This window comes from Rhynchophorus ferrugineus, unplaced genomic scaffold (genome assembly GCF_030347505.1).
Source record: "Rhynchophorus ferrugineus isolate W39M unplaced genomic scaffold, kcgeb_rfMv2 rfM1, whole genome shotgun sequence".
Classification (NCBI taxonomy): Eukaryota; Metazoa; Arthropoda; class Insecta; order Coleoptera; family Curculionidae; genus Rhynchophorus; species Rhynchophorus ferrugineus.
In genome coordinates this window covers 43,963,852-45,008,429 of record NW_027472580.1, presented here as the reverse complement: position 1 = coordinate 45,008,429, position 1,044,578 = coordinate 43,963,852, and the positions used below count along the sequence as shown (strand labels likewise).

Below are 1,044,578 nucleotides of genomic sequence, written 5' to 3'. Positions count from 1 at the left end.
CTACGCTTTTATTGATTTTTGCTCCGCTATCGACTGTATACATTGGCTCTTAATTTGGGCATCTTTGGAAGTTGAACATATTTCCCTAAAATGTATTAAACCTCGTCAGATATTTTACGATGGTTACTAATAATGATGTGATAGTGATGGTACACTTAAGATCCGAGTTAATATTCCTCAAAGAGATGTCGTCTACAAATCAAACCAAACTTCTTAACTGATCTGATGTTCGATGATGATAACGGTGTGTTCACCGACCGATAGATTACAAGGCCATATGATTTGAGAATTAATGAAGAAATTACCAACGTCTTACAAACTGACAGATTGCCTGCTCTTGCTAGAGTCAACCAGATCCAGTTAAAGCAGGTAGAGGAGAAGTACTTGCGATCAGTAATATAAGAGAAGAAAGGGGCATCTACTGCTTAAGTAATAAGCCGTATCTGTCACGCTACAGGAGTTTTTGTTTCTCTAAGATGTTCCTTAACCATCTAGAGATAAACTGGATAAACTTATTTTTATCTTAATTAGATAAACAAATTTAAGGTGCTTAAGGCGAACTTATTTATGGAGAAAAGAAACAAATCAAAACGCTGCCCTGAGAATGGCATACTCTTCTATAGAGCCAGTTACATTTCGAAGAATGAAGCTGATTGTCGAAGAAAATATAAGAATCGGTTCCAGGACTGTCACCTCTGAACTCACAGACACTTAAATGGTGCCTGCAATCAAAGGACGAAAATATTTAATCACAAAACTATTAGAAACCATTGATGTACAGAAGCCAATATGTTTCACATCTAAGCCGCCATGAATTGTATCCATCATCAAAATAAATTGGACTAGCAGCTCTCAATAAACAAAATTTGAGTTCAATAATATTCCTTCAAATCTTATTAGTGTACCCCAATTGTGAAATCGTTTATACGGACTTAAGGCCAAGTCCTTTATAGGAATATGTTCTGTATTACAATATAGATCCCAAAATAACTATTTAAGCTGCCTTCTATTTCCACTTTACTTATAGCTGAAATATTTGTATTAAAGGAAACTTTGAACCTTAAATATCACTTAATGCCATGCTAGAGCCTGGAAACAACTTCGTATACTTCTGGATCCTCAGTGACAAGGGAAGAGCTGGGAACGAATTGGCTGATGGCCTGGCCAAAGACGCTCCTGCGAGTGATCAACAAATTATAAATGCTATATTATAAAGATATTTCTCCATTTATAGGTCGTAGGATAGAGATTTGGTGCAACTTGAGTGGGATCTGCTGGAAGAGGAAAATAAAGCTGTGGCCCATTAAAAATGACTTCTTTTCCCCTGCTACCTCTTTAGGGAATAGAAAATTTGCATATAAAATTAAACAGGGTGTTGGTTGGTCACTGCCTACATACCCATTCCTTCCTAATGTATTTTTTTGAATTACCCATAAAATAAGTTATCTGCATCTGGTAATGGTAAGAGTGCTCGTAGTAAGTGATAAATGGGTCCTTGTATTTACAACCGTTTAAGATTTTATTACTGATGCAAGTTTGCTTGTTACCCAAAAACTTTTATTGTATAGTACCTTCAAAATGGACAAGAAACTGTTCTATGCTTAGTGTAAGACGACGTCACTTGGAAACAACTTATGTATTTCTGAATATTAGCCAAAAATTGGTTACAATTTTATTGGTCTCATCCCAGAACCTAATGAATTGAACTGAATTAAATGAATTGAAACAAACCCGATTGGTTGGCACCGCATTTTATTTCCAAATCTTAATGGAATGTTACTGATTCCCGGATCTCTGCAAAATTGCTCAATATTAACCTACGTTTGAATTTGAATTCATTACGTACTAAGCCTATTAACACATAACACATTCAATCAACCATATACTTTAAGTATCTATTATTGCTTTCCAAATAGAGCATAATCTAGAGGATCATATTATACAACATCAACATATAACTCATGCATTATCTAAATCAAACATTTCCTTTCCTCTAGATTCAATCATGTATTAAAATCATGATCATTAAAAACTATTCACTCAAACACTACAATCCATTCGGAAAATATTCGTTGTTGCATTTTTCTACGTTTTAAAAACTATCTATAAAAGTATTTGCGCGTCGGATTTGGAATAATTCTTCTAAATTCTTCAAAAAGGAATCCCTATTTTATCCATCAACTTACTTTTATTACGAAAACACTCTATTAACAGTATACAATCGACAGTCAACCCGCGAGGTTGTTTTGGTTCTGTTGCGAATAATAGTGGAGTCATCCTGCAACAGTTTTTTTATCAGACCTCTGTCATTTTATTTCATTTCTCTTAAAGTGTCTACTATAACTACTCAATTATTATTTAACCAACAGTAAAATTAGTGTTTTCAATCTCATTATAAAAAATGTTTATTCCTATATCAGAACTTGCTACATATTATATTCAAATGGAAATTGAAAAATAGGGTCTAAAAATAATTGCAGGCACACTTTCGAATAACATAACCTTTTTGTAAATCATACAGTTAAAAATAACCACCTTCTCACACTCTCCTTCTGATTTCACCTTTCTTGAACAAGCGAAAGCGACTTATAATTATATTAGAGTCAGACGAGGTCGGCATCATTCCATTTCCCGTCCAAATCAAATGAAATTTCGCTGTTTTTCCTCGGCAACGTCACCCAATACCACATGTTACATCTAATTTCATCAATTTTATTACACGTATGTTTGCCCTAGCTTTTATACGTGCTCCAAACGATTCGAAAATCGAATTTGCCATCCGGTGCTAACCATTTTATCCACCTCCAATAGAAATATTTCCCACGCGTTTGTTTATTTACTAGGCACGTCAGCTGTTGTCTCATTTTCTTAAGGAATTTTGTCTGTTTTTTGCCTACAACATACATCAATCAAATTTCGATAAAACAATTGTTGAATTCCTTGTGTACTTTGATTTCAAGAAAACAATAACTTTCAGCTCAGATAGTATATCATTTTCAATATCAGAATTAACAAACTGGTAAAAAATAGTATTAAATGGCGAAGGTGCAAGTGTCGGAAAATGTATTATATTTTCGAATAAATAATGAAATTCTCAAAGATAATTAAAGCATGCAGGTCTCGCAAGTTGATGTGGAAATAAAAAAAGAATCCTACTTAATCCTACACTTTATTATTTAAGTTTTCCACATTTGCTGTCCATTGATTTAACAACTTAGTAAGTCAATAATAAACGAAATAATTTTGATTTTCTTTATATTATATACAACTATAAAAATATTAAAAACCAAATATTTTTTAAAAATTTCCTGTTCTATATCAAACATCTGACTCTTGAGATACGAGCAATATCCCATCAATTATCTACACCCTGCGTCGTGGATCAATTCCTGGATTGGCCGATTATAACATATGCTCTAAGTAAGGAAAAATAGTAGTACAGTCTCGTGAGGAAACAGGTAAGTAACTAAGCCACTAATTTTAGTATTAAGAAGATTCCGAGTATGAATACCGCCGTTGAAATAGACCTTTTTAATTATAGGCAATTCACGAACTGTAAAATATTGTTAAACACCCTAAAATTCCCCATAAAGGGTTAATAACCCTACTGGTAGCCCACTGCTGATATTAAATATATCTCATACGTATATATAAAGGGTATTTGGCAGCTTCAAACTAAAATAGCAGATGGCTATGAGTACCTGAGCAACAATAAATACAATACATTTTGAAATAATATTGTTTTATATTTGTCTCCAATCCAATTTGTTGTGCTTATATTTACATATACAGTATGTAAGGTATTCAAAAATTATTTAACATATTTAGTGCCAGCAGTTAGGTAAACATTTCTGAAATCTGGAAAATTATTTGAATCAAAAAACATTTCCACGTAAAAGGGAAAATTTGCCAAAAAGGGATGTCTGACTTGCATATTGTATGTTTTAAATAGAATGTCTTTTTTAGATGCGGTATTAATAAAGTAGGCGGCTATTTAATGTACGACTAGTCCTACCAATCGGACAGTCAATGCACATCATAGACGCCGAATATGCTCCTAAATGCAGTTTGTAAAAATATAAAATTCTTTTTAGATTGGGAGCGTATTTTTCCCTCTCATTTCATCCTAATTAAAAAGAGGCAGAATACTGTCTGTTGTGTCGGGACATGTAACCAAATCGGTCTATAAAATTCGATTTGTAATGGTTAGTCGGTTAGTTATTAGTCGACCCTACAAAAGTCTTCAAAACATTAGTGATATTAAATAGATGTTACAAATTGCCAAAGGTAAACCAAAATTCTAAGTTAATGCGACAACATTGCGACGTATTGACGTCATACATTTTGATTGCATGTATTAACTGTTTTATTGAACTATAGTCTATTCATAATAACAGTGAACTTACGCCATCACGATGTCGAATGTATTGCCTATTGCAATTTGTAAATTCGTTTTGAAATCAGGCAATATTTTCCTTCTTGGTTCTGCTCTCTGATATATTCGAACATGTAACCATGAACGTTAGTGTTAATAATTAGAGGATATAAACCGGGAACGTTGCTTTGACACTTTGCTTGTTTTCATATATTTCAAATCGCTGCTTGTTATTATTCTGAATTAAAATTCTGAGGCCATTAGATAGTCAGACTCAGAAATAGATTGCGTCTCTAATGGGTTACTTCGAACAGGAACGAGATAATATATGCATTAGATACTATAATGTTAAACACTATTTTTATTAATCTCCTAGAACGCCAACAATCTGCCCGTGGGCAATAAGTATTATTATTTGTATTATTATTATAAGTATTATATGATTTCAGTTATATAATATAAATATCCTGACATGTAGAAGATCACTTCAGTAAGTGATCTACTGTACAACTTATAATCTAAATCTTATTCTAGATACTATTCTAACTTATTATAAAGTATATCCTAACTTATTCTAAAAACTATTCTAGCTTATTCTAGAGATTATTGAGTCTCACTCTATGTGTCTATTAATTAGTTCGTATATTAGCTTGCGTTTGCGCCTACACACTTCACTGTCATCGTGCATAATTAACTGTTTGGCGAGTGCATTGGGAGCACTAATAGATTTGCGCTGAATCAGTTTGTTTGACACGTAATATGGGGTATCGACGATGAATCTCTGGAGGATATCTATGTTAGATTTGCTAGTAGTATCCCAGAGTTCAATACCATCGGTCCAAATGGGCCTAAGCATTGACATTGACAACAAAACCTTGTTATCTAATGATAATTTAGATTTACGCCGTATCAGCCAGTAAATTTGGTTTAGTTTAACCCCAGGCTTTTTGCGTTTTCTCACAATATGTTTTTCCATGTTAAACCTCGATTGAAATCCATTCCCAGATACCTAACGGACATGTTTTTCTACAAAAGTGAATGTCACATGGGTAGACATGGGTTTTGTCTCATTTGTAATTTGATGATAAAACCGCTGTACCATCAGCATATGTTGCAACAGTAGTGTTTCTTGAGATTGGTAGGTCAGCTCTATACAATAGATATAGCAATGGGCCAAGAACTGGCCTGCGGAACACCCGAATATATTGGGTGTAGGTCAGTGTGTTCGTCACCATGTTTGACAATAGAATGTCTGTCTGAGGTATGATTTCAGCAGTTGAAAGTGCGTATGGGGTAAAAGCTTTTTCAATTTAACATGCAGTCCAATGTGCCACACCAATATTTTTTATCGTTTAAGTTTTTGTTAATTTGGTTGACTAATCTATGTATTTGTTCTAATGTTCCGTGTGTATTACGGAAGCCAAATTGATGGTCAGGAATAATATTTATAAGTCTCTTAATGTATAATTTTTCGAATATTTTAGTTGTAATGTTAAGGTAAATTACATTTGATAACATTATTTTTGTTTCATTATTTTAATTACAATAGAATTTTGTTTTAGGTCAAAGCCAAAATACATTAAAAGTCAAAGTATATGCGGCAACATTGCACTGTTTTGACGTCATATGTGTAGTTCATATAAGTTCACTGTTTTATTTGATTTATTTTGGATATAGATTTTTAATGAATGGTTTTTTAATACTGGTTTTTATTTATATTGGTTTTATAAGTATATTTAATTTTTAATTTATTTTAATTTTATTAGTTATATTAGTTTCACATAATATATATTCATTAATTGTGTAAAAGTTACATATGGTAGCAAATAATTTTGGAGTTTTTGCGATTTCATGTGGTTCTTTAAAGAAAAGCTTCGCACACGGTATGTTTTATGCTACAATATATTCAAACAGGTGGAATTAAAACAAATAAATTGACACAGCAGGCTAAAGTGGCAATATTATTAACCATTAAATTATAAACTAAAGTAAAATAAATTTAAAATGTAATGTAACGTAAAAAATAAATTTGCGTCTAATATTAACTTATGAGTTATTCAGAAGTGACCAGACAAGTAAAAAACATTCAAATTGAAAAATGATTAGACAAAGCCATAGTTCTTTCTGCTTGTTCTCTCATCGACTGTTTCCGGAACCTTGTCCAAATTATAAAACTTAAAATTTAAATTAGATCCATAAATTTATGGGTCGTGGAAAAAAAATGACGAAAAGGAAAACTAAGTGGAATATTCTTGTTGTCCTTTTTTCTCCTTTTTCGGGCAACTACCAGTAGAATTTTCCTCTAATCAATATTTCCCGAGAACGAATCTTATTACATTTTAAATTTAATTTATTATTGAGAGGAAATGAAGTTTTCTGTCCCGGGAGTGAGAACTCTGCCCGGTGCATTATGAGTAAATAAGCTATGGGGTAAACTCAATGTATTTTGAACAGACAAAAAATTAACTGTTTATTTCCTATTCACTTTTTTTTATTAATCTCCTAGAACATCAACAATTTGCCCGTGGGCAATAAGTATTATTATATCATTTCAGTTATATAATATAACTAACCTGACATGTAGAAGATCACTTCAGTAAGTGATCTACTGTACAACTTAGAATCTAAATCTTATTCTAGATACTATTCTAACTTATTTTAAAGTCTATCCTAACTTATTCTAAAAACTATTCTAGCTTATTCTAGATTATTAAATCTCACTCTACCTGTCTATTAATCAGTTCTTATGGCAGTTTGCGTTTGGACCTAGGCAGTTCGGGTTCGTTATGGGTTCTATGGGGATATCGCGCTGAATGAATTTGTTGGACACGTAATATAGGTTCAAATGGGCTTAAGTATTAACTTATACAACAAAACCTTGTTATCTAATGATAATTTATATTTACGCCCTATCATCCAATACATTTGGTTTAGTTTAAGCCCAAGCTGTTTGAGTTTTGTAGCTATATGTTTTTCCATGTCAAACGCCGATCGAAATGCATTTCCAGATATTTAACGATGTTTATTCAATTTTACTGAGGGACATGTTCTTCTATAAAGGGTGATTATCACATGGGTAGATTTTATCTCATTTTGCCTTGATACGCCACGTTTTCAACCACAATTCGACTTTGTTAATTGGTTTGATATTGGATCCTCGTATGTTGATAAAACCGTATCGTCAGCATATGTTGCAACAGTAGTGTTTCTTGAGGTTTCGTTCGTTCGATCGGTCTGTTTGACAATAAAATGTCTGTCTGTCTGTGAGGTACGATTTCGGCAATTGAAAGTATGGTGCAAAATCTATTTACTAACAATACTAATATCATAATGGTGTTATTTGTTCTTTATTAGTTTGTTTAAGTCTTAATTTACACTATTTGTTCTTTAAATAACGCAAGCTATTATATTATATTTTTATATTTTTGTTAGTGGAAACATTCACATATATATAATTACACTGTTTCGTGTAGGCTAAACGAAATAATCATATGGTGACACATCCACCTATCTTTTTTTTTGGTTTAATTTAAAGATGAATCTACTATAGATATCATCTATACCTGATAAACCCAAAAAAATCAACCGAAAATAATCGAGGGTGTAGTACTGGAACCTTAACCTTAACCGAAATTATTATGTGAATCATTATCATTATGATTATCATTGAGAGCATGTACAACACGTGTTTATCCACCTTATATATTCTAATTTATACCAGACTGTAATACTTTAATTTACACGGGGAGGTCTTTACAAATAAGCCGATATTGTTTTTCCGACGGGATGATGCCGGAAAAAAATTGGAAAAATTATAGCAAATAATGAAAAATAGTTTTAAAATACAATTGACTGTAATTTAATCAGCAAACCGAAGTTTATTAAAAAATTCAATATCCAATAAATCAATGAATAAAACATCGACAAAAGCGGACAATTTTCCTTTTAATTTTTAAAATAAACTACTACCAATGTGGTCTCTCTGATGACGTTCAGTTATGTAGTATTTTTCTTATATTATTTCGTAACCCTGCACGCGGTTGAGCGAAGCACTAATTAACTAAAAGGACTTCATAAAATTAGGTACCTGCATGTATTGTAATCATTCTTTCACATTAAAAGAAATGACAAAAATTGATAAAACATACATTAAACAAAACATTTTCTGTTATTATATTTGAAATGTGTGTTACATGATTCCAATCTTTCTGGAAATGTATCGCTACCATGTCGAAAAGACGATGTTGGCTTGACACTGATCATCATTTTATCAGTGACATCATCGATGTATCTTTGCGATTCTTCAGCATTTATAAATCGTGTGGCATGCTGCATCGATCATTATCAAAGTCGAACATTGATCTATTTGATATTGATAAGGTCTTTTTGCTTTGCGTCTTTTAGACCATATATCTAGTCTTTTACGTTCACTAGTACAATACCTCGTTCAATTTGTTTAATAAGTGTTTAATAATTTCAAATTTAATAATGAACAATTTCTATGTAAACTCATGATGGAAAATGATGAATAAGATAAAATGAGAAATAAACTTAACTTTCAATACCCTTAGAATTATACATTTATATGTAAAATTTATTTATAAAACAACTATTTATAATGGCAAAAATTTTACAGAATTATTTTTCGTTTATAAATAGACGACACATAAAGAAAGAAAATGTCGTCCACAAGAAAAGTTAAAAATGAAAATTTACAATATATCTAATAAGAGTCGAAATAATCGAATTTAGAAATATACCATTCGCATGAGTGTATTTTGAACTTATTACAAATCTGAAAAAGACAGTGGAAAGAAATAGAGAAAAACAATTTACGAATTAATTATATTAAGAAAGAATAGAAATCAAAATGGCACTGCAGACGCTGTGTAAATTATATTGAGATTAGTTGCAAATTGATCTCAGGTTTTCTAAGTAAATAAATATTTATGTCCACGAAATGTTGCAAGTAGTAAATATTTTTATGTGTTTTTTACATGAATGTGGCAAAGACTATTAACAATAAAAAAAATATTACTTGTAAAAGAAGGTATTTAAATCATACCACATAACTTACACATGAAAAAAAATAAATAAATAAACAAAAAACAATGCATTTTCTTTTAAGAATATAGATAAATACGTTTTAAAGATATGTCAAACAGTCTAATATAAAAAAAATAATATATTGATTGTTTTTATTGTATTTTTAGGTGAACATTATGATTGTGATGATGTGGACCAAATATTACGATTTCTTAGTAAATTATATGGATGAAACAATTGAATAAAATATACCAACATAAATAATCACATAATTTCAATCGATGAAATTAAATCGAAATACATGACCAATAAAATAAATAATTATATTAATTCTAGTTAAGTTTTATTCTTTAAACCAATCTTTTATACTTTTTTGTTAGTTGAAGTCTCCTTTTTACCAACTAGAGTTTATCTGGACTAACTCTGCTGATTAACGTGGCCTCCGAACCATTGTCCACGACTTAGCCTACCAACTGGATAACAGCCAACTTGTCATCAAAGAAGACATCCGGTCTTACCTATCCTGGGTAAAAAATTAAAAATATCTAGGTTTCTCTCAAATCATATCCTAGCCCACATATATCACATTTTATGATAAATAAATTCACAATATTAATATGTTTCACATTTAATAACATTTAAACATTTTATTAAAGTTGATTAATCTCCATTTCAGATAAATTTTCGGAAACATTCATATTTTAAATATCTCATATTTTAGTACTTAGTAGTACGTAGTACTTATCGATACTTATATAAATATATAGAAATAATTTTTCATAGAAAATATATCTACGACTAAATAGTTAATAAAACATTTTAAGCTTTTTAACGATAATCAGTAAAACTTTCAGCGATATTGACAATATGAATGGCGTAAGTATTTATAAACATGGCAAAGTAAAGGTCCATATGAGGCAAACGTTGGAAAAGTCGTAACCAAGCTGAACGAGTAATAAATGGAAGCATTAAGCATCAGAGTCGACAAAACAACGCGGTACGCTCAGTTAAATTGCGTCGGTAATTTATGTTATTAAGAAGCAAAATGGTCGGGAATCTGGTTCGGAACAGATAAAGAAGTTTAATGTGTGCAAGGTGATAGGTCAAGGGGAATAACGTAGATATATAGGGCGGGAAGCGGTTTTTCTGCTGTACCATTGCCGCTCCAGACTGGATAAATTGTTTTTACTAATGTGGCCCGAGCCCCAGCAGATTATTAATTTCCAGCTAGCCGACTCTATTTTCTACGTGCTCACGTACGGCCCTAATCTATTCCAGATACCCGAACTGTAAAGTCGACCGCCTTAATATCCACTTTGGTGCTGTTTACCCGGAATGCTAATTACCAGTAATGGTGGAGGACGGTTTTTGCTGCGGCAAAGGTTCGATAGGTGCGTAAACATTCTTTTTACCATATTTTTAGACAACGATCTCGTTGCTAGATGTAATTAAGTGGCGCATATAGAAAGACCACACCAAATGAACGAATTTACATTCCTTGAGCAAAAATTGAGTTATCCATAACCATTAATCAAATAAAATAAATATATATTAATCAATATTATTAAATATAAGATATTTTCTTAATAAGCATGTATATAGTCTAGTGATCGAGTCAGTAGTCGAAATTCGACCACATTTATCAAGTTAATCGTCTTTCTTTCATAATATAATTAAGTTACTAAAATTGTTTTGACAATATTTTCAATATAACATCAAAAATATATTTGATATATAATACTAATTAAAGTAATACATATCTGTGTATTAAGATATATTAAGTTAAGTATATATTAAGTTATATATATTAAGTTAAGAATTAAGTATCTAAGAACTAACACCCACTAACCCTTTTTAAATTACATTTAATTTAATCAAATGTGCATAAAGTGTCGATAAATAGTAAAATATTGATAAGTTTAAAATACCTTACCACTAAACATTCCAACGAAAGTAACATATTTAAGATTACTTTCAGAACCCTAATAACTTGATAATTGATAATAACATGATTACTATTTACTTTTATGTTGTAAACATAAATATTTTTGTATATTAGAACAGGCAACACATGAAAAAAACAATTTGAAATTATTACTGACTAGCATGTACATTAGAACAATTAAGTTTTGTTGCATTAATGCTTAAATACCAAAAACTTATCAGGGGTTTCAAGTATTTGTCTAATTACTGAATATGTACTTAATAATTCATATTTTTTTCTTTTTGTCTACATGTTTGTCTATGATACATCTGTACACATTATGTAGATAGTTTAACTTCTGCATTTATTTATGTATTCATATAATTTTTATATTTTATTCATATTTCTCACCTAAAATAAATATATTGAAAAACAATAATTATACCGGACTTACTGATAAACAATAACTTTTAATCTACATTTTTAAATAATATCATTCTTCTCTTATTTATTCTACTCTTCAATCTTTGTAACAGTAGCGCTTATTTTTTTCCTGTCGGTAAATTTATTTGTTTCACGTTATTATTTTATATAATATTCTAGAATCTCATCCTAGGAGGTAGTCCATTTTTAATTTGTTTTCTATTTCTTTCGTTATTCTACTGTTCTCTACTTTGTCATATGTCCTATGTTGGACCTAACAACTCACGGTCAAATGAGGAATTAAAATTCTATAAAGCTATTCCAATAAATTAATTAGCAATAAAATTTACATAAAAACTTAATAACCATTACAAATACATCTAGTCCAATGATATACACTATGTCTCCATAACCATATCTATCAGACTACTATCAGTTCTTAAGCGTTCATCAACTTTCTCGCATGTTCTATGTTTTTCGTATATCAAATTCTACGACAATGTTAAAATTCAAAATTAATTCATTAATGTTTATTTTATAAATCTGAAAAAGTTACATGCAATCTAAATACCTTGTGAACGCAAAATAAACGATCTTTGTTATTCTCGAATCTTGTCACTGTATATTAAGATGAAATTTTAGCATCTCAATTTTTTCTTTCGCAATAGAATACACCTTTCAGTAATGCGGATACATATAATTTATTAATCCTAAAAAATGTAAAATGTAACAGAATATTATCGTGTCATTTTTAATATATTTTTGTCCCAACTATTACACTTTAATAACTTCAACATTGTTGGAAAACGTAAAGGTAATACAAAATCTTAAAATCAAATAATATCGTTTAGTAATCAGTCACTTTTCATTTTAAATACTAAACATACGGACACCCGATTAAAATGTTATGTCTCCGATCTGACATTTATTCCTGTTTGCTTGATATGGGTTCATTTCGTTTTATTGGAATTTACTTATTTGTAGCGCATATTATACGAAAAATTTTGAACCTAATAGTTCTTCCTCTATATAAACTTTAACAGTAGATTATACAGACTGAATTATGTATATGTAATCGAAAATATAGACAGAACTTCTTTATGGATACCAACACTTACAGTTGTTATCCCATATTCCAATTGTCCATTTTGGATTCAAAAGAACGACCTGAATGATAAAAAAAGTTAGAGGACAATGAATCGCAAAACTTATTATACTGAAATTTAGCAGCTGACTGAAATCAAATGTTTCGAGACATTTCTATGCGTTTAGAAAGATCCAATAGTAAGGAAAATGGCTTCTACACGAATTAACTGAAAATGTCTTTTCCAAAGAACTATTTCAATAATGCTATTTCACTGTTTGTCAGGCAAACATAATGAAAGTGGCTTATCGCCAATGCAAATGTCATAAATTGGCCTAGGAAAGCTATCCAAAACGAGAAATTATTGATGTGCATATAGTGGGATCAGCAATGTGATGAGTTTATTATAACAGGATAAAACTGAAGATGTCTGGATGACGTTGGTTGAACAAATTCAACAAGGTATTATCGTAAAAAGACAAGCAATAGCCAGACAATCGCAAAGTAATTCACTTACATAACAACCCTTGGCCACGCGATGCAAGGATTGTAATGGATAAACTTTTGTAGCTCGAATGGGAACTTCTAATATACTCAACGTGCTCGCTAGAAATAGCCTCTTCTGAATATAGGTTGTTGAGACCGAAGAGACACTGCTTTACTAAAGAAATGCTAAAATAAATCATTGATTGGATCATGGATGTATCAGTTTTTCTAAATATACGCCTTTTTAAAGAGAAAACATATAAACATACAAATAATATCTCGAAAAAAATAAATCTATGGTTAAACCAGCCAAAACCGTTAATAAAGCATTAAATTATTAAATAAATTAATGACCTATAATAGAAATATTTTTCGTTGCATCTAGAATTCTTTTTTACCGATATAACATCGTTAGCAATATCCACGTATCAAATAGATATTCGAAATTTTTTTATTTAAATCATAATTATAATATTTCCCTGATTTCAGTGAATTTACCATCTTCTTTTCTCTACAGAGAATCTAATAATCCTACAGCTTAGCCAGCTCGGTTAATTACTTTGCTAATTACCGCTGACGTCACTTTGTTCAGTATTAATATGCCTGTGTTAATATTCTTATATAAAGGATGTACCAAAATATAGATAGTTCAATATTAGTAAAAATGTACTAGTAAAGATTTATAAAATAGAAGCAAAATCATGTTAAGCGATGGAGCGAAGCTGTCCATTTGACGTTGCTGGTTTTTTTATCTTCGCAGTACTGCATTTCTTTCTTCCTAAATTGAATTATATTAATATAAACGATATCTGGTTTCAACAAGGCGATAGCTAAAGCTCGTGAGACAATTCGGTTACTTTTCCTGGCAGCGTATGCTCTTTTTTCGTTGGCTTGATCCTCCAAATCATATAATTTAAAACCATTTTATTTATTTTAATGATGCTATAGGGAGACTACTTTCAATATAAACAAGTCTACAACAACCAACGCGTATTGAAAATGGAGATTCATCGCGCAACAAAATTCAGCCATTAATTAATCATGAAATATTTCGATTAAACAATACGTATTTATAAGTAAAACTGAAAACTATCTGCGTGATATTTTATTCCATAGATAAGCTTATTAACTTTATTGTTGAAATAACAAAGTACAATAAAGTACGTACTCTTTTAATTCAAATCTTGCATTAATTTTAAAATACCCTACACATAAATACATATACCGATAAAACATGGCATGATGTCTAGTATTCGACTTCCAAAGCTACTTAAGCTTTCCAAAGTCACAACAAGTTACTATGGTTTCCATAGTTCGCTATGATGTGTTTTAAACTATTGGCTATTTCTAATTGTCTAATTTTTTTAATCACCTCAATGTCTTGCAATTCCACCAACCACTTCGTCGGCATCAATGCAACCTTTTTAACCGTTTGACATGCTTCACCAGATTTTTCATCGCACGTAACTATCAAATTTTTTGAAAATCATTTCAAAAATAGCTCGATTTTGTTCCGTTTTAGTAGCGATTCTTAAATAAAAAATCATTACATTATCCAATGTTAGTTCATGTGAAACTCATTTATTGACTTTTTGTTGGTATCCAATCTTATGGAAATTACCCAAATCTGTTTTACTGCAAGATGAAATATGTCGGACAACCTGATTAATTTTAATTTATTAGATTTTTCAATGATCAGCTGCCTAGGTTTAACATCGATATATTCGGAACAAGAATGAGAAAATCAATCGTTAACACTGGCATTCCCTTAAATAATGGTCGCCATAAACTAAGCACAATTCTCAATAAGCTTGCATTTGTTATTACTTTGTTATTGATATATATATATATATATATATATATATATATATATATAGTCGTATTGCTATGTCAGAATTGCGTTCTTTAGATAGTGAAAATGAAGTAGATAGGGCTTAGAATGTATCGAGTTTGTGCACATCAAACACAACAACAGCGAGCACGACATAATGAAATTGAGCGATTCCGCGAACAGAGTGCTCTTGTAATCCTGGAACAAGCTGCATTCCACTATGATGCGGCGATATATTATTGTGCCGAAATATCGGTAACAATTGGGTAAATGACAATAATTTGTAAATATTGCAAGGCGTTAAAATACAGTGGTGAATCTACTGGATTATGTTGTGCTAGAGGCAAAGTAAAATTGCCACAATTGGTCCCACCACCAGATCCTTTACGCTCTTCAGTTTCTGGGGTTGGAAATGACACTAAGCACTTCCGGATGACATCAGTTGGCGCTTTACATACTATACAGGACAATTTCATACCCACTTTCCCACAGATGACCCATTTTATCGTCGGTGATCAGTTGCGGACAATGGGCGATCGGTAGTTGTGAAGGTAAGAGAACAAAATGTTGTTGTAGACAATCGTTGGATCGTGCCATACTCGCCAATATTATCCAAAGCTTTTGAGACTCACATCATTGTGGAATATTGTAACTCGGTGAAATCGATAAAGTTTATATGTAAATATGTTAACAAAGATTTCGCCGTAACGCTGTAACCTGCCGTTTTCGCTGTAACCAATGCAAACGACGAAACATCACAGTGCCAGATGGGTTGCTATGTAAGTACCAACGAAGCAATTTGGCGTATATTTTCATTTGCGATCCATGAAAGACACCCTACAGTAGTCCATTTGTCAGTCCATTTAGAAAATGGTCAGAAGGAAAAAAGTCGAGGATTCAAGATTGTCGAGGATCTCAATGCCACCATTCAGAATTTTCTTCCGGGACAATTGGTTTCCTTCAAATCAGTCGACACCGTTATGAACCAGGACGATGTAGTCAACTATCTCACGGAGTTTTTATATTCACTGGAATTACCTGGATTACCACCTCACAATTTGAAGTTAAATGTAGAATCAGTTGTCATCATGCTGCGTAACATTAATGAACCTCGACTGTGCAATGGAGCAAGACTGGGTCATTGAAGTAACAATCATAAAGGGAAAATACAAACGTGAGGATGTCTTTATCCCGCGTGTACCGATGATTCCAACGGATTTACCATTCGATTTTAAACGTTGACAATTTCCAGTATGTGTGGCCTTTGCGATGACCATAAATAAATCTCAAGGCCAGTCGTTGAAATGCTGCGGAATCAATTTGGAGTTTCCCTCTTTCACGCATGGACAATTATAGGTCACGTGTTCGCGCGTCGGAAAACCGTCATCTTTGTTTATATACGCACCACAAAACAAAACAAAAAATATAGTTTATCAGAAGGCTTTAAATTGATTAACAAACTGTATCATAACTGTGTGTGTCTGTAAATATCTAATTGAAACCTTATAAATAGCCAGTATTTCAGCAAAGCTCTGTTTTTTAAGTATGAAACATCATGTGTAATTAATCGGCAATAATAATAAAAATTAATTCATACCGAGCATTTTTTTATTAACTACGGATTATTAGTCTCTTATTTATCGATTGAGGCAGTACGAAGTCTTCCGGGTCAGCTAGTTATATTATACATTTCCCTTAATATGCTACCATATATCTATGCTTTGTCAATATACCTAGATGAACATTCAAATACATTGTATCAATATCCAGCACCCAAACTCTTGAGCATATTAAGAGAAATATTCGATTTAATTATAAATAATTTAATACATCCTTATAACATAATGACACCCCTTTTCTAATGTGTACATTAAAATATATTTTTAACATTGATAAGTAGTATTGATCTATATTTAATATTTGCAGTGATGTTAAAGATAAAGTCTAATAGCTAATGAGTTCTACTAACCTACATATATATCAGAATAAAACAAACGATATTATTAATTAATAGTTCACGAAAAATCTCAAATAGCTTACATATTATAGCTCAGCTTACATCAGCAGATAAAAACAAAATAAAATTACAATTGAATGTATTAAAAACTTTATCATAACTAAATATTCACAGTGCAACTAAGTATATTAACAATATAATTTTAAAAATTATATCAGTATACAAAAACCAAAGGGAATATTTACTAGATAACTTTACATTTACAAATATAGCGACTTTAAATAGTGTATTTTAAAAGAGTTAAGGATGATATTTTAGTTGGTTTTAAGAGGGTTTAACTGGACTAATCCGACTGCGTAAAATTGTCTCCAAACTTAGGGACAACCCTAGCAACCCAACCTGATTATTGATGCCAATGGAATAGTTACCTTTTACAGTATTTTGAACTTTAGAAAAATCTAATCTCTAAGCATATGCATTAAAGAATGACAGGAGACATAAAACAACTTTATATTTTTCCCTTTTTATATTAAAATTGCTGAAATATTCATTTAAAAGGAAATCGGTAGCTTTATACTATTATTTCAATGAAAAAGGTTTCAGTAGATTTGCCATCGATACAATTTTGATTTGCTTTAACAAATATAGGTCACTTAATTACAAAAAAAGTACAAAACCAATTTTTCACCGTGAAATATAAGATAAATAATACAAATAATAATTTTGATTAATGTTTGACTTAACATGGTGAATTTTGAAATTTTGTGTTTTTATTTCAGGTAAAATCTTATTAATTGGTATAAATATTATTATTGTAATCAATATTTTGTGATCACTTTAAACCAGTAACTTTATTACGGTCATCTAGTTATTAGTTCAAAATAGAGAGAAAATACCTGATACCAACACACCGGTTTGTGTTTATTAATAAGCATTCAACAATTGACCATTTCCACCAGAATAACAGATGTTATAGAAAAAGTTTGCTCAGTTATATTCTTATATGTAGCACAAGCTTTCGATAAGGTTTGGCATGAAGGCCTTGTTAATAAATTACAGAAAATGTTACCAAAATAACACACCGAACTATTAAAATCGTACATTACAACCAGAATGTTTAGAGTCAAACAAGAAGAAGCTTACTCTACAATAAAAGAAGCTAAAGCAGATGTACCACAAGGAAGTGTACTGGGACCAATGCTATATCTACTCTACATTTGTTATATATCACAAATAGAGAATATTATGATGGCTACATTTGCTAATGATACTGCGATTATAGCTGTTGGAGATAATAGTGAAAAAGTCTCACGAAAATTACAACAGGCAAGTGACAATATAAATAATTAGAAAATAAAAATTTATGAAAGTAAATCTGTGCATGTGCAGTTCATCTACAAACAGACCGTACAAGCAGCAATAACGTTAAATAATACTATCATTCCATATAGCAACAACGCTAAATATGTCGCTGGAAGTAACATATAAAGAAGAAAAGAAAAGAACTGGAATTGAAATATAGGAAAATGTACTGACTAATTGGAAGAAAATCACAATTATCAGTACATAATAAATTCCTCTTATATAAGCAAATACTGAAACCTATATGGGCATACGGAGACATAAATAAAATACAAAATTTTCAGAACAAAGTCCTGAGAGGTATTGTGGGCGCACCCAAATACTATAAGACTGATTACCAAGATTGAGACCTTCAGATACCCACAGTCAGTCAAGAAATCAAGAAAATTGCAAGGGGGCATGAGGAAAGACTCCATTCTCATGATAGTATTGAAGTATTTCAGCTTTTGGATACTACCAGAACAGGACACAGACTCAAAATAATGAAACCATCCGATCTTGTGTAGTGATGTGTTGTGAGGTGTATATAATAAAAAATACAGCAGTGACATGTATAACCATTATTTCACCAGAGACTTAGATAGAGCCGATGGGTCCTCCTGGTTATATACCTAGATTTAAGTTATCACAAAGACAAATTGTAGGTTAGTCGGAAATGACTAGTAACAATATAATAATTAAATAATAATAAAAATAAATCCAATAAAACAAATTCTTAAAAATCAAAATATAAAAAAAATTGCTGTAAATAATAAACAATCCCTCTCAAATTCAAACAAATATATCAAATTTGGTCCAGCGGTTTAGAAGATTTAGTGAAATATACACGTCCAAAAGAATTAAATATATAAAGATGATACTGTATAGATTTTTTAAAAGTTTTCTAAAAACTTGTTAAGGTTTGGATAAGTAACAAAAAATTGGCAAGCTCATTAACTCCACGAATATTATCTCCTCAATGTTGATTATACTTATACTATATTGTGTCTAACGAAAATTTCACGACGAACATTATAATAATAATTCGCGAGCCGTAACGTAAATGAAGTTGATAGCCATATAACACGTGCTTCGTGCGCTTAAAACTTTGATTTTCTTCGCGTTGTCGGTAAATTTAAACGTCTACATCAGTCAGGGAAGCTGCCGGCTTCAGCTGCAACCCGACAACTATAATTTAACGTGGTTTGTTTGACATTGACGACTGCTCTAAAACAGAACAAAGAAGGATTCTTCCAGTTTACACCTTTATACCGTTAAAGTTAATTCACTATATGTTTCATATAAACCGCCTTTTAAATTGGACGATTTTTTATTTCTTGAATAAAACACTGAATTTGAGCTGTTTCAAAATAAAAGAATTCAAATATTTTGTTTGAATTTACGAAAGACCCCGTAAACAGATGTTCTAAAAGAATTTTAAGAGAGACCCTCTAAAAATTGTTTTAATAATTTACCTAAACACATTTTAGGTTTGGAAAACGACCTTATATTAGACAAACTATGTTTATCTATAGGGCATTCTTGAGCGAGATTATTTTTTTCTGCAATGGGCCATGTATGGATTTATTATGTACAACATTAAGTAAGTTTAAAAAAAGCAAGGGTTTAAAAGACAAAACCTACTAATTTACTTCAAAATTCTATTTTAATTAAGGAAAAAAGAGGCGATTTCTTGAACGGCGATATAAAACAACACTGATGGTTTTTATATATCAGAATACAGACTAAACCTTTCACTTGTTATACCATTCAATCTTAAGATACAAAAGATTCCTCGACTACAGCACAGTCACCACTATAGTGACCTAGCAATCGCACGACGTAACATATATGGATCCAAGTGACTCAATTTTCAATGACGCAGGTGCATAGATTGCATCTGAACTGGAGCGACGTTATCGACAATATGACTTATTGATATAAATCTGCAACTTAAGAAAACTCCAAAGGCCTAATGGCAAGTCTTGCGTTTTTGGCAGCCTATTTATGCCACCTCTGAAATAAATGTCTAGTAGTCTCTCAGTTTTGTAGCCATAAAGAAGTACGCTCTAGTAACACTATCGGCCCATAACCCGTACCAAACAGTAACTTTTAGTGGATGGTCATCTAATAATTATGCTTGTTAACATCGCTATTTAGCCAGAAATGACCCATATCATTAAATGTGATTTATTGGGCAATAGGCTAGATGCCTGTAATTAAAAATCACAATAATATCGATTTTTATTAATGATATACTGTAGAGAGATTATAAAAAGTACATTTTTTGAAATTAACATATTAAGTTTTCAATTCAATTTCAATTCAGTTTTCAAATAATAATGAAATTTGATTGACATTTATTGAAGGCTTGAATTCACTTAATATTTTTCTTTACAATTTAAGAATATATGGTCGTTCATTTGTGAACAGAATCATAACTGAAGCCGATTTTCTGCTGCCTAGTTGTCATTCGAATCTTATAGATATATATATATATATATATATATATATATATATATATATATATATATATATATATATATATTTAGTCACCTCATGCTCACTGGTGCAATTAAACCAAACACATATTAAATATAATATTTTATATTATTTGGTATCTGAAAACAGAATAAAATTATTATGCAGTTATAAACACAGTAAAGAAATCAAGCCTAACCTCAATTGTAATCAACAGTGTTATTTACTTCCACATTAAGTTAATTATACTTTACACATAATTAAAGGTATTTAAACTAGTAAATTCTTACATTACCATGGTCCATTACCATTATTACTGTAAATAAACTACCGATGTTTAAACTATACAAGCTGGTTTGCGGCTTACAAGATCTAATCACATTTTTCAAACTATTTTCGGTCTTGAACTTTTTTAAACAAAAATACGTAACTTATTTGGAATATTTACCAAAATTATAATTACATTAGGGGACCCCGTCGATACAAATTAAAATGCTTAATTATAACAAAAAATTATTAAAGTAATGTATAAATAAGAACTGAACCCATATAACAACTACATCGCTCGCAGATTTGGAGCGTTTTTTAAATTATATTATTTCAAACGTAAATTTTTCTTTCAAATTCATTTTTTTGCAGAAATTACTTTTGTTCCGCGTAAATAAATATGTAGAATTGTCATAAAGTAGTTTTCCAAAAGAAGTCATTTAACATATTGTTATTGTTGGCAAATAACGATCCTAACAGTCACTAATTTTGAATTAGAGTTTTACCATTGGGATGTGTTACTCAATCGTACAAATTGCCAATGATTTCACATTACTCGCTGAATAACAAACAATAGAAACTGACAATAAAATATAGTCGATACAGAATACCAACATCAACCCACCCTAATCAAAAAAACCCTATAGATAATCGCTGAAATGTAAATACCAAAATATATACTATATTTTATGTTTGAAATAACTGAACAATTATTCCATAACTGTCGCACTTGAACTTACAACTGACTTTCAAATACGTCTGGCGTTGGAATACGTTGGTTGGAAGCTTTTTAACTACCTTTTCAAAAATCAAACTATTTTCCATCATATTCTATGCGTTTTTGTTCCATCGATTTGAACAAGTGTCTAATGTCTGGTAAGTACGCTACTTGCGGCAGAAATTCCCATTCTAACAGCCAACATATTCCTTTGCAACATGTGGCTGAGAGTTGTCGTAAAAGAGGATGACTTTGTATCTGTAATTCGTTGCGGCTGGTCCACTTTGCAACAATATACCACACTTTGCTGATCCGACCATATGCAAAGCAAGGCTTTATGGTCTTAGATATTCCCATTCAGCATCGATGTTGGCAAAATGGCTCTCCTGAAGTGTGTTCCATGAGGTTCGATAGCCAATTTCTTCTAATAAAATAAAAAATGTCGATAATGCAATAATAGTAAATGCAAACTATAGAGAAATATCAAAACTATCGAATTTAAAAGTTAGGTTAGATTCTTTAGAAACAGTTGTTTACATTGTTACGTCGTATTTTCACTAGTCAAAATTATCCCTCTAGAAACCATAAGGAGTGTAATTCAAAATGTTTGTGTTAAGTATTTAAAAAAAGTGTTAGTATACCCCAATGTGATCGCTAATCAGCTAAATGTGCGACATGATAGTGAAGTGCATAAACAAAAACGTTTAACACCACCCCATTTGGTTAAAGGACATACATAGGCCTTAGAATAACATTTAGAATATGACTAACTAATTAAGATAATACTTTATAGAGGAGATCATTTAAGGAAGTAATCTTCTACATGTCATGTATATATAATTATAATAAATGCTTATTGCCTCCTAGGAAGATTGTTGAACCACTAAGAGTAATAATTTAAAAGAACTAGTCTATATATTCCTGATCAAGATACATGCAAACACCTAAAAATATAACATAATGTTCAATAACTACATAAAAACTAAACATAAAGTAATAATACACTTGGATCCCATTCCTACAATGATTTTCCGAAAGATTTACAATATACGTTATTCCTTTAGAAGTGCTGCAAACCAAAGGAAGCTAGCGCATAAGATAAATGTTCAAACAATTCGTTTTTTATGAAGGTAAACAATAAATAAAATGGTTTTGAAATCCCAAAGAACTGACTTTATAATACATAAGAATGATATATAAATAATGTATATTTAATGTAAAATCCAATTGATACGTCCGCCTTTGAAAGAAGAACTCTAGTAACAAATTAAAAATTAAATACAATGATTATATAACCACAGTATAAAGCTACATTAAAAATTGTTCTAATAAATATTACCTGCAGTATTCACTAGACACTTATTGAATATTTCTTTAAATTTCACATATACATAGTCTAAACGAAATAATCATCTCACTCAAATGTATTATGATGGGTAAAGCGGGATACTTTCTAAAATGATTTGATAATAGCTACAGAGTTTTAATATGGCGTCATTGAGCAATCCATGATCCAACATTTTTTTTTTCAAAATCATTATAATATCTTTTAAAAAATTCAGTTTACTGAGTAATATTTATTGCATCAACAATTTGTTAAAAATACGAATAATATTAAATATAAGAAACTTTAGAACCAGCCCTCGTGTATGAGAAAAACAAAACCTTTTAAAAGAAGGTTAATTCCGAGCTATCCAGCTTGATCCTGGACTCGATTTAGTTAATACGTTTCGACTTATTCACGCGCAAATGCAAAATCATCCCGCTCTATTTTTCCATTGCTCGATGTTCTCTCCCGTCAACGCGGAAGGACGTCCAAATCACGTCCTCGCAAATCTCACTTTAATTTGACGAATACAAAACGAGAAACGATAAAACGAAAAGACCTGACGCATATAATCAGATGGGCAATATTACGAGCGGGCCCCGAGAGGGCCCTCGTGTCGTTTATACCGAATTCTTCGGGTTCTTATTCTTCGAGACGATTCTGGCCCTTTTTAAGCGCCTCTTTTGCAACATTGGCGAATATTCTTTTCCTCCCGAATCCCCCCACCTCACATCCCACTCCTTTTTTTTTTCTTTTCATCGCGTTATTTCGATATAATTCGGATTTGGATTTGAGCCCGAATGGACCACGGACGACCGCTTCGGATATAATGCGGTTAATTTTCCAGTCTTGTTTTAATCGTATCCGAAAAGGATAGTATTAGTAAAAGGTATTTGTGATCTAACTAAAAGAACGATCACAAAATGACACAGAAACACTTTTATATCATTTTGTAATCTAACAGTTATTTTAATTATATTAATTATTATACTAAATCTACATTACACGACACGACATTAGAACTTATTACCCAAACATTGGCTTTTCGTTTGATTGGAACAATTTATTTCGAACATAAAACAAATACTATAAGGTGATTGCAATAACATCCAATCATTTTGTTGTTATATATTCCTAATATCGGAAACTGTTTAAAAGATAAAAAGAAATCGCTACACCACCTAGTGAATTCTTTAGTGAATCTAAACCAACAATTCATTAAAATTAGTCCAACTGAACACACTTTGACATATACAATTAATATGATGGCAATCATTGTATATGCCTTTACGACGATAACATGGATAACCATAAATATTGGTGACAGGATCGATTAAATATTTAATTTAATGTTTAAATTATATACATCTTCGCATTTCCAAAATATTTATTTCAAAGTTAGGTTAGATTATTTAACAGTTGTTTACCTTGATACGTCGAATTTTCACTAGAGGATATTACTCCTCTAGAATCCATTGCGAGTGTAATTCAAAATGTTTGTGTTAAATATTTTAAAAAGTGTTATTATACCCCAATGTGCTCGGTAATCAGCTAAATGTGCAACGTGATAGTGCAATGCGTAAACAAAAACGTTTAACATTATTGGATCTAGTTATAGGACATATATACACTATAGAATAACACTTAGAATAGGACTAACAAAGCAATATAAGAACAATGATTGTCTTGATGGATAATACGTTGCGTTGTATACGTATATATCGACGTTCAGATGGGTCGCCAGCCATAACAATTGCAACTCTCTATATGGAACTTTGTCTCATTTGTTAATGATAATAACGTAGTTGTCGTTTGGCAATATATTGGACACGATGTTGAACGATTGAACTAACTGGTTATGATGTTTCAAACGTCCTTAGTTGCCGCAATTTATATCTGCTCCATCTGCTCGATGTAGTTGTATAGACAGCGTGTGTTAATGTTTTGCTCCTCGTCGCGCATGAGTTAGATTTGCAAAAAAAATCGGATCGGCATCAGGAATTGAAAACAAAGAACAAAAATTACCATCATAATTTTTAAATACTTTCAATGCTCCAGATGTTGTAATTAGGCCGCAATAATTGAATTTACAAATTTTAGACAGACATAATTTCGATTGAGACGTGGCTCTTGCTAATACTGTTTTCAGTGGTTCTGGTGACATTAATAACGAAAGTGAAACTTATCATGATGCTCCGCAAAGACCTTCCGATTCTCCTTTGTACTTGCATGCATGACAATGTTTGCATTATATTTTTTTATATGCGTGTGATCGCAACCTGAACTCTTTAATTTATGTCACCCCTCAATATTATTCTGCCATTCTATTTAACCTACTGTCATGAAGTATTTCTGCATTATGTGTACCTTGATCACTATTTCCTGCTCGTCCTCCAATGTGTGGAATTTTGATTTAATAAGTACACAACATGATTAGACGAACATTTAGATGAAGATTTATGACTAAATGACCACTAATGGGTGCTAAAGTTGGATGGAGCCAAAACGTCTGAAATCCCAAATATAATATCATAACTTTAAATTTTAAGGTTAGGGTTAAAAATTGAGCGCCAAGCCAGAGGAAACAGGTATTCATTGTTCTCCAAAATTATAAAAGTTTTCTGACAAAATTATTTTAATCGATGAAAAGCATGTCCGGCGTTGGCGTTATTTAGTGCAAAAATGTTAATTCGTACATTCGGTCGATTCGTCATAGCATATTCTGTCTGCCTAAAATAAATTATGTTGTTGTGGACGATATGTGACGGTGCCACATGTGACACGGTCGGTTATTCATTACGATTTCTCATTTCGATAATCGGAACTGATTCACTAGATTACTTTAAAAGGTGTGACTTCTTCACCTTTAACTTCTAAAGGTATATAATGCCAACAAATCTACTGCGAGAAGTGAAGGAGATTAAACCTTGCATCAACAGTGCCGCTGAAAATTATCACTTGTATAGAGTGGGATATCTATTAGTTTATTTTTGATAAATCATTTAAAATTTTACTAGTAAATGATGTGATTATATATTAAGATTCTAACGCTGTATATATTTTGTTTTCATTTCATACATAATAAGTTACATAGTGATTATAAGGTGTTCTTTTTCTACATAATCTCCCTTGAAATCAACACAATTGATTCAGTGTTTCTCCAATATGACTCTGATATCTATGAAAATATTCAACTATGGCTGTTTCTTGAATTGAACGCGAGGCGCTTCCCAGAGGCTACTCCAAGCTTACATTTTTCCGATTGATCCGAAGGGAGATGATGTTTTATTCTTCAAGCAAACGCTCTACTCGACCAATGTTTCAACCATAGTAACAAATCATGGCACAAAACTGTTCGAATCGCTATTGAGTCGATCCAAAATTTGTAGCGTTCACGTTTTTCGTCTTATCTGACTAATACCTGCGTAGACGCGGCCTGGTGTGAGGGTCTACCCATTGGTGACACTCGCCCAAATGGAGAGTAGTCTCATAGAAAAAGGCTCCTTGAAGTGATCAAACCCTCAGTAAATGTGTACCTTTTCTTTTCTTTATGGTAAGTGGACTGAAAACATCGTTGGTCCACAGGGTTTTGTGAAAAATCATTTTATGGTAAGACACTTCATGTTAGAACATTTTATAGTAGAATATATTTTAATGCGATATAATGTTAATATCTATAACAGTCTGAGCGTTGACTCTTAAGTTATATTATAATTTTAAATATTAAATTTCTTTAGTAGGATATTAGTGATGGAGATTAGAAAGTTTAATACTACTTATTTGTCTAGGAGTGTAAATATCGTCCCATATAAGTTAATATAAATATATATATATATATATATATATATATATATATATATATATATATATATATATATATATATATATATTATTTAATGCATCCCGTATCCTCTTTGTAGTTTGGGATATCGGAGGGAGCCAAGATTCACTTGCCGCTCATTGACTATCAAAATTAGGCTACAGAATATTTTACGCATTTCTTCTTAATCAGCATTCATCAAATGCAGCACCGAACTTACGCAGCCTTAGTTATTTGTGCAAGATGTGTAGCTCTATTCTGACAACTCCATTGCCGCAGCTATCATACTCACATTCAATACTCTATCTTTCAACACGATATCATGCCTTTTCTCAATGATTTTCGACATAGTCACAGTTTTTGACTGTCCTCATAACTCATGCTTGAGGGACGTGCAGAATATCCCCTTAACCTAATTATCAACTTTAGATGAATTTCCTTGTGCCTTAGTCCTTCCCAAATCAAGAATTGTATGACCGCACGGTATTCCAGCCTATCTATTATAACGAAAAAACAGAAAATGTCTACTTGAAAAATGTTTGCTGCTTTTGATGCCATCTATGTGTCAGGCGGGTAACTTTTCACATTAAGCCAGTACCTTCAATATACACTCCTCTTCTATCATTACAACGCTCCTTGCAAATCTTCCATTGTTAGAAAGCGTGAATAGAAATCCATCAGCTCATTGAGGATACCTGCTCCTTCTTTTTTCATAAATTTGTCCCTATTATCGTATCATTTTCCCTCTATTATTTCACGAAATTCAGCATAGAAAATAATAGTAATTTCTAGTTTGGCCTTCAAATGCCCCATGATAGAATACAATCCCACGAATACCAATGACAATATAACTGAAGATGACAAAACTGAATACATAAAAATATATTGTTTCGCAGACGATATGACGCTCCACACTCCAGAAGAAAACACCAAGCACTCATTATTTGAGTATAAAACAGCTTCTAGACAACCATGAGCTCTATGAATAAAAAATTCGATAATTATTTGAATTCTAGAAGCAAACATTATAATTGTTACATTAAACTGCCATCGATAAAGAAAATAAATTTATGTTGATCATTGTTAAAATATAAAATGTCAAGGAATAGGTGAGCTACTAGCTTTGATATAATATAGCCATTAGCATATATTTAGGAATTTTTTAAAATTATTATCTTACGGTCTTATTTAGATTAAGCCATGATCCGACAGATGCTTTCAAAATTAAAAAAAATTCAAAAATTAATCTCAATACAGCTTTAGTGGAATTTGCACTACCTGTATATAAAAACATAACCAATATGGTAATTATATAAACTTGCTTCTGGCTGCGAAACATTGGAGGGATGAAGTAAAAATTATTGTGGAACAAAAAATGAAAAAAAAACATGGTTAAAAGAAAAAACATTTAACATCAATGACAACACGATTTAAAAAACAGCCAATATTGACTAGCAGCACAATTAACTTTCATCATGATAACAACAAGGATCAAAAATGTCTTAAATGCTCAGCAAAACCTTAAAACTTAACTAAGAAGTTTTATTACATCCATCTTACAGCGTGGACATAGCACATTAATTAATTTTGTCTAACCAAATAAGTGAGGTACCAATTAGATTATAACGTTGCTAATTACTATTGCTCCAATCAACTTGCGAATTATTCATTTGTCCAAATATGCCTTTACTTCCACTTACGCAACTAAAGTGTATGTAAAACAGCTCACTATCCATAAACCAACTAATTCCAGTCTAGACGTAATTTTAATATACATTTTTTTAGATAAAATCCTAACAAGACTAGACTAATTACACACTGTATTAAAACTATTTTTTAAAAACATTATATAATCCCAATTAATAGCCTGCACGAAAAAATCATAAAAATGTTCATATCCTATTCAATTCATTTAAATTTCAGATTGTAACTTGTACAAACACATTAACAAACAAGGTGATTATTCATGTGATCATTTATAACTTAAGTGTCATTTTAATCAAGCCTCATTATAGATCTCAATTAATATAATGCTGATATTAAACAGAAAAAAAACCAAAACACAGTAGTTATGGAAATGTTTGTTTATTATACAATATCATATATAATAAGTGTTATTAAAATTACATATTTGAAAGACTTAAATTATTTTCTATTATTTCTGATTTTAATTTCATAATGTTCATCCCTAAAACTATCTAAACTATTTAAGAAAAAGGGATAATCACGACTTCCAATACAATTCCGTCCTAGAGATTTTTTATATGATAATCTATTGGCAAGATTGTGATATCCACCAAGAAACAACCATTTCAGTCATATCAATAATTGACCACAGATTGATTAACACTTTTCAGATCATCTTAGTTAGTCTGTCAGACTTAAACAGAAGAACCCACCTTCTGAATCTTTCACAACGTCTGAAAACAGTTGATTCATCAACTGTTAAGCTGCCTGAAAATTCTTTGAGAGTTTGAGCTGGGTTTTCATCCAATAGATCCATAAAGAATTCATGGTATTCCAACATTTTTGTGTTCTTTGTCGCTGATATAAAAATCGCCACTTTTAAATCGTTGAAATGAAAATCTGATATAACGCAGGAGCCTCACTATTAGCTTTTTTGAGATACAGCTCGTCAAATGATATCATAAAAGTAATGAATGTCGAAAATTCAATTTTGAGCTTTTCATCATTAGTGTCTATATGCATTATATTACATTATATATATATATATATATATATATATATATATATATATATATATATATATATATGTTATTTTATATAGAAAACTGTCAAACCATCGAATTTAACAGTTACGTAGACTATAACAATTATTTGCATTGATGTTATGTATTTTCCCTAATAACTATCGCTGATCAAAATACATGGAAGCACTTATATAATCCACCCTCGACTCGTAGCATCGAGTAACATTTTGTTCCAATTACGTAATTATATTTATTATTTTATATTTATTAAGTGAGACTTAAGAAGGACTAGTCTAGAGGCACATATTTTAGATATTTTTTGCAAGTGAAAAATGTTTTACTAGATATTTATTAATGATAATATATATATATATATATATATATATATATATATATATATATATATATATATATATAATAATATAATATAATATATTATATAATATATAAAAGAAAAAAATATTTTAAAAATCCAAAGGGCTACAGGCTGATGAAGTGGTTTCAAAAAAATTGTGCGAACTGCTTCACATAATAGGCTAGATAACTGTATAATCTTATATATAAAAATGAATCGCAAAATATGTTCCTAAGCGCATAACTCAACAACGCCTGGACCAATTTGGCCAAATCTTTTTTTAAAATGTTCGTTGAAGTTCAGGGATGGTTTTTACGCCGAGAAAAATTAGAATTATTGCTGGAAAAACCCTAAAAATAGCCCTTTTTGTTTGAATTTGTTTCGTGTATCAGTTGACAATTCATCTGTCATCTGTCAAAAGTCATCTGTAACAGACAACTTTTTTTTTTAAATTTGATATGACTTGAACTCAAATCCTTTTAATCCGTACGAATTGTTTTATTTATTTAAAATTTTTTATTTGTTTAAAATTTAATTCAAATTTTAAATAAATAAAACAATTCGTACGGCTTAAAAGGATTTGAGTTCAAGTCATATCAAATTAAAAAAAAAAGTTGTCTGTTACAGATGACTTTTGACAGATGACAGATGAATTGTCAAGTGATACACGAAACAAATTCGTATATCGTGTTTTGTGCAGAGTGTTTAGTTAGTTAGTGTTTGTTTAGTTCGTGATTAGTGAAAAAATAATTTATATTTGATATGCCTCCTATAAGACGAAGCAATTTAGGTAGAAGAACCAGAAATGCTATAAACCAAGCTAATTACCGATCTAATCGTACTGCACAAGAACGTGACGACGGAAATGAACGTGAAAGAATTCGGATATCACAAATGCGTGAAGCGCGAGCGCGACATTCAACTAATAATCGCGCAAGTTTGAATCCAGCTGCTTTCAGTTACGATGTGTCAATTGACTACAGTAACTACCAATGTGTTGTTATTGGTTCTATGAACTTGGTTTGCTCACACTGTAAGGCATTAAAATACAAAAACGATGCCAATGGATTGTGTTGCGCAAATGGTAAAGTGAAATTAATACAATTGGATCCACCACCAGAACCATTGTACTCATTGGTTTCAGGAATAGGAACAGATTCTATACACTTTTTGACACATATTCAACAATATAACAATTGCTTTCAAATGACTTCATTTGGGGCAACAAATGCAGTTCGGGAAAATTTTATGCCAACTTTCAAGGTATGTATTATAGCAGTTACTCATAATTATTTTAGCGAACAAAATTTTCTGTCACCAAAGTTAAGATGTGTTACTAATCTTCAATTTCTTAATCATTACGAAATATATCACTTAGTCATCATATTATATGGTGATTCAGTTTCAGTGACACTTTTATTATATTTTATATTTGATAGATATTAGTTAAAACTAAATATATACTTTTTAAGATCAAATATTATTTAAGTTTGATCATTGACAATCCATTAATTTATACCACACCATAATATTTTTTTTATTTACAGATACAAGGGCAAATATATCACAGAGCAGGTTCACTGTTACCAGTGTCACATAGCGACAACAAATTCCTGCAAATTTATTTTATGGGCAATTCACCACAAGAAATTGATCTGCGTTGTGCAAATAACAATTTAGTAAAAAGGTCTATTGTAGAACAATTACAAACTTTATTTCATCAACACAATCAATTGATTATATTGTTTAAAACTGCCCTGGATCTGATGCCATCCGATAATCACAAAATTGTAATCAGAGCTGATAAAACACCTGCAGGTCAACATACAAGACGTTTTAATGCACCAACTATTGATGAAGTTGCTATCGTTGTAGTTGGAGAAAACTTGGAATCCCGTGATATTGTTTTACATCGTCGGAATTTTCAATTACAACCTATAAAGGAAACACACCGCTCATATGATGCACTGCAATATCCCATTATATTTTGGCAAGGTGAAGATGGCTACGATTTATCAATAAAAATGATAAATCCCATTACAGGTAACTAAAATATTAGTTTAGCTATGGCGATAATATCTCAGTCACTATATTATGTATTTTAATTTTATATTTGAATGTTATTAAAACAAAATCTGTTTACAGGTTCTGAAACCAACAAAAAAGTCAGTTCAATGAACTATTATTCATACCGCCTAATGATTCGGGAAAATGCAGATAATCACATATTGAAATGTCGGCGATTATATCACAAATATGTTGATGACATGTATGTTAAAATTGAAACGGAGAGATTAACATTCATCAGGTTGAATCAAACCAAACTCCGATCTGAAGAGTATATTCACCTTCGAGATGCGATTAATACTGATGGAAATGCACAGAATGTCGGTCGGATGACTATTCTTCTAGCAACATACATCGGAAGCCCTCGGCATATGCACGAATATGCTCAAGATGCCATGTCGTATGTTCGTCATTATGGTACAGCAGATTTGTTCATCACATTTACATGCAATCCGCAATGGATAGAAATTAAGCAGGAGTTATTACCTGGGAAATCATCCATTGATCGTCATGATATTACAGCCAGAGTCTTTAGACAAAAGTTGAAATCTTTAATGAATTTCATCGTAAAACATAATGTGTTTGGTGAGACACGCTGCTGGATGTATTCTGTGGAGTGGCAGAAACGAGGATTGCCACATGCACACATTTTGATTTGGTTGGTTGAAAAGATAAGGCCAAATGAAGTTGATGCAGTGATATCAGCTGAAATCCCTAATGTACAAGTAGATCCTGGATTGCATGAGGTAGTTATCAAAAACATGATACATGGTCCCTGTGGAACTCTTAATCAAAATTCACCGTGTATGATGGATGGTAAATGTTCAAAACGATATCCACGGACATTAATATCGGAAACAATTACTGGTAATGACGGTTATCCATTGTATCGTCGCAGATCGACAGCAGACAATGGAAAATCAACAATTGTCAAATTAAATTAACAAGATATTGAAATAGATAATCGTTGGATTGTTCCATATTCACCCATTTTATCAAAGACATTCAAAGCACACATCAACGTTGAATCTTGCCATTCAGTGAAATCGATTAAATACATTTGCAAATATGTAACCAAAGGGAGTGATATGGCTGTGATTGGAATTGGTGCAGAGAATTCTAATGATGAAGTTACCCAATACCAAATGGGCCGCTATGTCAGTAGTAATGAAGCAGTTTGGCGAATATTTTCTTTTCCTATTCATGAGAGACACCCTTCTGTTGTTCACTTAGCTGTGCATTTAGAAAATGGACAAAGAGTGTATTTTACAGCACAGAACGCAGTACAAAGAGCTGCTCAGCCACCATCTACTACATTAACCAGTTTTTTTGAGACATGCCAAAACGATGATTTCGCACAAACATTGCTATATTCTGAAATGCCAAAATATTATACCTGGAATCAATCCTCAAGGAGATTTATACGACGGAAACAAGGAAAACCAGTTCCAGGATATACAGATGTATATTCCACCGATGCGATTGGCCGGATTTATTCAGTACATCCAAGCAATGATGAATGTTTTTATTTACGACTGCTATTAGTCAATGTACGTGGCCCAACAACAACCCAAAGAACTGTTGATGATGAATTGTGTGGATCCTACAGAGAAGCCTGTCAACGTTTGCAATTGCTTGAAAATGACGCTCATTGGGATCAAACTCTCAATGATGCTGTAATATCATCACACACTCATCAAATACGAACATTGTTTTCTATAATCATATCTACATGCTTCCCATCAAACCCAATTGATTTGTGGATGAAGTACAAAGATTATATGTGTGATGATATTTTGTATCAAATACGGAATAGAATGGGAAATCCAAATATACAAATCAGTGAAGAAATTTACAATGAAGCATTGATTTCAATTGAGGACATGTGCTTGATAATGTCAAACAAACTATTAATTCAATTAGGCCTGACCGCGCCCAATCGTCCAATGCATGACGCTTTTAACCAAGAGTTGCATCGAGAAAGACTGTATGATCTCAACGCTTTGAAAGAATAAATTCAAACAAATCTTCCACTGTTAAATGAACAACAGAAGTATGTATTTGAAACTCTTATGAAAGTAACAAATGATGAAACTGGAGGGATTTATTTCTTAGATGCACCTGGTGGTACAGGAAAAACTTTTTTTATTTCATTAATATTAGCAACAATTCGCTCACAAAATAAAATTGCACTTGCACTCGCTTCGTCGGGAATCGCAGCAACTTTGCTTGAAGGTGGTCGAACAGCCCATTCAGCACTAAAATTGCCATTAAATATGCAAAGCAATGAAACTCCAACCTGCAACGTTTCGAAGAACTCTGCAATGGCAAAGGTTTTGCAGCAATGTAAATTGATTGTTTGGGATGAATGCACGATGGCACATAAAAAATCTTTGGAGGCTTTAGACAGAACCTTAAAAGATCTACGTAGCAATAATAACCGATTTGGTGGTGCAATGATTTTATTAGCAGGAGATTTTCGTCAAACATTGCCAGTGATTCCACGATCAACGCCAGCTGATGAACTCAATGCATGTCTAAAGTCCTCCAATTTGTGGAAACATGTTAAAGTACTTCATTTAAGCAAGAATATGCGTGTCGAGTTGCAAAATGACCAATCTGGAAACATATTCTCTAAACAACTCATTGACATTGGTAATGGCAAATTTCCTATAGACATGTTGACGGCTTGCTTTTGCTATGACTATAAACAAGTCCCAGGGGCAATCATTAAGTGTTTGTGGTATTAATCTAGAAAACCCATGTTTCTCACATGGTCAATTGTATGTTGCCTGTTCCCGTGTTGGAAAACCATCAGATTTGTTTATCTATGCGCCAGGTAATCAAACAAAAAACATCGTATACCACAAAGCAATATAATGATAATAATAATAATAATTATGATTCACATGATTAACAATAAAGCGATTACTTACTTTTCAATCCTTATATATGTTTTATTTAATTATTTTTTATTCACAACGCCCTATCACCAGGGTGATGGTTCTGTTCAGGAGAATTTTTTAAAATACGTAGGCACAAAAACTGCCACATTACAAATCTTTTTGACAGGACGAAGTCTGTCGGGTCAGCTAGTCTTATATATAAAAATGAATCGCAAAATATGTTCCTAAGCGCATAACTCAACAACGCCTGGACCAATTTGGCCAAATCTTTTTTTAAAATATTCGTTGAAGTTCAGGGATGGTTTTTACGGCGAGAAAAATTAGAATTATTGCTGGAAAAACCCTAAAAATAGCCCTTTTTGTTTGAATTTGTTTCGTGTATCAGTTGACAATTCATCTGTCATCTGTCAAAAGTCATCTGTAACAGACAACTTTTTTTTTTTAAATTTGATATGACTTGAACTCAAATCCTTTTAATCCGTACGAATTGTTTTATTTATTTAAAATTTTTTATTTGTTTAAAATTTAATTCAAATTTTAAATAAATAAAACAATTCGTACGGATTAAAAGGATTTGAGTTCAAGTCATATCAAATTTAAAAAAAAAATTGTCTGTTACAGATGACTTTTGACAGATGACAGATGAATTGTCAAGTGATACACGAAACAAATTCGTATATCGTGTTTTGTGCAGAGTGTTTAGTTAGTTAGTGTTTGTTTAGTTCGTGATTAGTGAAAAAATAATTTATATTTGATATGCCTCCTATAAGACGAAGCAATTTAGGTAGAAGAACCAGAAATGCTATAAACCAAGCTAATTACCGATCTAATCGTACTGCACAAGAACGTGACGACGGAAATGAACGTGAAAGAATTCGGATATCACAAACGCGTGAAGCGCGAGCGCGACATTCAACTAATATTCGCGCAAGTTTGAATCCAGCTGCTTTCAGTTACGATGTGTCAATTGACTACAGTAACTACCAATGTGTTGTTATTGGTTCTATGAACTTGGTTTGCTCACACTGTAAGGCATTAAAATACAAAAACGAAGCCAATGGATTGTGTTGTGCAAATGGTAAAGTGAAATTGATACAATTGGATCCACCACCAGAACCATTGTACTCATTGGTTTCAGGAATAGGAACAGATTCTATACACTTTTTGACACATATTCAACAATATAACAATTGCTTTCAAATGACTTCATTTGGGGCAACAAATGCAGTTCGGGAAAATGTTATGCCAACTTTCAAGGTATGTATTATAGCAGTTACTCATAATTATTTTAGCGAACAAAATTTTCTGTCACCAAAGTTAAGATGTGTTACTAATCTTCAATTTCTTAATCATTACGAAATATATCACTTAGTCATCATATTATATGGTGATTCAGTTTCAGTGACACTTTTATTATATTTTATATTTGATAGATATTAGTTAAAACTAAATATATACTTTTTAAGATCAAATATTATTTAAGTTTGATCATTGACAATCCATTAATTTATACCACACCATAATATTTTTTTTATTTACAGATACAAGGGCAAATATATCACAGAGCAGGTTCACTGTTACCAGTGTCAGATAGCGACAACAAATTCCTGCAAATTTATTTTATGGGCAATTCACCACAAGAAATTGATCTGCGTTGTGCACATAACAATTTAGTAAAAAGGTCTATTGTAGAACAATTACAAACTTTATTTCATCAACACAATCAATTGATTATATTGTTTAAAACTGCCCTGGATCTGATGCCATCCGATAATCACAAAATTGTAATCAGAGCTGATAAAACACCTGCAGGTCAACATACAAGACGTTTTAATGCACCAACTATTGATGAAGTTGCTATCGTTGTAGTTGGAGAAAACTTGGAATCCCGTGATATTGTTTTACATCGTCGGAATTTTCAATTACAACCTATAAAGGAAACACACCGCTCATATGATGCACTGCAATATCCCATTATATTTTGGCAAGGTGAAGATGGCTACGATTTATCAATAAAAATGATAAATCCCATTGCAGGTAACTAAAATATTAGTTTAGCTATGGCGATAATATCTCAGTCACTATATTATGTATTTTAATTTTATATTTGAATGTTATTAAAACAAAATCTGTTTACAGGTTCTGAAACCAACAAAAAAGTCAGTTCAATGAACTATTATTCATACCGCCTAATGATTCGGGAAAATGCAGATAATCACATATTGAAATGTCGGCGATTATATCACAAATATGTTGATGACATGTATGTTAAAATTGAAACGGAGAGATTAACATTCATCAGGTTGAATCAAACCAAACTCCGATCTGAAGAGTATATTCACCTTCGAGATGCGATTAATACTGATGGAAATGCACAGAATGTCGGTCGGATGACTATTCTTCCAGCAACATACATCGGAAGCCCTCGGCATATGCACGAATATGCTCAAGATGCCATGTCGTATGTTCGTCATTATGGTACAGCAGATTTGTTCATCACATTTACATGCAATCCGCAATGGATAGAAATTAAGCAGGAGTTATTACCTGGGAAATCATCCATTGATCGTCATGATATTACAGCCAGAGTCTTTAGACAAAAGTTGAAATCTTTAATGAATTTCATCGTAAAACATAATGTGTTTGGTGAGACACGCTGCTGGATGTATTCTGTGGAGTGGCAGAAACGAGGATTGCCACATGCACACATTTTGATTTGGTTGGTTGAAAAGATAAGGCCAAATGAAGTTGATGCAGTGTTATCAGCTGAAATCCCTAATGTACAAGTAGATCCTGGATTGCATGAGGTAGTTATCAAAAACATGATACATGGTCCCTGTGGAACTCTTAATCAAAATTCACCGTGTATGATGGATGGTAAATGTTCAAAACGATATCCACGGACATTAATATCGGAAACAATTACTGGTAATGACGGTTATCCATTGTATCGTCGCAGATCGACAGCAGACAATGGAAAATCAACAATTGTCAAATTAAATTAACAAGATATTGAAATAGATAATCGTTGGATTGTTCCATATTCACCCATTTTATCAAAGACATTCAAAGCACACATCAACGTTGAATCTTGCCATTCAGTGAAATCGATTAAATACATTTGCAAATATGTAACCAAAGGGAGTGATATGGCTGTGATTGGAATTGGTGCAGAGAATTCTAATGATGAAGTTACCCAATACCAAATGGGCCGCTATGTCAGTAGTAATGAAGCAGTTTGGCGAATATTTTCTTTTCCTATTCATGAGAGACACCCTTCTGTTGTTCACTTAGCTGTGCATTTAGAAAATGGACAAAGAGTGTATTTTACAGCACAGAACGCAGTACAAAGAGCTGCTCAGCCACCATCTACTACATTAACCAGTTTTTTTGAGACATGCCAAAACGATGATTTCGCACAAACATTGCTATATTCTGAAATGCCAAAATATTATACCTGGAATCAATCCTCAAGGAGATTTATACGACGGAAACAAGGAAAACCAGTTCCAGGATATACAGATGTATATTCCACCGATGCGATTGGCCGGATTTATTCAGTACATCCAAGCAATGATGAATGTTTTTATTTACGACTGCTATTAGTCAATGTACGTGGCCCAACATCATTCCAACAGTTACGAACTGTTGATGGTGAATTGTGTGGATCCTACAGAGAAGCCTGTCAACGTTTGCAATTGCTTGAAAATGACGCTCATTGGGATCAAACTCTCAATGATGCTGTAATATCATCACACACTCATCAAATACGAACATTGTTTTCTATAATCATATCTACATGCTTCCCATCAAACCCAATTGATTTGTGGATGAAGTACAAAGATTATATGTGTGATGATATTTTGTATCAAATACGGAATAGAATGGGAAATCCAAATATACAAATCAGTGAAGAAATTTACAATGAAGCATTGATTTCAATTGAGGACATGTGCTTGATAATGTCAAACAAACTATTAATTCAATTAGGCCTGACCGCGCCCAATCGTCCAATGCATGACGCTTTTAACCAAGAGTTGCATCGAGAAAGACTGTATGATCTCAACGCTTTGAAAGAATAAATTCAAACAAATCTTCCACTGTTAAATGAACAACAGAAGTATGTATTTGAAACTCTTATGAAAGTAACAAATGATGAAACTGGAGGGATTTATTTCTTAGATGCACCTGGTGGTACAGGAAAAACTTTTTTTATTTCATTAATATTAGCAACAATTCGCTCACAAAATAAAATTGCACTTGCACTCGCTTCGTCGGGAATCGCAGCAACTTTGCTTGAAGGTGGTCGAACAGCCCATTCAGCACTAAAATTGCCATTAAATATGCAAAGCAATGAAACTCCAACCTGCAACGTTTCGAAGAACTCTGCAATGGCAAAGGTTTTGCAGCAATGTAAATTGATTGTTTGGGATGAATGCACGATGGCACATAAAAAATCTTTGGAGGCTTTAGACAGAACCTTAAAAGATCTACGTAGCAATAATAACCGATTTGGTGGTGCAATGATTTTATTAGCAGGAGATTTTCGTCAAACATTGCCAGTGATTCCACGATCAACGCCAGCTGATGAACTCAATGCATGTCTAAAGTCCTCCAATTTGTGGAAACATGTTAAAGTACTTCATTTAAGCAAGAATATGCGTGTCGAGTTGCAAAATGACCAATCTGGAAACATATTCTCTAAACAACTCATTGACATTGGTAATGGCAAATTTCCAAATTGACGGCTTGCTTTTGCTATGACTATAAACAAGTCCCAGGGGCAATCATTAAGTGTTTGTGGTATTAATCTAGAAAACCCATGTTTCTCACATGGTCAATTGTATGTTGCCTGTTCCCGTGTTGGAAAACCATCAGATTTGTTTATCTATGCGCCAGGTAATCAAACAAAAAACATCGTATACCACAAAGCAATATAATGATAATAATAATAATAATTATGATTCACATGATTAACAATAAAGCGATTACTTACTTTTCAATCCTTATATATGTTTTATTTAATTATTTTTTATTCACAACGCCCTATCACCAGGGTGATGGTTCTGTTCAGGAGAATTTTTTAAAATACGTAGGCACAAAAACTGCCACATTACAAATCTTTTTGACAGGACGAAGTCTGTCGGGTCAGCTAGTTTTTAATAATAATATGCGACAATGAGATTATTAAAAATACATTTATTTTAAAATTAAAGGGGGAGAACTAAGAACTAAGATTTTAATAGAAATAATAAAACTGAAATAATAATTTTAAAAAAATCTAGAACTCTTATAGAATTTAAGTGAGTGAGTATTCTAGATACAATAACCATGAAACGTGTTCTTATTTATAGTTATGTGTGAATATTTAAAAACATTGAGTAAAAATACTATCAATATATCATACTAACGGCAAGAAAATCAATAAGTGCAGGTAACAACTCTAAAGAGTATAATAATAGCACAATCGCCACTTGGGAACTGTGAGAATAATATTGTTGAAGTCAAATGTCAATATTTGCCAAAAAAAATTGTCTCGAAGGCAAACTTACTGAAAAACTTTATGATAATGATTAAAAGATACATATGCAAATGTATTTGACAGGGCTATCAAAATATATATTTGAAATAGTTGAACAAAATTATTAGGACACAATAAACAAAACAAAACAGGCCGAACCTCAAATGTTATCGACAGTTTTATTTACTCCTACAAAAAAAAGTTTTAAATTATATACATTTAATGATGCACCTCCGTATTGTATCTTGCAATATATAGGTAAATAAAATGCGCAAGCTCTAATTTTGAAGTTTATTTTAATAAAAGCCTAACAATCTTATAAGCATATGCAACTACAATACTTGATCAAGCACTTTACAAAATCTATATTTAGCCATGCTTTAACATCAAGTTTTCCTATAAATTCTTCAATTAATTATATCTCTAGTTTCTTTTACTTTGCTTGGCTTCAGTGTCAACATTTTGTTCATACCTAACACACAAACCAGGCTGCAAAAACTTGATAAAATCACATTGTTCAATCAAACATGTGTCACTTACCCTTAACCTGGTGTAGTATAGCCCATCGAACTATTTTACATACAACATATCCAATATTTGATATTGACCTTTTGTAAACTAACGGTGATGGAATTTGATTGACACTTATTGAAGGCTTGAATTTCTTTATATTTTGAGAATATATGGACAGTAGTCAACAACAGTGAATGTTCACTGAGTGCAGTTAGAATCCTTCTGTCTAATTCGAATCTTTTAGAAACATCTACTGACACATCTGACTTCATCCACACTTGTACGACTAAACCAGCTCCATTATATTGAATATAATTATATATTTCTTGGTAACTGAAAAAAGCAAAAAATTAATAGGGAGTCAATATTAAAATAACAGGAGTAGTAGGAAGTAAATCGATATTACGATAATTAAATTTTAGACATTATTAAAGGTACTTAAAATAGTAAATAATTATTTAAAATGTTCTTTTTGCAATAAATAAATTACCGATGCTCAATTTATTCTGGCTGCCCCCCCTTACAAGGTTTTTCTGCCTTCAAACGAAACTACACAACTTACTCTGGGGTTTTCAGCGATGTATTATTAAATTACAGCCTTTAACACCATTGATACACAATAAAATGACTAATTATAACGCAAAATCATTAATATTAATCTCTGCCCATGCATACAGTATAGTTCAACTTAAACAACTACATCTCGCGTAGATTTGGAACGTTTTAAAACAAATTGATTTGTTTTTTGCAGAAATAACTTTCATTCCGGCTATAGTAGATACATAGTAAATAAAGTCATCTAACCTATTGCAACCTTCCTAGTAATTTGACACAACGAGAAAAAGAAAATTCTTAATCTAGAGAAAAGCTGCAATCGTACAAAGTAACGAAGCCAAACAATTTTTTTTACCAAATGACGATTGTTCAAAAAGACGAGAAATGTTTTTATCATTTTTACATTTCTAAATGTTTTAAAAATGGTGAAAATATGGAAATTTTATCTTAGTTTTACTTATTACGATAAAATAACATATAGAAAGGGCCAGATATATATCATTGAATACCAAATTTTAAAATAAAGTTACAATGGTAGTGTGATTCCTGCTTCATACATTGAGGCTTCCTCTACATCAAAAACATTCGGTAAATTTATTTCAGTATATATAATTAGAGTACGAAAGGTTTTATGAGGGAACACGATCGCGGATAGACACAGATCCCTATCGATCTTCTTAAGTAGCTTTAAAACTATGAAAAATATCGATATTTTCAAATTTAAAGACTAGGATACCAGCTTAATGTAACTATTCAACCAAAAAAATGCTTTATGGTTAATTAACAAACATATTATAACATATTATCAAAATGAGAATTCCTTACAACTTTAGGAAAAGTTAGGATAAAATTTCATCATTTAAGCTCACTACTCAATCGTAAAACTTGTCATAGTATCAGTATCATTGAAAATGTCATAATTTTTGATGAGATTATAAACATCAAAACTCGTTAATAATTTAATTCAAAATGGCCATCAAATCGTATCAGAATATCCAAGAATGTAGTCGATGTTATTAATGAACAATTTAAATACCATAAAATATGTCACGATGGATACCAGGACATTTCATTGGCACGACAAGAATTGCATTCGTATAGTATCAATTGGCAATTATTACTGCTTGGAGAAAGAAAAGTTGAAAGAGCTTTTTAACTGACGAAGTGAAAAGCTTTATTTTACCTAATATTACGAGAAATATATGAAGTTAATATTTTTTGATAAGAATGAGATGAAATGCGTGGGTATATGCCATGGCCATGGAGACTCGCCCTGGAGTGACGACTTGGGCCGAGCTTTGAGGGACTGCCTCTGGGCTTACCAATATACAAAACCGAAGCAGCCTTACTGCTGAGACCTGTATGGCACCCGCCAACCGGGCAGCCGTTATTGGGAACGAGGATTCGTCGAAAGAGCAGCTAGTGAAACGATTCAACCTACGATTGGTTGCTGTCGTATGGGTGCAAAAAATATGACTGCAGTGACGGCTGAGGTCGTTACAGCCTGGAAAAAGGGGAGAGTAGCGGCAACGCGGTGCTAAGCTCCCAGCATGTCGACCAGCTCGCGAACAAGCGCGTTTTCAGCAAAACTTGGAGATGAGTTATTGTTTGTGGAAGGATATAGATATGTGCTTGATTTATGGACCGTCAGTTTCTCTGTGAATTTGATTTTTTCTAAAGAAACATTAACATGCGTTTAAGATTATCCTGAGGAGCTTATTTTGAAAAAATTGAGGACGTTTCACCTGGCTGGGTGTAACAAAGTCGAAATAAACATTTAAAAATAAGCCTTTGATGGAGATGGGAAGACTGCTAGATGGCCAAATCAGAGAAGATAGCAGTTTTGCCATCGCCGAATATTTCTATATTGCTTTCTGGATTTGAATTGCCAACTCAACCGACGGTCGAAGTGGAGACCTAGGTACGTGACGTTATCCAGCCATGGAATTGTTGTGGTGCCGATCTTAAGTTGGGAGACGCGCAATGCTTCCTATGGAAAATTTTGACGTGGGTTTTTAAGAGGTTGAATCGCAACCTCCAGAATTTAAGCCATTTGACCGCATGATCGAGTTGCCTCTGTAAACCTCCTTAAATGGTATCCTCGATTCACCACATCTTCCGATTTGATTTATTCAGTATCTAGAAACATGTGTGCACAAAGCAAAAAATAACAGTTGAATCAACTAAGTTAGTTTTGGTTATATTTTTAATGATATTAAAATTAAACTTCTCAAAATGTCCCGTTGATATAAGAACTCACAATACAATTACTTAAAATGTTTTTAGTAACAATACTATTAGGGAAAATCAAAAATAGATGACTTCAACAACAACGCAGATAGTTTAGGTGATAACGCAATAACCATCAGGCTCATCTCCCGTTATGGTTCTCCGTTTCATATTCATCAAATTAAAGTCAGATTTAAAACAGAGCGCTTCTAACAGACCGCCATCGTCGGCCCCATCTCTACAAAGGATGGCGATGTTATCCCGGGGCCTTGTAGTAGTAAAATGTGTCCTCATCGGGTTTTATTTCGCGCCTCGGCCCAGTCCATTTTATTTAGATTGAGGATTTGAGAAGTGATACAGCCGAAACGGGGAAGGGGAACGGCTTAAGGTTAAACGTTTTGTCCTGTGGGAAACTGCCGCATTTTTATGCCACGTTTATCGATGTTGTGTAGTTTTCTTTAAATGACATAACGTATGGACGGGGGAGTTGGAATAAGATAAAATGTTGTTCAGTTTTATATACAGGGCTATTTAATGTTTTATTGTTATATTTGAAGTTTTAATAATTCCTTTTAGAGGACTCTAAATAACGTTAATATACAATGACGGAGCACATTTTCATTTAGAATAGATATTGAGCAATAGCTAATTCAAAACTTGTTACGCTTGATATTTGAACTTTTCTACTGAAAACACCGTATATTGAAAATGCAAATTAGTTCATAATGGAATGGCCAAATTTTAACAGCTCGACCTTTAAACCATAAAAATTCGTTGTTATTGATTACCATGTTGATATCTATATCATTTTATCAAGAGTTCCAACCAAATTTAAAGGAATCCTTTTTTTAGCCTTTATACCAGCTTACCATTAGTCAAATCTACGAGCATAAAAGCTCTGAACATGTTTAGTTGCAGTAAAACGTCCAAATTGTAATTTTATATACAGATCCACAATAACATTATTGATAATAATCGGTAATGAAAACTTACTAAGGGCATAACCACATTCATCATCGTCCTGAAACCAACAGATTAGTATTGCAAATCTGTCTACGTTAATCTAACCAACTATATACTCAAAACATTAAAGGATATCATCTGAATGTAGATATCATCCCCCAACTAGTATTTAAAACTTTCTTAGGAAACTCAGTTAACCCAACCCAAACCCATTCAATCAGATCACTCAAAAGTTTGAAATCATTTACATAGCACCTAAGAATAATTAAATTAACTTTTTTAGTCTAATTACGCTTTCTTTATTTACATATATGATTTTTTAATGAGACTTAGCCTAATGTCTGTATCCAAAATAATACTAATACTATAGCAAATCCATTAAAAAATCTTATTTCAAATATTAAAAGGGTGGCTTCATCGCTAATGAAAAGCAAATATACTGTGACTTTTCGAGTTCTTTCTCAAGAATCTGCATTGGATTGGTTGTCATGTTCATTTTATGATCAGTTCCGTGCCAGCTCTCGAAGAGAACGTTCGTGTCCGGTCCGCCGAAGCTACCTGCACTTCCGAGAATTACCCGAAGCTTTCTCTGGGGCGGTCGATCCGTTATCACGTTTTCACCAATGCCTACGCCAAAAAAGCGTCTGTAAGCGCCGAAAAGGCGCATTTACAGACAATGCAATGGCGTCATGTACGTCAGAGCCGACGTCACCTCCTGACCACTATCCCAGTTTTCCTAATTCTAATGGACCATCTTCCGAAGACAGCCGAGAATTGCTCATATAAGATTTAAGAAAACAGAATGAAGACCTGCGAAAGCAGATAGCCGAAGTGAAAATGTTCACTTAAGCACAGACAGACGACCTGAACAAGCAGACGGAAAAGCTGGAAAAGAGCGAAAAGGCTTCCGAAGATCTTAAAGCAGAAATCAAAATTATCACTGCTACAATTACAGACCTCAAGTATCAAAAAGATGCCATGGAAATAAAGACTCCCGCTGCCACAGAAACCCAGACCCAGACACCAGCTAAACCGGCACAACAGTCAGACCAAACTAAAGACTCAGACGACGGTTTCACCTTAGTGGAAAAAAGGAAGAGAGGGCCCATCACTCCACCTGAGGAAAGCCAGCTGCCGAAGGCCGGCAACAAGAGGAAACACACAACTGCTTCAAAATCACAACCCAATCCGGTAGACAAGCCGGCCATTCAATTTACCCAATCGAAATCCAAGGCTAACGTACAGCCTTCGATTACAAAATTTGCCACCAGACCAGTGCAAAACAAGCCGATCACCAGGACGGTCCCACAGCCACTACCGAAACAAATTACCACAAGACCAACCCAGCCCGCACAGGTAAGAAGCCAGGCCACTAAGCAAACCTTAACCTCCACAGCAAAAACAGTGCCAATCGTTTCGACGACTGTTTCTCAAACTCGCCCAAAGGAAAAAATTCCGCCTATAGTGCTCCGTGACAAAAAAAGGTTCATGGAGCTCATTAGAATCACTAAGGCACAATCAATTAATATTATAACCCGAAACAAAAAGAAGGACATTTTCTTATTCGTCGTCACAAGCGACGATTACCGGAAACTCACTACCCTGCTCGAGGAAAAAAATTACCCTTACCATTCCTTCTGTCATCCGGAGGAGAGGCCAATCCAAGTAATAATAAGAAACATCCCTTAATAAAATTTGTGCAAAGATGGAAATTAAAATCCGGGATATAACTACCAATTGTTCAGGTAGTTATCCCTCGCGAAGAGGTCCAGAGGGGAAACGGCCAGCCAGTGCTGTGCTTCAACTGTCAGCTTTTCGGGCATTCCAGATCGCATTGCCGAGCCCCCCACAGTGTGTCAAATGTGCCGGGCATCACGACACTAGATCCTGTACCAAAATCTCAAAAGCACCTCCAAAGTGCAACAACTGCGGTGAAATTCGCACCGCAAACTTCACCGGTTAAAGCTGCCATCCTGCTCCAAGAAAACCAAAAATTCCGACCGAATCCAGGCCTCCATAAGTTTCTGCACGGAGTAACCAAGGTGGCAGGAAGCTAGCCCAAAAACTAGCCAGCGCCACCCAACCTGCTCCAACTCAAAGTCCTGCTCCAGCCAATACACCGGACCTTAACTTCCCAATGCAGGCGTTTAAGGACCCGCAGACTTTCCTTCAAGTGATCGCCCTGGCTCACCAACTTGCTCGTCTATTCCCAAATGTTGCCGCCTAAGCGGCAACATTTACCTGTTTCTGTAACTTCCAGCAGCCTTTTAAATCTTCGAAATGGCTGTTCCGAAATCTCTTATACTGATGACATAGAATGCAAACAGCTTACGCGGAAAGCAAGCAGAATTGGAAGACATCATGACATTCTATGACGTCGTCATCGTTCTCCTCCAGGAAACTTTCTGAAACCTTCGCGTCGTCTCTCTTTCGAACACTTTTTTTGCCTACATAAACGACAAAACTCCGGGTCGAGGCGGTGGAACCACAATTCTCGTCAGAAAAGGAGTCGAAACACGAGCTCCTACCCTCGTTATCAGTAAACAACTTCGAAACAACCTCCATAAAAATCGATATCCAAGAAAATCCCTTCGTGATTACATCCCTGTAGAGGAAATCTTCTGCATTTAACTATACCGAATACCAATCACTCGTCGAAGGAAAATTTCCAAAAATAATAGGTGGCAATTTCAACGCCCACCACCCCATCTGGTGGTATTCCAGAGCGAATCCCGCAGGTAACGCCATCGTAGCTCTACGTGCAAATCTGGGGACGGTCTTGCCCTGCCAGATAAACCCACCCATTACCATAGTACAGTTTCTCAAGTCGCAGCAAGAGTTCTTGATTTCTTTATTCTTCAATACGTAAATCGCCCTTCCGAAGTTCAAGTCCTTAACAAACTAGACTCTGATAATCGTCGCGCCCTTCTCAAACTCGCAAACTGCGCCACCACTCACACTCAAGTCCCACTCACAAGATTCAGGAAAAAGACCGACTAGAAAAATTACTTATAATAATTAATACTTATAATAATTACTTATAATATTAATTAATCTCTTCTCCTGAAATCCGATCCAATTCCGATAATTAACACACCAGAACAGCTGGAGGAAGCCGTACTCAAGCAAACTCGTGATATTCAGTCTGCTCACGAATCTGCCACAGTCGAAGTTTGATCACAACCCCAACCATGGAAAAACAACCTTTCCGCTTCTCTTAAACGTGAAATTCGTATCAAAAATGGTTTATGCAGATTAGCTCGATTCATCCTTGATGCTGCAGACAAAAGGGAGGCGAACAGAGCATGCAAGGGGGAAAGGGTGGCCGTCTCGACTTGGCGAGGAATGAAATGGAATTCATTTCTCGCGGACCAAAGACTGGATGGCCCCCCTTCCTTCTGGTGTGTCTCCAAATGCCTCGTGGGAAAGACGCACAATGTCATCCCCCCCCCTGAAGTCAGAAGATACGAAGCTGAGATGAAATGCCTCCCACCCGCAGAAAACACTACAACTAAAGACAATGACACTGTCATCAACGAATCCAACTCCATCAAAGGACCAGAAACCCCAGCCATTCTTCTCAACCATTTCGTGTCTCCAAAGTCTCTACAGATTATGATCGGTAAACTTCAAACCAAAAAATCTCGCAAGCAGCTCGCAGAACTGGCAAACATCATTAACTCCATCATGAGGCTGCAACATTTCCCGGCGTCTTGGAAACACGCACATATATCGGTTATCCCCAAGAAAGGAGTAAAATCATCTCCATCTGACTACAGGCCTATCAGCCTTCTCAACGCCATTTCGAAACTAGCCGAGAAGAATTGTGAAGACATGAGATATCGTATTTCATATAAGGCATATTCAAATTTTAAGCTTTACGCATAACGGATAGTAAATTTTAAAAAAACACCAAATCAAATTTTCAAAAATTATCTCTATCGAAACCCAAGTATCTTTAAAACTTTTATTGAAATTATTTTAAAATATCCTTTACCATTTATTCATTATAACATTAGGACCTGAGAATTTATTCTTATTATTTCCATTGTTTGATTGTAATTTTAATATCATAAAGCTTAACAATAGTCTACACTACACTATAATGGTCAATTCAGTAATTTTGATATTTGTCTGCCACAAGTAGCATTAAACCAATTATTAGCCGCCTTGATTGGCGCAGTGGTCAGGGCGACAGGATAGTCCTCACACTATTACGATAGTCGCGGGTTCGAATCCTACTGGAGCATGGTTTATGTAAAAACATTGTGACTGTCCAAAAGACCAGAGTGTAAAATCCGATAAGGAAAATCTCGGTCACGCCAGTAAACAGGCTGGGTAAGACCGGATGTTTTCTGGGATGATCTATAAATTAGTCCAGTCGGTAGGCTTAATGTCGAGGACCGTGGTTCGCAGCTCCCGTTAAGTAATAGGCCCAGATAAACCCTAGTTGGTAAAAAGGAAAAATATAAGAAATAAACATTATTACAACAATAATTCGTATTTTATTTGTTATCTAAAAAACAGACTACTCAAAATCGCATTTTAGACCATTAATTTTGCCATTTGATTTTAGAAATAATTCTAAAAATCTGGTAAATATTTATTGGAGCCTATGGTAATGCTACTTCATTATATCCTAAGCAGCGATATTTGTTTCAACGATTTAGGTTATAAAGATCTTATATAACTAAAATGTTAAGATGTACAGTTTGAAAACGTTTACAGAGCTGGAAAATTTTATTTAATAGGAAAGAAAATGGTTCCTGTATCTGGGTATTGAAACAGGCAATTAAAAGTGGATTTACTATGACAATCCATTTTGATAGGTTAGTCCAAGATAAACGAGGATAATGCAACTAGCAATGCAAGTCTTTTTTTAATATTGAAATTTTTAAGATATTTCGAAAGATTTATAATTGACCATGCAAATTGAATTATACCTAACATGGCCATTAATTTTTGTCATCATAGCGAGTCGATTAATAAATTATGTAGAAAAACGCTCGTTTATAGTATAATAGATTTTAATATAGATTAAAGTGTTTTATATTATATCATATACTTAATATTTTTCCTGCCATTTTTACATACTATTTTTAATCCAGGAGTGAAACTAAGTACACGATTTCGATCTTGGTTCTCAGAATGACTTTCAAAATTGCAACATTCAAAAGTGTTCTCCACTTGTATAGAAGTTTATAATAATTTAGATGCTCAATTATTTTATACTTACAAGCGTAATCCAAATATTTATTTATAAAATGGTAGGTTAAAAATCCGTTCCAAATAGGTCAAGAAAGCAGTAACTATTCCAAACTTCAAGTATTTAACTCTGGTTAAGGAAAACTGACATAAATAATATAATCGCCTTGCTTGTTCTATAAAATGCAATAGTTTATACATGCTGTAAGCCAACAGTAGTATCATTTTCTTGAATTTTGAATTTACTAGTATATTACAGGGTAATAAAATAAACCTGGATTATCTTCATTGGTAAATCCAACTTCAGACAAACGCTATTGCATGGCAAATATTAATATTTCTTGATGAAATATACTTGTCTTTGCGCGTATAAATATAATATGACCTCATGCCTTAAATTTTCGAGAAACACCATTTCACTACACTTTTAAATGCTTCCATATTAATGAAAACCACCATATTTAATTCTAGCTTAACAATTTCTGACACTCTAAAATTACAAAAATGTCTTAAAGGAGATTCTACTTAAAAACTAACAAACAAATGCAGAAATACTTGAAAAGAGATCTGTCCCATCCAAAGCAGAACATATTAGTTATACTGAATTGAACACTTTTGCATCTATGTTTCAGCCACAGCATTTGTATTCTGATTTAATTTTCAATTTTATTGACATTGCCTTCTATTTCATTTTTTTAAATCCATAAAAATTTAAATTACTAGCCAATACAGTATTAACCCTGGCTTCAATGTTGTTCTTTCAGCTCAGCTTTTATTGAGAATAGCTAAACTATTTAGTATTAAACTTTAGTAATAAACTACTAATATTTTATAATAATTATGTCTATGTTTCTAGAAACGTAATTTACTGTTGAATAAAAGTCATTCGCAACAAAATATATTGGGAATTGCCCCCTTTTTAAACAATGAGTTCAATTGATTAATCGCAGATCGATAACGGTTCATGGTACATCTAAATGATGAAACATTACGTCTTCTTGTCTTTATTTGCTTTATGAACCATGATTCAGGTTCAGGTTTTAAGAAAATTCCCAAGTCTGTGTAAAGTTATGATTATAGCTTTTCTCTGCATTACTATTTCTAAATATAAATGGTATATGATACAAATTTTAATAAAACTGTTTATGATACATAAAACACACATTCTCACACGATGTATGCTGTTGCATACTTGCTGCTTATGCTCTTGACTTTAAACACCAATTAATGACCCATTTTAACTGAATAACAGCAATTAAATCATTATTTGTCTGGGAAAAAGTCCGCATATTATCTTCATTTTTAATCAAAACATCACCGATTCTGATTAGATTTGTTATCTACAATGCTATTTAATTGATACCGGAGCAAAACATTCGTCAGTCGTGAGTAGAACGTCAAAGGTATAACGCAAACCATTGTTATTTTTACATATATTTTAATCTACGCTTTAAGTCTTGGTAAGCATTGCCTTTCATTATTTTCCTAAATATCTTGATTTTTTCATAATTATACGACTAGCCTACTATGTCCGACAAAAGGTATTGACATTGTTTTGCAAAAATACGTTTAAATTGTAAACAAAATATTTACGTTAGATAATTCTGGAAAATTTAACATTTGTTAAATTAGTTTGAATGTTTCTCAAATATTATGAATTTTAAAATAATGTTTGTTATAGTCTAACCTAAAATACCATATAAATAAATAAAGTAAATGACAGTTCGTTATAATTGAGACAGTAATAGTTATAAACAATTGAATAATTTTAATTAAAAATGGAACATTAATGTCATTTTCATAAAATTGAATACTAAGAATATATTAAAAATATAACTAATAAGAGTTCTTTGCCAAGTAAATTAATTAGTAAAGCAGCATTTTTTTAACTGTTGGAATTAAATCCAACAAATATTGGTGAATGACAATACATATTCAATTCTATCTTGGAATTTTTCATACAAATAAATTTGAAATTCCACATAGCATATTTACATATGATATAATTAAGTGGAATTTGCAGGCAAATAGATCAAACAATCATATTTATTATTTTGAAACACTTTCAAAGTAGATAATTATCAAATAAGAAATATGAAAATATACTTTGTAGTACCGTTTTATACATATTTATACTAATAGATAATATGTATAATGTATAATCACTACATAGTATAAAACAAAGTCGCCTTTTCTGTCCCTATATCCCTATGTGCGCTTAAATCTTTAAAACTACGCAACGGATTTTGATGCGGTTTTTTTCAATAGATAGAGTGATTCAAGAGGAAGGTTTATATGTATAATACATGCATAATATACTAAGGCAACATTGCTAATTTTAGAGGTTTCTAACGTGATGTCGTAAATTAACCTGTTTTTTTAGGCTTATTATTTAGCAATTAGCAAAAACGCTGCCTAACCCTACGAGTTAGATCAAATTAATGTACTACAGTATTGTACACCATAAAAAGGTCTACAAAAAAGTCCGCGATGGTATATGTTTATCTTTTAGGGATAACCCACATTAACCATTTTTATTGTTTACTTTTTACGTGAGAAAATGGCTTATTTACGAAGCTATTTTAAGCAATACGGCATTAATCCTTATCGAATTAAGTACCTTAAATACAGTGTGCAATTAATATAGATCAATATGGTTCCTTACAGCATGTAAATTAAACAAATATTTTCGGAGATATTACAAATTTAAAATTTGCGTTTAAAAATGTGTAATGTAATAAAAATTGTATGAATTTAGATATTCCAAAGATAGCAGGAAATCTTCATAGTAAGTATAGGGGAAGAGGAATTGTTTTACTCCAAATTTAATGCGTGCAGGCCAAGGGCAGTAATGAATGAACCAAAAATACTGGATCGATTTTAATCATGTTTTCATTGAGTGACATAGGCATATATATTTTACACCCGTGCAAAGTCGGAGCGGGCCGCTATGTTTTTATATATAACGTTCATATTTTTTCTGTAGTGTATTTAATTTAGTATTAGCATTGCACCCGTGCGAAGCCGGGGCGGGTCGCTAGTAACTATAATAAAAGCTAGCTGGCGAATTGTTTCTTCTGCTTTTCCCAAAATATGTCAGATAATCTCGATCATACAAGAATCCAATCTTCCATTTAAAATGTATTGTGTCTATATGTTTTAAATTCGTTATATCACCTATAAACCGTAGCTAACGACCAATAGCTATATCTCCAAATGCTGACTTCAAAATGTATTTATACTCATGAGTTAGTTGAAGTCATAGTAAATAGTTATCCGAAAGTTCTCTTGTGAATATCATCATAAAATAAGGAGACATGTAGTCCGATCTCCCCTATATAAAGTTATAAACAAGTTTTGCGCGTCTGAATTAACAAAGAGCGCAAAATGAGAATATTTATAGCGGGTTAAATTTCCCGCAGAAGATTTAAATAAAATTATCTAATTATTAGTGAACGCTTAAATGAAACATTTTCGACACAAACATTTTCAAACACAAAACAGATTATCTAAACTGACAATCTTTTTGGTTAACAAATATGAAAAAGTGGCCACTAACCTCAATTACCAATAATATAATTTTAAATGGGAATATAATAACATTTTTATTCTATAAGATATCAAATATTATGTATGTAAATCACATCCCCTTCATGTAACACTGTTGAATTTTTTTTCATTTGCACATTTAATATGAAAATATATGCAAAATGGCCCTTTAAAATTGTCTCTTTCAACAAAGCAAAAAAAAACACTTAATTGTTTAGAATGTCCTGTTGAGGTGGCTTTAGATGATTAAACATATTTAAATAATATGCTATCAAAAAATATGATTGAAAATTTCAGTTAAATTAAGTACTAATCAAAATTTTGGTATTTAAAAAAAATCGTGTATAACACCATTCACTAATAAATTAAAATATATTCCCGGCAGCCTTAAATAATATACAGTCTATCCAAAGATATTTTGTACATACGTCATCCAAATTTGTGACGTCAAAACGTCGCAATGTTGCCGTATCAACTATGAGTTTTAGTTCAGTTTAGCTTTAACATAACATACAACAAAATTCTAATCTAAATAAAACAATTGAACAAAAATACTGTTATCAAAAAGAATTATATTTTAACATTATAGTATTTCCAGTGCATATATTATCGAAGGACTTAAATTAAACTCAATTAATTGATTGAACTTTTTTCCATACCACCAATGAATTAGAAATCTAAGCGCGTTTGTACTTATATCCTCTGGAGGCCTAATCCACTTAATTAACAATTGTACATCCAAGTAATATATTTTATTTTCATTAGAGAGCATATTTACCTTTTACGCTTAGTTCTTGTGACCTTCGGTACAGTGTCTTCTTGTAAAGCATTCTTTAATGAATTTGCCAGATCTGCAAAAGAGTTACTATTATTTCTCTCCTGACAAATTTTAACCAATTTCTCATGTATATTCTAAACAATTACGCACATATCTATGCACATAAATCTTTTACACTCTATATTAATATTTCCTACAGTTATCATATATTAATTATATAAACACCTTTACTTGTTTCCACTCCCATCACCCTGTCTTAGAAATGGGCAGCATTGAATCATATCATATTCAGAAAGTTTCAATCAAGTGAATAACTAAGCTACTAATTTCCAATCTATCTAATATTTGTTCACAATTCCATCATTTGTCAATTTCTTCTTCAATGTGTGTGATCGAGTTCATCCAAATCGAAGGTGTTATTAACCATTCCTGTTTCCAGCATGATATACAATATATCTGCAATGAATTATTAATATATGTTATGACTAATAAAATCTAATTAATTGTTATTCCAACGTTTACCTTTATCCATCAACTGTTGTTGTCATAGCACTATTTTTATTAACATCTTGCCATGAGTGACCATTGGGTAAATTAGTCCCATTCTAAAATATCTATGTCCTCCTTCATTTGATTATATGCTTTTAAATATTGAATTCTTTTAAAAGCAATATCCGGAAGTATTCAGTATCTTTCAGTCTGACAGTCTCCTTTAAACTAAATGTATCAAATTATATTTGTATTGAAAAACTACTCACTGTTTTTATACTTTTCACATATTTATTGTCTGATAGAGCTATCATCAAGCTGATCTTGATTATGTTTTTCATTTTTTGAGATATTTCAGTGACCATGTATATACTAATATTCAGTGCAGATGCAACACGCTAAAAACATTTTCAATAAAAATCGGAGCAAACTAATATTTCACAGTAACAGTGCTTACCTTTCTAACAAATTTTACTGGCAAGATGGGAGCTCCATTATCTCATTACTGTCCAAAGTAACCGTTTAGAGACGCAATCTGTTCTGTCTGGCTTCGGAATTTTCAGTCACAGTAGTAATAAGCAGCGATTTGAAATTTATTAAAACAAGCAAGGGACTAAAATAACGTTTGCCGGTTTATAACCTCTTATCATTATTGTTTTGAAGAGTTTTGCATATGTTTGACAACCGGACGACTTTGGTATTCTAGTTCGGTTACATGTTCGTATTTATCAGGCAGCATTGTGTCTCTTTTTAACCAGAATAAAAAGAAAAGGATTTCTTAGATTGAATTCTTAGACGAATTTACAAGTTGCGGCAGGCAATACATTAAACATCTTGATGACGTATGTACAAAATAACTTTTAATAGTATATATATATATATATATATATATATATATATATATATATATATATATATATATATATATATATATATATATATTCAATTCACCTTTCAATTTTAACAAAAACACGCCACCTCCTAACATATGGTGGTGATGAGTAAAACGTCTAGACATATGGGTTTGGTTTATGTTAGAATATATTTAAACCTTTTTAAACATCTTGTATATAACATGACATAATAACAAAATCAGAATAATAAGAAGATATGCAACAATTCTTGTTTGTAATATTGCATAAGTTGAAGGCACAGATTTGTCTGTTTCAATCTGCAGACAATCAAATGTTATAATTTGCAATTTTCAAATGTCAATTAACTTCCATTAAAAAAATTATATTTGTACTTACTTCTTTATCATAGTTAATTATTTTTATAGATTCTAATAAACAACAGTTGATATCAATATTGTAGAACTTCCCCTTCGATAAATTAAGACAAATGATGTGCAGATATTATAATGTGAATATATTCGACTATGAATTATTAAGTAGACCATAATGAAAGACCTACTCTTTCAATTACAGAAATAAGGAACTACATCCTGTTTAAACAATGCTCTTCCATATTTGAATCTATAATCATCTAGTCCGCAAGATTAAAGTAGCCCATAAGAGATTCCCTTAAGTTTATGATTGTTTAATTTCAAAAACCATTTCTCCTCTAGACCAGAATCCTTAGGAAAAGAATTCATTCTATATAAACCTTCATATCATGGAAAACAGCACTTTTTATCTGTTTTAGATTCTATAATAATGATGTCATAATAAAACTATAAAAAAACAAATATAACCTACAAATTTTCTATATTTCTTGCTTTTATACCTCCGGCCCTCTAGTGACTGTCCTACAATGAGAGTATTATTACGATTGGTCTAATCCCAGTACTTCCAATTCTATGTTTCTATATTTTGTGATCATACTATGTCAATTTTAAATTTTCCCCAATAAACAATCATAAACCTTCATATATGCGTTAAAATAGTTGAATTCTTTATTTTTCATCTGACTTGGCCAAATTTTGTTATTAAAATGAACTCTAGATGGTAATGCTTTTTTTAAGTAAACTTTACTGTTCGTATAGTGCAGTGTAATAAAATATAAATATAAAATATAAATTATTCATTTAACGATCGCCGTCAGTCATAATAATAAACCATTAATCCATATCTCGCGATAAAAGAAAGTCTCAATATGTCTCAAATGTGTCATTAAACTATATCTATAAATATTTTCGCGTTAAGCGATATTACAAAGAATTTAAAACGTAACGGAGCTAACGAGCGACTGTTAAAAATCTGTTTTAGCTATACACGAGTCAATAAAATACCATGCTTGTTTTGTTTAGTGTTGTTTTGTATCTTTGACAGTGCGGATTAGAATATGTAAGTTAAGAGTCCTGTTTATAAAATTAATCTTAAAATTTAAATTTATTAAAATTAGACAGAAATCACCACAGAAATAAAATATTTTCTACTGCATTTTGTACATAAAAAAGTGTTTATGTTTTTATTTTAAATTGCTCGCAAAGAATTCCAACTGTTCCATTACAATTATATAAATAATCTGAAATGTTTCTTTTAATACCATTAGAATTTTTCAAATATTTTTGACAACATTGTATATTAATGAAATTGTAGATAAAAAAAACTGTCTTACTACTACTATAATAAAGACTAGTAATTACCCTGTGGCCGAAATTCGACCACAATTTATTAAGTTAATCATTTTTCTCTCATAACAGAGTAAAGGAAATAATTTAAAAATTATATGTTACTAAAACCTGTTTTCACTCTATTTTCAATATAATATCAGAAAGGTATTTGATATATAACATTAATTAAAATAGTTAATCTCGTATATTAAAACATATTAAAATAACTGTATCAACAACTAACACTCACTAACGTTTTTTAAATGGCATTTAATTAAATCTAATTCATGGAGTTTTTCTTGTAATTTTTTTTCCTGTGATCTAATGATAAGTTTAAATTACTACGCCACTGAACATTTTAAGAAAATATCATAAGTAAGATTATTTTTCGGAACTGTAACAACTTCAAAACATTAAATATAAATACGCATGATATTTGATTTACTATCTGCGCTCTTGCAGATAGCTCATCTTTAATTTACCTTCTTTCATTCATTTACTGATTTCTACTTTGTTTTATATTCCACGTAGGAACTCATCAACAAATGAGAGATTAAAATTTTACGAATCTACTTTATAATATTATTTGCAACATTTATGTTAACTATTGATGCACAAATTAATGTATTTATTATCTAAAATATTCAATTAGTGCTTTATTAAGAAAAGTTAATACCAGTAAAATTTACAACAAAATCTTGAAAAATTTCAGAATTACCTCTAGTATAATGATATACTATGTCTTCAGAACGATATCAATTACTATCAGTCTTTATCAGAACAATTTTCATCAAGTTAGATCAAAAACTAATTTTGAAATTCTAAATATTTTGTAAACGAAGACAGATGATTCTTGTTATTCCCGAATTTTAATATATGGTGGGATTAAATTTGCGCTTATGTCGGGTTTTTCTTTCACAGCTTCCGATAAAGCGGACACATTAAATTCCCAACAATACGGGAATAACCGAAAGTAACACTTAAAATTAAATAACTTCGTTTAACAATGTGTTAGCAAATTCATTTCTGTTTTAAGACAATTTCAAATGTAGAATTTAGGGATTTGCCTTCAGATTCAAAATTGCCAGCCGGCATCTTGCGGCACAACGTTGCCAGATATTGATTTAAAAAATTACACGTCCGTGGTTGATTTACATACAACAGGAACGATGGATAATCTACCGTATAAGAGTTGGAGCTGGCAGAGCAATTATTTCTTTATATATTTTGTGTCACCGATTTGACGGTTATACGGGACTCAATTTCTAGCATATTTGTGTTTGAATTTTCGGAAACTGGTCAGACGATAACAACGAAACGCGACCAAGGCACTAGACGAAGAACTTAATATCTCACACGCGGAATATTCAGCTGCCTTTAACATGTGCATTGCGACGTGTGCATCATAAGTTACTTAAAGTGTGGCACAAAATCTAAAAAAAAAATAAACAAAATTAATAAGAGTTTAAAATTATTCCAACCTAAAGCATGTTATCTATTTTTTTAATCGAATGACTTATGACAATAGTGATAAAGCTTTATATTTGGTGGAATCCGAAGGATATTATCATTTTGGAATTGCTATCTGAAAAAAAAAGACTATCTAAATATCTAAAATAATTGTTCATGAATGCTATTGTGATAATTTCTTTACTTTAAAATGGCATTTATTCAGAAAAATTGTATTAATTCAACCAATATATTTTCGGAATATTTCCTACAACTTTTTCCCATCTTTCTGGCAACATTGTGATATTGTGTTAAAATAACGATATTAATTTAGCAATTCAATCATCATCCATTTCCATACTTCTTCGGCATTTCGGAACTGTGTACTAGTCAAGGCATTCTACATCGATCTGTACAAATGGCAATCAGGAGGCGCTAGATGTTGTGTATTAAAATTGCCCACTGGTGCAATAACAGTGTATCATTTACAACTCTTGTAGCATGTGTCATTGTAATGTAAAATGAATATGTTTACAGTTGTTACTCGCTGTTACCTGCCTTTTTTGCAACAGAATATCATTCAATTTATTTTATTATATCCACACACGGTTTCAGTAACAGTTTCATTTGGTTATCATGGAGTTTGATAGCTCGTAATACATCTTGCTGATCCCACCATATGGATAACAAGACTTTATGGACATGAATATTTCGCTTCACTGTTGATGCGGATAGCTCTCCAAAATTTAGCCGTGAAATTTTGGGATTGAAAATGTAATTAAATCTCCAGTTTTCTGTTACACAATACACTACAGAAAACTCTTCTTCTGCCTAGCAAGCAATGAATTAATTTATGTGGTAACCATTTTCCTCAGCTGCTAAGTTGCCTGAAAGTTCTTTGAAAGTTTAAACAGAGTTTTTCTCCGATAGATATGGCAATTCATTGCCTTTATGACTTTTTAGTAATCCATACCGTTCTTTATCGATGACATCAAATACACCACTATTAAAGCGGTGAAACAAAAATTAACAATTGGTATATAACGGAACAACAAATCGATGAGTTTTTAAACATATTAAATAACATGTTAAATAATACAAATGTAATGAATGTCAAATATGGAATTATAAGTGTTTTTGTGTATACACCAAATAACTCAATAATACTCCATGGAACATTGTTATTTTATGTAGAGTGATGTAAAAACCATCGAATTTATCACTTAAGATAGGTTTTTTAATAGTTGTTTACATTAATATTTCGTATTTAACCGAAATACATGCATGCAACCTAATTTCTAAAAAATTACTAAAAATTAAAACTAAGCAAATTTTCTAAAATAATTATGAAGTATGTGGCTTTGAATAAGTGTGAAATATATTGCATAAGATATTTTAATTACTCAGAAAGGACAAACTGATATTTGTTTGCCTTATACTATCTAAATTATATTCAAAGGTCACTATTCATTTATTTTTATGTATAGATATTTACTTCAAATCTGAGTAATCTTCCGAATGTGTCTTGAAATTCACGCTTATGATATACTTAATAGGTCTTAACAATATTGCAATAAAAAAGTAAGAAAAGCAAAGTAAAAAATAATCAAATTTCAGATTTTTAGCACACAAAAAAACGTTTTAAAATAAAATATGTACATAATAATCGTTGTAATAACTAAATAAAAATAAACAAAAACTGTATTTAACCTATTTACTACACGTATTTTATATTCCACTATATACACACATTTTATCTTAATACTTACCTAAACCTATGTATCTATTTACAATATAATTTTAACCAAACAAAATGTTTTAAAACAAGAAAGTTGCTGGCCCCACCGGGAATCACCACCAAACGCACGACTTACACGGATGTGCTGACCGCTTTAATCACTACATCATAAAGACAGCTGCATATGTTGCTTCTACGCCCTCTCATTTGATATGGTTAGTACTTAAAAAGCAAAGTAAATGGCTCTTAGAATGAACATTATACATAAATATGTAATTATTTTACATAAAAAAATATGGGAAAACTTTGTACACGCCTTTGAAATTTGAGGGTTCTACTCGATTTCCCAGATTCCACCATCAGATCTTGACTTGGTTCTGTTTCGAATAAAAAAGGAATTTTGAAAATCGGTCCATAATTGATGGAGAAATCGGTGAGCATACATTTAAAAAAAAATATACAGTCGAACATAGGACCTTTTTTGAAATCGGTTAAAAATGAAATAAATTCGCATTTGAATCCTTAACAACGCTATTGGTGAAGTAGTAAAAAATATAATTCGGTAATAAGCTAATTTTTTGCATGAAGACAAGACATAACAATAACAAGAGAATTATATTAATTGATAAATTATTACAACAATTAATTATTATTAATCATACATTCTTTTAATTAACGCCTACTGAAACCTGCTGAATTCATAGCCGATGCATAAATTTTTATATAGAACCAAACAAGAATCGAAATCAACACCTCTTTTATATTTTCTTTACAACTAAATTTTCGTATAAAATAACAGATACTGAAACATATTTCCTTTAAGGATTGATAATTTATATATATTTTACATATAATTAAAAACATCTTTTGTGCCTTTGTGTCTGTTATCTCATTCTCTTAGCTTACCTTTCCACTTCCACACCATAAATGACCCCACCAACTAATTTAATGATAATAAACGATTGTTTCTTCCTTTTTGCTATTCTGGCATACTGGATTCTGGCCTTTTTCTGGCTTCCATTAGATTCAATTTTTATTCCCAGATCTTTAAATAAATTTACTTATTCTTATTAATTACCTTATCAATTTTTTAATTTGGATATTTATGTCTTTTGGCTCTCCCATCACCATAACTCTTAATTTTTCATTTATTCATTAGTAATTTAAATTAGTATAATGATGCTTATTTAGCGTAAAGCAAAAAAACCTCATAGTTCAAAAATTTTTTTATTGAACACATAATTTGTGAGTGCCAACAATATTTACTTATATTGAAGTAATTTTTCATGTAAACAATTTTATTTTCTTTTTCATTTCATCAATATTTATTTATTTATTTATTTAATATTAATAATAAATATTTTTAAAGCGAAAATGTTTATATATAACTTAAATTACTAGAGATTAATTCTTGATTCTGAATATTCCCAATGTTTCGTCCTAATATTAAGAGTCCTAGTATATCTGCATTTTGCTAATCACAATCGCTATTTTAGTAATTCGAAAGGTAAAATAAAAAAATAAGTTCATCCACAAAATTGTGATATAATATACTTATACAATTGCAGTTACGTGTATTATATAATATGAAAATGTTTATAGTAATAAATAAATTTGTTTCTATTTCTTATCTATCTAAAACACAACATACAAGGTTAAAATTAAAATTATTTTATGCGTAAACATAATTTTTATGAGATATAAAATACTTTAGCTGAAAAATTCCAGGTATTTCCAGTAAGTGGCATACCTAATAAAAGTTTTAAGTTATGTTTCGAAAATACCAACCAAAGATTATATGAAGGCAATCAACCAAGATGAATTGTTACGTCAAATTATTTAATGGTAGAAAATTTAACGATGCTTCTCACTCTAACTAGGCAATTAATGTGGTTCTCCCAGAAATATTTAAATATTCTTCAATTACTCCCAATGTTTAACACAGGACCTTTAATGTTTCATTATAGTAAAGTCTGACATTGTCTGTTGTAGAATTGAATTAAATCAAAAATTCAGTTCAACATTAGATAAATGTGTTTATTACAATTAAAATTATTAAGATATAATCAAATGAAATTAAAAGACATGTGTTACTTTGAGGCCACAGATAGTCTGGCTCTATATAAAAATGGATATATTGGAGAAATTTTTAACCGATCAAATCGACTTATTTGAATTATTGTAATGCAATTACAATGATAGAAATAAACTTATTCCAATATTTATTTCAGCCTTCGAAACAGTTATTGAATTAGATATCTGGTGTGACCTTTAGAGTCTTCTTCGATTCTCGAAGTGGCGGAGCTATATCAGGCCAATAAGACGCAGTAATGTAAGTTGACTTTTTATTAAAAGCTACGAAGCAACCAAACTATGTGAGATTATCGGTCCATAATACCGCTAGTAATATTTATTGTTACCTCACCAAGTGTATTCACCAGACATAGCACCTTCTGATTACCACTTATTCAATAAATGCAGCATAATTTGGCCATCGCATAGCTTTAAAATAATGGAAAAGTGCAAAAATGACTCGATGAGGATATCGATCTTGCCAGAGAAATATAAATAAGCTGTAGAAAATGATGAAGAATATTTTGATATTCTACCGATCATTTTAATTAATACCTTTTTAAAGCGAAATACATGCATTCAAAGCAATCTATTATTGGCCAAGTGTTGTTGAATCGCTTACTTTTTATTGATGTCTGGTAAATGAAACAGATCAGATGCTTTGCCTTTGCAATATAAGTTTGACAATTCGTTAACACAATGTAACACATCGTTTTCACCTTTTCAATGAAATTGTGCTTTGGCTTTTGGCTAATGTAATTTACAGCCAATTAATTTAATTCCACTTCATTATATAACAATTAAGTGATATTTTAACCATATGTTTGCAGCTATTATTAAAATTAATATATCCGCCCAATTTCATCAAACACGTTGGACCTCAACTTACTTATACAAGCCACTAAACCACAAGCCACAAGTCAGTAAGGTCATTGTTATATATGTAGTAGCGTTGGGAACTAGAGTTGAAAACAGTCGAAACAGTCGATTGTCAAAAAACTAACGACTGAAAATAGTAATTACTATCAATTCACTACTATCATCAATTAAATGCACGATTCGACTGTTTTTTCCATTCGCGATGTCAGAAGAAGATGTACGAATTCTTTCCTGTATAAATTGTGAATGAGAGGAAAGGACGTAGATAATTGCTTGGAGCAGTTTATTTTGAATGTGCTTATTTTTTTCAACAGTAGTATAAGCGAGACGGAGATGTTCATATTCCTTCACGTACTATTCGTAATAGAGTACTACGTAATTTCATTTTAAAGGAAGTAGAATTACTTTTATGTTTGAATCTTCTGTGGATCTGTAAAATTGAAGGGAATAATAACCCCACAAATATTTTATCGCATTTCAATAATATGCTAAATGCTGTTTTTAAATAACATACTATAATTATATAGATAATACAATAGGACTTAAACAAAACCTAAAAACTACAGATGTACACTAATCATAAATACTTGTTATAATGTTTTTGCTCATATTCAAAATAACTAAGCACAATTTATTAGTTAATTCATTTTAGCATGTGTTTAGCTTAATTTATAATATATTATTAGCTTTATATACGGAACATTATTAAGATTCGACTACAATATTCTATATATTGAACATTAATGAGTTAAGTAATAAGTTATGAAGTGTGAAGGACTTATTTATTTTACTTTAAAAACAATTTTATTTGACAGGAAGGACTGACGACTGTTGAACATCGAGTACAACATCATACTAAAGGTTTAAATCTATGCTAATATAAATCAAGTCCCTAAGTCTAAAAGTATCATCACACAATTTAATCTTAACACACAGTCTCGTTGGTTTGAATATACTGGGCTGTAGCAGTCGCGCGATATAACACTTCCTTCCCAAAGGAGCGAACAAAGAGATATACGTGGTCGTTGTCCCACCTGGACAGCTTGTGTTTGTACTAAACTTCTTTGTTAACATCGCATGTACCTTCGTTGGCCATTTTGCCTTTGGTAACCTTCTGAATAGCATTATTTATACTCAAATATCCATGGTATAATTTATATGGAATCGTTTCCCAAGACTCCAAATTCCAATAGTTAACAACGACTTCTCTCCACCTTTAGTGTCCTTATACCTTGAACTGCGATGCTTGAGCTGAGAATTCATGGACTAGGGGTGTTTTTCTATGCTAATGATGTTTTCTAATTCAAATAATTTATGGCTAATTTATGGTCTTTGAACACGTTCTATCTATCTTTTGTGACTTTACTTCATCAACTACCATAATTTTACCCAAGCACCACACTTAACTTTACCAAGAAATGCTTCAAATAACATGGGAACGATTGCCAATCTAACGTCAACCTGTGTTCTTTTTTTGATAATTAATTTTTTTCAAGCTGATTAAAAAAATTCAAAAGAGAACAACTTTATAATATCTCCGGAATCCTACCAGCTGTGTTATTTATGAAATCTGAAAGGTTTAAAATAACAAAAATGTTTATTTTTATTTAAAAAAGATTTTATTTTAGTGGAAAAAAGTGACGATCATTCAGCACGATACAGAGGGTTTAAATCTATTCCAAACCCTTATGTCTCGCTCATCACACCATCGTTCATCCTTTGAATACACAAAGCCATATCATTCGCGCAATATAACATATATAGCTCATGGCAAAAAAACTCCATTATAACAAAAGGACAGCACAATCGTTGACAGGCATATCCGATTTCTATCTGATTTAAGTTAGTACTTAAAATTTCGTATATTAATAAAACATTATTTTTGATGGGTAAAAATATTGTTGAAGCTAAACAACCAATTGGTAAGCATTCTATAAACTCCACACCACATAAATCAACTATTATTCACGAGTATGTTGGATTAACGGGATCATACAGGCACCGATGGTACCGAGCTTCCTGATGGCCTAAAATTGGCAGATGTTCAATAAAACATAAAAAAAAGACCATAGAATAGTTTTGAAAAATTATAAACTGATATTGCTGAGATAGAGACTCAAAAAAATATCATAGGTTGGTGTTTTTACAATTTAATTTAAACGAAATTTTGGATCAGCTGTAAATCATTTTTCAAATAGATTTCGAGGAAGATCATAAACACAGACAAAAATTTTAATATACCGTACATTGATATGTGTTGATATAACATCGACTGTCTAATACACATCTGAATTTAAAAAATAGTCAAAAAAAGGCATTAAAATATTAGTAACGATCATCATGAATCTGTAATCGGAGGCGGGGGAGTGTCTTCTTCTCCATCAGTACGCCGCTGTTGGTCAAAGTTGGCGATCGACCCCAACTATTCTGGTCACGAAGAATGTTTTCTTTCATGTGCTTGTTTTCTGAATCCACCAAAAGGAGGATTTCTCCACGGAAGTCTATGAGAAATATATTCATCTTTCATTCTATAGACATGTCCTACTGTTCACTGATTGTCGCAAGTTAAACGAATGACTTCATCTGTAACACGATATCAGAAAGAAACATGTAGAATTTGTCTTAAGAAGTACATATGAAAAACTTAAGCTTACCGGTGTTAGTTTATAACAGTGACCTAGTCTTGGATCCACATAGAAGAAATGACAAGATAAACGGATTTTACTCTTGAATGTAATGTCTCTTCTCTTCCACACGCATCATTCTTAATTTCAAGTACATCCACTCCTGCATTTACTCTAGCTAGATTCCGTTTGGATTCACAACCAAAGTCAATCTTTATCAGTAAATTGTCAATACTTTTGTACTTTCTTCATTAATTATCAAGTCATATGTATCTGGAATGGGAACTATATATTATGAAGAATGCTAATCTTCAACATTTGCATCAGCAAATAACTATTATGTTAACACGAGTCAAAATTCTATCTATTATTACGCCAAACTATTTTTCAACATTAACGTTTCTCACAAATATAAGAAAATATAAACTTCATGCTCAGATGTGTTTATTTAATTTACAAAAATTTTTATATAAAAATTTACAGATAAACTTCCATTAGAATACAAATTAACCTGTTATGGATACATTTCCTTCATCTTTATTTATTCCTATTTGATGAGTATATGTTAGCCTCATTAATATTTATCTAATCTGGCTTCCAATTTTGATTATATGGTTTGGGTTATATCCTAAAAGAATAATATGAAAAATTTAAAGCATTTATATATATATATATATATATATATATATATATGTAATATATATAGTTATCAACTTTTGTTTTCATTATACCATGTAAATTCCGACGTTTTATAATTCCTATCAGTCAAATTGAAAAAGAAAGAGTACCGGACATGGCACTAATAGTAATAATGAACAACAAATACTAAACATATCAAAATATTAAGATATACTGTCATTTATAGATATTAATGGAATGGATATTAATGCTTTATTTCAAATATCGATATTTAATTTAAGAAAACATGGAATGGAATGAAATATGGTTATAATTTTAAAATATATAAAAACGGTATTATTAATAAAAATATTAAAGAGCTTCTTTTAAAAAGTTAAACATAAGTAATGTTTAAAATATCAAAAAGAAGCTACACCCGAACGAGTAATTTAGGAAATTAAAAGAAGCACAGAAAGCATGTTATCAATTATTAAAATGAGTTCAGTCGAAAACCCAAATCGGGATAGAGGGCGGCAACTCTTCCCCCACATCTGGCGGATATCCTTTAGGAAATCTAGTCAAAGGTGGTTCGAAAAAGGTGGCTGTTTTTTGCGCAGGTACATACTCGCAGTACGGCCCCTGATTTGCCTACAAAAAATATATGGTTTGGGTTATATCCTAAAAGAATAATATGAAAAATTTAAAGCATTTATATATATATATATATATATATATATATATATATATGTAATATATATAGTTATCAACTTTTGTTTTCATTATACCATGTAAATTCCGACGTTTTATAATTCCTATCAGTCAAATTGAAAAAGAAAGAGTACCGGACATGGCACTAATAGTAATAATGAACAACAAATACTAAACATATCAAAATATTAAGATCTTAAGCAGCATTTAAACACAGAGCGACAAATGATGGATATCTGTACAGTTCCAAAAATATTATCAAAAATAGATTTAATTCTAATAGTGTGCTGCTGAATATTGGTAAACTGATACTGGCTTATGCTCTGCATGAACAACTAAACAAGTACTAATACCCTTACTGTAATATCATACAACCACCACAAGTACTAACTTCCAAATTCATAAACATAGAATAAGAAAATGAAAAAATGTGTTAAAAATAGTATGATTAAAGAATATCTGAATTAAAATGATGTAAAATAAAAGACATTGAATGAATTTACTGAATTTACTGCTATAAGTCCATTTAAACATCGATCATCCAATTAATATAACCAAGACTAGCATTGTTAATATGAGCAAGTTAAATAAAAAATTGCTTTTATTGTATCTAACTCTCAGGTATCCTTATCAATTAGATAACATTGCTAATACCAACACTATTTTTGGACATTCTTATCTCCATCAAAATATTAACATCATCGAAAACGCACGCTTTAATTCCAAACTCATTTAAATTACCGACATTATAAAAATAATTAAATCATTTATATTGCATGATGATCGATATTACACAATGAGTGGGTACCATTATAACAATAATAGCAAACCACGGTGGTACTTAAAAACCTTGTATAATGAGTTAATACTAAATATTACACAACAATTGTCCTCGGTGCTATAAAAGTTACCAACTGGTAAAAAAAACCCAACAAATGGGATTATCAAAAATTGTTATTTCTGATGAAAATATTATGGAGTATCAATAAAAGTATAGGTTGTTATCAAAACATTTGGTATGATCACTTAATTTTATATATTTAAGTATTAAAACGGAATAAATTAAATAAGGACACAGAGGGTTATATAAATGCTCGACATTATTATATTTTGTCTTTATTTATATTATGTAATTTTATTAAATATATTTATTTAAATTTAAATATTTCTAATATCAGGTATGACATCATAATATGTCAACGTCAACGGACAATCCATTTAGTTTAAGGCGTAATAATGGGTCCGTAGTTAATCTATTGTCATATATAGACGTAACAAATCATTTTTATTTCGAGTGAACAAATCCAAATAGAACTGCGAATTGTCGGCGCATTATTGTTTTTAGTTTGATGTGAATAAAGGCAGCTCCCAATTCGAAAGCGAATTAACAGATCAATTGAATTGAAAAGTCCCCGGCCTACCATTGTAAAACACATTTTTTCAGCAAAATTATTTTTTTTTATTCAACATAATTCTCTTCAAGGGATACACTGATTATAGCGACCCTCCAACTTTTTGATACCATTTTTGTAATACGATTTGTCCTTTGCTTCAAAATAGGCCTCAGTTTCGGCGATCACCTCTTCATTCGACGAAAATTTCTTCTCAGTGAGCATTCTTTTGAGATCTGAGAACAGGAAATAGTCGCTGCAGACCAGATCTGGAGAATACGGAAGGAAACAATTCCAACCCCAATTCATGGATTTTTGCCATCGTTTTCACTGACTTGTGACACGGTGCATTGTCTTGGTGAAGCAGCACTTTCTTTTTATTCAAATGCGGCCGTTTTTCGGCGACTTCGTCCTTCAAACTTCAAAAATGATAAATAAGCTTCCATCTTCAGCATCTTTTGAAGCAATTGAACAAGCAATTTTCAAATGTTTTGGTACAAGAATGGGAGAGTATTCCTTTGGAAATTAATCAAACACTCTACGAATCTCTTTCGCGAAGAAACCTTATTAATAAATATTTAATATTAAATATTTAGTAAATGTCATGTATATTTAACTATTTTATTTTACATATGTTAGTATCTTTAAAAGTTACTACTATCCATAATAGGCGTGTCAACGACGATGTTTGTAAAACGAGACCAGTCGAATATTTATCTTACGCATAAAAGATATATTCTTAAAAATGTACTTATTATCGTGATTATTCATAGGCAAAGTTGTCAAATCCTACAAGAAAAATCAATTCCATTCACTTACAGTAACCAGGATGCATAAATTGATAACATGCCAGTCGGTAGATTTAATATTGGAGACAGTGGATGGGAGTCCAAATTAAGCACTCAGTCAAAGATAAAAAATATTCTATTGTGTATATGATTGCTCAATAAGTGTGATATTTAATAGAAAATATAGGAGTTTATGGTTTAAAACGCATTGCAGATAAATCTGAATCTCAATATATTAGGCAACTTTTAATTTATGGATTTTATCCTTGAATGGTGGATCTAGAAAACCTATTGAAATACTCAATCCAACAATCAAGAGTCCACACTAAATCTAAACAATATACTAAAATTTTTAAAGCTGTTTAATAAAACGTATTGCAATAAAAATATATTATTCTTCAGTAAACCAATTATTTTCTTGCAAATTTTTACAACGTAATCCAAAATATTTCAGCAATAATGTAAATTTCATTATTACTATTACTAACTTGATGTTGAATTTAAAAAAAAACTAATACTGACATTTCTAATCAACATCAATATTCAAGATTGTTATCTGTTTTCTGGTAGACATTTTGGAATAATATAAATTCAATATTCCTAAGGTAATTAATTTATTTTTATACATAATTTTATAAATAGTAATCAGTTAAGATAGTCATAATAATAATATAAAGTGCAGTAATAATATTAATATTCTGATAAGCGATTTTTAATGGTGAAAAAGCTAATTATGAATTTAAACAGCTGTTAATCAACCTAACCTAACTGTTATATTGAATTATTTTAACACTTCTCTACATCAAATAGCATAAAATGTAAAGAGATTTTCAAGTATTCAGTATAATAATAAAGTTCGAATTGGAAGATCTGCTGCACCCAGCATACTCACCAGGATTTTCACCAGTCCCTTGGATTATAATTAATTACAATTAAATGTGAAAGTGAATCAGAAATGAACATCTTCAAAAGCTATTTTAACTGTACAATAATCATGTACAGTCTATTCAAAGTTTTTTTGTAGATACGCCATCAAGATGTTTAATGTATTCCCTGCCGCAATTCGTTTTAGAATCAGACAATATTTTCCTTTTCATTTTATTCTGGTTGAAAAGAGACACAATTCTGTCTGATTAGTTCGACCACGTAAAGGAATGAGCCGGTTGAAATCGTCCGATTGTCAGACATATACAAAATTCTTGAAAGCAATAGTCACTAGAGGTTATAACTCTAACCTATAAACTATTGTGGCTGTATAATTAACTGTAGTTTTTAAATGTACTATAATGTTAAAATAAATTATATTTGATAACATTTTTATTCAATTATTTTATTTAGATTAGAACTTTGTTGTATGTTAAAGCCAAACTGATCTAAAACTCAGAGTTGATGCGGCAACATTGCATCCATTTGACATCACAAATTTAGATGATGTATGTACAAAATAACTTTGAATAGACTATTTGCACTGCACATATATCAAAATTAGTACAAACAATATAGAATGCTACTAGATAATTTAATATACATACTAGATTGTTCAATAAGCATTGTCTTTCGATAAGAGAAATACGGTTGTACGAGTGGAAATACACGTATAATAATTTTTTAATTTGTAAATTCCAACACTGGAATCTCAAAATATTGTCGAAAAACCATTTTCACAATTATACTACCACGCCACTCAATGAATATGATTGTCCTCGCGCGATTTTTTTAAATGTGAGCAGTCAAAAGTTAAAGAGTTGTTTACACAATAGGTAAGGAGAGAAAAACGATTTTTGTTCTGATGCAAATCTGGTATTTTCTCGAAATGTTTACGAATATATACCAGTGTGGAGGTAATTTGATGAAAAAAATTACATAAATATTGATACTTGCGGACTTACACTACTCGAAAGAACATTTTGACATTTTGAATGAATTCCTCAAATACTTCGGAAAGTTGAAACCGCGTAATTAATTTTTAAAATATAACCGTCATTATTTGTCAAAGCATGTTTTTGTTTAACTGCTCTATTTCCTCGACAGCATATATATCGTATCAGCGTATATTGCATATATCTCCAAACGCACTTTTATATATAAATTTCGAAACACTAATCAGTGATCCAGTATTGTCATTATGGAAGATATAATTTTTCCTATTCATCAATTACAGTTGCTTTCTTTTAAATCATCTGCTTTAATCACATTAGTTGTTGAATAAAAGACTTAGGTTTAACAGTTCAACCATTAGTATCACCTTTCCTAATGTCAGTCAAAGCTTTTCCGAGCATTGAGAATGTTCTCGACCTTTTCTGCATTCTTCCATTGGGAGATCCATCTTTAAGAAACTGAGCATACCAAATATGTTGCTTTCTAGTACTAGCTTCTACATAAACAGTTATCACCATAAACACCACACAATTTTTGATAATCCTGTACTGTACTTTTACATTTTCCGAAATAAAAAATTAAAATATAACAAAAATGATTATCTAGAATCAATTGTCATTTCAAAGGGCAATAACTTTTGATACAGTAAGCAAATGATGCTGCCTTTATATCTGGAATTTTCTAAAGGCTATTCCTCGGGCATAGTATGGTACTACTAGACATATGCGACTTTTTCCAATAAATTACTTTTTCCATAAATTTATATTTATCTATGGCTCTCTGCAAATATATGCAGATCAGCAATTACTTTATTTAGCAGTGTTAAATTTAACAGAAAACTGTTTTAATTGTTTATATTTTGTTGTCTCACTCTGTAGATATTTTGCACAAAACTAATTACATATAGATTTCATTTTTATTGGCATTTTAACTTCTCGCAACTACGTAGGCATTATCAGTAAATAACCGTGAAATATTCCAACCTCACGTATCGCTTTCAATAGATTTTTCCGCATATTATCGACATGTCTGTTATTTTCAGAAACCTAAAACCGCAATAGTTTAAATGTATATTTATATTTACCGATATTTTTTTTTTTCTATCGGTACAGTCTTTTACAAATGTCAGTTGTTAATAAATGTTATCCGAAAATAGATATTAGCTATGTATATAAGAGACATATATCATTTTGGTACTATCATTTCATAATTGTGGCAGTGGTATAGGCATAGGGTGTCAACTTCAAAGAAAGGAAAGCAGTTTAAAAGGTATGATTACACTTTTTCCAAATATACATGTTAAGAGCAACACCAGTAACTTTATTACTATTTTACGTCTATCGTGGAAGTGCATAATATTAAATATTATATAAACATTTATTCTATATATTTTTATAAAACAGCTTTCATAAATAAATTTTTAACAATAATAAATCAACACAATTAAAATTAGAGCAGAATACATTGTGAAATGTCAACTTTATTAATTATACAATTTACACGATTATTCCACATTTAGTATATTAACAAATATTAAAAATATGTTTTAAAGTTTTTACAATTTCAGTTTTTAAAATGTTAATGGCAAATTATGCATCATATTTTATACACTTCCTTTGTTTACTGTATGTCATCTATGATCTATTTGTTTGAATTCCTACTTACTGTTAAAGCCAGATACAACTTGTTAAGTACACCCAGTAAATTCATATCTATGGAATATTTTTATGTATTACTCCCATTCTATTTATAATTATAATCGTGATTGTGCATGGATAAAAATGTGTAATCCTGACCAAACACCGAAAGTGTTCTAAGATGGTCTCTTTTTTTCACTCTCTTGAAGTCCTACTTCAGTGATTTCCAAGAGTTTCAAAACTAAGTAGTAAAATATTTTCTCATGTCTTAATACGAATCTCTTCTTTATTCCCCAGTCCTTACTTAAACCTACTTCTCACATAAATTATTAGATATAAATACAATACATTTTTTATATTTTAATTTGACTTTTTAACATACTCATTCCCACAAAGTTTTACATGAAGATTAATCCCATAATTGTATTTTGGATTAACTTTGCTCTTATTTATATTCTTGCAGCTTTTGTTTTCATCTTCATTACTGTCTTCCATGACAAATATAGTAGTGAGTATCAATAAACGGCGAAGATAAAGTATGTAAAAAAATGGCGCCAATACGCTACTTTACTATATTACTACTATATTTTATTGCTGAGTAGACTTTTTGTTTGACTTTAATATCAAATATCATGAATAAGATATAAGACATTAAGACTTCAATGTATTGCTCCGATAACATTTATTGAAGGTTACGGATGAATTCTTCCCGTCAAACCCAATCGAAATGTATCCAACAATAAAATATTTTCTCTTTGTCAATTTCTACAGCAATATCTGTAATTTTATGCACCTGATTATTTTTTTAATATTTGTTTCCAAAACCAAAATGATATACAGGCCTGATGATTGCTTAAATACATTTCATGTTGTGTAACAAACGCGAAAATCATACAATTTTCGATAAAATTGCAAATTAATATACTGGAATATATAGCTTTGATATCATTTTCATAAACGTATAATGAATCAATCAAATATATCGGCATATATTTATTTTACTAACAAAATAAATATAACCGAATAACATATGTATTGATTTTATTACAAATATAGAATAATGTTCGTATAATTACCATGCTTGCGTATTTGGTAATCCATAGTTGGTTCGTGACCCGCCCTAGATTTGTGATTGTTTATCGGCGAAAGTGTAAGATATAGTATGAGTAATCGTCTCACTTATACCAAGGATGCTTTTGAGGATAATTTCCATGTTGGTTGGTACCAGTTTTCCAAATTAACAGGCAATGATATCAAATTGCGTTAATTAGTAGTCCATGTTTCTAAACACACTCATTTAATGACTATATTGTTTTTGAGGCATCATTTTTGACAATTATCACCCTCTTAGTCAAGACATTATTTAAAAAAATATTATTATTTTTTTATTAATTTATTAATACATTGTTACTAGTCGTTTACGTCTAACCTACAATTTGTCTTTATGATAACTTAAAACTAGGTATATAACTAGGAGGACCCATGGGCCCTATCTCAGTCTCTAGTGAAATAATGTTTATACATGTCACTGCTGTATTTTTTAATATATGCACCTTACTAGACAACACTACACAAGATCAGATTGTTTGATTCTTTTGAGTCTGTGTCCTGTTCTGGTGGTATCCAAAAGCTGCAATATTTCAATATTCTCATGAGAATAGAGTCTTTCCTCATGCCCCCTTGCAATTCTCTTGATTTCTTGACTGTCGGTGGATATCTGAAGGTCTCGATGTAGGTAATCAGTCCTATAGTATTTGGGTGCACCCACAATACCTCTCAGGACTTTGTTCTGAAAAAATTGTATTTTATTTATGTTACTCTTTGTAGAACATTCCCATAATTGAACTCCGTATCTCCATATAGGTTTCAATATTTGCTTATATAATAGCAATTTATTATTTACTGATAATTGTGATTTTCTTCCAATTAGCCAGTAGATTTTCCTATATCTCAATTCCAGTTCTTTTCTTTTCTTCTTTATATGTTCCTTCCAGCGAAGTTTTGCATCGACATTCATTCCGAGATATTTAGCGTTGTTGTTATATGGAATTGTTGTGCTATATGATAGTATTATTTAAAGATATTGGTGCTTGTACAGTCTGTTTATAGGTAAACTGCACATGTACAGATTTACTTTCATTAATTTTTATTTTCCAAGCTTGTGTCCAATTATTTATATTGTCACTTGTCTGTTGTAATTTTTGTGAGGCTTCTTCACTATTGTCTCCGACAGCTATAATCGCAGTATCATCAGCAAATGTAGTCATCGTGATATTTTCCATTTGTGGTATATCACAAGTGTAAAGTAGATAAAGCATTGATCCCAGTACACTTCCTTGTGGTACACCTGCTTTAGCTCCTTTTATTGTAGAGTAAGCTTCTTCTTGTTTGACTCTAAACATTCTGGTTGTAACGTATAATTTTAATAGTTCGGTGTATTGTTTTGGTAGCATTTTTTGTAGTTTATGAACAAGGCCTTCATGCCAAACCTTATCGAAAGCTTGTGCTACATCTAAGAATATAGCTGAGCATATTTTTTACTTTCGTAGGCTTTTTCAATAACATCTGTTATTCTGTGAACCTGCTCAATTGTTGACTGCTTGTGAATAAACCCAAACTGGTGTGTTGGTATTAAGTTTTTTCTCTCTATGATCAGTTTTATTCTTTTCAACAGGAGTTTTTCAAAAACCTTAGATATTACTGGCAGCAGTGATATAGGTCTATAGGTTTTTATTTCGTTTGGTGACTTACGAGAGGTTTTGGGATCATTATAATTTCCGCCATCTTCCAAATGTCTGGGACATGTTTTAATCTAAATGCTGTATTGATCAAATTGGTGAGTTTTATAATTACCTTTCTTGGTAGCTTTTGCAGTAATTATCCAGTTATTAAATCGTAGCCTGGTGATTTCCTGGGGTTAATGTCAGTTTTAATAACTTTGATTAGCTCTTTCAGACTAATTCAGTCATCGAATTTTCAGCTATTATGTTTTTTTCAGCAAATTATGTTCAATATTAGTTTCGTTTGGTTTGAAAGTTTTTTCTAGATATTCAGCAAATGCTTCTGCTTTTTGGTGGTTGTCACGTGCTCAATTCCCACATAGGTCTCTTATAGGTGGACTGTGTAAACATGAGCGCTTTAGATATTTTGTGGCTTTCCAGAGTGAGTAATCAGTTTCTTTATCATCTGTTAAATTCCTCAGATAGTCATTTATGGTTTTGTTTTTAAATTCCAGTATTTCCCTTTTTAGTCTTTGGGTTACATTGTTTAAACTATTTTTATTTTCAGGTGTTCTGTTTTGCTACCGTTTCCTTCACTTCTTTTGGATAATAAATTCCTTTAGTTGTACTCCTAATTTCTGGAGTATTATTCCAAGTAGTTTGTTGAATATCTACTACGAATTTTTCTGCTTCAAAATTTAATTTTTCAGGAGTCTTGAGAGGTACATTTAGTTAAATTCTTTTGTTCAAATCTTCAGCAAATCCTTCCCTGTCTGTTCTTTTGTTTGTTAACGTTGGGTTTCTTTCTTTTCTTATTATATTTTCGCTCACCGTCAGAATTATTGGCGTATGATCTGAACTTAGCTCAAAATTTTCTTCGACTTTTATATAGTTGGATGTTATGTTTCTTACTATGAAGAGATCTAACAGGTCTGGGGCTTTCTCTTAATCAATCGGCCAATAAGTTGGTTTTCCAGTTGACATTTAACTTCATCTTAGTTCAGCAGCTACTTTATGCAGTTCATTGCCTATAGTTGTTGTCATTCTGGATCCATATCTTGTGTTTTTTGCATTGAAATCACCTCCAATTACAAATTTTTCTCCGAGGTTGCGTAGGACATTCAAATAATTTTCCTTTTTTTGATTGTATTGATTGTATTTTGGAGGACAATAAATTGCGGCTATTGTAACCTTGTATCTACTTGATTTAGTAGTTACTGCTGTTACCTGATTTTCTACTGTACTGAGCCCGGGTTCTTGATGGTGAGAAATATTCTTTTTTATTTTTATTGCACTTCCTCCTCTTGCGGTGTTGGCTGGATGTATGGTATGATAAAATGTATATCTTCTAAATTTAATAAAGAATTATTTTGTTAAATGGGTTTCTGATATTAGGCAAATATCTATTTTTGCACATCTAGGAATACTTGCATTGTAGCGTGATGTTGCTGAATTGCATTAGCATTCCAAATTGCTATTCGGATATCTTTATTTACTATTTCGGGTTTTTGGGGCCACTGGCCTAATGTTTTTCAATTCTAGTTTTTCAATCCTTTCGGAAAAATATTCGATCATTTTTTCTTGTCTGTCCAGCTTTCCTATTAGTTTAAGTAGCAATTCGTTGGTGGTTGCTTCATCTTCCTTTGTGTCTCTTTAGTTATTTTGACTGATACTTTGGGCATAAGTCATTTCACCAATAACTTTGTTATATTTTTTTGGTTGTTTCTTCTCACTCATTGTTTCTTGAGGTTTAACTTGAGGAGCTACTCTATTTCTTCTCTCTTGTAGTGTTTTAGCAACTACACATCCTTTATAACTTGCCGGATGCGCTTCATTACAATTTGCACTTTTCGGCTTAGCTTCTTTGGGTTTTCTACACTCTGTGGTGATATGTTTACCTGAACATTTTACACATCTAGGTTCTCTTCTGCAGAATTTCTATGTGCATCCATGCAATTGGCATCTTTTGCATTGCCGTATTAAGTTCGATTTTTTAGAGGTTCGATTTTTATTTCTCCTAAATTCTATATTTTAGACTCCTAAAATTCTTTTAATACCAAAAATGGTTTTTGGGTACGTATCATGTTCAAAGGCTAACAAAAATAGAGGTAATAGCTTCTTGTGGACTAAAATGTCTCCTTTGTTATTTTTGATGTTTTCTTTTTTTAAATATTTGTCGCATTTAAGCATTTAAGCCCATTTTGGTTTAGTTCTGCGATCATTTTTTCATTTTTAGCTGTTGATGGAAGCCCTCTTGCCATAACTTTGATGTCTCTGGTTTGTTTGTCTTCATAAGGGTGCCATTACAGTTTCAGCAACTCTAAGCCATCTATTATTTTTGTGAATGTTGTATGAAATTCGGCGTTCAATTTTATTTGTTTATTGTTTAGTACCGTTGCTTTGAATCCTATATAGTTGGACCTCAGTGTTTCGTAAAGCAAGTCAAAGTCGGTAACTTACGATAATTTGGGGTGGCCTGGGCATTCTAATTTCTTTATTCTGTTCATTGTTTTGTTTTATTTTTATTTATTGTGGTGAAGATCCTGGGGAATTATTAGCTATTCTTTTTTATTTTTAACCGTTATCCAGGCTACTTCTTTCTGCAATTCTTCTTGATCTGTGTCATATGTTAGAATTGGAGGAATTGGACGGCTTTTGTTGGCTTGGTGGTTTATCGTTGTTTTGTTCTTGCCCTCAGAGCTTTGTTTATTTAGTTGTAGCTGGAGGGCATTTATTTATTTTTGCATATTGGCTAATGCAACTTCAAGACTGTCCCATGCCGACTCTTCGTTCATCCACGCATTATAGAGTGCCTGTTCGTTCTAGGTTCTAGTCGTGTTCTCTAGATTCAAAACTGCAATATGTGATACGCCTGATGTCGATATTTCCATTTTATCCGTTTTTTGTGCAGTGTTCTTCTCCATATATTTTTTATGTATTGTTGAAATAATACTGTTATTTTTATGTTTCAAATTATCCTACGCTGCATTTGTGGTCCAGATGTTGAGTTTTTCGACCCTTAACGTTCTATGGCATTTTGCATTTATTTTCTACTGTACTGACCTTTTTTCCGATCGCACTTTCACTTTTTCACCAGTCTTTGAAATGTTATTGTTAGACTTTTTTTTAACGCCGCATTTGTGACACAGATATTGCACTTTTATTTCGTTTCACTAACCGTCTCTCCGAACACGTCTTTACTCTGTGAAAATCCAACGTCGACTAAAATACTATTGATCAGTAATAATATATCCTCTATAAAAGAGAAAATCTCGCAAAATCCTATAGCGGTCATGTTGTTCCTGCTGCATCTGTTTAACCTGTCGCTATTTACTCACAGATGTCAACACATTGACACGAACTCATACAAAGTTCATCCGGTAGCAATGCGTCCACAAAAAGTTACTGTTAGGTTCGAATTTTGGACCGGCACTGTCGTTAGTCCGCGCTTTTTCCAAAACGTTGGTGTGACCGTCATAAAGGAACATCGCGATTTACGCATCGACGATTTACTCTGTCATGTTAATGAGTAAAACTCTGGTGCCAGGAGTTGCTTATAAGAGCAATAGTTAGATAGTTTTTGATTAATTTTACGTTTAAATTATTCTTTAATTAGTTTGTTGAGATAATAAAAAGATGTATTATTTAATAGACAAAATTAACAGCAAGTAATATGAAAATACGTGTATAAGCTACGAATTATTAATAAAATGTTATAATTTACTAACACTAATTTGTTAGAAAAAAGGTATATTTATATTAAATTATAGGTAATAATGCAAAGTGATATACATATTTATATACAAATTTGTATACGTTTACACTTCAATTTAAATTAAGCAAGATCTACATCCACATTCCACAGACAGTTTTCAGAATGATGCCTATTGTGGATTAAAAGAAATAAAAGCGAGAGTGCCATAAGGTATTGTGTTAGGCCCGGTCTTTTATCTAGTGTACACCGGTGATGTTCCTAAATTATAACCTAATACAATAGCTACTTTTGCTGACTATACTACTTCTAGATCTAGATAAATAGTATTAGTAAGCAGTTAAAATTTGTGCAGTAGGAAGACTGAAATTGAAAATGTTGGTAAACAAAATTAAGAATCAGAAAAAATCAATTTCATGAAACTTGCAGATATTTGAACTAATTGAAGATTGATTTGATTTTGAAGCATTAACAAACAGTAGTTATCCGAATGAAATGTCCGATAAGTACATAGTCACCGTCCGATGGCCCCACTATCGCAAGAGAAATTTAGTATTGAAGATTGAAGGTGCGCGAGATAGCTAAGACAGTAGATATCCAAAAAGACCGCGTGGGTCATATTCTGCATGAGACTTTGGGCATGAGAAAGCTGTCGGTGCGGTGAGTGCCGCTTTTGTTAACTCAGGACAAAAATTGTTTAAGCACAGTCCGAAGGAGTTTCTGCGTTGTTTCCTAACCGTCGACGAAGGATGGATCCACTGGTACACACCAAAGACCAAGGAACTTCAACATACGTGCTCCAAGGAAGACGAAAACTGTCCTATCCACCAGAAAAGTGAGAAGTGAGCACTCGCCTCTACTGCCCCATCCACCGTATTCTCCATATTTGGCTCCGTATGACTTCATTTTGTTTCTGAACTTGAAAAAGTCACTCGTCGAGGAGAAATTTAAGAGGAAGCCGAATAAAGAGGTGATCACCGCCACGGAGGCGCACTTTGCAGACCTCGAGAGAACGTATTTTTCAGACGGGTTAAAGAAGTTGGAGCTTCGCTGGGTCAAATGTCTCGAGTTAAAAAGAGACTATGTTGATAAATAAATCACCACTTTTCCAAAATTTTCGTTATCCTTGTGTCGGCTAAGTACTTATCGGACCCTCATAAGATAGTTAATAGAAAGTGTGTAATATAAATTAAAAACTAATTCGAATAAGGAAAATTTGAATTATATTATAATTTGAATATTGAAATAATTATTTAGAACACTTTTCACATAAATGGACCATACAAGATATTTACAAGTCTACTAACAAAACAAAACATAATAAACTAAAAATAATTTAGAATTTTTGGAAATAGCTTCAATAGCTAGAAGAGGGGACTTTCCCTTCAAGGCCTACCCACTAAAAATCACTAATTATTCATTATATGGATTTTGATCGACGTCTGACTTATAAAAAAAACATATAAGCAACAAAACGCAAACAGCTTGGGCTTAAACTAAACCAAATGTATTGGCTGGTAGGGCGTACATCTAAATTATCACTAGATAACAAGGTTTTTCTGTATAAGTCAATACTTAAGCCCATCTGGATCTTTGATGTTGAACTGCGGAGTACTACTAGCACATCTAACATAGATATCCTCCAGAGGTTCCAGAATAAAGTGTTGCAAGTCATCGTCGATGCCCCATATTACGTGTCCAACAAACTGATTCAATGCGATACCCACATAGAACCCATAACGAGTGTGATTTGAAGTGCTAGTGCGAAGTACTCTGAAAGACTATTAGTGCATCCAAGTGCACTCGCCAAACAGTTAAATATGCACGATGACAGTGAAGTGCGTAGGCTCAAACGCAAACTACCATACGAACTGGTTAATAGACACATAGAGAGAAATTTAATAATTTCTAGAATAAGTTAGAATAGTCATTAGAATAAGTTAGGATAGACTTTAAAATAAGTTAGAATAGTATCTAGAATAAGATTTAGATTATAAGTTGTACAACAGATCACTTACTGAAGTGATCTTCTACATGTTAGGATGGTTATATTATATAACAGAAATCAAACAATAATACTTATTGCCCACGAGTGGATTGTTGACGTTCCAAGAGATTAATAAAAAAAAATTAAAATATATGGATTTTTATATTGTTATATTATTGTATGGAATATATGGATTAAATATTGTTAATTTCTAAAATTATTTAATACTATAGAATTTCAATAGTTTAATATTAAAAAATATGTTCCTTTTTCGACTGTTTCTTAATTAGAACGTAAGATTGCTTATTAATTTTTCTCATTTGTATTTCCTGGTTTTCATTATTCTAGTAAAAAAAATTGTTGTCCGGATGAATCAACTAAAGGCTGACCAACAAAATTTAATATCACATCTGTATACAATTCTGCCACTGAGCACTTTGATTTCATATCATTACTTATATTTTTATGATTACTTCAGTAATTGTTTTTCAAACAGTAGCCCAAATAAATCATTTAAAATCTTATTTTACTTCTCATTTTCTGAGATTGTCCCTATGATAGGCCTACTTCACTTCTCAAAAAATCAGACAGTATGAATGTATTTTACACCTTATATCATTGTTTAATATCTCCTTAAAGCAATTTTTATGTTTATATTATTTAACGTAAATGTCCTTACACCCGTATCTTTATATTATACGCTGCTAATTTTCTTTATCAAATAATAAATAATTTATCAAATAACAGTAAATAAATGTATATTATTTTTTAAATGCAAAACATTAAATATGCGTATTAAAAAATTTATAATAGAATTTTTAACATGTTTTGGCCAAAGTCTTACCAATAACAGTCAGATAGAGTAAGTTATTGGTCATATTTAACTCGCAACTATTAATAATTTTCACACAAAGTCAAATATTAATATAAAACAGAATGTTAACTTAAATGGTAATTATTGAAGTTATGACTCAAAGCTAGCGTTAAATTAAATGTGCTAGAGACATGGTTTTAGCGAACTTAAGAAAAAGTGATAGTTTTACTATTTTTTAATAATTAATAATATCTTAATAATAATATTTAATAATATCTCAGATATTCTACTGAAAATTACAATCTGAACAATTCTTATTTGATTACTAAAAAAACTAAATAATTTCAAATTAAAGTATCTTAAATTCCATCAACTTGCTTGCACGAATGCTTTTCATTACACCAGCTTAAAAGGCTTAGTCCTCTTGAATCGTCTCCGATGCGAAAAGAAGGCGGACTGCCTCAACATTTACATAGTGACGAAGCTATTGTTTGTGATTCTGGGAAAACTTTCTAGAGGTCTGGTTAATAGTGTCACTATTTCCGAAGTATAACGAAACCTCTTCAAAGCATTATTCTGGAACCACTGAATTATGTCCATATTGGTCTTCTTGGCATAACCCCATAACTAGATATCATATATCTATATGAGCTTAGAATCTGCTTATATTCAAACTGTTCTTCATTGTTTCTCCAATTGTTAAATGTTGTTTACTGACATTTAATAAGTTCCTCATACCACATGTTATCAAAAACATGTGCCACATCTAGAAATACTGCCAAACGAACTATTCTTTATTTTAGTTTAGTTATAATTATCATTTTCCATAGTGTAATACATATTTTTATATTACCATAATATAATTACTAGTTACTTCAGTTTCTTAGTATTATTCTATGATATCTATATTTTTTACAGATTATGAATTGAAAACGACAAGCCATCCTTGAATATGTCTGAAACAATTCTAAAATTTCTACTGGTAACAGTAGTCACTTTCATGGTTGTTAGTGCCAAACCGCTACAAAACAACAAACAGACGAATAACACCGTTGTACCAACATGTGATAGCAAGATATACTGCCAAGGCGACTTGTTGGATACGATCCAGTTATCTGGAATATATAGCGATTCCAAAACATTCGTCGATATGAGCATGATTTACTCAGTCAACGAGACTTTGAAGAATTTTAGGTATATTCCAATTTTTACTTATATACAATTTTATCTATATTAATATTATCGATTTGACCAAATGGTCAAAACGCTCTTGCAGGTTTTAGACCCTGATGGTGATTTCGAAGTCGATAGGAATTGTCGAACTATTTGTGCTCTCGATAAAAAAACTATTTTAAGCATGGTCTTCTTTTATAGATGTTGTAGTAATGACCTGTTAGTATTATTATTATTGGGACAATATGAATTTACTTAATTTACCAATATTTCCTCAAATGCTCCTCTAGATCACAATACTTTGATAATTTGCCGCATATTTTACATTTTTCTTATCAGTCATTATAATGTTAGGTCTATTGTCGATGGTCAGAGAACTAGGAATGTCGACTGTGGAGAAAAATATCAATATTTTTAAAAATATCTATTTATCCACGAACAAAAATGTCTGTACTAAAGCACGCTAAATTCACTTTATGTCCGGAGGGAAAAAATCCCAAAACAAAAGTTCGATAGTCTCCTTCAAATATCCTAGGTTTTTAATATCGATATTTTACTTTTCAACTAAAAGATACTTTCATTTACAACTATGGATACTTCTTTGAAAAAAATATCGATCCAAAAGTATCGATATATCGAGAAAAAATATCGGCGAAAGATATTGATATAGCCCTTAGTATAGGAACGTGTTGATTTCTCTTATGGGTAAAAGTGACGTAACAGGTTCAGTCTCATTTAAACTGTTCTCCATTGTTTGATCCAATTGTTAATCTTGTTTATTGACATTTTTAATTTCAGTGCTGCTTATTCGTGGTTTTTACCTAGAGCTATTACAGTAGTATTTTTTCAAAAAATATCGATATTTTTCCGCCTTCCTACTGTGAAAGCTGTACGGTTCCAATACGTTGTATATTCTTGGTGTTCTAACGCACAGCTTATCGGCTAGTTCGTGATGGATTATTTTAGCCATCGATTAATCTTCTTGCTCTCCTTATATTCAGTTAATGAAAACATATGGCAATAATTTCATGATATTTTTTTCATCGGCGAAGAGCAAAACCGAAAATTCCCGACAGAGACCGACGAATATTAAAAAATATTATAAACAAACAGCATAAAAGTACCGGGGCAAAAGTGGCAACAGAAATCAACACTCAATTGAGTACTACTACTTTAACAAAATCAGTACGACGGGAGCCCCACAAGCTAACACTCATGGAAGGGCTGCGATTGCAAAACTCTTTATATTGAAAGCCAACACTAAGCTGCGAAAGAAGTGATTCAATGATCATAAAGCGTGGAGACTTCATAATTGAAATAATATGGCATGGTCCGATGAATCATTGTTTATATTGTCTCATACATACTGCCGGATTTATGTACCGAAGAAAAAGAAGCCAGAATCCAAGCAATAAAGCATGGGAACGGTTCTGTTGTAATATGAATGGCAATATCATGGTATTCAGCTAGTACTCTCAATCAGTCACAATCAGTACATCACTGGCCGGATTACTGCAAATGTAAAATATCTCAGATTATCAATGATGAAGTTCTTCAACTACGACTAGCATATATAGCAAAATATTCAATCTTGGTTTGTAAAGCATCAGAATATCATCAAATATTTTGTCTAGATAATCCCCAAACATCGAGCAGAGAGTGGGGAGTAGATATCCATCTTCAACATCAACATTATTGAAGAATTTGATTTTAGTGTAAGAATTGGACAGCATTCCTTTGGAAACTATTCAGATACTCTACGAATCTATTCCGCAAAAAGTTGCAGCTATGTTAATATTATAATAATTAACATGTTATTAATAATAATTTATTAACATGTTGATTATGTTATTAATAAATAAATATTGTGTATATGTCAGGTCTTCATATAATTTTGCCCATTCCCTGTATGTTACAATATTACTAGACTTCGTCTACCTAATAAAGTGTATCTACCATTTAGCTTACTGATATTAATTTCATTTACTGCTTTTATTCCAATTTAATCCTTGTATTTAGATACAATTTATACATATAGTATACACAATAATACAATTTAAAATATTTTATGCAATTAACCAGATTTCATGATATTACGAGTATATAAAAAGTTGTTGAAATTTAGAAACTACATGCTTCTTGTGCTAATTATAAATTAAGGACGATAATTATTAATTATCTTTCCAGCAATCTTATGAATCAAACGAACAATGAACCAACACAAGACGACCTCATGCAATTCATCAGTACAAACTTTGTTTCTGCCAATGAAACGGTAAGTTATCGATCAATTTGTATTTTGTAATAGGTACTTGTTTTGACAACATGAAATTGTTAGATAGAATGTAAGAGATCAATCATAGGTTTTTGATTAAAAATATAATAAAAAGCCGCTTTGGTAGCCACAGGCTATGTAACACCAGATACACTTACTAGTACTTATTTGCGGGACAAGAAACGAATGCCGTGTTAAAAGAATTATCCATCTTTAAATTCAATCCGTTTATCAGATCAAGTCGTAGTCAGAAAGACTTCCTATTTGAATATTTCCAATTTTTTGACATATTTACGACTTTTGGTAAAATACGTATTCTATGATGAGAAAAGGAATAGGAAGGAACCACGATTCTACATCTTCTTTAAATAATAAATAGGCATACACGTTTATTTTTAATCGACTTCAAAAAAGGAGGAAGTTCTATGTTCGGTTGTATAATTTTTTTAAATATATGTTCGCCGGTTTCTCTGTCAATTAAGGACCCATTTTCAAAATTAGTTTTTTGCTCGAAAGAGTGCACTTCCAATGTGGTCCCATTGGAACTAAGTCAGGATCAGACATGTACAAAGTTTTCACATATTTTTTTGTCTAAAATAATCAGATATTTGTGTATAATGTTATTGCTGAAGTGATATAAAGGAAAATCGGAAGAAGTTCGGTGTAAAAACCATTTGGTTTGATTTTTAAGGACTAACCATATCATGTGAGAAGTCGTATAAATATCGCAGGCAACTACTTCTATGGTGTAATGATTAGAGCGTTCCGCTCATACATGAATGTCGCAGGTTCGATTTCCGACGGGGGCAATAACTTTCTATTGTTCTAGTTTAGTTTGAACATTTGTCAAATCCCCTTGACTAGGTAGTGTATACTGGAGCCTGAAGCGTTCCTAATTTTCAATAATTGTTTCTTTATTCCTATTATCCCTCATACGGGCTGCACCATTACTTGGCCTAACCATTATAATACTTAATAAAAATAAGTGAGTAATTTGCTGAATAAATATCTAACATTAAAAAGAGAAAAATAATCACCGACTTCAAAGTGATCAGTTGGTAGTAGTAAAAATAATATGGTTAGTAGATAAATAGGGTTAGGTAGGTATTCAGCTAAATTACGTTTATATAATAGAATATAAAATACATGTAGTAGATAGCTTAAATAAGGTTTTTGTTTGTTTTTATTTAATTATTACAACGACTATTATTTACATATTTTATTTTAAAACGTTTTTTTTTTTGGGTTAAAAGTCTAAATTTATTTATTTTTTACTTCTTAGTGAGTTCCTTATTTATTTCTTGAAGTCAATTCAATTTTTTTGTCAAAATATTTTATTAATTATCATTGTCTAAAAATTAGCCACAAAAAAAAGATAATTAAGATAAAAAGGCAATTCCGGGAATTAATCAAAGAAAAAAATAAATAACTAAGTCTATATGTTCTTGTTATCTTTTCGGTAGGCTAACATATATCCGTTCTTCGAATTACTAAAAACAAAAGCATTTATATGAAGTTAAACGAGTTTTTTACAAATTATATCAACGCAACCATAAAAACTATCAAGGACTGATATTCGATCAAATCTAATAATATAGCGGATATAAAAAGGTTGTCTTCACATATATACCTTTTGAATGAGAATGGCTCTAACGCTGACTCGACAATCCCATTCATATAATAGTAAATGTAATATCAAGACCTTTTTTTATTATTGGGATACACACAAAAAACAGCCCTGTTTTATTAAATGTTATAAATCACACTACTAATCCGGTTGTTTTATTTGTGATTGTCAATTTTTTTTGGTATAAATAAACATAATAAATTTTATTTCCTCAATATAAGAAGAATGTATTTCCGTTTTTGTTAAATCCTTAAATGATAAAAATTAGAAATTATTTATTTTTTACAGTACTACTACATATAAAAATAAAATAAAAAAAGACTATCTTAAGACAAACTAAATTGCATATAATTGTATTATATACTTAAATTCTAAGTAGTGTCGGTATATATAGCAGTATATGTAAAAAACTTATAGGAAAAATACAATAAATTCATAACGTACGTACCAATTAAATAAACGAATATGTATTTATGTAGTGATCGCGTAGTGGTCGAAACTCTACCGTAACTCATGTTTTTCTTTTGTAAAATAGTAAAGCAAGTAAAATTCATACTAATACACAATCTAAATAAATTATCATTTTCCTTGTTGGATTTTACACTCTTGCCTAGAACATTCAAAAATTTTAAACAATCACAAACATAAATTTACGACCATGTCCCAGCAGGATTCGAACCCGCGGCTATCGCAATAGTAGGAGGACTGTCCCATCGCCTTTACCACTGCGCCACCAAGCAGGTTATTGAATGATTATTTTGAATATTACAGTTATATTATGAATATATAAATTATTACAAATAACCACAAATCAAAAGGCTCACAATTAAAGTTTAATATTTTAAATAACAAAATACACTCATTTTTGTTAAATTGCTCACCTAACTAACTATTTTGTTTTTATATCTTTGTTTAACACGACAAGGTATAAGGACAAGGACAAAATATACCCAAAGGAATATATATCATATAAGGATGCTTCAAATAAATCTAATATAATCACCATCCAAAAATTTTAAAACGATATTTTAAGGGGTCAATCTATTTTACAAATATTAATAATGGACTACTATTAATAGGGGAATCTCATAGTTATATCTTGAACTATCAATGTAAATTCTACTACTCAACATTGACATTACAAAAACAAAGAATAACATTATCTAGGCATAAAAATCTTTCACGAAATGGCAATTGCGAAATTGTAAATATTATTGCCATTTATAGCACATATTAGGATTGTTAGGATAAATAGGGCACGGGGGGTTGGCCATTTCGGCTCCCTTCGTTAAGTTTCGGGTTCAGGACAGCAAGCACTAATACTCACTAACTTTTTTAATTCGTTAAAGTGTTGTTACACGTTAAGAAATACTCGATGTATGCCTTACAGAAATAATGAATCTGTGATATTTAATTTTTAAAGTTGATAAAGCTTGGTTGTACGAACGTGCTACTAAAATAGACGTGGGATCGAATTGACAGGTATGCCTGTCATGCTTTTTATTTTATATAATTGTAATATTATATATAAATTTTAGCTTTTCACTTTGGATTATCATAATGTTCCCACTTTTCATCACCAGTAACATTACAATGCAAAAAACTCTCCGAATTTGCCGTTGGAGCAGCTTTTCACTCACAACCAAACATCTTTCAATGTCCCTTGAATTCAATTCATACGACACAAAATATCCAAGCTTTTGTATGTTCTTCCATGTTCCATTATATATTCTTCAAGCTATTGGAAATGGTTTCTTTTGTTACTCTCGACAATTCTGTATATTATTATTCTGCATAATATTACTCGGATAATCATCAAGTAGTGCCTTTAAATTCCCGTCTTCAATATTTTTTGGCTGTTCAGAATGCTTTTTGCCTTCGGTATAAAATCACCACTTTTAAAACGCTAAAACCAGTATTCACATGTTGAAATCGACGGAGCATGGTTGTCACAACCTTCCCAGAGCATTCGATAACCTTCTCAGTACAAATTCAGACAATTTCAATACACTGAAAACATTTTTTGTTTACACTTCAATGAAATGAGATACTGAATAATGAAGCCTGTCAGATAGGCTTCAACATGAAGTTGGTTACAAATGCATATATTCTGTAACTCCTTTAAAATTAATTTATAGGGCTAATAAAAATTGCTTTGATATTCAAACGTTATTTTATATTATTTTAATGCTTTTTCCAAAATCCACTTAAAACATATTCGGAAAACTTTGCATGAAGCTATTCCTTTTGACCAATATGTATAATACTTTTTTTCTTTAATTTTTGAACCGTCTCCAAGGACTAAGAATGTTAACAACTTGTGTTTTCCTGCCAATATTGGAAAATCTCCTCGACAGCTCCTTAATGTAACGTGGTGGGTATACAACTCCACCATGAAAGTATATTATGTTTTCCAAAAACCTTACACCATCAACGGATTTAGAAATGTTCCCAGCAAATACGCATAAACCTGGGAAGCATTTTTCATGAAATAACCAAACTTCGGTGTAAGGCGGCAATGGTAAAAATGTCCCAAAAAAGGGTACGCTATACGCTAAATAAAAATGTACAAATGTGATCAACAATGGTCGTTAGTCCATTAAAGCATATCATCTCGTATTATATAATCTTTCTAATAAAAAAAAACTACATATATCTGGAAAACATTTACAATAAATGTCGCACGAAAATATTAAAATAATATTCACCAACAAATATTTTCACCAAAACTGAACTGAATATCTGAAAATCAACATTTCAAAAAATTATCGTGCTTTTAAGGTTTCTTGGACCCCATCAGATTACAACCCAAATCCAAGCTTCCTAAACAAGATTACTGACGACGAAGTTCGAACTTTTGCTCAAAATTTAGTTGCAATTTGGCCAACACTAGGTAGAAAAGTATCAGATGATGTCATAAACGATCCTACGAAGCACTCCATAATTCCCATTCCGAATGGTTTTATAATACCAGGTGGTAGATTTAGGTAAGTCAACATTAACAAATCAACTGAAGAAATTCGAGTTATGAGCCATTGAGTTAAAACTCTGCCACAAGGTTTTACTTGTTATTCCATGACATTTTTTATAGTGTAAATACTATATTATATTCTTATTTCATACCATATAAAGAACAGTCTTTATAGAAGTCGATTTGTCAAAGAAATTCCTGATTAACAGGAAATGATCGAAAATAAATAATTGGAAAATCTGAAGAAATGATAGGTACTATTACTATTATTATAGTATGCTACTATTACTACTACACTACGTTTAAGCATTATAAAGAAATTGATCTTTATATAATAATGTTGTAAAATTAGTACAATTTTCTATTAGACTCAATTTACAACTGACTCAATAAAATAATCGGTAATATTCTAATAAATATTACTATTTTATTTAAACCTTATTTTGGCTTAACTTGGCATGGCCGCTTCAGTATCACCTCATCTTTAATACTATATTCACTTAACTGGTGGACAGTTTTTAGATCGTACGGTCATTAAAACAATACTGTGTCGAATTAGGTATTTCATCATCATCATCAATCCATAGCTAACACTTGGGGGAATGTCTATTTCTCAACCAATATGCTGCTGTTGGTACCGTAACACTGCGAACACTCTTCACTAAATCTCGCCACAGCAGTTCTGGCTTCCGACAAATTTAGTCTATTTTTCAGATCACCTTCTATTTTCTTGCTGCATGTATTAAATAATCAAGGAGGCCCATTCCGCCACAGAAGTATGTGATGAATTCCATTGACGAACCATTAAAATCTGCGTCCCTGAGTTTGTTCTATAACTGTGCATCTAATATGACCCCTCAAAGAAACATCTAGAATTTGTTTTAAACATTGAATTTGAAATTTTTCTGCCGCACAATCCGCTCAATTCAAATAATAAATTTAATAAATAATATCAGCTATAGAAAAATAACTTTTGTAATTCCAAACATTTGATAAAAGGTAAAAACATTTTGAAATGTCTTGTTGATGTTATTAAAGTCGAAAAACGCACTTTTGTTTTTCCTACAGCCAGTAAAAAATATAAATCCGATTTGAAAATGTCCATGTTATTTAAATTATAAAACCTTACTATTTTTGATACATGACAATCTTTTTGATTTATTTTTCATAATAGAACTTCGAATTACAACATCCTCCATTCATAATTATATTCTCTTTAGACTATAATTGAATTTATATATTCATTAACAAAATATTAGTATGTTAAGCTTATAAAATAAATCAATACTTTCATAAGTAACAGTAACGATGTATTTTTTATTACAGAGAATCATATTATTGGGATTCGTATTGGATAATCAGAGGCCTCTTGATAAGTGGAATGTCGGAGACAGCTAAAGGAATGCTTGAAAATTTTGTCTATTTGATAAACCAGTACGGTTTTATACCAAACGGTGCCAGAGTGTACTACTTAAACCGATCCCAACCTCCCCTTTTTACCCTTATGGTATCTATGTACATTGAATATACCAACGACACAAATATTTTGACATCGATAGTCCCTTATATCGAACAAGAATTAAGCTGGTGGTTAGAAAATCGCACAATCACGGTGAAGAAACATGGAAGAGAATACCGTTTGGCCCATTATCAATCACTAAGTAACACTCCACGATCTGAATCCTACAAAGAAGATTATACAACTTGCAGTTATTATACGGATAGCAATGACCAGGTAACAGGAAAACAAACTTAAAAATTTACTACTACAGATCTTCTCAACACTTTATATTTTGTGCTGTAACAGGTCAATTGAAAAGTCCCCGGCCTGACACATAGATGGCGCTACTAGAATTAAATCCTACTAAATTATAAAAATTAAAAAATATGTTTTTTGTTAGCCCTAACCCTCAAAAGATGCGTGTATAAATTTGACCACTGTCGGATTATTAGTTTGTGAATTATAGCTTTTTGAGTGAAACAACTTTTGTTATTGTGAAAAAAATGAATAAAATGGAATTTCGCGTGTTGATAAATGTTTTTTTTTGAAGGGAATAAAATACAGTTGAAGCAAAAACTTGGCTTGATGTCGAATTTCCGGACACTGTTCTAGAAAAATCAACCATCAAGGATTGGTATGCTAAGTTTAGACGTGGTGAAATGAGCACCGAAGACGATGAACGCAGCGGAACCCCAAAAGAGGTTGTTACCGATGAAAATATTTAAAAAATCCACAAAAATGGTTTTGGATGACCGTAAATTGAAATTGAATGAAATAGCAGACATTCTAAAGGTATCAACTGAACGTGTACATCATATCATTCACGAATATTTGGGTATGAGAAAGCTCTGTGCAAAGTGGGTGCTTTCTTTTGATCAAAAACAACGACGAGCTGATGATTCGGAACAGTGTTTGAAGATGATCAAGCGTAATCAACCCGAGTTTTTGCGTCGATATGTGACAATGGATGAAACATGGCTCAATCAGTTCAGGATCAAAAGTTGGAGGGTCGCTATAACAGTATAGCACCCTTTAAGGGAATTATGTTGAATAAAAAAAAACTAAAATGTTGCCAAAAAAATGTGTTTTACTACTTGGTAGACCGGGGACTTTTCAAATGACCCGTTAACACTTATCATTCGAAAAATAAGATAACACTATATCATTTGTCTTTTTTGTTCAATATGTTTAATATTAAGAATCATATAAATCACATATACTAACATCAAATATATTGACTATATCATAACTATAATTACATAAAAAGTTTTATATTTTATATTATTTTAAATTACTATATTTTAGCAAATCTGTTACCAATCATTGAAAAGTGGCGCCGAAACAGGCTGGGACTTTTCATCTCGATGGTTCTTCGACGATCAGGGTGGTACAAGCACTAATTTAACCCACATCAGGACCCAGAGAGTGGTACCGGTTGATTTAAATTCGTTCTTATACAAAGCTTTCCAAAGTCTATCAGATTTTTATCGATATCTAGGAGATAAACGGAAAGAAAACCAGTGGGCAAGTTTATCCAACGATTGGCTACAATCCATAGAAGAGGTATTTATAAACACCATGCATTATAGTCAGCTAATGCTATAGAAATCTAATTAAACGAAAATACATTAAAAAAATTTGTTTAAATGGATAAAGTTTGTCGTCATTGTTTTATTAATTGTAAGTACTATAAGACAATTTTTGTGATACCCTATTAAAAAGTACCTACGAATTGAAAAGTTATCTATAAGGAGAATATAATTTAGGGTGTATATGTATTTTTAGGTCCTTTACAATCAGGAAGATGGTATATGGTACGACTATGACTCTATACTTGAAAAACCGAGAAAGTACTTCTTTCCAAGCAACTTTGCTCCCCTTTGGGCCGACGCATATAATCAACGACATAAGAATATCTACGGAAAACGTGCTGCCCAATACTTTACAAATGTAAATATAACCCAATATTTAGGTGGTATTCCTACTTCGTTAGATCAAAGCGGCGAACAATGGGATTTCAGCAACGCATGGCCGCCACTTCAAGAATTGGTTGTACTAGGGTTAATGAAAAGCGAAAATGAAGAAGCCCTTCAAATTGCCCACTTGTTCGGCTCTAGGTAAACTATTTCTATAATATAGAAATAACTAATTTTATTTATTAACTAATTTTCGTTAGATGGATATCAGCCAATATAAAAGGTTATAACGACAGCCAGATAATGTACGAAAAATATGATGCCGTTATTCCAGGCGCTTTTGGCGGAGGTGGTGAATATACAGTCCAAGCTGGTTTTGGATGGACAAATGGTGTGGCACTACATTTTATCAAATTGTTCTACAGCAGTGACGAATAAATATATACTGCTAACATTTAATAACATTTTATTATCATTTCTCTTCTAGAATCACTTGTTAATACAGTACATTTTATTAAGGAATTTATTAAAGTAATATTTCCAGCTTAATTTATAACTATTAAATGTATAAATGCGTGTTGTGTTATATATTAAATAAAATGCAACAATATATTAATAATAAAAAACAGCCTAAATTTAAAATATTTAAAAGTTTAATTGAATATCAAAGTAGTGACATCTATCAGTCAATTCAAGTTATGTTAATCATTGAAAAGTTTTTAAATAAATATTTCTGTCGCAATACATTTAACCATCGACTAATAGATGGCACAATGAAAAATAAATAAAATAATTTGAAAAAGTATTTATATTTCGATATATAAACTTATTTTAACAAACAGTATTAATGTGTACAACAGAATTATTGAATATGTTAAACGAGCTATAAATATATACCTATTACTGTATAAAATAAATAAGAAAAATCAGTTGCATAACAAGTAAGAGTGTTTTAAATAGTTTTATGGATTTTATTATATTAATATTTGTTTTACTAAATGTGTTTGTATTAGTGAAATATTATATAAAATATACTTCCAATAATACAGATTATGTTGTTTTTTTACATAATTTCATAACTAATTTGTTAATACCTTTATTGTAGTTGCCTTTATTAAAGTCGATCTCTCAGCTTTTTAATATAATGTCCTCGACTAAATCAACCGCTAATAAGCGCCATCTATGGTCGACGTCGAACATGATAAGTCAGTAAACGAAACGTACGGCGACTTGTCAACAAAAGACATTTACCGCAAAGTTTTTTGTGATCGAAAATCCATGAAAAAACCGCGGATTTCGGGAAGAGCTTCGAATAAGTGAAGTGGATTATCATTTTTAGTTTTTAGTGGTTGTACATGAAATTATGAAGAGGCGAAATGTTGAGCTGGCTAAGATGAGAAGACCTATGAAAAAGAACAAAATCGCCGAAGGATTTTACGGAAGGTAGATCCCCAAAAAATAATTTCCGTATTTGAATGTGTTTTTGTTTCCTATAAACGAACTGAAATAAATCACATTCTAAGCGATTTTCGTTCCATATGTGTTTCAAAATGGCTGGGGTCATGTAACAAAAAGCCCTTTTGTCACCCTGTTTCGTCACAGTTTCTAGTGTTACTAACCTAAATAGCAAATTAGCAGAACCCCAGCTGGTTTCGCGTAATCTATTTCTTTCTAGTAATTTTTAAGCAAAATTGCTAAAAGGTTATAATTGCAGCTGTCAAAACAAATCTTATTTTTATCCTGTAATCTAAAAATATATTCGCATATTTTTGCATTAACAGCTTACGTTAATGTTGGTATTATGAACGCATGTATGTAAGAAATCAGCTTTATCTTATTTTATAAACATATTGTATCGAAGTAAAAAAAATTAGTACAAGTTTGAGCACATCTGGCTACATCAAAAATACAAGAAATTCCATAGATTAGAAAGTATTTTTGAAATAATTAAACTATTTACAAATCACTTTTCATGACATTAACTATAACCTTGTTTTTTACTATTAGACAAAATAAATTATTTATTGTACTACCAAACTCAATGAAATATTTCTCTGACTCATTTATTTATTGGATGTTTTTTTTTGTTTTTAATCAAAATATCAGATATTACGTAGAGATAATTGCAACATAATACGTATTTGTATTTATTAAAGTTATATCGATTAGAAAAAAAATGTTATAGCATTATTTGTCCTTCTTGAGGATTAAACATTTGAAATGTTTAAAAAATGAGAAATTGCATGTTTATAATAAGTATAAACAATCGTCTAAATATAATATACTTGTAGTAGGTTAATATAGCAGACCTTCAAAGTAAAAATATGATCGCATAAGAGACCTAATTATAATTAATTCTTTGTCGTTTTTGTGCAGCTATATGTTTTTATTCCACATCTACTTAATAATTGTAAATAACGAAAATATAATTTTGTTAACTTTACCGTATGTTGATACATCCAGAATATTAAAAATTAGTTTTTTAATCTAAAAACTAACATTAGAGTTCGTGTAGTTAATAATATAATTAAATATAATTTAATATATTCTTAAATTTATGGAGTATTTGTACTAAAACTTAATTACCTTATTATTATTATAAAATCTGTTAATTGATGATAAATATATATTTTGTGCCAATCATTAATAAAAAATACTACATATTAATTCATATTAGATTGATTGAAACTAAACATTATGTATATAGTATGTATCTGTAACAGCTTTTAAGATAAACTGAATTGTTTATATTACAATATTACATGTTATGAGTTTTATGTTTATTTGTTTTTTAAATTGTAACATTATTGGAGCTATTAAATAAAAGCTTATGTTTTGTGTGAGTAGTAAATCACATACATAATAAATTAGGTATAAATTTAGATACCCCATGTCAAGAATGAAAATACTAGCCTTTGCTTACTTATTTTTGTGGTTAAAGTTATATGTGTAATTTTATATATTGTGAAAACTAAATAAAAAATTTTAATATTTTTAAAATTATTAATACATATTTCTGAGTTATTAAATATTTTAAAGATAATAAATGGATTCGCAAATACATTAAGTTATATCTGATGTCATTTTATCATATCTAATTTATAATTAAGGCAGGATAAATCGTTAATAAATAATAGAGATTTCGAGCATAAATATATACTTGGATGTTATATAACATCATTAATTTGGTGCATAATAGAAGTACATGTATTCGTTTTGATAATGTTTTGCGATTACGTAATAATAATATTTAATTGTTACCTATTTATAACTTTGTATTTAATTATGATATCATAAATTATTTTAATAACAAATTTATAGTTTACTGGGGCTGTGCTCAAAGATCTGAAACTAGTAACTAAAGTTTGTTTGAATACCGATGATTATTTATTTGTTGATTGATAGATTAGTAATATTTTAGTGGGTATAGATCTCAAGATAACTTTTAATAACATTTAATTACATTTTCTATTGTACAAAATGTTTTAGATATAATAGCAATATATTCATCAATAAACGTCAATAATATGATTAAACAACTGTTATATATTTTTTAGACCTAAATGGTTTAAACACATGTTGTAATGATAAGATAAAATTATGTTTACAGCAAGTAACCATCTGTTTCTTTTAATAAAATAATAAGTTTCCTGGTTCAAACACACATCCTTTTCCAAATATAACATCAGAATTAAGTTAGAACACTAGCAATATAGCTAAATAAGACTTATTAACTAACTCATCTTTATTGAAATGATTTTCATGGATTATAGTTATAACAACAGTACTAGAAATATTTTATTGAGTCGATTTACATAAAAACCAAATTTCAACTTTCGAACTTTTCAACCATATTGATGTGAAAGATACAGTTATAAATGTTTTTAATTTTAATGAATTATCATCAAATATTTTTTTCTTATTATTAGTTATTAATTTGTGTTTCTTTTCAGCTCCCTTCTGTATTTGAGATTTTTTGCCCTTTGGGTCTTTGTTTTATTCACCGATTACATTTTGGAATTCCGATTCGAATTTTTATGGCCATTCTATCTCTTGATTCGTTCGGTCTACGATTCATTTAAGTACCAAGGCCTGGCCTTTTCCATATTTTTTGTTTTAATAGCATTGACATCAGACATGCTTTGCTATTTTTTCATACCGGTGAACTGGCTGTTCTTCGCGGCTAGTACTTATGTATGGATACAGTATGTCTGGCACACGGACAAGGGTAAGTACGTGCTTTAATATAATTCTAAAAAGTTTTGAGCATTCTTTTATTCCCAGATTTACTATATGTACTTGTATAAAAAAAAACTTTAAATGTTCAGTAATTCTGAGTGCCAATTGAGTTTTACAGTGACATACTTTTTTGAGTTTTTTAATGAATATTATAAAAATAATATTTTATAATTTGTACAATAGCCCAATGCCATGTATATTTGGTGTAATAAATACTATAAATATATTTTTATATTTTATATTATATTTATATACATAATTTGCTATATTTGGTGTTCGAATTCTGTATTATAGAGCTTTTCATATTAGCATAATTATTATTCATCATCAAATCATAAGGATTCTCATAGATATAAGAGACATATGGTTGCACAAGACTTAGTTCAAGATTAAGTCTTATTGCTTTTTATATACAAAGGATTTAATGTTATAATATAAAATAAGTAGTTAATATCGTTACCACTTCAAAATAGCCATATAAATCTGTTCTTATCAGCAATACAATGCAAAGTATATTATACTCAAGTGCTCAAAGCTTTTATTGATATGCTGTATAGTAAAATAACTAGGATAATAACTTTGATTTGTTGCTAGGTATTTGCGCCCCAACTATTGTATTATGGGTGCTGTTCATATACTTGGAAGCTGCCGTTCGATTAAGAGATCACAAGCATCTTCCAGGCCATCTGGATCTATGTAGACCGTTCGCAGCACATTGCATAGGTTATCCAGTTGTTACATTAGGTTTTGGATTCAAATCATATGTTGGCTACAGGTAACGACAACATCAATAATATTAATTGCTTTATCAAGTTACAAATATTTCGATTACCATAAATTATTGCCAAATTATCCATTATTTTAATATTTTTGTCAATATTTCATTTTCAAGATTAGTTTATAGTAAACGTTTTCTTTAGATTCTAAAATAAGGTGACCTCCTCACAGTTGATCATAAATTACCACACTATATGAAAAGTTCAGAGGTTTTTTAAAATATAATTTTATTACTACTTTATTACTGTTATTGCCAATAGCTACATTCTTATGCCAAAAATTGATCAAAAGTGAAAAAAAAGAAAATTTCTATTTTTAGGTTAGCGGTTTATATTTTTATGTCTGTTGTCAAATAATATGTTATGTGTATAATCTACTGTACGATGTTGACGGCCCGTGGCAGTTATATTGTTATGGCGTCGTCTGTATAATATGTCGTTGTTAAATGATGTGTTTATATGTCGTCAAATGTACTTCAAGAATATTATTCAAAACTCCTTTATGTAAACTACTGCACAATGTTGAACGCCTGTGGCATCTGTATTGTTATGGCGTAATCTGTTTAATATGTCGTATTCTGTTACTGATGCTAAATCACCAGGGTAAATTATACGATTGAGTGTTCATTAATTGTCGCAAATTAAAATTAATAAATGATCTTGCTTTTTTTTAATGATAACGTGATTGGGAATGCATCCGGTGATCCGTAGTTTGTCATCCCGCCTACGGTGAGCACTACAGAACAATCATAACTTTTTAATCCATATTGAGCTATAAAAAAACAGACATACTCTATTTAATACTACAGTTCTTGTTCTTGTTTGATTTTGTAAAGTCACAGAATTTAAAAAAACCGCAATCGACTGACGCTCTATGAACTCGACATAATCTAGGTAACGCACAAATTCGGTTGAATTTGTACGGCAGCGTCATTTAAAAATGGACCATTTGGATACATTAAATAAAAAAGGGCTTCATTAATATTTGACATATATTACTTTTTAATATCTAAAAAAACCGGACATAGATATTTTAATAATATTTTGTTTATTCCAGTACTTGTTATGTGTCATGTAGTAATAATATATACCTTTTTAGAATGCGACAGCGAAAACAACATTATGTAGCCAAAGAAAATCAATTTTACATGCAGTTGATGCAGCAAGCGTTACCTGTAGAGACTCCACCTGAAATCACGGAACAGGTGGCGAATACGTCAGCTAGCAACAGTTTAACGGCAGCACCATCAGCAGCACCAAATGTACAAAATAATAATAAAATACAGAACCATAGTCATAAGGTACAATTAATTAATGTCTTATTGTATCTAATATATATGTTATATCTGCAATTTTTTAGGAAAAAAATGGCCACATTCCAAATGGGTCGATAGCTAATGGTTTTAATCATGGGACAAAGTCTTACAAAAGATTATCGGCAGAAAAAAGTCGAGAAGCTGGCGAGCATCATGAACACAAACACAGCGATAAACATATAGAGAAGCAAACGAAGGTATTAACAACATTACAACCAGCTGATTGAATCCTAACCATTCATATGCAGGTAAATCACTTACATACTAATGGTTCAGTTGTCGAAATACACGAAGAATCAACTGAACCAGAACCAAAACCGACTAGACGACGAGAAAAGAAGGAGCAAGATAAGGAGCGAGAGGCTCAAGAATATTTACAGCGACTCGAAGCAGAAACGCGAAAGCTTAAATCGGATTTACAACAAAGCCGCGCTAGTGAACAAGAATTAAGAATTCAGGTAATATATATTATAAAAAGTTATAAATTCAATTATGTATATATTTATAAATATTAGTCCATAAGTCAATCAACTATTGTATTCAAGTTTCTTTTTTATTTTTTTAGGTTGCTTCACTGACAACTAGTGAAAAGGGTACCAAGGGTGAGCTCTCTCTACTACAGAGAGTAATAGAAGACCTGAGAGAACAGATGCAGAACGCGACTGTGTCCAAGCAGTTAGATAAACAGTCTATAAGTAATCTGGAAAGAAAGATTACCGAGGAGAGGAAACTTCGATCGAGCTTAGAATGTCAGCTAAATCAAGAGAGAAAAAACAGAAAGCAAGACGAAGCTAGGCTCGCACAAGTAAGGCTACACTTATTAATTGGTTTCAACATTTATTTTTTTTAGGATCTTATACAGTTACATAAAGGGATTTTAATTTTATAAAATTTGCACTGATATGTAAGAATAAGCTTAAAATTATTTATTTTGTAAGTGTAAGATATAACTTCTAGTCTTAGTAGTATATGCTACAAATAAGTTATAATTGTTATTTTCTCATTATACCTTTTTAACATTATTTAATTCGCCTATTATGGTTACAGGTTACGGCACAGCAGTCGTCAAGAGCGGAATGCACAGACATGTGCAAGGCGCGCAGACGCGAGCTGGAATCTGAATTAACTGAATGCCGGCAAGCTCAGCGCTGGGCCGAAGACAGGTACCATTCTCGTTCAACGTATTTATTTGCTGATTTTGGCTTAATCATTCGTTGATTATGCATTTAAGGTTTAAAGACATGGAACTGGAAAATCAGAGCCTCCTCCAACAGATTCGTGATTCTGACATGCTGATGAATGCGCTGTCGGCGATGCAGGATAAAAACACCCATCTCGAGAACTCTCTGTCCGCCGAGACGCGCATAAAATTGGACTTATTTAGCGCGCTTGGAGAAGCAAAAAGACAACTAGAAATCCGAGAAAGTAAGTGGTACATTTTAAAATGTATAGACAATTATTTTATTGAGACATGAGCAGTTAAACCCTATTAATCTTCCATGTACCAAGTGACTTAAAAGCTTGCCCTATACTAAGTGGGGTGTGGCATACCCCAGTCTGCAAAATGTCATAAACTTTGCATATACAAATTTGTTGATGAATATTATGCATCAAATATTATTTTTACCTTGAAACCATCACATTTATATAAAAAACAGAATTAGTAAAAATTTTTTACCAGTTTTAATGACAATATTTTTAAAAAATATAAAACTTTTATACTCCCAAAAATAACATTTTTTACCTTATGTACTAAGTTTAAAATACTTATGTAATTATCACAATTGTTTTTATTTAGGAATCAACAAAGCAGGAATACAAGTACGTAAAGATCCCGTTACTAAACTTGTGATTCTTTAATAAATGTTCTATAGTTTCGTAACTAGTAAAAGACTTGTCCATGATAACATTCCGAGATAATTGTGATATACATTGTACTAATTGATCCACAAAACCAAAAGGCTTGAAATCTCCATATTTAGCGTGTAAAGCGTCTTGATATCCACCAAAGCATAAATTTTAATGCCATACTTTATTGATTTTAAAGGAATGTACTGGCGGAAGGCACGTCGTCCTCTAAAAGCAATAGTTCTCCATCGATTGTACGATTTTCACATGTAATATAATCATCTTGACAGTTTATTTCTTCGTGTACTCGCACTATCGAATCTCAAGTTGTTCATCAAGAAAGAAAATATGTTTCTACTCATTGTATCTAAAATGTTAATCCCATTACCACAAGTGGTTCATAAATCTATTGTACTTTGACGTCCAGAACGTATCAAGCCTGATATAAAGAGTAATCCAAAAAATGTTTTCATCTTTTCCTTTGCTGTGTCTGTTTGTTATTAATGGTAATTTGCAAGCGTATTTTCTCGTTGGTGTAATTCACAATATTGAAATCATATCATCTGAAGTAAATAAAGTAAAACAGTCAAGACTTCTTGTCTTTAGCAACCGTTTTCACACCTGGCAAATGTGTAATAATGTTTTCAGCTCTGCTAAGAATATTGCTTCTGGATGGATCTTATTGCCATGTGTTGCTCCATCTTTACCTATATAACATGAAGCGTTTGTTTGGTGCAATTCCGAAGACGGTATGTCATCATCACTGTCCGATTCAAAACAAGACAATTCAATATCGACTTGCTGTCTGTATTGCTTTGGATGATCAAGTGATCTAGTTCTAGTTCCGTATTATATTCCTTAAAGTAAAAAATCTGACTCCGTCAATTACGATATAGTCTATATTTTGAAGATATCTCTAACAATTAGTGATAATATAAACTATGCAAACATACTCTTTAATACGCGCCGTACGAGGTGGGGGTCTGTGATGCTCACGCGCACTTAAAATGCGCTTAACTTGTTTGGCGGTAGCCACGTGACTAACGAACTACTCAAAACGCCTACTACCACGCAAAGGCTGTGGTGTGCTATACTCCACATTGTACACCAAACGTTAATAAGGTGACTCAAAATTGTAGATTTAACATCATTAATATTTATGTTGTTTTTTCAGACCTAAACCGTACACAAGAAAAGGAAATCGAGGAATTAAAGAGCAAAATAGCTCAAGTTCTCGCTGTTATGCCCAACGATTCCTTTAACGCGGGCCCGGTATCAAGCTCGGTGTCGGGAATGTCACGCGTCCGTCTTGCTGAAAGCCCACCCACAGGACTGTCCAAACTCGATCCGAACGCCACGGCCTACACGCCCAAAAACTCGCTCATAACCTCTACAGAAGCTTAACTTTTTTGTTGTGTTATATATAATTTTTTATATTATTACGGTTGATGGGAAGGTATAAAGCAACCGAGGAATAGTACATCGAAGTTGATCTTTGGTTTGGTAAAATTGTTGTCTAAAACTAAAGGAGTTTTTGTCAAAAATGCAATGCAATATTAATTATAAATATTTAATTTTTCGCATATGCTCTTTGCGCCTTTAAATTATTAATCATTACAAATGACAATATCAGTAGAGTTTCTACTTGATTTAATTTTATTGGCTATCTTATGAAATTGTAATAATAAAATAAATTATAAAAATTAATGTATCTCGAAACTTTTTATTCTATATAAAAATGACTATTTGTACAAGACAAAGACTCCTTCATTTCCTTTCTTATTTTTTCATATTATTTATTTGATTATGATGAGCTTCTAAGAACTCTATACTAAAAGATGCTCGGGTTTATGTTCCTATTTTATTTTATTTGGAACCGAATGGCTAGTACTTAAAAAAATAAAAGATAAAATATTTCATCAGACCAAAGCCAATAGAAATTCGACGTAAAATTCCTCAATATGCTTTACAATTGTTCTTATGAGCGTAATACAGATTAGTTTGCAATTGTTAATCTACATCTAACATTTTTATAGTTTTCTTTTTTTTTGACATCGTCGGCATCTTAACTTACCAAAATTATTAACAATTTCAATAATACATTATGATTCAATGATTGTTGCTAATCTGATTCTGCTAAATGGTTCCTCATTTTTTTGTGTACTGAAACATTTTTCTAGTCTGATATATTTTTTTGATAAGATCAATATTTCTGATAATGAAATACAGGATTGTTTTTTAATGTATTAGGTTATTTCGGAAGGCATTAATAAATATTTTTTGTTACTTAAAGAATGTCTCTCTTTATCTTTGTATAAATGTATAGTTGGAGGAAAGATGCAGTATTTAATTTTTTCGTCATCCTTGACCTATATGATTATGAAATTGTTGTGGTATATGTTAATGATCTCAGAGTTACATCTCTTTCTCCGAATCCTTTCACAATGGTCGATCATTATTGATTTTTGTGTCCACTTTTAAATATTTTGGAAACAAGGCCGGAGTAATGTTATCTTAAAATATATTATTATGAAAAGCAGTTCGTATTTTTAAATCATATTATATTTCCCAAAACATATATCCTTTATTTATTGATTCCTCCACCGTAATTATTTGATGAATACAAGGGAACAGCCATGATAACAAGTATTCTTATATACTTAAATATGTTATAACTTAATTTTGTGCGATTTATTTTTTTGGCATCATTGGTAAAAATAAGAACATCCTTCCCAATGCTTTAAATATAATTAAATTTAAACTTATTGCCGATTATCATAACTTTTTTTAAATATCAACTGTGAATGATAACATTGTTTGAAGAAACTTTTTACATTTATTAACTCAATATAATAATCAAGCAGTTTCTCAATAGTGATAATATAAGTACAGTTATATATAAATTGGTTGGTTGGATTTTGAGTATCTAGATCATATATAACGTTCGTTCTTAGTTGAGTTACAAGAACTTTTCCTAAAACACTTAGACATGATTGGAATAAAATCTGTTATAAGTTTAACAACTGAAAAGTTTCTTTTCAAAAAATGTTTTACTACTGTTATAACAATTCTATTGAATTCAGTACTCTCAACTGAAATAAAAGTTATGTTAAAAATGGATTTTAAGTTTTACAAAATTAAATATTGAGTCAACTATATTTTTGTATTATAGAATGTATATTTATTTGGTTAATTTTGTATTATGGCATAATATATTTTATTACAAATTATCAATTATGTTACAACATGTAGAGATTGACTATTGTATGGATAATGATATTCTTGACTCCTCTTTCTCTTTATTTGTTGATAATGAGTAAATGTTCAAAAGCAATCTTGTTGGATTGAAAATAAAACAATTTCGAAATAAATGACCTATTAAACTTGTGTTTTATTTTATTTGTTTTTACAGCCCATCAGTCTCTTTGGCTATTTAGGGTCAATTACAATGTAGTATTTAATTTAATTATAATATACAATATAGTAAATATATAACATATAATAAAATGTAAAATAAGTTAAAGGCAAAACATTTAGAAAAACAAATTAAAGCGTAAGAGGATATAAATATCTCATTTCTCAGTGAATGTTATAAGTGCTGGAGCAGGTCCGTGGCTGTCAAGAAGCCCATCAACAAGTCTAATTGCTCAGGTTGGACCAATTGCTACAATGACCTCGGCATCCCGAGTTGTTGCATTAGAACTACATATTTCTGACAGTCTAGTAGGATGTACTTGACGCTCAGCTGAGTTTGACATTGATCACACAGGAGTGGGCCTCGTCCTTTTAACAAGTATTCGTAGGTAAGTCTACAATGCTCTATCCGCAGACGAGCGAGGATACTCAGTTTAAATGTACTAATATTAATGATATCTGAAAGCTAGTGAAAGACCCTCTTGATCTTCCATAATTTATTATTCTTAATAAGGAGGTATTTACCAATTTAGTTGGTTTAATTTTTTATAGAAAGCTTTCATGTGTGTTTTAGCATCTTTCTTACAAAACAACATATTTAGTTTGGTCGAATCTTCTATACTGCTCGCTAAAAAGTCGGCTTTTTCATTTCCGAGTATTCCCTTATGAGATGGAACCCAGAAGTATGTAATCCTTACCCCCTTCTTTTGTAAAGTTGTGTGCAGCTCTATTATATGTGTAACCAGAGGGTGGATTGACTTTGCCGATCTCAGACTCTCCAAGGAACTTTTTGAATCTGTTATTATGAGTGTTGGTCAGTTTATCGATAACTTTTCCAATGCAGCTAGAGCCTTGTAGATAGCCAGCAGTTACGCAGAAAAAATACTGGTTAGAGATGGAACCCAAAAGTGCTCCTCAAACTGATTTGAAGTGTATGTCGCACCCACAAATTCGTCGCGCTTTGAACCATCTGTGTAAATGGTAAAATAGTTGGGATATTTCATTTCGATTATTTTCCAGAAAAATCGTTTTGCTATAGTGGGGCTGATTGATATAGACTGTGTATATTCAAAAATTGCCATGGTGATATAGCCGCGATTTTGTTGTCTGCAGATGGGATCATAATCATTAGTCGATTGCAAGTTATCCGAAAAACTGACGACGGACTTCATGCCTTTGTGGTGTGTAGATTTTGTCTGTGTTTTCAGAGAAGAAAGAGACAAACTGACTTAATTCGGGGTGATATCCAAGGGAGCTTACGTAATTCATTAGTAGGAATTATCTTCGTGAGCCGAGTGATGGTATCTCTGCCTCACATTGTAGGCTTTCAACTGGGCTAGGCGGAATGCTCCCAATATAATTCTCAGTGCGGTGTTTTGGACTGAGTCTAGTCACATCACATAGGACGGGATTGCAGTAATATAGCACTGGCTACCATAGATATTTTAAACCATTTTGTTTAGCCCATATAGGATTTTCATTAAGGCATTTCTGTAGGAGGTGCTGGCTTTACTTATTAATAATTGGCTAATACAGGAGCGCTGAAGCACTCCACCCGAAAACATCAGTCAAAAAGGAGGTAATAAATCCATACATTCCCCCACCCCCTATTTTCCAGTCCAACAACTGTCTTTGGATGCTACTTGTGTTAACGGTGTCAAAAGCCCTTTCCAAATCAAGGAAGACAGCAGTCACGTCTTGTCCTAGGTTGAAGGCTTCACAAAGATCCTCCTGAAATCCAATCAGGTGGTCGAGTGTTGAATATCCGTTAATTTAGTAATATCTGCCTTCTAATTATGTATGTCAATCTATAGCCGATCATGCGCTCCAGTACATTGCACATATGACTCATGGCACATTACCTCAAACAAAATCCCACCTATAGTGCTCCGTGACAAGAAGAGGTTCATGGAGCTCATTAAAATCTCCAAGGCACAATCAGTTGATTATTATCACCCGAAACAAAAAGGAGGGCAATCTCTTATTCGTCGCCATAAAGCTCACTACCCTGCTCGAGAAAAGAAATTATCCTTACCATTCCTTCTGTCATCCGGAGGAACTTCTCTTCGATCAAGGCTTCCATCCCAAATTTGTGCAAAGATAGAAATTAAAATCGAGGATAGAACTACCAATTGTTTAGGTAGTTGTCCTTCGCCAAGAGCGACAGATCATCTATATGACCAAACTCGGCGTCATCGGTGAAATGGCCAGCCAGTGCAGTGCTTCAACTGCCAGCTTTTTGGGAATTCCAGCTCGTATTGCCGATCCCCAGTTCAACTTCTCAAGGCGCAGCAAGAGTCCTTGATTTCTTTATTCTTCAAGGCGTAAATAGCCCTTCCGAAGTTCTCTCCGAGAATCTCTTCTTTTGGAATCCGATCTAATTCCGAAAATTAACACTAATAGCTTGAGGAAGCCGTACTCAATCTAACTCGTGATATTCAGTCTGCTCACGAATCTGCCACAGTCGAAACATCATCACAACCCCAACCGTGGAGAAACAACCTTCCCGCTTCCCTTAAACGTGAAATTCGCATCAAAAATGGTCTATGCAGATTAGCCCGATTCACCCTTGATGCTCAGATAATAAGCAGCTCGCGGAACTGGAAAACACCATTAACGCCATCATGAGGCTGCAACATTTATAGCGGTTATTCCCAAGAAAGGAGCAAAATCATCTCCATCTAACTACAGGCCCATCAGCCTTCTCAGTGCCATTTCGAAGCTTGCCGAGAGGGCAATACTCTACGCTCGCAACTCTTTCACAAAGGAAAACAACATCATTCCTGATGAACAATTCGGCGTTCGAACTCACCACTCATCCGTCCATCAGGCCACCCGTCTGGCCGCACACATCGAAAACGAAATGAAAGGCTTCATTTGTGACACGGCCTCGGGGAGATATAAGTAGAATTGGCGTTAAGCATCGCATTCATTTCGCTTCGGAGGGTGTTAAAATACAGTGTTCCCACAAAGTTGTGTAATGAGCTAAATGACAATAAGCGTAAACTACTCTCATTAATTTCTCCATAGCCAAACTAACCAAAACTTATTTCTAGTCTCATTGAACTTTCCAGCCAGAATAGATAAATCAGTTGCTGGAATAGGATTAAATACTTCTTATAGTTGGTTGTAGAAGTAATGTTTATTTCAGTTGATGACACTGGCACTGAAAACCCACGATGAAAACGACGCCCTCTGTTCACTGATCGCCACCGAAATAAAACATGAACACTTCATTGGTGATTGGTAAGTTAATGGACCTTAAATCATACGTAGCTCCGAAGGCCATTATATATTATGGGAATTCTACTGTGATAATCTCCCTTTTTCAAATATGGTCCCATTTGTACATTCTATGCTCCAATACGGTGCCTTTTATTTGACAATAAAAACTTTGGAAACACGAAACTTTTTGTAATTCAAATTATAAAATTACAAATCATTATTTTACAATATATTAGCCAATGCTAGCTTATGACTTTTCCAACATTGTAATCCCATGCCAGAAAAATTTAAGCGTTTCTGTAAGAAGAATTTATTTGTATTTTTTATAATTAATGCTTTTATTTGTTTATATTTAGAAAATAAATTATATCATTAACCAAAAAATATATTAAGCAAATATATATTACATGTTAGCTTCAATGTAAAAATAATATTTTATTTTAATGAGTTTTTAGTATTTTTCTAAATCCTTGTATAATTCCTGCACGTCATATTAAGTTTGTTTGAAGAACTCCTATAAAAATATATTTAGACCTTCTATAAGAATTGTGGTTAGAATTATACTTCGTATTGGTTTGGGCGAAGGTTTTCTAGTGAATCGGTAGGTATTTTCCTGATTAATTAATATTCTATGCATTTGTATTTCGAGACAATACACTATAAACAACATGATGCTTGAATGACGATAACCGATTTCGATGGTCATTCTCTATCTTGGCTTGTGTCAATCTATTACGTTGTAATTTATGGTTGTTAAAATTCAGCCTAATTCAGTAGCGAAGTGTTTAAGATATGAGTATAAAATTACATTTTAAAGAGTTTTAAACTGTATTTCTGTCTTCCTCCACAATTTTATCCTTCTCGAATTTAACAATTTGTGTTAACTAAATACAATAAAATGTTAAAATATATATTTATATTAAAAGTTTAATCATTACTGTGTAGGATTTTCAATGTTTTTGAGATCGGTTCTACTGTTTCGGTGGGAGAGGCTACTGTTTATTATACAGTTTTCATTAAATATAAATATCCATGGTACATCATGAGCATAAAGGTCAACTCTCCAACGTTTAGTCGCAAAATTAAAAAAAAAACATTCCGACAAGCAGCGAGCCTACATCTGCGTATAAAAAACTACAGACACCTGAGAATATTGTCCCTGTCCGTGAGTGTATCGGAGAACAGACCACAGGTAAATTAACAAAATGTAGCGTGTGAGTGGTTCGTTCTACGCATGCGCATTACAGTAATCTATGTCCGATTATGTTTATTATTTACTAATGTTATGGTTGTTTTGACATTATTATTAACTTATTATATATGATTCTGAATATTCCATGAAATTCAGAACAAAATAACAAAATACTATTTTTTTATTGGTAATTGATGAAATAAACAAATTATAATGAAGCTGAACCATACATTTTTAAAAATATATATGAATCTCAGTAAGTATCTGTTAGCACATTATATATTATACAACACTGTTTGGTAGGGTATATGTTAAATTTTTAAGTCCCTAGTGGATATAAAAAATTGATGTGTAAGCATGTACATTTGATAAGAATATGGAAGGAATATTATTACAATTTAGAATATTATTAGACAATATTATACATTTTTGAGATATGAAAGGTACATAGATGCTACTGGATTAAAAATAAAGTCTCAAGAGATATCCAGATATACAAGGAACATTTAGATATATTGATGGTTTGCAAAAACAAGTGTAAAGGAAATACATCTATACTATCTGAATATACATAATTGAATATATCAAAGCTGTTACATCGATATTGAAATATATTGTATTTGATATCAACTTTGTTTTATTTCCTTCGTTTTCATTAATATTTTCAGTACCTCAATTAAACGTTTTTATTTATATTGTTCTAAGTTATTTAGAGACGAAGAAAGGCATATTAGTAAATTTGAGCAAAAAGTATCTATTGATACAGGTTTGATTTTATTTTGAGTTGAGTTTTTCAACTTTCAATTATGTTATCATGAATTATTTTGCAAAAGGAAACAATATCGTTATGTTACTTCTCATCGAAATACAAGCCTGCAAACAATGGATAAGTCGTAGATTTTTTTTTATTATTTAATTAATACATTGTTACTAGTCGTTTCCGTCTAACCTACAATTTGTCTTTATGCTAACTTAAATCTAGGTATATAACTAGGAGGACCCATCGGCCCTAACTCAGTCTCTGGTAAAATAATGTTTATACATGTCACTGCTGAATTTTTTAATATATGCACCTCACTACACAACACTACACAAGATCAGATGGTTTATTTCTTTTGAGTCTGTGCCCTGTTCTTGTGGTATCCAAAAGTTGCCATATTTCAATATTAGTATGAGAATGGAGTCTTTCCTCGTGCCCCCTTGCAATTCTCTTGATTTCTTGACTGACTGTGGGTATCTGAAGGTCTCGATGTAGGTAATTAGTCCTATAGTATTTGGGTGCACCCACAATACCTCTCAGGACTTTGTTCTAAAAAATTTGTATTTTATTAATGTTACTCTTGCAGAATATCCCCATAATTGAACTCCGTATGTCCATATAGGTTTCAATATTTGCTTATATAATAGCAATTTATTATGTACTGATTGTGATTTTCTTCCAATTAGCTAGTACATTTTCCTATATTTCAATTCCAGTTCTTTTCTTTTCTTCTTTATATGTTCCTTCCAGCGAAGTTTTGCATCGAGATTCATTCCGAGATATTTAGCGTTGTTGCTATATGGAATGATAGTGTTATTTAAAGTTATTCGTGTTTGTACGGTCTGTTTATAGGTGAACACCACATGTACAGATTTACTTTCATTAATTCTTATTTTCCAAGCTTGTGTCCAATTATTTATATTGTCAGTTGCCTGTTGTAATTTTCGTGAGGCTTCTTCACTATTGTCTCCGACAGCTATAATCGCAGTATCATCAGCAAATGTAGCCATCGTGATATTTTCCATTTGTGGTATATCACAAATGTAAAGTACATAAAGCATTGATCCCAGTACACTTCCTTGTGGTACACCTGCTTTAGCTTCTTTTATTGTAGAGTAAGCTTCTTCTTGCCTGACTCTAAACATTCTGGTTGTAATGTATGATTTTAATAGTTCGGTGTGCTTTTTTGGTAGCATTTTCTGTAGTTTATGAACAAGGCCTTCATGCCAAACCTTATCGAAGGCTTGTGCTATATCTAAGAATATAGCCGAGCATACTTTTTGACTTTCGTAGGGTTTTTCAATAACATCTGCTATTCTGTGGTCCTGGTCAATTGTTGAGTGTTTTTTAATAAACCCAAACTGGTGTGTTCGTATTAGGTTTTTTCTCTCTATGATCGGTTTTATTCTTTTCAACAGGAGTTTTTCAAAAACCTTAGATATTACTGGCAGCAGTGATATAGGTCTATAGGATTTTATTTCGTTTGGTGACTTCCGAGGTTTTTGGGATCATTATAATTTAATTTTTTTCGTAATATACATTTTTCAGCTACCATTTCCTTCACTTCTTTTGGATAATTAATTCCTTTAGTTGTACTCTTAATTTCTTGAGTATTATTCCAAGCAGCTTGTTAAGTCGTAGATAACCTAACAAAATGGAAATATTAATTTTAGTTAAGGGCGCATGCGCTAATCTAGCCAATCATATACTACATCTTGTTCATTTTTCTGTACGCTATAAGAAAATGTCGCAAATTTTGTTCCAGGACGCATTGTGTTACTTGTGATTCGGGACGGGACGGAATTAATAACAGCACTTATAGCTTTGGAACAAAAGAGAAACTTTATTTACATTTATGCTCTTTTATATATTTTTGAACAACACATAGAATTATAGAGATGCAACTCAATAGGGAACTCTGGCGCAAAGTTTTGCTTTACCCAACATCCAGAGGGCGCCATAATTGGCCATTCAAGTAATTTGATTTGTCAATTTAAATCTCCATTATAGGCACCTGTAGGAAAAATATTTTACTGTGAAGACATTTGATTGGCTCATTACTAATGTTTGGCACGAGACAGCTTTGACGTCGTGTTTAATTGACCAATGAAATTTAAATAAAAAACATTTATTTTCTGAAATAAATGTATTAAATAAAATTCAATTAAATATAAATATAAATATATTATTTAATATAAATAATATAAATTTATCTACAAAATATAAATATAATATAAAAATAAATATATCGATAAAATATAAATATTGTATACATATATATAAAACCATAAGCAAAAAATGTGGGTGTATTGCAATAAAAATTATCTCTTTCGTCTTTTTCCTTTTTCTTATTGGTTTAGTGCCATGAATTTAACAGAATCTATCGGAGCTGTGTCTTTTGGTTTTCTTATGCTGAAAGCAAACTTTGAGTCTTTCCCTCCTAATATTCTGTTCGCTTGTTTTACTCAAAAGTATATAGCACATCTTGTTAGTATTTTTAATATTTTATCCGAAAGATCATTATGGAATATACAACTGAAGGGTTTTAAATTTTTTTTTAATATTTAACAAAAATTTTGTTATATTATCGACGTGACAAAATCGTTGAATAAAATTAGACATAGCTCAAAGACCTACTGATAATATAAAAAGACAATTTTGTTGGAGTCTGGGGCACGAGATATTGTCTTGCCTCTATAGAATCAGTCTCAATTTGTGGATCTACTGATTTATTCATAATTGTATGTAAACAAAAATCACAATTAATTTCCTTTTTAAAAAGTTTTATTAAATAACCTGAGATGTACACTACGGTACAACGTAAAACTTTGTTTGCTCTTATAGGAACATCTAGACTGAAGTTATAAAGTCAAGTAATTAACGGTAAGAATGAGCAGAAAGGGGGATACTGGCTGAATGAATACAAACTTTACCATTCTGGAGTTTGTTCAAATGCCGATGATGCTTGGAACAGCCTGATTTTGTGGGCTTGGAACGATGGAAATAGGCACCACAAATATAGTAAGACAGTTTAGAAATTAATGGTAACAATTATGAACAGAAATGTGACTGACTCCTTCAATTTACCTTTTATATCAATTTGATTTTGATCCACTTCCATTTGTACATATTCTGGGCTCGTGGTATTATTTTCACCATTATTAAATTGTTCATAAGTACTTAAAGGAAAGTTTAAATGTATCACAAAAATGTCTCACATGGTAACGATTATAAATCTGTTTCGTATTTAATCCAATCAGTTTAAGATTTGTAATGTTTTCTGCTCATTTCTTAAAGATCGCCGGGTACTTTTTTAACGGAAAACGATGATGCATCTGCTCACTATCTGTGCATCCGGGTACACAACACTTCCTAGAAAGAGAATGCATTTCAACTACCGACTTGTATATACTAATAAAATAAAATAATAATTATTTTATATAATAATTATTTAATAATATATATGTTATAAAAATCTAACCACACTGTTTTCTAAATAGGGCACATCGAAAATGGCATAGAAAATAAACAAACCGTAGAACGAAATGAACCAATCAGATTCCGTCGCGGATTTTAGCATAACGAATAAAACAAGTAATATGTTAAAGATAGCGCCATCTACATGTTGGACGTCGCGAAACATTTCGCCAAAATTTCCTATGAAGTTAAATCTCTATTTCTCTATGATTTTAATTAAGTGCGCATGTTCTCATCTACTACATCTTGTTTACTTCCCTGTAGGCTATAAGAAAATGTCGCAAATTTTGCTTCAGGACGCATTATGTTACTTATGATTCGGGACGGGACGGAATTAATAACACCACGTATGGCTTTGGAACAACAGAGAAACTTTATTTACATCTAGGCTCTTTCATAAATTTTGGAACGAAGAGCATCGATACAAAATACAGCGCCATCTACTAGTTGTTCTTCTTGTTTTCTATATTGGCTTTTGTATCAACATAAATCGTATATTTAACACCCCATCTCAATTTAAATGTATTAACAACTAACCTAATTAATATTATAAACAAAGATTACAAAAGTACATTTAAATTGCCAGTAAACAAAATCATTACATTCTACATTAAAATTTGTTTGATCTTAGAACTATTCTAATTCTACATGGTGATAATTTAATTATCAGTATAAGTAAAAGAAAACATTCTACTTCATCTATACTTCATAAAGATCTTTCCATTAAATCCACTGTTCGTTCTTCGTGTTCTTTTGTTAATGCATCAGCATTGAGTACTACCGAATAATTACTACCGTTTGTGTATAAATAATAGTCATAATCTGATCTCTCCAACTGTAACTTGTTCGTCATTTCATTGAATCTTATATGCCAACATTTTGATGAATCTTTAATCCTTCTTCTATCACCTCTATTTCCATTCCAAGAAATTGTTTAACTTCAGTGATCTTCCTGACCTCAAATATTTCATACATATGTTGCATAAAGTTTGCTATCTGCTCTTCAAGTCCTGTTATTAAAGCATCATCAACGAATATAACGAGATTAACATTATCTTCCGCGCATAAGAAATAGTAATACCCCGATCTTTTAAAATTGAGCTTGATCAGTACCTCATTTCGTGTTCCAACATTTAGGTGCATTTCTCAATCCACACAATGCACAATTTAATTTATGATATCTTGTTTCAGTAATTAAATCCTCTGATTTCCCGATATTGATATCTAGATCTATTGTTTCATTTAAAACTTGGTTCGAATGTCAGTTTGATTTATCTTCCACTTTAGATCCAGTTGTGTTGAATTGATATGTATATCAAAATTCTAATACTTTGTAACTAAACTCTTCTTCGTCTTTACAATTTAAAAACTCTTCCCCATTTGTTTTAGTGTCTGTTTTATTCCACCTGTAACTTTGTTGGACCACATGTTTCTAGTTTTCAATACTTCTCTGGTCCTTGGAAATTAAAAATTCTCCTCCATTGGTTTCAATGTTTTTTAACCTACCTGTAACTCTGTTGGCCCCGATGTTTCTAGTTTTCAGTACTTCTCTGGTCCTTGCAAATTAAAAATTCTCCTCCATTGGTTTCAATGTTTTTTTCACCTACCTGTAACTCTGTTGGCCCCGATATTTCTAGTTTTCAGTACTTCTCTGGTCCTTGCAAATTAAAAACTCTTCTCCATTGGTTTCAATGGCTTTCTATTTATCCTACCGATAACTCAAGATCCCTTGTTTTTAGTTTTCTGGTGTTTCATTGATCCTTGCTCTAGTGCTCCGTAACTTAATTCCATCTGTTGCATGCAGCCATCTCCTTACTTCAACTTTCCTTTTCCTACTTATAGATGTATTTATATACACATTTTACCGAACTCGAACTTTACGGAATCTCCATTCTCCTCTACTCTCCGTCCTCAGCTCACTGCTTCTTCCCATTTATACCGAGAAATCTGGACCCATAATCTGTTACGAATCCCTTATGATTCGGGACGGGGCGGAATTAGGAACACCACATATGACAAAACTTGGAACAAAAAAGAAACTTTATTTACATCTATGCTCTTTTATACATTTTTGAACAGCCTCAATACAAATTACAGCGCCATCTTCTAGTTCTTCTTTTCTACATTGGCTCTTGTATCGACATAAATAATATTAACACATTGTACTCAAAGAAAACCGTCTAATGGCTAAAAATCATAGACAACGCCGTTTTTTCAATGTCCGTACTTTGGAGAGTTTGGACCAAATTAAACGATGTGGACGACATGAAATATGCATGCATAATTGGAACGATGTTGTATTCCATTTATTATGGCCTATAAAAGAATAACTGCCTAACACGTAGTTTGTTTCATTTTATTTAAACATCGACTCTCTCTTATTGAAGACCTCCATACATACATGTGTAGAATTATATTAATAAAAATCCCTTGAATAGTGTTATTTATAATGGAAGTTTTCAATTTTCTTGAATACATAAGTTATAATTAGAATTTCCCTGAATTAATCGAATATTAAATTAGATATGTTTATAAAAAATATCACATATTTCATTATTGATCCAATATTAAACATTTAGTTGGATATAGGTTAACGAAGATAGTTTTTTTTTAATTCAGAATAACCGATTTAATACGGTTTCATTAAAAACTGTAAACTTTTGTCTAATAAATCATGAAACTATATTTAATAATTCATGTAACGTAATATTTCTGTTAAATATTAATCAACAAGTAGAAAATATTGTCATTTATAAAAGATGATATGATGACATAAATGTGTTTGTAATTTCCTATAATGGAATATTACAACAATGATTCACAGTGTTATATTTCACCGTACATTTTGCAATAAATGGTTAAAAATCTCAAACTAAACTCTCAAATTATGGCCACAAATATATAATAATGTAATCAAAAAAGATATCATTAATCGTTATAAATTCTTCCGGATTTTATGTGTGTTATATGTTGTTACGTTGTTATGTTGTATAAAAACAGTCGGGATTCCAGCTATGCCCTAAACTGAACTTTTCACTCCCTAAACCAACCAACTCCCCAAAGCTATATCCAGAGATATCGACGTTCGACATAATCCAAAGATATCGACATTTTCTGATTGTTCAATATCATTCCGTGGATTTTATCTTATACTGGTACGACCATAACGAAACTCAGTGAATCAGTTCTTAACCATTGATAGTGTGGCGCAGAGTCCATAGTATTTATCAAGCCTTTCCTTGGCGTGGGTGATGATTTTTTCTCCAAGAAATAATGCTTAATCACGAAAATATTTTTTTCAATTTTCGTTAAAATTCAAAAGGTTGTCTGCAGTTTGCTCACAATCGCACAGTAGTACATTAAGTCCTGGATGCTGGGAGCAGTAGTGATGCATATAAAACTATTATATGAAGTTCAAAATTTGAGCATATATGTCCACATGAATTAATATTGAAAAATTAAATCGATCGAGGTTCCATTTGGGTATCGCCGCTGTAACTAGTTATGGACAATAAAAAACAGATATGAAAAGATATAATGATGAAGATAATATTGTAGATCTCTTTTCTTCAATAACTAAGATATTTATACAACCTAAGCAGGCCATGCGAATAGCGCTCTTTATCAGGGCAATCCATGGGTCGTGGGTTGAATCAATTCGACGTTTTTTTCGGGGAGTTTTTATCCAATGGGTGCCAACAACATTATTCACAATCTTAATCAAACCTATTTCCATTACTACACCCTAACAATCAAAGTTCACGCAAATATCAGCATAATATCTCTATATATACTATTAAATATAACCTCCCACGAAAAAAGTGTCCTATATCCCGAAATAATATCTTATCTTGAAATTAAAACTTATCCTAAAATATCCCTAAAATATATCCGCGCCGAAACCCCGTGGTCAAATGGTATTCTTAGTCCACATACCAGAGAGAAAAGATAAGGCTTCACTGAGGGTTTGACGATTCTCTTCGGATCCGATGACATTTTGTAAATTTTGCTATTTACCGCGCATAGCAAAAAACGAGAACGCTATGAGATGTCTAGAGTTTATTTTAGTTTTGATATATAACAACATTATAATGTAAGTATGTACATATTTTGTAATGAAACAAAAATGTTATAAAACATATTTTATTTTAACATTATAGTACATATATGCATATATCTAGGTTGGAGTTATTTTATTATACCTACATTGAATTCATTTCTAAACGACCTATGGTATCCCCTGGAGGCTTAATCTACCTAATTAAAAAATGTACATCCAAGTTTAGTTCTTGTTTCCTCCGTTGCTGTGTTTTATTTTTGTTAAATCATTCTGATATCACTGTATTTCTACTTAGTTTCCTCTATTACTAACCGTGTACATTTTTCTTGAGAAAATTTGATTTTATCACTACATTCTATCTAATGCATTTACCATATCTGCAAAACAATTAGTATTCATTCTCTTCTCAATCATTTTAACAAAATGCTCATATATACTCTAAACAATTACACACATATCTATGCACATACAATTTTAACACTCCACAATACGATTTTCTACGGTTATACTATATTAATTATATACTCACGTTTAGTCGTTTCCACCCTCATTATCCTGTCTTGGTATTTTCAGCATTGAATCATAATCCCACATCCAGAAAGTTTCATTCATTCACTGTTACATTTTGAACCGCTATTCAAGTCAATTTACGTGTTCGAACTTATCAGACAACATTGTATCTATTTTCAACTCGAATGAAATGAGAAGGAAAATATTGTCTGCTATTAAAACATATTAACAAATTGCAATAGGCAATACATTAAGTAAGTAAGTTCACTGCTACTTTGGATAGACTATATATACAGTGCGTTGAATAAAACAGTGAACTCACGTTATCTAAATTTACGACATAAAAATTTCGCAATGTTGCCGCATCAACTTTGAGTTTTAGTTCATTTTGGCTTTGAGATATAAAAAAATCTAATTTAAATAAAATAATGAAACAAAAATAATGTTGTCAAATGTAATTTATTTTAACATTATAGTACGTCTAATGAAAATATTATCTCATTCTTGTTCTGAGTGAAGTAACAAGTATGAAATAATAAGTAAAGGCTAAAACAACTTTTACCGGTTTATAACCTGTAATTATTTGAAAAATTTTGCAGACGTTTGACAACCAGGCAATTTATATATATATATATATATATATATATATATATATATATATATATATATATATATATATATATATATATATAGATAGATAGATATACGAGCAAGTTACTTCGACAAAAACAAACCGATTGTTTTTTAATTACTGTAACATTAGCATTATGTGTAAATAAAATCTACTGGGATCTTCCCGGAAAGTTATGTAACGAATCTATATTAATATTTATTAATTTATCGACAACACATTAAAATTACCCATTACAGCAGCTAAATGATTTATTTTATGCTTTATTAATGGACCAATATAACTTGTAAAACGATGCACGTATTGTTTTAGTTCTTAATGCTTTAATGTTATTGTAATATTAATTTTAAGTTTAACCATTTTATGTCAAGATAATTCGTCAAATTACAGATGGAGATAATAAAAATCCAAGGAAAACTAAAACTAACCATATTAACCTAATATTACATTAAATATTGTTAGTCTATAATTTGTATAAGCCTTGGCACTAATATATCTTTGATTATACACAATATTAATATTTTTTATTCTAGGGTTATGTGTACTCTTTAAAATACCATTTTTCTTGATCTTTCGTAAGATATTGACCATAACAATAGCGTTACTTAACAAAGAGTTTAACAATTTAATGAGGATGTCAGCAAAATACCAACCAAAATCAAATATTTAAACTTATCAATGTGGTCAGTACGAATGAAACAACTATTATGTTACCTAGAATTGAATGTAAAATATAAATTTGTTGCTTTACGTGCTATTTACAATAATAGAGGGAATCATATTACTTCAATTCATTCAGTATTTTGCGATTAATACAGAAAAACTATGTTTTATTTAATTAAAAAGTTTTATTTATGAATTAATTTGTAACTCTTAAACTAGTGCTGCTGAAACGTGTTATCGAAAGTAGATAATATGTATATGCATAAGAGTGCATAAAATTGTTTCGTTTTTACCAGTTGTTCGGAGCCCAGGTTAAACAGTAGGTCCAGTTCAGATAAACCCTCGTTGGTACTTTTTACCAACAAGCTTTAATTAGAGACATTTAAAATATATACTTTAGAATACATATATTAGAATATATACTTTAGAGACAATCCTAGAAGACTATAACAGACAATAGAAGACAAATCTTAGTCTGCATGATTATTGACCTTATTGGGAAAGTTATTTATTGTCAGACTGTTGCACTATTGCCTATGAATAATCACAGTTACGCAACACTATTATTATGATGGTCCTGTTGCTTTAATCCCTGAGACTGCTAAAGCAGCTAATATGACCAGTTCCAATATTGATTAGTGCCATTATTATCTTCATATTGTTAGATAAAATTAAAAGATAAACTTGAAATGCTAAAACATGAGAAAAAGTAATTATTAATAATGGGCAACACTTATAATAATGTAAAAAAATGTTCATAATATCTAAATGCGATCAACACGTATAGCATTTTTCGTCATGCCAAGTAAATAGCGAAATTCACAGAATGTTGAGAATGCATTGAAATTCTTACCATTAGATCTGACAAGGTGCCTCGGGGAGGTTTGACTTCAATTTCTGCAAAACCGCGGCCTGGTCTAGGCGTCTGCCGATGTGACACTTAGCCGAAGGGAGAACTATAGTAAAACGTTTCTTGAAACCATCAAACTCTCGGTAGAGGTAAGCCTTTTTTAATTTCTGGTAAGTGGACTAAATACAACCAACTAACCAGTTTAAAACTAAGTGGACTTTTATACAGCGACTCTGTATCAAATGCTGGTCCGATCAGTCTGCCTTTTTTGAGCAAAGGTACACTACAGAACACAGCACTTCTCTGAGAGACTACTTGCACTACTCCATGGTTCCGATCCAAAAAAGTCCGCGAGTTACTCAAAGCCCCATGGTTTTTGAGGAACACAAACACCAATCTCCAATCAGGAAATCCTGTTCGTGAAAAGTTTCATAAACATGCTCGGTGTGAGGTTCTCTCTTGGCCCTTAGAACATGTAAATCCGTTGATAGAGGGCTACCAACTCATCATTCGCCGCAGCTAAATATAATACACAATTTTCAGTAGTGGTATCCCCCTGGAGGCCGAATCCACCTAATTAACAATTATATATCAAAGTAATGTGTTTTACTTTCATTCGAGAGCATAATTACCTTTTTACGTTTAGTTCTTATTTCCTTCGATGGTGTGTTTACTTGTCAAGTCATCTTGATATCACTGGATTTTTTATTTCTTCTGCAGCATAGCTATTAGACATATTATTAGACCAGCATATCTATTATAATAAGTCTTTGCTACCGCTTATATCGAATCGGTTGGATTGAATATACAGTGATAGGGAGGAAGTCATAATACTATGTGACCATATTGTCCAGCCATCTAATCTACTGTATATCTTTTTTCGGGCAAAAAGGAAATTGCAAAAAAACGCTATGAAACATTTCATCTATATTTACCTAGTAACAGTTTGAAATGGTTCAGTTATTAGCATAGTCTCTTCAAAACTCAATTCATGTTTTGAAAGACATTCCTTCATTACAGCCTTTGTTAATGCTATTTATTGTTAGAATTTTTTCCACCAGTATGCTATGATATGGTGCACTGTCCAAAATAATAACTGATGGTTCCTCCAGGTTTTTTAACAATTGATTTTCAAACCATAACAAAAACATGTTATTCTCCATGGTAGTCGCCCTTGGATTTGGAGGAGAATACTAATTCTGTACCAGGAAAAAAAAACGTTCTGAACCGTTTCATCAAGATACACAAATTCAAATAACTTATCTTCCTTTTATTGTACGCCTTTAAAAATTTAATTATTTTGAAGGCGATGCCTGGAAGTTCCATTAGACCTCTTCAAGGGTTAAAAGATAACACATAAAAAATGTAAAGACACCATTTAAATCCTATGCCCCATAAGAGTGTATGAAGGGATGGGTTACAGCCATCAAAAAGTTGCTGAATGTTAATCACAGTAATCATACTAATATTCAGTACAACAGCAACACGCTAAAAAATATTTTCAATAAAATTTCAGCAGCTTATCAAATTTAATTTAATATCATCATTAATTACCTCTCTAACGGAATTTACGGGCAAAAGGGGGGCTTCATTATCTGGTTCATTTTCGAAATAACGTATTAAAGCCGCAATCAATTTGTGACCCTGAATATCTATTGTTTTCGGCATTTTCAAACAAAATTATTTGATATATTACGGAGCTATTTAAAATTTATCAAAATCATCAAAGCGCTAACATAACGTTTGCCGGTTTATAACCTGTAGTAATTATAACTAATATTTTGAATAATTTTGCGAACGTCTGACAACCGGACGACTTTGACAGACTCATTAGTTTACGTGTTCGAACTAATCAGACAGCATTGTGTCTCTTTTTAACTAGAATAAAATTAGAAGGAAAGTATTGTCTCATTCTAAAACGAATTTACAAATTGCGGCAGGCAAAAAATACATTAAACATATTGATTACGCATATACAAATAAATTGAATAGACTATAGTCATATGTTATCATATTTCCTTATACTCCGGAAACGCTGAATTGGTTGCATTGACGACCCCCAGATTGTTCCGACGAAGAGCGCGGTTCGCGTGGTCTACTTGGGTTGTATTGGTATTTTGGAATTGAAGGAAAGTAGGCTATACAATCTTGGAGCTGTTCATTATACATCTCTGTAATAGGAACAAATTGGAAGGAGTTTCAAGAATTGTTTGACATAAATGCATTCGATTTAAGGAGGATAGCTTTGGGGGTACATTTAGAAAAATAATTCCTCTAATATTCCATAATTCCGTCCTCTTGGAACCAACAGCTTCACACAATAGATGCAGGACATACAAATAATATGATAATTATTTCTCGTAAACCATCTGTCTCGGGAAACGAATTCAAAACATGAATTCCACGACTCCTATCTTTTATTTTAACATTTACTAAATAATATTTAATTTTATAAATCTATTTAATATGGTGGACAAATATAACATTCATATATTTTGTCCTAAAAAATAAATTAATTTTAATTTAATCCCCACACCAAATTCCTTTTAACCGACTTCAAAACCGGAGTTTCTCATTCAATTTTGGACAGATTTTCAAAATAATTTTTTTATTCTAAAAAGTGCACTCCTGATGTGGTCCCATTGAAACCAAGTCAGGATATGATGGGGGAGGGAAAACCTCAAATTTCAAAAGCACGTACAACCGAGCCCAAACAATACAAAAATAATAATATAATTTTGTGACATAATCACAAAATTAAATTACGAACAAAACAAATCTAATTTGTTGCTCGGCACCGACTTCAAAGTGATCAGTTGATAGTAGTTAAAATAATATTGTAAATAGATAAATAGGTTTAGATAGGTATTAAGCTAAATTATGTGTATATAGTAGAATATAATACATACAGTAGATAGGCTAAATAAGTTTTTTGTTTATTTTTATTTAGTTATTAGTATGTACATTTACATAGGTACATTTTATTTTAAAAGGTTTTTTTTGCGTTAATAATCTAAGTTTGATAATTTTTTAATTTTTAATGAGTTCCTTATCTATTTTTTGAACTCGGTTCAATTTTTTTGTTACAAATATTTTTATTCTATTAGGTTATATATCAGTATACATGTACTATACTGATCGGCAATATCTATTGATGAAAATGCGTAAGTACTCATGTAAATAAATATTCATAATTCGATGGTTTTGATATTTTTCTACAAAAATAACAGTTTTCGATTTATTATTATTGGTTATACAGCATATAATTAATTTTAGTTATGAAGTTATTTGATTTGAATAAATCTGCTGCCGAAGCCTATCAAATAGTCTTAGAAACTTAAGGTGATGCTGCTCCATCATATCACAATTGTCGTCTTTGATTTCAACGATTTAAAAATGACAAAGAATAACCTGAATGTCTCAAAATGTTCGAAAATAATGAATTACAGAACTTATAGGATGAAAACCTAACTCAGACTCATAAAGATCTTTCAGAGAGCACAACTGTTGATGAATCAACTGCTTCCAGACTCTTACATTCGTTGAGGAAGGTTCAAATGGAGGAATAATAAATATCACATGAATTAACTGAAAATACAATTTCGAACAGTTTCATTGTTTTCCAGAGAAAATAAAAATTTTTCTGTGGTTGGCAATGAAAAGTAGATATACTACGACAAGATCAAGTGCAAAAAGTCATGAGTTAGTCCATGACAGTCATCCACACCCACACTGAAGCGGAATATTCATGGCCATCATAGCCAGTCTAGCTGTGTATATGCAATCAACATGGTCTGATGCATTACGAGCTGCTAAAACAGAATGAAACAATTATTGCAGACGTTTACCGGCGTCAAGCTGACAAAATAAACGACGTATTATTGCAAAAAAATTAAATAAAGAGCAAGATACTCAAAGTAATTGCCTGTCAAAGCTCGGCCGAATGTTTCTAGCAATTTTTTTCAATAATTGCCTTTTTAAATCGAAAAAATTATCACAACACATGCAGCACCTAATATTATTTTAATGAATTTTTAAATCTAGCCTAACTAATAATAATTACACATAATAATTTATCAGATCTGTAAGTATTCAATCGGTATATTATTATATTAATACGAAGGATATTATTTTAATATTGTGAGCTTAATAATAAAAAAATATTCATTTGTCATGGACAATTACTTTATTGCCTGCATGGTTGGCACAGTGGTCAAGGCGATAGGACGGCACTCCTCCTGTTACAATCCTCAAAATATTGTTATTACAAAAATTCTTCTTATATAATTACATATAAATATAGTTTAACATTTCTTTAATTGGTATTTTATTTAGTACATTTAGTCAGTACATTTAAAGTTGGTTTAAGTTTGCCGGTTTATAACCTCTACTTATTATTTACGTTTTAAAGAATTTTGTACACATTTGACAACAGGGTTGACCAGCACCAGCAGAAATCGATTTTATGGATTGATTCGATTACATCTTCCGACGCATGTAGACATCATCAGACAGTATGCAATCTTTTTTTAACTAAAATAAAATGAGAACAACAAATCCGCTCGGGGTTTAAACGAATTTTACATTTTTGCTAACTGAAATTGGCAATATATCGAATCCTCTATAACGTGCATTGCTTGTTTTACTGGACGGACTATATTTCAGAAGCAAAAGGATATCTCATTAGATTACATTCCTTATTTAATTTTTAAAATCAGCTTCAACACACGACGGACAAAACTTTTTCATTTAGCCTCAGTGAATCTTAAAAGATCCGACACAAAAGTACAGAAAAATATATAAAATATATGGATATATAAAGATTATATTCATAAATAAATATTCTAAGGCATATATGGTCCGTTCAATAAAACAGTAACCTCATGTCATCTGAATTGATATCATCAAAATGTCTCAATGTCACCGCATCTCTGAGTCAAAATAAACTGTGAGCTTTAGTTTGGCTTTGACATACAACAAAGTTTTAATATAAATAAAATAAAACTGTTAATTGTTAATATATTATTAAATTAAAAAATACTGTTATAAAAATAATTTATTTTAAGATTACAGTATATCTAATGCATATATTAAGGATTTAAAGCTACAAATAATTATACAGTTACGATAGTTTGTAGGTTAGGGTTATGTTTTATATTATAATTTATATTTAAATTGAATTTTTTTCCATGCCACCTATGAGTTAAAGTTCCAGGACCGATTTTTTATGCAGTGATATCCCCTGAAAGCCTAATCCACCTAATTAACAATGTATATTCAAGTAATACTTACTTTCATTAGAGAGCATATTTACCTTTTACGCTTAGTTTTTGTTTCCTCGGCACAGTGTTTCCTTGTAAGGTATTTTAATATTACTGTATTTCTCCTTAGTTTGTTCTGTTACTAACTGTATACATATTTCTTGATAAAACTAGATTTAATCACTGCATTCTCCCTAATTCTTGCTAATTCTGATCCTAATACGTACATGCATACATGGACATTTTAACCAAATGTATATTCTGAATAATTACACACATATCTGTTCATATAAATCTTTCACATTCTACAATAAGATTTCCTATAGTTGTTATATATTAATTATATACTCACCTTTAGTTGTTTCCACTCTCATCACCCTGTCTTGGAAATTGTCAGCATTGAATCATAATACCATATTCAAAAAGTTTAATTCAAGTGAATAATTCATCAATTCATTTGTTCACGATTCCATCATTTGTCAATTTCTTCTTCAATGTGTCTGATTGAGTTCATCCAAACTGAGCATGAAGAGCAATATGTTTACAATGAATTATTCATAAATGTTATGACTAATAAAACCTTATCAATTGTTATTCCAAAGTTTACCTTTTTCCGTCAACTTTTGTTGTCTTTACACTATTTTTATTATTATCTTGCTGTGAGTGACCATAAGGTATATTGGTCCCATTCTGAAATATTCATATTTCATCTAAATAAACATATTGAAATAGTTAGTCTTCCTTGATATTATAATATGCTTTTGAAAATTGTCTTCTTTTAAAAACAATATCTCGGAAGGTCCATTAAACCCCTTCGTAGGTTATCTTTACACCATTTAAATCCTATATTACCTAACAGTCTATGAAAGGATGCTCTATATTCCTCAAAGAGCTGCATATTTCTAAGCTTTCTATGGATACTTCCAGATTAACAGTTTCTTCTGAAACAACTGTCACCCGTTTTGTATGAGGACGGTTTCTTTTCGGTGAATCCAAGATTATATTTTTCAATTTTTCATATTTATATTTAAGTTACCGTGTCCATACTAATATTCAGTGCAGCTGCAACACGCTAAAAATATTTTAATAAAAACCGCAGTAATTTGTGGGGGCCTCCATTATCTCGTTCCTGTTGAAGTAACTGATTAGAGACCAAATCTGTTGTCTGGCTTTGGCATTATCAATCAGAGTAATAATAAGCAGCAACTTGAAATTTATTAACACAAGCAAAGCGTTAAAACAATGTTTGAAGGTTAATAACCTGTAAGTTAATATTTGGAAGAATTTTTCAGACGTTTGATAACCGGACAACTCTTGTAGGCTGTTTCGGTTATATGTTCGAACTTATCGGACAGCATTGTGTCTCTTTTTAACTATAATAAAATGAGAAGGAAAATATTGTCTGATTCTAAAACGAATTTACAAATCAAGGCAGGCAATACATTAAACATATTGATAACGTGCCTTCACTGTTATTTTGAATAGACTATATACACATTACTTATATATGTATATATATATATATATATATAAATCAAATTTAACTAATTGTTTGTTTCAATATTTTATAATAAAACATTCTGTTTTTTTCCATGTATTTTCCATTGCCACTTTGCTCCGTGTTTATAATCCAATTTGATTTCCACGTTATCTAAAATTATCTGATAATCGACACATTTTTCATCAATGAAACATTTTCATTAACCGAAAAGCAATTTATTCATTTTAAATTTTAAAATGTTGAAACATGTTATAAACAATGATTCCTGACGCCGCTATTTGTTAACTTAAAATTCAAACTTGAAATTAACGAAAAAAACCTTTATTTATTAACCGTATCTGACTGAATGCAATTCTTTATTTATTTTTTAAAATCAGGTTTCGACGACTTCATTCAATGGCAATAGAAAAACCCAATGTGCGTGTTTACATATACGACCATCGACCGTTTAGTATCCATCACCTATCGATATAAAGCAACCACGACAACAGAATCATCCTCAGTATAGCACAGTTCCCCGATAGAAGACGGTTATTAGTCATGATAGTGCGAGCGCTCTTGCTGTTCCTATTCGTGTCGGTAGCGGTCGCGAAATTCAAAGTCGTACGCGAATGGAGCTACGTTAACTTCACCTGGCCGGACGCAGTATCTTACCAGGATGCCGTAAAGAACAAGAACTACATCCCCGAGAATAATATACCCGCCGGTATTAAATACTTTGACGATTTCTACTATGTAACCTTCCCCAGGATGAAATCTGGTGTCCCGGCGACGTTGGCCCGAATCCCAGCGGGAATCACCAACGATACCTCGCCACTTTTTACTCCGTTCCCATCCTGGGATATGAACGAAGCTGGCAACTGTGAGTCCCTGCAAAACGTGCAAAATATCGAAATCGATTCGAAGGGACGCATCTGGATCATCGATGGCGGCAGAACGGCAACGATGGAACAAGAACCCGTCGTAAAATGCCAACCGAAACTGATCCAATACAGTATCGATGAAAAGAAAATCGTCTTCAGTTATACCTTTCCTGATAACGTGGCCAATTTCAATGGAAGCTTTCTTTACGATATTGCGGTAGATGAGACCGATGGCGGTTACGCTTACATCACTGATAATAGTGGAAGAGATCCAGGTAGGTTCGAGAATAAAACATACAATTATAAGGAATTGATTTAGACCATACTTTCACGGTAAACGTCCTTCAATTGCCATAGCTTCCTACGATGAATGATGCGTTACTATTTAAAATGTCAAAAATCATGAATCACTCGTTGGTCAAGTTTATATACATTTAGTATTACACATAATACATTAAATAAAACTTTGAAGCTATTATATCAAATTAAATGAATTCAACAAAAAACTAGAAATAAAGAAGTTTAAAATGTCTCGATATAATTACAATTAGTATGGCACTCATTTTTATCTTTACAAAAAAAATCATAGTTCATCGTAGAGAAACCATACAAAATCATCTTACTTACCAGAAGTATCGTAATCAATTCATAATCATCAGTAATAATCATCTCAGTTACGCTAATATAATATATACGTTGTTCACTCTCCATATAGTCTTAGTTATAGTCTTCAAAAATTGCCAAAATTTAATATTCCAAAGAATGCTAAACAGATAACACTACCGGAAGCTATCTGAAAGATCAAAATCGATGATCCAAATTCAGGAAATTGCAACACTTTAATACACCTAATTAGTAACTTTATTTAACAAAATTCAACAACTATTCACCCAAAAAAGCTCAAAAGTTAGTAAGCGATTCCTAAAATCGTATAATACTCTCAGTAACTGACACAATAAATTACAATATTCAACAATACTTTGCATCAACATATATATTTTTTTAATTTTCCATCAAGAAATAATTTAAATACATTTCCTCAAATTACACTTAAATTTAAGTTACTGAATTTAACTAAAAATATATAAACAAATTTCGCATGTAAAAATATTTAAAAAACACAATTTTAAAAACAAACACTTTCTCGTGTAGAAATTATTCAAGCAGATTTCCCCAAAAAAACATTGACGTTCATATAAATGGACTATGACTGAAAATATGTAAATTATTTTATGTCATCACGTCTTATGTTAAAATATTTTAAATGTTCGTTGAATAAAATTTGCATGAATTTTTTTGGGTCTGTGATATAAACAGCAAATAATAAGCTTTAAGTTCGTACAACTAGTTTTATTACTTAATTTCCAGTTGTTGAACGACTAGAGAATTTCGTATTATTAAAACAACAAGTTTGTAAATTTATTATTAGGTATGATACTTCACTTTTAAAGAACATTTTACTTAAAATAATTATTGTTTGCAATTGTCAGAAAATTAGTTTTAATTTAACAAGAAAGTTAATTATTTTAAGTGAAACATCATCAACGACTCCTTCATAGACTAAAATTGTTGTGTTTATTCAACAATTAAATTAATTGATTTCTAATGAATACAACAGCTCGAATAAATTTAATTTAAATGCAGCGTTATCAATGTACCTTTAAACAACTTCACAAGGACAATACTAAAAGCTAAATGTAAACTTAAACGACACTTATGCTGTTATGAGTTCTTGACTTGCTTGACATACATCTTCATCCAATCATTTCTTTAAAAAGGTTTCTAAACCTTTAGCAAAATTTTGTTATGATTCATGGTTGAAATTTATATTAAGAATTGATTGATGTAAATAATAGTTACAGTACAAATGTTTTTTTATTTAACAATGGAGACGTATCGTTTTATTCAATTCAGGAAATAAACGCTATAAACAGTACTGTAACACATTCATAAACAGTTTAAAAGTGTCACAAGTTATGCTATAAAACGTTTTATTTTTGCCCAAGTGAATCTTAAAGAGTCCGATATAAAAACACTGAGAAAATATAAAATATATGGATATATCGAGGTCATTAACTACGCAAAGTTTTTATTCTCTATTTCTGACAATACTCGACATATTCGACATTTTCGGAGCTGATAAAAAACATTACATACATTTCAGCAAAATTACGAGCATATAATTATTCATATTATAAACAATGCTTTCTGATGTCACTGTCTATTCAAATTAACTATAACCTACTTTGAATGCAATTTCAATCAGGCCATAACCATCACCATATGTGTGCCTATATGTTTTTCTTAAGATCGTGAGGAAATGACGATGGTCGGAACACCAGAAGGTTAACAAGTAGCCATTCTAAATTTGATCTACAGGAACATATAAAACTTATAAATTATACTAAAATTATGTTTTATCACACAATGTACAATGGTCAATAAAACTAAGTTTATTTGAACCAAAATATTGTATAAAATTAAAATAAAAGGAACCGAAATACAAACAGCCGGCTTGGTTGAAGCAGTGCTCAAGGCAAGCGGACGGTTCTCCTACTACTGCGACAGTCTCGAGTTCGAATTCTGCTGGGGCAAGGTTGTAAATTTGTTTTTGTAATCGTAATTCTAATTGTTCCATAAGCCAAGAGTGTAAAATCCTAAATAAAATCCATCAGTAACCAAGCTAGGTAAGACCGGATGTCTTTTGGGCCCACCTTAAGCAACAGACCCAGTCAAGATAAACCCTAATTTGTAAAAAGGAGACTCCAAAATATAACAAAAAATTTGTAATATAGACTATATTAAATACAGATAGAGGTAACAATACAAAGTTTATCTAATACAAAAATCTGATAAACGTTATTTTTATAATAAGTTATTAACATTTTATTATTCATAATGCAATATTACATACGTGTGGTTATCCGACTACAAGTGCCTTGTTTTACAAAAAAACCAAAAGCCATTATTGATAAGATCACTAAAATTAATCCATGGGAGTTATACGATATATCTGAAAGGGATCAACATAGTTAACAGCGGCCTTGCGCAATGAAACCTTATATAACATCTCTTTACGATGAATGCGTATTTATGCCATCCTGAGATGCGAGGAAATTCATTAAGTTATAAGAAAAAGCTTAATAAAGTTTGCTTAATTTTAAAATATTTCAAAATTGTTTACTTTAAAACGACTCTTAATGTTGAAAATACGCAATAACATCATTTAACAATAGATATACAAAGTACACAGTGACGTATTTATATTTTTCCTTGCTTTTTAATGTTAATTAAACAGTAGCTAACAAGGCAGTGTTAAATAAATTTGTATTTTATATATCACAAATATTATAAGAAATATGGTTGGCCGCTATTACGTGTGCTTATTAACTAGATGTTTTACTTGTGATGATTTACTTTAGATGTGATGTGTTTATGATGTTTAAAAATCCTAAACTTGATGATCCTAAATTATTAATATATAACATTATCACATATATATGATGTTTCACTTGATGTTTGTAGATGATCTTTAACTTGAAGAAAAATTAGTTTTCTGATTACAAAAATAATTATTTTAAGTTTAAAAACTTTTAAACCTTTAAAAATTAAATAGCGTACCTAATAAAAATGTACAAACATGTTAGCGTTTGAAAAACACGGAATTCTTAGTAGTCCAACAAGAAATGACGTGGAAATTAAGCAATAAAACTTGATGTACGAACTTAATGTTTATTATTTGTTGCTCACAGTATAGAAAAAAAATAATTCATGTAAATATTATTCAATGAACATTTCAAATATTTTAACGTAACATGTGATTCCAAAATAATTTACATAATTTCAGTCATATTACTTTTATTTGAACATCAATGTTCTTTGGAGAAAACTCTTATTTATTAAAGTTATTTTAATTCATGAAGAATATACAGAACACACTTAACAGTAAAATTATGGAATTATGAAATTATGGATATTTATATAGACGCATTTAAAGATATTTTAAGAAATATATTTGGGCACTGTTTTCTTACTAACTAAATATTTCAGTTATAAAATAACACATAACTAAAAATTTTAATTTTATCAAATTTTAATATATACTGAAATTGAATTAAGTAAATTCGATTTCTATATTTTTAAGAAAACTTTTATACTTATTTTAATTCAAATTTCCTTTTTAGTATCATAATATATAAGATACTTTTTTAAATATTTTAAAATCTCCTTTTTACCAACGAGGGTTTATCTGGACTGGACCTACAGTTTAACGTGAGCTCCAAACCAAGGTGCTCGGCATTAAACCTGGTTACTGGCGTGACTGGGATCTTTTTCCTTGTCGGATTTTACACTCTTGCCTAAGACAATCATAAATATTAAACAATCATAAACATACATTTACCACCATGCCCCAGCAGGATTTGAACCCGCGACTATCGCAACAGTAGGTGGACCGTCCGGTCGCCTTTACCACTGCGCCAACCAAGCCGGCTATGCAAGTTACTGATTTCTAGTTAAAATTGGAATTTTTTATTCATATGAAAATTTCCTCGCTCAAGCTACTATTGCGTTTTGGTTAGACATTAAGTTAATTGGATTTTAATACGATTATTCGTCTTCAGTTCATTCAACTAAAATTGCATATACCCAACGAAGGACGGAGTTTGTGTGTAATCGTATACTGATAAAATATTTTATTAGTTTTAAACGAGTAGTTATTATGCACGTTCGGTAAAATATTTGTAAAATTTGTTATTTGTTTTAAATAATATTAAAATTTATATGACAATTTATGAATGCTATATATGAAACAATGTGGTTTCTAAGAAACATTGATTTGGTATAGCGACAAAAACATAAATATTATCGATTTTATGTTATGTTTCGCTGTACTAATATACCCACCAAAAGTTCAATCGAAATGGTCAATACAATTTAATTTAAAAAATTACTAGATACTTAATAAAAGAATAAGAAAAAATACATTTATTTAAATGAAATATTCTCCAATATTATTGACAATTATTATTTATTTAATTATTATTGTTGGGAAGATGATTCTAACATGCTTCTTTTGAAAATTCTTTTAAACTTAATTCTATTGAAGGAGTTCATATCAAGTGATATGCTGATCCATTGTCTGGACTATACGGTGTCAAACGTCAAAACTTTCCAAATAAACTCTCCGATATCTTTGGGACTTCAAAGAATTGTGTGGTGCGGTCGTGAAACACAACACCTTTCCTATTATTTAGTTTAGTACATTTTATTTCATTTACCTCGCGCAATATCTGTAATTTTAAACAGTAGATTTGGAAACCTATAATCTACCCAATTCGAAGTAGATCGTGGTGGCTTCCATTGTAGCGACTCACAGCGTCGATCTTGTCTTTGCAAACACTTACTACGTGACGTACGTAATCCAGTTCTCATCACCGGCTATGGCGCACTTTAGAAATGGCCCAGTTTTATTGCTTTTCATCAGCGCATTGCAGATTCTAATTCATGTTTTTCGTTGAGTTTCTTTTGCTGAACAGCTTTGTGTAAATCATTCAATACAGTTTGTGTTGTCAATGCGACTCATAGATACTCGACTCATATCAACATCGATTTATCTTGCTGGACTTTTCCAAGAATTTAATATTTCAAATTTTTCAGGGATTAGGTGACCAGAGCGTGACTAATGTTTCACATAAAAATACCAAAACGGAAGCAAACGAATAATTTTTATGCAGTAGAGTTCCATTTTTTTTTTCGTTGCATTTTTCTATGACATTTATGTGTTATAGAAAATTTTAGGCATCGTATTTTTTTATACATATGTTAGAAGTCTTTTCTGTATTATATGGTAACTGATTATAAAAAATGGGTAACCAAAATAAGAAAATCATAACATTAATAGGAGAGAACAACTTCATGACGGATGCGCTAGAAGTACAATGGCATTCTATGTTACTAGCTGCTAAGATCGAATGAACCTATCAATGCTAAGATCTACTAATGTTAAGTGAACATTTTGAACAAGTGATTCTTACGAAGAATCCAGTAATAGCAAAAAAGGTCAACGAGTAAGAGGCACGTTTTTCAAGATTACCATCCTGTCTGTTCATGTCAGCCTCACAGTATGAAACATATACTATCAAATTTAGAATAAGATCTAGTGTGCTTCGGCTGACACGCTCCAATTCGACAGTGTCGATAAGAAAAAAATGTAAAATATGACAAAAATTAAACTTAGGTGATTTCTGAGTTCTACGTCTCTTCTGGGCACTTCTCTATTCTACTCTAGGTAGTAGAGATATTTTCAGATTGTGAAAAAGAGAAATCTAATTTAAAAACTAATAATAACAATTGCATTAATAAAAGTCAATTATTCTGAACATATATACATCATTTCCAGACAGATATGTGTCATTTAGGTGGTAACCAAAAGAAACATAACATAACTTTATTGTATAACAGTAATTTTAAAATAAACACATCCTTTTCAACATCTGTAAAATACTTTTATTATTACATAATATATGAATGATATATTCGTGATCATGTTTACCAAAAAAGCATGATAGCAACTGACGTCTCCAATTACAAATAATTAATAAACTAATGTTATATTTACAGCTGAAAAAAACACAAATATATTTAAACGATCTTAACTAAAAATCGACGAAAGGTCATTTTGTATTACTCACTATATCTTGCCATTCCTCAGGTGTATTCTCTTAGAGATAATAGAAAAAAAATTCTTTTCATCTAAATCACAGAATGATTAATCTTACTTCTACGACTTAAACTAAAAATGTTTATTACACAAAAGTTCCTTTTTATTGTTACAATTGCTAAATATAGTTCATAATTAGAAAAATTATTTTATTTAAATAAATATATTGTTCGTTATGATTTATAGTGTCATCTTTATGACAATATAAAATTGGCCGGCGTGGTTGGCACAGTGGTAAAGGCGACAGGACGGTCCACCTACTGTTGCCATAGTCGCGGGTTCGAATCCTGCTGGGACATGGTCGTAAATTTATATTTATGATTGTTTAATATTTGTGATTGTCCTAGGCAAGAGTGTAAAATCTGTCAAGGAAAGAACTGCATATCTTCTGGAATAATTCTAAGTTGGCCACTCACCAGTCGGCAAGCTTAATGCTGAGGACCGTGGTTCGGAGCCCACTGCAGGTCCAGTCCAGATAAACCCCCAGTTGGTATTTTCAATCAATTTATTTCTTACTCGCGTCTTAAAAGCGCTCAAAAATATTTTCAAATACTCAAATAAAATGTCCTACCCTAATCGCAGCATTCTACAGATGCTGCTCCATTCGACTATCATCTGACCAGATCAGTTGCAATGGCCTATAGAGACTGGAACTTATTTCAATAAAAATTATAAAAATTGATGAAAAATACTTGCCACAAAATTCGTTTCTTGTCCGATGATGATAAAATAGTAGTACTTAATAAAAGTTATAAATAAGTTAATAATATTTGTAGTGATATTCATTTTTCAATTTCGTTTTCCATTAGCTAGGTTTTTATATATTTTTTAAAAGTACATAACTTTTACATTATAAATTTTTTGTTTTGGATAATGGTTCGCTCATTTAACTACATGGACTTATCTGATTAAAAATAATCTTTTCTTTGTTTACTCGTAAACGTTTCTCAATACACTTTTTTAATTCATCATGTGAAATCATTTTTATTCCAAATCACTTTTATTTAAAAACAGCTTTTCGATTATCGCGAATTAGTTTTCTGGCACTTATCTTATTTTTTAAGTATTACACCTCTGTTTTCCATTCATAATTCATGAATAACTACCAGCTAATTCATCCCTTTTCCATTCAGCATGAAAGTATATGGTAAACTTTTAACAAAATACAAACACAAACTAAAACATATTGTTATATAACCTTCACATAAATACACATCCGTTTATTTTCCATTCATAGTTTAAAGTACAAGCTAGACGAAAAAATAACTGGGAGATGATGTAACGCTCTTTACTAAGAGATATGACAAAAATTGTGATGTATTTCCAATGGCTTCTTTGAGTTTATGGTGTCATTTTTTTCAAATGGGACGAATGTCAGAAGCTCTTGACCTTCTACAGAGTTCTCAGGTAGACGTAATAACCTTCGAAGATTTTGATTAATCTCCATTAGCATATGTGCAACAAGTATCAACTAAAACTATTTTTATCAAATCTTAAGGGTACTGAAATGATTTTACTTTAAGGGATTTAAAAAATAGATTCGCACGAAAGGATATTCAATCTAAAGAGCATTCTGTTTCAAATTAATAACACACACATCTCGATTACTATCGTTTTTCTTTACACTCTCATCGACACCTCTATGAATATTAAATGACAACGGACAATCGGTATGCAAAATACAACTCCTACGATGGAAGTTTGCCATCCTACGGAATATTTAAAACATTCTGGTCAATGGTCGTTCGCGTACCTTTTAACATCGAATGACAGATATGGAATAGATGATTTTAATGGTTGTCTAATCACTAACGGGTTCTCTCTGTACGTTACCATTGCTCGCTATATTTGGCTCTACCGGAAAAACTACTGAAATGGTACGGTAACGGTTAAAATATTTGTTGTAAATCTAGGCAACAGGAACAGGTGTACTGTTAATGTAATGTGAGTTGCAAATTAATAAAATTATATATTAGACTTTATTATATAATATAATAAAATCTAAAGTTTATGTTTCTTATTTTTTGTTTTACTTACTTTTTAATAAAAATTTAACTGTCAGTATAAGTGAATGACGTCTGTTAAAAAATTATTCAAGTTATAACTATTTAAATATATATTAGAAGTACTCAAAATATATTATTAAGGAGTTGCACGACAAGTTTTAAAATAAGTTTTGTAAGTGTGGCTTCTAACAAAGTTATTAATAATTATATGCATTTTTATTTGCCATTATTTAAAAAGTAGTAGTTTTAGCCACCTGAAAGTTTTAAAAAATAATTATTTTAGTATATATTAGCTTAGCTAATAAAACACACGATTTTAATTTTGTATATTATATATTTGCACATGTACATAAATTTCTTCGCTTTTAATTTGATATGTATTAATGAAATTGCGAAGTATAAATTTGAAAAATTGCAAAACAGCCTAAACTATCTGTTAATTTGATGGTTTTAACATTTGTCTACATAGAATTACAATTTTCTATTCATTATTATTGAATTACTCAATGTATACATATGCTAATCATGAAACCCTCAAAATTGCATTTTCGGCATTCATTTCTTTTATTTGCTAAAATTGAAGGAAACTGTTATATAAAATCATTCTTTGGTCATGGTATTACTATGTTACCAGAGAAATGACAAAATAACGCAAAATATTGTCAATAATAAAGAGTGTACCAATTATTTGTCAATAAATGTATTTTTAAAGTGAAAGGTTAATCATAATACATGTAATCATCTAATATATTAATATTGTGAATTGATTTTCAAGGATTTTTAAAAATCGGTATTTCATTATTTTTCAAGATGTTCCATATTCCTAGTTGATTTTCCGAAGATTGGGATCATTACTTAACTTAATCATCTGCCATAGATTTTTTTATAACATCTTTATTAGATACACTTAGTACAATCTTAATTATAAATTAATTTATTACTACATTTCATTTATACTTCGATTAATTCACAAGCAAGACGAAAATACATCAATATGTATTCCTCATTTATAAAATTATAATAACTTATAGCTTTAGTATACACTAATGGTATACACTTTATATAAGTTCATATGGTTCGGTCCGCTTCAATCTCCCGACATCCTGCGCGCTGTCCTAAACGTAAAGTCGTAAACCTGATATAACAATATGTGATGATTATAATGGCTGGAGTCAGTTCCGAACTTGATACTCTAGCAATCCAGGACTGTGGGCTCCATTATCCATAAGTAAACTAGTATCACCTATCGTGTAGTAGCATTTTTGGTGGTATTTCTGATGCCCCCCAAGACGTAATGCCCTAAGCAATGAGCTAAATTACTTATGGGCAAATTCGTCAGTGGTTGGCGTAAAGCATCTCATTTTCGTTTTAAATATGTAATGACTGTGGCATCATAGCAGAAAACTAGTAAGATTAAAAGTGCTTTTCCAAATTTATAGTATGTCTTTTAGAATAATCCCCACATATGTAAACGTTTTTTGAAATTTTCAAAGTAGATGCTGTATTCAATTTCAAGAAAAATATATATCTCTTTTAAGAAAATATGTCGAAAATGGTGTTCTCAAAATATAAATTAATTCACGCTCCTAAAATTACAAACTTCGCTTCCGTTAGACAATCCTAAATAATTCGAATTAAAAGTTTCTAAATTTAATAGTTCTATATAAGATATACGCAGTTCGTCGTCTTAAACCTTGGAAAACGTCGTGCATGTTTTCCCCAGAGGATAATTTAAATATAATTGAAAATAATCAATTTGCATGATGTTATAATGAATTTTTATGACTTGGTATTCGAAACAACGCAACAGTCGCTATTTGACTACTAATACAGTCATTTATTTGCTTTAAAAATACTCGTATGCTCTCTAACACTTTCTGAAATATTTATCTAGTCTCTAGTAGTATTATGCAACCAGATGTTTTCCATTTGCACGATTTCCAAAGCAAGTGTGAGAAACTGCAAAGTTAAATATTAATTTACGTAAAATCAATAATCTTAACCATGAACTAAAAATTAATCAGCATTAATTTATACATTTTGTACAAATAATATAATGGTAGCACCAATCCCTGTTAAAGACAGTTTTTTATTATGTTTGGAGACTATTCATTTTTAACCATATATAAAAATATAGTGATACAAATTAGGACATATCTTCTACGTTTAGTTTACAAGCTTTTTAAATAAATATTTTTCAACAAAACCAATAGTTATGCTATATTTTTTATTTTAGCACCAATATGTAAATTTAATTATCTACTTTCGTACCTCTGTCGCTAATTCTATTAAGTGGTACGAAAATTATAGTCTAAAATTTAACCAATTTTATTTTTGAAAGCATACATGATTTCAGTACATCTACTTCTACTTCAAGAATAGTAAGTATTCTTTACCATTTGGTCAGTCACTTTTAAACACTATAAATTTCCACTTTGATGCGCATTTTTTAAATATATCGAAATAACTAATAAATACTGAAAGTATAATTTTAAACTAGTTGTTATTAACATTTATCTGCAATTAAAGCAATCTACTAAGTGTTTTGAAACCAAACGGATTATTTATGCTTTTCAATTGTATTTACAGTAACTTCAATAGACACAAGCATTTATTTCAACGATGGATTTCTAAAATGATCTCTTTAAGATTAAAGCCTTCTCAAAATCGGTTTCAATTTCCAAAAATCGACTGACCTTAATCAGTCGAATAGATCAGATCAAAACTAATGTGTGACAAGAGCAAACCAGAAGTTCTCTGTCTTACTATTTTCTTATCAATATGAATATAATTAAAAGGTCACATGAAGAAAGTAGAACTTTTATAGATGCAGGCTTTTCATGAGGTGTAGCTAAAGGGAATTAATTTTAAATTAAATATGAGGATACCCAGACAGTTTGCAAGATAGTTGAAATTTTATATTGCAAATGGTGGATGGAATTTAGGAAACGGTAAATGGAGCCTTTAGGGTGAATCCAACTCGGAATTGAAATAAGCAGCAACTAAATTGCTAAGGTCAGTAAACAAAATTAAGAATTGGACAAGCAATAAAGAATCAGTTTCAATGTGATTAAATCTGGCCCTGTTCTGTCATTAATTTTGCCTATAAGAGAATTCAATACATTCCTATGAAAATAAATAATATCACAGTGTTATATGCCAACACAGAAAAATACAGTTGAAGCAAAAACTTGGCTTTATGCCGAGTTTTCGAACACTGTCCCAGGAAAATTAACCAAGAATTGGTATGCAGTTTAGTATGAAGTTTAGACGTGGTGAAATAAGCACCGAAGACGGTGAACGCAGTGGACGCCGAAAAGTGGTTGTTACCGACGAAAACATTTAAAAAATCCACAAAATGATTTTGAATAGCAGTAAATTGAAATTGAATGAAATAGAAAACACTCTAAAGATTTCAACTGAACGTGTACATCATATCATTCACGAATATCTAGGTATGAGAAAGCTCTGTGTGAAGTGGGTGCCGCGCGAGCTCACTTTTGACCAAAAACAACGACGAGTTGATGATTCGGAGCAATGTTTGACGATGATCAAGCGTAATAAACCCGAGTTTTTGCATCGATATGTAACAATGGATGAAACATAGATCCATCATTTCACTCCGAACTCCAATCTACAGTTATCCGAGTGGACTGCACACGATGAAACCGCTCCAAAGTGTGGAAAAACGCAACAGTCGGCTGACAAGGTTATGGCGTCTGTATTTTTGGATGCGCATGGAATAATTTTCATTGACTACCTTGAATGGTATCGTTATCGGGCCGTTTGAAAGACGAAATTGCCGAAAAACGGCCGCATTTGAAGAAAAAGAAATTGCTGATTCACCAAGACAATGCACCGTGTCACAAGTCAGTGAAAACGATGGCAGAAATTCACGAATTGCTTTCTAATCCACCGTAGTCTCCAGATCTGACCACCAGCGACTATTTCCTGTTCTCAGATCTCAAAAAATGCTCGCTGGAAAGATATTTTCGTCGAATAAAGAGGTGATCGCCGAAACTGAGGCCTATTTTGAAGCTTTTTGACTTTTCATTTGACCTGTTATTATTGCAAAAAAGTTGATCACTGCTCCCAATTTTATTTAATAAAATACATTAAATAATGGATATTAAAAAAAACAATTTTTGTTCATGGCAATATAGTTAACATTAGAATTGACATTTAATATTAACAGTTACGGTTATATATCTATACGATGGATGGACTATTGATAAATCCTGCTTATTAAAATTTTATCGCTAATGGGAAATGAACACCTTCAGTCTTGACTTTTAAAAACCATATACCAAAGCCAGATAATGCATTAATCATTTTTAACGTTAATAAAAATAACCGGTTGGTTCTTAATTATAATATTCACCGACACAATAAATAGAACAAAATGTAGATCTTTCGAACCACACGAGGATTTTAATGTTAATGCATTGCTTGAAGGTTAATCAAAAATGTTAGTTTTTTTCAGCAAATATAAAGTCTTGTTCTTTTCGGTTTAAAAAGAAATTATTGACCCGCATGTTAATGAACATTCTAAAAAGGTAAGATCTAAAAATATCGGTTAGCCTCAGGTTATTGTGCAAGGCATTAGTCATTATTTTGCTTTGACCCAACGCCTTCTAGATATTATAAATCGTATTAATTCAAAGGCAAAACAATATGTAAATTTTTTATCTACCTACTTTAAAAAGGTAAAAAGGCAGTTTTAGCATTATAGATTTACGTATTATATATATATATATATATATATATATATATATATATACATATATATATATATATATATATATATATATAATTTTATAAATACATTGTTACTGATAACCAGCCTACAATTTGTTGTTAAAATAACTTGGAAATCAAGTATATGTCAAGAAGAACCCATCGATCCTTACTGCACTGCTGTTTTTTTCTGTAATTTTATAATGTAATGTTATAATTTATGTTATATTGTAAATACACCCAATTACACCACAAGATCAAATAGGAAACTCTTAATTATTTTGTAGTAAATTAGAACTGCATAATATTACTCATTGAACAAGTAACGTCCAAATTGTAATTTTTTATAATATTACAGAGCTCATTTATACAATGAATGGACTTCTAATTAACTCCAGTTCTTGTGTTTTCTTTCTAATATGCTATCACACATTTTTATATTCATTTCATTTATTTATTTTAACAATATTGCTTTTAATTATATAAAATAAGGGATTAATTTATCCAAGGGTAAACAAACGAAGAATAGCGTACAATTCGTCTAAATTAACAATATAAGTAAACCAGAAGGAAATAGTAATTATACAAAAAACCTTAATCAAAACATGTTTTGTATTTAATTAATTTAAATTATTAACCCGAATTATACTAAAACGGTCGCATGACACAATTGAACTAAAACAAACCAATGTCATCGACCACTTAACCTAAACTCGTACTACACTCTTGATCTTGTACCGTTCGTTACCTTAATTAACAGACGCATGTCTCTAAACGGCAATGCGAGACCCAGATATGCATTTGTAATGGAAATTGGAGCATACAATAATCCATTCAGAACTCATATGTGTTTCATTAAAGTTTAATATAAAATGTATAGAATATTATATTTGTCTTTTCCAAATTTTGCTAAAAACACGCTAACCTACGATGTAGGTGATTTATTGATAATATTAGCTATTGAAATTCCATTCAACCAACGTTGATGCCTTTGATGACTACACTTCCTTTAAAATGTTTATATAAATTACTACTAATAGTTAAATCCAACAATTTAAGCTTGTACTTGTAGCGAAATGATTTTAGTTTTATAATCATGTATGAAGAAAGAGACAACAGTAGTTATTATTAATTCAAAATTATTTAAACATCGTGCATACATAATATTATTTATTAGTAAATTAATCTCTATGCGTATTATTTTTCTTAAAATACTTACAATATGTTTTATATTACTTTGTTAATTCATAACTAACTTTCAAATTTTCCTTTTCAGGTATCATTGTATTTTCAGTGAAGGAACACCGTTCATGGAAAATTCGTCACTCGCAATCGATGCACGCTGACCCCAACGCCATCTATTTCCGAGTGAATGGAGTTGGTATTAATGCACCTTTAAACATTGCTAGCATAGCCTTAGGACCGAAGCTTCGTACCAGTAACGATAAAATTGTCGTTAATGAAGACCGTGAAGTATTCTACGCACCTATTTCTTCCTTACACATCTATTCTATTAACACCAGCGTCTTGAGGAACGATAACTTTGGTGCCGATAATGGAGAGTATCAGGGTCTAGTTACTGATCACGGTTTAAAAGCTTCCCAAAGCGTTGGCATGATTATGGATAACAAAGGGATCCTTTACTACAGTTTACTGGGAAGCAGCAGTATTGCCAGATGGGACATACACACACCTTTCCAGACTGGACAAAAAATAATTGCCAAGGATGAGCGTTATTTAGAATGGCCCAACTCATTTGCTTTAGACGAATACGGAAATCTTACACTGTTGGTTAATAAATTAAATAAATTCATCTACGGCAAACTTAACTTAAAAGAACCGAATTTCCGACTAATCGCTTCTAATGTTGGTGGGAAAAATTACTTATATGACGACTCGTACACATACAACAGCAGCAGTGCCTTAGAAGAGAATAGAACTGCCCCTACTTCAACCACCACCATAACAACAACTACCACTACAGAAACAGTGGAATTAAAACCCCTTCATCCTGGCTTAGATCAAGATCCTTACTTGTCACCTGAATTAGAACCAGAGGGCAGATCAGAACCTGATTCTGAAACCAAAGCACCATTAGATCCAGAACCCTCCCCTGAGCCTGAGCCTGAACCTGAACCAGAGCCCGAACCCGAACCAGAACCACAACCAGAGCCTAAGGCCCAACCTGAGCCTGAACCTAAGGTCGAACCTGAACCAGAACCATCTCAAAGTACCCCAGCAAGTACAACGATGGTCGATAAAAGACCCACAACACCACCTTCCTCCAATGCAAATAAAATTACTTCCAGTATAATTTTAGCTATCACTTTCTCAGCCTTAATGACACTACTTTGATAGATTTTTAATTTGTGATATTTCTGTAGAGAATATTGTAAATATACGTTATGTAATTAAGACTAACACATATTGTATAATTTAAGTTAAGAGCTCTTATTGTCTGTTATAAACTGTTGTTTAGTAAAGTTGATGACACTTCGTATTATTGAACCATTTAAAATGTAAATTGAATAATATAGAAATTAGTCATTTTACCAAAAGATGTATCTAGTCAAGAGTATCAGAAATACAAACTGACATCGCAAATATGCATTAATTTTCTAAACTGTTGTAATATTGTAATGTCTCTATTAATAAAATAAACATAAATATATGAATTGTTCATTTTAAAAATATATAATATTTGACACAGATTTAGCCGCTTCAGCTTTAAAAAAGTAATAATTATGACAGATATTTGAAAATATAAAACATGGTCAGTCAAGGACGTAATACCCTTCATATACTCGTCGAGTAATTAATTTTAAGGAATGAAAACGTGGAAGAACATAAAATTTCTGTTTGAACATGTTATTTTGCGGTATAAACAATTTTATTTCACGGATTCGTGCATAATATAATGACTGGTTCTGAAAAACCTGTTTCTTTTAATGACCATCTTCTTATTGTGAATGACGCACAGCTATAAACAATCATTTTGGGTTAAGTTTGTACAAATAACAAATGAGCTGAAAAATACCCGATCTGACTAATAAAAAAAAACATTTTTAGGAGATCATGTTAATTTATCTATCAGTTTCGTTTCATCAAAAAGGATGCAGCTAGCACATTATTTCTGTTGTTGTACACAATCCATTTATTTCTTCTATAACATGTGTGAAATACAAATACAGTTTGACACCACTGTTGACAGACCCATATGATTTCTGAATAATCCTTCGAACCAAATCATGTCATTGCAACTATTAGTTTACAAGTGGCAGTGGTCTTATTAAAATAACTGTTGTATAAAAACAAATAATCGAGCATTATTGACGAATATGCACACAATTGTGCAGAATGTCCTGGCCACCCGAAGGTATATAGGTAAATTATTAATATCAGGTAAATTAAGAACAATTTGTATAAAATAGCTGATACTTTAAAGGTATCAAGGGGTAATGTGCACACAATTTAACACGAAAATTCGAACATACGTTCTTTGCATACGAAGTGCATCTTTGTCCCTTAACTACTCTGAAAACTTTTTGAAGACATTTCAGCATTCATTAATGCAATAAGGTTTATTTTTAAAGCAATCAAAGAATAATCATCCACTTCTGTTTCAACACTAATGGTTGCATGAAAAATAAAAAATATAAAAAATATGATCTTGATAAATATTAACTCTACGTGCCAGCTGACGCACTTCCGATTATCATTATCATATGAATTTTACAAGCACGTACACATTAGTTTTTTACTTACACTCGTATTTTTAGCTTGTCCTGGCCAGACTAACTTACTAAGAAAGAATTATAAAACCGACAACGACGTAGCGACAATATATTAAGTTCTTGGGATAAATGTAAAATAATTTTAACATTATATGCTCTGTATTGGCTTCTTGTGTGGTGAAGCATCGAAATGGATACTATTATAAGAGTGACGATTTTTTATGTTCAACATTTGATTAAATTATCTGCATATTTTCAAGGCAGGTTTTTTAAATATTTAAAAATTACTCCTATTTAATATATTCTGTATGGCACGATTCTGTGTAATATTCCAGTTAATTATAAAAGGAAATATAAATGTCATGAAATATCTAGAACAATTATATAAATGCATTAAAATATAAATATCCTATATTACCAAAAATATTCAAAAAAGTTAGTAATTACAAGTTAAAACTATCAATGATAATATTATTGGATGGTAAAAAAAAACATCTTTATAAAATTGCCCACTGGGCATGTTCAATAATGAGGAACGTTACAGGACTCCGTGGAGCGCCAATAGTACGACCCTCAAAAAGGGATCATAAATAGTTAAGATTGGAGAAGCAGTGTCCCTAGATTTCATTTTACAATCTATTAGGAAGTAGCAGCTTGAAAATCAATGGAAACCAAACAAGGAGATAAAATAAAATGAAAGGATCTAATCGATATGGGTTTGATTCAATAATTTTTTCATATGGAAGCAATGAACATATTCAATATATTTCAATAATTCAATCAAGCTAAATAGATATACAAGCTGATTTAACGCATTCATTAATATTTTAGCCAGAACTTTATCCAGTATTTATCGATTTTTAACATAGTATTAGATGCGTCTCTTATACCATAACACATGCACTGAAAAGTCCCTGGCATGACAAAAAAAAAGCTCGTCTTTTTGTTCAAAATTGGCTTTATACAGCAACGTAATCTTCATCAAGAACCACACAATCATTCCAGCGCCGCTATAACATTTCAATAACACTTTTGTAAAACGACTTATCTTTTGCCTCAAATTAGGTCTGTCACCAGTTGCTGACCACTCAGATAACAATTATTTTTATTCCGGAGTGAAGTGATGGATCCATGTTCATTCGTTATTTATTGTCACATATCGACGCAAAAATTCCGGTTTGGTTTGTTTAAACACGGCCAAACGCTACTCATAATCATCAACACGTTCTTGTTTTTGGTGAACAGTGAGTAAACGTACTGTTCATGCACCCAGTTTGAACAGAGATCTCTCATAATCAAAGGCTCATGCAATATAAAATCAAGACGTTCTTTTGATATCTTTACGATGTTAGTTAACTCACGCAACTTCACTTTTCGATCATTTAAAACGATTTTGTTGATTTTTTCACTGGTCTCCTGGTCTTACCACCTGATTTGGACGTCCACTGCATTCTGCATCATCGGTGTCCTAATAAACAGTATAAAATTAAAGCACGAAATTGTCTTTGATCCATTGTTTTGAAAATAACAAAAGTACTGTCACTCTTAGCACAATAACTCACAAACTTATGAGTAGAATAACATGAAATTTTAACAGCTTTCTTCTAAAAAAACTAACTAAAAAAATGCGCCATCTATATGTTAGGCCAGGTACTTTTCGGCCCATATGTTATATAGTTTATGGTATCATAATATGAAATTCGTATTGTTATATTCAGTAATAATTTAACTTATAATAAAGTTACATATACAATGCCCTACCTTTGTAAGCGATTGTTTTATATATACAATTTATATAAAATATTAAAAAATTGGCCTACTAAAGCCAATTAAACGAAATCTAAAATATAACTTTTACTTTGCGTGAAAGAACATGCCTACCATTGAATACTAAGAATTTCCAACTCCACGGAGGAGTCAATATCTTGGTTTGCATCTAGACCGCCGTCTAACTTGGATAAAGCACTTAGTTGTTAAACGAAAACATCTTGGTAACTAAAACAAATGTATTGGGTTGTCTGACGCAAATCGAAGTTATTCTTAAGCAACAAGATATTGCTGTACAAAATCGAATTATGGGGTACTTCGTATAGTCGATACACCATACATTTCTAATGTTATATAGTGTGATATCCCCCTAAAACACTAGAGCATAATTTAATATTGCGAAGTACTTTGAAAAGGTGTTAGTACACCTTAATGAAGTTGTTAATCAACTAAATGTCAATGATAACAGTCAAGTGCGTATACTAAAATGTGTACTACTCTACATATCACTTTTAAACTATCGTAAGAAATTCTTATTACCCATTGGGCAGATTGTTCAATTTTGTTGCAATCCAATTCTATTAGTCTTACAGAATCTAAAAATTATACTCCTGTAAATTAAGATAGCATAAATTTTTTTATATTCGGGTTCTTCAAGTCAATTGTAAAATATTTCATTAATTTGGCCGAATTATTTATCTATTAGAAAATCTAAACGATATTTGACCACTGAATGATATCAAACTATATTTTCTGGCCTTGCGTTAGATAATACATACAAAAAATATGCCAAGAACAACATTAAAGAGCAATATCATGACGTAACATTTTTTCTAAAAAAACTTAATGATACTAGCCAAGATAAATAATAAATCATTAACACTAATGGTAACAATTTACAGAGTAACAGAGTTGCACAATAATCAAATTCCACTAGTGTTTTATTTATGTTGCAATATAAAAAATAATAACTAAATAGTAATATAACAAAGTATCAAGAAATAATCAGAATATAAATTTAATCAATAAATGCATCTTCATTTCAACTACTAATAAAAAGTGTCTGCGCAAATCCAACAATAAAGCTACAACAGGTTCATCTATAATAGGTCAATTGCAAAGTCCCCGGCCTGGCACATAGATGGCGCTACTAGAATTAAATCCACATGTTTTTAGTTAGCCCTAACCCTCAAAAGATACATCTATAAATTTAACAGCGGTCGGATCATTAGTTTGTGAATTATAGCATTTTGAGTGGAGCAACTTTTGTCATTGTGAAAAAAAATGGATAAAAAAGAATTTCGCGTGTTGATAAAATATTGCTTTTTGAAGGAAAAACATACAGTTGAAGCAAAACCTTGGCTTGATGCCGAGTTTCCGGGCACTGCCCCAGGAGAATCAACCATCAAGGATTGGTATGCTAAGTTTAGACGTGGTGAAACGAGCACCGAAGACAGTGAACGCAGTGGACGCCCAAAATAGGTTGTTAGCGATGAAAACATTTAAAAAATCCACAAAATGATTTTGAATGACCGCAAATTGAAACTGAATGAAATAGCAGACACTCTAAAGATATCAACTGATATCAACTGTGCAAAGTGGGTGCCGCGCGAGCTCACTTTTGACCAAAAACAACATCGAGTTGATGATTCGGAGCAGTGTTTAAAGATGATCAAGAGTAATAAACCCGAGTTTTTGCGTCAATATGTGACAATGGATGAGACATGGCTCCATCATTTCACTCCGAAGTCCAATCGACGGTCATCCGAGTGGACTGCACACGATGAACCCGCTCCAAAGCGTCGGAAAAAGCAACAGTTGGCTGGCAAGTTTATGGCGTCTGTATTTTGGGATGTGCATGGAATAATTTTCATTGACCACCTTGACAAAGGAAAAACCATCAACAGCGACTATTACATAGCGTTATTGGACCGTTTGAAGGACGAAATCACCGGAAAACGGCCGTATTTGAAGAAAAAAAAAGTGCTGGTTCACCAAAACAATGCACCATGTCAAAAAATCATTAATTGGGCTTCAAATTGCTTCCTCATCCACCGTATTCTCCAGATTTGGTTCCAGTGACTATTTCCTGTTCTCAAATCTCAAAAGAATGCTTTCTAGCAAGAAATTTTCGTCGAATGAAGAGGTGATCGCCTAAACTGAAGCCTATTTTGAAGCAAAGGACAAATCGTACTACAAAAATGGTATCGAAAAGTTTGAGGGTAGCTCTGATCAGTTTAATAAAAAAGTGTGTTTTAGTATGGTAGGCCGGGGACTTTTCGAATTGCTTATATTTTTTAACAGTAACTAAAATAATGTGGCTTAAGTAACCAGCAACGCATTATTTAACGCCAACAGTCGCTGTTTTTTAACACTGTGTATCATGACTTTAATAAAATTAAGAATTAATTAGAGAAATTAATAAGAATTTAATTAAAACATTTCCCAAATAATCATGTCAGTTCAACAATGAAAAAACCTATCTCAAAAATCTAACAAGAAGATGAAAATATGACCCGTACAGAAATTGACTTTGAATGTCAATTACACGCATATTGACAAATATAGAATTGTAGTAATGAACTGACGCCATCAAGATGTATAATGCATTGCCTATTGCAGTTTTTAAATTCGTATTAATACCAGACAATATTTTCCTTCTCATTTTATTCCAGTTAAAACGAGATACTGAAACGATAATGCTGACTGATATGTCCGAACATGTAACCGAATCAGCCTACAAAATCCGTTCGCTTGTTAAATGTAAAAATCTCTAACCTACAAACTAATGTGTCTGTTCAATTAACTGTAGTTTAAGTCCTTCGATAATATATGCATTAGATGTACTATAACATTAAAATAATTTATATTTTATAACATGTTTGTTTCATTATTTTGACGTCATAAATTGAGATGACGTTATATTCCCGAAATATTTCACACACTTAGGATAGGAAAACAACATAAAAATGGAGAAATGACAATCGATGAATCCTGTAAAATCCAACAAACTTTTGAAAAACCACGTCAACCACAAACCAAATTATCAATTTTTTCCAAAATATCGGACAGAAGTACAAAAATCTCCAATGTCTGAGTAAAGTTGCTATATTATAATATGCAAACAGAGGTAAATGTTATTAATCACAGCACAAAATATAATAACAAACGAGACCAAATGCTATAAGTCTGTTCATGTTGTATTAAACCCACACCGGGTCTAGTTCAGTATAAATCTAAAAAACGCATGTAAGTCATTCTTTCATTTTATTTGTATCTTAACCAAATTAGTTGCTTACGGGCGTTGTTTATTATTCATATTAAAATAATCAACCCTAAACTATATTAATTAAAAATAAAAAAGTAGTAGAAAAGGAAAAAATAATTTCTCTAACATCCATTAACAGCCAGGACTCACTCACAAGTGACTAATTTAATTTAACATTTGTAACCAACTTCATGTTGAAGGCTCAACGACAGGCTTCCCTTTGATGTGTCATTTCGTTGAAGTGTAAACAAAACAAATAGTAGCTATTTCTGGCGAATCCCAACCGTATTCGGTAAAGTCCGGTAATTTCCGCTCGATTATGTGACGTTGCTATTTACAAGCAACCAACATAAGGAATAGTGCGTTTAGAGATTAAATTATTAGTTCATTAATATATATATATATATATATATATATATAAGTCGGTAGTACAAAAAGTAAAGTGAACTATCGATCTAGGAAGCGTTGTGTACCTGGATGTAGGGATGCAGAAGAAATATCGATATATCGATATTTTTTAGCCGATATTTTTTCACAATAAATTAAATATCATTTTTAATAAACCTTTTAAAATAGTACTCTATTAAGAGAAGATTAACCGATGTTCAATACAAGAGGAATTTTGGTGTAAAATTTATTGGCCAAACAAAACAAATTTGTTAAAGTGTCATCAGTTTAATAACTATCTTGAGGGGTCGTTCAGAATCATTAAAGAAAAAAAGTGTAATTATTCATATAAATGTATTGGCTTAAGGCTATTTAACCAAGATAGTTTTTTTTTCATCTAGCTAATAGATTCAGGAATATACATCCTCGACTAGCATGTTTTAGAAATCATTTGAAGCGCTTAACATAAGTTAATTTTTTAACCTCATTGGCCCTTAGGAAATTGTGAACACGTTGAAATAATTTACATTCTATACTAGCGGGGGATGACTCTATAACTTCAATTCCAGATGATCCTATATTCCTATATGTCAATAGGGCTCTTTTAACTTCTTCTTTTAATTTTAAACTCTTTTATTTTATCCAGCGATACCACCACGTCGATAATATAACATATTTTTGTGAAATATCTTTAAAAAACCAAAACCTTTTAATTGTACACTACACAATGATTTTCCAGATAGAATATTACAAATAATAAGATGTGCTATATACTTTTGGATAAACCCACAATATCTAATAGATTAAATTGATGGAACTAAACAAATATGAAAAAGGAAAAAGACGGAAAAGATCATTTTGATTTGCAATGCACCAAAGTTTTTTGCTTATGGTTTTATATATATGTAAATAATACTTATATCTTATAGATATATTTATTTTTATATATTATTTATATTTTATAGATAAATTTACATTATAAATTTATTGTTATCAATTATATTTATATATATATTTATTGTTACATATATTTATATTTATATATTTTTACATATGATATTTATATTTTTTTTTTTAATATATATTTTAAAGTCTCATTTTACCAACTATGGGTTTTTCTGGACTGGGCCTAGAGTTTACCGTGGGCTCCAAACCACGGTCCTCAGCATTTAGCCTACCGACTGGCGAGTGACCAACTTTAGAAATCGTCCCAGAAGATATCCGGTCTTACCCAGCCTGGTTACTGGCGTGACTGGGATCATTTTCCTTGTCGGATTTTACACTGTTGCCTAGAACATATACAAATTTTAAACAATCACAAAAATAAATTTACGACCATGCCCCAGCAGATTTCGAACCCGCGGCTATCGCAACAGTAGGAGGACTGTCCCATCACCTTTACCACTGCGCCACCAAGCCGGCTATATTTATATTTTATTGAATTTTATTCAGAAAAAAATTGTTTTTTATTTAAATTTAATTGGTCAATTAAACATGACGTCAAGCGTGTCACGTGCCAAGCATTACTAATCAGCCAATCAAATGTCTTCACGGTAAAATATTTTTCTTACAGGTGCCTCTAATGGAGATTTAAATTGACTAATCAAATTACTTGAGTGGCCAATTATGCGCCCTCTGGATGTTAGGCAAAGCAAAACTTTGCGCCAGAGTCCCCTATTGAGTTGCATCTCTACTACTCTGTGTTGTGGATTTGACTCTGGCAGTGGTAGGACCTCTGTTTTGAAGGTTAAGAATTGTTTAGAGTTTATTTGTTCCTGGACTGTTCATATTTTGATTATAAATGGTAGGCAGTAATGGATTTTTCATAGATATATCGATTTATAAATATTGTCAAAAAAGTAATTACACACATTTTTGACATATGAGAACATTCCATCCAGGAGCGTATCCATTCAATTTTAATTTTAATAATTTTGCAAATTGACTTCTTTATATTTTAGACACAGTTGACCTTGCGAAAGTAAAAGTACAGAAAAATATGATGTCCTTGTCGTATATCTCTCACAGCATTAATAGTGAACAAGAAACATTGAAATTTGGTTCGCTTGAAGATTTTTAAGGTTTGGGGGTTCCTATTTTGGTAAAAATATTACTACTTCTAAATTTGAGCCTAGCCGATCAGGAATCTATAAGAATTTATCAAAGAATGAGAGGTGAATATTATTAAAATCAGATAAAAATACGATTGCAGTATTACATAAAGTATTATTTTAATTTTTTAAGATTCATTTTTATATTAGAGGGGACGAACTTGGGTCTGAACAGAAATATTAGGTTCTACGGTATTAGGTTAACTTCTGAATTCAAGATAATTTATTCTATTTATATTATATTCTACAAATATACGTATAATTTTCAACAACTGGCAACGTTGCAAACTCAAATATTTACGCGGGTGCGCAGATTTTCCATAACTAAACCCTTGTAACAAAACATCTTTTCAAGGCCTCGAAAGTGTCTGAATTTGTACCGAGTAGATCCTATTTGCCAGAGGTTTTTTTTTTACTTTTTTACCTCGGTTTGAAGAAAAAGGGAGGTGATTGTCATCGAATGCTGTGTGGAGCTTATGGCAATCATGCTCCATCGATTTCAGCATGTAAATATCAGCTGGTTTTCAACTGATTTCGTTGTTTTAAAAGTGGTGATATTGAAAACAAATAGCCTAGAAAAATAAAGACGAGGATTTAAACGAATTACTCGATAAAATCATCAATAGGGATCGCTACCAACTGCAACTGGTGCGTTTGAACCAAGTACTGCGCGACAACCGACTAAAATACAAGCAAAGACAGAACAATGTTATTATGTGTGTGTGTGCATTCTCCAATAACCACATGTTGCACAACTGGTGAAAATATACTTGATTATATACTTGATTGTGATAATATTGACACTTGATATTGTGAAAATATACTTGATACATTAAAATGGGTAGTGCTACTCCATTCGCCGTGTTCTACAGACCTCGCTCCTTCTGATTACTACTTCTTCCGACATATGAGTCGTGACCGGTCTAAGAAGCGCTACACATTTTATGAATGTACCAAAAACGGACCCTTGATAGCTTAAAATTCGATAGCCTTAAAAGATACATCATTCTTTCGAGATAGAAATACTTTGAATAAAATACATTGTACTAATTTTTAACAATAATTTCAAATTTAAAATATTCTTTAAAACTAATATATAGGCCTAATAGTATACTATAATGCTAATTTAAAAGCTATATGCATAAAGAATATGTTAAAAATTAAATATGAAAATGATATTGAAATTATAAGAAACAGTAGATGGTTTAACAAGAAATATTCTATTTTATTCAAATAATATAGATTATTTTAAAAGATTATACGTTGAAAATAATATTATGTATTTAAAGCCAGAACCATACTCATGTCATTACGAATTAGTCATAAAAGTTACATTTTAATGACAAAACGCCTGAACCTGCTTCGGAATACGTGACAAATAGAAAATATAGCTCCAACGGCGAATATTAATGGCAAGGTGACGGACATATTAACATCTTCGTGATCATCACGAGAACGAAGAGCAAATAAAAAATAACTAATATTTGCAACCTTCAGCATTTGCAAACAAAGTGGGAAAATAACAATCTGTTTTAATGAATAATAAATGTATTATTCAATATTACGTTCGTTTTATTCCACTTATGGTTATAGGGGAATATAAAAATATAGGTGTTGCTTTAGTACCTAGCAAACGATTAATACACGAGCATTGCGTCTTTACGTACACCAATTTCTTTGCAACTGCTATTAAGAACTATGGATCCAATGAATTGATGAGATAAAACAAGATCATGTTATAATCACAATCAAAATTCACTTCGAATTTGGATAGTCCAAATAAATAGAGTACTTCCAACTAACTAAAACTTATCTCGCCAAACTTGAGATCCTCTTAAATATATTGCCTACGTCAAATTTTAAATGTATCGATTCATAATCCAATGAGAAACCGGTTGTTACGCCATAGCACTGGAAATTAACATTTAATTCCAAACAGATTGCAGATGAATAAATAAAAAATACCGAAACATTAAGTTAAAAAATAAATGCATAATTATGTTTATTAATTTATTTCACAAGTAAATTCTATATTTTTGAATTGACAATTCAATTAAAATCTTTCAAACTAACAAAATGAATCGAATAATTCGGTTCAATAATTTGTATTTTAATTAAAAATTAATTATTATTATCATTATAATTAAATTAATTAAAAAGACAATAATGAGTTAATAACAAAGAAAGACAATTTAATTGAGTTTTACTGTTATTCGGTCATAAAACCATATTATTTGTTTTCAAAGGTCTTGCTGCTGTTTTCCTTGGTCGTAATTTGACCTTCACTAAAAATTATAGAAACACAAATCAACATCAAAAACATTTCGAAGCAATGAAAACTGATCTAAAATTACTAATTAATTAATGGGCCAATATTAAATGAACATATGTAAAAAAACTTTCACTTGATTGATCTTACGTTTAAATCCAATAGAACCTTTTTTATTTCGTATTTTTTTGGATTTTGATTTGTTTCGTTTACGTGCATACTTTTTCATTTTCTTTAGCGCACGTGTATTTAAATCAAGAGGAAAACTAGCGTTTTCTCTATCGCTCTGGTCCCAAAAATCCTCCAATGATGGTTTTCTCGGGATGTCAGAAATATCAGAACAATCAGAACTATTTGATGAATCAGTCTCGTAAGGGTAATTCAGCCAAAAATCTTCTTCCCGTTTAGGTTTTGGTTCCAATTTAACACATTCTTTTAAAAATCTCTCTAAAGAATATTTTGTCTCTAAAAGCATCCAAAATGTATGAGTATTCAAAATATATACAATGAAGAAACGACGATACTAACTATATTTGTCCGACCCTGTATACACTTTAAACATAGTTCGAAGGTGTAGTAAACTAAGCTGACTCATATTGTACCACTCCGCAATGGTAAAACATTTCCGTATTTGATCTTCATATTGATCCAATAAATCCATATTTTCGCTATATTTCATTTCACTCGTTTTGGTTACTGTCAAGATGACAATTAAATAACAAGTTAAACAGTTAAATAATAAAGCAACTAGATGATTATATTCGTTTAATACAAATATTTAAACCTCTATTTTTTCATCAAACTGAGGCACTAATCAGAAACTCGTAAAAAGTTGTATTGAAAAATTATGCTGCCGTGGTTCAGCTCCAAATAAAACTAGAATAATAAAAGAGAGACTGAAGGATAAATTTATACATATGAAGAAAATAGATTGCTCTTAAAATATTGTCTCTAAAATTTAGTGTTGCTCGCTATATATAGACTTTTAACAAAACAACCTCTTAAGGCAACTTATATTAATTGGACCCACCTACTATATAACGTGAGCTAAAACAAGCTATTCAGTATTAAGACTATTGAGATCAGCTTAGAAACCTATAAGCCGCTAAAAGACATTATTTAGCTGGGTTATTTGGTATTTAGCTCGGATACATTATATTATATATTACATGTTTAATACAAATAGGGCATAATTCAATGCAGTTATATCAAGATATGCTAAAAATATGACGAAACTAAAAATGACAAAGGGAAACTGAGACAAAAACCTTTCAAATTCTAAAACTATGGTTTTATTTCTTTTTTTTTATAAATATTTACACAGTAAAAGTACTCTCTATAAAAACAACGCAATATTATTAACATTAAAAAAATAATTTCTCTCGCAAAACCGCAAATAGGGTTAGGAATAGATAAATTCAAATTATAAATTATTTACATTCAAGGAAATTGTTTGGTCTTAAAGGATTATCAATATTGTTTATCAAAATCCTAAATAACTGGCACAAAAATAAGCTAGAAATAGTTAATTACGATTTTTTTTCTTTTAGTACAAAACACAATTCCCGGTGCATTAATTAAGTTCTGTCTAGTCCTCGATTTAAAATCAACGAGGAAAAACTATAATGATTATATTTGACCGGAATTATGCAGTAGATGGAACTGTTAATATATCTCGTCCTAAATAGGAAAACACAAGCAATGTTCATATTTAAATATATAACACATAAAAAATACAGTGAGAAAGAATTCTTACAACTGAACTTTGTCGCTGTACTTCTTACGTGTAATGGGAGGGGGCATAAGCTATTTTCTTTTTCACTCAATCTCCACATAAGAAAATGAAAAGCTGCCTCTCACTTAAAATTTACTAATAAAAAAAATATATATATAAAAAAATTATCATTTATACTCATGCTTTATAAAGATTCTATTATATATAATATATGAAAATATATTCTCAAATTAAATCGACATTATCTTAAAATGTAATACCTTCCGCATTATCATCAGGGTTAATACAATTCTTTGATTTCATCCTTACCATACATAAAAAAGTGAAAATACTTAAATTAAAATTCTAAAATAAATAAATAGAAAAACCTCTTGCGATATTTAATACAGCATAGTATCTTACAATTTACTTACAATTGTATATAACATTCTTTCTTACAGTGACAACATCTGAATATGACGTATCATCAATATACGTATCATCACGTTTTTCCTTCATATTTATCGTTTTATTATTTATAGGTAATAAAATAACACAGTTGTGAGATTCTTATACATTCGTGTGAAGTGTTGATGATTAATATGAAGTAATAATAATATGAATTAGTCTATATTAAGCATCAAAACGCAATATACTCATAAGAAAAATATATTATTCTTTGTTAGAGTTTAAGTTAGTGTGCATTATTGAAAACAATACAAACTGTATTTATGCTTAAAATCAAACCTATAAAAGCTTAAATTTTAATGGGCTTACTATTCATTTTTGAAGCTGTAACATTAGTGTAACTTAAACCCTAAGCAAATTAAACAAATATATTTTGTGTCAAAAAGCCAGAAATAAATCTACATTATCATAAAACTATTTGATATGAATTAAAAATAGTAATTGATCCCTTTATATATTAAAAAATTCTGCCTAAATATTGCACGAAATTAAATAATGCTTGTTAAATATGTAATATATTGTTGTTTATACCTTATCTCATCCACTGTTATGCCAAACTGATCTTGTTTACAACCAATTTTAGGCAGCATTTTTTAATTACCCCTAATATAATTTTAAATTGCAATACAAAAATCATTTAAAATATTTTTTATATCACATAACATTCTACTAAGTACTTCAAGCAGTTTTGGAATTTGCATATAGTATTACAGTTATTTTGGAAAGTCAATTTTGCCACAACAAATTCTAACTAAAATGAAAAGAAGGAAATTGAATTTGCTTTCAAAATAACTCAACCAAGTGGATTACAATGGCTATAAATTCCAAAACTGTTCCTGTTTCTAGTAAGTGGCTAGAACATTACCATTCGCAGGCACTACGACAGAGTGATGATTAGAAGTATGCATCAGATGACCACTCTGTACAATGTTACTGTTAGATGACTGCTGTTGCTGTGGAGTTGGTTGATTAACTGGAACTTGCGCTACCTGAATGTTACTATTATTTGGATTTTGTTGTGGCTGCGACGTTGAATTATCTGTAAATATATATGATATAATGTGTATATACATCGATATATATATATATATATATATATATATATATATATATATATATATGTATTATACATAAATGATTTTAAATACATAACACACAAAGTGAGCTGAAATTATTTGCTTATTGATTAAATACTTGAATTTTTGTAAATTAAACCTGAGCTGGCAAGAAACAAATTTCCGATATTGATCACATATACATGACTGAGATCTTAATGCCTGAACGCAGCAAATCGGAGGAACATGGACAGATACATCAATCAAATCTCTATGAAGCATTTCTCAGGTGTAGACCGACTTTTGTACTTGTGGGAGCTTTAGCAAAACGGTATTATAGTCATTCCTTTCATACAGGATGCAGAAATTATTGCTTTTTTGAAGATGAATGAAGTTTTGGTCTCTATTATTTGCTTATTGATATTATATTTAAAAAATATATTCTGAAATTGTGTACTTCAATAATTAATAAACATTTTTTCGATAGACGGATACTTTTTTTAATCAATCCACCAAATATTTCTTTTTGACATGTATAATAAATTTTATAATGTTATATACAAATAAATTCAGAATTCATCTCAATAGCTATTTGAATAAAAGTTAGTCAGTACTTGTAATTGCAGTTGTAATGAATTTTTGAAATAGTTATCATAAAATAATGAATAACGAAAAATGAAAATAATAAATAATCAGTTTATCATATAATTACATATGTAAATTATACAAAAGGAAAGGCTTACTTTGTGCATTCATTTGTTCGAGTTCAGCCTTCTCTCGGTCTAATATGTGTTTTCTACTGTGCCTAAGAAGATTGCCCTTTTCCACGAAAGACTTGCCGCACTCAGTACAATTAAACGGCTTCTCCCCACCATGGGACCTGCGGTGGGATACTAAATGACCTTTGCACATAAAATCTTTCTCACACAGATCACATCTGAATGGCCTCTCTGCATGCTGACCTTTATTATGAGATCGCAAATGAAACAGAAGATTTCCTACAAAATACATTATGCATTATTTATGAACACTATTGAACCTAAGAAATACCTTTAAGTGGAAAAGACTTGCCACATTCAGTACAAGTAAAGGGCCGTTCTCCTGTATGGGATCGCATATGTATCAACAAATGTTCTTTTCTGGTAAATGGTTTGGAACACACATTACAACAATGAGGCGTTTCACCAGTATGTTGCCTCAAATGATTCGTCAGATGTTCCTTTCTTGTAAAAGTCTTTTGACAAAATTCACAACGATGTGGAGATTCACCTACGTAATTTTTTTCGTAAATAAATTGTATATATTATAGTATATATGTTATTAGTTACTAAAAAATAATTAGTATACCTGTATGTATCCTGACATGATTTGTTAAGTGCTCCTTCCTAGTAAATGATTTAGCACAGAAATGACACTTATGCGGCGATTCTCCCGTATGTTGTCTTATATGGTTATTTAAATGTTCCTTCCTAGTGAAAGATTTAGTACAGTAAGTACACTTATGAGGAGATTCGCCTGTATGCTGTCTAATGTGATTAACCAAATGATCTTTTCTAGTGAATGCCTTGGGGCAGTATGTACACTTAAAGGGCGTTTCTCCTACAAAATAACATAAGAGATATAAAAAAAACAATTAAACAAAAACAATAATATTAAATATCAACTTGCATACATAATAGAAAATCTTACAAGAAAATAGTATTCATAATGTAGTGTTACACATAATGTAATGTCTTTGAACTAGAAAATATAACCTCGACCTCATTTTACGAGATTAATCTCGAACTTTACTTTAAGTAAATAAATTGAGCAGGATCTCGGAAAAATAAAACTAAGCGGAAGCAGATTTATGAGCAAAAATACGTCACACATATAAATGCAACGACAGTGTTGATGTATAGAAAAATCCGTGTAATTATCAGGATTATTTGCAACTAATGAAGGGCAATGAAACTTAATATTTATCTAACATGAGTATTGTATGGAAAACATTTTAAAAAAGAATATAATCAAATGAATATATCATAACCCTAAATAACCAGATCCTTTTCCCCGTGCGTAAATTTCTGGATATGTGTTTTATATCACTGCAGCACTTACTTGCAATTCTCAATGACTGTAGTGTCTATCTGAAGTTAAATGAATACTGAAGAATTGAAGTTAACAAGGCCCTCTAAGAGGTATTAGAAATATAAATCTAAACGATATATAGATTGGCCAAAATGAGTCAAAAAAATCAATATTTTCAAGTGTAGGAACAAGAGGTCAATGCCAGTTGCCTTTCGATAATTTACTAACGTTGATACCATCGAGACTATAATGGCACTTTCAGCTGTTGAGTACATCCGCTGAAATCAAATGCCGTTTGCCAACAGTACCATTGCTACTCTACTCTTAAGCAACCAGACTTTAAAATAGATGATTTTGAATAACATTGTCGGAAAAATTCTTTCGAAAAGAGTTAATTGTTGTATTCGGTAGTAATAATAAGTAAATGGTTATAATAAGCAGTTTTAAAATGTAATGTACCTTAATCATATAACATACTAAGCTGATTTCAGGGCGTTTTACTTTTGCAAATAAAATCAAAAGTTATTTTTCAAAAAGTACCAAAAAGATCTCAAAAATGCCAAGATCAAAATGCATCATACTCGTAAAAAATTTACAATTACTTGCGATTTCAACATACTCTAGTTTTATAATGTTACCTGTATGCTGACGAACATGGTTGGTTAAATGTTCTTTCCTGGTAAAGGACTTGTGACAGAACAGGCATTTATGTGGAGATTCTCCTGTATGCTGACGAACGTGATTTAACAAATGTTCCTTTCTAGTAAATGTTTTAGAACAGAAACCACAACGATGAGGTGTCTCTCCTGTGTGCCACATTATGTAAAATTAAAAAATCCGTGTAATTATCAAGATTATTTGCAACTACTGAAGAGCAATGAAACTTAATAATTATCTAATATGAGTATTGTATGGAAAAAAATCAAGAATATAATCAAATGAATATATCACAACCCTAAATAATCAGATCCTCCTCCCCATGCTTAAATTTCTGGATATGTGATCTATATCATTACAGCACTTGGTTGAAAACGAAAAATTGCATCTCTCAATGATTGCAGTCAATCTAAATTTTGTGGTGCTGATCCTGAAGTTAAATTAATACTGAAGAATGGAAGTTAACATGACCCTTTAAGAGGTATTAGGAATATAAATCTAAACTATCTATAGATTGGCCAGAATAACAAAAAATCAATATTTTCAAGAGTATGAACAAGAGGTCAATGCTAGTTGCCTTACGATAATTTGCTCACGCTGATACCATCGAGACTATGATGGCAGTTTCAGCTGTTGAGTACATAGCAACTGAAATAAAATGCCGTTTGCCAACAGTACCACCATTAGTACTCTACTCTTAAACAACCAGACTTTAAAATAGATGATTATGATAATAACGGTGTCGGAAATTTTTTTTCGAAAAAGGAGTTACTTGTATTCGGTAGTAATAATAAGTAAATGGTTATAATAAGCAGTTTTAAAAATGTAAAGTGCCTATAACATACTAAGCTTTTCGGGGCGTTTTACTTTTGCAAATAAAATCAATAGTTATTTTTCAAAAATTACCAAAAAGATCTCAAAAATGCAAAGATCAAAATGCCATAAAAAATTTACAAATACTTGCGATTTCAACATACTCTAACTAGAGTATGTTATCTGTACATAATAAATGTTACCTGTATGCTGACGAACATGGTTGGTTAAATGTTCTTTCCTGGTAAATGACTTGTGACAGAACAGACATTTATGTGGAGATTCTCCTGTATGCTGACGAACGTGATTTAACAAATGTTCCTTTCTAGTAAATGTTTTAGAACAGAAATCACAACGATGAGGTGTCTCCCCTGTGTGCCACATTATGTGATTGGTAAAATGCTCTTTTCTAGTGAAGGCTTTACCACAAATTTCACACCTACACATAAATATTATACATTAATTACAACAAAAATTTAACAATTAAAAAATACTAACCGGAAAGGTGTATCATTTGTATGACTACGCATATGGTTAGCCAAGTGTTCTTTTCTGGTATACTTTTTGCCACATACAGTACAACAATGTGGCGTTTCACCAGTATGCCACATAACATGATTCATGAAATGTTCCTTTCTAGTGAATGATTTCTTACAAATTTCGCATCTGAAAAATATCACTAATTAATAACAGCATTTAATTGGTAAGACATTATAACTAAATTTTTAATTTGTAACATAAATTTTAATAGTAACAAATAGATTTTTATATTTTGTATTTTATGTTTTATATTATATTTTGTTAATATGAAATTATGTTTATATTATAAAATAATTAGAGAACACAATCATGGGCAGATACATAATTAAATTAATAATTTGTTCAACTTAAAGAATGTCGAAAACAGCTCTTTAACCCTGTTAAGTTAAAAAAATAAATGATAATGATATTTTTTTAAAAGCAATTTTTCGGACATGGAAATAAAATTGACCGATTTCTAAATATAAAAGGTGGAATGTATATGAACAATACAGAATTGAATACTGCCAATGCCTGACGAATTGTATTATGATCTAATAAATATTTAATACCTATGCGGTGTTTCGCCAGTATGTTTCCTAACGTGATTAACCATGTGCTCTTTTCGGGTAAAATTTTTTCCACAAAATTGACAGCGATAGGGAGTTTCACCAGTATGACATCGCATATGATTCTCAAGATGCTCCTTTCTGGCAAACGTTTTCCCGCAGGTAGTGCAAGCATATGGTTTCTCAGTTGAATGTCTCTTCATATGTCTTTCCAACGTAGGTGCATTAGCGAATACGTGAAAACACAAAGTACAGGTAAACATACTGCCACCCAAATGGCATTTACCATGTCTGGAAAGCTCCTGGCTATTGGGAAACGCTTTTCCACAAACCTTTATCAAGCAAAAGAAACATTACAATCAGAAAGAAGTGGTAGGGAAGTCACTAACCTGACAAGTAAATGGCTTTTTCTCACTGTGGTATCGCCTGTGGACAATAAGCTGATACCTGAACTGGAACGTTTTTAGGCACAGATCACACTGATGATTTCCAGTTATAACGGATGTAGCGTTATTCTCGTTTTGTGGCATTGAACTAGTTGATGGTTCGTGTTCATCTTTAGCAATAATAGCTAAATTTGAAGGATTTGGTGGCGGGATATTGATGTTACTATTCGAATTACCGGCAGGTATATTTGGATTTGAATTATTCACTACTTCACCTGAAAGATACAAAAATTATGAATGCATATAAATAGATTAATTAGTAGATTTTCTACATATTCTGTATCTACTTTTTTTTATCTAATGAACAAATATAAATTGAATCTAATGTACAATAAGTCAATAATATTAGTCTGAAGTATCTTCTAATAGCCCTTAAGTTCAAACTGAGAAATAAGTTGGTGATTGAATTCACTGATGAAAAATTCCTTTTTTTCTTCAATTGTTTTACAACAAATTCTGACGATATTTCTGATATGAAATTCCTTTTACGTTCTATAAAACTGACGCTAATATTGTGTTCGTACCGAATCCAGGAGCGTTTGTAACAGCATACTGAACACAAACTCGCTTCGGAACCAAAGAATCAGATTCACACATCTTTTCTACCTTTTGTTTAGGTTCAAAATCGTGATGGTAAAACCAAGTCTCAAGATATTTTGAATATTCTTTGTTCTGTGGTAAAGGAATTGAACAGACAGTTTGATGTATTGTATATTGTATTATTGTAAAATTTTCCAACTTAATTTAAATGAAACATAACTTTATCAAATATTAAAAAAATATATAATTATTTTTATAATTAATATTTTTCAGTCAGGAACTGTCCTGGCAACCGCCAAAATACTGCTTGGTAAGGGTCACTAATGTGTCCATGAGAAATAGTTTCTCCACAGCTCATAATATGGTTGTATCCCGAATTTTATATTTACTGATAACAATTCATATTTGTTGTAAATTATTCAAATGTTTTAAATGATAAAATTATCACATAACACAGGTTTAGGAATTAAAATAATTAATTAAAAATTCAATCATCTAATACCTTCACTACTCTGAATAATGTCACCACAACCAAAGTTCACCCATTTCTAATTTTTATTATCATAATACTTCCCTACACTAAGTATATTTGACAATAAAACTTAATCAAACTAGAACTTAATCAGTTAATTAATCAGATATTTAATGATCAGCGAGAATCTATCAAAGCAATTAAAAATTATATACAAAATAGAAAACAAAAATTACAATGACCATTAATAAACATTGAATTTTGTACTGATTATTTTAGTGATTTCAGCAGACAGAGAAGACAAAAAACAGATCATAGAAAGTTGTACAGTTTAACTTACTCTGTCCCTGTAGTTTTCCAAATATCTCGTGGTAAGCTAAAAGATGATTGAGATCATCCACATTCACCTTATACATATTCTGAACCATTTCCACACCCAAAGTTTTAGCAAGCTCTTGTTCCTGCATATTGGTTTGAATTTTAACTGCAACAAATAAGTGTATTAACTTCTCAAAAAATAACAATTTAAAACTGGCATATATTAAATCAGCTAGAAAGTTAAAACTTATTCATTATCATTAAATAATATCATGATATTAAGATGTAATTGTGTATTTATGTGGTGAATTTAATGACTATGAAGTTTTTACTTTTCAATTATGTTTGATTATGGAATACAATACCTATACTTCCATCAGCAGTCCTGACATCCATTATGTTCCCTTTAACCTCCTGGAGCCCCAATTGGGCATTATTTAAAAACTTACACTGTATTGACTTTTCATCCTTGACAATTTCCATATTTTCGTTTAAGGCATTAGACGGTTCGTTGTGAGAGAGCTGCTGCTGGTTGTGTTCCATTGAAGAAGACTCCATCCTAACCTGCACAAAAGAATATATTAATATACTGTATATTGTGAAAACACAATAAAAGACAATAACATAACACCTATCTTATAAAATCGCATTTGCAGGTAAAAAATTAAACCTTTACAAGTATAAAATAAATATAAATAAACCAGTACCTGTTGCACCTGTTGGGCCTGCATCTGTTGTAACTGTTGAACCGTCAATCCTTGTGAGTTCATCTGGGATTCATTAAGTTGCAAATGGGCCGCTTGCAACTGGGCAGATAACATCTCCTTATGATGCTTTTCATTATTTTCATCAATCACTGAAACCATATTGTCCTGATTCACTTGGACCTGAACCAAATTCTGTTGCTGAGAATGGCTTGGTTGAGAATTTGGGATCTGAAACAATAGAAAAATATTTTGATTTATAAATACCTTTAAAATTCAATATAATTAAGAAGGTGTTGTAAATATAATAATTATATAAGACTAATAGAGCAATATAATATAATATAAGAATACAACAATTATTCTAATTATATAATTAAATTATATTATATAACTTACTATTACAAGACAATAGTTTAAAAAGTTCTTAAAGGAGACAGAAGGCTATCAAGACAAAAATGCAATAAACGCAGGCATGCCATTATGCGCCCATTATGTAAAGGAAAAGACGTCCCCACAATAGCTATTCAAACATTGCACAACAGACTACAAAACCAGACAAGACAAAATAATGATCCCGCCCAGTAAAAGCTAAACAGAAGACAGCTATGTAAATAGGAAATACTTACTCGTATATCTCTATTCATTTGACTATGATCAGGTTGAGGAGGCTGCTGTTGTTGCTGTTGCGGGGGCGGTTGTTGCTGCTGCTGCTGCTGTTGTTGTTGTTGAGGAGTCTGCTGATTCTGTTGCTGTGGTAAGGTATGTGAAGTGTCCAAATGTATTGTTCCTGTAGGAATTCCAATACCCTGGGATGTGGATATACTGACTGGTATCTGGGCATGTTGCTGTAATAAAATTTGCGGATCAGCCTGTAAAGAAAAAGGAAATATAACATGTTCTATTTCAAAAACTCAAGTTAACACACCTGTGGTATCTTTCCCTGATTGTCTCTACCCGCTCCTGGAAGCCCATACACTGAAACTTGAGGTATAGGTCCTGGCAGTAAATTTGTTAGAACCCAATATTTGGCTACACTACTCAAAGCAACTGCATTTAATGTGTTCACACGAAGATCAGTTGGTATCGTAGTTGATGGTTGTCTTTGTGATGACGCCTATTTAAAAAGTTACTTGAATTATCACAACTCAGTGAAATATAGTTCAATTATATTATTAATAAAGTAAAATTAACGGCTGGCAAATTTGTATTATACATGTACACATCATTTATGACTCTGTTTATGTTAAATTCAAGCACCCATTAAATCTAATGAGGCAGAGGACAAGGAAATATATTTCACGCTATTTTTCAATTTGATCTCAAAAATATATTTCTCATAATTTACATTACTCCTATTAAAGAATCTGATGTTTATAAATAGCCAACAAATTATTTAAAGTCAGTTCTCCTATCATTAAGCATTAAACGCCAAGCAACATATAAAACAAAATAATTTAATACATCCATGAAGGTATTTCCAACTAGCGTAGACAGTAGTTAATTAAGTAAAATCAATTGTTAAAACTATAATAGTGGAATAACCATAACTCAAAAGGACAATCGTACATATTTAACATTGCCAAAAACTTTAAACTATAACCACGGCATTAAAACTGTTTAATGAAGATAAATATTTCATTAGCCTAACCATAAAACCACACAAACATTAATAAAGCATAACACTACGAGGAATAACATAAAGGTTTCAAAGCAGGATTAAAAATAATAAGTTTTTGACTGTTACAATATTTACTCAACATACATTATTAACAATCCATCAAGAACATAATATATTTACGTTATTGAATTAATTAATAGTGATCATAAAGTAAATATAAAAACAAACCTTTGACAATTGTTTATTTTTATTGTAACTTAAATGGCGCACAGTATACTCACATCGTTACTTGTCGAGCCGTGAGCTCCTTGGATGGCGTTAGGATTTTCGTTATTCATCATATACTAAACAAATTCACACCAAATAACCATATCATATTCGAAGTAATGTTTTATATTTAACGCTGGATATTTTTAAATGCGAAAAATTAACGTCAAATTATTTCCGTCTCGTGCACTACGGCATCGGGGGGACGCGAGAGGTAGCCATTACAAAACTTATCAACTGGTTTTTCGTCGATTTTATCACGAAAGATTATCCCACCGGCTTGATATCATCGCGAGCGATCGAGCATATATCCCTTAACCAATTTTTGGAGTCCGTTCATCACATATTTTACTATAAATTTAATAAATTCGTATAAAGAGTTGAGATGAAGCGGGGCGCCGCAAACTTATAAACACACAAAATCAACATGGCGGATTCTGACATTGCCTGCATACAGTTTCGAATAAACAAAGGAAATTTTCAAGTACGCCCACTTGGTAGATATTTCATCGAAAATATAAATAATTTTAATTATCATAACAACGGTATGGTGAATATTTTGAGAAATTATGCATTTTTCGGATATAAATTGGCTTTAAAATTTAAATTTGACCGATCCCTCCATTTTTTTCTTTGCCCCGCCTACTTGCTACGTCAATAACTTTCATTCTCGCGGGATCGTTTGAATGATACCATAGAACAAAAATAATGATAGTAATACACTTTTTTAAATAAAGGAACTTTATTTCACGAGTTTAAATAAATAACAATTAGCTAATTGACAATAACATATCGAATTAATATTTAATTAATGTTAACTAATATTATTTTTATTAAGATATTATATATTTTTTATAACTACATTTTAAAACATTTATTTTAACAATTAACTGTATTGAACCTATAATTTAACTTAAGATCCTAGGCATCTAGCCTACCTACTGGGGAGTTAATTTAAAGATCATCCCAGAATATATCCGATCGTGTGATTGAAATGCTTATTCCTTACTGGGCTTACGCTTATTTTTAGATAGTCTCAAACATAACATGGAATTTAAACCCGCGACTATCCCAACAATGGATGAACCATCTAGTGCTTAATATGATATCAACAGAGCTGTCCTATAATATTCAAGTATCTATATATTTTGAAATTTACTGCTCCTCTAAGACCTCATCTATTACATCCTCATTGCTACTTTGTGATGATACTTTTATGACCGTGGGTATAAACGAGCTTAGTGGAACATCTAATCCATTGGCAAGCATCTCCAATATTTCTTTATTAATATAATATGTCAATGGCGTTTTATTCTCTTTAGAAGCTAAAAATTGTTTCAGCTCAAAAACTATTTGTTGCGCTTCAGTATATTTCTCCAATTTCACACAATTTTGAATCATCAAACTGTAAATATCGCCTCGGCGGACAGATGCCTCTAATTCCTGACCGCCCAACATTAACAATTGCCGGCACTGCGTCATCCCTAAAAAGAAAACAACTATATTATAAAAGGTTTAATTCTTGATTAAAATTAATTTTATTACCCGCTTGGTTGTCACCCCTTTCAAATAATTTTCGAATATCAACAATCCTTTTCACCATTGTCAATCTCTGCTGAACTATGTCAATAGCTCTTTGTATCTGTCCAGGATCATTAGGATTCGTAATTTTTTGCAAACACCTGGAAGCTTCAGTCAACGCCCCAAATGCCTTTTCATAGTTTTGAAATTCATCTATTTCAACCTAAAACGTTATATGACCTTAGTTATTATTGACTTATCATTATTAAATAGTGCAGCTCCGTAGAATTTTTAGAGTCTTTGAATTAACATCTACCTGAGCACAAGCCACATAAAAATTGGCCAATAAATCTTGAGCTTTTCCCTTCGAATAAAAGGTTATTATATTTCGAAGGATTTCAGGTTGATTTTGCCAGTCCAAGGATTGAAGATAGTTCGCTGCCATAATATAGATTTCCTTTTGTCTGGAAATTCCAGCAAAAAATATAATTTTATCGGTGTCTCCAGATTTTAATAGAGCTTTCATAGCTTGTATCTGAAACATTTTAAATTACTGTTTCTCAATTCAAAGTGATCTTTTATAGATAAGTGCTTAGAATTATTAGTACGCCATATTTTAAAATGTCTTTTTTACCAATTAGTGTTTACCTGAACTAAACGGACTGCTTGAAGTAAACTCCACACCTTGATAAAATTATTATTTAGGGTATTTCATAAATAGTTACCTTGTCTCCGGATTGTGTAAACTTTTTTGTGGCTAAGTGGTAATCGCCTTGAAGCATCAGGCTCTCGGCTAATGTATGTAATACACTAATACGCAAATTTTCATCAATACTGTCTTTTTCTGGCGTTAGTTTCTCTGTTAAATCTTCAGTTAAACGTACATTATGTGTGTTACAAAGTTGAATTGCTTCTTGATACTGTAAAAGTTAGTACAATAAATAACAAATTATTTTTGGGAATATTCTAGATGTATTAAATAGTATGGTAATTATCTAAAACTCCACACCTTCTTAGCTATCGCAAGCAAATCAACTGCTTTATCGAACTGTTCATTATTGACAAAATACTGCACACATTTATCAATAATGGCTGGATCAGAATCCGCATCCAATTGAGTAGCGATTTCCTGAAGTATATCGAATTGTTGTGTTTTGAAGCTGAGATCCAAAGCTTTATGTAACATACCGCCTCTATGATACAGTATGACAGCATTGTCTAAACTGTTTTGCTCTTCAAAATACTTAGCGATTTCAATTTTTTCACGGTTACTAACAATTAAGCCTAAAAAATTAATTTATTAACTGATTGAACTTTATCATAATTAATAAGTTATATAATATATTATGATACTTTAACTTACCCAAATTCCAAAGATCCTTAGACAGATTATTTTCTTTAGCCAATCGTACTGCATTTGCATATGCTGTTGCTTTAGTATAAAAATTGACAGCGTCTTCTGCATGTCCTAGTGTTTCATAGTATCTAGCCATGTGATAAAAAGCAGCTTTGTCTGTGTGGGCTTTTGCAAGATCTGCAGCTTTAGATTCATCTCCAAGGAAGCAATATACTCTAACTTGGGAATATATATCTCCAACACTAGCATATATCTTTAACGCGGCGTTCATATCACCCTGTGATTCTATATATTGACCCCACCACTTTAACATTTCCCTATAAAAGAAAATAAATAATTTAAAATATTTTCCTTTATATGTAACATATATCTCTTAGTACTTACTTGTCTTTACTCTTTGACATATATAATTGTAACTGCTGAGGATGTTCACTAAGCATTCTAGGAATATCATAACGATGGGTGCCTGCTTTTTCATATCTAGAATAAATCAAATATATAGCACCATCTTATTCAATTAAGCGAACATTATAAATATTACCTTAGAGCTGCTTCTTTGTAATCGCCCGATCTTTCTAATGATTTTGCCCAGGTATACTCAGTATTCTTTAGATTAATTCTATCTTTAGTTTTAGCCAAATTATGCGCTTCTTCAATCTTATTCCGACAACGCAACAAATTATTTAACAGATCATGTCGACCACATTTTTTATATAATTGTTCAGCTTCATCCTACAACAAAAGTTGTTCATAAACCATTCAACATTTTTTTTTAATTCATAACAATTTTTATAGCATCTTAGTATCTCATACCTACCAACATGCCTAAATGAATGGCTAAAGTCGCTATTTTAGCTTCTGGTGGTAATGTCTCATCAGCAATATCTAATCTCAGAGCCCTAGCAGCCTTAGCATCACCCATATGACCTAAACATACACTAGCAACATCCAGTCGCTTTGTTTTAACACACATTTTGGCTAAACTAACCCATACACCTTGACTCTGGACTAATTTGATCGATTTAAATGCTGCATCCATATTACCTAGTGAAATATGTTAAATTGAAGAGTAGGATCAGCATTAATATCTTACCTAAACTCAAATTAAAACTAAAATCAACTACCGCGTCTTTAGTGGTTTTGTCACAATCTTCTAAGCCTCCAAAATCAGCCATTATGTCTCTGATGATGCTTAACTTTTGCAAAGTTACTATATAGGGGATAGAAACACCCAATAATCTTGTGTCGTTTTCAACAGCTTTGACATCATGTAATTTTATTCCATTTTCTGGTAGTATGAACATAGTAACAATAATTTGTTCATGATCTTTTAACAGTTTCGATTCAGCTAAAAGAATCAGATTTATAAAATGAAATAAGTGATGTTATTAATAATACCATTTCTCTTCTTTGATAATTTATTAATTTTAGATCTAGGTGCCTTAATCTTTTTTGCATTACAGACCAGTAGTCTGGAGTCGTCTTCACACCAATAAAGCGACAGAGGTATACGATTCTTACACATTTCGTCAAAATCGGTACTTGAATCGGCATCACTGCACTGATTCTTTCCTATGTTTTCCGATTCGAAAAACGTATCAATTGTGGAATTTTCAATACCATCATATTTTTTAAAATCATATTGTACTAAATCGTCTTTCTCTAAATCTAAAACATATAGCTTTCCATCGGGTATTAAATTTGCTGCCGCCAAAGTCATAGCTACTTTGTTGCCTATAACGGAATTAAGAAAAAAATTAATTTGTTATATAGTTTTAATTAAAAAATAAAAGATACGTTAATGGCGGATTATATATCACTATATTTATGTAATATACGTGCCTTTGGTGTTTGTTTTTGCTTGTATTATCTCACCAAAATCTTCAACTAGATCGTACAGATTCCTGGGCGCTGTCAACAATTTTGGCTGATTCTCAGACAGATCAAAAATTTTCAAATATCCTTCCATTGTAAATATTGTCAAGTAATGGTAAGTCACATCCATTCCTATAGGTTCACCTTCATTGAAATTTGATGTTATTTGAGATATGATATGCCCCGTTGAATTGTACAAGGTAACTTTTTGAGAGTTTATAGCTATTATGGTTTTCTTATAAATGATAATTCCATCATTTTCACAAGCAAATGATGTGTTAAAAGTAACAGAAAACTCACAATAATTATCATCTGAAATTGTTTCACATTAAAAACATATATTTCAGCACTTTTGTGTTTGTAATAATTTAGTGCTGACCTGATGACTGCTCTGATTTCCATGCAATATTAAATGTATTAATGTGTCTCCCATTAGAAAATCCAATGAAGAATTCAGATATTGCCATATCACTAACCTGAAACTCCAACTCTAGCAAATAATTACTTTTACCAGTTTCTATCCAGATTTGATTAGCAGTTTTCTGTGTAGCCCATATTTTCTCAGAAAAACTACTACATACACTTTGCTCTTTCATTATATAAATGTATGTGACACAATTAACACTTAAAAGAGGTAACCTTGTTAGCATCATACCCCATTCCAATTGTTTTATAGTGCCACTGATATTGTTAATATTATGTAGTTCCCATAAATCCTCCAAATTCTCAACTTCAGATGATTGGTTTTTAATCCAAAAATAAATCCTACCTAAAAATATTTAGTAATAGTAATATAATTAAACTTAGATGGGCATATTATACCAATATTTGTTCCAGCACATAAAGTTTGATTTATTTTACAGTATGCAATACATGTAAATACTTCACTGACTGATGGTGTCTTTTCTTCATTTACATACATTTTCATGGAGGTAGGAAGAATATAATTGTCATTAGTTTCTAAATCCCAAATTCTTACAATAAGATCACCTGTAAGAGATGATGTAATATGATCAACATACTCTTTCTCGAGTCAATTCTTTTAATTAGCCTATACCTGTTAATATTGCTAAACTTGTAGACCCAGCCCATGTTAAACCTTGACTACTGACAGTTCTATTTTGTATTCGTCCAGTCAACTTTACCTTAGCCATTTCATTAAGATGTCCCTGCTTATCAACAGAAAAATATCCTACAGTTAATCCATCCATCATAATTATAATAGCATCTTTATTGGGATGATATATTACATAGGATAGAGCAGTTCCTTCAGTATTGAGTACTTCTGCACATGATCCACTTCAATATGTTAAAAATTAAATAATAATATTATAAAAATAAAAATAATACAAACTTAGAATTGACATAATAAACTGATCCAACTTGAGTTGCAATAAAAAATGATAATTCATCTGCACCATCCTGAATTCTAAATTTTCTAGCTGTGGTTTTAGGTCTCCAATTACTAAACATATCTAATGCATGTTCATCACCTAAAATATGGCATTTGGAGATGTTGATTTACATATGGGGCATATTACCATCAACAGCTGCTTTTGCTAAATCTTCTACATCAAAATCCATATGATTTTTAATTGTTAATCTAAAAGTTAGATGAGTTATAGACTCTTTTAAATCTAAATGAAAGACCATATTGGTTTCTCCATGACCTTCAACTTTCCACCCAACAACGGATCCTGTCTAAAATAAGTGATATAACAAATAAATTATTTTCAGTAACAACGTACCGAATCACAAGAGACCAATCGACCGCCCTTTTCACTAAAACCTAGTAATGTAATAGGAGCCTTATGCAATCCGACTACACTAATAAAATCTTTATCTGAACCATTCCAAACTTTGAGATCACCATTTTCCCATCCACTTACAAGAATTGTTCTTTCAGGATGCCAAGCTAGGGCTGTAACCTGGTAACTTCTATGAACAGGATAATTAATATCCCTGAGAGATTCCCCCTTAAAATATTACCACATTCCTCCTTATAAGTAAATTTGATACTACGGTATTTTAATTAACTTACAATTTCATCAAATATAATAACAAAGCCACCTTTATCTTGCGAAAAACTAGCTGCAGCTAACAACGGTACATTTTTATGCCAAACTGCATTTACTGAAATTGAACCAGTTTCAGGAAAACTTACAGGATTTTCAATATAGAGCGTCATTATTACAATATATTTCTCATTTCTTGGGAGAAATAATCCATTGTTGTCAAACAGGTCTGTTGCCCTAGCAACTGATCTAACCTTAAAATTTTGGAAGAGATTTCGATAGCGGTAAATCAAAGGAAGTAATTGTTTTTAAAAATATTACCTAAGTGAACTGAATAATTGTCTATAATATATTTGTATCATTTATTAGACACCCATTTTTTTGATATATATTGAGAAACTATAATTAAACTTATTTACGTTTAATTAATTTATGATAAAAATTATATTTCATAAAATTTTAGTATAAGGAACATTTAAAAACGAAAATATATAAAGGTTTCACCTATTTTATTTGTCAGTGCCGTAGAAGTTAATGTCAAAATCATAACGTTTAGGTATAACCTGAAGAATTCAGCTTTATATTTTTTGTTAATTTACACCCTTTAATATTCCTACATTTTTATCCGTATATATCAGCTCGTGTTACATAATCTAAAACGTTACATTGTAATGGATCTTAAAAGGGAAAATAACGAAGATTTAGACGTGCAATTTAAAGAAATTTTGTGTAATATTCGAGAACGAATTCCATTTATAAATTCAAATGCATATCTCTTTCAATGCCGTATATGGTTAGAAAAATTGAGCTCACCGAGAGTGGATAAGACTTTAAGAAATATATATCTAGAAGAACTTTACAAACAGATACAAAATAATCGTCTATCACCGCCGTTTAATGAAGCTCCGCCACCAGGATCATTGAAAAATTTGTCTAAGATTGCATCTTATAAAAGGTCATCTATATCACACCAGGTAAAACGCTTTGGTAGAATGTAGATTTGTGCTCATGTGTGTGAATTGTCAACATAATAAATGTTATTTTTTCAGATAAATAATAGCATTAGGGGAATCTCTATAGATCAAAGAAAATGTATAGATTTCAATTTGCCCATGAATGCACAAGGTAAATTAAAGTAATACGCGTTTTTGATGTTTAATTGTAAGAAATCCTTTCAAATTACTTTAACTGATTACATTCAGTATTGAAAATAATATGTTTACTTAAGCTTTAAAGCGTGTGATAACACAAATTAGATCTTAGAAAAAAGGGATCAATCTTCTAACTCTCTTATAAAATAAAGGGATTCTTTAAAGAGATTCTTTCTTTTTTAAGGGATCTCTTAAAGGGATCTCTTCTTATAAAATAAATTGTTGTAAACAAATAGAAGACAAAATAAATATAAATAATCGCATGGAGAAATGTCAGACGAAAGAGGAGGTTATATGATAAACACGCTAAAATATACTATTTAATTTTCATTTAAATCTGCACTTGGTTTTATTAATTGTTTTTAACGAGTTTTTAAAAAGTGACCGAATGCTCTTGGAGTAGCAAAGATTTTAGTTTGGATTTCTAGAATATATTGTTTTTTATTAAATTAATTAATAGATTGCGTTTTCTTATCATTCTCTTATCACAGTTTAATCCAAGGCAGTATTTCTGAAGATATTAAACGAATATCATCGAAAAGAAGTTGCATTAAAAAGAACTTGTTTTATCTTCAGAGAAAACAATAGAGCGTTAAGCATTTGATATGATCCAGTGACTAATTTATTAATTCCTTCTTTGAAAGGAATTTCTTAAGATGTGAGAACAGCCAGAAATCAGCGGTAATTAAATCTGGATAATAAGGTGATTCTTGCAATACTTCGTATTTTAATTCACTGATTCTTCTGATATATTTCTTTTATTAACATGTATAAGAGCGCAATATTTATAAATAGATCAATAAATAAATACGAGGCTGTTAAGTTAGCATTCAGTTAAAATATCTTAGTTACATACATAACATTCTCTTTTAATATCCCAGGATATTATTTCATTGAAAGGGATTTTCATCAAACGAAGAAGTAATAACTGCGGTGGTTGACTTTTTGTAGAACTTCAATAAAATCACCATGTTTATGGTTATAGAGAGAAGATTATTTGTATAATTAATCATTATTGATTGTATTGAAGAACATAATATTTCAATGTTCAACATTTTGATTTAATCTTTATAGAAGGCTTGGATGTTTGCATCGAACCGTTAAAATCAGATGAGGACAGTTTGGAGGTGGTGATGCCAATAAAGTTTTTTAAAAAATCTTCGGAGAAGGAAGAAAACAAACCAATGAAAGATACTAAGTTAGGTGGTGGAGAACCCGTAGATGTGTACGATGACAATCGACGGAAGCGATTGTCCGCTGATGCTGCTGATGATTCGTGGTCGGATATCACTGATGTCACTGATGAGGAAGAAAATACCAAAGGAAAAGTAAATGCGTCGATATTGGAACATCACTCCGAGGCGGAAAATGATAAACGAGGTGATTTGGTGATTTAAAACACTTATTATACATTTAAATTATTACACTAGAATACTTTTGATGTATTGTTATAATTTCTGGTAGAAGTAATTCTTTCATGATATATGTTTATGAGATGGTTATCGATAAAATCTTTTTTATAGTCTGCAATATTAACTGATTTGTATTTATATAGTTGTAGATCTTCTCACAAGAGTGTATTTTCATCAAGCATCGGTTGGTTAGCAAAAGGATTCGTGAAAGCATATACATTTAACTTTTGTGAGTCAGCATCTCAGCATCGACAGTTTGTCACAGAATTAGAATTTGTCGTGCAGTAGTAAAGTTTTTTATCTGCTAAACTCATGAACAAAGTTCTATATATTTATCGAGCTTTTTCCGTGGTATTCCTACTTTCCCACGCAAAATTCACTTGATAGCCGGACCCCACAAGAAAAGTTCTATAGTCTCTTTTTAAAATTCTAAGATTTCTAAGAGATTATCGATATGTTAATTGCACATAAATGTTAAATACTTTTGAAATAAAATTATCGAAAAATATTGACTTAAAAAATATCAATATATCAGGCAAAAAAATATCGATATTTTTTCGGTATTCTTAGCCCGTTTAATAAAACAGCTAATGCACGTCATAGATGACGTCGAATATATAGCTAATTCCAGTTTGTAAAATTGTTAAATAATACGTTTTAAACTCGGGGCGGTTTTTTCTTTCTCATATTATCCTAGTTAAAATGAAATAGAATGCTGTCAGATGCGTCGGAACACGTAACCGAACCAGTGTATAACATTTTATTTGTGATGGTTTGTCGAGTATGTTGCCAAATGTCTGCAAAATTCTTAAAAACATTAGTGATAATAATTAAATCGACAAACGTAAGCCAAAATGTTAAGTTGATGCGGAATAAAAATAATAATAAAAATATTATAAACAATTAATAAAAATATTACTAAATTACTTTTCTTTCTAATTAGTTATTAAATTACGTTTCCCCAAATGTTATTAGTAGAGATCTATTGTTCTTTCTACAATAATAGATAAAGAAATGCTGAAATATGCATTGTGCATATTTTAACTTTTTTTAAAATGTTTAAACAGCATTTAATTTCTTGTTTTTTCTTCAGTGGGGAATATAAGTTAAGATTAATTTGAAATAATGTGTTACCCCATTTGCTACTGTAACAATCATTAAATAATTCCATGTTTGTTGGCCAAACTCTCAACAAAGATTATTAATTGAGCGTTACTTACCAACAGCTTTTACTACACATATCATTCTTGAACCGCCTAATTCGCCTGATTTGAAAAAAGCACTGACTGCTAAGTAAACTAAAAAACCATTTCAAGAACATCTTTTCGATTCAGCACAACTTCACAAGTGTTCTGAAGACTGAAGGGAGCAAAATACAAATGATGACGTAAATAACCTGTTTGCCTTTTATTTTAGAAATTTTACTGTTTTTTATTCGTGGTATTATAATGTCCGATCGAAAATGATCCTGTTTTGTTTTAGAGAACGTTGAATTATATGACGATAATCCTGATGAAAATGCGTTGAAGCATAAATTGCAAACATTCACCCTGGCGTCGTCAAAGGACACCAACTTCATATCCGAAGATTGGAAGAAAACTATTGGCGCTCTTCAGCTTCGACTGTCCGAGATGATCCAGCAAAACAACCAGCTGAATGTAATCATTCAGAATCTGGAGATAAAATTAGAAGAACTCAACAGTAAAAATCAGGTAAGGGTTATGAAAGGAAATAAGGTCTTTATTTGGTTTATACATTTTTATAACATTTAATAATTTTAAACATCGTAATATTAAAAAATAGTTTATTAATTAAAATAAAATCCATCACAATGGACACGATAACAGTAACAAACAATCAAAAAATATTGACTTATTATATATATTGTATTATAGGATAGACAGGTTCTAAAAAAATAATTTGTTTTTAAATTTTAAGTGCGATTACTAAGATTTTAGTAGAAATGCTATACCAAAACTATCATCAGTTTGTATGTCGTTTGATTTGTTGGTCCATTTTAATTATTTGCATAGCTTATGTATTGTTATAAAATCAGATTTGCGTTACGAATATTACAAAAAGAAACTAAAAAAATTTAACAATAATTTATCACAAGGCGAATATTAATTACATACAACATATTCATTACATATATAATATATTCGAAGAATAGACTGGTCGATGGTGTGAGCATTCTTTGCATCAGAAAGTCACTTTTGCTCGCCTAAATATCGGAATATTAATAAATACAAGTGTTGATATTATTTAAAAATTAAGACACAATGTATGACTCACATTTCCACAAAGATACATATTTTATTTTATCAGACATATGCTTTTAATATACAATGAAAAAATTTTATATATTCGCTACCACCGTACGGTATATTTTATTCATTGTAAAAATAATAATGGAACTCTTATGGCATTGATAATGTAAAGGAGTATTCCAGATTTATTAACGATGAATCGTGATGGAATTTTAGAAAATTACGTAAGAAAATCTATCAGTATACTGTCTAAAGATTACCCAATAATGCACGCACTCTAGATGGAAACTATGAGAATAATATTGTTGAGATAAAGTTCCCGACAATTACTAAAATATATCAAAATTGTGTTATCGATAGCCTACTGAAAAAATAATACATTATTAATACATGCAGATACAAATGTATAGGTCTATAAACTAGTTTTGAATATTTTTTTTAAATCGAAAGCTTCATTCTGAAAAATCGGCACAATGTATTTTATTCAAAGTATTGTCCATTGATAGCCGCTACTTTTACTCATCTTTCAGGCAATTTACGGATTCCATATCGAAAGAACGATATATCTTTTGAGGCTATCCACAAATCGAACCACTTTTTGGTATGTTCATAAGGAGTAAAGCGTTGCTCAGACAGATCATGACTGATATGTCGGAACAAATAGTAACAAGGTCTGGAGAATACGACCGATTGTGTAGCACTTCCTGTTTTAGTGTTTCCAAGTATGTTTTCATCGATTTTGTAACATGTGGTCGATAACAATCTCCATCGATGACTTTATTAGGTTTTAACAACTCATAGCACAGAGCATTAACTTGGAGCCATGTATATTCGACTTTGCTGTTGATGTTGAAGCATGACCCATGATTCAGTGACTTGGAGGTCATACATGTTGTACACTGTCTATAAATATCACATCCATATCAGGCTACAAACCGCTAATAAATTCACACTATTCAATAAAATATATATCAGTGACTCCGAACCATTTACTGTACAAGACACCAGATATTACATAATATTAGATTTTTGTAATGTGTCCAACAAATACTTGTGTGATCATGTGACTAGGAAATGTAATGTTTTGGTGCACATTTAAAATTACGTTATATGAAAAATTCAGTAAAGTTAATACATAAAAATCATGAAGATGTTTTTGAATTAGTCATTATGCTCCTTATTACATTGTGCCTATAAAGAACTATAGCCTGTTCAATAAAAGAGCCAGCGCACATTAGAGACGTCGTCAAATATATTGTCAATTATAATTTGTAAAAATGTAAAGTTTGTTTTAAACTCGGGCGGGATTTTTTCATCTAACCTAGTTAAAAAGAAACAGAATCATATCTGATGTGTATGAACATGTAACCAAATCGGCCTATAAAATTCGCTTTGGGTTGATACTAGTGGACCACCAAATATTTGAAAGATTCTTTTAAACATTAGTGATAATAATTAAAGCTATAAACTAAAAGCTATAAACCGGTAAAATTCTAAATTGATGAGGTTGTCTGTTGATTGCGACGTGATGACGTCACAAATATTATAATGTGCATTGGCAGTTTTATACAATACATTTTAGTGTATCGAATTTAGTCATAATCATCATAATTGTCATGACTTTTTCATCATTTGGATTAATAGCAAAATTAATATATCTATTACTATAGCCTGGATTAATAGTTTGATGCTTCGGAACAAGTAACCGAATCAATCCATAAAATTCGATTTGACTTGGTACTGGTGGGCCATGTTGCCAAATGTTCCCATTCTTCAATACTGGAAAACGTTGTAAACCTCAAATTTGATACGGTAGCATTACGACGTTTTGACGTCATACATTTTGAGGATGTTCATTGGCTGTTGTATTGACGAAATACTATTTAATGCTATTATTTATTAAAAAACCACTCGATTCACCAGAAATTAATCCTTCCAACTACCACTTATTCCTGTCATTTTTTCACAAGACAAGAATTGTGTCAATTATTGGACTTTCTCGAAAGGTGAGTAGTAACATAGCCGATGATAAAAATAAGAGACAAAGAAGATAATAAAAGTTCAAAGTTACAAAAATAAACACAAAACTCATTTCTACACCCTACGTCGCTAATGATTGCAATTCACTTTTACTCTGCCCTGGTGGGTTCTTAGCATCTATCGTTGAATAAAACTCTCATTCTTACAAGCAGAAGTGCTACTAAGTGACAGTTGAAATAATAACTGGTGGCTACTAAATTTGTTTTTAAATTAACCAAAAAATCCCTCAAAATTAATTCGCAGTTTCCAAATCGGCAACTTTTCAATCAATATATGAAGGCTATTATAAATTGAACTTTGATGGAGTTGCATTTGAACGGTGTATGTGCATTAATCTGTTATGTAAATAAAACGTGTTTTTCAACGTCCTGCAAAAGCAAATCGCAGGTTTCGCAAAGAGAACGGCCACGGTTTTATTTTGATTTCTCCTGAACGCGCCATCTCGCGATAAATTTGTCGAATCACCATTAAGTGAATGGAAGGGAAACACCGATGGCGTAAATAATTTCTTTCTAAAATGCTTTCACGCCGAACGGAACCAGGTAGGTCATTTTGGTTTTATGTTGGTGCCGATGCCCCTCGAATGCAATCGATCAAATGATATAATCGTAAAGTGTTAAATATTATCCTGATGAGCAAAACATGTTCGCATGTATTATTGCTTCGACGTTTTTTAAATTAATATTACTCTTCAACAATCTTCCCAGTGAGCAATACGCATTTCTTATGATTATATCATATATAGGACCGGTAGAAAATCACTTTATTAATGGATCTTCAATGTAAAATATCTTCTATATAACAGGTCAATTGAAAAGTCCTCGGCCTAGCATAATAAAACACATTTTTTTGGCAAATTTATTTTTTTTTCTTCAACATAATTCCCTTCAATGGTGATAAACTGATTATAGCGACCCTCCAACTTTTCAATACCATTTTTGTAGTACGATTTTTGTCCTTTGCTTCAAAATCGGCCTCAGTTCCGGCGGACACCTCTTCATTCAACGAAAATTTCTTCCCAGCGAGCATTCTTTTCAGATCTGAGAACAGGAAATAGTCGCTGGGGCCAGATCTGTAGAACACTGGGAATGAGGAAGCAATTCGAAGCCCATTTCATGGATTTTTGCCATTGTTTTCACTAACTTGTGATATGGTGCATTGTCTTGGTGAAGCAGCACTTTCTTTTTTTTCAAATGCGGCCCTTTTTCTGCGATTTCGTCCTTCAAACGGTCCAATAATGCTGTGTAATAATCGCTATTGATTACCTTTTTCAAGGTAGTCAATGAAAATTATTCCATGCGCATCCCAAAATACAGACGCCATAACCTTACCATCCGACTTTTGCGTTTTCCCACGCTTTGGAGCGGAATCATCGTGTGCAGTCCACTCGGATGACTGTCGATTGGACTTCGGAGTGAAATGATGGAGCCATGTTTCATCCGTTGTCACAAATCGATGCAAAAACTCGGGTTTATTATGCTTGATCATCTTCAAACACTGCTCCGAATCATCAACTCGTCGTTGTTTGTCAAAAGTGAGCTCTCGCAGCACCCACTTTTCACAGAGCTTAGATATTAGCATAGACGTACACGTTCAGTTGATATCTTTAGAGTGTCTGCTATTTCACTCAATTTCAATTTACGATCATTCAAAATCATTTTGTGGATTTTTTAAACGTTTTCGTAACAACCTCTTTTGGGCGTCCACTGTGTTCACCGTCTTCGGTGCTCATTTCACCACGTCTAAACTTAGCATACTAATCCTTGATGGTTGATTTCCCTGGGGCAGTGTCCGGATACAACTGTATTTTTTCCATTCAAAAAGCAATATTTTATCAACACGCGAAATTCCTTTTTATCTATTTTTTTCACAATACCAAAATTTGCTTCACTCAAAATGCTATAGTTCACAAACTAATAATCCGACAGCTGTCAAATGTATACACGCATCTTTTGAGGGCTATGGCTAACTAAAAAATACTTGGATTTAATTTTAGTAGCGCCATCTATGTGTCAGGCCGGGGACTTTTCAATTAAACAGTTATTAATGGGCTTAGCGAAATTTACCTCTCTATTTGAAAAAAACGGGGCGTAAAATTTGGCACGGTTAAAACATCAAGGAAGAATTTTTAGGCCTAATATTTTGGTGTAATATGCCATACAAATAAATAAATTGCAATACAATCAGGAATAGGCGTCAGACCGGTTATGCATAAACGGTGATATGTAAACATGGAGTAATAGAGAGAAAACTGAATATAAGTCTCTGGAGAAAAGTTTCGTTACCTCCAGTATCTAGATGGGCTTATAATCTCCCATTCAAGTAATATGATTAGTCAATTTAAATCTCTATATAGGCACCTGTAAAGAAAACATTTTGCTGTGAACATATTTGATTGTTTCTTTGATAAAATTTGCCATATAGGTGCGGCACGTGATATGCCTGACGTCACATTTCGTTAACCAATGAAATTTAAATAAAAAACAATTTCTAAAAAAATGTAAAATATGTATGTATTAAATAAAATTCAAAAAATTAATTTACTGCATTTCACATTCCATTAGTAACTATAATCTAATAGAATTTATTAGAGTTCTGTATTTTTGTTTTGTTTATTGCAAACAAATTCCTCACCCCTCCCTCTTATACTTCTAATAATTTGTTTAATCCAAAAATATGTCATGCACTTATCATTCATATTCTTAACATAATAATTGTAACAGTTTATCCTGAAAACTATTACGTATTAACAGGCCGACAGGGAAAACAAATCCCTAAATTGTATATCTGAAATGATATTAAAAGGGAAAGTGAGTGTGTTTAAATATTATTTATTAAACGAAGTTAATTTTAAAGAGTGTTACGTGTGTTTAGTTTAAGCGTGTTACTTAAGATTTTGTGTAGTTTCGATTATACCCGTATTGTTGGAACCACTAAAGAATTATGGTAAGTTTGGATAAACACGATGAAGACTAGTATGATCACGTAAAGTTATATTTTACTTTTTTTGCAGAGAAAACAAACTTATCCGAAGGTATTATAGAACTGTGAAAGAAAAACCAGATATATAACAAGTCTGCCCTATTTGTTTATAAGATAATTAAATTTTTGAAATTAGCTTTTGATTTAACTTGCTATTGCTTTAACAGCTAAGAAAAAGTGGTTATTAAGATTTTTCTGTAAATTATTAATTATTAATATCTGTTTCATTTTAGGTTAAATATAGGTAAATGTATTTCTTAACAAAGCACTAACCAAATATTGCAATTAATAAATAATGTGTTTAATGTGTGCATCAAGAGTTAAAATTAATGTTGTAAACAATATTAACAATTACAAAATAGCTTCATAAAATTTTAATTTCTCATTTCTTGGTGAGTTGTTAATTTCTACGTGTGTCATAAGACAAAGTAGAAAGCAGTAGATAAATGAAAGCCATAATAGGCAATTATGATGAGCTATCTGCAAGGGCGAGATCGAAGCAAAATAAGCAGCAGAGAACGATGCAGTTTTGTTTTAAAATGTAGGCAAAAAATTATACTTTTAATCAGCCTGGTGTATTTATTGTTTTTAAAATATACATTTTAGGTGAGAAATGAAATACAACGGCTAAAATGAAACTAACTACATAATTTGCAGAGATGGAACATATAGGGCAAATAGAATAAATTACGAACTATTAACAGGAAAGTTGTAAACATCTTAAAGCATTGATAAATATCAACGTGTTTAACAATTAACATAACAATAAGATATATGACTATATGAAATTTTATTTTTTGACCCTTGTATCGATTATTTTGATTATTTACGTACATAGACGATTCTAATTACATTCCTTTAATATACATTTTCAAATTGTAAAAATAAATTACCTAATTGTGTTCGTTATTTTTTTAATGTGCATTCTAAAATCAAATATCATTTTCAAAATTTTTTTATTCATATATTCTTTGTTTTAATATATAAACATGTATTATTTCATTTATGAGAAAGATCATCTGTACTTATATATGATGCTCCGAAGTTAAAAATAATCATACTTATGATATTTTTGTTATAATGCTTAATGGTATAGTAATTCAAATTTATCAATACTTTGTTGATTATTGGAACATAGTTTTTTAATTATAGATTATAATCAAATACATTTTATTCTCTTTACTCTATGAGAGGAACTTGATTAACTTAATAAACCACAGGGCGATTACTAGTTATCTTAGTCTTATTATAAAATCTATATATGTCCTATAATCAGATCGGCTGTATTAAATAAGTTAATCGTTTTAGAATATACATTTCATTATCACATCGATTGCAACAAGACAGAAAACCTGAAATAAAAATAGTTTAAACAATATAACCCAAAGACCGAAAAGGGAAATACTGTAAATTAAAAACAAAACCATAAATGACTATCTGAGAAATTTTTACAGATGATAAAGAAACTGATTACTCACTCTGGAAAGCCACAAAATACATAAAGCGCTCATGTCTACACAGTCCACCTATAAGAGACCTATGTGGGAATTGGGCACGTGACAATCATCAAAATGCAGAAGCATTTGCTGAATAACTAGAAAAAACTTTCAAATCAAACGAAACTAATATTGAACAGAAGTTGCCGGACATAGAAGCTGAAAATTCGGTTAGAGATGAATTAGTTACGCCGAAAGAGCTAACCAAAGTTATTAAAACTGACATTAATCCTAAGAAATCACCAGGCTACGATTTAATAACAGGAGAATTATTGCAAAAACTACCAAGAAAGGGAATTATAAAACTCACCAACTTGATCAATACAGCCTTAAGATTAAAACATATCGCAAGCATTTAGAAGATGGCGGAAATTATAATGATCCCAAAACCTGGGAAGTCACCAAACGAAATAAAAACCTATAGACCTATATCACTGCTGTCAGTAATATCTAAGGTTTTTAAAAAACTCCTGTTGAAAATAATAAAACTGATCATAGAGAAAAACCAACACACCAGTTTGGGTTTATTAACAAGCACTCAACAATTGATCAGGTCCACAGAATAACAGATGTTATTGAAAAAGCCTACGAAAGTAAAAAAAGTATGCTCAGCTATATTCTTAGATGTGTATGTGTATGTGTATATTCTTGTGCTACAAGCCTTAGATAAGGTTTGGCATGAAGGCCTTGTTCATAAACTACAGAAAATGCTACCAAAAAAACACACCGAACTATTAAAATCATACAACCAGAATGTTTAGAATCAAACAAGAAGAAGCTTACTCTACAATAAAAGAAGCTAAAGCAAGTGTACCACAAGGAAGTGTACTGGGACCAATTCTTTATCAACTCTACACTTGTGATATACCACAAATGGAGAATATTACGATGGCTACATTTGCTGATGATACTGCGAGTATAGCTGTCGGAGACAATAGTGAAGAAGCCCCACGAAAATTATAACAGGCAAGTGACAATATAAATAATTGGACACAAGCTTGATAGTCTAATAAACTATACTACAGCTCCTACGGCTTTATAGTGAAGAATGTTCAAATCTTTAACATCTATATTAGCTAGTAATGGATCAGTAATCATAATGGATGCCATATATGTTTTAAATACTTTTCGCATAAATACATCCACCACTATATTGAAAAGTAGTAGGAGACCACTTCTCTTTAGCAAATTGGACATCAAATAAATTAGAGAAATAATTTCTGCGATTACTTTGTCGACTTATTAACCATATTATCAACCATATTTACAAAAAAGCATTTACAATTTTATTATTTTCCATTGTTAGCTCGTCATAACGAATTACTTCTGGAATACCAATTATTGGCTGAATTGCTAGATTATGGTATTTATACAATATATCGAAACACCAACATCACTTTTTTATTTGAGAAGTAGACACTTCCTCTGTCTCATTGTTGGTATATATTTTCGACCAAATCACATTGTAAATATTTATTTTTGTGTATTTACAAATGTTAATGACTTCTAACAATCATTCAGCATCGATAAATGTAAGTGTATATGAAAAAGGGAATATGCAATGACTATTTCATATATCGTCAAAATAAATATTAATGTGGTTTCTAATATTTGAATTGATCGCGATTGAAATTTCTACGTCTATTTATTCTTTCACTTAAATTTCAGTCTCAGTCTATTGACGAGTGTGGTAGCTAGGGGGAGAAAATGACGTAGACATATTTCCATTATGGAACTTTCTGTCTGTGTGCGTCCGCTTTTTTTTTTCGTCGACTATTGAGCCTCATCTCGAGTACAGTACAAAGACTTAATATGACCCAGAAACAGGCAGGAGACATAAGTGCACTTCTTTAATCGATATCCATCCACACATGCACACACGTACGACAAGACGAAACTTGGGCTTTCAGCCTTATTAAAAAATGTGCACGGTTTATTTTTTGCCGTGAGGCAGGTCGCAATTTCCTTCTACGAACCGACGCTTTTGGATAACGTTTTTTTTTCAATTAACTATCTCGTGCGTTGCATCATTAAAACAAATTTATCATGTATTTATTTATTTCAATTTGCTGAAAGTTATTTTCGAGAAATTATTTCAGATACTTCTTGCAAATGATTTTTCGTAGATATCGTTTAGTTACGAGGTTTTGCTACAAAACTGATATTTATGCTACTACATACTCTAAATTTAACTCACCTAATGCACCAATACAACATCCTATCATACGCACACGCAGTAACCAACAGTCAGACCCGACCTAATACGCAGACAATGGCAATCACCACTGAACCTGTAAGTACTATTAGTAAATTAGAAGAAATGATGGGTAAACTTATGGAGCAAATGAGTACAATGGTGATTAAAGAAAGTAAAATACTCACCGTCGTCGTTAACAAGCTAGGCTAATGACATAGCCAAACAGCAAATACAAAGTAGCTGCCTAAAATGCTAATGGCCTCCAGCAACATGCCAGGGAGCTTAAAATGTTCTTATATGAACAAAATATTGATCATGACCGTATCCGAAACACATTTCACGGATAAAAATTATTTACGGATTCCGAAATATAAGCTATATCACACGAAACACCCTGATGATAAAGCACATGGAGGAATATCTATAATTATCCGTGAAAACATAAAACACTATGAAAAAGAGAAATTCAGCAAGGAATATTTACAAGCCACCAGTGTAACCATTGAAGAAGTACACGGGCCATTAACAATAAGTGCTATCTATTGTCTACCTAAACACAACAATAAGACAGAACAATACCATGGTTTCTTTAACACGCTGGGTAATAGATTCATGGCCGGAGGAGACTACAATGCAAAACATGTAATGTGGGACTTCTAGATTAATAACACCAAAAGGCAGAGAATTGGTCAAAGCAATGAAAACACATGATCTATCATCTGATCACTTTCCAGTTATTATAACAGTCAATTCAAATATTCTTAACAAAACAAAACCACCTTCTTTGCATAACACCAAAACTAACTGCCCATTATTTACAGAGAATCTAGACAGTTTAATATCCCTAAATTTACCTCTCAAAACAGAAAGAGACTCAGAAACAACAGCTATAAATATAACAAAAACTATACTATACAAAAGTTTAATTATATAACATCTCCAAATAAAAAAATTGCTGAAAAGAGAAAAGTGCGAAAAACCTGGCAACAAATCAGAACAGAAGAAAATAAGAGAAAATTCAACAAAAAAGATTGAAAAACAGCAACAATATAATACACCTATTAAAATTGATAACATTAGCTGGACTAGGAATGATAAAGATAAAGCAGAAGTTCTCTATAAACACTTAAAAACAGTATTTAATCCGTACCCGTCTGAAATATCCACAACAGAAGAAAATAATATGGATGACTTTCTTAACACTCCGTTTCAAATGGATCTGCCACATGAGAAATTTACTGTTAATGAAGTAAAACAAACAGTAGTTAAAGAAATCAATGCTAAAAAAGCCCCTGGTTTTGACTTAATTACTCAAAGAATCTTAAAAAAGAGCTCTCAGGAAATTGCATCAAATTAATAACGTTCATATTTAATGCCATACTTTCTTAGCACTCGGAAAGTGGCTCAAATCATTATGATTCCTGAACCAGGGAAAAATCAGAAGACGTCTCCTCTTATCGTCTTATGAGCCTGTTACCTGTGATCTCTAAACTTTTTGAAAAAATTTACATTAAGAGACTGAAAATGATCACAGATGAGAGATATATTATTCCAGATCATCAATTGGGCTTCCGTAATAAACACGGAACAACAGAACAAATATATAGATATGTCAACAAAATTAATAAAAACCCAAATGATAAAAAATATTGCTCTGTTGCATTTCTCGATTTATCTCAAGCCTTCGACAAGGTATGGCACACTGAACTGCATATTAAATTGAAAAAGCTTTTGCCCCATACGCCCTTTCAATTGCTGAAATCGTACCTCACAGACAGACATTTTATTGTGAAACAGGTTGACAAATACACTAACCCATTATTATATTGTATACAGCTAACCTACTGACCTTAAGAAACACTACTGTTGCAACATGTGCTAACGATACAGCGGTTTTATCATCACAAGAGGATCCAGTATCAGCCACAAGAAACCTCCAACTTAATCTTAAAAAAGTCGAATTGTGGTTTAAAAAGTGTCGTATCAAAGCAAATGAGACAAAATCTACCCATGTGACATTCATCATTTGTAGAAGAACTTGCCCTTCAGTAAAAATGAATAATTATAAGCTCCCGCAAGCAGAGAACGTTAAATATCTGGGAATACATTTTGATCGACGTTTGACATGGAAAAAACATATACTGACAAAACGCAAACAACTTGGGCTTAACCTAATCTAAATATATTGGCTGACAGGGCGTAAATCTAAATTATCATTAGATAACAAGGTTTTGCTATACGTTCAATACCATAGGCCCATTTGGACCTATGGTATTGAACTGTGGGAACTAATAGCAAATCTAACATAGCTCTCCTTAAGGGTTGCGAGTCATCGTCGATGCCCCATATTACGCCTCCAACAAACTGATTCAGCGCGATATCCCCTTAGAACCCATAACGAGTGTGATTCGAAGTGTTAGTACTCTGAAAGACTATTAGTGCATTCCAATGCACTCGCAAAACAATTAAAAGTACGCGATGACAGTGAATAGGCGTAGTCATATAAGTAATATAATTATCTCTAGATTAAGTTAAAATAGTATCTAGAATAAGATTTAGATCATAAGTTTGTAAGCAGATCACTTACTGATGTGATCTACTACATATCAGGATAGTTATATTGTATAACAGAGATCATATAATAATACTTATTGAGATTAGAAAAAAAAAGGGATTAAAAAAATATATTTTTTTTTCACAACATGGTGATACTGTGTCGATAGTCCGCTGTTGATTTGGAAGCAATCCGATCATTAACTCATTTTTGCACTTCTCAACATTTTGAAACCGTGTTCCAACTGAACCACGTTGTAACGATCCGACCAAGTAGTAATCATAAGGCACTATATCTAGTAATCATAAGTACGCTGGATGCGGCAGAATTTCTTATTCGAGCTGCTATAGTCAAGTAATGTGTTGCCCATCGTTGTGAACGAGGACTTTGAATCTGTTACTCATCATCGCTGGTTTGTTGTGCAACAACACGTAATTAAATTTGTTCAATTGAAATTGATAGACATTGGCAGTTTTGAATTGAATTGAACATTTGAATTCGGTTTTGACAGATCATAATAAGCTACACATTGCAGATGTGTATATATTGATTGACTCTACTTTATGGTCATCAATATTAATATTCTGTGTTGATTGTTCATCTAGGTCAATCCATAACTATCTGATGTCTTTTTGTACCCGAGAATGTCCTAGTACATTTTTGTGCCTGGCAAACAACGAAGCCACCATATAAAAATTCTCCAAAATGGCATTTTCAACCAATTCATATTAAACCATTTTCCCTTTTATTAAATATGTCTTATCGCATGTAAACATCTGGAACGAAGCTGGTTGAAACTTTTCTGTTTTTTTTGAAAAACTTTTCTTTTGAGCTGTGTTTTCAGCTAATAAATCTTGCAATTCATTGCCTTCAAACTTTTTTAGGTCGCTAGACTGTTGTTTGCCATTAACATCAAAATTTCTACTTTTAATTATTGAAACCAAACCGATAATTATAATATGATGGAGCATCATAATCATAAATTCCTCTAAAAGTGTTTGATGGACTTCGACGGCAGATTTCTTCAAATTAAACAATTAAGATAAAGTATGTCCAAAATTAAATTTTACCATTCCATGATTAGTGTCAGTTTGCACTGAATAACTCAGTAGATATCAGTGATCAAAATACATCCACTTAATATTTTATTTTTTGAAATGATTTTCGAGTTAAGGGCCGTATAGGTGAAGAAATCTAAGAAGGTAATGAAACTATCATGATAGATTGCCGTATTGTAATTGACTGTAATTGTATATCTTTTACATTAAAATAGGGTTTCAAAGTTCAAAAGGAAGACGCCATTCATTAAATAATGTAAAATTGTCAATTGAATAAATACGACGATATATTGTTGCAAAAAAGAGAGTAATAGAGAGTAACAGAAGCAAAGTCCTTCTCTTATGTGCCAACACTTGACCTCACGTTAAAAGAGTAATGAAGGAACATACTGTAGCGACCTTGAGGCAGTCGAATTTTACATCGTGGAATAAAGGTCTACAAAATACCCAGAAATATAATCCCAGATGTTGAACACGGACAGGGTGCCAGCAGCGCCAACTAGAACCCGATAACGAATAGGTAGCAACCCCGAGACGTTTATCTGGGATGTTATTGAAGGGTATTTCCATTGATTCAGTACTCGACCATCGTTTGGTTTAGACGTGCCACCATCGACTGCCCAAGCCTCGTCTCCAGTTAACACCGCTGCCATCCGTTTTATCGAATTGTATTTTTCACATTTTTTATATAGCCAAAAAATAACGGTCACATAATGTAAACACCACTGTTTCATTTCGTTCTACCTCCATTCCCGAGCCACATCATTTACACTAAAATATTATTGTAAATCGAATGGGAAATTCTACCGAACCCGGTATATTCATCAGACATAGCGCTTTCTAATTATTACTTTGACTGGCACACGGTTTCAAAATGCTGAAGAAGTGCAAAAGTATATCGATTATTTGATCGCTGCCAAGCCAAAATCATTCTTTCGACACCGCATTGCAATAGGAACGATAGAAATATGGTAAAAATTACGAAAATAATTTGATTAATACATTTTGTACCGATTTGTTTCAACATATTTTAATATAAAGATTTGTTTTTAAGTAAAAAAAGGATTGAAATATATACAAGCACCTAATATATACTGCGCCAACGTTAAGATGTCCAATTGTACGATACTGCATTTTACGTCAGACGATTTTTGCATAGTTTAAGGGTCGGTGAACGTAAACAGTGAAAGTTTGGTTGTACGTCTAACAATAAATATGTGTAATAATTGTGTTAGAAGTATAATTAAGTCTCTTACATTCAACAAAGGAAGACACCACCAGCTATCATACCATTAAAATATTATTGATTTTGTATCAGCATCACTTTTATTTTCCTATTCGAGTCGAGTAAGAATAATTTGCAGGACAGTTTGCTTCCTCAAAAACGAAAAAGTTTCAGATTTTAAACTTTTTGTAGTAATTTCTTTATATAAATGTTCGAAATTCCAAACATATAAACTAATTTGTACAGCCTATAATAATCAGTAAGTATGCAATATATTATTATATTTCCGTCGTACTATTGCGATATTTTAAAGAACGCAGTTGTTTTGTCTATGTATGTTTACAAATATCGACATGTCTATCACGTCATGTATATATTATATTTTGTGGTTGTAATGGTTACCGCTGTAAAATAAAACTGTGGTCGCTAGAACTAAACCCGATATATAAAAACCGTCTTTTGAGATATTCCATTAGAGCCGTCTAATCTTATTCGCCTAGGTCGCTTGAAAATATAATACGAGCAGAACTCAAAGTCTGGCAGGCACTCTCAAATTTCTATTTTCTCGGAAAGCGCTAGTCGTTCTGGTTAAATATTATTGAATCCTGAAAATTCTCGTTCCTTTTTCATAATTAATTAACACTAGCTTTATTCGGCCATGCCTCGCTGTGCTTGAGGTTCAATTTAATTAAATAGTAAATAGTAAAACGGGAATAAGTGCACGTTTGTAATACGTTTAGTTCCTAAATACTTGAGAGTTTAGAAAATGTTTTGCTATTTAATTATATATGGAGATTAAGGAATGATATCTCGAATCGAAATCGTAAATTCTATATCGACACTATTCAGAAAATGTATGAAATCTTCGTAAACCCACCCACCACACGGATTCACAATTCGACAAATAATGTTTTCCCCAGAAACAATTTCCTGATGAGCAAATAGTGGACAAATTACGAACATTAACGAATCAATGAAATTATTATTTAAAAGTGTAATAAGACCGCCAAAGTGACCCCTGAAATTATTAAAGGACGATTACGGATAACGTTCTGCTAATATTATTGTAAATATTGGGAATTGCAGTAACTTGATCTTTCCTGTATTTTCGAAAAAGTGTTTATGAAAATTATATAAATTATAAAGAAAACTGACGAAGAAATAAGCAGAGAAGAGAAAGCAACATTAGACACTATTAAAACACTGATTTATCTTGAAAAACTATTTCATTTTATGGAAAAAAATGGCGACTTGTTGAACTGCAATACAAAATGGTACTAAACTAAACCCCTATTTCGACGTCTATTTTTGGATGTGTCCCTCGTCACGCCATTCAGTTTTAATGCAAAGACATCGCCCCGTTTGCGCGAATACACAGTCCATAGGTAAGACTGTATTAGCCGCCCGATATAACACCTCCCTTCTAAAGAAACGGCCAAAGACATTTCCGTTGTCATTGTCCCATCTAGACAACTTATAGTTGTAATAAAATTATTTTTGAATATCGTCTGCACCTTAATAATCTTCGAAATAACACTATTTCTACCCAAATTTCCATGATATATCCTGTGGAATGGTTCTATAAACAGTGTACAACTGTAAAACTAAGCTACTTCAATCGTCATTTGGTGGCCATTCACCCTGAACTGCAAGCTTCTATCCAAATTCTAGTAGACTATGTTAGTTCACAACTTCAATCCGCCTGAAATTTCAGACAGACAGTTTCAGACAGACGAGCAAATAGTGGACAAATTACGAACATTAAAAAATCAATGAAATTATTATTTAAAAGTGTAATAAGACCGCCAAAGTGACCCCTGAAATTATTAAAGGCCGATTACGGATAACGTTCTGCTAATAATATTGTAAATATTGGGAATTGCAGTAACTTGATCTTTCCTGTATTTTCGAAAAAGTGTTTATGAAAATTATATAAATTATAAAGAAAACTGACGAAGAAATAAGCAGAGAAGAGAAAGCAGCATTAGACCTAGTGGCTCATTGTGTATATAATATTTTTGTACTCCATAGGTTTCTGGAAAAATGTATTAAATGCTGAAAGCATGTATTGGTTCCTAATTTTCTATCCATTTTCGACTGTATACGCTGACCCTCACATTGGGTAGCGTTGAAATCTGAGTTTTAATGTTGAATGTTCCTCCAAATATTGTGACATTTCTGCAGGTATCTTACAAAGGTTCCATTACACTAAAACCTAGCTCAAAAACTTTATTATTTTGTATTCTTTCTTTTTTTTTTCAAGTGTTTTCAATGTCATATTTAAAACAAATTTAGTCAGTGTACAGTTATGGGACAAATATAGACACAGGTTACAATGATTTAGACATGTTTGCCGAAAGATTTTTTTTTATTATTTAATTAATATATTGTTACTAGTCGTTTCCGTCTAACCTACAATTTGTCTTTATGCTAACTTAAAACTAGGTATATAACTAGGAGGACCCATCGGCCCTAACTCAGTCTCTGGTGAAATAATGTTTATACATGTCACTGCTGAATTTTTTAATATATGCACCTCACTACACAACACTGCACAAGATCAGATGGTTTGATTCTTTTGGGTCTGTGTCCTGTTCTGGTGTTATCCAAGAGTTGCAATATTTCAATATTAGTATGAGAATGGAGTCTTTCCTTATGCCCCCTTGCAATTCTCTTGATTTCTTGACTGACTGTGGGTATCTGAAGGTCGCCGAAAGAAATATTATGAGCAGCAATTCCAGAAAAATACAAGGTTCAAAATCATAAAGAGCGATCTGAAAAATAAGAGACTCACTCTACCAAAGGCAGAGAGTGGCGAGATTAGGCGGAGAGAATTGGAGAGTCCTATGGCATCAATACCAGCGTATCGGTTGAGAAATAAAAACTCTTTCCGAGTGTCAGCTATGATGATGATGATGTGAGACATAACATAAAATAAAGTAAAATGTTTATTGTTTCACTAATCATTTATTTATTACTACTACTGAACATAAAAATTATACCCTTCTTTTTTTATTAGAAATTAACTAAAAATACGCGATAAAAATCCAAATCTAGGGATTCCTTCGAAAATAGCTCCTTAAAAAGAATACTAACCCAGCAATCTGTAAAAATGCATCTCTTGTTTCTGGCGACTTGTAGAGACCCGACTTTATCGAACTTAAATGTTGTGGCCTACGTCCATCCAGTGTTCAGCCAAAGCTGACTGAACGGTATGCACAAAACATTGAAATCTGTATATTTTGTATCTCCATATTTCGCATATCGTTGATGTTCTTTTATGCGTGTACATGTTAACCGACTTCGAAAAAGGAGGAGGTTCTATGTTCCGCTGTATATTTTTTTAATGTATGTATGTCGATTTCTCCGTCAATTATGGACCGATTTTCAAAATTATTTTTTTATTCGAAAAACACTTCCGAAGTAGTCCCATTGGAATCAAGTCAGGATCTGCTGGGGGGAGGGGGGAAAATTGAGGCAAACGCTCAAATTTCAAAGGCACTTACAAAGTTTTCACGTATTTCTTATCTAAAATAATTAGATATTTGTGTATAATAATATAATTTTGTAATATATACAAAAAATTAATTACCAACAAAACAAATCATATAACATCAAATTAATATAACTGTTTGAGTTCGGCAACAAGTTCAAAGTAGTCAGTTGGTAGTAGTTAAAATAATATTAAAAATAGATATATAGGTTTAGGTAGGTATTAAGCTAAATTGTGTGTATATAGTAGAATATAAAATACGTGTAGTAGATAAGTTATTATTTAACCTTTTTGTTAGCTTTTGTTTATTTTTATTTAGTTATAACAACGATTATTAGGTACATATTTTATTTTAAAATGTTTTTTTTGTGTTAAAAATCTAAGTTTGATTATTTTTTAATTTTAGTGAGTTCATTATTTATTTTTTGTGAAGTCTGAAGTCTGAGTAAATATTTTATTTTTATTAGAAATATTTTTTATCAGTTACTCCCATGTATACTTTCCCACACATCCCTTTCAGCATTAAAGTTAGAAAGTATTTCAAACATCTTACTGTTACTTGAGGATGACTTTGTGTGTTATGTTTCTTTAATATTTTTTTTTAGCTTTTTATAGTAAGTAAGCATCGGGTTTTATTGCTCATTTCGGGAATCTTTTTATTTATATTCCTAAAGCTGCGCTCATTATGAGTCAGGGCACATCAGAAGCGATTAAGTTACAATAATCAACCATTTCTAGATGTTCAGAATAAATCCAAAATAGAAAAAGGCTACTATGCGAATCAACTGAAAATGCCGAACAGTTTCAACACCGCGGTTTCATTGATTCTCGTGCAATAAAATGTAAAAGAGATGAGTTTTCTGTGGTATCTTGTTACTGATGATAAAAATAGGATGACTATGACAGTTCTAAACATAAAAAGTCATGAATTGGTCCAGGGGATCCATGGATATCGGCACCGAAACATAATATTCAGGACTGCAAAGTCTTACTATGCATATGGTAGGATCACTAAGGTGTAGTATATTATGAGCTGTGGTGGCTACAGATTACAGTTGTTTTTGTAAATATGACCAATCTACCATCCATTGCATAGCCCAGATCTGATATTAGCTTCATTAACACTAGCAGTTTGCAGACATCAGAAGAATATTCGAAGGAAAGATGCTCGAATGAAAAGCAAATCGTTCTACGGCAAATGTTAAAAAATTATAGGAAAGCTCGACTGAATATTTTACTTTTGAAGGAGAGTATCTTGATATCCCTAAGGAATTTAGTTCAGATGTGATGAAGGCTCTGTAAACTAAAGAATTTGGGATTGATCCTTTTAGAATGGTGATGGTGTTACGTACCAGACTGGGTTTTCTGTTAATCTTGCTTACCTTGACGAGTTAGATTTTACTAGAACTAGTTGAATTTTTCTATTCCGTGATTCCAAATGACAGGGTTTAGTTAACATATATAAGCTTTGAAATTGAAATGTGTCTTGAGGATGTTGGCTATAATAGACAGGATATGAAAGACAAAAGAGGTTGCTTGTATTTTTTAGTGATTTCTCTATATATTTATAAAATCGTATTGATTGATTCGTCAGAACATTTATCTAGAGATTGATATCTGTACATTTCAGTTGATTCTAAGGTAATTGCTGATTCATTATATAAAGTTACATAAAGTATATCATATCGTCTATGATGTATCAATTCAAACTTCAAGATTAATGTACTATAAAAATAATTTTTAAATATTTTTAACAAATTGGAGCTCATAAATTGTGTTGCATTATGATAATATATGATCACTCACATCCACCAATAAATTATTCGCGTTTCAATGGAAATAATATATACCCCATAAATTCCTAACATGATTTCTGGTCAATAATATTTATTAAGAATGCTCTGATATTTAAGTAACATCTAAGTAAATGACTATTACCAAAAAGCATCACACGAACAATGATAAATAATTAAAAATTATTTCCTAGGCAACCCAATATTTAATAAAATGAAGACAAGGAAATTATTTAATTTTCTAATCATGACTGAAATATTTTTGCTATGTCCCTGTATGGAAAGATCTATACAGGTTCAATTAAAGGTCACTTAACTTTATTGGTCTTCGGTATCGGATGAAACGGTGGTAATCGTATACTATAATTAGATTTAAAAACAGACAATAGACAGTATTATGTTCTTTTGTTCCCGCGTGCGTATATAATATTACTATTTTGATATATTTGCATTTTTTATTCTTATTTTTCAATAACGGAGAATAGTTAATTTAGAATTGTTTTATGTAATCAAATTGTTATAGAATGATCCATCCATAGCTTCATAAATAGCCATTTAAATAAAATTACAAGTAACTTTAAATATAATTAAAATTATTTTGTGCATAGTTTTATTACCGTGAATGTCACTTTCTTAGATTGCAAAAAGAATTTTGCTCGTTTATTACCTTCAAAATGATTGCAGGGCAAATTCAAATTATTATTGTAACCTTTTTTATAGATCGGGTAAACCTGATTTTAAGATGGGACGATGAGATGACTAGAGCACTCTCATACAGCTTAAATAACATTTTGAAAATCAGTAATGATGATAATAGTAATGTTACTGAAGCAAGTCAATTGAAGTTCCGAGATCTTATATTTCATAATAAAATATTTCTTTCTTATACAGTATAATCTCGATATAACGAAACTGAAAGGAATTAAAAAATATTTGTTATGCTAGTTATTTTAGTTAGTTATTTGCTACTTTGAGGTTTGTTATACAGAGGTTAGGTTGGATTACGATTCGTTTTAATAAAGTACAAAAACTAGTTTATTAATCTCAATATTACGTTACTTATACTTTACATATACTCATCCGGTTACTCTGTTAAAACGAACGATTTCCACTAATAAATAAGAACACACTTTTATTAAAAAACAGTAGTTTAATCAAAATTCAGCCAAATATAAATCACAATATTCGCATATCAAAAAAAATCAACAATGTAATTATGCTAGTTTCAGTGTTCATTTTGTTGCAAAAAATCATAAACTGTGGTCTGCTTACCAACGGTGTTAGTTATCATAACTAAAGCACAATCCAATTCTGTGTTGGATTTGCCTACAACAAATTTTTTTCAGAAATACAGATTTTATTACATCTAGAGCATTATAAGCATATTTTATTGTAAAATCACGTTGATTAATTTTACACTTTCTTTCCTGGCTTTCTTCATTAGGAACTAATAATATAGATGTAACAATTTCATCATTAGTAAGTTCTCTTCACGGGGCTAAATCATCATCAAAGGTCACAACCCTTCAAACTCACTCTCTTGAAGGTTGAATTCTTCTTGAACTCTTTACTGGGTCTTAGCACTGCCTCAATCTAAGTTTTGGCAATTATCCACGTGTTACAACGTGCATCGACTGAGTTTCAAAGTTATATTCGCAGACAAGTACTTTATTTTTATGTTTGTTAGATTGAAAATGTCCCCATGTGTTGTATAATTAACAAAAACATTCTCTTCATCAAGACTTTTAAGATAATTGTTAAAAGAATCACTAGTCATCCTTCTCTTCGTGACTGACGTGTATCTACATTTTTAAAACTTGAATACTTGTAATTTGTTGTGCAAACTTGTTTAAGTTTTATGTCCCCGTACAGTTTGTTCCTCGCAATACTGTTAAGAAAAGTTTATTGTTTTTTTTTCCTGCCATGACACTTATTGCCTCTGAATGATAAGGTTTTGTCCGGTAGACATTTGTAGAAAAGCTCTATTTCATCGATATTAAAGATATCTTTTGGATCATATTCCACTTATCGTATTCGTTTTCATTTATTTCTGCACTTTCACCACATATTTTTCGAAAAATAATCTTTTTTTTTTCAATTATAAAGCTCCCCCTTTGGTAGCACGGAACACTGAATATTCCAATTTTAATGCGAACTGTTAAGCTTTTTCCTGAGGAATCCTCCGACTGACGAATTTTTATCCCGGTAGTATTTTAACCATTTCAAAACAAGTCCCTCTTCGTCCGCGTATTCAAATAATTCCTAATCTTTAACAATTTGCCCGAAACTCACTTTATTCGAAAAATTTTTCTTTAAACTTTGGAATTCTGTGTCAGTGTACTTTTTTGCAGATTTCTATTTTTTTCCTTGTAGGATTCTCATCTATATAATTGATTAACACATTTAACACATGATTGAACACATTGATCTACATAATGATTTTTTTTCTCTGTGATACTTGAGGAACACTTTTTTCGTTTTTTTAGCCATTACAATTTTAGAACAATTACAAACATCATAGTTTACCTTTTAACATAATTTACTTATTATATTATTAACTTAGTATCAAAAAACAACGACTTTTTTATGAAGAATTCTAACTTCCTCATAATTGGCGAAACCACGCCTCACATCTTTTTAAGGTTACAGCATGCTCACTAGCAGCTATTTTCTTTTGATTAAATGAGAAAACTAATATATGCCGCAAATGTGCGTTTTCACGCACGAAACTTGACATTTTCAAAGAGGTCTAAATCTATAATAGTATTGAAAGATAGAAACTTGATATCAGTAGAATAAAATTACATATGCGTCAAATCATAACATTGCATACTTAAGTCCAGCGACATCTGATATTGATGAAAAATCAGTAATGATTTTCCGGTACACCTGGTAAAGTGAAAACATTATCAACATACGCAACTACCTAATATAAAGTTTCTTTTTTATGGGTTTTATAGCTTCACCTTGTCAATAAAAAATCACACAACCTCCAAGCCAACAATAAAAGCCATTGTTCATGTTTACACATATTTTCTATTTTTGACGAAACCAGAATTAATTGTTCAAGTCTAATTAATGCACGTTCTCATTCCTCTAAAAGCGTAGGAGATTTTATATTCGTTGCTGATATAAGTTTCAGCCTACTCATCGATTCAGCTTTAAGCCGGCAACACGGTTGTCGAACTGTGACTGTTCAATGTTCATTCTTCCGAGTTTCGTTCAATGGGCGTTTTGAGCCTATCGTGTATTACCTCACACGAATAGCGTAATAATTGATTTTGCTCACCCATTGTCTTTTCTTCTTATAGTCATTGATCGAGTATTCCTGCCTCGTATTGCAATTAACATGATGCGGGACACATTCAGTTGAGAAGGGTATTTTTACACTACTTTATATACAATTATATTAAAGATTATTTTGTCGGCTTTGTCTTTATCAGTTGGGATTTAAAGTTTTTTTTTTAACAAACTTTGTAAGAAATTGGTATTTAAACTAAACTCTATATATAAGAAATAAACAATTTTTGTTGTAAAGGGTGCATTCTGTTGATAGCAGTTTTTAAATTTTTAACCACTTCACTTTTTAATTGATTGCTTATTTAAATGCTTGCTTTGGTTTGAGGGTACATCCTACACTGAGATTTTGACAAAAAGCATAATTAGAAGCCAAGTATTTTGTGACAATGTTGAATATGTGCAAAATTAAATATCAAACAACATTTATATTCAACCAAGCACTAACAGAAATGCAGAGCGAATAACGAAAGGGTAGTTTTGTATATTCAATATATGACAAATATTGGGAAAAGTTCAATCCCAAAGAAATAGATATACCTAATATTCATTATTTTGGAAAAGGCATTTTACAGAGCACCAAGAGAAATACTATGAATTATATTAGAACAAAAGGACTAAGTAATTGTAAGAATAATTCAAGGAATGAACAAGATAAATACCAATGCCGTCATTGCATATAATATGAAATCCAATACGAATATGAATACAAGACTTAAGCAGGACTAAAACAAGCCGGAATTTTAATGGATTTTTTAATGAATGAAATAATATAAAAATGTCAAATAGATGAAAGAGGATGACATAAGTTATGATATGTGAAAGGTTTGCAACAACAGTTCAACACTATTAAAACACTTTGATTTATCTTGAAAAACTATTTCATTTTATGGAAAAAAATGGCGACTTGTTGAACTGCAATACAAAACGGCACTGAGGGTTCAAATCCCCCATGACCTAAACTAAACCCCTATTTCGATGTCTATTTTTAGATGTCTCCCTCGTCACGCCATTCAGTTTTAATGCAAAGACATGGTCCCGTTTGCGCGAATACACAGTCCATAGTTAAGACTGTATTAGCCGCCCGATATAACACCTCCCTTCTAAAGAAACGGCCAAAGACATATCCGTTGTCATTGTCCCATCTAGACAGCTTATAGTTGTAATAAAAGTATTTTTGAATATCGTCTGCACCTTAATAATCTTCGAAATAACACTATTTCTACCCAAATTTCCATAATATATCTTGTGGAATGGTTCTATAGACAGTGTAACTGAAAAACTAAGCTACTTCAATCGTCATTTGGTGGCCATTCACCTTAAACTGCAAGCTTTTATCTTGTCTTCAGAGAGACAGTTTCATTTAGTATCATTTCATATTTTCATTTGTATCCGTAATTGAAAGAAATATAAGCGGAAATATCATAAGGTAGCGTATTGAAAATGGCTGCCCTTTATCTGTTGTACTCCGGTGATATTCCCGAGTTGTACCCCGGTCTACACAGTACACTAGCTACTTTTGCTGACGATTTTGTAATCGTCAGTAAACAAAATTAACAATTGGACTAGAGCTAGCAGCAATAGAGAAGCAGTTTGAATGATATTCCACCTACCCACATCAATGTTCCATATAAAGGAAATCAATATATCAGAATAAATGATATCCAAGTGGCTTATGCTAAAACAGCAGAATATTTAGCAATTACGTTGTACTGGAAGTCTCATGTAAAGAAACATAAAATTTAAAAAATATTAAATTTAGAAGAATGTACTGGCGTTTTGGAAGAAATTCTGGCCTATCAAGAGAAAATAAACGCACTACGTATAAGCAAATCCTTAAGCTCATATGAACATATGTGATGTCATCCAGATATTGGGTTATGTCAACAACCAGGACATAATTCAGCAGTTTCAAAAAGAGTATTGAGTGCTGTTAATGACCTTTGATACTGCAGAAATAGTAATTACCATAGAAAAATGAGTCATGAACAAACACTTCTCCACCATGTCATTTTAAACAGGGCAACAGTAGTAAAAGACGATGCAAGAGGTTTTTAAACCTTTTGAGCTAGTAAGGTGTTAGAGCAAAAAGTGAGCACAGAACTAAGGTCCACTTTAATGTTAGCATAATCAAGTTGATTAAACCTATAACATTTTGTAGTTTTTGTAGTAATTAAGGACTGCATAATATGGCTCATTAAATATGTATTGTTCAGATTATAATTTTTAGTAATATCTTAAAAGCTTATTAGCTATGCACTTTGATCTTGCAAATGCACTGTACAGAATCCAAAAAACATGTTTAATATAGTAGAGTTTTATATTGACTAAAATATACCTGAAAGATATGAAATTGTTACGCATCATTTTTTTTTCTATACAGATTCAATTTAATATTCACTTATACTCACTATATACAGTTTTATACAATAGCTTCGTTCCCCTCACACTCCATTAAATAGTAATGTTAATATGATTTAGATTTTCAGGTACCTCTTCAAAGGGAAACTTTAGCACCTTGTGTAAGCTCTATAGATTCATATGGCACCTATTGAGATTTAATATACCTGCGGTCTTTTATATTGTGGGAAGAAAGAATGTGTCAAGTACCACTCTACCCTAAAGATTTATGTAGACTACCTTTGAAAATATTCACCCTCGTAGTTTTCTTGCTATATATAACTTTATGTTAAGATGCCTTTTAAGAGAAAATAATTTATGAGCCAAAAATTTTTGAAATGTCATATGCTATAATAATGAGGCTGTAAAAGTTATTTAAAACCTTATAATTTATTATGTTGACGATTTATTATGATGAAACCGCAAGATTGAAACTGTTCAAAATGACATTTTCAATCAAAATAAACATTAATATTTCGCATTTTCACCAACAGATATCGTTAATAAAAATACATTCAAGCCCCTAATATATTAATAGTTTCTTTTCAATAACTATGAAAAACCCGATCACTTTTTTCTATCAATAAGCGAGACAAAAATAAGAATAACAATTCAATCTTCCACCATCAGCTTCAGCTGTTTGTCATCTGTAATTAATGTAATCTGTTCAGTATAGGGTCAAAAGTTCTTTGCAATCTTAAGTTCTCTGCACACTCTTAAGTCAGTACACTATATTAATTAGTCATTTATTAAAAAGATCATTTTCATGAAGGGAAAATTGATGTCTTTCATGTTGCTGCACTCATAGTTGAGTATAAAGGAAAATGAGTGAGCCGACTTTTTAGTGAAAGAACAACTGATCTCCATCTACCCAATTCTAATACATTAATAAGACCAAACGAATAATTTAAACAGACACTACCAATTAATGAAATTAGTGGGAAACAAACCGTGGTAGATTCAGAGAATATTTTACCATCATGCAGATAGAGTTAATATATCAAAGAGAAATGTTTCTATATATACCAAAAAAGCAACATGATTTATAAATATAATCACAAGACCAGTTTGAACAGAATGCCTCACAACAGTCACTGTGGATCACTTCTTAAATATTTTAATATCCTCATGAGTAGACGGTTCTTCTAATGCTTCCTTACATTGCTTTTATACTTTAACCTAAATGATATTACTGTAAATATCCAGCTATTAAATTTAGTCACAAGTTCAGTATGAAACGAAATGCATGTTGGATAAATATCTAAGTAAAGAGTGCAAAATCCGACAATGTTAATCTCTAAGTTCGTCACTTGTCAATTGGTAGACTTAATACCGAGGACCTTGATTTGGAGCCCATGTTAAGCTGTAGACCCAGTTCAGAAAAAACCTAGTTAGTAAAAAATATAACAAAGAAAACGGTTCTAAATATGAAAAATATATAAGAAAGTATTGAGGTTGAACTAATTTTTAGTAAAACTTGTTAAACAAAGTGAGATCTAGAATTTATGTCAATAGGTGATACTTTTAATTCTATGATACTTAAGGATATTTTCTGTTAAATTTGATAGTGTTATTATAATTTTTAAATATTTTATAGTTTTATTATTATAAAATATAATTTTTTGTTTAAATCAAGAATGTTCTAGTTATAGTATTGGTATAAAGCCTGGCATAGTATTATAATGCCTGGTTACCCCCTTAACGTTCGGCATGACTCATTTACCTCTTGAGCTTGAACAGTGGCACTACCCATTGGTGAAACGACATATAAAGCACTTGAACAACTGCCGACACTCAAAAAATATGTCTTCTCCGTCTGCCCATGTTAACTTTCATGCTACCAACTCAGTCACGCAGTCCGCTTATATGTATCCTATTTAATAACATCAGACAAAAATAATAACGTTGAGCATAAATCTCAATAATCGGAAATTTCGTTATATTATAATAATATGAAATATATTATAATATATATATATATATATACGTATATATATATATATATATATATATATATAGTGTATAAATAGATACAATTCATTTATATTTTTTATCCCCAAATAAGTAGTTTATCTTATTCTTGTGTGCATGTAGGTGTATACTAAGAATGCAGGTTACAATTAATAAATTTTACAACAAAATATGCAGATATATAAGTATTGTGTGTTATGTAAGGTATAGAAAACTAGTATAGTAAATGCAATAACCAATAAAATTCTCTATAATTAATGTTTTATTTCGCGAAACAATTTTTCTTAAATATTGTGTGTAGTGCGGTAAAATGTTATGCGTTTGTATGTATTCTGATCGTTTCTGATTTTTGCGCATTAAGAACGCATTTATCGGGAAAAATTTTACAATATATTTTATTAAAATATTTCCCATCATTCTGGCAATATAGTGATGTTATCGTGTCGAGAAAACAATGTTGGTTTGGCAGCCATCCAATAATCGATTCATTTTTGCATTTCTCCTCCTCTGCAATTCGAATCTGTGTATCAGCCACGTCATGCGGCATCCACTTGAAAAAGTAGTAATCAAAAGACGCTATGTCTGGTGAGTACGCTGTGTGTACTCGTCATTGGAGCTGCAACAATGTTTTCAAAATGTACTAACATTTAACACTTCACAACTCTTGGAACGTATAGCCGAATGTTTCTAGTAGTGTGTTACTCGCTACTATGGTCTTTTTTGCAACAGTATGTCGTTTAAGTTATTCAGTTGACGTTGATAGGCATCTACAGTAACAGTTTCATTCCGTTTTAGCAGCTGGTAATCACTACGTTTACGGCTTGCACCAGTGTAGTTGTGGATAGTTCTCTTGTAATAATCCATGGCTTTTTGCCCTTGGCATTATCTTAGTAGATCGACTTTTCATTGCCAATCACAATACGCCACAGAAAAGTCTTATTTATTTGACAAGCAATGAAACCGTAATGTTGAAACAGGTTGAAATGATTTTAGTTGCAATATTCACTCCTTTTGGATATTTCCTATCGCATATTAACGTCTAGAAACTGTTGATTCATCAACTGCCAATCTGTTTGAACGTTCTTTAATAATTTGAGATAATTTTTCGTCCAACAAGTTTTCACATTTCTTCAAATGAAACCAAAAGAGTATTGGATGTTGAAAATGCAATTCCATGAACCGTCTGTATACATTGAGTACTAAATACTCAGTAGTGCTAAATAGAAAAGTGTTATTTTATGTACAGAGATGTCAAAATATCGAAATTAACAGTTAGGTTAGGTTGTTTAACACTTGTTTACATTTATGGTTCGGATTTTACCAACATATATAGTTGATTAACATACATGCAAGTACTTAATATGCCATTGTCACTTATTATTAAAATTCCAAATATTTAGCCTAATTTTTACATCAACATTAATTCTTTATTTTGAAACTATATTTTATACATTTTTTAAAAAAGACTTAAAAAGTACTATCCGTCATAATTATAAGTTTATCAACAAGTTCAGTGAGCATGATCAAAACAAACTGGCATCATTTTAACATTTCATCTGTTTTATTTTTAATTTAATGATTATAATTTTAATTTGACGATTAAATTAAATTAGAGAAGAGATTAAATTAAATTAACAACTTCTGATGGAACGGCTCCATAAACTTCTTATTTAAACAGTTTCAAGATGATTTTTGCAAGTTTTTCCTAGTCGAACGCTGTTATTTTGCAAAATCAGTTTATCCTGTATAACGGCACGATAGATATACGCATAATAGTTTTGTCCCAATTAAACAATTATAAACAGAGATGTTATATTTATATATTCAATTTCAATTATTTAGTTTAAGCTTTTTTTGTTATAATTTAGTATCCTTTTTATTAACTAGGGTTTTTCTGGATTGGACCTACTGTGGGCTCCGAACCACGGTCTTCGGCATTAAGCCTACCAACGGCGAGTGACCAACATCCTGCCTTATCCAGCCTGGTTACTGGCGTGATCGCAATCACTTTTTCCTTGTAGGATTTTGCACTTGTACCAGCAGGATTCGAACATATGACTATCGTAACAGTAGGAGGGCCGCCCTGTCGCCTTGACCATTGAACCTACCAAACCAGATTAGTCTAAGCATTATTAAATTTTATAAAATTTATCGTAAAAAGAATAATATAATGTACTTTCGAAGTAAAGCATACGAATGTTAGTTTAGTTTGTAGAGCTATAGTTAAGGCGACGGGATGATCTTCCTATTAGAGCAATAGGAATGGTTTGAAATTGTGCTCAGAACCTGGGTTTCATAATTAATTTTTGTAATGGTACATGGGCAATAGTATAAAAACCGACAGTCACGTCACTAGGTTGGGTGTTGAAACCTACATTAATCATTGATAAATATTAATTTAAAAAATAGTTTCTTCACTAATTCAGCCGTATGTTTAACATCACTGGAAAATACAAATAAACCTAGTAAATAAGATTAATAACTATTGATATTAAATTCATTAAATTAAAATAAAATGATAAGTAGTTAAAAAAATACAAACACAGGAAAAAATTATTTTTGATCAACAAATAACTTAATTAAAATAAATTATAAGAAAAAATAGAATTATTTAAAAATATTACGTAACACATAGTTTTACTCGTTATTTTTTTGCGTTTTAAATTTATAGAAAAAAGCTTGTGGTAACGTCCGATTTCTTCCTTCTTCTAAATTTATGTTGGCGCAGTGGTAAAGGCGATGGGATAGTCCTCCTACTGTTGCGATAGCCGCGGGTTCGAAACCTGCTGGGGCATGGTCGTAAAATTTGTGAATGTTCTAGGCGAGAGTGTAAAATCCGACAAGGAAAATGAGCCCAATCGCGCCAGTAACCAGGCTGGGTAAGACCAGATGTCTTCTGAAATGATTTCCAAAGTTGGTCACTCGCCAGTCGGTAGACTTTAATGCTGAAGACCGTGGTTCGGAGCCCACGTTAAACTGTAGGTTCAGTCCAGATAAATCCATAGTTAGTAAAAGGAGACTTTAAATATATATAAAAAAAATAAATTTTTAATAAATATTTAATAAAATATTTAGTAACTTAATGAATCTTATTAAAATAATATTTTTTAGTAATATAACTATTTCTTTTAATATTCTCAGAAAAAAATATGGATTAGAAAACTTACCCCTTATTAATCTGTCACATATTTCAAATGCATAGAAAAAGCAAATATATTTTTAAAAATAAGTTATGCAGTACAAACATAATTCAAACATTTATTTTTATTAATAAATCATGTTAATTAAAAATATCATTATTTCTTAATTTATCAACTTAGATGATTTACTGGATTACATTAAATAATATTTTTGTATAAGGCAATTTATGGTTTTTTTTTCAATTTATTTCCAAGCAATAAAAATGCTATACTAAGTAAATATTTTTAATTTACTTCCTGTTATATATAGAAAAAATATGTGATAATACTAAAAAATATATAATTCAATAAAAAAATTTATATAAAATGATAAATGAAAATTTATGATTAGCACAAAAATCATAAATATTGTCCGATTATAGTATAAAAATTATTGAAAATTAGATTACATTATTACCTTCCAGCATTTTTAAAAATCTTAAAATTTTGTATTAAAGGGAAAAAAATTAATAGTATTTTAAATAAATAAGAATAATTTATTAAATTATAAGTATATCTCGTATAAAAATATTTGTTATATATTTGCTCGTATATAAAAATTCTTGTTAAAATATTTTCTGTAGCTATATTCTCGATTTCAGATTAAAATGTTAATATGGAATTATATGTACATTAACCCCTTTATATATAATGCAGACAAGATATATGCAAATAATAAAAATATTACATGCATATATTTTACAGTAATATTAAACATGTATTATTAAAAAATACTATTTGAATTAATATTTATATCTTATTTACAGATTTAGCGTACTACACTTTACGGAGTCCATCTAACTGTTAACAAAATACTGTATACATTTTACTGTTAATTTTACGGAAAATCGAGTCTTGCATTGAATTCTATTTATTGAGAAAACAAGTGATATTTGAAACACGAACGGTTGGTTGTGACTTAGAGCAAGAAAAAAGAAAACAACATTTATCATGAATTTAAAAATATATTTCCTCAAATTAGTGGTATAAAAGGGAGTACCAAAATTATCGGCGAACAAACGAAATTGGAGGAACCATAGTTACTATTAATGATCACTTTACATACGACATAAAATCATTGACTAAAGTCGTGCTTTTATTATAAAAATTAATTATCTAATTCACTATAATTCATTTATTGGCCAGATCAAGATCGACAGTATGCAAAAGTAGTCTAGCTCACCCTGATCTGGCATCCTTAAGTACCTATACATTGTTCCTCCCGCTGATCTACACCTCACCTACATCATTAACTACTATATAAATCTATTCAACACAATAAATAGTAAATAAGTCTCTCGATTTGCATCACAGTCAACATGGAGAAGCAAAACTAACTTAATTGTTTTTGACCAGCACCGTCCTTCTCGAGCGTCACCTCCACGTTACACTTCACGTCGGCGAAATCGCGCCTAGAATCTGATATCACGAAAATGGGATGATACCTGCTCAGCTGTAGGGGACACGGCAGTAGTTCCGGCATCACTGAATGATGGGTGATCAAGGCGACCAGCGTAGTGAACTCTTTGGTGAATCCCTTGATTCGGTAGCCTCGTTTCGTCCTCATGATGAGGTAGTGAGCGATTCCACTCAACTGGAAACTGCGAGGCACGCGGACGCTTAATGCGTAACAGCCCATTTTCGTGGTGCTCCTACGTACCATGAATGAGCCAATAGGTTCCTGAGAGAGAATTTCCAGGGCAATCTCTCGGGGGATGCCCTCCTGATACCACGGGGCTAACTTCAGATCGTCACCAGTGAAAGATTCTAGCTTGTTGAATATGTTTGGCGGCGGGAAATTCATACCAGAGGCTTTAGTGGACTCTTCGCAGGAAAATGTGGAAATATTGGCCTGTGTGCTGGGACAGCTGGCCGAACTTCCTTCGCTGACCAACGAACACACTTCCTCGTCGGTCACGTTCAGTCCTTTACCAATCTGCTTTATCAGAGACGGTTTCTCCATAATTTTCTTGAACGAGTTCACTTGGTTACCGAGTCGCCTATCCATCGCGTCACCGTCCGCGACGGTCGAATCCTGGATGTTGTTCGTGTACACGTCGTTAACGCTGTACAGGCGTCGTTTCTCGTCGAAGATCGTCAGGGCTCTGCCCTGCAGAGCCTGCGTGTGGCCGCAATGTTTACAAGTATACGATAGGTATTCGGATAAAGCTGGCATCACTTGGAAACCGTCGCCCGAATGGCAACTGCCCGAGTCCTCGTCCTGCAGCTTGGTGTAGTGCACGGTCACGTTATTATCCTTCTCTTCGATTCTATTTAATTTGCCCATGATTCGATCCGGTGGTGTGTCGAGGCCGTCGTTCCGGTGCAAGGACACATTTGAACTAATCGGATGACGAAATTGCCACAGGATGACCACGAGACGAACGATACACGTACCGCCGCCGCCGAAAACGTACAGAAGGTACTGTCAGGTATTGTCGGTCATCCGGTCTGGTATTTGCGACGTTGCCGCTGCGACGCCGACGGTTTTCTTCGCCATTCGCCAGGTGGGTAGATCGACAGGCAGGCAGGCAGGCGGCCTGGCGGATTATTCCCCCGTCGTCACGACGCATTGTGTTTTGTTTGGACCGCTAGTTCTTAGTCGTCGTCGAAATTACGAAGGAATTTTAAGGACAGGACTACCGACTGTTGTTATTGCGGCGGTGTTGTAAAAATACTAAAAACGCATACCATACCGTTCATCCATCTTCAAGAATCGCGAGTCGCGTATTGGTACTGCATTACATTTTATTTTTCGGATACTCTCGTAACATGAAATCGTATTAAAATAGCGACTTAAATCACCTAATTTGCTATTCACTTGTTTTTTTTAATTACCCTTGGCGATTTAACAATCTACCCAATGGGTATTAAGTATTTCTTATGATAATTAGAATTAATTATTATAATTTTTTATCATTATTATTATATAGGGTTAAATTTAACGCAGACCATAAAATAAAATTATATATAAATAAATCAATTTAACATATTCAATAAACAAAAACCGAGATCAAAATAACAACCACTTACACAATAAATGACAAAATATGTAATGCAAATTCTAAGAGATCTTGATGTCGAGATGGTCTGGTGACAGTTCTGAAAACGTTCGCAAATGTTCGATACTCTCTTTCGAAAACCCTAAATTTTTAATATTGCTATTTTAATTTGCAACTAAAAAATTGATACTCACATTTACAACTATCGATATTTTTTTCAAAAAAGACAAAAGATTTCAAAAAAAAATATTTTCGGCATCCCTACTACTGTTAATGAATGCTATTGGTAATATTAATGACAGACAATGACAATAGAAGTCAATAGTAATGACTAATAGGAATAACCATGATACTTAACAAGTTCATAGTAGTGAATAACAATGATAGACAATCATAACAGCCAAAAAATAACATACAACGTATAACAGCGATAATTGATAGCAATGATAAACATACTAGGATGAAATATGACATGTGCACACGGCACGAAAGGGAGGTAACACACCACGTACCAAATGACGTGCAATGAGATCAAGGGAAGCAGCCGCACGAGATTCTGCCACTAGGGGAAAAGCCAACGACAAACACGCTAAATACGCTGCCACCAAGAGCCAGCAGGAACCACTTTCAGTGGTGTTTATCTATGCTTCAAATTATCGATATAAATATACAAATAAATATAAAAAAGACGAAAATAAAATAGATAATTAGATGTATAGATAAATAGATAAATAGATAAATATATAAGTAGAAAAATAGATAAATATATAAATAGATAAATATATAAATAGATAAATATATAAATAGATAAATAGATAAACGGATAAACTGATAAATTGATAAATAGATAAATAGATAAATAGATAAATAGATGGAATAAGTGGAATAGAATTAAATTAAAAACAGGAAACTGGATTACTCTGTGATCATACTCACCATTTGATGAAGCTCAGGTTGGGCAGCACTAAACACTGAAAAATCAACAGAATAAGAATGTCAGTAACTCTGAGTGTCGCGTCTTTACAAATGAACTTTTATCAAGTTCTAACGTCAATTGGACATGTTGAGATATTACATCTGACAAATACAGCCCAAGGAGAAAGGACCAAACATGTGGCTATTCTTGGCAATTGTTTCTGTTGCTAGGTGTCTGCAAAGATGTAAGATTCCACAAAAAAGTAAAGACGACAACCCCGTTTTTTAGTATCTCATCGTTATTTCAATTTTCCGGAAAACATGAATGCTCCATAATAGAAAGCTATATAAAAATAACAAATTACCCTTAAGACGTTGTCGAAATTTTGCAGATATCGTAAATTTTCTAATAACCGATTTTGGAGGCTCCAAATTTCCTCGAACCACATGTGTTTTATGTTAGTTTTGCACAGAACAATTATTAAAGTAGTATGCTAATATAATTCACTTTTGCATTTAATTAGATCACATCAGTAAGTAAAATATCTTATTTTAAATGTTGCCCTTAAGTATATATATCTTCATTAATCAGATTAAATGTTAGTTAACGTTTTGGTCCACGCACTTTATTGCTATTAGCCAAATTTAGCTGATTGTGGTGCATTGACTTAGAAGACCAAGATTGGCCTTTCGAAACACTTAACACTAACACTTAACACAAATTATACTCGTTATGGGTTCTATAGAGATATCACGACCTAATGATCAAGTCTGCTTTTTTTCTTTCTTTCCTTCTCTTCCTTTTAAGCCATTCACCTTATTATAATAAGACTTATTAATAAGCAAATCAAACGTAAATAAGATGAATTTGTAATTAAAATACATTTATAACGAACACAGTTGCACAATGTAAGAACTTCATAATGATATTGATAAAAGCCTTGTATTCGTAAATTTTGAAAGTTTGAAAGTTGAAGTGAATATTCCGTTAGAGATCGACCTACAAATGTAAAGGGTATCCAAAGGTGTACGCAATATATAGACTTGTCGTTATTTATAGGGTAAAATATTGCCGGCAAAAAACAGTTTTACAGCTGATTAGTAGTGAGTCTAGGATTAGTAAAAAAGGAGCACTATAAATAGTGAAAATAGTGAAGGTTTGGCAGCCAGTAGTCTGTCGCCAAATAACGTACAAGGTATGGTAGAAATAATAATTTAACATCAAACTACAGCAATACTGGGTAGATTAGTGATATAAGACCAACTGTTCGTCTAATAATTTAAAGGCTTTTTTAGTGCATGAAAGTATTGGTGTAAGTCTAGCGGCCATGCACAATACAGTGAATCAACATTGATGAATGCTGATATTTTAACAAAATCATTCTGTAATGAAGCTCATTTTCAACTTGACATCTTAGATAATTATCGACATTGTTACATGTGGTGTCCAGAGAACCAACATGTGATTATTGAAAAATAATTGTCTCTACACCATGTTACTCTTTGGTTCGGAGTTTGGGTTTGGGTTTTGGGTTCAAAAATTAGCCAAGCATTGGATGTTATAAGTTTCAATAAGACGGTGCCAAATGAGTCATTTCCTAGTCGTAAATTATCTCGTTTCGGTGGTTGGAATTGTCCCCTAGATAAAGTGTCAAAGTTCTATGCCATAAGCCAAGAACCTTTCATGTATTTAAAGAAAAAAATACGCTGCACCAACGATATTCAGTCATATTTAGACAAAATGCTCCAGGACAGTAAAGTCGTGGAGATTATTTACCCGGTGTAACATTCCTCCCTAATAATAGTGCATAACCCTATCCATGTATATATTTTTTAATTCAATAAAAAAAATACTCGTACAATATAAAAACAGTGTTTTTCAAATTTTATTCAAAACATTGTGTTTCAAAACAAAATGTTCTTATAAAATCCTACAATAGAGCTCTTTATCTTCAATTGCGATAATAAAAAGATTTGATGAATATAAATACTGTAAAAAGTATCCATGCAAAAAATGCTTAATAGAAAAAAGTTCATCATTAGAAAAAATTATATCAAAACAAACATGTGGTTTTCGAGGATTAACGACAGGAAAGTTAATGAAACTCCACGAGCAGTTAGTAGGCAAGTCATTAGGCTGTGTAGACAATATTCCGACTGAAACATTTCAGGTTTTTTTTTGTTCTGGTCTAAAACTAGGCGGTGAAGTGACAAGTTGGACCGGGTGATGTGGGACTGCCTCTGGGCTTACCAATACACTAAACCGAAACCGCCTCACAGTTGACCCCTGTGGGTCGCTTCTGCTACTGCATTAAATTTGGGGATATGGCACCCTCTAATCGGGCAGCCGTTATTGGACACGAGGACCCGGTGAAATAACAGATAATGAAAATAACTATTGATACGCGAACTTGAGTTAACACACGACTGGATACTGTTGTATGGAGGCAAAAGTTATGACTGCAGTGACGGATGAGGTCGTTTCAGCCTGGAAAAGGGGGAGGTTAGCGGCGACGCAGTACTAAGCTCCCAGCATGTCGACCAGTTCGCGAACAAGCGTGTTTTCAAAAGAACTTGAGCTGAGTTGTTATTTATAGAATGATTGACATATTAAGTGCTTGATTTCTCGAGTGTCAGTTTACCTATGAATTTGATTATTTCTGACATACCATGGAGCGTTTAAAATTCTTCTGAGGAGCTTATTTTGGACAACTTGAAGTCGTTTCACCTGGTTAGGTATAACAAACTTCAAGTAGACATTAGATCAGTAGAGGAGTACGGACCGAATTAACATCTTGTAAAATAAGCATTTGATGGAGATGGGAAGTCCAGTAAATGGGCTGATCGGAGAAGGTAGCAGGTTTTCCTGCTCCCCAACTTTTCTGGATTTGGGTATTTCTGGAAATGTATGCTTGAAAAATTATGAGCTAACAACAGTACTGGATCTGGTTTATTGGCCACTAACACAGCAAAAGTTAGCAAAGATCAAGTACTTGTGTTTTCTTCACTGTCATATAAAAACTGTCATCAAACAGAAAAATAATAATATATCAATATCATTAAACTATAACATAAACAGTACTATATGCAATTGAGTCAATTTATTTTGCAATGTTTTAAATTCTGTTTTCTAGTCAAAACAAATTACCGGATGCCGTTGAAATTAAAATAAATATATACGGCCTCCTAAGAAAAAATTACGCAACCATCCTTGCTTCACCTTAAGTTAGTGGCGGTTTTCTGTGTTTTTAAAACTACACAACTAACTTCATTTAACATTCAATTCACAATTACATAAGATCACACGATTTAGTTCCATTGAGTCTACGTTCTAGTTCTACGTTCTACGTTCATGTTATCGAAGAGCCCAACGGTATTAACCTGCAGGTGGAATATTTTCTCATGTCTTGTTGCGAATCTCTTAATTTCCTCTATGACGGTGGAATTCGAAGGTCCTGGTGTAAATAATTGTAGTACTTCTCAGAACAGTTTTTTCAATGAAAACATGCAAAAATATAATGTTTGTAAATATACATAACTACGTAGGTGTGGCTTGATAGTCCATTTTTTTATCTGTTTTCAATTTTTGAAATAACTTATTTGTTGATGTTTTTTAATCTCCTTTTTGCCAATCAGGATTTATTTGGAGCTACTGCTTAACATAAACTCGGAACAACAGTCCACGGTATTAAGCCTACTGAGTAGCCAGTGACCAACTTAGAAATTATCCCCGACGACATCCATAGTCTTACCGAGCCTTAATTTAAATATTATGATGATATCAACAAATATTAAGTCGATAATATAATATACAATATTTTATAACTTAATATGACGAGAAAACAGATTTAACATTCGTACAAGAAACAAAAACAGAAAACGGATTTTTTGTCAGCCTAATACGAAAAATACCTATTGTTTCTTCATAGTAATGGATAATTCATTAGATTGACAACACTCGAGAGATACTTGACATTTAAAACAACAACAATAATATAAATATCAGGAATATCTGCTTTCGCCGCAATCCTTTGCTAACCTGGCATTCCATATAGCACGTATCGGTAAGTTGCAATGCATTCATTCTGCTTTGGCGTTTTGCGTTTTACTTTAATAAAAATTACGCAGAAAATATTTATTCCATATATAATATTAATCATGTTTTTTAATAAAATGTTACGTTGCAGTTCAAAGCAGATGATTATTAAAATAGATAGAATATAGATAAAAAAATATACTGTGTGTTTGTTACTACTTCCATCTTTCCGGCAATATGTCAATACTGTATTGAAATAAAGATGTTGGATTAACAGTTATTTATTCATTGCAGTAGATCTTCTCATCACCAATCACAATCCCAGAAAACTCTTCTTCCTTGCCTGGTCGGTGATGAGACCGGTCCGGGGTAGCATTTTCAGTCAATTCGTGTGATAGCTATCTTTTTCATCGCATGTAAACGTCCGGAAATAATTAATTCATTAACTACTAACATAATTGAAATCTAAAAGTTCTTGTCTGAAAATAATAATTGAGATCAAAAACTCAATTTTTAAAGCAAAACGGTCAATTGGGATATGACGGAGCAACATCACCATAAGTTTCTAAAAGTGTTTAATACTGTAGCAGCAGATTTTCTCTAATCAAATAACAAGAGCAACAAATGTCGAAAATGCAATTTTGTGATTTATATGATTAGATACACTAAATAAATCATTAATACCAATTGGAAAACTATTATTTTATGTAATATCAAAGCCATCGCATTAAACAGAGAGGTTGTTAACAGTTGTTTATATTAGTACTTAAATAGCAAGGACTTGAAAAGATTCCATTATTCCTAAGAATATAATCAAAATTTAATTTTAATTTATCATTTTATTCTTGCACTATCTATGTTTATAATCACACACTTGCTCAATATACAAGAGAGTCAAATTGGTTAGGCTTAAAGTGCTTTTTGTTAAGTTTCGATCGTTTTTGGTCAATTTCAGTTTTCGAAAAATTAGTTATATTATTGGGCAGATTATCTTTCTGCTTGAATTTCACAATAAATTTTATTAATTCAAGTAAGTCTGCATTAATTCATGTATTTTCGTTCCCTATGGCGGCATTAAAAGTCCATAGTCGAAATCGTTTCAACTTGAAGCTCTGCTTAGCCGTTAATTTAAATAAATGCCTAGTCGGAATCTAATATGCAGCCGACGGTAGTTATGTTTTCATATTATTTAACATAGATATGTTTTTGTGTAATCCACAAAATTAGTGTTAATTATAACATCTTACTAATAATTTATACCTTATTCACTTATTTTTGAATTGTCTGCTGTAAACAGTAAATAATTATATTACCTCAACAAACGTTTGTAAATATAAACTTAACCTAAAAATTGCTTCCCAATCACAAATTTCGTAAACAACCGCGAGTCTGTGAAATCTGTCGAGCTAATTTAGAATAAATGTGCATAAGTAGTTCCGGCCAATCCGCACGCGCGTCAGCGTCCTTTTACTGTCGTCTGTGCGAGTCGCATCTGTCACCCACTCACTCTACGTCACTGAATGTCAGTTCATTTTAACAGTGAAGAAGTTTGGACATTGTGCCGGGATTAAATTCATACCAAAAGGAAAAATCTGCTTGATTAAAAACAATAATTTGTATGTGAGATAGTTCATGAAAATGATTCATATGAAGTAAACGTCCTTGATTGGAAAACTGATTAAAAAATCAGTACCAGAAACCATTACAAAAATAATCAATTGATCGAGAAAGATTTAGTAGAATCTTTAAGTTTCTACTTAATCGGTTTCAATTAAAATTGAGAGCAACCATGAAAATTTTATTAAATATATGATTCATGTTGATAAAAGAACTAATCCCTAGTATGTAGAAAAGAAGAACAACAAGTAGAGAATGTTTTCATTCCTCGAGTCAGTTCAAAGGGTTCAGGGAGTAAATTCATTCAAAGGCAAATACACATATGTAGGTTTGGCAGCCTAAGAACAAAAAGTGGGCATTTTTTTCATTCAAAGTTTTTAAGTGTTGAAAGAGAGAATTTTGTCTAAAAAACAGTTAATTGTTCATTACGTGTGTTTATTTGATAATTGCGCAGAGTTATTCAATTAAGTCTTAATGACTTGTCTTAATTAGTAAAATTAATTTGTTACCATGTAGAAATAGAATAGTTCTAAATTCGAATATGTAATCTATATGTAGAATGTAATAATTTTGTTCTTGCAATTCAAATGTTGCAATTTTTGTAATGATCTTTGTTTGTAATGTTAATTACGTTAGTTGTTAGAAAGCGAACGAGTGTTAGAAGTTGTTAGGTACGATTAAATTGAGATGGGGTGTTATATATGATTCATATTGATACAAAAACCAATCCCTAGTATGTAAAAAAGAACAAGTAGAGGGCGTTTTAGTTTGTCTCGAATTTGTTCAAAAATCGTATAAAAGATCAGCAGTGGAAATTAAAAAGTATTGTTATTAATTCCTTCCCGTCCCGAATCCTAAGTGATTCGTAACAAATTTAGTTATATGTTCTTATGACAGATGAATTATTAAAATGCGGAATGCGGAATAACCTATTATTAAATCTGACATTAAAGTCTTTCATAATAATTGAGAATTTAATTGTCATTTGACACATAGTTGAAAATATGTTATAAAAGCATTACCACTGTAGCTATTTTTAACGTTCATAGTACATTTTAAAATCCCAAAGGATATCTGTTTTACGTCCTGATGTGTTTAGACTCAATACTAAGCTTGTTTACGACCTTTTCCGGTTTTTCGCCATCGTCATAACAGAACGAACGTTTAACCGTAGTTTTATATGTGTATATAATCATCGCAGTTATTTTTATCTCATAGGGTGGCACTCCGACTAAATCTCTACTTCTGTTTTAATTGCTTTCGAGGACGGCGTCGTGCACTTCGTAAATATTATATAAAGTCTTTTGGCCCGTCTTGGTTGGTTCTGAATAAATATGGAAGAAAATGTTGAAAAAAGGATGTCTGTATAAATGCTAAATATATATGTGTATACGAGCTATTTGAGGACGATCATTTAAGTTAACCTATTTTATATGGTATATAGATAAGTTTTGAGTTTTCTGAGTTTATTCAGATAAAATGGTCCATGTATTTTATTCAAAGTGTTATTATTGTTAGATACAACTTTTCAGCATCTTTTCTCGAATTGTGCATTGAAAAAATATCTCGTTTTTTGAGACGAGTCAAGGATCAACCTAATTTTTTGTATATTCATAAGAAATAAAGCACCGATCAACCAGGCCACAAATCATAAACCAAGATAAGTGGTAGTGAGAAGAAATAATATTTGATGAACATAGTAGGTGGGGGTAGGGCTTTCCATTTAATAATTTCCATATAAAACGTCCATATTGCAACACCACTTGAATAGCTATACCAGACTTCAAATAACTCGCGAGGATACTAGCAGAGAAGAACAGGTGGGTTTTAGACCCAATCGAGGCTACATAGATAAAATATTCGCGCTACGTCAGCTGATGGATGAACTTATTAGATGTAGAAAACGTGCGCTTTTCATTTTTATTGACTTTCGCTCGGGTTTCGACAGTATACACTGGCCCTCACTTTGGGTAGATTTCAAAGCCGAACACGTTCCTCTAAAAGCAGTTAAACTTATTGAGGAGTCTTTCGATGGTTCCATTAGCTGTGCTCGAGTATGAAGCGATTTGTCAAATACATATAAGGTTCAAGCTGGTGTTTCCCAAGGAGATGTCTCTCCATTGCTTTTCAACATAGTAGTAGATGCATTTTTTTTATTAACTATATCTTACATTAGATATGCTTAGTACAATCTTAATTTAGAAATTAATGTATTACTACTGTCTGTAAGGCAAAATCTTGGATCACTTCGTGTATCCATTTGATTTAGAGGTCATCATGCAGCTCTTCGTTGGTTACGAGCGATAAGCATAAGTGATTAATCGTAGAAATTTGTTTTGGGTAAGCTGGATTACTAGTTGGTTTGATGTCTTAGTACAACCCCATATTTGCACCCCATAGATCTAAATTGGCTTTATTGACTGATAAACCAATCTCCTTGATTTTAGATTAAGTTGAGAGTATCTTCCAACTAGTACAGTTGCTTGACTTTGAGTCTAATCTGCTCTGCTTTTTGTCTAACATGATGTTTCCACTTTAACCTATCATCGAGATATATACCGAAGTATTTGACTAATTCTGCATGACGAATCTGTATTCTGTCTATTAAACTTTATTTTCCAGTCTCTAGTCCATTTGTAGATCTTGTTAACTGCTACTTATACTTTTTCTACAGCTTGAGACAGAGATACATCTTTTACCGCGTGTCGATGGCAAATGTTCCAAGTACTAGTTCTTTTGTTGTTAGGATATTAGCAGTATAGAGCAGATATAGGAGTAGTCCAAGACACTAGCCTGTAGAACTCCAGCCGAAATAGGTTTAAATCTTGAGAATGCTCCTTCATGCGAGACTCCAGCAGTAGACAGTAATGCCGTGGTAGCAATTTGCTCATTTTGTATATTAATCCCAAATGTCATACCCAGTCAAAAGCTCGTGAGACGACCAGGAATATTGCAGGACAGTATTTCTTTTCTTCGAATGCCTTTTCTACAACCGCTGTTACTCTGTGCATTTGGTCGATTGTCGAGGGGTAATTTCGAAATCCGAACTGGAAATCTCGTATTTCTATAAAAGGTTTAATACTTTTTAAGTGCAGTTTCTCAAATAATGTTGATATCGCAAATAGCAGCGAAATACAACAGGTAACAGGTTTTTTAAGCATAATTATTCGAGCGACCTTAAGACATTCCATAACATGCTTTAGTCTCAAACATGCATTGAATATATATGTCAACATAAATATTGCTTTTCGCGGCAGCTGTTTTAATAACCCAGGTGAAATATCATCAATTCCTATAGCCTTTTTAGGACTGAAGTCAATTTCTGTGGCAACTTCCATTAGAGAAATGAGATTTACAGTTCGTCTAGTTGATAAACAGGATTTATATCTATATATATGTAGATTCTATGGTTGTGTATCTATTATTTGGTCGGAATACGTTAGCTAAATGTTCTGCGAATAATACAGCTTTTTCATCGTTGCGTCGAACCCATTAATTTTGATTATTTTTAATAGGCGGTACTCTAATAATTGGTCTTTTAAATTTCCGGGTTGCTTTCCATGGCAAGTAACTTTGTTTATCTTTTTTAATCTTTTGATTTGTCTGATTACTAATTTCATAAATCTTATTAGTAGTCGTAGTTTTGTCTACAGCATTTCTGGTTCTAAGCCATAATCTTCTAGCTTTTCGTCTTTCTTTTATCAATTTTATAATTTTAATGGGGGTAATTTACCTCACATTCTGACTTGTCTCTTGATGTTGTGGTAGTTTCTTTTGCAGCAGACTGAATTTGTTCAATTATATTTCGGGTTTGCAGTTCAAGATCGTATATACTTTTGAGTCTTACGTTTATACTGATTTGTTCCTGCATTATAAATTTAAACGTGTTCCAGTTGGTAAATTTGTTAGTAAGACTAGGTTTCTTGGTTTTTTTCAGAATTTTCGCGTCTAGTGTTAACAATACTGAAGTGTGATCAGATGATAGTTCGCACAAGCCCCCGATTTGTATTTGAATTGATGCCTTTCGAAATGTAAAAGTCCATTAGGTTTGATACCTTATTATTATGGGTTCACGCCCTGACTGATAGTTAAAATTAGTAATATTTATTGCTGCAAATAATGCGTTTCCTTTTCCAGGTATTATTAATCGCGAACCCCAGCTGCATGTTTAACAGATGCAATTATGCGAAAAGTTTTTAAAAAATTATTAATAGAATTAAAAAATTAAAAAATTAAAAATAGATGGCATTCAATATGATGCTACAAAGTCTTTGACCGATCTGACATTCGCTGATGATAGCGCTATATTCGCTGAAGAAAATGTTGAGTATAGTTCGAACCGTAGAAACATATGCCTTAAGAATTAATAAACATAAAAAAAACCTGACAACTAAGGGTTCGGCTGCTATTGTAAATCTCAACGGTATCCAGTTGGAGTTGGAGTGAAGGCGTTATTAATTGAAAGAGTCATACAGGAGAAAAAGTGGCATCAACCGCCGATGAACGAAGGCAAATGTGAAAATCATAAACTTTTGTGGCGAAATCTACCTTTTGTTCGCGTCCGGTCACCAACAGTGGCGGAATTTAGTGAGGAATATTGGAAATCCTGGTGCACCAACAGCAGCGAATTAGTTGAGAAGTAGACACTCTCCCCGAGCACCGGCTATGGATTGATAAAAATGATATGAAGTTATCAAGAATCGAGTCCATCGATTATACATCAATTGTATCAATGCAAATTTCTAACATGGAAAAAAATAGTGGCTAGCTATTGACAATATTTTGAATACGATTCTAATCTCTCACAATAAATACTAAATTTTTAATAAAAAGCAACGGATTTACTAAATATAAAATGTGTAATGGCCAATAGTTGCACCGGATAATAAAAAAATAGAAATACGTATAAAAAAGAGGCAACCAAAAAAATTTATTGATAAATTTTTCACCGGCTTAATAAATGTCCAACTAGATGTCTTTAAAAAATATATACTACACAAATAAAATTCAACATATTAATATTAAACGCTAACTAAAAACGTATTAATTGCAGATATTCTTTGATCTCGAGAAAACAACTGTGATTTTGTTTTCAGCTATTCAATATAGCTGTTGCAACATATATCGAAAAGTTACTGCTACTGTATAATACGATCCTGGTGTAACATAACAGGTCAATTGAAAAGTCCCCGGCCTACCATAGTAAATCACATTTTTTGACAAAATTAGTTTTTTTTATTTAACATAATTCCCTTCAAGGGTGATACACTGATTATAGCGACCCTCCAACTTTTTGATGCTATTTTTGTAGTACGATTTGTTCTTCGCTTCAAAATAGGCCTCAGTTTCGTCGATCACCTCTTCATTCGACGAAAATTTCTTCCCAGCTAGCATTCTTTTGAGATCTGAGAACAGGAAATAGTCGCTCGGGGTCAGATCTGGAGAATACAGTGGTGAGGAAGCAATTCGAAGTCCAATTCATGAATTATTTTTGCCATCGTTTTCACTGACTTGTAACACGGTGCATTGTCTTGGTGAAGCAGCAATTTCTTTTTCTTCAAATGGGGCCGTTTTTCTGCGATTTCGTCCTTCAAACGGTCCAATAACGCTATGTAATAGTCGCTGTTGATGGTCCTTCCTTTTTCAAGGTAGTCAATGAAAATTATTCCATGCGCATCCCAAAATACAGGCACCATAACCTTGTCAGCGAACTGTTGCATTTTTCCACGCTTTGGAGCGGATTCATCGTGTGCAGTCCACTCGGATAACTGTCGATTGGACTTCGGAGTGAAATGATGGATCCATGTTTCATCCATTGTCACATATCGATGCAAAAACTCGGGTTTATTACGCTTGCTAACACTGCTCTGAATCATCAACTTGTCGTTTTTTTTTGGTCAAAAGTGAGCTCGCGCGGCGCCCACTTTGGACAGAGCTTTCTCATACCCAAATATTCGTGAAAGATATAATGTACACGTTCAATTGATATCTTTAAAGTGTTTTGTTATTTCACTAGTGAACTACCAAATTTACGGTCATTCAAAACCATTTTGTAGATTTTTTAAATGTTTTCGTCGGTAACAACCTCTTTTGGGCATCCACAGCGTTCACTGTCTTCGGTACTCATTTTACTACGTCTAAACTTAGCATACCAATCCTTGATGGTTGATTTTCCTGGGGCAATGTCCGGAAACTCAGCATCAAGCCAATTTTTTGCTTCAATTGTATTTTTTCTGTTCAAAAACCAATATTTTATCAACACGCGAAATTCCTTTTTATCCATTTTTTTCACAATAACAAAAGTTGCTTTACTCGAAATGCTATAATTCACAAACTAATGATCCGACAGCTGTCAAATTTATACACGCATCTTTTGAAGGTTAGGGCTAACTAAAAAACATGTGGATTTAATTCTGGTAGCGCCATCTATGTGTCAGGCCGAGAATTTTTCAATTGACGTGTTATTCCATTTCTTGATACTTTACTAACAATACTTGATACTTTCAATAGCAAGAAATTTTCAATATACTAAAATATTAAATGCTTGCATGAGTTTTAATCAGTCATATCTATTAATGAAAATGCGAAATATCAATGTAAACAACCGTGAAACACCATACCCTAACTCTCAAATAGGATAGTTTTAGTGGAAAAATGGCTACCATACAAAATGACTGAAAATATATTGAACCGTTTCCTTGCAATTTCATTCTTTGCCAAGCGAAAAAGAAGAATTCCCTGTGGCGTATTGTGAATTGAGATGAAAAGTAGATCTACTATTACAGTTGCAAACGCCAAAAAATCATGGATTATTTCGAGAGAGCCTTCCATATTGACACTGAATCGGAATATTCATGATCATAGAGGATTAGTGTAGTGTATTATGAACCACTAAAACCGACTAAAACTATTACTGCAGACAAGAGAGTCTACTCATAAAGACGCCTGGCATGCCCACTTAAATTTGATTTTGCCATGTTGCCAATTCCTGTAAATTAAGTGCATATTTCAAGAATATAATATATATACCGCATATTTTCTAGGATTCATATTATTCATATTATTTTATATCCATTTCCTATGATATAATCTTAGAAGATCAAGCAAATGCTATAGTTTCTACTAACATAGATATCCCTATCTGGTCCTTTCAAAAATTTCTTGTTCAATTTTCTCACTGTGAGATATAACTCTAAAATTTTATTTTCACAGGCTCAATTTTATCTAAAATATGATGAATTAATTATAGAATTGAATACAATTTACAAAATTAAAACAGTGGAGTATATACTCATCTGGATGAAATATCCCCAAATGGCCATTGCTGCATAATATATAAAACTAAAACCAAAAACATAAAAACAAATAACAATATAATACTTAAGTCTAGATGCAAAATAAGTTAATAAAAGCAATACAAATGGTATATTAGGATTGTAGACCAGATTCATCTCTTGATCGCTTGTAAATGGTAACGTCACGAAATGAGAGGGAAACTACCGAAGTTTGCCGAATTTCGACTGGGCGTCTTTCAGAGTAGTTACTACTCAGCTCATTGCTTTACCTACTGACGTCATCTGAACAAATTAAAAGACGTATGGTTCCAAAAAAGACCAGCAATAGCCAGTATCTGACATTATATGATAACAATCATCCACACGTTGCAAGACCACTTTTTCAAATCGTTCCAGTATAACTTGGCTGGTACACGGTTTCAAAATTCTGAAAAAGCGCGAAAAAGATTCGATTATTGGATCGCGGTCAAACCAACATCCTTCTTTCAAAACGGTATCGCCATGTTGCTAGAGAGAAGTTCGGTTCCAACCTTCGTAGGGTGAAGACGTATTTTCAATACTCTCCAAGCTCTAGAAAGATACCTTTCTTTTAAAAAAACCCAGTATATTATTACGGTTATTTTAATTGAGTGTTAAAAACGCATAACAGATGCGGCTATCCGTCTCTCGCAGACCTAAAGTGTAGTGAATACGTGTTTACGTGACCAGACAAAAAGACTGCATCTCATTTTTATTAGTGTTTTAAAATTATTTCTCCTTATTTTACAACAGTCCTTTTGAAATTCATTTATAGTATTTTTGGTCAAAAACTAGTGCAAAAAATAACGTAAGTGAAAAATGAAGTGCGTGAAATAAACAATGTATTTATTTTATTTTTTTATCCTCTGGAAGTAAATAAAATAAAATATTAAAAATCTAAAAATGGCAAACCACAGCGATTCAACCAAATAACCTGCACACTTTGACATAAGATTAGAACAATCAGCAATAACGCAAACTCCACCATCAGAATGGACTACAGTCATTAACGAAAAACGATTGAGAAGTCCAGAAGAAGAAATCGCGAGGAAACAAATAAGAATCAGTGACTATTGGTTACAGAAACCGATAGAGACAAAAAACAGCTTTAGCAATCTGTCGGAAGAAATTTAAGAGAATATACAACCAAGCCCTGAAAAAGTTGTTCCGAAACCACCACCAATAACAGTCTCTAAGGTAGGAGTAATAAAACACATCCATGACCTATTGAAAACCATTACTACGAACTACACAATTAAAACAGTGAGCTATGAAACAATTAAAATCCAATTGTTCGAAGCGGATCACTTTAAAATTCTTGTAAAAGAATTAGATGAAAGAAACACCCAATACCATACATTCAGGTCAAAATCCGAGAGAACATTTAAATTCGTGTTAAAAGGATTACATCACAGGACGGACTTTAACACCATCAAGGTAGCACTAGCTGAAAAAGGCCACGAGGTCGTAAATGTTCACAATATATCATCGCACGACAAAAAAGCCTCTGCCTATGTTCTATATTGATATAAAACCTAATGGAAATAATAAGGCGGTGTATGAAATCACCAAATTGGAAAATAATATTATTAAATGCGAACTAAATGACTACGATGCGTGGTCTACTCACAACCGCCGTCAACAAACTTGCCTAATGCCTGAAACCAATAGCTACAAAATCGCCGTCCGGAATGGGCTCCAACAACACGCAAGGGAACTAAAAATGTTCGTAACTGAACAAAATATTGACGTTATGATGGTTTCCGAAACACACTTTTCGGACAAACATTATTTGAAAATTCCTAAATATAAACTTTATCATACAAATCACCATGATGATAAAGCACATGGAAGTACAGCCATAATAATTCGAGATGATATAAAGCATTTCGAAAAAGAAAAATTCCGCAAGGACTACCTGCAAGCCACCAGTATAACCATAGAGGATGTCCATGGACCATTAACAATTTCTGCGATTTATTGCCCACCCAAATATAACAACAAAGCAGAACAATTTCAAAAATTCTTCAGTACGCTAGGTAATAGATTTATAGCCGGAGGAGATTATAATGCAAAACATTTAATGTGAGGTTCAAGAATAATAACCTCAAAAGGTAGAGAACTGTTAAAAGCAATAAGGATAGATAACTTACAACATATCTCTATTGGTGAACCAACATATTGGCCTTCAGACAGAAATAAAAAACCAGATACAATAGATTTCTGTATTAGAAAAAATATTGATCCAAAAAAGTGTCAGGCAGAATCATATTTCGACCTGTCTTCTGATCATTCACCAATAATAGTAACAATTTCTTCAAAAATTACCATCAAAGATAAACCCCCTTCTCTGTGCAATAATAGAACTAATTGGCCCTCATTTAGAGAAAACTTAGACCGAAACATCCCTCTAAACTTACCGTTACAAACTGAAATGGATATTGAAATAGCCGCGAAACATTTCCAAGAAAAAATACACATATATCATGTACAATACAGAAAAAGATAGCAGAAAAAAGAAAGTTACGACGAAATTGGCAACACCAAAGGACTGAAGAGAATAAAAGAAAATTTAATAGGGCAATAAAAGAGCTGAAAGAACTTATCCAAATTGAACAAAACCAAGGCATTCAAGAATGCCTGGAAAACTCGACATCAACTGAGGCTACAGACTATTCGTTGTGGAAAGCAACAAAAAAGCTTAGGAGATCCCAGCAGCATAACCCACCTATTAAAACAAACGAAAATAATTGGACGAGAAGCAATAAAGAGGAGGCCGACATTTTCTCAAAACACTTAAAAAATGTTTTTAAACCTTTCCTGTCTTAGCTACATAAAGATGAGGAAAATAAAATTACTAGCTTTCTAGATTCGCCATTTCAAATCGATTTACCGCACGAGAAATTAACGGTCAAAAAAGTTAAACGAACAATAATGAGAGAGATTAATATTAAAAAAGCTAATGGTTATGACTTAATTACTGGCAAAATTTTAAAAGAACTATCAGAAAAGGGTATAAAACTATTAGCATTTATATTTAATGCTATGCTACGAATTAATTACTTCCCTAGTATCTGGAAAGTAGCTAAAATATTAATGATTCTTAAACCAGGAAAAATACCAGAAGATGTGACCTCCTACCGACCTATAAGTTTATTACCGATAATCTCGAAAGTTTTCGAGAAATTATACATAAAAAAGCTAAACTATATAATAGAAAAAAGAAAAATTATTCCAGAACATCAGTTTGGCTTTCGCAATAAGCATGGGACTATAGAACAAGTACATAGACTTGTAAACAAAATTATCGCTGACCTAAATGCCAAAAGATATTGTTCGGCTGCTTTTCTAGACATATCTCAGGCTTTTGACAAAGTATGGGATACGGGCTTGCAGGTTAAACTAAAGAAACTTCTCCCTCATCCGGACTATCAGTTACTAAAATCGTATCTCACTGATAGACATTTTATTGTAAATCAAGGCGATGAACATACCGAATTAAATCCCATATATTCAGGAGTTCCGCAAGGTAGTGTACTGGGTCCAGTACTGTATCTTCTGTATACGGCTGATCTACCCACCACAAAAATAACTACCGTGGCAACATATGCAGACGATACAGCAATCTTAGCATCCCATGAAGATCCAGTCACAGCATCAATAACCATACAAACCCACCTGGAGCAAATACAATTATGGTTGAAGACATGGCGCATATAACGTTTACCCTGCGTAGAAGAACATGTCCACCAGTTGTAAAATATCTTGGTATGCACTTGGATCAACGCCTAACCTGGAAGAAGCACATACTCTCTAAACGGAAACAACTGGGACTAAAATTATATCAAATGTATTGGCTCATCGGGCGCAAATCCAAGTTATCATTAGATAACAAGGTTTTGCTGTATGAGTCTATACTCAAGCCCATTTGGGCATATGGAATCCAACTATGGGGTACCGCAAGCAAATCTAATATATCCATCATTCAACGGTTCCAAAATAAGGTGTTGCGTGCCATTGTTGATGCTCCGTACCATATTTCAAATAAAGTGATACAACGCGATATTCCTCTAGAACCTATAACGAGTGTAATACAACGTGTTTGTCTGAAGTACTTCGAAAGAGTGTCAGTGCATCCCAATGTACTCGCTAATCAGCAAAATATGCGACGTGATAGTGAAGTACGTAGACTAAAACGTTTAACACCACCTGATCTAATTACTGGATATATGTAGACTTTAGAATAAGCTTTAAAATAAGACTAATTAATTAAGATAATATTTTATACAGAAGATTGCTTAATGAAGTGATTTTCTACATGCCATGTATATATAATATAGACATAAGGAATACTTATTGCCAATAGGGCAGATTGTGGACTCACGAAGAGTAATAAAAAAAAAATGTTGCTAGAAAGATAGCAGAAAGTTGTAGAAAATGGTGGAAAATGTTTTGCCGAAAACATATTGTACCGATTTTTCTAAATAAATACATTTTTAAAGCAGAATATATTGCGCACTTTTTTCTTTATATTCAGATTTCTTGGCAAATGGAAACATCAAAAACGTTATGGAAGTTTATTTTCCACTATTAACTTTACAAATAACTTGATTGTCTCTTCCATCCCTCAACATATCTAAAAAGTGACAAATTCTATCTTCTTCCGTTCTTGTAAATCTATCAGATGAGTGACTTCACGATAAGTGTTTCGACGAGTCCAATTTATCAATGACGCATAGATCCAACTGAATTTGAGCTTATTGCGATTGCGATTACAGCTTATTAACATGAACATAAGACTTTGTAAAAATCTCACAAGAAAAATTCAGAATTAGGTCAATCTCGGTGCAAAATTTCCTGCTGGAACCATATATGTATATCGTGTGGTGAAGCTCGTGTCGTTTAGCATCGTTCCACATATAGCAATTATATTTCAAAACTTAAAAACATAAGCTTCGTCGCTAAATACATTTTTTAATAAAATAAAAAATTATAAATACTTAATGCCAAATTAGTGTATTTAGTTAATTACAGTTTTAAAAATACAATTGAAACGGAAAGTTACATTTGTCATTATGGTAACATCTAGCTCTCAATTGACATATAAAGATCTCTTATAATTTCTGGCAATTCTTATTCAATAAAGCCGCGTTTTGAAATATTAAAATTCTGCAGTGAAGGAATTGTGACTTTACCAAAATATTGTTAAAAGATCCTTTATCAAAACTTATATTTTCGCCTAAGAACATAATAAAAACGGAATTATTTTTTCTCCAACCCAAATAAAAATAAATCATTAATATTTTAAAGTAGATAAAATAATATACTTACTATGTAAACAATCTATAATAATCTATAAAATATAATTTGTGGGAAACAAATATTACCAACAGACTAGCGTTGTCAAAATTGCGATCTTAATATATTACTAGAGCAAAATACAATTAAATGACAGATATAAATAATATAATATTAATTAATTAATATAATTTTACTCAGTAATTATATAAATTGATATAAAACTATAGTGATGTATTTATTACTTAATAGCAATCACAGTGGGAAGTATAATTTTCTCATAAGCCTTTAAAAATCCTTAAGAGATTGGTTTTGGAAAAACAACATTTTTAAATGAATCACTGTGAATAATTAATTTTGAGTATTAATAGACAATGCAATCGAAGATAAAATGATAATCAACAAAGTTTGACAACGTTGGGACTGCAGGTATACGTCGAGATAAGCTCATAATAGAGATGACAAACATTTGTTTGGTAGGGAACACTAACTTCTGTTCTTAATAATAATAATACTGTTAAATTATTGTTTTACTGTCTAGGTCAACCCTTTGATTAAGAAGTGACTTAGGTCTACACGGATTTGCATAATTAAAACGTTTTGTTGCAGATGAAAGTGGAAGCTGTGGAATGCGAGTATGACAAAAAAATTAAAGAGATAAAAGAAAGATTTGACAAACAGTTATCGGAAATCAGCAAAACGAACGATAACCTCATGAATAAAAAAGACGAGGAAATATCTCGATTAAATGACATTATTAAAAATCGTTGTGAACTGTACTTTGCTTAACTATTAATTAAGAGTCTAAAGTAACGTCGCTACATTTTCAGAGTAACAAATGAAATATCGGAATTGCATAAACAAATTAGCGCGTGCAAATGTGAGAAAAAAGTGCATTTGCTAAAAAAATGTGTTTCAAAAATGGACAAATTATTTCATCGCTCTGAAAAGGAATATATAAAGCAGATAGAGAAACTTAAACAAGAGTTAGATATCAAAGAAACTACCCTGCAGGTATTCAAATAACAAACTAACTTAACCTTTACATCATTACATTTTTGTTAAACTTGCATACTTTCTTTGTCACATTCAAACCTAAATTAAATCCATATTAACCATAAAAGTACTTTATTATGTAAATAATATTGAAAGCAAACATTGCATGTATAAGAAAAAGTCATTTACAAGATATAAAAAGAGTTTCATTAGTATTAAAAGTAAATACACACTTAATAACATTAAGTCTATAGTCATCTACTATAGTAAAGGCTCATCCCTAGGTTTCTGAAATTTCTTATTTCTGTTTCTTTTTGATTTAAACTTATTGCTAATTGTTGCAACTGTTGAATGCTGTATTGCCATTTCTTCATCTGTAATGTCTTTTTCTTTTTTCTTCTCGGCTTCTGTATATCTTTTATTATAATCATTCTCCATCATTTTTTCAACTTCAGGGTTCATTCCTCCAAATGAGAGTCGACCATCAACTAATCGTTTACACACCGTTATACTGGCAGGTCGAAATATTATATTTCCATTTTTCTTCATTTCTTCAGTTATTTCATGGGAATACATTTCCCTACTTTCTGCATTTTCTTCTTCCTTCGCAACTTTCTCTTTAGTTTTCTTCATAAATTTCATTTCCAAAATTGCTTTGGAAAGTTTCACTTCTTTTGCCATCTTTATGTTTATAAAAATCTATTACAATTTGAAACAAATTACAAAGGTTAGGTTGTTTTAAATGTCTTCTTATTTTCACCCTGGTGATATGTAAATGCTTTTTATAATCTTATTAATATTTTAGATACAGCTGAAAGCTCAAAAAGCTGATTTAATCACTCAAACCAATTTACATCGCCAGGAAGAATTTGATGTAATTTTAAACTCTTTAGAAGTTAAATATATAAAAATGCTAGAAGCTCACGAAAACCAATTGATGGATATGAAAAAACAAGATGATGATCGAATTAAAACATTAAAAGACCTTCTTATAAAACATGATATATCTTGTGATGTTATAAATATATAATTTTGTTTTTTAAATAAGAAAACACTATATTGTTTATGTGATTTTTATTTTAAATTCACCCGCTATTTAATAACTCTTGTCAGTTAGACACGATGGCAGCACCGTCGCCAAATATATCAAACTTTAGAACATGGCGAGTGGTACATGATGTGCATGATGTTAATACTAAATATATGTTATTAACAATGTCTAATACACCATCTACTCGTCGAAATGGAGCTCAAAAGATTCGTTTAACGAGTAAGTAAATAATTTAATGTGTCTTAAGTCTCAGATATGGATGTATAGAACTAGATATAGACTGTATTTAACTGTCAAACAATATGGCCTCATTGGTGGGACCTCCCAAGTACAATAAGTTTATGATGTAATAATATTAATTAAAACATTCTTTTGCAGTTCTTTGCGCTAGAAATTTAATCCGAAAAGATCTTTTTCGTAAGTATTTAATATGATCCAGATATTACGCTTTATTTACTTTAGTAATATTAATGCAGATCATTTAATTAATTGGTGATTTGACTGTCTCACTTGCATATTATAATAATTATTATAGATACTTCAAATTAATTATATATAATGTATTTTTTTTAATTTATTTAGGTCTTCCTGATCCATTTGCTAAAGTATCAGTGGATGGAAGTGGTCAATGTCATTCCACTGAAACTGTTAAAAACACACTAGATCCCAAATGGAATTCACATTATGATTTATATATTGGAAGAAATGATACTATTACTATTACAGTTTGGAACTATCGAAAAGTTCATAAAAAACAGGGTAGTGGCTTTTTGGGATGTGTCAAATTAGTGAATTCTTTAATTCAAAGACTAAAGGATACTGGTTGTAAGTACTTTGTTAATATGCATTAAACCTGTTAGTAATGAGTACCAATCTAGTAAAATAGGTGCCAGATGTACTTTAAAACTTTACTTAAACTGTTAATAATCTATTATTTATAAAGATTCTAATTTCTAAATAATATAAATATTTACTATAGGTATAAATATATTAGGTTGTTTTTTTATGGTTTGTTAAAAAATATATAATTTTAAGGTTTGAAATACATTATAAATACATTTTATTGTTCAATATAATTTACCTCAATGCCAGTACACTTTCCAGAAAAATAATTTAACGTTTTCAACACTAAAATGAGAAAATGTTCAGTTACTAGCTTATCAATACTTATTACAAATTATTGAGCATATGATTTCCTTTAAAATATGAAGATGATGTAAAATTTGGTGATTAGTTACAATTAATTCATTAATAATCTCATTTGTTTGTTCAGTTATATGATATAGTAATTTGACACATTTTTGATTAATTTCTAAACTCTAACTTGTTTATAATACTTACTCAATAAATTCACACCACTTCTTAAGATTTTGTAGTTCATGGATCATGGTGGTAGGCCCTAATCATAACCTTAATAATGCAATAATACAGAGGTAGAGTAAATGAGGCACTAATACATACAACTTTCTGATTAAAATTTAAAATCTGAACTAATTTCTATTAAATCTTTCTCGATTAATAATCTGATGAGTAATTGAAAAATATTGTAAACTAGTCTTATCAAACAAAAAATTTATTATCTATCCCTAATCCTTAAATAATATAAAATGTATTGCTCTATAACATCACAGATCAGTGTTTGGAATTAGGAAAAGCATCCCATGATGATAGTGAACCAGTAAGAGGGAAAATAATCATATCCTTACTTTCCCGCGATGGGCCATGTGGTGGCACTCCCTTAGCTATTGTAAGCCCCTTGGGTGACATTAGAGGACCTAATAATCCAGCAATAGATAACAACATTGCTGAAAATGAAAGTGTCACTGAGGAACTACCACCAGGATGGGAGGAAAGGAGAACTAGCAACGGTCGCCTCTATTATGTTAATCACGTGACTAAATCTACACAGTGGGTAAAACCACAGACAGGCGGAAAAGCCCGACTAGCAAGTGGAAATCGGAATAGAGCAACCAATAATAATAATAACAATCATAGCAACGGCCTTAATAACAACATGGAACCTAATAGGTGAGTACACATGAAGTAATCTTCAATTGCTTGAATTATTTTCGTTTCTGCGCTTTCACTTTTTGATGTGTTTAGTCTACCATCAAGGAGAGATACCTTGTGATCATAAACCGACGGTCGTCAGTTTGATGTTAACTTTTAAACAATACACTATATTAGAATATTAAAGTGATTCGGTTCTAAAAGGGTCTTTGGACCTACTAATACATCATGTGTGTAGATCTATTTTATTTGGCCGCATATGAAATTCCTAATTGTAATTTATTTACAAATGTTACCATCCAAATGAGGAAACTCTTTAGGTATGACAAATATCTTCCATTTGCTAATTAATCTTACAAAGTTATTCTCTCAATAATTTGCATTACTATAGATTCACAGTTTTTTAATGTGTATAATGACTAATTTATATTTTTTGTACGTGTTTTCGGTCAGGTTAACTTTATCTGATATCAATATATACCATAACATTTTTAATGAGGAGAGCGTGCGGAATTTGAATTTTTGATCTTCTAAAATTTAATTTAAGTTATTTATTTATAATTTTAAGTTAATTTATAGTTTATTTTTAATATATTTTTAATTATATATTATAAACGTTCTTCACGCCGATTAAAAAAATCAATGTCAAGGCTGATTTGACCGTCTATTATAAATTCCTATATTTGGTATTTTAAATTAAAAACAAGTTAATATTCTTATTATTGGAGTGCTGGAATTTCAGTTAGAACATTGAATGCTACCTGTACAAAAAATGATACTTGTTTTTTTATAACTTATATCATGTTATTTATATTCTAATTTAAATTATATTTAAGATATTTTTCAACTAACTCTGTTTCAGAAGTGAAGAATTCCCCACAAATCACCAGAATGAGATTCAACTATCTCTGACACCTGGATCGAGTACTTCTTCCGTTTCGCCAGTTATTAGCCCGCAACATAGTACTCCTGCATCGCCACTAGCCGTAGTAGACCCACTAAATATTTCATATTCTGTGACAAACAACGATAAAACCCACAGTACTTTTGATGTTTCTATTCCCTCAACTAGCTCAGCTGCTATGACCTCACCTAGCGTGTCCACAAGTGTTGCGCCACAAAACATGTCACATACTAATGCTCTTAGTCCACAAAGAGCACCACCGAGAGACCGTCGGGCTAGAAACGGAGAAGAGAGACGAGATGGAAGCAGCAGAAGAAGAGCTAGAAATAGAAATTCTGTCATGGCTGCTCAAGTTGCTGCCGCCGTTGGTCAGGTTATGGCAAATGGTGGGGCAGTTGGACAATCGAAATTAGATTTACCCATAGGATATGGTTAGTAACTTATTTTACTTTACAATTTCGATTTACCAAACTGTCATTTTATGCTGTTGAAATCTTATTTATACTTATATAAGCTTATTGCTTATCTTTATATTTATGGTAAAGATATCTTTAACAATTCTACTTATAATACTTTATCCCTAATCATTATTTTCAGGACTGTTTTAATAATCCTTACATTATTAATTATTTATAGTACTTACCAATTATTTTTAAATGGAGAAATGTGGTGTACATTTTAAGATAAATCATATATTATTGTTATACATCATAATTTTTTACAGAATTACGAACAACTCAGCAGGGTCAGGTTTATTTTTATCATATACCCTCTGGAGTATCAACATGGCATGATCCTAGAATACCTAAGGACTTAGCACCATTGAGTCTTGCCTTGGATCATTTGGGTCCATTACCATCTGGATGGGAAATGAGACACACTACCACAGGAAGGGTATGTGTTTCTTTTTTTTCTGTATGTACAGTAATAAAATAATATTTTGTAGACATATTTTGTTGATCATAATAGTCGGACGACGCAATTTACTGATCCGCGTCTAAATTCACAAATCCTCAATAATATCCTCAAACGCGTTAATCCTCATACTAGCCAGAGTTCCGCACCACCTCCTGTCAACACTCCATCAACTACCACAGCTACTACTACAACACCTACTACTAACCAGTCCAGTAGCAATGGTCATGTTTTACAACCGAATCCAGGTCCGGTATCCCCCAGAAATCGTTTTCACGATGATCTGCCACAGGTAATCTGCCAAATATATACTTTTTAATAACGTTATTATAAATTTTAACATTAATGTATTTACTAACTTAAGTTATTATTAGGGACTACTAGGTGAAGGAGAGCATTTGCCAAAATACAGGAGAGATTTGGTTGCCAAACTCAAAGTTCTTAGGGCGGAGTTGACTACTATGCAACCACAGAGTGGTCATTGTCGTTTAGAAGTATCTAGGAATGAAGTGTTTGAAGAGAGTTATAGGTAAAAAAAATATATAAATGTTATTTTAACTTAGTTTTCTTTTTACTCATGTTAATTTTAGACTTATAATGAAAATGCGTCCAAAAGATATGAGAAAAAGACTAATGGTAAAATTCCGAGGAGAAGAAGGACTGGATTATGGCGGTGTAGCGAGAGAGTGGCTACATCTTCTTTCAAGAGAAATGTTAAATCCCCAATATGGATTGTTTCAATACAGCAGAGAGGACCACTATACTCTACAAATAAATCCAGATTCTTCAGTTAATCCTGAACATCTATCCTACTTTCATTTTGTAGGACGTATTCTTGGAATAGCTGTATTTCATAATCATCAATTAGAAGGCGGCTTTACACTTCCGTTTTATAAGCAGCTGTTAAATAAACCAATCACATTACAAGATATTGAAGGTGTAGATCCTGAATTACACAGAAGTCTTACATGGATGTTGTAAGTTTATCTTATTTCAGTTATGTAAAGCTCTAATAATGAGTATTTCAGGGAAAATAATATAGACGGTGTGTTAGACACGACATTTTCGGTAGAAAACAATAGTTTTGGGGTCGTGAAAGTACACGAACTGAAACCTGGCGGTGCTACAGTCACAGTAACTGAAGATAACAAAAGAGAATATGTAAAACTTTATGTTAATTACAGGTCAGTATTCATTCCATGTCAATTAGCTAATCATTTTCAATATCCTATTCTTAAGATTTATGCGTGGGATTGAACAACAATTCTTGGCTCTTCAGAAGGGTTTTACAGAACTAATACCACCAGCATCCTTAAGACCATTTGACGAAAGGGAATTAGAACTAGTAATTAGTGGGATTGGTGAGTCTTGACAAATAATGATTTAATGATTTCAATAATATGAGAGAAATATATATAAATATATTGTATTCATATATAGATAAATAAAATTTATGACGAAAATATATATTTGCAGGATCGATAGATATAGCTGATTGGCGTTCCCATACTAGATTAAAGCATTGCACTCCAGAAACGCCAGTTGTACAATGGTTTTGGCAAGCTGTGGAGTCATATTCTGAAGAAATGCGAGCAAGGCTTTTACAATTTGTTACTGGTAGTTCAAGGGTGCCCTTACAAGGCTTCAAGGCCCTTCAAGGTACAACCATACATATTTTAAATTCAATATTCTATATACAATTGAACTGTAGGTAGCACTGGAGCGGCTAGTCCTCGACTTTTTACTATTCACTGTATAGATGCCCCGCCACAGAACTTGCCCAAAGCCCACACTTGTTTCAACAGAATCGACATACCTCCTTATGAATCATATCAAGTGTTACTAGAGAAGTTAACGCAAGCTGTTGAAGAAACTTGCGGTTTTGCTGTAGAATGATGAATAACTTAAGAGGTAAAAACGGCAAGCTTTACGCTTAATTAGGTTTATAATAATTCGTATTGGTAACTAATATTATATTACTATTTATTTATTTTTCAGGCGATACTTGTTCTGCTGCGAACAATATATCACTCTTGAGAATGCATCAGTTAAAACTAGAACAAAGTGCATTTTGCTTTGGGAGACTGTAAAAGTGCCTTTTCACCTCTGCCTTCACTGTTTTGACTTTCAAAGTGCCTACATGCTAGTCAATTCCACAGTACGAACTACTTCTAGAACATACACTTGTTGGAGAAAATATTACAATCAGCTTAAAAAAGGCGTGCCTCACCCATAAAAATTCAATTATCTATAGAAGCAATATTATCTAGTGATGCAATATTATTTTTAAAGTGGCCCATTTCTTACTCATCGAAACCTCAAAAATGGTCTGTTGTAACTCTAATATAACAAATTGGGTTTAAGACAGATGTTCATCTATGTGATTGGTATGCAGCCCCATAAAAATACGTGCCTATTTTGTATAAATTATAATTACTTGTAGATGCAATATAGAGATTTGATTACATATCAAGCATAATAATAAAAGACGAAAAATGACATTTATTAGGGTAAAATATTACAATCTTAATGATTATATATATTAGCGAAAATGTATTTTGATATAGTTATTTATGAGGTATTTTATCTAAATCGATCTGTTAAAAATTGTTATAATAACTGAGTAATTTTATTGTTTGTTTTTGGAAATGGAAAATTGAGGCTGCTATGTGATACTGAGTATACTTCCATTACAAATACCGTCTCTTTTAAATACTGCAACATTCACAACATGAAAATTTGAGTCTGCTCAAACCGTATAATTTCGTTAATAAGGCAAATACATAATGGAGATCAGCTAACGCTCAAAAATTACCTTTATGTCCTAGTAAGGATACAGCATCCTTATATTTTAATCATTACCAATACATATATTTTACATAACGAGTATTATTGTCAAAAATATATAATTTTAGAATCTCGGTACGGATTGGTTTACGTTTGGAGATTTGTCAGCTGCTAAGCAACGGCAATAATATAATAATAAAATTCACGCCGATTTTTTGTGACTATTTAAACTACCGTTATAGTGCACATCTTGCCAAAACTATTATTTTTCTAGCTAAAGCAAAAAGAGTAGCTCTTTTTTGCCTTTGGTGTTAAATACTCACTACATTAATTAATTAGGATTTTGTTTAGAAGTGCAATGGGATATTAAGACGCATTTTTTATGATTTTAAAGTTGTTTTACAATTAATTTCATACACATTTTTTACATGTAAAAAGCAGAATTGTGATTTATTTATAGATTGTAAATACATTTATCAACAAAGTATATTCAGACTTGGTATTGTTAAGTATATATATCATTTGAAAAATGGAGAAGCCTATTTTTCTATTGCACATAAGATCAAACTTACACATTAATTATACATTTTAAACCCGTTTTATCACCTTTTATTTGTTAATTATTTGTTATATATTAATTAGTTTTTGTATAAATTTGAGATACGAAATACTCTGTACATATCTGCTAAGATTTTTAAAATAATCTTCAAATTATATTACAAAGTATTTGTTTGTATATTCTGTATAATAAATATTGAACCCAGTGATAAATAATTTTTATTATATTTTACACCTAAAATTTCATTTGGATCTGTTGAATCAAAGTGATATGAATTACGGCTTGACATTTTTACATGATTCATTATCTTTTAAATTATAATATTCGTTATATTCTATTATCGTGATAAAAAAAACTCAAAAGTAACGTAATCCAATTTGTGAATTGATATCACCAAGTGTAAATGATACCTGATAAAATTGATCATTATTTCATGAGATTAAATTGCCATAAGCCTACAGTAGTTTACATTGGAGGGATCGTATTTTAGGGTTTCTTAATGTCATAGGTCGCAAGGTTGTCAATAAGCCGCAATCGACCAAATGCCCTTAAAGTCAACATAACCGGCCACCGTTCAAGTTCGGATCTCTAATCCGTACTACTTAGATAAGCTGCGACTGATATTTGAACAATGTTAACATTCCATACAAAGGGGGATAGATGGAACTCTCAAGTAATAAAAAATCCTTAATACCTTATATATAGGTCACTTCTTTTAAGTTAACGTCGGCCCACACTAAATAATCCAGTAATAAACATTTTCTTAGCGCAAAACTACTCAGCTTTAAGGGTTCCACAGAGGCGAAATAAATAATTTATTTGGAATGGAAAGACAATCACTTTAATTTATAATTGTATTTCTTTACATGTTTGCATCAAAAACGATAATCAATAATCAACTATTGTAAAAAATACGATTCCGATAAAAAGATTAAACAAAATTTCAATCAAGAAATATTTCAAAAGTTAATTTGCTTCATCATAGCTCGATCGTAAAAATAAATCGGAGTGTATACATTCAAAAAAAAAGGTCTATGATAACCTCTCGTAAAACAATAAATATGCTTGAGCAGATAAAACTTTCGATTCGGAAACGTCCGACACGTATGAGTCACTAATGTAGTACCATTTTCCGCTTGGGGGCTCCACGTTTCCTTGAGCACCTTCTAGCTCCTTAATTTTCTCTTTTTGGTTCTTAGGTATAAAGTTCCATCTGGGACTATTTTCATCTAATTGAGGCCTAACTTTTATATAAGAGACATAATGACCACCATGGATCGAGCCACTGTGCTCTACAACACCATATAAAGAATATAGAACTTTCTTTTGATCTGGTACAAAGCTGGGAAGGCTTTGCGCCCTTTTAGAACAGAAAGGACCAAGGTCCAATGATGTTGAGAATTTTACAAATTTGTTTACTTTAGTAGAACGAAAACGATATACCTGCAATAAATAAATTAAATTAATTCTAAATTGGCATCCAGTTGCTTAAACCATCCAAATTACTATTATTAAATATATTTTTGTTTTTACAAATGGTATAAATAGTAAAGTTCTTCACCTGAAATCTTTTAAGATGTAATATTAAAACTGCTGGTGGGTTGTATATAAGCAATTGCTTAGAAGCATCTCTGTATACTGTCTTTTTAGGAACTTCATTTGAACGTTTTGTGCACATATCACAACCCACTTTGTTTGTGCCCATCATTAGTTCACACTCAGTAAACTGATTAAGACAAGATTCTACAGAACACTCGCCTTCTTCACATTGATATCTAGATGCTAAGGTACCAGAATACTCTTTGATATCTTCATAATCATCATCGTCTTGATCCATCTTTAAAAGAAGAACAGATTTAACATAATGAATATGCATATATGTTGATTAAAAGCAATCACACCAAAAAAATTCGTTAAAAGTTGTTCAGCTCTGTAAACATACCATTTCAGCTGGTTCTGGAACACATGCACCAGCAATATTTTGGCCACAATTATTATCACATGAGTTTATTTTAGCAGAATCTCCATCATTTAATAAACTAAGCTTTTCTAAATCTGCTTTAATATCTACATTTTTGTTATCTCCTACAAAAGCCAGTCTTGACATTGGTCTTTGGAAAGAACTGAAATAAAAATAATTACAATCAAACCACACATGAAATAGCTATTAAATACCTATTGCCTATGCCATATTCATCATCCTCAGTATTATTTCCTAATAATGGACTGCCCATGTCAACATTAGTTTCACTAGAAGCTGGGCTATTTTCCGGACTGTTTGGTGATATACATGGTATATTTTTCTGACTGGGAACAGTGGGGCTTGGTACACCACTGTCACTGGGATTCATTCTATTAGGCGAGTTCATTCGATGATTATTAGAATCAGGACTACTATTCTCTATTTTATCAGAATTGTAACCAGACTCTGGTGCCTTCGGTAGAAAGTCTTCAGGTGGTGGTAATAGAATAACATTGTTGCAAGAATCCTGTTTATCAGATAATAACATATAGTTAATAGAAAAGGCATATTTAGAAAAAATGGTAGATCACCTCAGTATTATCTTCAATATCTGCATCAGATTCTTCACTATCAGACTTTTCCATTGATATATCTGAGATGGTAGCATTAGATGAATTAAGATTTACATTATTATTTCTGTGTTGCTTTTGTTTCTTACTCTTTTTTCGTTCAGCTCTTTTTTCTTTTTTGATTTGATGTTTGGAAGGTTTGTTATCTTCTAATTCATCTGCTTTTCTTCTTAAAATAGGAGCTACTTGTTTCTCGGAAATCGGTAAGCTATAATAAAATGTACTATTTACAACTATTTTAAAAATTTATATTGTAAAAAAACATGTTTTCATTCCAGATTATCCAATTATATAATGTTCTAAAATTACCTTAAATCTAAGAAATATTCATCTCTATGAGACACATATTGACATACTTGACACTGAAGAGTGCTAACTAAAACGCCTCTAAAAACTTGCTCTGTGGCAAGTAACATATCTGACACTTGTTGTCCATAAAATTTTACTATTTGTTTCTTTTCATTATCAACAGTAGAAGGATCTGTTTTTCGACTATAACCTATTAAATAATATAAAATTTTCATAAAACTTCAAAATCATAGCAAGTGAAAACTCCTCGGTCCAATCTACAGATAGTTTCATATATAAATATGGATATGAAACATTAAGATATTTCTACAATCATACAATAGTATATTCGTAACGCAGTTTTACCTATTTTTAAAACAATTTAAAAATAATTTGATCATTAAAGTTGTATTAAACTTATGTGACATAATAATGTCCAATTAAAATCAACAGTTTCAAGTAATAAATAGAGATAGATAGATAATAGAGAAGCTATATGAATCTAAGTGATGCTCAGATATCCATATTTTCGGAAAAAAAAATTATAAATAGTAATGATCTAATCTAAGACAGAACTTTTTGAGAGTATTTATAAGACCAATGCAGAATATGTCAAAAGAACTTGATTATATTATATTTTCATGAAAATTTTTGTACATTTGCAGTTTATTTTTTTAGTGCAATATGTGTGAATAGATTAGACCGGAATATTTTCAGCTAATTATTAATTTTAACCAACCTAATTTCTCCAATATAACAGCTTTAAATCTTTTTTGATCTTCTTCTCTTACAGCTTCAAGTAAATGACGTAACAATTCATGTGAATCATGCTGTTCACCACTGCCAAACTGTGGCATCCTAGAACCTAATTTTTGCAGTAAATTTCTTGGATTATAGACTTCATTTCTGCCATTTTGTAGTTCCCCTAGTGTTTCTGCCAAAGTTTGCATAATGGGACGCCATCTTTCAGTTTCACCTAAAATAATAAGGAACATATTTAATATTTAAAATATTTTATATTTATTTATGTAATTTAAACAAAACTTAATACACCATATAATAAATAGATGTCATGAATAATTTTACCTTCTAATGGTTCCAATGTGATTTCTTCCTTGTCTTTGATTTTCAGTTGTCCACCTGGCAATCGAAATGATTGGCTATTTTTTGTGTCCTGCAATAATTTTAGTAAGTAAGGTGTTTGTCCTAAACATTGCATCACTGAATTAAAGAAACAAGTGTTGCCTAAATTTGTTAAACCCCTTGCTCTTGGAAGTCCACCCCCAATTGGTGTCGGAACTTTTGGCACAGTGCCTGTTGTAGGAGAAATAATGGGCAGTGTTAGAGCAACATCAATAGCCTAAAAAGTTTTGTTTTTAAACAATCTACTTCAGTACAAGAAGATATACATTCAAGAAGTAATACATTAATTATATACCTTATCAATTATCGATGCCTCTTGGTTTACTTTTGTTTTTCTATGTTTCTTTAAATAATCAACAACATCTACAAGTTTTTTCTTAGCAGTGGCATTCACTTCATCATCACAGTCGTAGCACCATATGCTCCAATTTGTTGTGTTTATACATAAGGAATGGGAATCTGAATGGGGTGTACTGTAGTGTTTTAAAGCATGTCTATTTTTCATTCTACCACAAGCTTGGTTGCCACATTTTAAACACATCCACAAAGACAAATCCAGCTCAAAATCGGCCAGATCTGGGTCAATAGGCGAATTTTGACACTCTTCACAATCAGACAAAAGACTTGATTTTGTCAAATACTTCCTTATTTTATTGAAATCCAATGATTTATTAATATGGCTACATTCTGCATTGTTTTGATTCTCGTCTCCTGATTCAGACGTTTCGTCTTCGTTATTTGGATCTCTTTGGTGCTTTTTCTTACCCATCTTCAGCAACAAAATTAATTAATTGACTCTGTAAGCTACACGTTTTAGGTAACCTCAACACTAACAAATTAACTGCTTTAGATTAATAATGAATTAAACTACTTACAGTTCACACACCAATTATAAGGATCTGAACTATATTAAATTAAAGATTATGTTATGTTCGATATACTACGGACTAAGAAAAAACCATATTCATTAAATTTTCTGTAATTACTTGACAATGTCAAATTTATGACAGATGTCAATTGTAAACGAATTGTATAAATTCTTCATACTCAAAGCAATTGTCTATACAAGTAAATAGACATTTTTTGAAATGTTAAACTTTCGTAAAAATGTATTCGAGAAACAATGATCATACGCAGCCAGGTTATTGGCGCGATTGGGATGGTTTTTCTTATCGGGTTTTACACAGTTTTCTGTTTTTGTTTCTACCACAAAATAATAGTTTCCGACAGCCATCGAAATTTCGAGCAGGACAGGGGCTAATGGAGCACCTTGCGGGTCTCCTGCGGAAATTTGTTTTCAAGAGGAGACTGCGTCACCGATCCTCATTTGAAAGGATCTACCAGACCGTGGTGCCATACTTGATCGAAAGCTTTGGAAACATCTAAAAATATGGCTCCAGTTTTTCGACCTCTTCTTAATGCCTGGTGGATTGTTGCTGCGACGCGAGCAGTTTGATGAAGGATTGAATATTTGGCACGGAAACCGATTCGTTCGTTCGGGTTTAGGCATCTGAGAAGCTGTGTAAAGCGTGTAATATCGCTTTTTCGGCAAGTTTGGAACTGCTTCTGTAATTTCATACTGCCTCATTTATAGATCGCAGCTAAATGTTCAACCGCAAACGCTGTCTAACCGTAAACGTAGTGATGTATTTAGATATACAAGCTCCGTCAGGTATCATTTCGACATTTGAAAAAGAACAAAACAGAGTTCTCTATGAAACAAAATAACCGTTAATTAAAATGTACTCTACATTCTTTGAAAAAAAGTTGAAATATTATAGATTGATAAAATATTGAAGCTGATAGAGATTATATATATCTTATAACGTAAAACAAATATTGTATTTATATTAACAAAGTTTACAATTTTTTTTTCTCACTTAATCAAGTTTTGGAATATTTGAATTTAATCATAGCATTTATGAGTCTTTTTCAAGTATTATACACAGTACTTATTACAAATAAAATATTTTTATATGATAATGAAAGTCAAATGAGGATTAAAAATAAGTTAAAAATTCATGTAATAATAAATGCAAAACTAATGTTTTTAGATAAAAACATTTTCAATGCATATACAAATACCAAATACAATATTTATCAAATACAAAATTGATTGAACTAATGAATACTATAACACTATTGCAAATAAGCGACGTAAGAGGTAACAGGGTAAAAGTTGCCACTACAGTGAAATTATATGACAAAGTTATTGGTTTTAATGGACAGAGTGGCCTAAGAGTCCTCATAGATTTCCTGAATTAATTCAAGAAAAATTTATGATTGAAAAAAATTTTTAATTCGGAAAATTCAACATTTTTAGTATTAACTCCAAGTACATATATTAAGATGTGTGTTTACAAGTTTGTTAAACTGAATAACAGGTGATTTTAAAGGTTCATTTAAATAATGACAATATAATTTATAATTATTAAATGATTCATGTTTTTCAATTATTTTTATTCATAGTCCAGTTCGAAAATGTATACCTATAGAATTTATTTCGGATTGATGATGCGTCAGAACTTCGGTATTTATTATTTGATTTTGTTATTGCAAAGTTTCGATTACAAGAAAAATGTAGATACACACATCCAACCATTATCTGATAAGATAACTAAAAATAGACATGGACTCATCTATTAAACTCATATAAAAACCTGTTAATCTTTGGAATAATTTAGTTTTGACAACTTATTTTCGACAGACGACTTAACATAATGCATCCTGGAGGACCTGGTAGACCCGGCGGACCACATGGGGGTGGCCCAGGTGGCCATCACGGTGGTCCTGGTGGCTTTGGCGGCCCTGGCAGTTTTGGAGGTCCCGGTGGGCATGGCGGCCCCGGTGGACATGGCGGCCCCGGTAGTCATGGCGGCCCTGGTGGATTTGGAGGTCCTGGTGGATTTGGAGGTCCTGGTGGTCCTGGTGGCCCTGGCGGCTTTGGTGGGCCTGGAGGTAGACCTAGTGGAGGTCCCGGAGGACCAGGTGGTCCAGGTAATGATCTTAAAATAAATTGGAATTGTATTGTATTTCCAATTTAATATATCGATTTTACTTTCTGCAATAAAAAACAAAATTAAAAATATTTTATTCACAGTATTTATTCATTGTTTTAGGTGGCCGTTGGTAAACAAAACTTCCAGGATTCACTATCAAGATTATTTAATTATGGATTTAACAAATAATTTGTAAAACACACAAAAACAATATAATAAGAAAATAAATAATATAAACATTAATCAAAGTGCAATTATTAAAACGTGTGGAATATTAAATAATAACACTTGCTTAAAAAAAGTCTTTATTCAGTAATAATAGCAAAGGTCAACCCAAATTTATTTACACATTATGTTATAATATAAAATTGACTATTATTTTACAATTACTTCATTTATTCATATTTTGAACAATTGTTTTTCTGTTGATATACAGTTTAGTTATCAAATAATATTTAAAAAAAAACGATTTTTTTAAAACAGCTATATAAAACACCAGAAACTTTATATACAATTGATTTAATCAATTCTAAGCAAGAATCTTTTTTATTTTATTCATAATACTTCTACAGATTAAGTAATTAAAAAGATCTGGTCTAATTTGCCAATAAAAAGTTACTACCTAAGATGTATAAAATTTGTCAACTAATAAAGAAAATGTTTCTAACAAAAATTAAGAAATATTTGTACTTTGCTTCCTTGCAAAAGTGTAAAATAAAATTCTTGCTTAGTTAAAACTTTAAAAACTCTTAATATAACATATAACTTAATCTATAGTTTTTTTTACATTCTTTAAAAGATTCATTAGTAATGCCTCGAATGACCTGCAACAAAATTATTGATCAAATATGTTTCGAGAAACACATAATATTTTAACGTTTATATCAATAAGTAATAAGATTCATAAAATGTGTTTGATCTTACCAAAAGGACCTAAAGAATGATGATGATGGTGTGAACTGTTAGGTGTAGACGGGGATGGTGGTGGGTAGTGCGTTTGTGATGCATGATGGCTAGCTGGTACTGGAGAGACCGCTAGTCGATTCGAACTTAATGTTTGGACTACTGGGGACGGACCGGGAGCATGCCCTTGAGGTGGAGGGGGCGGGGCCATAATTAATCCTATCGGGGGGCGATACACGCCTGATTGGAATTGTTGCTGTGGCTGTGGGGGCTAAAAGAGTAATTACAAAATCAACTTAAAATATACTCAAATAAATCACCTTCGCCAATAGGCCAGATTATAAAATGAGGTTTCATTATAGTTTACCTGTTGTTGAGATGGATTTTGCATAATTGTTGTTAAATAAGGCGCAGGTACATTGTTTACAGAATTCATTTTGATGCGTGGTGGAAAGATATGTGGAGGAGGTGAACCAGGTGGTGGTGAAGGGGGTGGTAAATTATCTTCTGAATCACTCTCTTCAGGTGGATGAGCGGGTTTTTTAATCACTTTGACCTGTAACATAGACAATACATTACATACATGCATTACACACACATACATACATACATACACGCATACACACACACACACACATATATATATATATATATATATATATATATATATATATATATATATATTAGTCGTTCGAATAAGTCGTCACATCTTTCTATTAAATTTTTTGAGTACATTCAATTAACTATCAATTAATTATATCAAGAAAAGAAGACAGGTTGAGGTTGGATTGGCAATTGTTTTGCAGTTACTCAAAGCATCCTTTTACATAGTTAAGTAGAGTTGAAGCAAAAGTTTCTTAGTTCAAGCTATAGCTTAACCAAAGGTTTAAAAATTTCAAAACTATTAGAATAAGGACACATCCATGTTTTAAAAAATACCATCCATGAATTCCTGGCGGAAGCACCACAGGGCGTAAGGCCACCAACTGTGAGGTGAAAGGTGGACTGCAATTACCGTGAACTAACATAGTTTACTTGAAATTCAGACAGAAGTTTACCGTGCTGGGTATATGGCCACCAAAGAGGGATTATAGTAGCTCAGTTGTCACTATTGCCCTTTGGAGTCACCAAAACTTAGGTATACCAAGGAAACCAGTTGCTTATACTTATCTGGAGTGAAAAACATAGTCGTAATCGTGCCAAATATAAAAAAGGTTATAATCTCGGTTAAAATGCCGTGAGGAAATTGTTTCCGGATCAGTTACTATAACTAGATATTTGTTATTCTTCAGTTGATGGAATAAATATGGTGAAATTATGTGTCTGAATTCATTGTAAAAGGTCTGACAAGCAATGGAATTAAATAAGCTGTCGTGAAGAATACTTATTTCAAATCGGATTGTCCTCGGAAACGCGGGGTGTAGACGTACCTTTCAGAGCGCTCTTTTGTAAAAAAAACATCTGTGTTAGTGTTGGTGTAATAAAAGTGCTGGTCATAAAAAGTAAAAACCTAGTCTCAACCATTGTAGGGTGAAAACGTGATTTAAAACGCGAAATTTAAAATTTATTTTTTATAAGCAAGGCTCTACCTTCTAGGAATTTTCTTTCTTACTTTCGGAACGGTAAATCGAGAGAGTAAAACGCGCATAAAAAAAATAAATTAAACATTTAATGACTATTAAGTGATTTGTACGGTTAATTTCAATACACAATGGCTAATCCACAACATCTTTCTGTCGATCTATCTCAAATGCACGAATGGAACATTGTTACAAACAAAAAACGTTTGAGAAGTCCCGAAGAACAGGTCGTCCGAAAACAGACGACAATCAGCGACTATTGGCTTCAAAAACCTATCCAAACATACAGCAGTTTCAGTGCCCTGACAAAAGAGATAGAAGGAAACCAGAACAACAAAGAAAACCACCAAAAGCAATTCTCAGACCACCCCCAATAACAATATATAAGATAGGTGTGCATCTGCATCTGGTAAACATCTGCATGACTTGCTCAAAACAATATGTAATAAATACACAATAAAAACAATCGGATATGAAACAATAAAGATTCAAATGTTTGACCTTGAGCATTTCAAAGTTTTAATAAGAGAATTGGACAATAGAAGCACGCAATACCATACTTTTCGACCAAAGTCCGAAAAAAACTTTTAAATTTGTCATAAAAGGACTACATCACGCCACAGATTCAAATACAATTAAAAGAGTACAAGGTTACGTAAGTTGTAAATATACATAATATCATAAATATACATCATGCAAAAAAGGAGCCACTGCCAATGTTTTATATTGATTTGAAGCCAAAAGAAAACAATAAACATGTTTACGAGATTAAGTACTTGGACCACACTGTCATTAAATGTGAACCACCACACACAAAAAGAATCATCCCACAATGCGCCAGATGCCAAGCATATGGGCATACGAAAACATACTGTCGCAAGTTGTATAGAAACACGCCAGGGAACTAAAAATGTTCGTAAATGAACAAAATATTGACGTTATGATGGTTTCCGAAACATACTTTACGGACAAGAATTATCTGAAAGTTCCTAAATATAAGCTTTATCATACAAATCACCCTGATGATAAAGCACATGGAGGTACAGCCATAATAATTCGAGATGATATAAAGCATTTCGAAAAAGAAAAATTCCGCAAAGACTACCTGCAAGCCACCAGTATAACCATAGAGGAAGCCCATGGACCATTAACAATTTCTGCGATTTATTGCCCACCCAAACATAACAACAAGGCAGAACAATTTCAAGAATTCTTCAGTACGCTAGGTAATAGATTTATAGCAGGAGGAGATTATAATGCAAAACATTTAATGTGGGGTTCAAGAATAATAACCTCAAAAGGTAGAGAACTGCTCAAAGCCATAAGGAAAGATAACTTACAACATATCTCTACTGGTGAACCAACATATTGGCCTTCAGACAGAAATAAAAAACCAGATACAATAGATTTCTGTATTACAAAAAATATTGATCCAAAAAAAGTGTCAGGCAGAATCATGTTTCGACCTGTCTTCTGATCATTCACCAATAATAGTAACAATTTCTTCAAAAATTACCATCAAAGATAAACCCACTTCTCTATGCAATAACAGAACTAACTGGCCCTCATTTAGAGAAAACTTAGACCAAAATATATCTCTAAACTTACCGTTACAAACTGAAATGGATATAGAAATAGCAGCAATAAATCTTACAAAAAATATACAGGAGGCAGCATATTCTGCGACTCCCAACAGTGAAACATTTCTAAGAAAAAATACACATATATCATGTACAATACAGAAAAAGATAGCAGAAAAAAGAAAGTTACGACGAAATTGGCAACAGCAAAGGACTGAAGAGAATAAAAGAAAATTTAATAGGGCCATAAAAGAGCTGAGAGATCTAATCCAAAATGAACAAAACCAAGGCATTCTACTAGGCTACAGACTATTCGTTGTGGAAAGCAACAAAAAAGCTTAGGAGATCCCAGCAGCATAACCCACCTATTAAAACAAGCGAAAATAATTGGGCGAGAAGCAATAAAGAGAAGGCCGACATTTTCTCAAAACACTTAAAAAATGTTTTTAAACCTTTCCAGTCTCAGCTACATAAAGATGACGAAAATAAAATTACTAGCTTTCTAGATTCGCCATTTCAAATGGATTTACCGCACGAGAAATTAACGGTCAAAAAAGTTAAACATACAATAATGAGAGAGATTAATATTAAAAAAGCTCCTGGTTATGACTTAATTACTGGCAAAATTTTAAAAGAACTATCAGAAAAGGCTATAAAACTATTAACATATATTTTTAATGCTATGCTACGAATTAATTACTTCCCTAGTATCTGGAAAGTAGCTAAAATATTAATGATACTTAAACCAGGAAAAATACCAGAAGATGTGACCTCCTACCGACCTATAAGTTTATTACCAATAATCTCGAAAGTTTTCGAGAAATTATACATAAAAAAGCTAAACTATATAATAGAAAAAAGAAAAATTATTCCAGAACATCAGTTTGGCTTTCGCAATAAGCATGGGACTATAGAACAAGTACATAGACTTGTAAACAAAATTATCGCTGACCTAAATGCCAAAAGATATTGTTCGGCTGCTTTTCTAGACATATCTCAGGCTTTTGACAAAGTATGGGATACGGGCTTGCAGGTTAAACTAAAGAAACTTCTCCCTCATCCGGACTATCAGTTACTAAAATCGTATCTCACTGATAGACATTTTATTGTAAATCAAGGCGATGAACATACCGAATTAAATCCCATATATTCAGGAGTTCCGCAAGGTAGTGTACTGGGTCCAGTACTGTATCTTCTGTATACGGCTGATCTACCCACCACAAAAATAACTACCGTGGCAACATATGCAGACGATACAGCAATCTTAGCATCCCATGAAGATCAAGTCACAGCATCAATAAACCTACAAACCCACCTGGAGCAAATACAATTATGGTTGAAGACATGGCGCATTAAAGCCAATGAATCAAAATCCACACATGTAACGTTTACCCTGCGTAGAAGAACATGTCCACCAGTAAATATCAATCATCGTCAACTCCCCCAAGCAGAGCATGTTAAATATCTTGGTATGCATTTAGATCGACGCCTAACCTGGAAGAAGCACATACTCTCTAAACGGAAACAACTAGGACTAAAATTATATCAAATGTATTGGCTCATTGGGCGCAAATCCAAGTTATCATTAGATAACAAGGTATTGCTGTATGAGTCTATACTCAAGCCCATTTGGACATGTGGAATTCAACTATGGGGTACCGCCAGCAAATCTAATATATCCATCATTCAACGGTTCCAAAATAAGGTGTTGCGTGCCATCGTTGATGCTCCGTACTATATTTCAAATAAAGTGATACAACGCGATATTCCTCTAGAACCTATAACGAGTGTAATGCAACGTATTTATGTGAAGTACTTCGAAAGAGTGTCAGTGCATCCCAATGTACTCGCTAATCAGCTAAATATGCGACGTGATAGTGAAGTGCGTAGACTAAAACGTTTAACACCACCTGATCTGATTACTGGACATATGTAGAGTTTAGAATAAGCATTAGAATAAGTCTAATTAATTAAGATAATATTTTATACAGAAGATTGCTTAATGAAGTGATTTTCTACATGCCATGTATATATAATATAAACAGAAGAAATACTTATTGCCAATAGGGCAGATTGTGGACTCACGAAGAGTAATAAAAAAAAAAAAAAAGTTGTATAGATGTGTGAAATGCGCAAGAGATCATGCGACCAATGATTGCACTAGCAAAACACGTGACAGTAAAGTAAAATGCGTAAACTGTGACGGCGACCATCCTGCAAATTATATGGGATGCCTACTCCGTAAAGCGTTGCAACAAAAATTTTATCCAGAACGTCTGGAATGTTAATGGACTCCAGCAACATGCCAGGGAGCTTAAAATGTTTTTATATGAATAAAATACTGATATCATGATGGTATCCGAAACACATTTCACTGATAGAAATTATTTACGTATTCCGAAATACAAGCTGTATCACACAAAACATCCAGATGATAAAGCACATGGAGGAACATCTATAATTATTCGTGAAAACATAAAACACTGTGAAAGAGAGAAATTCAGCGAGGAATATGTACAAGCAACCTGTAATATTGAAGTAACCATTGAAGGAAGCGCACCGGCCATTAACAATGAGTGCTATCTATTGTCCACCTAAACACAACAACAAGGCAGAACAATACCACGGTCTCTTTAACACGCTGGATAATAGAATAATTGCAGGAGGAGACTATAATGCAAAACATGTAATGTGGGGTTCTAGGCTAATAACAGCAAAAGGCAGAGAATTGGTCAAAGCAATGAAGGCACATAACCTACAGCATATCTCTACTGGTGAGCCAACATACTGGCCGTCAGATAGAAATAAAATTCCCTATACCATAGACTTTTGTGTTACAAAAAATATTGACACCAAAACGTGCAAAGCTGAATCATGCTTCGATCTATCATCTGATCACTCACCAGTTAAAACTAAATTTACCTCTCAAAACGGAAAGAGATACAGAAATAGCAGCAAAATATATAACAAAATCTATACAAGAGGCCGTATGGTAGGCAACAGCAAATAGCGCGACATATCAAAAGTTTAATCATATTTCATCTATACTTAAACAAAAAATTGCCGAAAAGAGAAAACTGCGAAAAACCTGGAAACAAATCAGAACAGAAGAAAACAAGAGAAAATTCCAACAAGGCCATAAAAGGAAGAGCTAATAAATAAGGAACAAAATCAAGGAATTCAAAACTATTTAGAAAACTTAACGCCAACTGACGCAACGGAAAATTCTCTTTGGAAAGTAACCAAAAAAATTAAAAAACCTAAACAACACAATCCACCCATTAAAATTGACAACAATACCTGGGCTAGGAATTATAAAGATAAAGTGGAAGTTTTCTCTAAATATTCAAAGACAGTATTTAATCCATACCCGTTTGAAATATCAGCAACAGAAGAAAATAACATAGTTGACTTTCTTAGCACTCTGTTTCAAATGGATCTGCTACACGAGAAATTTACTATTAAACAAGTAAAACAAACAATACATAAAGAAATCAATTCTAAAAAAGCTCCTGGTTTTGACCTAATAACTGGAAGAACCTTAAAAGAGCTTTCAGAAAAGTGCATCAAATTAATAACATTCACATTTAATGCCATGCTAAGACTTAATTACTTTCGTAGCACTTGGAAAATGGCTCAAATCATTATGATTCTTAAACCTGGGAAAAAATCAGATCTCTCCTCTTATCGTCCTATAAGCCTGTTACCTGTGATCTCTAAACTATTCGAAAAATTATACAAAGCTTTTGCTTTTTTTTTAAAAAGCTTTTGCCCCATACCCACTTTCAACTGCTGAAAATCATACCTCACAGACATTTTATTTTCAAACAGGGTGACAAATGCACTGACCTACACCCAATATATTCGGGTGTTCCGCAGGGGAGTGTTCTTGGCCCATTGTTATATCTTATGTATACAGCTGACCTACCAACCTCAAGAAACACTACTGTTGCAACATATGCTGAGGATACAGCGGTTTTATCATCACACGAGGATCCAATATCAGCCACAAAAAAACTCCAACTTCATCTTAACAAAGTCGAATTGTAGTTGAAAACGTGGCGTATCAAAGCCAACGAGACAAAATCTACCCATGTGACATTCACCCCTTGTAGACAAACATGTCCCTCAGTAAAACTGAATAATCATGAACTTCCGCAAGCAGACAACGTTAAATATCTGGGAACGCATTTCGATCGACGTTTGACATGGAAAAAACATAGTTACAAAACGCAAACAGCTTGGCCTTAAACTAAACCAAATGTATTGGCTGAGAGGGCGTAAATCTAAATTATCATCAGATAATAAGGCTTTGCTGTATAAGTCAATACTTAAGTCCATTTGGACCTATGGTATTGAACTGTGGGTACTACTAGCAAATCTAACATAGATATCCTCCAGAGGTTCGAGAATAAAGTGTTGCGAGTCATCGTCGATGCTCATATTACGTGCCTACAAACTAATTCGGCGTGATATCCCCATAGAACCCATAACGAGTGTGATTCGAAGTGTTAGTGCGAAGTACTCTGAAAGACTATTAGTGCATCCCAATGCACTCGTCAAAAAGTTAAATGTGCGCGAAGAAGTTGAAGTGTGTAGGCTCAAACGCAAACTGCCATACGAACTGATTAATAGACACATAGATTGAGATTTAATCATCTCTACAATAAGCTAGGATAGTTTTTAGAATAAGTTTTATAAGTTAGAATAAGTACTTTATATCTGCTGATAGCATAAAATTTTAATGTATTAATATTCTGATCTCTACACAGCCAATTCTGGATACAATCCCTTAATTTAAATGCTTAATCATATCTCAAAGTTGCAAAGAGTTGCATCTCAAAAAGAAATTGACCAAGTATAGTAACTTAATATTTAACATAATTTATAAAAAGGTTGTAAGCTAAATAGTAAGTAAATTGATAAAAAAAAACATTTTAATATTTTTTTTTAAAAACTTTAAAAAAACATTTTAATAGATATTATAGTCTTCTTCCTGTATGGACCTCAATCACGAAATATACTTAACTAATAATACGACTAAGGCCTTTAAACCTGCTTAAGATGTAAAAAAAGAACACCATATGAAGTAAGGCGACTAAAATATAGAATGACCACTAACTGAATGCCATTCTTTGTCGAAAACTTAATACTTCGCTGGCTAAAAAATAAGAAATTAAGATTCTACCGACCTTTACTTTCTTCTTGGCAGTCTTTTTGTGAAATTTAGTCTTCTTATATCTCTTTTCCTTTGGCAGCTTACTCTTAGGAGGTGGCGGTGAAGAAAGTTCTTCGCCCGCTGAAGGTGAAGTTCCTTCTCCCGGTTTGATGCCGTCAGCAAATTGTACCATTTTCATTCTTCTTCCGCTAATAACCAAATCTTCTATTTTTCTAAAATTATCCAAAGTCATTTAATATATTTGTATTGAAAAAAAAACATCATACTTGGATCCACTTTTGAGTAAAATTCCTTTTCCCACTTCTTTAGATCCCGTGTGATTAATTAATGGTGGCGGCCACTGTATTTGTTTCTCCCTAAATACTTCTGATATAGCTTCGTTATCATCTTCTTGTTCTAGTTCAAGGGCCTTCTAATAAAGTTTCCAAAAACAACACACAAACTCACTACTATATAACTACTCAATTATAATTATTACTCACCTTTATTAGATTTTCCGTACGTACTTTCAATCTGTCCGTACGCGCCTTTTGTTTTTCTTTTCTTCTCTGCTCTTTTTCTTTTCTTCTGTTCTCCTTTTCTTGTCGTCGTTTTTCACGCTCTGCTCTTCTTTCCGCGACTTTTTGTAATAAGGCTGTTTCTGCTGATGGTTTCTCGTTCGATAATTGAGTTTCGATAGCAATATGCTCAAGTTCTTGTTTGATCTATTTTATAAACTTAACTTTATTATTTAATTAAACAAGAATCTAATATATAACTAATAACTCTAATATATACAGGTGGCGCAAAACTGGCGCAGCCGACCTGGTTATTAATAATTCCAATTAATTGAAATCCAATAAATTATCAAGAAATGAAAACAGGTTGACATTAGATAGACAATAATTCAGAAATTACTCAAAACGACCCTTAACATAATTGAACAGAATTTGGATACAAGCCTACAGTTAAAAATCAAAATTAAGATGGGTGCATTTAAAAACCCTTAGTTCGTCTGTTTCAGGAATTTGAATAAAAGCCAAAGAAATGTTTATAATAACAGTTTCGTTCATATAGTATAGAATTGGATCAGCAGTATAGTTTATACCAATTCAACAAGTTGCCCCTTTAGACTTGAGGCTTGCACGGTTATTCATATCTGAAATATAGGCTTACAAGCTGAAGTTTTGATATAGCGCAATTTAAAGAACGTTCAAAATCCGTAAGAATCCTTGTCGCCGACTCCAAAAAGGTATCTCGGAAAGCGTTTGACTTTCGTTCCTGCGGAGACACAACCTGGTCTGGGCGTCTGCCGATTGGTGACACTCTCCCGGAGAGAGAGAGAGAGTAGTGTCTTAGAAGAGCCAGTAGTAATCAAACCCTCGGTAGAGGTTTTCACTATGAGATATTTTCGGTAACATTTTCAGTGCATATTGTTCTAATATATGTTTTTTTCATGATAGGATTTTTTATGCGAGGATATATTTATGTCGGGTTAAATGTATGCTAGGACATTGTACTGCTAGTTAACGGATATGAGAGTGAAAATATATTGGTTAGTGTTAGTTGCGGTCTGTCAATATCGGTCTCTTGGGGAGTCGTATTGGAATATTTTGATTGGAACTGTGAATATTTTTTTTGAGTGAGATTTTAATTATTAATGAATATTAGTTTAGGTTATAGTAATTATTGTCCAACTTAAGTAAATATATATAGTTTATTATATTAACTATTTTTTTTATCTCATCTTTCCTCATAACCATTCCTTAGTCCCCTTATTTAGAGAATCCCGTACCCCGCTCGCGGTTTGGGATATAGGAGAAAACCAAGAGCCACGTGGTGCCCCGTGAGCAAACCCCTACAATAGTTCAATATTCAATAATACAAGTTCGACCATTATGACCCATAAATTGCCCCGACGAAGAGAGAAAGAAAGTAGGCTATAGCCTGAGATCATAAAACTGATGACTTTTTAATTAATTCAATTAACCGGAATCAACTGACTTAAAAATAAACAATTTAAACGAGAAAGAAGACAGGCTTCCGTTAGAGTCCCCGATCATTCAGGACTTAAACCACCAAATACAAATTGAAGTAGCTTGGCCACGCATTAAAAACAAAAAATTAAATTTTTGGAGGAAAACAAGAATAGACTATTGTCAGCACATCGATCGATCCAACAAATCACCATTTCTTTTTCTTGAAAGAAAATTGTTTACGTAAAGTAAACGTGTAAACTTACATACACAGACATAAACAAAAACTGGAACTCAGAATACAAAACTAATGATCGCTGAAAAGAAACATAGAAAACGAACAATTGGAAACGAAGAAAGACATATTTAAATATCCAGGACTTATTGTATCAGAGTATGAAGACAAACAAATAGAAATAACAAATAAGACTATAACAAAGTCACATACAAAAACAAGAAGGAAGGCTTCAAAAAAAGTGCGGCAAAAAAATCCTAATTCACTCGAAAAGTTCTAGAAAGCCTTTTTAGAAGCTGCGATACCCCTTCATTGGGGTGTTAAAACCATTTGTTTATAGATATAATTTCTTAACTCCGAGCACATAACTCAAATGGCATCAGAAAGATAGACCAAAGACTGGTTGTGAATAATACTTTAAAATATGAACTTAATGAAATCCATCAGGTCTTATGTTATATATGACTTTTTATATATTTTTAAATCGTATCTTTAGTACTTTCTATGTTTCAGTATGATAAAACATACCTCCTGCTGCATACTTTGTGGAACCACATCTGATGGTACTATATGTAACATGTTTCCAACTTGTAATATTTGCGGTTTAACGTCAATTCTTGGTGGCGGTTGCTGAAAAACAAACAGGAAAATATAAATGTACAAGCATTCTCACATAATAAAGAATGAATAATATTCTCAATTTATTGTGACATAATTAAAAAAAAAAAGTGTCATCATCATCAACCCATAGTCGGTAGTAAAGTACTTCGCAATCAATATGCTGCTGTTGACGCCACATCATTTCTAATATTCTTCACTAAACCATTTTGATAATGTTCATATAATATTTTTTATATGTCTCTCTATAATCTTAATCTATGGTTTTTTTGAAAATGTTTTGCATCTCTCATCCAAAATATCGATTTCGCCATATGTTTGTGAGCGATTGGTGCACCTTTTCTTTGAGACATGTGTAAATTATTGCAACCTGCATCTCTAAATATTTGATCTTCAACTGGACGTTGATTGACTTCATTTTTAATATTATTGACATAATTATTATTTAATATAATAATTATTGACATAATCTTAAAGAAAAACAGGCAGAAATTGCCTTTAGCAGTGTGCACTGTAGATTCGCATTATTGAACACAACACTGATGGTACAGTAGAAACTACTCAATTGCAACTGAGTTTCCCAGGTACTAGTTAACAAGTTTTGTGAATCATAATATAATGGTAATAATACTTGATTGATTAAAGCTTTTTTTGTCATTTAAGTTGAATTAGTTTAAAAGAAGATTGGTAGATGTTACTTCAATCGTAATTTTGAGACTAGTTTTAAATTTAATAGATAAAGAAATGATTTCCTTTCATGGGGCTGGATGGGGCACATTATAGAAAAATAATAAATACCCATGTTAAAGAGGGCTTGAGAGCATTCATTCTGACTACCATCGTCGTTCTTTTCGGTCATAATAGCCCTTAACATTTCGCAGATGGTAAATATCTTAATGACGCGATTTACCCAAACAGGGCCCAAAAAATACGTGACAATGCAAATATTTCTTTGTATTTATAAGTTGTGACATATATTTTATACTCGATCACCCTTGTTAAACTACTCATTATTTACTGCATTATCAATTACTCCTATTAATTATTATAATATTTCTTCTTTTCCCTATTTACCATCTTAGAGTAGTGAAACTCCTGCAGCTTGGAGATTCCCCTTATTAATTCAGTCGCAGTAGCTACTTTCTTCACTACTTTCTAACTGGATGTTGATGAGATTTACAATAGCAGTTATCTATCCGTTTTCAACACTTTAGTAGTTTATTTAAAAATTCTCAAGTCATATAGATAATATGAACTCTGTCGGGCCTCAACTTATCGAAAATATTATCAGCGAACATTAAATCGCGGATCTCATTGGCAAACACAAGTTCGGATCGCAAATGAATTTGGCAAATTGTTAGGCACTCGCACACAGTTAATAGTCATAACGCTTTAATTTTTAACAATAATTGATTTGATTAACATTTGAATTAATTAAACCGAGTTTAAAATTTTTAAAGACCAAAGCTGTCCAAATTGAGAGCCAGTGTATAATGTAGAACTCGGACAAAAAAAACGACAATCGCTCGCTTTCCTCTATAAACTAGCGAAGTGGGACAAACGTTATGTCATATTTCAGATATTAATATTCAATATTAAAACTAATTAAACAAATGATACTCTGATAATACTAATACTGACCTGGAAATTCAATGCTGGACTTATACATTCTTGTAAATTTTGATTATCAATATATCTAGGCATAGGTATATCCATGATATCTTCGCTTGGAACAATTTGTAACATATTTCCAACCTGTTTGTAACATGATTGGGAAGTACGCTTATTATGTTGGTACATCGGAGTCCTTGAAGCGGGAGATCCCACATGGGATTGCACATACTGTTCATTATACTGATAGTTTGGTGGTGGAGTGTTATAATTGTAAGTTGAAGTTACAGTTTTCGGTGACGACTGGCCTAAAACTTGATTAATTCTATCGTCAAGCGAAATCCTTTTTGGTGAATCGAATTCGTGCTCGTTAATTTTCCCTTCTGCGAGTTCACTGAAGTCATCATTTGTGGTGCTTTCTGGTAGTTGATCGTCACTGATTGTTGAATCAGCAACACTACGTTTTAATTCATCAAAAGACGATGATACTTCTTGTAAAGATGGTGACTTGGACCTCTTCCTGTTAGGACTATGATATACTTGCTTCAAATCATTGGTTTTATTACTCCTGTCTTTTCGGGGAGTAGAACTCCGCTTCGCTCTGGATGAAGGGCTAGTGTGTCGTCTAGGAGATTTATCTTTTGGAGATATTGTATGTCTACGCCTTGGTGATGGAGTGCGACGCCTCCTGGGTGATATGCTCTTACGCCTCCTCAAAGGAGAAACACTGCGTTTGGATGGCGAACGTCTCCTCGGAGATGATCTTCTTCTCGGAGATCGCCGAGGTGACCTTCTCCTCCCAGGGGAACGCCTTCTAGCAGGAGAATCTCGTCTTTTTATTGGACTCCTTCTACGCTTTGGAGATTCACGTTTGGTTTTGTGGAAAGTCTCCCTTTTTTCGTCCCAATTGGAAGACTTGTTTCTATCTGGGCTTCTGCTCAGCTTATGACAACTTCTATCTTTCGCGCAAAATTTTTCTTTTTCTTCAGCTATCTCACGTTTATTATCTTCAATATGAGCCTCCAGTTTTTTGCGTTTATTTTCTTCCCGAAGAGTCCTGTCTTCGCTGTCCGACTCATCCAGATTTAACAACGAAGTATTTATCAATTGTTTTTTTGTCGGAAGTGTTAAACTAGTAAATAAAATTTTTTGTTTGGAAGGATTTTGAATATCGCCTGTTACAGATTGGAAATTATTGATGAGACCACCCGTTGTTGGTTCTATGGTTCTATCGTCAGTTTGGTCCCAAAATGTTTCTACATTCGCTTGTTTATCTACGACATCTGGAGGGTCATTTGTGATTTTGAGACTTGTTTTTGAAATATCTATTGTTGAAACGATTGGAGCTGAAATATTAGTTGCAGTCGTAGCTAAACTCAACGTTATGTTTTGGGTAACGTTTGCGGATAAGCTTAAGTTAATCAATGGCTTATTAAAGTCCAAAACCGTTTCGATTTTAGGAGACGGTACGGGCCCAAGACCTGATTGTTCATTTGTTAACACAGTTTGAGTATTTGAATTATCGAGTGGGCTCTTAGATTCTGAATGTTTAGGCATTAGTCCATCCAAATTAGGTGCCACTTTCTTAAGGGCATCGTCTTCAGGCTGTATATTTTCCGTTTCCGTTTCATGATTTTTTTTCGTTGACGTAACGGCTTTCAAAAACTCTTCATATTCATCTTCAAGTTTATCTTGAGATTCAACATTGGCTTCATTCAATACAAACATGTCATCATCTTTTTCTACTTTCACTGATGATAAATTTAAAACTGTATCAGGCAATTTAATGTCCCATCTTTTCTTTTTGGAAATGTTACAATCGTTAATATCATCCACAGTATCATTATTTCTTTTAATTTTATTACTACCAGTGTCTTCAATATTTACCACACTTAAATTTAAATCAAATTTATCTGGATCAAATTTTATATCCCTCCTGGTGAAATGTTTGATATTCAATGGTATTTCGAGACTGAAAGAGCTCTCTCTGGTTTTTGTTTCGATTCGATCATTCCTCGAGGATATTTCTAATGGTTCTTCATCGCTTTCCCATGATGAACTAAAATGTTTAGTGGTAAGTGGCCGTTTCGATTCTAAATTATTAGAACAAGAATTTTCTTGTTTTACAATAACATCAGCAGAATCCTCGATTTTAGATGACACTGGAGATAGAGTTTTTGACAGGTCACCATCCCGATTCTTATCAAACATATGTTTTTTTCGTTTATTCTTTATTTCTTCCCAGTCTGGCTGTTTTTCAGAGGCTCTATCTTCGACACGATTTAATGTGCCAGATTCAATTAAAGGCGCCATGGACAGCTCCTTTTCTATATTTTCTTCCAACAAAATAAACTCGTTACTTTTCCCGCGCTGCTTCTCTTTATTTTTTAAATACTCCTCATTTTTTTTCAAAAGATCTACTTTGTATGCGAATTTTGATTTGTCAGTAATAATTTTAATACTATGATCGTTTGAACATACTAATTCTTCTAAATTTATAAAATCTTTATGTTTATTCATGTTTTCGGAAATGTCCTCAATATTTGCATTTTTGTTTTTATCACTTATACAATCTTGTGAAAATCGATTCGTGAAATACATTATATCATCTTCAAAACTATCTTGTAAGTTTGGCATTAATATTTCAGGAGGCGTATTAAGTAACTCATCTATAGGTTTGATTTGCTTCTGTTTATTTGGCTTATTACTAGGACTATTGTCTGAAATATCACTATTAACAGTCTCCTCACTGTCCACGCCGTTGTTCACTTTTCTCTTCTTGGTTTTACTTTTATGTCTTTTTTCCTTTCGTACATCTTTCTTTTTTGTATCTTTTTTAAATTTCTTTTTTCTCTTTTTGGTTTTGTTAAACTTTTCAGGTTCTGAAGAATCAGAAACTGTATCAGATAACATCTTATCTTTCCGTTTATCTTTTTTAAATTCCACCTTCTTTGTCTTATTTTTCTTTTTAATGCTCTTTTCATCAGACGAACTCATATTATCTCTCTTTAACTGTTTCTTTTTAACCTTCTTATGCGATACTTCAATATCATCTTCGTCTAAGTACTTTTGTTCATTTTTTAAGGCGGCTTCTAGTTTTTCAAGTTCCTTTTTAGTTTTGTCATATTCGTCTTCAATAGATCCAGTTTCCTGTGCAGATAATTCTATATCGGTAATTTTGCTAATATTCCATTCGTTTATATCAAGATACTGTAAAGTTTCAATTACTTTAGTTTCACTAGAGATATTTTTCTTATGTTCCGGCGTTGTGGAAATAGAACCAGAGCTGTTGGCTTCCAATGGCGGAGTATATAAACCTTCCTCTTTAGTACTAATGGAGTCTCTGATATCATCTTCTACATTATCTTCCTCTCCGTCTAAATACGTTTGTAAAAACGATAATCCCATAGATGATTCCAGAAGTTTAGCTTCAGAATGATCGAATTTTTTCCAGTTTTTTGGATACCATTTACGTACCGAATTTTTTTTATCACCTTGAACCCTAGATGGAAATTAAGTAGATTAATTTAATAAAAGCAAAAATAATATATGTAGCAAAACTAAAAGCAAATTTAATGAAGTAAAAAAACAGTTACTACTAAATAATAAGTGTTGCTACAGGAAATTTGAAATAATTCTTATTGTTACATATAATGACTTACTTTAATGAGGTTTTATATAACCGTTCTATATGCTCTATTCTCTCTGGTGTAATCAAAGCAAAAAGCTGATCTCTTTTCAAATAACCAGATTCTGTCTTTTTATGATTTGTACTGTATATAATTTGTGGTTGTACTATTGTAGCCCTAGAATATTTGGAAGCTCAATCTCAAGCTTAATAACCAAAAGATACCTCTCAATACCTTAAATAAGAATATGGGATCCAAATTGGATCACCATTGATTGGATGACATCTGTATATTTCAATTGGTGAAGACGGTGTCTCAAAAGTAAAATACTGCTTAAGGCTAAAATTTGCCGGATTTACCAATATGAAATACTATTAAAATATCTTACTTAAAATGTTTTTCCCTTGGTCTTTTAAACAACTTGGATTTCAAATAGGCATCTTTTTCAGGTGTTAAATTTAACTCTATATACTCTTGCCAATTCTTTGGATACTGTTTTGGTTTCTTCTTAGTACTTTCATGTTCCTCATTTACTTTTTGTGACATACATGAATTTGGCGACATTGTTTGTGATTCAACTTCACTTTTTCTAATGTTACGACATTTTATCTCGCGCTTCTTGAACAACTGTTCATCTTTTGCACCTATAACATGAATATAAATAGTAAAAATATTGTTCATTATTCTATAAGTTTTTTTATTTTATATTAATTTTAAAATTATTAAATTTTGTGTAGTAGTTAACAAATCAAATTATATATCAAATGTAAATTTTAAAAGCATTGTCTTTATAGGATTCTTTTGAACTGAACCATCAAAATTAATCTATAAATATAAATGTTAATAGATAAGGTATAAAAAAATGCTGTTTTGAAATATAAAATTTCTAGAATCATTATTGTTTAAATAGTAGTTTAAAATATATCAACAGTTTTAAAATACATCCAAAAACAAAATTATTAACATACAAAAATTGTACTATTATAAATTATAAAATTTCAAATACCTGTAAAGTAAACCTTGGCTTCTGGTTTAATCTTAACAATAGTCGTACCTTCCATAGATAAAGGTGGCAAACTTGCTTGTTTACCCCCAAAGCCAGCTCTTTTTAGCTCCTCAATATCTCGAATGACTGCTTTTGCAGCATCATCAGCAGTAATAACTAAAACAAATGGTATTAACTTTACTTATTGTCAAACTATTTCTGAAAGAAGCATCATAAACAATCCATCACAATGTTTTATATAACTTAATTTATACAATGAATAACTCTTTTGTAGTACCTTTTTTAGGTTTCTTTGTAGGCTGTTTTACTGTGTATTCTGCACAGTTTCCAACATGTTTATCTTCTTTAGAAATTTGTGCTTTATATTTACTAGTATATGCTTGTAACCGTTTTTTAGCTAATATAACAGACTTCTGTGATTGCTTCAATTGCAGAGACTCTACACTTATATTAGTTAAATCATCTGAACTACATTCAGGTATATCACTGGTATTTTTAAAATCATTAAAATGATCCTGAATTTCTTCTTTGGAACTACAGGCGGATTCGGAGCCTAACTGTCCATCCACACTATCACCATGTTCAATTTCCATCTTTCTGTGTTGTCTCTAAAATGTGACAAAATAAAAAAGCTATAACTAAAAATAATTCTCCCATACATTGATAAAATATTGAACATGTTTATAATATAATTATATATATAGTATTAATAATGAAAACATAATTAATTAGAGTAAACTATTGCATTTTTATACTAAGTTTTATTAATACGTTAAGTCGTACAACTTAATTGGACCACATATATTACTATGAACATTACTAAATATACAAAAATCTACTAATTATTTTGACACAAGCAGAACTAGTACACGAGCAATCAATATTTGGTGATTTTTTTTTTAGGTTTGTGTTACAAAATTTCTTGTTCAAAATTTCTAAGATAATACCATTTTATTTTTTAACGCATATAGATGTAAATGTATACATATAAAAAATTAATAACAATAATCATATATTAAACTAATTTAAAAATATTTTTATTGTTCAATATTGGAACATTTTGGTTGAACCTACTCTATGGTTGAACTGTTGGTACCGTTCTGTCAATTATATAGAAGTTCACTTTTAACATAACTGTCAAATAGTTGGAATTTGGGTAGCTTATTTATATTTACTATTTTACGCTGTTCTAACAAAAAAGGAAAAAGAAACCTCTAACAAATTCTACAATACAATGGAAAACAAGGAGTACTATTTTGGAAATTGTATAGTTTGATATGTAATCTTAAATTAATAAGTTGAAAAGCTTTTGTCAACGTTAGGTAGCCATATTGTGTAATTTTAGTTTTATCACCATTATGGACATTGAAAAAGAGGTTTGTATTTCAATTGGGAGTCTGATTTGTGTTGATAGGCACATAAATGAACTTTCTATGTATATATGTCTTATTTTATTGTAGACACATCTAACAGATGAAGAGGAAGATCTTGAAGCATTACGTTTAGCTGCACTACAATCATTAAAAAAGAAAAATGTTGAGACAAATAAAACAATTATATTTCAAAATGATTCTGAACAAATTTTAAGACAAGGAAGATTACATAAGGGTTTTAATGGGAAAAAGGGGAGGAATTTTGGTGGTAGAGGTTCCAGAAATGTAAGTAAAAATTTGAGTAATTAATTAAACAATAATTGAAATATAATATGCATTTTAATGGAAAAGAAATTTAATGATAATTTTTTATCCTTAGGGTCAATTCTATGGTAGTAGACACAGATCAACAAATCTAATTTCTATAACACCAATTACTAATGATAATGAAAAACCAAAGTGTGAAAACACAGATTCAATGTTTACTAGACCACAAGACAGATATAGTAATACACAAGATGAAAAGAGAGACAAAACAGATGAAATACTTAGTAAATTTGATCGTTATAATGATTCAGATAAATCAGAAGAAGAATCTGAAGATGACAGTCCAAAAATCAATTCAGATAACACTAGTAGCCCAAAATTATTGAGATCTGATAGTTTAGAGGCTTTAATGCAAGAGCTGGATGATGAAATTCAAGGTAAAGTCAAAACTAAAGAAAAGGATGAAACAAATTTAAGAACAAAACTGAAAGTGAAGAAAGGTAAAGATTTAACTAAAGTGGAAATAGAGGTTTCTGGAAGCACTGATAAAATTTCTCAGGAAAAAGTTGAAATGCAAGAAAAAGAGGTAAAGACTGCAGATTCAGTAAAAACTGAATATAGAGGAGATCCTGGGTTAACATTATCCATTTTGGGAGGGCAGCCTGGAGGAAGTGAGCCACAACCTAAAAAGAGGAGGCATGGTTTTCATCCCAGAAAGGATTTTCATAATTATAGACACAGTAACCAGCTTTCTTCACCTCCCCCGTTTACAAATGTTTTACCAAATATTGTTTCAATACAGTTTCCTCCTGGAGTGCCACCAATGTTTTCTCCTGGTTATGGGCCCCCAAATATTATGGTACCTCCACCCTCAATGCCTTTCTTTGATCGGCCATTATCTCCACTGTCCATCAATGCAGAAACTCTGCAAACCCAAACAATGGCTCCTTTATCACCACGAAGCGCAGCTTTCGTGTTAGAAAATCGTGCCATAATCGAAAAACGGAAACGCTCGCCTAGAAGATCTTACTCAAGGAGTCCATCACCAAGAAGGAGGTCTTCAAGTGATCAAAGGCGATCGCTTAGTCCGTGGAAAAGGTCACCAAAGAGAAGATCAAATAGTCCGATGAGATCAAGCAGTCCTAGAAGACGATCTGCCAGTCCGAGAACTCGACAATTTAGTCCTAAGTCGCGAACGTTTAGTCCAAAGGCCAAACCAGTATGTGGTCCACATAGTCCTAAGGCCAGGTTGCCTAGTCCAAAAATAAGAAATTTTAGCCCAAAGCAAAGAATGTTTAGCCCTAAAAGACGTTCAAACTCTCCTAAACGTGCAGATAAAAAAGGTAAATAATTAATACTTCTAGAAGTAAGTAGAAATAATATTGCTTTATTGAATTATTGTAAATTAATGAATAATTAGCTAGCGATGGGTGGAAGTACTTACATTTCAGCCAATATGTTGTTGGTGCCGTCACCGTTTCCTACAATTTCGTCACTGTCGACGATTGGCTTAGATCGTTCTGACCATGAATACTAATATGAAACTTAGAAGCTTGTTAAAAGTTGTTGTAGGCATCCAGAAGAGAAATCTGCTTGGAATAATACCGCTGAAATTAAGAGGAAAACCAAAGGAATGAATTACCCTAAAGAAATTAAGAAAATGGCAGCTGGAAAACAAAAACTACGTAAAAGTGGCAACAAAAGAGCCAGCAACACCTGAAAATAAAAATGGCTAAACATAATTAAACAACATTTGATAAAATTTGCGCGGTCTACCTATAAGAGACCCAGGGAAAAATCGGTCACGCAACAATTAATAAAACGCTGAAAAATTTGTCAATCATTTAGAAAAAAAAACCTTCAAACTGCATGAAATTGAGTTTAATAACTGGAAAAGTTTAATACCAGGAAAGGCAATTATAAAACTCAGCAACTTGATTAATGCAATATACCGATTAAAACATGTCTATGAAACTTGGAAAACCACCAACTAAAGTAAAATTTTATTGACCAGTTGAGTTTATTGAGTTGTTGAATAACTTTTGTAAAAAAGTTTAAAACCAATCATATATAGAAAAAAATCTGATACCTGCATATCAGTTTGGTTTTATGAACAAACATTCAGTTGACCAGGTGTATAGAGTCGCAGGCTTTATTGAAAAAATTTAAAGAAAAAGTTTGCTCAGCTATATTTTTGAATATAACGCAAGCCTTCTCTGAGGGACTCGCATATAAACTCCATAAAATGTTACCGAAGCAATACATTAAACTCTTAAACTTCTATATCTCAGTTAGGATCTTTAAAGTTAAACGAGAAGCTTACTGAAGCTCTTTCGAGATAACTACCTAATTTTAAGTCACTGTAGGTTAGTCAGCAACGACTAGTAATAATATATTAATAAATTATAAAAAACTTCCAACAATTGATTTCTACATTGGAATATCTGAACGATATAAATACCTAGAAATATACCTGTTATATATACTGAATTAATCGCAGTGAACAAAGCAATAAAATAGATTACAATAGTTACGTTATAAATACCATAAGCAATATTTTTCTACGCAAATCTGTTTTGATTCAATTTCCCAGTAATTATTAAATACCTCTATTTTACAGAATCAGATAGTTCTCCAAAATCTAAACCCAGCATTCGTGAACGCCTTGGTTATAAGAGCACATTAAAATCTGAAAGCAGAGATATTCCAGATAAATCGGAGGCTGTTCAAAAGATTGAAGAAAAACTATTGGACCCTGTACTGGAAGCACGGAAACGTAAATTTGAAACTAAGGAAATTCAACTTAAAGAAGGCGTTATAAGACTGAAGCCAAAAGATGAAGTTAGGACAGAAAAAATAGATGAAATTAAAGATACTAAGCAGGATAATAAACAAGACCTTGCCTTACCTATGTTGACTGAAAAAGTGGAAAATGATGAATCGATAAATGAAGATGATGAAATAGAGTTAGAATCAAAGATAGATTTGTTTTCAGATGAAGAATCAGGAAGTGAAAATGAGGGCCGCTTTAAAGTAAAAGAAGAGGTATCAGATAAAGCATCTGTTCTTCCATTCACTACACTTGTTAATGGAACCAAGGAAAAAAATGATGTAATCCATAGTACGAGTCTAAAAAGAAAAAGAACAAGGGATAGGCCACTTTCGCGAAGCAGAACAATGTATCAGAGGCGACTAAAACATGATGAATCTATTAGAGATCTGAAAAAGTCTCGATCTACTCGATCCTTGTCTTCAACGAAGTTAGATCGACATGAAACACCAAAAAGATTTGACAGGAAAATCGAAATTAAACTAAAGAATCCCTCTAAATACGATAAAGAAGATAAGCCGAAGAATGATAACAAACAGGGCGAGAGAACGCGGAAAAATGAAACAGAAAATAAGAAAATTGATGATAAAAAACCCGATGAAGATGACGATTTTGAAACGGAGATAATTGTGGAAAATGAAGATGAAATTGAAAACACTAATGATGAAGGTAAGGTCTTATATTTATTTTATAAAATGTTATAGCTTAATTACATGTTCAATATTATGGTGAAGTTCGTTTTGAAAACTAGTATTTTTGGTATATTTAGGACCTAATTGCATTAATTTATTATTTTGTTTATAAATTATTTTGAATTAACTTTTTATCATATGTTGGAAAATATTAGAGGAATAATGAAAGAAGATATTTTCCAAATAGAAAATTATTTTTTAATCAAAACAAAAGTTTAGAAAACATTTTTCATGATAATATTAATTGAAGCCTAGACATCTTGCAGCAATGTTTTAAAAATCTAATCTCAGTTAGTTATCCCATTATGTATTCATTATACAAAAAGAATACACAATGCCCTTTTAACCCAATGAGGAAAAAACTTTCTGATCCTAGACTATAAGTAGGACTAATAATTGTTGTATTTGACTACCCGTGAATTCCTATATATATTCTATAGCTTGCAGTTTAACCCTTTCATGAAATCATAATTGGTATGGTATATAATTAATTCTAATTTTATTTTTACTAAATTTCGAGTTTACTTACTAAAGTCTTCCATTTGGTATTTTTGAAATTCGGGATCCTGGTTTGCTGGAGTCGCAAATTCGTTAAGTTGTGAATTTATAAAACTTAAAACACTCGTATTGATTGACTGATCTATAAACAATTCATTTTGTATTTTATTAGACCTAAGAGCCCAACTGAGCAAAAAACGAGCAGAAAAGTTGAATAAAAACTCGTCGTCTGATGGAGTCCCATCCAGATTATTACAGAATGCACTCCAAAATGCGTTACCCATCAAAAAGACTAGTTCCAAATCGAAGCCCAAAGAGTTATCTAATAGTGGTGAGTCTACGTTATCTTCATAATCATTTTTTGATATGTAATCTGAGATCCTGTGAACGTCAGGCGTCATTTTATAAAGTTGATTTTTTTTTCTATGGTGGCACAGATAAGAGCAATTGTTTATTATGAGGTAAGTCGCAGTGGCTTTCATATATCAGAAGTAGTAAACGTGAAAGCAAAATAAAAAAAAATTATAAAGTAGTATGATAATTCACGTACTCAGCTGAGAGAAATTTTACATGGGTGCAAAGCACTGCCAGACGTCTAATATATTAAACTGTAACTGTAATTATATTGTTTTATTAGATTTGAATTTTATATATGTTATTTAAACTAAAATTTGAATGGACGCTCTCGAAGGTATGCATTTGTGTTCGCACCAACAGCTGATCTTCAAATATATCTAGTGTGGATTCAAATTAAGCAAGGCTTTTGAAATTGTCTGGCCGCTGTGACTAATTTTTCATAGTAGTCAGTTCTTCCTACTGTAGTAGCGTATTTTCAAAGAAAAAAAACTCATAATAAAATAAAGTAAATCTGATATTCAGGGGATTTTGAACTAATAACAGTACAATAAAATAATACTTGGCATCGAATTTGTTAAATAATATTGAATGATTAAATTACATTTAAGTGTTCAAAGAAAATATTCCGATACTATTGGGTATTTTATTTTTATTGATTGAAATATACTATCAAGTTATATTTTATCTATAGAGTTGGCGAATATCAAAACTTTGTTCACTGCTGATTTTATCGCCAGTAGATTTCATTTAACAGTAAAATCGAAGAGACATGTGAAGGTCTGTAAACATGAAATTTCTTACGGCTTTAAACGCTTTTCCACAACAGGTATTACATATTGTTACTGTCGTTTTTATTTTTTTTTGTTATAAATTTATTGGAAATATCTGTTGGATCAATAATTAGTAATTTTATTCCATTATTTGAGCCGAAATATTATATTATACACTTATTTTAGATGGAAAATTGCCGATCCACTTGAGACTTGGAACGTGTAGTTCGGAGGTTCTTAACAAGCCTAAACGGAAGTCCAGGAAAAGGAAAAATGTAGAAAGAGAAGGCCAGGTATATTGTATTTTGTTGTGTTCTTTATATATTTAGAATAACTTAATGTAAGATCCGATGTAGTAATTTTGTATATCATCAACGTCTGGGTAAGTGAAAATTCGACAATCCATTAAAAGCGTTCTCTAGCATGCTTACGAATATTATCGAGAATGTTTCGGAAGGACAGAGTTTGCAGTTAGTTTTTAGTTCATATTTCATAACTGCAGATGGATAATAGTATGTCAATAAAAATCATTGGTTTAATCTTTTATCTCCTATAGATATAAAAGAATATTATATAATAGTATAAAAATATATTCTCACTTTTATTTGGCTGTGATTAATTGTGATGCAGTAATAATCTTTATATTACTATAATACAATACTACAAGTATCTTGTGATAAAATATGAGAAAAAAAGTAATCGCAAAATTGATTGTGATTCACATATTTGTTCTTAAACTCTTTAGTTCAAAACATTTATTGGTCCTTGTTATTACGACAAAACTCTAAAATACATGATTTCCTTCATATTATGAACTGACTAAAAGTGGTATTATTAGAAAAGTGATTTTTTGATATATAAATTAAATATCTAACAGGTTTTATTAAATGTTTTAGATCTCTGTGTAAAGCTTTTTATTTTTTTATAGTTATTTATTATATGGAATTATGCGACAGTGTCCTATTTTTAAGTATATCATCGAATAGTACTTTTTGGAAATAAGTGTGTTATGTGATATTTATTTTCATATCTTATATTTTTCATAGGTCGATAAATTCTTCACAACATTTTTCATTTTTCCTTTTATTGTGTGCTATTACTTTAATATGATTATCATTTTTAATATTTAATTTATATATATTTAAACACATTGGGTACAGTATCTAAAAATATAAATGGATGAATGATGAAATGAGAAAATTTCGTTTTTTTTTTTTTTAATTTATTTTGTGTGTGTGAGTCAAGATAAAGCACACTGTCGTTCGCAAGCGTCTGATTTTGTGGTTTATATACAGGTTTCAAGTTTTATTAAATTAGGACATTAATTATATGATAAAAGCAGAAAGAAGCTGCCTATACAGCACTTTTAAAACATCTTGGCTAGGTAGGTATTTATTGAGTCGATGGGTTTCTTATGGAATTAATACTTGTAATATTAATTATTTAATTAGAATTCTTAATGTAGTACTGTATTTAAAAATATGTAGAAATAATTATTGTAATATTTATTATTATTTAAAATAAACTCTACATTACTATGAATAATGTTACAAATATGTTGCTTGTGAACGGTAGAGTACTTGTTGATATGGGTTATGGGGACGCTTCAATTATAGGTATAATTTTTTAAATTTCTTTAATCATCAGTTATAGTTTATGCATATATTTTATTGTGTACTATACTATTTTATTATAAGTATTTTTTAAGTTTGTAATGTATGCACTTTTTACTTCCAAATATTTTTTTTTTGCTAAAAAATGCATACATATATAGGAAATCATTGTAAAAAATTATTATCAACTGGAGCCGATATCCAATAAATTTTGAATGGGAATTAACCCAGGGTTGTGCTTTTCAAATATATCTCCACTTGTTAAAAGCGAGGAGAATCAGTAGTTCTAGACGTTATTCATTAACTCAAAAGTATCTTCGCTTATTTTTAACTTTGTTAAGCCTACTTTTAGGTTTATTAATATAGTTTTGTGGTTAATTGTGATACTCCTGTTGCTTGCCACACTGTAGAGATGGTTTCAGTTTTAATACACATCTCACTAACATTCGTCCATTCTGTATTAATAAGTTGCTTCACTGCGTGACATTGAAATTTGCTTATTAACCTACTGGAGTTAATTTTTACTTAAAGCTAAACATGACAGTTAATTTATAGAATTATGTAGTTTTATTATTGAGGAGTTATTTTCTGTGCTTATATATACCATATTATGTATAATATGGCGTATATATAAAAAAGTGCATACATTACAAATGAAGCTGTAGAATATTTAAGTTGACAGCAATGATTAATCTCTATATCTACTGATTTTTAACGCTATTTATATTCCCATTTAATGTTAAAATTGTTACAATTTTGCTAGGTACTTGTAATATATTTATTAAGATAGAAACTAGTCAGAAACCGTGGTTGAAAATGAAATATTTAACAAAATATATTATTTATGGTCATATAGGTATAAGGAAAACAAGGAGACCGTGAACAACCGAAAAAATTGGAATTTGTACAACCTGGATATGTGAGAACAGACTTATAGTGACATTAATTAGGTATTTATGTTGTATAATAATGCTTCAAATAGTTACAGTTAAAAAATGTTCTTGTAAATTAAATTAAATTATCTGCCTGTTCTAATTCTTTTTTAGAAAGACCATGTAATTTTTTACAATTTTCTTAAGTACAAATCTTTATAAAATTAAGATTAAAGTCCACATATATTATACCCTTAGAATTACTTTGTATATATTATGTATATATTGTTGATAAAGTATAAACATTTTTTATTTTAAATAAAAAAACCCTCTCAGTGATGGAAGTTTTATTTGTCCTATATTTATAATATTGCATTATGGGAAGCTATACAATTCAAAGTATATAAATTTAATATCTTTAATTATAAATTACCAAATTATCTTTAACAGAAAAAAAATTTTAAATTTACACTTTTAATGATATTTTATGTTATGAAAGATTGCTATCGAAATTTTAATCTTCATCATCAGAACTGTTATTTGTTTTGTTATATATATATTGTTCAATTCTTTGTTTCAATATGTTATCTTCATTAAAATCACCACCTCTCAATTTGTTATTTTTGCAGCCAATATATGGACATTTTGCTTTATTCTTTGATTGTCTTAAATAATCATATATAGAGTTATGGTCATATATATGCCCACATATTTTGTTTTTTACTGGTTTCTTAATTACAGTCTTTGTTATTGGATCAATTGGTGGTGTAAATGTGTTAGAACAAAGAATAGAATCATCAACTGCCTCATAATTTAGACTTAAATTCTGTTCTTTGGGTTTTGTTGATCGTACAAAAACATCATTTGAATTAAAACGGTCCCAAATTTGACTTGATGTAAAATCATCCATAGATTGTTCATTAATTTTCTCTTGTAATATAGCGTCAATATCTTCTATTTTCTCAATATCTTTCAAATTATGACTAATAAGTTCTATTACTTCCTGTGTCTTTTTATAATCATTATCAATCAAACAATAACTTTTAATAGAATTTTGTAATTTATCCACTTCTGCACTTTTATCAGAATCATCCACGTAATCGTTTATCATGTTTTTCCATGTTGTTATTGATCGGAGACATTTTTCTAATGCTCTATTATATCTCTCAGTTGATGCCATGTTTCCAAAAATCCACTGGTGGCACTAAATGGCAACCATTCATCTATATCGGCCACAAGATATAGAAAGTGGTATTACCTAAAATTTACTCAAACTATGCAAATATCAGAAATACACTAAAATCACAAAATATTGAGAATTCCTCTGTGCTTTGTAAACAAACTTCCAGATTTGACAAATATGTCGGCTGGGGACAAGAAAATTAGGGTTGCCAAAAAATATCGATATTTTTCATAGCTATATCGATATTCTTGTTGACCTTTTAAAAGAGACCTTTTGTACCATCAGATTTCAAATTAAACACTACAAAAACTTGAGCTAAGTTGTAAAGAAAGAAAGACTAAAGAAGAATACCTATATCTCATCAACTAATTGTCGGCCACGAATAAAAATATCGATATTTCTATAAATACTATACAAAATAAATACAGCCGGCTTGGTGGTGCAGTGGTAAAAAAATAAATAAACACTAAATCTTTAAAATGAAGTATAAATATTAAAAGTTTATTAAAAATAATCAAAAGGTTTTTATAATGTTATAGAAATAACTTTTTTTGAAAAAATATCGATATATAGGTAAAAAATCTATATTTTTGAAAAATGATATATCGATAATATTTGGGCTTCCCTAACTATGGAAGAAATATTAAATATCAGAGAAATTCGAATCCAAAGGAAGAAAATAAATCTACATATCATCTTTTATCTACGGCCTTCTAGTGATTCAAACGCAGACAGCTACAGGTTTGCCAATTTAAGATTCTATTCTATACACAAAATATATAAACTTGCCATCAGTCAACTTGCAGTAATAATATAATTTTTTCTATGTAATAGAATGCCATCTCCCGTGTATAAGACTGTTGGAAACTATCGACTGAAAACAGACTATCAACTGTTTTATATATATAATAGTTTATATATATATATATATAATACTAATTTATATTAACATGTAATTAATAAAATTTTAAAGGAAGTAGGATTACTTTTATACTAAATGTTCTGTGGTTGTGTAACAAGGAATGGAATAATAACACCACAATTGTTTTGCCCTGTTTTAATATATTAATTGCTATTTTTAAATAACATAGCATAACAAATATAAATAGTACAATACAACTTAAATAAAACCTAAAAACTAAAGATTTTTCAATAACCATAACTACTAAATAAAATGTAAACATATTTGGAATCATTGAAAAATCTAATCCATGATGAACCTAAAAATGATCGTACAACTACCAGACCCTTTTTAAATAAAAGTTTTATTTATTTTTGAACGGAAATATTTTTAAATTACTGTGAATATTATCATGTTCAACTTTTCTCCCGTGAGGCGATTTCTTCGATCGTTAATTATTTGCCCAGATTTTGAAAAAACTCGTTCCCAGGGGACAGATGTTGCGGGTATAGAGGAATATTTTACTTGTAACTAATATAATTAAGGTAGTTTCATTTTATGGGTTTGTCAAAAATCCAATAGGTTTTTTAAACGACCAATAAATGGAATTTCAAATACTGCTAAATCTAATAAAATAATAAATAAAGTTGCTGCAGTACTTGGAGTAATTACTTCTTTCATTATAGCCAATATTTTATCAAAATATCTACAGATGTCAATACATTCTTGGTCAGTAGTTTTGTCTTGAATTTCGAGTTGTGGAACTGTATTTGTATTTTTTAAAGTTAGAATGGAAGATACCTCTTTTGTGATAACTTTTTGTATCGCCTCAGCATTATTTGCAATTCCAAATCCTGCTTTTTTAAATCTAGGATCTAAAAATGTGGGTTTCCCGCATATCGTATTCATTTCTAAAATTGCCAGTCTTTTATTGAGGACATCTAATAGACAATTTTGTCATTTTTCCTTTTTTTTTATTCTGGCCTAAAAACCAGGCGGTGGAATGCATGACGCATACATGGTCGCGGAGACTTGCCCTGGAGTGACAAGTTGGACCGGGTTATATGGGACTGCCTCTGGGCTTACCAATACACTAAACCGAAACCGCCTCACAGTTGACCCCTGTGGATCACTACTGCTACTGCATTAAATTTGGGGATATGGCACCCGCTGATCGGGCAGCCGTTATTGGGCACGAGGGCCCGGCGATTCTATTGATTTGCGAACCTGAGTTAACACACAACTGGGTACTGTTGTATGGGGGCAAAAGTTATGACTGTAGCGACGGATGAGGTCATTTCAGCCTGGAAAAGGGGGGAGCTTGGCGGTGACGCGGTGCTAAGCTCCCAGCATGTCGACCAGCTGGCGAACAAGCGCGTTTTCAGAAGAACTTGAGCTGAGTTGTTGTTTGTGGAATGATTGAGATATGAAGTGCTTGATTTCTGGAGTGTCAGTTTCCCTATGAATTTGATTATTTCTGACAAACCATGGAGCGTTTAATATTCTCCTGAGGAGCTTATTTTGGAAAACTTGAAGCCGTTTGACCTGATTGGGTGTAACAAACTTGAAGTAGACATTAGATCCGTAGAGGAGTACGGACCGAATTAACATCTTGTAAATTAAGCATTTGATGGAGATGGGAAGTCTGCTAGAAGGGCAGATCAGAGAAGATAGCAGGTTTGCTATCCCCGAACCTTTTTGGATTGCTTTCTGGATTTGGGAATGCCAACCGAACCGCCGGTCGAAGTGAAGACTTAGGTACGTGACGTTATCCAGCCATGGAATTATTATGGTGTCGATCTTAAGTTGCGAGACGCGCAGTGCGTAACGCTTCTTATGGAAAATGATGGTCTGGGTTTTCAGGGGGTTGATTTGCAACCTCCAGAATTTGAACCACTTGACCGCATGATCGAGCTGCTTCTGTAGACGTTCATGAATTGTAACTTCGAACCTAGCGGCCGTGAAGAAAGCAGTGTCGTCAGCGTAAAACGCGACGTCAATGTGCTCTTTTCTCGGCAGATCTGAAATAAAGAGGTTAAATAAGGCTGGGGCCAGCGGGGAACCTTGAGGTACGCCAGAATCGATTTGTTGGAAAGTGATACCCTGATCTTGACCTGGAAAGATCTGTCAGAGAGATAGGACTTGATGAGAGCGGTTAGGTCTTCTGGGAGGCCTAACCGCACGCACTTTGCGATCAATCCGTCGTGCCAGACCTTGTCGAAGGCTTCAGAACTGCTCCAAGCTTTTTGCGTTGGTCAAGAGCATGGTGGATGTGTGCGGCCAGACGGGTAGCCTGATGGACGGATGAGTGCGAAAGCCGAATTGTTCATCTGGAATGATGTTGTTTTCCTTTGTGAAAGAGTTGAGAGCGTAGAGTATTGCCTTCTCGGCAAGCTTCGAAATGGCGCTGAGAAGGCTGATAGGCCTGTAATCAGATGGAAATGATTTTGCTCCTTTCTTGGGTATAACCGCTATATGTGCGTGTTTCCAAGACGCCGGGAAGTGTTGCAGCCTCATGATGGAGTTAATGATGTTTGCCAGTTCTGCGAGCTGCTTATGCGGGAGCTTTTTTAACTGGGTAATCGATATTCCATCGAAACCTGGAGATTTTTTGGTTTGAAGTTTGCCGATCATAGTCTGTAGAGACTTTGGAGACACGAAATGGTTGAGAAGAAAGGCTGGGGTTACTGGTCTTTTGACGGAGTTGGATTCGCTGATGACAGTGTCAATGTCTTTAGCCTTAGTGTTCTGTGCGGGTGGGAGGCATTTCATTTGAGCTTCGTAGGACTCTGCAAGGAGCTCGACTTTTTCTTGGTCAGTTTGCGAAATTTCCTGTAACCGCTGACTTCAGGGGGGGATGACATTGTGCGTCTTCCCCACGAGGCATCCAGCCTTTGGCCCGTGAGAAATGAGTTCCATTTCATTGCTCGCCAAGTCGAGACGGCCGCCCTTACCCTCTTGCATGCTCTGTTCGCCTCCCTTTTGTCTGCAGCATCAAGGGTGAATCGAGCTAATCTGCATAAACCGTTTTTGATGCGAATTTCACGTTTAAAAGAAGCGGGAAGGTTTTCCACAGCTGGGGTTGTGATGAAATTTTGACTGTGGCAGATTCGTGAGCAGACTGAATATCGCGAGTTAGCTTGAGTACGGCTTCCTCGAGCTGTTCTGGTGTGTTAATTTTCGGAATTGGCTCGGATTTCAGGAGAAGAGATTGGTAGTTTTTCCAGTCGGTTTTTTTCCTGAATCTTGTTAGTGCGACTTGAGTGGTGGCACAGTTTCCGAGTTTGAGAAGGACCGGACGATGATCAGAGTCTATTTCGTCAAGGACTCGAACTTCGGAATGGCGATTTACGTCTTGAAGAATAAAGAAATCAAGGATTCTTGCTGCGCCTTGAGAGACTGTACTAGGGTGATGGGTGGGTTCATCTGGCAAGGCAAGACCGTAGCTCAGATCTGCACTTAGATCTACGATGGCGTTACCTGCGGGATTCGCTCTGCAACACACCCAGATGGGGTGGTGGGCGTTGAAGTCGCCACCTATTATTTTTGGAAATTTTCCTTCGACGAGTGATCGATATTCGGCATAGTTGAATGCAGAAAATTTCCTGTACAGGGATGTAATCACGAAGGGACGTTCTTGGATATCGATTTTAATGGAGGTTGTTTCGAAGTTGTTTACTGATAACGATGGAAGGAGCTCGTGTTTGACTCCTTTTCTGACGAGAATGGCGGTTCCACCGCCTCGACTCGGAGTTCTATCGTTTCTGTAGACAAAAAAGTGTTCGAAAGAGAGACGATGCGAAGGCTTCAGGAAAGTTTCCTGGATGAGAACGATGTAGACGTCATAGAATGTCATGACGTGTTCCAATTCCGCTTGCTTTCCGCGTAAGCTGTTTGCATTCCATGTCATCAGTATAAGAGATTTCGGAACAGCCATTTCGAAGAATTAAAAGGCTGCTGGAAGTTAAAAAAATGGGTAAATGTTGCCGCTTAGGCGGCGACATTTGGAAAAAGACAAGCAAGTTGGTGAGCCAGGGCGATCACTTGCAGGAAAGCCTGTGGGTCAGTAAACGCCTGCATTGAGGAGTTAAGGTCCGGTGTATTGGTTGGAGCAGGAGTTTGAGTTGGAGCAGGCTGGGTGGCGCTGGCTAATTTTTGAGCTAGCTTCCTGCCACCTTGGTTACTCCATGCAGAGCCTTGTGGAGGCCTGGATTCCGTCGGAATTTTTGGTTTTCTTGGAGCAGGACGGCAGCTGCAACCGGTGAGGTTTGCGGTATGAATTTCACCGCAACTGCTGCACTTTGGAGGTGCTTCTGGGATTTTGGTACAGGATCTAGTGTCGTGATGCCCGGCACATTTGACGCACCGTGGGGGGGCTCGGCAATATGAGCTGGAGTGCCCGAAAACTGGCAGCTGAAGCACTGCACTGGCTGGCCGTTTCCCCTCTGGACCTCGATCTTCACTGTGATGACGCCGAGTTTGGTCATATATATGATCTGTCGCTCTTCGCGAGGGACAACTACCTGAACAATTGGTAGTTCTATCCCGGATTTTAATTTCTATCTTTGCACAAATTTGGGATAGAAGCCTTGATCAAAGAGAAGTTGATCAAAGAGAAGCTCGTCAATGCAGAGTGATGCTGGGATGTTTCTTATTATTACCCGGAATGCTCTCTCCTCCGGATGACAAAAGGAATGGTAAGGGTAATTCCTTTCCTCGAGCAGGGTAGTGAATTTACGGTAATCGTCGCTTGTGGCGACGAATAAGAAAATGCCCTCCTTTTTGTTTCGGGTTATAATATCTATTGATTGTGCCTTAGTAATTCTAATGAGCTCCATGAACCTCTTCTTGTCACGGAGCACTATAGGCGGAATTTTTTCCTTTGGCGGAGTTTGAGAAACAGTCGCCGAAACGGTTGGCGCTGTTTTTGCTGTGGAGGTTAGGATTTGTTTAGTGGCCTGGCTACTTACTTGAGCAACTTGTTTCGGTAGTGGCTGTGGGGCCGTCCTGGTGGTCGGCTTATTTTGCACTGGTCTGGTGGCAAATTTTGTAATCGAAGGCTGTACGTTAGTCTTGGCTTTCGATTGGGTAGATTGAGTGGCTACCGGATTAGGTTGTGATTTGGGAGCCTGTTTTTCCTTCTTGCCGGCCTTCGGCAGCTGGCTTTCCTGAGGTGGAGTGATGGGCCCTCTCTTCCTTTTTCCCACCAAGGTGAAACCGTCGTCTGGGTCTTCAGTTTGGTCTGACCGTTGTGCCGGTTTAGCTGGTGTCTGGGTTTCTGTGGCAGCAGGAGTCTTTCTTTCCATGGCATCTTTTTGATACTTCATGAAGTCTGTTATCGTAGCTGTGAGAGTTTTGATTTCTTCTTTGAGATCTTCGGAAGCCTTTTCGCTCTTTTCCAGCTTTTATGTCTGTTTGTTCAGGGCGTCTGTTTGTGCTTTCGCGAACATTTTAACTTCATCTATCTGCTTTCGCAGGTCTTCATTCTGTCTTCTTAAATCTATTATGAGCACTTCTCGGCTGTCTTCGAAAGATGGTCCATTTGAGTTAGGAAAACTGGGATTATGCTCAGGAGGCGACGTCGGCTCTGGCGTACATGACGCCATTGCCTTGTCTGTAAATGCGCCTTTTCGGCGCTTACAGACGCTTTTTTTGACGTAGGCACTGGTGGAAACGTGATAACGGATCGACCGTCTTAGAGAAAGTTTCGGGTAATTCTCGGAAGCACAGGTAGGTTCGGCAGACCGGACACGAGCGTTCTTTTCGAGAGCTAGCACGGAACTGTCATTTTTCCCCCCGTTCACTTGTTAAAATCCTGGATTTGATTGAATGCTGCAGTCCTCTTATTAACCGTATAATTAAAGACATCGTTGGGATATCTTTCACCAGATAACTCGGTGGTCATTATTTCAATGGGCTTTAATAGTTGAACACATTCTGTTAAGATAGTCCATTTGTTAACAAATAAAAACTGCGGTGCTCTTCTTAATAGCCAACAAAATAAATTGTTGAACATTAGTGTAGAGTTTTCCTATCAGAAAATTTATTTATTACAAATATTTAATAACATAAATGCACATATATTACATATAAATCTATATAAGCATAAATTCGGCGCATTACTTTCAAGGTCGTGGCTAGGACGGAAGGCCAGAATGTTTAAAATCAGTCGAATGAACTAGTAGAACCAAAAATAGTAACTAAAAGTAAACAACTGAAACAGTCGATAGTAAATAGTAATAAAATTAGTCGGACCGAAAACAGTTACTAGTAAAAACAGTCGAGCCAAAAATAGCGACTAAAATAGTATAGTAAAAAGTAGTTAATTACTGAATAGTCGATAGTTCCCTACACTAATTGCCACCAAATTATGCTCTACCAGAGGTCGCGCAAAGCTGGTTTATTTAATACAGGGTGGGGGTGTTTAAAAAATAAGAATATAATTTATCTATATTACAGGGGAAAATTAAAAACTATAATTTTAATAAAATACTAGTTAACACTTGTTTAAGATATTTTCTAAATACATAAAAATACAACATGTAATATGACAACTGATAACTTATCTAATTGTACATTAATTATAGTTGTAAATTATTATAACATAAAAATATATAAAATTAAAAATAATTTGTCCAGTCAAGTAGTTACATATTACAATTTTGATTACGAAACCTTCCCTTCTTTTTTATGTATTTTTATAGATGCTAAATTGGGCCCTATCCATAAGATATGTATAGCCATGCAATATTTTAAATTTTTTCGCTTTACAATCCTGTTTACTTTTTTCACCCACCAGAACAAGCAACACCTAATTATACTTTTCTTATTAAATTTCCCTCCTCTAGATGTTGAAAACAAGTAATGGTAATGATTAGTAATGGTAATAAGACTGACATTTACTGGCATAACATTTTATCAAGAATTTCCTTTAAATTTGCTTTGGCACATACTTTGGTCAATACATAAAAAATTATAGACATAGCTTCAAAAATATATGAATTGAAATAACTTCCCGGTACCTTAAGACAACATTTGTCATACTGGCGAGCTTTAATAAATTCTGTATCGGTATCGCTTTCTCGATACAGAATATTTGCCCTATAACCTTCACATTTAATTAATTTTAATAATTTTCTGCGAATGAAACCAGATATATATGTTCTGATATTCCTTTCTATTATTTTTTATAACTTTTAATAATATGTGTAGGAACTGTTATTGATCAAGTATTGGGAAAACTTCTCTAATCCCATAGCTTCTAATATTTCCAAACTATTCTGGTGAAATGGCCTAATCATTACGAATTTTCTCTTCTGTATTACTATGTAACATAAGTGTGTTAACATAAGTTGTCAAGTAACATTAACTGCAGTATCTGACTTCTAGATTCTATAAAATAAAAATTATAAAAATGAACAAAATAATAAAAAGATATTACACATCCTTACTTGTACTTTTTGGTGTTGTATAGTCTGGCTCCTGACTGCCTTAAGTTAAAAGAATATATTTCTCTATTTCTGTATGATCTATATAGAGACATAATATAATTTTAAGTATTGATGTATCTCTACTTTGAAAAAAAAAATGTACCTACTTTTTACACTATTTAGATTGCAACTGGGAACTACATCTTTGTTAAACAGTGGTCTGCCACATTTGGGTCTATAACCTTCTGCTATAAAATGCAAAGAGCAAACATTTAAAGCCATATATAAATACTGCTGAGAGAGCCCCTTAAGTTTATCATTGTTTACCTTATCAAGCCATTTCTGGCTTACAACAAAACTCTTGGGAAAAGGATGCATTCTGTTAGACCCACAAAATATTGAAGTATTCAAACATTGATATAAAAATTAAAACATTTTTTTAAAAATATCGATATATCGGAGGAAAAAAATATCGATATTTTTAAGAAAAAATAAAAATAGTTATTAGTCTAAAAAAATATATATTTTTTAAAAATCTCTTAAGAGTAACGATATTTTTGATAAACCTTTTAAATTAAGTAGTTATTTTATTCTAATTCCTTATTTTGTTAATATTGTGTTAATATTTTTGTACAGAGTTCCTAATAGCCTTCGGACATGTTACAAATAATAAATGTCCTTTTATATTATACTTCTAGCTATAAAATAACAAAGAAGAGGGTAACTTAACCTTAAATTATTAATAAAAACTTACCAAATTTTATTATTATCCGTATATATATAATTCACAAAGAAAAACTGTATCAAATTATTAGATTCATGATTATCCATATATGTTAATTTTTCTATTACTAATTAAAATTATCCGCCAATAACCCAACCTTAAATACCGCCATTCTGTCAGGAGATCTGGTAATTTTTCGCGCTCTGACGGATTTAAACAAATTTAAGTGCGCATGTGCACTGTGATCAAATGAAATTTTGGCCGTGTCCACTTATATTTCTAAATATATAATGTATACTGTATATACTATAATGTATACAAAAATCACAAATATTGTGAATTGAGATTGATCTGTGTTTTGTGACATAAATGTAGTGTATAGAAAAAATAGAAATTTCATGGTATAAGCGACCTTGGGGAAATGTTTTGTTTAGTTCAATCAATGGTAGCGTTGCGATCGCAAATTGTGATTGGGTAGTTTAAATTCCTGGAGCCGCCACTAACATGGAACCTGATTGGTCGATCATATTGTGTGAAGTTAGCATGTTCTATTGGCGTCCATTTTTTAGTTTGTTTGAAAGCTTTGGTTTTTATGTTTTTGTTTAGATCAAGAAATCTTCGTTTTACGTTGTGCATACTTTCTGTTTTACATTAATTATTATGGAGTAATGATATAAAAATTGATGACAATGCGTCAGTGTAGTAAAAGATGTAGTGTACCGGGGTAAATATCTACTACGGAAATTAGACATCGTTTCCCAAAGAATGAGCTCGCTCCTTTCCAAAAATGGGTTGATCAAGTAAATAGTAATAAGTTACCTGGATAAACCAAAATGCAAATATATCAACGTCATGGTGTCTGTCACGGACATTTTAGTGAAAAATTTAGAATTATCCTTCCTTCACGAACAGGTATTAGGGTAAATGCATATCCAACATTGTTTTTATCAGGTACATATAAAATTATCTATCTACTACATGTCTGTTTATATATTGTTTGTTTACAGAAAGTCAAAACCTACTTTTGAAGATGTTAGTAGTAATAAAATTCAATTAATCTACCAAGTTGTTCATATGCTGTCAGTGTGATGTCTCTACATAAAGAAGTGTTACAAGAAGGTAATAATTCAGATAACTGGATAATTAGTAGTAATAAATACTACTTTTAATTGTAATATCCCTAAAATATTTGTAATACTTTACTTTAACTTTTTAGAACAATCGGTGTTCAATAATTTTATAGTAGAGCTATTGTATATTTAAATTTGATTGTCTTGTTAAGAAAATATTTGTTACGGTGCCATCAATTAAAAATTTAATTGCTACTTTTAGGGGATTTATTACCTTAAAGAAATCTATTTTGTCTAAATTTACAAATAACTACATTTGTGTAACAAATCTTAACCAAGATTGCTTAAAGAATTTTGTTGGATCTATTAGAGGTCATGGAGGTAGAAACAGCATCCTTCACCTAGTGAGTTTGAGAAATCTTTAAAAGGCCACATCATCACTTTTTTCACATCATTCTCCCGAAGAAAATTGTAAAGAAGATGAACGTGTTAGATAACTTATATTCTTTTTTAACGGGAGATCTAGTACCACTTGAGGTTGTTAAATCACCAGTTGAGTCTATATTTTCAATTCCAGAAAACTTTGCTCTGGGAAAAATAAGAGTCTAATATTATATTTTAGTCTTATTTCAGGCTATTTAACAAAACTTCTGAAAAAGAGACAACATGCAATATTTGTCTACATTCTATATTAAGTAGTTCCACAGATTAAATACTCTAAAATCTAACTTTAAAAAACATAAATTTTTAGTGTTTCAACTGTCCAATCCATAATATGTTCAAGACCAAGTTATTATGAGGTGTGATTGTATTTTTGGTTTAATGAAGTTAATGTAATATCAACAAAAAAGGATATAAAGTTTACCTTCAATATATCAGGATAAGTTAGAACTCTAATAGATCCCATAAAATTGATGGCACTAAACAAATATGGGAAGGCGTTATAGAAGAATTATGGATATTTTAATTTTGCCTAGAATAGAGTTCATAATTGTTTTTTTTTGCTTATTGTTTATATATATATATTTATATTATTTACACTTATGTATATTTGTATAGGATTTTATCTTAATAAATTAATTTTACAAATTATATTTGATTTTCATTTAAATACTATTGGCCAATAAATGTGACGTCACAAAGTAATCAGGCGAAATTGCAGACCAATCAAAGCAAAGTATTTTCCTTACAGGTTTCTACATAACTATTTTAAACTAACCAATCAAATTCACGTTGTAAGTGCCGCCAATGATTGAACTAAGCAAAACTGTGCCACATTACTTAGCATTGGAGTTGCACACCCCTGATGTAGTGTAGCAGACATAGAGTAATAAAGTAATAGAGATGTAACTCAATAGGGGACTCTGGCGCAAAGTTTTGCTTTGCCCAACATCCATAGGGCATCATAATTGGCCATTCAGGTAATTTGCTTGGTCAATTTAAATTTCCATTATAGGCATCTGTAAGAGAAATATTTTACTGTGAAGACATTTGATTGGCTCATTAGTTATGTTTGGCAAGTGACAGCCTTCACATCATGTTTAATTGACTAATGAAATTTAAATAAAAAACAATGTATTTCAGAAATAAATTTATTAAATAAAAATAAATATATCTATAAAATACAAATATACATTATATATATATATATATATATATAACCATAAACAAAAAACTTTGGTACATTGCAAGTCAAAATTATCTCTCCCGTCTTTTTGCTTTTTCATATTTGTTTAGTGCCATTAATTTAATAGGATCTATCAGACGTGGCAAAATCGCTAAGTAAAATAAAAGGGATAGCTCAAAGACCTACTGGCAGTATTTTCATTTCATTCCCGTTTATTATAGAATATAAATATTTAGAGCCCTCATGCTCATCCTCTTCACAATTACCTAAAGGCCAATCAGATGAAAAAACTTAACTTATGTTCAGCGCTTCAAATGATTTCTAAAACACACTAACCGAGGATGTATGTTTTACGAATCACTTATGATTCGGGACGGGACGGAATTAATACACCACTTATGGCCTTGGAACAAAAGAGTAACTTTATTTTTATCCCTGGTAATTTATACCGGCTCGATACAAGTCCCAGCGCCCTCTACTAACTTTTCTTCCTCCTTTCTATACTGGCTCTTGTATCGAGACAAGTCATATATTTAACAGTATATTCCTGAATCCATGAGCTAGATCCGAAACAAACTATCTTGGTTAAGTAGCCTTAAGCAAATATATTTATTTGAATCATTACACTTAATTTTCTTTAATGAAATGAACCCCTCAAGGTAGTTATTAAATTGATGACACTTTAACTAATTTATTCTTGCTTGGGTAATTAATTTTAAACCAAAATTCCTCGGGTATAAAATATCAGTCAATACTCTTTTAATAGATTTGCATTCAGAAGCCATTATTTTATTTGAGGTGCAACTATTGATCCAAGAAGAAAAATATATAGCCATTTGCATAGCGTTTTTCGGAAGGGTATTAATTTCTAAAATAAAAAAAATAAATATTTGATATTTATATATATGAATAAATTTACAATAACAAAACATACTGTAACGACCATAACTTTTCTTTCATACTTAATCCAATCGGTTTGGGATTAATTTTAAATATTATCAACCATTTTTTAATGAGAGCCAAATACTTCTTCGAACGAAAAGATTCTGCATTTCTTTACTATCTATACATCTGGGTACACAACACTTCCTAATTCACTTTACTTTTTATACTACCGACTTATATATACTAGTGAACTAATAATTTAATGCCTAAACGCACTATTCCATATGTAACCCATACTGAAAATGGCGCTTAAAATAAATTAACAACAAACTTATCATAGAAACGAAATGAGCCAATCAGATCCCCTCGGGCATCTTCCTTATAGCGCAGCGATTAAAGCAAGTAAAAAGTAGCGACTTCTAGATGTTGGACGTCGCGAAACATTTCCCCAAAATTTCATATGAAGTTAAATCTCTATTTCTCTATGGTAGCAGATTTACCTTTCTGTTAGTGTTGGGAACAATCGACTGAAATCTACTATTGACTGTTTAGTAATTGACTCCTTTTTACTATCGACTATTTCTGTTGCTATTTTTAGTTCGACTGTTTTTACTAGTAACTGTTTTCAGTCGCTATTTTCGGTCCGACTGATTTTATTACTATTTACTATCGACTGTTTCAGTCGTTTACTTTTAGTTACAATTTTCGGTTCTACTAGTTCATTCGACTGGTTTTTAACGTTCTGGCCTTCCGTCCTAGCCGCGACCTTGAAAGTAATGCCCCGAATTTATGCTTATATAGATTTATATGTAATATATGTGCTTTTGTGTTTTTTTTGTGCTTTTGTAAATTAATATAGCAGCATTTTGGAACGCTAGTTTTCGAGGGCAAAAAAATTAAATTGTAAATGATAAATAGTAAGATACTTTTGACTGGCATAATAGGTAATACTTTGGACTGGTATAATAGGTAATACTTTTTTGATAAACTTTCAGGATTTTTGTCCAAGCTTCTTGTTTGTCGAAACTTTTTTCCTAAAATCTTGAAAACTAAAATTAGGTTCCAAGGGTTGCAGAAATTGCATAGATCCAAAAGATTTGAAGAGTTTTTTACAGTAGGAGTTGTTAAATTTCTTTTAAGAATATTAGCGATAAAGAGGTGAATAAAATATATTAAATATTTGTAATAAATACATTTTCTAATAGGAAAACTCTACTTTCATATTTTGTTGGCTATTAAGAAGAGCACCACAGTTTTTATTTGTTAACGAATGGACTATCTTAACAGAATGTGTTCAACTTTTAAAACCCATTGAAATAATGATCACCGAGTTATCTGGTGAAAGATATCCCAAGGATGTCTTTAATTATATGGTTAATAAGAGGACTGTAACATTCCATCAAATGACAAAATTGTCTATTAGATGTCATCAATAAAAGACTGGCAATTTTAAAAATGAATACGATATGGGGGAAACCCACATTTTTAGATCCTAGATTTAAAAAAGCAGGATTTGGTATTGCAAATAATGCTTAGGCAATACAAAAAGTTATCACAAAAGAGGTATCTTCCATTCTAACTTCAAAAAATACAAATATAGTTCCACAGTTCGAAATTCAAGACAAAACTACTGACCAAGGGTGTATTGACATCCGGAGATATTTTGATAAAAAAAGGCTAGAATGAAAGAAGTAATTACTCCAAGTACTGCAGCAACTTTACAGATTTAGCAGTAATTGGAAATTCCATTTATTGGGCGTTTAGAAAACCCATTGGATTTTTAGCAAACCCATAAAATGAAACTACCTGAATTATATCAGTTACACGTAAAATATTCCTCTATACCTGCAATATCTGTCCCCTCAGAACGAGTTTTTTCGAAATCTGGGCAAATAATTAACGATCGAAGAAACCGCCTCATGGGAGAAAAGTTGAACATGATAATATTCACAGTAATTTAAAAATATTTCTGTTCAAAAATAAATAAAACTTTTATTTAAAAAGGGTCTGGTAGTTATTGTACTATCATTTTTAGGTTCATCTTGGATTAGATTTTTCAATGATTAGGTATACATTTACATTTTATTTAGTAGTTATGGTTATTGAAAATCATTAGTTCTTAGGCTTTATTTAAGTTATATTGTACTATTTATATTTATTATGCTATGTTATTTAAAAATACCAATTAATATATTAAAACAGGATAAAACATTTACGATGTTATTATTCCATTCCTTTTTACACATCCACAGAACATTCAGTATAAAAGTAATCCTACTTCCTTTAAAATTATATTATTTATTACATGATAATAGAAATTAGTAATTTTTATTTCTTTTCTTTTTTAAAAGTTATCACGACAATGAATATATATACATCTCTGTCTCGCTTATACTACGATTGGAGAATATAAGACATTTAAAATTAACTGCTTCAAGCATTTATCTCCGTCCTTTCCTATCTCACATTTTATACAGACTAGAATTCGTACATCTTCGTCTGACATCACGAATGAAAAAATCAGTCGAACCGAGCATTTGACTGAACATAGTAATTACTATTTTCAGTCGCTATTTTTTTTGACCATTGACTGTTCGGCTGTTTTCAGTTGGTAGTTCCCAACGTTACTTTCTGTCTATTTTACTATTTAAAATGTATATATTCAATGTCGCTTGGATTATTATTTATTATTAAGAACACAGTAATGAACTGCCAGAAAATGTTGGGAAGTAAAACAGAAAATACTACCGCTAAAACTGACCTCTCCAAATTTAAACCTAAATTTAAAAAGGAATTGGTTCATAAAGATATAAATATAAATACTTCTTCCAAAATAATAGAGAAAGATATAGAAAAAAAAAACAGTAAAAGACAACATGTTAAGATAGAATATGAAGCTTCTACATCTAAAATGAATAAAGTGATGCCTGGTGATTGGGAAACTGTATTACAGAATTTAAGAGAAATGCGTAAGAATTTTAATGCTCCCGTAGATTCAATGGGTTGTGATAAATGTCAAGACGAAAATGCAGTTCCTGAAGTATGTGATTAATGATCTATATCTAAGAGCAATCATATTATAAGATTTTATTTTAGGTAATGAGATATCAAACTCTACTTGCATTAATGTTAAGTAGTCAAACAAAAGATGAGATAACTCATGGTGCCATGACTCGATTAAGGAAACATGGTTGTACAGTTGAAAATGTATTAAATACATCAGATGAGGAATTAGGAAAATTAATCATACCAGTTGGTTTTTGGAAGGTACTGGTATATGAATGTATTATTTATGAAAGTTATATTTTGTATTCCTATAGAGTAAAGTGAAATATATTAAAAAAACATCTGAAATTTTAAAGAATCACTATAACTGTGATATCCCTCGTACTGTTGAAGAACTATGTAAACTTCCTGGAGTTGGACCAAAAATGGCTCATTTGTGTATGAAAACAGCTTGGGGAGAAATTACTGGTATAGGTGTTGATACTCATGTACATAGAATCTCTAACCGTTTAGGATGGGCACATTCAAGAACACCTGAAGATACCAGAAAAATTCTTGAAGATTGGCTTCCCTTTGAGTTTTGGAGTGAAGTTAACCATTTATTAGTAGGTTTTGGGCAACAAATTTGTCAACCATTGAAACCACAGTGTTCTATTTGTTTAAATCATAATATTTGTCCATATGGCATAAAACATAAAAATGGAAGTAAAAAAAGACATTAATTCATGTAGATTTTTGTATTTTTTGTATAAAGAACATTTTCATATAACAAAGCATTTTTATTAAATTATTTTTTCTTGCGATTTCCCTTCTTGTTATTTTTTGTTAGTGTTAGTTGTTTAATTTTTTTCTGCTTCTGAGCATATTTACGCTGTTTCAGTTGCTCCAATTTATTTTTTCTTTGAAATATCTTACTTTTCTTAATGTTCTTCGTGGCTTGTTTTTTCAATTCCTTCTTAATTTGTTTTTCATTATCAAACTTTTTTTCTACCATTATCTTTTTTTGGTTGAGCTTTTTCAGCTCCATACCTGGAATTTCATTTTTGTCACCTTCGTCTTCTGAATTAGAAGTATCTACTAAAGAATCATCATTATATTTAGGTTGATTTATGCCTATCCAGTTATTTTCCTCTGCTATGTCATTAGGATTTAACTCTACAACTTTTACAGTAACATCATCATCTTCATATTCTTTTTGAAGCAAATTCTCTAACTCTGGAATATCTCTGTGGGAAACAACTAATTTTTTATAGGATTCCTTCGCGTCGGCTTTCAACCGTTTTCTTTCCTCTTTTAATTCTTTTTCAAATAATTCTTGTGCTTGTTTTTTTCGTAAAAGTTTTCGCCTATGAAAACCGGTTAAAAATTCTCTAAAATTTGAGGTTATGTGAAATATTAACTATCTTATTAACTGTCTCAATTTTTAATAATTCATTTCATTATACAATTACCTCCGTTTTGCTTCATCAAAAACTAAATTTAATTTGTTACTCCGATTTCTCGGTCTTCTTTTGGATTTTTTATTTTGATGATCCATGTGTTTTGTTTATTTCTGTGCGCTATCTATTATCAAAAATATGGTTATTTTCAAATTTTGGGAATGTATATTATTGATACCATTATTACCTATAATTTTCCTCTGCTATTTGAAAGTAATTGTTAAAAACTGATTAGTTGTCATAGCCAAAATGTGTTTAAATATATATATTTTTTTTCATAATGAATGTGGAGTTGTATGTGATTTGTGAAGTTTACCCCTACCAACAAATATTTCAACCAATGGGAGCTGATTACTTCAATAAAGACGGACTCAACCACATCATGGCTGTCAGTATAAATTTGTCCATTGCGAGATGAACTTTCCCTCTGTTAAACGTGCATATAAATGGATGATTTTATTAAATTGTGTATTAAAAAAAGTAATGATTAGTGTAAAACGATACAAAATGTTTCAAGAAATTAAGTGAGAGTGTTTTGGAATAGGTAAGCTATCATTGTAGACCAAATTAACAACATTACTTAAATTCCTAACATGACAGTATCTAATTCCATATTACGTTGTAAGGATCAATGTAAAAAGTAAAGGTTTGGATACATTTTATTGGATCAGTTTCCGCGATAAATAATTCAAGTCTTGTTGGAAGATAGATACAGTGTTTTTCAATAAATTTAGACTTCGATTTTTTTTTTAAACCACCTATAATATATCAGCCAAGTTGTGATAGTAATTTAGGCCAATTGCTTTTATCGTTTTAACCATATGGCCAATGTAAATTCCGTTATGTACATTTTCTAAGATGTAAATCACATATTTGATATAAATATTTTTTATCTTTTTAGGACTGAACTATTTGGTGGACAAGATCGATTTAAATTTAATAATGACTTCAAGTAGGTAAGTGTCGATTAATGATTTCAAATCGTAGAATGCATCGTATTTTACATTTACTTTGATCAGACATTGACTGACAGTCATATATATATATATATATATATATATATATATATATATATATATATATATATATATATATATATATATATATATATATATTAGGATAACAGTAATCTTTAAGCACAACATACATCAGAGAAGCTATTTCTGATTAATCGTTGTTGACACTGCTATTTCGCAATAAAACCGATAGAGCACATAAAAAACATGCATATTTTCATGACATAACATTTAGTCAGTGTAATTCATGAATACCTTTGGAAATAATACGTTCTAGTTAATTTACTTTTCTATCAAGAACGTTTGATAAGATTTAAAATGATCTATTTTTGGTTAGAGTTCAGCGGTATTTTCAAAACGCAATCGACCCGGAAATATGATATAAATAGATTTAGGGTAATTTTTAGAATGTACTATTTGGTATAGTGTAAGCTAAATGTGAATATTTTTAACACACATTCTAAGAATTGCAGCGGATATGTCCAAGGGCGTAGAATATATCAATTGCAGTTCCTGAAACGATTATTATGTGCTGATAAGTTACTACTCTTATTGGGGATATTTGGGGATACTTTTTGTCTATTACAGTTTGATCAAATTACTATAATTTGAACGATGCCAACTATGTTTTTATTAATTTGTGAGATTTTTTTAGTTTAAACAATGCTTTTTAAAATTTTAACTTTGCTATAAATATATTAGTTTTTCTCATCCATTAAAAATAGTCATATAATTTTTTTTGTAATATTTTGTAATTAAATATTAGGATTTAAAAAACCTTTAAGATATTATATTCAACTTATATACTGATAATGAAGGTAAATGTGAATACTTTTCTATGTGCATTTATCAGATAAGCCCAAGGGCCTTCATTAAAAGTGGGAAATTTATTAAACAAATATATAAGTTGATATCACATTTTGTATAAAATGGTACTGTCCCACGATAATTTGATTAATCAATTATTCAGTAACATTCAATTTTTAAAATATTCCGCAGATGATTACGTTAATCATGTCTCATATAATAAAGAGAATAATTTAAAAATGATATATTACTAAACTGTGTTGGCAATATTTTCAACAAATGTCGGAAATGTATTTGATATATAATTTTAAATAATTACTACACCACTGAACATTATTACAAAAGTATCATAAGTAACATTATTTTCAGAATTGTACTTTTTACTTACACTTCACTTCACACTGGATTCTCGCATTTGTAGGTAGCTCATCTTTAATTTGCCTTCTATGGCTTTCGTTAATCTACCGCTATTTACTTTGTCTTTTTGTCCACATGGGAACTAACAACTATATATATATATATATATATATATATATATATATATATATATATATATATATATATATAATATTTTTTGAAACAATCATTTTAATTCTTGATGCACAGCTTAACGTATTTATTACCAGGAATATTTAGTGCTTTGTTAGGAAATGAAAATGAAATGAGTTATAAGACAATACCACTAAAATGTACAGAAAAATTTTAATTATTTATTAAAATATTAATTTTAATTTAGTACAATGATGTAACTGTTCTGTGTTCAAAAGAAATCAAATTAAATCAAAAAGCCGCTTGCGAAAATCTAAATAATTTGTAAAGAGGACAGGGGATTCTTGTTATTCTCGAATTTTGTTAATCTATGTTAGGATGAAATTTTCACACATTTAGGGTTTTTCTGTATATACCTTCCGATCAATCGGACACATTGATTTGTTCTCTCTACAAAAAAATATAAAATGCAACTTTACATGATTATAATATTCTTAATCGCTTTTTTATCCAAATTTGCATTTTGCGGCACAGCGCTGCCGGATTTGGATTTTAAAATTTATTCATGCCCGATTATATAATGTTATTATAGTAGTTGGAGGCGCGTTGGTCAGGTTGCTTGATTTGGGCTTATTTCGTTTTATTGAAATTTACTTATTTGTAGCATATATTACGCAAATTTTAGGCCTAAAAAACTAAGACACGTTATTAAAATGTATGACGTCAGCACGTTGCAATGTGGCTGCATTAAATTTGACATTTGGTCTATTTTAATTTTTAAATATAACAAAATACTAATATTGAAGAATTTTGTAGACATTTAGCAATATGGCCCACTAGTACCAATCCAAATGTTATTTTATAAGCTGATTAGGTTATATGTTGCAACGTATCTTTATCTATTTTTAAATATGAAAAATGGGAAAGAAGAATCCGATCCGAGTTTAAACGAATTCGACATTTTTACAAACTTCAATTGATAATATATTTGACGTCGTTTATGACGTGTATTGGCTGTGTTATTGGACGGGGTATTTAATTACTATATTATATTCCGGGGCACGGAAAAATAACATGCTTCTGTACTTCTATTTTGCTTTTAATATGTCCGAATAAATGTTAATGTTCTTAAAAATATCGTATTCAAATTAATATTTGTAAATAAAAAACATTAAAATTATCAATTTTTCATGTTCTGTAAACATTGATGTACGCATTTAAAAATTTGTTTTGTATAAATGTACGATACTAGGTCTTCTGTGATTATTGGTTGTTTATTATATTATTTAATGATATATTAAATATTTTTACCAGGGTATATGCTTGAAATGTATTTTTGTTGATTTTAAGTGTTTTATTCTAAAGTAGAACTAATTTTTATTACTATTACAAATAAAATGTTACAAACTAGATATATTTTAGGAAAGCATTGATTTTCAGTATAATTAGAATCAAAGTATCTGTACTATAATTTTGTTATTATATAATTAACAGTAATAAATAAAATTTCCCTACATAAATGTTGTTTTTGTAAAGTAAAAATAATGTATTGTACGTTTTAAAAGATGCAACAGCATTAAAACTGTTATCATTGTAGATTGGATCGCCTTTTTGTCCTTCTTGAAACCGGCAGCTCTTCGGTTACTCGATCAGCCGCCGCTAAGCAACTGGGGGAGGTTCAAAGACTGCATCCTCATGAGTTAAACACTTTGCTATTTAGGACCGCAGGATATCTTCGTTCTCCCAGCTGGGACACCAGGATTGCAGCCAGCGAAGCTGTTAGAGCCATAGCCACTAACGTTCCTCAATGGAATCCGAGAGGTGTTTCAGATATTAAAACCGGTAAATATTTTTATTAAAAAAATAATTTGATTTAATAAAGTTATATTGATATTTTTGTCCCTAACTATAAAAGAAGATGACACATCCACACCTTCACTCATTAATGTTGGACGCCTTCAGTTTGAACAGTTCAACATGGCTAATGTGTTGACGAACAGCAGTCACTTAATGGCGTCTGAAGGCAAAGAATTCGACTTAGAAGAGGATTCGGCCATAGGTAGGTTTATTTTTTCAACACTATGCCTTATAGTAATTTTTGTTCTAAGAGTTCTTATATTTATAATTAGTCTTCTTACATGTATTTATATATTTGTACACAAAAACTCATCGTGGTTTTATAATTAGGACTAGATATAAAAGAACGCCTAGCGAGACAAAGACAATTGTTGAATGCGAAGTTAGGATTGAATGTTGCTGTCAAAATTGGACTGGATCCTTTTACATTATTTAGTAATGAGGACCTATCAATAAATGTGGATAAAACTGAAACAAACGAGAAAACTCCTCCCGTTGTTAAGGTGAGTCTATATAATTTTACTTTACTTTAGAGGACTCTATATTTAATTTTTGCTATATATATATATATATATATATATATATCTTTTCTTGAAGGAATCTGTAACGAATGTGATTTCCAAAGTACAAGGCTTGAGTAGTCGTGAAATGAACAGAGCAAAAAGGAAGGCTAGGCAAGCAGTCAACAAGCAACGATCACGAGATGTCGGCGATGACACTAGCGGGGATGAGCCCGAGAAGAAAAAACTAAAAACTGAAATAAAAGAAGAAAATATTATGTATGGTAAGTGCTGTTATAAAAAAGGTTTATGGGTTCATAACACATATTCTGTTTTAGACATAGAAACAGAGTCAAACGAGTGGCCATTGGAATGGTTCTGCGATCAATTGAGCCAAGATTTATTCAGCTCTAGTTGGGAAACTAGACATGGCGCTGCTACTGCTTTAAGAGAGGTGTTGAGCGTCCATGGAAAAGGAGCAGGAAGAGCAACATATATTCCTACAAATCAAGTATGTAGTAACCATATTAATACTAGCACAGTTGCCCTAGGTAGATGTTGGCATTCATTAACAGTTTCATGTTAAAATTCCCATCTGATAGTGATAATGCCGGCACAATATCTAGAAGACTTTTTGGATCTATATGTTCTACTCCTGAAGTAGATGAAATAGCAACATAATAAATAATATGTTGCAAAAGATTTATTAAAACTAGTTTACTGAGAAAACCACTATTTCTCCAGCCAATTTCTCACCAAATTCTAGGTTTTGGTTTTGTTCACATTTGCAGCTGTCGGCTGACATTCTTTGCCTTTCATTAATCATTCAAATTTTATTTTTACAGAGAATTATGGGCTGTTGAATAAGGGATTACAAAAATTCAGTGTCTGAGATCTTCGAGATTGAACACTGTTGTCACAGCCTTATAATATTGTAAATAAATAACGTAATGAACTAAAATTAATGGGTATTAAGACCTAATACCATTTTTTAAAGTTAACTTACAAGCTTTTTAGCAGATTGTTAACTGCGTTAATTAACAATTAACGGATTAATGAGTTAATAACCACCTTTGGTAACAACTGCATGCAATTCATTTGATTTATAATAATAAAAATTATTAATATTGAGAAACATATCACTAAGATAAAAATAATTAGTATTTGAATATTCGGACACGTTTCATAAATTTCATATATATAATATTTATAATTATTATAGATGGAAGTTTATCATCAAATGTGGCTTGAAGATATGTCTATAAGATTGCTGTGTGTTCTGGCACTGGACAGATTTGGTGATTTCGTATCTGATTCCGTTGTAGCCCCTGTGCGCGAGACTTGCGCCCAGGCCTTATGTGCCGTTATCAAACTTATGAATCCTAAATCGTGTAATTGCGTTTTGGATATATTGTTGAAATTACTTTGTCATCAAGATTGGGAAGCACGGCATGGAGGATTATTAGGACTGAAATATTTACTAGCTGTTAGAACAGATATGATAGACGAATTGTTACCGAAGTCATTTCCATTTATATTACAAGGTAAATATAATTAAAAAATTTAAATACCTAGTTTATTTTATAACTTTTTTCTAGGTTTATCTGATACTGTAGATGATGTGAGTTCAGTGGCTGCATCATCTTTGATCCCGATAGCACCAAAGTTGACTGAACTGGTTCTAGGATCAGTTCCACAGGTGAAAATTATTGGTCAACTTTTATCAAATAGAATTACTAAATCAACTTTAAATTTTAGGTAATTACAAAACTATGGGACTTACTATCAGAGCAGGATGAATTAGCTGCCGCATCTAACAGTTTCATGGGACTTTTAGCGGCCATTCTCAATCTACCTCAAGCTCAGTCGCTGTTACCGTCACTGCCTCGAAGTGATGTAGTGCACAGATTATGGCCATTTCTTTCCCACAATACTTCATCAGTACGTAAGGCCACTTTGCAGACTTTGTGTACTTTAACCGAAAAACCATCTGACGGTTCTATAATAATGTGGGAAGCTCAATTATTACAAGATGCTATGCGACATATATTTCAAAGGGTGCTAGTTGAACCAATAGCTGAAGTAAGTTCGGCCATTAGTCATATGTATATAATTTAAAATTAAACCAACTATCTTATTTTACACAGGTTAGAGAAGTGGCTGAGAAGGTATGGTCTAATTTAGTCAAGAACTCAGGACTTATGGAGTTGCTCCATGCTGCTTGTCCATTAATTACTATATGGTTATTTTTGACGATGCAGCCGGTTAAAGTGCCATATGACCCCAATTTTTTGATTCATGCAAAAACGCAAAAGAAGACGGGAGTGACAAATACTTTTGACCATACCATTGGACACCCTAAATATTATATAGCAGGTGAGTTGATTATTTTTAACTCTTTGATATAAATAAATCAAAAAGAAGTTTAGCTTTGATTAATTTTAATTTTGCATACCTTGATTAATTACCTTTTTTTTGCCAGAATGAATAATTTATAAGCACAAAGATAAAATACATAAAACTATATACTATATATAAGAGTTAAACATATATTTTTTCTATAATTTAATTTCTTCTATGTTTTAAATAACTTTGCGTTGTTTTAAATATTGTTTGTGTATATAATTTTAGGAACTGAAACTACACCTTTAGCCACGAGAGAAACGAATGCAGTCCAAGTGCGATGCATGGCAGCACGAATGTTGGGCCTTCTTTCCTGTTATATAGTCCAACCAGCTCCTGGAGTTGATTATAGTCAAGGTACATTAGAGAGACCTATAGAATGCTATGAAAAAGTGCTATTGGTCCACTTAAATTCCAAATCCGCTCTACAAAAGCTAGTTACAGGTAAATAGATATTAAGCAGCCTTTAAAGATAATTCTAAATATATATTTTATTGAATAGGCTTGGTTATATCAGAATGGGCGAAACTAAATAAAGAAATACAGGATTGTCCGCTTCAGCTAAAACAACGTTTGCACCAATGTCAAAATGAAATAATATATTTCGATGAGATTGCTCATAGTTTTACACGATTAGCTCAGGAAACTCGCGATTTTCTAGCTACCCTAAGGCATTATAAAGTGCCCCTTGAAATAAATAATGATCAGCCATTAACATTACCTCTCATTGAACAATTGACAGGGTCTAATACGGAAACAGTTCTAGTTAATTTTAAACTGAAACCTAAAATTTTAGAAACCCTACAAGAAAGAAGGCGATCGATTCAAACCGCTGTCGAACAAACTGCAAATGAACAAAAGACTTATACTATTAGTACAAAGGGTAAGTTACAAAGTGGAAATTAAAAACGTATTGATATTCATGAACATACCTTTTCCAGCTGCCCTTTCTGGAGCTATCGTGATGTTTCAGGCATTGCCAGAAAAATTGAATCCTGTGATAAAGCCGCTTATGGATTCTATCAAATTTGAATCAGAAGAAACTCTACAACAAACCAGCGCTTCTCACCTGTCTATTCTTCTCGATCAGTGCCGTTCCCGTTCGCCATGTCCCAATGACAAAGTTCTGACCAATCTCTGTACGTTTCTTCGTTGTGATCCAGAGCATACACCTCGAATATTTACTGATGATGAACAGAAGGAATTGCTTGAAGACGAGTCTTGGAAGCGGGATAATTTTAATGGGATAGTGACACTTATTAACCAACAAAGGAGTGCAGAATGTGCTTTATTTCGCAGGTCAAACAGCACTGGACGTGGACCTGGTCGACCTCCATTGAACGAAGTACCGATGGAGGAAATATTGAAAGATGAGGAACCGCAAAAATTGAACAAAATTCAACGCCGAGGTGTCAGTTTAGCTTTAACAAAAATAGCCTCCTATTTCGGCGCGGAGCTGCCGCAAAAACTACCAAAGTTTTGGGAATTAATTGTTGGGCAACTTGTAAATACTATCGATCCCAATAATTTTAATCCATCTCGAAACCAACCAAAAGAAGCAGAACAGTTAGTTTGGGACTTGCAAATTTTAGAAGTTACCACTCCCAGTGTGCACTCATCTTTGCGAGAGCAACTAATGGACTTGATGCTGTTACGATTATGCGTCCTATTATCACACCCTTATCGGGCAGTCAGACATCTAGCGGCTAGATGTTTAGCGGTATTCGCTAAACTTAATTCAGTAAGAGTTATGGAATTAGTAGTTAGTAAGGTTAGTATTATGTACATATAATATTTGTTTATTTATCTCTCGATCTTCGGGTAATTTTTGTATCGTTTTTTTTCTGGTAAAACCATAATTTGCACTGTAGAACTGACTGGGTTTTAAACCACCTGAAAGAGAACCAAATTTGAAGTAAATTTAACAAGCATAGTTGCCATATAAGGAACCCGGGAAAATAAAAACATAAATTTACCTCACACACAGGTTGCCTTAAATCAAATTGATTTCGTTAATGTTAAAATACATTTCCTAAAAAAACAGTTTACTAATATTTATTACTGTAATTAATGGAAAGGCAAGAAATGTCAACAATGGTGATTTTATTAATATTTCAGATATTGCCTAAATTAGAAGCCACAGACTGTGATACAGACAGGCAGGGAGCAGTTGAAGCGATCACCTGCATAGTTGATATGATGCAGTTTGATATTATCCCATTTGTTGTTTTACTGGTAGTTCCATTACTTGGCCGAATGTCTGATCAAAACTCCTCAGTGAGACTGATGGGTACTCATAGTTTTGCCACACTAATGCAACTGATGCCATTAGATGGTGGAGTTCCAGAACCCTCCGCATTGAAGGACAGTATACTGAATAAAAGAAGAGATAAAGAAAGAGAATTTCTTCAAAATTTGCTTTCACCATCTTCTATACCAGATTACATTGTTCCCGTACCAATAGGAGCAGAATTAAGAAGTTACCAACAAGCTGGTATAAACTGGTTGGCTTTTCTTAACAAATATAAGCTTCACGGTATATTATGTGATGATATGGGATTAGGAAAGACATTGCAAAGTATTTGTATTTTGTCTGGTGATCATTATTATCGAGAACAGAAGTACAAAGAATGTAAGTCTGCAGATTCTGTACCTTTGCCGTCTTTAGTAGTTTGTCCACCTACATTAATAGGTAAGTTACATAGAGAGATATCATTCCCTAAAATAATTCTTAATATCTTTTCGTTTTAAAATCAGGTCATTGGGTATATGAAGTAGAGAAATTTGTTAATCACAAGTATCTTAAACCACTCCAGTATAGTGGTAGCCCTGTTGAACGTGAAAAACTACGTAAAAAAATTAGGAAGTATAATCTCATCGTTGCTTCTTACGACGTCGTGCGGAAAGACAACGTATTTATTTCCAATATCAAGTGGAATTACGTTATCCTCGATGAGGGACATATAATCAAAAATGGCAAAACCAGAACTAGTTTAGCCATTAAGAATTTGACAGCTAACCATCGGTTGATACTAAGTGGAACGCCTATACAAAACAATGTTTTGGAACTATGGAGCTTGTTCGATTTTCTCATGCCTGGTTTTCTGGGTACCGAAAAACAGTTTACTGCAAAATATTCCCGTCCGATTTTGGCGAGTAGAGATCCAAAATGTTCTACAAAAGATCAAGAAGCGGGCGCATTAGCCATGGAAGCTTTGCATAGGTTAGTTTATTTTCTAAATATAACACATTACCTAATTTACCCCGTTCCTAATTAATAACGAAATAACTTTTAAGCAAAATTCAAAAAGAATGATACATTCAGACAAATGCTTGTCTAATTTTTTAAGATTTTTGCATAGAACGAGTTGTCCTTGATTTCAAAATAACTTCAGTACGTGAGCTAAAGTTTTTCCTTGGAAATTTTTTTTGAAGTCTTCTAACAGCCATTAGTCATTGGGAGTTAGATCTAGATTTGGATTTATATAATGGGTTGCAACATAATTCTAAGAGAAATTTATTCAATTTGACCAAAATTATTTTTCATTTATCAAAAAAACAAAAATTATTTCACTAAAACCATTGTAACTTTTAAACTAAATACAGATTGTTCTTAAATTTTGACACGCTTTGTTTGGTGTAGGTTTTGAAAAGCTGGGACGTTCATAACATTGCGTGATTTGTTAAATAGCCGACTCTCGGTAAACAGTTAGACTGTTCATCTACGTGACAAGAATATCAAGGATAGTTAAAGTCAAATGGCTTTAGAGATGATATATACGTTGATTATTTGCTCAGTTTTGTTTTTTTAATTACAGGCAAGTGCTCCCTTTTCTGTTAAGAAGGATGAAGGAAGATGTTTTAGACGACCTGCCTCCTAAAATTACGCAAGATTATTATTGCGAATTAAGTCATCTACAGGAACAACTCTATGAAGACTTTTCCAAGTCACAAGCTCACCAAACACTGCAGGTGCCAATACATCAAGTGATTTTGTCATTATATGTTCTAATAATTTTTTTCAGGACTCAATTTCATCTGGGGCTACTGCTAATTCTATACAAGGAAACACACATATATTCCAAGCGTTGCGTTACCTTCAAAATGTATGTAACCATCCTAAATTAGTTTTAAACAAGACTCATCCTCAGTATCAGACTATTATTGATCAACTTCAACAACAAAATTCTAAGCTGGAGGATATTGCGCACTCAGCCAAGTTGCCGGCATTAAAACAATTGTTGAATGATTGTGGTATTGGTATTACACCCGATAACAATATCTATAAAGATTCGACGGAAATTGTTATCAACCAACATCGAGCTCTTGTGTTTTGTCAGCTAAAAGCAATGTTAAATATCATTGAGAATGATCTTTTTAAGAAACATATGCCTACTGTTACTTATTTAAGACTTGATGGGTCAGTTCCTCCAGCAATGAGACATTCTATAGTTACTAGGTAAGTTAGTTAACACCGTATTTTATGAATTTTCGAGCTTAGTAAATACTTGAATATTTTCAGATTCAACAATGATCCATCTATTGATGTCTTACTACTAACTACACAAGTTGGTGGTCTTGGTTTAAATTTAACAGGTGCTGATACAGTTATCTTTGTTGAGCACGACTGGAATCCAATGAAGGATTTGCAAGCGATGGATCGAGCCCATAGAATCGGCCAAAAGAAAGTGGTTAACGTTTACCGCCTTATCACAAGATCTACACTTGAGGAGAAAATTATGGGGTAAGTAAATAAATTATAGTGTTCAAAAATATTTAGGGTGTATTCTAAATATTAATTCTTAAAAAAATATATTTCAGGCTACAGAAATTCAAGGTACAAACGGCAAATACTGTGATTAGTGGTGAAAATAGCCAAATGGAGACTATGGGAACTGAACAACTTTTAGATCTGTTCTCAAACAAGCCAAGTTATAGTAGAGGTGAAGGTAGTTCAACGAGCAAAAGCAGTAATGGTGTCAAATCCCTTTTGGAATCGTTACCCGAGCTTTGGGATCACAGGCAATATGATGAAGAGTATGATCTCACTCAATTTATGACAAAACTTAATTAAGGTGAGTAAATTTAATAAAACCGGTGATACTGTAAAATCTCTATATTGTTGGATTTAAATTAAATAATAAATATACATCGAATATCATTTTTCGCCCTTCTGAGTTTCATTGTTTTCTCTCATTTTCTCTTTTCATATAAAACATGAAATATAGTTCTAGTATATTGTTGAGATAAAGTAGTCAGGTGTTACACCCCTAGCTTAATTTTATTGAATATAGGAAATGGTGTAAAACCTGACAAGAGAATAATAATTTCAGTCTCACAAATTAACCGGCTAACAATTATATATGTAGATATTTTGTACTTTTGTCGTCCAGCTAGTTTACTTATTAAAATTTTTTACTCTATGAAGTTGTTGATAAGGTGTACTTAATAGTTGAGGTCCATGGTTCAGATACCCCAAAGCGATAAATGCAATTCATAGCCTAGTATGCAAATAAGCGAATATTTTAATCCAAATGCACCAAAGATGTTTAGACGACGTAAACAATTATATACTTTTGCAAAATAAGCGTATTTTAATTACATAAAATGAACAATACTTGTAAATACATGTGGTTGAAATGTATAGTTTATATTGATTGAATTGATTGGTTGAATAGTTTATAGTACAATTAACTTGATCAATTTTTACTTTACGTTACGCTACAAAAATCTTTATGACAGTGGAGGAACAATAAATAGCATGTCGTAGTGATTTGCTTTTTTGCCAAAAGTGGGTCAGTTCGCCGACCTACTTTTCGTAACTAGGTCGCAGGGAATAGCAGGATGCTCGTCGTGTCGATCTTTGCGTTTATATTTTTCTTCATTTCGCAATATGGAACTTTTTGACTTGATTTTGATATAGTTTTTATAATTCAATTTCAAAACATTTAGTTTAATATTAAATTGTTTGCTGTCCATCGGATCAAATCAATCGGAATATCAAATATCCACCAAAACGCTGCTATATAACTTCATTACCAAGACACGACTACAGGTTTTAACATCCTATCCTTCTCAATAATCTTAGTCCGTTCGCCAGGTCTTCCATCAAAAGGTTGATTTAATTACAATTTTGTATTAATATTAAACTATATATCTCCCCAATGCAAATATGAAGTGATTTCTATAGTACCACCATACAGAAAACCATCGTGCCTGCATGCTTTTCTACACATACAAATGCCTTTACTATGCACTATCGTGTCGACAATTTTTATTTATTAAATTTGTTAAAATAATTCTAATAGTATAGGATTCACATATTCAGATAAAGACAATTATGTAGCGAAAGTATTTATTATTTATTTGTTTATAACACTCGCTGCTCATTGTTATTGCTGGAGATTATTACATTTATTTGACAATTTTGTCGACGGATGGATGGACGTTAATATATTATTGCGGTTAAGGTTATAGTGTCCGGAAATACGGAAGATATAATCGTTTTGCTGTTCTATATTTTGCCCCAGCATTGTCCACCGCTGGTTCCTTGCACGTGTGTAGTTGTCTATCAGGTTAGCAACCAGCAAGTCAATGCTACAAATTCGATCCACCAAATACTCTACAACTTAAGGGGGTAGCATTTTGAGATAATTGAGGCGATAAATGATAATTGAAGGTGAAAGTGAATTTCATTTGCAAGTACAATAAATCCAGATTAATTGAACCATTTTCGTTTATTTACAATTTTCAGGTATTTTGTGTACATTTTATACTTTTAAACCTACTGTATTATTTGTCAATACCTTTACTTCGTTTAGCTAAGCAAAGTTATCTCCAGAAATGCAAGGAGACATTATCACTCACGTGCTCACGTGCTCCTTACGGAGAATAGATGGCCGGGGAAATGTCGGGCATGGGGTCAAGGGCGATCGACAGTACACGTGACACTAACCTATATTTCTGTAGCTTCCCTGCACACGGCTCCCGGACCTGCACCCAGCTGCAGCAACTAAACCGAGTCAACCCCCCCCCCCCCCCGAATTTGTCCGGAACGTCGTTTTATTACCGCTCTCTCCGGATATTTTATTGCCTTTTTCTTTTCGAAATACGCTAACAATTTTGAGTATATTCTTATTTTGAAATTGAATGTGATAAAAAAACAGTACAAACAACACTGAATCGAGTCACAATATTTTAATTAATGCAAAATCAATTTTCAATCAATCTTTCCCTTTTTAAAATTTCATTGACTTTTTTTTGTTTCAGGTTTTGAAAGTAAGAGTTACAGCCTTGAGTAATTTATTATTAGCAGATGAAGTAAACCAAAGAATTTTTAAATTTAGAGCGCATAGCTTAGAATTACTATTATCATTTTGTCAACTTATTCATCACAGAATATCCATTAGTATATATATGTAACTATATATAACTTCATTATTTTATTGTTAATTGTTTTTCAGTTAATTGCACTTATGATTAGATGTAAGTGTTTTCGTTTGTTTATCATCATAATTTATAGTTCAACGCGCCAAGCCCCTATACGAATCTCAGGTATCAGTATGTGGCAACGTAAGACGCAGTCAAACTATCGATTTTAATTTATTATCATGCTGCTTTCATTTATATATTTAGTATATGAAGATTGTTCCTGCTCTCCTTTATGATAGAAATAAATATTTTTTCCAGTACAATTGTTTTAATTTTTCTTTTATAAATATTCACTTTTTCTTCTTAACGTTTTCACATTTCATACATAGAAATCATAGAAGTACCCGATCTGAGATATACTGATCATGTTCAAATGACTATAATTTGAAAAATAAAATAATATGATTTAGTGGAAAATTTATAACTATGTATATCTAAAGTCTCTTACGCTGTTTAGTAATTAATAATGATCAATAGTGTGTTTTCAGAGAAAATTGTAAAGAAACACCTGGAAAAGTTTTTACATATGATATAATTTTAACTCTCAGTCTAAGCGATATCAAAAGGTAGTATCAAATGGAATGACACCAAAAATAGCGATTTTCATCACCTTTTTCCAAAAAGATATTATGTACAATTGGCTTTAAATTAGAATACATTCCACATCTACGAGGTGTATCAATTCAATCAAATGTATGTTGGCCGGCTTGATAGGCGCAGTGGTAAAGGCAACAGGACGGTCCACCTGCTGTTGCGATAGTCGTGGGTTCGAATCCTGCTGGGACATAGTCGTAAATTTATGTTTGTGATTGTCTTAGACAAGAATGCAAAATCTGACAAGCAAAATGATCCCAGTAACCAGGCTGAGTAAGACCGGATATCTTCTGGCATGATTTCTAAGTTGGTCACTCGCCAGTCGGTAAGCTTAATGCTGAGGACCGTGATTCGGAGCCCACGTTAAACTTTAAGTCCAGTCCAGATAAACCGTAAAAGGAGACTTTAAAATATTTTTTTAAAAATAAAATAATTCCCTATTTATTTAAGATAATTTTTTCTCATTTTTTAAAATCATTTTCCCCTCTCAAAATATTTGTTAAATTTATCTTTTATAAAATATATAAACTACGATGACATATCACAAATCTCAAGAAGGTCTAGTTCAATCAAAAGTATTCACGATGGTAAAATCACAAAATTCTTTAATTAACTTTTAGAAAACAACGAAAAATACTGAAGTTTAAATTGCATATTAGCAGAAAAAGTATGAACAGTAAAGAACTAAAGTAAAAATAATTCTCTATCCATAATACTAAATTCAAAAATTAAGTTGTAGTTTTAGTGTTACAACTTTTTATGGCGGGATACGGAAGATGGAACATGTTTCTTAAAATATTCTATATCACATGCAATTTATTTTTGCGTGAAGTTTTACTTTTCCTTTTTTAATTAATGAAAAATCCCATTAAAGTACATTGATTACAGTTACTTTATTGATATTAAATATCTTTATAAGTGATAAAAACGTTAAGCCTTAATCATCGATCGACACACAATCAAAAGGCATTACTCGATAGCCTTCCGTTCGATAGAAAGTGCTTTTTTGAAGAATGAAATTCAAATATAGTAGAAAACACTCTTGGTAATACTATTTTTTAACAAATCAGATGATCATACTCCATATAAAATTATATAGGACTACTTAAACGCGTCAATTGGAAAATATCTATCTAATTATACCCGAAAAAAAATGTCAGAAACTTGTGTCAAGGGCGCATCTACTTATACCAAGCCTGCCATTTAACTGAAACTATCTTAAATAATCATTAAAATATTTTCATATACATACACACACACATATATATATATATATATATATATATATATATATATATATATGTACGAATCAAAGTCTATACAGTGACGACTCCTGATGGGGAAAATATATAACCATAGAGAGAGTCTATGGGTTTAACAGCACATTGACCTATACACAAGTAGCGGCGAACTTGGGGATTCATGGATTATATTATAAGAAGAGGATTAAGAATAATATGTTGTTTTCAAGGTATATTGGTTAAAAAGAAACACTTGGTACAATTAAAATACTCATTTTATTAACTCAAAATACTATAGAAATTATTACATACCTGTAAGACTTTTGATATGATATCCTTATACACCGATACTAGCATACATGAACAGCATGTAAGGCTACAAAAGTTTAAGTGACTCAATACACTGAGTCAGATCTTAAATGCTGCATATAATATGGTAAATACGTGGTTAGTCTTATATAAATCCGGTATATGAATTTTATTGTTTAAAAATTTATTAATGTCTTCTATCGAGCTAAAGTAGAACTTATATACTTATACACATTAATATTAAATTTATTTAGCTTGATAGTTTCCATTAGATTATCGCTTAATATTAAAGATAGCATAACTTACGAATAAAATATTACATTTCGCCTTCTGACAATCGTCTTGGTTTTAATTAAGAAAATTCGTCAACTTTATTTTTCTTATTTCGAAAAAAACTTACGGAGTTACAAGAATATATTTGTCGAGTCTAATTGAACAGATTATATCATTTTAATTTTATTATTAATATATGTTGTTAGGTATAGAATTTAATTAGTTTGCTTGACAATAGTAAAATTAAATAAATAACACTCTTCGCTAATGTTGAGAAATAATCGAATATTTTTTTAATAATAATAAATTTAATAGGAGACCTAGTAATTAAGTACCATACCTAATAAAGTGGTAATTGTGTCATAAAAATTTACAAACATCTAGAAGTCAAAAAAGGACAATTTAATCAATAAATATAAAAATTAATGTACAAATATCCTGTAGATTATATTCTGAGGTAGAAAAGTATCTTTCTACATTAAAATATACGCCAAGAACACGAACGTAACGAGTTCAGTAAAGTAAATAGATTGAATTTAATAAATATAAATCACAGCGCTTTTGATTATTATGTTAGTATATTGCCATATAATATATATATATTGATAGTTAACATAACAATAGTTAACTATAGCTACTACTGAAATATTTTGTTTTATAGCTTTAAGCGAATATATTTTACAAGACGCTTTAGTTTTAATTCAACATCTACATACATCACATTATTGACAAGCCATTTTCATCGTGAATATGTACCAAATAGTTCCAGAAAAGGGAAGTATTTAAGACATTAAACGGGATGATGTATGTAACTAAAACCATTGGAAATGAAATTCTGGACAATTCAATTTATTTCACTTCGAAATACATACATTTTATTTATTATTTTTTACCTCTTTGATATCATCCACAATTTAACATATTATTTAATTGCTATTTTAGATACTATAATGAACGGTGTGTATATTTAATTTACTTTTCGTCTACCAAACTACTGTGTTACGATCTACACTATTTTTATTTTACAATAATTAAATGTCTCTTCCCGACTTACTGTAGTTTCGATAGACATTTTATTTCTTATATTAATTTTTGTGTTTACTAATTAACTATAATTTATATTATAACTTGTCAATATAATCAATTGAATCAACCGTCATAATATTAAACATTTATTATACCGTCACAATAACCTTTCTGCACCAATGGGTTCTTGATTTCTAAGACAAATTTCATAAACGGGCACAACCAACTGTCGTTCTGACACCTTCACTTCGTTGTTGCAAAGCCATATTAGCTAGATTTAAAATGTATTTTTAGCATTGAATTTATTAAAAGCAAAATTATACGACTTTTAATACCTGGTAAAAATTAGAGTCAGAAACTATCTTCGTTTCCCTCGTACTCTAAAAGTGGCATATTAAAAATATCTTGCTCATTTGGACTAACCAAATATAAAAATAAATTCGTTTATAGTAGCGTAATCACAGCATTTTAGAAAAGTTTAGCTTTTATTGGATCTAACGAACGGTCGGATAAAATTGTTATAACAAAAACAATCAATAAAATATAAAAATCAATAAGATATAATTTACAACGAATTATTAAATTAAAACATTACAGAACGTACATGTCAAACACACACCCCAACACCATACGTAAAATACATATTTTATTAATAATTACGATTACACTCTTAACAAAAAAGTCAAACAACATATTAAAAATGGAGTCATTATTTTATTTCATGTAAAAACTAAAATTTATACCATTTTATACCAATTATATGTTGACTAATAAAATAAGAATATATAAACCCTGTATACCCTTATACTTACAAGAGGTTTTACTTGCACACTAGCAAATTTTCAATCTCATTTCTATTCAGTTATTCTTCAAAGCCATGATTTTCCGAAAATTGTTAACACTGTAATATAAAAAAGGTCATCCTCAAATTTTGTCACTTTATGTTATCGACAAAATAAAAAGTTTATCATCTCTAAATTTTAATAAAGTGATGATGATTGAAAAAAAATCATTGAGAAATTAATTGCGAGTATCGTTAGATCCAATAAAGTCTCAATGTCTCGTAAAACTGATAACAGATTTAACTACTTCAGTTTACATTAAATAAGACTCCGCTTTCTTGCCGGTATGTGCCCCTTTATCGTGACATACAATGTGAACTAACTTCAAGTTATTTACAGTAAAAAGGTCATTATAAATAGCCTTAACATCTATCGATCTGGCCTTCGGCTGGCCTTGCTTACTGACCTTTAGAGCTTCACAAATAGCCGGTATTATGCTCCTAGATCTTTCCACCTGATGGTCCAGGTTCCAGGTTTGAAAAATGATTCGCCCCTCCTTGCTGGCATACGGATTAATTGAGTGTTTCGGGTTGTAGAGACACTCGGCTTTATCCCAACGACCGTCGCATTTAAACACACCCATTTCATCACATAAAGGCTTTACGTTTGGGTCCTCAACAGAAGTGTGCCTGTCGAACAAATGTCCATGGTATTTATTCAGCTTTAACTTACTCTGCAATTCGTTTAAAAGTACAGAGAGCCTCTTTAGGGACAGGTTATCGGCACGCCACAATTCTTCTTTCGTTTTATAGTAATATGTCCGTATACGATCTTGAGCACGCCGGAACATGTACTCTTCCTTGGTGTTGCATCTGGTGTCGAGGCCTGCGTGAAAGAAATAGTGGTCTCCGAGATGGAATGCGAGGTGCGTGAGATGAATATGATATTTTATTACTATATGATCAAAATTTGTATAAAGGTATGAATGAACGTGTGCAATTGCAAACCACAATTAATTATAATTTTAGTACTATTTATTAAAATGTAAGCTTACTGAATAATTGTCAAATCGTTGTTGATTTATTAATTATTAGTATTGATATAATACATTTAAAAAAAAACGTTTTACAAAATGTACTCCTATGTGGTACATTCAATAATGTTACTGAAAAAATGTTATTACGATTTATTACTATCTAAAGGAGAATATTTGATTGTCAGTGACTATTTCGGGCACCGCGTCCACTACAGTGGACACGATTTTTCACAAAGCTCAATTACTCCCTGTAATTTATTTTTGATGTGAAAACTAATTGTCCACCTAGATGGTCTCGTAATAAATACATTGGAACATTAGCGACATCTCTGATCATCTGATAACTCACCTCTCAACATTTTATTGAAGTTCTGCTTGACATTATAGAGACGCATGTTTTGACGCAGTTTGTGATTGTAACGGAATATGCGCTTGAGCTTGAGTGACAAAAAGTGAAAATATTACCAGATATTGATCGAATTATTGACAGAAGTTCATCTGATGAATGAATGAATCTAACGTTTGCAATATACATAAATTAAGTAGAATGTGACGTACCTCCAAGACACAATTGATTTTTTATATTGATGTTCGTTGAGATGGATATAAAGATTTTATAGATCTTACTTACCGAGACATTTATTTTGATTTTAGCGCAAGATGACTTCGAAAAAAACTTTTTTGAGTGACGAGCAACTACTGAAAATACTTGAAAATTATGAATGGTCAGATATAGAAGTATTATCTGATGATGATAGGTGGGAACCGGAAAATGCTTACGAAAAGCTGGTCGATTCTGAAGGAATTTTTGTCGTCTGTAGATTAAGAACCAGAAGCCATACAAAAGGAATCAGAACAACTCGAGAGTATACTACAAAATGAAGCGGAGAGTCAAAATGAAGGTAATTATTTATAAGAATATGTATATCGAATATGCTATCTCTTTTATTCTTAGAGTCCTGACAGAAAGCGGTTAAATATCTTATCCCACATAAGGAATCTTTAAAACGTAGACAGCCGTCTCTAGCAGAATATATAATAACTAACAGAGCTTACATTGAAGTAAAACCGCCGAGCGAATTCAGATTCGATGGTTATGAAAATTTTGGTTAATTTAATGAATAATAAGAAGCTGGGTGTTGTAAACAGGAAAGTTGCCGCAAAAAAATTAGTTTTGCATCAAATGTAATATACATTTATGTTTAGTAGAAGGCAGAAACTGTTTTTTTTTTAATTTCAAAATAAATAGCTTGGTTGTTTAAGTTTTTTGTTTTACTTTCGCTGTTGAACTCCACCCGCCTTTGTAACTTTGTCCATTGGAATGGACACCTTTTTTTTGGGAAAAAATACACCTTGCGTTTGTTTACAATAGACCAGACTACAGTTGAAAATATTTTCCACAACTTTGAAGAATTTGGCCCCGAAAGGGTTAACTGGTAGCCTAATTCGTCAACATTATTACTAGCAACCCAGTGTCAAATAAGACAACCCAGGTTGTTATTTAATAGTCCAGGTTTAAAACAACGTATCATAGAAAAAACAGCTGCAGTAAGCGATATCGTTACTTTTTTCAAGTAAAGTATAGGCGCAGCGAAAGCTAAAAGCCGTGGAAAGGAAGACATCAGGCACTTCAGACACGGTGACTGTTCAATCTCTGTTACTGGTATAGCGGTGATCTACAAGTCGTTGTTAAACTTGTTTATCCCATTGGCATCAGTTTCATTTTTCAAAAAAAAATCAGTAAATAAAATGCCATTAAAATTATTCGATAGTTTAACCCTACACTATATATTATTATTTACAATAATTTCAAGATAATATGCTAAATTTATTATAGCATTATTATAACATGCTTGGTAAATTGGTTAAATTCCATAAGCTTACATTCTTACTTAATTTAAAATTATATTTATATTCAATCTATGAATATATTAAAATGTATTATAAATATTTATAACAAATAACTGTACATTAAAATGAAAACAGTATATGTCTATAGTAATTAAAAAAAAAACATTAAAAAAAGAGAAATATATGTAAATTTTAACAAAATAAGAAGGAAAGTATTCTGTATATTATTTATTTCATTCAATTGTGTAATTATAATGTAAATTTAAGTCATTTTAATATATTAGATACTTCCAAACTTAGCAACAATAAATAATAGCTTTAATTTTTTATTCATCCTAGGGCTAAACACACTAATAAAAAAATTGAAAATTAATTAGTTTAACATAGGACTATATATTAGAACTGTGAATTAACCTCAATATGAACAGTTTACAATAGATTAATATAATTATTATATTGGATACTTAATTAAATATATGTCCAAATTCAATAATTATGTTTTGCTTTTTATTATGGATGACTTTAGACAACTAACAAAACACTTTATGAGAAAATATTTTAATTTAAAGGAAACTAAAGCATAGCCATCCATACAGTTGGAAATTAGGAGCATACTTTAAACTAGTTTGGTTATTTTGAAGTTTTAAAAAGACAATTTTCATGCTGACAAACAACACCAAGGCCAAGTAAAACACCCAAAATTGGACTAATCATTATGAAATACAATAGAACCTGATTCATACTATCTACAGTAGGAGTAATCAGAATAAACAAATACTTAAAAGAGAATCGCTATGGCATAACTACCAATATTGTCAAATATAACAATACCATTTATATATGGAGAGTCTGGATAATAGGACTCCTGGATAACTTTAAAAAGTAAAATGTCTCATAAATGCAAACAAGTACAATTTCAATAAAGCTTCGAATATATAGTAAAAATTCCTCAAAATTAATTTACATTTCTTATAACATTTATTGAATCCCAGTACAAAAAATAAATATAATACAAATAAGTTCTACTTATTAAAATAAATTTTACTCACCCTCAAACCATTCTGGATGTTCCGCCTTCTTGCTTAGTTTTGACTTTTCAGTATCAATACTTTTCAACACTTCTGCTAGTTTAAAAACCTTATTTTTCATTTTCTCTGTAAAAAATTCATGCACTTTTTCACCAGCGTTCAAATATTCCTCATTAACTTCCCTTATTGTTCTATACAATATTTCTGCATCAGTTTCAGCACGTTCCCCTTCTTTGATCTTAAAAAAATATGGTGATTTAATGTTATACCAAAGGGGTATAAATTACCCATATTAGTAGACTCTGAGCTGGCAGTGTTTCAAAATAAGGCTCACTGTCAACGATAGTGCCATCAGGCATTTGAAAATTAATTTGAAATGGATCATAGGTTAGTTTAAATTTTTCAATTGTTTTCTTTTTTAATTCATCTATATTTTTTGCTGCGATACCAACTCGAATTTTTCTTTCAGCATCCGTAACTTTATATCCTTTTGCAGAAGTCATATCGAGATCTACATAACAAGTACACACAAAGATCTAAATAAAATGTTACAATTAATGTTTGCAACAAATACCTGAACTTTACTAACGCAAACGGTAACCTTACCACTCGATAATAAGACTGCGACTGTCGAATTTCTGCCAGAACAGTCTGTTAAATCTGCCCGAAACTCGGAAAAAAAATAGGCCAATGCCAATGCCAAACTACAATTCCCTTTCTTCCAGATTAAGACTACCTATACTAAAATGAAATGGATGAAAATGGCGCAAACGCGTTAAAATTGGTTCAAAATCTATATTATAAAAAAAGGCAAACAAGAATTACGGTATGTATGGTCATCTATATATTATTTAATAATTTAAAAAAGTTATTTATATATAAAATAACTATTTCATTTGTTTTTTTCAAAATTAACCTAGCTCTAAAAGTGTTGAAGAAAACGATAGTTTATGTTAAAATATACAACGCATAAGCGGGTACGTTTCCACGTAAGTCAGTGGAGACAGATAATTTCGATTCGAGCAAAAAAAATTGACCTTTTAATAACGACCTATGAAGCTCTTTTAATGAAATGTCTCTACAGAAAAATAATTAAAAAGGCTATAACGATACAAAATTTAGTGCTTCCTAACTAAATATCTTTAATGCTTCTATGGGTGGAATGGACAACATTTTGATAGCATCTAGAAACTCATTTGCCATATTCAGATCTCGTTATCAAATTTCATTATTTATTAAAAGGAGATGATATTAATAGAAATAGAATAAGTTCCTAATATATAGAGAGAGAAACTTGTTTAAAAAATACAAAATCTATCTATTCACACCATTTGACGTTATGTGATGTTGCCAGTTTACTCAAATATTTTATTTACGTTAAAACAAATATATCCATTTAATAAATAATTAAGAGAGATCAGATATATGTGAATTAGTGATGCAGAAAAATATCGATAGAACTCTTTTTGACCTTGAAATATCAAAATCGATTTATAAATAGTTTGTAAAATATCGATAGACCGTAATATCGAAATTCTTCTTGGTAAACGACACCCCTATTGTGAATTGAATAATTTGAAAATAATATATGATATTACTGTTAATACTTAATTGAATATTTTATTACATTTATTTATTTTACATATTATTTTATAATCTTATATTTTACTGAAAGCTCATTTGTTTTTCTTAACAAAATTCAAAATTTTATTTATTTCAAAGGATTTCCATCAATTTTATCGACAACACTTATCGACATTTTGCAACATTGCTAGTTAAATTAGCAACTTGTCTGAAGTAAAAATATCGATTTTTCCCTTATTATTATAATTAATTTTTGAAATTAAGTACCAAAATAAACTATTTAATAAAAAATATAAAATGGTTTTTTCATAGTGTTTAAGAAATATATATAAATTTTTTGGAGAAATATCGGCTTACAAAAATATCGATATATAGGTCAAAAAAATGTCCGCCAAAAGTATAGATATGATTTTCAAAAAATATCAATAAATATATAAATTTTATGCATCCCTAGTCTAAAGGTTTGCCTAGATGATTGATCATAGAGAAATAGAGATTTAATTTCATAGGAAATCTTGGCTGGCCTACCTTTAACATATTACTTGTTTTATTCGCTATGCTAAGATCCGCGACGGGATCTGATTGGTTCATGTCGCTCTAGGGTTTCTCTATATTGTACACCATTTTAAATGTGTCCTATATAGAGAACAGTGTGGTTAGATCTTTATAACGTATATATTAAATAATTATATAAAATAATTTATTAGTATATACAAGTCGGTAGTTGCATGCATCATCGTTTTTCGTTAAAAAAGTGCCCAGCGATCGGCGAAGAAATGAGTAGAAAACATTTCCTATGTTAACTGGTTGGCTTAAACATGAAACAGATTTATGATCGTTACCATGTCAGACATTTTTGTAATGCATTTAAACTTTACTTTAAGTACTTACGAACAATTTATGTCGAAAATAATACCACGAGCCCAGAATATGTACAAATGGAAGTGGATCAAAATCAAAATGATGTAGAAGGTAAATTGAAGGAGTCGGTCACATTTCTGTTCATAATTGTTACCATTAATTTCTAAACTGTCCTTATTTGTAGTGCAAATTTCCATCATCACAGGCTCACAACCAGGGTGTCGAAGCAAGTCATCGACATTTGAAGAAACTCCAGAAGGTAATGGTAAAGTTTGTATTCCTTCAGCCAGTATCCCCCTTTCTGCTCATTCTTACCGTTAATGAAAAAAAAGTAAATTTAAAACCCTTCAATTGTACATTCCATAATGATCTTTTGGATAAAATATTAAAAAGTACTAACAAGGTGTTCTATATACTTTTGAGTAAAACAGGTGAACAGAATATTAAGAGTGAAAGACTCTCATTATAAGAAAACAAATAGACAGAACTCTGATAGATCCTATTAAATTGATAGCATTAAACAAATATGAAAAAGAAAAAAGATGAAAGAGATAATTTTGATTTGCAATGCACTAAAGTTTTTTGCTTATGGTTTTATATATATGTGTATATTATTTATATTTTATAGATATATTTTTTTATATTATATTTTGTTCATAAATTTACATTATATATTTATTGTTATAGATTATATTTATATTCATTTATTTTTACAGATTATATTTATTTATTTTTAATTATTATATTTATATTTAATTGAATTTTATTTAATATATTTATTTGAGAAAAAAAATTGTTTTTTTATTTAAATTTCATTGGTCTATTGAACATGACGTCAAGGCTGTTACGTGCCAAACATTACTAATGAGCCAATCAAATGTCTTCACAATAAAATATTTTTCTTACAGGTTTCTATAATGGAGATTTAAATTGACCAATGAAATTACTTGATTGACCCGTTATCGTGCCCTCTGGATGTTGGGCAAAGCAAAACTTTGCGCCAGAATCCCCTATTGAGTTGCATCTCTATTACTTTTATGTCATTGATTATTGGTGTAAAAGAGTTGTAATGTGAACTGCAAAAAACGTAGAGAATATTCTCTATGTTTTGTAGTGAGCTCTAAGTAATCATAGGAAGAAATGGTAGCTTTTTGTCCATTTTGTTCAAATATACTTTTCGTGGAAGAAAATGTATCTGGAAATATACAGTTTACTTGTAATATATGCCCTGTGTATTTCCCGGTAAAAAAAAATATTTCCTATCGAAGTTATTACAAGTTAAAGGTAAATATTTAAAAGTTTATGGATTATTACTAAAAATGTAAAGTTTAGGAAATAGACGATGTCCTCGGTGGGGAAGAAGCATGGAAAAATGTAGATTCAACTGAAGAAAGATGTCCAAAATGTGGTCAGGATCGAGCTTATTTTCTTCAACTGCAAACTAGATCAGCTGATGAACCAATGACAACATTTTACCGTTGTTGTAATAACGAATGTAATCATAATTGGCGTGATTAAATCTAGGGTATGGATATGGAAAGAATAATAGTATAGCTGCCGTTTGTATGAATTGTTTTGATTGTACCCATAATTAAACGCATTAAATGTAGTCAAAATATTGTGTTTCTTCATTGTGCATCATAACCTAAAAATAGTGTTCGTCTATTAGGTTATTAGAAAGTTAATTATTGTTTAAACCTTTTGTTTATCAAAAATTTTTTGTTGCAATAATGAGTAAAATTAAAAGAGGTGCTTTAATAGTGATTGAAGGTGTAGATAGATCAGGAAAGAGTACACAGTGTAAAAAACTAGTAGATACTCTGTTAAAAAACAAAATACCAGCTGTTTTGATGAATTTTCCTGATCGTACAACAGTAATCGGAAGACTTATAAATGAATACCTTACAAATAAAAAGTGCAAATTAAACGACCAGGCAATTCATTTGTTGTTTTCAGCAAATAGATGGGAAAATGTCGAAAAAATGAAGAGTTTATTAAATAATGGTACAACTTTAATTGTTGATAGGTATTCATATTCAGGTATAGCTTTTTCGTCATCTAAAAAAGGTAATATGTCTAGGGTAAAATATCTTTTCAATTATTTTTATAAGGTTTTATCTAGATATGAGTACTGAATGGTGTAAAGCTCCTGAAAATGGCTTAATAAAACCAGATTTAGTATTCCTTTTGAAATTAAGCCAAGAAGAAGCAGCAAGAAGGACAGGGTTTGGTGATGAACGATATGAAAATACAGAGATGCAAGAGAAAGTTTCAAATATATATTCAGCATTTGCAAAGGAAGAAGATAATTGGCAAGTTATTGATGCGTCAGGAACTGTAGATGAAGTGCATAATGAACTATTTGCCACTATTGTAAAAAAGATAACGGAAGTTTCTGATTTACCACTTCAGCAATTACATTTTTAGAGAAAGTATTATTATGTCATAATATGAAAAAATGGTAATGTTGGTAAATTAAAAAACAATGTATAGTTTCTTTAATTCTCTATTTTTAATTTTCGCCACATTCTTCTCTTTTCCGTTTTCCTTGGTTTTTCTTGCTTTTATTCCTTTTATCTTGGCCAACCCTTAAAATTAGTCTTTAATATTAATAATCAAAAAAATTATGTAAAGATTATTAAAATTAATTTAAGCAGAACCAATTATATTAAAAACTAAACATCATATAGTATGGATGTAAGGTTTTTACTTACATAGCTCTTGCTTTTGAGCCTGGTCCCCAAAAAGGTAGAGGGTTTAGTTGAAATCTGACTAGACCCTTCTCTTTTGTCTTAGATATTGCTTCTGGGTGTACTTTAAATGAATGCCGCTCCTCAGGTTCTTTTGAGAGAATAGCTAATGCTACTTTATTGTCGGCAATACGTTTTTGTGTAGCAGGATGTATTTTTTCCCAAGAGCGCATTATGTCCCATAGGACCTTGGTTGGGGCATTTGTTTTAATTGCAGTTTTATGCATATGAGATGATGATACCTGATAGCCAGCATTTAATATTGCTGACCTAAAAGATTTATTGCACATTGCTATTGTCTTTAATAAATAAATTACCTGAGCATTGTCATTGATGGTGTTTCAACCTTAATAGTTCCTGATAATTTTTCTAGCACATAATATAGTGGACTGTCAACTAGTTCCTCTGAAATAAGACTTAAGATACCTTCTATACGTTTATAAGTTCCAAGAGTTCGAGTTGCAAAATTAAGAACATCAGATACAAATTCCAATGAGTGTATCGGCGCTGCCCATATCGGTCCACCAACCTAATTAAAAAGGTATAGAAAAGTCCAAACAAGCTGTTTCTTCGATAATGAAAATATTAAATTGCAAATCAATACAACTTCAGTAAAAGGAGTATATCTAAATAAAGTAAATTATTTGAATAATTGTGATAGGAGACATTTAATTGAATTGTTTTGCATTTAGTTTATATCTAGTGTCTTTTTCTGCATAATATTACAATTTTGACCTACATGAAATGGATTTCCACAATGTTCACATTTACTTGGAATTGTTGAATAAGTAGGTAAAGAAAATTTTGTTATTTTATCATTTTTTTCATTAGGTTTAGTAATTCCAAGTGGCTGTAGAATAACACTATCACACCCTGTACAGTGATAAACGTGAGACAATTTGCTGAAAAATAGAAGTAAAGACAACAATCCAACTTATTAATCTCAAAGAAATACCTAAGTGTATATTTACATTTATATGATCCATTGTAAATACGCACAAATACTCTTATGTAAAAATCTGCAGATACTGATAAAAGAGGTTCAATATATTTTCCATATTTGTTGGCGTGAGCTTCTATGCACTGCAATAGAATTCTCACAGCCATTTCATGACAACTTTTTACTTTTAAACTAATGGCTCCATATTTTGAATAACATGTTTCTGGTGTATTCCCAGCTAATACGGCCATGTCAGTTGCAGTAACTAAAAGTAAACCTCCATTTTTGATAGACTGCACTGCCGAATCTAAGAACATAGATGGACAGCCATAAGGATCTAGGTCAATAACATCAAATTGTTTTTCTTTCCTATGTTCATACATGAGCATACTGGAATACAATTTCAGAATAAACATTATATTAATTGTTGTGTTTAAAACATACATAGCATCTTTATGGCTTGAGGAAACTATATGTGAAACATTATTTAATTCAATATTTTTATTTATATCATCAACTGCTTTAACTGATAAATCATTTGCTACTATTTTATTTATTCCAGGTATCTCTTTTGCATAACGAATACTTCTTAAACCAGTAGCAGATAAAGCTTCTAAAATATTTAAGCCTCCCTCATATTTCTGTCCAGCTTTGTATATTTCAACATTGGGTTCTTTATTGCACAAAAGATTTTCTTGTCTAACTTTTGTAGCATAAGCTGATATAACACAAATACTAAAACGCATTGCATTTAGGTTAAATTTTACTTAATTGGATATAAACATACCTTAGGTCTCTATTAAATTCTTGAACAGGGTTATAAAAGACTTTACCACATGTTTGAATTTTCGCCTGGCCTTCTGTAATATGTTGGGGCTCTTGTTCCATTTTATTATATGAGTTGTTGATGTAGTTAACTAATGACTTAGAAAAAGTGCGTAATTTAGTTAAACTTCTCATATATAATATTAAATTATTTTGTTACATTAAAACGTGAGGTTTATTTGAAAACTTGCTTTTTATTTCCAAAAATGCCCTTATGTCTATATTAATATATCAAATACACTACTAGCATAAAATATACTCGTTTATATTCTATGACTACGAGTAAGCAACAAAACACTGAGCTGTTTCAAAAATATATTGTGGAGTAAACCTAACCTGACAGAAAAAGTATGTTAACGTAAACTAAAAATAAAGGTAACAGTTTTCTATATTTCGTGGTTAACAAGCAGTTCGTCTATCTTAGATATGTCTATATCAGATTCAAAAGATATCGTAATATAGATACAAAATATAACATCTTGAAAACAATTACCATTTCGACGACCGAAAAGGTCTTTTCTTAGGTTAACATTACAAAATTTTATATAAATATCCACATTTTTAGAGGAATTTCGAATAATTCTAGGTAACATGTTAAATTGAAATAAAGAAGAATATTTTTGTTTATTAAAAATATATAATTTTAACATCATGTTGGTTTTTGATATTTAGCTTGTATCCACACTCTATACATTTTCAATAACTTCCCTCTATTAACTTGTAAGCGTCTATCTGCTTTATTTTCCAGTTCAATAAAATTACTTTCCTTGAATAGATGCCTAATTTCCTCTATAAAATGAATAAGTAAGTTTAACATAACAAACATGTTCTAAATTATTAAAAATGTTTTACCTTGAGAAAAAAAATATACCCTAGTTCCATCTCCTCTAACATAAAAATTACATCCAAGTGATCTACCTGGTTTAAATCTTAGTTGGGCTAAGTCATATCTGCCATAGTCCCTAAATAGTAAAATGCCACCGGGTTTTAAATACTGATATATGTTTGAGATAACATTTTTAAACCTAAAGAGATAGAAGATTATATTTTACAAATTATTGCTAATTGTAACTTACCTTTCAGGATTTATGGCTGACAAAACAAATATCATGATAATTATATCCATGCTATTTTGATCAAATGGTAAGAGCCAATTTTCATTACTTATATCTAAAACAAAGACATCACATCTTTTCTTGTCAAATGTCTCACAGTTTTTTAAGATGTTAATAGCTTTCTCAGAAAAATCACACCCATACACTTTTAACTTTTCATTTTTGCTATACTGAATTATGGGACATATTGTATTTCCTACTCCACATCCAACTTCAAAAATATTGAATTCTTTTTCTTTTCCTGTATCATTTAATTCGGGAAATTCCGTAAATAACCAATGTCTATCTTTAAAAAATTTGTTATCATGAATATCGTAGAAGGCATCCCAAAATTTATAAGCATCATTTTCGTATTTAGCAATATCCTCATTTGAAAACTTAATAACGCTGTTTGCTTGTACTTTTTTTAAGGCTTCTTGTTCTTGGTTCTCATCCCACTCTACATCATCCCTAAAGTAAAACATAAATCACTATGTGAAAAGCAATAATATTTAATTAAGTACAAATTATATTTAAATACCAAGCATTAAATTGAAATGTTCTGGTTTTATCTAAAAGATAACGTGAACCAAATTTTGGTTTTTTTCTGTATCTTGTATGGCAGTATCGAAATATCTTAATTTGTCTAATAATGTTCATACCAAGCATTGTGCTGAAAAACATCTTGGTTTTCAGTTAGAAAACGATTCCCAAATTTAGGCCTTGTAGTACAAACTTCGTCCGTCATTCTTTCCACAGATTATGCTCTGTGAACACAGAATGATGAGTATTCCGTATATTATGCTCTGTGAGGTGCTCAACTCGGTTAAATTTTTAAGGTTAACCTATATTGTCAGAGTAACATTTATATTAGTATTTATGGTTGCATAATATGTACCCTTGTTAAAATTTTAAATTAACTGTTCTAAAATCGTCCGATAGGGTGGGTTTTTCCATTTTTTACTTAATAGTTTCATCTTTGTTTAACTCATCTGAACAGAGTTGAATAATTATATAATCTGGATGACATTTATACAACCCTATCAACGTCATATGTCAAAATAGTAATGCGCATAATCAACCTTGCATTTTAGCGATATATCAATGTCGTTGCGGTTCGGGGGTTCAATTAATCTATAATAATTTTAAAATTTTCTATAATTTGAAAGCAATATATTAATTTCAAGTAGTTCTGAATGTTAAAATTAGCTTAACGCATTCGTACCGAACTGTCGTTAGACCTATTAGTGCGAAAATTATATTGTTTTGGGCGTTTTGACATCTGTCAGAGTATCAGGAGGGCGTATGCATTCCTGTGCATATTTGCGGAGTTCAACTTAACTTTTCTCATCTTGTCTTTTCGACGCGAAAAATATTTGCCGGTCAGTGCCTTCAGATAATTAAACAAAATTCCGGGCAAAGGAACCCGGGAAAAATCCAAGGTAAGTTAAGGAATTTACTTTTATCTGTTAAATAAATATGTTACGATTTTTATGGATCTTCTTTGAGGCACCAAATAATGTTGGGAAAGACACAAATAAAATTATAATGAAAAAATGTTTGTTAAAGGTGATGTGGCAAAATTGAACGGAGGACAATAATTTTCCTAGTAAACTGTCTAATTTTTCAACTGTTATATATTAGAAACAATGTTAAAGGCGTAATGTAATTTATGAGTGAAATTAGCACATACATCTTGTCGATTTTGCCTTATATATCAGTTAATTTTAGGAAGAGAATTAATCTATTTTATTAGGCATTTGCCGTAAAGATGGCTATGTTGGAATTTATATTTTTATTGACGTTAACATTTTCAAGTAGTTTTCAGTTGCATATTTCTTAATAATGTTTATTTATGTAAATATAACGAGTATATAGGATTTTAATTTTATTACCCATTATAATTATGTAACCTTATAATTCTGTTGTTTATTTAAGATAGATATAAAAAAGTAATATTTAAGTATTATTTTTCAACTTGCCTCTTGTACTTTACTAAATATTATTTACAGGAGAGCAATATAGATTCTAGTGATTTACTGAAATCAGAGATTAGTCACCAGCATTTGCGGTTAAGGTTTATCTTGTGATTGACGAATTGGTTTAAGAGATTCACTAGCGGTGATGAATCATGGTTTATTTTGATTTAATTTTTTTGTGTTTGATTAAATTAGTAGTTTTGTTAAATGAAATAAAATATTATCATGATTAAAATGTCTTTCTCTTCATGTGAATATATATATATATATATATATGTAAATGAAAAATCTCGGACTCATTTTGACGTCTTCTGTCAATGCCATTCTGACGTTTTTAAACTTTTGTGTTCGCGCTTCTCGATCGCGACAGTTTGCCGCTATCCCCTCTCTCTCGCTCTTTCTGATTTATCTTCTTGCAGTTACCACAGCTATTGATTTTCTTCCCATCGGTTGCAGAACAGTGCACCAGACATATTAAATTCCGTATTGAATAAAATTTTTGCTTGTCCTATTTTCGGGATTGTCACGAAAATTACAGTTTTATAATTTTGGAGATGTTTTCTTGATTGTTTAACGAAATGTACTGTAAGCCTTAAACGTTTAAATAAAAAAAATCATAACAGAGGTTAATACTCAATTTAAATGGTATCATAAGCCTATTGCTATGTAGATAATAAAATAAACGAATATATGAACATATATATTTAACTTGTATCTTAAATTATTGACATACCTTTGTATGGGATATTTGAAGCATAATACATTTGTTGGTTAATAATGAATATATACTGAATACATATAATGAATCTTCTAAATTCCTTGACTGGCATTTTGGGAAACTTGATATTTCATTTATACAGTGAACATTTATAAAGCAACAGGATAAATTAATACAAATTAACTTACTTTTTGTCATTTTTTATGACAATATAATGACAATGTAATCCTAATGTAAATAGACAATGTAAAATAAACAACGATCTTAATTGTAACGCACGCATTTGCGTTAACCTAGGTTGGGTTCGGTCAAAACATCGAACTCACCTTCCGTTTTTGAATCCATTAATTTCGAAAGCATTACTTTTAAAACTTTTGTATCGAAAATTACTCCATAAATTATTCCATAAAATACAATCGTGACACTAACTACGAACTCTCCAAATTGATTCCTGGCTTCCAGTTATTTCAAAACCATAAAAAACCGCGAATATATTTTAAGTACGATTAAAGAAATATGTAAAATTTTGTCATACACCGAATATTGGAATATTTCTATCAGAAACAATATTTTTACTTATTTATCTTAACGTCCAACGACTATAGTACTATTTCTTTATACACAGTTGCGATAGTCGTGGGTTCGAATCCAACTGGGGCAATGGTCATAAATTTATGTTTGTGTTTATCCAAAAGGTAAGAGTGTAAAATCTGATGAGGAAAATGATCTCAGTCACGCCAGTAAACAGGACCCCCCTCAGACGGAGGCTTAATGCAGATGATTGTGGATCAGAGCCCATGTCAAGCAGAATGTAGAATCCAGATAAACCCTAAGTGAACAACAAAAACATTTTATATTTAAACAATTTTTTGAAGACAGTGATAAAATCGAGCAAAATACAGGGCGGTTTAATTGTTAACTAGAACAAGTTGTACAAATGTGTGGTAGATATTTTGAATTATACATATTTGTATTAAATTTTTTTTTTAATATGTTTTTTTTCTATGGAAGCAAGTCTAGTTGCAAGAATGGTTTGGCTATTTTAACTATCGAAGGCAGTGGCTTTAGTATATAAAACGTTGCAAAATGTTGAGGCAAAAATTATAATATAAAGCGTGATTTTTTTATAGTGATTATTTTGTGTGGTGGTAAATCCACCTCATTTTATAATAAATATTTGAAATTGCTTTCTGAGCAGCCAGTTTAGGTTGAACACCAGTTGAGGCGGCGAATTAAATGTATATAAAAGTGGCAGTAGTAGTAGCAAATTTTCACTTTTATAAAATCATGTAACTCTGGCCTTTGCAGGATCTCATCTCATTGGATTTTTGAATGTAGTTTGGTTAATTTATCCGTTGATGTTGGTTGAATAGTTCGTTGAACAAATAAGTTATTGATTTGGAGTATAGAGTAACGGAGAGAAAACTTATATAGTTAATAATAGAAAAGTTTCACTACGTCCGATAACTAGATGGGGTTACAATCGCCCATTCAAATAATTTCATTGGTCAGTTTAAATATCCATTATAGGCACCTGTAGGGAAGACAGCCCTGACGCCACATTTCATTGGATAATGAAACTTAAATAAAAAACTAAACATTTTTGGTGCATCAGAAATACACTTCAATGTTCCTTCCTTTTTTCATATTTGTTTATTGCCACCAATTTAACAGGATCTATTAAAGTTCTGTCTTTTTCTTTTCTTATATTGAAAGCAAACTTTGAATCTTTCTCTATTTATTTGTTTAATCTAAAAGGATATGGCACTCAAGATCATTATGTAGTTTTGAATTTAGATTTTTGGGGATATCTGACAAAAAATGTGTTATATTCTCGATGTGGTGATACCGCGGCATAAAATAAAAGTGGTAACTCAAAGATATACGAACAGTGTAATAAAATAATTTTATTGGAGTCTGGGGCATGTAATATTACATTGCTTCTATAGAATGAGTCTCAACTTGTCTACTCTGTTACTCATAATTGAATGCATACAAAAATTACTATTAATTTTTTTTTAAATTTTGCCAAATGACCTGAAATATATACTACAGAATAAAGTAACATTTTGTTTGTTCGTCTAGGACCACATGGATCTGAAAGTATAGAGTCCAGTTGCAATTTTTCAACTCCTGGTAATACATCTCCAATTCGTAAAGAAATATATTTATAAAAGAAAGTATTTAAAGCGCTTCCATGTTCATGCTTTTCACAATTTTCTAACGGCGATTGAGATGAAAAAACTCCTGATGAGCGCTTTAATTGAGCTCTAATAGATCCAAACAATTTTTGCACGCTTTTGTATAAGTGGTCTTAACCTAATATATTAATTCAGATGCAAAATATATATTTTTAAAGAGGTGAACCCCCTCAAAGTAGTTATTGAATTTTTAATTAATAGCACCTTAACAAATTTATTTTAGTTGGACAATACAATGTAGCACTATTCAGTATCGATTTGCGCCAAAATTCCTCGTCCCTTGAACTTAGAGTCCTCAGTCCTCCCTTAAAATATTTGCATTTTGAGTTTAAGAATAAATATTTGAATAATTATTAATATGGATAAAGTTACCCCAACTTACGGCAACAAAACACGCGGTGACAAGGATGCATTATATTTATATTTTATTTCCGTTTTATTCCGTCTTAATCTATGATATAGATTAATGACTAATAATGTAATGACTAAATCCTATAAAAAAAACTAAACACGCTCTTTCCAACCATAGCCATAGAGTAATAGAGAGAAAACTCAATGGCCAATAAAATTTAAATAAAAGACAATTTGATTTCTGAAATAAATTTATTAAATAAAATTCAGTTAATGAAAATAGCGATTAAATCATCCCATCCCTTCGTAGTGGAGTAGTGAAGTAATGAGCTCAAAGTAGTTATATCTAGATGTTGGACGTTGCGAAACATTTCTGCAAGGTTGCATACAATGTTAAATCTCTTTTACTCTATGATTTGGAATCGATAGATTACAAATGACAGATAGTAGTAGAAATCATTGATATAATTGAAATGTTTCATAGCTGATTGGTTGGCGTATAAATATTTTAACCTTTCTTAATTTCTTCTGCATTATATTATGCTTGCATAATTTATTTAATAAAAAAATATTTATACATTTGCTATCGACTGATAAGATGATATTATTGATATTTGTCGGATGACAAATGTCACACATAGTTGTTCAAATAACTGAAGTAGTAGTTGAGTTTTGACGTGATATATTTTAATAACGTTCTGTTTTAATATTCTACAGTTAACTTAATTTGTATAATTTGTGGTTTATGACGTTGCGAACAATTTATTGATATGTACATATTTTAATGACCCTATTTCTCAATTTTTAGATGAAGTTGTGGTTTTGTGTTGAAACGAATCGATGTGTTAATAATGTTGCTTTTTCATGTATTGTCGTACTGTGAACCCTTGATAACAACCAGAGGTAAATTTTTCAAAATTACTTCCTTGACGAGGAATCGATAGGCGTGCGGGGCTGGGTACGGTTCTGCGCCTGGCAAATTTTCGTTTCTCCCAGCCGGGCGGAGAGGGTTCGTCGACCCCATAGGCCAGCCACCCTGATCTCGTCTTCGGGTGAAAGTCTGCCGCATCGTCGGTGTCAATGGAATTGGTCGTTTTTCAGTCCCGAGACATCCCAATGCTTTATTTAGGTTAGTTCGTTTATCTCACTGTCTTTGTCACTCCCTGTTTTCTTTTTTTATATCGGTTGGAATTTATGCATTTGAATTTATTTTGAAAGGCTCTCCCAACATTAAATGCGGGTGGCGACTATATTGATATCATTATTGTTATTTTATTAAACATTCTAAGGTTCAGTGGTACAGGTATGTACTAAGGCAGGCCATTGCCATCGCTTTCGCAATCATTTGTATTAAATAAAATATTTTATTTTTTATTTTATTTATTTATTTTCTTATTATTAGCAGCAATTCTTATTTGAAACCAAAAATTCATTTTGTTTCTTTCTAAGTAGTGTCTTCCCATTTCAAGGATTTTTTAAGACTGGAAGTGTAAATATATTATTTGCATAAAAAATTATATTCAGGAGCTATGTTTGGTGAATATTATTGGTGTGTTTTGACATATGCTTGCAATATCTTAATTTTAATTTATCAAGCCCCATGCATTCGCCAACAGTACAACTAAGAATATGGTGGCTTAATATTCAATTTTTCAAAAGACTGGCTTTTGACTTACAGAATGTATGCCTCGTTCACTTGCAATGGAAGAAAAGTATTCCAGTACGACTTTAAAAAGAATTGTTATGGTTTTGTAGATTATTTCATAACGATGGATGAGATGCGTTTACTGTCATAATCCTGATTCAAAACAAGAGGCTATGGGGGGTTGTGAACACGACCTTGCTGAGATACCGGTTAAAATAGCGAAAAGTTAAAGAAGATTAGTTAGGGTTAGCATTAGGTTTTTTTTGAATTATAGAGAGAAAAAAACCTAATATCTATACATCAATGTGGGTTTGTTAACAAGCAGTAAACAATTGACTAGATGTATAAAATAACAGATGTTATAGAAAAAGCTTATGAAGGTAAGCCGGTGTATTCAGCTATATTCTTATAACAGGTCAATTAAAAAGTCCCCGGCCTGACACATAGATGGCACTACTAGAATTAACTCCGTATGTTCTTTAGTTAGCCCTAACCCTCAAAAGATGCCTGTATAAATTTGACAGCTGTTGGATCATTAGTTTGTGAATTATAGCATTTGAAGTGAAGCAACTTTTGTTATTGTGAAAAAAATGGAAAAAAAGAATTTCGCGTGTTGATAAAATATTGCTTTTTGAAGGGAAAAAATACAGATACAGAAAATCGCAGTGGACGCCGAAAAGAGGTTGCTACCGACGACAACATTTAAAAAATGCACAAAATTATTTTGAATGATCGTAAATTGAAATTGAATGAAATACCAGACACTTTAAAGATATCAACTGAACGTGTGCATCATATAATTCACGAATATTTGGGTATGAGAAAGCTCTGTGCAAAGTGGGTGCCGCGCAAGCTCATTTTTGATCAAAAACAACGACGAGTTGATGATTCGGGGCAGTGTTTGAAGATGATTAAGCGTAATAAACCTGAGTTTTTGTACAGATAGGTGACAGTGGATAAAACAGGGCTCCATCATTTCACTCCGAAGTGCAATCGACAGTCATCCGAGTGGACTGCACACGATGGACCCGCTCCAAAGCGTGGGAAAACGCAACAGTCGGCTGGCAAGGTTATGGCATCTGTAGTTTGAGATGCGCATGGAATAATTTTCATTGACTACCTTGAAAAAGGAAGGACCATGAACAGCGACTATTACATAGCGTTATTGGACCGTTCGAAGGACGAAATCGGCCAAAAAATGGCCGCATTAAAAAAAAAAGAACGTGCTGCTTCACCAAGATAATTTACCGTGTTACAAGTCAGTGAAAGCGATGGCAAAAATCCATGAATTGGTCTTCGAATTGCATCCTCATCCACCGTATTCTCCAGATCTGGCCCTCAGCGACTATTTCCTCTTCTCAGATCTCAAAAGAATACTCACTGGGAAAACATTTTCGTCAAATGAGAGGTGATCGCCGAAACTGAATCCTATTTTGAAGCACAAGACGTACTACAAAAATGGTACCGAAAAGTTTGAAGGTCGCTATAATCAGTGTGAAGCGAATTATGTTGAGTAAAAAAAACTAATTTTGCCAAAAAAATGTGTTTTACTATGGTAGGCCGGGGACTTTTCAATTGACCTGTTATGTAGCATAAGTCTTCGATAAAGTATGACATGACGGCCTTGTTCATAAGCTACATACATTGTTGCCGAAACAACACATTGAATTATTGACATCTTATATTTCAGCTAGAATGTTTATAGTCAAATAAGAGAAAGCCTACTCTACACATTTGATGTACCACAAATGGAAGATAACACTATCACTACATTTGCCGATGACACTGTAACTCTTGCTGTCCAAGACAATAGGGAAGAAGCTACACGAAAATTACATCGGGCAAGTGAGAATATAAATAATTGGACACAAACTTGAAAAATCAAAATTAACAGCAGTAAATTTGCATAGGTGCGGTTCATGTATAATCAGACTGCACAAGCACCAATAACAAATTATACTATCATTCCATATAGCATTAACGGTAAGTATCTCGGAATGAATCTTGATGCAAAACTTCACTGGAATTAACATATAAAAAAGAAAAGGAAAGACTTTTTAAGTTGAAATATAAGAAAATGTATTTGTTAATTGAAACTATTATCACAATTTTCAGTACATAATAAATTGTTATTATACATATGGAAGTCAATTATGTTCGGCGAAGATTAATATAAATACAATACAAGTTTTTCAGAAAAAAATCCTGAAAAGTATTGTAGGTGCATCGAGATACTACAGGGCTGATTACTTATACCGAGACCAAAAACAAGAACCTGTTGATGATTCTGAGTAGTGTTTAGCCATATTTAAACGTAATAAACCGAGTGTTTGCATCGATATGTGACAATGGATGAAAGACGTATCACTTGACTCCGGACTCAAAACGATCGTCATCTGAGTGGACAGCAACTGGCGACAGGTCTATTTTGAGGCAAAAGATAAATCGTTCTACAAAAGTGGTATTGAATTGTGGAATGATTGTGTGACTCTTGATGGAGGTTACGTCGATGAATAAAGCCAATTTTCAACAAAAAAATCCACGTTTTCTTTGTTACGCGCGGCACTTTTCATCCCATGTGTTAAATATCACTCTGTCATTCTTTTTTCTTTTTTTTAATAATTAAATTACTTAAATACATAATTAAATGCTCTGCAAATTGGCATATTCTGGATTTTATTATATAAGTTTAGTATCTGTGACACCTTTATTATTCCCTTGACGTTGTCGAAAAGTCGACGCATTCGGACGAATATACCCCCGTATCCAAATCTGGGATGGTGTACGTGAGATACGACCTTGAAGCGCCTCGAATGCCTTCTGCCGGCACCACCAGCTGTCGCCCGTCGGAAGCGTTCCGAAAAGTTCGTCCTCTGACCCCAGGCTGACGTCCTCCGCCGGCAGGAGGACCGTCGGGATCGTCGACGACGAACAGCTTCCGCAACGCCTGTCGAAGCCAGGGCCTTCACCCCTGCGCGCCTCCACCATCGGTCTAGACAACGGAAAATCGACGACCGTCAGATTTCGTCGGGCATCGAAAAAAATATAGGGCGTTCCAAAATGTGAGCGGTTTATTTATAGTAACGTGTGATGTAGAGTCGTGGAATGTTGCACGTTATCCACACCCTTCTTTCTTTAAACATCTCGAAATTTGTTGATGCGATTCAATTGAAAAGACGGTAAGATTTTAATCTTATTCGAGGGGTTAAAATGTTTTACGACTTTTGTGACAACTGCTTTGGATTTCCGGAATAGAATCATTATTTAACTAGTGCTTCTTACTAGTTCATTTTTTGTTCATATATTTTGCATTTTTTTCATGACTGTATTTTCGTATTCTGTCAAAAAATTAGTAATTGGTCAATACAAAATGTTTATTATTTATCAAAAACATCGTATCACCTTCCAATTTCGTACGTGCACGTAAACCAACGAATAATCCAATTGGCAACTTTTTTAAAGCGCATAATCAACTTCAGTTCTTATCGAAAATAATATCTTATGTTTAAAGACATGATGACAGTAATCACATATTAATTTACAATAATAATATACGATAGAGATATTCTAAAAAAACATTTATTTCTAAATTATAACTGTGAATACTGAGATATTATTAGAAATAAAAGCACACAATTTAAAAAACAGAAAATATTATATCCAGGAAATATTAGACCCATAAATTAGTATTAAAGTTTTTTTTTGTAAATTTGAAGTTTTATTTTGAAAAATCGGTACAATGTATTTTATTAAAAATATTGTTCATCGATAGCCGTTACTTTTTACCATCTTTCAGGAAATTTATGGATTCTATCTCGAAAGAATGATGTAAGTTTTGAGACTATCGACGAATCAGTATACAGTAATCTTCACCGGTTCCATTCTCTTGCGCATTCTCAAATATTTTCAAATTTCCTGTGTTCCTGTGTATCTTTTCAGTGTTTAGTGCCCACGCATTGTTGTTTATTAGGGTAGTGGTTAGCTGGTATTTTTTGTTAATTTTATGTTTACGTTTTGTACCTGGATTAGTTTGTATTATTTATTACTTAACAGAGACAATTATTAGCAGATAATACGCGTGTATAGTATGTATTGTAGGTAAAATGTAATTTAGTAACACTAATTATGTAGATTGCTAAAAATTAAAAGTTTATTTATGTTGAATAATATTAAAACACTGAGCAATATGACGTAGTTTTGGTAAGCGCGATATACAAAAGAACTACCGAATAGGGCACTGCTACAAGGGAAAAATATGTTTAAATTTATATAATTGTCAGTGCCCTGAAAACAATTTTAAAGTTATGGTATAAATACATTCATGTTGTGGTTTTTTTTATAAGAGAAGAAGCTATACAGCAAAAATGTGAATGGAATTGGTGAAGATTACTGTATGTTTGACCAAACGAGCCATGTTTTAATATCTTTACAAGAGGTCAAGCGCTGCCCAGACAGGTTACGACTCGTATGTCGGAACAACTAGTAATCTGAACAAGAAAAGGTCTGGGGAATATGGCGGATGGGGTAGCACATCTTATTTTAATGTTTCCAAATGTCTTTTCACCGGTTTTGCAACATGTGCAACATGTTGACATACTTGGATAACATTGTTGTGTTTTTGCTAATGGATTCAGTTTTTAACAGCAACAATATTATGTAAAATACTTGTAATAATGACTGATTTTACTATATATTTACATACATGACCAAACCTCTTTCAATGACTCTTGGCTTCAATTCGTACAAAATATCCAAGCCTTTGGATCATTCCTTCAAGCTATTGGAAATATTTTCTTGTGTTACTCTTTAAAAATTTTTTCATTTACACTTTTGTTTACAATTTATAGGATCATATTAAATTAAAATAGGGATTTATCAAGACAAAAAAAAATTTGACTGTAGTCTTTGCATCAAGCTGTAATATTAAAATATGAAAATAAACTGTTGTGAAATTGATAATCGAAGGATGTATTTCTGTGCATTAGCCTTGAAATGTGGTAATACGTACATGCTTATACTGCACGAAGAGTACCAGTTGGGAATTACGAGAATAGTATTATTGAATAGTCAGGTGTCCCATAATTTTTAAGACATATCAAAATTTTATCGTTGGTGAAGCTTTTGAAAATTCCTATGAAGTTGTATTTAACCGGTCTACCAGAAGATTATGCTGATACTAATTAGAACTAATTAGAATTAATGGTTTAAAAAGTTAATAAGAAAAGTTTTTAAAGTTCAAAGTTTTGAACTGTCTTATTACCTTCTCAACGTTAATTCTTAAACTAGGCCTCTGCTTAGTTTCGTTTACTTGTGTGACAACACTTGAGGCCACATACTATGCGTAAGTATACATGTTTGAAACATATGTCTGCTATATCCATACATTCCAGGCTGTGTCAAAACTTGCAACATCTGAGGCTGGATTTCTTCAATTTCGTGACGAATATTGTTTTTAAGATGTTGCATCGTTTGGGGCTTATTCACTTAAACTTTTTATTTTAAAAAGCCCCACAAGAAATAGTCTGGTGCTGCCACTTCGCGAAATTATTCTTCGTGGAAAAACGTTATTCAATAATTGAATTATTGAACGAGCTGTGTGTGCTGTGGCCCCATCTTGCTGAAACTAAACGTCATCTAGTCCTTGCTCCTCAATTTCAGTCACAAGAAAATGTCGAATTATGTCTTGTTCTACTATCCATCCATCCGTTTACCAGTAACAGTAACTGCAACACCTTGGGCATTTTCAAAAAAATAGGGGCCAATGATGTTTCCAGCATTAATACCACACAGTTATCATACAGTTGTTTTTAGTGGATGCAATGATGTTTCATGAATTAATTCTGGATAGAATTGAGGATTCTGTGTTCATCAAAACCGACTGTTCTGTTTATTAACGTGGCCACTGAGAAGAAAATGGGCTTCATTGCTCATTATCAATTTAGACGAAAAAGATTCAATTTCACCAGACAGCTTTAGCATTACTGTACTCAACTCCTTGATTAGGATCTCTCGGTAGCAATTTTTGGACTAATTGAATTTTATACGGGAACATTTTCAAATCAGTTTTCAATATTCGCCTTAAACTGCGTGCAGAAGTGTGTAATTGGGAACCACGTCACCGAACTGATGTTTCTGGAGACTCTGCAACACTATCGCGCACCAGTGCCATATTTTCAGCGTTACGAGACGTCCGTTGTTTTCCAGAACGAGGTCTGACTGCTGTCTTACCGTACTGTCGAAAATTAGTATGTAAACGGTAAGTTGTGGTTTTGTGAGGCACTGGACGATTAGGATACTTTTGACGCCATTTCCGCTGAGTGGCAATGATCGAACGATTATTTTCAATTAATATTGTCACTATTTCTGCTCGTTCTTCTGACGTATATTTATGCATAATGTTGATGTCTACACAACACAATGGTTCTGAAAAATGGAGATGAACTGACAAAATCGAGTGAAACGTTGAGCTTAGCAACTTTGCAATATATTTTATCACGCTTCTGGAAAATTTGAGCCTTGAAAACTGGCACATAATTTGACGTTGTCATAATGAAATACACTATCAGTACTAAGTATGTGTTTTATTACTTATGATGTAATAATTTAGTTGTCATGGCAGTAAAACTGTTTTATATTTGCTTTGTTACCTTATGTTATACCTAGCGGAATGGTCAATTTTTGTAAAAATGTTCTCGACAATTTAATGTTAACTTTTGTGTTATGAATTTTTCTGAACTTACTGTTAGAAAGTGTTCGTTCGAATGATATTAGAATTTAATTAAACATTCTAATTCACCTGGGTGTTAGAATGCGTTCATTTTGAAAGAATTATTTTATAACACTATCAATGTTTGTCTTGCCCTAAAAATATGGTTCCTTGTCAAACATGAATATTATCTGAAAAATAAATGGTACAATAAGAATGTTTTTATTAAGCACGATTTTATAGCTTCTTTACTAAATGTTAACTATATCAAATCAATAGTGAAAATTTCAGTCTCAGTACGTATACAACATTATTGGTTTGATGGAAATCTGATTTTGATATTTTTTAAGTTGGAAACAGGTATTATATTTGGTAAAAATATGTATTTGTCCATTGATGTCCACGTTGTGTCATGCTGCTGATGGAACAGATGGAATGCGCAGTACAAGCATCTTCGAAACAAAAATCTTCAACCCAATTTTCGGTTTCTTCTTAGACTGTGTGTGCGCTTTGGATCAGAATAATAGAAAGAGTTGGTGGGTGAGCTAGAAAATCTTATAGAAGCGTTACACGGGGTGCTTTAAATAGTCATTTTTAATGAAGTTTTCAAACATGATTTGTATCTTATTTTTTTAATATTTACACAATTTAAGTGAAAAAAATTAAGATTAAATAATATGAGCGTATTTTTTTAACAAAGCGGCATTTTTGTAGGTTGTCTTTTCGGTTGTCTGTGGCATACGTATAGGTACGCAGGGGTTTATAGGAGTGTAAGAGAAGAATAAAGCTGTAAAATTATAAAACACTGTAATATTGAAATTGAAGTAAGCTCTTTAATAAAATTTTCAAATTAGGAATTTCTTGAAAAGTTGATTTTCTTCATTCTGCTGCTGTTGCATTAAACCGGTCTTGTATTAGGAAAAGTTTTTCGCCTTTCAGTTTATCTATTATTCTGAGAATGGAAGTAGTGCTTTCATTAAATATCCACGCAGCTGTGCACGCTGCGATTTCAATTGTTGGCCAAGAATATAGGTGCCTTCGTTAGTGTTTTGGTTTTGGCCATCACGGTATGTAGGCGGGAAATTAAAAACATTTTCGGGTTTTGGATCGTTATTGAGAACGAACATTATTGGTTTTTCCCCTTTTTCCTCGTTTATGATTGCATTGTTATGATATTATTGTCTAAAAACAACGTGTTTTTGTTCGACGTTTCTACTGCATTTTTGATTCATTCAGAGTTTTCAAATCATTGTTGTTGCTAATAAAAACTGACGTGATAATTTCATAAAACTTTAAGAGCTTATGAAACATTAGGTCGTATTCTATTAAATGCGAAAAGTAACGTTTTCTTTCATTGTATTTTTGGAAAGTGTTTTGCTTAATTTTCCATATTGAATAATTATAATAAACTATAATTTCTCCTGATGCTGCTATTCGACATTAAAATATGTATCCACAGTACTTTGTACAAGTTCTTAACCATGTTCAGTTATTCAATAATTGAGTTATTTCATTAAGATGTTACAATCTGCAAATGTGCATTAGTTGAGGAATAAATTAAGAGATGGAGATTCAATGGTTTTGGAAATGTCTGTCGAATGAAATATGAAAGGGGCTTCTATGGTGAAATTGACTGTTTGGGTGAAAGACGCAATGAACAATCCAAAAAAAAAGACTTCGAGATCTAATTTCTAGAGAGCGATCTGAAAACTAGGGGACTAATGCTATCCAACACTAGAACGAGCAACAGTTTAGATTTGGTGAAGGATTTTCGCAGTCGTACGATACCAACTTCAGCATATTGGTTGAGAAGTAAATACATTCTCCCCTTGCACCGACTATGGTTTTATAATAGTGGAATGATGATGATGAACGATGTTCAACGGTACTTTTCTTTTGATTTAAGATGCGGCATCTTGCAAATATCGGTTTTTTTTCTGCTTATAATCTAAAATGGCTAATCTTATTAATATTAGCTAACATTTGAATCAGGCATTGATAATTACGGTCAGATTCAACTACATGAACTCTGTTTCCTTTATTTCATTATAACAATCTTTTTCAAATAATGGTCTCGTAACTTATCTCTATTTCATTCGATTTTGTTTTTTTCAAGGCTGCGCATTATCCATCAAATTTATTTAGTGGTCAACGAACGATTTTTCTTTTACCATAAAGCTTGATTAATACTCGAGTCTAGATAAAGTAAACTCAGAGATATTTTGAATAAGTTTAAGGATTTTCTTTCGATACTTTTTTCATTTATTTTAACTGATCAAAAATTTGATGTATTTGTATTTGATTAATAAAGATTATTTTGTTAGAAATATTGCTGGAAATTGTTCCGAGATGTGCATATTTTAATTTGTTTTACGTTATAGCAGACTTTGATCTGTAGAACAAATATAGCCTGGTTTCGAAATAATGAATTATATTTTTGATGTAATAGTCACAAAGAATCAGTCTTGTGTAAAAAGGTGCATTGCCCAGATAAAAACAATCTAAGAGTTATCGTTATACATTTTGAAATGAATATTTTCAAATAGTGTATACACTTACAATTTTGAAAAGGCACTTTTTTTGGTTGTACGAATGCAATCAACGAGAAGAGACAGATTTGGAAAAGAACGGATTAACATGATGCAGATGAGAACGATTCTGTTGGTTTTAGTTGTCGAGTTCGCGCATGGTAGTAGCATTACGCTCTTATAATGGCCGTTATCGTCAGCTGCTGTAGCGTTAAACATTATTTGAAACTTATTTTTGCGACCAGATTATGCTTCGGGGCGTGTGGAAATCCAGAGACAATGTTGCAAAGTCGGTTCAGAGTGTTTTTGTTACATTTGTTCATGTTATATGCTTGGTAATCGTGGACACAACTGCAAAAAATGCCTTAAGAACTTCGTCTTCATCACCGGCAAGCAATGAAAGCGGTTTCGTTATGAAAGAAAATCATTTAATTTCGCAAAGTGAAGTGAGTTATTTGGTTCGCCATTTGAATTTATCTAAACAAAAAGCAGAGTTGCTTGCATTATGGTTGCAGGAATGGACACATCTTGGCCCTAAAACACAAGTCACTAAATACAGAAATAGATATCTGGTGAACGTATACATCATATGATCGAAATGAATGGCATTTGGTCGTGGATGGTTCCAAGAAAAGTTTGAAGGCGGCTGCACTTCACATTGTAAATTAAAAACCATCCATTCTGAGTTCCGATGCTGTACAAACTAAGGAATGCTACGACAGAATGCGTAAAATTTTGGCTAAGATCAAGTACAATGAGCATCAATGGAAAATGTGCGATCTAAAGATTGAGAAATAAATTAACTTATATTAATATTAATTTATATATTCATTACAGGATATTGGTTTATTGGTTGGGATTCAATCTGGATTCATGATGTTTTTTCTGTTTTTTGTGTCTGTGGGACAGTTGTGCTGTTTGTGGGAGTGTTGCTTATTATTATGTGGGAAAGGTGTGATCATGGTTGATCGAGTATGATCGAGTTCCCCATGAGTTCGGACAGCAAAACCTGTACACTGTACGGCTTGTGAACAGGATACATTAATTTTCACCGGTTCCGTACTGTCAAATCTTTTCGAATTTCCTGTATTCCTGACTGCCATTTCAGTGTCTATTGCGCAAGCGCTATTATTCACGAGATTAGTGGTTAGATGGTATTTTTTGTTCATTTTATTCTTCGATTAGTTTATAGCGGTTTGGTGGCGCTACTGTTGCGATAGTCGAGGGTTCGAATCCTGCGGGGATGGACGTACTTTATGTTTGTGATTTTAATTGTAAATGTCCTTATAGGCAATAGTAGAAAATCCGACAAGGAATAATCATCCCACTCACGCCAGTAACTAGGCTGTGTTTGGCCAGTTGGTAGGCATAATGCCGAGGACCGTGGTTCGCAGCCCACATTAAACTGAACCTACTACAGTCTAGATAAACCGTCGTTGGTTAAAAGGAGACTTTAAAATATGCATAAAAAAGGAGACATTACAGGAATCAGCTGCGCTTATTCTTTTACCAGTATGAAATTATTTTTACTATTATATTTAAATTAAGGTTAACAGTTTTTTGAAGGCAAACTCTCTTCAGAGTTGGCTTTCAACATCATGCACATATTCCTTTGTTAATTTTAGTCGGATTTATTTGTACACCATTGTTATTTATTTTTTGTTCTGGCCTAACGGTGCATGATACATACCCGATCGCGGAGACTTCCCTGGGGCGAAGTTGGACCGAGTTATGCGGGGCTGCCTCTGGGTTTACCAATACACTAAACCGAAATCGCCTCACAGCTGACCCCTGTAAGTACTGTAACCAGTAAGTATCACTACTGCTACTGCATTAAATTTGGGGATATGGCACCCACTAACCGGGCAGCCGTTATGGGCTCGATGAACCGGCGAAAGAGTAGTAGTAGAAAGTGAACTGTTGGTTCGCGAGCTTGAGTTAACACACGACTGGATGCTGTCGTATGGGGGCAAAAGTTATGACTGCAGCTACGAATGAAATCGTTACAGCCTGGAAAAAGGGGAGATTAGCAGTGACGGTGACAGCAGATCCGTAGAGAAGCACGGACCGGATTAACATCTTGTAAAATACGTATTTGGAGATGGAAACATTATTGTCATGGAATGCACCCACTGTGAACACAGTTTGATGTACTTTTAAACTTATTATTTAAACTTCATATTAAATTGAATTTTGGTTGTGTTTTGAAAAATTACATTTCTATATAAAACGGCATTGAATAGCTCTGGTATATTATCAAAAAAAAACCTCTGTCCATTTCTGTTTTATACTTTTGAATTCAATATGTGGCCGTTAGTGGCTAAAAGTAGTAAAATAATGAATTTATTAAATATCTCGAGAACTAGAACCAATTTAAAAAAACGGACTGATTTGGATTCAGTCCCCAAATTTACCTTGTAAACAATTTTTGGTTGTTGAGGTCCAAAACCGTGTATACTCGTCTTATTTTCAAACTTGGCCGCCGGCGTTATGTATAGAGGACATAACTTCTCACCGTCCTCGATATTATAACGACGCCGACGCCCACCGATTTCGACGCACCGGCGCCAGGCGTCCCTTCGGCGGGCGGCATCTGGCGGTGGCGCGCCTAAAATCGCCGCCATCCGTCGTACACAACCAAAATGTCCGATAAAGAAATTCGCCTCGCTGATAACAAGTGACGGGACCGGTCGCGAGTGTGTCGAACCGCAAAAGGAAGGAGCCGCCAACGTTATGGCCGTCGTCGTCCTCAGCAACGTCATCCGCGTCGTTTAAACGACTGAAACCGCGTCATTGACCCAGACCCGCCCAATCAATCTCGGCTGTGATAAAACGCCAACAACGTGGATGGCCGTCCGTATGGATACCGGCGGATCCACCACTTGCAACAGGACCAAGCTGACTTACGGTAAAATGACGGTAGGTGGTGGTACATCGTGTTGAAGGGGTGAGGTTTCTTGGCTGTGTTTTTATTTTCCTATCAGTTGTTGATTGACGGATCCTAACCTCGAACTTGTTTTCAATTATCTGCCACCGTCATAATGCTATATTGTCCTGTGTCAATGGCGACCATCCCAACTCTTGAACATTCATTGAAGATATTCTTGAATTTATTACATATCAAAATGTATTGCATTTAGACACTAATTAAATCCATTGCTAGGGATGTTAAAAAAATATAGGGTAGGTGTCGTTAATTCTTCTATAGCCAGTATACGAGTAGGTCCAGAGGATGAATTGTTATTGAGGCATTATTTTGATTATATCATTATATTATATAACACATTGATGAAATAAAATTGTTTTGTAACGATATTTAATGTCTGAGGAAAAAGAGATTATTCTATATCGCTTTTTATTCAAGCCAAATCAACTGTTTCTACAACTACTACAACTACAATCAATAACTACTACAGTTTTCTCATAAATAGACTAGATGGCTGTAAAACGAATAGCAAGAAATATTAAGTTATAATAATAATATACTATAGGGAGGTTATTAAAAGTACTTAGAGATTTTACTAGAAATAAAAATACAACATTTCAAAATTCGCCATGTTGTCAAACACGAATCAGAAGTGCTACGAAACATTGACGTCACTTCGCCGTTTCCTAACCGTCATTTCCGCATTCCAACGTTTAAACTTTTTAGTGCGCTACGATTTTGTTCAGATTTTTTATCTTATGTTATTTATGTACAGTTGAAAAATGGGTTTGTTACCAACGAAAAAAAAAAATAAAAAATTAAACTAAGATTTACCAAAGCAAATAACCTAAATTTACCTGGAATATATTCTTCCATATTGATTGTATTGTGTGACCGTAACTGAAATAATAATTAAGTAAAAATACTATTAGCATAACATCTGGCAAGAAAATTAGTAAGTACGGATAATAACTCTAAAGAGTACCGAATAATAGCACAATCGTCAGTTGATGACAAATCAAAATTGTATCGATGACAAATTGATTGATGTCTGACATCGTATCCGATGACTGAATAATTTTGTGATGATTTGAAGATACAGATGCAAATACAGGACTACTAAAATATTCATTTCACATAGTTATAGTAACCACAACATAAAAAATTTTCAATTATAAAGTAGATTCGGTATTGTATCAAATTATCTTGTAATATTTGAGTAAATAAAATGCACAATTTGCAATTCTTAAGCTTATTTTAACAATAGCCTTACAAACTTATACTTCACCAAATGCTTTGCAAAAGCTATGTTTAGACATGCTTTAATATTAAATTTTCCTATAAATTCTTAAATCATATATCTGCTTATTTTCTTTTACTTTACTTGACTTCAGTGGCTTTTCAGGCTGTAAGAACTTGATAAAACCACATTGTTCAATGAAATATGTATTAGTTGCCCTTATTCTGAAGAAGTATCATCCATCTAACAACTTTATGTACTTTTTTCTGCAGCATGGCAATCAGTTTTAAAACAATAAGCCACAATTTTGTCCATCTACTAGACTGTTATTGTATTTTTAATGAGAGAGCTTCAATCTGTGGGTGTAGCTCCCTTCCCTCTACACGGATATGATTGCTGAGACTGAGGATGTCGCATCTCTCGAGATCTTCAATCAGCGCCACTTCCAGCTCGTTTATATGTTGCGCAAATCTTATCTGTTACTTTTTGCCGTAATTTATTATTTCTTGCTTGTTGTTACTCATGCTTTCAGGAATATTGAACATGTTCAACAAAGCCTTGCCCTGTAACCTTTCCAATATATTGCTGTTGCTTACCGTGTCCCATAATTGATTGCTTGGCTTGATGGTGGATTCGTATACCATCATTTTGCTTTCGTGACTTAAATAGAAGTGTCGATCCGTTAACCAATACAGACTGTCTAATGATAACCTGAATGTCTAGTTAGTGTCTACAACATAAAATATTTTTAACAACAAATAACTCACTAAAAATTAAAAAATAATCAAACTTAGATATTTAACACAAAAAAACGTTGTAAAATAATATATGTACCTAGTAATCGTTGTAATAACTAAATAAAAATAATCAAAAGCCTTATTTAACCTATCTACTAAACGTATTTTACATTTTACTATATACACACCATTTAGTTTAATACCTACCCAACTGCACCATGCAAAACCGTCCAGCGCGACCAAAACAACTACAACACTTGGCTGTTATTAGTTGTCCTGGTCGTTCTGAAACTTCTGATAAAACTCCTCGCAAAACACTTTATTTAGCAGCAAATCCAGTATATTTTTAAAAGTGTTAATAAATATTGTTCACTAACCAAATAAAGTGTTCTAAACCGGATGTTAATAACAGCTGAATTTCGGAGAATAGATTGTTCGAGGGAAATTCGACCAATCAACTTGAAAAGCCAATATCTAATCGACATACCCTCGTATATATATATATATTCTCACTTGTCACTCGCGAGATAGCAAACTATCTCGGCTAGAAGGCGAGGAAAATCAACCTGGCCATGCACTTGACAGAGGTCTCGTGAACTAAGCCGCACACGCACAAACAACTTACGCACCGGGTGTCGTCAGAAATATTCGCATTCACGTGGCCCAGACGCCGAATAACAATAAAGATCAATAATATTTTTGTTATGACTGTACCACGTCGACTAAGCAAAAAAAATATTTTCTGTAGCGCCCACGTTATGGAATGTTTAGTGTTTTTTAATGTTTCTTGTATTTGCTGTGACAGCTCACAATTTAAGGTATTGCAAATATATTTTTTATCAGGGTATATTTATATTTTATCATTTTTAGCTGACAATATCACTACATAGTATAAAACAAAGTCGCCTTTTCTGCCCCTATATCCCTATGTGCGCTTAAATCTTTAAAACTACGCAACGGATTTTGATGCGGTTTTTTTCAATAGATAGAGTAATTCAAGAGGAAGGTTTATATGTATAATACATGCATAATATACTAAGGCAACATTGCTAATTTTAGAGGTTTCTAACGTGATGTCGTAAATTAACCTATTTTTTTAGGCTTATTTAGCAATTAGCAAAAACGCTGCCTAACCCTACGAGTTAGATCAAATTAATGTTCTACAGTATTGTACACCATAAAAAGGTCTACAAAAAAGTCCGCGATGGTATATGTTTATCTTTTAGGGATAACCCACATTAACCATTTTTATTGTTTACTTTTTACGTGAGAAAATGGCTTATTTACGAAGCTATTTTAAGCAATACGGCATTAATCCTTATCGAATTAAGTACCTTAAATACAGTGTGCAATTAATATAGATCAATATGGTTCCTTACAGCATGTAAATTAAACAAATATTTTCGGAGATATTACAAATTTAAAATTTGCGTTTAAAAATGTGTAATGTAATAAAAATTGTATGAATTTAGATATTCCAAAGATAGCAGGAAATCTTCATAAGTATAGGGGAAGAGGAATTGTTTTACTCCAAATTTAATGCGTGCAGGCCAAGGGCAGTAATGAATGAACCAAAAATACTGGATCGATTTTAATCATGTTTTCATTGAGTGACATAGGCCTATATATTTTATGCCCGTGCAAAGTCGGAGCGGGCCGCTATGTTTTTATATACAACGTTCATATTTTTTCTGTAGTGTATTTAATTTAGTATCAGCATTGCACCCGTGCGAAGCCGGGGAGGGTCGCTAGTTTATTATATTTTAATATTGAGTGTTACCATAAACAAATATTTTTGTTATTCTTTCTTTTGTTTTTGCTAGGTAAAGTCTCCTAGTTAAAAAGTAACAGAAGTCTGGTGCTTCCGAATATGTAACGGAATGGGCGTTTTCACATCTGTCGGCATCGACACGACACCGATATCGCTGGACGCGTAATCGCACGTAAACAAATGGAACCCTTTCACACTCGCCGATATGTCGGTATCGTGTCGTTGCCAGCAACGGCATGTCGGCGGGAAACAATCAGGCTCCACTCGATTTTTATTGTGTACAGAGATATTTTTAAGGCTAAAAGAGGAAAATGTCTAGTTTTAAATATGATATTGTAACACTAATTGAATTATTAGAATCAAAGTCTTCTATATGGGACAATACTAATGAAAATAACAAAAACAAAATACGGTGCCGTATCGGTGTCGTCTCGGCACATGTGAAAACTCCCAATAAGTCTATAAAATTCTATTTGTGTTTGGACTAGTCGACCCTATCAAATGTCTACAAAACTCTTCAAAGCATTAATGACAATAATTAGAGGGGTTATAAAGAAAACTCCAAAGTTAACGCGACAACATTATGTTCTAACGTAATATATTTTGATGGCCTGCATTGGCTGTTTCATGATGTATTAACTTGAACATTGAAAGTCTTTTATTTTGTGTATAATAATTTTTTTAGTTTAAGCCAAGGCGGTATAAAAAGCAATCCCAATAATGAACTTTGACAAGACTGTAGAAATACGTAAATACTTTAAAATTAATTAACAGTTTTAGTTTACAATTTTTATTGGTTTTGTGGTTTGTTTCTAATTGGTAAAAGTTGGTAAAATGAAAAGAGGTTTTTATAATGAAAAGAATTTGTTTATAAATAAAGAAAAAACTAAAAGGACTTTAACTTCAATATTTGGCATTTTATTATGATACCTCATTTGTCATATTTCTCGTAATTTGTAAGAGTTTTAACTTTATTCATGAATTGGAAACTTTGAAATAAATGAATCGCGTGGAGAGGTGTATATAACAACAGCAAATTACAATAGTTTATCATTAATTTACATAAAATGTATATTGCGAGTATGTATTCCTTTGTTTGTTGTTATCTTGAAACTCAATTAATTAATCATTTGTCTCAATTAATTTATCAATTGTGATCATTTTTCGTTGATGCTTTCATCTAGTTTTGTCAGTTGTTGACAGTAAACATTTGAATTAGTACTTCTTTCTTTGGGTGCATAAAAAATCTCTTTGTTTTAACTTTGTTTGAGTGATGTTAGTGTAGATAATTATTTTTTTTATTTCTAATTTTGAATTTTTAAAATACGTTCGTTTTTCCAGTCTTTCCAGAAATTAAATTCAAAATCAGTTGTTTTATTGACTGAAAAACACGTTAACAGAAATGTGTCTAATGGAGATCGCTTTGGATAAATATCGCCTTTGAGCATTATATTGGTTATGTCAAATTAAAGTCGTGCATATGTACATTTTAAATTAATAATTAAAAATAAAATTAGAACGCTATATATAATACCGAGAACATTTTCTTAATAAATTAAAAGTTTAAAATTTCAAAAATAAATCAGCATTGGATTTGTTTTTTGTATTGACTTTCTAGTTATTAACCTTCAACGTTACTATTTTTGAGCTAAAAGATCAGGATTAATTAGGTTAACGATTGATCAATGCTTTTTATATCTCCTTTGCTAAAGAAAAGAATTCGGAGTCAAATAATCACTGAAAGTGGGTCATTTGACTTTTTAAGTTAAAACTAAATTTTTTACAAAAACATATTTTTTTACATACATATTTTTTTATGGGAGTTCTAAGAAAGAAACAACATTTATTTTAAATATAAACATATATTTTATTGCTTTCAAAAGTGACACATGCCCGTCATTATAGACAGCTTTCGTAACTGCTCGTTTTCAGCGATTTGTTACTTAAAAAGATTAATTGATTTAAAGCAGCAGATTTAGTTTCAGGAGGAGCAAACATTTTATTTTAAACTTGATCATAATTACCCTAGTGTAAAATAAACCAATTGTTCTTCCTCAAAGCTTTTTTTCAAGTTGAAATAATGATAATAGAGCAGACATTCTTAACATTTTCTGTTAGTCAACAAAGTCGTTCGGTCGTTAGCGCTAAGGAATGTCGTCGTTGAAGAACGATGTTGTGGTAATCACAATGTCATTTGTTTGCTGGTAGTTGAGAACGCTGAATGAAGCAAAATTTCTTATTCGAGCTGCGACAGTGTATATAACCTTATTCCTTCATAACTCTTGTAACGTGGACCGAGCTCTGCCATGTCAGAGAATGACTTTATTATCTGTTGCTCGCTGTAACTGCTTTTAAATTTGTTCAATTGACGTAGATCTGCTGTTAATGTTTTTATCGCGGTAGATTCACTTTACATCGCCAGTCACAATATATCATTGCAAAACTAAGTTTTCATGTTTATTTTCCTTTCACTTAGACCTTTTCCATCGCATTCCCATCGCAGTTATTTCATCAACTGCTAAGTCGTCTGAACGTTTTTTGAGAGCCTGAGCTAAGCTTTCGTTCATTGAATGTTTCAATTGATTGTCTTCAATTCTTATTTTCTGTTCTTCTTTAGTTCTCTAGGCTCGCTGAAAGCTGAAAGCTCGTTGAAACCAAAACTGACAATTGGGATATGATGGGGATGCTGCTCCACCATAAATTTCCAAGTGTTTAGTTGGGGAAAAAGTAAATTCGCTGTTTTCATGTTTTTCAATCCGAATTTATTTATATACATTTTAAAAGTATTTTAAACACTTTTCCGGTAAAATCATATTTCCGCCACTGTAGCATTTCTACCTCTAAAGACAGTTAATGAAGTAAATCTTTTCCAACTAATATTTTTGAAATCTTGCCACTAGGAGTACCTGTATGTGTGCTGATGTGATGACAATGCTTTCCTATTAATCAATTCAAATAAACAATTCTTTCCTTGGCATAAATGCCGGAATCTAAAGTACAAACCTAAACATTTTGAACAAAAACCTATGACATTAAAATAACTGATAATAAAAGTTTATAACTTATTTTTATGTTGTTCGTTTAATTCCATTTTTAACCATCTGTATATTTTTACTGTATATTTTTTTAAGTACGTTTACCGATTTCTCCGTCAATTGTGGACCGATTTTCAAAATTCTTTTTTTATTCGATAGAGTGCACTTTCGAGGTGGTCCCATTGGAACTAAGTTAGGATCCGATCCGAAATCTAGGGAAACCCTCAAATTTCAAAGGCACGTACTATGTTTTCATATATTTTTTTTATTTAAAATAATCAGATATTTGTGTATAATGTTACTACTGAGCTGATGTGACGGAAACTCCTCAACGGTTAGGAGTTAGAGGCTATTTCTTTAAATATTATGGGAACAGACAACTAATTGTATACTTTGAAATTATTCAGGGAAGCTAATGATGAAAGCAGGGACCGGATCGCTATACCTTTCAAGGGATTTTGAGGAGTTTTTAGTAAGAATTTGCTTACCAAAGTCGTTCATAGTTTGTGTCATAAACACAAAATTAAATTACGAGCAAAACAAATCTAATTTAATATAATTCTTTGGGCTCGGCACCGACTGTAACGTAATCAGTTGGTAGTAGTTAAATTATAATATTGTAAATAGATAAATAGGTTTAGGTAGATATTAAGCTAAACTGTGTGTATCTAGTAGAATATAAAATACGTGTAGTAGATAGGTTAAATAAGATTTTTGTTTATTTTTATTTAGTTATTATAACGATTATTATGGGCATATTTTATTTTAAAACGTTTTTTTTTGTGTTAAAAACCTAAGTTTGATTATTTTTTACTTTTTAGTTAGTTCCTTATTTATTCATTGAAGTCGGTTCAATTTTTTTTGTTTCTGTTATCGATATATGTCTATGGTTATGATTGAAAATCCAACCGCCAATGTTATCTGAGATTTTACTCTATTGTTAATTATTGTGTATCTTAAAAGTTAATATCTTCTAAGTAATGGCTAGGTCAGTCAATGACAAACTGTTGTTCTTTAAAGAAAACAGCACCTAAGTCATTCGAGATTTAAAACTAATTATGCTATTTTGTTGCAGGTACGTACAGAAGTTGTAAGAAATCATTAAAAAATGAACGCTGCATTTTGCATCTATACGGTGAGTTACCTGAATGTCCACGTTTCTGAGAAAAAAAAACGCCAGAGACCTTGACAGTTTTTTTTTATTTAGAAATAAAATGTGCACTGTTATGATCAAGTTCATCTAAGCTATCGTTTTTCTTGGTTTATTATTTGGAAAAATAAAAACCGCAAGGTCGCGGCACAAAATTATTCGTTTCTTGAGTAAATAGAACTAATAATAAATACAAGGTATGTTTGTTTTGTTGGTGTTATAATAGAAGAAGTGGGGTTAAAATATAATAGTCATTGTGAATATAAGAATAATAAATTATGATTTATGTTATATTGAAATATATAAGATAGGTAGTTATATTTTGCTATTTATTTTTGACAGTTTATTGGGCGCAAAATAATAAAAATTGCTATATCGCACTTATTTTTGTTATTGTTCATTAGAATTATATATAAATTACGACTTATATTAAATTATAAAACATAGATAGTTATGTTATTTATTTTTGGCAATTTATTGGCTCGAATATAATAAAAATACTGATTATAAATTACAACTTTTTGTAATGGACACAAATAACTTTTGTTTTTTTTTGTAATTTGAAAGCATTATTCAGGTAGAACGTATTTTTTGAGTTGAAATATGCTTTTTTGAAGTTTACTTTCTTTTTCAAAATTTCCTTTTTTCTGGAATATCTCATTGTATGTTGTGTTTTGTATTAGCTTCTTCTTATGAATATTCGGCTTAGTCGTTAAAATTGACATATAACTTGACTTAGTCTTTGATTTTCTGTGCTTTGGTATCCGTTCTTCATTCGATTTGATGCAAAAATTTTTCAACTTTGCCTTCGGAGCAACAGTTGAAAGGAAAAGTAAAAAACAAACGTTGAAAAGATGTATATTGGCTTGGGTTTTTCAATATCCTTGTTTTTGCACCGTACCTTGGAACGACTTCAAATTTGAGTCACCACCAGGTTTCAGCAAGCTCCTCTATAATTTGGCATCTCTCTTGGTCCAGTTAGGTTTTCAACTCAGCATATTCATCTTTTGATAGTCTTCCTTTGCATTATTTATCACTGATATCAAAATCATCAGCCGCATATTTATTTTTTTTCTTAATTTGAATTAAAAGCAGTATCTTCCGCAAATTATGTTTTGTTGACCTAAAGGTTGAATTGGTTAATTATAGTACATTATTCTTATAGGTAAATTTTTAAAGCTAATTTTATATTTAATATGGCTAATATCATGAAAACTGTATATCATTAAAACTAATTCGTACACATTGTAGAATCTATTTTAAAAATCCTAACTGCAACACTAACTTTGTGAGTTTCAGTATTCATCTGAATCTTTAAGCATGTTTAATAAAAAATATCTTTATAATGTTAAAAAAATATAAAAATATAAAATTGCCATTGTTCATTTTAAAAATATTTTGAATATTCGAAAAGGTTGGTTTTGTGATTTCTAGACAATCAGCCGTCATATTGATGGATACAGAATTGACCTTAATAAATAACATCGATATTCATGACTTCGTTTACTCTGTAGGAGATAGGTATAATAAATCCACGAAATTCTTTTGAAATGACACATGATGAAGATTAGAAGACAATTTATATTTTAAAGACATCTAATTAACAATATGTTAATAGTTATGAGGGAAAAGTGAAAAGTTGCTGATATTTTTTAAATTAATTACATATTACATTAGATATGTTTATTACAATTTTAATTTACGAACGAGTAAGGGATACATACAATTTTCCTAAATTAAAATAAAATTAAACTAAAATTAAGAGTAACACTTTTTAATATACAAGTTCGTTTTGTTTGGTTCACTTCAATCTTCTGATTTGTTTCGTGTTGCCCAGTTGTTGCTGTGATTTAGTAAATATTTCATGCTTTAAGGCGAAGTCTTGGGTAACTTCGTAAATCCATCTGATTTCGACTTCATCGTAAAGTTCGTTGGTTACATAACGATAAGCATTGGTAATTAATCGTAGAACTTTGTTTTGGCTACGTTGGATTAGTAGTTGATTTGATGTTTAGTGATTTGATTTTAGTTTTGATTAGTGCAACCTTTATGATTGACTGATAAACCAATATTTTTGATTTTAGGTCAAATTGACAGTATCTTCCGACTAAAGGCTACAGTCGCTTGATTTTGAGTTTGCTCCGCTCTGCTTAACAGCTCGCTAACATGCTGTAGTTCTTGATATGATAATGTCATTTCCAATAAAACAATAGTTTAACAGGTCAATTGAAAAGTCCCCGGCCTACCATAGTAAAACACATTTTTTTGCCAAAATTAGTTTTTTTTTATTCAACATAATTCTCTTCAAAGGTTGTTTGTAGTACGATTTGTCCTTTGCTTCAAAATAGGCCTCAGTTTCGGCGATCACCTCTTCATTCGACGAACATTTCTTCCCAACGAGCATTCTTTTGAAATTTGAGAACAGGAAATAGTCGCTGGGGTCAGATCTGGAGAATACGGTGGATCAGGAAGCAATTCGAAGCCCAGTTCATGGATTTTTGCCATCGTTTTCACTGACTTGTGACACGGTGCATTGTCTTGGTGAAGCAGCACTTTCTTTTTCCTCAAATGCGGCCATTTTGGCCGACTTGGAAATGAAATGATGGAGCCATATTTTATCCATGGTCACATATTAACGCAAAAACTCGGGTTTATTACGCTTGATCACTTTCAAACACTGCTGCGAATCATCAACTCGTCGTTGTTTTTGGTCGAAGTGAGCTCGCGCGGCGCCCACTTTGAACTTCGTGAATGGTATGTACATGTTCAGTTGATATCTTTAGTGTCTGATATTTCATTCGATTTCAATTTACGGTCATTCAAAATCATTTTGTGGATTTTTTTAATGTTTTCGCTGGTAACAACCTCTTTTGGGCGTCCACTGCGTTCACCGTCTTCGGTGCTCATTTCACCACGTCTAAACTTAGCATACTTGCCTTGATGGTTGATTTTCCTGGGGCAGTGTTCGGAATCTCGGCATCAAGCCAAGTTTTTGCTTCATCTGTATTTTTACCTTCAAAAAGCAATACTTTATCAACACGCGAAATTCCTTTTTATCTATTTTTTTACAATTACAAAAGTTGCTTCACTCAAAAATGCTATAATTCACAAACTAATGATCCGACAGCTGTCAAATTTATACACGCATCTTTTGAGGGTTAGGGCTAACTGAAAAACATATGGATTTAATTCTGGTAGCGCCAACTATGCAACTTTTGCAAACTACTTGAGAGATCAAGTGAAGAGTTTAAACTTGTCATACGAACTAATGACACGTGTACTGTATTCAGTCGCGTAACCTACGTGTGAGCATCCAACCTATATCAGAACAAATAGCGATAAGAACAATCTGAATTAGTCTTTGCAAATGGTATGGTATTCTCAGGAGATTTTTACAGAATTATGGAATCCCCAACACTAAAAGAAAAAATAAGGCCCGCCCCAAATCAAGGACCCAAGGATGTAGCTGGACCTATAAAAATCTTTTGTCTCCTGGGTAATACAATACTATTTTCAAGGACCAATACAGATTATTGTTATCGCTATTTGATCTGATACAGTATGGACGCTCACATACACAGTTTTGATCAAAACGGCATCTCTTTGTCAATTCGACATTTACCTTTATCTTGTAGCCTAATTTTATCGTTTCTTTAATTCATTAAATGTTTATTGCCCATAGCCAAGTATTACTTTATTCTGTTTTTCTGAAGCATGCGGATACGATGTCAGAAAAATGCTTAATTTTCGAAGATACTCACGAATAGAGCCAATTTTTGGTAGTATCAAATGTTGTGAATGCTATTCGATCGACTCATTAAAATTCCAAATTTACTTAGTGGCATTTTTGCTTCTGTAAGGACCATTTTTCTTTGAAAGCTCGACGAGGAAATCAGCTGCATTCTTTACTGACCTCTTATGATGGTTTCGCTTGGTTTAAGTTCCAGTTTTGCATATTTGTATACAGAGGGTTAGCGTATGAATATAAAATACCGTGTTATTTATAAATTAGATGCAGATTGGTAACATTTTTGTCTTTTGTCGTTTACAAGGTAGTTCCATGTTATGTCTTGATCTAATAATTAGATTCAAAATTGGATAAGTATATACGAAGAAATTTGGTTTGGTTTGGTAGAATTAAGAAATGTGGTAAGAAAGAAGCAACATATAAAGAATTAACTAATTGCTTAGCATAGCATATATAATCATTAAAATTGGCGAATAAAGTTCATAAATAGTTTAAATATTCCTTAAACCGATATCGTAGGTTAAAAGACAGTGGGCTATCCATAAAAGTAAATGAAAAGTAGTTAATATTTCCAGGTTATATTGTTGAAATGCTACTTGTTATATAATATTTTTCGGATAATTTTGCTTACTTGCTTCTTATTTTGTCAAACGGTGAAGAATTATTAATAACTTCAGCAATTTGTAAATTAAGATCATACTAAACATATCTCATGTAAGATGTAATTAATAAAAGAAACTGTTGACAATCGATCGTAAAACCGTACTGGTTTCAGATGCTTTTTAGCTTCTTATTTTTCAAATATGTTATTGCTTATCCTATCTTTCATCCAAAAGGTCTATTGTCGTCATCGAAATAATTCGAGTTCACCTTTCATTCTACAAACGTCTTTGTTTTGTCTCTGTCGCTCAGATTTGTTTTTCAGCTGTACGTTCATTTTCGCCTGTTAATCGTAACTCGGAGAAAAATATGCAGAATTAGTTTTAAGCATATCTGTAAATTGAGGTGAACAATACGTTTTCTTAATTTATTCTGAAGCCAGCGAATATCAGATCGATCAAGAGGTTTGTAACATTATACTGCATATCATGTGTCTTTTTAAAAACTGTTCGCACAATTGCATCTACTACCGTCTCGAATCACAAATTAACTCAACAAATCCTAGCATATAGCTGAATTTATAATAATTTTAGGGGATCGTATTCACCTTTCAAAACTAGTCAAATTGAGGAACAGTGCATGCTGTCGAAATCAAAACGAAAATCGATAAAAACTTCGCTATTCCATGTTTTCCTCTTCTAACACATTCGTTCATAAACTGATGGAGCTATTGCTTGCTTTCTTCTGCTTGTTTCTTTTCGGGTTTTTTTGTCGTCTCATTTGTAACATTAAGTATATTTTCATGAACATTTTTCCCACAATTGATGTCATATGAGTTTTACTCTATGTCTTGCTTCAATTCATACCGAATATATTTTTGGAATTTTTGAAATGCAATGATATTACGTTTTTGATATAAGTTTGTGTAAGTATGTTATTTAAGATTATACATTATTTTAACACCAGTTTAATTTACTACTACTATAAAATTTAAAATAATTATAAATTGTATTTAGTAAATCGTGAACCCTACCTAGTCATTGAGATCGATCATAGTAAAATTCATCTAGTCTTACTTGGCGTGATGTAGATAATTCTGTCACATCAAATTTTACATTCTTTTCTATAAGCAATCACAATCATCTGTATCACGCATTGAAAGAAAGAAATAATAAATGATATCTGTAATCAATCTGTGTTCTAGATTAAAGGATGCTTTTTTTAGAGCTTCACTAATACTCCGTTAATTCAGTCGATTATTGTAGTTTGTGATTTGGAGGCTAGGTTAATTTAATTTTGTTCTACCATACTCTTAATTTATCATTAAAACCAAAACATCCTTGAGTAAATTACTCTTTTTGGAAATTGAGGGATTTTAAAGAATTTCTTTTTTATAGTCGTTAAAACACTTCGTCGTTATTTAGCGCTCTAGACCTTTAGGCTACTATACTTCCTTTTCGATTTTAATTTTTTATGTGTTTTAGGGTAAATGATGTGGCTCGGTGAATGGAGGTAAAACGAAATGAAACAGTGGTGTTTACATACGTGACCGTTATTTATTGGCTATATAAAAAAATGTGAAAAATACAAATGATAAAACGGATGGCAGCGGTGTTACCTGGAGACGAGGCTTGGGCAGTCGATGGTGGCACGTCTAAACCAAACGATGGTTGAGCACTGAATGAATCTAAATACCCTTCAATAACATCCCAGATAAACGTCTCGGGGTTGCCGCCAGCTATTCGTTCTCGGGTTCTAGTTGGCGCTGCTGGCACCCCGCCCGTGTTCAACATCTGGGATTATATTTCTGGGTATTTTGTAGACCGTTATTCCACGATGTAAAATTCGACATGCCTCAAGGTCGCTACAGTGTTTTTAGTATTAAGCTATTGTTTAATATTGGATTGAATTTTAGAATACTAATCAGTACAATTTTCATTAATCACATTTGGTGGATATTTTTTTTCTTTCTCTTAAAAAAAAGCTAGTTCAAGGTAGTTGATGAATCCCGGCTTGCGGCTTTGAGCTGACTCCACTTGATATTTTTTTGGTTCGTCAAATAAGTCGGTTAATTAGGTCGAGATTTGTACGTTTTTACGTTCTCTTAGGTTTTGCGGTTATATCGATTAATCAATAGCTTTTTTAATGATACTTTATTTTGGTCTATGGGAATGTATTTTAATAATCTTAATTAAAGCAGGATAAAGCGAGTAATATATGAAACAAAGATATGAATGTTAGAGGTCAACAAATATTGGCACAGCATATTGTTTATCTATAGTATATGACTCTTACAGTATTTTTTATTATGCCAATTATATATATATATATAGTAAAATTTTATAGTAGTAGTAAATTAAACTGGTCTTAAAATCATGTATAATCTTAAATAACATACTTACACAAACTTATATCAAAAACGTAATATTATTGCATTTCAAAAATTCCAAAAATATATTCGGTATGAATTGAAGCAAGACATAAAGTAAAACTCATATGATATCAATTGTGGGAAAAATGTTCATGAAAATATACTTAATGTTACAAATGAGACGACGAAAAACCCGAAAAGAAACAAGCAGAAGAAAGCAAGCAATAGCTCCATCAATTTATGAACGAATGTGTTAGAAGAGGAAAACATGGGATAGCGAAGTTTTTATCGATTTTCGTTTTGATTTCGGCATCATGCACTGTTCCTCAATTTGACTAGTTTCGGAAGCTGAATACGATCCCCTAAAATTATTATAAATTCAGCTATATGCTAGGATTTGTTGAATTAATTTGTGATTCGAGACGGTAGTAGATGCAATTATGCGAACAGTTTTTAAAAAGATACATGATATGCAGTATAATGTTACAAACTTCTTGATCGATTTGATATTCGCTGGCCTCAGAATAAATTAAGAAAACGTATTGTTCACCTCAATTTACTGATATGCTTAAAGCTAATTCTGCATATTTTTCTCCGAGTTACGATTAACAGGCGAAAATGAATGTGCAGCTGAAAAACAAATCTGAGCGACAGAGACAAAACAAAGACGTATATATATATATAACTAACTATATAATACATATATATAACTATAACATATATATATAACTATATATATATATATACATATATATACATATATAATATATATATATAACTAACTATACTATATTATATATAATACATATATATATATATTTATATATATATATATATATATATATATATATATATATATATATATATATATATATATATATATATATATATATATATATATATATATTTAAGTAGTTTAGTTAGTTAATTAGTTTAGTAAATAGTAATAGTTTTAGTAAATCTTCTGAGAACTGTTAGAATAGTAATTCTTCTTCACACTAATACGCTTATTAATTACTTCGTTTTATATATAAGACTTTGACCATTTGTCTTTCAGTATATAATAACAATAAGATATTATTATATTATGTATATTATACTTAAGGTTTTTTTTTAATTTGAAGCTTAATTGTTAAAATTCACTTTTCCACAAATGCGATTTTACAGATTCAGATATTTTCAACGCACAGAAATTCAACACTTCGACGAACTGGTATACTGCAAAGTAAAGCCTATGGGTGAGGCTTCAACTTGACGTTGGTTAAAATGTACCTGATACGTGTTTTTACACAGTAACACCATCTGTTGTACATTCTTTAAAATTAATTTATGGGTCTGATAGTATTTTCGGGTTTTCCTAATAGATGTCTTTAAAGATAGCTTTATTAATTTATTTACTCAGAATATATTGTCAGACTCCAGAAGGTAATTTTCTTCACATTTTGCCTTTTATCTGGTGACATCGCTATGGAATTAGGTATGTACCATCTAGAATTTTTGAACTGTTTACATCAGACCGGAGACCAAAAGAATAGCTAAGTACTTGGTTTGTACATGAATTAACAATGAAAAATAGAATCTGTAGATTTTCCATTCCCCTGTTGCGAATGAAATAGCGGATCTTGTTCGATGCTAGTGTGCGAATAAAAGTAAACAAACAATTCGACCTTCTACTTCGAGCAACAAATGCGATTGAAACAGTCATTTAAAAAAACGAATTTATCAATAGGAAAGGGTTGTCTTCCATCTCAATGCCAGACTACACACGTTTTCAGTGACGGCAAAGATTTTTATGGTGTTTGGTTGGGAAGTTTTTATTCGGTCACCGTGTTGCTCGGAAGTAGTGTCGGCTTAGTATAAAGTTGTTTTCAAAGGTTTCAAGAGGTTTGTGAAAGTCATTTGGCTCAATTTTCCTCTTAGAAATCTTGGAAGTGAGAGTAGAGAAGAGGAAAAAGTAGGAGTAGTGTTGTAGTAGAACAAAACTGTCAAAATGTCAGATCAAAACGGAGCGTATATTTGTGCTTAAAATTTATGTCAGTAAATTCATTTTAAAAAACATTAAAAAAAACGAAATTATTTTTTCTGTCTCTTGACAGTTTGATACGTGATGTAAGAGTATTTCTTTGCTTAATATATTAGTGTCTTTTGCCCTTCTAATTTAAAGTAATCTGATCTGATAAATACTGTATACTTATCTTTCTTCATTTTCTTTTCTTATTTTTTCTTCTTTTTATTCTCTTTTCTCGCCATTGTAGTAGTTTCTCTATTTCATATCATTTTCCTCTCTCATTAATTAGAAAATGGCATGTAAGTGTCATTAATAACAATTTTAACTTTGGTTCGTGAACGTAGAATCGATACTTACAGATAATTTTGTTGGTAAGTTGTTTATATGCTAATCGTAATCCATTTTAACTAGTTAATTCCTCCTCGTTTCGTGAAAAGTGCTTTCCACGAAATTATGATGAAACTAAATTTGGCAAATAAACTGGATGTTAAAATAATTCTTGATTCTATTGTGTTATCTTGATAGAAATTTATTTTTCCCTCTATAAACCGGACCTTTTTTCATTAGTTTTTGCATCCAATTACTCTAACAGATTGCAATAATATTTTAACTTTGTTGTGTTACAAGTTTGAGATAAGCAAACATTCATAATGATAAAAATATCTTCAATATCATTTTAATCATTTTTAAACTGGCACTGGAATGTGTTTTATTGTTAGTGTGTTTAAATTTCCGAATTTAAATTAAATGTAATCGTGAACTATTATTTTTTCTTATGGGAGATTATAAAAATATCGTTGAAGATTTAGTACTACTGTTGACGATTGGCTGACAAAGTGTGTCTCATATTAATATTGGTTGTAGATGGAAATCTCATTACGAAAACACGCAGTCTAACATATTAGATATCACTAATAATATATAACTTATAACTGGTGTAACCATAATAAGAAACACGATATTTTTCATACGTAATTGATACCATCGGTCACACTGAGACGTCATTATACGGAACAATAAGCAACGTTGTCAGAAAAAAATATTATTATGAATGTTTTGAAATGTATTTTAGTTCACTGGATACAGAACTGTTCTTTATTGCAGAAAATTATGTACCTTAATATTTTTCATTGTTTATCGTTAATCACTACATTGTTTCCCAAATGTAGTATTTGAGATTTTTTATCTATTTTGAGTAATACTTTCCCTACATATAAGGTTTTGTTCATTCATAAGTTGGAATTTTGGAACTGAAAAAATGCTGTTTACTTACATAAATGTATCAAAATGACTGAAATAATAAAAATAAAACCTAATGTCTATACGAAATGAATAAAGTAACAACTGTCCACTGTTTACCATATTTATTTATTAGAGTATTATATAATATGAGTTGTATATAATTTGAGTGATATATGAGTTATATAAGTATTAAATGTGGAGCTATCGGAAGTTATGCGAATTTCAATACAGTGAATTGTAACGCTATTTGAAATATTTTTAGATAGAAGTAGTGCATGCTTCCTTCGACGACAAATCATGCCAGTGGTAGACTGAAAAGTTTGCTTCACCCAATAATATTCTGTTGCGCATCATCAAAAACTGGCAAAGTTAAATCTACTTTATTAATAAAGAAAGCTTGACGACGATCTTCACACTATCAAGTGGCACAAACTGCGCTCCCTTGACCAGGTATCTAAATATTCTTAATGGGTCGTGAAGATTCGTGGTTAATTAGACATCACATTTTATCCCCCATTGCTCCTCCCTTGGGTACCTTCAACTGATCGATTAGGCTAGCTTAATTATTTTTCCCGCCACCTGATTAGTAATTATTTTTAGGGAGGGAAATTGCCTAATACAATAGTGATTTCCTTGTCTCGATAAAACTATACGCCCATAAATACTCAGAGATTCATCTTTTCCACGTTAAATGTTCCGAACTAATGCATATGTGTTTCGAGTATTTGTTTAACACATAAATACATTAGACGCTTAATTATTTTCTACATACTTCAAAACCTTAAAATAATGCAGCCTTATTTTTACTTAAAATGATGTGGCTCATTGAATGGAGGTAAAACGAAATGAAACAGTGGTGTTTACATTATGTGACCGTTATTTATTGGCTATATAAAAAATGTGAAAAATACAATTAGATAAAACGGATGGCGGCGGTGTTACCTGGAGACGAGGCTTGGGCAGTCGACGGTGGCACGTCTAAACCAAACGATGGTTGAGCACTGAATGAATCGAAATACCTTTCAATAACATCCCAGATAAACGTCTCGGGGTTGCCGCCAGCTATTCGTTTTCGGGCCCGTGTTCAACATCTGGGTTTATATTTCTGGGTGTTCTGTAGACCGTTATTCCACGATGTAAAATTCGACATGCCTCAAGGTCGCTACAGACAAAAATAAGTTCGTTTTGGTTTAGCCCTTAACATTATCTATCATAAAAACTTTGCCATATGTGACTATCTAACGTTAAAACTCTCCGTCTATATATCCAGACTGTAGACAACTGTAGCTGTTGCTATTAATAAATCAGTTTCTGCTTGAAAGGAACGCACGCATATTCATTGCTCGTCTAAAAGACACCCGTCTACGGAACGACAGCTGAACGCCGAAATCAAGCGTCACGTGCCAGTTCTTCCGGTGTTATGTAATCGGCTACGTTCATCGTGATAAGTGGTATCTTCTATCGGAGAGTTGTTGGGCGCAGCTTTGTTATTATTCTCTTTATAGTAACAAAATAACGTTCATTATTATAGTAACGTTTAACTTTAAAATATGTATGTTATTACAACTCATCTTATTTATTTGTTTATTTAAATTTTGGATATATTACTTCATGTGCATATATTAATATTTACAGAAAAAATCAAATCACAAGTTTTTTTTAGTCTGAATTAACTTAAACATTGTTTTAGGGTTGTACCTGGGTACTATTTAATAATTAGAAAAAATCTACAAGAACTACTAGAAAAGTTCATGTATATTCACTGCAATGTTACAAATGAATTACTTCCTTAGACATTGGAAAGTAATTGAAATAATTACGATTATAAAATCCGAAAAGATCCCAGAAGAGGTCACTGCGAGAAACTGTGGTTTAAGAGGCTTATAAAAATAATGGAATATAGAAGTAGTATTCCGTAAAGTCGGTTTAACTTTTGCAATAAGTACTGAGCTATAGAACAAATACATAGATTGGTAAACCACATCAATGCAGACCTAAATGCTAAAAGATATTGCTTGCCTGCATTCTAGAATATATTTCAGGCTTTTGATAAAATATGACACACAAGACTGCAAGTTAAACTAAAAAAGTTCCACCTTCATATGCATTTGAGAGTTGAGATTTTATTTTATTATTAACAGAAATTAACGGGATTATTTGTGATCTATTCGAGTGATTGACAATTTACAGTTGATAACACAGCTACTCGAGGAAACCCAGAGAAAGAAGATCTTCGTGTTTTTTTTTTGGACCTGCTTTGCCTAACTGAAAAGGTTTCCTTGCTGATGTTAACTCAATTTAGAAGAGTGCCCGTGAAGGCGCTTTCTAATATTATATTATTATATATTATAATATTGTATTATATTTTTTAGGCGCTTTATTATATTTATAAGGATAGTCTTCAGGGTTACCGGATTGGGAAAACCTCTGACAGGGATCTGATGTGGGAATTTTTGAAAAGAGCCGAGGTTGCATGGAATTTCTTGTATAAGGAGAAAACGAACCGTCTTATATCTGGTGTGTCAGTTTCTCGATGAATTTGGGTATTTCCGACAAAACAAGGTGCATTTAGAGTTTGCCTGAGAAGTTTATTTTGCATTACCTGAAGCTTTTCCATTAGTTCCGGTCCGACAAACCGATACCAAGTGTTAGATCCATATAACATGACGGGTCTGATAAGCAACTAGTAAAGCAATACTTTAGTCATCAGAGACAATTATACTTATTTGCAGATGAGAGGGTTAAGCACTGCGACACCGTATCCTTTGGAGATTGCTTTATTTATCTGTGTTGACCATAGGAATCCACGGTCAAAGATGAGGCCGAGATATGTGGCTTGTCGTCGCCACGGGATTGAGACTTTTTCCACTCTTAGCTGCTAGGCGTGGATGTCTCTCTGATTGTGAAGGAATATGGCTTGGGTTTTTTGGACGTTGATTTGCAATCTCCAGAAATTTAACCATTGGACCATGGCATTTAATTGAATTTGAAGCTTTCTCTGAGCGGCATCTACAAAACGAGAACTGGTAAAGAAAGTGCCATCCGCGTATTGGGCGGTTTCAACATCTTTCTTCATAGCTAATAATGCTGGGGCTAATGGGGAACTTTGAGGGACTCGTGCTTTGACTGATTTAGGATTGGAGAGGTTATTACCGATCTTTACTTGGAAGGACTTCTCCGACAAAAAGGAGCGCAGTAAAATTATCAGGTCTTCGGGTAAACCGGCCGATGGATTTGGGTATTAGGCCATTGAACCAAACTTTTTCGAACGCTTTTGTTAGGTCTAAAAATTCCGCGCATAGCTTGTGTTTTTTTTTTCATGGCGAAGAGAATTTCTGCGACCAATCTGTTGGTCTGATGTGAACATGACAGTTTGGCTCTGAACCCCTGTAGCCTGAAGGCGAAGAATCTGGTTCTTTTTTCGGAATCACGACTATGCGTGCATATTTCCAAATTTTTGGCGAGTGCTGCAGCCGCATGATGGAATTTACGATGTTGGTTAATTCCGAGAGCTGCTTTTTGAGTTGGAATAGTGAAATTTCATCGTATCCAGGTGCCTTTTTGGATTTAACGTTGCTGATGATTTTTTGTAGCACTTCTGGTGAGACTAGATGGTTTTGAAGATATTTTGGAGGCGCTATTTTCCCTATATTGTTGGTCGCTCTGATGACTTTTTTGTGGCAAATGGCGCCACTTCCTTTTTTGGAAAGGTAGGGATTCCATTAGTTTTTCGAACGATTCGGTCAGAAGCTCGGCTTTTTCGCTGTCCTACAATGCGAAATTACCTGACCCTTCACATTTCAGAGGTGGAATGTCTTTTTTCACTTTTCCCGCTAGGCTTTTTAAGATTCTCAAGATGTCTGCGGGCGCGTCAATTATGTGATTAAAGAAAAGTGAGTCCCACTTCCCCTCTCTCCAGTCTTTGACTGTCTCATGGACTTGGCTCGTTGGCCTCTGTGGAGTTCTTGTGTCGAATTGATTCCCTGATATTTGACGGCAATGCGGTGTTGTATTTACCTTGCGGAGGTGGGATTGTGACCGTTGCCTGTTTGTGAATATTTTGAATGTCATTTGTAGGCTTGATAATTGGATTGGTCCTGTTTTCAATAGGATCTCTTGAAATAATTTCCAGTTGGTTTTTTGGGTTTATTTTCCGTGCGGGGTTTCGATCATCCGGGAGTCTCCCACTGTCATAGTAATCGGGCGGTAATCGGAGTCCATTTCATCGAGCAGTCGTACGTCGACGGGTTTGGTGTGTTTTGGGTTATGAATAAATCAATTGTTGGTGGAAGCGAGTGCAGGTTGCGGTAGTTGTGGTTCTGCTGGTATCATCAGTCCGAGACCCAGCTCCGAGCTCGATATCAACCCCCGCCTGATTAGCTCGGAGGCTGACCCATGAAGGGTGGTGTACGTTGAAGTCGTCGCCGATAATTTTGGCTACGTCTCCGTCGAACACGGTCCTGAATTCGGAGGGGTTGTAATCCGTGCATTTCCGATACATGTAAGTGATTTTGACTGGCTTGTCTGACAGAACAATTGAGATGGAGGTTTATTCAACACTGTTCGTATGTGGTGAAGGTAATAAGAAATGACGGACTCCCTTTTTAATTAAGAACGGTCCCACCACCGTTGCCAGTGGTTCTATCGTTTCTGTAGATTTTATAATTCGAAACGTGATGGATGGTTTGAAGAATGTTTCCTGGAGCGAGTAAGTATGTCGATGTTGTAACTGATCAGCACGTCAGCAAGTTCCTTCTTGTTGTGTACTAATTGTGCATTCCAGGACATGATGTTTAGATTTTCGAGTATTTGTGTTTTATAGGTCAAGCTCCATTCTTGGATGCTCAATTAAGGGCGGGACTTGGGTGTTTTCTATTTTACTGTTGGCAATTCCATAATTCTGTAAAATCTTATTATCTCTTGGGGATTGTCATATTCTTTGCAAAGTCCTATTCAGATTGTTGTTATCGCTATTTGTTTTGATACAGGATAGATGCTCATATTCATATTTACAATAATTTCATAGCAATTTCATAACTAATATGTATAATTCCATAGTTCTACAAGATAGTGTACTGGGTCCAGTGTTGCATCTTCTGTATACTGCTATTTTACATACATATTTACTAAACGAGAACAACTTGGACTTAAACTAAGTTAAATATAAAGTTACTCTTAAACAATAAAGTATTACTCTACAAGTGAATATAGTTGGTCTTACGGAATCCAACTACGGGAAACTTCTAGCAAATAATATAGCACTAATATATCAATCAACGGTTTCAACAACGAACAAGTGTTACCTGCTGTAGTTGATACCTCTGTACTATGTCCTGAATGGATTGATACAGCATAATTACTGATAAATTATATTCCTTGGTTATGACATATTGCTCTAGAACCAATAAACGAATATAATTCAGTGGTACTGTCAAATAGTATCAAGGTACCACTAAATACTTGCCATTTAATTAAATGCGAGTGATAATAATGATGTTAAAAACTTTACGAACCATATTTAAACTAGTTGTTGATTTGGTAAAAATAACTAAACTCAACACTTATAACACACTTATAAAACATAACACGTTATATATATAAGTTATATAATAAATAATGTCTAATAATACGTAAAATAGCTTTTATAAACATGTTAACTGTTGTTCATTGTATCCGCTTGCTCTATAGGTAGTTTAGGTCTCTATAGGTCTCAAATGTAGTTTAAAAAATTCTATTCATTTATTTTTTTTCTAAAATATTAAAATTATAAATGCTGATTTGTTTTACTGTAGTATTTTTTATGAAACAAAATATCATCACAAAAGAACCATATAATTTCTTATTTACTAACAAGCCAAATTATTAATTATCCGTAGAACTACGCTACTGGTGATTAGTACCGCTAGTATAAATTCCGGTATCACATTCTATTCATTCACTGTTTCCCGACAAGTATTCTAATTGTTAATTCATTCCGTCGATCCACGAAGGCAGTTCTGTTTATGGTTTAAAGAGGAATCACTCGGTAAAAACATGATCGTTGATATATAGAATGCCCATAAAAATGTTCATTTTATTGCTGAAAATTAAATAACGTACGAGTACTTTTAAAGAAAATAAGAGTAGCTGTTAGCACTACTTTGACTGGATTTTTTTAACTGATACTTCAAATATGAGGTTGTGCAAAAATAATCAAAGTGTTTCCTAATAAATATCTTTAAAATCCGATATCTCTAGTAATACTTATTCAATTGAGCCATACTATAGCACATTTGAAAATGATTTAACAGATACATTGACATATTTCATCTCGTAATATGGGTATTAAATATCGATCTAACGAATCGATCTATCGAACTAAATATCGATCATAAAATAGTCTTAGACGATTTATTTAAGTTTGGACACCAAAAAAAGTTGAATATTCGGGTTCCACATGATTTTACAATCAAAACAATGACAATAGAGTGTGGTAAAGATCGTGTTCAAAACCGGGAGAAACTTCATGAGCTGATAAAAATAAGATCGGTTAGAATCAATAGGAAAGATTTTATCTTCCATCACGAAAACGCTAGACCATATAGACATTTGTAATGAATTCGGTTGTTTTTTTTTTCAATCGCATTAGCTGTTGACAGTAGAGATTCGAATTAAGTGTCTGGCCAGGTAAGATATTATAGTTTTACCAGAAAATTCGCATTGAAAAACTGGAGACTGAAAAGCGAAAATTAATTTTCCAGTTCTATTATTTCGGTACATTTATTAGACTTTTGATAAATATTGTTCAAAACTAAGAAACTAGTAAAATAAAATATATATTGTCTATTCAAAGTTTTTTTGTACATACGTCATCAAGATGTTTAAAGTATTGCCTGCTGCAATTTGTAAATTCGTTTCAGAATTACGCAATGTTTTCCGAAATTATTAACCGAATCAGCCTGTCAAAGTCGGTTTATTTAGATTAGAATTTTGTTATAGGTCAAAGATAAAATAAACTAAAACTCAGAGTTGTTGTGGCAACATTTCGACGTTTTGACACAAATTTAGATGACCTATGTTCAAAAAAAGCTTGGGATAAACAATGTTAAAATGAGAATAGTCACATAGTATTAAAACAATAGAATGAAAATTGGGCACAGTAACCAGGCTGTGAACTAGGAATAAGAAACAAATATACCACCACCGCTTTTAAAAACTCTAATAATTTACACTTATACTTTGAATTACGTTTTGATTGTAGAAGTTAAAAATAAAATGACGAATGTAATCACATTATTAAGTACAAGGGTATATAATAAGATCAAAAACGATTATAATATGTTTCTCCATTACCAAAATATCAAATTATGATCCAATAAAACATCGTGAATTAGTTCTAATTTTCTTGTTTAATTTAAAAATGGCTGTTGAAAATTATCTAGGGCTGTTGTAAACTTATGGTGAACCTAACTTTATCGTTGAAAAAATGTTACGTTTTATAGGTAGTTTTACTCGACTAAAATTAATTTTGTATGTAAGATTAGTTTTCTGAGTTGTTGAATGTTGATCGTACATTTATCAAGTATTTGAGACCAATATTGGATGTTATACAAATCTAAAAATGCGTTAAACCAATTTTCATTAGTTCTGCAATTAACGCAAATACACCTCTTTATTTAGTAAAAGTTTTAAGATTTTTTTTATCTAACCACATAATCTTTCTAGAAATCAAAAGGAATCAAGATCAAGTAATTTATCAAGTCAGCATCAAGTCGATTATTTAGTTTGCATCTGTATATCGTAATTATATTAAGCTTATAAATTAGATTCAAAGGATTTTTTAAAAATATTTATTTTTATTATTTATTGTGTTGTTTATTATATATATGTTGTATTTATATATATGTTATATTTATATTTATGTTATATTTATATATATGTTATATTTATATATATGTTATATTTATATATATGTTATTATTACATCATATTATTATTACATTTATTATATTATTTATTTTATTCAAAGTTTTGTATATCACACACTACTTTTCCCCATCTTTGATGTACGGATTCCATCTCGAAATAACGATGTATCTTTTGAGGCTATCCAAGAATCGACCCATATTTTGATATTTTCATAAGAACTGGATAATACAGAGGGTGGCTCCACCACCCATTTTAATATTTCGAAGTATGTTATCAGCAGTTTTGCAACATTTTGTCGAGCTTTGTCATGCTGAAGAATAACAATGTTGTGTCTTTGCTCATATTCTGGCCATTTGTCGCATAGTGCTCGATTCAAACACATCAATTGTAGGCAATATCAATCCCCATTGTTTCATTGAGTAATGCCTTCAAATCCTTGTTTCCATTTGCTGTCCAGAACGCTTTTGTTTTTCGTTGTCAAAATCACCACTTTTAAAACGTCAACATCAATATTCACTTTCATCTTGAAATCAATGGAGTATGGTTATCCTAAGCGTCGCACAGCATTCGACTATCCTCAGCTGCCATTTTAAAAAAACAAATTCAGACATTATCAACGCATTGAAAACAGTTTTGTTCACATATGTAGTTGGTTTCAAATGAATCCGATGCGATTTAATACACAATAACATCTCTTATAAATATTTTTAAATTAATTTATAGGTCTGGTAATAAAATAAACGGTGAATGCTAAAGAGTAATTGAAATCCTAAAAATTATTGATTGGCATTAGAACAAAAAACGAACAAACGATAATTGATATATCCGTCATTATTTAATATAAATTACATCGCGGCCAAAATGAAGAGAAAAACTCCATGAACGATTTTAAACGATGGGTGCTACTTAATATCTTTCTCCGGTGAAATGTTCTCGGAATTCTGTCATTAACGTGACCTTGAAGGACGTCGCGTCGTCCGCATTTCCTCATAATCCGGTCCTGACGCTGCACCTGGTCGAGGCTAATGCGATTCGAACCCGGATGTTCGACGACGAGCAGAATTTCTACTCTCACAGCCTTCTAGATCCGATTGACGCGAATGATCGACACACGACGCATACCCCGCGCGTCCCGCTGCACCCCCTTGGTGGCCGCGATACTTTCGTCTTTCTTTTTTCGCAGCTAACAATCGATCATTGAAACTAAAACTTAATTTAAAATTAGGTTCAAGGTTTTAGGTATTGCGACAACGTCAGTTCGAATACTCCATTTTATTTATAAAATAAACGTAAAATAGTATTGCCTGGTTAATATTAGGCTCTATTTTAACCAAATAGTTAAATTCAATGATTTTGACATTTCTGTACCTAAAATCCATATGGCCACTACTAAGTTATTCAACATTCATTACTTTTCTCTCTTGGTTTGAAGGAATTTGCTGCCCAAGCCTATCAAACACTTTTAAAATCTATGCTATCCTGTCATATCTTAATTGATTTTGTGTTATTTTGAGGCCAATGACAAAGAAAGGCCATGAAGACCAAAACATTTCGAAGACAGTGAATTGCAAAACTTACTGGGTGAAAACCCAGCTCAGACTCTAAAAGAACTCTCACTCAGCTTACTTAGCAATTGATGAATTGACTAGTTCCAGACGATTACGTGCGAAATATCCAAAAGCAGGAGAGTGACTAGCACACTAATTGAATGAAAATGTCATTTTGAACAATTTCAACATCGAGGTTTCATTCATTAAAAAATAGTTTTCTGTGACATATTTTAAATGGCGATGAACAGATGATCTATTTCGGTAGTCCCAATCCATTAAATGTCATCATTGGTCCAGATGACACCGAAGCAGAATGTTGATGGTTATAAAGTCTTGCTGTGCATGTAACATTACCAAACTGACTGAAACTGTTTCTGCAGATGTCTATCGACGTAAATTGAATGACGTATTGTTGCAAAAAAGCAATAATATCGAATAACATCCGCAAATCATCTTAAATGATAACTCTTGACCACACAAGAGTCCTGAAGGATACGCAGTTACAGCTCGAATGGGAAGTTCTGTTGCACCCAGCGTACAGTAATTATCACTTGCTAAGAACGATGCAGCATAGCTTGGCTAGCACATGGTATCGAAATGCGGAAGATGTGCGAAAATGACTCGATGATGCAACGCCTCTCGACACGATATCGTCTTATTGGCAAAAAGGTAGAAAAATGTATTGTAAAGTAATTGAATTTTTTTTTATAATACATATTGTACCAATTTTTCTCAGTGGCCTATTGAGGTAATAATAAAATTCAACTTAATACAATAAAAATGTAGTAACTTATAATACTCCTCAAGGAGAATCAGCAAAATACCTTGGAATTCATCTTGACGGTAGATTAAATTGGAAGCATCACGTTAGACAAAAAGCAAAACACATTAGAACCAAAATAAAACAACTATACTGGTTAGTCGGAAGATACTCTCAACTTGATCTAAAATCAAAGAGGTTGATCTATAATACAAATAAAGCCAATTTGGACCTATGGGGTGCAAATATGGGGTTGCACTAAAAATTCAAATGATTTAGTCATACAGCGCTGTCAAAACAAGGTTCTTCGATTGATTACCAATGCCTATCGTTATGTAACCAATGAAGCACGATGACCTGGAAATCAAATGGATTTGCGAAGTTGTGCAGGATTTCGCCTTAAAACACGAAAGAAGATTATTAAATCATACTAACGTGGAAGCAATACAACTGCTGGACAGCGCGCAGGAAACCATACGAACTTGTGTGAACATTTAGTGTGTAATATTAGTGTAAACTATAGCTATAAGTTAATAATTAATAAATAATTATAATTTTATAATTGAGGAATACATACTGATGTATTTTCTCGCACTCGTTTTGCTTGTTAATTAATCCAAGTACATTGGAAAAGTAGTAATAAATTAATTGTAAATTAAGATTGTACTAAGCGTATCTAATAAAGATGTTATAAAAAAAAACTTAAAATACATCGGCAAGGAAAATCCTAGTGGGAATCTAGAAAAACTTCACAAACGAGTATAACCAGTAACCAAAAAAATTATTTATATTCGGCCACTTTATAGATTTAAAATAAAGGAAAATTTATTGGCTAATTGGAAGAAAATAACAATTATCAGTATTAGTAAATATGATCCGTGAAAAGTAGTATAAAGACAATACAAATTTTCAGAACAAAGTCTTGAGAAGTATTGTAGGTGTAGCTAGGTACTACAAGACTGATTACCTACTAGACCTTCAGATACCGACTGTCGTTGGGAAAGTCAAGAGAAGAATTGCAAGGAGATATGAAGACATACTCCACTTTCATGACAATATCGAAGTAATACAAGCCTTGAAAAACATCACAACAAGACACACACTGAAAAGAATCAAACTATATGATCTTGTGTAGTGTAGTGAGATTCATTTAATAGAAAAACGGCAGTGTTAATATAAATATATATATATATATATATATATATATATATATATATATATATATATATATATATATACTTAGATTTAAGTTATTATAAAGACAAATTCTAGGTTAGTCGGCAACGGCTAGAAACAATGTAATAAAAGAAATGATTAATTCATATTTATAGATTATTATCGGTTTATTGAATCCAGCTTATATTTAAGGTATTTTTAATTAATATGTTACAAATAAGTATATAGTTCCTTTTCCTTTTTTAGGTATGTACCATGCCACTGTCCATTACTAACATTTATACGCAACTAAAGGCTAATGATGGTAAGAATATACTCTTTGTTTTTAATTTGTAATATTGCCATTTAATTAAAATAAATATAATTGATAATTTACAATTAAATCTAATTTACATAATAGAAATTTACAATAAATAGAATTTTATCTTAATTCAAACTTTATAAAATGTAAGTGTTACTAGTAAGTAGATACATACTCGTGTGTTACACATTTTGACTGAGCTCATGATAAATCCAATTTGTTGATTTTGTTAAAACTGTATCTTTTATTAATTATCTATTAAGTTATGGTAAGACAAAGAAATAGCGATATATAAGTGATACAATAATAAAGCCTTTCATAATAGTTTCCGTCTTTATTTAATGCAGGAAGGCATGATAATTAATTGCATGAATTTTATCAATATCTCCTGTTTTCTTATCTTAATTGCTCGTGTACGATATATCGCCTTTATGCAACTGATAGCTAACTCAGTCATATTTGTAATAAAGTAATATATTTTATTTAATATTTTTCCGTACAGATTCACGTTTCATTAGTTGCAGTGTTCAGTTCCAGTTTAATTTTTTCCAGAGTGGGTTAAGTCAATAAATAACATTCATAATTAAATATGTCTGCTTAAGTTTGTTTTCATCGGAATATAATTTGTTTATAGGGTGGAACTCTTTTTTATTTTTAAAATTAAACTCGCCCATTTTCTGCATTATATCTTATACTACTTGAACTAATTTAATAGTCTCTATTTCTGTCTAGCCTCTTTAATATTATCGTAGTTTATTTAACTCTGTTAACAGTTTAGGAAGTAATTTGTCGAATGAGCTGAGTTTTTGGTTAAAATTGTTGTAGTACATTCCAGTGTTATGATATTGTTGAAGTATTTCAATACTGAAGTTTTGGTATTCCCAAAATTCAACGGTTAAACTAGATCTGTTACGAACGAACATGTGAAGATGTTTTCGGAATATTCGATGAAACAGTCGAACGAAGTCCAATTATCCATACTGTGAATATTGCTTTGTTGTATATTAAGTGGAACTCATCATATATCATTCATTTATATTTTTCTGTGTGATTCCAATATATTTTAAGCGGGTTTTGATTCTTTTTTGCGATATCTCAACGTGTTAAGTGACACTGTGTTAGTGTTTAATTAAGTATATTTTATTTGCTTCGTAGCAATTACCATATTGACGGTAAATATGCCCACTAGAACAACTTCATTAAAATAAAAATAAACTATATATATACTACAAAATGCTATTTGCAATGGTATAAAGGCCCATATAGAAATAATTAGATGGCCTTCGAAATATTCTTTGCAAAATTTGTTAAATAATAGTTTTCAGATAATATTTTCTATTATTTTTCCTGTTAGTATTATCCTTAAAACTACGACAATATCAGATTACTGACATTAATGGCTGTAATTTTAACATTACTAGGGTGAACAATATCTACTTTCAGGTTATTACCCCGTTTTGTTTCTTTATGGCAGACGTGAACAATGAGCTTTTAAAAATTGCTTTAGATTTTTTTTAGCTTTGAGAGATTAGAGATGATGTTTGATGTTGAGACTCATCGATTAGTTCTGAAGTGTTTAAAAATTTGAACGTTTTGATAGTGGTGATTTTGAAGCACAATTTAATAGTCACAAACCCAGTTCAAACATATAATTGACGTATTGGAAAAAGTTTTGTATGGTTTTGGGAAGTATTTAATAATTTGCTGCATGAACATATTGACAGAAAATGCAACATAGTCTAACTGATATAGGCTTCTGAAATGCTAAAATAATGAAAAATGGGTAAAGTAATTTGAGGGTGTTCGATTTTTTAAAATTAATTACATCTTATGTTAGATATGGTTAGTGCAATCTTAATCTGTAAAATTAATTTATTAATATACTATTGTTTAATTATACATACATCAATATTCAAGTAGGACGAGTGTAGAACAAATACATTAATATATATTTTTAAATTAATATTAATTTAGAGTACTTAAGCTAAAGTTAATATTAAGTACACTATAGAAGTTTATGTGGTTTGGTTCGCGCTTCAATCTTCTCTTTCCTGCGTGTTTTCCAGTAGCTGTATTGCTTCCACGTTGCTGTGATTTATTAATCCTACTTTCATGTTTTGATATGAAATCTTGAGGGGAGTAATTCTCCGAAATGAAATAAATATTTCCGGGCAGAGAAATATGGATTTACACTTGATGATATTATTTTTAATTTTTCTTCAACTCAATACACTTATTCGGACGTTGCTTCAATTTGTGGGACTTTTTTCTGTAGTGATTTTTTGAAATGTTTGCAAAATAGCATTCTACGGTCGAATCGCGTGGTGGAAATTTTCAACGAAAGATTTTTTGAAATGTGAAAAGAAGGGCGTTAATGTTTAAGTACAGAGACATTTTCTTTGTAAACAAGATATTTTTCCACAAATGTTACCATCCAGTTTGGCAGAAATCGTTAATAATTTGAGTTTATCGTTATGCGTGGGTTGGAGGCGATTTCTGTGTTATAAACAATTAATAGTATCTAATATATTGTTAAATATAAATATTAAAAGCGACTTTTTAAAAAATAGATTATAGACATAAATTTAATGGTTAAAAAAATATTATTAGACATTAAATAGATCCTTAACTACCACTACTTTACTAATACTTTTCGAAGATTATATCTGTTATCCGAAGAGGATATCTGTTATCGGAAATTATCGGCTTTTTCTAATAACTTCTGCTAACTGTGTCACGTTATAAGCGACTGTTATATTGAATTTTGTGTGTTCGAAAAACTGTCATGTTATTAAATTAAAATAATCCTATTACGTAGAAACACATAAAAACGTTACGCTGTTTTTGTTTCATCGATTTTGGCTTTAATTTTCGGCAACTGATTAGAACAGTCTCATTTATGATAAATTACATTGCGATTTACATGTAAGTCTGTAGATGTCAATGTATTCGAATAAAATTAACTCCCTATTAGTTTTTTTTGCTGTAAAACTGTCTTTTTCTAAACACAACACTAAGCATATGAATGCTGTGTATAAAGGTCAAACTTAAACTAAATTAAATATCTTAGATATAAGGACTTGATATGTATATGGACTTGAACAACATCACTTAATTTTACATTCACAATAGTTGTGCAGTGTAGGGTTCTTTTATTATGTTTGCATTTACATTTTCTCTACAGTACTGAGGTAGAATTCTAAATGCGGTTTTTTAAGTTTACTCAGATCATGGAAAAAAGAAAATAAATTCTCATTTTTCCTTTTAGTTGTAATGAACAATAAGGTAACCATTATATTTTTATTGGAGCATATTTACCTTTTTACGTTTAGTTGCTGTAAATTATTGCTGTCTTTCAATGATCTCAAACTTCTACATCCATTGTCTGCTTGGATTTAAATCATAGTATTTTGATTTTATATAATAGGCATATTTGTGTTAATCGCTGCATTTCGCCGGAAGCAGTAAGCTCTCATCTTTCTTCAACCATTCTCGTTTCATCCTGTAAGTAAAATTTAAGAAAAAAAAATTGTTGCTATACAAAAGGTATATTAAGTGGGCAGGTGGTTTTTATAATAAATCTACTGGATTCTAATATGGTTTATTCGGGAAGCCAGCTCAGAAGCTTATTCAATTGCCATTGATTTAGGGCTCTTCCTTTTCCCTCAGGCCACGCTTGTACCAGCACTGTCCTGATTTTGCGGCTGTTCCACATCTTATGAGGTGTGGTGTACTCCGTATTTCTTGGAATATCCAAATGAGACTTCTTCCAGCTATTTAAGGCCACTAAGTGGCGTATGCTCATATCTATATAATTACCATGGCTCATATAATACCGAACTTCGAGCTCTTTTGAAAATGCAAGTTTGAAAAACATTGAAATAATAAAGTGCACTTTGATTATATTATATACCCAAAGAGCTGACGGGGAATTAATCTTGCAGTCGGTGAAGTCATGAGTCAATAGAACGTTACGTCATATATTTTACTTATCCAATTACGATATATTTTTGATCATATTCATAGAGAAATATTGGTGTTTTAATGTTATGTTTTTTGCACTTTTTTGATCTAATTTCTTAACTAACCAAAGACCTGTTTATTTTCATCACGGATTTGAGACAGGACATTAAACGAGTGTATAATTTCAATTCTCATATTGTTTTATTTCAATTCTCATATATCATAATTTATTTTATTCGGCACTACCTCTGTACGTTTTTGTTGGATAACTCGGATATATCATTGGCAGTAGATTTAGTACGCATTCTCTACATTATAGAATTAATTTGCCCACATACCCAGTATACAAATTTTACACTACAATAATTTACAGCTATCCCCTCATGTTTGTTATTTTTATTAGTGTTACGTTTTTCCGTAGCGTTTTCCGTTTCCCAGTGCTTTGGATTAGTTGATTTTATGCTTCTCATCGTCAATTGTCAATATCTTGTCTCGTGTCTATTGAAGTAACAGATTGTCGAATATAACAAAACAGGTTATTACACTCATTTTAATGTATTTTTTTATTTAGTGGAAAAATATTTTCGCTTTAAATATTCACACAATACAAGCAAATATTAAATGATTGTGATTATACATTTATTTTAGTATTTTTATTCTTAAATGATAAGTGTTATCAGTACTTGAAATTTATGTTTTTATATACCAAATGCTATCTTAATATATACAAGAAATTTTTATGTGCTAACAAACTCTTTACGACAATGATATTCAGTTATAATAAAGCATTTATTTTAATAAAAATCAGTACAATCATAATAAAATTTAATGTTAAAAAAATATTTTTAACAAAAAAATTGAACCGTCTTCAAAAAATAAATAAGGAACTCACTAAACTTTTAAAAATTATCAAACTTATTTATCTATTTACAATATTATTTTAACTACTACCAAGTAATCAGTTTGACGTCGGTGCCGAGCCGAAACAATACAAAAATAATAATATAATTTTGTGATATATACACAAATTTAAATTAGGAACAAAAGAAATCTAATTTGATGCTCGGCACTGGCTTCAAAGTGATCAGTTTGTAGTAGTTAAAATAATATTGTAAAGTAAAAAAGTGATTTTTTAATTTTCAGTGAGTTCCTTATTTATTTTTTGAAGTCGGTTCAATTATTTTGTTAATAATATTTTATTTTTCTCTTTTTGGTCTTAAATATTTACTCAATAAATTAGGCAGTTATTTTATTAAGTATTAGAATGGGTAGAACAAGTAAATATGCAGCCCGTATTAGAAAAAATAGGTTTCAAGCCCTGGGGTCTACTAGCTAACCTAAGTGATTTAATGAATTTTCCAACTAAACTAGAACAAAAAGTTATTGCCCCCGCCGGGGATCGAACCCGTGGCCTCCGTTTGAAAGCTAAACGCTTTAACCATTACGCCATAGAAGTTGATGACAATGTTTCTACGAGGTCTTATATGCTATAGTTAAAAAAACTATAGTTAAAGCAAACTGATCGTCTTTTGCATTGAACGACTTCCAATTTTCCTTCACATTAGCTCAGTTATAACATTATACACAAATATCTGATTATTTTAGATAATAAAATATGTGAAAACTTTGTACATTCGTTTGAAATTTCAGCGTTTGTCACGATTTCCCCCCTTCTCCCACCAGATTCTGATTTGGTTCCAATGGGACCGCCTTGGAAGTGCACTCTTTCGAATAAAAACATAATTTTGAAAATCGGTCCACAATTGACAGAAAAATCGGCGAACATACATTAAAAAGCAAATATACAGTCGAACATAGAACCTCCTCCTTTTTTGTAGTTGATTAAAAAGGAACAAAGACTCGCCGTACCATATGTAATGAATCACTTATAACGACTCATCGCTATCGTTCACATACAAAGATAGAGTTAGTTTATGATTAGATATGTTAAATGTTCTTAGTACAGATCAAGTGTTATTCAATAGTATTATTCGACTGATGTCAATCGAGATTTGATGTTTACACGTTTGACAATATTGATTCTGAAATAAACGTAATTCTGATACATTAGTGTAGTGCTTTGGATTATTTGCACTAGTTAATCAGCGGTACGCCACTGTGTATAGGAATACGCAAAATCACATTAGAAAGGATGCTGAACTGGTGACCTTGTCTTATTTTGGCCCAGTTATTTTCTCTCGATACTCGTTCTTTGTCTAACCGTTATGGAAAAAAAGTAATGACACCTGATGTATTCTGAGTTGAACTTGGTAGGAATGTGATGGCCTCTATATTTTATTTATTGCCGCTGATGATCCATCTAATTAGGCATGTCTATTCCTCAGTGTTTTGGTATAAAAAATATTCGGTTCGGCCATCGTTAACTGAAGGGTGTGGCCAGGTTAGTTCTGAACTACATATTTGGTTAATATAATGTGGGATAAGATCAGGAATTTGCCAAATAATTTTTAATAATATACATGATCTTCAGATTTCTCGAACACTAAATACACACAAGTTTACAAATTCGGGACAACTTTTGGACCTGACGATTCTTAACATTATTGACGATGCCCTGAATTCAGATTTTCAATTTGTGTGTTTTCGGAAAGTAGTAGATTCAAAGAGTTTGTGTTACGAATATTATATGTTCGGTAAATGTGGAAAAATCATGACAAGTTATGGGTACTGAAATTTGTTTCTAGTGCTCACTTAGTGACAATGTATACTTTTCATTTTCTGTTCGAACATTACGGAGAGAACAGAGAAATTATGTAGATGATTGCTACGTTGGTTTTGTTCAATGCAAAAAATAGCACAGTATAAATATCCTGAAGTATAATCAGTGTGGAAGCCAGTTATACGTACGGATAGTGATACATTGCCAGTTTGCCCAGTTACAAGTGCAAAAAATGCCTTAAGAATTTCGTCTTTATCACCGGTGAGCGATGAAAGCGATTTCGATATTGAAGAGAAGCATTTAATTTCCCAAAACGAGCTGAGTAATTTGATTCGAGATTTGAATTTAGTGAAACAAGTCACTATATACAGATTGAACACATAGTATAAACTAAGGAATGCTATGACACAATGCGTACCATTTTCGCAATACAATGAGCCTCAATGGAGAACTTGTTTTTCCTACAAAATAGGGTGACATGAGCGACGAGCAAGGAGAGCGACTACACCAAGCTATAATGGAAATCGAAAAGCGTTTCCAAGGATGTTGGTACAAAGGCATGATGAGCGATTACTGTTGGACCCTAATACACGAAACAGATATAAAAGACTCCGTTCATTTCTAACTTGGTCAAAAATAGTAAAATAATGGATTTATTGAATATTTCGAAAACTATAACTAAGCTACTAATTTAGATTCAATCTATCAATTTATCTTATTTACAATAAAGACCTTTATTGAGAAACATTGATACAATATATATTAATCAAAATATTTTCTGCCATCTGTTTGGTAACATGACCATACCGTTTCGAAAGGACGATATTGGTTTGACAGCTGTCCAGTCATTGTCAACTTTAAAACAATTCCCCGGCAAGTTTCAAATATCTAAAATTGCTTTAGATATTAAAATTTCATTACGTATTATTTTTCTGAAAATGTCACTGTCATCTTTTATAAACATACTTAAATTGCTGTTTCTAATTAATATTAATGATTCAGTTAATAAAGAACAACTTAGTCTAACTAGAAATACAAACTGAACTGAACTTCAAAATGTAAGCCAAGGTCGAATCGCCGCCAAGTGATTCTGCAACATGCCAACATAATATGTTACAATATTAGTTCAACCCTTTTTTTGACCTGATACCGGAATCCTGTTACGGATACCTGGTGGCGGAGACCCGCAGAAATAAGCGAGTTGGACTGGTTATTTGGAAAATACCTCTGGGCTACCCACTAAACCCCACCCTATCTGCTGATCCTATGACCCTAACTTATACTTGTTACTGGCAAGGACCATCTTAAGGGCCAGGCAAGGACATGGCGTAGTTATCACACTACGCAACTTGCGGTACATGAGTTAATCGCTCGCCGGAAAAGGTCGAGACAATTTGGAGTTAGAGCACGACGGGGTAATGCCGGCTGTGATAGAATAAGGCCTCGAAGAGCCGACTGAGTTATTGGCCTTAAATATCGGCCAGCTCGGTAATACATCTATTGTCTGAGAGACGAAGAGTGGAGAAATATCTCGAGTAGAGCTCGGATATAAAATCGTGAACTTGGAGGACGTCTGTTTCTCTACATGTGCAACCCTACATGGGAGCTTTTGTCAAAAAAGCAATGCTGATATTGCAAGTGTTGGAATTACTTTCGTTTTGCAACTATTTTAGTTTATTAGTTTTATTAGTGTTTTTAAACAATTGATGTGCGCCTAATCAGCGTATAGAAATATATGAAAGATACAACATTAATTTAGAAATAGGAATAAATAAATAATAAATCTTAAAAAAGACTTTTAGACTAAAATAGACAAATTAGACTAAAATTTGATGAGTTGTTACGTCGCAAGATTCATGTTTTGGAAATGGCCAATATTTTTTTCATTTTCATTTTTTTATCACTAAATTCTACGAACTAATTCAAACGCCTGTAATGTAGATGATAATATTAAACACTTGAATGACGGTTCGAGATCGGAAAACCGAAACAAGATAATTGCTGTTTGATGGGTAGTACCAATAAAAAAATAAAACCAATAACAACATTTGTTTCCTAAATGTAGTTTTAATTTTCGTCCTAGTCTATCCGGCAATGTCCGTCTATCTTTACAATTCCTTTATCGCCATTGACGGTCTTCAGACGCCCGACTCCATTATACCGAATGATTTGTTTCTATTGTTTGTGTCGAAACTACGATAAAGTGATTTCTGGTTTTTCGAAGAATGCGTATAGATAATACCGCTATCAGGGCTCGATAGCATCGGTATCGATTTATTCAAATATAGCGAGCGATTTGTTTTCGTCATAATAACACAAATAACTGAAAATGAAAAATACATTTTTTTGATTAGGAAACCGCAGAAGCAAATACCATAAGGCAAAAACAGTTTCTCGATTAATTTAGTTTATTTACTTTTCTATTTTCAACAATAGACCATTTGAGGTCGTATTTATATATCAATAAAAGGTCATATTTATGTTTCTTTGATATTTTTGTCATGTTTTAGTTCTTTTTATTAGTTAATTTTTTTCCGTAACATTAACCTATTTTATTTTTCTAACGTCCATTAGTTTTCATTGAATTGATCACTAAAGTTTAGGATCCAGTTATCTTTCTTATTTCATGTTTTTCTGATTTTTATATATACATTTATTTTATTGTTCTATTAATTTGCCAATTTTTTGAATATACCAGATGTGTCGGTAATTACTTTACGTTTTGTGTTATAGATCATACTAGCCATAAGCCTCAAAACTAGAAGTTAAGTTCTGAAGACAAGTACTAGACTGAAAACGTGCATTTGTGGCACGCATTACTTTTCTTATTTCATCAAAATAAAAAAGACGCCGAAAGTCATCATTTGCTTATAGAGACTTACGGTGAGTATGCTCCAACCGTTAGAACATGCGAAACGTAATTATAACAATTTCAAAGTACGCCCAAGTAGGCCGAGAAAGTATTTGAAGATGCGAATTTGCAGAACTTATCGGATGAAGACCCAACAAAAACTCAAAAACTTTGAGGTGATGGTGCTATATGAATTGAATGACAGACAATCAAAAAGTGGACAGTGAAATGCTGCTTCAAATGTATGAGAGAATGTCATTTCTGCATCGAATACTAACGGTAATAAATGGCAAAGCCCATAGGGTGCAAGGCCAAATAGCTTTGGTCGCAAGGCTTTGGTAGGACCAGGTTGGTGTCATATATTATAAACTGTCGAAACCTGGAGAAATATTGCATTGCAGGTGCATTGATCGAAAAATGTCCACAATAGGCTCAAAGAGAAGATATTATAAGTTAATTTTACAGCAACAATTTTTACAGATGAAATCACTTAGATGAGCAGTTTTATCGTATCCGCCGTACTCTGGCCGCCGTAGACCTGGCTCCATCCGACTACCACATTTTCACATCCATGGGGTACTTGCTTTCAGAGCGGTACTTTGCCGATATCAAAGAAGTTTTAAAAAATGCTGAATAAATGTAAACTGTTCTTTAGAAATGGCACCGATGAATTGCCTAAGAGATGGACAGTATGTGTGGAATCGAATGTCTTACACTTTAAGTAAATATACTTTAATTATCCATTGCAAATAACGTGTTTTCAGCGACACACCGGGTATATCTAACAATAAAATTACCAACTTCAATGTATGTGCTTGAATGGTACATCGATAGCAGAAATTCTCCGAAAGACATGATGAAATAATTTTTGATAATGAATTTTTTTTTTTGATTTTGAATAAACTTGTATAATAATAATAATAATATTTTGTACACTATATTGTTCAAGCATACAACTTACAATCGATAGGTATTTTTAAAAATGGCTTCTTCCGTTTGGAGCCAATTAAGCCGCCTACTAAATGCACACTCACAGATTCTATTCATTCGGCTTGTTTATGTCACTCCGAACTTTCGTCATTTTTTATCATGGTATAGTTCAAGAAATTTTCTACCGTTGGGAAGCTGTTCACGTCCGAAATGAGAATGTTTAATGTCTAGAACTTTCAACTTCTAGTAGTACCATTATCCTAGTTCTTAAATAACTCGGCTAATGGTTTTAGACGCTTAAATTATGATCACTACAAGTGACATTATGATCAAGTCTTGAATAATTAAATTATGAAATAATATCCAGTTTTTTGCCATCAAATTCTTACGGTGCACCGAAACTTCCTGTAATATTAATATCATTACTTTTGAAGCTTTTAAAACAGTAAGTGTATGTTGTTTCTGACAAAGTACAGTTACATAGAACATAATTGCATTTTTTAAATAAAATAATACAATTAAATTTCCTGCAATTGCTTTTTGTTATTAAAAAACTGCTCTATACGAATAATAGTTCTAATAATATTAGAAGTTAGAAGGGGATAGTATAATCAGGTAGCTTCAATACATAGACTTGTCGAATTATTAGTCCTATAAATTAGTTTTAAAGGAATTTTTTTAATTTGAAATTTTTATTGTGAAAAGTCTGTACATTGTATTTTATTCAAAGTATTGTCCACCGGTAGCCACTACTTTTTCTTATATTCTAGGGGGTTTTTATCTCAAAAGAACAATGTATGTTTTTAGACTATCCACGAATCGCAAAGTAGGCACCACTTTTGATATTTTCATAAGAAGCGAAGCGCTGCTCAGACAGGTCCCAACTGATATGTCGGAAGAAGTAGTAATCAAAAGGGGCAAGGTTTGGAAAATACGGCGGGTTGGATAGCACTTTCCATTTTTAACCAACTTCAAAAAACAAGGAGAAGGTTCTATGTTCGGCTGTATATTTTTTTAATGTATGCTCCGTCAGATATCGACCGATTTTTAAAATTATTTTTTTATTCGAAAGAGTGCACTTCCGAGGTTGGAACCAAGTCAGGATCTGATGGGGGAAATAGGGAAATCAAAGGAAACCCTCAAAAATTGTCTTTTTATCTAAAATAATCAGATACTTGTGTGTATGTTATTTCTGAACTGATGTGACCAATAATCGGCAGTAGTTCAGTGTAAAAGCCATTCAGTTTGCCTTTTAAACATCAACCATGTCATATGAGACGTCGTAGAAACATTTCAGGCAACTGTTTCTATGGTATAATGGTTAGAACGTTAAGCTTAGACGCGGAGGTCCCGGCTTTGATTCCCACCGGGATCCATTTGATTTCGAGTTCATCGTGCAGCTCTTCATTGGTTACGTAGCGATAAGCACAAATAAAATGGTAGAACTTTGTTTTGGCAGCGTTGGATTACTAGTTAGCTTAATGTTTTAGAGCAACTCCAAATTTGCACCCCAAGTTTTTAATTTAAAATTAATTTTTGATCATACGAATCTAATAATTAAATTGAGTCTTCATTTTTAGCAACATCTAATGGTATATCCATAATGGATTTTCGAGCTGATATTATTAAATTATTCCTTAAAAAATAAGCATTACACCTAGTTTGACGCCTTCAAATATTTCAAGTAATCTGCTCATCTATTTTCAAGTATAACACTGAATGTTTGGACAACTTTAGTGATTTTATCGTTTATCCAGAATCGATGATAGAACTAGCTTCTCCAAATGTTCTCTTATTTACATTAAATTTCTTTTAAAGCCGTTTCTATTTCATCTTCTTCTAACTATCAATTGTGTATATTCACTTATATGGTACTTTTTGCATTTGCATCACAATTAAGTCAAATTTATAAACTAATCTATGTAAAAATGTATTGTAATGTCGAAGAGTAAGCTTTATTATATTCTAAACATATTTATTAATGTCGGAACAGTCTGGCATTAAATATGTCATGGGAACATCGCAATAGTGCCTTTAGTAGCCTTTAGACGTGTTTCTCTCGAACGAGCGAATAGCTTTTGTGCTAAATCGTACCTGACCGGGAGACTCGTCTTTTAGCGACTACAGTGGTACCGAACGAACGGAACCAACTAGAAAGCAATAAATAAAATCGACTAAAATAACAGGCAACCTCGGCAGGCATCTGTGTCACTTACTGTAACGGCATGCCGAGGATTCTTCGGTCGTGGTCATTTTTCCGTACGGTTAGCGATGACCATCGCGCTGACCAGGCCGATACTCGTTCCGTTTCGCCGGAACCATTTTTATCGTCTGCACGTCATTCGATATTGTTCTTCGAATTGAATCCATTTTGACTGTCTATTTTGTTTATTTACTGTTAATGTTTCATAGAGATAACATTATTTGTACAAATTTATAAGCTAACCATTTTTTATGTAGATAAAAAACCTAAAACTTTATACACTGAAATCAACATCAAAATTACGTAAGTTGCGTTCCGCCAAAATAACAACAATCTATAATGTTTTGAAAATGTCGAGTTTTTTTTTTGTCTGAAAACATGCATTTGCATCATCCATAAGGTTTCTTATTTCATCAAAAGAAAAAATCTCACAAAAAGAAAATGCCAGAGAGAAGCAGTTTTTCGAATAAATTTAGTTTGTTTTATTTTATTTTCAACAATAGGCCTTTTGTAGTTGTATTTTTATATCAATAAAAGGTCATCTTTATTTGTCTTCCATATTTATGTCATATTCAAGTTGCTTCTGTTAATTAATTTATTGCCTTCTATAACTTTAACCTATTTTATTTTTCCTAGAAATAGTTCATGCCTCTATTGATGACCATTAGTTTTCATTAACTTATCCAAACCAAACGTTATGATCCAGTAATATTTATTATTTAATATTTTTCTCGTTTTTTTTATAAATTTTTTTTATAACTCCATTAATATACCGATTTTTTAATTATACCAGGTATTTACAAGTTACGTTACAATTTTTTGAAAATGTCCAGTTTTATGCTCGAAAACTTTCCTTGTGTCGAAATAAAAGAGCCGCTGAAAGTCATCGTTTCGTGGTAGAAACTTACAGTGAGCGTGCTTCAACCATAAGAACATGTGAGATGTGGTTTCGACAATTTAAATGTGGTGGTTCGCCGTTCAAGACAAATGATGGCCTGGCGAAACGTTTGAAGATACGAAATTGCAGGATTTATTAAATGAAGACCCCACAAACTCAATTGTCAGAAAAATATGAGCGGAACGTCAATTTGTGAATGATCACAAACGATGGAAAAGATTCAACAGATATTTTTTCATTCAAAGATATTGTTCCATCTTGAACTCACATGCCACATGAACATTTCTGTATCGAATAATAACAGGTGACGCAAAAACGATCTATTTCGAACATTTGAAGCGAATAATCGGTATCCGTATCCAGGTAATAATCTCAAGTGAATCATGGCTATCACCTGGCGAAGCCGGTCCGTAGACCACACTTAAATAGCTTTGATCGCAAAACCATGCTGTGTTTCAGGTGGGATCAGATTTTATATTATGAACTGTCGAGAAGAACTTTTAGAAGCAGTTAATACTGGTCACTACAGATAACAAATGATTAATTTGAACTGCATGATGACAAGCAAAACCAGCCAAAGAAGTGTTGAAATCACTTGGATGGGGAGTTTTATCGCACACGCCATATTCTCCAGACCTGGCTCCACTCGCATCGATGAGATAGATATTCGCTTTCAGAGAGGCTTATAAGCGATAAGCTAATAATGTTTCATAGTGAAAACATTATTTGTTGTTACAGTTTGGGCATTTTTTATGTAGATAAAAAACTTAAATAATGATAACACTTTACTAATAGTTTTAAGAACAATCATTTGTTTTTGGAAATTAAGGTTCATATATAAATTCACACTGCTGTGTTTTCTGCGAATTATACTTCACTGCAATATGCAAACACTAAACTTCAGTATCAAGATTTCATAAGGCACTTACGTTTTGGAAATTAATTATTTACCTAAATTTTTGTATCTGTATTTGTATATTTTGCAGATAGGAGGTGTTCAACTAACTTAATGCTGTTGCAAGTTTTCTTATGTTCAACAGTTCGTTCATAAACGATTTTTGTATGCTGCATTACAATTATCACTTCAAAGCATAAAACATGTTCAAGATTCAACATGTATGTAAATATTGACATTCAGGAGAACCCTTTCTTGGTTAAAAAAAGAATTTCTAAAAGCTTTCTCTTCTGTACAAAATAACTATATCCCAATGTACTAGTCTATATATCCCTTTAACACTATTCTAACAAATAAATAAATCAGTTTTAAGACGTCAGTAAAGATAAGTAACGTTTTAAGACATTAATATAACTGTATTACCTAATATTAATTGCATTCTCGAAAACGCAGCCTTTTAATAACAAACCATTGACTATTAAGATAATTATATATTTTCTGGCACCGAATTAAATGATCTATTCCAAAGGAAACAATACTAACTATGTAGTGTTATTAGCTCTAATATAAACGAAATTAATACGATATAATACTTTAAATTCAATTTAGATTTTCTTATTTTAAATTACGTTAAAAAATGTAGTAATTAAATTTTTTTTATTTTACAGAATTTTTTTAAATTAGGAAAAAAAAAGTTGTCAACAAAGTTTAAGACTTGTACTGATGATCAGGTAAAATATTTGTATTAAAATTGAACTGCGAAAATACATTTATTCTTGTTTTATAATTATTATAATCGTAATTAACAATATAATTTTTACTCTATAAATAGATAAAATAGTCATTTACCAAACGAAAATGATGCTATGGTGACAAGCTATACGAACTATAAAGATATAAGCAAGTAGCAAATACTCATATTCAAAAGACTGTACGGAATCTTTGAAATATTGTCGTTAGTGAGGGATACGTTTTATAAACAGCTTTGAATCAAATAATAATCACCAAAACTGGACAAAATCAAGGTTTGTGTTGAGTGTCACATCACATTCCAAAATTCTTATTTAAGAACATCAGATATTTATCTAACAGTCTCCTTTTCGTTAGTTATTTTAATGTATTCATACTGAAATCAAATATTTTCAAATGAAAAACAAAAGAAACAACATGTACATTTAGAAATTTTCTAAATTGTGAATTACTACGATTGTAGTTCAATAAAATATTCACCTTGGCTTGTACATATCATTACATTTAAAATCAGTGATCGATCGTTGATGTAAGTAATATGGAGGTGAGTTACGAAGTAGATGTTGAAATCCATTTAATTTCATCCAGTTAAACATAAAACTGAAATAAATAAAAACATTAACAATTGTTATGACTGGCATGGTTGTTCCAGTGGTCAAGGCGACCCCATGGTCCTCCTATTGCGTTTGCAGGTTCGAATCCTGCTGGGGCATGGTCGTAAATTTGTGGTTGTGATTGTTTGTAATTGTGATTGTCTTTAAAGTAAGAGTCCGACAAGGAAAATGATCTCAGTCAGGCCAGTAACCAGGCTGGGTAAGACCGGATGATCTCCACATTGGTCACTTGCCGTGGTCCGGAGCCCAGGTTAGTTGGTAAAAAGGAGACCCTAAAATATATAAAAAAATGATTATTGCTTAAAACAAAATTCGTTCCATTATTACCAACGCTGTTGGTACGTAGTTTAGTTACAATATTCAAATGACTAGAGATTATTTTGACTGTAAAATACCGAACGCCAGGTTTATATATAAATCTTTTTTATTTACATTAATTTAATTGAAAAAATGAATACTCGTCATTGAGGCTGACATACTTACCATTCATTAACTCGGCATAGTTTCGCTACATAAAAAACCGTATTTTTTGACTATAGTATAACGATCGCTGTCCTTTTAAGTTGCAACAGGACAATACAATCTTTTTTTTGTGCAAAATATTCTGATTATGTCAGTCGATCTGTTCGTATCTACTAAAAGTGGCACCAAGTTTTAATATTGTTTTATATTTTTTCTGCGGAATACAAATGGATTGCACAAACTTCAAGCATTCTTTGATATTTCATCATTGATTAGGTATTTCATTTCGATCGATGATATTTTTATTTATTTATTTTTTCAATTTTTGCCACGGTATCTAAGATTACATTTTACTTTTACGGTTCACCTGTTGCGATAGCCGCGGGTTCGAATCCTGCTGGGGCATGGTCGTATATAATTATTTGAAGCTCAATTTTTTATTTTTATTCTATAGTTAAATAACCAGGTTTCATTGACATTTTAAATAATTTCAAGTCCAAAGTTTAATGTTCAATTAAAGGTTTAATTTTATTTCAATCCACGACATATCTTTTTTAAGATTTGATCCCATTTTACCAACTAGAGCGATATAACAGGGTATTAAGCTTGTATAATTTTTTTGACAAATTTGGGCAACTTTAAATCCTAAAGTGATGATTTGTTTGACTAAAATTAAAGAAATATTACTACTCGGTTGACTCTTTTATCAACTTTGTGATAACAAATTGTGATAGGGAGACCGTATCTAGTATCCGACGTACCAATCGGCATACTATTGTGAATTGCAAAATATTATATTAATTGAGTAAAATTAATGTACACGATTAAAAAATGTATTAAATAAAGATAAAGATAATTTTTTAATATGTTTTAAAGTCTCCTTTTACCAACTATGGGTTTATCTGGACTGGACCTACAGTTTAACGTGGGCTCCGAACCACGGCCTTCAGCATTAAGCCTACCGACTGGCGAGTGACCAACTTTAGAAATCATCCCAGAAAACATCCGGTCTTACCCAGCCTGGTTACTGGCGTGACTGGGATCATTTTCCTTGTCGGATTTTGCACTCTTAAGGACAATCACAAATTTTAAACAATCACAAACATAAATTTACGACCATGCCCCAGCAGGATTCGAACCCGCGGTTATCACAACAGTATGAGGACTGTCCTATCGCCTTTACCACTGCGCCACCAAGCCGGCTGATAAAGATAATATTGTCGGCCGGTCTAGATTCTATGATGGTTGCCATTTTGTAATAATTATTTTCTTTCAAGTGCATCAGGGAAGTGAATTTATTTTGGCGTAAACTTTAGACTTAATAAACCTTACTGGAACAAGTCTATAGGTCTAAAATCAGGATAGTTTATGGGTAGGTTAATTTTTATCACCTTTCCTGAAGATAATTTATGAGGCTCTGACGGGCATCCTGGGACTGTAGATCTTTGCCCATATTTTATAATGATTTTCAGTATTTGTGTGGTGAAAACTTGAAATTTTCCAAAAGTGTCTACATTATAATCTGTGCTAGATTCACCGAATTAGTGTTTTTGTATCTCTGGTATGGATTGATGGTAATAATTAAAATAATTTTAAAGTTAATACAAATAATTAATTAACAATTTTAACACATATACATAATTTTAACAATTTGTATTTTTTTAAATATATTTTAAAGTCTCCTTTTACCAACTATGGGTTTATCTGGACTGGGCCTAAAGTTTAACGTGGGCTCCGAACCACGGTCCTCAACATTAAGCCTACCGACTGGCGAGTGACCAACTTTAGAAATCATCCCAGAAGACATCTGGTCGTATCCAGCCTATTGCAATTAACAGTGTTACACATAATCGTTTTAAATTATCGAATTAATACTTTCATCATGTCAAGTGTAACCTTACAACAATCTAATTAGAATATTGTTATAAAAAAATTCAAATCAAAATATTTCGGTTAGTATAATAGAATTAGCGGTTATTCGACCACAAAAGATATATTTCGAATATATTATTCATAATTGTCCGCATATTTTAATGTGATTAATATATAAATACCAAAATATGAATTTAAAATATTACCTAATGGAGAAAATGCAATATGACAAGAAGAGCAGAAAATGAAATATTATATTTAAGACAAAAACGTAGACAAAATAAATGTCCTGCATTCCATGATAGTAAAAAGTATGGAAATAAACAAACGTTAGTATAAATATTCCAGAACGTTGCTCAAATAATCAATGTTTATCTAATAATTCATAATAATATTTATACGTAATAATATACGCTGGGTAATCATTTCAGAATGGGTGTGATTCATCGGAGTATTTTATATCAAATACATCAAAAAAGTATTTATGAAGTTTTACTAATAATATTATATACAGAAAAACGAATATAGATAATTTACAAATATTTTTTTTATTTGAATCAAAATTGATTAACTTCTTATCTACTTTATATCCAGAACATAATGGTAGAAGAAGTATTTTCATAACCCTTTTGAATTTTGGATATATTTTCTGTCTATATGAAATCACATTAGGGGTGTCGACCACCGAAAAAAATATCGATATATCGGTATTAAAAAAATATCGATAATTTCTTAAAAAATATATCGATATTTGTAATAAACCCTTACAATTAAGTACCAAATTATATTTATTTAAAATTGAGTGCCAAAATACACTAAACTAAACATAAAATTAAGTACCAAGTTTAAAGACTTATTAAAAACAATTAAATGTTTTTTTATAATGTTTAAGAAGTATATTTAATTTCTTTGAAAAGAATATCGAAAAATATCGGCTGAAAAAAATATCGATATATCAATATATCGATATTTTTTCGACATCCCTACAGCCCATAATTGAAGGGTGACCAATTTTTTTTTACTTTTAAAAATTATCAAAATTTTAGAGTAGCTTTGTAACTTAATAAATTATTGATCCAATTTGATGCTTTCTTGTTCTAGAGCTAATTGATTTTCAAGATTACATATCAACTCGTTATATTTATTATACTATCCATTCATATCTTCACTAGTTTATCGGTATGTGTTATGTTCTTCCGTAACTATTTCTATGATAATGCTATCCAAAAATCTAAATCCCTAAATCAGCTTATCATATTTGATAGTTTATCAACCTCGTTTTGACCTAAGCAACCTATATGTTATTTGGTATCTAATGGTATCTTCATATGTTCTTGGTCTGTCGTTAAAATAATATAGGAATTTCTTAGTTAGTCATTTGTTTGTCTGTAACTAATCATATGCTAATATAATTGAACACAACTTATTATATCCATCAGAGAGAGAGAGAGAGAGAGAGAGAGAGAGAGAGAGAGAATGAGATCCCAGAAATACTATGATTTAATAATTTAAATTGTCTATTGCTGTGATGGGTTTCATGAAAACCAATATCGGTTTATTAACTAAAACCAGCATTATATTACTAGCATAGTCAGTCGGATAAAAAAGATGTAAACTATCTTAAGATATTCCGAACACGATGAACGAAAGGCCCATCTGGCATTTCTGCACGACTAAAACTCTGTATATTAGGCTACAAACCTGAATATAGAAAAGTGCACGATCATGTTCTTTCACCATTCGATGAAAAATACAGTGTGAGTTGAAACTGCAGAGCCCAAGCTAACGGTTTCCGTAATTTATCATCGTCAAGATGTTGAAAAACAATACGGACGCGTCCATCGGTAAGCGCAATTACGAGGAAGTGCACGGACCATGATACCTATCAATTAATAATCTGAACGGCAACTGCTCAAAAAATTTTATTTAACGGTAACAGAAATACATTTCAAATAATAATTTTTCCTTCTATATTACAAGAAATAAATTTAGTGGTTTATTGAAATTATGTTTTTCGACAAGCCATTTTATTACACGATCAGAATCGGTTCTCGTTTATGATTCCTAAAAAAAATTAATAACTAGAAGGTGGTTAAAAGATGATAAGATACAACGAGCGCGATACAATTTTGAGTTTAAGAAATAATATTGCAGGTTTTTATCAGTTTTTTAAAAATATTTATATATTTATTTAAATCAGTAAAGCTTACTGGAATAAGTGATTTTTTTCAAGCCGCCTAAATCATCAAATCAATTTCAGAGGATTTATGTAACTGATCAAGGTTTATCCTATATACCTTATATGTTTACAATTAAGTTTTAAAGGTTCCTTTGTAAATTGAAATCTTTATTAACAGAAATTTAATTACAATATAAGGTATTTAAAGACTTTAAGATATGAATATGGTTCTGCCTGGTTGCTAGTGTATTTTTCCATTTCAGCAGATTTCAGTCTCAAAAATTCAGGCTTGTGATTCAAGTTAGATTAAGGTGATGCAAAAATGAATTTTTGGCTTTTCTGCAAGAAATTAAGTGCACTTGGACCATACTATCAATCATGTTCCATTTACACGTTTCGCTGAAAAAAGTTTCAGTTTCAATTTTTCAATATCATCCTATCATATCTTTTGGCATATTTTAGTGCAATTGAAATTCAATTACGTTCATATATGACTGAGCTTACTTCAGGGTTTTGGTTGTATTAAATTAGCCTTCAGACCCCGTCACGACTCAATGCAAGAAACCTTTCCGATATTGTTTTGAAGCAACAATTTGCATGTTAAAAAATGTCGTTTGATGTCTCTTGGTTTAGTAATATTTCCAACTATCTTAAAATCTTATTATTCCCCCTCCTATCTTTATGTTCCCCTCCCTTCTGATATATTGAAATAGCTACTTTTGCCGGAACCAATACCTTAATGTTTTATTAATGGATAATATTCCCCATATGCTTCATACAACAATTGATGAACTATTAGCTATGGTTTACTTCAAATTGTACCTTAACTTTAACTTTAAAACTAAGTACCGATTTAAACAATTGGGTTTTTATAATGTTTAAGAAATAGATATAATTATTTTGAAAAAATATCGATATTTTTTCGGCATCCCTAGTTTATATTTCATACATACTGAAATGATACATACTGATTTTTAGAGGGAAATGATGACGCTTTGACAAGATCATTTCTTCAAAATCAAAAAAGAAAATCCTTCAAAACTCATTTGTACAATAAATAATAAACATTCCCTTGTCAAGAGTAATTAATTCTTTGGTAAAATTTTATTTTAATATACAGACATTTTTAATGTTAAACTACCAATTGACATTGTTATAAATATTCAATTCCAGCCCATATGCTGTGGTTGTCGTTTGTTTTCGAATTTTATTCGTTTCTCAATGTTTGGGGATGACATTTTATTAAATTGAATTGTTCTGTTTATTCTTGAGTATTGTCATTTTTCTTTTCATTTGGCCGCTTCGCATGGAAATATGCTCAGAACTGAGTTTTTTCTATAAGATCATAAAAGTCATGAAAATGGCTCTATTTTAATAAAATCACTAATTTTTGCTAATATAACAGACAGTGATAACATAAGATTGAATTGATAGAATTTACTATTCTGTTAATAAATCTGAAATAAGAGTTTTAGCGGTTGATTGAAGCTTCTAAAATGTGTCATATGACATTGCATCATAATAATCAAATGTTTTGAAGTAAAACTAAAAATCTTTAAAAACAAATCTCTAAATTGTAACAAAACAAAATTGTTTAAAAACAAATCTCTCTAATATTGTAATTTGTATATCTATATCCGATTTGATTTATATTAAAAACAGAGCTTGATTTATTAGTACTAATACATTATTCATTCATCTTGGTATTCTTTGTGCAGTAAAAGAATATTGCATACGACAAAAAATAATATATGTTTATTAGTATTAAATTTATCTTGAAAAATCATGAATATATTTTACATTTTTTTGACTTGTTCCAAAAAAAATTACATGGTTTGGTTTAAATTAACAAAAGTATATAAAAGGGATTTCGCTTTTTAAAACTGGTTGTTTTGATTCACAAAGCAAGGAACATCACAAACAACCGATAAAGTACAATGCTGAAAAGTTTGAGAAATTGCTTGATGAAGCATGTCAAATGATTATGGATGATTAATGAGGCTTATTCAGACGTTAGGCAAATGATTAAAATCATTAAAAATGATAAACAAGGAAAGAAATAGGTTCTCTTAGGGGTATTTGAGAGGCTCTTGGGTTTATGGAATAGTAAAAGAAAAGTAAAAAACGACTTGAAAAATCTTTTGTAACAATTGGAAAATTTTATACCAAAAGCTTTACAAATTAATTCCTACGCATAATAGACACTCTGAAGTCTAATTTAAGAAACTTGGGGCTTATTTAATTTTATTTAATTTATTTTTCAACAATGTATCAATAAAATCTAAAACAAGTATCTATAAAATATTTTTTTGCTAAACACATGTTTATTCAAACCTGTTGAAACATCAACATATCTACACATTTCGATACTCCATATATTTCTAATCATTTTTGTAAAATTAAAACAAACCCAAATAATTCATATATCCAGTTTTTTTTTATTCAAAACAAATGTAAAGCTATCTCAATTTATTTTCCACCAACGCTCAGACTAGGAAACGAATTTAAAGTAATTTTCAATATGCTTCAGATCAAAGCCAAACCCATACGAGTAAATAAACATATAACATGGTATACAGAAAGAAATCAATAAAAATAATTTAATTTAAAACAATCCATAGATGACTGACTTTTTTCGTTAAGGCCTCCAAAGTGGTAATGGTGTCCAAGGTATTAAAATACATGTAGCAAGAATAATCAATAAAAAGATTCATCGGAAATAATCCTGAGTTGTTCGACAAAACACCATGCCAAAATATTTGCGATTTATATCAGAGTTGATAATTATAATACATAATTCATTCGAATAATTCCATTGCGATCATAAATATTTTTCTCTAAAAGATTAAGTATATATATATATATATATATATATATATATATATATATATATATATATATATATATAAATAAATAAATTTTAAACACTTATTTACAACACGTATTACGCACAAGTCCAAAGTTTTTTATCAACAAAATGTGTTTGGATTTAAAAAACAATAAAAGTATTTTTATTCGGAATGAGTCAGATATAATTTACGAGGGTAAAGTTAACAGTTAAAGTTATTTGTGGAGTGTGTGGAAGGCTGTGGAAATATTCATCCACGGTACTCTCCAATCATTCATTGCATGAGAAGGATCTTCAAGTCCATGAATGGATGGAGGTCTGAGAGAGTCATACCAAAAATATCAGAATCCTGTAGTTTTCTCATAATTTGTCCATGGTTGGTCTGTATTTTTCAAGATAATCAATTAACAGATCCGTAATCCAAAACACGCTAAGTATGCCCTTTCCAGAAAAGGCGATTGACGTTTTTCGTTCTTTCGCGGTGAAATATCGATTTCCGCTAACTGCTTTGATTGCCGTTTCGTTTTTGGCCCATCTGCAGTGATAAACCCCTGTCTCATCCATAGTGAAAAATCGCAATACTAAATCAGTCGAATCATTATTGAATCATTCCAAAGATTACTGCAAAAATCATTTGTACATTTGCTTTTATCAGCAAATACGACAGTACTGATCTTACATAGAACTTTCGCATCCTTAATTATTCGTACAAGATGTTGCACATCTCCTCTTCCAATATATCCACAGCTTTAGCTAACACACTCATCTTCTCCCCTTTATATCAAACAGAGTGTTGTCATATTTTCGATGGTTTCCGGTATGGTTACGGTTTGTGGCCTTCCTTCGCATGAGTCATCTCCAAGATACATCACATTTTCGCAACGATAACGTATTAATCAGCTACCCATTTTTTACGGTTGACATGCAAGTGTCTGAATCAACAAAAACTTCAATTTCGAGTGAATTTCCTTAGGAGTTAATACTACAAGAATTCGTATGAACTAACTAATTGCGAGAACATGTAATTAATTTATTCCTATAAATTTGCTGAGTGTTACGCCATCTTTACCAGACCGAAAATTTTTCACCTTAGCTTGGTATAGCAGTAGTAGTAATCAATAAAATCCTGGTTAAACAAAATTGCTCAAAACTCGCTCAAAACGTCATCATAAAAGTTATTAGGTATGTGTAATTCACATATCTATAATAATTCCGATTATATATCGTAAAATATTTCAGTCATTGTAATCAGTATAATTACGGTAAAATCCATCGAGTGTTGTTATACATTGATTTAATAAACTATTTCATAATACAACTCTAAGCAACAAAAGAATCCCTCAAAATTAATTCTCAGTCCTTATAATTACCAAGAACTGGTTCATATTCTCATCAAAGTTACTTTAATAAAACAGAATGCTGAATTATATTTTGTCGAAATAATTTAACAAGTTTCCCTGGGTTTCTGTTGCTGATGTTCCTTGAGTTTAGAGGGCCACTCCAGACGATTAAATCATCTTGAGACAACCTCAAATATATTATACTAGAATGGTTATTAAAAATGATTATTAGGTAGTATATAACATGATAATATTTCGTATCTTATTATGATTTACATGTAATATATTTGTTACATTTTTCAAAAATGTTACAAAACTCGTCGATTTCCGATTTTAGATCATACCATGTATTGTTATCGTGTGAATATGTGATGTTCTGTTCTCAAATGTTTTTGGCACATGGCAAAGCTCGGCCTATTCCAGAATCCGTGAAAAAAGTCCCTCATTTGGTATTCACCAGATTTTACTTTTTTGATTAATATTTGTTTCGATGACTTACAACAAACAAGATGTGATGTGGAACATCTTCATCTTCTTCTTGGGGAATTGCCTAAAATTGGTTCTATTCGTGAATAGCACTATGAATAGATGAACGATATTTTTGATGTGCTTGGAACACTGATCCATAGCTTGACGCTATATAGAATGAAACATACGTATTTTACTGTAACATATTTTTTTAATGTTTTAATTTAATCTATTTATTGTTTAAAAATAAGATTAAAAGTAAAGATTAAAGTGAAATACCTTATTTACACTAATTGTTTGTTTCCATTTTTCTTTTAATATATTTTAGAGTCTTATTTTACAAACTAGGGGTTTATCTGTACTCGACCTACAATTTAACGTGGGGTCCGAACCACGCTCCTCAGCATTAAGCCTACCGACTGGCGAGAGACCAACTTAGAAATCGTCTCAGAAAACATCCGGTCTTACCCAGCCTGGTTACTAATGTGACTAGATTCATTTTCCTTGTCAGATTTTACACTATTGCCTTTTAGAGAATCACAATTATAAACAATCACAAACATAAATTTACGACCATTCCCCAGCAGAATTCCAACCCGCGACTATCGCAACAGTAGGTGGACCGTCCTGGCACCTTTATCACTGCGCGAATCAAGCCAGCTTTGCGGCCATTTAACATCTTTGGGAAATACATATGTATTTATCATGTACTCGCCTTACTTGTGTAGTAATGCAAGTACAACAGAACAATAGTAAGAAATTAATTCATACTAAGCTAATGTAAGATGTAATTAATAAATAATATCTAAAAAAAAGCCGATTTTCCTGAATTTTCTGATACACGTTATTAAACCATGATCTACCTCAATACCAACAGTCCGTTTTCGTGAGTTGTTGGAAATATTTAAGAGCCAGTATGGTCGATGTGAAATACTATAGCTAAGATTTACTAAGGCATTTTGACAATATTTTTCACTACTACTTTTGAATTTAATTTTTATCATCTCTAATAAATACCCCTTCCGTATACCTGCACCGATCCATACTACTTCTCATTGTTCAGAACTTTACAGCACTAGAAGTTTTCAATGCATAATGCGTACCTTTTTTACAAAGCTTAATTTATCCGAAATTCTATTCAACTGTTTTGCTTGACTTGATCAGAAAAGTTGTATTTATTCAATTTTCTAAGGTAGCATTCAAATTTCTTGTTACATTCAGTAGCAATTGTTAATTGAAATTTCTACTCTAATCCAACCAGGGAAATATATAAAATTTGAAAGATGCATCTTTTTATTTTTAATGGTTTATTATGAATTTTGTTGTCTCAAACTTTTGTTTTTACCTGTTCTTTCAGCTAGTGTCAATCAAATGCCAGATCGGTATCATACCACATATATTCAGATAAAATATAAATATCAAAGCCTGCTGATTTTTTATGTTATTCAGCGCGAATTGCTACTACACTATCTTTTGTTTGTGAACGTTGCCCTCGACCTAAAAACGAACTGAGCAAATGAAGCATTAACATCAACAACCTACCCTTAAAGTCTGCGTGGTCCGTCCATTGATTACCCTTCAGCCGATTCCGAAAATAGCTCGGGTGCCTAGACACCACCCGGCCCTCATCCGCGTCGTCCTGTCCTGCCACCCCCGACCAGAATCAAGTCGGTCGAGACATGCGACGTTGCCAGATCTCGTCCAGTTTACCGGCGATACTTTTAGACCCTTTTAGATAGTTTGGTAATCGGAATGTTAAGTTCTAAATTCAAACAATGATAATTGTGTATGCTTAATTGGATCATTGTCATTGTCCCATTGTGCGTTCTTATCGGCCAAGGGATTTGCGTTTCTTATTAAATGTCTATATAAATATTGTATAATTTATGAGCATACGACGTGCAAACGAAACCTTTTTCTTTATCGATATCTCTTGATTAAGTTATAATTAGTTGGTAGATATTTATTTTATGCGTAATTTATAACTCCAGATTGATATCTTGCTCTATCAAATATATAGAGAATATAAAGTATTTAATTTGGCAATATTTAGTAAATAATTTGTATCCTTCTGTTTAATTTCAGTAGCTAAACAGTAGTTAGTTTTATGTTATTGTAGCGATTATTAACTTAGTAAATATATATTGGTGTCATAAATATTTTATGTTTATATTCATTCACCGCTAGATTAAATTAACTATTTCAGTTATTAGTTGGAACTAAAATTATTGATATGTAAATTTTGTTCGCTATAATAACTTTGTAAAACTTATGAATTAAAGTAAAATGAAAGTATTGGACATCACTAGCTATTACTTTTTACAAATATTTGATGTCTATTTCCGGCAAAAATAACTCAATAGTTCCGGCTTCAACAGTTCAAAACAGGGCATTCTTTCAGCATTAAATCTTTTGGGTTATTTTTGTAATCGTTTAAACCAAAATCTGGTTGTTGTCTCCGGTTTATTATTGTTGTAAATATAAAAATATATGTACCGTGTTGTAGAAGTTATTTCAATAAAATAATTTCCAATTTTAGTAAAGTTCGCACTATTATCTTATAGGCATCAAAATATCACAAAGCCTACTCTGATCTCTCAGATTTTAATAGAATGCTATATAAATAGTGTTAATAATAGTGCTATATAAATAAATTTTTTTTTATAATATAGATAGAGATAAAAATTATTTAAATTTGAATTATTATATTTATATATTCCGACCTATGCAGATAGTTTTATTATTTTTTATTCACCAAGAGGACTTACGGTATTAATTCAATCAAAATATCGATGTATCTTATTTGGTTTTGTCACATTTTTGTGGGCGATTATTTTACGTCATCACTTATCTTTTATTCACTATTAATCATACCTATCCCAGTTAATATGTTAGACCATTCAATTTTTATGTATTATTATTTCAAAAACTATATTTACACAAGTATAGAGTATGAAGGGGGGAGTGAGAGAGAGCAGTCATTTTGAAAGTTATTTAATTAAGGGGAAATTGTATCTTCCAATTAAAAGAAACCTATTAACGTAAGTTTTTGTAAAATACAGAAAATTTTATTTGTAAATACTAATTGCAATTGTAGTCATATTTAAATATGCTTCTATCATGTTTACATTTAATCATATTAGACTGATAATAATGGTTTTAATGTTAATTTAATGTAACTTTTTAATTTATAACTTTTCATTGGTTAGTCATTGACCTTTAGTCAATCTGTCGGATTTAATAAAAGGTCTTCATTAAGAATAAAATAAATAATTCAAAGAAAATATACGTCATTGTGAATAGTGTAAATTATGTTTATATATATAAGAAAATCAGATGTCAAATAGAGTAGCCTATACTCTATTCAATCTACTCAAATATAATAATCCTATACATGTTTAGAGAATCAAATTTTGTTAGAATTGCTGTTAAGTAAATCATCCCAAATTTTACTGCGTTTTTCTAACTCTGATTCTTTCTGACTAAATTTTAACATTACACACCAAGGAAAGGGAAGATTGAATCATAAACCATTTTAGCTTTTAACAATTACACAGTGTTCTAACACGGTAAATTATTATATTATTGTATTGTATCTTTCTATACATTTTTCGTGTAAGTTTAAATTTGGTTTATTTTTTCATAACTGTATGCACAGCTTTTTTGTAACGTTAAATTTTAAGATTTAAGAATTTAATTATGTTATTTTATTTAAAAAAATAGGTGCAGCTGAAAACATACACAACTTTGGAAAAAATAGCACTCCAAAATAATTATGGCGAAGACCCAGAAGCATTACTTGAAAATTTATCACAATTTTTTTTGGATAATTGATTGCAATCGGATTATATATCTATTAATAGAATATATATCTACTCATATTTATATAAACACGACAAAATATGTAGCAACATGACAACGCTTGCCCACCTATTCAAATATCTATTTCCAAACACTTAAAAATTGTGCCATATCTATCCTAGCGTATCGCATCCGCATTAACCAGATATTGCCCCTTTGGTTATGTTTGTTCCAATAAGTGTGATATAATCTGATTGAGTAACACTTTTTATGAGCCTGCTGGAAGCATACGATATCTTCCAACTTCCTTCAACTTAATTCTCACAAAGAAAAAACAGACCAAATAAAAACGTTGTGTTAATTAGGGACTTTGCTATATTTAACAATATTTAAAGTAATTATTTAGGGATTTTGTTACATAAAACCCACACAGTTTTTTAAAATATTTAATGTAAACGTAAATAATTCCAATTAGTGAGAAATGGAAAAATAATGAAAATCAGGAAATTTGATCACGTTTGTGCCTATTTTCATGTCTAGACTCTTTTTTCGGTTTGTGTAGTCAATATTTAAGCGAAATTAGAAATACCTACGATGCTTTCATGAATATTATTATTGATCGTCATAAAGTCATTAAGTTTATTAGTAAGGTTGGTTGTCTTTTATTTAATATGGTCTCAATATCCTTTTGTAATTTAATTGTTTCATATATTTTGTAAGTTAATACAAGTCATGTATGCATGAGTAAATTACTTTGCGATATCTCCCTCTAACAATAACAATTGATGATTTAAAATCTATAATTTTGGTAAAAACTATATTAAGTATTTTAAAGCTTGTATTAACTGAGCAGCATTTCTCCAGCATTTTCTTATAAAATTATGCTTGTTCAGTTTTGCAAGAAAACCTGTTGTTACGACGGATGGTATACGATTTTTAAGTAACAGGTCACCATATCTTTAGTAGCAATCAAAAACTGGCTCATAACATCGACTTCAAAAGACGATACGCTTTTTTTAAATGGAATTCGGAAATTGTAAACTATGAAAATTGAAATAAGTAGACCCAGACATGGAGAATAACCTGAGTCAGTCAATGAGAGTAAATCAGTGCATATTTAATTCACCTACAACTAAACTGTTCATATACCATTAAATATAAATAACACTATTATCTGATCCAGTAACATCGCTAGTACCTAGGGATGCATTTTGGCACAAAACTTCATTGAAACAAGCATATCGACAAGAAAAGAAACGAACTGGAATTAGAATAGTAAACAAAATGTATTATGTATTATTTATTTGGAAGAAAAGTTACTGCTGTAAAAGCAAATGCTATGTTATAGGGATGTTCTGCAAGAAGTAACATCAACATAACACAAGCATTTCGGAATAAAGTCCTGAAAAGTATAGGAACAATTACTTACACCGAGACCTTCGTATTCCAACTGTCATAGAGGAAGTTAAGATATTCGCAACAAAACATAAGGTAAGATCTCACTTCCATGACTCAAGAGAACCAACCATCAACCAACCCACAACATCTTGTGTATGAAGTATACTAAATGGTAAAAACACTGAAAAGTGCTACTGATTTCTTTCTGATTTTCGGTCTTCCCAGGTATTCGTAGTTTTAAGTCAGTCTAGAGAGTAAGAAGACTCTAAATTGTAAGTTAGCCGGCGCAGACTAGTAATAATATATTAATAAAAATAAAATAAATCCTTATGAGATTTTAATCAGTTGGATGATTTAATTTTTGAACTGTTGGTTTGGATTATTACGTTATTGTATAAATCAGTATTCACTTGACTTGACTCTTTAATTTGGTCCAATTAGCCTATGGTCCATTATGAGTCTATGTTGTGTAACTGAAATGCAGCATTTTTCTGGTTCGTATACCTGCAAGAACATTGTTCTATTTCTACAGTGCGGCCTTCTTTTTTATAAATATTTAATCTGATGGCTTGGTTAGTTCACTGGTCAAGACAGGACGGTCCTCCTACTGTTGCGATAGTCGCGGGTTCGAATCTTGCTGATGTGGGCATGGATGTACATTATTTATAGGCGACGGTGGAAAATCCGACAAGGAATAACCATCCCAATTACGCCAATAATCAGGCTGAGTAAGACCGCATGATCTCTAAATTGGCCACTAGCCAGTCATTAGGCTTAATACCGAGGGGCGTGGTTCGAAGTCCACTTTAAACAGTAGGTTCAGTCCAGATAAACCCTCGTTGGTAAAAAGGAGACTTTAAAATATATTAAAAAAATTAATCGAATGTACTATTATGTTGAAAATGTCAAACAAAATTTCTTAAGGTTCAAAATTGTATACGGTTGTTTTATTTTTCATTCTTCTCATTTTTTCTTATCTTATTTTGAAATTATTATATTATTATCTTTTGCTTTTTCAACTTGATCGTTTACATTTTTGGTTAGCTTTGCTCTATTTTATATAGCATAAAGAATTTTTCGAATTTTAGTTTATTTTAATGTTATTTCTATTAATTAGAATTGTAATTATTAATTTTGGTAACATTATTGATTGAACGTTATTGATTAAAATAATATTTGCTATAAATCGCAATCTCCAAGTAACAGTCTGTGAAAATCATCATATAAAAAAAATTACCATCAAAATCGAAACTAAATTCCGGACGGGGCCGTATACGGATTATGGGACTATGACGGCGAAAAAAGCGCATTCCTCCCTGAATAAAAGGACGTGGTGAGTGAATGTCGTCGCCGACGTGGATTCCCCCCTGCGTAAACTTGGCAACGGCGCGTGATGAAACGAACGAACGGCGGAGTCATCGGCGTTCGACTTCCAGTGCCTCTCGCCAGTCGTCGTCATCACATCGTCGGGATCGTTGTTGAGGTCATCGGTCATCCAACATCCCAATCGCCGTCAAGCAATGTTTAGTGTGCAGTGTTGAGTGTGTTGCTAAACAGTGTGCTTACTGAAACCTGGGCTGCGTTTCCTCTTGCGGAGATTTTTCGTCGTCCAACGAGGGAGATGTGGTGCACTGCCGTTTAGAATAATCGGGATTGAACAGGTGAGGCATATGGTGTATGCAGATGACCGCGATTTTCCGATAACTATCGCGTCAGTGAAGATGATGAGGATCGCCGTTTCGAGATGAATTGTTTTCGGGGACGGTGGAAGCGGACGTGAAAGTACGTGCCGGGTTAAGAGTCTAGGACGTGTCAATGAACACGGGTCGGCATTAATAATTTGACGTTTCCGCTCGGTAAGGAATTTTTGATTCGGATAACGCTACTTCGAACCGTACGCTTTTCCTGGGTTCAGTGTTATAGGATGAATCACTGGTAGATATGCAGTCGCTTTTTTTATTAATATCCCACATAGTTCTGTGCGTCTCCTGATCAAGTATAATGATGCGTTGGCATTTTTTCCATTGAAAACGGCATACTCTTGTTTGTTCATTCGCTAAAAAGGCATTTTCAGCTGTTTGGAGAAGAAGTTCCTTTATAATTTGTTTATATAGTAGGTACTATAATAAAAAAATATTTTAACTAGAATTTTAAGAACACTCATCCTTTAAGTTGTGATGCACCTATCTCTTTATGAATGAAACATTAAAAAAAAATAAAATTATGGGGAAATTTTTGACCATACATGTTTCCGGTTATTTAAAATAGGTAATTATTTCTTATAACTTTGATACGTAACATAAAATACAAAAACTGATATCGTTACCGATCGAGCATTTGTTTATTTTCGTATAGTAAAAATGCATTTCCCAATATATCGTTTCTCTGGCTTGGTACGTGCAATAGTTAAGGCCATAGGAAGGACGATCCTCCTACTGTTGTGAATTTATGTTTGTGATTGTCCATAGGGTATGGTTAAAATCCGATAGAGAAAATGATCCCAGTCACGCCAGTAAGCAGGCTGGGTAAAACCGGATGTCATCTGGGATACTCTCTAAAATAATTGCTAGCCAGTCGATATACTTAATGCTCAGGAACGTGATTAGTCCACGTTAAGCACTAATTTCAGTGACTAAAAATTATTTTTTTTCTATTAAATACCTCACTACACTACACAAGATGCTCAATGGGTTTCATACCATTGAGTCTGCGTCCTGTTCTGGTATTATCCAAGAGTTGCATAACTTCGATTTTGACATGAGAATGGAGACTCTTTTCATATATGTGAAGGTTTCGGTGTAAGTAACCAGTCCTCTAGTATCTGGGTGCACTTACAATACTTCCCAGAACTTTGTTGTGGAAAACTTATATTGTATTTATATTATTTTTCGCGAAACATCGCCATAATTGTTCCAATACAGTAAAGTTTTACATCAAGATTTTTTCTGAGATTCTTAGTGTCGTTACTATATGGAATGACATATTTATGTGTACAAAATTCTTAAAAACGTTATTTATAAATGTTGTGAACCAAAAATTTGGTTGTTTTATTGGATGGATTATATGATAATGCTGCTGTTATGGCTCAAATTATTCGTTAAAGCTGGTTTGTTTACATGCGCATCAGTTGAAGCAGGCTCAGTAACTTTTTTAGACACATTAGAACGTTGTTATTAATTTTCTTCCATACCATACATCGTTGTAAAGTTCTGATCGTTATAAAGACAGGCAAAATATTAAAAAGGGTTGAAGAAAAGCGGTGGAGTGTAAGAGGCGATGGCGTAAAATAATAACCTGGCATAATTATAGATACATTCTCGTCACTTTGGAGACAGACACCTGAAAGCTTCAACCTCAGGTCAGAGACAGGAACTTTGATTAATAACTAATAAGCAGCCATTTTCCTTTCTTTATTTTCTGGGCCTCCAACAACCAGTATTGGATGAAGTGAATGATGCATAAACAAAGGGACTTATATACAAAAAATATGTATAAATGTGTCCATTTTCATCGAGTCTCCGGTCAGGGCTTTAAGCTGGAGCAACTTCAACTGCCGACTTGAATTATTCAAAAATTATGGTGAAATTCAAACTGGAAGCTGGATGGGGAAAAAATATCCATATTTGTGTCCAGTATTAAAATGTCGATATTAAGCCGTTAAAAACAGTCTATCAATATCTTCGATCGATTTGTTAAATCCACTTATAAAGCAATACCCTAAATTATATATATATATATATATATATATATATATAATGTCAAGTATCAGACCTGTCTATTAAAGTCTATTAGACCCTTTAAAATAAGTCCAGAATAACCATATTAGCATTGGAAATTTTATTGTGTTATTTTATATGATAGAGGTTAATCACCGTTAATACAGGTATCTATTTAATATCGTAATTATCAATATTTTTCGATTAAATTCACAGTACTTATATACTTATCTTGTTTTGGATTTTTTTTTATAGATATATAACTTTATATTTTACTTGTTATGTAGATAAGAACGTCGAATATATTCATTAGCCAGGATGAATTGAATTTGGGTCCATACGGTAAGATTGAACTATCTAAAAACTGAACCGAAATATAGTTTCAAACAGACTTTTTAAAATCATAATCTTGTCTTTTTATGAATCATTGGTATGAGAGTGTGCAGAGGTCAAATACAATGACCGTCGAATCATTGTTCGACTATATCCGGCGTAATTTAAAATTTTCTTATCTAAGAACCATGTTTAAATTGATTTTATATTTTTTAGACGCAGTTTTATTTTATAATTCAATATTGAACGTTCATATCAGTTAGATGCAAAACTGAATCGAAATTTTTGATTTTATAAGAAAAACTGAAAGAAACTGATTTAAAGTTAAATTTAATGAAATGAGTATTTTAATTTTCATTGCAGACAAAAAATCTGTGAAACCGTTTTTTTTTTATTTCAATGTATTGTTTCTGGCTTGTCTGGTAACGTCTGAATTCATTGTCAGAAATTTGTTTTTATGTATATTCAGAAGGATGCAGTGGCTTCTCCATCCATGACCCAGGTCATAAGATCATCGATAGAAACTAGTAGTAGTTGGAAGAAAATATTTTGTTATTATTGGACATTAGTACATAGTTGTGAATATGGTAATTACTGGTTTAAAATTATAATTTCTTCTGATATTTGACTCTATAATTTTTAGTTTTGTTCGGATCGAAAATATTATGGACGAATACTATTGAACATCGATACCACCCCATGCACTATTTATTAAAATAACCTTTCATGTTATATACAGACATAGTAAAAGAATTTATTTAGGTCCAAATGCTCAAAAAGTAATAAAAAAGAAAAATATATGCTGTTGCAAATTTAGTAATATTTCAAGGTTATGTTGTTGACAGATGTCTAATCTTACGACATGACATATTTTAACGACCGATATAAACTTATTTGTACATCTAATTTATTTTAAATCGTAATTTAATTAATCGAGGTTTCGTAGGTCAAATTTAACTAGCATGACTTTTCTACTATATCCGGGCTGGTTTAAACTATTTATTATTTTATGGTTATGTAAATTCCCTGAATGCACCATACTGTTGGTATACAAACGGTAGCTAACCTTGCCCTGTTAATAATGCAAAATCAATGTCACCATTACAAAGAGAAGCATACATTGACAAATTCGAATCATTTAACGAGTTTTCATTGAGACCCGGGCTATTTTAAGTGCATTTCCTGATTTAATGGTTTAGTACATTTACTGAATTAAGAACGGTGGTGGCATTTACAACTTCGTCCCCATAACGATAAATAATGATTCACTGATACATAGAGGATTCAGGAATGACCAATAACTAAAAGTAGCTTTATTAGGTGCAACGTTTTTATTGACATTTCGTACATAAACACATAATTTTATCTACTTGCTGTTGTAAAACGAATATATAGTATAGTATGTGTTTAAACATTATATTATCACTAATAGATAGAAGGGAATGACGCAACAACAAGGAGGTCAACAATCGATATTTTAACAGTTAAAACAAATCCGAATTAAAATTTTTGATTAATATAAATATTTCCAAAGCCTAACATTGCCATTATTCAACATTAGGTCATTAATTTGTATTAATTTAGATGTCAATTTTACCATTATATATTGTTTATTATTTTAAATCTAATACGTATATTCCGATACGTAGCTGGAAACACTGTTGACAGATATTTATTATGTATGTATAGATACAAATTTCATTTTCATAGATGTGTTAGTTTCAGTGGTTGTAGTGAAATAACTTCTGTTATTTTCAAAAGGGGAAAATAATTATTAATATAGCAAAAACGTAATAAAATAATTAATGGAAGTTAAACAGCATCTTAATAAGTATTACCTAGGCCTACACCATAGAAATCAACTGTTATTGGTATCCTGAATTGAATGGTAGCCGGCTTAGTTGACTAGTAGTTAAGGCGCCAGAATGACCCTTCTACTGTTGCGATAGTCGCGGGTTCGAATCCTGCTGGGGCATGCTTGTAAAATGTATGTTTGTGATTGTCCTTTTGCAAGGGGCCAAAATCCGAAGAAAAACCACGCTGGGTAAGACCGGATCTCTTCTTGGTTAATCTGTAAGTTGATCGTTCGCCAGTCGATAGACTTAATACCGAGGACCGTGGTTCGCAACCCACGTTAAGCAGTGGTCTAATCCGGATAAACCTTAGTTGGTAATAAAAGAGATCTCTTGTGTTAGAATATGAAATGGTACTATTGCTTATTTAATTGTTAGATTATGAAAAATAGTTTTATTTTACAATATATTTGTTACTCATACCTTGCAAGTCTTGATTTAGTTTTTGATGAAATATGTTAAATATATCATTTCATGAGATACTCTTTGATTTTTCGTCTTTTGTTAATGATGGCTTCCGCAATTAATTTATGTATTGTTAATGGGCAAACTTTGATGCATGCTTCCCGCATGTTACATCACTTTTGAATTACAATATGCTTAATATATTTTAAGTAGCAACATGTCATAATTGTACTCTGTTCGATTATTTTAATACTTCATTTTACTTAAAACATTATTATAAAATAATGTTCAATAAAAATATGTCCAAAAGTTGCTCATTTTTATATTTAATCGCAGAGCAGATATTTAAAATTTTTCTAAATAGCGCAATAGTTGATATCAGCGATTGTAATAAATCATATTTTAATAATTAGACCATATTGAGTTATCATTATTGATATTCATAGAATGAATCATTTGCGCATATACATGAACATAGGTATATATATTTTGATAAAATTTAATAAATAATGTATAATTACGGTTATATTGTAGAATTGATAACGGTTTGGAAATTACTTTGAATTGCATGAGAAACAGTATACGTAATATATTAAGTAGATTCTATTTTTTCTTCTACTTTAGTTGTTTAGTATTGATTATTAATGGAAAGACTTTAAAATTAATATTTCCTTAAAAAACTATTTTATTTTAAGGAAAGAAGAGACCAGTTGTAGAACGGGTTGTATACTCCTTTGTCTATTATCTATTAGAAAATAGGCCAGAAAATCTCATTCGTCATACCATTTAGTCTTAAAGCACTGATTCTTGGACGTGGTCTCGATTCTTCAAATACAGTATATAGCTCTGTACTATATTTCCATTTCCATGTTTCCTCTATATTTTTAGATGTACCTGTTTTAAATTTTTCTGAGCACTTGAGCTATATGAAATTATATGGTATTTAGTTAATTACAATATTGTACGTTTTTTTATCGCTTTTAAATGTGAGTATATTATGACAAAATTAACTAGCAGATAACAATGTAGATAAATTGATATCAACAATAGAACCGTTGCTTACCATATGAATTGCCATTGATACGAAGTTAAATGTTTCAATATTCATTAGTAATTGTTCGATATTTGTTGCAACTCTTATAATTGATTATCTCTAGTGTTATTTCTAGATCTATATACCAAACCATATTTCGTTTTGGAGTTACAGTCTATCCAAAGTTATTTTGTACATACGCCATTCAAATTTGTGACGTTAAAACGTCGCAATGTTGCCGTATCAACTTTGAGTTTTAGTTCAGTGTGGCTTTGACATACAACAAAATTCTAATCTAAATAAAATAATTAAACAAAAATACTGTTATCAAATATAATTTATTTTTACATTATGGTTAATCTAAGGCATATATTATCAAAGGACTTAAAATTACAATTAATAAACACTTAGAATAGTTTGTAGGTTAGGGTTGTGTTTGATTATATTTACATTGAACTCTTTTCCATACCACCTATGAGTTACAGTTCTAGGCGCGTTTATAGTTGTATCCCCTGGAGGCCTATTGTTAATGCGCAAACTTTGATGCATGCTTCCAACAAGTTAATGTTTTTTGTTAAATTTTGTTCTCATAACACTATTTTTATTATCATCTTGCCATAATAAGGTTTCTTTCACTTTATTATATGCTTTTAATAATTTTATTATTTTAAAAGCAATATCCGAAAGTTCCATTTGACCTCTTCGATAGTTTTCTGACTCTGTTTCTGATCTGTACTGTTCTGATCAGTTTCCTTTGAAAAAATTGAAAATAATTGAATAATTTAAAAAATTTAGGTAAAAAGCAAAGTGCGTAGGTAAGGGGACTAAATTCATCTTAGCCTCATGCGTCTTAAAAGAAAATGCACGAAAAGGGAAGAGCAGAATTATTTTCCAAATAGGAATTAAATTAAATAATAAAAAGCATTTGTTAAACACAGTTCTTTGTGTAGTTGTGCTTTTTAAGTGAGTAGTTCTTCACAAGAATTTCCAACTTTCTGTCTATAAAAGATTTTTCCACCACAATATCACTCTTATCTACTTATTTCGAAAATTCTATGGTAAATCCTATACTGTTTCCTATACAACTTCCAACCTTTTACTTAATTCTATTTTATTTTATTTTACTTCCTAAAGTTAATAATTCATGTAGCAATTTATAAATTAAAAAATGTAAATGAGACAGTTTTATTCATATAAATTTAAATACATTATTTTAAACAATATTCAAAAAATATGTATTTGCAATTTTGTTGAATTGCTTTTATTATAAGTTTATAGTGTATTGTAAACTTCCTTTCTGATTATAATAGAAACGCGTTTGTTAATATTCTTTATGCCTTAATCGATTACACAAAGAGGCTACTTATTCTTGATATAATGTTGTTTTACATACAACTGCAGAAAACATTTCTGCTTCGGTAAGCACTTTTTTTCTTGCATTCTTGACTTCAATATATCTGATATCTGTTTCCTAATGTTGTTTTCTTTGTCAAAGTGACAGGCTTGACATACGTATAGTTACAAAATAGTATTAACTATTAATAATATAATTAAGCAAACAAAAATAAATAGAGGGAAAAACTAGTACAACTATAATACAAAAATAACTATGATGGTATTTAGAAAACCTATTTGTGTTATGGTATTTCTATATGAAGGAGTTAACTATTAACCTATTCCAAGAGCTTGTTTGTTAAATTTTGTCATGTCACTATTTTTATTATCATCTTGCCATAATAAGGTTTCTTTCACTTTATTATATGCTTTTAATAATTTTATTATTTTAAAAGCAATATCCGAAAGTTCCATTTGACCTCTTCTATACTTTTCAGACTATCAGTTTCCTTTGAAAAAATTGTATTATATAATGTTCGTATTGAAAAACTACTGACTCTGATAGAGCTATCATCAAGCTGATCTTGATTTGTCACCCGCTTCGTATGAGGACGGTTTTTTTTTCTGTGAATTCAAGATCATATTTTTAATTTTTTGAGATATTTCAGTGACCGTGTCCATACTAATATTCAGTGCAGCTGCAACACGCTAAAAATATTTTCAATAAAAATTTATATTTAACAGTAAAAAAGGCCTGCATTATCTCGTTCCTGTTCAAAGTAACTGATTAGAGATGCAATATATAATATTTTTGCTTGTATATCTCCATATGTTATTACTAAAATGCGATTCACTGCCATTATTACTTGCGTACTGTAAGTGCAATAACTTCTGAAGTAGTTTAAACTTCTAAATACAGAGAATAATCACGGACAAATAATGTTATCGAAACTGTAAATAATATGCGCTAAGTGTGGTGTAGGTTAAATCTTATCCGATAATTAAAATGGGCTTTTGATTTGACCTAAAGCGATTTTTAAGTAACTAATATACGAATATAAATTATCTTTTAATTTCTTAAAAATCGTATCGGTACTAGTTAGTAAAATGAGATGGCGCCTCATTATGTTTTTTGATTGATTATCAAATGGTCAGAATTCGAACTAGATTTTCATAATCCTGAATTCAAACAATAGGCCAAATAGTGAAATGAATCCGGTACTAGTACGAAATAGTTGAGGGACCACACCGAAATATTATCCTTTTTGGGATTCAAAAGGAATTTTGTTTGTTGATTACCTCCAAACTGTCATAGTCGTATAACTCATACTGCTATTACAACTTTTTTGCAGCTCTGCTTAATGTACATTTTATCAAAGAAGTACCGAGTTCGTCAATGCAACACAAAAATATTTATAGTTCATTTAGTTTATTATTAATTTTATGTGTCGCCTTATTACACAACAATACACGTATGCCAACGAATAATCCAATTGTCAAAGTTTTTTTATTACTGATGTTCCGATATTGGTTTCAGTTCTCTCTGCGAACTCTTTTTATGCCTTCGTTCTATTGAAAACAGGTGCCCTAAGTGATAATTAAAGTTGTATATGATATAGCATGTGAATATGTTGGTTGTATTTGTCAAATTCTTCTTCCCTCAGATCAGGCCTTTTTCTCTCAAATTTAAATAACCAATTTCCTGCTCCTCCAACCAACCCCTTTTAGTAGATTTTGCACCATCATTAGCAAGTGTTTTTGATGAAGATGATTCATCGTAAACATTTCTGCAATATTTTCATTGATGCGATATCAGAATTGTCATTTGCTATTCAAAATTTAGTACTAATTCTTTGTTCGATATTTTTATACATTATACAAATCAATCACTCAGATTAAAAAAACTGAGCACTGTAAACAAATTAAAAGACAGATCGTTAAACTTCGAGTCAGTATACGAGGACAGTTTAATAGTCAGCAACTTTTTGAATGATATATATATTTTCCCCTTAAACTCGTCAAACAGCGTCAAATAATAGGTTTTCTCAAGGTCCTCAAAATAGGTGTTTGTTTCAGTGTTGACTTCTTCATTCGACCCAAATCTGTTACGACCCAGTCATTTCTTTAGGTTTTAAAATATGAAGTAGTCGCTGGGGACTAAATCTAAAAACATGTTGATGTTGTGCCAGTATTTACTATTTAGTAGTCTAATTTCTTTGGGCGACATCACAACGGAACTCAATAAACCACTTCTTAATAGACACCATTGAAATCGATAGTGTTAGAGTCACCATAGCCTTTATGAACCCTTTCTTTGGTTTCGAAGATTGTTTTTTTTTAGCAAAATGATTAATCAACATGCGGAAATAACTTTTTCCAATGTTTTTTTTAATTCAAGTGTTTGTCTACTGTAAATCGTTGTCAAACACAAACTAAATGAACCTCACAGTAATCTATAAATAGATGGCAGTTGAGAGGCAGTAGTTAAATTTACTGAGCGGGAAATTCAAGAAGTCACTGATTTATCAAACTGCAATTGTTGACAGTTGACAAAGACAGTTCAGACAGTGTCAGTTTACCGACAAAAAGAATTCCGACAATTCCTTTTACCGGGCCTCTGAGATTATAACAAACGAGAGTCACTGATTATCGGGTTGGTATTTTTAATACATATAATATTAAAGCAGACCTGTAAATATTAATAAAATAGTAGTTAGTAAATAATCTAATCTGCACATTGGTACTAGACAAGTTTAAACGTATTTTAATCTTTTCTGTCGTTTTGATTAACATTATTTGAAGAATTGCCAAAATCAACATTTTTTTTGCTTTGTTTTTATTTGCTTATTTACCTTTATCTTCGTCTGTCTTCGTTATCATCATACTTGAGCAAAGTCAAAGATAATAAAATATTGCTTAAATTTTAACTATATATAATAACTCTGGTAATTATTGCACTATTAAGTATTATTGCACTATAGCAGTTTTGTTCCCAAGCGTACTCAATATTTAATTATTTTTTTACATGATGTATATCTGCTTATCATATGTGTATTTTTAAATTCGTGAAGTATATAGATAGCACCATGTTTTACAAGTTTAATTAAGCTTCCTCCATTCCTTATCGCCGGTTATCGTCTAGTATATCAAAATATCGTTAATAATGTTCAAATTATAATTGCTCTTTAACGTATTTCTACGTTTCTACTCATAATTTAGATAGTAGGATATGGGCTAGAACTTTTTTTTAAAACTTCGTTTGTCTTAACCGCAAGCAATTTTCTTATTTTAAATATCAACATTATTCATTTGACAGTTTTTTTATTTTGTTCATTAAAGGGTTATGCCTACGTAGTTTATGTTATTTAGTATTGCATAAATTTAAAATAAATAATTGCTAAATATATTATTACTTATATATATTGTTATTGGTTTGTGGACAGTGGGATAATAATTCTTATCTCATTTTGCCCTCAATTATAAATATTCTATAAATATAGTTTTTGATTGTTCCTCATTGCTAAAAGAACAACAACACAATATGTAGAAATTGTGCACCAACAAATAATAATATTAAAATTAGGAGTATTAAATAATGAAACTTATTATAGGTGTTTGTAACGCCTTTCATGAAAACTGTCTACTTGCAAAAATATATAAGGATAAAACGGTGAGTTGTAAAGTATCATGCGTTCGCCTTTTTGAAAGAAAAAGAGATGAACCTTGCGAAGCTCTCAAATGAATTATGCAGAGATTTCTAGGAATCAAACAAACTGCAAACTGCTAGATGTGAAGTTTTCAGTGACAGGCATGAAAAAAAAAAACAAGAAAAAACAAAAAAAAAAACATTAAGGAATTTCGGTTCGAAAATAGTCTAGCAATGGAAAAAAGTAGCTTCTTTTTCGAATTCTCTGAGCATTAAATATATGTATTATAGTAGTATTACATTAAAACGCCCAAAATTATTTTTATACGAAAATGAATGAATGTATATACAAGATTGTGCTCGCAATTGAAACAAAATTACCTATCTAATTTTAGAGCTCGTTAGTTTTTGACATCACCTCGTACTACTGAGCATAATAATAACGGTACCTTTTACGTGATTATTTAAACTTCCGCCATTTCTGTACTTCGATCCTTTAAATATAATTACTCGTTAATGTTGGGGTATTTACAAATAATTTAGATAGTAGTTCTTTTTGTAAATTGTTATATTTAAATAGGATCTATTATTTTGTTATATTAATGAATAGGAATATGTTTTTACTATTTTTCTCTGTTGTGGCATTTAACAAAAACTGTTCATTCAAAATAAACAAAAATAAAAATAAAGCTATAACATATTCCTAGCTATAAACAAATAATAATTCTGAGTCATAGATGAGCTTGCTTCTCATCTGTTCCAATTATAATATGAATAGCAGTACATGAACTTCCTTAACATAAGCCTTAGTTACGTGAGATGCAATTTACGGATTCGATCTTGAAAGAACGATTTATCTTTTAAGTCTATCGACCCTTATAGTGTGGTATTTTCATAGTATATATAGGATATGTCGGAACGTGAAGTAGTCAGAAGGAGCAAGCTTTGGAGAATACGGCTAATTAGATAACACTTCTCATATTAATATTTCCAAGTATGTTTTCACTGGTTTTCTAACATGTGGTTAAGCGTTGTCATATTAGAGAATAATATTATTGTGTATTTGCTCATATTCCGATCGTTTATCGCACAGTGCTCATTCAAACGCATGAATTGTAGTCATCCCCATTGATGGTTTCATCGAGTAATGCCTTCAAATCCTCGTCAATATTTTTCGCTTTCCAGAACGTTCTCTCTCTTCAATGTCAAAATCACAACTTTTAAAACGCCGTAACCAGCTTTTACGTGTTGAAATTGATAGAGCATGATTTTCATAAGCTTCACATATTATTCGATGACCTTCAATAAAATTAAAGTAATAAAGTAAAACTTCCCTCAAATGCGTTTTAGTCAGTACGAATTTAGACATTTTCAAGTCACTGCATCGAAAAATAATTTGTTCACACTTCGGCGAAATGACACATATTGAAAAGTTGGGCTTCAACATGAAGATGATTACAATACTTTGTGATTTAATACATAGAACATCACCTGTTGTAAATCCTTTAAAATTAGCGTATTTCTTTAATTTAATTTAATTTAATTTAATTTAATTCAGTTCTGTTGGGTATAGTAATACCTTGAGTATTTCATATTTCTGCGTTTATCTATAATGTAGGTAATTTAAAATGTTTATCGGCATAAAATACTTGAGAATATTTAATTTAAAATTTTAATGTGAAATCGAGTTGGTTTGTAGAGTCGGGTTTTTACAAAATGGAACGTCATGGGATTTACAATACTATTTGTAGAATAAAATGATACATTGTGGGGAAATTTTGATTGCATAAAAGAGGAATTAGTATTACTATAACAGCAGTCAATAGTATGGTAGATATAATAGCAATATCGTAAAAGATAAAGAAAAATGAAACTAATTGATTGAAACACTGTTTGATAATGTGTTTAATAATTAATTATATTAATAAATAATATTAACCATGGTACATTATTTCGGAATTTATAAATATAATTACTATATTTAGTAGGTGCTTTAATGTATACCGATTTTTTCATTTTAAAAAGTTATTTATTAAGAAAAATTACTACTATTGATATTAATCAAATTAATTTCCATTATGTTCTACTGTATTTCCTTATCTTTCTGGAAACATGGCGGTGCTGGGTAGAAATAATGATACTGGACTGTTTCAGTAATTCTTAAGCACGTGCAAGCCAAACCATACTACTTCAATCTAAACAGGTGGTGATTAGAAACTCTTGCAACATGTAGTCGAACTTTGTCATGCAGGACTTTGTATTCATGCATTACATGTGTCTTTTACTTGGTATTGATGTTTTTTTACAACAATATACCATTGAGTTTGATCTCATCATAAGCATAGCAATACTTTATGGCTATGGATACTCCGCTTCGGTGTTGATGTCGATGGCTCTACTGGACTAATATCATTTTTTTGTGTTTGAGGTTGTCGCAGTAGATCCACTATTCATTTTCAGTCACAATACGCCATAGATTTTTTTTGCCATTACCTGTAGACATTTGGAAACAGTTGATTCATAAACTGCCGCGCTATCCGAAGGTTCTTTGAAAGTTTCAACTAGGTTTTCACCGAATAGGCCTCCCAATTCATTATCTTTTGCTTTTAAACTTTTGGCCCTCCAAGCTGTCATTGACTTGAAAATCATCACTTTTATATCGTTGAACCGAATAGATCCGACAATTGAGATATGACGGAGCGACATCACCATAAGTTTCTAAAAGTGTTTTATGGGTTTAGGAAGTAGATTTCTTCAAGTCAAACAACATAACTACTTAATACAGAAAATGCAGTTTTTAAGCGTTCCATGAATAGCGTAGTATATACCGAATGACTCAGTAATACTAAATGAAAAATTGTAATTTTATGTAGTAGAAAAATGTCAAAACATCAAAAATGTTGCTTAACTGTAATTTGCTGTAATACTTCGCATTTTCATTAATAGATATGGAGGTTCAAAACACATGCAAGCACCTATTAATAATAACATTGACTTACTTTACCGCCAATCAATTCTAATGTATCAATTGATACGTATTATATGTCAATTCCAAGACGAATTTTGTGCGTTTAGAAACTTAATTATTGGTACGAATATATTAGAAGTGGTGGTTTCCATCTTAGCAGTCAGTCACGCCTTGAATATACTTGAAAGTTTAGACTTGAAACTTGAAAGTTTGCTGGATGAAGGCTCAACGTAAGCTATCAAGAGCTTGCAGCTCAGCTAGGAGACGCTCAAGCAGGTGTTTTTCGAAGCATTTGTACCAAATAGAATAAAATAATGTGGGTCATTCGTATGTTTACTCAACGCAACTCAGGTCAACACGTACCTAGATACTAAAGTCGACAATGGAAACAATGGACAATATTTCTAAGCTTAAATTTATGGATAGAGTTTTAAAATGGTTTTATAACTCAAAAAATGTATGTATAAAGTCTTTAAAAGAAAGGAAGCATTCATTGTTTCATGGTCATAACAGTAAATGATGTAACACTAAATACATGTCCCAATATTATATAGTATATCCAGTTTACACTAGTTTTATTTATCTGTATTATATGAATAACTAATCAAAGATAATTAAATTAAAAAGGTTATATAATTGCAGACGTGTTATATTTTTTAACAAGACAATTGAAAATTCGTTACCCATACATATCATACCCTGACTCATCGCTACCGTGTCCAATTCGTACGTACTCACGATTTATTTAATCTTAATCATGCTTTTATTAGTGTACTGCCTTTTAAACCACAATAATGATAAGAACAATTTAATTCATTCCGGGAAAACCCATTGTTGACTCAGCTCCGTTTTATCTGGTATATAAATAAAAGTGTCATTTATCAATTGTTTTATCTATTTATAATTACACAATTAAAAAAGTCTTTTTATATGTCTTATTGGTTGTAATTCTTCTAAAGTAATTATTAATACGATTAAGTAAACATTGATAATCGGTGTACGGGGTATGCCGCAAACTTTCCCAGAATTATTGCAGGTAGAAAGCGAAGTGCGTAGGTAAGGGGACTAAATTCCTCTTAGCCTCATGCGCCTTAAAAGAAAATGCACGAAAAGAGAAGAGCAGAATTATTTTCCAAATAGGAATTAAATTAAATAATAAAAAGCATTTGTTAAAAACAGTTCTTTGTGTAGTTGTGCTTTTTAAGAGACTCTTCTCAAGAATTTCCAACTTTCTGTCTATAAAAGATTTTTCCACCACAATATCACTCTTATCTACTTATTTCGAAAATTCTATGGTAAATCCTATACTGTTAATTTATAATAAATTGTTAATGTGCATTTATTGTTTTAAACTTCCAACCTTTTACTTAATTCTATTTTATTTTATTTTACTTCCTAAAGTTCATGTAGCATATTCATGTAGCAATTTATAAATTAAAAAATGTAAATGAGACAGTTTTATTCATATAAATTTACATACATTATTTTAAACAATATTCAAAAAATATGTATTTGCATTTTTGTTGAATTGCTTTTATTATAAGTTTATACTGTATTGTAACTTCCTTTCAGATTATAATAGAAACGCGTTTGTTAATGTTGTTTATGCTTTGATCGATTACACAAAGAGGCTACTTATTCTTGATATAACGTTGTTTTACATACAGTTGCAGAAAACATTTCTGCTTCGGTAAGCACTTTTTTCTTGCATTCTGTTTCCTAATGTTGTTTTCTTTTCGTTTGACTCTGATAAAGCCGAGTGACATACGTCTAGTTACAAAATAGTATTAAATATTAATATAATAATAATATAATTAAGCAAACAAAAATAAACAGAGGAAAAAGCTAGTACAACTATAATACAAAAATAACTATGATGGTATTTAGAAAACCTATTTGTGTTATGGTATTACTATATGAAGGAGTTAACTATTCACCTATTCCAAGAACTTCCTGTTAAATCCTACCTGACAACTCTATTATTGTTTGTTATTCTTTAAGCACTTTATCCCTTCCCTAAGGTTAAGGTAGTAATACCCAGACACTGGTCAGAAAGATTTTCTAAAATTCGGAAATTAAAGCCTAAAAAATTTTGCATAACTACAGACATCAGCCGCTTATCGAAAAGATCACAGCCAAAGATGGTTTAGAAGAGACACAATATCTTACACTACCTATAAAGTACAAGAATGAATTAACTATAGCGTTGTAATAATGAACACAGGTAGTGATTTATTATCCCGTACCGCCAGGACAGACGGTTTCTTTGTTGATCAGGTTCGAACACTGGTACAGCAACCGTTTTGATGACTTTATCGTTTTATTGACATTTTGTTCCTTAACGTCCTAACCAAAGAAACGGTCACGTGCAAGATTTTAAAGGTCGTTAAACACAAGAACAAAATGTCCAACGTGAAATAAAAGTATATTAAACAACTGAATTAAACAAAATTAATGACTATAAAAGACTAATAATAGCAATAAGCAGACAAAAATCAATTCATAATCAATCACTTAATAGAATATTCATATACTCATAATTTTCAAAAATAATTGATGAATCAGTTCAAGTCATTACATTGTATTGTTATTCAATTGCGAATCATATAATTATAATATTAAGTGCTTGCATGCATTCTGATTTAATTTTTTCACTTTAAAAAGGAATTAATTAAGAAAAATTGGTACTGTAAGATATCAATCAAAATATTTTCATATAATGTGACACGACATGGCGGTACCGTGACGAAAGGACGATGTTTGTTTGGCAGTGATCTAATTATTGATATATTTTCGTACTTCTTGAGCATTTCCAAACTGTGTGCCAACCAAATCACTGATTTAAATAAGTGGTAATCAGAAGGTTTGCTGAATGACTGCTGAATACACAGGGTGTGGCAGAATTTCTCATTCCAGCTGTAGCACTGCATATTTCACAAGCCTTGAAATATGTACCGTTCTCACACAAGAAGATTACTTTGCGTACGTTACTATTTATTGCTGGTCTTTGATATTCATAATTGGTATCGGTAAATATCTGCAGTAACAGATTCGATTTATGGCCATGAATATTCTGGCCCATAACTTTTTGCACTTATCGTAGTAGATCCACTTTTCATCGCCAGTCACAATAAATATAATTTTTGGTTAATAGATCTTTCCTATCATATGTAAATGTCTGGAAAAGGTGGATTCATCAACCACTAAGCTGCCTGAAAATTATTTGAGAGTTTGCGCTAGGTTTTCGTCCAATAAGTCGTGCAATTCAGTTAACTTTTTTGGTGCCCCGTGTCGTTCTTAGTCATTAACATGAAAATGACCGCTTGGATCGTTAAATCGTTGAATCCAAAAGCGATAATTAGTATATGACGGAGCAGTATCACCTTAACTTTCTAAAAGTATGTGATGAACGGAAAATTGTTGTTTTATGTAGAGAAATTTCAAAATCATCAAATTTAATAGTTAGGTTGTTTAACTTTGATACTTCCAACGTCCCTCTAATCATATAAAGCACTGAATAAGTTATCTTTATCTTTTTAAGCAAATTGCTTATCTTACGATATGAATTAATGTCATGACGTACTGCCTGAAACCATTGTACTTAGATAAAAATGGATCGGGGTGAACATTCTTCATAATTAGGTGTACCGTATTGTTGAACACATAACACACATAAGCTGTAATATCCATGCCAAGTTATTCATATCATGTGTATTATCGTCTTCACTGAAACGCCACCCATTTGAAAACCATGTGTTCACACAAGCTCACAGGTACAATTATGTATTGTATTGTATTGTACACGAGTGTAATACATTAGATTTGTACTTTATAAGTTATTTTATGAATTAAGTCAAAATCAAAATCAATCAAACATCCTTTCTTTTATTTCAGGTTTTGTTTCTAAGTTTTTTGAAATTTTGATTACGCCAATAAAACTAAAGTTAGTTTGCATGATTAATTCTCCTTTGGTTTCTTAGCAGCCTTCAGAATCATAATAAACTTATATTATGTTTTAATACTTTATTTTTCATTCCATATATCTTTGCATGTAACTATAATTTTTTTCTTCAATTCTTTAATTGCTATTAGGTTGAAAGTTAGTCATCAGACTCTTATTATTATTATTATTATATAAATATAAAGTATGTGTGCAAATAGGGCCAAAATATGTTTTTAATTGTTGTGTGTATGAAACATCAGTACACCCTAAAATGTATAAAATTTACTTGTATTATATATTTTATATGATTTAGAAATTAATTGAAGTTTTTAATTCTAGTTAATTTTGCTCTTAAAATAACTTATAAAACTTAATTTGTTCTGTATTACTCTAAAAGATAAAGATTAGGCTGAGCAAGAAGTAATTACGTTGAACTTTTAAACCGAATTTTTTCATATACTTTTCAATCCGTAATGATTGATTTGATCGATTATTATTGTGTTATATTTTGACATTTTGAATTCCAGATGTACATACTAGTTAATGTCAATAAGATAACACTAGTTAATCTGAGCAAAATATAGTTATGGGAAAAAGTCGAATTTTTCATTTAGTAAGTTATTCTATTGGATTGTGTTATGACTCGTTATTGTAGAACTAAATGATTTTCCCAAACCTCTTCTGAAGACGTAATTAAGAACCTTTTGCTGATATCCTTCTCAGTTGGCCTCTCAATTTTTGCCGAGTTGCTAAAAGCGTATGTTGTCTAGAGTTGTCGTGATGGAGGACAAGTTTGCAACTACCATTCGAGAAATTGATGGTGTACTCATAAAAATTTCCGGTACGAAAACAAGGAAGCTAATTCTGCCACTGGCCTTCACTAGTACTTATCACCATAAATAGCACATATTTTTCGATGATAATGTGCAGCATTTTCCCTTTTCGTAAATAAAAAACCAAAATTTTACGCAAAAACCTTCATTTTAAAAGTGTAATAACTTTTAACTGGTAAACGAATAACGGTACATGTATTTATATCTAGAATCATTGAACAAGTATAACCACCGTCAACATGCGCGACTTTAAAACCATCTATTAGAAAAAAAATACTAAATTCTTATTAAAAAATGTACTTATTAAAAAAAATACCAAATTACTTTTTCAACGCCATTATGTACTACATATGCAACTTGGAAACAATACGGCTTCTAGGTAACACGCACGAAATCGAGGAATTGACGCGAACCAAACCACACGAACTTATATAGTATTACTATTAACTTTAGTTTAAGTAGTCTAATTAGAATTTAACATATTAATGTATTTATCCCGTACTCGTCTTTAGGGGTGTCAGCCATTGAGAAAAATGTCTTTATTTCGTTATATCGATATTTAAAAATATATATCGATATATCGCAGAAAAAGAAATAATTTTTTTTGCAGTATGTATCGACATACTTAATAAAAACCTTACAATTAAATACCAAAATAAACTAAACATTTAAATTTAAGTACCGAACAGTTTATAAAAATAATTAAATGGTTTTTTATATTATATAAGAAAAATAATTATTTTTTTTTAAATATCGATATGTAATAGCAAATTCAGACAAACATATCTGATAATAGGTTTTAATTTTAAAAAATCGTTCAACAGTTGTCGTAAAGTGACACGTTGGTGGATCAACACTTTAAATCATCGTTCAGAATAATTTTGGTAAAATTTCTGCTATATATCTGTTAATGCCCAAAACTATAAGTGTGTTAAATGTTATATATTTTATATGCGAGAATGTTTTAGTGAAGGCTACAATGGATACACTCAAGCATATTTCTAGTTTATGTAAAGCAGCACTTTCGCTTCAAGGTAACTGGAAATCTATGAAATCCAAAGGTTTTTGTACAGTACATCTGCTACATGCCTTTATTATATCTGTATTTTTATTCGACAATATTTTATTAATAATATGTCATATTTTGTCGGATAAATTATATCTTGCTCTTTTTAATAATTGATAAAATGTTTATCGCCCTGATATATACAACTTTTACAACGAAAAATCATAAACTATATTTGAACAGTCGTTTGTGCATTTCGCGTTATTCAATATACCTGATTTTATGTATATAAAACGATTTTCTTTTTTATTATTAGATGGGTTCCAAGGTTGTACCGATTCGTAGTCGACGACTGAACAAAACCCGACATCGACAGCAAAAATTAACCGATTTGTTTTAACATTTATAACGTCTCTAGAAATAGGCTAGATGACTATTTGTGAAAAGCTACTTTATGACAATTCTACGTATTTACTTCAACAGGAATAAAGGTTATTTCTGCAAAAAATTGACGTTTGAATTACACTATTAATTTTTTTTAAGGACTGATTTATACTTCATTTTAACAATTTTGTATTATACTTAGACATTTTCATGTATATATATATATATATATATATATATATATATATATATATATATATATATATATATATATATATATATATATATATATATATATATATATATATATATATTATAACAAGATTCAAATGCCAACGAAACAGAAGGAAATGGGCTTCTATCGGAGCTCACTGAACATTTGACTCTTGTTCACTGTTGAACGATCATATATTCTCAGAATTCTCCAACAAGTGTCAATCAAATTCGCCATCGTTAGATTGTAAAAGTCAATATCAAATATCTGGTTTCTTGCATATCAAATTATTCGATGGGCTATATTTCATTAGGTTAAGGGTAACTGATAACATATTTGATTGTACAATGTGATTTTATCAACTTTTTACAGCCTCGTGTGTGTCAAACAGAAATCTCAAACATTTCCAATAATATTAACGTACAATCAATGTATGAATATCGCCCAAATGTTGTCACTGGAATCAAATAAAATAAAAGACACTAAGTACAGATCTAGTTTAAGAAATTCTATATATCTTTGATCTATATTTATTGTGCTATATGTTATAACATATTATTTTTTTATGCCAAATATTATCAACACAAAACAAATACTGGTTAGTTGTTTATCCAACTAAGGAATTTTAATCTCTGGAATGGTGTTTTCCTATTTAATATTGTCCTTATTAGAAATTAATTTGTGTTACGATAAAAGTGTAAATAAACAAAGACAATATGCCGTTATTTTATGCAGGTACCTGGTAACATAAAGAGGCAAGAAATAATGGTTCCTTGAAACCCAGAAGGTTTTTACCAATACGGAAGTTTGGCAACCCGAAGGACCACTGCCAAGGGTTTATTTGGGTGTGGGGTGAAACGAATTTTCGTGTTTAGTCTGATTCATTGTACACGTCAGTATTCGGTGACTTTTTGACTTGTTCATTTCGGTTTCTGTTTTTTTTTTAATTACTTTTATTAGTTTTAACTTTTATTTCTATATACTGTTGAAGTCGATGTGTGTGTGTCTATAGTTCATTTTCAAGTAAGCATTGCATTAGTGTTGTGCGTAAGCGTAATTAGTATGTTATTGTTAATGAAGTTGTTTTATCGAGCTAACTACATCAAGTTGAATTAAAATATGAATTAAACTTATTGAGAGAAGTCTATAAAGTGTTTTTTTTAATTATATATATATGTAGAGTTGATAACATGAAGAAAAATACAAATCTGAAATGAATCAATCAAATAAGGCAAGGAACTTTGATATATTGTTTGTTTCATTCTAATTGCTTCTATATAAGAATGTATAAAGACGATCTAATTTTGAAGTTTCAAACAATTGCTATGTGTGTGCCTATTATAATTTCTCATTTTTCTTTAAATTTCAGTTATATGTCAGAAACGCATTTCTCCTTGTATTTTCTATCTACTAAGAAAAATCAAATTATGTGACATCCAAAGAAGTATGTAACGGAGGAAATATATATTTATGCGGATGCTGATCCTTAAAGATTGCCCCTTTAAGGACTGTAAAGTATATTTTCACGATGAGTGTCGCCAAGATATCAGTGTCAACTGTATAGAATAACATAGAACATATAAATAGAAACAGATCCATAACATCGAAACACAATAGCTCACGCTACAACCTGATTAATTCTTAATTCGACATTTTTAAATTTGAACAAATATGCTACTTACACCACAGTAAAATAAATACTTCCATAGTTTCTGTAGCACAACGCTTAATTCAGTAATTCCTTCAAATTTAAATTATAGCATCAAATTCAAGAATGACTACACGTTTCAGGTGTTTGTCCTTCGTTGTGGTTTTGAATAAAGCACAAGTGAAAATACAAGAGCCAGTACTTGGTATTTGGCAAATGTTTTAAAGTATCATAATTTTATATATTTTTTAATTTAACGGCTAGTCGAAACGATTTTTTTTTCAGTTTGTACACTTTCAAAGATCATTCAATAATCTTTTAAATCCCACAAAAAATAGTATTAGGCAAAGGACCGAAGTTTCTGAATTGGTTTCATTATTTCAAGATTATTTATTAAACCCATAAATAAGTTCGAAGACTTATAGTAGTATTATTTCGTGTTAGTAGTATCAAGTGCTAATAGTTGCTAATAATTTTGGCTAACAAATTTCTAATAATGTTCTTTTTGTTTCAGGTAAAAACTTGTTCATAAAAGTTTAGAAGTAAATCATTTATAAGATCGCTATTGCTATGGTAAGTTTGTTTCATATAAGAATCTACAAACATGCAAATCAAAAGTAGATCTGAATGGTGGTGTTTTTCTATTGTTTGATTATTTTGAGTTTATGTGACTGCGAAATTCATATTTCATTTATTAATTATAAATCTTTTGCGTATCTTAACCCATCTTTGCAAATTAAAACCTATCACATCAATGAATCATTTTATGATAATTTATCAAAAATGATATAATAAACAAAATCTGTTATTTAGTACTTCTTCTATAGTTTAAAATGGCCACTTCGGAAACGTTTCTAATTCTTGATGAAGTTTGTTTATAATTCAATGCAGATGTACTGTCGATCGTAAACTCGATTTGCCATCGTAAACTATCCATTCAAAAAGTTTATTTAACTGCAATCCTTTGAAGACCAGAAAAAGAGGAATTAAATATGTAAAAATTAAGTCGTAAAGCTGAAATATTGTAAAGGGTTGCTATTTTGGCGAAATATTTATCTAATTGAAATTTAGTCCAATAAACGTGCAGATGGGGCCTTGGACGTAAATAACCGTCGACAGGCGTTAAAAATAGGGTGGGTCTTACCGTTTGACGGCGATCATAAAAAAGACCAATTCGTACATTTTGTCGCGGTCGTCGAACTGAGTGCGACTGCCCATTCGTATTTCTAAACCTTCGCGAATCCATAAATAAGCTGATGGCTCATGTATATCGGTATATAATCTAAGACGTCTCTGAAAGGGTGATATATTTTTATGGCATAGTTTTTATGCTTTTATACTCTCCAGTATATATTAAACCCTTGATAGAAACATCCGCTTTCAGAAAGATAATGGTTCTGACGACACCTTTCGACTAGAGTCAGAATTAATGTAGGATAGCTATTCGATTACCATACCTTTTGCCAGATTGGTAGGCGCAATGGTCAAGGCGACGTCCTGCTGCTAGTACATTTATATTTGTGATTGTCCGAAAGACAAGAGTGTAAAATGCTACAAGGAAAATGATCTCAGTCACTCCAGTAATCAGTTTGGGTAAGACCTAGAATGATTGATCCTGGGATTATTATCTAAATGGGTCACTCGCTATTCGATAGGCTTAATGCCGAGGACCGTGGTTTGGAGCCCATGTCAAGCAATAGGTCCAGCTCAGATAAACTCTAGTTGGTAAAAAAGAGACTCAAAACAAAAGAAACGAGAGAAATATAACAAAAAAAATATCCTTACTATTTACCGTTTTTCTCTATAGAGGTATCCTAAAAATATTTTCGAGTGTGCAAAGTAAGTTTCAAACGTCTTTCATTGCGAGTTTCTAGTATTCTAGGCTTCTTGATATGATAGGCTTCTTGGCAAAAAGTGAATTGCTCCTCCGCCTGGCTAAATGAATAGAAGGGTGGTCTGGTGAAAATTTTCAATGATTTTGTTGGATGTGATAGCACGTTCACGATGTTAGAAAATCAGTTGGTCGCACGTTCACTTACATAAAGACAGTTTGTATTCAAGACTTGGCTCAAATCATAAATATACATTTGTAGCGACCTCGTATAATTCAACTCCAACGCCAAATTCACCGTTCTTAAGCTTTTGAAGTCACAACTATCAACCACCATGTGTTTATAAAAATGCGCAATGTATTTGATGTGTAGATTTCTTCAAATACATGTACACTGTGTTTTAGTAGAAGCTCGCGTGGAAATATAAAAGAAAAAAAAATGACGCTAATAAAATCAGTAAAACTTGTTGAAAGTGATGTTGTTGACACATGTCGAATATTACAGTATATCGTTTTAAACCAGACACTTTTATATTTGTAAAACTCTGTGCTTTTATACAATCAATCATGTGTAAATCAGTATCATCATTTATCATATATTTAGATGAAAATAAATATAATATATAATTTATGTTCGAGCAAAATGGCAGTTTGTAAAAGATAAATTCTAATAACAATTTCTTTAATAAATCATTCAAGATTAATTCTCACAGTTATGAAATACGTGGTGGACTCTTTATAGCATATTTTTATGATCCATATTTTTCATTTTGCAATGACAAGATGAAAATATTGATCTGACAAATACATAAGCTGCGATAGCGATAAATACAGTTTGGTAACAGCAGCTCTGATTGATTATCCTGATACTATTTCGTCTTGATACAGAATTGTCTTCCTCACAGCAAATGAGGGTGAGTGTCCAAGATTGATTACTTTGCAACCCAAAAATAAAGATAACCCGTAGAGTTATTCCTAATGAGATCGTTAGAACAATTCAAAATCGTTTTACCTATAAATTATTTGATTATTTATCGTTTGTAATTTTTACTAATTAAACTTTATCCGGGCCCTTCAATCTGGTGTCAGAACATCGGTCCTGAGTCTTAAGCCTACCAATTGGCGAGTGAACTTCGAGAGCATCCCAGGTATAAAATCTTAAAAGACATCCAGATATATTTTTTACTAAATAGCGAAATATTCATGTCGGTGACTGTTACTGCAAATTTGTACTCTCTTCAGTAAAGCAATAATAATACAATATTACAATTTGCAAGTGTAATTTTAAGAGCATTATCAAAAAGAACTTAGTAAAGATTTCACATCATATATTAACGTTTCCAAGATAAATATTTATAATTACATACTTATATTTAGCCTTTTAGGTAAAATGTTTCTTAAAAATGTATAAACAATTCCAATATATTTAAAAATCGCCTTTTAATCTATCCAATATAAAAAATATTTCTGATGCTAATTTTATTGCGATTGTCTGTCTTATACATTAAACTTAAAATTACATCATACTATGTACTATTAAAGGTCACATAATATCCAATAAATATACCAAAAATATAACAATTTGTATTTTTACTTACATTTTATTTTAAGTATATAGTGCCTAATGGATACGGATAGAGGCTATCCGTATAAGAACTATAAATGCAATTTTAAAATGTATATACAAATAACAGTGACACTATAAATAATACACATACACAAACAAGGATTCACATAAAACTGAACTTCCTGTTTTAGTTTTTTATATTATTTGTTACTGCCTACCTAAAATGTGTGAATTGTTGTTTATCTATATTAATAAAAAAATATTTTAAAGTACTTAATTAAGTGTTACTTTTTTAGACGCATTATTAATGTTAAAATATAGGCTTGAAAACAGATTCATTTTTGAACCACTAGATGTAACAACTTGGTCAGTCACTTATTAATCACGTATTTCAGAACAAATATCATTCCAATGACATCACTTATTTCACATCGACTTACCGTATGCAACTATGCGCGATGATTCATTCTACAGGTGTGCTACAGTCTTAACCATGCATAGATGCGTGGTTGTGGCCGCTGTATGGCTAACCGTGAAGAAATCAAAAACTGATCGCTATGACACGAACGATCGATCTATTAACTTCCTAAATAACTAGATATTTGTCATCTGAATTGTTTATTGTTTATGTATTATAGGCAACCCTATATACAATTTTAGTAAAACGGTTATACGTATGCAACTCTATATGCGCCAGATGGAAAATGTAGACGGGTTTCTGCAAATTAACAATTTCACGATTAATACTTGCCAATTCGCTGACGTTAAGTGCATTTTGTTGTGGTTTAATTGAATAATTAATGAAACATTCCTATTTCTTTATGCGGACTAACGCAAACAATCCTTCATTAAAATACTTTACTGTTATGATGAAACATGGTTCCCTTATGTCTCCTGAAGAATTTTATTCAGAATTTTTATTTATCCTTAAGTAAGATCAAAACTCGATCAGACAATGGTATTTCTGTATGTAATATTTATCAGAAAACTGACAACACTGGCAGGGCATTATTATATAATTTTACGTCAAGTTAAAACTTGCGCAGATCCTTTCAATATTTTATTAAAAAAATTTCATTGAAGTTGTTATAAAAAAAGTATATTAATAAAATTAATACATTAATATTAACAACATTAAATTCATTTCATTATCATTATTATTACAATTATTTTAATAAATGCAATTTGATATGATACTCTGTTTTTATAATTTAATAATAATGTTTAAATATTATATCTTTTATCGCCGTGGATTTTATTAACAGGAAAATTTTCAGCCACTTGCCTTTCTATTGTCGCAATGTGTGCTCTTCAGCATTTCCAGTGACTGGTTCCAATACCTCGCCCGTCTCGATTAACAAGTGAGTCATCTGGATCCTTTTTAATTCATTAACTCTTTTCTGTATTTTCTTACATATAGAATATTTTCTTTTTGTTGCTACCCATCTTTGGCGTAATTTCAATCAAACTGTCGGAATATAATTTATTAGGCCATCTAGTTGAAAAAATAATATACATTGTTATATAGGATTTCTTTTTACTAGACCTAATATATTATTTTATATACAATATTTTCATAATAGTTATAATAGTGAAGAAAAAAACCCCGTTAAAATATTCATAAATAGTTTCGTCATACAAAATGGAAAATTTCATTTATATTAACAACTTATACTAAATATTTTACCATCAACATTTTCCATGTGTGATCATGAAAACAAAAGAGGAAATCAAGCAAATTATCAGTTCAATAGCAGCAAATATCGATCAATCGTTAATAATCAAATAAATTAATCTGCACCGCACCGAAGAATTCCAAACGTTCAAAAGTTCCCGCTGGCCAATAACCTGCGCCCGATAGGCATTCCGCAAATCTAGTGCCTGACCGCATTTCGATGCGCAATTTCCGCCAGGTCGTCTTGGCGGTTGTCGTCAGTACAAGACGGTGTAACGAATGACCTCGAAAGCTCCGAATTCTCTCGCCTAGTGAGCTCGAGCCACAAGGAAGCCTACAACGAACAGGTTGATGAAAATACGTGGTACACGTCAATGGTTCAATTCTAATGGTAACCCATATTCACCGTTATGCAGTCATATATAAAACAAGGCATTTTTGACACAAATTAATAAAACGAAGTGATTAAAAGTGATTATATCGAAAAATAACATTTGGTTATTGTATATTTTCTCCAAAAACCACAAGTCTTAACAAAATCCTTTAGTCTTACATTGGCATCATGCATTTCTACATTATTTTATTTTATTTATTATTAAACATCTTTATCTGACAAGCGAACACAGTTATTTGTATTAAAAATAGTGACATTTTCTGACATAAAATATGTAAAACAAAATATGTATGTAGCAAATAAAAAAGCCTAGAAATAGCATTTGCTTACAATATTTCCATATATACATTTACTTTTTGATATTTTTGATGTTGTTATACCTGGTTCATGTCTAGCTGAAGTTGAAGGCACAGATTCGTCTGCTTCAAAATAGTCTGTGAATAACGTTCTTCCTATTATTGCGATGTCGCGAGTTCGAATCCTGCTGGAGCATGTGATGTACTGTGTGATTGTAACTGTAAATGTCTTTATTAAAAAGTAATGGATCTGTGAATAAACAAATGTTATGTATTTCAATTCAATTATATATGCATGAAATAATCGTCATTTATATTACAATTTGGAATTGCATCTCAGTTATGCAATGCTGTTCCAGGTTTGAGCATGTAGTCATTCGGTCTGAAATACAAAGAATAAATCTTTCTATGTTTATAAGACCAAAAATCTATCAGTTGTCCTTGTTTTATACTTCCGACCCTTTGAATGACCAAGACACATAATTTATATACGGTTAAGGGTGTACCCATTTAACTTCATATTCTATGTCTTTATGTTTTGTGACCATGAACCAAAGAATTCAACTAACATTGGCCGGTATGCTGAATTTAAATGCAATCATAAAACATGTCCTAAATCAGTAAGTTGTTCTGGAAAATATAAATAAATCCACAACATTTTCAAAATTGGAAAAACAAAAGTGAAATTTAATTATATATAACAGGTCAATTGAAAAGTCCCCGGCCTATCATAGTAAACCACATTTTTTTGGCAAAATTAGTTTTTTTTATTCAACATAATTCCCTTCAAGGGTGATTGATTATAGCGACCCTCCAACTTTTCGATATCAAGAAGTCCAAATACTACTAGTTTTTTTTATTCAACATAATTCCGTTCAAGAGTGATCACTGATTATAGCGACCCTCCAACTTTTCGATACCATTTTTGTAGTACGATTTGTCCTTTGCTTCAAAATAGGCCGCAATTTCGGCGATCACCTCTTCATTCGACGAAAATTTCTTCCCAGCGAGCATTCTTTTGAGATCTGAGAACAGAAAATAGTCGCTGGGGGGCTAGATCTGGAAAATACGGTGGATGAAGAAGCAATTCGAAGCCCAATTCATGGACTTTTGCCGTCGTTTTCACTGACTTGTCGCACGGTACATTGTCTTGGTGAAGCAGCACTTTCTTTTTCTACAAATGCCACCGTTTTTCTACGATTTCGTCCTTCAAACGATCCAATAACGCTATGTAATAGTTGCTGTTAATGGTCCTTTCTTTTTCAATGTAATCAATGAAAATTATTCCATGGGCATCCAAAAATCTGTTGATTGAACTTCGGAGTGAAATGATGGAGCCATGTTTCATCCATTGTCACATATCGACGCAAAAACTCGGATTTATTACCCTTGATCATCTTCAAACACTGTTCCGAATCATGAACTCATCGTTGTTTTTGGTCAAGTCAGCTCGCGCAGCACCCACTTTGCAGAGAGCTTTCTCAAATATTCGTGAATGATATGATGTACACGTTCAGTTAATATCTTTAGAGTGCCATTTCATTCAATTTCAATTTACGGTCGTTCAAAATCATTTTGTGGATTTTTTAAATGTTTTCGTCGGTAACAATCTCTTTGGGCGTTCACTGCGTTCACCGTCTTCGGTACTCATTTCACCACGTCTAAACTTAGCATACCAATCCTTGATGGTTGATTTTCCTGGGGAAGAGTCCGGAAACTCGGCATCAAGCCAAGTTTTTGCTTCAACTATATTTTTTTTCAATCAATTTTTTATCATTTTTTTATGATAACTAAAGTTGCTTCACTCAAAATGCTATAATTCACAAGCTAATGATTCGGCAGCTGTCAAATTTATACACTCATCTTTGGAGGGTTAAAAAACATAGGGTTTCAATTCTAATAGCGCCATCTATGTGTCAGGCCGGGGACTTTTCAAATGACCTGTTATATGCCATATTAAAAATATCAAAAGCTGGTGTCTTATAGATTTGTACATCAAAATTTAAACTTGCGTAAAATACTTCTGCCAAGCTGTATTTACTGTGTACCGTGTAGTAGAAAAATGATAATTTTGTTAATAAATATTTTTAAAAAATGGGTTTATTTCTTTGTAATTGTAATTTTTTGTAATCCATTACAAATCGCAAAAAATTAGAAAGGTTCTTAAATTAGAGCCTTCATTCTCAGTGTTAAGATTTTCAATTAATTTTATTAAATATTAATATGGTACATTCCAGCATTTTTTCTATTCATTAATCACTACATAGTATAAAACAAAGTCGCCTTTTCTGTCCCTATATCCCTATGTGCGCTTAAATCTTTAAAACTACGCAACGGATTTTGATGCGGTTTTTTTCAATACAGTGTGCAATTAATATAGATCAATATGGTTCCTTACAGCATGTAAATTAAACAAATATTTTCGGAGATATTACAAATTTAAAATTTGCGTTTAAAAATGTGTAATGTAATAAAAATTGTATGAATTTAGATATTCCAAAGATAGCAGGAAATCTTCATAGTAAGTATAGGGGAAGAGGAATTGTTTTACTCCAAATTTAATGCGTGCAGGCCAAGGGCAGTAATGAATGAACCAAAAATACTGGATCGATTTTAATCATGTTTTCATTGAGTGACATAGGCATAGATATTTTATGCCCGTGCAAAGTCGGAGCGGGCCGCTATGTTTTTATATACAACGTTCATATTTTTTCTGTAGTGTATTTAATTTAGTATCAGCATTGCACCCGTGCGAAGCCGGGGCGGGTCGCTAGTATTTAGTATTTTGTTTTTGTCATGAAATATCGGCAACTTGAATAACTGCTTTTCTGACAATATTATCAGGATTACCAGTTTACAATGTAGTTTAAGTAACCTAAATACATACCATTCTTCAATGTGTAAAAAGTATCTCTGTAGCGTAAACTCTTGGAAAGACTAAAGATCTGAGTTGAGTATCTAAGATAAAAAAAAAAACATTAGCGACTAGAGATGATACTTGCAATGACTTGCTTAAATAATGAATTAATTGTCACGATGAATGAAGCTAAAGCTTATTCAGTGGTTGTACTAATAGTTGACAGATAGTTGACTCAGGTATTTTTCGTCATTATTTAACTGGATTTATGATTAAAAAATTTTCAAAAATTGCGTATTAACACAGAACCGCTAATTAAGTGTTAAAAAAGTTGGGAACTATTCTTTCGTATGAAATCGAACTTTTTGTACCCAGTGGCGCCAATATCCAAAATACACGGCACTTATATCATTGAAATGTTTTATTTAGCAAGGCTTCAAGTAAAAATTCCTTCAAAACACCTTCAAATAAAAATCCTCATGTAATTATGTTATAAAAATAAAACGCGACAGTTATATTCGTTATATGTAATGTCGCTGTGCGCCATTGTGATTCAGATATTGGTTAGAGTATAGTACTATTATCTTTCCCAGGCGTTGTTATGAACGTGAATAGAGCAAACTAAACAAAGAAAAATATCGATTTTGATAATTTAAAAAAACACAAAATTCACTTAATGATAGGGGGGATTCCAAAATAAAAAGTTCGATACTCTCAAATACAGCTGTCAATACTTCTTTGAAAAATATATCGATATATTTTCGGCATTCCTATTTCCGAGCATATCACATGAGATGGTATTAACATAAATATCAAGAAAAATCTGATTTTAAAATTAAGTGTTTACCAGGTGTACCAGAAAGTCATTACAGGGTTTTTCGAAAAAAAAAAACTACATAATTTTCAAGAAAATGCAAAAATGTTTTTATTCAAAGTATTTGCTATTTGATTCTACACATCTTGTCCATCTTTTTGTTATGCCATTGTTATCGTGCTGTAAAATGAGTTTACCATATCTTCGAGCCCATTCTGGACGTTTTTCGAGCAATACATGGTTCAATTTGATCATTTGTTATCGGTAGCGATCACTATTAACTGTTTCACCAGGTTTCATCTGTCCATAATACACATACTGATCCCACCAAACACAGAGAATTGTCTTACAACCAAAACCAATTTTCCATTTACCTGTCATTCAATTCATGTAGCACCCATCTTGCCATCTTTTGAATGTTCCCCATCCATTAACTCTTGCAGTTTCAGATTTTCATCTCAACTTCAACTTTTTCGGTCTACCAGAACATTCTTCGTCTTCCACATTCAAATTACCACCTTTGAAAGCGATGACATTTGGTAGCTTTTTCTTTTGATTAAATAGAAAAAGTAATGCATATTTTCAGACACGAAACTTTACATTTTCAAAGAGGTATAAATCTATGAGGTTGTTATTTTCGCAAAATATAACATGTATAACTTTGAAGCTTGATGTCACTCGAATGAAATGACATGTGTCAAATCATAATATTGCATACTTAAGCCTAGCGACATCTGTTAGAAAACCGGTAATAACTTTGCGGTACACCTGGTACATTCAGAAAGTGGTATAAAATCGTACCAGTATTTATTATGAATTGTCTTCAACCGGACCAAAAACTGTTATTTAAATGTTATGTTCTGTTGTGTTATTGTTAAGTTATTTCATCACTATAATGTGGTTTCCGTTAAAAATGCTGCGGCATTCACCTAAGTTAACTTTATTCGACTTTTAACTGTTCTCAAACAACTCAAAAAACGTTTTATGAGCATCGTTTTGATTTAATTGAGGAGACAAAATTGATTAACTTAAAATTTTGTTTTGCATTAGATTTTTTAATGAATACAAAAGTTGATAACTCAAATTTAGCATGTTTGTGTAATATTCACCACAAATTATTATGATTGAATTGATTTTGAAGATATGGAATCGTTAATAAGTGACAGCATCATGCAGCAAACTGCCTATCACAAACATATTCAGTGATAAAAGTGTCTTGTTTTTGATTTGTTAGATATTTAGATTATATTCATAGTAACAAGGGTGCCGCGTTCATTGTTCATCGTTCACCGCTTCAGTGCTTTGAAGTTTATATGCACAACTTAGATAATATTAAAAAAGTAAATACTGATTATAATTCATTGTGAAACGTACGCAGAATAAATAAAATATGAACTTGAATATATATATATATATATATATATATATATATATATATATATATATACATATATATACATATATATATATATATATATATATATATATATATATATATATATATATATTTTATTACTAGCTGACCCGACAGACTTCGTCCTGTCAAAAAGATTTGTAATGTGGCAGTTTTTGTGCCTACGTATTTTAAAAAATTCTCCTGAACAGAACCATCACCCTGGTGATAGGGCGTTGTGAATAAAAAATAATTAAATAAAACATATATAAGGATTGAAAAGTAAGTAATCGCTTTATTGTTAATCATGTGAATCATAATTATTATTATTATTATCATTATATTGCTTTGTGGTATACGATGTTTTTTGTTTGATTACCTGGCGCATAGATAAACAAATCTGATGGTTTTCCAACACGGGAACAGGCAACATACAATTGACCATGTGAGAAACATGGGTTTTCTAGATTAATACCACAAACACTTAATGATTGCCCCTGGGACTTGTTTATAGTCATAGCAAAAGCAAGCCGTCAACATGTCTATAGGAAATTTGCCATTACCAATGTCAATGAGTTGTTTAGAGAATATGTTTCCAGATTGGTCATTTTGCAACTCGACACGCATATTCTTGCTTAAATGAAGTACTTTAACATGTTTCCACAAATTGGAGGACTTTAGACATGCATTGAGTTCATCAGCTGGCGTTGATCGTGGAATCACTGGCAATGTTTGACGAAAATCTCCTGCTAATAAAATCATTGCACCACCAAATCGGTTATTATTGCTACGTAGATCTTTTAAGGTTCTGTCTAAAGCCTCCAAAGATTTTTTATGTGCCATCGTGCATTCATCCCAAACAATCAATTTACATTGCTGCAAAACCTTTGCCATTGCAGAGTTCTACGAAACGTTGCAGGTTGGAGTTTCATTGCTTTGCATATTTAATGGCAATTTTAGTGCTGAATGGGCTGTTCGACCACCTTCAAGCAAAGTTGCTGCGATTCCCGACGAAGCGAGTGCAAGTGCAATTTTATTTTGTGAGCGAATTGTTGCTAATATTAATGAAATAAAAAAAGTTTTTCCTGTACCACCAGGTGCATCTAAGAAATAAATCCCTCCAGTTTCATCATTTGTTACTTTCATAAGAGTTTCAAATACATACTTCTGTTGTTCATTTAACAGTGGAAGATTTGTTTGAATTTATTCTTTCAAAGCGTTGAGATCATACAGTCTTTCTCGATGCAACTCTTGGTTAAAAGCGTCATGCATTGGACGATTGGGCGCGGTCAGGCCTAATTGAATTAATAGTTTGTTTGACATTATCAAGCACATGTCCTCAATTGAAATCAATGCTTCATTGTAAATTTCTTCACTAATTTGTATATTTGGATTTCCCATTCTATTCCGTATTTGATACAAAATATCATCACACATATAATCTTTGTACTTCATCCACAAATCAATTGGGTTTGATGGGAAGCATGTAGATATGATTATAGAAAACAATGTTCGTATTTGATGAGTGTGTGATGATATTACAGCATCATTGAGAGTTTGATCCCAATGAGCGTCATTTTCAAGCAATTGCAAACGTTGACAGGCTTCTCTGTAGGATCCACACAATTCACCATCAACAGTTCGTAACTGTTGGAATGATGTTGGGCCACGTACATTGACTAATAGCAGTCGTAAATAAAAACATTCATCATTGCTTGGATGTACTGAATAAATCCGGCCAATCGCATCGGTGGAATATACATCTGTATATCCTGGAACTGGTTTTCCTTGTTTCCGTCGTATAAATCTCCTTGAGGATTGATTCCAGGTATAATATTTTGGCATTTCAGAATATAGCAATGTTTGTGCGAAATCATCGTTTTGGCATGTCTCAAAAAAACTGGTTAATGTAGTAGATGGTGGCTGAGCAGCTCTTTGTACTGCGTTCTGTGCTGTAAAATACACTCTTTGTCCATTTTCTAAATGCACAGCTAAGTGAACAACAGAAGGGTGTCTCTCATGAATAGGAAAAGAAAATATTCGCCAAACTGCTTCATTACTACTGACATAGCGGCCCATTTGGTATTGGGTAACTTCATCATTAGAATTCTCTGCACCAATTCCAATCACAGCCATATCACTCCCTTTGGTTACATATTTGCAAATGTATTTAATCGATTTCACTGAATGGCAAGATTCAACGTTGATGTGTGCTTTGAATGTCTTTGATAAAATGGGTGAATATGGAACAATCCAACGATTATCTATTTCAATATCTTGTTGATTTAATTTGACAATTCTTGATTTTCCATTGTCTGCTGTCGATCTGCGACGATACAATGGATAACCGTCATTACCAGTAATTGTTTCCGATATTAATGTCCGTGGATATCGTTTTGAACATTTACCATCCATCATACACGGTGAATTTTGATTAAGAGTTCCACAGGGACCATGTATCATGTTTTTGATAACTACCTCATGCAATCCAGGATCTACTTGTACATTAGGGATTTCAGCTGATATCACTGCATCAACTTCATTTGGCCTTATCTTTTCAACCAACCAAATCAAAATGTGTGCATGTGGCAATCCTCGTTTCTGCCACTCCACAGAATACATCCAGCAGCGTGTCTCACCAAACACATTATGTTTTACGATGAAATTCATTAAAGATTTCAACTTTTGTCTAAAGACTCTGGCTGTAATATCATGACGATCAATGGATGATTTCCCAGGTAATAACTCCTGCTTAATTTCTATCCATTGCGGATTGCATGTAAATGTGATGAACAAATCTGCTGTACCATAATGACGAACATACGACATGGCATCTTGAGCATATTCGTGCATATGCCGAGGGCTTCCGATGTATGTTGCTGGAAGAATAGTCATCCGACCGACATTCTGTGCATTTCCATCAGTATTAATCGCATCTCGAAGGTGAATATACTCTTCAGATCGGAGTTTGGTTTGATTCAACCTGATGAATGTTAATCTCTCCGTTTCAATTTTAACATACATGTCATCAACATATTTGTGATATAATCGCCGACATTTCAATATGCGATTATCTGCATTTTCCCGAATCATTAGGCGGTATGAATAATAGTTCATTGAACTGACTTTTTTGTTGGTTTCAGAACCTGTAAACAGATTTTGTTTTAATAACATTCAAATATAAAATTAAAATACATAATATAGTGACTGAGATATTATCGCCATAGCTAAACTAATATTTTAGTTACCTGTAATGGGATTTATCATTTTTATTGATAAATCGTAGCCATCTTCACCTTGCCAAAATATAATGGGATATTGCAGTGCATCATATGAGCGGTGTGTTTCCTTTATAGGTTGTAATTGAAAATTCCGACGATGTAAAACAATATCACGGGATTCCAAGTTTTCTCCAACTACAACGATAGCAACTTCATCAATAGTTGGTGCATTAAAACGTCTTGTATGTTGACCTGCAGGTGTTTTATCAGCTCTGATTACAATTTTGTGATTATCGGATGGCATCAGATCCAGGGCAGTTTTAAACAATATAATCAATTGATTGTGTTGATGAAATAAAGTTTGTAATTGTTCTACAATAGACCTTTTTACTAAATTGTTATGTGCACAACGCAGATCAATTTCTTGTGGTGAATTGCCCATAAAATAAATTTGCAGGAATTTGTTGTCGCTATCTGACACTGGTAACAGTGAACCTGCTCTGTGATATATTTGCCCTTGTATCTGTAAATAAAAAAAATATTATGGTGTGGTATAAATTAATGGATTGTCAATGATCAAACTTAAATAATATTTGATCTTAAAAAGTATATATTTAGTTTTAACTAATATCTATCAAATATAAAATATAATAAAAGTGTCACTGAAACTGAATCACCATATAATATGATGACTAAGTGATATATTTCGTAATGATTAAGAAATTGAAGATTAGTAACACATCTTAACTTTGGTGACAGAAAATTTTGTTCGCTAAAATAATTATGAGTAACTGCTATAATACATACCTTGAAAGTTGGCATAAAATTTTCCCGAACTGCATTTGTTGCCCCAAATGAAGTCATTTGAAAGCAATTGTTATATTGTTGAATATGTGTCAAAAAGTGTATAGAATCTGTTCCTATTCCTGAAACCAATGAGTACAATGGTTCTGGTGGTGGATCCAATTGTATCAATTTCACTTTACCATTTGCGCAACACAATCCATTGGCTTCGTTTTTGTATTTTAATGCCTTACAGTGTGAGCAAACCAAGTTCATAGAACCAATAACAACACATTGGTAGTTACTGTAGTCAATTGACACATCGTAACTGAAAGCAGCTGGATTCAAACTTGCGCGATTATTAGTTGAATGTCGCGCTCGCGCTTCACGCGTTTGTGATATCCGAATTCTTTCACGTTCATTTCGGTCGTCACGTTCTTGTGCAGTACGATTAGATCGGTAATTAGCTTGGTTTATAGCATTTCTGGTTCTTCTACCTAAATTGCTTCGTCTTATAGGAGGCATATCAAATATAAATTATTTTTTCACTAATCACGAACTAAACAAACACTAACTAACTAAACACTCTGCACAAAACACGATATACGAATTTGTTTCGTGTATCACTTGACAATTCATCTGTCATCTGTCAAAAGTCATCTGTAACAGACAACTTTTTTTTTTAAATTTGATATGACTTGAACTCAAATCCTTTTAAGCCGTACGAATTGTTTTATTTATTTAAAATTTGAATTAAATTTTAAACAAATAAAAAATTTTAAATAAATAAAACAATTCGTACGGATTAAAAGGATTTGAGTTCAAGTCATATCAAATTTAAAAAAAAAAAGTTGTCTGTTACAGATGACTTTTGACAGATGACAGATGAATTGTCAACTGATACACGAAACAAATTCAAACAAAAAGGGCTATTTTTAGGGTTTTTCCAGCAATAATTCTAATTTTTCTCGCCGTAAAAACCATCCCTGAACTTCAACGAACATTTTAAAAAAAGATTTGGCCAAATTGGTCCAGGCGTTGTTGAGTTATGCGCTTAGGAACATATTTTGCGATTCATTTTTATATATAAGATATACATTCAGTCACATAAAACAAATGGATCGATGAAATAATATATCGACCGAAATATTACCAGTCTTATATTATTTCAAAAAGTATCGAGATGATAATTTATCATGTTGGGGCTTTCAACCCGCAATTTTGGTTCCAAAATATTCTAAATACTTTTAAAGTAATTACGGCAATATTAAATAATTTATACTATATAAATATTAACTAAACGAACATCTAATAGCACATGTTACTTCATGGTTACATTGTTACCACCTTAACCTTACTTCTTAAGAGTTATATATCGAACTTCTAAAAATACCGAGGATATTAAACCTTCCTTCTAAACGAAGGATGATAAACAGTATTATGAATTTTTAAGTAGCTTCACGTATATAATAACAACGAGTAGCTTACATCTAAGGACTCATCAGTCATGAAAAATGGCATATCTTTTGAACCACAATCTTCGTTCCATTTTTCGACTTCTGCAGAAGGTGTCTGACAAATATTCACATCCCCATATATCTTTAACCGGTTTCCTGTTATAATATATAGCCTACAATACAATTGTTCTAATCCCACTAAGCATGTAAAAATAACTTGTGCTAAACTTCTACTAAATACTTCAACATTTTCGACTTTTCTCGTTTTCTGACGTGATATTTTCGCATTTGTTTAATACTTCGGAACCATATGTCTGGCAAGCCATGCTACACCAAGTGGCAATCAGAAAGCACTATATCTGATGAATATGCCGGGTGCTTCCCATTCTAGTTGGAACAGTGTATCCTTGTTATGTAAGGAGATGAATTTGCATCTGCAACTCGTTATTGTTGGCTTTTGTTTGGAGCAATACGACGTTTGGTGGCGTTTTTTCAATTGACGTCAGTAGATAATTGCATTGACAACATTATTTTCATTCGGCGTTATCATCTAATAATATACTATATCTTGCGGATACCACCATATGCAGAGGAAAACTTTATGGCCGTGAATACTCCGCTTCGGTGTCGTATAACTTTTTGACTGTCGTAGTAGATCTACTTTTCATCACCAATTGCAATAAATTGCCTAACAAACAATACAACCGCAATGTTGAAACGGTTCGAAACGGCATTTTCACTCATTTCGTGTAGTAGCCGTTGGAAACAGTTAATCTATCAACTGCTAAACTATCTAAAAATTGTTTTGAGAATTTGTTTTGAGTTCTCATACAATAAGATTGCAATCTATTTATCTTCAAAGATTTTTGTTTCTCTCGTCCGTTCTTTACAATTGACCTCAAATTCACCAATTTATAATCGCAGAAATCAAATCTGACAATTGGGATGGGACGCAGAAACGTCACCTTAAATTTCACCATAAATTTAATGAATGTATAAAAATAGTGTATGTCGAAAATACAAATTTGAGCTTTCCATGATTATCATCGCAACTGAATAACTCAGTAATCACATTTTCACCAATACATATCGCTGATCAAAATACATGCTTATAATTATTAATAACATATTTATATATATGAAGTATTTATAAGTATATGAATTTTTGATCAGTCATAAATTTCAAAATGATCATTCTGATTTTTGTCCAAATATCTTACATTAGTTATAGATGTCTCATGATATAATAAGATTATAATATAATAGGATAGTTAGATGAATTAAATACTTAACAGAATTAATATAAAATAGTTTCTAAAGCATTCACATTGTAGAATATAACTGAAATTAATTAAACTTTATTTTTGAATTATTTCATTTTATTTCCATCTTTATCATTAGGTTTTTGCCATCTCCCATATTTTCTTTAATAACCGTAAACTGAATTAATCGATGTGGCGGAGAAACAAAACTAACCAAAAAAAAAACAATGAAGCCGCTGTCTATAGAATAAACCCTTTTTTATTTAATGTACATTCTCGTTCGAATAATAATATATTTGTCCATCATTAACAGGATGGTAGACTTTCTAATAATAACAGGAAATTTAAGCATTTTTTTCTTTATAGTTGTTGTTCCTGGAAAGGTTTTTTAAATTATTTTAAACGAATTGTTTGCAAGTGGGATGTTTGGTTGTTATCGATTGTTAGTGGCAGCAGTTCGAAATAGGATTATAGATAGCATGATTTGTTCTCCAAACACTATAGGTTTATAGTAAAATATTATTTATTTGTGTTAGAATTTACTCAATCATTCGTTATTACATATGGTTACTAGATTGTGATTATGATCTCATATCTTTATTACCTCATTTATATCCTTTCTAACATTATTTTTGTTTATCATTATTTTGATATTTTCTATTATTAATAATATAATTCTTACAATTAATTGTTTTTAATTTTTCTTGTACGAATAATTAATAGTATTTAATTTGTGAATTTTTGGTTAATGAGATCTTTATTATTATTGTTTTTTTAGTATTCCGTTTTTTTATATTTTGCTCTGATCCGCGCCTAACACATAGATGGCGCCAGTTTTCACCGCCTTTTCAATCAGTTTGTGATAACAATAAATTTGTGAGTTATTGTGCTAAGAGTGACACTACTCTTCTTATTTTCAAAACTATGGATCAAAAACAATTTCGTGTTTTAATTTTACCCTGTTTCTTGAAGGGATAAAAAGATCGTTCAAGCGAAGAAATGGCTTGAAAAGGACTTTGCTTCAACAGAAACAATAATATAATGTTGGACTTCAAACGTAGTCGTAGAGACACCGATGATGCAGAACGCAGAGAACGTCTAAATGAGGTGTCAACACCAGAAAACATAAAAAAATCCTCAAAGTCGTTTTGAATGATAGAAAAGTGAAGTTGTGTGTGTTAGCTAACATCGTAAAGATATCGTTGGTTTTATATTGTATGAGCATTTGACTATGAGAAAGCTCTGTTCAAAGTGGGTACTACGTTTGCTCGCTATTGACCAAAAACAAAAACGTGAATTAATGAAATGTAATGATTCGTAACAAATCGGAATTTTTCCATCAACATGTAACAATGGATGAAACATGGATTGACATGACAAACATGACAACTTCATCCCGGGATCAAAAAAGATCGTCATCTGAGTAGACAAGTGAACCTTGGCCTCTGTATTTTGGGATATGCCTGGCTTAATATTCATCGATTATCTTGAGATAGGAAATACCATCAACAGTGAATATTATATAGCGTTATTAGAACGCTTGAAGGTCGAAATTACAAAGAAACGACCGCATATGACAAAGAAACATTTTTTTGTTTCATCAAGACAACGCACCGTCTCATAAGTCAATCAAAACAATGGCAAAATTACATGAATTAAACTTCGAATTGCTCTCTCATCCATCGGATTCGCCAGATTTGGCTCCCAGTGATTACGGGCTGTTCGCACATCTTAAAAAATGCTCACCGGTAAGAAATTCCGCTTTCTTTGTTTCGCCCGGTACTTTTCAGTCCATGTGTTATGTTGTTAGTGACGCGGCATCGACGTGAGATCTCAAAGTGAAACTGGTGATTTGGTGTGAGCCTTCTCTATACATTCTTATATAGTATCAAACTATAACAATAGTTAGATTTTTAAGTTAAGCTTTTATAATGTAAAAAAAAACGATTTTTCTAAATTTCTATACTAGAATATCCACTAGACTGACATATGAATCAAACTATATACCATTATTCTATCAAATAAAGTTTTATTTTATTTAAAATTACGCAATTCCTAACAAGTTTCTCTTTAGTCAATTTCTTAATAACTCACTGGCATTCATGAAATTAAATTAACGATTAAAATTCTTATGACCTATAATTTACATATTGTTACATTTTCGAATCCAAGCAAGCTCTGGCAAAATATAATTTATTTATTTCCAAGTATTTAGTTATATATATGTTTATTTATTTTATAAATGTAATTTGGTTCCAAATATATATATGGAAGATATTCCAAAGATGTATGGATTTTTCTCTATACAATAACATTTATTAACTTTATCTACTACTTACTTGCTTTACTAGTAATCCTTGTGAACAAGTCAACAAACAAAGCTTAATGACTCCATAACTAGTAAACTGTATAATTATCGCTGCTTATACTTAATATGACTAAAATAATAAATACTATCATACCATTCAGTTATTGGTTACTGACTTGGTAAGATCATTTAGTTTGGTTATGTTTAACGTTTTAATTGTTTACATGTCCGTATTTTGCTACAAAATAAATATAACTTCGTTTAATAATGTTTTAACCACTCACTTAAAAGATTTCAGCTTAACATTTTAAAGAACACTATCCTTTATTTTATTTTATTAACTTTTTAAAAAAACCTTTAGTCCCAACGAGATTTGATCCTAGTATATTATTGTCAAGTATGTAGTAACGCATATTATACAGTAATATTAGGCCTAAGAATATATAGATTGGGAAAACATTACCATGTAAGGGCAGAACTAGCCAATTATATAGTAGATCATCTTCTGTAGACATTCCTGTAGCCTTTTTTCCCTCGAAACTGCCCTTAAAGTGACAGTTACCACAAAGCTAACATGCATGAAAACTGCAAATAATCTTATCTTGACAAATGAATAATTTACGTGATACCCTCGTAGGAGCAATTCGTGGCTGTATGAATGAATGTCGTTTTGGTTTCGGGAACTTGTGAAGGCGTAACGACGCGTCCGTCGTTTATCGATTACCCTGGCGGAAGCGGGACGGCCGAAGGTGCCGCTGTTGGTGTGGTCAACGATTCGGCAACGCCGCCCGCCGCGAAAGCCGTCGGCATTTGGCAGGCGCGCGCGCCCCGCCACCTAACGGACAGCCGGTGGCGAGCAGCGCCTACTTAACGGCCGTCGACCTTCCAAGGTCACCGGTCGTCTGCCCGGCGTCGTCGCCGCTGTGATCTTGCTCCACTTTCCGACCGCCACACGGATCCCAGATGCACCGGCCGCTTGCGCTCTCTTGTTTGCGTACTCATGGACATAACGGGAACCTACCAAGAAACCTATTAGTCGTATGTGGTACGAGGGTGACTTTTAAATGCCATTGGAAACGGTTTCTCCACGTAGTGCCACCATTTAAATACAGTGGATTCATCATAACATGTCGTGCAAATCAAAAATACTTTTTAAAAAAATCTAAATATTTTCGCCTTGAACAAGAAATTTCTATAAAGGACTTCATCAATATTGATTTTTAGTAGGGTCGATAGGTCCTCCTAGTTATATACCTAGATTTAAGTTAGCATAAAGACAAATTGTAGGTTAGACGGAAACGACTAGTAACAGTGTATTAATTAAATCATAATAAAAATGATTTTACGTTTCGAGAGAAAAATAGTTAATATTTCATTAAAAAACTTGAAGAATGATACAAATGTAAACAATATAAAATATATTTATAAAAATAATTATTATATTATATTATTTCAAAGATTAAAAAATTAAAATTTTTTCTCATATTAGCAATTTATGTATAAAATATATTAAAAATTCAGTATGTAGGATTTGATATAGTTCTTCCAATAAAACAGCCAATGGAGGTCGTAGATGCTGTCGAATATATTGCCAAATGCAGTTTGCAAAAATGTAAAATTCGTTTTAAATTGGGAGCAGAGTTTCCTAGTTAAAAAGATACAGGATTCTGTCTTATGCGTCAGAACATGTAACCGAATTAGTATTTTAAGTCTAGACCATAGAGTAATAGAGATGTAACTCAATAGGGGACTCTGGTTTTGCTTTGCCCAGCATCCAGAGGGCGTCATAATTGGCCATTCAAGTAATTTGATTGGTCAATTTAAATCTCCATTATAGGAACTGTAAGTAAAATATTTTACTATGAAGACATTTGATATTTATATATATTTATAAATATATCTACAAAATATATATATAAAACCATAAATAAAAACTTTCCAAGCAATGCAAGTAAAAATTATCTCTTCCGTCTTTTCTCTCTTAAAATTTTGTTCATCTGTTTTACTCAAAAGTATATAGCGAACATTGTTATTACTTTTAATATTTTATCTGAAAGATCATTTTGGAATGTACAATTGAAGGGTTTTAAATTTACTTTCTTAAGACATTTGACAAAAATTTTGGTATATTATCGACGTGGCAAAATCGCTGAATAAAATAAAAGAGATTGCCCTAAGACCTACTGATAGTATAATAAAACAATATTTTTGGAGTCTAGGGCACTAAATATTGTCTTGCCTGTATAAAATCAGTCTCAATTTGTGGATCTACCGATTTATTCATAATTGTATGTAAACAAAAATTACAATTAATTTCGTTTTTCAAAAGTTTTACTAAATAAGCTGAGATGTGCACTATGGTACAACGTAAAACTTTATTTGCTCTTATAGGAACATCTGGAACTGAAGTTATAGAGTCAAGTAATTAAAGGTAAGAATGAGCACTTGCTTCGAACAGCCTGGCTATGGGCCTGGAACGATGGAAATAGGCACTACAAATATAGTAAGACAGTTTAGAAATTAATGGTAACAATTATGAGCAGAAATGTGACTGACTCCTTCAATTTATCTTCAATATCATTTTGATTTTGATCCACCTCCATTTGTACATATTCTGGGCTCTTGGTATTATTTTCACCATCACTAAATTGTTTATAAGTACTTAAAGGAAAGTTTAAAGGTATCACAAAATGTTTTATGACACACGCGGTAAAGATCATAAATCTGTTTCATGTTTAACCCAACCAGTTTCGGGTTTTTAATGTTTTCTACCATTTTCTTAAAGATCTCCGGGTACTTTTTAACGGAAAACGATGATGCATTTCCTCACTATCTGTGCACCCGGGCGCACAACAGTTCGAGACTGCATTTCAACTACAGACTTGTATATACTAAGATAAAATAATAATTTAATCTATAAACGTTAAAAAAGCTGACCAGTACACTGTTCTCTATGTTAGGCATATTGAAAATGGTGCACAAAATAAATAAACCATAGAACGAAGTGAACCAATCAAATCCCGTCGCGGCTCTTAGCATAGCGATTAAAATAAGTAATATGTTAAAAGTAGCAACATCTACATGTTGGACGTCGCGAAACATTTCCCCAAAATTTTCTATAAAGTTAAATCTCTATTTCTCTATGAGTAGAAAGATTTGATTTGTATTAATACTGGTTGACCCTGTTGTCAAATGTCTACAAAATTGTTTAAAACATTAGTGATAATAATTAGAGGTTACAAACCGACAAACGTTAAAAAATCAAAATTCTATAAACCAAGTTAGTGTGGCAGTTAGTGTTGGTTGTTTTGTTGGATAGTTGGAATAACATGATCAACTTTTTGTAACAAATGTAGCCTGTTTATCAAAGCTATAGTCTATTCAAAACAGCAGTGAACTCAAGTCATCTCAATTTAAGACGTCAATTCGTTGCAATGTTGCCGAATTTAACTTTAACTTTTAGTTTATTTTAGATTTTATATATTACAACATTCTAATGCAAATAAGATAGTCAAAACAAAAATGTTATAAGGTACAACTTATTTTAGTTTGTAGACAATATATGCCTTTTGGAATCATTTTAATTTTACTGGTCCAAGTGTCAAGACGGGGCATCTATTGCTGTGATGGTCGTAGTTCGTAGTCGAATCCCGCTTGCACAATAGATGTAATTTACATGTTGTGTGTAAGTGTGATTATTTATAGATAAAAGAAATATGTAAATGCGATAAAGAATCCCAATTACACCAATAACCAGACTGGGTTAAAAAGAATGCCTTCTGGACTAGCCAGTAGTACTACGGACCGCACTTGAGGGCCCATGTAAAAAGGTAGATCCAATTTTAAAATAAAAATACAAATATTTCGTCCAATTTCAATGCGGTTCTGTGTTGAAAAAGTGGATTTCCAAGAATAGCATCCACGAAGTTTAAAAATAGTGTTTTTGGAATAAAGGAATTAAAGTTTTGGTTCTGATTAATCTAACAGGTAGTAAATTATATTTCCTAAGGCTCTCTTCGATTGCTTGGACTCCGTTTGACTTGAAATTTAGAGAATGCATATTGTGCTTTTAAACAAAAGATAGAATTTTAAACATTTCAAATCCAACAATATTGAAATATTTAAAATGTGTGTGTGTGTCTTATATTAATTTCAAAAATCAATAATTGTTACAGACTCATAATACTAGCGGCCCTGTGATCTGCGCGAATCGCCACCCGCAACACAACTCGCATCACCACCATTCTCAGCCTCCAACAGGGGCGCAACACCAGTTCAGTAGCGCAGGAGGAGCACCAGTTAAAGGGTGCGCCATAGGTAACTTCATATTTTACACCCGCATTTAGTATTCATAATTAATTATTTAACTTTCGGTGTTGTAAATTATTGGACATAAGAAGCGTAAATTATTTTTGAGGTATTTTCTAATAAATTCTTGGTATAAAACTTTGGTGTTAACATTGGGTACATTATGTTATGTTAATAAATATTTATTATGCTTATTTTTTTAGATTTGAGCTTGTAATTGTTTAATGATCCTATTTTCTTAATCAACATAAAAAAGGAGGAGGTTCTATGTTCGACTGTATATTTTTTTTATTACTCTTTCGACTGTATATTTATTTTAAAAATATTTAATGTGTATATACTTTCGACATCAAATTATGGTAGTATACAAGAATACCACCTAATTAAAAAAAAAGTTAATCCCCTTTGGTGCTCGTAATTGCGAACCGATTGTTTTTCCGTGGAGAAGAATTGGCAGTTCATCCGTAGTCATATGTTATAAATAGCGCTATTACTTTCCATAGCGTGACTTCGGAAATACTTCTTTTGATAATATCTGGATAATGTTAGTATTTGTTTTGTTAATACGACATTAATGTTCGGCTATGTAAGTTGTAGGATTTTGATATATTTTTGAATATTGATTAAAATATAATCGTCAAACGTCCGTATAAGTGTTTGCAGTAGCATTTTGCTTTTAAAATGTTTAATAGTTTGTTTCCTATATATAGAAATATATTACAATTAAATACCTAATGGGCGTCATCAAAATTTATGACGTGAGCACATCGTAATGTTGCTGCATCAAATTTAACTTTTGGTTTACAATGTTTGCCAGTTTATAACCTCTGAATATTAAATATCACTAATGTTTTAAAGAATTTTGAAGTACTTTTATATCATCAAAGATCAATAGAACGATTAACCATAGCATTTTATTTTTTCCAGTTAACATTTTCAAAAATTATCAATAAACAAAATTAATGTCTTTGAAGTAAGCTTAAATAAGAGATAAGAGTGGACATTTCCGGAAGCGGAAATTGAAAAACAGATTTAGAATAAAGTATCCCTCGACAGCAGCATTTATCTTTTCGAAAATCGACATTTTAGAATGTCCAATGTAGCCAAATCTGGGCAAATAAGATAACTGTTGAAACAAATCATATTTTATTTACTGATTTTGGCTATGACTTTTTGAGACGTGTGAACGTTCATTTCAATTCAGAATCATGGTGATACAGACTTCTTTACGAAATCGATACATTTTGATTATGTTAGCTATGCGAACTTGTCGAGCAACTTTAACTGCTTTAAAACTGCGCTTAACGATTAATTAATGTTGAGATCTGGAGGTTGTGCTGATCGAGGATGTTGTTTGATGATATTCTGATGGTCTTCAAACCAAGACTGACATTATCATCTTGGAATATGACTGTGTTTGGCAGCAATATGCTAGTCACAATAAAAACTTCACCTTTTAAGATGTTGAGATTCATTCGCTGTAATCCGGCCAGTGCCGTGAATGAGTTGGTACGTTCTCCATACCCGGCCGTTTGTAGGAAACTTTTGTGTGTCCAGATTTTATAATCGTTGCACCACTTCTTTAGAAGCTTAGCATTGGCTTCCGTGATAAAGGATTTCGCAATCATAGACATTCCATGAATGTTAGCTTTTAGAGTTCTGGCTTTACTGTTGTCGAAATGGTCGTACTCAGGTGAGTGTTGAGTTGCTGCTGTCACTTTTCCGAAGCAGTTTTATGTTACCTGACTAGAATCTTTCTTAATGTTCGTCTGTCTCTGTCAGTTAACTTTAGGTTTTTGTTACTCTTCGCCGATGATATTTTAACATGTTTTGTGTGGGCTGTCATTAACGTGGATAGTATCGGTCGTGGGACCTTAAACAATTCAACTATTTTCACAGATGACTCCGCTGACCGAGCATCAACGATTTTCCCTCTTTAAAAGTCTGACAAGATATATTGAAATATAATAACAGAATAGACCGACTAGAATGCGATCTCCCCTGTATAAAGTTGTAACCAAGTTTTGTTCACCCAGGAAACCTGAGGGCGCGCAAAGCGGGCTTTTTACTACATGAGGTAATTAAGAAATATTATATATATTACAGGTGAAAATTAAAAAATTAAATTAAAGAGCAGTTAATATTTGTATAAAACAATTTCAAAATACATAAAAAACAATATCTAATCGGCAACTAATGACTTATTTCCTAATTGTACAATTGCTATTGCCTTAAATGAATTTACTGAAAATAGTAAATACTTTTTAAAATTTTGGTTACGAAACCTCATTTTCTTCTTTTCTTCATTTTTTTATAGGTAATTAATTGGACACTATCCATATTATATGTAGCCATGCAAAATTTTCAATGTTTGCAATTTTCTTTTTTCATCCACCAGAACAAGCTTAATTATTATTTTTCTTATCACATTGCCTTTGATCAGTATGGTGTGCACAATTAATAATTTTAAAGATAGCCATTTGCTGACAATATCTCAATGAGAATTTTCATTATATTTGGTTATTATATTCCTTTGTAATAAATTAAAAAATTTAAATAGCTTCCCACACAAACGAATTAAAATAGGTTCATGGCACCATTAAGTAACATTTAGATAATATAAAATAATAGCAGATTCATAAAAATATATATAATAATTCTTGCTTGCAATATTACCTGTATTGCCTATTACCTAGTCTTTTTGATACGATGTTACGATTATACGAGGGTTACTATTTTACTAATCAGGGCTGTACGACGGATGACCCATCAATTCGATGTTTTGAGTGCTCAAATAGTCTCTTGTTTGAGCCGATGTGTGAGAGCTTGCATTGTCATGATAAAAAACAATCCAGCGTCTCTTGTTTGTTTTCCTTATTTCACCGAAGGCTTCTGGCAAACAGATGGTTGTGTACCAATCAGAATTTACTGTTCTACGATCCTTTAGAGGCACTGTTGCAATATGGCCAGTTTTCCCGAAGAAACAGGCCACCATTTTCTTTGAAGTGATTCGTGCGCGAACAACTTTTGTTGGATGTGGTTCATCTTGGAACACCCATACAGTCGACAGCTGCTTACTTTCGGGCTCATACGAATATATCCATGATTCGTCACCTGTCACGATTTTATAAACATCTATCGAAGTACCGTGATTGAATTTCTTAAGCATTTATTTGCACCAACCGACACGAGCCTTTTTTTAAGCGATTGCCAAATTGTGTGGGATCCAACGCGAACATAACTTTGCACAGCTAAGTTTTCATGTAAAATCGCATATATGCTAATGGAACTAATGCTTAGGGATGCCCCAATCTCACAATAGGTGACATGACGATCTTGCTTAATCATTTGGCACGTAGCATGTTTTCTGGTACAACAGCCGATTTTGGACGACCTTCACGAAACTCGTCGGACAGCGAACTACGACCTCGATTGAATTCACTAAACTAGCGATACACGATGGTTTTTGATGAAGCTTTATCGCCAAAAGTCAAATTAAGTTGATTGATTCACTCGTGTTGTGATAATCAATCCACGTCGAAAATCGTAAAGAATTATCGCACGAAAATGTTCACGATTCAGTTCTATTTTTTGCGGAGACGAAACTTTCAACTAAATATAAAATAAACAAATAGCGTCCATGCAACAAAATGTTCTGAGTACGTATATTGTCAAAAATGTCAAACTTTACGATGGAATCGTCAGATGGACTCACATGACAACAGTGTTGTCAATTCCCGAAATATAAATAGTGACCCTCGTACTGTCTGCTTCTTATCATCATGAAGTTGAAGCCACAGATTCGTCTGTTTCAAAAGCATCTGCGGAGAAACATGTGTTTTCAATAATTTTCAGTTTTCAAGCATCTCAATTTACTTCCATCGAAAAAAAAAGATATATGTACTTCTAGTTATTTTTATAGATTCTAATGTAGGCTGAGCAACTGCTGATTCCAATATTTAACTTGTATATTTTCCTTTCCAATGGGTTAAGACATATGATCTGTGAATATACACATATACATGATTTTGCATTTAAACAAATATTATTTACCTTAAATACTACAAAAATATCGCCATAACAATAAATTTCCTTAGAACTATACACAAAAATAAAAAAGCAAATATAACGGGTCACAAAATTTCAAAGCGAATGAAAGAAAGGAAGAAACAAATCTGTAATATTTTTATCTCCGACCCACTAGTGTTTTGAACGCGCAAAACATGATTACGGGTGTACCCATTTAAGTTCCCATTCTATATTTCTGTTTTGTGAATATAACCATAGAGTAATAAGTTTTGCTTTGCCCAACATCCAGAGGGCGCATAATTGGTCAGTTAAGTAATTATTGGTCAATTTTGGTCAATTTAAATCTCCATTATAGGCAACTGTAAGAAAAATATTTTACTGTGAAGACATTTGATTGGCACATTAGTAAGCTTGCCACGTGACAGCCTTGACGTCATGTTTAATTGACCAATGAAATTTAAATAAAAAACAATTTTTTTCTGAAATAAATTTATTAAATAAAATTCAATTAAATATAAATATAATATGTAAAAATAAATAAACATAAATATAATATAAAAATAAATATATCTATAAGATTTATATATATATATATATAATATAAATATTATATATATATATATATATATAAAACTATAAGCAAAAAACTTTGGTGCATTGCAAGTCAAAATTATCTCTTCCGTCTTTTTCCTTTTTCATATTTGTTTAGTGCTATCAATTTAATCTATTATAGATATCTATTATGGGTTTCCCCAAAAGTATATAGCACACCTTATTATTTGTAATATTCTATCTGGAAAATCATTATGTAGTGTAGAATTAGGTTTATTAAGGTTAAGGCTTTGAATTTACATTTTTTAATGATATTTGACAAAAATATGATTATCGACGTCGACAACAATATCGCGGGATAAAATAAAAGGGTTTAAAATTAAAAAAAGAGATTAAAAAAGGCCTACTGACAGTATAATAAAACAATTTTCTGGGCCATAAGATATTGGCTTGACTCGTTTATCCATATAGGAACATCTGGACTTGAGGTTACAGAGTCATCCCCCGCTAGTATAGAATGTAAATTATTTAAAGAACCCTCATGTTCATCCTCTTCAAAATTTCTTAAAGGCCAACCAGATGAAAAAAAAAATTAACTTATGTTAAGCGCTTCAAATTATTTCTAAAACTATCTTGGTTAAATAGCCTTAAACCAATATATTTATTCGGATAGTTACACTTTTTTTTTCTTTAACGAAAAGAACCCCTCAAGGTAGTTATTAAATTCATGACACTTTAATAAATTTCTTCTTACTTGGACAATAAATCTTACACCAACATTCCTCGTGTATTGAATATCGGTTAATCCTCTCTTAATAGATTTGCATTCAGTAGCTATTCTTTTATTGGAGCTGCAACTATTAATCCAAGAAAAAAGTATATAGCCGTTTGCATAGCTTCTTTCGGAAGGGGATTTCTAAAATTAAAAAAATAAATAGCTCACCATAAAATGTTGTATAGCTGTATATAGGACGACAGAGCCAGAACGTTAAAATGAAATGAACGTCGATTGAAACAAGTAGAACCAAAAATAGTTAACTAAAAGTACGACTGAAATAGTCGATAGTAAATAGTAACAAAATCAGTCGCGATTATAGCGTAGCGATTAATGCAAGTAATAAGTTAAAAGTGGCGACATCTAAATGTTGGACGTCGTGAAACATTTCCCCAAAATTTCCTATAAAGTTAAATTTCTATTTATCTATGAATATAGCCTACAAAACTCAAGAACTCCAGAATGTGCCATTGTCAGTCTTGTTTTGAAATCTATGTTTTTGAATCTCTGTTAAAAAGTCTGTTTTTGTTGAAAAGCGTTATTTTCTTGTTCGGTATTTTAAAATCATTCAAATAAAAAAATAAATAAGAAGAAGGTCAAAGGTGAAAAAATCTAGGACAATTATTTTCGTTTCGGGGAAAAAAACGACGACGCAGTTATTATGAATATTTTTAAAATAAATACATCCACTAGAGTTACTTACTTACCGAGGTTAGTTTCTTGCCAAGATAAAATTTTAATCAAGAAATATTCACTTGGCATTGCATATGGTTAGGAAAAAAATACTATTCGAAAATAAAACCACCATTTCTAATATGTGTACGGCATCGGCATATTTATGTTCTTAAATAAATTTATAATATTTTTTCATGTGGAAATGTTTTTGAGTAAATGCACACTGACTTGAAAGGTACGATTTGTTTTATCCCATCATAGTGTATTTATTGTGGGTAAATATTAATGACTCATCGCTATTTTTAATATTCGTTCCTAGGATGGATATCTACAATTTGTTGTGTAGAGATTATTGTTATGTTAATGTTTTTTCAGTACTATAACAATGGCAACTAAAGGTTCTATCGCATTTAATGTTTATAGTTCTTGTGATTTTGATTATTTTTATTTTATTTGGGTCATCAATCAAGGTCAGTCATCAATTGTGTGCAAAAACTAGTTTAATAATCATAAATGAAGAATCAAACTTTATTATTTCATTGCGATCATTAATTAAGTTCATTCTTCCAAACCAAAAACATATTATGTTCAAAATAGGGTACTATCGAACTAATATCCCTGAGATAGCAGGTTGCGCCCTATAATACTTCCAATAAAATCCGTCTCTTTCAAACCCTTATCTTGCTATTCCTTCTATATGGGTCCGAGACTTGCATCACTGTTACAGTGTGACATCTAGAAGCTTGAGGTCTTTCAAATACGATGCTTAAGCAAATTCTACTCTCCTTTTATCTCCGAGATGGTATTAGAGATGAAGTCATTCGTAAATGTGTCTAGTTGAGTGACAAATCGAGAGACGCTGATTACAATGTACATGTCTGTCTGTATGAATGAAAAGTGAACTATTCCCTCAGAGGCTTCTGTGGCGAAATCGACCTTCTGACCGTGTGTGAAAAACGTAACAGACAGCTCCGAAAAAGACATGTATCAACAACTGTTGCGAGATTTTTTTGTTATATTTTAAAGTCTCCTTTTTACCAACTAGAGTTTAACGTAGCTCCGGAACCACGGTCCTCTGCCTTAAGTCCACGGACTGACTTAGTAACCAACTTAGAAGTCATTCCAGAAGACATCTGGTCTTGATCGGCCTGGTTACTGGCATGACTAGGGTCATTTTCCTTTTCGAGTTTTGCACAATGCTTGCCTTTTGGATAATCACAATTCTAAATAATCACAAACATAAATTTACGACCAAGAGCAAGCAGCCTATAGTTTGAAAAGTAAACACTCGCTCTTTCACTGCTGTCGGAGAAGCAAATAGAAAAATAAATTTATATTTACTCAAATGCTTGTTTTCTTACTTTATTTTTATGTTTTTCTTTATATTCACACGAGCGCCTTCCAATCTCCGTCTATATTTTGATTTTTTATATACGCTATCTGATTGTGTAATCATCTAAAAGTATATGTCTCGTGGTGATTATAAAGACTCACTATCCATTAAATTGAAAAAAGTTCTTCAATGAAACATAACCCATCTAGCGGCATTTGGCTGAACATTTTAGAATTATAATGCCTTGGGTCTTACGGCATGATTAGGATATTTGGCTTCAATATTAAGTTTAATACGATTAATAGTTGTTTATCATAACGAGGTGTAATAATATGTCATGATCCCAATCCATAAATAACATAACATTTACAATAGGAGCGATTCATTAAAATATCGATGTTGACGTGGCTTTTCGGAAAATCACTCCGATAATCCTTAGATATTTGCATATGTTATATTAACTTTTCAACTGGCAGATCTTAATCCAGTCTTGCAAACGCTCTTTGATTTCCACATTCAAACAGGCGGAATATAATAACTTCTATAATATAATATATATATGATAACTAATACTACTAAAGTAATATGTAATAACTTATAGCTATAGTTTACACTAAAGTTGGTTTTTATAAAGGTGGCTAAAGACTACTTTATATAAGTTGTATTGCTTCCACGTTAGTATTATTTAGTAATCTTTTGTCGTGTTTCAAGACGAAATCTTGGATAACTTCGCAAATCCATTTGATTTCCAGATCATCATGATGTTCTTCGTTGATTATGTAGCTATAAGCATTGGTAACCAATCGAAGAACCTTGTTTTGACAGCGTTGGATGACTAGTTGATTTGAATTTGCACCCTATAGGTCCGAATTGGCTTTATATTTGTCTTATTAATCAACCTCTTTGATTTTAGATGAAATTGAGAGTTTCTTCCGACTAACCAGTATAGTTGTTTTATTTTGGTTCTAATGGGTTTTGCTTTTTGTTTAACATAGAATATAATAGTACTGATAACAATACAAGTCACCTATTTATAGTTTACGTTCACGTTAAATCAGATTATTATATCAAAGTAATACTTCATTCGCTATCATTTTGTCCCAAATCTCCTGTCAACACTGTCAGCCATTCATTCATCCCAAGAAATAAGTCCAAAAAATTTCATGTCCGTAATATAAATGCAATATGATAATGTGAATCAATGCTAATTCAGTATTGAGCAAAAATTCAAGGAAATCCTTGAAATGAGATGAAGAATTTTGGTTAAAGTTAGTTAGAAGTTTTCGAACAATTATATTTTAATTTATGTGTTCAATTAATATTGAATAATTTTGTATTTCCTCTGATGTAGAGAATCACACTGTTAAGACAATTAATAAAAAATTGAACAAGAAGAATAAGAAGAATGTAAAAGTTCTAATCAGACAGTTCCCCAACAGAAGAGTGGGTACAATGTGCTAGTTGCAGAGAATGGGCCAACATTAAGTGCACTTCTGGTGTGAATGGCGTTTGTTTGTTGTCATGTATTTGTGATGAATGTGAATTTTTGCATGAACTCTTGACAGTAACTGAATTAATTACTAAATTAAGTGACCTTTTTTCAGTTATTTCAAGTTTTGTTTTTATATCTGTGAGGAGTCCCATAAATTTTGTTATGTTTTCTTTCTCATATTTCGTATGTTATAATTTCTACCCTATTGGCTCAAGTAACCCTTTTGGATGGGTTTTCGATAAAACCCGCCTATGGAGCCTAATGAGCCATATACCGTTTTTCATTATAAAGTAAACTTAGTATAGTAAACAACAAATTTGCTAAAGTTTTTTTATCCTAATATGCAACCATATAAATAAACACCTGATTTAAGAAAAACTTTTAATTTTTTCTTTGAATCCACCCTACACTGATTTGAACAAAATCCTGTTTAACTGACCCTGCATTGCCCTACGATATAACAGAAGCATGCATATACGTTCTTAAGTAGACACTCTTCCCAAACAGGGGCTATGAATTGATTGATAAAAATGTATAAATGATATATACAAAAAATATACCAAATTAGTCCTGCTCTATACTCGTATTTTTTCATTCACAAATGTATTTGTGAAGGGATAAGTATATTGATTCTCTGTGTCTATTTGAATACTCCTAATTGATAATATTGGTATATGGCATAGACGAGGATGAGCACTCCGAGAGGAAAGTTAAATATTTGATAGGCGGTACCTTTCAAATTTGAGAAAGTTGTTTTAACAGTAAACTGTTGGCTATTCGAGGGTATTAGTAATCATTTTTTTTAGAATATTATAGTAATAGCTCAATATAGTTTTACTCTGACTTCATACTTTTTAAAGGACGCGGTGGACAAAAGTAGGGTCTCTCATTTGTCTATAATTTTGTGGCTTGTTTCATCATACATGTCAATTTAAAGTCTTATTGATTATTGAAATATCAATTGAAGAATGTTTTTAAAGATGATTGTGAAGAAAAGCAAGCAAAATAGTTTTAACATCATCCAAATCTTTGAGCTGTAAAATGCCAACAATAATGTGTAGAAAAAGTAATTTTCGAATGTTGGCTTACTAATAAGGTAATAATATTGTAGTATAATTGTTTGTTATCTAGGGATTCCTTTCTTTTGTTTTTTTTTCACCCCGTTGTTTATTTTCAACGTTTTTTTTATTCTCTTTTATACTTATTGATATCAGACATCACTGTGTTTTGAAAGGTGTAATGAAACAACATGATGTCAAACGATGATGTCCTCAAAACAATTCTTTGAGCTTAGAGAATAGCCAAAATTCCCTGCCGATCATAGATTAAAATGATATTAGTTGATTTTTTATGAAAAAAAATCGGGAACAATCAATTGAAGTTGAAGTAAGTTCATGATCATGATGACAAAAACAATAGTTATCGAGAGAGAAAATAACTCAATAATGTAAATCTGTGATTTTATATAGAGGAATATAAAAAACATCGAATTTAACAGTTAGGTTATCTTGTTTAGCAGTTAATATTGATATCTCGCATATGGCCCTTCCAATTCGCATTAAACTCGGAGCGGGTTTTTCCTTGCGTCGGAAATAATAATTAGAGGTCATAAACATTTAATTTTAATATTAATTTGAAATAATTCAAAAGGAAATCTCTCAAATGGTCAAATGAAATGTAAGATACATTTGTTTTAAAATCGTATGATCAACAGAAAAACTACAAATAAATTTTGTTATTAAATTAGATTATTCCTTGTTATAATGTACAATTTTTAATATCGTTATTAATGTTATAGGTGCACCTATGGCCACCCAGCATCAGACGCAAGGCGGCTACCGCTGGAGCAACGTGGGAGTCGGTCACCAACACCCCGTAACAGCGGTGACCACCCCCTACCCCCAATACCAACGATATCCTGCAGCGCAGACCCAATCGCCTGCCCAACCCCAACAACAAATTTCTTATAGTAACGCTACCGCCAACTTCAGCAACAGTAATTCAGCAAGTGTAAGTTCAGTAAGTCAGTAACAGTAGCTTTTCATATATTTGAGTTTAAAGTTTGAAGAATATAATTGTTGCTGTATAAACACATCAGTAATTTGATTCTATCATTCTCAGGATTTAGCCTATAGTTGTAGATCATGTACATTAATATTTGTAGAACCTAATGCCTCACCTTTAAGATTACGTCATTAATGAAATGGATAAGTAATATAAAATGCACAGTATGGACCAACGATTCTTAGAAATTTTATATATATTTCACACAACCTTTTATCATTTATTTTTTATCTTATCTAATTATGTGATAATATTTTTGAATTACTTTTAGAGTATCATATTTTCAGTATTGTTTATTCTATCAAATTGTCCAGGTTTAAATTTCTTCGATAGTTTCGCAAAAATAATATATACCAACCATAGTTAATATGTGGATATAGAAAAAACTATTACGTGTAGGTGACAACAAAATACTGTTTGCAAACATCGAAAAGTGTGTGATTTGTATTAAATTGTCAGTCTGGCATACAATAAAACTCTAAAATTATCCATGTATCATTTCTTATCGCTACTTGTGTGTTTTTTACTGTTATTGAAACAATGCGAGAGTATGTCTACTTTGGTTTCTAAAGAGAATGTTTTCATTATGATGAGTAATAATGAGTAAAAAATTACGTCTCTATTATCATTATTTTTTATAGGTATATGAATCACTGCATTTTTGAAGAATAGCATATACCTTATAATTTGCCTTGACATGTTTATTATACTATATTTATTAAATATTAAATAATGTATTTGTGTTTTTGTAACTTTGTTCATATTACATAAGAGTAAAGCATTGGATTCAAATGTGTCTAATATATTATTACTAAGACCATTGTACATTGGAAAATGTGATAGTGAGAAATAATATTGAATTAAATCTAACGGCAAACATATATTCAGAATGTTTTTATTGATAACTATGGTGGTTTGAGAAATGTTAACATTTGTCATTAGCATCTAATATAAATGAGGCCATAATAATGAAATCTATACTCTAAATATATAGATTATTGAATCGTATCAAACTCAATACTTATCCAAGCATAATTTTCAGTACGGTAGTCAGAGAGTACCAACAGCAACCTCTCCATCGAACGCAAGCAGCTCCAGCAGTCATACGGGCGGTAGCCAGAGCGGAGGTGGTGTTGCGCAGTCTGGCAACATGCAGCCCGCTAACGTAAATAATTCGGCCTCCTCGAATGGGTCAGCGCAAAGCCACCCTAGCGGATCGGAACAACTTAGTAAGACCAACTTGTACATTCGCGGTTTGACCCCACAAACCACCGATAAGGATCTCGTGAACATGTGCCAAAAGTAAGTGATCACTTTCTTTTTCATTGTAGGAAAAACTCGTTGTTGCTTTAATGTGTACTCACTTTATTGCCCTTTGAATTTGGTTAATTGCAATTTGATTACTAGATTTGGAACGTACCTATTACCTACCGGCTGCGCATTTCTGTAAAATAACAGTAATATCTTAAAAATTTCTTTCAATTGTTACATGACTGCGTCGAGACCTATTATCATAAAAATAAAACCTATTACAGGAATATTGATTGCTCTCAAAAATCCTTTTTATTCGCCCTTTCCTATTATATTGTCTCTAATAATTGTATTAACAACAAAGGCGTTCTGATAATATCTTACAGATTTTTTGTGTTTATTAACATATTTGTATTGATTTTATTTATGTTTCTTGATATCTTATTTGTTCTAAAATCCTTAAAATATTTATTTTATTACAGATATGGTACTATTATTTCTACCAAAGCGATTCTCGACAAAAATACTAACAAGTGTAAAGGTATGTATATAGTATTTAATATTTTAGAGCAATTCATGAAATTCAGCAGGCTTATTAGATTTGTTGAATTACTATATAAATCAAAAAATGGCACGGTAATATAATAATACATTTGTTATTTTTATAATATTATGCAACAGTTAACATTATTTCTGTATAAATATCAGGTGAAAATAGGAGTATTATACTTTTCTTTTTAATTGTTAAGTGTTATACTCAATAATTTTCGATAATTTAAATTATTTTTCAATTTTTGATTTTACTCTCACAGTAATAAATAAACCATTTAATTTTTTTAATTTGGTTTACTGTATTATGGTATATTAGCATTATATACATTATATAGTACTTTTATTTTTCAGGTTATGGATTTGTTGATTTTGATAGCCCCAAGTCTGCTGAAGAAGCCGTCAAGGCACTTACCGCTCTAAACATACAGGCACAAATGGCTAAAGTGGGTATCTGGTATCCTCCACGTAGACAAAACACTGTACGTTTGCATGCAAGTAATACTTAGCTTTAACATAGAACTTTGCCACAAAAGCTTTGATCTAATTCTTTCAACGCACAACAATATTTAGGAATTGCAGTAATCTTAGTGCAAATCATAATAAATAATTATTAATCGTTATTTTTTAGTGCTGTATTTATGGATGTATTTACATTTAGTAATGGAATTCTAATATAATATCAAAATTATAATTTAAGAAAGTTGATATTCAAGGCCTCCCTATATTTATTTAAAAAAATTAAATTTTCCTCTTTTTTATTAATCATTTTAGAGTGCCCGAAAATAAACATACTTCTAATATCGAATTTTAATTTCAGAAATAAATTAAATAATTAAATAAAGAATATACATTAAATATAATAGAAATAATAAAAATATATATAAATATAATAAAAATAAATATAACAGAAATAATTAAAATACTTTTATTACGGGGTTTATTTTATTTTTCTATAGGAGAATATATTTTACACATACTTAATACTCACAAATTTGTACTTTGAAAGAATTAGACTTTTTCATGTTACTAAAAATTAACTTTGTTACTCATTTAAAAATCATTTTTATACTAAATTATGATATGGTTTTTGGCAATAAATGTATATTTTATCTCAATAAAGTCATTTAATAATAGTCAGCTGAAAAGTACTGTGGCAGGGTTGATAATAACACCTAACAAATTGAATTTAGTGTTACCTAAAGTAAGTGAAATAACAATTTGTATATAGGTATACTACAGTGCATTGAACTATTGTGTATTGATGATAGAATAATTATTATCAACACTAGATTTAACTTGTTTGTATATTATGTTTTTCAACAGAGATAGTAGTCTAAATTTGTTATGTGCTATTGCATAGATGCATGATTTTTTAGGTCGATTTATTCATACAAGGTTATTGAGTGAATTATATATTAAAACTAAGCTTGTCGATTGAAAATTCGAATATTAACGAATGGATTATATGACATTTTGAGAAAAAAATTCAAGGGAATAAATTTTATGTACGCCATTATATACATATATATTATTGCACATTTACGTAGAGTTTATAATACTCTAAAGTTGAAAAAAAAATTGTTTTATTTTTTAATGTCTATTATGTTTTGGGGTATAAAATTTTGATTGGTCAACTTATAATTCATATTTATTCATAATGCGCGAATTTTTATTTGGCATGTAACGACATACATGTTTTGTAGCAGAATGCACCTTTTAGTTTTTATAAATAAATTTACAAAATATGTATGTTTAATCATCACAATAACCTAAACAAAAGATCCCATTTGACCCTGGATATGTTACTGAAATGAAAAATATAGCATCAGACAAATGCGAACTTTTTGTTGTATGATATCTTTGAGATTTGGTAATGTCAATATGTTCCTGTGAAGCTTGTACGCTAAAACATAACAAGAAACAAAAATAGTGTTTGAAGTGGTAAAACAATAAATATACTAGATAAGTTATACCCTGAAAAATATAGCTTTGCAGTAACAGGTATTAGGTGTATTAAAAGTACATTATGACATGATAATTCTTGTCAAAGCATGATTATTTAACATTAGCATGATGATGTTAAAATTATATATTCTTTTGAGTTGAACTTTCTAATGAATTTTATGACCTGTTCCCAATATACATTTGAACTAAATAATCCTAAAATAATAATAAATCTTGTAGTATCTCTTTCTATACACATCTCTTTATTATCTTTTTATTATTCTCAAAATTTTCTGATGTTGCTGCTTTAAATATTTATAAAATTGTATGAGTTAAGAATTAAATAAAAAAATTATTACCTATTTTTAATAATTACTATAATAAAATAAAATCTTGGGATTATGTACACCTAATAATCTGTACTTTGGTAATCTACTTATACAAATATAAAATAGTTAATTGGGTATAATAAGTCTATATTGTATATGGCTGTATAGTAACAATCATCTTGCATGTTGTACAAAAAATTGTGAATAGTATTGAGGATAGTGCATATAATTTTGTACAGAAATAAGTGAATGAACTGCACTAACTAACAACTTATTTTTTATAAACATATTGTATTGATAGTACGATACAAAATAGACATTTTTCCAGTTAGAAACATTAATAATTGTATAATATCAATATTATTTTAGACATAAAATGATATACTATATTAATAAACACATATTATGAACAATGAGAATATTCAAATTGCTTTTACCCATAAAAGATTGAATGTCATCAAAAGTTTCATTCATTATTGGTATTTTTTACTACACGCTACAATACCGATAATTGTTTGAAATTTGGATTGTTTTAAGTGAATACTTCCATTGATTATAATATGATTATTGTATTTGATTATTTAGTAATCTGGAAAACTAATAATAGTTATTTTTGCATTCATAGCAACAGGAGCAGGACCTCACCAACTTATATATCGCAAACCTTCCTCCTAGTTACAAAGAAATAGATTTGGATAGCCTTCTATCAAAATATGGCCATGTAATTTCTACAAGAATACTTCGTGATTCGCAAGGCAAGTAATAACTAAATATAAAATTAAATGTTAGTTTAGAGTTAGGGCATCCTTTACATAGTCAATGTTATCAATTCAAATCAACAATTTTTTTTAGGTATTTCAAAAGGGGTAGGTTTTGCTCGCATGGAATCGACAGAGAAATGTGAACAAATTATACAGATTTTTAATAACTATGTTATACAAAACGGCAAAGAGCCATTATTAGTCAAATTTGCTGATGGAGGTAACAAAAAGAAAAATATGTATAACAAAGTAAGTGTATGGTTAATTATTTAGTTTTTTGAACTTTACTTTAACAATATCACTGTTCCAGTCTAATGACAACTCAATGAAATGGCGTGAAAATACTGAAACTATGGGAGCTATGGCATATGCTACCGATGCTCTTGCCCAGAATGGAGTAGCAGGCCAACATATGGTACCGGCATACCCTAATTATAGACATATTAACCAAGTAAATATCACACATTATTTTATTATCCAGTTTAGATAATTTATTTAAGCCTGGAATTAATATAAAAGCTAATGAAACATGAAAAATAATATATTATTTTTACTCATAATGTTTCTACAAAACAGAAATATTTTATATCTGTTCATAATATTTATTAAGTATGAATTATATATATATATATATATATATATATATATATATATATATATATATATATATATATATATATATATATTGTTACTTATCGTGGAGATTCATCAGTGTGAGATTGTTCATAGCTATAGTTACAACTGACATCCATATAGACCTTCACAGAAAACTGTTGATGGAGAATGATAATTTCTCATAGGTGGATATAACTTGTAAAAATTGGATCAATATTTTGTTAATAAGTGCATGAGAGTTACCTTTCACTGGAAGATATAATGTTTTTCTCAATAAAACTACTACATATTAAAGCTACCAGTACGATATGTTCAATAACATTGTAGACATAGGATTTTTATATTTATCTTAATATGTCTCATATAAATTTTGAAAGCGATACCTTCTAATAATATAAGGAATTTCACAGAATCTAACGGTTTATGTGATTTATACAATGTTACATAGATCAAGCTTTCGACAATATATTTGAGGAAAAACGTTGCTTCATGTTTGTCTATCTGTATGATTATGATACTGCAGCTGAAGGTTCTAAATTGTGTATATTTTTATACAAGACATATCAAAATAACATATTTTCATATGAAAAAGCACAATGTTATTCAATGACAATCAAATTTATCATAAAATATTATATACTTTTTATTATATATTCAGCACTTATATATGACTAGTTTAAATATTTAAGCTTATAAAAAGTAGATATTTTCATGTAAGTAGAAATAGTAAACTAAATACTCACTCTTTGTAGTATCCCAATTATGCGCCGCAATGGCTGTCGCCATACGCTATGCCAACAGCAAGTGTTGGTATACCTACTATTGACGAAGCTTACAATCTCACTGGCCACGTTCAGCCTTCCCGGGACGGTCAAACTCCTCGTGCCTACCCCACTATGATGGTTCCGGCCGGTGATAGCGCCATGACTTACGGCATTCCTCAGTTAACTGCGCAGATGGGAGCTATGCAATTGCAAACCTCTGGTACCTATGTACCTCCGGTAAAGATTTTTTTAAATATGTTATAAACTTGAAATATATATTAAATCTAAAAGCTGTATAGAAAAAGAACACTTTTGTATTACCATTAGGAATTAATTCTTACCATTGTGAACAAATTATAGACATTAAGTTCAACCAAAAGCTAAATTAGGACAATGTGGCGACTAACGTATCGATCGAGCAAGGCTTTCTTTTATCTATCCACCATTTTAAAAGCATGTATCATCCAGAAAAAACTGTATCAATTTGCAGAAGTGTTAACTATATAGCTCGATATCTGAACAATATGCTAGGTGCACCCATATTTCATTAGTATATCTTTCACGTTATTAGTCTTAGATCTTTTCTACAAACATTCTTCATTCAAAGTGAGTAGTTGGAAGGCCTCAACAGTTATGATTTCAATCGAGTTGGCAGCAATTACCGATGGTACTTCAAAACGCACCCAGGTGTTTTTTTTATTGCCATGGTAAATCGACTTGTCCTCTAGTCCTTATAAGCTAATAATGTTAAAAATACTCCCTATAGAGAACACTTATGATAAGATTTAATTCCTAGTACTAATAATACATGTATATTCTAGTAATTAATATAATTTTTTCAATTCAAAATAGTTATTGAATCTTTTTCAGGGTTTTTACCATTACCAACTTTTGCCCGTAACCCATGTCGATTCGGAACATACCAGCAATGCTGCTAGCCCAGAAGATTCTTATGGCGCTTATCAAGCGGCCCCTCAGAAGTAGATGCTTTAACATTTAAGAATGAACTTCTTTGTAGGACTTTGGTAAAGTTTTGATCTAGCTACTTATTTAAAGCAAAAAGGCACTGTGATGGTGTATCATCTTATTTTCTTAGTGCCATGCTCTTAGCATTTTTTCGATAGTTGCAAAGCCTTCATGCTAAATTGTTGAAACAAGGCTTGTTACTTCCCTCCATTTATTTTAAACGAAGTAAAACATAGCATAAGATAAATCCTGTACTTATTTTTTCATAAAATTTCATTCGGGTTTGTCTATTTTTGCCGTTTTCCTTTTTTCTCAGTGCTAATCTCAATATAAATAAGTAGATATGTATCAAAACTGAGTCTTATGGAAGGCTCCGCGAAGGCACCGTTTATCATGGACTATCAGCGAACATAGTTCAGAAAAAACGATTAAACGTTAATTTTATTGTGTGCTCATTTTTGTTTTTGGTGTAATGAACAGTAACTCTGTGCAAGATTATAATTGACAGATGAGAAAAGAAGTAATTTGTCTGAAAGATACTTGTTATCCAATTGTTTTCCTGTAATTTAGAATGAGGAGGTAGTTCTGTCGAGTAAAGTTTAGCTTTATTTCCATTGCGTTGACCCTTTTTTTATACTGATGTTACAAAAACTTAAAAAACACGGACTGAATATGTAAAGTAGATATTTTTGATACAGTATGTTCCTAGTTTCAAAAAAACATTGTATTGAAAATATGTCTTATATTAACTCGTATCTGCGTAAGAAATATCGGATGCTCCTATTGAATTAAGTATGTATATACATTCGTTAGAACAGAAACAGCATTTCTTACGCAGATAACCTTTATACCAACACAATTTAAAAATAATATAAAAAAACTAAAAAGAATAGGCTAGGGCTCTAGATTTATATTAAAAAAAAAAAGAAACGAGACAAAGAAAGTGTGCAAAAAGTTTTTTCGAGCGAATGATCGCACCTAAATTATCAAATTTTAATTGTTTTGGACGTTTGTTACTCTAGTCAAAGTGAAATTCTTCGAATGAAAATTCGAACGTTATTGTACATAAATGTTGAATGGTCTGTGTCAGATTGGTCAAGTATTACCATTTGACTACAGTAATTGAGGGATAAGATATATGAAGAAATAAAAAGAGAGAAAAAATATCGTGGCTTCCCAAGATGACCAAGTAATCTTAGGTGATAGATGAGGTAAATTTCTTGTTTTTTTTTTTTAATTTTGTCGCGTTGAGTATTTGGTAAATTATGTGCGCGTTACTGGCAGTGAACAGAAACAGATTCAAAGGAAAATAAATGGCGTTTTGATCTTCCCAAGCTGCTGATCGGCAGCATAGGTTAGGTAAATTTAGTATTTTATTTTTTGATGAAGATCTACATAGGTAGTTGTACACTTATACTACACATACGCGCGAACTGCTCACAAGTTAAATCAAACAAAAATTCTTCCTAAATATTTAACATCTATACAATATAATACACTTCCAACTTAAACAAGAACAGTTGACGGATTTGTTCCTTTTTTGTCATCATTTTCTTTATTTTGTTTGTGCTTGTTTTCTCTTTTACGTTCTCTACACTATATGTTCACCATACTACCTGTAAAGAAATTGTACAGTTATTTATTTGAAATGTTATTTTTTGTTTTATAGAATTGCCGCTCACTATGTACTGTGTCTAAATTAAATTGGTTTTGTTGTTATCTTAGGTATGTCTCATGTATGTAAAATGTCTTGTCATATCTGACATATGTCATTTGTTTGGCGATAAAAAAATTTTAAACGATTTAGGCACAATACATGCCGTATGGAAATTTTATTTAATTTTAATGTCGTCTGTATTTGACATTCCCATAAAACATATTTATTTTGGATAATTTATTTTCCAATTTGTAATGTCGATTACAAATTTTCTATTTATACAGTTTATATATTATAGTGCAATTTTTATTTTTAGAATTTATTTATGGAAATAAAGTAATTATCTGTTTTAAGTAAAAAAAAATGGACTGACATAAAAAAGAGATATTTAAGATAACCGAGCTGGCTATTTTTTCGATTGATAAACTGACAGAACAGCAGCTGTGATTTTTTCATATTTTTTCAGTCATGTATAGTACTATATTAGAGGATGCATTTTAGACATTCTGGCAGTTTATTGCCACACTAAATAGCCAGATTAAATTGATCATTGACGGCTCTAAATATCAATACTTTCAAAGTTTAATCCTACTTGTTGATTCGAAGGTGATGGCGCATTTACGCTGACAATAAATTGTTAAAGTAATAGATCCTAGTTTGTCATTTTCAACCAGAGTAAGGTCTAATAATGTAGGTAACGTAATAACGTACGCTCAATAATGTCAGATAACGCCACTTAGCATTGCGAGAACGAATTAGTTACGAACGTTCGCCTACTGTTTCTCTTGTTATTTTGTTGTCCTTGTTAAGTTTAGATTTAAATGTTTATTGGAAGAGAGACGATGCTGTAACAGAACACAAAAGGTAGGATTAAAATGTGAAATATTTTTATTGCCAGGGCTGGAATAACGAGGCAAATAACAAAAAAATGCTTCAGATTACTTTAAAATCGTGCCTTTTCAGAGAGTCCATTGACAGGGATAAACTGAAAAAATATTTTAATATATTTTTTTAAAATGAATCGGTGTTTTTCCACTAAACCGACAAACAGATTTTTTAAATTATAGCTCTGTGTGATAGAAATTTGTATTCTCGGTTGTTTTTTTCAAAACGAAATGTGTCTTAATCTACCGCTAGATAATTTTTTACTAAAAAGAAAAAAATTATGGGCGTTACATGTCGACAAATTTCAATGATCTGGAGGATCCGGGTTTACCATAAGGCACAATGTAACCGTCTGCTATTGCAGAAAGTGTCTTAGAGATGCACCCTCCAAAAGTTATATTTATTAGCAAAAAAAGTAGATAAGCTAAACGAACTGCGCTGGAGCGTTGGAACTTCGACGTTTATAAATAGAATAGCCATCAATTTCAATAGCGGGTATCGATCGGGTCGTTGAAAACGTCGGATGTCTCAAATCCTCATCGCAGCTGTCTTAAACGAGACTTGGTGCTCAACTAATGCCATTTTGTTCATTAGGATATTATTTAACGATGTTTTAGCCCTCTGATTTTAAAATAGTCCATCGTTTGCCGTCATAACATCGTAGAGTTTTTTTTGGACAAATGCTTGTGTGTCGATGGCAAAATGCGTTACTTGAGCCAATTAGCTAAAAACCAAATACAAAAAACCTGTTAAATTAACATTACTTTAGACATTTTTATAATGTTAACCGAATAGACCGTGTGAAACCGTTTATTTTGATATGCCTCATTATTTGACGGTTTATAAACATTTAGAATCTAAATGACTAAAATAACTACGACTACCTATTAAGTGAATCATGAACGCAACACAGGTTCTGATCAGTGTAAAGTTATGCGATAGCATTTCGTAGCATTAGGTTTTAGCTTCTAGGTTTAGAATTAGTACTTAGGCGTAAAATAGCTACTTTAAGAAGGAAGAAACCTAGATATAGTATACAAGCGTATATATATATATAAGTTGGCTGATTTATGAAGATGATCTTTAGGCGATGTTTATACATATTTAAGTATATTTAATTGCTGGGTGAGTCATACCGTCGCTACGGCGTCCGTATTGATCCCCTGCATCGGTACGACAACATCCAGATGGCGAGGTGCAACCTTCATATCTCAGCTACTAAATTTAGGTTAGTTAAGTCTGGTAGTCTTAAGTAAGTGTTTTTTGTTATAAATTTAAGTATTTTTTTGTTTTTCTTTGTTTTGTAAGTTGAGCATGTGTTGGTAAAATAAAATGTATTTGTCCAAAATACCGTGTTTAATTTAAAAATTCCAATTTTCATTAAAACAACTTTTAAAGTATCTCGGTTATATGAGCAATCTTATTTTTGTTTACAGTAGATATCTGAAGTTAAGGTGTTGAGAAAACACTATCTCAATGGGAACGTCCGTTGACCTGTGTAAACAAAGTGATTTCAGGTTATTTTAATTCTGTATCTTAAAATGTGATTTAATGTAAACTCGCACTTGTACGTGTCGATTGATTGTTTTTTTTATATATTCCTTACATATTATTATTTTAATTATTTCGTTTTTCCCTAAACACAAAACAGTTTTTACTGCTGACCTGTTTGCCATTGAGAAATCTTTCGAATGGCTTTTAAAAACGAGTGTCTGGTGAAAGGCTGATCTGTACAGATTTCTCTAGTGCGTTGAGTACAACCGAAGCACACTCATGTTACCTATGTAACATTCAGTAACCATTAATATATTTAACACACTTCAGAAATATAGCACATTATGCAGGATAATTTTCCTTGCCGGGATTCCCAGCCATAAGAGAATTAAGGGAAACGAAATGGTTGAATTCATGAACAAGACCGTCATTTCAACTGGCCGCCCTAACTATTAACAGATCTTACAAAACAAACTGGGACTACTCTTCTCCAAATTCAAAACCTTTCAGATCATCCTCCAACATTCCATAGAACATTGCAAATTAATCTACTCTTTAATGTCCTATTTGTGTTTTTTCCACAATCAGTACGTCATATACTTATAAATGCCACTCTTTACGTCATATACTTATAAATGCCACTCTTTACCATAATGCGAATCGAACTTGATTATCCTCACTTTACCAGACCTATTTATTTTAAAAACCTACTCATCCTCCTTAGATTCCTTGAAATCTTTAACACGCAAAGTTATATTTGATACCAAATTATTACACGTTGTACACTTGTTCTATGTACTAATTTTGCTATTTTAAATTAACTGTGCAATTCTATATGCATGTTACGTCGTTGGTAATTCTGTTATATCCGTAGGGCGTGTTCCCCTTGATGTGATTAACTTTAAATAATGACTAGTGTTCATATTTTTTGTAGAGTTTTTTGTAAGAATTGTTATTCTTAAAATAAAATTATTTAACGGAAATAAAAATGTTTTTTCATCCCTACACAAATCAAAACTTACATACCTATCCGTTTAGTCATTTTTTATTTCATACGCTAACTACTATTTTACTTTGTTTTTTTACTTAACTAAATACAACTAACTAGTGTCCTAGTACCCTAATAATACATGTTTAAGCCAATAAAAAATTTGACGTTTATTATATTATGTACTAAAATTCAAAAAAATGTTCCATACAGAGGATAAAATAAATTCCATACAGAGTGGCATGCATTGTACAAAAATATTACTTTTTTTCTAGCACGGAGAACTCAATCAGTATTTCCTTCTGAGGTTTTAATTATGATACGTATTGTATAGGCATGCTTCACAGATTTTTCATTTAGGCATTCATTGGGTTACAATTAAATTAGGAACTTTAAGTAACTTTAGTAATCGTGCTTCAATATAGTCATTCATATATATATATTTATTAGCGAGTACATTGGAATGCACTTACACTCTTTCTAATTAATTCACACAAATTACACGTTCGTTGAATTACACTCGCTATTGGTTCTAGAGCAATATCGCGTTGTATCATTTCATTTGAAACATAGTACGGAGCATCGACAATGGCACACACTTTATTTTGAATTATAATTATATATATATATATTTATTAGCAAGTACATTGGGATGCACTGATACTCTTTCTAATTAATTCACACAAATACGTTGAATTACACTCGCTATTCGCTATTCTAGAGCAATATCGCGTTGTATCATTTCATTTGAAACATAGTACGGAGCATCGACAATGGCACACACTTTATTTTGAACCGTCGTATGATGGATATAGACTTGTTAGCGATTTTCCATTGTTGAATTCCATATGACCAAATAGGCTTGCATATAGATTAATAGAGTAATATCTTGTTATCTAATGATAACTTGGATTTGCGCCCGATAAGCCAATACATTTGGTAGAGTTTAAGTCCAAGTTGTTTTCGTTTGGCGAGTATGTGCTTCCTCCAAGTTAGACATCGATCTAGGTGTATACCAAGATATTTAGCATTCTCTGCTTGCGGGAGTTTACAACTATTGATATAGATTGGAGGACATGTTCTTCTACGGAGTGTAAAAGTTACGTTTGACTGATTATGACTGGATTTTGTTTTGTTGGCTTTAATACGCCATGTTTTCAGCCACATTTGTTTTTGATTTAGGTGTGTTTGTAGGTTGATTGATGCTATGGCTGGATCTTCGTGAGAGGCTAAGACTATCGTATCGTCTGCGTATGTTGCCACTGTGGTTATTTTTGATGTAAGTAGACCGACTATGTACAGAAGATATGGTACTGGATCCAGTACACTACCTTGAGGAATGAATTCTTGAATATATTTCATGTAATTCGGTGTGTTCATCGCATATTTCACAATAAAATAACAAACTGTGAGGTAAGATTTTAGTAGATCATAATGCATAGGATTAGGAAGAAGTTTCTTTAAGTCAATCTGCAATCCCGTATGCCATACTTTATCATATCTGAGATATATTTAGAAATGCAGCTGAACAATATCTTTTGGCGTATATTTATTTTGTTTAGAAGTATATGCACTTGTTCTATTGTTCCATGCTTATTTCGAAACCCAAATTAGTGTTCTGGATTTTTTTTGTCGCTTTGACTGGTGTCATTTCGCGACTATACAATAGTACGGTTATGATCTAGAGGAGACGGGGACAGACATAAAGTGTATATATAAAATAATAAATTAATAAAACTAATAACACAAACAGGGGGGTTAAAAGAATAAATAGTGTATATACAATTTTAAAATAAATACAAACACAGGACTACAAACACAACCATAACGAAGTAGAGGCTCCATCCAGACAGCACACATCAGCACCCATACCGAAGTGGTAATGGTTATTTGATCAGTAACTCTAAACTTAGCATATGCTAGATTCTATGGAGAAAATCAATCTCTCATAGAAATCCGAGGAGTATATCGGCATTTTCTCCTGCCAAGGCATTTCTAAAATTTTGCAGCCCATACTTAGTTCTAATTTGGGTGACCCGTGGACAGTCGTAGGTCGTCGTGGTAGACTGAAATAGGGGCACGGTGACAAAACTCACAGTGAGCGGGCGGGCTCGAAGTTATCAAGTGACCGTGCGAGAAACGACAGTGGCCCAATCTCAGTCGATTCAAAGCTACGGCATGGTGACGAAGGGAAGGAACGCGAAGAGAGGGGACAAAATCAGCTTTAACTTCAAACAGCCTGTTATGGTTGGCCTCCTGGGCTCAACGACGTTGTACCTCGTGATTCGTAAAACAAGATATGAATGATATAAGGTGGGTATGGACACAAACATCCGTGATGGGAAGTGGAGATGAGGCTGCCGATTTAGCCGCACTATCCGTGCGCTCATTTCCCGGTATACCTACGTAAGAAGGGATCCACAGTAAACTTGTACTGATCCCATTCAGATAGAGGGTACAGATAATTGACAGTGAGTCGGTGACCAGGGGATGGTTGGACTGTTTCAGGAAACAATCGAGAGCATTTCGGGAGTCGGTCAGGATTAGCCATTCTTTGAAGGTTTGTGTTGAGATATACGATAATGCTTTAAATATCGCGAAGAGTTCAGCAGTCAATACTGAACCACACCAAATGCACTTCCAAGCCCGCTGCGAGATTTGGAGCCATCGGTATATATGTGCTGCGGCCAGGGTAAGACTGTAGAAATTCACAGAACCTGGATCGAATAATGAATGGACAATGTTCTTTTTTATAAAATTGACATAATGCTATGTCTAGTAGTGAAGGTCCAAGGGGGGAAATTGGGGTAGTGGACAAGGAGGGAATGCAACAAGCCAATTCCAACCCTGGACAGAAGATCTGCAATTATGTGAGAAGTACGAGTGGAGTAGCTAGGGATAAGACGGTCCAGGACAGGTGGATGACTCCAAGTGGAGGTCAGGTTTACGGAAGATGGTAAAGCAAGCGACTTCACAGCTAACTTCAGTGAAAGTAAATCCCTACGATAAGAAAGTGGTGGGATGGATGTAAAACTGCACAAGTTAATTGCAGGGGAGGATCGAAACGCACCCAGCGATATTCTGAGTGTAGTATTTTCAATGGTTTCTAAGGATTTGAGGTAAGTTGGAGCAGCAGCGGCGAAGAATAGGGAGCCATAGTCTATCTTAGGAAGGATTACAGAGAAATATATTTTGAGTATAGTTTCCTGGTCTTTACATGTGTGCCGGTTAGATAGCCAACGCAGCATTTGCATGTCTCTGGAACACCGAGTTTTAAGCTCGTTGATGTGATGCTTCCAGTACAGCCGGCAGTCGAAAATGAGTTCCAGGAACCTTATACAATCAACAGTTTTGATTGGAGTTTCATTAGGAGAGAATGAATGGACGCGGGTACAGTTACGCCTTCGACAGAAGTGAATTACAGTGGACTTTGAAAGAGAGATAAGCAATCCGGTGGAGGAGGACCAGGAAGAAAGACGATTTAATGCTCCTTGAAGGAGCCTCCCTCTAAAGTTTGGAGACTTGATCGAGCAATAAATAAGTATGTCGTCAGCAAAAAACCGGTAGGTGAGCTTTGAGTCGAGGAATTTAGCTATTGAATCAAGGGCTATTACGAATAAGATAGGACTTAGAACTGAGCCCTGAGGGACTCCAGTCTAGAGCGAGCAGGTGGAGGAGAGAAAACCTCCCGAACAGACTCGGAAAGATCTGTTGCTGAGAAAATTCTTTACAAAATCGAGGATATTACCCATGAGTCCGAAGCAGTGTAGATGTTCTGGAATTATATTTCCTTTCTCTATTATATAATTTAGCCTCTTTATGTACAGTTTTTCGAGACTATCGGTAGTAAACTTATAGGCCGCTAGGAGGTGACATCTTCTGGTGCTCTACTTGCACCAGATTTCTCAATAATAATCTAGTAATGTTCTACCTTTTCATTTAAATTCCAACTTTTCTTCGTAAGAATATTTTAAAAAATTCTCCACATTAAATTAAAAACCAAATTAAGTAATTAAATTCCAAAGGCACAATTATTAATATTATTATTATTAACTGGCCGAAAGTCGAGTAAAATTTCGATACATATAACCGATATCATATACGGGCCATACGGCTCTGGAGTAAAAGCAGCGAAATCTCCATGTAAAAATAGGCTTTGTTTAGACTGGCCGTGTAAGTGCGCGCGAAGAGGGGCACGCAGGGCACGGTCGTGAGGCCTAGATAAAAAATAGCGACAGACGGTACGGTATTCCATTGGTCCACATTACTTTCGTGGCTCTTTTTTTGGCCTGGAACCGGGTAGGGGAATCCTGTTACGGATACCTGGTCGGCAAGACCCGCAGGAATAAGCGAGTTGGACTGGTTATGTGGAAACTGCCTCTGGGCCACCCACTAAACTCCACCCTATCAGCTGATCCAATGACCCTAACTGATACTTCTTACTGTCAGTAAGGAGGGTGATCGTAACCGGTAACACCGTTAAGAGGCACAACGGCCTGGCAAGGATGTGGCGTCGTTGTCACACCACGCAGCTTGCGGTACTCGAGTTAATCGCTCGCCGGAGAAGGTCGAGACAATTTGGAGTTAGAGCACGACGGGGAAGTGTCGGCTGTGATAGAATAAGGCCACGAAGAGCCGAATGAGTTATTGGCCTAAAATATCGGCCAGCTCGGTAATACATCTGTTGTCCGAGAGACGAAGAGTGGAGAAATATCTCGAGTAGACCTCGGATATAAAATCGTGAACTTGGGGGACGTCTGTCGACGTCTCTATGAATTTGATTGTTCCTGACGAACCAGGAACCAATTTTGTTTTGAAAGACTTGAAGACGTTCCACCTGGCTAGGTGAGACGTATTTTAGATAGACACTGGAGCCGTATAGAACGACTGATCGAACCAGCATCTTGTACAGAAAAGATTTTATAGAGAGAGGAAGCCTGCTGGCCCGGTTGATAAGCGGGAACAGCAAATTAACAATACCTTGACCTTTATGGAGGGACCTTTGAATGTGGGAATTCCACCTAAACTTGCGATCGAAGACAAGACCGAGATAGGTGGCTTCTTCTGACCATGGGATTTCGGCGTTCTCGATTATAAGACGCGAAATGCTCGGTGCAAAACGCTTCTTGTGGAAGAAGATGGCCTGGGTTTTCTGCGGGTTGACCTGCGACCTCCACAAATGTAACCACTGTCTCATCGAGTTGTTTTTGGAGTCTGCTTCGGATGTGCGGCGCTACTCTTGAAGAAGCAAAGTAATCAGTGTCGTCTACGTAACTGCCTCAACTTGTGGTCTCCTAGGGAAATCTGAAAGAAAAATATTAAATAGAGCGGGTGCCAGTGGGGAGCCTTGTGGAACTCCTGCGTCGCTGGTTTTCCGGCTAGATAGAATATCTTTAATCTTCACCTGGAACGATCGTCCTGACAGAAATGATTTGATAAGAGCTGTTAGGTCATCAGGTAGACCTAATCGGATGCATTTCGCCACTAAGCCTTCGTGCCAAACCTTGTCAAAGGCTTTGATTAGGTCCAAGAAGACCGCTCCAAGTCTTTCACGTCAGTTAAAAGCACAGTTGATTTTTGCGGCCAACCGATGGGCCTGATGAACGGCTGAGTGTTTGGCGCGGAACCCGAATTGCTCATCTGGAATGATATTGTTAGTTTTCGTAAAATCATTAAGAGCATAAAGAATTGCTCTTTCAGCATGCTTGGAAATGGAACTTAGTAGGCTGATAGGTCTGTAGTCAGAATGTGATGACTTAGCTCCTTTTTTGGGGATAACTGCGATGAATGCATATTTCCATGTGGATGGAAAGTGTTGCAGCCTCAGAATGGCATTGATGATATTACTTAGTTCGGCGAGCTGCTTGTAGGGAAGATTTTTGAGTTGGGCTATCGAAATATTATCGAAACCCGGGGCCTTCTTGTTCCAAATCTTGCTGATCATTTGCTTGAGTATTTTAGGAGGGACTAGATGGTTTAAAAGATAACTCGAAGGCACTTGAGAACGCATGGAGTTGGTCTTCCTAATGATTTTGTCGTTCTCAGAAGCGTTTATATTTGTAGCAGGAGGGAGGTGTTCCATTTGGGCCTCATAGGTTTTAGCGAGGAGCTCGGTCTTTTCGTGGTCGGTGACTACCAAAGTTCCTGTCTCCGCTGACTTTAGGAGGGTATGACATTTTGCGCCTCCCCCACGAGGTTTTTAGAGAGTCGCCAGAAAGTTGCGGGGCCATCCAGCCTTTGGTCCGCTAGAAATGAGTTCCATTTCTCGGATCGCCAGGCTTTAATGGTTTCCTTCACTTCTCGTTTTACTCGGTTGGCCTCCCTTTTGTCTGCCGAGTTGAGCCGTTGTCTAATAGCGGGGTGATGAGTAGGCTCATCCGGCAGGGCGAGACCGAGCCCTAAATTTGCGCTCAGTGCTGCGATATCGTTGCCTGCTCGATTTGCGCGCTCGCGATCCCACATGGGATGGTGAGCGTTGAAGTCTCCACCGATTATTTTTGAGGTTGGGCCGCCGAAGAGCGTTTGAAAGGCAGACGAGTCATGCGTGGAACATTTCCTGTACAAGGAGGTGATCACGATTGGACGATCCTGAGTTTCCACCTGGATAGAGGTGGATTCGATATTTGGTGACGATACAATTGAAGGCAGAAGGTTGTGTTTGATTCCCTTTTTGACTAGGATAGCAGTTCCGCCACCGCGAGTTGGTACACGGTCACTCCTGTAAACCGTGTAGTTTAGAAGGGAGAAACGAAGAGAGAGTTTTAGGAGAGTCTCCTAGATAAGTGCTATATCGATGCCTGAAGGCGAAAAAACGAGTTCCAGCTCCACTTTTTTATCGCGTAAGCTATTGGCGTTCCACGACATGATTTTTAGCACTTTGGAAGCGGCCATTTCGACGAGTAAACAATTGCTTAAAGATAGACGGGAAAGGGGTTACCGCTTAGGCGGCTACATTGGGAAGGAATTGTTGGAATTGAAAGAACTGCAGGAGTGTGAAGGTAGTTGGAAGACCCGCTGGCAGTGCAGGAGGTTGCATTGGGGCAGGTGCTGGGATATTGGCGAGAGCCGCCCGGTTAGAGTAGGCCAGCTTTTGAGCTAACCTCCCTGGTTGCTCCACGCAGAGTTTGTATTGCCGGAGGCTTGTCTGGATTGGATTGGTCTAAGATTCCTGGGAGCAGGTCGACAGCTACAGCCTGTGTAATTAGCTGTGTGTGGGTCTCCACGATTGCTGCATTTGGCGCACGAACGGGTTTCATGGTGTCCGGCGCATTTGACACACCGAGGAGGCGCTCTACAACGAGAGCTGGAATGGCCAAACAACTGGCAGTTGTAGCACTGCACAGGCTGGCCGTTGCCTCGTTGGAGTTCGACTTTCACGATTGACAGGCCTATTTTGGTGAGATTAATGATGTTCCTTTCTTCGTTAGGAACAACGACCTGGATTATGGGAAGGTGTTCGCCTGATTTAAGTTTCCACATTTGAAGAGATTTTGAGGGGAAACCTTGCGAAATAAGGTGTTCTTTGGCTTCGTCAACCGTTACAATCGTTGGGATGTTGCGGATGATCACTCGTATTGCCCTTTCAGAAGGAGGGCAGAGAAATGCATATTTCCGGTCTTCAAGAAGCTTGGTCAGTTTGCGGAAGTCGTTCGAAGATGGAACAAATAAGCAAGTTCAGTCCTTTAGGCTTAAAGTTGTAGTAATCTCTATGGAATTATCTTTCGCGATTCGAAGGATTTCTGAATATTTCTTCATGTCACGAAGAACGATGGGTGGGATTTTTTCCTTTTTAGTAACGGTGGTTGGATTTTGGTTCGCTGAAAGATTTGGCATAGGTAGTGGGATTTGGGTTTGTGAGACAGTTCCCGAAGTGTTTGAAACTGTGGTTGCTTGAAGAGAAGTGTTTGATCAGTTAATAGCCTGGCTACTTACCTGAGTAGGCTGGGTCGTCTTGACGGCCGCTGGTTTGGGCGTTGGCTGGGTAGCTGTCTTAGTTACCGGCTTGGTGGACGCTGATCTGACGGCATTTCTGGAGGTTGATGGTTGCGAGTTGGCCTTGGCTATCTGCTGGATGGGTTGGGTAGACGGCTTGGTTGCAGCTGCATGTCTAGCCTTTCTAAAGCTGAATTGGTTGTGGCGGGGTGATGGGACCCCTCTTCCTCTTTCCCACCACGGTGAATCCATCATCCGGATTTTCATTTTTCAACGGTAGGGATGTGAGTTTATTTGGAATCTCAGGAGGTTGGTGAACTGACTGGGTCGGGGTGGGTTTAGCAAGGGCGTCTTGTAGCAGCATCCGCATTGCGGAGAGCTCGTCTCCTTGCTTGATTAGCAATACTCGAAGTTGACTAACCTCAATTTTGAGCTCTGCATTTTCTTTTTGCAGATACTCGATAAGTCTAGGACCCATAAACCGGGCATCGTCAGGGCAATCGTAGATTTATCGGTTGTTGTAAGGCTTGGGCAACTTTCTGGAGGCGGTGATGGCTCTGGCGTGCAGGACGCCATTGTCCCACTTGTAAAACGCTTTCCGACGTTTACAAACGTTTATGATGTTTGGACGAAGGGTGTTTGGTGTTGAAGTTCAGTTGCAGGTAGTTCTCGGAAGAGTAGTTAGGCTCGGAGGACCGGACACGACCGTTCTCTTCGGAAGCTAGCACTGAACTTCTTTCGTGGCTCACAGTTCCATTACTAAGGGGATTTGCTCTTTGGTAAGTAATAGAAAATATTTTAGTATTTTAGTGAGATTAAATAATTATTTTTTAGGAACTTCCGTGAGGTCCGCAGCACTGTAGCGCTTATTCACCAGCCGCCACTGTACAGGTATAGTCTAAGGGTGAAGAAGTGTGCAATTTATACTATGTTTATAACACTGTCTTTCAGTATAAGATGCATTCCAGAGAGGTATGTGTAGTTAAATATAACAGGTCAATTTAAATATCCCGCTACTATTCAATTTCAATTTACGGTCATCCAAAATCATTTTGTGGATTTTTAAAATATTTTCGTTGGTAACAATCTCTTTTGTATGTCGTGCTCATTTCGCCACGTCTAAACTTAGCATACCAATCCTTGATGTTTGATTTTCCTGGAGCAGTGTCCGGAAACTCGGCATCAAGCCAAGTTTTTGCTTCAACTGTATTTTTTCCTTCAAAAAGCAATATTTTATCAACATGCGAAATTCCTTTTTATACATTTTTTTCACAATAACAAAAGTTCACACTCAAAATGCTATAATTCACAAACTAATAATCCGACAGCTGTTAAATTTATACACGCTCTTTTGATGGCTAGGGCTAACTAAAAAACATATGGATTTAATTCTAGTAGCGCCATCTATGTGTCAGGCCTGGGACTTTTTCAATTGACCTGTTAATTAATCTCTTTATGTTTCTGTAGATTATCCTCCATATTTAGAAAATGATTCAGATTATTTTGTGGCAAATCTATTAGTAAAATAAGTTTTGTTTTATATGCTTCTATACAGTTGTTCATATTAAGTATTGTTTTAATTTTATCTTGTAATTCTAAATTTAAATGACTTAACAATGAAGTAAAATAGGTAAGAAATAATAAGCCACTAAGGTAAGTTAAATTTCATAAGGAAATCTATAATTTCAGGTAATAAATCACGAAATCGCTGCAGAAATTTACCTCTGCTAAGCCATCTCACGTCGGTATAGAGCAATAATTCAGATTGGCATTCGTCGAGCTACAGTTTGACGAAACTTCCTCGAATTGAATTAACAATTTTAAATGCTATGTCCATTACCTCTTTTGTGCTTAGTCTCTTGCTAATTAACACTTGCTGGTGAATTATGCAGTGATAGCTCAAAGAGGTTGGGCATTTATCTTCATTTACATAGGATATATATCCATTTATGCAACGATATCGTTGTAGCTGCGCCATCTGTTGTTATTGAGACTTAAAAAGTGGTACTTTGAAATGATTAAACAGAATTTCTTTAATATGTCCTCTAGCTTTGAATATGTCCTCTGGTCCTTTCCTCCAAAGACATCATACCAATAATTCTTCTTTAGATGTGAAATTCTTAAAAACTATACGAACGTGAAAGTAACTAATTAAATGTTGTGGTGGGTACAGATCCGAGCATTCGGTTCGAGCTGATTCGACGTATTTACGGAAAACAAATGCGTGCTGAACGAATTCGACATTTTATGTATGAACAGTGTTACAGTGTGACACCTGTAAGTTTAAGGTTTTTCAAATGATCGTGTAAGAAATGAAGTCATTCGTTTAAGATACGACAATCAATGCACAGTTAAGGAACAAATTCAAAAATGCAGATTACAATGGTTTGGACATGTCTATTGAATAAAAAGTCAATTAATACCACACAAACTTTTGTGGCGAAATCGATCTTTTGGATGGAAGATGCAGCGAACAGCTCCAAAAAAGACATGGATTAAGATAATTGAACGCGATCTGAAAAACACAAGACAAACATTTTCTAGGCCAGGACGTTTGCACCAACTGCAGCGTGTTAGTTGAGAAGTAATTATTGATTGTTGAATATAACTCATTATTTTCTTGTGTAATCAACTCATAATGTGAATGTTATATTATCTACTTGGATTTTCTATTTCGGTAGTTTGAATTATGTAGTATTAATTATGTGCATAATATAACAGATTAAGAATATAAACAAATATATAAATTGAAAATATTTTATATTAACACGTTTTTTAATTATAAATATAATTGTGATACAATCCCAATTGATACTTTCAATACCACAATCTAATTTTTGAAAATTACAAAATATTAACATGTATTTTATAGATATCTCATTGTCGACTATGACTCGCCGCTTTTTTTTCTGCTATCATTTGACAAAATTTATACAAATCTAATGATTGGTAAAACAAAAATAATGTACCTACAAGATACATCATACAAACATTATTTTTACCAAACAAATCAATATATCCTTTTTAAAAAACATTTGGACGTGTACATACAATTATATATTTACAGTTAGTGTCCGCCATTTTTATGTAGAAAATAAAACATTTATTAGAATCCTTAGGATATTAAATAACTGGTAACTCTACCAGTAAATCATTTACATTGCACTTCTATTTTCTAGTATATGTACAATATATTTTAAAATGACTTTTATCAAGCATTTTATTTAAATTATAATAACTTATTTTCAATGATCTGTAAAAATTAATTTTTTTATCCCTTGGTACACATACTGAACATTAATTAAACAATTATGCGTCATTTCCTAATTATTGCACATACTTTATCAGAATCATATCAAATAAATCAAATCAATGGATGGCTTATAAATAAAAGTTTACTGTAAAAAGTTTACCATTTTAACTTCTATGTCATACATGCACAGATATGAATTAGCTCTACAACTCGTCCGAATAGAGTAAATGCGTAAAAGCATGTCTTATATTAACTTGATCATTTGTTACATTAATAACGTATTTTCCACTAACATAGCCGACTTCTGTGCTGGACTCGTCAATAATAGTTTCTGCCGTGTGAGCATTCCAACAAATGATTCCTTGATCATAAAAAGCTATGATGATTCCGTTTTCTACGCAAACTCCTTTTAATCTGAAATATAAACAAAAAGGAATATGAAAAAAACATATATGAAAAAAAAAAGATATATATATATATAAGCATAGGAAACCGTAAGTATTATAATAAACATAAGTAACTAGTACTATTTGCAAGTAGTATTATTTACATTAAAATTAATGACACATAGAAGAAAATGACGCAAAGCGCTGTTTATATGTAACAGGGCTCTTGCTGAGAGTGTCTAGTGCAAAAATATCTTCTGTTGTCTTGCGGGGTTTGGTCTAAATATCAAAGCTAGATTGACGTGTCAAATAATACGCTCAATAAAATCAAAGGCTAGAGTGCATCAGGTAGGTAATCCTAGCTTAGCGATATTCTGTGATAAGTATAATCGGGACTTTTGTCTGCATATTAGTCAGCAGATCGGCTGGTAGTATTGGAATTATTGGCTATCATTCTTATGGTTTAAATATTCAGGATTCAGAGGCAAGCATATGCTAAGGTATAATAAGCCCTTTCTATTAATAAGTTTATATTATCCTATAAGTTCCAATTATGAGTACCATGGTTTTTGGCCAATAATAGTAACATATTTCTAATCCTTAGACTATTTCAATATGTTTTCAATTAATTAAAATTCCATTCTTTCACTGGATAAGCAGTACTATTTTTACTAAATTATTTATTTTTAAGGTAAACTGCTATTCATAGTATCACAATTCCTAGAAAACAGTAAACACTTTCATCATGGAACAGTTTACAGTATACTGTTCCTGGTGACCTTTGAAAACATATCCATTATCAAATTATTTATGGTTATGAAAATATATAAATTTATTATTTCTTACAACTTTTGAAAATGCTTTTTTAATATAACAACATATATTTTATCTACAAGATCTATGTACAATATTTTTTGATAATAAGATTTGAATTGTAAATACCTGTCATATTCTTCAGGTGGAACATAACTAGCTAACTTTTTCCAAGAATGGTTCATTCCGTGAATGGCTATAAGCCGTAGCTCTCTATCCACACATTGTTGCAAAGTAAATAGAAAACCCTAAAATAGCAATATGTTATTTCAAACATAGAATCCAAAAAAAACTGACAATTACTTACTCTGTCACATTTTACCCACAATGTAGATAATGGAGATTTAATTTCAGACATTTCAACTGTTGCGACTACATACCCATAATCCATGTTCCACAGAGTTATTTTGTTTTCACCACATCCGGCTATAACATTATCACAATCTGAAAGTAGAGCAATAGGAAATACTATCATTAAATAAACACATATATTGGAATATTAATTAAAATAGAGGCTAGACTATAATATATCTGCTTGCCGAATAATAATCAAATGTTGATGATAAAGATATTTATAAATAATCCTTAGATCTAAACTTAAATTAACGATCTCTATACTATATAACGGTACTTATGAAAATCAAGTAACATAATTACATACCTTCAATGCTATGTAAAGAAGATACATAGTGCTCCACACATTCAAATTCATTTATACTGAACACAGTTTGATAATCATTCGCTAAATGATAACAGTGAATATATGTTTTCTTATTTTCTATTTCATTTGATGCCAAATGCCAGCTAACAATAATTCTAGGAGTTGATTTTATAACCGAATATTGTACATCGTCCGCAAACCTGCCGATTAACGATAGAAGAAATTAAAATGTTTTCCATAACATATATATTGAAACATACCCATTTATGTTCTCCAATTGTAATACTTTCTTTTCAAGGCCATTTTGCCCACTCTTCCAAAAATATATTGTCGCAAAAATGTCCGCCACTGGCCCCTCTCTTATATCACTTTGATGTTCTTTTGTCCACAACTCCACATAAGCCACATTATGTTCAATCGATATAACCATTTCAAGAGATTCTTTAAAAACGCAGTTATTATTTATTGCTAACCTTTGGACGTTTCCTTTGTGAATCCACATATTTTGGGCACCTGATGAAAACCATTAAAATTAACTTAGCGAATTTCATTTACTTTTGCATATTTCTGTCACTTTATTATTAACAAGTATATATTTCTAAAATAAATTGAAGAATATTTATCCATCAAAGCTAATGTATTAGAACCCATGAGATAAAGTTACCACTGAAAACTCACCCAATACATTTCCTAGAGCTGTTTGTGTCCAGAATGATACCAACAATTCCTGGCACAATATAAGATTATAGTCCAAATAGAAAGCTTTTAACACGCTACCATTGTTTTTAGATATACTAATAGAATGCTTGTTTTTCTTTGGCTTGATACTGAAATTTTCTGATGTCCAACCACTTGGACTATCCTGATGTTCCAAATTGTTCATGCAACTTTTTCTTCTAGCTGAATATAAACATCGATGCAAAGTTTTTGCCGAAGCATCTTTCTTAAATACATTTACTTTTGGTCTCTCTTGTGATATATCTTCATTATTGAAGATATTGGATTTTATTACAGCTGATTCTAGAATTCTATTATCAGGATGAAGTTCTGATATTGTTTCTGTATTTTTTTCAACCACTTCCTTTTCTATTGTACCATTGTGTTGTTTTTCATCAGCCTTTGGCATTATAAAACTATCAACAATAATTCTTGGTGTTTCTATTACTAAATGCTTTTTAATTTTCTTATCTTCTAGGCTACTGTTACAACATAAATCAAAAAAAGGTAATGAACACTGATTTTTTGATGTTTGTGCATTGATTAGTAAACTTTGTTGATGTTCATTACTGAGACTATTAAAATCAGGGATAAAATTATGTATATCAGAAGAATCTTGACATAAATGTTCTGTTTGAGTAATAATCTTTTGATCAGTTCTACTATAATTACACTCATTTTGTTTTTTTGCTTGAATGTGGTCCATTTTCTTTTTTTTAATATTTTTGTATTTAATTTTATGTTTCTGGTACTTTTTTAAAGATAACTTCCTGACATTTCTATTCCTCAAAGAATGAATAATATCTGATATTAATTGAGGTCTGTTGCGAGTTATTCTTCTTGAAGTTACATTTTGCACTTTTAATTTTAATTTTTTGGTACAGGTTTTCAACTTGAATTGAATATTTTTGATGTCATCAATTTCTTTACAGTTATTAAACTGTTTGCTGTTTAATAAAAAGGTACTCTCTTCCATAAATTTATCAAAATCATTTATTCTATATTTTAATTCTAATGGAACTTTAGGCATTATGAATGTTTTAACATGAAGATCAGAAGTATTATTTACAGTACTTGGTGCCTCTTGTATTTTCTTACTGATGTTCTTAAACCAATCTGTAAAAGCATCATCAAAATGAAAAATATTATCACAAAAATAACTTGCTGGTTTTGGAAAATAACATGAACTTATAATTGACTGCTTTGAGCCATTGTATTTTAGCCATTTAGTTTTGTTGTCTATTCCATTGCATTTTCCATTATTGAAAGACTTAATTTCAGTGCCTTCATTTGATGAATCATAACATATGTGACCATTTAAACTACTTAAGTTTTCTTCTTTCAGTTTTTTTTCAAGTTCCCGCCTTTCCTGCATTAAACTTAAATTTTTTACACGTACAGAGCGACGATTCTGTAAAATCATCACTGTCTTTTTATCAGTTGGTTTCATTAGCTGTAAATAGCTGCAAAGTTCCTTTTTCTTTTCACTTTCAGGACTTAAAGGTATATCACTTTCATAATCATCTGATTTATCTCCTTTTTTTCGATGGTTTGATATTGTGTTTGTTTGTTTAACTGATTTGTTATTTGAATATTTCTTTGATACTCCACCATTAAAAATTGTTTTTGTAGGTACATCAGAATTGCCTATATAATCATGGTATTTGTCAAAACAAAACTGATCTAACTGATCTAAAATATGAACATTATATTATTATATACCAGTAAAAATAAAAAAAAGTAAATGGTTTATACTCTTGCCTAGTCCTAACCTATATAAAATGGGCCACGCTAGGTTTAGTACTCACTTACCTTCAGTTATTGGTTTTTGTTCCAGTTCAAAATTTTTATATTCACAGCTGTTGTACATATTTCCCAACATATCAGTATCTACATCATATCCATTTTCTTGTACACCGATTTCTAAGTCTAAATATTCTTTAAGAGTAGTTTCATTGTTTTCAAAATAATCCGCTTGAATACCATTTATCCAATTATTTACCTTTTGGAGGGTACATGGTGTACAGTTTAACTCCTGCCTTTCAGAATTTAAAGAGCTACTCCAATCTGGAGGTGCTGCTTCTAGATGAGCATTTGTAAACGAAATAATTTTCTTCTGTGGCAAAACTTGTATACTATCAGAGCTAGATATTGTTATTGTATCCATTAAGCCATTTAGATTACCTTCTGAGGATATAATTTAACTCATCAGTGGCGTTCACTAATCAACATTCATGTAACACTTTTAGATGAATAACATTTCAAGGTATTCTAACCTAAAGAAAACTTCAAATTTATTACAGATATTGCTTAAATTATAACCGAAGCTAGAAATTAATCCTATTTCAGATATTTTTGTTTGTTTCTGTACTGTTTTTAATTTGTGTCATTTATACACATATTCCAAAATAATGCCATCTGTCAGATAACAATAAACTGTCATGAAGTAAAGTCATTTTGTTTAAGGCCACCGTCAACAGATTTCGTTGTTAACATTGCATGTGGCGGCACCTAAATAAAAATTTCAAAGTTACATCTTGCTAGTAAAATGGCGTCGCTTCATAGATGTGACGTTCGTTTATATTGAATTTGTGAATTTAAAGTGATATTTGTGCGAATTTTAATATTAAAAGACTTTATTCTCATAGGTAAGTCGTTTTACTATATAAGTTATTAATTACTCTATTTGGCCTATTGTATTAACAACTTCTTTTTATGTCTGTAATACAATATCAAGTCAATTGTAGATACGTTGATACGTATCCATAGGTGAATATTTTTATGCACAAAAAATGAAAAATTATTGAAACGTATTTTTTTTATTATATATTAAAAATACTGTGTAGTGTTTTTTTATTACATTCCCGGCAAATTATCAAAATCTACATGTTATTCCGGCAAATATCTCTTGTATTGAGATTAAGTAAGATTATATATATATATATATATATATATATATATATATATATATATATATATATATATATATATATATAAATTGGTTATGGATTGTAAATTCCAATTGTATTTTTTTGGATTTGAATTGATACATTTTAGCATACGAACATTCTAAAAACTTTCTGTTCATACTAAATATATACTGAATTTCTAATAACACTAAATAGTTCACGTTTGTTGACAATTTGAAGCTCTTAATTAATTAATTTATTACATTATTTATGCCAATAAAAACATCCAATCAAATTTTGATGGGATCTTAAGTTGATTGTAAGAATCGAGATATTTTGTGCTTTTCAAATAGAGCTTGAATTACTGATTATTCTATTAATACTGATATAAAATTGATTTTATTTTGAACTGATATTTCATTAGTGTAAGATTTCTATAATTGTATAAAACATGTGACATAATGTAGTGGTATTTTCAATATTAGTTTTTAAACAATTTGAATGGTTATTTGTTGGTTTCATTACATAAATTATTTAATTCAATATATTTTATTTTAGCAACTAGTGGTTATTTCATTCGAAATGCATATCTTTATGTATTTGTTATAATTATTATTAATGAAAAAATGTATTTGGTGTTTCAAGTAATATATTAATATTCAGGAAAATTATCGAAATTTGTTGAGTGAAATGATAAGTTAAGTATTTTGAAAATTTACCCTAAATTAATGTGTATAATGAAATTTTTCTCGACATACTGTAACTTCATCTGACTTAATCAAAACACTGAATTTAAGAACATTTTTTTTTAAATTTTAATACATTAGAAATCCATTATTAAAACTTCAATAATCCTTGGATATGCAAATGTATATTATAAATTTGTTTGATTAAAAATGTGTTTTTTTCTTCCTTTCATGTCCATATTTTTTTATTCCATGCTTATATATTTTTATTGGTTATTCTTAAATATGTATTTTTAGGAGCAATACCAAATGAATGGTTTAAAAATTGAAATATTTTTATGAATTTTATCTTATTTATCTTTTTTATTCTCAAAATGTTTATTATTGAAAGAATCAGAAAATTTATGAGTGGCAGTCAAAATATTGTTATTATCATTGATATTTCGGTCTGAGGAATATGTAAAATTGTTGGAACATTTTAAAGTAGCAGTAGTGATTTTGACTTTATCACATCTTTTACCGACATGGACTCAAAACCGTTTCTAGGATCAATTCTCGGATCGAAGGATGTGCTCTTGTCTTTCATGCATTCATTCTCTTGTAGTCGAAAATACTTTTGAAAGATTCATCGGCAATTGCATTTTGTTTGCTTTGTAGTGCGCGTGAAGAAATAATTCTTTTGTGGGCTACATTCAGCTATTGCTTTCTCTTACAATACTTATTTCCATCTCGTTCGTTCTCCGACGTTATCTAGTCTGCCAGTTTCCATGTCGCATTTCACGCTCCTTAGATGGCGCTCTCAGCCAACAAAACGACGATTCGGCTGTTGCCAAGCCCGTTCGGAAAATAGTTTTGATAACATGTTCTATAAGATCGTGTGGGAGGGGACGGTGGCCAGATCTAGACACACTGTTGTCGTTGGTGGTTTTGCGATGTTTTTTCTTCTTATTTTTTGGAGATTAATCTTATGTATTTCTTAATGACTGTTAATTAATTGATTTTGTACCATTTTTTTAATCGATTATAACTAAAATTAATATTGTAATGAGTTATTCTGCTATTTATTGCGAAGGAATGCCGATTATTGGCAACGTTGATAGTCTAACATATATTTATGTCCTTGCCGATGGCTATGTTCTAACGGGGTTTCTAAACTGCACTTCGATATGCATTCTTGTTGAGTCGTACGTAAAAAGATATCTGTTTATGTTTTGATGATATCGATGCCGCCAGAAGGTCATCGTAAAAGGCAATCCTGTGCAAATGGTGCACCAAGATAGAGCATGCGCCAATTTTTGATATCGGAACGCCCCATCGGGCGGGGAACCAAAGCCACGTTGTCATACTTTAATAGGTACTGCGGTATTACAGTTTTTTTTAATTTATATTTTTCCAGTCCTCATACCACACTTAATATCAATTTTCTTGAATGCGTAGCTCACATAGCTTTTTCAACTAAGCCATGCTACAGGGCGTTTAAAAGGTAACAATCCATAGTAAATTCTAAATAAAGACAGCCTTATTCATTTACTCAGTTGCAAATAATTTGAAGCAATCCAGAATGCGCTTTTAAATATATCAGAAACTCGCAATTCCATCTTAAAACCGGTATCTCATTTGTAGAGTTTCTAATGGCATTATGAGATTCAATATTAGAGCAGTACATTCGTATAATCCCCTGATCAGGAACTTGCTGTCTTACCGCTGGCTTGATCCTGCGAAATGGTTAGGAATAATCCTTTGGACTAGGTGACCAACCTAGGCGAGGAAAAAAATTCTTAGTTAATATGAAGAAAATTGAAATCACATTTTAAACAATTGATTATTTATATTTATTATACCTAATTCAAAATGAATTAGCCATGGATTTTCACATTCGTTGTACTTACAACTTTCATTATATGTTCTTAAAAGATTATGTTTGAATTTTTAATATGTAGTATATGTGATCAATGGCTTTAATGTAATGACTAGAAGAGCGCCACAAGTTTTGCTGGGCCATTGCTGGAAAAAATCTAACGAAAATTCAATACGGTCTATCAGGCACTCTTTTCGTGAAAATTATTTTGCAACAATTAAGATGATTCCAAAATTATCCCATAAAACAATTTAATAATAAAATAAAATAATTTCAATCATGTTCGTTTGTTATTAAAACAGAATTCTCGAATTTAAAGCAGCTTTTGTGAACTGTATAATTCCCAGACTATTATAATTTTTTCGAAAAAAATCAGATCTTTAAGAGGTTATTTGATAGAAAACTAACCATGATATATCTTTCATGTTCTGTTATGAGGAAACATCTTTTTAAACCTTCTTTGATTTAGAATCTATTAAACAAGATTAATTTTATGTTTAGCGAGGAACTAATCTCGTGTGATTTTTCTATGCGAATCATTAGTTATTTATTTTTGAACAGCATTTGATTCGCATATGTTCAACAAAATGTAATATTTGGTTGTTTTATGCTATACGCGCATGTGATAAATAATAACCAATTGATATAATATTAATACGCGAAGGTCAACTGCGGCGAGAATAAATTCACAAGATCAGCCACCATCAGTGGTTAGACCCGTTGCAAAACGTACACCGGAATGTTGAAGACACAATCTGTTTCGAGCTGGTTTTAAGCAATCGTTTTCGATCGACAGCGTCATTTTGCGCCCATTGGTCAGCTGAAAACTAGTTCTTTCGAGGTGAGGTAGCACCAACACGGTATCGAAAAAAAAAATACGACGCAATTAAGCTCCACAACATGCAATTTATACAAACTGTTTTAAAAAGTACTTGAAATTGTTTAAAATGTTTATTTCATTTCTTAGATAGACCCTAACAAGTGAATAATTTTCTTTTTTAGTGTTCGAATAATCATAGTATCATAGGCCATAGTAGTTCAAACATTATTGCTAACTATTGGCTTGTTTTAGAATACTTTTTTTATTTGAGGTCGGTTTATTTCCAATAACATTTGCAATTCGTTATCTTTGAAATGTTCTAGTGGCTCAAATGTCCGTTGTCATTTTTATAATAAACATATTTTTCTAGGTCTAGGTCCTTACTTAGTCTCTATAGTAAAGTGCATGTATTAATTAACGCTACAGTTCTTTCAGTTCTTTACTGCACTTCAAGATTAAATAGTTTGATTTTTTTGAATATTAAATGTCCTGCTCGAGTTGACCTCGACTCCTCCTCATCTCTGGGAATTTCTTGATTTCCTTAGTAAAAGTCGGTTTCTGAAGCTCTCAATATAAATAACCATTCTTATAGTATCTGGATGTATCTATGAGACTTAGAACTTTGTTCTGATAAAGTTGTTTCTATTTATGTTACTGTTGGCGGAACAGCTGCGTTCCGTAGGTCTATATCGATTTTAGACTTCGTATATAAGAGTTGCTTATTGTATACGAATAATTGGGATTTTCTTCCAGTTAACTAATACATTTTTTGTATTTCAAATCCAGTTCTTTTCTTTTCAACTGAATTTTGTACGAAAATTAATCCCAAGATACTTAATTAGCGTTGTTGCCATATGGGATGTTGGTGTGTATTCATTGTTGTATGTGCAGCTTGATTATACGTAACTTAATATGCACCGATTTGCTTTGGTTTCCACATCGATCTGTTGTGTTATATCACTTGTATAAAGTAGATAAAGAAATGGCTCCAATACACTTCCTCCTTTCACTGGTACATCTGCTTTATTTTTTATTGTTGAGTAAGCTTCCTCTTGTTTGACTCTAAAATAATCTGGTTAAAAGGTAATTTAGGAATTCAGTGTTTTGATTTAGTAGCATTTTGTAACAAGTTCGTGGATAAGTTCCGCATGTCAGACCTTTCCGGAAACTTTGACTGGAATACAGCCGAGCAGACTTTATCTTCGTAGACTTTTTCAATGTCGTTTGTGATTCTATGCTCTTTAAATGTTGAATGTTTGCTCATGTGTTTGTTCTTATGGGCAGATATTACTTTTTTTCTATAATTGGTTTTAATCTTTTAACAGGAGTTTTTCAAATACCTTAGCTTCGCCTAAATTATAAAAACTCTTAATAAAGGGTATAATATTCTTGGAAAATATCAGATTTATTTAATTTGGTAGTGTCAACAATCGATAAGCTTCATAACATAAAATTGGAGATAGTAGATGGCACTAACATGAATTTAATCTAAAAATGTTTATCAATTTTTGGAGCTAAAAATCGTGTAAAGTACAATATCTGAAACGTAAATGATAAAGTCCATGCGTTTTTTAAATGTATTTTGCTTGGAAATAAGTTGTTTTAGAATTTGTTTAGGAGCCTGATAGTAATCCGATATTTTCACAAGGAATCGTTTTATGTATGTGGGTTATGAAATTGGTAGGGATAAAACGCAGCATTTCAATTTACTGTAAAGTATTTTATTTTAACGGAATCTTGGCACTTGTTAAATCGATGTTATAAGTGTTCCCAAAAAATTTTTGATACATAACAAGTAAACGTGTGTTTTGTTTCCTTTAGATTCTTACGTAATAGATATTAAAAAAGGGGAGAGGGTTGGCCTATTATTTTCTTACTTCAGAGAAGGGGTCAAAAAGTGTTTAAAACATCGTTTTGCGTAATATTATTATTTAATTAATAGTGCTGAATGAAAACAGTCGATAGTAGACGTGGGCCGCGGAGGAAAATGTCGAAAATATTGATTTTTTTTAATATCGATATATCGGTATTTTTTCGGCATCCCACCCAACAGTTGCAAGATATTCTAACCAGTCGATAGCCAATAAAATGGTAAAATGAAAATATTAATTGTTATTATTTTAATAACATAAGATATAATTGTTTGGATTCATCTTAAATACGTTTAAATCGACTAATGGCAGTGTAAATTTTATTTTATGTTTCTTGTTTACTTTGAATTTTTAAAGAAAAAGGAGTAGAATAATGATCCCGAATATTTTTCATCATATTTAATATTTGGAAAGCAACAATCACATAACATAATAAATGTAATTAGTTATTACTTTTTTATTTGAATATATGATTACGTTTTGTGTGGAAAAGTATCGCCGCTGAATCTAGAAGGTCACAAAAGAAGACTGAAAGTGCTCAAAGATCCCTAACCATAAACTTGCTTGTGTTGTTGTGAACTAACATAGTCTACTAGAATGTATACCTAGACTTGTAGTTCAGGATGTGAGGGAAATAAAGGCGGATTGCAGTAATTTTCTCATCCGTAAACTATTAGAATTTGGAGTCACCAACACTTGGGAAACCGTTTCATATAGGGTATACTATAGAAATTTGGTACAGATGGGACAACATTGTTCTACAATCTTTGTAGTGATTGTTTTAGGAGGGAGGTATTTTTAGGTTTTTACGATTTTTAGGGAGATTTTAATAGTAAATTGAGAGTTGTATTGTTTTAAACCCCTCCAAATTGCATGTCTAATAAATATTTAATTTGCTATTAAGCCTATAAATGTGTTTTAGAAGATATTTTAAAAAATCTTGAAGCTTCATTTGAAATAATGGTAAAATGTGTTATGTAATATGTATTTTATTCAAAGTATTGGCCATCGATAGGCGCTACTTTTTCCCATCTTTCAGGTAATTTATGGATTCAATCTCGAAAGAATAATTTATTATTTGAGGCTATTTACAAATCGACATAATTTTTGTATCTTCATAAGAAGTGAAGCGCCGCTGAGACAGAAGTCAGAACAAGTAGTAATCAGAAGTAAGGTCTGGAAAATACGGATGATGGGGTGGCACTTCCCATTTTAATGTTTCGAGTCATGTTTTGACCGATTTTGCAACATATGGTCGAACTATCGACTACGGCTATAATATGAGCAAAGGCATAACAATCTTATTCTTCAACATGACGACGTTGAAGAATAATATTGTTATGCCTTTGCTCATATTATAGCCGTAGTCGATAGCGATCTCCGTTGGTGGTTTTATTAGGTTTTAACAGCTCCTAGTATACTGTAGCACGCTGATCCCACCAAATAAAGAAATTAGCTTGGAGTCATGAATATTATGCTTTGCCGTTGATGTTGATGCATGACCAAGCGGTCCCCATGATTTTTTTGGCATTGGCAACAATAGGATGTAAAAAATCTTTCCGCTTTTGCCGCTGAAGTAGCTTTTCACACATCACCAAGTGCCTTTCAATGTCTCTTGGCTTCTATTCATACAGCAGACAACATCCAAGCATTTGGGTCATTCCCATTTTTTTCAAGCGATTGGAAATGGTTTCTTGTGTTACTCCCAACAATTCTGCATATTTTTCTTGCGTTTTGCATGGACCATCATCGAGTAATGACTTCAAATCCCCATCTTCAAATTTTTACTTATTACATTAATAAATAATCTTGAAAAAGTGAGTTCCTACATGCTGCTATATCAATGTACATTGTTATTTACAATCATATTACAAACATAACGGTTATATTTTCATGGGCTAGGACGGCAAAGCCAGAACTAGCCAATATAAATCTAGTAACGAATGAAACATTCGACCGTTTCATTCAGTAGTAAAAATTAATCAATTACTACATGGAGAGTCGTTTTCATTCGATAATTCCCAACTGTAGTTTTAAAGTATGAATGCTCCAATAAATTAATAATTTCAACTATAATTGGACGGGAATTAAATAAACGTAAACAAAGAACCAATGGTCAAGACGAGGGACTGCTCTGTATACTACTGCTGCAATATTCGCAGGTTCAAATTGCGTTCAGGCATGGACGCCAATTTATGTTTAAAATAGTCCATAAATGTAAAATAATCCCAGTCATGCCAGCAACTATAGGGTATCTTCTAAAACGGTGTTAGTAGGTTTGGATTCTAAGAATCGTAGTTCGTATCCAACATTAAAAGTCCAGATCAAAAGACCCAAATTGGTAATATAAAGGTTCTAAAATAGAACGATTTCCAAAATATAAGAAGTTTTGAAATTAATTGTTTTCAATCGTTTCGTCTTGGAGCGAGACAAAAAGACGAATTTACATAATCTGGGACGAATCTGGTAAATATTGAACGAATATGGCAAAATTATCCGAGATGAATCGGAATATACTAAATATTATTCCGTTAACATTTAACATTGCCCTGATTTTTAGAGTTAAGAAATCAAATCAATAAGTTTACATTATTTATTTTTATACAGATAATTTGAAAATAAAGCTGTAGAAAAACAATTGTTAATTTTATCAGAATTATAAAATACAGCGTATAATTTTAAAAAGGCATTTTTTGAGAAAAGTTGGTAAAAAATAACTTTCTGCGACTTTTTCCATTTTTCTGTAAACGAACGAACGATATTGGTTTGGCAGCGATCAATGGCAGCAAATAATTTTCGCAGTTCTTCAGCGGCAATGAGAAGGCGCTTTGTTTGTTGAATACGCTGGGTGCGGCTGAACCTCCCATTCAAGCGGCAACAGTATTCCATCGCATATAAACCTTTTATTCATTAACTGCAAAGCTGTATGATAGTTCTTTGAAATTTTGAGCTGGGTTTTCATTCAGTAAGTCTTACAGTTTATTGTCATCAAACTTTGGTTGTTCTCCAGGCCATTCTTTCTTATTAACATTAAACTCACCATTTGCAAATCTCCGAAACCGAAACCTACAATTGGTATATGACAGCATCGCCAAAAGTATCTAAAAGTATTTGATAGGCTTCGGCAGCACATTTCTTCAAATTAAACAGCAAACTTAATGAATGAATGGGTATGCTATATGGCTCGATGAATGGAAGTAAAACGAAATGAAACAGGGTGTTACCTGGTGACAAGGCTTGGGCAGTCGATGGTGGCACGTTTGAACTCAACGCTGGTCAGATACTGAATGATGAAGGTACCCTTTAATAACATCCCAGATAAACGTCTCGGGGTTGCCAGATAATCACTATCGTTTTATAGTTGGCGCTGCTAACACCTCGCCCGTGTTCAACATGTGGGATTATATTTCTGGTTATTTTGTAGACAGTTATTCCACGATGTAAAATTCGACATGCCTCAAGGTCGCTACAATACTAAATGGAAAACTGTTATTTTATCTAGGGAAATATCGAAATATACGACAAATATCGCTAAAAGCCTTCGTACATGGTTAATTTTAAATAAACTTTAAGAAACAGTTATCATTTGCGGATACTTGAAAAATAATAAGACGTTTTGTTTTAAGAAACTCTAAGAATAACAAACACTTGTCTCATAGTGTTTCAATTTTCTAAATAATGACTTTAATTAATAGCATTGCTTGAAAATGTGAAAGTTATTCTTGACTAAATTATTTTATTTATTGTTAAATTTTCATGACAAATAATTATCTACCCATTGCCCGCTGCCGTCTCTCCTTCCCTTTCAGTCGGTACGCCCAATGGAACGGGAAAATATTTGATGGCGTCGATCGAGCTCAACAGCGTAGGTGTACGTGGCCCGAAACGTGATCGGGTTTATTTATAGCCGGAACTAGAAGTGCCACATCAAAACAATCAGACAAGTGATGTTTCATGGCTGGACGGTGGCGGTCGACCAACAGGACGGGGGGCGTTTTGGTGATAACACGATATTTTACCAGGCCCATCCGTTTCAAACAAATAGAATCGGATCTAATCATCATTCTTACCCCAAAATGTCATTTTTACATGAAGTTTACTACTAAAATATTTTTAAAATAAATGTATCTAAATAAATATATGTAAATATAAATATATAGTGTGTTCTTTCGGAATAGTTCGGAAATATTTTTTAATGTGTGCATAAGTATTCTTAAGGATCTTACAAACGACCGAACTTTTCAACATGCTTAAGTGGGATAATTTTTGTAGGTTCAAATACTAAGTGAATTGAATTTATTTCGAAAAAGTCTTGTTGATATAGATCTGAATATTTTGACGAATTTTATTTAAATTTTCTGTTGCTTTATGTTCGATTTTTTATTACTTAACCATATTGTTTTCTAAAATGTATTTTCGATTATTTTTCCGCGTAGCGCATTGGCATTAAAACGAAAGATATGGAGCATGACACAGTATATATAAACTTGTTAGTTGTTCGGGTCTATGAAATACATCTTACAGATTTTTTTTTCGGAGTTTGTCCGAAAGTCCACTTAATAATAAACCTTACATGGATATAAGACATTTTTGTGCCTTTTTACCTTTAACATTTACGTCATTTTTTAATTTCTGGTCTTGAAAATAAGCATTTTTACTTCTTAATCATGTAGCTGAAACTTAACTACCAATGTGCTTTTATTTTGTTTAAGATTTTTTATTGTGGGAACCAGTCATTTGCTGCAAATTACACCCATCTAATCGTAATGTTGCTATAATAATATGTTTGTTTTGATAGTTTGGATGTAATCAACAACCAATACCGATTCTCGAGCAAGTCTCTATCGGCTTATCAAATTTTTTGGTATTTGATAGAAAAATAAAATATCAAGGCCATTATTGCAATTTTGTACCTACCGCAAACGTTATATATCTAACCTAAAAATATATAAAAATAACTATAATAAAAAAACTTCAAATTGTCATATCCATCTACTGAAATCATTAATTAAATTGCAGAAATGCTGGTCTATCACGCCGAACACAATAACGGGCGTAACGGTTTTTTGACATGGTTGAAATGCTTCGTTTAAGAGAGTGCTCTTTAATTTGTTGGTTTTTTAAATTCAAACAGGCTTGATCTTAGCTTTGAGACTCAATTAATTTATTGATGATTACATTAATATTTAACATTTTGTAAGAGCGATACCCTGAACCTGGATGAGTTTTTTTGTGTGAAATGTTTTCAAATGTGGGGATTAGGTTATTAGTAGGACTGACTCTTATGCAGGTTTTGTGCAAGAAAGTAATAGATGGCGCACGAAAATGGGGAGAATATTCAACAATGAATTAGACACCAAGTGTTAAAACGACGCACCAAATAATCATAATAATTTTTACCATTAATTATTAAGTTGCCCTCGAATCGTTTTAATTTTCTTCTAAGCAGATGTGACACTTATTATCTACACATCTCTTTGACACTCAAAGCATCACTTAAATTAAATTAGCCGTATTTTGTCGAAATTTCATTCTATAACAATGTTTACTAGCGTTTTTACTTGTCTTATTATCTTTTTGCAGTACAATATTTTGGTTAAATATCTCATTGTTTAGAGGGTTATCAATTTCGATATTAAAAAGATATCATAAATAAGCGGGAATCGGAGTGTTATCGATCGTAACAATTAACACATTTTCGGGCGTCCTATTAGTCCGTTACACTCTGTATACAAGTGGATCGTAACGTACAATGTTCAATTAGCTTATATGAAAATAATTTTAATGAGGATACGCTTAAAAGTTCCAAAAGGGTCGGATATTCTTGGTTATTTCCGCTTGACGCTTCCTTCTATTTTATCGTAGGCATCGTGTTTTTTCTTGCATTTGTTAACGTTTTATCGTGCCAAAGGAAATTTTTGTTTGCTCAGGATCAAACAATTTTCCGTCAACTGCCCAATAATTTTTCACGCCGTTCATGATTCCGCGGGCAAAAAACTGCTTCAACTATTTTAATTCCTTTTTATGAGGTACGTATCATTGTTTCAAATCGGTTGGACAATAATATAATATTAACAATTATATTTATAATGGTTCTGTTATTGTTTGAATAACATTTAATCGAATTTATATTTTTTATTTGTATTTATGGTAGATTTTGCATATTGGATATTATATTGGCTTAGTTATTGATCATATCGGCTTTATTCGCATTTTTTATTGCCTATTTTCTTATATCTTCAAGATTTAGAACTATTTAGCCAATTAATTCATGGGCGGTATGCTTGATTAGTTAACGTTGCGTTGGTTTGTATAATATATCCAATAAAATAGTTAATGAACGTCATCAAAGTTTATAACGCCAGAACGCGGCAATGGGCAGTAGTTTTACAACGTTTGCTGGTTTATAATCTCTAATTATTAGCATTAATGTTTCGAAGAACTTTTGACATTTGTCAATAGGGTTATCAGTACCAACACAAATCAAATTTTACAGAGTGATTCGGTTACATGTTCTGATGCATCGGACGTCATCAGTCATGCATCAGGGTAAAATGAGAAGGAAAATCCCTTCCGAGTTTAAGACAAATCTTATATTTTAACAAACTGCATTTGGCAGTATATTCGGCCTTATCTATGACGTGTATTGGCTGTTTTATTGAAAGGACTATATATTTAACTGTATTAAGACAGTGTACCGGAAAAATATCAATATTTTTCGATTTTTTAAAAAGTATGGATAGTTGTAAGTAAAAGTCTAGAACTTTGAGTTTCAAATTAAAATTTAGATATTAAAAACCTTCTTTTTTTTTGCTGAAAAGTAGCATTGAGCGGAAAAAATGTCTATGCTAAAACCTAGGGTATTTAAAGGAGCGTTTCGAATTTTTGTTTTGAGATCCCCTCTCCGGTTCATCGAGTGAATATTGCCTTGAGAAATAGAGTTAGAGTGAAGAAATATCAATAATGTTAAAAACAAGTATCGATATTATTTGTTCACGACCGGCATCCCTCAGATAGTACATTTTTCTAAACTAACAAACATGTTATTTCAGATTTAACTTATTTAGAGCCGACTTGGTTGGCGCGGTGGTCAAGGCGACAAGACAGTCCTCCTACGGTTGCGATAGTCGCGGGTTCGAATCCTGCTGTGCCATGGTCATAAATTTATATTTGTTATTGTCCAAAAGACACGAGTGTAAAATCCGGCCATGGAAATGATCCGAGTTGCGCCAGTGACCAGGGTGGGTATGATCGGATGTCTTCTGGGATATTCTCAAAGTTGGTCACACGCCAGTCGATATGCCGAAAACCTAGTTGGTAGAAAGACTTTAAGATATAACAAAAAAACTTTCAGCGTATTTCCGTCATATTACATCTCCTTTCTGATGTCCATCATTTACAATTTTATGTAAAAATTATTTTCTCTTTAACTGCATTTGGAAAATTCCAATAGTTAATTTGTAAAAAATAACATGTTATATGTTTTTAATAAAAGAAATTGGTTAGTATCCGATAAAACACCCGTCGGTTCTTTCTTGTGCATACCTGATTCAAATTAAAAAAAAATACATTCCCCCTTTCCAACTCCTACAGCACAAATTCAACTCGCCTCCCATCGTCAATTTCAAAGCGAGCGCTTGAAACCACCCCCACCCCAACACCACTCGATGGAGGGCCCTTTGTCGGTTCCGCCGACATACAGCCCTCCAATGCTCCCACCCTTGGCGACCGAATCCCTACTACTCAACCAGACCGCCCCGATTCTGACCCAGTTTGGCGGAGAGAACTGGGACGTCGCCGATAACAGCGCCCCCAATGCCAACGGTCGTGTATGCGGCGATGTCTGTAAAGTCGATACAATGAGAGATCCGCGATGGAGAATAAATGTCAACGTTGTCGACGCCCGATGGTGTGATGAGAGGGGATTTTTAAAAATTATTCAGCTTGAAAATTATCCAAAACATATACAAACGAGTCAACTCATTTTGGGATGTGTTTCACCCCTATAGTACTAGTATATTATTTTGCTTATACCCTATTATAAAAAGTGATTTCGTTTTTCAAAGTTAATTTTCATATAAATTAGATACTTTCCTGTGAAAACCCCATTTCGTCAAATTCGCCAGTTTATAACTTCTGGGCGAAAAACTGAAGGAATTTTACAATATTAAGAGGGTTTTACAGAGACTAGATCAAAAGGTCATGGGACGATGAATACGACTTTACGATGGATACTTCAAAACTTTCAGGCCAATTTCTCTCAATTATTACCGAGTCAGAAATTATGTCTGTGGTCTAGCGTTGTCAACGCTTTTTCTATTGGTCAATTCTGTTGGTTTTTTCAATCATTTGTGTCAGTCGTATTTTTTATTGACAGTAGGGAGTCGAATTAATGGTTTGGCCCTGTTGGATTAGCTCATGATTAACAATTCCTTTCCAATTCCACCAAAGCATTCCCTTCTTTGTCGCCAGTGTAAAGCTGTAACCATTTATGAAGCGTTTCTCCGGGCTTCGATCATGATCTTTTTCGCCATTATTGGCCTACGTAAACCACTCTTTCACAGACCATAATCACTCATTCATTTAAACTCGATTTCGTTTTGTTTCAGCGGCCATTCACAAATGGCTGTTCATTGTTATTAACGTAATATGGACTCCCTTTTAATACCCATTCTTAAGTAAATTATTCAAAAAGTGTTAAGGTGGATGATTATTTCCGTAACGATATACGTATGCCGGCCTACCTCGATGTGTATAAAAATTTCATCGACATTTTCAACGATCGCCGGGCGAAAAGTCACCACGAGTTAAAAACTCTCCTTATAACTATAACATTGTTGTATTTATAAAATTGGACTGTCATCTTTCAAACTCACCATAGTATAGCTTCAGTGAGTGAATGTTATTAGCGAAATAATATTATCGACATTATTTTTTCTCGACCCTTTATATAATCTTAGTAATCTCAAATATTCTCAGCTTGCTTGATTTTGAAAATAATCGTACTTTAATATATGACCATAATACAATTAAAAAAAATTAGATACAATTTATAAAATAGGAAAGGCTTTTAATCACTGAAACTGTTAATCTACTTGAGAAACTATTTTATTTAAAAGAAAGAGTAGGCGACTTATTGAACGGCTAGACAAAATGACACTGACGGTAAGGACATGTAAAAATCATCCCAACGTCTATTTTTAGATATCTCACTCGTAACACCATTCTTAGCCGATGACCCATCAGGTCACAGAGCAGTCCATAATCAGTAAAGTACTTATATAATATAACACGTATATATACCACATACATATATTCATAAATTTTTGTCATGTTAGCCTCTTGACTCGACTTACAGATTAACGTGGGTTCTGAACCACAATCCACCGACAGTCCAATGCTTTATGCAATGCAATGGGAGGCCAGCCCTATCTTGCCTAGTGGTGGGTTGGTTTGTTTTTTCTTTTCGGATTTTACACTCTTGCTTGTTACATTAGTAACCATACCCCGGCGATATTCGAAGCTTCGACTATCCTATAGCTTTAATTAGTGGTGCTACCAAGTCGGCTATAAAAATGTTTAAGGAAAGAAACTTTATAAATATGTATAAGTTATGTATAGTGACGTAGTCAGTCGGTAGGACCCTGTGGAGACCATAAGGCTGTTATTTTTTAAACTAAATGAAGATTATCGAAGACAAACTAACAGATGAAGAAAAAATCAATATTCACAAATATTTCCTATAATTGTAACAAGTCGGTGGTATTGTAACTGTCAAGATTGGACAATGTATATATATATATCTATATATATATACATTGTATTGTATTATATATTATATTGTATAATGTATATATATTAAGTTAAAAATAGCATTTCCGAAAACTCCTTGTTTGTTATGCTGTCATCGCACCGTTTACCCGAATTCGTTATCTAATCAACTTCGAGTTGTATTCGGTGATTACTGTTACTTGTGTAACTTGGTGTGTTACTGTTACTTCAATTCCTGATATATTTTCGAGTAGTTTGAAAAATACATTATTAATGATAACAAGAAATTATTTTATAATACAATTTGTTGCGACTCAAGGAAGAAGATTCAAAATTCTGTGTTGTTATTTTATTACGAGAAGCACTATTTATATCTTCGGTCTAATTAAAAACATCAATTAATCAAGTTATTTTTAAGCCCAGGGCGTAAAATAAAGATTATATTTAATAACACAATAATAAATAATTTAGCATTTTAAATAAATAAAAACAGAGATTAAACTAAATGAACTACTTACTCTAAAAATGGTAAAATAAATAAAACAAATAAGCGTGCGAGATCTCGATGTCCAGGTGTTCGAGTGATAATTCTGTAATTCCATAATAAAAACGTACCAGAGCAACCAATTTTCAATGACAAGAGTGAAATTAAAATATAATTGAGATATAACTTAGATGGATACTTCTATTGTCAGGTAATATAATGATACTGGCAGTTAAAATATTGGAAACTATAATAGTATCCATAATAATAGTATCGATAAATAAATGCATCGCCAAATGCTGGTGATGGATGGTATTTATAATCTCAATATAAGACGATGAAAATGAGAGGCAAAAAATCTCCAACAAATTATGTTTCATTTCATCTCCACTCAATCTGTTACATTTGAAATTTATCTTATATCGCTTCTCATCACATTCTCCAGCCATTTGTTGTTCTATTTTTCTTATTATATGTTATTGGTCTTAGTATGATTGATTTTTAATTTTAGTGATTATTTCTTCGGCTTATTTCTTGCTTCTGTGCTGTATATTATTATATAAGCTGAAAATAAAATCTACTGAAAATATTTTAAGATTAATCGCTACATTCACATATTTATATTAAATTGCTATGTTATTAGTAATAAACACATATTTAGCAACTTTTACCTTTTTTATGGTAACATTGCTAACCTCTGTTAGACTCCCTATATAGTTTTTTTACATTTTTTTTATTTCCGAAAGGGAAAAATACAGCGTAGACTAGTTAGAAGTGTGAGGTGTTTATGGTGATGCGTACTAATGAACGCCAGTGTTTTAATTAGTTTGCATGTTTTCGTTCAGGAAACTTCGATGTTAATGATGAACCTCTCATCGATGAAATTCTTAAACATATCGAGCTGGATCGATATATCTCATCGTTCAATATCGCTACGAAAATAAATCTTAACCCTAAAAACAGTTTTTAATCATTTACATTACCAAAAGAAAATCAATAATTGGGTTACACATGAATTAACTGTGAAAAATGTTAATGGGCCTAGTTTCCATTTGTGAATCGCTGCTGAAACTGACTGAATCATTAATTCGACCCCTTACTACTACTAACTAATACAAATACAATAAACAAGCAAGAGAAATAAATACTTTGTCTTTCATTAGGACTATGTTAGACTGTATAGTGGGTTGGTAAAAATTAACAATGATTGACTAAGGTTTGAATTTTCATTAGCAAACGTCATTCTCGAATAGGCAGAAGTCATATGTAATTTTAAGGTGGAAATTACGTTGTTGAAAATGTTTTGTAAATTCTTATTGTTTTGAAATATTAAGAATAAAATTACATTTTTCAAAATTATATTTTTCAATAAATTTAAATTTAAATATTTCATCTGATTTTTGATTTATTGGTTTGCGTATATTTTTTTGATAGTATCTTTAGGTCTTCCTAACCTACGTTAAGCAGTAAGTCCAGTCTAAATAAACCCTAGTTGGTAAAAAGAAGACTTTAAATTATGATTTTTAAAAAGTTATAAATTATATCATTTTATATCGTCTATGTTTATAAGATTCGATTAGATCGGATTCGATCAAAATGAATAATTTATTAAATTATTAGATGTAACCCATTACAGATTGATTGCGCACATGGAAACTATTTCCGTTAGTCTCGTTTTTTATTAAATGTTAAACTGTTTCTAATAGAATGATGATAAATATCAATTAAGATCAAAAATAACTTGCTGGGTTGTATCAATGCGTCACGTTAATGGAATGATAATATCATATATCACCACTCAAGGCTGTTGTTTGAATGTCACGGTCGTACCTTATAATACTTCGAGTGTTTAGGTAGTTAGAACGGTAAAATATATATAGGAGAAACACAGAATATCATAAATATTAAAAATGATGGTTATACTTAATTATTATATAATATTATATTATATATTATTATATTATCAGTTTTGTAGCGTGAAATAAAACTTTTTAATTGTTATTTGTGGTACTTGATCATACATATTTTCGAATATATAATATAAAATAGTATCTAATACAGCATGTAAATAGTGATTATTTTATGTTACATCACTCGTTACCATGTCGGATTTCTTATAATATCCAGTGCGTAATGTCCGCCAGTGATGAACTTTTTTATTGTACCTAAATTTCAACGGTATAGTCTGTATAACCATGCAATGATTTCTCAAGTTTTAGTATTTCCAAATTCCAATAGTAGAGTACGCTCCGAATTCTTAAAGTAAATTCTTGAAAGGTGTCAGTAAGCTAGATGTCACAGGAGTTATTCACGAAGAAAGAAAACATACTAGATGATGATGTGATGATTGTTCTTGCATCAATACATAAGCAAGACGAGTTCGGGAGAAATAATACATCAGATTACGTAGCCAAAGTTAAAACTAACATGTATTTACTAAAAGTTCATGTGATTTAGTTCGCTTAAAACTTCTGATTTCCTCCGCGTTGTCCACTAGTTGTGTTTCTTCCACGTTGCTGTGATTCAGTAACCTTATTTATAATATAATTTATATATTATTATAATTTTATATATAATTGACAGATAAACCAATCTCTTTAAGCTTATCTCAAATTGCTAATATCTTCCGACTCACCATTACAGCTCTTTGATTTTCAGTGCGATTTGTTCTGCCTGTTGTCGAACTTGAATATGTGTTCACTGAAGACGGTATATTGTTTTTTGAAATGTTAAATTACAATACTTTTTATTACATATATATTTATGTTATACTCATAAACATACATGTATATATTACACTTATAAACATGCATATATATTATACTTACAAATAATCGCATTAAAAACTGAAAATAAAAGTCATTAACAAATATGTATTGTGTTTTTTGTGCCATAACTCCACTACTATAGACTTCTATATTCCTTTCCTATATGCATTTCCTTGTTTACTCTCATTAAATTTTCGAGTAACATGAATGTTAATAATATGCTACGGGAATTGATGGATCAATCGAAACAATAATCTCGACAAGAATATAGATTTATCACTCTCAATTTTGATTCTTAAGTGGTGATATCATAATTAGTTCGAATATTTTCCTATTTGCGAATATCATTATTTATGTTAAGGAAAGTAAAATGTTATACCATAAAACAATTCTTTAACTAAAATTAAAGTTAGTTAAGCCCTAATCTAGCAGTTGTATAAGTATTTGTAGGAAACTGTGATAAAACAAAGAAAATGTGTAACATTTTCTATACAGAAGAATTTTCCCTTAATATTAATATGAATTATTAATTAAGGCGAAAGATGTTTTCGTTAGGTTGGGAATTATCATATTAATCATTAATTATTATGTCAAGCATTAATTAATTATTATATGAATCATTAATTAATTATTATATTAATTAATTAGAATCATTTCAAATATATTTTCTGTTTTCTCAATACATTTGTAAATTGAAATATTTTTAGAAAATATCTAATTACACAACTTTTTTTTATTCGCCTGGACTACACGCTGTTGACGCTAGCGACGGTGGAAACATTTTATCTGATGAAATATATTACTTTTATTTATAGAATGCTAACAACAATATATGTTTGAAACATTTGACGAATGTACACGATGTTTAATTGGCAAAGGCTTGGGCAAGTACATCGCGGATGACTGACTGTCATGTCCATAGACAATGTTAATTGTTGAGAATGTGAAATTTTCCAGGAACGAAGAACACAATGGCTAAAGAGCTTAATTACGATTCGATTCGGTGACGGGATAGAAAGAAACAACTGCCAGTATTGTGGCGACCCGTCTGACCTTCACAATAATATCACTTGTAAACATAAACATATTTAAATGTTTCGATAAACTGATATTCGATAAACAACATTATACGTGCTCTTAATATCATTGTGTTGTTTTTGAATGGACTCACGTTTTAGTACTGAAACCATCAATTATTATTTAGATACTGTGGATAAAGTACCATTAAGCGATGCTTTCTAGCGATTATTTACTTATTTTAATATCCATTTTGGAGGATGGACAGAAATATAGGTTATAGATGAGGATATAATATTCCGGGAATAGGGTAGATAGAGGGACTAGAATTAGACGTTCGTGAATGTACGGTTGTCTATCGGATTGTAGCAATTCGGGTAGAGCTGCAATGAAACCTTTCTTCCTGGGTCTGAAGAATCGTGGAATGTTTCGTAATCACACATACTTGCATCATATAATGAATGACGGTGTGACTGTTTGAAGAAATTGATCCGTCCTTAATTAGAAGTATTTAATGATCTTGGACTACTCCAAGTTAGTAGGACGTCATCTTGGGGCGTTCTGCGATTAGGGCACCTTCAAGTTTGTAATCATAAGTGTTCCAACTTTGGTGATAAAAGGATGGCCACGCGGTATTCTTATGCCCTGTCTTCGACCATTTCAACTAATCGGATGAGAACGTCGAATAAGTACTATTTGACGAGTTCCTCATGGATTTTTTCCCATGACCGTGTCGAGCACATGACTTTTGCCTTTCGTAGATCATTAATGGGCTTTGATTACGTCAGGGTCAAAGTACTTTTGATATAAGATTTTCTACTCATTGATATTTGATGTTCAGTTTCGCATGGTTAACGAGGGGTTAGACAGGAATATAGGTAAGGATAAGTTCCTTCGATGTCTTTTATACTATTTGATCGCATGTTACCAATCCTCGCATACAGTTTTATTTTACTAGCTAGTATACTTAAACATGGAGCCTATCTTCAAATAACTTATAACAATATAAATAATTTAAAAATTTAAATAATAAAATGTACCTACTATCACTAATTACTGTTTTAACTTATTTATGGACAGAAATCGTTAGTGAAGACTTAGGTCAATTAAAATCTCGGGTTTTCTATAAAGTATAAATAATTCGATTTCAAAATGTTGGCTTTATAAGTACACATTCTTAGTCTTTACTCTATGCCTCCAACTTACCCAATACCAAACACTACCCAGTATTTTCAAAGTAATATTTTAAAAATATTAATACTTTTAGTGATATTTTGAGGTTATATTTTGAATTATCAATACGTTTAAATAATAATTTATAAAAATATTTGTTTTTTCAATACAACAGCAAATTATTGTGGTTATTGTTTATACAATGGTTATTGCTTTATAATAGATATTTATAAAGCATATAGAATTAATCAGCTGTTTACGTATTCATAATTCCATATTACTGTAAAATATGTAGACACATTTATAGTAATTTATTTAAGCTAAGAATTAAGCAAGTAAAACCAATGTCTTACGTTATTTTATACGTTTTAACTTTCGTAAGTGTATCTATGATAAGTTTGTTCGTTTGCTCATTAAATCATTCGGAATTCGACTATAGGGTACTTTCAGAGGTTTCAAAATAAAGTATTGCAATTCTTTGTCAGTAATCAGTGCTATATCTTTAATGAGACGATTTAACGCAAAACATTAGGAATCTTAAAAGTATTCATATGTCACTTATCTCCTAAATTTTATGCTTTGCCATTATTTATTCTGAAAAAGTTTCTTATTCCTTTATATTAAATTTTTTCAAATTTAAATTTATTAAAATTATTAAGTAATTTTGTAGATACTAGAATTACCAAAAATGTTTATAGTAAGTATTGCTAATTAAGAAATTTATATTCTTCTATAATAACTATTTTAATTGCTTATTGATGTTTAGAGGATATTTATGTTTTGCGAATGTTCCTGTCCGAATTCTGTTTAATAAATTATATTCTAGAATCAAAAAAGGTGTTGTGATAATAGCAAGTATTATTTAAAGGTATATTAACAATCCTGTAATTCCAGTTGTTTTTATAATAATATATGAAATAATTAAAAATCGCTAATAAAAATAAAATTAGATATCCGGAAATGTTAACATGTAACAACTGCTACTACTGAGAACCATTCAGTACGCACACTACTGATGCTGGCAAGCGGTTAAACCGCTGGCCTTGCTGCTAAAGCCGCCATTTATTTCAATATCGCTCTAATTGTGAATTTTTGGGATATGGTTCTATTAGATTTAGGGACAGGATTATAAGTAATCTTTGCCGTCGCAACTTCTGAGATTATTTCCAAATTGCCTAGATGAATTAAAATTTGAATACGAACTTAATATTATGAATTAAATTTGTATTGACATTAGAGCTATACTATCGGTTTTCACGAATGTTCGTGTATACCATTCTCAATTTTGGTACTTGATATTAGAATCGTGTTTAAAGTTTCACATATATCACTGCTCAACATTGTTATGGTTCTTCAACACCCCAATCTATTAAATTGTAAGGAACAAAGCGTGAATTTTTCGGAGAAGTTAAAATGAGTTAAATTATTGTAATTTATTTTTAATCTAATGAAATTTATGGAAATGGGTACTTAACAATGGCTGTTTTGCGGAGAAGAGACTATTAGGAAACACAACAGAATACTATATTACCCACATGGGACATCTTTTTAAAACGCTACAAATTAACTCCAATATCTCATATAGAAAATTCCCTACAAATATTTTCAGGTATTCTCTCGACTGAATGATAGAAGTGGTCGAAAAAAAACTATGCAGCTTTTTAGTTTTGTTTCAAAACATACTTAATATCTAACTGATTTAATGTGTTTGAGGTAAACCATCTATTTATATCGTAATAATTAAATTAAAAAGATGTTTATTAATAGTTGTTTACCAAAAATCAAATTTATATAATTTTCTACGTTAGCCGGTTTTGTCAAAATAAATCGTAATTTATTTTAAGCATGACAAATGTAAATAATTATTCGCTAATATATTTTTAAAAAGTTGACGTTCTGCTTTTATTTTAGATTCGTTAATATGACGCTGATTTATTTTTAAGATTAATTGTCCTTTTTATTTTCGGATCCGTGCCATCTAATTGGTCAATAAGCTGTTTACATTTCAACTCCTTTCTCGTCTGATAGCCAACAGAATACCAATACCAATTCTATTTTTATTCATTCCTCGTACTTCTTTTCCTAATGCTGGCTTTTTTTCATCGGTTTCCTGTATAAAACTACTTATGCGTTTTAAAAAATAAGGCTTAAGGAAAAACAGTACGGTGGTGAAGTACGGTGTACAAAACAGTTACTACGAGTAATCACAAATATTGGACAGATATATCGAAAATATCAAAGCTAAAACAAGAGTGTTTTGAAGTCTTTCGAAAATTAAGAACAAAAGTAAAATGTATTGAGTCCTTTCATATTTCGTTTATATTATTCTCTCAAAACACACAATTCATAGATCGCTATTTTATCACCTCCATGAATGATTAATTTATTTAATTTCTACAAAGATAACTTATAATATTCCAAAAATACACTTTTATCTATACATTTGTATCCATCTAAATAGTTCGGTATCTCTAATATTCCCTAGTACTAAGAGCCTAACTTATCACCTAGAATAATTTTCATTGTCTACCTTGAAAAAGGAAGGACCATCAACAGCGACTATTATATATTGTTATTGGACCGTTTGAAGGACGAATTCGCTAAAAAATGGCCACATTTGAAGAAAAATAAAGTACTGGTTCACCAAGACAATGCACCATGTCACAAGTCAGTGAAAACGATGGCAAAATCCATGAATTGGGCTTCGAAATTGCTTCCTCATCCATCGTATTCTCCATATTTGGCCCGCAGCAACTATTTCCTGTTCTCAGATCTCAAAAGAATGCTCGCTGGGAAGAAATTTTCGTCGAATGAAGAGGAATGAAGATCGCCGAAACTGGGGCCTATTTTGAAGCAAAGGACAAATCGTACTACAAAAATGGTAATTCCCTTGAAGGGAATTATGTTGAATAAAAGAATAATTTTGTCAAAAAAATGTGTTTTACTATGGTAGGCCGGGGACTTTTCAATTGATCTGTTATATATTAGTTTGATGTTGAAACTCTAGGTGATGGGACTTTTCTTATTTTTAATTATGTTTTTTTTTAATTCAGATGCTTCTGATTCCGACTGTTATTGTCACATTTATGGATTTTAACCACTTCCTGTTTTTAAATACATAAACTGCCGTAGATAGAATCGCAGTCAAACGTGTTTTAACGTGGAAATGATTTTGCCATTTTAAAACATAAAACCGACAGAGAAAACGGGCTTCAGTTTCCAACGTTGTTATCGATTTTGCGGAACGACGTCCTTTTTTTGGTCATATTTTCAGTGGATACAACATCTATATCTGATCAGATACCCTAATGAACAATGAAGGGAAACATTACTTCTGCCATAGTTATCCTTGCCATTTTACATTACTGATATAGCGTTTTTAAATACATATATATTTAGAATAATAACTGATAAATACCTTTATAATATCAACAGAAGATAGTGAATATTTGTTTCTTAATTATCTTGTTATTGAACAAACAATCTTATACTCACAGAGACAATTATAAGCACAATGTTATTTTTTTTAATATTAATATTAATATAGATATATTCAGCGTAATTTTAATCAACTGTAAATTCAAAATATCAACATTTAAATTAACATTTTAGAGAGTATTTTATGTATTTATATAGTATGTATTTTACAAAAGGCTCTCTAAAAATTATTTTTCATCTCACGTTTCCTTGTCAAGTCCTAACGATGAGTAGTCGATTTATCTTTATTTTCTGTTACTACCTGTGTAAATGTTTCTTGTTTAATTCTGCTGATTTCCTCTATATCTTCTGATTTAATCACTGCATTCCTTCTAATGCATTTGTCATATCATCTGTAAAAGATTTAGTAATCATTCACCCCTCATAGAGTCCAACCGAATGCTCATTTATTCTGAACAATTACATACATATATACGCGTACAAATCTTACACATAATATGATTGTCTACAATTATCCTGTACTAATTATATATACATCTTTGGTTGTTTCCGCTTTTATCACTCTGTCTTGGTAATTGTCAGTATTGGGGTATAAGCCCACCTCAGAGAAGTTGCTTTCATTCACAGAAACTTTCAGTATCAGATTCGCCGTTCATGTCAATTTTTAAATTTGTTTGAAGTTTGTTGATTTCTAATCTATGAAACACTTGTTCACAATTCACCTATTTGTCAATTTCTTCTTCGGATGTGTTATTGTAGACAATGCTTTATTCCACAAGACCAAGCAGTTATTCATTGTATATCCTTCTCGATCAGCACATACATTATAATAATTTTTTGCTCCCCCCATATCAATTCCATACGGTTAAAATATATAGTGATAGAGAGGGATATGAATACTCGTGAATGATATGACAATATTTTTTCGCCAATATGATCTAAATGTTTATATCTGATCTATCTTTTTTCAGGCCTGTTTCTAAAGAGAAGAAGTATAAAACATGAACATTTAATTTATTTTTACCGAGCGAGTATATTTTCCCAATTAACAGTTTCCTGTGAAATAATTGTATTATAAATATGATTATATTGAGAATACAATATCTAAACACCCTTTTTCATATAATTCATATATTTGATTCCGAATAGAGTCAACATCAAGGTGATCTTTATTCTTTACCCAAAGATTTTAGTCACAGTATTCAGGCTAATATTCAGTGTATCTACAACACGCTAAAAATATTTCCAATAGAAACCGTAGCAACTTAATAGTATCAATACTTACCTCTCTAACGTATTTTAAGGGCTCCATTATCTCATTCCTGTTCAAGGTAACTGTTGAGAGATGCAATATGTTTCTGACTCTGACCTTGAATAAGCAAAGAGCAAAGTATTTTAAAGAATTTTGCAGACCAGGCGATAAAATTGGAGGAAAAATATGGTGTAATTTTAAAACAAATTCACTGTTATTTTGATTGAATTCAATATTTTTCATATTTTGCCATATATAGAGATTTTTGCTTCAATGATCGTTTTTTACTTAATATTTATCAAACTCAGCTATAACAATTATATCAGGTTTTAACAGTTCATAAGATAATATATCCATTTTGTTGCAAACATACAGTGTAACTTAAAAGAACTTTTGTAAATATTTCGTTATAAAGGAATTTATATGCTTTTCTTCTGATCTGGCAATCCTTAAAATGATTCTATTATTTATTATCGCTACAATACTATTTGGTATTTAACTGTATACAAAAACAATTCCGATTGGAGCAAATATAAAAGACCACCTACATCTATGTGGTTCGAGTACTTGGATACTGCTACGGTCTAATATTTCGATATGAATGAAGGCATATTATGCGTACTTCTTTCTGAGATTACTCCAAAAATTATATTATTCCATTAAGATCAATATTTAAAAACGTTGAATACACAGATGTGGAGATGCCTAATAGCCTAACCTAATAATAATTATAGACTGATAACCAAATATAATAATTTATTAAAAAATTACAATAAATTTATTAAAAATTACAGAAAATTGCTATATATATAGATATAGTTCTCCATAATTATAGACCGAGTATGATTGCGGCGAATTAAAAATTCAAAACAATCCACTGATAAATCAATACTTGATTTTAGGTACCCCACTCCCCGTTATTCGATCACCGTTATCTATTTATAATATAGACGTTTTACGGCCGTACAAACTTTTTGTGAAACCCTGTATTTTGACCTCTACCTATTGGATTCTTATATAACGATACTTTCTAACGCTCCATTGTACGCAGGCCGCGTCGTAGCTAGAAAGGGGACCGTACTGGAAATCAATCATCGCCAACGGAAGAGCTTGTTTTGGTGGATTTTTTCCATTTTTTTTTTCGGCATGCTTACTCGCCGCGAATTAGAAAGGCCAAAGCAAAATCAAGACCGTATATTTGTTTATAGAACCGCATACGCATATTTACTAGCTGTTCTGTAAAATGGCGGACAAACCCCCCCCCCTGGTCTATGCTGTTTGTGTGCCACTTGGCGGACTGTGTTGCCGTTGTTACTAAATTGTAATAATGTCTAATTCTTGATCTAATTTTATCGATTCAACATGTTTTAATTAATGTCAATTAATTATTAAGATTATTTTAAAATGCAATTGTGTACACATCGTGGTTTTATAAATATACAACATAAAAATGAATGCAGCCAATATACTTTTTGGGCAAGGAACTTTCAGTTAATATACGGGAAAACATGTTTCCATTTATTGTAGGCAAAAATTGGGTCTTTCATTGGTGAACTAAATAACTTCCTCTAAAATATTGTTTTCTTTATTTTGTACCGATCGAGATTAAGATTTTAATTGTCTCAGTATTTTCATTTTCATTTTCATTAGCCATTATATTAATTGATTATATCTTTTTTATTTTTTGCAGGTAAGCGGTTATATCTTCAATAACTCTTCAAGAACACAAGCTATTTAAATACAAGTGAATTTAGTTAACCTCTTTTTTGGACTGAGCAATTTCTAAGGTAAAGTATAGAACATATATATACATATATATACATATATATATATATATATATATATATTACAGCGTTTCGCTTATTTTGATATTTCACTCATTTTATTGCATACAACTTTGGAGTATTAAAATTTGTCATCAAATCAATTCAATCAATCATTCAAATCAGTCGCATTCAGTTAGATATTATTTATTTAAGTTGTTTTTTATTGGTAACGATAGGATAGTTGGATGTCACCATTTCGAAAACGACCCTTCGAGAATAATATAATTCACTATCATTTGCATGTATAATTCATATCATTTGCAGTGTTAATGTGTTTTCCTATTATAGTCTAATTAAAGTATTTTAAACTTTTTGTTATAAATACAATTTATTTCAATATAATATTAATCTTAAACTTATTTATAAATTAACGAATTAATAAATAATAAATAATAGTTTTTTTTACATTTCAGTTTTGTATTTAGATCACCCATCAGAAATTTTACGTATTACGAAAAACAATATTTTATATACTCTATATATGCTCTTCAAAACTTCACCACTATATTAATGATTCGATAGACAATATGTAAAACGCTAAAAATTGTATACGTTATCTGAATGTAAAGTTGTATCTAGCGCACTTTTGTAATACTCTACGTAAATAAGACGATATCTTCGTGAACTTGAAAATATAAGTGAATCTGAAAAAAATCTTATAAAGAGTAACTTGGCAACGCGGCACGCGTCATCGAACGCTCAAAACTTGTTTCCGTCGCACGCTTTCCAATGCCGTAAACGACCGAGCAACGCCGACTCGAACACTTGGAAGTGCGGCGTGTCGAGGCAACGGCGATCGCTGCCAGCATTGCCACGTATTGTGGATCGATAAACAAAATCCGCAAACAAAAGGAATCCAAGTATTTTAACGCCAAATCGTTTAATAATATTGTGATATTTAGTATTCTCATTAGTTCAGTGTGATAAAACGAAGGAAATTAATACGAGCACCGTGGGTATACGAACGGAAAGACCAGTGTGAAGGCAGGTAAATAAAAGTGCGCATTAGATAATGACTTGTGTGTGTTCGTGAACCAAGTTCCGACGTTCTCCCGCTCTCTTTATCTCTTTCTGGAACAAGTAGTTCGCCGCTCGTTGAATTTGTGGCGTCCATATTTGTGTATGTAAGTTCCCTAAAATTAAGTTTTCATCTCATTTATTTACTATTACTTGATTGAAACATATTTTTAGTTAGTAAATTGGTTGTTCAAATTAATTTTTTTTAATTTGTTTATGTTGTTAATATTGTATCACACATTTTATTAAGGTTCAAGTGACTCGATTTCTATTTATAAATGTCTGTGATGCATTTTGCGTGGGCTATTCCTTGATAGATACAGCGTTTTTTCACATTTTTTGGTTTGAACTAATTTTGGGTTATTTTGGACAGTAACGGGAATGCGTGTGATGTTTTGGAGACCCGTTTCAAAACCATATAACCTTAAATGTTCTATTTTTGAAGTTGTTACGACAGTTGTTGATTTGCCCGCACTAAATAGGGGACCTTCAGATTTTAGAAAGGCGGTACCAAAGCGTAAACATTGAAATGGCAATCGTGATGATGTAGTTTTATACCGACATAGTTATTGGAAAATTCAGTCTTGTTCTTTTAAATGTAAAAATAGCGATATAATACGTATTTTAACCATTACCCATCCGAAAATACGAAAATAAATATTCAATGGAAAATTGACTGAAAACGTCTGTTCGCCAATAGGGTTACTGTTTTAGGAATTTAGAAAGCTGTATATTGGCATGAAAATATGCATTCTGATTTATATGTGAAACTTACATTTTTTGGGCCAAACTTTATTAAAAAGGCCTAAAAATTTTTGAATTTGAATTTCAACGTAATTTAAATAACTACATACGTTGACTTTTTAGGGCCCACTTTCTAATTTTTATTCGTAGTACAGCAAACGCTTGATAACGTAAATGCTCAATAATGAAGAAATTATTGCTTTAAGGCTTTAAACACAAAAATCGCACATTAACTATTTTAGACAGACTCAAATTGCAGATTGTTTTTCTTAAAAATAATTATGGCTGTTTAAATATGTGTTGTTTGTTATAAACATATGTATATGTATTAATCGTTTCTTTTAATAGAATTTTTATAATTTAAATCATAAATAGAGTTCGTTAATGTAGACATTTCAAGAATCTGAATTATATAACATAAATTAGTCCACATTAACGAGCGTCTGCTGTATTTAGGCATTATTAATGAATCAACAAATATTAAATTATAAATCACTATTGCTGTGGTGTAATTAATCTATTATACATTATTTGTATTTTGTATCTCAGATATGGCCAATATAGAATAAGACTTAATGCCATAATTTTCAAATAAAATTATAAAATCAATGCTTCCTTGGGGCTATTCCATTTATTAAGCCAATAACGTAATTATTAATCAGGTTATCTTTCTGCAATTGTTGATCTGGAGTAAGTTTTGACCTTCAAGGTGTTGCAGATTGAGAATGCTCTTTTATATTTTTTTACTCTCATTATTCTATCCAAGGAATGCAAAGTAAAGAAATGACAGCCTTGCTTTATTGTTTATTTATTGATATTGGATACCGTGTTTTTTAACATTGCCGATGAACTAACCTTTCTGTGTACTACATAGTATAGTATAGCAAACAAACATAAACAAAATATGCTTATCAAACTAAAGTGGTTGTATAATTTAATCAGAGAAAAGAAGGAAAATAAACACGCTGATATATTATGTTTTTTTTAATTGCCGTATAATAACAAAACAACTAGTGAAGTTTTTGAGGTGATGACGTTGTGTATACTATTAAATAATTAATAAGAATCTATTTCCTCCTATAATCCATTAAAGATTATAAATATTTCGCCAATGCTTAAAAGTGTTAATACGTATTTTCATCTTATCAAGACGGTTTAATCTGCTTCAGTCTGTGATTATACATTGCCTACTTATTTATGCATGTTCCTCCAGCGAGATGGAAAACTCGTTCCTGAGAATGTTGTTATTCGTTTTTTTTTGTCTTACCATCAGTTGAACGCACTCTTAAGACTGCATGTATGTTCTTTTGTTAATCCACTTTATCAACTTACACATTCCACTATATTTCATCAGTTTTATTTATCGATTAAATAAAAAATGTGAAATAATTTTATTATGAATAGATTTTTTGTAATTATTTTTTGGGTACTATAATATGTTTAATACGCATCTCAATTAGTTTAAATAATCAAAGTACAGATATTTGTTCACAAAAGTATTGAAAATAAGTGTAAGTTTATTAAATTTGTCATGTTTTGTGTGATTCAGACCAAATATTTCTATTTATATTATAGTGTCCCTATATAATTTTCTGACCTCATAGTGCTAGGCAACACGTGTGACTGTCGAAAGATGGCGTCGTATAATGTTTTACCACTGTGTCTTAATTTCAAGGTTTCCAGTCTGGCTTTTTTGTATTCAATGACTGGTATTATATGTGAAAGGACGCAGTACTAGTCAGAAGAAATTAACTAAATTGTGATCAGTTTTGAAAGCTTACCAATAGTTTAATAGAAGCGATGACTAATGACATTTAAATTTACTACAAGATGTCTGCAATTTGCATAATTATACTTATGATAATTATTTCTGTCATAAACCCGAGTTCATCCACCTGTATGCGTGGAATATTTATTAACAATTGTTAATTTTGTTAAACCCAAAGCTGATATAAGGTAACTTTTTTTATTCAGTTATATATTGCTTTATATCAGTAATGACATAAATTCAGAGAAATAATCGAAATTTATTATTAAGTCATGTAAAATAAATATATAATTGCTTATTTTCCATTAACGAGTGGCTATTTTGCCCTTAAACATCTACCTTGATGTATTCCGTAGAAAATAATAGGATATTCCAAGTGTCCATCTTCCTTTTAGAAAAGTAAAGCAAATTCGCTTTTTAAGAATTTCGCAACATATAATTTTGACAAGCATTAAAATTTAATAAAAACTATTTTGATAAGTCTTTATCATTTTCAGAGCATGTTTGCTTACATTATTTTATTTCTATGATTTCCATTTTCGCCACTAACCACAATTCGGGTCAAATTTTTTCACTTTTTGTCTTTAAAATTAAATACAATTTTTAACTATTTGTCTCTGTGACTTTCAGTACCTCTTATTATCTATCTCTCTTTCCTTTTTATGGATTATACAATATTAATCTTAGATCCAGCTGAAAGTAGGTTTTCAGGTAGCTTCAAGTTTAATTTAAAATTTGTCATTAGAGGTCTCAGGCGAGGACCTTTCTTCTTGATTAGCTACTGGCGGTAAATCTTTCTTGTATTGAGTTTGTATCTTCATCTAGTAATTCACCTATGAATGTGAATCTTCAATACTTCATGACATTTTTTACTTAGTAAATAAATTATTGGTTATAGCAGCTACTGAATTTCCCAATGACATGACATGTGACAATATTCAAAATATTTCAATTACTGGTTTTAATTTTGTATTTTGTTAATTATCATTAACGCATGGGCTCAAAAAATCCCGGGCGTAACAAAGAAAACGCGTTTTTTTTAAATTCGTAATTGGCTTTATTCATCAACGTAATCTCCATCAAGAGCCACACAATCATTTCAGCGCAGCTCTAAGATTTCAGTACCACTTTTGTAGAACGATTTATCTTTTGCTTCAAAATAGTCCTGTTACCAGTTGCTATCCACTCAGATGATCGTTTTGATTCTGGAGTGAAGTGATGGATCCATGTTTCATCCATTGTCACATATCGGTCCAAAAATTCCTGTTTGTTACGTTTAAACATGACCAATGACCAGAGCTTTCTCATAGTCAAATACTCATGTCATATAAAACTAACATGTACTTCTGACATCTTTACGATGTTAGATAACTTATGCAACTACACTTTTCGATGATTCAAAAAGATTTTGTGGATTTTTTTATGTTTTATGGTGTTACTACATCATGTGGACGTCCACTGCGTTCTGCATCATCGGTGTTTCTACGGCCACGTTTGAAGTCAGCAAAGCGCAACGTTTTATTATTGTTTCTGATGGAGCGAAGTCCTTATAACACTTTTTAAGCCATTTCTTACTTCGTGTTTATATACTTAATTGAATATTGTAGAAGACGATTTTTGGTATTGATTTAAGCAATAAATAAATGGTATCATTCGTGTCATTTTTTAATCAACAATGTCTTTTAAATCAAATTAATTTGGTGAAATCATATAATCATATATGTAAATCGGCTATTATCTTTAGTTTCAGTATCGATTTGTGGACTTTATTTCTTTATAATTAACGATCGTGTCCTGTTCAAGAACGAGAACCTCCAAGTGCCAAAAATGTATAAGGTTATATTTAGACAAATTTGACTCATCAGAGACCGATTTCGTATTTTTAATGCTGTGGTATTTTCAACATCTTTCGTTTTTAAATTTAGCTGTGTATTTCGCGGTTGAATTAGTCGGGATTTTGTTTGCCAACATTTACACTGTCTGACGCTGAAACATAAAATAAATAAATTAGGTTGGTTTTCGTTTCACAGTGTACTGCTTCAATAGCTTTTCTTATTTTACGGATCATTTATTATTTCCTGATAATAAATAAATCTATTAATGGAAACAAATATATATATATATATATATATATATATATATATATATATATATATATATATATGTATATATAATACTTTTGATGTTCAAACCTTTCAAAAGTTGGGAATTGCAATATTCATCTTTCTTGTTTTTTTAATAAAGTTTATTCGCGGCTATATCTAGAACATTTCATTTTTAAAAGCTTGGAAACCGAACGGGTTCGGATTTGATATCATACCAAACAAAATGTTTATTTATTATCTTATCGTTCGGTAAAGTTATACTCAGTTGCTTATAAAGTATAATTAACCATTTATACTTATCTATGGTGAGAGATAAGAACGTCAAATATCATATTAAGGTTTACTTATTATTCTGATAACCTGTTAAAGTAAACATTTCACAAATTATCGTTAATTTTTTATATAAATTTTATAAACGTTTACATCATTTTTATTATTTTGTATTCAATATAAATAACATACCTAATATTATTTAGATAATAAAGTCTAATGAATGTTATCAATTAATCTACATTTCACAACTAAATTATTAATATTTTAACTAATATCTTAAATTTTATTAAAATATACATACCATCTTTGTTTCTATAATTTTAATTTTAATACTGTAATTAAATTTAGTGATTTACTTTTTGTCTCTTGATGATGTTTCTCAAATGTAACGAAACAAACTGGATAAATTTAACGTGGTTTAAATGCCTGGAGCGTCTTCTTATGACGGTTTTACAGTGGCTTTGGTCATTGGCATTTTTCTATTGACATACACTTGCGACTTTGAAGAACCTCTCAATAAAATAAACTAACGAGGCGAAATTATACGTTCTTGGTGACAAATTCACGTAACGTTTGCGAGATATAACCAAATTGTCCATACCAAATGTCCATCGTGACTAGTGTGAATGTTTACTATGTCACGTAGCGCTGCTGTACTGGAGCTACATGTTGTCCCCATCCATATGGCTTAATTTGACCCCAATTTACTTTTTGGCTTGGTGTATAAAAGATATAATTTTTTTATATGAACTTCAACAATCAAACTTTTCATTGTCATTTGATATCAGTAAGTGAATAACAAGTAATAAAACATTCCCTAAATTTTTTCAACATTGAACTATAGTAAACTCTGTAATTTTATTATTAAAATATTTCCAGCCAGGCTTGGTTGGCGCAGTGGTAAAGGCGACAGGACAGTCCACCTACTTTTGCGATAGTCGCGGCTTCAAATCCTGTTGGGACATGCTCGTAAATTTATGTTTGTGATTGGCCTAGGTAAGAGTGCAAAATCCAACAAGGAAAATGATCCCAGTCACGCCAGTAACCAGGCTGGGTAAGACCGGATGTCTTCTGGGATGATTTCTAAGTTGGTCACTCGCTAGCCGGTAGGCTTAATGCCGAGGACCGTGGTTCAGAACCCAAATTAAAGGGAGCAATCTACAAATATGATATATAACTATTCTAAAATAAATGTTTATAAAAGTTCGTGTCTGATGTTTATATAATTTCTAAAAAATATTTATATAATGTTAATGTTTGTTTGCAGATCTCTGGCTGGCCAGACTGATATGGAGCACTAGTGATGATGCGCGTCCCCACCCTCTCCGAGCCGAAGTGTAACACATTTCCTACCTACCAAGTGCCTCAAGAGTCAGCCATGCGGGGCCGCGCACCCCACCCAGTACAACACGAAGTCGCTGGGGCGTTGCGGGGGGGTCGAGCCGACCCCCCGACTATCGCCTTCGCCGTCCCCACGCTGGACGTCGCCCAATCTGTGATATTCGGCTCTAGTTGGGGCCTAGCCCATGGCGCCGGCCCCAACTCTAATGTTAAGCTTCAATCTGTGACCGAGAATTGTCTTCTGAACATTGTTACCGTACCAAAAATACAACGTAATGACCATTGCCTGGTCGACAACAATAATTCAACTTATAATGTAGATAGAGATAAGTTAGATCATAGAGATAAGTTTGGTGCTTTGCCCATCGGACGAGACATTCCCAACCAAAAGTCTGAAGACCTCGAAGTACTCGACGACCTCAATGCACTGAAGACTCTTAAAACTGCTGTAAACTGCGATAACAACGACAAGGACAAAGAACCTACTGAAAATCATGCCCTATGTCACAAGTAAGTGGTTTTCTCTTTATATACCTGTAATTAAGAATTCCAAATGATATATATGCCAGATCTAGTGAAAATCTGTTGCTTGTTAAAGATAAACGTTTAAATTTTTTTTCCTGCATTTTAAGACCGGATTTGATCGAGGTGTAATGGTTTTTATAATAATTTGTTTATTAATTAATAATTTGTTTATTAATTAATAATTTGTTTGCTTAAATTTATAAAACTGTAAGAGATACTCTTTGAGCATCTAAACGTAAATTTATACCGTGGTAATATATACAAACGTACAAAAATTCAGTTCCTGATGCACAGGGTTTGTTAACTGAAACATTTTTGTAAACTATAATCATTCTCATAATGTTCCCATGTATTGCGGAATGAAGGAATTTCAGCGTGGACGTACTTTATTCGTATTCGAATGTTTCAGGTTTTTCTTTGTTGAAAAATAATAATTTTTGAAAGGAATCCATATAAATAGTACGATATTTTCAATCGCAAATTTTTATTATAACGTGCAACCCGAAAAATAAGATTAATTATTTCTCTGAAATTAATGCAAATTTCTCTGTCTTTATGTATCTGCTAAAGAGTGATTTGTAATTTACAGTTTTATTTAATGACTCTTATTTAGGTAATAGTTTATTTCGGCTAATTGTTTCGATAACGTGTTTTCTATCAAATTATTTATAATTATAATATATGTTCTTTGCAGAAATCAAAAGTTGCGCACAACTTTTGGCCATGATCAAGTCTACTCAGTCCCTCTGAGATTACGAGGTGGTGGTGAAAGCTCTCTTAGTACCGGCACTTCCGGATGGGGATCGCCACCTTCTCAACAAGCCAGTAACAATAATAGTAAGTACTACCATGATACTTCAGTTTTAACAAATACTTAAAAGCGTACCTTGAAGAAAACACTTTTTCCAGTAGCAATAATGTAACCAGAAGGAAATATCTTAAAATCCTCATTAAGAGCACAATTCCTCGATAATAGTATTTTAAAGCATGCATTTGTACTATTCGTACAGAACATAACATGACTCTGTGAAAGTTTTCAGTGTTTTATACGAATTTCGGATATTATCAATCGGATTTATCAATATATAAATATGATTTATATCAATATGTTTCATTTCTCTCATCGTCTGAATAATCGTATAATTACAATTGTCCAAGTATCAAATAGACTACAATTGAAAAAAATTAAGTCGTTGAATTGTTTTTTGAACCAAGCCATTTTTAATAACTCTAATGTAACAATGTTCGTAGGTGTACATATAAAAAATGATATGACTTTTCGTGATCGATATATTGAATTTAGAACAATATTTGGTGAACAGAAACATATATAACATATATAATGATACAGTATCAAGTTCAATTTTGTTGTTGATACCAGAGGTTCCGGAGGCAATTACTCGTATGTTTTAATTTCAATTTCAAAAATTGTATCGCCATAAAAGTAATTTTCGCAACTAGCCATAGTACATCAGCCAAAATTTGACGCAATAATATAACGAAACAATTTACGTGGCTAAAAAATGGAAATGCATTAAAATTTATTTTCTTTTTCAGATATAAAATTGCAATGTTATAAATTCTGTTGTAAGCAATTTAAATAAAGTTTTTAACTTTTAGCAAATACAATTTAGTACAAACTTTTAGTAAATACTAAACTTTTACAATTTTTATTGGTAATATTATTACCGAAGAAGACCTTTCACGAAATTGTTTAGACCGTTTTTCTCGATAGGTAAATTTAATTCTTGTTACTTTTCTGAAGAGCCGTCACCTCTTCGATAGATACTGATTTCTGGCAACTTTCACCGAACCACTTGTGTGATAATTCCCTAAAAAAAAACTTGCATGCCATTTTTAAATTATAATTTTTTAGGAGTGGTGTGTAATGTGTATTGGTGGTTATTAGCATATTGTTTTCCCTGAGTAAACAACTGTTGTTTTATTTCTTTAGTGAATAATTCTAGTGGCTGGGGCGCAGCTAACACTACGAACCATAACAACGTTGGAACACAGCAATGGAACAATCATGCTAATCGACCACCAGTCTCATCGCAAAGCGACGGTAATTCGAGAGATTTTTTTTTATTTACTAATAAACAATTTAACATTTGATAATTACGACACCTTCCACCAAGGTCTTCTCACGTGCTTGTTCGTTTGGCAAGCCATATCACCATTTTACAAAAATAACACGATTATAAAAAGTCTTAACCTAGCCTCATGTTACCTTTTCTTGCAGCTAACAAGAACAATGCTAACGGCCAACAACCCCCGACATCTCAATCGAATAGTTCGGTTTGGCCGCAGCCGCCCGGCTCTAAATCATCTACTGGTAACAGCGGTCCGCCTACATCAACCGCTTCTTCGAATAACAACACTCAGAACAACAACGCTCAGAACAATACATCAAATACGACCAAGCAACAACTCGAGCAGCTGAACAACATGCGCGAAGCAATATTTAGCCAGGACGGTTGGGGTGGAGTATGTATTTTTTATTTCTATAAAATCTAATAAATTAAGTTTTGATGGTATTTTAGCAACACGTTAACCAAGACACTAACTGGGACATTCCAGCCAGTCCTGAACCGTCCATGAAAATGGACGGATCAGGCCCTCCAACATGGAAACCAACCGTGAACAATGGAACCGAACTATGGGAAGCCAATTTGCGTAATGGCGGTCAGCCCCCTCCGCCTCCTCAACAAAAAACCCCTTGGGGTCACACTCCCTCCTCCAACATTGGAGGCACTTGGGGCGAAGATGATGACACTACTGATAGTTCAAATGTTTGGACTGGTGTTCCCAATAATCAACAGCAATGGGGAAATAATAGCAACAATGCTATGTGGGGTGGTAAGTTTAATTACCAAAATATGCTTATTGATACTGATTTACTGATGCATGTTATTTTATATAAGCTGATTTTTATCTATGGAATTACACAGCTATAGGTAAAAGCTATTGTCTATTATGCAAGATCGGTCCTTTTGATGAAGTCAGAACCAATAGGAATTGTAGAAAGAACAAAAATATAGAAAGAAATTAGGTTTTATAAAATGCCGCAAGTCCAGTGTTTATGAAATTTTTGACTATATATATTTTTTGAAAGCTCGAGGTGGAACGTGAAGATACAAGACAATGTGTTTTTTTATAGGTGCAACAGGTGGCAATGCGTCGGGCTGGGGAGATCCACGAACACCTGCGGATCCTAGAGCGAATGCTGGGGCTGCTGCTGCAATGGATGGTATGCGTCCCGATCTACGTGTCGTAGCTGCGGGATTAGATCCACGCGAACAAATACGGCAAATTACGGCAAGCGATATGCGGGGTGATCCTAGAGGTAAATTGATAGTCATCACGTTATTTTTTAATCCAATTTTTATTCAAATTGTGGCGACCGCCACGACCCCATTCTTGATAATACTAATTTTGTGTTTGATAGATATTCACTAAAACAAAACGAATTTCATTGCTTCATTACCTTGTAGGTTAAAATGTCACGATATATTTTTAAATATCTATATAATATTTTTGTTACATTGCCAGATTTCTAACATTATTTCAATCTGAGCCATATTTTTGTGTATTTGTTCATACATAGGTAAAAGTTGTGTGTAGGAGGGATAAAGACAAACTGTCCTTTTTATCCTAAATTATTTACCTCATATATAAAATGATAAAATTATAGAATTGATTTGTGTTTCTTACAATAAATATTTAGCAAGGTTTGAACATTACAGGTATTACTGGTCGTTTAAATGGAGCTGGAGCATAGAATTGATTTTTATTTCTTACGATAAAGCAATTTAGCAAGGTTTGAACATTACAGGTATTACTGGTCGTTTAAATGGAGCTGGAGCAGAATTCTGGAGTCAGTCTGGTCCACATGTTGGCCCCGGTGGAATGCACCATCAAAACAAGCTCCCTATCGGTCCTGGAAATGGTGGTGGCTGGGAAGAACCATCACCTCCTTCTCAAAGGCGTAATATACCCAATTATGATGATGGGACATCTCTCTGGGGCAATCCTCAACAGGGTAAGGTTTTTGAAATTTACTTGTCAGCAATAATAGTAGAGGTAATTTTAGGTCCCCATTGGAAAGATTTACCAGCTGGAGCCGGTGGCATGGGCGGTGGTCGAGGAGGACCCCCAGGTATGGCACCAGGTCGTAAACCTGACGGAGTCTGGGGTGGCGGTGGCCGTAACGGATGGGATGAGGTACCTGGGCAAACTAGTGGCTGGGGAGATGAGCCTACTACTCCGTGGGGTAAACAAAAAGGCCCTGGAGTAATATGGGAATCTGGAGAATTAGAGTGGGGGCATAAGGCTCAGAAATTACCTTTAACCAAAGAACAAGTGTGGAACTCAAAACAATTTAGAATGTTGGTAGATATGGGACATAAGGTAATTGGTCTCCTAATTGCCATATTGATATTTTTATGATCATATTACGTGTTAGAAAGAAGAAGTGGAACATGCGCTTCGTATACGTGATATGAACATGGAGGAAGCTTTGGATCTGCTGAGCCCAGTACGTGCTAGGGGCAACGATGGTTGGGGAATTAGCAGCCGTCACGATGATCACTTTGATCATTCTCAATATCCAGGAGCTCAAAGAGGATTCCCAGGCCTTGGTGGTCCTGCTGCCAACCCGCTAGGAGGCGGTTTTCCAACAGGAGGTGGTGCAACTCCTGGATTACTAAATAGTATGGCAGGTGCCAGCGGACAAGCTAACGGGTATAACCTGTAAATCCTTATACCACTGTATTGTACTTAAATTACTATTTTTATTTCAGTTCCTTAATCAATAATATTTCACCAGCTTTAGTGCAAAAAATGCTCACGCAACAAAGTGGCGCAGGTGGGGTAGGTTCACAAGGTTTCGGTGGACCATCTGCCGGTCGTCCGATGCAACCCCAAAATCAGCCATCTACACAACAGTTGAGAATGCTGGTTCAACAAATTCAAATGGCTGTACAAGCTGGGTATTTGAACCATCAGGTAATTTTATAATATTTAAACAATTTTATGAAGTAATTTTGAGAAAAAAATTATAAGTTTATATGAAAGATTATGTACATTGTTTTCAAAATACAATCTGGTTTACATTTTAATTTTTGCTTGGAAAAAAATATTTGAAAGAATTTCCAGTTGCAATGACATACAACAAAAAGAGAATTTGGACACTTTGCAGCATTTTTGTTCAAATTAAATAGGAAAACTTTTATTTTTACAGTTTAAAAAAGTTATAGAACAAAATGTCTACGTACAATAACTTATACCATTATCTGCAAATCCCTTCATAATAATTAACAATCCATTTAGTGTAACATTATTCATTGCTTTTAGATCTTGAATCAACCTTTAGCTCCCCAAACACTGGTCCTTCTCAATCAGCTTTTGCAGCAAATCAAGACCTTACACCAGCTCAGCCAACAGCAAATGGTAGCTACTAATTCCAAAGGGAATTTAACAAACAATGCAGTAATGCAATTTTCGGTTCTTATTACTAAAACAAAACAACAAATAATGAACATTCAGGTAGGTGTGTAAAGAGAAGCATTTTCATAGAAACTAACATTTAGACATCTACAGAATCAAATTCAAGCTCAACAAGCACATTATGTCAAACAACAACAAAATATTGGTTATGACTCTTTTAAAACTCCAATGCACGAATCGATTAACGCTCTTCAGGGAAATTTTGCTGATATCACTTTGAATAAGGACATTGTAAGTAGAAATATAACTTGTTTAATATCCGACTCTGATGTGTATTTTATTTAGAATCCACCACAGTCACGATTAAATCAGTGGATCAATAAAGATAAAGAAGAAAGCAGCGAATTTAGCCGAGCCCCTGGCTCCTCTTCGAAACCAGTAGCTACCTCGCCCAATATGGCTCCTCTTGGATTATCTCAAAATGACGGGTAAATAATTTTTTTTTAATAGAAAAATATTGGTCGAAATTTTAAGATGTTTGAAATACAAAATATCCAAACTGTATTTTTTAGGCCTTGGTCAACTGGTCGTTCAGGAGACACGGGTTGGCCAGATTCCAGTGGCGGCGATACCTCAAACGACGTTAAAGACGCACAATGGGCAACGACTGCTCAACCTTCCTTGACTGACTTAGTACCTGAATTTGAACCTGGAAAGCCTTGGAAAGTAAGAATAGTTTGACAATTTGCATATACTATATTTTTAATGTTAATTTTTGTATTCTAGGGCAATCAAATAAAATCAATTGAAGATGACCCGACCATTACGCCCGGATCTGTAGTGCGTTCACCGTTGTCTATCGCTACTATTAAAGATAATGAACTCTTCAGTATTAATGCTAACAAGAGTCCTCCAGCCACTGATGCTATGCAATCTCTTAGTTCCAGCACTTGGAGCTTTAATCCACCTACCACCAGTGCTTTTACCAGGTATTTTATTATATTATTTACATCAGTTCATTTTTATTTTTCAAATGATTATAAACACGGATCCAATTACTGAAATATTTTGTGGAGAGTTTTTTATATGATTAATCCCTTTTTGTTTTATTAGTATGCTTTTTGTTAGAACATATTGTTTATTATTGATATTTACAGTCCACAAATTAAATTGCCAACAACAAAAGGTGGTTTGGGAGATCTGAACCCAGGAACGGCTGTAACATCTGAATTGTGGGGTGCACCAAAGTCTAGAGGACCTCCTCCTGGTCTTTCCGGCAAGGGCGGTGGGGGCACATTAGCAAACGGTTGGTCTACCCAATTGTCTGGAAGCTCCTGGGGAGGTAGCGCAGGAGCGGCCCAAAGAAATTCTGGAAGCTGGGGTGGTGCATCGGGTACTTCTCAATGGTTACTACTACGTAATCTGACTGCTCAGGTAAAATTAAAATGCTAAATTTTAATATTAAAAATGCATTATATCATCCTTATTGTTATTTTTTCAGATTGATGGCTCAACATTGAGGACGCTATGTATGCAACACGGCCCATTACACAGCTTTCATCTTCATTTACACCAAGGATTCGCGCTTGCCAAATATTCATCTCGCGAAGAAGCTACCAAGGTATTTTTGAATTTTCATCATGTGTTATGTATTCAGATGTTACAAATTATTATATGATTATATACAACGGATCCAATTCATGAATCAATTCTTGATTACAAACTTCAATATGATTTTTTGCTCCAATTAAACTGAAGTTTGATTTAACTTGTATTTTGTCTATGAAAAATAATTGTTGTAGGCCCAAACTGCTTTAAATAATTGTGTACTTGGAAACACAACTATTCTGGCAGAAAATCCAACTGATTGGGATGCCAATACTCTCCTGCAGTCTATTGCCCATCAGCAGGGAGGTTCATCTGGGGCTTGGCGCAACACAACATCTAAGCCAGGTAAAATTTCATAAATATATCAAAGTAATTATTTCATACTATAAATATTTAAAATATAGAGTTTTAAGTAAATCTCAATACTTGTAGGTGGGGATGCATGGAGTACCAATTGGTCCAATAACCCTTCTAGTCTCTGGGGTAACACTACTTTAGATACCACTGATCCAGCGAGGGCTACGCCTTCTAGCCTTAATTCCTTTCTACCCAACGATTTATTGGGAGGTGAATCAATGTAAGCAACACCTCTAAAAACATAACAGGTGAAAAAACATACTAAGAACAAACGATATTAAAACGATAGTTATATAGGCTGTAGGCTAGAGAACATTTTCGTTCATGAAGGATAGGTTGAAATAAAAACAATTCTGTTGATATTTAATAATTTTTGACTTTTTGCTGTTATTGTATTGCTACCAGTACGCAGCAATTAAAAACATTGTTGTTTTTAGAATGTTTTTATTTTATTTTTTTTTTAATTATAAGATATGACATATATTAGGGCAGGTTGTTTCACCAAATGTATACAAGATTCCTGTATATTTGCTATAAAATTGAAAGATTGATTTTTTAATTTATTTTTGAGTTGCCATTTGTTTTTTTTTTAATTATTATTACTATAAATACTTTTTAAATATTTCGAATCTGCTGGAAGAAAAGTAATACTAGCTTTAAATGTTTTATTGTTTAAGAAATGGTGGAAATTGAAACCGTGTTATCATGAATAGTGACTTAAATGATATCTTGACTGCGAGATACGTCTCACCAGACCAGAGCTCAATTTTTGAACGCACTTAAAATGCATATGATTTTTAGAAAAAGATAAATGAAAAATATGTAATCGAGACTAGTCCACATTTAGCAAGGTTTAATATTTAATATATTGTATATTGAAATATATGTATATTATGTGACCAAATCAACTCATAATTACATTTTATATATTTTGAGCTCATTTAGACTTCTCATATTTACAATATTTTCCTAAATATTAACAATTTAACTATTATATTTAATATTTTATTTGTTTAAAAAATAGTAATTTAAAGTACCTAATAAGTTATTTTTATTTTTTAAGGAGTACCGGTGTGGTAACTATACGTTCGTAGCATGTATCCTACATATTTTATTCTAATTTTTTAAAACGATTTTCTGCATTTGCTGGGGTATATTATGAGGGTGCTATAACGTTTTGTTCTATATATTTACATATATGGAGATCGAGCGAAATAACTAACTACAACTAGTTGTCGCTTTTTCGTTAACTCTCTCCACACTCCCCGCAGAACCTGTGATCTCTTATTCCTGATATATCAAAAAATAAATAAAAATACACTAATAAATTATACATGTTTACGTAAGATGTTATCTAAAAATATTTTTTTGGGTTGGATTAGTCCCAAAATAAAAAAAACACCACACAATCAGTTTTTAGACTGCACGCTAAATGAGTATTCTTAAACTTAGTAATAAAATTCTGAAAAACAAGAAAAAAATAACGAAAAAAAATACCAATATATCGTTCTATGGATAAAAAATTTAATATATACCCTTATATTATAATGATAAATGTGTTTTCTGTATTTAATGGATGTGTTAGCCGTAGATATTGAATATCGTTTTTTAGTCTGTGTACTGTGATTATCGTTGATCACAAAGAGTAACAAAACAAAAACTAAAACGCTGTTACTGTGGTGTTCATTGGATATCGACATTCAACTTTATAGCTAACAGTGTGCGAGCGAATGAAAGGTACGTCCTCCTTTTGGCTACTTTGGACATCGAGGCGAAACCGTTTTTTTTTTCATTTTCTTGCAAATGGAAACTATTCGTTTTAGTATAAGGAACGCGCGCTTTGCTCAATATAGCTTTCGCTGTGATTTTGTCCCAAACTTACAAACCACCTCCACTCACCCCCTATTCGGTACTAACCTAAATCAGTGCAATGGCAGCTAAACAAAAGCTAAGAGAATATTAACCAAACAAATAGGACTCCCCTACAGTATTTTCCGCCTTTTTTCTCAGATTCAGGCGTACGTCGCCCTTGAAGTATTTTTCTAGTCCCTTATGCGTTATGTGTTATTTTTCGATTTCCATTTGCACAAGTTACCTATAAAAAATTCTAGTGGTAAAAAGACTGATGCCCAATAAATCTTCAATTTATATAATTTAGTAGTGCATTTAATTTTGTTGGTTTGCCCTCGCTCAAAGTAATTCAAAAGATTTGACGATAAGAAAAACAACTTGCCGTACGATAATGGATATATAAATGTATTTCCACCCAAAAACAAAAGAGATCATATGATTGAACAGTTTTAAGAAAAAAAGTACATAACTGTGCTGTGACTTTTAAGTGGCTTTTTTAATTTTTAAAAATAACCGATAAAAAAACAAAAAAAAACTGTTTCTTTTTTATTTGGAGAAGCTATTGTTTCTTACTTTATATTTAGCTTTTAAACGATACACTGAAGGTGCGCATTATGGATTAAAAGCGGTAAAATATTCATATCGTTGAACAATAATTTAATATCAAGAAAAAATATGGTCAAGAGAGAGAGAGAGAGAGACACAGATAGGAACAGAGTTTTTTAAGAAAAAGAGTTTAATCCAGGATGCGGACGTTTGTTGAATTTGATGGTGCAAAATTGGCTGTTTTTTTCTGGATGGATCGACACACACACACTCACCGCTTTAAATATTGAATAAATAAATCATTAAAAGACGCTTTACTTCTGGAGACTTCCAGGAAAAAATACGCCCCTCCCAAGTTCCAATAGAGAATATTTAGTATCTTATTGCCAATTTACATTTTAGTATATATGTATTAGACTTTAGGTATTACGATATTAACTAGTATTTAAGAAATTTGGTAGTAGGGATATATTTGTGTGTTCTTATGTAATCAGACAACCACAAACTCTGAATCATACGTTTCAATTTGTTTTTAAAGATATGTGTAAATGAGAATGTACGCGCTGACCTAACCGCAAGACTTAGCAACTACCGACAAACAATCGTTTTGCGTCGACTCCACGATACAGCCTAGATAAAACAAGACGATTGAACGTTGACCAAAAAATAAAAGATAACCGATTCGATGCGAGTCGAGCCTTTGACCGTTCGCCGGTTATCTGCCGACCTTTATCGACACGAGATCTACCCCGAAATACGACAACGCGGCCTTTTCCAGTGGTTGTTAAATGAAGAAAATAGTTACCCAGGCTCGCCTCTCGCTTTTTTCTTTCTCACCTCCTTTTTTACTTGTTCAAAACTGCCATCTTCCAGTCTGATCGTGTACGAGACGTAGCCGTTTTACTATTGCTCGGATTTCTGCTCCAACCTCCACCGAACAATGTTAGAAGAACGTTTATTTTTGTTACGAGATCTAATGTATAGCAATTGCTCTTTCAGCTTTTCAGTCTTTGAACTGACGCACTTGCCTTATATATTCCCAAGATGGTCGTATGTTTCTTCGGTTTCCTTTCACCGGGAGAATCGAAAGAAGTTGCAAAAGGGACACGGGAATTGTTGTAATTCCGCATTGAAATGAATTTTTCCACCGGTGATCTATGTTAAGATATTTGGCAGTTGTCGAGGCACGGATTAACTCATCGCGGTCTAATGATATAAATAACAAAACCTTTACCGATAGAGAATCTCCGGCTGCCAAAGCAGTATTGTGATTTTACATACTAAATTTAGATAAAAAAAGAGAATGAAATTATAAATTTGACATTTTGCAGTCGCGTGCTATACTGTAAAGTGGGAATTTATTTTTATGTCTGATATTCGTGTACCTTTCAATCTATAGGTTATAATGTTGTTTATTTAAAAAAAGGGAAAAAGCAAGAAAAAAAGTAACTAGATTATAAGTAAGCTCAGCTTAAATATCATAAAATTAAGTAGGATAGAATTTTCTGCACAACAAAACATAAGAAACTACTCGTGGCTAAAACATAGAACTTTATTAATAACATACAAAGCAGTCTCAAAATCATGGAGCAATTAAATGATAGATGAAAAAAAAAGAAAACAAATTAGGCAGATATCGGTTACCTGATTCTTTGCAATACTACATCAACAGCAACGAACATATTACTGTTTATGTACAACCAGAAAAATACTTAATACGTAACAAGAACACGAAAGAAATAAAACCAGTTTGCTTAAATCCGCTACAACTTAGATAATTTAAAAGATCTAAAATATAATATGCGAAAAAAGAAATGGAATATAAAAATCATTAGTATTTGATTTAGGTTTTACAGTATTTGTGATTAAAGTGCCACTTGTGTTTTCAAGTATATATATATATATATATTTAATCATTGCCACTAAATACTATATATATTACATATATATATTAATTAAAGAATATATTATATAATTATAGTAGTGGAAACAAAGAAGAAATAGAATATGGCATTTTTGAATGCCGACTAGTGTAGTAGATTATTCTTGGTGTTCGATAGATATAAGATGTTTTTTTACCTTGTCTTGACCTAAGTATTTTTCAATTTGAAATAACAACCCCATCTATAATCTCGACCACCACCTATCTCCCTTTTATAGTTAAAACCAAAATAGTTTCCTTCATCTAGATTTTAAATTATACAGGGTGATTCACAAGGCCTTTATTGTTTAAACTGCTATTTTTCCCAAGAAGAGATTATAATTTATGTAATTAGCATATAAAATTTATGTTTAAAGATAAAAATAAACATCCCGTATAATATTGCGATTTTTTCACATTTCGAAGCACCCCGTATATATTTATATAAATATCGTTATCGTACTGATTATAATTTCGGTTAAAAAAATTCTGTCGCTTTCCGTTCCCAATGATGCAAAAACGTAAATGCCAAAGTTTTTGGAGATTGATTTATTATTTTTTGTTTGTGAAATTTTTTCCAAAATCATATCAATAATACCTTGAAAGTTTCCTAGATACTTGTATTTTTCGAGAGTCCTCCTCGTGGAAATAGTTTTTGTTTGGAGAATAATGTGCGGTCTCAAGAAATCGGTCTTAGTGCAACTTTAACAAGGTCACATTAAAAGTCTGCCAAAACAACAAAAAAATATTTAAAAAAAAATGTAAATCCTGACTTACTAGATGTAATATAGAATTATTTTTTATCAAATCGGCAATAATACGTTTACTTTTTAAAATGTATATGACTTTTTAAAATGGATAAGTAAATATGAAAATGCAATTTTTAAAGCTGTTTTTTCTAAGATCACGTTCGATGTCTAAAAGAAGAATAAGTCAAACTAACAATAATAGTTAGCGAAGAAACAACAGAATGCCAATATCGTGCAGTAATCTGCTTGTCGCTTTTTTATATATATATATGGTGAAACATGAAAACATGAGCCGTATTCATCACTTGATAATACCAATTAATGTGCCTCTTGACTTTGTTATATAAATAAATATAAATTGTAAAAAAAAATAAAAAAAAAAACCATTCGCGTGGCCAAGAGCCTTGGTCTCGGTCTTAGCCCGATCAGAATATCTTGAATATACTAGTGAGCTTTAAGATTTGTCTATTTGTAATCAGTCTTATAATTTATTGACGATTCATTTGGATGTACTAGCTAAACAAGTTGGTACATCCAAAAGATCGAACTTAGAAAGTATCCAGTTTGCGTTATAATAGGGTATGACCATTTCGAGCCAAACAAAGGTAGAATTAATTCCTTTTTTTGCGTTCGTTTTGGTGCAATATATATATATATATAGACGATACTGTGTTCGAATAGTGATGCCGATGAAACTTGCATTTGATAAAAAAAATATAAATATATCTAATTAAGGTTAAGGGGTAATTATCTAGTTCGTATACTTAATGAGAAAAAATGGATATGTTACTTACCTAGTGGCAGCATTTAGTCATTAAACGTTTTAGTATTATGATAAAAGATAGAACGACAAGTTGCATACTCTAATCAATACACTGTGCAATACAACTGTTAAAGAGTATTATTATTTATGACGTTAGTAATACGTGTACGCTTTTTGTTTCTAGTTGTTTTACGTCTTCTCGTTATTCTTCCATCGCTCTACTTTTTGCACAGACCTTCTTGCCATCGTTTTATGATATTAAGTCCCTCTTTACTTATTTCTTAACACTTGTCACTATATACCAAAGACCTCGAGTGTCATATTATTTTGCTGGTGTTTTTTTGTTTTGTTTAAATTTCTTCGAATTTCGCCAAATTCTTCCAACAAAGGTTGTGATAGTAATAGTTTAGTGCTTCTTATTCCGTACGCTGAGTATTTTTTGTGTGTTTTTTGTTTTAGTTTTTTTCGACATACCAGTGCGTTTCACAGCACAAAATTAAGTGCCTATGAATATGTGCAATTGAAAAAAAAAATAAAAAAATTAAATAAAAATAAATAAACGGGCCTGACTAATAGACAGGGTTTTAACATATTTTAGGTGAATTGATTGTGTATATTTAAATTTGGCTACGGTTTTAGCCCCCACCTGTGTATAAAATTTGCAGAAAATAGTCAAACGTAGAACTAAGTAAGGGTGTGATTTCGAATTAAATTAGATATGTAAACAAAAGCAAGTATATCTTTCTTTTAATATCCCCTTCCTTTTCCCTCTACCATAGTTTTCTTTCATTTTCCTGCTCTCCCAATCGATTTCATCCTTCGATGTGTACTTGCTTCTGTTTCTAGAACAGATGAATTGTAATTTTGTTGATCTCGCAATTTCGCGCAGATTTTAAGCTAGCAAGGTACTGCCAACTGTAAAAAGATACTGTATGTCTTAAATATAATCAAAGAGTTATATATGTGTAGGTTAATTGTACTATAAATTTTCGTTTTATTTTTGTTTATAATTCGTACTAACCCAAAGGCATTCATTCTGAAACCGATGAAATTTTAAAAAGTAATAAGATTAATATTATTGAAAAAAAATAGTTAGATGTGGGGTTATAAAGCGAATGTTAGGCCCTCAGTCTCAGGTTTAGTGTTTATCACTCTTCTAGTTGTAAGCTCTTTAATTAAGTAAGGGAAATAAAAAAGCTACTGAATAACGTAATGAAAACAACATTCCTTAGAAAAGAAACCAGTTACGTATCTTGTTGAATTCGTTATCGATTGGGATGATTTCGTGTTGATGTGTTACTTGCCCAATATATATTTTTCAAGAAACCAAAAACCCTATAGCGTGTATATATCATTTCGGCAAGTATTGTTAACGTGTGTTTTTTTGTTCACGGTAATTTTTTTGGGTTCATCAGTAAATCAAAATGTTAATAAGATAAAAATTAATAAACGATTATGCCTTAATAATGACAAACAAGTGTGCTCTCTGTCTAGTTTACTTTTATAGTTTAAGGGTCAAAATAGATTAAAGCTTCGGAGATACAACGGTCGAGAGGCCGACAAGACTGTAGAGGAATACCAGGTGATTGAAGATGCGCTTGAGGAAGCCGAAACGCGCGGCCTTCCGAGTGGGCGCTCGCTTCAACGATCTTTCAGAACTCTGTTTTTAGTTTAATCGTCATGTAGACGGGCGAATGAAACAAGAGAGAACACTAGGTCCATGTAAAAAATAAAAAGGTGCTCCGAAATAGCAGCTTTATTTCACTACGTATAAGAACAATGCCGGAATCTCAATATATTTTTGAATAGTTGAATGAATTAATAATAATCAGACTAGGATCGAGATATTTTCATGTCATATCAAATGAATACCGACTAAAATGAGAAAAAGACACATTGGTTAATTAAAAGAAACGTGCCAAAATTTCGCTTAGGAAAACCTTTTGCTCATAGCTATCAGGGTGACCGTCGCTCTGGTTGCATACGCTTACTTGCTGTGTATAATAACTTAATATAAAATGCAATATTGTATATATATGGCTGATGAAAATCTTGTACAATTGTTATAATTTCATAGTATATTATGTATTAACTACTTAATTATTTAGATATAGGAAATGTGTTATTTAAATATTAGTATATAAATTAAAAATGCAAAAAAACCAAATGCAAGTTTCTTCGGTCCGACACTATCGGCAGCCCAGTGTCCAGATGTATTTCATTTTTTAAAAACTACTAATTTCGTTACCCCCCCACCTCCCTCGTTGAAATGTAGGTGCTGAAATTTGATCACGAAACAATCTTTGTTTACATTTTCCGGCCGAAAATATATTGTGATTTCATTTGTTTTGTGATATGAGTACAATTTTTGTGATACTTGGATATTTATAGTGTATTGAATAATAATAATAAATAATAGCTTTAGGTAATTTACAATCGGCGTGTCTAAAATAAAATAAATATACAAAAAAATCATTTTCTAGATATAGATGTGAGATTTACATATAGCTAGAACGAACTGTTGATTTGTTTTTTTTTCGAAATTATTGCTGTCGTTTCAACATCCTACACCACCCCGCCTCTCCGTCTCAAAGAGCGCGCGAGCGAGTTCTGTTGTCCTAATCTAGTACAAGATATATCGATACATGTTAATGTGTCTGGTAAAATGTAAACAAAGACCCGTTCTTACTCGTCGTCGTTCTCGGCATCACATAACGCGCTCGGTTTATTTCGTTTCACGATACTGCAACAGAATGGCCTAAAACATGTTCCCTCCCCCTTTTTTTGTTATTGTCTAGTCCTATATTTCAAAGCCTGACGTCCGGAACGAATGAGAATTATAATTCCATATCCCCCTCCTCGTTACTATTATTATTATTATTAAAATAATTATCGAGTATAAATCTGCGTTGACTTAAGAACCATTACGCCCTCTACACTACCTTCCATACAATGAAAATTCCAAAGTTCCTTATGTTGCCTGTAAGTTTTTTACGAATTTAGTCTTATATCGCATATGTCACTTTCGTATGGTTGTGTTTAATCGAAGACAGTTGTTTTTATTTTGTTTTTATTTATCAACGTATTGTTTTCGAAGTCGAATAAGGCAATATATATTTAAAAAAAAAATCCTGTATTGACAGATGCAAATATGTGATATTGCTGACAATTTAATGAAACAAATATTTATCCGCTACTATTGTCTTACAATGTCTAGTGAAAAAAGATTAACGTCAATGACATGATGATGAAGCATTTTAGAGTGACTGACGGTATGATGTACCGTCCAAAAAATCCAAAAAAAAAACTGTTTTTACTACAAAGTTACTAAGTAAGCTTTATCAAAACAGTTCATTTATTGTAATTTAATTTTGTTTATATTTTTCTACTTAACTGTCTGAAAAAAGGGGTATATTCCAAAATGGACGAACATAAATATGTCGGCAAAATAAACCCAATGAAGTCTGATCTGAACTAATCTAAAACTGTTTAAAAAATGGAATCTCTGAAGATATTGACAGTTTGTTTTTTAAGAGAAATGTGTCACTAGGAGGGTAAACTCAGGGACCAGGCCAAAAGTCACGGTGATATCAAGCTTAGACAAAATTAAGAAAAATCAAATGAGATGATTAAAGTAATTACACCCCTTTTAAACATAGTACACTACTTATAATGAAAACTCAATTAAATGTTGTAGAAAAATTATTTTCAAATCTGTAAAATATTTTGAAGGTTATTATAAATCCCCCTACTGCACTGTTGTCGATTTAATTCTAAATTTTTTTAGTGAAATGTGAAGATGCCTATAATTATGCGAGTCCAATCAAGTCTCCCACAATAATACATATACAGTGCAGATGGGCACCTAGGTTTAAGTTAGGTTATGTAAATGCTTTTGAACAACAACCCGTTGTTTACGCTCTGTACTTGTAACCCAAATGACCAGTATGCATTCAGTAATAAAGGTTGTCTTAATGTATTTTCGTTTTGTTTATTTCAAACCTCTCACATATATTCCAGAACAGAATGAGATCCTCATTTTAATATTCTACCCCGGATCTCTACTAATATTAATATTCATTAATAGTAGATACTATAATAGAGGGTCGAGTATAATGTAATTTAATTTTCGTGTTTTCAAAGCCAAAAAGTGTTTCAAAGGTTATGTTCATATGAATTTCACACATATACCACTTTTCCACCTAATAAAATCATAACTTAGTCACTGCAGAACTTGATATTTTTAGACGAAAAACTGAATCAAGTGATTTTTACAAGCTTGTTTATTTCCCCTCCTAAAATCCAAAATCCCTTCCTATTATTCTATTGTCTGTTTTAGTTGAATTAATTGTTGAATGTAGAGAATCGAATAAATGGTTTCGCATTCTTATTGTGAAACATATTTTTTCAATGATGCCGAGTACTTCCTTGACGTTAGTGAGGCAATTCGCACATTATTGCCCTTTAAAATTTTTTTTTTTTCATTTCACAAATGCAAATTCCCACCGTGCAATTTTTCATCGTTGTTCATATGGTAAGTATTAATATTAATGTTTAGTTTTATGTAGATGGTACAAACTCTATTTTAACCCCTTTAGTTCTGTAGAGATATAAGCACAATAACTTTTGATTTAAAAAAAATATTATCCTTAACGGTCAATAATCTCTCCAGTGGACAATAAGTATTTGTTATGATAACTAATATAACGGGTCAATTGAAAAGTCCCCAGCCTACCATAGTAAAATACATTTTTTTGCCAAGATCAGTCCTTTTTATTCAACATAATTCCCTTCAAGGGTGATACACTGATTATAGCGATCCTCCAACTTTTCGATACCATTTTATAGTACGATTTGTCGCGAAAATCACCTCTTCATTCGACGAAAATTTCTTCCCAGCGAGTATTCTTTTGAGATCTGAGAACAGGAAATAGTCGGTGGGGGGCAGATCTGGAGAATACGGGGGATGAGGAAGCAACTCGAAGCCCAATTCATGGATTTTTGCCATTGTATTAACTGACTTGTGACACGACGCATTGTCTTGGTGAAGCAGCAGTTTCTTTTTCTTCAAATGCGGTCGTTTTTCGGCGATAGTCAAAACGGTAGTTTCACGGTAGTCAATGAAAAATATTCCATGCGCATCTCAAAATACAGATGTCATAACCTTACCAGCCGACTGTTGGGTTTTCCCACGCTTTGGAGCGGGTTCATCGTGTGCAGTCCACTCGGATGACTGTCGATTGGACTTCGGAGTGAAATAATGGAATGCTCCGAATCATCAACTCGTCATTGCTTTTGGTCAAAAGTGAGCTCGCGGCACCCACTTTGCACAGAGCTTTCTCATACCCAAATATTCGTGAATGATATGATGTACACGTTCATTTGATATCTTTAGAGTGTCTGCGATCTCTTTCAATTTACGGTCATTCAAAATCATTTTGTGGATTTTTTAATGTTTTCATCGGTAACAACCTCTTTTGGGCGTCCACTGCGTTCACCGTCTTCGGTGCTCATTTCACCACGTCTAAACTTATCATCCCAATCCTTGATGGTTGATTTTCCTGGGGCAGTGTCCAGAAACTCGGCATCAAGCCAAGTTTTCGCTTCAACTGTATTATTCATTGTCAAATTTATACACGCATCTTTTGAGGGTTAGGGCTAACTAAAAAACATATGGATTTAATTCTACTAGCGCCATCTATGCCGTGCCGTTACATTGTGCTACTTTTGGTTGCGAGCTACACTGCGTGTAGTTCACAAGTGCTTGTGTAAAGATCGAATGGGGAAACGAGCGAGATGTTTAAAACTAGATGTGGTCAACATAGGGTTTTTACCTGCTTTTACGCTGAGTGACGTTTTGTACCGCCATTCAACAATACGCTTGTTCTTTCCTAAAAATAAAATATTTTTTAAGTAAAACTAGTTTCATGTTCGAAACAATTTTATTATTTATACCACTTCTCATTTTATAACTGGCGTAGTGGGAAAGACACCGTAAAAAGAGTAAATTTGTATTATCTTCATTCTTCTTATTTTAATTTGTTGTAAAGAAATAAGTGTTTAATACTAAATCCCTATCAACATCTTCACGAATGGCATTTAAAAAGATTTATTACTAAATGGAATAAACCTTTCTTAAGAAATATATTTATTTATGTGTATGTACGACTATGTTTTTTTTCAACCAAGTTGACCAGCTAGTACCAATTAGCCCTTTGCTGATGTCACTTGATTTGCTGAGATACGACTGGGGATTGCCGTATTTTAATTACCTACCGCCAGTAATGAGAGCGTAGGGCTTTAATCAGCTGATTTGTGTATTGCAAGGTGCCAAGGGAGAACCTCATTGAACATATTCCTGAATCTTTTCATGAATGGGATGTTTGATTCGAGATGAGTGTTCGCTTTCCTCATGAACCATGGGGCATTGAGTAACACGCGAACATTTTTGGATTGGAACACTTGGAATTCTGCAAGTTGTATCTTGTACTTCACTGTTTCAAAAAGGGATACTAATTGGATCAGCATTTTATGCAGGATTGCTTTCTGTGGGATTGGAAGTTTTGTTTTTTCTGCAGAGTAGACTACATGCGCCATTGCCTTTGCAGATGGCGTGTTGACCACTGAAACCTGCGGTCGAATTGAAAACCGAGGTATGAGACTTTCTGAAGCATACGGGCGATTTGAAGGCGGTACACATGGAACTCGCTCCGATGAGGGAGCAGAATTGACTGAGTTTTGCTCTGCTTAATCTGTGGTTGTACTTGTAACTTGTACCACGTGGTTGAGTTGGGGTCAATCTGGTGGTAAAAATGCTGTGTCTTCTGCTTTTTTTTGATATCCATTACACAAGACTATTTAAATTAAGATGTAAAAAATTATGAAAAAATTGAATGGTTTATTAAAAGGCGATTAAAATAATAAATATTATACAATTTTATTAGCTTAATTATTTACAGCCACTAGCAAAGAACTATTTTTTTGTTTAACTAGGACATTGATTTTTAACAGCTATTTTAATAATATTAACTTTTTCATTACATATTTACTTGATTGCAATTGAAGACATTTTGTTCTTGCTATTGAAGATATTCAAATTTGAACTAAGTGAATCGCTGACGAATTTAATATCATGAGGAATAAGGAAAAAAAGGCTAAAATAGTCACACGAGATATATTTATTTAACATTTCATAGAATGTGAAAATAATGTTCCCCAAATATCTAGTCCATTTTCACAATCAAAATATCATCACACATACCTATAACAAAAATGATCACTTAGCTTTAGTGTTAAAATTATTCAAAGCAAAAACTAAAAATCTAATGGCCCATATTTTTATGTTCTTAGTTTTAGTCTAGATATGAGTGTATATATCTCTTAGTCTTCAAGAGTAACATTTCTAAAAAGGTAAGACATGGATTCCTTGTTATGGATACGACGAATCGCTTCTGAAAGTAATATAGATATATCAACGGTTTTGATCTTATGACACTGCATCTTCTGCAGTTCATGAGGAATAGTGTTAGTGACGACGACCTAAGAATATAAAATTGTAATTATTTTGTTATTCTTAATTATAATAGGATGTTACTTCATCTATTGGAGAATCTTCTATCAACCTTGGCGCATCAGAAGATAACAACCCATGAGTTGCTAACACATAAATTTTGTAAGCTCCACGTTCCTTCAGAACCTCAGCAGCAGCAACAAAGGATTGAACATCATCAATTAGATCATCCTATAAAGCCATATATATCAAGAAGCTATAAGTAAAAAGCTGTTGCAAGTATAAGTAAAAATACCAACTTACCACCATGATGGCAATTCTACCACCAACATCACCAACCACATTAATTGGAGGTTTTTCTTTTGCAATATGAATAGGCACTCCTACGCCTGCATCCATTGTACGAGAACGGGGAACTGTTGGAGGTGAATATCTTCCATCAACCTAGAAGTATAGTAATGAAGATACATACAAATTTTAACAAATTAATAATATAAAGTACATCTACAGAAGAGAACTAAAAATATATGTCATTTATTTCAGTTTAAATAATGTAAATGGTACTAACTTCATCTGACTCAGCTTCTTTTTGTTCTCCATGTATAACAGCAATACCTAGACGTAAACGTTCAGCATATGACGTTGCTTTTTTAGCAGATCCCGGATTTCTAGCGACGATCACAGCATTTCTATAATCAGGTATCTGCAAAGTATGTTAAGAGTAACCATAAATAAATATAATTACAGTTCCCACTTAATCAAAATGTATTAATTTTGTGACATTCAACGTACACTTTCTTGAATGTATTGAAGTAAAAATGGGCTGGCTCTTAAATTATCAACAGGGCAATCAAAAAAGCCTTGAATTTCTTTCTGATGTAAATCCATTGTAATGATGTGAGTCATACCAGACTTCACCATCATTTGAGCCAATAATTTAGTTACAACACTACCTCGTTTACGCATTTTACATTGTTTACTGTAAGGTAGATATGGAATAACTCCAACAATTGATTTTGCTGAGGATGTTTTTAGAGCATAAGCCATAATCAACATCTCCATTATGTTATTGTTAACATCCCTAAAAATTGTATAATCAACAAATTCATACACTACTTTTCTTATTTTAGAATACATACTTTGTTCCTGTTTGAACAATAAATATATCCTTTCCTCTGACAGAATCTCCTATTTGAAACATAGTCTCTCTGTTGCTTCGATGATAAATTGCACATTGTCCTATGGACACTCCTAGTCTCTTTGCAACTAAATTAGCAAGTTCAGGATGAGAATTACCAGCAATTATGATAATATCTGATGTTTTTGGAGCATCCATACTGGTTCTTTGTGGTAAACGAATCCCTCCAAATCTAAAAAAAACTCATGGTTATCTACTAGACCGCTAGCGCATATTTTGTATTGGTTAATGGAATCCGTTCAAAAAAGGTTATAATAAATAATTATTAGCAGATAAACATGACATGTCTATAGATTAATTACAAAACTATTAGGAAATATATTAGCTATAATAATTACATAAATTATCGAATTTATGCCAAAAGTTAAATTATCGGTGCAAGATGAAAAACTGTATTTTTCTAATAAGAACCAAATAGATATAATGCATATGACATATTACGATAACAAATGAAAAAATCAAGGAAAACATGTAAAAAATAGATTAATATGACCAAGTATATCATATCACCTATTTGTTTTATGAAACATTGTTACGCTTATATACTATAGCAATATACATTATTTTAAACTGAAAACTATAAACGTGTTCAAATAGAAATACTTCACAATCCCGAAAAAAACATTTCTTTTTTATTTCTTATATTCATTTTTCTTTTCATGGTACTTACAAGAAATCAGCTTACACCACCTAATTTGTTAGATTTTGATTGTTTTTCAAAACTTGAATGTTTGTGATAAATTTTTCGATAAAATTATATTTAAATAAACAACTGTATTGTTGGTTAAACTGATAACAGACCAAAGCTACGACGTGTATTTCTTCTATACATGTTATTATATCATAATATAAGAACAAATTAAATTATTTACCTTAAATAGCCTTAGTTTAATTTATTATGTAGCCAGTTTTAAAAAAATCAAGGATTGTTAATTAAGTGCTTTTTATTCCCGTTTTTTTTGTAATAACAAATTGAAAATTTCAACTTTATTTTACCTTATTTATAAACAAGTATGTTTGGCCATAAATAATATATACATTAATTAAATACGGAAAATTTGTTTGAAAACAACACTACCTAAAATTTGTATATGTAACTAGGAATAAGCGTACGTGTTTTCTTGAATTAAAAAGAATATGAATTAAATCTAACCTAAAATATATACATCAACAGTCCACTTTTGTTATTACATTTTGTTTTTACATTTCTACAAATATGCCTAAAGTTCGTCGTAGTAAAAAAGCACCACCAGAAGGGTGGGAATTAATAGAACCAACGCTAGATGAACTAGAGCAGAAAATGAGAGAAGGTAAAATATCAGTTATGAACTTTTTCAGAAGATACCAAGATTTTATTCCTTATAGCTGAAACGGAATCCCATGAAGGCAAACGAAAAAACGAATCATTATGGCCAATATTCAAAATTCACCATCAAAAATCAAGATATATATATGATTTGTTTTATAGACGAAAAGCAATATCGAGAGAACTGTACGAATATTGTCTTAATGAAAATATTGCTGATAAAAACTTGATAGCAAAGTGGAAAAAACAAGGTTATGAGAATTTGTGTTGCTTGAGATGCATTCAAACTAGAGATACTAATTTTGGTACTAATTGTATATGCAGAGTACCAAAAGGAAAATTAGAAGAGGTAACAGAAAGAAGTTTTCATATACACTATTATTTAACTGACCTGGTAATTGTTTTCATTGTAGGGAAGAATAGTGGAATGTGTTCATTGTGGATGCAGAGGATGTTCAGGTTAACATTAGTTTATAACAAGAAAAAAAACTTGCATATATTTTATGTATTTAATTATAATTTAAGCCAATTTAATCGACGGACTATTTGGAAATAGATGTTTAGTTATTGCTGTGTATTAAGTTCAATAACATACTATTTAAGGACTATCTTTCTTTACTTCAATCATTGTACCAAAATTTAATGTCCAAATTAAATTCATTACATAAATTAAAGGCAAAAAAGAAAACTATAAAATAAATTCCCAAACATATTTAAAATTAACTTTGATTTTTTATTATATAATAAAAGCTATGAATTTGAAACCTCTTTACTTTAGTTTAACAACACTCCCACTTAATAAATGTATTAAAATATAGTATTTCCATCAAACAAAGAGGTTCCATACTCACATTTGATATATTTGTCATGTTAAATAAAAGTATACAAAACAATGACTATTTCTTTTATCACATTAAAGAATTAACTGAAGATTAGTTCTAATTTAATATGTAATAGACAAGCGGTAATGTGTACAGTGTCTGAACTTAGGACTATATTATCATAAAGTAGGGTATTATTTTGTTTCTAATGTCATATGTAATATTTTGAATATTACCATATATATATATATGGAAGAGAGGACTGGAAATTATTATGAAACCATGTAGAGATAAGAGATATAATATTGTATTAACTAATTTTTGAGAGGTGTATTTGATGAGGTATACATTGCAGATGCAGTTAACAAAAGATCTTTAAAGCTATCAGTATTAATTATTTCATAGACAAAAATACTTAAAGTTTCAACATATATTAAATATTCCTTTATGATTGTCAGAAAATGCAATACACCATCAATGACACTAAAAGCAAAACAGACCCATATATTTAATTAGCTGCATCCAAGCTCACGCAGTGTCAAGTAATTGGAAATATGTTTAACCTTGATCAAAAATAGACTATCCTTGGCTAATTTTCTTTCCATTTATTTCAGTCAGAACAAAAGGCAGGCTTATATTATCAACTGTTACCGTCATCAAATATTTGATGAAAAAATTTCCTTATTCATATTATTTTATTGTAAAACCCTGCATTTCAATATCTGCGCTTAAATCCTAGGTCAAGCATAACTCTTCAGTGCTTATATCTACACAACAGTGCATTGCAGCTTAGGAACTTAAAAAGGAATGGATGATGTCACAACAAATGATACATTCATCTAAAAACTTAAATTGCTCAATAAGAATAAAGTTCTCTTTAATAATAATTTAAGTAGGATATTAATGGTATTGAATCCTGTAACTACTTTTGTTTTAAATCATGTGAGATTATCTTTTATCAATACAATCATAGTTCTAAAACTGACTGATAACCATTTGAATATAAGATTCTATGCTAAACACTAAACTATAGTAACTTAAGATTTAAAAGTTTAGGCAATGCAGAATATTCAAATATCGTATATAACATGTATCCACAAACAAAACAAAATATCACAACAAAGATGTGCTAACGATGACTTCATACAATCCTTTACACATCATTAACACATACAATACAATATGGCACTAAAATAAAATAAATAACAAATATATTAACAATAATATAAGTTTTTTTACAGTTACACTAAAAGTAATCAGTTAATAATGTCTATAGCCAAAAATAATATCAAAACAAAAAATTAATATCCTAGTAAAGATTAAATTATTGCAGATTTTAAGACACAACATTAACACTAAAATAATAGTTTAAAAAATTAACTACAAAAAGCAATAAAATAGCTGCCTTGAAATGAAAAAATGTCTATCTTTGGAGGAAACATATTTTAAGACTTTAATATTGAGAAATTAATATTGCTGTGTAAAAATCGATATCGCTTCATATTATATTTGCTATTATAAATAAGGCAAGAAAGATTACCTTTACTGTCACTGTATTTATCACGAATACATAAATAATTTCAAAAACAAGTGTATTTTAAAAGCTTCAATCTTTTCCTTTTCTCGACGGAACAACTAACTCCCATACAAAAAGTCACTTAACATGAGATACTTATAAATTACTCATTAATTTTAGATTTGTACTATATGAATGAAAATAGGACCATAAAGTTGAATACCATGCTAATAAATTTGATTCTCTTTACTGATAATTCTAAATTCCACTTAAATATCCAATAAGCTATTGCAAAAACTTTGTTAGTTATTAGTATTATAGCATTTTTTTGTTTTTTTTTTCTGAAGTTTACAGTGTATATAGCTCAATAATACCAGATGCGGTGAAAAAATATTAGCATAAATATCTTAAATAAAGTATAAAACTGTTTAAAGAGTCTGAGCTGTGAAATTTCATCTGTTACCGTTGTCCATATATCAGTTGAAGCCTAACATTCGTCTACGTACACCTCCTGATCAATATGCAGATATATTTTTGAACAGCAAAGGTGGTCAACAATGATTTTTCGTAAACATCTGTTAAGCAGGATGAAATGGTGTCCTAGGGGAGGGAGGGGAATTGACACTAACCTCACCGTTCTTGAGGTATTCGCGTACCACGAAGTATTTTACTAGCCTGAAAAAAATAGTAGTAATTTCAAGGAAATGTTATAATTTTCGGTACAAAAATGACGATTTTCACCATTCGACAAAAGGCCAACAGTGACTGTTGTCTATCAAGTGCACGCACTTGGTACAATTATTGGTATTTTTTGTATTATACTGGCATTGCTTTTATTTTCTTTATATTTACGGAATGAATTTCATGTCCCGTATGTATTTATCTGCTTTATGTAATTTATTGTTTTGTTATTACTCTTTTATATAGAAAAGCGTCACAAATTATACCGATTTATAAAGAAGTTTTAGTGCAAGCACTCCGATTTTATTAAAAAAAGTTATATTGAATAATAATTAATAAATAGTCCATACAGCATTCTAGATATGATACCACCCGTTATTTACTCAGTCAAAAGTTATTGAGTTTAAAAAATGGGAAATCCAGAAGGTAACTTTCGTTACACGTTTTTTTTACTTACGAAAACGAAAAAATTCTGCGCAGGTTTGTCGAAAATTGTGTGGTGATTATGGCGAAGTGTCCGTTTTCGTTTCGGAAGTTTCGATGAAGATTGGTTTATTTCATTTCGCGACAACCAAGAGTTTCCATGTGGAACTCAATGCTGAAATGAAACTATTTCAAACCATTTTTGTAACAGATCATTACGCCTAATGAAAACTAGATAACGTACGACAATAATATGCGAAAATTATAATGGTGTACTGTCAACATCTAATGCTATTGAAGCAGACGGAAAAAGACCACAATTGATCAACAGAAAAGGCCTTCCGTTATGACAAAACTAAATCACACATATTTTCAGTGACTTGCAAAAGAGATTGCTTGTAAATTATAATGCATCCACCATATTGGACCTGACCTTGCTCTGTCCGACTACAATTTGTATAAAACATACACATAGCTCCTATTACCTCATATAGAAAATTAAGCCATAAAAACATGTCATTATAATGTCAAAAAGTAATCTGTCAATTCTTTAGTTCAGTGAATTATTTTTTGAAATATTTCAAAAACTTATTGAAGGAGATATTTTGTGGAATTACCTGATACTGTTGTTCATTATCTATAGTGCCAACAACAGCTGCTATTTGATACTGCTTTGCTTTCATGGAAGCCTCGCTTTTTCTCAAGATACGCAATGCACTGGATGAGTTGCTAGTATCGCCCAATTGTGCCATCTGTTGGGGAGAGTGACTAGGATCCAAAACCAATAAAACTAAGCTGCCATCTCTGTGTAATTCAATACCCATTATTGTTCGACTATGACCTTAAAAAACGTAACCGTGAAAAAATAAAATTTGATTTTACATTTGCTAAATACCTTGATGTTGAAGGTATAAGGGAGGGGTGAATTCACCAGCAGAGCTATTCTCAAAATAGTTCAATACCCATTTAAAAAGTTCTGGGTGAGATCCACCTGGGCCTGTTGATCTGTGGAAATCTATTAATTGGCAACGAATTCGCAAAAATGACAGCAAAGTTGCCACTTCTGTCGCTCCAATCCATTTTCTTGTATTCACTAACCTACATTCTAACTGTTCTGACCCCTTAAATTCATAAATAAGATATATATATATGTAAAAAATATGGTACTCCTTAAATATCAAAACAAAGGCACTAACACTTACCTGAATGTCAAATCCCTGTGACCAAGCTTGTTCAATAAGACTTTGCAAACGTGATATACTTGGAACCGAACTTCTTGGTGGTTTTTCTTTCTGCCACAGTTTATAGAGTCTCTCATTGTAACCTGTATGTGTTAATAGACTTGATATGAGCATCTGAATGTTGCGATAACCACAGCCCCAACCTCTATCACCATATGATGAGGCATAGTGATCCACACAAGTACATAAGACATTTCTTACTACATTGGTAGCACTATTGCTCATTGCTCTTACCCGAGGCACCTAATTTTTAAATATAAGTTCATATGCTTTTATATATAAGTGAATACATACTATGCTTCTTGTAACTGAACTGCCATCATCTACCCCACAACTTTCAGCTGCTTTTAAGTCAAGTTGACGTTCATAGTAATCAGCTACACTCATTTCTCCTGCATACACAGCTCTTTGCATATTTGTAACAGATTGTTCACGAAAGTTTCCCTTAATTTGTAAACAAAAATGATATAAAAATTAATAAAATATTTTTATGAAGTTACCTGATTATCCATTCCATATTGAGCACGAAGCATTTCAAATTCACGTTTTTCTCTTTCGCGCAAAGCTGCTCTATCTGCAGGTTGTGGGGAACCAGCAGGAAAATGAGATTCAACATGTTGCTGAACTGACTCACCCTATAAAATTATATACACCAATTATATTCAATCAATTCAACAAGCAAATCACTTACATCGGTACTTTTATCTAATGATATTCCACATACTGGACATGAATAAACAACAGGACTTGCAGGAGACAAAACATCTTTATGTTCAATATTAACATGCAATTCTAGATCTGGTGCTAAGGCAAATGTTTTGATGCATAATGGACAGGAAAAGGCCTCAGAGGTGGTAGTGGTGGTAGTAGTACTAGCACCAACAGAAGGTGATGTTAAATCAAAATGACTCCTAAAATAAATAAGATATATTTAATTGTTATTGGTTTTAATAATTATCAATAAAACCTGTTAACATGCTCCTCTAACTCATTAGGACTTTGACTAGTATAATTACACATAGGACATTGTAGAACCTGTAATGAACTTTTTAATTTTAATGCTAAATTAGATCTCAGTGGTGATCCTTGACCATGGCTCGAATTTTGAGGACTAACCTCACCACCTCCATTAACCTGCAGTATATTAAAATATATAAAACATAAGATACCATATATAATATAATTTAAACATACTTTTGGATTTAAATTAATATTTGCTATATTTCCTTTATTCTCAACTTTCTCCTTATTACTAATTTTATTTGAATATGTAGCTGGATTGTTCCAGTTTATACCATTATCTTCACTAAATCCATTAAATTCACTAAAAAATAGGAAACAACTAAGTACAAATAAATAAGCCAACAAAAGTATATATTACAAATTACTAGGTCTTGTACTCAATTACCTAGGGCTTGTATCATCAATAAAACTCATATTTTGTTCAGATTCTGGTGTTAAAAAATCCAAATGAGCTTGGTTAACATGAAGGATTAATTCAGCAGGACTCACATCAGTTAGTTCACAAAAGGGACAAATTCCTGTACCCTCTACGTGAGCTGTATGTGTGTGAATTCTAAATTCATCTTCGCTTAGACCATCTAAGCCGCATATTTCACAGCAATAGTTAAAATCCGGAATATTACTAGCCATTTTTCACTCTTTGAGGTTAATGTATTAGTAGGGTTGAAATATGTAAGACATTTAGGGCTAATAATATTATATTAGTTCCAATACATACTGTTTATATAATAACAACTTTAAGTTAATTATTTATACGTCCTAAGTGTCGAACAGTATAACAAAAGAATTACACTTGACATTATCTTTGACCTATTTATTTTCTTCAACCACAGATTGGCAAATTGTAGAACTGTCTGTCACTTCTTGCTAATATTGTTCATATATTTTCTATTGGAAATGACTTAATCATAGAATAGATACCTACAGTTATGCATTATTAATTAATTCATTTATTAATCATTTGTATTAATATAATATTCAGCTCGCTTACGGTAACTATCCCGTCTAATCATAAATACTTATTGGTAAAGTCGAAGATTGGGCATAATATCAAATAATAGACCAGTATCGGCAACTAGCAGGGGTGTGCAACTGCAATGGTAAGTAGTGGGACAAAGTTTCGCTTAGTCCAATCATTGGCGGCGCTGACAACGCGAATTTGATTGGTTAGTTTAAAATAGTTATGTAGAAACCTGTAAGGAAAATACTTTGCTTTGATTGGTCTGCCATTTCCCCTGATTATTTTGTGACGTCACATTTATTGGCCAATAGCATTTAAATAAAAATCAAATTTAAATTTTTAAATTAATTTATTAAAATAAAATCCTATACAAATATACATTACACTTATGTGTAATAATATAAATATATATAAACAAAAAGCAAAAAAAAAAAAACAATTATGAACTCTATTCTAGGCAATATTAAAATATCTATAATTCTTCTATAAGGCCTTCCCATATATGTTTAGTGCCATCAATTTTATGGGATCTATTAGAGTTCTAACTTATCTTGATATATTGAAGGTAAACTTTAAATCCTTTCCTGTTGATATTACATTAACTTCAATTAAACCAAAAATACAATCAAACCTCAGAATAACTTAAAATTTTGTCTTGAAAATCATTATGGATTGGACAGTCGAAACACTAAAAATTTATGTGTTTTTTAAAAATATTTAGATTTTAGAGTATTTAATCTGTGGAACTACTTAATATACAATATAGACAAATATTGCATGTTGTCTCTTTTTCAGAAGTTTTGTTAAATAGCCTGAAATAAGACTAAAATACAATATTAGACTTTTGTTTTCCTCAGAGCAAAATTCTCTGGAACTGAAAATATAGACTCAACTGGTGATTTAACCACCTCAAGTGGTACTAGATCTCCCGTTAAAAAAGAATATAAGTTATCTAACATGTTCATCTACTTCACAATTTTCTCCGGGAGCATGATGTGAAAAAATTGAAATGATGAGCCCTTTTAAAAATTTCTCGAACATACTAGGGGAAGGATGCTGTTTCTACCTCTATGACCTCTAATAGACCCAACAAAAATCTTTAAGCAATCTTGGTTAAGATTTGTTAAACAAATGTAGTTATGTGTAAATTTAGACAAAATAGATTTCTTTAAGTTAATAAATCCCCTAAAAGTAGCAATTAAATTTTTAATTGATGGCACCATAACAAATATTTTCTTAACAAGGCAATCAAATTTAAATATATAATTCCTCTACTATAAAATGATTGAACACTGATTGTTCTAAAAAGTTAAAGTATTGCAAATATTTTAGGGATATTTTATAATTAAAAGTAGTATTTATTACTACTAATTATCCAGTTATATTAATTATTACCTTCTTGTAAGACTTCTTTATGTAGAGACATCACACTGACAACATACGCACAACTTGGTAGATTAATTGAATTTTATTACTACTAACATCTTCATAAATTTTTGAATTTCTGTAAACAAGCAATATATAAACAGACATGTAGTAGTTAGATAATTTTATATGTACCTGATAAAACCAATGATGGATATGCATTTACCCAAATACCTGTTCGTGAAGGATAATTTTAAATTTTTCACTAATATGTCCATAACAAACACCATGACGTTGATATATTTGCATTGTGGTTTATCCAGGTAACTTACTACTATTTACTTGATCAACCCATTTTTGGAAAGGAGCGAGATCATTCTTTGGGAAACGATGTCTAATTTCCGTAGTAGAATTTTACCCTGGTACACTACATCTTTTACTACACTGACGTATTGTCATCAATTTTTATATTATTACCCCATAATAATTAATGTAAAACAGAAAATATGCACAACGTAAAACGAAAATTTCGTGATCTAAACAAAAACCATAACCTACAAACAACAAACATAAAAATGGACGCCCATAGAAAATGCTGATTTCACACAATTTGATCGACCAATCACATTTCATGTTAGTGGCGGCACCTGGAATTTAAACTGCCAATCACAATTTGCGATCGCAGCGCTACAGTTGATTGAACTAAACAAAACATTTCCCCAAGGTCGCCTATACCGTGAAATTTCTATTTTTTCTATGGCAACTAGTAAAACAATATAATATATATTGCCTGTCTATTCAATTTTTTGAATATAGTTTGTAATTTTTACGTATGCTAATAGCATAGTATTAGATTGTATGGGTAGAACTTGTTTAAATGACCTTCCTCACCTCATAGTGATAAGTTCGGCTTTTCTCACATTGTTTTTATTTAGTCGATACTGTGTTTTGTATGAAAAAGTCCAACACCTAAAATATGGGTGATAAAGAGGTAAAACGTATTCCCAACTCCATCAAATTTTTATTTGGAGGTACTGCTGGGTAATAACTATTTTAAATTATATCTACACTTTATATAATAATGCTTTTTCCTCAGGATGTTAGCAACCTGTTTTGTTCAGCCACTGGATTTGTTAAAGAATCGTATGCAGCTGAGTGGGCAGGGCGGAAAAGCAAAAGAACATAAAACATCATTTCATTTACTCAAATCTATTGTTAAAAATGAAGGTGTTTTTACATTATATACAGGGTTATCAGCTGGTCTTATGAGACAAGCAACATATACGACAACTAGATTAGGAATATATACTTGGCTGTTTGAATCATTTTCAAAAGATGGAGTTCCACCAAATTTTGTAACAAAAGCTGCCTTAGGTATGGCTTCAGGAGTGTGTGGAGCATTTGTGGGTAAGTAACATATTTCATACATAAAATTAAATGATACTCTATAACTTAATTTTATAAAAGTGAGCCTGTGTTATGCAATGATATGACATATTACAGTATTCAGTTTTCCTTGTTTTGACTTTTATTTTATAACATTACACTATATTCTTTGGATGATTGTAAGTAAATAAGTATTTCACAAGTTATAAATGCATGAATAGCAGAAAACTATCCTATTCTTTAATTTGAAGGTTTTCTGGATTAACTGTTTTATTATTTATTTGTATCTTTAATTTCATATTATATAATGTATATAGCATATTACATTTTGATAAACGTATATATACAATTTGCAAATAAATAGTAATCTTTATTAACACTTAGATTATGAATTGATAAGAGGCTGTATCATAACATTAGTCTTAAATTTATTTTGACATATTTTTTATTTTAACATTTTGCAGTTGTTGCAGTATTTAACAATAATTCAAGATTCATAAAGTTATAAATTGACAATTCAGGTGACAGTTTCCATGGGGTATAAATAATAGTTGTTATACCGATAACAATTTACATTTTTTCATTTTATAGATATGGATGTTATAAAAACATGTTCAGTGATCTATGTTGTTATTGTATATAATGTATTTTTGATGCAAATAACTGCTCAAGTATTGTTTCTTTTCTTTTCGGTGTCATATAGCCGTTGAAATTGATAAATAGGCACACAGATAACCAAAAAATATTTTTTTATTACACTACTGTAGAAAATAGCTTTCAATTAAGTCAAGGTTATAGAATATTGTTAAGACTTGGTATCATTCAAATAAACTTTGTCAAGGTCTTTGTTCCAAAGACCTGTTTTAATGCACCATATGTAATCTGTTTTTAATTAAGTTGATAACATTTCTTCTGAATGCACATTTTTTTAAATTGTAAATTCTTCAAAATATTTTTATGTTAATGATTAAAATAAAACGTAAACTTTACCCAAATAAATTCTCATTAATAATTGATAAAAGTATTTTGAAGTAGTTCTATCATATGATCATAATATTGGTCTTGTGATGGATCTCAAATATGTTTCCAAAATCCTTGAAAATATATTTAGAGCGTCGTTCTATACATCACCTAGAAATAACTCTTTGTGACGATATTGGCATGAAGTCAATAACCTTATAGAAAGACTGTCCTACAGTTTTTTAATTCATTTAATTACATTTGAAGAATTACATTAAAGAAGCTAATCTTTTATCATTTTTATCCATATAAGCGTTGTTTAATTTATTTCTAAATATTTTCTACTATTTTATTTAAATTGTTTGTTTCATCTATTATTGAATAGGTATTAATGAAAATGTTTATTATTTTATGAAATATTTACCCCAGCAGAGATTTACAATTAGCACAGTATTGTTATGAAAACAGTAAAAAATATTTTAAAATAGTGATAATTTTGTTCCAAAGGTACTCCTGCAGAGGTCGCTTTGATTCGCATGACTGCTGATGGAAGACTACCGCTCAATGAAAGAAGAAACTATAAGAATGTATTCGATGCCTTATTTAGAATTTATAGAGAGGAAGGTAGGTAAACATCATGAGTTTCATGATATTTATATATTTAAAGTGGCATTTTTTATCAAAGAAGTCCAATAATACCTATATATTATTCAATTGCGGTTAATTGTAATAATTGCGGTAAATTGTAAATTGTAATTGATATGACCTAGCAGTTCTAATCGTATTTTATTATAGGGTTAACTACATTATGGAGAGGTGCTGTACCCACTATGGGTCGTGCCATGGTTGTTAATGCTGCCCAACTTGCCAGTTACTCCCAAGCTAAACAATCTTTGGTAAAAACAGGGTATTTTGAGGAAGGTATTTTTCTACATTTTATGGCTTCGATGATTTCCGGCTTAGTTACAACAGCTGCCAGTATGCCCGTTGATATCGCCAAAACTAGGTATGATATTTATATGTTTTATTAGTGATAAAGTAATTAAAATGTTTAATTAACACTATATATATATTCTAGTTAGTCCTTTAATAAATTTTTAGTTTTTAATTTTTAGTTAAATATGCTGAGCAAAACCTATTGTGTATATATTATTTTATATATATTGTAGTATTATATAATCCTATATGTTTTTATATATACAATGAACTGTTTGTTCAATCCAATATTGCATAGCTCTTGGGTATACCTTAAGCAATAATCTGTAATCTAAACTGTGTTTTTTGATGGGCCCATTATGCTATCCTGAGTCATTAGTTGTAAAAGTAATTTTTTTTTAGTTAAAAAATTCATTCAGTGATAGGTTTATGCTAATGCCCTATAATGCTTCAGATACAGAATGTATGATTTTTGAAATCCTAAGTAAAGATTGCCTTGTTTGTCTTGGGATCTCAGAATAGAATTTAACTATTAAAATCCTACGAGAGATTCAGACATCAGATAATATAAAATCAAGCTTATAAATTAATTTTACAGGATTTACAGCAGATTATGTTACTGTGTATTAAATCGCATCTGGTACATTTGTAAACAGCTTTATGTTGAAGCCTTACACCCGTGCCAGGCTTCACTTCACTTCATTTTACTTTTTTACCTCATTTTAAAGAAAAAGGCAGCTGAAAATCATTGAATGCTGTGTGAAGCTTATGGCAAGCATTCTCCACCGATTTCAATATGTGAGTACTGGTTTAAACATCTTTAAAAGTGGTGATTTTGACACTGAAAACAAAGAGCGTTCTGGACAGCTAAAAAATAAAGACGAGGATTTGAAGGCATTACTCTATGATGATTTATGTAAAACACAAGGAGTAACACAAGAAACCATTTTCCAATCAGTAGAAGAACATGGGGACCCATTGTGATAATCCAAGCAATAATCCATCATGGCAACCACCTGGTCATGCATCAACATCAACGGCAAAAACGAATATCCGTGGCTTGAATGAATGGAATGCTCTATATTTGTGGGATCATTGGTGTGGTATACTATAAGCCGCTAAATCCTAATGAAATCATCAATAGATCTACTACAACTGATGCGTTTAAGTAGAGCATTGCGCGAAGAGGCCGGAATACAAGCAAAGGTGCAACAATATTATTCTTCAGCATGACAGCGCTCGAGCACATGTTGCAAAACCGGTGAAAACGTACTTGGAAACACAAGTTGTATTCTCCAGACAGTGCCTTTTAATTACTGCAGTTCTGACACATGAGTCGTGACCTGTCTGAGCAATGCTTCACTTCTTATGAATATACCAAAAATGGGTCGATTCATTGATACCCTCAAAAGATACATCGATCTTTCGAAATTGAATCCGTAAATTGCCTGAAAGATGGAAAAAAGTTGCGGCTATCGATGGACAATACTTAATATTACATTGTACTGACTTTTCACAATAAAGCACCAACTAAAAAATTAATTTATAGACCTAAATATTCAATAAAAATAATAAATTATTATATGTTATATTATATGCTTATTTTATCTTTCAATCTATGTTTGTTTTTATTTCAGAATTCAAAATATGAAAACTATCAACGGCAAACCGGAATTTTCGGGACCATTTGACGTCTTAGGTAAAATATTACGAAACGAGGGAGTATTTGCATTGTGGAAAGGTTTCTTCCCATATTACTTCCGTTTGGGTCCACATACTGTGTTAACTTTCATTTTCCTGGAACAAATGAACGGTGCTTATAATAAATATGTGCTCAAACAAGAGACGCACGCTACCCTATAAGTACTACAGATCAGCAACTGTATTATCGACAAGATAAATTTAATCTAAAATGCTCTAGAAAATTTTAGAGAAATAGTGTCGCCAAATAATTATAGTGATAAAGAAGAGCATTTTATTAGTTCTGCCGAGACATTCAGAAAATGTTAGGCAGATCAACTATATTTATATAATTGTGTCCTAGGCTTCAAAAAAGCATTTTAAATAAATAATTTTAACCACTTTTCCAAACCTCTTAACAAATTAAACTCGACGTAAATATTTTTGATAGGTTTAACATATCAAAACTACTGCAGTTTACAATATATTAGTTAATATTATTTGCATAAAAAAGTGAATATTGTTTTTAATTTTTCTATATTAATTTATACCTTCTATAACATGTCTTCTTTATCAATGTTGTTACATGCACAATAATATAAGTATAGGGCGGAAGATGGTATTGTATCATATGATAAAAATATATATTTTTCGAATTAATATACAATTATACACTCATTGTCTTTATAATCTACAACTTTTAGAAATCTATTGTTATAAAAATATTTTTACATTACTTTTTGAAATATTTCAATTTCATCACATATTTATCATCACTGTGATCATTATGTTATAGTCGTTATGTTTGTTTTGTCGTTTAAATATAGCAATGTTAAAAATAACAAGGCCTTTTAATTTTAATACTTTACACCTAATACACTTGGAAAAATTCAATTCAAATTCCTGCTATACCAAGTTTCCAGCTAAAATATATTTTCTTTTTAGTATAGTTCATATTCTATTGATATTTTTGTATATTAAGATCTATGACCTTACGGTTATTTTCAATAAGGACGGGTCAATGTTGATATGGATTATAATTAGCTGTTTGTAGTCCTTGTAAGTTATTGTGAACCTATAACACTCAGGGACATAATACAGCACTATGCAAAATGATAATTAGGGTCAAATTCGACGGTTTTGCCAACTAATTCACGTTAATTTTGCGATGATACAGTACTGTCAAATCGGTTATGTCTGCTGTTTGCTGCTTAGCGCCGATCTGCTGAAACATCTACCATCCATGTCCATATGGTTAAATTTGGGTCAAAAGAATTCGATTATCATTGTTCTATAGTGCTCACAGTTTCGTAAAAATTGGCACGAAACAGTATCTACTTTTTGTGGATGATTTATCACGTGCTAAACCTCGTACGGATTAGCTTTCTTCTATACGCAGCAATTAAACTTTTTAATTAACTTCCATATGTCTTTAATGTCACAGAGAAAATTACTCTGTTTAATGTTTTGTTCTTGAATTATCACAGTACGATTCTTCAAAAATGTCCAATGACCATTGATTATATATCGTATAGAATTGTAAATAAGCCATACATATTTAAGGAAATATAAGAAATCTAAGCTATTGGAAAGATTTCACTAGAAAATCTGATACAGTGATCAAAACTGTTGCTACCCAATTGTTTAAGAATTATACATCGAAAATAACCGTGTTATTGATATTTTAATTAACAATATGATGTAAAAATTAGGAAATTTGGTTTATCTCAAATATAACTTACTAATTATTAAATTGAATAAAAACATGTAACGTTTGAATAGGATTTCTACAACTGTACTCAATTTAATTTTGGTTTAAATTTTTCGCTAAAAACTTTTATTAATTTTCTTGTCAATCTAATAATTCTTATTTGTTTAATTTAATAAGTGTCGATCTACATAAAAACATTCTTATATCAGTTTTTAGGTCACCTTGCTCTTTATAACATAAAATTTGTAAAGCTGCTATTCCTTTTGCTATTCTTTAATGTCAATTAGATATTTAGTTTTTATAGTTCAATGAAATTGAAATGTTATTGGACAGGTGAAATATTTTCAAGTAACTTTGTTAATATAATTTATTAATCGATACATTAACGAAACTGGAAAACGTCGTCCTCAATGTCCCGTTCAGATTTTCTGGCGCAGGCGTCCTTGAAATTGGTCACATTGAGTGGACTGAAATAATCATCATGCAAGAACCTGACAATATCTTCCATTTTACATACATAATTTTTTTTATCAATACTGATAACATTTCTACAAAAGCTTATCTGTTTGGTAACATCCTTTCCGTTAGTAAGTACCCTAAAGTAGAATTCTTTGGCATCATTTGTTTTACCACGATTATCTTGATATATTTCAAATATTATCCGAGATCCATATCGAAGTAAGAGAGGATCATTAGCCATACCCAGAGCAGTAGATAATTGTAGTAGTGTATAGTCATGACCAGAATAAATAACTAAATTTGGTCCATTTGAACCTACCTATTAACAATATTAATATTATAATTACTTTAAAAATTGTATTAAAATCAGAATAATCACCATATGTAACATTTGTTGAACAATATGGCGCATTTGACCATAAGATCTCAATAAACAAAACCTTCTCCAATATATATTTCTCCATTTTTGATAGTTTGTCCATTCTGTATAAGCAATAATACCTGCTATATTATGCTTTCTAAAAAAGAGAGCATAAGATATTGTAATCAAATATTTAATTAGCTGTTATACCTAATACAATTCATTGGATCATCACATGGTAATCCAGTTCTATGACAGACATATGCCAATAATGCATCTCTTACAGAATGAGGATCTTTGATTAATGTACCTCTATCACCATCAGCTGAAAATAACAGTCTACCAGTAATCTCCGTTAATGTTTCCACTGCTGGATGAGATTTTAACTGATGTAACTCATTTTTATGAACAATTCTACAAAATAAAATTAAATAGTTGGTGTAAATTAAATTTGATCAAGCATGAAACATTACTTTTTGAGATGTTCTGTAATAGGACATTCACAATATTTAAAACAAAATGACATTGATTGACTTTCCAAAATATTCAACTTTGTTAAAGTATCATTTGGTATCATGCCATATAAAAATGCCAAAGCTGATTGGAATGTTCTCCTATATCTTGTACTGAGAACTAAAATATCTTCAGATTTCAATAAATTAATTTTTGGCCATATTTGCTGGTAACTTTTTCTTAAAATTAATCCTAGGTTTAGCAATTGACTAATTCCCTGCATTGTTAATTGTCCTAATTGACACTGAACTGGATTATGAGGTATTATTGGAAACCCATGAAATGGACCTGGCCCTGTCCATTGTAATTTTCCAGATAATGTTAAATTATGAAGATATGTCTAAAATATACCAAATATATATTATTTATCTCTAAAAGATAATATCATTATATGTTTATTACTTTATATGTTTTTAATACTTCTGTTTCCTCTGTATCACAATTTATATTTACTATTCTTTTGACATGTTGTAAAGGGCCACGATCTCCATGCCTTATTAATACTATCAAACCTTTAAGTAACCATTTCTTACTATCTAAAATTCCTACACATTTTCATAGTTATTTAGTTATGATAGTTATTTTTTATCTAGATTTTATTACCTTCATCCCCTTGATATATTTCTTCTGGGAAATTGCAAATCTTAAAAATTCTTTTTGTTTTAACATCGGCAATTCCCAAATTGTTAAATAGTTCTGTTGTAACATGAGCGCGATCAATATCATTTTGAGTCCAATCAAAATATTTGTATAAAACTAAAATAACAAATAGAATCCAAATACTTAAAATTAAATAACAGTGCAAAGCTTTGCTTTGTGAAGTCATTCGAAATGTCATTGGTATCAGCTGATTGGGGATTTAATCAAAATACTAAATGTAACCTCATATTTTCATTAAAAAAACAAGCATTGCGATTGACGTCAACATACTCTCGAGAAAGAATCTATAAATAGATTGCGGTGTATTTGGACATTAATCTTGTTCTAATCGTTATCATTATTATTACCCTGTTGAGCGCCAAATTATTACTTATTATTTAAACAAATTGACCGAACAAATTACAAACGTTTCTGCAGAACTACCAAGTGTGTGGTCTAATTCGTTTCATTTTTCAACAGTTATTATTGAAGATTTAGATACAATTGTTTTGTTAAAAATGCTGTTGTTATTATAACTAAGCATCACTTTAAAATGTATTTATAATGAAGAATTTCTCGTTTAATTTGAAGGCATGTACAAAATATAAAGAAAAAAAAAATTCTGAAATGAAGTTGTTTAAAGGTATAACGGATTTTAAAAATCCGCAGTGTAGCCACAACCGAAATTGTTAAAATGGGGACTTGCGCAATATACAGAATTTTGAAGTAAACAATTAATATCTTTTTCAGTGTTGTTTGAATGTTTATTGGGTGTATATCATGTAATAAGGAAAATGCATATATTATTCAGCGTTATTCAAGTAATTTATTCTAATTGTCATGTTTAGTGTAATTACAGGATTTGTGTTTTTTAAGAAGTGAATAGATTTTTGGTTTGTTTTTCTGGAAAATTTCCATTGCGATGAAATATACCGGCAAAACAACACCACGTGATATAAGCATGGTGCGTTTTTTGAAATAGTAGGGAGCGGGCCAATGACAGTAGGCAGTTCCACGGGAAAATGTGCCTTATCGACGAATATTTCAAGACTGAAATTTCAGTTTTTCAGTTGCACTGAGTCGGGGTGTCGGTGTGTTGTTTACGAGTGCACCGTCACGTATCGTCAACCGATGAGATTTAGAGAGAACGATTTTGTCTCGCCAATGAGCCCTTATTCGTTGTTTTATCGAAAAAACTTCCTCTATTTACTGTGATTAGAATCGTAGTTGCTGAATCTTTCGATTACCACCCAATATGCAGTGGAAATTTTTAAGATCGAACTTTCCTGCTAAGCCGTAACAAAACGAATCGAGAATTGGCAATAATATTTGTGTTGTGATAGTAAATCATGAACCAAAGGGACACTATCATTCATCTAGTCGCTGGAGGGTAAGATTGCCGTTATGTAATTGCTATTTACACGTACTGCTGTAAAACGATGCTGTTAGGTTAAAGTTAGGTTATCGGTGTTATCAATAAATAGACGAAACGCAAAATGCTATTTTGCGAAAAAATTAAACGGTTTATATCAAAGGTCAGTTGTTAATTTAATCAAATGATCAGTTTATTTGTCAGCGATAATTTGCGAATTGTACTGATTTAAGGAAACATAAAAATAGATTTACTGGTCTTGAAATATAACCAGATAACCTCGGACAATTGTAAGTTGATTCGGCAGGTTTATTTACAACATCAAACACAAAATCGTACGAAAAGTTTTGTTGCACGTTTAATTTTATGCGTAATTACATAAGGTAGTCAAGGTAGTTGTTTGTTTATACTTTTTTATTCCCATTATAAACTTCGTCTTTATTTTCTTTTGTGTTCTAAATATTTATAGGCGACGGAAATTTATTGATATATTTGATGTATATTTGTATAATTCCTATATTTTAAATTGTTGATTAGAGTTAACTGCAGTTTTATTTTCGTTGAATATATAAACACTTGTATTAAGATTTTAAATCTAGATAGATTAATTTAAAAAGTGTCTAATTGATTTATTGTTGTGTGAATTAGGTTGTCAATAATATATTATTTTTGTTGTTCGGTAAGGAATTAATTTGTTTAATATAATATAGTATTCATGGTATATATCGTTCGACAGTGTATATTAGTATTATTTAAATAGTGGTGATTATCATGATTTATCAGTACGGCTTAACCTTAATTACGAATAGGAATCGAGAAACAAGCTACAGTGTGCGAAATTATACTATTACATAATCTATAAACATCTATTTATATATAATGTATAAATCGTTAAGCCAAATTTCACATAACGATAGGCTTTGTATAATTTGATATGATTTTTATGGCTGACATTAATATAATTCTAAACTGTGTCTACACCTTTCTATGTTTATTGTTGAAAATACGAAAATATTTAAGCCTTGGTTGATCGACTTTATTCAAGGTTACAATAACAAACTATGCATTTGCTCGAAAAAACGTTTATTTTCTTTTATTGTATCATAATGTCGAAATAAAACTAACAAAATATATTTTCTATATACCTATTTTGGAATTATTGCCTTGAAATATTTTAGAGATATAAGATATTTTTAAGTAATATTTTGAGGGAATCATTTATCAATATTTTCTAACAGTTGAAATATGGTATTTTAAATTTATGGTTTATTATTTGGCGAAGTGGTTAGGGCGGCAAGAAGGTCCTCCTACCGTTGTGATAGTTGGGACGTGGTTGTTAATTTGTGTTTTTGATTGTCTATAATGCAAGAGTGCAAAATGCGACAAGAAAAATTTATTCCAGTTATACCAAGAAGTAACCAGGCTGGATAAAACCGGATATTTTCTGGGACGGTATCTATCGTAGGAAAGTTCACGTTAAGTAATAGGCCCAGGCCCGATAAACCCTAGCTGGGGTATAAGGAGACTAAAATAGCAAAAAAAAAATATTTTATTTAATATGTTTATGTCATAATTAATAACAAAATGTATAATATCATTTTATAATGTATTTAGTTCTAGGGTACTGCTAGATTAAACAAAAAACTGCTTTGTTTATTTACGAAAATGTTAAGAAATCAAGTCGTAGTTGATGCAATAAAATGCTTTCAATGCTGCCAACCTATTTCTTAATTATATTCCGACAACAAATGTATATTTAAATCGCAATTTATTTTTAAAATTTGGAGCGTTGTTTTGTTATTCGATTTTTTCTAATTAATTGATCGTTTATATACGTTAATGATTCGTATTTAGGCATGATTTTTAGCACGTTTTGTATATTATAGTTTTGTAGTTGAGTAAAATATACAGTTTAATTTAGAAAACTTAATATTCTCTCGATTTTTAATTTATATTACAAAATTAATAACATTAAAACATTGGAAGGTGAAATATTTTTCAATGTCAAAATACTTCCATGGAATATATTTCTTTTTGGCTCGTTGCGTATAATTTACTTATAAAAATAAAAATATAAATCTGACTATAATATATACATATATATATATATATATATATATATATATATATATATATATATATATATAACGAATAATATAACGAATTAATGATAAATGTTTATGTGTTTTTAGAGTAGCAGGTACCATAGGTGCCATTGTGACCTGTCCATTAGAAGTAGTTAAAACGCGACAACAGTCGTCTCGTGGAGGTGGAATATCATCAACGCCAGGTAGTGATGCACCACCTCAATCAAGAAATGTACGAACGTCATTTCCCGGTAAGTAAATCTTATTTTATTATTTTTATTTCATTATTGCTTAGTTTCGGGTAACAGTTTGTTGTGTTTAAAAATGCCCCTGCTTCTTCAGAAATATTTACCTGTTATATACCAAATATTTTAATTAAAAAATTATTATGAGTATAATATATTGGATATTGGACGCAAATATCTTGAAATTTGTATTATTTTAATTGATATACTTTTATGAGTGAGATTTTTCAACCTATGTGAGAAATATTTTTATTTTTTTTATATACTAAGGACCTTCTTTGAGTAAATAGCCAGTGACTAATATTAACAAAAATTATGTATAATTTTACGGTACGGAGTTAGATTTGTATAACTTATAAAAATTGGTTTCAAATAGTAAAACTGTTTATTCAAACATTATATGGGAACTTAGGAAAAAAGTAATTTCAATTTCTTCATGCTTTTTAAAGCGGATACATTCGTATAGATTCCAAATACTAATCTATGATATATGTGTGCTGTTTTGATCGTCGCCTTTTTGCTATTTTTCTGGTGAAACCATAATTACGTCGAATTAATATTTTGGCCAGGTGCGAGTAGTTCATGATGAAGAATTCCCTTTCTTCTTTTCTGGCCAATGCGGGTTTTGTATCTGTTTCTAAAGCTTCTTCGGTTTTCAACCATGATTATGTTCCCACATTATTGTTCTACGCTATTTTGTACTTTTCAATACTCATAACAATTCGTTTTAAAAATAGTTCGATTCCGTCTAATTTCAACAGGCAATTCACAAATGGCAACTAGGTCATTACATTTTTTGCTGTTCATTCACGAATGGCGCTACCTTTATATCTAGAATTAATAGAATCTTGTATGGGAGGTTACTTTTCAAATGCGCTAAAATATGGCTTCATTGAATAAACGTCACCTATTTAAGCCACCGAAACCGAAATTATTTTTTCCTAACGTATTATTTTTGCTATAAAAGACATTTTTGAGTATACGATTCTATGTTTGTATATATCCATTTTGTACTTATAAATCTAAACAGTAAACTGTTTACTACAAAACAAGTTGTCATAACAGTTGTATGTTATTAAAATAGAAGGATATTGGATTACATTAGAAATATCTTACGAAAGACCCTCGACTATTAGATGTACTGGAAAGTCATTACCGGTCATTTAACACTTATTTTGTCATTGTCATTTTATTTTACTGACATCAAGTTTCAAAGCTATAGATTTTATATTTTGCGAAAGTAACACCATCATAGATTTATACCTCTTTGAAAATGTCAAGCTTCGTGCGTGAAAGGTAATACAAATTACCTTTCTTGTTTAATAAAAATAAAAAAGGCGCTGAAAGTCATCGTTTGCTGGTAGAAACTTACGGTGAATATGCTTTAATCTTAAAAACATGTAAGGCGTGGTTTTGAAAATTCAAAAGTGGCGATTTCAATATGCAAAACAAATAATGTTCTTGTGGACCGAAAAAGTTTGAAGATCCTAAACTGCAAGAGTTATTGGATGAAGACCCAACTCAAACTCAAAAACAATTAGCAGAAGCGTTAAATGTGGCGCAAGAAACGATTAGCGACCGATTACGAGCAATGGGGAAAATCCTAAAAAATGGGAAGATGGGTGCCACCTCAATTGAATGACAGATGGAACATCAAAAAATCGTCTGTGAAATGCTGCTTCAAAGGTATGATCGGTCATGTGATAAGTCATTTCTGCATCGAATAGTGACGGGCGATGAAAAGTGGATTTATTTTGAAATCCCCAAGCGCAAAAAATCAAAGTTATGATCTGGCAAATCGTTTTTGTCTGTTTGGTGAGACCAGAATAGCATGGTGTTACCAACTGTTGAAACCTGATGAAACAGTTAATAGTGATTGCTACTGACAACAAATGATCAATTTGAATCATGCATTGAAAACCTTCGGAAATGGGCCCGAAGAGACGACAAAGTGATTTTACAGCACGATAACGCGCCGTCTCATAAAGCAAAACTGGCCAAGGAAGAGTTGAAAGCATTTGGATGGGACATATTATCGTACCCACCGTGCTCTCCAGACCTTGTCCTGTTCGATTATCTAATTAGTAATTTCTAAGAAGTTAGAAAATGGCTCGATGCTTGGTTTTGCTGAAACGACAAACAGTTTTTTTGGGATGGCATACATAAATTGCCAGAAAGATGAACAAGATGTTTAGAATCAAATGACGAATACTTTGATTAAATAAAATGTTCTATTTTCTTGAAAATTATGTAGTTTTTTCCGAAGAAACCGGTAATGACTTTCGGGTACACTTGGTATTCGCACATTATAAAAATGAGGATTTCGAAGAAAGCGAATGGAGTTCTGTTACCGAAAAAGAACATTAACAACTGTCTGTGAAGTTGAATGTGTCAGAAGCAAGTCGAGAATTAATTATATTGATACATTTATATTCGTTAAAAATTAAATTGCATCTTTTCTTGATCCTAATATCAAAGTTCGCGTTCCTAATTTTAAATATTACAATAGATTCACTATGATTTATTTCAAGGAAACTGAGTATATTTTGAACGCTGTTGGAAAATGTCATTACCGTGCACAGAGCACTTCATAACATATAGTAATAAAAACTTAATAAATGCTATTGATATATTCAAAAAACCAATGTTTGTGACTGACAATGTGTTAGATATTTTTGAGTTAATATGCGACTAATTATTTTTGTAATCAATTAATACAAATTACAGCTATCATGAAAGGAATACTCCAATGTTATTTGCGATACACATCTAATTCAGTTTTGATAAGGTTTCTCTCGAAAATAAAGATAATTCTTAATTAATTCTCCAGCACCATTATCAGTAAACATTTTTCTTTGTATGATATCCTTAAAGTAAGCCCTTAAAGTATCAAAATGTTTGTTTTGTAATAGGTAAGCGTAGATTGTGGACATCTGCTCGCTATGGCCGGCCTCAAGTTGTGGCTCTTTCAGGTTTCACGGCGCCGCCACCATTACGGATAGGCAACGACATTGGAATTATTCAGTGCATACGACACATCATCAGATACGAAGGACCTATGGCTTTATTTAAAGGTATTAGTCAGTTATCACTAACTTAAAATTAACCATTATTAGGTATGGATGTCTGCTATTTGTAAATGATAGCATTACCTGGGACTATGATTGTGGTGGATGTTAGTTTGTTGTGGGTACACACTATTTATTTTCTCGTAGTTGTACTTGCACGGCTTGCAAAAAGTTTAATTCTTCCTTCCGAAGGACTATACACTAAAAATAACGTGACAGGCTACTGCCAAACTTTTACCTGTGTTACTGCAAGTTAAGATGCTTTATGGTTTCATCAGAGTTTAATAATTGTGGTTAATTAGCAAGTTAAAGGAGAGGGACACGTCGTCGAAAAACCGCCCACAGAGTGAAGTAAAAAAATGTATTACCATTAATATATATGTCTCAGGTTGGAGATGCGTCCAAAATAACCCGCAGAATTTTGAATTGACAGTTGTATTTGATTATTAAAGGTAATAAATCTAACCATATTTATACTCGGTAGAGATAGGGATACTCGAAGGGACATGTGTTTTTGGGCATAATACACGGCTTATGCAGCCCTTTAATGACATAACTCTGAATCAGAGTGAAATACTAAAATATATGTCGACTGAGATACGTAGCGTTTTGATGTAATTTGCTCTCTCTTACCTACAATCAGAGGATGAGTCTTAAATTTTAATATGCGGTCCCTCTCGTCTTTCCTCGCCGAGTTTCGTTCAACTCGTAGGTATACGCCAGAATCTTACTTTACGCGACCTCTAGCTTTGCCTGATGTTTATTTTTACTGTGAAAATGTTACATTTAAGATTTTGAAGGTATGCTCTTTATGCCATTCCTATTCGCAGATTATTACATATTTTGATACAGGAAGCTAAGGTCAGCTTTGGTTTTTTGAATCACGCGACTGATTTTTGACATTATTAGTGTTTGCATAATTCAATAATGCTAAAAGGAAAACTGATATCTTATGTAGAGTAATGTCTAAACCATCGAATTTAACAGTCATGTACATCGTTATAATAATAACAAATAACAGTTGTTTACATTGATACTTGACATTTTCACCAATAGATATCGCTGATCAAAATACGCGCACCTATAATAGACCGTTTTCAAATACGGTTATGTATACGAAAATATTTCGGATTATTCGATAATTTCTGTTACTTATATTGGATCTTTAATGAATGATAAAAGGAAAATACAAATGGGTAACTATTTGACTTTATCATTTTATATAATCACCGAAAGAGAACATGTCATATGAGTAATTGTAGTTAATCATTATTAAATGTTATCTATAAACTTGAAAAGGAAAATTATAATAAACAAAAAGAGAAAAATTTCTGAAAAAGTGATACTCGTATTCTCATTTACCATTATTATTCGCATGTTTTCTGATATTCGTATTTGCTAAATGTACTCGCGTATCGCAGTCATAAAAATACATAAAGTTTTTGTTAAAATCAGGTAAATGAAGTTAAAAATATTTAACAGGTTAATTGAAAAGTCCCCGACCTACCATAGTAAAACAAATTTTTTTGCAAAATTAGTTGTTTTTTTATTCACCATAACTTTTCAATACCCCTTTTGTAGTACGATTTGTCCTTTGCTTCAAAATAGGCCTCAGTTTCGGCGATCACCTCTACATTCGATGAAAATTTATTCCCAGCGAGCATTCTTTTGAGATCTGAGAACAGGAAATAGTCGCTGGGGGCCAGATCTGGAGAATACGGTGGATGAGGAAGCAATTCGAAGCCCAATTCATAGATTTTTGCCATTGTTTTCACTGATTTGTGACACGATGCATTGTCTTGGTGAAGCAGCACTTTCTTTTTCTTCAAATGTGGCCATTTTTCGGCGATTTCGTTCTTCAAACGGTCTAATAACGCTGTTGATGGTCCTTCCTTTTTCAAGGTAGTCAATGAAAATTATTCCATGCGCATCTCAAAATACAGACGCCATAACCTTGCCAGCTGACTGTTGCGTTTTCCCACGCTTTGGAGCGGGTTATCGTGTGCAGTCTACCCGAATGACTGTCGATTGGACTTCGGAGTGAAATGATGGAATGCTCCGAATTATCAACTCGTCATTACTTTTGGTCAAAAGTGAGCTCGCGGCACCCACTTTGCACAGAGCTTTCTCATACCCAAATATTCGTGAATGATATGATGTACGCGTTTAATTGATATAGAGTGTCTGCTATTTCATTCAATTTCAATTTACGGCCATTCAACATAATTTTGTGGATTTTTTAATATTTTCGTCGGTAACAACCTCTTTTGGGCGTCCACAGCATTCACCGTCTTCGGTGCTCATTTTACCACGTCTAAAATTAGCATACCAATCCTTGATGGTTGATTTTCCTGGGGCCGGAAACTCGGCATCAAGCCAAGTTTTTGCTTCAACTGAAGTTTTTCCTTCAAAAAGCAATATTTTATCAACATGCGAAATTCCTTTTTATCCATTTTTTTCAAAATAACAAAAGTAGCTTCACTCAAAATTCTATAATTCACAAACTAATAATCCGACAGCTGTCAAATTTATACACGCATCTTTTGAGAGTTAGGGCTAACTAAAAAACATGTGGATTTAATTCCAGTAGCGCTATCTATGTGTCAGGTCGGGGACTTTTCAGTTGACCTGTTATTTATTCTCATTTTGGTTACAAAAACACTTATTCTATTCTATATTAACCTAGTTTTGCAATTGTATTAATTATTGGGTATTGATTTATTTAAATATACCTTTATTTCGAAGTTAAAATAATCACTATAATTAATAAAAAAATATTAATAAATAAATGAAAACCGTGTTAGGTATTATAATGAAGTAATAATGGAACTTCAGTAATGTTGAACTCATAATCTAATAGAGGTATATTGTCATTTCGGTGTATAAATAAGCCCATTATCTATATCCGAAATCATTCCAAAACTTTAATTAGATTCGATTCGAAATATGGCTATGGAAAACCATAACAATGTGATTCTGTTGTTGCACTATATATTGTAAGTTGAGTTATAAAATGAAGGGTGGGTTTTAGAGAAGTTTTCTGGATCATGTGTGCACGTGCTGCTCAGGCAAATCATCGATCATAGCCATCGGAGAAAGTACCGTCAGCATGGAAGAAAGCGATAATTGTACACATCCTGAAAAAAGGCGACAGTAAAAAGTGTAAGAACTATACAGTTATTATAAGTCTCCTATCAATTGTCGGCAAAGTGCTTGTGAAGGTCATACAAATGAGACTTCAAAGGGCAGGTGTGGAGACAAGCCGAGAAGAACAGGCGGGTTTTAGACGCAGTCGAGGTTGTGTAGATAAGATTTTAGTGCTTCGCCACCTGAGAAACGTTTTATGTGTGGAAAGCGTGTGATTGTTGTTTTTATTAGTTTTCGCCGTGATCGAGTATATACATTTACTCTGGGCAGCTTTGGAAGCTGATCATGTTCCCCTAACTATTATTAAGCTTCTTCAAGTTACTTACGATGGTTTTATTAGCTGTGTGCAAGTGTGAAATGATTTGTTAAATCCATTTGAGGTCCGAGCTGGTGTTCGTCAAGGAGCAAGTGCAGCAGTTCAAGAACTTAGGATCAGCAATACAAGAAAAAAAAGCGGCATCTACAGTCGAAGTAATAAGCCAAGCTGCAGTAGCTTTTGGTTCTCTAAAATGGTGCGTGTGAAAAAGAAGAAGTATTACAATCAGTATTAAAATCCGTCTCTTTCGGACGCTTATCTCGCTGATTCTTCTGTGCGGAGACTTGGACTCTGTTACAGTCTGACATGTAAATTTGAGATCTTTCAGATGCGATGCTTAAGGCATATTCTGCATGTTTATTTCCGAGATCATAATAGAACCGAGGTCATCTGTTTAAGATGCTACAGGAACAAATTCGGAAACGCAGATTGCAGTGGTTTGGCCACGTCTGTCGAATGAAAGGTTAATGAATGCCTCATAGACTTCTGTGGCGAAATTAATCTTTTGAGTGGAAGACACAGCGAACAGCTTTGAGAAATAAATGCATCAATATCATCGAAAACGACGTGAAAAATGGGAGACTGACATTGTGAGAGGCCAGAACAACTGCCGTCGATCGCCAACTGTGGCGGAATTTACTTAAGAATGTGCGAAGACCTGCGACACGAACAGCAGCGTCTCTCCGAGTGCCGGCTGTGGATTGATGATAGATGGCGGTCGCTATGTGTATATTATAAGACGATAGTACACAGTTCCTCCTTTCATTGACAAAATAACGCTGATAAGTCAAATGATTTTTAAGATCCACAAACCTGAGTTGGAGAGAGTTGTTCCGTTTTGAAGTAGAGTTTTTCATCGTGATTCGTGCGTTAAAACACTAAAACCAGCAATCCAGATAGAGTCAAGGTAGATCTTTTTTATTGTTTCAGCTGATAATTTTGAGCTGATCATTGAAATTATATTGAATAACATTGAAAAATTGGCATTACACCGATATGAGAATATGATATTACATGAAAAAAGCGACCGAAAATGGGTAGCATCAAAAGGTGTGTCGTTTTTCCAGAAAGATAGGAAAATGTAATGATCAGCGATAGATAATAAATCAACGGATAAGTTTTCTGACCTTTTAAAAATAAAAAATATTTTTAAATTAGCTAGAAATTATTCATTGTCAAAATCGAAAAGTCACATCATATATCACTATTACTATATAAGATTTTTTCATTGTTCTAATTATATTCTTTAATTTCACCAATTCTTTTACATAACTTCTTTTTTTGGTGCCTGTCTTCAGCTATTGAGTCATAGCTCTTACTGCAAAAAATTCATATGTTTTTGGAATCACACATTTGATACTAGCATACTTTAACTAATCTAGTACCATTGAGAATCACACTTTTAAAAGCTATTTAAAACTGAAAAAAAAAACAACAGCGTCCTTATAAAAAACATAACTAAGTTTACTCTACTCTCTTCAGTCCTACAGATGTGTTTTTTGTATCTTAGGTATATGAATACATAATTAATTCTAACAAAATAAATAAAGTAGACCAATAATTAATAATTCCTATTTTACAGGTTTAGGACCAAATATCATTGGAGTTGCTCCATCTCGCGCTGTGTACTTTTCTACCTATTCGCAGGCCAAAAGGTTCTGGAATAGTTTGTTACCTCCCGATTCCCCAATAGTCCATGTGTGTTCAGCGTCCTGTGCCGGTTTTATGGCTAGCACATTGACCAACCCGATATGGTTTGTGAAAACCCGCCTTCAGTTAGATGTTAATAAAGAAAACCCCATGACTGCCCTACAATGTGTCAAACACATTTACTCCAAATCGGTAAGGACAGTGTTTTTATAAGGATACAATATAATCAACAAGAATGAATTCTTTATAGTGTTCATGTTAATTAATTTTAATATCATAAAACTTGACATTATCATACATTGTCAAATTCAATTATTTTGACATTTTAGTTGCGAGAGACATTTTACTTGTCATTAATACTGTTTTATCAATTGGTTAGATATGTCAAAAGTACTGCTCAAAATGCTCAAACTTTCGACATACTAGTCCAATCAAGCACTCGTGGAAGCCTATGTTTAATGTACTCCATCATATTCCACTGGATATGTTTCAGTAGTTTAAAAGTGACTTATTCAGTTTAGTTATTTATTTATATCAATAACAAAAATTAGTATTGTATATAATGTCAACTCAAATGTGTTATAAACTTGTAGGCAAGCTAGAAGGTGCTGAAGTGGAAAATGTTTGCGTGATTTGGAAAACACTTGTAATTGGCATTTCGTAATAGTGCGAAAATCCTTATGGCACCGGATAACCTCAAAACCGATATTGATGATATTATTAAAAAGCTGAGAAAAAGTAACCAGAAAAATTTTAATTGAACATAAATTAACAATTTCTAAGTAAGAATTAATTTCTGGATCTAATATAAAATAATTTTAATGCAGTTCAATTACATTTAGTAACTTTTTTAGAAATTAATTGTCCAATAGAATTAGATCAATACTGAAATTGTCATTTATCATTTAAAAAAAAATTATTTATTAAAAAAGGATTAAATATTGGGTAAGCCAAAAAGTAATTTTGGTTCTGTTTTATAAAATATATTTTTACATTAATATAAACTTTAATTAAAATTATACTTTTTCGAAAAAAAACTTAGTAAAAGTCTTGTAAGTTTAAAAATAAATTATAATCAGCCAATAACAGACACCAAAAATATCCTTGATTTACGAAAAATGCATGATATATTTCATTATCATGATGAATCTTGCTTATATATTATATGGATGTCAACTCTGTTCTTTGCTTAATGATCAATTAATTTATTCTTAATACCTAAAAGATTATATAGTTCCTTAAACTGATCTATTTGGACCTTAATAGACAGGACAATAATATCCTGTTGACTGCTTCATTTGACTAACGTTACTACTACTAAAATTAAAGTTACAAAGGATCATCTGTTTCTTTTTGGTGACACTATTGAAACTACATGTAAAAATATTTTTAAATAATTATTGCTTTATTAAGGAGAGTATAACTTTCGATTATTCATAGAGAACAATTTTGGTTAAATGCCGCGGTCGACTTGGCATTAATCCACTTTCTTAAGCCAATTTTACAGCACATCACTGCATCATTTGTTTGTGGATTATTAGAATAATGAAGATGTGTATCAACCAATTAAACGTCTTCAAAACGATTGATAACAATGTTATTCAACTTACAATGATCGAATGTTTCCAGGCTGGTATGGTACGTCATTCCAACTGACACTAAAGTTTGTGTAAACCGTCTAATGGCCGTTAAAAAGTTCGGTTTGCATACCATCTTAGCGCGTTCTGTTTACTTTTATAATTCTCTTCCCACCGTTCCAAAATTCAGTTACTTCAATATAGAATAGGCTTCCTCCTTGAATACGTGTGGGTTTGCAAAATCCAACAGTTTAGATTATCTAGCTTTAGCTTCCCAAAACGAAAATGAATTACTTTAGAAAATAATAGTTTTCCAGTATTTCTTCAAAGCAGCGTTCTTCAAAGCTAAAATGAATAAAGCATATACCCGTACCAACCTATGCCTACAAAATTCTTCAAAACAATAGTGATAATAATTAGAGGTTACAAACAGGCAAACGTTACAAACCAAAATTATAAGTTAATTGAACAAATGATAAGGTTATTGAACGTCATAAATTTTGATAACGTGCATTGGCTGTTTTATTGGATAGACGTATCACATAACGATATCATATTTTTTTTATTTGACTGATTGGATAATAAAAAACTGCTTGATAGACGTCGCTAAAACAACATAGCCACTATAGGCTGTCAACGAAGACCTGCGTTTATCGAAAATCACTCTAGAAAATATAATGAATAGATTTGAATTTTCAGTCAGTAACCATTTTATTTTCTTCTAATCTTTCCCAAGTCATGTACTGTTTTATATTGATTCGTCGTGTGTTTATAGAAAGCTAATAGATGACACTAATAAGAATTAATTCCTGTTATAAATATGTTACATTCTTTTTAAATTGTGATATAATTTCATCAACGTATTTAATGAATACTGTAAAGGAATTTGTATCTTTCTATATTCAGCAGATTTTTAAGATTAAAAAGAAAAACTTATAATATTGTCAGAACAAAAGAAAACAGTTATAAATTAAAAAATCTCCTACAGCAAGCTGAAAGTATTCACATAATACATAAATTAATATAATTATTATAAATAATATATAATCAATGTTTCAATCATTAATTTGTTTAAATTAAAATACCCTACAACAATCTTAAAAATAGTTGTTTCTACTTAACAGATAATCCAGGATTTATTTAGGAAACATCTAAAGCCATTTGACAAACTAATTAAAACTATGTCTCTTATCATTTTGTTATAACGGAATATAAATATAATTACACAGATAAAATATATTGATATCGATTATTGATAGATATTAGTAGGTGTGTTTACTATACGTTAGAAAGATTAATAGTACACTTTGCTGGTTATTTTTCTTGAATTGGAAAGTATCATATTTTACTATAATATACTAAATAACATTTTGAAACCGGAAAGTTTTATTTGGGTGATCAATTATTTAATTTGATTTTAGGGCATTAGGGGCTTTTATAAAGGAATAACTGCTTCTTACATGGGTATATCGGAAACCATTATTCATTTCGTAATATATGAAGCTATTAAGGCTGAATTAGTGGCCTACCATCAACATTACAATGACGAGCGCACTTCCAAGGACTTCGTGGAATTTATGGTAGCCGGAGCCATATCGAAGACTGTAGCATCCTGCATAGCTTATCCTCATGAGGTGGCGAGAACACGGCTAAGGGAGGAAGGAAACAAATATAATGGGCTTTGGCAAACACTAAATTTGGTAGCTAGAGAAGAAGGCTTTAGAGGGTTGTATAGGGGCCTGAAAACCCAATTAGTAAGGCAGATTCCTAATACGGCCATTATGATGTCTACATACGAGGCTGTGGTATATATTTTAACGTCTAGGTTTAATACAGAATTTTACCAAAAAGAAGAAAATTGAGTCTGTCAAATGGTCTTATTTTAAATGGTTTAGTTTATAATGAATACTCACGGTTTTGGCATTTGTCGTTGAGTTAAAATGTATAAAATATAAAAGTATTTTAGCTCTTATTATGTCAGATATATTTGTACTTGTTATATATTTAATATTGTGTATTTATAATACTTTCTATATTATTATTTCTATTATGTCTCCTAAAATTAAGCATAAAAAAATTAGTTCCTTTAAATGATTTATTTAAATTATTTTTATTAAGCCAAACTGAGGGGTGTTCATGTTATTAGCCCATAAATAAGTAGGAGAATATCCTGTTTTTTTTTAAGTATTGCCCTAAGAGGAATCAGAGTTTTATTGTTATATTTCACCCTTAAAAATGTTTTCTTTCGCCTAAGGCTGAGATGATTTGTATAGTGAAACTGTTAATAATTTTACTTTTTTGTTTAAGAGAATAAATCTTTATATATTGGATATGTTGTTTCTGTAATTATATTGGTATTTTTAATTTTAATGTCAATTTTTTTTGCATTTGATTTTAGGTGTATTATTTTGTCCCATTTGTTGCTGAAATGTCACTTCAGACATATATTGCAAATACAGATTCAGTTTTCAAATTCACAAAATTCAAATTTTTTTTTTCAGTTCATACAATAACAAAACAAGTCCAACACAGCTATATGTCAGGTCTATTGAATTATTGTTTATTTTAATCACAATCAGAAAATTTGCGATGGGCGCAGGGCTATGTAATCTATGCTATACAAATTTACATACTGTGATAAAAAGATCATTAGACTTTTTTCTTTTTTTTTTCAATTATAGACTGTAGAGCCTCACATAATTGTAAAACATGTCGGAACGTTTTTAATAGTCCACAATAATCACACAACGGAGGAACGTCGCCAGTCATAAGATATGAATGTAACTGACAATGCCCGATCATTAGCCTATTTAACAGGATCTGCTTATACCTATTAGTAGATAATGTTATAGAAGTAAAAAATTCTTGCTTAATAAACCACAATTTATTATTGCCCTCTAGCAAGTCCCACTCTAATTGAACAATATTATCAATTTTATTTGTAATAATGGGGTATAGATCCTTATAATATGGAAAGTTAGGAATATATGTACCACTTAGAGTGGCTTCTTTAGCTGCTTTGTCTGCTCTCTCATTACCATCTATACCCACATGAATGGGGACCCAAATAATTGATATTCTTCTTTTCCGTTCAACAAGATTGTGATAGATATTATAGATAATATACCAACGATAATAGGGTGTCTAAAAGTTGAATTTTCAATTGCCAGGATAGAGCTCAGGGAATCAGTACAAATCAACCAATCGCCAGACTCAACCTCCAATAGAATCTGTAGAGCTTTCCAGATGGCTGTTAATTCTACCGATAGTATGGATGAATGTTTATGAAGTTTGTAACTTTCTATTCTAGAGGATCCAAAAACAGCTGCTCCTACTCCCTCGGACGATTTGGAACCATCCGTGTACAGAACTTTATAGCTTGGATACAGCGATAGAAGATGACCAAACAGGCCCTTGAAGATTCTAGGACCAAAATTATCCTTGCTGTGAATCGTTAGAGATCTATCTGTGGGCAGCGATGGAAACATTTGTGAAGCTGGAGACGTTAAGTTTATCTGCATTAAGGTTGATCATCTTTATAACCTTAAATAACTGGTCTTTGAAAGATCGTGCCCTACATGACGGTGTAATGGATCTCCTAATGGACAGATTTATTATTTTGTTGCTTATTGGTATGGAGCAAAATCTGTAGGCTGCTCTAAGAATTAGCTTCAGTTGTGGATCTGCCAGGTGAAAAGCCATATTGATGGACCGAAATTAACCCTTTAGAGTGTAAAAGCCAATTCAGTCTCTCGCTAATCATGCGTTCAAGAATTTTAGACAGGTGGTCCGTAAGAGAGATTGGTCTGTAGCTAGAGAGGCTATTGTGAGGTTTCTGGTTTTTATAAATCGGAATAATAATGCTTTGTCTCCATCTAGTGGGAAAAGAATGCTTAACCCACATGTCGTTATAAATCTTGAGCAAATGTTGAATGGCAGGGGCAGGAAGATTTTTTAAAAGTGGAATGGATATACCATCCGGACCGGGAGCAGTTGAGTGGCATTTGGAGAGCGACCTCTTTAATTCAAGTAAACTGAATGGTTTCTTAATAGGTAAGTCTTCAATCGCGTTAAAAGATATATTGGACCGTGGAGCTCTAATAAAATCCTCGTTAAGATGACTGTCATCAGTTGCATTAGAGAAATGTAGGGTTAGTAAAGAGGAAATGTCATCGATATTCGTCACCCAGCAATTCCCGAAATTTGTGAACTGGGAATACCTTTCAGTTGCTTGATACCCTTCCAAAAATTGTCGGTAGTTGAGTTATATGAGAGGTTATTTATGAAGGTATTCCATGAAGTTCGTTTGGCTTCTTTGCATTATCTGGTCCACCATGGTACGGAAGGTGGATGACAATTTGAAGAACTGATTGGGATTGATTCTTTTGCTGTAGATGTAATAGCTATGATAAAACGGTCTAAGTTTCCATCAGCATCGCCTTCAATAAATAAAGGAACGATGAACGAAACTTCGTATCGATGCCAGTCAGCTTCGGAATAAAGAAATTTAGGTGTATCTTGAGTTCTTGTTGAATCAGAAGAATAGCGATGTCTTGAATGTGATTGGATTATTATCGGAAAATGATCACTTCCATATAAATCATCAGCACAAGTCCACAATACTCTAGGAAATAAAAAGAGCGAATATAGGGTCAAATCAATAGAGGATTGAGAGCCTGGGTAAAGAGTTATATGTGTAGCGGAGCCCAAATTTAAGATGCTCATCTGTGAATTGTGTAAAAAATTATTGACTACAGTACCTTTAGAATTGGGATGAACAGAGCCCCAAGTCGGGTGATGAGCGTTGAAATCACCACCAATGAGGCACGGAGCAGGTAGCTGAGTTATTAGACCATCAAGTTCATTTGGATCAAGAAAATAGGAGGGTAGTATATAAATACTACAAACTATCATTGGAAATTGGAAATAAGTTTTGACTGCTGTGATTTCCAAGTTGAGCCATGAGATATGGGCTGGTTATTACTCCTTTCCAAAAGTTAAGGGTGGAATGAGGGAGAGACAACAACTCCAAAGTCATGAAAAGATGTTAGTTGGATAATCTTTTCGGATTGTCTTCTTGTTTCTACCTGAACAAGCAGAGTACCATCTTTAAGTTTTTTTATTTCAAGGTTTTCGCCAATTTGGGATGTTAGGACTTTGTTTATTAAAAAGGGAGATACTTTCGTGAAATTTTCTTCTAACCGTTTAATTATATAAAATTTATCAAATTCTGTATCTTCTATTTGTTTTATTAAATATGTAGACGCTATCCGGGGTCTTTTCGACCCTAATAAGGGGGGGAAATCGGAAAGTTTTATTGTGGCCATATTGTTCCCACGAGTATGGAAGAAATACAAGTGCGCCACAGCAGTTCTCCATGCTACAGTAACCCTAAATACTACAGAGGGACGGGAGGTACTCCGTAGGATCCGTTATTGACAAGTGATAACCCTCACTTGCCATTCATCCATCGTCACGGGTCGCATTACAACTTGGCTTAAGGGATGACTCGGGCCCCGGAGGCGTCACTCCCCGAAAAAGAATCTGAGCCCCGTGAGGGGCATTTATTTAGATCTTAGCAAACTTTTATTTAGATAATAGTCTAATGATTTTTTATTTTGATTTTTAGGTTGAATTGAACGCATATTGTTTATTTTTATAAATTTATTATGTATCAACGTTTTTCTAGTTTCTGAACATAGGAATAAAATCCGTTACATTTTTCAAAAATACTTTGACTAAAGAGCCGATCATATCGACGGTACATTTTGGATTTACTTGATATTTAAACAAATGATTGGAAAAAAGAAATAATCTGAAATAATAACGTAAACGTCTGTTTTTGAGGGACATGATGGGTAAAAGAGATGATATTCTTCTACAAATCTTTAGCGGACAACTTGTGGTAAATGACGTCGACCTTCTAAGATGGTGGAAACTCCTTTTTCCTATACCAAGACAATATTTAGTTAACAAATTTCTAGTGATGCAGGCTATTTATATACACACGACTTCAAAGCTTTTATTTTTGTAGTTCAACATTCCTCTATTAAAGTTTGATTATCAGTTTGTTGTCAAAACTTTTAAATCATTATACAAGATTATAGATATATGGAAACAAAATTTTCAGTTAATTGCTTTCTAAAATACATTTAATTACAGGAATATGTTTTTATTTCTTTGACTTTTCTAGGTTTATAAAAGAAAGCGATTATTTTAATTAAAAAAAATTAAAATTAAATCTTTAACTTACATCAGATAAATCAACTATGAGCGACGGCGCATATTACAATATAAAGTTTTCGATTATAATAGAATATTAACATTGGGTCTCCAGCATCATTCGCATTGTCAATCCAACAAGTCGTTACTTTTTTCTTATAAAGTAAATTTAAGGTATTCGTTTTAATTCCTACACTTTTCATGAAGTATATACATCTCACATATTTATTTATTGTGTTTAATGAATGTCTTTCAGTTCATCTGATAATCAAATATTCAATTTCTGTTCGAGTCCAATATTTTGAGTTGCATATAAAGTATATAACCTCTTTATAATTTCTTCTATTATTATTTGACAGTTTTCAATTACTATTTTAATTTAGCCTTTACCTTTAAATGGTAGATTCAAATTAAGACATTTGTTAAAATAAAAATAATGTTAACTTCACTTCTTTTCTCGACAGCTTATTATCTAGGCTAGAAATAAAACACTATAATAATGACTAAAGTGTTTGTTTTTGCCTTGAATGTTAAATTTGGCTCGAAAACCAATATGTACAAAGACAATTATATGAAATTCCATAAAAATCTATTAACCTCTGACTTTCAATTAAATTATTGGAAATCAAATCCAATTAACAAAAGATACAACTTAGTACTAAGTAAAACCAATTATTTAATATAATTTATTTATTTCATTTATGCAAATTACGCGCTAGATACAATATAGAACGCCTGATCAGTGGTACAAAACAACTGATCATATTTTGAAATCTCACCCTCATTTAGTACTCAGTACGTACAACAGATCAGTTTTTTACTATTTACCCACAGATTTTCTTTTGTTACTTCGTCACAGCTAACTTAAACTAAGCCGTATATTTCGTTAAACAGAAACAATTATCAGTATACATATATTAATTTGATATGCAATAACTAATGTACATACGATGTAAGAAATGTTAGGATAACACTGAGTTTTATTGTGTAATCGGGTTTGAGAAGAGGAAACGTTCCATGATTGAGTACATGGGGCGGGGGGCACGCTGAATCGTGTCGCATACCAACTAAATCTGTGAGCAAAGCCAAAAAACTAATCAAAAACAAATAATATATACAGGTTTTTGCAATAGTGGCAGTGACCTATATTCAATAATATCCATTCGATCGACATCGAAATAAAAGGCAAAAATACAGCTAGAGGTGATTCAACTGAATTGTTGAAAATATAAGTCTACCGATTTACACTTTAAGATTAGTTATACTTTAAAGGACGGATGGGTGAAATTATTTATCTTCTTGTCGAAATTGGGACTCTAACAAGCTCATGATCATAGCTTAAAACTTAATAAAGAACATCAAAAAAGTAATCAAGAGGGTTAACCAAAGCCTGTAACAAATTTAACAACCTCCACCTGAACAATTATATGTTAGAAGAAATGATTCAAATATTATATGAACGTAACCTGATTTCTTAATAATACATTATAGCTCTTATTAATAACTATGTTAAAATGTAAATAAGTGAATACTATAAAAATATTTTTTAATATCATTAAATAGCTCTGGTTTTTTAGTGGAGAATAAAAGGCACGTGTTAATAAATATGTTACAGGGTTAAGTAAAACGTGAGCCTGTTAATATCAACACTGGTTTGTGTTATTAAATCAAAGCCGTATTTTTGCCCAAATTGTGTTTTTTAGGTACATTCGTAACAAGCACGCTCAGCTTTTTGAACTGATCGCGTAGCGAGCAACAATATTTGGACATAATACAAATTTACAATATTTTATTATTACCCGTACTTCATCAGCATGTCAACGTCAACCGGCTAAATTGATCGCTTTTTATCGATTAGATAGTCGATTTGCGTTACACTGTTTTGTCTAAATTATAACCATATTAATCTCCAATTATTCAGTATGTGGTATTAAAAGAAACGCATCTGCATCTGTGTTATTTCCAATTAGATTTAAAATTAAATGCATAATTAAACTGACGCAATTGTGAAACCAGGTTTTAACTTACAGGTTTTGTGCGATATTTTATTATTGCAACTCATCTGTACATAAAAAATGGGAATAAAAAAGAAAACTGAAACAAACAAAATTATATTTTCAAACTGAAAACAAAATATATAAAAAATATATTTATAACAAATGTAGGCCATGATACTTTTTCTTTTATAAGTCAATACATTCATTTTATAATAATCTTGCTTGCCAATGCATAGCGATACAATGGTCAACAAAAGCAACAATTGAAAAAAAATATGGATGCTGTAAATAGTCTAACAGCGTGTGTGCACAATTTTAAAGATGATCAAGGCAAACTGTAGACTTTTGACGACCATTGTACATTTATTAGATATCATGGCTATAAAGAAAAACAAAGTAAATAAATGCGCTTTTTAACTAGGAACTTGATCGTTATTTGTGGTTTATTTGGCGTTTTCTTTTTGTTAAATCATCTTGCACATCATTTAAATTCATTTTAATATTCTTTATTACTATTCGATATGGCGTCACGTATATACAAGCTAATGTACAAGTTAAAAACAAGTTATCGAAATTATTTTAACGTTCTCTATTTGCCGCTAAAGAATGGAGTTGAATTCAACGTCTATATACAAAATCTGACTTCATATCTAACAAGACGAACATTGAAGAGATGTTAAATCGTTGCAAAACAAAGGGACAATTGATAAAGAAATATTTAAACATCTCTCCGTTGGATATTTCCTAAAATAGAATCCGGAAAACTACCAATTAGCTCTAGAAATATTTAAATATCAACCTAAATACCTTCTAATAAATTGAAAATTTGTAACGGTGTTATTGATTCAACTAATGCTCGATCAGCTCATTACAATAAATATAATTTTATAAAATGAAAAATACTGCAGGAGCTGAAAGAGCCTGTGACCAAATATGATGTTTCAGGCATTTACAATATTTTTCTAGCCAAGCATGTTGGGTTTTTATAATTGTTTCTGTATCCCTAGAAATGCTACTTTTCTACAACTCAAGAGATATTTAGTTTTAGAAAAAAAAATACTAAAAATGGTGTGAATAACAATGTGCAACATTCAAAAGTGAAAAAAAGTACATTCACGCTAGTTTGAAATAAACTCCAAAAGAAAGTAGAGGTAAAAATAGAGAAGTGGAATGTCTAAATCACATTTTTCTTCTCACACCGCGTGGTTGATGTGCGTACAGACACACAGAAATCAACTTTATACCCTGTTGTTTTAGTTTTGAAAATAAAGACGTGAAAAAATATAGTCGTTGTATGGTAAAAGTTAAACGGGAATTGTTAAGATGGTAAAATATCGATTCATTCTTTGCAAATTTCGTCTCTTAAATTATTACTTCTCTTTTGTATACAGATATGTCAACATAAATCCATGGTGTCAATTTTAAATTTATCTCAGATATTTCATCATCTCTAACAAAACTTACACTGAAAAAAAGGAAGACGACCCACATCAGTCCTTATATCACACAATTATTTACAACCTTCTAAATTACTATGTACAATGTTTCTAAAAAAATTTGGGACACATTAATTCAAACTTGCTTCAAACAACTTTTATTATTATTATTGTCCCTCTACTTGGTACCTGTAATAATTGGAGTAATTTTTTTAAGTTTAAATTACCAATAACTCAAAAAGGACCAGCCACTAATTAAATGTTTACTTTATATTTTTGTAAATAATATAAATAGACAAGTAATAGTGTTATTATAATGAAATAAAGAAAATAGGACTGTTAATTGTTTGAAGCAATACCAACGATGTCCCATAAAATAATAAATGTGTATATATAAAATTTTAAGTAGAAAGAAACTTTAAAAAGCTCTTGTTAGCGATAAATTTATTCCTTAGGTAAAACCGCAAGTCATTAAATGAATAGAAAATTTGTTATAAAGGAATAAATTTAATTCTAGTATGAACATAAAATTGATATTGTATTTTAGTTACAAAATATTATATATACAAGTGATTTAGGTATACCTGCAAACGACACATATAGGTGCATTTTCAAGAAACCAGAAAGATCAACATTGTTATTTTTTTATAAAACATTTTCAAAAGAAATTGATTTTTTTTAATGAATTATCATTCCTTCAGTACAATATAATCTAACTCTCACACATTTTCTACTATGAATATGTTGCTTTCTTATTTTAATGGGCAGCACCTAAGATAGAGAATAAAGTTTCTTTTCTGAAAATGTTAGTGAAAACATAGTTGAAATTATATTAACAGGGTAAATATATTGAAGAAAAGAACACTTATTTATTAAACCATAACTCTTACAAATAGATGTAAAAAATCAAATTTCCATACAAAATATTTAACTTGAAAAATCAACAATATAATCATCCGATACCTCTTAAACTAATATCCCCTAGACCAAACCCAAATATTATACAATGTACACCTATGTACATATTGTCGTTAAGTAAATTTTGTTTTAGTCCTTTATTATTATTAGAGTTATTAATTTTAAATCAGAGCTTCCACTCGGAATCACTCTCAGTGTTTGGACAGAGAGTGACCCGAGTGCTTTCCCTAACTACTGGTGCTGGCCATGGGACTGACAGGACTAAGAGGCGTGCAGTTGGCATCACGCAAACATCCGTTGAGGGTGACAAGGAGTTTTCGCGATCCTGCATGGTCCCGATGTTCGCAGAGCCACACCCCCTGCCAGGTACCCAAGTTCAATTTGCCTTCGGTGATAGGGATGGTTAAGGAGGAACCCAGAAAACACGCTTTCACATGAGCTGGCTAAATTAACAAAATAATTTATTATACTCATTGCAATGCTTTTTATAAATCATGTTGGTTATTTAGATATGTATACATATGATCGTTAACCATTAATTATTCAATTCAACAAGTTAATTAACAATTATTAAAATAAACTATTTAATTGATTTAATTTACTAAGTTTTCGAAAAAATAATAGCAGTCTCAAGTAAAATTTTAATATACAATATTTAATATTTCTGGATTTCCTCTAATGAAAGTTCCTATTATTAGAGGGGTAATATAATCACTAATAAAAGTAGTAGATTGATGACAGTTTTATGATCAAGTAAAATATGATATCTTACAAATTATTCTGTACTTTATGAGGGGAGTTTTTAGTAATTAGTATTAATATCTATTAATCCTATAATATTAATTAAAACGAGTTGACTTTTGTCCGAATATTATTATATACTAATATAATTGTGTCTATCATTATAATTAAATAATAATAAAAATAAATAATAATTAAATTTTCATATATAACATTGAAAAAATAGATATATATGTTTTCTGGCTTCAATTATTTAACTATTCTTTATTATTCTGCAATTGTTCTGTTACTCAAAAAAGCTATCTTTAGTCTTATTTAAAGCTGGGTAAATTATGTAAATTTATATTAAAATATTATTGTCAATGATAAATATTAAAAAGCTTCAAATTATTTGAATATGACTGAACAGATCCATTTAACATACCATATCATCAGGTCCTTCACATGAATGCCTGTAAGGTAATCCTTCTGGAACAATTTTATTCAGCATCATTTCCATATCATCTCGTACATCTGGATCCCAGCTTTCATTTAATGCTAAACTAGCGCTAGTATGAAGTACTAAAAATAAGAATAACAATTAGTAATCCTTTATTTTAAAGTGTTTAGAATTACTTTAAGTGTTATCCTAATTCTTTTTAAACTAAAATATAATCATTAAACAATGTACTATTCAATAAATTATAATTGTTGACTAAATAATATTGTTAAATTAGCATAAAAAGCAAATAAAAAATGAATATAAAACTTGTTGAATATGACAATTTTGTATATATTAATTATACGTAATATCGCAATACTACCTATAATATTAATTTGGTTGGAAAATGAAGCAAATTGGTCTAAAAAATATCATTACTGTTATATTTAAAACAAATTTGCAATGATGTAAAGCAATAATAAGTTATTTATTATTTACTATAGTTATCATTAGAGTATATGTGATATAATATTATTATTAGCTTTATATATAAATCATTAGACTCATAGCTAAATCATAATTTTAAAAGTCATCGTCTAATGTGTGGAACTTTGCGAGTCACTCGTTCATAAATTATTCAGTGTTTACTGAGAAATAATCAGTGGGCTTCTAAAGAATGTTAATTGTCCCTTTATTTTTTTTCTGATGGTTTTTAAGTTAGTAAAAGTTAATATAAAAACTGACAGATCCCTGTCTCAACACAATGACACGAGTGATGTTTAACAATTCAATCCATATGTTTTTATATCCAATTGAAGTCCAACATTTTGATAAAATTATAAAATATATCATAGTTGTTGATCTACATTAGTGAATTATGTTTATTATATAATGAATAGTAATTAAAGATAAATTTTATTACTTATAGTATATTATGTGGATGTCGAATTGAAATGATTGTGTGACATGTAAAAATATAATAAATATATGTAACTGTTAGTTGTTGGATGTTATTTTGTCCCATAAAAATACTGTCAAAATTAAAATATCTGCGTAAAATAACTTACTTTGGACGTGACAGAGCCCTATCGCAAACTGTGACAATTCAGGAATTTGTCTCAAAATCTCCTCAGTAACTAGGTGTACGCCTCGATGTTGAGGCCTTAAATTTATCTTCTTCTGAAACCAGGCCGAATTACTTTGAATAATTCGGGCTGAAGAAGCCATGTTTGACTTGCCACTGCCGCTGTCGGTCGCCAGTTTGAACGTTTATTTTATCGCACCAATCACAAACAATCAAACACCACTAATACACTTGTTAACCGCAAGTCCATTATTATCATGAGCAACACATTTGCGATTTTTTAATTATTTATAACTAGAGAAAAACAAAAAAGTTACAAGAACTCTCCTTTCCTAACCGCAGTACGAGCGGTTCGTTTCTGACACTTCGGCGTCGATCGGCTGTTTCCGGACGGGCGCGGACCCCATCCCGCGTATTTCAAATTCTATCAATGTTGTTTAATAGTTCACGGCATCCCACACATTTACCTTTAAATAAAATGCGGTTTGGCATCAGTATATTTTACAACATTCACCATTCCAACATTTTTGGCAACATAGAAAACTCTAATCAAAAAACTTGATTAGAATCGTTTAATTAAACCGTTTTTTTTATGAGGGATAAAATAAATGAACAAAATTAGACGTGGGTGTGTTACTTCATTATGGAAAAGGGCGCGGTTGAATAACAGCCCAAGGTTCTTTTATACACCCTCGCGACGACGCTTTTAGTGTGCCATCCCCTTGTGTTTTCGTGTTTCGTGCTATTGTAGTATGAAATAAAATATATATCATCAATGTTACATGACTAGTAAATAAATATAAACAGAAATATGTCTTCAACATTTGAAGCCAACCCGAATGGAGAAAACGAACCCTGGATTGAGAAGGCAGCATTTGAGGGGCTTAAATTTCGAATATGGCATATTATGTTCTTTTGTCTTGGTGCTTTTGGTATTTTAGGTATGTATATAAAATACACAATAAAACATTGATATTTTTAAAAAATTGCATAAGTAAATTTTTTATTTCGATAATAATTAAATTATTTTAAAATAATTCTGCATGTTAAGTTGCCTATATCATTGTATCATATATGTTGCATATAACTTTATAGAAGTTGAAGAAATAAAACTCAAATAAACATATCATTGTATTGTATTATATAACAACACCTGATATTTTAAACTTTTAGTTGTATTTTTCTGTTGTTGTATTCGAATAAGAGTCCCAAGAACTAAACAAGAGATCGAAGCTGATTACAAAAGAACGAAAATTACTGGAAAATTTCGTAAACGTTTAAAATTTATTAGTAACCAGGATATGGAGGCGATAAATTTACAGAAAGGTAAAAACGTTGAATAAAAATATGAGCATTTTAAGTGTGTTGATTCTTTATTTTTAAATTTAGATTTACAAAATATTGTACTTATTCATTACAGCATTAGAAATAATTATTCAGGCAGATTACAAAAACAACCAGAGCGTGGAAGCCCTCATGGATCCAAAATCTCCAGAAACTGATACAACTGTAAGTCCAGGGACGTCAAAATTTAGAAACAAAATTATCAGCAAATTAGTTATATCTAAAGGTGCAACCAGTAATACAAAATATTGATGTATTTCTATAATTTAGTTATATATCATTTAGCAGTTTTGAAGACTTAACAAATATTGTATTCAATTATAATAAATATTTGACACCTTAATATTTTTAATAATTTAATTATTATGCTAGTAAATTTACAAAAAATTTAATTTTACAGTAAAATATAGATTGATTTAGATTTTTTCACAAATAACAATTGCAAATCAATTTAGTTTTCCTTGTTCTAATGGCTAATTTACATACATGTTATTTCTGAATACATTAAATAATTTAACTATCAATAACATTATACTAGAGAATTTATTTTATTATACTAGAATTTTATATGGTAAACAATATTTAATTAATTATATATAATAGTCTCCAATAAATATTATTTATTATTATTTTTATTATTAGAACATAAATATTATTAACAAAGATTTTGATTTAAATTCCCGAGATTTACATTATTTAAGATCTTTAAAACATTTTATAAAATTATTTCATGCTTTATATACAATTATATGCAATATATTTTCGCAATATATTTTGGTAATATATCCTATAACTTTTTATCTGTATCTGTAATATTATCTATTATTTTTTTTATTATTTTTAATTTAAATATAGGATTTCAGTAAGATATTTTTTGTAAATATTTTATTGCAATTTTGGGTATTTGTTGGGGGATATAAATATTTAAAAAAATAATTTGCCTTATATTAATATATACATTATAAACATTAAGTTAATATAAATCAATGAATGTATAAAAATAAAACAGTTAATTAAATATCTCCAAATTATTTAAAAAATTCTCCCAGAACTGATGAAATGTCCCTATTTAAATAGGACAAAAATATTTTTTGTAGAGTTGAAATAATTTAGGAAATATAATTTTATTTTCAAGACACAAAAAGATTTGGATAAAGAATCCATAAATAATTTTGTATTTATGGATTTTTATCAATATATTCCAACAATTCCGTGCTGTCGGAAAAATGTCCAGATTATAAGTTTTTGAATCTAACGCATTTTATTATGTTACATTTTATTTCCTTAAAAAATCATGACAATCTTGGCTAATTAGTCCTTTTCCTCTGTCATAATCACGTGCATCCTCACTCCTTTTGTCATTTTGGCCTTTACGTTACAAGAGTTTAGTTATGGATAATCTTCGCATGCGCACAAGGGTTTGAGTTTGCAACGTTGCCATTTGTTGAAAATTATACGTATATTTGAAGAAAATAAAATATAAATAAAATATCTTGAATACACAATTTATTATTCGTATACTGGAATTAATCCACAAATTAACCTAATATCTCACTTGAAATTCAAGTTTAAATTTAACTAAGTTTACTGTTTATTATTTTAAGCTTATATGTGTCTAAGTCATTTAACCTTTTATAAATATATTTAATTCTAAAAGGAAAAAGAAAAAATCATGTAAGTTAATAAATATAATTTATTTTTAAAATCATTTATCTTTAAAATTACTCAATAATATATCTTTCAGAACACTAAAAATATCTTCATCGTTTCGTTATCGAATCTCAGCATGGAAACCCCTCTTGCAATTCATTCAATAAAATCAATGAATGCAATTCAAGTCGATATGTATTAAGTCTGTATGTAGAATATATACGTATAAATTCATGGCTATATTCTTTTAACGTATCATATTGCTCTTCATTTATTATGATTAACATTAAATCTTTTTGATTTAAATTAGAGCAGGTACAAAAAAACTAAGATTGTGGCTTATAAAAGGTCAATTGAAAAGTCCCCGGCTTAACATAGTAAAACACATTTTTTTGCAAAATTATTTTTTTTATTCAACATAATTCCCTTCAAGGGTGATAAACTGATTATAGTGATCCCCTAACTTTTCGATACCTTTTTTGTAGTACGATTTGTCCTTTGCTTTAAAATAGGCCTCAGTTTCTGCGATCACCTCTTCATTCGACGAAAATTTCTTCCCAGCGAGTATTCTTTTGAGATCTGAAAACAGGAAATAGTCGCTGGGGGCCAGATCTGGAGAATACGGTGGATGAGGAAGAAATTTGAAGCTCAATTTATGGATTTTTTCCATCGTTTTCACCGACTTGTGACACGGTGTATTGTCTTGGTGACGCAGCACTTTCTTTTTATTCAAATGCGGCCGTTTTTTGGCGATTTCTTCCTTCAAAGGGTCCAATAACGGTATAGTCGCTGTTGCTGGTCCTTCCTTTTTCAAGGTAGTAAATGAAAATTATTCCATGCGCATCCCAAAATACAGACGCCATAATCTTACCAGCCGCTTTGGAGCGGGTTCATCGCGTGCAGTCCACTCGGATGACTGTCGATTGGACTTCGGAGTGAAATGATGGAGCTATGTTTCATCCATTGTCACATAAAGATGTAAAAATTCGGGTTTAGTACGCTTGATCATCTTCAAACACTGCTCCGAATCATCAACTCGTCATTGTTTTAGATCAAAAGTGAGCTCGCGCGGCACCCACTTTGCATAGAGCTTCCCCATACACAAATATTCGTGAATGATATGATGTACACGTTCAATTGATATCTTTAGAGTATCTGCTATTTCATTCAATTTCAATTTACGGTCATTCAAAATCATTTTGTTAATGTTTTCTTCGGTAACAACCTCTTTTGGGCGTCCACTGCGTTCACCGTCTTCGGTATTCATTTCACCACGTCTAAACTTAGCATACCAATCCTTTATGGCTGATTCTCCTGGGGCAGGGTCCGGAAACTCGGCGTCGAACCAAGTTTTTATTTCAATTTTATTTTTTCCCTTCAAAAAGCAATATTTTATCAGCATGCGAAATTCCTTTTTATCCATTTTTTTCACAATAAGAAAAGTTGCTTCACTCAGAATTCTATAATTCATAAACTAATGATCCGATAGCTGTCAAATTTATACACACATCGTTTCAGAGTTAGGGCTAACTAAAAACATATGGATTTAATTCTAGCAGCGCCATCTATGTGTCAGGCCGAGGACTTTTCAAGTGGGCTGTTACGAGAGGGGATGAAATATAATAGGTAATTTTGTAAAATAAATTTATTGATCAATGGTATACACAAACTAAACATTTAACATGTATTTTTGACCTCATTTACTTATACTTCAACACTCGTAGCGTTACTTTTACAAGGGTCACTATTTATATTTCGAGAATAGGAAAAAAATATCAATAGTTAAGTTGCGAATATATATTTATTGTTTTTCAAAGTACTCGCCACGATGACCGATACACTTCTGCATAGGTTAAACCAATTTCAAAGCATTTATTCCATTCCGAATGAGGTATCCTCAAAACATAATTTTTGAACCCTTCAATAGCTTCTTCAGGCGATGAAAATCGTTGACCACGCAGTTCATTCTTCACGGATGGAAACAAAAAGAAGTCATAGGTTGCCAAATCAGGGTTGTACGGCGTATGACCATCAATTCGATGTTTTGAGTGCTCAAATATTCTCTTGTTTGAGAGCTCGCATTGTCATGATGAAGAACATTCCGGCGTCTCTTGTTTGTTTTCCTTATTTCACCGAAGGCTTCTGGCAAACAAATGGTTGTGTACCAATCAGAATTTATTGTTCTACGATCCTCTAGAGGCACTGTTGCAATATGACCAGTTTTCCAGTTTAACTTTAGTAGGATTTGGTTCATCTTGGAACACCTATACAGTCGACTGCTGCTTACTTTCGGACTCATACGAATATATCCATGATTCGTCACCTGTCACGATTTTATAAACGTCTTTCGAAGGACCGCGATTGAATTTCTTAAGCATTGAATTTCTTTGCACCAATTGACACGAGCTTTTTTTTGTAGCGATTTTCAAATTGTGTGGGATCCAATGCGAACATAACTTTCGCATAGCTAAGTGTTCATGTAAAATCGCATATATGCTGGTGGAACCAGTGCTTAGGGATGCCTCAATCTCACAATAGGTGACATGACGATCTTGCTTAATCATTTCGCACACAGCATCGATGTTTGCTGGCGCAACAGCCGATTTTGGACGACCTTCAGGAAACTCATCGGACAGCGAACTACGACCTCGACTGAATTCACTAAACTAATGATACACGGTGGTTTTTGATGGAGCTTCATCGCCAAAAGTCAAATCAAGTTGATTGATGCACTCTTGTGATAATCCACATCGAATATCGTAAAAATCATCGCACGAAAATGTTCACGAATCAGTTCCATTTTTTGCCTAGACGAAACTTTCAACTATATATAAAATAAACAAATAGCGTCCGTGCGACAAAGTGTTCGGAGTACGTATATCGTCAAAAATGTCAAACTTTACGATGGAACCGTCAGATAGACTCGCATGACAACAGTGTCGCCAATTTCCAAAATATAAATAGTCCTATAAATAGTTATGAGTCAACAAATATAGTGTTTTCAAATTGTCATTATAGCATCCATCTGAACTTTAACAGCTAGTTTAGCTGCAATCTTATTTTTTATCTGATTTTAATAACATTGACCTCACTCTTTGATACACTCATATTGATACACTAATTCCTGTACACTAACACTTTGATACACTAATACCAAACCAAAATAGGGGCCCCGTCCTTAAAAATCTTCGAGCGAGCCAAACTTCAATGTTTCTTGTTCAATTTTAATGCTGTGGAATGACTATATGATCAACGAACTGTGATTCTGATGAGATATATTCACATAAAGGACATCGAATCATATTTACCTGTACGTTTACTTTCGCAGGGTTAACTATGCCTAAAATATAAAGAATTCGAGTATAGGATTGAATCCAATTTGCAAAATTGAAATTAAAATTAAATGGATACGCACCTGGATGGAATGTCTTCATATGTCTGCTTAGATTAAAAGTGTCGTAATAGCTTTTTTGACAATATTCACAAACCGATGATTTATCCATTACTGCCTACCATTCATAATCAAAATTATCAGTAAAAAAATCAGTTCAAGAACAAATAAGCTATAAACAATTCTTAACCTTACAAAACAATGTCTGATGACGTCAGGCCTCTTCTTCTTATCGCGAACTGGCCACAGAATAAGATTGACGATCAAGAGCACGCAGAAAAATAGAAAAACAGCAGATTCATTCAGCTTTCGACGTCCAAGCATCTTACATTCAATCAACAATCATCCTTTTAATAATCAAACATTTATACATTTTTATCAGTTAATTAGTTGTATAATAGTTAGTGTTATTAATAAAGTGTTAAGGGAAACATAGTTTCATTCAATAAATTACCCGAAGACCTCCATAAATGCTCGTATCAACGCTATGGTCAAATCTAGATTGGCTGTGTTGAAGCTACCGAAGTTTACCGAATACGGTTGAGATTCTCCAGAAATAGCTACTACTGTACGATCTTCTTTTCGAAATACATATTGGTTGACTGGTAAGCCTCGTCATGTATACAATTTTCCGTCAACGTACAACAAACGCTTAAAATGATGTTGGTTAATCGAGCCTTTTTTGCCTTTTTGAGAATGTAAGAAGGTTTGAATTAAGTTGATTCACCTCTAAAAGCAAGATGGTTAAAAGCAGATAGAATATAGTCTGCTTAGGGATAGCCTTGATTATCACTGACTGAATATTTTTCGAAGTAGGAGGAGCATTTTTTGTTTTATGCCTGTTTCCTGCTATACAATATTTTTTTTCCATTATGACATCCAAAATAGCAACGAACTCATGTCATCACTACGACTATTTTAGTACCAATTGCAGTTTGTAAATTCGATTCGTGTAACCGAATCAGCTTGTATAATTCGCCTGGTTGTCTTCAAAAATTAGTGATGATAATAAGAGGTTAAACCGGCAAACTTTGTTTTGGCCCTTTGCTTGTTCTGATAAATTTGAAATCGCTGCTTAGCTGGAAATAGTAAAAATAAATAAAAATTGTTTGTCCATACAAAGTGTCTCAATGTTTTCAATAGAGACCATTAAAAGGGCAACTCTCGCCTAAAACTGCTCATGCGCATTGCTTTCTATTTGGAACCATTTAGATCATCTACAGCCTGTCATCAACAGTTTTACGATCACAAAGGATTGATATTTCTATTGTTTATAATGTTATAGGTGTGTTAGGTAATTTATTTTGCGATTAGAATATATAATCTATTAAACAATAAAGATAATTTCTCGACACTGACAAATGATGGAATTGTGAAAAAATGTTAGATAGATTGGAAATTAACAGCTTAGTTATTCATTTGAATGAAACTTTCTGAATATGATATGATTCAATGCTGTTAAGTGCATATGTACATAGATATGTGTGTAATTGTTCAGAATATACATTCATACATTCATATATACATTCATATATACATACAAGAGCATTTGGTTAAAATGTGTCAGGAGAGAAAGAATAGTAACTTTTGCAGATATGGCAAATGAATTAAGGAGAATGCAGTGATTAAATCTGGTTTTATCATGAAACATGTATACAGATAACATGTATACAGTAATAGAATAAACTAAGGAGATATAAAGTCATATCAAAACGTCTTTAAAAGGAAACACTGTACCGAAGGACACAATAACTAAGTGTAAAAAGTAAATATGTTCTCTAATGAAAGTAAAATATATTACTTGGATATACAATTTTTAATTAGGTGGATTAGGCCTCCAGGGGATACAACTACATAAAAATGCGCCTGGAACTCTAACTCATAGGTGGTACGGAAGAGTTAAAGGTAAATATAATAAAACACAACCCTAACCTACAAACTATTATAACTGTGTACTTAACTATAGTTTTAAGTCCTTCGATAATATATGCATTAGATCTATTATAGTGTTAAAATAAATTATACTTGAGAACAATATTTTTGTTTTATTATGTTATTTAGATTAGAATTTTGTGGTATATCAAAAACAAACTGAACTAAAACCCAGAGCTGATATGGCAACCTTAAATGACATATGTTCAAAACTTCTTTGGATAAACTATAGATTATGGTGCCAACAAATCATATAGAATTCAAGAAATAACAATCGTTTGTCAATATCATTAGGCATAGGTACAACGTTGAATCGTTATGTTGTGCCGGAAGTAAAATTGCCACTATTGGTCTCACCACCAGATCCATTATGCGCATTAGTTTTTAATATAGGAAGTTATTCTAACTATTTGGATAAATTGATCATTTAAAAAATATAATATTTGTTTCCGCATCATAATATTCAGCATTCATATTCAGCGCAATATAATATAATTATAATATTTGTTGCCCAATGCATCATCATAAATTTTTAAACCAATGAGGGCGTTACATTATCGGAATTTCACTCGTTTGAAATCATAGTTTGGGAATGTTACACTGTCTCAGAATCAAGTGTATACATGGGTCAGAGAATTCAGGGATGGACGAGAACGCGTCGAAAATGAAAGTCATGTTCCAGAGCTTGTTAAAGGTGATCGCCGGTTAAGGATTGAAGAAATCTCAACAGAATTATCAGGTATCAGCTATGGAAATGTTCAATCTATCATTACTAATAAACTTGACCGAAAATCAGAAACAGATCACGTCGGAGATCAGTGAAAGACATCTGAATCGATTTCGACAAAAAGGGGATGTTTTTTTAGGCGTACCGTCACTTGTGATGAGATGTGGGATCATCATTACACTTCCGAATCAAAAATGGCGAGTAAGGGAGTGGCGAAGAAAGGATGAAGGCTGCCCAGTCAAAGCGAAAACCCGTCCCTCAGCCGGAAAAGCGCTTGCAACTGTTTTTTTTTACTCAAGGGGATTATGTTTTGTTTTTGTTTTGTTGGTTGACAACTCGTCCTCAAACTTTTTATAAAAAAGGAATATTCAAGCTTCCAAATCGGTGGCAAAAATGCATAAAGCAGCGAGGTACTATATTGAATAATATTTAGATTGTGTATACCATTGACCAATAAATTTATTTTGCAAAATTACCATTTATATTTAAATCCCCCCGTATCATAAAACATTTTTGATAACATTTAAATTTGAACTGAATATAAATCTTAAACAATTGCAGGTACAAGAAAACATGCATTGCTTACTAGATTGATTCTTACAAATGTATTATATGGGTAATTCGGATAAAGAAATTGATAGGCGTTGTGTTCATGATCCACAATGAAGCGAACTATTCTCAAAGAACAAACGTTTTTTCATTAGGGCAAGGATTTAGTCAAAATGTTCAAAACAGTACTTGATCGAATGCCGTCTCACAGCCATAGTATCGTCACCAAACCTGACAAAACACCTACCGGTGAGCACGCGGGAAGATTTAATCACAGAGAAATAGAGATTTAATTTTATAGGAAATTTTGACGAAATGTTTCGCAACGTCCAACATCTAGATGTCGCTATCGCGTATCTAATTGGTTCACTTCGTTTCTATAGGGCATTTATTGTTTATTTGCATAGAGTAACATAGAGAGTGGTTGTCTTGCGTGGTCGCAGTAGAAAGGCGCTGAGAACGTCATTTCGCTGCATTTCATTGGTCAGTTTCAGTTACCATTAGAGGAACCTGTAAAGATAATATTTTATTAGGCAAGCATTTCATTGATTGAGGATTTCATCGGCATCGCGTGACCAACCTCTGACGTCACATTCTACTGACCATGTTTTGTGTGGTCCAATATATGTTTTGTGATGTTTTGCGTGGTCCAATTAATGCTGGCTCTGGGACCACTTTTTTGATTGGTTTATTTGAATTTCAAAGGCATTTGATTGTCTAATTTCTATAACCCGATTGTTTGTTTGTATGGTTTGTTTATGACGACATTTTTCTCTGTCTAACATTGAGTGCGATCAGCATTTTTGTGACTTAATTGCAATCACTAGTATTTGATTATAATGCATCTTCATTCTCAAAAATGTTGTGTATCCAGTGTATTCGGTTCCAACCAGATGTCATTTTCCTCGGAAGAAACAACCCAAGTTAGCTAGATTATGTATGTGTGTGTCACTTAGCGTTGCTTTTACCTGGTACGTATACAATTATTTATATAGAGAATTTGTATTCATATATATTGTTATTTACAGGTATATAACAGAAGAAATCATGAATATATTTGCAGCCAGAATATATAGCATGCAGAATAGTTTTCCTTCGAAGAAGTATTTGGCTGTCTTAAAAAATATTGATATAATTATTGATAAAGATCCCAAACTGACTGAAATATCTGAATCTATAATCTGAAATAATCGCTTTCTGAAAGAAACTACACAAACGGCCATATACTTTTATTCTTGGATCAGTTATTTGATAGTTGAAACTCCACTAAAATTATCCTGATTGTAAACGATTGAAGAGAGGATTAACCAAAGTTCAATACACTAAGAATTTTGGTGCAAAGCAATTCAGGAATTAAATAGTACTTAAATTATAGCCCAAGTAGGATCAAGTTTGTTAAAGTGAATTAAACATTTAATCATCACCTTGACGGAGTTCATCATTAAATTAAAAAAAAATGTGTAATTATCCGAATAAATATATGATATAAATATAAATACTTAATGAAGAAAATTTGGAATTTTTTTTGGGTCTTTTAGAGTTCATGGATTGAAGAATATACATCCCTCGGCTAGTATGCTTGACAAATCATTTAAAGTGCTCATAAGTTAATTTTTTTCATCTCATTTGCCTTTAGGAAATTGTGAAGAGGATTAATTCCATACTAACGGCGGATCTATTACCAGGAGTTAAGATATTGCAACTTCATTTTATACCTTCAATTGCAGATCTTCCTATATGAACAAACGAGGCAAGGCATGCCCCAGAAAATTGTTTGATTAATATGTCAGTAGTTGTTTGAGCTATCTTTTTTATTTTATCTCACGATATTACCATGTCGATAATATAACATATTTTTTGTCAAGCATCTTTAAAAAAAAGTAAATTTAAAACCTTTTAATTGTACATTATTTAATGATTTTCCAGGTAGAATGTTAAAAATAATATGCACCATATACTTTTGAATAAAACAGGTAAACAGAATTTTAATAGACACAGAAGTTTGCTTTCAGTGTAAGAAAACAAAAAGCCAGTACTCTAATAGATGCTATTATGTTACGATATATTTCACCATAACAACTTTACCCAACACTATAATTTACAATACAAAAACAAAAAAAAACAGAAATAAAACAGCAATTCGAAAATTAAAGTTTAATTATACAGAGCGATACAAAAATATTTATTTTATAACTACTCAATGTGTTATTACTTACAATTTGCTAATATTGTTTTTTGGTGAGTGGCTGTTTAATACAAGTTAGTACTACACTATTAAACTGTATAAAATCATAATGAATTTATTCGACTATTTCATTGCTTGATATTTTGTGTGGACCGGGGCCTTTATCTTTGATCTTTGTCTGCACACTCTGAAAGGTAGATCTGATCTCATCCAAAGTCGATCCCAGACCAGATTTGATGCTATTGAATTCGTGTGAGAGTAGGGAGAGTTTACCCAAGAGGAAATTCAAGTTTTCTTCTACTTCGCTCATGCGTGTGGTCACAGTGGTTACCTTTAAAGGACAAAAATTAATTCAATAAAGTATTTTACAAAAAACTAGAAATGTTTGATGGTCTACATACAAAAACTACTAGTCAAACTTTTTTATGTGGGAAATATATTATTATTTTGAAAGATCTTTTTTTTTGTATGAAAAACTGTGTTTTCAATGTTTGTTATTTTATTTTTTGTTATTAGTTTGAGGCAAATGTGCAAAAACTTTAGTTTTATAAAAAAAAAATGTTGACAATTGCAAAGAGATGGATTAAGTTATTACAGTATTTGAATTTGCTTATATAAACTAAGGCACATGTCAAAATTAACTTATTTAAGATGATATTAAAGTTTGTTCTGGCCTCAAGATTAATCTTTTGGATAACCATTGGATTAAGTGAAACCTACCAACTGATTAAGTGAAAATAATTAAACGATGCTTTATTGAAACATTTAAAAAAATATATATTAAAGTCTCATTTTTACTAACGAGGGTTTTTATCTGGACTGGACCTACAGTTTAACGTGGGCTCCGAACCACAGTCCCCGGTAGTAAGCCTACCGACTGGCCAATGACCAACTTAAAGACCACCCCAGAAGACATCCGGTCTTATCCAGCCTGGTTACTAGCGTGACTGGGATGGTTATTCCTTATTGGATTTTTTACTGTTGTCTAAAGACATTTACAATTACAATCACAAACATAAAGTACATCCGTGCTCCAGCAGGATTCGAACCCACGACTATCGGCACAGTACGAGGACCGTCCCGTCGCATTGACCACTGCGCCAACGAAGACGGGTTATTGAAAATGATTATAGATTATTTAGATTCGTTAAGAAGCTAAATATTGTAATAATTAAATATAATGATGGTTAAATATATGCAACATGTAATTCAAGCACAATGAATAATCTCTTACTGAACACTCGCCAAAAATAATTCATAAAATTAAATGAATTGATGAACATTTACACACAACTACGACTCATCATGAAGTATATAATTATGAAAAATTTGTGGAAAACTATTACTACCTTTAAATTTGAAACTATTTAGTGACGAAATTTTTAATAATTTTTCAAGCACAAAATAATTCGGGTGTTCTAGTCTAGAAATCGGTAGAAAATCTTTAACTCCTTAATAACACCAGGTATACTGGACAGTCATTACCGTTTTTTTTAGAAAAATCTACATAATTTGCAAAAAAAATAAAAAATGTATTTATTCAAACTATTGGCCATATGATTCTATACATATTGTCCATCTTTTAGGCAAATTTTGGATTCATCAAGCCATTTTCAACTTCTTCGAAATTGGCGAAGTGTTGCTTTGCAAACAAATGTCCCATTGATGCGAAAAGTTGATAGTCGGACGGGGCAATGTCTGGAGAGTACGGGGTGCGATAATGTCACATCCAAATGCCTTTAACGCTTCCCTAACCGGTTTTGCTTTATAAGGGCGTGTTATCGTACTGCAAACTTCCCATTCTAAACGTTCTTCGATCACTGCATAGTTCAAATTGATCATTTGTAGTCCGTAGCGACTATTAACTGTTTCACCAGGTTTCAACAGTCCGTAATACAGCATGTCACTTTGCTCTCACCAAACATAGAGCATTGTCTTGCGACCAAAATGATTTGGCCTTCGATCGGCCGGCTTCGCCATGTGATAAGCATGCATTTTTGCGCTTAGGCTTTTCAAAATAAATCCACTTTTCATTACCCGTCACTATTCGATGCAGAAATGACTTTCGATTATACCCTTGAAGTAGCATTTCACGGATGATTTTTCGATGTTTCAATTGATTGTCATTCAATTAATGTGGCACCCATCTTCCTATCTTTAGGATTTTCCCCATTGCTCGTAATCAGTTGCTAATCTGTTGTTGGGATCAGATTTAACGCTTCTGCCAATTGTTTTTGAATTTCGGTTGGGTCTTCATCTAATAACTCTTGAAGTTTCGCATCTTCAATTTTTTTAGTCTAAAAGAACGTTCTTCGTCTTGCACATCGAAATCGCCACTTTTTAATTTTCGAAACGACCTAACATGTTAAGGTTAGGGCATACCGTAAATTTCTACTAGCAAATGATGACTTTTGATTAAATAAGTAACGAAAATATCAGATATGTGCCAAATATTACTATACAAAATATACATATAGTCAATTCATAGTTTTTTAGTACATACGTCATCAAGATGTTTAATGTATTGCCTGCCGCAATTTGTAAATTCGTTTCAGAATCAGACAATATTTTCCTTCTTACTTTATTCTAGTTAAAAAGAGAAATACTACTGTCTGATTAGTTCGAACGCGTAAACGAATGAGCCTGTCAAAGTCGTCCGGTTGTCAGACGTATGCAAAATTCTTGAAAGCAATAGTGATAATGGGTTATAACTCTAATCTATTAATTATTGTGGCTGTATATTTAACTGTAGTTTTAGATGTACTATAATGTTAAAATAAATTATATTTGATAAAATTTTTGTTCAATTAATTTATTTGGATTCGAATTTTGTTGTACATCAAAACCAAACTGAACTAAAACTTAGCGTTGGTGCGGCAACATTGCGACGTTTTGAGGTCACAAATTTAGATGTCGTGTGTAAAAATAATTTTTAATAGACTATATATAAGATACCTTCTGTATATGAAAGCATAATTTTATTTGATTTTCTAGATTGAAATTAAGTTCTTAAAAATGGATAATTTTTTGTTTTACCTTTCCTTTCATGCTATCCATAACGTGAAGTGATCCATCGACGTATGCATCCGTTTGATTCTGAAGCTTATTCAGAGTGTCAGTGCTTACGCTCATTTGTTGATGCATGATGCCGATCTGTCTCCATACACGACCGATTTCTTCTTGAATCTTGGCAGTAAGATTATTCAACGCTCCAGATTCTTCATCAATAATGGATGCCTCAAATGTGTCGAATCTTGAAAAAAAAACATTTAGTCAATCAAATACACAAAAAAATGCGCGCTGGCGGTGTTACCTTTCATTAAATTCCTGACTGACAGATTCAGCACTACTCTTGGCATGCTTTTTAATCTCCGATATAACCTGGACGTTTCCATATTCTATTCTTCGTTTGTTATCCATGATGGCATCAGCAGTTTGCATTATTACTTTTTCCAGTTTTCCCAAATCTTTAACTTCTGTTCTATATATAATAATAACTCATAGAAATTAAGTAAAAGGCATGTATCTTGTGATATTGGCATAATATAGAAAATTATAGGAAAAATACTCTGTTTTAGAAGTACGGATGGTGTGAATATATTATATATTTCTGATGTTAATTTTATCTTGTTATATATAAAAAAAATCCGTATTTATTTTACCAAAATAAGTTATATAAGGTAGTTTAAATTCAAAAATAATATAAATCTTGTCCTACTAAAAATACAATACCTAATATCCTCGTAATTTTTCGAAAAGCTCTCTGTTAATAACGACGTTAGATCCGTTACTTGATTGAATGACAATGTGACGTTATCTTGAATCTGGACCAAATCGGATTTCATATTTTGTACATTGCTTCCTACGGTAGCTATTGCTTGTGATGAATCTGCTGGTATTATTGCTTGTATCTCCGCTAATTTGTGCAGTGTAGTATTACGCACTAGATCTATGTCTGACTTGTCTGGTAAAGCATTTACAGCTGTTTGGACAGTCTTAACGTTAGCCAAAATATCGGTGACTTGGATTTTTTGATTTGCCAGTTCTGAAACATGTTGCTATTAAATACGAATCAATAAAATTTTAGATCTATAGTCTATCAAAAAATATTTTTTACCGCAATTTGTAAATTCGTTTTAAAATCAGACAATATTTTGCTTTTCATTTTATTCTAGATAAAAAATGACACAAAGCTGTCTAATAAGTATGAACGTGTAACCGAACCAGCCTGTTAAAGTCGTCCGGTTGTCAAATATATGCAAAATTCTTAAAAACAATGGTGATTAGAGGCTATAAACCGACAAACGTCGTTTTAATGCTTTACTCGTTTTGATAAATTTCAAATCGCTGCTTATTATTACTCTGATTGAATATTCCTAAGCCAGAGAGAACAAATTGCGTCTCTAATCAGTTACTTTGAACAGGAACAAGATAATGGAGGCCCCGTCTTGCCAGTAAAATAAGAATTTTTACTGTTAAATATTAATTTGCTGCGATTTTTATTGAATATTTTTAGCGTGTTGCTGTTGCATTGTTGCTGCATTGAATATTAGTATGGATACGACCACTGAGATATCTAAAAAACTGAAAAATATAATCAAGATCAAATCAGAGACTAAATATATGAGATGAATAAAAACAGTGAGTAGTTTTTGAATACAAACATAATTTAATACAATTATTTCTGTCTGAAAAGTATTGAGGTCTAATGGAACTTCCAGATATTGCTTTTAAAACAATACAATTTTTAAAAGCATACAATAAAATGAAGGAAGACTTATTGTTTCAATTTATGTATTTAGATGAGACATGGATATTTCAGAGTGGGACCAATATACCCAATGGTCACTCATGGCAATATGATAATAAAAATAGTGTTATGACAACAAAAGTTGATGGAAAAAGGTAAACGTTGGAATAACTGTTGAGTAAGTTTTATTATTCATAACATCTATTAATAATTCATTGCAGATATATTGTACTTCCTGCTGGAAACAGGAATGGTTGATAACACCTTCGGTTTGGATGAACTCGATCACACACATTGAAGAAGAAATTAACATATGATGATGACATATGATGATGTGCACAAATGTTAGATAGATTAGAAATTAACAGCTTAGTTATTCACTTGAATGAAACTTTCTGAATATGACATGATTCAATGCCGCTAATTTCTAAGACAGGGTGATGATACGGGAAACAAGTAAAGGTGATTATATAATTAATATATTATAACCGCAAGAAATGTTATTATAAAGTATAAAAGATTTATGTTAAAATATGTCAGGAGATTAAATCTAAATCAGGATGTATACAGGTATTAACAGAACAAACGAGGGAGAAATACAGTGATGTCAAAATGTCTTTACAAGGAAACACTGTACCGAAGAACACAAGAACGAAGCGTAAAAGGTAAATATGCTCTCCAATGAAAGTAAAATATATTACATGGATATACAAATGTTAATTAGGTGGATTAGGCCTTCAAGGTATACAACCACAAACGCACATAGAACTCTAACTCATAGATGGTAAGAAAAGAGTTCAACGTAAATATAGTCAAACACAACCCTAACCTACAAATTATTATAACTGTATACTTAATTGTAGTCCTTCGATAATATATGCATTGGTTCTACTATAATGTTAAATAAATTATATTTGAGAACAATATTTTTGTTTCATTAGTTTATTTAGATTAGAATTTAGTTGTATGTGAACGCCAAACTGAACTAAAACTCAGAATTCATATGGCAACATTGCGATGATTTGACGTCACACATTTAGATGACGTATGTGCAAAATAACTTTGGATAGACTATACTTAGATTCCATTACTACTTAGATGAGCCAGTCCTTCATAAATTGTCAAATTCGTCTAAATATCTGAATACAGTAAACTTGATAAGAGTTTTCTTGACTTATTTTAGATTTTCTCTGACCTAATAATTTATTAACACCACATAATGTTATCGTTAACACTACATATTTAATCATATAATTTTAATTATACTTTTCTTAAGGCGATATTCTAGTCCAGAAATTTATAAAATTCGATCTTTCCGGTCTTTTAAGAAGATGCCTTTAAGAGAGATTTTTAAAATATCGGAGATATTGTTACCTGTTTTAGTGACGTGGCATTTAAAAATGAAATTTTAAAGGGGTTTTTCCCAAAACCACTTTTTTCGAAACGGTTGACATCTGAAGCTTTAATAAAGGAAAACTGTATTTTTCAAATTTCTAGACTAGAATATCTCATTAAGTATTGCGGCTTTTAACGATAATGGTATATTAATAATACTGTGGTATTTTAATTAGATAGTATCAAATGACACTTTGCATTTATCAAAATAAACCGCGGCATTTTACCTTTTAAGAAGGTTTCTTTCCATTCTTCGTCCTCTTTTGAATTTCTAGGTAGAATTTCTGGAATCTTGTTGTTGTATTCGGCCAATTTGGACTCATATTTAGACAAGAGTAATTCGCTGTTATCAAGTTGCCTCTTAACTTTCTCTAAGCTCTCCGACGATTTGTTAGTAACATTTTTCATGTTGTTGAAACTCTCTTCTCGTATATTGGCCAGTTCGGCTTTCATGTTATTAAGACTCGATGTCATCTTATCCATTCTGTCGATAAATTCTTTTTCCACCTTCGTAAAGTCATCCTTCGTCATCATCGGTTCACTGATGGCTTCTGGTGGAGTTGACAGTACAATCTAAAACTAATAATTTAATAATAATCCTAGAATATATATATATATCGAGTATAACCTTTTGACTTAAGTCTTGATTTAGTTGATTTATAACTAGAGGAAGGTTTTTCTGTAGATCCAGTATGACCTCGTAAATTTTCTGTTGTTGGGCTTGCCGCTCTTTTTCTTCCTTATCCTTCTGCATCAAGATCGTTTCAATTGCAGCCAGCCTTTCATCAATTCTGCTTACCTGCAATTTAATACAACCGTATACCACCAACGCTATTTGTATGAAATTAATAAGCAGATAAATGAACCTACCGTTCCTTTAATTGGATCGAGCATTTTAATTCTTTTATCTATATTGATCAATCCTTTTTTCAATTGATCGGCAACGATCTTTTCCCTGAACTCATGCCTTTCCAGTTTGTCATCGGTATTTCTGACTATGTTCACTATTTGTAATATTGCAAGTCGAATATCTTCGTTTCTGGAATATAATAATATATATAATTGATTTATTAAACCTTTAAAAAAATTATTGAGACTGATTGATCGCTTGTAGCTACCTTGAAGCATGTCGAATTTTAGAGGACAGTAAAATCACTCCATAATAGGTTTTGATTGGCCAGAACTGCATATGCGCAATTGTTCTAATCCAGTCTCACAGCTACGCGTCCGTTTCTATTTACGTGTTATTGTTTACGAGAGTTGTGGTTAAGCAGCCATTTTTAGATTATTTTTATATTCACAACATCTTGTCGAGGTAATAAAATTATTTATTATTTCATAGAGATAATAGATAGATAAGCAGATAATGTGAAAATATGTATACAAGGTATGATTTATTAGTAAAATGTAATCATTTTATAACACTAATGTTATAGATTGCTATCGAACACAGGGATATTTATGTTAAATAATATGAAAACAGATTTGAAGATTATAATAAAGGTAAGAATGAAAAATGGCCCTATTTGTGTACGTTTTTTGTTATTTTAATTCTTTCTGATCTTTCTGATTTTGCAGATATTTAAGATGAAAAAAGCTAAATGTTTAAATGAAGTATCATGAACTTTCAGGATAGTGTAAATATAAGATGTACTTAATAGAAAGCGGTTGCAATAAATTGATAACATAGGGTTTGAAGCTTTGCGTTTTATTATTTCTATCGGTTTATATAACTCCCCGGAGCAGATAATTAATGCAGAAACATTACATCATATCATAAATTTTATTGCAATAAATGGAATAACATAAATAAAGAAAACCTAATCTAAGTAATACACATGTAGAAATATACGCACATACCATATAAATAAAATATTAAAACAAAAATTTGAATCAAAGTAACTTATCTGACATTTTATGTTGAATTGCGCTTTTGTTGCAATCTCTTAATATTATTAACTTCTATATTATTAACAATTTCGATTTGAGATTATTGATTCTTGAACCATTAGATGTATTATCAGGTCATCTAACGAATCTAATAGATTTTCAACTGTTATCCTTCCTAATTAGTGTATGTGTTTTTAAAATATTCTTCAAATATTCTATAACCATATTTGTATTGATTCTGGCGCTTTTTAGGAAGCAATGACCACATTTTTATTACGTCCTCGTCTCTTAAGTAATACCTACTAAAAGATTACAACCATAAAGTAATTATTATTGCTATAGTAATTGTAGCACCTACTTGTCCCGAATGAGTAGTGCAGAAATTCAACTTCATCAGCCTCTTGTAATTTTTTAATATAATGATCCACTAGGTGCATAGATTCAGATGGATCTGTTTCTTTTAAAAAAATTCTCATTTCTTCTTTCATTTGCGCCTTAGTTCGAGATTTTTTATTTTCCTTTTGCCTCGAGTAGTTCAATTCTTTATAACATGCGATGAACATAAGAGCCTTTGTGGTCTGAATCTCATAATGTTATCCATAAAATAATTGGCATGAAGCTCTTGATTAATCTTCTTTTTAAGTTCATTGAATTGAGGTAATCTTCCATATAATGGACGGAAAATAGACGGAAAATAGAAAGAAGTCTGAGATAACGCCTTCGCCAATCGCAAAAAGTGCTATAAATATTTAAAAAAAAAGAAGCAAGAAGACAAAATCCCTCTGCCCCTCCGACCAAGGTAAGCAATGTTGGCAATTTTAATTTAGTTAGATCACAAATAAAGGGAGTAGTCTCTGATCGAGTGCAGTTTAAAGCTTTGTGTAACGATGATATTAACGTAACCCTTAGCAATGAAACGGACTACAGGAATGTAAAAAAGCATCTCATTGAGATGAAGAAAAACAATTCATTCAATAAACTCGAATACCACACTTATCAGTTAAAAAGTGATAAGTGGTATAGAGTAGTCATTAGAGGATTACCGTCCACAACAGATCAGGACGATATTAAATCGGAATTACGGGCTTGCGGGCACGAAGTAGTGACCGTCACGCCTATAGCGAAAAAGGCAACTAATGTAAATGGCGAAAAACAAATTCAAACTTTTCCGTTGTTCTACGTAGACATGACACAAAACGAAAATAATAAAAATATATACGACATAAATTATTTACTAGACTGTAGGATAAAAGTGGAACCTCCGAAGAAAAATAATAATATACCACAATGCACAAACTGTCAAAATCTTGGACACACTAAACATTTTTGCAGTAGGGAACCAAGATGTGTGAAATGTGCTGGTAAACATCACACAACTCAGTGCAAAAAACAACGCAATAGTGTAGCGACATGCGTGTTGTGCAATGAAAAAGGTCACCCTGCCAATTATAAAGGATGTGCAGTATATCAAAAAAAAAAGAACTCCAGCCAAAGAAAATTACAGCAGAACAACGCTTAAGACAAATTGACAAAGCCAAAAACTCTGAAACAACATCTACCATTGAAAATAAAAAAACCATGAAACCGTAAGACCATCGGTCAAAAATATAAACGCCAAAATATCAAATGATAAACAAATTGATACGAAACCGCAGAAAGCTGCGGCCAACGAGCCAACTATCGTCGACATGATGAAATTGCTCAAAGAATTCCAGACTGAAATGAGACAGAAATTCAGCCAGTTTGCAGACAGGGTGGAAAAATTGGGGAAAACTACCCAAAACAAGCTAAAGAGAAACCAAAATGAGTAATTCGTTTTTAAGAATTATAACTTGGAACGCAAACGGACTAAATTAAAGAGTCCGGGAACTAGAATTATTAAAAACAAATAACATAGATATAGCTCTCATATCGGAAACACATTTTTCTAAAAAAAACTACATTAAAATACGGGGTTGTGATGCTTACTGGACACACCCCAGTGAACGGGCTCGAGGCGGAACAGCTTTAATAATTAAATATATACAACAAATAAAAATATACAACATTTTGAACAAGAAGAGATTAAAAATGAAGAAATACAAGCTACGATAATTAGTATCGAAAAAAACGGGGCTGAAATAAATATTGGCGCTATATATTGTCCACCAAGATATAAAATGACACAACAACAATATAAAGATATCTTTTCAAAATTAGGCCCAATTAGGTTTATTATTGGTGGAGACTTTAATGTTAAACATACAGCTTGGGGTTCACGAATAATAACACCTGGAAAAGGAAACGAATTACTCAAAGACATTAACCTTAGAAATTGTAATTATCATTCAGGGCGCGAACCCACTTACTGGCCCACAGACAGTATAAAGTCCCAGACCTGCTAGATTTCTACATTACAAAAGGCATCTCATTAAATCAAATTAGTACAGAAATCTTGTGCGATCTAACATCTGATCACACTCCAGTATTGTTAACACTGGGCGCGACAATCCTAAGAAAAGCAAAAAAGCCTAATCTTACCAACAAATATACTGACTGGGACAAATTCAGATTAATACTGCAGGAACAAATCAGGGTAAAAGTAAGACTTAAAACTATAGATGATCTTGAGCAACAAACCAAACATATAACTGAACAAATTCGATCAGCTGCAATAGATGCTACCCCAGTAGCAAGAGAGAAATCAAAATATGAAGTACTTTACCCCCTCGAAATTAGTGAAATGATAAAAGAAAGGCGAAAAGCTAGAAGAGTATGGCACAGAACTAGAAATGCTGCTGATAAAATTACGTTTAATAGAATTAGTAATCAGACGAATCAAAAGATCAAAGAATATAAACAGAATTGCTTTCAAAAGTATTTAAGTGAATTAAGCCCACAAGCAGAAAAAGATTATTCGCTATGGAAAGCAACTCGAAGATTTAAAAGACCAATTATTCGAGTACCGTCAATTAAAAATGATCGAAATGAATGGGTTCCACGCGACAATGAAAAAGCTGAATTGTTCGCACAATACTTAGCTAACATTTTTCGATCTAATGATATAGAATCTACCATGGATACATCTCCTGTTTATCAACCCGATATAGATCTAAATCTAATTTCTCCACTGGAAGTTGCCACTGAAATTGATAACCCCAATCCTAAAAAGACACCTGGTATAGATGACATTTCACCTAGATTATTGAAAGAACTGCCACGAAAAGCAATCATCATGTTGACATATATACTTAATGCCTGTTTAAGGCTGAAGCATGTCCCGGAATGCTTTAAAGTTGTACAAATAATTATGATCAAAAAACCTGACAAACCTGCAGAACAAGTCGAATCTTACAGGCCTATTTCGCTACTACCTGCAATATCAAAGCTATTTGAGAAACTGATATTTAAACGTGTTAAACATTTGGTAACAATACCAGATTTCCAGTTTGGTTTTCGAAATCACCATTCAACAATCGATCAAGTGCACAGAGTAAGTGCCCTGCAATATTCCTGGATGTCTCACAAGCTTTTGATTGGGTTTGGCATTTGGGATTAATCTGTAAGGTGAGTAAATTGTTACCGCGTAACTATTGTCAATTGCTGGAGTCATATTTATTCGGAAGAAAATTTAGAGTATCGCACGAAATGGCGTTCTCGGCATTTAAAAATATCTCGGCTGGAGTTCCACAAGGTAGCGTCTTAGGACCTCTCCTGTATCTGTTCTACACTGCTGACATTCCAACAACAAAAGAAACACTTCTTGGAACCTTTGCTGACGACACAGTTATTATGGCAAAAGATATATCTCTGCCTAGGGCAATAGAAAAAGTGCAAGTCGCAGTCAATAAAATCTACAAATGGACGAAAGATTGGAAAATTCAACTTAATAGCTTCAAATCTGTCCACGTTAATTTTGCATTAAGGTGGATTGCACTCAATCGGGCATCCATTGCACTCAATGGATGCCCGATTCCTCAAGCAGAATCAGCAAAATACCTTGGAATCCATCTTGACGGTAGATTAAATTGGAAGCATCACGTTAGACAAAAAGCAAAACACATTAGAACCAAAATAAAACAACTATACTGGTCAGTCGGAAGATACTCTCAACTTGATCTAAAATCAAAGAGGTATATTACAATTATAAAGCCAATTTGGACCTATGGGGTGCAAATATGGGGTTGCACTAAAAATTCAAATCAGTTAGTCATACAGCGCTGTCAAAACAAGGTTCTTTTCGATTGATTACCAATGCCTATCGCTATGTAACAAATGAAGAACTGCACGATGGCCTGGAAATTGCGAAGTTGTGCAGGATTTCGCCTTGAAACACGAAAGAAAATTACTAAATCATACTAACGTGGAAGCTATATAACTACTGGACAGCGCGCAGGATGTCAGGAGATTGAAACGAACAAAACCATACGAACTTGTGTGAACATTTAGTATGTACTATTAGTGTAAACTATAGCTATAAGTTAATAATTAATAAATAATTATAATTTTATAATTGAGGAATACATATTGATGTATTTTCTCGCACTCGTCTTGCTTGTTAATTAATCCAAGTACATAGGAAAAGTAGTAATAAATTAATTGTAAATTAAGATTGTACTAAGCGTATCTAATAAAGATGTTATAAAAAAATTATTAATACATTCCTAAACATTCAGTGATTATTTAGTGTATGCAGATGTTAATCATTGAAGTCCAGCATCAAACGTTCAACATTCATTACTTTACGTAAAATATTTTTAGAAAGCTATGGTGATGTTAATTTCTTATATCTAAATTGGAAATATATTGTATAAACTGCTAAGCTGTCTCAAAAACTAAATTGGGGTTTCGTCCAATAAGTCTTGCAATTTATTATCTTTGTCGATTAGATTGTATTCATTGTTTTCTTTTTCACTTTTAAATCGTTTAGACTAAAACTATTAATTGGGATATGACGGAGCAGCATGGTCAGAAGATTCTAAAGTGTTTGATTGACTTTGACAGAAGATTTATTCAAATCTATATATATATATATATATATATATATATATACGCTAAAACTCGAGAACGGCTGGACCGATTTGGATAATTTTGGTCTTTAATTAAATTTCTAACCGCTAACATAACATTTGACATTTGAAAACCAAATAATATGTAGATCCATCTTCTATGTCGATCGATACCTCAGACAAAGAGTGCATCCTTTTATCTTTTTGAGTGACGATTCCCGCTACGTGCGCGAGAACTTCCTTAACTTCAGTGATCCCTGTGTGATAGTGACATTTCAAATTATGTGCTATTTATTTTATTGATTTTTTGTGATAGTGACTTCACTTTGATTAATTACAAGTTACGATGCCGAGGAGCAGACGACCTGACTTAGGTCGTCGCAGTCAATCAAATGTGCGAAGAGCTACCTCACGTGCTAACCGCACTAATGACCAGAGAGAAACAGATCAAGAAAATAGTTGTATTGCTATGTCAAAACTACGTTCTTTAGAGAGTGACAATAAAGTAGATAGCCTTAGAATGCAACGAGTTCGTGCACATTAAACACAAGAACAGCGAGCACGATATAATGAAATTGAGCGATTCCACAGACACAGTGCTCCTGTAATAATGGAACGAGCTGCATTCCACTATGATGCGGCAATAGATTATTGTGCCGATAAATCTGTAACAATTGGGGAAATGACAATAATTTGTAAATATTGCAAGGCGTTAAAATACAGTGGTGAATCTGCTCGATTATGTTGTGCTGGAGGCAAAGTAAAATTATCACAATTGGTCTCACCAGCAGACCCTTTACGCTCTTTAGTTTCTGGGATTGGAAATGACTCTAAGCACTTCTTGGCCAACATTCAGACATATCACAGCTATTTCCAGATGACATCATTTGGCGCTACACATATTGTACAGGACAATTTCATGTCCATTTTCAAGGTATACCATAACATTTTATCTTATTTACTACGTATCTTCATATCTTTGTTACTTATTGATGTACAATAAAGTATTAAAAACATTTTTTATAATATTCAAGTTTGTATTAAAATATACATCAGAAATAATTATTGTTAAACAAGTTTTTAAAAATTACAGATACAAGGACAAATTTATCACTTACTGGGGGCGCTGTTACAACTACCAGATGCAGATCATCAATTTTTACAAATTTATTTTATGGGAATAATCCAACAATGAAGAGAACCATTGTCCAACAATTACAAATGTTTCTTCATCAGAACAATTTAGTAAACATGTTCAAAATATAATGTTATTATTTGCGGTTGTTGTTGGTGAATGTTCGTGGTTCGACATCGTTTAAACAACTGAGAACAGCTAATGGACAGCTGTGTGCGGCTTACCGTGAGGCATGTCAACTATTACATTTACTCGAGAACGATTCGCACTGGGATCATACGCTCAAGGATTCCATAATATCTTCATCGCCGCATCAAATTCGTACATTGTTTGCGATTATCATATCGACATGTTTGCCCTCGAATCCAAAAGATTTGTGGGTTAATTATAGAAATGACATGTCTGAGGATGTTTTGCATCGTGTGCGCCGTCAGACTGTGAATCCTACATTACAAATGACTGCAGAAATTTACAATGAGACATTGATCATGATAGAAGATATGTGTTTATTGATGGCAAATAAAGTATTGTCGTTTTTGGGAATGACAGCACTCAATCGTAATATGCACGATGCATTAAACCACGAGTTGCAAAGAGAACAACAATATGACATTGAAGCATTGGCCGAAACAGTTCGTACAAATGTATTATTAGCTCTTTTATTTATGGATTGAGGCAGTACGAAGTTTGCCGGGTCACCTAGTTAACCAATAAAAATAATGAATGTCGAGAAAGCAATTTTGAGCATTCCATGATTAACGTCTATATATACTGAATAATTCTGTAATGCTAAAGGAAGGACTATCATTTTGTGTAGAGAAACATCAAAAACATTGAATTTAATAGACTTGTTAGGTTGCCTAATAGTTATATAGTCTAATAATTATCATCAATAAATATTATTGGTTAAAATATATGTACCTAATTAACTAATAACAGCTAACTTATATATAATAATCAAAGTCATAATACAAGGTCAAATTGTTGGTGTCAAATATGTCAATTATGTTTTATTTTATTATGATGTTCCATTTACTATAAATAAATGTTAAATAGTGTTATCGACAGTATCTTTTTCTTAGTATTCAATAAGTAACTGTTTGGGTTTCAGTTAATCAGTAATTCTTTTCTTGATCGATTTGCATTGTACAGAATTAAACAATTTTAAATGGATTGAAAATGAGAGAATAAGAAAGAATAGAAGGTCCATTGTACATTTGTTAGCTAAATCACTTAGTTTATTAGAAAGTGTTGTACGGCAAAATTGTTAACAAGAAAATGCAACTAGAATAAGAGAGGATACTCACTGCATGCAGATACCGAGATATTTATTAAAACGCGAAAATTTAATAAAATCAATGGCAATATATGTATTTTGTTATATTAAAAAAAATTACATCTTACATTAGATTTGCTTAGTACAATCTTAATTTACTAATGAATTTATTACTGCTGTTCTATTGTACCTGTACCAAGAAAGAATGCATGCCGCTATTCGTTGGTTACGTTGTGATAAGTATTGGTAATTAATCGTGGAACTTTGTTTTGACAGCGTTGGAATTCTAGTTGTTTTAATGTTTTAGTGCAACCACAGAGGCCAAATTTTATGTTTCATGTATGTCTAACATGATGTTTCCAATTTCACCGAGATGGATGCCGAGGTATTTAGCTGATTCTGCTTGAGGAATTGTGAATCCGCTAAGTGATATAACAGGTCACTTGAAAAGTCTCTAAAACACATTTTTTGGCAAAATTAGTTTCTTTGTTCTACATAATTCCCTTCAAGGGTGATTTGTCCTTTGCTTCAAAATAGGTCTCAGTTTCGGCGATCACCTATTCATTCGACGAAAATTTCTTCCCAGCGAGCATTCTTTTGAGATCTGAGAACAGTAAATAGTCGCGGGTGCCAGATCTGGAGAATACGGTGGATGAGGAAGTAATTCGAAGCCCAATTTATGGATTTTTGCCATCGTTTTTACTGACTTGTGACACGGTGCATTGTCTTGGTGAAGCAGCACTTTTTTTTCTTCAAATGTCGCCGTTTTTCGGCCTTCAAACGGTCCAATAACGCTATGCAATAGTCGCTGTCGATGGTCCTTCCTTTTTCAAGGTAGTAAATGAAAATTATTCCATACGCATTCCAAAATACAGACGCCATAACCTTGCCAACCGAATGTTGCATTTTCCCATGCTTTGGAGCGGGTTCATTGTGTGCACTCCACTCGGATGACCGTCGATTGGACTTCGGAGAGAAATGATGGAGCCATGTTTCATCCATTGTCACATATCGATGCAAAAACTCTTGATCAAAGACGCTTGATCATTTTCAAACACTGCGCCGAATCATCAACTCGTCGTTGTTTTTGGTCAAAAGTGAGCTCGCGCGGCACCTACTTTGCACAGAGCCTTCTCATACCCAAATATTCGTAAATGATATGATATGACACGTTCAGTTGATATCTTTACAGTGTCTGCTATTTCATTCAGTTTCAATTTCTTGGGGCAGTGTCCGGAAACATCAAGGCATCAAGCCATGTTTTTGCTTCAACTGTATTTTTTTCCTTCAAAAAGCAATATTTTATACGTGAAATTCACTTTTATCCATTTTTTTCACAATAACAAAAGTTGTTTCACTCAAAATGCTATAATTCATAAACTAATGATCCCATAGCTGTCCAATTTATACACGCATCTTTTGAGGGTTAGGGCTAACTGAAAAACATATGGTTTTAATGCTAGTAGCGCCATCTATGTGTTTGTTATTTCGCCGTTACGCAAAATTAACATGGGCAGATTTGGAGCTACAAGCTGTACTTGGGCTTGTACTTTTCTATAGCCTTAGCAAATATATATCTTTTGTCATAATAACTGTGTCGGTAAATTTTACAAGTATTGAGAGATCAAATACAGGAGTGATCCGAAGATACTACCCTGGAGAACTCCAGCCAAAATAGGTTTAAGTGTTGAGAATGGCTCTTCATGCGAGACTCCAAATTTTTTTTCGAAAAAATAGCTCTAGACTCCAGTAGTTGACAATAGTTTTACGGTAGCAAATTGCTCATCTTGTAGATTAGTTTCAAATGCCATACCCGGCCAGAAATTTGTGAAATGTCCAAGAATATTGCAGGGTAGTATTCTTCAGAATTTTCAAATACCTTTTGTGTGCTTGGTCGATTCTTGAGTGATAATTTCTAAATTTAAACTGGAAATCTGGTATTTCTATAAATGGTTTAATATGTTTTAATAACAGTTTCTTCAATAATTTTGATATGGTAGCCAACTTACTTACTATTACGTGGCTATTTCTTTAAGTTACATATCTCGGACTTTATTTCGACCAACGGTCGAGTAAGATCTCAATTCCTCAAACGTACTAAGATAAAAAACGAAAATGTTACGTCAAATAAGATGTTAAGGATGATTCTGAATGCCTCCTAGAAATGTCAGAAACAACCATATTAATCGAGTTAAAGTTCATAAAAAAATTGCACATTATGCAACAGTATCAAGATTTATAATTAAAAAAGGTCCTCATACCACTCCCGAGTCATCGCGTCCAGAAATTAAAAAGCGCCCTTTACTCATCCTTTTCTTACCACAAGCCCGATTGCAACCGATTAATTATACACTGAAAGTTCGAATAACAAGATCCAAAAAAATACAGAGTTGATGATGCAATATGATTTTACGCCAACAGCGGGAATACGGAAGTTCCTTTTATGAAAATTTCGGGTAAAATCTAATTGCATCTCGATGTATTTGGTTGTTTCTGAAATACCATGGGTTATTCAGAATCATGCTCATCATCTCTTATTTTGGAACATTTGCAATTCTTTGATATTGATCGGTTTGAGACCATACCTACTATTTTTTACCATACATCATATTTTTTTAGTCTGATTTTTCTGCCTTGCGGTGTGAATAATATAACTCGGGAAAAGTATGAAGACCTTTTTTAATTACTAATTGAAATGCTGTTTATTTGATCTACACGGAAAAGGGAACAGTGCTCTCCATCCGCCATAGCACTTCACAGTGGCTTTCTGGATTTGATCTGACTATGTTAAATCGAAGTCGTCGATCAAAATTAAGTCCGAGGTACATATTCAGTAAGGGAGCGCTTACTGTAGAAAATTATCAGTTGGTTTTTTTGTGGATTTATTTGCATTTTCCAAAATTTGAACTATTTTATTTTTAAATATAATAGTTGCTCTTGACCTGCAGTTTTATGGGAATACGACACATATTAAGTGCTGTTCAGTTAGACTGACGTTTTGTTTTATTCGAGACACCATTGAAATCACAATTTTTAAAACGTCGTAATTTAACACCCCTTTGGGAATGGAATAAATATAATTTTCGGCAAATTTGTATTGAACCAACTGTGACAATCCCAGTCGTATCCTATAATCTCTGTCGCCCTCAAAATTTATCTATCCCAAACCCGAAACGACGTCAGCAAGAATCACTTTGCAACAAATTTACATTATATACACAAATTTTGAATCTACTACAACAAAGTTCTTCTCGGAATTGTGATCGCATCATGTTATATTATAAATGAGGACATCCACTGAGACCTAAAGCTGTCGGTCAGCGAAGAAATTAAATTGTTTCCCCTTCAACTTTATCCATTAAACGCTAATTTTGGATCTTATATCCTAGGTCTGGATTTTAAGAATATTTTTTTCTTATTCCAGATTGACCAGCTAGAACCAAATAGTCTTTTGCTGATGTCGCTTCGGGTTTGGAATAGAGAAATTTTGCGGGCGACAACGCAAACATACTGGACATCCTGGGATACGACTGGGATTGTCGTAGTTGGTTTAGCATCTAGGACTTGTGGATGGGTAGGGATTTGATCAAATTGTTTTCGTGTTCTAAGGCACCAAGGGAGAACCTTACACTAAGTATGTTCATGAAACTTTTCACAAACGGGATGCCTGAGTCGAGGTGAGTGTTCACGTTCCTCATAAACCATGGGTCATTGAGTAAGGCGCGGACTTTTTTGGACTGGAATACTTGGAGTAGTGCAAGTTGTCTCTCAGATAGGTACCTGTACCACACCTGTGCTCCGTAGAGGCAGACTGGACGGACTGACTCGCGTTGTGAGGGATTGCTTTTTTCTGCAGAGGAGTGGAAATAGTAGGCTGTATATGCCGCTGCCTTTGTAAAGCTTTTGTAGAGCTGACCATTGGAACCTGCAGTCGAACTAGATACATAGGTATGATACCTTCTGGAGACAGGGGATAGAGACTTTTTCGATTTGGAGGCGATAAGCGCGGGACTCCTTACGGTGGAACAGAATAGCCTTAGTTGTGCTCAGGTCAATCTGTAGCTGCCAGAATTTGTACCGCGCAATCGCCTGATTGGACTTGGAGTCTGTCGCGGATGGCGTTGGGACTGTAACCGATGGTGAAGAAGGCTGTGTCATCCGTATAAAATGCTGTGTATGAATGTTTGTGAAGTGGGTGAAGTTGGGAGCACCTTGCGGGACTCAAAACGAGAAAGGATCTATCGTCCAAGAATGAGTGAATCAAGGAGATTAGGTCATTCGGTAGACCTACTTGGTTCGCTTTAGAGACTAGACAGTTGTGCCATGCTTGATCGAAAGCTTTAGAAACATCTAGAAAGATAGCTCCAGCTTTGCGACCTTTTATAAGTGCCTGGTGGATGATTGCTGCGATGCTTGATGAAAGCTTGAATATTCGGGATAATATGGTGCGCGTCAGTGAAGCTATTTAAAGCGCGTAATAACGCTTTTTCGGCAAGTTTGCAAGAACAATATGAAGGAAAAATTAAATAGTTTTAATTAAATACTAGTTGTAATGTGATTTTTAAATAAAAAATTGCTTGGCGGGCAAAAACAAATTTTCTTTGTTGTATTGTGACTGTCGATGAAAACTGCATTTATTGTGACAAAAATATGAGTTCAGGATTCACATCGATTCATAGCAACTTCTGATGATCACTTGATCATATCGATGCAGCATAACTTAGCTGGCACGCAGTTTCGAAATACTGAAGCAATGTGAAAATGAATCTATGATTATATCACTGCCAAACTAACATCGTTCTTTCACGGTATCGCCATATTGGCAAAAAGATGGAAAAAGTTGTGTAAATTGTATAATTTTCTTTGTAATAAAATTAAAGTGATAAATGTTCAGAATACATGCAAGGATCTAAATCAATCTTATTTTCAAAAAAATCTTACAATTTAGTATGCTATATAATCACACCATTACACATTTTTAAAAATAATTACAAAGTGCTTTTTATCTAAAAAAAGTAATTTAATAAGAAGTTTAATATTAACTGCACAATTTGCAAGAAAACGTCCATCAATTTTAAAATAGGCCGACACATGTTGCACTAGAACGAAAAGACCATCTGTAGTATTTATTTTACTGCATCTTTTATATTTAGCCGTGATATAATCCGTTGTTATTTTAAATGTTCGAAAATGTTATGGTTTTAAATGTATTTCCCGAAATCCAATGGCCATCTGGAGTCAATGACCATTGTAAAATTTATAGTTTTGGGTGTATGGATTGTGAAAAACCATAAAAACATTATAATTCTGACAAGCTGTTACTATTTATATCTTTTAGCATTCTGGTGGGTCCCCTAATCCAATTCCAATAAAAATGCCAATAATATAAAATTCGTGCACATGCATTATAAAAAAAAATTGGTTACAACACAACGGTAAAATAATTAATATTTTAAAGTAAATTAAGGTAGATTTTTGTATTATATTGATAGAAACTGTACGTAACTTCAAAATTAGATATGAGGATCTAATCAAACCAGTTAGAAAGGTCCATGTAATTGATACCAATACCAATGTTTTTCAAGAAATTAGATGGGCAATATATTCCTTATATTCAAAGGAGCATATTATTATAAGTCATTAATATTGATTTTATGTTTAAGTTACTGAGTACATTTACTGTCTCTTATATATAGTTTTTCATAATATTTGTAATAGTATTTTGTGAGTTTTGTATAAAAATGTAAAGGCAAATATCAATAGAGCATTAAATTATATAATTATAAATTAATTATTTAATTGATCAATATATATTTAATATTAAACACATTATGCAAGTATGCATTGCACAAGTATGTAATGGCAATGCAATATACAATGGATGCCGGCCGCGTAGAAATATATCGATGTTAGGATATTTCGATAGTTTTAAAAATATCCCTATATTGATTTGGGTATTTCAAAAATATATCGAATTTTTTTTGCAACTTCTAGAAAAAAATATGGATATTTTACAAAATATATATCGATATTTTTAAGAAAAAATATGGATATTTATCCAATGGGCCGATTTACCCGATATAAAAAAATATCGATGTTCTTTAAATATTTAATTTTTTTTAAAATATATTTTAAAGTCTCCTTTTACCAACTATGGGTTTATGTGGACTGGGCCTAAAGTTTAACGTGGCCTCCGAACCACGGTCCTCAGCATTAAGCCTACCGACTGGCGAGTGACCAATTTAGAAATCATCCCAGAAGACATCCGGTCTTACCCAGCCTGGTTACTGGCGTGACTGGGATCATTTGCCTTGTCGGATTTTACACTCTTGCCTAAAATATTCGCAAATTTTAAACAATCACAAACATAAATTTACGACTATGCCCCAGCAGGATTCATCGCCTTTACCACTGCGCCACCACCACCACTATTTTAAAAATTGATATTTTTAACGAATCTTTAAAATTAACTACCATTTGTGTTATTAAACATGTGTAATTTTTTTGAAAAAAATTCGAGAAACCGCCTAACAAAAATCAATAACATCGACCAAATTATCGATATATTTTGGGCATCTACAATGTAGAACTAAATTAATAATAGTGAACAATGTATCTGCTACTAATTTCATATAATATATATATTTGTACATTTCAGATTTTGTTACAGTTACTCATGCTATACGTTTTAAATTGCCGATGCCATACCAATAGTGTAATATTTTCTGATAATTTTAATCTTCATGATAATTGGAATTGTTTAATAGAATAACATTTTTGAAGTATAAAACAATAAACTAGACACAAGGGATGGTGCAAAACCTCGATATGTCAAACTGTCAAGAACGTGTTATTTTAAAGCATTTTGTTACGACGCGTACTCGTTAATTAGCAGATGTTCTCTTTTAATGTCCAATCCCGAGGATAAAACAGTTGTTGGTCTGTTTTGATAAGACCCAAGAGTTTAGTTGGTTGATGGCGTCTGTAAGACGGCTCTTCAGAAATCCATTGGGAGTATGTCGGGGGGTAAACGAACTGAATATTTATTTTTATACGGATAACCAGAGGAGCTTCCCGTTTAGTTGTCGCGTATTTTTAGTTGGGCTATCGGAGAGGCTATTTGCTCTGCGAGTCCCCATGAAGCTACAACGACGTTATTCTTGACTAGAGCGATTTACGAGGAACGTCATTTGCTGCCAAAAAGATATTTTGTGCTTTTCCGGCATAAACTAGTTCACATCGTTTCTTTTTTTCTACCACTAGACATTTAGTAGAATGAAGAAAGGAAAGGTTTTTGGTAGTTTACAATTGTTCGTTAATTAACTTGTGACGTTATAATATAACATTATCGGTACTATGGCCTAATTATTATTAACTTCATTGCCAATGATTGTAATAAGAACGAAACACTAATATCTACAGATTTATGTTGTTGGTGAATAAATATTTTTCTTATATTAATACATTTTAATGATAAAGCGTGGACGTTTGTTAATTCCTATATTAATGATTAATTTGTTTGTAGTAATTGAATTGGTATACTTACGTGACTGCTGCATGGACCACAACCATGTGCGATAACAGGAAACAAATGGGGAACACTTTCATCAACATTTTTGCCGTGAAACACTGAAATTAGAACGGGATTATTACGACTCTGATTCGAAATATTAACGGAACGTTTTGCTAAGTAGTGACAAAATAAATATTTAAGTCCGATATAAGTCGACCGGTTTGACCTTTTCATACAGGGCGAATGGTAACGATGGTCTGCATGCTTGTACAGACCGATTTGTTCCGATCACTATTAAAGATAATTTTTATTGCTGGCTGAGAGACTACAAAGTTTCGGACACGGAATCAATTGCTTAACAAGGTCCAGTTGACACAACTGAATAATTTTACGGTGTTTGTTTACGGCTAGTCTTTCTTGGTAATGATAAGTGACACTGAGATAATGCACGTGATTATACAGCGTCCCAACTATATCATTTCAAGAAGGCGCACACTAATTGAGATGCAGAAACAGATATTTTATTTTATTTTGTCCATTTTCACTTATTGTACCGAGAAACTAAAAAATGTATCACATTGTATTTTTAGTAAATATTTCAGTAATTACCTTTATATTAATAATAAACGAATTGTAATATTTGTTATTTTAAATATTACTTTATTACTTTTAATTAACTAAAAAATGTTCATCACAGAGTATCTTTGAAATATATAATACTACCGATTAAGTATGTAAAGTCTTCAATGAAGAAGTTTATCATAGTACAATTAAAACAAGCAAATTTATTAATTTTTAATGATCTAAATAATCCTTGTATATTGCCTCGCGTATGAAGCAAACGATGTCTCAGAGATGTTGTTTTATAAGGGCATTATAAACAGAAAAATCCTAATATCAAAACACCAGTTTGAATTTATTAAGAAACAGTTAATAATTAATCTGGCGCATAGAATAAAAAATGGCACTGATGAAGCACTTATGAAGATAAAAATAAGGGCTACAGAAAATGTTACTATAGCAACACACTGAATTAATACAATCTTATATCACAGCCAGAATGTTTAGAATCAAACGAGAATATCATTCAACAAAAGATACTAAAGTAGGTGTACTACAAGGAAGTGTGTTGGCGCCAATGATTTAACTACTTTAAACATGTAACGTACCATAAATCAAAAATATTATTATGGCTACATTTGCTGATAATATTGCGATTCCTGATATCGGTGACGCTAGCCAAGAAGAAACCCGAAAATTATAACAGGCCAGTGACAATTTAAATAATTGGAGCCAATCCTAGCAAATAAAAACTAACCAAAGTAAATATGTGTATGTGCAGTTCATGTATAGTTAGAGCGTAGAAATATCAATAAACAATACTATATAAGTTCACGTAGCAATAATGTTCAGTATCTCGGAATGAATATTGATGCAAAACTTCGCTGAAAGGAATATGTTAAAAAGGAAAGGAAATAACTCGAGTTGAAATATAGGAATATGTATTGGTTAATTCAAATAACATCAAAATTATCAGTACATAATGAATTACTAGTATAGAAGCAAATATTAAAACCTACAGAATTCAATATTCCGCGAAGAGTAAACAAGTTTTTTAAAACAAGGTCCTAAGAAGCATAATAAATGCACCCAGATGTTATAATACATTACAATTATAATACAGACCTTCAGATACCGACGGTCGCTCAGGAGATCAAGATAATCGTAAGGAGGTATGCAGACTCCAATTTTATGTTAATATCCAAGTATTACAACTCTTGGATGACACCAGTATATGATACAGACCCAATAGAATCAAACCATTTGATTATATGTAGTGTAGTGTAATGAGGTGCATTTAATAGTAAAACATCAGTGTTAATACATTGTCATCAGTTAATACATTAGACTAGAGATTAATTTAGGACCGACAGATCCTTTTATAATCTACCTAGATTTAAATAATAAAAAAAAATTATACGGACAGTGAAGTGAAGAAAGTAATTTTCTTTTTGTCATTAATAGTAGTGACTCGTGGAGTAAATTTATCGACAAAGAAGGTGATTCCAGTTATTTTTAATAGACGATTTACTCTTTATTTATTTTTATTTATTTTATGAAGTTAAAGTTAAAGTTTTAAACGTTCTACATTATGGCTTCATTTATTCAATGAAGCCATAATGTAGAACGTTTAAAAGATCTATAGAACATTCTAGCTGTAAAGGTAGCGCCGTTTTAAATATTTTGTTTTTTTTATTCCGAAAAAGAGAAAAATGTGGCGTAAACTCATCGAAAATTGGGTGGTGTTTAGAGTGATAAGTGCTTCAATGAACGTCAGTGTCTTAATTGGTTTACACATTTTTGTTTCGAAAATTTCGATGGCCGCCCAGTCGTTGAAATAGTCGATGAAATTCTTAACACTATCGAAGGTTTTATTTGTGAACTGTTGCTGAAATTGAGCCATTTTTAAGGCGTGCTTAAGATGTGCGAAAAAATAAGAAGAAGAGGAAGAAGAAGTCTGGATAAGCTACACAAAGCTGATGTATTTGATCGAATTGGAAAGGAAACGATCATCATGGGCTGCCCAAACCATTAGTTAGACTATCTCTTGTTAACAACTAATGTCAGTGAAGTTGGCGATTAAAATAACAGATAGATCTTTATTAATTGGATAAAAATTGACAGGGGTTGGTTGAACGTGATATCTCAAGTTGTACAAAACTGATTTACTTGAAATTTTGTCTTACGTTTTCTTAGTTAGCGCTTGGATTCACTAGAGTAAGAATTTTTCATTCAAATTACTAGAAAAGTTGCAATGGTCTCAAAGACTACGCACCATTTTTTTGAAACTCCCTACTTGTATCTTTAACATTTCACTTGTTTTTTGTTGTATGTACTTTACTATTAATAAATACTTAGTAGAAAATTGTTAATAAAAATATTGTTACCTTTTTTATTTCACTTGAAAAAATATTTAAAATGCATGCCTTTAGAATGGAATACCCCTTAAATAGAGACTGTTTACCTGCGAACCAATAGAATTGAAAATAAAACTCATTTCACTGACAAACTAATCAGAATCAGTGGTGGATAAGCCTGTCTTAGGGGGCACCAGAAACAGCATGAAAAAAATGTTTGCTATCACACTTAATAATAATGATAAAGAAACCAACCAAACAAAAAATAACGGAGAAGTGCTCTTGAAATTTATATTAAAGCATGTAAATTATGACGACGCAAAATAATTATATTAGTTGCATAAAAAATCATGGATTGTTTCAAGTACTCAGATATCGTCATCATTATAATAATATCATACATTGAGAGCAAAATAATAAAATATTTTTTTTCTGGATCAGAAACTTTCTGCATTGACATGGTCACTATAAAGCCAAAATTTAAATGCAACTTAATACATACGACTGTGTCGAAAGACAGTATGATCGTATGACAGTATTATCTATAGAGTTTGTTATATTTTGTTCAGTTTTTATTTCAATTGTCTAGACGTTTTTGTCCCAACACAGAAAATAAATTAGTTATAATTGGTATTCTTTGCCTTTATTAATTTTTTGAAATCATTTTCGGAACTATATTTCATTAGATTCATTCAAAAAAATTAAACCGTGTTGTAAACTATAGACTGCGGTATCATTCAATTTTCTTATGTCATATCGTTTTACTGATACTAATTATTACCAGACCTTCCTGTATCAATAATTGATTAAATTAATGAATTGTTTTTGTTTTTTTTCTCTCTTTCTCGAGCTGATAACCATTGAACGTTCTTAAATTAGCTCTTATGTCAGTTGTTTTAGCTGCAGTGTAATTAATGATCACAGTCTCTCGATAGTCGGAAATAAAAAATACTCAAAACTGGTTCATCAAAAGAGCAAACTTGTCTTAAAAAGTATTTTCTATCGCGTAACATACAAGGGTCTGATGATCCAATTCTTTCTTTGTCAACAGAGTGGCCTCTATGACCACTTGACATTTGGTGTAATTAATTTTATATTAAATTATGTTTTATTTAGAGTAATTTCATATTATGCGAATATTATGAATATAATGAAATTTAGATTCCTGAAAAATATTCAGATACTGATTTTCAATATATTGAAATAAATCTAACATTTACTGGCGTTCCACGAATAAAATTTTATTAACTAGGATTTTTTAATGTAAAGATGCACCTTAAGTATATTTAACAAATATTTATTAAATTTTCATAAATCAAAAAATTTCCATTGTGAAAATCTTTACTTATATATTCAACGCAAAATTACAGTTCCACTAAATAAAGTGCATGCATTTTTTGTTTTTAATAAACTTAAATAATTTTTAACAATATCCTTGTAAATAAACTTACCCTTATATAATTATAACAAGTATATTGTTCCAAATATACAACACAGTTGGAATACCAGTATTAGAACTAAATCATATTAATGCACCGAAAGGCGCGGAAGAACTGGAATAGCCTAAGTTTATGCCGGAGAGTAACTATTTTCAGAATCGAAAGTTTAATTTTAAAACCTCCCGCCGTAATGTGGCATAATAATAATTTTTTTGGCGGTAGATGTCGCTTACACCATTTTTAACAGACTATTTTCCTATTGTTTTTATATCTAATTAATAAAAGTTTTAGTTCTTTTGATATATATACGGTGTACTAATAATATTTTTTAACAAAAAAGCTTTATGTTCATTAAATTTTCTTTATATTATCATCATATTACAATGTTTTTTTCTGAACATACTCAGACAATGTGATTGACAAATGATTTATGGTCACAGGAATTCTCAATATTTTGTGGTTATGGCTGAATAACAACATTAGATGCTTAGGGTCTACAAAGTTAAATTTAAAATTGCTAGAAGATACTATTAAACAAGTGATGAAGTTATAATGTATCAATTATATAAATATGGTTCTTATTCTTTTCAAAAAAATTTGCCGTTGTCATTGCGTAGTTTAAGTGTAAATCAGGACTTGACTTCTTTTGAAAGAACGTGTCTATTATGTAAACATTTAAATGTAAATTTATGCGGTAAGTTTTTATTGTGGATTATTTACTTGATACTTTGAATATAATTTGTGTTATATTTTAATATGTAATTCTCATTGCATGGTAAAATAAAGGATACTTAATGTGCTAAATTTAGGTTATGTTATTAATTTTTTAACAAACATTTATAGTTCAAACTCGAGATCAGTCCTCAGCAACAAATGCCAATCTTAAAAAAATAAGAAAACAATTAAGGAGAAGAGCTATTAAAAAGGTTACTGATGTGTTTGTTGGTAAGAGTTATTTATATATGAAATAAGTTATACCAAAATTCAACTAAACTTTTTAGTTACTGATAAGTTTTCTGGATTGCAAAAGGCAAATGTAGTGAAATTTACACCAAAAGAAATCAATTTACTAGCAGCATCAAATTTAAGTTTAGATGAACTGTATAAAATAAGAAAGTTAACACATAAAAGTGTCAATAATTTATCTCATACTTACAGGTATTTATTCTAGTTTTAATTAAATGTCATGTGGATTTAGTAGATATTTAAATATTTTAGTGACTTGGTAGTAGAAAATATTTTGAATAATACTGCACCAATAACAAATAACATATATTTAGAAAACGACAAAGTAAACAATGTAGTTGAAGCAGAAACAGAGAAGGAGAATTTACACCAAAGGTATATTATAATATAAGTGTTGCTATTTATTCTATAGGTACTTTTTAGTGAAGATATTCAACCAGCTATTCACCAATCTATTTTGAATATTGAACAAGAACTATTGTTAGCTGAAGCTGAAGAAGAAAGCCAGTTACATGAAGAGAATGACCTTTTAGGTTATAAAAAGTAGTGCATTTTACACATTTTACTTATTTCATATTATTTTACTCAATACACTCATATTTGTTTTTAGTGATGGAGTTTCTCCAGCACTTCAACCAGAAGTACCAGAAATTATAACTGAGTATCAAGAGGTAAAAGAAATTCCTCAGGTTGAGTCCAGAATTTATAACACAATAGAGAAAAATTATAAGCATGAAATTGCTGCTAAAACATTGGCAGCTTATATGGAAGTGTGTAATGTGTTAAAAAATCCAAAGAGAGGTCTGAATGCCCTTTATTATCATCAGTCTAGAGTGAGAAGAAAGTTACATTCAACATCAATTCAATTTGCAAATGTATACTCAACTTTATTAAAGGTGATTGGCAATTTAAGACTTATTGAAATTGTTATTTGTAATTACGTAAAATTTTTTCCATTATTTCTTATAGGGTTTTGCACACAAAGGCGATTTTTGTTCTTTAAAACAAGTATTAGATATTATGAAAGAAGAAAATGTAGAACCAGATTTACATTGTTATGTGGCTATATTTGAATGTTTGGGTCGAATTAATATCCAGAATCATTATCTAAAAGATATTCGTATATATGTTAAAGAAGCTATGAGAAATAATATCACATTTGATGACATGCTGAACAATGGTATTTATTTAGGAGATCAGCGTGAAATGGTTTTAAAAGCATTCAAGGCTGTTAATAATAATTATGTACCAGTCCCTAAAGTGCCACAAATTCAATATAAAAATCACTTGTTGGATAGCTTAAATAATGAAAAGCAATTAAAATTGGATATACCTACAACATGTGACAATAATGGGTTGTTTACATCTAGTGAAATGAATGAAAGAATTGTAAAACAAGTGAAACTGGAAGATGATGGATACGTAACTGTGAGGGTAATAATTTTGAGGTAATACTACTTTTTTAATGGTTTTCTTGCTTTTCCTTAGATTAAAAGCATAGATGTTAAAAGTGATATATCAAAAGAAGTTAAACATTGCCGACATGTATTAACTGTTCATTATAATATGTGGCGAAAAGATGCTGAGGAAGCCTTCCATAGAGATTTAGCTACCTTAACGGCTAAGCGACGTCCTATAAGTTTAGAGCCATATATAAGATGCCTTCCAGTAAAGGAATTTATAGATATTATCTTAGAGGAAGCTAAACGTTTGTCTTATGGATCTGAGACTTACAGTCCTGAAGTTTCATTGTTATACAGAATATTGGGTCAACGGGTTTACGCGCGTTATATAAATAGGTTGAAGCAGAAAGGAGGTGTTCTAGAGAAGGTAAATTGTCTATTATATTTCTTGTAGTTTACTATAAATAATAGTTTTTAGATATTGCAAATCCACACTAAATATTGTGAGACATATGCTGCAATGCACAGAAAGCTCGATGCTTTACCAGATCAAGAACAATATGTCAACAGCAGGACACAATGGCAGTTAATTGAACACTCTCTGTCAAGTAAGGGAGCGACATTAGAGTTGGGTCACAATCCATGGACACCAAGTACTTTAACCGCAATAGGGAAGTTTATGTACCACATCATAATGCATGACTTAAAAATCGATGTAAATTCTCTACGTATAGAAAGTAAACACAAGTACGTTGTATTTTATACTCCAGGCTTACGTTATATTTTATATTGCTTGTTTATAGGAATTATCTTCCAGCATTCTATACTATATTTCGAAATCAGGGGCGTTTGGTGAAAGAGGAAGTTAAGCCTCATCCTGTATTATCAAAATTATATAAGGCTTCATTACCAGAAACCTTAACTTTTCTTACAAGTGAGGTACCGATGGTTTGTCCTCCTGTTCCCTGGACATCTATGACTAATGGGGGTTATATTATTGCACCTACTGATGTTGTTAGGTAACCTTATACTATATATTCATATTCATTTTAAGTTTTTAGTTTCAATTTATTATTATTTATGCTATATTGTTGTATTATTAGAAATTTAGTAAAACTATTGTTTTTTAATGTTTAAGGTTACCATATCAAGCAACGTTGCAAAAGAAAATTATGTCTGAAGTAGATCCAGTTCAGTTATATCCTAGTTTAGATGCTCTTAATCAATTAGCATCAGTTCCATGGAAAGTTAATACTAGAGTACTAGACATAATACTGAAAGTAAATTGATTGAGTAGATTGTAGATTTCTATGTAATAACACTTGTTTATAGGTTTTTAGAAGTGGCGGATCTGCAAAGTTAGACGTACCAGAACCGCCATCAGCATTACTACCTTTACCACCAATAACACCTAACATGGATAAGGCTGAAAAACAACATATTTTTAGACAGAAGTTGCAACAGAAGAGGAAGAAGGCTGAAATGTATTCTTTATGGAGCGATTGTTTGTACAGATTATCTTTAGCTGAACATGTAAGATTGTTTATATATCTAAATTTTTGCAAAACAAAATAAAAAAGAAGTTATACTCTCACGAATTCAAGGAGTTTTATATATATTTTGTTATCTATTTTATCTAGTTTCGTAATGATATTTTCTGGTTGCCGCATAATATGGACTTTCGAGGGCGCGTGTATCCAGTACCACCTCATTTGAATCATTTAGGTTCAGATTTGGCAAGATCTATTTTGATATTTGCGGAAGGAAGGCCATTGGGTCCGGATGGTTTGGACTGGTTAAAAATTCATCTTGTCAATTTGACTGGATTGAAGAAAAGAGATTCAATAAAAGACAGGTATTTTCTTAAATAATAAAGTAAATAGCTTAAAACTAAATAACAAAAAGGCAAATCTATAAAGTGGTGAGAATAGTAATTTTACTAGTTTAATTTTTAGGTTGGAATTTGCCAATGAAAATATGGATTTGATACTTGATAGTGCTGATCATCCCCTTGATGGTAAAATGTGGTGGGCGGGTTCCGATGAGCCATGGCAAACTTTAGCCTGTTGCATTGAAGTTGCAAATGTTGTTCGATCCGGTATCGATCCAGCAGATTATGTTTCTCACTTTCCCATACACCAAGTAAGAATGATCATAATTTTTTATATTTATGTTTATGCTAAAAATATGTAAAATTCAGCAATAAGGCTCCAAAATTGAACTGAAATAGGGCAGTTCTATATTTAACCTTAAGGTATCATTCTTGTTATATTTGAATCATCCACTACCACCACCACCATTGCTTTTGGAAAGGCTCCATAAGTCCCTGTTTATTAAAAAAAACATTATTTCCTTTCCAAACTACTATTATTTTATAATAATAATTTGCCGTTAGTATCTGCGTCAACTTAATTATATGGCTATATGGAACTAAGAGACTAGAGTATATTGGAAGGTTTAATGTTATATATATATATATATATATATATATATATATATATATATATATATATATATATATATATATATATATATATATATATATACATTTATGTTGGTTTGGTATTTTTTTTCTGTTTCTTCCCTTTTATATAAAATGTAGATAAAACCCTATATATACACCCTACTGATAATATATAGTAAAGTAGCAATGAAATGTAGAATGAGGAAATAGTCGGTTTTGTTTAATGTTTAACTTTAAAAAATTAATTGGCTTTTACTGTAAGCATTAGAATTTTAAACTTATCTTGTGAGAATTATCAAGGTTTTATTTAAACACCTGCTCCATAATAATAATTTTTTATTTTCAGGATGGAAGCTGTAATGGTTTACAACATTATGCAGCTTTAGGTAGAGACAGTGCCGGGGCTCATAGCGTAAATTTAGTCGCTTCTGATGTTCCTCAGGATGTATATAGCGCTGTGGTGGCGTTAGTTGAAGAACAAAGAGCTAAGGACGCTAAAAATGGACTTCAGGTAAATATAAAATATCTTTTTATAATAATTCTGCACATTTTTTTAGAAGTAAAATATATTAGATTTTATTTTTACTTTATAGTTTTAATTCTTACATACATATTTTTTTAGTTAAATTATGTTGAAATTTCTACATTTTTTAAGTTTTCTTATCTAACATGTAGAATATATACAGAGATTTTTCATTTGTAGATAGCGGCAGTTCTAAAAGGTTTTGTTAAAAGGAAAGTCATTAAACAAACCATCATGACTACTGTGTATGGCGTTACAAAGTTTGGAGCGCGTCTACAAATCGCTAAACAACTTAAAGATATTGATGACTTTCCAAAAGATGCTATATGGTCAGCATCTTCATATTTAACAGGTACCTTCTGATTGAAATGATTTCGTCAACGTAATTATAACTAGAGATTAATTACCAAAGTCATTTGTGTTATATTTAACTATTTCAAATATTTTTGTTTTATAATGTAGCTCGAACGTTTGAGTCTTTACGGACTATGTTTACATCTACTAGAGAAATTCAAGACTGGTTTACGGATTGTGCAAAATTAATATCTGGTGTCGTGGGGAAGAATGTAGAATGGGTGACGCCTATGGGACTTCCGGTAGTTCAGCCATATTCAAAATTTAAAAAAATTGCAGCTTCTGATTATGAGCCTTTTTCTATGGACCAATATGCGTAAGAAGAATTTTGATTCATTTTGTTTTATGTTTAACAAAGGCTATTCAAATACAATCCTGTTTAATTATTTTCAATGCTAATGGTTTCAACTAATGGTTAAGAATCAAAAATCACATCCGTTTTGTGTGCTTTTATTTTTTAAGGAAACAATTTTTAGGAACGCTTATTTGCACCTATAACTTATAACGACTTTTTCAAATTACAATTTTAACTTTGCGCATTTTTGTGATCTTGTATGTTATTCAATTCCCATAAAAGACCTAACATTTCTTTTAAACATTTTAAAATTTATCAAAAACGATGCCATTTTGAAAATGTATTAATTTTTTTAAAAATGAAGATTCTGATCGGTGATTAATAAAATAGAAGAAATTAACATATGAATCTAAGGATATTCTTATACCATTTATTTATAGGGTACCAAATATGGTAAAGCAGAAAAATGCCTTTCCACCAAATTTTATTCATTCCTTGGACTCTAGTCATATGATGCTCACCTCATTATATTCAGAGAGGGCTGGTATCACTTTCGTTTCGGTACACGATTGTTATTGGACGCATCCATCCACAATAGCCATAATGAATAAGGTAAATATATTATTTTACTGCTATTGAACACAACATTAACACGATATTAAATTCAGATATGTCGCGAACAGTTTGTTGCTCTGCATTCAGAACCAATTTTGGAAAATCTTTCTATGTTCCTTTTTGATAAATTTAGTGTACAAGAAAGGTAAGTGTTAAGAACATAATGTATACTTCTTAATCTTAACTCTATATTATATTCATTGTTATTACTATTTCGCAGTGAATTTTCCAATAATGGAACGGTAGTAGATCAATCAAGGAAACGGTTAAATAGGGTGTTACAACGTTTACCTCAGACCGGCGATTTCGATATAAACAATGTGTTAAGCTCTGTGTACTTTTTCAGTTAGCAGTTAAATTATTTTTCAGTATATTATTGTAATAATGTAATATAGAGATGTTATATATATATTGTGCCAATTTTTTTTTACCTTAAAAAATATTTCTCTGTGAGAAATATGTTTTTTTCAAAAGAATGTATCTTTAGAAAATGCTAGTATTCATGAATAAAAAACTGAGCAGATTATTATAGATTGCACAGGTTATGAGGTATGTCAGAAGTTTAATAATTTTTAGAGGAAGATATTCAGTTTCCAAAACTGCCTAAATTAACAATCGCACGCTTTTTACATCTAATACATGCGAATTGTTATAAATAATTTTAGGGCAATTGATTCATCACAAGTAACGTAATTATCGGAGTCATATTAGTTCAAGGATTTCAAGGAAACAAAACAATTTGGATAGGTTTTTATAATATAGGTAGGTAAATATGTTAGGTAGTTCATGAGGGAAATTGAGTTCATCATCTCAATGTCGTCAATAAATGACATTCCATGAGAATGTGACAGGCAGTGCGCTACCCTCAGGAGATATGAGTGCATAGCTGTGCAGTATCCTAGCATGAATCGTTTTAGGATTACCTGGAAGGATCTGGATTTGGAAAGGATAATAGAGGAGACAAAAACATCGTTTATTGATTACAATAAATTGTTATCTTCAAGTAGGTCCGAGGCCAAAGGGACATGTTTTAGTCGAAATGTACATTAAATCATTGTTAGTATGTCCTCTAATTCTCTTTCATGGTAGTTTTATAACATTGGTGACTAGAAGAATCATCTAACTTTTGCATTCATTGGGCGTTAAATTATGTTAAAATTTATTTCCGTTTAATTTGAGGGTTTCAGCTTCAACTTTTTATTGATTGTTGTGTGCCCAATTTTAGGGCGATGGACCTAGGTTTCTTATGGATGGATGGATTTTTGGTTTTTGGTAGCTTCCAGAGCGAATAGTTAGTTTCCCACGTTTGTGTTGTTTAATATATTTATATTTTACAGTGTTTTATTTTGTTTTTTTGTGGTTTTCGTCTTTTTTTCAGCTACCACTTCCTTATTTTCTTTAGAATAATTAATTTCTTTAGTTGTGCTTTCAATTTCTGGGCTTTTATTCCAAGCAGCTTGCTGGATATCTACGACTAATAAGGGTTCTGATGACTACATTTTAAGGTGTGTCCGATATGTATTGTTTCAGGAGAAATATAGTATTAGGAATATTTTGTGTTTGGAGAGGTAGAGATAGCATATGTTTTTATGACAAGCGTTTGACGCGTGTTTAAGTTTGTTCAAAAGAACTCGAAAATACGTTTTAAAGCACGAAAAGTGCGCGTACGCGTGAACGATATGACAAACTACTGATTTCAAAGTGAACGTCTTGTTGCATCTTGCTTACTTTTAGGCTTCCAATGTAGCATCAAACGCGTGTTTGTGTCTTCGCCACACAGTGTCGGTTACAAACTGTGCGTCAATCGCTTATCGTGTGAACTTACGCTTAGGTAATACATTTTTATCAAATAAAACCATAAATATATCAACATAATTTTGTAATTAACATCATATCATATGTATATATACACAAAATTAAGGCACATTATAAAAATAGAATACACTGGCCTAAAACTAGGATTTAAATACCATTTAGATATGTTCGAACGAAACATAATCACAAAACACTCTATTCATTGACTTATTGTGGCATTTTGCTTTTTCACGTCAAAAATAAAACTGCTATAATATTAATATTGAGCACTGAAACAATTTTATGGTTGTTTCAATAAAATTTATAGGATTTAACAAGCGATAATTAACAAAAATGTATCACATTTTTACGTGACAGTAATGTCGCAACTAGATAACGCAGAAATGACACTTCGATTTTAAAAACACTGGCATATCCATAATCCCGATAAACAGATAGTTGCAATTAAATTACAAATATTAACGCTATATTAACAAAAACGAGCAAAGCACCGATTTCCTAAAAAAGTATTGTTAAAAATATAACTAACCGTAGTTTTAATACATAACTCTTTCGGTCGGTACAATATCAACTTTGATGATGATCAAATTTTCTATTGTACCGCTTTCTTGATATATATTAACTTACTTCTACCATACATTAAAAAAGATATGCACAATAGTGTTATTTATATATTTACAATAAAAATTGATTTGAGACATTTTAATAAATGGTTATATTATGAATTAGTATGAATCGTTTTTATAACTCAGATGAATGAGCATGTTATTTTGAATACTGTACAATAAATAATGTATAAAAACATTCATATTCACATATATTAAGTACATATTTATTATTTTGGAATGCATGTTATATATATCATATTTGAGCAATGTCATTTATGATATTTCTCACAAGATATGTTGGAATGTATGATATTTTCAAGTACCATTATATACAATCAGAATTAGTTATACTTGTTACATTTTTCAAATGATATAGTGTGGTTGTATACTTTCATTTCTATATACATCTAATCAATTCTGATTATTTAATAGCACATACCTAATATTAAAAACGTTAATGTCGACTGTGGAAAAAATTTATAAAAAGAAATTTTCTTATTACCATTGAATGATATATAAATTTTTTAAAAATTTTCTTTTGATATGGCACAGATGAGGAGTTACCAAATGATTTTCATCAGTTCTTATATTGCTTCATTAAGATAGGTTGTATTCTTGGTTGCCTATGTAAGTGATTTAAGCCCAATTGACATATTTTCCTTGTACTTATATAAGTCTTTGCACGTTTGCGTCAATAAGACAATATTGTTAATTGAACAATTAAAATTAGGATACATAAATTGACTAAAAAATATACAACTATTTAACGCGCACAATTTAAAAACAGTCAGTCGGTTTGTTCATCGTCCACTACAACAATTTCGATCGATCGTAATTCTCCATGTTCCATTTCTGGTGGTCCAGGTTGGGATCGCAACGCTCCATGATTAGCTTTTTCTTGGCGGCATCGATACCCAGACACTTGTCGCTGCTGCCGTGTCGGATTAGTTTCTTTACAGAGTCGTAGTCCCAGTATTGGTTACCCTTGCTACCGTGGCAAGGGTATAGGATCACTTCTTGCCCGCTGTAGTCCAAACATGCTTCGTCACGACGGATTTCTCCGGCCTTACTGTATAACCAGAACTGTAATTAAAAAGGTCAATAGTCAGATACATTGTATGGCTTGTTTTTACTTAATATGTACATTAAATTAAGTACAAACGATATTTATTTTTATTTAATTGAAAAATATGTTAAATATTATTGTGTTCAAAATAAGTCAATATTTAAATTGACTATTAAAATGGTCTAAAATTTAAATTTATTTTATAGGATGATTGATTTCTATTTTTCGATGTTTTGTGAAATTAATGTCTGATTTTATGGTGCATACATTTTATGTATTGTTAAGTAGACATTTTATTTAATTATGAAGAAAAACTCGCTTGCTCTTCTATCGTAAAGGAATATACTTGAGCTTTAAGGAAACTAGCGCTGTCAGAACGTTTTTTCCTGGGCAGCGTAGATTGAATGATCAAGTTTTGAGTGACGGCCATTTTAATTTGGAACGTTATGTAAATAAGCAAAACAGATATTTGGTGGCAATTGACCTAATAGATATCAAAGATTCTTACACAGCCCTCAATTAGAGAGAGAGAGATGATGTTCAGCCACTGGTTCGAATATTCGATTAACATTAGGTATGGAAATATATTTATAAAAAAAATTAAAACTTAAAAATGGCCCTTTTTATGATTATTTATATAATTTTATACTTGTATTCATCTAAATCGATATTTATATATGATATAATTTATTTATAATTTATAACAGCAAGCGGTGACAAGAAGGTATCGCTAATCGCAAACGTTTCTTTCTTAAAATGTCACGTGACGACTTGTTTATGTTTATTTTGTATTGTTGTATCATGGCATTCATTATTAGATTAAAGTAGTAATAACTAATAGTCAATTCTAATGTATGGTTTATAATTTAATATTGATATTAATAATTATATTTATTAAAATGTTATTCACTAATATTTTATGACTAGGTATCATTTCATTATATTAAACATGTTTATAACAATGTTGTTTAGTCACATTAAATTTTGCGATTGTGACAGAACCTACTGCTTTTTAATGTGGACTCGGGATTACGTCCTCGGCTTATTACGAGCGACCAACTTAGACGCTAATCTCGGAATATAGTCTTATCTAGCCTGGTTGTTAGCGTGACTAGGAAGGTTTTCCTTTTCCGATTTTACACTCTCATCACAATTACAAATAATAAAAAACATCAGTTTACAACCAGGTGCCAGCGGGATTCGAACGTATGACTGAGGCGATGAGATGTGTTATTGCGGCCTGTTAGCCATTTTGTGTTGGTATAATGTTTTTAAATTATAGTAATATACATTATGATATGTTGACATGTATTAATTCCAATTTTTAGGTATAGTCTATTCAAAATAACAGTGAATTCACGTCATCGATATGTTTAATGTATTGATTGCCGTAAATTGTAAATTTGTTTTAGACGTATCATATATTAGACATTTCGTATCAGACAATACTTTCCCACTCATTATGTTCTAGTTAAAAAGAGACACAATGCTGGCTGATAAGTTCGAAGATGTCATCCGGTTGTAAAACGTCTGCAAAATTCTTCAAAATATTAATTGCAATAACTACAGGTTATAAGCCGGTAAACGTTCTTCTAACGCTTTGCTTGTTCGGATAAATTTCAAATAGCTGCTTATTATTATTCTCATTGAATATGGCGAAGCCAGACAGAACATATTGTGTCTCTAATCATATTTCGAACAGGACCGAGGTATGGAAGCCTCCGTTTGCCAGTAAAATTCGTTGGATAGGTAAGCATTTTTACAGTTAAATATTAATTGTACTGAATATTAGTATGGACACGGTCACTAAAATATCTCAAACATTGGAAAGTATAATCTTGGATTGACCGAAAACAAACCGTCCTCATACGAAGCGGGTGACGAATCAAGATAGCTTGATGTTAGCTCTATCAGAGATCAAATATATGAAATGCATAAAAACAGTGAGTAGTTTTTTAAATATAAACTAATTTAATACAATTACTTCAGAGAAAACTGTTTGTCTGAAAAGTATCGAAAGTATGAAAAAATTTGTATATTTAGATGAGATATGGATATTTCATAATGGGACCAATATACTCAATGGTCACTCATGGCAAGATAATAATAAAAATATTTTTAAAACAATAAAAGTTGATGGAGAAAGGTAAACGTTGGAATAACAATTTGTTAGGTTTTATTAGTCATAACATTTACTAATAATTCAATGCAGATAGATAGATTGGAAATTAACAGCTTAGTTATTCACTTGAATAAAACTTTCTAAAAATGTGATTATGCTGACAATTACCAAAACAGGGTGATGAGAGTAGAAACAACTAAAGATGAGTATATGATTCATATACGATAACTGTAGGAAATCTAATTGCAAGTGTGAAAGATTTATATGCACATATATGTGTGTAATTGTTCAGAATATATATGAGCGTTTCGTTAAAATGTGTGAGGAGAGAAAGAATACTAATTGATTTGCAGATATGGCAGATGCATTAGGGAGAATGCAAAGATTAAATCTAGTTTTATCAAGAAACTAGTATACAGGTAGTATCAGAATAAACGAAGGAGAAATACAGTGATATCAAAATGACTTTAGAAGAAAACACTGTACCGAAGGAAACAAGAAGTAAGCATAAAAGGCAAATATGCTTTCTAATGAAAGTAAAATATATTATTTGGATATACAGTTGTTAATTAGGTGGATTAGGCCTCCAGGGAATACCATTACATAAAAAAATGCGCATAGAACTCTAACTCATAGCTGGTACGGAAGAGTTAAATGTAAATATAATAAAACACAACCCTAACGTACGAACTATTATAACTTTATAATTAATTGTAGTTTTAAGTTATTCGATAATATATGCATTAGAAATACTATAATGTTAAAATACCTTTGATAACAGTATTTTTATTTCATTATTTTATTTAAATTAGAATTTTGTTGTATGTCAAAGCCAGAACGAATTAAAATTCGGAGTTGATGTGGCAATATAGCGACATTTTGACGTCATCATTTCAGATGGCGTGGTTCACTGTTTTATTAAAGGAATTAAATCCGTGTTATTTTATTAAAACACTTTTTTATTTTAATTAAAACCCATCGCTGCTCTCCGTTTTCACTAGGCGTTGGTGAGATCAACCAGCGATTTATTACAGTTATAGTATTATGAAAATACCCGAAAATTGTCCGACGGTAGGATAGTTTTAAAAATGGGCGTTTTTCGTATGTCAAACGAGAAGGAAGATGGAACAAAGGAGTACCTAATTTAATACCTTAAAAATATTAATGTACCCAATAACAAAATCAATTCATAGTCTACGTAATATTAATTGATTTAAGGGGTAATACTAGTCTAGGAAATTGAAAAGTTCATTCTTTTTCACATTTTCAAAGGTTAACCCATTAAGAATCTGCCGTTGAAGGGATTTTCTAAAATTTAAATTATTTTTGAAGATATAGCTGTTTTAGTGATGCTGTATGTAAACCAGTCTTAGAATAAAAGACGAATCGAGCTCCAGAGCGGCAGAATTCGTGGCGGTACAGAAAGCCATAGAACTGGTACGGGACAGAAGCCTCTCGGGACCAATCACCATTCGAACGGACAGTAGAATGTCCATATGGTGGGCCGAGTACGCAAACACACGGAATAAGGACATAATGCAAATCAAAACAACCTTGCTAGATTTGCAGAAAAGCGGTAGTGAAATATCGCTAATATGGTGCCGGAGAATGACAACGAAGGAAATGGTAACCGCTGACAGACTCGCGAGAAAAGCCACTGTAAAGGAAGAAATAGGACTGAAAAACCAAGGATGGATCAGCACCAGAACCATCAATAGAATCAAGGAAGGAGAGGTAAAAAGAAGGTGACAAATGCATTGGGAGCAATCCATTAAAGGAAGAACCCTTTACAAATACTGCCAACAAGTAAGGACAGGAAACACAGGACTGAGTAGGAAGGCTGTGCAACTGATGATAGGCCACGGAAATATGCAAGCTTACCTGTACAGATTTAAACTAAAGAAGACCGATGGACTCTGCGAGTGTCGCACAGGTCCAGAAGACTTAAACTAGAATATTGGAGACATGCGAAATTGGGAAAAGGGTAGAGGCCCGAAACAGGCATCGGGCAGCCGACGGGAACTACCAGATAAGGAATGCAGATGGGATAGTTAATGAGGAAACCGTCACAAGGATCAATGCTTGGGCCGATACGGTAATTGACTTTGAGGAAAGGGATACCCAGGATGGCAGCCAAGAGGAGACGTATGCTGGCGCGCAAGAAAGCGGCCAAGCTAGAGATCAGGGAGAGAACATGATAGGGAACTAGCGAATAAAAAGGGCAATAACGTCGCGACGGTACTGAACAGGTGCTTGGAGACCCGTCCGTGAACCGTTTCCAGCATCAATCGAGACTTACGTAGGAAAGACCAGCTCAGAGCTTTAACAAGCACCAGAGCCATAGACAAATGGTCTACATTTTAAATGCATGTAAACCAGATAGAACAATAGACGATAGGGATCATCCGTCTACCTACGATCATGTTCCCTCGTAAAACCTTTCGTTCTCAAAATATATATTTTGAAATACTCTATGTGCGTTGACATAGTCTTTCATATTTAGTGTGCAGTTAAAGTCAGTTTCTACCACTTTAATTACACTCACACTTTCAACTTAGAGGATTAATATTAAATTTATAGCAATTTTCATTTCTAATGAAGGTTTCATTCCCGTTTTAAAATCACTCTTATAAGAATGATACTTGGCCCGGAAGCCTATGCGTTCGTCGACAATACCCGAATTAAGCGCTTAGAAGTATGAGCTCCAAACGTTTCAAAGGAGGCCAGAACTATAGTCTGAAATAAAGAAGTTTGGAAAATGCTTTTTCTTTAAGCAAAGGAAGGGACACTGTATGGAATAGCAATCGCACATTGAAATAATTTAAGCAATAATTCAATAATTCTACCATACTACCCAAGATTTTACAAGCCTTTTTTTCAAAACTACTTTTTTTGAGAGAGTTGACATGGCATTCTCTATACCGGAACTTCTCTATACATTCTTCTATGACAAAGTAACATTATAACAAAATTTGCATTTTTATTTAAAAAAAATTGAAAAAAATTATCGTATTTTTGAACAGCCCCTAATTCATTAGCCTGTAACTTTTTGGATTTTTATTTTTTTCACTTTTTTTTTCTTATGTATTCTTTAATCATTAATAAATATCTAGTAAAGAACTGATAGTAAAAATATTATTTCTATGAAGGAAACTACAATTTTTATACAAACGAAATAAGAATTTTCTTTTATTAAATCCAAAGTGTTGAAATCAGACCAGTTATTGAAGATATTTATTTTAAATATATTTATATGTTTCGGTTGAGACGATATATAAACCACATTTTAAATAGTATTTATGTATCCTTTTTGGAGGATGCCTAACCTATCATACAGATAACAAAGAAAAACCTCTGAACGCATTCAAACTTACAAAAAGCAGAAATAACTTTATTTCCGTGCCTTAACAGGACATCATCGAACAATAACCGAAAAGGGGAGAGGGGGTCTCGGGTGACGGTGGGCCCTTTCCACGTTCCAGATTTGCAATTGTAATGGAATAAATAAGAAGCTACGGCCTTCTACTTTGGCGCGAGGAAAGCGTTAAGATAAGACCCCGAGAGCCGGGGTGGGGGAGAAAATGAATTCGTCTGGTTCGGACGGCTTTTACTGAAGCACATCGTCCGACGGCTAGAGGTCTGCGGGTGTCTCTATTAAAGGAAACAAATTTTCATTCTCGTTCATTGTGTTGAGTTAATTTGTTTGGTGAGTTTTTGCAGTCGTTCGAAAGTGATCTGACGTAATTTTTAAATGTATATTTTAAACATTCATTTTAGCTGAACATAATGAAAATTAAGAGTCTAATAGGCATATAAATTAGTATTAAGTTTTTTTTTATTTTAAGTTTTATTGTAAATTTATTTTATTAAAAGCATTGTCAATCGATAGCCACTACTTTTTCACATTTTTTCTTGGGCAATTTACGGATTTCATCTCGAATGAACGATGTATCTTTTGAGTACATCCACGAATCGACCCATTCTTTTGGATCTTTAAAAATAAGAAATAAACGGCTTCTCAAAAAGGCCATGACTTAAATGTCGGAACAAGTAATAATCAGAAGGAGTAAGGTTTGTACTTCCCATTTTAATGTTTCCAAGTATGCTTTCACCGATTTTTCAACGTGTGGTCGAACGTTGTCATGAAGAATAACATATCCGCGCAGTGTTAGCGATAGCGATCTGTCGGTTTTAGCAGCTCATAGCTTTTATCTTTTTTTTTGCTTTGGAATATCATAATGGATCAATTTTTTATTGCCAGTATCAATGCGATGGAAAAAACCTTTCCGATTTTGCTGGTGAAGCAGCATTTCACACATGAGTAAACGCGTTTCAATGTCTCCTGGCTACAATTCTTTGAGTAATGCCTTCAAATCCTCGTCTTCAAAGTTTTGTGGCTGTCCATAATGCCCTTTGTCTTCTGTATCAAAATCACCACTTTTAAAACATCGAAACTAGTATTCACATGTTGAAATCGGTGAAGCATGGTTGCCATAAGCTTCATACAGCATTCGATGACTTTCAGTCGCCTTTTGCTTCTTGAAATTAAAAATAAAATTTGCCGTAAATGCAATTTACTCCAAGCAAATTTAGATATTTTCGATGTACTAAAAAAAGTGTTTACTCTTTCGTTGACATGACGAAATGAAAGAATCTTGAAAGAAAACAGTAATTTTTTGACAATATTTCTTTTTGTCTCTGATTATTTTTTCTTTTTTTCTTCAAATTTTCCTGCAACAAGTTTCAAATATATACAATATTTTCAAGCTATTATTATTATTTATCAATTTGCCATTGTCAACATTGAACTAAACATTTAAAGTCAATTTAATTTTCATCTTTCATAAGAATAATTACCAATTTATTTTTAAATCATAATGTAATAACATAACCAATTCAATTTTTAATCCTTTTAAAGTTGACATGTCAATGTATTTTTAACAATTGAAAAAAATGAATATCATGGCACTTTAATAGCTTAGTACGTGTCACTAAGTGGGTCTAATAAGCTTTGTATGATAATCTAGGTGAAGGACGTCCAAACCCTGTGTTAACACTATAAAAAGAAGTGTGGAAGATCTCGATTGATTTAGTGGGAGCTCACGAGAAATTTCACTACGTTATTGTGAACATTTTAAGTGAAGTTTTGTTTGTTTTAAATGTAATTTAAAATATTCATTGCGTTATTTTCCACTAATCTGAAAACCCATTATAGTGGTGTGGTCCATATGTTGGACGACCGTTGGAATAACTCTAATAAATGAAGATATTTTTACAACTACATTTTTTTCCGAAATTTTTCAAAAAGCTATGCCCCGGAAGGATTACAACGCATGACTATCGCAACTTTAAAATTCAAATTATCCTCATAACAAAATAAAAACAGAGATTGTGATGCTTTTCCTAGTCTTTCTTAGTCGAGTTAAACAAGTTGTAGAGGCATTGAATTTCTTTTGATATTGTGCCTTCGCCATACAGATATAGATTAGAATAACGAAGAATCGAATAACAGTTTTTACGGTCTATAATAGCTGGGGTTAATCTTCAACTATTGTAAAATTTAGTGACGAGTCTTGGGGCATCATTGTTGATATATAGGTATCAAACAAAAGATGCATATTGGTTTATATAAAGAACGGTGATTTTATTTATGAAGCATCTTCGCTACACTATTGCGTTTACAGCCAAGGAAATAATTAAAATTTATGAATTAATTAGGATTTTGGTTTACAGTGTTTGCCACTTTATAAACATCTAAGTATTATCACTAATTAAAAAAAAATTGCAGACATTTGGTAATATGGGCGTGCATTGACTGTTTCGTTGTACATATAAGACGAATATATATGTTGGATATATATGCTTTTAACTAAAGTAGTCTAATTTAATATTAATTTGAGAAACACATATACATGTATTTATCCCTCAGCCATCATGACTGTGTATTGATGCAAGTACATTAGAATAATAGTAATAAATTAATTTGTAATAAAAACATAACTGTAAAGAATACGTTAGGTTTGACATTATTGTAAATCTTAGATTTGTGTTCAAGTAATTGAATTGAACAATATTTACACGATATCTTGTGTTAAGTTAAAAGTCAGCAGTGTTCGACAAGACATTTTTAGCTGTTTTCGTAATGAAAAGCAGTAAACGTATATATCTTTTACTACCAAGAGGATTGACACAATTGCAGATATGTAGTTAGAAGGGTATTTTTGCGTTTTATCGCTACACTTAATTGTATTGTTTGCACTATATGCTTATACGTCATTTTTAATACCAATACTAATACTAATAAAATAGACACAAAATTGCCATTATTAGTTATGTAAATACCATGTTATGTATTCAGAAATAATGGCAACAGTAGATAATTCTATGTGTAGACAGAAAATGAACAACCATCTATAGTGTATATTATAATTCGAATAAACAAAAAAAAACGAGACGATAGGGATTATTCCACTAAAAACGATACTCGTTAATATGCATGGTTTGGTGATATTTATTCGAAAATATGGGAATATTTTATTTATATAGTAACATTTGGCGAATGTAAAATTGCATAATATAGCTGTAATTTGATTAAAACAAATAAATGAAATTGCTTTAATATAAATACATAATTGTATTTTTTTGTGCGAATATATATAATATACCATGGATTGGTTGGTTTTTATGTACACCACTGAAATATTAACCCTTTCTAAGCTTTGTCTAATAACGACATCCCGGACAGATGATTCGATCTCGGGATCCTGGTTGTATTCTCGTCTCGAACATTCGGGATTACATCTGGTCAATCTTCGTTTTTTATGGATAAACAATTATGTAACAATGATAAACAATTATTTTTAGATTGATCTCTTTAAGGCAAGTTCCATGCGGGGACCTAATTTTGAACGAATTTATAAATCCTTACAGACTGATTTCCAACGAGCCTGAACTGATCTTTCAGCCTCTACATGTATAAAATAAACTGAAAAAAATCGATGCGCTATCATGTCTTAGATTTTACTTTCGCAATACAACTCGAACATTGATCCCTGTAGAATAACGTAATTGCACCGGAAATGTCTACTAAGTTTTTTAAATTTAATCAATTTTTTTAGTTTAATCTGTTAAGTTTGGGTGTTTTAACGGTTTGTTTCAACAAGAGTTAAAATGTAATTTTGTTTAATCAATTTTGCCTGGAAGTATTTAATTTGGTCATTTTATTTTAATGATTAATAATAATTTTCCTCTAGTAAAAATAAAACGCTTATTGTGGGAATTTAAGAGTAATTGAGTTGATTTTCGTTTTGAAAGTTCAAAATGTTGTTTCATGCAAAGAAGTTGTTTATTTATTTTTAGACTAAACTTTTGATTGATTATTTCATGAACATTTAGTTATTCCGTTAGCAAAAAGGGCATTGAAATGCTGATTTAGGTGTAGTGCTTCACATTACCTATCTATAACGCCGGATGAATCACTTGATTTTAGACGAATAACCAAACGACAAATAATCGAATGAATAAATCCATAGAAGATTTAGAAAACAACTTTTGGGAGGGGATAATACAAAACGTATAAAACTAGAGGCAGATGGAATCCAGGAAACTAGAGCTTCATAACTTTTCTTAGTTATTTACATCAACTATTTAATAGAATAATAAGGCTGAGGCTGGGAAATAAACTCGAGCTTTACTACCTTTTTGAATAACCCCTCAGGTTTTGAGACGCTAGTAAAATAGGTTGAGAAATATACAAAAAAAATAGTAGATATAAGGAGACATGGTTCACATAACAAGCAAGAATGGCTGAAGTAATTATAGAAATATGAATTACAAATCGTTAAACATTTAAAACAAGAAGTCATCAACCCAGTCATCAGCCACATCAACAGGTTAATATGTATGGTATAAAAAAATGTTCTTAAAATGTATCAAGCAATTTATCTTTTATAAATTTGAAAGAAAAAGTATAGTAAAAAAAATATTGTTAGTGATCCACCATTGGACCTCTGCCGTTTAACTGGAACTGTCTAGTCTTTCCACCCTTGATATCAATTACATTCCTTGGTACTACCTCGTATAGTTAACATCTTTCTTATATTAGTAATAGTTCTCTACATATTTACTAAATAATTTATTGACTTACGTAATACATGTTGTCCTTGTTTATTTTGTTACTATATAAAGAAGTCTTTCAATATATTTGATAAACCCGCTCAAATATTTTCTTAAATCTCTAACAATGTATTTAAAATGAGTTGGCTATTTTTAATTGCATCTTTGGCCAGAATATCAGTCGATTCATTTCAGGTGTACTCTTAAGGCTGTGGACTAGGACGAAGATGATGCAATTTTGTCTGGACTTAGTTTATAATATAATTCGGAAATTTATCTACTAATAGTCTGTAGGGTGTTCTTTGCTAACATGTCACTAGAGAATAGTAGAACTAGAGGTAGTATGTAAAAGAAGTTATTTAAATTACACCTCATCAAAAACTTAAAGCGACTTGCGTGTATTCGGCTGATCTGATTTTTGGTATTTATTAGCTTATTATATCGTTAACTATTTTTACAAAAGAGGGAATCCAAGGTGGTTCATGGAGTTGTAACAGGATTAATCTTTTCTTAGCTGAAAAAGGATAAATAACCGATAAAGCACCTGAAGGGGTTTTAATTATTAACCGAAATCAATATAAATTAATGTGCATTCTGTTGTGCGATAAATCATAATAATTTTTGCGTCGGGTTAATAAATTATTTAGTCGCAAATCGATTGGTAACCGTTCCGCTGCGCAGTCGGTCTTCGATAATCGCCGCACGTTATATCCGGCTCAATCCCCGATCGGCCGACGTCCTGGTAAAACGGACGAAAATCGCCTGTCGAAATGTTTTCGAACATCGTGCGATCTCTCTGTCGATGCTCGATGGTCCAGTTAATGATATTAAATCACTAATTGGGAGAATTTTCGATTCAATTAAATACCTATCGCTGAACGGATTACATAATGGACGCGATACATCAGCGAACAAACGCTAAAAATATGACAATCGAAAATCGAAATTTCCGTACTGTTTTGTATGATAGGTTGGTTTTAAATGTACGTGAAATATTTCCCACTTGTTAGGAATTAATTTTTTATTGTTTTTTAAAATTTTTAATATTTAATTCCTTTAAAGCTACCAAATGGAGTATCATTGATCAGTACTTTCGTACTATTCGAGTGTAGTATTTTTTCAAATATTTCAAAATAGGTGTCTTTTTCCCGACGTCAAAATGAGATGTTGCCAGAAAAATAGTGGCTAGTGATAATTTGGTGAAAATGCGATGTAACAGTTTTCCATTTAGTTTTATTGTGTTATTCAGCGTATACAGGCGATAATCACCGAATGCGTATAATAGTATTTTTGTGTCACATTTAAAAAACTTATTGTAATGCTGCTGCGATATATCTCAACTGTCGGTTTTCTAATCAATTAATTCGACATATTTGCTAATGAATCTATTATAAAATTGTTTCTCGTAGATTAATATTGTAATCTACGAGAATATTCTTATTAATTATATATCTAAATTGTTTTTTTTAAATGATATATCTACTGCTATGTAACACATCTTTCGATAAGTCTCTGGTTTGACACATAGATGGTGCCAACGTTATCAGACCCATGAAGTTCTTGCAGCTTTACTGTTATTTTTTCTCCCGTTCTCATTGTAATTAAGACCAATCCCGTAATTTTAAAGTTTTTAAAAATAGTGAGTCCAAAAACGATGCCCTTTGGAATTATATCGATTATATAAGAGTTTAACTATTTCATAGGTATATACCATAAATCAGTGTATGACTAATACGTTAATTGACTTCTCTTTCAGTTTCTAACTATTTTTGTGGATGAAGAACCTTGTAGACTTCAAATACCTATTCTAGGCAGTGAAATTGACCGGCGAGTTGTTGCCATTAAGAGTTAGTATATATAGAACATAAGTAGCGGTGCGCGGTTTGTAAATTAAAAGGCTGCACTATCACAAAGGCTACTTAATTTGATCATAAAGAGAGAACAAATAATACTCTTTCGTATGTCTCAACTTCCTTAATTGACAATGTAATGAGTGACAAAGTAATGAAATTAATATCATAGTAGTGGATGTTGAAAATGAAGACGGATTATCTCTTGAAATTATTTTAGATTATTTGAACTTATTGCTGCAAAAGTCAACACTTCTCTTCAAGAGGAATTCGAAGATACCTTAGAGATATATAAACGTCGTTTTAGCGTATTCGGAAGTGAGCAGCATATACTGGCGAGATTTGTTTATAAATAACGTGACGGATATTCATGATTGTGGTGGAGAGGGAATTAATTTTTATAGTTTATAATGGCTTAATCTGACTCGCGCCTATACTGAGTAGCATAAAACATAGTTTATAAGCATTATGAGAAAGGCTCATGCAGAAAAGAATGAAGTTGTGTTTCTTAAAGACAATACACTGCGTTACATAACGATAGTTAAATTGAATGAATTAACTAAGCTTGTTTCTTGTTCTAGATTTTCGTTTCATAAAAAAATTATTGAAATCACTATAATATTTTGAATGCAAGTAAGCTCCAGAATTCATTTTAGATCTTTTTAATTGCCTAGTGACTCGATCTATGTATGATTAATCTTTGATACTATTGAATTTATTAAATTTTTTAAATATATGAATGATCAAAGTCAAAAAGAATATAATGAAAATGAAAAATTAACTATGCCATGTTAAAAATATATGTTTCAAAATGTGACTCAAAATATTTTTATATTAACTAAATATACATCATTCATACAACCGAGATATTTTATTTGGTGTTCAGTATCCACATACTAATTTTAACTAAAAAATATAGCTAAATGACCGTACTGTTAAAGTTAATATTTCATTTTTTTCGTTCACTTTTATGCACAATATAAAAGCTATAGATCTTTTTAAGCTATGTTTTAATATTCCGCGGTTGTATAAATCGGCATAACGTTCATAAAACAACGAATGTCGAAGCCTTGTATCGGATCACGCAGCAAACAAAACAATTAGGTTAAAAATATTTGAAAAGTTCCAGAATTTCATATTTGTTTTATCGCTGTTGAATAAACAAGTTGCTGTGTTTTATAATTCTGTTCGTTTCGAAATTATAACCATAAAAACTGACCACAAACTAACAGTAACCAAAAGTTAAAAAATATATCATTTTTTATAAAAATTAGAAGTTCCTGCTTATTAATTAAACTACGTAATAATTATTAGTTTTGAATAATATATATGATATTATGTGTTATTAATCATAAAATATCATATATGTGCTACTACTGGTGATTTTACTCATTTACTCATTCAATATACGATGGCAATATAAACAAGAAGTGACATTTGATTGGTTGCTAATTCTATGGATACTAACAGTACTTTCTTTTTAAAGTTTATAAAAATAAACTTCTCAAAATTTGTGTAATTTAAATATGACTATAACTTATTATTAATTTGTTAAGTTGAGAAAATTAATTGTAATATAATTACATATTAATATTATTTCAGCTGTATATTTATGATTTTATTAAATTAAAAATTCTAAACATTCATGAATATAAACCTAACTTAAATATGTTTAGATATTTATGAACTAGCAGTGGAAAAACGTCAAATATATAGTTTGGAAAAGAAGTTACCTAACGAATTCGAATACATACTCAAAGGCTGTTTAAAATTAGTTTGTAATCGCGGTTTTCTTGTTTGTATATAATCTACTATTACAATCTCAAAGAAAAAAGTCTAGCACATTGATATTGTAATCAAGAAGGTTCATCTGCAACCGCAAGTGTACATTTGGTAGGATTAACAAGAAGGGTGTTACAACTACCAAAACCGAATGCTGAGGTTCAATTGGACAAACTGAATCTGAAGAACTCTTGCGGAAAAGATTAGCAAGAATCAGAACCTCTTGAATGATCAACGCATATTCAAAAATTACAAATGATATATTGGTTAACTAATTATTGTTTCTTCAAATCGATGGAGTATGGTCTGGCTGATACACGTTTCCAAAATACTCAAAAGCAGCATAACAGGTCAATAGAAAAGACCCCGACCTGACATATAGATTGCGCTACTAGAATTAAATCCATATGTTTTTTTAGTTAGTCCTAACTTCAAAAGATGCGTGTATAAATTTGACAACTGTCGGATCATTAGTTTGTGAATTATAGCATTTTGAGTGAAGCAGCTTTTGTTATTGTGAAAAAAATGGATAAAAAGAAATTCGCGTGTTGATAAACTATTGCTTTTTGAATCAAGGATTGGTATGCTAAGTTTAGACGTGGTGAAATGAGCACCGAAGACGGTGAACGCAGTGCACGCCCAAAAGAGGTTGTTGCCGACGAAAACATTAAAAAAATCCACAAAATGATTTTGAATGACCGTAAATGGAAATGAGACACTCTAAAGATATAAACTGAACGCGTACATCATATCATTCACGAATATTTGGGTATGAGTAAGCTCTGTGCAAAGTGGGTGCCGCGCGAGCTCACTTTTGACCAAAAACAACAACGAGTTGATGAGTGGAGCAGTGTTTAAAGATAATCAAGCGTAATAAACCCGACATTTTGTGTCGATATGAGACAATGGATGAAACATGGCTCCATCATTTCATTTCGAAGTCCAATCGACAGTCATCCGAGTGGACTGCACGCGATGAACCCGCTCCAAAGCGTGGGAAAGCGCAGCTGAACAGTCAGTTGGCAACGTTATGGCGTCTATATTGTGGGATGCGCATGGAATAATTTTCATTGATTATCTTGAAAAAGGAAGGACCACATAGCGTTATTGAACCGTATGAAGGACAAAATCGCCGAAAAATGACCGCATTTTAAGAAAAAGAAAGTGCTGCTTCACTAAGGCAATGCACCATGTCACGTGCATTCAGTGAAAACGATGGCAAAAATCCATGAATTGGGCCTCGAATTGCTTCCTCATCCGCTGTATTCTCCAGGTCTGACCCCCAGCGACTATTTCCTGTTCTCAGATCTCAAAAGAATGCTCGCTGGGAAGAAATTTTCGTCGAATGAAGAGGTGATCGTCGAAACTGAGGCCTATTTTGAAGCAAAGGACAAATCGTACTACAAAAATGATCGAAAAGTTGGAGGGTTGCTATAATCAGTGTATTCAGTGTATCCTTGAAGGGAATTATGTTGAATAAAAACAACTAATTTTGACAAAAAAATGTGTTATTGGCACATTAATTGAGTGTAATTTGTATTAATTTTTTAAAACAAATGCTTATTCTGTTCATATATTTGAGATAAAACTATTAATTATAACTAATTTCTTGCAGTTTGTGTATGGGTGTTCATGTTAATTATATTCAAAAACGCCGCAATACTATTTCGGCTTTTCTATTTTTTTTTCCAATACCAGTTTGTGTGTTTGTTGTGTCCCGTTTCGAAATAACAAACACGAAATAAAAAAAAAGCCAAAAATGTCATTTCAGGTCTCGGTTCGAGTAAAACCGTCATGCTAAAAAATTAACGGGGAAAAAAGAAAGTTCGGTATTTGTTTTATCGACAGCTGAATAAACAAATGGTGGTATTTCCAAAATGCGCTCGTATTGAAAATGAACCCGACTATAGACAATATCATAATATCCACTTTTTACGAAAACCGAAAACCGCCACTGAATTATTAATTATCGGAAACAATCGTTCGGGATTATTAATAGGGGCCTATCGTATTTCGAACTGTTAGTTTTAGTAAAATATAGCTTTTATTATAGTTTTCTTTTTAAGTATGTGTGCATTTACCAATTTTGTTTTGAAGTTAAAATTCAAGTTAATGCATTAAGGTCTTCCTGCTTGTTAACAGACGGATTATTTTATAATAAATTGCTTACGGTGATGCTGTTTTTTAAATAATACTAGATGACCTGGTGAACTACGTATTTCCTACATCTATGAGCGTTTTCACATCTGCCGGCACCTACAGGACACCGGTATCGGTGGACACGAAATCTCACGTAAACAAATGGAACCCTTTCACACTCCCCGATATGTCGTTATCGTGTCGTTGCCGGCAACGGCATGTCGGCGGGAAGTAATCGGTCCACTCGTGTCGGGGCCGATTTTGATTGTGTACAGAGATATTTTTAAGGTTAAAAGAGGAAAATGTCTAGCTTTAAATATGATATTGTAACACTAATTGAATTAGTAGAATCAAAGTCTTCTATATGGGACAATACTAATGAAAATGATAAAAACAAAATACGGTGCCGTGCCGTTGCCGTGTCGGTGCCGGCAGATGTGAAAACGCCCTATCTTGTAAATTTATTCCTCCAAGTGAATTAAACCTTGTTGCGTGCTCACCAGCAGGTGTTTTGTCAGGTCTGATAACGATATTATTGCTGTGAGTTACAATCAAATAATCATATCTGATCCAATTCTACATTAAACATTTTAACGAAATCCTTGTTCTGATGAAGAAATGTTTGTTGTTCTTGGACAATAGTTTGCTTCACTGTTGCATTGTGACCACAATGTCTATCGATTTCCACATTTGAATTGCCCATAAAATAAATTTGTATGAATTGTGATTTGCATCTGGCAGTAGAAACGGTGATTGATACATTTTTCTTTGTATTTGCAATTGTTTAAGATTTTGTTAACTTATTTCTGATATAAATTTGAATGTTACCAAAAAGGTTTTATGGTATAATACCTTGAAAATGGACATGAAATTGTCCTGTTACAGACCATACAGAAACAACTATTATATTTTTGGATAGAGACCAAGAAATTGTCCCCTCTCGGAAACTAAATAGTGTAATTGATCTGTTGGGGGGAGTAAATGTGGAAATTTTTTCCATCGGAACAACTATTGTCATTTCCTCAGTTGTAACTGATTTGATGGCACCATAATATATTTCCTCATAATAGTGAAATGCTGCCCGTTCCTGGATCACAGGAGCACTGCGTCTGCGGAATCACTCAATACCATTTTGTAGTTCACGTTGTTGTTGTGTTTAATGTGCTCAAACTCGTTGCATCCTTAGACTATCCACTGAAATTCCATTAATTCTGCAAAGCAATTGTGAGATACCAGTAGGACTATTATCATTTTCTGTCTCTTATTGGTCATCAGTGCGGCTAACACGTGAGGTAGTTCGTCTCGGATTTGATTGATTAACTTAAGTCAGGTCGTTTTCTCCTTAGCATTGTTAATAATAAATGCAACGAAAGTTCCCCCCCCCCCGAGTGTGACTAAATAATAACAAACATGAAATACATTTCTAAGGTATGCTTTTCCATAAACAATCACTACATATCATCTCAACTCTATTCTTGATAAATTTTTACTCGATCGAAAAAATACGAGTTGTAATAAGTTGTGAGAGTTGCTAAACTTGAATTTGTTTAAATCTAACTCATACACGCCAAGAAGTTGCGGTTGAGATAGAAGTTGATGAATCAACAGTACTAAAACCATTACATGACTTAAATCCAAAAGGCAAGAAAATGTCTGCAATACGAATGGTTTAAAAAAGATTACGTTATGTCTAGTTGTAAACATTACTGTTGCGACGTAAAAATATATTAGTTACGTATTTTGGATGGTTAGATACGAACCCATTTATATTATTCATAAAAGCGGCAATTTCTAATTGGTCCAATAAGCAATAGAGACCTCGTTCCCGAAGAATCCCGTTTTAGAGTTTGAACCTCCGAGAATCTATAAGGGCATACTGTCTATTGACCTATTAATATATAAGATTATAGCATTTGGATGGGTTTTTCGAAATCACAAACCATCAGTCTTTCGTCAGACAGAGCCTTCTTTCCAATAAGCACGGTCTATAAGTCGTCGAACGTGACAAATTAATTTCGTCTTTGCGCCCTAATTTGCTCAAAGAAGTATTTTCGCTATAAACTCTCCTACATTTCAACAGATACTCGTGTTTTTAAACATATGTAAAGATTATCGTTTTAGAATGAAATATGGTTTTATAAAAAATATATATACGAATAAATTAATGAACAATTATGCCAATAAAACGTTAACCAAATATATAGTCGTAAGCAGTGAACGTACGCCATCAAGATGTTTAATGGATTGCCTGCCGCAATTTATAAATTCGTTTTAGAATCAGACAATATTTTTCTTTTTATTTTATTCCAGCTAAAAAGACATACTATTCTGTCTGATACGTTCGAACACGTAAACGAATAAGCTTGCAAAAGTCGTTCGGTTGTTAAATGTCTGCTAAATTCATCAAACTATTAGTTATAACCACTACAGGTTATAAACCGGCAAACGTTTTAACACTTTGCTTCTTTTGATAAATTTCAAATCGCTGCTTATTATTACTTTGATTGTAAAGGCCGAAGCCAGACAGAAAAGATTGCGTCTCTAATAGTAACAGTTACTTGGAACAGGAACGAGCTAATGGAGGCCCCCTCTTGCAAGTAAAATTCTATAGAGAGGTAAACATTTTCACTGTTAAATACTAAGTTCCAACGGTTTTTAATGAAAGTATTTTTAGCGTATTGTAGCTACACTTTGTATGGCCACGGTCATTAAAATATCTCAAAAAATTAAAAATATAATCTTGCATTCATCGAAAAGAAACGGTCTTCATACGAAGCAGGTGACAAATCAAAATCAGCTTGATGTTAGCTCTATCAGAGATCAAATATGAAATGTATAAAAACAGTGAATAGTTTTTTCAATATTGATATATTTTAATACAATTATTTCAGAGGAAATATCTTAGATCTCTTCATACAATTTTAGGTAATATAGTTTTTAAATGGTGTAAATTTGCTTTTAATAGAATAAAATTTTAAAAAGCATACAATGAAATCAAGAAGGACTAATTATTTCAATCTGTGTATTTAGGTGATGGATATTTCAGAATGGGATGTTGGGTCACTCATGCCACAATGATAATAAAAAGTGTTAAGATATTGTCTTGTGTTAGGATATAAAGTTGATGGAAAAAGATAAACGCTGGAATAACAATTGATTGGGTATTATTAGTCGTAACATTTATTAATAATGGTTAATAACACCTCTGGTTTGGATCAACTCGATGAGACACATTGACGAAGAAATTGAGAAAATATGAAATCGTGAAGAAATGTTCACAAACAAATGAAAACAGTTGTTTTCATTTGTTCAAAGTTAAACTTTCTGAATGTGATATTATGATTCAATGCTGACAATTTCCTAATAATAAGCAAGCTAATTAATATACGATAACTGTTGGAAGTTGTTTTGTATTGTAGAGTGTAAACTATTTATGTGTATAGATATATGTGTAATTGTTGAGAATGATACATGAGTTTACGTTAGAATGTATGAGGAGAGGATGACTAATAACGGTTTTGAAGTTATGGTAAATGCATTAAGTAGAATTCAGTGATTAATATGGTATGGTATCAAGAATGGTGTACAGAGGTAGCAACAGAAGAAACAAAAAAATACAGTGATATCAAAATGACTTGACAAGGAAACACACTATCGGAGGAAACAAGAACTAAACAAAAAAAGGTAAATATGCTCTCTAATGAAAGTAAAATATACTATTTGGATATACAATTATTAATTAGATAGATTAGGCCTCCAGGGGGACACCGTTACATAAAAAAACATGCCTAGAACTAGAAATATTGTGGGTGTATAATTAACGGTAGATGAAATTATTAGATAATATACGCATTAGATATATTATAATGTTAAAATAAATTATATTTGATAACAATTTTGTTTCATTATTTTATTTAGACTAGAATTTTGTTATGTCAAAGCCAAAATAAACTAAAACTCAGAGTTGATGCGACAATATCGCGACGTTTTGACGTCATAAATTGAGATGACTTATGTTCGCTGCTTCTTTGGATAGACTATTATATCGCAATATTCACGGTATGATTTGGTTTTTAATGTATGCTGATAATTAAATGGAGACTCATTACTAGGGACGGGTATTCAACCACACACAAAACAACGTAAAACGTTAATTTTTGAAAACATCCTCCAGATAAGACTGTATTACAAAGTGAAATAAAGTCAAAAACACGGCTACGTTGCTGGTTATTGTAAGTCGGGCCACCACACCGTAAGAACTATAATTGAACGCTCGAAAAGACCCGAACAAAAATCTGAAACAGCAAAAGCGGACGAAAACGTTATTTTAAACGCGCTGGTTGTTCCTTAGAAGTTAGATTTTAATTGCTTGCTGGGTATTCAGTTATGAAAAACCTTCTGTTTGCCATTGCAGTTATTCGGTACACGTCAGACGCTTAAATCTGTTATCTATAGTTGATAATATTTATTTGTAAATTAGCTTTTAACAAAATATAATATCATTCATTAAACTAGTCTGAATTTCAAAAACTGTTTCATTCTGATATTATATTATATATATTATTCTGATATAGGCACCTTTATGTCCAAGTTACTAACTATGGAAGAACTTTATGGAGTATTCAATAATATGATAGAAAAGAGCGTTGATCTATACATTCTTGCAAAATCGCTATAGATTTAAACATTACGATAGTGCGTTAGATAATATCGAAGATTGAAATTTGATGCCACCTGTTGAAATGGCAAGAGAAAATATTGATAATATATGCAAACATTTTGCTGCCATACCAATTCGTTCGATATATAATTTTGGTACTATTACATCATTCAGTCTGATTATATTGAAAGATTACAAGGTTATTTTCGTTTGAATCAATTAGCTGCTATCAGAAAACTCGTCCAAGACTGAAGTTAGATTGATGAAGATGATTAAAGTAATTAACGTGCGGGTTAGATTAGACGATGATAAGAATAACTATATAGTTATTTTTCTCGAGCAGGAGATATTACGTTATACGATCGTCAGTATCGTCAGATGTGATATGTGTATACATCTACTGGTGAAAATGCGAAGTATCAATGTAAACAAATATGAAATTCGGTTGTTTTGACATTTTTTGATGTAAAATAATAGTTTTCCATTTAATATTATTGAGTAATTCAGTGTATATAGACTCTTAACAATGGAATGTTCAAATTTGTCATTCGACATACATTATTTTTGCTGTTTAATTTTAAGCCATCTACTGAAGCCCATCAAACACACACAAATTATCGTGATGCTGCACAGTTGTTGGTTGTTTCGGACTCAATGGTTTCAAAGTGGTGATTTTGATGTCGATGACAAAGCACGACGTAGAGGATCAACAAAATTAGAAGGCAATCAATTGCAAGACGTATTAGGCGAAAACCCAGCTTAAACTCTCAAATAACTTTCAGATAGCTTAGTGATTGATGAATCAACTGTTTTCAGACATTAGACGTTTTCCAAAAGGAGGGAAAACTGCTATCACACGAATAGATTGAAAATGACATTCCGAACAGTTTTGAAATATGATATAAACCATATATTTAAATATTATTTAGTTTGCGTTGTTGATAAAAAAACTGATTTTCATTTTTAAGCTACATAATGTCAAAATAAAAGTCTAGTAAATTCATTCTTTACGGTATTTACAATATTAGTATGTTGTTTTCGCTGTTAGCGTTTAGTATTGGATATAGGAATGGAGCTGTAGGGTATTGTTCTTAATATAAAACATGAATATATACAAAATTGTTAAAGATGTAGGGTATATGATCGCTATAATGCTGTAGCAATAATAAAGAGTATTGTAAACTTATCAGTTAGTATTGGCAAAAATTAAATATAAACAAAATATCAAAAAATTTTTAATCTGATGATTACCATATATTTTTTAGTAGCCCCTATAAATATATAATATGAGGGTAGTCTCGAAAGTACCAAAACAACAAAATTATTTTTAGTTCTCAACACCATATTTTATATTTCATCTGTATTCAATAGCTTCTTTATAATGTTTATAGTGAAATGAGTTGAGTCTTCTCAAATAATTAATTATATGCTTTGTTTCTTTAGTATTGACAAATAGTTTAATACAGGACCTGGAAAATAAAATCCAAGGAGGCGCATCAGGGTACTCATATGTGCCGTGATGCATTGTTTTGATGAGAAAACATTTTCTTGTTCGCCAAGGGTTTTACATATTTTCTTGACTCATTACCCAAACTGTCAGGTCACATAACATTCATCGTCGATTGTCTTTTTGAAATTAACCAATGCAATTAATTATTTCTTCATCCCAAGTATAACAAATCAAATACTGACTGTATTAAGGGCTTTTAAAAATTGTAAAATATTGTTAAGGTTTTTGCTTTTTTATGGGCCTTCTTCTTCTATCGCAATCTTTATCTCGTCAGCTTGGACAGCCTCGTTTAAGTTTTGACCTGTAATATCGATCATATGATGACATATGAATCATAATTTGTCATAAAACTCATTGAAAGTATTCGTACAATAATACCCACTAACTTTACACATTTTTAAACGCTTTAATATCTTTACAGTGCTGGTGTTCTCCAGTATAATATTTTTTAAAAATATTTTACTTTTTGAACATTTTTATTAAGATCACTTTAATGATATTTGGAACATGGACTACCTTAGTATTTTGTTTTGAATATTTATATTATGATATTTAAATCAGGAAGCTTCAACATATATAGTTTCATCAGATCATTGTGGATATTTCGTACAGTAAATAATGAAGTGCCCTATACATATTGGAGTATTAATAAATGTATTTTACATAATTAAAAACAAACATAGATAACAGTTTTGGATAATATTATTAACTTTAATTTTGTGGTTGTAAAGATCAGAATGATATAATATTATTAAGTATTTGGGACTAATTAGGATTATGGTATAATTTCTTTATATATAAATTATATATTATTATTAATAATTTATTTGTGAAGCTTCGAGGAAAAATATGATTGAAATTATAATATATTTTTTTGTTAAAGCATTCAAACATTTTCCACTTTATCATTATTTGTACTGATTTATAAAATTGATATTTTACTCATTCTTTGTCTTAAGTTTATTTATAATTAATGTAAATAAATATATCGGGGGAGTAGGAGGGCACAACAATAAATACTGTTAATTTCAATAAAGAAAAGAGTATAAGAAAAACTAGTTAAATGACAAGAAACCATCCAGAGAGAGAGAGAGAGAAACCGTCCATAATGGACAACAATGTTGTCCAACTGTTAACCACAACCAAGACGTCTTCGCCCAAGAACCGACAGCAATGAAGAGCGAGACCAAAAAAGTGAAATAAAAGAGAGAATACGACGGGAATAAAGAACGGATGCATCCGAAACCGTCGATTCCTCCACCGGTTACCTGGTTGCCCCCTTGGCCGTGGCAGGGCCACAGGCCAACCTCCTGGTTCAGGTTTTCCGGCTGATTCTGACCGTCCACGCAAAATGCGTAGGCAACATTGGCAATCTGAAAAGCAACGGACCCCGTAAATAACAAGATCTAAAACAATATTTACCTGGTTGCCTCCCTGTCGATGACAAGGATAGAGGCCTGCGGGTTTGTGTAGGTCGCTTTTGCGTGCCGCCGAATCCAGACAGGTTTTACCTCCGTAACCCATGTTGCGCATCTAAACAGTTATAAATGGTTAGACAAAATGTTAATACAACGGAATCTTTGGTGGACGACCTGTAAACATCTACATTTTATATACATTTAATTTCTATAAAGATCACTGCAAACATTTCTGTTCTAAACATTTTGATATAGTCACTATAACTTTGACAATTTAGGGAGGATTAAAAACAAATTTAATGAGTCAGTTCGACCAAAAACAACGTTGATTTAAAATGGATTTTTTAAGTGCAATTAATGGATGTTGGTGTTTCGTTATTCGAGATAGGAATGAGATCGTGGTTTTAAAATGTTGATATATATATGAAATAACATTTTACAGCTGTTAATAATAGATAATCATAGATAGTTTAAGAAAAAAACATATGTACATAAAAAACAAGAAAAGAGTAGAATTTAGTTTTGATCGAAAATTTCTTGAACTGAAGCCTGATTTAGAACATATACGTACCATATTCTAAAAAAGTCACTGTATATGTTTCAAGCAAAGAATGGCGGTATTTTTATGTATTATATAACAGGTCAATTGAAAAGTCCCCGGAGTGACACATAGATGGCGCTACTAGAATTAAATCCATATGTTTTTTAGTTAGCCCTAACCCTCAAAAGATGCGTGTATAAATTTGACAGCTGTCGCATTATTAGTTTGTGAATTATAGCATTTTGAGTTGAACAACTTTTGTTATTGTGAAAAAATGGATAAAAATGAATTTCCGTGTTAATAAAATATTACTTTTTGAAGAGAAAAAATACAGTTGAAGCAAAAACTTGGCTGGATGCCGAGTTTCTGGACACTGCTCCAGGAAAATCAACCATTAAGGATGTATGCTAAGTTTAGACGTGGTGAAATGAGCACCGAAGACGGTGAACGCAGTGGACGCCCAAAAGAGGTTGTTACCGACGAAAACATTTAAAAAATCCACAAAATGATTTTGAATGACCGGAAATTGAAATTGAATAAAATAACAGACACTCTAAAGATATCAACTGAATGTGCACATCATATCATTCACGAATATTTGGGTATGAGAAAGCTCTGTGCAAAGTGGGTGCCGCGCGAGCTCACTTTTGACCAAAAACAACGATGAGCTGATAATTCGGAGCAGTGTTTGAAGATGATCAAGCGTAATAAACCCGAGTTTTTGTGTCGTTATGTGACAATGAATGAAACATGGCTCCATCATTTCACTCCAAAGTCCAATCGACGGTTATCCGAGTGGATTGTACACGACGAACATGCTCCAAAGCGTGGAAAAACGCAACAGTGGGCTGGCAAGGTTATGGCATCTATATTTTGGGATGCGCATGGAATAATTTTCATTGACTACCTTGAAAAAGTATCTTGAAGGGAATTATGTTGAATAAAAAAACTAATTTTGTCAAAGTGTTTTACTATGGTAGGCTGGGGACTTTTAAATTGACCTGTTATTGTGTATTAATGGATCTGAATTAAGAATTGTGTATTAATGAATCTATTAAAATAAGAAGAAATATTCAAGTTGGATGAAAAAAAGGAATTACAAATTTAGACATATCTACAATCATGAATCTTATGAACCTGAAAAATAAAAATGTTATTTTATTTAATATTAAATTGGACAAAAAATTGTAGATGTTTGCAGTGATCTAAAAATAATTGGGAGGACACAGCAGAATTCTTCTATAAGACACAAACCCTGTTAAAAACATAATATTAACATATATAACATAACATTAACCTATATATCTTGATCAACAAAATTGATTAGCTATAATCATACATGTATATTAGTTATCTAAATCATTATTATTAGCGTTACATATCGACTGAAATCGGCTATCGGCTCTTTAGTAACTGACTACTTTTTACTATCGACTATTTCATACGATTATTTCTAGTCGATTAGTTTCAATCGTGACTAGTTCATTCTACTGTTTTATATAATACTATTTTCACTCATGCCTAGTCGACTGAAAAGGTGGTTACTAGTTTTATACTGACTTGTTTTTAATATTCTGGCTTTACCTTAACCCGTCTTAACCTTAACCTTGAAAGTAATGTGCTGAATTTATGCTTATATGTAAATATAAAGTTCTATGTTTGGTTTATAATATGATCGCAAAAAATACCTTAATATAATATTAACTCTAATTTTCAATAATATTCGTTAATGCAATATAATAAAAAGGACAAAATCTTGATTGATAAAAAGTAACATATTGATTGACAACTAGTAGGTCTCTTCTCGATTAACTTTCTGAATTTTCGATCTGTGCCTTTCGATGTTTATTCAAGCCTTTTGAATGTTAAAACTTCTTTCATTGAAGATTCAATGAATAGTTATTTTAAAATATTCCTGATTCACGATATAATTATTACTTTGTTTAAAAATGTTGCGATAGCTAAATAGATGATAAAAATTTGAGAAAATACGATAAAAATATTTGGGGGTAATTTTTTCTCATTACAATCAAATTAAATATATAATATAAATACATAAAATATAAATTTCCTTTTCTTTCATGTCTACTTATATGGCACTATTCGCATGAAATAGAAATCAAACAATTACATTTTTTATATTATGTGATTGTTATTTTCCAAATATGTATTTTAATATTTTGACAAAACAAATTTCGGATCATTATTCCATTCTGTTTTTATAAATTTTAAGTAACAGTAAATTATATATATATATATATATATATATATATATATCGGCAATTTTAATGTGCTACTTTGTTACAAAATTATTGGTGGCCTTGTAATAATTTATAGAACAAACATAATTTATAGAATTATGACTGCCCAGTTTTATATTTACTTATTTTTTTAATTAAATTTTACATTATATCTTAAAATTCGTTATTAGTTAAAATAGCGTACAATAATACAATAATTTGGTTATTTATTAATCCCTTATTTTAAAATATAGTGTTAAAAATTGGATACAATAAAATAATATATAGGAAAAACGTAAAAAGTTTGTATTCAAAATTTGTATAATTGTAATTATACACTTTATTTTTTTTGCCTAAATATTATTATATATTTAAAAAAAAATTCTTAATAGGTGTCTTTTATGTATATATTTAGTTGCAAAATGAAGACAGATTATAAATATTATTGCATAACTTTGTGAGGGTTTGTAAATATTATATAATATATTTTGAGTCACAGAATGTTTTGACCAATAACAAAATTAATTTCGAGATCGTCCATACAGCTGGGGATATAAGAGGGAAAAAGCCGACCATCCGTCTGCAATAGTTATCAGTAGTTAGCTCAGTCGGACACGTACCAGAAATCGAAGCTGGAAGTCTCCGCAAAAAGGAAGGAAATCTGCGACACGTCCCAGTAAGGGCTCGACCCTGAGAAGTCGTCCAATTAAATTTTTCTGTTTGTCTTTGTGGTGACCAGCAAGCCACGAGCAAAAAGCAGCAGCAACTAGCAGCAGCAACTAGTTTATTAAAACTGCGTCGTGCATCTTAGTCAGCGGGCTTAAATTAATCACCAATAGTTTTCAGTTAAATGTTGTTACTTACGGGAGAGAAAATAATGAAAATTAATTTTGTATGAGTGGCCTTTTATACATTATAAAAATAAATCTGACTCAAAAAGAAAATTAATTCTGAAACATATTTTTTTTGCATTTGAGACTTAATTATAGAACATGCTGTATTTTTACTTTGAAAAGTATTGTTTATGATGACCCTTCATTTATGAGAAGTATTACAATTTCGTTCAATTGTATCTTTTGAAGCTGATGCAAGATTTAGCCAGATAATAAATCTTCATAAAATTGTCCAAACACCTAGTATTAGTCAATATAACTGACAATAGGAAGGTGTAATGTGGAAAAATGATTTGTGAACTAGGAATTATTTCAGAATTGTATCGGAATTATTTTTTTCAAAATAACACTTTCAAAATAACAAAATCATTATACAGATGTTATAATCCTTACTTATTAAATTATTGTCAAAGTCAGCAGAAAATGGCAGAAAAAAATGGTAGTAGCCATATAATAATGAATAATACTTTAGTTTTAATTATATACCTAGGCTATAGAGAAGACTGTTGCAATAAGTTATTATTGCTATAGTTTTATCAGTTGTTATCTTTATGTTATTGTGCTAAGATACACATATGTTAACAATATACACGTATGATTTTAAACTAATATATTTATTGATTTATATATTGATTTCAAATTATAACATTTTATAAAATAATCGCATGCATATTCTTACCTCTCCATTGGCAACAGCTTCCCCAGGAATGAACAGCTCTGGATAGATGTTGTCCAAGTACCATCTGAAGCTTTTACAGCCAAGGTTATTTCTTAAGCTTCTTCTGTCGCTGATGTCTCCAAAATCGCCTTTGTCATTACCTGTAAAACACAATAATTCACTGATTTGCAGCCTTTAATTTTTTTTAAATGAAATATGAATTACTGGTTATTGTTAATGCATACATATTTATTGAGCTATAGACAAGTTTTTTTAATTTGCTTTATAATAAGCTTTGTTGTGAAAAATAGGTACAATGTATTTTATTCAAAGTATTGTCCGTCGATAACTGCTACTTTTCCCAACTTTGAATTCCATCTCGAAAAAACGATGTTGTTTTTGAGGCTATCTACGTACTTTTGGTACCTTCATCTAGGTTACGACCCACATGTCGGAACAAGTAGTAATCAGAAAAGTAGCAAAGTCTTGAGAATACGGAGGGTGGGGTAGTTCTTCCCATTTTAATATTTCCAAATTTGTTTTCACGTTTCATGTAAAAAAAATCGATTTTGCCGTGGAAGCATCACTTTACACACACGACCAAATGCCTTTTAATGTCTTCATGTCATGTCCTTCAAGCGACTTGAAATGGTTTCTTGTGCTACTCCCAAAAATTCAGCATATTCTTCTTGTGTTGTACACGGATCATCATCGAGTAATGCCTTCAAATCCCCGTCTGTACATTTTTTGGTTGCCCAGAATGCTCTTTGTCTTCGCTGTTAAAAATAACCATTTTTAACCCTCTGTACCCGATGCGATTTAATACATTCAAACATCTCTTATAAATCCTTTAAAATTAATTTCTAGGCCGTATATAAATATTCCGTATACAAATATTTTATTCTAATTGTTTTATTGATTGCTTTATTGTCTGTTAACCTATTGTTTTCTTTCAGTTTCGATAAAATGCTTGCGTACGGACAATCAAGATCGATAGACTCGATTAAAACATAGATGGGTTGCAATCGGTGTTCTTTTTTTATTGTCCGCCAATATTTCTCAGTTCAAAACTACATTGACTGTGACGTCGATCTCCTGTCTCGCGAGCGTGTGTGAATGTGTTGGCTCGCGATAGCAGAGCGCGAACAAAATTCGAATACGGTGACGGTTGTTTAGAGCTGCGGAACAAAAGACTAATCCGCGTAATCTAATCCGAATAACTTTGAATTTAAAATGGACGTTCGCGTCCTCTTTTTAGTGGACGAGCATGGAAAATTACGTTGCGGGTTGCGTATAATGGTTCTATATAATTGAATTAATTATGGAACAGGTATACAACTCTCGTTACTCGCCTGTGGTTGTTTTAGAAAACGGGATAAAATACATAAAACCGAAAGGTAATTCTAATATTATGCTAACACAATAATATTATATTTTCATTAAGTGAAAATAATTGTTTTCTTATTAATAAATAACAATAAAACAACATTACAACTATGTTAATTATTATATAAAGAATTGAAAGTATAAAGATATTGTCTATTCAAAATAACAATGAACTCACGTCATCACGATGTTTAATGTATTGCCTATCGCAATTTGTAAATGCATTTTAGAATTTGACGATATTTTCCTACTTATATTATTTTTAAAAAGATGCTGTCTGATACGTTCGAAATTCATTTGGCTGTCAAACGTCTGCAAAATTCTTCAAAATATTAGTTATAATAATTACAAATTAAAAACCGACAAAGGTTGTTTTGAGGCTTTGCTGGTTTTGGTAAATTTCAAATCGCTGCCTATTATTATTCTCATTGAAAATACCAAAGCCATTAGATATTCAGAGTCGGAAATAGACAGAAACAGTCGCTAATCAGTTACTTCGAACACGAACTAGATAATGAAGGTCCCCCTGGCAGCAAAAATGCGTTACAGTATTGATACTGCTAAATACTAAGTTGCTGAGGCTTTTACTGGAAATATTTTTTAGCGTGTTGCAGCTACACTGTGACTAAAATATATCAAAAAATGAAAACCGATATAATATTTAATTGGTGTAAATATTGTAAGAACACGAAGAGGTCAAATGGAACTTCCAGATATTGGTTTTAAACGTTTTTTTAAAGCATATAATAAAATCAAGGAAGACTTTTTACTTCAATTTGTGTATTTAGAAGAGATATTGATATTTTAAAATTAAACACAAAATAATAATGGCGTAAAGACAACAAAAGTTAATAAAGCATATAGGTTGTTCTTGCTGGAAGCAGGGATGGTTTTATTCCTAGTGCAGATTTAATGTTTTCCTGCAAGTCTAAGAGCGACTACCATGGAGAAATAAATCATAACATGTTTTTGCTCTAGTTTGAAAATCAGGAGTTAAAGAACTTTGAAGAAACTTCAGTTATTGTTATGGGCAATGCACTACAATGTTTGGAAACTCCCAATAAGTGTATCGGTAACGGTTGTAATTAAGGAATGACTTGCAATATATAAATTAAATTTTGAAGAAACCACGCTAAAGAGTGAACTATTTAAAATTATTACTGAAATATAAAATAAATGTTTAATTACTTTTTATGTAATTTACTTTTTTAAAGAAATAAATCTGTAAAAAAACATGATAACAATAATAAATAATATGAATACAGAGTTTTATATCTTCCTCCCAATCGCTGCATATTCAATCCAATTGAATTGATATGGGGTAAAGCAGAGAATTATTGCAATAGACATGCAGGTCGAAAAGCAATAACTATCTAGATAGGGACTCAGAAAGTCACAGTGACTGAATGAAGCTTTCCGGATGTGAGATTATTATTTGATGCTGATAATTATCAAGACCGGATGAGGAGACAAGACAGGGGAGTGGAACAACTAAAGGTAAGTAATTATAATTAATTCAGAATAACTGTGTAATTGATATATGTGTAATTGTTCAAAATATATAGAAGTACTAGGTTAGAATATATAAGGAGGGAAGGAATACTAACTGTTTTGTAGATATGTCAAATGCTTAAGGGAGAATGCAGTGATTAGTTTATCAAGAAGGATGTACATAGGTAGTAATAGAAGAAAAGATCATCTATAATAGTAATAGAGGAACGTAAAGAAGTAAATATTATCTCTAATGAAAGTAAAATATATTACTTGGATATACAATTGCGAATTACGACTATGTCTGTATAATTAAGTGTAGTTTAAGTTCTATAGTATATGCATTAGATGTACTATAATGTTAATATAAATTATATTTAATAAGATTATTTTCGTTTCATTATTTTATTTAGATTTGAATTTTATTATATGTCAAAGTGACGTATGCGATCTTTTAACGACAAACATTTAGATGACGTGAGTTTATTGTTTTATTGAAGGGAATATACACGTGATACTGGTTTGTTATTTTTAAGTAAATAACATAATGTTTAATTTTTTTTATAACATCTTTATTAAATACGCTTAGTACAATCTTAATTTACAATTAATGTATTACTACTTTTCCTAGGTACTTGGATTAATTAACAAGCAAGACGAGTGCGAGAAAATACATCAGTATGTATTTCCCAATTATAAAATTATAATTATTTAGTAATTATTAACTTATAGCTATAGTTTACACTAAATGTGTACACTTTATATAAGTTCGTATGGTTTTGTTCGCTTCAATCTCCTGACATCCTGCGCGCTGTCCAGCAGTTGTATTGCTTCCACGTTAGTATGATTTAGTAATCTTATTTCGTGTTTCAAGGCGAAATCTTGGATAACTTCGCAAATCCATTTGATTTCCAGGTCATCGCGCAGTTCTTCATTGGTTACATAGCGATAGGTATTGGTCGATCGAAGAACCTTGTTTTGACAGTGTTGTATGACTAGTTGATTTGAATTTTTAGTGCAACCTCATATTTGCACCCCATAGGTCCAAATTGGCTTTATAACTGTATTATAGATCAACCTCTTTGATTTTAGATCAAGTTGAGAGTATCTTCAGACTAACCAGTATAGTTGTTTTATTATGGTTCTAATGTGTTTGTTGCTTTTTGTCTAATGTGATGGTTCCAATTTAATCTACCGTCAAGATGGATTCCAAGATATTTAACTGATTCTGCTTGAGGAATCGGGCATCCATTGAGTGATATAATTAATTTTTTAATATTTTGCCTCAATGCAAAATTAACGTGGACAGATTTGGAGCTATTAAGTTGAATTTTCCAATCTTTCGTCCATTTGTAGATTTTGTTGACTACCACTTCCGCCGCGAACTCCAGCCGAGATATTTTTAAATGTCGAGAACGCCATTTCGTGCGGTACTCTAAATTTTCTTCCGAACAAATATGATTCCAGCAATTGACAATAGTTACGCGGTAACAATTTGCTCATCTTACAGATTAATCCCAAATACCTAATCCGATCAAAAGCTTGTGAGACATCCAGGAATATTGCAGGGCATTTCTCAAACGCTTTTTCAATAGCCGCAGTTACTCTGTGCACTTGATCGATTGTTGAATGGTGCTTTCGAAAACCAAACTGGAAATCTGGTATTGTTTCTCAAAGAGCTTTGATAATGCAGGTTGTAGCGAAATAGGCCTGTAAGATTTGACTTGTTCTGCAGGTTTGTCAGGTTTTTTGAGCATAATTATTTTTGCAACTTTAAAGCATTCCGGGACATGCTTCAGCCTTAAACAGGCATTAAATATATATGTCAACATGATGATTGCTTTTCGTGGCAGTTCTTTCAATAATCCAGATGAAATGTCATCTATACCAGGTGCCATTTTAGGATTGAGGTTATCAATTTCAGTGGCAACTTCCAGTGGAGAAATTAGATTTAGATCTACATCGCGTTGATAAACAGGAGATGTATCCATGGTAGATTCTATATTATTAGGTCGAAATATGTTAGCTAAGTATTGTGCGAACAATTCAGATTTTTCATTGTCGCGTCGAACCCATTCATTTCGATCATTTTTAATTGGCGGTACTCGAATAATTGGTCTTTTAAATCTTCGAGTTGCTTTCCATAGCGAATAATCTTTGTCTGCTTGTGGGCTTAATTCACTTACATAATTTTGAAAGCATTTCTGTTTATATTCTTTAATCTTTTGATTCGTCTGATTACTAATTCTATTAAACGTAGTTTTGTCAGCAGCATTTCTGGTTCTGTGCCATACTCTTCCAGCTTTTCGCTTTTCTTTCATCATTTCTCTGATTTCGAGGGGGTAAATAATAAATAGCAATAATAAATTTGCGTTGATTTATTAGTTAATCTCTATTAGATAAGATGACTTAACGTTAACTAGAAATAAGATAATTTTTAATATGGAAAGATCATGCCAGTCAGGCTTTGCAGGTTTGTCTTAGACAAACTTCATTAAGATGATCGTGTTTGCGCTTTTGAACTATTAATATAGATGTTTTTTTTTCTCAATAAACATTTATATTCCCGATCTTTCTAATAATGTAATTTTTCTCATTTTTTTTTTATACTATTGTATTAATAGTACCTTATTTTTATATTTACATTAGCATCAATACTTTCATAATTTGTGTAAATATGATTGACCTGTTCTTATAATGAAATGACAAATAATTATAATTCATAATAATCACTTAAAAACTTACCTATTCTCTGATAATAATACTGAGAATATTCGTCAAGCCATACTTCAGCCAGTCGGACTGAGTTGCGACGAAGTACATTGATTCCGGATCTCCATTTGTATGGCGACCGCTTTCTGAAGATATGACCAACGTGGGAGCACGGCACAATTTCCAGCGTACCACCACACATCCAAGTTTTGAACGAGAGTTCTAAGTTTTCGCCGCCCCATATGTCGAAACCTTCATCATAAGTACCCAGCTTTTTAAAGAACTCCTGAAAGAAAAGAAACAAGAACATGATTATGATTAAATATTATACTAGACGAATATACAACAGAAATGAAATAATGAATTGTCTATTTTAACAATTGACAATATGACTATTTTTTAATTTAATTCCGCAACTTCTATATTCTTATTTTATAACGATTATACAAATTATGGCTCGCATTGTATTATTCTTGTGGTGTTCTGGAACAACTACATAACATCCTCCTAAAATATCACCGCTTTGTGGAATTATTGATTGTTTGAGGAGTGTGAAGAGCCATAAATTCAAGTAAGCTGAATCTAACGAATAAAATGGATGTTGAAATAATTAGTTGACAGATTTGGCCATTGTTTTTGAGATGTTCGAACAGGTATGTTATTTTTGTACCGTTTCTGCTGTGCAAATCAGATCCTTTTTACTTACGAAGTTTTATATATAATTTGTCTGGAAAGTTATAATAATAATTTCAATTTATTATCATGCTAGTTTAAATGTAATCTAGGAACAAAATTTCTTTATATCGCAAAAAAACACATTTACTTCCATTTTATTAGCATATTTCTGGATTCGATTCGGAACTGTTGAGCCGAGTTCATACTACTTCTTAGTCGCTTGTTTTATTTCGGTATCAAGGTGATCTAAATGATGAAATGATACATAAAAAATCATTTCTAAAGTTGGTAAAATATTTATCCACAAATGTATTGATCAACAAGTTGGTAACACCGCTTCCGTGTAAGCAATTTAACGACTTGTAGTGTATTATATGATCTCTTCAGCGACAGTTAAAACAAGCTATTGGTAAATGTGGGATCTTCCATACTTCAAAAGAGGGCAAATGGTGCTAGGGCGGAATCGGTTGGTGAGAGTTTTTGTGACGAAAAAAGCCTACAAACGGACGGATTCAAAAGAAGCCTACGATATGGTCTACCTGTTTGCTACAGCAAGCATGGGAGACGTTCCGTTATGATTTGGATGACAATATTGCGGTATTTAGCTGGTCTTCTCATTTACATCACTGGCCGAATTAGTGCGAATGAATATCTCGATATCCTCAATGATGAAGTTCTAATTATGATTAACATATATATCGTTGCCAAACACTGACATATTCCAAGATGATATTGTGCTCATATACACAGCCTAGAGGTTCAGTCTTGGTTTGAGGAGCATCAGCATATCATCAAACATCTTCTCTTGCTAGAACATTGGCCAGACCTCGACATAATTGAACCATTATGAATTGGCTATTCAGAATTTATTTCGTGAAGAAGTGCAGCTGTGTTAAAATCAAATGTTGGTTTAAAACCTTATATAATAAATAAATAATGAGTATATGTCTGATGTTTATATTATTTAGTGCTTGCCCTGTGTGTTGATCATATAGAGTATAAATACGATTTCGTTAAAATCATATAAAAAATGACCCTTTCGTCAAATAGTATTCTTTAAGCAACTTAAATTATTCTATGAAATGTTTTGAAAATATTAAAAATAGTGTCTGTAGTATACTTCCAAATGGTGGATTCTGACTTACATTGTAAAAATATAAACATATTTTGTGTCTAATACAGACTAAAACGTAATACATTAGCCTTATTGAATAAACGCTACAACAGGAGATACATCAACCAGTTTCGAACTTTTAAAAAACGTCGAATCTCTAAAAACAATACTATGTCTTACTCTAAAAATTACTATGTCCTTACATGTTTTGAGACACGCGTCTCCTTCGAAGGCTTTTTGCTATAAATTTATTTTCGAATTCAGCTGACATCACGCGTGATGGATTGTTCGTAAAGATATTCGTATTTTGGCTAGTAAAATTCTCCTGGTGGTGTTTCTAATACTTTTCCTTTAACCATATGCCGCTCGGAGTATATATCATCTCGGTCTGGGTTTTCCCCTAAATCCGATACAAGCGTTTACCGTGGCGTTCAGGTAGGTGGCGCCACCGTATAGATATATATATATATATCCCTGCTGCATGCGACAATTCGTAATTTATTGGCCCACTATATTAAATGCAATGATTTATGTCCGTTTTATAAGCATGTTCCACGAGCATAATCCTCCTGTTTGTTGTCGTTTTTTTTCGTCCTCTATTTTTGTCAGGACGTCGCTTCGATTCGTACCGGGGACCTGTCATAAATCCCGCGCTGGTTCTCGAACGATCCACTTTTTACGGAGGAGATGGTCCCTTGATAACGGTCGTTAATAAACGAAACGACGGAAGAACTAAATAAACTAAAACTGAACGAGAACGGGTCACTAAAATTGTGCATGTATTCGGACGTTGGGTCGTTTCTTTACCGTTTCTCTGACCTTCTCGGTGGTGTTTTTAGTCCGTTAGATTATCTATCGCGACATACAGGGTGGGCCATGAGTTTTGGTTTATTTTTTAACAACATTAGCAATATTTCCGCGTTGGATTTTAACAAATATATTGGTAATAGTATTGGTGTAGGTTTAATAATAACGTTGTTAACTGAATAACGATATTGTGTTCGCAACCTTATATTTTGTTTGCAAATTCCATTTTCATGACAGTATGTACTACTGTGATCGGAAAATGGCAAAATCCAATCATTCCGTTGTTTTAAATAGTACCAAACAGTTGAAATAATAGAATTTTTTTTGAAACTTGCAATGAGTTCAAAATGCAAGCTGTTTTATTTTTTCAAATTCATTTCGTTCCAAAGACAAAGTTTATTATATCAAAACTTCCCTTTGATATAATACATTTATCCTAAGACTTTTTTCAGTACTTCAAATAGTTCTTGAAAATGATTATGACATCGACAACAAGATCGACAAACTAACACTAATCGATCTAGAAAAATACAGAAACTAGACGAATTGCGAAGGTCAATAATATCATTAAACTATGCAAAAACTGCTGGAGTCGACAAAGTTACGACAGACATTATCAAAGCCGATGGAGAAACGTCGTTTCAACGCCTTCACGTGGTGCTCACACACATTTGGCCATCGTGAAGCGAAAAAGATGACAGTGAACAATCTAAGAACTATCGAGATATAAGAAGGTGTTCATGAAGATCACAATTCAAAGAGCTCGCAAGGGAACAATCCGAGAAGAGCAAGCGGTATCCAAGCTGATGTTCGCCAAGGAGATGCTTTTACACTTATTTTTGTCATCGTTCATGCAATAACGTGAAAAGTGTTTAAAATCGAACTTGACATTTAATATGATGCTACAAATGTTTCTTCGCCGATAGCATGTTCACTGATGATAGCAATATATTCTTCATTTTTCATGATATAGTTTGCAATGCAAAGCTATATGGTTTGAGAATTGATAAAGGAAGTATCAAAGCACTGATAACTGATGCATCGCTTGTTATTATTAATATCAACAAAATCCAGTTGTGACATCTACAATCGAAATAATAAGCTAAATCGAACAAACTACAGTAGCTTTTGTTTCTCTAATATGGTACGCGGTGAAGACTCTCTCTTTTCGACTTTGAGATGCTTATCTTACCAATGGCTTCAACTTTTAAGCTTACTGTTTATCATGTATTTGTTGTACATGTTTATCTCCGAGATTTTACATATTTATCTCCGAGATTTTACATGTGTCTCAGAGATAAACATATTAGAAATGAAGTCATTCGTTTAAGATGCGATAATCAGTGTACAGTTGAAGATAAATTCAGAGACGCCGATTACAATGGTTTGAACATGTCTGTGGTATGAAAACGACTGTGGTCTGAGGCTACTGCGACGAGATTTAGTGAAGAATGTCCGAGGTTCTACGGCACGACACTAACAGCAGATCAATGCTTTTGGTCAACTGTTTCGAAATAAGTTTTTTTATAAGGTCAAAACCGATTATTTATATTAATAGAATATATTTATTAATTAATTCATATATTTTTCTTTTGATAATACCTTTATTAGATATGCTTAGTACAATCTTAATTATGAATTAATTTATTACTATATGTCATTCGTACTTGGATTAATTCACAACTAAGACAAGTGCGAGATAAATACATCAATATATATTCCTTAATTTTAAAATTATAATAACTTAAGCTATAGTTTACACTAAAGGTATGCACTTTATATAAGTTCGTATGGTTTGGTTCGCTTCAATCTTCTGATTTCCTGCGTGTTGTCCAGTAGCTGTATGGCTTCCACGTTCATTTGATTAAGTAATCTTCTTTCATGTTTTAAGGCGACATCTTAACCATAACTTCGCAAATCCATTTGTTTTTCAGGTCATTCATCGTGCAGTTCGTAACGATATGTATTGGTAATTAATCGAAGAATTTTGTTTTGACAGCGGTGGATGACTAGTTGATTTGAATTTTTAGTGCAGCCCCATATTTGCACCCCATACGTTCAAATTGGTTTTACGATTGACTGATAAGTTAATCTCTTTGATTTTAGATCAATTTGAGAGTATCTTCCGACTAACTAGTATAGTTGTTTTATTTTAGTTTTAATGTGTTAATATCCACAGATTTGGAGCTATTAAGTTGAATTTTCCAATCTTTCGTCCATTTGTAGATTTTGTTGACTGCCATTTTTATTCTTTCTACTGCCCTAGGCAGAGATATGTCGTTTGTCATAACAATTGTATCGTCAGCAAAGGTTCCAAGTAGTGTTTCTTTTGTTGTTGGGATGTCAGTAGTGTAGAGCAGATCCAGAAGAGGTCCTAAGATGCTACCTTGTGGAACTCCAGCCGAAATAGTTTTAAATGTGGAGAACGCCATTTCGTGCGAGACTTTAAATTTTCTTCCGAAAAGATGTCTCCAGCAATTGATAATAGTTACGCGGTAACAATTTACTCATCTTACAGATTAATCCCAAATGCCAAACCCGATCAAGAACTTGTGAGATATCCAAGAATATTGCAGGGCAGGTATGTTTTTCTCAAGCGCTTTTTAAATAACCGCTGTTACTCTGGGCACTTGATCGACTGTCGATTTTTAACACTTTTAAATATTAGTTTCTCAAATACTTTTGATATTGCAGGTAGCAGCGAAATAGGCCTGTAAGATTCGACTTGTTCTGCAGGTTTGTCAGGTTTTTTGAGCATAATTATTTGTGTTGAAATTTGTGTTTGAAATACAAATGATACAATGTGAAGGTTAGTTATTTTCCAAGGGATTCTGCTCTAGAGTAGAAACAGTTTTTAAAAGTAGACAATGGAAAAAGTCAGGAAACTCCTTATGATCTACTACATCAAGCATCCGAACTGGAAGGTTTAAACTTTGAATTTCAGACTGTCCATATGATTATGGATGTAAATGTAGAAGATCATTAACCAAGATGAAATTCCTAATTCTAATTTTATTAGAAAGTCTTTTATTAAAATCTACATCGATAATTGAATTGAAATATACATTACGTGTATATTCACTGATCAGTTGCCTTAGCCTATCGAAAAAGAAAATATAGATACAAGTTAATTGGAAATATTGAAATCAGCAATTGCTCAGCTCACATTTAATATAATTCTAAAAGATATAGAACTTGGTATAAATATAATATTTTTTTGAAGAAGTAAATTAAGAGGTTTGAAAACAGAATATTACAACACATGTTTCTCCGTAGATGCTTGTATGGTAAAATTGTAAGCAATAATTGTTATAAAATATATATGATTCTGCTATTATGTTATATTATTTAAATATTATTTAACTCTACAAGAAAGCTATTTTAACCCGATTTTTTGTGTGGTTGTGTAGAGATACAACTAGAATTTTTTAATTTATTGGCAAAATAATGTACAAAATCAAATTTAACGAAAATTCTCATTTAGATATTATTTGAGCAAATGGCGATCTTCTTTAAAACGATTACTTGTGCACAACAGCCTGAGCAAAGGCAATGTCATGAGAAAAATAATTAGATGTTGCTTCTTCTGATGGATTAAAAAAATAAATAGGATTGCAAAGGTAAAAATGAAAAGTTTTGTTTGGCTAGATATAATATGGATAGTGCCTAATTAAGTTCCTATAAAAATATATAAAAAGAAATGTAGGTTCAGTCAATTCAAATACTGTATTTTTAAGTATATTTTAGATAAATTAATTTTAATAATAGATTAATTAATAGATTTTTAAGTAACTTATAAGTTGTCAGATTAAATGTTGTTGTTTTATGTATTTTCAAAATGTTTCATAGAAATGTTAATTAGTATTTTAATGAAATATTTTTAATTCTATTTTTTAATTTAACCCTGTAGTAAATAAACAATAAAAGTAAAGCTTAATGACAGAGCTTTGATATACACATTTGATAGACTGACACAGAATATCAAAATGCAATACCATAACTTACGATTACGATAATATTATATGTAATAATTATAGATAGATTATCATTATATTCTGTCAGTCTATGCAATGTCGCCATAAATATTCCGACAAACGCCGAAGATTCACTAGATAAATCGTCACGAAAACGAAGATGCCACCACGAGTCAACAGATTATATCAAATAATTAAAAGCCAAACCCCAATGGTCGGTCGATTCGCCGAACGAAGATTAACGAACTCAGCGGGCATTGAAGCGCTCCATTGTTTAATATTTCGTCTGCGGAACCAAATTTGATTATTTCATTATAACGGCGTAACAATGGAAGCGTCGAAAACAATTTTTAATCACAATTAAATAAAAGCGTGATTTTGAAAGGAATAAACTATTTTTAACAGTTTAACAACAACAAATTAGGTATATTTAACTCTGTTTTTCTTCCTCTATTAGACTTGACCGTTAATTATAAATTATATTATTAGATTTCTTGCTTGTATTCTGATCATTTCTTCACTTTATCATAGAGAGAAAAAACCTTATACGAACAGACCAGTTAGGGTTTATTAACAAGCATTCAACAATTGACCAGGATCACAGAATAACAGATGTTATTGAAAAAGCCTACGAAAGTAAAAATTATGCTCAGCCATATTCTTAGATGTAGCACAAGCCTTCGATAAGGTTTGCTATGAAGGCCTTGTTCATAAACTACAGAAAATGTTACCAAAACAACAAACCAAACTATTAAAATAGTACATTACAGCCAGAATATTTAGAGTTAAACAAGAAGGAGCTTACTCTACAATAAAATAAACTAAAGAAGGTGAATCACAAGGAAGTGTACTGGCTAATGCATTATCTACTTTACACTTGTTATATACCACAAGTGGAGAATATTACGATGGCTACATTTGCTGATGATACTGCGATTATAGCTGTCGGAGACAATAGTGAAGAAGCCATACGAAAATTACAACAGGTAAGTGACAATAAAATAATAGTGTGACAATAATAAGTAACAGTTAAATAAAAACTAACGAAAGTAAATCTATGAATGTGCAGTTCACCTACAATCAGAACGTACAAGCACCAATAACATTAAATAACAGTATCATTCCATATAATAATAACGCTAAATATCTCGGAATGAATCTTGATGCAAAACTTCGCTGGAAGGAACATATAAAGAAGAAAAGAAAGGAACTGGAATTGAAATATAGGCAAATGTATTGGCTAATTGGAAGAAAATCACAATTATTAGTACATAATAATTTGTTATTATATAAGCAAATACTGAAACCTATACGGACACACGGAGTTCAATTATGGGGATGTTCTGCAAAGAGTAACATAAATAAAAAACAAAATTTTCCAGAACAAAATCCTGAGAAGTATTGTGGGCGCACCCAAATACTACAGGAATGACTATCTACATCGAGATCTTCAGATACCCACAGTCAATCAAGAAATCAAGAGAATTGCAAGGGAGCATGAGGAAAGACTCTATTCTAATGAGAATATATAAGTATTGCCACTTTTGGATACCATCAGAACAGGACATAAACTCAAAAGAATCAAACCGTCTGATATTGTGTAGTGTTCTGTAGTGAGGTGCATATAATAAAAAATTCAGCAGTGACATGTATAAACATTATTTCACCAGAGATTGAGATAGGGCCGATAGGTTATATACCTAAATTTAAGTTATCATAAAGGCAAATTACAGGTTAATCCGAAACGACTAGTAACAATGTATGTAATAACTAAATAATTTTAAAAAATTGTTTACTTTAAAAATGTATATATTCAGAAACATTAGAACGACTTTCTATGTTACTCTTTATTGTTGAATTTTTTGCAACAACATTTCGTTAAATTTGTTCGACTGTTTGTTGAGGTGCTATCGGTTTTAGTAGCTTGAAATACACTAGACGTTGCTGATTCTACTATGTACACAAGATGACTTTATGACCACTAAATTTTCGCCTCAGTGTTGATGTAGATGACTCTTCTAGGCTAACCTGTGGTATCTTGAGATTGGTATTGCCATAGTTGATTCATTTTTCATGGGCAGTCGTCCGTTTTTTGCCTGTCAAACGGTTCTGAAAAAAATGTTAAAACGGCTTGGCATGACATTTTCAATCAATTCCGGTATCAGCCATTTTCTTTCGTTTTGGATCTCTCCTATCGACGAAGACATCTGAAAACAGTTGATCAAATTCTAAGCTGTCTGAAAGTTGAGTTTTCATTCAATAAATCTGGCAATTCATCATCCTCCATTTTTTTTGGGTTTTAGTTCATTCGATATTTGTCATTACTACTAAAATCACCACTTCCGTTATAATGAAACACATGTCCATAAGTGTTTAAAAGTGTTTGGTGGGCATCGACAGTAGATTTCTTCAAATCAAGCAACAAGGGCAATGAATGCCGAAAATGTAATTTTGAGCCTTCCATGATGAGCATATGAATAAATTAAGCGTAATTTAGTATTCAATAATTCAATTAAAAAATCCAGAGTATTCAATAAGCAATTCAATAATAGCAAGTAAAGCTTTTTTATTTTATATACAGAAATGTAAAAACCACCGAATTGAATCGTGGTAGGTTAGGTTAGTTAGAAAAGAAAAAAGTAATAGAACAGTATTACAGCTGTTTAAATGCACAATAATCAATCGGTTGTAGTTTTAAAATAAAAAAATCTATGTATAACTAATATTCTCATAGTTAATATCTTGGCATAAAACAACATGAAATAATTGATTTGTTAACATTATCCTTCATTGTTATTCATATATATTTTTCGTGTTAAAATAATAGCACATTGACTATTATTAATTTCTTTAAGATATTAATTCAACTACAAAATATGAATAAACAGAAGGTTCAGTCAATAAAATATTAAAAAATAATGTTTTAAAGATACGATGCGATTTTAATTTTTGAGAATTCTTATTTGAACGCAAATAAAAGAAAAGCCATCGATTATATTTTCTTCGTAAGCTCTTCGTTATTGAAAACACTTCAAAGAAGCAAATTGTAAAGAGGAATATTTATTTTGCCCTTTTTTTATTTAATTGTATACGTCAAAAGGTTAAATTGGAGACTGGACAGTTTGTAATAGATAGCATGATAATTTCCAATAACAGTTGTTTCTTGAGTTAAAAATAAATCTGGATAAACTAAGGATCCTGGCAAGATTAAGACAAGTAACAAGTGTAAAAACAAAAAAACTGCCTAAAAACCTCTCTACGCTTATGAAATACATGCCTGGATATGTTGAAGATAATTTTAAACTCTTTTTTAAAATCAGTAATACGAAAATAGGGTAAGCAATTAATGATAACTTTCGAAATATATGCTGATGAGTTTTGAACGGATGTATAACAGATAAAACATATTTGCGAAAATTACTACCTTTTTTTTTAACACTAACACACTTGGCCATACTATTTATATTTACAAATTATCCATTTACCAATTTAGAAATATTTGTCAAGATGATATATTCGATTATTTGGAAATATATAAAAAATAAAGCAGTTATGGCATTATTTTTGCTTTTGTAACAAAAAGTTGTACGAAAATTGAATATCATTGATATATTGATATATCATTTATTCAATACACTGTACAAAATAGGTGTTATCAATTTGTATTCATTTCTTCGCCAGAAAAAGATAATGTATCTTTATTTATATTCATCTCATCATTCTGGAAGGTTCATTAGTACATGTAGTATATTTCATTAAATATATCATCGATATTGACCTATCCCTATAAAGCCCATCCTGTTAAAGATGTGCATTAGGTTTAATGAGCGAGGCTCGTCTTAATAATACTAATAGCTACAGCAGCAATGCACCCGCAGGTCGGATTAATAAATAGCTGTTTCGCAGAATAGGAACTTAACGACCGTAAATGCTCTGAAATGGCAAGCTCACATCCTACCGGCACGAAGCAAATGAATAGTCTGGGATAGTGAGGTATTTATACATGTTTGTTGGTTTTCTTTAAAACGGGATGTTAATTTGCTAGACTGATAATGTACCAGTAATCTTTTTAACAGAATGAGTATCGTTATTTCTAGAGTTATGCGATTAATATTTTAATGTGATCACATTAAGTATTCTTCAATAACTAAATTTATAATAATTATAAAGCATAGTGTTATAAGAAACATTTTTTTACTAATTATTATTAATTAATATTAAACGGAGTACGTTTAGAAACATTTTATAATTAACGGTTTAGAAAATATGATCTGACAATTGTAGTCTGTTAAATTAACTAAACAGTATAAAGTTTAGTTGACTATTCGGATTGTGCATATAGGATAGAGTTGAAAATTATATATATGTGCTTTAAAAAGGGGTCTATAGAGAAAAGTATCGTTATCCAATATCTAGATGTGGTTATGTGATGTGGCCCATTCAAGTAATCTGATTAGTTATTTTAAATTTTCACTACAGACTCCTGTAAAAAAGACATTTTACTGTGAACAAATTTGATTGGTTCCTTGAAAAAGTTTGCCACACAGGTGTGGTACATGACCCGTAATTTATTAAGAAATAATTATTAAATAAAATTCTTAGAAATATAAAAATAAATACAATTTGATAAAGTAGATATATCCATAAAATATAAAAATTAACATATCTATGTTATAGTATAAATATAACATCTGCATCTAATAGATCTCTAAATATATATCTTTAATGGTTCCAAAAATATTTTTCCCTATTTAAGTACTGAATCGCTTTGCACCAAAATTCCTCCTGTATTGAACTTACGGTTAATGTTCTCCTAAAAGATTTGCATTCAGGGGCTATTCTTTTAAAGTAGTTGAAATTATCAATTAGTTGATCCAATAATAAAAACATATATCCTGTTTGCATAGCTTTTTCGGAAGGGGATTAATTTCCGAAATTACAAAGTTGATACTTGAATGACTATTAATATGATTAAACTTACCCATATGAACTTATAATAACAACGCATGCAGTAACGATCATAAATTTCTTTTATACTTAGCTCAGTCAATTTGCGATTGTTAATATTAACCCATTATTTAAAGACACTTCTTCAAATGGAAACGATGCTGCGATGTCTTTACTACCTTCCTAGCTGAATACACAACACTTCTTAGATCGAGGATTCATTACTTATATTGTACTACCGGTTAATATTATACTAATGAATTAGTGACTAATATTTAAACCACTAAACCGTATAAAAAACTAAACACACTCTTCCCTACTTAATGCACACTTATAGCAAATAATAAGTTCAAAGTAGTGACATCTAGATATTGGATGTCGCGAAACATTATTCCAAAATTGCCTATAAAGTTCTCTAGGTCTCTATTTTTTCTGTGCCTCTGATAGCAGTCAATTTGTCAATTAATTTACGCGTTACGATCGTAGAATAAAGAAATTTAGAAGTGAAAGTTATATGGAAAAATCGGGTGCTACGTTTAAGCTTTTCGGAATCCCCGTTAGACGGCCACATGTAAATGAAAAATGCAACAGCTATATGTTTGTTTCTCTCTTGTTCGGCCTCGGTATTAATAATTCTAACCTAAGCAGTTAACGGCCATTTTTAGGTGATATAATTTGCATTGTTTATTTACGTCAAGTTTTTCGGTATGTGTTTTTATATATATTTGACAATTACTTTAGATTATTCTGTGTATTTTAATTTTTTAGTGTAATAAAAAGCAAAGCTTAAGGGGATCTGTTATGATCTCCTATGTAGGCCCAGGAAAGTTTGTAATCATTTTAAAGATGAAGATTATAGACCAAAATGTGGAAAGACATGGCTGAAACAAGATGTAATTTCTACTAGTAATTTAAATAGTAAGTATTTTGTTAAATAATAATGATGTATTGCATTGAAATAATTAAGCAATATTTATTGAGATTCTTTACCTTTACTACAAGACAAGGAACATATGCCCCCAATGGCAATATTAAATTACATACGTTTTTTGAGACTTTACCCCAACAAGACCCAGAAGTAAGTATATAATAAGAAACTTATGTTTATTAGAGAATGGAGGTTCTAACTTGCAATTTATATGTTCATTTACAGATAACTCAGCCTGTCCCATCAGTTTCGTTTCAGGTTGGATGAAAAACTAATGGCTTTATCCTTATTGAAATGCAGTGGCAGATGATATAAGCTGTTATCGAAGAAGGTTCCTTTTTGCTGCTGGAGTAGTAACCTCTAATTTTGGTCGTTAGTTCAAAAACTTAACTGTATAGACCGAACTGCAGTTCTCATATTCGATAAAATGTACCTGTACCAATTTAGGTAGGTTGTTAATTTAGTTGATTCTAAAAAATAATACAACAGAACCATTAATAGTTATATTATCTTATTTTAATGTTTGTTTTAAATATTAGAGAGAAGATAATATCAGTGGATTACGTGTTTTGGGTAGTGGAGATATCTCTGTGATTATATCAATGTTTTTATGGTCAAGGAAAATTAATAAAATTGTAATAAATCAATAAAATATATTTAAATATATTTATTATTTTATTTTCACAGGAAAATTAAACGAATTTATTTAAATTTCCCGCTCAAATTTTTAAAATTCCCGTTAAACATTCTTAAATTTCCCGCCGTAACTAACTGTCATACGGTGCATGCGTAAGCGCCCTCACACTGGGATTCCGAGCGTAACTTAGAACCAATTGTATCATAGGAGATGCGCTTCTAAGTTTCTTTATTCTATGGTTACGATCTATCTTTTATACGCAAATTTACTGTTTTTGTTGGATGTATATCGACTATTGACGTGTAATTTCTAAAATCTGACAGCACTCTTAACACAATGCAATTTTATATGAAAAGCATAGAAGAATTATACCTACAAGGGGATCTTAAATGGGTCCTTGGGACCATGTTTGAATATAATTCAGAAATAATAGATATTAAAGGCGGTGCAATTGACAGATTTACTTTTTTGCCCTATGTTGTGGTCTGGTATTTTACCGCAGATCTTTGGTGACATTATTTTTGTTTATAATGATGAATTTTGTAGCTTCTAATAATAACTAATTGCTCGTTAGAAAGTTATTACATAAAAATAATCATCGTCATTTGTGGGAAGGAAGTTTTGTAGGAACTAACAGTTCGTTTAATATTTAAAAGTGACATGAAACAAAGATGTTTCGTTCCACGGTGTTTCCAAGGTTTCAACTTGATAAATCTAATTCAGAAAAGTCAGCAATGAGAGACTTAAGGGAATCTCTTGTATGGTCTTACGTTAGCAGAAAAGGGTTTGTTTATCGCGTTTCAGACTGGAGGAATATAGATCCAATTCGTAACTCCAACTTAAATAGTAAGTCTTCCATTACTGTCTGTGTACATTGAATCGAAATATACAGTTTGGAAGTACCCTATCGGAATTACTAGAAGATTTTTCTGATATTATGTTTTGCGTTGTTTCTATAGAGATTATAGCGTAACAGATGAATTCGCACCTTCAACTTCGGACAGGCAAGGAGTATACCAAAGAGATCAAGAGGCAAGTTTATCTAAAGGGAATAAATTGTGAGGTTTTAATTGAAATCAAATGTTTATTGTTTATTGGAATAGTGATTTGTTACCAGCAAATGGTGATATTTTTTAACACAATTAAAACTAATTAGATCAATTAAAACTAAAATTTAAAAAATTACTTCAATGGCCAAAAATGAAAAAAATCTGCTCGAACTTGAAATATATGGATAGAGGTCGATTATATACTTTCTTATATATTACATTCAGAAATATATTAAAAAAAAAAGGTTCGGAAAGGAAATTCACGTCAATAATACATTATTTAGTTGACTATGTTCCCGTCAAGTGTTCTTACAGTGACAATGTATTTTTTAATACTGATTAAGTATAGAAATTGAAGTATTAACATAAATAGTAGCTTGTATTTCTCAATATGTTTTGGAGGTATGACATTGAAGCCTTAGTACCTTATGAAATAAAATATATTTTATTAAATCTAAGGCAATAACAATGTATAATTAGGAAATAAATTTTCACAAACTAAATTACATGCACATTTATATGAAATGTTATAAATATAGATTTTTTTAAATTAATGTTGACTGAAGGGGATATAGTTTATGTTGTTATATATATATATATATATATATATATATATATATATATATAGTGTTATTGTTATATATATGTTTTTATAAATAATATTTTTTAATTAAAATGTATTTCTTAAATTTTTCTTAAATTTCTACGCTTGTGGCTTTGTTTGTGATTCTGAAGCGCCATCTATGTCTGATTATTCTATATACTTTCTATGTGTTATTAGTCTACATGAGGAAAAATGAGTGGAATTATTATTAAATGATTTTGTTTAATTTTAAACAGTAATATTTGAAGTATTATCATTTGCCATTTAATATATTACTATATATTATATAAGACCACTTAGAAAGTGAAAACATTTAACATTTTTTATTGTAGTGAAAACAAATTAATGCGCCCGCTTTGTTGAAATATACATTCAGTTGTAAAAAAATATTATATAGCTTATCAAATTAAGAAAAAAATCATTTGCCTTCAAGAGCACAAAGTTCTCACCCGTTTCGATTTATGTAAATACATTTTTCACATTCATAACATAAACATTCCACAACAAACAGTCCAATTTGAATTTTAAGACTCTTGATCAATTTGAAAGTTGGAGAACACAAGGCACAGGAATAGGAACTGTTTCAGAAATGATAGTAATCGAAATGGTTCTGGAAATACAGTGTATTATTGTGTATTGGATGTAATTAGTAAGATTAATTTTTAATTCGAGCCGGCTTGGTGACGCAGTGGTAAAGGTGATAGGACGGTCCTCCTACTGTTGCGATAGCTGCGGGTTCGAATCCTGCTGGGGCATGGTCGTAAATTTATGTTTGTTATTGTTTAAAATTTGTGATTGTCCTGGGTAAGAGTGTAAAATCCGACAAGGAAAATGATCCCAGTTACGCCAGTAACAAGGCGCTACAGTTAGTCACTTGCCAGTCGGTGGGCTTAATGCTGAGGACCGTGGTTCGGAGCCCACGTTAAACTGTACGTCCAGTCCAGATAAACCCATAGTTGATAGAAAGAGACTAAATATATATTTAAAAAAAAATTAATTAGCTTTAACTTGTAGCATTTTTCTGACATGAAATTCAAAAACTGCTAAAATACGAGAAAAATTAATTGATGACAATTAATACTCTTTAGGAAAAAAAACTTATTAGAAATTGAAATAGTAAGTAATTACTGATACTCTTATAAGTTTGCGAGCTATATAAACTTCCATTAGAATGTTAATATCATAGAATTATATTTAATAAATAATATTTCAATAAATACAATAGATAATTAATTCAATTGGCGCTACAGTTGGTTACTCGCCAGTCGGTAGGGTTAATACTGAGGACCGTGGTTCGGAGCCCACGTTAAACTGTACGTCCAGTCAAGATAAACCCATAGTTGATAGAAAGAGACTAAATATATATTTAAAAAAAAATTAATTAGCTTTAACTTGTAGCATTTTTCTGACATGAAATTCAAAAACTGCTAAAATACGAGAAAAATTAATTGATGACAATTAATACTCTTTAGGAAAAAAAACTTATTAGAAATTGAAATAGTAAGTAATTACTGATACTCTTATCAGTTTGCGAGCTATATAAACTTCCATTAAAATGTTAATATCATAGAATTATATTTAATAAATAATATTTCAATAAATACAATAGATAATTAATTCAATTGGCGCTACAGTTGGTTACTCGCCAGTCGGTAGGGTTAATACTGAGGACCGTGGTTCGGAGCCCACGTTAAACTGTACGTCCAGTCCAGATAAACCCATAGTTGATAGAAAGAGACTAAATATATATTTAAAAAAAAATTAATTAGCTTTAACTTGTAGCATTTTTTCTGACATGAAATTCAAAAACTGCTAAAATACGAGAAAAATTAATTGATGACAATTAATACTCTTTAATACTCTTTAGGAAAAAAAACTTATTAGAAATTGAAATAGTAAGTAATTACTGATACTCTTATCAGTTTGCGAGCTATATAAACTTCCATTAAAATGTTAATATCATAGAATTATATTTAATAAATAATATTTCAATAAATACAATAGATAATTAATTCAATTGGCGCTACAGTTGGTTACTCGCCAGTCGGTAGGGTTAATACTGAGGACCGTGGTTCGGAGCCCACGTTAAACTGTACGTCCAGTCCAGATAAACCCATAGTTGATAGAAAGAGACTAAATATATATTTTAAAAAAATTAATTAGCTTTAACTTGTAGCATTTTTCTGACATGAAATTCAAAAACTGCTAAAATACGAGAAAAATTAATTGATGACAATTAATACTCTTTAGGAAAAAAAACTTATTAGAAATTGAAATAGTAAATAATTACTGATATTCTTATCAGTTTGTGAGCTATATAAACTTCCATTAAAATGTTAATATCATAAAATTATATTTAAGAAATAATATTTCAATAAATACAATAGATAATTAATTCAATTGGTATGTAACAAAATTACATAGGAACTATATTAAATAAATAATGATACTCATATTTTATACATTTCTGAACTATATACATTTCCAGTGATTATATACTATTTTAATACTCCACGTTTTGCAACATACTATTTATTTATAAATGGTTTATTCTACATTTTCTGGATAAATTGATAATCCTGATTATATGACAAATTTTATAAATTACCTTTAATGTTATATTATTCTATAATGATCTCTAATCCGCTAAATGTTTGTAAATGAAACATTAATATGGCTTTAATACCCCTTTTAGTCTAAGTGTTTCTGTATATATATTAAGATTTATAGTAATATGTTACTAGATCTAAACGTATTACTTAACATGATAGTTTAATAGTTTCTGCAGTAACATGGCATTATTACTGTTAGTATGTGAATTAAAATAGTGTTTCAACCATTATATGTTAAAATTGGGAGAGTTGATATAATAATAACCGGATTTGATTTAATTGATGACAATTAATACTCTTTAGGAAAAAAAAACTTATTAGAAATTGAAATAGTAAATAATTACTGATATTCTTATCAGTTTGCGAGCTATATAAACTTCCATTCAAATGTTAATATCATAAAATTATATTTAATAAATAATATTTCAATAAACACAATAGACAATTAATTCAATTGGTATGTAACAAAATTATATAGGAACTATATTAAATAAATGATGATACACATATTTTATACATTTCTGAACTATATACATTTCCAGTGATTATATACTATTTTAATCCTTCACGTTTTGCAACGTACTATTTATTTATAAATGGTTTATTCTACACTTTCTGGATAAATTGATAATCCTGATTATATGACAAATTTTATAAATTACCTTTAATGTTATATTATTTTATAATGATCTCTAATCGGCTAAATGTTTGTAAATGAAACATTAATATGGCTTTAATACCCCTTTTAGTTTAAGTGTTTCTGTATACATATTAAGATTTATAGTAATATGTTACTAGATCTGAACGTATTACTTAACATGATGGTTTAATAGTTTCTGCAGTAACATGGCATTATTACTGTTAGTATGTGAATTAAAATAGTGTTTCAACCATTATATGTTAAAATTGGGAGAGTTGATATAATAATAACCGGATTTGATTTAATTGATGACAATTAATACTCTTTAGGAAAAAAAAACTTATTAGAAATTGAAATAGTAAATAATTACTGATATTCTTATCAGTTTGTGAGCTATATAAACTTCCATTAAAATGTTAATATCATAAAATTATATTTAAGAAATAATATTTCAATAAATACAATAGATAATTAATTCAATTGGTATGTAACAAAATTACATAGGAACTATATTAAATAAATAATGATACTCATATTTTATACATTTCTGAACTATATACATTTCCAGTGATTATATACTATTTTAATACTCCACGTTTTGCAACATACTATTTATTTATAAATGGTTTATTCTACATTTTCTGGATAAATTGATAATCCTGATTATATGACAAATTTTATAAATTACCTTTAATGTTATATTATTCTATAATGATCTCTAATCCGCTAAATGTTTGTAAATGAAACATTAATATGGCTTTAATACCCCTTTTAGTTTAAGTGTTTCTGTATACATATTAAGATTTATAGTAATATGTTACTAGATCTGAACGTATTACTTAACATGATGGTTTAATAGTTTCTGCAGTAACATGGCATTATTACTGTTAGTATGTGAATTAAAATAGTGTTTTAACCGTTATATGTTAAAACTGGGAGAGTTGATATAATAATAATCGGGTTTGAACAACTTAAAATATCTAGAAAAATAATACTGTTTAAAGTTGGATAATCATTCGTTACGAAGTCACTTAATTGAGTGTGAGAATTAACAGAAGTTAGTTTAATTTTAAAATTATGCCTTTGTTGTTTTAAGTGAAAAGTCCCCGGCCTACCATAGTAAAGCACATTTTTTGGAATTTTTTTATTCAACATAATTTCCTTCAAGGGTGATACACTGATTATAGACACCCAACTTTTCGATACCATTTTTGTAGTATGATTTGCCCTTTGCTTCAAAATAGGCCTCAGTTTCGGCGATCACCTCTTCATTCGACGAACATTTCTTCCCAGCGAGCATTCTTTTGAGATATGAGAACAGGAAATAGTCGCTGGGGGCCAGATCTGGAGAATACGGTTGATGAGGAAGCAATTCAAAGCCAAATTCATGGATTTTTGCGATCGTTTTCACTGACTTCTGACACGGTGAAGCAGCACATTCTTTTTCTTCAAATGCGGTCGTTTTTCCACGATTTCGTCCTTCAAACGATCCAATGACGCTATGGAATAGTCGCTATTGATGGTCCTCCCTTTTTCAAGGTAGTGAAAGAAAATTATTCCATGCGCATCCAAAAATACAGACGCCATAACCTTGCCAGCCGACAGTTGAGTTTTCCCACGCTTTGGAGCGGGTTCACCGTGTGCAGTCTACTCGGATAATTGTCGATTGGACTTCGGAGTGAAATTATGGAGCCATGTTTCATTCATTGTCACACATCGACGCAAAAACTCGGGTTTATTACGCTTGATCATCTTCAAATACTGCTCCGAATCATCAACTCGTCGTTGTTTTTGGTTAAAAGTGAGCTCGCGCGTCACCCACTTTGCACAGAGCTTTCTCATACCCAAATATTCGTGAATGATATAATATACACGTTCAGTTGATATCTTTAGAGTGTCTGCTATTTCATTCAATTTCAATTTACGGTTATTCCAAATCATTTTGTGGATTTTTTCAATGTTCTCATCGGTAACAACCTCTTTTGGGCGTCCACTGCGTTCACCGTCTTCGGTGCTCATTTCACCACGTTTGAACTTAGTATATCAATATTTGATGGTTGATTTTCCTGGGGCAGTGTCTGGAAACTCTGCATCAAGGCAAGTTTTTGCTTCAGCTCTATTTTTTCTCTTCAAAAAACAATATTTTACGCGAAATTAATTTTTGTCCATTTTTTTCACAATAACAAAAGTTGCTTCACTCAAAATGCTATAATTGCTAAAATGCTACAAACTAATGATCCGCCAGCTGTAAAATTTATACACGCATCTTTTGAGGGTTAGGGTTAACAAAAAAACATATGGATTTAATTCTAGTAGCGCCATCTATGTGTCAGGCAGGGAACTTTTCAATTTACCTGTTATTTGTATTCTAATGATTTGGATGGATTTACCGATTCTAACAATGTGGAAAATCTGAAAGTCGCAAGCTATTAGTTATTTTTCATTCGTTTGATGAAAATACTCATCAGAATACCATCTGAGCTGTGAAAAAAGCCGACAATAGAGAGAGCTAAATTTGAGAGTGTATTGGACGATAATAATTATTTTAGCAATAGTTGTTTAATCTATGTGAGTTGACCAACTTATGAACATTAACTAGGTTTGGAGGCACCGAGTCAGGTAGGTATCACCTTTTAGCTTCTTGTCTGGATTCTGGACTATGCTAGTAGATTAAAGTCACATCCATAGTGATGGAATGATGCATAAAATTATTTTGATACATTTTAAAGTTGAACTCGAATGTTCCATTTTTCCATTATTATACAGTGCACACTGCTTGAATCTTTGTGTACTTTGCTTTCAGCGCAATTAAACATTTCAGATTAAATTTAGTTTAATGACGAATTTCATGGACATCGCGCACATCTAATCGTTTGGCGAGTGCATTCGGTTGCACTGCCACTTTGGATCAAACACGTTATGAGTTCCAGGGGGATATTGCGTTGAAATAATTTGTTAGAGACGTAATACGCGGCTTCATTACTTTCTGAAATTTTACTTAATCTGATTTTCACATTTGATCAATTAAAATGATGGATGTTTTGATCTCAAAAGTTTCTCCTTATAGTAAACATCGATTCAATTGTTTAATTATTTACTTAAAAACTTAGACTAGTTCCAACTTTCCATATATCAGATTTTACTAATTGTGAAAAGTAGACAGTTTATTTTTCATTACCACTGGAAATTGGAAATTGGTGTGGACTCACCATTGGAAAAACTGGAAATGTAATGTAAATAATATTATAATGGTATATATTTCATTATGAATATCAACTGGCAAAACAACTGTAATATTAACTGAATAGAAAAGAGATACACGGCATCGCAATGTGTGAAATATCGAGTGACTTGTAAAATATCTATTTCACTAAATTCAGGGGCTTTTTTTCGCCGAAATAAATTCCTATAAAGTAACTTTAATGCTGATATATCATTTTTTTCCTTTTCTCGTATGCCGAGGAAATATATCCTGAAAAATGTCTTCATTATTCTCGCGTCATTTTTCAGTATATTCGAAACCGTCGGAAATAACTGAAATTTTGTGTCGGATTGTGTAGTATATGGTACATATTTCATAATAAAAAATGTAGGATTCTAACAAATAAAAAAAGTAGATATTTTCAAATTGTTCGTTGCTGTTTTTACGCGATTTTATAAGGCAAATTAAGTATGCCAGAAATGTTTTTACATTAAAATAATTTGATTTAAGTATGATTCAGCTTCAAAATTAAATCATTATATTATACTTCTACTTAGTTTTAGCAAATGCAATTAAAATATTTGATAACAGGTCAATTGGAGAGTCCCCGGCCTACTATAGTAAAACACATTTTTTGGCAAAATTAGTTCTTTTATTCAAGATAATTCTCTTCAAGGGTGATACACCCATTATAGCAATGCCCCAACTTTTCGATACCATTTTTGTAGTACGATTTGTCCTTTGGTTCAAAATAGGCCCCAGTATCGGCGATCACCTCTTCATTCGACGAAAATTTCTTCCCAGCGAGCATTTTTTTGAGATCTGAGAACAAGAAATAGTCGCTGGGGGCTAGATCTGGAGAATACAGTGGATGAGGAAGCAATTCGAAGCCCAACTCATGGATTTTTGCCGGTAACAACCACTTTTGGGCGTCCACTGCGTCCAACGTCTTCGCTGCTCATTTCACCATGTCTAAACTTAGCGAACACCGAACACTCCTGGGGCAGTGTTCGGAAACTCGCCATCAAGCCAAGTTTTTGCTTCAGCTGTATTTTTTTCCTTCAAAAAGAAATATTTTAACAACACGCAAAATTCTTTTTTATAAATTTTTTTCACAATAACAAAAATTGCTTCACTCAAAATGCCCTAATTCATAAACTAATGATCCGACAGCTGTCAAATTTATACACACATCTTTTGATGGTTAGGGTATATAGATTTAATTCCATCCATGTGTCAGGCCGCGGTCTTTTCAATTGACCTAATAATTGAGAGTAAGCATTAGTTCGGTTCGTTTTCTTTAAATTGAGAATTTAATATTTATCGTAGAAAATTGAAATCACGAACTATTGTTTTTTCTCACTTTTATAACTCTATGCTATAACCCAATTTATAAATTAACTAGGTTGCGTGCCTTTTGCTTGGCATACTTAGAAATCACAAGAAGCAGTTTCCGACAAATATGGCGGATATAGTATGTAGAATTAACACATTTGAAAGTATATATATATATATATATATATATATATATATATTATGTATATATATATATATATATATATATTATATATATATATATATATATATATATATATATATATATATATATTATGTATATATATATATATATATATTATATATATATATATATATATATATATATATATATATATATATTATGTATATATATATATATATATATATATATATATATATTATGTATATATATATATATATATATATATATATATATATATATTATGTATATATATATATATATATATATATATATATATATATATATTATGTATATATATATATATATATATATATATATATATATATATATATTATGTATATATATATATATATATATATATATATATATATATATATATATTATGTATATATATATATATATATATATATATATATATATATATATATATATATATATATATTATGTATATATATATATATATATATATATATATATTATGTATATATATATATATATATATATATATATATATATATATATATATATATATTATGTATATATATATATATATATATATATATATATATATATATATTATGTATATATATATATATATATATATATATATATATATATATATATATATATATATATATATATATATATATATATATATGTATATATATATATATATATATATATATATATATATATATATATATATATATATATATATATATATATATATTACATTTTATTGAAATCAGTATCTTTTTGAGAACTAAATCATCGACGGAGGGTATAATCGGAAAACCTAATCCTTATGAGCTCTTATTATTATGTCGATGTTTTCCCTATATATCGGAAAAGGCAAAATAAACATCTCTCTTTGTAGTTTGTTTCTTTGAGGGGCTTATGATGGAGTGAGCTTACGTAAAAGTCTGGCCGATTATTTGATTTTAATTTGAAATAAAGTATGTATTAATAGAAGTTATCAGAGATTATATAAAATATTTTATTTATGATAAATTATTTGGTTTTTCTTCGCGCCGGAATAAAAATTTGAGTAAAATTTCTAAATACATTACATTAGGTAAAAGATAATCCAGGTAAGGAAATTGTTATAAAATTGTTGTTAGAAACGCTCCGATTAATGATAAATTGAGGTGTTACAAAAGAGTATTTTTTGATATTATGTGAATTATTAACATATAGAGGATATTTGCTTGAGAAATGAGCTAGTGAATATGTGTCTCCCGATTTATATTCTAAAATATCCCATAGTTCTCCACAACATCTCAAGTACAGGAAAAAATGAGTCAATGGCCAATAATGGACCTATTTTGACCTGAAAATTTCTATTTATTGTAGTTTTTTGCCAGAATTGGATATTGAACCAGGCATTCTAATAGGAGTATCAGTAATAATTAGAAGAATAAAGTGTTGCTATACTTTTTTGAAGTTTTTTCCGGTACCATTATCAATTTATTTTTAACATATAAATGTGATCAATTAGTGGATATATAATTATGAAGATTTGTGAAATTTTGCTGTAATTTTATAAAAGTTTGTTGATAATATAATATATTGCGTGAATTCATCGCCTGTTATAATTATTTGGTAATTAACTCACTCTATCAATACTGAATAATCCTCCCGCCATTGTGGGACTCCAAACTGGCTCGGCAGTATTCTTATGCCTTTTCTTTTCGTGATTGGGGATGGCATGCCAGTTGAACTGTAGATTCCAATCGAATCCACCCACGTTCACGCCGGTACTGTCGTGGTACAAATAGGCTAGTGTCGTGTCATCGATGACGTCGATCACTGGACATACTACGGTGGTTGAGTTTCGAGCTATTCTATCCAACAGAGGTTCTAACCAGCCAGTGGTGCACTCACAATGTGAGTCCAGATAGGTAAGTACTGGACCAGTAGCGTAATCATAACCTGAAAAACGATAAAACAAAACTTTAGTTATATATAAAACCCCTATTTGAGATGATGATGGTTTCATGACTTTTACGTTTCTTAAATATAATTGCTAACAAGAAGGAATAAAGAACCAGTCGAATTAAAAATAAACTTCATTAATTCAATCTTATTTAAATAGGTTGATAAAAATTCTGAGCATATAATGGGTTAGAGAAGCACATTTATTCAACATTATACACCAACATCACTATCATTTTCGCGCACTATTGAAAATGTGCGGGGTGCCGGCAACGACGATCAGTAAACGACAGTGAATATACCGAGACGTTGATCTCAGATATCATTGAAGGGTACTTTGTATCATTGAATCACTGACCATCATTCAGTTCAGACATACTACCATCGACTACCCAAGCGCCTCTTCAGGTAAAAACAGAGCTGCTCCATTTTTCTCTTTCTATTTTCACCTTTTTATGAAGTCAGTAGCCACATCATGTAGCCATAACAGTTTAATTGCGTTCTACCTCCATTCACTGAGCCATAAACTCAATACCAGAAAAATAAAAGACTCATTATTGCGACGTAATTATATTTACATTTATTTCAAAAAATTGTTTAATTTTAGGATTAAGTGTAGGGGTCTAATCTATTAACTGGTTTTTGTAATATCTATGATATGGGAAAATAATTATTACTTGAGATGATATAAAATATCGTATTGTATCGAATGTCTGGTGAAGCTGGGCCAAGATAAGAAAGGCACCGAATAAACAGAAAACGCGTGGTTAGCAAAAAGTATGTCTCATTGGCTCGTTGTATAGTGCTCCGAATAAGGGGGGTTCAGGTACAGACGAAGCGTGTCAGAAGTTCTATCCGCGTGAGAATTTCCTAGTTGGAAGAGTCTTGCCCGTCACACAATTCTGAACGAATCCGGGTGCAGAAAAGAGTTTCTTGAACCAAATTCTTCAGCTACCACCAAGAACCCGAGGAAGGAGCTTCAGCGATGAAACACGGTGTATCGAGAATGAGAATCAGAATTGAAGAATAACAGAATTATATTTATAAGAGTTACAGATCCAAGACCGGAAACAGTAAAATGTCAAGATAACAGAGTTAGCAAAAGAACAGTCAGAACAGAATTACACAACAGTCAAGAGTCAAGAGTGAGAACAAAAACGTCAAATTAAGAAGAAAGAAAAACACAACAACAAACGAAGAAGAAAACCAGAAAAGTTAACTGTAAAGAACAGTAGAATTCTTATATGTCCTGCGTATAATCAACAGTTTGGTCCGATGATGGAATCAGTATTAGACAGACATACGATTTAGTAAGTCATTTCCATTCAATTCATAATTCCTTTCACCATTACATATCGATTTAACTTTAATTTTATATATATTTCTATTATTCACTAATATAAACAAACTTTCAAACAAACTCAAAAAGTTGTGCATAAATTTACGCAAAGAAGAGAAAAAATAAATTGTATTTTATTTGCACTTTCTCATTTGTTTTCTCTCTTTAACAACTCAACATTCATTGTGAAGTTAAAATCTGTTATGTGAATGATATCTGTTATCTCTGAATATCTGTACTTAACTGTGTATCGCCATAGTGATTTGGTATTTATAACTAATATTATAAACAATAATAATCAATAATTTAAGCAGACGTCGCGTCAAGTTGGACCCGATTTAGGATAACAATTTTATTGAGAATTTCGCCAAAAAAGTTTTTTAAATTTTAAAATTCATCAAATTATTCCAGAAATTCAACAACAACAATCTAATTAAGAGCTATATTGTTCAGCTAATAAATTTTTAACGGCCAAATTATTTTTCTTAGGTCCAATTAAAAATGTTTACCCGAAAATTAAAATCGAGAGAAAAACGTTAATAACGAACAGACAAGTGTCTGTTCTTCCACCGATCACGAACTCTCCAAACAGCAAAGTCGTCTTAAATCAAATTTGCGTTTATTAATGGTTGTTAATAAAGTTTTTTATTTTCGCAATATTTCAGCGAAGCGAAATTTCAGATCGAGGTTGGGCGCGATTTTAATAATGTCCTGGAAAAGTTTATTGCTTTTTAATCAGCTTAAATTTGTAATGATTTTATTAAATTTTCAGTCGCTTGGGGATTGCGGTTGTTTTTTTTTAAGTAACTAGCGATTGGTTGGTGATAAATGTGTGATAAGTGGTTAAAACAGATTTAACATATTATAAGAGCGAATTAATTTTATATTTTCTATATTTTCTAGATGTTAGTATAAAAAATTGTGAACATTATTTATTTAAGGTCGAATTATATTTAATAATAATAATGTGCTTGGATGCTATATCAATTGGCAATAACCGAAATTGCAACAAAATAATGCAATAACTGGTCCAATGGCTTCAACACTTGTTGATACAAAAACAACTTATACTGGAGTGTTAATTTAGATTGTGCTCCAAACAACGATTAAAAATTAGCGTTTTTGATGATTTTGCATGACAATTGTCGACCACACTATGCAATAACTGTGACGAACATACTGTTGCAGTTCGAATTGACAATTCTGTTGCAGCCAACGTATTCAGCAGACATATCATCTTCTGATTATCACACTTGTTTAAATCCATTCAATGGCTTGGCTGACGCAGGATTCCGAAATATCGAAGTAATTATTGGAGTGCAGCTAAACTGACATTTTTCTTTCGACACAGTCTCCACATGTTATCAGAAATATATGAAAGTTGTACAAATATTGGACATTATTAATATATCGTGTCGTTTTGTATTGCTGTTCAACAAATCGCCTCCACTTTCCTTTCTTTGTTTCTTTTCTGTTCTAAACACTTTCCCCTTCGCGAGGTCAGTAGAACTCAGTCGGAGAGCATAAGGTTGTTTTAAATTCATTCAATCAATTGGAATCAAATTAATTATCAAGAAAAGAAGATGGGTTGACATTGAATTGGTAGTCGTTCTTGATTTACTCAAAGCATTCCTTCAAAGTATCGCAGTTGAAGCTGCAAGGTCATAAAAGGTGGATTGAAGGTGCTCAAAGATCCATAGCCATAAAGTACTCCAAAAAACATTTAAGCTTTTAAAAATATCTCTACTCCGTAAATTAACATAGTCTACTAGAAATTGGATAGAAATGAGCAGTTCAGGGTGAAAAAGGCCGATTGTAGTAGCTTAGTTTTTAGCCATCAAATATTGGAATCTGGAATTACTAAAACCTGGAAAACTATTCCATATAGGGACACCAGAGGAACTTGGGTAGAAACAGTGAAATTTTAAAGATCTTCAAAGGCAAACTGGCGCACGAAGGTACAACTGATACTCAAAAATAATTTGACAAATATGAGCTGTCCAGACGGAATAACGATCACGTATATCTTGTGGTGTTTTCTTTAGAAGCGAGGTGTTATATAATGCAGCGTTACGGAGCGTTACTATTGGGCAATACCATCTGTTTTAAGACTACCTGGTCTGTTTTCTAATAGATAAGAACCTCCAGGGTTGTTTTGTATCGCCGTTCAACAAGTGGCCTCTTCTTTCCTCAAAATAGAACAGATTATAAAGTAAATTAATAGTTTTGGGTTCTAAACCATTTTCCATTTTATAACTTATATATACCGTATATATTATAATTTATTACCAATTTTTCTCTTTAACTGCCCTTTTTAAAAGGATAAAAGAATCAGAATACATGCAAGCATATAATACTAATTAATTTTGTTTGAAATCTGTCATAATTAACACGCTTTCTATGGGCTTTGCATATTAACATTATAAATGAATAAAGTCGTCTTCCTCATTATGCTGCACCGGTTTGAAGAAATTATCAACAATGCTAAATAGGCGCCAATCTATTGAGTACGCTCGATGAGAGTAAGCTTGCAATCAATAGTGAATTTTATATACCTGTCGCAAAGTGTCCCTGATCGTTATAGCATAAGAGTGTATGGAAAAATTGGATAATAGTTAAAATTAACATACTACACCTGGTTGGTTTGTACGAGAGCTATAGTGATAGAGAACATTTTAAAATTTTGGTCACACGAGAATGCAAAATTCTTGTTAAAATCAACTAATGAAACTAGCAGTACAAATCAAACTAAGTGCAAAGAGATGCTAATTAACCTGTATAATAAACAAGAAAGAATGAGGAAGCATAACAAACTGGCCACATAATATACATGTTGAAATTGAAGAATTTCGACAGACATCATAGCAGAACAAAATAAATCAGAGCCGGCTTGGTGGTGCAGTGGAAAAGGCGATGGGACGGTCCTCCTAATGTTGCGATAGCCGCGGGTTCGAATCCTGCTGTGGCATAGTCGTAAATTTATGTTTGTGATTGATTAATATTTGTGAATGTTCTAGGCAAGAGTATAAAATATGACAAGGAAAATGGTCCCAGTCACGCCAGTAACCAGGCTGGGTAAGACCGGATGTCTTCTGGGATGATTTCTAAAGTTGGTCACTTGCCAGTCGGTAGGCTTAATGCTGAGGACCGTGGTTCGGAGCCCACGTTAAACTTTAGGCCCAGTCCAGATAAACCCATAATAAATCAGAAAATCAGCAGTATGCGTTAAATTTCACATACTTACAGTTCTACCATATGTGACACAAATATAGTCGTACAATGTATATTATGTGATATAACAAATTTCTAGGTTTTAAAATGAGTTTCATCTTAGAGAGAATATATACTGACATTAAAATGTTTTATTATTGCACTAAAAATAAACGTGTATATAAGACAGACGTTAGACTATATACTACTATTAAATGCATTTTTCACATTAAAAATACATTTATTGAGAAAAATTGGTACAAAATATATTAATAAAATTATTTTTCAGCCTTTTCTACAACTTTTGAAATCTATCTGGCAATATGACGATACAGTGTCGAAAAGATGTGCGACCGAGTGTTTTCATGTAAGAGTATGACTTTGCGTCTGTTACTCGCTATTTCTTATCTTTTGCATCAATACTTATATCAATTTGTTCAATGAATCCTGGTGACATCTGCAGTAATATCTTCATTCAGTTTTAATAATTAATTTTTTAATATTTCGCTTCGATTTCGATGTCGATGACTGTCTTGGACTAATACAGAACTTTATGTACTTGACATTGTCACAGTAGATCCACATTTTGTTGTTATTCACTACAGAAACAAAAATATTCTTCTATTGTCTGGAAATCAATGAAACTGCGTTGTTGAATCTGTGTGGTGGTCATTTTCTCTCCTTTTAGATCGTTTGCGTCGCATACAAACATTTGGAAATAGTTGATTCAGCAACTACCATGCTGTCTGAGCTGTTTTCTGCCAATAAGTCTTCCAATACAATGTCTTCGATCTTTTATGATCTAAGACCTTTTTGGTCATTGAGATAAAAATCACCACTTTTAAATCGTTAAAATCAAAATCGTCGATTTGAACATTAAGGAGCTCCTTGAAAATTTCATTAAAACACACAACAAACATAACGATGTTGAAAATATAATTTCGAATATTTCATAATTAGTGTTTGACTACACTGAATAATTCAATAATATTATGTGAAAAACTGTTATTTTATGTAGAGAAATGTCAAAACCATCAGATTGAACAGTAATAAATACATTATTTGAAAAGTTTCATTCAATATCGTAAATGATTACACAACTTGTAATTAAGATAAAATTCATTAAAATATCTTTCTAATATAAATCTGTTATTTACATTACTCGTTATATTGAAAATATATATATTTTTTAAGTTAAATAAAAATTTCTTTCATTATATACAGTATATACTCGACAATCAAACAAATCATTTTTCAAACATTATTTAATGATATGACTCAGTATATTACCTAGTAATCTGGCTCGGATTAATCCCAGTCTTTTCGGGGCTCTAACTATTTTCACTTTAGGCTCATTAGCCCAGTATTCTTCGAGTTGTGTTTTCAGATGGTCCATGTCCGAGAAATCATCGACCAGAATGACTTCGTGGATCAACTCAGGCGGCGATCTGTCAAATACAGAATGTACCGTTCTGAGCAAGACTGACCACGCTTCGTTGTGGAAACATATGATCACCGATGTTTTTGGTAGGTTGGTTAGATACCGATCTGGTTCTTTACACCTGAAAAAAACATAGGTATTATTGATCTGATAAGTATAACTTAAATTACAACTACTGTAGTATAACAACTGCCAATATAAATAATAATATAGTATTTTTTAAAAATTTGTTTAATTATATCTACAAACAAGTCTATACTTGACATTTATTGATTTGATTTTTATAGTAAAAAAGTTATTATTATTTTCATAGTTTTATATTTACAAAGTTTAATACTTTAAATATATTCTCTTAAGAGTATTTTTCAAAATTTGAGTTACTTTCGGAGATATAGCTGTTTTAGAGATGCGACTTCCAAAACAGCTCGTAACTAACCCGACACATTAAACCCGTTTTTCTTGAAACTATTTTTGCGAGATGCTTGCCATGATATCTTAAGTTCTACTGAACTGATTTATAAGAAATTTGATGTGAGTCTTTTATACATTTATATATCGTAAAAAGTTAATTTTTAAAAGTAAGATTTTAAAAAACTGTCAAAAAAATGTCTGTTTTTTTTAACATTAGTAATTTGGCGAAAAAAAATTGTTTAACATTTTTGTTTTGCTCGAATCGGCGTATATCTAGATTAAGCATTTTCTTTTTTATACTTCCAGATTACTAGGAAGGTTGCAATAGTGTCAGCGAGGGCGTGCCATTTTTGAGACCCCCTCGGCGTCTAAGATTTTTTTCTTGTGTGTATTCTTTACATGTTATTAAATATCTAGTAAAAAATAGTTACTAAAATATTATTTGTCTGTTTTTGCGAAAATACCTAAAATTCTTGTCTATTCAGACTAGAATACTCCAAAACTACTTATCAGTTAAAAGACGTTTTATTTTTCTCCAAAGATTTACCTTAATGTTATTTCTAAATCGAACTGTACTGAGCAAACTGAGTTTTTTGCAAGCTTTGGACTAGTAAATAGGGAAAGGGGTATTTTCTCTGCGGAAAAGGAGACTCAAATTTATGAAAAAATTGTAAGTTATTAGAAATATTGAGTGATGTAATATTTTTAAAATAAATTGTTTAAACTCAACCCAAGAATTTGGATATGGCCGAGCAGCATCCCCATACTTCGTTTCTAAAAGTATGTAATGGGATTGACATAATTAATTAATAAGTCTAAAATGCATTCTATGATTAGTGCTGTATATACCGAACAACTCAATAATACTAAATTAATGAAAAATTGATCTAGAAAATGCCAAAAACCATCGATTTTAATAATTGTTTCCATAGATACTTCACATTTTCAGCAACAAATATTCCTGATCAAAATATATATAAGCATATAATATTTTTCGGTATATAAATCCTCACGAAACAAGATATTTCAAATCAGGTGTTTAAATAGTTCACAAAATAGTGTAAAATTTAATCAGTATATATATATATATATATATATATATATATATATATATATAATTAACTTTAACCATTGTTGTAAGTGTTGTTGTTCGATGTTGAAAAGGAATGAAACAAACAATATATTAAGTATTGAGAAAACTAAAATCGAAAGCAATGTAACTATTATGATTCAGTTGTTATTAAACTTTCAAAGACACTGCCACATCAATCTGGCCGAATTTGATTGATGGTCTGGGTTATGTTGGTTTTAGACTTGCTACTACGGAATGGTTCTAAGTGTGAGTTCAAGTGGCTCGTGCGAGAACAATTTACATACATAATGTCCATTGTAGTGTCCGTTTAGTGGCAGGTAGTGTAGTTCTGCTGGAACCACATGTCACCAAATCATATAAATTTGGGATATATTTATAAAAGAGTCGAGCGAATTAATTATCTCATCTTCCTAGTGCTTGCCGATAACAGATATTAAATTGAGATTGTATTAAATTAAGGTAATTCATTAATGTACATCCTATATATGTATATGTTTTGTTTTAGTTAAACGTTTGGTGAATTTTTAATAGTATTTCCTAAATATTATGTAGATTAGGTATTATTTAACAGAGACCTCCGCGCTAAAAGTTTAGCACGCAATACAATTTTTATTTCATCTTATAGGTTCCATATAAAATCGTCGGGCTCCAGCAATGCGACGCAACCACAACACAGGTAAAAAATAAAATAAATGATCAATGTTTTAACTTTTTATTTTAGTAATAGGTACACCTTCCTTTATTTTTCACAATTCAGTCTCTTCGGCGGTGCTTCATATAGCTTTTAAACACAATTTTGATCTAACTTTTTCCTCTCATCTTCGATATTATTTTTTAGTTGTTCAACATTGTTTAATTGTTTACCATTTAACTATAATGACGTGATAGCTATCCCAACAATGTTCAATAATATTCAAAACAGGAGAGCGTGCTGGTCAGTTTTTACACACACTCTAAAATTTTAAATATTGTGTTATGAAAAATAGTATTAACGAGTTTCGCAGTATGGACAGCAGTCAGGAGTTCCTTACTGAAAAATATAATTCTGACCATCAATTTCTGTTCTATATTCGGCTAACTGTTATAATATAACTTATTCTATTAATGTTTAAAGAAATTAATTTTATTTCTGTTTTCCTTTCAAAGCTTCAAAACCTACAGCAGCCCAACATATAACACGTCCTCCGCCCATGTGATCTTTTTTAATAGTTATATTTATCAGGGCCATTCAAATTGAATTTATTTTAGCCTGACACCATGTTTTTATCCATGATATGTTCTTTGGGAAACTGTAAGTTATTTTTTTTGTTTTTCATTTAAAAAGACTTTTCAAGACCTATTTATTATATTTGTTATTTGTGACACCTTAAATTTTTGCTTTTTAGATTACTGGTAATATTCATTTCTCTACTATCTGTATTCTTCTACAGGAATCTTGGCATGAAGAAAAAGAAAACTGACATTTTAAATACGCAATATCTGGAAATACGAATATAATTCACAAAACAACATGTAATAATCCTTTGCTGACAACTGTACACTGCATGTATGCTTTAGTTTTATCTAAACAATAGCGATTTCTTTGGTAACATCTCTTCTTTCATTAATCGTAAGAGATGTAAACCACAAATTTATTGTTATTAAGAATGGTAATGAGAAATATAAAGTTTTGTCGCGATTGTATCTGGATATCTAGAAATCAACATTTATTTTTTATTTATTTATATATTACATTTATTTATATTTATTTGCAATCGACATTTTATATTTTCTAACAATTCATATTGTTGCATTTAATTAGAGTGAATTACATGATAATAATATCGGTTTTGCGTTTTATGTTTCTAATATATGGCATATTTAAATACCTTAGTTGTTTAAATTTTTGTAAATGAAACTTTATGTTAGAAAGTACACTATGTTTCGAAATATTTTTGTCGTATCGCTTTTACAGGCTAAAATTTATCTAAACCATTTCTATTTCCTAACTTGTTAATATCATTTATCAGTTGTGACTATGATAGTGGTTCCTTGTTGAATCCGTCCGTTCCTTCCACCATCACGTCATCATCATCATCATCATCATTATCAATCTATAGGCAGCCCTTAGAGGTAGTGTCTATTTCTGAACCAATACCCTGCTTTTCAACCAATAGTATCCAAAAGATCGGTTTTGCCGCAGAAGCCTGTGAGGAATTCGCTTACTTTTCATTCAACAAGCATGTCCAAACTAATTTGTTTTTCAATTGTGTACTGATTATCGCATCTGAAACGTTTGATCTCGTTTCTCTATATAATATGGTCTCGAAGAGAAACAAGAATTTGCCTTAGGCACCGTATTTGAAAATACCTCAAGCTTACAGATGTCAGACTCTAAAGCAAGATGTACTAGTTTTGGAGCTATACAGAAGGAATGGCAAAATAAGCGTTCGAAAATTGTAACATTAAATTGTAACATTTATTTTATTCTTTATGCACCACTCTAGAGAAGCAAAAACTCCTGTAGCCATAGACCATTCGATTTATTACTTCGTTGGTAGATGCCATGAATGCATTCGACTATGGCATCAGTAGGAAGACCGTTCTATTAAAAGAAAAATGACTGATAGCTATAAAAGCGTTTTCTCTCATTGTGTATAATATATCTCGCTTGATGTTTTTAAATAGAGAACATTAGTGAGAGATCAAATAAATAGGGCTCGCAATTCAAAGAGGCTCTTCACTCAATGTCCCGAAATAAACGGGCCCATTAAGTGACCGCGTCTCGTAAAGCAGACAAATTTTATACGATTTTAAATGTTAAATACGGACAAGGCTCGGAAAATAATCACAAGAAAATCGTCTCGTCCTCTATGCCACCCGCCTTTCCAGTTTAAACACTGCGAATAAAGTCCCGGAAAATCCGTTTTTTTTTCAATTTCCCGAAACGGCCGTTAAAAGTCCCTCATCGGCATTATCATCGTTCTCCCTTCTTATTTCGATTTATTAAGTCAGGCATCAAATTGAGTTCGAGCATTCTGCTTCATGTTCAGTACGCCGATTAAAAAAAAAAAGAAAGAAAAATATACACTCCGGGCATGAGGAATGATTGATGAATGAGGTGGGCAGGGGTGAAACGACAATTTTTAATTAACGAGCACAAACTGTCAGAAATGGTTATGCATTAAGGATCACCGCCAGGAATTAATAGATTGGTAAAAAAGTAATTTCGGATCATAATTTCAGTCATTCCAAGATAAAAGGTATTTTCATCGTCCACGATTTAAAACAATCACATTTTTTAGAAATAGCATTAATATCACTTAATGCTCCATCTTCTTTACGGTCACTTAAATTCATTGCTTGAATGTACTTAATTTAGTCACAATCATATTTTAAACATGAGAAAATGTGTTTTGCCTGGTCTGTCCCCTAACATATATTGTTCATGTAGGAGTAATTTTAAATATATATATAAATATAATAAGCTGTCGAAATCATTAATTTTAAAAATCTATGATAAATAACTCATAAGTAGTTTTTTCAGTCATTTCAATAAATATTGTATATATAAATATTGCGTGCAAAGTTATGAATCTGTGAGTATGGTTTCTTCACTGCTAACGATTTTTTGCGATCATTTATCCATAGATAAATGTTATATTACGATTATTTTTATTTTTATAGTCAAAAATTATTTCTCTGCCTCGTAAGACGTCAAAAACTTTATGTCTAGGGGAGATATAAAATTGTCAGATCAAAGTATTTTTATGGTTAACCTGTAGACAGTCCTTGACTAATTTAGCTACTAACGCGTGAGAACCCCTAGAAAAAAAGTATATCAAAAATATTAAGGCACCAACGCATAAAAATTAACCTCGATAAATACATACAATACAAAATTAATAAACATGAACCGTGTCAAAAGAAGAAATAAAAAGGAATTGTTAAGGTTATGAACCAAATGACACCCCGAATCTAATAACATATCTAATAATAAGAAAATCATTAATTTGAAAAATCTAGGATAAATAAAGCATTATAATCTAATAAAATTACATAATATTTCGTTTTCATAAAAAAAACCGTGAAAAGTAGTGTTGAAAAAAGAGATGTCGTTTAGCTATTATATAGAAAGTGACAATCCATACGCCAAGATATTGTTAACCCAAAAACTAAAAAAAAAATATGGACAATAACAAAGCGTGTTAAAAGGATACTAAAAATGCGTACTATCAGTTCTATAAAGTTCAACATTTGAAAACAGCTAGATATTGAAAATCTTATTAAGGAATTTGCCAATAGTAAAGTTAAAAAAGTACAATTTCCAAGATATTTCCATCTTTTTCCATCAAATATGTTTGTGGTGACGTCAGACCTCTTCTTCTTATCGCGAACTGGTCACAGAATAAGATTGATCAAAAACGATCAAGGGCACGCAGAAAAATAGACATCAGATTCATTCATCTTTCGATGTCCAAGCATCTTACATTCAATCAACAATCATCCTTTCAATAATCAGACATTCATACATTTTCATTAGGTGATTAGTTGTATAATAGTTAGTGTTATTAATAAAGTGGTAAGGGAAACATAGTTTCATTCATTAAATTACTCGAAGACCTCCATAAGTGGTGACCCAGATGTGATTGCTGCAGTTTGTTCACCTCGAACAGCTCAGACCTCCATTTTTGTTTTGAGTTTCTTGCGTATAATTTTTACCTGCGTTAACTTTAAATGATCATCAAATTATTATCTTTTTCAAATTAAGTAAAAAGTTAAAAGCTGTGCTACCATGACATAGATGTTTGCCGCGTTACTGCTTTTTGGCCATTTGCATAAGATCGAACACTAAAAGAAGTTCGATATTTGAGATTCACGTGAATTAACAATGAAAAACTTAGTATACTAAGTTTCAGTTTGTGTATCGCAGCTGGAACGAAACGAAATTAAGCTATTTTTAAAACGAATTATTACGGGTGACAATAATGTGAGAGTTGGCTTGGTGGCGCAGTGGTAAAGGCGACAGTACGGTCCACCTGCTGTTGCGATAGTTGCGGGTTAGAATCCTGCTGGGGACTGGTCGTAAATTTATGTTTGTGATTGTTTAATATTTGTGATTGTCCCAGATAAGAGTGTAAAATCCGACAAGGAAAATGTCACGCTAGTAACCAGGCTGGGTAAGACCGGACGTCTTCTGGAATTATTTCTAAGTTGGTCACACGCCAGTCGGTAGGCTTAATTCCGAGGACCGTGGTTCGGAGCCCGTGGTCGGTTTTATATCACCATTTGCTTTTCTTGTCTTTACTTTCTCTTATTGACTCTTTTTCTTTCGTACTTCCATTATCCCTTTTCTCAATTTTCCCCCTTATCTTCTCTTGTAGTTCTTCTAATTATTATCGTTTTAATTTTATGACCAATCTCCAATAATTTTAATTTATCTAAATAACCATCTTTATTTTTAAATTTTTTCTTATTCGTTAATATTTCGATTTTCTATTTTGTTGCCATGATTATCTTGACTGGTCTCTCTAGGCCCGTTTTCATTTATACTCTCATTCGTTTTGCAAATTTCATCTCTTTTACCCTTGGCGATTCAATGTTTTACTTTTCCTCACTCTAAATATCACTTGTTTCTTTCCTTCACTTTCCATTTCATGCTTTAGTTTTTATTAGTTTTATGTGTTAAATTTAATTTTATGTTAATTCCAGAGTTCATAATATATTTTTTAATCATATTATATAACCTTATTTAATGTATTTTTATAATTCTCTCTTCAGTGGTCATGATTATCATGGCCTCTCTTATCACTTATTCTATTTACCATATCAACTTGGATTTTTTTCATTTATACTCTCATTCATTTTGAAAATCTCGAGCTTTTTACCCTTGGGTATTCAATGTTTTTTTTCGTTACTCTAAATATCACTTGCGTCTATCATATTATATTTTGTAAACAGCTCTTCAAATGATTCTTGCTTTGGTTCTTATTTGTTTTATCTGTTATATTTAATTATTCTGTTCATTTGAGAGCTCATATTATATTTTTAAAGAGCTCTGCTTTAATATATTTTTATAACAACTCTTGATGTATTTTTTATTCATATATAAACCAAATCTAAACATATAATTAGGCTAAAACTAACTATATATGATAATTACAGCAAATGTGCTAATTAAAAGAAACTTTAATGTACAAAAGATATTGCAAAATATATTTTAACAAAATGTGTTCTATACAGAACTTGTTCTTATCAATAGTGTTTGTTAAGCGCAGAATGTTTCTAATCGGTTGAAGGAAAATTTAGGACAAAGTTTTTTAAAAGATTTGAATAAAAAAATGCAGGAACGCCTATATAATTAAGTATAAAGCTCGTAATTTTGCGATAAAGTATAAATCGAAAATACTTCACGTTTAAATAGAGGAATTTTCGATAACGGTTTAGCACAGAAATAGTCACTAATAACGTCAACATATTTATGGAAATTTCTCCCATGATAATATTTGTAAATTATGTATGGTAGAACGTAAAAAACACGGTTAAATAAAAGTTATTTTTTCCCATATAATTGCTTATTTTAAAGTTTTCTTTTTACCAATTAGAATTTATTTGGACTGGACTTACAGGCATGACTCATCACTTGAACTTTGTAAACGATCACAAACATAAATTTACTACCATGCCCTAGCAGGATTCGAACCCGCGACAATAGTCATAGTACAGTAGAGGACTGTCCTTCCTTCCACACTTCCTTCGCATTGACCACTGCGCCAACCAAGCAAGAAACTGTTTTAGTATGTTAGTAACTCTCACTACCGTTCCTATCCTCCATTCGATTCGGTAAACATATACATTAAAAATATACCATAGCTTAGTAATATGGTTAAACGTGCGCTTCAAATCAACATACATTAAACTAGTCCTAAAATAGTACTACATTAAACACCAATGATTTTGTGTTATGTAATATATACAAGGATGGCGATTAGAATGGAATATGGGATTGATCATTATATAACGTTATATTTGATCAAAATCCATTACAGTGATCGAATATACTAAATATGACAGCCCGGCATAATAGACATTTATTGTCACGAGCTAGCTGATTGAAAATATCCTAAAAAATCAAGTTCATATTAAGGTCCCGATGAGAGGAAGAACTAATAAAATCCTTTAATATATGCACTTATTTTATAATACACATTACTTGAATATATATGTGTTCTTTTGTTAAACATTTTCTTCTGCCTTTAGAACTACTACATATAGAGTGTTATGAAAATGTGAAAACAATCATGAAATTGATCGAGTCTAATCATAATATCTAAACTGTTTCTATTATTCAGGAACTAAATATTTCACAAAAAAAATTGAAAAGGCTGGATGCAAAAATAAATTAGTATGGATGCTATACGAGTCAAACTAGGAATCGCTGCTTTGAATCGCTATTTAATCGCAATAAAATGGGCCATTTTGGATAGGTGATAGCCATTGGCAATGAAAAGTGAACCACTTTTGACAACGTCTAGTGAAAATAATCATGGCCTAAGCGTTGGCGCAAACAATATTCAAGGCAGAATTGATGGCCATGAATGTTTTACTGTGATTCTTATGCATCCACGTTACAGTTCAGATATGAGACCAAATAATTACCGTTTGTTCTTGCCAATGGCGAATTATTTTACTGGTAAAATAAAGCTTGTGAAAACCGACGGTCTCGATAATTTTTTGTTAACAGGAATAAGAACTTCTATGAGAAAAGATTAATGCTATCGGATCATTCTAACTATGTTAAATAGAGCTTTCAAATTTCAAACAAGGAATTCAATATATAATCTATATATAACAGCAACTATAATCAGTTTAGAAAAACTTTCCTCCAGTTTAAAATTTAATCGGAAAACTTTTCTTTTTTCATTTCGATTCGATGCTAAGTGTACTCTAGAGACTATCGGGGTGGGGGTGGGAGCGGAAATAGCACTCATAAATCTGGTTTAAACGTTAAAATATTGAATATGCGCGAAATTTTCGAAACGTCTGTCCCCGAGGGGGATTTAAAATGACAGGGTACGGCTTTAAATTTTAAGCTCCCAACTGTCTAACTGCAAAGTTTGCGACATCTGTGTCAAAGAAAGCGTCCACAGTATTAAAACAACTTTTTTCCTCCGTTTATTGCCTTAATTTGTTCGGGTTAATAAAATCTGGTCGGAATAAAATTTAACGCGAAATCTTGGGCCATAATATTGGTCCTTCGTTCCATAATCAAATTTGTTCCATGGTCTTATTAACATTCATATTACTTTCTGTTCTTCATTTTGTCTTTGACGCAGAAACATTCTTCCAGTGAGACTAAGATATTGCCGATGTTTTACCATTATCTGCTTTTAATAAAATGGATAATGAAGGGGTTGCTATTAATATTATATTAAATGAGAGTTTAGAAATAAGTTGCTAGTAGCTATTTTTGAAAAACGTCTTTGAACATATATATCTCCGAATAATAATGAATAATTTGACACATTTTCAGTATGTAGGTTTATGAAGTGGTTTTTGAGACATCTGATAATTCAAAATATACCAGGGCAAGTTTTGAGTACGAATATAGTATAATGATTAGTGTGTAATAATGATTGTTATGTTATTAAACTTATTTTATAAGATTATTATTGATATACCTGGCTAGTTTGTAATTAGTTATCTTTCGGTATATTTTTATTTAAATACGCTGTGTGTTCTTGTCAGAATATGAAGAGAGAACAAAAGGATATATCCTCGGTTATTTATGTTTAATTCCAAATCTTACAACTAATCGGAATTGTATAGAGCCCATTGTGTAGAGCCTTTCTTTTTATATTTGATATAGTAAATTCTGCATGTGCTATATGCAAACTAACTGGGGTCCCTGGCTTGCAACCTTGACGCATCTTCGAGATTCAGGCTACGAACAAAATTCTTTTTGGGGTGAAATATTACAAAATAGTTTCTTCCTGGATTATATCCAGTGACATGTAGTGAATGCAAAAACCCAGATTATTTTTGAAGATTATTAAACCAACTCCATTTAAAAATTTGCGAGAGAAAACCTTTTTACAGAATGTTTTCAGAAGAAAAATAAAACAATTTTTCCAAGTACAATTTATTGAAACAATACACACTCCAATAGATACCAAAAACCGTTGTGAATATCAGTGAATTAATAGATACATTATTGCGATATTCATTAATTCTGCCAAATTAAGATCACTGTTTTTCTTGAGCTGAAAGCATTTATAAACATTCATACATGAATTAATAATGCAATTAGTGTATTGGGACAGTTTTTCGTATTCTTTTATATTTATGGTCAACTCGAAAATAAAGAATCAAAACATTAAAAAAACACTCACTACAACGAGTGTATTAAAGTCTAGGGAGATTACATTGAATAATAAAAAAATGTAATTATATGTCCGGTTTCTATAATGAAATGCCAATATATATTGAAAAACCTAACATTAGGAAAAACTACTACCTCAGATTGGTTACTGTTATTTTTAATAATTTTCTAAAAATTATACCCGTACTTAACTTCCCACTGGGAACACCAAATAGCGTTGTCAATCTGGACCTTATCTATTGCCAAGGCTTACAATCTAAATAGTGCACCTTGTGTATGTAGTTTAGTTAACATTTAATTTATTTAACAAAATTGTTATTAATTGTTAGAGAGAGTTCTGATGTGAAAATGGGACTGGGTAGATTTCAAACCTCACTATATTCTTTGTGCGATAGAAATAGAAATTATTTTAAGTTCGTTTCTTGAACGTTTCACTCATTCAATTATTCTTATTAAAGAAGTAATAAAAGGTACATCATACTTTACGAAATTATGAAATTGTTCTTCAAGATTATTTTTATTCATTGGAAATTATATCTGTATATATTATATTTAACTCAGTTAATTTCAGGCGTTGCAATAGGATAAACCTGATTTGTTACCTCGACTGATACATCAAAAGACTTAATTAAGAAATATCTGGAATATAACGTACCTCCCTTTGGAAACCTACATCAAAATTGGATTAGCATTTCCACCACTGCCAACTTAATAAGCCGACACTTCTAATCAGAACGACATATTTCGACCGAACACGAATTCGCCGGGCTAGGGCAGACATTTTAGTAAACAGCCAGTTTAATTAATCGGCAGACGTGTCGCGACATTTCGCGAAAAACCACGGAAAATTTGCATTTAAATTGAAGCGATATCCGGATGGTGAACGATCGTTCGAAGGCGGGAGTAAATTCGACCCGCGATGTGACCTTGAAAGTTTTACCGACGACCGACTTAGTAGGCGACGTAAAATTAAAGAGTACGTAGGCGGATATCGGGTGTAGGGGGATAAGAACGAGCTATGAAGGTGGGGCTAAGGGATAAGGATGTGAGTATAAAATGTACATATACGAGACAGATTTGTAAGAATTGTAGCTAAATTCAAATAAGTTTACGGCGTTATTTAAAAAAATATTGTATTTCATATTTTTACACCCATCGTTTTTTTTTGCTTCAATAACAAAGTTTTTTCTTCAATACTTGGCTAAAATCTATACATTGCAAGTTACACTTACCTACAATGACAATTAATTCGAAATAAAGATCCTTCAGTTATGCACCCTATTAAACTTCAGTCTGCGGAAAACTTATTAAACAATTTATTTCGAGAAAACATTTGTATTTTTGGAACTATATTTTTTTTCATATATTAGGAGGTTAGGTGGGTTTGAGCATTTAAAAAAATCGACTTAACATGTAAATGCCTCCAATAAAAATGAGGATGGGAACATACAAACAGCCATTGCCACAAAAAAAATAGTGGACAGAAAAATGGCGCATCAAAATAAATCAGTTCCGTATGGAAACACAGCCATATATCTTGGCATGACCCTTGTTCTTACACTCAGGTAGTATCCACAAGTTAAGAAAAAAAAAAGAACTCAAGTTGAAGTACCAAGAAATGTACTGGTTATTGACAATATTTATTTAGCTTTATTAGTATATAACAAGCTGTTGTTTGCCACCAATAAGTCTTGAAACTAATGTGGACTTATGGTGTTCAAGTCTGGGGATATAACGTATAATACATTATTAAATATCATACAAAGCTCTCAAACAAGGTTATTGCGAGGTATTTTTAGTTCTCTATGGAAGATTCGTAACGACAATCTGCATAGGGGCCTGAAGGTAGAAATTGTCGATTACGTTATCAAGAACTATGTCCAAAAACATGAAAAGAGGCTCCATCAACACATCAATCTTGATATTCTCGAGTTTCTAGATAATGATGGCTTTGTCAGAAAATTAAAGAGAGTAAAATCATTTGATTTAGTTCAGTTTAGTTATAAGTAAAACACAGTGCACATTAAAAACAGGTATATAGTTGTGTTAGTGGATTTGCGCAGAATAATAATGAAAGTTTTAATGAGTTATATTAGAAAATTACTATAAAAATACTTCCAGATGATTCAAAATGTTGCTGGCACTTTGAAGGAATCTCAGTTGAGTTGCTTTTTATGTATAATATGTAACCTGGCCGAAACAGCATCGCTAAGAGCAAAGTTTGCTCGGATTGCAGCATGTTTTCTACTTTATTGCTTCGGAATCAATGATCCTATGTAACTTCTAAATTTTCATGTATTTTCTATGTAAGGGTTGTTTAGACCAAAAATGGGATTTTTGTTCACAACTCCTCCAAACTAACCAGTGCTACTAATAGAAAATATTTAAATATTTTCAATATCAGTTGAACCAATCACCAGTTGTCCTGTCAACGCCGAGAGATCTTTTTTAGAGGAGTCAATGGAGATCAGGCCTACACTTCACCAAGTATATGTTAAATATATATCTTTGATTTACTAAATTATTTGAAATAAATATTTCGTTTTATATATTAAGGAAATTGTAAATATACGCTTTTTTAGTGTTTGAAACCTGTCTAACCCCTTAAAAAAAGCCTTAAGTAAATTAAATATTTAAAGTACTTTCATCTTAATAACTTTAAGCGTTGGGCGAGATATTCGTTGATAATGTTTTAATCTTTATAAAATGTATAATTAACCCGATTGAACAGTATTAGAAAATAAAGTTTCTGCTGAGTTAGAGGAATTGCATATTGTGTTAGTGAGTTCATTATAGTTTAGAGACTACAAAAAGAGGGATAATAGCTACAATATAACTACAGATCGCGAAGTAAATCCATTGTAAATAAACAGAATTTAATAATCATGTTTAACATTGTGAACTTGAACTAGGTGCCGTGATACAATGCGTTTTTCGGTGTCGAATTTTCAGGAATAACATTAAATATCCTTTTAAGTAGTTATTTTATATTTTTTAAATAATTATTGGTAATAAACTGTAACGTAACTTTCTAATGGAAATGTTAGATGGTGTTATTGACCCACTTATGGTGCTGTTGTCAAGGCTTACAGTATAAATAGTGCACCTTCTGTATATGTGTTCTAGTTAAAACTTCATTTAATAAAGGAAATTCGGAGTGAATTTCCGCAAGCCTTATAAGCATGCTTGCACTCTAACCGTAGATAACAATGAAATGATGATATTATTGTCAGAGACGGTTTTGATGAGAGTGAAAATAGAACTAGGTAGATTTCAACACTCAATATTTTTTGAATGATCGTCGTAAAGATTTTATTTTTATTTCTTGAAGTTATAAGCGGAGATAATTTAAACTAGCGACAACAAAAAAATTTATTTATAAAGAAATTACAACTGGAGTATCCTACTTTACAAAGTTATGAAATAATTCTTCAACTTTATTTTTAAAATGAATGATTAAAATATATTTTGTAAATCAGTATAATAATACTAAATTCAACAAGCAACTATTTCAGATCGATATCCCTAACTGTGAATTCATCAACCTGTTCGAATCACAGATTTGCATTTCTTTGCGTGTTTTTCAAACAAAAAACACCTTCGCGTGTCTCTTATTACTACTGCCTACGCGGGTTTATCGCTAAGTGCTCGCCATTTTCATTCAAATAACCTCAAAAGTGGCATTAAATGCTATTTTAGACGTTTTCTGTTCCCGTTCCTGCTTTTTTCTTTAACAAATGATGGATGTTAAGTGTGCAAATTGATGTCGTTCTATTATCGAACTACATATATTAATATATGGCTCGAAATAAGGATTTAGAAGGTTTTGATGAACATGTTATTATGTAATCATATACATTATCCTGTTTATATTAGATCAATTATTGTGTTTGTTCGAATTTGTTAATATCATTAAATTAATTTTAGTAATATTAAATATTCAATAATTAACAATAAACTAAATTTGATCTCTAAAAAATTGTATAATTTGTTGGTTCACTGTCAATAGGCTCACTGTTAACACTGTTTCACTGTTTCAAAGGATCGACATTTTTTATGGTTGTCAAATATTTATGGATGCGTTCGAAAATTTATTTTGTGAAAAAAATGTTGAATACTGATTAAAACTACCGGTCTTCATTATTAAACTACTATTAGAATATATAATATATCATATTAAATATCGAAGGTAATTTCTCGATACTGAATAATTTACCACGATTTATACTTTGTATAAAATTTAGATATTTATATATGTCAAATAGGACTATATGTTAAGCGAAGTTTAGAATTATATTCTAATTGCGATCGAGTAAATATTTACGAAGAATATAACTGAAATATGTAGTGACTGTTAATGGCAAAGCATACTTTATAACTGTATTTCACACTTGTTATTACTTAGCCACAAATTTAGTGCTCTAGAATTTTCTTTCAAGAACAATATACAATATTGGATAGATGTAGCTGATGCGACAGAACACCAGGTTATCTAGTCTAGTATATTTTTGTCGAAATCATAGCTAATGAAGTAATTTATTATATTTAGGTACAAAAATCTAAACTTATCATTAATATATGACATTTCATTCTTAAGGTGCGCGAGGAGAGCGAATTTAGAGCTAAACTTATTAAAGATATTACACCTTTATATTTCTCTCTTAATACTTTCAGGGATTTATAATCGAGATGATCCAAGTAAATATTAGTTCGGGTATGTTAGTAGTGGCAGAACCTTAATACAATGTGGATAATCAATGTTACTATGGAATGTGTAAAATTTATGTACACAAGTTTTTTAATTTAAACGAACTTTTCAATGTTTTTTTTGCATTGCAGCCCGACCTTCATTTGAGAACCTAATAACTAGTGGTTGAAACAATTGAATCAAAATAACCAATATCAAATATCAATACAAATAATCAAAATAACAATTGGCATTCATAATTGACAGTCAAATACGTTATCCTCGAAAAATAGTTTTTATCGAACCTAACGTAGAGCGAATCAATCCACCAATTCTCTCCTGTGCTCAGTTTTGAAAAAGAAAAGACAATTGTTGGACATTTTTTGTTGTAGATAAAATTAATTGTATATTTTATTATTACCCTGGGTTGGTCAAAAAGGAATTTAATAATGGTGCCCATATTTTCGTATTTTACATTTGGAAACTAAACTAAATAATATATGTATATACATGTATATGTATATGTATATTTGCTTATATACTTATTACTAGATCCCATTCAATAAATAATCAATACAATATACCTGTCTTTCTCATTTTATCGGAACATGATGCATCGGAACTTATTCCTTTATTAGCTTATAAAGTTTAATTTGGATTGGTACAGGTGCGCTATGTTGTCAAAATTCTAGAAAATTCTTCAAAGCATTAGTGGGAATAATTAGAGGCTATAAACCCGCAAATGTCGTAAACCAAAGGTTAAATATGATGCGGCAACATTGCGATGTGCCGGTGTCATAATAATGATGACGTGTATTGGTTGTTTTATTTGGATATGTTATATATCCTATAACTAATGAAAACACTTGAATTAATCTACATAGTTGAAATTAATCATTTACTAAATAAGAAATATTTCTTGTCAGTCGATATTTCTCAACAGTATACAGAACATGAATATGGTACTACATAGGGTAATTAAACTAAGCTTTGCTATAGGATATACAAAAAAGGGAATGGGCAAAATAATATAAACACTTGATTGTATTCCTACAATCAAGGGTGATGCTCCGTTATGATATGCGCAACAATATCGTGTATTCAGATGATCATTACATCACTGGTCGAATTATGGAAGTTCTTATTATGACTAGCATATTATTGCCAAATACTGTCAGGTTCCAAGATGATAATGGATCAATTCACATAGACAAAAAGGTCCAGTTTTGTTTTGAAGAACATCAGTATATCACCAAACATCTTCCAAGGCTAGCAAAATCGAGGCCAAACCTGTTATGGGGAGTGTTAGACCAGAGAATGAAGAGTAGATTTCCATCTCCAATATCACTGAAGAAATTGGCGGATGTATTAGTATAAGAACTGGACAGCTTGTTCAAATATTTTGACTATCCCGTGTACGTTGTTACGTATTTAAAACTTTTACTATTTATATGCAAAATATAATTAACATTTCCCCAAATTCCAAAATTCTCCTTTAAATGATTAAAATAGATTTTCATAATGGACAGCATAACGATTTTAATATAAAACCTCGACGATTATTAAGCCCCTTCTAATGCAAATCGAAACAGGATCCATCTACACCGCTCGGATCTTTAATCACGGTATCATTCGCTCTAATTCCACTGTCACCTTTCCCATTTCCAGACCCCCCGCCGCCTTGTGCGTCCCTCCTCGTCCTCATCCTCTATCGTAATTATTTCCCGAAATCCTCTTCGATAAATCACGTCCAATTTGCCCCAGTCCCGGATCGCGGTAAACTTGCCCATAATAAATTTAAAAACTCGAAAATCGGTTCGTCGAGGATCCGGTTCGATCGTCTCCAATAAAACCGGCCGTCGAAAAAGTACGGAAACTTTCCCGTTCGCGGCGACCCGCTTAATTAAACTAGTCGATGGAATTCGGTAGGACGGAGAGAGATCTGGATCCGCTCTATGTCGAGTATCTAAGGATTAGGGATCTGTTTATTTTGAAAGAGACTTTGTTGAAATTATGTGATTGGAACATATATTTTGTCACTTATGCACGTTTCCTTGTTTGTAGCCTACGACTGTTGATTAATTATATTAAAACAGATGAAATATTAGGTGTAAAAATACCTTTCCAATGTTTGACAAAAAAGAATACGTTATCAGTAAAAATACACATTAAAGTTACTTGGCATAAAACGCCATATGGTAAGATTAGACAGTATACGTTATTTCGCAAATAATTTGGATTTGGTGCATGCACACAATTACAGGGCGCACCATATTACATAGAATTAGCGTTGGGAACTATCGACTGAAAACAGTCGGGACAATCGATAGTCGCAAAACAGTCGAAACAGTCGATAGTCAAAAAAATAGCGACTGAAAATAGTAATTACTATTTTCAGTCAAATGCACGGTTCGACTGTTTTTTTACATTCGTGATATCAGACGAAGATGTACGAATTCTTGTTTGTATAAAATGTGAGATAAGAAAGGACGGAGATAAATGCTTGGAGCAGTTAATTTTAAATGTGTTTATATTCTCCAATGGTAGTATAAGCGAGACAGAGATGTATATATATTAATTCACCTGATAACTTTAAAAAAAGGAAAAAAATACTAATTTCTATTATCATGTAATAAATAATATAATTTTAAAGGAAGTAGGATTACTTTTATACTGAATGTAAACAAAACCTAAAAACTAAAGATTTTCAATAACCATAACTACTAAATAAAATGTAAACGTATACCTAATCATTGAAAAATCTAATCCATGATGAACCTAAAAATAATCGTACAATAACTACCAGACCCGTTTTAAATAAAAGTTTTATTCACTTTTGAACGGAAATATTTTTAAACTACCGTGAATATTATCATGTTCAACTTTTCTCCCGTGTGGCTATTTCTTCTATCGTCAATTATTTGCCCAGATTTTAAAAAACTCGTTCCCAAGGGGACAGATGTTGCGGGTAAAGAGGAATATTTTACGTGTAACTAATATAATTCAGGTAGTTTCATTTTATGGGCTTGCCAAAAATCCAATGGGTTTACTAAACGCCCAATAAATTGAATTTCCAAATACTGCTAAATCTGTAAAATTGCTGCAGTACTTGGAGTAATTACTTCTTTCATTCTAGCCATTTCTTTTATCAAAATATCTCCAGATGTCAATACACTCTTGGTCAGTAGTTGTGTCTTAAATTTCAAGTTGTGGAACTATATTTGTATTTTTTAAAGTTAGAATGGAAGATACTTCTTTTGTAATAACTTTTTGTATCGCCTCATCATTATTTGCAATACCAAATCCTGCGTTTTTAAACCTAGGATCTAAAAATGTGAATTTTCCGCATATCGTGTTCATTTCTAAAATTGTCAGTCTTTTATTGATGACATCTAATAGACAATTTTGTTATTTTTTCTCCATTCACTTCTTAAAATCCTGGATTTGATGGAATGTTGCAATCCTCTTATTAACGGTAATTAAAGCCACAGTTGGGTTATCTTTCACCAGATAACTTGGCGGTCATTATCTCAATGGACTTTAAAAGTTGAACATATTGTGTTACGATAGTCCTTTCGTTAACAAATAAAAACTGTGGTGCTCTTCTTAATAGCCAACAAAATAAATTGTTGAATATTAAAGTAAAGTTTTCCTATCAGAAAATGTATTTATTACAAATATTTAATATACTTTATTCATCTCTTTACCGTTAATATTTTTAAAAGAAACTTAAAAACTGCTACTGCAAAAAATTCTTCAAATATTTTGGATCGATGCAATTTCTGAAACCTTTGAAACCAAATTTTGGTTTTTAAAATTTTAGGAAAAAAGTTTTGACAAATAAAAGGCTTGGCAAAAATCGTGAAAGTTTATCAAAAAAGTATTACCTATTATACCAGCCCAAAGTATTACCTATTATGCCAGTCAAAAGTATCTTACTATTTATCATTTACAATTTTATTTTTTTCCCTCGAAAACTAGCGTTCCAAAATGCTGCTATATTAATTTACAATATATAGTTATTCACAAGCAAACTACAAAAAAACATAAAACCAAATATCTTACATATAAATCCATATAAGCATAAATTCGGAGCATTACTTTCAAGGTCGCGGCTAGGACGACAAGGCCAGAACGTTAAAAATCAGTCGAATGAACTAGTAGAACCGAAAATAGTAACTAAAAGTAAACGACTAAACCAGTCGATAGCAAATAGTAATAAAATCAGTCGGACCGAATATAGTGACTGAAAACAGTCGATTGAAAACAGTTACTAGTAAAAACAGACGAACCAAAAATAGCGACTGAAACAGTCGATGGTAAAAAGTAGTCAATTATTAAACAGTTGATAGTCGATTTCAGTCGATTGTTCCCGACACTACATAGAATAAACTATAGAAAATGATAAACTATATATTTTCCCTTTCTCTTGGAGGTACGTTCTTTTCGAGTCGATTCATAGAGTCGATCGAGTGAAAACAATAAAAAAATCTAGGATATTTTGATTTTGTGCAGCTTTATTAAATATAATATATAGATATATGAAAAAATTATGTTGTATAGAAAGAAATTTAAAACATTTGGATATGATAAAACAAAAACTGATTTATACGCCTGGCAAAACAAAACATATGATACGGTGGTTGTGCGCTAGTACGGCTGTTGATCTTTCGGTCCTATAGATACTGTTGCTTCATCGTTGCTTTGGCACTTGAATGTGGTTTATGAATGACGTTCAAAACAAGCTATTTTTCGAACAGGGCTGCTCTGTGACTAAACCGTAACTGCATATGTTGCGGTAATCGAGAGAAAACCAATAACGATGGAATCCGATCGAAGCTGCACAAAGCCTTTTAATAGGTCTGTCTATGTCTGTTCTGTCTTTTAATGTCTGCCAATATAACTGAGAGTAGGAGCGAAGGAAGACATTATGATTTAAACATAGCACCGTTAAATGTAAAACGAAATGAAACAGTGGTGTTTACATTATGTGACCGTTATTTATTAACCATATAAAATATTAAGAAAATACATATAAATGAAAAGTATCGGCGCTGGGTTTACCTATTGACGAGAGTTGACTGAACTCAACGCTGTACGTACAGGCCAACGCAGTAAGTACCCTTCAGTAACATCTCAGATAAACGTCTCGGTGTTGTCAGATAATCGTTATCGTTCCATAGTTGGCGCTGCTAGCACCCCGACCGTGTTCAACATCTGGGATTATATTTCTGGGTATTTTGTAGACACTTATTCCACGATGTAAAATTCGATATGCCTCAAGGTCGCTACAGCATAATAATAAAATTATTGTGTTATTCTTGGTGGTTTAACATACACTGGTTTTAAAATATTGAACAATAAAGGTAAGTGTAGAATGTAGGGTTATATTTTTAAAAGTTATACAATCCAAACAGCATCAATTTTATCTTTAGTGGGAATATTTATAACAAATCATTTTCAATGACATCAAATAGGAATCAACATATGCCAAAATTTCACCACTAAATAGCTGCAGATATCAGAACGATAACAAGAAGCAAAGAAGAAAATTATTCTTGTTGTTCAAAAAAAAAGGATATGAGAGAAATACTATAAAATTTTACTGGAAGTAATACTAAAGGTAATTATTACTTTTATACACATTTTGTTGTAATTAACCAACAATACTTTTTAGACTAGTAAATGTACAGTACGTCAACCAAAAGCTGGAAGTAGTCCTTTCATTAATGAGGTTTGTCCATTAAGAGTAGTAACAAAAACTGTAGTAATTGGTAATAATTAGACATTTATTTTAATCATGATATATTTAAGCAATGATTTAATTGAATTTTAGGTAGGGTAAATGATAAAGCAAAGAAGGATTATGGGCAAAACATTAATTTAAGTCTGTCTATATATAAATGTCTGTATATAGTAAGAGAAAAGCAAACCTACTTTCCTAAGAAATAACAGAAAATTTTTAAAAGGTATATATTTACCAAAAAAAAAACACAAAATTGAGTCTTTAGGTATTGAATTAATTTCATTAAGTATAGTGGTGGTTTTTTAGTGGGTAAGCCCTTTCTATACCAAACTTTGTCTTTATATGAAAAAACATTCTATTTTTATGTTTAAAGTATAAAGAAATATATCTACAAGGAAGTTGTTATAAAATGTTATTTATATATAACATATTTGTAGTTTTCTGTATCCAAATATGTGGTAGTTTAGTAACTTATGGTATAGTTAAGGTTCATTTTTTTATTTCCTTTCTTTTATAATTAAAAATTTAATATTATGCCGTCTTTTTATTTTTACCTCTTATAAATTGTTTCCTAAATTAATATACTGTCTTCTTGCTACTTTCTTTTAAAGGCCATTTTTACTATATACATGTATGTAATTATGTATAAATATATGTGTATAAGAGTTAATTTAAAACTTATTATTATATAAAGGAATATTACCTTTTCTTTAAAAAAATAATACAAAGTATACTTTACGTCTTGACAAAGTAAGTTGTAAGGTAAATTAATACTATGCAGATATCAGTAGAAGTTTGGTTATAAATAAGACAGAGAGTTACCTACAGCGTCACAGGTAAGAATGAGGATATTCAAATATTTCTAACAATAGGGATGCGCGCGCCGGCGCAGTATGTTCAATTTACCGGACCAGTACAGCTATGACAGAGCGCGAGGCGCTTCGTCTGTTACAAAACGCATCATTATAAAGTTTTTAACTACTGAAGGCGTTAAATCATCGGACATTTTAACACGTTTGAAGGCAACATTTGGGGATGCTACACTGTCTCATGATGAGATGGGATGGGCTAAAACGTCATGATCGACGAACACGAACAAGTCTCACAAATAACAACATTCGTGTGGCTCGAGAGCTTATTGAAGGTGATTGCCGGTTAATTGAAGAAATCTCATTAGAATTGGGTATCAGCTATGGAAGTGTTCAATCCATAATCACCAATCAACTTGGCTTTTTCTTATAATTTCTTATTACTGCATCATATTTTCTAGCATAAGTTCTAGTTATATCTTTTTTTTTGGGCAATAGCCATTTCATAAAATCATTTATATTAAACAATAATGCCATTTTTTATTATTAACACTTTATTAAATATAAAAATATTGTTTATATAATCGAATTTCAAACAGACGACTATTTATGTGACTGTCTTATATAATAAAATATGTAATGACCGATCTGGAAGAAGTATAAATGACCAAAAAAAATTGGTAAATAAAACATTCGATCCTGATAAAATATTCTCTTATGTGTCGTGGTATTTTTCATGATTTCAAAACGTTCCTTTACCTACGTAGCAGGGGTTACGACATTATAAAACTTTCAAAATGCCAGCATTCGCCTGATGTGTTTGCGGCTTATTTATCGATTGTACTCCAACAATTGCCTTTGTATATTACTTCGATTCTTTCTTGCTTTTGTTTGTGATGCGTGTATTTGCTATGAAATTATAATTAAAAAATAATATTGCCTTTAGGAGTATAAAAAAACCTTGCTTTAATTATTATAAATTAAATAATTTATTTTTGACATTTAGGAATAAAAAGAATTTATTTGTGCCAAATCATGACTACGGCAGATTTACTTGTTTTAAATGATTTGCGATATTTTACATTATCATGGGCGAAAGTGAGTCAGTGGTTAGTGACGTAAATTTTGTTGCCCTTTAAAAAGTTGTTTGTAAACTAAAATCAATTAAAAATTTTTGATGGGGTTCATTTACTTAGACAAATGTACGTTGGTTAAGATACCTATAATTAATAATTATATGTCATTGTACTTATTATAACTCATCATAATTAATATTTTGGCTTAAGGTTGTTTAACCGAAATAGGTTGAATTTTTTGGGTCTACGCATGGAATCAGAAAAATTAATTCTTCAACAAGTATTTAAAAAATACTTTAATACAAAATCAAATATTATAATTCGTAGACCAACAAGTTAAGGCTGATTTTATAGACAAGTTGGTATCTCATGATTGTTTTATTATATTATTAATAGATCTTTAAGCTGTCTCTTTAAGTCCTCGATTTTACCATAAGAAGACCACTTTTGATATGTACCATACAATTTAATTTTTTGTTTCTGTTTTTTAAATTATTAATTTTCGGTGTGTTTTCTCCATTCTGACGTATATCATACAATTCACAATAACACTGTAAAAATAATTATAACTTGCCTGAGTACATTTTTCTGTTGAAGAAGTAAATAAAATATTAACAGACACTGACTTTCAGCTCTGCTGCTCTGCTTTCAGTATGAGAGAACAAAAAGATGGATTAATTTTAATACATCTCATTTTAAGTTGATAGCACTAAAGAAATATGCAAAAAGGACTTTATAGACAATTTTGATTATATTTGCCAGGAGATATGTTGTATCTCATTAAATGTATTAATTATTATGTATTAACATTTAATTTTTTTTATTTGCATATTAATAGTTAGTTATCACATATACTTATATTTTAGCATTTTAATATTTCATTATATTTGTATTTATGTAGATTTTTTTTGCGAAATTACGTTTGAGTTTTATTTCAAATTTAATTGATCAGTAGGATGTGCCGTCAGGGTTTAGTCACGTGATGCGTATGACATACGCAACCAATGAAATAGCTCCCGTAGTTTTTAAATACAATTTAATACAATTATTTCAGAGGAAACTGTTAGTCTGAAAAGTATCGAAAAGGTCTAATGGAACTTCCAGACATTGCTTTTAAAGCTTTTTAAAAATATAAATTTTAAAAGAATATAATAAAATCAAAAAACTTATTATTTCAATTTGTGTATTTAGATGTGACATGGATATTTCAGAATGGGACCTACATACCCAACGGTCACTCATGGCAAGCTGATAATAAAAATAGTGTTAAGATAACTAAACTTTATGGAAACAGGTAAATGTTGGAATAACAATTAATTAGATTTTATTTGCCATAACATTTATTGGTAATTCAATGTAGATATATTGTACTTCATGCTGGAAACAGGAAAGGTTAATAGCACCTTCGGTTTGGATGACCTCGATCAGACAAATTGAAGAAGAAATTGAGAAATGGTGGAATCTTGAACAAACGTTCGATAGATTGAAAATTAACAGCCTACTTATTCACTTTAGTGAAACTTTGATTATTTCCAGGACAGGGTGATGAGAGTGAAAACAACTAAAAGTGTGTGTATAATTAAGATATGACAATTGTAGGAAATCATAATCATAATCATGTATCATATAATTAATATATGACAATTGTCCAGAATTTGGAGAGTATTTGGTTAAAATGTACGAGGAGAGAAAAATATCAACTGTTGAAGATATGGTAAATGAATTAGGGAGAATTTAGTGATTAATTTTATCAAGAATGGTGTACGCAGGTAGTAACAGAAGAAATAAAACATACAGTGATATCAAAATGACTTGACAAGGTTGTTTGTACCGAAAGAACCAAGAACTAAACGCAAAAAGGTAAATAGGTTTTCTAATGAGAGTACAATACATTATTTGGATATACAGTTGTTACCCTTCAGGGGGATACCATTACATAAAAAACGCGCCTAGAACTCTACCTCATGGGTGGCGTCGAAAAGAGTTCAATCGAAATATAATGAAACAACTCTAATTAAATTATTCGATAATATATGCGTTAAATGTACTGTAATGTTAAAATAAACTATATATATTTGATAACATTTTTGTTTCATTATTTTATTTAAACTAGAATTTTGTTATGTGTCAAAGCCAAACTGAACTAAAACTCAGAGTTGGTTAGACTGTGAACTGCATGGGTAAACAAAATGTTTAGTTTTATTATTTTCTTTGTAATTATTTTATAATTTCTAACCATATAAATTTTCCCTGGACTTCTCCTGGGTGCTCTAGTTTTAGCGAGACTAACGAACAGCAATTCATTTATATATATTCAGAATATAAAACATTTTGAGGTATAAGATTTCAAATATAACTTATTATACCGAATTCTAATACAATTTCTTACAAAAATATTTATTACGAAACACTGATGATGTACATGACGCAACATTATCACTCTCCCTAGTCCTGTTTAGTCCTGTTTAGCCGAATAAGAATAAGGGAGGATCATTCGATCCTCCCTTATTCTTATTCGAGTCGTATTGCTTAAGAGGGTAATTTTGCAGAGCGAGACCTCCGAGCCATTGCGCGTTTCGAGGCTGAACTTTCGACGTTTTTTCCTTTCTGCCGTTAAATCGGGCACCGCGATGATGAATTGCTATCGGTTCTTGTCATGGCTCCGTTTTGATTGATCACGTCCGCGATCGAGGAGTTGTCCTTGGAAATTATGCTATACAAAAAAAATTAAAAACAACGTTAACAAATATTTTAACTTAGGTGAAAATCAACATAAATATTAAGTTATTTACCTAATATGTTGCTAATTAGTGTCATTTCTATCAATGTTATCATGGTATTTGTAGAAATGTGCATTACCGGACATTTTTTACATCTTTATTATGCAAAATATTTTTTGTATTTTTCCTTGCTTTGACTTTATCTTGGATCTCATTTTCTGATATCGTCATAAAAATAGTAGTGTTGCTAGGAAAAAAAGGAGTGCCCTAGTCTAGCAATTCAAAATTTTTCATATTTACAAAAATGTATCATTCAATACAGAAAATGACAAAAAATGAAAAGGATTTTCTTAAAATTATAATTATTTTTCGACATATAGCTGTTTAAATAACGCGGCATCTAAAAACATCAAACGCGGATTTCTCGAAAGGTTTTTTTTCTGGCCGGTTGACATGATATATACTTGAATTTGGTGTGAACTTACACTGCACTTCTCTATATATTCTTCTATCGTTTAGAATAACTTTTTTGCTTAGTTTGCACTTTTATCATTTAAAAAAATTATAACTGTCATAAAATGGCAAACAAATTTCTCGTTTTTTCAAACAACCGTAATTTGACAAAAAAGATGTGTTTTACTTTTATTTACTTTGTACGATAGCAGCACTTCTCTAGATTAGGAATCTTCTTTTTGGATTCATATTTCTGGGAAGGTTGCAATCGTACCCCTGAATCGAGACCCCCTACTTCATCAGACTGTAACATTTTGGATATTTTTTAATTTTTTTTCTTCCATGTACTCTTTAAACGTTAATACATACCTAGTAATAACTTGATAGAATTTTTTTTTATTTAGAATTCACTCAGACTCAGATCCATATTCAGACTAGAACATCCTCTGAGTGGGAACAAGTGATAACTGGTCGGAAAATGTCTGTTAGTTAACATTTACTATTTAAGCATTTTCATGCCCGTTTTTACGAAATGTGCAACATGTGATATCTTGCAAAGATGCGAAATCGCTTTGTCGCGATTTTGTCCGTGAAATGACAATTTTTATAACACTTAGAAGTGCTCGGTATTTACCTTATTATCTTACTCCTAGCGTCATCTAAATCAACATTCTACAAGTTTTTGTTATTGGTGATCCATTCTCGGTAGTATTAAAAAAAAATGGAAATTAGATAAGCCAGACATTTCTTGTAAGACGTTCTTGAATATAAGAAAAAATGTTGAATATATATAAGAAAAATTGTGATTACATTTCAGCAAAATGTTACATAATTTATAATAAGGGCTAATAGCGACATTCGTAATACTGTTAGACAAGTAGATCCTATACTAAACTATAATTATTAATAATTATGAATTTATTACTAAATAATTTATTAACGATCTATTAATAAATAATGTTACTTTAATAATTCAATGAAATAGGCATTATTTGTGATCTATTTTATTTATTAATTTTATTATCAATTATTACTGCTTCATGAAATTTTATTTAAAACAGCTAATCGGATATTCCATGTGATGAAATAAATACAACTTTTATATATATATATATATATATATATATATATATATATATATATATATATATATATATATATATATATATATATATATATATACATATATATATGGTTTTGATACATTTCCTTCTATTATATATTCATTATATTTCAACTAAACTGTCATGAATTAACGTTTAAATTAGGTTTTCACTTATTACGTTAGAAATATATTGTGATTGTGAGTATTACATATAATAAATCATTACAGTTGCATCGTTATGTCATTTTAATTTATGTTAAAAGCTGATGAGCCTGATTTGTCTATATTAACACGAACCGAAACAAATCGAACACATAGAACATTTCGGATAGCCAAAACTGGTGATGCTTGGTTATAATTCGTGTAGAAAAACAAGAAGAATATACATAATTGATGGCAGTAACGCGAAAAACCATTTCTAATCGCTTAACTAAGAACATATGAATGATCCAAAATCTTGGATATTTTGTGCAGTATGTATTGAAGCCAAAAGACGTTGAAAGGCACTTGGTTTTGTGTCAAAAGCTGCTTCAACCGCAAAATCGGAAAGGCTTCTTGCGTTGTATAATTACTGGTGATGAAGAGTAGACACATTGCTATAATTCAAAGCGAGAAAATTATGGGGACCACCTGGTGATGCATCAATTTGTACTCTCTGTATTGTACAATCTCTGTAATTGGTGTTATCAGATTGGTGTGGTATATTAGGAGCTACTAAAACCTAATGAAACCATCAATGGGGATCATATCGAGAATGACAACCCTCGATCATATTGCATAACCGGTGAAAACATTAAAATGGGTGCTATCCCACTCGCCGTATTCACCAAACCTTGCTCTTTTTGATGACTATTTGTTCCAACATATGAGTCGTGACCTGTCTGAGTAGCGCTTCACTTCTTATGAAGATACCAAAAATAGGTAGCTTTGGAAATAATTTTAAAATCTACATAGTAATTTCTTCCAGATGGAAACTCTAAATTGCCTGAAAGATGAGAAAATTAGCGGCTATCGATGGACAATACTTTGAGTAAAATACATTGTACCAATAAAACTACCAACAATAAAACTTCAAATTAAAGAAAAAACCGTTTAAAACTAATTTTAGACCTTTAATACTAATTACAGGACGGTTTATCGAAAATGCCAACTTAATTTCTAAGAATTAGCTTAATTTAGTACATTTGATTTATTCGATTTTTACAGAGTCGCTAATCATGCAGCGCGCAAAATTGCATTTTCGACGGTCATTACTTTTGTTGATTGATTTCATGAAATCTGCTACCGAAGCCTTTACAATAACTTTAGGAAACTTATGGTGATTCTACTCCATCATATCTCAATTGTCGGTTTTGGTGTCGATTATTTATAGATGGGAATATTGATGTCAAAGAGCGACTTTTTGCATCAAAAAAGAATTGGTGGGAAAACTCTTTGTGACAACTTAGCCTTTGAAGCAGGAGTTCGAAAGGCTGAAGAAGTGCGAAAATAGATCGGTGATTGAATCACTGCTAAAGTATATAATACCGTTCTTTTGACACAGTATTATCATGTGAACAGAAAGATAGGTAAAGTTGTAGAAAATAAAGAAAAATATTTTGATTAATGTACCTATTTTGTGTCAATTTTTCTCAACAAATGATATTTTAAAGTAAAAAAATTATTATAATTAAATGCAAGCAACTAATATTAAGGAACAATATGTTCATCTTGGCTTCTTCTACTTTTGTAGGAATATTCATTATTTTATCATTACCTTTTTCATTATTATATCAATATATGTCCTCAATTACTTTATGTATACATATCAAATGTTTGTTTATATATACTATTTTTTGTGACAGTTTCTATCTTATATTACATAAGAAACACGATCAACGGTAAAGAACAATAAAATAATCAAATTTAAAACGCATTCTCTCTGCGAATTTTCACAAACAACGCAACCTGATAATTTCATTAGCTGGACGTTTAGTATCCCACCAATTTCAATTTTCCTGCAGGGTTCGGATCGAATTTGTACCGATTGAAATTTATATCGTCTAAATGTTGCCTATTCAAGAGACTAAATTGATTTGTAGCACCAGCTGCGTCTGATAAAGGACAACTTGGAAGACTTTTCGATACTATAGCAGTGGACGGTTTCCAATGAGTTCGAGCGAATGGATAGATCAAAAGGAAATTGAAAAAATGGCTCATTAAATGAAGGTCTATATATATATATATATATATATATATATATATATATATATATGAACATAAATGCTAGTCGGATGGAGCTAAGTTTATCGGTTTTTATATAATTCATCTGTAAACGTAGGTTTATACAATTTTTTCAGCATTCAATCTCTATTCTATTTTAAAAACTTGAAGAAAATCGATTTTCAAAGCTTAATTTTTTAAAACCATGCCTTAAGAGGATTTTTTAAAATTTAAATTATTTTCTGGGATATAGCTGTTCTACTAACGCATTTAGTGAATCTATAGAACAAGGTATAGAGAAGGCTTACACCACCAACATTTAACTAAATCTCAGTGGAACTTGAGATCACATTAAAAGGAAAAATAATTTGTTTCTAATATGTAGATCGCGGGTTCGAATCCTACTGGGACATAAATGATCCTAGTCGCGCCAGTAACCAAACTGGGTAAGACCGGATGTCTTCAGGGATGGTTTCTAAGCTAGTCATTCGCCAGTTGGTAGGCTTAATGCTGAGGACCGTGGTTAGGGGCCCACGTTAAACTGTTGGTTCATTCCAAATACACCCTCGTTGGTTAAAAAAAGAATACCCCCTTAACCGCACTCTTATTTCTATAAGGACCATTTCACCTTAAATACTTGGCTCAAATGCATCAGTCACAATCCCTAATGATTTCATTCACTTTAAGCCTTATAATTCCCCTTCTTTGAGTTATTTTGATTGATCTGGTTATTGTTTAAAATTAAAATTAAAACCACTATTTCTGAATCATCTAAATTGAAGTGTGAGACATAACAATATTATACACAATGAGGAATTTAATTTGGTAAACATATATACTCTAGTAAAAGAAATTGATTATGTTAATATTAATAAATAATCCAAGCATCTGACAGAAATAATGGGCATTTCCTTAAGTAGCCTAAATAACATTGTAACTGAAGTTTTGAGTTTTAGAAGGTTGCATTCTTAATACAATTTTAAAATGATTAGGGATTTTACGTGTCGTTTGATCATTATAAATGAGACTTCAGTTTATCACCATTGTCCTGGTCATGATATATATAAACCTTTAAAAATTCCGAAAAATTTATGATTTCTCTGAAATCTGAATTCAAATTTATTATTTCTCAATTAAAATTTTTCGCTTAATTTTAATCTGAAATGATCATTACGATATAATATTACAGGTTTTATACTTTACGGTTATGGAATAAATTGCCGTGTTATATAATTGACGTGGACACAATAGTGTAACGAGTTTTTTTGGTGCTAGCTGAAATTGGTTTGTGCAAATATCAATTTAGCTTCGATGACTATTTAATTAAACTTGTGGAAATGTCCACATTGAAAATTGAATAATTCGCGATAACGTTTTCCCTTTAAATACGAATTTATTTTATTCCGTTTTAGCGAAACAAATAAATAATTGAATTTACTAAATATAATTTATACCTTCAGCTAAATAATCGTTTAAAAATATTTGCCAGGCATCAAAATAGTAAATATATATCTATAACTTATATGTATATAAACTAAATGATTTAAAAAAATTTGTGAACTAGGTAAATTTACCTAAGTAAAGAATCTTAGATCGTCAGCATCATAATGTTTCGTTCGATAAGAAATACACGATTTTATAGTTTGGTCATATCATATATTTTGAAATATATCCCAAATGACTTTCATACACTTGTTAAATTAATTCAAAGTTATAAACAATCTTTTAATTTGTGTATTTTGTGTATGAAAAGTAAATCTAGTGGAGAGATTAATTGTTAAAACTATTCGTACCTTGAATTTATCGAATTTTGGGGTGGTGTTTTTGTGTGTGGGAGAGAGAGCATTGTTTTGATGCGAAATTATTTTTCTTTCTGTAAAGTATCTCATATCCCAGGAAATTGGTTCTAAAGTTAGTTACACTTTTGGAGTAACAAAATTTCTTTTATATCACAAATAACTGATGGCAACACACGGTCTTAGTAAGTTTCTAGATCTTAACTCCCTTGGAATCCGTAATAAAAGATTCACACCAATCGTTAGTCTCACGACAAGCAAAATCCTTTTAATCCTTTTAAAATTGTATTGAGAATACAACCTTCTAAAACTGAAAACTTCAGTTATAATGCTACTTAGGCTTTCTAATCAGATTCATCTTGGTTATTAATATCAATAGAATCAATTTCTATCACTAAAATATATCTATTTAGCAGTTTAAATTCCTCATCGTGTATAAGTATTTGTTATTTTTGATATTGTTACTTAGACGATTTAGAAGTAGTAGTTTTGATTTTAATTATAAACTCTCATCTATCAAAAAATCATATAAAATATCACGAAGAAGAACAATTTCAACGGTTAAGTTGACTGAAATCATTAGGAATTGTGGTTGAGCTTTAAGTATTTAAGGAAAAAATGTTCATTATGGAAATAGCAATTTGGTAAAGACAGTCTTCTAGACCAGAAATTTGAAAAAAAAAACGTTTTTTCATATTTTTAATACCTCCCCTTTTAAGAATATTCTTTACGGGGGATTTTTCTTTCAAAATTTAAATTATTTTCGGAGATATGGCTGTTTTACTGACATGGTATCTAAACTGGTGTATAATTTTAGCCGAAACTAGAGGGTATTCAAGTCTAGAAATTTGAAAAAAAAGTTTTATTAAAAAAATATTTATACTTAATACCTAACTCTTTAAGAATATGCCTTAAATAGGATTTTACAAAATAATTATTATTGTTTTCGGATATATAGCTGTTTTATGACGCGGCATCTACACCGGAGCATTTAAAAACGAAACTTTAAACGAGTTTGTCCCGAGACAGTTGACATGATCTCAAGTTCCTCTGAACCGATTTAGATAAAATTTAGTGTGAGCCTTCCCTATACATTATTCCATTGATTCAATAAACGCGCCACTAAAACAGCTATATCCAGAAAAGTAGTTTAAATTTAAAATAATCCTCTTATGTTCTTAAAAAGTTCGAAAGCTTCGAAAATATGAAAAAAAAAAACGATTTTTTTCTAGTTTGTGGACTAGAACATCCTCATAAAAATTTGTGAAAATCTACGTTAATAAGTGAACTATGCTAGGCTTAGTTTTATGATACCTCGCGGACCCTTTAAGAGATACTTCAATAAATTGGACGATGATGATGTCGAAATAATAGGATTTGATGCAAAAATATTTTTATTATCGCAGAATATTGTTGCTTCAAGAACGTTGACAAAAATATGTTCTATCCAAGTTGAGTTGGTAAAACTATGGATCATACACCCAATATTATAGGATTTTGAAAAAATATATAGATAACAAACATTGTGGTATTTAAAATTAATGCATTATCCTATGTTATCATTTTAATTAGTGGCTTGACAATAATTTTATCATGAGATACTAAACATGCCCATTTCATTCACCTTGGATAGGAGCATTCAACTCAGAGGATTCCTTTAATACTCTTATTAAAATTTTAACACTGCAACAAGTCGAGACAACATACTAAATAACATCCCTTTTACTTCAGGCATATTTAAAATCAACAATATGAGATGCGTGTTTGGTTTTTTAACATTTTGATATTCAGTCAATCTAAAGATGCTGCATAATATTGATTATTGACAATTATTTTTTTCCAAAGTTAAGATGCGCACTTTAGTAATCAAAGTATGAGTTTTTACCTGTAAAACATTAGCAAAGATAACGCGCTCAGATCGAGAACATTCAAGCGAACTTGTAACTCAGCTTAAGTAGTGTAATTTGGGAGATACATACTGATTTATTTATCCCGCACTCGTCTTGCGAATCGATCCAATTTGAACAGGACCATAGTAATACATTAATTTGTAAATTAAGATTTATTAATCGTATCTAATGTAAGATATAATTAAAAAAAAATAGTTCATGAATAATTCTTACGCATTTCGGTTTTGAAGTCAAGGAATCACATCTAATATGAACTTGCTTGTTTTTAGTTTATATTTAGTTATAGCTTTTTGATAAATAAGTAAATATTAAATTAGTAAATATTGTACCTTTAACTAAATTAATATTAAAAAAAATATTATATCAAATCTAGTATATTAACACTAATAAGCTATTTGTTTCTGTCCCAATTTTCTACGGTTTTAAAATTATAAAGTACTTGTTCTACTATAGACAATTTGGACTTAATATAGGCCACTCTTTCTCTATATATGTCTGATGTTGTGTAAATTAACTATTACAGTAAATTTTACTAATAATTGCACTGAACCAGATCAAATGGTTTTATTCTCCTTAATCCGACTAAGCCATCTGGACAACCTCAACATTGATGTGTTGAGGTTGTTATCGTCCTTATACAGAATGTCATTACGGATGTAATATGAAGCATCAATAATACCTTGAAGTACTTTGTTGTGGAAACTTTGTATGATATTTCTATTGCTTTGGTTGGTACAACTCCTGAGTTGAACATCAAACCACCACCTAGTTTCAAGATTTGTCGGTAAAGCTAACGTTTCTTATGCCCTGTCAGTATTGACAGGGCTGAATATCTAGCCAATAATCAGTACATCCTTTTGTAGTGCAGCTTGAGTTCTTCACATTTTTTCTTAACATGTGGCTTCCACCCGAGTTTAAAATTAAGGGTCATGCCAAGATATTTTGCTGTATTTCTATACGGGACTATTTACTGATTTATATATACTGGGTTTTTCTTGACTCATTTGTTGGTGAAATAAATATGCACTGATTTATTTTGGTGCACGAATTTCTGTCTAGTGTTGTATTTCGGCATTAGCCGTTGGTTTTCGGTTGATTCAGTGTTGTTACCTCCAATGGCTAGGATTGCAGTGCAAATCATCATCTGCAAATTTAGCAACAACATTTTCATTGAACGCAGGCAAATTTTGAATGTAGAGCAGATAAAGGACTGGTCCCAATACATTTCCCTACTTCCCTGTGGCACACCTGTTTGTATTTTCCTCAGGTCAGAATAGGCATCTTCTTGTTTGACTCATAAGTATTGGTCAGATATATATGACTCTAAAATACCTTTAATCAGGGAGAAACATTTTAATTTTACGCTTTAAACCCTCATGTCAAAGTTTATCGAAAGCTTGAGCAACATCTAAACATATTGCGAAACAAACTTTATTTCTTTCTATGATTTTGGTGATGTTGTGAAACTGATCAATCGTGGAATATCGTTTCCTGAAACCAAATTGATGATTCGGAAAAAGATGCTTTTCCTCAATAATTGCTTTTATTCATTTTCAATAGAAGTTTTTCAAATAATTTAGACATTGTCGGCAATGTCGTGATATTGGCTAGTATGACGCTGTTTTCTGAGGTGGTTTTCCTGGTTTAGAAATTGTATATATTGTAGTCTGAATGAAGCATTTATTAGGTGATTGAATTAAATTAGAGCTTCTTTGGAAATTTCTTTAATATTTTCTCGGTAATAAGATTAAAACCAGGAGCCTCTTTTGCAGTAATATAACTTTTTTATTTCTTTTTCCATACAGAAAAAGAAAGTGATACAGTGAAATCATTAACAAGTGTTCTATAGATTGCGTTAACATGGGCTCCGAACCACAGTCCTCGGCATTAAACCTCCGACTGTCCAGTAACCAATTTGGAGGTGATGCCAGAAGACATCTGGTCTTACCCCGCTTGGACTGGGATGGTTATTCCGTGTCGAATTTTCTATTGTTACCCAAGACATTTACAGTTACAATCACAAACAAAAAGTACATCCATGCCTCAGCAGGGGAACCCACATTCGAACCCGCGACTATCGCAATAGTAAGAGACGGTCCTGTCGGCTTGACAGCTGTGCCAACTAAGCCGGCTCCCTACTATTTTGTGGATGGAATTTGCACGGCAATAGATAACAATGATTGATGTAAAATTTGTTTATTTCAATTTTAAGGACTGTATTGAATTGACAAGAGATTGAATGAAACTTTCTTGGAGTGTTTGTATGACCAACACTTAAGAGCAGAACAACTAAAGATAAATTAATAATGAATATAGGATAACTGAAGATAATTATATTGTAGAGTATGAAATATTTATGTGCATAGATATTTGGTTAATTCTTTAGACATGACATACACCTGATTTGATACGTGACCATTAGGTTAGAATTTATGAGGAGGGAAGTGATACTATTTTGCAGTTATGGCAAATGCATTGACTGATGACAATGAACTGATTATTGATTAAATCTAATTGTATAAAGGAAAATATATGTAGGCAGTAAAAGAAGAAGCTCAGGAGAAATCAAAATGACAACAAGGGAACAAGAACTAAACGTAAAAAGGTAGATATGCTCTCTAATTAAAGTAAAACATGTTACTTGAATATATAATTGTTAATTTGTTAGTTTATGTCTCCAGGAGATATTACTACATAAAACAAACGTGATTGAACTCTACCTTATAGGTGATTAGGTGGTTAGGTGGAAAAAAGAGTTTAATGTAAACATAATAAAACAACTCTAACCTACAAACTATTGTGACTGTATAATTAACCTTACTTAAATTTGGCTTAATTTGGTTTAAGCGGCAACGTTGCATAATAAATATTTATAACGTGCATTGGCTGTTTTATTGGGAGGACTATAGATATATTATGAATCACGAAGACTTTGATTCTCGAACACACATCAAATAAAAAAAGTCCAATTTATTTATCCATTAAAAAAACTGGACAGCATTTATGCAAGTTACGTAAGTAAAACAAGGCTCAACATTGTCGTGCGTCGATTGTGTCATAATCGAGCTTTAATCACAACATAAACATGATAAATCACTTTTCGGATATACCATAAGTCAACTCAGGCGTGTATATTCAATCGATGAAAGTTCTTTTATTGTTAGCTTTTGTCGGTTCTCCCCTACTTTTGATGTTCTCTCGTTCGCAACATCTAAAACACTGGGAGATCGTTCGACAACTTATTAATTATTTTCTTTTATGTCGACAACAAAAAGCCGTCCTGCAACATTTTTGCCGCCACCCCACGCCCTTCCGAAAAAAAAAACGCTCGCCTTCATAATGGATGGAGCACGAGACGCGGTCAGATGTTTACAACGGGTCCAACAGGATTTTTTTATCCAGCGATTTGGATGGGGACGGTTTTTAAAGTTGCCTGGGCGTTTTTTCTGTCGGTCGCGGAACGAATTAGATTCAGACGTTTCGTATCGTTCTGTTTTGAACTTTTGCTAGTGGAGCTTAGGGAAAAGTTGTTTTCGGATATTAGCCCCGAAAGTTTTAGGAGCTACGAACGCAAAAAATATTAAATTATTATTCCTTTGAACTTTTTGTATTTTTGTCTTATAGAATATCTAATATTCAATTTAATTGTTACGGAGTAGTTCTTTATAATATTTTATAATGGTTTTTATTAAAACTGTGTATTAATTTTGAGGGCATATTTTACAATAGATGGCGTAACTTATGCTGCATCTATATTAGTTTGTTGCTTGTGTATTGACTTTGTTTGTTTGTTCGAAAACTCACTACCATTTTTTAAATATTAATATTAAATATATTTTATTAGTATTAACTATAATTGTAAGTCTACTTTTTATCAACAAGGGTTTATATTATTTAAGGGTTGTGGATTGGACCTAACGGTTTAACGTGGGCTCAGAACCACGATCCTCCGATTGGCCAGTAACCAACTTAGAGACCATCCCAGAAGACATCTCGTCTTACCCAGTCTGATTACTGGAGTGACTGGGATGGTTATCCCTTGTCCGATTTTCCATTGTTTCCTAAGACATTTACAATTACAAACATAAAGTACATCTATGATCCAGCATTCGAACCCGCGACTATCGCAATACTAGGAGGACCGTCCTGGCGCCTTGACCACTGTTACATAAACTGAAAATGGTAGAATGCCTAGTAATAGAAGCTATTCCATTTATAAAATTGTTATTTTAGATCTTTCAAGGTATTAGTATCAGATATTCCAGAATGTGGTGGTTCAGAGATAAATAAAGATAATAACAAAAAATAGCCGTTTTACAACTCGACAAAGTGAGCTTTCAGTATAATACGTTTAACTATAAATATAAAATTGTAAAAATTTACCATGGAAAGTTATCCATGGAGATTGTTTCTTACAATCAATATCCCATGCTGTCCAAATATCCCACAAACTTTTCGTTCAGATGTTTTTTAAAATGATTACATCCTTGCATGGCATTAATTTATGTTCTTTCAGAAAAGTTGGTGATTAGTGTTTTCTGAAGGTCATTCTATTGTAGTTTAAAAGCTTATTCCCTCTGAACTAACTGTACTGTTGCTATTTTTCTCTATTTTACTTTCTGTTTAAATGTTCAAAGAAATATTGCAGCGACCATGTTAGTTATGAGTATTATATTAAATTGAATGAAAGTTTTGTTAAAATAAGTGGACATATCTAGTAATAAGAACAATTAATCAAAAGTTCAGTTCATTTTGTATACAACGTATATTTTATTACTGTGTTTTGACTGACTGAATTTTAATTAAAAGGAGCAAACACGTTTTATTTAACTGTGTCAACGTCGCATGAAAAACATGGAAGGGAAAAAAGCCTTAAGGCATATTAAATTATAACTAAATTCGTTATTTAGGTGGTTCATGAAGGAAACCTGTTTAAAGAACTGGTTTTACGTACATATGCCTGTTATATCTCATTTTTTTCGTGTGTTTTACAATTCCATACAAGATCTGCAAGTGTTATTAATTAATACGAATTAATATTGAATCGATTTAATATTTTTTGTGATATATATTTAAATAATAATGTCTTATGTCTACTTAACAACAATTAGCGCACATGTACAACAATATATAGATTACTATGTACCTGTGTATAGTTTACAAATATTTTTTTATTAATCCCGTCGCTCTATACGTAAAAAATGCCTCTGTGCCCTTGAATAAGTCTTTAAAATAAATAATTTTAAGAGGGCATCTTTTGATATGTTATTCTTTTACATCCATTCGCTTTTTTAATTGTATTTTGATCTGTCATCTAAAAGTAATATTTTGTAACGTTATCAAAATACGCATATGCGTGGTTGATGACCACCTTGTTTACAAGAGCACTTGCCATATGAACCATTTTTAAAGGGCATAAAAACACTCATATTTCCTTTGAATGAAAGCATATTTTTTTTGGGAAAAAAATGAATCCCTTGTAATTAACCTCTAAGCTGTAGTCTTGATTTTTAATTGAATTTTACAAAGATGGATTTAGAAATTACTCAAAATCATATCGTACATTTTATCAGTCATTTTTGTAAGCGTATCTACTTATATTCATCAATTATGGTTGTACTGTCATGACAAAACTCATTTATTGAACTGTAAATAGCTATAGATATAGATGAAGACGCATCAATTTTATCCAATTCAGTTATGAATTCTTTCACACTCTCACTAATAAATATCTACATAAGAAACATTTTTGCTGTAATCACAATTCTATTTTTTTTTCGAAAGGCCCATTTATTCGCGGATGTAATCTACATTGAATATAAAATTGGTTAAATGTCTGAACTATCTTGGTGTCAATATACGTCACTTCTGCGAGTTCTTGCTGGAACCACATATCATCTACGTCCATATCGTCCAATTTGGGTAAAAATACATCAGTTATAATGATTCTGTAGCGCTTTCTGTTGCCGGTATGAAAATTACACTACAACACTAACTTTACCATTTTGTTAATTCTGTGAGAAACATATCAAAAAGAATTTTGCTTTTCCGTTTGTATCACTTCCCTTTATATAAAGATATTTTTTATTTCCATACTTCACCATCAGAGTCAAACACATCAATTGCGACAGATTTTAGAATTCTTATAAAAGTTTCGAGGTTCCCAAATACTTATTTTCGAATTTTTTATATCATGATAGCTAAATAATATTTTGTTGGCTGATAATTGTATATTAGTATAATTAGCAGAAATTATTTCTTTAATAAAAATTTTGGGTAAATTAAAAAAAGTTGGGGAAATGAAAAGTATGATACTATATATCTATAGTATATTCAAAGAAGTTTTGTACATGCATGTACATACATACATTGTCATCAAAATGCTTAATGTATTGCTTGCTGAAATTTGTAAATTCGTTTTAGAATCAGACGATATTTCCCTTCTCATTTTATTCTAGTTAAAAAGAGGCACAATGCTATCTGATAAGTTCGAACGTGTAACTGAATTAGCCTGCCAAAGTCGTTCGGTTGTCAAACGTATGCAAAATTCTTCAAGGCCGGGTTGGTGGCGCGGTGGTAAAGGCAATGGGATGGTCCTCCTGCTGTTGCGATAGCCGCGGGTTCGAATCCTGCTGGGACATGGTCGTAAATTTATGTTTGTGATTGTTTAATATTTGTGAATGTTCTAGGCAAGAGTGTAAAATCGGACAAGGAAAATGATCCGAGTCACGCCAGTAACCAGGCTGGGTAAGACCGGATGTCTTCTGGGATGATTTGTAAAGTTGATCACTCGCCAGTTGGTAGGCTTAATGCTGAGGACCGTGGTTCGGAGCCCACGTTAAACTTTAGGCCAAGTCCAGATAAACCCATAGTTGGTAAAAGGAGACTTTACAATATTAAAAAAAAATTCTTTGAAATAATGATAAGGCGTTATAAATCGGTAAATAATCGCTGGTTATTATTACTTTGATTGAACATTCCGAAGCCAGACAGAACAGATTGCGTCTCTAATCAGTTATTTTGAACAGGAACAAGATAATGGAGACCTCTTGTATAAAATTCTCTGATACTAAAATTCGATAGAGAGGTAAGTGTTTTTATTGTTCAATATTAATTTGCTGGGATTTTTATTGAAAATATTTTTTGGGGTGTTGCAGCTGCACTGAATATTAGTATGGACACAGTCACTGAAATATCTTAAAAAATTAAACAATATAATCTCGAATTTACCGAAAAAAAAACGTCCTCATACGAAGCAGGTGACGAATCAAGATTAGCTTTATCAGATATTAAATATATGAAATATATAAAAACAGTGAGTAGTTTTGTAATACAAACATAATTTAATATAATTATTCCAAAAGAAACTGCTGGACTGAAAATTATTGAAGAGGACTAAGACTACAAACGAGGTCTAGAACTCTAACTCATAGGTGGTATAAAAAAGAGTTTAATGTAAATATAATTAAACGCAACCCTAACCTACAAACTGTAATTGTGGACTTAATTGTAGTTTTAAGTCAATTGCAATTTAAAATTATATTTGATAACAGTATTTTTGTGTAATTATTTCATTTAGATTAAAGTTTTTTTGTATGTCAAAGCCAAACTGAACTAAAAGTCAGATTTGATACGGCAACATTGCGAGGTATTTACGTCACAAATTTAGATGACGTACATACAAAACCTCTTTAGATATACTATAGACTGGTTTCAATGTTACTCTCAAAATATGAATAGTAAAGAGTAAGAATTGCTAATGTAATGTAGATGTAAACTGTATATAAGGTTCGATGTATATACAAATTCTATAAAATCTAGTAACATTACATGCGAATAGTGATTACCCAATTATCTTATATTATTCATGACAGAAAAATGTTCCGAAATAGTACTAAGTACTTTTATTTCATAGAGACATAATCGTGAAGTTACGTTTTAGCGAATTTGTGATAAAATAAAGGTAAAACGACTCGGACTACCTACGTAACTGTGTGTAGTTGCAACCGACAAATAAAAACCAGTTAGTTTTGGCACGGAAAACACAATGAACATAAATTTCAACGACAGCGTTTCCGTTACTTTTGTTCCCCTTAAGTGCATTATCGTAATGGATGCTCATATTCCGTCCCGAATGTACTTGGAACTCATAGCGGCAAGCGAAAAAACGCATCCAACAGGTTCCAGACCGTATATCCCGCACATAAATCTGGATTCCGACCGCTGGAAGACCGGGGTGCCACAAAAAGAAATACACGCAACATTAAAAGCACAAAGTTTCGTTCGTAATTTATGGCGGTTTTGGACTTTCCAACTACGTCGCTGCGGAATGAGGGATAGTCCTTGAAATTCGTTCATCGTTCATCGCCATATCCAGATATTTATGATGAAAATAACACCAATATTTCCATAAAAAGAAGCAAGTATGCTATTCTGTTATAAAATTGGTTAAAATATTTTTGGTCATGCTGTAATTTATGTTATATTATATTAGATCGGGGAAAATGTAAATCAATTTTTCCTAATACCCACGCTATAGCGCTTTTGAAATGAAATGGTCCGTAGAAACACTTTAGATATAAAAGTAGTTTATTTAGTAAAAATATTCGTTTACTCAGTCGAAATGCCTTTCATACTTTTACAATTTTTTAAAAATTTATTTATTACATTGTAACCTACAATTTGACTTTACTATAACTTAAATCTAGTTAGATATCTAAGATAACCCATCGGCCCTATTTTAGTCTCTATGGTTTATTTATTAAACGCCTCACTACACTATACAAAATCAAATAATTTAATTCTTTTAGTTATTCTTTCTAACACCATAGACTCGTGTTTTGGCGTTATCCAAGAGTTTTATTACTTCGACATTGGCATGAAAATGGAGTCAGTCCTTATGTCTCCTTGCAGTTATCTTAATCTACTAAGTGACACTCGTTATCTGAAGGTCCCGGTGTAAGCAATCGATCTAGTAGTATATGGGTGCACCTACAATATTTCTCAGGACTTTATTTTGGAAATATTGTATTATATTTATATTATTTTCATCGAACATCACCATGATTGTAATTCGGTATGTCCATAAAGTTACTATGTACTAATAATTATGATTTTCTTCCAATTAACGAATACAGTTTTCGATATTTTAAAACCCATTCCTTCTTTTTCTTTTTTAAATGTTCCTTCCAGCGAAATTTACAGCGAGATCCATTTCGAGATATGTATTATTTATATTATATTTATAGTTTGATTCGTTAAATTTTATTTCCTAGTTTTGGGTAGAATTATTTATGTTGTCACTTGTCTGTTATAATTTTCGTCTGGCTTATTCGCCATTGTAGCAACAAGAATCGCAGTGTCGTCAGCAAATGTAGCCACCACGATATTTTCCATTTGTGAAAATTTCTGGAAACACGTGTGGACTAGATACAAAGCCGTCATGCCATACCTTATCGAAAGTTTGTGCTGCATCTAAGAATATAGCTGAACATACCTATTTATCTTGATAGGCTTTTTCGATTACATCAGTTATTCTACGCATCTGGTCAATTGATAAATGTTTGTTGATAATCCCAAGCTTATGTGAAGGTTTTTCTCTCTGTAATATTAATCACTATGTCCGTTTTTGAATCGCCTGATTCATTTGCATTAATTTTTGATAGTGGAGGGTGAAATTAATAATAATAAATTAATGGTCAAAAGTTAATTTCATGTTAAAAGTATTCTTTTCAAAAATTGAGCCAATTTATCTTTAAATTAAATGGCAATTGTTGACCTTCTCTTCCTTCACTTTAGCTAACTTTAGTTAACTTCAGATGAAGACGTTATTGTTTCGGTTGTTTTTGAATTACTTATATTCACAGGTTTTTGAGAAAGTTAAATTTGATAAAATTCACCAAGTCACAAAAGTTCTGTTTATGTCATGTTAAGCAACTGGTCATTTCATCCATTTGCAATACAAAATTTAAAACTAAGTGACAAACAAACTCTTTGTTTGATGAATATAAAATGAACAAATTAATTGATCATTTATTTTTAATACAAATGACAATTAAGCGCCCATTTAGACACAAAAAGCATTTTGAGAATCCTTTTAAGTGCCGGCCCGGGTGGCGAAGTGGTCAAGGCAACAGGATTAGTCCTCCTGCTCTTGTGATAGGCATGTGGTGGCATGTTCGTAAACTTATGTTTGTGATTGTATATAATCGTGATTATCCAAAACACAAGGAAAATACGATAAGAAATATGGCCCCAGTTACGTCAGTAACTAGGCTAGGTAAGACCGGATGCCTTCTGGAATTATCTCTTTAAGTGACCAACTAGTAGCTAGTTGGTAGGCTTAATGCCGAGGACGGTACTTTGTAAGTGTATTAATATTATAGAATGTCCTTATATCTATAGAAAGAGATACCCCTTATTACTGAGAACAGCTTTTTAAATATTTAAATTAGAAACGACACATTTTATTAGAAATGTAAGTAATGAGCAAATACGTAACGATAATAGTTAACGACATAAATATTTAATAAATAGAAACGGAAACATTTTTATATAAAAAATATCCCTGTACAGACTGAAGAGAACCATAACTGACACATTTATCATTTTTCCTTTTTTGTTTTCGACGCGATCGAAATAAGAAGTGTGTTTAGTATGATTTCGTTCACAATTCAAGCGTAAGTCTGATGGGATTTAGGCATTATGTTTTGCAGGGGAAATATCGGATATATCAAATTCAATGAACTGGAAATTTCGCGCAATATAATGTCGTCGTCCCGTTTAAAATTCCGTTAAATATTTCGTATCGAAGCGGTTCTCAATGGTCGATAACATCATCAATAGTCAGAAATAAACCAGCGGTTTTCAATCTTTTGTTGTAGTGATTGGGATACTAATTTAAATAATTTACTATTTCTCTATATTTATATATATATAGGGCGACACGTTTCATGACAATTTGGGTAAATGTGTTGAAAGAATTGTTGAATTAAAATAAGAGATTAGAATTGAAAAATACCATATAAAAGTCATATATAAACCATCAACCATGCTTATTACTTATCTAGCTGGTATACATTTAATAACACATACCAACTCTACTACTACTTTTTTCCTCAACGGGGTCCCTTTTTGCAATTTTCGCTTTTGGAAAAGTCTATCTGAAGCGTTTAATAGTAGTGTGATATCATTGAGATGCTACACTTTCCTTGGTATATTTTCTCTATTTCTTTAATGTTCTCATCATATTGTTGACGGAAGTGTGTGCAGGTTGTGATAGTGTCAAGCTGCGATTGAGGAATCCAAGTTTTTGCCTGTTGGTTTGCCTGTCCGGAGTTAGCCAGATTATTAGCGAGTTGCCTATCTCCCCCGTTTCCCCAGGCTGACGTCTGGGGTGGAGCGGGCTCGGTAGATGGTGCTGGAGATTTTGACGACTTTGTTTTTGGTGATTTGTTTGCCGGTCTGCAGCTACAGCCAGAAACCATTATATTGTAGCGACCTTGAGGCATGTCGAATTTTATATCGTGGAATAACGGAACAGAGTACACAGAAATATAATCCCAGATGTTGAACACGGGCGGGGTGCCAGCAGCGACAACTAGAACACAATAACAATTGTAAATACACGATAACGTCTGGCAACCCCGAGACGTTTATTTGGGATTTTATTGAAGGGTATTTCGATCATTCAGTATGTGACCACCGTTCAGTTTAGATGTGCCACCATCGACTGCCCAAGCCTCGTCACCCGGTAACACCGCTGCCATCCATTTTATCTATTTTGTATTTTCTGTTTCATTCACACCACTATTTCATTTCATTTTACCTCCATTCTCCGAGCCATATCATTTACCCTAAAATATTTTACTACGTAAAAATTAAAAAAATAGATCTATTATATTGTTGTGTTGAAGTTTATGTTGTGCTGTATATCATTTAAGTTGTCATTGATGTGTTATTGGCTTGTTTGGTCATCGTAGTTTAAAAATATTTTTCTTAGGTCCATCCACTATTGGATACATGTTTCCCGACTAGAAGATCTTTTCATTTTAAATATAATAATTTATTCTTCGAGGTATTTCTTGGTTTATAAAATATATTTATTGGCTGTTTTAACTAAACTAGTACATACATTATTATGATGAAATATTTAGTTTTCCCATGTTTCGAGTTCATTATATTTTATAATTGAAAATACATACTTTGTCATATTAGTCAAGTGGTATTTTCGCGTTAATATAACATTGCCATTCCGTTTATAATTTGGTTAAGTATTTTACACAGAAGCTAGTTGCAATCGGCAACAGTACTGTTTAAACAGAATAGTTATTTCAAATAGTGCATCAACTAAAACAGAACATTAATATCTACGTAGACAGCTATATTAAAATTATTACATGCTATTTCATTAGATTAATGGCATAAACGTATAAATGCTAGTTAGAATGAAAATCGTGTCAAATCGTAGCTTTTACGTCTGTGTTCAGTTTAAGCATTCACTGATTTCTCGATTATTAATCCTTTATCACAGTAATTCATTCATAGGTTTTCGGCTTGCGTAAAAATAATTATTCGTATTGGATATAGATATAATTTATTTTTTTATTTTAATCAGTCCACGTTAGTTTAATTCATTATGAGTTTCTAATATTCCCCAATTCCAACCAAAGTATATGTCAGTGCCTTGGAACAAACTTCAGAATGATCGAAACACATAACACTGAATGTATTTTAGCAACAACAGATTCTTTGAGCTAAACCTGATAACGGAAAATGTATTTATTTATTTATAGATTACCATATAATTTATAGTTGAAGTTACTATGCTTCCTGAAAATAATACAGTACGAAATTGAACTTGATAAAACAATGATGGTTGTATAATTGTAAGTTGTCACTAAGTTCTCTCAATTAAAATCTATGGTAAAAAATAATGTTTTAATTGTTTTTCTCTATATCTTAGAGTCCCCTTTTTACTAATTAGGGTTTACTGAACCTCTACTTCTTAACGTGGGCTCGAAACCATGGGCCTTGACATTAAGCCTACTAAGCCTGGCGAGTGACTAACATATAGATCATTCCAGAAGGTACTATAAATTGGCAACAATATTGCATGAAAATAACTTGAAACCAATTTTCTGATATCAAATTCTTGAGCTATAATTTCTGGCGTCTTTAAGCCGAAATTACAAAGTTTAACTTATTTTTTGAGAAATTGCAGAGAACTTTTGCCTTAAAAAATTATTTGATACGTTTTTCATATAAGTAAATTATTGTTGGTTTCAAATTTTGATACAGTCTATAAAAATTAATAGGAATAAGCACTTCTTGTGGGTGTCGAAATGGAAATTCAAAGAGCATAACATATTCGTTGATGTCTGCTCATATATGATAATTATGTATAAAAATTATTTGAAGGGGTTGATGCGTTGTGTTGGTAAAAAATGATACAAGAGCGGATTTAAGCGTTGATAAAGAAGGATTAAAATCACTTTTTATCTAACATTTTTTTTACCAATCTTTAAGATAGCATTCTTCTGTACGGTTGTAATGAATGTAATTGAACAGACCGTTTAGATGTTGATGAAATATTTTGTGTTTGTTTATATGGAGTCGAGAATGGCTTATAGATCCCGTAAGTAGCTGTAATAATGGCGGTATATGTAGAAAAATTAAATATTATATTCTATTGATATATTATTCGTAATATTTAAAGTTAAGTTAAATTAAATAATTTTAGTGTATAATACGAATGTATTCATCTGGCCTTGCACATATTTGCCGACTTAGTCCTTTTGTGACATATAGTGTATTACATTATGTTGTGAGTGTGTTAATTTACAGTAATAAATTGAATAACAAAAATAATATTGGTAACTGATGGTAATATTTTGAAAAACTACCACTTTTAATCCCAATATATGTTTGTATATTTATTAGTGAAATTTCGTCTTATATTTATTTGTTGTATATTAAAATACAATGTCTTCGAGGACGACTAAGAATTATTGGTCCACGTATATATAATGTAGAAATATTCCGTAACTATCGGTTAAATAGAACTACAGAAGAACACTTGACGGATAATGTAAACTTAAGAAACCGGATTGCTAATTCGCGTATAAATGAATTTAAGGACAGAAGTGAATCGGCCAGTCTCTTCAGCACATCAGGCAAAGTTCCACTTTCATTATTAGATATGCCACGAGAACCATTGAAAACATTATCAGCTGGAGCCACATCTCTATCGATATTATTTTTGCGTAAAATTCGTAAATTCAATTTTAGCTTCTAAATGGAGCTTGGAGGAAAAAATTCGTCTAGAATGAGGTTGGTCGTAATTTTGATCAATATCAGGGCTAAGTGTACAAACCAAACAAACTGCCATCTGGAGAGCACTTGCAAATGAAGTTCCAATTGCTGTTGGTGGTAACCCATTTAAACGTTGAGATATACGTATACAACTCAGAGATAAAACGGTGCAGATGATTTAAGATTTCAAGTTTCTATCGTCAGTAACGTACTGCATATATTCTTCCATCATATACTGGTAGTCCGCGTCATATGCAAGAAGATATTCCAGACGCCATTATTTGCAGATCAGACTGAGATTAAATTAAAATTTTGTTGTTGTCAGGTCAAACATCAATGCTCTGATATTACTGCATGTGTGTGATAAAGTTGATTACACATCACTCGGCACGAAAAATAACGTTTGATATAGCTCTAAGATATGGCCACCGTTACAGCCTATTTGTAAGCTTGTAGATCCTAAGACGCAGATTACAATTATTTGAAGATATAACGCTCAACTCTAGAAAAACATGAATTAATATTATAAAAATGATCTGAAGTTTAAGACGCTTTCATAGTGTCTAAGATTCGTAGGCATGCGAATGTAACAAAATATTAAAAAAAAATAATAATCAATATAAAAGCAGTAAAATCAGCGAATCTAAGATTGAAAATTGATGGTATTTGGAGGTTAATATTTTCAAAACTGAATCGGCATTTTATTGCAGACTCTATTCTACAGATAAAATTATAAAAGCAAAATAAACAATTATAAATCGAGCTCTATTTTCCGCCCGTTAAAATATTTGCTTTTCTCAACGAAGGGGCGAGACTGATAACTAGAAATAACAAGAAAAGTCCACGGGCTAAATATTAATTCGTCCTCGCTGACCCACTTTTTAACGGTTATCGTTCGGAATCCCGTAAATCACGACCCAGACAAACAAAACATCGACCCTGCGGATTCAGAAAAAGACCTTTTTTATTCGCTATTTTACAGGCCATTTGGCCGTTGAGATTACATCGAAACTTAAACGCCATCGATACCCTTAAAGCAACCATTCGTGCGATTTTTATTTTGTTATAGCATTCATTCTAACCACATAACTTTTTGTTCACTATTTTTTAGAATATTTATTATATATTTCCGTCTCTCTCTTCTTTTTATGTATGCTTGCTTTAAAAGGCGCTTTTAGTTCAATAGTTGATGGTATGAAAAGAAAAAAAATCGTATAAACATGTATTTATTGGTTATCACAATATTCTTCTGAATAATCCATATTTTAATTATATTATTTGAAAATGTTTTGTCACAAATGACACAGCATTCTTGTTAGTCAACTTTTGTAACCTCAGTGTTTTTGGTACAATGAAATAAATCAATCAAATCAAAATCATGCAAATCACTCTGAAGTCATAACATGTCATAACGAAGTCAATAATCTCTCTAATAAATTTATTAAAGTTATTTAGTTAAATCTAAAAAAGAATGAAAATCATAACTAGATACCTGGGGATCAGTTCTCACTAAGAAATAAAGGGGAAATTGACGGAAACTATTTTTTTTTAATTTGAAAGCACATAGCACATGTATTACAACTAGTGATTAACCTCTAATATCTAGTATATTGTTATTCATATTGTTCTTAAAAAGCTAATATCTAATATTTCAGAACTTTTATTCGGAATTTAAACTTAATAAGCATTTGATGGATGTACTCCTACTTTAGCACTTCACATATAGTTTTAAAACACGGTAGAGTTTTCAGACATAATTTAACTTATATTAGTTTAATGGTTTCTTTTTTGGCCGGCTTGGTTAACGCAGTGCTTAATATGACAGTACGATCCTAAATGATCCCAGTCATGCTGAGTAAGACCGGATGTGTTCTGGGATGATCGCTAAGTTAGTCATTCGTCAATCGATAGGCTTAATGCCTTAATGCCGAGGACTATAGTTCGGAGCTCAGGTGAAGCAGTAGGCCCATTCCATATAAATCCTAGTAAAAATGGAGACTCTAAAATATAATAAAAAAGGGTTTTTGTTTTTTCAACCTTGGGGTAAGCCTACTGTTGTCGAGCAGTACTTAGACGTCATATAATCTCTCTTGATGCTTTTCGCAAACCGTTTAATTTCTCCACAGACCGCTTCCAATATGCCAAGGCGTTAACAATGGTGTAATAACAGTTGTGTATTGTGGAGTGTTCATTCGGATTGTCGCCGAAGTAAGCACTATATGTTTTGAACTTCATACAAGATTCTGCTTGTTTCTTTTTAACATGCTCTTTCCACCTGAGCTTGTTCAGTGTCATGTCCAAGTATTTAGATATATTTGCATACAGAATTACTCTAGAAGCATTGTAACTGACAAGTAGTCTATTTTTGGCTGTGAAAAATTTCTTACTCTACTGTTGCATCTAAGTTATTCCACTGTTAAGCATTTCGTTGATATTGTTCTTTACATGAACTAGATATTAAATGGTGGAGTTGCTCCATTAAAATACGATAAGCCGTCAATAGTTAGAATATCAACATCGTAGCAACTGAGAAATCAACAAGTAACCCTATAACATTTGGGATAGCTTTTCAACAGAAATCATAACGATAAGATCTATAAAAAATAAATAAATCAATGAAAATAATAGTGAATAAGAATCAAAGGACAAAATGTTGAATGTGAGGATGTGGATTTGTGATGATGAATGATATATTTATGTTTTATTATTATGTATGGAAATGGTTAATAACAATACATAATAATTTAAATATTTTAGAGTTGTAGAAAAATATTAAATAGTTCTTTTCATGAAAATAAACAATAACTCTATATTAAAGAGATGCGATAATGCATGTTTATTATTATGAATGGGGTGGGTATTATATCGAAATTGTTGCACAGTTTTCGTTGATATTTGAAATTTTGGTAGGCGACGTCTATATTTGGTTAAAACTTATTAGTAAATATGGGTTAAAATTATGTAAATCTGTAAATTAATAATTGCTGGCAACAACTTTTAGATTCGGCTTTATAATATATATTGAGAATTAAATATTCTCCACATGCAATGTTAATGAAAAAATCTCTTTAATACTCTTTTCATACTTTGTCTCTTTTAATATTATTTTGTTGTCTCTACTAAAAATTCGGTGTTATTTTATACACTAGGTGAAGGATTCATTCAAGAAATATGTTTACTGAATTTGCATTTTGGCAACTAGAAGCAGTACCGACTGTTTGGAGCAATCTCCCAATCTGCACTCCTGAAGAATTGTGGTTTATCCTTAACTTTTGTTAATAATTACAAAGATACATTAAAATATCTATGTATGTTATATCATGAAACTGTCATTTAATGGTGAAACAAGTGACACAGGTGAAAATAAACGTCGAGATAGTGGTTGAGTTCGATAGAAACTCATTTTTCCTTAAAATAAAATAGTATTTTATTACAATGAATAGTTTTTGTATTTTAAACCCTTTCATATTTCATAACTTATAGACTTTTATATCTAGGCTCGAGAACAGAATTGTTTTTAATATTAAATTAAATTAACAGTTTGCATCGTTTATAATTGTTGCATTCTCATCGACCGAATCCATTCTCTCTACCATTTCTTTATCAATTTCATTAATATTCTTTGTATAATTAGAGAACTATATCGAGAATCATCTAGACCGTTCTTAGCGTGGGAAAGAGGTTGTGCGACAACAATCAATAAACGTCTTAGCAGCACAATAAATGTATCTTAGCGAGGAGAACCTTCTGGTATAATGGAAGATTTCTGTTTCCATTAATTGCCGTGTAAAGCCCTGCTCTTGGCGTCAATAGTGGATTGTTGTTTTCGTTTCCGCTTAAACTAAATTTAAACTGTCAGGTAAATCTTCAAGTTTCGAGGACGATCCCATCATCTCAAAAGGCCATCAAGTAAATCAGCCTGATGTTTTCATCAAGGTTTACACTTGTAATTTAATAATAATTTATTAACATATATGATAAAGTTTATTTACTATTAGTATTATTACAAGTCTAGTTTTTAAAGCCATACTTTTAAAGAATTTATACATCTTTTTAACCGACTTCAAAAAAGGAGGAGGTTCTTTGTTCATCTGTATATATATTTTTAATGCATGTTGGCCGATTTCTTCGTCAATTATGGACCGATTTTCAAAATTAATTTTTCATTCGAGTGAACTTCCGAGGTGGTTTTATTGGAACCAAGTCTGGGTGTGATGGGGGCAAAGGGGTATCAAACAATACAAAAATAATAATATAATTTTGTGACATATCCACACAATTAAATTACGAACAAAACAAATCTAATTTGTTTCTCGTACTGACTTCAAAGTGATCAGTTAGTTGTAGTTAAAATAATATTGCAAATAGGTAAATGGGTTTAGATAGTATATATTAAGCTAAATTGTGTGTATATAGTGGAATATAAAATACGTGTAGTAGATAGGTTAAATAAGGTTTTTGTTTATTTTTATTTAGTTATTACGATTATTATGTACATATTTTATTTTAAACTGCTCTTTTTGTGTTAAAAATCTTTGTTTGTTAATTTTTTACTTTTTACTGAGTTATTTATTAAGCCGGTTAAATTATTTCTGTTAAAAATATTTTTTATATTATTGTTGATATTTTTTTCTAGTAGTTTGAAAAGTTTGCAGTATAACCAGAATATGAATATAACAGTAAATGAATATAATATTTTAAATTACCTATCAACACTTTCATAAAGTTTTGATTTGATAAATAAGCATAAATAACATACGACGTATTGTATATTGTATTAATTTTTGTTATTGTTTTAATAAATGCCTTTTTAGGGCTTTAAAAATTCACTTCTTTCCTTAAAATAAACTAGTATTACAGGATATAAGGGAATAGTTGTTTGTGTTGTAAACTCTTTCACATTTCATAAGTGACGCAGTAGGTAGGATTCCGGGGAGATCATAAGGCTTTTCTATTAAATTTATTAACTTAATTGGAGTAAAATTAATTAAAAAGACAATTTGAAATTGAATAGGCAATCGTTTTGTAGTTACTTGAAGCATATTTAAGGTCTGGTAAAGTCTGAAGCTATATCAGGTCAATTGAAAAGTCCCCGGCCTACCATAGTAAAACACACTTTTTTGGCAAAATTAGTTATTTTATTCAACTCTTCGATAAAATAGGCCTTAGTTTCGGCGATCACCGCTTCATTCGACGTAAATTTCTTCCCAGCGAGCATTCTATTGTGATGTGAGAACAGGAAATAGTCGCTGGGGGCCAGATCTGGGGAATACGGTGGGTGAGGAAGCAATTCAAAGCCCAATTCATGCATTTTGCCATCGTTTTCAATGACTTGTGACACGGTGCAGTCTTGGTGAAGCATCACTTTCTTTTTCTTCAAATGCGGCCGTTTTTCGACGATTAACCCTTTAAACGGTTCAATAACGATATGTAATAGTCGTTATTGATGATCCTTCTTTTTTCAAGGTAATCAATGAAAATTATTCCATGCGCAGTATTCCAGCAATACAGACGCCATAACCTTGCCAGCCGACTGTTGCGTTTTCCCACGCTTTGGAGCGGGTTCATCGTGTGCAGTACACTCGGATGACTGTCGATTGGACTTCGGAGTGAAATGATGGAGCCATGTTTCATCCATTGTCACACACCGACGATAAAACTCAGGTTTATTACGCTTGAAAATGATCAAACACTGTTCCGAATCATGAACTCGTCGTTGTTTTTGGTCAAAAGTAGCTCGCGGCACCCACTTTGCACAGAGCTTTCTCATACCCATATATTCGTGAATGATATGATGTACACGTTCAGTTGATATCTTTAGAGTGTTTGCTATTTCATTCAATTTCAATTCATGGTCGTTCAAAATCATTTTGTGGATTTTTTCTGTTTTCGTCCGTAACAACCTCTTTGGGCGTCTTACTTAGCATACCGGATTTCCGGCAGTGTCCGGAAACTCGGCATCAAGCGAAGTTTTTACTTCAATTGTAGTTTTTCCCTTCAAAAAGCAATATTTACCAACACGCGAAATTCCTTTTTATTCATTTTTTTCACAATAACAAAAGTGGCTTCACTCAAAATGCGCACAATGCACAATTCACAAACTAATAATCCGACAGTTGTCAAATTCATACACGCATCTTTTGAGGGTTAACTAAAAAATATATGGATTTAATTCTAGTAGCGCCCTCTATGTGTTAGACCGGGGACTTTTCAAATCACTTTTTATATAACGATAATAATATTTACTTAATCATTCACTTCCATTTATTCCACGAATTTTCTAGTTGATGAATACATTATTCTATATAAACAATTTAGAAGGAAGTTTGTTTAATTTTCATGATATTATTTCTTGATGGTGATTACTTGGTCCGTAGTTATTTTAAAACAAAACCGCAAGTCTCCAATTCATGGCATTTTAAAACGGATCATAACCGACCCCCCTCTATCCCTTAACCCTCCGACATAACTATTCCAATTAGTTTTCGACCCTCATCGTCTTTATTTTTCGGTAATTGAAAAGGGTGCCGATGAAATTTGACCCGGTGACGTCGTAAAAAGCGACATAAAGCCGTCCGCGAGAGCGCTCATGCCGCGAAGAATTCCACGTTTGAAATTTTAAACGATCCGACTTTATGACGGATACTGCCGTTATTTTAGTTCACTGGGAGACGTGGCGGGCACGTGGTGCTGTTAAATATCAAACGGGCAAATTCCGGGAGATGTCGTCACGTCTTTATATCAGGACTGTTCTACTTTTTATGGCATTGTTGACGGTTTAAAATTTTTACGAAGCCTCTCGCGAGTTTTCATTTGCAGACATAATGCGCATAGGACAATAGAACCATCAAAAATTTTAATTTTCATTTAAACTAAGACTGTTTTTGCTTGTTTATGCTTGCTTATCGATTAGCAGAATCATTTGTTTTAATTTGCATATTATCTTATTTCAGTCATTAAATATCTTTTCCAATCATTGAGGGTCTAGATTTTATAATCGTTGCGCCAATTCTTTCTCAGCTTACTGTTGTCTTTCATTATAAAGGGTTTCGAAATCGTAGCCTTTCTATGAATGTTGGCTTTGTGGAGCTCCCGTCGTATCGTTTTGGTCCACACAGTGTTACTCAAGTGAGTGTTGAGTTGTTGAGCTGCTGTCACTTTTGCCGCGGTAACTTTATGTTGTCTGTTCCCAATTAACTTTGGGTTCCTCCCACTATTCCTCATCGCCGATGATGGTTTACTAATATTTTGTGTATGCTGTGATTACCGTGGATACCGTCGCTCGAGAAACGTCGAAACAAGTACAAGATATTATACATTTCACCGATTGCTTGTCGTTAAACCGTATTCATATTATCTGTATATTGAGTGAATACAGTATAGATTGTGGAATTGCACACACGTGCCTAGCAATGAAAAATTATTTTTGTGGAAAATTGTGATGAGTGAAGAAAAATATTTTGATTGCGATAATATGAAACGTAAATTATCTCATTCTATTTTATTTATAAATTATTTATTTTTTAATTATATATGAATATGATGAATATTACGTATACCTTTTCACTCCTTTAGTTTTTGGAAGATATTTTCTCTGAATATATAAAGTGTTATTGATTTTGGTCCGGTACTCAATTCGATAGAAGTTTATAGTCGTTCAAAAATGTCGTCCAACATAGACTCTTTCTTGTTATCCGGGACAACTGTCATCAGTGCTTCTACCACCGAACATTCAGAGTATGTTTATGAAGTTACTGTTTTAACAATATTTTCTCCACCAAAAAAAAAATCAATAAATATACGAAATTGTATTTCTTTGTATGTATGTATTTTGGAAATAACAAAAGTTACTATAACCATTATAAATTGTAAACTTCAACATGTTGGAACGTTACGCAATTTTAATGCATATACTCTGTTATCGTATTTTTGTATTTAAAGGGAAAATTTATAAAAAAATCGGTATGAATGTATCTTAAATAATTTTATTATTAAATAATGAATATTTAGTTTTTTAAATCATATATGAGTTGCTTCCTTTCAGTATATCAGATTTTTCAGGAGTGACTTTATTTGTGACTCAATATTATATTTCGGGACCTTGAATAATGTTTATTTTTTCTCTGATATTAATGTAGTATAGTATAAACAAGGAATAAATTTAATGTTTAAAGTCTTTTTTTGTTTATAGGTTTATGCCAAGGTAAAAATGTTGACTATGTTGACTATTAATAATGAATTACTAAAAACGCTTAACGCGAATGAAATGATCACAAGAGATTTCTATTAATTGCGGTTAGTGCATATAACTCGTGTGTTGAATGTAAAACAATGGTTATACAAGTAGAGGTGACGTGATTTGGTAATGTCATGGTAATAACATGGTAATGCTTAAGTGATATTTGTAAAATTTGGTGGGCTCTAAACCTTTATTCTGACAATATAGTGATAAGCATTACTTGGAATGATATGTTAATTTAAATAAAAACAGCTATATTTCATTCAAGGTTCTAATGAAACAACATAGGTTGAAAAGTAATGTAAATATTTGCAAAACACGAGTCTTCAGTTAGTAGAAAAGTTGAAATTCCTGTCACAAACGATAATAGTCTAAAGCGATAGAATGAATCTACAAACTTATCATTTAACTGGAGGATTAATAATAATAATAATAATAATGTTACATATCAATTAATTTCGTTATTGGATGAATTGAATATTGTAAGTCTACGAACTATGGTACCACACTGTTTTAAACATGGATAAATCTTTAACTTTTGAAATGAATGTCAGTTACTTTGCGCGAAACATAGGTAAAAAAGACCTGAAGATGACACATGAGTTGCTACCGAAACGTAGTCGAAACGTGTGTGAAATATCATGAAAAATAAATATACGATTTTGAATCTTACTTAATAAGAAACTTCCGTACATTAATGTACTTTTTGCCTGGCAACCTACCCTCGTATCTAATACTGCATATAAATTATTAGTTCATCGACCGTTCCACATTAATACTTCAAAATTCTACCAAAATTCCTTAAAAGCAAACTTAAAATAATAATACTTACTGAAAACTAGTTCCGTAATTATTTGTTTGTCTCACACTTACCTATAAGAAAGAATTTAATTAATTAAATAATAGGAGAAAAAACATTGATACTTGATGTAACATGTGATTAATAATTCATTCGTAATGTTACTGCCATATTAATAAATATTTAATGAACGACAAATGACTATAAGAAACAGTTATAATGATATGTTAATAATCAACATTTACATTTACATTATAAAAATATTATGTACTTTTATCAAAAATATTGGAATATGTCTCCATTCAATATTATTTCTCGTTATCCGTACCTATATTGTAGTTTTGTCATATTCACCCACAACTAATTGATTATTTTAGCTGTAGAATTCTTTAAATTAAAAAAGTAAATCAACTAATAGAATAAAGTTAGTTGAAAGAACGAAATTCAACTTTTCAACATTTTTATATGATGTTCTGTATCAGGCAATTGACTTATTGTTTTAAATCAACTTGTACGTATCGTCTTTTTTTTAAGGAAAACTTATTTACTGTTTATAAAGACAACATTTCATGTGAGAAAAGTGGTGCTATAAATATCAAATGAATATAAAATAATTATATTTTTAAAAATATGAAATATATCATTATCAATAATGTTGTTCATGCTAATATGAGTATATTTAATATAAAAATATAAAAACTATCTAAATCTACCTAATAAAATCATTGAATAAAAATTGATCTTTGGATTATCACAAAAATAATATTAAAATTAATTATCCAAATTCAGCAAGGAATTTAAAATATACTGGTAATTCAAAGGTGCTTGGTTTTGTTCAATATCACAGCTTGTAATTTAAATATGGAAGAGTGCAATAAATAAGGAAAAAGTGCATTTTCATTCACGAATATAGGTAAGTAAGTTATTGTTTAGATGGAAAACATGATGGACTAAAGAATGAAGATTTCTTAATAGGTTATGTGGATGAAATAATATGGAAAACATAAACAAACTCACCATGCAATTTGCATTAATGGCGAACACAGTATAAATAAATAAATTAGTCATCAACTGCAGTAATTTGGTAATTCAAAGTTTAAATAAGTCTTCTTTTTATTACTATTTTGTCGATTGTTAGTGTAGTTATTTATTTGATAAACATAATTGTTAAAAACTTATTAGTTTTTATAATTTTCAAAATGGTATTAGAAATTCGACATAAAGCTTGCTTTGAATGTTCCACAACAATTACCTTTGTCTGGTGTTTAAAAAACTGCAAAAATGGTAAATGTTATGATGGCAGCAATGGTTTTTTTAATAAAAATATTAAATGTAGAAATATCATCGAAAAAAAAAACAGTGAAAACAATGATTTTCCATCAATTCCCAGTTGAGCCGAATTAGTAAACTGTTCGAGCCCTTTTGGGTATGGTAAAATAAAATATTTGTTGTTAACGTACATTTTTTTGTATGGAAATATTTATACTCTCTATAACTAGTCTCTGACAAAAAAATATTAACATCGAATTTGAATGGATTATCTAATATCCATCACTCCAAAATAACACAAATATCAACGATCACTGTAAATCATGAGAGATTAAATTAAAACTAAAGGTTCATTGTGCCAAATTGTTATTAATATTATTTGATAATTGTTTTTAGGTTTAGTACACTTTTAAAACATCAAAACGATTAAAATATATGATATATATATATATATCTATCTATATATATATATATATATATATATATATATATATATATATATATATAGATATATATATATATATATATATATATATATATATATATATAGATAGATATATATATATATATATATATATATATATAGATAGATATATATATATAGATATATATATATATATATATATATATATATATATATATATATATATATATATATATATATTGAACATAAATGCTAGTCGGATGGAGCTAAGTTTATCGGTTTTTATATAATTCATCTGTAAACGTAGGTTTCATTTCAATATTCTCTGCTATATTGAATATTAAAGAAAAGCTGCTATGGTCGTGGAATAATGATATCGAAAACGGCCTCAACAAACGGTGTTACCCAGTCGAAGCGGGCAACTACTTAATGAACTTATTGCATTATTATCTCGGTTTGATCCAATTTAGCTGGTGCTGCTACGAGGTACTGATTAGATTTAATAGAGGTAGGAGCGTAAACTTCATCAATTTGAGTCGCTATCGAGCCGAGAGAGAGGGAGATAATGACGGCAAATGGCGGAAAGATAACGCCCGGCCGACCATCCCGACGGCCATTGTCCAGCGGAGGGATGGTCAATTTAACTGAATCGATTTGGGACAGAAATATTGGTTCCGGATCTATATAAGTGAATTTATATTCTATATTGTGCCTATATTAACAATATATTTCCACGATACTGGAAAGCCTTGTGCTTGGTCTCTTGCATATTCGTCGGAAAAAAATAAAGAATTTGGATGTTGGTTCACACAATACTAATAAGGGCCCATTATTTGATTTTTAAACAGCTGCAATTCTTCACGGAATAGATTAGTAGAGTGTTTGAATTGTTTTAAGCGGAATGTTATCCCATTTTTGTCAACTGGTTCAATGCTGTAGGATATAGAAATTACTGTATTCTCTCAAACTTCCTATAATGGTTTAATTACGTTGAGGTCTGTCGATTGTGTTGGTCCAGGAAGATGTTTGATGATGTTTTGATGCTCCTCAAAAAAGTCTGAACCTCATCATTGAGGATGTCGAAATATTAATTTGCATTAATCCGGCCAGTGATGTAAATGAGAGGACCAGCTGAACACCACGATATTACCGACATATTGCAAATTGTGGCGTACTTGCCACAATTACTTAAAATACTTGATTGTAGGAAGCGGGCAACCCAGGTCCGTAGACTTCTCTTGGCCGTTTTTAGGAAATAATATAAACGATGATTCATCCGACCATATCACATTCTTCCAATTATCAAGTGTCCCGGTTTTAGAAACGTTGCATCACTTCTTTTGCAGTGTAGCGTTAGCTTTTGTTGAGTTGCGGTCTTATTTTTGCCAAGGTACCTTTAAGTTCGCTATAATCCTTTTTAATGTTCGCTGGTCTTGTTTAGTTAAATTTTAGTTAGTTTTTACCACTTTTACCATTCGCCTACTTTATTACTAGGTATTTTACTATGTTTTGTGTATGTTTTGATTACCGTGGATACTGCCGCTCGTGAAACATCTAAAAAAATCTAAGAGATTACATTTTACCGATCGCTTGTTTTAACCGGCACAGAACAAAGCATATAACATACTGAAATTAACGTACAAAACTTGATATGTAAACGTAGCAATACATACGCTTTGCTTTATTTACACTGAAGTAGTGTTGCCAACATGTAACAAGATGTAGTATATTGTGTGGTATTATTTTCTCATGAATGTTTAGCGAATCTAACCTAGATGTGCAATTATCTAGCACTGAAAAATGTTGTTTGTGGAAAATTGTGATAAATGAAAAAAAATATATCGTTTACAATAGTATAAAATGTAAAAAATGGTGGGTATGTCGAAAGCAACTCAGTAGATGAACGCATAACCAGGACATCCACGTTTTTTCAATGGAGGAACAGTTTTCACTAACACTGCAAGCCTTAGTGGGTTGAAATATGAAGCGAATTTTCCATCACGATGGAATTTGCACGTGATTGAGTGATGACGCTAGATTGATAAATTAATTTCATTATCTATTTTTATAAGAAATGCATTTGTTGATAAATCTGTGAAAATTAAGTCATAAAACTAATAAATTAATTTTTAAAATAGATTAGAAACGAACCACTGGATTTGTTCCGTAATGGTCAAGCTTATTTACTAGAAAGTCAAAGTGAAGGCAACAGTGAGCAGTAGAATATTTCGGTGATGGTTGTTTAATATGATATAATAGTTTAAGAATGTTGGACTCCTAATAGCTTCTTCATATTATTATTTTAGAATTTAGGACAATCCCTAGTTTTTTGTCCACCAAAAACTAAAAAAAAAACAGTGAGCTATCTCTTGTTTGCGTAAAGAGCGAATAATGTATAAACTACGCTATGAAAAATATGACCTGAACTAAAAATACTTCATGTCATTCCTTGCTATTCTCGGAGCTATGATAGTGTCGGCAGGTCATACCTAAAAAACATATGGATGTGGGATAAGATAAATCAGTGAAAGGTTATCAATAATTCCATAAATATCTTTCGAATTCTGAGAATACCGTAAGATGACAAAATATAACTTACGTACTTGATATTTTCAAACTAATTTAACTGATTGCAGCTTTATTTAAGATAGCGTTACTTATTTCTAAAAGCAGCTACGTATCTTAACTTAATTTTACAGCACATTAATTATTATTGTTGATTACATTTTTCGAGAACCAGACGTTGATCAATTGTTTGTAGACTGTTAGAATAATACTAGTTTTTAATATATTCACATAAAAATAAGCCAACAACAACAATGTTGTAATCGGTTTACCCAATACATTAATATTTTTATTTAAATCGTATAAAAAAATGGTTTAAAAAACTACAACTATCAACTGTATACTGGATTAGTTAGCTTCTCTATCACAGTAAATTTCAAGATAGAAATACGCCTCGCTTTCAAAGCACGACTTTTCAAAATATTTTTCATAATTCCTAATACTGAATATCGATACTCATGAAGAATAAAATCAACATCTCCAGAGATTCCATCCGTCAGTAACAAGGCGAGGCGGGGACGAAGGTGACCATGTCCGTAGGGCAGAATTAGCGAGTTAGCGCTAACTCGGCATTAACTTACGAATTAGTTGGCAACATTCGGATTTATTCGCCTTTGGCTTCTCCACATTGTATGTGATTTTTAACGGAAATAAAGCAGAACCACAGGAAATACGTCTTTGATAGCGGTTGGGTTTATAGAGAGGTGCTTTTGGGGTGTTTGAGCCTCAATATACGAAAATCTTTTGAGTTATTATTAGATCATGGGATATAACCAGAATATAAACTTGAGTAGAAGTAGGAGACATCTGGATGTGGGATAAGATGATATTACATTTACAGATAAGTTAAAGTTACATTTTCAGTTAAAATATAAAATTAGAGTTAACACCTAATAATATAACCAATAACTAATACTATAACTAATGTAACATGTTAACACAATAAACACGTTCATATGTGTTCTACATACACATTCATATATTCATATATATTCTGAGAATAGCGTAAGATCATAAAAATCTAACTTATATACTCCGCAACTTCATATTTTAAAAATTGTTTTCAATTATTGCAGCTTTGTTTAATATAGTACAATTCATTTTTGAACAGCATCCTTATTCTTATCTCATTTCTCCTTTTTTTACGAAGAAGTATTTATGGACTCTCAGAATAATACTGGTTTTAATATATTTTTATAAAAATAGGCCAACAACAATTTTGTAATATGTTTACCAACATGGTGAACATTTTCAATTTGAATAGTAATACCATCATTAAAAAAACCTTCAACTTTTTGGGTTTGTGGATTTCTCTATCATCACGACCAGCGTTGTGAACTATCGAGTGAAAATATGTAATAAATATAAACAGTCGATAGTGGCAAAACAGCTGAACTAGTCTATAGTAAAAAAATAGTAATCGATTTATTTCTATTTCATTACAACATGTGTTTACTTTTTCTTTCAACCGTGCCATAAGTAAGATGGATATATACATATTTTCTTTCAAACTTTCTTTGACAAAAAAAAAGGAAACAGATAATTGCTGTAGTTATATAGTATTAGCTTCAAAGTAACAGTTTCATTTTGGATTATTTAAAATTGTTTTTATATTTTATATATTTGATTGTAAAGAGGAATGGAGTTATCACCACTAAATATTTGTATCGTCTCTTCTCAATAAATCTATCAACTATTTAACCATCGCATCCGCTTTAATAAAATAGTAATTTTTTTATCGTTAGTAATTAATATTTTAAGATTATTCGTTGAAACTTGAACGAAAGAATTTTTAACATTGAAAATATGTATAAATAAATAATATTAACTTGAAAAAAGACCCAATGGTTGCCATGATAACATAAATGCAGTCAAAATTATTTTTCTGCTTATCTATCAAAATGTTGCTTCATTTTACTGTATTATATTAATAAATAATGTCGAAAAATAGAGTTCTGTTGTTGCTATATTAATGTACGATATATTGTTATTTATAATTCTAGTACAAAAAAAAACATAAAACCATATATATTACACATAAATGTATGTAATCATAAATTCGGCACATCAAGGTCGCGGCTAGGACGGCAAAGCCAGAACATTAAATACGAGGGTCACTATTTATATTTCAGGAATAGGAAAAAACAAATAGTTAAGCTGTGAATATATTTGCATTGTTTTTCAAAGTACTCGCCACGATAATCGATACAATTTTTTTTGCATACGCTTAAACCAATTTTCAAAGCATTTATTCCATTCCGAATGAGGTATCTTCAAAACATGATTTTTGAACGCTTCAATAGCTTCTTCGGACTATGAAAATCGTTGACCACGCAGTTTATTCTTTACGGATGGGAACAAAAAGAAGTCATTGGGTGGCAAATCAGGGCTATACGGCGGATGACCCATCAATTCTAAGTTTTGAGTGCCCAAATAGTCTCTTGTTTGAGAGCTCGCGTTGCCATGAAGAACAATCCGGAGCCTCTTGTCTGTTTTCCTTATTTCATCGAAGACTTCTGGCAAATAAATGGTTGTGTACCAATTAGAATTTACTGTTATACAATCCTCTAGAGGCACTGTTGCAATATGACCACTTTTCCCGAAGAAACAGGCCACCATTTTCTTTGAAGTGCTTCGTGTGCGAACAACTTTTGTTGGTTTTGGTTCATCTTGGAACACCCATACGAATATATCCATGATTTGTCACCTGTCACGATTTTATAAACGTCTTTTGAAGCACCGCGATTGAATTTCTTAAGCATTTCTTTGCACCAATCGACACGAGCCTTTTTTTGAACGATTGTCAAATTGTGTGGGATCCAACGCGCGAATATAACTTTCGCACAGCTAAGTGTTCATGTAAAATCGCATATATGCTGGTGGAAGTAATACCTAGGGATGCCTCAATCTCATGATTGGTGACATGACGATCTTGCTTAATCATTTTGCACATAGCATCGATGTTTTCTGGTACAACAGTCGATTTTGGACGACCTTCACGAAACTCGTCGGACAGCGAACTACGACCACGATTGAATTCATTAAACCAGCGACACACGGTGGATTTTGATGGAGCTTCGTCGCTAAAAGTCAAATCAAGTTGATTGATGCACTTTTGTGATAATCCACATCGAAAATCGTAAAAAATCATCGGACGAAAATGTTCACGATTCAGTTCAATTTTTTGCCGAGACGAAACTTTCAACTAAATATAAAATAAACAACAAACATAGCGTCCGTGCGGCAAAATATTATGAGTACGTATATCATCAAAAATGTTAAACTTTACGATGGAACCGTCAGATGGACTCACATGACAACAGTGTTCCCAATTTCCGAAATACAAATAGTGACCCTCGTATCAGTCGAATGAAACTAGTAGGTCCCAAAATAAGAACTGACAGTACACTACAGAAACAGTCTATGATAAAAAGTAGTAAAATTAGTCAATTTAGTTTAGTCAGTTACTAAACAGTCGATAGTTCGTAACACTAATCGCAGCCTTTAAACTGTCAATTCTGCCAATATTTCATAATAGTGAATATCAATACATACTCCGCATAAAATTAGTCGGTAACTAAAGGTGGTGGGGAAAAAGTGACCATGTCCGTAGGGGAAAATTAGCCAGTTCACGCTACCTCGGCATTAACTTCCGAATTAGTTGGCAAATTAGTTGGATTTATTCGCCTTCGGCTTTTCCTTATTATATCTAATTTTTAACGGAAATAAAGCAGAACAGTGAATATGTCTTTGATGGCGGTTGGGTGTATAGAGGGCTGGTTTGGGGAGTTTCGACTTCAAAATAGCATAAACTTTCGAAGTATTTTTGGATTATATGTTATAAGAGGAATATAAACTTTGTTTGAGTAGGAGCAGATTATTAAAATGAGTAGAGCAAATTTATATATGGAACTGATATATAAATATCATCAGATAGGAATTATCAAGTAATATATTATTGTGTTCACATTCGCGACAATGAAAAATATATTTATAGTTTTATTTATAATTATTTTATTTTTCACTATAATTTCATTCATTTCATTAATTCTTAATTTCATTAATTCTCTATTGCTATTGTTTTTTTGGTTTGATGTTTGGTTAATTACGTTCTTATGAAATATTAAAACAGATCAATTTAATTCTGCTGTTAACGAGTAGATAATTCTATATAAGAAAGGAGTTAAATTTAAAGTTTTGCTGTATAGTATTCTCTAAGTTGTTACTAATATATGGTGGTTGAGTAATAGAATATTTGTACAATAAATCTATAATTTTTTATTAATTTTTACATATTAACGTATTATAAAATACACTGTTAATTAATAACTTGTAATTGCATTTTGAATTAGTTCATGTGTTTAAATAGACTAATTATAATAGCGTTATTGAAATTAATTTCGAATAAATATTAATCATTTGTAAATTTTTAATATTGTTACTTTTATTCAGTCTCCACTTCCATATATTTACTTTCCCATTTGGGTAATATTTTAAAATGAATTGAATGGCTGTTACAAAAAACAGAAATGCGAGATGGATGAGGTCACATGTTGATTTGATAGCGAAAAATTCATCAGTCATATATTGTAATCGAAAATAACCAATAGCTCAGCCTGAAAATTCGATATTTCTATTTCGATATTTATAGTTTATTAAATTTACAGCTCGCTACTTTATAAATCAATAAAATTTACTCTTTTATTTTCTCTATATTTATGAGTGAAATATCCAAAAATTCTTACTGTGTAAGGTCTATTTGATACCAGAAGTCAAACCAAATTTGTTGAATGAATTATATATCATAATCTCTTATTAAAAGTAAATTTGTATTCGATAAATTAGCGAATAAACTATGTTAATTTCAACTTATTCATACCAATTTAAGAAATGTATAAGTTTTATCTTACATTTTTTAACAAAATTAAGGGACTGTTCTAGACCCAAGGGCCTAGAGACTAAATTAGAAAGAAAAGAGCTATAAACTTCTTTAGTTAATCTTGCTAGAGACATAGATTCAACTAATTTTTGTCTAATTAACATCTTAGCATTTGATGAATTAGCTGCTTCCATGTATTTACATGCAAAAAATTCAAAATGAAAATGGCTTATAAGTGGAATATTTATGGCCGTAAAGTTTTCCTATACACATGGTGATAAAAGAAAAGTATAATGTGCTACAAGCTGCTAAATACGAATGAAATTGTTATTGCAGATGTCTGCCGATGCCATTTAAATAAATTGAGTGATATGTTGTTGCATTAAAGACCAGCAGTAGCGAGTAACGTAAAATAATCGCATGAGTTTGCACGGTGACATGTTGATTTGTGAAGAGACAAGATTTTTGTAGGATAAACTGTTGCTGCTCGAATGGGAAGTCCTACAGAATCCAACGTATTTTTCCCAGATATAACGATCTGTTACTTACGATTTAGTTTCCATGTACTGAAGAAGTCCGAAAATGGTTGTATCGATGACTGAATCGCTGCCAAACGAATATTGATTTTTCGACATGTTGTATTATAATAGCAAAAATATTGTAGCAATTTTCTTCAATAAATGTGAAAAATACATGCAGCATCAAATATATAGCTTTGTTTGCGTCTATGTTATATGGATATAGGAATTCTGCTATTTTTGACAAATTTGGAAATCTTCAAAAATATGTACAAATTTTCACCATTTTACTAATTTACCTAAATTTAGGCCTCTAGGCTCCTTAATATGTTTACATTTTTTATTTTCATTATTCATTTTTCATTCGAATAGAACTTACGTAATCTTCCAATAGTATAGCTATTGCAAAAATAGGTCTTGTTTCGCAGAATGTGAAAAATGCGGCAGTTACATTTTATAAAGTGAATAAGGAATATGTGAATAAATGTTATCATTTGACGGAAAGCCAGAACTCTTTGGTTGAGCCCATTAGAGAATACTATCTATATAGGAAGAAGTTCAAAAAGGCACCATTGATTGGATGATACGGATTGCTAAAGGCGGTAGCAATCAAATATGGACAATTGTTAAAGCACCGTTGAGTGTAGCAGTTTTAAAAACCACTGAGATAACCAAGATTAACAAATATAAAACTATATCTAACTTTATAACAAAATCTAGTAAAATACAAATAAATAGTATTAATATTTTTCAAAGTTCCTCATTAGTATCGTTAATAAATTGTTACAAAATCAGATATTTTTTTGATAGAAAAATGTTTCTTATGTCACATGTCCTGTTAGTTTCATTTAAAACATGTATTTCATTACAAAGATAAATTCCAACATTCTTGAGTTAGTTTTGATATAAGTAAGTGAATTATTTCCATGTTAATGCTATATCGTATCGTGTTTCAGTTTGCGGCAATAATCAAATCTGATCGGCTGTGAGACGTCACTGAAGCCGTACATGAAATTAGAATGCGTACTGAAATTAGTTTGTTGCAGTTTATGATGCGCCTCGATTCTAAAATCGAGTTGGAAATTTGAATTCGTGCTAGCAATGTACTAGGAAATACATCTATATTTAAAAGATAATATCACTAAAATATACGCCGTTAATGTAGGAATTGTATGAAATGTTGATAGAGACACTTTACTAGTTTTACGATCGTATTTTTATGCTTGATGTTGTCTTATTAACCGACTTTGAAAAAGGAGGAGGTTCTATGTTCGGCTGTATTTATTTTTGTATGTTTGCCATTGTCTCTTCCGAGGTGGTCCTACTGGAACCAAATCAGGATCTGTTGGGGGAAGAGGAGGACATCGAGGGAAACGCTAAAATTTCAAAGCTACGTACAAAGTTTTCCCATATTCTTTATCTAAAATAATCAGATATTTGTGTATAATGTTATTGCTGAGATCATGTGACGGAAAATCAGAAATCGTTTAGTTAAAAGCCATTCAGTTCGTGGTGTTCACTATATGTAATATATAAACCTTGTAGAAATATTGTTGACACTTGCTTTTATGGTGTAATTGCTAAATTATTTAGCTCCCAATTAGAGGCCGCGGGTTCAATTTCCGGCGCAGCCAGTAATTTTTTGTTATTCTAGTTTAGTTAGAATATTTGTCAAATCACCTAGACTAGATGGGCACAGAGCCTGAAAGCGCTCTTTATTTTCAATCGTTGCTTATCCCTATTTTTCATCATGCGGGCTGCACCTTTTCTTGGCCTCCCCATTGTGATATTAAATAAAATAATTGCGTAATTGATTGAGTAAATATCTAACACTAAAAAGAGAAAAATAAAATATTTTTAACAAAAAAAACTGAACCGACTCACTAAAAATTAAAAAATAATCAAACTTAGATTTTTAACAGAATTTTTTTTTAAATGAAATATGTACCTAATAATCTTTGTAATAACTAAATAAAAATAAACAAAAACCCTATTTAACTTTTCTACTACCCGTATTTTATAATCTAAAATATACACAATTTAGCTTAATACCTATCTAAACCTATTTGTCTATTTACAATATTAATCACTTTGAAGTCGGTGCGGTGCGGAGCCTAAAAATACAAAAATAATAATATAATTTTGTGACATATACAAAAAATTAAATTACCAACAAAATAATTCTAAATTAATATAACTATTTGGATTCTTAAAGTTAAATTACGAAGAAAACAAATCTAGTTTGTTTGTTTTTTGTAGTTTGATTAAGTAGTTTGTGTAAAGTTTGATTATATTTTAATTTTTATTGAGTTCCTCAATTATATCTTGAACTGGGTCTAACATTTTTGTTAAAAATATTTTATTTCTTGTCTAAGTAATAGTGATAACCATTTTTATGGATCATGCAACATCTTCAACGATGCAGTTCGTACAATGCCATATTCTAAGATGATAATGTGCCCATGCACACAACCAAACAGTTTCAGTCTTGATTTGAGGAGCATCATAATATCATGAAACATGATACAGCGCAATCGCCAGACTTAAACATAATTGAACCCTTACGGGAAGTTTTAGGGCAGATAATGAGAACTAGATGTTTTAGTAGAAGAATGGAACATACCATCGGGAATTATTCAGACATACGATATCTATTTCGTGAAGAATTGCAGTTGTTTAAAACATATGATGATTCAACACCATTGATAAATTAATAATATGTATATGGCAGGTGATATGTTATTCTGTCTATCCCTTGTCTATATTAATATGGTGTGGCAAGAGTGCAACATTCGACAAAGAAAATGATCTTATATATATATATATATATATATATATATATAATATATATTATATATAATATAATATATATTATATATAATATAATATATTGCTTCAATACAGCTATTGAGGTGTATATGGCAGGTGTTATGTTATTCTGTCCATTCCTTGTAAATATTAATATGGTGTGATAAAAATTAATAACAGAAACCTGTTAAACCGGCTTGGTTGGCGCAGCGGGAAAAGCGACAAGACCATTCTCTTACTGTTGCGATAGTCGCGGGTTCGCATACTGCTGAGTGAGCATGGACGTAAATTTATGTTTGTGATTGTCCGTTGACAAGAGTGCTAAATCAGATAATGATAATGATCCCACTTACGCCAATAACCAAGCTGGTTAAGACCGGATGTCTTCTTGGATGACCTCTAACTAAAACTAAAACTATAACTGAACTAAAAACTCCAAGAGGTTGATTTAACTAAAATCCACAAAAAAAGAAGTATTAACCGCGTCTATATTTTTTAATTACATTGCCTCAATGAAGGCCTTTTCGGTGGCTATTGATTCTTATAACCAAATAATGGATTTAGCCCAAATTTTGTACTTTTTACTGATTACCAGTTTAATTGATTTGTTTTGATGTACACTACCATATTTTTGCTGTTTATTTTCAATATGTTATATACTATATATTAAATATACAATCAAAATTCAATTATATTAATTATGCCTCTTATGTTTCTCCAATAATTTTTACGATTAATTTTCTAGTACTGACGGCAGTCCCTGAACACTGATAAAACAGCATAACAATTAAGCCTTTGATAAATCATGTTATTAATTCAAAGAACATGTATAACGTATTAGGGTATTAAATGTGTAGCAACCCTGTGGGCATATCAGTCGGTTATATACAAATATAAACGCTTTTGACTTCGTATCTAATTATAACTCTTATAATTAATTGTTAATCATGCACCTCAAAGCAATTTAATTAACCCATGAAACGAAATATTATAGTTATAAGTATTTGTGGTTTTTATATTATACGGATTTAATAAATAATACAACTATTTTAAAATTCTATGGCGTCAAGATTAATCTTTTCAATTTTTTGACGAATTATTTATTACTCATATAGAAGAAATGTGAAATAATATTTTTTTACTTTGAAGTCTTTTTTTGTTAAAAATAGCCAGTGATTATTTTTTAAAACAGTATTCATACTATTAATAGTATTGCTTATTAGAATGCATAAATTATTTCCATTTTTCGTGACCTTCAGAACGAGTATTTACTAAGATAAAAAATATTTAAACAAATACAATCATGGCATTTTAAAGTGCGCATTTTCTTGTAGACTATCTTAGGGATAACAATAGAACGCAGATACTACTGCCAGTTTAAGGAAGAAAAACAAAAACAATTTTTTTTTGGGTTTTAAGGTTTTAGAAAAAATCTTAAGATCTTAGGATTTTATATAATAATTCTGGGCATGTTGACCAGTGATGAGAAAAAATATAGGAAGCTATTTTGCGAGACTATTACATAATTAATAAAACCTGAATGAATGAAGCATAAGGTATCCACCTGAAATCATCTACGTCAAATAAAATTTTGTTGCTTAACTCCATTACATAGAATAGGGGTTTGGACATGTCTTTGTAAATATGCATTATATAGCGATATTCAATAAGGGCATTCTTTTAACATTTGAAAGGGCCATCCATTCAGAAAATTCATGTTGGCCTGTTTAATGTGAGCTCCGAACCATGATCCTTACCATTATTTTTATCGACTAGTGAATGACCAACTTAACATATATACCATCTCAAAAGACATATGGTTTAACATAGCTGGCGTGACTGGAATAGTTTTCTTTATTGGATTTTACACTGGCTATGAAAAATCACAAATATATATTTATAACCATGCCCCGGTGGAATTCGGACCCGTGACTATCGCAGAAGCGGTATAGTGGACATAAGGTTTGGTTTGATGAGTATGATATGGTTGTTTTGTTATGAATTTTAAAGGAGATATCCGCTGTATGATATGTAGCTTATCTTTCTCGAAATGTTGATTTATCTGTAAATCATATGAATAAACCGATAAATATAATAATTCAATTAGAATTTTATATTTTAAAACCTAATTTGGTTGTTTCGTTCGTTATGTAAAATGACTGATTTAAACCCAGATTGTTCATGTAACAATGTTAATCTGATAAAGATTATTTATCTCTGAAACGCCTACTTTAGATTTGTCCTTAGTAATATGGTGTGTTCTTTATAGTTTAAATTTCGCAAAGGCCTTCTTCCGTCTTAAAATAATATTTGAAACATATATAGTTTCTTGGTCGTTTGATGTTTTTAAAGAGACAGATGAAATATTTCAGAAAACCGAACAACAAGTCTACGGTAGATTGCAGAATTGATTTTAGTACTTGAATTAAGAGCTAATAAATAAGGAACAAAATCAGGAAATTCAAAACTATTTAGAAAATTTAACGCCAACTGATGCAACGGAATATTCTCTCTGGAAAGTAGCAAAAAAAATTTAAAAACCTCAACAACATAATCCACCCATTGAAGTCAACCAAACAATACATAAAGAAATCAATTCTAAAACAGCTCCTGGTTTTGAACTAATAACTGGAAGAATCTTAATGGAGTTGTCAGAAAAGTGCATCAAATTAATAACATTCATATTTAATGCCATGCTAAGACTTAATTACTTTCCTAGCACTTAGAAAGTGGCTTAAATCATTATGATTCTTAAACCCGGGAAAAAATGAGAAGACGTCTTCTCTTATCGTCCAATAAGCCTGTTACCTGTGATCTCTAAAATTCGAAAAATTATACGTTAAGAGACTTAAAATAGTCACAGAGGAGAGAATTTGTCCCATACGCACTTTCATCTGCTAAAATCGTACCTCACAGACATACATTTTATTGTCAAACAGGGTGACGAATACATTGACCTACACTCAACATAATTGGGTGTTCCGCAGGGCAGTGTTTTTGGCCGATTGTTAGATCTATTGCATACAGCTCAACTACCGACCTCAAGAAACACTACAACAGTAGTGTTTCTTGAGGTCGTGGTGACGATGCAGCGGTTTTGTCATCATACAAGGATCCAATATCAGCCACAAGAAACCTCCAACTTCACCTTAACGAGGTCGAATTGTGGTTGAAAACGTGGCGTATCAAATGAGATAAAATCTACCAAAGTGACATTCATCCTTTGTAAAAGAACATCCCTCAGTAAAATTGAATAATCATGAACTTCCGCAAGCAAACAACGTTATCGAACGACGTTTGATATGGAAAAAACATATAATGACAAAACGCAAATAACTTGGGGTCAAACTAAACCAAATGTACTGGCTGATAGGGCTTAAATCTAAATTATCCTTAGATAACAAGGTTTTGCTGTATAAGTCAATACTTAATAATAGCCTTTAGAATAAGCTAGAATAGTATCTGGAATAAGATTTATATTATAAGTTGTCCAGTAGATCACCTACTGAAGTGATCTTCTACATGACAGGATACTAATCATCTGATTATGTATATAATATTAATTATAATAAATTAATTATTAATTATAGATATTAATCATCTGAACTGAACTGAAATCATATAATAATACTTATTACCCAAGGGCAGATTGTTGACGTTCTACGAGATTAATAATAAAAAAAAGTATTTGAATTGATGAAAAATTTAACTGGCACAAAGAAGGAAAATTGTTTTAATTAAGCAGTAGTAAGTCATGTTGTTACATGAAAACGGATGACCTCCTGTTACTCGTATGACTCAGAAAGTCCTCTTGAATCTAGGATGGCAGGTTCTCCGCACGTGGCATATTCATCAGAGTTGGCCCCATCCAACTATGTGTGTTTTTCTATTTCTAAATAAATATATAATGGGATATTACAAAAAAAGCTTTAAGTAGTTAAGTATTAATAATAATTAATTTGAAATAACTAACATTATACATATTTTGTACGGCCTAGATAACTATAATTCATATAACTTAGATAATATTCTTTACGTATTCGGAGCACACAGCTTAATTATATAATGTAACAGTTCTAGTTAAATGTATGACTTGTAAAATGTATAATGATTATTCACATTAAATCGTCGCTGGTAAAATGTTAACTGCCATTGAGCTTCATAGTTAATAATATAATGAATAATTAAAACCATATTATTAATATTCATATCTAATTTAATATTTCAAAAGTAATATTTTACTTTAAAATGACACTATGATATGATAATATAAACTTATTAACAAATTAATTAATCCAGGTACTTTCAGTGGTTATATTTAAATTTCGAATAACGTTCTTTTACTATATGTATATTTATATGTTATATATAGGAATAAAAACATATTTTCAATGCGTATTTATCGTCATAAAATAGTAAACAAGTAAATAGAAATAAACGGCTTTCTAGGTTTACTTTTAAAATTATTGTTAAATTTAAAAATATACGCGACAATTTGGTTTTATTTTTCAGTATTGCAGATTATAGGGTAGCCTGGGGTTTCAGCAATTTTTATTTATAACTCATCTATATATTGTCCCTACTTGATTTCTGTTAAATTAGTTGCTTAAAAATGCTTAACTTAAAAATATTGGAATTGAAAGTTTCAATATTTTTACCGCAAACGGTATTTTAATCTTACTCTGAATATGATATTTTTAACTTTTGAGTAAATTTACTAGTGAAAAGACGATCCTGATTGTTCTGGTCAATAGGTCGATGCAATATGCTGCAGTGGCCAAATAATTGAAAACGAGTTCATAGAAGATAATGAAGAATATGAAGTTTGATAATGCTTATGTTATATAAATTCTCCGAAAAATTTGTAAACGTTAAGTTTTAAATTAATAGTTAGTGTTAGCATGATTTTTCTATTTATAAATCAATATATAATATCATTTATGTATTTATAAGAAAATTTTAAGGAGTTTAACAATATTAATAATTTTCAAATAAAGTGCATCATATATATTTTGCATTGCTTAGAAAATAAATATAATTCATATAACGTAAAGAATAAGTACGTAATTTAATAAGTTGTGGTTAAATATATAGTTCTTTAATTACTATTCACATTAAATTGTCTTTGGTAAAATAGTAAACTTTTATTGCGTTCAAAAATTGTTAATATAATGAATCATGAAAACTTTATTATTAATATGTATGTGAAATTTAATATTTCAAGGGTATATTTTACTTTGCAATGCCGTTATGATATGATAATATAACTTTATTATATAACAAATTAACTAACCAATATACTTCCAGTGATTTTATTTGAATAACGTTTTTTTCTATATTTATATGTGTATATTTATAAGTTATATATAGCCATAAAAGCGAAAACGTATTTTGGATGCGTATTTTTTTACAAAAAATCGTCAAATTTAAAATAAAATAATATATGTATAGGACCTTTCTTTTATTTACTCTATTACTGGTTTGAAAAGAAAAGTTAAGAATATTTAGATTCATAGTTGTTTTTTGTTATACTTTAGAGTGTGCTTTTTACCAACTAGGGCTTATCTTACTGATTAACGTGAGTTCCGAACCACGGTCCTCAGTATTAAGCCTACTGATTGATTAAAATATTTCCCAATAAATAAAAAATATTATCATATTTGCTAAATATTATATTTATAATATTATACAATAATGTTATAAAAAATAATCGAAATAAATAAAAAGTAGTTTTACAGTTTGATGAAATTTTGATAAATATGAAGTTCAGAAACGTCAGAGTGAAAATTAAAAAAAAATTAACCATCTATAATCCCGTTTTTCTCAGAGGAAAATAAACCTGTTTCTTTTTTGTTAATTATTTTTACAAGTACTATAGTTTTATAGTTAAATAATATTCTATCTATAATATTATAATACCTGATATAATATTATAGATCTGATAAAAATATATAATAAAAATATTAAACATAATTAAGTTATGTGGTGCTATATATTTATTTTGGTGGACAGTAATATTTGTTTAAAATATTAATACAGACATTCCTAATGCAAAATAAAAATATATCGCCCAATCTTGGTTTAATTAAATAACTAATTATTCGGAGTGCAAAAAATTCTCAGAAATATCGTGATAAAGTAGATCAGTTAATCTATTATAACATCATTAATTAAAGCTAAAATATAGGAACTTGTATTCGAGTGTTAAAAATTGTAATTGATGGTAATTTTTTTGTTGGAAATGAATCAGGCAAAGTTATATTTTTTGTTATATGGCGTTGTGTAATTTGTTTAATTACTTACTAGGCAATATTGAATTGAAACATATCAGATAAACATACTTCTACTGCACTAGACTATCCCAAGCAAGCATAGAAGCAAGTGATAGATTATTTTTAATATATTTTTAAAGTCTCTTTTTGCAAACTAGAGGTTTATCCGGACTGGACCTACAGTCTAACGTGGGCTCTGAACCACGGTCCTCGGCATTAAGCCCACCGACTGCCGAGTGACCAACTTAGAAATCCCGGAAGACATCCGGTCTTACCTAGCATGGTTACTGGCGTGACTGGGATCATTTTCCTTGTCGAATTTTACACTATTGCCTAGGACAATCATAAATATTAAACAATCACAAACATAAATTTACGACCATGCCCCAGCAGGATTCGAATTCGCACCAAGCCGGCTAAAATGTTTTTGAGTACTTTACGAAAAACATGTTTTGATATTTTGAAAAATTTGGTTCCATAATTCGATCAGACTAGATTATTCCAGTTATGGTATTGCTAAAACTAAGTAAATTGTATGGAAAGAACCTCTTGTTCCTCTTGTGAAAATCATTTTGGGCTTAGGATGGGAGGTTCTCACACAAAAGTTAAATATTATAATAGATTTTTCAAAACCCATGAATGTCGCATTATGTAATATATATTCCAGCCATTGTATTGTAATATAACTTTAAAAATGTTTAAATGAATAATTGCTACCGCGGAACCTATCGAAACTTTTCTCAACATTTAAAACTATTTTAGGTGAAGTTCCGCAAGGAAATGTCTTGGGAATATTTCTGTATCTGCTTCACGTTGTTGATATCCACAACGACGACACAGTTGTCATGACAAAAGACATATAACACTTTAGTATTAAGTAGTAGTCAATAAGGAACATAAAATAAATATTAGTAGCTGGAAATTCGCTCATGACAATTTTGAGTTGCAGCGAAATGGCAAGATACTAATTATATCATTTGATGTCTGATCCTTTAAGAACAATGAGGGAAATATCTCGAGATATATTAATTTTAATAAATTATTATTTTATTCAAAAGCTGGCCTTTGGTTATCCTCAAAACACACATAAAGATCGCAGGAAAAATGGCTAGGAATACTGAATTTTTAATTTTTTTAAAAATCTCTAATACTAATAAAATCACATTCCTTATAGTAAATATGACCGATTAATAATTAATACCTGATTGAGTATATTTCATTAAAATACAATGGCGAAACATATAATAAACATTAGCTGAGCTTATTAGAACTGAGTAGCAAAAAGTAATAAAACAAATTAGTTGTTGGGGCAATTGTTGTTCTTTTACTATGGTATATCGTATATCATTATCCGAATGGTATCCCTATTCCAGTGGATTCCCGTAAAAGGGTTTTTTAGACCACTTTCCTTTTATTACGTCTTCGGCTCAAAAAAGGCAGGTCAATCCTCCGCATTTTTCTGTTATTTAGTTCGAAGGGCAGGGCCTGTCCGCCTTACGTAATGTATTTTCAATACGGTTTAGTCTTTGCCTTTTGATTCGATTGAATGGCGAAGACAACTGAAAAGGGGCAAAACCCGATTATTGGCCCGCGTTTCCGGGTACAATTGGCAAGATTCCGGAAATTCTATTAGATAATTACATATTAAATTTGCTGACAGCACCAGAACTGAATTGTTCTGATCACGAGATAATGTAAATGTTTTATAAATTGTCTTATATATTATTGATTATTATTTATTGCTAGTTTTTTATTGCGTTAACATATTTCATTATTTATATGAAAATATAAATAGTATATATATATATATATATATATATATATATATATATATATATATACATAACAGGTCAATTGAAAAGTCCCAGGCCTACCATAGCAAAACACATTTTCTTGGCAAATTAGCAAATCAGTTTTATTATTCAACGTAATTCCCTTCAAGGGTGATACACTATTATAGGGATCGTCCAACTTTTTGATACCATTTTTGTAGTACGATTTGTCTTTTGTTTCAAAATAGGCCTCAATTTCGGCGATCACATTTTTATTCGACGAAAATTTGTTCCCAGCTGATATTCTTTTGAGATCTGAGAACAGGAAATAGTCGCTGGGGGCAGATCTGGAGAGTATGGAGGATGAGGAAGCAATTTGAAGCCCAATTCACAGATTCTTGCCCTTTTTTTTAACTGATTTGTGACACGGTGCATTGTCTTGGTGAAGCAGCACTTTCTTTTCCTTCAAATGCGGCTGTTTTCGGCGATTTCGTCCTTCAAACGGTCCAATAATGCTACATTGCCACATATCGACGCAAAAACTCGGGTTTATTACGCTTGATAATCTTCAAACACTGCTCCGAATCATCAACTCGTCGTTGTTTTTGGTCAAAAGTGAGCTCGGGCGGCACCCACTTTGCACAGAGCTTTCTCATATCCAAATAATCGTGAATGATGATGTACACGTTCAGTTGATATCTTTAGAGTGTCTGTTATTTCATTTAAATTCAATTTACGGTCATTGAAAATCATTTTGTGGATTTTTTAAACGTTTTCGTCGGTAACAACTTCTTTTCCTTGGAGATCCTTGATGGCTGATTTTCCTGGGCCAATGTCCGGAAACTCGGCATCAAGCCAAGTTTTTGCTTCATTTGTATTTTTTCCCTTTAAGAAGCAATATTTTATCAACACGCGAAATTAATTTTTATTTATTTTTTTTGTACAATAACAAAAGTTGGTTCAGTCAAACTGCTATAATTCACAAGTTAATGATCCGATAATTCAATTGACCTGTTATGTAACGATTCTACATGTTTTCATTGCTATTAAAATAATTTATAATTTTTTATGTATTTGATAATTGCAATTATTTCGATCAACAACATCTATTGGTTAAAATGTAAAGTAACAATATAAATAACTGTTAAATTCGATGATTTTGACATTTCTTACATAAAATAACTGGTTTCAATTTAGTGTCGTTCTACTTAGTCTATAACAGTCAATAATCATGGAACGATCAAAATTACACATTCGAAGTTCGTTACTTTTGTTGTTTGATCTCAATGGTCGGTTTTGGCCTCAATGATTTAAGTGGTGACTTTAAGAGATTTTGGGGGCGTTCTTGAAACATCATAAAGAATTGGTCCAATTTTTCAACATTACTTCCAATAGACCACTAAACGACAACTACATAATTATTAAACTGTTATTAAACCAGACAAAGTACAATATTACGGATGGCGACTAATATTATTGATTATGTTATGATACATTACATATGATTATGATAGATTAAGATTAATATTTAATATTTAATTAAGTTGCATCAAGCAATGATTCGTTTTGAAGACTACATATATTTGTCTGATTCTATTGTTAGTAGTGTAGATGGAACAACTAATTCGACAACATTAGTACCGCATATATTCATCCATTATCATATAGTGATAGTCCGCCTAATGTGCAAGAATATATTCAAGACCTTTGTGCTTTCCCATCTCCATCAAATGCTTATTTTACAAGATGTTAATTCGGTCCGTACTCCTCTACGGATCTAATGTCTACTTCAAGTTTGTTACACCTAACCAGGTCAAACGGCTTCAAGTTTTCCAAAATAAGCTCCTCAGGAGAATATTCAACGCTCCATGGTTTGTCAGAAACAATCAAATTCATAGGGAAACTGACACTCCAGAAATCAAGCACTTCATATCTCAATCATTCCACAAACAACAACTCAGATCAAGTTCTTCTGAAAACGCGCTTGTTCGCGAGCTGGTCGACATGCTGGGAGCTTAGCACCGCGTCACCGCCAAGCTCCCCCCCTTTTCCAGGCTGAAACGACCTCATCCGTCGCTACAATCATAACTTTTGGCCCCATACAACAGTACCCAGTTGTGTGTTAACTCAGGTTCGCGAATCAATAGAATCGCCGGGCCCTCGTGCCCAATAACGGCTGCCCAATCAGCGGGTGCCATATCCCCAAATTTAATGCAGTAGCAGTCCATAGGGGTCAACCGTGAGGCGGTTTCGGTTTAGTGTATTGGTAAGCCCAGAGGCAGTCCCACATAACCCGGTCCAACTTGTCACTCCAGGGCAAGTCTCCGCGACCAGGTATGCGTCATGCATTCCACCGCCTGGTTTTTAGGCCAGAACAAAAAAAAAAGAAAAAAAAAAAGACCTTTGTGCGTATATCGACGATCGACCAGATCTTTTCGTCACATTTATGTGCAATATAAACAGCGATGATATTAAAATTTTGTTGTTGCCATGTTAAACAATACATCGCCATGATGATGTACGACTGTACGTGTGTTCAAACAAAAATTAAAATATTTGATAAACTCACTTACACTCGGTGTCGGTGTGAAAAAAGATGTTTGAACAGTTTGAATCTGTCGGATCTGCTAGTATATTTATAATTATCTTCTTATTTTTTCTGGGAGCATTAAATATTCATAAAAACATCAAACTGATTTATATGGAACGGAGCGGAGACAATGAAATCCGAGGGGTACGTCACTGCTTATTACGCTACTTAGGAATTCGTCGAGGGAGCGTAGAAAGTAGATCGGAATTGTGATGGCGAATGCGCCCTTGTTGATTTTATACCCCATCATATATATGTGGCTGGGCGCTATTCGATTTGTCGTCGTAAAGTTGAGTTTTTACGACGAACCAGCCGTTTAGGCTATTACGACAAACTCACAAGAGGGGGGAGGTGCATGTAAAAACTGCTAGGTAGTTGGACATTAACCTCCAACCCTTCGTGAATAATTTTTTTTATTCTTTGTACAATATTTACGTAAACTAGTCAAATGGTTATTCATATTTAATAGACAATTAATGTTGGCATCTCACTCAACCGGAAATCGATATAAAATTTTAATATATTATGGATTGATAGATATGTTATATAATTTTCAAATATATCAGCGTTCACTAATTAATTTACTTTTCATATATATATTAACTATGTATTATCTAAATATGTTGTACAGTAGCAAAAATTCTTCAAAATTAAATTAACTAATTTATTTTATATCATTAGCCATTTATGATGATTTGAACATTTAGGCTTAAACGCTTTTTTAAGTTTTAAATTCCTTTTTTTTAACTTAAATATTTAAAATTTAATTAGTAGTTTCTTGGTGTGTAGTATGTGCTTGCATGTTTTCTGATCACTTTTTGTCTTTAAAAACATGTAATGAGAGAAATTGCTAATAATAATTTTGATGAATATATATTCATCAAAATGTTTTCCGTAATTTTCTGTAACTTTTTCTCATCTTTCTGATGAGTTAGTTTGGCTGTGGTCCAATCATCGATTTATTTTCGCCTTTCGTCAGCATTTCGAAACCGTGTGACAGCCAAGATATGCTGTGGTAATCGGCAAGTGCTGCATCTGGTGAATAAGCTGAGTGCGGCAGAACTTTTATTCCGTTTCGGTGTTGATATGGATGAATGTGCTGGACTAAGCCATGACTTTTTAAGCTTGAAAACAGAAAACTATTCTTTATTTGCTTAGCAGGCAATGAAATCGCGATATTGAATCTCTGGATCTTTTTCATAGCGTAGCGTTTTCATAAACTTCTGAAAAGAGTCTATTCATTAACTGTAAAGCTGTTTGAAAGTTCGTTGAGAGATTGAGGTGAGTTTTTCTTGCTGCAATTTGAACTTTTTGGTCCTGTACGCCGTCATTGACATCAAAATCACCACTTCTGAATTATTGGAACCAAAATCAACAATAGGGATATAACGGAGCAGCATCACAATACGTTTCTAAAAGTGTTTGATAAGATTCGGTAGACGATTTATTCAAATCAGCAACAAAAGTAACGTGTAAAGTAAGGTAAAGTTCCGTGGCGCCAATCATGCAATCACACTGAATAATTCAATAATACTAAATTGTTTACATTAAACCCTCGCATATTTACCCAGAATCAAAATACGTACAAGCATCAATATATCCATTATTTAACTGTGAATAAATAATATTTAAAATTCCTTGAGTGTACTAATAGTAAAAGAATTTCTAGAAAATAAAACGGTCGATAATGAAGGGAACTGCGTCGACAAATCTTCCGGTGGACCATTTCGACGGTCTGGAAAGGGTATTTATTTTGGGGATGCAATCGCGGTATAACTGCAGTTTAGCTCGGAGCGGGAGCTATGTATTTTAAGTTCCGGTTAAGTTTATGAGAGAAGTTAAATGAAACTGTAGTCGCGTTCCACGTTACCATTTCGGAAAATTGCATAGGGTAATCGTAGTACTTTTTCGTCAATATTAATTCAGTTTCGTATATCGGATTGTGGAAAAAGTAATTTCGATATTCCATCTTTCCAATGATATTTTTTATCAATCCTTCTGGTAAAAGCATAATTCCGTCGTTGAACTTCTGATATATCTGATAAGTTCACACTCAGAAAGCCAACATTTTTAAATAAAGCTTTTATCGGAACAAAAGGCAGTCGGACGAAGCAAATCTCGGGCTATATGGAAGACTCAATAACACTTCCCAACTAATTTTTCTCAATTTAATTAAATATACGTTAGGTGTCACAGTAGAAATATGACAGATTGAATTAACATTTTGGTCAGGTTTAAGTAGCTCAACATTGACAACACCATTCCTGTCCAGCTAATGCTTTCTTTATAGACTTTGCACTTGTTTGTGAAGCTTCCCGGGACTTCGCCATGGTCTTTCTCGTACATTATGGTCAAACGTGATTCGGGATAAAAATGGCTCAATTTAATGTTATATCAGCAGAAATTATCATTTTTTAACAAAAGCATTTTATGACTGTTATTTTCTGTGGAATTCAAGTATTAAGCTTCTCTTGGTATCCATTCTTATAATTTAAATGATTTACAAGATATGTTACTGTGTATTAAATCGCATCGGGTATATTTGAAACCAAGTTTATGTTGAAGCCTCACTGACGACAGGCTTCACTTTTTAGTTATTTCATCCAACAAGTGCCAACAAAAACAAAACTATTTTCACTACGTTCAAAATATCTGAATTTGCACTGAGTAAAATGCATTTGCGGGATATTTTACTTGTTTGTTTTACACAACAATGTTATTTTTCAGCATAGCAACGCTCGATAATATGTTGCAGAACCGGTGAAAACATACTTGGAAACATTAAAATGGGAAGTGTTACGCTACCCGCCGTATTCTCCAGACCTTACTCCTTCTGATTACTATTGTTCCGATCATATACAGTAATATATTAATAATTCTAATATTAATAATGCATATATTAAAACTCATAAGACGTGACCTGTGTGAGCAGCGCTTCAATTCTTTGAATATACCAAAAAACTGGTTTATTCGACTATAGTCTCAAAAGATACATCGTTCTTTCGAAATAGAATGCGTAAATTACCTGAAAGATAGGAAAGAGTAGCGTTTATCGATAGACAATACTTTGAATAAAATGTATTGGGTTTTCGCAACAAAACTTCAAATTAAAAAAAACATTAAAATTAATTTATAGGTCTAATAAAAAAAGCAAAATATGGCGAAAATGGCCTTCTGGAATATAATTTTTAAAGCGCAGTAACGTTTGACTGAGGAAATCAGTGACTCTATCTTTATACTTGTGCTAAAAACAAAAAGTTACACTCCAACACAATAACTAGTTAAAAAACACTTTAATAATTACATTAATAAGGAGGGCTAGCTATTGAGAAAAAGCTAAATTTAATTTATGTATAGGGTTTTTCAGTAAGAGTCATCCGATTAGTATAGAATGTGTGTAAAGGAAATTAATAATGAAAAATATCATATTAATATTCAATAAATTCATTCAGGCTCAAAATTCTTGGTATCGCTTTTCAATTTTCGCCATATCTTGGTGTGGTCCAAATTTTATGGGAAAAAATCAATATGCAAATCCAAAAAATGTATTTTGAGAGATATTCGAGCTACAATCTTGTGTAATTTTGCAACAAACTGTTGACCACTTGCTTGCTTGTTTCAATTATTGCACCAATATAGACAATATGTTACAATTGAAAGAAGTAGTCATTAGTTTTCGAATATTGCGTTCGACAAATATTTCTTAACAAATTAAATACCTTTCTTTTATAAGGAATTTGTTTTCATTTCCCGCTGATAATGAAGTCGCCGTTCTTAAAGCATTTTTTTCACTTGTACCTGGACAAACTGGCATTGGATCACTATCCGTACGTGGAACTGACTTTAACACTGATGATGATCCACCTTTACCGAGCATATGACAGCTACAAACGTAACAAAAACACTTTGAATCGACACTGTAACGCTGTCTCTTCATTTTTACACGTTCCGAGGCACAATCATAGCACAAAACAAGTTCCAAATGATGTTTAATGCAACGTAGTCAGCTGAGAGCCGTTATAAGAGCGCAATGTTGCCATTATGCGAAAGCTAGAACCAATCTTGACACACAGATTGATCTGAGTTCAGGCCACCAAAGAACGTTAAGAATCGTTCTAATCTGCTCGGGTCTAAAAGTTGCCCCGAATTTATAAATTTGTGTAATTGAATCATAGTTAATAAAAACCTTCATGATATTTTGATATAGCGTATAAAATAATACCATACACTTGTAAACAAACAAACTAATGTCAATCAGTCCGGAATAGGAGATATGTGTAATCGATTCGTCAGAATTCGAATTCTTTTATATTTGGAAGCGTTAAATTAATTACATCACTTGATCTACATTAAACTAGTTCACCGCTGATCGCGCTTAACATTTACCAAAAGCCTTTCGAGTAAGAAATTGAAGAGAATGGCTTCGCGACTTAAGCGAACGAACGTACGTGACCGAACGTAAGAATGATAACTTACATCCTATCGAATGAGATGCCACCTGGATGGTAAATTGATGTTTTGCCGCGCCTCTCCAAGAGCTATTATCTAACCGTTGTTGTATAATGATGCGACGCGACTGGAAGCTGTAGTTAATAAGAGTGCTTCCGGTAATAAATCGATCATAAAAATGGTAATAGTCGAACGGTGAACTAAGATAGAAGAAATACATCTTCCACAAAACTAAATAATTAATTTAAACTTATTATGATTTAATCAACATGTTACTTTAATCTAGGGATGTCGAAAAAATATCGATATATCGGTCAAAACAATATCGGCCGATATACTCTAGCTCGGCCGAGCTACTTTTGTCAGACTATATTTTTCGATATTTTTTCAAAAATTATATTTCCATCTTTCTATTAAGAAAAAGATATTTCTGAAACATCATGAGAAACCTTTTTATGATTTTTAATAAAACTTTTAAACTGGTATTTAATTTTGAAGGTTTAATGTATTTTAGTAGATAGTTTAGTATGTTAGTAGATAAGTCAAAGATATATATGCCCAAGTCAAACAAATAGTAGTAGCAATACAAAGCAAATATAAAATCAAAGGAGAAACTTGAACAGGATCGATGGAATCGAAATTAATAAAAGAGAAATGTTGCGCTTCGATTATAATGCAGCAATCAATTGCAGCAATAAAACGTCTATGTCTTTGCTATACTTATGCCTGTATCTATGTCTATACAAAGACTTTTTGTAAGCAATGACATATACATCACTTTGCGATTAACATGTCTTGCTGCAATACCTTGGCTATCACAAAATTTCTCGGACGCCTGGCTTCAAATTAGAGTATTGTTAGTTTGAATGTCCAACGGCAACTTGAACGTTGATTGAGCTGTTTGAGCGCCTTCCAATAACGTAGCTGCAATACTTGACGAAGCAAGTGTAACTACATTTGCGATCGAATTCTTATCAAAATCATTAATATTAAACATATTTCTGCCATTTCCATCGTTCACTAGTTTTACGAACGTTTCGTATGCACATTTCTTTGGTTGCTGATTTAAAAGGGGAAAGTTCCTTTGAAATTTCGGTCTTATTTGAATCGTATTGGATTTCGGATCTCAACTCTTGATTAAATGCATTGTACATTGGGCGCTGAAATTCCCAATAATATTAATCCTTTTTTGGTAAGAATGAAGCAGATGTTCGTTCAAAATCTAGAAAACTATCAACATTATTCGTTTACCCACCAGGAAACAGAACTATCAATGTTGTGCATTAAAAAACATTACAGCCGGCTTGACGTCGCAGTGGTAAAAGCGACAGGACAGTCCTCCTACTGTTGCGCTAGCCGCGGGCTCGAATCCTGCTGGGGCATGGTCGTAAATGTATGTTTGTGATTAATATTCGTGATTGTCCTAGGCAAGAGTGTAAAATCCGACAAGGAAAAGTATTCCAGTCACGCCAGTAACCAGGCTGGGTATGACCGGATGTCCTCTGAGATGATTTCTGAAGTTGGTCACTCGCCTATATATAACATTACAATAAACACTACGTTATTGAAATATTTTTAAAAATTATTTATTGTAGTTCGAACAGAATATTCACAGCTGAGAAAGAACAACCCCTGTGATCAGCTTGTGTTATGTAAAATGGGCCATACATAACCAGAACTGTCACAAGAAAAAATTTGCAAAATTTTCCTATTTTGAAGGACAAACATTTAATGAAAAAAATAGAAGTTTAATCATTCAATTGCCAAGGCTACGACAAATTTTATATATTACAAACACAAGAATGAGTTGTGGGGAACACTTGAGCGTGTCAAAATAGTCAGTATACAAGATATTAATGCGATAAAAAATAGTAAGTTTGGAATAAAAGTCAAACGGATTCATTTTTCAAATATAATGTGTCTAGTCTTCGAAATACGTGTTGACTATTTCTGGAATATTCTTTATATACCTCTTTGATTCAGTTTTAATATCCTCACTCAATAGACTCAAATAAAAATGTATTTGATTTCTGAAGAGATTTCTAAACGAATAAGGTAATAAGGCAATCAAATTTTGCAATGTCATACACATTGATTTTGACCCGATATATCAAATCTTTTTATCACTTATCATTTTTATCAAAGATAACATGCAAAAAAAAACATGTAGGTTTTATCCATAGAAATAGGATTTATCTAAAATAAGGTATTAATAATTTACAAATGAAAAATATAGTACAGTGTCAATATATATCACAATATTATACGTGTGTTAAAGAACACCTTTTGAATTAAAAAATCTGTATACGTCCGGGTAACACTAATCATAACTCAGTTAATATAATCCACGTCTAGAGGGGATAAATCATTATTTATGGCCATAGAAAACCAGATCGCAGCGCATTCATATTGTTCGCGTTTTTTAAACAAATACTATGCTACAAATATAAAATATGGCCCAGTAAATATTGTAAACAAGAATATGAGATCGTAAATAATCTCTCGAGCTATTATTTCCATTGGATCCAAATAATCTGACATCAAAAATAATTTAAACGTATACGGAATTGTAATATAATGCAATTGTGAACAATATTGGCAACTAGACATACATATATTTTTATTTTATTCGTGATATGTATATAATTTAAAAATAAAATATGGAATATTTACTTTCATTTCAGTTAATTAACTCTGTGATAATGATTTACTTCTATTTAAACCATAAAATGATAACAAATATAGTAAAGTAACATATATAATGAATATAGGTATAACATAGTTTTTGGCCAAAAATTCGTGATAATGACAACCTTGTAAAACGGTCTGTTGTGATATAAAAATCTAAGAGATTTCTTTTAATCAACATATCATTTTTCGATGAGTTTAATCTTTTATATACATTCGTAATTATATGACGATTTCCAATTACCATTTCCGTTATGTTAACGACGTTAATTTCTTTTAGTTGAAGATGTTGATGGCCGATTACAGCGAAGCAAATCTTCTACCATATTCGATCACTATTGAATGCATTAAATCACTCATATATCGTATTTATTGCAACATTTATAGCAGCCAGAACACGAAATATCAATTTAAGAAAAATTATTAAAAATTAATACACTTTCTTTCTTCTATGTTATTATTTATCGCAAAAGTCTCGATCGGCTGAGATGAATCAACAAAATCGAATACCATAATAGAAGTAAATCATGTCCACTTAGATACTGAATCGTTCTGAACTTGAAATATGTTATGTACGAATTCTTCTATAGTGATAGTTGAAGCTTGTCACTGAATGGTGGCAATACTTGTATACTTTGCAAATTTAATGGTATTATTAACTAAAATATGTCCAATTATATTCGAAGCTATACCATAGCATAACAAATACCAAGATAAAAAAAATTAATATCACAGCAAAACCTCAAAAATTAAACAAAACGCAGCAAGCTGCATTAGCATTTGTAATAGTAATAGTTTTAAATTACTCGTTAAGAAACGAAACATAGGCGTTCAGTCGATGATAATTAGGCCATATTTAAAACACGGGCCTTTGAAGTCGTTCCTAAACTATAACTCTTCTCTAAAAGATAATATAAATATTTGGAAAGAGTTGGAATATTGAACAAATAAACGCCATCTGGCTTCGAGGCATCCAAATAAATGTGTTGTTTTAGTTGCAGGTCATATTAAATTGTTACTATACTACTATATTATTCCAAAAGATGCATCAATACCAGAAATCGTAGCATAAATACTCGTAGATCACTCGAAATATATCATTAGAGTTTTACATTAAGGGCGGGTCGATGTTGACATCTCTGGTGACGTCTGTTAAGTTATAGCAGCGGTACGTTTAAACGATTAGACTTTATTGTTACTTTGTCAATGAAGTGGCCATTAGGAACCCAGTTTTTGTCCCAAAGCCCATGAGATCCATTTTGGACGAATTAACAAACATAATGGCGGAATAATATGGAATAACGTCTACATACACTAGTTGGTTGGTTTAGTGCAGATTTTCAACTTGCGGCGTTGTTAGTCTAGGATCGTAACTGGTGATAGCTCTATATAATACTGATAAATAAATAACTTTTCAAAAAAACGATGCTCACATTTAAAAAATAGTTAATTAAAATACATATGCAATATATATTTGCCAGACTTAGGTACCCTTTATAAATAATCAGAAAGAACTAGAAGTGAGTTCCGAAGTTTAAGGTAATCAATTTTACAACGCCTAAACATTAAAAAAACTCGTGGAGGAAACCAATTTTCATCAAACGATATTAGCAAGAGATAATAAGAATTGTGGAAACAAAGATCGACAGTTTCTATTTCCAGTTGTTTCCAATCGATGAGAGAGGTCCAAAGGAGTAAAGGGTGACCATACGAATTGACTGAAAATGTCATTTCGAAACCAGCCAGGCAAAAGAAAAGAGTTTTCTGTGGTATTTTGTGATTACCGGTTGAAAGTTAATCTGCAATGGCATTTTCAAGTGCAAAAATGTCAAAGGTCAAAATGTGCAATGGTTTTAAATTAATAATTTGTTACAGATAAGTTGCCATGGTAATAATATATTTTTATAATAGTTAATATTAGAATGAATCATAGAAGTACGGCGGAGAGAGCATAAATATAAACTTACACTTACCTCATCTAAACTACAGAATAAGAAACTATTTTATTTTGTGTCGATACATATTTTTTAAGTAAATTACCTACTTATTGCTGGCTTACATTGTTATAAAAGCATGTTATGTAGTACAAGCCTAAATATGATTACTAAGAATTAAGATAACTGCCGAACTAAGATTTCAATATTCAATGTTCAATGCATTTTAAGAAGCTTAATATTCCATTAATAAGATCTGAAATTGTAAGCCTTTGGTGTGTTATAATGTATTATAAAATATATTACTAGGTAGTTAGACAATTCTGGATAATCAGTCAGATTAAATAAGATGTGATTTTCATGTATGCAACTAGATTGCTAGTTAATTAAAAAGTATACGCTAATTAACTCACTTTCTATTAACAAGAAAGCATATGGTAGTTGATCTGAATTGATATGAATATAGACGATTCAAAATATTATATTTCCGCGAAATAATCTGTTAGTTTGACTTTAATATTTAGAAAAGATCTGAACTACGCCGAGATTTAATCGAAGGAAAGCCCAAAACTTCAGATGCCTTAGTTGGGTGGCGATAACTAAAACTTCCATTTTTCTGACTAAAGAAGGAAAGTTTCTTCGCTGGGAACTTTAACGATGTTTGATACACTGCATTATTTCCCAATATTTAGTAAATGTCGCCGCTAGTTAACTTTGGATGCTGAGTTAATTTCTAAAAAATGGGAATGAGTTCGCGTGACATTTGGAAATGATTTTACTGGAACTTGCCAAAAACTTCTGTCAAATAGCATGTGCCAATAATAGGTCAATAGAGATTTATTAGAATTCTTAGAGCTCGTAAAGCGCTGAATTACATTCTAAAACAAAAAATTGATGAATAAATAATAAAAAAAGGCTATATCAATACTAATTTATGGAAAATGAGGTAATAATAGACTCCAGTACTAGAATAAGGTTTTCCGACCAGTGCATAACAGTCAAAATAATTGATGTATATGAAATAATTTCTTGCTGTATAAATGAAGACAATCGCGAAAAAATGAGTCAAGAAGAATCGAGCAATATTTCTCAAAAATGAACAAACTCAAAAACGTTATCGGTTTCTAATAGAGATTTTAATTTATCTGAACAATAATATATGAATCTTTGAGATGGGCTATATATGCTTAAAGGATTAAACCATGAAAATATGAAAAAAAAAAATAGGTTTTTGAACATTTCTACCAAATTTGACAAGATGTTGCTGACTATTCTTAGGACTTTATAATTTCCTCTTAAAATTTATTATTTTATTTACTTATAATATTTATTTATAAAATTTCTTTTTCATATACATTTTAAAGGGCAAGGTGCTTTTAAATATAAAATAAAAATAGCGAACTGCCTATAGATGTAGAAAATATGAAATGTAGAAACTTAAAACATTTTTATTTTCAATAATTTTAACTTTATCCTCCTGTGTCCTCAATATGCTGTTATAAACTTGAGTTGTACAAATGGTTATTATAAAATATAAAATTATTGAAGAAGGTTCTTTAGTAAGCTTGAAAATTATTGTAAGTTATTTAACACCGCTAGATCATTTTCGGCGGGGATATGTAAAGTCGGTAATATACATCGATAAGCCAAAGACTATTGACGGCTTGAAAGCAATATTCGCCACATTGTTACTGATATACAGCTCGAAGCTGCCAGCCATATGCCAGAAACCATAGTTAAATAGAAATGTTAACTTTTTGACAGTTTAATGTAATGTAAATTTAAAATTGATTTATGTTTTACTGCATTTTACCAATTTGTATCTCTTAAAATAACTTATATTATATATTAGTACACGGGAAACCGAGTAATGGCTCGACTATTCAAGGTTTAATATTTTTTATTTGTGATAACAATTAAATGATCTCTTTCTTTGTTTAAAAACCCTACCCGTTCTTTATTTACATGCCTGAATTTTTTAAATGAGGCTTAAAAGTATTTATTTAAATATTTATAGGATTATTTTATCGTCGTTAATAGTGACGGTACTGTGGCAGTTAGAATTAGATGTTGTTTTAGAATTATTACTGTTTTAGAAATATTATATTTAGAATATTAGATGTTGTAGACTCAAACGTTGTTCTGACGCTATGCTTGTTTTGATAAATTTCAAATCGCTGCTTAATATTTGTAATTACATGAAAATTCCTAAGCCAATAAATAGTCAGCCAAAAACAGATTACGTTTGACATTTTTTTGGATCTATTACATTACATAATGATCTTCCAGATAGAATGTTAAAATAATAAGGTGCGCAATTTACTTTGGGAAAAAACAGATAAACATAATTTTGACAGGTAAAGACTTATCCTTTCTCAAAGTTCACCAAAGTATATGTATATCTATTTTTACAGTTTTTATTTATTTCATTCATTGAATTTTATTTACTAAACTTATTTCAGAAATTAAATTGTTTTTTATTAAAATTTTATTGGGCAAACACACGTGACGTCAGAGCTGTCACTTACCAACCTCTGTCAAAGAACAAATCAAATGGCTTCACTATTTACTATTTAGTTTTCTCTCTATTAATCTATGACTATAGTGTTAAAATAAATTATATTTTACAATATTTTTGTTTAGTAGTTTTATTTATATTAAAGTGTTAGAAAAAGCAGTAAAAGTAAAAGTTTATTGCTGTAACATTGCGACGTTTTGACGTAATAAATTTAGATGACGTGACCTAAAGAACATACAAGAATTGTTCGTTTAATGGTATAAGATGTATAATATTTTTAAAAAATATATGTAAGATTATTTCAAATCTCTGCTGGCGGGAACGCCACTTATCAAGGTTATAATACTGAACTCGCGATGGTCCATTGATCTATCACGTCGCGGTCTTTTGATCATCGCGATGGAAAAAAATCGACGCCCCCATCTCGATCCGCTACGGGCCGCAGCCCGACTCGCTTTTGACAAAGTTCAAGTGGCCGCGTTCAAGTTAGAGTTCGCCACAAAGTGGTGGCATGTACATGGCGTTTCAGTCGTCGTCGTACGTGGCGCAAAGTTTTATTGGCCATTTATCGAGGCTCCGAACTTCATGCCGGGAAACGGAAGACGAACGACGCCTGATGGGGAATGGTGAGCGGTGGTGGGGAAGTGAACGGGTGGGTTTAAGAGTCTGCTACGCAGGATTTTCCTGCTGGAGGGATAATTGAATACTTGCCGGGATATCATAACTGCGATATCAGCTAAAAGACGAGAATGTAGTTCGAGAGAGGGAAGTTTTGAGATGGAAATAATCCGCGAGATTTAGGTGTGTTGGACGGGACTTGTGACAGTTCGATCTCCGAGGGACATTTCGTTTAAAAACGACGATTAATGAAAAGCCCCCTGACCTTGAACTTTCCGTATTCGCTTTTTTATTTATCAAAGTTTCCAGAGTTAATCTCCTGGTTTGTTTATTTCTAAATATATTTAATTACATAATTACAAAAAAAGTGGTTTCATAAAGACATCGAAAGTATAACTTTTACACTGATTTTAAAATCTAAGGCTTTATTATCAAAAATTGTCATTGGTTTGGTAATTCAGTTATTTGTGTAAAACCGACTTTTATTTGTTTAAAATTTGTCGATATTTTTTTCCCGACAGACAGACACAGACATGTAGCATTCAAGAAAATCATAAATCGTTCTGAATGTCTATGGTACTTAGAATTCCATCTCGTAGTTTGATATTTTAGACGTTAATAGTTTTATGGTTGCAACTATAAATATAAACTATATTGCAGAAACTAACGTCAAAGTGGCTAAAGTTACTGAAGTGGACCACCGAAAGTGGTTTCTGCTAGCTCTTGGTAGCAGCATATCTAGCGTATGGCTTTTAACTTTCTCCCTTGACGAATTGCACGTCCATCATAGCTGGAGCTGGAGAAGTGAGTGCACTAGTAACAGTATTCTGTTCATTTATTTATTTATTTTGAGAATTTAGCTTAATCCTAGCGAAGCTTATTAACCATAGTGGTAGCAGATCTCGCGTGTTACTTCTCTTGATCTCTTGCACGTCATTATTGTTATTGTGTTAGGACATAAGCTGGTATGTTGTGCGTTACTTTTCCTACTTACATCCTAGCATAGTTTATCATTATTATCAGTTACCATTATTGTCTGTTTTATAATGATTGTCCGTCAATTATCGACTACTATAGACTAAGATTATTGCTAACTATCCTGGTTAATCTATCATTTTATTGCCTACCATTGTCTCCGTCTTTATTTGAGATTATCTACACCATCCATTAGCAATATTTGTCGATATATTCATTTATCCATACCATTATTATGGATACTATTATAACTGTCAGTATTTTGACTGCTAGTACCGTTATATTTTAATTACCTGACAACAGAAGCATCTATCTACGTAATATGTAAATTATATATTAATTTCACCCTCGTCATTGAAAATTGGTTGCTCAGGTAAGTTTTATTATGTTTGCAGAAGTATCACACTACCACCTCGAGTATCAAGAACTCCCACGATTATTTGCATTATTTATTTTGCTGTTTATTGAGTAAGTAGTTGTTATATTATTGATTTTAATTTCTATTTTTAATAAAATGTAATTTTAATTTACGTCGTGGGTTTAAATACAATCCAACATTTGTTTAATTATTTTTTAAATAGGGAAACTAAACTTGTTTTCAAAAGGAAATAAGACATAATTTAACTCTAATAAAATATTGATGTGAAATAAATGAACCGGGAATCTTGTACGTTCACACGGTTCAAGGAAATACCGCTCTGGGCATAGATGTTGACAATTGTTTAGATAAAAAGTAATATAATCTATATAAAACATATAGTGTAGTTTATATGATGCTGTTAAATTATTAACACTATTGATATTTTTTGAGGCTAGGCCTCTATTTTTGTTTATTATGTACTCGTATATGAATCTATAATAATTTTGTTCTTTATTTAGTTATAAAATAATGCGGAAAATTATACTCAATATAATGCAATGGGTTCGGTCGTACTAGTATGTCACATGAAGTCACTATAAATTTCTACAAGTTTCGTTTGCCAACCAAACAGAGGAAAATGGGTTTCTAACTAAACTCAGTGAATATTCAGTGCTGTTCATCACTGAAAGACCATATTTCCATATTTTGACCATATTTCAATAAGTGTGTATTAAATTCCACTATGATAAATTTAAGCCAAAAGCCAATATAAAATATCTGGTTTTTTGTTTCAAACATTTCTAACTTGAGCTAACGTACAGACAACGTATGCACTCAAATGTCACTGAAGTAAAGTAAAAGTAACTAACAGAGATCTAGTGTAAGAATTTATAGGTGAACTTCATATGTTAAGAAATATCTAAACAGAGACTTTTATAATGTACTTCATGAAGTTGCACGTGCTGATAAGTTTGTAAGGCTACTATTAAAATAAACTTTAAAATTACATTTTGTGCATTTTAGTTACCCAAATATTACAAGGTAATTTGATATAATACCAGATACACCTTTTCGTTCCATAGAGCTGCTAAAAGTTTAATAAACTCAAATATCCATTATCAAATATACATGATTTAAACCTCTTTTGTATTCTAATTACTGTTATTTGTGTAAAATGATCATTTTGATAGCCCTGTCAAACATATTTGCATCTCTATCTTCAAATTATTATCATAACACTTTTCAGTAGGTTTACCATCGATACAATCTTGATGTGTCATACCAAATGTACGGAGCTTGATTGCATTAGTACTATTCTCTCAGTTTCCATCTGACGATTGTGCTATTACTGGGTACTCTGTAGAGTTACCTGCACTTAATAATTTTCTTGGAATGTGTTAAATACTAATAGTATTTTGTCTTAATGTTCCTCAATATTTTACATTTTATAATTAATGTATTTGGAATATTCACTTATTTAATTTTCATAAAAATTCTAGTATTCGTTTTAATATATTTATTTTAGTTACAGTCACGTAGTACAGTTACATCCTGGGAAAATTTAGGTTATTTGTATTTATAAATCTCAGTTGAATTTTTTCATTTATCTTTTCTTTCCACTTGTATATTAGTATAAAACTAATGTTTTAACTGTGACATATAAAGCAAATAATCCAGATAAAATCGAAACGCCCTGAAAAGTTCGAATGTAGAAATGCGAAAATGACGGTTAGGAAACGGTAAATGATGTCAATGTTCTTCTCTCTGACAGGTGTTTGCTTAACGTGGCAAATTTTGAAAATTTTTGTTTTTATTTCTGGTAAAATCTTAATAATCCCTTTATAGTACATTATTATTACAAATCAATATTTTTGTGATTCTTTATTACAGTCGCATAGCACATTATGGTTTTACTAGAGAAGTGGCAAAATTTATTACAACAGCACATATATCACTGATTGGAGAAACATGAAAACGAAATTTTATTTTCCCGAACTTATTATTTGTAATTTAATTTTTTTGACAATTAAAGAGGACATGGCATGTTGTAAAGTGTTAAGAAGGAATTATAATTTAGTTGTCTTTTAGTTGTTGTTGTTTAGTGTTGGACTGAATATTTTTTATGTATGTTCATCGATTTCTCCGTCAATTGAGGACCGAATTTTAAAATTCGTTTTTATTCGAAATAATCCAGTTCCGAGGTGGTTCCATTGGAACCAAGTCAAGATCTGATGGTGGGAAAATCTAATCAGTTTGAAGTCGGTGCCGAGCCCAAACAATACAAAAATAATAAAATAATTTTGTGTCATATACACAAAATTAAATTTCGAAAAATCTAATTGGTTTTTCGTGCCGAAAGTGATCAATTGATAGTAGTTCAAATCATATTGTAAATAGATAAATAAGTTTAGGTTATTAGTTATTAGGTTATTAAGCTAAATTGTGTGTATATAGTAGAATATAAAATACGTGTAGTAAATAGGTTAAATAAGGTTTTTGATTATTTTTCTTTAGTTATTACAACGATTATTATGTACATATTTTATTTTAAAATGTTTTTTTTTTGTGTTAAAAATCTAAGTTTGATTATTTTTTACATTTTAGTGAGTTCCTTAGTTATTTTTTGAAGTCGGTCAATTTTTTAATATCTTTATTTAAAATCTTAAGCAATAATGCCTTTTCACCGATCTACTAGAATAGAATATGTCATATTGATGGTCGTTGTTTTATTTTATGAATATGGTTTCGGTGAGGTTACGCCTTGCATTATAATAAGTCACAGACGGCCATGGGCGACCGAAGACCGGATATCCGGCATTGCTTAGCGCGATAATGCGTGTGACAGGTCGAGGGGCGGCCTACCAAGGGGGATATGGTAATTAGTAGGGGGCGGACCGCAGCCGCCTCTCGACGACATTATCGATCAGCGACGTGAATACCGCACACGTTTACACCTGAAAGGGGCGAACTTTTCCAGCTTTAATCTTGATTCATTATAGGTTTGTTGTTAACAGTATTAACATACACAAATATCTTAAACAATTACGATATTCAATTTAGAGGTTAAGATTTACCATGGTAAAATGTAAATTTTACGTACTTTACTCGTTTATAAGAACGGGGAGATGTTTTTAAATTTAATAATAATACTTTGCTATCGATATTTTGCTAAATCCGATTTCTAAAAATAGATACTTTGTTATGAATAATTAAAAATAGAACCTTTTCAGAATCTTATTGTAGCATTTGATTTTGCATTTTTTAACAAACAAAATGCCAAAACAAGCTAAAACATATTAAAATATTCCATTATTTTAATAAGTTTTAACGGATACAAGAGAACATCGCACGAGAGGGAACCAAATATAAACGGTAATTTTACTATTTATTATTTAGTTTAGCACGTAATTCCGTTCTTTGGTTTATGAGGAGGGGTTTATTTTTTGTTGGCGCCCATGAAAGAACCACTTGGAGGCAAAATATTTGAAAGCAATTAAGAAGTAGGTGAGTATGTGCATTATTAAACTCGCCCTCAAACTTTTTATGAAAAAGGAATATTCAAGCTTTCATATCGATGTTAAAAGTGTGTGGAACACGAAGGTAACTACACTGAAAAATGGTAAATCTTTAGTTTGTGTAAATTTATTTTACAAAATTACCGTTTATATATGATTCCTCTTCGTATATTAAATTAAATAGATTTAAATAAAACAGATTAAAACAAAGAAACAATTTGATGATACAGTTAGCCCTGAATCTTTATGTTGATTCAAAATGACGACCATCTTCATTCTGAACGATTTTTGTTGCTCCAAATGATGCCATTAAGTAAGAAGTGAATTTACGAATTTTATGTAAAAACTGCATGTGACTGATATGTTCAGTTTACCTGTCGACCACAGCACGTTTTACTTATTAGTTATTCTAAACATAGTGATCGCCATTATTGCGGTGGCTACATTGAAAATGCCACTCGTATGCCAGTTGAAATAAAAAATATTTGAAAAAATGTCTAGTAACCTTATCGCAACCACTAATAATCGTTATCGGGTCTAATTGTGGCTATAAATCGTTCTCGAACCCACGTAGACATATATAAAAAAATATCAAAATCAGCCCAACCGTCGAAGATGAGTCGAATTACATACCTGGACAGAAGAATTATATATACAAAGATATTAACTCCAATCCAGCAGCTTTAAATAATAAAGGCGTGACGGCCATTTGTAAAGATTTATTTTATATTGTGTTTAAATTAAATATTAGTACTTTATATTAATATTATTGCACGTAATATTTAGTACATACTAACACCCGGAATTAACTTTTATCAGTGTTATCTAATGGATATAATTCTAATACTATGATAGCAACAACGTTGCTTTATATTAACAAATCTGATAATTAATGTTTCATCAATTCTTGGTTCATTATTCACGTACATAGTATTTTATTTTCCGTTAAGAATTGATTTTCAGTTATTAAATTGTTTAAATCTCCGACTAAATCCGCTGCGGAAGACCTTCAAACATTTGTAGAAGTTTATGTATAATTATAATTTTCATTTTCATTACATCCATGCAGTTAGACTTCAATGACTTAAAACTGTTTATTTCAAAGTCAGTGGTGAAGAACACTCGGAACAAAATGATAAGATAATGTTTGCTGTTGATCTTTACTTACCATTCATCTCTTGGATCAGGCAGACTCCTGTGGACACTAATCATGTCACTGGCATATTGGTTGAAAGCATTTTTGAGCCAACCATCATCGACCATTTTTTTCACAGCCTCTGTAAAAAATAAGAAGTATTTCAAATTAGAAATGCAAATTTAATATCTAAATTCTTCATATTATAGTGTATTATGTATCATTAGTGACTTATATTTTTAGAATTATAACATACATATTAAATTATTTGTGATGAATGATGATAATGACATATATTTAACGATCGGAAAGCATACGGTAAAGCAAGAATTAAAAGAAAATCGTCAGAATCTCGGAGATGTACTAATACTAGCGTTGGGAACTATCGACTGAAAACAGTCGAAACAGTCGATAGTCCCAAAACAGTCGATAGTCAAAAAAATAGCGACTGAAAATGGTAATTACTCTTTTTAGTCAAATGCACGGTTCGACTGTTTTTTTTCCATTCGTTATGTCAGACGAAGATGTACGAATTCTTGTCTGTATAAAATGTGAGATAGGGAAGGACGGAGATAAATGCTTGGAGCAGTTAATTTTAAATATCTTTATATACTCCAATGGTACTATAAGCGAGACAAAGGTGTACACATATTCATTAGCGTTGGGAACTATCGATTGAAAACAGTCGAAACAGTCGATAGTCAAAAAAATAGCGACTGAAAATAGCAATTACTATTTGCACGGTTCGACTGTTTTTTTCCATTAGTAATGTCAGACGAAGATGTAGGAATTCTTGTCTGTATAAAATGTGAGATAGGAAAGGACGGAGATAAATGCTTGGAGCAGTTAATTTTAAATGTTTTTATATTCTCTAATGGTAGTCTAAGCGAGACAGAGATGTATATATATTCATTCATTTGATAACTTTAAAAAAGAAAAGGAAAAAAAAATTAATTTCTATTATCATGTAATAAATAATATGATTTTAAAAGAAGTAGGATTACTTTTATACTGAATATTCTGTGGATGTGTGAAAAGAAATGGAATAATAACACCACAGATGTTTTATCGTGTTTTACTACTTTTACATTAGTGTATATATTAAATGCTATTTTTAAATAACAGAATAATAAATATAAATAGTACAACACAACTTAAATAAACCTTAAAAACTAAAGATTTTCCATAACCATAAGTACTAAATAAAATGTAAACGTATACCTAATCATCGAAAAATCTAATCCATGATGAACCTAAAAATAATGGTACAATAACTACCAGACCCTTTTTAAATAAAAGTTTTATTTACTTTTGAAAGGAAATATTTTTAAATTACTGTGTATTATCATGTTCAAATTTTCTCCCGTGAGGCGATTTCTTCAATCTTTAATTATTTACCCAGATTTAGAAAAAACTCGTTCCCAGGGGACAGATGTTGCGGGTATAGAGGAATATTTTACGCGTAACTGATATAATTCAGGTAGTTTCATTTTATGGGTTTGCCAAAAATCCAATATGTTTTCTAAACGCCTTATAAATAGAATTTCCAAATACTGCTAAATCTGTAAAGTTGCTGCAGTACTTGGAGTAATTACTTCTTTCATTCGAGCCATTTTTTTTATCAAAATATCTCCAGATGTCAATACATTCTTAGTCAGTAGTTTTGTCTTGAATTTCGAGTTGTGGAACTATATTTGAATATTTTGAAGTTAGAATGGAAAATACCTCTTTTGTGATACCTTTTTGTATCGCCACAGCATTATTTGCAATACCAAATACTGCTTTTTTAAATCTAGGATCTAAAAATGTGGATTTCCCGCATATCGTATTCATTTCTAAAATTGCCAGTCTTTTATTGATGACATCTAATAGACAATTTTGTCATGTTTCTCCATCCACTTGTTAAAATCCTGGATTTGATGGAATGTTGCAGTCCTCTTATTAACCGTATAATTAAAGACATCGTTGGGATATCTTTCCCCAGATAACTCGGTGGTCATTATTTCAATGGGCTTTAAAAGTTGAAAACATTCTGTTAAGACAGTTAATTCGTAAACAAATAAAAACTGTGGTGCTCTTCTTAATAGCCAACAAAATAAATTGTTGAATATTAAAGTAGAATTTTCCTATCAGAAAATGTATTTATTACAAATATTTAATATACTTTATTCGCCTCTTTACGGTTTATATTTTTAAAAGAAATTTAACAAATGCTACTGTAAAAAAAAATCAAATCTTTTGGATCTACGCAATTTCTGAAACCTTTGGAACCTAATTTTGGGTTTGGAAAAAAATCGTGAAAATTTATCAAAAAAGTATTACCTATTATACCAGTCCAAAGTATTATCTACAATGCCAAGTCAAAAGTATCTTACTATTTATCATTTACAATTTAATTTTTTTGCCCTCGAAAACTAGCGTTGCAAAATGCTGCTATATTAATTTACAATATATAGTTATTCACAAGCAAACTACAAAAAAAACATAAAACCACATATATTACATATAAATCTATATAAGCATAAATTCGGTGCATTACTTTCAAGGTCGCGGCTAGAACGGAAATCCAGAACGTTAAAAATCAGTCGAATGAACTAGTAGAACCGAAAATAGTAACTAAAAGTAAACGACTGAAACAGTCGATAGTAAATAGTAATAAAATCAGTCGGACCGAAAATAGCGACTGAAAACAGTCGACTGAAAACAGTTACTAGTAAAAACAGTCGGACCAAAAATAGCGACTGAAATAGTCGATAGTAAAAAGTAGTCAGTTACTGAACAGTCGATAGTCGATTTCAGTCGATTGTTCCCAATACTAATTAATACAATAGATAACCATATTGTTGAAAGAGTCTTCTGCTGGTTAGGCAAGTTGTAATAGTAATTATGAGTACCTGATATTTATTGGAGATAATGTTAATTTGGTGATATGGGGACATCTCTGATATAGCTATATCATATATGTTTTATACCAAATTTATATTCTTTTTTATAGCCTTTTAGATAAGAATTCTGTGTCAGTCTCAAAATCACTAAAGATGGAGCATCATAGAGTATGACAAAATGTAGAGTACAACTCTATGAAACGTTTAATTAACATATAACATAACTTGTATATTACGAGTGCTCTACTTGGATCTGCCTAAATCGGACCAGCGCAGGAGGTGATATTTGTATGTCTTTTAATCAGCGTGAAAATTCGAAATATTAATGTGAACTGACTAAACTGAATGTGTCTATGCAACCTATTTCAATGGTTTTGACATTTATTTCATTTTTGACAATCATTGTGTTATTCAGGCATACAGACACTACTCACGGAATGCTCAAAATTGCATTGCAAGATAATATTTTCGCACTTCTTCGGAATTTCGAAATCGTGTGCCAGCCAAGCCATGCTGCATCGATCCGAACAAGTGGTAATTAGAAGGTGCTATGTCTAGATGATACTGTGCATTTTCGCCAATAGATATCGCTGATCGACATACGTACACCATAACACCTGATTAGCGTTTGGAACTATCGACTGAAAACAGCCGAAACAATTGATATTCGCAAAACAATCGATAGTCAGAAAACTAGCGGTTCGACTATTTGTTTTTCAATTCGTGATGTCAGATGAAGATGTACGAATCCTTTCCTGTATAAATTGTGAGAGAGGAAAGGATGGAGATAATTGCTTGGGGCAGTTAATTTTATATGTGGTTATATTTTCCAACGGTAGTATAAGCGAAACGGAGAGGTTTTATTGTATTTTAATGTGTTAATTGCAATTTTTAAATAATATACTATAATAAATATACACAATAGGATTTAAACAAAACCTAAAAACCAACAATATACCCATAAAATACTATATAAAAATTCAATATAAACCTAATCATAAGAAAAACTAATCTATGATATAATTAAAAATGGTTATGAATGAAATGATATAAATCCTTTATTTATTATTGAACGAAAATATTTTTTAACAAAAATCGAGAGAGTAATCCATATATTACCTATTATTTCCATAAAAACAGTTAAATGTATTTTACTATTTATCATTCGCCATTTTAATCTTTTTGCCCTATTGCATTAACAATCCCGAAAAATATTGTAACAAAATGCTATAATAGTAATATACAATATATTGTTATTTTCAAGCAAACTACCAAAAAAATCATAAAACTACATATATTACATATAAATCTATATAAGCATAAATTTGGTACGTTTTTGTCAAGGTCGCGGCAGGTTATAGCCAGAACTAAAAATCAGTCGAATGAAACGTACGACTAAAAGTACGACTGAAACAGTCGATAGTACATAGTAACAAAATCACACAGACCGAAAATAGTGACTGAAAACAGTCGACTGAAACAGTCAGTGATAAAAAGTAGTAAAGTCAGTCGAACCGAAAATAGCGACTGAAACAGTCGATAGTAAAATATAGTTAATTACTAAACTATCGATAGTCAATTTCAGTTCATAGTTCCCAACACTATACCTGATATATCGGACGAGTAACAAATTATATGTAAAAGTACCGTTAAGACAGAAAGTGTATACAATATGAGTAAATCTTATATCGCACAATTAATGCGGATCTGGTCGCTTGAAGACGGCGGGTATCTGTTAGATTAAAAGATATGATGAGAGAGGAATCTAGAAATAGGGGTTCTTTTATAAAAGCTATTAGGATTTCATGCCTTATATTGAATACAATTTACCCTTATTGTATCATACCATATCATTTACTGAGTACAGGACAAAAACATAGCACACAAATACTGTTGCAGGTTGATGCTTTATTTACCTTGTTAACCTAATGATGCATGCTCATTCTCTTCTAAATTTTAATCGCTTTCATAAAATATTCTTAATCTGAAATCGTTTTTACTATGAATTTACTGTGAAAAATTTTGACGTTGCTGCAATCAATCACAGAGAATTTTTTTTAATAATGTTATTATTTAATATATTTTATAATTATCTAAAGACGCAATATATAAAAGAAGTTTAATTTAGTTTTACAGTATAACTCTTTTGATTATCTTGCACACAAAAATAAATCATTTTTAATTGACCTAGATTACTCAAGAAGTCATAATAGAAAACTGGGCCACTATTTGAAATGGAAAGTTCAATGTTTACACGAATTAATTCTTTAATGGAATCATTCTGGCTGAGTCAAACTATGAAGGCTTTCTGGTATAACATTAACGTAATAATCAATGAGATATTAGCATCGTTCCAATACAATAATATCAAATTAGAATGTAAACAAAAAAAATTTAGAAAGGACCGACAGCCATTGAAAATGACGGGCTGTAAAAAGGTTCCGAGCAGGTGATGGTAGAAACTTTGGGAGTTGCCATTAATTACGTTCTCGGTAAAAGTGATTTATGACGTATATAAAATTAATGAATATACATTTTATAGCGTTATATTTGGCAAGCCAAACTTTGAACTTTTCGTCATTAAGATATTATTGTTGGGTCGTTTATTGTGTTTCTTTGTGGTCGATGCGTTCCACAAATTTAACGGCGTTCTTTTAGATTTCGTCAGCCGTTTTGTCGCCATATTATGTACCAGCCAAAATTGTTAATGGTGATTCAGGGAATGTGTTGAAAGAGACAAATTTGTTTTTCCCATCTGGCAATTGAACATATATTCGGGATCTAGTAGAAACTCTCTTCAGTAATCATTCATTTCCAAAATCATGTACTTTACTGAATCTAATGTGTATTTAATCACTTTATATACGGAATTAAATTATATCATGTTTATATCATTTAATCTATTACGGAGAAGGTATAACATATTAAATTCTATTCTACCTATAATTTTAGCCATTACATTTAAGTAAAGCAAATATAGTCTATTCAAAGTTTTGCTTTATCGTTTAAAAATATTCGATAAATTCAGTTCGAATTTCGAATATCCCGGAGGGCTGTGTCTAACAGGTCAATTGAAAAGTCCCCGGCCTGACACATAGATGGCGCTACTAGAAATAAATCCTTATGCTTTAACATACGTCCTAACCATTATAATATATGTCCTAGCCCTCAAATGATGCGTGTATAAATTGGACAGCTGTCGGATCATTAGTTTGTAAATTATAGCATTTTGAGTGAAGCAACTTTTGTTATTGTGAAAAAAATGGATAAAAAAGAATTGCGCGTGTTGATAAAATATTTCTTTTTGAAGGGAATAAACACAGTTCAAGCAAAAACTTGGCTTGGTGCAGAGTTTTCGGACACTGCCCCAAAATCATCCATCAAGGATTGGTATGCTAAATTTAGACGTGGTAAAATGAGCACCGAAGACGGTGAACGCAGTGGACGCTCAAAAGAGGTTGTTACCGACGAAACATTAAAAAATCCACAAAATGATTTTGAATGACCGTAAATTGAAATTGAATGAAATAGCAGACAGTCTCAAGATATCAACTGAACTTGTACATCATATTATTCACGAATATTTGGGTATGAGAAAGCTCTGTGCAAAGTGGGTGCCGCGCGACCTCATTTTTGACCAAAAACAACGACGAGTTGATGATTCGGAGCAGTGTTTGAACATTATCAAACGTAATAAATCCGAGTTTGTGCGTCGATATGTGACAATGCATGAAATATGGCTCCATTATTTCACTCCGAAGTCCAATCGACAGTCATCCGAGTGGACTGCACACGATGAACCCGCTCCAAAGCGTAAGAAAAGAGTCGGCTGGCAAGGTTAGGGCGTCTGTAATTTGGGATGCGTATGGAATAATTTTCATTGACTACCTTGAAAAGGGAAGGACCATCAATAGCGACTATTACATAGCATTATTGGACAGTTTTAAGGACGAAATCGCCGAAAAACGGTCGAATTTGAAGAAAAAGAAAGTGCTGCTTCACCAAGACAATGCACCGTGTCACAAGTCAGTGAAAACGATGGCAAAAAATCCATGAATTGGTCTTCGAATTACTTCCTCATACACCGCATTCTCCAGATCTGGCCCCCAGCGACTATCTCCGGTTTTCAGATTTCAAAAGAATGCCCGCTAGGAAGAAATTTTCGTCGAATGAAGAATGAATCGCCAAAACTGAGGTTTATCTTGAAGCAAAGGACAAATCGTACTACAAAAATTGTATCAAAAAGTACGAGGGTCGCTATAATCAGTGTATCACCCTTGAAGGGAATTATGTTGAATAAAAAAAAATAATTTTGCAAAAAAAATGTGTTTTACTATGGTAGGCCGGGGACTTTTCAATTAAAGTCACTGCAACACTACGGGAGTGACGCAATTTTATACAGATTATGTTCTATCCTAAGTATCCCGGAGAGTATCAGTAAGTATAACTAAGAGATGGTCAGAAATTAATGGAATACTTGTTACCCAGATTGATGTTACTTAGGAGTTTTTCTTGCCAGTTACAGAATAATGAATATTTGATTATAACAGTGTCTTTTCTCTTCTGTAGATGTCTATAATTTACTCCTATTTTCGATTTTAACTTAAAAGTTATATAATATTACTGATTGTTGCTTTTTTATGATTGACTTGATGATTTTCAATAATTTTTGATAGCTTTAGCTGTAATTAATTATTATATATATATATATATATATATATATATATATATATATATATATATATATATATATTATATATATATATATATATATATATATATATATATATATATATATATATATATATATATATATATATATATATATATATATATATATATATATATATATATATATATATATATATATATATATATATATATATATATATATATATATATATATATATATATATATATATATATATAGAGCCTGTAATGAACAGGAAAATGCTCAAAGTTCAGGAAGTGATTCTACCAAAGTTTAAGTTTATGTGTGATTGTAGTAAGTAATATTTGCTTTTAAGTATATAAAGTTAATTGTGACCTTGCTATTATGTTCTTAATCATAATATAGCCGGCTTGGTTGGCGCAGCTGTAAAGGCGACAAGACATCCTCCCCCCACTGTCGCGATAGTCATTATTGTTTCATATAGTCATTGCGGGTTCGAGTTATGCTGGGGCATGGTCGTAAATTTATGTTTGTCATTGTTGTCCTAGGCAAGAGCGTAAAATCCGACAAGGAAAATGATCTCAGTCACGCCAGTAACCAGGCTGGGTAAGACTGGATGTCTTCTGGGATGATTTCTAAAGTTGGTCACTCGCCAGTCGATAGGCTGAATGCCAGTAGGTCCATTCCAGATAAACCTTTGTTGGTAAAAAGGAGATTAATATATATATATATATATATATATATATATATATATATATATATATATATATATATATATATATATATTATAAATAATTACGTTTCATATAAAAATAAATTCAGGTTATAAATCATGTTATCAGTATACAATATTTTGTTACATAGCCTTGTTCTGCTTACCATTACCCCTTGAAGGATCTCATTACCTCTTACTTTTAATAGGGGTAAATATTTTTGTTTGGTAGGTTGCCTCTTCATTGGATAAGCCTGATTAGTTATATTATAAGAAAAAAATAAAAACTGTATTAAAGAATCAACACTGTAAAAATATCTTGCAGTTTTGTCTCAATTTCCCATAAATACTCCTTTCGGCATTAAGAAATAAATGTGTGCCAGAACTGTACGCATTTATTGATTAATAGTAGAGGTTGTGTCTAAAATTACGTTTATAGATATAAGTATATACAGTTTTAATGTATAAACTTTCGATTAGTCTACTCACTATCATAAGTTATGCTGTGATTCTAGCCGGCTTCCAAATAGTGATATTTATGTACTTCAATTTTTATATAATATAAACAACTATTAATTCCAAATATACTAATATGGTGAAGGCGCCATGATATAGATGCTAAATATCACAAACTAGTAAATATTTTCCAAAACGTTCGAGAATTGCGAAGAACAAAACCGCATCAGTATATGCCGGGAATTTAATTTACAATACCGTACAATCCGTAAACTAAATAGTTTGGAAATAATAATAAAACGAGATTATACTGAGATATTTTATATTTTTATGGGATATTTCATGTTACTATTATTCAAGATTCATTTCAGAATATAGTGACGCAAGTTTATTATATTAGGCATTGCCTAATATTATTTAATAGTTCATAAGATATCATATCCTTTTTCTCTTTTGTCTGTGAAGCAGTAGGTAATAAAACTATTATTTTAAAGGTTTTCAACCATTTATCTACTGCTGACACGAACTTCAGAGCATTGATTACGAATGGTTCTAATTCTTCATCAAAGAAACTTCGATTAAAATCATCACTTATGAGATAAAGAAACAATTTTAGGTAGAACTTTTCTTCATATTAATATAGATACTGTAAAATTCACTAGAAAATATTTGTAATTTACTGGAAAACAAGAAAATGTAGTTTTTTTGAGCTTTTGTATTTCAGGCCTAATATTGTAATAAAATTAAAATTGAATTTATTGTTTTTCAAAATATTGTTCATGTAAATTAACGATGCGTTTTGTTTCGCCTCAACCGCTTCTTTGGGTGACCACGTAATTTGGTTTTAAGGCGTAAAAAAAACATTATTGGGTTCCAAATAAAGACGGTATGGTGAATGACACATCGATTATATATTTTGGTCGATCAAAATTTTTATTGATTGCAGCATTGTGTATGTATGCATTGTTGTAATACAGACTTCCCATATTGTTTAAATTTTTTGCTGAATTTCTCCTTGACGACTTGACAAATAAATTCTTGTATACCAATCACATTAATTGTTCTTCAATGCTCATATCTTAACGGCAATGCTGAAGAAATCATTTGCTTCGATGTGCTTTTTCCGCGAAAAACTCTTGTTGAGTTTGGCTCATCTTGGAAGACCCATCGACTGTATATATTTCTAGTTTAATTCAGGATTATAGCTATATATCCATGATTCGTTACTTATGTGCTTGTTATACACAAGTTTTGATGAATATTTCCTTGAATTAATTGACACGATCCATTTTTTTAGCAATTTTTAGATTCTGCGAGATCCAACACGAACTCATCTTTTTACAATAATACAACAACAAGAATAAGACAAACGAAATATCGATATAAGATCTTATTTATTCTTGTCATACTTCTGTCCAAGGATACCTGATCTTGTTTTATAAGTCAGTTCGATGTTCTGTTCAGAATCGATGTTTTCTGGTATAATAACCGATTTTGGATGACCCTTCCTGAATTCAATCTGGAACGAACATCCGTTACCATTGAATTTGTTATAGCGGCTTTTTCCAGTCCTCCAGGATGGCGTTTTATCACTGTAATTATTTTAATTAAGCTTAAATCTTGGCAATCTATGTTGAGTTCTACTGCGCCCAAATAACAACATGTTCCGAAGAATGTTATGTACTGCAGATGGCGCCAGACAGCATTGGGTGCTGTCAAGAAAATATAAATAGCAACATATTATTTAAGCTATATTTTGTAAAACTCTATGAATTTGTTTCACTGCATATGCATTTTATATATTAGATTGATTATTTTATTCTGTTCTAGTTCATTATACGTGGCCTCATACTTTTTAAAGTTCACTCTTGAAAAGACATTGAATATTGTACAAGGAAATAAATCACGTTCATCATAAAATCGAATACATAAATGAAAATATTGATTGCTCTGTAATTACCAGTCACATTTGCCCGAAAACAAAAAAACAAGAAGGACGAGAATGTCAACGAAAATTAATTGAAAATAAAGTACCACGCTCATGTCGATTTCTTCCACTCCAGGATGGAATTACTGTCAATGTTAATCGGAACTTTAAGCGTCTATAATAACTCAATTTCTTCCGCTTGCGTTTTCCTTTTATATCTGCCCCCCCAAAAAAAGCAATTTTTAATACAAAATATATCGTTATAAATCATTTTTAATGGTGTCTTTGACTTTGAAATAAACTCAATAAAGATCTTGAAAGGATCTATATGTATATGGATGGAAAGCTTTCTGAATATATTTTTGTAGCGAGTGGGATCTGTCTGTGTATTTTGATAATCTTCAACATATTTGTACTTTATACATATTTTAGCAATAATCAGGTTTACGTAAGATACTACGTAAAATAAATGAAAATTATATTTTTAATATTTTAATGTGCCTGTGGTGTGGATATATACAATGGAATTAAGATTTTGCAGGTATTAAGCAACATCTAGATATGAAAAATTGTAGATTAGTACATCACTTTTAGTTGGATTATTTACATTAATTAATAATCACTAAACTAATTTTTCACTATTATTTGCTGCTTATCAGACGTCCATTATATTACTCCAATTGCAATTCCAAACTAATTAGTAGTTCAAAGCTGCGGAGTATAATTAGCCTTCTTGTTGGAACTAATGGCCAGAAGACTAACTTATTAATTTACTCTAATATGAAGTTTTCATTCGACTACCTTTTACTATTTTAGTTAATTATATATAAAGATATTTATTATCAAATATATGAAGATTATTATCTTCATATAATCAAACAATATATCGTTTCAGTTTCAGCAATAGTATTTTTTAATATTTCACAATTTTTTATTTTCAAAAATCAATATGTTGAAAAACAATAGATACGTAGATTTAGAAAAAGATCTTACCTTTTTATTTCATAAAATAAAATTAAATAATACAGTAATCCGCCATGATAAGGTGAACACCAATCAGAGCGAATTACGTTAAATTTATGTAAAGTAATGCAAACAGCATTTTGTACGAACTCGACAATCTCTGCATTTTTAATTGTTTTTACTTGCGTTTGAAGAGTTTTCCGTGGTTCATACTACCAGTTGTTTAGTTTCATTTTCATTTCATCAGTTGTTTTTAAAGCGTCACATTATAGATTAATATTAAAGGTTGTAGTACGTGAATACTGTTCTTAACTATTATTATATTATATTATATATTATTAACCACAAAAAAAGTAAAGTCAATGTATGTAATAAATCTTATTATATATAGTATAAATCATCTCACACAGTACAGTCGATATGTGAAATGTTTTACTACAATATATTATAAAACATAAATACTAATTCATCATTTCTTTTTCTATTCATGTATTAGCAAAAACAATAAATTTGTGTCTTTTTAAAACTATTATGAAAGATCGGTTGCGGTGGCTGTGATAGGTTAGACGTAGCAAATGTTAAACTAAAAATTACTAGTAAATTAATACTAATAGATAGGCATAACACATATAACACATGGGCTGAAAAGTACCGCGAGTAACAAAGAAAACGCGTTTTTTTTGTTTAAAATTGTTTTTTTTTCATCAACATAATCTCCGTCAAGAGCTACATAATCATTCCAGCGCCGCTCTAATATTTCAATACCACTTTTGTAGAACGATTTATCTTTTGCCTCAAAATAGGTCTCAGTTTAACTGATCCTCTATATTCAAGCAAAACTTTTTAACGGTGAGCATTTTTTGAGGTCTGCGAATAGCCAGTAGTCGTTGAGAGCCAAATCTGCCGAATACGGTGGATATGGGAGCAATTCGAAGTTCTTTGTTTGACTTGTGATACGGTGCGTTATCTTGTTGAAATAATTTTTTTCTGTGTCATATGAGGTCGCTTCTTTGCAATTTCAAACGCCCCAATAACGCTGTATAATATTTAGTGTTGATGATATTTCGCTACTCAAGATAGTCGATAAGTATTGCACTACGCGCATCCCAAAATACTGAGGCAATAAACCATTTCCAGCCAATTGTTGTCCTTTTGGGCGGTTTGGACAAGGTTTACCAGTTGCTGTCCACTCAGATAACGATCGTTGTGATTCCAGAGTGATGTGATGTATCCATGTTTCATACGTTGTCACATATCGAGGCAAAAATTCTGGTTTATTACGTTTAGACATCGCCAAACACTGTTTAGAATCATCAACATGTTTTGATTTTGGTCAACAGTAAGCAAATGTAGAACCCTCTTTGAACAGAGATTTCTCATAGTCAAATGATCATACAATATAAAACTAACATGCATTTTGATATCTTTACGATGTTAGCTAACTCACGCAACTTCACTTTTCGATCACTCAAAACGATTTTGTGTTTTTTTATTGTTACCACCTCATTTGGACGTCCACTGCATTCTGCATCATCGGTGTCTCTAACGACCACTTCTGAAGTCAGAAAACCAACGTTTTATTGTTGTTTCTGATGAAGGGAATTGCTTTATAACACTTGAATGGTATTTTTTCTTAAAACACGAAATTGTTTTTGAGCCATTATGTCACTCTTAAAAACTTAAACAACCTAAACTAATTATTAAATTCGATTGCCTTGAAGATTTTCTATATAAAATAGCAGTTTTTCATTTTCATTTAGTTATTCACCGTATACAGACACTAATCACGAAACTTAATTTACTTTGTTATTTGATTTGAAGAAATCAGTTGTTGAAACCCATAAAAAATGTCCAGAAACTTACGGTGATCATAATCTCAATTGTTAATTTTGATTTAAATTATTTCAATTACAAGGAACAGTCTGGAGAACCAAACAAGTTTGAAGATAATGGAATAAAACACTTGTTGGACTAAAACTGAGTTTAAACTATCAACTAATTCCAGAGAATGCGATAGGAAAGATTCAAAAGGAGGAAAATGGCTACCAAATTAACTGACAGAAAATCCAATTACTATAGTTTCAACATCTCGGCTCCATTGCTTGCCAAACAAAGAAAGAACAGTTTTCTATGGAGTATCGTGACTGTTAATCAAGTGTGGATCCATTACCAATTCAAAGCGCAAAAATTTTTGGAGAGTTAGTATAGGAGAACCAAGAGTTTCTAAATTCCTTTTTTAAATAGAAACAGTTATTAGAATACATGCAAAGCATATAGTATGCTCATTACCGTATTTTGAATACAGAAAGAAATCGTTGACAAAAATGCATTCCATCGAAGGAAAAATAAATAATTTTTATTATTTGGTAAACGGCAAAACTATCACCTTTATGTGGCTCCCTTCTCACTCTCGGATTATCCCAAATGAAAGAGCGGATTACTTAGCCAAGAAAAGGGAAGGATCGCTTACGGAAAACTTTCTCATTTGGAGTGGAGATACGAAGCACCACTCTTCTAGGATTTTTAGACATCTAGATCAGCTCAGATGGAATCTAACAGAAACAACAAGCTTTGGGAGGTGAAAAAAGAGTATTATCAAGGCCTTAACACCACTAACATCAGCAGACGCAACTTAAGTTTATTTTCCCGTCTCAGAATTGGTCACTGCGAACTGACCCATAACTTTATCATTAGGGGAAGAAGGTCACCACTGTGCGTTGAATGTGGTTCCACAGTGTCTATCAAACACATACTAACTGAATGCCGAAAATACAACTCGAAGAGACTGTTGGTCAAGCTGAGAGAGACGATGGACCGGTGTCTTACTATAAATATAATAGGGTGCATCTATGTAACATGCATGTTCGTTTACATTTTATGTATCTTGTATCCTTACTACTGTCATGGGTTGTGCGGCCAATGTACTGTTGTATTGATATATCCATGCATCTGTATGCTTTTACATATTTTGCTTGTCATCTTACAATATGTACTCTTTATCCTATACATTTAACTCTAGACTTTAGATTTTGACCATGTTGTATATTATTCTTTGCATTTTATACTTGTATTAACATTGTATACTTTAACTGATGTAGATGTGTTGTATATTGTATATTTTTAAGCACACCCTAAATGGTCTAGGAGGCTGATGGGTCTATAATATATAAATAAATAAATAGTATTTTAAAAATCGTTGAAATATAGTTTTATCCGTAATGACACAATTATTATGATTAAACATAAGGAATAGGTATTAAATAATATTTATTGTAACTGTTTCTTGCAACAAATTTCTGATTCGAAATATTATATTATTAACAATTACTTATATATGGGTATATATGTATTTATTTAAAAAAGTAACTCGATTTTTCAGTCTATTACATTTAAGTAGACTTGTCTATGTCAAAGGAAAACTTTAAGAACTTTTGGCTTCTTCTTTGGCCCAGTCCTGACAGAGTCGAATAAATGAGACCAATTTCTTGAAGGACTCCGGGGAAATCTTCCAAAAAAATCGGATATAGAGTCGGAAGGTTTTGAATAATATATAACTAATTTAGGTTGAGCTGATATGATTTATGTTTTGCATTTTTCTTTCGGGCACCGAGGCGTTATAGCAGCAATGTCACAATTTTTATTACATAAAAAATCTTACAAACGCATTTTTTTATCCTTTCATATAATTTTAACAGGTAACACATACGTGCAAATCATTCAAGAAATATGGAAACCATAGTTTAAAAAATAACAATGCACAGCTAAAATATTGAATTGTCGTAAAACAATTCTACGACTAAACTAGTACATGTGAAGTTAAACGCAGAGTTTTCATAATATTTTAGTATTAATCTTCTATGTAACAGGTCAATTGAAAAGTCCCCGGCCTACCATAGTAAAACATTTTTTTTGGTAAATTTTTTTTTAATTCAACATAATTCCCTTCAAGGGTGAAACACTGATTATAGCGACGCTCCAATTTATAGATAACATTTCACCTCTTTATTTGACGAAAATTTCTTCCCAGCGAGTATTCTTTTGAAATCTGAAAGGAAATAGTGGCTGGCGGCCAGATCTGGAAAATACGGAAGCAATTCGAAGCCCAATTCATGGATTTTTGCCATCGTTTTCATTGATTTGTGACACGGTGTCATTTTCTTAGTGACGCAGCACTTTTTTTTTCTTAAAATGGGGTTTTTCAGCGATTTCGCTTTTCAAACGGTCCAATAACGCTATGTAATAGTCGATGTTGCTTCCTTTTTCAAGATAGTCAATGAAAATTATTCCACGCGCATCCCAAAATACAGATGCCATACCCTTGCCAGTCGACTGTTGCGTTTTCCCACGCTTTGTAGCGAGTTCATCGTATGCATTCCACTCGGATGACTGTCGATTGAAATTCGACTTCGCAGTGAAATGATGGAGCCATGTTTCATCCATTGTCACATATCGACGTAAAAACTCGGTTTGATTACGCTTGATCATTTTCGAACACTGCTCCGAATCATCAACTCGTTATTGTTTTTGGTCAAAAGTGATCTCGCACGGCACCCACTTTGCACAAAACTTTTTCATACCCAAATATTCGTGAATAATATGGTGTACAAGTTCAGTTGATATCTTTAGAGTGTCTGTTATTTCATTCAATTTAAATTTACGGTCATTCAACCCCATTTTGTAGATTGTTTAAATGTTTTCGTCGGTAACAACCTCTTTTGGGTGTCCAATGCGTTCACCCTCTTCGATGCTCATTTCATCAAGTCTAAACTTAGCATACCAATCCTTGACGGTTGATTTTCCTGGTACAGTGTCCGGAAACTCGGCACTAAGCCAAGTTTTTACTTCAACTGTATTTTTCCCTTCAAAAAACAATATTTTATCAACACGCGAAATTCCTTTTTATCCATTTTTTCACAATAATAAAAGTTGCTTCACTCAAGGTGCTATAATTCACAAACTAATGATCCGAGAGCTGTCAAATTTATACACGCATCTTTTGAGGGTTAGGGGGCTAACTACAACATATGGATTTAATTCTAGTAGCGCCATCTATGTGCCAGGTCGGGGATTCTTCAACTGACCTTTTATATAACATATATGTTGTTGTGTTTGTGATTGTCCTTAGGCAAGAGTGTACAATCCGACAAGGAAAATGATCACCCGCTAGTCGGTAGGCTTAATGCCGAGGGCCATGGTTCGGAGCCCAACTTAAACTATAGGTCCAGTCCAGATAAACCCTCGTTCGTAAAACGAGACTTGTCTTTCCTCTATTTGTATAATTTTCTGGATTCAATAAATGTTAATAAGTTGTAGTAATTTTTTGAGGAGATTTAGTCACGACATTTTTTTGTCACGAAATTCGACATATTGAAAACTATATAACATATTCTTTGCATTATTTTTGTTTATACTATTATAGTTGCCTATAGGTACATTATAATCTACAAAATGAATTTTTCATGTTATACTTACTTGTTGTCATTAGGGACGTTTTAAAGTACTGAAGATATTTAAAATAATACATCCTCCACGACGTTTTGTCAAATAATCATGTCATCATCAATCACCTGACTAATTAATTCACTGAAAGCTACATATAATGAACAACAAAAGGCCAATATTAATGAGCTTTGCTAAAAAATTAGAATTTCTTATTGAATTGCGTATTAAATAAATATACTGTTATAAAAAGAAACAGAAACCAAAGTATCTTTTTTTGTGTTATTCGAAATTTAGTCAAGTGAATAAAACTTATAAATACTTAATGAATTCAAATCAAACGACTTTAAGAGTGTTAAAAAAAATTTGTTACATGAATAGGTATTTGTTTAAAAGCTTCAGAACTTAATTAATTTAAAGACAGTTTGTATTCTTGAATTTATACAAAAATATAATTTCAAAATACAGCTGACAAAATACAATGTTTCTTTAAGACATTTAAAACTATGTAAAACATTAAGCAATTAAAAAACAAAATAAAATATAAGTAATAAAATTAATTGATGTTATCGAATAATAATTAACTTAATAGAATATAACATGAAACATTTTGTTTAGTTCGCATGGATAAGGGTTAATTATATATTATTTTTTTAATTTCTTAATAAAATCGAAAACTTATTATAAAAAAGTGGTTACACTCTTACGGCCTAAATATTCTCGGTTGATATTACTAGTTTATTCAATTTTTAGGATTTTCGAACATATGAGTTTATGAGTCATGTTGCAAAGAAACTTGATAGCGACCGCTTTTCTTTTCTTTTTAACATTTTTTTTAATGCTTGATAAAAACGCATCAGCTGTTACCGATGGCGATATCCTCCCAAAATTGTTTCATTCGGTTTGAGCTCTTCATTTGGCTTTTTGACTATGCTTATGCTACTTTTATTTCTTACTTGCAATCTGACTGTCTCAACGCGTCTTAAGAATGCTGTTTATTTAGCTGTTTTCTTTCATTAGTTCACGAGCGATATTATCGGCAAAGAGAAATAATAGAAGCAAAACGATGTTAACCTGTCAACTCTGTAAGTTGTCAACTCTGTAAGTTGTCTGAAATCGGTGGACATTAATAATTATTGCTCCAGACAACATAAAACTACCGCGGCAGATAGTTCACAAAAGTCAAAAGTCAAAAAGTTGTTAAAAGTTACTGCAGAACTCAACACTCATTTGATTAATACTGCTTCAACAAAAACAATATGACGGTAGCTCCATAAAGATAATATTCATGAAAGGGTTGCAACTGCTTAAACCTTTATACCAGAACCCAACCCTAAGATGCGAAAAAAGCAGAGTAACGATCATAAAACCTGGACTCTTGATGACTGAAAGAATAAGCTATGGTCCGATCAAACATGGCTTACATTATTTTCTATAAACAGCAGGGTTTATGTATGGTGAAACCCAAAATAAGTCTATAATCCGGACTGCTTCCTTACTACTAAATTATATATTAACCACAGGGAAATTTTGTTCGAAAAAATGATTTGGACGCCAATATCGTGGTATTCAGTTGGCTCCCCATTCACATCATTGGCCGGATTACTGCGAATGAAGATTTCGATATCCTTAATGATGAAGTTCTTACTATGACTAGCATATTATAGCATCCAAGCACTACCATATTCCAAGATGATAATATGCCCATATGCAGAACCAAAGGTTCAGTCTTGGTTTAGAGCGCATCAAAATATTATTAAACATTTTCTCTGGCTAGTACTAAAGCCAGACGTCATCATATTTGAACCGTTATGGGGATATTTGGAGCATATAGTAAGGAGTAGATTTCAATCTCCAACATCATTGAAGATGGATGTTTTGGTCGGAAGTATGTGACAACACTCCGTTGGAAACTATTTAAATACTTTTCCGGGAAGAATTTTAAAAGCAAATAGTGGCTCAAATCCTTATTTATAAATAAATATTATGTATATGTCAGGTGGTCATATTATTTGGTACCCCCCCTGTAAATAATTAATTTTAGTTGCTTCTCTGTGCTAGAAATGCTGATTATTTGAGCTATTATGCCGGCTTGTGCATAAAAATTTTAATAAAACGATTCGTCTTATTTTTAATACGTTCCTTGTCATGTTACACTATTTTAATAAGTCTAACATATTTGCTGATGCTTGAACATAGTATCCTTCAACGTACAACCGCTATAAATAATCCCCCTTCTCCCTTTTCGACGTACACCGTTCATTTTGGCGGAGAACTGCGAGGAGGTCGAAGGGAATCGGACCACCTTTATTTTCTTATCATAGACGAGCTGAAATCGACGCTTTCCCCGATAAGTAGAAAAGTTTCTTGGTCGGAAAGTTGTGAAGGACTCGATTTTTTCCCCAGCGACTTTGCGGGACGTATTTTTCAATCAACATGGCGGCCGTTCGTTTTCTGTTCTTTTTTCTTTAGGTAGCACGTTATGTAGGCGTCTGGTACGTTTTTTCGTATTGTAATTGATATGACTGATATTATTTTGATATAGGGAATGCATATCTCCCTATCTATGTGTTATAATACTAATAATTAACAATAAGTTTATCAACGATTAATAAGTTACGATTTGGTGACAATATTAAATATATGAAATTGTTAATTTTAAATATATCGTTACAAATTTTTTTTTACAAAAATATTAATGTATATATTAATATTAACTATAAACATTCTTTTATTGATAGACTTATTTTCAGTTTTCTTTATATGATACTGCTTACTGCTGCTTTATTTATTATATAGGTTTTCCAATCATGGTCAGGCTGTTGTCAGGCATCAATCCAGAGACGATAGTAAAAAATCCTCTCTATCCATGCCTATACAAGTTTCTATTGGCTAGGATTGCACATGCGCACTTGTTCTAATATAGCCTGACAGTTTTCACAACTTGCGTCCTTTTCTACTGCACCTTCCGTACCATAGTCTTAGTTGTGGTTAGATGTCACCTTTAGGTTAATTTTGTATTTACATTTTGTTGAGGTAATATAATTATTTCATAGGCAAAATTAGGGACAGATAATGCGAAAATAAGTGTATAAGGTATGGATTATTAATAAAATATTATCATTTTATAACACTAATTTTGTAGATTGTTATGGAACAAATGATATATTTTTATGATAAATAATATGGAAACAGAACTTATTTGAAGATTATAGTAAAGGTAAGAATGAAATATGGTCATGTTTGTATACGCTTTTTGTCTAATTGTTATTATACTTATACTTTCTGATTTTACAGATATTTTAAAACATATTTCGAATCAATATAAATATGGCAATAGAATCTTTCAACAATGTATTAAAAACAAATATACTAATAAGGAATGCTAGGGTGTCAGTTGAAAAAATATTAGATTCGTTAGATGATTTTGTAGATTTGATAATTTGGAAAAATATTTCGAACATTGAAAGATTTAGTATCGCTAATGAAAACTGATCGCCAGTATCTATCAGGAAAGTATAATTATTGGTGCATACAGTCCAACAAAATTTAGGCAAATTTGATGTCAAATATTACAACAAAATATGTAAATAACAGTCAAATCTGCGAGAATAGTTGTAAAAGTTTGTATTGTAGAGTGTGTATAGGTATGTATAGCTGTCCAGAGTATATGATAAAGAAGTAGATAAAGTGCAAGCATGTGTATTTGGTATATATGTATGAGAAGATAATGGGCACAAATTCTTTTGCAGATAATGTAGCTAGTGCTCGGGGAGAGAAGACACTGATTAAATTGTAAGACAAGAAATTAGAAAAATCATACCAAAAAAACACACAGTGAGAAGCAGAAGCAAATAAGGAAAATGGCAACGATAACAGAATAGACAATATATCTACATATTCAAAATCAGTCAATCAGTGAAATCGAAATTGTTAATAATATAGGTGCTTAAGAGATTTTAACAAAAAAGCAATGCGAAACGAAAATGTAAGATAAGTTATTTTGATTCAAATTAAATTTGTTTTAATATTTTATTTATATAGTTTGTCCGATATTGATGTTAGATTACATTTTCTTTATTTATTTTATTCCATTTATTGCAATAAAATTTGTTAAATGATGTAATATCTGTTATCTGAATTAAATAAAAAATCACAAAGCTTCAAATCCTGTGTTATTCCAACCCCTTTCTATTAAGTACATCTTATATTTACACTGTGCTAAAAATTCATGACACCGTTTAAGCATTTAGCTTTTTTCTTCTTTTAAAGTATCTATAAAACCAGAAAGATATAATAAATGACAAAGCTTCAAATCCTATGTTTAATTACTTACTTATACACCTTATATTTACACTATGCTGAAAATTCATGACACTTCGTTTAAACATTTAGCATTAATTTTTTCTGTTGAAATATCTGTAAAATCAGAAAGATATAAGTATAATAACAAATAGACAGAAAAAGTGTACAAACATGACCATTTTTCATTATTACCTTTACTATAATCTTCTAACAAGTTCTGTTTCCATATTATTTAACAAAAATGTATCCTTTGTTCCATAAAAATCTATAAAATTAGTGATACAAAATGATAATATTTTACTAATAATTCATACACTTATTTTCGCATTATTTGCCGCTAATTTTGCCTATGAAATAATTATATTACCTTAACAAAATGTAAATACAAAATTAACCTAAAAACGACATCTAACCTCAACTGAGACTCTGATACGAAAGGTGTGGTAGAAAAGGACGCGAGTTGTGAAAAGTTGTCAAGCTAGATTAGAACAAGTGCGCAGGTGCAGTCCTAGCCACTAGAAACTTGTGTAGGCATAGATGGAGAGGTTTTTTACTGTGGCCTTCAATCCTGTGGCAGCTATGTTGTTTTTTGTCTATAGAAGTCGTTGTTTTATTACCCACTCACCGATGTTATATATCAGTGGAAAGGTAAGCGGATTAATGCACGATCGAACAGCATATCGGAATGATAACACTTAATTACTAAATTAAAGTTTCAATAGGACTCCAATTTTAGTCAAGTGGCTCAATTTTGCATGAATAGAGCTTATATGGAAGGACAGCAATAAACACGAGGTTATTGATTGCAATACATTTACAAAAATCTATGATTTGATACGAATTTTGATCCGGTGGCGACACTCTACTTTATTTTATTTCGTCAATGGTAAGTTCTCAGAGCCATGATTGATTTTTCCAAATGATGTATCCTCCAAATTAAAATAGAACTAAACCACTTAAGATGAGGTTAAGAGTAACACTTCTATACTATACAAGTTCATGTAGTTTGGTTGGCCAACATCTTTTAATTTCCGGCGTGTTTTTCAAGTAACTGTATTGCATCAACGTCGCTGTGATTTTTGTGTGCTGTTTCTTTATGTATCTTTATACCGTCTTTTAGACGAGTTATTCCCCGCTTATTCTCAAATAAATCCAATTATGGCTTAAAAGACATAAAATCGCTCTTACTGGATTCAATATGGATAGACTACTGACCTTTCGAGTTTAATTATTGACCTTCAGTGCCTAGTAGCAATTTAGGCTTGGTATTGGTTGTATCGCTACAAGCACCAACTCTCACATACTTCCTCTTGATATTCGTTATTTACCTGTACAATATGTCCCTAGTCCCCAGGATATTAAGTAGATTATGGGACACAGAATGTTAAAGTGATTTATTATATTTGCTTGTTTTATATGTTTAAATTTAGAGTTGGATTTTCATTATGTGATACATTTTTACATATATTTTATATTTCTCTATATTTTTACAATTTTATATAGTTAATTTATTACTTACACTTATAACAACTTTTATATTTTATGTTATTTTATTTATATTTAATACTTGTATTTGCTTAAACTTGTTTTTATTTCCTTTTTGTGTTTTAATTGTTCTCTGAGTCAGTTACATTAATTTTATTGTATACATAATTTACATTTATTTACACTTATTTTTATACTAAGGTGATCTAATATATTTTAATACTTTAAAAATATTGTTTTCAGTCACAAAATAACACAATAGTGTGAAGTAATTAAAATTATAATAAATATTAGTTAACATAAGAAATACTTATTACCCACTGCCACACAATAATAAAATAATTATTAAACAATATATATTTCAAATACCCCAAAATTAATTGAAATTCCCACAAATAGCTAATTTTAATAATTTTTTTATTTTCTTGACTGATTCATAACATTATCTAAATTAATCTTAAAAATAAAGATACCCGGAATGAGTAAAATTAAATAATAATAATTTATACAATTCTCTTAATACAAAATCAACGTTAAGAATATAATGTAAAAAAGGTTGGACAAAGACAAAAGTAGAAGTCAGCGATATAGTCCCTGTGCTGATTAAAAAACTCATTTGGGCGGCTCACGTGGAAGAAAGTTGAATAACTTTTTGGCGCGGGAACTTTCCTATTTATCGAGGGGGCTTCGATTTCAATGCGTCCGCGATAAGATAATAAGGATGGGACGGTGCAATTTTCTCCTGCTGCGTTTTCCAGAAGTTATTTTCTAGAGATTGAAATCTGTATCTAATAGCAGGAAGCCATTTTATGTTTACCTATATTTTTTACCTATATTAGGACATAAAAACGCCATTTAAATAATGTATAGCACATTACAATTGTCTTCAAGCTTTCCTGAAGCATTTGCTAATTAATATTGTAAAAAATAACTGCATTACTAAGGATATTATAAAAATGTATAATTTATTTGTTATGTTTTGAACTTATGTTTTGATATGGCTAATACTACAAAGCGTTGTTTTAATGAAAGTTGAAATCAATAGAAAGTGGTTTTATGAGGAACGAAATTTTCTATCAACTGTTAAATATTAAATTATATGGCGCGAATCATACGGTCCTGTGTATTTAAAGAAATGAGACTGTTTGGATGAATGGTATAATGAGTGAGACGTCTAGAGGTAGAGGTCTGGTATATTTGGAATATATTGAAACCGTCAGTATCATTTAGTATCTCCGTTCAGCAAATCACCATTTCTTTCTGCGAAATAAAATAACTTTCTTTTATAGAAAAACATTTTTTTTTGACGTTTTTTGTATTTATTCAAATTAAATTAATTATCAAGATAAGGAAATATATTGACGTTGGATTCATAATCGTTCAATAGTTTATCAAAACATTTCCCAGAGCCTAGTTAATTTCCATTAAGAAACATTCAAGTTTTAAAAAATACCCCTAGACCGTGGATTCAGGGACAGAAGGTTGTGGTTCTCGTCCACTAAAGGCGAATTGCAGTAGCTCATTTTCTCAGATTTAGTAGATTATTTGAATTTGGAGTCACCAAAATTTAGAAAACCATTCCATATAGGTATACCCGTGGATACGTGATTTGGTTAAAATTAGTGCTATTTAGAAGATAATCAGAGGCAAAGTGTTATTGCAAATCTTCATATTACACTATAACTTGTACATATGTTTTTTGTACACAGGTAATTTTTATTTAATTAGTCACACGTATAACAATTAGTGCTATAATTATTACTTAATATTTCAATAACAGATATAATGGAAAATATCGTTTTAAATAATGGAATTATAATTTGTGTATATCGATTAGGTTAAAATTATTCGAACCAGTTGCATATATGATAAAAATATGTCAGTGGCTATCTAATCGATATATAATATATTTTATCATTATCCATATATATTTTCATTATCTAACTGATAAAGGAAACAACTAGAAATTTCTCATAATAATATAGTTTTTTCGCTTGCTTAAAAACCCAAATATATATCTGAAATAGTGCATTTACCCGGAATTTTAGTTCACCAGCATTTTGTGATGAAAATTACCATAAAAAGTATCGTGTTTTTGTGGAAGTTTATGGAGAATATACACTAACCGAAAATAGCGATGTCAAACATAGACAACGTTCATACTCAAGGATTGAAAGAGTTACTGGATGAAGATTCATTCTGAATACAAAATAATTTGAAGATCTGTTCAAAATTGATCAAAAGCCATGAAGGGTAGATACTTCGAAAGACCATTGTATTGCTTCAATATCTGAAAAAGAAGTCTTTATCATATTGTTGGAAACAAAGATGATGAAAAGTGGATATATGAAAAAGGCGTATGTAAAATTTATGCCAAAGATAAAATGTTCATACTTTAAAGCTGTTATAACTGAACAATAATCTATTAAATTGAAACAAGCCTTGAATGAAAAAATACCAAACTGGACGGCGCCATATTTAAAAAAAAACAGCGAGACCTGCATGCATATATAATGTTATTGTTTTGGATCTCAAAACCGTTAAGTTTTATGAAGGACTGAAGATATGTAGAATGAGGAACTAAATAGACGTAACTGTCACAAATGAAATTTGAAGATTTTTTAAGTAATTAATTATGTAATTATTAATTTTTGTTTACGTAATTTGAAGAATGAAATTTGAGACTAGCAAGTTTAATAAACATTTTTTACTTGCAAAAAAAGTAGAAATGTATGTTTAAATAGAACCTGCAGTAGCTTTAAGAATGTCCATTTTACATTCTCGAAAGTATTATATTTAAAACTAAAATTAAAATGAATTATAAATACGGGAATGACATTTTATTTTACTTTTAATTAAAATTTATGGGAAGTATTTTTTGAAATAGTAAAATGTTAATCTTTTAGTGCTGTTTTGATTTTCTAATTTTTTGTGTATACGTGGTTATATCACATAATTAACAATTTAATTAAATTTTTTTTGCGTTTTATAGTATTTTTTAAAGAAAGATGGCGTTTTTATAATATATTCAATATTCCGTTGTTGCTTCCAATACCAGTTCTCATTAAATTTTAGGGTAATTATTTTTTAATATAACGCTGTCCACCCATTTCTAAATATGTCAAAAAATATTTGGAAATATTCAAAAGGGCTACTCTACTCGCAGTATTCCCCAGATGTTACTTGGTCCGGCTACCAATTGGTTCGATCAATGGCACATCGCCTGTCGAGGCAGGAGTTCATTTCTTATGAAGTTTACAAAAAATGGGTTAATTTATGGACTGCGTCTAAAGAGTTTTTTCAACATAAGACTAGTCTATCGAAAGTGTTAGCAAGTAATGGACAATATTTTTACAATTTCATTTAATACTTGACAATTCGTTTTAAAAGTGGTTAATATACTCTGATGGGGGCTATCAGAGTGCAAAAAATGGTTAATTTAATATTTTTGAGAGTTGTTAAATTTAAAATATAATTCCTATCATATAATTTGTAACGAACTCTAGGGTTAAACCATTTATATTTTAAAAATATTTTTCAGCTAACGAAAACGCTTTCGAAATACAGATGCCCAATGTATTAGGTTCGTTTAATATTACATTTTTAATACTTCAGTGCTATGTCAAGTAAGAGATTTTTTTTCTCTTGATCAGTAACACACATATATATCAAATGTAAATTTTATTGGCCTATAAATTAATTTTAAAGGATTCACAACAGATTATGTTACTATGTATTAAATCGCATCGGATACATTTATAACCAATTTTATGTTGAAGCCTCACTGACATGTTTTACTTTTCAGCATGTGTTTCTTGGAAGTGTGAAATAAAAAAATCATGCGTTGAAAACATCTAAATCTGTACCGAGTAAATCGCATTTGCAGCAACTATTACATTTTCCTTTTTCTTTTACTTCAATTTGAAGGAAGCGGCGGCTGAAGGGAATCGAATGCTCTGTGAAGCTTATGGCAACCATATCCCAACATGCAAATATTGATTTTAATGACAACGAAACAATAACATTTACAATAATAACATTATAAATTAATAAATAATAACATTTAATAATAATAATTACATTAATAATAATAACATTCAAGCAACAACGATTTAATAACAGACGAAAAAGAGCGTTCTGGGCAGTCAAAAAAATTTAAAACAAGGATTTGAAGGCTTTGATAATGATCCGTGTAAAAAGTAAGACGAATATGCAAAATTATAGGGATCAACACAAAAAACAATTTCCAATCGCCTGAGGAATATGGGAATGATCCAAAAATTGGATATTTTGCATCGTATAAACTGAAGTCATTGGAAATTGAAAGTCGTTTTGTAATGTGTGAAAGACTGTTTCAAAGCCAATTTTTTTTTGTTACTCGAGATGAAAACGAAAATAAAAAGCGAAAAATATTATGAGAATCACTTGTTGCAAAGCCAAATAACCTCGGCCCCAAGCTCTGTATTTGGTGGGATCAGCTTGCCGTGGTATATTATGAGCTGCTAAAACCTAATGAAACCATAAGTGGCGAACGCTAACGATTACAATTGTTGTGCTTGAGTAAAGCGCACGAAACGCCTGGAAAATAAGCAAAGATACAACAATATTATTTTATAACATGACAACGTTCGACATTTTGAATAACTGGTGAAAACATATTTGCAAACATTAAAATTTAATAAGGAACTGCCCCAGGTCACCATATTCTTTAGAACTTGATCCTTTTGATCAATACCTGTTCCGACATATGAATTTTGACCTGTTACTTCTTATGAAGATACCATGTAAATGATCGATGCGTGCGTAGCCCCAAAAGATACACCGTTCTTGCAAGATGGAATCTGTAAATTACTTAAAAGATGGGGTAAAGTATCCGCTATAGATAGCCAATACTTTAAATAAAATACATTGTACCTATTTTTAACCGACTTCGAAAAAGGAGGAGGTTCTGTGTTCGGCTGTTTTCGTATTTGGCAGCTGTCGGATTACTAGTTTGTGAATTATAGCATTTTGGGGCGACTTTTGTTATGTGAAAAAAATGGATAAAAAAAAATTTCGTGTATTGATAAAATATTGCTTTTTGAATGGAAAAATACAGTTGAAGCAAAAACTTGGCTTGATGCCGAGTTTCTGGACACTAACTCAGGGAAATCAACCATCAAGGATTCGTATGCTAAGTTTAGACGTGGTGAAATGAGCATCGAAGACGGTGAACACAGTAGACGCCCAAAAGAGGCTGTTACCGATGAAAACATTTAAAAAATCCACAAAATGATTTTGAATGATCGTAAATTGAAATTGAATGAAATAGCAGACTCTCTAAATATATCAACTGAACGTGTACATCATATCATTCACGAATATTTGGGTGTGATCAAGCGTAATAAACCCGAGTTTTTGCGTCAATATGTGACTATGGATGAAACATAACTCCATCATTTCACTCTGAAGTCCAATCTTCCGAGTGGACTGCACATGATAACCCCGCTCCAAAGCGTGAGAAAATGCAACAGTCGGCTGGTATTATTATGGCGTCTGTATTTTGGGATGCGCATGGAATAATTTTCTTTGACTTGAAAAAGGAAGGACCATCAACAGCGACTATTACATAGCTTGAATGGACCGTTTGATGGACGAAATCGCCGAAAAATATCCGCATTTGAAGAAAAAGAAAGTGCTGCTTCATCAAAAAATGAAAACGATGGCAAAAATCCATGAATTGGGCCCCGATTTCTTCCTCATCCACCGTATTCTCCAGATCTGTCCCCCAGCGACTATTTCCTTTTTCAGATCTCGGAAGTAGAGAGGCCTACTTTGAAGAAAAGGACAAATCGTACTACAATAATGGTATCGAAAAGTTGGAGGGTCGCTATAATCAGTGTATCACCCTTGAAAATTATGTTTAATAAAAAAAAACTAATTTTGCAAAAAAAAAAGTGTTTTACTATGGTAGGCTGGGGACTTTTCAATTGACCTCTTATAATATAAAATAAGTGTAGTAAATAGTTTAAATAAAATTTTTGTTTATTTTTATTTAGTTATTACAACGATTATTATATACATATTTTATTTTAAAATGTTTTTTTTTGTGTTCAAAATCTAATTGATTATTTTTTACTTTTTAGTGATCTAATTAGTTATTTTTTGAAGTCGGTTAAATTTTTTAAAAATATTTTACAATAGAGATTCAAATTTAAAAAAAACACTTTAAAACTAATTTATAGACCAATATGTGAATTTTGGAATATTACAAGTTATATTTTGTTTGTTTTTAATAAGTTCAAAATTCCTGAGATAACAACACATTCTTCTCTCAATTTTATGTTATGTAAAATAAATGTATGCTTCTTTTGCCAAATGTTATATTATCTGGTCGCCCGCGGTTGTTATAAATTACCTACCATTTACCTTGAGATTGTACCATTGAACTTTATTTCTGAACACACACAAATGTACAGATACGTTATTCACCTCTCCCCCTGTGTTTCTTGTTCCCTAGGGCTATACTTCAGGGAGTAAGGGTACGAAATAGATCTGCAGTTAAGTAATGGGAACCTCCGTAACGTATGGATACGGGTGTGTGGGGTTCGGTTTGAGGAAGTTTTTGTTGGTATTGAATTAAAGGCTTGTGGTTCACAAACATATGGTTTATGTTTAAGATATTTAAATTAAGAGCAATTAATAAAACAGTTTAGAATGTCATTAGGATTTAGACTACTATCATCCCTAAATAAAGTCTTTGTTATGTTACTTAATTAAATGTTCCTAATAACCAATTTGGTGTCGATTTTTTCAATTTTTTTAAGCAAAACTATGGATAAAAACTTTTATAATTTTTTTCCAGCAAATTTTTGAGCTCATTGGAAGTTTTGTTTGTATAAATCAGATATATTTTATCGCAAGTGTAATAACTGGCTGTAATAACCCTAGGTCCCCTCACAGGACAAATAATGTGAATTAAGAAATATTTCTTTTAAGTAATATATAAAATTCGTTACAGCGGGTGGTGATTTGATTTCCTCGAAAGAAAAAACTTATATTCCAATTGGCTAGTTCCACAACTTCATTTTATAATTTATGATGATTATTTATAATTATAATTTAAAATTAAATTAATTTTGTTAATTCTCAATGTAGTATAATCTCATAATGTAAATTAATTTCTCAGTAAATTTGTAATCATACAAAAATTTAGTTACTAGATAAGGTGACCAACAATTTTCTAGTAGTGGTGCTGAATGAACTTCAACTGAAGATGTGTGAGATAGAAGACCCAGTAGCCAACAAAAAATATTTCTATATTAAGGCAATGAATATTTCGACATGAGTTAATTAAATATATATGAGATAAAAATATAAATATAATAAAAAGTGTGAAAAGAAGAAAATTGGCTCGAAAGAACTAATTCGGCTCCAAAATAGTTTCACTTGCCATACAGGTCAAAAAGGATGAAAATTACTACTATTATTACCACAGGGATCAAAATCACTGAACAAATAATAAATAAATAAAATATTTTGAGCTCAACGCTTAACGGTTAAATTGGTTATCAAATATTAAAGTAAACCGTTGGAAAAATATGTCGGAAAATATGAGGATATTACTATTTTAAGAACTGTTGTCGCATCTTTGTTTCAAATGTTTATTATTTTCATTTCAATCTTTAATACTGTTAGTCTTAACCAAATATTAACAAAAATGTTATGTTTTTCTATGCTGTGTTATGTGTTCTTTTGTTTTAAATCTTTTTTGACAGTTCATAAGAGGCTAAATGTATATTACGTTACCTAGAGATCTTTCCAAGCCTAACCATATTAGTGATTATAGATTATTGGTTGACATTGATATTTAAATTTGCATGGTATTTAAGTATTTCAATTTGATATTCATGAAATGTAATAAAAGCAGTAAATTTACTGTACTTTTACTTCTTAACAGGATGGACTTTTACTTACCAAGACAGTCACTGAAATAGCCAATAATTTAATACCTGTTTTACAAATTTAAAGTAAAGAAAACATATATTTCTTAAATTTTATTATTACGGAGCTGTTTTGATTTATCATTTTAAATATAATTATATTATTAAATATATATATTACGGAACATAATATAATTTTGGTTTGCAAAAAATATTATAGTGACACTTACCTGTTAAGTTAGTGGGCAATACAACCGCTTTCCCCATTTCACCGGGTAATTCTTGGGGAGGAGCCAATACTAGATTATCCTCTTCCTTCTTCTGTTGAGGTTCATCATTGTCTTGGTCATCCTCTTTAAAAGGCATTACTGGACCAGCATCTGGATCTGGGAACGCGCCGCGATTTTCTTTGACACGATCGGACTAAAACCAAATAACTTTATGTTTATAAACGTATTTGTGTATATTTTTTATTGAAATAAAGTTCTTCTTTTGAATCTATTTTTATTACATTTTTAAAGATCGTGCGTGTTTAATTTATTTCAGGAGAAATTTTGCAACAAAACCATTCATTTGGATTAGGTAATTTTTATTACGATGAAATAATTTTTAATTGAAAATTTGTTGATATTTGTTATTCTATATTTGTTATATGTTGATTATGATTGTATAAATATGAGTTATATAACAATCTATAAAGTACGAAAAACTGCATTTAGACTTTATTGGTGAAACTTGGTACAAGATACAAATTAAAATATTTTCCCTCATTTTCTGCAACTCGTTCAATTTCCTGTTGACAATAATGTCGTATTGATAAAATGGTATAGGTTTGACAGCTATTTATTTATATATTAATATTAGCACTTCTTCAGATTTTCAGAACCAAGAATAAATGATATTCATAAAACAAGGCAGATTGTTACAACTGCGCAGTAAGTGCATATTGGCCTATTTCTTAAATTGATATTAGTATACCTCATTATACCAATGCCGTCAATGAATTTTAACGGCTAGTTACTTCCTTACTGAATCTTTTTAAAGATATTTAATCGTTTTACCACTATTGCTTCATAAGATGTAAAATAAAAAATATACATTATATATACATTATATTTTGGCAATTCTAAATTACTATGTTTTGAAAAATATTTAGATGTGGTTATACACCTTAAAAATGTTTCATTATTTAATTCGACTTAGATAGCTGTATATATACAATCAGTAATAATCATGTTTCAATTACCTATAGGCTTTCGAGAAAGTAAACAATTATACAATAATCTATTACAGCTGTTATCATTCAACTTATTCTTCAAGGTAGATTGATTTCAAATTCTTTAAATTACTCAGTTTGATAAGTGAATAATTAAAAATATATTTTTACCACACTTGATAACAATTATTTTATTAGATAATCTAAATGTTGTTGTTATCTGCGTTCTTAAAGGATTCTTAAATTATTTTATTTCTTTATAGAAATCTTAGTTATAACTAGTATAATTTATATATTAGGTGGTTTTAATTTGTCAATCCAGGGCCAAGAGAAAATATTGAGAAAGTATCAAGGGGCTAAAATAATATAATAAAATAAAGCAAAAAATGAGAAGAGAACGACTAAGGAAGAAAAAGTGCATAAGGCAAGAAAAATTGATTAATTCTTATGATTCTCAGAACAACTTATAAAATGAAGAATATTTTAAACGAACAAATCTTTTGTACTATCTAGTGGTAAATTTTATTTGATATCTCAATGTTCTGTATACAAATTGCTTAAGCTCAATATTCTTGCGGTTTTTTTCACTGATACATTCGTACCATTTTTACTTAGGCCATCCTCTAGTCTTTACTCTCCTAACCTATATCCTCCTCTAATGATTTTATATTAAGATCTTTTATAATTTTTGTGTTTCTCATCCTGTCCATCGGTCTTACTCTTCTCAACATTCTGATATCTGATCTTATTTACGTTGCTCGCATTCTGCCTCGCAACCTCGCAAAAAGGTTTTGTCACTTTATTATATTTCAATTTTTGTTTTGTTTGATATCTATGTTGTTAATAATTTGTTATTCTTTGCAAAATATAAATTCATATATTCATTCAGATTCATAACTTTTCCAATTATGGATTAATTTCATTTTCCAGGCTTTCATTACTTTCAATTTTAATTATTTTAAGTATTTCTACTACTTTCTACTCCCTCATCACCATAACTTTCATTTTACTTTTGCATATATCATATCAAGTTATCAGTTCTTATCAACAAAAGGCATCAGCAAAAATGCCTCTTTCAAATATCTTAATTTTGTTAGAAGATTTAAGTGATTCAGATTAGATTTAGTATTAAATTCTACTACTCTTATTTTTATTTACTGCTTTAGGGAAATCGTATTATTCAGTTGACAGTCGAGGATGATATAAGGAATTGCGGCATGTGCTTTACCAGGAACAAATATGAAGTTAGTAACATTTTTCTATGTTTTTACCATTTAGTGCATTTCATTAAACAATCATTAAAACAATACAAACAAAACCTCCTAGCTCAATGTTGTCTAAGAGTTGCAGCACTTCGGTGTTTACATGAGTGGAGCTATCGAACCATTTTCTTCTATTAACAGGGCCCGTAATCTTGTAAACCTACTTTTGTTTCTTTCATTTTTAAGAAAGCTTCTTCTTGTTTAATTCTAAACACCCTGGCTGAGATGTAGAAGTTTAAGAGATTAACGTATTGCTTCGGTAATATTTTATGGGGCATGAATTCCTTACAGACTTTATCGAAAGCTTGCGCTATGACCAAGAATATAGTGGCAGCAAACTTTTTCTTCTTTGTATGCTTTTTCAAAAATTTTCTTTCAATTTCAGGTGTATTATTCCAAGCAGCTTGCCTGAAGTCTACAAGTTTTTCTGTTTCTAAGTTTAATTGTGGGGTTGTCCCAGTCTGTTATATATTCATGTTGTCTATATCCTAATTCCATAGCTGCTTTATACAACTTATTAACTGTTGTCATTTTAGACCCGCATATTGCATTTTTAGCTGTTTCTCCTAAGTTGTTTAGTACGTTCAGATAATTTTCTTTATTTTATCTATCTGTAGGACAATTGCCGCTAGTATAACCAACAGCTCTCTAAATGCATTGCTAATGCTGTTACTTGATTTGCACTTAATCTGAGTCCTGTTTGTTGATAGTGAAAAGTGTTGTTTTTAATTGTTATTGCACTTACTACTCTTATGCTTTTAGCTGGATGTAGCGTATAGAAAAAAAAGTCTCTAAATTTAATGAAGGAATTCTTTGGCAGGTGGGTTAGACAAACATTAATTTTTTGTAATTCCAATTATAAAATTACAATTATTTATTAATTATTAACTTATAGCTATAGTTTACACTAATAATACACACTAAATGTTCACACAAGTTCGTATGGTTTTGTTCGTTTCAATCTCCTGACATCCTGTGCGCTGTCCAGCAGTTGTATTGCTTCCACGTTAGAATGATTTAGTAATCTTCTTTCGTGTTTCAAGGCGAAATCCTGCACAACTTCGCAAATCCATTTGATTTCCAGGTCATCGTGCAGTTCTTCATTGGTTACATAGCGATAGGCATTGGTAATCAATCGAAGAATCTTGTTTTGACAGCGTTGTATGACTAACTGATCTGAATTTTTAGTGCAACCCCATATTTGCACCCCATAGGTCCAAATTGGCTTTATAATTGTATTATAGATCAACCTCTTTGATTTTAGATCAAGTTGAGAGTATCTTCCGACTAACCAGTATAGTTGTTTTATTTTGGTTCTAATGTGTTTTGCTTTTTGTCTAACGTGATGCTTCCAATTTAATCTACCGTCAAGATGGATTCCAAGGTATTTTGCTGATTCTGCTTGAGGAATCGGGCATCCATTGAGTGATATAATTAGGTTTTTATTATTTCGCCTTAATGCAAAATTAACGTGGACAGATTTGGAGCTATTAAGTTGAATTTTCCAATCTTTTGTCCATTTGTAGATTTTGTTGACTGCCACTTGCACTTTTTCTATTGCCCTAGGCAGAATAATTTAAGTTTAGCTAACATTTTCATTAACTTGGCTAAATGTTTTTGGCTGCTTATTATCAGTCACTTTTTCTTGTGGCTTAACTAGAGTAATTGTATTTATTTCTTCTTTTTTGGAATGTTTTTGCGACTACACATTCTCTGTAACTTGCTCATTTTTCTTCGCTACACTTTTCACTTTCGTTTTTCGTTTTTCATTTTCGTTGCGTTCCTTGTAACTTCTTGAGTTACGTGTTTGTCTGGGTTTTATATATCTTGATTCTCGGTTGCAACATTTTGTGTGTGATCGTATCGTTGGCATCGTTTGTTATCACTTTGGCTCTTAGGATTAAGGTAGTTCCATAAATAGCATTTATATCCGTATCATATCTAAATGATATTTATAGAGGGATAAAGGTTTCTTGTAGACTATTATTTCTCTCTTGTTATTTTTATTGCTCTTTTTATCAAAATGTTTACTGTTTTAGTACATTAGGTCCAATATACTGTAATTTATTCATAATTTTTATAATTTTGGGTGATGGTAGCAGCCCTCTTGCAATTTAATATTAAAAATAATAAAAAAATAATGATGTTATAATTAAAGTTCAAAACCTACTTCAGCCTATTCAGGTTCTTACATAAACAAGCACTTTATATATTTAAAGATTTTCTGCATTACATTTTCAATAATAATACTTTTACGACCTTTGTTTAACCAGCATTCGAATTATATTCGCCAATATAAAAGGAAAGTTGTTCGTTCGGAGACGCTGCGGTCAGAGTTCAGTTCTAGTTAAGTCGTCGAAATCGCACTACAAGATGGTCGGATAGGAGGAGACCCCGTTTCCTCATTGCCATTTATTGGACCACTGTGTCCGTTCCGATTTCCGGATGAACCATTATCGGCGAGAACTTTTATTTTTGTTCGATGTCGAGCCGGTCGTGACCTTTCGAATCGAAATTGGTGGCGCGTCACTGAAACGTTAACCAGTGAAAGCGAATAGATGATGAGTTCGGGCTTTGTTTTTTTCTGTGGTATTTGCTCATCGGAATAGAAAGCGAAAGATGAAACGATGAAACTGTCATTAAATTTAAACGCATACATGTCGAAATTATCAAATTAGGGAATAATGCGTTGGTTAGTATGGCGGATATTTAGATATAAAATCGCTTGTTTATCTTTTCAATAACTGGTAATTATCATTCTAAAATAAGTGAAACTATCTGAAATCATGAATTTTAAATATTATGACAGATATTTTTTCTAGTCATAGAAAGAACATACAAAAAACAGTTAATTAAAATTAATAACAGGTGGGACAAAAGTCTCGCTGTTTAAATTTGGCAAAATTTTAATTGCGCGCCATCTTGGTTATGTAATGTTTAGCTCAGTTTCGCTTCAACCATTGCGTTGTGCAGACGTTCAAATTTTATTTTGGATAAATATACGTCACAAAAACGAGCAGGAATAGTGATAATATTTATTGAAAATAATCGTTGCATTATTGCCACACAGCACAAATTGCGTCAAAAATTTTCGTCCAGTGCCTCACAAAACCACAATTTATAGTTTATATGCGAATTTTCGACAGTAAGGTACGACAGCAGATAGGCCTCGTTCTGGAAGACAATGGGCAGCTCGTAACGCTAAAAATTGGCTTTGATGCGCAATAGTGTTGCAGAGTTTCCAGAAGCGTGAATTCGGAGATGTGGTTCCCAGTTACACTTATTTCTGCACGCAGTTTAAGGGGAATTTTGAAAACTGATTTGAAAATGTTCCCATGCAAAATGCAATTAGTCCAAAAATTGCTACCGGGAGATCCTGATCAACGAGTTGAGTACAGTAATGCAATCCTAAGGCTGTCTGGTGAATCTGAAGATTTGTCGACTAACTTGATAATGTGCGATGAAGCCCAGTTTCTTCTCAGTGGCCACGTTAATAAATAGTCGGTTATGGGGAACATCCCATGAATCCTCATCCCATGAGACATGCTGGAAATATCATATGTCCCTATTTTTTTGACAAAAAAAGTATATAAAGTAAAAGTATACAAAATGTAAAGAATAGATAGACATTTTATGAAAACCAAACTTACTTATCTTAATTTTAAGCAAAATTATACGAAATCAAAATGGTAGCGGGCTTTTGCACCACCTGTTATTATTAAGGCTGAACGACGGTATACGCTGATAAAATGATGGATTTAATATTTTAATTTTACTACATTTCCACCACAAAATAGAGACATATAAGTTAAAAAGACGCAATCATAACCATTTTTTAAAGATTACGGTAAGTACATTGAGAGGCTTTTTTTCGTTTATTCGCATATTTTCTGGAAACAGAGAAATATCACCAAAAATACTGTACATGTGGTAATATTTTAAACTATTTTTATGATTTGGTTTCGTTATTATGTATTATGTCATATATATGTAATTTAACAGTTTCAGTAATCTATTTTAATCCATGAGTGAATATTGCTATACCTTAATATTTTTATTGATTTAACAACATTCTCAATATTTTATGTCAGAAAACGTCATTCTCTTGAAATGTAGTTAATTGCCAGAAGTATTATCAAGGGGACATTACAACAGGAAAAAATATCAATAAATATCTTCAGTTTTGATGACGATATCATGCCAAATGTTATAAAAATAGAAAATTTTGAATTGTTTGTTGGAGATATTATTTACAAACATTATATTTAATTATTTAAATATATATATATATATATATATATATATATATATATATATATATATATAATATATACATTATATTTAATTATTTCAATTATTTAAATATATAGTTCCCTGGAGAGTTTAAGATCGGCAAGGCAAGTTCATCCTCTGGTCACATACATCAGAGAGATACAGACAAAGTTACTATTTAGGGGGGTAAGAATAACATAACTTTGGGTCCCCTCCCATAAAGGAATATCTGGAAATGAAAGAGCCGACCATCTGGCAAGTAGGGAAGAGAAGTCGATCAAGTTAAACGAGCTGTTTAGCAAAAAATATGCCAAAGTCTATATGATGGGCCTAAATAGGCAATTGACCCAATTAGAATGGGACCTTCTCATAAAAAACAATACATTATGGGAAGTCAAGTGGATCTTTTATCAATCTATAGACCATAATAGCACCAGTAGACACAAGTCAAGCGTCCTCGCACGACTGCGAATGGGGCACTGTAAACTGACACATGAATATTTGTTGAAGGGACAGAGCCCGCCCTTATACGATTTGTACCACATTCAACTTAACGTCAGACACATTCTACTGGACTGCTAAAAATATGATGATTTGAGGAGACAACTTGAGATGCCGACAACATTGGAACAATTGGTCCAACATGAGCAACTGAATCTGCTGATTGACTATCTAAAGACCATAGACCTACTTCAATTTATATACAATTTATACTTGTAACATACATCTATTATTGTGAATTGTGTAAAAAATTTTATTGTATATATTCTACTTATAATCTACTGTGTATTTTAAGCTGTGAATGTTCATATAATGTATTGTAATTATCAATGTATCACCCTAAATAGCCCAAGAGGCTGACGGATTTAATAAATAAATAAAATAAAAAAAAATAATAATCATACTTAAACGTAAAAATGATAAGAATAAAACACCGATCTTAATATCTCATAATTGATTGCTTATTTATTATAAGAATGATTGTTTTTATCAATAAATATAAACGCTATATATCAAACGTTCATTAATGCACAATAATGGACTTACTTCGATGCGATTCTGATTGGGTAGTCGATGGTCTTGACGATATGCTTCAGCAATAGGCCTATCTTCACCAGCATGACTGTTGCTATACAGCATAATTATTGTTATCCATGCTGTTCCCGCTATCACGATCAACTTGAGAAATAACGATCTGTAACAGAAAATAAATTCACTATTTATACGAAAATTATTTAACTGGACTTTAACTGGAAAATGTTTTACCCTATTTAATTAAAGACATTTTTACGTGTAATTCGTGATTAAAGATGTATTAGTGATGAATTAGATGCAATGTTAGAACATAACTATAACAAGAATCACTTGGTAATTTGAACAAAAATTATCGACGTTTAATAAACTGATAACTTATATATTTATTATACTGATATAACTGATAACTTTCATAAGCACACGTTTACATTTAGTTTGTTTAATGTTTAACTAAGTAGGATAGTAACATATAAAATATATGCTACTTTTTTTTGAAATTTTAAATATGTCTTTTGTATTTTTTTGATTATTTTAAATATTTATTTAGACCTATTAAGTGCGTTAAAAAACCTAATATATAATAATTAATATTCTTTGATTTGAGTAACCTTCCATCATTTTTTTGGAAATTATATACAGAGGAACGGTATCAACAGTTATGAGTTTAAAATTTAATTGAGACTAACTGGAGCAGCAGATAAAACTCAAAATAATTTTTAAAATAGAGCAATATATTGAAGATTACAGCTTGAATACTTAGGGTAAGCTAGATCTTGCGTTAAATTAAAATAGACAATGACTAAACAATGTAAATAAAACTGGAAGGTGAACCACGTGTTGGAAGGCTTGTATTTTGATCTGACTATCAATAAAGCAGCTTTATTAGCTACACGTTGTGTTTTGTATTCAGATTAATTTATATGCAAAACCGTAAATTTACAAATCAATTGCCAAATGAAAATCGATGTAATTGATGAAGATTAGCGAAAAAAATGATTATGATAAATCATTTTTCCGATAAAATGTTTTATTACTTGATGGTAAATATGAAGAGTTATGTGCTATATTCGTCAGACAATTTTATTTAAATTATTGTTATTTATCTTTATGTTGAGGAAAGAAATTGAGAATGTTGGCAAAAAGTTATTTAAATAACTAGATATTAATTAATAGGTTAATAACTCAAAATCTTTGCTTGATAATTGAAGTAAAATTTTAACATAATCTACAGATTTCATATTTCTCTAAATATTGTTTCGGACTACTATATTTTAAAAATATAATTAATATGCTAAGTTTTCTTTCAATACTGCCAATTATAATCTACGGGTTAAAGCATTCCAACATTTAATAGAAAATTTATTAAAAGATACTGTTACTAAGCGTACTATCTTGTTAGGCTTATATTTTTTTTTTCAAGATTAAGTACCACGCCTAATACCGATTATTATACTGATTAGTTTCTTGTCGGTACATTTTAATATATAGTAAAGTAGTAAATTGTAGTATATAGTATTTTTTAAAAACATTTCTCTTTACGAAATAGTAGTTTTCCATTAAGTATTATTGAATTATTCAGCGTATAAAGATGCTAATTATGGAAAGCTCTAAATACCATTTTGCATTGGGAGTGATTTTGTTGTTTCCTTTGAAGAAATTTGCTGCCGAAGATCATCAACCACTTTTATAAATCCATGATGATGCTACTCCATCATATCCTAATTGTCGATTTTGGTTTCAAATAATTAAAAGTAGCTATTTTGATGGCAAATAACGCCTTGGATGACAAAATAAGTTTGAAGAAAATAAATGGCGAGGCTGATTGATCGAAAAACCTGGCGCAATAAACCATCGAATCGCGATGTTTATTGACATAGTCTTATTTTGCATATGGTCGGCTCAGCAATGCATAGCGTATTACGTAGCGTAGTGTTGCTAGAACCATATCAAACTAACCATATGTCAAATGAATAATATGAACGATGTGGTATGGCAAAAATATCAGCAATAGCAAGTAAATCCTGATCTAAAGTTCTTCTCTAGCATGCCACTTAGCATAGCTTGGTATATATAGAGCCATAACTATAGCCTGGTTGACACAGGATATGGAAATGTTGAAAAAGTGGCAAAATGGGTTGATCTAAATCTAGATCGCTACTAAACCAACGTTGTGTTTCGTCACGGTATTGCCAGTTTTTTTTCAGGAAGAAAAGATCATGATTAAAATGTTGTTTAATACATGTTGTACCAATTTTTCTCAATAAATTCCATTTTACCTAGATAAAATGACTTACGTAAATCAAACAATTTTATTGCTAATATAAAATTTAGCTTTAACATTTTAGGCAGTTCAATTTTTATGTACCATTTTCTAAGCTTCATTCTAAAATGCTAGGAAGCATTTATGCAATATATAACCTCAAAATATTGAAGCCATAAAGTGTTCGTGGAAACAGCGTCCTTTTACCAACAGATTAATTTGTTGCTGTTAAATTTAGATCGCTTGACACCATCTCAGTTTTATGAAATCTAGAAAGTCGATAAGTTTGACCAGGCACGTACGAAGTTGCGAATAAAGCCCATTCCGATTAGTTTCACAAACAGGAGCGCAAAGTGAAAATTGCGCAAAACGCACGGTATAATTACATGTTTGATTTGAATCACCTCAAAGATCCGTTATGAAGTATCGCGGCTTTGTTACGGCTGAAACGTGTAATGTGCTTTAGCTTTGATCTGATGCAGTGTAAAGCAATTTAATAATAGTATGGTTTACGTAAGAAATAATGTAGTTCGTTTAATAATAGTTTGTGTAGTTTCACATAGTTCAATTGAGTACAGTAAATTGCATCTTCGCTAACAGGAATATTTGAATATTCAGATTTTATTGAATAATGCTGCTTCTATTCTTCAGCAAAAATAAAATATTAGTATTATCATAATCATATATTCAATATTATTATCATTAGTTCGCCACTTTTAAAAACATATATGTCATGTCAGATTATTGGAATGAATTACTGAACTAGTACTCTGATCATTTATTCACTTTAAAAAGCACTTACTGAGGAAAATTTGTACAACATTATACTAACCAAAATATTGTTCATCAGTTTTTACAACTTTTTAGCATCCTTCTGGTAACTTGGCGATATTATATCGAAAGAATAATACTAGTTTGCCATAGATTCATTTCCGTATTTCCTTAGCAAATCAAAACCGAGTCAAAATAAGTGGGAATCAGAATGTGCTGTTTACTGGGTACGCTCAGTACTATTTCAGCTACAATAATCTATTCTTCACAACTTTTCCAACGTGTCGTCCAACGATGTTATGCAGAAGAATGATTTTGCGTCCGTTACTCGTAATTTTTAATCTTTCTCAGAGCAGTACTTCTTTCAATTTCTTCAATAATGCCGGTATATACCACCACTATACCTTGCTGATCACACCATATGTAATGCGAGACTTTATGAATATTCGGTGCAGAAATTGATAACTTTTCTGGACTAATCCATGACTTTTCGAAAGAGGATTCCATTTACACTCAAGTGCCTCCTAGTTGTCTGTTGGAACATCTAGTAATTCCGAAATCCCTCATGGCAATTATCAGTAAGATTCCAAAACAGGCTCCGGGTTTTGACAGTATTTCTATAACCCAACTCAAGAAGCTCCCATATATGCAGTTCACTGAATTCTTAAATATAATTCTATTCTGAGACAGCCTTCCAGTTGGAAATAGGCTTTATGGCAGATATCTCCAAAAAAGGAGCCAAAACATTACCGTATGACCACGGACCTATCAGTCTTTTAACCTCAATCTTCAAGCTTGTTGAAAGAGCGAAGGCAATCAAAATAATCATACATGAACAAAAATTAATCGCGCCTTTAGCCGACATGAGAGACTTGGAGTGGTCCTTTTGGACTTAATTGAAGCTTTTGACAAGGTTTGGAACAAAGGCTTAGTGGCAAAGTGCATTCGATTAGGTTAACCTAAGTCTTTTCAGGCGAAAATCAAATATACTCTCTCCAGCTGTAAACCCATCGATGCAGGAGTCTCACAAAGTCCCCCTGGCACCCGCTTTATTTAATATTTTCCTTGCAGATAACCAGTTATTACTATCAGAAGATACCATGCTGAAGCATCATTCTATGCCGACAATATTGCTTTCTTCCAAACGTCGAGAGAAGCAGTGAGCATCCAGAATAGGCTTCAGAAGCTACTAGATGAGGCGGTTCAGTGGCTATATTTCTGGAAGTTGCAGGTCAATCCACAGAAAACATAGGTCATCCTCGTCCTTAAGAGGGGTTATGTCGCATATCTACAGTTCATCGCTGATCAGAATATGCTTTAAAAATATGTGTGCTTAGTCCGTAATAAAACTGCGCCTGTCTGTTTCCCCCCTTTTCGGATATTTCCTATCGGTGGGAGACATCTGGAAACAATTAAGTTGCTAAGTGTCTGAAAGCTCTTTTAACATTCTTTTTAATCTTCTTTTCGTAATTTATTTGTTCCTTGATAGTTAGATGTCTTGGCACAGATTAATCAAACAGACAACATTGTATCAGAAAAATTATTTATTATAAAGCATATTATGCTCGTGTCATTGCAAACGGATATTTTACTATACATTCATACAACGGTCGGTTATATTATACCTAAATTATATCTTTAAGCCTTTTAAATCTTCGTTTATATCAGTTGTTGCAGGCTACTTTCTTTTAGCCATACGTTTTCATATATAATCAGTAATAGTACAGATTATTTTCTCAGATAAAATAATTTTAATTGGTAAATTAATGGAGCAGTAATAAACTGGTGATTATGCTTTTTAGCATATATTACAATTTGTTTTATATTTATATTAACTTATGTTATTTTATTAAAATATTATAATAAATTATTCAATATATCACAGTTTTCCAGTAAATGAATATTGACATAATACTGACGGGCCCTGTACGACATATTTACTGTAGTAACTGTCAATTCACAAGTCTTAGCCCTGCTGCTTACAATATCTAGCTGCTAAAAGCGTCACCGATGTTTTAAAATATCCCTAAAAGGCCTTTCGGATTTAGTCATTGGTTCAGCCAATTTATTGAAAATATCCTCATTTCAAAATATTGTAATATTGTACATCCTGTATCTGTATCTTGACTAGTGTTGGGAACTATCGACTGAAATCGACTATCGACTATTTAGTAATTGACTACTTTTTACTATAGACGGTTTCGGTCGCTATTTTTGGTTCGACTAATTTTACTACTCTTTACCACTGACTGTTTCAGTCGACTGTTTTCAGTAGCTATTTTCAGTCCGACTGATTTTTAACGTTCTGGCTCTGCCGTCCTACTCGCGACCTTGACAAAAATGTATCCAATTTATGCTTACATAGATTTATATGTAATATATATAGTTTTATGACATTTTGGTAGTTTGCTTGTAAATAACAATATATTCTATAATAATATAGCAGTATTTTGGAACGATATTATTCAAGAATGTTTATGTAATAAGGTAAAAAGATTAAAATTGTGAATGATAAATAGTAAAATAGTTTTGACTGTTTTTAAGGCAATAATAGGTAATATTTCGGTTATTCTCTCGATTTTTGTAAAAAAATATTTCCGTTCAATAATAAATAAAGCATTTATCGTATTTAAAATACCTCTAGCAGTTATTGTGTAATCATTTTTAATTATGCCATGGACTAGTTTTTTCTTCTATGATTAGGTATATGTTTAATTTTTATTTAGTATTTATGGTTATTGTACAATTTTAGTTTTTAAGTTCTATTGTAATGTCTATATTTATTGTAGTATATTATTTGAAAATAGTAATTAACATATTAAACTACGACAAAACATTTTTGGGGTATTATTCCATTCGATAGAAAAATTCCATTCCATTTTACAGATCCATAGAACAATCAAGTATAAAAGTAATTCTTCCTTTAAAATTAAATTATTAATTGCATGTTAATAGTATTCAGTAATTATTTTTTCCTTTTCTTTTTTAAAGTTAATATGTACATCTCCGTGTAGCTTACACTACCGTTAGGAAACATAAGCACATCTAAAATTAACTAGTCCAAGCAATTATCTCCGTCCTTTCCTCTCTCACAATTTATACAGGAAAGGGTTCGTACATCTTCGTCTGACATCACGAATTGAACAAAACCGTCGAACCGTGCATTTGACTGAAAATAGTAATTACTATTTTTAATCACTGGCTTTTTGACTATTTTTCGACTCTCTTGCGACTATCCATTGTTTCGACTGTTTTCAGTCGATAGTTCCCAATGGTAATCTTGACTATTGAACAATGATTTAATAATGAGGAATAATGAGAATTAAGGAATGGTAATCTTTATGTTACCAAAGTTAATATGTCAAAGTCAATATGCATCCTGAACCTTGGACTGGAGAACCAGCAAGGTAACTATTTTATGTGTGGTATAAAATAACGAATAGAGTGTATATAGAATATAGGCCAAGAGAATACAACAACTAAAAAACGCTATTCGCAAAAGCAATATTGATTGGAAGGTATTCAACCAATAAGCAGTCTACTCGTAAAAGCAACTGTGTAGATCCTTGAATCTTTAGTTAAAGTAACCAGAAAAAGCATAAGAAGAATTTTAAAATTTATTAGTTTAGCAACATTATGAGCCTCATAGTACTTAGAAACTGCTTGAAGCTCTTAGAGTAATTTTAAGTGTTGATGGTGATTTGTTACAAAAGATCATTTTGTTCAATAAAAAGGTACTCTTTCTTAATATTATAATATAAATAAAAAATTAATATTAATTATAAAAAAGTAATCTTTATTATTACTAATTAATTTGATTATTCATTGATAATATTCGTCTTATTTAGTCAACTCAACTCTTGGGAGATACAGTCTATTATTAGCGAGATGTAATATATATTTTAATCAAAAATAAAATTATTATTAAACACAGAATAAGTTACTTCATTATACGATTGACAATAACTATAAATATAAGTAATTTTTATTATTATTGCAATACGGGCGATACTTTAAAACAAAATTTGATGATATTTTGTTTTTCTTATATTAAGTATCTCTTAAAATGGCTATTATTTTACTCTAACTCACCCTACTTACTTAAGTAAACAATTTACTGTATGTATAATCGCTTTAGTTTTATTTTTTGATGTCTTCTGTGGATTATTAAAAAATAATTTGTTTTTAAACAAACAATATTCTATTATTAATGGATCTCCGGAAGATTTTATTAAATATATTTTCCTTCATGTCCAATATTTTTCTGGTGGAATTTTAATGCCACGCACGTGTATTTCGTTTTAAACATTATGAAGCTCCGTTCAACAACACTGATTTGCGTTAATTGAAACGTCGATGTCATATGCAAGCATCGTGCGTAAGCGTAAAATTACAATCGTTTTACCAAATTTCCCCGAAACCCTTTCGGTTGCCAAACCAGCCGCCATCCCCCTTCCCAAACGATCTTTTACACGATTATATTTCAATAAACATAATTCGCTTCGCGCCGTTTGACTAGAATGGAAAAAAATCGGATACAAAAGGGCAAAGGGAAAGGGCCCGAAGCAGCAGGAGCCCACATAATACAATTGCGGCCTCTCGCTAACTTCACGCAGGGGTAGAATTAGCGTCACGTTCGATATAGTCGAAACCAAGGCCGCCTGGGATTGAACGCGCGCGGCGCAGTTTCTTTACGGTATTAATTTCTCCGTTCGGTGTGCCGAGGCTTTGGGGTTTGTAATAAAATGCGACGTCGACGAGTAATTGGCGTTGACAGCCGATAGTTCTTCGTAAGGTGGTGAATTTTCGTCATTGATCGCCTGTCTCGTCTGATTAAGCGTCAAATTGAACAGTTACGTTATATATAATGTTGAATTTATATAATCTTGTTTAATTATAGGCAGCAAAAATTAAATTTGTTTTAAATTAGAATTAACGAACTGAGTAATCAAAGTGTACTGCATCATTGGTTGCCAATTTTTCCATCAATCTTTAATCTCTCTACAAAAGGTTTTTTTTTTTGAGGCGATCCAATTCAGGAGCCAATATTCTTTTTTTGTAGTGACCCGTAATATTGCGCTGCACTTTCTGGAGCACTTAGTAATCAGAAGGAGTAATATCCGGAAATTAAAAAGGGCGCGCTAAATAATATTTGCGATATGAATATTCAATTTGGTATTGATGTTTATGTCGATGGCCGTGTATAATATAATATAGATTTTTAGAGATGTCTTAGATCATTAATTTTTTTCCTTAATTACAACTCGACGTAAAAAATATCCTTGAAACTGTAGCTCGTAAGTATAAAACTATCTTTCATTGTTCTTCTGTTTCAGTTCATAATTGTTTATATCTTAAATCGTTCTCCAGATTACTCTTATTCACCTTCCTACGTAATATCCAATGATTCTGCAAGTCATCCTGAGCCTGATTTAAATCTCTTTGTTTTCCAAAAAATTCCTTCCAAAAATAGTAGTGAGTGTTCTGACAAATAATCGCAGCGGCAGCCACACATTTCGACCGACTGACCGACCTGACGAACATTTCTACAATATTTTCTTAAAACTCATTAAACCGTTTCAGGCATTTTGGTTTGAAGGCATGAGGAAGGATCATCATGTTAGCTGAGTACAGGTGTTTTCATTTTCATTTATTTAACATTCGTGTCAGTGTTCGCCAACGAAATGTTGTTTCCCCATTATTTATATATATACGATTATAGAAAATATTTTCAAAAGGAGACATGGCGTCTAACTATGATAATACAATCTACAAAACCGATCTGATATTTTCTGATGACAGCACTGTATTCTATGATACAGCTATTGATGGTTAGAGCATTCATTACGAGACAGTAAAGTCACGTCGCCAAAGAATAGATGAAGAAAACGCCAACATTTGGATGGAAGACACAAGCAATATCTCCAAAAGAGATGGGCCAATAGATCATAGTTAGAGATATGAAAAATATTAATAATGGCTAAAGCTAGAATCGTCGCAAATAGCGGAAGAAGTGGAAGTGTTGAGAAGTGGAAATTCTGCTCAAGCGCCGGCTATAGATTAACAAACGTGACAGACGAATGAGAAAATAGGGCCGATATTAAAAATAGGAGATAGTCAGGTCCTAAAACTATTGACCTGTGGTAATATTCACTGGCTATTAATTTGGCATGTTTCGTAAAGTGTGTATATTACCAATTCTTTTGAACAGCTTCGATATTTGGACACTGCTGTAGTTTAAACTATGTAATTTGGAACTATTCCAAATGCAATGTTTAAAACAAAATCTGTGAAAGTTATTGCGTTAATACTATAACAACTTGGGAATGTTTGCCGAATATATAATCAACAATATATCGTAATAACTTCAATACATGTATTTGGTGAGATTAAAAAGAGATAGTCTATTATGGTCGCTAACGACTATCAATTTTGTACAACGACGAATGAATAATGACTGTAATGCGCCAAAAAACCATTCTGCAGATGCTGCTTTGCCCAATTACTACTTGCTTTAAGGGTTGTTAATGTCAATCGATGAAATTGCTCAAAGATCCAGTCAAATTCCATAAATTTGTTCACAATTATTTTAAGATATAAAACAAGTTTAAATAATAATTATTTATTACACTTTTAATAATAGCATTGTGGCGACCGCCACGACCCTTTAGGCCACCACCAATTCACCATCAACAACTACAAAGGTTGGCAACGCCGGTGGATTGGTACCATGCAGTTCCAGGGTATAAAAGACCATCAGGACGACGTCTCGCTCTCTTTTCTTATCACCGTCCCCCTGTAACAGTACCACTTCCACAGCGCTACCGTACTTCCTTCACCTTAACCTAATATCCTGTCAATCCTCCCATCGACCACATGTATCAATCGCAAGTTAAAATAAACAACTTTGATTCAACCAGTGTTTTTAGTTCCCGTGCAAATTCCTTCCAAAAATAGTAGTGAGTGTTCTGATAGATAACCGCAGCGGCAGCCACACGTTTCGACCGACCGACCGACCCGACGAACATTCCTACAATTGGTGACCCCGACGTGATCAAAGTGCCTAACAGGTAAATCAACTCAACATAAGCCACTCGACAGGTGCTTGACACGTGCATGGAAGGATAGCACGAGGAACGGAACTCATCAACATCACGTGGTCGACGACATCCCACGAGACTAGCCTGATGGACGAAAACCACAGAAGCCCATCATGTATACCAGCAACACATGAGCACCCTCGCATCACGAAACGGGACACGTAACATATTTACAGGTACCCTCAAACAAAGCTAAATGCCTCAAGACGAACGACGTCCTGCTACAGCTCCGATGGCAGCTGATCCCGTAAAACTCCTCGCTCAGGTTGGGATCCCCATCTCATCAGCAGTCCCCGGGCGTTTGTTTGCGTGATTGCGGGTGCATTCCGGAACTTGCACCACATATAGGTACGTTCCACGGCTGTTCCACTAGGAGGGGAGTTATGTGGCGACCGCCACGACCCTTTAGGCCACCACCAATTCACCATCAACAACTACAAAGGTTGGCAACGCCGGTGGATTGGTACCATGCAGTTCCAGGGTATAAAAGACCATCAGGACGACGTCTCGCTCTCTTTTCTTATCACCGTCCCCCTGTAACAGTACCACTTCCACAGCGCTACCGTACTTCCTTCACCTTAACCTAATATCCTGTCAATCCTCCCATCGACCACATGTATCAATCGCAAGTTAAAATAAACAACTTTGATTCAACCAGTGTTTTTAGTTCCCGTGCAAATTCCTTCCAAAAATAGTAGTGAGTGTTCTGATAGATAACCGCAGCGGCAGCCACACGTTTCGACCGACCGACCGACCCGACGAACATTCCTACAGCATAATATTACAAACTATAACCTTAATTTTTTTTTTCATATTTTTATTGCAATCATTTTCCTTGATGGGTTGACACTTCCGTCAAAAATTTTAAACTCTTCCCTTGTTGCCATTAAAGACATTACTACTAGACTAGACACTATCTATATTTAGTCAATTCATTCTCTGTTTATAAATTTTTAAAGACACTTAATTTTCGCTCGACCGATGAGTTTCAAAATGACAGTATCAGCAATAAGGGCATCACAATTTTTATCTTTGGGAACAAATTATCCGAATATATTATCCCGCAGCGCTCAAGCCAAAGTTGATTAAAATCCATCATAGGAGGAGGAGTTCGCCACTCGTTAGCTAATTAATTAATACCCAATTTTCAAATTTTCCGCGTTAAATTGGAAAATAACGTGATAAAGTATGTTATTACGGTTTACCAATATATTATTATTTTTATAAAAACCGTTGTTACACTTATTGTATAGAGCTGACATATCCACCTCAAGAAACACTAATATTGCAACATATACTCATGATACAGTGGTTTTATCACCACGCGGGAATTCAATATCTGCCACAAAAAACTTCGAACTTCATCTAAACAAAGTAGAATTGTGGTTGAAAGCATGGCGTATTAAAGCATATGATATAAAATCTACCCCTGTGACATTCAAACTATCTGGAATACCTCCGGTAAAAACTAATGTAAAAAATAATAATTATGAACATTCGCAAGTAGACAATGTTAAATATCTGGTAATACATTTTGATCGACGTTTAACATGGAAAAACATATAGTGACAAAACGCTAACAGCTTGGGCTTAAATTAACGGAAATGTAGGGGCTGATATGGCGTAAATCTAAATTATCTTTAGATAACAAAGGATTTGCTGTATAAGTCAATAGCTAGGCCCATTTGGACCTATGGTATTGAACTGTGGGGTACTACTACCTAATTTAACATAACTATCCTTCAGAGGTTCCAGAATAAAGTGTTGCGAGTCTCCCAGCTCAGCTCTCTACACTTTCTGCTACTGCTAATATTGCCGTACCATCAGCAAAGGTAGCTGTTGTGCTACATACTATTATAGGGAGATGACTATGTAAAGGAGATAAAGCACCGGTCCCAACACTCCTTTGAGGTGCGCCAGACCTTATAGGTTTGTGATAAGCATTATTATTTATATAGAAGTCCTTCATGCGATACTCTATTAAAAGACTGTGCAACATCGAGAGAGTGTGCTCCGCTGTCACCCTTATTCTCAATAGATTTTTTAATTACACCTGTAATTCGATGTACTTTGAGATCAATTGTCGAGTGGACATTCCTGAAATCAAACTGGTGAGATGGTATGGACTACCGATATTATATTTACGATGAGGTGTCAAAATAGCCGTATAATGCCAATACTCAATCCACATGAGATTCCTCGTAGAATGAGGAATTAATTAACAAGTTGGCAACACGGCTAATCAGTGGCATATAGCCCATATGAGCGGGAATTTCTTATAAATATTGTAAGATATGACACGGTTGCATTCGCAATGTTCTTTTAATACAATATTCTTCTCGATAAGTAAATGTGGTAGGTAAAGAAAAAATAAAAGAAGAAAAATATAACGAATTAATTCTACGATCTAATAATTAATTAAGAATCATTGTCTTAATTTTGTTTGAGATAACCAAGGGTTAATATCGTGTAAAACTACAAGGGCACGTTAATTGTTTCCTTATTATTCATGATTTGGCGTACTAATTTTCATTTCGAAAGGATAAATGATTAATAAATGGTTTACATACATGCTTTTAACACCTATTTAAATTAAAATACTACAGGTAAACTCGAACAGTGTTTAGCTTTTCATATCTCTATGTAAATAGCCTTAACTTTAACACGTTGAGCAATTTATAAACAGTAGAAATCTTCTTAAACAAATGACATACTTTACGAGCTGGAAATAATTAAGACGAAAAACAAACGTGCGTATGCGTATAACGACTGCTTGGTGACTTGTAAAAACAGTTGTATTAGTATCTTATATTTATTGTTGTAACACTTTCTTCGCGACATGTGGCGATTCTTAGAATTATTATTATCAAATTTGTATCCTTTATGAAATTTTGTCTTATTTGTCGTCTACTTTGCGATAAGTGTAAAATTTTGAATATATCAAAAATCACTTAATAATTTCAATATTCTTGAATTGTATATTTTGGCACAATTTATATTATGAGCAAAAAACTGCTATCACTACTAATTAGAATTATTAGTTTATCGAGATTACTGTTAATCCTTCAGTTTATTAACAGGGAACTTTAAAATATATACCACAGTGATAAAAAAATAATTAAACGTAAAAACTGCCGTATTGTCCATTATAAAGCCTTTGCAACATACGAAGTCATCAAGGAATATCATTTGAATGAGAGGGCCGAAAATCCTTTATATTTCGTCAACATAATCCATGTTATCACTTAATTTTATTTATTCTAAACTTAATTTGTTCATTAAAAAATTTAACCCATATTCTTCCAACTACCTAGTATAATGTTCTGATTTAGCTCTGTAGGAGTATTTCGGATAGATTTTTATGCCGACCGGGGAAGAGAGAAAAAGGTTAATTAAAAGTAATTGCAAAACTCAATAATTGTTATAGAAACAAGTATCCAAAATAAATCACTTTTAAGAAAGCAAAATAAATTTGGAAAAAAAAAATTCAATTTGTATTTTACTTTAAAAAGTACTATTTTCAATCATAAGTTTTAATATAGCCTCGGAAATTAACATATGATTTTGAAATTATCATTTATTATAAAACTGATATTAAAGTTAATAATAATGAAGATTACAATTTGACGGATGAATCACCATACCTTCTTGAGCGCGATCTGATACGCGTAGAAAGATAATAGAGGTATAAAATAGAAAGATAATAGAGAAAGATAATAATAGAAAACGTCAACTAGATGATTTCATGTGAAATACAGTGGGCGTCCCGGAGCAATAAAGATGCTCGAAGGCGCCAAATTATACTAGCTGCTATGCGAAGATTGTTGGCAAACTCAACAAAAACTAGCCTACTCATTAAAGGTTATACAATATACTATATCTCATTGATTAAAAACCTCGAGCATGGTCCAAAAATAAGGGCAGGAGTTTTGACCCGCATAAAGCTTAATAAAACTTATTCTTGAAACACTAAAATTTCTACCTACACTACATTTTACTACACCTGCTGCATTCTCCAAATATTTTTCCTTCGTATTATCATCTACTGCAGTTAATTTCACAGGGTTTGACGGAAGGGCAGTTTAAATAAACTTAAAGATCACTTTAAGAATTAAGCTCGATTCTACAACCGCCTCCAAAAAAGACCAATTTTATCAAAAGAAAACTACTATTTTCTATCCCAACCAACTACTGATATGATGAAGATACAAGTGACAAGAGCACAGTATTATATGGTACACAAATAAGTTTTGAGTCTGATTGTTGACAGAAGTCTGACGATAAGACAAATACAATTAGACAATTTTGCATTATTTAACAGTCTTCTTTTACGTTCAACACGTAAGAGACCTATTTATACACACATGTTACATTCATGGAGAAAAGCCGTGAAAATATGTATCAAAATTTCCGAGTGAAAGGGTTGTTATGATCTATCTTGATAATATGGAAAAATTGCATGAAGAGTAACTTACAATTTAGTATTAAAATAAGCAACTGTATATAAAACTACTTATACCCAAAAGCTATATATTATATAAACTTAAGTAGGTAATAAAGATTAAATAGTAAATCGTATATTTTGGAAAAGTTCGAATGTTAAATGTAAATTAAAAACATTTCAGTTAGCGTATCATTTTTCATTTTCTTATCTTTTAGATATATATAGAATTAAAAGGTATTTAATATTATAACATTATACAGATAAAAAATCTAGAAAATATTGTTAAATATATATGTGACGTGTCATCGCCTTATTTTGAATTATAATAAGTACATTTTTTACAATTAAACAGCTGTAATTAACCTCATGCAATTTTGGTTTATTGTCATACGTGACAACACTGCAAGAGAAAGACACTAAAATTAGGGTAGAATTGAAATTAGCTTACTTTTTACGCCAAAGAACTGCCATGCTGTACGTCTAGGAACCACGTCGATTGCCAACTGATATCAGCAAACCCGTATCAGCATTATTCGACTGATAAGATAAGATATAATATCGTTATCAAAAGATGTTTGTGGCCATCTTTACTATAATCTGATGCAGCGACGTTACAGCTGATGCATATCTGTAAATAAACAAAATTCATATAAAACATAAGTCTAATATAAATAAACTGTGTCAGATTACTGTCAATATTTACAAATTGATCGATAACGACTATTGCTTTCGGTGTAGAAATAACACACCAAGTAATCCCAATTTATATGTGATATGAAAACGTAATAATGATAAATATAGTTACAATTTTCCTAAATTTTAATTAGTAGTAATTTGAAAGAAATTCGAGTATAAAACACAAGACTTGATTTGTTTTTTTAATGTAAATATTTTTGGGACAGGAAAGTTTGGAAACTAAACACAGTAAATCTTTTAGCATGTATCATTGATAAACGAAACTTATAAACATAGGTGTTTTATTATTGCCTGTAATATATAGAGTTCACATTTACCTGTAAAATATACTTCACTCAGATTAACTGACTTATATAAAATCAGCACATTTTTATTTACTGAAATAATGTTTACTAAATTAATTGAGAAACATTTATACAGGTTAGGTACAATAGCAATATTCACACTTCTGTATTATTTTTCAACAATAATAGTCCAATATTCAGTCCATGTTATATCGAGAACAATAACTGATAATGGAACTATTAACATACCATAAGTTTCAATAAAGCTAAGTTTAAAAGGGATTTGGAACGGATATTTTCAAATCAAGGCAAAAATAATGCAAAAAATATAATCACCAGCGAGTGCTAAAGTAATAAGCCATTAATAAAGACGTGTTTAACAAACTAATTCAGCGCCACATCCCTCACTAGTCAATTCACTAGTCAATTAAATGTGCGCGATATCACTATGTAGACGAAAATGTTTGACCTGATTAAAACAAACATGGAATAGATTTTAAAATAACATAGAATGGTAATTACATTGAGTTCTAGTTTATTACTCAACTCATTAACGAACACAGGCGATGTTCTACATCCAATTTTATAATGTGAATAACATAATACAATTGTTATAAGTAGGATAGTGTCAAGTTTGGTTAATATTCTGTTTTCTAGAGTTTCCACATCCAACCGCAGCAAGGTTTAAGCTTTTGTTGTGATCTCGTTACATCTTAATCTATAAGAGGTTATCTTATATATCTTAAATTAGAATAGATACTACTTAGCTGAAATATTAACAAAACTAAAATGTATAATAATTAAATCTAAAAATTGTACTCATGCTTTAACAAATTTCCTTTTCTATTTGATATTGAACATGTAGTTTTGTAGCAAATACCATAAAAATCATTACTACCAACAGAATTAAAAATTGTTTTGATTGCATTGCAGATATGTCCAATACTACCCAAATTTCTATCTACCATTTCTATTTATCTATTAATATGCTATAGTAAAAGATGTGTCTGTAATTTCTCTATTAGTAAATATAATATTAAAAGGCATATTAGTAATACATATTATTTCTTACCTTATATTTAATCAACTTACGAGTTTATTTATTTATTTGGCAATATATTTATCGTACTAAAATTAACATATGTCAAAATTGAAACTTGCGTCAATGTCAAATAAAAGAAGAGCCATATGTCTAGCACTTTGTTTTTCTGATATTTTGACGTGTTAATATATTAACCTTTCGTTATATTTGTAATTTGAGTTATTTTGTTATTTTAGTTTCAAGAATTTTATTGAAAATCAACGAAAACGATAAATACAATATATATTTATTTTATTTTAAATCTGCAATAGGTTAGGTTTAGTTATTTGGGTAATTAATATATTTTTTTTGCTTTTATAGCATGTATTATCTAAAGTGGCATTATATTTATAGAACTATGAGTAGTACATTTTCTAAAATATTTAAAAACCAACTCATTCGAATATTAATTAAAAATATATTTTATAATATAATGAGGTAATTTATGGTGATCTGTATAAAACTACTTAATGGTGTTATTTTCGAAATAACTCGTTTATTTGATCAAGTATTTGTGTGTACTGATACAGAATTTGGGATTTTCTTATTCGTATGCACCACATAAATATCCATATCATAATTACTTGTCTTCAATTTAACTCAAATTAATAAGACATAGCGGAAACAAATACTTATTTTTTTGGAAATATTGAACTGATTTTATCTATTCTAAAAGAAATAATACTAATGCAGAAATTAATTTATTTTTTAGTATTTAGAAAAAAATACTATTTAGTCAGTGTTTTAACGAATTATTCTTCGCATAGATTACAATTGTTTTTAAATATTGACAATTTTTATTGGCAGTTTGATAAATTTATAGATACATATGCCTTGTAGGAATACATCGATTGTTATTTGATCCGATATAAAACATTCAGGAATCACCATTAAATTGTTTGAAATGACGGGAATGTGAGTGCCCGTTGTGCATTAATTTTAAAGTTACAGAATATTTTACCTTTAATTATTTTGAGAAAGTCGGCACATTTTATATTTTGTGGGCATGATATTTAAGTATTCAAGGATTAGTTGACATTTGGTTTGGTTTATTTTATTGAATGATCTGAAGCATATTGTGAATAAACTTTTAAAATGTATATTATATATTTTCAATAAATCCCTAAAATACAATAATTAATATTTGTAATAGTTATTAATAATAAAACATGAATCTTTACTAAGTATGTTATTGGTCTAAACAAACACTCTTAAAAAAGAAACTATAATGTATTTAATTTTTATTTATTTAATTTAATTCTCATTTTACTACAGTCTCCTTTATTTCAACTAGAGTTATTTGTATTGGACCATAAACCCAAACATGAAGTACATCCATACAAATCCGCGACTGTTGCAAGAGCTCACCACTGCAGCTACCAAGCTGGCTATTTATTCAATATAAAAATGACACACGGAAAAAGATTTTTTGCTAAAAAAATACTTACACTAAAGTCAGATTAACTTTATTTAATATACTCTAAGTTAAAAATTAATTGGGTTATTATGTTACGAAAATCACTTTGAATATAACTATGTCAAATTTGAACAAACTATTATAAAATAATATGCCGTCTTAATCTCAATAGACAAAATAGTTCCTCTCTTGATTCCTTTTTCATTTAGATTATAATTAGACGTAAATGTCTGGTATCTTTTAATATCTTCTATTAGTGATTTTAATATCTCCTTCTTCATCGGTAGCTGTTTGTTTTTTTATAGGGATTCTATTTGGTAATGTCCAACATACCATTCATTTTTGCCGTGGTCTGTTTTTGTAAATTAGTTAATAATTGTGATTTAAATATAATACAGAAGCCTCACGAAAACTACAACAGGCAAGTGATAATATAAATAATTGGACACAAGTTTGGAAAATAAGAATTAATGAAAATAAATCTGTACATGTGCAGTTCACTTATAAACAGACCGTACAAGCACCAATAACATTAAATAACACTCTCATTCCATAGAGCAACGACGCTAAATATCTCGGAATGAATCTCGAAGCAAAACTTCGCTGGAAGGAACATATAAAGGAAAATGTACTGGCTAATTGGAATAAAATCACAATTATCAGTACATAATAAATTGCTATTATATAAGCAAATATTGAAACCTATATGGGCATACGGAGTTCAATTATGGGGATGTTCTGCAAAGAGTAACATTAATAAAATACAAATTTTTCAGAACAATGTCCTGAGAGGTTTGTGGGTGCACCCAAATACTATAGGACATATTACCTACATAGAAACCTTCAGATACCCACAGTCAGTTAAAAAATCAAGATAATTGCAAGGGGGCATGAGGAAAGACTCCATTCTCATACTAATATTGAACAATTGCAACTTTTGGATAACACCAGAACAGGACACAGACTCAAAAGAATCAAACCATCTGATCTTGTGTAGTATTGTGTAGTGAGGTGTATATATTAAAAAAATCAGCAGTGACATTTATAAACATTATTTCACCAGAGACTGAGTTAGGGCCGATGGGTCCTCCTAGTTATATACCTAGATTTAAGTTAGCATAAAGACAAATTGTAGGTTAGACGGAAACGACTAGTAACAATATATTAATTAAATAATAAAAAAAAATATAATACAGTTTTTAAGGCAGAGACAGGCTGCTCTTATTAAAACAACATGTAGATACTCATCCAATAATTCACTTCACATTTAATGATCACTTGTGGTGGTGTACATATAAGTATCCTAGTAAGTTAAAAAAGACGCTATTAATTAAGTAATATAAACTGGGGGAAACTACCCAAAACAAGCTAAAGTAAAACAAAAATGAGTAATTCGTTTTTAAGAATTATAACTTGGAACGCAAACGGACTAAATCAAAGAGCCCGGGAACTAGAATAATTCTTAAAAACAAATAACATAGATATAGCTCTCGTATCGGAAACACATTTTTCTGAAAAAAATACATTAAAATACGGGGTTATGATGTTTACTGGACACTATACCCCAGTCAACGGACTCGAGTCGGAACAGCTTTAACAATTAAACAAAATATACAAGAAGAGATTAAAAATGAAGAAATGCAAGCTACGATAATTAGTATCGAAAAAAATGGGACTGAAATAAATATTGGCGCTATATATTGTCCACCAATACATAAAATGACACAACAACAACATAAAGATATCTTTTCAAAATTAGGCCCAAGGTTTATTATTGGTGGAGACTTTAATGTTAAACATACAGCTTGGGGTTCACAAATAATAACACCTGGAAAAGGAAACGAATTACTCAAAGCCATTAACCTTACAAATTGTAATTATCATTCAGGGCGCGAACTGACTTACTGGCAGTAATAAAGTCCCAGACCTGCTGGATTTCTACATTACAAAAGGCATCTTATTAAATCAAATTAGTACAGAAAGCTTATGCGATTTAACATCCGATTACACTCCAGTATTGTTAACATAGGGCGCGACAATCCTAAGAAAAGCAAAAACGCCTAATCTTACCAACAGATATACTGACTGGGACAAATTCAGATTAATACTGCAGGAACAAATCAGTTTAAAAGTAAGACTTAAAACTATAGATGATCTTGAGCAACAAACCAAACATATAACTGAACAAATTCGGTCAGCTGCAAAAGATGCTACCCCAATAGCAAGAGAGAAATCAGAATATGAAGTACTTTACCCCCTCGAAATTAGAGAAATGATAAAAGAAAGGCGAAAAGCTAGAAGAGTATGGCATAGAACCAGAAATGCTGCTGACAAAACTACTTTTAATAGAATTAGTAATCAGACGAATCAAAAGATCAAAGAATATAAATATATATATTATAGAATATAAAAGCAGACAAAGATTATTCGCTATGAAAAGCAACTCGAATATTTAAAAGACCAATTATTCGAGTACCGCCAATTAAAAATGATCGAAATTAATGGGTTCGACGCGACAATGAAAAAGCTGAATTGTTCGCACAATAGTTAGCTAACATATTTCAACCTAATGATATAGAATCTACCATGGATACATCTCCTTTTTATCAACCCGATGTAGATCTAAATCTAATTTCTCCACTGGAAGTTGCCACTGAAATTGATAACCTCAATCCTAAAAAGGCACCTGGTATAGATGACATTTCACCTGGATTATTGAAAGAACTGCCACGAAAAGCAATCATCATGTTGACATATATATTTAATGCCTATTTAAGGCTGAAGCATGTCCCGGAATGCTTTAAAGTGGCACAAATAATTATGCTGAAAAAAACCTGACAAAGCTGCAGAACAAGTCGAATCTTAAAGGCCTATTTCGCTACTACCTGCAATATCAAAGCTATTTGAGAAACTGATATTTAAACGTGTTAAACATTTCGTAACAATACCAGATTTCCAGTTTGGTTATCGAAATCACCATTCAACAATCCATCAAGTACACAGAGTAACTGCGGCTATTGAAAGAGCGTTTTAGGAAAAGAAATACTGCCCTGCAATATTCCTGGATGTCTCTTAAGATTTTGATCGGGTTTGGCATTTGGGATTAATCTGTAAGATGAGCAAATTGTTACCGCGTAACTATTGTCAATTGATGGAGTCATATTTATTCGGAAGAAAATTTAGAGCATCGCACAAAATGGCGATCTCGACATTTAAAAATATCTCGGCTGGAGCTCCACAAGGTAGCGTCTTAGGACCTGTCCTGTATCTGCTCTACACTGCTGAAATTCCAACAACAAAAGAAATACTTCTTGGAACCTTTGCTGACAACACAATTATTATGGCAAAAGATATATCTCTGTCTAGGGCAATAGAAAAAGTGCAAGTGGTAGTCAACAAAATCTACAAATGGACGAAAGATTGGAAAATTCAACTTAATAGCTAATACCTTGGAATCCATCTTGACGGTAGATTAAATTGGAAGCATCACGTTAGACAAAAAGCAAAATACATTAGAACCAAAATAAAACAACTATACTGGTTAGTCGGAAGATACTCTCAGCTTGATCTAAAATCAAAGAGGTTGATTTATAATACAATTATAAAGCCAATTTGGACCTATGGGGTGCAAATATGGGGTTGCACTAAAAATTCAAACCAACTAGTCATACAACGCTGTCAAAACAAGGTTCTTCGATTAATTACCAATGCATATCGCTATGTAACCATTGAAGAACTGCACGATGACCTGGAAATCAAATGGATTTGCGAAGTTATCCAAGATTTCGCCTTGAAACACGAAAGAAGATTACTAAATCATACTAACGTGGAAGCAATACAACTGCTGGATAGCACGCAGGATGTCAGGAGATTGAAGGGAACAAAACCATACGAACTTATATAAAGTGCATGTATTTAGTGTAAACTATAGCTATAAGTTAATAATTAATAAATAATTATAATTTAATAATTGAGGAATACATACTGATGTATTTTCTTGCACTTGTCTTGCTTGTTAATTAATCCGAGTACATAGGATCGTACATACATACTAAGTAGTAATAAATTAATTGTAAATTAAGAGTGTAGTAAGCGTATCTAATAAAGATGTTATAAAAAAAATTAAGTAATATAAGATTGGAAATCAGTTAGTTATGACCTTAAATTGTTAGCGGTTTTGTACCCTAATCACATATGTTTTTCTCTTCTTCTAATCGAGTTACCATCATTTATGAGGGTATATATGTTATCCCCTTAACTTGAAAAAAAAACATAAATAAGTTGGGAAAGGTTTCAAGACCATAGTTGATATGGTTAAAACTTTGACTACGCTATATTGTAGCAATTTTTCTGTATACAGCTTTAGAGATAGAAAAAAAGATTAAAGCTTATTTGTGTATTAAGGAATTTTGTAAAGAAAATTCAAAAATTATAAAAACGTGGTTTATTTAAGTTTTCTATAGCATTGAGTTAATCTATTCATACTTACCTATTCATATTTAACCTACATATTAGCTACAAAAACAAAAAATTTAATTTATTTAACATTTAAATGATGATTTAAATAAAGCCTTTACCATTAATACTCTGGTATTAAAATATTCGGTTTTTGTACTAAATCCGTTAGTTTTTACCCATATTGTCCTTTTAAATCGTACTTTCTATTTTTAATGAAATTCTAATCAAATGCGATGATAAAAACCGATCCATATGTAACAGTGGTTTTTGTTCTTTCGATAAAAAGAGAGTCTTTTATCGATAATCATAAATAAATGTTATTTCGACTGGTTTATTCGAGGCCGTCTTGCTTGTACAAAAATGTAAAATGAAGATAAAAATCCTCGGCGAGTATAAATTTTAATTCTCGTGGCAAGTGTGGGAATCATCCGGTGAAATTTTTATTATCCACGTTCAGACTTTCTCGCATGTGTTATTGTTGAAAGAAGAAAGAAGAAATTTCTATTCTTATATATTTTATGCAATTGGTTCTTCGTATCAAGAAGTCAATATGTTGCAGTTGTCAAGCACTAGTTACAGACAATGGAACTGAATTAATAATGCAGTACAAAATTTTAAATTGATTAATTAACTTAATGATCATGATTAATTATATTTTAAAATATTTTACCATCATTCGTATTTATTGACATCCCTGTAACATATTTATTTTATGTATAAAAAAAGGAGAATCTCGAAGAGCAGCCTTTTTTCTCTTTTCAGGGACAACGCCTGGTGAATATGTGAGAGTTAGTGTTTTCCATTTAAACACCTCTTTGTAGCTCTTTTAAGATTTTATTCTTTCTGTTTTTTGTCTTTTACATGACTGAATAATGAAGTGAATTGAAATAATCACTTTGATGCATCTAAACACACATTTGCATGTTTTTCGTAGGCAAACTAAACAGATTTTATTGAGTTAACTAGGAGTTTTTGGTAAATATGCTAACTGGTTAACGTTGTGTTCTAAAGTCTGATCTTATGCTGCTACTTGACTACCGTTAAACGATTCTTGATCGAGTAAGTGGACCTTTCCTTACAAGTTTATGAAAAAAAGCTTTTCTTGGCATATGTTCAGACCGTAGCAATCTACATGTTTTAAGCTGTAATATAATTGTATTTTCAAGTTCCTACTGGAATACTTATTATAAAATAGTTGTGAAAATATTTTAAGGTTATTCGCACTTTACGTTTTATATTAGATGTTTGCATGTATTTTTATCAGCGATATGTATGCAAAGTATCAATGAAAATAACTGTTAAACAATTTAACTTAACGATTAGATTAGATGGTTTTGACATGTCTGTATATAAAAAGACAATGTTCCATTGAGTACTATTAAGTTATTCTGTGTTTATACAGACAGTAATTACGAAATGATCAAAGTTGCGTTTTCGACATTCATTACTTTTGTTGTTTGATTTCAATAAATCTGTTGCCGAAGACCATCAAATACTTTTAGTAACACATGGTGATAATCATCACATGAATATTCACTTTTTCAAACGTCAATTTTCCGACGTGGGAAAGGGGAAAATCGAGGAAAACGCTCAAATTTCAAAGACATGTACAATGTTTTTACATATATTTTATCTATAGTAATCAGATATTTAGGTATAATGTTATTGCTGAGCTAATGTGACAGAACATAGGAAGTCATTCAGGGCAAAAGCCTTTCAGTATGCTTTTTAAGCACAAACTATAGCATATATGACGTCGTAGAAATATTGTACACAACTGCTTCTATGGTGTAATGTTTAAAGCGTTTAGCTCCAAAACGGGAGTCGCGGGTTGGACTTCCGACGGGGACAATAACTTTTGGTTATTGTTTAGTTAGAACATTTGTCAAATCACCTAGACTAACATATCAATTGAAAAGCCCCGGTCTGACACATAGATGGCGCTACTCGAATTAAATCCATATGTTTTTTACTTAGCCCTAATCCTCAAAAGATGCGTGTATAAATTTGACATCTGTCGGATCATTAGTTTGTGAATTATAGCATTTCGACTGAAGCAACTTTTGTTATTGTAAAAAAAATGGATAAAAAAAATTTCGCGTGTTGATAAAATATTGCTTTTTGAGGGGAAAAGATACAGTTGAAGCAAAAACTTGGCTTGATGCCGAGTTTCCGGATACTGTCCCAGGAAAATCAACTATCAAGGATTGGTATGCTAAGTTTAGACGTGATGAAATAAGCACCGAAGACGGTGAATGCAGTGGACGCCCAAAAGAGGTTGTTGCCAACGAAAACATTAAAAAAATCCACAAAATGATTTAGAATTACCGTAAATTGAAATTGAATGAAATAGCAGACACCTTAAAGATATCAACTGAATGTGTTCATCATATCATTCACGAATATTTGGTTATGAGAAAGTTCTATGCAAAGTGGGTGCCGCGCGATCTCACTTTCGACAAAAACAACTACGATTTGATGATTCGGAGCAGTGTTTGAAGATAATCAAGCGTAATAAACATCCTAGTGGATTGCACACGATGAACCGTCGACTGGCAGGTTTATGGCGTCTGTATTTTGGGAAGCGCATGGGATCATTCTCATTGACTACCTTGGAAAAGGAAGGACCATCAACAGCGACTATTACACAGCGTTATTGGACCGTCAGAAGGACGAAATCTCCAAACAGCGGCGGCATTTGAAGAAAAAGAAAGTACTGTTTCGCCAAGACAATGCACCGTGTCACATGACAGTGAAACCGATGGCAAAAATCCATGAATTGGGCTTCCAATTGCTTCCTCATCCACCATATTCTCCAGATCTGGCCCCCAGCGACTATTTTCTTTTCTCAGTTTTCAAAGGATTGCTCGCTGGGAATAAATTTTCGTCGAATGAAGAGGTGATCGTCGAAACTAAGGCCTATTTTGAAACAAAGGAGAAATAGTACTACAAAATCCGTATCGAAAAGTTGCAGAATCTCTATAATCAATGTATCACCCTTGAAGGGAATTATGTTGAATAAAAAAAAATTAATTTTGCCAAAATTTTGGCTTTTCATTTGACTTATTAGGTAGCGGACCCCGGGGCCTGAAGCGTTAATTATTTTCAATTATTGTTTCGTTATTTCTGTTTTTCGTCTTACGGGCTACACCTTTACTTGGCCTTCCCATTGCAATATTAAATAAAATAATTGCATAATTTATTGAGTAAATATCTAACATTAAAACGAGAAATATAAAACATTTTTAACAAAAAAATTTAATCGACTTTAAAAAGTAAATAAGGAACCCACTAAAAATTAAAAAATAATCAAAGATAAAAAGTTTTTTTAAATATATTTCAAAGTCTCCTTTTACCAACTATAGGTTTATCTGGACTGGGCCTAAAATTTAACGTGGGCTCCGAACCACGGTCCTCAGCATTAAGCGAGAGTGACCAACTTTAGAAATCATCGTAAATTAAGACAGACATATTAGAAGACATCCGGTCTTCTAATATGTCTGTCACAAACATAAATTTACGACAATGCCCCAGCAGGATTCGAACCCGCAGCTATCACAACACTAGGAGGACCGTCCTACCGCCATTACTACTGCGCCACCAAGCCGGCGATAAATAGGTTTAGGTAGGTATTAAGCTAAATTGTGTATATACAGTAGAATATAAAATACGTATGGTAGATAGTTTAAATAAGGTATTTGATTATTTTTATTTAGTTATTACAACGATTAATCATGTACATATTTTATTTTAAAATGTTTGTTTTTGTGTTAAAAATCTATTTTTAGTGAGTTATTATTTATTTTTTGAAGTCGCTTCAATTTTTTTAATATATTATACAGTATTAGAACAAATATATGTATTTATTTTCATGGATAATAGAAAATAACAGAACAATTTCAATATATTATTAATATTCAGAAACCGCTAACACAATAAATAAAACATCTTTTTTTGCGTGCGGACGGAACGCACGAAATATCAAAGTTTTTTCTATGGAACGCTCGTTCGTTCACATCAACGGACTATATATCAGGATCACATCCGAACAAATCCATATATCACGCGCTGTTTTGTTTTTTCCTTCTTCCTCTTCGCAGAATGACGAATAACATTTGCGAAATGGATGGCGGACGGTCAGGTCGAACGGATTTATGAATCCGAAGTCATTTTTCATAAATCATCAACGATGCAGGTGCAGCTAACGAATCGGTTAATTTGTAGATTGCACCAGGTGTGGCGCGGCATGATTTAGTTTCAAAAATGGCTCTAATTCATAATTTGCTTGAAAATCTGTTAGATTTACGTAATTTACGTGAATGTAGGCATTTGTTGTCTTAATTAATTTTTAATGTTGCCCATAATTATTATAATATATTTCTAATGTTATTCTCTTAGTATTTCACAATTTACCCTGTGGGCAATAAGTATATAATGAGATTTATATTATAAAATGAAGTGCAGAAAATCAATAAGAGTTCTCCTGTATAAAATTATAAACTAGAACTTCATTCAATTACTATCCTATGTTACTCTAAGAGGTTCCAGAATAAAGTGTTGCGAGTCATCGTTGATGCCCCATAATACGTGTCCAATAAACTGATTCAGCGCGATATCCCCATAGAACCCATAACGAGTGTGATTCGGAATGTTAGTGCAAACTACTCTGAAAGACTATTAGTGCATCCTAATGCACTCGCCAAACAGTTAAATGTGCGCGACGACAGTGAAGTACGTAGGCTCAAACGCAAACTACCATACGAACCAATTAATAGACACATAGAGTAAGATTTAATAATCTCTAGAATAAGCTAGAAAACTGTTTAGAACAAGTTAGGATAAACTTTAAAATAAGTTAGAATAGTATCAGAAATAAGATTTAGATTATAAGTTGTACAGTAGATCACTTACTGAAGTGATCTACTACATGTCAGGATAGTTATATTATATTACTAGCTGACCCGACAGACCTGTCAAAAAGATTTGTAATGTGGCAGTTTTTGTGCCTACGTATTTTAAAAAATTCTCCTGAACAGAACCATCACCCTGGTGATAGGGCGTTGTGAATAAAAAATAATTAAATAAAACATATATAAGGATTGAAAAGTAAGTAATCGCTTTATTGTTAATCATGTGAATCATAATAATTATTATTATTATCATTGTAGTGCTTTGTGGTATACGATGTTTTTTGTTTGATTACCTGGCGCATAGATAAACAAATCTGATGGTTTTCCAACACGGGAACAGGCAACATACAATTGACCATGTGAGAAACATGGGTTTTCTAGATTAATACCACAAACACTTAATGATTGCCCCTGGGACTTATTTATAGTCATAGCAAAAGCAAGCCGCACTGGAAACTGTAGTCGTTTAAACTTAAATGGCACATCAGTCGGAATCATTGGGATGCGCGGTATGAGAACATCTTCTCCTTTATACTTTCCTTTGAGTATAGTTGCTTCTATCACATTGTTTAGTAATTTTTTTATCGCTAACCGTGTACCGTTGCAAAGACGCGGTTGGTTGATATTTCGCAACATTATAACCACCGATCCAACCTTTAATTGAAGATTGTGAGGTGGCAATCCTGGCAAATCCAGCGAGTTTAAAAATTCCGGTGGATAGTTGACTACATCATCTTGATTAGTAGCCGAATCAACTGATTTATATATCCTCAATTCGCCTGTAATTTGTTCTTGAATTTTGAAATTTAATTCATTTACATCTATGTTTTTTGCAGCTAGTATAGCTCGTTCGCTCAACCAATCATGGTTTCTGTAATTTTGAGAAACATCTGGAAACACCTTCTGAATAAGTTCATCTTTTGATCGAGTTAACTGACAAAAACTTTGAGGAAAGTTAATGCAGCCAGTCAACATGTCTATAGGAAATTTGCCATTACCAATGTCAATGAGTTGTTTAGAGAATATGTTTCCAGATTGGTCATTTTGCAACTCGACACGCATATTCTTGCTTAAATGAAGTACTTTGACATGTTTCCACAAATTGGAGGACTTTAGACATGCATTGAGTTCATCAGCTGGCGTTGATCGTGGAATCACTGGCAATGTTTGACGAAAATCTCCTGCTAATAAAATCATTGCACCCCCAAATCGGTTATTATTGCTACGTAGATCTTTTAAGGTTCTGTCTAAAGCCTCCAAAGATTTTTTATGTGCCATCGTGCATTCATCCCAAACAATCAATTTACATTGCTGCAAAACCTTTGCCATTGCAGAGTTCTTCGAAACGTTGCAGGTTGGAGTTTCATTGCTTTGCATATTTAATGGCAATTTTAGTGCTGAATGGGCTGTTCGACCACCTTCAAGCAAAGTTGCTGCGATTCCCGACGAAGCGAGTGCAAGTGCAATTTTATTTTGTGAGCGAATTGTTGCTAATATTAATGAAATCAAAAAAGTTTTTCCTGTACCACCAGGTGCATCTAAGAAGTAAATCCCTCCAGTTTCATCATTTGTTACTTTCATAAGAGTTTCAAATACATACTTCTGTTGTTCATTTAACAGTGGAAGATTTGTTTGAATTAATTCTTTCAAAGCGTTGAGATCATACAGTCTTTCTCGATGCAACTCTTGGTTAAAAGCGTCATGCATTGGACGATTGGGCGCGGTCAGTCCTAATTGAATTAATAGTTTGTTTGACATTATCAAGCACATGTCCTCAATTGAAATCAATGCTTCATTGTAAATTTCTTCACTGATTTGTATATTTGGATTTCCCATTCTATTCCGTATTTGATACAAAATATCATCACACATATAATCTTTGTACTTCATCCACAAATCAATTGGGTTTGATGGGAAGCATGTAGATATGATTATAGAAAACAATGTTCGTATTTAATGAGCGTGTGATGATATTACAGCATCATTGAGAGTTTGATCCCAATGAGCGTCATTTTCAAGCAATTGCAAACGTTGACAGGCTGCTCTGTAGGATCCACACAATTCACCATCAACAGTTCGTAACTGTTGGAATGATGTTGGGCCACGTACATTGACTAATAGCAGTCGTAAATAAAAACATTCATCATTGCTTGGATGTACTGAATAAATCCGGCCAATCGCATCGGTGGAATATACATCTGTATATCCTGGAACTGGTTTTCCTTGTTTCCGTCGTATAAATCTCCTTGAGGATTGATTCCAGGTATAATATTTTGGCATTTCAGAATATAGCAATGTTTGTGCGAAATCATCGTTTTGGCATGTCTCAAAAAAACTGGTTAATGTAGTAGATGGTGGCTGAGCAGCTCTTTGTACTGCGTTCTGTGCTGTAAAATACACTCTTTGTCCATTTTCTAAATGCACAGCTAAGTGAACAACAGAAGGGTGTCTCTCATGAATAGGAAAAGAAAATATTCGCCAAACTGCTTCATTACTACTGACATAGCGGCCCATTTGGTATTGGGTAACTTCATCATTAGAATTCTCTGCACCAATTCCAATCACAGCCATATCACTCCCTTTGGTTACATATTTGCAAATGTATTTAATCGATTTCACTGAATGGCAAGATTCAACGTTGATGTGTGCTTTGAATGTCTTTGATAAAATGGGTGAATATGGAACAATCCAACGATTATCTATTTCAATATCTTGTTGATTTAATTTGACAATTGTTGATTTTCCATTGTCTGCTGTCGATCTGCGACGATACAATGGATAAACGTCATTACCAGTAATTGTTTCCGATATTAATGTCCGTGGATATCGTTTTGAACATTTACCATCCATCATACACGGTGAATTTTGATTAAGAGTTCCACAGGGACCATGTATCATGTTTTTGATAACTACCTCATGCAATCCAGGATCTACTTGTACATTAGGGATTTCAGCTGATATCACTGCATCAACTTCATTTGGCCTTATCTTTTCAACCAACCAAATCAAAATGTGTGCATGTGGCAATTCTCGTTTCTGTCACTCCACAGAATACATCCAGCAGCGTGTCTCACCAAACACATTATGTTTTACGATGAAATTCATTAAAGATTTCAACTTTTGTCTAAAGACTCTGGCTGTAATATCATGACGATCAATGGGTGATTGCCCAGGGAATAACTCCTGCTTAATTTCTATCCATTGCGGATTGCATGTAAATGTGATGAACAAATCTGCTGTACCATAATGACGCACATACGACATGGCATCTTGAGCATATTCGTGCATATGCCGAGGGCTTCCGATGTATGTTGCTGGAAGAATAGTCATCCGACCGACATTTGTGCATTTCCATCAGTATTAATCGCATCTCGAAGGTGAATATACTCTTCAGATCGGAGTTTGGTTTGATTCAACCTGATGAATGTTAATCTCTCCGTTTCAATTTTAACATACATGTCAACAACATATTTGTGATATAATCGCCGACATTTCAATATGTGATTATCTTCATTTTCCCGAAGCATTAGGCGGTATGAATAATAGTTCATTGAACTGACTTTTTTGTTGGTTTCAGAACCTGTAAGCAGATTTTGTTTTAATAACATTCAAATACATAATATAGTGACTGAGATATTATCGCCATAGCTAAACTAATATTTTAGTTACCTGTAATGGGATTTATCATTTTTATTGATAAATCGTAGCCATCTTCACCTTGCCAAAATATAATGGGATATTGCAGTGCATCATATGAGCGGTGTGTTTCCTTTATACGTTGTAATTGATCATTCCGACGATGTAAAACAATATCACGGGATTCCAAATTTTCTCCAACTACAACGATAGCAACTTCATCAATAGTTGGTGCATTAAAACGTCTTGTATGTTGACCTGCAGGTGTTTTATCAGCTCTGATTACAATTTTGTGATTATCGGATGGCATCAGATCCAGGGCAGTTTTAAACAATATAATCAATTGATTGTGTTGATGAAATAAAGTTTGTAATTGTTCTACAATAGACCTCTTTACTAAATTGTTATGTGCACAACGCAGATCAATTTCTTGTGGTGAATTGCCCATAAAATAAATTTGCAGGAATTTGTTGTCGCTATCTGACACTGGTAACAGTGAACCTGCTCTGTGATATATTTGCCCTTGTATCTGTAATTTTTTTTTTTTTTATTATTACTCTTCGTGAGTCCACAATCTGCCCTATTGGCAATAAGTATTTCTTCTGTTTATATTATATATACATGGCATGTAGAAAATCACTTCATTAAGCAATCTTCTGTATAAAATATTATCTTAATTAATTAGTCTTATTCTAATGCTTATTCTAAACTCTACATATGTCCAGTAATCAGATCAGATGGTGTTAAACGTTTTAGTCTACGCACTTCACTATCACGTCGCATATTTAGCTGATTAGCGAGTACATTGGGATGCACTGACACTCTTTCGAAGTACTTCACACAAACACGTTGGATTACACTCGTTATAGGTTCTAGAGGAATATCGCGTTGTATCACTTTATTTGAAATATAGTACGGAGCATCAACAATGGCACGCAACACCTTATTTTGGAACCGTTGAATGATGGATATATTGGATTTGCTAGCGGTACCCCATAGTTGAATTCCATATGTCCAAATGGGCTTGAGTATAGACTCATACAGCAATACCTTGTTATCTAATGATAACTTGGATTTGCGCCCAATGAGCCAATACATTTGATATAATTTTAGTCCTAGTTGTTTCCGTTTAGAGAGTATGTGCTTCTTCCAGGTTAGGCGTCGATCTAAATGCATACCAAGATATTTAACATGGTCTGCTTGGGGGAGTTGGCGATGATTGATATTTACTGGTGGACATGTTCTTCTACGCAGAGTAAACGTTATATGCGTGGATTTTGATTCATTGGCTTTAATGCGCCATGTCTTCAACCATAATTGTATTTGCTCCAGGTGGGTTTGTAGGTTTATTGATGCTGTGACTGGATCTTCATGGGATGCTAAGATTGCTGTATCGTCTGCATATGTTGCCACAGTAGTTATTTTTGTGGTGGGCAGATCAGCCGTATACAGAAGATACAGTACTGGACCCAGTACACTACCTTGCGGAACTCCTGAATATATGGGATTTAATTCGGTATGTTCATCGCCTTGATTTACAATAAAATGTCTGTCAGTGAGATACGATTTTAGTAGCTGATAGTCCGGATGAGGGAGAAGTTTCTTTAGTTTAACCTGCAAGCCCGTATGCCATACTTTGTCAAAAGCCTGAGATATGTCTAGGAAAGCAGCCGAACAATATCTTTTGGCATTTAGGTCAGCGTTTATTTGGTTTACAAGTCTATGCACTTGTTCTATAGTCCCATGCTTATTGCGAAAGCCAAACTGATGTTCTGGAATAATTTTTCTTTTTTCTATTATATAGTTTAGTTTTTTTATGTATAACTTCTCGAAAACTTTCGAGATTATTGGTAATAAACTGATAGGTCGGTAGGAGGTCACATCTTCTGGTATTTTTCCTGGTTTAAGTATCATTAATATTTTAGCTACTTTCCAGATACTAGGGAAGTAATTAATTCGTAGCATAGCATTAAATATATATGTTAATAGTTTTATAGCCTTTTCTGATAGTTCTTTTAAAATTTTGCCAGTAATTAAGTCATAACCAGGAGCTTTTTTAATATTAATCTCTCTCATTATTGTATGTTTAACTTTTTTGACCGTTAATTTCTCGTGCGGTAAATCCATTTGAAATGGCGAATCTAGAAAGCTAGTAATTTTATTTTCGTCATCTTTATGTAGCTGAGACTGGGAAGGTTTAAAAACATTTTTTAAGTGTTTTGAGAAAATGTCGGCCTTCTCTTTATTGCTTCTCGCCCAATTATTTTCGCTTGTTTTAATAGGTGGGTTATGCTGCTGGGATCTCCTAAGCTTTTTTGTTGCTTTCCACAACGAATAGTCTGTAGCCTCAGTTGATGTTAAGTTTTCTAGGTATTCTTGAATGCCTTGGTTCTGTTCGATTTGGATTAGATCTCTCAGCTCTTTTATGGCCCTATTAAATTTTCTTTTATTCTCTTCAGTCCTTTGCTGTTGCCAATTTCGTCGTAACTTTCTTTTTTCTGCTATCTTTTTCTGTATTGTACATGATATATGTGTATTTTTTCTTGGAAATGTTTCAATGTTGGGAGTCGCGGAATATGCTGCCTCCTGTATATTTTTTGTAAGATTTATTGCTGCTATTTCTATATCCATTTCAGTTTGTAACGGTAAGTTTAGAGAGATATTTTGGTCTAAGTTTTCTCTAAATGAGGGCCAGTTAGTTCTATTATTGCACAGAGAAGGGGGTTTATCTTTGATGGTAATTTTTGAAGAAATTGTTACTGTTATTGGTGAATGATCAGAAGACAGGTCGAAACATGATTCTGCTTGACACTTTTTTGGATCAATATTTTTTGTAATACAGAAATCTATTGTATCTGGTTTTTTATTTCTGTCTGAAGGCCAATATGTTGGTTCACCAGTAGAGATATGTTGTAAGTTATCTATCCTTATGGCTTTGAGCAGTTCTCTACCTTTTGAGATTATTATTCTTGAACCCCACATTAAATGTTTTGCATTATAATCTCCTCCTGCTATAAATCTATTACCTAGTGTACGGAAGAATTCTTGAAATTGTTCTGCCTTGTTGTTATGTTTGGGTGGGCAATAAATCGCAGAAATTGTTAATGGTCCATGGGCTTCCTCTATGGTTATACTGGTGGCTTGCAGGTAGTCTTTGCGGAATTTTTCTTTTTCGAAATGCTTTATATCATCTCGAATTTTTATGGCTGTACCTCCATGTGCTTTATCATCAGGGTGATTTGTATGATAAAGCTTATATTTAGGAACTTTCATATAATTTTTGTCCGTAAAGTGTGTTTCGGAAACCATCATAACGTCAATATTTTGTTCAATTACGAACATTTTTAGTTCCCTGGCATGTTGTTGGAGCCCATTGGCATTCCAGACGGCGATTTTGTAGCTATTGGTTTCAGGCATTAGGCAAGTTTGCTTACGACGGTTGTGAGTAGACCAAGCATCGTACTCATTTGATCCATTAGTTTGGCCATCATATTTTCTAATCTTGAGATGTTGCTAGTTTCAGTAGGTTGAGATATTGTCTCTCGTTTTTGTGCTGAACCATTTTCAACTATTTGGGCATAAGTTATGTCTGGTTGACTTGTTCTGGTGGGTAGTGGTAAATTGGTAGTAGTGGATTGTTTTTGTTGATGCCTTTTTTCCCTTAAGGCAGGATAGAGTTTCTGCTGTAGTTGCTTGTGAACTGCGCAACCCTTGTAGTTCGCTGGATGATTTCCGTTACAGTTAACACATTTCACTTTTTCATCGCGAACTTTACGAGTACAATCTCCTGTCTTATGTTCTCCTGCACATTTTACGCATCTATATGATTTGCGACAGTAAGTCTTTGTGTGCCCGTGCGCTTGACACCTTGTGCATTGTGGTATAATTCTTTTTATATGTGGTGGTTCGCATTTAATAATATTATTTTCCAATTTGGTGATTTCATACACCGCCTTATTGTTTCCATTAGGTTTTATGTCTATATAAAACATAGGCAGAGGTTTTTTTGTCGTGTGATGTCGTATATTGTGAATATTTACGACCTCGTGGCCTTTTTCAGCTAGTGCTACCTTGATGGTGTTAAAGTCCGTCCCGTGATGTAATCCTTTTAGTACGAATTTAAATGTTCTCTCGGATTTTGGCCTGAATGTATGGTATTGGGTGTTTCTTTCATCTAATTCTTTTATAAGAACTTTAAAGTGATCCGCTTCGAACAATTGGATTTTAATTGTTTCATAGCTCACTGTTTTAATTGTATAGTTCGTAGTAATGGTTTTTAATAAATCATGGATGTTTTTTATTATTCCTACCTTATAGACTGTTATTGTTGTATCTGTAAATAAAAAAAATATTATGGTGTGGTATAAATTAATGGATTGTCAGTGATCAAACTTAAATAATATTTGATCTTATAAAGTATATATTTAGTTTTAACTAATATCTATCAAATATAAAATATAATAAAAGTGTCACTGAAACTGAATCACCATATAATATGATGACTAAGTGATATATTTCGTAATGATTAAGAAATTGAAGATTAGTAACACATCTTAACTTTGATGACAGAAAATTTTGTTCGCTAAAATAATTATGAGTAACTGCTATAATACATACCTTGAAAGTTGGCATAAAATTTTCCCGAACTGCATTTGTTGCCCCAAAGTCATTTGAAAGCAATTGTTATATTGTTGGATATGTGTCAAAAAGTGTATAGAATCTGTTCCTATTCCTGAAACCAATGAGTACAATGGTTCTGGTGGTGGATCCAATGGTATCAATTTCACTTTACCACTTGCGCAACACAATCCATTGGCTTCGTTTTTGTATTTTAATGCCTTACAGTGTGAGCAAACCAAGTTCATAGAACCAATAACAACACATTGGTAGTTACTGTAGTCAATTGACACATCGTAACTGAAAGCAGCTCGATTCAAACTTGCGCGATTATTAGTTGAATGTCGCGCTCGCGCTTCACGCGTTTGTGATATCCGAATTCTTTCACGTTCATTTCCGTCGTCACGTTCTTGTGCAGTACGATTAGATCGGTAATTAGCTTGGTTTATAGCATTTCTGGTTCTTCTACCTAAATTGCTTCGTCTTATAGGAGGCATATCAAATATAAATTATTTTTTCACTAATCACGAACTAAACAAACACTAACTAACTATACACTCTGCACAAAACACGATATACGAATTTGTTTCGTGTATCAGTTGACAATTCATCTGTCATCTGTCAAAAGTCATCTGTAACAGACAACTTTTTTTTTTAAATTTGATATGACTTGAACTCAAATCCTTTTAAGCCGTACGAATTGTTTTATTTATTTAAAATTTGGATATTAAAAATAATAAAACACTGTTGGTAACGCGATTTTTGTTTGACTGATGTAATGACGTGGAAACTGATGCATTTTATCTCGCATGCCGAAACTAATACAAAAGAAACGCGAGTTTCGGAACGCGACATTAAACTCCTCCAACTATGTATTCTGTGCTCCAACGCACACAAGCACATTGTTTTGATAGATATGATCTTTGACGTTAGGAACACACCTACATTGCTTAGACAACAGTGAGTGCTTGTAATTTAATATGAACTTTATACCATAGCAATAAAGCTCAAATTGACTACGTTTTAGTTACAAATCATTTGTATGGGAAAAAGAAAAGGGCTATTTTTAGGGTTTTTCCAGCAATAATTCTAATTTTTCTCGCCGTAAAAACCATCCTTGAACTTCAACGAACATTTTAAAAAAAGATTTGGCCAAATTGGTCCAGGCGTTGTTGAGTTATGCGCTTACCAACACATTTTGCGATTAATTTTTATATATAAGATATAACTGAAACCATGTAGTAATACTTATTGCCTACGGGCACGTTGACGTCCTAGGAGATTAATTAAAATAATGTTACTCTAAGAATTGACTTGTTACAATACTGAAATACATATAAAGATATGTATAACATATAAAGATAATTTTGATTTTTGCAATTTTCATATATTAATAATATGTTTATATTATAGTCTATATATTAATTTTAAAAGATTTACAACAGATGATATCACCGTGTATTAAATCATATCGGGTACATTTGTAGCCAACTTTTCAGCATGTGTCATTTCATCTTGTCAGTTTTCTCGTTGAAAATTTGTTATTTACGTATGGCAACTATGTTTCACCGATTTCATTATGTGAATACTAATATCAAACGTTTTAAATATGGTGGGTCTGATGCCGAAGACAAAGAGCGTTCTGGACAAAATGAAGTTGTAAGGTGTTTGGTCATATGTGAAATGCTATTTTAATGAAAAAATCGCAAAGGGTTTTGCATCTTATTATTTTTATAATTTAAAGGGAAAAAAAATCATAGAGACCACCTGGTCATGCATGAACATCAATAGTAAAGCCGAATATACATGGCTCCAAGCTAATACTCTTTTTTGATGGGATCAGCTTGGTGTGGTATACTATGAGCTTCTAAAACCTAACGAAACCACTAATGAGGATCGCTAAAACGGCATACGAGCAAAATCACAGATGATTTTCTTCAGCATGATAACCCTCAGCCATAGGTTGCAAAACCGGTTGCAAACATTAATATAGAAAGTTCTACCCCACCCGTCGTATTTACCAGATATTGCTCTTTCTCATGTCTTCTTGTTCCAACTACGAATCGTAATCTGTTGGAGCAGCGCTTCATTTCTTTTGACAATACTAAAGAATGGGCCTATTCGTGGATAACCTGAAAGAATTCATCGTTCTTTCGAATAAATTACTTGATAGTCATGGGAAAAAGTAGCAGCTATCGATGGACAGTACTTTAAATAAAATATATTGTACTGATTTCTTACAATAAAGCTTCAAATCGAAAAATCATTTAAAATTAATATTTAAGCTATAACATTATAAATAGTTAAAATTTTCTTTCGGATTTGCTGGGATGTTGATGTTGTGATGTGTCTATTGAATCTATAGATAAAATATATGATAAAATATGAGTTTCGTTGAGAGTATGGAATTTTAACCAACATTATTCAATTTAATCGACCGATATCATCGATAACGATGATCTTATATTTCCGAGATAAACGTCTCATGTTCAACATCTGAGATAATATTTCTGGGTATTTTGTAGACCGTTATTTTACGATGTTAGAATTTATGTCAGTGATAAAGAACGGCTTAGATGAACAAAAATATTGGACGAAAATTCAGCTCAAACTCTTAAATTACTCTTACACACAGCTGATAGTTTAGCAGATGATGAAACTATTTCTAATGTTTCTGATGAACATGTCGTTTACAAGCTTCCGGAAGATTCAAATGGAGGCACAATTGCTACCAAACAAATTTACTGACATTGCAATTTCGGACCAGCAAGCCGGACAGATCAAGCCGGATTGGCGTAGTAGTAAAGGTGACAGGAAGGTCTTCCTACTGTTTCGATAGTCGCGGATTTGAATCCTGCTGGGGCATGGTCGTAAATTTATACCAGTAACCAGGCTGGGTAAGACCGGATGTCTTCTGGGGTTTCTAAGTCTAAGTCACTCGTCAGTCGGTAGGCTTAATGCTGAGAACCGTGATTCAGAGCACACGTTAAACTGTAGATCCAGTCCAAATAAACCATCATTGGTAAAAATGAGGCTTTAAAAAAAATTTTTTTTAAAATTCGGATCGTTTTAGCCTTGCGGTTTCATTGCTAGCTATGCCAAAAGAAGATCTTTTCTGTTGGATATTCTGATTGGCGATGAAAAATGAATATGCTACTATGATAATCCTAATTACAGCTCGAATAGGAGCTATTTCTGACTACTACTAGTTCAGATAGAGGCAGCCTGTCTTGTGATCGACGATTAGATCACTACCAAACAACATTGCACGATATCATCATATCTTCAGATGGATGGAAAAAAGTTGTGAATATATTTTGGTATATATAATTTGTACAACGTTTTTAAATAAATGACGTCTTAAAATGAAAAAATGATCATAATACATGCAAGCACCTATATAATCTACATTAGAATTAGGCTAATGAGATGTATAACAGTTTTGTAATTCCAATATTTCAATATTTTGTGTACCTTTTTTTGTATACCATAAATTACAATCGACTTATTTACTATACGAAATTTATTTCATCTCATATACAGTAGTATATATCACTTTTATTTTAATTATGTTTGTATTTTATATTTCTATGTTGTAAGATGAGAATTTTATTGTTTCTAAAGATCAAATAATTGTACATTATGAATTTACTTCTTTTAACACACCCTACGGTTGAAATGTCAATGAGGAGAAAGTATCAGATTTCATCTTGAATATTTAACCGACGATGCAATCCGAGGAGGATTGCAGATTTTAATAGAACTCAAATAGTTGTGGTAAACACGTTTCGAATAAATACATCTATATTTACGATTATCAAATAAATATTGCGTAGATTTTGTTTGATAATATATACGTTCTGACTCTATTGATGTGAATAAGAAATACTAATTAGTATTTTATTTATTATATTGCTTGCTTTTAATGTTAGTTTCATTACTTCATTGACACAAACTAAAGTGTGTCAACGGTAAGATTATTTATTTGTAAGTGAAAATTTGTAATATGCAAGTTAATTGAAAAGTTCCCGACCTGACACATAGATGGCGTTACTAGAATTAAATCAATATGTTTTTTCCTTAGTCCTAACCCTCAAAAGATACATGTATAACTTTGACAGCTGTCGCATCATTAGTTTGTCAATTATAGCATTTTGAGTGAAGCAACTTTTATTGTGAAAAAAAAATGGATAAAAAGTAATTTCGCGTGTTGATAAAATATTGCTCTTTGAAGGGAAAAAATACAGTTGAAGCAAAAACTTGGCTTGATGAAGAGTTTCCGGACACTGCCCCAGGAAAATCAACCATCAAAGATAGGTATGCTAAGTTAAGACGTGGTGAAGTGAGCACCAAAGATGGTGAACGCAGTGGATGCCCAAAAGAAGTTGTTACCGACATTAAAAACATTTTAAAAAATCCACAAAATGATTTTGAAAGACCGTAAATCGAAATTGAATGAAATAGTAATGTATGAGAAAGCTCTGTGCAAAGTGGGTGCCGCGTGAGCTCACTTTGGATCAAAAATATCAACGAGTTGATGATTCGGAGCTGTGTGAAGATGATCAAGCGTCATAAACCGGAGTTTTTGCGTCGATATGTGACAATGGATGAAACATGGCTTCATCATTTCACTTCAAGTCTAATCGACAGTCATCCGAGTAGACTGCACACGATGAACCCGCTCCAAAGCGTGGAAAAACGCAACGGATGGCTGGCAAGGTTATGGCGTCTGTATTTTGGGATGCGCATAGAATAATTTTCACTAACTACCTTGAAAAAGGAAGGACTATCAACAGCAACTTTTACATAGCGTTATTGGACCGTTTGAAAGACGAAACCACCGAAAATCGGCCCCTTTTGAAGAAAAAGAAGTCAGTGTATTCTCCTGTTCTCAGATCTCAACAGAATGCTCGCCGGGAAGAAATTTTCGTCGAATGAAGAGGTGATCGCCGAAACTGAGAAGCAAAGGGCAAATCGTACTACAAAAATGGTATCGAAAAGTTGGAGGGTCGCTATAATCAGTGTATCACCCTTGAAGGGAATTATATTGAATAAAAAAAAATTTGCCAAAAAAATGTGTTTTACTATGATAGGCTAGGCCCTTTTCAATTGACCTGTTATACCGTCTTCATTTTTCAATATTACCAATGAAATGAAATTTTTAGTGTTATTCGCCATTTACGAGAAACTATTTATGTCGAGATAATTATGGCTTTGATTTTTTATTACGATAATTCGTCTTCTCGTTCAGAATTAGATTTTGCAAACCGCATATTATTATTAGATTAGATTTAGCATTAGATTTAGGTTCGTCTGATTAAAAGGTCGTCTATGGAGGATATCCATATCAAATTGCCGAAAATTCATTTAAATAAATATTTAAAAACACACACATAGAATTATATTTTCGATTATTAAGCATATTCATTATTCATTAGTTAATTTTAATATGATATATATTCTATAACTTTCACTTTTATTGTTTTGAAACAATTTAAATTTGATTGTTTATTGAACATGTTAAAAGTTTACTTAATTTAAATAAGCAAGTGAGTATGACATTTGCTTTATTGTATAATAATTGAAACAGCATAATATATGACTTTATTTAAATTAGCAATAGGTTAATCCCATTAATAAATAATAAAGTTTAATTAACAAAATAATTAAAATATATTTAATGAATACACTAATTCGTACAGATTTGAAATTTACTTTAATACTGTAAATTCGATTAAAATTAAATTAATTTATATTTGTTAAAATAAGTCAATTAAAACTAAAGGATAAATGTGAAAACAACATTGCTAGTTCGTTTGCCCTTTTTATACTAGATTGTTCAATAACAGTTAGTAATAATATCAAACAGATCACATCAAAGCATGAAAAGGTTTTCACGCCAAACCCATGTAATATATCATTATCAAATAAAGAATAGTAAGAATATTAAATAGTATAAAATAAATTGAATTACTTAATTATTGTGACCCATTATATATAGAATATAATTAATAGGTCTGTATAGAAAAATTCATATCACACTTCCTAAGGTTTCGGGTCAGTTACGAGCCAGCTTATGTAAAGTATCGCTAAATCAACTATATCTCCAAAAAGAATTTAAATTTTGAAAACATGAAAATAATCTATTCTTTTTTGCACATTTAAAATAGAATGTCCCCTTGGGCGTGGATGTACTTTATATTTGTGATTATAATCGCAAATGTCTTTTTAGGCAACCGTGGAAAATACGACAATGAGTAACCATCCGAGTCACGCCAGTAACCAGGCTGGATGAGGCCGGATGTCTTCTGGGGTGGTCCCTAATTTGGTCACTAGCCAGTCGGTAGGCTTAATGCCGAGGACCGTGGTTTGTAGCCTACGTTAAACAGCAGATCCAGTTCAGATAAATCCTCGTTAGTAAAAAGGAGACTTTAAAATGTACCAAAATATCCCTTTAAAATAAGACACTTATACATTAGAAAGCGACATTCTAACATCAGTAGTTGACTAAATAAAAAATAATTAAATACTCAAAATCAATAATGAATTTCAATACATTTGAAACATAATTAGTATAATTTTTCCTGGCGGAAATGAAAGAAAAACGAAACGTAATTATAACAGGTACCAATATAAAAATATTAACATAAAATACTAATAAATATTCATCCACCACATCACCCTCGTATGCTCTGGCCAATTCTTGTTAATTTTTCAATCAAAAAAAAATGAAAGGGAAGAAAAAACCCAACGTTTTCACGATCAAAATGGAAATGACATTTCAATGAAATTAATTAACCCACACCCCTCCCTTCTCGCCGTTTCGTTCGCGATCCCAAAGATAATCCGCTGGCATTATAGTCACGTTTTTTTCGCATCTATCATCATTAATTTACCTCGATAGTCGCAGATAATATCGGCCAATCGAATCCGATGGCTATCGGGTCATTTGAATTAGGTCTTCATTAGGTCCGAGAAAATTGGTTTAAAATATTGTACAAGGGACCGGGTAATTGAATGAAGCAATCGTCTCCCTAATAATTATAAAATAGCTATGGGAGATATAAAATAGATTGAGATACTTATGGATAATTATTTGGCAAATTTATTTTATATAAAAAACTAGGTGACTGGGTGAATTTCGTATCACCTACATCTAACACAAGCGCTCAAAAGTCCCGGGCGTAACAAAGAAAACACGTTTTTATTATTTCACGTTAGGTAATCTCCATCAAGAGCCACAGAATTATTCCAGGGCCGCTCCAACATTTCAATACCACTTTTGTAGAACGATATACCGTTTGCCTCAAAAGAGGCTTTTCACCAGTTCCTGTCCACTCAGATAACGAATGAAGTAATAGATCCATATTTCATCCATTGTCAGATATCGACGCAAATATTCCAGTTTGTTGCGTTTAAACATGGCCAAACACTGCTCAGAATCATCAACACGTTTTTGTTTTTGGTCAACAGGAAGCAAACGCAGGGCACACTTTGAACGCGTTCTTTTGATATCTTTACTATGTTAGTTAACTCACGTAATACGACTTCTCCATCACTCAAAACTGTTTTGTCGATTTTGTTTATGTCTTCTGGTGTTACCACCTCATTTAGACGTCCACTGCGTTCTGCATCATCGTTGTTTCTACGACCACATTTGAAGTTTCAATGCAAACCAACGTTTCATTGTTGTTTCTGATGAAGCATTAAGGTCCTTATAATACTTTTCTAGCAATTTATTCGTTTGAACAGCATTTTTCCACCAAGAAGCAGTGTAAAATTAAATACGAAATTGTTTTTAATGCACTGTTTTGAAAATAACAAAGGTAGTGTCACTCTTAGCACAATAACTCACCAACTTATGAGTAGAATATCATGAAATTCCAAGAGCTTTCTTTTGCAGGGTAGCACTAACTGAAAAAGCGGTAAATGCAATAAAACTAGTGCAATATATGTATTAGACTCGGGACCTTTTAGCCCATGTGCTATCTTGTAAATGAAATGTGTGTAAATTTGTTGAGTTGCCACCAGGTATTTTTTCAGGTTTGATGACGATATTATGTTTGTTAGATGCCATTACATCCAATGTTAATTTGAACATTTTTACTAAAGCGTTGTTCTGATGAAAAGGTACTGATGGTGATATGATACTGATACTTCTTGGGCAATATTTCACTTCACTGTTGGATTGTAAGACCAATGCCTATCAACTTACGCATCTAGATTACCGGTAAAATACGTTTGTAAGAATTGATAATCTGCTAATAGATATAAAGATAAAAGAAGAATAGAATAGAATAGAATAGATAATAGTGCATGTGTGTGATAGTGATCACGCTCCTAGTATGTGGTAAATAAGTGCTTGTATCTGTAATTATTTAAGATTTTTGTTAAATTATTTCTGATACAAATTTTAACCAAGGTACTTTGATGGTATCCTTTGAATACCTCAAAAGTGATCACGAAATTGTCCTTGGAAACTACATCATTTGGAAACAAATATTATATCTTGCAACTTTGGTCAAGAAATTGTCAGAATTATTTCCTGCCCTAGAAACTAATAAGCGTAATGAATGTGGTGGTGGGACCAATTGTGGCAATTTTACTTTTACACTGGCACAAGATTTACCGCTGTATTCTAATGCCTTACAATATTGACAAACGATTGTTATCTACCTAATTTTAACAGATTTGTTGGCACCATAATTTATTATCGAATCATAGTAGAAAGCTGCTCCTTTCTATCCAAAACCTACATTTCTATGAAATATAAGTTGTGGTAAAGTATTAAACCAACAGTGCCAAATTATATTCAGCGTTTAATACATTACATTTTATAATCGAAGTTTGATATTAATGGCTGGTAGTTTTAATCGGTATTCAAAATATTTGAAAATTCATCCATACATATTTCATAACCAACCATGTCGATCCTTAGTGACAGTGAAACCATTGATGATAGTGACACTGACATTTTGTATGGGGAAATAAAACTGTTGTTTGTATTATTTTCCGTACAATTATTTCAAATTTTCTCACTAAATAAACAGCAAGTATTTTTTAGAACTAAAAGATAAATAGAAAACAACGAACTTAATCTTGGCTATATTGTGCATTGTTTGCTATTTGAGGAATTTACAAGGTAATACAGGACTGCTGTCGCGTAAGAAATATTATATCCACCAAAATGTACGCCATAGCGAGAACAACTGGTAGTCAGATGGAACCAAGCGTGCGGGAAAACTTTCCATCTCAAGTTCAATAGGTCAAGGCTGACATGCTGCGTATGACGTGCTTGTTTGTTTGTTCAGTAAATTACTTTTTGTCATGAAGTTTATCTGGTCAATTTCTTGGAAAGTTGACTATACAGTTTTCCTCTCATTCCGTGAATAGTTTCCTAACAAATTACCCAATAAATATATTTCTCACTAACAATACTAATAGCTAAGATCTACAGGCGAAGCGAAATGTAGTTACTGAAGTAAGTGTTACTCAGTTCACCGATGAAAGAGTTTTGGTTTATTTAGAATATAGTACAGCATTTACAGAATGTTTCTAAAAGTATCCAGTAAATCGATAGTTATTCTGCAAACACTCAAATAGATTCCCTATGAAACTAGTATTTCTAGTAGTGCGTCTCTATGTGATCATTCAGTAAAATTATTAATAAAATGAGAGATTTTTTTTTTAAAAATACTAGAAATTTATTTTAACTTAAGTTAGGTACCATAATCAACATATTTTTAGGTTTTGTAATGCCAAAAGTTACTTAAGTGTTAGAGAAAAATTTTGCATAAACCGAAAATCATAATTTTTACATACTTTATTTTGATGTATCAACAGCATAAGCACATAATATGAAAATCGTTATCTATATAGAGAAAAATGATGTATGAAACATTAGCTCCTGGAGTGGAGTCGCATTTATTTAATAAAACAAGCCGACGTCTCGTAATCGTTACAGGTTACATCTTCGGGGTGAGAACTCCCCGAACCAGTTTACTCTAATTAAGCAAGTGCTTGTTTGGTATTTCTAGATTTCAAAAAATTCGAGAATTACTTATGGGAGGACTTGTTTTCTTTTTCTGTTTCACTTTTTTAGGTTCACTTTTTGTTTAGGGCAAGTGAGCATTGGAATCTGTTACTGATTTGGAAGATCTTTTATAACACTTGTTATCATTCTCTAAGGAATGTATCTGAGATAATGGATTATAAACAGTTAAAGGAGTTAAAGAAGGTGAAAGGATTTATGAAATTTACTGAAGGAATTTACTTAGCCTAAAATAATCAATTCGTAAAGGATTTTTTAGACTTAATATCATGAAAAAATTATGTATATTATGTAAATATATATAATACTATAGTTATATAAGAAAATAAAATATATATTTACAAATTATTTTAGGACGTTATAAATTTGGGGGTAGAAATAAGAAAAATTAAGCCATAAAATAATATAAAGGCCCCATCCCAAAGACATATGTGAAAAATAATAAAGAATTATTATTTTGGGAATAAAGATTTTAAAATATGTCATTGTTGCAACTATACAACAAAAAAGATATATTCGAATGTATTATCGATGATATTTGAGTAAATATGATCAAATGGGTAATAAATTTGTGGAATATCTATTCGTCAAATGTACAACTAACCATTTGATATTTTAGGCTTACAAGTTTCAGAAGACTATAACCAAAATTACAGGATTCAATTAAAGTTAATTTGAAAATTTTGAAAAATATCAATATAATTAATTATGATGTAGTAATTAAAACACTAATAATGCTGGGCAAAATGTTACTTATGATACAGCAATTTCAAAACTATAGATTTTAGAGTTTTTATATATCATAACAAGTCACTGATAATAATTAATTGCTGATTATGATTTAAAAGGTAAGCATGACCATTTTAATATTCTTGTTTTACTAAATTTTAAAATATAACGTTTTAACTTCTTTAAGCTTCACGTTTGATGCAACAAGATGAAATTCTCAATCTTTGTTCTTTGATAAAAAGCAATAAGGAAATCATTAGCAAAAAATCTCATTGAAAAAAACAATTAATTCCAAATGAAGTAAGCACTGTAAACCAACATTACCAACCCAAAATGATCGTTTCCTCCACCGACGAACAAAAACAACAAAAGAACTCTTATACGATTTCAGATACGTATTTCACCTTATACATCTTCTACAGATAAAATCTCACGACCAGTTACGACCCAGCAAGCAATCTCGGCAATTAAATAATTAAGGCAACAATTGTGGCCTGTTCCGTTTCGACCAGGATCTTGGCCAGAAACAAAAGAATGGATCGAATAAAAATTGCACAACGTAAATCGCAAGTAATTCAATTGACTTCGGAGGATTTCGCAGACGATGATCAAGGTGAGCGAGAACGAGCAAAACAAATGAATACATCTGCCCACCGAAGCGATGGAATGAGATTTCGAAAGGCGCGCAATATTGACATTTCAATAAACAAACGACGCTTTTGATTAACAGATCAGTCAAAGGTGATTTAATTATTGATGGATGTCATTTTGACAATGACAATAAATAATGTAACATTTTCATTTGTTATCTTGTACTCTTACGAAATCTCTGAGTTAAATGTATAAAAATAGTTTGTTAGTAGAATAAAATCAAGGTCTTTAAACATTCGTGTGTACAGTAAATTCAATGTTAACATATTATACATAAAATATTCAATGCTAACGATGATACATACTGAGTTTTATACTTCGAGGAAATGTGCGTTGATATAAATTAGTGTTGGGAACTATCGACTGAAATCGACTATCGACTGTTTCGTAATTGACTGCTTTTTACTATCGACTGTTTCAGTCGCTATTTTTGGTTTGACTGATTTTACTACTTTTTACTATCGACTATTTCAGTCGTGTACTTTTAATTACTATTTTTGGTTCTACTAGTTTCATTTGACTGATTTAGCGTTATGGCTCTATCGTTCTAGCTGCGACCTTGACAAAAATGTACCCAATTTATGCTTACATAGATTTATTTGTAATATATATACATACATATATATATATATTACAAATATACATAACATATTTCGATTACTCTCTCGATTTTTGTTAAAAATATTTCCGTTCAATAATAAATAAAGCATTCAATTTACTTAAAGAAGCTCTAGTAGTTATTGTGTGATTATTTTTAATTGTGTCATGAATTAGTTTTTTTATGATTAGGTGTAAGTTTAATTTTTAATTAGTATTTATGGTTATTGTACATCTTTAGATTTTAAGTTTTGTTTAAGTTCTATTGTATTGTCTATATTTATTATAGTATATTATTTGAAAACAGCAATTAACATATTAAAATACGATAAAACATTTGTGGGGTATCATTCCATTGCATAGAGAAATTCCAATTCTTTTGATAGATCCACAGAAGATTCAAATATAAAAGTAATTCTACTCCGTTTAAAATGAAATTATTAATTGCATGTTAATAGTAGTCAGTAATTATTTTTTCCTTTCCTTTTTTAAAGTTAGTACGTGAAGGAATATCTACATCTACGTCTCGCTTATATTACCGTTGGAAAATATAAGCACATATAAAATTAACTGCTCCAAGCAATTATCTCCGTCCTTTCCTCTCTCACAATTTATACAGGAAAGGGTTCGTACATCTTCGTCTGATATCACGAATTAAACACTAAAATCGAACTGTGCTGAAATAATAATTACTATTTTCGGTTGCTATTTTTTTGACTATCGACTGTTTCGTCTATTTTCAGTCGATAGTTCCCAATGCTAGTATAAAGATTTGTTTATAAATCTAAAAAAATATTCACTGATTTGAGTCACAATAAATTGTAAGATTTTAAAATTATATTACGATAATCAAAATGCCTAATATGATATTGAGGAATACAATTATATTAAAATACATTAGAATCGTTATCTATATAGAGAAAAATGATGTATGAAACATTAGCTCCTGGAGTGGAGTCGCATTTATTTAATAAAACAAGCCGACGTCTCGTAATCGTTACAGATTACATCTTCAGGGTGAGAACTCTGTGTACCAGTTTACTCTAATTAAGCAAGTGCTTGTTTGGTATTTCTAGATTTCAAAAAATTGGAGAAGAATTACTTATGGGAGGACTTGTTTCCTTTTTCTGTTACACTTTTTAGGGCAAGTGAGCATTGGAATCTGTTACTCATTTGGAAGATCTTTTATAACCCTTGTTATCATTCTCTAAGGAATGTAGCTGAGATAATGGATTATAAACAGTTAAAGGAGTTAATGAAGGTGAAAGGAATTATGAAATTTACTGAAGGAATTCACTTAGCCTAAAAGAACCTCTTCGTAAAAGATTTTTTAGACTTAAGATCATCTAAGAAAATAAAATCTATATATATATTATAAATTATTTTAAGACGTTATAATTTTGGGGGTAGAAATAAGAAAAATTAAGCAATATGTAATATAAAAGGCCCCATCCCAAAGACATATGTGAAAAATAATAAAGAATTATTATTTTGGGACTAAAGATTTTAAAATGTCTTTGTCAATATTGCAATTATACAACAAAAAATAGATATATTCGAATGTATTAGCGATGATATTTGAGTAAATATGATCAAATGGGTAATAAATTCGTGGAATATCTATTCGTAAAATATACACGTCGTCTGATATCATGAATTAAACAATAAAATCGAACCGTGCATTTAACTGAAAATAATAATTACTATTTTCGGTTGCTACTTTTTTGACTATCGACTGTTTCGACTGTTTTCAGTCGATAGTTCCCAACGCTAGTATAAAGATTTGTTTATAAATCTAAAAAAAATTCACTGATTTGAATTACAAATAAATTGTAAGATTTTAAAATGATATTACGATAATCGAAATGCCTAATATGATATTGAGGAATACAGTTATATTAAAACACATTAGAAAGTAAATGTATTAACACTATATCTATCCAACTTGAAATATCATAATATCATGTCAAAATAATTTGAGTGTTGAAATATTCTCTTGAAAACATAAAATGCGATTATTTAGTTCCTATAAATGAAAACTTCATTTTTGATATCTATTATATGAGGTTAGTAACTGCGTTACTGCAAATGATTTTACTGCGTGATGTTATGAGCTAAAAATTTTTAAAAAGTTGATCTAAGTCATATTTTATGAATTAATAACTTTGCCTCTTAGAATGTTCTTTTGTCAGCAAGATTGAATTATTTTAGAAAGGGTAAAAAGCACTTTAGGCTCAAATATTGGCAAATTGTAGCATCGTCTATTCGCTAAAACTAGTCGACATTTCGAATTCAATCTTCTACGGGGAACTTATGATACTAAAGCTTTTATAATCTGGTTATCCTATATAAATTACAGACCCTGTTTTTTCATGGAGCGTTAAATAATTAAAAAACTAGAGGATGATATGCTAGATAGGATCAGCTTTTTATTTTATTCTTCTTCCTTTGTTGGGATTATTATAGTGATTAATAAATATTATGGTTAGTCTCCATCCAGTATTCAGCCAAATTTCACTCGATCATTTGCCCATATCTCACACATTGATGATGTTTTATTTATCTAATTACCTTTCAAATTTCTCCTATGTACTCGTTGCCAGAGTTATATATACCTTGTATAGACCTGTTACATTTTTTTGGTCGCTTTCGACGATTTTATCGTGCTTTGGCTACTATACAATTGTGCTTTTGCGCTCAATACAGAACATTCCATACAAAGGACATGGAAAAACACAAATGTTTGTATGTACAAATTAAAAAAATATAATAAATTAAAGTAAAACAACAGGTCAACTGTAAAGTCCCTGGCCTGACACATAGATGGCGCTACTGAAATTAAATATATGTTTTTAGTTTTAATTTTTAGTTACAGCTGTCGGATCATTAGTTTGTGAATTATAGCATTTTAAATGAAGCAACTTTTGTTATTGTGAAAAAAATGGATAAAAAGGAATTTCGCGTGTTGATAAAATATTGTTTTTTGAAGGGAAAAAATACAGTTAAAGCAAAAACTTGGCTTGATGCCAAGTTTCTGGACACTGCCCCAGGAAAATCAACCATCAAGGATGAGTATGCTATGTTTAGACGTGGTGAAATGAGCACCGAAGACGGTAAATGCAGTGGACGCCCAAAAGTCGTTGTTACCGACGAACACTTTTAAAAAATCCACAAAATCCACACAAAAATTTGAATGACCGCACATTGAAATTAAATGAAATAGCACACACTGTAGAGATATCAACCGAACTTGTACATCAGATGATTCACGAATATTTGGGTATGAGAAACCTCTGTGCAAACCGTGTGCCGCGCGAGCTCACTTTTGACTAAAAACAAGTTGATGATTCGGAGCAGTGTTTTAAGCCGAGTTTTTGCGTCGATATGTGACAATGGATGAAACATGGCTCCATCGTTTCACTCCCAAGTCCAATCGACAGTCATTCGAGTGAAATGCACACGATGAACCCGATCCAAAGCGTGGGAAAACGCAACAGTCGGCTGGCAAGATTATGACGTCTGTATTTTGGGATTCGCATGGAATAATTTTCATTGACTACTTTGATAAAGGAAGGACCATTAACAGCGACTATTACATAGCGTTATTGGACCGTTTCAAAGACGAAATCGTCAAAAAACGGCCATATTTGAGGAAAAAAGAAGTGCTGCTTCATCAAGACAATGCACCGTGTCACAAGTCAATGAAAACGATGGTAAAAATCTATGAATTGAGCTTCGAATTGCTTCCTATCCACCGTATTCTCCAGATCTGGCCCCCAGCGACTATTTCTTGTTCTCAGATCTCAAAAGAATCGCTGGGAAGAAATTTTCGGGGAGTGAAGAGGTAATCGCCGAAACTGAGGGCCTTTTTTGAAGCAAAAGACAAATCGTACTACAAAAATGGTATCGAAAATTTGAAGTGTCCCTATAATCAGTGTATCGCCCTTGAAGGGAATTATGTTGAATAAAAAAAAACTAATTTGGCAAAAAAAATTGTTTTACTATGGTAGGCCGAGGACTTTTCAATTAGCCTGTTATATGACAAAGTGTGTATAGATAAATATTTTTGGAATAGGTAAAACTGTTATATTTAGTAGATCTCTTGTGTATTTGGAATTTTGTATATTCCTAGCAAGGCGATATTGAAGAAAATTTCCTAAAATAATTTTACACGTTCAATCATTATGGATGAGACTAGGACTACTACCATTATCGGGAATCAAAATTGTTGCTTTTGGGTTCTCACATGTCAATTTTCTAATTCATGCTTCATACTGCTTGCGGCAAGTTGAGTTGCAAAAAAAACAATATTAAGCACTGCGAAAATCGAAGTCTGTTTTTACTTAATCACGTCGGGGTCACCAATTGTAGGAATATTCGTCTGGTTGGTCAGAATGTGTGGCTGTTGATGCGATTGCTGAACACTCATTACTATTTTTAGAAGGAACTTGCACTAGAACTAAAAACACTGCTTCAGGAAATACTTGTTTATTTCGTTATTGAATGATACATGTGATCGACAGGATACAGGATATTAGGTTACTGAACTGACCAGTGAATTTTTTTTATAACATCTTTATTAGATTCGCCTAGTACAGTCTTAATTATAAATTATTTTATTACTACATTTGTATTTGGATTAAATCACAAGCAAGACGACGGCGAGAAAATACATCAATATGTTCATCAATAATTCCTCAATTATAAAATTATAATAACTTATAGCTATAGTTTATACTTAAGGTATACACTTTATATAAGTTCGTATGGTTTGGTTCGCTTCAATCTCCTGACATCCTGCGCGCTGTATAGCAGTTGTATTGTTTCCACGTTAGTATGATTTAGTAATCTACTTTTGTATTTCAAGGCGAAATCTTGGATAACTTAGCAAATCCATTTGATTTCCAAGTCATCGTGTAGTTCTTCGTTGGTTACGTAGCGATAAGCATTGATAATCAATCGAAAAACCTTGTTTTGACAGCGTTACTCAGAAAAATGGCACATAAAAGATATGATCTTAATAGCTTTTGAGCTTTGATATCTGCAGGTGTCTAAGGTATCTGATGTAAATCCTTCAGGAGTAATTCTCAGGATAATTTATTATAACTATTCTTTGACTGGTCTATAACAGAGTTGAGCGAGTTGTTTTGAATGATTTCTGATGAAGTTAGAGGACCGTTAAAATATTTATGTATGTAATGGTCACGGCGAAGAAAGTTTGATTGTATTCTTAGAATTATTAAGAGGATCGAAAAGACCTGTTCCGTCAACTGTTCACATGATAACCACTACAACATATACTGTTATTTGTTTCTATATAATAAATATGTTATGTGACTAAAATATAATTATCGATATACAAGTTATTTAATAAATGAAATAGTTTAAATGGGTGCATTCGACACTGCTATATATAATGCTATATAATATGTTGTATTTGCTTATGATAAAATTAAAACATTTCGGAGTTACTTTTTTATATTCTATTACATCAACTTGTATATAACTATATAGTTAGTTCAAAATATCTAGTTGCATAATATAGTTATATAACTATATAATAATGACCTCTCTTCTCTAATCAGTTACTTTGGACAGGAACGAGATAATGGTGGCCCCCTGTTGCCATCAAAATTCCTCAGAGAGGTAAACAATTTTACTGTTAAATATTAAGTTGCTGCGATTTTTATTGAAAATATTTTTAGCGTGTTGCAGCTGCATTGAATATTAGTATGGACACGGTCACTGAAATATCTCAAAAAATGAAAAATGTAATCAAGATCAGCTTGATGTTACCTCTATCAGAGATTAGACATATGGAATGTATAAAAACAGTGAGTAGTTTTTCAATAAAAAAATAATTTAATACAATTATTTCAAAGGAAACAGTGAGTCTGAAAACTATCGAAGAGGTCTAATGGAACTCCCGGATATTGCTTTTAAAAGAATAAAATTTTAAAAGTATATAATCAAACAAAGGAGGACTTATTATTTCAATTTATGTTTTTGGATGAAACATGGATATTTCAAAATGGGACCAATAGTGTTATGACAACAAAAGTTGATGGAAAAAGGTAAACGTTGAAATAACAATTAATTAGGTTTTATTAGTCATAACAGATATTAATAATTCATTGCAAATATTTTGTACTTTATGCTGGAAAAAGGAATGTTTAATAACACTTTCGGTTTGGATGGACTCGATCAGACACATTGAAGAAGAAATTAACAAATGATGGAATTGTGAACAAATGTTTGATAGATTGAAAATTAAGAGCTTAGTCATTCACTTGAATGAAACTTTCTGAACATGATATGATTCAATGCTGCCAATTTCTCAGACAGTTTGATGAGAATGGAAACATTTAAAACATTAAATATTTAATTTATGTTATTGTAGAGTGTAAAAGATGTATGGGCACAGATATGTGTAATTGTTCAGAATATATATGAGCATTTGGTTAAAATTTGTCAGGAGAGAAATAATAACTGTTTTTCAGCTATGGCAAATGCGTTAAAGAGAATACAGTGATTAAATCTAGTTTTATCAAGGAAGATGTATACAGGTAGTAATAGAACAAACGAAGGAGAAATACAGCGATAACAATATTTTTACAAGGAAACACCGTATCAAAGTACACAAGAAATAGCATAAAAGGTAAATATGTTCTCTAATGAAAGTAAAATATATTATTTGGATATACAATTGTTAATTAGGTGGATTAGGAATCCAGGTAATACAACTACTAGCGCGCCTAGAGCTCTAACTCATAGGTGGTATGGAAAAGAGTTCAGTGTAAATATAATCAAACACAACCTTAACCTACAAACTATTATAACTGTGTACTTAATTGTAGTTTTAGGTCCTTCGATAATATATGCATTATATTTATTATATCAATCAATAAATGTTTATATGTTAAACTGTAAAATTTCATATTCATTAAGTTTATATTGTGATATTTTAATCAGCTTTGTTAATTATTCACTAATATAAAAATATGTCAAAAAAGCCTGAAAATGTTCAGTCGATAAATTACGATTAATTAGAACCAAATTCAAGCCACTTCCCATCGTGGACTCACCCAGTGATCCAAGGACTCGTCGACATAGCAATATAAATTATTTACTAAAACGTTTTTATCATTTATCATATTTTTTCTTCGGGGGCATTCGTTTTATCGGGCCTTGTCGGGTCCCTGTTCCTTACATTTCTCCAGGGGACCGATCTTACCACTCGTATAGTAGGCCTGATATACGTACGGGAGAAGCCATTATCAAAATTCCTATTTTTGCGTTTACTGCCATTTCTTTTGCGCTGTTGTTTTTTTAGCCGTCTCTTTCGTTGTCGGTGTTTGGCGTGTAATCGTGGTCGGCTCCGGGAAAATAAAAACCATAAATTTATGAGGTTTTCTGTATGAATTGCAGAGAAAGTTTTTCTTATTTCTCCTGTGGTTTCATCGGTATACCGTAATATTGAAAAAATGGTGGATGAGTTTGGTGGTGTTACTTTGATAATAATAACTACATATTCTACTGTATTGCCGCCATATAGCCTTTTTGTTCTAACACATTCGCTTTTCTTTTATTCAGGTGGTATAAAAGAGCGTCAGAAGTAACATGCTTCGTATTACATAATCAAATATGAATTTTATTACTTGGAAGAAGGAACAAACGTTAATAGAGCAAAAACTATTTGGAACAATAAAAAAGCGCCAAATTAATAAAAAACCTAGATGAAAATTCAACCAAAAAGTCAAGCTGAATACATTCTAATATTTATGCAGGTTTGTTTGATGAAATCATTACTCAAATTTCTCAAAAACTATTTCAGAAATCATCTGATTAATTTTAATGGTTGATAAAGCTTTTTCAAAATCTAGAAATGTACCACATCGAGACCAATATCCAAACTGAATTAAAATGAAATAGTTTTCTTCCCATTAAATGTATTAATTTATAATTTTCTAGTTTAAAAATATATAGGTATTTTTTAGTATAATAACATAATTTTTTACATTTTTAATACATGAACATGCAACTTTCAAAAATATTTGATCAGGTGTACAAAAAAAGGTAATTACTAGCGTTGGGCACTGTCGACTGAAAATGACTATCGACTGTTTAGTAATTGACAACTTTTTCAATCGACTGTTTCAGTCGCTATTTTTGGTTCGACTAATTTTGTTACTATTTACTATGAACTGTTTCAGTCGTGCACTTTTAGTTACTATTTTTGGTTCTACTGGTTTCATTCGACTGATTTTTAACGTTCTGGCTCTGTCGTCCTAGCCGCGACCTTGACAAAAATGTACACAATTTATGCTTATATATATTTATATGTAATATATATAGTTTTATGTTTTTTGGTATTTTGGTTGTAAATAATAATACATTGTATTTTAATATATCAGCATTTCGGAACGACATTTTTCAAGATTGTTAGGGGGTAATTGTTATGTATGTAATAGAGTAAAAAGATCAAAAATGTATGATAAATAGTAAAATACTTTTGAATGTTTTTATGGCAATAATAGATAATATTTCGATGTCTCTCGATTTAAAAAAATGTTTCCGTTCAATAATAAATAAAGCATTTACTTTATTTCAAAAAGCTCTAGTAGTTATTGTGCTATCATTTTGAATTATGTCATGGATTGGTTTTTTTTTAAATAGGTATATGCTTAATTTTTATTTAGTATTTATGGTTATTGTACATCTTTAGTATTTAGGTTTTGTTTAAATCCTATTATATTGTCTATATTTATTATAGCACATTTTTCAAAAATAGCAATTAATATATTTAAACATGATAAAACATTTGTGAGGTATTATTCTATTCCATTGAAAATTCCATTCCTTTTTACAGATCCACAGAACATTCAAATATAAAAGCAATTCTCCTTCGTTTCAAATAAAATGATAAATTGCATTTTAATAGAATTCAATAAATATTTTTTTCCTTTTCTTTTTTAAAGTTAGTACGTGATGGAATATATGGTACATCTCCATTTCGCTTATACTACCGTTGGAAAATATAAGCACATAAAAAATTAACTGCTCTAAGCAATTATCCCCGTATCTTTGTCTGATATCACGAATTGAAAGAAAATTCGAACTGTGAATTTGACTGAAAATAGTAATTACTATTTTCACTCGCTAGTTTTTTGACTATCGACTGTTTCGACTGTTTTCAGTCGATAGTTCCCAACGCTGGTAATCTTTTGAATATATTTTCTGATAGCGTTCACAATAACTCAGAATCATGAGTTATTGTGAATACAAAAAATAGTCATCCGTTAGTAGGTTAGTACAGTCCTTAATTGAATGAAATACTTTTGCCAGAATTGTATTTAAAGTTAAAGTTATGTTAGAAAATTTAAAATTATTTTGAAAACATTTTGTCAAATAAGTATCTACATAGGCGGGCGTAGTGGTCAAGGCAATAGGACGGTCCTCCTAATGTTGCGATAGTCGCGGTTTCGTGTTCTACTGGGGTATGGATATACTTTATGTTTGTGATTGTAACTGTAAATGTCTTTATAGACAAACTTGGAAATCCGACAAGGAATAATTATCACAGTCACGCCAGTAAGCAAGCTGGGTATGACCGGATGTCTTCTGGGATGGTCTGCAAGTTGGTCACTGGTCAACGGTAGGCTTAATGCCGAGGACCGTGGTTCGGAGCCCATGTTAAACTGTAGGTCCAGTCCAGATAAACCCTCGTTGGTAAAAAGGAGATTTTAAAGTATTTATAAAAACACCTACATATTTTCAGCCATATACCGTTGGCGATTTTTAATTTTTTTAAATAATGCACCAAATAATTATAATCTGAATTATATTTTCTTAAACGGTTAAATATTGCTTTAGATTAATATATTCCGCTTCGACATAGAAGTAGATGGTTCTTCAGGTCTAAACTATAACTTTTTGCACTTGGACTTGCACTTTTTGCAGTAGATCCACTTTTTATCCTCAGAACAATTTTCTTTTCTTTTCTGACAAAAATGAAACGTGACGTAAAAAACTGTGACCTAAATCTTGGGTTGTGATATAGTGTTTAGAGGTGAATATTTAGATTTAGATATTTTTGTTTACATTCCTGTAACAGAAGCAATAGAGCTCAGAAGGGTAGTCATTATTTTAAGAGAGGCTTTATATTCGCGACTCAATAGTGAGAGTATTGGAAGGTCACATAGTTAGGCAACATTACCCAGTTAAATATCTTAAAAATAAATATAGAATCTTAACTGCTATATTATACCAGCCTGCATTTTAATATTCTATCAGGCTTATTCAAATTCTTCACGTGCATGATATCAAGATTGTCATTAAATATATTCGATAATATTTTAACTTAATAGAAAATAATTTAAAACTAAACTAAACAATGTAATAAGTGTATATTTTAGCGTTCAAAAATGTGAATACCTGATGGTGTATTTCTTAAGGCAAATTATTTCAAAAGGTATTTAATGGATTTTTAATGTTTACTTGTAGCCGGATACAGATGTTCAGATTTCTTCATAATTATTAGTAAAGTATTATTTTCCAGAGGAATTCATCGGGTATTAAATATTATCTTCAATTTAAAAGAAGTATTTTTATAACGTGTTATTGCCATAAATATAATTTTAATTGCTTCATATTTAAAGAATGTTTTTACGCTGCAATAACGCCAAATATGCTTTTATTCAATATAGAGCAAAATTAAACTTGACAGTTATCTTAACTAACATTGAAATTTATTGAATCATAATATTTCAAAAGTGATCATTTTTTATCTTTAAAAAAATACGACGGGTAATTTAAAAATATGGTTCTGACGCGAATTTTTATAATATAAAATCCAGTGCTAAAAAAGTCAAATTAGATATTAAGCTCCAACAATAGACCTTTACTTTAAAATAAATAGCCAATCAGGATTACTGCGATAACCAGACAGATGCGTTATATTTTTGCTGCAGTAATTAAAATGGCAGTAAAATTAGACATCGAACAGGTGTTGACCGTTATAAGCTCATTAATATTTCGTTGAAATATCTGCGGTATATTAGCAGTTTAATATAAGTAAAAATCATCTCATCAGAGAGCCAGTCGTTTAACATTAATTCAAAAGTTTAAAATTATATTAACTAATTACTTTTACTTTTAGAAATTTATAATTTTTGGAAAAATTTAAATGTAAAAGGAAATAAAGATATCCTACAGAAAAAATATGGGAGTTAGCCAAATTTCCTGCGATAGGAATCTTCATAGAATATACAGAAAATTAATTGACTGGAGGATTTGGAAATGCCTTAAGTTAATAGACAACTGACTGCATAAAGCTATATTAAAGTGCATAAAGCTTTCTTAAAAATAAAGTTTTATATCTGGGTGGATTGTGGAGAGCATACATGGTAGACGGTTTTGGATTAAAATCAAATGAAAAATATTATAGAAATGGTATTAAATGAACTGAAATTCATGGATCCCAATCCATATAAAGAAGCTACTGAATTAAGAACAAGATTTACAAGAGTCCTTTAGAAGGTAAAATATTTATCTGATGATGATATCTGATCAGTTAAAAATCTTCTAATCTTCTGTCTGTTAAGGAATTAATTTATCTCTAACGAGTATAATTCTGTTGAATTTGGTATTATTTTAATAGGTTCGCGATTTCAGATAAACGTGTGAACATTCCCAAAATAGAATGCTAAATACTTATTTAGAGAAACGTCGCTCACAATCTTCAAAAAACAAGTATTGTTTACACCAGATTGAACAAGTTTTTTTATATAATGCATATGTAATTCACTCGTTTTTGTTTATATCTAGTATAAACCATTTTTAGTCCAATATTCAAACGATACATACACACACTCATTCATATAATTAAAAAAAATACAATTAGCGTTACAGTATAAAAATTTATTACAGGTGCTAATCTTAATGGAGGTACCTATTTAAGAATGGTATCTATTTCACAAATGTGTTTTTAATGGATAGAGGTTTTACATGTTTATCAGTCCATAATATAAGCAAGCTAATTTATTTTCAACACGTAAAATGTGGGAAAGATTTTCGACTACAATTACTACCTGTATACACCCGTATATTAGTGCCGTAACAAAAAATATATATCATACAGTGTATTCCATTTCAATGCAACGCACTACAAGTCTTTATTATACTTTGGTTATTATACTTTAAGATTAACAATTTCTGTAACAAGGCCTTTGCTTTTCGGCTCTGCTCATTTTTATACAATTTTCTTATACTGCAAGGCTGTGTATTTATGTGTTATTAAAAAAAAATCTTTTGTCAATTGTTGCTAATGCTTTACAATGATTGGGTAAGAATATTTCTTTTAGATTATGGCTTATTTGTCTGTTTAATTTGATTATATATTCTTAATTGGGTATTACACTTTAATTCTGAACAACAATAGTAATACAAGAAACTAAAATTATTTTTTAAATCTCTGTAAATATAGATGCTTACATAATATTGTTGTATCACACTTGAAACTATTTCCAGAGTAAACTTTATTATAATAACATACAAAATATATAATTACTAGCTTTCATAAGTCAACTAAAGAAAGGAGCCAATTTTCTTATAATCTTAAATTCCATACAGTTAACTGTAACAATATTTGTAAAATTAATTTCCAATTTTAAAAAGTTTGCAGTCTCTTAAGTGCTTGCGTATATTATGATCATTTTTACACTTTAAAATCCATTTATTGAGAAAATTTGTATTTAATTAGTATAAATTAATAAAAATATTTTCTTTCAGTTTTTTTAACATTTTAATATGGCGACACCGTGGTCGATGGAACGATGTTCTTTGGTAGCAATCCCATCATCATTAAAGTTTCACATTTCTTTAGCACTTTGTGTGTTAGGCAATCTATGTTTCATCGATCTGAACAAGTGGTAATCAGAAAGCGCTATGTCTGGGGAGTATGCTGAGCGCGACAGAACTTAACATTAGAACTGCAACATTGTATCCATTACTATTTTTACAACGTGTGGCCCAGCGTTACTTCGTCGTGTGCTTAAGCTGTTCTTCGGTCATTTTTAGCAACAATATATAGTTTAATAATAGTTCGTAATATATCAGCATCTTTTTAATAAAGAAGGTCAAAAATAAAATTTTAAGGTTTCCATGATATATATATATATATATATATATATGTAATATGCGCTATCAATATAAGATATATAAGTTATATATCGTATATTATAATATACGATATATAAGTTAATTAATAAAATTCAAATAAAACAAAATATGCAGTGATCAAGCAACGAGGAATAGTCAACAGATTGGTGATACAAAATATATAATCAAATATTTTATGCCCTGGCCAAAGCGCTGTCGTCTCCAGCTCTTATACAGTATTCCATTCGTCGTTTCTGTTGTGCGTAAATCATTTATGGGTGCGTTATTTTTAAAACCAAATTCTGGCAACGTTGTACCAAAAAATACCGGAAAATATTGAACCAAGGAAGAAACCAGCAAGACAAATCCTTATAAGTTACATTTTAAAGATATTAAAGACGAAAGTGATATATATATATATATATATATATATATATATATATATATATATATATATATATATATATATATGTATATATAATTCAATAATACTAAATGAAAAACTGTTATTTTATATAGAGGTATTTATGTTAAAACCATCGAGTTTAGCAATTAAGTTCGCACCTAAATAACAAGACATATTTTAAATGCTGTATAACTTCTGTTATGAACGCTTTATCCCTAGTAAAACTAAAATATATTTCGACGAAATATTAATGAACTTTCAAAGGACAACACGTGTTTAATGCCTAATTTTACTGCAGTTTTAATTGCAAGCGCAAAAATATTGCGTATCTGTCTAGTTTAATCGTTCTGGCTCTGCATTTCCTTTAGAGTTTACGGCCAATCGTTTCGAGTTCAGTACGCAGTTTTACTTTTATAGGCCTGAGCTTAATGTTGCGTATTTCTCGGAAAAGTTATATCCACGATACATTTAAAATACATGATTGATGATCCTGTTCCCTTTAAACAACTATGATTCAGTGGTTTTGTATGTGATTTAGGATGCGTAGAAGTAAAAGTGCTATGCATGTTCAGAGGAATGGTACATTTGAAATAAATTATTCAGACTAAAATATTGTAATTATAATATATGCTGGGCATATATAAAGAAATTAAAGAAAGACATTTCTGAGCTAATAAGTCAATGGACATTTTTAAGAAACTTTGATTTTATTGTCAAATATGATTTTATTGTTTACACGGTATTAGCGTAATATTCTTCCTTGTTAAGTTTGATTAGAGATCAAATTAGAGATGTTATGAAAGTATTTTGATCGACGATATCTATTGATTAAGTTTCGAATTATCTAATAAACAAGTGTTAAACAACCTAGCAACAGTTAAATTAGATGGTTTATCTGAGGGTTTTCTGCATAAAATAATAGTTTGTCGCTTAGTATTATTGAGTTATTTTGTGTATATAGATGTAAATCATGAAACGGCCAAAATCGTATTTGGGATACTATTTATTTTTCTCGGTTACTTAAACAAAATCGGTTCTCGAGGCCCATCAAACACTTTTAGGACCTTTTGATGACGCTGCTTTGCCATATCCTTTTTTGATGTCGAGCTGTTTCAACTTTTTGGATTAATTGCTTGCCAAACAAAAAAATATGTCACAGCTGTTCTTTGTAACTGGCGATCAAAAGATCTACTACGATAATTCCAAGTGGAAAAAGTCATGAGATGAGTCCAAGAGAGCCATCCTCATCAACACTGAAGCGTAATATCCATGTCCATAAAGTCTTGCTGCGTTTATTATCAACTTTAGTACTTTTATCTATCTACCGGTACCAATAACTCGAACTTTGAAAAACTTTGCAGAAAACATTGGAAAGTATTTTGATTATTTTATATTGTAACAATGTTTATTGATAAATGGGTTCCAAGATCCATATCAACTTATTCATTATTATTACTTGTTTCAATTGAAGACGTATGTTCTGTAATAGTTTGAAATGATCAAAATTATTTTTTTGACATGAGATACATATAGTGTCCCAGTAAATTGCTATGAACAATGCTTTGACAAAAACATAAAACAGATTTCGTTCCTAAGATAACTAAATTTAAATCTTAAAATCACTATAACTCAATATATCTCAAAAACTATGAAATAAAGTAATAATATTCAATTTGATTATTTTATTTTAATAATAAGAAAGTTTTTTAATTTGATGATATCTTTGTCGCTATTTTGGTTTTGGCAATGAAACTTTTTTATATCGGATATGATATAATATATTAACATTCTTTAGTTTCTGTATTGTGTGCTATTCTCAATTTAATGTTACTTTGCATATATTGCTATGCTACTGGAGGTTTCATTTTATATGCACGGTTAAGAAGCTCTTAATTCGGATTTACACTTTATGTTGTGTTTATTCATATATTTTATATCTAGAATTAAGTATTATATAGTTATTTGTTCTTTTCATATATCCTTCATATTTTAGTTCTATATAACGGATAAGTTATTTGGTTGTCAATATGGTCAAACCACCGAACAGATTTTGTCTAGGTGAGGATCAATTCTATTATATCCGGATTGGTTGGCGCTGTGGTAACGGCGACTGGACAGCCCCCCAAGTGTTGCGATAGCCGTGGGTTCGAATCCTGCTGGGGTATGGTCGTAAATGTATGTTTATGATTGCCAAAGGCAAGAGTGTAAAATTCGACAAGGAAAATGATCCCAGTCACGCCAGTAACCAGGATGGGTAAGACCGGATATCTTCTGGTATTAGTCCTAAGTTGATCACTCGCCAGTAGGAGCCCACGTTAAACATTAGGTCTAATCCAGACAAACCCCCGTTGGTAAAAGGAAACTTTAAAATATATTTAAAAAAAAATTCTATTATTTATATTAATTTTGCAAATTGGATTCAATTCAATAGTTACTTAACTGTATTTTAGATAAAGTTGAGCATGTGAAATTAAAACATAAGACATAATGAAAATGTGATTTCTGTGAGTGAGAAAATTGAAAATTGATTAAAACATTTAAAATGGACATATAAGAATATTGAAAGAGCGAGAATGGGTATGAAAACGGTTATCGTTCAGATATTATAAGATTTTATCAAAGGATGTTTGATGGATATTAGCGATCCTGGTTACCGTGATTACGGGATGGTTATTCCTTATCAGATTCTGCCCTGTTGCCTATAAAGACATTTACAGTTACAATCACAAACACAAAGTACATCCATGCCCCAACAGGAGTCAAACCCGTGACTATCGCAACAGTAGGAGGACCGTCCTGTAATCACTGTCCCACCAACCTGTCATATATTATATTTGTACATTTTTTTCCTGTAATAAAAAAAATTAAGTGAAATACATTTATTGGATTTTTATAATAATTCCTTAATATTACTTTATAATGCAGTACTATTAATAAATAAACTATAATTATTCTCGTATTAATTATCTATTAAAATACATATATTTTGCAAGAACTGCCAACGTGGAGAAATTAAATTTTAATGTACATGTCAATCGTTTCTAAAAATACGCTTTTAATCTTAGGCGGAATTCAGAAAATGTATTGAAGATTGATTGAATGTTATAACCAAGAACTGGAACTGTAGTGAAAATAAAAAAAATATTCTATCCGGGTACAGATAAAACTTCCTAATTTATTTTTTTTTGTTTATTTTGAAATAAACTTCGATACATAACATGGGAAGTGGGTGGGCGTTTAAACAAAAAGTTGTATGTTGTTGCTAACGTGCTATTATTGTCATTTTGTAAGGAAAGAAAAATTAGGGACAAAGGCTTTAGCACCGACGTAGGGCGAAACAATGTGGTAGTAAATCTTGTGTAAGTTGCTTGTATATTATAAACTTTTCTACAGTTATTATGGCAATAATATCCAGAAACTCATAACAAAGTATACCTTTTTATTACAGAACAATGACAATACCATAATGCTCTCTATAAGGACAATTTGTTTAAAACTAGAAATATAACATTAGATTATTACTCACGCGCTAAATAATTTCTTATACCAAGGGTGTCAGCATACAAATCTGAAATAAAATAAATTAATATAAGCTATTTTATACATAAGCTAAATTTAAAAAAAAAAACAAAAAAGGAGTATTTATATTATTGGTACGACTTAGTTGTCTAAATGATAATTTTTTAAAGCTGACTTGGTTGGCGCAGTGGTAAAGGCGACAGGAAAATTTACCTACTGTTGTAATAGTCACGGTTTGGAATCTTATTGGGGTATGGTTGTAAATTCATGTTTGTGATTGTTTAATATTTGTGATACTGTCTTCTGGGATGATTTCTAAGTTGGTCACTCGCCAGTCGGTGGGCTTAATACCGAGGACAGTGGTTCGTAGCCCTCGTTAAACATTAGTCGTAATTTCAATATTTAAATCGTAATTTCGTAATTTTAACAGTAGTTTTATTTTTAATAATTTTTTAGTAGTAATAATTTTCAGTCCAGATAAACCCTCGTTGGTAAAAAGGAGATTTTAAAATATAATAATAAAATTTTTTTTTAAATAATTCATTATTTATTATTTCTAAATATTATTATAATTAAATATTAATTACTACATTAAAACAAAAAGAAAGAGATGTAAAAGAATTATTAATAATAACAATTATCGCAGTACAGTACCATAAGAATGATTATATTTATAGTAATGTACATTCTTATGACAAAACATAATAAATATAGTTAGTAAAGATATATGTTATATATTTCTTTTGTTTTTAATTTTGAATTCGGACACTAATATAAATAAAGTAACAACCTTATGTAGATTATAGGTTAGAAGAATAATAACAATCGATTGTACTAACGATTTAGTTTATATGTGAGTGAGTGATTAGGCGACCAGAAAATGTACTTTAAATGTCGCTTCCTTGTTTTACAGCTGATAATGGTTAAGACGATAGATAGTAGAGTATTTTTAAAAGATATTGGTTGTTTTTTTTTTGTTTCATAAGGTGACTATGTATTCAATGCTTTCAACAACCTACTTTCAATAAGTTGATCATCGCTTGTATATTTCACTCTAATTTGGTAAAGTATGGTTTAGTTTTACTCTAGTAGATTCCATTATAAATGCATTAAGTTTTCGTATGTACAACGAAGTTTTCGAGGAAATTCGATGAGAGGAAAACAATTTTTAAAAATATAACTTAAAAATATAACATCTTTATAAAAACAACCTTTACATAAATACCATTTACAAATACCTTTAGAATATACCAAAGTTTAAGCAAAAAGGGATATGTAATATAAAACCACCTGGGAATAAAGAGAATCAATGAAAGTTAACGACATTTTCAGGTTATTTAGTGAAGTTTTTCTGAAGGAAAAGGAACATATTTCCATTATGGTAATTTTTCTAATAATTGCGAAATTTTGCACATAATATATACTACTACTGTGTAAAAGCTAAATATATCTCATTTTCGAATTCTGCAACACGCAATATGTAAATAATTATCCAGTTTCATCCCTTTAGATTTCAGGTTTTAATTTGAAATATCAACGTTGAACTTTTGTAATAAATTCAAATTACTAATGCGTACAACATTGAATACCTCAATATGAAGATGGTAATACATAAAACTGAAAAGCTAATCTGATTTAAGCTCTCTTGCCATCATTTCGTGCTGAATCTCTCAAATGAACATAATTTTACGATAGAAGGTCCATGTCAAATATGCCTTCGTCAATTATTTCTCCAATGAAGAATAATATTTCTACGTAGAAATTGAACTCCGACTCTCATATTCGTGTTAATAGCTTGTCAAATGCAGTTATGATTTGAATTCAAACTCAGGACACAGGCGTGATATTGAACGAATAAATAAAGAAGATATATCAATATGAATTATTAATATGAAAATATTCGAATCATCGCTGAAGATTGTTTACTGGAGCCTTTGCAGCAAACGGCAGTCGCTCAATTGAGAACTATTAACATTTCGGAGCATCGAATCTTCGAAAAGCATTCTTAGTCTGAGGATTACTGAAATTCGGAAACTATGAAGTTGCAGTTGTTGAACATCCGTGATCCTAGTTTCCCGAAATTTAGACAGAAACATCGAAGATCAGGGGTATATGCTAAGGTACACTAAGGACAGCCGGAAGTTGTTAAAAAAAATCCCTTGAACTAGTATACTAGAATTTAAAGTGAAGCTTGCGGTTAGAACGTGTGCAGACTAAAGGTACTGAAGTAACTCAGTTACTCTACAGGAAATTGTAAAAGCCAAATCAGAAAGCTCGTTAGCGTCATATATAAAAAAAATTGCCAAAAGCAAGCTAGAGGCAGGAAAAGTCCTTTAGTCCTTTTGTATTAGAGGGAAGCTTTACGGCAAGCTGCTGGTAATTTCGTTGCTCGTTGCTGCTGGTAAAAAATTGTTTTACATATTTAATCATTTAAAATAAAAAGTTATATTAGTATCATCTAATGCTTAGACCGGAAACTTGTCAAAATATATTTTATATATACACTTCATCTGAGTAATCAATGGAATAGAATCAATACAATGAAATGTACTTAACGTTCCAGTCTCTGGCAAGTGTTCGACTTCCACCGTCAATGTTAATTATCGCTATCAGCTGTCCTACCTGCTCGATTGAAACGAGAACGTCTTGTTATGTAAACAAAATGACCCGACGCTGAGAACGGCCGATTTCCCATTAATGTAGGTTATGTAATTGTCCCAGTCTCGGGCAGATCAGCCATCGACAAGACCGCGATTCCTAAGCGCTTTTATAGTTAAGGTAACGATAGATTCGTAGCGGTACAAGATCGATAAATTCACGTTTGGAATTGCGGCAGACGACGCTGGAATGTAAATAATTGACCGTCAGGCTGGTGGCGGGCTTTATACGGGATATTATAGCAACGTTTAAAACGTTTTTGATGCTGTTGACATCTTTCCAGGTTAGGAATTTAATCTGATAGTTGTATTGAGTGACTGAACTTAGGTGTACGCAATCGGTATTACTTTTCGGTATTCACATCCTCTAATATTAACCAGAACTAAAAGAATATGATCTTAAACCGTTTGATTTCTCTATCAGTGTTAGAAAGCACTAATAGCACACTAATTTGTTTTATGTTATTATTGTGATAAAAATACTAGGAATTTAAAAATAAAACCAATCCCCCTCTGACGCAATGCATTTATGTTTTTGCACTATTTGAAATACCTGTTGAAGTTGACTTCTGGAATGGCCTTCGATTCGATATTAATCTTCTCAATATACTCAAGATGATGTTCTCGTAATGATCTTTTGAGGCAGTGGATTTTTTTCTCGGGCGGAACTAAATCAGTTGAAGAGGATGGTTGTGCAATTATGTGACCTGATTTGTTTAGTGAAGTGCTAAAATGAACTGAATACTGTGTGATAAGAAGCATTATCGTGATAAAAAAATCTCTAGTAGTTTGCAATGTACATGGAGCAACACTACAGTAGAAATTAATTAAATAGTTTAAAACATTATGTGAATTAGGTTTAACTAAATATTTTTCCCGAAAAGATAAGTCGGTAAATAAATTACACAGCCAGTAGTACACAGCCACTCTAATCTTACATTTTTAATCGTCACATTAGAATAAGAAAGGCGACGAATATTCATCACCGGATGTATTCATCTTTACGAGTGCACAGAAAGGTATTGTCCTTGGACTAATATTATATTTTCTCTATATCTGATCACATTTGCTGATCATACTCGCTGCAAGTAACAATATTGAGACAACTGTATATACAGTGTAAACAGCTGTCAATAATATTATTGAACGGACCAAGAAATGGCTAATAAAATTAAATGTTACGAAGTCTACATATGTGGATATCACATACAAAAAAGAATTACTCGCCAGTAATTTCTGATGTTAACATAGCAAAATACTTGGAAATGACACTAGAGGCCAAGCTAAAGTGAAAAGGGTATGTTAAAAAGACACGTCCAGAACTTTGTATGAGCCTCAAAAATTTGTGGTAGTTACAATCCCAATTATCACTCCAGAACAAATTGTTATTAGTGAAGTGGGCTTAGGCAACTAATGGATTGCTAAGAAATTCAAGATTAACATTACCCACACTTATCAAAACAAAGTCCTTTGCAGGACTATTAACATACCATGCGGTTACCAATGATCAGCGAACCAATTAAACGGTTCCCAAAAAAAAGTCAAACGAAACTGTATGTTTTTAAAGTAAACACATAGAAAGAAGAGAAACAATAAATAAATATTTTAAAAAAATAATGAAAATCTATCAACGATCCTGTAAAAAATGTTTTCTAAAAAATATTTTAAAGGCCTATTCCTTATTTTATTTGAGCATCAATGTATTTAATTAACTAATATATTTTTGCACAATTTCAAAATAGTTATAAAATATAACTTCCACATCATTAGTAACAGCATTGTTATATAATATATTTCACATCAACTATTCAATATCACGTTAGATAAGAACACATGAGACATCAAAATCAAAGAGCTGTATTCGTTGAGGGAACGATATTTCCGACTATTTAAATACATCCTATTCGAACTTATCGAGCTATACTAAAATATCAAACCAAGTAGTAATCCAATGACGTCAAAATAAAATAGAATTAAAGTTTAACGTGGGCTCCGAACCACGGTCCTCAGCATTAAGCCTACCGACTGGCGAGTGACCAACTTTAGAAATCATCCCAGAAGACATCCGGTCTTACCCCAGCCAGGTTACTGGCGCGACTGGGATCATTTTCCTTGTCCGATTTTACACTCTTGGGCTAGAACATTCACAAATTTTAAACAATCACAAACATAAATTTACGACCATGCCCCAGAAGGATTCGAACCCGCGGCTATCGCAACAGTAGGACGACCGTCCCATCGCCATTACCACTGCGCCACCAACCCGGCTATATAATAATTTAATTATCTTATAATAAAAAAACAATGATACCATTAAAGTAATGGTATAATTAAATATTTTTAAAAAAGATATTATAAAATAATCGGAATCGCTAACACTTAAAAACGGACTAACTTTAGGCTCTAATGTCATATTTTTTACCTAAGAGGAAAAAAATGGCATACCGAGAATATTAAATACCAAGGAAAAAATTTAAACTTTGTATAGACTGGGCATATGTGCAGAGACAAGTAGTTGTCGGCCTTCAAATAATATTTAATTAAATATGTCCGACTAAATTAAGTTAATGCTTTGTTTTAAAGAATAAATGAGCACTACAATTGATTTTGTTTTTCCACCTAATTTAATTAAAAGAAAATAAACAACAAAGGCTTAATTTTACAAAAGAGACTCGAAATAATTTATTTATATGCAAATGTATTTGTTAATAAAATGGAAAATGTACAGCTATATCTTAGTCATCGATCGATTATTATAATTGTTCTGCCATTGGCCAAGAGCATGTTGTGTAACAGATGACTAATACGCGACCAATTATAATTTCCTTGATTTTTAATGATGTTTATGCTTGAAGATGATACAGGTAACTAAAATATACTTTTTACAGGCAATAAATGATAATTAAAGGAATCAATTACGGTTAGTGTCTACAATTAATTTAATAGCAGTTATGGATATCTAAGTCAATGAAGAAACAATTTACTTTATAAGCATTACCTTCGTTTCGAAATCAACTATGAAAACCATCAGTTTATTACATCAGGAAGCGTACTGATGCAAACGGTTACTAAATATGTGATTTTTTAATTAATTTCACGCCTAGTTATTGTAAAAGGGTTATTATTAGAAATCTAATTATCTCATAATTGCATGTAATTGATAGTTTTTGATATATAATACAATAGCAAATACATAAATATTAATATTGTATTCCTTTAATTATGGAACAAATATTAGGCCAATATTGATTTGATATTTGATTAAAATAAATAATTATATTTTTTTAGGTATATTGTATATTTCAGTTAATTAGTTATGATTATTTTCTTATATTTGTTCTTGTTTTTGTTTTGTACTAAATAAATTATTATCAATAAATTAATGAATTTAAAAGAATCAGTAACATATTTAATAATTGGCGATGTTAGCATTATAGTTTTTAATTTAATTTATTTTTGCTAAAAGTTAGAACATTTAGTTATTTTAGTTTGTAATATTGCCTCTCTTTCGGACGGACCATCTTAGATAAACCAGAGGTTCTTCGGCGGTTGATGCCCCCTTCTTCTTTTGAATTACTGACCCCAAATACATATTCTAAGTGGATCCCGTTTGAGATTTACAATAGCAGCAATCTGTCAATTGTCAATATTTAGGTATTTTCTTCATTATTCATTATTTATTATTCTACAATTATTCTCAAGTCATATGGCTCATCATGAAGAATACTAGTCCTAACATCATCAGTCAAATCGATTAAGGAGTTTGGTTTGGTCATCGACACCATGAACGCCATGTCTGTTTTCAAATATATTTCGCATAATTACGTTCTTGCAAACAATGATACCACTACAATCAGAGGATATCTTCTTGGCGAATACCGATCATATTTTTAGTAAAATATATCCAGTTTCCAAAGCTTCCCAAAGAGAGGGTCAATGCATACAGCTGAGAGCAGATCACACATCAACAAAAATGACAATCGCACGCTTTTCACGTCTAAGATGTTTCTCCATTATCTAAGTAAAATCTACATGGACACGAACAAAGGCATTTTTATTCTATCATTGTTAAAATAATAAACAAAGCTGTGGCAATTTCAGCACAACAAACTTGCAAATTAATAGATCATCAATTGTGGTATAAATTCTATATACAATATATCATATATAATATATTATGAGGGTAAAAAGATATATTCAACTATATTCTTATATGTAGCACAAGCCTTCGATAAGTTGGCATGACGGCCTTGTTCATAAGATACAGACCGAAAAAGACCAATGTTACCGAAACAACATACTAATTTATTAAAATCGTATATTATATACATAGCCAGAATGTTTAGACCCAAACAGGAGAAAGCCAAAAATAAATAAAAATAAAAGAAGCTAAAGCCGGTGTACCAAAAAATAGTCATCAAAAGTAGTCAATTATTTGCCTATTCTATCCTATTATATCCTACCACATGTGATATTCCACAAATACTGCGATTCTAGCTGTCATAGGCAATAGCGAAAAAGCCACACGAAAATTAGAACAGGCAAGTGACAATTGGACTCAAACCTGAAAAATACAAATTAAAGAAAGTAAATATATGTATGTGCAGTTCATGTATAATCAGACCACGCAAGCACCAATAACAATAAATAATACTCTCATGCCATATAGCAAAAAAGCAAAGTATCTCGGAATAAATCTTGATGCAAAACTTCTCTGGAGGGACATGAAAAAAAAAAAGGAAATAACTGGAGCTCAAATTTAGGAAATAAATGAAAATGAAATAATTCAAGCACGTATTGAAACCTATATCGACACAGGGAATTCAATTATGGGGGGGTACCGCGAGAATTCAATACAAATTTTCCATACTTAACTATTTTTTAAATTATTATTTAAATTATTATTTAAATTATTATTATTATTATTATTTATTAAAATCAATTACTTAAACGGGAATCTTCAGATATCGATTGTTATTTAAGAAATTAAAAGAATCGTAAGGAGGCATGAGAAGATACTTTATTCTCATGTCAATATCGAAGAAATACAGCTTTTGAATAACAGCAGAACAGAACACGGACTCAAAAGTATGAAACCATTTGTTCTTGTGTAATGTAATGTAGAGATCTACATTTAATAAAAAAACAGCACTGTTAATACATAAACATTATTATACCAGAAACTAAGTTAGTGACGATGGGTCCTCCTAAATATAAACTTAGATCAACATCATCTGAAATTCAGATGTTGAATAATTCGCGAGATAATGATATATTAATAGATATAAGATGCGTTAAGATATGAATTTGATTATGACAACAAGTTATACAAAATTGAAAATTATCTGGCACATGAATATTATTATCTGAAGAATCCGTGATTCCAAGAACGTTGTTTAATAATATATGCACTGTATATAAACATTACAGCAAGCAGCCCGTACAGGAAGTATTGAAGAAAATGTGACACCAATACATCACCAGACGGTTCGGAACCGTCGTTAAACAGTAAATTAAGTCTAGATAAACCCTAGTTGATAAAAAGAGCAGAATTTTTTAAAATATTTTTAAAATACTAAACATTTCAATAACAACATAATTATAACATAAAAATTACAATTACAAAACAAATATAAAATTCCTTACTGATACAACGGATGATAAAACAGTAAAAAAAAGATGAACGAAATTGAAACAGAACGATTTCCTGTCGATTACGTGTATAGCCGAACCGTCCACCGACCAGACCAAAAAAAAAATCAGATAAAAGAAATAGCGTGGGCCAATATCTCTCAATTGACTACGTCTCTCGGCTCGTTTGACCTATATATAGTAGTGTTGAACAACTGTAATTTGTTAAACAATTAAAACGCATACAAATTAGGCGATCGGGCACGAAAAGCAACAATTAAAATTCAAAGATGGTGTTTCGCATTGACCAATTCGCTTTTATGGACGCTCGTTCGTCGTGTTTTGTTTTTGAGGTAATTTGTTACGGAGCAATAGACGAACAGGAAATGCGGCTGGGTTGCCATATTTAGTTCAAAGTAGTTAAACATACAGATAAAGGACAATCGGCATACTTGTGTCTACTACTTATTATATTTTAAAACTACATGATTTAACATTGTACGTAACAATAGTACGCATTATGTTTTAAAATAGTAGTTTACAATTTCTCTTATACACTATTCACAAGCGGTAAATAACTGATTTTGGCATACAAAAAAAATTTGGAACTAAAAATCCTAGAAAGGAAAATTAACGAAATTTGATTATATTGATCTGGGATAAACATTTATAATACAGATCTGGGGTACATTTACTAGACATAGAAATAGACAAGTAAAATTGAACTTTAATCGAATTTCAACAAATATTGATCAAAAAATAATGATAAATTAATTTTTTCCTTTCGAATGTAACAATTAGTCATGCAAGGAATATTCGTATTTGCATTTACATTGGCGATATTCATATATTGATATGGATAATGATATGATTGAGTGTATTCGTAAAATGTATGTGAATATTTTTCGAAAATCTACACACCAAAAAATATATACGGCTTTTAATAACAATTAGCAAATATATTAATTTTTGTTTCATTTTATTATAAAACTTTTATCTTTTTCTTAACTTAATTTGGTAGTAGAGAAATTTTATTATTTGTGTATGCATATAAACATACAGGCGCTTTTATTTACATAATACACTCTAATATATAGAAAACGACATTATTGGACTCTTGAATAACCTCGAAGGGCGTTCGATTAAACCTTTTCTCCATTTCCATATCCAAAATACTGACGAAACTTAAAATAACAGATTGGTAAACACTTCATAAGTTTTACATAGGTGGCAAGTAGCAATAAATAACGAATAAATATCGAATTTTGAAAACTGAATATTCGTAATCGCAAAATTTTAGAAATTGATATTCGTTGCTACACTACCAATATTGTATGTGCTGATATATCCCAATACACAAATGATACAAAATAAATTTTGTTTTTCTAAATTGAATTCTTTATATTTATTTGAATATTTCAAATAATTTTCACAAATAATATTAATATGTATATATATGGTATAGTCCATAGTATGGACTCTTGAATAACCTCGAAGGGCGTTCGATTAAACCTTTTCTCCATTTCCATTTTCCAAACCATTTTTGTATTTTCTTCTTTAACCAAGTTTTGTATTTTGTGCAGAGCTCAGTTGATGTGTTGAGCGTTTAAGAAAGAGACATATTTTGTTATATTTGTGCCTGCATTGCCAACTACAGATTTTACCTTTTCTTTAAATATTTCCCTTGATTACAATATGCCCTTAAGATTATGAGGAATATCTGATATGTCGACACTCATTGAACACATATTTCTTAACACTGTGTTTTAAAAAAATAACTAATGATAATTCAAAGTTTCAAATAATTAAGGAATACGAGCAAGTATTAATTCGGACTTTACTAGTAAATAATATTTTTTTCGCAAGATTTCAGATTTCTTAAAATAACAGATGGGTAAATACTTCATAAGTTTTACATAGGTAGCAAGTAGCAATAAATAGCGAATAAATAGCGAATTTTGAAAACTGAATATTCGTATTCGCAAAATTTTAAAAATTGATATCCGTTGCTACACTACCAATGTTGTATGTGCTGATATATCCCAATACACAACTGATACAAAATAAAGTTTGTTTTTCTAAATTGAATTATATATTTGAATATATAATATTCCTTTATATTTATTATATATTTATTTGAATATTTCAAATATTTTTCACAAATAATATTAAGTTGCATATTTGATACTGTGTAATATTAACAACTAACAATTATGTCGTTTAGTTTTAGATATCAATTATCTGGTATATCCGACAGTATTCTGAAAAATGTTCTCTTTAACTTTTGAATATTAAAGTCCAAACGATTTTTTTCATTTGACCCAAAAACTTACAGGATTTTAACTGGAGATAAACAAAGCTCATGAAGACCATTTTAAAGCAGAAACGATTAGGGCACCATTCTGTTGAAAAATAATTCTCCCTTTTAGTATTTAAATATGAAGGAGTTATTGTAAATTTACTACATGTTACATATTAATTCTGATAATCGAATAATATTATTATATTAAAATTAAATTTTTATATTGTACTGTTTATACCGGCTTTTTACTGTTTCCTCTTGCTAAATAAATAATATTTCTTTAGTTACATATTCCATTACGTTGGATATACTTAGTACAATCTTAATAATTAAATTACTGTACTACTATTGTATCTGTGTATAAGTATTAAGTGATATAAAGGTTTTTGTCATTTCGACGCAACACAAAATTATATGAACAGATCTGGAGCTACTAAGTTGTATTTTTTAGTTTTTATTAAATAAAATACATAAATAAATGGCGTATCTTTTTAAATAAATGTACTTTGAAACCCCTCACCAATTGCAGGGGAAATGATCATAAGAGATGGCTATACATTGAATTTGATATGTTAGCGTCATTATACTGAATACACACACTCGTTAAATATGTAAAAATACAATTAAGTTATTTTGCAACATGAGAAAGCTAAATACTTAAATAGAAAGTTTACCTCAGCAACAGTATTCATCATACTTCTAACATTACCTCTTTCGAAAAGCAATAATACCGTCCCAAAAGATGAGGAAATGTTACAAAAAAAACCAAACTTAATTGAGCTGCCCATATAAAATAACCAGCTGTGTCACTGTGTATCGATATACTACAGCTGAAAGAAATTTTCAGAGTGCTTATCCATATAACATTACATTGTAGTTTACCTTCGATATCGATGTTAATCACTATTCGGTGCGGAATGATTGACGATGACGTAAGTAGGTTGTGAGCTGCATCTGGTGCTGCATTCTCTGAAATCTTCAGCGTCCGTGTTAACGTTAGCCTGGTGGACGATAAGCTTTTTTCTAGGTCAAGGAGACGAGTATTTTACGGGCGCGCATTGAAAGATAACGACGGAATGAGGTCGAATACGGCGGTAGGTGTTGGCTTTTGATTAAATATTTTAACTCAGCTGAAAAATCAATTTTTGTCATAAGAAATCCCAAAGTTATTTATGTCGTTGATATACGTCGTAAGATACTATTTGATGTCACTGAAATGACTGAATAATAATTTGAACGGGTAAAATATTGGTTTCTTAGAATCATATGATAAACTAAAATCCGTTATATGAAAGTACCAAGAATTTCAACCTTTTGTTAGTAGCTTACATGTTTTAAAACTTTTGTAATAACGTAACCTTTTTTGAGCACCTGTTATAATATTATTTGCTAACTGAAAATTTTTAATTGAAAATTAAGCTTCCACATATATATAATATATGATGTGCTTTTTCGCGTTTTTCTTCTATTTTAGAAAAATACAACAAAGGGAATGTACTATATGAATAACTATTTTTTTGAATCAGCTGATTGTGAAATATAAAGACTGAAAGGAATTAATGGTTCGCTTAGTTACAATAAATAAAATTTGAGTGAAATTTTATTACAGAAATTTACATTTCATAACATTGCTGGAATCAATGATAATAAAATGTGGAATCTAACAACTGAGGGATAGATCCTTGATGTTTTTATAGACAGTTTTATAGTAAAAATTAGATACTAAATGTTGGTTAATATATTGGATGTTTGGCTTTACAGTATTACGTTGATCGCTCTAATAACACACAAAAGCCGGACGAATCATCAACATTATCCCGTATCACAATAAAACTGATAAAACCAGATTAAACCATAAACGGGGATTACTATCAACAAACAGTAATATAATTGAACGGGACATAAATAGGAAAACGATAAAATAACTTTTCAGCTTAAAAATGGGAAATCATGTCGCAACCACCGTATTTTTCAGGGGTTGTTGTTTGATTATAAGTGGTTCTGAGCTATGATACTTGATTTGCCTCATTGTTTCGGCCAATTTATAGAATGAGCCGATTTATAAATACCTCCAATTCCTAAATTCCGATTTATAATTTCTTTTAAATATTAAAAAAAGGTGGTAAAAAAATAGTAAAAAAATAATAGAAGAAAAAAATACCAATAAACAACAGGAGACATTTTTTATAAAATTTTCAATACGACGTTCCGGCACATAACATGTGGCCATTTCGTGCTACTTAGGATTAAAATGGATTACTTGTCAAGTGCAGAAGTTCAAGTACTCGTGATCAGTAACACAGGAGAAGAAAGTGACATCTAATGCTGAAGTAATAGGCTGAATGGGTTATGCTGCAGGAGTGTTTGCTTGTCTATGATGGTGTGTATGGAAAAAGAGGATATAACAGGTAAATTGAAAAGTCCCCGGCCTGACACATAGATGGCACTACTAGAATTAAATCCATGTTTTTTAGTTAACCTTAACTCTCAAAAGATGCATGTATAAATTCAACAGCTGTCGGATCATTAATTGGTGAATTATAGGATTTTGAGTGAAGAAAATTTTGTTATTGTGAAAAAAATGGAAAAAAGGAATTTCGAGTGTTAATAAAATATTGCTTTTTGAAGGGAAAACAGTTGAATCAAGCACTTGGCTTGATGCCAAGTTTCCGGACACTGCCCCAGGAAAATCAACCATCAAGGATTGGTATGCTAAATTTAGACATGGTGAAATGAGCACAGAAGACGGTGAATGCAGTGGACATCCAAAAGAGGTTGTTACCAATGAAAATATTAAAAAATCCACAGACTGATATTGAATGACCCTAAATTGAAACCGAATGAAATGGCAGACACCCTAAAGATTCAACTGAACGTTTACATCATATTATTCACAAATATTTGTGTATGAAAAAGCTCTGTGCAAAGTGGGTCCCGCGCGAGCTCACTTTTGACCAAAAACAACGATGATCAAGCGTAATAAACCCGAGTTTACCCATCCGTATGTGACAATGGATGAAACATAGCTCCATAGTTTCACTCCGAAGTCCAATCGTTAGTCATCCGAGTGGACTGCAGACGATGAATCCGCTTCAAAGCGTGGAAAAACGCAAAGTCGGCTGGCAAGGTTATGGCGTCTGTATTTTGGGATGCGCATGGAATAATTTTCATTGATTACCTTGAAAACGAAAGTACCATCAACAGCGACTATTACATAGCGTTATTGGACCGTTTGAAAGACGAAGTCGCCGAAAAAAGTGTCCCCAAGACAATGCACCAGTCAGTGAAAACGATAGCAAAAATCCATGAATTGGGCTTCGAATTGCTTCCTCATCCACCATATTCTCCAGATCTGGCCCCCAGCAACTATTTCCTGTTCTCAGATCTCAAAAGAATGCTCGCTTGGAAGAAATTTTCGTCGAATGAATATTCGTGATCGCCGAAACTGAGGCCTATTTTGAAGCAAAGGACAAATCGTACTACAAAAATGGTATCGAAAAGTTGGAGGGTCGCTATAATCAGTGTATCACCCTTGAAGGGAATTTTGTTGAATTAAAAAAAATAATTTTGCCAAAACTATGTGTTTTACTATGGTAGGCCGAGGACTTTTCAATTGACCTGTTATTACAATCAAGCCTAAAATCTGTCTGTCTATCGAACGCTTAAATTGGTAATTAACATATCTTGAGTATAGAGTTACATAGTCATAGACTTACACCAGTCGCCTTGGCGTCTTTCAAATACAGTGTTTAAAGGAAATTTTGCATGTTTGTCTCCGAGATCGCAATAGTCACCATTCGTTGAATATCTGACAATTAGTGCACAGTTGGATTGAATGGTGAATGGTATATCTTAAAAATAGGGGGCTAGGGCCATAATGGTTGCCACCGATCACTTACTGTGGGAAGAGGGAGTGAATAATACTTGAGGTCTTGCGCATACAACAACAGCGTCAAGTATTTTCGTATCATGTAATTTGGATGTACTTAAAGTAAGATCTATGTTATTTATGAAAATAAATCTTCAGTGAAAATCAACATACGAGAATATACCCATTTGCTCATACTTTAGCAATGTATTTTTTGAGCATTAATAATTTGAAATGAAATAGATTAGGCTATTTGGTGAGAAAGTTGTATCTGTTAGTATGCTATTGGCCTGAAATATTTATTAGTTAGACTATGTATTACATTACGTAAAACGTAAATTAAAAATCGTCTACAATGTCAGTTATTTACATTTCCGTTATAGTTATGTCATGTCAGGTTATTTATTAGAATAGTTGTCCGGTATTTTTCATGATATAATCGACATAACTATACAATGAAGGTGGCCAAGAAATTCTTTGCATATCGAACGACAAAGCGTACAAATCTCACGCTTCGAACGGCGTTCATCTGCCGTGAACTATAATGATGGTAGAATTAATAAGACATTCTCGAAACTAGTCGGCCTGACCTTGCTGCTTCTAGCTGATGGTGAGGCTCATATCGGAAAGTTCAACGCCATGCAAGCGCTGGGATTCTTTGTTCATCTATCGAAAAATAATAAATTTACTTGGAAACTCGTTTGAAGTTGGTGGCCGACTCTTGAGACCGATTCGAGATTTCCTATTTCTTAGATACAAACAACAATAAATTATAAACAACAATGTTTAAATATTTAAATATCATTAATAGACTTATTTATTTGTTTATGCAATATAATTTATATTGATTTTTATTATTATTATTTGGAAATACCAAAAATAAATAAGTAAATACTTAAAATATGAAGAGTACAAATGTGGGATAGATATTGAATTTGGGTATGAGAAAGATTATATATATGTTGGTTTGGGAGTGATCCAGTCCTCGACTTATTCTCGCTCTTCTTGAGCATTTCGAAACACTGTGCCAGACAAACCAGGCTGCAGTGATGAAATGATAATTAAAGACGCTATGTGTGGTGAGTTTGGTGAATAGTATATCCTTTTCAATCTCTGCTACTGCTGTATTTCTTGCAACAATCTGCAGTAAACGTTTCGCTCGGTTATAGCACTTACAATACACTACATCTGGCCGATTCCGGCGTATGCACAGAAATATTTTATGGTCATGAATATTAGGAAACATTACTTCACAAATATCTCCGGATTTGGTGCATGTTTAAATATTTACATATTATTAATATACTTATTTATTTGTTTATGCAATATCATTTATATTAATTTTTATTATTATTATTTGGAAATACCAAAAATAAATAAGTAAATACTTAAAATATGAAGAGTACAAATGTGGGATAGATATTGAATTTGGGCATGAGAAATATTATATATATATATATATATATATATATATATATATATATATATATATATATATATATATATATATATATATATGTTGGTTTGGGAGTGATCCAGTCCTCGACCTATTCTCGTTCTTCTTGAGCATTTCGAAACACTGTGCCAGACAAACCAGGCTGCAGTGATGAAATGATAATTAAAGATGCTATGTGTGGTGAGTTTGGTGAATAGTATATCCTTTTCAATCTCTGCTACTGCTGTATTTCTTGCAACAATCTGCAGTAAACCTTTCACTCGGTTTTAGTACTTACAATACACTACACCTTGCCGATTCCGGCGTATGCACAGAAATATTTTATGGTCATGAATATTAGGAAACATTACTTCACAAATATCTCCGGATTTGGTGCATGTTTAAATATTTAGATATTATTAATAGACTTATTTATTTGTTTATGCAATATCATTTATATTAATTTTTATTATTATTATTTGGAAATACCAAAAATAAATAAGTAAATACTTAAAATATGAAGAGTTCAAATGTGGGATAGATATTGAATTTGGGCATGAGAAAGATTATATATATATGTTGGTTTGGGAGTGATCCAGCCCACGACCTATTCTCGTTCTTCTTGAGCATTTCGAAACACTGTGCCAGACAAACCAGGCTGCAGTGATGAAATGATAATTAAAGATGCTATGTGAGGTGAGTTTGGTGAATAGTATATCCTTTTAAATCTCTGCTACTGCTGTATTTCTTGCAGCAATCTGCAGTAAACTTTTCACTCGGTTTTAGTACTTACAATACACTACATCTTGCCGATTCCGGCATATGGACAGAAATATTTTATGGTCATGAATATTAGGAAACATTACTTCACAAATATTTCCGGATTTGGTGCATGTTTAAATATTTAGATATTATTAATATACTTATTTATTTTTTTATGCAATATCATTTATATTAATTTTTATTATTATTATTTGGAAATAACAAAAATAAATAAGTAAATACTTAAAATATGAAGAGTACAAATGTGGGATAGATATTGAATTTGGGTATGAGAAAGATTATGTATATATATATATATATATATATATATATATATATATATATATATATATATATATATATATATATATGTTGGTTTGGGAGTCATCCAGTCCTCGACCTATTCTCGTTCTTCTTGAGCATTTCGAAACACTGTGCCAGACAAACCAGGCTGCACAAATATCTCCGGATTTGGTTCATGTGCATATTTAGCTCCAATTAATTTTAAAACAGAGAATAATCCGAGTATGGCGCATGCGTACATACAGGTTTATTTACTTCTTTTTAACCCGATTATTAGGTTTAATGTCGAAAATATATATAAGCAAGTAAATAAGTTCAGGAGATAACACATTTTATTTGAAAAAGTATTGAATAAAACGAAATAATAAAAATATAATTAATATAGGTCCAGCCATTCTATTTTTATGAAATCGTAATACACATCATCATTATTTTTTATAAATAAATACACACAAATTCGATAAATAATTGATTTAATGTTGAAACTATATACAAAGAAGGAAATAAACATTGATTTTTTTTTTAAATAAAACATTTTATTACAAAAATATTGAATAAAATGAAATATTAAATACAATTTCTATATGACTTCCAAATGATTCCAAAAAAAACCTCCAAATATGATCAACTATGATCGCTACTATTCTTGATTCACAAACCCCATTCATAAATTGACCACCTCGAGGTTTCGATTAACATGTAAAATGTAAAAAAATGTAAAATGTGTAAAATGTACAAATGTACATTAATAAGTAAATAGTAGTAGTAGTAGTATAATAGTAGTAAATACTAGTCTAAAATGATTATCGTACTTTTAAGTTGAAAGAAATCTCAATAAATACATCATTATTTTTACAAAACAATAATTTATTGACCTATACTCTTATATAATAATACATTGTTTTTCCTATTATTAGAACGTTAGGCCGTCGTTGATAGTTTTATATTATATTTATTTGATCCAGGTCTACTTTTGTTGGAAAATTTAATTATTTCATAGTATCACTGTACACTGTTCTTACATCCAAACAAAATGCTGTCTAATTTCTTCTACGTCTCTGATTCTCTGAATTTCACATTCTTCTATTTTCACTATCAACAAATTCTAGCTGCATCTTTACTAGCATGTTGGCATGTGTTGATTCGCTATAGATTTGGCAGCTAACATTCCCACTATAAATAAAACAGATGCTGTTTGGATTTTATAATTTTTAAAAATTTATTCTGGTTCCATATTTTAAAACCAATATATGTTAAACTACCAAGAATAACACAATAATTTAATTATTATTACTATAGAATTATTAATGTTACACAAAATCTAAATATTCTATATTTTTTTGTCGTTTTGACTTGATCGACTGTACCGATCGACTCGAAAATAATGTACCGCCATTAGAAAAGGAAGGCAATATACTTTATTCTTTTCTTTGGTCAATTCTATTCAGGAGAGTGCGCATGCGCCAAATCCGGAGATATTTTTGGAGTAATGAATCCTATGAATATTCCGCTTCGGTATCGATCTGCTAGTTTATCTTGGCGTTTAAGGTTTATACTATTTCATCAATACATCGATAGCGATGTGTATCAAATTGCGTCGATATCGATATATCGCTTCTTTAATTGATTTTAAAAAAATCCAAAAAGTTATTTCAATTGTACGAAGTGTTTTTCATCAATTATATCTATATCATAATTTCCTATCTGTAAGATCAATAGATAGTATTATAGAATAAAAAATACGTTTTTATTGTTGTATCACAAATTTATTAGGCCTATAAATTAATTTTAAGGTTTATTGTAATTTGAAGTTTTATATTGGAATATCGGTGCAATATATTTTATTCGAAGTATCGTTCATCAATAGCTGCCCCTTTATCCTATCTTTCAAGCAATTTTCGGATTCTGTTTCAGAAGAACGATATATTCTTTTAAGCTATAGGTTTTTCGCATAACGCTCGTTTCGAAGCTTCAATTAGTAATATACTGTTAAATCGCCGTCCTCAATTTTATTGGCTGTTCGAAGCACGAAAATCTAACTTTTAAATCACCACTTTTAAAACGTCGAAACCAGTATTTATGTGTTGACATCGATGGAGCATGGTTTCCATAAATTTCACGCAGCACTCAATGACCTCCAGTCGCCTTTATCTTCAAAATTAACTTAAAAAATATAAAACTCTGTGCAAATACGATTTACTCAAATGCACTGAAAAAAAACTTATTATCTATCCGTACTTCTTTCTACCTAAACGTGAACCCTGCCATAGAGGTTTCAACATAAAGTTGGTTCCAAAAGTACCCAATGCAATGTACAACCTTTATCTTCATCCTCTGAAGATGTAGGTGAAGTCGATACGGTTACAGATTTATATTATGAATTTTGAATATATATTTATATTATAAATAAATATTGTTGAAATAAATGGGTTGAAATAAATTGAAAATGAAATTGAATTAATTAATAGTTGAAATAAATGAGTTGAAAAGTTGTTGAAATGAATGAGTTCTGCAAAGTGGGCCTCCGTGGTAGCGATTACCTCCTCACTTGACTCAAATTTCTGCCTGGCGAGTGACTTTTTCAAGTTTTAGACTAATCTATAAGTTTTCATAGTATAGTATAGTACACATACAGAAAATATACCTATTTTTTCCAATTTCATTTCCCTCCATTATTTATTCATTTAGGATCAATAAGCCAACGGAGCTAAATAAGGCAAATATGATGGTTACTAAATTATGAATTGAACTTTTTATGAAAATGTCACGAAGAAGTAATGCATAATATTCAAAGAACATTCTTATTTTTCTTCATTATTTCTTATTCTTCATTATTTAAAGATTGCTTTTGTGAAGGCATCTATCATGAAAGACACCAATAATATTTACGTCTTTATATTTATTGATTGGAGTGGTATTTATTACTTTTTTCTTATATGTGATCGGTGATATTATAAAAACGACTTATTAATATTTAGAAGCAAAGCTGTTTAAATAAACAATAACAAATTATTGAAAATGTATAAAATATGTTAACAAAACAACTGCACATTTCGAACCAATCAATACATTTTACAGTCACTTTATATAATATATACTATATATAATACTATTTTAAAGCATATTATATAAGCCTTAACGTCATAAAATATAGCTTTCATAAAAAAATATTTCCCAGTTAATATATAATCACAATTTCTAAGCGTTTCCCCATTAGACAATTAAATAAAAATTGCAGTGCAATTATTGTTCTGTTAATCACAGGAGAAAATGTATGTAATTTGTTTGGTCCCCGTTCATAACAATATTTCTTTTGTTTTACTATTATTATTGCTATCAAGGACCAAGATATTTATTAAAATTGCAAAAAGAGGCAAATGTATAGAATTTCTTTGTAAGTCTATTTAGAATAGCACAGGAAAAAGCTATTTATTTATTATTACGCTGCCACACACTGTGGCTGAGTAACGTGTCACTTATTATTCTCATCATAAATAGAGGCTATTATGGCATATTAGGTTTTAACAAAAGGTCCTGTATATACTGGAAAAATACGACCGGTTCTCTTTAGTAGCTTTTGAAATGATCCAACAGAAACAACAGAGCTGGTTGGCAAACGTAGTTTTAATATGTTCCAACATTTTTACCTAAGATTATGTTACGTTAAATTAATCTAGCATATTTTAACATTTTGGAATAATATATTTCAAAATTTATTTACATATTTATTACCAGTATTATAATTTATATGTGAACTAATATGCTTTAATTTAATATTTAAATAAAAATAAACTTTCAAAATATTTTAACTGGTAATTCTTAATATTTTATCACCATATATTTAAATTAGTGTTGATATTTCCAACAATAAGCGACAGTGATATAGAAAGAATCTCATTCTTGGTAAACAAAAGGCATAAAGGCTATTATGTTTAATTCCTAAGATCATATTTTTAAGTTATTAGTAAAAAAAACTTTAATAATGTTTATGATATTATAACTACGTGTTTTGTATTGCTTCATTTCGCTATATAACATTAAATATTACAAAGACCCTGATATTTTCAATAATATTAAAAATAATTATAATTTAAAATTATTTTATTTTTAACAAGAACTGTTTTTATATTACAAATACAAATTGAAAAACGTTGTTATTACTTAATATCGAAGCCTTATTAAACACAACATGTGGATTCTTCATCGATAATATTCGGTTATTTTTCACTTGATATATATCTGCTACGAAAAACTTCAAGTGCAAAAAATGATTGGTTAGCCCATTCGCATCTACATTGACGAGGAACACTCAAGATGTATATTAGTGCCTAATTCGTACATTCGTAATGATGAGGAATCTAGTATAAATATATTCGCCATTCTGAATCGCCCTTTTTCGCCATTTTATAATCATTAAATAATCATATTCATATTCCATCAATGAACGGGTTCTAATTTACTAAAATTCGACTTACGGCAATGATGCTCCATCAATGACTACTGTTTATTGTTATTGTTCCTTGTGTGCAATTGCTTTGCAGTTGCATACAAACTAGCATCATAGATAATAGATTTTTAACCTTATAGGAAATTTTGGGGAAATGTTTCACGAAGTCCAACATCTAGATGTCGCTACCTTTAACTTATTACTTGCTTTAATCGCTACGCTATAAGCCGCGACGGGATCTGATTGAGTAACTTCGTTTCTCTGGTACCTTTGTTGTTTATTTATTTTGAGTGCCATTTTCAGTATGGTTGACATAAGATATAGCGCGTTTAGAGATTAAATTCTCAGTTCGTTAGTATATATAAGTCGGTAGTACAAAAAATAAAGTGAATTATCGATCTAAGAAGTGTTGTGTACCTGGATGCACAGATAGTAAAGAGATGCAGAATCGTTTCCCTTCGAAGAAGTATTTGGCTGTCACTAAAAAATAATGTTGATAGTGTAAAAAATCCCAAACCGAGGTCTCAAAGAAACTTATGATCACAGTGTTCCAGTATGATTTGTTACTGTAAATTGGGGTAAGTGTATTCATATATATAAATATCAAATATTTGTTTTTTAATCTTAGAAATTAATCCCCTTCCGAAAGCTATGCGAACGGCTATATACTTTTCTTGTTGGATCAATAGTTGCAGCTCCAATAAAATAATAGCTCCTGAATGCAAATCTATTAAGAGAGGATTAACCGATATTCAATACACGAAGAATTTTGTAGTAAAATTTATTGTCCAAGTAAGAATAAATTTGTTAAAGTGTCATCAATTTAATAACTACCTTGAGCGATTCATTTCATTAAAGAAAAAAACAGTGTAATTATCCAAATAAATTTATTGACTTAAGGCTATTTAACCAAGAGAGTTTTTTTGGATCCAGCTCATAGATTCAGGAATATACATCCTCGGTTAGTATGTTTTAGAATTCATTTGAAGCGCTCCACATAACTTATTTTTTTCATCGCATTGTCCTTTAGGAACTTGTGAAGAGGATGAACATAAGGGCTCTTTAAATAGTTTACATTCTATAACTTCATTTCCAGATGTTCCTATATGAATAAACGAGTCAAAGCAATATCCTATGCCGAAAAAAATGGTTTTATCATACTGTCAATAGTTAGTTCTCTTTATTTTAAACATTTTTATTTTATCCCGCAATATTGTCACGTCGATAATATAATATATTTTTGTCAAATATATTTAAAAAATGTAAATATTAAGACAATTAAACATTAAGTAAATTAAAGATTACAAATAAGATGTACTACATACTTTTGGGTAAACTCATAATAGATCTCAACAAATATAGAAAAGGGAAAAGATTCAAGAAGCAATTTTGATTTGTTCCAAAGTTATTTATTTATGATTTTATATATATATAATATTTATATTTTATAGATATATTTATTTTTGCAGATTATATTTATTATATTCGTTGAATTAATAAATTTATTTCATAAATTAAATTGTTTTTTACTTAAACTTTATTGTTCAGTTAAACGTGATGTCAGGGCTGTCACGTGCCACACCTGCATGGCAAACTTTATCAAAGAATTGAACAAACGGCTTCACAGCCAAATGTTTTTTACAGGTGCCTATAATGTAGTTTTAAATTGGCCAATTAAATTAAGCCGCCGATATAATCCCATCTGGATGTGGGCAAGGTAAAACTTTTCACCAGAGATGCCTATTGAAGACTCTCTATTACTCTATGACTAGCAATACATTTAAAATAGTATTAAAAAATGTAAATGTTAATGTCAATATCGAGTCCGTATATGAAAAATAAATTAGAACGACATATAGAAAACAACAGAAAATCCAATTCCTTTCAATTACTGTCAAAAACTGATTGATCATATAAATTGTACTTTAAAAGTGTTTGTTAAAGGTTTTTTAACCTTTGTTAAATTGTAATTGTCTAAATAATTTTGTTGATCAAAATCTGTTATTTGCTAGGGTTACCAAGAAAAAATTGATCAAAATTATTATTTATTGTGAATAAAAATATCATTTGAAGTACAATACAAATCCGATGTTACTTATTGAAATAAATTTGTCAACAATACCACTTTTTTGATATCAATCGCAAATGCCGACAAAATAATTTGTTTATATCCAATTGTGGGCTATATATAGGTTTAGACTATTATTTATTTGGTGTTGTATTGATTTTGACGAACATTGTATAATTAAGCTTCGGTCTAAAGTATAGATAAAATACATTCAGGAAAATTAGAGATCCATCTTAATTAAAAGATTATGGTATCGTTTAGAGATTTCAAAAAAGACGTCTTGGTCTACTGATCTTGAAACCAACCGTGTTACTATACATACTTAAAATAAGGTTAGAACGCGACTAGCCAAAGGATTTTGTGTACCTTAATTATTATAATCTAAGAACCATCTGGATACACTACAAAGCTATTCCTTCAAGGCCTTGATATTAATGTTCCATTAAAAGTTTTTGCAAACGTTTTAATTATTTTTCAGTACGATTTGTCGATTCGAAAGGTAAGTACATTATATTGGCTAAATCTTATAAATGTTCCAAATTAACGAGAATGCATAGCGCAATTTTGTGAAATTGTTATATGAAGAAAAACGATAATAATATTATAAAACCAAATATTATGAAACACCGCCAGCTTATAGGAGAATTGTGTAATATTTCAAATACGTTTATGTAGTACTAGATGTAATATTTAATGAAAAGAAGCATATATCGATTGAAAAAGACGTAATATTTATTTGTGAAATTTTAGAAATATTTTTGAAACTTGAGGCTATTTGAGATTCACACTTTTTACTGCATATAATTTGATAATTTTTTAGTTTAAAAAGTTTTCCTTTTCATCTTTTTGGTAACATAAGCACTTCAGAACCGTGTGTCAACCAACCAATGCTGCATCGATCTGCACATATGTTAATCTGGTAATGTGAGCTGGTATTCTTCACAGCTCTTTCAGCGTGTGATCGAGTGTTGTTATGTAAGAGGATCACTGAGTCTGTCGCTCATTATTGCTTATTTTTTGGCAACAACACGTTGTTAAATTTATTTAATTGACCTCAATGCATATTATTTAACAGTTCGTAATACACTACACCTTACTAATCTCACCATATGTACCGCTAGTCTTTATAGCCAAGAATATCCAGTTTCAGTGTCCATAACTAGGTCTGCTAGACTCATTTATGACTTTTTAAGTTTGGGATTATCATACTAGATCCACTTTTCAAGGCTACTCACAAAATGCCACAGAACACTTTCCATTTAAGCTGCTGCTGATTTTTTGTCTGGCAAATAATAAAACCGCGATGAAAATGATTGTAAATAACATTTTCAACCAATTCATCTATATTAATAGCTCGTATTATTTCCACTAATATAATAGGTGTTTAAGTATTCCGATCAGCGATATTTATGGGTGAAAATACCCACCACAATACCATCAAAACCATAAAATTATTCTGCGTCCTTTATAATCTATTCTAATTGTGTGTTTTGTTACAAGAAATCCGCATAATATTTAAAACTAAATAGCATCATGTATTTCTTAACCGCAGAACTAAATATTCCAAGATTATTTTAATATTTCCATTATAAGTGAGCAAAATACTTATCATGGTTTTAGAAGATTATCCAATGACCGAAACAAATTTATTAGAAACTTTAAGCGTTTGTAATAGTTCTGGGCTCCAAAACAGGCAAAAGGGCAATGTTTTGAAATGTAAAAGATATATTGTTGACGGTTTATCTCCAAAATAGTAAAATCAAGATTTTCTATGAAGATAATTGCCTAAAGAATATTTTTGAAATCAGGTGCGTATCGCTTGGAATCAAAATATAATAGTTACTGCATTTATAGATCTTTTAGAAAACCAATACAGTGATACCATTCATAGACTAGAGTACCTTCACTTCACTTCCGTTTCTGAAAAGTTCGGTTTTGTTTTTGTGAGCTTATTGAACACTCTCCTTTATACTGAGTATATTAGATGTACACTTGCAATTTCTCTTAAATAGAAAAAAGATAATATAAACGAACAAACTTAAATATATTAAAGTATAAAAGTAACGCTGTTCTTTATTCTTGTAGGTAAAAGGTACATCGATGGGATCAGCACTCATGCAGATTAAAACTTTTATTGCCCTGAAATAAAATTTTACCCTATATTCACCCTAACCAAGCAGCACCCGACAATATCCCCTTACAAAGCCACTTCTCGTTGGGGTTTCTTTTATTTTAATACCCTCATATCCCGTATTTAATTCAATTTAATTATTAAAAAGATTTTATCGGCTAAATTACTAGATAATAATGAAACAGCTGAAATGTACGTTATTACATTATTCATTGCTATAAAATTGTATTGCGTATCTTTTAAGCTGTTTTTTTTTATTGCAAGATTGGCTAATTTTGGATTTAACTTTTGTAATCCAACATTCTAAATATTTTATAGATTTTTTTAAACATCTATGTTTTCACATATTGTTATATAACTTGTAACATAAACATTGAAATTGTTAAGATGTGTTATTACTGTATAATTTATAAAATTGTATTATTACTTTTCGAATAATTGCCTATATTAGCTATTTTCTACTGCCCTTTTGACAGCATTTAATTTCAGCGTTAACTGAGCTGAAGGTGACTTGTTTAGAGTAAGTGACAATCCTAAAGACTCATTTTTCATAAACATTGCAGAATAAGTTGAAGGTGTAAGAACGTTATCATGTTCAAAAAATACTACATTACTTTTTTTTACCTAGTTAACGACCATTTGTTATTTCATTCGTGTGTCATATATATCAACTAATTAGTAAGGAGTTCATAAGGGGAGAATAGGACAAGGGTACAGGAGGTTAATTTCATAGTGAGCAAACTATTCTTTAGGTCAATAATTATTGTGGGTGCTCTAAAGAGGTAGGAAATAAAATATATCATCAAGTTTAAATCTGAAGGTTTTGTTAATGTTTATTTCCTTAGTTATAATTGGTATTTGCACTTGTTGATTTCCTATCTCTGGCTCATAAAGTCATCAGGAGATTTCTTTAGGATACTTAAGGGTCATGGTTTTTCAGGAATTTTAAAGGTTACGAAGTTGATTGGTGACAATATGGTGATTATCATCTGGTATCTGATATAAGAATTATATAGTGTCTCACTTCCCTCAATGGTCTTCCTTGTATTTTTTAGGATTAATATTTATCTTTGATTGCTCAAACATTTCCCGGTCAAAGATAAACCATGTTTGGATAGATTATTTTGTATCTGGGGCAGAATAGATCTTCGTTCAATATGTTTTGTGATCTATTTGTTAGATTCATCCTATTATTTTTTAATTTATTTTGGCATCGTCGATACACTAAGAGATATTTAGCAGCCACAATATTGGCTAAAACACTGGGTTTCAGAAACTTGTATACACAGTCCGTGCACAATCATCATTAATATCGGAATATTTTAAATCACTGTCCAAAAATATGAGGTCTAGGTTTGCCACAATCTATTTAGTAATTTGATGTAACCGAAATACAGATCGAGTCAATAAATCGCGCAAAAATGCGATAGCATCAAAATGGTTGCGAGTTTAAATTGATAAAGCAATTAACACTTATCATTATTACAACATTTTTGACAATTTAAACGTAAAAATTCGTAAGAGTATCCTCAAAGAAGAGTACCCTGAAAGCGAATTTCGATATCACTTTCACTTCAGGAATGAGATAGATCAATTAAAAGATTATAGGAGCAAGTGTATTTGTTTTGTAGAAGTTTTAGGGAGATCATATTTGCAAAGCTTATTGGATGAAAACAAACTATCTAGAAAAGTTGCTAGACGCTCACAAGCAGTTTATATATCCAAAAGGAAAGAAAATGGCTACTACACGAATTTACTGAAAATGGCGTTATGTACAATTTCAATATCCTTATTCTATTGCTTGCCAGGTGAAAAAAACAAGCGTTCTCTGGTGAAGGAAAGTTACTCTACTATGACAATCTTCGACTCGACATCGACTTCGAGAAGAAATATGCATGGCCATAAAGTTTTCGTGTGTATATGGTGGGACCAGCAAGATATAATGTACTACGAGCCGCTAAGACCAAATGATACTGTGACTACAGATATTTACCAACGTATTGTTGCAAAAAGATAAGCAATAAAATATCAGACCTCTTGTTCTTGCATAACAATGCTTAACTACACGTTAAGACTTGTGAAGGATATACTGGTGTCCAGTATAGTCGCCATACATAGCGCCTTCTATTTATATTATGTTGATATCGATTTCACACACGTTTCCGAAATGCCGAAGATAGGAAAAAAATTAATCGGTGACTGAATTGCTGCCAAACCGATTGCAATACCGATCTCTCAACACGGTACCGTTATGTTGCCAAAAAGATATTAAAAGATTAAATATTAAAAAATAAGGTAACATATTTTAATAAAATATTATATCAATAAATGTATTTTTAAAGAAAAAAAAAATTATTGCAAGCACCTAAAAGTAACCAAAAAGAAGGTGTAATAAAAGAATGCGCAAAAATTAAGCAATGCTATTGATGATTCTCGTTTTAACTTTTACGTTTTGTTCACACCATCTGTCGCCCAATTTAAATTGTAAATAAAATGAGCCCAATTAGATAACGTTTACACAACTCGCTGGTCGTTTTGCATAGTTGTTGCTTTTCTGTCTTAATTGGGGAAATATATGTGGATCCTAGTCAGTTTCACTTTCAACATCGTGTATTTCGTTGATTGTCCTGATTGCGTTACCGTTTAAAATTTGACCTGTACGTAAAAATCCCAATTTTGGACTTTAATATAATATAAATACTATTAATACTATCTATAATGTTGAACATAGTACATATCATTCTAAAATAATTTGACATCTGAAGAAAGAGGAAAGGCATATATAATTCTAAACCACTATTTAAACAAAAAGTCTTGTTAAATGGACACAACTCATTTTAAATATAAACGAAAGTTTGTTTTATAAATATTTTACTAATAGAAAATATTGTCACAATTCGTTTCTTACTTTTCTATATTTTTTGTCAATTATATCAATTATCATCTTATTAGATGGTGTTAAACACTTTTATTATATTTAACTAGTTGACCCCATTGGAATATTTGACATATATTTTCCGTAGAATACTTTTTCTGATTACTAATGTTTACGATTTTGGAGGTGTTTATTTATCCCGTTAGTAATTAATCATTAATTGGTGCCAAATCATTATGGCAAGTTATAGTTTAGTTAGAATTAAAATATGGCTAATGTATGCTTATAGCTCATAGAGTAACAGTAATAACAGTTCAATTGAAAAGTCCCCGGCCTACCATAGTAAAAGATATTTTTTGGCGAAATTAGTTTTTTTATCCAACATAATTCCCTTTAAGGGTGATAAAATGATTATAGCGACCCTCTAACTTTTCGATATCATTTTTGTAGTAAGATTTGTCCTTAGCTTCAAAATAGGCCTCAATTTCGGCGATCACCTCTTCATTCGACGAAAATTTCTTCCCAGCAAGCATCCTTTTGAGATCTGAGAACCGGAAATAGTCGCTGGAGTCTTAAATTCTGAACAGGTCTGAATAGATCTGGAGAATACGGTGGATGAGGAAGCAATTCGAAGCCGATTTCATAGGTTTTTGCCATCGTTTTCACTGACTTGTGATAGGGTGCATTGTCTTGGTGAAGCGGCACTTTTTTCTTCAAATGCGGCTATTTTTCAGCGATTTCGTCCTTCAAACGGTCCAATAACCCTATATAACAGTCGCTGTTGATGATCGTTGCTTTTTCAAGGTAGTCAACGAAAATTATTTCATGCGCATCCCAAAATGCAGATGCCATAACCTTGCTAGCCGACAGTTGCGTTTTCCCACGCTGTGGAACGGGTTCATCGTGTGCAGTCCACTTGGATGACAGTCGACTGGACTTCATTCAATTTCAATTTACGGTCATTCAAAATAATTTTATGGATTTTTTTAATGTTTTCGTAGGTAACAACCTCTTTTGGGCATCCATTGCGTTGACCGTTTTTGGTGTTCATTTCACCACGTCTAAACTTAGCATACCCATCCTTGAGGGTTGATTTTCCTGGGGCAGTGTCTGGAAACTTGGCATCAAGCCAACAACAGTTTTTGCTTCAGTAAATTTGATAATTGAATATTGATAAACATTGGTTTAAGGTAACAATCTGATACAAAACGCCATTATTTTCTCCGAACCAATAAGTCATCCACCAAAACTGGCCTTTCAGTACCCTGATTTTTAATGCTTCAATTTATTTCCTTGTTTATTATCGTCAATGCTTTCATCGTGTTGTTTAGTTGTTTACTGATATTCATCAAGAAATTCCTCCAATTTTTTATCACGGAACTTATATTGCAAACATCCTATGGAAGGCATGTTTGCAATGTGAATTAATTTTTTAAAATACTCTTTAACTAAATAAAATATAATAAAATTGATGCTTACAGCTGCTTAGATTGTTTAAGGAATCAATATATTGCAGAATTACTTATGCTATATTTTTTAAACATCTAAGCTATTAATTAATAATTAACATTTAATACATAAACATATTTGAAAATGCATTATAAACTTGAGTATTGAGTCCAATTTGACCTAATTAATATTTCCATATTAAACAAGATATAACACACAACAGTTTTGTAAATTTAATGATACTGAATAATGAAATAGTTTTCTTTATCGTTTCTGAGAAGGAAAAATATTCAACTAGCATTTCGCTGTCGCGTACATTAAGTAAAATTAAAATTACTTCGTACAGTTTACACAATTTCACAACGCCTACATTATACTAATAATTAGTATATTTATAAACAACGCTACTTTGACTTAAATATAGTCTAAAAAGCTCGGATAACTATTATTACACTGGAATAAGTTAGAAGATTAATAGTTATGAAGCCGAGATAAGAACGGAAATGAGGAGTGTGATGAAAATCATCGGAACGTACAGACAATTTTTGTCGTAATATATGGACGTATATGAATAATGGCAGGCGACTTTACTTTAGGTATTGATTAAAGACGTTTGCGATTTGATTTACCTGGAATATAAACTCACCGATGTTCATCGACTTGTTATGTCTCGTTATATCGTCGTTGTTACTGACGACCATACCGAAAATCGTTTCAACTCTGTCTTAAAAATTCAATTAAGAATCAGAACATTACAAAAACAGGGACTTATAAGGCTTTCAATATAGTTATTTATTACATGTGTTGAAGAACAAAGGGACATAAAACAAAATATGAGAGAGAGAAAGTGAAATTGGACACGAAACTAACTCTTTATTTAATTACAATGGTGTGTATAAAATCTGTACAAACTTACAAGAACTTACGGACAATATATCATTAAATATTTTTTATTTGGACATAAAGTTTCACATTCGTTATGCACTTCGATGTTTGTGCCAGGAATCTACATACTGGGGATATTTCGCAAAGTATGTAAGTCTCCCAATTCGAATAATTCATGACCAGGGAATTTTGAGAATACTTATTGCCTTAAATCTGCAAAAATATTGCCAATCCGAAATCATCCTGTTCTCTTTTCTTGATAATTAACTTGATTCCGATTAATTGAATAAGTTCAAAAAAGAACAATCCTATGATCTTCCTGGAATCCTGGAAGCAAGTTATGAAATGTATAGGGTGTTAAACAAACAATTGAACGTAGATGGTCTATTTCGTTTTCATGTATTCAAGCTCCTCAGATCGATTAATAAGATTTCATTTTGCTTTGATTATTTATAGTAAATCCCTTTTGGTCCAACCTAAGACACAGTTTGCTTCCGTAGGTTATCTTTGCAACTAATAATAATGAATACTATATGTAATATAATATGCATGAATATTGATATGCATTGGTTTGAGGTAACAATCTGACAAAACTGCATTATTTTCTTTGAACCAATCATCAATCGAAATTGGCATTTCAGTACCATTTTTTACCCCTTTTTAATATGTTTTAAAATTTATTTCCTTGTTTATTATCGTCAATGTTTTCAGGTATTGTTTAGTTGTTTACTGATATTCATCAAGATATTCCTCCAATTTTTTATCACGGAACTTATTTTGCAAACATCCTATGGAAGGCACATTTGCAATGTGAATTAATTTTTTAAAATACTCTTTAACTAAATAAAATACAATAAAATCGATACTTACACTTGCTTGGATTGTTTAAGGAATCAATATATTCCAGTATTACTTATGCTATATTTTATCAAAAGCTACGACATTAATTAATAATTAACATTTAATACACAAAAAAATATTTAAAAATGCATTATAAATTTGAGTATTGAGTTTAATTTTATTTAATTAATATTTCCATGTTAAACAAGATATAACACACGAAAGTTTTGTAAATTTAATGATATTGAATAATGGAATAGTTTTCTTTATCATTTCTGAGAAGGAAAAATATTCAACTAGCATTTCGCTGTAGCGTACATTAAGTAAAATTAAAATTACTTCGTACAATGTACACAATTTCACAACGACTACATTATAGTAACAATTAATCTATGTATAGACAACGCTACTTTGATTTAAATATAGTCTAAAAAGCTTGGATAAATATTATTATACTGGCACTGAAGCCGAGATAAGAACGGAAATAGAGAAGGAGTGTAATGAAAATTACCGGATCGTACAGACAATTTTTTGCCACAATATATCGACGTATATGAATAAAGGCAGGCGACTTTACTTTAGGTATTGATTAAGGACGTTTGCGTTTTGATTTGCCTTGAATATAAACGCACCGGGGTTCATCGACTTGTTGTGTCTCGTTATATCGTCGTTGTTACTGACGACCATACCGAAAGTCGTTTCAACTCTGCCTTAAAAAAATCAATTAAGAATCACAGCGTCACAAAAACAGGGAATTCACTGACTTATAAGGCTTTCAATATAGTAATTGATTACATCTGTTAAAGAACAAATGGAAATAAAACAAAATATAAGATAGAGAAAGTGAAATTGGACACTAATACTTTATTTAATTACAATAGTGTGCATAAAATCTGCACTTACAAGAACCTACGGACAATATATTATTAAATATTTTTTATTTGGATTAAGTCATAAAGTTTAACATTCGTTATAAGGAGAATTTATCCAAGGGAGTTAATATTAATTGATAATGAATTTATTTTTAGATATTATTTAAATAAATGCTAGAGTGTATATTTTACCAACTAGGATTTATCTGAACTGGACCTATTGTATACCATGGACCTCGATTGGCCAGTGACCAACATGGAAATCATCGCAGAAGACATTTGGTTTTACCCAGCCTGGTTACTGGCGTGACTGGCGTCATCTTCCTTGACAGATTTGGTCTAAAGACTCTTGTCTAAGGACAATCTCAAATGTCATTCAAAAATCACAAACATTAATTTACGACCATGTCCCAGCAGGATTCGAACACAGGGACAATCGCACGAGGATCGTCCTGTTGCCTTTACCACTGCGTCAACCAAACCGGCGCAAAGAATTTTTAATGTTAATATTGTGTTCTTTATATGATTTCGATTCCTAGATAATTTTTATATAATATTCCACTTTTATATAACCTTATAGTGAGATGACCGATAAATATGATATATTTTATTCAGCACTGCTTCTTTGAGGGCTCCACTTGATCTCAATATCTCGTCTCGAAACGAATCTTGTAAGCCAAGTATACGACCCTTTTCTTATGGATATACCTGTATTCGATGTTAACCAGTCATTTGATATATTGTTGTTATTATCGCCGTACTATATCTAAATATAAATATATTTGTATCTATGATTTTCCAGTTTTGAACACGTAACTATAACTTTATTTAATTACACGCATTAATCTGCATAAATTCAGCTAAACCTTGCTGACGCTCTTTAAAGAGAATGTATCCAAGATATTAGATGTACCGGGAGCTCATTACCGTTTTTCTTTGAGAAAAACTACATTGGCTATATGATACCATAGAGCTAATTCTCTATATATCTTGCCCATCCTTTAGGTAATTTAGGGATACCATCCCAAAAAAACTTTTTATCCTTGGAGCAAGACCTTTCATCGAACCATTTTCTAGCTACCTCGAAATTGGATAATTGTCGCTCTGCAAGAGCGTGCGGCAATATGTCTTTCAACGCTTCCTTAACCGGTTTTGCTTTATGAGACTTTCGTGTCTTCGGGTCCATTCTGGATGATTTTCGGTCAATGCATAATTCAAATTGATCATTTCTTATCGGTAGCGATCACTATTAACTGTTTCACCATGTTTCAATAGTTCATAATACACCACACCACTCTGATCCCACCAAACACAGAGCATTGTCTTTGGCAACCAAAAGTATTTAGTCTTGTAGTCGATTGGCCTACTTCGCCAGCTGATAATCTTGATTTTTTGCGCTTGGGGTTTTTACAATAAATCCACTTTTCGCCACCCGTCACTATTCGAAGGAGAAATTACTTCCGATCGTATATATTCCGATTTTTCAATGTTTCGGTCGATAATAATGTTTTGGGCCACATCTAACGCTTCTGCCAATTGTTTTTGAGTTTGGTTTGGATCTTCAACCAATAATCCTCTTGCAGTTTCGCATCTTACAACTGTTTCGTTCTACCAAATCACTCTTTGACTTGCACATCAAAATTATGACTTTTGAATATTTGAACGCCTTACATATTTTTAAAGTTAGAGCATGCTTACCGTAAATTTTACCAACAAACGATGATTTTCAGCAGCCTTTTGCTCTTGGTTCAATAAGAAAATGCACATTTTAAGATACAAAACTTGACATTTTCAAGAGGTATAAATCAATGACGGTGTTACATTCGCGCAATATAACATGTATGGCTTCATAGAGAAATATAAATTTTGGGGAAATATTTCGCGACGTTCAACATCTAGAGGTCGCTACTTTTAACTTATTACTTGCTCTAATGGCTACTCTATAAGCCGCGACGGGATCTGAAGACAGCCAACTATTCGTTTCTATGGTATGTTTGTTGTTTATTTAATTTGAGCGCCATTTTCAGTATGAGTGATGATAAGGAATATTGCGTTTAGAGATTAAATTATTAATTCGTTAGTATATATAATTCGGTAGTACAAAAAGTAAAGTGAATTATCGATCTAGAAATTATTGTGTACCTGGATGCACAGATAGTAAAGAAATACAGAGTAGTTTTTTTTTGAAGAGGTATTTGTCTGTCATTAAAAAACGGTTGACAATCTTAAAAATCCCAAACCGACTGGATTAAGTATCAAAGAAATTTATGATTATTACAGCATGTTTTGTGTAAGTTAGGGTAAGTTTATTCATTATATATAAATATGAAATAATAATTTTTTTAATTTTAGAAATTAATCCCCTTTTGAAAGAAGCTATGCAAATGGCTATATACTTTTCTTCTTGGATCAATAGTTGCAGCTCCAATAAAATAATAGCTCCTGAAGGCAAATCTATTAAGAGAGGGTTAACCGATATTCAATACAGAGGAATATTGGTGTAGAATTTATTGCCTAAGTAAGAACAAATTTCTTAAAGTGTCATTAATTTAAGTACCTTGATGTGTTTATTTCATTAAAGAAAAAAAATTATCCAAATAAATATATTGGCTTAATGCTATTTAACCAAGAGTGTTTTTTGGATCTAGCTCATGGATTCAGGAATATACATTCTCGGTTAGTATGTTTTAGAAATAATTTGAAGCGTTCAACTTCAGTTAATTTTTTTCATCTCAATGTCCTGTGAAGAAGCTGAACATAAGGGGTCTTTAAGTAATTTACATTCTATATAATGGGGCATGACTCTATAACTTCATTTCCAGATGTTCTTACATGAATATACGGGTCAAGGAAATATCTTATACCATAGAAAATTGTTTTATTATACTGTCAGTATGTCTCTTTATTTAATTTTTTTTACTTGAATAGGCGACATAACCCTATCTGGCTGTTGGGCAAAGCAGAACTTTTCGCCAGAGATTCCTATTGAGTTGACTCTCTATTAATCCATATATAGCTTTAATGATTGATGTCATTAGAATAAAATAACATAAAAACCCGAGTTTCTGCGTCGATAAGTGACAATGGCTGAAACATGGCTCCATAATTTCACTCCGAAGTCCAATCGACATCCGAGTGGATTGCACAAGACGAACCCGCTCCAAAGCGTGGGAAAACGCAACAGTCGGCTGGCAAGGTTATGGCGTCTGTATTTTGGCATGCGCATGGAATAATTTTCATTGACTACCTTGAAAAAGGAAGGACCATCAACAGCGACTATTACATAGCGTTATTGGACCGTTTGAAGGACGAAATCGCCGAAAACGGCCGCATTTTAAGAAAAAGAAAGTGCTGCTTCATCCAGACAATTCACCTTGTCACAAGTCAATGAAAACGATGACAAAAATCGGCTTCGAATTCCTTCCTCATTCACCGTATTCTCCAGAACTAGCCCCAGAGACTATTTCGTTTTCTTAGATATCAAAAGAATGCTCGCTGGAAAGAAACTTTCGTCGAATGAAGAGGTGATCGCCAAAATTGAGGTATATTTTGAAGCAAAGGTTAAATGGTACTACAAAAATGGTATCGAAAAGTTGGAGGGTCTCTATAATCAATCACCCTTGAATGGAATTATGTTGAATAAAAAACACTAATTTTGCCAAAATAATGTGTTTTACTATGGTAGGCCGGGCACTTTTCAATTAACCTATTAGATGGATTTGTATTTCGATACCTCACTTTCTGATATTACTGATAAATAAATAATGGCAATAACATCGATATTATTTACTAATTAACTATTTGATTTGAGTACAAATAAAGGATTTAAATTTAATATGATGCTAAAAACACGAGCTTTCAACAAGACTGCAAACCAAAAAAAAAAAAAAGAAATCGACTAATTCTACGATTTTTCTTATTTAACTTGTGATTATAGGAATCTGTTGGACTTAAACAAAGAACTAACTAAATCAAACAAAACTCGACAGAAAGTAATTTCGCCCTTTTTAAACCTCATCCCTTTTCATTGGGGAAAGAAGTTTCTGGTATTCACCCATTCCTCGGGAATCAAGTGCACTTCATTCAAGAAATATTACGATCCAGGATGGTTTCTGATAAATTACCAAAAGTCCCCTCATTTTTCATCTTAAATATTATTTATTTTGTTGCAACGACGTAACGGATTTCTTTTACCGAAATGGCAGAATTAAAAAAACAATGGTCGGCAAGAAGTTAATCATTTTTTAGGTACGAATTTAAACATGATTATTTATTAAATCTTTTGTCATTCTGCTTCTGGTTCATGAGGCTGAGAAATTAAATCAGATGAAGATTTCTAATGAAATTGTTAAAGTTAAAATACTAGACAATTTAATATTGTATTTAAAGACATCGGTGAAAGATATTTTTGGAAAGATAAAACAATCAGCAGCAAATATTATATGGATTATTGGATCAATTGGGTATAGAAATAATAAAAAATGTTAGCCATACAATAATCATTCATAACCCATAATAGTTTTCTCCAGATCAAGCAACTATTAAGTGCTAGCAAAGAGACACTACACGATAAAAAACTTATTGTCAAAATTGAAATATATTTGAAGAGCAAAAACGTTAGAGGAACATTGAAATAGTTTATGATGATGAATAAATTAAAATTAAAAAAGAAGTGAATAAAATAAAAAAAGATAAAATCTTGAATGAAAGCAAAGTGTGGTACTATTATTATTCGCAGTGTTGTTTTGGTGTTGACTAGACACTTACTTTTCGTTGTGAATTTTTGGTGTATTGACTAGGCACTTTGGTTGAGAGCCAATAAACTTAATAATATAAATGTAAAATAAATGTAGTATAACTAAATTTGAGTTGTGTTTCTACAATAAAATACTCTTAGCAAATATTCAAAATTGATTTTAAAAAATTAGAAGTTATAACACAGAGTATTATATAGACGTTTAATTTAATAAGCGAAAGCGAAGAAATGCTTTGCATGATGATCCGACCAATGCAGGCACTGAGACCTCTTTTTTGATTGGGTCGTTTGAATTTTCCTACAAAGACAATTTATTGGATCACTTCTATAACTCTATTGTTTGTTTCTATGATTAGTTTGTTTATGACGTCATTTCTATGAGCCTGATATAGAGTACTTTCAGCATTTATGTGAGTTAATTATAACCATTATTATTTGATTATAATGTATCTTCAGTCTCAAAAGTGTTGTGTATCCAGTGAATATGATGCAATCTAATTGAGAACACAATATTACTAACAGCGCCTTTTTTCTTATATATTTTTCTCTTATATATATACGCAAAACAATATGAGTTACAATTATTATTTCACAACAATAAAATACAGTTGAAATATCAGTATTGACATTGACATTAATGCATCAGCTAAAATGTTTAAAATCAGGTTTCAAAAGGCCCAATCGAGTTTATTCGCAGCCCGACCAATTACATCCTTAAATGCAAACGATTTTACTATTTTATACACGTCATTGTTCGGAGAGGAACCTGTCCAAGAAGAGACACGATTTATGTTCAAGAACAAAGAGCTTATAGAGTTCGATGAGGCCGAGGTTGTACTGAAAAAACGTTTCGATACGACGACGGATGTCGATCTTCACGTTTTGGAGCTATTTAAGGCCCTGGACGAGGAATGTAAGTGCTACATCAGCTGTCAGGACGTGATTAATGCTGGATCGAAGATTGGATTTTTCATGGCGGCCGAGAAATTATTGGACTATTTTTTGCTGATAATCGAAGATGATCTGATGGATTTCTTTCGCTTCAGGAAGTTATTTTTAAGAAGTGGATAGATCAATATGAACGTTTATTTCTATTATTTCTTGTATTTGTTCTTATATTTCCTAGAAAATGGGGTTGCAGAATATATTAATCAAAACGATAATAAGTAATAAAATGGTATGCAAAATTCTGGTTATTTATTTGATTAAAAGTATTGACCATTCATGACCAATAGACAAAAAGAATTTGATGGAGTTATCTTCATAAGACAGGACCTTGAATGAAACAAGTAATAAAGGTAAAATATGATTCTTGAGATAAGAATTGATTACGTATTTATAAACACTATTTTCAAGCTTTCAATTCCGTATCTTCGTAAACTTACTTTAAGCCTTCTGTTACGTTGTTCGCCTTCTACATAAAAATTGCCGTTTCTAAAGTGCTATAACCACGTCGAATTATTCGCAGATTTCTTCATATTGATTGACTGATTGATAGATTTGGCTCGTAAACTGTATTTTATAAAAATAATTTCATGTTGCAAGTATGAATCAATTTTATTTTTATATGGGGTTATGTTGTTTAAGAATCTTGCTGTAAGCCATCTACAATTTATATTTGTCCACCATTATTTACCACAAAAACCATCTTTGAGATAGGGGTAAACTAAAATTACAGATTTATTAATGTTTGTAATAAACTAAAAAAATATCATTAAAAATAGGTACAATATATTTCAGATAATCCACTAAGATCTGTGACATAACGATTCAATTATATTTAATCCATTAAAATAATTGCAATATGTAATTTGTAATGAATTACTATAAAACATATATTTTAAATAAAATTAAAAAATTTAAAATAAAAATCTAATTTTTTTTGTAACACATTTAGCTGTCAATCTAAATTGAGTAAACTGATTTGTTTATTGTGTCATGTATCATGTCAATTTGTGTTATATAAAAATTGGTATATATTTTTGTAGATATTTCACTAACATTTTTAATAAATAAAATCTCTTTTATTTCCATTCATAGTTGTACATGACAGTTACAAAAAGGTTTGCATATATTTGTTTATAATTTGATTTTCTTTAGCAATTAATAATATCGATTGATATGTTTTATTCTTATTATATTACTTACTGAACATAAAAGCACATAAATGTCTCAGTCATCTTTGAATTGCATTTCCTTTCTGTCTTCGGGTACTTTTATAACTATAGTAATGTTAAATCTGTAGCGACCTTGAGGCATGCCGAATTTTATATCGTGGAATAACGGTCTACAAAATACTCAGAAACATAATCCCAGATGTTGAACACGGGCGGGGTGCCAGCAGCGCGAACTAGAACCCAATAACGAATAGCTGGCAACCCCGAGACTTTTATCTGGGATGTTATTGAAGGGTATTTCCATTCATTCAGTACTCGACTATCGTTTGGTTTAGACGTGCCACCATCGACTGCCCAAGCCTCGTCTCCAGGTAACACCCTTGTCAGTCTTTTTTTTATCATTTGTATTTTTACATTTTTATATTACTTCAATAAATAAAGGTCACATAATGTAAACACCACTGTTTCATTTCGTCTTACCTCCATTCACCGAAACCCTAAAAATCTTTTATCATTTGGATATATCGGCTTCTTGTCTGCAATGGTTAACGCGACAGGACGGACCGCCCACTACTGCGAAAGTCGCGGATTCGAATCCCGCAAGGCATCGATGTTTGTGTCTGTAATTGTAAATGTCTGTAGGCAACAGTATAAAGTCCAACAAAGAATAACCATCCTTTTCAAGCCAGTAACCGGACTGGGTAAGACCGGATATCTTCTGAGATGGCCTCCAAGTCACTTGTTGGGTACTAGTCATATATCGAGAGGACCATAGTTCGAAGCAGTAGGTCCAATCTAGATAAACAGAGTTGTTAAAAGAGAGACTTCAAAATATAATAAAAAATAATAATGAAATAATCCGCTAAAACATTCAAATAAGAGTTTCAAAGTTGTAGAATAAAATAATTTGCCATTCATATAGTTGAAATCTGATGAAGTGTATTTATAGAAATTGTTATTGTACTCTTAGTTCTGATACTAGTCCTAGTACAGTTTGTTATATTCAACATTTAATACATAATCATAGCGATATAACTTATCACAGAGCCCACATTCTTTGCCTCTAACAGGAAACAAAAACTTACTATTGTTCTATTGCCAGTGTGATATGACACAGGCTAAATATTGATAATTTTTATACAGTCTGCCTGATAAGGTTGGATATTGAATAATACAACTCACTGCAATTATCAAGCACACACTGATTGTTTAGTTTCGTTACATTATAAAACGATATTAAATGTACATATTAAATTTGGCAATAGTCATATTTTAACAAAAGCAAGGACCTTATTATTATAAAGACCGTATTTAAATTATTCTCAAAATCATCAACAGTTTAGTAAGTCTTTTTTAGTTTCTATTTTAATGTGTATTAATTTAATTTAATTTAAAGGCATCTCATTCGGAGCATAAATATTAAAAAGTTAAGTTTCGATTTTGTTGACATCTATGTGATATACTGGTGAATTAATTGACAGCATTGCTAGCAAAATATGAGTGGCTTCATTCTGAAATTAGAATCTCAGTTCAAATGCATGATCTTCAGTTTAATAAACTAGTCAAACCAAAATCCAAATATTTTCCATAATTTTTTCAACTTTTTTCTTTCTTTTTACAACATTCTTTTTGGCAACATGGCGATGTCCCCATGTTCAATCCATTTTCATACTTCTTCAGAATTTCGAAACCATGTACCATCGCAATTACACTTTGCATCTGTTACTCGCCATTGCTGGTTTATTTAGCAACAATACGTCGTTTGTTTACGAATTTACAGTAAGAATATACAGTAACAGTTTGGTTTTAGCAGATTGTATTACAGTAAACCTTACTGACCTCATCATATGCATAACAAAATTTTATAGTCATAAATATTCCGGTTCAGCGTCGATGTGAATGGTTTTTTTAGACTAACTAATGTTTTTTGCACTTCGGATTGTAGTGGTAGATCCATTTTTCGTCCCTAGTTATAACACTCTAGAGGAAACTCTCCTTTTTTATCTGGCAATCAATGAAAAGGTGATGTTGAAATAGTTCGAAATGGTTCAGCTAATTTGTATGGTACCCAATTTCCTTGACCATTTTCTAGATATATGTCAAAACCATGGTTACATTAATACTTCACATATAGATATCTATGATCAAAATACAAACAACCACCTAATAATTATATCCAAAAAATATATAATATTAAATAAAGTACTTTCAAATAAATGTAAAAATACATTTTTATCAGTTAGATGTTTAATATCTATATAACAAATATATAAAAACCTGTTCGTATCTCAATTTAATGCGTCCTTTTGTAGGGTAATGGTTGAAGTTCAGTGTTTTCCAATTTCGCACAAATGAATATTTATATTTTTATTGATTTTATATAAATATTCTGCTTACACGTGGTCATTTTCTGGTGAATATCATCGTCAGCATTAACAAAAAACAGTGATAAAACAAGGTGAGTAGGTGGACAAATTACTAGGACAGTACTCGTAATTATATAATGTATGTTATGTATGTCATATTTTTCTTAAATTGCTACTGGTATCATTATTGTTATTTTTGTGAAGTAACAACATAGTATACGAGCGTCATCTGCCAACTGTGTAACGTTTCATCTTATTTAGTCATTGTCTGTTAAAACGTGCACTTTGCAGTACTGTTGCTGTATTGTGTAGATATTATGATTTCATTACTTCTAACTATCTTTTCTGTCTGAAACAATTAAAAAGTAAGTAATGCTCCCTATAATAATATTTTTGCTACGTTTTGCCTACGAATTCACATTTTATTAATGGTTAAATGCGATTACCTCAAATTTTTAACTGTTCAGAATGTGTAAGGCTTTGGACACCTATCCAAAAAAATTTAGAGAAATACAAACGTTGTTACTGAACTACACATATTTTCAGAGAGAGATAGCAGCTATTGCTCTATTGCTTCATTAAAAGCCTCTTGAGGCAAGTCGTATTGGTAAATCTGGCATAAAATGAATCACAACACCTCGTACCGATCAAAAACTCAGAAACATTTGCCTCGAAGATCGCACAAAGAGCGCTAATCTTTTGACTACGATAATAAACGACGAGGGTGTAAATATTTCGGAGAGGACAAAACGGGGGCGGTTGGTGGAAGAAAACCTAATAGGATGGAGGCCTTTCAAAACCACGCCTAACCGATAGCATGAAAAAGAAACGACACCAATGAGCTAGACAACATCGACATATGACTATTGCAGACTGAAGTCGAGTAAGTATTACTTTTTTGAATAACACAATTGGTCAATAACGATTTTCTAGTATTAATTCTATTAATTTACAGGTGTGATTTCCCGACGAATCAACCTAATCAACAAATTTTTATTTTAACAATAGTTCTTTTTTAAGATGACACCCTGGTGAACAATTTCACGTCAATTGCTTTGTATAAGATTGTTACTATTATGATGGTACATCACTAAATATTAAAATTAATTTTATTATTTCTTAATAATATTAAAATTATTAAAACTAGAATTATGAAACTGTTTTGTATGTAAAAACATATAAGATAGCACCAACTAATCATTTGTTACAGAAATTCAATTAAATTAGAAAATTAAATGATCTCAATACTGTTCCTAATAATTTGGCCACCCAATGTAAAGTAAATGACTGAAATTTCAGATCTCTCGTAATACTTATTTAATAAAATCATATTATTGTTTAAAAGTTCGTCAAAAGTTAGTGGGCTCTGAAAATGAAGATTAATGAAGGATATTTTGCTTCCAAAAAAGAAAAAATATAGAGCAGGTTAATCAAAAATTGTAAGGCATTTGTAAGTGTTTAAGTGAACGCCAGTGTTAGAATTAGTTTGCTCGCTTCAGGAAATTCTGATATTAATGACCGACCAATTATTGAAAAGATCGATTAAGTTCTTAACAATATCGACATATTTCATCTCGCGACATTCATACGAAACTGAACATTGGCCATAAAAATGTTTAACCATTTACATAAGACCGGATAGTAAAATAATTCGATACTTTAATCCTACATAAGTTAACGATGAAAGAATAATCGATGGAAAAAGAAAGGAAAAAAACATGGTTATATAGTGGTTGAAGCTGCCAACTAATAAGCCGTAAATTTCTAATACAATGGAAGCTGGACCATACCTATTTTTAGTAACTCTAACAGTCTCTACAAAACTCTCTTCGTAATATTTGATTAATATTCAGATTCAAAAGAGTCTAATTGTATAGGAATAAATTCGCATTGAAAAGCTTGAAAAAATCCAAAATCAAGTTTTCCTGTTAATGTTAATTAAAATACGAATATGATATAAAAGATGCCGTAACATTGGCAATAAATTAAGAATGGAACTCGTAAACTAAAATTATTTAAATAAACGATTCGCCATTTATTTAATTAACAGGTGTTGCTACGGCAATAGAAAGGAGAGGACCATTTATATATATCATTATAACATTCGATGACAATTTATAATTGCCAACTGAAGTAAAACCGGATATTTAGCAGAAACGTTTTTATCATTTGTACTATTTTAGAGTATATTACTGCTATAATTGAAAGCGCAATTAATTGCTAAAAATAAACAAACAAATTATTGCATTCGGTATCGTTTAATACCCATGTTTTTAACATGGGTTGACGATGATTAATCAATAACTGGTTCTTGTGGTTTAGTAAAATTGCTGTGGTTGTAAAAAATAACGTCTATGGGAATCAGTTTATGCATTAGATAATATCGATTAATCGAAAACGAAGTCCAAAAACCATCATTAAATTACTCAATACGATTTATTTGTTGTAATTAATAAAGATTCCCAACCAAAACTCAAAGTCCTCCGCAGGAAAGATTATATGTATTGGAATGATAGAAAAGGGAAAGTGGTATATGAAAAAAAATCATTTAATAAAGCATATATTAGTGATTTATCATATAGTACAAATGTAAACCATTTTGTTCGCTTTAAGCGACATACACTATACAATTACGCTAATAGTAGTACAACAAATTGTTCAACCCAAGTCGATTCGACCGTCGAAACGTAAAAATGCATAGTCTGAGGTATTGTCGTTCAATAAATCGTACGACGCGGTCCAATCGTTTGGAAATTTAGTCGATCAAATATTTGTTGTACAACCGTGTTTGATATACGACAAATCTTCGAGTATATTCGTACGCATTCAACTTCTTTGAACGATCCAACTTTGAACGGCCAGGGACTTTTCAAGTTCGGAAACAAAAAGAAATCACGCTTGACCAAGTCTGGAGAATATGGTGGTTGGGGCAGTAGTTCGTACCCCAATATGACCAATTTGGCCGTGGCTAGAGCGGAGGTGTGAGCCGGTGCGTTGTCATGGTAAAAGAATACTTTTTCTTCGGAGTCGAATCGGTCCAATAATTCGGCATAGCACTATCTTCTCTAGGTAGTCGATGTAGATCATAACTTGTGAATCTCAGAAAACGGTGGCCATCACCTTTCTGGCGGATAGGACAGCCTTCGCTTTCTTCGAAGCACGTCCGCCGGGTGAACTCCACCGTTTCAACTGTTTCTTAGTCTCTGGTGTGTACCAGTGGATCTATGTTTCGTCAACGGTCAGTAAATGATGCACAAACTCCATCGAATTGCGCTTAGACAACATCAAGTACTGCTCTGAAGTGGTCTTACAGTTGCACTTGTTACCCGGAATGAGTAAATGCGACATTCACCGCGTCGACAGCTTTCTTATACCCAAAATTTCATGCAGGAATGATCCACGTAGTCTGCTGAGATGCCTACTATCTCAGCTATTTTTGACGACCGCCATCGGAGGAGAAAAGTCACCGTACTCAACATCTAAGCGCTCTTTGATTTCGCTGCGCGATTTTCCTTCTAAATATAAGAATCGAATCACCCACCGATATTTTAGCTGAAATTTCGACAGAAGTCTATGTAATATATGACTGTACTAAACGATAGTAAATTTATCTTGCGATAGCAGATCCATCGAGCGATAGTACTTCTCAGACCACTCTCGTATCATTATACAAATATCTCTTGAAAACTTACTTCATTCAATGATCTCAACAATATATGTATAATGCAATTCCTTGAATATTCTAACCACTAAAACAATTTTCCTTGTAACTAAACATTTAAAAGTAATATGATTTACTAATTGGAAATAATGAGAAAGCAATTGTATATTGAGTATAATTTATATGTATATATTTCTATGCTACGTATAATTAAATTATTTTGTTCCTTTGTTTCAACAAATAATATATATACTTTTTATAATTAAATTTACTCTTTGTATATCTAAATTTTTGTCATCTTATCTATCTTATCATCTTAACTATCAAAATTATTTTGATCGATATCATAATTTTATTTTGTCAAAAATAATATTCTATATTATAATAAACCACGAATTCAGTAAATAAGATGTGTGCATTTTAATTTAATGTTATGACCATTTTTCCATAAATAAACAATTACAGTTGTATTATCATAGAAAATATAAACTAGCTGAACGAAGTTAATTAACATATATAAGTTTGATGGTTCCTAATTTGAAATATCTGCCATTACCATACTACAATTAATGTTAAAGGATGTAATAACTACAATAATACTGGGGTAAATAACTATGATACTTTTAAGTTAGACAAAAGAAGATTTATAAGAAAACAAAACTAAGATAACCGAACATAATAACCGGTCAATTGAAAAGTCTCCAGCCTACCATAGTAAAACAATTTTTTTTTGGCAAAATTAGTTTATATTATTCAACATAATTTCATTCAAGGGTGATACACTGATTATAGCGACCTTCCAACTTTTCAATACCATTTATGTAGTACGATATGTCCTTTGCTTCAAGATAGGCGCGCATTCTTTTGAGATTTGAGAGCAGGAAATAGTCGCTGGGGGTCAGATCTAGAGAATGCGGTGGATGAGGAAGCAATTCGAAGCCCTATTCATGGATTTTTGACACGGTGCATTATCTTGGTGAAGCAGCACTTTCTTTTTCTACAAATGCGGCCGTTTTCGGCGATTTCGTCCTTTAAACGCTCCAATAACGCTATGTAATAGTCGCTGTTGATGGTCCTTTCTTTTTCAAGGTCATACAGACGCCGTAACCTTGCCAGCCGACTGTTGCGTTTTCCTACCTTTGGACCGGGTTTATCGTGTGCAGTCCACTCTGATTACTATCGACTGGACTTCGGAGTGAAATGATGGAGCCATGTTTCATCCATTATCACATATCGACACAAAAACTCGGGTTTATTACGCCTTTTAGTCAAAAGTGAGCTCGCGCGGCACCCACGGAGTTTTCTCATACCCAAATATTCGTGAATAATATGATGTACACGTTCAGTTGATATTTTTAGAGTGTGTGCTATTTCATTCAATTTCGATTTACGGTCATTCAAAATCATTTTGTGGATTTTTTAAATGCTTTCGTCGGTAAAAACCTCTTTTGGGCGTCCACTGCGTTCACCGTCCTCGGTTATCATTTCACCACGTCTAAACTTATCATACCAATCCTTGATGGTTGATTTTCTTGGAGCTCTGCCCGGAAGCTAGGCATCAAGCCAAGTTTTTGCTTCAACTGTATTTTTTCCCTTTAAAAAGCAATATTTTATCAACACGCGAAATTCCTTTTTATCCATTTTTTTCACAATATCAAAAGTTGCTTTACTCAAAATGCTATAATTCACAAATTAATGATCCGACAGCTTTCAAATTTATACACGCGTCTTTTGAGGGTTAGGGCTAACTAAAAAACATATGAATTTAATTCTAGTAGCGTCATCTATGTGTCGGGCCGAGGACTTTTCAATTGACCAGTTACCTTGCAAATACGTATAAAATAAGTTTCCCGATAGGAACATTGGTACGTGAAAATCAAGAGACTTGTTGCACAATTTATTGCCTCTGTGTCGGCCGTAGTAAAGTAAAACAAAAATGATTTCGAAAAGTTCGACGGTTGCTATAATCAGTGTATCACCCTTGAATGGAATCATGTTGAATAAAAAAGCTAATTTTGCCAAAAAAATGTGTTTTACTATGATAGGCAGGCGACTTTTCAATTGACCTGTTATTTTCGATCTAGAAGGTAAGAAGAACATTTTGTTTTACTTTGATAGGATAAGAATACGCATATTAATGCTGCCGATTGATCCGTCAACACAAATAAAAAATTAAAAATACAATATAGAATTGAGTCCAATTTGGATGGAAACTGGATGAAATATTCTCATATGTCTCTTTAGAGTAGAAGTATTATAAGAGCTTTATTGGCAATATTCTCAAATCGATTACTTATCTATTACTACCTACAGTACAAGAAGAAATCAAATATAAACAACAAAATTAACCCCATAAAACAGCGCCTTTACCAGTGCCACTGTCAAACCCAAAATGTCCACTGTAGTTAGTTGCATTCTCTCCATTGCTTTTAAATGGCAACGTCGCAAAATCAGGCAAAACTACTGAAGTTTACCGAATATCGGCTATGAGTCTCCAAAATTTGCCACTACTTGCGTACATTTATCCGCTGCGTAGGGTTACCCATGTCACTATATTGAAATTCATGAAAATTGTAAATCCGTTTTCTTTTTCATTACTTCTCCGACGACCCTGTTGAACAGCCTAGTACATATATATGAAAAATATTTACCTGACTGGATGAATTTTATTTTTCTTATTTCAATATAAGAAAGAGTGTACGCTGGCTGTGGTTTTTTCTGCTCGAAGGCTAAACGTTATATTTTTCATACGCGAATGAAAATTGCCATTGTCATATCGTAGCGAATATATTGCGTATTACTCAAGAAAATTGCCGAGAAAAGCACGTGGAGGCCGAACGAGGGAAAAGTAAATAGTCTTTCTTTTATATCGTCGTTATGGCTAGGGGTAAGCATATATTTCCTCCATACCTTTACCCTGTTAAAAACTAAAATTATTACCGACGAAAATGGCCATACTTTTTTCACTAATGTTGCCGTTAATATTTTAAAACGATCCAATTCGTACAGGGGATATTTTACGATAACTCCTTACAATTTTATGCTACACATATCGATACCTCAACTATATTCTTTTATAAGGCTGCTTTTCGTAAGGTTTTTGTTCGTGAATTATGTTTTACAACTATATATAATAATAAAAGGGAACTGGTGCGTATTTTTTATTCATAGAGTAGTAAAATATATTAAAAATAAATGAAAATATAATGAATATCGTACGGCCTATACTGATATGGCTATTCAAAAGAACAAGACGGTTATATTGGACTAAAACATCTGAAGAATGAGATGTCTGGACGTAGGGGATTTGTCAATATTAGAATAGAATTACGCAAGCAGTATTGTTTGTGCTCCAGTCCAATAAGCCACCTCCTCTTTTCGCAAAATATAACAGTCTTCGTTATTTTAAACGCTTCTCTCTTTCGAGTTCATATAATTAACCAAATTCAACTTACTTATCAAGATCAAAAAGAATTTTCTTGCCGGCTTGGTTGGCGCAGTGGTAAACGAGACAGAATAGTCCTCCTACTGTTGTGATAGCCGCGGGTGCGAATCCTGCTGGGGCATGGTACCTTATTTTTGTAATCATAACTGTAAATGTCTTTATAGGCAACAGTAGAAAATCTGACAAGGAATAACCATCCTAGTCACTTCAGTAACCAGACTGTCGAAGACACCGTTGGTAAAAAGGTGACTTTGAAATATAAAAAAATTGAACAGTTTGACGTTGGATTGCCAATAGTTCCTTAGCTACACGAATTTACACGTATTCCTTGTCATAGTTGGAGTTCGGACAAAAGTTTCGCAGTTTAAACTATATCTCAGAGACTCCTAGCCATAAAATCTTGAAACTAGAAAACATGTATGTTTTGAAGCACAGCAGTAATACGTGGATTACTATCACAAGCATCGCAGTTCGGGGTGTAAGGCAATCAAAGACGAAATTTAATTATTTCAAATTAAAATAGTCTACTGGAATTTAGACAGAAGCTTGAAGTTGTATTGCATTAGTTCAGTTGCTCAGCTGTAGACTCATATATGGATCCATCATAACCTGGAAAACTATTCCATGTATATTACAGTGTTATCATGGAATTTAAAACAGTGTTCTTCAGAAGACTATCAAAGGTAAACTGGCAGGTGAAGGTCGAGGTTATACTCACAAATAATTCAGCTACAACAAACGACCTGTCCAGATGGAACAACGACCACGTACATAACTTTGGATGGTTTTTTAAGAGGTAGATGTGATAGAGAGACTAATGCGACGGAGGGTTGTTCAAATAAACAAGACGGTGTCTTTATATTAGACTGAAAGTAGCGATGAGTGAGATGTATGGTTTGTGCAATTTAAATTATTAAGTTTATAATGTTTTAGGTTTTACGAAATGTTATTATAAACTTTTATGAACTATTTGAAGTGGTTGTTGAAATAATATTTATCATAAATTTCTATTAATGACAATAACTTTGGACTAAGTAATTTGATAGCTTTTACTAGATAATCTTTATATAAATGGTGATTGTAGCTTTTTCTACGAATATTTCAAACGCTTTACGTGCAACTTGAGTCATAAGACCAGGAAAAGAAACTAATTGCTGACTACAAAACATTCTACAAGAATGGTATTGACGTTATGTTTGACCGAAGATATCAAATAGTACCTATGAGATGTGTAAATGAGTATTGGTCAAAACAGTCAACAAAATCTTGATTTGGAATCGACTTATTATTTTGCTGGAAAAAATGAATGTTACGGTATCAAAGGAACATTCAATCATTTTTATTTTTTCCTGAGAAGGAAATCATTTCACATCAAATTATGAGAATCGCTTTCCTGTTGTAGTACAATGGAGTTAATACTCTATATGATTTGGAATAATTATGAATACTCTGATAAACTATTCTTGAACAGTATTTTATTTTTCAATGTTACAATATTTCTTATCTGTTTTCACATATCATATAGATAAAAATATTAGAGGATAAGTATATGGTGATCTGTATGAGTAAAAATTGGAATAATGATAAACAGACATTAATATATTTGTGAATATAAGAGGTACATATAAAGATCAGTAAGAATACTGCTAGTTAATAATAACACAATTTTCAAATAACAAAAGAAACTCATAGTAATTACATCGAAATTACATGATTACAATTAACAGATCAATTGAAAAGTCCCCGACACATAGATGGCGCTACTAGAATTAAATCCATACTTTCTTGGCCAAAAACAACGACGAGTTGATGATTCGAAGCAGTGTTTGAAGATGATCAAGCGTAATAAACCGAGTTTTTGCGTCGATATGTGACAATGGATGAAACATGGCTCCATCATTTTACTCCGAAATCCAATCCAATCCAATCCATTTATATAAATTATAGTGGATTGCACACGATGAACTCACTCCAAAGCGTGTGAAAACGCAACAGTCGGCTGGCAAGATTGTGGTGCCTGTATTTTGGGATGTGTATCGAATAATTTTCATTGGCTACCAAAAAAAAGGACCATCAACAGCGACTATATAGCTATATAGCTATATAGCGTTATTGGACCGTTTGAAGGAAAAGAAAGTACTGCAAGGAACCAAAACACTGCACTGTGTCACAAGTCAGTGAAAACGATGGCAAAAATCCATGAATTGCTTCCTTATTCACCATATTATCCAGATCTGGCCCCCAGCGACTATTTCCTGTTCTCTGATCTCAAAAGAATGCTCGCTGGGAAGAAATTTTCGTCGAATGAAGAGGTGATCACCGCAACTGAGGCCTATTTTGAAGCATGACAAATTGTACTACAAAAATGGTATCGAAAATTTGGAGGGTCGCTATAATCGCCCTTGAACGGAATTATGTTGAATAAATAAAACTAATTTTGCCAAAAAATGTGTTTTACTATGGTAGGCCGGGGACTTTTCAATTCACCTGTTGTTATAATACTTCAAAAATTAAGAAAAAAATAATGACGTAAAAAATTGTAAATAGTTATTCCAAATGTGACTTTTAACTAAGTACATATAATCAGTTATCAACATCATATTAGTATATGTATATTAATAAATAGTTATTCTCTTAAATGGATGCTGCCCATCAAACGCATAGGCATTATCCCATATCAGCTAAAGTGGGAGTGCAATGGATATGTACTAGTCAAACATTTCATAATAAATAAGCGATAACACAAGTGCATCTAGTTGCTCTGTCAGTTTAACAGGTCTATTTGCATAACGCTAATTGAAATATATTCTGCGTCAAGCTCGAAAACATGGTAAATCAATGTTTAGTTTCAAACACTTTCCAGAATAGACCGACGGCCAAACAGATAATTTGCCATACGAAAATGTTCTCTAATTTAATAGTTTTGTACTGTTATTTGGTGTACGCTAAAACTATGACCAAAAATAATACGTTGTATACAAGCAAACGGATTTCAACTTCAAGGAAAACTGTAACACGGTTTGACATATTCTATTTTTATTTTAAATGACATTATTATTATTATGATAACATAAATTTATTCGTAGGAAATCATGCATAATGTATAAGGTACCTTATATTACAGAATCGCTGGTGTATGAAAGTATCTATCTAAAGTCCAGTTTTTTCACTGTTATCAAATTAAAATTCTAGATGTTGCATCAGTCAAACAAAACTATTTCATTTGGAATACCAGGTATGATACGTTAGATAACGCTATATAACTAGTGATTGCTAGTGATCTTTATTCTACTTTAAGATACTAATGTATACGGCAATTAATATATTTAGCTTGATTCATGTATTATAAAATGAAATAGTGACGTAAATTTGAAATGTTTGATAATAATGTGTAAAATCATAGATAATGTTGGTAATCAGCTTTAGGTGAAAATCATATCAAAGCGCACTGACAATGCTCCTCATCATATCATTTTACATTCCTTAAATATCTTGAATGTTAGTGTTAATATTTAACCGACTTCGAAAAAGGAGGAGATTCTATGTTCGGCTGTATATAAATTTTTTTTGATGTATGCTCGCCGATTTCTTCGTTAATTGTGGGCCGATTTTCCGAGATGGTCCCATGAGAACCAAATCTGGATCTGTTGGGGGAAAATGGTGGGAAATCGAGGGAAACGGCCAAATTTCAAAGAAACGTACAAAGTTTTAACATATTTGTTATTTAAAAATATCAGACATTTGTGTATAATGTTATTGCTGAGATGATGTGACGAAAAATCGGAAGTTCTCAAGCAACGGGGACATAATAATGTTTTGTCAAACATTTGACAAATCACCTAGGCTAGGTAGCGGACCCCGGGGTCTGAAGCGCTCCTTATTTTCAATAAATCTTTCAATAGTTCTTTATTCCTATTTTTCCTTATACGAGCTGCACCTTTACTTGGCCTACCCATTGTAATATTAAATAAAATAACTGCGTAATTTATTGAGTAAATCACTAACGCTAAAAAGAGAAAAATAAAATATTTCTAATAAAGCTAAATAACGATTGATATGAACATATTTTATTTTAAAATGTTTTTTTTGTGTTAAAAATCTAAGTTTATTAAGTTAATCTCGGTATATCGGTAAAACTATCAATATACATTCGTGAACAGTAGATGTGTCGTATCAAGATATTAAAATTGCCAAAGTTAGTGTAGCTAAAATATCACTTTTAAGTTTTTTACCAACTATCTACAACAACCATGGTAATCTCCAGATATTAATTCGTTATAGCTTCGGTTACATCTGCTTCCGATAACATGTCGAGTACTTCATTTAATCTAGGAAAAGAACGAAGAAGCGTCACCCGGGATTTATTTCTTATCTAAAAGATGGCGAGGAGTAGCAGATAGTAATATTTTAAATGTTCTTTCAATTTCATTTTTAAGTACTTTATGGAAAAAGTGTATCAATATTAAATAAATATCAATAGAATAGTTAATATTAAAAACTCTTTTACCTCTATTAATATTTTAACTCCCAATGCTTTCTTGTGTTGCCAAATAAGAATTGCAAATAATTAATGATGGCTGAAATAGCCTTTTTATTTATGATTTTTAATAGTTTAGATTTTCTTCTGCTTTATTCCAGATAGTAAATTTTTGAAAGTTGAACGTTTGAAAAAATTAATAGTTTCTTTTTTTTTCATTCTTTACCGAATCAGTTTATCAAAACAGTAGTATTTTTAGTAATTTAGTATAGACGAATAAATTCAAACCAATTAAGATTATAAAAATGCAAGACATTTGCACAAGTTGCATATTCTATCAGTTATTAGTTTAAATAATAGATTATATGTAGATAATATATTATAGATAGATAAATTAGATTAATAGTTTAAATAACGTATTTTCTGATCTATTATCTTTAAATGAACTAAAATATTGATTGTATTTATCTAATGATGTTTACCTGACCTATTTTATATAGGTTTGTTCTTGTGGGAATAATCATTTTGTTGCTCTCAAATGATACATATCTGAAAAGCATAATATTAGAATTTGATTTCATGATGTTCTTCTTGAAAGATGACTATGTCCATAAATATTTCTGATAATTATATTGCTTGGAATGACGCTAAAAATTAAGAGATTACGATTAATAAAGTCAGTAGACTAACTATGTCCATAAATATTTCTGATGATTATATTGCTTGGAATGACGCTAAAAATTAAGAGATTACGATTAATAAAGTCAGTAATTAAGTTGAATTGTGTTAAAAGGGAGACGCCTTTAAATTCCTTAAATATCACCCTATGATTGAAGTCAAAATGTCGACTATATGTTGACGCATTGTTGTAATTTCTTATGTGCTAAAATAACTATAAATATAAATCAGTTTTCCATTTAATCAATTCGATTCAAATAATAAAGTTAATAAACCATACAAATTTGAAATCAGTCAAGATTTTTTTAAAAATATCCGTCAAGTCATATTTAATTTAAACAAAGATTTCTCTAACAAAAAGTACGTTGATGCACAGCAATAAGATAATCCATCTCAATGTAGCACAGACATTGGCAAAAAAGTACAAAAAGTCCTAAAAATAATGTATTTAATAGAAATTACCGTTGAATGATTAGAATATTCCTCATATAACCTGCTTGCGGCTGTAGTTAACTTCGTCATTAAAAAACAAACAACATATATTATAAAATTGGCAACTTGACCTAATTACTTCAAAATATATGAAATTTATTATCAAGACGCCGAAAGCTGGAAGTTATTACATCGTTTTTCACTATTATGTTAATAAAATAGTGTCGCGTCGAATATAATTCATGTTGTGTACATTAAAGGTGAGCTCATTTTCTAATTCGGTTTATATTTCTTTAAAATATGTTGTGATACGAGAAATGTGATACGAGGAAAATATGTCCATCATGGAATACGAGGAGTGGTTATATACTAACAAGCCTCATTCTATATATTTTTATCATAAAGTTATGCATATTTTAATTAATATACTCTCCAATATAAATTTCGTTATCTCTTGAACGGTCTCCAAAATGTTGTTCTTCCACAACTTTATTCTAGTAGAAAAATTTTAAAGAATAGATTTTCACTAAAACGACTGTATCACTGAAAATAATTTAAATTTTGAAAAATAATTTTAAGGGCATATTATTATAAGGTTAAACTTTGAATATATAATAAAAAGTCTACTGTCTAGACTAGAATATCCGTTTAAAAATAAATCATGCTACATTATATTGGTGACCTCAAACGTATAGGAGACAAAAAGTATAGACAGTTGTATACATATGTATACATATATAGACATATGTTTACACATATTTTTTTAAATATAACTTTTAAACTTTTTGTTGTATAATACGAATGATAAGGGTGTCACCTATTTTTGGATTAAAGAAAATATTAGAAGTATAACAGGGAAGAATGAGGAATTTGTTTTCAATAAAATAAAGGTGAAATGAAGTATTTATATTTTATAGATTTATATTAACATATGTGTATAAAAACATTTTTTTATAAAAATTTATTTATATATATATATATATATATATATAATTTTTTTGGTTTTTATTTCAATTTTATTTATCAATAAAATGTGACATCAAGGGTTAGTCACGTGACACCACTACATGATAAAAACCGGTCAAATGCGTTCATTCCAAAATATTTTCTTTACAGGTGTATGTAATGCATATTTAAACTAACCAATCAAGTTAGTAGAATAGTGATCACAGTACTATCTGTATATATGGACGTCGCAAAACTTTCTTCCAGAGACGCCTATTGAGTTTTCTCTTTATAACTTTAACTGGGACGCACAACAACTTTGTTTTATGAATTACATCTTATATTAGATATGCCTAGTACAATCTTAATTTAGAATTAATTTATTACTACTGTTCTGTTGTACTTGCATTAATACATAAGCAAGGCGAGTACAGGATTCATATGTCAGTATGTATTTCCCAAATTAAAATAAAACTAATCTACTTAATCTAAAGTTAAAAATTCACTTATACACTAAACAAGTTCGTGTGGTTTGATTTGCTTCAATCTTCTGATTTTCTGTGTGTTGTCCAGCAGCTGTATTGCTTCCACGTTGCTGTGATTTAGCAACCTTATTTCATATTTTAATTAGTTGGTTACGTAGTGATAAGCATTGGTAATTAATCTTAGAACTTTGTTTTGGGTACGTTGGATTACTAGCTGGTTTGATGTCTTAGTGCAACTCCATCATTATACCCCGTAAGTCCAAATTGGTTTTACACTTGAATGATAAACCATTCACTTTCATCCTAGGTCATGTTGAGAGTATCTTCCGACTAACCAGTACAGTTGCTTGACTTTGAGTCTAATCTGTACTGCTTCTTGTCTAGCGTGATGTTTCCAGTTTAACCTGCCATCGGTATATATTCCGAGGTATATAATTAACATAAGTAAGATAAAATTTACATGGACCGATTTCGACCCATTAAGCTGTTTTCCAGTCCATTTGTAGATTTTGTTAATCGCTACTTGTGCTTTTTCTACAGTTTTAGAGATCCATCTATTGCCATGATAAATGTGTCGTCCGCGAATGTTCCAAGTACTGTTTCTTTTGTTGTTGGTATAGAGCAGATATAAGAGTGGTCCCAAGACACTACCCTGTGGAACTCCAACCAAAATAGGTTTAAGTGTTTACTCATTTTGTTCCAAATTTTTGTCATTAATCCCAAATGCCATACCCGGTCAAAAGCTTGTGAGGAATGTCCAGGAATATTTTAGGGCAGTATTTCTTTTCTTCGATTGTCGTCGATTTCAGTCGTCGAGTTCGTCGATTGTCGAGAGGTGATTTCGAAATCCAAACTGGAAATCTGGTATTTCTATAAATGGTTTAATGCGTTTTAACAGCACTTTCTCAAATAATTTTGATATCGCAGGTAGCAGCGCAATAGGCCTGTAAAATCCAACTTGTCCTGCAACTTGTCAAATTTTTGAAGCATAATTTTTCGAGTAGCCTTAGGATATTCCTAAACAACTTTATGGTACAAATGTAATATAAAAAATTTGAACTATGAAAACATTACCTTCATAATAAATACAATGAATATTAAACATAATTAATTTCACATCAGATTTATTACTCCTTAACTTCTGATGAAAACAGAAAACATTTCCAAATAATCTCTCGTTTCCGCAAACTTATTGAAAATCCTACTATGACCATATATGTTAAGACTCCATGTAACAACGAAGGTTATTAAAATTAGTTCACGTAAAACGGTAATATTTATTTGAACCGTTTCCTACTAAAAACACTAAACCAATTTGGTAATACGACCAACAATTTTCATAAATTATTTATAAACACCTAATAACGATTATTATTTGGGTCTGTAGGATGGTGACCTTCAAATTAACGTTGTTTTGTAACAGATAATCGATTCAAATAATTAGAATTCTGGAGTGAAATGGTACGGCCACGGATACTTCCAACTGAAAGTTTTTGTTTATGTCGCCTAAAAGTTAAGATAAAAGTATTGGAGAATTGTAATTATACGAATTGGAGAATTTTATTTATTGATTGGGGTTACCGCGACGAGCGGTTTTATTTTCTGCTGTTGCTATCGTTTAATGTTTATGTCAACATATTTAGTTCGTCGAAATTATCGCATTTATGTTATTTACTCTTTTCGCTAATTGTAATTCTAGATGAATACATTATTTTTAAGTTAAAAATAGTAATTATTTAAATAACAAATATTTTTATTGTGCAAGGTCATTTTTCTATTTTAGGGTAAATGATGTGGCTCGGTGACCGTTATTTATTGGCTATATAAAAAATGTGAAAAATACAATTAGATGAAAACGGATGGCAGCGGTGTTACCTGGAGACGAGGCTTGGGCAGTGGTAGCACGTCTAAACCAAATGATGGTTGAGCACTGGATGAATCGAAATACCTTTCAATAACGTCCCAGATAAACGTCTCGGGGTTACCGCCAGCTATTCAATATCGGGTTCTAGTTGGCGCTGCTGGCACCCCACCCGTGTTCAACATCTGGGATTATATTTCTGGGTATTTTGTAGACTGTTATTCCACGATATAAAATTCGACATGCCTCAAGGTCGCTACACTACAAATTGATCATATCTCCTGGGAATTCAATGTTTCGAAATAAAAATTTTGTATTGGTTCTACATCTGGCTTAAATGTGAACACCATATATATTTAATTATATTAATAATTTTAAAAACTGCAGGGACTTGGTTGGCACATTGGTCAAGGTGACAGGACGGTCCTCATGCCGTTGTCATAATCGCGGGTTCGAATCCTGTTGGGGCATGGTTCGTAGATTCCATTGAATATATGAGACTTTTTTAACAATTTCTTGACCACCCTGGCGGGGTTTAGTAGGATTTGACACCCTACCCTTTTATTGTTATTTATGCATTGAAAGCCCAGAACCACAATGATAAAATTGACCACTAGAATTCTTAAAACTAAATTACTAAAATTAATAAAATGGTATTTATTCTAATTAAATTCATGGACACTAGTGCATAGTCCCAATAGTGACTCTTGAAATCAAAATATTCATGTGATTTTTTGTAAAATCATCTGCTCCTTCAACTTCATTTTGTTTTACTTAGTTTAAACCATTCTCGATTTCCAACGTAACTCAATATTTTCGGAATTATGTTTGTGTGAAAAAACTCTCCTCCCCAATGCGAGAATTCATGAGATTCGCCTAGATCCCCTCTTCATCGTCCTCAAAAACTCACGTAATTAATGGACGTCCCCTTACCGTTCAATAAGTTGTAATCTCTTTCAGTAAATTAAAATAATTTTAAAGTTTTTTTTTGTAACATCTTTATTAGATACGCTTAGTACAATCTTAATTTACAATTAATTTTTTACTACTTTTCCTATGTACTTGGATTAATTAACAAGTAAGACGAGTACGAGAAAATACATCAGAATGTATTCCTCAATTATAAAATTATAATTATTTATTAATTATTAACTTATAGCTATAGTTTACACTAATAATACACACTAAATGTTCACACAAGTTCGTATGATTTTGTTCGTTCCAATCTCCTGACATCCTGCGCGCTGTCCAGCAGTTGTATTGCTTCCACGTTAGTATGATTTAATAATCTTCTTTCGTGTTTCAAGGCGAGATCCTGCACAACTTCGCAAATCCATTTGATTTCCAGGTCATCGTGCAGTTCTTCATTAGTTACATAGCGATAGGCATTGGTAATCAATCGAAGAACCTTGTTTTGACAGCGCTGTATGACTAACTGATTTGAATTTTTAGTGCAACCCCATATTTGCACCCCATAGGTCCAAATTAGCTTTATAATTGTATTATAGATCAACCTCTTTGATGTTAGATCAAATTGAGAGTATCTTCCGACTAACCATTATAGTTGTTTTATTTTGGTTCTAATGTGCTTTGCTTTTTGTCTAACGTGATGCTTCCAATTTAATCTACCTTCAAGATGGATTCCAAGGTATTTTGCTGATCCTGCTTGAGGAGTCGGGTATCCATTGAGTGATATAATTAAGTTTTTATTATTTTGCCTTAATGCAAAATTAACGTGGACAGATTTGGAGCTATTAAGTTGAATTTTCCAATGTTTTATCCATTTGTAGATTTTATTGACTGCCACTTGCACTTTTTCTATTGCCCTAGGCAGAGATATATCTTTTGCCATAATAACTGTGTCGTCAGCAAAGGTTCCAAGAAGTGTTTCTTTTGTTGTTGGAATGTCAGCAGTGTAGAGCAGATACAGGAGAGATCCTAAGACACTACCTTGTGGAACTCCAGCCGAGATATTTTTAAATGTCGAGAACGCCATTTCGTACGATACTCTAAATTTTCTTCCGAATAAATATGACTCCAGCAATTGACAATAGTTACGCGGTAACAATTTGCTCATCTTACAGATTAATCCCAAATACCAAACCCGATCAAAAGCTTAATTTTAAAGTAAAATAAAAGTTTTTGTGATTTTACACGTTTCACATTTCATACCTTATGTATATTACAGTGCATACAACAGTAAAAAATTATAAATATTTTTTAATTGGTAAATCTGGTAATACAAATTAAGACAACACACAAATTTTGGGACGATAATATTTTAGTTAACAGTCATTCTAAATAGTAAATAAAAAAGTCATAATAATAATATATTACTTACTAATGATATAAAAATAATCATTATATAATAAACGCTTTATGTTTTACAAAGTAATTTCTTTATCATATCTATCTATATAATATGTGCAGTGCATTAAATGAAATAACGGCTGTTTATCTATTATATTACCATTACTTTTCTATGCTAATAATGCAGCTTTGTTTGTTAAAACTACTAATTATAACTATTACATGTATATTTAACGTATGTATTGTTTAATAATATTGATAATAACTTTGTTAATAGCTTACTAACTAAATTTAATATAATTGCAACATTAGGTACAATTAAATATTAAATTAAAACTCAAAATTAGCTCAAAACATTTTCTTGTATGTTCCCAACTATTCTATATAGTTTAACATAAATAGATCCTTCAATTCCGTATATATACATTAAATAAACTACTGCTTAATTATTAGCCGAAATTATATGCCATATATTCAGATATTTACAATATCTGTTTTACTTTTATTATTATTGTTTCCACGATTAAATAACTATTACATTCTATTATTTAATTAATGATTTTTAGATGATGCTACAAATGTTACATTTGATGATAAGTACAATTAATGTAAAGTTCATGTATTGTGTTTGTGTAGTGTTTATTCAAAGTTATTTTGAACATACGCCATCAAAATATTTAATGCAAATGTTAAATGCAGCATTTTAGAATCAGATAATATTTTCCTTTTCATTTTATTCTAGTCAAAAAGAGATACAATGCTGTCTTATAGGTACGAACGTGTAACCGAATTTGACAGGCTAGTCAAATTCGCCCGATTGTCAAACGTATGCAAAATTCTTCAAAACAATATTGTTAAGAGGTTATAAACCAGCAAATGTTATTTTAATGCTTTACTTGTTTTGATAAATTACAAATCGGTGCTTATTATTACCCTGATTAAAAATGCCGATGCCAGACACAACATATTGCCTTTCTAATCAGTTACTTCCAACAGGAACGAGATAATTAAGGTCCCCTCTTGCCATAAAATTCGTAGAGAGGTAAGTATTTTTACTGTTAAATATTAATTTGCTTCGGTTTCTATTGATAGTATTTTAATAAGATTTATTATAAGGAGCTAAAATTGAATAAAGATCCCAGTTATAATAAGGATCTGTAATAGTGTTAACATGAAAAAATAGGAAAGAAAGAAATACATAGATAGTAAAAAATATATATATTAGTTCATGTGTGAAAGTGAATTTTGATTCGAAAGCAAAAGATAATGTGATTTTATATTTAATTGTGTATTAGTTATAGTGTTATAAATGATGATTACATCGTTATAAATAACGAAAGCTACAAGAAACTAAGGTATTTTATATGCACAATCTGCTGAATCAAATGCATAAGCCCTCCATTGCGATTAACATAACCCTTTTTGATGAATGTATAGCTATGCATGTTTAACCTCTCAATCACATTTAATCGTATTGAGAAGTCAAGAAATGTGTTGACCATCGGCTCCATGGAAATTTAATATAATTCTGTCGTTTGAATTCGTTCAATTAACAGCAATGAACTTACATTATTAAGAAACAATTATTACATTAATATTATATTACAAGAAACACATTCTTAAGAAAAGAAAGTTGAGGTTGGATTGGCAATTGTTCCGCGGTTACTCCGAAGAGTTCCGCAGAGTTAAATAAGTTGCGACAAAAGTGTCTCAGATAAAGCTCTCAGGTCACAAAATTTTGGATTACATATACTGAAAGATCCATAACTATAAACTGTTATCACCCGTTATTTAAGGGACAATTTTAATCTATAGATCCCTGACACATACGTCACAATTCCAGGATGTACGGCCACCAAAAGCAAATTGCAGTAGTACTGTTGCTCAGCCGTAGACTATTGAAATTTGGTGCCATCGAAACCTGTGAAACCATTTCGTATAGGTTATGCCTTGGAAATTTGGGTAAAAACACTAGACAAAGGTATAGACGATACACATAATTGTACTACAGTGTTACTATTTTATTATAAGCTCTACAGATGGGACAACAACTACGTACATCTATTTGGATGATTCTTAAAAGAAAAGTTTTTCATACAATTGATAGGTCTCTGATTAATCCTAAGAATGACTTAGAACATAGACATCAAAATTCATTTCAAGATCTTATAAATAAGAAAATATTTAAGAATATTACATAAATAATGTAGCTTTGTTACCGCTAAAAGATGGATCAATATAGTGAGGGATCTCTATACATAAGGAAAATGCCCTTTAAGTGGACCATAAAACAAAGAATTGAATTCTGGAGGAAACAAAAGAAATATTTTTAAAAATATTTGAATTTTAAGTTTTTAAACAGTACTAACTCTGACTCTTATTTCAGGATTACGCACATATTTATTAAATAAAGAATAGTTTTAACAAAAAATTGAGCCGACTTCAAAAAATAAATAAGGAACTCACTAAAAAGTAAAAAATAATCAAAGTTAGACATTTAACATAAAACAACGTTTTAAATCAAAGTATGTATATAACATATTACAAATTAGATTTGTTTTGTTTATTTTATTTAATTTTGTGCTGATGATACTGCGATTATAGCTGTCGGAGACAAGAGTGAAGAAGCCTCACGTAAATTACAACAGGCAAGTGACAATATAAATAATTGGACACAAGCCTGGAAAATAAGAATTAATGAAAGTAAATCTGTACATATGCACTTCACCTATAAACAGGCCGTACATGCACCAATAACATTAAATAACACTATCATAAACAATAACACATAGCAACAACGCTAAATATCTCGGAATGAATCTCGATGCAAAACTTCGCTGGAAGGAACATATAAAGAAGAAAAGAAAAGAACTGGAATTGAAATATAGGAAAATGTACTGGCTAATTGGAAGTAGATCACAATTATCAGTAGATAATAAATTGCTATTATATAAGCAAATATTGAAACCTATATGGACATACGGAGTTCAATTATGGGGATGTTCTGCAAAGAGTAACATTAATAAAATACAAATTTTTCAAAACAAAAGTCCTGAGAGGTATTGTGGGTGCACCCAAATACTATAGGACTGATTACCTACATTGAGACCTTCAGATACCCACATTCAGTTAAGAAATCAAGAGAACTGCAAGAGGGCATGAGGAAAGACTCCATTCTCATACTAATACTGAAATATTGCAACTTTTGGATACCACCAGAACAGGACACAGACTCAAAAGAATCAAACAGAATCAGAATCTGATCTTGTGTAGTGTTGTGTAGTGAGGTGCATATATTAAAAAATTCAGCAGTGACATGTATAAACATTATTTCACCAGAGACTGAGTTAGGGCCGATGCGTCCTCCTAGTTATATACCTAGATTTAAGTTAGCATAAAGACAAATTGTAGGTTAAACGGAAACGACTAGTAACAATATATTAATTAAATAATAATAAAAAAAATATTTAATTTTGTCACAAAATATATATTTTTATTTTTGTATTGTTCGGGCTCGGCACCGACTTTAAAATGATCAGTTGGTAGTAGTTAAAATAATATTGTAAATAAATAAATAGGTTTAGGTAGGTATTAGGCTAACTTGTGTACATAAAGTAAAATATAAAATACGTGTACTAGATAGGTGAAATAAGGTGTTTAAAATTTTTATTGAGTTATTAGAACGATTATTATATACATATTTTGTTTTAAAACGTCTTTCTATTGTGTTAAAAATCTAAGTTTGATTATTCCTTATTTATTTTTTTGAAGTCGGTTCAATTTTTTTATTAAAAATATTTTCTTTTTCTCTTTTTAGTGTTAGATATTTACTCATTACATTATGCAATTATTTTGTTAAGTATTGCAATAGGTGGGCCAAGTAAAGCAAAAAATTATTGACAATAAGGAACACTTCATGCCCCGGTGTCCGCTATCTAGTTTAGGTGATTTGACAAATGTGCTAATCAAACGCTCTACCAATTACACCATAGAAGCAGTTGCACTGAACTACTTCCGACTGTCACATCAGTTCAGCTATAATATTATACTCAAATATCTGATTATTTTAGATAAAAAATATGTGAAAACTTTGTACGCATGTGAGCTTCCTTGCCACCATCAGATCTTAACTTGGTTCCAATGGAACCAACTCGGAAGTTCACTCTATTAAATAAAAAAATAATTCTGCTCGGTCTATAATTGACGGGTAAATCAGCGAACATACATTAAAAAATATTTAAACAGTCGAACATAGAACGTCCTCCTTTTTTGAAATCGGTTAAAAAGTGATAGGAAATAACGAAAACAAATAGATGAGCTTTTACAAAAAAGTTATTAGAAACAAAGAACATATAAGAATATATTATATTTTTATATGTATGGAAGGAAGGACTACATCTTTTAAAACAAATATCAAAACCAACTTACCTTTACTTTATGATTACAAATGTGTTTATGATTATAAACTTAGATACAGACACTTAAATAATGATGATAATAAATAATGGTTGAAATAAAACAAATATATATTCTAGATTCGTGACTAATATTCTTGGACACGACATTTACGATTTAGTCACTGCTTTTAACGCTATACTAAAATAACGCCATTATTAGAGGAAAGACATGGTGTAAGTAATATATTGACGAACAGATGTTAATGTACGTATAAATATAATTCTGCATTGATTAATTTTATATCTACTTACAATGTTTTACATTTTAATGTTATTCAGAGTCAGTAAAACGGAAATGATAAAGATATAAATATTTATTCCATATTGATTTATAGCGGTTTTTATCTATAGATTGACATTTATGTATATTATCATATTATGATTGTTATTGTCTTATTAATAGTTTTTACCCTTATTAGAGTACCTTAAAAAATCATATTAATTTAGTACAAAAAATGGCTTTTATTCTCTGGGGAAGAAAGATCGGACAAGAATAGTGATCTATTCAAATTATCTTATTCAACTAGTTGTTCACACCATATTTACTGTATATATTAAATAATTTCTTGTCCATTTTTTGTTCTTATATGTTATTATTAGATTTTGTTGAACATGATTTACCTTTATTCTGCTGGTTATTTCGCCTTGTATAACATTACTAATTAATTATTGTGAGCTAATTTTTATGTGAACTACTTTTATAAAATAAACAGGGACGTTTTCTCAGATTTTCGCATAGTTAGTATTGTATTAAGCTGTGATGAACCTTATAATATTAACTACTGAAAATAAAGTTATTAAATTGTTTATAATATCAAGCTTAATTTCACTACAAACATTTCTACAACATGGTCGATTCCTATATTTATTTTAACTTTCTTTGTATATTTTAGTTAAAAACGTTTACATACGGGAAGTATTATCTATTATACGGAAATACGTTTCTGTTTACTTTTCAAACCATGGTAATTTTTTGTATATATTTTTTTTAAATATACCAGTACATATTATAAATCTGTTTATATATTAATTAAAATGTCTATATAAATTATAAATGTATGAAAAAAAAAACGAGTTTTCATATCGTTTTTCAAATAGAAAATAATTTAAATGTTTGTCTCTCCAAATATATGGAAGCTATAAGATATTCTTACGAATTTTAATCTTTTCAGATGATCAAAATGCTATTTTTAAAAGCCAATTCTACCAATATGTTACAATTTATATAAACTAGGTATGAATATAAATTGCGTTTGTGGAACTATAGTGGTTCTCCTCTTCCCCAAACGATTGAATGAATGCCATGATTGAATAAGATATGAATGGCTGTCCTCTAATAAGGTCTTTGAAGTTGACAACTCACTAGTTTACTGGACGCATTGTACATAAATTCTACCTTGTAAAAAGCCAAATGTAAAATATTTTTTATTCCTTTCCTTAATAATAATTTAATTTTAATTAATAATTATACTATATATTACTTAATATTAATTTAATTGCATATTTTCTAAACATCAGTAAAGTTACTACGAAAGGTATTAAATAAAATAATAATATATAATAATTAAAAAATAAAAATATTAAATTACTTTATGTTTTATCAAGCCCGACAATATAAGATTCTAAGGCAGATTAACCTCATAACCAACATTTTAAAAGATATGTCAGGAACAATGACTAAAGCAGCTGAAGATAACAAACGTTTACTCAGTTGGCTTCTGTCATCTGAAACAGTTATCTGGAGAGTGAAATAAATCAGATTAAAATATATTAAACCTATCGTTCTATAAGCAATAAATAAGTGAACTGTTTTATTTTGTTGATTTTTTGTCATTAATAATTTAAATTTGTTTGTTATATCAAGATATATGTGTGGTACGTAATGATATAGGATTTTTAACTGAATTGTATTCAAGTTTTCTTATTTAATGTAGAAAATATATAAGTAGTTTATGAAAATTAATGAAAGAACATTCAAGTCTAACCCAAATACTTTAAACAGCTTTAGGGTAACTAAAAGATCAAAAGATGTTTGGTGAATTCTGGTTTCAAAAATAAAATGAAAAACAGTTTTCAGTGAAAAACTCATTCTATTATGACAATATTATGGGAAAAGAAGTAATACCAATTGGTGGACTAGAAGAGCTATATATAATATTTTGCGAATTCGAAATATTTTATATACTATTAAATGAATTTAGGAACAGTAAATAATAGTATCAAGCCAAATAGTATTAAGTCAAAGGACTATATAGAAAACAGGATATATAGAAATAGTATTAAGCGTTAATTCTTATAATAATCTACTCTACGAATTTGTATATAATATAGCAATATAATGAAATTTATTACAATAATAAAACTATAATAAATAAAAGGTAAATAAAAACAATTATGTTTAATTTAATTAGTAATTTTAATTAATATTTACTTAAATTAATATAAATAAAACACACGGCCAATCTAATTTACTATTTCCAAAACTAAATACAGGTTTCTTAATGAATCTTAAAAAATTAGCTCAATTTTTGACTAGTGAGCGATTGCAAGAAAGAACATCTGATGAATACAACGAGCCCGACAGGGCTTTCCTTTTAAACATTTTTATGTAGATCTTGAAAATATGCTGTTGCAAAATTGCTTAATTGCACTTTTACTCCGATAATGACGCTATGTATTCAGTGATTGCATTTTAGTTTATAGCGATCTCCCATGATGATTTAGTTCGGCTATCGACTTTCCAATGATACTGATTTTCTAAAATTGAAAAAAAAAGAAAACTTGCTCGGTCAAAATTTGGATAAAAGAAAATAAATAATGTGATACTGATACAAAATCGCTAAAACTTGAAAGTAATGTTAATAGAGAATAATCTTAGATATACACTTTTATGAAGTACACTACCCTTGAAACTATTAAATTAAATATTAACATTTCGTATAAGTTCTAGCTGTAATAATTGCTTCCCATTTCCCTAAAGCATAAACAATTTTCAATGATGTCAAATATATATTTTTGCATAGCTGAAAACTGTTGAGGATGAGGAGTTGAAGAAACTCATTATAAACATGCATAATAATTAGAAGATGAAAATGTTACACATCATAATTCGTTTTAAATGTACGGGGTAAGGTACAAGTTAAAATCGAAATGATTTAACACAGTCTAGCGAAATGACTAAGAGATTTAAAATGGGCATAGCATGATAACCTTAAGCAAAAAAGATAATGGGATAAGTCTAACAATACAACATCGTTGATAAGATTAATTATCCATGGTCTAAAGCTTCTGATCTGTTTTCGATGAGATCAGCTGCGCGTAATTTATTATTAATTACTTAAATCGGCTGAAACAATTATGGGAAATCAATGTGATTACAAATAATGTGCTTTAGTCAAGCATTAATAGGAGAATTTTGACAACACTAATATAACAACTAGGCTTGACTGTAGTCATTAGCTGTTTTTGTTATTACTTGTTAAGATCAATATCAAATAACCTGTCTCAGTAAATTTTCCTAGAAAAATATTCTAATTCTTTTTGGATATGGCCAGCGATAGACAAAGATAAAATGTTTAAGGTCCTAACATAACATATCCTTTGATATTATAAAATACTCTACATGGCCTTAGTCTGTTATAGCACCATAAATATAATACAAACCAGTACATCAATATAAATTGACTGTATGCGATACCATTTTTATTTATTAATAATTAAAACCGTAACAACAATGTAAACAGTTATTTGTTTAGTTAAAAAGTTAATCTAAAATTACTTAGTGAATACATTAACATAAACAATATAACAAAAATGTATTTATTTAAAATTTATAACAATAATTGTATGGAATAAATAAATAAGCAGTGCCTGTATTAATAAAAAAAGTGGTTATATCTCAGCTTCCTGTTAATCTCGAGTAAATATATACAACTATCTGTGTTATAACACTAACAAAAAAACATGTTATAAAGTATCTGCGAAAATATGAAAGAAAGATGAAGGCATTTACTCATAACTACATTCTTCTTGGCTTCATGACTCACATTTAACACTTTTGACGAACTATAGTTTATCTGGGAATTCCTAAGTCAGCATTATATTGGATGTATTATTTTAATCATATTATTGAAAAAGGTGATATCATAAATATATGGAAATCCTGTTTCAATATATCAAGATCGGTTTTACTTACTCCCAAGTAAATCCCGGTATCCAAGCGAAAACTGTTGTTCTTCGACAAAACAAAACGCCAGTCACGATCACCAAAGCAACCACGATGAAAAAAAATAAATCAAAACAAAACAAACAAACAACAGGCTGCGGGGAGGAAAAATGAACGAACAGTGTAGCGCTACCGTTCCTAACGATTCGCACTAATCTGACCGATAACGACGAAGAGTTCGATGATCGGGGAGTAAAAAACGGGCCGCGATTGACGGAACCGATACCTATAACTGTACCCGAACACACGCTGAGGCCAACTGAAGACGAGTCGCTGCCGTAAGCTCTGTAGCGACGCGGCGGTCGACAGTTTTCGCGCGTCGATGGTCGTCGTGGCGAAGAAGCGGCTGTGTGGATTCGTGCGATCGCAGTCCGCGAACGATACGCAAGTGCCGTAGGTGGTGGTGTGGAGACCGTGACGGAAAGGAATTATGCCGGACGGTTTACTACCAAGGGGTGTCGCATGATTAATATTTAATTCATTATTAACAACAACGAGTCTAAATATTAACATTATCCTTTTAAAGTGCACAGTTTCTGCAGTCCCTTATAATGTTTGTTATACACGAAGAAGAAAAATAATTTTGGAGTTGTATTTGTCTGCATTGTCTTTTAATTACAGTAATAGAATTTGTTAATTATCACTATTTATTTATGAACTAATTATATTATATCGCATACTAATACCCAGGAGCGACTGGTGCATAACCCTATAGCAGGTCAATTCAAAAGTTCCCGGATTACCATAGTAAAATATATTTTTTGGCAATTTTTTTTTATTCAACATAATTCCCTTCAAGGTTAATACACTAATTATAGCGACCCTCCAACTTTTCGATGCCATTTTTGTAGTACGAGTTGTCCTTTGCTCAAATTTCAAAACAAACCTCAGTGTCAGCGATCTCCTCTTCATTCTCTGGGGGCCAGATCTGGAGAATACGGTGAATGAGAAAGCAATTCGAAGCCCAATTCATGGATTTTTGCCATGGTTTTCACTGACTTGTGACACGATGCATTCTCATGAAGCAGCACTTTCTTTTTCTTCAAACGGTCCAATAACGCTATGTAATAGTCGCTGTTGATGGTCCTTCCATTTTCAAGGTAGTCAATGAAAATTATTCCATGCCCATTCCAAAATACAGATGCCATAACCTTGCCAGCCGACTGTTTTCCCACGCCTTGGAGGGGGTTTATCGTGTGAAGTTCACTTGGATGACTGTCGAGTGGAGTTCGGAGTGAAATGATGGAGCCATGTTTCATCTATTGTTACATATCGACGCAAAAACTCGGTTTTATTGCGTTTGATCATCTTCAAGCACTGCTCCGAATCATCAACTCGTCGTTGTTTTTGACCAAAAGGGAGCTCGCGCAGCACCCACTTTGCACCGAGCTTTCTCATACGCAAATATTCATGAACGATATGATGTATACGTTCAGTTGATATCTTTAGAGTGTCTGCTATATCATTCAATTTCAATTTACGGTTATTCAAAATCATTTTGTTGATTTTTTAAATGTTTTCGTCGGTAACAACCTCTTTTGGGCGTCCACTGCGTCCACCGTCTTCGGTGCTCATTTCACCATCTCTAAACTTAACATACCAATATTTGATGGTTGATTTTCCTGGGGCAGTATCCGGAAACTCGGTATCAGCCCAGTTTTTGCTTCAACTGTATTTTTTTCTTTTAAAAAGCAATATTTTATCGACACGCGAAATTCCTTTTTATCCATTTTTGTCATAATAACAAAAGTTGCTTCACTTAAAATGCTATAATTCACAAACTAATGCACTGACAGCTGTCAAATTTATACACGCATCTTTTGATGGTTAGGGCTAACTAAAAATCATATGGATTTAATTCTAGTCGCGCCATCTATTGGTCAGGCCGGGGACTTATCAATTGATGAGTGCCGAAAAAAAACTAAATAGGCTCCCAAAAATAATTATATATGTAATCTCACTATAATACTGAAATATTTTCTATTACTTCCCAAAAATCATATCCCAGACCTTCGGCCGGTTAATAATAATATTAACTGCGACTATGGAAGTGTACCTTAATTTGATAAATTGGATGAATTTTTTGAAAATATTCTTACGAAGAAAATTTGGAATTTGAAGGAAAAAGTGTACCATTACCTGAAATTATTATTGAGAAATCTAAGTAACAAAAGTTAAATGAGTTGTACCGTTTTCGCTTACTTTTTGGTGGCACTTGGAAATTGGGGTCGCCGACCTAGAGCACTTTTGAGCAAGTTTGAATATAAAAAATGACATAATTCAAAAATCTTTTTTTATTAAATATGCGTAGTACAAACTTAATTATGAGTTAATTTATTACTAAATTTCATTTGTATTTGAATTAATCACAGGAAAGACGAGTGTGAGATAAATACATCAATCATCATATGTATTCCTCAATTATAAAATTATAATAACTTAAGCTATACTTTACACTAAATATACACACTTTATATAAGTTCGTATGATTTAGTTCGTTTAAATCTTCTGACTTCGTGCGCGTTGTCCAGTAGTTGTATTGCTTCTACGTTAGTATGATTTAGTAATCTTGTTTCGTGTTTTAAAGCGAAATCTTGGAAAAGTTCGCGAATCTATTTGATTTCCAGGTCATCGTGCAGTCCTTCGTTAGTTACGTAGCGGTAGGCATTGGTAATTAATCGAAGAATTTTGTTTTGGCAGCTTTAGATGACTGGTTGATTTGAATTTTTAGTGCAACCCCATATTAGCACCCCAAGGGTCCAAATTGGCTTTATGATTATTTGATAAATCAATCTCTTTGATTTTACATCAAGTTGAGAGTATCTTCCGACTAACCAGTATAGTTGCTTTAATTTGGTTCTAATGTGTTTTGTCTAACATGATGTTTCCAATTTAATCTACTGTCAAGGTGGATGCCGAGGTATTTAGCTGATTCTGCTTGAGGAATCGGAGATCCATTGAGTGATATAGTTATGTTTTTATTATTTTGCCGCAATGCAAAATTAACATGAACAAATTTGGAACACTTAAGTTGAATTTTCCAGTCTTGAGTCCATTTGTAGATTTTGCTGACTACCATTTACTTTCCGCTGTATTTTTTCTACTGCCCTAGGCAGATATATGTCGATTGCCATAATAATTGTGTCGTCAGCAAAGGTTTCAAGTGGCGTTTCTTTTGTTGTTGGGATTCTAAATTATATCTTCATAATTGTGTAAAATTTTTATTACTAGGGTCAACAAATATTATGGCTCAATTAGACTTTGCGTATTGGAAAAATATACATCGAGACATAATGAAAATGCGTCAAAGATTAGATATGTTTTATAGCAAATAATAAACTGCATTAAATTTTGTTTGAATCGGCTCTTCGGGTACATGATAAGAACGATACTTCCCCGAATATTTCGTGAAGTAGTAAAATTTACGTCTAAGTGAGCACCTAAAGAATTCTTCAGTATTTAAAGGCACCTCCAAAGAAATACAACGAACGATCTGTTACAGTGTATGCTTAAAATTTGTCATGAACAAGTAATTGAGAAAATTAATAATTTTTCATTTTTGGCGATTATGGTGGACGAAGCTGAAGAAGGACGAATATGAATTTTCCCAATGGACATCTCTATTTCTATTAACATTAACATCTTCTCCCTTGCTACCTTAAAACTGATATTTATCTCAGTATCTGTAATAATTTTTCCATCCTTGTTAAACAATATTCCCATATACTTAGTTTTAAAACAATTTCTACAATTTCTTTAACGTTTCATTATTTAATTTTTGCTTGGTACAACAAAAAAATTTTTTAAATAAATCATAAAAATGTACGAAATTCGTTTGGCAGCTTTTCAAATATCGATTCTTTTTCACAACTATTCAACCGCGTGCTAGCCTAGCCAAGGTACATTGATCTGAACAAATGGTAATCAGGAGCTGCTATGTCTGGCAAATACACAGGGTACGGCAGAATTTCGCATTCGTATTGGAGCAGTTTATCTCTATACTTTATGTAAACTAACTAATACCTCTGTATGCCGCTATTGCTAACAGACATGCAGCAACACTTTCATTCTGTTTTAGTGAAACCATAATACACTACATCTTACTGATCCCACCATGTATAGAAAGACTTTATGAAACAATATTTCGCTTCCGTGTCGATATGGGTAGCCACCATGGACTAACCAATAGATTTTACCCTATATATTGACGTAGTACACCAGCCAGATAGTACATCAAATAAGACCTTTCTGTTATTTCCTGGCAATGCTACAGCAATGAAACATCAATGTGGAAACGATACAAAATGGCATTTTCAATCAATTCGTGCGGTAGCCATTTTCTTTCATTTATAGTATTTCCCATTAAATGTAAATACCTATAAACAATTGATACATCAATTGCTAAACTGTCTGAAAGTGCTTTGAAAGAATGAACTAGATTTTAATACAATAAATCCTACAATTCTTTGACATAAAAAATACTATTTTTGAACTGTTTAAACCAAAATCGGCTATTGGTACATAATTGAGAAGCAGATTTATTCCACCAACAAAAGTAACAAATGTAAAAAATGTGTTAATTATGAACGTCCATGATCTATATACACCAAATAACTCAATCATACTAAATGAGAATCAGTTATTTTATGTAAAGAAATGTCATCGAGTTTAACAGATTAGTTAGATTGATCGACAGTCCTTTATATTGATTTGTATTGTTATAAGTAGATATCGGTGATCAAAGTACATGCAGCCTTAAAAAATCTAATTTTAGTTATTGTCTGTTAAACTTTGTAGACTAATTTTTCGTAATATTGTTACAAAAAGACACAAAATATTGTTATATAGAATAAACAAAATATACATTATTACGGAATCATTATCTAAAAATATGACTACAATTAATTTGTCTTCCATACGATCAGACAATTAATTTTATTGAACAGATTATTATTAGATCCAAAATTAATTTAATTATATCTTTTACCCGTCGGTGGTCAAATAGACTAGAACTACAGTTTTTTTTAGTAGCTAATAATATAATCATTGGTAAATTGTATCACGAAATAACAAAAATGTGCGTGCCACTATTAAAATTTCATAAATTATTATTAATTATCAATAAAACAACTTTATTCATAAGCCACAATCATGATATTGAATTGTCCAATAGACTGCCGTGTTGTCACGCAAATAACCAAAATAAAACTTAATTATGTAAAATAATGTGGAGAAAGTATAATATTTGAAGTATGGATTATAGCTAGATGTTTTTATAGTTTTAAATAATTTCATAGTTTTTATAGTGATAAGTAAAAATTGTGTAATTCTGGCTTATTAGTGAAATGATGAGATTTTATTATAGAATAATTTAAGTAATATTAGATTACTTAATAATATTAAGTATTATTCAAGATATTGTCCATAAACAGCCGCTACTTTTTCTCATAATGTTGTAACAAGTAGTAATCAGAACGAGCAATTTCTAGAGAATGCGGCTTGTAAGATAGCAGTTCTCATTTTGTGTTTCCACGTATGTTTTAACTAGTTTTGTTAAATGTACAAAATCGACAGCGATATCTATTGATGGTTTCATTAGGTCTTAACAGCTCATAGTATACCACACCAAACTGATATTCGGCTTTGCCAGTCATGTTGTTGTATGACCATGTCGCTCATAAGATTTACGCCTTGGTTTATTGTAGTGAATCCACTTTTCATTACTATTAATAATAGGATGAAAAAGCCTTTCCAGTTTTTATTAATGAAGCAGAATTTCACATATGACTAAACATATTTCAATATCTCTTGGCATCAGTTTATAAAATATCCAAGCTTTTAGATCCTTCCCATTTCCTTGAAGCGATTGGAAATTCTTTCTAATGTTACTCCCAATAATTGTTTATAGTCTTCTTACGTTTTAAAAGGATCATCAGCTAGTAATGCCTTCAAATCCTTGCATCCAAATTTATTTGGCTCTTCAGAACACTCTCTCTCTCTTCGGTGTTAAAATAATCACCTTTAAAACCTCGATAGCAATATTCACATGTCGAAATCGATGGATGGTTGCCATAAACTTCACACAGCATTCGATCTTCGGTCGCTTTGTTCTTTAAACTGAAGTAAACAAAGCAAAATTTCCCTCAAATGCGATTTGTCTACAAAGGAACACTATTACAGGTAGGCACAATTGGTTATAATAAACCAATACAATACAAATACGAGGTAGTAAAGGCCGAAATATAAATTCTCATACTACAGAGTGAGGCGATATTTGAAACTGACTATTTGGAGTGTAGGTTCAAATAAATTGCCCAAATAATGGGACTATTTGGGCATGTAACTGAATATGGCAGTTTCGGAGGTAGATTATCAAACTATGCAGAAAACGATATTAAAAAATCACTCAGTTTAATGATTTTGGCATTGACATTTACCATATCTTTCCCATCTCAATCACTACTACCAACTTTTGATGTTACGAAATATTATTTCTCCCCCCAACAAAAATGATTAGTAATCTAAACATTCTTAAATAATAAACTAAAACTAATAAAAATCCACTATAATTCATTTTTAACTAGCGTGATGTTATAAATGCTTCCAAGGTTTTTGTCTGGTCCTCTGCAGTCTGCGAAAAACATGTTATCCATCTATTGGCATACTCTAGGCAAGCCCTTTGATCTCTTCGTTGAAACTATATGGCCCCTTTACTATTATATATCATTACATGTGTTCCGAAGTGAATCTACTGCGTTACGTAATATTCCATATTGAAAGATTTAAATAATTTGTATACTGATATTTTTGGTGTTCGTGCTTGCTAGTACTTATTGTAAGATCTAATCGCTGATATATTAGATTTAAGATCAAATGATTAAAATTAATGAGCAAAACCATAATTTTGTCACTGTCATAATCATCACCATCATCAATCCATAGCTGACGCCCCGGGAGACTATCTGCTTCTCAACCAATACGCTGCTATTGGTACCTCAGGACGAATATTCTTCACTGAATTTCGCCAAGGTTGACGATCGATCGCAGTTGCTCTAGCCTTGGATAACATTAGTCTAATCTTAATCGATGTCTATTTCGGAGGTGTTCCAGTCCAGTCGAAAGCAGAGCAAATAATATCAATAAAAACGACAATATCACGCTTTCCACATCTAATCTGTTCCTCCATAAACTAGCGGAGTAATTCGAAAATATGATCTGCAGATTGGATCTAAATCCGCTCTCTTCTCGGTTTATTTCCTCGCGAGCTCTTTGAAGTCTAGTTTGTACGGTTTCCGTAAACACGTCCCCTACAATCGATACGAGATTTATACTACGATAGTTTTTACGATTACTTCTTCAGTATATTTTCTTCCATGCCAACGGCACTTAAAGTCATTGAAACTATGTTTCCCAACCAGCCTTAAAAAACTTTTGCCATTTCTGGACCAGAGAACAAGTGATTTTTATAAGACTCTTTTGAATGCATTTTTACTCTAATAAGAGGTGGAAGGTCCGAGGTATACATATGCATCAAAACTTCCTATCCAATTTATCTTATTCTTACAGAATCTGTATATTTTGTTACTGTATTTTGTTACATTAGTTGTTGACAGTAGATAGTCGAATCAATGGTTTGGTCAATTTTGAGGAGCACATTATAAATAATTCCTATCTAACTTTCACCAAATGCTTTTTCCTACGTTATTGCCGTTTATTACCGGTAATTAGTTGTTTTAAAAAAGATTAGATTTTATTTTATTTCATAGAGGATTCACAAAGACAAAGAGAGGATATTAAAATTTTCATTATTAATTTATGTGGCCTTATCATAAATCAGCATCACTGTAAATACCATACAATTGTCGATAAATATAGAAATAAAAAGCAAAAGATCGTAAAAAGAATCTGGAATATACGAACAAATGAATGATGTTACACTTTTGTCTACTATATATACATAGTTTATATACAACTGAATCAATGAACCTTCCAAATATGTTATAGCAGAACATTATTAATAAGTATTACAAGATATCCGAGATAGTGTGACTTGAAAGCATATTACGAAAAATCGAAATTCAATGTTTGCCAACCTAATAACAAAAATTCTGCTAACATTTTGATTTGACACAATTTCGCGCCATCTTTGTTATGTGACGTTTAGTTCAGTTTCACTTTAACTATTGTGTTGTGTAGACGTCCAAGTTTTATTATGAATAAATATACACAAGAACGAGCAGAAAATGTGACAGTACTTATTTAAAGTAATTGTTTCATTATAACCACTCAGCAGAAACTGCGTAAATGGTAGCAGGACTTTTGTCCCACCCTATATATGGGTTTTGATTTTATTTATTGTCAAACTAAGATTGAATTAATGATGCCAATCACTAATGAGATTATACCAAAAAACATAAAAAGGTCACATTTTATCTATTAATGTATTATCATTAGTTGGATTAATAGATCAAGATGATTAAAGAATATCAAGAATATTGTAGTATTTTTAATAAAAAAAAAAGAAAATAATTGCCATGATATAGTTTACATTAGATTTACGGTATGTTATTATTTAATATTCAAATATAAAAAATCTCATAAATTAATGAACAGTAATTACAAAAAACAATTGAATTGCGGGAATATTTAAGCAGCAACAGTAAATGTATTAAGACGTACACTAACAGGAAGATATCCCATGGTATTATTCTCAATGAATTCATTAGCGTCTGAATAACCGATGCGAGATCACGCCAACCGAAAATATTAATCCTATGAAATTGGTTTCAACAGCCGATGTGACAGCGATATGCGAATGCAGAATTCGAAATCTATTTTTTTTTCGTTTTACATTCCTTGAGCGCCTTGATCGTCAGGTCATACCACCTTGAAAGTATTTTTTAACGTATCACATAGAGGTTATTTAAAAATTCGTCTTTATTCTTTAGGTGCGTACTAAATATTTATTATTTTGTTGAAATTTTGGAGATGTTTTATAGAAACTCATATTTCTATGTCTGTTTATTTTGGGTTTAAATTGTATGTATGCATTTATATATATTTCAGTCACGTTAAACTTGTTATTTTAATGATTGGAAACATTAACAAACTCAAGTCATATTCATAGGTCTTAAGTAACAATGACTATTGATGTTTGAAATTAAATGTTAACATTGCGGGAAGTCTACCGGCTGACTAGTCCCCTACGTATCTTCCTAGCAAGTTCTTCTTCTTCTTCTTCTTCTTCTTCAATGTCTTATTGCCTTATTTTACCTAACTTTACCATTATAGCAAAGGTGATTATACATGTCAAGCATATTCAATAAATCAGTGAAGTCACATCATATAACTTTATGGGATCTATAAGTCGCAATGTTGTCGCATTTAACTTTGAGATTTAGTTCATTATGTGATATATTTGCGATTTACATAATTGCGAATGATAGTTAATAAAATAAAGAAACATTATTTAGCAATAGTTATGCGATAGCTATGATAAACTTAGCTTAGTGAATTAGCACTTCTTACCGAATTTGCTTTAATCTTAATTTTGCAAGAATACAAGATCATATGAAACATTTTCGAAACATAGCAGATAATCAACAAAAACATTTAAAAAAAGACGGATAAATACGCCGCGAAAATCCAAGAAGTAATTAAAGATTTTGAGTTTCCAGGTTATTGAAGAAATTAAAGAAATTATGAAAAACATTTGCCAAAACAATTTTCATACTTGACAACTTTTGAGATATACACCTAATTATGATTCCTTTGTAAGATACATGCAAACAGCATTCTCCTTAATGTTAAGACAACAAAATAAATACTAAATCCGACTTATATGCAGCTACCTACATGTTTTTTTAATTATCCTGGACGTGGCTTTTTGGCCCTTCAAGTAATTATTGTTTTTTTATGTAGGTAGAGAAGTGGTATATCTATATTTCAGTACAAGGTGTACTCAGCGATCTAGCAAGATGTAAGTCATGTTATCTTTCTATAATCAATTTTCCTGACCCAAAAAAAAAACGCGAAAGTGAAATATTGTAATCAAATTATCGACCATACGGTGTATTTTCAAAACGACTTTTTCATATCCACATACACACATTTTCTTATACCTTGCTGGAATACACCATGCACTGAACCATAATCTATATATATAGTATTCATTTCACACCCCTTCTTTCCCCTTAGCCTAAGATATTTTTAAGATAAAAAGTAGCTTTTGTATACAGAAAAGGAAGGAAAGTTAAAAAAGCATCCAAATCCTAGAGCAATACAGAATTTACGCTTAATTGTAATGTTTCCATTCTTCTACACCCACTTTTGCTTTATGATTTTAAAAATCAGGAAAAAGCAGTGGAAGGGGTATATAAAATTGGAAACGCATTTGGTGAAGATATAAGATAAAATATACAAATAAGAATAAGTGTATTATTGTTCTGTACTTTCCATTTTGATAATTATTTTAAATTAAATAATGCCGAGGAAAACGTATTCAAATATAGATTGATTTGCATACTATATATATAGTCCATATCTTATATTAGCTTTATTTCTATAAATACTATGGGTATAAAATACCACATTTTAATGAACAATTTCACGGTATTAGTTAGTCATTATAAAAAGAGAAAATTAAGATATTTTTATTAACTTCACTTCAAAAAATAAATAAGGAACTCAATAAAAATTAAAAATAATCAAACTTAGAATTTTATCACAAAAAAAACACTTTAATTTAAAATATGTACATAATAATCGTTCATATGTACATGATTTGTAATAACTATATATAAATAAACAAAAACCTTATTTAACCTATCTACTACACATATTTTATATTCTACTAGATACACACAATTTAGCTTAATACCTACCTGAAAATATGTATCTATTTATAATTATGACTAGATTATTTTTTCATGTTTAGTTAGTTATATTTATTTTTTAAAGTCGGTTGAATTTTTTTGTTAAAATATTCTATTTTTATCTTTTTAGTGTTAGATTTACTCAATAAATTACGCAGTTATTATATTTAATATTACAGTGGGTAAGCCAAATAAAGGTACAGCCCATATGAGATAAAATAGAATAAAGAAACAATAATTGCAAATAAGGAGCGCTTAAGGCCTCGGGGTCCGCTACCTACCCTAGGTGACTTGACAAATGTTTCAACTAAACAACAAAAAGTTATTGTCCCCGTTGGGAGTCGAACCCGTAACTTCCGTTTGGGAGCTAAACGCTTTAACCATTACACCATAGGAGCAGTTGTCTACAATATTTCTACGAGGTCTTATATACTGTAATTAGTGCTTAAAAAGCAAACTGTATGTCTTTAGCGCTGAACGACTTCCAACTTTCCGTCACACAACTCTAAGCTTTCACTCACCAGCACAGGTGATATTACCAGATACCAGCGTGTTTTTTGGTTTTTTGGACATATATGAATTTTTACTTATAGACTCATACTCTTGCCAATTAACATTCACAATATCTACGTTATATTGTCCTCTAGCTGCTAAGTAATATTCAGAGAAGAAAAAATACAAATAAAATGTCTAATGATTGCTATAGAAAAAAAAACTGTATTATTAGCGTCTAAGGAGTATTAATAATCATATGGGAATATAAAATATTTGTAAATATTTATGGAACAAATTCCCAAAACATATAGGCATAGCGTTAAGCATTGTAATAATATTTCATTATACCAGTATTTGTAAATATTTATGATTTTTACTAACGACAATGTAATTATATAATATTAATTTATTCAAATGTTATAAAGAGCTGTTTCTACGCAGGTAGATTTCTAAAAATCGAGGAAAAAGTTGAGTAAGACTAAATACAAACCGTTTCGACTTTTATCTCATTGACTTTTACCTTAAATTAAAAATGATTAATGTAAATCAAGAAACCCTTTTTGTGTCAGAATTCGCGAACCGATTAATTTTCTATCAGTTCCGCGTTATTCTACAAATTTCGATTCAAATTGATTCCGAGTAATAAAACAACAGTCATGTTTTTATATAATTATTATTTTATGTTATTTATGGATTTGGTGATATTTCAATTAGATAATTCGATTTCAATCTTAAGTTTCAACTCATAGCCTTTTGTCGTGCGAATGTTTATGAATATTATGTTTATAAACATCAATGTTTTCAAAATATAATAAAAAATACATTGTACAAGAAGTAAGAGATAGACAGGAACTACAGTAATTGGAGGAGACCTGTTTACAATATACTTATTAAAATTAATAGAAGATACATTAAAATACCAGGGTCAAGCTATAATTACTGTGAATGAATTTTTAAAAATTATTGTTTAAAATTGTTAATTGTTTAGTATTTTTCAATATTTTAAAATTTAAGAGTATTTTACTCTTAAAATTTAATTACATGTTCTACTTTTAATAAATCTATTCAACAAATTTCTAGGTACGGTTGTCCCCATTTAATAGTTTTTTTAAGATTTATTAAAATTCAACAGCAGTTAAAGCAAGATCGCCTCATTTCTGCGCATTGCTGAATTATAACCACAGAATAGACAGAGTTAGAATGCCATCTCATGTGTATAAAGTTGTAATCAAGTTTGGTTCGTCCGAGCCATCTGATTGCGCGCAAAACGGTTTTATTTACTACAGGGGGAAGTTGAAAATAGGATTAAAATATTATTTATATTACATGGGGAAATTAAAAATTAAATTTTAATAATATATTTTATTTTAATACCAGTAACATTTGTACAAAATATTTTCAAATTTCATCAAAAAACAATATTTAATCTGACACCTACTAATTTATTTTCTAATTGTTCATATTTATTGCCTTAATATTATAAAGTAAAAAAGTATAAAATAAAAACATATCTGTTCAATATATACTTAAAAATACAATTTACTAATTATAGTAAATACATATGTGGTACAATTTTGATTACGGAACTTCGTTTTCTCCTTTATATATTTAGCGTTTTAGGTACTTAATTGGACACAAGGGAAACATTTTCTATTTTTGCCCTTTGCAATCATTTTTATTTTTTTCATCCACCAGAACAAGCATCTCTTAATTATTATTTTTCTTATGGCATTCCCTTTACTGATGATGTTGTACACAATTAATCATTTGAAAAATGTTCGTTATATTTGGTTATGTACATTCTTTTGCAATAAATAAAAAAACCTATAAATAGCTTCCGACATAAACGGATTAAAATTGGTTCGTAGTACCATTAATATATATATTCATTCTTTCTTGTAATATTACCTGTATATGTATATGTAGTACTGGTTCTTATCAGCATGAAGTTAACATCTGTTATAATTTTCCGTTTTCAAACCTGTCAATTTATTTTCCTTCCAAGATATTTTTACTTACCTCTAATCATTTTTGAAGATTCTGTTATAGGCTAAGCAACTACTGATTTAAATATTTAACTGCTAGCAAAATTTTTCTTTCCGATAGGTTAAGAGGAATTTTCTCTGAATATATACACATTATGCATTTTAATTCATTTGTCGATGTAGATTTTAATGAAAAACTTACTATTAAAATTACAATTAGGAATTGCATCTGGTTGATCCGAAATGCAAATAATAAATCATGTTCGAAATCTTCATGAAGGAGCTCTTAAAAGGTTTCCTGAAATTGATCATCATTTACTTTTAAAAACCGTTTCCGCGCTAGAACAGAAACCTTCATATCAGAACAGTATCTTCATATCCTGGAAAATAATACTCATATTACGATTTTTCTTTTAAACAAATAATATTTACGTTCGTACAAGATAATGTCATAACAACAAATTTCCTTACAGTTATAGACAAAAATAGGAAAAAAATAGATATCACGTATCACAAAGATATCACAAAATCTCAAATTGAAATAACCTGCCGTCTAGTGATTCGGACGCATCGTTCAAATTATTTATACCACTTATGAACTATAATTACAGATGGTGTGAGATCTTCAAATGTTGACTTATAATTTTTCTCACTCTTATTCACAGTTGTTTTTCATCGTCGGAGAAAATTACTCAAAAATTATACTTTTTCCATAATAGATCATTATTCAATGAATTATTTCTTAAATATTATTCAGGGGTATTTTGCAAATAAATTCTAAAAATGATATATTTGTCCAAATATGTTTATATTAGAACTACTCAAATTTATCCTTAATATTATTGTATATGTTATGTCCCTTAAATTCTAACGTTTCTGCTGTACATTCTGATGTAAACATATTTGGTCTTCTTAAAACACTTACACCCTGTAAGCGTTGTAAGTTTTTCGCAATAATACATCTTTCAATTTATTCAGTTGACATCGATAGATATCTGCAGTAACAGTCAGTAACAGTTTCATTCGACATTCGATACAGAAATCTGTATTTTAAATAGTGGATACGAAAACCGAAATTTGGGATATAACGGAGCAGCACCACCATAAGTCTTTAAAAGTGTTTGATATGTTTTGACAGTAGAATTGTTCAAGCAAATGTAATGACCTTCAAAATGAAACTCAGCATTTCATGAATGGCATTTGTATGTACCAAATAATCAGTAATACTAACCATGGAAAACCATCGGATTTAACAGTTAGGTTAGGTATTTTCAAATTTGTCAATATATATTGTTGATTAAAATACATACAAGCATCAAATATAAAAAATGTAGTTGATCTCCAATCTTACAGTAATAATAATTCAATAAATTTAATGTCAACACTATTTAAATTAGCAATAAACCGAACCGCTAAATCCTTTATATGTAGATATATAATAGTTACTAAATAACATAAAATTCCTGTATATAATTATTATTGTGATCGTTTACATGATAAATATAAAAGAACAAATAACTAAACTGCAAAAATTGGCACTCAAATAATATAGGGTTAATATTCGTAATAAAAAACGAAAACAAAAGAAAATAAGCAAGGAACTAAAAACAGTTTTTATTATTATTGAACGAGAATATTCTACGTTTACAGATAATGGAATAAATATTCTAGACGGTTTCGTAAAATATAGTTATAAATTAATAAAAATAGCTTTTTTTAATTTATGAATATTTAATTACAATATGCTTTACTGCTCCTTATTTAGTTTCTCGGTCTATATTCTCTTGTGGCTATGGATGGGCCGCTTTAATGGCGATAACCTAAGGTTTTCTGAAAATGAAACTACTTACAACATATCATTTTGTTAATAAACCTGCTAATGAAACAACGAAAATAAATCTTCTGCATAAACATATTATATTTAGAAACTTCTTTTTTTATATTTTAAAGTATCCGTTTACCAACGAGGGTTTCTTTGGACCTACAGTTTATCGTGGGCGCCAATAGCGCCAATCTTCCTCGGAATTTAGCCTGCCGACTGGCCAGTGACTATCTCGAAGACATTCTGTCTTACCCAGCCTGGTAGCTGGCGTGACTAGGATGGTAATTCCTTGTCGGATTTTCCACTATTGCCTATAAAGACATTTAAAATTACAATTGAAAACAAAGTACATCCATGCCCCAGCAGGATTGGAACCCGCGATTATCCGTCGGAAGACCGCCCTGTTGCTTTAACCATTACGTCAACGAAGCCTGCATTTAGAAATTTTAATTAAGTTTTGATTATATGGGTATGTCAATTTTCAGGAATATCTGCACTTAGGAATGATATTTGAGTTTTTGATTCATTTTCTCCACTATAGACATTACTTTCTTTAATAACAATATATATAACATATGTGAATCACAATTAAATTAGAAGTTATATGTTCCTATATGCATAAAGTAGAAGACACAGATTCGTCTGTCTCAAAAGAATCTGTGGAACGTACATAGACGATAATAATAAAACTTGCTATCTAACTTATAATTACGAATTGTATCTTGGTTGTTTAATATTATGCCATATTTAGGAGTAGAGTCCTCCGGTCTGAAACAAAGAACAAATTTTGCTGCATTTACGCAGGAGCTCATAAGAGATTCCTTTAAGTTTATTAATGTTTAATTTTGGCATTTCTGGACTAGAGCAGAATGGAGACATCCTTTTTATATTTGAACAAGTCATTTTAGTGCAAATTTAATAAAAATTACATTATAAAAAATAACGTTAAAATTATACACAAAACAGAACAATAAGCATCCTTTATATGTAGATCCATAACACTTATTAAATAACATAAAATTCCTTTATATAATTCTTACTGTGATTGTTTACGACATAAATATAAAAGAATCAATAACTAACCTGCAAAAATTAGCACTCAAACAATATAGGGTTAATATTTGCAATAAAAAACCGAAAACAAAAGAAAACGCAGATGGTGTAATCGTAAGCCTTGGAGCGGTTAATGGCGATTAGCTAAACGATTTGCTTTTCGTCTGTCGTCGTAAATCATTTTTCTATTAGGGTCCACTGATTTACCTGCCCCGCCGACGGTTATTGCTCATGCGAAATAGCAGGTTCGCCGTTTCATATCGACCACCCAATAGGCTCTTAATTAATTAGAAGAATATTTCTCGCCTCATTCATTTATTTTCTCTCACTTTAACTGATGATGCTCTGATGATAATATATCGAAACTGGTTTTTACCGATTCTCTTTTAAAATTCATATCAATATGGATCCCAATTTTGCTATTTTGTAGCTTAATAATAATAATAATATACTCTGTCAAGTTTGCATTTTTGACATGTGTCGGATACGAATGATATTTTAACTACAATTTGATATTTTTTCTATAATTTTTCTATTGTTTATACACGCTAAAACAATTAATTGTAGTTAAAAAAAATCTACTGCTGAGACTCATTAAATATTTTTGAGAGATCTTAACAATGCTGTTTTATTACATTTTTGCTGGCGAATCTGATTTCAGTAGTTTAAAGTCTTTTACTTTAATTATGACAACAAAACAGACAAATCGATCAAATAGAGATAAATACAGAGATGAAACAAATCCTAGTCATGCCTATACGGTAAGTGTATCAAAACTTCCTAACCTGCTTCTCACAAGATGTGTGTGTTCTAGCCTTGTCGTGACTAGGAACAACGCCTTTAATCAAACATCACTTCTGCACGATTATTTTATGACCTGCTTCCAGTGAATTATTTGTCACCAATAGCGATTTGATTTAATGGTTTTGCCTAACTCAAGCATGATCAACAATTCCTTGCGAATTTCACTAAGCACTTGTAGTCATTGCAAACCTTACAACCGTTTGCGATGCTTCTCTCTTCTCTTCTCCTTATTCGCTTCAAATTTGGCTCAATTTAGTTTTATGTCAGGAACTAGAACTATTAAATGTTTCACTACTATTAAATGTTGCTTTATGTGTTTATTTATAGCTTATTTTGGTATTCAGTTTTACATATATTACCTCGAATATTCAAGAATATAATAGAATTTTTCAACAATTGTCCGGCCATTGAAGTTTCCATAACGAAAAAGGGCAAATAAATTCAACACTTAACTTGAGCACTCGTCACCATAAAGATCATACATTTTTCGATGAGCCCCTATATTTTCCTTTGCAAGTAAAACATTAACATATAACTACAATGTATCATCTGAAGTCTTGTCTGAGTATTTTTTAATTTCATTTCAGTTCATTTTTTAGTTTAATTTCTTTCTTAACAATATTTCCAGAACGAATATAAATCACAACCCCCTCGTTCAATATTAGTAAAAAATCATTTTCTAATAAAGGTGAAATCAATGTGTGCGTAAAAGTCAAACAAATGAATGTTCTATGAAAATATATGTAGAATTGCCCTTTGATTTTATATTTATTCGATTTTCTTTTTATTCATCAAAACAGTATTTAATTATTATCTTTGTTGTTATATTGAGGGTATTCCAGACAGTGAATTGTTTTAAAAATTACTCTTATTTGGATACATAAAAGATTATCAAACATTTTAGTTAAATTGGGAGTTATATGTTATCGTCTTCCTGAAGTAATAAGCCATAATAAAGAACATGCATCTTGGTTATGTATGCATGTTTTTCCAACATATTTTGAACTAGAATAATTTTGAATCCGATAAATGTAAAGCAGAAACCTTGCTGTAATTACGTAGGAGCTCATAAGAGATTACTATAAGTATATCAATATTTACTTTAGCCATTTCTAGGCTACAGCAGGATATTTTGGAGAAGAATATACTCTATTTAAATCTTTATATGCTGTAACAATTCAATTTTTTATTTCGATTTCATTTTTACACAAATAATTTTACGGTAAATGGAAAATTATATACAAAATAAAATCATGTCCTGTAAATTTTCTAAGCAAATTATAAGACCAAAATTAATAAATACATCAGTTGTTCTTGCTCTTGTACAACGGGCGCTCTAGTGTTTCGGAAGTATAGCTTAAACATGGTTATGTTTGCCCATTTAAGTTTTCGGTTAACGTTTTGTTACTTGTCATGCTAGAGTGAATATCCAGTAATAGATGTAGTCCAGCTTTACGGGATATCTTCCTATTTTTAATGGGCATATTATTTTGTTATTTATAACACTACTGCGCCATATATTCAGAACTATGTTAATGCCCAATATCTGCTGGACGAATAAATCACTTTATTCTTGAATAATTTAGGAAATACATACTGATGAATCCCGTACTCGCCTTGTTTGTGTATTAATATAAATACAACAGAATAGTAATAATAAATTAATTTTTAAATTAACATTTTATTAAGCATATTTAATGTAAGATGTAATTAATTTTTAAAAAATCTTAAACAGCTTCTAAATATATTTAAAATAGCTCATTATTACTTTGCTTATAAAATATTATTTGGGGTTTCACACCCACCTGAGAGAAAGGAGAAAGCGACTGATGCATATTTTAGAAAAGTGACATTGAAAATGGTAATAGCGTTATTATAATTGAATTGGACTGCAAGAATATTCCAACTGTTTTATTGTTGTCTCTGATAAGATATTTTAGACTTTTAACAGATTTGGTTTCGATAGAATATAGCAACCTCTCTCATCAGCCTCCAAGTAATTATCTATTTTAAACATAAAATGCAAATATAGTTAATGACAATATCCACTGAATGCACATTGTACTGCCTAAAACAGGTCAATTGAAAAGTCCCCGACCTACCATAGTAAAACACATTTTTTTGGCAAAATTATTCAACATAATTCCCTTCAAGGGCGATACATCTATTATAGCAACCCTCCAACTTTTCGATACCATTTTTGTAATACGATTTGTCCTTTGCTTCAAAATAGGCCTCAATTTTGGCGATCACCTTTTCAATTGGCAAAAATTTCTTTCCAGCGTGCATTACTTTGAGATCTGAGAACAGGAAATAGTCGCTGGAGGCCAGATCTGGAGAATACGGTGGATGAGGGAGCAATTCGAAACCCAATTCATAGATTTTTGGCATCCTTTTCACTGATTTGTGACACGGTGCATTGTCTTTAAACATTCTAATAACGCTATGTAATAGTCGCTGTTGATGGTCTTTTCTTTTTCAAGGTAGTCAATGACAATTATTCCATGCGCATCCCAAAATACACACGCCATAACCTTACCAGCCGACTGTTGCATTTTCTCATGGTTTGGAGTGGGTTCATCGTGTGCAGTCCACTCGCATGACTGTCCATTGGACTTCGGAGTGAAATGATGAAGCCATGTTTTATCCATTATCACATATCTTCAAACACTGCTCTGAATCATCAACTCATTGTTGTTTTTGGTCAAAACAACTCGAGCGGCGCCCACTTTACACAGAGCTTTCTCATACCCAAATATTCGTGAATGATATGATGTACACATCCATTTGATATCTTTAGAGTGTCTGCTGTTTCATTCAATTTCAATTTACGGTCATTCTAAATCATTTTATGGATTTTTTTATTTATCATTTAATTTTTCGTCGGTAACAAACTCTTTTCGGCGTTCACTGCGTTCACCGTCTTCGGTATTCATTTCACCACGTCTAAACTTAGCACACCAATCCTTCATGGTTGATTTTCATGGGACAGTGTCCGGAAATTCCTTTTTATCCATTTATTTCACAATCAGAAAAGTCGCTTCACTCAAAATGCTATATATCAGAAACTAATAATCCAAGCTGTCAAATTTGTACACGCATCTTTTTAGGGTTAGGGCTAACTAAAAAAACATATGGATTTAATTCTAGTAGCGCCATCTATGTATCAGGAAGGGGATTTTTCAATTAATCTGTTAGAATTAAAAGAATAAGCTATTACCAAACCAGCAATTATTTAATCGCTCTCCTTAAAGTGGTATTTTAATTTGCAATTAATTTGTGGTATTTAATTTATTTAATTTGCAGTCTCATATAAAGTTGCATCACTTTAACATATTTACAAATGTGTATGTAATGTCAAATTTTATAATCTGTACATTTCAATTCATTAAAGAACCGGAGTTTGCTATTTATAAAAAATGAGCGAAAATGATATTAGGCAACTGTACAAACTCTGGGTCATTTCGCAGCCATTAAAATACCGTCCGTCAATCCATCCATCAATCGAAGAGGCGTTGAAACGCGTTTCGAGAAAGTGAAAGGCTGTGGTCCTCCCTCGTGACATTTAACCGTCGTTGTAATATTGGGCATTTATCAATGACGACCTTGCCCGGTAAAAAAGCCCGAAGACCGGTACCGTATTAACTGGTCAGGGGACACGATTAAGAGTTTTTGCGCCGACCGAGAGGATTACGATGTGGACAGACGAACCCATTTCATTTTAGTTCATTATAATAAAATAAGATAAAAATCAGTTTATGAATTTCCCCCTCTCTCTCTCTCTCTTACTCTCTCCCTATATCTCTCTTTCCCTTTTATAAACGTATAAATTTTGATGTTTAAGCGTTTTATTTTGAAAATATGCTTTTAAATTTTGCAATTATTAGAGAAGGTTTTAAATAGTTATTACAGCAATAAATTCTAATTCTTGTATGGTGCGGTTAATTCTTAGTACTCATTCCTATTAAGAAACATTAAACAAATGAACATTCTATTAGGCATATAAACTAATTTTAAATGATTTATAACAAGCGGTATTACTATGTATTAAATCGCATCGTATACATGCGTAATAACCAACTGCAAGTTGCAGCCTCACTAATATCTCTCACACCTTTTAGCATGTGCGTTTAGCCAAAGTTTGGAAAAAAACATTTTTTACTACCTTGAAAATACCCTGAATTGTTACCGAGTTAATTGCATTTGCGGGAAAACAATTAAAAATAAATTAAAAATAAAACTTTAACCGACTTCAAAAAAGGAGGATTAGTTTACATAAGTTGATTGGAATATTTGCCAAATTACCTAAACTAAGTATCGAAACCCAGGGCCTGAAATGTTCCTTATTTTCAATCACTGTTCCTTTATTCCTGTTTTTCCTCATAGAGACTGTACTTTTACTTGAGCTATCCATTCTAATACTTTCATTATATAATATCCATTGTAATAACTGCGTAATGTATTGGGTAAATATCTAACACTAAAAAAAGTAAAATAAAAAAAATAGAGCCGAAATATTATTTTTTGACTACTACCAACTAATCAGTTTAACAGGTGAACACATAGTTGGAAACATTAAAATGGGAAGTGCTACCCCACCCGTCGTATTCCCCAGATCATGCTCCTCTGTTATTACTACTTCTTTCGACATAGGAGTCTTGACCTGTCCGAGCATCGTTCACTTTTTTGAAGCTACCAAGGAATGTTCTTTCGAGATAAAATCCGTAGATTACCTGAAAGATAGGCAAAAGTAGCTTCTGTCGGTGGACAATACTTTTAACAAAATATATTGTACCTATTTTTCACAATAAAGCTTTAAATTTAAAAAAAATGTCTAAAATCAATTTAAATGTCTAATATGAAAAAGTACATTAAATGATAATAAGTGAATGTAAATGAGAGCGCCATTGGCTGGCGACATCTCAAATAGAATATTTAATCATGTTTGACATTGTTAATGCTTTTGCGTATGTCGAAACGGGGCAAAATAAACAGGATTTTGTATTGTTATACGGCAATGAATGGAAAATTGATTAACAAATACACACCAGAATGAAATGAACCATTCAAAGCATTCTAAAACAACTAATAATCGGTCTTATGCGATATGTTATCTCGTCAAACCAGTCAATTTTATTTATTTTTATACTCGTTTATCCAAAGCTCACTGAATATAGTTTTCTTACCGAAATCAGTGCCCAGTTATTTAACTTTAAACTCTTAGTTAATTTATTTTTATGTAAGTGTTATAATTAACCCAAAACAAGGTATCCATGCGAAATTAATCAGTAAAGGACAGAAAAATCTCACTTGGGTGCGATGTCGAATGGATTTTAAGCTTCGACAATTTACGTTACATCCGTTTGGAACAATTTACAAAATAATTTATTATTACTGTTCTTTTATATTTACACCAATTTACAAGCCGGAGTGCTGGATGAATGCATAAGTATATACTTCCCAAATTAAAATTAAATTAGACTAAACTAATCTAGAGTTAAGTTATAGTTTATAGAAGTTTATTTAGGTCAGTTCACATCAATCCTCTGATTTTCTACGCATTGTCAAGTAGTTGTAACTTTATTTCATATTTTATGGCGTGATCTTGGATAAATCCACAATCAATCTCTATGATCTTAGATCAACTTGGGAATATCTTCCAACTAACTAGTACAGTATCTTTTTCCTCGATCCTTTAGGCCACCACGCATTCACCTACAACAAGTTCAAAGGTTGGCGACGCCGGTGGTACCATGCAGTTCCAGGCTATAAATAACGACGACGTCAACACATTATAATATAATTTTAGCTCAAAATCATCACGAAATCCCTTGAACTATACTTTAAATTGTGGTAATATCGACCCTATTCTATACTTGTACCTCTTAGTAGCCATAAAGTGTGTTGAAACCCAAAGAGATTAAATTCAATTATAAAAACATTTATAACATGCACGAAACATCCTCTAGAACCATAAAATACTGTTCTCTTTATTGAACGGTAAACGTATTGAGCAAAATGGTTTTGTTAAATAATCATTAACCGACTTCGAAAAAAGAAGAGGTTCGTTCTGCTGTATATTTTGTATGTACTTTTAATCTATGTTCGCCGATTTCTCCGTCAATTGTGGGCCGAGCCGGCTTGGTGGAGCAGTGGTAAAGGCGATATCCTGCTGGGGTATGGTCATAAATTTATGTTTGCGATTGTTTAATATTTGTGATATTTGTGATAGTCCTTAGGCAAGAGTGCAAAATCCAATAAGAAGAATGATCCCAGTAACGTCAGTAACCAGACTGGGTAAGACTGGATATCTTCTGGGATGCTTTCTAAATTGGTCACTCGCTAGTCGGTAGGTCTAATGCCGAGGACCTTGGTTCCGAGCCAACGTTAAAACTGTTGGTCCAGTCCAGATAAACCCATAGTTGGTAAAAAGACACTAAAATATATTTAAAAAAAATTGTGGCCTGATTTTCAAAATTATTTTTTATTTGAAAGAGTGCATTTCCGAGGTGGTTCCATCCAACCAAATCAGGATCGGTTGGGGGGAAGGGACGAAATCGATGGAAATGTTCAAATTTAAAAGGCATGTACAAAGTTTTCATATATTTTTTATCTGAAATGTTATTGCTGAGCTGATGTGATGAAAAAGTGTCGGAAGTCGTACAGTGTAAAAGCCATTCTGCTTGCTTTTTAAGCACCAACTATAGCATATAAGGCCTCGTCAACTTTTATTGTTGTTTAGTTAGAAGATTTGTCAAATCACCTAGACTAGAAAGCGGACTCCGGGGCCTGGCACCGACTTCAAAATAGTCAGTTGGCAATACTTAAAATAATATTGTAAATAGATAAATAGTTTTAAATAGTATTAAGTTAAATTCTGTGTATATAGTAGAATATAAAATACGTGTAGTACATAGGTTAAATAAGGTTTTAAATTGTTTTTATTTAGTTATTATAACGATTATTATGTACATATATCAACTAAAAATTTATATAGTTTTTTTATGTTAAAATATGTTTTAAATTTTAGTGAGTTCCTTTTTTTTTTTGAAGTCGATTCAGTTTTTTTGTTAAAAATATTTGATGTATGTACATAAATGTTGAGTACATATTAGAATTAATTTCAAAAAATCTCGAAAATGTCTTATTTAAATATTTTTTTGATTTTTTGCTGTTGGGAATTTCTATACCTGTATTTATATGTTTATATTGGTATATGTTGGAATAACATGTATTTTATACATATAGAAATACTAATATTAAATAGTTACGTCTCAATCAAATGGTAATTGCAGAGTGTTAACATGTGAAATGAAGCCCTCGGTCTACTTTTCTTTCCTTCAACGATGATTGATCGGGTTCATTTTAAAAGCAGCTACTCAGGAATATTTCCATTTTGATGCTATTGATTTTGCTTTGCAGCATTAACCTCTATGCATTAGCATCTGTAATGGCCGTTACTTATGATGAATTGACAAAAAATCAAACACGCAATAAAATATGTAATATGCAGTATAAAAATTATTAAATTGGATTTATTTTCTCAAGACTCAGATTATTAAATTGTTGGTATTGAATTGGGCTTACTTTATATTGTAAACAGATGTATTTAAATGTCGTTTAGATATCATCAATGATATTTAAAGGTTAACCGATTATTCTTTATACCTTTGAAGCAATAATATTCAATTGTTTTTGATCAGGTATCGTTTTTTAGTTTACTCAGGAACACAATTGATATTTCAAGTAGCTTTCCTTTAATATCGTATTGATTATATTGTTCTACATCTTAATAAGTAACCTATATTATGTAACAGTAAATCTATTATGTAGTTTTAATATACGATATACCATAAAAGTTACATGAATAAAAGGTAAATAAATCGGCTGTATAGATGATAAGCTAGACGATTTAATCAACAGTTTTGTTACCAAATACGTATAACTGATTTAGGCAAGTATCTTAATAACTTTATATAGTGAATGTAAATAGAGTATGAATTGCTTTCCTCTCATGATTCTCTGTGATGGTTGTACCTCTATCAAACTAAACTCAAAACTAAAGACTGGTTTGTCGGAAAATAATCCTAAGACCTAAGATTAAAGAGAGATGATTTATGAGTCAATTGTAAAACCTATTTCGACTTATGGAAAACAAATATGGAGTTGCATTAAGGCATTAAACAGGCCAGCATTCCAAAGTCGCTAAAACAATGTTGTTCTTCGATTAATCGTGAATGCTTATCGCTACATAATCAACGGAAAACTGCACGATAATCTCTAAATTATATGAATTTACGAAGTTATTTAAGAATTTGCCTCAAAACATGAAAAAAGTTTATTAAATCACAGTAATATAGAATCTATATAAATATGTAGATATTTGAACAAATTATACGAATTTGCATAGTTGGATGAGTATTACTCTTAATATTAGCTCAAGTAGTCTAACTTAATTTTAATTTTGAAAATACATACGATGCTTTTTTTGTGTGTTGAATAGAATCACAATAGTAATTACTTAATTTGTAGATTAAGATTGTACTTAAGTGTATCTGATGTTCGAAATAATAGAGAAAAATTCAGGGTACGCAAAACATAAATTCTCAGTACAGTTTTTTGCACATTAAAAGCCTTATTGTGGAAATATTATTTGCTAATTGTTATTTTAAAGCTATTGTTCATTTCTACTATTTGTTCTTCTTCTATTTTAATTCTATATACAAAACTATGTCATTTGTTGAATACGAATAATTCCCTAAACCAATATTGTATTTTTTTGAAATGTTAAGCCTATAAAATAGTTTTAAACTTACAACAGATGGTGTTAATATGTATTAAATTACAACGGGTACATTTTTAACCAACTTCATGTTGAAGCCTCACTACCAGGTTCCACTTTTCAGTATGTGTCATTTTGTCGAAGTGTGAACAAAAAATACTTTCAGTGTGTTAAAAATGCTTGAGTTTGTATCGAGTAAATCGCATTTACGGGAAGTTTAACTTTTTATTTCAATTTGGAAAATTTTAAAAATTAGTAGTAATTTTGTCACCAAAGCATTCCGGATTAGCAAACAAATTGAAAACGAGAATTCGAATGCATTGCTCAATGAAACCATCAATAGGGATCGCTATCGACTACAATTGATGCGTTTAAGCAGATCACTGTGCGAAAAATGGACGGAATACGAATTAAGATACAACAATGCTTACCAATGACAAACGCTCGACTACATGTTTCAAAACCCATAAAATCATAATGGCAACCATTAAAATGGCAATTGCTACCACAATTACCGTATTCTCCAAACCTTGATCCGTCTGTTACTACTTACTACTCAGTTCTTCATACCAAGAAATGAGTCGATTCAAAGATAGCCTCAGAAGATAGATGGTTCATATGGAATCAATACATTATATGCAAGATGGAAAAAAGTAGCGTTTATACATGAATAGTACTTTGAATAAAATTTATTGCATCGATTCTTCTAAATAAAACTTGAAATTAAAAAAAAAATCCTTTAAAACTAATTTCAGACCTAGTAATAAAATATATTTTCTTACATGCTTTATCTAAAGTTTACGATGCTACAAACCTACTTGTTTTTCAGTATTATTAAAACCCTCAATCACTTAAAAAATATATAAGTTTTTCCTCATATTTGAAGTGATTTTAGTTAAATTAATCACAAAATCCAAAACCCTTGTGTTTTTTTGTCGGTTCATAATTTGAAACGGGAACAAAATATGTTAAAACTTTGAAATATAAAACTTATGTTAAAACTTGAATATGCCGGCTTGGTGGCGCAGTGGTCAAGGCGACAAGAAGGTACCACCTACTGTTGCTGTAGTCTCAGGTTCGAATCTTGCTGAGGCACGGTCGTATATTTTTGTGATTGTTTAATATTTGTTATTGGCCTAGTCAAGAGTGAAAAATTCGACAAGGGAAAATGATCCTAGTCACACCAGCAACTAGGCTGGATAAGACCGGATGACTTCTGGGATGATTTCTAAATTGGCTCCTCTCCAGTCTGTAGGCTTAATGCCGAGTACCGTGATTCGGAGCCAACGCTAAAACTGTAGGCCCAGTCCAGATAAACCCATAGTTGATAAAAGGAGACTTTCAAATATATTTAAAAAAACTTTAATACAACAGACTTTTAGTTTAAAAGCTGCCATTTTTCTCCCCCAAACAAATCAGCATTAATAATGAATGATTATTGCTTGCATTATTAATTGTTCTTGCATATGTTCTGATATTTTTTGTGAGTTCAAAAAGGCTAACTAAATTATTGTCATTTCTGACAATATGGTGATATCGTGACTAAAGAAAAATGTTGTTAATTTCTAATAACATTTTCAGGAGACATTTTATGGCAATACCAATGTGACTATTTATATATAATTATCTTTATTATAGTCTACATCGTAATATAGAATTTAATCGTAGATTATCCTTCGACCATTGTACGTCCTCAGTGTACGATCCTTTGTCATATCGTCGATTTAATTAATCCAGTGAGGACATCCGTCTGAGCCGTAACCAACTAAATCGTTCTCTACAAATCTCCGCAACAGCAGCAGCAGTAAAAAAAAGACAGATCCTTAATTCCCCACCTACGAGGCACGAAACTCGCTGATGTCCAGACCCGGCAAATCCGCTTATTTGCGATGGAAATCGCGCTCATTTTAAATTCGTCTAATTACAGTCCCATGGGCTTAAATCTGTACAGGCCATAAGAAAGGCGATGTGTAATAGTTTGATAGTCGAAAACGTTTTTTAAACTAATGCGGTAATTAAAACACATTTGGAACATGTTCGAACTGATTTTCATTTAAACAAAGTTTAGATAAATTCGTATATTTTGATCAGCGACATCCGTTAGTTACAATCTAACTTAACTTATTAATACAATGACCTTGACATTTTTTTACACAAAAATCAATCACTTTTTGAAAGTTATGGAAATGCTGCTCTATCAAATCCCAATTATCAGTTTTTTTTTATCAAATTTATTGATAAAAGCGGTTATTTTGATATGAATGACGAAGAACGGCCAGAAGTTTGAAAACAATAAATACATTCAAAGAACTTTGAGATAACTTAGTAGTAGTTGATGAATCAATTATTTCCAGATGTTTAAAGAAGATCAAAGAGAAAATATCCTGTTTAAATGCTTGCCAGGTAAAAAAATAACAGGTGTTCTCTGTAGCGTATTGTCAATGGATATGAAAAGCGTATCTACTATCCCACAAGCTTAAAAAGTCATGAGATGTCTGGGAGAGTCATCTAGATCGAGATTGAAGCGGAATATTCATGTTTACAGCTAGTCTTGTTGAGAGTACGGTGAGATCAAGAAGGTGTGGTGTATTTTGACTGAATGATGTTACTGCAAATGATGAATGAAAGATGTCTCCAGATTAATTGACTGAATAGAGTGATATATTTTTGCAAAAAAGACTAGTAATAGCGAGCAGCAAATGCCTAATCATCCAAGTTTTGAAGAATATTCTGTTTCAGCTCGATTTGGAAGTTTTGCATCAGTGCATGACTAATGAGATATGATTAGTAAACAAACTTGGTTATGTTTCAGAATATTCATACAACCTTGATTTATAATAACTATTATTAATTTGTGAAAAATACATTTCTCTAAACAAACCGTATAAAATTGGGTATATATATATATAGTATATATATATATATATATATATATATATATATATATATATATATATATATATATATATGGCTGTTTGTAAAAGGATAACAGCATCCTCATTTATCTTATTATACGGCTTTAATTTGATCGGAATAACCTCACACATTAAACTTGAACCTCAATTAGAATACCTTCATGTCAATATTATCAGGATATGAAGAGATTCGTGGTAACATCGATAACTAGCTGAGTAAAAATGGCGCTAGGGATTAGGTGGAACACGTTTATATCCCCAAACAAAAGGTTTGTATTGGCTTCTATAAAATAAAACCCAAATTTGCGAAGCAGCTATTTGATGAATGTAAACAAAAGATAAAAATACAAAATTAATTTTATATGGAATAGAAGCTATCCATAATAGCTTTCTACGCATTTAACTTTGATACATGTAGAGTATTTTAGGTAACTTCTGGATATCTTTCTTCTTTTTGGATTTTTTTCATAGATTACATAATTAGCATACTAATATAGAAGATGTATTGATTAACTGATTTCCATTACAGAAATCGTGAAAGCTTCCAATTATCCATGGGACATTAATTTTTTTTTACTTTTCAAGATTAATGAGTTTTATTACGATTTATTAGCGTAGACTTCACAAAAAGCTTCACAAAACCTTCAATAAACTAGTAGGATCAAACCTACGAGCTTGTGATCAATACATTGTTTATGCAGAATGTCTATTGACGCATTTATTATACTCGAACCACATGTCATGTCCTTCAATATTGTTCAATTTAGATCGAAAAATTCATTATAACTATATTACACTTTTCGCCGTTGGCAGGATGAATACATATAAATACGCTGTCAGTTCAAATAACACATGGATCCATAACTTGTGCATTACAGATCAAATCAACAAATATAATGAGAAACCTGAATAACTTAACCTCATTTTCAAATCGTTTCTATCAAGTCGTATTTAAATTATGCGTAACTGCCCAAACTAAACAATCAATCCTATTAAACACAGTAAGACCCATTGTTAATGCATAGGACCTTGATAAAGGTAAATAAACTCAGACTTGGCCAAAAACAATTGGTCGAACAAAAGATATCCCAACAAAGATATTCCGAATACAAAAAAAAATACAAAGCGCACTGGCCTTTAATGCAATATTCACGTGTAATATTTGTAATGTTTGAAGTACGACTGTTTTCAGTCACCAAATATTGTCTAGAACATAAATTATATATTTGTAATAAAACAAAATAACAATTGATTTGTATTAGAGCATAATTTAGTTATTTATTACATTTTATTAGTGTATACGTACACGACACGTACACCACACGTGTTTCTACTATTGCAATAGTAATACTTTTTTGATATACTTTGGAGTCTCTTTTTATAAGATTTTTGATATAACATGTAAACAGATTTTTTTGCTAAATTAATCTCGTTTACTTCAAACAAATTATCTCTGCGGCGACAATGCACTTATTTTTGCTTTTCAATTTCTCTTTTCAGATAAACAATAAACTGAGAATAACACACTATACCGAAACTAGAGATTATACTTAATAGATACTTTATATCCGATACAAGCCAGTGTTACTAGGTATATCACCAGTTTCAAGGGGAAAACAAAAAGGGGACATATTGGTGCTATTCTATGCAATCAAACAGCGAGCTCATAACTGGTCAATTGAAAAGTCTACGGCCTACCATAGTAGATCACATTTGTTTATCAAAATTAGTTTTTTTGTTCAACATTATTCCCTTCAAGGAATCATACACTGATTATAGCGACCCTACAACTTTTCGATACCATTTTTGTAGTACGATTTGTGCTTTGCTTCAAAATAGGCCTCAGTTTCGTCGATCACCTCTTGGACGAAAATTTCTTCCTAGCGAGCATACTTTTGCGATCTGAGAACAGGAAATAGATTTAGTTCTTCAAACAGTCCAATAAATCTATGTAATAGTCGCTGTTGATGGTTCGTCTTTTTCAATGTAATTAATGAAAATTATTACATGCGCATCCCAAAATACAGACGCCATAACTTTGCCAGCCGACTGTTGCGTTTTCCCACGCTTTGGAGCGGGTTCATCATGTTCAGTCCACTCGGATGACTGTCGATTGGACTTCGGAGATAAATGATGAGCCATATTTCATCCTTTGTCACATATCGACGCAAAAAATCGGGTTAATTACGTTTGATCATCTTCAAACACAACTCCAAATCATCAACTCGTCGTGGTTTTTGGTCAAAAGTGAACTCGCGCGGCACCCACTTTGCACACAGCTTTCTCATACCCAAATATTCGTGAATGATATGATATACACATTAAGGTGATATCTTTAGAGTGTCTGCTATTTCATTGAATTTCAATTTACGGTAATTCCAAATCATTTTGTGGATTTTTTAAATGTATTTCGTCTATAATAACCTCTTTTGGGCGTCCACTTCGTTCACCGTCTTCGGTGCTCATTTCGTCACGTCTAAACTTAGCATATCAATCCTTGATGGTTGATTTTCCTGAAGCAGTGTCCGAAAACTCGGCATCAAACCAAGTTTTTGCTTCAACTATATTTTTCCCTTCAAAAAGCAATATTTTATCAATACGCGAAATTCCTTTTTTTCCATTTTTTTCACAATAACCAAAATTGCTTCTCAAAATGCTATAATTCATATACTAATGATCCGACAGCTCTCAAATTTATACATATATCTTTTGAGGGTTAGGGCTAACTAAAAAACATATGGATTTAGTTCTAGCGTCATCTATGAGTCAAGCCGGGGACTTCATTTGACCAGTTACCATCAAAATTTATGACATTAATGTATAGCAATGATACGTGTCAATTTTGACTTTCAGTTTATTTTGAATACATAACAAAAATTCCAAGATAAATAAAATAATTAAACAAAAATAATATCATCAAATATAGTTTAATTTTACATTATAGTATAACTAATACATTTATTATCGAAGTAGGTTTATAGGTTTGAGTCCTATTATTATCTTTATATTTTGTACAACTCTTTTTGACATAACCTATGAAGTAGAAGTCTAGGCGCCTTCTTTACGTAATAGTATTCTCTGGAGGTCTAATCCATCTATGTTAAATGATAATTGTATATCTAAGTAATGTATTACTTTCATTATAGAGCATATGTGCAATTAAACATTTCATTTATATTTTGTAATATAGTTAAGGAACATAATATGTTAATAATTTGAAATACTGCACTTTTTGATATTCTATATTCAAAGCTGTTATTTGTTTTGTAATGTATTCTTTAATTACAGCCTCTGTCAATCGAATTTTTGGGATTTTTTTCACCAATATGCTATGCTATGTTATGGTGCATAATTCATAATAATAACTGATACATAATAATAACGGTTTTTGGACTTACTTAGGAGAGCCTTAACCTTGGCCCAGGAATGAAACCATTTCTGTTTTCAGCATGAAAAACAACATATCTACAATAAATAATTAGAAAATTTTATGACTAACCAATCTATATCAAATGTTATGATGTTAGCTTATAAATTTTTTCATCTTTTGTTGCCTTTACACTTTCTTTATTAACGTCTTGCCAAGAGTGGCCGAATGTTCCATTTTGAAGTATCAATATCCCGACTAGATACAAAAATAACATATCTTCCTTAAATTAATTATATATTTTTAAGAATTGCATTCTTCTAAATCCATTTCCCCATATAAAAAATGTCTGGAAGTTCCATTAGACCTCTTCGTGGGTTATCTTTGTATTTAAAGAATTTTGCATACATTTGACAACCAGGCGAATTTTATTATTTTTAAGGCAGACTCTGTTACATGTTCGAACACATCAGATAGTATATATATATATATATATATATATATATATATATATATATATATATATATATATATATATATTTAATGCATAAAAACAAATGTCTGAACTACAGTTTTGTCATCAATATACATAATTTGTGTAAAATCTCTTATTGAACGTTGTTCCATTCCTTTTATATATTTTATGGCTATAAAGGAGGTTAATGAAATCATTAATTACTCATGAACAAGCGTTCTGTCGTTACGAACAACCTGTTTTGGTTTTCTGAATTTTTATTATTATTTTTTGTTATCATTGGAACAAACAATGCTTGATTGTGATGGGTGGCGAGTATTTGCGGTACCTCTATTTACACGCCATAATACGACGGAACAATGATGATGGCGACAGGCAAACGGCTGAATGGGAATAATTGGACCGAATTATGCGGTGGCAATTTCATAAATTGGACGCGTCGACGCCAGACTGATACGAGTTTTGGTTTGTCCATCGGCTGTTTTCGGGACTAATTGGATAAACGCGTGTTTCGAAAATCGCAACCAAAATAAGAATTACAAAACGGGGGGGACCAAAACGCTCGTTAGGTTATCTGGAGTGTTAATGATGCGTTGGTGTTTTGGTTAAGTTTCGTACCACATTTATTTAGCGATGGTTATGTTATTAACGTTAAGGACAGCAACATTTAAACTTTTATTGCATTATATATTAATAGTGTTCCACAGTAATCGTTCAATATGGCATTATTTTCAACAAATGGAAAATGTTTCATACTTTTAGTTCATTGAAATATTAATTATTCATACAGTTTAGGAGATAAATAATAATATGAATTCTCAAATGTGGTATTTATATCAAGCAGCGTTAATTCCTACAGGAAATTAACATAATTTTTAATACCAAGTAAATATTTTTATATTAAACCAAACGTTTTATTTACAATTTTTGATTTATGCCATAACTATAAAAATAACGAGTTATAATGAGTTTTTTATGTCCTAAAAAAGCACACTTATTCCAACCCATCTCTTTCAGACTATGTTTACATCATAAGAATTAGCCAAAGATAACTAGAGTTAAAATTCTAGAACTTCTTCCTTTTTCTGTATGAGGAGTATTGGTAATTACTTAACTGCTCTCTAACCAAACAAGTTGTACTGAAATTAACGCTTAATAATAACTGATTAGTAGATGATAGATGGCTTAAGATCAAAGAAATGCTGAATTATCTGTGCAACGTTTTGTGTAAGGCTATTTCATTTTACCATCTGATATTATAACTATTAAAATGCGTTAAACTACTTATGAATGAATATATGAATGTGATATGAGACTTTCTGTTTGAATTTCGATATCACAATTTAACAATCCACCAAATGCATATGAAATTAAATAACTGTAGTGATAAGCCGGTATTCTGAACTAGCAATTTAACAAAGATCCAAAATATTTGAGCTTTTGAGGTACAAATCAACCCTATTAGTGATCGAGTATTTCTAACTTTTGTTTTAAAATTATATTTAAATCTATAAAATCGAAACGAACTTTTTTTAATTATTAATTTAAACCATCAATTAATTGCTTTAAAATCGGATATTTTCTATAAATCAATGCACCATTTTTTTTAATTTCAAATTTTGTTCAATGTTAAATAAATAGGTGAAAATTACACTCGCACAATACTCTGCTTTACACTAGCACTATTTCACTAACTTATGAGATTTCATTCTTTTGACTAATATAATATTCTTACTACATTTACGTTGTCAAAGAGCTTGACATTCTTGGCATTCACATGGTTGAGTAAACTTTATTCGTACTACTGGCTTGGCGATTTTTTTCTCAAGAGGAACCAGTGTTATGTTTGAAGATCTCGATGGATGTCTGTATTTCGACAGTGTCATCATTTGGATATTGATCTTGGTGGCGCAATCCCAATATTTAATGTCGTAAGTCTAAATGGATTTCAAGATTCACTTATATAGGAGCAGTTTGTATTAAAGCAACTTTTCCCAAGTAGCCAATAAATGTTCTTCAGTAACTTAGGTCATTTTCATAATAGGTCTAATAGGCAAGAACTCCTTCTATTTATTGGTAAAGTTCCTTAATATTGGTTATACTTACTTTCGTTTAACTTGATGCGATTAAAGTTTTAGACCAAGTGTATCTTAGCAGCTTCTTCATGAAGCGTTCCTAAAGAAACAAGCAAAAGTTGCGATTGGTTCATATTCATGATTTGGGATATAAGTAGTATACAGCAAGTAGAGTACAGGCCCCTTATATAATATTTATATTGTATAGTAACTTCTGATACCGCTACCCTCATTTTTTAAATAAATTATTAACAAGTAGACTTAATTGAAAAATGACTTTATGTATAGCATTTTCAAATCATAAAAAAAATCAAAAAGATAGGACTGTGATCAAGAAAATGCAAGATTTTTGAAGTAAAACACATACAAGTTGGTCACTCTCCAGTTGGTAGGATTAATGCCAAAGGCGGTGGTCCCAAATAAATCAAAGTTGACAGAAGAGAGAATCTGAATAATAAAAAAATCTTATTGGTTGTTTTCCATATTTATTTTATTTTCGTTGAATAAAATTCACTTATTCTAACGCTCCAACAACTGTTGTTCCGTTGAATACAACAATTCCATCAAATTCTTTATAAAACCTTAAATTTTAGTCTCTTCAACCGTCTCAAAATGAATAATAATAATCAAATATATCAATCACCAATAATAATCAAAGAATAATATAAATTGGAATTTGTGATAAATCAATAATTGGTTCTGAGAATATTAACGCTGCGATGAAGGATACAAAAATTACCATCACATACTTTCGGTCTCTTGAGACAAATAGCTTCTTTCAAATTATCGTACCCATAATTATCCTTCCATAACATAAGAACCTTCCGTATATTAACCATCCATAATAATATCCATTACCAGTGTATCGGTGACTACTTTCCAATTTTTGTTACAGATCTTACTATCCATAAGTATAAAATATTATGATTTGGTACATATATCATTTTTATTTACTTTTATTTCGTAACTACACAAGTTAGGTTCTATAAAAAAGACAAAGTATTTGACAACTCAAATGTGGTGATTTCTTTTGAAGACGCAAAATTACAGAAGTTAATGGATGAAGATCAGTGCTTGCAGAGGACCACTTTCGAAAGAGTTAAAATATAGTTTGACCAATGGTTTTTCAACGAACAAGCGAAACTGCTCTTTTAGAATGGCATCCACAAATAGGCTGATGAAATAAAATTTAATTAACCATTATAAATAACGTGATTGCTTTACATTAAATCATTTTCAAGAAAACTGAATTAATAACAGATATGTATTTCAGTATATTATATCCTAAAATACGCGTATTACTTTTTCACGGTCCTCAAAACGTCATTAAGGGACAAGTTGTTAAAATTCAACGAATTCAAAAAGGTCGTTTTTCTACCATATAAACTGACCGTAGTAAAGTTGAAACCTATAAATGGTTGCTGTGCATATCAAATGATCCAATTATCGATCCGTTGCAGAAATACAACAAAAAAGCAATAAAACAAACTATAAAATGTACAGTTTCCCTCCAGAGTCCAGTCGATAAATTCGGAATTGCAAAATTGGACGTGGAATAATTCATAAATAAAATGGGAACGCTCTCGGGAATGTTGTTCTCTTTTTTTTTCGGGTCGTTCAGTTGTTTGCCATTAAAAACAAGAGTTTCTTGCGTACTGATACAGAAATGAATTTTATTATTGGTTTTGGATGCCATATGGAACGGTATCGGTTATTATGGGTAAAAGTTTAGTTGTTAGTGTTTAAAAAAATAGTTAACCACAAACATACAACATGGAGTTGTGTATTACCCTTGGGGGACCCATAACTTTTTAGTCCCTCACAAGTTTATGATTGTTTTCTGTACAACAAATATGAAATTTTTGATCATTTATAAGGTATAATGTTTTTTTCTGTAACACAAAACTATTTTAATACAAAAATGTAAAAGAAAGAAGAAGTGAAGAAGTTTTAATATTATATGGCTTCTAAATTTCCAAGATTCCAAATTCTACTTCAAATACTACTAATTTGGTGTTTATATATATTTCAATATATATTTTAAAGGCTCTGTAAGTATTGTGTGTTTGCAACTTATATGTGTGTAAAGTATTTCAACATGCTGTAAGATATTTAATGCGATTTTTTTCTGGTTTTCTATAATTTTGTTTTATATATATTTTAAAGTTTCCTTTTTACCAACGAGGGTTTATCCGGACTGGACCTACTGTTTAATGTAGGCTCCAAACCACGGTCTTCGGCGTTAAGCCTACCGACTGGCGACTGACCAACTTAGAAATCATCCCAGAAAACACTGCGTCTTACCCAGCCTGGTTGGTTACTGGTGTTACTGGGATCATTTTCCTTGTCAGATTTTACACTCTTGCCTGGGACAATTATAAATATTAAACAATCACAAACAAAAAGTTTTATTAATTGCATGTTACATTTAATATGCTTAGTATAATCTTAATTTACAAATTAATTTATAAATACCCGTAGACGTTTGTTTTGACAGCGGGGGTTAGTAGTTGGTTTCTTAATTTAGTGCAACCCCATATTTGCACATCAGATTATCTCTATGAATAACTGATAAATCAATCCCTTTTATTTTAGGTCAAGTAGATAGTATATTCCGACTAACCAGAACAGTTTATCGATCTTCAGTCTGATCTGCTACGCTCTTTGTCTAACATGATGTTTCAAATTTAACCATCAAGATGGACACCGAGGTATTTAGTTGATTCTGATTGAGGAATCAGGCATCCGTCAAGTGATATGATGAGGTTTTTGTCTCAATGCAAAGTTAACACAGACTGATATGGGGCTATTAGCTGTATTTTGCCATAATAGCTGCGTCATCGCAAATGCTACAAGTACTGTTTCGTTAATTGTTGAGATTTGAGCACTGTAGATATGAGTCATTTAATATCGCGAAGTTGATCAATTCTAAGAATTGGGCATTCCTTTGAAATCTACACTTATATTTGAACACTCTATAAATTATATATATATATATATATATATATATATATATATATATATATATATATATGCATGCACACGTAAAATGACAATAATGCAACAAAATCGTAATGTATATGTCAAGGTTATTGCGATATGGTTATAATGAAGATGCGCGAGCAAGAATGGTACGAAGGTAACAGTTAACCGATATTTTTAGATAGCTGTACGGCAGCCTTGGCATCTATGCGGATCCAAAGTGAGGTTTACCTGTAGTAAATAAAATAAATGCTGCGTACCTGTAATATTAATAAACAACAAATTCATCATTTTTAAAATTATTTGAAGGCTAACAAATAAAAGGTACTATGAATGTACAAATTACTACTTAAAAATGACTTTCATATTTTCAATATATTCACAGTTGTCAAACACTCATTTTATTCTTTACTACAAATTTCAAATAACATTATTCTAAATAACCAATTCTGGGTGTGTTTCGCAATGGTAAATTTTATAAAGTATCCATCAAGTAAAAACAAACTTTTATATAGTATCAAACATAATAAAATATGCCAAGAATTACTTATATTATTGTATAATTTAAATGCATAAAAATGTTACTATATATGATACTGGTTAATTTACTACAACCTCGCCTTGTCGAAAACGACATGCGAAAAATGTTTGATTAATTTAGGCCTTTCAACTAATATAACTTTACTATTGAAGTATAGCTTAGTGATATTGGGTGGAGTTTATTAATATAAGATGAAACCAAACGATACCACCACAAGAGGCCATTGAAAAGCCACTAAATAACTCTCCATCCAGTACTGCTAGTCCAATCTTAGTTTATAATACCTTACCTATCTTAGTTACACCCTAAAATCATGGTCAGTGTATGTTCACTAAAATGAGAATAACGTTTTTCTAATAGAAAAGTACTCCATGTGGTAGATGGCTAAGTTAGCAGCTATTATCTTTTGTTGGAGTATATGGTATAAATTTCTTTAATAATAAGTAATTTATTTAATTTAAGATAATTTAAGTTGTATTAAGTTAAGCATTAATAAGTTTAAGTTATTTACTTACTTCGTTATATTCAAATATACAAATACACATAAAATAAAATAAGAACTCTTTCCCAAAAAACTCACATTTATCTAATAAACAAAAAGAGAGCACCAGGTTTAATTGATCCCAAGCAATCACTATCAGCATTCAGAGTTTCAGTCACATTGCCATCAGTTTTTGAGCATAAGATATAGTTGCAAGGTATTTCATGTTAAAATTATCAACTCATTCGTTTTTGGCTTATGATTTTTCTTCTTCAGTAACTAAATCGTAACATATATAAAAAGACAGGATTTTGCAAGATTTTGACCAGTTAATTCATTAAGCATTTCAGCATCATCCAAACAGCTAGGTCAAAAAGCTTGCGCCAAATGAAAAAAATAAAAAACGTGTAAATTTTAAAGAATTGTAACGATTAAAAAAGTATATATTTTTACTACAATATTAAAAAGTATATATTGACTCTAAAACAAGTCACATTTAAATAAAGTTCTCCTGTGTCTGATAAGACATAAAGAGAGCATTATAAGCTCCTGGAAACTAGCCAGACTGTGGTTGTGGGACGTTACAGCCAAAAACTAAATAAACTGATTAAAGCACTTGATCGAAAAAATCCATTTATTAATACAGTATGTAACAACTTGTATGAAATTTCTTGAATATATAATATAATCCTATATACTACTACGAAAACAAATTATAAATAATATATAAGTCAATATTTAATGTATAAAGCAGATATGGTATAATATATTACCACAGCCCTACAAATATTTCATTAAAGTTTAGAGAAAGTACGGTATACCCATTGAAAAAAAATTTGTTATTACGTATTTTAAATTTAGATTGAGTTGCCACGTTAGGAGAAAGAAACATGGGTTGGATTGGTTCCGATTTTTTTAAACTTCCAAATATCTTTAAAAATGAAGTCTAGTTACACAGAGCTATAAAGTTATAGATGGAATCTTTATTGGCATTTTAGGATTTATACGAATATTTTTAAGATTTACTGTTCCTAGAATCTTTTTTTAAACCCCATTGTGATGCTTGCATTGGTTGTACCGTCTTTGAGGTAAGTTATTCAGCTTACATTATTTGCCACAATTAGTCAAAACAAATGTTAAAATAAAATATATTAAGATAAATCCATATTACTATATAAGTTTTAATCAAATAAACAAAGAGTGATAATCACAGCTAACAAAGGTTTCGATAATACTGTAACTTTAGTTTTATCTATCATATTAATTACTAGTAACAATCTAGTATCATTAAGTTGTATATAAAAATGTAACCAAGATCAATCAACTAACAAACTGTATCTTTTATAATCTTCCTCATCATATTCACAATTTGGACATATGTAAAGGATTACATTATCTTATCATTATTTAAACATAGCAAATCTGCCCATTTTTTCACAGGTATCCGTTCCTCTCTTAATTGTGAAATCAATTCTAGATCATTCTCAATATCACTTTCGCTACTATTTCTTTCGTCTGAACTTCAACTTGATTGAACTAAAAGGCAAAGTAGGAGGTAGGTTAACTAAAGTTCATTAATATTCATTTAGAAGATTGTGCAAGCAAGGAAAGCTGCTGAGCCGTAAATGAACAAAAAAAAAGAGATATTAAATATTGCTACGAAATCCAAACACACAAACAGCACTTTGATACGGTTTTGCTCTCCTGGTTTTATAGTAGTGTAAGAATGAATAGAAAGTATTTGAGGTATATTTTATAAACATAATTCTATAAAAATTTACGAAACCGAGTAATAAATGTGATATAAATATAACAATCTAAGATTTAAGGTCGGATAAGATAAGGAAGATATCCGGTCTTACCCAGTCTGGTTATTGGCATGACTGGAATCATTTTCCTTATTGGGTTTTATAGTCTTGCCTACGACAATCACAAATACAAACATAACAAACATAAATTTACGACCATGTCCCAGCAGGATTCGAATCCGCGACTATCGCGACTGTAAGTGGACCGTCCTGTTGCCTTTACCACTATGCCAACCAAGCCGGCTTTTGCTTTTATTATAACACATTGAAATGGCAACGTGAATCTGAAATCATTTTTGTCTCTTCCATTAACAAAGCTGTATAATTAAATAGATAACGCATCTATAACATAATCTATTATCATTAGCTGCTATAGTATTAGAGATTCACAAAGATGTATCTTGATACAGTTGTCGATTCAAAGGCCTTTAGTATAGTTAAACATTTAAGCTACAAAGTCGCTCACCAGAGATATATGGAGAAATAAATCGATTATATATCTGATTGTGTGTGATTTGGGAACAATTAGACCCAATGGCTTTGCATAAGACAACCACAGGATTAATAAGATTATAACTAAAATTTATTGTACGCGGTTGAAATAAACAGATCAAGATTCCGGCTTACTTAAATTTCTTATTAATGGTATTAAGGTAAATATTTTATTATATGCCTATTTGAATGACAACTTTTAAAAGGGAACTTGCTAAACACTCACTTTATAAAAGTGTATCATTAAACTAGTCTAATAAATGCTTTAATAAATGAAGTATATTAAGAGATATCAAAGGGACATGCGAAATAATAAATAATAATATAGATTAATTTTGGCAACACTGCTTTCGTATAAATAATACGATGCGTATGTATTGCTCAGTTTACAAGCCAAAACTTCGATAATATGTTTGATCTCTCAGACTTCGAAAAAGAGCAAGTCGTTGGAGTTCCGTTAGCGGGAGAGTCTATCAGGAAAACAGCTCAATAATTAAGCCTTTCATGAGTGACAGCGTCCACAGGAAAGACAGAACACATGAAATATTATCGGCGAAGAGTAATAGTCGACAAAAACCTAAAATTAACCGACAGAGACCTACGAATATTAAAAGCGATTACGACCAGACAACACAAAACTACCACGACAAAAGTGACAGCTAAATTCAACATTCACTTGAGTAATACTATTTTGACAGAAACAGTACAACGGGAGCATTACAAAAATAACATTCATTGAAGGGCGGCGACTGAGAAAACTTTTATAACGGAAGTTAACGTTAAGTTAGGCTATTAGTGATAAAGTAAACTAAGTTATAAAGGCTAGACACTTGAGAGTTGAGTTTATGTTTAAGTGGCAATATCGTGGTATTCAGCTGGTATTGTTATTATATAGATATCTATTCATATCTATTTCAAGATAATACGCTTGATAATTAATAATCAAACAATTTTCTTTGGCTACCACAATCGCTAGACACGAACAAAATAGAACCAATTTGTGGAGTTTTAGAGTTTTAATAATTGTTACTCTTCACTTTTCGCTAAAACATCACAAAAGAAATTTTTGAGTGTTTTGGTACAAGAATGAGACAATATTCTATTGGAAACTATTCAGACATTCTATGAAGAATCGCAGCAGTTTTAAAAGCAAATAGTCGCCATCTTGATAAATATATATTGTTTTTATGGGTTCAAATTATTTCGTTCATCTCCATTATCTTCTAAATTATTAAATTTGTCTTTAAAACATTGGCATTACCTTAGATGCCAAGCTCAGATGGAAGAAGCGTATATAAAATAATAGCTCAACTCAACCTCAAGTTCAGGAATATGTATTGAGTGCTTGGCCGAAACTTCCAGAAATCAATCTACAACGAGCTTATTTTAAATCAGCATATACTGAGACTAGTGTGGAGCTGTGGAATTCAGCCAGTAACTCCAATGTTCAAGTAAGTCAGTGGTTCCAAAATAATGTGCTGAAGTGTATTGCGAATGCTCCTTAGTATGTATGCGTTTGAGACCTACGTCGACACCTAGAAATTGATATGGCTATGGACAGTATCAGAAGATTTGCCGATTCCCCTGAAAGGAGACTCCAAAACCATGTTAACACGGAAGCTTTCAATATTAAACTGAAACAGAAATACAGAGTATACAAACTACACTATTCGAAACAACAAATCCTCATTCTATTACAAGTTAAATACATTACCAATAATTTACCATTTATTGAAATCTATGTAATAATATATATGTTATACGATACATAGTTCAGTACATTTAGTTCGTTTTTGGTTGTACTGCTAACCTTGCTGAAGGTTATATTTTTATATTTACGAGGTCGAAATAATCTTTTACATTATTGCTAAAAAATGTTACAAGACTTTTGTGTTGTGCGTAACCGCGTCATTATGTTCAGCATATCAAAAGACTGACTTATTGTTCCAAGCACAATACCTCATAAATCGGACAAAAAGTTTGCCTCTTTTTTCATTCTAACATGTCGCTAAATATATTTTTTAACGGGCAACGGCTTTGTTCCTTATAATCACCACGAAAAAAAACATATTTTTTTATTGCGTATAAAACCATATCCATATAAATAATTACAAACATTATGGCAAATGATTCAATAAAAAGGGTCGTGAAGCTCGTTCATTTCTAACCGAAAAAAAAAAGCCGTTTATCTGTTTATTAACTAACGTAGTTCGTAATTACATTTTAATTATCGAACTGGGAAATTAGAAGGTGACGATATTGATTACCATTTAAATAAAAGGTAATGCGGTCAATGCTAAAATTAATATATACTGATCTTCTAATTATTTTTTATTTAAACATAACGTTAGAAATAATCGTGAAATCTCCGTTGCTAATGTAAGTTACTTTATTTATTAGAATTTGGAATTAATTCCTGGCGTTTTTTATAAGACATATTTGTTTTAAATTGAAATATATATATATATATATATATATATATATATATATATATATATATATATAAACAGATCAACCCGTCTCACTCGTTTACCAATCAGGTACTTTTAAACTAGATGACTGCGATAGTCAGGGCCGTATTATATAACATGTATATATGAATAGCGATAAAACAGCTTTTGTGCCTTTTGGTATCGCTCTTCATATATTCATGTTATATAATACGGCCCTGACTATCGCAGTCATCTAGTTTAAAAGTACCTGATTGGTAAACGAGTGAGACGGGTTGATCTGTTTTCTAGTAAGAAAGATAAGAACCCTCTGTGTTGCTTTGAGTCGTTTTAGTAAAATAATAGTTTTTTTTGCTTAATATCCTTTCACATTTTACAACTTACGCAGTCGGTAGACTTCAGAGGAAGTCACAAGGCTGTTTTCGTTTGAATTCATTCAATAAACCCGAATTAAATTAATTATGAAGAAAATAAGACAGAATGACATTGGATTGGCAACCGTTCGCAGTTACTCAAATCATTCCTTGGTAAAATCTTAGTAATCTTACTTTTAATTTTAAAATAAATGTATTATTATATCATAATTATAAATTAATATTTTTGTGGTTCTTTATTACCGCCATCTAGCTTATTGATACTGAAAAATGGCCAGAAACTTATGATACTACACATTCCAATTGTCGGTTAGTTTTGATTTAACGGTTTAATTTGTTGGTATTATGACTGGCTGATTTAATACAAAAATCTCAAGAAAAAAAAATCATGGCCATCGACACCGAAACAGCATTGCTATACATAGAGTGGGATCAGCAAGATGGAGTATATTAAGAGCTGCTAAAACCGAACTATTACTGACAATGCAGACAGTTAAGCTTAAATAATATTAGAGTTAAATAAATTAAAAGACATATTGCTTCAAAAATGACCAACAATAGTGAGTAAAAGGCGCAAAGTCATCCCATTGCGTGACATCGGTCGGCCACACGTTTTAAGAGTTGTCAATGTTCTATCTTGAATAGGACGTTCGGGGATTGATGACTGAATCAACATTATTGTTCTTTTAACACTGTCTTATATATTATCTATATTCACCAAAATAGCGGAAAAGTTGTGGAAAATGGTGGGAAATATTTTAATTTTTTTTCCCAATAAATGCCTTTTTACAGTGATAATCATAATACATGCAAATACAGACTATAAATACAACATATTTATTGCATTTTTAGACTATAAAATTCTAATACTTTAAAGTATTATTTAAAAAAGACCTAAATACAAACCTAACCCAATAATTATTCCAATGCTATGCTAATATATGTTATTCCTGTTGTTTCGGTACTTTTATGATGAAAATGGTATCAACAATATTTTATGAATATAGGGTTACATCATTCCGAATGATGACCAGTTATGAATGATGACAGATATTTATAATTAATATTTTTAATACAGAAAGTATTAATTAATTTTCTAAATTAAAATCTGTCTCTTCCCGTTAACTTCATTCCAGTGCGCGTAATTAAACAAAAACAAACAAATATTGAGTATGTCAACATTGCCGTCAGCTGTTCCTCCGTTTCTGTAGCGATTTGGACTGACGACTGGACCAGCGCGAAAATCGCCGTTATGAAGGAGAGAAATACTAATATTTAGATGGAGAAAATATAACACAGATAACGCCCAAATTTACTTAATTAAAATCACATAAGTCGTATTAAATCGATGATGCTATTAATTCTGAAGAGCTAAAGTGAGTGAATATCAGAAAAAAACTATTATATTTTTAATCAACGGGGTTGATTCGTAGATGTATTTAGGTTAAAATGTAATAGTATTAAGGATATTGAGATTATACAGCCCCAAGTAATAGTAATTTTATTTGTATTCTATCTGAATATTATGTCGAATTATGTAGTTTGTTAAATGCACTACTAATGCAATAACCATGTATATAGTGCTTAGCCTTTTGTAAATAGTATTTGTGATTGATTATGATTGTCTGTAAATCCATTATATTATCAGTCGGTATGCTTAATGATCGCGATAGTGAGTCCAGTTCATATAAACCCCAGTTGGAAAGAGAGTGATAAAATTTAATATAAAAATATAATTTGTATTGTCTAATTAAATAATATAATTTAGCAAGGTGAAAAGTTGTCTAAAATTAATTACTAAATAGAAACAATAACAAAAGACATTGTATTTATCTATGTTTCACAATTATTCCATATATTAATAAAAAACTGTAAATATATAAAAATAATTTCAACTACTTCGTAATTGAAAAATATATCATTCAATTATAACAAGATTGATAATTGTGATCTATTTCCACATCATTTTATTATTATTTTGACGATAATCAAGACAATAATAAATAAATCCTATTCACCATTACTATCAAACAACTCTACAGATTGACATGTTCCTCTGAAAACAACTCAACAATTATATAAGGAAACAAAGTTATTTATGGCAATTTACAAAAAAAAACAAAATGGAGTAATACTCCAATACCAAGAACAAAACACCAGAAATAATCTACTTAAAAGAAATTTGAGAGCTCGTAGCACTAAAACTCAAAGCAAAAAATGGTAACAAAGCAGAGGACCAATTTATAATACCCTATTAATTAAACTAGGTTAATTGTAATTCATTCGTTCATTCATTCAATTTCTAAATGGATAGTGGGCAAAAAAGATAGCGAGAAGGTGTAATTATTTGCTCAGCATATAGCAAATACTTTCCAACCTCACCCTCTTGACGGATGTCATATCTTACCTAATCCAAATAGAAACGAAGTTAGAAAATAAATGAGAAGTGCTATAAAGTAAAAAATTTCAAAATTTCTATATTAAAAGGATCCATTTTAATAAGTGTCCAAGTACTAAAACAAGTGCAAGAATGGATATAATAAAACCTGTGACTAACATAATAAACTGTAGTAGAATGAAATTATTATGATCTCAAAGCCAGGTAGGTAAATGGCTTAATGATAAAACACCAACAAAATATCACAAGTACCACAAGGTAGGGATGCCGAAAAATATCGACTTTTTTAAAAGTATAATATAATTTTTGGTCGATATTTTTTTTTGCCGATAAATCGATATATCCATATTTTTGTAACCCAATATTTTTTGATATTAAAAAAAAATAAATATATTGTTTAAACATTATAAAAAACAATTTAATTATTTTCGAGAAGACTGATTTTGTTACTATTTGCTATCGACTGTTTCAGTCGTGTATTTTTAGTTACTATTTTTGGCTCTACTTGTTTCATTCGACCGATTTTTAACGTTTTGGCTCTGTCGTCCTAGCCGCGACCTTGACAATAATCTACATAGATTTATATGTATTACATATAGTTTTATGATTTTTTTTGGTAGTTTACTAAAAAACTTTACTGTAAATATCAACATATTATATATTAATATAGCTGCATTTTGGAACGATATTTTTCAAGATTGTTAATGTAATAGAGTAAAAAGATTAAAATTGGGAATGATTAATAACAAAATATTTTGACTGTTTTTATGGCAATAACAGATAATATTTCGATTACTCTCTAGATTTTTCTTAAAAAATATTTCGGTTCAATAAAAAATAAAGCATTTATTTTATTTAAAAAACCTCTAGTAGTTATTGTGCATTTTTAATTGTCATGGATTACTTTATCTTTCTATGATTAGGTATATGTTTAATTTTAATTAATATTTATGGTTATTGTAAATTTTTAGTTTTTAGTTTTTGTTTAAGTTCTATTGTATTGTCTATATTTATTATAGTATATTATTAAAAAATAGCAATTAACATATTAAAATACAATAAAACATTTGTGGGATATTATTCCATTCAATAGAAAATTCCATTCCTTTTTTCAGATCCACAGAACATTCAAATGTAAAAGTAATTCTACTTCGTTTAAAATGAAATTATTAATTGCATGTCAATAGTATTTAGTAATTATTTTTTCCTTTTCTTTTTTAAAGTTACTACGTGAAGGAATATGTACATCTCTGGCTCGCTTATACTATCGTTGGAGAATATAACCAAGCAATTATATAATATATTCAAGCAATTATATCCGTCCTTTCCTCTCTCACAATTCATACAAGAAAGAGTTCCTACTACAAATAACCGTACGGGTATCAAGGAGTTCACTGAATTTGAAAAGTTATTTCAGATATTATAAAAATATTTATACCAACATTATTGACGCTTGTGTGTGTATTCAATATCAAATTGTAAATATTTAAAATATTTCAAATGAAAATTCCTGACAGTTAAGTTAGATTACAGTGTCGATGATCGATGTTTAGAATGAAATTAATAAAAAAAAACGGATGTATTATCCTTAATATATCAAGGCTATTCTATAGATAGATTTTCTGTAAGACTCACAGTAGAATCATTTTCATATTATCCGAGTACATACACATAACCAATAAAACAATACATTTTATGACAGTCGCTAGTTCCAATTCTACCAGACCAGTCGATAGTCCAAAAAATAGAAATGAATGAAAATAATAATTACTATTTCAATAGAATCTTTCAGTAGAATGGATGGAGGTTTTTCCCATTAGTAGCATAAGACTGAGATGTACAAATAGAGACAATTATTCAGATCTCTTTGCCCTAGAGATCAATTCATTTTAAATAAATTTAAATTGGAAAGTGACAGTGCAAATTTAATTTTATGTTTTAATGTTACTTTAAAATTATAAAAAGGAATGGAATCATGATCCCAAATTTTTCATAGCACCTTAATATTTGGAAAGTAAAGTAATAATATAATAAATTAGTTGTACTATTTCATTCGAGTGCGTGTGCTTATAAAAGTTTTTTTGGTTATTTCAACCGACATAAGTGAGACGGACATGTACAAGGATTACGTACTACTTTTGGTAATGAAAAGGAAATAGATAATCGATGGATTTAATTAGGTAGCAAAGAATAGTTTCATTTTAAATTATGTTAAATTATTTTTACATTTATTTGAACTGCTCTAAATAAAACATTATATAAATATATATATATATATATATATATATATATATATATATATATATGTATATATTTAATTCCTTGATTTAAAAATTGTCAATTTTCTTGTCAGACAAATATTTTGACAATTATCTGCCCTAAATCAAATAATTAATCCATTGCAAAACCAAACTGTTGTACATCACGGTCGAATTTGTGCCAGATCTACATTTAATCTTTAATAGGATTTCCAGAACATTGACTGTAACGATGCTCACCCCTCCTAAATCTAGCGAAGTGAAAGGAAAAAAACGAAGTGAATACTAAAACGAGTTTTCGAACGACTTCTACATGCAAAGGTATTTAGTTTTGGGAATTTATGTATGTAATTTAGTAACAACTGGTAAAAATATCAGAGAGGCAAATATCACTATTGATAAATATATATTCACAGAAATTATTACAAAAATTAAAAATCGTATAAAATAATAGATATGCGTTAATAATGTTTAAAAGTTATATTGTTTTTAATCACGTCAACCTGTAGGATTTTTTAATGACTGGACCTTAACGTGGGCTCCGAACTACGGTCCTCGGCATTAAGCCTACCAAGTGGCGAGTGACCAACTTTAGAAATCATCCCAGAAGACATTCTTACCTAGACTGGATAGTGGCGTGACTGGGATCATTTCTCTTGTTGGATTTTACACTTTTGCCTAGGACAATTATAAATATTAAACAATTACAAACATAAATTTTACGACCATGCTCCAGCAGGATTCAAACTCGCGACTATCGCAACAATAAGAGGATATTATAGTTAGAATTTTTTTTTATTGCTCTTGGTGAGTCCACAATCTGCCCTATTGGCAATAAGTATTTCTTCTGTCTATATTATATATACATGGCATGTAGAAAATCACTTCATTAAGCAATCTTCTGTATAAAATATTATCTTAATTAATTAGTCTTATTCTAATGCTTATTCTAAAGTCTACATATGTCCAGTAATCAGATCAAGTGGTGTTAAACGTTTTAGTCTACGCACTTCACTATCACGTCGCACTATTTAGCTACTAGCGAGTACATTGGGATGCACTGACACTCTTTCGAAGTACTTCACACAAACACGTTGAATTACACTCGTTATAGGTTCTAGAGGAATATCGCGTTGTATCACTTTATTTGAAATATAGTACGGAGCATCAACAATGGCACGCAACACCTTATTTTGGAACCGTTGAATGATGGATATATTAGATTTGCTAGCGGTACCCCATAGTTGAATTCCATATGTCCAAATGGGCTTGAGTATAGACTCATACAGCAATACCTTGTTATCTAATGATAACTGGATTTGCGCCCAATGAGCCAATATATTTGATATAATTTTAGTCCCAGTTGTTTCCGTTTAGAGAGTATGTGCTTCTTCCAGGTTAGGCGTCGATCTAAATGCATACCAAGATATTTAACATGCTCTGCTTGGGGGAGTTGACGATGATTGATGTTCACTGGTGATAGTTAGAATGAATACTATTAAATGAATTATAAATAAAGGTAATATTGTCCTTGGTAAAGAGAAGTTTTATCTAAATCCTGAATGAAAAATCTTGTAGCCCCGGCTTGGTTGGCGCAGTGGTAAAGGCGACATGACGGTCCTAATACGTTAAACTATAGGTCCAGTCCAGATATACCCTCGTTGGTAATAGGAGACTTTTTATTTCGTTTTTGTTTAGTCGATGCTATAAAAATATTATGACCTTTTTGTCTATAAACTATAATCTATTTTTTAATAAAAAGTTTAATTCTGTATCAATAGTCCTTTTTTGACAATTTTCTCAAAATTTTATTTATCATTTTTATCACTAAACATTGTGTTATAGCGATTGCTGTGGTACAATTTCCGACAATTGGCCATAAATGTTGAAAAATCATCAGAATTAATGAATCATAGTGTTACAATTAAAATATTTTTAAGAATATATCTGACTTGGTATATTAAGTTTAAAAAGTTATTTTAAACAAATAGTATACTTGTTTGTATTAATTACTTTGTAAATAGAGAAAATTTAATTTTCTTAAAATAATTTTAATAGGCAATAAGTCCATAAAAAACTGTTGCATCTTCTACTATTTGGATATTTGTCGGAAGTTATGTTAAGTTAAAGTCTCCTTTTACCAACGAGGGTTTATCTGAACTGGTCCTACAGTTTAAGGTGGGCTCCGAACCACGGTCCTCGGCATTAAGGCTACCGACTGGCGAGTGACCAACTTAAAAATCATCCCAGAAGACATCCGGTCTTACCCAGCCTGGTTGTGACCCAGCGTGACTGGGATCATTTTCCTTGTCGGATTTTGCACTCTTACCGGATAATCACAAATATTAAACAATTACAAACATAAATTTACGACCATGCCCTAGCAGGATTCGAACCAGCGACAATCGCAACTGTGGGAGGACCGTACCTGTCGCCTTTACCACTGCGTCGACCAAGCCGGCTAACCTCTCCCATAATAATTTAGATACACTTAAAATAAAATTTAGTAAAAACTTATTTCTTGATAATATATGATCATTTTTTCCATCAATATATTGATATCTATGTCTGCATTTGGGCTTTATTTTTAGTTATGAATTATGAATCGAAGGTTGAATCGTATTATGAAGTGATCAGAAGTACTACTTTTCTGTGTACAATAAAAATTCGCAGTGAACCTATTCTTATAAAAAAAATGTGAATAATAATATCAATATTATCCTAAATCTGATCCTAAAAACTGAAAAAAATCAAAGATGAGGAAATCATAAATCAAACCGAAAGATCTATCATGGAAGCTTGAACCCAATATTAAAAAACTATCGTTATGCTTATAGACACTTAATAAAACGATTTTGAAACATATAAACATTTAAACACACCAGCGACGATATTCATCAGATTTATTTAGATTGATGGCATACGTTCAAATTGGGTATCATTTGTATAAGATACCCGATTTTGGATATACAAAATTTATAATTATAATTCAATTTTATTGTATATTGTTAATTGTTTATGGAACTATTTCACGAATTAATTTATCTATCTTAATCTCTATAAAACTATCCAATGTTGTTCTTCTAAAAGTTCTAAAAGTAATAATTTTGAGGTTTTTTTTGAAACTTTAGTATAATAATTCTCATTTAATAGCGTTAATTGTTGGTATCATTCCTCAGTGATAGTTTAGATGGGCTGAAGTAGCTCACATAGTTTCATTTGGCTGGAGTATATCACCGCGAATAGATCCATTGATATAGACATCATGGATAGTATATTGGTCGTTAAAGCATCGTATTGGATGCATTTTTCATATCTAGTTACAATTTGATGCAAAAAATCTACGTGTATTTGCCTTTGGAGTTAGCGTTCGATATATCTTGAGTTAAGTTCTTATGATACCCAAAAACCTTAAATTGAACCAAACTAATGGCCCTCAGACTAATATTGTTAACTGACGCACTCTCAGTTTTTGTCAGGCTTCTTTTGAGCTATGTCCATTAGTAAAATTAAACCTCTAAATTGGTGTATTCAAACTTTACAGACCTCCGTTTGCGTTCTTTAATACTTTAGGCTATCTGTCTACCATTTTACTAGTGAGAAGTGATACTGTTAAATAATAAGTTGCTGCAGTTTTTATTGAAAATATTTTTAACGTGTGCTTTTTATCTATTTTTTAGCAAGTGTTAAATAGATAGATCTAGATAGATTGGCAATTATCACCTTAGTTATTCATTTGAACGGCGACTCGGAAAGTGACAGTGATTGAATGAAACTTTCCAGAGATGACATTATGATCTAATGCTGACAGTTATCGAGACAGGGTGATGGGAGTGAAAATAAATAAAGATAAATATAATATTACTACAGGATAACTGTATGATAATTGTGTACATAGATATGTGTGTAATTGTTCAGAATTTACATGAGCATTTAGTTAGAATGTATGAGGAGAGAAGGAATATTAACTGTTCTGCAGATATGGCAAATGTATTAGGAAATGCAGTCATTAGATCTACCTATAAACAAATATGTGTACAGGTAGAAACAGAACAAACTAAAGAAAAATACAGTGATATCAAAATGACTTGGTAAAGAAACACTGTAACGAAGGAAACAAGGAATTAAACGTCAAAGGCAAATATATTCTCTAAGGAAAGTAAAATACATTATTTAGATATACAACTTTTATGTAGGTGGATTAGACCTCCATAGCATAAAAAATGCGCCTAAAACTCACATAAGTGGTGTTGAAAATAATGCAATGTAAATATAAAAAAACACAACCCTAATCTACAAACTATTATGACTGTATAATTAACTACAATTCAAGCCCTTTAATAATATATACATAAGATGTATTATAATATTAAAATAAATTATATTCTTATAATATTATTTTTGTTTCTTTATTTTATTTAAATTAGAATTTTGTTATACGTCAAAACTAAAATTGGCTAGAAACTCTAAGTTGATGCGGCAACATTGCGACATTTTAACGTCATCAATTTAGATGACATCATCGTCATCGATTTAGGCTATAGCTCGCAATGGACAATGTAATAAGTGCAGTTTTAATTAAATTTTAAATAAGCTATATTATAACAAAGCAAGTTTAATAGCAATTTAACTATTAACAGTAAGAGTAGCTAAAAGGATGTCGCAGTTTTCGTAGTTAAAACAAAAAGAGATATAGCTAAAATATGCATTTTGTTTTGTAGTATGCAGAATGCAATTTATTCTAAACGATACACGGTTTATTACGGAATACAATACGGAACCGTTTAGCAAATAGAGAAATAAAAATAAAGCGCCGTAATCCCAAGTGAAATGTTGTTTTTCATTTTGTCATTTTTCCAATTCCGCCCGTTCCGGTCGGGGTTTGAGTTAATTCGGTAGCGCGTTTCCGCTTAATTAATTTCGAGCTTGTCGACTGACTCTTTCAGTTGGCGTCGTGCCGAATAAATCGACAACTTAATAAGCCGGAAAAAGTTGCCGCCGAAGGGTTAGAATTATCTTTATTTTCGATGTCGGAAGGGCGGGAATAATGCTCCGATAAAAGGGGGCGTCAGTTGGACAAGAGAAGGAGCAGCGAAAAAAACGACTGGGAACAAAGAAGATAAAATCGACGGGAACATCTTGTAATAAAGTCGCTTGACCGACATTGATTTGTGTTTGTAATAATCATTTTATTCGACATTTTTTATATATACCAAGTCATTAATGCTTGGTAGAGATGAGATATTAATGTACAAAAATTGACTGTTGCATAAATTATATATATAACAGGTTATATATAACAGGTCAATTGAAAAGTCTACGGCCTTATATAGTAAAACACATTTTTTTGGCAAAATTAGTTTTTCTATTCAACATAATTCCCTTCAAGGGTGATACAATGATTATAGCGACCCTCCATCTTTTCGATAGCATTTTTATAGTACGATTTGTCCTTCTTCCAGAAAACTTCTTCCCAGCGAGCATTCTTGGGGATCCTAGAACTGGAAATAGTGGCTGGGGGAAGCAATTCGAAGCCTAATTCATGGATTTTGGGATTGTTTTCACTGACTTGTGAGACGGTGATACATGCATTGTCTTGGTAAAACAGCACTTAATTTTTCTTCAAATGCGGCCGTTTCTCGGCGATTTCGTCCTTCAAACGGTCCAATAACGGTATGTAATAGTCGCTGTGGATGGTCCTTCCTTTTTCAAGAGTGTCAATCAAAATTATTCCATGCGCATCCCAAAATACAGACGCCATAACCTTACCAGCCGACTGTTGCGTCAGTCCACTCGAATGACTGTCTATTGGACTTCGGAGTGAAATGATGTATCCATGTTTCATGTTTCATATCGACGCAAAAACTCGGATTTATAACGCTTGATCATCTTCAAACACTACTCCAAATTATCAACACGTCGTTGTTATTGGTCAAAAGTGAGCTCGCGCAGCACCCACTTTGCACAGAGCTTTATAATACCCAAATATTTGTGAATGATATGACTCAGTTGATATCTTTATTGTCTGTTATTTCACTCAATTTCAATTTACGGTCATTTAAAATCATTTTGTGGATTTTTTAAATGTTTTTGTCGGATACAACCACTTTTGGGTTGCTTCTGCGTTTGGGTTTTGTTCACTGCGTTCACTGTCTTCGGTGCTCATTTCACCACGTTTAAACTTAGCATACCAATCCTTGATCGTTAATTTTCCTGGAGCAGTGTCCGGAAATTCAGCGTCAAGCCAAGTTGTTGTTGTAACTGTATTTTTTCCTTTCAAAAAGTAATATTTTATCAATACGCGAAATTCCTTTTTACCCAATTTTTTCACAATAACAAAAGTTACTTCACTCAAAATGCTATTATTCACAAACTAATGATCCAACAGCTGTCAAATTTATACACGCATCTTTTGAGGGTGAGAAGTAACTAAAAAACATATGGATTTAATTTCAGTAACGCCATCTATGGATCAGGCCGGGGACTTTTAAATTGACCTGTTAGTCTATAAAAATAACAGTGAACTCACTTTATCATGATGTTGAATCAGTTGCCTATATAAATTTGTTGGCTGTGATGTTACTATTCATTTAATTTTAGTTAAAAAGAGATAGATTGCTGTCTGGTTCATCCAAACATGTTAGTGAATCAGTCTATAAAATTCGTCTGGTGGTCAAATATCTGCAAAATTGATTAGTGCTTATTTTCAGAGGTTATAAACTGCCAACGTTGTTTATGCGTTTTGATAAATTTAAAATCTGTAATTAACACTTGTTATCATTAGTCAGAAGTAAATTGAATCTTATGTACTTTGAATTGGAACCTGATAATAGATAGATCCCTCTTGCCAATAAACTTGCGTTAGACAGTTGGTTTCTGTAGATTTAATGGATATATTATTTTAACTTTTTCCAGCTGCACTGAATATTTTATGACCATTATGACTATAATCTCTTAAGGTTTGTAAACGCTGAAAAGCATTTTACAAGCGGGGCAATTTCGTCCTGCACACCAGAGACATCTCCGCCTCCAGAAAGCTGCCCAAGCCGCTCAACAACCGAAAAATCTGTAGACGATAGCCCTGACGATGCTCAGTTGATTTGTCTTGGACTTATCGAGTATCTGCAAAAAGAAAATGAATATCTTAATATTGAGGTTACTCAATTTCGAGTTCTGTTAACAAAGCAAGGAGACGAGCTCTCCGCCATTCGGGTGCTGCTACAAGACGTCCTTGCTAAACCCACCCCGGCTCAACCAGTACGCCAACCTCCTGAGACACCAAATCAACTCACATCCCTAACGTTGCAAAATGAAGGCCTGGATGATGGTTTCACCCTGGTGAGAAAAAGGAACCACCCATCACTCCACCTGAGGAACAAACTATAAATTCCGTCCGAAACCAGCTACCGAAGGCTGGCAACAAAGGCAAACAGGCGACTGCTTCCAAATCACAACCCAAGCCGGTTACCAAGCCGACCATTCAATCCACCTAATCGAAAGCCAAGGCTAACATACAGCCTTCGATCACTAAATTTGCCACCAGACCAGCCAGCCACAAGCGACGATTGCCGAAAACTCACTACCCTGCTCGAGGAAAGGAATTATCCTTACTATTCCTTCTATCATCCGGAGGAGAGATCATTCCGCGTAATCATAAGAAATATCCCAGAATCACTCTCCATTGACGAGGTACGTGAACTTGTTTTCGATGAAGGCTTCCATCCAAAATTTGTGTAAAGATGGAAATTAAAATCCGGAATAGAACTACCAATTGTTCAGGTTGTTGTCCCTCGCGAAGAGCGACAGATCATCTATATGACCAAACTCAACCAAACCAAACCAAACTCGGCATCATCACAGTGAAGGTCGAGTCCCAGAGGGGAAACGTCCAGCCAGTACAGTGCTTCAACTGCCAGCTTTTCGGGCATATCAGCTCGCATTGCCGAGCCCCCCCGCGATGCTTCAAATGTGCCGGGCATTACGACACTAGATCCTCTAACAAAATCCCAGAAGCACCTCCAAGGTGCAGCAACTGCGGTGAAATTCACACCGCAAAATTCACTGGCTGCATTTGCCGCCCTTCTCCGAGAAAAACCAAAAATTCCGACCGAATCCAGGCCTGCAAAAGGTTCTGCATGGAGTAGCCAAGGTGGCAGGAAGCTAGCCCAAAAACTAGCCGGTGCTACCCAGCCTGATCCAACTCAAACTCCTGCTCCAGCCACTAAACCGGACCTTAACTTCCCAATGCAGGCGTTTACTGACGTGATAGTGATAGACTAGTGATAGCCCTGGCTCACCAACTTGCTCGTTTTTTCCCAAATGTCGCCGCCTAAGCTGCCACATTTACCTGTTTATTTAACTTTCAGCAGCCTTTTAAGTCTTCGAAATGGCTGTTCCAAAATTCCTTATACTGATGACATGGAATGCAAACAGCTTACGCGGAAAGCAAGCATAATTGCAAGACGTCATGACATTCTATGATGTCGATATTGCTGCTATCCAGGAAAATTTCCTAAAACCTTCGCATCGTCTCTCTTTCGAACACCTTTTTGTCTACAGAAACGATAGAACCCCGGGTCGAGGCGGTGGAACCGCCATTCTTGTCAGAAAAAGAGTCAAATACGAGCTCCTACCCTCGTTACCAGCAAACAACTTCGAAACAACCTCCATTAAAATTGATATCCATGAACGTCCCTTTGTCATCACATCCCTGTATAGAAAATCTTCTACATTCAACTATACGGAATACCGATCACTCGTCGAGCTGGTGCAGCCCAGAGGCAGTCCCACATAACCCGCTCCAATTTGTAACTCCAGGGCAAGTCTCCGCGGCCAGGTATGCGTCGCCTCTTGGTTTTAGGCCAGTACAAAAAAAACTAATATCTCTCAAAAAATTAAAAACATACATGTGAAACCGCAAGCGAATCAAGATCGCTTTGATGTTAGCATCACTTGAGATCAAATATTTATAAAATATAGGAAAACAGTGAGTACAGAGACAAACAGTTTCTTCGATAGAAACATAATTTAATACATTTATTTCAGAGGAAACTGTTGTCTAGAAAAAATCCATAGAAAACTTAAAGATATACAGCTCTTTGAGGGATATAAGACATCTCTAGACATATCTCGCATATAAGACACGGTTAGGGAACAGAGTATTTAAACAGTGCAGAGACAACCCACGAAGGGTAGACCCCTTGGAACTTACAGTTATCGTGTTTAAAAGCATATAATAGAATCAAGGAATAATTGTTATTTCAATTTGTGTATCCAGACGATAGTTAGACATCGCAAAAACAATATTTTGTTACTCTTGGCTAATAAAGGCACTAATAAAGAGAGTTAAAACACAGTAGCTAGCACTTTATTCCTACTAAGATACAAATTAACACAACACAGAATTTTATTTTCAAAATTAGGCCCAAGGTTTATTATTGGAAAAGGCTTTAACGTTAAGCATACAGCTTGAAGTGCACGATTCATAACTGCGACAAAAGGAAATAATCATCAAATAATTCAGAGCGCGAACCCACTTACTGGTCCACCAACAGTGATAAAGTGCCAGACCAGCTGGATGTTGATATTTCAAAAAACATCTCATCAAATCAAATAAATATCGAGAGCTTGTGTTTGTACACAGTATTTCTAACACTAGGCGCAACAATCCTGGAAAAAAGTCTAATCTTATTAACACATTCACTAAATGAAACATATTTTGTCTTGCAGGAACAAATAAGTTCAAAAGAAGATCTTAAACAGCAAATCTGAAATATAATTGAACAAATTCGATCAGCTACAATAAAATCTACTGAAATATCATGATAGAAATCAGGATATGAAGTAAACTGCACCCTTAAAATTAGGAAATTGATGAAAGAAAGGTGAAAAGCTTGAAGAGTATAGTACAGAAGCAAAAATACAGTACAAAACAATATTTAATAAAAGTAATAATACGACAAATCGAGAGATTAACGAATATATACAGAGCTGCTTCAAAAAATATGCAAGTGAATTAAGCCCGCAAAGCGGATAAAGATTACTCGCCACAGAAAGCAACCGGAGATTTAAATGACCAATTCTTACGAGAGTATCGACTATTAAATTTGAAATAAATGGATTCGATGCAACGATGAAAAAGCTGAATTATTCGTACTGCATTTAGTTAACCTATTCCAACCGAATGATATAGAACATACAATGCATACAAATCATGCTTATCAGCTCGATATAGATGTCGTGCTGATTTTTCCAATGGAAGTTGTCAGATAAAATGACATCGACCTCATCTCTAAAAAGATTCCTCGAATTCGTGATATTTTATCTGGGTTATTGAAATAGCAGCAACGAAAAATAATCATCAACATATTCATATTAAATGCCTGTTTGAGACTGACAAAATGTTCCGCAATAGTTTAAGGTTGATGAAATAATTGTGCTCAAAAGAACCTGATAATTCGGCAGATCCAGCCGAATCTTAGAGGTCTATTTCGCTGCTGGCTGCGATGTAAATTATTAGAGAAACTGCTGTTAATTAATCCTTTGCTCTACACTGCTGATATCGCAACAAGAAAAAAACACTACTTGAAACATTTGCCGACAACACAGTTATCATCACAAAAGACCTTTACGTAAAGATGTAGAAAAAATCCAAGTAGCAGTCAACAATGTAAATAAATGGAGTGGAGACTGGAAGACACTGCCTAATTTTTCCCAATCTGTCCATGTTAATTTTGTATTACGGCGAAATGACATAATTATTGACGAATGACGAATTATACTTGACGGATATCCGATTCCTGAAGTAGAATCAGCTAAATATCTTGGTATCCATCTCAATCGTAGATTAAATTGAAAATATCATGTTAGACAAAAAGCAGAACATATGACACTCGAAGTAGTAAGATATATCCAACTTGGCCTAAAATAGAAGATATCAGTCAGTCTATCAATAGAATCAGTCAGTCATAAAATCAATTTGGACCTATGGTGTGCATCTACAGGGTTGCAACTATGGGCTTGCACTAAAATATCAACTCAATGAAGTAAGTAGTAGTAATCCAATGAACCCAAGACAAAGTTCTACGATTAATTACCAATGCTTATCGCTACGTAACCAACGAAGAGCTATACGATGACCTCGATATCAACTGGATTTAAGAAATTATTTTAAAACATTAAATAAAGCTACTAAATCACTGCAAAGTGGAAGCAATACAGCTCCTCGACAACACGTAGGAGGATATCAGAAGATTGAAGCGAACCAAATCACACGGTGTATAAGTGTATTCTTAACTTTAGATTAAGTAGTTTAGTTTTATTTTATTTTGGGAAATATATATTATTTGATTAATCTCGTACTCGCCTTGCTTATTTATTAATGCAGGTATAACAGAAAAATATTAATAAATTTATAAATCAAGATTGTACCGCAAAAAATCCGCAAAATTTTTGATTAATCTAGTATATTACTTATTTTATTTATCTTTTATTTACTTGAACAAACAGAGTCCCAAATGCAGTTAATAACATTTGTATTAATAATGTTTACATTTTGGTCTTTCAATATAAAAAATTGTAAATGTAGCGTAAATGAAAACACATTTTTTTTTCATAAAAAAATGTTTCTCATCGGCAAATAAACATATTCCGTTCCTATACATATTTGCTTAATCCTCGCGGGATTAATTTGCCGCAAGTAAGTCGTCGTGACTACCAATGTTGACACGAGATCATTCCGTAGGGAGTAATTGGATCTTTACCGCAGTAATGAACGTGTAGCAATTTCAGTTTACGTTTTTCCTCGGTGCATTCGAAATTATCAGGAACAACATTCAGGGCGCGATATTCCGTTTCATTTTATTGCACATGGACGAAACATTGACCTTAACATGAAACTTTTGTTAAAATTAAAGTTGAAAAATATACTTTTTTATTACAGTACCAGTTATATATGGAAAAACTTCTAACATCTTAATTTAATTTAAAACATCGTAAGTTAGTTAAGTGCATGCATCAATTAGTTAGGTTTGTTAGTAAATAACTGTTAAAACGCCTAACCGAACGGTTAAACCCAATGGTCTTAATATTTCTAAAGTATAAAATGACAGTTTTCCATTTAGTATTATTGATTTGTTCAGTGTAAACCATCAAACACTGTTAAAAGCTTATGTTGGTGCTGCTCTATCATATCCCAAGTGTCAGTTCTGGTTTTAGCGATAAATAACAGATAAATTGCAATATTTAATTTAGTTTAAACTCTCAAGGACAATTGTTGAATCAGCTGGTTTCAGACTACGCGATGGGAAAGATCAAAAGAAAAGAAAAAGGAGGAAAAATTACTAGTACATGTATTAAGTAAAAATTCCATTTGGAACCGTTTGAACATTGCGTTTTCAGAGGGCAGTAAAAGGAACGTAGCATACGTGTTGATTGACCAGAACTGCTCATACACATTTATTCTAAACTAGCTTAAAATATTTCACAGACACGTGTTGTGGTTGATTAAAGTTGTGGTTAGGTTAAATGTTTAAGTCAATTTTCTGTTACAAAATTTTGTTGAGGTAATGTATTTATTTATTATATAATAGAGAAAATTAGAGGAAGACAGTGCAAAAATAAGTGTACACAGTATGAATTATTACTAAACTATTATAATTTTGTAGATTTCTATGGAACACAGGGATATTTATGTTAAATCATATGATTATATTTGAAGCTTTGTGATTTCTTAGTTCTTTCGGTTTATATAATTCTCCGGAGCAGATAAATAATACAGAAAATAACAAATTTTATTACAATAAAAGGAATAAAATAAGCAAAAAAAGGAATCTAAGTAAGATTAACAAACAAATAATATAAATAAAATATTTATTTTATAATAATATTTTACTTCAAGTTTGCCTGAATGCTGTAAAACTACTTATGCTGTACTTATCTTTTGAGTTTTCTTATAGGCTCTGACAATTATTCTATTTTGGTAGTTATTAGCATTTGGTCGTTCATTATCTAAAATCTTTTGCATTCCTTTCAAATCAATTAGTTCATCTAATGAATCTAATAGTTTTCCAACTGTTACCCTAGCATTTCTTTTTAGGGTATTTGTTTTTATGAAACTGTTCAAGGACTGTCATATTTGTATTGATTTCATATTGATTTTCATAACTAAAAACTACTTCCTAACCTAACTCTTGTAAACAAAAACGCGTGGATATGAAATTTGTCAAGCTAGTTCAGTTCTGGCCAATCAACATGCACGCCGGGGTCCTTTTACTGTCGTCTCGCGGTTTCGTTGCTTCTCAAGCAAAAAGAGCTTTCTGTGATGTATTGTGATTTGAGATGAAAACTGGATCTACTTCGTAGGAACTGTAAAAGTATCCTATCAATAGTTGGAAAAGAAAAAATAAATTATACAATTATACAATTAAACAATTAAGACTTGAAGCAACCCAAGAAGATCAGACAAAATTTATATTGATTTGCGGTTGTGTAGATCAAATTATCGTATTCCAGTTTGTGGACGTATTAGATACGGAACGTGTGCAATTGTCTTCATTCTGCTTTCTAGTGTGTAAACTGGCCGTCATATTTTGTTGCAATTTAATGCTATTGTTGAAGTTAAACCTGTTCTAAAACAAATTAAACTATTTTTGGCACAGTTTTGTCTCAGAAAGTCAACTACTTGAATTCTTTCTTTCATCTCAGATATGACAATAAAAATCCAGATCAAAATATAATGTTGCCAAATATCTTTTAAAATGAAAGACGTTTTCTGTAAAATCTTTCAATATTATTATATTGAAATAAATATTGTTTTACGACGTCAAGTCAACGAAATTACCCGAATGATATTCGTATTATTTTTACAGACATTATATTAATACCTCAATTTAATGAAATACCCGAATGGTTTTAACGTCTTAGTCACTATAGAGCCAAAGGTATAAAAGCAACATTTGGAAAATTTTTCTTTTCTGTCGATTTGCAATATTTTAAAACATCTTATATAATATTTGTTTCTTCTATATTTGTGAATAATTTTGAAGAAAATTGTTTTTATGACGTTATTTAATGGCAATATGTTGTAAAATGGTGCTCTTTTTTTAAACGATTGATTAGATACAGTATTTTGAGAAAGGCAGTTAGTAAGAAAAATAATAATAAGCTGTCGTTTGTTTTGGGCGGTTCAAAATAAAAGGGATTGCTAGGACAACATTATACATATAAAAAAGAAAAGGTTTTGTAAAGAGAATTTAAATATATAATTCTTATATTCAGTAAATTTAGACCTTTGTAGTCTTAAGTATATTTTAAACAAAATATTTTTAATTCATAGTTTTTTAGTTTATAACAGTTAAGGCAATAATGTACAATTAGAAAATAAGATATCAGGTATTAGATTATATAGTATTTTTGATGTATTTTGAAAGTGTTTTATACAAATGTTAAGTGGTAATAATATAATATTTTTTAATTTCCTACTATAATAAATATTTCCGCTTCGTGCGCCTTCAGGTGATGAAGATGCACAAAATTTGTCTAGAACTTTAGATATGGGAAATCGCATTCTATGTCTATTTTATGATTCCAAAGGAACGAATTTATTACTAATAAATTAATTAATTTCAGATTTCATTAGTAAATGTTGCAAAGTATATTAATAACTTAATAGAATTATAAATCCTCATTTATTGCTGAATTAATGGTTCCCACGTAGCATACAAGACAAAGTAGAAAACAAAAGATAAACGCAAGTCAAGATGAGTTATCTGCAAGGGCAGTATTCTAGATTTACATAAAATACATAAACTGACAGCCTGAAATAAGTACATCTACCGACAAATAAAAAACTACAGCAACAATTTTAAAGGTGCAATTTTTTTTAAGTTAGGTAAAGAAAATATTTTCTTAATCAGCATGGTGTATTTATTTATTCTTTTCAATATATTTGTTAATTGAGAAATAATGAAAATATGCAGCAATTAAAGTAATATTAACTACATAATTTGCATAGATAGAATACATAGCACAAATAAAATGTATTACGAATTATTTACAGTAATTTTAAAGCATTGATAAATATTAAGATGTTTAGCTATTAATGGAATAATATATGTAACTGTATGACATTTTATTCTTTGAACATTGTGTCAGTTATTTTAATTAGATACTTTGTAGTTCATTTAATTATTGTAAATAAATTCGTTTAATATACAATTCTTAATTGTGCCGGTTTAGTGGCACAGTGGTAAAGGCGATGGGACGGTCCTCCTACTGTTGCGATAGCCGCGGGTTCGAATCCTGCTGGGGCATGGTCGTAAATTTATGTTTGTGATTGTTTAAAACCTGTGAATGTCCTAGGCAAGAGTATAAAATCCGACAAGGAAAATGATCCCAGTCACGCCAGTAACCAGGCTGGGGAAGTTTATCAGGAAGTAGGCTCAAGGACTGAGGATCGTGGTTCGGAGCCCACATTAAACTGTTGGTAAAAGGTCTAAAATATATATAAAAAAATTCTTAATTAAAAAAATAATTTAACTAAATATATTCGTTATTGTTTTAATATACACGTTAAAGTGATAAATCCACTTCAAAATTGTTTTAATACTATATATTTCCTGTTTTAATATACAAACATGTATTACTTCATTTATTATTACCTATTTATACTAAACACTAACTAAAAGTAAAGAAAGATTATATATAGTCATAGTTGATGCCCTGAAGTTGTTATTATAGTTCTGAAAATAATCTTACCATATTTTTTTATGATGTCCAGTGATGTAGTAATTTAAACTTATCAATACTTTGTTGATTATAGAAACTGAACAGCAATTAGATTTAATTAAATGCGGTATAAAAAGTTAGTGAGATAGTTCGGATATATTTTAATATACAGACATGTATTACTTTAATTAATATTAAATAATAAATGTATTTCTGATCTTATTTTGAATATAAAATGTCAAGACATACTATAGTGAAATAAAAATTATATGTTAACTTTTGCATTATTCTGTTTACTGAGTTATGTGAGAAACTTGATAAACGTAATAAGTCGTGGTCGAATTTCGACCACTGACCGATCACTAGTTTCAATAATAACCAAGACAGTAATAATTGGACTTGAGCGATGCCTTAATAATATTTGAACGGTCAAACTTCAATTCATTTCCTCAACATTTTATAATTGCCAACCAAGATATACAATTTTGCATAAAATTTGATAAACTCCCTATTAAGCTGATCGTTTGCTTACTTAAAACACATTTCCATAATTGTAAATTAGCAACGGTTATTTAATTAAAATAATTGACATTTAAAAACTAATCCACATCGAAACTTGACAGTATTGCTTTAAATAGTGATATTTAAAACAATACTTTAAAACTTTATCATTCAGTTATCGAATATGAAATTGAGTAGGAAATTTTCATCGTAATTATGGCTGAAACTTTAATGCAGTTGAAAAACGAATGCAAACAGATTTGCGGCCTCGGATAAAAATTAATTTCGGGACAAAGTTTTATCGTTAATAACGGTTTTCGAGTTTGTAATCGAGGCTCGCGAAACGAAGGGGCTAGAATGGACGCCAAACGTCATCCGACAGATTAAGAGTTTAATTTGCGGATTTATTAGAAAGTACACCGACGCGAGTCCGCCAAATTCTCTATTATATTTTTTTAAATATACTCTCTCCTTATTTATCAATCTCTGTTCCCTTTAATTAAATTGTTATAGGTATTGTTATGAAATTTGATGTACTAGGTGTTTTTTTGCTGTCTCTTTGGCGTATGTCGTCATTTTGCGACTGTAAGACAGTATAATTATAAATAAAATAATATTAACAACACAAACAGGGGGGACTAAAAATATAAAAAATTTATATACAACTTAAAAATGGACACAAATACAAGTCAACAAACAAAACCTTAACACAGTAAAGGATTTAACTCGAAGCCATAATACATAAGCCATTGGTCAGAGAGACTTATCTCAACACAGGCTAGACTCTAAGATCTGTCTGTATTTTCTCCTGTTAAGAAATGCCTAAACTTTTACAGGCCACATATAGCTCTAATCTGGGCCGTGGACAGTATGTGGTAGAGTAAGTAAATAAGGGCAAGGTGACAAAACCCATAACAAGCAATCAGGTTCGACGTCATCAAGTGACCGTGAATATTTTCACTTTAAAGGTATTCATTTAAAAAATTGATTCAATATTAATCAATTAATCAAAAAAATTTCCATTATTTTCCTTACGCATTTTCCATCGTTCATGATATCAACCCATATCAAAGGCTATGTTGGATTGGCGAATATTAAATAATAGATCGACTTCTCATTCGAGCTCTCTGTTTGCTCAATTGGTTCAATTAACATCCACATATATCTGCAGTAACAGTTTAATTCGGTTTTGGCACCTCCTAATACTCTACATCTATGTACAGTAAGACTTTATGACCATGAATTCGTTATCATCTTTGGTGTCACTATGGATGGTATTCCTGAACTCTCACGAACTCTCTCTTTCTCTCCTGGACATAACCTAAGTTCTTGCAGTTTATCAATTAAACCCATTAGCACAAACTCCATATTTATTAAATGAATTATATTTTTACATGTAGAGCTCTTTGCTAGCTATAAATCAATTAAAAATACCAACCGGTTATAATAGTTTGTTCAATTTTGTATCGTGCGGTTTAATGTCATGGATTCATACCAAGCAATAAACTAGCTTTTCTGCAACACTTTGGCCATATCAAAATTAATCGAAAGATTGTAAGTTGAAGTTTCCTTAGTTTGCATGTTGAACGGCAACTTGGCTAGTGAATAAGCTGTTCTACTGCTTCCCAACAACGTAACAGCAATACCTGATAAAATAAGTGCAAGTGCTATTGTACTTTGTTATCACGTTCAAAGTTCAATCAAACGTTTTATTTCAAAGTTTAGATACAGAAGTTGTTCTTCTAATCAGCGTGATGTATTTATTGTTTTCACAATATATATTTAAGGGGAGATATAAAATTAAACAATGCAGCAGTCAAAATGAAACTAGCTACATCATTTACATATGTACAATATATACAACAAACAAAAGAATTTATAAATTATTAACAGTGTACCTCCAAATATTTTAAATAATTGACAAATATTAAGATATTTAACGATTAATATTATAATATATGTGACTACTTGACACCTTATTTTTTTAGCTTTGTATCAATTACCTTACTTTTACTTTATGGACCTAAGATTTGAAGAAATCAATACTTAATTGAATGATTGTAAAAATTTTCATTTAATCATTTCTAAATTGTAAAAATAAATTACCTAATTATGTTTTCGTAATTGATTTAATAGTTTTAATATACAAATACGTATTACTTCATTTATTAATCCATATTTATGTTTATAACTTAAAAATAAAAGAAAATCATTTATACTTACTTTTGATGCTCTGAAGTTACAGTTACAGTTCTGAAAATAATCGTACTTGTGACAATAACGATAATTAATTAATTCACCAATGACAATTTAAACTTATCAACACTTTGTTGACTATTCAAGCTTAATGGGAACTAAACTAAATAAATGACATTTAAAAAATGTTAGTTGGTGTTAATTCTTGAGATAGTTCGCATATATTTTAATATTAGTCATTTATTTTATTTTGATATTATTATGATTATTTTATAATTAATTTTGTTTATCAAATGGTCTTATATTGAAAATATTGTAAAAACAAATTTTAGTAAAGTGCCGGCTTGGTGGCGCAGTGGTAAAGGCGATGGAACGGTCCTCCTACTGTTGCGATAGCCCCGGGTTCGATTCCTGCTGGGGCATGGTCGTAAATTTATGTTCGTAATTGTTTAATATTTGTGAATGTTCTAGGCAAGAGTGTAAAATCCGACAAGGAAAATGATCCCAGTCACTCCAGTAACCAGGCCGGGTAAGACCGGATGTCTTCTGGGATGATTTCTAAAGTTGGTCACTTGCCAGTCGGTAGGCTTAATGTTGAGGACCGTGGTTCGAAGCCCACGTTAAACTTTAAGCATAGTCCAGATAAACCCATAGTTTGTAAAAAGAGACATTAAAATATATATATAAATAAAAATGTTTAGTAAAATATCATTTTTAGATTATTTCCTTTACTCTCTTATGAGAGAAGCATGATTAACTTATTAAAATGTCAGCCAATTTCGACCACTGGGCTATCATAAGAGTCCCTTCAAATGACGCTTGTTCGTCTAAAAATTCAAATAATAAAATATATGACGAATATACTCGAATATATGACGCTTATATTGTACAAAATCGTTAATACTTGAATATTGTGTTACTGGTCTGTTAGATGATACAACCCTTTAATATTACGCCCTTCATGTAGTTGTAGTTGATATATAACTTACAGTTCACCTAACAGTTGGAGTTTCGTTTACCCTGCACCTATTTAAAGCGGTTGTGAAGAGAACATTTCCGCCAGATTCTTGTCCGTAGCTCGACTAGAACACGAGCGAGACTATTTTTTGCCAATGACTGAAATTAATCAATTTCGAAAATCAAAGGATGGCCCATTTTGCGCTCGATAAAACCGGCAATTTTACTTGCAATAAAGGTTGCAATTTGTGCCCTTTCTATCCGTCGACGTTACGATAAATTATTGGCGGTCGTGACTGTGGAGACCAGAAGAGCAAGAAACGGTTTGCGAAAAATAGGCTTAGATCAGCCGTTGTAAAATTAATGCTTACTGTGGACAATCAGCCCGGATGTGTTTCGATTTCCGATGGTTTTTCTTGTCGTTCGTTTCCTTTCTCTTTTTAACTAAATGAACGTTTCGTCAGTTTTTCTTACAAGTTTTTACATATACCAAGAATTAATGCACATACTATTATTTGTTGAGAGAAATTGATATGAACATATTTTACAGCCATTTATAACATCGGTTATATCACTTATCAATTTATGTTTGTTTTACTGTTTCAGTAGTGATGAAATTATAGAGGTAATGAAACGTAATATCAACACATCAGTTTTAATTTATTACCAACATTCAACAATTGATCAGGTGCATAAGGCAACATATTTTTTGAATTTTCAGTCAAATCCTATATAGATAAAAAAATATTTTCAGACATATTCTTAGATGGAGCACAAATCTTCGAGAAGTTTTGACTTTGACGGTATCGTTCATAGATTACAAAAGTGTTACCAATACATTATACTGAACTATCAAATATTACAATCAGAATGTTTAAAGTCAAACAAGAGAAAGCGTACGCTACAATAGAAGCAGCTAAAGCAGGTGACCAAGTACCAAAATGAAGTGTATTTTATTGTAGGAATGTTTGTCTCGTCGGTCGGAATGTGTTGCAGTCGACACGATTGCTTATCGGAAAATTCACTACTATTGTCCCCAAACGAATTCGCGCGGGAACAGAGAAGACTGGTTGAATAAAAACTTCTTTATTTCATGTGTTAAATACTACATGGGTTCGACAAGAGGATGGACAGTATATTTGGCTAGGTAAAGGAAGTACGGAAGCGCTATGAAAGTGAATATTGACGTTCCTCATAAACCATGGGCAATAAGTAACGCGCGGATTTTTTTGGATTGGAACACTTGGAGTAGTTCAAGTTGTCTCTCAGAGACGTACCTGTACCACACCTGTGCTTCGAAGAAGCAGACTGGACGGACTAACATTTTATACAGAGTCTTTCTGGGCGATTGGTAGTTTATTTTTTCTGCAGGAGTGGGAAGAGTAGACTGTACACTCCATTGCCTTTGCAGATAGCGTGCTGAATTTGAGCTGACAATTGGGACCTGTGGTCGATCTGGAGACTGAGCTGTAATACCTTCTGGAGCCAGGGCATAGGGTCTTTATCGATTTGGAGGCGATAAACGCGGAACTCCTTTTTGCGGTGGAAACAGGACAACCTGAGTTTTGCTAGGGTTTATCTGCAGCCCCCAGAATTTGTACCACGCAATCGCCTGGTTCAGTTGGGCTTGAAATCTGTTGCGGCTGACGTCGGGACTGTAAGCGGTGGTGAAGAAAGGTGTATCCATCTGCATAAAATATTGTGTGGAAATGTATGTGGAGTAGGAAATTAGCCATATAAAAGTCGAACAAGACAGGGGCTAGTGGACAACCTTGCGGGATACCTGCGTAAAGCTGATATAGATATCTTTGGAGTGTCTGCTGTTTCATTCAATTTCAATTTACGGTCATTCAAAATCATTTTGTGGGCTTTTTTAATATTTTCGTCGGTAACAACCTTTTTTGGGCGTCCACTGCGTTCACCCTCTTCGGTGCTGATTTCCCCGCGTCTAAACTTAGCAATCTTTGATGATTGATTTTCCTGGGCCAATGTCCGGAAACTCAGCATCAAGTCAAGTTTTTAACTGTATTTTTTCCCTTCAAGAAGCAATATTTTATCAACACGAGAAATTGTTTTTTATCCATTTTTTTCACAATAACAAAAGTTGCTCAACTCAAAATGCTATAATTCACAAACTAATGATCCGACATCTGTTAGGGTTAGAGCTAACTAAAAAACACATGGATTTAATTCTAGTACCACCATCTATGTGTTAAGCCGGCGACTTTAAATTGACTTGTTATGGTTGTAATAATTCTATAGTAATGACGCATTGATATTCAGACAGTTTTT

General features: G+C 31.6%; 37 protein-coding genes and 7 long non-coding RNA genes across 125 annotated transcripts; 21 read left to right on the top strand and 23 right to left on the bottom strand.

Annotated features, from left to right (window-relative positions):
* Positions 1 to 31,795: 31,795 nt before the first annotated feature.
* LOC143197760 (uncharacterized) lies at positions 31,796 to 33,296 on the top strand. Its single transcript, XM_076406472.1, has 2 exons — positions 31,796 to 32,189; positions 32,292 to 33,296. The coding sequence occupies exons 1-2, from the start codon at positions 31,913 to 31,915 to the stop codon at positions 33,155 to 33,157; spliced, it is 1,143 nt and encodes a 380-aa protein (XP_076262587.1). The 5' UTR covers positions 31,796 to 31,912; the 3' UTR covers positions 33,158 to 33,296.
* An 18,179-nt stretch (positions 33,297 to 51,475) lies between these two features.
* On the top strand, positions 51,476 to 95,004 carry LOC143206849 (trehalase). Of its 9 annotated transcripts, none has more exons than XM_076419653.1 (9): positions 51,509 to 51,565; positions 62,894 to 62,994; positions 83,410 to 83,685; positions 85,852 to 85,939; positions 90,348 to 90,553; positions 91,864 to 92,272; positions 93,344 to 93,601; positions 93,824 to 94,155; positions 94,215 to 95,004. In XM_076419653.1, exons 3-9 carry the CDS (start codon positions 83,444 to 83,446, stop codon positions 94,390 to 94,392), a joined length of 1,713 nt encoding a protein of 570 aa, XP_076275768.1. In that variant the 5' UTR covers positions 51,509 to 51,565; positions 62,894 to 62,994; positions 83,410 to 83,443; the 3' UTR covers positions 94,393 to 95,004. The 9 variants fall into 9 exon arrangements, with proteins under 9 accessions (XP_076275764.1, XP_076275770.1, XP_076275768.1 ...); XM_076419654.1 differs by lacking the exon at positions 51,509 to 51,565 and adding an exon at positions 57,078 to 57,206; XM_076419649.1 differs by lacking the exon at positions 62,894 to 62,994 and having other exon boundaries at positions 51,476 to 51,565.
* Positions 95,005 to 95,157: 153 nt separating this feature from the next.
* On the top strand, positions 95,158 to 105,520 carry LOC143197752 (macoilin-1). Its single transcript, XM_076406459.1, has 10 exons — positions 95,158 to 95,397; positions 97,908 to 98,182; positions 98,788 to 98,968; positions 100,069 to 100,270; positions 100,330 to 100,482; positions 100,534 to 100,743; positions 100,851 to 101,090; positions 101,333 to 101,448; positions 101,517 to 101,710; positions 103,308 to 105,520. Exons 1-10 carry the CDS (start codon positions 95,318 to 95,320, stop codon positions 103,535 to 103,537), a joined length of 1,881 nt encoding a protein of 626 aa, XP_076262574.1. The 5' UTR covers positions 95,158 to 95,317; the 3' UTR covers positions 103,538 to 105,520.
* Positions 105,521 to 109,185: 3,665 nt separating this feature from the next.
* On the bottom strand, positions 109,186 to 109,887 carry LOC143193915 (uncharacterized). The gene is made up of 3 exons (XR_013005138.1): positions 109,711 to 109,887; positions 109,337 to 109,656; positions 109,186 to 109,286 (listed from the first exon to the last, which is right to left on the bottom strand). It is a non-coding gene; the product is annotated as an uncharacterized LOC143193915 (long non-coding RNA).
* Positions 109,888 to 120,644: 10,757 nt separating this feature from the next.
* On the bottom strand, positions 120,645 to 122,111 carry LOC143193907 (uncharacterized). The gene is made up of 3 exons (XR_013005133.1): positions 121,851 to 122,111; positions 121,548 to 121,789; positions 120,645 to 121,488 (listed from the first exon to the last, which is right to left on the bottom strand). It is a non-coding gene; the product is annotated as an uncharacterized LOC143193907 (long non-coding RNA).
* A 6,020-nt stretch (positions 122,112 to 128,131) lies between these two features.
* Positions 128,132 to 144,679, top strand: Y-1 (yellow-1). Its single transcript, XM_076419659.1, has 2 exons — positions 128,132 to 128,815; positions 143,281 to 144,679. Exons 1-2 carry the CDS (start codon positions 128,218 to 128,220, stop codon positions 144,357 to 144,359), a joined length of 1,677 nt encoding a protein of 558 aa, XP_076275774.1. The 5' UTR covers positions 128,132 to 128,217; the 3' UTR covers positions 144,360 to 144,679.
* Positions 144,680 to 155,277: 10,598 nt separating this feature from the next.
* Positions 155,278 to 156,618, bottom strand: LOC143206848 (uncharacterized). Its single transcript, XM_076419648.1, has 3 exons — positions 156,069 to 156,618; positions 155,691 to 156,005; positions 155,278 to 155,556 (listed from the first exon to the last, which is right to left on the bottom strand). The coding sequence occupies exons 1-3, from the start codon at positions 156,217 to 156,219 to the stop codon at positions 155,489 to 155,491; spliced, it is 534 nt and encodes a 177-aa protein (XP_076275763.1). The 5' UTR covers positions 156,220 to 156,618; the 3' UTR covers positions 155,278 to 155,488.
* Positions 156,619 to 156,809: 191 nt separating this feature from the next.
* On the bottom strand, positions 156,810 to 168,212 carry LOC143206846 (uncharacterized). 4 transcript variants are annotated; one of them, XM_076419644.1, is made up of 15 exons: positions 167,788 to 168,212; positions 166,814 to 167,002; positions 166,515 to 166,757; positions 165,889 to 166,116; positions 165,547 to 165,745; positions 165,204 to 165,347; positions 163,795 to 164,066; positions 163,409 to 163,737; positions 162,816 to 162,983; positions 162,521 to 162,756; positions 161,486 to 161,653; positions 160,125 to 160,376; positions 159,828 to 160,046; positions 159,521 to 159,775; positions 156,810 to 158,761 (listed from the first exon to the last, which is right to left on the bottom strand). In XM_076419644.1, the coding sequence occupies exons 1-15, from the start codon at positions 167,845 to 167,847 to the stop codon at positions 158,565 to 158,567; spliced, it is 3,159 nt and encodes a 1,052-aa protein (XP_076275759.1). In that variant the 5' UTR covers positions 167,848 to 168,212; the 3' UTR covers positions 156,810 to 158,564. The 4 variants fall into 4 exon arrangements, with proteins under 4 accessions (XP_076275759.1, XP_076275760.1, XP_076275761.1 ...); XM_076419645.1 differs by having other exon boundaries at positions 165,631 to 165,745; XM_076419646.1 differs by lacking the exon at positions 161,486 to 161,653.
* Positions 168,213 to 168,496: 284 nt separating this feature from the next.
* Positions 168,497 to 174,816, bottom strand: rempA (intraflagellar transport protein rempA). Of its 2 annotated transcripts, XM_076419629.1 has the most exons (19): positions 174,568 to 174,816; positions 174,275 to 174,502; positions 174,068 to 174,227; positions 173,881 to 174,019; positions 173,584 to 173,825; positions 173,349 to 173,516; positions 172,906 to 173,295; positions 172,494 to 172,838; positions 172,050 to 172,385; positions 171,745 to 171,999; positions 171,469 to 171,695; positions 171,193 to 171,383; positions 171,036 to 171,131; positions 170,658 to 170,968; positions 170,304 to 170,578; positions 170,020 to 170,214; positions 169,611 to 169,829; positions 169,319 to 169,517; positions 168,497 to 169,257 (listed from the first exon to the last, which is right to left on the bottom strand). In XM_076419629.1, the coding sequence occupies exons 1-19, from the start codon at positions 174,712 to 174,714 to the stop codon at positions 168,929 to 168,931; spliced, it is 4,452 nt and encodes a 1,483-aa protein (XP_076275744.1). In that variant the 5' UTR covers positions 174,715 to 174,816; the 3' UTR covers positions 168,497 to 168,928. The 2 variants fall into 2 exon arrangements, with proteins under 2 accessions (XP_076275744.1, XP_076275745.1); XM_076419630.1 differs by lacking the exon at positions 174,568 to 174,816 and having other exon boundaries at positions 174,068 to 174,223; positions 174,275 to 174,383.
* Positions 174,817 to 175,085: 269 nt separating this feature from the next.
* LOC143206843 (uncharacterized) lies at positions 175,086 to 233,300 on the top strand. The gene is made up of 7 exons (XM_076419642.1): positions 175,086 to 175,515; positions 175,591 to 175,666; positions 176,767 to 177,072; positions 178,587 to 178,816; positions 231,850 to 232,016; positions 232,071 to 232,254; positions 233,042 to 233,300. Exons 1-7 carry the CDS (start codon positions 175,213 to 175,215, stop codon positions 233,264 to 233,266), a joined length of 1,491 nt encoding a protein of 496 aa, XP_076275757.1. The 5' UTR covers positions 175,086 to 175,212; the 3' UTR covers positions 233,267 to 233,300.
* Positions 207,730 to 211,632, bottom strand: LOC143200210 (uncharacterized). Its single transcript, XM_076410610.1, has 2 exons — positions 211,564 to 211,632; positions 207,730 to 211,484 (listed from the first exon to the last, which is right to left on the bottom strand). The coding sequence occupies exons 1-2, from the start codon at positions 211,630 to 211,632 to the stop codon at positions 210,393 to 210,395; spliced, it is 1,161 nt and encodes a 386-aa protein (XP_076266725.1). The 3' UTR covers positions 207,730 to 210,392.
* Mpp6 (M-phase phosphoprotein 6) lies at positions 232,352 to 233,004 on the bottom strand. The gene has a single exon (XM_076419643.1). The coding sequence runs from the start codon at positions 232,915 to 232,917 to the stop codon at positions 232,498 to 232,500; it is 420 nt and encodes a 139-aa protein (XP_076275758.1). The 5' UTR covers positions 232,918 to 233,004; the 3' UTR covers positions 232,352 to 232,497.
* A 62-nt stretch (positions 233,301 to 233,362) lies between the features above and the next one.
* Positions 233,363 to 240,674, top strand: Smurf (SMAD specific E3 ubiquitin protein ligase). Of its 2 annotated transcripts, XR_013008549.1 has the most exons (15): positions 233,363 to 233,506; positions 233,666 to 233,704; positions 233,870 to 234,112; positions 234,919 to 235,315; positions 236,160 to 236,632; positions 236,926 to 237,095; positions 237,148 to 237,408; positions 237,491 to 237,645; positions 237,707 to 238,093; positions 238,145 to 238,300; positions 238,356 to 238,477; positions 238,593 to 238,775; positions 238,828 to 239,027; positions 239,115 to 239,503; positions 239,560 to 240,674. XR_013008549.1 is itself a non-coding variant. In XM_076419631.1 (14 exons), exons 1-13 carry the CDS (start codon positions 233,440 to 233,442, stop codon positions 239,010 to 239,012), a joined length of 2,838 nt encoding a protein of 945 aa, XP_076275746.1. In that variant the 5' UTR covers positions 233,363 to 233,439; the 3' UTR covers positions 239,013 to 239,027; positions 239,115 to 240,674. The 2 variants fall into 2 exon arrangements, 1 of the variants encoding a protein (XP_076275746.1); XM_076419631.1 differs by having other exon boundaries at positions 239,115 to 240,674.
* Positions 240,675 to 241,276: 602 nt separating this feature from the next.
* On the bottom strand, positions 241,277 to 245,499 carry Usp16-45 (Ubiquitin specific protease 16/45). Of its 8 annotated transcripts, none has more exons than XM_076419637.1 (11): positions 245,372 to 245,499; positions 244,781 to 245,314; positions 244,429 to 244,702; positions 244,082 to 244,318; positions 243,364 to 243,553; positions 243,144 to 243,262; positions 243,016 to 243,077; positions 242,638 to 242,951; positions 242,405 to 242,585; positions 242,024 to 242,299; positions 241,277 to 241,905 (listed from the first exon to the last, which is right to left on the bottom strand). In XM_076419637.1, the coding sequence occupies exons 2-11, from the start codon at positions 245,252 to 245,254 to the stop codon at positions 241,495 to 241,497; spliced, it is 2,538 nt and encodes an 845-aa protein (XP_076275752.1). In that variant the 5' UTR covers positions 245,255 to 245,314; positions 245,372 to 245,499; the 3' UTR covers positions 241,277 to 241,494. The 8 variants fall into 8 exon arrangements, with proteins under 8 accessions (XP_076275752.1, XP_076275753.1, XP_076275755.1 ...); XM_076419638.1 differs by having other exon boundaries at positions 244,781 to 245,326; positions 245,372 to 245,493; XM_076419640.1 differs by having other exon boundaries at positions 244,781 to 245,289; positions 245,361 to 245,488.
* On the top strand, positions 245,494 to 247,732 carry LOC143206845 (uncharacterized). The gene is made up of 2 exons (XR_013008550.1): positions 245,494 to 247,482; positions 247,605 to 247,732. It is a non-coding gene; the product is annotated as an uncharacterized LOC143206845 (long non-coding RNA).
* Positions 247,733 to 247,772: 40 nt separating this feature from the next.
* LOC143206837 (uncharacterized) lies at positions 247,773 to 266,659 on the bottom strand. Of its 3 annotated transcripts, none has more exons than XM_076419627.1 (14): positions 266,564 to 266,659; positions 266,058 to 266,388; positions 265,781 to 265,936; positions 265,163 to 265,418; positions 265,009 to 265,113; positions 264,808 to 264,951; positions 261,176 to 264,647; positions 259,445 to 259,546; positions 257,209 to 257,430; positions 256,993 to 257,138; positions 256,740 to 256,938; positions 248,755 to 248,943; positions 248,409 to 248,658; positions 247,773 to 248,308 (listed from the first exon to the last, which is right to left on the bottom strand). In XM_076419627.1, the coding sequence occupies exons 2-14, from the start codon at positions 266,371 to 266,373 to the stop codon at positions 248,289 to 248,291; spliced, it is 5,577 nt and encodes a 1,858-aa protein (XP_076275742.1). In that variant the 5' UTR covers positions 266,374 to 266,388; positions 266,564 to 266,659; the 3' UTR covers positions 247,773 to 248,288. The 3 variants fall into 3 exon arrangements, with proteins under 3 accessions (XP_076275742.1, XP_076275741.1, XP_076275743.1); XM_076419626.1 differs by having other exon boundaries at positions 266,440 to 266,644; XM_076419628.1 differs by lacking the exon at positions 248,409 to 248,658 and having other exon boundaries at positions 248,088 to 248,308; positions 266,440 to 266,644.
* LOC143206842 (uncharacterized) lies at positions 266,644 to 275,391 on the top strand. Its single transcript, XM_076419641.1, has 7 exons — positions 266,644 to 267,156; positions 267,241 to 267,438; positions 267,533 to 268,763; positions 270,041 to 270,919; positions 271,613 to 271,771; positions 272,754 to 272,860; positions 275,037 to 275,391. The coding sequence occupies exons 1-7, from the start codon at positions 267,139 to 267,141 to the stop codon at positions 275,040 to 275,042; spliced, it is 2,598 nt and encodes an 865-aa protein (XP_076275756.1). The 5' UTR covers positions 266,644 to 267,138; the 3' UTR covers positions 275,043 to 275,391.
* Positions 275,392 to 283,162: 7,771 nt separating this feature from the next.
* LOC143206836 (uncharacterized) lies at positions 283,163 to 285,482 on the bottom strand. 7 transcript variants are annotated; one of them, XR_013008543.1, is made up of 6 exons: positions 285,321 to 285,476; positions 285,133 to 285,264; positions 284,894 to 285,075; positions 284,734 to 284,814; positions 284,588 to 284,665; positions 283,163 to 284,528 (listed from the first exon to the last, which is right to left on the bottom strand). It is a non-coding gene; the product is annotated as an uncharacterized LOC143206836 (long non-coding RNA). The 7 variants fall into 7 exon arrangements; XR_013008546.1 differs by lacking the exon at positions 285,133 to 285,264 and having other exon boundaries at positions 283,575 to 284,528; positions 284,894 to 284,945; positions 285,321 to 285,452; XR_013008545.1 differs by lacking the exon at positions 285,321 to 285,476 and having other exon boundaries at positions 283,575 to 284,528; positions 284,894 to 284,945; positions 285,133 to 285,265.
* A 5,973-nt stretch (positions 285,483 to 291,455) lies between these two features.
* On the top strand, positions 291,456 to 292,651 carry Nthl1 (Nth-like DNA glycosylase 1). Its single transcript, XM_076419623.1, has 3 exons — positions 291,456 to 291,912; positions 291,969 to 292,139; positions 292,193 to 292,651. Exons 1-3 carry the CDS (start codon positions 291,538 to 291,540, stop codon positions 292,598 to 292,600), a joined length of 954 nt encoding a protein of 317 aa, XP_076275738.1. The 5' UTR covers positions 291,456 to 291,537; the 3' UTR covers positions 292,601 to 292,651.
* On the bottom strand, positions 292,601 to 293,441 carry vito (nucleolar protein viriato). The gene is made up of 2 exons (XM_076419624.1): positions 293,330 to 293,441; positions 292,601 to 293,248 (listed from the first exon to the last, which is right to left on the bottom strand). The coding sequence occupies exons 1-2, from the start codon at positions 293,413 to 293,415 to the stop codon at positions 292,666 to 292,668; spliced, it is 669 nt and encodes a 222-aa protein (XP_076275739.1). The 5' UTR covers positions 293,416 to 293,441; the 3' UTR covers positions 292,601 to 292,665.
* Hel89B (histone acetyltransferase 1) lies at positions 293,441 to 308,083 on the top strand. 4 transcript variants are annotated; one of them, XM_076419622.1, is made up of 21 exons: positions 293,441 to 293,861; positions 294,219 to 294,273; positions 297,227 to 297,471; positions 297,548 to 297,688; positions 297,817 to 297,989; positions 298,084 to 298,270; positions 298,325 to 298,497; positions 299,209 to 299,530; positions 299,585 to 299,685; positions 299,745 to 300,068; positions 300,134 to 300,362; positions 300,618 to 300,833; positions 300,892 to 301,272; positions 301,331 to 302,160; positions 302,508 to 303,081; positions 303,147 to 303,612; positions 304,208 to 304,361; positions 304,415 to 304,848; positions 304,912 to 305,133; positions 305,211 to 305,464; positions 307,659 to 308,083. In XM_076419622.1, exons 2-20 carry the CDS (start codon positions 294,260 to 294,262, stop codon positions 305,461 to 305,463), a joined length of 5,439 nt encoding a protein of 1,812 aa, XP_076275737.1. In that variant the 5' UTR covers positions 293,441 to 293,861; positions 294,219 to 294,259; the 3' UTR covers position 305,464; positions 307,659 to 308,083. The 4 variants fall into 4 exon arrangements, with proteins under 4 accessions (XP_076275737.1, XP_076275736.1, XP_076275734.1 ...); XM_076419621.1 differs by having other exon boundaries at positions 297,545 to 297,688; XM_076419619.1 differs by having other exon boundaries at positions 298,084 to 298,497.
* Positions 308,084 to 309,912: 1,829 nt separating this feature from the next.
* LOC143197739 (DNA fragmentation factor subunit beta) lies at positions 309,913 to 316,703 on the bottom strand. Of its 5 annotated transcripts, none has more exons than XM_076406437.1 (5): positions 316,535 to 316,703; positions 316,248 to 316,471; positions 315,982 to 316,198; positions 312,512 to 312,930; positions 309,913 to 310,031 (listed from the first exon to the last, which is right to left on the bottom strand). In XM_076406437.1, exons 2-5 carry the CDS (start codon positions 316,461 to 316,463, stop codon positions 309,993 to 309,995), a joined length of 891 nt encoding a protein of 296 aa, XP_076262552.1. In that variant the 5' UTR covers positions 316,464 to 316,471; positions 316,535 to 316,703; the 3' UTR covers positions 309,913 to 309,992. The 5 variants fall into 5 exon arrangements, with proteins under 5 accessions (XP_076262552.1, XP_076262522.1, XP_076262533.1 ...); XM_076406428.1 differs by lacking the exon at positions 309,913 to 310,031 and adding an exon at positions 311,067 to 311,534; XM_076406446.1 differs by lacking the exon at positions 309,913 to 310,031 and adding an exon at positions 311,958 to 312,164.
* Positions 316,704 to 318,254: 1,551 nt separating this feature from the next.
* On the top strand, positions 318,255 to 318,866 carry LOC143193900 (uncharacterized). Its single transcript, XR_013005132.1, has 2 exons — positions 318,255 to 318,516; positions 318,590 to 318,866. It is a non-coding gene; the product is annotated as an uncharacterized LOC143193900 (long non-coding RNA).
* A 573-nt stretch (positions 318,867 to 319,439) lies between these two features.
* Positions 319,440 to 320,024, top strand: Polr3K (RNA polymerase III subunit K). Its single transcript, XM_076419617.1, has 2 exons — positions 319,440 to 319,689; positions 319,738 to 320,024. The coding sequence occupies exons 1-2, from the start codon at positions 319,546 to 319,548 to the stop codon at positions 319,921 to 319,923; spliced, it is 330 nt and encodes a 109-aa protein (XP_076275732.1). The 5' UTR covers positions 319,440 to 319,545; the 3' UTR covers positions 319,924 to 320,024.
* Positions 319,993 to 320,907, top strand: LOC143206831 (uncharacterized). Its single transcript, XM_076419616.1, has 2 exons — positions 319,993 to 320,472; positions 320,528 to 320,907. Exons 1-2 carry the CDS (start codon positions 320,136 to 320,138, stop codon positions 320,830 to 320,832), a joined length of 642 nt encoding a protein of 213 aa, XP_076275731.1. The 5' UTR covers positions 319,993 to 320,135; the 3' UTR covers positions 320,833 to 320,907.
* Positions 320,894 to 323,453, bottom strand: LOC143206829 (tRNA (guanine(26)-N(2))-dimethyltransferase). 6 transcript variants are annotated; one of them, XM_076419609.1, is made up of 8 exons: positions 323,414 to 323,453; positions 322,883 to 323,019; positions 322,540 to 322,830; positions 322,111 to 322,485; positions 321,895 to 322,057; positions 321,473 to 321,684; positions 321,120 to 321,425; positions 320,894 to 320,993 (listed from the first exon to the last, which is right to left on the bottom strand). In XM_076419609.1, the coding sequence occupies exons 1-8, from the start codon at positions 323,414 to 323,416 to the stop codon at positions 320,918 to 320,920; spliced, it is 1,563 nt and encodes a 520-aa protein (XP_076275724.1). In that variant the 5' UTR covers positions 323,417 to 323,453; the 3' UTR covers positions 320,894 to 320,917. The 6 variants fall into 6 exon arrangements, with proteins under 6 accessions (XP_076275724.1, XP_076275723.1, XP_076275727.1 ...); XM_076419608.1 differs by having other exon boundaries at positions 320,894 to 321,005; positions 323,414 to 323,451; XM_076419612.1 differs by lacking the exon at positions 323,414 to 323,453 and adding an exon at positions 323,257 to 323,369 and having other exon boundaries at positions 320,894 to 321,005.
* A 72-nt stretch (positions 323,454 to 323,525) lies between these two features.
* Mettl2 (methyltransferase-like protein) lies at positions 323,526 to 324,868 on the bottom strand. Of its 2 annotated transcripts, none has more exons than XM_076419615.1 (4): positions 324,677 to 324,868; positions 323,997 to 324,485; positions 323,773 to 323,945; positions 323,526 to 323,709 (listed from the first exon to the last, which is right to left on the bottom strand). In XM_076419615.1, the coding sequence occupies exons 1-4, from the start codon at positions 324,760 to 324,762 to the stop codon at positions 323,570 to 323,572; spliced, it is 888 nt and encodes a 295-aa protein (XP_076275730.1). In that variant the 5' UTR covers positions 324,763 to 324,868; the 3' UTR covers positions 323,526 to 323,569. The 2 variants fall into 2 exon arrangements, with proteins under 2 accessions (XP_076275730.1, XP_076275729.1); XM_076419614.1 differs by having other exon boundaries at positions 324,556 to 324,843.
* Positions 324,869 to 325,077: 209 nt separating this feature from the next.
* Positions 325,078 to 472,292, top strand: shep (RNA binding motif single stranded interacting protein alan shepard). 23 transcript variants are annotated; one of them, XM_076419597.1, is made up of 12 exons: positions 325,100 to 325,456; positions 350,011 to 350,088; positions 450,168 to 450,309; positions 460,955 to 461,166; positions 462,263 to 462,522; positions 462,954 to 463,012; positions 463,375 to 463,502; positions 465,922 to 466,051; positions 466,149 to 466,306; positions 466,368 to 466,508; positions 467,425 to 467,673; positions 468,307 to 472,292. In XM_076419597.1, exons 4-12 carry the CDS (start codon positions 460,963 to 460,965, stop codon positions 468,418 to 468,420), a joined length of 1,443 nt encoding a protein of 480 aa, XP_076275712.1. In that variant the 5' UTR covers positions 325,100 to 325,456; positions 350,011 to 350,088; positions 450,168 to 450,309; positions 460,955 to 460,962; the 3' UTR covers positions 468,421 to 472,292. The 23 variants fall into 23 exon arrangements, with proteins under 23 accessions (XP_076275718.1, XP_076275710.1, XP_076275716.1 ...); XM_076419588.1 differs by lacking the exon at positions 350,011 to 350,088 and adding an exon at positions 426,649 to 426,707 and having other exon boundaries at positions 325,347 to 325,456; positions 460,955 to 461,175; XM_076419589.1 differs by lacking the exons at positions 325,100 to 325,456; positions 350,011 to 350,088 and adding exons at positions 372,643 to 372,668; positions 426,649 to 426,707 and having other exon boundaries at positions 463,375 to 463,466.
* LOC143206826 (uncharacterized) lies at positions 438,022 to 441,165 on the bottom strand. Its single transcript, XM_076419581.1, has 4 exons — positions 440,990 to 441,165; positions 440,435 to 440,705; positions 440,210 to 440,377; positions 438,022 to 440,107 (listed from the first exon to the last, which is right to left on the bottom strand). The coding sequence occupies exons 1-4, from the start codon at positions 441,044 to 441,046 to the stop codon at positions 438,165 to 438,167; spliced, it is 2,439 nt and encodes an 812-aa protein (XP_076275696.1). The 5' UTR covers positions 441,047 to 441,165; the 3' UTR covers positions 438,022 to 438,164.
* An 11,809-nt stretch (positions 472,293 to 484,101) lies between the features above and the next one.
* LOC143206818 (uncharacterized) lies at positions 484,102 to 489,608 on the bottom strand. The gene is made up of 7 exons (XM_076419562.1): positions 489,001 to 489,608; positions 487,150 to 488,880; positions 486,732 to 486,984; positions 486,472 to 486,671; positions 486,118 to 486,254; positions 485,940 to 486,058; positions 484,102 to 485,025 (listed from the first exon to the last, which is right to left on the bottom strand). Exons 1-7 carry the CDS (start codon positions 489,353 to 489,355, stop codon positions 484,815 to 484,817), a joined length of 3,006 nt encoding a protein of 1,001 aa, XP_076275677.1. The 5' UTR covers positions 489,356 to 489,608; the 3' UTR covers positions 484,102 to 484,814.
* A 97-nt stretch (positions 489,609 to 489,705) lies between these two features.
* gw (trinucleotide repeat containing adaptor protein gawky) lies at positions 489,706 to 542,056 on the top strand. 7 transcript variants are annotated; one of them, XM_076419558.1, is made up of 21 exons: positions 489,706 to 489,836; positions 516,926 to 517,022; positions 524,236 to 524,819; positions 525,529 to 525,671; positions 527,077 to 527,321; positions 527,378 to 527,693; positions 527,995 to 528,180; positions 528,670 to 528,876; positions 528,928 to 529,244; positions 529,300 to 529,577; positions 529,637 to 529,841; positions 530,190 to 530,381; positions 530,436 to 530,573; positions 530,628 to 530,770; positions 530,855 to 531,008; positions 531,069 to 531,271; positions 531,440 to 531,716; positions 531,784 to 531,903; positions 532,085 to 532,235; positions 532,323 to 532,467; positions 541,865 to 542,056. In XM_076419558.1, the coding sequence occupies exons 3-21, from the start codon at positions 524,272 to 524,274 to the stop codon at positions 541,872 to 541,874; spliced, it is 3,978 nt and encodes a 1,325-aa protein (XP_076275673.1). In that variant the 5' UTR covers positions 489,706 to 489,836; positions 516,926 to 517,022; positions 524,236 to 524,271; the 3' UTR covers positions 541,875 to 542,056. The 7 variants fall into 7 exon arrangements, with proteins under 7 accessions (XP_076275673.1, XP_076275675.1, XP_076275670.1 ...); XM_076419555.1 differs by lacking the exons at positions 489,706 to 489,836; positions 516,926 to 517,022 and adding exons at positions 517,790 to 518,185; positions 526,789 to 526,899; XM_076419556.1 differs by lacking the exons at positions 489,706 to 489,836; positions 516,926 to 517,022 and adding exons at positions 517,790 to 518,185; positions 526,789 to 526,899 and having other exon boundaries at positions 532,323 to 532,495.
* A 3,181-nt stretch (positions 542,057 to 545,237) lies between these two features.
* LOC143206821 (phosphoribosyl pyrophosphate synthase-associated protein 2) lies at positions 545,238 to 550,991 on the bottom strand. 6 transcript variants are annotated; one of them, XM_076419574.1, is made up of 7 exons: positions 550,892 to 550,991; positions 546,727 to 546,957; positions 546,380 to 546,668; positions 546,156 to 546,290; positions 545,891 to 546,031; positions 545,672 to 545,818; positions 545,238 to 545,616 (listed from the first exon to the last, which is right to left on the bottom strand). In XM_076419574.1, exons 2-7 carry the CDS (start codon positions 546,921 to 546,923, stop codon positions 545,458 to 545,460), a joined length of 1,068 nt encoding a protein of 355 aa, XP_076275689.1. In that variant the 5' UTR covers positions 546,924 to 546,957; positions 550,892 to 550,991; the 3' UTR covers positions 545,238 to 545,457. The 6 variants fall into 6 exon arrangements, with proteins under 6 accessions (XP_076275689.1, XP_076275684.1, XP_076275685.1 ...); XM_076419569.1 differs by lacking the exon at positions 550,892 to 550,991 and adding an exon at positions 547,456 to 547,924; XM_076419570.1 differs by lacking the exon at positions 550,892 to 550,991 and adding an exon at positions 547,782 to 547,915.
* Positions 547,915 to 548,855, top strand: l(1)10Bb (BUD31-like protein). Its single transcript, XM_076419580.1, has 3 exons — positions 547,915 to 548,095; positions 548,151 to 548,440; positions 548,505 to 548,855. Exons 1-3 carry the CDS (start codon positions 548,002 to 548,004, stop codon positions 548,553 to 548,555), a joined length of 435 nt encoding a protein of 144 aa, XP_076275695.1. The 5' UTR covers positions 547,915 to 548,001; the 3' UTR covers positions 548,556 to 548,855.
* On the bottom strand, positions 550,892 to 554,655 carry LOC143206819 (zinc finger-containing ubiquitin peptidase 1). 2 transcript variants are annotated; one of them, XM_076419564.1, is made up of 10 exons: positions 554,182 to 554,655; positions 553,968 to 554,097; positions 553,741 to 553,907; positions 553,465 to 553,684; positions 553,274 to 553,408; positions 553,068 to 553,217; positions 552,735 to 553,016; positions 552,428 to 552,653; positions 552,150 to 552,373; positions 550,892 to 551,103 (listed from the first exon to the last, which is right to left on the bottom strand). In XM_076419564.1, exons 1-10 carry the CDS (start codon positions 554,424 to 554,426, stop codon positions 551,059 to 551,061), a joined length of 1,824 nt encoding a protein of 607 aa, XP_076275679.1. In that variant the 5' UTR covers positions 554,427 to 554,655; the 3' UTR covers positions 550,892 to 551,058. The 2 variants fall into 2 exon arrangements, with proteins under 2 accessions (XP_076275679.1, XP_076275678.1); XM_076419563.1 differs by having other exon boundaries at positions 553,741 to 554,097; positions 554,182 to 554,632.
* Positions 554,656 to 556,807: 2,152 nt separating this feature from the next.
* On the top strand, positions 556,808 to 561,926 carry LOC143206823 (mitochondrial 2-oxoglutarate/malate carrier protein). Its single transcript, XM_076419579.1, has 5 exons — positions 556,808 to 557,163; positions 557,219 to 557,529; positions 558,976 to 559,092; positions 559,264 to 559,474; positions 561,042 to 561,926. The coding sequence occupies exons 1-5, from the start codon at positions 557,099 to 557,101 to the stop codon at positions 561,265 to 561,267; spliced, it is 930 nt and encodes a 309-aa protein (XP_076275694.1). The 5' UTR covers positions 556,808 to 557,098; the 3' UTR covers positions 561,268 to 561,926.
* A 1,222-nt stretch (positions 561,927 to 563,148) lies between these two features.
* LOC143206820 (2-phosphoxylose phosphatase 1) lies at positions 563,149 to 565,218 on the bottom strand. 2 transcript variants are annotated; one of them, XM_076419567.1, is made up of 7 exons: positions 565,136 to 565,216; positions 564,732 to 565,072; positions 564,531 to 564,673; positions 564,089 to 564,468; positions 563,826 to 564,029; positions 563,634 to 563,772; positions 563,149 to 563,573 (listed from the first exon to the last, which is right to left on the bottom strand). In XM_076419567.1, the coding sequence occupies exons 2-7, from the start codon at positions 564,964 to 564,966 to the stop codon at positions 563,178 to 563,180; spliced, it is 1,497 nt and encodes a 498-aa protein (XP_076275682.1). In that variant the 5' UTR covers positions 564,967 to 565,072; positions 565,136 to 565,216; the 3' UTR covers positions 563,149 to 563,177. The 2 variants fall into 2 exon arrangements, with proteins under 2 accessions (XP_076275682.1, XP_076275681.1); XM_076419566.1 differs by having other exon boundaries at positions 564,732 to 565,218.
* A 291-nt stretch (positions 565,219 to 565,509) lies between these two features.
* Positions 565,510 to 580,559, top strand: Rim2 (Replication in mitochondria 2). 4 transcript variants are annotated; one of them, XM_076419578.1, is made up of 5 exons: positions 565,510 to 566,157; positions 568,332 to 568,477; positions 571,444 to 571,545; positions 576,585 to 576,844; positions 579,651 to 580,559. In XM_076419578.1, exons 1-5 carry the CDS (start codon positions 566,117 to 566,119, stop codon positions 580,089 to 580,091), a joined length of 990 nt encoding a protein of 329 aa, XP_076275693.1. In that variant the 5' UTR covers positions 565,510 to 566,116; the 3' UTR covers positions 580,092 to 580,559. The 4 variants fall into 4 exon arrangements, with proteins under 4 accessions (XP_076275693.1, XP_076275691.1, XP_076275692.1 ...); XM_076419576.1 differs by having other exon boundaries at positions 571,384 to 571,545; XM_076419577.1 differs by having other exon boundaries at positions 565,513 to 565,588; positions 568,337 to 568,477.
* A 5,987-nt stretch (positions 580,560 to 586,546) lies between these two features.
* On the bottom strand, positions 586,547 to 591,420 carry LOC143206814 (UPF0047 protein YjbQ). The gene is made up of 3 exons (XM_076419551.1): positions 591,032 to 591,420; positions 589,968 to 590,104; positions 586,547 to 589,245 (listed from the first exon to the last, which is right to left on the bottom strand). The coding sequence occupies exons 1-3, from the start codon at positions 591,189 to 591,191 to the stop codon at positions 589,030 to 589,032; spliced, it is 513 nt and encodes a 170-aa protein (XP_076275666.1). The 5' UTR covers positions 591,192 to 591,420; the 3' UTR covers positions 586,547 to 589,029.
* A 291-nt stretch (positions 591,421 to 591,711) lies between these two features.
* LOC143206815 (uncharacterized) lies at positions 591,712 to 593,410 on the top strand. Of its 2 annotated transcripts, none has more exons than XM_076419552.1 (3): positions 591,712 to 591,989; positions 592,222 to 592,374; positions 592,469 to 593,410. In XM_076419552.1, the coding sequence occupies exons 1-3, from the start codon at positions 591,860 to 591,862 to the stop codon at positions 592,642 to 592,644; spliced, it is 459 nt and encodes a 152-aa protein (XP_076275667.1). In that variant the 5' UTR covers positions 591,712 to 591,859; the 3' UTR covers positions 592,645 to 593,410. The 2 variants fall into 2 exon arrangements, with proteins under 2 accessions (XP_076275667.1, XP_076275668.1); XM_076419553.1 differs by having other exon boundaries at positions 592,438 to 592,735.
* Positions 593,411 to 597,151: 3,741 nt separating this feature from the next.
* On the bottom strand, positions 597,152 to 597,604 carry LOC143193893 (uncharacterized). Its single transcript, XR_013005131.1, has 2 exons — positions 597,458 to 597,604; positions 597,152 to 597,382 (listed from the first exon to the last, which is right to left on the bottom strand). It is a non-coding gene; the product is annotated as an uncharacterized LOC143193893 (long non-coding RNA).
* Positions 597,605 to 602,780: 5,176 nt separating this feature from the next.
* On the bottom strand, positions 602,781 to 630,309 carry LOC143206812 (uncharacterized). Its single transcript, XM_076419550.1, has 9 exons — positions 630,143 to 630,309; positions 625,807 to 625,889; positions 609,842 to 610,010; positions 609,600 to 609,770; positions 609,199 to 609,544; positions 606,559 to 606,871; positions 606,140 to 606,307; positions 605,863 to 606,079; positions 602,781 to 603,157 (listed from the first exon to the last, which is right to left on the bottom strand). Exons 2-9 carry the CDS (start codon positions 625,872 to 625,874, stop codon positions 602,942 to 602,944), a joined length of 1,668 nt encoding a protein of 555 aa, XP_076275665.1. The 5' UTR covers positions 625,875 to 625,889; positions 630,143 to 630,309; the 3' UTR covers positions 602,781 to 602,941.
* Positions 630,310 to 630,564: 255 nt separating this feature from the next.
* Positions 630,565 to 637,159, top strand: mtRNApol (mitochondrial RNA polymerase). 2 transcript variants are annotated; one of them, XM_076419546.1, is made up of 20 exons: positions 630,565 to 630,824; positions 630,974 to 631,075; positions 631,132 to 631,288; positions 631,349 to 631,471; positions 631,520 to 631,639; positions 631,707 to 631,992; positions 632,066 to 632,524; positions 632,585 to 632,926; positions 632,978 to 633,246; positions 633,303 to 633,518; positions 633,638 to 633,779; positions 633,832 to 634,032; positions 634,140 to 634,354; positions 634,455 to 634,641; positions 635,310 to 635,474; positions 635,667 to 635,838; positions 635,949 to 636,156; positions 636,576 to 636,747; positions 636,804 to 636,895; positions 636,971 to 637,159. In XM_076419546.1, the coding sequence occupies exons 1-20, from the start codon at positions 630,683 to 630,685 to the stop codon at positions 637,098 to 637,100; spliced, it is 3,900 nt and encodes a 1,299-aa protein (XP_076275661.1). In that variant the 5' UTR covers positions 630,565 to 630,682; the 3' UTR covers positions 637,101 to 637,159. The 2 variants fall into 2 exon arrangements, with proteins under 2 accessions (XP_076275661.1, XP_076275662.1); XM_076419547.1 differs by lacking the exons at positions 635,949 to 636,156; positions 636,804 to 636,895; positions 636,971 to 637,159 and having other exon boundaries at positions 630,566 to 630,824; positions 636,576 to 636,741.
* Positions 637,160 to 638,614: 1,455 nt separating this feature from the next.
* LOC143206811 (putative polypeptide N-acetylgalactosaminyltransferase 9) lies at positions 638,615 to 974,825 on the bottom strand. The gene is given in 13 exon segments (XM_076419549.1): positions 638,615 to 640,256; positions 663,686 to 663,808; positions 663,810 to 663,950; positions 668,189 to 668,328; positions 673,790 to 674,042; positions 698,080 to 698,396; positions 704,239 to 704,510; positions 802,433 to 802,541; positions 833,396 to 833,588; positions 840,963 to 841,110; positions 855,974 to 856,153; positions 905,743 to 905,784; positions 974,446 to 974,825. Coding segments are annotated over 11 exon segments (1,992 nt in total). The 5' UTR covers positions 855,997 to 856,153; positions 905,743 to 905,784; positions 974,446 to 974,825; the 3' UTR covers positions 638,615 to 639,983.
* Positions 686,065 to 686,566, top strand: LOC143206813 (uncharacterized). The gene is made up of 3 exons (XR_013008541.1): positions 686,065 to 686,191; positions 686,255 to 686,351; positions 686,427 to 686,566. It is a non-coding gene; the product is annotated as an uncharacterized LOC143206813 (long non-coding RNA).
* Positions 974,826 to 1,044,578: the final 69,753 nt, after the last annotated feature.

Coding starts and splice junctions, on each gene's coding strand:
- LOC143206826 (XM_076419581.1), bottom strand. CDS start 441,046: ATGACTTCATTTGGGGCAACAAATGCAGTTCGGGAAAATTTTATGCCA. Junction 440,706..440,989: donor ATTTTATGCCAACTTTCAAG/GTATGTATTATA, acceptor TTTTATTTACAG/ATACAAGGGCAAATATATCA. Junction 440,378..440,434: donor AGCTGATAAAACACCTGCAG/GTCAACATACAA, acceptor CTATCGTTGTAG/TTGGAGAAAACTTGGAATCC.
- LOC143206842 (XM_076419641.1), top strand. Junction 267,439..267,532: donor GTGGTAGAGGTTCCAGAAAT/GTAAGTAAAAAT, acceptor TTTTATCCTTAG/GGTCAATTCTATGGTAGTAG. Junction 270,920..271,612: donor TGAAAACACTAATGATGAAG/GTAAGGTCTTAT, acceptor GTATTTTATTAG/ACCTAAGAGCCCAACTGAGC.
- LOC143200210 (XM_076410610.1), bottom strand. CDS start 211,632: ATGCGTCGTGACGACGGGGGAATAATCCGCCAGGCCGCCTGCCTGCCT. Junction 211,485..211,563: donor CCTGTCGATCTACCCACCTG/GCGAATGGCGAA, acceptor AATACCTGACAG/TACCTTCTGTACGTTTTCGG.
- LOC143206846 (XM_076419644.1), bottom strand. CDS start 167,847: ATGATGAATAACGAAAATCCTAACGCCATCCAAGGAGCTCACGGCTCG. Junction 167,003..167,787: donor ACGGCTCGACAAGTAACGAT/GTGAGTATACTG, acceptor CTTTTTAAATAG/GCGTCATCACAAAGACAACC. Junction 162,984..163,408: donor ACTGGCGAAACACCGCATAG/GTATTAAATATT, acceptor GATATTTTTCAG/ATGCGAAATTTGTAAGAAAT.
- LOC143206829 (XM_076419607.1), bottom strand. CDS start 323,055: ATGAGAAGTTTAACTAAATTACGCACTTTTTCTAAGTCATTAGTTAAC. Junction 322,486..322,539: donor TCAAGCCATAAAGATGCTAT/GTATGTTTTAAA, acceptor ATTGTATTCCAG/TATGCTCATGTATGAACATA. Junction 322,058..322,110: donor AAATGTAAATATACACTTAG/GTATTTCTTTGA, acceptor TCTATTTTTCAG/CAAATTGTCTCACGTTTATC.
- Polr3K (XM_076419617.1), top strand. CDS start 319,546: ATGGTAGCTTTTTGTCCATTTTGTTCAAATATACTTTTCGTGGAAGAA. Junction 319,690..319,737: donor GAAGTTATTACAAGTTAAAG/GTAAATATTTAA, acceptor TGTAAAGTTTAG/GAAATAGACGATGTCCTCGG.
- LOC143206818 (XM_076419562.1), bottom strand. CDS start 489,355: ATGGATACAATAACAATATCTAGCTCTGATAGTATACAAGTTTTGCCA. Junction 486,672..486,731: donor CAATTGGAGAACATAAATGG/GTATGTTTCAAT, acceptor GTTAATCGGCAG/GTTTGCGGACGATGTACAAT. Junction 485,026..485,939: donor CCACCTGAAGAATATGACAG/GTATTTACAATT, acceptor TTTATATTTCAG/ATTAAAAGGAGTTTGCGTAG.
- LOC143206843 (XM_076419642.1), top strand. CDS start 175,213: ATGGATCTTAAAAGGGAAAATAACGAAGATTTAGACGTGCAATTTAAA. Junction 177,073..178,586: donor GGCGGAAAATGATAAACGAG/GTGATTTGGTGA, acceptor GTTTTGTTTTAG/AGAACGTTGAATTATATGAC. Junction 178,817..231,849: donor AACTCAACAGTAAAAATCAG/GTAAGGGTTATG, acceptor GTTTTGTTGCAG/ATGAAAGTGGAAGCTGTGGA.
- rempA (XM_076419629.1), bottom strand. CDS start 174,714: ATGACGCTCTATATTGAAAATCCTGTAAGTTTTCCTGAAACTGGTTCA. Junction 174,228..174,274: donor GATTGGTCTCTTGTGATTCG/GTACGTTGTTAC, acceptor CACTTATTTTAG/ACAGGATCCGTTGTTGGGTG. Junction 172,000..172,049: donor ATTATCAAAGAAGAGAAATG/GTATTATTAATA, acceptor TGATTCTTTTAG/CTGAATCGAAACTGTTAAAA.
- shep (XM_076419582.1), top strand. CDS start 342,990: ATGGCCGTCCGTATGGATACCGGCGGATCCACCACTTGCAACAGGACC. Junction 343,062..450,167: donor TGACTTACGGTAAAATGACG/GTAGGTGGTGGT, acceptor TAATTGTTACAG/ACTCATAATACTAGCGGCCC. Junction 463,503..465,921: donor CTCCACGTAGACAAAACACT/GTACGTTTGCAT, acceptor TTGCATTCATAG/CAACAGGAGCAGGACCTCAC.
- LOC143197760 (XM_076406472.1), top strand. CDS start 31,913: ATGCCATCCGATAATCACAAAATTGTAATCAGAGCTGATAAAACACCT. Junction 32,190..32,291: donor AATGATAAATCCCATTACAG/GTAACTAAAATA, acceptor ATCTGTTTACAG/GTTCTGAAACCAACAAAAAA.
- gw (XM_076419554.1), top strand. CDS start 524,272: ATGATGCGCGTCCCCACCCTCTCCGAGCCGAAGTGTAACACATTTCCT. Junction 528,877..528,927: donor CTGGGGCAATCCTCAACAGG/GTAAGGTTTTTG, acceptor AGGTAATTTTAG/GTCCCCATTGGAAAGATTTA. Junction 530,771..530,854: donor GGATTATCTCAAAATGACGG/GTAAATAATTTT, acceptor TGTATTTTTTAG/GCCTTGGTCAACTGGTCGTT.
- LOC143206812 (XM_076419550.1), bottom strand. CDS start 625,874: ATGTTGATGAAAGTGTTCCCCATTTGTTTCCTGTTATCGCACATGGTT. Junction 606,080..606,139: donor AGTCAGGAATTTAATGAAAG/GTAACACCGCCA, acceptor TTTTTTTTCAAG/ATTCGACACATTTGAGGCAT. Junction 603,158..605,862: donor TGGATAGCATGAAAGGAAAG/GTAAAACAAAAA, acceptor TGTCCTTTAAAG/GTAACCACTGTGACCACACG.
- LOC143206848 (XM_076419648.1), bottom strand. CDS start 156,219: ATGAAATATAGCGAAAATATGGATTTATTGGATCAATATGAAGATCAA. Junction 156,006..156,068: donor TACAGGGTCGGACAAATATA/GTTAGTATCGTC, acceptor GGATGCTTTTAG/AGACAAAATATTCTTTAGAG. Junction 155,557..155,690: donor AGGTTCTATTGGATTTAAAC/GTAAGATCAATC, acceptor TATAATTTTTAG/TGAAGGTCAAATTACGACCA.
- Rim2 (XM_076419575.1), top strand. CDS start 565,528: ATGTTTATTGGGTGTATATCATGTAATAAGGAAAATGCATATATTATT. Junction 571,546..576,584: donor ACCTATGGCTTTATTTAAAG/GTATTAGTCAGT, acceptor CCTATTTTACAG/GTTTAGGACCAAATATCATT. Junction 576,845..579,650: donor AACACATTTACTCCAAATCG/GTAAGGACAGTG, acceptor ATTTGATTTTAG/GGCATTAGGGGCTTTTATAA.
- LOC143206821 (XM_076419568.1), bottom strand. CDS start 547,315: ATGTTTCATAAAACAAATAG. Junction 545,819..545,890: donor GTAGAATTGCCATCATGGTG/GTAAGTTGGTAT, acceptor ATGGCTTTATAG/GATGATCTAATTGATGATGT. Junction 545,617..545,671: donor AAGATTCTCCAATAGATGAA/GTAACATCCTAT, acceptor TTATATTCTTAG/GTCGTCGTCACTAACACTAT.
- Mettl2 (XM_076419614.1), bottom strand. CDS start 324,698: ATGTTTTTCAGCACAATGCTTGGTATGAACATTATTAGACAAATTAAG. Junction 324,486..324,555: donor ACATTTCAATTTAATGCTTG/GTATTTAAATAT, acceptor GTTTTACTTTAG/GGATGATGTAGAGTGGGATG. Junction 323,710..323,772: donor GGTATATTTTTTTTCTCAAG/GTAAAACATTTT, acceptor TTCATTTTATAG/AGGAAATTAGGCATCTATTC.
- Hel89B (XM_076419618.1), top strand. Junction 297,990..298,083: donor AAACTCCTCCCGTTGTTAAG/GTGAGTCTATAT, acceptor CTTTTCTTGAAG/GAATCTGTAACGAATGTGAT. Junction 299,531..299,584: donor ATTTCCATTTATATTACAAG/GTAAATATAATT, acceptor ACTTTTTTCTAG/GTTTATCTGATACTGTAGAT.
- LOC143206815 (XM_076419552.1), top strand. CDS start 591,860: ATGTCTTCAACATTTGAAGCCAACCCGAATGGAGAAAACGAACCCTGG. Junction 591,990..592,221: donor TGGTGCTTTTGGTATTTTAG/GTATGTATATAA, acceptor TTAAACTTTTAG/TTGTATTTTTCTGTTGTTGT. Junction 592,375..592,468: donor GGCGATAAATTTACAGAAAG/GTAAAAACGTTG, acceptor TATTCATTACAG/CATTAGAAATAATTATTCAG.
- LOC143206823 (XM_076419579.1), top strand. CDS start 557,099: ATGGGTGATAAAGAGGTAAAACGTATTCCCAACTCCATCAAATTTTTA. Junction 557,164..557,218: donor TTATTTGGAGGTACTGCTGG/GTAATAACTATT, acceptor CTTTTTCCTCAG/GATGTTAGCAACCTGTTTTG. Junction 557,530..558,975: donor AGTGTGTGGAGCATTTGTGG/GTAAGTAACATA, acceptor TTTGTTCCAAAG/GTACTCCTGCAGAGGTCGCT.
- Usp16-45 (XM_076419632.1), bottom strand. CDS start 245,254: ATGGGTAAGAAAAAGCACCAAAGAGATCCAAATAACGAAGACGAAACG. Junction 244,319..244,428: donor CACATTGGAACCATTAGAAG/GTAAAATTATTC, acceptor TTATTATTTTAG/GTGAAACTGAAAGATGGCGT. Junction 243,554..244,081: donor TGTTATATTGGAGAAATTAG/GTTGGTTAAAAT, acceptor ATTATTTAATAG/GTTATAGTCGAAAAACAGAT.
- Y-1 (XM_076419659.1), top strand. CDS start 128,218: ATGATAGTGCGAGCGCTCTTGCTGTTCCTATTCGTGTCGGTAGCGGTC. Junction 128,816..143,280: donor TAATAGTGGAAGAGATCCAG/GTAGGTTCGAGA, acceptor TTTCCTTTTCAG/GTATCATTGTATTTTCAGTG.
- LOC143206849 (XM_076419649.1), top strand. CDS start 83,444: ATGTCTGAAACAATTCTAAAATTTCTACTGGTAACAGTAGTCACTTTC. Junction 83,686..85,851: donor GAGACTTTGAAGAATTTTAG/GTATATTCCAAT, acceptor TTATCTTTCCAG/CAATCTTATGAATCAAACGA. Junction 90,554..91,863: donor ATACCAGGTGGTAGATTTAG/GTAAGTCAACAT, acceptor TTTTTATTACAG/AGAATCATATTATTGGGATT.
- mtRNApol (XM_076419546.1), top strand. CDS start 630,683: ATGTATCAATTATATAAATATGGTTCTTATTCTTTTCAAAAAAATTTG. Junction 632,525..632,584: donor AAGATGATGGATACGTAACT/GTGAGGGTAATA, acceptor GCTTTTCCTTAG/ATTAAAAGCATAGATGTTAA. Junction 634,355..634,454: donor AGAGATTCAATAAAAGACAG/GTATTTTCTTAA, acceptor TTTAATTTTTAG/GTTGGAATTTGCCAATGAAA.
- LOC143197752 (XM_076406459.1), top strand. CDS start 95,318: ATGAAGAGGCGAAATGTTGAGCTGGCTAAGATGAGAAGACCTATGAAA. Junction 95,398..97,907: donor GCCGAAGGATTTTACGGAAG/GTAGATCCCCAA, acceptor GTTTCTTTTCAG/CTCCCTTCTGTATTTGAGAT. Junction 101,449..101,516: donor CAGCGCTGGGCCGAAGACAG/GTACCATTCTCG, acceptor TATGCATTTAAG/GTTTAAAGACATGGAACTGG.
- LOC143206831 (XM_076419616.1), top strand. CDS start 320,136: ATGAGTAAAATTAAAAGAGGTGCTTTAATAGTGATTGAAGGTGTAGAT. Junction 320,473..320,527: donor TTTTTCGTCATCTAAAAAAG/GTAATATGTCTA, acceptor GGTTTTATCTAG/ATATGAGTACTGAATGGTGT.
- vito (XM_076419624.1), bottom strand. CDS start 293,415: ATGGATCATCAAAATAAAAAATCCAAAAGAAGACCGAGAAATCGGAGT. Junction 293,249..293,329: donor TTTGATGAAGCAAAACGGAG/GTAATTGTATAA, acceptor CTCAAATTTTAG/AGAATTTTTAACCGGTTTTC.
- Mpp6 (XM_076419643.1), bottom strand. CDS start 232,917: ATGGCAAAAGAAGTGAAACTTTCCAAAGCAATTTTGGAAATGAAATTT.
- LOC143206819 (XM_076419563.1), bottom strand. CDS start 554,426: ATGGCTAGTAATATTCCGGATTTTAACTATTGCTGTGAAATATGCGGC. Junction 554,098..554,181: donor ATTGATGATACAAGCCCTAG/GTAATTGAGTAC, acceptor CCTATTTTTTAG/TGAATTTAATGGATTTAGTG. Junction 553,409..553,464: donor CATTAGATAAAAGTACCGAT/GTAAGTGATTTG, acceptor ATAATTTTATAG/GGTGAGTCAGTTCAGCAACA.
- LOC143197739 (XM_076406407.1), bottom strand. CDS start 316,463: ATGACTTCTGCAAAAGGATATAAAGTTACGGATGCTGAAAGAAAAATT. Junction 316,199..316,247: donor CTCAGAGTCTACTAATATGG/GTAATTTATACC, acceptor TATTTTTTTAAG/ATCAAAGAAGGGGAACGTGC. Junction 312,931..315,981: donor ACATCCAGAATGGTTTGAGG/GTGAGTAAAATT, acceptor TCTTTCACGCAG/GCCTCGACACCAGATGCAAC.
- LOC143206837 (XM_076419627.1), bottom strand. CDS start 266,373: ATGGAAATTGAACATGGTGATAGTGTGGATGGACAGTTAGGCTCCGAA. Junction 265,114..265,162: donor CCAAGGGAAAAACATTTTAA/GTAAGATATTTT, acceptor GGCAAATTTTAG/CCTTAAGCAGTATTTTACTT. Junction 264,952..265,008: donor ATCCCATATTCTTATTTAAG/GTATTGAGAGGT, acceptor CAAATATTCTAG/GGCTACAATAGTACAACCAC.
- Smurf (XM_076419631.1), top strand. CDS start 233,440: ATGTTATTAACAATGTCTAATACACCATCTACTCGTCGAAATGGAGCT. Junction 237,409..237,490: donor TTCACGATGATCTGCCACAG/GTAATCTGCCAA, acceptor AGTTATTATTAG/GGACTACTAGGTGAAGGAGA. Junction 238,478..238,592: donor ACTAGTAATTAGTGGGATTG/GTGAGTCTTGAC, acceptor ATATATTTGCAG/GATCGATAGATATAGCTGAT.
- Nthl1 (XM_076419623.1), top strand. CDS start 291,538: ATGTCGCTTGGATTATTATTTATTATTAAGAACACAGTAATGAACTGC. Junction 291,913..291,968: donor ACGAAAATGCAGTTCCTGAA/GTATGTGATTAA, acceptor ATTTTATTTTAG/GTAATGAGATATCAAACTCT. Junction 292,140..292,192: donor TACCAGTTGGTTTTTGGAAG/GTACTGGTATAT, acceptor GTATTCCTATAG/AGTAAAGTGAAATATATTAA.
- LOC143206820 (XM_076419566.1), bottom strand. CDS start 564,966: ATGACATTTCGAATGACTTCACAAAGCAAAGCTTTGCACTGTTATTTA. Junction 564,030..564,088: donor ATTACAGAACATCTCAAAAA/GTAATGTTTCAT, acceptor TTTATTTTGTAG/AATTGTTCATAAAAATGAGT. Junction 563,574..563,633: donor TTCAACAAATGTTACATATG/GTGATTATTCTG, acceptor TATTGTTAATAG/GTAGGTTCAAATGGACCAAA.
- LOC143206814 (XM_076419551.1), bottom strand. CDS start 591,191: ATGGCTTCTTCAGCCCGAATTATTCAAAGTAATTCGGCCTGGTTTCAG. Junction 590,105..591,031: donor AGGGCTCTGTCACGTCCAAA/GTAAGTTATTTT, acceptor TCTTATTTTTAG/TACTTCATACTAGCGCTAGT. Junction 589,246..589,967: donor GTGAAGGACCTGATGATATG/GTATGTTAAATG, acceptor TTGTTAATTTAG/CCAGCTCATGTGAAAGCGTG.